General features: G+C 38.9%; 15 protein-coding genes, 3 long non-coding RNA genes, 1022 other non-coding genes and 913 pseudogenes across 1056 annotated transcripts; 7 read left to right on the top strand and 1946 right to left on the bottom strand.

The window, feature by feature from the left end:
• Positions 1–131: 131 nt before the first annotated feature.
• Positions 132–250, bottom strand: LOC149637072 (5S ribosomal RNA). Its single transcript, XR_016373349.1, has one exon. It is a non-coding gene; the product is annotated as a 5S ribosomal RNA (ribosomal RNA).
• A 140-nt stretch (positions 251–390) lies between these two features.
• LOC149637071 (5S ribosomal RNA) lies at positions 391–509 on the bottom strand (annotated as a pseudogene).
• Positions 510–640: 131 nt separating this feature from the next.
• On the bottom strand, positions 641–759 carry LOC149637070 (5S ribosomal RNA). The gene has a single exon (XR_016373348.1). It is a non-coding gene; the product is annotated as a 5S ribosomal RNA (ribosomal RNA).
• Positions 760–899: 140 nt separating this feature from the next.
• On the bottom strand, positions 900–1,018 carry LOC149637069 (5S ribosomal RNA; annotated as a pseudogene).
• A 131-nt stretch (positions 1,019–1,149) lies between these two features.
• On the bottom strand, positions 1,150–1,268 carry LOC149637068 (5S ribosomal RNA). The gene has a single exon (XR_016372665.1). It is a non-coding gene; the product is annotated as a 5S ribosomal RNA (ribosomal RNA).
• A 132-nt stretch (positions 1,269–1,400) lies between these two features.
• Positions 1,401–1,519, bottom strand: LOC149637067 (5S ribosomal RNA; annotated as a pseudogene).
• Positions 1,520–1,651: 132 nt separating this feature from the next.
• Positions 1,652–1,770, bottom strand: LOC149637066 (5S ribosomal RNA). The gene has a single exon (XR_016373347.1). It is a non-coding gene; the product is annotated as a 5S ribosomal RNA (ribosomal RNA).
• Positions 1,771–1,910: 140 nt separating this feature from the next.
• On the bottom strand, positions 1,911–2,029 carry LOC149637065 (5S ribosomal RNA; annotated as a pseudogene).
• Positions 2,030–2,160: 131 nt separating this feature from the next.
• Positions 2,161–2,279, bottom strand: LOC149637064 (5S ribosomal RNA). Its single transcript, XR_016373346.1, has one exon. It is a non-coding gene; the product is annotated as a 5S ribosomal RNA (ribosomal RNA).
• A 140-nt stretch (positions 2,280–2,419) lies between these two features.
• Positions 2,420–2,538, bottom strand: LOC149637063 (5S ribosomal RNA; annotated as a pseudogene).
• Positions 2,539–2,669: 131 nt separating this feature from the next.
• Positions 2,670–2,788, bottom strand: LOC149637062 (5S ribosomal RNA). The gene has a single exon (XR_016373345.1). It is a non-coding gene; the product is annotated as a 5S ribosomal RNA (ribosomal RNA).
• Positions 2,789–2,920: 132 nt separating this feature from the next.
• LOC149637061 (5S ribosomal RNA) lies at positions 2,921–3,039 on the bottom strand. The gene has a single exon (XR_016373344.1). It is a non-coding gene; the product is annotated as a 5S ribosomal RNA (ribosomal RNA).
• A 140-nt stretch (positions 3,040–3,179) lies between these two features.
• LOC149637060 (5S ribosomal RNA) lies at positions 3,180–3,298 on the bottom strand (annotated as a pseudogene).
• Positions 3,299–3,429: 131 nt separating this feature from the next.
• Positions 3,430–3,548, bottom strand: LOC149637059 (5S ribosomal RNA). The gene has a single exon (XR_016373342.1). It is a non-coding gene; the product is annotated as a 5S ribosomal RNA (ribosomal RNA).
• Positions 3,549–3,688: 140 nt separating this feature from the next.
• Positions 3,689–3,807, bottom strand: LOC149637058 (5S ribosomal RNA; annotated as a pseudogene).
• Positions 3,808–3,938: 131 nt separating this feature from the next.
• LOC149637057 (5S ribosomal RNA) lies at positions 3,939–4,057 on the bottom strand. The gene has a single exon (XR_016373341.1). It is a non-coding gene; the product is annotated as a 5S ribosomal RNA (ribosomal RNA).
• A 141-nt stretch (positions 4,058–4,198) lies between these two features.
• LOC149637056 (5S ribosomal RNA) lies at positions 4,199–4,317 on the bottom strand (annotated as a pseudogene).
• Positions 4,318–4,452: 135 nt separating this feature from the next.
• On the bottom strand, positions 4,453–4,571 carry LOC149637055 (5S ribosomal RNA). Its single transcript, XR_016373560.1, has one exon. It is a non-coding gene; the product is annotated as a 5S ribosomal RNA (ribosomal RNA).
• A 135-nt stretch (positions 4,572–4,706) lies between these two features.
• Positions 4,707–4,825, bottom strand: LOC149637054 (5S ribosomal RNA). The gene has a single exon (XR_016373559.1). It is a non-coding gene; the product is annotated as a 5S ribosomal RNA (ribosomal RNA).
• A 135-nt stretch (positions 4,826–4,960) lies between these two features.
• Positions 4,961–5,079, bottom strand: LOC149637053 (5S ribosomal RNA). The gene has a single exon (XR_016372800.1). It is a non-coding gene; the product is annotated as a 5S ribosomal RNA (ribosomal RNA).
• A 131-nt stretch (positions 5,080–5,210) lies between these two features.
• LOC149637052 (5S ribosomal RNA) lies at positions 5,211–5,329 on the bottom strand (annotated as a pseudogene).
• A 131-nt stretch (positions 5,330–5,460) lies between these two features.
• Positions 5,461–5,579, bottom strand: LOC149637051 (5S ribosomal RNA). Its single transcript, XR_016372741.1, has one exon. It is a non-coding gene; the product is annotated as a 5S ribosomal RNA (ribosomal RNA).
• A 141-nt stretch (positions 5,580–5,720) lies between these two features.
• Positions 5,721–5,839, bottom strand: LOC149637050 (5S ribosomal RNA; annotated as a pseudogene).
• A 135-nt stretch (positions 5,840–5,974) lies between these two features.
• LOC149637049 (5S ribosomal RNA) lies at positions 5,975–6,093 on the bottom strand. Its single transcript, XR_016373558.1, has one exon. It is a non-coding gene; the product is annotated as a 5S ribosomal RNA (ribosomal RNA).
• Positions 6,094–6,228: 135 nt separating this feature from the next.
• On the bottom strand, positions 6,229–6,347 carry LOC149637048 (5S ribosomal RNA). Its single transcript, XR_016373501.1, has one exon. It is a non-coding gene; the product is annotated as a 5S ribosomal RNA (ribosomal RNA).
• Positions 6,348–6,478: 131 nt separating this feature from the next.
• LOC149637047 (5S ribosomal RNA) lies at positions 6,479–6,597 on the bottom strand (annotated as a pseudogene).
• Positions 6,598–6,728: 131 nt separating this feature from the next.
• Positions 6,729–6,847, bottom strand: LOC149637046 (5S ribosomal RNA). The gene has a single exon (XR_016373493.1). It is a non-coding gene; the product is annotated as a 5S ribosomal RNA (ribosomal RNA).
• A 140-nt stretch (positions 6,848–6,987) lies between these two features.
• Positions 6,988–7,106, bottom strand: LOC149637045 (5S ribosomal RNA). The gene has a single exon (XR_016373340.1). It is a non-coding gene; the product is annotated as a 5S ribosomal RNA (ribosomal RNA).
• Positions 7,107–7,247: 141 nt separating this feature from the next.
• On the bottom strand, positions 7,248–7,366 carry LOC149637044 (5S ribosomal RNA; annotated as a pseudogene).
• Positions 7,367–7,501: 135 nt separating this feature from the next.
• LOC149637043 (5S ribosomal RNA) lies at positions 7,502–7,620 on the bottom strand. The gene has a single exon (XR_016373556.1). It is a non-coding gene; the product is annotated as a 5S ribosomal RNA (ribosomal RNA).
• Positions 7,621–7,755: 135 nt separating this feature from the next.
• LOC149637042 (5S ribosomal RNA) lies at positions 7,756–7,874 on the bottom strand. The gene has a single exon (XR_016373499.1). It is a non-coding gene; the product is annotated as a 5S ribosomal RNA (ribosomal RNA).
• Positions 7,875–8,005: 131 nt separating this feature from the next.
• LOC149637041 (5S ribosomal RNA) lies at positions 8,006–8,124 on the bottom strand (annotated as a pseudogene).
• A 131-nt stretch (positions 8,125–8,255) lies between these two features.
• On the bottom strand, positions 8,256–8,374 carry LOC149637040 (5S ribosomal RNA). The gene has a single exon (XR_016373492.1). It is a non-coding gene; the product is annotated as a 5S ribosomal RNA (ribosomal RNA).
• Positions 8,375–8,515: 141 nt separating this feature from the next.
• Positions 8,516–8,634, bottom strand: LOC149637039 (5S ribosomal RNA). Its single transcript, XR_016372944.1, has one exon. It is a non-coding gene; the product is annotated as a 5S ribosomal RNA (ribosomal RNA).
• Positions 8,635–8,769: 135 nt separating this feature from the next.
• On the bottom strand, positions 8,770–8,888 carry LOC149637038 (5S ribosomal RNA). The gene has a single exon (XR_016373339.1). It is a non-coding gene; the product is annotated as a 5S ribosomal RNA (ribosomal RNA).
• A 135-nt stretch (positions 8,889–9,023) lies between these two features.
• LOC149637037 (5S ribosomal RNA) lies at positions 9,024–9,142 on the bottom strand. Its single transcript, XR_016373498.1, has one exon. It is a non-coding gene; the product is annotated as a 5S ribosomal RNA (ribosomal RNA).
• A 131-nt stretch (positions 9,143–9,273) lies between these two features.
• LOC149637036 (5S ribosomal RNA) lies at positions 9,274–9,392 on the bottom strand (annotated as a pseudogene).
• A 131-nt stretch (positions 9,393–9,523) lies between these two features.
• Positions 9,524–9,642, bottom strand: LOC149637035 (5S ribosomal RNA). The gene has a single exon (XR_016373491.1). It is a non-coding gene; the product is annotated as a 5S ribosomal RNA (ribosomal RNA).
• A 141-nt stretch (positions 9,643–9,783) lies between these two features.
• On the bottom strand, positions 9,784–9,902 carry LOC149637034 (5S ribosomal RNA). Its single transcript, XR_016372943.1, has one exon. It is a non-coding gene; the product is annotated as a 5S ribosomal RNA (ribosomal RNA).
• A 135-nt stretch (positions 9,903–10,037) lies between these two features.
• LOC149637033 (5S ribosomal RNA) lies at positions 10,038–10,156 on the bottom strand. Its single transcript, XR_016373338.1, has one exon. It is a non-coding gene; the product is annotated as a 5S ribosomal RNA (ribosomal RNA).
• A 140-nt stretch (positions 10,157–10,296) lies between these two features.
• On the bottom strand, positions 10,297–10,415 carry LOC149637032 (5S ribosomal RNA). The gene has a single exon (XR_016372901.1). It is a non-coding gene; the product is annotated as a 5S ribosomal RNA (ribosomal RNA).
• A 136-nt stretch (positions 10,416–10,551) lies between these two features.
• Positions 10,552–10,670, bottom strand: LOC149637031 (5S ribosomal RNA). Its single transcript, XR_016373093.1, has one exon. It is a non-coding gene; the product is annotated as a 5S ribosomal RNA (ribosomal RNA).
• Positions 10,671–10,801: 131 nt separating this feature from the next.
• Positions 10,802–10,920, bottom strand: LOC149637030 (5S ribosomal RNA). The gene has a single exon (XR_016373337.1). It is a non-coding gene; the product is annotated as a 5S ribosomal RNA (ribosomal RNA).
• Positions 10,921–11,061: 141 nt separating this feature from the next.
• Positions 11,062–11,180, bottom strand: LOC149637029 (5S ribosomal RNA). The gene has a single exon (XR_016372884.1). It is a non-coding gene; the product is annotated as a 5S ribosomal RNA (ribosomal RNA).
• Positions 11,181–11,315: 135 nt separating this feature from the next.
• Positions 11,316–11,434, bottom strand: LOC149637028 (5S ribosomal RNA). Its single transcript, XR_016373555.1, has one exon. It is a non-coding gene; the product is annotated as a 5S ribosomal RNA (ribosomal RNA).
• Positions 11,435–11,569: 135 nt separating this feature from the next.
• LOC149637027 (5S ribosomal RNA) lies at positions 11,570–11,688 on the bottom strand. The gene has a single exon (XR_016373497.1). It is a non-coding gene; the product is annotated as a 5S ribosomal RNA (ribosomal RNA).
• Positions 11,689–11,819: 131 nt separating this feature from the next.
• LOC149637026 (5S ribosomal RNA) lies at positions 11,820–11,938 on the bottom strand (annotated as a pseudogene).
• Positions 11,939–12,069: 131 nt separating this feature from the next.
• Positions 12,070–12,188, bottom strand: LOC149637025 (5S ribosomal RNA). Its single transcript, XR_016373490.1, has one exon. It is a non-coding gene; the product is annotated as a 5S ribosomal RNA (ribosomal RNA).
• Positions 12,189–12,329: 141 nt separating this feature from the next.
• Positions 12,330–12,448, bottom strand: LOC149637024 (5S ribosomal RNA). The gene has a single exon (XR_016372942.1). It is a non-coding gene; the product is annotated as a 5S ribosomal RNA (ribosomal RNA).
• Positions 12,449–12,583: 135 nt separating this feature from the next.
• Positions 12,584–12,702, bottom strand: LOC149637023 (5S ribosomal RNA). Its single transcript, XR_016373336.1, has one exon. It is a non-coding gene; the product is annotated as a 5S ribosomal RNA (ribosomal RNA).
• Positions 12,703–12,837: 135 nt separating this feature from the next.
• Positions 12,838–12,956, bottom strand: LOC149637022 (5S ribosomal RNA). The gene has a single exon (XR_016373496.1). It is a non-coding gene; the product is annotated as a 5S ribosomal RNA (ribosomal RNA).
• A 131-nt stretch (positions 12,957–13,087) lies between these two features.
• LOC149637021 (5S ribosomal RNA) lies at positions 13,088–13,206 on the bottom strand (annotated as a pseudogene).
• A 131-nt stretch (positions 13,207–13,337) lies between these two features.
• Positions 13,338–13,456, bottom strand: LOC149637020 (5S ribosomal RNA). Its single transcript, XR_016373488.1, has one exon. It is a non-coding gene; the product is annotated as a 5S ribosomal RNA (ribosomal RNA).
• A 141-nt stretch (positions 13,457–13,597) lies between these two features.
• On the bottom strand, positions 13,598–13,716 carry LOC149637019 (5S ribosomal RNA). Its single transcript, XR_016372941.1, has one exon. It is a non-coding gene; the product is annotated as a 5S ribosomal RNA (ribosomal RNA).
• A 135-nt stretch (positions 13,717–13,851) lies between these two features.
• On the bottom strand, positions 13,852–13,970 carry LOC149637018 (5S ribosomal RNA). The gene has a single exon (XR_016373335.1). It is a non-coding gene; the product is annotated as a 5S ribosomal RNA (ribosomal RNA).
• A 140-nt stretch (positions 13,971–14,110) lies between these two features.
• LOC149637017 (5S ribosomal RNA) lies at positions 14,111–14,229 on the bottom strand. Its single transcript, XR_016372900.1, has one exon. It is a non-coding gene; the product is annotated as a 5S ribosomal RNA (ribosomal RNA).
• A 136-nt stretch (positions 14,230–14,365) lies between these two features.
• LOC149637016 (5S ribosomal RNA) lies at positions 14,366–14,484 on the bottom strand. The gene has a single exon (XR_016373092.1). It is a non-coding gene; the product is annotated as a 5S ribosomal RNA (ribosomal RNA).
• Positions 14,485–14,615: 131 nt separating this feature from the next.
• LOC149637015 (5S ribosomal RNA) lies at positions 14,616–14,734 on the bottom strand. The gene has a single exon (XR_016373334.1). It is a non-coding gene; the product is annotated as a 5S ribosomal RNA (ribosomal RNA).
• A 141-nt stretch (positions 14,735–14,875) lies between these two features.
• LOC149637014 (5S ribosomal RNA) lies at positions 14,876–14,994 on the bottom strand (annotated as a pseudogene).
• Positions 14,995–15,129: 135 nt separating this feature from the next.
• Positions 15,130–15,248, bottom strand: LOC149637013 (5S ribosomal RNA). The gene has a single exon (XR_016372585.1). It is a non-coding gene; the product is annotated as a 5S ribosomal RNA (ribosomal RNA).
• A 140-nt stretch (positions 15,249–15,388) lies between these two features.
• On the bottom strand, positions 15,389–15,507 carry LOC149637012 (5S ribosomal RNA). The gene has a single exon (XR_016372699.1). It is a non-coding gene; the product is annotated as a 5S ribosomal RNA (ribosomal RNA).
• A 135-nt stretch (positions 15,508–15,642) lies between these two features.
• Positions 15,643–15,761, bottom strand: LOC149637011 (5S ribosomal RNA). Its single transcript, XR_016373091.1, has one exon. It is a non-coding gene; the product is annotated as a 5S ribosomal RNA (ribosomal RNA).
• Positions 15,762–15,892: 131 nt separating this feature from the next.
• On the bottom strand, positions 15,893–16,011 carry LOC149637010 (5S ribosomal RNA). The gene has a single exon (XR_016372889.1). It is a non-coding gene; the product is annotated as a 5S ribosomal RNA (ribosomal RNA).
• A 141-nt stretch (positions 16,012–16,152) lies between these two features.
• Positions 16,153–16,271, bottom strand: LOC149637009 (5S ribosomal RNA). The gene has a single exon (XR_016373416.1). It is a non-coding gene; the product is annotated as a 5S ribosomal RNA (ribosomal RNA).
• A 141-nt stretch (positions 16,272–16,412) lies between these two features.
• LOC149637008 (5S ribosomal RNA) lies at positions 16,413–16,531 on the bottom strand. Its single transcript, XR_016373552.1, has one exon. It is a non-coding gene; the product is annotated as a 5S ribosomal RNA (ribosomal RNA).
• Positions 16,532–16,671: 140 nt separating this feature from the next.
• Positions 16,672–16,790, bottom strand: LOC149637007 (5S ribosomal RNA). The gene has a single exon (XR_016372899.1). It is a non-coding gene; the product is annotated as a 5S ribosomal RNA (ribosomal RNA).
• A 136-nt stretch (positions 16,791–16,926) lies between these two features.
• On the bottom strand, positions 16,927–17,045 carry LOC149637006 (5S ribosomal RNA). The gene has a single exon (XR_016373090.1). It is a non-coding gene; the product is annotated as a 5S ribosomal RNA (ribosomal RNA).
• Positions 17,046–17,176: 131 nt separating this feature from the next.
• On the bottom strand, positions 17,177–17,295 carry LOC149637005 (5S ribosomal RNA). Its single transcript, XR_016373333.1, has one exon. It is a non-coding gene; the product is annotated as a 5S ribosomal RNA (ribosomal RNA).
• A 141-nt stretch (positions 17,296–17,436) lies between these two features.
• LOC149637004 (5S ribosomal RNA) lies at positions 17,437–17,555 on the bottom strand (annotated as a pseudogene).
• A 135-nt stretch (positions 17,556–17,690) lies between these two features.
• LOC149637003 (5S ribosomal RNA) lies at positions 17,691–17,809 on the bottom strand. Its single transcript, XR_016372584.1, has one exon. It is a non-coding gene; the product is annotated as a 5S ribosomal RNA (ribosomal RNA).
• Positions 17,810–17,949: 140 nt separating this feature from the next.
• Positions 17,950–18,068, bottom strand: LOC149637002 (5S ribosomal RNA). Its single transcript, XR_016372698.1, has one exon. It is a non-coding gene; the product is annotated as a 5S ribosomal RNA (ribosomal RNA).
• Positions 18,069–18,203: 135 nt separating this feature from the next.
• On the bottom strand, positions 18,204–18,322 carry LOC149637001 (5S ribosomal RNA). Its single transcript, XR_016373089.1, has one exon. It is a non-coding gene; the product is annotated as a 5S ribosomal RNA (ribosomal RNA).
• Positions 18,323–18,453: 131 nt separating this feature from the next.
• LOC149637000 (5S ribosomal RNA) lies at positions 18,454–18,572 on the bottom strand. The gene has a single exon (XR_016372887.1). It is a non-coding gene; the product is annotated as a 5S ribosomal RNA (ribosomal RNA).
• Positions 18,573–18,713: 141 nt separating this feature from the next.
• LOC149636999 (5S ribosomal RNA) lies at positions 18,714–18,832 on the bottom strand. Its single transcript, XR_016373415.1, has one exon. It is a non-coding gene; the product is annotated as a 5S ribosomal RNA (ribosomal RNA).
• Positions 18,833–18,973: 141 nt separating this feature from the next.
• LOC149636998 (5S ribosomal RNA) lies at positions 18,974–19,092 on the bottom strand. The gene has a single exon (XR_016373551.1). It is a non-coding gene; the product is annotated as a 5S ribosomal RNA (ribosomal RNA).
• A 135-nt stretch (positions 19,093–19,227) lies between these two features.
• On the bottom strand, positions 19,228–19,346 carry LOC149636997 (5S ribosomal RNA). The gene has a single exon (XR_016372759.1). It is a non-coding gene; the product is annotated as a 5S ribosomal RNA (ribosomal RNA).
• Positions 19,347–19,481: 135 nt separating this feature from the next.
• On the bottom strand, positions 19,482–19,600 carry LOC149636996 (5S ribosomal RNA; annotated as a pseudogene).
• A 131-nt stretch (positions 19,601–19,731) lies between these two features.
• On the bottom strand, positions 19,732–19,850 carry LOC149636995 (5S ribosomal RNA). Its single transcript, XR_016372773.1, has one exon. It is a non-coding gene; the product is annotated as a 5S ribosomal RNA (ribosomal RNA).
• Positions 19,851–19,990: 140 nt separating this feature from the next.
• LOC149636994 (5S ribosomal RNA) lies at positions 19,991–20,109 on the bottom strand. Its single transcript, XR_016373414.1, has one exon. It is a non-coding gene; the product is annotated as a 5S ribosomal RNA (ribosomal RNA).
• Positions 20,110–20,249: 140 nt separating this feature from the next.
• On the bottom strand, positions 20,250–20,368 carry LOC149636993 (5S ribosomal RNA). The gene has a single exon (XR_016372778.1). It is a non-coding gene; the product is annotated as a 5S ribosomal RNA (ribosomal RNA).
• Positions 20,369–20,499: 131 nt separating this feature from the next.
• On the bottom strand, positions 20,500–20,618 carry LOC149636992 (5S ribosomal RNA; annotated as a pseudogene).
• Positions 20,619–20,749: 131 nt separating this feature from the next.
• LOC149636991 (5S ribosomal RNA) lies at positions 20,750–20,868 on the bottom strand. Its single transcript, XR_016372524.1, has one exon. It is a non-coding gene; the product is annotated as a 5S ribosomal RNA (ribosomal RNA).
• A 132-nt stretch (positions 20,869–21,000) lies between these two features.
• Positions 21,001–21,119, bottom strand: LOC149636990 (5S ribosomal RNA; annotated as a pseudogene).
• Positions 21,120–21,258: 139 nt separating this feature from the next.
• Positions 21,259–21,377, bottom strand: LOC149636989 (5S ribosomal RNA). Its single transcript, XR_016373419.1, has one exon. It is a non-coding gene; the product is annotated as a 5S ribosomal RNA (ribosomal RNA).
• Positions 21,378–21,518: 141 nt separating this feature from the next.
• LOC149636988 (5S ribosomal RNA) lies at positions 21,519–21,637 on the bottom strand. Its single transcript, XR_016373412.1, has one exon. It is a non-coding gene; the product is annotated as a 5S ribosomal RNA (ribosomal RNA).
• Positions 21,638–21,778: 141 nt separating this feature from the next.
• LOC149636987 (5S ribosomal RNA) lies at positions 21,779–21,897 on the bottom strand. The gene has a single exon (XR_016373550.1). It is a non-coding gene; the product is annotated as a 5S ribosomal RNA (ribosomal RNA).
• Positions 21,898–22,032: 135 nt separating this feature from the next.
• LOC149636986 (5S ribosomal RNA) lies at positions 22,033–22,151 on the bottom strand. Its single transcript, XR_016372757.1, has one exon. It is a non-coding gene; the product is annotated as a 5S ribosomal RNA (ribosomal RNA).
• A 135-nt stretch (positions 22,152–22,286) lies between these two features.
• LOC149636985 (5S ribosomal RNA) lies at positions 22,287–22,405 on the bottom strand (annotated as a pseudogene).
• A 131-nt stretch (positions 22,406–22,536) lies between these two features.
• On the bottom strand, positions 22,537–22,655 carry LOC149636984 (5S ribosomal RNA). Its single transcript, XR_016372772.1, has one exon. It is a non-coding gene; the product is annotated as a 5S ribosomal RNA (ribosomal RNA).
• A 140-nt stretch (positions 22,656–22,795) lies between these two features.
• LOC149636983 (5S ribosomal RNA) lies at positions 22,796–22,914 on the bottom strand. The gene has a single exon (XR_016373410.1). It is a non-coding gene; the product is annotated as a 5S ribosomal RNA (ribosomal RNA).
• Positions 22,915–23,054: 140 nt separating this feature from the next.
• LOC149636982 (5S ribosomal RNA) lies at positions 23,055–23,173 on the bottom strand. The gene has a single exon (XR_016372777.1). It is a non-coding gene; the product is annotated as a 5S ribosomal RNA (ribosomal RNA).
• Positions 23,174–23,304: 131 nt separating this feature from the next.
• LOC149636981 (5S ribosomal RNA) lies at positions 23,305–23,423 on the bottom strand (annotated as a pseudogene).
• Positions 23,424–23,554: 131 nt separating this feature from the next.
• On the bottom strand, positions 23,555–23,673 carry LOC149636980 (5S ribosomal RNA; annotated as a pseudogene).
• A 139-nt stretch (positions 23,674–23,812) lies between these two features.
• On the bottom strand, positions 23,813–23,931 carry LOC149636979 (5S ribosomal RNA). The gene has a single exon (XR_016373418.1). It is a non-coding gene; the product is annotated as a 5S ribosomal RNA (ribosomal RNA).
• Positions 23,932–24,072: 141 nt separating this feature from the next.
• LOC149636978 (5S ribosomal RNA) lies at positions 24,073–24,191 on the bottom strand. Its single transcript, XR_016373549.1, has one exon. It is a non-coding gene; the product is annotated as a 5S ribosomal RNA (ribosomal RNA).
• Positions 24,192–24,326: 135 nt separating this feature from the next.
• Positions 24,327–24,445, bottom strand: LOC149636977 (5S ribosomal RNA). The gene has a single exon (XR_016372756.1). It is a non-coding gene; the product is annotated as a 5S ribosomal RNA (ribosomal RNA).
• A 135-nt stretch (positions 24,446–24,580) lies between these two features.
• On the bottom strand, positions 24,581–24,699 carry LOC149636976 (5S ribosomal RNA; annotated as a pseudogene).
• Positions 24,700–24,830: 131 nt separating this feature from the next.
• Positions 24,831–24,949, bottom strand: LOC149636975 (5S ribosomal RNA). Its single transcript, XR_016372771.1, has one exon. It is a non-coding gene; the product is annotated as a 5S ribosomal RNA (ribosomal RNA).
• Positions 24,950–25,089: 140 nt separating this feature from the next.
• LOC149636974 (5S ribosomal RNA) lies at positions 25,090–25,208 on the bottom strand. Its single transcript, XR_016373409.1, has one exon. It is a non-coding gene; the product is annotated as a 5S ribosomal RNA (ribosomal RNA).
• Positions 25,209–25,348: 140 nt separating this feature from the next.
• LOC149636973 (5S ribosomal RNA) lies at positions 25,349–25,467 on the bottom strand. Its single transcript, XR_016372775.1, has one exon. It is a non-coding gene; the product is annotated as a 5S ribosomal RNA (ribosomal RNA).
• A 131-nt stretch (positions 25,468–25,598) lies between these two features.
• LOC149636972 (5S ribosomal RNA) lies at positions 25,599–25,717 on the bottom strand (annotated as a pseudogene).
• Positions 25,718–25,848: 131 nt separating this feature from the next.
• LOC149636971 (5S ribosomal RNA) lies at positions 25,849–25,967 on the bottom strand. The gene has a single exon (XR_016372523.1). It is a non-coding gene; the product is annotated as a 5S ribosomal RNA (ribosomal RNA).
• A 132-nt stretch (positions 25,968–26,099) lies between these two features.
• On the bottom strand, positions 26,100–26,218 carry LOC149636970 (5S ribosomal RNA; annotated as a pseudogene).
• A 139-nt stretch (positions 26,219–26,357) lies between these two features.
• Positions 26,358–26,475, bottom strand: LOC149636969 (5S ribosomal RNA; annotated as a pseudogene).
• A 136-nt stretch (positions 26,476–26,611) lies between these two features.
• On the bottom strand, positions 26,612–26,730 carry LOC149636968 (5S ribosomal RNA). The gene has a single exon (XR_016372907.1). It is a non-coding gene; the product is annotated as a 5S ribosomal RNA (ribosomal RNA).
• A 133-nt stretch (positions 26,731–26,863) lies between these two features.
• LOC149636967 (5S ribosomal RNA) lies at positions 26,864–26,982 on the bottom strand (annotated as a pseudogene).
• A 131-nt stretch (positions 26,983–27,113) lies between these two features.
• On the bottom strand, positions 27,114–27,232 carry LOC149636966 (5S ribosomal RNA; annotated as a pseudogene).
• A 135-nt stretch (positions 27,233–27,367) lies between these two features.
• On the bottom strand, positions 27,368–27,486 carry LOC149636965 (5S ribosomal RNA). The gene has a single exon (XR_016373331.1). It is a non-coding gene; the product is annotated as a 5S ribosomal RNA (ribosomal RNA).
• Positions 27,487–27,618: 132 nt separating this feature from the next.
• LOC149636964 (5S ribosomal RNA) lies at positions 27,619–27,737 on the bottom strand (annotated as a pseudogene).
• Positions 27,738–27,868: 131 nt separating this feature from the next.
• On the bottom strand, positions 27,869–27,987 carry LOC149636963 (5S ribosomal RNA). Its single transcript, XR_016373330.1, has one exon. It is a non-coding gene; the product is annotated as a 5S ribosomal RNA (ribosomal RNA).
• A 132-nt stretch (positions 27,988–28,119) lies between these two features.
• LOC149636962 (5S ribosomal RNA) lies at positions 28,120–28,238 on the bottom strand. Its single transcript, XR_016373071.1, has one exon. It is a non-coding gene; the product is annotated as a 5S ribosomal RNA (ribosomal RNA).
• Positions 28,239–28,369: 131 nt separating this feature from the next.
• On the bottom strand, positions 28,370–28,488 carry LOC149636961 (5S ribosomal RNA). Its single transcript, XR_016373485.1, has one exon. It is a non-coding gene; the product is annotated as a 5S ribosomal RNA (ribosomal RNA).
• Positions 28,489–28,623: 135 nt separating this feature from the next.
• LOC149636960 (5S ribosomal RNA) lies at positions 28,624–28,742 on the bottom strand. Its single transcript, XR_016372926.1, has one exon. It is a non-coding gene; the product is annotated as a 5S ribosomal RNA (ribosomal RNA).
• Positions 28,743–28,878: 136 nt separating this feature from the next.
• Positions 28,879–28,997, bottom strand: LOC149636959 (5S ribosomal RNA). Its single transcript, XR_016372919.1, has one exon. It is a non-coding gene; the product is annotated as a 5S ribosomal RNA (ribosomal RNA).
• A 135-nt stretch (positions 28,998–29,132) lies between these two features.
• LOC149636958 (5S ribosomal RNA) lies at positions 29,133–29,251 on the bottom strand. Its single transcript, XR_016372755.1, has one exon. It is a non-coding gene; the product is annotated as a 5S ribosomal RNA (ribosomal RNA).
• A 135-nt stretch (positions 29,252–29,386) lies between these two features.
• Positions 29,387–29,505, bottom strand: LOC149636957 (5S ribosomal RNA). The gene has a single exon (XR_016373329.1). It is a non-coding gene; the product is annotated as a 5S ribosomal RNA (ribosomal RNA).
• Positions 29,506–29,637: 132 nt separating this feature from the next.
• LOC149636956 (5S ribosomal RNA) lies at positions 29,638–29,756 on the bottom strand (annotated as a pseudogene).
• A 131-nt stretch (positions 29,757–29,887) lies between these two features.
• On the bottom strand, positions 29,888–30,006 carry LOC149636955 (5S ribosomal RNA). Its single transcript, XR_016372504.1, has one exon. It is a non-coding gene; the product is annotated as a 5S ribosomal RNA (ribosomal RNA).
• A 131-nt stretch (positions 30,007–30,137) lies between these two features.
• On the bottom strand, positions 30,138–30,256 carry LOC149636954 (5S ribosomal RNA; annotated as a pseudogene).
• A 131-nt stretch (positions 30,257–30,387) lies between these two features.
• Positions 30,388–30,506, bottom strand: LOC149636953 (5S ribosomal RNA). The gene has a single exon (XR_016373328.1). It is a non-coding gene; the product is annotated as a 5S ribosomal RNA (ribosomal RNA).
• Positions 30,507–30,640: 134 nt separating this feature from the next.
• On the bottom strand, positions 30,641–30,759 carry LOC149636952 (5S ribosomal RNA). Its single transcript, XR_016372697.1, has one exon. It is a non-coding gene; the product is annotated as a 5S ribosomal RNA (ribosomal RNA).
• Positions 30,760–30,891: 132 nt separating this feature from the next.
• Positions 30,892–31,010, bottom strand: LOC149636951 (5S ribosomal RNA). The gene has a single exon (XR_016372476.1). It is a non-coding gene; the product is annotated as a 5S ribosomal RNA (ribosomal RNA).
• A 131-nt stretch (positions 31,011–31,141) lies between these two features.
• On the bottom strand, positions 31,142–31,260 carry LOC149636950 (5S ribosomal RNA). Its single transcript, XR_016373070.1, has one exon. It is a non-coding gene; the product is annotated as a 5S ribosomal RNA (ribosomal RNA).
• Positions 31,261–31,391: 131 nt separating this feature from the next.
• LOC149636949 (5S ribosomal RNA) lies at positions 31,392–31,510 on the bottom strand. Its single transcript, XR_016373548.1, has one exon. It is a non-coding gene; the product is annotated as a 5S ribosomal RNA (ribosomal RNA).
• Positions 31,511–31,645: 135 nt separating this feature from the next.
• LOC149636948 (5S ribosomal RNA) lies at positions 31,646–31,764 on the bottom strand. The gene has a single exon (XR_016372465.1). It is a non-coding gene; the product is annotated as a 5S ribosomal RNA (ribosomal RNA).
• A 131-nt stretch (positions 31,765–31,895) lies between these two features.
• On the bottom strand, positions 31,896–32,014 carry LOC149636947 (5S ribosomal RNA; annotated as a pseudogene).
• Positions 32,015–32,145: 131 nt separating this feature from the next.
• Positions 32,146–32,264, bottom strand: LOC149636946 (5S ribosomal RNA). The gene has a single exon (XR_016372503.1). It is a non-coding gene; the product is annotated as a 5S ribosomal RNA (ribosomal RNA).
• A 132-nt stretch (positions 32,265–32,396) lies between these two features.
• Positions 32,397–32,515, bottom strand: LOC149636945 (5S ribosomal RNA; annotated as a pseudogene).
• Positions 32,516–32,646: 131 nt separating this feature from the next.
• Positions 32,647–32,765, bottom strand: LOC149636944 (5S ribosomal RNA). The gene has a single exon (XR_016373327.1). It is a non-coding gene; the product is annotated as a 5S ribosomal RNA (ribosomal RNA).
• A 134-nt stretch (positions 32,766–32,899) lies between these two features.
• Positions 32,900–33,018, bottom strand: LOC149636943 (5S ribosomal RNA). The gene has a single exon (XR_016372696.1). It is a non-coding gene; the product is annotated as a 5S ribosomal RNA (ribosomal RNA).
• A 131-nt stretch (positions 33,019–33,149) lies between these two features.
• LOC149636942 (5S ribosomal RNA) lies at positions 33,150–33,268 on the bottom strand. Its single transcript, XR_016372454.1, has one exon. It is a non-coding gene; the product is annotated as a 5S ribosomal RNA (ribosomal RNA).
• Positions 33,269–33,399: 131 nt separating this feature from the next.
• LOC149636941 (5S ribosomal RNA) lies at positions 33,400–33,518 on the bottom strand. The gene has a single exon (XR_016373069.1). It is a non-coding gene; the product is annotated as a 5S ribosomal RNA (ribosomal RNA).
• Positions 33,519–33,649: 131 nt separating this feature from the next.
• Positions 33,650–33,768, bottom strand: LOC149636940 (5S ribosomal RNA). Its single transcript, XR_016373547.1, has one exon. It is a non-coding gene; the product is annotated as a 5S ribosomal RNA (ribosomal RNA).
• Positions 33,769–33,903: 135 nt separating this feature from the next.
• LOC149636939 (5S ribosomal RNA) lies at positions 33,904–34,022 on the bottom strand. The gene has a single exon (XR_016372695.1). It is a non-coding gene; the product is annotated as a 5S ribosomal RNA (ribosomal RNA).
• Positions 34,023–34,153: 131 nt separating this feature from the next.
• Positions 34,154–34,272, bottom strand: LOC149636938 (5S ribosomal RNA). The gene has a single exon (XR_016373068.1). It is a non-coding gene; the product is annotated as a 5S ribosomal RNA (ribosomal RNA).
• Positions 34,273–34,403: 131 nt separating this feature from the next.
• LOC149636937 (5S ribosomal RNA) lies at positions 34,404–34,522 on the bottom strand. Its single transcript, XR_016372754.1, has one exon. It is a non-coding gene; the product is annotated as a 5S ribosomal RNA (ribosomal RNA).
• Positions 34,523–34,653: 131 nt separating this feature from the next.
• LOC149636936 (5S ribosomal RNA) lies at positions 34,654–34,772 on the bottom strand (annotated as a pseudogene).
• Positions 34,773–34,903: 131 nt separating this feature from the next.
• LOC149636935 (5S ribosomal RNA) lies at positions 34,904–35,022 on the bottom strand. Its single transcript, XR_016372443.1, has one exon. It is a non-coding gene; the product is annotated as a 5S ribosomal RNA (ribosomal RNA).
• A 131-nt stretch (positions 35,023–35,153) lies between these two features.
• On the bottom strand, positions 35,154–35,272 carry LOC149636934 (5S ribosomal RNA). The gene has a single exon (XR_016373326.1). It is a non-coding gene; the product is annotated as a 5S ribosomal RNA (ribosomal RNA).
• Positions 35,273–35,404: 132 nt separating this feature from the next.
• LOC149636933 (5S ribosomal RNA) lies at positions 35,405–35,523 on the bottom strand. Its single transcript, XR_016373067.1, has one exon. It is a non-coding gene; the product is annotated as a 5S ribosomal RNA (ribosomal RNA).
• Positions 35,524–35,654: 131 nt separating this feature from the next.
• LOC149636932 (5S ribosomal RNA) lies at positions 35,655–35,773 on the bottom strand. The gene has a single exon (XR_016373484.1). It is a non-coding gene; the product is annotated as a 5S ribosomal RNA (ribosomal RNA).
• Positions 35,774–35,909: 136 nt separating this feature from the next.
• LOC149636931 (5S ribosomal RNA) lies at positions 35,910–36,028 on the bottom strand (annotated as a pseudogene).
• Positions 36,029–36,164: 136 nt separating this feature from the next.
• On the bottom strand, positions 36,165–36,283 carry LOC149636930 (5S ribosomal RNA). The gene has a single exon (XR_016373325.1). It is a non-coding gene; the product is annotated as a 5S ribosomal RNA (ribosomal RNA).
• A 132-nt stretch (positions 36,284–36,415) lies between these two features.
• On the bottom strand, positions 36,416–36,534 carry LOC149636929 (5S ribosomal RNA; annotated as a pseudogene).
• A 131-nt stretch (positions 36,535–36,665) lies between these two features.
• Positions 36,666–36,784, bottom strand: LOC149636928 (5S ribosomal RNA). Its single transcript, XR_016372502.1, has one exon. It is a non-coding gene; the product is annotated as a 5S ribosomal RNA (ribosomal RNA).
• A 132-nt stretch (positions 36,785–36,916) lies between these two features.
• On the bottom strand, positions 36,917–37,035 carry LOC149636927 (5S ribosomal RNA; annotated as a pseudogene).
• Positions 37,036–37,166: 131 nt separating this feature from the next.
• On the bottom strand, positions 37,167–37,285 carry LOC149636926 (5S ribosomal RNA). Its single transcript, XR_016373420.1, has one exon. It is a non-coding gene; the product is annotated as a 5S ribosomal RNA (ribosomal RNA).
• Positions 37,286–37,420: 135 nt separating this feature from the next.
• Positions 37,421–37,539, bottom strand: LOC149636925 (5S ribosomal RNA). Its single transcript, XR_016372694.1, has one exon. It is a non-coding gene; the product is annotated as a 5S ribosomal RNA (ribosomal RNA).
• A 131-nt stretch (positions 37,540–37,670) lies between these two features.
• LOC149636924 (5S ribosomal RNA) lies at positions 37,671–37,789 on the bottom strand. Its single transcript, XR_016373424.1, has one exon. It is a non-coding gene; the product is annotated as a 5S ribosomal RNA (ribosomal RNA).
• A 131-nt stretch (positions 37,790–37,920) lies between these two features.
• Positions 37,921–38,039, bottom strand: LOC149636923 (5S ribosomal RNA). Its single transcript, XR_016373066.1, has one exon. It is a non-coding gene; the product is annotated as a 5S ribosomal RNA (ribosomal RNA).
• Positions 38,040–38,170: 131 nt separating this feature from the next.
• Positions 38,171–38,289, bottom strand: LOC149636922 (5S ribosomal RNA). The gene has a single exon (XR_016373545.1). It is a non-coding gene; the product is annotated as a 5S ribosomal RNA (ribosomal RNA).
• Positions 38,290–38,424: 135 nt separating this feature from the next.
• LOC149636921 (5S ribosomal RNA) lies at positions 38,425–38,543 on the bottom strand. The gene has a single exon (XR_016372693.1). It is a non-coding gene; the product is annotated as a 5S ribosomal RNA (ribosomal RNA).
• Positions 38,544–38,674: 131 nt separating this feature from the next.
• Positions 38,675–38,793, bottom strand: LOC149636920 (5S ribosomal RNA). Its single transcript, XR_016373065.1, has one exon. It is a non-coding gene; the product is annotated as a 5S ribosomal RNA (ribosomal RNA).
• Positions 38,794–38,924: 131 nt separating this feature from the next.
• On the bottom strand, positions 38,925–39,043 carry LOC149636919 (5S ribosomal RNA). Its single transcript, XR_016372753.1, has one exon. It is a non-coding gene; the product is annotated as a 5S ribosomal RNA (ribosomal RNA).
• Positions 39,044–39,174: 131 nt separating this feature from the next.
• On the bottom strand, positions 39,175–39,293 carry LOC149636918 (5S ribosomal RNA). The gene has a single exon (XR_016372692.1). It is a non-coding gene; the product is annotated as a 5S ribosomal RNA (ribosomal RNA).
• A 131-nt stretch (positions 39,294–39,424) lies between these two features.
• LOC149636917 (5S ribosomal RNA) lies at positions 39,425–39,543 on the bottom strand. The gene has a single exon (XR_016372432.1). It is a non-coding gene; the product is annotated as a 5S ribosomal RNA (ribosomal RNA).
• Positions 39,544–39,674: 131 nt separating this feature from the next.
• On the bottom strand, positions 39,675–39,793 carry LOC149636916 (5S ribosomal RNA). Its single transcript, XR_016373324.1, has one exon. It is a non-coding gene; the product is annotated as a 5S ribosomal RNA (ribosomal RNA).
• Positions 39,794–39,928: 135 nt separating this feature from the next.
• Positions 39,929–40,047, bottom strand: LOC149636915 (5S ribosomal RNA). The gene has a single exon (XR_016372691.1). It is a non-coding gene; the product is annotated as a 5S ribosomal RNA (ribosomal RNA).
• Positions 40,048–40,178: 131 nt separating this feature from the next.
• Positions 40,179–40,297, bottom strand: LOC149636914 (5S ribosomal RNA). Its single transcript, XR_016373063.1, has one exon. It is a non-coding gene; the product is annotated as a 5S ribosomal RNA (ribosomal RNA).
• A 131-nt stretch (positions 40,298–40,428) lies between these two features.
• On the bottom strand, positions 40,429–40,547 carry LOC149636913 (5S ribosomal RNA). Its single transcript, XR_016372752.1, has one exon. It is a non-coding gene; the product is annotated as a 5S ribosomal RNA (ribosomal RNA).
• A 131-nt stretch (positions 40,548–40,678) lies between these two features.
• On the bottom strand, positions 40,679–40,797 carry LOC149636912 (5S ribosomal RNA). The gene has a single exon (XR_016373110.1). It is a non-coding gene; the product is annotated as a 5S ribosomal RNA (ribosomal RNA).
• A 131-nt stretch (positions 40,798–40,928) lies between these two features.
• LOC149636911 (5S ribosomal RNA) lies at positions 40,929–41,047 on the bottom strand. Its single transcript, XR_016372475.1, has one exon. It is a non-coding gene; the product is annotated as a 5S ribosomal RNA (ribosomal RNA).
• Positions 41,048–41,182: 135 nt separating this feature from the next.
• On the bottom strand, positions 41,183–41,301 carry LOC149636910 (5S ribosomal RNA; annotated as a pseudogene).
• Positions 41,302–41,432: 131 nt separating this feature from the next.
• LOC149636909 (5S ribosomal RNA) lies at positions 41,433–41,551 on the bottom strand (annotated as a pseudogene).
• Positions 41,552–41,682: 131 nt separating this feature from the next.
• Positions 41,683–41,801, bottom strand: LOC149636908 (5S ribosomal RNA). Its single transcript, XR_016372940.1, has one exon. It is a non-coding gene; the product is annotated as a 5S ribosomal RNA (ribosomal RNA).
• A 131-nt stretch (positions 41,802–41,932) lies between these two features.
• Positions 41,933–42,051, bottom strand: LOC149636907 (5S ribosomal RNA). Its single transcript, XR_016373323.1, has one exon. It is a non-coding gene; the product is annotated as a 5S ribosomal RNA (ribosomal RNA).
• A 135-nt stretch (positions 42,052–42,186) lies between these two features.
• On the bottom strand, positions 42,187–42,305 carry LOC149636906 (5S ribosomal RNA). The gene has a single exon (XR_016373322.1). It is a non-coding gene; the product is annotated as a 5S ribosomal RNA (ribosomal RNA).
• A 132-nt stretch (positions 42,306–42,437) lies between these two features.
• On the bottom strand, positions 42,438–42,556 carry LOC149636905 (5S ribosomal RNA; annotated as a pseudogene).
• A 131-nt stretch (positions 42,557–42,687) lies between these two features.
• Positions 42,688–42,806, bottom strand: LOC149636904 (5S ribosomal RNA). Its single transcript, XR_016373320.1, has one exon. It is a non-coding gene; the product is annotated as a 5S ribosomal RNA (ribosomal RNA).
• Positions 42,807–42,937: 131 nt separating this feature from the next.
• On the bottom strand, positions 42,938–43,056 carry LOC149636903 (5S ribosomal RNA). The gene has a single exon (XR_016373062.1). It is a non-coding gene; the product is annotated as a 5S ribosomal RNA (ribosomal RNA).
• A 129-nt stretch (positions 43,057–43,185) lies between these two features.
• On the bottom strand, positions 43,186–43,304 carry LOC149636902 (5S ribosomal RNA). Its single transcript, XR_016373061.1, has one exon. It is a non-coding gene; the product is annotated as a 5S ribosomal RNA (ribosomal RNA).
• A 131-nt stretch (positions 43,305–43,435) lies between these two features.
• On the bottom strand, positions 43,436–43,554 carry LOC149636901 (5S ribosomal RNA). The gene has a single exon (XR_016373319.1). It is a non-coding gene; the product is annotated as a 5S ribosomal RNA (ribosomal RNA).
• A 131-nt stretch (positions 43,555–43,685) lies between these two features.
• On the bottom strand, positions 43,686–43,804 carry LOC149636900 (5S ribosomal RNA). The gene has a single exon (XR_016373318.1). It is a non-coding gene; the product is annotated as a 5S ribosomal RNA (ribosomal RNA).
• Positions 43,805–43,939: 135 nt separating this feature from the next.
• Positions 43,940–44,058, bottom strand: LOC149636899 (5S ribosomal RNA). Its single transcript, XR_016373317.1, has one exon. It is a non-coding gene; the product is annotated as a 5S ribosomal RNA (ribosomal RNA).
• A 132-nt stretch (positions 44,059–44,190) lies between these two features.
• LOC149636898 (5S ribosomal RNA) lies at positions 44,191–44,309 on the bottom strand (annotated as a pseudogene).
• Positions 44,310–44,440: 131 nt separating this feature from the next.
• Positions 44,441–44,559, bottom strand: LOC149636897 (5S ribosomal RNA). The gene has a single exon (XR_016373316.1). It is a non-coding gene; the product is annotated as a 5S ribosomal RNA (ribosomal RNA).
• Positions 44,560–44,690: 131 nt separating this feature from the next.
• On the bottom strand, positions 44,691–44,809 carry LOC149636896 (5S ribosomal RNA). The gene has a single exon (XR_016373060.1). It is a non-coding gene; the product is annotated as a 5S ribosomal RNA (ribosomal RNA).
• A 129-nt stretch (positions 44,810–44,938) lies between these two features.
• LOC149636895 (5S ribosomal RNA) lies at positions 44,939–45,057 on the bottom strand. Its single transcript, XR_016372690.1, has one exon. It is a non-coding gene; the product is annotated as a 5S ribosomal RNA (ribosomal RNA).
• A 131-nt stretch (positions 45,058–45,188) lies between these two features.
• LOC149636894 (5S ribosomal RNA) lies at positions 45,189–45,307 on the bottom strand. The gene has a single exon (XR_016373059.1). It is a non-coding gene; the product is annotated as a 5S ribosomal RNA (ribosomal RNA).
• Positions 45,308–45,438: 131 nt separating this feature from the next.
• On the bottom strand, positions 45,439–45,557 carry LOC149636893 (5S ribosomal RNA). Its single transcript, XR_016372751.1, has one exon. It is a non-coding gene; the product is annotated as a 5S ribosomal RNA (ribosomal RNA).
• A 131-nt stretch (positions 45,558–45,688) lies between these two features.
• On the bottom strand, positions 45,689–45,807 carry LOC149636892 (5S ribosomal RNA). Its single transcript, XR_016373109.1, has one exon. It is a non-coding gene; the product is annotated as a 5S ribosomal RNA (ribosomal RNA).
• A 131-nt stretch (positions 45,808–45,938) lies between these two features.
• LOC149636891 (5S ribosomal RNA) lies at positions 45,939–46,057 on the bottom strand. The gene has a single exon (XR_016373315.1). It is a non-coding gene; the product is annotated as a 5S ribosomal RNA (ribosomal RNA).
• Positions 46,058–46,188: 131 nt separating this feature from the next.
• On the bottom strand, positions 46,189–46,307 carry LOC149636890 (5S ribosomal RNA). The gene has a single exon (XR_016373058.1). It is a non-coding gene; the product is annotated as a 5S ribosomal RNA (ribosomal RNA).
• Positions 46,308–46,436: 129 nt separating this feature from the next.
• On the bottom strand, positions 46,437–46,555 carry LOC149636889 (5S ribosomal RNA). Its single transcript, XR_016372688.1, has one exon. It is a non-coding gene; the product is annotated as a 5S ribosomal RNA (ribosomal RNA).
• A 131-nt stretch (positions 46,556–46,686) lies between these two features.
• On the bottom strand, positions 46,687–46,805 carry LOC149636888 (5S ribosomal RNA). Its single transcript, XR_016373057.1, has one exon. It is a non-coding gene; the product is annotated as a 5S ribosomal RNA (ribosomal RNA).
• A 131-nt stretch (positions 46,806–46,936) lies between these two features.
• LOC149636887 (5S ribosomal RNA) lies at positions 46,937–47,055 on the bottom strand. The gene has a single exon (XR_016372750.1). It is a non-coding gene; the product is annotated as a 5S ribosomal RNA (ribosomal RNA).
• A 131-nt stretch (positions 47,056–47,186) lies between these two features.
• Positions 47,187–47,305, bottom strand: LOC149636886 (5S ribosomal RNA). Its single transcript, XR_016373107.1, has one exon. It is a non-coding gene; the product is annotated as a 5S ribosomal RNA (ribosomal RNA).
• A 131-nt stretch (positions 47,306–47,436) lies between these two features.
• On the bottom strand, positions 47,437–47,555 carry LOC149636885 (5S ribosomal RNA). The gene has a single exon (XR_016372474.1). It is a non-coding gene; the product is annotated as a 5S ribosomal RNA (ribosomal RNA).
• Positions 47,556–47,690: 135 nt separating this feature from the next.
• On the bottom strand, positions 47,691–47,809 carry LOC149636884 (5S ribosomal RNA; annotated as a pseudogene).
• A 131-nt stretch (positions 47,810–47,940) lies between these two features.
• Positions 47,941–48,059, bottom strand: LOC149636883 (5S ribosomal RNA). The gene has a single exon (XR_016372934.1). It is a non-coding gene; the product is annotated as a 5S ribosomal RNA (ribosomal RNA).
• Positions 48,060–48,190: 131 nt separating this feature from the next.
• Positions 48,191–48,309, bottom strand: LOC149636882 (5S ribosomal RNA). The gene has a single exon (XR_016372976.1). It is a non-coding gene; the product is annotated as a 5S ribosomal RNA (ribosomal RNA).
• Positions 48,310–48,440: 131 nt separating this feature from the next.
• LOC149636881 (5S ribosomal RNA) lies at positions 48,441–48,559 on the bottom strand. The gene has a single exon (XR_016373314.1). It is a non-coding gene; the product is annotated as a 5S ribosomal RNA (ribosomal RNA).
• Positions 48,560–48,694: 135 nt separating this feature from the next.
• Positions 48,695–48,813, bottom strand: LOC149636880 (5S ribosomal RNA). The gene has a single exon (XR_016373472.1). It is a non-coding gene; the product is annotated as a 5S ribosomal RNA (ribosomal RNA).
• Positions 48,814–48,945: 132 nt separating this feature from the next.
• Positions 48,946–49,064, bottom strand: LOC149636879 (5S ribosomal RNA; annotated as a pseudogene).
• Positions 49,065–49,193: 129 nt separating this feature from the next.
• LOC149636878 (5S ribosomal RNA) lies at positions 49,194–49,312 on the bottom strand (annotated as a pseudogene).
• Positions 49,313–49,443: 131 nt separating this feature from the next.
• On the bottom strand, positions 49,444–49,562 carry LOC149636877 (5S ribosomal RNA). The gene has a single exon (XR_016372932.1). It is a non-coding gene; the product is annotated as a 5S ribosomal RNA (ribosomal RNA).
• A 131-nt stretch (positions 49,563–49,693) lies between these two features.
• LOC149636876 (5S ribosomal RNA) lies at positions 49,694–49,812 on the bottom strand. Its single transcript, XR_016373056.1, has one exon. It is a non-coding gene; the product is annotated as a 5S ribosomal RNA (ribosomal RNA).
• A 135-nt stretch (positions 49,813–49,947) lies between these two features.
• LOC149636875 (5S ribosomal RNA) lies at positions 49,948–50,066 on the bottom strand. Its single transcript, XR_016372749.1, has one exon. It is a non-coding gene; the product is annotated as a 5S ribosomal RNA (ribosomal RNA).
• A 131-nt stretch (positions 50,067–50,197) lies between these two features.
• LOC149636874 (5S ribosomal RNA) lies at positions 50,198–50,316 on the bottom strand (annotated as a pseudogene).
• Positions 50,317–50,456: 140 nt separating this feature from the next.
• On the bottom strand, positions 50,457–50,575 carry LOC149636873 (5S ribosomal RNA; annotated as a pseudogene).
• A 135-nt stretch (positions 50,576–50,710) lies between these two features.
• LOC149636872 (5S ribosomal RNA) lies at positions 50,711–50,829 on the bottom strand. Its single transcript, XR_016372748.1, has one exon. It is a non-coding gene; the product is annotated as a 5S ribosomal RNA (ribosomal RNA).
• Positions 50,830–50,960: 131 nt separating this feature from the next.
• Positions 50,961–51,079, bottom strand: LOC149636871 (5S ribosomal RNA; annotated as a pseudogene).
• Positions 51,080–51,210: 131 nt separating this feature from the next.
• Positions 51,211–51,329, bottom strand: LOC149636870 (5S ribosomal RNA). The gene has a single exon (XR_016373313.1). It is a non-coding gene; the product is annotated as a 5S ribosomal RNA (ribosomal RNA).
• Positions 51,330–51,464: 135 nt separating this feature from the next.
• LOC149636869 (5S ribosomal RNA) lies at positions 51,465–51,583 on the bottom strand. The gene has a single exon (XR_016373312.1). It is a non-coding gene; the product is annotated as a 5S ribosomal RNA (ribosomal RNA).
• A 131-nt stretch (positions 51,584–51,714) lies between these two features.
• Positions 51,715–51,833, bottom strand: LOC149636868 (5S ribosomal RNA; annotated as a pseudogene).
• A 131-nt stretch (positions 51,834–51,964) lies between these two features.
• LOC149636867 (5S ribosomal RNA) lies at positions 51,965–52,083 on the bottom strand. The gene has a single exon (XR_016372866.1). It is a non-coding gene; the product is annotated as a 5S ribosomal RNA (ribosomal RNA).
• Positions 52,084–52,214: 131 nt separating this feature from the next.
• LOC149636866 (5S ribosomal RNA) lies at positions 52,215–52,333 on the bottom strand (annotated as a pseudogene).
• Positions 52,334–52,464: 131 nt separating this feature from the next.
• Positions 52,465–52,583, bottom strand: LOC149636865 (5S ribosomal RNA). Its single transcript, XR_016373311.1, has one exon. It is a non-coding gene; the product is annotated as a 5S ribosomal RNA (ribosomal RNA).
• Positions 52,584–52,714: 131 nt separating this feature from the next.
• LOC149636864 (5S ribosomal RNA) lies at positions 52,715–52,833 on the bottom strand. The gene has a single exon (XR_016373309.1). It is a non-coding gene; the product is annotated as a 5S ribosomal RNA (ribosomal RNA).
• A 131-nt stretch (positions 52,834–52,964) lies between these two features.
• On the bottom strand, positions 52,965–53,083 carry LOC149636863 (5S ribosomal RNA; annotated as a pseudogene).
• Positions 53,084–53,214: 131 nt separating this feature from the next.
• LOC149636862 (5S ribosomal RNA) lies at positions 53,215–53,333 on the bottom strand (annotated as a pseudogene).
• Positions 53,334–53,464: 131 nt separating this feature from the next.
• LOC149636861 (5S ribosomal RNA) lies at positions 53,465–53,583 on the bottom strand. The gene has a single exon (XR_016373308.1). It is a non-coding gene; the product is annotated as a 5S ribosomal RNA (ribosomal RNA).
• A 131-nt stretch (positions 53,584–53,714) lies between these two features.
• Positions 53,715–53,833, bottom strand: LOC149636860 (5S ribosomal RNA). The gene has a single exon (XR_016373307.1). It is a non-coding gene; the product is annotated as a 5S ribosomal RNA (ribosomal RNA).
• Positions 53,834–53,964: 131 nt separating this feature from the next.
• Positions 53,965–54,083, bottom strand: LOC149636859 (5S ribosomal RNA; annotated as a pseudogene).
• Positions 54,084–54,218: 135 nt separating this feature from the next.
• On the bottom strand, positions 54,219–54,337 carry LOC149636858 (5S ribosomal RNA). Its single transcript, XR_016373544.1, has one exon. It is a non-coding gene; the product is annotated as a 5S ribosomal RNA (ribosomal RNA).
• A 135-nt stretch (positions 54,338–54,472) lies between these two features.
• Positions 54,473–54,591, bottom strand: LOC149636857 (5S ribosomal RNA). Its single transcript, XR_016372746.1, has one exon. It is a non-coding gene; the product is annotated as a 5S ribosomal RNA (ribosomal RNA).
• A 131-nt stretch (positions 54,592–54,722) lies between these two features.
• On the bottom strand, positions 54,723–54,841 carry LOC149636856 (5S ribosomal RNA; annotated as a pseudogene).
• A 131-nt stretch (positions 54,842–54,972) lies between these two features.
• LOC149636855 (5S ribosomal RNA) lies at positions 54,973–55,091 on the bottom strand (annotated as a pseudogene).
• A 135-nt stretch (positions 55,092–55,226) lies between these two features.
• Positions 55,227–55,345, bottom strand: LOC149636854 (5S ribosomal RNA). The gene has a single exon (XR_016373306.1). It is a non-coding gene; the product is annotated as a 5S ribosomal RNA (ribosomal RNA).
• A 131-nt stretch (positions 55,346–55,476) lies between these two features.
• On the bottom strand, positions 55,477–55,595 carry LOC149636853 (5S ribosomal RNA; annotated as a pseudogene).
• A 131-nt stretch (positions 55,596–55,726) lies between these two features.
• LOC149636852 (5S ribosomal RNA) lies at positions 55,727–55,845 on the bottom strand. The gene has a single exon (XR_016373441.1). It is a non-coding gene; the product is annotated as a 5S ribosomal RNA (ribosomal RNA).
• Positions 55,846–55,976: 131 nt separating this feature from the next.
• On the bottom strand, positions 55,977–56,095 carry LOC149636851 (5S ribosomal RNA). Its single transcript, XR_016372577.1, has one exon. It is a non-coding gene; the product is annotated as a 5S ribosomal RNA (ribosomal RNA).
• Positions 56,096–56,226: 131 nt separating this feature from the next.
• On the bottom strand, positions 56,227–56,345 carry LOC149636850 (5S ribosomal RNA). The gene has a single exon (XR_016372868.1). It is a non-coding gene; the product is annotated as a 5S ribosomal RNA (ribosomal RNA).
• A 131-nt stretch (positions 56,346–56,476) lies between these two features.
• LOC149636849 (5S ribosomal RNA) lies at positions 56,477–56,595 on the bottom strand (annotated as a pseudogene).
• A 131-nt stretch (positions 56,596–56,726) lies between these two features.
• On the bottom strand, positions 56,727–56,845 carry LOC149636848 (5S ribosomal RNA). The gene has a single exon (XR_016373305.1). It is a non-coding gene; the product is annotated as a 5S ribosomal RNA (ribosomal RNA).
• Positions 56,846–56,985: 140 nt separating this feature from the next.
• On the bottom strand, positions 56,986–57,104 carry LOC149636847 (5S ribosomal RNA). Its single transcript, XR_016373304.1, has one exon. It is a non-coding gene; the product is annotated as a 5S ribosomal RNA (ribosomal RNA).
• Positions 57,105–57,235: 131 nt separating this feature from the next.
• Positions 57,236–57,354, bottom strand: LOC149636846 (5S ribosomal RNA). The gene has a single exon (XR_016372499.1). It is a non-coding gene; the product is annotated as a 5S ribosomal RNA (ribosomal RNA).
• A 132-nt stretch (positions 57,355–57,486) lies between these two features.
• Positions 57,487–57,605, bottom strand: LOC149636845 (5S ribosomal RNA). The gene has a single exon (XR_016373088.1). It is a non-coding gene; the product is annotated as a 5S ribosomal RNA (ribosomal RNA).
• Positions 57,606–57,744: 139 nt separating this feature from the next.
• Positions 57,745–57,863, bottom strand: LOC149636844 (5S ribosomal RNA; annotated as a pseudogene).
• Positions 57,864–57,994: 131 nt separating this feature from the next.
• On the bottom strand, positions 57,995–58,113 carry LOC149636843 (5S ribosomal RNA; annotated as a pseudogene).
• Positions 58,114–58,244: 131 nt separating this feature from the next.
• LOC149636842 (5S ribosomal RNA) lies at positions 58,245–58,363 on the bottom strand. The gene has a single exon (XR_016372602.1). It is a non-coding gene; the product is annotated as a 5S ribosomal RNA (ribosomal RNA).
• Positions 58,364–58,501: 138 nt separating this feature from the next.
• Positions 58,502–58,620, bottom strand: LOC149636841 (5S ribosomal RNA). The gene has a single exon (XR_016372599.1). It is a non-coding gene; the product is annotated as a 5S ribosomal RNA (ribosomal RNA).
• Positions 58,621–58,759: 139 nt separating this feature from the next.
• Positions 58,760–58,878, bottom strand: LOC149636840 (5S ribosomal RNA). Its single transcript, XR_016373055.1, has one exon. It is a non-coding gene; the product is annotated as a 5S ribosomal RNA (ribosomal RNA).
• Positions 58,879–59,017: 139 nt separating this feature from the next.
• LOC149636839 (5S ribosomal RNA) lies at positions 59,018–59,136 on the bottom strand. The gene has a single exon (XR_016372563.1). It is a non-coding gene; the product is annotated as a 5S ribosomal RNA (ribosomal RNA).
• A 138-nt stretch (positions 59,137–59,274) lies between these two features.
• On the bottom strand, positions 59,275–59,393 carry LOC149636838 (5S ribosomal RNA). Its single transcript, XR_016372598.1, has one exon. It is a non-coding gene; the product is annotated as a 5S ribosomal RNA (ribosomal RNA).
• Positions 59,394–59,532: 139 nt separating this feature from the next.
• LOC149636837 (5S ribosomal RNA) lies at positions 59,533–59,651 on the bottom strand. The gene has a single exon (XR_016372501.1). It is a non-coding gene; the product is annotated as a 5S ribosomal RNA (ribosomal RNA).
• A 139-nt stretch (positions 59,652–59,790) lies between these two features.
• On the bottom strand, positions 59,791–59,909 carry LOC149636836 (5S ribosomal RNA). The gene has a single exon (XR_016372562.1). It is a non-coding gene; the product is annotated as a 5S ribosomal RNA (ribosomal RNA).
• A 131-nt stretch (positions 59,910–60,040) lies between these two features.
• LOC149636835 (5S ribosomal RNA) lies at positions 60,041–60,159 on the bottom strand. The gene has a single exon (XR_016372561.1). It is a non-coding gene; the product is annotated as a 5S ribosomal RNA (ribosomal RNA).
• Positions 60,160–60,290: 131 nt separating this feature from the next.
• On the bottom strand, positions 60,291–60,409 carry LOC149636834 (5S ribosomal RNA; annotated as a pseudogene).
• A 131-nt stretch (positions 60,410–60,540) lies between these two features.
• On the bottom strand, positions 60,541–60,659 carry LOC149636833 (5S ribosomal RNA). Its single transcript, XR_016372496.1, has one exon. It is a non-coding gene; the product is annotated as a 5S ribosomal RNA (ribosomal RNA).
• Positions 60,660–60,797: 138 nt separating this feature from the next.
• On the bottom strand, positions 60,798–60,916 carry LOC149636832 (5S ribosomal RNA). The gene has a single exon (XR_016372993.1). It is a non-coding gene; the product is annotated as a 5S ribosomal RNA (ribosomal RNA).
• Positions 60,917–61,047: 131 nt separating this feature from the next.
• On the bottom strand, positions 61,048–61,166 carry LOC149636831 (5S ribosomal RNA; annotated as a pseudogene).
• Positions 61,167–61,297: 131 nt separating this feature from the next.
• LOC149636830 (5S ribosomal RNA) lies at positions 61,298–61,416 on the bottom strand. Its single transcript, XR_016372560.1, has one exon. It is a non-coding gene; the product is annotated as a 5S ribosomal RNA (ribosomal RNA).
• A 138-nt stretch (positions 61,417–61,554) lies between these two features.
• LOC149636829 (5S ribosomal RNA) lies at positions 61,555–61,673 on the bottom strand (annotated as a pseudogene).
• A 131-nt stretch (positions 61,674–61,804) lies between these two features.
• LOC149636828 (5S ribosomal RNA) lies at positions 61,805–61,923 on the bottom strand. The gene has a single exon (XR_016372597.1). It is a non-coding gene; the product is annotated as a 5S ribosomal RNA (ribosomal RNA).
• A 131-nt stretch (positions 61,924–62,054) lies between these two features.
• On the bottom strand, positions 62,055–62,173 carry LOC149636827 (5S ribosomal RNA). The gene has a single exon (XR_016373303.1). It is a non-coding gene; the product is annotated as a 5S ribosomal RNA (ribosomal RNA).
• A 138-nt stretch (positions 62,174–62,311) lies between these two features.
• Positions 62,312–62,430, bottom strand: LOC149636826 (5S ribosomal RNA; annotated as a pseudogene).
• Positions 62,431–62,563: 133 nt separating this feature from the next.
• On the bottom strand, positions 62,564–62,682 carry LOC149636825 (5S ribosomal RNA; annotated as a pseudogene).
• Positions 62,683–62,813: 131 nt separating this feature from the next.
• Positions 62,814–62,932, bottom strand: LOC149636824 (5S ribosomal RNA; annotated as a pseudogene).
• Positions 62,933–63,063: 131 nt separating this feature from the next.
• On the bottom strand, positions 63,064–63,182 carry LOC149636823 (5S ribosomal RNA; annotated as a pseudogene).
• A 131-nt stretch (positions 63,183–63,313) lies between these two features.
• LOC149636822 (5S ribosomal RNA) lies at positions 63,314–63,432 on the bottom strand (annotated as a pseudogene).
• A 138-nt stretch (positions 63,433–63,570) lies between these two features.
• LOC149636821 (5S ribosomal RNA) lies at positions 63,571–63,689 on the bottom strand. Its single transcript, XR_016372992.1, has one exon. It is a non-coding gene; the product is annotated as a 5S ribosomal RNA (ribosomal RNA).
• Positions 63,690–63,820: 131 nt separating this feature from the next.
• LOC149636820 (5S ribosomal RNA) lies at positions 63,821–63,939 on the bottom strand (annotated as a pseudogene).
• A 131-nt stretch (positions 63,940–64,070) lies between these two features.
• LOC149636819 (5S ribosomal RNA) lies at positions 64,071–64,189 on the bottom strand. The gene has a single exon (XR_016372559.1). It is a non-coding gene; the product is annotated as a 5S ribosomal RNA (ribosomal RNA).
• Positions 64,190–64,327: 138 nt separating this feature from the next.
• Positions 64,328–64,446, bottom strand: LOC149636818 (5S ribosomal RNA; annotated as a pseudogene).
• Positions 64,447–64,579: 133 nt separating this feature from the next.
• LOC149636817 (5S ribosomal RNA) lies at positions 64,580–64,698 on the bottom strand (annotated as a pseudogene).
• Positions 64,699–64,829: 131 nt separating this feature from the next.
• On the bottom strand, positions 64,830–64,948 carry LOC149636816 (5S ribosomal RNA). The gene has a single exon (XR_016372558.1). It is a non-coding gene; the product is annotated as a 5S ribosomal RNA (ribosomal RNA).
• Positions 64,949–65,086: 138 nt separating this feature from the next.
• On the bottom strand, positions 65,087–65,205 carry LOC149636815 (5S ribosomal RNA; annotated as a pseudogene).
• Positions 65,206–65,336: 131 nt separating this feature from the next.
• On the bottom strand, positions 65,337–65,455 carry LOC149636814 (5S ribosomal RNA; annotated as a pseudogene).
• A 131-nt stretch (positions 65,456–65,586) lies between these two features.
• LOC149636813 (5S ribosomal RNA) lies at positions 65,587–65,704 on the bottom strand (annotated as a pseudogene).
• A 131-nt stretch (positions 65,705–65,835) lies between these two features.
• LOC149636812 (5S ribosomal RNA) lies at positions 65,836–65,954 on the bottom strand. The gene has a single exon (XR_016373302.1). It is a non-coding gene; the product is annotated as a 5S ribosomal RNA (ribosomal RNA).
• A 131-nt stretch (positions 65,955–66,085) lies between these two features.
• Positions 66,086–66,204, bottom strand: LOC149636811 (5S ribosomal RNA). The gene has a single exon (XR_016373301.1). It is a non-coding gene; the product is annotated as a 5S ribosomal RNA (ribosomal RNA).
• Positions 66,205–66,336: 132 nt separating this feature from the next.
• On the bottom strand, positions 66,337–66,455 carry LOC149636810 (5S ribosomal RNA; annotated as a pseudogene).
• A 131-nt stretch (positions 66,456–66,586) lies between these two features.
• LOC149636809 (5S ribosomal RNA) lies at positions 66,587–66,705 on the bottom strand. Its single transcript, XR_016372495.1, has one exon. It is a non-coding gene; the product is annotated as a 5S ribosomal RNA (ribosomal RNA).
• A 138-nt stretch (positions 66,706–66,843) lies between these two features.
• On the bottom strand, positions 66,844–66,962 carry LOC149636808 (5S ribosomal RNA). The gene has a single exon (XR_016372991.1). It is a non-coding gene; the product is annotated as a 5S ribosomal RNA (ribosomal RNA).
• A 131-nt stretch (positions 66,963–67,093) lies between these two features.
• Positions 67,094–67,212, bottom strand: LOC149636807 (5S ribosomal RNA; annotated as a pseudogene).
• A 131-nt stretch (positions 67,213–67,343) lies between these two features.
• Positions 67,344–67,462, bottom strand: LOC149636806 (5S ribosomal RNA; annotated as a pseudogene).
• A 131-nt stretch (positions 67,463–67,593) lies between these two features.
• On the bottom strand, positions 67,594–67,711 carry LOC149636805 (5S ribosomal RNA; annotated as a pseudogene).
• Positions 67,712–67,842: 131 nt separating this feature from the next.
• On the bottom strand, positions 67,843–67,961 carry LOC149636804 (5S ribosomal RNA). Its single transcript, XR_016373300.1, has one exon. It is a non-coding gene; the product is annotated as a 5S ribosomal RNA (ribosomal RNA).
• A 131-nt stretch (positions 67,962–68,092) lies between these two features.
• LOC149636803 (5S ribosomal RNA) lies at positions 68,093–68,211 on the bottom strand (annotated as a pseudogene).
• Positions 68,212–68,342: 131 nt separating this feature from the next.
• On the bottom strand, positions 68,343–68,461 carry LOC149636802 (5S ribosomal RNA). The gene has a single exon (XR_016372596.1). It is a non-coding gene; the product is annotated as a 5S ribosomal RNA (ribosomal RNA).
• Positions 68,462–68,592: 131 nt separating this feature from the next.
• On the bottom strand, positions 68,593–68,711 carry LOC149636801 (5S ribosomal RNA; annotated as a pseudogene).
• A 131-nt stretch (positions 68,712–68,842) lies between these two features.
• LOC149636800 (5S ribosomal RNA) lies at positions 68,843–68,961 on the bottom strand. The gene has a single exon (XR_016372494.1). It is a non-coding gene; the product is annotated as a 5S ribosomal RNA (ribosomal RNA).
• Positions 68,962–69,099: 138 nt separating this feature from the next.
• LOC149636799 (5S ribosomal RNA) lies at positions 69,100–69,218 on the bottom strand (annotated as a pseudogene).
• Positions 69,219–69,349: 131 nt separating this feature from the next.
• LOC149636798 (5S ribosomal RNA) lies at positions 69,350–69,468 on the bottom strand. Its single transcript, XR_016372536.1, has one exon. It is a non-coding gene; the product is annotated as a 5S ribosomal RNA (ribosomal RNA).
• A 138-nt stretch (positions 69,469–69,606) lies between these two features.
• On the bottom strand, positions 69,607–69,725 carry LOC149636797 (5S ribosomal RNA; annotated as a pseudogene).
• A 131-nt stretch (positions 69,726–69,856) lies between these two features.
• LOC149636796 (5S ribosomal RNA) lies at positions 69,857–69,975 on the bottom strand (annotated as a pseudogene).
• A 131-nt stretch (positions 69,976–70,106) lies between these two features.
• Positions 70,107–70,225, bottom strand: LOC149636795 (5S ribosomal RNA; annotated as a pseudogene).
• A 131-nt stretch (positions 70,226–70,356) lies between these two features.
• LOC149636794 (5S ribosomal RNA) lies at positions 70,357–70,475 on the bottom strand. Its single transcript, XR_016372493.1, has one exon. It is a non-coding gene; the product is annotated as a 5S ribosomal RNA (ribosomal RNA).
• Positions 70,476–70,613: 138 nt separating this feature from the next.
• LOC149636793 (5S ribosomal RNA) lies at positions 70,614–70,732 on the bottom strand (annotated as a pseudogene).
• Positions 70,733–70,863: 131 nt separating this feature from the next.
• On the bottom strand, positions 70,864–70,982 carry LOC149636792 (5S ribosomal RNA). The gene has a single exon (XR_016373298.1). It is a non-coding gene; the product is annotated as a 5S ribosomal RNA (ribosomal RNA).
• Positions 70,983–71,113: 131 nt separating this feature from the next.
• Positions 71,114–71,232, bottom strand: LOC149636791 (5S ribosomal RNA; annotated as a pseudogene).
• Positions 71,233–71,363: 131 nt separating this feature from the next.
• Positions 71,364–71,482, bottom strand: LOC149636790 (5S ribosomal RNA). Its single transcript, XR_016372595.1, has one exon. It is a non-coding gene; the product is annotated as a 5S ribosomal RNA (ribosomal RNA).
• A 131-nt stretch (positions 71,483–71,613) lies between these two features.
• On the bottom strand, positions 71,614–71,732 carry LOC149636789 (5S ribosomal RNA). Its single transcript, XR_016373297.1, has one exon. It is a non-coding gene; the product is annotated as a 5S ribosomal RNA (ribosomal RNA).
• Positions 71,733–71,870: 138 nt separating this feature from the next.
• Positions 71,871–71,989, bottom strand: LOC149636788 (5S ribosomal RNA; annotated as a pseudogene).
• Positions 71,990–72,122: 133 nt separating this feature from the next.
• On the bottom strand, positions 72,123–72,241 carry LOC149636787 (5S ribosomal RNA; annotated as a pseudogene).
• Positions 72,242–72,372: 131 nt separating this feature from the next.
• LOC149636786 (5S ribosomal RNA) lies at positions 72,373–72,491 on the bottom strand (annotated as a pseudogene).
• A 131-nt stretch (positions 72,492–72,622) lies between these two features.
• On the bottom strand, positions 72,623–72,741 carry LOC149636785 (5S ribosomal RNA; annotated as a pseudogene).
• Positions 72,742–72,872: 131 nt separating this feature from the next.
• On the bottom strand, positions 72,873–72,991 carry LOC149636784 (5S ribosomal RNA). Its single transcript, XR_016372492.1, has one exon. It is a non-coding gene; the product is annotated as a 5S ribosomal RNA (ribosomal RNA).
• Positions 72,992–73,129: 138 nt separating this feature from the next.
• LOC149636783 (5S ribosomal RNA) lies at positions 73,130–73,248 on the bottom strand. Its single transcript, XR_016372990.1, has one exon. It is a non-coding gene; the product is annotated as a 5S ribosomal RNA (ribosomal RNA).
• Positions 73,249–73,379: 131 nt separating this feature from the next.
• On the bottom strand, positions 73,380–73,498 carry LOC149636782 (5S ribosomal RNA; annotated as a pseudogene).
• A 131-nt stretch (positions 73,499–73,629) lies between these two features.
• On the bottom strand, positions 73,630–73,748 carry LOC149636781 (5S ribosomal RNA). The gene has a single exon (XR_016372557.1). It is a non-coding gene; the product is annotated as a 5S ribosomal RNA (ribosomal RNA).
• A 138-nt stretch (positions 73,749–73,886) lies between these two features.
• LOC149636780 (5S ribosomal RNA) lies at positions 73,887–74,005 on the bottom strand (annotated as a pseudogene).
• Positions 74,006–74,138: 133 nt separating this feature from the next.
• LOC149636779 (5S ribosomal RNA) lies at positions 74,139–74,256 on the bottom strand (annotated as a pseudogene).
• A 131-nt stretch (positions 74,257–74,387) lies between these two features.
• Positions 74,388–74,506, bottom strand: LOC149636778 (5S ribosomal RNA; annotated as a pseudogene).
• A 131-nt stretch (positions 74,507–74,637) lies between these two features.
• LOC149636777 (5S ribosomal RNA) lies at positions 74,638–74,756 on the bottom strand (annotated as a pseudogene).
• Positions 74,757–74,887: 131 nt separating this feature from the next.
• LOC149636776 (5S ribosomal RNA) lies at positions 74,888–75,006 on the bottom strand. Its single transcript, XR_016372491.1, has one exon. It is a non-coding gene; the product is annotated as a 5S ribosomal RNA (ribosomal RNA).
• Positions 75,007–75,144: 138 nt separating this feature from the next.
• On the bottom strand, positions 75,145–75,263 carry LOC149636775 (5S ribosomal RNA). The gene has a single exon (XR_016372989.1). It is a non-coding gene; the product is annotated as a 5S ribosomal RNA (ribosomal RNA).
• Positions 75,264–75,394: 131 nt separating this feature from the next.
• On the bottom strand, positions 75,395–75,513 carry LOC149636774 (5S ribosomal RNA; annotated as a pseudogene).
• Positions 75,514–75,644: 131 nt separating this feature from the next.
• LOC149636773 (5S ribosomal RNA) lies at positions 75,645–75,763 on the bottom strand. Its single transcript, XR_016372556.1, has one exon. It is a non-coding gene; the product is annotated as a 5S ribosomal RNA (ribosomal RNA).
• Positions 75,764–75,901: 138 nt separating this feature from the next.
• Positions 75,902–76,020, bottom strand: LOC149636772 (5S ribosomal RNA; annotated as a pseudogene).
• A 133-nt stretch (positions 76,021–76,153) lies between these two features.
• LOC149636771 (5S ribosomal RNA) lies at positions 76,154–76,272 on the bottom strand (annotated as a pseudogene).
• Positions 76,273–76,403: 131 nt separating this feature from the next.
• LOC149636770 (5S ribosomal RNA) lies at positions 76,404–76,522 on the bottom strand (annotated as a pseudogene).
• A 131-nt stretch (positions 76,523–76,653) lies between these two features.
• Positions 76,654–76,772, bottom strand: LOC149636769 (5S ribosomal RNA; annotated as a pseudogene).
• A 131-nt stretch (positions 76,773–76,903) lies between these two features.
• Positions 76,904–77,022, bottom strand: LOC149636768 (5S ribosomal RNA). The gene has a single exon (XR_016372490.1). It is a non-coding gene; the product is annotated as a 5S ribosomal RNA (ribosomal RNA).
• A 138-nt stretch (positions 77,023–77,160) lies between these two features.
• LOC149636767 (5S ribosomal RNA) lies at positions 77,161–77,279 on the bottom strand. The gene has a single exon (XR_016373296.1). It is a non-coding gene; the product is annotated as a 5S ribosomal RNA (ribosomal RNA).
• Positions 77,280–77,410: 131 nt separating this feature from the next.
• On the bottom strand, positions 77,411–77,529 carry LOC149636766 (5S ribosomal RNA). The gene has a single exon (XR_016373295.1). It is a non-coding gene; the product is annotated as a 5S ribosomal RNA (ribosomal RNA).
• Positions 77,530–77,660: 131 nt separating this feature from the next.
• Positions 77,661–77,779, bottom strand: LOC149636765 (5S ribosomal RNA). Its single transcript, XR_016373294.1, has one exon. It is a non-coding gene; the product is annotated as a 5S ribosomal RNA (ribosomal RNA).
• A 139-nt stretch (positions 77,780–77,918) lies between these two features.
• On the bottom strand, positions 77,919–78,037 carry LOC149636764 (5S ribosomal RNA; annotated as a pseudogene).
• A 131-nt stretch (positions 78,038–78,168) lies between these two features.
• Positions 78,169–78,287, bottom strand: LOC149636763 (5S ribosomal RNA; annotated as a pseudogene).
• A 131-nt stretch (positions 78,288–78,418) lies between these two features.
• On the bottom strand, positions 78,419–78,537 carry LOC149636762 (5S ribosomal RNA). Its single transcript, XR_016372797.1, has one exon. It is a non-coding gene; the product is annotated as a 5S ribosomal RNA (ribosomal RNA).
• A 139-nt stretch (positions 78,538–78,676) lies between these two features.
• Positions 78,677–78,795, bottom strand: LOC149636761 (5S ribosomal RNA; annotated as a pseudogene).
• Positions 78,796–78,926: 131 nt separating this feature from the next.
• Positions 78,927–79,045, bottom strand: LOC149636760 (5S ribosomal RNA; annotated as a pseudogene).
• A 131-nt stretch (positions 79,046–79,176) lies between these two features.
• LOC149636759 (5S ribosomal RNA) lies at positions 79,177–79,295 on the bottom strand. Its single transcript, XR_016372796.1, has one exon. It is a non-coding gene; the product is annotated as a 5S ribosomal RNA (ribosomal RNA).
• A 139-nt stretch (positions 79,296–79,434) lies between these two features.
• LOC149636758 (5S ribosomal RNA) lies at positions 79,435–79,553 on the bottom strand (annotated as a pseudogene).
• Positions 79,554–79,684: 131 nt separating this feature from the next.
• Positions 79,685–79,803, bottom strand: LOC149636757 (5S ribosomal RNA; annotated as a pseudogene).
• Positions 79,804–79,941: 138 nt separating this feature from the next.
• On the bottom strand, positions 79,942–80,060 carry LOC149636756 (5S ribosomal RNA; annotated as a pseudogene).
• Positions 80,061–80,191: 131 nt separating this feature from the next.
• On the bottom strand, positions 80,192–80,310 carry LOC149636755 (5S ribosomal RNA; annotated as a pseudogene).
• Positions 80,311–80,441: 131 nt separating this feature from the next.
• Positions 80,442–80,560, bottom strand: LOC149636754 (5S ribosomal RNA; annotated as a pseudogene).
• A 131-nt stretch (positions 80,561–80,691) lies between these two features.
• On the bottom strand, positions 80,692–80,810 carry LOC149636753 (5S ribosomal RNA). Its single transcript, XR_016372489.1, has one exon. It is a non-coding gene; the product is annotated as a 5S ribosomal RNA (ribosomal RNA).
• Positions 80,811–80,948: 138 nt separating this feature from the next.
• LOC149636752 (5S ribosomal RNA) lies at positions 80,949–81,067 on the bottom strand. Its single transcript, XR_016372988.1, has one exon. It is a non-coding gene; the product is annotated as a 5S ribosomal RNA (ribosomal RNA).
• Positions 81,068–81,198: 131 nt separating this feature from the next.
• Positions 81,199–81,317, bottom strand: LOC149636751 (5S ribosomal RNA; annotated as a pseudogene).
• A 131-nt stretch (positions 81,318–81,448) lies between these two features.
• LOC149636750 (5S ribosomal RNA) lies at positions 81,449–81,567 on the bottom strand. The gene has a single exon (XR_016373293.1). It is a non-coding gene; the product is annotated as a 5S ribosomal RNA (ribosomal RNA).
• Positions 81,568–81,698: 131 nt separating this feature from the next.
• LOC149636749 (5S ribosomal RNA) lies at positions 81,699–81,817 on the bottom strand. The gene has a single exon (XR_016373292.1). It is a non-coding gene; the product is annotated as a 5S ribosomal RNA (ribosomal RNA).
• A 139-nt stretch (positions 81,818–81,956) lies between these two features.
• On the bottom strand, positions 81,957–82,075 carry LOC149636748 (5S ribosomal RNA; annotated as a pseudogene).
• Positions 82,076–82,206: 131 nt separating this feature from the next.
• LOC149636747 (5S ribosomal RNA) lies at positions 82,207–82,325 on the bottom strand (annotated as a pseudogene).
• Positions 82,326–82,462: 137 nt separating this feature from the next.
• LOC149636746 (5S ribosomal RNA) lies at positions 82,463–82,581 on the bottom strand (annotated as a pseudogene).
• Positions 82,582–82,712: 131 nt separating this feature from the next.
• LOC149636745 (5S ribosomal RNA) lies at positions 82,713–82,831 on the bottom strand. Its single transcript, XR_016372938.1, has one exon. It is a non-coding gene; the product is annotated as a 5S ribosomal RNA (ribosomal RNA).
• A 131-nt stretch (positions 82,832–82,962) lies between these two features.
• Positions 82,963–83,081, bottom strand: LOC149636744 (5S ribosomal RNA). Its single transcript, XR_016372554.1, has one exon. It is a non-coding gene; the product is annotated as a 5S ribosomal RNA (ribosomal RNA).
• Positions 83,082–83,210: 129 nt separating this feature from the next.
• On the bottom strand, positions 83,211–83,329 carry LOC149636743 (5S ribosomal RNA). The gene has a single exon (XR_016372968.1). It is a non-coding gene; the product is annotated as a 5S ribosomal RNA (ribosomal RNA).
• A 131-nt stretch (positions 83,330–83,460) lies between these two features.
• On the bottom strand, positions 83,461–83,579 carry LOC149636742 (5S ribosomal RNA; annotated as a pseudogene).
• Positions 83,580–113,527: 29,948 nt separating this feature from the next.
• LOC149636741 (5S ribosomal RNA) lies at positions 113,528–113,646 on the bottom strand (annotated as a pseudogene).
• Positions 113,647–113,784: 138 nt separating this feature from the next.
• LOC149636740 (5S ribosomal RNA) lies at positions 113,785–113,903 on the bottom strand (annotated as a pseudogene).
• A 130-nt stretch (positions 113,904–114,033) lies between these two features.
• LOC149636739 (5S ribosomal RNA) lies at positions 114,034–114,152 on the bottom strand. The gene has a single exon (XR_016373291.1). It is a non-coding gene; the product is annotated as a 5S ribosomal RNA (ribosomal RNA).
• Positions 114,153–114,282: 130 nt separating this feature from the next.
• On the bottom strand, positions 114,283–114,401 carry LOC149636738 (5S ribosomal RNA). Its single transcript, XR_016373557.1, has one exon. It is a non-coding gene; the product is annotated as a 5S ribosomal RNA (ribosomal RNA).
• Positions 114,402–114,532: 131 nt separating this feature from the next.
• Positions 114,533–114,651, bottom strand: LOC149636737 (5S ribosomal RNA; annotated as a pseudogene).
• A 131-nt stretch (positions 114,652–114,782) lies between these two features.
• Positions 114,783–114,901, bottom strand: LOC149636736 (5S ribosomal RNA). Its single transcript, XR_016373546.1, has one exon. It is a non-coding gene; the product is annotated as a 5S ribosomal RNA (ribosomal RNA).
• Positions 114,902–115,031: 130 nt separating this feature from the next.
• LOC149636735 (5S ribosomal RNA) lies at positions 115,032–115,150 on the bottom strand. Its single transcript, XR_016373535.1, has one exon. It is a non-coding gene; the product is annotated as a 5S ribosomal RNA (ribosomal RNA).
• Positions 115,151–115,281: 131 nt separating this feature from the next.
• On the bottom strand, positions 115,282–115,400 carry LOC149636734 (5S ribosomal RNA; annotated as a pseudogene).
• A 131-nt stretch (positions 115,401–115,531) lies between these two features.
• LOC149636733 (5S ribosomal RNA) lies at positions 115,532–115,650 on the bottom strand. Its single transcript, XR_016372441.1, has one exon. It is a non-coding gene; the product is annotated as a 5S ribosomal RNA (ribosomal RNA).
• A 131-nt stretch (positions 115,651–115,781) lies between these two features.
• On the bottom strand, positions 115,782–115,900 carry LOC149636732 (5S ribosomal RNA). The gene has a single exon (XR_016373524.1). It is a non-coding gene; the product is annotated as a 5S ribosomal RNA (ribosomal RNA).
• A 132-nt stretch (positions 115,901–116,032) lies between these two features.
• LOC149636731 (5S ribosomal RNA) lies at positions 116,033–116,151 on the bottom strand (annotated as a pseudogene).
• A 130-nt stretch (positions 116,152–116,281) lies between these two features.
• On the bottom strand, positions 116,282–116,400 carry LOC149636730 (5S ribosomal RNA). The gene has a single exon (XR_016372880.1). It is a non-coding gene; the product is annotated as a 5S ribosomal RNA (ribosomal RNA).
• A 130-nt stretch (positions 116,401–116,530) lies between these two features.
• Positions 116,531–116,649, bottom strand: LOC149636729 (5S ribosomal RNA; annotated as a pseudogene).
• Positions 116,650–116,780: 131 nt separating this feature from the next.
• On the bottom strand, positions 116,781–116,899 carry LOC149636728 (5S ribosomal RNA). Its single transcript, XR_016372765.1, has one exon. It is a non-coding gene; the product is annotated as a 5S ribosomal RNA (ribosomal RNA).
• Positions 116,900–117,030: 131 nt separating this feature from the next.
• On the bottom strand, positions 117,031–117,149 carry LOC149636727 (5S ribosomal RNA; annotated as a pseudogene).
• Positions 117,150–117,279: 130 nt separating this feature from the next.
• On the bottom strand, positions 117,280–117,398 carry LOC149636726 (5S ribosomal RNA; annotated as a pseudogene).
• A 129-nt stretch (positions 117,399–117,527) lies between these two features.
• LOC149636725 (5S ribosomal RNA) lies at positions 117,528–117,646 on the bottom strand. Its single transcript, XR_016373290.1, has one exon. It is a non-coding gene; the product is annotated as a 5S ribosomal RNA (ribosomal RNA).
• Positions 117,647–117,777: 131 nt separating this feature from the next.
• LOC149636724 (5S ribosomal RNA) lies at positions 117,778–117,896 on the bottom strand. Its single transcript, XR_016372436.1, has one exon. It is a non-coding gene; the product is annotated as a 5S ribosomal RNA (ribosomal RNA).
• A 131-nt stretch (positions 117,897–118,027) lies between these two features.
• LOC149636723 (5S ribosomal RNA) lies at positions 118,028–118,146 on the bottom strand. The gene has a single exon (XR_016373513.1). It is a non-coding gene; the product is annotated as a 5S ribosomal RNA (ribosomal RNA).
• Positions 118,147–118,278: 132 nt separating this feature from the next.
• On the bottom strand, positions 118,279–118,397 carry LOC149636722 (5S ribosomal RNA; annotated as a pseudogene).
• A 130-nt stretch (positions 118,398–118,527) lies between these two features.
• LOC149636721 (5S ribosomal RNA) lies at positions 118,528–118,646 on the bottom strand (annotated as a pseudogene).
• Positions 118,647–118,775: 129 nt separating this feature from the next.
• LOC149636720 (5S ribosomal RNA) lies at positions 118,776–118,894 on the bottom strand. Its single transcript, XR_016373289.1, has one exon. It is a non-coding gene; the product is annotated as a 5S ribosomal RNA (ribosomal RNA).
• Positions 118,895–119,025: 131 nt separating this feature from the next.
• On the bottom strand, positions 119,026–119,144 carry LOC149636719 (5S ribosomal RNA; annotated as a pseudogene).
• Positions 119,145–119,275: 131 nt separating this feature from the next.
• Positions 119,276–119,393, bottom strand: LOC149636718 (5S ribosomal RNA; annotated as a pseudogene).
• A 131-nt stretch (positions 119,394–119,524) lies between these two features.
• On the bottom strand, positions 119,525–119,643 carry LOC149636717 (5S ribosomal RNA). The gene has a single exon (XR_016372435.1). It is a non-coding gene; the product is annotated as a 5S ribosomal RNA (ribosomal RNA).
• Positions 119,644–119,774: 131 nt separating this feature from the next.
• LOC149636716 (5S ribosomal RNA) lies at positions 119,775–119,893 on the bottom strand. Its single transcript, XR_016373500.1, has one exon. It is a non-coding gene; the product is annotated as a 5S ribosomal RNA (ribosomal RNA).
• Positions 119,894–120,025: 132 nt separating this feature from the next.
• LOC149636715 (5S ribosomal RNA) lies at positions 120,026–120,144 on the bottom strand (annotated as a pseudogene).
• A 130-nt stretch (positions 120,145–120,274) lies between these two features.
• Positions 120,275–120,393, bottom strand: LOC149636714 (5S ribosomal RNA; annotated as a pseudogene).
• A 129-nt stretch (positions 120,394–120,522) lies between these two features.
• Positions 120,523–120,641, bottom strand: LOC149636713 (5S ribosomal RNA). The gene has a single exon (XR_016373287.1). It is a non-coding gene; the product is annotated as a 5S ribosomal RNA (ribosomal RNA).
• A 131-nt stretch (positions 120,642–120,772) lies between these two features.
• LOC149636712 (5S ribosomal RNA) lies at positions 120,773–120,891 on the bottom strand (annotated as a pseudogene).
• Positions 120,892–121,022: 131 nt separating this feature from the next.
• On the bottom strand, positions 121,023–121,140 carry LOC149636711 (5S ribosomal RNA; annotated as a pseudogene).
• Positions 121,141–121,271: 131 nt separating this feature from the next.
• LOC149636710 (5S ribosomal RNA) lies at positions 121,272–121,390 on the bottom strand. The gene has a single exon (XR_016372434.1). It is a non-coding gene; the product is annotated as a 5S ribosomal RNA (ribosomal RNA).
• A 131-nt stretch (positions 121,391–121,521) lies between these two features.
• Positions 121,522–121,640, bottom strand: LOC149636709 (5S ribosomal RNA). The gene has a single exon (XR_016373421.1). It is a non-coding gene; the product is annotated as a 5S ribosomal RNA (ribosomal RNA).
• Positions 121,641–121,770: 130 nt separating this feature from the next.
• LOC149636708 (5S ribosomal RNA) lies at positions 121,771–121,889 on the bottom strand. Its single transcript, XR_016372879.1, has one exon. It is a non-coding gene; the product is annotated as a 5S ribosomal RNA (ribosomal RNA).
• A 130-nt stretch (positions 121,890–122,019) lies between these two features.
• On the bottom strand, positions 122,020–122,138 carry LOC149636707 (5S ribosomal RNA). Its single transcript, XR_016372433.1, has one exon. It is a non-coding gene; the product is annotated as a 5S ribosomal RNA (ribosomal RNA).
• A 131-nt stretch (positions 122,139–122,269) lies between these two features.
• On the bottom strand, positions 122,270–122,388 carry LOC149636706 (5S ribosomal RNA). The gene has a single exon (XR_016373489.1). It is a non-coding gene; the product is annotated as a 5S ribosomal RNA (ribosomal RNA).
• A 132-nt stretch (positions 122,389–122,520) lies between these two features.
• LOC149636705 (5S ribosomal RNA) lies at positions 122,521–122,639 on the bottom strand (annotated as a pseudogene).
• A 130-nt stretch (positions 122,640–122,769) lies between these two features.
• Positions 122,770–122,888, bottom strand: LOC149636704 (5S ribosomal RNA). The gene has a single exon (XR_016372878.1). It is a non-coding gene; the product is annotated as a 5S ribosomal RNA (ribosomal RNA).
• Positions 122,889–123,018: 130 nt separating this feature from the next.
• On the bottom strand, positions 123,019–123,137 carry LOC149636703 (5S ribosomal RNA; annotated as a pseudogene).
• Positions 123,138–123,268: 131 nt separating this feature from the next.
• LOC149636702 (5S ribosomal RNA) lies at positions 123,269–123,387 on the bottom strand. Its single transcript, XR_016372764.1, has one exon. It is a non-coding gene; the product is annotated as a 5S ribosomal RNA (ribosomal RNA).
• A 131-nt stretch (positions 123,388–123,518) lies between these two features.
• LOC149636701 (5S ribosomal RNA) lies at positions 123,519–123,637 on the bottom strand (annotated as a pseudogene).
• Positions 123,638–123,768: 131 nt separating this feature from the next.
• Positions 123,769–123,886, bottom strand: LOC149636700 (5S ribosomal RNA; annotated as a pseudogene).
• Positions 123,887–124,017: 131 nt separating this feature from the next.
• On the bottom strand, positions 124,018–124,136 carry LOC149636699 (5S ribosomal RNA). The gene has a single exon (XR_016372440.1). It is a non-coding gene; the product is annotated as a 5S ribosomal RNA (ribosomal RNA).
• A 131-nt stretch (positions 124,137–124,267) lies between these two features.
• On the bottom strand, positions 124,268–124,386 carry LOC149636698 (5S ribosomal RNA). The gene has a single exon (XR_016373478.1). It is a non-coding gene; the product is annotated as a 5S ribosomal RNA (ribosomal RNA).
• A 131-nt stretch (positions 124,387–124,517) lies between these two features.
• Positions 124,518–124,636, bottom strand: LOC149636697 (5S ribosomal RNA; annotated as a pseudogene).
• Positions 124,637–124,766: 130 nt separating this feature from the next.
• On the bottom strand, positions 124,767–124,885 carry LOC149636696 (5S ribosomal RNA). Its single transcript, XR_016372877.1, has one exon. It is a non-coding gene; the product is annotated as a 5S ribosomal RNA (ribosomal RNA).
• Positions 124,886–125,015: 130 nt separating this feature from the next.
• LOC149636695 (5S ribosomal RNA) lies at positions 125,016–125,134 on the bottom strand (annotated as a pseudogene).
• A 131-nt stretch (positions 125,135–125,265) lies between these two features.
• LOC149636694 (5S ribosomal RNA) lies at positions 125,266–125,384 on the bottom strand. Its single transcript, XR_016372763.1, has one exon. It is a non-coding gene; the product is annotated as a 5S ribosomal RNA (ribosomal RNA).
• A 131-nt stretch (positions 125,385–125,515) lies between these two features.
• Positions 125,516–125,634, bottom strand: LOC149636693 (5S ribosomal RNA; annotated as a pseudogene).
• Positions 125,635–125,764: 130 nt separating this feature from the next.
• On the bottom strand, positions 125,765–125,883 carry LOC149636692 (5S ribosomal RNA; annotated as a pseudogene).
• Positions 125,884–126,013: 130 nt separating this feature from the next.
• On the bottom strand, positions 126,014–126,132 carry LOC149636691 (5S ribosomal RNA; annotated as a pseudogene).
• Positions 126,133–126,262: 130 nt separating this feature from the next.
• On the bottom strand, positions 126,263–126,381 carry LOC149636690 (5S ribosomal RNA). The gene has a single exon (XR_016373286.1). It is a non-coding gene; the product is annotated as a 5S ribosomal RNA (ribosomal RNA).
• A 131-nt stretch (positions 126,382–126,512) lies between these two features.
• On the bottom strand, positions 126,513–126,631 carry LOC149636689 (5S ribosomal RNA; annotated as a pseudogene).
• A 131-nt stretch (positions 126,632–126,762) lies between these two features.
• On the bottom strand, positions 126,763–126,881 carry LOC149636688 (5S ribosomal RNA; annotated as a pseudogene).
• Positions 126,882–127,010: 129 nt separating this feature from the next.
• LOC149636687 (5S ribosomal RNA) lies at positions 127,011–127,129 on the bottom strand. The gene has a single exon (XR_016373285.1). It is a non-coding gene; the product is annotated as a 5S ribosomal RNA (ribosomal RNA).
• A 131-nt stretch (positions 127,130–127,260) lies between these two features.
• Positions 127,261–127,379, bottom strand: LOC149636686 (5S ribosomal RNA; annotated as a pseudogene).
• A 131-nt stretch (positions 127,380–127,510) lies between these two features.
• LOC149636685 (5S ribosomal RNA) lies at positions 127,511–127,628 on the bottom strand (annotated as a pseudogene).
• A 131-nt stretch (positions 127,629–127,759) lies between these two features.
• LOC149636684 (5S ribosomal RNA) lies at positions 127,760–127,878 on the bottom strand. Its single transcript, XR_016372430.1, has one exon. It is a non-coding gene; the product is annotated as a 5S ribosomal RNA (ribosomal RNA).
• A 131-nt stretch (positions 127,879–128,009) lies between these two features.
• Positions 128,010–128,128, bottom strand: LOC149636683 (5S ribosomal RNA). Its single transcript, XR_016373467.1, has one exon. It is a non-coding gene; the product is annotated as a 5S ribosomal RNA (ribosomal RNA).
• A 132-nt stretch (positions 128,129–128,260) lies between these two features.
• Positions 128,261–128,379, bottom strand: LOC149636682 (5S ribosomal RNA; annotated as a pseudogene).
• A 130-nt stretch (positions 128,380–128,509) lies between these two features.
• On the bottom strand, positions 128,510–128,628 carry LOC149636681 (5S ribosomal RNA). Its single transcript, XR_016372876.1, has one exon. It is a non-coding gene; the product is annotated as a 5S ribosomal RNA (ribosomal RNA).
• A 130-nt stretch (positions 128,629–128,758) lies between these two features.
• On the bottom strand, positions 128,759–128,877 carry LOC149636680 (5S ribosomal RNA). Its single transcript, XR_016372429.1, has one exon. It is a non-coding gene; the product is annotated as a 5S ribosomal RNA (ribosomal RNA).
• Positions 128,878–129,008: 131 nt separating this feature from the next.
• On the bottom strand, positions 129,009–129,127 carry LOC149636679 (5S ribosomal RNA). The gene has a single exon (XR_016373456.1). It is a non-coding gene; the product is annotated as a 5S ribosomal RNA (ribosomal RNA).
• A 132-nt stretch (positions 129,128–129,259) lies between these two features.
• Positions 129,260–129,378, bottom strand: LOC149636678 (5S ribosomal RNA; annotated as a pseudogene).
• Positions 129,379–129,508: 130 nt separating this feature from the next.
• LOC149636677 (5S ribosomal RNA) lies at positions 129,509–129,627 on the bottom strand. The gene has a single exon (XR_016372875.1). It is a non-coding gene; the product is annotated as a 5S ribosomal RNA (ribosomal RNA).
• A 130-nt stretch (positions 129,628–129,757) lies between these two features.
• On the bottom strand, positions 129,758–129,876 carry LOC149636676 (5S ribosomal RNA; annotated as a pseudogene).
• Positions 129,877–130,007: 131 nt separating this feature from the next.
• On the bottom strand, positions 130,008–130,126 carry LOC149636675 (5S ribosomal RNA). Its single transcript, XR_016372762.1, has one exon. It is a non-coding gene; the product is annotated as a 5S ribosomal RNA (ribosomal RNA).
• Positions 130,127–130,257: 131 nt separating this feature from the next.
• On the bottom strand, positions 130,258–130,376 carry LOC149636674 (5S ribosomal RNA; annotated as a pseudogene).
• A 131-nt stretch (positions 130,377–130,507) lies between these two features.
• On the bottom strand, positions 130,508–130,625 carry LOC149636673 (5S ribosomal RNA; annotated as a pseudogene).
• A 131-nt stretch (positions 130,626–130,756) lies between these two features.
• LOC149636672 (5S ribosomal RNA) lies at positions 130,757–130,875 on the bottom strand. Its single transcript, XR_016372428.1, has one exon. It is a non-coding gene; the product is annotated as a 5S ribosomal RNA (ribosomal RNA).
• A 131-nt stretch (positions 130,876–131,006) lies between these two features.
• LOC149636671 (5S ribosomal RNA) lies at positions 131,007–131,125 on the bottom strand. The gene has a single exon (XR_016373445.1). It is a non-coding gene; the product is annotated as a 5S ribosomal RNA (ribosomal RNA).
• Positions 131,126–131,256: 131 nt separating this feature from the next.
• On the bottom strand, positions 131,257–131,375 carry LOC149636670 (5S ribosomal RNA; annotated as a pseudogene).
• Positions 131,376–131,505: 130 nt separating this feature from the next.
• LOC149636669 (5S ribosomal RNA) lies at positions 131,506–131,624 on the bottom strand. The gene has a single exon (XR_016372874.1). It is a non-coding gene; the product is annotated as a 5S ribosomal RNA (ribosomal RNA).
• Positions 131,625–131,754: 130 nt separating this feature from the next.
• LOC149636668 (5S ribosomal RNA) lies at positions 131,755–131,873 on the bottom strand (annotated as a pseudogene).
• Positions 131,874–132,004: 131 nt separating this feature from the next.
• On the bottom strand, positions 132,005–132,123 carry LOC149636667 (5S ribosomal RNA). Its single transcript, XR_016372761.1, has one exon. It is a non-coding gene; the product is annotated as a 5S ribosomal RNA (ribosomal RNA).
• A 131-nt stretch (positions 132,124–132,254) lies between these two features.
• LOC149636666 (5S ribosomal RNA) lies at positions 132,255–132,373 on the bottom strand (annotated as a pseudogene).
• Positions 132,374–132,503: 130 nt separating this feature from the next.
• Positions 132,504–132,622, bottom strand: LOC149636665 (5S ribosomal RNA; annotated as a pseudogene).
• A 130-nt stretch (positions 132,623–132,752) lies between these two features.
• On the bottom strand, positions 132,753–132,871 carry LOC149636664 (5S ribosomal RNA; annotated as a pseudogene).
• A 130-nt stretch (positions 132,872–133,001) lies between these two features.
• On the bottom strand, positions 133,002–133,120 carry LOC149636663 (5S ribosomal RNA). The gene has a single exon (XR_016373284.1). It is a non-coding gene; the product is annotated as a 5S ribosomal RNA (ribosomal RNA).
• A 131-nt stretch (positions 133,121–133,251) lies between these two features.
• LOC149636662 (5S ribosomal RNA) lies at positions 133,252–133,370 on the bottom strand (annotated as a pseudogene).
• Positions 133,371–133,501: 131 nt separating this feature from the next.
• Positions 133,502–133,620, bottom strand: LOC149636661 (5S ribosomal RNA; annotated as a pseudogene).
• A 131-nt stretch (positions 133,621–133,751) lies between these two features.
• On the bottom strand, positions 133,752–133,870 carry LOC149636660 (5S ribosomal RNA). Its single transcript, XR_016372427.1, has one exon. It is a non-coding gene; the product is annotated as a 5S ribosomal RNA (ribosomal RNA).
• A 131-nt stretch (positions 133,871–134,001) lies between these two features.
• LOC149636659 (5S ribosomal RNA) lies at positions 134,002–134,120 on the bottom strand (annotated as a pseudogene).
• A 131-nt stretch (positions 134,121–134,251) lies between these two features.
• Positions 134,252–134,370, bottom strand: LOC149636658 (5S ribosomal RNA; annotated as a pseudogene).
• Positions 134,371–134,502: 132 nt separating this feature from the next.
• On the bottom strand, positions 134,503–134,621 carry LOC149636657 (5S ribosomal RNA). The gene has a single exon (XR_016372426.1). It is a non-coding gene; the product is annotated as a 5S ribosomal RNA (ribosomal RNA).
• A 131-nt stretch (positions 134,622–134,752) lies between these two features.
• On the bottom strand, positions 134,753–134,871 carry LOC149636656 (5S ribosomal RNA; annotated as a pseudogene).
• Positions 134,872–135,002: 131 nt separating this feature from the next.
• LOC149636655 (5S ribosomal RNA) lies at positions 135,003–135,121 on the bottom strand (annotated as a pseudogene).
• Positions 135,122–135,502: 381 nt separating this feature from the next.
• Positions 135,503–135,621, bottom strand: LOC149636654 (5S ribosomal RNA; annotated as a pseudogene).
• A 130-nt stretch (positions 135,622–135,751) lies between these two features.
• LOC149636653 (5S ribosomal RNA) lies at positions 135,752–135,870 on the bottom strand (annotated as a pseudogene).
• A 130-nt stretch (positions 135,871–136,000) lies between these two features.
• Positions 136,001–136,119, bottom strand: LOC149636652 (5S ribosomal RNA; annotated as a pseudogene).
• A 132-nt stretch (positions 136,120–136,251) lies between these two features.
• On the bottom strand, positions 136,252–136,370 carry LOC149636651 (5S ribosomal RNA). The gene has a single exon (XR_016372681.1). It is a non-coding gene; the product is annotated as a 5S ribosomal RNA (ribosomal RNA).
• A 131-nt stretch (positions 136,371–136,501) lies between these two features.
• On the bottom strand, positions 136,502–136,620 carry LOC149636650 (5S ribosomal RNA). Its single transcript, XR_016372855.1, has one exon. It is a non-coding gene; the product is annotated as a 5S ribosomal RNA (ribosomal RNA).
• Positions 136,621–136,751: 131 nt separating this feature from the next.
• Positions 136,752–136,870, bottom strand: LOC149636649 (5S ribosomal RNA; annotated as a pseudogene).
• A 131-nt stretch (positions 136,871–137,001) lies between these two features.
• On the bottom strand, positions 137,002–137,120 carry LOC149636648 (5S ribosomal RNA). The gene has a single exon (XR_016373434.1). It is a non-coding gene; the product is annotated as a 5S ribosomal RNA (ribosomal RNA).
• Positions 137,121–137,251: 131 nt separating this feature from the next.
• On the bottom strand, positions 137,252–137,370 carry LOC149636647 (5S ribosomal RNA; annotated as a pseudogene).
• Positions 137,371–137,500: 130 nt separating this feature from the next.
• LOC149636646 (5S ribosomal RNA) lies at positions 137,501–137,619 on the bottom strand. Its single transcript, XR_016372873.1, has one exon. It is a non-coding gene; the product is annotated as a 5S ribosomal RNA (ribosomal RNA).
• Positions 137,620–137,749: 130 nt separating this feature from the next.
• Positions 137,750–137,868, bottom strand: LOC149636645 (5S ribosomal RNA; annotated as a pseudogene).
• A 130-nt stretch (positions 137,869–137,998) lies between these two features.
• On the bottom strand, positions 137,999–138,117 carry LOC149636644 (5S ribosomal RNA). Its single transcript, XR_016372600.1, has one exon. It is a non-coding gene; the product is annotated as a 5S ribosomal RNA (ribosomal RNA).
• Positions 138,118–138,248: 131 nt separating this feature from the next.
• On the bottom strand, positions 138,249–138,367 carry LOC149636643 (5S ribosomal RNA; annotated as a pseudogene).
• A 131-nt stretch (positions 138,368–138,498) lies between these two features.
• Positions 138,499–138,617, bottom strand: LOC149636642 (5S ribosomal RNA; annotated as a pseudogene).
• Positions 138,618–138,748: 131 nt separating this feature from the next.
• On the bottom strand, positions 138,749–138,867 carry LOC149636641 (5S ribosomal RNA; annotated as a pseudogene).
• Positions 138,868–138,998: 131 nt separating this feature from the next.
• Positions 138,999–139,117, bottom strand: LOC149636640 (5S ribosomal RNA; annotated as a pseudogene).
• A 131-nt stretch (positions 139,118–139,248) lies between these two features.
• Positions 139,249–139,367, bottom strand: LOC149636639 (5S ribosomal RNA; annotated as a pseudogene).
• Positions 139,368–139,498: 131 nt separating this feature from the next.
• LOC149636638 (5S ribosomal RNA) lies at positions 139,499–139,617 on the bottom strand. The gene has a single exon (XR_016373536.1). It is a non-coding gene; the product is annotated as a 5S ribosomal RNA (ribosomal RNA).
• Positions 139,618–139,998: 381 nt separating this feature from the next.
• Positions 139,999–140,117, bottom strand: LOC149636637 (5S ribosomal RNA; annotated as a pseudogene).
• Positions 140,118–140,247: 130 nt separating this feature from the next.
• On the bottom strand, positions 140,248–140,366 carry LOC149636636 (5S ribosomal RNA; annotated as a pseudogene).
• Positions 140,367–140,496: 130 nt separating this feature from the next.
• LOC149636635 (5S ribosomal RNA) lies at positions 140,497–140,615 on the bottom strand (annotated as a pseudogene).
• Positions 140,616–140,747: 132 nt separating this feature from the next.
• LOC149636634 (5S ribosomal RNA) lies at positions 140,748–140,866 on the bottom strand. The gene has a single exon (XR_016372680.1). It is a non-coding gene; the product is annotated as a 5S ribosomal RNA (ribosomal RNA).
• A 131-nt stretch (positions 140,867–140,997) lies between these two features.
• LOC149636633 (5S ribosomal RNA) lies at positions 140,998–141,116 on the bottom strand (annotated as a pseudogene).
• A 131-nt stretch (positions 141,117–141,247) lies between these two features.
• On the bottom strand, positions 141,248–141,366 carry LOC149636632 (5S ribosomal RNA; annotated as a pseudogene).
• Positions 141,367–141,497: 131 nt separating this feature from the next.
• On the bottom strand, positions 141,498–141,616 carry LOC149636631 (5S ribosomal RNA; annotated as a pseudogene).
• A 131-nt stretch (positions 141,617–141,747) lies between these two features.
• On the bottom strand, positions 141,748–141,866 carry LOC149636630 (5S ribosomal RNA). The gene has a single exon (XR_016373534.1). It is a non-coding gene; the product is annotated as a 5S ribosomal RNA (ribosomal RNA).
• A 131-nt stretch (positions 141,867–141,997) lies between these two features.
• On the bottom strand, positions 141,998–142,116 carry LOC149636629 (5S ribosomal RNA; annotated as a pseudogene).
• A 380-nt stretch (positions 142,117–142,496) lies between these two features.
• On the bottom strand, positions 142,497–142,615 carry LOC149636628 (5S ribosomal RNA). The gene has a single exon (XR_016373437.1). It is a non-coding gene; the product is annotated as a 5S ribosomal RNA (ribosomal RNA).
• Positions 142,616–142,746: 131 nt separating this feature from the next.
• On the bottom strand, positions 142,747–142,865 carry LOC149636627 (5S ribosomal RNA). The gene has a single exon (XR_016373283.1). It is a non-coding gene; the product is annotated as a 5S ribosomal RNA (ribosomal RNA).
• A 130-nt stretch (positions 142,866–142,995) lies between these two features.
• LOC149636626 (5S ribosomal RNA) lies at positions 142,996–143,114 on the bottom strand (annotated as a pseudogene).
• Positions 143,115–143,244: 130 nt separating this feature from the next.
• Positions 143,245–143,363, bottom strand: LOC149636625 (5S ribosomal RNA; annotated as a pseudogene).
• A 132-nt stretch (positions 143,364–143,495) lies between these two features.
• On the bottom strand, positions 143,496–143,614 carry LOC149636624 (5S ribosomal RNA). The gene has a single exon (XR_016372679.1). It is a non-coding gene; the product is annotated as a 5S ribosomal RNA (ribosomal RNA).
• Positions 143,615–143,745: 131 nt separating this feature from the next.
• Positions 143,746–143,864, bottom strand: LOC149636623 (5S ribosomal RNA; annotated as a pseudogene).
• A 131-nt stretch (positions 143,865–143,995) lies between these two features.
• Positions 143,996–144,114, bottom strand: LOC149636622 (5S ribosomal RNA). The gene has a single exon (XR_016372527.1). It is a non-coding gene; the product is annotated as a 5S ribosomal RNA (ribosomal RNA).
• A 130-nt stretch (positions 144,115–144,244) lies between these two features.
• On the bottom strand, positions 144,245–144,363 carry LOC149636621 (5S ribosomal RNA; annotated as a pseudogene).
• Positions 144,364–144,493: 130 nt separating this feature from the next.
• Positions 144,494–144,612, bottom strand: LOC149636620 (5S ribosomal RNA; annotated as a pseudogene).
• A 132-nt stretch (positions 144,613–144,744) lies between these two features.
• LOC149636619 (5S ribosomal RNA) lies at positions 144,745–144,863 on the bottom strand. Its single transcript, XR_016372677.1, has one exon. It is a non-coding gene; the product is annotated as a 5S ribosomal RNA (ribosomal RNA).
• Positions 144,864–144,994: 131 nt separating this feature from the next.
• On the bottom strand, positions 144,995–145,113 carry LOC149636618 (5S ribosomal RNA; annotated as a pseudogene).
• A 130-nt stretch (positions 145,114–145,243) lies between these two features.
• Positions 145,244–145,362, bottom strand: LOC149636617 (5S ribosomal RNA; annotated as a pseudogene).
• Positions 145,363–145,493: 131 nt separating this feature from the next.
• On the bottom strand, positions 145,494–145,612 carry LOC149636616 (5S ribosomal RNA). The gene has a single exon (XR_016373423.1). It is a non-coding gene; the product is annotated as a 5S ribosomal RNA (ribosomal RNA).
• A 131-nt stretch (positions 145,613–145,743) lies between these two features.
• On the bottom strand, positions 145,744–145,862 carry LOC149636615 (5S ribosomal RNA; annotated as a pseudogene).
• Positions 145,863–145,992: 130 nt separating this feature from the next.
• On the bottom strand, positions 145,993–146,111 carry LOC149636614 (5S ribosomal RNA). Its single transcript, XR_016372854.1, has one exon. It is a non-coding gene; the product is annotated as a 5S ribosomal RNA (ribosomal RNA).
• A 131-nt stretch (positions 146,112–146,242) lies between these two features.
• Positions 146,243–146,361, bottom strand: LOC149636613 (5S ribosomal RNA; annotated as a pseudogene).
• A 130-nt stretch (positions 146,362–146,491) lies between these two features.
• On the bottom strand, positions 146,492–146,610 carry LOC149636612 (5S ribosomal RNA; annotated as a pseudogene).
• Positions 146,611–146,740: 130 nt separating this feature from the next.
• LOC149636611 (5S ribosomal RNA) lies at positions 146,741–146,859 on the bottom strand (annotated as a pseudogene).
• Positions 146,860–146,989: 130 nt separating this feature from the next.
• Positions 146,990–147,108, bottom strand: LOC149636610 (5S ribosomal RNA; annotated as a pseudogene).
• Positions 147,109–147,239: 131 nt separating this feature from the next.
• On the bottom strand, positions 147,240–147,358 carry LOC149636609 (5S ribosomal RNA). The gene has a single exon (XR_016372676.1). It is a non-coding gene; the product is annotated as a 5S ribosomal RNA (ribosomal RNA).
• Positions 147,359–147,490: 132 nt separating this feature from the next.
• LOC149636608 (5S ribosomal RNA) lies at positions 147,491–147,609 on the bottom strand. The gene has a single exon (XR_016372675.1). It is a non-coding gene; the product is annotated as a 5S ribosomal RNA (ribosomal RNA).
• Positions 147,610–147,740: 131 nt separating this feature from the next.
• LOC149636607 (5S ribosomal RNA) lies at positions 147,741–147,859 on the bottom strand (annotated as a pseudogene).
• Positions 147,860–147,990: 131 nt separating this feature from the next.
• LOC149636606 (5S ribosomal RNA) lies at positions 147,991–148,109 on the bottom strand (annotated as a pseudogene).
• Positions 148,110–148,240: 131 nt separating this feature from the next.
• Positions 148,241–148,359, bottom strand: LOC149636605 (5S ribosomal RNA; annotated as a pseudogene).
• Positions 148,360–148,490: 131 nt separating this feature from the next.
• LOC149636604 (5S ribosomal RNA) lies at positions 148,491–148,609 on the bottom strand. The gene has a single exon (XR_016373533.1). It is a non-coding gene; the product is annotated as a 5S ribosomal RNA (ribosomal RNA).
• A 131-nt stretch (positions 148,610–148,740) lies between these two features.
• Positions 148,741–148,859, bottom strand: LOC149636603 (5S ribosomal RNA; annotated as a pseudogene).
• A 380-nt stretch (positions 148,860–149,239) lies between these two features.
• LOC149636602 (5S ribosomal RNA) lies at positions 149,240–149,358 on the bottom strand. The gene has a single exon (XR_016373436.1). It is a non-coding gene; the product is annotated as a 5S ribosomal RNA (ribosomal RNA).
• Positions 149,359–149,489: 131 nt separating this feature from the next.
• Positions 149,490–149,608, bottom strand: LOC149636601 (5S ribosomal RNA). The gene has a single exon (XR_016373280.1). It is a non-coding gene; the product is annotated as a 5S ribosomal RNA (ribosomal RNA).
• Positions 149,609–149,739: 131 nt separating this feature from the next.
• Positions 149,740–149,858, bottom strand: LOC149636600 (5S ribosomal RNA). Its single transcript, XR_016373411.1, has one exon. It is a non-coding gene; the product is annotated as a 5S ribosomal RNA (ribosomal RNA).
• Positions 149,859–149,989: 131 nt separating this feature from the next.
• LOC149636599 (5S ribosomal RNA) lies at positions 149,990–150,107 on the bottom strand (annotated as a pseudogene).
• A 131-nt stretch (positions 150,108–150,238) lies between these two features.
• LOC149636598 (5S ribosomal RNA) lies at positions 150,239–150,356 on the bottom strand (annotated as a pseudogene).
• A 131-nt stretch (positions 150,357–150,487) lies between these two features.
• LOC149636597 (5S ribosomal RNA) lies at positions 150,488–150,606 on the bottom strand. Its single transcript, XR_016373532.1, has one exon. It is a non-coding gene; the product is annotated as a 5S ribosomal RNA (ribosomal RNA).
• A 380-nt stretch (positions 150,607–150,986) lies between these two features.
• On the bottom strand, positions 150,987–151,105 carry LOC149636596 (5S ribosomal RNA; annotated as a pseudogene).
• Positions 151,106–151,237: 132 nt separating this feature from the next.
• On the bottom strand, positions 151,238–151,356 carry LOC149636595 (5S ribosomal RNA). Its single transcript, XR_016373435.1, has one exon. It is a non-coding gene; the product is annotated as a 5S ribosomal RNA (ribosomal RNA).
• Positions 151,357–151,487: 131 nt separating this feature from the next.
• LOC149636594 (5S ribosomal RNA) lies at positions 151,488–151,606 on the bottom strand. Its single transcript, XR_016373279.1, has one exon. It is a non-coding gene; the product is annotated as a 5S ribosomal RNA (ribosomal RNA).
• A 131-nt stretch (positions 151,607–151,737) lies between these two features.
• Positions 151,738–151,856, bottom strand: LOC149636593 (5S ribosomal RNA). The gene has a single exon (XR_016372520.1). It is a non-coding gene; the product is annotated as a 5S ribosomal RNA (ribosomal RNA).
• Positions 151,857–151,987: 131 nt separating this feature from the next.
• LOC149636592 (5S ribosomal RNA) lies at positions 151,988–152,106 on the bottom strand. The gene has a single exon (XR_016373531.1). It is a non-coding gene; the product is annotated as a 5S ribosomal RNA (ribosomal RNA).
• A 130-nt stretch (positions 152,107–152,236) lies between these two features.
• Positions 152,237–152,355, bottom strand: LOC149636591 (5S ribosomal RNA; annotated as a pseudogene).
• A 133-nt stretch (positions 152,356–152,488) lies between these two features.
• On the bottom strand, positions 152,489–152,607 carry LOC149636590 (5S ribosomal RNA; annotated as a pseudogene).
• Positions 152,608–152,738: 131 nt separating this feature from the next.
• Positions 152,739–152,857, bottom strand: LOC149636589 (5S ribosomal RNA). The gene has a single exon (XR_016373530.1). It is a non-coding gene; the product is annotated as a 5S ribosomal RNA (ribosomal RNA).
• A 380-nt stretch (positions 152,858–153,237) lies between these two features.
• Positions 153,238–153,356, bottom strand: LOC149636588 (5S ribosomal RNA). Its single transcript, XR_016373433.1, has one exon. It is a non-coding gene; the product is annotated as a 5S ribosomal RNA (ribosomal RNA).
• A 131-nt stretch (positions 153,357–153,487) lies between these two features.
• LOC149636587 (5S ribosomal RNA) lies at positions 153,488–153,606 on the bottom strand. The gene has a single exon (XR_016373278.1). It is a non-coding gene; the product is annotated as a 5S ribosomal RNA (ribosomal RNA).
• Positions 153,607–153,737: 131 nt separating this feature from the next.
• LOC149636586 (5S ribosomal RNA) lies at positions 153,738–153,856 on the bottom strand. The gene has a single exon (XR_016373400.1). It is a non-coding gene; the product is annotated as a 5S ribosomal RNA (ribosomal RNA).
• A 131-nt stretch (positions 153,857–153,987) lies between these two features.
• LOC149636585 (5S ribosomal RNA) lies at positions 153,988–154,105 on the bottom strand (annotated as a pseudogene).
• A 131-nt stretch (positions 154,106–154,236) lies between these two features.
• LOC149636584 (5S ribosomal RNA) lies at positions 154,237–154,354 on the bottom strand (annotated as a pseudogene).
• A 131-nt stretch (positions 154,355–154,485) lies between these two features.
• Positions 154,486–154,604, bottom strand: LOC149636583 (5S ribosomal RNA). Its single transcript, XR_016373529.1, has one exon. It is a non-coding gene; the product is annotated as a 5S ribosomal RNA (ribosomal RNA).
• Positions 154,605–154,984: 380 nt separating this feature from the next.
• Positions 154,985–155,103, bottom strand: LOC149636582 (5S ribosomal RNA; annotated as a pseudogene).
• Positions 155,104–155,235: 132 nt separating this feature from the next.
• Positions 155,236–155,354, bottom strand: LOC149636581 (5S ribosomal RNA). The gene has a single exon (XR_016373432.1). It is a non-coding gene; the product is annotated as a 5S ribosomal RNA (ribosomal RNA).
• Positions 155,355–155,485: 131 nt separating this feature from the next.
• On the bottom strand, positions 155,486–155,604 carry LOC149636580 (5S ribosomal RNA). Its single transcript, XR_016373277.1, has one exon. It is a non-coding gene; the product is annotated as a 5S ribosomal RNA (ribosomal RNA).
• A 131-nt stretch (positions 155,605–155,735) lies between these two features.
• LOC149636579 (5S ribosomal RNA) lies at positions 155,736–155,854 on the bottom strand. The gene has a single exon (XR_016373276.1). It is a non-coding gene; the product is annotated as a 5S ribosomal RNA (ribosomal RNA).
• A 131-nt stretch (positions 155,855–155,985) lies between these two features.
• Positions 155,986–156,104, bottom strand: LOC149636578 (5S ribosomal RNA). The gene has a single exon (XR_016373528.1). It is a non-coding gene; the product is annotated as a 5S ribosomal RNA (ribosomal RNA).
• Positions 156,105–156,234: 130 nt separating this feature from the next.
• LOC149636577 (5S ribosomal RNA) lies at positions 156,235–156,353 on the bottom strand (annotated as a pseudogene).
• A 133-nt stretch (positions 156,354–156,486) lies between these two features.
• On the bottom strand, positions 156,487–156,605 carry LOC149636576 (5S ribosomal RNA; annotated as a pseudogene).
• Positions 156,606–156,736: 131 nt separating this feature from the next.
• Positions 156,737–156,855, bottom strand: LOC149636575 (5S ribosomal RNA). The gene has a single exon (XR_016373527.1). It is a non-coding gene; the product is annotated as a 5S ribosomal RNA (ribosomal RNA).
• Positions 156,856–157,235: 380 nt separating this feature from the next.
• On the bottom strand, positions 157,236–157,354 carry LOC149636574 (5S ribosomal RNA; annotated as a pseudogene).
• Positions 157,355–157,486: 132 nt separating this feature from the next.
• On the bottom strand, positions 157,487–157,605 carry LOC149636573 (5S ribosomal RNA). Its single transcript, XR_016373431.1, has one exon. It is a non-coding gene; the product is annotated as a 5S ribosomal RNA (ribosomal RNA).
• A 131-nt stretch (positions 157,606–157,736) lies between these two features.
• On the bottom strand, positions 157,737–157,855 carry LOC149636572 (5S ribosomal RNA). The gene has a single exon (XR_016373274.1). It is a non-coding gene; the product is annotated as a 5S ribosomal RNA (ribosomal RNA).
• A 131-nt stretch (positions 157,856–157,986) lies between these two features.
• Positions 157,987–158,105, bottom strand: LOC149636571 (5S ribosomal RNA). Its single transcript, XR_016373273.1, has one exon. It is a non-coding gene; the product is annotated as a 5S ribosomal RNA (ribosomal RNA).
• Positions 158,106–158,236: 131 nt separating this feature from the next.
• LOC149636570 (5S ribosomal RNA) lies at positions 158,237–158,355 on the bottom strand. Its single transcript, XR_016373526.1, has one exon. It is a non-coding gene; the product is annotated as a 5S ribosomal RNA (ribosomal RNA).
• A 130-nt stretch (positions 158,356–158,485) lies between these two features.
• Positions 158,486–158,604, bottom strand: LOC149636569 (5S ribosomal RNA; annotated as a pseudogene).
• A 133-nt stretch (positions 158,605–158,737) lies between these two features.
• LOC149636568 (5S ribosomal RNA) lies at positions 158,738–158,856 on the bottom strand (annotated as a pseudogene).
• A 380-nt stretch (positions 158,857–159,236) lies between these two features.
• Positions 159,237–159,355, bottom strand: LOC149636567 (5S ribosomal RNA; annotated as a pseudogene).
• A 131-nt stretch (positions 159,356–159,486) lies between these two features.
• On the bottom strand, positions 159,487–159,605 carry LOC149636566 (5S ribosomal RNA). The gene has a single exon (XR_016373430.1). It is a non-coding gene; the product is annotated as a 5S ribosomal RNA (ribosomal RNA).
• A 131-nt stretch (positions 159,606–159,736) lies between these two features.
• LOC149636565 (5S ribosomal RNA) lies at positions 159,737–159,855 on the bottom strand. Its single transcript, XR_016372786.1, has one exon. It is a non-coding gene; the product is annotated as a 5S ribosomal RNA (ribosomal RNA).
• Positions 159,856–159,986: 131 nt separating this feature from the next.
• LOC149636564 (5S ribosomal RNA) lies at positions 159,987–160,105 on the bottom strand. Its single transcript, XR_016373387.1, has one exon. It is a non-coding gene; the product is annotated as a 5S ribosomal RNA (ribosomal RNA).
• A 131-nt stretch (positions 160,106–160,236) lies between these two features.
• Positions 160,237–160,355, bottom strand: LOC149636563 (5S ribosomal RNA). Its single transcript, XR_016372931.1, has one exon. It is a non-coding gene; the product is annotated as a 5S ribosomal RNA (ribosomal RNA).
• Positions 160,356–160,483: 128 nt separating this feature from the next.
• LOC149636562 (5S ribosomal RNA) lies at positions 160,484–160,602 on the bottom strand (annotated as a pseudogene).
• A 132-nt stretch (positions 160,603–160,734) lies between these two features.
• On the bottom strand, positions 160,735–160,853 carry LOC149636561 (5S ribosomal RNA; annotated as a pseudogene).
• A 130-nt stretch (positions 160,854–160,983) lies between these two features.
• Positions 160,984–161,102, bottom strand: LOC149636560 (5S ribosomal RNA; annotated as a pseudogene).
• A 131-nt stretch (positions 161,103–161,233) lies between these two features.
• Positions 161,234–161,352, bottom strand: LOC149636559 (5S ribosomal RNA). The gene has a single exon (XR_016373429.1). It is a non-coding gene; the product is annotated as a 5S ribosomal RNA (ribosomal RNA).
• A 131-nt stretch (positions 161,353–161,483) lies between these two features.
• On the bottom strand, positions 161,484–161,602 carry LOC149636558 (5S ribosomal RNA). The gene has a single exon (XR_016372785.1). It is a non-coding gene; the product is annotated as a 5S ribosomal RNA (ribosomal RNA).
• Positions 161,603–161,733: 131 nt separating this feature from the next.
• LOC149636557 (5S ribosomal RNA) lies at positions 161,734–161,852 on the bottom strand. Its single transcript, XR_016373376.1, has one exon. It is a non-coding gene; the product is annotated as a 5S ribosomal RNA (ribosomal RNA).
• A 131-nt stretch (positions 161,853–161,983) lies between these two features.
• Positions 161,984–162,102, bottom strand: LOC149636556 (5S ribosomal RNA). Its single transcript, XR_016372930.1, has one exon. It is a non-coding gene; the product is annotated as a 5S ribosomal RNA (ribosomal RNA).
• Positions 162,103–162,230: 128 nt separating this feature from the next.
• Positions 162,231–162,349, bottom strand: LOC149636555 (5S ribosomal RNA; annotated as a pseudogene).
• A 132-nt stretch (positions 162,350–162,481) lies between these two features.
• On the bottom strand, positions 162,482–162,600 carry LOC149636554 (5S ribosomal RNA; annotated as a pseudogene).
• Positions 162,601–162,730: 130 nt separating this feature from the next.
• LOC149636553 (5S ribosomal RNA) lies at positions 162,731–162,849 on the bottom strand (annotated as a pseudogene).
• Positions 162,850–162,980: 131 nt separating this feature from the next.
• On the bottom strand, positions 162,981–163,099 carry LOC149636552 (5S ribosomal RNA). The gene has a single exon (XR_016372795.1). It is a non-coding gene; the product is annotated as a 5S ribosomal RNA (ribosomal RNA).
• A 131-nt stretch (positions 163,100–163,230) lies between these two features.
• LOC149636551 (5S ribosomal RNA) lies at positions 163,231–163,349 on the bottom strand. The gene has a single exon (XR_016373463.1). It is a non-coding gene; the product is annotated as a 5S ribosomal RNA (ribosomal RNA).
• Positions 163,350–163,480: 131 nt separating this feature from the next.
• On the bottom strand, positions 163,481–163,599 carry LOC149636550 (5S ribosomal RNA). The gene has a single exon (XR_016372784.1). It is a non-coding gene; the product is annotated as a 5S ribosomal RNA (ribosomal RNA).
• A 131-nt stretch (positions 163,600–163,730) lies between these two features.
• LOC149636549 (5S ribosomal RNA) lies at positions 163,731–163,849 on the bottom strand. The gene has a single exon (XR_016372794.1). It is a non-coding gene; the product is annotated as a 5S ribosomal RNA (ribosomal RNA).
• Positions 163,850–163,980: 131 nt separating this feature from the next.
• On the bottom strand, positions 163,981–164,099 carry LOC149636548 (5S ribosomal RNA). The gene has a single exon (XR_016373462.1). It is a non-coding gene; the product is annotated as a 5S ribosomal RNA (ribosomal RNA).
• Positions 164,100–164,230: 131 nt separating this feature from the next.
• Positions 164,231–164,349, bottom strand: LOC149636547 (5S ribosomal RNA). Its single transcript, XR_016373272.1, has one exon. It is a non-coding gene; the product is annotated as a 5S ribosomal RNA (ribosomal RNA).
• Positions 164,350–164,480: 131 nt separating this feature from the next.
• On the bottom strand, positions 164,481–164,599 carry LOC149636546 (5S ribosomal RNA; annotated as a pseudogene).
• Positions 164,600–164,730: 131 nt separating this feature from the next.
• On the bottom strand, positions 164,731–164,849 carry LOC149636545 (5S ribosomal RNA). The gene has a single exon (XR_016373271.1). It is a non-coding gene; the product is annotated as a 5S ribosomal RNA (ribosomal RNA).
• Positions 164,850–164,979: 130 nt separating this feature from the next.
• Positions 164,980–165,098, bottom strand: LOC149636544 (5S ribosomal RNA; annotated as a pseudogene).
• A 135-nt stretch (positions 165,099–165,233) lies between these two features.
• On the bottom strand, positions 165,234–165,352 carry LOC149636543 (5S ribosomal RNA). The gene has a single exon (XR_016373543.1). It is a non-coding gene; the product is annotated as a 5S ribosomal RNA (ribosomal RNA).
• Positions 165,353–165,487: 135 nt separating this feature from the next.
• On the bottom strand, positions 165,488–165,606 carry LOC149636542 (5S ribosomal RNA). Its single transcript, XR_016372744.1, has one exon. It is a non-coding gene; the product is annotated as a 5S ribosomal RNA (ribosomal RNA).
• A 131-nt stretch (positions 165,607–165,737) lies between these two features.
• On the bottom strand, positions 165,738–165,856 carry LOC149636541 (5S ribosomal RNA). The gene has a single exon (XR_016372793.1). It is a non-coding gene; the product is annotated as a 5S ribosomal RNA (ribosomal RNA).
• Positions 165,857–165,988: 132 nt separating this feature from the next.
• Positions 165,989–166,107, bottom strand: LOC149636540 (5S ribosomal RNA). The gene has a single exon (XR_016373461.1). It is a non-coding gene; the product is annotated as a 5S ribosomal RNA (ribosomal RNA).
• A 131-nt stretch (positions 166,108–166,238) lies between these two features.
• LOC149636539 (5S ribosomal RNA) lies at positions 166,239–166,357 on the bottom strand. Its single transcript, XR_016373270.1, has one exon. It is a non-coding gene; the product is annotated as a 5S ribosomal RNA (ribosomal RNA).
• A 131-nt stretch (positions 166,358–166,488) lies between these two features.
• Positions 166,489–166,607, bottom strand: LOC149636538 (5S ribosomal RNA; annotated as a pseudogene).
• A 131-nt stretch (positions 166,608–166,738) lies between these two features.
• LOC149636537 (5S ribosomal RNA) lies at positions 166,739–166,857 on the bottom strand. Its single transcript, XR_016373269.1, has one exon. It is a non-coding gene; the product is annotated as a 5S ribosomal RNA (ribosomal RNA).
• A 131-nt stretch (positions 166,858–166,988) lies between these two features.
• LOC149636536 (5S ribosomal RNA) lies at positions 166,989–167,107 on the bottom strand. The gene has a single exon (XR_016373268.1). It is a non-coding gene; the product is annotated as a 5S ribosomal RNA (ribosomal RNA).
• A 131-nt stretch (positions 167,108–167,238) lies between these two features.
• On the bottom strand, positions 167,239–167,357 carry LOC149636535 (5S ribosomal RNA). The gene has a single exon (XR_016373542.1). It is a non-coding gene; the product is annotated as a 5S ribosomal RNA (ribosomal RNA).
• Positions 167,358–167,492: 135 nt separating this feature from the next.
• On the bottom strand, positions 167,493–167,611 carry LOC149636534 (5S ribosomal RNA). The gene has a single exon (XR_016372743.1). It is a non-coding gene; the product is annotated as a 5S ribosomal RNA (ribosomal RNA).
• Positions 167,612–167,742: 131 nt separating this feature from the next.
• LOC149636533 (5S ribosomal RNA) lies at positions 167,743–167,861 on the bottom strand. The gene has a single exon (XR_016373267.1). It is a non-coding gene; the product is annotated as a 5S ribosomal RNA (ribosomal RNA).
• Positions 167,862–167,992: 131 nt separating this feature from the next.
• On the bottom strand, positions 167,993–168,111 carry LOC149636532 (5S ribosomal RNA; annotated as a pseudogene).
• Positions 168,112–168,242: 131 nt separating this feature from the next.
• Positions 168,243–168,361, bottom strand: LOC149636531 (5S ribosomal RNA; annotated as a pseudogene).
• A 135-nt stretch (positions 168,362–168,496) lies between these two features.
• LOC149636530 (5S ribosomal RNA) lies at positions 168,497–168,615 on the bottom strand. Its single transcript, XR_016373541.1, has one exon. It is a non-coding gene; the product is annotated as a 5S ribosomal RNA (ribosomal RNA).
• Positions 168,616–168,750: 135 nt separating this feature from the next.
• LOC149636529 (5S ribosomal RNA) lies at positions 168,751–168,869 on the bottom strand. The gene has a single exon (XR_016372742.1). It is a non-coding gene; the product is annotated as a 5S ribosomal RNA (ribosomal RNA).
• A 131-nt stretch (positions 168,870–169,000) lies between these two features.
• Positions 169,001–169,119, bottom strand: LOC149636528 (5S ribosomal RNA; annotated as a pseudogene).
• A 131-nt stretch (positions 169,120–169,250) lies between these two features.
• Positions 169,251–169,369, bottom strand: LOC149636527 (5S ribosomal RNA). Its single transcript, XR_016372664.1, has one exon. It is a non-coding gene; the product is annotated as a 5S ribosomal RNA (ribosomal RNA).
• Positions 169,370–169,504: 135 nt separating this feature from the next.
• Positions 169,505–169,623, bottom strand: LOC149636526 (5S ribosomal RNA). Its single transcript, XR_016373266.1, has one exon. It is a non-coding gene; the product is annotated as a 5S ribosomal RNA (ribosomal RNA).
• Positions 169,624–169,754: 131 nt separating this feature from the next.
• Positions 169,755–169,873, bottom strand: LOC149636525 (5S ribosomal RNA; annotated as a pseudogene).
• A 131-nt stretch (positions 169,874–170,004) lies between these two features.
• On the bottom strand, positions 170,005–170,123 carry LOC149636524 (5S ribosomal RNA). The gene has a single exon (XR_016373440.1). It is a non-coding gene; the product is annotated as a 5S ribosomal RNA (ribosomal RNA).
• Positions 170,124–170,254: 131 nt separating this feature from the next.
• LOC149636523 (5S ribosomal RNA) lies at positions 170,255–170,373 on the bottom strand. Its single transcript, XR_016372566.1, has one exon. It is a non-coding gene; the product is annotated as a 5S ribosomal RNA (ribosomal RNA).
• Positions 170,374–170,504: 131 nt separating this feature from the next.
• On the bottom strand, positions 170,505–170,623 carry LOC149636522 (5S ribosomal RNA). The gene has a single exon (XR_016372867.1). It is a non-coding gene; the product is annotated as a 5S ribosomal RNA (ribosomal RNA).
• Positions 170,624–170,754: 131 nt separating this feature from the next.
• On the bottom strand, positions 170,755–170,873 carry LOC149636521 (5S ribosomal RNA; annotated as a pseudogene).
• A 131-nt stretch (positions 170,874–171,004) lies between these two features.
• Positions 171,005–171,123, bottom strand: LOC149636520 (5S ribosomal RNA). Its single transcript, XR_016373265.1, has one exon. It is a non-coding gene; the product is annotated as a 5S ribosomal RNA (ribosomal RNA).
• A 131-nt stretch (positions 171,124–171,254) lies between these two features.
• On the bottom strand, positions 171,255–171,373 carry LOC149636519 (5S ribosomal RNA; annotated as a pseudogene).
• A 135-nt stretch (positions 171,374–171,508) lies between these two features.
• On the bottom strand, positions 171,509–171,627 carry LOC149636518 (5S ribosomal RNA). The gene has a single exon (XR_016373263.1). It is a non-coding gene; the product is annotated as a 5S ribosomal RNA (ribosomal RNA).
• Positions 171,628–171,758: 131 nt separating this feature from the next.
• LOC149636517 (5S ribosomal RNA) lies at positions 171,759–171,877 on the bottom strand (annotated as a pseudogene).
• Positions 171,878–172,008: 131 nt separating this feature from the next.
• On the bottom strand, positions 172,009–172,127 carry LOC149636516 (5S ribosomal RNA). Its single transcript, XR_016373439.1, has one exon. It is a non-coding gene; the product is annotated as a 5S ribosomal RNA (ribosomal RNA).
• A 131-nt stretch (positions 172,128–172,258) lies between these two features.
• On the bottom strand, positions 172,259–172,377 carry LOC149636515 (5S ribosomal RNA). The gene has a single exon (XR_016372555.1). It is a non-coding gene; the product is annotated as a 5S ribosomal RNA (ribosomal RNA).
• Positions 172,378–172,508: 131 nt separating this feature from the next.
• LOC149636514 (5S ribosomal RNA) lies at positions 172,509–172,627 on the bottom strand (annotated as a pseudogene).
• Positions 172,628–172,758: 131 nt separating this feature from the next.
• On the bottom strand, positions 172,759–172,877 carry LOC149636513 (5S ribosomal RNA; annotated as a pseudogene).
• A 131-nt stretch (positions 172,878–173,008) lies between these two features.
• Positions 173,009–173,127, bottom strand: LOC149636512 (5S ribosomal RNA). The gene has a single exon (XR_016373262.1). It is a non-coding gene; the product is annotated as a 5S ribosomal RNA (ribosomal RNA).
• A 131-nt stretch (positions 173,128–173,258) lies between these two features.
• Positions 173,259–173,377, bottom strand: LOC149636511 (5S ribosomal RNA; annotated as a pseudogene).
• A 135-nt stretch (positions 173,378–173,512) lies between these two features.
• Positions 173,513–173,631, bottom strand: LOC149636510 (5S ribosomal RNA). The gene has a single exon (XR_016373261.1). It is a non-coding gene; the product is annotated as a 5S ribosomal RNA (ribosomal RNA).
• A 131-nt stretch (positions 173,632–173,762) lies between these two features.
• Positions 173,763–173,881, bottom strand: LOC149636509 (5S ribosomal RNA; annotated as a pseudogene).
• Positions 173,882–174,012: 131 nt separating this feature from the next.
• Positions 174,013–174,131, bottom strand: LOC149636508 (5S ribosomal RNA). The gene has a single exon (XR_016372869.1). It is a non-coding gene; the product is annotated as a 5S ribosomal RNA (ribosomal RNA).
• A 131-nt stretch (positions 174,132–174,262) lies between these two features.
• Positions 174,263–174,381, bottom strand: LOC149636507 (5S ribosomal RNA; annotated as a pseudogene).
• Positions 174,382–174,512: 131 nt separating this feature from the next.
• LOC149636506 (5S ribosomal RNA) lies at positions 174,513–174,631 on the bottom strand. The gene has a single exon (XR_016373260.1). It is a non-coding gene; the product is annotated as a 5S ribosomal RNA (ribosomal RNA).
• Positions 174,632–174,771: 140 nt separating this feature from the next.
• On the bottom strand, positions 174,772–174,890 carry LOC149636505 (5S ribosomal RNA). The gene has a single exon (XR_016373561.1). It is a non-coding gene; the product is annotated as a 5S ribosomal RNA (ribosomal RNA).
• Positions 174,891–175,022: 132 nt separating this feature from the next.
• LOC149636504 (5S ribosomal RNA) lies at positions 175,023–175,141 on the bottom strand. Its single transcript, XR_016372488.1, has one exon. It is a non-coding gene; the product is annotated as a 5S ribosomal RNA (ribosomal RNA).
• Positions 175,142–175,273: 132 nt separating this feature from the next.
• On the bottom strand, positions 175,274–175,392 carry LOC149636503 (5S ribosomal RNA). Its single transcript, XR_016373087.1, has one exon. It is a non-coding gene; the product is annotated as a 5S ribosomal RNA (ribosomal RNA).
• A 139-nt stretch (positions 175,393–175,531) lies between these two features.
• LOC149636502 (5S ribosomal RNA) lies at positions 175,532–175,650 on the bottom strand (annotated as a pseudogene).
• A 131-nt stretch (positions 175,651–175,781) lies between these two features.
• On the bottom strand, positions 175,782–175,900 carry LOC149636501 (5S ribosomal RNA; annotated as a pseudogene).
• Positions 175,901–176,031: 131 nt separating this feature from the next.
• Positions 176,032–176,150, bottom strand: LOC149636500 (5S ribosomal RNA). Its single transcript, XR_016372601.1, has one exon. It is a non-coding gene; the product is annotated as a 5S ribosomal RNA (ribosomal RNA).
• A 138-nt stretch (positions 176,151–176,288) lies between these two features.
• Positions 176,289–176,407, bottom strand: LOC149636499 (5S ribosomal RNA). The gene has a single exon (XR_016372593.1). It is a non-coding gene; the product is annotated as a 5S ribosomal RNA (ribosomal RNA).
• A 139-nt stretch (positions 176,408–176,546) lies between these two features.
• On the bottom strand, positions 176,547–176,665 carry LOC149636498 (5S ribosomal RNA). The gene has a single exon (XR_016372859.1). It is a non-coding gene; the product is annotated as a 5S ribosomal RNA (ribosomal RNA).
• Positions 176,666–176,804: 139 nt separating this feature from the next.
• On the bottom strand, positions 176,805–176,923 carry LOC149636497 (5S ribosomal RNA). The gene has a single exon (XR_016372553.1). It is a non-coding gene; the product is annotated as a 5S ribosomal RNA (ribosomal RNA).
• Positions 176,924–177,061: 138 nt separating this feature from the next.
• Positions 177,062–177,180, bottom strand: LOC149636496 (5S ribosomal RNA). The gene has a single exon (XR_016372592.1). It is a non-coding gene; the product is annotated as a 5S ribosomal RNA (ribosomal RNA).
• A 139-nt stretch (positions 177,181–177,319) lies between these two features.
• On the bottom strand, positions 177,320–177,438 carry LOC149636495 (5S ribosomal RNA). The gene has a single exon (XR_016372799.1). It is a non-coding gene; the product is annotated as a 5S ribosomal RNA (ribosomal RNA).
• A 139-nt stretch (positions 177,439–177,577) lies between these two features.
• LOC149636494 (5S ribosomal RNA) lies at positions 177,578–177,696 on the bottom strand. Its single transcript, XR_016372552.1, has one exon. It is a non-coding gene; the product is annotated as a 5S ribosomal RNA (ribosomal RNA).
• A 131-nt stretch (positions 177,697–177,827) lies between these two features.
• LOC149636493 (5S ribosomal RNA) lies at positions 177,828–177,946 on the bottom strand. Its single transcript, XR_016373259.1, has one exon. It is a non-coding gene; the product is annotated as a 5S ribosomal RNA (ribosomal RNA).
• Positions 177,947–178,084: 138 nt separating this feature from the next.
• Positions 178,085–178,203, bottom strand: LOC149636492 (5S ribosomal RNA; annotated as a pseudogene).
• Positions 178,204–178,336: 133 nt separating this feature from the next.
• LOC149636491 (5S ribosomal RNA) lies at positions 178,337–178,455 on the bottom strand (annotated as a pseudogene).
• A 131-nt stretch (positions 178,456–178,586) lies between these two features.
• LOC149636490 (5S ribosomal RNA) lies at positions 178,587–178,705 on the bottom strand. Its single transcript, XR_016372551.1, has one exon. It is a non-coding gene; the product is annotated as a 5S ribosomal RNA (ribosomal RNA).
• A 131-nt stretch (positions 178,706–178,836) lies between these two features.
• On the bottom strand, positions 178,837–178,955 carry LOC149636489 (5S ribosomal RNA; annotated as a pseudogene).
• A 138-nt stretch (positions 178,956–179,093) lies between these two features.
• On the bottom strand, positions 179,094–179,212 carry LOC149636488 (5S ribosomal RNA). Its single transcript, XR_016372987.1, has one exon. It is a non-coding gene; the product is annotated as a 5S ribosomal RNA (ribosomal RNA).
• Positions 179,213–179,350: 138 nt separating this feature from the next.
• On the bottom strand, positions 179,351–179,469 carry LOC149636487 (5S ribosomal RNA). Its single transcript, XR_016372591.1, has one exon. It is a non-coding gene; the product is annotated as a 5S ribosomal RNA (ribosomal RNA).
• A 131-nt stretch (positions 179,470–179,600) lies between these two features.
• LOC149636486 (5S ribosomal RNA) lies at positions 179,601–179,719 on the bottom strand (annotated as a pseudogene).
• Positions 179,720–179,857: 138 nt separating this feature from the next.
• LOC149636485 (5S ribosomal RNA) lies at positions 179,858–179,976 on the bottom strand. Its single transcript, XR_016372590.1, has one exon. It is a non-coding gene; the product is annotated as a 5S ribosomal RNA (ribosomal RNA).
• A 131-nt stretch (positions 179,977–180,107) lies between these two features.
• Positions 180,108–180,226, bottom strand: LOC149636484 (5S ribosomal RNA). Its single transcript, XR_016372550.1, has one exon. It is a non-coding gene; the product is annotated as a 5S ribosomal RNA (ribosomal RNA).
• Positions 180,227–180,364: 138 nt separating this feature from the next.
• On the bottom strand, positions 180,365–180,483 carry LOC149636483 (5S ribosomal RNA; annotated as a pseudogene).
• A 131-nt stretch (positions 180,484–180,614) lies between these two features.
• On the bottom strand, positions 180,615–180,733 carry LOC149636482 (5S ribosomal RNA; annotated as a pseudogene).
• Positions 180,734–180,864: 131 nt separating this feature from the next.
• LOC149636481 (5S ribosomal RNA) lies at positions 180,865–180,982 on the bottom strand (annotated as a pseudogene).
• Positions 180,983–181,113: 131 nt separating this feature from the next.
• Positions 181,114–181,232, bottom strand: LOC149636480 (5S ribosomal RNA). The gene has a single exon (XR_016373258.1). It is a non-coding gene; the product is annotated as a 5S ribosomal RNA (ribosomal RNA).
• A 131-nt stretch (positions 181,233–181,363) lies between these two features.
• LOC149636479 (5S ribosomal RNA) lies at positions 181,364–181,482 on the bottom strand. Its single transcript, XR_016373257.1, has one exon. It is a non-coding gene; the product is annotated as a 5S ribosomal RNA (ribosomal RNA).
• Positions 181,483–181,614: 132 nt separating this feature from the next.
• LOC149636478 (5S ribosomal RNA) lies at positions 181,615–181,733 on the bottom strand (annotated as a pseudogene).
• Positions 181,734–181,864: 131 nt separating this feature from the next.
• Positions 181,865–181,983, bottom strand: LOC149636477 (5S ribosomal RNA). Its single transcript, XR_016372549.1, has one exon. It is a non-coding gene; the product is annotated as a 5S ribosomal RNA (ribosomal RNA).
• A 131-nt stretch (positions 181,984–182,114) lies between these two features.
• Positions 182,115–182,233, bottom strand: LOC149636476 (5S ribosomal RNA). Its single transcript, XR_016372548.1, has one exon. It is a non-coding gene; the product is annotated as a 5S ribosomal RNA (ribosomal RNA).
• A 138-nt stretch (positions 182,234–182,371) lies between these two features.
• LOC149636475 (5S ribosomal RNA) lies at positions 182,372–182,490 on the bottom strand (annotated as a pseudogene).
• Positions 182,491–182,623: 133 nt separating this feature from the next.
• Positions 182,624–182,742, bottom strand: LOC149636474 (5S ribosomal RNA; annotated as a pseudogene).
• Positions 182,743–182,873: 131 nt separating this feature from the next.
• LOC149636473 (5S ribosomal RNA) lies at positions 182,874–182,992 on the bottom strand. The gene has a single exon (XR_016372547.1). It is a non-coding gene; the product is annotated as a 5S ribosomal RNA (ribosomal RNA).
• A 131-nt stretch (positions 182,993–183,123) lies between these two features.
• On the bottom strand, positions 183,124–183,242 carry LOC149636472 (5S ribosomal RNA). The gene has a single exon (XR_016372546.1). It is a non-coding gene; the product is annotated as a 5S ribosomal RNA (ribosomal RNA).
• Positions 183,243–183,380: 138 nt separating this feature from the next.
• LOC149636471 (5S ribosomal RNA) lies at positions 183,381–183,499 on the bottom strand (annotated as a pseudogene).
• Positions 183,500–183,630: 131 nt separating this feature from the next.
• LOC149636470 (5S ribosomal RNA) lies at positions 183,631–183,749 on the bottom strand (annotated as a pseudogene).
• A 131-nt stretch (positions 183,750–183,880) lies between these two features.
• Positions 183,881–183,999, bottom strand: LOC149636469 (5S ribosomal RNA). The gene has a single exon (XR_016372455.1). It is a non-coding gene; the product is annotated as a 5S ribosomal RNA (ribosomal RNA).
• Positions 184,000–184,138: 139 nt separating this feature from the next.
• LOC149636468 (5S ribosomal RNA) lies at positions 184,139–184,257 on the bottom strand. The gene has a single exon (XR_016372545.1). It is a non-coding gene; the product is annotated as a 5S ribosomal RNA (ribosomal RNA).
• Positions 184,258–184,395: 138 nt separating this feature from the next.
• On the bottom strand, positions 184,396–184,514 carry LOC149636467 (5S ribosomal RNA). Its single transcript, XR_016372589.1, has one exon. It is a non-coding gene; the product is annotated as a 5S ribosomal RNA (ribosomal RNA).
• A 139-nt stretch (positions 184,515–184,653) lies between these two features.
• Positions 184,654–184,772, bottom strand: LOC149636466 (5S ribosomal RNA). Its single transcript, XR_016372798.1, has one exon. It is a non-coding gene; the product is annotated as a 5S ribosomal RNA (ribosomal RNA).
• A 139-nt stretch (positions 184,773–184,911) lies between these two features.
• Positions 184,912–185,030, bottom strand: LOC149636465 (5S ribosomal RNA). The gene has a single exon (XR_016372543.1). It is a non-coding gene; the product is annotated as a 5S ribosomal RNA (ribosomal RNA).
• A 131-nt stretch (positions 185,031–185,161) lies between these two features.
• LOC149636464 (5S ribosomal RNA) lies at positions 185,162–185,280 on the bottom strand. The gene has a single exon (XR_016373256.1). It is a non-coding gene; the product is annotated as a 5S ribosomal RNA (ribosomal RNA).
• A 138-nt stretch (positions 185,281–185,418) lies between these two features.
• Positions 185,419–185,537, bottom strand: LOC149636463 (5S ribosomal RNA; annotated as a pseudogene).
• Positions 185,538–185,670: 133 nt separating this feature from the next.
• LOC149636462 (5S ribosomal RNA) lies at positions 185,671–185,789 on the bottom strand (annotated as a pseudogene).
• A 131-nt stretch (positions 185,790–185,920) lies between these two features.
• LOC149636461 (5S ribosomal RNA) lies at positions 185,921–186,039 on the bottom strand. The gene has a single exon (XR_016372541.1). It is a non-coding gene; the product is annotated as a 5S ribosomal RNA (ribosomal RNA).
• Positions 186,040–186,170: 131 nt separating this feature from the next.
• Positions 186,171–186,289, bottom strand: LOC149636460 (5S ribosomal RNA; annotated as a pseudogene).
• A 131-nt stretch (positions 186,290–186,420) lies between these two features.
• LOC149636459 (5S ribosomal RNA) lies at positions 186,421–186,539 on the bottom strand. The gene has a single exon (XR_016372986.1). It is a non-coding gene; the product is annotated as a 5S ribosomal RNA (ribosomal RNA).
• A 138-nt stretch (positions 186,540–186,677) lies between these two features.
• Positions 186,678–186,796, bottom strand: LOC149636458 (5S ribosomal RNA). Its single transcript, XR_016372587.1, has one exon. It is a non-coding gene; the product is annotated as a 5S ribosomal RNA (ribosomal RNA).
• Positions 186,797–186,927: 131 nt separating this feature from the next.
• Positions 186,928–187,046, bottom strand: LOC149636457 (5S ribosomal RNA; annotated as a pseudogene).
• A 138-nt stretch (positions 187,047–187,184) lies between these two features.
• LOC149636456 (5S ribosomal RNA) lies at positions 187,185–187,303 on the bottom strand. The gene has a single exon (XR_016372586.1). It is a non-coding gene; the product is annotated as a 5S ribosomal RNA (ribosomal RNA).
• Positions 187,304–187,434: 131 nt separating this feature from the next.
• Positions 187,435–187,553, bottom strand: LOC149636455 (5S ribosomal RNA). The gene has a single exon (XR_016372540.1). It is a non-coding gene; the product is annotated as a 5S ribosomal RNA (ribosomal RNA).
• Positions 187,554–187,691: 138 nt separating this feature from the next.
• LOC149636454 (5S ribosomal RNA) lies at positions 187,692–187,810 on the bottom strand (annotated as a pseudogene).
• Positions 187,811–187,941: 131 nt separating this feature from the next.
• Positions 187,942–188,060, bottom strand: LOC149636453 (5S ribosomal RNA; annotated as a pseudogene).
• A 131-nt stretch (positions 188,061–188,191) lies between these two features.
• LOC149636452 (5S ribosomal RNA) lies at positions 188,192–188,309 on the bottom strand (annotated as a pseudogene).
• A 131-nt stretch (positions 188,310–188,440) lies between these two features.
• LOC149636451 (5S ribosomal RNA) lies at positions 188,441–188,559 on the bottom strand. Its single transcript, XR_016373255.1, has one exon. It is a non-coding gene; the product is annotated as a 5S ribosomal RNA (ribosomal RNA).
• A 131-nt stretch (positions 188,560–188,690) lies between these two features.
• LOC149636450 (5S ribosomal RNA) lies at positions 188,691–188,809 on the bottom strand. The gene has a single exon (XR_016373254.1). It is a non-coding gene; the product is annotated as a 5S ribosomal RNA (ribosomal RNA).
• Positions 188,810–188,941: 132 nt separating this feature from the next.
• LOC149636449 (5S ribosomal RNA) lies at positions 188,942–189,060 on the bottom strand (annotated as a pseudogene).
• Positions 189,061–189,191: 131 nt separating this feature from the next.
• Positions 189,192–189,310, bottom strand: LOC149636448 (5S ribosomal RNA). The gene has a single exon (XR_016372539.1). It is a non-coding gene; the product is annotated as a 5S ribosomal RNA (ribosomal RNA).
• Positions 189,311–189,441: 131 nt separating this feature from the next.
• LOC149636447 (5S ribosomal RNA) lies at positions 189,442–189,560 on the bottom strand (annotated as a pseudogene).
• A 138-nt stretch (positions 189,561–189,698) lies between these two features.
• LOC149636446 (5S ribosomal RNA) lies at positions 189,699–189,817 on the bottom strand (annotated as a pseudogene).
• Positions 189,818–189,948: 131 nt separating this feature from the next.
• Positions 189,949–190,067, bottom strand: LOC149636445 (5S ribosomal RNA; annotated as a pseudogene).
• A 131-nt stretch (positions 190,068–190,198) lies between these two features.
• On the bottom strand, positions 190,199–190,317 carry LOC149636444 (5S ribosomal RNA). Its single transcript, XR_016372588.1, has one exon. It is a non-coding gene; the product is annotated as a 5S ribosomal RNA (ribosomal RNA).
• Positions 190,318–190,448: 131 nt separating this feature from the next.
• LOC149636443 (5S ribosomal RNA) lies at positions 190,449–190,566 on the bottom strand. The gene has a single exon (XR_016372870.1). It is a non-coding gene; the product is annotated as a 5S ribosomal RNA (ribosomal RNA).
• Positions 190,567–190,697: 131 nt separating this feature from the next.
• LOC149636442 (5S ribosomal RNA) lies at positions 190,698–190,816 on the bottom strand. Its single transcript, XR_016373252.1, has one exon. It is a non-coding gene; the product is annotated as a 5S ribosomal RNA (ribosomal RNA).
• Positions 190,817–190,947: 131 nt separating this feature from the next.
• On the bottom strand, positions 190,948–191,066 carry LOC149636441 (5S ribosomal RNA). Its single transcript, XR_016373251.1, has one exon. It is a non-coding gene; the product is annotated as a 5S ribosomal RNA (ribosomal RNA).
• A 139-nt stretch (positions 191,067–191,205) lies between these two features.
• On the bottom strand, positions 191,206–191,324 carry LOC149636440 (5S ribosomal RNA; annotated as a pseudogene).
• A 130-nt stretch (positions 191,325–191,454) lies between these two features.
• LOC149636439 (5S ribosomal RNA) lies at positions 191,455–191,573 on the bottom strand. Its single transcript, XR_016373250.1, has one exon. It is a non-coding gene; the product is annotated as a 5S ribosomal RNA (ribosomal RNA).
• A 131-nt stretch (positions 191,574–191,704) lies between these two features.
• On the bottom strand, positions 191,705–191,823 carry LOC149636438 (5S ribosomal RNA). The gene has a single exon (XR_016373249.1). It is a non-coding gene; the product is annotated as a 5S ribosomal RNA (ribosomal RNA).
• Positions 191,824–191,962: 139 nt separating this feature from the next.
• LOC149636437 (5S ribosomal RNA) lies at positions 191,963–192,081 on the bottom strand (annotated as a pseudogene).
• Positions 192,082–192,212: 131 nt separating this feature from the next.
• Positions 192,213–192,331, bottom strand: LOC149636436 (5S ribosomal RNA; annotated as a pseudogene).
• A 138-nt stretch (positions 192,332–192,469) lies between these two features.
• On the bottom strand, positions 192,470–192,588 carry LOC149636435 (5S ribosomal RNA; annotated as a pseudogene).
• Positions 192,589–192,719: 131 nt separating this feature from the next.
• On the bottom strand, positions 192,720–192,838 carry LOC149636434 (5S ribosomal RNA). The gene has a single exon (XR_016372937.1). It is a non-coding gene; the product is annotated as a 5S ribosomal RNA (ribosomal RNA).
• Positions 192,839–192,969: 131 nt separating this feature from the next.
• On the bottom strand, positions 192,970–193,088 carry LOC149636433 (5S ribosomal RNA). Its single transcript, XR_016372538.1, has one exon. It is a non-coding gene; the product is annotated as a 5S ribosomal RNA (ribosomal RNA).
• A 136-nt stretch (positions 193,089–193,224) lies between these two features.
• Positions 193,225–193,343, bottom strand: LOC149636432 (5S ribosomal RNA; annotated as a pseudogene).
• A 131-nt stretch (positions 193,344–193,474) lies between these two features.
• Positions 193,475–193,593, bottom strand: LOC149636431 (5S ribosomal RNA; annotated as a pseudogene).
• Positions 193,594–215,807: 22,214 nt separating this feature from the next.
• Positions 215,808–215,926, bottom strand: LOC149636430 (5S ribosomal RNA; annotated as a pseudogene).
• Positions 215,927–216,064: 138 nt separating this feature from the next.
• LOC149636429 (5S ribosomal RNA) lies at positions 216,065–216,183 on the bottom strand (annotated as a pseudogene).
• A 131-nt stretch (positions 216,184–216,314) lies between these two features.
• LOC149636428 (5S ribosomal RNA) lies at positions 216,315–216,433 on the bottom strand (annotated as a pseudogene).
• Positions 216,434–216,565: 132 nt separating this feature from the next.
• LOC149636427 (5S ribosomal RNA) lies at positions 216,566–216,684 on the bottom strand. Its single transcript, XR_016373248.1, has one exon. It is a non-coding gene; the product is annotated as a 5S ribosomal RNA (ribosomal RNA).
• A 131-nt stretch (positions 216,685–216,815) lies between these two features.
• On the bottom strand, positions 216,816–216,934 carry LOC149636426 (5S ribosomal RNA; annotated as a pseudogene).
• A 131-nt stretch (positions 216,935–217,065) lies between these two features.
• LOC149636425 (5S ribosomal RNA) lies at positions 217,066–217,184 on the bottom strand. The gene has a single exon (XR_016372936.1). It is a non-coding gene; the product is annotated as a 5S ribosomal RNA (ribosomal RNA).
• A 131-nt stretch (positions 217,185–217,315) lies between these two features.
• On the bottom strand, positions 217,316–217,434 carry LOC149636424 (5S ribosomal RNA; annotated as a pseudogene).
• Positions 217,435–217,565: 131 nt separating this feature from the next.
• Positions 217,566–217,684, bottom strand: LOC149636423 (5S ribosomal RNA; annotated as a pseudogene).
• Positions 217,685–217,815: 131 nt separating this feature from the next.
• Positions 217,816–217,934, bottom strand: LOC149636422 (5S ribosomal RNA). The gene has a single exon (XR_016372537.1). It is a non-coding gene; the product is annotated as a 5S ribosomal RNA (ribosomal RNA).
• A 138-nt stretch (positions 217,935–218,072) lies between these two features.
• Positions 218,073–218,191, bottom strand: LOC149636421 (5S ribosomal RNA). Its single transcript, XR_016373540.1, has one exon. It is a non-coding gene; the product is annotated as a 5S ribosomal RNA (ribosomal RNA).
• Positions 218,192–218,322: 131 nt separating this feature from the next.
• LOC149636420 (5S ribosomal RNA) lies at positions 218,323–218,441 on the bottom strand (annotated as a pseudogene).
• Positions 218,442–218,572: 131 nt separating this feature from the next.
• Positions 218,573–218,691, bottom strand: LOC149636419 (5S ribosomal RNA; annotated as a pseudogene).
• Positions 218,692–218,822: 131 nt separating this feature from the next.
• On the bottom strand, positions 218,823–218,941 carry LOC149636418 (5S ribosomal RNA). The gene has a single exon (XR_016372935.1). It is a non-coding gene; the product is annotated as a 5S ribosomal RNA (ribosomal RNA).
• Positions 218,942–219,072: 131 nt separating this feature from the next.
• Positions 219,073–219,191, bottom strand: LOC149636417 (5S ribosomal RNA). The gene has a single exon (XR_016372528.1). It is a non-coding gene; the product is annotated as a 5S ribosomal RNA (ribosomal RNA).
• A 131-nt stretch (positions 219,192–219,322) lies between these two features.
• On the bottom strand, positions 219,323–219,441 carry LOC149636416 (5S ribosomal RNA). The gene has a single exon (XR_016373247.1). It is a non-coding gene; the product is annotated as a 5S ribosomal RNA (ribosomal RNA).
• A 132-nt stretch (positions 219,442–219,573) lies between these two features.
• Positions 219,574–219,692, bottom strand: LOC149636415 (5S ribosomal RNA; annotated as a pseudogene).
• Positions 219,693–219,822: 130 nt separating this feature from the next.
• Positions 219,823–219,941, bottom strand: LOC149636414 (5S ribosomal RNA). Its single transcript, XR_016373246.1, has one exon. It is a non-coding gene; the product is annotated as a 5S ribosomal RNA (ribosomal RNA).
• A 130-nt stretch (positions 219,942–220,071) lies between these two features.
• Positions 220,072–220,190, bottom strand: LOC149636413 (5S ribosomal RNA). The gene has a single exon (XR_016373365.1). It is a non-coding gene; the product is annotated as a 5S ribosomal RNA (ribosomal RNA).
• Positions 220,191–220,321: 131 nt separating this feature from the next.
• LOC149636412 (5S ribosomal RNA) lies at positions 220,322–220,440 on the bottom strand (annotated as a pseudogene).
• A 131-nt stretch (positions 220,441–220,571) lies between these two features.
• Positions 220,572–220,690, bottom strand: LOC149636411 (5S ribosomal RNA). The gene has a single exon (XR_016373354.1). It is a non-coding gene; the product is annotated as a 5S ribosomal RNA (ribosomal RNA).
• Positions 220,691–220,820: 130 nt separating this feature from the next.
• On the bottom strand, positions 220,821–220,939 carry LOC149636410 (5S ribosomal RNA). Its single transcript, XR_016372872.1, has one exon. It is a non-coding gene; the product is annotated as a 5S ribosomal RNA (ribosomal RNA).
• Positions 220,940–221,069: 130 nt separating this feature from the next.
• LOC149636409 (5S ribosomal RNA) lies at positions 221,070–221,188 on the bottom strand (annotated as a pseudogene).
• Positions 221,189–221,318: 130 nt separating this feature from the next.
• Positions 221,319–221,437, bottom strand: LOC149636408 (5S ribosomal RNA). Its single transcript, XR_016373245.1, has one exon. It is a non-coding gene; the product is annotated as a 5S ribosomal RNA (ribosomal RNA).
• Positions 221,438–221,568: 131 nt separating this feature from the next.
• LOC149636407 (5S ribosomal RNA) lies at positions 221,569–221,687 on the bottom strand (annotated as a pseudogene).
• Positions 221,688–221,818: 131 nt separating this feature from the next.
• Positions 221,819–221,937, bottom strand: LOC149636406 (5S ribosomal RNA; annotated as a pseudogene).
• Positions 221,938–222,068: 131 nt separating this feature from the next.
• On the bottom strand, positions 222,069–222,187 carry LOC149636405 (5S ribosomal RNA; annotated as a pseudogene).
• Positions 222,188–222,317: 130 nt separating this feature from the next.
• LOC149636404 (5S ribosomal RNA) lies at positions 222,318–222,436 on the bottom strand. The gene has a single exon (XR_016373244.1). It is a non-coding gene; the product is annotated as a 5S ribosomal RNA (ribosomal RNA).
• Positions 222,437–222,566: 130 nt separating this feature from the next.
• On the bottom strand, positions 222,567–222,685 carry LOC149636403 (5S ribosomal RNA; annotated as a pseudogene).
• A 131-nt stretch (positions 222,686–222,816) lies between these two features.
• Positions 222,817–222,935, bottom strand: LOC149636402 (5S ribosomal RNA; annotated as a pseudogene).
• A 131-nt stretch (positions 222,936–223,066) lies between these two features.
• LOC149636401 (5S ribosomal RNA) lies at positions 223,067–223,185 on the bottom strand. The gene has a single exon (XR_016373562.1). It is a non-coding gene; the product is annotated as a 5S ribosomal RNA (ribosomal RNA).
• Positions 223,186–223,316: 131 nt separating this feature from the next.
• Positions 223,317–223,435, bottom strand: LOC149636400 (5S ribosomal RNA; annotated as a pseudogene).
• A 131-nt stretch (positions 223,436–223,566) lies between these two features.
• Positions 223,567–223,685, bottom strand: LOC149636399 (5S ribosomal RNA; annotated as a pseudogene).
• Positions 223,686–223,816: 131 nt separating this feature from the next.
• LOC149636398 (5S ribosomal RNA) lies at positions 223,817–223,935 on the bottom strand. Its single transcript, XR_016373525.1, has one exon. It is a non-coding gene; the product is annotated as a 5S ribosomal RNA (ribosomal RNA).
• Positions 223,936–224,316: 381 nt separating this feature from the next.
• Positions 224,317–224,435, bottom strand: LOC149636397 (5S ribosomal RNA; annotated as a pseudogene).
• Positions 224,436–224,565: 130 nt separating this feature from the next.
• LOC149636396 (5S ribosomal RNA) lies at positions 224,566–224,684 on the bottom strand (annotated as a pseudogene).
• A 130-nt stretch (positions 224,685–224,814) lies between these two features.
• Positions 224,815–224,933, bottom strand: LOC149636395 (5S ribosomal RNA; annotated as a pseudogene).
• A 132-nt stretch (positions 224,934–225,065) lies between these two features.
• Positions 225,066–225,184, bottom strand: LOC149636394 (5S ribosomal RNA). The gene has a single exon (XR_016372674.1). It is a non-coding gene; the product is annotated as a 5S ribosomal RNA (ribosomal RNA).
• Positions 225,185–225,315: 131 nt separating this feature from the next.
• Positions 225,316–225,434, bottom strand: LOC149636393 (5S ribosomal RNA; annotated as a pseudogene).
• A 131-nt stretch (positions 225,435–225,565) lies between these two features.
• Positions 225,566–225,684, bottom strand: LOC149636392 (5S ribosomal RNA; annotated as a pseudogene).
• A 131-nt stretch (positions 225,685–225,815) lies between these two features.
• Positions 225,816–225,934, bottom strand: LOC149636391 (5S ribosomal RNA; annotated as a pseudogene).
• A 131-nt stretch (positions 225,935–226,065) lies between these two features.
• LOC149636390 (5S ribosomal RNA) lies at positions 226,066–226,184 on the bottom strand. Its single transcript, XR_016373523.1, has one exon. It is a non-coding gene; the product is annotated as a 5S ribosomal RNA (ribosomal RNA).
• Positions 226,185–226,315: 131 nt separating this feature from the next.
• LOC149636389 (5S ribosomal RNA) lies at positions 226,316–226,434 on the bottom strand (annotated as a pseudogene).
• Positions 226,435–226,564: 130 nt separating this feature from the next.
• On the bottom strand, positions 226,565–226,683 carry LOC149636388 (5S ribosomal RNA). The gene has a single exon (XR_016373243.1). It is a non-coding gene; the product is annotated as a 5S ribosomal RNA (ribosomal RNA).
• A 131-nt stretch (positions 226,684–226,814) lies between these two features.
• Positions 226,815–226,933, bottom strand: LOC149636387 (5S ribosomal RNA). Its single transcript, XR_016373343.1, has one exon. It is a non-coding gene; the product is annotated as a 5S ribosomal RNA (ribosomal RNA).
• Positions 226,934–227,064: 131 nt separating this feature from the next.
• LOC149636386 (5S ribosomal RNA) lies at positions 227,065–227,183 on the bottom strand (annotated as a pseudogene).
• Positions 227,184–227,314: 131 nt separating this feature from the next.
• Positions 227,315–227,433, bottom strand: LOC149636385 (5S ribosomal RNA; annotated as a pseudogene).
• A 131-nt stretch (positions 227,434–227,564) lies between these two features.
• Positions 227,565–227,683, bottom strand: LOC149636384 (5S ribosomal RNA; annotated as a pseudogene).
• Positions 227,684–227,814: 131 nt separating this feature from the next.
• Positions 227,815–227,933, bottom strand: LOC149636383 (5S ribosomal RNA). Its single transcript, XR_016373522.1, has one exon. It is a non-coding gene; the product is annotated as a 5S ribosomal RNA (ribosomal RNA).
• Positions 227,934–228,064: 131 nt separating this feature from the next.
• Positions 228,065–228,183, bottom strand: LOC149636382 (5S ribosomal RNA; annotated as a pseudogene).
• Positions 228,184–228,563: 380 nt separating this feature from the next.
• LOC149636381 (5S ribosomal RNA) lies at positions 228,564–228,682 on the bottom strand. Its single transcript, XR_016373241.1, has one exon. It is a non-coding gene; the product is annotated as a 5S ribosomal RNA (ribosomal RNA).
• Positions 228,683–228,813: 131 nt separating this feature from the next.
• Positions 228,814–228,932, bottom strand: LOC149636380 (5S ribosomal RNA). The gene has a single exon (XR_016373332.1). It is a non-coding gene; the product is annotated as a 5S ribosomal RNA (ribosomal RNA).
• A 131-nt stretch (positions 228,933–229,063) lies between these two features.
• On the bottom strand, positions 229,064–229,182 carry LOC149636379 (5S ribosomal RNA; annotated as a pseudogene).
• Positions 229,183–229,313: 131 nt separating this feature from the next.
• LOC149636378 (5S ribosomal RNA) lies at positions 229,314–229,432 on the bottom strand (annotated as a pseudogene).
• Positions 229,433–229,563: 131 nt separating this feature from the next.
• Positions 229,564–229,682, bottom strand: LOC149636377 (5S ribosomal RNA; annotated as a pseudogene).
• Positions 229,683–229,813: 131 nt separating this feature from the next.
• On the bottom strand, positions 229,814–229,932 carry LOC149636376 (5S ribosomal RNA). The gene has a single exon (XR_016373521.1). It is a non-coding gene; the product is annotated as a 5S ribosomal RNA (ribosomal RNA).
• A 131-nt stretch (positions 229,933–230,063) lies between these two features.
• LOC149636375 (5S ribosomal RNA) lies at positions 230,064–230,182 on the bottom strand (annotated as a pseudogene).
• A 380-nt stretch (positions 230,183–230,562) lies between these two features.
• LOC149636374 (5S ribosomal RNA) lies at positions 230,563–230,681 on the bottom strand. Its single transcript, XR_016373428.1, has one exon. It is a non-coding gene; the product is annotated as a 5S ribosomal RNA (ribosomal RNA).
• Positions 230,682–230,812: 131 nt separating this feature from the next.
• On the bottom strand, positions 230,813–230,931 carry LOC149636373 (5S ribosomal RNA). The gene has a single exon (XR_016373240.1). It is a non-coding gene; the product is annotated as a 5S ribosomal RNA (ribosomal RNA).
• A 131-nt stretch (positions 230,932–231,062) lies between these two features.
• Positions 231,063–231,181, bottom strand: LOC149636372 (5S ribosomal RNA). The gene has a single exon (XR_016373321.1). It is a non-coding gene; the product is annotated as a 5S ribosomal RNA (ribosomal RNA).
• Positions 231,182–231,312: 131 nt separating this feature from the next.
• On the bottom strand, positions 231,313–231,431 carry LOC149636371 (5S ribosomal RNA; annotated as a pseudogene).
• Positions 231,432–231,562: 131 nt separating this feature from the next.
• On the bottom strand, positions 231,563–231,681 carry LOC149636370 (5S ribosomal RNA; annotated as a pseudogene).
• A 131-nt stretch (positions 231,682–231,812) lies between these two features.
• LOC149636369 (5S ribosomal RNA) lies at positions 231,813–231,931 on the bottom strand. Its single transcript, XR_016373520.1, has one exon. It is a non-coding gene; the product is annotated as a 5S ribosomal RNA (ribosomal RNA).
• A 379-nt stretch (positions 231,932–232,310) lies between these two features.
• On the bottom strand, positions 232,311–232,429 carry LOC149636368 (5S ribosomal RNA; annotated as a pseudogene).
• Positions 232,430–232,560: 131 nt separating this feature from the next.
• Positions 232,561–232,679, bottom strand: LOC149636367 (5S ribosomal RNA). The gene has a single exon (XR_016373239.1). It is a non-coding gene; the product is annotated as a 5S ribosomal RNA (ribosomal RNA).
• Positions 232,680–232,810: 131 nt separating this feature from the next.
• LOC149636366 (5S ribosomal RNA) lies at positions 232,811–232,929 on the bottom strand. The gene has a single exon (XR_016373519.1). It is a non-coding gene; the product is annotated as a 5S ribosomal RNA (ribosomal RNA).
• A 130-nt stretch (positions 232,930–233,059) lies between these two features.
• LOC149636365 (5S ribosomal RNA) lies at positions 233,060–233,178 on the bottom strand (annotated as a pseudogene).
• A 132-nt stretch (positions 233,179–233,310) lies between these two features.
• Positions 233,311–233,429, bottom strand: LOC149636364 (5S ribosomal RNA; annotated as a pseudogene).
• Positions 233,430–233,809: 380 nt separating this feature from the next.
• Positions 233,810–233,928, bottom strand: LOC149636363 (5S ribosomal RNA; annotated as a pseudogene).
• Positions 233,929–234,059: 131 nt separating this feature from the next.
• On the bottom strand, positions 234,060–234,178 carry LOC149636362 (5S ribosomal RNA; annotated as a pseudogene).
• A 131-nt stretch (positions 234,179–234,309) lies between these two features.
• Positions 234,310–234,428, bottom strand: LOC149636361 (5S ribosomal RNA). The gene has a single exon (XR_016373085.1). It is a non-coding gene; the product is annotated as a 5S ribosomal RNA (ribosomal RNA).
• Positions 234,429–234,807: 379 nt separating this feature from the next.
• LOC149636360 (5S ribosomal RNA) lies at positions 234,808–234,926 on the bottom strand (annotated as a pseudogene).
• Positions 234,927–235,057: 131 nt separating this feature from the next.
• On the bottom strand, positions 235,058–235,176 carry LOC149636359 (5S ribosomal RNA). Its single transcript, XR_016373238.1, has one exon. It is a non-coding gene; the product is annotated as a 5S ribosomal RNA (ribosomal RNA).
• A 131-nt stretch (positions 235,177–235,307) lies between these two features.
• Positions 235,308–235,426, bottom strand: LOC149636358 (5S ribosomal RNA). The gene has a single exon (XR_016372705.1). It is a non-coding gene; the product is annotated as a 5S ribosomal RNA (ribosomal RNA).
• Positions 235,427–235,556: 130 nt separating this feature from the next.
• LOC149636357 (5S ribosomal RNA) lies at positions 235,557–235,675 on the bottom strand (annotated as a pseudogene).
• Positions 235,676–235,807: 132 nt separating this feature from the next.
• On the bottom strand, positions 235,808–235,926 carry LOC149636356 (5S ribosomal RNA; annotated as a pseudogene).
• A 380-nt stretch (positions 235,927–236,306) lies between these two features.
• On the bottom strand, positions 236,307–236,425 carry LOC149636355 (5S ribosomal RNA). Its single transcript, XR_016373237.1, has one exon. It is a non-coding gene; the product is annotated as a 5S ribosomal RNA (ribosomal RNA).
• Positions 236,426–236,556: 131 nt separating this feature from the next.
• LOC149636354 (5S ribosomal RNA) lies at positions 236,557–236,675 on the bottom strand. Its single transcript, XR_016373310.1, has one exon. It is a non-coding gene; the product is annotated as a 5S ribosomal RNA (ribosomal RNA).
• A 131-nt stretch (positions 236,676–236,806) lies between these two features.
• On the bottom strand, positions 236,807–236,925 carry LOC149636353 (5S ribosomal RNA; annotated as a pseudogene).
• A 131-nt stretch (positions 236,926–237,056) lies between these two features.
• Positions 237,057–237,175, bottom strand: LOC149636352 (5S ribosomal RNA; annotated as a pseudogene).
• Positions 237,176–237,306: 131 nt separating this feature from the next.
• Positions 237,307–237,425, bottom strand: LOC149636351 (5S ribosomal RNA). Its single transcript, XR_016373518.1, has one exon. It is a non-coding gene; the product is annotated as a 5S ribosomal RNA (ribosomal RNA).
• A 131-nt stretch (positions 237,426–237,556) lies between these two features.
• On the bottom strand, positions 237,557–237,675 carry LOC149636350 (5S ribosomal RNA). The gene has a single exon (XR_016373235.1). It is a non-coding gene; the product is annotated as a 5S ribosomal RNA (ribosomal RNA).
• A 131-nt stretch (positions 237,676–237,806) lies between these two features.
• On the bottom strand, positions 237,807–237,925 carry LOC149636349 (5S ribosomal RNA). The gene has a single exon (XR_016373299.1). It is a non-coding gene; the product is annotated as a 5S ribosomal RNA (ribosomal RNA).
• A 131-nt stretch (positions 237,926–238,056) lies between these two features.
• On the bottom strand, positions 238,057–238,175 carry LOC149636348 (5S ribosomal RNA; annotated as a pseudogene).
• A 131-nt stretch (positions 238,176–238,306) lies between these two features.
• On the bottom strand, positions 238,307–238,425 carry LOC149636347 (5S ribosomal RNA; annotated as a pseudogene).
• A 131-nt stretch (positions 238,426–238,556) lies between these two features.
• On the bottom strand, positions 238,557–238,675 carry LOC149636346 (5S ribosomal RNA). Its single transcript, XR_016373517.1, has one exon. It is a non-coding gene; the product is annotated as a 5S ribosomal RNA (ribosomal RNA).
• A 131-nt stretch (positions 238,676–238,806) lies between these two features.
• LOC149636345 (5S ribosomal RNA) lies at positions 238,807–238,925 on the bottom strand. Its single transcript, XR_016372896.1, has one exon. It is a non-coding gene; the product is annotated as a 5S ribosomal RNA (ribosomal RNA).
• Positions 238,926–239,056: 131 nt separating this feature from the next.
• Positions 239,057–239,175, bottom strand: LOC149636344 (5S ribosomal RNA). The gene has a single exon (XR_016373234.1). It is a non-coding gene; the product is annotated as a 5S ribosomal RNA (ribosomal RNA).
• A 131-nt stretch (positions 239,176–239,306) lies between these two features.
• LOC149636343 (5S ribosomal RNA) lies at positions 239,307–239,425 on the bottom strand. Its single transcript, XR_016373516.1, has one exon. It is a non-coding gene; the product is annotated as a 5S ribosomal RNA (ribosomal RNA).
• A 381-nt stretch (positions 239,426–239,806) lies between these two features.
• LOC149636342 (5S ribosomal RNA) lies at positions 239,807–239,925 on the bottom strand (annotated as a pseudogene).
• A 131-nt stretch (positions 239,926–240,056) lies between these two features.
• Positions 240,057–240,175, bottom strand: LOC149636341 (5S ribosomal RNA; annotated as a pseudogene).
• Positions 240,176–240,307: 132 nt separating this feature from the next.
• LOC149636340 (5S ribosomal RNA) lies at positions 240,308–240,426 on the bottom strand. The gene has a single exon (XR_016373427.1). It is a non-coding gene; the product is annotated as a 5S ribosomal RNA (ribosomal RNA).
• Positions 240,427–240,557: 131 nt separating this feature from the next.
• Positions 240,558–240,676, bottom strand: LOC149636339 (5S ribosomal RNA). The gene has a single exon (XR_016372783.1). It is a non-coding gene; the product is annotated as a 5S ribosomal RNA (ribosomal RNA).
• Positions 240,677–240,806: 130 nt separating this feature from the next.
• On the bottom strand, positions 240,807–240,925 carry LOC149636338 (5S ribosomal RNA; annotated as a pseudogene).
• Positions 240,926–241,057: 132 nt separating this feature from the next.
• Positions 241,058–241,176, bottom strand: LOC149636337 (5S ribosomal RNA; annotated as a pseudogene).
• Positions 241,177–241,556: 380 nt separating this feature from the next.
• Positions 241,557–241,675, bottom strand: LOC149636336 (5S ribosomal RNA; annotated as a pseudogene).
• A 132-nt stretch (positions 241,676–241,807) lies between these two features.
• On the bottom strand, positions 241,808–241,926 carry LOC149636335 (5S ribosomal RNA). The gene has a single exon (XR_016373426.1). It is a non-coding gene; the product is annotated as a 5S ribosomal RNA (ribosomal RNA).
• A 131-nt stretch (positions 241,927–242,057) lies between these two features.
• Positions 242,058–242,176, bottom strand: LOC149636334 (5S ribosomal RNA). The gene has a single exon (XR_016372782.1). It is a non-coding gene; the product is annotated as a 5S ribosomal RNA (ribosomal RNA).
• Positions 242,177–242,307: 131 nt separating this feature from the next.
• LOC149636333 (5S ribosomal RNA) lies at positions 242,308–242,426 on the bottom strand. The gene has a single exon (XR_016373288.1). It is a non-coding gene; the product is annotated as a 5S ribosomal RNA (ribosomal RNA).
• Positions 242,427–242,557: 131 nt separating this feature from the next.
• Positions 242,558–242,676, bottom strand: LOC149636332 (5S ribosomal RNA). Its single transcript, XR_016372929.1, has one exon. It is a non-coding gene; the product is annotated as a 5S ribosomal RNA (ribosomal RNA).
• Positions 242,677–242,803: 127 nt separating this feature from the next.
• On the bottom strand, positions 242,804–242,922 carry LOC149636331 (5S ribosomal RNA; annotated as a pseudogene).
• A 132-nt stretch (positions 242,923–243,054) lies between these two features.
• On the bottom strand, positions 243,055–243,173 carry LOC149636330 (5S ribosomal RNA; annotated as a pseudogene).
• Positions 243,174–243,303: 130 nt separating this feature from the next.
• LOC149636329 (5S ribosomal RNA) lies at positions 243,304–243,422 on the bottom strand (annotated as a pseudogene).
• Positions 243,423–243,553: 131 nt separating this feature from the next.
• Positions 243,554–243,672, bottom strand: LOC149636328 (5S ribosomal RNA). Its single transcript, XR_016373438.1, has one exon. It is a non-coding gene; the product is annotated as a 5S ribosomal RNA (ribosomal RNA).
• A 131-nt stretch (positions 243,673–243,803) lies between these two features.
• Positions 243,804–243,922, bottom strand: LOC149636327 (5S ribosomal RNA). Its single transcript, XR_016373515.1, has one exon. It is a non-coding gene; the product is annotated as a 5S ribosomal RNA (ribosomal RNA).
• Positions 243,923–244,303: 381 nt separating this feature from the next.
• On the bottom strand, positions 244,304–244,422 carry LOC149636326 (5S ribosomal RNA; annotated as a pseudogene).
• A 380-nt stretch (positions 244,423–244,802) lies between these two features.
• Positions 244,803–244,921, bottom strand: LOC149636325 (5S ribosomal RNA; annotated as a pseudogene).
• A 130-nt stretch (positions 244,922–245,051) lies between these two features.
• On the bottom strand, positions 245,052–245,170 carry LOC149636324 (5S ribosomal RNA; annotated as a pseudogene).
• A 131-nt stretch (positions 245,171–245,301) lies between these two features.
• On the bottom strand, positions 245,302–245,420 carry LOC149636323 (5S ribosomal RNA). The gene has a single exon (XR_016373514.1). It is a non-coding gene; the product is annotated as a 5S ribosomal RNA (ribosomal RNA).
• A 381-nt stretch (positions 245,421–245,801) lies between these two features.
• LOC149636322 (5S ribosomal RNA) lies at positions 245,802–245,920 on the bottom strand (annotated as a pseudogene).
• A 380-nt stretch (positions 245,921–246,300) lies between these two features.
• Positions 246,301–246,419, bottom strand: LOC149636321 (5S ribosomal RNA; annotated as a pseudogene).
• A 130-nt stretch (positions 246,420–246,549) lies between these two features.
• On the bottom strand, positions 246,550–246,668 carry LOC149636320 (5S ribosomal RNA; annotated as a pseudogene).
• A 130-nt stretch (positions 246,669–246,798) lies between these two features.
• LOC149636319 (5S ribosomal RNA) lies at positions 246,799–246,917 on the bottom strand (annotated as a pseudogene).
• Positions 246,918–247,049: 132 nt separating this feature from the next.
• On the bottom strand, positions 247,050–247,168 carry LOC149636318 (5S ribosomal RNA). The gene has a single exon (XR_016373425.1). It is a non-coding gene; the product is annotated as a 5S ribosomal RNA (ribosomal RNA).
• A 131-nt stretch (positions 247,169–247,299) lies between these two features.
• On the bottom strand, positions 247,300–247,418 carry LOC149636317 (5S ribosomal RNA). The gene has a single exon (XR_016373512.1). It is a non-coding gene; the product is annotated as a 5S ribosomal RNA (ribosomal RNA).
• Positions 247,419–247,799: 381 nt separating this feature from the next.
• Positions 247,800–247,918, bottom strand: LOC149636316 (5S ribosomal RNA; annotated as a pseudogene).
• Positions 247,919–248,298: 380 nt separating this feature from the next.
• Positions 248,299–248,417, bottom strand: LOC149636315 (5S ribosomal RNA; annotated as a pseudogene).
• Positions 248,418–248,547: 130 nt separating this feature from the next.
• LOC149636314 (5S ribosomal RNA) lies at positions 248,548–248,666 on the bottom strand (annotated as a pseudogene).
• Positions 248,667–248,796: 130 nt separating this feature from the next.
• On the bottom strand, positions 248,797–248,915 carry LOC149636313 (5S ribosomal RNA; annotated as a pseudogene).
• A 132-nt stretch (positions 248,916–249,047) lies between these two features.
• LOC149636312 (5S ribosomal RNA) lies at positions 249,048–249,166 on the bottom strand. Its single transcript, XR_016373460.1, has one exon. It is a non-coding gene; the product is annotated as a 5S ribosomal RNA (ribosomal RNA).
• A 131-nt stretch (positions 249,167–249,297) lies between these two features.
• On the bottom strand, positions 249,298–249,416 carry LOC149636311 (5S ribosomal RNA; annotated as a pseudogene).
• Positions 249,417–249,546: 130 nt separating this feature from the next.
• LOC149636310 (5S ribosomal RNA) lies at positions 249,547–249,665 on the bottom strand (annotated as a pseudogene).
• Positions 249,666–249,796: 131 nt separating this feature from the next.
• LOC149636309 (5S ribosomal RNA) lies at positions 249,797–249,915 on the bottom strand (annotated as a pseudogene).
• A 131-nt stretch (positions 249,916–250,046) lies between these two features.
• Positions 250,047–250,165, bottom strand: LOC149636308 (5S ribosomal RNA). The gene has a single exon (XR_016372535.1). It is a non-coding gene; the product is annotated as a 5S ribosomal RNA (ribosomal RNA).
• Positions 250,166–250,296: 131 nt separating this feature from the next.
• LOC149636307 (5S ribosomal RNA) lies at positions 250,297–250,415 on the bottom strand (annotated as a pseudogene).
• Positions 250,416–250,546: 131 nt separating this feature from the next.
• On the bottom strand, positions 250,547–250,665 carry LOC149636306 (5S ribosomal RNA; annotated as a pseudogene).
• Positions 250,666–250,796: 131 nt separating this feature from the next.
• Positions 250,797–250,915, bottom strand: LOC149636305 (5S ribosomal RNA). Its single transcript, XR_016373233.1, has one exon. It is a non-coding gene; the product is annotated as a 5S ribosomal RNA (ribosomal RNA).
• Positions 250,916–251,046: 131 nt separating this feature from the next.
• On the bottom strand, positions 251,047–251,165 carry LOC149636304 (5S ribosomal RNA; annotated as a pseudogene).
• A 131-nt stretch (positions 251,166–251,296) lies between these two features.
• LOC149636303 (5S ribosomal RNA) lies at positions 251,297–251,415 on the bottom strand (annotated as a pseudogene).
• A 131-nt stretch (positions 251,416–251,546) lies between these two features.
• Positions 251,547–251,665, bottom strand: LOC149636302 (5S ribosomal RNA; annotated as a pseudogene).
• A 131-nt stretch (positions 251,666–251,796) lies between these two features.
• Positions 251,797–251,915, bottom strand: LOC149636301 (5S ribosomal RNA; annotated as a pseudogene).
• Positions 251,916–252,046: 131 nt separating this feature from the next.
• LOC149636300 (5S ribosomal RNA) lies at positions 252,047–252,165 on the bottom strand. The gene has a single exon (XR_016373232.1). It is a non-coding gene; the product is annotated as a 5S ribosomal RNA (ribosomal RNA).
• A 131-nt stretch (positions 252,166–252,296) lies between these two features.
• LOC149636299 (5S ribosomal RNA) lies at positions 252,297–252,415 on the bottom strand (annotated as a pseudogene).
• A 131-nt stretch (positions 252,416–252,546) lies between these two features.
• On the bottom strand, positions 252,547–252,665 carry LOC149636298 (5S ribosomal RNA; annotated as a pseudogene).
• Positions 252,666–252,795: 130 nt separating this feature from the next.
• LOC149636297 (5S ribosomal RNA) lies at positions 252,796–252,914 on the bottom strand (annotated as a pseudogene).
• Positions 252,915–253,045: 131 nt separating this feature from the next.
• Positions 253,046–253,164, bottom strand: LOC149636296 (5S ribosomal RNA; annotated as a pseudogene).
• Positions 253,165–253,294: 130 nt separating this feature from the next.
• Positions 253,295–253,413, bottom strand: LOC149636295 (5S ribosomal RNA; annotated as a pseudogene).
• Positions 253,414–253,544: 131 nt separating this feature from the next.
• Positions 253,545–253,663, bottom strand: LOC149636294 (5S ribosomal RNA; annotated as a pseudogene).
• Positions 253,664–253,793: 130 nt separating this feature from the next.
• Positions 253,794–253,912, bottom strand: LOC149636293 (5S ribosomal RNA; annotated as a pseudogene).
• Positions 253,913–254,043: 131 nt separating this feature from the next.
• LOC149636292 (5S ribosomal RNA) lies at positions 254,044–254,162 on the bottom strand. Its single transcript, XR_016373231.1, has one exon. It is a non-coding gene; the product is annotated as a 5S ribosomal RNA (ribosomal RNA).
• Positions 254,163–254,292: 130 nt separating this feature from the next.
• LOC149636291 (5S ribosomal RNA) lies at positions 254,293–254,411 on the bottom strand (annotated as a pseudogene).
• A 131-nt stretch (positions 254,412–254,542) lies between these two features.
• Positions 254,543–254,661, bottom strand: LOC149636290 (5S ribosomal RNA). Its single transcript, XR_016372663.1, has one exon. It is a non-coding gene; the product is annotated as a 5S ribosomal RNA (ribosomal RNA).
• Positions 254,662–254,791: 130 nt separating this feature from the next.
• Positions 254,792–254,910, bottom strand: LOC149636289 (5S ribosomal RNA; annotated as a pseudogene).
• Positions 254,911–255,041: 131 nt separating this feature from the next.
• LOC149636288 (5S ribosomal RNA) lies at positions 255,042–255,160 on the bottom strand. Its single transcript, XR_016372923.1, has one exon. It is a non-coding gene; the product is annotated as a 5S ribosomal RNA (ribosomal RNA).
• Positions 255,161–255,289: 129 nt separating this feature from the next.
• Positions 255,290–255,408, bottom strand: LOC149636287 (5S ribosomal RNA; annotated as a pseudogene).
• A 130-nt stretch (positions 255,409–255,538) lies between these two features.
• On the bottom strand, positions 255,539–255,657 carry LOC149636286 (5S ribosomal RNA; annotated as a pseudogene).
• Positions 255,658–255,788: 131 nt separating this feature from the next.
• LOC149636285 (5S ribosomal RNA) lies at positions 255,789–255,907 on the bottom strand. The gene has a single exon (XR_016373229.1). It is a non-coding gene; the product is annotated as a 5S ribosomal RNA (ribosomal RNA).
• Positions 255,908–256,037: 130 nt separating this feature from the next.
• Positions 256,038–256,156, bottom strand: LOC149636284 (5S ribosomal RNA). The gene has a single exon (XR_016373228.1). It is a non-coding gene; the product is annotated as a 5S ribosomal RNA (ribosomal RNA).
• Positions 256,157–256,286: 130 nt separating this feature from the next.
• Positions 256,287–256,405, bottom strand: LOC149636283 (5S ribosomal RNA; annotated as a pseudogene).
• A 131-nt stretch (positions 256,406–256,536) lies between these two features.
• On the bottom strand, positions 256,537–256,655 carry LOC149636282 (5S ribosomal RNA). The gene has a single exon (XR_016372662.1). It is a non-coding gene; the product is annotated as a 5S ribosomal RNA (ribosomal RNA).
• Positions 256,656–256,785: 130 nt separating this feature from the next.
• On the bottom strand, positions 256,786–256,904 carry LOC149636281 (5S ribosomal RNA; annotated as a pseudogene).
• A 131-nt stretch (positions 256,905–257,035) lies between these two features.
• LOC149636280 (5S ribosomal RNA) lies at positions 257,036–257,154 on the bottom strand. Its single transcript, XR_016372922.1, has one exon. It is a non-coding gene; the product is annotated as a 5S ribosomal RNA (ribosomal RNA).
• A 129-nt stretch (positions 257,155–257,283) lies between these two features.
• Positions 257,284–257,402, bottom strand: LOC149636279 (5S ribosomal RNA; annotated as a pseudogene).
• A 130-nt stretch (positions 257,403–257,532) lies between these two features.
• Positions 257,533–257,651, bottom strand: LOC149636278 (5S ribosomal RNA; annotated as a pseudogene).
• A 131-nt stretch (positions 257,652–257,782) lies between these two features.
• LOC149636277 (5S ribosomal RNA) lies at positions 257,783–257,901 on the bottom strand. Its single transcript, XR_016372661.1, has one exon. It is a non-coding gene; the product is annotated as a 5S ribosomal RNA (ribosomal RNA).
• Positions 257,902–258,031: 130 nt separating this feature from the next.
• LOC149636276 (5S ribosomal RNA) lies at positions 258,032–258,150 on the bottom strand (annotated as a pseudogene).
• A 131-nt stretch (positions 258,151–258,281) lies between these two features.
• On the bottom strand, positions 258,282–258,400 carry LOC149636275 (5S ribosomal RNA; annotated as a pseudogene).
• Positions 258,401–258,531: 131 nt separating this feature from the next.
• On the bottom strand, positions 258,532–258,650 carry LOC149636274 (5S ribosomal RNA). Its single transcript, XR_016372921.1, has one exon. It is a non-coding gene; the product is annotated as a 5S ribosomal RNA (ribosomal RNA).
• Positions 258,651–258,779: 129 nt separating this feature from the next.
• Positions 258,780–258,898, bottom strand: LOC149636273 (5S ribosomal RNA; annotated as a pseudogene).
• A 135-nt stretch (positions 258,899–259,033) lies between these two features.
• On the bottom strand, positions 259,034–259,152 carry LOC149636272 (5S ribosomal RNA; annotated as a pseudogene).
• Positions 259,153–259,283: 131 nt separating this feature from the next.
• LOC149636271 (5S ribosomal RNA) lies at positions 259,284–259,402 on the bottom strand (annotated as a pseudogene).
• A 131-nt stretch (positions 259,403–259,533) lies between these two features.
• LOC149636270 (5S ribosomal RNA) lies at positions 259,534–259,652 on the bottom strand. The gene has a single exon (XR_016373494.1). It is a non-coding gene; the product is annotated as a 5S ribosomal RNA (ribosomal RNA).
• Positions 259,653–259,782: 130 nt separating this feature from the next.
• LOC149636269 (5S ribosomal RNA) lies at positions 259,783–259,901 on the bottom strand (annotated as a pseudogene).
• A 131-nt stretch (positions 259,902–260,032) lies between these two features.
• Positions 260,033–260,151, bottom strand: LOC149636268 (5S ribosomal RNA; annotated as a pseudogene).
• Positions 260,152–260,280: 129 nt separating this feature from the next.
• LOC149636267 (5S ribosomal RNA) lies at positions 260,281–260,399 on the bottom strand. Its single transcript, XR_016372660.1, has one exon. It is a non-coding gene; the product is annotated as a 5S ribosomal RNA (ribosomal RNA).
• Positions 260,400–260,528: 129 nt separating this feature from the next.
• LOC149636266 (5S ribosomal RNA) lies at positions 260,529–260,647 on the bottom strand (annotated as a pseudogene).
• Positions 260,648–260,778: 131 nt separating this feature from the next.
• On the bottom strand, positions 260,779–260,897 carry LOC149636265 (5S ribosomal RNA; annotated as a pseudogene).
• Positions 260,898–261,028: 131 nt separating this feature from the next.
• Positions 261,029–261,147, bottom strand: LOC149636264 (5S ribosomal RNA). Its single transcript, XR_016372920.1, has one exon. It is a non-coding gene; the product is annotated as a 5S ribosomal RNA (ribosomal RNA).
• Positions 261,148–261,277: 130 nt separating this feature from the next.
• Positions 261,278–261,396, bottom strand: LOC149636263 (5S ribosomal RNA). The gene has a single exon (XR_016373511.1). It is a non-coding gene; the product is annotated as a 5S ribosomal RNA (ribosomal RNA).
• A 130-nt stretch (positions 261,397–261,526) lies between these two features.
• LOC149636262 (5S ribosomal RNA) lies at positions 261,527–261,645 on the bottom strand. The gene has a single exon (XR_016373098.1). It is a non-coding gene; the product is annotated as a 5S ribosomal RNA (ribosomal RNA).
• Positions 261,646–261,776: 131 nt separating this feature from the next.
• On the bottom strand, positions 261,777–261,895 carry LOC149636261 (5S ribosomal RNA). Its single transcript, XR_016372865.1, has one exon. It is a non-coding gene; the product is annotated as a 5S ribosomal RNA (ribosomal RNA).
• Positions 261,896–262,029: 134 nt separating this feature from the next.
• Positions 262,030–262,148, bottom strand: LOC149636260 (5S ribosomal RNA; annotated as a pseudogene).
• A 130-nt stretch (positions 262,149–262,278) lies between these two features.
• Positions 262,279–262,397, bottom strand: LOC149636259 (5S ribosomal RNA; annotated as a pseudogene).
• Positions 262,398–262,528: 131 nt separating this feature from the next.
• On the bottom strand, positions 262,529–262,647 carry LOC149636258 (5S ribosomal RNA; annotated as a pseudogene).
• A 131-nt stretch (positions 262,648–262,778) lies between these two features.
• LOC149636257 (5S ribosomal RNA) lies at positions 262,779–262,897 on the bottom strand. The gene has a single exon (XR_016372864.1). It is a non-coding gene; the product is annotated as a 5S ribosomal RNA (ribosomal RNA).
• Positions 262,898–263,033: 136 nt separating this feature from the next.
• Positions 263,034–263,152, bottom strand: LOC149636256 (5S ribosomal RNA; annotated as a pseudogene).
• Positions 263,153–263,282: 130 nt separating this feature from the next.
• Positions 263,283–263,401, bottom strand: LOC149636255 (5S ribosomal RNA; annotated as a pseudogene).
• A 131-nt stretch (positions 263,402–263,532) lies between these two features.
• Positions 263,533–263,651, bottom strand: LOC149636254 (5S ribosomal RNA; annotated as a pseudogene).
• Positions 263,652–263,782: 131 nt separating this feature from the next.
• On the bottom strand, positions 263,783–263,901 carry LOC149636253 (5S ribosomal RNA). The gene has a single exon (XR_016372738.1). It is a non-coding gene; the product is annotated as a 5S ribosomal RNA (ribosomal RNA).
• A 130-nt stretch (positions 263,902–264,031) lies between these two features.
• LOC149636252 (5S ribosomal RNA) lies at positions 264,032–264,150 on the bottom strand. Its single transcript, XR_016372737.1, has one exon. It is a non-coding gene; the product is annotated as a 5S ribosomal RNA (ribosomal RNA).
• Positions 264,151–264,285: 135 nt separating this feature from the next.
• LOC149636251 (5S ribosomal RNA) lies at positions 264,286–264,404 on the bottom strand (annotated as a pseudogene).
• Positions 264,405–264,534: 130 nt separating this feature from the next.
• On the bottom strand, positions 264,535–264,653 carry LOC149636250 (5S ribosomal RNA; annotated as a pseudogene).
• Positions 264,654–264,784: 131 nt separating this feature from the next.
• On the bottom strand, positions 264,785–264,903 carry LOC149636249 (5S ribosomal RNA; annotated as a pseudogene).
• Positions 264,904–265,034: 131 nt separating this feature from the next.
• On the bottom strand, positions 265,035–265,153 carry LOC149636248 (5S ribosomal RNA). Its single transcript, XR_016372863.1, has one exon. It is a non-coding gene; the product is annotated as a 5S ribosomal RNA (ribosomal RNA).
• Positions 265,154–265,289: 136 nt separating this feature from the next.
• LOC149636247 (5S ribosomal RNA) lies at positions 265,290–265,408 on the bottom strand (annotated as a pseudogene).
• A 130-nt stretch (positions 265,409–265,538) lies between these two features.
• On the bottom strand, positions 265,539–265,657 carry LOC149636246 (5S ribosomal RNA; annotated as a pseudogene).
• A 131-nt stretch (positions 265,658–265,788) lies between these two features.
• LOC149636245 (5S ribosomal RNA) lies at positions 265,789–265,907 on the bottom strand (annotated as a pseudogene).
• Positions 265,908–266,038: 131 nt separating this feature from the next.
• LOC149636244 (5S ribosomal RNA) lies at positions 266,039–266,157 on the bottom strand. Its single transcript, XR_016372736.1, has one exon. It is a non-coding gene; the product is annotated as a 5S ribosomal RNA (ribosomal RNA).
• Positions 266,158–266,287: 130 nt separating this feature from the next.
• On the bottom strand, positions 266,288–266,406 carry LOC149636243 (5S ribosomal RNA). The gene has a single exon (XR_016372734.1). It is a non-coding gene; the product is annotated as a 5S ribosomal RNA (ribosomal RNA).
• A 135-nt stretch (positions 266,407–266,541) lies between these two features.
• Positions 266,542–266,660, bottom strand: LOC149636242 (5S ribosomal RNA; annotated as a pseudogene).
• Positions 266,661–266,790: 130 nt separating this feature from the next.
• LOC149636241 (5S ribosomal RNA) lies at positions 266,791–266,909 on the bottom strand. Its single transcript, XR_016373104.1, has one exon. It is a non-coding gene; the product is annotated as a 5S ribosomal RNA (ribosomal RNA).
• A 131-nt stretch (positions 266,910–267,040) lies between these two features.
• On the bottom strand, positions 267,041–267,159 carry LOC149636240 (5S ribosomal RNA). Its single transcript, XR_016372733.1, has one exon. It is a non-coding gene; the product is annotated as a 5S ribosomal RNA (ribosomal RNA).
• Positions 267,160–267,289: 130 nt separating this feature from the next.
• On the bottom strand, positions 267,290–267,408 carry LOC149636239 (5S ribosomal RNA). The gene has a single exon (XR_016372732.1). It is a non-coding gene; the product is annotated as a 5S ribosomal RNA (ribosomal RNA).
• A 135-nt stretch (positions 267,409–267,543) lies between these two features.
• LOC149636238 (5S ribosomal RNA) lies at positions 267,544–267,662 on the bottom strand (annotated as a pseudogene).
• Positions 267,663–267,792: 130 nt separating this feature from the next.
• On the bottom strand, positions 267,793–267,911 carry LOC149636237 (5S ribosomal RNA; annotated as a pseudogene).
• A 131-nt stretch (positions 267,912–268,042) lies between these two features.
• On the bottom strand, positions 268,043–268,161 carry LOC149636236 (5S ribosomal RNA; annotated as a pseudogene).
• Positions 268,162–268,292: 131 nt separating this feature from the next.
• Positions 268,293–268,411, bottom strand: LOC149636235 (5S ribosomal RNA). Its single transcript, XR_016372862.1, has one exon. It is a non-coding gene; the product is annotated as a 5S ribosomal RNA (ribosomal RNA).
• Positions 268,412–268,547: 136 nt separating this feature from the next.
• On the bottom strand, positions 268,548–268,666 carry LOC149636234 (5S ribosomal RNA; annotated as a pseudogene).
• Positions 268,667–268,796: 130 nt separating this feature from the next.
• LOC149636233 (5S ribosomal RNA) lies at positions 268,797–268,915 on the bottom strand (annotated as a pseudogene).
• Positions 268,916–269,046: 131 nt separating this feature from the next.
• On the bottom strand, positions 269,047–269,165 carry LOC149636232 (5S ribosomal RNA; annotated as a pseudogene).
• Positions 269,166–269,296: 131 nt separating this feature from the next.
• Positions 269,297–269,415, bottom strand: LOC149636231 (5S ribosomal RNA). The gene has a single exon (XR_016372731.1). It is a non-coding gene; the product is annotated as a 5S ribosomal RNA (ribosomal RNA).
• Positions 269,416–269,545: 130 nt separating this feature from the next.
• On the bottom strand, positions 269,546–269,664 carry LOC149636230 (5S ribosomal RNA). The gene has a single exon (XR_016372730.1). It is a non-coding gene; the product is annotated as a 5S ribosomal RNA (ribosomal RNA).
• Positions 269,665–269,799: 135 nt separating this feature from the next.
• On the bottom strand, positions 269,800–269,918 carry LOC149636229 (5S ribosomal RNA; annotated as a pseudogene).
• A 130-nt stretch (positions 269,919–270,048) lies between these two features.
• On the bottom strand, positions 270,049–270,167 carry LOC149636228 (5S ribosomal RNA; annotated as a pseudogene).
• Positions 270,168–270,298: 131 nt separating this feature from the next.
• LOC149636227 (5S ribosomal RNA) lies at positions 270,299–270,417 on the bottom strand (annotated as a pseudogene).
• A 131-nt stretch (positions 270,418–270,548) lies between these two features.
• LOC149636226 (5S ribosomal RNA) lies at positions 270,549–270,667 on the bottom strand. Its single transcript, XR_016372861.1, has one exon. It is a non-coding gene; the product is annotated as a 5S ribosomal RNA (ribosomal RNA).
• A 136-nt stretch (positions 270,668–270,803) lies between these two features.
• Positions 270,804–270,922, bottom strand: LOC149636225 (5S ribosomal RNA; annotated as a pseudogene).
• A 130-nt stretch (positions 270,923–271,052) lies between these two features.
• On the bottom strand, positions 271,053–271,171 carry LOC149636224 (5S ribosomal RNA; annotated as a pseudogene).
• Positions 271,172–271,302: 131 nt separating this feature from the next.
• Positions 271,303–271,421, bottom strand: LOC149636223 (5S ribosomal RNA; annotated as a pseudogene).
• Positions 271,422–271,552: 131 nt separating this feature from the next.
• LOC149636222 (5S ribosomal RNA) lies at positions 271,553–271,671 on the bottom strand. Its single transcript, XR_016372729.1, has one exon. It is a non-coding gene; the product is annotated as a 5S ribosomal RNA (ribosomal RNA).
• A 130-nt stretch (positions 271,672–271,801) lies between these two features.
• Positions 271,802–271,920, bottom strand: LOC149636221 (5S ribosomal RNA). Its single transcript, XR_016372728.1, has one exon. It is a non-coding gene; the product is annotated as a 5S ribosomal RNA (ribosomal RNA).
• Positions 271,921–272,055: 135 nt separating this feature from the next.
• LOC149636220 (5S ribosomal RNA) lies at positions 272,056–272,174 on the bottom strand (annotated as a pseudogene).
• Positions 272,175–272,304: 130 nt separating this feature from the next.
• Positions 272,305–272,423, bottom strand: LOC149636219 (5S ribosomal RNA). The gene has a single exon (XR_016373103.1). It is a non-coding gene; the product is annotated as a 5S ribosomal RNA (ribosomal RNA).
• A 131-nt stretch (positions 272,424–272,554) lies between these two features.
• Positions 272,555–272,673, bottom strand: LOC149636218 (5S ribosomal RNA). Its single transcript, XR_016372727.1, has one exon. It is a non-coding gene; the product is annotated as a 5S ribosomal RNA (ribosomal RNA).
• A 130-nt stretch (positions 272,674–272,803) lies between these two features.
• On the bottom strand, positions 272,804–272,922 carry LOC149636217 (5S ribosomal RNA). The gene has a single exon (XR_016372726.1). It is a non-coding gene; the product is annotated as a 5S ribosomal RNA (ribosomal RNA).
• A 135-nt stretch (positions 272,923–273,057) lies between these two features.
• On the bottom strand, positions 273,058–273,176 carry LOC149636216 (5S ribosomal RNA; annotated as a pseudogene).
• Positions 273,177–273,306: 130 nt separating this feature from the next.
• Positions 273,307–273,425, bottom strand: LOC149636215 (5S ribosomal RNA). Its single transcript, XR_016373102.1, has one exon. It is a non-coding gene; the product is annotated as a 5S ribosomal RNA (ribosomal RNA).
• Positions 273,426–273,556: 131 nt separating this feature from the next.
• Positions 273,557–273,675, bottom strand: LOC149636214 (5S ribosomal RNA). Its single transcript, XR_016372725.1, has one exon. It is a non-coding gene; the product is annotated as a 5S ribosomal RNA (ribosomal RNA).
• Positions 273,676–273,810: 135 nt separating this feature from the next.
• LOC149636213 (5S ribosomal RNA) lies at positions 273,811–273,929 on the bottom strand (annotated as a pseudogene).
• A 130-nt stretch (positions 273,930–274,059) lies between these two features.
• LOC149636212 (5S ribosomal RNA) lies at positions 274,060–274,178 on the bottom strand. Its single transcript, XR_016373101.1, has one exon. It is a non-coding gene; the product is annotated as a 5S ribosomal RNA (ribosomal RNA).
• Positions 274,179–274,309: 131 nt separating this feature from the next.
• LOC149636211 (5S ribosomal RNA) lies at positions 274,310–274,428 on the bottom strand. Its single transcript, XR_016372723.1, has one exon. It is a non-coding gene; the product is annotated as a 5S ribosomal RNA (ribosomal RNA).
• A 130-nt stretch (positions 274,429–274,558) lies between these two features.
• Positions 274,559–274,677, bottom strand: LOC149636210 (5S ribosomal RNA). The gene has a single exon (XR_016373227.1). It is a non-coding gene; the product is annotated as a 5S ribosomal RNA (ribosomal RNA).
• Positions 274,678–274,808: 131 nt separating this feature from the next.
• LOC149636209 (5S ribosomal RNA) lies at positions 274,809–274,927 on the bottom strand (annotated as a pseudogene).
• Positions 274,928–275,058: 131 nt separating this feature from the next.
• LOC149636208 (5S ribosomal RNA) lies at positions 275,059–275,177 on the bottom strand. The gene has a single exon (XR_016372722.1). It is a non-coding gene; the product is annotated as a 5S ribosomal RNA (ribosomal RNA).
• Positions 275,178–275,307: 130 nt separating this feature from the next.
• On the bottom strand, positions 275,308–275,426 carry LOC149636207 (5S ribosomal RNA). Its single transcript, XR_016372534.1, has one exon. It is a non-coding gene; the product is annotated as a 5S ribosomal RNA (ribosomal RNA).
• A 130-nt stretch (positions 275,427–275,556) lies between these two features.
• LOC149636206 (5S ribosomal RNA) lies at positions 275,557–275,675 on the bottom strand. Its single transcript, XR_016373275.1, has one exon. It is a non-coding gene; the product is annotated as a 5S ribosomal RNA (ribosomal RNA).
• A 130-nt stretch (positions 275,676–275,805) lies between these two features.
• On the bottom strand, positions 275,806–275,924 carry LOC149636205 (5S ribosomal RNA; annotated as a pseudogene).
• A 131-nt stretch (positions 275,925–276,055) lies between these two features.
• LOC149636204 (5S ribosomal RNA) lies at positions 276,056–276,174 on the bottom strand. Its single transcript, XR_016373226.1, has one exon. It is a non-coding gene; the product is annotated as a 5S ribosomal RNA (ribosomal RNA).
• A 130-nt stretch (positions 276,175–276,304) lies between these two features.
• Positions 276,305–276,423, bottom strand: LOC149636203 (5S ribosomal RNA). Its single transcript, XR_016372925.1, has one exon. It is a non-coding gene; the product is annotated as a 5S ribosomal RNA (ribosomal RNA).
• A 131-nt stretch (positions 276,424–276,554) lies between these two features.
• Positions 276,555–276,673, bottom strand: LOC149636202 (5S ribosomal RNA). Its single transcript, XR_016373224.1, has one exon. It is a non-coding gene; the product is annotated as a 5S ribosomal RNA (ribosomal RNA).
• A 130-nt stretch (positions 276,674–276,803) lies between these two features.
• LOC149636201 (5S ribosomal RNA) lies at positions 276,804–276,922 on the bottom strand (annotated as a pseudogene).
• A 130-nt stretch (positions 276,923–277,052) lies between these two features.
• Positions 277,053–277,171, bottom strand: LOC149636200 (5S ribosomal RNA). Its single transcript, XR_016373223.1, has one exon. It is a non-coding gene; the product is annotated as a 5S ribosomal RNA (ribosomal RNA).
• A 131-nt stretch (positions 277,172–277,302) lies between these two features.
• LOC149636199 (5S ribosomal RNA) lies at positions 277,303–277,421 on the bottom strand. Its single transcript, XR_016372853.1, has one exon. It is a non-coding gene; the product is annotated as a 5S ribosomal RNA (ribosomal RNA).
• Positions 277,422–277,552: 131 nt separating this feature from the next.
• On the bottom strand, positions 277,553–277,671 carry LOC149636198 (5S ribosomal RNA). The gene has a single exon (XR_016372852.1). It is a non-coding gene; the product is annotated as a 5S ribosomal RNA (ribosomal RNA).
• A 138-nt stretch (positions 277,672–277,809) lies between these two features.
• LOC149636197 (5S ribosomal RNA) lies at positions 277,810–277,928 on the bottom strand. Its single transcript, XR_016372721.1, has one exon. It is a non-coding gene; the product is annotated as a 5S ribosomal RNA (ribosomal RNA).
• A 130-nt stretch (positions 277,929–278,058) lies between these two features.
• Positions 278,059–278,177, bottom strand: LOC149636196 (5S ribosomal RNA). Its single transcript, XR_016372533.1, has one exon. It is a non-coding gene; the product is annotated as a 5S ribosomal RNA (ribosomal RNA).
• A 130-nt stretch (positions 278,178–278,307) lies between these two features.
• Positions 278,308–278,426, bottom strand: LOC149636195 (5S ribosomal RNA). Its single transcript, XR_016372500.1, has one exon. It is a non-coding gene; the product is annotated as a 5S ribosomal RNA (ribosomal RNA).
• A 130-nt stretch (positions 278,427–278,556) lies between these two features.
• On the bottom strand, positions 278,557–278,675 carry LOC149636194 (5S ribosomal RNA). The gene has a single exon (XR_016373222.1). It is a non-coding gene; the product is annotated as a 5S ribosomal RNA (ribosomal RNA).
• Positions 278,676–278,806: 131 nt separating this feature from the next.
• On the bottom strand, positions 278,807–278,925 carry LOC149636193 (5S ribosomal RNA). Its single transcript, XR_016372851.1, has one exon. It is a non-coding gene; the product is annotated as a 5S ribosomal RNA (ribosomal RNA).
• Positions 278,926–279,055: 130 nt separating this feature from the next.
• LOC149636192 (5S ribosomal RNA) lies at positions 279,056–279,174 on the bottom strand. The gene has a single exon (XR_016373221.1). It is a non-coding gene; the product is annotated as a 5S ribosomal RNA (ribosomal RNA).
• Positions 279,175–279,305: 131 nt separating this feature from the next.
• On the bottom strand, positions 279,306–279,424 carry LOC149636191 (5S ribosomal RNA). Its single transcript, XR_016372850.1, has one exon. It is a non-coding gene; the product is annotated as a 5S ribosomal RNA (ribosomal RNA).
• Positions 279,425–279,562: 138 nt separating this feature from the next.
• On the bottom strand, positions 279,563–279,681 carry LOC149636190 (5S ribosomal RNA). Its single transcript, XR_016372720.1, has one exon. It is a non-coding gene; the product is annotated as a 5S ribosomal RNA (ribosomal RNA).
• A 130-nt stretch (positions 279,682–279,811) lies between these two features.
• LOC149636189 (5S ribosomal RNA) lies at positions 279,812–279,930 on the bottom strand. The gene has a single exon (XR_016372531.1). It is a non-coding gene; the product is annotated as a 5S ribosomal RNA (ribosomal RNA).
• Positions 279,931–280,060: 130 nt separating this feature from the next.
• LOC149636188 (5S ribosomal RNA) lies at positions 280,061–280,179 on the bottom strand. The gene has a single exon (XR_016372498.1). It is a non-coding gene; the product is annotated as a 5S ribosomal RNA (ribosomal RNA).
• A 130-nt stretch (positions 280,180–280,309) lies between these two features.
• On the bottom strand, positions 280,310–280,428 carry LOC149636187 (5S ribosomal RNA). The gene has a single exon (XR_016373220.1). It is a non-coding gene; the product is annotated as a 5S ribosomal RNA (ribosomal RNA).
• A 131-nt stretch (positions 280,429–280,559) lies between these two features.
• On the bottom strand, positions 280,560–280,678 carry LOC149636186 (5S ribosomal RNA). Its single transcript, XR_016372848.1, has one exon. It is a non-coding gene; the product is annotated as a 5S ribosomal RNA (ribosomal RNA).
• Positions 280,679–280,808: 130 nt separating this feature from the next.
• Positions 280,809–280,927, bottom strand: LOC149636185 (5S ribosomal RNA). The gene has a single exon (XR_016373219.1). It is a non-coding gene; the product is annotated as a 5S ribosomal RNA (ribosomal RNA).
• A 131-nt stretch (positions 280,928–281,058) lies between these two features.
• On the bottom strand, positions 281,059–281,177 carry LOC149636184 (5S ribosomal RNA). The gene has a single exon (XR_016372846.1). It is a non-coding gene; the product is annotated as a 5S ribosomal RNA (ribosomal RNA).
• A 138-nt stretch (positions 281,178–281,315) lies between these two features.
• On the bottom strand, positions 281,316–281,434 carry LOC149636183 (5S ribosomal RNA). Its single transcript, XR_016372719.1, has one exon. It is a non-coding gene; the product is annotated as a 5S ribosomal RNA (ribosomal RNA).
• A 130-nt stretch (positions 281,435–281,564) lies between these two features.
• Positions 281,565–281,683, bottom strand: LOC149636182 (5S ribosomal RNA). The gene has a single exon (XR_016372928.1). It is a non-coding gene; the product is annotated as a 5S ribosomal RNA (ribosomal RNA).
• A 130-nt stretch (positions 281,684–281,813) lies between these two features.
• Positions 281,814–281,932, bottom strand: LOC149636181 (5S ribosomal RNA). Its single transcript, XR_016372497.1, has one exon. It is a non-coding gene; the product is annotated as a 5S ribosomal RNA (ribosomal RNA).
• Positions 281,933–282,062: 130 nt separating this feature from the next.
• LOC149636180 (5S ribosomal RNA) lies at positions 282,063–282,181 on the bottom strand (annotated as a pseudogene).
• A 131-nt stretch (positions 282,182–282,312) lies between these two features.
• LOC149636179 (5S ribosomal RNA) lies at positions 282,313–282,431 on the bottom strand. Its single transcript, XR_016373217.1, has one exon. It is a non-coding gene; the product is annotated as a 5S ribosomal RNA (ribosomal RNA).
• A 130-nt stretch (positions 282,432–282,561) lies between these two features.
• On the bottom strand, positions 282,562–282,680 carry LOC149636178 (5S ribosomal RNA). Its single transcript, XR_016372924.1, has one exon. It is a non-coding gene; the product is annotated as a 5S ribosomal RNA (ribosomal RNA).
• Positions 282,681–282,811: 131 nt separating this feature from the next.
• LOC149636177 (5S ribosomal RNA) lies at positions 282,812–282,930 on the bottom strand. The gene has a single exon (XR_016373216.1). It is a non-coding gene; the product is annotated as a 5S ribosomal RNA (ribosomal RNA).
• Positions 282,931–283,060: 130 nt separating this feature from the next.
• LOC149636176 (5S ribosomal RNA) lies at positions 283,061–283,179 on the bottom strand (annotated as a pseudogene).
• A 130-nt stretch (positions 283,180–283,309) lies between these two features.
• LOC149636175 (5S ribosomal RNA) lies at positions 283,310–283,428 on the bottom strand. Its single transcript, XR_016373215.1, has one exon. It is a non-coding gene; the product is annotated as a 5S ribosomal RNA (ribosomal RNA).
• A 131-nt stretch (positions 283,429–283,559) lies between these two features.
• LOC149636174 (5S ribosomal RNA) lies at positions 283,560–283,678 on the bottom strand. Its single transcript, XR_016372845.1, has one exon. It is a non-coding gene; the product is annotated as a 5S ribosomal RNA (ribosomal RNA).
• A 130-nt stretch (positions 283,679–283,808) lies between these two features.
• Positions 283,809–283,927, bottom strand: LOC149636173 (5S ribosomal RNA). The gene has a single exon (XR_016373454.1). It is a non-coding gene; the product is annotated as a 5S ribosomal RNA (ribosomal RNA).
• Positions 283,928–284,058: 131 nt separating this feature from the next.
• Positions 284,059–284,177, bottom strand: LOC149636172 (5S ribosomal RNA). The gene has a single exon (XR_016372844.1). It is a non-coding gene; the product is annotated as a 5S ribosomal RNA (ribosomal RNA).
• Positions 284,178–284,315: 138 nt separating this feature from the next.
• On the bottom strand, positions 284,316–284,434 carry LOC149636171 (5S ribosomal RNA). Its single transcript, XR_016373214.1, has one exon. It is a non-coding gene; the product is annotated as a 5S ribosomal RNA (ribosomal RNA).
• A 130-nt stretch (positions 284,435–284,564) lies between these two features.
• LOC149636170 (5S ribosomal RNA) lies at positions 284,565–284,683 on the bottom strand. The gene has a single exon (XR_016372843.1). It is a non-coding gene; the product is annotated as a 5S ribosomal RNA (ribosomal RNA).
• A 130-nt stretch (positions 284,684–284,813) lies between these two features.
• On the bottom strand, positions 284,814–284,932 carry LOC149636169 (5S ribosomal RNA). Its single transcript, XR_016373453.1, has one exon. It is a non-coding gene; the product is annotated as a 5S ribosomal RNA (ribosomal RNA).
• A 131-nt stretch (positions 284,933–285,063) lies between these two features.
• LOC149636168 (5S ribosomal RNA) lies at positions 285,064–285,182 on the bottom strand. The gene has a single exon (XR_016372842.1). It is a non-coding gene; the product is annotated as a 5S ribosomal RNA (ribosomal RNA).
• A 130-nt stretch (positions 285,183–285,312) lies between these two features.
• Positions 285,313–285,431, bottom strand: LOC149636167 (5S ribosomal RNA). The gene has a single exon (XR_016373452.1). It is a non-coding gene; the product is annotated as a 5S ribosomal RNA (ribosomal RNA).
• Positions 285,432–285,562: 131 nt separating this feature from the next.
• Positions 285,563–285,681, bottom strand: LOC149636166 (5S ribosomal RNA). Its single transcript, XR_016372841.1, has one exon. It is a non-coding gene; the product is annotated as a 5S ribosomal RNA (ribosomal RNA).
• Positions 285,682–285,819: 138 nt separating this feature from the next.
• On the bottom strand, positions 285,820–285,937 carry LOC149636165 (5S ribosomal RNA; annotated as a pseudogene).
• A 131-nt stretch (positions 285,938–286,068) lies between these two features.
• Positions 286,069–286,187, bottom strand: LOC149636164 (5S ribosomal RNA; annotated as a pseudogene).
• A 131-nt stretch (positions 286,188–286,318) lies between these two features.
• Positions 286,319–286,437, bottom strand: LOC149636163 (5S ribosomal RNA; annotated as a pseudogene).
• A 131-nt stretch (positions 286,438–286,568) lies between these two features.
• LOC149636162 (5S ribosomal RNA) lies at positions 286,569–286,687 on the bottom strand (annotated as a pseudogene).
• Positions 286,688–286,818: 131 nt separating this feature from the next.
• Positions 286,819–286,937, bottom strand: LOC149636161 (5S ribosomal RNA). Its single transcript, XR_016373212.1, has one exon. It is a non-coding gene; the product is annotated as a 5S ribosomal RNA (ribosomal RNA).
• Positions 286,938–287,069: 132 nt separating this feature from the next.
• Positions 287,070–287,188, bottom strand: LOC149636160 (5S ribosomal RNA; annotated as a pseudogene).
• A 131-nt stretch (positions 287,189–287,319) lies between these two features.
• LOC149636159 (5S ribosomal RNA) lies at positions 287,320–287,438 on the bottom strand (annotated as a pseudogene).
• A 138-nt stretch (positions 287,439–287,576) lies between these two features.
• On the bottom strand, positions 287,577–287,695 carry LOC149636158 (5S ribosomal RNA). The gene has a single exon (XR_016372633.1). It is a non-coding gene; the product is annotated as a 5S ribosomal RNA (ribosomal RNA).
• A 131-nt stretch (positions 287,696–287,826) lies between these two features.
• LOC149636157 (5S ribosomal RNA) lies at positions 287,827–287,945 on the bottom strand. Its single transcript, XR_016372487.1, has one exon. It is a non-coding gene; the product is annotated as a 5S ribosomal RNA (ribosomal RNA).
• A 131-nt stretch (positions 287,946–288,076) lies between these two features.
• LOC149636156 (5S ribosomal RNA) lies at positions 288,077–288,195 on the bottom strand (annotated as a pseudogene).
• Positions 288,196–288,326: 131 nt separating this feature from the next.
• LOC149636155 (5S ribosomal RNA) lies at positions 288,327–288,445 on the bottom strand. Its single transcript, XR_016373211.1, has one exon. It is a non-coding gene; the product is annotated as a 5S ribosomal RNA (ribosomal RNA).
• A 131-nt stretch (positions 288,446–288,576) lies between these two features.
• On the bottom strand, positions 288,577–288,695 carry LOC149636154 (5S ribosomal RNA; annotated as a pseudogene).
• A 131-nt stretch (positions 288,696–288,826) lies between these two features.
• On the bottom strand, positions 288,827–288,945 carry LOC149636153 (5S ribosomal RNA; annotated as a pseudogene).
• A 131-nt stretch (positions 288,946–289,076) lies between these two features.
• On the bottom strand, positions 289,077–289,195 carry LOC149636152 (5S ribosomal RNA; annotated as a pseudogene).
• Positions 289,196–289,326: 131 nt separating this feature from the next.
• Positions 289,327–289,445, bottom strand: LOC149636151 (5S ribosomal RNA). The gene has a single exon (XR_016373399.1). It is a non-coding gene; the product is annotated as a 5S ribosomal RNA (ribosomal RNA).
• Positions 289,446–289,575: 130 nt separating this feature from the next.
• On the bottom strand, positions 289,576–289,694 carry LOC149636150 (5S ribosomal RNA; annotated as a pseudogene).
• Positions 289,695–289,825: 131 nt separating this feature from the next.
• Positions 289,826–289,944, bottom strand: LOC149636149 (5S ribosomal RNA; annotated as a pseudogene).
• A 131-nt stretch (positions 289,945–290,075) lies between these two features.
• On the bottom strand, positions 290,076–290,194 carry LOC149636148 (5S ribosomal RNA; annotated as a pseudogene).
• Positions 290,195–290,325: 131 nt separating this feature from the next.
• On the bottom strand, positions 290,326–290,444 carry LOC149636147 (5S ribosomal RNA; annotated as a pseudogene).
• Positions 290,445–290,575: 131 nt separating this feature from the next.
• Positions 290,576–290,694, bottom strand: LOC149636146 (5S ribosomal RNA; annotated as a pseudogene).
• A 131-nt stretch (positions 290,695–290,825) lies between these two features.
• On the bottom strand, positions 290,826–290,944 carry LOC149636145 (5S ribosomal RNA). The gene has a single exon (XR_016373398.1). It is a non-coding gene; the product is annotated as a 5S ribosomal RNA (ribosomal RNA).
• A 130-nt stretch (positions 290,945–291,074) lies between these two features.
• LOC149636144 (5S ribosomal RNA) lies at positions 291,075–291,193 on the bottom strand (annotated as a pseudogene).
• Positions 291,194–291,324: 131 nt separating this feature from the next.
• On the bottom strand, positions 291,325–291,443 carry LOC149636143 (5S ribosomal RNA). Its single transcript, XR_016372774.1, has one exon. It is a non-coding gene; the product is annotated as a 5S ribosomal RNA (ribosomal RNA).
• Positions 291,444–291,573: 130 nt separating this feature from the next.
• On the bottom strand, positions 291,574–291,692 carry LOC149636142 (5S ribosomal RNA; annotated as a pseudogene).
• A 130-nt stretch (positions 291,693–291,822) lies between these two features.
• LOC149636141 (5S ribosomal RNA) lies at positions 291,823–291,941 on the bottom strand (annotated as a pseudogene).
• A 130-nt stretch (positions 291,942–292,071) lies between these two features.
• Positions 292,072–292,190, bottom strand: LOC149636140 (5S ribosomal RNA; annotated as a pseudogene).
• Positions 292,191–292,321: 131 nt separating this feature from the next.
• LOC149636139 (5S ribosomal RNA) lies at positions 292,322–292,440 on the bottom strand (annotated as a pseudogene).
• Positions 292,441–292,571: 131 nt separating this feature from the next.
• LOC149636138 (5S ribosomal RNA) lies at positions 292,572–292,690 on the bottom strand. Its single transcript, XR_016372646.1, has one exon. It is a non-coding gene; the product is annotated as a 5S ribosomal RNA (ribosomal RNA).
• A 131-nt stretch (positions 292,691–292,821) lies between these two features.
• On the bottom strand, positions 292,822–292,940 carry LOC149636137 (5S ribosomal RNA). The gene has a single exon (XR_016373210.1). It is a non-coding gene; the product is annotated as a 5S ribosomal RNA (ribosomal RNA).
• Positions 292,941–293,070: 130 nt separating this feature from the next.
• On the bottom strand, positions 293,071–293,189 carry LOC149636136 (5S ribosomal RNA). Its single transcript, XR_016372572.1, has one exon. It is a non-coding gene; the product is annotated as a 5S ribosomal RNA (ribosomal RNA).
• A 131-nt stretch (positions 293,190–293,320) lies between these two features.
• On the bottom strand, positions 293,321–293,439 carry LOC149636135 (5S ribosomal RNA). Its single transcript, XR_016372840.1, has one exon. It is a non-coding gene; the product is annotated as a 5S ribosomal RNA (ribosomal RNA).
• A 139-nt stretch (positions 293,440–293,578) lies between these two features.
• LOC149636134 (5S ribosomal RNA) lies at positions 293,579–293,697 on the bottom strand. The gene has a single exon (XR_016372970.1). It is a non-coding gene; the product is annotated as a 5S ribosomal RNA (ribosomal RNA).
• A 131-nt stretch (positions 293,698–293,828) lies between these two features.
• On the bottom strand, positions 293,829–293,947 carry LOC149636133 (5S ribosomal RNA). Its single transcript, XR_016373209.1, has one exon. It is a non-coding gene; the product is annotated as a 5S ribosomal RNA (ribosomal RNA).
• A 131-nt stretch (positions 293,948–294,078) lies between these two features.
• LOC149636132 (5S ribosomal RNA) lies at positions 294,079–294,197 on the bottom strand (annotated as a pseudogene).
• Positions 294,198–294,328: 131 nt separating this feature from the next.
• LOC149636131 (5S ribosomal RNA) lies at positions 294,329–294,447 on the bottom strand (annotated as a pseudogene).
• Positions 294,448–294,578: 131 nt separating this feature from the next.
• On the bottom strand, positions 294,579–294,697 carry LOC149636130 (5S ribosomal RNA). Its single transcript, XR_016372645.1, has one exon. It is a non-coding gene; the product is annotated as a 5S ribosomal RNA (ribosomal RNA).
• Positions 294,698–294,828: 131 nt separating this feature from the next.
• On the bottom strand, positions 294,829–294,947 carry LOC149636129 (5S ribosomal RNA). Its single transcript, XR_016372575.1, has one exon. It is a non-coding gene; the product is annotated as a 5S ribosomal RNA (ribosomal RNA).
• A 130-nt stretch (positions 294,948–295,077) lies between these two features.
• LOC149636128 (5S ribosomal RNA) lies at positions 295,078–295,196 on the bottom strand. The gene has a single exon (XR_016372571.1). It is a non-coding gene; the product is annotated as a 5S ribosomal RNA (ribosomal RNA).
• Positions 295,197–295,335: 139 nt separating this feature from the next.
• Positions 295,336–295,454, bottom strand: LOC149636127 (5S ribosomal RNA). The gene has a single exon (XR_016372643.1). It is a non-coding gene; the product is annotated as a 5S ribosomal RNA (ribosomal RNA).
• Positions 295,455–295,585: 131 nt separating this feature from the next.
• Positions 295,586–295,704, bottom strand: LOC149636126 (5S ribosomal RNA). The gene has a single exon (XR_016372574.1). It is a non-coding gene; the product is annotated as a 5S ribosomal RNA (ribosomal RNA).
• Positions 295,705–295,834: 130 nt separating this feature from the next.
• LOC149636125 (5S ribosomal RNA) lies at positions 295,835–295,953 on the bottom strand. Its single transcript, XR_016372570.1, has one exon. It is a non-coding gene; the product is annotated as a 5S ribosomal RNA (ribosomal RNA).
• Positions 295,954–296,092: 139 nt separating this feature from the next.
• LOC149636124 (5S ribosomal RNA) lies at positions 296,093–296,211 on the bottom strand. Its single transcript, XR_016373208.1, has one exon. It is a non-coding gene; the product is annotated as a 5S ribosomal RNA (ribosomal RNA).
• Positions 296,212–296,342: 131 nt separating this feature from the next.
• LOC149636123 (5S ribosomal RNA) lies at positions 296,343–296,461 on the bottom strand. Its single transcript, XR_016372839.1, has one exon. It is a non-coding gene; the product is annotated as a 5S ribosomal RNA (ribosomal RNA).
• Positions 296,462–296,600: 139 nt separating this feature from the next.
• Positions 296,601–296,719, bottom strand: LOC149636122 (5S ribosomal RNA). The gene has a single exon (XR_016373207.1). It is a non-coding gene; the product is annotated as a 5S ribosomal RNA (ribosomal RNA).
• A 132-nt stretch (positions 296,720–296,851) lies between these two features.
• Positions 296,852–296,970, bottom strand: LOC149636121 (5S ribosomal RNA; annotated as a pseudogene).
• A 131-nt stretch (positions 296,971–297,101) lies between these two features.
• Positions 297,102–297,220, bottom strand: LOC149636120 (5S ribosomal RNA). Its single transcript, XR_016373506.1, has one exon. It is a non-coding gene; the product is annotated as a 5S ribosomal RNA (ribosomal RNA).
• A 130-nt stretch (positions 297,221–297,350) lies between these two features.
• LOC149636119 (5S ribosomal RNA) lies at positions 297,351–297,469 on the bottom strand. The gene has a single exon (XR_016372780.1). It is a non-coding gene; the product is annotated as a 5S ribosomal RNA (ribosomal RNA).
• Positions 297,470–297,600: 131 nt separating this feature from the next.
• LOC149636118 (5S ribosomal RNA) lies at positions 297,601–297,719 on the bottom strand. The gene has a single exon (XR_016372838.1). It is a non-coding gene; the product is annotated as a 5S ribosomal RNA (ribosomal RNA).
• Positions 297,720–297,858: 139 nt separating this feature from the next.
• On the bottom strand, positions 297,859–297,977 carry LOC149636117 (5S ribosomal RNA). Its single transcript, XR_016372573.1, has one exon. It is a non-coding gene; the product is annotated as a 5S ribosomal RNA (ribosomal RNA).
• A 130-nt stretch (positions 297,978–298,107) lies between these two features.
• Positions 298,108–298,226, bottom strand: LOC149636116 (5S ribosomal RNA). The gene has a single exon (XR_016372569.1). It is a non-coding gene; the product is annotated as a 5S ribosomal RNA (ribosomal RNA).
• Positions 298,227–298,365: 139 nt separating this feature from the next.
• Positions 298,366–298,484, bottom strand: LOC149636115 (5S ribosomal RNA). The gene has a single exon (XR_016373205.1). It is a non-coding gene; the product is annotated as a 5S ribosomal RNA (ribosomal RNA).
• A 131-nt stretch (positions 298,485–298,615) lies between these two features.
• On the bottom strand, positions 298,616–298,734 carry LOC149636114 (5S ribosomal RNA). The gene has a single exon (XR_016372836.1). It is a non-coding gene; the product is annotated as a 5S ribosomal RNA (ribosomal RNA).
• Positions 298,735–298,873: 139 nt separating this feature from the next.
• On the bottom strand, positions 298,874–298,992 carry LOC149636113 (5S ribosomal RNA). The gene has a single exon (XR_016373204.1). It is a non-coding gene; the product is annotated as a 5S ribosomal RNA (ribosomal RNA).
• A 132-nt stretch (positions 298,993–299,124) lies between these two features.
• LOC149636112 (5S ribosomal RNA) lies at positions 299,125–299,243 on the bottom strand (annotated as a pseudogene).
• Positions 299,244–299,374: 131 nt separating this feature from the next.
• LOC149636111 (5S ribosomal RNA) lies at positions 299,375–299,493 on the bottom strand. The gene has a single exon (XR_016373505.1). It is a non-coding gene; the product is annotated as a 5S ribosomal RNA (ribosomal RNA).
• A 130-nt stretch (positions 299,494–299,623) lies between these two features.
• LOC149636110 (5S ribosomal RNA) lies at positions 299,624–299,742 on the bottom strand (annotated as a pseudogene).
• A 130-nt stretch (positions 299,743–299,872) lies between these two features.
• LOC149636109 (5S ribosomal RNA) lies at positions 299,873–299,991 on the bottom strand. The gene has a single exon (XR_016372835.1). It is a non-coding gene; the product is annotated as a 5S ribosomal RNA (ribosomal RNA).
• A 139-nt stretch (positions 299,992–300,130) lies between these two features.
• Positions 300,131–300,249, bottom strand: LOC149636108 (5S ribosomal RNA). Its single transcript, XR_016373203.1, has one exon. It is a non-coding gene; the product is annotated as a 5S ribosomal RNA (ribosomal RNA).
• A 131-nt stretch (positions 300,250–300,380) lies between these two features.
• On the bottom strand, positions 300,381–300,499 carry LOC149636107 (5S ribosomal RNA; annotated as a pseudogene).
• A 131-nt stretch (positions 300,500–300,630) lies between these two features.
• Positions 300,631–300,749, bottom strand: LOC149636106 (5S ribosomal RNA). The gene has a single exon (XR_016373503.1). It is a non-coding gene; the product is annotated as a 5S ribosomal RNA (ribosomal RNA).
• A 130-nt stretch (positions 300,750–300,879) lies between these two features.
• On the bottom strand, positions 300,880–300,998 carry LOC149636105 (5S ribosomal RNA; annotated as a pseudogene).
• Positions 300,999–301,128: 130 nt separating this feature from the next.
• Positions 301,129–301,247, bottom strand: LOC149636104 (5S ribosomal RNA; annotated as a pseudogene).
• A 130-nt stretch (positions 301,248–301,377) lies between these two features.
• LOC149636103 (5S ribosomal RNA) lies at positions 301,378–301,496 on the bottom strand. Its single transcript, XR_016372834.1, has one exon. It is a non-coding gene; the product is annotated as a 5S ribosomal RNA (ribosomal RNA).
• A 139-nt stretch (positions 301,497–301,635) lies between these two features.
• LOC149636102 (5S ribosomal RNA) lies at positions 301,636–301,754 on the bottom strand. Its single transcript, XR_016373201.1, has one exon. It is a non-coding gene; the product is annotated as a 5S ribosomal RNA (ribosomal RNA).
• Positions 301,755–301,885: 131 nt separating this feature from the next.
• On the bottom strand, positions 301,886–302,004 carry LOC149636101 (5S ribosomal RNA). The gene has a single exon (XR_016373502.1). It is a non-coding gene; the product is annotated as a 5S ribosomal RNA (ribosomal RNA).
• Positions 302,005–302,134: 130 nt separating this feature from the next.
• Positions 302,135–302,253, bottom strand: LOC149636100 (5S ribosomal RNA; annotated as a pseudogene).
• A 130-nt stretch (positions 302,254–302,383) lies between these two features.
• Positions 302,384–302,502, bottom strand: LOC149636099 (5S ribosomal RNA; annotated as a pseudogene).
• Positions 302,503–302,641: 139 nt separating this feature from the next.
• Positions 302,642–302,760, bottom strand: LOC149636098 (5S ribosomal RNA). Its single transcript, XR_016372512.1, has one exon. It is a non-coding gene; the product is annotated as a 5S ribosomal RNA (ribosomal RNA).
• Positions 302,761–302,899: 139 nt separating this feature from the next.
• Positions 302,900–303,018, bottom strand: LOC149636097 (5S ribosomal RNA). The gene has a single exon (XR_016372511.1). It is a non-coding gene; the product is annotated as a 5S ribosomal RNA (ribosomal RNA).
• A 131-nt stretch (positions 303,019–303,149) lies between these two features.
• Positions 303,150–303,268, bottom strand: LOC149636096 (5S ribosomal RNA). Its single transcript, XR_016372906.1, has one exon. It is a non-coding gene; the product is annotated as a 5S ribosomal RNA (ribosomal RNA).
• A 130-nt stretch (positions 303,269–303,398) lies between these two features.
• LOC149636095 (5S ribosomal RNA) lies at positions 303,399–303,517 on the bottom strand. Its single transcript, XR_016372985.1, has one exon. It is a non-coding gene; the product is annotated as a 5S ribosomal RNA (ribosomal RNA).
• A 131-nt stretch (positions 303,518–303,648) lies between these two features.
• On the bottom strand, positions 303,649–303,767 carry LOC149636094 (5S ribosomal RNA). The gene has a single exon (XR_016372833.1). It is a non-coding gene; the product is annotated as a 5S ribosomal RNA (ribosomal RNA).
• A 139-nt stretch (positions 303,768–303,906) lies between these two features.
• On the bottom strand, positions 303,907–304,025 carry LOC149636093 (5S ribosomal RNA). Its single transcript, XR_016373199.1, has one exon. It is a non-coding gene; the product is annotated as a 5S ribosomal RNA (ribosomal RNA).
• A 131-nt stretch (positions 304,026–304,156) lies between these two features.
• On the bottom strand, positions 304,157–304,275 carry LOC149636092 (5S ribosomal RNA; annotated as a pseudogene).
• A 131-nt stretch (positions 304,276–304,406) lies between these two features.
• On the bottom strand, positions 304,407–304,525 carry LOC149636091 (5S ribosomal RNA). Its single transcript, XR_016373477.1, has one exon. It is a non-coding gene; the product is annotated as a 5S ribosomal RNA (ribosomal RNA).
• A 139-nt stretch (positions 304,526–304,664) lies between these two features.
• On the bottom strand, positions 304,665–304,783 carry LOC149636090 (5S ribosomal RNA). Its single transcript, XR_016372709.1, has one exon. It is a non-coding gene; the product is annotated as a 5S ribosomal RNA (ribosomal RNA).
• A 131-nt stretch (positions 304,784–304,914) lies between these two features.
• On the bottom strand, positions 304,915–305,033 carry LOC149636089 (5S ribosomal RNA; annotated as a pseudogene).
• Positions 305,034–305,164: 131 nt separating this feature from the next.
• On the bottom strand, positions 305,165–305,283 carry LOC149636088 (5S ribosomal RNA). Its single transcript, XR_016372832.1, has one exon. It is a non-coding gene; the product is annotated as a 5S ribosomal RNA (ribosomal RNA).
• Positions 305,284–305,422: 139 nt separating this feature from the next.
• LOC149636087 (5S ribosomal RNA) lies at positions 305,423–305,541 on the bottom strand. The gene has a single exon (XR_016373198.1). It is a non-coding gene; the product is annotated as a 5S ribosomal RNA (ribosomal RNA).
• A 131-nt stretch (positions 305,542–305,672) lies between these two features.
• On the bottom strand, positions 305,673–305,791 carry LOC149636086 (5S ribosomal RNA; annotated as a pseudogene).
• A 131-nt stretch (positions 305,792–305,922) lies between these two features.
• On the bottom strand, positions 305,923–306,041 carry LOC149636085 (5S ribosomal RNA). The gene has a single exon (XR_016373476.1). It is a non-coding gene; the product is annotated as a 5S ribosomal RNA (ribosomal RNA).
• Positions 306,042–306,171: 130 nt separating this feature from the next.
• On the bottom strand, positions 306,172–306,290 carry LOC149636084 (5S ribosomal RNA). Its single transcript, XR_016373197.1, has one exon. It is a non-coding gene; the product is annotated as a 5S ribosomal RNA (ribosomal RNA).
• Positions 306,291–306,421: 131 nt separating this feature from the next.
• Positions 306,422–306,540, bottom strand: LOC149636083 (5S ribosomal RNA). Its single transcript, XR_016372904.1, has one exon. It is a non-coding gene; the product is annotated as a 5S ribosomal RNA (ribosomal RNA).
• Positions 306,541–306,670: 130 nt separating this feature from the next.
• On the bottom strand, positions 306,671–306,789 carry LOC149636082 (5S ribosomal RNA; annotated as a pseudogene).
• Positions 306,790–306,928: 139 nt separating this feature from the next.
• LOC149636081 (5S ribosomal RNA) lies at positions 306,929–307,047 on the bottom strand. The gene has a single exon (XR_016372509.1). It is a non-coding gene; the product is annotated as a 5S ribosomal RNA (ribosomal RNA).
• Positions 307,048–307,186: 139 nt separating this feature from the next.
• LOC149636080 (5S ribosomal RNA) lies at positions 307,187–307,305 on the bottom strand. Its single transcript, XR_016372508.1, has one exon. It is a non-coding gene; the product is annotated as a 5S ribosomal RNA (ribosomal RNA).
• Positions 307,306–307,436: 131 nt separating this feature from the next.
• On the bottom strand, positions 307,437–307,555 carry LOC149636079 (5S ribosomal RNA). The gene has a single exon (XR_016372903.1). It is a non-coding gene; the product is annotated as a 5S ribosomal RNA (ribosomal RNA).
• Positions 307,556–307,685: 130 nt separating this feature from the next.
• Positions 307,686–307,804, bottom strand: LOC149636078 (5S ribosomal RNA). The gene has a single exon (XR_016372983.1). It is a non-coding gene; the product is annotated as a 5S ribosomal RNA (ribosomal RNA).
• Positions 307,805–307,935: 131 nt separating this feature from the next.
• Positions 307,936–308,054, bottom strand: LOC149636077 (5S ribosomal RNA). The gene has a single exon (XR_016372831.1). It is a non-coding gene; the product is annotated as a 5S ribosomal RNA (ribosomal RNA).
• Positions 308,055–308,193: 139 nt separating this feature from the next.
• Positions 308,194–308,312, bottom strand: LOC149636076 (5S ribosomal RNA). The gene has a single exon (XR_016373196.1). It is a non-coding gene; the product is annotated as a 5S ribosomal RNA (ribosomal RNA).
• Positions 308,313–308,443: 131 nt separating this feature from the next.
• Positions 308,444–308,562, bottom strand: LOC149636075 (5S ribosomal RNA; annotated as a pseudogene).
• A 131-nt stretch (positions 308,563–308,693) lies between these two features.
• On the bottom strand, positions 308,694–308,812 carry LOC149636074 (5S ribosomal RNA). Its single transcript, XR_016373475.1, has one exon. It is a non-coding gene; the product is annotated as a 5S ribosomal RNA (ribosomal RNA).
• A 139-nt stretch (positions 308,813–308,951) lies between these two features.
• On the bottom strand, positions 308,952–309,070 carry LOC149636073 (5S ribosomal RNA). The gene has a single exon (XR_016372708.1). It is a non-coding gene; the product is annotated as a 5S ribosomal RNA (ribosomal RNA).
• A 131-nt stretch (positions 309,071–309,201) lies between these two features.
• LOC149636072 (5S ribosomal RNA) lies at positions 309,202–309,320 on the bottom strand (annotated as a pseudogene).
• A 131-nt stretch (positions 309,321–309,451) lies between these two features.
• On the bottom strand, positions 309,452–309,570 carry LOC149636071 (5S ribosomal RNA). Its single transcript, XR_016372830.1, has one exon. It is a non-coding gene; the product is annotated as a 5S ribosomal RNA (ribosomal RNA).
• Positions 309,571–309,709: 139 nt separating this feature from the next.
• On the bottom strand, positions 309,710–309,828 carry LOC149636070 (5S ribosomal RNA). The gene has a single exon (XR_016373195.1). It is a non-coding gene; the product is annotated as a 5S ribosomal RNA (ribosomal RNA).
• A 131-nt stretch (positions 309,829–309,959) lies between these two features.
• Positions 309,960–310,078, bottom strand: LOC149636069 (5S ribosomal RNA; annotated as a pseudogene).
• A 131-nt stretch (positions 310,079–310,209) lies between these two features.
• On the bottom strand, positions 310,210–310,328 carry LOC149636068 (5S ribosomal RNA). Its single transcript, XR_016373474.1, has one exon. It is a non-coding gene; the product is annotated as a 5S ribosomal RNA (ribosomal RNA).
• A 130-nt stretch (positions 310,329–310,458) lies between these two features.
• On the bottom strand, positions 310,459–310,577 carry LOC149636067 (5S ribosomal RNA). The gene has a single exon (XR_016373193.1). It is a non-coding gene; the product is annotated as a 5S ribosomal RNA (ribosomal RNA).
• Positions 310,578–310,708: 131 nt separating this feature from the next.
• Positions 310,709–310,827, bottom strand: LOC149636066 (5S ribosomal RNA). The gene has a single exon (XR_016372902.1). It is a non-coding gene; the product is annotated as a 5S ribosomal RNA (ribosomal RNA).
• A 130-nt stretch (positions 310,828–310,957) lies between these two features.
• LOC149636065 (5S ribosomal RNA) lies at positions 310,958–311,076 on the bottom strand (annotated as a pseudogene).
• A 130-nt stretch (positions 311,077–311,206) lies between these two features.
• Positions 311,207–311,325, bottom strand: LOC149636064 (5S ribosomal RNA). Its single transcript, XR_016372568.1, has one exon. It is a non-coding gene; the product is annotated as a 5S ribosomal RNA (ribosomal RNA).
• A 131-nt stretch (positions 311,326–311,456) lies between these two features.
• Positions 311,457–311,575, bottom strand: LOC149636063 (5S ribosomal RNA). Its single transcript, XR_016372829.1, has one exon. It is a non-coding gene; the product is annotated as a 5S ribosomal RNA (ribosomal RNA).
• Positions 311,576–311,714: 139 nt separating this feature from the next.
• LOC149636062 (5S ribosomal RNA) lies at positions 311,715–311,833 on the bottom strand. The gene has a single exon (XR_016372707.1). It is a non-coding gene; the product is annotated as a 5S ribosomal RNA (ribosomal RNA).
• A 131-nt stretch (positions 311,834–311,964) lies between these two features.
• Positions 311,965–312,083, bottom strand: LOC149636061 (5S ribosomal RNA; annotated as a pseudogene).
• A 131-nt stretch (positions 312,084–312,214) lies between these two features.
• Positions 312,215–312,333, bottom strand: LOC149636060 (5S ribosomal RNA). Its single transcript, XR_016372828.1, has one exon. It is a non-coding gene; the product is annotated as a 5S ribosomal RNA (ribosomal RNA).
• A 139-nt stretch (positions 312,334–312,472) lies between these two features.
• On the bottom strand, positions 312,473–312,591 carry LOC149636059 (5S ribosomal RNA). The gene has a single exon (XR_016373191.1). It is a non-coding gene; the product is annotated as a 5S ribosomal RNA (ribosomal RNA).
• A 132-nt stretch (positions 312,592–312,723) lies between these two features.
• Positions 312,724–312,842, bottom strand: LOC149636058 (5S ribosomal RNA; annotated as a pseudogene).
• A 131-nt stretch (positions 312,843–312,973) lies between these two features.
• On the bottom strand, positions 312,974–313,092 carry LOC149636057 (5S ribosomal RNA). The gene has a single exon (XR_016373473.1). It is a non-coding gene; the product is annotated as a 5S ribosomal RNA (ribosomal RNA).
• A 130-nt stretch (positions 313,093–313,222) lies between these two features.
• Positions 313,223–313,341, bottom strand: LOC149636056 (5S ribosomal RNA). The gene has a single exon (XR_016373459.1). It is a non-coding gene; the product is annotated as a 5S ribosomal RNA (ribosomal RNA).
• Positions 313,342–313,480: 139 nt separating this feature from the next.
• LOC149636055 (5S ribosomal RNA) lies at positions 313,481–313,599 on the bottom strand. Its single transcript, XR_016372507.1, has one exon. It is a non-coding gene; the product is annotated as a 5S ribosomal RNA (ribosomal RNA).
• Positions 313,600–313,729: 130 nt separating this feature from the next.
• On the bottom strand, positions 313,730–313,848 carry LOC149636054 (5S ribosomal RNA). Its single transcript, XR_016373190.1, has one exon. It is a non-coding gene; the product is annotated as a 5S ribosomal RNA (ribosomal RNA).
• Positions 313,849–313,978: 130 nt separating this feature from the next.
• Positions 313,979–314,097, bottom strand: LOC149636053 (5S ribosomal RNA; annotated as a pseudogene).
• A 130-nt stretch (positions 314,098–314,227) lies between these two features.
• LOC149636052 (5S ribosomal RNA) lies at positions 314,228–314,346 on the bottom strand. The gene has a single exon (XR_016373189.1). It is a non-coding gene; the product is annotated as a 5S ribosomal RNA (ribosomal RNA).
• Positions 314,347–314,476: 130 nt separating this feature from the next.
• On the bottom strand, positions 314,477–314,595 carry LOC149636051 (5S ribosomal RNA). The gene has a single exon (XR_016372770.1). It is a non-coding gene; the product is annotated as a 5S ribosomal RNA (ribosomal RNA).
• Positions 314,596–314,725: 130 nt separating this feature from the next.
• On the bottom strand, positions 314,726–314,844 carry LOC149636050 (5S ribosomal RNA). The gene has a single exon (XR_016373458.1). It is a non-coding gene; the product is annotated as a 5S ribosomal RNA (ribosomal RNA).
• Positions 314,845–314,983: 139 nt separating this feature from the next.
• LOC149636049 (5S ribosomal RNA) lies at positions 314,984–315,102 on the bottom strand. Its single transcript, XR_016372506.1, has one exon. It is a non-coding gene; the product is annotated as a 5S ribosomal RNA (ribosomal RNA).
• A 130-nt stretch (positions 315,103–315,232) lies between these two features.
• LOC149636048 (5S ribosomal RNA) lies at positions 315,233–315,351 on the bottom strand. Its single transcript, XR_016373188.1, has one exon. It is a non-coding gene; the product is annotated as a 5S ribosomal RNA (ribosomal RNA).
• Positions 315,352–315,481: 130 nt separating this feature from the next.
• On the bottom strand, positions 315,482–315,600 carry LOC149636047 (5S ribosomal RNA; annotated as a pseudogene).
• A 130-nt stretch (positions 315,601–315,730) lies between these two features.
• On the bottom strand, positions 315,731–315,849 carry LOC149636046 (5S ribosomal RNA). Its single transcript, XR_016373187.1, has one exon. It is a non-coding gene; the product is annotated as a 5S ribosomal RNA (ribosomal RNA).
• Positions 315,850–315,979: 130 nt separating this feature from the next.
• On the bottom strand, positions 315,980–316,098 carry LOC149636045 (5S ribosomal RNA; annotated as a pseudogene).
• Positions 316,099–316,228: 130 nt separating this feature from the next.
• LOC149636044 (5S ribosomal RNA) lies at positions 316,229–316,347 on the bottom strand. Its single transcript, XR_016373457.1, has one exon. It is a non-coding gene; the product is annotated as a 5S ribosomal RNA (ribosomal RNA).
• Positions 316,348–316,477: 130 nt separating this feature from the next.
• On the bottom strand, positions 316,478–316,596 carry LOC149636043 (5S ribosomal RNA). Its single transcript, XR_016372827.1, has one exon. It is a non-coding gene; the product is annotated as a 5S ribosomal RNA (ribosomal RNA).
• A 131-nt stretch (positions 316,597–316,727) lies between these two features.
• LOC149636042 (5S ribosomal RNA) lies at positions 316,728–316,846 on the bottom strand. Its single transcript, XR_016372505.1, has one exon. It is a non-coding gene; the product is annotated as a 5S ribosomal RNA (ribosomal RNA).
• A 130-nt stretch (positions 316,847–316,976) lies between these two features.
• Positions 316,977–317,095, bottom strand: LOC149636041 (5S ribosomal RNA; annotated as a pseudogene).
• A 130-nt stretch (positions 317,096–317,225) lies between these two features.
• LOC149636040 (5S ribosomal RNA) lies at positions 317,226–317,344 on the bottom strand (annotated as a pseudogene).
• A 131-nt stretch (positions 317,345–317,475) lies between these two features.
• LOC149636039 (5S ribosomal RNA) lies at positions 317,476–317,594 on the bottom strand. The gene has a single exon (XR_016373455.1). It is a non-coding gene; the product is annotated as a 5S ribosomal RNA (ribosomal RNA).
• A 127-nt stretch (positions 317,595–317,721) lies between these two features.
• LOC149636038 (5S ribosomal RNA) lies at positions 317,722–317,840 on the bottom strand. Its single transcript, XR_016372567.1, has one exon. It is a non-coding gene; the product is annotated as a 5S ribosomal RNA (ribosomal RNA).
• A 132-nt stretch (positions 317,841–317,972) lies between these two features.
• Positions 317,973–318,091, bottom strand: LOC149636037 (5S ribosomal RNA). Its single transcript, XR_016373096.1, has one exon. It is a non-coding gene; the product is annotated as a 5S ribosomal RNA (ribosomal RNA).
• Positions 318,092–318,230: 139 nt separating this feature from the next.
• LOC149636036 (5S ribosomal RNA) lies at positions 318,231–318,349 on the bottom strand. The gene has a single exon (XR_016373185.1). It is a non-coding gene; the product is annotated as a 5S ribosomal RNA (ribosomal RNA).
• Positions 318,350–319,489: 1,140 nt separating this feature from the next.
• Positions 319,490–319,608, bottom strand: LOC149636035 (5S ribosomal RNA; annotated as a pseudogene).
• Positions 319,609–319,738: 130 nt separating this feature from the next.
• Positions 319,739–319,857, bottom strand: LOC149636034 (5S ribosomal RNA; annotated as a pseudogene).
• Positions 319,858–319,988: 131 nt separating this feature from the next.
• On the bottom strand, positions 319,989–320,107 carry LOC149636033 (5S ribosomal RNA; annotated as a pseudogene).
• Positions 320,108–320,238: 131 nt separating this feature from the next.
• Positions 320,239–320,357, bottom strand: LOC149636032 (5S ribosomal RNA; annotated as a pseudogene).
• Positions 320,358–320,487: 130 nt separating this feature from the next.
• On the bottom strand, positions 320,488–320,606 carry LOC149636031 (5S ribosomal RNA; annotated as a pseudogene).
• Positions 320,607–320,736: 130 nt separating this feature from the next.
• Positions 320,737–320,855, bottom strand: LOC149636030 (5S ribosomal RNA; annotated as a pseudogene).
• Positions 320,856–320,986: 131 nt separating this feature from the next.
• LOC149636029 (5S ribosomal RNA) lies at positions 320,987–321,105 on the bottom strand (annotated as a pseudogene).
• A 130-nt stretch (positions 321,106–321,235) lies between these two features.
• Positions 321,236–321,354, bottom strand: LOC149636028 (5S ribosomal RNA). The gene has a single exon (XR_016373184.1). It is a non-coding gene; the product is annotated as a 5S ribosomal RNA (ribosomal RNA).
• A 139-nt stretch (positions 321,355–321,493) lies between these two features.
• Positions 321,494–321,612, bottom strand: LOC149636027 (5S ribosomal RNA). The gene has a single exon (XR_016373183.1). It is a non-coding gene; the product is annotated as a 5S ribosomal RNA (ribosomal RNA).
• A 1,604-nt stretch (positions 321,613–323,216) lies between these two features.
• On the bottom strand, positions 323,217–323,335 carry LOC149636026 (5S ribosomal RNA). The gene has a single exon (XR_016372825.1). It is a non-coding gene; the product is annotated as a 5S ribosomal RNA (ribosomal RNA).
• Positions 323,336–323,465: 130 nt separating this feature from the next.
• LOC149636025 (5S ribosomal RNA) lies at positions 323,466–323,584 on the bottom strand (annotated as a pseudogene).
• A 130-nt stretch (positions 323,585–323,714) lies between these two features.
• LOC149636024 (5S ribosomal RNA) lies at positions 323,715–323,833 on the bottom strand. Its single transcript, XR_016372975.1, has one exon. It is a non-coding gene; the product is annotated as a 5S ribosomal RNA (ribosomal RNA).
• A 131-nt stretch (positions 323,834–323,964) lies between these two features.
• LOC149636023 (5S ribosomal RNA) lies at positions 323,965–324,083 on the bottom strand (annotated as a pseudogene).
• Positions 324,084–324,463: 380 nt separating this feature from the next.
• On the bottom strand, positions 324,464–324,582 carry LOC149636022 (5S ribosomal RNA). Its single transcript, XR_016373405.1, has one exon. It is a non-coding gene; the product is annotated as a 5S ribosomal RNA (ribosomal RNA).
• Positions 324,583–324,713: 131 nt separating this feature from the next.
• Positions 324,714–324,832, bottom strand: LOC149636021 (5S ribosomal RNA). The gene has a single exon (XR_016372805.1). It is a non-coding gene; the product is annotated as a 5S ribosomal RNA (ribosomal RNA).
• A 132-nt stretch (positions 324,833–324,964) lies between these two features.
• Positions 324,965–325,083, bottom strand: LOC149636020 (5S ribosomal RNA). Its single transcript, XR_016373264.1, has one exon. It is a non-coding gene; the product is annotated as a 5S ribosomal RNA (ribosomal RNA).
• Positions 325,084–325,215: 132 nt separating this feature from the next.
• LOC149636019 (5S ribosomal RNA) lies at positions 325,216–325,334 on the bottom strand. Its single transcript, XR_016372898.1, has one exon. It is a non-coding gene; the product is annotated as a 5S ribosomal RNA (ribosomal RNA).
• A 131-nt stretch (positions 325,335–325,465) lies between these two features.
• LOC149636018 (5S ribosomal RNA) lies at positions 325,466–325,584 on the bottom strand. Its single transcript, XR_016373253.1, has one exon. It is a non-coding gene; the product is annotated as a 5S ribosomal RNA (ribosomal RNA).
• Positions 325,585–325,716: 132 nt separating this feature from the next.
• LOC149636017 (5S ribosomal RNA) lies at positions 325,717–325,835 on the bottom strand. The gene has a single exon (XR_016373483.1). It is a non-coding gene; the product is annotated as a 5S ribosomal RNA (ribosomal RNA).
• Positions 325,836–325,966: 131 nt separating this feature from the next.
• LOC149636016 (5S ribosomal RNA) lies at positions 325,967–326,085 on the bottom strand (annotated as a pseudogene).
• Positions 326,086–326,216: 131 nt separating this feature from the next.
• LOC149636015 (5S ribosomal RNA) lies at positions 326,217–326,335 on the bottom strand (annotated as a pseudogene).
• A 131-nt stretch (positions 326,336–326,466) lies between these two features.
• On the bottom strand, positions 326,467–326,585 carry LOC149636014 (5S ribosomal RNA). The gene has a single exon (XR_016373482.1). It is a non-coding gene; the product is annotated as a 5S ribosomal RNA (ribosomal RNA).
• Positions 326,586–326,716: 131 nt separating this feature from the next.
• On the bottom strand, positions 326,717–326,835 carry LOC149636013 (5S ribosomal RNA; annotated as a pseudogene).
• A 131-nt stretch (positions 326,836–326,966) lies between these two features.
• LOC149636012 (5S ribosomal RNA) lies at positions 326,967–327,085 on the bottom strand (annotated as a pseudogene).
• Positions 327,086–327,216: 131 nt separating this feature from the next.
• LOC149636011 (5S ribosomal RNA) lies at positions 327,217–327,335 on the bottom strand (annotated as a pseudogene).
• A 130-nt stretch (positions 327,336–327,465) lies between these two features.
• Positions 327,466–327,584, bottom strand: LOC149636010 (5S ribosomal RNA). The gene has a single exon (XR_016372768.1). It is a non-coding gene; the product is annotated as a 5S ribosomal RNA (ribosomal RNA).
• A 132-nt stretch (positions 327,585–327,716) lies between these two features.
• LOC149636009 (5S ribosomal RNA) lies at positions 327,717–327,835 on the bottom strand. Its single transcript, XR_016372740.1, has one exon. It is a non-coding gene; the product is annotated as a 5S ribosomal RNA (ribosomal RNA).
• A 130-nt stretch (positions 327,836–327,965) lies between these two features.
• LOC149636008 (5S ribosomal RNA) lies at positions 327,966–328,084 on the bottom strand. The gene has a single exon (XR_016372974.1). It is a non-coding gene; the product is annotated as a 5S ribosomal RNA (ribosomal RNA).
• Positions 328,085–328,215: 131 nt separating this feature from the next.
• LOC149636007 (5S ribosomal RNA) lies at positions 328,216–328,334 on the bottom strand. Its single transcript, XR_016372824.1, has one exon. It is a non-coding gene; the product is annotated as a 5S ribosomal RNA (ribosomal RNA).
• Positions 328,335–328,473: 139 nt separating this feature from the next.
• On the bottom strand, positions 328,474–328,592 carry LOC149636006 (5S ribosomal RNA). The gene has a single exon (XR_016373182.1). It is a non-coding gene; the product is annotated as a 5S ribosomal RNA (ribosomal RNA).
• Positions 328,593–328,730: 138 nt separating this feature from the next.
• On the bottom strand, positions 328,731–328,849 carry LOC149636005 (5S ribosomal RNA; annotated as a pseudogene).
• A 129-nt stretch (positions 328,850–328,978) lies between these two features.
• Positions 328,979–329,097, bottom strand: LOC149636004 (5S ribosomal RNA; annotated as a pseudogene).
• Positions 329,098–329,228: 131 nt separating this feature from the next.
• On the bottom strand, positions 329,229–329,347 carry LOC149636003 (5S ribosomal RNA; annotated as a pseudogene).
• Positions 329,348–329,477: 130 nt separating this feature from the next.
• On the bottom strand, positions 329,478–329,596 carry LOC149636002 (5S ribosomal RNA; annotated as a pseudogene).
• Positions 329,597–329,727: 131 nt separating this feature from the next.
• Positions 329,728–329,846, bottom strand: LOC149636001 (5S ribosomal RNA; annotated as a pseudogene).
• Positions 329,847–329,977: 131 nt separating this feature from the next.
• LOC149636000 (5S ribosomal RNA) lies at positions 329,978–330,096 on the bottom strand (annotated as a pseudogene).
• A 130-nt stretch (positions 330,097–330,226) lies between these two features.
• Positions 330,227–330,345, bottom strand: LOC149635999 (5S ribosomal RNA). The gene has a single exon (XR_016372767.1). It is a non-coding gene; the product is annotated as a 5S ribosomal RNA (ribosomal RNA).
• Positions 330,346–330,477: 132 nt separating this feature from the next.
• On the bottom strand, positions 330,478–330,596 carry LOC149635998 (5S ribosomal RNA). The gene has a single exon (XR_016372739.1). It is a non-coding gene; the product is annotated as a 5S ribosomal RNA (ribosomal RNA).
• Positions 330,597–330,726: 130 nt separating this feature from the next.
• On the bottom strand, positions 330,727–330,845 carry LOC149635997 (5S ribosomal RNA). Its single transcript, XR_016372972.1, has one exon. It is a non-coding gene; the product is annotated as a 5S ribosomal RNA (ribosomal RNA).
• A 131-nt stretch (positions 330,846–330,976) lies between these two features.
• Positions 330,977–331,095, bottom strand: LOC149635996 (5S ribosomal RNA). Its single transcript, XR_016372823.1, has one exon. It is a non-coding gene; the product is annotated as a 5S ribosomal RNA (ribosomal RNA).
• A 139-nt stretch (positions 331,096–331,234) lies between these two features.
• On the bottom strand, positions 331,235–331,353 carry LOC149635995 (5S ribosomal RNA). The gene has a single exon (XR_016373181.1). It is a non-coding gene; the product is annotated as a 5S ribosomal RNA (ribosomal RNA).
• Positions 331,354–331,491: 138 nt separating this feature from the next.
• LOC149635994 (5S ribosomal RNA) lies at positions 331,492–331,610 on the bottom strand (annotated as a pseudogene).
• Positions 331,611–331,739: 129 nt separating this feature from the next.
• LOC149635993 (5S ribosomal RNA) lies at positions 331,740–331,858 on the bottom strand (annotated as a pseudogene).
• A 131-nt stretch (positions 331,859–331,989) lies between these two features.
• LOC149635992 (5S ribosomal RNA) lies at positions 331,990–332,108 on the bottom strand (annotated as a pseudogene).
• Positions 332,109–332,238: 130 nt separating this feature from the next.
• LOC149635991 (5S ribosomal RNA) lies at positions 332,239–332,357 on the bottom strand. Its single transcript, XR_016372687.1, has one exon. It is a non-coding gene; the product is annotated as a 5S ribosomal RNA (ribosomal RNA).
• A 127-nt stretch (positions 332,358–332,484) lies between these two features.
• Positions 332,485–332,603, bottom strand: LOC149635990 (5S ribosomal RNA; annotated as a pseudogene).
• A 130-nt stretch (positions 332,604–332,733) lies between these two features.
• LOC149635989 (5S ribosomal RNA) lies at positions 332,734–332,852 on the bottom strand (annotated as a pseudogene).
• Positions 332,853–332,990: 138 nt separating this feature from the next.
• LOC149635988 (5S ribosomal RNA) lies at positions 332,991–333,109 on the bottom strand (annotated as a pseudogene).
• A 129-nt stretch (positions 333,110–333,238) lies between these two features.
• Positions 333,239–333,357, bottom strand: LOC149635987 (5S ribosomal RNA; annotated as a pseudogene).
• A 131-nt stretch (positions 333,358–333,488) lies between these two features.
• On the bottom strand, positions 333,489–333,607 carry LOC149635986 (5S ribosomal RNA; annotated as a pseudogene).
• Positions 333,608–333,738: 131 nt separating this feature from the next.
• Positions 333,739–333,857, bottom strand: LOC149635985 (5S ribosomal RNA; annotated as a pseudogene).
• A 129-nt stretch (positions 333,858–333,986) lies between these two features.
• On the bottom strand, positions 333,987–334,105 carry LOC149635984 (5S ribosomal RNA; annotated as a pseudogene).
• A 131-nt stretch (positions 334,106–334,236) lies between these two features.
• On the bottom strand, positions 334,237–334,355 carry LOC149635983 (5S ribosomal RNA; annotated as a pseudogene).
• Positions 334,356–334,493: 138 nt separating this feature from the next.
• On the bottom strand, positions 334,494–334,612 carry LOC149635982 (5S ribosomal RNA; annotated as a pseudogene).
• Positions 334,613–334,741: 129 nt separating this feature from the next.
• On the bottom strand, positions 334,742–334,860 carry LOC149635981 (5S ribosomal RNA; annotated as a pseudogene).
• A 131-nt stretch (positions 334,861–334,991) lies between these two features.
• LOC149635980 (5S ribosomal RNA) lies at positions 334,992–335,110 on the bottom strand (annotated as a pseudogene).
• A 131-nt stretch (positions 335,111–335,241) lies between these two features.
• Positions 335,242–335,360, bottom strand: LOC149635979 (5S ribosomal RNA; annotated as a pseudogene).
• A 129-nt stretch (positions 335,361–335,489) lies between these two features.
• LOC149635978 (5S ribosomal RNA) lies at positions 335,490–335,608 on the bottom strand (annotated as a pseudogene).
• A 131-nt stretch (positions 335,609–335,739) lies between these two features.
• On the bottom strand, positions 335,740–335,858 carry LOC149635977 (5S ribosomal RNA; annotated as a pseudogene).
• Positions 335,859–335,989: 131 nt separating this feature from the next.
• Positions 335,990–336,108, bottom strand: LOC149635976 (5S ribosomal RNA). The gene has a single exon (XR_016372642.1). It is a non-coding gene; the product is annotated as a 5S ribosomal RNA (ribosomal RNA).
• A 131-nt stretch (positions 336,109–336,239) lies between these two features.
• On the bottom strand, positions 336,240–336,358 carry LOC149635975 (5S ribosomal RNA). Its single transcript, XR_016372822.1, has one exon. It is a non-coding gene; the product is annotated as a 5S ribosomal RNA (ribosomal RNA).
• A 138-nt stretch (positions 336,359–336,496) lies between these two features.
• On the bottom strand, positions 336,497–336,615 carry LOC149635974 (5S ribosomal RNA). The gene has a single exon (XR_016373179.1). It is a non-coding gene; the product is annotated as a 5S ribosomal RNA (ribosomal RNA).
• A 138-nt stretch (positions 336,616–336,753) lies between these two features.
• Positions 336,754–336,872, bottom strand: LOC149635973 (5S ribosomal RNA; annotated as a pseudogene).
• Positions 336,873–337,001: 129 nt separating this feature from the next.
• LOC149635972 (5S ribosomal RNA) lies at positions 337,002–337,120 on the bottom strand (annotated as a pseudogene).
• Positions 337,121–337,251: 131 nt separating this feature from the next.
• LOC149635971 (5S ribosomal RNA) lies at positions 337,252–337,370 on the bottom strand (annotated as a pseudogene).
• Positions 337,371–337,501: 131 nt separating this feature from the next.
• On the bottom strand, positions 337,502–337,620 carry LOC149635970 (5S ribosomal RNA; annotated as a pseudogene).
• A 129-nt stretch (positions 337,621–337,749) lies between these two features.
• On the bottom strand, positions 337,750–337,868 carry LOC149635969 (5S ribosomal RNA; annotated as a pseudogene).
• Positions 337,869–338,000: 132 nt separating this feature from the next.
• LOC149635968 (5S ribosomal RNA) lies at positions 338,001–338,119 on the bottom strand (annotated as a pseudogene).
• Positions 338,120–338,250: 131 nt separating this feature from the next.
• LOC149635967 (5S ribosomal RNA) lies at positions 338,251–338,369 on the bottom strand (annotated as a pseudogene).
• Positions 338,370–338,499: 130 nt separating this feature from the next.
• LOC149635966 (5S ribosomal RNA) lies at positions 338,500–338,619 on the bottom strand (annotated as a pseudogene).
• Positions 338,620–338,749: 130 nt separating this feature from the next.
• Positions 338,750–338,868, bottom strand: LOC149635965 (5S ribosomal RNA). Its single transcript, XR_016372641.1, has one exon. It is a non-coding gene; the product is annotated as a 5S ribosomal RNA (ribosomal RNA).
• A 131-nt stretch (positions 338,869–338,999) lies between these two features.
• Positions 339,000–339,118, bottom strand: LOC149635964 (5S ribosomal RNA). Its single transcript, XR_016373178.1, has one exon. It is a non-coding gene; the product is annotated as a 5S ribosomal RNA (ribosomal RNA).
• Positions 339,119–339,256: 138 nt separating this feature from the next.
• LOC149635963 (5S ribosomal RNA) lies at positions 339,257–339,375 on the bottom strand (annotated as a pseudogene).
• A 129-nt stretch (positions 339,376–339,504) lies between these two features.
• On the bottom strand, positions 339,505–339,623 carry LOC149635962 (5S ribosomal RNA; annotated as a pseudogene).
• A 131-nt stretch (positions 339,624–339,754) lies between these two features.
• Positions 339,755–339,873, bottom strand: LOC149635961 (5S ribosomal RNA; annotated as a pseudogene).
• Positions 339,874–340,004: 131 nt separating this feature from the next.
• Positions 340,005–340,123, bottom strand: LOC149635960 (5S ribosomal RNA; annotated as a pseudogene).
• A 128-nt stretch (positions 340,124–340,251) lies between these two features.
• On the bottom strand, positions 340,252–340,370 carry LOC149635959 (5S ribosomal RNA; annotated as a pseudogene).
• Positions 340,371–340,501: 131 nt separating this feature from the next.
• On the bottom strand, positions 340,502–340,620 carry LOC149635958 (5S ribosomal RNA; annotated as a pseudogene).
• A 131-nt stretch (positions 340,621–340,751) lies between these two features.
• LOC149635957 (5S ribosomal RNA) lies at positions 340,752–340,870 on the bottom strand (annotated as a pseudogene).
• Positions 340,871–341,246: 376 nt separating this feature from the next.
• Positions 341,247–341,365, bottom strand: LOC149635956 (5S ribosomal RNA; annotated as a pseudogene).
• Positions 341,366–341,496: 131 nt separating this feature from the next.
• Positions 341,497–341,615, bottom strand: LOC149635955 (5S ribosomal RNA; annotated as a pseudogene).
• A 131-nt stretch (positions 341,616–341,746) lies between these two features.
• On the bottom strand, positions 341,747–341,865 carry LOC149635954 (5S ribosomal RNA). Its single transcript, XR_016372895.1, has one exon. It is a non-coding gene; the product is annotated as a 5S ribosomal RNA (ribosomal RNA).
• A 131-nt stretch (positions 341,866–341,996) lies between these two features.
• Positions 341,997–342,115, bottom strand: LOC149635953 (5S ribosomal RNA). Its single transcript, XR_016373177.1, has one exon. It is a non-coding gene; the product is annotated as a 5S ribosomal RNA (ribosomal RNA).
• A 131-nt stretch (positions 342,116–342,246) lies between these two features.
• On the bottom strand, positions 342,247–342,365 carry LOC149635952 (5S ribosomal RNA). Its single transcript, XR_016373495.1, has one exon. It is a non-coding gene; the product is annotated as a 5S ribosomal RNA (ribosomal RNA).
• Positions 342,366–342,495: 130 nt separating this feature from the next.
• LOC149635951 (5S ribosomal RNA) lies at positions 342,496–342,614 on the bottom strand. The gene has a single exon (XR_016373176.1). It is a non-coding gene; the product is annotated as a 5S ribosomal RNA (ribosomal RNA).
• Positions 342,615–342,745: 131 nt separating this feature from the next.
• LOC149635950 (5S ribosomal RNA) lies at positions 342,746–342,864 on the bottom strand (annotated as a pseudogene).
• Positions 342,865–342,995: 131 nt separating this feature from the next.
• Positions 342,996–343,114, bottom strand: LOC149635949 (5S ribosomal RNA; annotated as a pseudogene).
• A 131-nt stretch (positions 343,115–343,245) lies between these two features.
• LOC149635948 (5S ribosomal RNA) lies at positions 343,246–343,364 on the bottom strand. The gene has a single exon (XR_016373242.1). It is a non-coding gene; the product is annotated as a 5S ribosomal RNA (ribosomal RNA).
• A 130-nt stretch (positions 343,365–343,494) lies between these two features.
• On the bottom strand, positions 343,495–343,613 carry LOC149635947 (5S ribosomal RNA; annotated as a pseudogene).
• A 131-nt stretch (positions 343,614–343,744) lies between these two features.
• On the bottom strand, positions 343,745–343,863 carry LOC149635946 (5S ribosomal RNA). Its single transcript, XR_016373230.1, has one exon. It is a non-coding gene; the product is annotated as a 5S ribosomal RNA (ribosomal RNA).
• A 130-nt stretch (positions 343,864–343,993) lies between these two features.
• Positions 343,994–344,112, bottom strand: LOC149635945 (5S ribosomal RNA; annotated as a pseudogene).
• A 131-nt stretch (positions 344,113–344,243) lies between these two features.
• On the bottom strand, positions 344,244–344,362 carry LOC149635944 (5S ribosomal RNA; annotated as a pseudogene).
• Positions 344,363–344,491: 129 nt separating this feature from the next.
• LOC149635943 (5S ribosomal RNA) lies at positions 344,492–344,610 on the bottom strand (annotated as a pseudogene).
• A 132-nt stretch (positions 344,611–344,742) lies between these two features.
• LOC149635942 (5S ribosomal RNA) lies at positions 344,743–344,861 on the bottom strand (annotated as a pseudogene).
• A 131-nt stretch (positions 344,862–344,992) lies between these two features.
• Positions 344,993–345,111, bottom strand: LOC149635941 (5S ribosomal RNA; annotated as a pseudogene).
• A 132-nt stretch (positions 345,112–345,243) lies between these two features.
• LOC149635940 (5S ribosomal RNA) lies at positions 345,244–345,363 on the bottom strand (annotated as a pseudogene).
• Positions 345,364–345,493: 130 nt separating this feature from the next.
• On the bottom strand, positions 345,494–345,612 carry LOC149635939 (5S ribosomal RNA). Its single transcript, XR_016372640.1, has one exon. It is a non-coding gene; the product is annotated as a 5S ribosomal RNA (ribosomal RNA).
• A 131-nt stretch (positions 345,613–345,743) lies between these two features.
• On the bottom strand, positions 345,744–345,862 carry LOC149635938 (5S ribosomal RNA). The gene has a single exon (XR_016373175.1). It is a non-coding gene; the product is annotated as a 5S ribosomal RNA (ribosomal RNA).
• Positions 345,863–345,991: 129 nt separating this feature from the next.
• On the bottom strand, positions 345,992–346,110 carry LOC149635937 (5S ribosomal RNA; annotated as a pseudogene).
• A 131-nt stretch (positions 346,111–346,241) lies between these two features.
• Positions 346,242–346,360, bottom strand: LOC149635936 (5S ribosomal RNA; annotated as a pseudogene).
• Positions 346,361–346,491: 131 nt separating this feature from the next.
• Positions 346,492–346,610, bottom strand: LOC149635935 (5S ribosomal RNA; annotated as a pseudogene).
• A 128-nt stretch (positions 346,611–346,738) lies between these two features.
• LOC149635934 (5S ribosomal RNA) lies at positions 346,739–346,857 on the bottom strand (annotated as a pseudogene).
• A 131-nt stretch (positions 346,858–346,988) lies between these two features.
• Positions 346,989–347,107, bottom strand: LOC149635933 (5S ribosomal RNA; annotated as a pseudogene).
• A 131-nt stretch (positions 347,108–347,238) lies between these two features.
• LOC149635932 (5S ribosomal RNA) lies at positions 347,239–347,357 on the bottom strand (annotated as a pseudogene).
• Positions 347,358–347,733: 376 nt separating this feature from the next.
• LOC149635931 (5S ribosomal RNA) lies at positions 347,734–347,852 on the bottom strand (annotated as a pseudogene).
• Positions 347,853–347,983: 131 nt separating this feature from the next.
• LOC149635930 (5S ribosomal RNA) lies at positions 347,984–348,102 on the bottom strand (annotated as a pseudogene).
• A 131-nt stretch (positions 348,103–348,233) lies between these two features.
• Positions 348,234–348,352, bottom strand: LOC149635929 (5S ribosomal RNA). Its single transcript, XR_016372893.1, has one exon. It is a non-coding gene; the product is annotated as a 5S ribosomal RNA (ribosomal RNA).
• Positions 348,353–348,483: 131 nt separating this feature from the next.
• LOC149635928 (5S ribosomal RNA) lies at positions 348,484–348,602 on the bottom strand. The gene has a single exon (XR_016373173.1). It is a non-coding gene; the product is annotated as a 5S ribosomal RNA (ribosomal RNA).
• A 131-nt stretch (positions 348,603–348,733) lies between these two features.
• Positions 348,734–348,852, bottom strand: LOC149635927 (5S ribosomal RNA). The gene has a single exon (XR_016373218.1). It is a non-coding gene; the product is annotated as a 5S ribosomal RNA (ribosomal RNA).
• A 130-nt stretch (positions 348,853–348,982) lies between these two features.
• LOC149635926 (5S ribosomal RNA) lies at positions 348,983–349,101 on the bottom strand. The gene has a single exon (XR_016373422.1). It is a non-coding gene; the product is annotated as a 5S ribosomal RNA (ribosomal RNA).
• Positions 349,102–349,232: 131 nt separating this feature from the next.
• On the bottom strand, positions 349,233–349,351 carry LOC149635925 (5S ribosomal RNA; annotated as a pseudogene).
• Positions 349,352–349,482: 131 nt separating this feature from the next.
• LOC149635924 (5S ribosomal RNA) lies at positions 349,483–349,601 on the bottom strand (annotated as a pseudogene).
• Positions 349,602–349,732: 131 nt separating this feature from the next.
• On the bottom strand, positions 349,733–349,851 carry LOC149635923 (5S ribosomal RNA). Its single transcript, XR_016373206.1, has one exon. It is a non-coding gene; the product is annotated as a 5S ribosomal RNA (ribosomal RNA).
• Positions 349,852–349,981: 130 nt separating this feature from the next.
• LOC149635922 (5S ribosomal RNA) lies at positions 349,982–350,100 on the bottom strand (annotated as a pseudogene).
• A 131-nt stretch (positions 350,101–350,231) lies between these two features.
• LOC149635921 (5S ribosomal RNA) lies at positions 350,232–350,350 on the bottom strand. Its single transcript, XR_016373192.1, has one exon. It is a non-coding gene; the product is annotated as a 5S ribosomal RNA (ribosomal RNA).
• Positions 350,351–350,480: 130 nt separating this feature from the next.
• On the bottom strand, positions 350,481–350,599 carry LOC149635920 (5S ribosomal RNA). Its single transcript, XR_016373172.1, has one exon. It is a non-coding gene; the product is annotated as a 5S ribosomal RNA (ribosomal RNA).
• Positions 350,600–350,730: 131 nt separating this feature from the next.
• LOC149635919 (5S ribosomal RNA) lies at positions 350,731–350,849 on the bottom strand (annotated as a pseudogene).
• Positions 350,850–350,980: 131 nt separating this feature from the next.
• Positions 350,981–351,099, bottom strand: LOC149635918 (5S ribosomal RNA; annotated as a pseudogene).
• Positions 351,100–351,230: 131 nt separating this feature from the next.
• Positions 351,231–351,349, bottom strand: LOC149635917 (5S ribosomal RNA). The gene has a single exon (XR_016373180.1). It is a non-coding gene; the product is annotated as a 5S ribosomal RNA (ribosomal RNA).
• Positions 351,350–351,479: 130 nt separating this feature from the next.
• Positions 351,480–351,598, bottom strand: LOC149635916 (5S ribosomal RNA; annotated as a pseudogene).
• Positions 351,599–351,729: 131 nt separating this feature from the next.
• Positions 351,730–351,848, bottom strand: LOC149635915 (5S ribosomal RNA). The gene has a single exon (XR_016372669.1). It is a non-coding gene; the product is annotated as a 5S ribosomal RNA (ribosomal RNA).
• A 132-nt stretch (positions 351,849–351,980) lies between these two features.
• LOC149635914 (5S ribosomal RNA) lies at positions 351,981–352,099 on the bottom strand. The gene has a single exon (XR_016373510.1). It is a non-coding gene; the product is annotated as a 5S ribosomal RNA (ribosomal RNA).
• Positions 352,100–352,229: 130 nt separating this feature from the next.
• Positions 352,230–352,348, bottom strand: LOC149635913 (5S ribosomal RNA). Its single transcript, XR_016372639.1, has one exon. It is a non-coding gene; the product is annotated as a 5S ribosomal RNA (ribosomal RNA).
• A 131-nt stretch (positions 352,349–352,479) lies between these two features.
• LOC149635912 (5S ribosomal RNA) lies at positions 352,480–352,598 on the bottom strand (annotated as a pseudogene).
• A 139-nt stretch (positions 352,599–352,737) lies between these two features.
• On the bottom strand, positions 352,738–352,856 carry LOC149635911 (5S ribosomal RNA). Its single transcript, XR_016372519.1, has one exon. It is a non-coding gene; the product is annotated as a 5S ribosomal RNA (ribosomal RNA).
• Positions 352,857–352,986: 130 nt separating this feature from the next.
• On the bottom strand, positions 352,987–353,105 carry LOC149635910 (5S ribosomal RNA; annotated as a pseudogene).
• Positions 353,106–353,236: 131 nt separating this feature from the next.
• LOC149635909 (5S ribosomal RNA) lies at positions 353,237–353,355 on the bottom strand (annotated as a pseudogene).
• Positions 353,356–353,486: 131 nt separating this feature from the next.
• On the bottom strand, positions 353,487–353,605 carry LOC149635908 (5S ribosomal RNA). Its single transcript, XR_016372628.1, has one exon. It is a non-coding gene; the product is annotated as a 5S ribosomal RNA (ribosomal RNA).
• Positions 353,606–353,736: 131 nt separating this feature from the next.
• On the bottom strand, positions 353,737–353,855 carry LOC149635907 (5S ribosomal RNA). The gene has a single exon (XR_016373171.1). It is a non-coding gene; the product is annotated as a 5S ribosomal RNA (ribosomal RNA).
• Positions 353,856–353,986: 131 nt separating this feature from the next.
• Positions 353,987–354,105, bottom strand: LOC149635906 (5S ribosomal RNA; annotated as a pseudogene).
• A 131-nt stretch (positions 354,106–354,236) lies between these two features.
• Positions 354,237–354,355, bottom strand: LOC149635905 (5S ribosomal RNA; annotated as a pseudogene).
• Positions 354,356–354,486: 131 nt separating this feature from the next.
• On the bottom strand, positions 354,487–354,605 carry LOC149635904 (5S ribosomal RNA). The gene has a single exon (XR_016373168.1). It is a non-coding gene; the product is annotated as a 5S ribosomal RNA (ribosomal RNA).
• A 130-nt stretch (positions 354,606–354,735) lies between these two features.
• On the bottom strand, positions 354,736–354,854 carry LOC149635903 (5S ribosomal RNA; annotated as a pseudogene).
• Positions 354,855–354,985: 131 nt separating this feature from the next.
• On the bottom strand, positions 354,986–355,104 carry LOC149635902 (5S ribosomal RNA). Its single transcript, XR_016372442.1, has one exon. It is a non-coding gene; the product is annotated as a 5S ribosomal RNA (ribosomal RNA).
• A 131-nt stretch (positions 355,105–355,235) lies between these two features.
• Positions 355,236–355,354, bottom strand: LOC149635901 (5S ribosomal RNA). The gene has a single exon (XR_016373170.1). It is a non-coding gene; the product is annotated as a 5S ribosomal RNA (ribosomal RNA).
• A 131-nt stretch (positions 355,355–355,485) lies between these two features.
• Positions 355,486–355,604, bottom strand: LOC149635900 (5S ribosomal RNA; annotated as a pseudogene).
• A 139-nt stretch (positions 355,605–355,743) lies between these two features.
• LOC149635899 (5S ribosomal RNA) lies at positions 355,744–355,862 on the bottom strand. The gene has a single exon (XR_016372806.1). It is a non-coding gene; the product is annotated as a 5S ribosomal RNA (ribosomal RNA).
• Positions 355,863–355,992: 130 nt separating this feature from the next.
• LOC149635898 (5S ribosomal RNA) lies at positions 355,993–356,111 on the bottom strand (annotated as a pseudogene).
• Positions 356,112–356,242: 131 nt separating this feature from the next.
• LOC149635897 (5S ribosomal RNA) lies at positions 356,243–356,361 on the bottom strand (annotated as a pseudogene).
• Positions 356,362–356,492: 131 nt separating this feature from the next.
• Positions 356,493–356,611, bottom strand: LOC149635896 (5S ribosomal RNA; annotated as a pseudogene).
• Positions 356,612–356,742: 131 nt separating this feature from the next.
• On the bottom strand, positions 356,743–356,861 carry LOC149635895 (5S ribosomal RNA). The gene has a single exon (XR_016373155.1). It is a non-coding gene; the product is annotated as a 5S ribosomal RNA (ribosomal RNA).
• Positions 356,862–356,991: 130 nt separating this feature from the next.
• On the bottom strand, positions 356,992–357,110 carry LOC149635894 (5S ribosomal RNA; annotated as a pseudogene).
• A 131-nt stretch (positions 357,111–357,241) lies between these two features.
• LOC149635893 (5S ribosomal RNA) lies at positions 357,242–357,360 on the bottom strand. The gene has a single exon (XR_016373408.1). It is a non-coding gene; the product is annotated as a 5S ribosomal RNA (ribosomal RNA).
• A 131-nt stretch (positions 357,361–357,491) lies between these two features.
• LOC149635892 (5S ribosomal RNA) lies at positions 357,492–357,610 on the bottom strand. The gene has a single exon (XR_016372821.1). It is a non-coding gene; the product is annotated as a 5S ribosomal RNA (ribosomal RNA).
• A 139-nt stretch (positions 357,611–357,749) lies between these two features.
• LOC149635891 (5S ribosomal RNA) lies at positions 357,750–357,868 on the bottom strand. The gene has a single exon (XR_016372518.1). It is a non-coding gene; the product is annotated as a 5S ribosomal RNA (ribosomal RNA).
• A 130-nt stretch (positions 357,869–357,998) lies between these two features.
• LOC149635890 (5S ribosomal RNA) lies at positions 357,999–358,117 on the bottom strand (annotated as a pseudogene).
• Positions 358,118–358,248: 131 nt separating this feature from the next.
• On the bottom strand, positions 358,249–358,367 carry LOC149635889 (5S ribosomal RNA; annotated as a pseudogene).
• Positions 358,368–358,498: 131 nt separating this feature from the next.
• Positions 358,499–358,617, bottom strand: LOC149635888 (5S ribosomal RNA; annotated as a pseudogene).
• A 131-nt stretch (positions 358,618–358,748) lies between these two features.
• On the bottom strand, positions 358,749–358,867 carry LOC149635887 (5S ribosomal RNA). The gene has a single exon (XR_016373143.1). It is a non-coding gene; the product is annotated as a 5S ribosomal RNA (ribosomal RNA).
• Positions 358,868–358,997: 130 nt separating this feature from the next.
• Positions 358,998–359,116, bottom strand: LOC149635886 (5S ribosomal RNA; annotated as a pseudogene).
• Positions 359,117–359,247: 131 nt separating this feature from the next.
• LOC149635885 (5S ribosomal RNA) lies at positions 359,248–359,366 on the bottom strand. The gene has a single exon (XR_016373407.1). It is a non-coding gene; the product is annotated as a 5S ribosomal RNA (ribosomal RNA).
• Positions 359,367–359,497: 131 nt separating this feature from the next.
• LOC149635884 (5S ribosomal RNA) lies at positions 359,498–359,616 on the bottom strand. Its single transcript, XR_016372819.1, has one exon. It is a non-coding gene; the product is annotated as a 5S ribosomal RNA (ribosomal RNA).
• A 139-nt stretch (positions 359,617–359,755) lies between these two features.
• LOC149635883 (5S ribosomal RNA) lies at positions 359,756–359,874 on the bottom strand. Its single transcript, XR_016372517.1, has one exon. It is a non-coding gene; the product is annotated as a 5S ribosomal RNA (ribosomal RNA).
• A 130-nt stretch (positions 359,875–360,004) lies between these two features.
• LOC149635882 (5S ribosomal RNA) lies at positions 360,005–360,123 on the bottom strand (annotated as a pseudogene).
• A 131-nt stretch (positions 360,124–360,254) lies between these two features.
• LOC149635881 (5S ribosomal RNA) lies at positions 360,255–360,373 on the bottom strand. The gene has a single exon (XR_016372818.1). It is a non-coding gene; the product is annotated as a 5S ribosomal RNA (ribosomal RNA).
• A 454-nt stretch (positions 360,374–360,827) lies between these two features.
• LOC149635880 (uncharacterized) lies at positions 360,828–362,156 on the bottom strand. Its single transcript, XM_089850943.1, has one exon. The coding sequence runs from the start codon at positions 362,154–362,156 to the stop codon at positions 360,828–360,830; it is 1,329 nt and encodes a 442-aa protein (XP_089707069.1).
• A 1,481-nt stretch (positions 362,157–363,637) lies between these two features.
• On the bottom strand, positions 363,638–364,519 carry LOC149635879 (uncharacterized). Its single transcript, XM_089850942.1, has one exon. The coding sequence runs from the start codon at positions 364,517–364,519 to the stop codon at positions 363,638–363,640; it is 882 nt and encodes a 293-aa protein (XP_089707068.1).
• LOC149635878 (uncharacterized) lies at positions 364,519–367,443 on the bottom strand. Its single transcript, XM_089850941.1, has one exon. It carries the CDS (start codon positions 367,441–367,443, stop codon positions 364,519–364,521), a length of 2,925 nt encoding a protein of 974 aa, XP_089707067.1.
• Positions 367,444–367,924: 481 nt separating this feature from the next.
• LOC149635877 (5S ribosomal RNA) lies at positions 367,925–368,043 on the bottom strand (annotated as a pseudogene).
• Positions 368,044–368,174: 131 nt separating this feature from the next.
• Positions 368,175–368,293, bottom strand: LOC149635876 (5S ribosomal RNA; annotated as a pseudogene).
• Positions 368,294–368,422: 129 nt separating this feature from the next.
• Positions 368,423–368,541, bottom strand: LOC149635875 (5S ribosomal RNA; annotated as a pseudogene).
• A 131-nt stretch (positions 368,542–368,672) lies between these two features.
• On the bottom strand, positions 368,673–368,791 carry LOC149635874 (5S ribosomal RNA; annotated as a pseudogene).
• Positions 368,792–368,922: 131 nt separating this feature from the next.
• Positions 368,923–369,041, bottom strand: LOC149635873 (5S ribosomal RNA). The gene has a single exon (XR_016372817.1). It is a non-coding gene; the product is annotated as a 5S ribosomal RNA (ribosomal RNA).
• Positions 369,042–369,180: 139 nt separating this feature from the next.
• LOC149635872 (5S ribosomal RNA) lies at positions 369,181–369,299 on the bottom strand. The gene has a single exon (XR_016373487.1). It is a non-coding gene; the product is annotated as a 5S ribosomal RNA (ribosomal RNA).
• Positions 369,300–369,437: 138 nt separating this feature from the next.
• LOC149635871 (5S ribosomal RNA) lies at positions 369,438–369,556 on the bottom strand (annotated as a pseudogene).
• Positions 369,557–369,687: 131 nt separating this feature from the next.
• Positions 369,688–369,806, bottom strand: LOC149635870 (5S ribosomal RNA; annotated as a pseudogene).
• Positions 369,807–369,937: 131 nt separating this feature from the next.
• LOC149635869 (5S ribosomal RNA) lies at positions 369,938–370,056 on the bottom strand (annotated as a pseudogene).
• A 131-nt stretch (positions 370,057–370,187) lies between these two features.
• LOC149635868 (5S ribosomal RNA) lies at positions 370,188–370,306 on the bottom strand. Its single transcript, XR_016373481.1, has one exon. It is a non-coding gene; the product is annotated as a 5S ribosomal RNA (ribosomal RNA).
• A 127-nt stretch (positions 370,307–370,433) lies between these two features.
• Positions 370,434–370,552, bottom strand: LOC149635867 (5S ribosomal RNA; annotated as a pseudogene).
• A 129-nt stretch (positions 370,553–370,681) lies between these two features.
• LOC149635866 (5S ribosomal RNA) lies at positions 370,682–370,800 on the bottom strand (annotated as a pseudogene).
• A 131-nt stretch (positions 370,801–370,931) lies between these two features.
• LOC149635865 (5S ribosomal RNA) lies at positions 370,932–371,050 on the bottom strand (annotated as a pseudogene).
• Positions 371,051–371,182: 132 nt separating this feature from the next.
• On the bottom strand, positions 371,183–371,301 carry LOC149635864 (5S ribosomal RNA). The gene has a single exon (XR_016372684.1). It is a non-coding gene; the product is annotated as a 5S ribosomal RNA (ribosomal RNA).
• Positions 371,302–371,430: 129 nt separating this feature from the next.
• On the bottom strand, positions 371,431–371,549 carry LOC149635863 (5S ribosomal RNA; annotated as a pseudogene).
• A 139-nt stretch (positions 371,550–371,688) lies between these two features.
• LOC149635862 (5S ribosomal RNA) lies at positions 371,689–371,807 on the bottom strand (annotated as a pseudogene).
• A 131-nt stretch (positions 371,808–371,938) lies between these two features.
• On the bottom strand, positions 371,939–372,057 carry LOC149635861 (5S ribosomal RNA; annotated as a pseudogene).
• Positions 372,058–372,188: 131 nt separating this feature from the next.
• Positions 372,189–372,307, bottom strand: LOC149635860 (5S ribosomal RNA; annotated as a pseudogene).
• A 129-nt stretch (positions 372,308–372,436) lies between these two features.
• On the bottom strand, positions 372,437–372,555 carry LOC149635859 (5S ribosomal RNA; annotated as a pseudogene).
• Positions 372,556–372,686: 131 nt separating this feature from the next.
• LOC149635858 (5S ribosomal RNA) lies at positions 372,687–372,805 on the bottom strand. The gene has a single exon (XR_016373169.1). It is a non-coding gene; the product is annotated as a 5S ribosomal RNA (ribosomal RNA).
• A 131-nt stretch (positions 372,806–372,936) lies between these two features.
• LOC149635857 (5S ribosomal RNA) lies at positions 372,937–373,055 on the bottom strand (annotated as a pseudogene).
• Positions 373,056–373,186: 131 nt separating this feature from the next.
• On the bottom strand, positions 373,187–373,305 carry LOC149635856 (5S ribosomal RNA). Its single transcript, XR_016373041.1, has one exon. It is a non-coding gene; the product is annotated as a 5S ribosomal RNA (ribosomal RNA).
• A 129-nt stretch (positions 373,306–373,434) lies between these two features.
• LOC149635855 (5S ribosomal RNA) lies at positions 373,435–373,553 on the bottom strand. The gene has a single exon (XR_016372627.1). It is a non-coding gene; the product is annotated as a 5S ribosomal RNA (ribosomal RNA).
• Positions 373,554–373,684: 131 nt separating this feature from the next.
• LOC149635854 (5S ribosomal RNA) lies at positions 373,685–373,803 on the bottom strand. Its single transcript, XR_016373039.1, has one exon. It is a non-coding gene; the product is annotated as a 5S ribosomal RNA (ribosomal RNA).
• A 131-nt stretch (positions 373,804–373,934) lies between these two features.
• LOC149635853 (5S ribosomal RNA) lies at positions 373,935–374,053 on the bottom strand. The gene has a single exon (XR_016372583.1). It is a non-coding gene; the product is annotated as a 5S ribosomal RNA (ribosomal RNA).
• Positions 374,054–374,184: 131 nt separating this feature from the next.
• On the bottom strand, positions 374,185–374,302 carry LOC149635852 (5S ribosomal RNA; annotated as a pseudogene).
• Positions 374,303–374,431: 129 nt separating this feature from the next.
• On the bottom strand, positions 374,432–374,550 carry LOC149635851 (5S ribosomal RNA). Its single transcript, XR_016372626.1, has one exon. It is a non-coding gene; the product is annotated as a 5S ribosomal RNA (ribosomal RNA).
• Positions 374,551–374,681: 131 nt separating this feature from the next.
• On the bottom strand, positions 374,682–374,800 carry LOC149635850 (5S ribosomal RNA; annotated as a pseudogene).
• A 135-nt stretch (positions 374,801–374,935) lies between these two features.
• Positions 374,936–375,054, bottom strand: LOC149635849 (5S ribosomal RNA). The gene has a single exon (XR_016373469.1). It is a non-coding gene; the product is annotated as a 5S ribosomal RNA (ribosomal RNA).
• A 131-nt stretch (positions 375,055–375,185) lies between these two features.
• Positions 375,186–375,304, bottom strand: LOC149635848 (5S ribosomal RNA; annotated as a pseudogene).
• A 131-nt stretch (positions 375,305–375,435) lies between these two features.
• Positions 375,436–375,553, bottom strand: LOC149635847 (5S ribosomal RNA; annotated as a pseudogene).
• Positions 375,554–375,684: 131 nt separating this feature from the next.
• Positions 375,685–375,803, bottom strand: LOC149635846 (5S ribosomal RNA; annotated as a pseudogene).
• Positions 375,804–375,934: 131 nt separating this feature from the next.
• On the bottom strand, positions 375,935–376,053 carry LOC149635845 (5S ribosomal RNA). Its single transcript, XR_016373038.1, has one exon. It is a non-coding gene; the product is annotated as a 5S ribosomal RNA (ribosomal RNA).
• Positions 376,054–376,182: 129 nt separating this feature from the next.
• Positions 376,183–376,301, bottom strand: LOC149635844 (5S ribosomal RNA). The gene has a single exon (XR_016372582.1). It is a non-coding gene; the product is annotated as a 5S ribosomal RNA (ribosomal RNA).
• A 131-nt stretch (positions 376,302–376,432) lies between these two features.
• On the bottom strand, positions 376,433–376,550 carry LOC149635843 (5S ribosomal RNA; annotated as a pseudogene).
• A 131-nt stretch (positions 376,551–376,681) lies between these two features.
• On the bottom strand, positions 376,682–376,800 carry LOC149635842 (5S ribosomal RNA; annotated as a pseudogene).
• Positions 376,801–376,930: 130 nt separating this feature from the next.
• LOC149635841 (5S ribosomal RNA) lies at positions 376,931–377,049 on the bottom strand (annotated as a pseudogene).
• Positions 377,050–377,178: 129 nt separating this feature from the next.
• Positions 377,179–377,297, bottom strand: LOC149635840 (5S ribosomal RNA). Its single transcript, XR_016372625.1, has one exon. It is a non-coding gene; the product is annotated as a 5S ribosomal RNA (ribosomal RNA).
• Positions 377,298–377,428: 131 nt separating this feature from the next.
• Positions 377,429–377,547, bottom strand: LOC149635839 (5S ribosomal RNA; annotated as a pseudogene).
• Positions 377,548–377,682: 135 nt separating this feature from the next.
• Positions 377,683–377,801, bottom strand: LOC149635838 (5S ribosomal RNA). Its single transcript, XR_016373397.1, has one exon. It is a non-coding gene; the product is annotated as a 5S ribosomal RNA (ribosomal RNA).
• A 131-nt stretch (positions 377,802–377,932) lies between these two features.
• LOC149635837 (5S ribosomal RNA) lies at positions 377,933–378,051 on the bottom strand (annotated as a pseudogene).
• A 131-nt stretch (positions 378,052–378,182) lies between these two features.
• Positions 378,183–378,300, bottom strand: LOC149635836 (5S ribosomal RNA; annotated as a pseudogene).
• A 131-nt stretch (positions 378,301–378,431) lies between these two features.
• LOC149635835 (5S ribosomal RNA) lies at positions 378,432–378,550 on the bottom strand (annotated as a pseudogene).
• Positions 378,551–378,681: 131 nt separating this feature from the next.
• Positions 378,682–378,800, bottom strand: LOC149635834 (5S ribosomal RNA). The gene has a single exon (XR_016373037.1). It is a non-coding gene; the product is annotated as a 5S ribosomal RNA (ribosomal RNA).
• A 129-nt stretch (positions 378,801–378,929) lies between these two features.
• Positions 378,930–379,048, bottom strand: LOC149635833 (5S ribosomal RNA). The gene has a single exon (XR_016372624.1). It is a non-coding gene; the product is annotated as a 5S ribosomal RNA (ribosomal RNA).
• A 131-nt stretch (positions 379,049–379,179) lies between these two features.
• On the bottom strand, positions 379,180–379,298 carry LOC149635832 (5S ribosomal RNA). The gene has a single exon (XR_016373036.1). It is a non-coding gene; the product is annotated as a 5S ribosomal RNA (ribosomal RNA).
• A 131-nt stretch (positions 379,299–379,429) lies between these two features.
• LOC149635831 (5S ribosomal RNA) lies at positions 379,430–379,548 on the bottom strand. Its single transcript, XR_016373396.1, has one exon. It is a non-coding gene; the product is annotated as a 5S ribosomal RNA (ribosomal RNA).
• Positions 379,549–379,679: 131 nt separating this feature from the next.
• On the bottom strand, positions 379,680–379,798 carry LOC149635830 (5S ribosomal RNA; annotated as a pseudogene).
• A 131-nt stretch (positions 379,799–379,929) lies between these two features.
• On the bottom strand, positions 379,930–380,047 carry LOC149635829 (5S ribosomal RNA; annotated as a pseudogene).
• Positions 380,048–380,178: 131 nt separating this feature from the next.
• On the bottom strand, positions 380,179–380,297 carry LOC149635828 (5S ribosomal RNA; annotated as a pseudogene).
• A 131-nt stretch (positions 380,298–380,428) lies between these two features.
• Positions 380,429–380,547, bottom strand: LOC149635827 (5S ribosomal RNA). The gene has a single exon (XR_016373035.1). It is a non-coding gene; the product is annotated as a 5S ribosomal RNA (ribosomal RNA).
• Positions 380,548–380,676: 129 nt separating this feature from the next.
• LOC149635826 (5S ribosomal RNA) lies at positions 380,677–380,795 on the bottom strand. Its single transcript, XR_016372623.1, has one exon. It is a non-coding gene; the product is annotated as a 5S ribosomal RNA (ribosomal RNA).
• A 131-nt stretch (positions 380,796–380,926) lies between these two features.
• On the bottom strand, positions 380,927–381,045 carry LOC149635825 (5S ribosomal RNA). Its single transcript, XR_016373034.1, has one exon. It is a non-coding gene; the product is annotated as a 5S ribosomal RNA (ribosomal RNA).
• A 131-nt stretch (positions 381,046–381,176) lies between these two features.
• LOC149635824 (5S ribosomal RNA) lies at positions 381,177–381,295 on the bottom strand. Its single transcript, XR_016373033.1, has one exon. It is a non-coding gene; the product is annotated as a 5S ribosomal RNA (ribosomal RNA).
• Positions 381,296–381,426: 131 nt separating this feature from the next.
• LOC149635823 (5S ribosomal RNA) lies at positions 381,427–381,545 on the bottom strand (annotated as a pseudogene).
• Positions 381,546–381,683: 138 nt separating this feature from the next.
• Positions 381,684–381,802, bottom strand: LOC149635822 (5S ribosomal RNA). Its single transcript, XR_016373167.1, has one exon. It is a non-coding gene; the product is annotated as a 5S ribosomal RNA (ribosomal RNA).
• Positions 381,803–381,933: 131 nt separating this feature from the next.
• On the bottom strand, positions 381,934–382,052 carry LOC149635821 (5S ribosomal RNA). Its single transcript, XR_016372967.1, has one exon. It is a non-coding gene; the product is annotated as a 5S ribosomal RNA (ribosomal RNA).
• A 135-nt stretch (positions 382,053–382,187) lies between these two features.
• Positions 382,188–382,306, bottom strand: LOC149635820 (5S ribosomal RNA; annotated as a pseudogene).
• Positions 382,307–382,445: 139 nt separating this feature from the next.
• Positions 382,446–382,564, bottom strand: LOC149635819 (5S ribosomal RNA; annotated as a pseudogene).
• A 129-nt stretch (positions 382,565–382,693) lies between these two features.
• On the bottom strand, positions 382,694–382,812 carry LOC149635818 (5S ribosomal RNA; annotated as a pseudogene).
• Positions 382,813–382,943: 131 nt separating this feature from the next.
• Positions 382,944–383,062, bottom strand: LOC149635817 (5S ribosomal RNA; annotated as a pseudogene).
• Positions 383,063–383,193: 131 nt separating this feature from the next.
• On the bottom strand, positions 383,194–383,312 carry LOC149635816 (5S ribosomal RNA). Its single transcript, XR_016373166.1, has one exon. It is a non-coding gene; the product is annotated as a 5S ribosomal RNA (ribosomal RNA).
• A 131-nt stretch (positions 383,313–383,443) lies between these two features.
• On the bottom strand, positions 383,444–383,561 carry LOC149635815 (5S ribosomal RNA; annotated as a pseudogene).
• Positions 383,562–383,692: 131 nt separating this feature from the next.
• On the bottom strand, positions 383,693–383,811 carry LOC149635814 (5S ribosomal RNA; annotated as a pseudogene).
• Positions 383,812–383,942: 131 nt separating this feature from the next.
• Positions 383,943–384,061, bottom strand: LOC149635813 (5S ribosomal RNA). Its single transcript, XR_016373032.1, has one exon. It is a non-coding gene; the product is annotated as a 5S ribosomal RNA (ribosomal RNA).
• A 129-nt stretch (positions 384,062–384,190) lies between these two features.
• On the bottom strand, positions 384,191–384,309 carry LOC149635812 (5S ribosomal RNA). The gene has a single exon (XR_016372621.1). It is a non-coding gene; the product is annotated as a 5S ribosomal RNA (ribosomal RNA).
• A 130-nt stretch (positions 384,310–384,439) lies between these two features.
• LOC149635811 (5S ribosomal RNA) lies at positions 384,440–384,558 on the bottom strand (annotated as a pseudogene).
• Positions 384,559–384,696: 138 nt separating this feature from the next.
• Positions 384,697–384,815, bottom strand: LOC149635810 (5S ribosomal RNA; annotated as a pseudogene).
• Positions 384,816–384,946: 131 nt separating this feature from the next.
• On the bottom strand, positions 384,947–385,065 carry LOC149635809 (5S ribosomal RNA). The gene has a single exon (XR_016373165.1). It is a non-coding gene; the product is annotated as a 5S ribosomal RNA (ribosomal RNA).
• Positions 385,066–385,195: 130 nt separating this feature from the next.
• Positions 385,196–385,314, bottom strand: LOC149635808 (5S ribosomal RNA). The gene has a single exon (XR_016372581.1). It is a non-coding gene; the product is annotated as a 5S ribosomal RNA (ribosomal RNA).
• Positions 385,315–385,453: 139 nt separating this feature from the next.
• Positions 385,454–385,572, bottom strand: LOC149635807 (5S ribosomal RNA; annotated as a pseudogene).
• Positions 385,573–385,710: 138 nt separating this feature from the next.
• LOC149635806 (5S ribosomal RNA) lies at positions 385,711–385,829 on the bottom strand (annotated as a pseudogene).
• Positions 385,830–385,960: 131 nt separating this feature from the next.
• LOC149635805 (5S ribosomal RNA) lies at positions 385,961–386,079 on the bottom strand. The gene has a single exon (XR_016373100.1). It is a non-coding gene; the product is annotated as a 5S ribosomal RNA (ribosomal RNA).
• Positions 386,080–386,210: 131 nt separating this feature from the next.
• Positions 386,211–386,329, bottom strand: LOC149635804 (5S ribosomal RNA; annotated as a pseudogene).
• Positions 386,330–386,460: 131 nt separating this feature from the next.
• Positions 386,461–386,579, bottom strand: LOC149635803 (5S ribosomal RNA). The gene has a single exon (XR_016373164.1). It is a non-coding gene; the product is annotated as a 5S ribosomal RNA (ribosomal RNA).
• Positions 386,580–386,709: 130 nt separating this feature from the next.
• LOC149635802 (5S ribosomal RNA) lies at positions 386,710–386,828 on the bottom strand. Its single transcript, XR_016373163.1, has one exon. It is a non-coding gene; the product is annotated as a 5S ribosomal RNA (ribosomal RNA).
• A 139-nt stretch (positions 386,829–386,967) lies between these two features.
• Positions 386,968–387,086, bottom strand: LOC149635801 (5S ribosomal RNA; annotated as a pseudogene).
• A 138-nt stretch (positions 387,087–387,224) lies between these two features.
• On the bottom strand, positions 387,225–387,343 carry LOC149635800 (5S ribosomal RNA; annotated as a pseudogene).
• A 131-nt stretch (positions 387,344–387,474) lies between these two features.
• On the bottom strand, positions 387,475–387,593 carry LOC149635799 (5S ribosomal RNA). The gene has a single exon (XR_016373539.1). It is a non-coding gene; the product is annotated as a 5S ribosomal RNA (ribosomal RNA).
• Positions 387,594–387,724: 131 nt separating this feature from the next.
• Positions 387,725–387,843, bottom strand: LOC149635798 (5S ribosomal RNA; annotated as a pseudogene).
• A 138-nt stretch (positions 387,844–387,981) lies between these two features.
• On the bottom strand, positions 387,982–388,100 carry LOC149635797 (5S ribosomal RNA; annotated as a pseudogene).
• A 131-nt stretch (positions 388,101–388,231) lies between these two features.
• Positions 388,232–388,350, bottom strand: LOC149635796 (5S ribosomal RNA). The gene has a single exon (XR_016373538.1). It is a non-coding gene; the product is annotated as a 5S ribosomal RNA (ribosomal RNA).
• A 131-nt stretch (positions 388,351–388,481) lies between these two features.
• LOC149635795 (5S ribosomal RNA) lies at positions 388,482–388,600 on the bottom strand (annotated as a pseudogene).
• Positions 388,601–388,731: 131 nt separating this feature from the next.
• On the bottom strand, positions 388,732–388,850 carry LOC149635794 (5S ribosomal RNA). The gene has a single exon (XR_016373160.1). It is a non-coding gene; the product is annotated as a 5S ribosomal RNA (ribosomal RNA).
• Positions 388,851–388,980: 130 nt separating this feature from the next.
• On the bottom strand, positions 388,981–389,099 carry LOC149635793 (5S ribosomal RNA; annotated as a pseudogene).
• Positions 389,100–389,237: 138 nt separating this feature from the next.
• LOC149635792 (5S ribosomal RNA) lies at positions 389,238–389,356 on the bottom strand (annotated as a pseudogene).
• A 131-nt stretch (positions 389,357–389,487) lies between these two features.
• Positions 389,488–389,606, bottom strand: LOC149635791 (5S ribosomal RNA; annotated as a pseudogene).
• A 1,074-nt stretch (positions 389,607–390,680) lies between these two features.
• LOC149635790 (beta-1,4-glucuronyltransferase 1-like) lies at positions 390,681–391,741 on the top strand. Of its 2 annotated transcripts, XM_089850899.1 has the most exons (3): positions 390,681–390,740; positions 390,808–391,410; positions 391,485–391,741. In XM_089850899.1, exons 2-3 carry the CDS (start codon positions 391,196–391,198, stop codon positions 391,504–391,506), a joined length of 237 nt encoding a protein of 78 aa, XP_089707025.1. In that variant the 5' UTR covers positions 390,681–390,740; positions 390,808–391,195; the 3' UTR covers positions 391,507–391,741. The 2 variants fall into 2 exon arrangements, with proteins under 2 accessions (XP_089707025.1, XP_089707024.1); XM_089850898.1 differs by having other exon boundaries at positions 390,684–391,410.
• A 9,197-nt stretch (positions 391,742–400,938) lies between these two features.
• LOC149635789 (5S ribosomal RNA) lies at positions 400,939–401,057 on the bottom strand (annotated as a pseudogene).
• A 136-nt stretch (positions 401,058–401,193) lies between these two features.
• On the bottom strand, positions 401,194–401,312 carry LOC149635788 (5S ribosomal RNA; annotated as a pseudogene).
• A 135-nt stretch (positions 401,313–401,447) lies between these two features.
• LOC149635787 (5S ribosomal RNA) lies at positions 401,448–401,566 on the bottom strand (annotated as a pseudogene).
• Positions 401,567–401,698: 132 nt separating this feature from the next.
• On the bottom strand, positions 401,699–401,817 carry LOC149635786 (5S ribosomal RNA). The gene has a single exon (XR_016372530.1). It is a non-coding gene; the product is annotated as a 5S ribosomal RNA (ribosomal RNA).
• A 131-nt stretch (positions 401,818–401,948) lies between these two features.
• LOC149635785 (5S ribosomal RNA) lies at positions 401,949–402,067 on the bottom strand (annotated as a pseudogene).
• Positions 402,068–402,198: 131 nt separating this feature from the next.
• LOC149635784 (5S ribosomal RNA) lies at positions 402,199–402,317 on the bottom strand (annotated as a pseudogene).
• A 132-nt stretch (positions 402,318–402,449) lies between these two features.
• Positions 402,450–402,568, bottom strand: LOC149635783 (5S ribosomal RNA). The gene has a single exon (XR_016372580.1). It is a non-coding gene; the product is annotated as a 5S ribosomal RNA (ribosomal RNA).
• A 130-nt stretch (positions 402,569–402,698) lies between these two features.
• On the bottom strand, positions 402,699–402,817 carry LOC149635782 (5S ribosomal RNA; annotated as a pseudogene).
• A 131-nt stretch (positions 402,818–402,948) lies between these two features.
• LOC149635781 (5S ribosomal RNA) lies at positions 402,949–403,067 on the bottom strand. The gene has a single exon (XR_016372966.1). It is a non-coding gene; the product is annotated as a 5S ribosomal RNA (ribosomal RNA).
• A 131-nt stretch (positions 403,068–403,198) lies between these two features.
• LOC149635780 (5S ribosomal RNA) lies at positions 403,199–403,317 on the bottom strand (annotated as a pseudogene).
• A 131-nt stretch (positions 403,318–403,448) lies between these two features.
• Positions 403,449–403,567, bottom strand: LOC149635779 (5S ribosomal RNA). The gene has a single exon (XR_016373159.1). It is a non-coding gene; the product is annotated as a 5S ribosomal RNA (ribosomal RNA).
• A 131-nt stretch (positions 403,568–403,698) lies between these two features.
• Positions 403,699–403,817, bottom strand: LOC149635778 (5S ribosomal RNA; annotated as a pseudogene).
• Positions 403,818–403,948: 131 nt separating this feature from the next.
• On the bottom strand, positions 403,949–404,067 carry LOC149635777 (5S ribosomal RNA). Its single transcript, XR_016372857.1, has one exon. It is a non-coding gene; the product is annotated as a 5S ribosomal RNA (ribosomal RNA).
• Positions 404,068–404,450: 383 nt separating this feature from the next.
• Positions 404,451–404,569, bottom strand: LOC149635776 (5S ribosomal RNA; annotated as a pseudogene).
• Positions 404,570–404,700: 131 nt separating this feature from the next.
• On the bottom strand, positions 404,701–404,819 carry LOC149635775 (5S ribosomal RNA; annotated as a pseudogene).
• Positions 404,820–404,950: 131 nt separating this feature from the next.
• Positions 404,951–405,069, bottom strand: LOC149635774 (5S ribosomal RNA; annotated as a pseudogene).
• Positions 405,070–405,199: 130 nt separating this feature from the next.
• LOC149635773 (5S ribosomal RNA) lies at positions 405,200–405,318 on the bottom strand (annotated as a pseudogene).
• Positions 405,319–405,448: 130 nt separating this feature from the next.
• LOC149635772 (5S ribosomal RNA) lies at positions 405,449–405,567 on the bottom strand. The gene has a single exon (XR_016373158.1). It is a non-coding gene; the product is annotated as a 5S ribosomal RNA (ribosomal RNA).
• A 132-nt stretch (positions 405,568–405,699) lies between these two features.
• Positions 405,700–405,818, bottom strand: LOC149635771 (5S ribosomal RNA; annotated as a pseudogene).
• A 131-nt stretch (positions 405,819–405,949) lies between these two features.
• On the bottom strand, positions 405,950–406,068 carry LOC149635770 (5S ribosomal RNA). The gene has a single exon (XR_016372439.1). It is a non-coding gene; the product is annotated as a 5S ribosomal RNA (ribosomal RNA).
• A 131-nt stretch (positions 406,069–406,199) lies between these two features.
• Positions 406,200–406,318, bottom strand: LOC149635769 (5S ribosomal RNA). Its single transcript, XR_016373031.1, has one exon. It is a non-coding gene; the product is annotated as a 5S ribosomal RNA (ribosomal RNA).
• A 138-nt stretch (positions 406,319–406,456) lies between these two features.
• LOC149635768 (5S ribosomal RNA) lies at positions 406,457–406,575 on the bottom strand (annotated as a pseudogene).
• A 138-nt stretch (positions 406,576–406,713) lies between these two features.
• Positions 406,714–406,832, bottom strand: LOC149635767 (5S ribosomal RNA; annotated as a pseudogene).
• Positions 406,833–406,964: 132 nt separating this feature from the next.
• LOC149635766 (5S ribosomal RNA) lies at positions 406,965–407,083 on the bottom strand (annotated as a pseudogene).
• Positions 407,084–407,214: 131 nt separating this feature from the next.
• On the bottom strand, positions 407,215–407,333 carry LOC149635765 (5S ribosomal RNA). The gene has a single exon (XR_016373157.1). It is a non-coding gene; the product is annotated as a 5S ribosomal RNA (ribosomal RNA).
• Positions 407,334–407,464: 131 nt separating this feature from the next.
• On the bottom strand, positions 407,465–407,583 carry LOC149635764 (5S ribosomal RNA). Its single transcript, XR_016372791.1, has one exon. It is a non-coding gene; the product is annotated as a 5S ribosomal RNA (ribosomal RNA).
• Positions 407,584–407,713: 130 nt separating this feature from the next.
• LOC149635763 (5S ribosomal RNA) lies at positions 407,714–407,832 on the bottom strand (annotated as a pseudogene).
• Positions 407,833–407,963: 131 nt separating this feature from the next.
• LOC149635762 (5S ribosomal RNA) lies at positions 407,964–408,082 on the bottom strand. The gene has a single exon (XR_016373156.1). It is a non-coding gene; the product is annotated as a 5S ribosomal RNA (ribosomal RNA).
• A 131-nt stretch (positions 408,083–408,213) lies between these two features.
• On the bottom strand, positions 408,214–408,332 carry LOC149635761 (5S ribosomal RNA). Its single transcript, XR_016372790.1, has one exon. It is a non-coding gene; the product is annotated as a 5S ribosomal RNA (ribosomal RNA).
• A 129-nt stretch (positions 408,333–408,461) lies between these two features.
• Positions 408,462–408,580, bottom strand: LOC149635760 (5S ribosomal RNA; annotated as a pseudogene).
• A 138-nt stretch (positions 408,581–408,718) lies between these two features.
• Positions 408,719–408,837, bottom strand: LOC149635759 (5S ribosomal RNA; annotated as a pseudogene).
• Positions 408,838–408,968: 131 nt separating this feature from the next.
• On the bottom strand, positions 408,969–409,087 carry LOC149635758 (5S ribosomal RNA; annotated as a pseudogene).
• Positions 409,088–409,216: 129 nt separating this feature from the next.
• LOC149635757 (5S ribosomal RNA) lies at positions 409,217–409,335 on the bottom strand. The gene has a single exon (XR_016372620.1). It is a non-coding gene; the product is annotated as a 5S ribosomal RNA (ribosomal RNA).
• A 137-nt stretch (positions 409,336–409,472) lies between these two features.
• Positions 409,473–409,591, bottom strand: LOC149635756 (5S ribosomal RNA). The gene has a single exon (XR_016372883.1). It is a non-coding gene; the product is annotated as a 5S ribosomal RNA (ribosomal RNA).
• A 131-nt stretch (positions 409,592–409,722) lies between these two features.
• LOC149635755 (5S ribosomal RNA) lies at positions 409,723–409,841 on the bottom strand (annotated as a pseudogene).
• A 134-nt stretch (positions 409,842–409,975) lies between these two features.
• On the bottom strand, positions 409,976–410,094 carry LOC149635754 (5S ribosomal RNA; annotated as a pseudogene).
• Positions 410,095–410,225: 131 nt separating this feature from the next.
• On the bottom strand, positions 410,226–410,344 carry LOC149635753 (5S ribosomal RNA). Its single transcript, XR_016373054.1, has one exon. It is a non-coding gene; the product is annotated as a 5S ribosomal RNA (ribosomal RNA).
• Positions 410,345–410,474: 130 nt separating this feature from the next.
• Positions 410,475–410,593, bottom strand: LOC149635752 (5S ribosomal RNA; annotated as a pseudogene).
• Positions 410,594–410,724: 131 nt separating this feature from the next.
• Positions 410,725–410,843, bottom strand: LOC149635751 (5S ribosomal RNA). The gene has a single exon (XR_016372965.1). It is a non-coding gene; the product is annotated as a 5S ribosomal RNA (ribosomal RNA).
• A 1,608-nt stretch (positions 410,844–412,451) lies between these two features.
• On the bottom strand, positions 412,452–412,570 carry LOC149635750 (5S ribosomal RNA; annotated as a pseudogene).
• Positions 412,571–412,708: 138 nt separating this feature from the next.
• Positions 412,709–412,827, bottom strand: LOC149635749 (5S ribosomal RNA). Its single transcript, XR_016373154.1, has one exon. It is a non-coding gene; the product is annotated as a 5S ribosomal RNA (ribosomal RNA).
• Positions 412,828–412,958: 131 nt separating this feature from the next.
• Positions 412,959–413,077, bottom strand: LOC149635748 (5S ribosomal RNA). Its single transcript, XR_016373030.1, has one exon. It is a non-coding gene; the product is annotated as a 5S ribosomal RNA (ribosomal RNA).
• Positions 413,078–413,214: 137 nt separating this feature from the next.
• LOC149635747 (5S ribosomal RNA) lies at positions 413,215–413,333 on the bottom strand (annotated as a pseudogene).
• A 137-nt stretch (positions 413,334–413,470) lies between these two features.
• LOC149635746 (5S ribosomal RNA) lies at positions 413,471–413,589 on the bottom strand. The gene has a single exon (XR_016373095.1). It is a non-coding gene; the product is annotated as a 5S ribosomal RNA (ribosomal RNA).
• Positions 413,590–413,720: 131 nt separating this feature from the next.
• LOC149635745 (5S ribosomal RNA) lies at positions 413,721–413,839 on the bottom strand (annotated as a pseudogene).
• Positions 413,840–413,970: 131 nt separating this feature from the next.
• On the bottom strand, positions 413,971–414,089 carry LOC149635744 (5S ribosomal RNA). The gene has a single exon (XR_016373450.1). It is a non-coding gene; the product is annotated as a 5S ribosomal RNA (ribosomal RNA).
• A 138-nt stretch (positions 414,090–414,227) lies between these two features.
• Positions 414,228–414,346, bottom strand: LOC149635743 (5S ribosomal RNA; annotated as a pseudogene).
• Positions 414,347–414,476: 130 nt separating this feature from the next.
• LOC149635742 (5S ribosomal RNA) lies at positions 414,477–414,595 on the bottom strand (annotated as a pseudogene).
• Positions 414,596–414,729: 134 nt separating this feature from the next.
• LOC149635741 (5S ribosomal RNA) lies at positions 414,730–414,848 on the bottom strand. Its single transcript, XR_016373083.1, has one exon. It is a non-coding gene; the product is annotated as a 5S ribosomal RNA (ribosomal RNA).
• Positions 414,849–414,987: 139 nt separating this feature from the next.
• LOC149635740 (5S ribosomal RNA) lies at positions 414,988–415,106 on the bottom strand. The gene has a single exon (XR_016373153.1). It is a non-coding gene; the product is annotated as a 5S ribosomal RNA (ribosomal RNA).
• Positions 415,107–415,238: 132 nt separating this feature from the next.
• Positions 415,239–415,357, bottom strand: LOC149635739 (5S ribosomal RNA). Its single transcript, XR_016373028.1, has one exon. It is a non-coding gene; the product is annotated as a 5S ribosomal RNA (ribosomal RNA).
• Positions 415,358–415,486: 129 nt separating this feature from the next.
• LOC149635738 (5S ribosomal RNA) lies at positions 415,487–415,605 on the bottom strand. Its single transcript, XR_016372619.1, has one exon. It is a non-coding gene; the product is annotated as a 5S ribosomal RNA (ribosomal RNA).
• A 131-nt stretch (positions 415,606–415,736) lies between these two features.
• LOC149635737 (5S ribosomal RNA) lies at positions 415,737–415,855 on the bottom strand (annotated as a pseudogene).
• Positions 415,856–415,993: 138 nt separating this feature from the next.
• On the bottom strand, positions 415,994–416,112 carry LOC149635736 (5S ribosomal RNA; annotated as a pseudogene).
• Positions 416,113–416,243: 131 nt separating this feature from the next.
• Positions 416,244–416,362, bottom strand: LOC149635735 (5S ribosomal RNA). The gene has a single exon (XR_016372964.1). It is a non-coding gene; the product is annotated as a 5S ribosomal RNA (ribosomal RNA).
• A 135-nt stretch (positions 416,363–416,497) lies between these two features.
• Positions 416,498–416,616, bottom strand: LOC149635734 (5S ribosomal RNA). Its single transcript, XR_016373082.1, has one exon. It is a non-coding gene; the product is annotated as a 5S ribosomal RNA (ribosomal RNA).
• A 130-nt stretch (positions 416,617–416,746) lies between these two features.
• LOC149635733 (5S ribosomal RNA) lies at positions 416,747–416,865 on the bottom strand. Its single transcript, XR_016372532.1, has one exon. It is a non-coding gene; the product is annotated as a 5S ribosomal RNA (ribosomal RNA).
• Positions 416,866–416,997: 132 nt separating this feature from the next.
• LOC149635732 (5S ribosomal RNA) lies at positions 416,998–417,116 on the bottom strand (annotated as a pseudogene).
• Positions 417,117–417,247: 131 nt separating this feature from the next.
• On the bottom strand, positions 417,248–417,366 carry LOC149635731 (5S ribosomal RNA). Its single transcript, XR_016373049.1, has one exon. It is a non-coding gene; the product is annotated as a 5S ribosomal RNA (ribosomal RNA).
• A 131-nt stretch (positions 417,367–417,497) lies between these two features.
• LOC149635730 (5S ribosomal RNA) lies at positions 417,498–417,616 on the bottom strand. Its single transcript, XR_016373027.1, has one exon. It is a non-coding gene; the product is annotated as a 5S ribosomal RNA (ribosomal RNA).
• Positions 417,617–417,745: 129 nt separating this feature from the next.
• On the bottom strand, positions 417,746–417,864 carry LOC149635729 (5S ribosomal RNA). The gene has a single exon (XR_016372618.1). It is a non-coding gene; the product is annotated as a 5S ribosomal RNA (ribosomal RNA).
• Positions 417,865–418,001: 137 nt separating this feature from the next.
• Positions 418,002–418,120, bottom strand: LOC149635728 (5S ribosomal RNA; annotated as a pseudogene).
• A 131-nt stretch (positions 418,121–418,251) lies between these two features.
• Positions 418,252–418,370, bottom strand: LOC149635727 (5S ribosomal RNA). The gene has a single exon (XR_016373152.1). It is a non-coding gene; the product is annotated as a 5S ribosomal RNA (ribosomal RNA).
• A 132-nt stretch (positions 418,371–418,502) lies between these two features.
• On the bottom strand, positions 418,503–418,621 carry LOC149635726 (5S ribosomal RNA). The gene has a single exon (XR_016373026.1). It is a non-coding gene; the product is annotated as a 5S ribosomal RNA (ribosomal RNA).
• A 129-nt stretch (positions 418,622–418,750) lies between these two features.
• Positions 418,751–418,869, bottom strand: LOC149635725 (5S ribosomal RNA; annotated as a pseudogene).
• Positions 418,870–419,000: 131 nt separating this feature from the next.
• On the bottom strand, positions 419,001–419,119 carry LOC149635724 (5S ribosomal RNA). Its single transcript, XR_016373151.1, has one exon. It is a non-coding gene; the product is annotated as a 5S ribosomal RNA (ribosomal RNA).
• A 130-nt stretch (positions 419,120–419,249) lies between these two features.
• Positions 419,250–419,368, bottom strand: LOC149635723 (5S ribosomal RNA). Its single transcript, XR_016372909.1, has one exon. It is a non-coding gene; the product is annotated as a 5S ribosomal RNA (ribosomal RNA).
• Positions 419,369–419,503: 135 nt separating this feature from the next.
• On the bottom strand, positions 419,504–419,622 carry LOC149635722 (5S ribosomal RNA). The gene has a single exon (XR_016373468.1). It is a non-coding gene; the product is annotated as a 5S ribosomal RNA (ribosomal RNA).
• Positions 419,623–419,753: 131 nt separating this feature from the next.
• LOC149635721 (5S ribosomal RNA) lies at positions 419,754–419,872 on the bottom strand. Its single transcript, XR_016373025.1, has one exon. It is a non-coding gene; the product is annotated as a 5S ribosomal RNA (ribosomal RNA).
• A 129-nt stretch (positions 419,873–420,001) lies between these two features.
• Positions 420,002–420,120, bottom strand: LOC149635720 (5S ribosomal RNA; annotated as a pseudogene).
• Positions 420,121–420,248: 128 nt separating this feature from the next.
• LOC149635719 (5S ribosomal RNA) lies at positions 420,249–420,367 on the bottom strand (annotated as a pseudogene).
• Positions 420,368–420,504: 137 nt separating this feature from the next.
• LOC149635718 (5S ribosomal RNA) lies at positions 420,505–420,623 on the bottom strand (annotated as a pseudogene).
• Positions 420,624–420,754: 131 nt separating this feature from the next.
• On the bottom strand, positions 420,755–420,873 carry LOC149635717 (5S ribosomal RNA). Its single transcript, XR_016373471.1, has one exon. It is a non-coding gene; the product is annotated as a 5S ribosomal RNA (ribosomal RNA).
• Positions 420,874–421,003: 130 nt separating this feature from the next.
• Positions 421,004–421,122, bottom strand: LOC149635716 (5S ribosomal RNA). The gene has a single exon (XR_016373404.1). It is a non-coding gene; the product is annotated as a 5S ribosomal RNA (ribosomal RNA).
• Positions 421,123–421,253: 131 nt separating this feature from the next.
• Positions 421,254–421,372, bottom strand: LOC149635715 (5S ribosomal RNA). The gene has a single exon (XR_016372804.1). It is a non-coding gene; the product is annotated as a 5S ribosomal RNA (ribosomal RNA).
• Positions 421,373–421,504: 132 nt separating this feature from the next.
• Positions 421,505–421,623, bottom strand: LOC149635714 (5S ribosomal RNA). Its single transcript, XR_016373403.1, has one exon. It is a non-coding gene; the product is annotated as a 5S ribosomal RNA (ribosomal RNA).
• Positions 421,624–421,754: 131 nt separating this feature from the next.
• Positions 421,755–421,873, bottom strand: LOC149635713 (5S ribosomal RNA). Its single transcript, XR_016372963.1, has one exon. It is a non-coding gene; the product is annotated as a 5S ribosomal RNA (ribosomal RNA).
• Positions 421,874–422,008: 135 nt separating this feature from the next.
• Positions 422,009–422,127, bottom strand: LOC149635712 (5S ribosomal RNA; annotated as a pseudogene).
• Positions 422,128–422,266: 139 nt separating this feature from the next.
• LOC149635711 (5S ribosomal RNA) lies at positions 422,267–422,385 on the bottom strand. The gene has a single exon (XR_016372659.1). It is a non-coding gene; the product is annotated as a 5S ribosomal RNA (ribosomal RNA).
• A 133-nt stretch (positions 422,386–422,518) lies between these two features.
• On the bottom strand, positions 422,519–422,637 carry LOC149635710 (5S ribosomal RNA; annotated as a pseudogene).
• Positions 422,638–422,767: 130 nt separating this feature from the next.
• LOC149635709 (5S ribosomal RNA) lies at positions 422,768–422,886 on the bottom strand. Its single transcript, XR_016373149.1, has one exon. It is a non-coding gene; the product is annotated as a 5S ribosomal RNA (ribosomal RNA).
• Positions 422,887–423,017: 131 nt separating this feature from the next.
• Positions 423,018–423,136, bottom strand: LOC149635708 (5S ribosomal RNA; annotated as a pseudogene).
• A 129-nt stretch (positions 423,137–423,265) lies between these two features.
• Positions 423,266–423,384, bottom strand: LOC149635707 (5S ribosomal RNA). The gene has a single exon (XR_016372617.1). It is a non-coding gene; the product is annotated as a 5S ribosomal RNA (ribosomal RNA).
• Positions 423,385–423,520: 136 nt separating this feature from the next.
• Positions 423,521–423,639, bottom strand: LOC149635706 (5S ribosomal RNA; annotated as a pseudogene).
• A 131-nt stretch (positions 423,640–423,770) lies between these two features.
• LOC149635705 (5S ribosomal RNA) lies at positions 423,771–423,889 on the bottom strand. The gene has a single exon (XR_016373024.1). It is a non-coding gene; the product is annotated as a 5S ribosomal RNA (ribosomal RNA).
• Positions 423,890–424,018: 129 nt separating this feature from the next.
• LOC149635704 (5S ribosomal RNA) lies at positions 424,019–424,137 on the bottom strand. Its single transcript, XR_016372470.1, has one exon. It is a non-coding gene; the product is annotated as a 5S ribosomal RNA (ribosomal RNA).
• Positions 424,138–424,261: 124 nt separating this feature from the next.
• On the bottom strand, positions 424,262–424,380 carry LOC149635703 (5S ribosomal RNA; annotated as a pseudogene).
• Positions 424,381–424,516: 136 nt separating this feature from the next.
• On the bottom strand, positions 424,517–424,635 carry LOC149635702 (5S ribosomal RNA). The gene has a single exon (XR_016372453.1). It is a non-coding gene; the product is annotated as a 5S ribosomal RNA (ribosomal RNA).
• A 138-nt stretch (positions 424,636–424,773) lies between these two features.
• LOC149635701 (5S ribosomal RNA) lies at positions 424,774–424,892 on the bottom strand. The gene has a single exon (XR_016373148.1). It is a non-coding gene; the product is annotated as a 5S ribosomal RNA (ribosomal RNA).
• A 131-nt stretch (positions 424,893–425,023) lies between these two features.
• Positions 425,024–425,142, bottom strand: LOC149635700 (5S ribosomal RNA; annotated as a pseudogene).
• A 131-nt stretch (positions 425,143–425,273) lies between these two features.
• LOC149635699 (5S ribosomal RNA) lies at positions 425,274–425,392 on the bottom strand. Its single transcript, XR_016372484.1, has one exon. It is a non-coding gene; the product is annotated as a 5S ribosomal RNA (ribosomal RNA).
• Positions 425,393–425,527: 135 nt separating this feature from the next.
• LOC149635698 (5S ribosomal RNA) lies at positions 425,528–425,646 on the bottom strand. The gene has a single exon (XR_016372718.1). It is a non-coding gene; the product is annotated as a 5S ribosomal RNA (ribosomal RNA).
• A 138-nt stretch (positions 425,647–425,784) lies between these two features.
• On the bottom strand, positions 425,785–425,903 carry LOC149635697 (5S ribosomal RNA; annotated as a pseudogene).
• A 137-nt stretch (positions 425,904–426,040) lies between these two features.
• LOC149635696 (5S ribosomal RNA) lies at positions 426,041–426,159 on the bottom strand. Its single transcript, XR_016372437.1, has one exon. It is a non-coding gene; the product is annotated as a 5S ribosomal RNA (ribosomal RNA).
• Positions 426,160–426,290: 131 nt separating this feature from the next.
• LOC149635695 (5S ribosomal RNA) lies at positions 426,291–426,409 on the bottom strand. Its single transcript, XR_016372816.1, has one exon. It is a non-coding gene; the product is annotated as a 5S ribosomal RNA (ribosomal RNA).
• Positions 426,410–426,547: 138 nt separating this feature from the next.
• On the bottom strand, positions 426,548–426,666 carry LOC149635694 (5S ribosomal RNA). The gene has a single exon (XR_016373147.1). It is a non-coding gene; the product is annotated as a 5S ribosomal RNA (ribosomal RNA).
• A 130-nt stretch (positions 426,667–426,796) lies between these two features.
• On the bottom strand, positions 426,797–426,915 carry LOC149635693 (5S ribosomal RNA). The gene has a single exon (XR_016372815.1). It is a non-coding gene; the product is annotated as a 5S ribosomal RNA (ribosomal RNA).
• Positions 426,916–427,045: 130 nt separating this feature from the next.
• Positions 427,046–427,164, bottom strand: LOC149635692 (5S ribosomal RNA). The gene has a single exon (XR_016373023.1). It is a non-coding gene; the product is annotated as a 5S ribosomal RNA (ribosomal RNA).
• A 129-nt stretch (positions 427,165–427,293) lies between these two features.
• On the bottom strand, positions 427,294–427,412 carry LOC149635691 (5S ribosomal RNA). Its single transcript, XR_016372616.1, has one exon. It is a non-coding gene; the product is annotated as a 5S ribosomal RNA (ribosomal RNA).
• Positions 427,413–427,547: 135 nt separating this feature from the next.
• LOC149635690 (5S ribosomal RNA) lies at positions 427,548–427,666 on the bottom strand (annotated as a pseudogene).
• A 131-nt stretch (positions 427,667–427,797) lies between these two features.
• On the bottom strand, positions 427,798–427,916 carry LOC149635689 (5S ribosomal RNA). Its single transcript, XR_016373022.1, has one exon. It is a non-coding gene; the product is annotated as a 5S ribosomal RNA (ribosomal RNA).
• Positions 427,917–428,045: 129 nt separating this feature from the next.
• Positions 428,046–428,164, bottom strand: LOC149635688 (5S ribosomal RNA). The gene has a single exon (XR_016373106.1). It is a non-coding gene; the product is annotated as a 5S ribosomal RNA (ribosomal RNA).
• A 124-nt stretch (positions 428,165–428,288) lies between these two features.
• On the bottom strand, positions 428,289–428,407 carry LOC149635687 (5S ribosomal RNA; annotated as a pseudogene).
• Positions 428,408–428,543: 136 nt separating this feature from the next.
• LOC149635686 (5S ribosomal RNA) lies at positions 428,544–428,662 on the bottom strand. The gene has a single exon (XR_016372452.1). It is a non-coding gene; the product is annotated as a 5S ribosomal RNA (ribosomal RNA).
• Positions 428,663–428,800: 138 nt separating this feature from the next.
• Positions 428,801–428,919, bottom strand: LOC149635685 (5S ribosomal RNA). Its single transcript, XR_016373146.1, has one exon. It is a non-coding gene; the product is annotated as a 5S ribosomal RNA (ribosomal RNA).
• Positions 428,920–429,050: 131 nt separating this feature from the next.
• On the bottom strand, positions 429,051–429,169 carry LOC149635684 (5S ribosomal RNA; annotated as a pseudogene).
• A 131-nt stretch (positions 429,170–429,300) lies between these two features.
• Positions 429,301–429,419, bottom strand: LOC149635683 (5S ribosomal RNA). Its single transcript, XR_016372483.1, has one exon. It is a non-coding gene; the product is annotated as a 5S ribosomal RNA (ribosomal RNA).
• A 135-nt stretch (positions 429,420–429,554) lies between these two features.
• Positions 429,555–429,673, bottom strand: LOC149635682 (5S ribosomal RNA; annotated as a pseudogene).
• A 131-nt stretch (positions 429,674–429,804) lies between these two features.
• LOC149635681 (5S ribosomal RNA) lies at positions 429,805–429,923 on the bottom strand. The gene has a single exon (XR_016373021.1). It is a non-coding gene; the product is annotated as a 5S ribosomal RNA (ribosomal RNA).
• A 129-nt stretch (positions 429,924–430,052) lies between these two features.
• LOC149635680 (5S ribosomal RNA) lies at positions 430,053–430,171 on the bottom strand. Its single transcript, XR_016372469.1, has one exon. It is a non-coding gene; the product is annotated as a 5S ribosomal RNA (ribosomal RNA).
• A 124-nt stretch (positions 430,172–430,295) lies between these two features.
• On the bottom strand, positions 430,296–430,414 carry LOC149635679 (5S ribosomal RNA; annotated as a pseudogene).
• A 136-nt stretch (positions 430,415–430,550) lies between these two features.
• Positions 430,551–430,669, bottom strand: LOC149635678 (5S ribosomal RNA). The gene has a single exon (XR_016372451.1). It is a non-coding gene; the product is annotated as a 5S ribosomal RNA (ribosomal RNA).
• A 138-nt stretch (positions 430,670–430,807) lies between these two features.
• On the bottom strand, positions 430,808–430,926 carry LOC149635677 (5S ribosomal RNA). Its single transcript, XR_016373145.1, has one exon. It is a non-coding gene; the product is annotated as a 5S ribosomal RNA (ribosomal RNA).
• Positions 430,927–431,057: 131 nt separating this feature from the next.
• On the bottom strand, positions 431,058–431,176 carry LOC149635676 (5S ribosomal RNA; annotated as a pseudogene).
• A 131-nt stretch (positions 431,177–431,307) lies between these two features.
• LOC149635675 (5S ribosomal RNA) lies at positions 431,308–431,426 on the bottom strand. The gene has a single exon (XR_016372481.1). It is a non-coding gene; the product is annotated as a 5S ribosomal RNA (ribosomal RNA).
• A 135-nt stretch (positions 431,427–431,561) lies between these two features.
• LOC149635674 (5S ribosomal RNA) lies at positions 431,562–431,680 on the bottom strand (annotated as a pseudogene).
• Positions 431,681–431,811: 131 nt separating this feature from the next.
• On the bottom strand, positions 431,812–431,930 carry LOC149635673 (5S ribosomal RNA). Its single transcript, XR_016373020.1, has one exon. It is a non-coding gene; the product is annotated as a 5S ribosomal RNA (ribosomal RNA).
• A 129-nt stretch (positions 431,931–432,059) lies between these two features.
• Positions 432,060–432,178, bottom strand: LOC149635672 (5S ribosomal RNA). Its single transcript, XR_016372468.1, has one exon. It is a non-coding gene; the product is annotated as a 5S ribosomal RNA (ribosomal RNA).
• Positions 432,179–432,302: 124 nt separating this feature from the next.
• Positions 432,303–432,421, bottom strand: LOC149635671 (5S ribosomal RNA; annotated as a pseudogene).
• Positions 432,422–432,557: 136 nt separating this feature from the next.
• LOC149635670 (5S ribosomal RNA) lies at positions 432,558–432,676 on the bottom strand. Its single transcript, XR_016372450.1, has one exon. It is a non-coding gene; the product is annotated as a 5S ribosomal RNA (ribosomal RNA).
• Positions 432,677–432,814: 138 nt separating this feature from the next.
• On the bottom strand, positions 432,815–432,933 carry LOC149635669 (5S ribosomal RNA). The gene has a single exon (XR_016373144.1). It is a non-coding gene; the product is annotated as a 5S ribosomal RNA (ribosomal RNA).
• Positions 432,934–433,064: 131 nt separating this feature from the next.
• On the bottom strand, positions 433,065–433,183 carry LOC149635668 (5S ribosomal RNA; annotated as a pseudogene).
• Positions 433,184–433,314: 131 nt separating this feature from the next.
• On the bottom strand, positions 433,315–433,433 carry LOC149635667 (5S ribosomal RNA). Its single transcript, XR_016372480.1, has one exon. It is a non-coding gene; the product is annotated as a 5S ribosomal RNA (ribosomal RNA).
• Positions 433,434–433,568: 135 nt separating this feature from the next.
• On the bottom strand, positions 433,569–433,687 carry LOC149635666 (5S ribosomal RNA). Its single transcript, XR_016372717.1, has one exon. It is a non-coding gene; the product is annotated as a 5S ribosomal RNA (ribosomal RNA).
• Positions 433,688–433,825: 138 nt separating this feature from the next.
• On the bottom strand, positions 433,826–433,944 carry LOC149635665 (5S ribosomal RNA; annotated as a pseudogene).
• Positions 433,945–434,076: 132 nt separating this feature from the next.
• On the bottom strand, positions 434,077–434,195 carry LOC149635664 (5S ribosomal RNA). The gene has a single exon (XR_016372486.1). It is a non-coding gene; the product is annotated as a 5S ribosomal RNA (ribosomal RNA).
• Positions 434,196–434,326: 131 nt separating this feature from the next.
• Positions 434,327–434,445, bottom strand: LOC149635663 (5S ribosomal RNA; annotated as a pseudogene).
• A 131-nt stretch (positions 434,446–434,576) lies between these two features.
• LOC149635662 (5S ribosomal RNA) lies at positions 434,577–434,695 on the bottom strand. Its single transcript, XR_016373142.1, has one exon. It is a non-coding gene; the product is annotated as a 5S ribosomal RNA (ribosomal RNA).
• Positions 434,696–434,826: 131 nt separating this feature from the next.
• LOC149635661 (5S ribosomal RNA) lies at positions 434,827–434,945 on the bottom strand (annotated as a pseudogene).
• A 128-nt stretch (positions 434,946–435,073) lies between these two features.
• LOC149635660 (5S ribosomal RNA) lies at positions 435,074–435,192 on the bottom strand (annotated as a pseudogene).
• Positions 435,193–435,323: 131 nt separating this feature from the next.
• LOC149635659 (5S ribosomal RNA) lies at positions 435,324–435,442 on the bottom strand (annotated as a pseudogene).
• A 131-nt stretch (positions 435,443–435,573) lies between these two features.
• LOC149635658 (5S ribosomal RNA) lies at positions 435,574–435,692 on the bottom strand. Its single transcript, XR_016373395.1, has one exon. It is a non-coding gene; the product is annotated as a 5S ribosomal RNA (ribosomal RNA).
• A 130-nt stretch (positions 435,693–435,822) lies between these two features.
• LOC149635657 (5S ribosomal RNA) lies at positions 435,823–435,941 on the bottom strand (annotated as a pseudogene).
• A 131-nt stretch (positions 435,942–436,072) lies between these two features.
• On the bottom strand, positions 436,073–436,191 carry LOC149635656 (5S ribosomal RNA; annotated as a pseudogene).
• A 131-nt stretch (positions 436,192–436,322) lies between these two features.
• LOC149635655 (5S ribosomal RNA) lies at positions 436,323–436,441 on the bottom strand (annotated as a pseudogene).
• A 131-nt stretch (positions 436,442–436,572) lies between these two features.
• On the bottom strand, positions 436,573–436,691 carry LOC149635654 (5S ribosomal RNA; annotated as a pseudogene).
• Positions 436,692–436,822: 131 nt separating this feature from the next.
• On the bottom strand, positions 436,823–436,941 carry LOC149635653 (5S ribosomal RNA; annotated as a pseudogene).
• Positions 436,942–437,071: 130 nt separating this feature from the next.
• Positions 437,072–437,190, bottom strand: LOC149635652 (5S ribosomal RNA; annotated as a pseudogene).
• Positions 437,191–437,320: 130 nt separating this feature from the next.
• Positions 437,321–437,439, bottom strand: LOC149635651 (5S ribosomal RNA; annotated as a pseudogene).
• A 131-nt stretch (positions 437,440–437,570) lies between these two features.
• On the bottom strand, positions 437,571–437,689 carry LOC149635650 (5S ribosomal RNA; annotated as a pseudogene).
• Positions 437,690–437,820: 131 nt separating this feature from the next.
• Positions 437,821–437,939, bottom strand: LOC149635649 (5S ribosomal RNA). Its single transcript, XR_016372638.1, has one exon. It is a non-coding gene; the product is annotated as a 5S ribosomal RNA (ribosomal RNA).
• A 131-nt stretch (positions 437,940–438,070) lies between these two features.
• Positions 438,071–438,189, bottom strand: LOC149635648 (5S ribosomal RNA). The gene has a single exon (XR_016373141.1). It is a non-coding gene; the product is annotated as a 5S ribosomal RNA (ribosomal RNA).
• A 130-nt stretch (positions 438,190–438,319) lies between these two features.
• LOC149635647 (5S ribosomal RNA) lies at positions 438,320–438,438 on the bottom strand (annotated as a pseudogene).
• A 130-nt stretch (positions 438,439–438,568) lies between these two features.
• Positions 438,569–438,687, bottom strand: LOC149635646 (5S ribosomal RNA; annotated as a pseudogene).
• A 130-nt stretch (positions 438,688–438,817) lies between these two features.
• Positions 438,818–438,936, bottom strand: LOC149635645 (5S ribosomal RNA; annotated as a pseudogene).
• Positions 438,937–439,067: 131 nt separating this feature from the next.
• On the bottom strand, positions 439,068–439,186 carry LOC149635644 (5S ribosomal RNA; annotated as a pseudogene).
• A 131-nt stretch (positions 439,187–439,317) lies between these two features.
• LOC149635643 (5S ribosomal RNA) lies at positions 439,318–439,436 on the bottom strand. The gene has a single exon (XR_016372637.1). It is a non-coding gene; the product is annotated as a 5S ribosomal RNA (ribosomal RNA).
• Positions 439,437–439,567: 131 nt separating this feature from the next.
• On the bottom strand, positions 439,568–439,686 carry LOC149635642 (5S ribosomal RNA). The gene has a single exon (XR_016373140.1). It is a non-coding gene; the product is annotated as a 5S ribosomal RNA (ribosomal RNA).
• Positions 439,687–439,816: 130 nt separating this feature from the next.
• LOC149635641 (5S ribosomal RNA) lies at positions 439,817–439,935 on the bottom strand (annotated as a pseudogene).
• A 130-nt stretch (positions 439,936–440,065) lies between these two features.
• On the bottom strand, positions 440,066–440,184 carry LOC149635640 (5S ribosomal RNA; annotated as a pseudogene).
• Positions 440,185–440,314: 130 nt separating this feature from the next.
• On the bottom strand, positions 440,315–440,433 carry LOC149635639 (5S ribosomal RNA; annotated as a pseudogene).
• Positions 440,434–440,564: 131 nt separating this feature from the next.
• LOC149635638 (5S ribosomal RNA) lies at positions 440,565–440,683 on the bottom strand (annotated as a pseudogene).
• A 131-nt stretch (positions 440,684–440,814) lies between these two features.
• LOC149635637 (5S ribosomal RNA) lies at positions 440,815–440,933 on the bottom strand. Its single transcript, XR_016372636.1, has one exon. It is a non-coding gene; the product is annotated as a 5S ribosomal RNA (ribosomal RNA).
• Positions 440,934–441,064: 131 nt separating this feature from the next.
• On the bottom strand, positions 441,065–441,183 carry LOC149635636 (5S ribosomal RNA). Its single transcript, XR_016373138.1, has one exon. It is a non-coding gene; the product is annotated as a 5S ribosomal RNA (ribosomal RNA).
• A 130-nt stretch (positions 441,184–441,313) lies between these two features.
• Positions 441,314–441,432, bottom strand: LOC149635635 (5S ribosomal RNA). Its single transcript, XR_016372565.1, has one exon. It is a non-coding gene; the product is annotated as a 5S ribosomal RNA (ribosomal RNA).
• A 130-nt stretch (positions 441,433–441,562) lies between these two features.
• On the bottom strand, positions 441,563–441,681 carry LOC149635634 (5S ribosomal RNA; annotated as a pseudogene).
• A 131-nt stretch (positions 441,682–441,812) lies between these two features.
• On the bottom strand, positions 441,813–441,931 carry LOC149635633 (5S ribosomal RNA; annotated as a pseudogene).
• A 131-nt stretch (positions 441,932–442,062) lies between these two features.
• On the bottom strand, positions 442,063–442,181 carry LOC149635632 (5S ribosomal RNA). Its single transcript, XR_016372635.1, has one exon. It is a non-coding gene; the product is annotated as a 5S ribosomal RNA (ribosomal RNA).
• Positions 442,182–442,312: 131 nt separating this feature from the next.
• Positions 442,313–442,431, bottom strand: LOC149635631 (5S ribosomal RNA). The gene has a single exon (XR_016373136.1). It is a non-coding gene; the product is annotated as a 5S ribosomal RNA (ribosomal RNA).
• Positions 442,432–442,561: 130 nt separating this feature from the next.
• LOC149635630 (5S ribosomal RNA) lies at positions 442,562–442,680 on the bottom strand. Its single transcript, XR_016372564.1, has one exon. It is a non-coding gene; the product is annotated as a 5S ribosomal RNA (ribosomal RNA).
• Positions 442,681–442,811: 131 nt separating this feature from the next.
• LOC149635629 (5S ribosomal RNA) lies at positions 442,812–442,930 on the bottom strand. The gene has a single exon (XR_016372813.1). It is a non-coding gene; the product is annotated as a 5S ribosomal RNA (ribosomal RNA).
• Positions 442,931–443,069: 139 nt separating this feature from the next.
• On the bottom strand, positions 443,070–443,188 carry LOC149635628 (5S ribosomal RNA). The gene has a single exon (XR_016372969.1). It is a non-coding gene; the product is annotated as a 5S ribosomal RNA (ribosomal RNA).
• A 131-nt stretch (positions 443,189–443,319) lies between these two features.
• Positions 443,320–443,438, bottom strand: LOC149635627 (5S ribosomal RNA). The gene has a single exon (XR_016373135.1). It is a non-coding gene; the product is annotated as a 5S ribosomal RNA (ribosomal RNA).
• Positions 443,439–443,569: 131 nt separating this feature from the next.
• Positions 443,570–443,688, bottom strand: LOC149635626 (5S ribosomal RNA; annotated as a pseudogene).
• A 131-nt stretch (positions 443,689–443,819) lies between these two features.
• On the bottom strand, positions 443,820–443,938 carry LOC149635625 (5S ribosomal RNA; annotated as a pseudogene).
• A 131-nt stretch (positions 443,939–444,069) lies between these two features.
• LOC149635624 (5S ribosomal RNA) lies at positions 444,070–444,188 on the bottom strand. The gene has a single exon (XR_016372634.1). It is a non-coding gene; the product is annotated as a 5S ribosomal RNA (ribosomal RNA).
• A 131-nt stretch (positions 444,189–444,319) lies between these two features.
• LOC149635623 (5S ribosomal RNA) lies at positions 444,320–444,438 on the bottom strand. Its single transcript, XR_016373134.1, has one exon. It is a non-coding gene; the product is annotated as a 5S ribosomal RNA (ribosomal RNA).
• A 130-nt stretch (positions 444,439–444,568) lies between these two features.
• LOC149635622 (5S ribosomal RNA) lies at positions 444,569–444,687 on the bottom strand (annotated as a pseudogene).
• Positions 444,688–444,817: 130 nt separating this feature from the next.
• LOC149635621 (5S ribosomal RNA) lies at positions 444,818–444,936 on the bottom strand. Its single transcript, XR_016373132.1, has one exon. It is a non-coding gene; the product is annotated as a 5S ribosomal RNA (ribosomal RNA).
• A 139-nt stretch (positions 444,937–445,075) lies between these two features.
• On the bottom strand, positions 445,076–445,194 carry LOC149635620 (5S ribosomal RNA). Its single transcript, XR_016373131.1, has one exon. It is a non-coding gene; the product is annotated as a 5S ribosomal RNA (ribosomal RNA).
• A 1,620-nt stretch (positions 445,195–446,814) lies between these two features.
• LOC149635619 (5S ribosomal RNA) lies at positions 446,815–446,933 on the bottom strand. The gene has a single exon (XR_016372812.1). It is a non-coding gene; the product is annotated as a 5S ribosomal RNA (ribosomal RNA).
• A 130-nt stretch (positions 446,934–447,063) lies between these two features.
• On the bottom strand, positions 447,064–447,182 carry LOC149635618 (5S ribosomal RNA; annotated as a pseudogene).
• Positions 447,183–447,312: 130 nt separating this feature from the next.
• LOC149635617 (5S ribosomal RNA) lies at positions 447,313–447,431 on the bottom strand (annotated as a pseudogene).
• Positions 447,432–447,561: 130 nt separating this feature from the next.
• Positions 447,562–447,680, bottom strand: LOC149635616 (5S ribosomal RNA; annotated as a pseudogene).
• A 131-nt stretch (positions 447,681–447,811) lies between these two features.
• LOC149635615 (5S ribosomal RNA) lies at positions 447,812–447,930 on the bottom strand. The gene has a single exon (XR_016373129.1). It is a non-coding gene; the product is annotated as a 5S ribosomal RNA (ribosomal RNA).
• Positions 447,931–448,061: 131 nt separating this feature from the next.
• On the bottom strand, positions 448,062–448,180 carry LOC149635614 (5S ribosomal RNA). Its single transcript, XR_016373117.1, has one exon. It is a non-coding gene; the product is annotated as a 5S ribosomal RNA (ribosomal RNA).
• Positions 448,181–448,311: 131 nt separating this feature from the next.
• LOC149635613 (5S ribosomal RNA) lies at positions 448,312–448,430 on the bottom strand (annotated as a pseudogene).
• A 379-nt stretch (positions 448,431–448,809) lies between these two features.
• LOC149635612 (5S ribosomal RNA) lies at positions 448,810–448,928 on the bottom strand. Its single transcript, XR_016373402.1, has one exon. It is a non-coding gene; the product is annotated as a 5S ribosomal RNA (ribosomal RNA).
• Positions 448,929–449,059: 131 nt separating this feature from the next.
• LOC149635611 (5S ribosomal RNA) lies at positions 449,060–449,178 on the bottom strand. The gene has a single exon (XR_016372802.1). It is a non-coding gene; the product is annotated as a 5S ribosomal RNA (ribosomal RNA).
• A 132-nt stretch (positions 449,179–449,310) lies between these two features.
• On the bottom strand, positions 449,311–449,429 carry LOC149635610 (5S ribosomal RNA). The gene has a single exon (XR_016373401.1). It is a non-coding gene; the product is annotated as a 5S ribosomal RNA (ribosomal RNA).
• Positions 449,430–449,560: 131 nt separating this feature from the next.
• Positions 449,561–449,679, bottom strand: LOC149635609 (5S ribosomal RNA). The gene has a single exon (XR_016372801.1). It is a non-coding gene; the product is annotated as a 5S ribosomal RNA (ribosomal RNA).
• A 132-nt stretch (positions 449,680–449,811) lies between these two features.
• On the bottom strand, positions 449,812–449,930 carry LOC149635608 (5S ribosomal RNA). The gene has a single exon (XR_016373046.1). It is a non-coding gene; the product is annotated as a 5S ribosomal RNA (ribosomal RNA).
• Positions 449,931–450,061: 131 nt separating this feature from the next.
• LOC149635607 (5S ribosomal RNA) lies at positions 450,062–450,180 on the bottom strand. The gene has a single exon (XR_016372673.1). It is a non-coding gene; the product is annotated as a 5S ribosomal RNA (ribosomal RNA).
• A 132-nt stretch (positions 450,181–450,312) lies between these two features.
• Positions 450,313–450,431, bottom strand: LOC149635606 (5S ribosomal RNA). The gene has a single exon (XR_016372897.1). It is a non-coding gene; the product is annotated as a 5S ribosomal RNA (ribosomal RNA).
• A 131-nt stretch (positions 450,432–450,562) lies between these two features.
• On the bottom strand, positions 450,563–450,681 carry LOC149635605 (5S ribosomal RNA). The gene has a single exon (XR_016372933.1). It is a non-coding gene; the product is annotated as a 5S ribosomal RNA (ribosomal RNA).
• Positions 450,682–450,813: 132 nt separating this feature from the next.
• Positions 450,814–450,932, bottom strand: LOC149635604 (5S ribosomal RNA). The gene has a single exon (XR_016373480.1). It is a non-coding gene; the product is annotated as a 5S ribosomal RNA (ribosomal RNA).
• A 131-nt stretch (positions 450,933–451,063) lies between these two features.
• LOC149635603 (5S ribosomal RNA) lies at positions 451,064–451,182 on the bottom strand (annotated as a pseudogene).
• Positions 451,183–451,313: 131 nt separating this feature from the next.
• LOC149635602 (5S ribosomal RNA) lies at positions 451,314–451,432 on the bottom strand (annotated as a pseudogene).
• Positions 451,433–451,563: 131 nt separating this feature from the next.
• LOC149635601 (5S ribosomal RNA) lies at positions 451,564–451,682 on the bottom strand (annotated as a pseudogene).
• Positions 451,683–451,812: 130 nt separating this feature from the next.
• Positions 451,813–451,931, bottom strand: LOC149635600 (5S ribosomal RNA). The gene has a single exon (XR_016372766.1). It is a non-coding gene; the product is annotated as a 5S ribosomal RNA (ribosomal RNA).
• A 132-nt stretch (positions 451,932–452,063) lies between these two features.
• Positions 452,064–452,182, bottom strand: LOC149635599 (5S ribosomal RNA). The gene has a single exon (XR_016372760.1). It is a non-coding gene; the product is annotated as a 5S ribosomal RNA (ribosomal RNA).
• A 131-nt stretch (positions 452,183–452,313) lies between these two features.
• Positions 452,314–452,432, bottom strand: LOC149635598 (5S ribosomal RNA). Its single transcript, XR_016372811.1, has one exon. It is a non-coding gene; the product is annotated as a 5S ribosomal RNA (ribosomal RNA).
• Positions 452,433–452,571: 139 nt separating this feature from the next.
• Positions 452,572–452,690, bottom strand: LOC149635597 (5S ribosomal RNA). Its single transcript, XR_016373130.1, has one exon. It is a non-coding gene; the product is annotated as a 5S ribosomal RNA (ribosomal RNA).
• Positions 452,691–452,828: 138 nt separating this feature from the next.
• Positions 452,829–452,947, bottom strand: LOC149635596 (5S ribosomal RNA; annotated as a pseudogene).
• A 129-nt stretch (positions 452,948–453,076) lies between these two features.
• LOC149635595 (5S ribosomal RNA) lies at positions 453,077–453,195 on the bottom strand (annotated as a pseudogene).
• A 131-nt stretch (positions 453,196–453,326) lies between these two features.
• Positions 453,327–453,445, bottom strand: LOC149635594 (5S ribosomal RNA; annotated as a pseudogene).
• Positions 453,446–453,576: 131 nt separating this feature from the next.
• LOC149635593 (5S ribosomal RNA) lies at positions 453,577–453,695 on the bottom strand (annotated as a pseudogene).
• A 138-nt stretch (positions 453,696–453,833) lies between these two features.
• LOC149635592 (5S ribosomal RNA) lies at positions 453,834–453,952 on the bottom strand (annotated as a pseudogene).
• A 129-nt stretch (positions 453,953–454,081) lies between these two features.
• LOC149635591 (5S ribosomal RNA) lies at positions 454,082–454,200 on the bottom strand (annotated as a pseudogene).
• Positions 454,201–454,331: 131 nt separating this feature from the next.
• Positions 454,332–454,450, bottom strand: LOC149635590 (5S ribosomal RNA; annotated as a pseudogene).
• A 131-nt stretch (positions 454,451–454,581) lies between these two features.
• Positions 454,582–454,700, bottom strand: LOC149635589 (5S ribosomal RNA; annotated as a pseudogene).
• A 129-nt stretch (positions 454,701–454,829) lies between these two features.
• Positions 454,830–454,948, bottom strand: LOC149635588 (5S ribosomal RNA; annotated as a pseudogene).
• A 131-nt stretch (positions 454,949–455,079) lies between these two features.
• Positions 455,080–455,198, bottom strand: LOC149635587 (5S ribosomal RNA; annotated as a pseudogene).
• A 131-nt stretch (positions 455,199–455,329) lies between these two features.
• On the bottom strand, positions 455,330–455,448 carry LOC149635586 (5S ribosomal RNA; annotated as a pseudogene).
• Positions 455,449–455,579: 131 nt separating this feature from the next.
• On the bottom strand, positions 455,580–455,698 carry LOC149635585 (5S ribosomal RNA). The gene has a single exon (XR_016372810.1). It is a non-coding gene; the product is annotated as a 5S ribosomal RNA (ribosomal RNA).
• Positions 455,699–455,837: 139 nt separating this feature from the next.
• LOC149635584 (5S ribosomal RNA) lies at positions 455,838–455,956 on the bottom strand. Its single transcript, XR_016373128.1, has one exon. It is a non-coding gene; the product is annotated as a 5S ribosomal RNA (ribosomal RNA).
• A 138-nt stretch (positions 455,957–456,094) lies between these two features.
• LOC149635583 (5S ribosomal RNA) lies at positions 456,095–456,213 on the bottom strand (annotated as a pseudogene).
• A 129-nt stretch (positions 456,214–456,342) lies between these two features.
• Positions 456,343–456,461, bottom strand: LOC149635582 (5S ribosomal RNA; annotated as a pseudogene).
• Positions 456,462–456,592: 131 nt separating this feature from the next.
• Positions 456,593–456,711, bottom strand: LOC149635581 (5S ribosomal RNA; annotated as a pseudogene).
• Positions 456,712–456,842: 131 nt separating this feature from the next.
• Positions 456,843–456,961, bottom strand: LOC149635580 (5S ribosomal RNA; annotated as a pseudogene).
• A 129-nt stretch (positions 456,962–457,090) lies between these two features.
• LOC149635579 (5S ribosomal RNA) lies at positions 457,091–457,209 on the bottom strand (annotated as a pseudogene).
• Positions 457,210–457,341: 132 nt separating this feature from the next.
• LOC149635578 (5S ribosomal RNA) lies at positions 457,342–457,460 on the bottom strand (annotated as a pseudogene).
• A 131-nt stretch (positions 457,461–457,591) lies between these two features.
• On the bottom strand, positions 457,592–457,710 carry LOC149635577 (5S ribosomal RNA; annotated as a pseudogene).
• A 130-nt stretch (positions 457,711–457,840) lies between these two features.
• Positions 457,841–457,960, bottom strand: LOC149635576 (5S ribosomal RNA; annotated as a pseudogene).
• A 130-nt stretch (positions 457,961–458,090) lies between these two features.
• Positions 458,091–458,209, bottom strand: LOC149635575 (5S ribosomal RNA). The gene has a single exon (XR_016372632.1). It is a non-coding gene; the product is annotated as a 5S ribosomal RNA (ribosomal RNA).
• A 131-nt stretch (positions 458,210–458,340) lies between these two features.
• LOC149635574 (5S ribosomal RNA) lies at positions 458,341–458,459 on the bottom strand. The gene has a single exon (XR_016372544.1). It is a non-coding gene; the product is annotated as a 5S ribosomal RNA (ribosomal RNA).
• A 138-nt stretch (positions 458,460–458,597) lies between these two features.
• On the bottom strand, positions 458,598–458,716 carry LOC149635573 (5S ribosomal RNA; annotated as a pseudogene).
• A 129-nt stretch (positions 458,717–458,845) lies between these two features.
• LOC149635572 (5S ribosomal RNA) lies at positions 458,846–458,964 on the bottom strand (annotated as a pseudogene).
• A 131-nt stretch (positions 458,965–459,095) lies between these two features.
• LOC149635571 (5S ribosomal RNA) lies at positions 459,096–459,214 on the bottom strand (annotated as a pseudogene).
• Positions 459,215–459,345: 131 nt separating this feature from the next.
• LOC149635570 (5S ribosomal RNA) lies at positions 459,346–459,464 on the bottom strand (annotated as a pseudogene).
• A 129-nt stretch (positions 459,465–459,593) lies between these two features.
• On the bottom strand, positions 459,594–459,712 carry LOC149635569 (5S ribosomal RNA; annotated as a pseudogene).
• Positions 459,713–459,844: 132 nt separating this feature from the next.
• LOC149635568 (5S ribosomal RNA) lies at positions 459,845–459,963 on the bottom strand (annotated as a pseudogene).
• Positions 459,964–460,094: 131 nt separating this feature from the next.
• On the bottom strand, positions 460,095–460,213 carry LOC149635567 (5S ribosomal RNA; annotated as a pseudogene).
• Positions 460,214–460,343: 130 nt separating this feature from the next.
• LOC149635566 (5S ribosomal RNA) lies at positions 460,344–460,463 on the bottom strand (annotated as a pseudogene).
• A 130-nt stretch (positions 460,464–460,593) lies between these two features.
• On the bottom strand, positions 460,594–460,712 carry LOC149635565 (5S ribosomal RNA). Its single transcript, XR_016372631.1, has one exon. It is a non-coding gene; the product is annotated as a 5S ribosomal RNA (ribosomal RNA).
• A 131-nt stretch (positions 460,713–460,843) lies between these two features.
• Positions 460,844–460,962, bottom strand: LOC149635564 (5S ribosomal RNA). The gene has a single exon (XR_016373127.1). It is a non-coding gene; the product is annotated as a 5S ribosomal RNA (ribosomal RNA).
• A 138-nt stretch (positions 460,963–461,100) lies between these two features.
• LOC149635563 (5S ribosomal RNA) lies at positions 461,101–461,219 on the bottom strand (annotated as a pseudogene).
• A 129-nt stretch (positions 461,220–461,348) lies between these two features.
• On the bottom strand, positions 461,349–461,467 carry LOC149635562 (5S ribosomal RNA; annotated as a pseudogene).
• Positions 461,468–461,598: 131 nt separating this feature from the next.
• LOC149635561 (5S ribosomal RNA) lies at positions 461,599–461,717 on the bottom strand (annotated as a pseudogene).
• A 131-nt stretch (positions 461,718–461,848) lies between these two features.
• On the bottom strand, positions 461,849–461,967 carry LOC149635560 (5S ribosomal RNA; annotated as a pseudogene).
• A 128-nt stretch (positions 461,968–462,095) lies between these two features.
• Positions 462,096–462,214, bottom strand: LOC149635559 (5S ribosomal RNA; annotated as a pseudogene).
• Positions 462,215–462,345: 131 nt separating this feature from the next.
• On the bottom strand, positions 462,346–462,464 carry LOC149635558 (5S ribosomal RNA; annotated as a pseudogene).
• A 131-nt stretch (positions 462,465–462,595) lies between these two features.
• LOC149635557 (5S ribosomal RNA) lies at positions 462,596–462,714 on the bottom strand (annotated as a pseudogene).
• Positions 462,715–463,090: 376 nt separating this feature from the next.
• LOC149635556 (5S ribosomal RNA) lies at positions 463,091–463,209 on the bottom strand (annotated as a pseudogene).
• A 131-nt stretch (positions 463,210–463,340) lies between these two features.
• Positions 463,341–463,459, bottom strand: LOC149635555 (5S ribosomal RNA; annotated as a pseudogene).
• Positions 463,460–463,590: 131 nt separating this feature from the next.
• LOC149635554 (5S ribosomal RNA) lies at positions 463,591–463,709 on the bottom strand. The gene has a single exon (XR_016372892.1). It is a non-coding gene; the product is annotated as a 5S ribosomal RNA (ribosomal RNA).
• A 131-nt stretch (positions 463,710–463,840) lies between these two features.
• Positions 463,841–463,959, bottom strand: LOC149635553 (5S ribosomal RNA). The gene has a single exon (XR_016373126.1). It is a non-coding gene; the product is annotated as a 5S ribosomal RNA (ribosomal RNA).
• Positions 463,960–464,097: 138 nt separating this feature from the next.
• On the bottom strand, positions 464,098–464,216 carry LOC149635552 (5S ribosomal RNA; annotated as a pseudogene).
• Positions 464,217–464,345: 129 nt separating this feature from the next.
• LOC149635551 (5S ribosomal RNA) lies at positions 464,346–464,464 on the bottom strand (annotated as a pseudogene).
• Positions 464,465–464,595: 131 nt separating this feature from the next.
• Positions 464,596–464,714, bottom strand: LOC149635550 (5S ribosomal RNA; annotated as a pseudogene).
• A 131-nt stretch (positions 464,715–464,845) lies between these two features.
• LOC149635549 (5S ribosomal RNA) lies at positions 464,846–464,964 on the bottom strand (annotated as a pseudogene).
• Positions 464,965–465,092: 128 nt separating this feature from the next.
• Positions 465,093–465,211, bottom strand: LOC149635548 (5S ribosomal RNA; annotated as a pseudogene).
• A 131-nt stretch (positions 465,212–465,342) lies between these two features.
• LOC149635547 (5S ribosomal RNA) lies at positions 465,343–465,461 on the bottom strand (annotated as a pseudogene).
• A 131-nt stretch (positions 465,462–465,592) lies between these two features.
• Positions 465,593–465,711, bottom strand: LOC149635546 (5S ribosomal RNA; annotated as a pseudogene).
• Positions 465,712–466,087: 376 nt separating this feature from the next.
• Positions 466,088–466,206, bottom strand: LOC149635545 (5S ribosomal RNA; annotated as a pseudogene).
• A 131-nt stretch (positions 466,207–466,337) lies between these two features.
• Positions 466,338–466,456, bottom strand: LOC149635544 (5S ribosomal RNA; annotated as a pseudogene).
• A 131-nt stretch (positions 466,457–466,587) lies between these two features.
• On the bottom strand, positions 466,588–466,706 carry LOC149635543 (5S ribosomal RNA). The gene has a single exon (XR_016372891.1). It is a non-coding gene; the product is annotated as a 5S ribosomal RNA (ribosomal RNA).
• A 131-nt stretch (positions 466,707–466,837) lies between these two features.
• On the bottom strand, positions 466,838–466,956 carry LOC149635542 (5S ribosomal RNA). The gene has a single exon (XR_016373125.1). It is a non-coding gene; the product is annotated as a 5S ribosomal RNA (ribosomal RNA).
• Positions 466,957–467,088: 132 nt separating this feature from the next.
• On the bottom strand, positions 467,089–467,207 carry LOC149635541 (5S ribosomal RNA). Its single transcript, XR_016372820.1, has one exon. It is a non-coding gene; the product is annotated as a 5S ribosomal RNA (ribosomal RNA).
• A 130-nt stretch (positions 467,208–467,337) lies between these two features.
• On the bottom strand, positions 467,338–467,456 carry LOC149635540 (5S ribosomal RNA). Its single transcript, XR_016373123.1, has one exon. It is a non-coding gene; the product is annotated as a 5S ribosomal RNA (ribosomal RNA).
• A 131-nt stretch (positions 467,457–467,587) lies between these two features.
• Positions 467,588–467,706, bottom strand: LOC149635539 (5S ribosomal RNA; annotated as a pseudogene).
• Positions 467,707–467,837: 131 nt separating this feature from the next.
• On the bottom strand, positions 467,838–467,956 carry LOC149635538 (5S ribosomal RNA; annotated as a pseudogene).
• A 131-nt stretch (positions 467,957–468,087) lies between these two features.
• LOC149635537 (5S ribosomal RNA) lies at positions 468,088–468,206 on the bottom strand. Its single transcript, XR_016372706.1, has one exon. It is a non-coding gene; the product is annotated as a 5S ribosomal RNA (ribosomal RNA).
• A 130-nt stretch (positions 468,207–468,336) lies between these two features.
• Positions 468,337–468,455, bottom strand: LOC149635536 (5S ribosomal RNA; annotated as a pseudogene).
• A 131-nt stretch (positions 468,456–468,586) lies between these two features.
• LOC149635535 (5S ribosomal RNA) lies at positions 468,587–468,705 on the bottom strand. The gene has a single exon (XR_016372594.1). It is a non-coding gene; the product is annotated as a 5S ribosomal RNA (ribosomal RNA).
• A 130-nt stretch (positions 468,706–468,835) lies between these two features.
• On the bottom strand, positions 468,836–468,954 carry LOC149635534 (5S ribosomal RNA). Its single transcript, XR_016372526.1, has one exon. It is a non-coding gene; the product is annotated as a 5S ribosomal RNA (ribosomal RNA).
• Positions 468,955–469,085: 131 nt separating this feature from the next.
• Positions 469,086–469,204, bottom strand: LOC149635533 (5S ribosomal RNA; annotated as a pseudogene).
• A 132-nt stretch (positions 469,205–469,336) lies between these two features.
• LOC149635532 (5S ribosomal RNA) lies at positions 469,337–469,455 on the bottom strand (annotated as a pseudogene).
• Positions 469,456–469,586: 131 nt separating this feature from the next.
• On the bottom strand, positions 469,587–469,705 carry LOC149635531 (5S ribosomal RNA). Its single transcript, XR_016372482.1, has one exon. It is a non-coding gene; the product is annotated as a 5S ribosomal RNA (ribosomal RNA).
• Positions 469,706–469,835: 130 nt separating this feature from the next.
• Positions 469,836–469,954, bottom strand: LOC149635530 (5S ribosomal RNA; annotated as a pseudogene).
• A 131-nt stretch (positions 469,955–470,085) lies between these two features.
• LOC149635529 (5S ribosomal RNA) lies at positions 470,086–470,204 on the bottom strand. The gene has a single exon (XR_016373507.1). It is a non-coding gene; the product is annotated as a 5S ribosomal RNA (ribosomal RNA).
• A 131-nt stretch (positions 470,205–470,335) lies between these two features.
• Positions 470,336–470,454, bottom strand: LOC149635528 (5S ribosomal RNA). Its single transcript, XR_016373122.1, has one exon. It is a non-coding gene; the product is annotated as a 5S ribosomal RNA (ribosomal RNA).
• Positions 470,455–470,584: 130 nt separating this feature from the next.
• Positions 470,585–470,703, bottom strand: LOC149635527 (5S ribosomal RNA; annotated as a pseudogene).
• Positions 470,704–470,834: 131 nt separating this feature from the next.
• Positions 470,835–470,953, bottom strand: LOC149635526 (5S ribosomal RNA). Its single transcript, XR_016373394.1, has one exon. It is a non-coding gene; the product is annotated as a 5S ribosomal RNA (ribosomal RNA).
• Positions 470,954–471,084: 131 nt separating this feature from the next.
• On the bottom strand, positions 471,085–471,203 carry LOC149635525 (5S ribosomal RNA). Its single transcript, XR_016373121.1, has one exon. It is a non-coding gene; the product is annotated as a 5S ribosomal RNA (ribosomal RNA).
• Positions 471,204–471,334: 131 nt separating this feature from the next.
• Positions 471,335–471,453, bottom strand: LOC149635524 (5S ribosomal RNA). Its single transcript, XR_016373393.1, has one exon. It is a non-coding gene; the product is annotated as a 5S ribosomal RNA (ribosomal RNA).
• Positions 471,454–471,584: 131 nt separating this feature from the next.
• LOC149635523 (5S ribosomal RNA) lies at positions 471,585–471,703 on the bottom strand. The gene has a single exon (XR_016372668.1). It is a non-coding gene; the product is annotated as a 5S ribosomal RNA (ribosomal RNA).
• Positions 471,704–471,835: 132 nt separating this feature from the next.
• LOC149635522 (5S ribosomal RNA) lies at positions 471,836–471,954 on the bottom strand. The gene has a single exon (XR_016373509.1). It is a non-coding gene; the product is annotated as a 5S ribosomal RNA (ribosomal RNA).
• Positions 471,955–472,084: 130 nt separating this feature from the next.
• LOC149635521 (5S ribosomal RNA) lies at positions 472,085–472,203 on the bottom strand. The gene has a single exon (XR_016372630.1). It is a non-coding gene; the product is annotated as a 5S ribosomal RNA (ribosomal RNA).
• Positions 472,204–472,334: 131 nt separating this feature from the next.
• Positions 472,335–472,453, bottom strand: LOC149635520 (5S ribosomal RNA; annotated as a pseudogene).
• Positions 472,454–472,592: 139 nt separating this feature from the next.
• LOC149635519 (5S ribosomal RNA) lies at positions 472,593–472,711 on the bottom strand. Its single transcript, XR_016372516.1, has one exon. It is a non-coding gene; the product is annotated as a 5S ribosomal RNA (ribosomal RNA).
• Positions 472,712–472,841: 130 nt separating this feature from the next.
• LOC149635518 (5S ribosomal RNA) lies at positions 472,842–472,960 on the bottom strand. Its single transcript, XR_016373391.1, has one exon. It is a non-coding gene; the product is annotated as a 5S ribosomal RNA (ribosomal RNA).
• Positions 472,961–473,091: 131 nt separating this feature from the next.
• LOC149635517 (5S ribosomal RNA) lies at positions 473,092–473,210 on the bottom strand. Its single transcript, XR_016372666.1, has one exon. It is a non-coding gene; the product is annotated as a 5S ribosomal RNA (ribosomal RNA).
• A 132-nt stretch (positions 473,211–473,342) lies between these two features.
• On the bottom strand, positions 473,343–473,461 carry LOC149635516 (5S ribosomal RNA). The gene has a single exon (XR_016373508.1). It is a non-coding gene; the product is annotated as a 5S ribosomal RNA (ribosomal RNA).
• A 130-nt stretch (positions 473,462–473,591) lies between these two features.
• On the bottom strand, positions 473,592–473,710 carry LOC149635515 (5S ribosomal RNA). Its single transcript, XR_016372629.1, has one exon. It is a non-coding gene; the product is annotated as a 5S ribosomal RNA (ribosomal RNA).
• Positions 473,711–473,841: 131 nt separating this feature from the next.
• LOC149635514 (5S ribosomal RNA) lies at positions 473,842–473,960 on the bottom strand (annotated as a pseudogene).
• Positions 473,961–474,099: 139 nt separating this feature from the next.
• Positions 474,100–474,218, bottom strand: LOC149635513 (5S ribosomal RNA). Its single transcript, XR_016372515.1, has one exon. It is a non-coding gene; the product is annotated as a 5S ribosomal RNA (ribosomal RNA).
• A 130-nt stretch (positions 474,219–474,348) lies between these two features.
• LOC149635512 (5S ribosomal RNA) lies at positions 474,349–474,467 on the bottom strand (annotated as a pseudogene).
• A 131-nt stretch (positions 474,468–474,598) lies between these two features.
• Positions 474,599–474,717, bottom strand: LOC149635511 (5S ribosomal RNA). Its single transcript, XR_016373282.1, has one exon. It is a non-coding gene; the product is annotated as a 5S ribosomal RNA (ribosomal RNA).
• A 131-nt stretch (positions 474,718–474,848) lies between these two features.
• On the bottom strand, positions 474,849–474,967 carry LOC149635510 (5S ribosomal RNA). The gene has a single exon (XR_016373120.1). It is a non-coding gene; the product is annotated as a 5S ribosomal RNA (ribosomal RNA).
• A 131-nt stretch (positions 474,968–475,098) lies between these two features.
• Positions 475,099–475,217, bottom strand: LOC149635509 (5S ribosomal RNA; annotated as a pseudogene).
• A 131-nt stretch (positions 475,218–475,348) lies between these two features.
• LOC149635508 (5S ribosomal RNA) lies at positions 475,349–475,467 on the bottom strand (annotated as a pseudogene).
• A 131-nt stretch (positions 475,468–475,598) lies between these two features.
• Positions 475,599–475,717, bottom strand: LOC149635507 (5S ribosomal RNA). Its single transcript, XR_016373161.1, has one exon. It is a non-coding gene; the product is annotated as a 5S ribosomal RNA (ribosomal RNA).
• A 130-nt stretch (positions 475,718–475,847) lies between these two features.
• On the bottom strand, positions 475,848–475,966 carry LOC149635506 (5S ribosomal RNA; annotated as a pseudogene).
• Positions 475,967–476,097: 131 nt separating this feature from the next.
• LOC149635505 (5S ribosomal RNA) lies at positions 476,098–476,216 on the bottom strand. The gene has a single exon (XR_016372890.1). It is a non-coding gene; the product is annotated as a 5S ribosomal RNA (ribosomal RNA).
• A 131-nt stretch (positions 476,217–476,347) lies between these two features.
• Positions 476,348–476,466, bottom strand: LOC149635504 (5S ribosomal RNA). The gene has a single exon (XR_016373119.1). It is a non-coding gene; the product is annotated as a 5S ribosomal RNA (ribosomal RNA).
• Positions 476,467–476,597: 131 nt separating this feature from the next.
• LOC149635503 (5S ribosomal RNA) lies at positions 476,598–476,716 on the bottom strand (annotated as a pseudogene).
• A 139-nt stretch (positions 476,717–476,855) lies between these two features.
• LOC149635502 (5S ribosomal RNA) lies at positions 476,856–476,974 on the bottom strand. The gene has a single exon (XR_016372514.1). It is a non-coding gene; the product is annotated as a 5S ribosomal RNA (ribosomal RNA).
• A 130-nt stretch (positions 476,975–477,104) lies between these two features.
• On the bottom strand, positions 477,105–477,223 carry LOC149635501 (5S ribosomal RNA; annotated as a pseudogene).
• Positions 477,224–477,354: 131 nt separating this feature from the next.
• Positions 477,355–477,473, bottom strand: LOC149635500 (5S ribosomal RNA; annotated as a pseudogene).
• A 131-nt stretch (positions 477,474–477,604) lies between these two features.
• LOC149635499 (5S ribosomal RNA) lies at positions 477,605–477,723 on the bottom strand (annotated as a pseudogene).
• A 131-nt stretch (positions 477,724–477,854) lies between these two features.
• LOC149635498 (5S ribosomal RNA) lies at positions 477,855–477,973 on the bottom strand. Its single transcript, XR_016372425.1, has one exon. It is a non-coding gene; the product is annotated as a 5S ribosomal RNA (ribosomal RNA).
• Positions 477,974–478,103: 130 nt separating this feature from the next.
• LOC149635497 (5S ribosomal RNA) lies at positions 478,104–478,222 on the bottom strand (annotated as a pseudogene).
• Positions 478,223–478,353: 131 nt separating this feature from the next.
• On the bottom strand, positions 478,354–478,472 carry LOC149635496 (5S ribosomal RNA). Its single transcript, XR_016373451.1, has one exon. It is a non-coding gene; the product is annotated as a 5S ribosomal RNA (ribosomal RNA).
• A 131-nt stretch (positions 478,473–478,603) lies between these two features.
• LOC149635495 (5S ribosomal RNA) lies at positions 478,604–478,722 on the bottom strand. The gene has a single exon (XR_016373118.1). It is a non-coding gene; the product is annotated as a 5S ribosomal RNA (ribosomal RNA).
• A 131-nt stretch (positions 478,723–478,853) lies between these two features.
• LOC149635494 (5S ribosomal RNA) lies at positions 478,854–478,972 on the bottom strand. The gene has a single exon (XR_016373406.1). It is a non-coding gene; the product is annotated as a 5S ribosomal RNA (ribosomal RNA).
• A 131-nt stretch (positions 478,973–479,103) lies between these two features.
• LOC149635493 (5S ribosomal RNA) lies at positions 479,104–479,222 on the bottom strand. The gene has a single exon (XR_016372809.1). It is a non-coding gene; the product is annotated as a 5S ribosomal RNA (ribosomal RNA).
• A 139-nt stretch (positions 479,223–479,361) lies between these two features.
• LOC149635492 (5S ribosomal RNA) lies at positions 479,362–479,480 on the bottom strand. The gene has a single exon (XR_016372513.1). It is a non-coding gene; the product is annotated as a 5S ribosomal RNA (ribosomal RNA).
• Positions 479,481–479,610: 130 nt separating this feature from the next.
• LOC149635491 (5S ribosomal RNA) lies at positions 479,611–479,729 on the bottom strand (annotated as a pseudogene).
• Positions 479,730–479,860: 131 nt separating this feature from the next.
• LOC149635490 (5S ribosomal RNA) lies at positions 479,861–479,979 on the bottom strand. The gene has a single exon (XR_016372808.1). It is a non-coding gene; the product is annotated as a 5S ribosomal RNA (ribosomal RNA).
• A 454-nt stretch (positions 479,980–480,433) lies between these two features.
• On the bottom strand, positions 480,434–481,762 carry LOC149635489 (uncharacterized). Its single transcript, XM_089850940.1, has one exon. It carries the CDS (start codon positions 481,760–481,762, stop codon positions 480,434–480,436), a length of 1,329 nt encoding a protein of 442 aa, XP_089707066.1.
• Positions 481,763–483,242: 1,480 nt separating this feature from the next.
• LOC149635488 (uncharacterized) lies at positions 483,243–484,124 on the bottom strand. The gene has a single exon (XM_089850939.1). It carries the CDS (start codon positions 484,122–484,124, stop codon positions 483,243–483,245), a length of 882 nt encoding a protein of 293 aa, XP_089707065.1.
• On the bottom strand, positions 484,124–487,048 carry LOC149635487 (uncharacterized). The gene has a single exon (XM_089850938.1). It carries the CDS (start codon positions 487,046–487,048, stop codon positions 484,124–484,126), a length of 2,925 nt encoding a protein of 974 aa, XP_089707064.1.
• Positions 487,049–487,529: 481 nt separating this feature from the next.
• On the bottom strand, positions 487,530–487,648 carry LOC149635486 (5S ribosomal RNA; annotated as a pseudogene).
• A 131-nt stretch (positions 487,649–487,779) lies between these two features.
• Positions 487,780–487,898, bottom strand: LOC149635485 (5S ribosomal RNA; annotated as a pseudogene).
• Positions 487,899–488,027: 129 nt separating this feature from the next.
• Positions 488,028–488,146, bottom strand: LOC149635484 (5S ribosomal RNA; annotated as a pseudogene).
• Positions 488,147–488,277: 131 nt separating this feature from the next.
• On the bottom strand, positions 488,278–488,396 carry LOC149635483 (5S ribosomal RNA; annotated as a pseudogene).
• Positions 488,397–488,527: 131 nt separating this feature from the next.
• LOC149635482 (5S ribosomal RNA) lies at positions 488,528–488,646 on the bottom strand. The gene has a single exon (XR_016372807.1). It is a non-coding gene; the product is annotated as a 5S ribosomal RNA (ribosomal RNA).
• Positions 488,647–488,785: 139 nt separating this feature from the next.
• LOC149635481 (5S ribosomal RNA) lies at positions 488,786–488,904 on the bottom strand. The gene has a single exon (XR_016373486.1). It is a non-coding gene; the product is annotated as a 5S ribosomal RNA (ribosomal RNA).
• Positions 488,905–489,042: 138 nt separating this feature from the next.
• Positions 489,043–489,161, bottom strand: LOC149635480 (5S ribosomal RNA; annotated as a pseudogene).
• Positions 489,162–489,292: 131 nt separating this feature from the next.
• On the bottom strand, positions 489,293–489,411 carry LOC149635479 (5S ribosomal RNA; annotated as a pseudogene).
• Positions 489,412–489,542: 131 nt separating this feature from the next.
• LOC149635478 (5S ribosomal RNA) lies at positions 489,543–489,661 on the bottom strand (annotated as a pseudogene).
• Positions 489,662–489,791: 130 nt separating this feature from the next.
• LOC149635477 (5S ribosomal RNA) lies at positions 489,792–489,910 on the bottom strand. Its single transcript, XR_016373479.1, has one exon. It is a non-coding gene; the product is annotated as a 5S ribosomal RNA (ribosomal RNA).
• Positions 489,911–490,037: 127 nt separating this feature from the next.
• Positions 490,038–490,156, bottom strand: LOC149635476 (5S ribosomal RNA; annotated as a pseudogene).
• Positions 490,157–490,285: 129 nt separating this feature from the next.
• Positions 490,286–490,404, bottom strand: LOC149635475 (5S ribosomal RNA; annotated as a pseudogene).
• Positions 490,405–490,535: 131 nt separating this feature from the next.
• On the bottom strand, positions 490,536–490,654 carry LOC149635474 (5S ribosomal RNA; annotated as a pseudogene).
• Positions 490,655–490,786: 132 nt separating this feature from the next.
• On the bottom strand, positions 490,787–490,905 carry LOC149635473 (5S ribosomal RNA). Its single transcript, XR_016372683.1, has one exon. It is a non-coding gene; the product is annotated as a 5S ribosomal RNA (ribosomal RNA).
• A 129-nt stretch (positions 490,906–491,034) lies between these two features.
• Positions 491,035–491,153, bottom strand: LOC149635472 (5S ribosomal RNA; annotated as a pseudogene).
• Positions 491,154–491,292: 139 nt separating this feature from the next.
• LOC149635471 (5S ribosomal RNA) lies at positions 491,293–491,411 on the bottom strand (annotated as a pseudogene).
• Positions 491,412–491,542: 131 nt separating this feature from the next.
• LOC149635470 (5S ribosomal RNA) lies at positions 491,543–491,661 on the bottom strand (annotated as a pseudogene).
• A 131-nt stretch (positions 491,662–491,792) lies between these two features.
• Positions 491,793–491,911, bottom strand: LOC149635469 (5S ribosomal RNA). Its single transcript, XR_016373449.1, has one exon. It is a non-coding gene; the product is annotated as a 5S ribosomal RNA (ribosomal RNA).
• A 132-nt stretch (positions 491,912–492,043) lies between these two features.
• LOC149635468 (5S ribosomal RNA) lies at positions 492,044–492,162 on the bottom strand. The gene has a single exon (XR_016373448.1). It is a non-coding gene; the product is annotated as a 5S ribosomal RNA (ribosomal RNA).
• A 132-nt stretch (positions 492,163–492,294) lies between these two features.
• On the bottom strand, positions 492,295–492,413 carry LOC149635467 (5S ribosomal RNA; annotated as a pseudogene).
• Positions 492,414–492,544: 131 nt separating this feature from the next.
• Positions 492,545–492,663, bottom strand: LOC149635466 (5S ribosomal RNA; annotated as a pseudogene).
• Positions 492,664–492,792: 129 nt separating this feature from the next.
• Positions 492,793–492,911, bottom strand: LOC149635465 (5S ribosomal RNA; annotated as a pseudogene).
• Positions 492,912–493,042: 131 nt separating this feature from the next.
• On the bottom strand, positions 493,043–493,161 carry LOC149635464 (5S ribosomal RNA). The gene has a single exon (XR_016373116.1). It is a non-coding gene; the product is annotated as a 5S ribosomal RNA (ribosomal RNA).
• A 131-nt stretch (positions 493,162–493,292) lies between these two features.
• Positions 493,293–493,411, bottom strand: LOC149635463 (5S ribosomal RNA; annotated as a pseudogene).
• A 129-nt stretch (positions 493,412–493,540) lies between these two features.
• LOC149635462 (5S ribosomal RNA) lies at positions 493,541–493,659 on the bottom strand. The gene has a single exon (XR_016372615.1). It is a non-coding gene; the product is annotated as a 5S ribosomal RNA (ribosomal RNA).
• Positions 493,660–493,790: 131 nt separating this feature from the next.
• LOC149635461 (5S ribosomal RNA) lies at positions 493,791–493,909 on the bottom strand. Its single transcript, XR_016373019.1, has one exon. It is a non-coding gene; the product is annotated as a 5S ribosomal RNA (ribosomal RNA).
• A 131-nt stretch (positions 493,910–494,040) lies between these two features.
• Positions 494,041–494,159, bottom strand: LOC149635460 (5S ribosomal RNA). Its single transcript, XR_016372579.1, has one exon. It is a non-coding gene; the product is annotated as a 5S ribosomal RNA (ribosomal RNA).
• A 131-nt stretch (positions 494,160–494,290) lies between these two features.
• Positions 494,291–494,408, bottom strand: LOC149635459 (5S ribosomal RNA; annotated as a pseudogene).
• A 131-nt stretch (positions 494,409–494,539) lies between these two features.
• On the bottom strand, positions 494,540–494,658 carry LOC149635458 (5S ribosomal RNA; annotated as a pseudogene).
• A 130-nt stretch (positions 494,659–494,788) lies between these two features.
• LOC149635457 (5S ribosomal RNA) lies at positions 494,789–494,907 on the bottom strand (annotated as a pseudogene).
• Positions 494,908–495,036: 129 nt separating this feature from the next.
• On the bottom strand, positions 495,037–495,155 carry LOC149635456 (5S ribosomal RNA). The gene has a single exon (XR_016372614.1). It is a non-coding gene; the product is annotated as a 5S ribosomal RNA (ribosomal RNA).
• Positions 495,156–495,287: 132 nt separating this feature from the next.
• LOC149635455 (5S ribosomal RNA) lies at positions 495,288–495,406 on the bottom strand (annotated as a pseudogene).
• Positions 495,407–495,541: 135 nt separating this feature from the next.
• On the bottom strand, positions 495,542–495,660 carry LOC149635454 (5S ribosomal RNA). The gene has a single exon (XR_016373466.1). It is a non-coding gene; the product is annotated as a 5S ribosomal RNA (ribosomal RNA).
• Positions 495,661–495,791: 131 nt separating this feature from the next.
• Positions 495,792–495,910, bottom strand: LOC149635453 (5S ribosomal RNA; annotated as a pseudogene).
• Positions 495,911–496,041: 131 nt separating this feature from the next.
• LOC149635452 (5S ribosomal RNA) lies at positions 496,042–496,159 on the bottom strand (annotated as a pseudogene).
• Positions 496,160–496,290: 131 nt separating this feature from the next.
• LOC149635451 (5S ribosomal RNA) lies at positions 496,291–496,409 on the bottom strand (annotated as a pseudogene).
• Positions 496,410–496,540: 131 nt separating this feature from the next.
• Positions 496,541–496,659, bottom strand: LOC149635450 (5S ribosomal RNA). The gene has a single exon (XR_016373017.1). It is a non-coding gene; the product is annotated as a 5S ribosomal RNA (ribosomal RNA).
• Positions 496,660–496,788: 129 nt separating this feature from the next.
• On the bottom strand, positions 496,789–496,907 carry LOC149635449 (5S ribosomal RNA). The gene has a single exon (XR_016372578.1). It is a non-coding gene; the product is annotated as a 5S ribosomal RNA (ribosomal RNA).
• A 131-nt stretch (positions 496,908–497,038) lies between these two features.
• On the bottom strand, positions 497,039–497,156 carry LOC149635448 (5S ribosomal RNA; annotated as a pseudogene).
• Positions 497,157–497,287: 131 nt separating this feature from the next.
• On the bottom strand, positions 497,288–497,406 carry LOC149635447 (5S ribosomal RNA; annotated as a pseudogene).
• Positions 497,407–497,536: 130 nt separating this feature from the next.
• On the bottom strand, positions 497,537–497,655 carry LOC149635446 (5S ribosomal RNA; annotated as a pseudogene).
• A 129-nt stretch (positions 497,656–497,784) lies between these two features.
• LOC149635445 (5S ribosomal RNA) lies at positions 497,785–497,903 on the bottom strand. The gene has a single exon (XR_016373105.1). It is a non-coding gene; the product is annotated as a 5S ribosomal RNA (ribosomal RNA).
• A 131-nt stretch (positions 497,904–498,034) lies between these two features.
• On the bottom strand, positions 498,035–498,153 carry LOC149635444 (5S ribosomal RNA). The gene has a single exon (XR_016373016.1). It is a non-coding gene; the product is annotated as a 5S ribosomal RNA (ribosomal RNA).
• A 131-nt stretch (positions 498,154–498,284) lies between these two features.
• Positions 498,285–498,403, bottom strand: LOC149635443 (5S ribosomal RNA; annotated as a pseudogene).
• Positions 498,404–498,541: 138 nt separating this feature from the next.
• LOC149635442 (5S ribosomal RNA) lies at positions 498,542–498,660 on the bottom strand. The gene has a single exon (XR_016373114.1). It is a non-coding gene; the product is annotated as a 5S ribosomal RNA (ribosomal RNA).
• Positions 498,661–498,791: 131 nt separating this feature from the next.
• Positions 498,792–498,910, bottom strand: LOC149635441 (5S ribosomal RNA). The gene has a single exon (XR_016372961.1). It is a non-coding gene; the product is annotated as a 5S ribosomal RNA (ribosomal RNA).
• A 136-nt stretch (positions 498,911–499,046) lies between these two features.
• Positions 499,047–499,165, bottom strand: LOC149635440 (5S ribosomal RNA; annotated as a pseudogene).
• Positions 499,166–499,304: 139 nt separating this feature from the next.
• LOC149635439 (5S ribosomal RNA) lies at positions 499,305–499,423 on the bottom strand (annotated as a pseudogene).
• Positions 499,424–499,553: 130 nt separating this feature from the next.
• LOC149635438 (5S ribosomal RNA) lies at positions 499,554–499,672 on the bottom strand (annotated as a pseudogene).
• Positions 499,673–499,801: 129 nt separating this feature from the next.
• Positions 499,802–499,920, bottom strand: LOC149635437 (5S ribosomal RNA). Its single transcript, XR_016372613.1, has one exon. It is a non-coding gene; the product is annotated as a 5S ribosomal RNA (ribosomal RNA).
• A 131-nt stretch (positions 499,921–500,051) lies between these two features.
• Positions 500,052–500,170, bottom strand: LOC149635436 (5S ribosomal RNA). Its single transcript, XR_016373015.1, has one exon. It is a non-coding gene; the product is annotated as a 5S ribosomal RNA (ribosomal RNA).
• Positions 500,171–500,301: 131 nt separating this feature from the next.
• Positions 500,302–500,420, bottom strand: LOC149635435 (5S ribosomal RNA; annotated as a pseudogene).
• A 138-nt stretch (positions 500,421–500,558) lies between these two features.
• On the bottom strand, positions 500,559–500,677 carry LOC149635434 (5S ribosomal RNA). Its single transcript, XR_016373113.1, has one exon. It is a non-coding gene; the product is annotated as a 5S ribosomal RNA (ribosomal RNA).
• Positions 500,678–500,808: 131 nt separating this feature from the next.
• LOC149635433 (5S ribosomal RNA) lies at positions 500,809–500,927 on the bottom strand. Its single transcript, XR_016372960.1, has one exon. It is a non-coding gene; the product is annotated as a 5S ribosomal RNA (ribosomal RNA).
• Positions 500,928–501,063: 136 nt separating this feature from the next.
• LOC149635432 (5S ribosomal RNA) lies at positions 501,064–501,182 on the bottom strand (annotated as a pseudogene).
• A 139-nt stretch (positions 501,183–501,321) lies between these two features.
• LOC149635431 (5S ribosomal RNA) lies at positions 501,322–501,440 on the bottom strand (annotated as a pseudogene).
• Positions 501,441–501,568: 128 nt separating this feature from the next.
• On the bottom strand, positions 501,569–501,687 carry LOC149635430 (5S ribosomal RNA; annotated as a pseudogene).
• Positions 501,688–501,818: 131 nt separating this feature from the next.
• LOC149635429 (5S ribosomal RNA) lies at positions 501,819–501,937 on the bottom strand (annotated as a pseudogene).
• A 131-nt stretch (positions 501,938–502,068) lies between these two features.
• LOC149635428 (5S ribosomal RNA) lies at positions 502,069–502,187 on the bottom strand. The gene has a single exon (XR_016373112.1). It is a non-coding gene; the product is annotated as a 5S ribosomal RNA (ribosomal RNA).
• Positions 502,188–502,318: 131 nt separating this feature from the next.
• LOC149635427 (5S ribosomal RNA) lies at positions 502,319–502,436 on the bottom strand (annotated as a pseudogene).
• Positions 502,437–502,567: 131 nt separating this feature from the next.
• LOC149635426 (5S ribosomal RNA) lies at positions 502,568–502,686 on the bottom strand (annotated as a pseudogene).
• Positions 502,687–502,818: 132 nt separating this feature from the next.
• LOC149635425 (5S ribosomal RNA) lies at positions 502,819–502,937 on the bottom strand. Its single transcript, XR_016373014.1, has one exon. It is a non-coding gene; the product is annotated as a 5S ribosomal RNA (ribosomal RNA).
• Positions 502,938–503,066: 129 nt separating this feature from the next.
• On the bottom strand, positions 503,067–503,185 carry LOC149635424 (5S ribosomal RNA). The gene has a single exon (XR_016372612.1). It is a non-coding gene; the product is annotated as a 5S ribosomal RNA (ribosomal RNA).
• Positions 503,186–503,316: 131 nt separating this feature from the next.
• LOC149635423 (5S ribosomal RNA) lies at positions 503,317–503,435 on the bottom strand. The gene has a single exon (XR_016373013.1). It is a non-coding gene; the product is annotated as a 5S ribosomal RNA (ribosomal RNA).
• A 130-nt stretch (positions 503,436–503,565) lies between these two features.
• On the bottom strand, positions 503,566–503,684 carry LOC149635422 (5S ribosomal RNA; annotated as a pseudogene).
• Positions 503,685–503,815: 131 nt separating this feature from the next.
• LOC149635421 (5S ribosomal RNA) lies at positions 503,816–503,934 on the bottom strand. Its single transcript, XR_016373108.1, has one exon. It is a non-coding gene; the product is annotated as a 5S ribosomal RNA (ribosomal RNA).
• Positions 503,935–504,065: 131 nt separating this feature from the next.
• LOC149635420 (5S ribosomal RNA) lies at positions 504,066–504,184 on the bottom strand. Its single transcript, XR_016373097.1, has one exon. It is a non-coding gene; the product is annotated as a 5S ribosomal RNA (ribosomal RNA).
• A 130-nt stretch (positions 504,185–504,314) lies between these two features.
• LOC149635419 (5S ribosomal RNA) lies at positions 504,315–504,433 on the bottom strand (annotated as a pseudogene).
• Positions 504,434–504,571: 138 nt separating this feature from the next.
• On the bottom strand, positions 504,572–504,690 carry LOC149635418 (5S ribosomal RNA). Its single transcript, XR_016373465.1, has one exon. It is a non-coding gene; the product is annotated as a 5S ribosomal RNA (ribosomal RNA).
• Positions 504,691–504,821: 131 nt separating this feature from the next.
• On the bottom strand, positions 504,822–504,939 carry LOC149635417 (5S ribosomal RNA; annotated as a pseudogene).
• A 131-nt stretch (positions 504,940–505,070) lies between these two features.
• LOC149635416 (5S ribosomal RNA) lies at positions 505,071–505,189 on the bottom strand (annotated as a pseudogene).
• A 131-nt stretch (positions 505,190–505,320) lies between these two features.
• LOC149635415 (5S ribosomal RNA) lies at positions 505,321–505,439 on the bottom strand. The gene has a single exon (XR_016373447.1). It is a non-coding gene; the product is annotated as a 5S ribosomal RNA (ribosomal RNA).
• A 129-nt stretch (positions 505,440–505,568) lies between these two features.
• On the bottom strand, positions 505,569–505,687 carry LOC149635414 (5S ribosomal RNA; annotated as a pseudogene).
• Positions 505,688–505,817: 130 nt separating this feature from the next.
• LOC149635413 (5S ribosomal RNA) lies at positions 505,818–505,936 on the bottom strand (annotated as a pseudogene).
• Positions 505,937–506,066: 130 nt separating this feature from the next.
• On the bottom strand, positions 506,067–506,185 carry LOC149635412 (5S ribosomal RNA; annotated as a pseudogene).
• A 131-nt stretch (positions 506,186–506,316) lies between these two features.
• On the bottom strand, positions 506,317–506,435 carry LOC149635411 (5S ribosomal RNA). The gene has a single exon (XR_016372971.1). It is a non-coding gene; the product is annotated as a 5S ribosomal RNA (ribosomal RNA).
• Positions 506,436–506,565: 130 nt separating this feature from the next.
• Positions 506,566–506,684, bottom strand: LOC149635410 (5S ribosomal RNA; annotated as a pseudogene).
• A 138-nt stretch (positions 506,685–506,822) lies between these two features.
• LOC149635409 (5S ribosomal RNA) lies at positions 506,823–506,941 on the bottom strand (annotated as a pseudogene).
• Positions 506,942–507,072: 131 nt separating this feature from the next.
• On the bottom strand, positions 507,073–507,191 carry LOC149635408 (5S ribosomal RNA). Its single transcript, XR_016373099.1, has one exon. It is a non-coding gene; the product is annotated as a 5S ribosomal RNA (ribosomal RNA).
• Positions 507,192–507,322: 131 nt separating this feature from the next.
• On the bottom strand, positions 507,323–507,441 carry LOC149635407 (5S ribosomal RNA; annotated as a pseudogene).
• Positions 507,442–507,572: 131 nt separating this feature from the next.
• On the bottom strand, positions 507,573–507,691 carry LOC149635406 (5S ribosomal RNA). The gene has a single exon (XR_016373086.1). It is a non-coding gene; the product is annotated as a 5S ribosomal RNA (ribosomal RNA).
• Positions 507,692–507,820: 129 nt separating this feature from the next.
• LOC149635405 (5S ribosomal RNA) lies at positions 507,821–507,939 on the bottom strand. The gene has a single exon (XR_016373075.1). It is a non-coding gene; the product is annotated as a 5S ribosomal RNA (ribosomal RNA).
• A 139-nt stretch (positions 507,940–508,078) lies between these two features.
• LOC149635404 (5S ribosomal RNA) lies at positions 508,079–508,197 on the bottom strand (annotated as a pseudogene).
• A 137-nt stretch (positions 508,198–508,334) lies between these two features.
• LOC149635403 (5S ribosomal RNA) lies at positions 508,335–508,453 on the bottom strand (annotated as a pseudogene).
• A 131-nt stretch (positions 508,454–508,584) lies between these two features.
• On the bottom strand, positions 508,585–508,703 carry LOC149635402 (5S ribosomal RNA). The gene has a single exon (XR_016373537.1). It is a non-coding gene; the product is annotated as a 5S ribosomal RNA (ribosomal RNA).
• A 131-nt stretch (positions 508,704–508,834) lies between these two features.
• On the bottom strand, positions 508,835–508,953 carry LOC149635401 (5S ribosomal RNA; annotated as a pseudogene).
• A 131-nt stretch (positions 508,954–509,084) lies between these two features.
• Positions 509,085–509,203, bottom strand: LOC149635400 (5S ribosomal RNA). Its single transcript, XR_016373064.1, has one exon. It is a non-coding gene; the product is annotated as a 5S ribosomal RNA (ribosomal RNA).
• Positions 509,204–509,333: 130 nt separating this feature from the next.
• On the bottom strand, positions 509,334–509,452 carry LOC149635399 (5S ribosomal RNA; annotated as a pseudogene).
• A 138-nt stretch (positions 509,453–509,590) lies between these two features.
• LOC149635398 (5S ribosomal RNA) lies at positions 509,591–509,709 on the bottom strand (annotated as a pseudogene).
• Positions 509,710–509,841: 132 nt separating this feature from the next.
• LOC149635397 (5S ribosomal RNA) lies at positions 509,842–509,960 on the bottom strand (annotated as a pseudogene).
• Positions 509,961–511,034: 1,074 nt separating this feature from the next.
• LOC149635396 (beta-1,4-glucuronyltransferase 1-like) lies at positions 511,035–512,081 on the top strand. Of its 2 annotated transcripts, XM_089850897.1 has the most exons (3): positions 511,035–511,094; positions 511,162–511,764; positions 511,839–512,081. In XM_089850897.1, exons 2-3 carry the CDS (start codon positions 511,550–511,552, stop codon positions 511,858–511,860), a joined length of 237 nt encoding a protein of 78 aa, XP_089707023.1. In that variant the 5' UTR covers positions 511,035–511,094; positions 511,162–511,549; the 3' UTR covers positions 511,861–512,081. The 2 variants fall into 2 exon arrangements, with proteins under 2 accessions (XP_089707023.1, XP_089707022.1); XM_089850896.1 differs by having other exon boundaries at positions 511,038–511,764.
• Positions 512,082–521,425: 9,344 nt separating this feature from the next.
• On the bottom strand, positions 521,426–521,544 carry LOC149635395 (5S ribosomal RNA; annotated as a pseudogene).
• A 136-nt stretch (positions 521,545–521,680) lies between these two features.
• LOC149635394 (5S ribosomal RNA) lies at positions 521,681–521,799 on the bottom strand (annotated as a pseudogene).
• Positions 521,800–521,934: 135 nt separating this feature from the next.
• LOC149635393 (5S ribosomal RNA) lies at positions 521,935–522,053 on the bottom strand (annotated as a pseudogene).
• Positions 522,054–522,184: 131 nt separating this feature from the next.
• Positions 522,185–522,303, bottom strand: LOC149635392 (5S ribosomal RNA). Its single transcript, XR_016372529.1, has one exon. It is a non-coding gene; the product is annotated as a 5S ribosomal RNA (ribosomal RNA).
• A 131-nt stretch (positions 522,304–522,434) lies between these two features.
• On the bottom strand, positions 522,435–522,553 carry LOC149635391 (5S ribosomal RNA; annotated as a pseudogene).
• Positions 522,554–522,684: 131 nt separating this feature from the next.
• LOC149635390 (5S ribosomal RNA) lies at positions 522,685–522,803 on the bottom strand (annotated as a pseudogene).
• Positions 522,804–522,935: 132 nt separating this feature from the next.
• LOC149635389 (5S ribosomal RNA) lies at positions 522,936–523,054 on the bottom strand. The gene has a single exon (XR_016372576.1). It is a non-coding gene; the product is annotated as a 5S ribosomal RNA (ribosomal RNA).
• A 130-nt stretch (positions 523,055–523,184) lies between these two features.
• Positions 523,185–523,303, bottom strand: LOC149635388 (5S ribosomal RNA; annotated as a pseudogene).
• A 131-nt stretch (positions 523,304–523,434) lies between these two features.
• On the bottom strand, positions 523,435–523,553 carry LOC149635387 (5S ribosomal RNA). The gene has a single exon (XR_016372959.1). It is a non-coding gene; the product is annotated as a 5S ribosomal RNA (ribosomal RNA).
• A 131-nt stretch (positions 523,554–523,684) lies between these two features.
• On the bottom strand, positions 523,685–523,803 carry LOC149635386 (5S ribosomal RNA; annotated as a pseudogene).
• Positions 523,804–523,934: 131 nt separating this feature from the next.
• LOC149635385 (5S ribosomal RNA) lies at positions 523,935–524,053 on the bottom strand. Its single transcript, XR_016372958.1, has one exon. It is a non-coding gene; the product is annotated as a 5S ribosomal RNA (ribosomal RNA).
• A 131-nt stretch (positions 524,054–524,184) lies between these two features.
• On the bottom strand, positions 524,185–524,303 carry LOC149635384 (5S ribosomal RNA; annotated as a pseudogene).
• A 139-nt stretch (positions 524,304–524,442) lies between these two features.
• Positions 524,443–524,561, bottom strand: LOC149635383 (5S ribosomal RNA). The gene has a single exon (XR_016373053.1). It is a non-coding gene; the product is annotated as a 5S ribosomal RNA (ribosomal RNA).
• A 131-nt stretch (positions 524,562–524,692) lies between these two features.
• Positions 524,693–524,811, bottom strand: LOC149635382 (5S ribosomal RNA; annotated as a pseudogene).
• A 131-nt stretch (positions 524,812–524,942) lies between these two features.
• Positions 524,943–525,061, bottom strand: LOC149635381 (5S ribosomal RNA). Its single transcript, XR_016372856.1, has one exon. It is a non-coding gene; the product is annotated as a 5S ribosomal RNA (ribosomal RNA).
• A 383-nt stretch (positions 525,062–525,444) lies between these two features.
• Positions 525,445–525,563, bottom strand: LOC149635380 (5S ribosomal RNA; annotated as a pseudogene).
• Positions 525,564–525,694: 131 nt separating this feature from the next.
• On the bottom strand, positions 525,695–525,813 carry LOC149635379 (5S ribosomal RNA; annotated as a pseudogene).
• Positions 525,814–525,944: 131 nt separating this feature from the next.
• LOC149635378 (5S ribosomal RNA) lies at positions 525,945–526,063 on the bottom strand (annotated as a pseudogene).
• Positions 526,064–526,193: 130 nt separating this feature from the next.
• LOC149635377 (5S ribosomal RNA) lies at positions 526,194–526,312 on the bottom strand. The gene has a single exon (XR_016373052.1). It is a non-coding gene; the product is annotated as a 5S ribosomal RNA (ribosomal RNA).
• Positions 526,313–526,442: 130 nt separating this feature from the next.
• Positions 526,443–526,561, bottom strand: LOC149635376 (5S ribosomal RNA; annotated as a pseudogene).
• Positions 526,562–526,692: 131 nt separating this feature from the next.
• Positions 526,693–526,811, bottom strand: LOC149635375 (5S ribosomal RNA). The gene has a single exon (XR_016372957.1). It is a non-coding gene; the product is annotated as a 5S ribosomal RNA (ribosomal RNA).
• Positions 526,812–526,945: 134 nt separating this feature from the next.
• On the bottom strand, positions 526,946–527,064 carry LOC149635374 (5S ribosomal RNA). The gene has a single exon (XR_016373081.1). It is a non-coding gene; the product is annotated as a 5S ribosomal RNA (ribosomal RNA).
• Positions 527,065–527,202: 138 nt separating this feature from the next.
• LOC149635373 (5S ribosomal RNA) lies at positions 527,203–527,321 on the bottom strand. The gene has a single exon (XR_016373040.1). It is a non-coding gene; the product is annotated as a 5S ribosomal RNA (ribosomal RNA).
• Positions 527,322–527,453: 132 nt separating this feature from the next.
• LOC149635372 (5S ribosomal RNA) lies at positions 527,454–527,572 on the bottom strand (annotated as a pseudogene).
• A 131-nt stretch (positions 527,573–527,703) lies between these two features.
• LOC149635371 (5S ribosomal RNA) lies at positions 527,704–527,822 on the bottom strand. The gene has a single exon (XR_016372438.1). It is a non-coding gene; the product is annotated as a 5S ribosomal RNA (ribosomal RNA).
• A 131-nt stretch (positions 527,823–527,953) lies between these two features.
• On the bottom strand, positions 527,954–528,072 carry LOC149635370 (5S ribosomal RNA). The gene has a single exon (XR_016373012.1). It is a non-coding gene; the product is annotated as a 5S ribosomal RNA (ribosomal RNA).
• Positions 528,073–528,209: 137 nt separating this feature from the next.
• Positions 528,210–528,328, bottom strand: LOC149635369 (5S ribosomal RNA; annotated as a pseudogene).
• Positions 528,329–528,466: 138 nt separating this feature from the next.
• Positions 528,467–528,585, bottom strand: LOC149635368 (5S ribosomal RNA; annotated as a pseudogene).
• Positions 528,586–528,716: 131 nt separating this feature from the next.
• LOC149635367 (5S ribosomal RNA) lies at positions 528,717–528,835 on the bottom strand. The gene has a single exon (XR_016373029.1). It is a non-coding gene; the product is annotated as a 5S ribosomal RNA (ribosomal RNA).
• Positions 528,836–528,966: 131 nt separating this feature from the next.
• LOC149635366 (5S ribosomal RNA) lies at positions 528,967–529,085 on the bottom strand. Its single transcript, XR_016372789.1, has one exon. It is a non-coding gene; the product is annotated as a 5S ribosomal RNA (ribosomal RNA).
• A 130-nt stretch (positions 529,086–529,215) lies between these two features.
• Positions 529,216–529,334, bottom strand: LOC149635365 (5S ribosomal RNA; annotated as a pseudogene).
• Positions 529,335–529,472: 138 nt separating this feature from the next.
• Positions 529,473–529,591, bottom strand: LOC149635364 (5S ribosomal RNA; annotated as a pseudogene).
• A 130-nt stretch (positions 529,592–529,721) lies between these two features.
• On the bottom strand, positions 529,722–529,840 carry LOC149635363 (5S ribosomal RNA; annotated as a pseudogene).
• Positions 529,841–529,976: 136 nt separating this feature from the next.
• On the bottom strand, positions 529,977–530,095 carry LOC149635362 (5S ribosomal RNA; annotated as a pseudogene).
• A 131-nt stretch (positions 530,096–530,226) lies between these two features.
• On the bottom strand, positions 530,227–530,345 carry LOC149635361 (5S ribosomal RNA). Its single transcript, XR_016372521.1, has one exon. It is a non-coding gene; the product is annotated as a 5S ribosomal RNA (ribosomal RNA).
• A 131-nt stretch (positions 530,346–530,476) lies between these two features.
• LOC149635360 (5S ribosomal RNA) lies at positions 530,477–530,595 on the bottom strand (annotated as a pseudogene).
• A 131-nt stretch (positions 530,596–530,726) lies between these two features.
• LOC149635359 (5S ribosomal RNA) lies at positions 530,727–530,845 on the bottom strand. The gene has a single exon (XR_016373011.1). It is a non-coding gene; the product is annotated as a 5S ribosomal RNA (ribosomal RNA).
• A 129-nt stretch (positions 530,846–530,974) lies between these two features.
• On the bottom strand, positions 530,975–531,093 carry LOC149635358 (5S ribosomal RNA). The gene has a single exon (XR_016372610.1). It is a non-coding gene; the product is annotated as a 5S ribosomal RNA (ribosomal RNA).
• A 137-nt stretch (positions 531,094–531,230) lies between these two features.
• Positions 531,231–531,349, bottom strand: LOC149635357 (5S ribosomal RNA). The gene has a single exon (XR_016372881.1). It is a non-coding gene; the product is annotated as a 5S ribosomal RNA (ribosomal RNA).
• A 131-nt stretch (positions 531,350–531,480) lies between these two features.
• Positions 531,481–531,599, bottom strand: LOC149635356 (5S ribosomal RNA; annotated as a pseudogene).
• A 134-nt stretch (positions 531,600–531,733) lies between these two features.
• Positions 531,734–531,852, bottom strand: LOC149635355 (5S ribosomal RNA; annotated as a pseudogene).
• Positions 531,853–531,983: 131 nt separating this feature from the next.
• Positions 531,984–532,102, bottom strand: LOC149635354 (5S ribosomal RNA). Its single transcript, XR_016373050.1, has one exon. It is a non-coding gene; the product is annotated as a 5S ribosomal RNA (ribosomal RNA).
• Positions 532,103–532,232: 130 nt separating this feature from the next.
• On the bottom strand, positions 532,233–532,351 carry LOC149635353 (5S ribosomal RNA; annotated as a pseudogene).
• A 131-nt stretch (positions 532,352–532,482) lies between these two features.
• LOC149635352 (5S ribosomal RNA) lies at positions 532,483–532,601 on the bottom strand. Its single transcript, XR_016372956.1, has one exon. It is a non-coding gene; the product is annotated as a 5S ribosomal RNA (ribosomal RNA).
• A 135-nt stretch (positions 532,602–532,736) lies between these two features.
• On the bottom strand, positions 532,737–532,855 carry LOC149635351 (5S ribosomal RNA). The gene has a single exon (XR_016373080.1). It is a non-coding gene; the product is annotated as a 5S ribosomal RNA (ribosomal RNA).
• A 138-nt stretch (positions 532,856–532,993) lies between these two features.
• On the bottom strand, positions 532,994–533,112 carry LOC149635350 (5S ribosomal RNA). Its single transcript, XR_016373018.1, has one exon. It is a non-coding gene; the product is annotated as a 5S ribosomal RNA (ribosomal RNA).
• Positions 533,113–533,243: 131 nt separating this feature from the next.
• On the bottom strand, positions 533,244–533,362 carry LOC149635349 (5S ribosomal RNA). Its single transcript, XR_016373010.1, has one exon. It is a non-coding gene; the product is annotated as a 5S ribosomal RNA (ribosomal RNA).
• Positions 533,363–533,498: 136 nt separating this feature from the next.
• LOC149635348 (5S ribosomal RNA) lies at positions 533,499–533,617 on the bottom strand (annotated as a pseudogene).
• A 140-nt stretch (positions 533,618–533,757) lies between these two features.
• On the bottom strand, positions 533,758–533,876 carry LOC149635347 (5S ribosomal RNA). Its single transcript, XR_016373094.1, has one exon. It is a non-coding gene; the product is annotated as a 5S ribosomal RNA (ribosomal RNA).
• Positions 533,877–534,008: 132 nt separating this feature from the next.
• On the bottom strand, positions 534,009–534,127 carry LOC149635346 (5S ribosomal RNA; annotated as a pseudogene).
• Positions 534,128–534,258: 131 nt separating this feature from the next.
• On the bottom strand, positions 534,259–534,377 carry LOC149635345 (5S ribosomal RNA). Its single transcript, XR_016373446.1, has one exon. It is a non-coding gene; the product is annotated as a 5S ribosomal RNA (ribosomal RNA).
• Positions 534,378–534,508: 131 nt separating this feature from the next.
• Positions 534,509–534,627, bottom strand: LOC149635344 (5S ribosomal RNA). Its single transcript, XR_016372788.1, has one exon. It is a non-coding gene; the product is annotated as a 5S ribosomal RNA (ribosomal RNA).
• A 130-nt stretch (positions 534,628–534,757) lies between these two features.
• Positions 534,758–534,876, bottom strand: LOC149635343 (5S ribosomal RNA; annotated as a pseudogene).
• A 138-nt stretch (positions 534,877–535,014) lies between these two features.
• LOC149635342 (5S ribosomal RNA) lies at positions 535,015–535,133 on the bottom strand (annotated as a pseudogene).
• A 130-nt stretch (positions 535,134–535,263) lies between these two features.
• On the bottom strand, positions 535,264–535,382 carry LOC149635341 (5S ribosomal RNA; annotated as a pseudogene).
• Positions 535,383–535,516: 134 nt separating this feature from the next.
• On the bottom strand, positions 535,517–535,635 carry LOC149635340 (5S ribosomal RNA). Its single transcript, XR_016373079.1, has one exon. It is a non-coding gene; the product is annotated as a 5S ribosomal RNA (ribosomal RNA).
• A 139-nt stretch (positions 535,636–535,774) lies between these two features.
• LOC149635339 (5S ribosomal RNA) lies at positions 535,775–535,893 on the bottom strand. Its single transcript, XR_016373007.1, has one exon. It is a non-coding gene; the product is annotated as a 5S ribosomal RNA (ribosomal RNA).
• Positions 535,894–536,025: 132 nt separating this feature from the next.
• On the bottom strand, positions 536,026–536,144 carry LOC149635338 (5S ribosomal RNA; annotated as a pseudogene).
• Positions 536,145–536,275: 131 nt separating this feature from the next.
• On the bottom strand, positions 536,276–536,394 carry LOC149635337 (5S ribosomal RNA). Its single transcript, XR_016373444.1, has one exon. It is a non-coding gene; the product is annotated as a 5S ribosomal RNA (ribosomal RNA).
• A 131-nt stretch (positions 536,395–536,525) lies between these two features.
• LOC149635336 (5S ribosomal RNA) lies at positions 536,526–536,644 on the bottom strand. Its single transcript, XR_016372787.1, has one exon. It is a non-coding gene; the product is annotated as a 5S ribosomal RNA (ribosomal RNA).
• A 130-nt stretch (positions 536,645–536,774) lies between these two features.
• Positions 536,775–536,893, bottom strand: LOC149635335 (5S ribosomal RNA; annotated as a pseudogene).
• A 138-nt stretch (positions 536,894–537,031) lies between these two features.
• On the bottom strand, positions 537,032–537,150 carry LOC149635334 (5S ribosomal RNA; annotated as a pseudogene).
• Positions 537,151–537,280: 130 nt separating this feature from the next.
• On the bottom strand, positions 537,281–537,399 carry LOC149635333 (5S ribosomal RNA; annotated as a pseudogene).
• A 134-nt stretch (positions 537,400–537,533) lies between these two features.
• Positions 537,534–537,652, bottom strand: LOC149635332 (5S ribosomal RNA). Its single transcript, XR_016373078.1, has one exon. It is a non-coding gene; the product is annotated as a 5S ribosomal RNA (ribosomal RNA).
• Positions 537,653–537,791: 139 nt separating this feature from the next.
• Positions 537,792–537,910, bottom strand: LOC149635331 (5S ribosomal RNA). The gene has a single exon (XR_016372995.1). It is a non-coding gene; the product is annotated as a 5S ribosomal RNA (ribosomal RNA).
• A 132-nt stretch (positions 537,911–538,042) lies between these two features.
• LOC149635330 (5S ribosomal RNA) lies at positions 538,043–538,161 on the bottom strand (annotated as a pseudogene).
• A 131-nt stretch (positions 538,162–538,292) lies between these two features.
• Positions 538,293–538,411, bottom strand: LOC149635329 (5S ribosomal RNA). Its single transcript, XR_016373009.1, has one exon. It is a non-coding gene; the product is annotated as a 5S ribosomal RNA (ribosomal RNA).
• A 129-nt stretch (positions 538,412–538,540) lies between these two features.
• On the bottom strand, positions 538,541–538,659 carry LOC149635328 (5S ribosomal RNA). The gene has a single exon (XR_016372609.1). It is a non-coding gene; the product is annotated as a 5S ribosomal RNA (ribosomal RNA).
• Positions 538,660–538,790: 131 nt separating this feature from the next.
• Positions 538,791–538,909, bottom strand: LOC149635327 (5S ribosomal RNA; annotated as a pseudogene).
• Positions 538,910–539,046: 137 nt separating this feature from the next.
• Positions 539,047–539,165, bottom strand: LOC149635326 (5S ribosomal RNA; annotated as a pseudogene).
• A 131-nt stretch (positions 539,166–539,296) lies between these two features.
• LOC149635325 (5S ribosomal RNA) lies at positions 539,297–539,415 on the bottom strand. The gene has a single exon (XR_016372955.1). It is a non-coding gene; the product is annotated as a 5S ribosomal RNA (ribosomal RNA).
• Positions 539,416–539,550: 135 nt separating this feature from the next.
• Positions 539,551–539,669, bottom strand: LOC149635324 (5S ribosomal RNA). Its single transcript, XR_016373077.1, has one exon. It is a non-coding gene; the product is annotated as a 5S ribosomal RNA (ribosomal RNA).
• Positions 539,670–539,800: 131 nt separating this feature from the next.
• LOC149635323 (5S ribosomal RNA) lies at positions 539,801–539,919 on the bottom strand. The gene has a single exon (XR_016372984.1). It is a non-coding gene; the product is annotated as a 5S ribosomal RNA (ribosomal RNA).
• Positions 539,920–540,051: 132 nt separating this feature from the next.
• On the bottom strand, positions 540,052–540,170 carry LOC149635322 (5S ribosomal RNA; annotated as a pseudogene).
• A 131-nt stretch (positions 540,171–540,301) lies between these two features.
• LOC149635321 (5S ribosomal RNA) lies at positions 540,302–540,420 on the bottom strand. Its single transcript, XR_016373008.1, has one exon. It is a non-coding gene; the product is annotated as a 5S ribosomal RNA (ribosomal RNA).
• A 129-nt stretch (positions 540,421–540,549) lies between these two features.
• On the bottom strand, positions 540,550–540,668 carry LOC149635320 (5S ribosomal RNA). Its single transcript, XR_016372608.1, has one exon. It is a non-coding gene; the product is annotated as a 5S ribosomal RNA (ribosomal RNA).
• Positions 540,669–540,799: 131 nt separating this feature from the next.
• LOC149635319 (5S ribosomal RNA) lies at positions 540,800–540,918 on the bottom strand (annotated as a pseudogene).
• A 138-nt stretch (positions 540,919–541,056) lies between these two features.
• LOC149635318 (5S ribosomal RNA) lies at positions 541,057–541,175 on the bottom strand (annotated as a pseudogene).
• A 131-nt stretch (positions 541,176–541,306) lies between these two features.
• On the bottom strand, positions 541,307–541,425 carry LOC149635317 (5S ribosomal RNA). The gene has a single exon (XR_016372954.1). It is a non-coding gene; the product is annotated as a 5S ribosomal RNA (ribosomal RNA).
• A 135-nt stretch (positions 541,426–541,560) lies between these two features.
• On the bottom strand, positions 541,561–541,679 carry LOC149635316 (5S ribosomal RNA). Its single transcript, XR_016373006.1, has one exon. It is a non-coding gene; the product is annotated as a 5S ribosomal RNA (ribosomal RNA).
• Positions 541,680–541,808: 129 nt separating this feature from the next.
• LOC149635315 (5S ribosomal RNA) lies at positions 541,809–541,927 on the bottom strand. Its single transcript, XR_016372607.1, has one exon. It is a non-coding gene; the product is annotated as a 5S ribosomal RNA (ribosomal RNA).
• Positions 541,928–542,058: 131 nt separating this feature from the next.
• Positions 542,059–542,177, bottom strand: LOC149635314 (5S ribosomal RNA; annotated as a pseudogene).
• Positions 542,178–542,314: 137 nt separating this feature from the next.
• On the bottom strand, positions 542,315–542,433 carry LOC149635313 (5S ribosomal RNA; annotated as a pseudogene).
• A 131-nt stretch (positions 542,434–542,564) lies between these two features.
• Positions 542,565–542,683, bottom strand: LOC149635312 (5S ribosomal RNA). Its single transcript, XR_016372953.1, has one exon. It is a non-coding gene; the product is annotated as a 5S ribosomal RNA (ribosomal RNA).
• A 135-nt stretch (positions 542,684–542,818) lies between these two features.
• On the bottom strand, positions 542,819–542,937 carry LOC149635311 (5S ribosomal RNA). Its single transcript, XR_016373076.1, has one exon. It is a non-coding gene; the product is annotated as a 5S ribosomal RNA (ribosomal RNA).
• Positions 542,938–543,068: 131 nt separating this feature from the next.
• On the bottom strand, positions 543,069–543,187 carry LOC149635310 (5S ribosomal RNA). The gene has a single exon (XR_016372973.1). It is a non-coding gene; the product is annotated as a 5S ribosomal RNA (ribosomal RNA).
• Positions 543,188–543,319: 132 nt separating this feature from the next.
• LOC149635309 (5S ribosomal RNA) lies at positions 543,320–543,438 on the bottom strand (annotated as a pseudogene).
• Positions 543,439–543,569: 131 nt separating this feature from the next.
• LOC149635308 (5S ribosomal RNA) lies at positions 543,570–543,688 on the bottom strand. The gene has a single exon (XR_016373005.1). It is a non-coding gene; the product is annotated as a 5S ribosomal RNA (ribosomal RNA).
• Positions 543,689–543,817: 129 nt separating this feature from the next.
• Positions 543,818–543,936, bottom strand: LOC149635307 (5S ribosomal RNA). Its single transcript, XR_016372606.1, has one exon. It is a non-coding gene; the product is annotated as a 5S ribosomal RNA (ribosomal RNA).
• A 131-nt stretch (positions 543,937–544,067) lies between these two features.
• LOC149635306 (5S ribosomal RNA) lies at positions 544,068–544,186 on the bottom strand (annotated as a pseudogene).
• A 138-nt stretch (positions 544,187–544,324) lies between these two features.
• On the bottom strand, positions 544,325–544,443 carry LOC149635305 (5S ribosomal RNA; annotated as a pseudogene).
• Positions 544,444–544,574: 131 nt separating this feature from the next.
• On the bottom strand, positions 544,575–544,693 carry LOC149635304 (5S ribosomal RNA). The gene has a single exon (XR_016372952.1). It is a non-coding gene; the product is annotated as a 5S ribosomal RNA (ribosomal RNA).
• Positions 544,694–544,828: 135 nt separating this feature from the next.
• Positions 544,829–544,947, bottom strand: LOC149635303 (5S ribosomal RNA). The gene has a single exon (XR_016373074.1). It is a non-coding gene; the product is annotated as a 5S ribosomal RNA (ribosomal RNA).
• Positions 544,948–545,078: 131 nt separating this feature from the next.
• LOC149635302 (5S ribosomal RNA) lies at positions 545,079–545,197 on the bottom strand. The gene has a single exon (XR_016372962.1). It is a non-coding gene; the product is annotated as a 5S ribosomal RNA (ribosomal RNA).
• Positions 545,198–545,329: 132 nt separating this feature from the next.
• LOC149635301 (5S ribosomal RNA) lies at positions 545,330–545,448 on the bottom strand (annotated as a pseudogene).
• Positions 545,449–545,579: 131 nt separating this feature from the next.
• On the bottom strand, positions 545,580–545,698 carry LOC149635300 (5S ribosomal RNA). Its single transcript, XR_016373004.1, has one exon. It is a non-coding gene; the product is annotated as a 5S ribosomal RNA (ribosomal RNA).
• Positions 545,699–545,827: 129 nt separating this feature from the next.
• Positions 545,828–545,946, bottom strand: LOC149635299 (5S ribosomal RNA). Its single transcript, XR_016372605.1, has one exon. It is a non-coding gene; the product is annotated as a 5S ribosomal RNA (ribosomal RNA).
• Positions 545,947–546,077: 131 nt separating this feature from the next.
• LOC149635298 (5S ribosomal RNA) lies at positions 546,078–546,196 on the bottom strand (annotated as a pseudogene).
• A 138-nt stretch (positions 546,197–546,334) lies between these two features.
• LOC149635297 (5S ribosomal RNA) lies at positions 546,335–546,453 on the bottom strand (annotated as a pseudogene).
• A 131-nt stretch (positions 546,454–546,584) lies between these two features.
• LOC149635296 (5S ribosomal RNA) lies at positions 546,585–546,703 on the bottom strand. Its single transcript, XR_016372950.1, has one exon. It is a non-coding gene; the product is annotated as a 5S ribosomal RNA (ribosomal RNA).
• Positions 546,704–546,838: 135 nt separating this feature from the next.
• LOC149635295 (5S ribosomal RNA) lies at positions 546,839–546,957 on the bottom strand. Its single transcript, XR_016373073.1, has one exon. It is a non-coding gene; the product is annotated as a 5S ribosomal RNA (ribosomal RNA).
• Positions 546,958–547,089: 132 nt separating this feature from the next.
• Positions 547,090–547,208, bottom strand: LOC149635294 (5S ribosomal RNA). The gene has a single exon (XR_016372510.1). It is a non-coding gene; the product is annotated as a 5S ribosomal RNA (ribosomal RNA).
• Positions 547,209–547,340: 132 nt separating this feature from the next.
• LOC149635293 (5S ribosomal RNA) lies at positions 547,341–547,459 on the bottom strand (annotated as a pseudogene).
• Positions 547,460–547,590: 131 nt separating this feature from the next.
• LOC149635292 (5S ribosomal RNA) lies at positions 547,591–547,709 on the bottom strand. The gene has a single exon (XR_016372467.1). It is a non-coding gene; the product is annotated as a 5S ribosomal RNA (ribosomal RNA).
• Positions 547,710–547,840: 131 nt separating this feature from the next.
• LOC149635291 (5S ribosomal RNA) lies at positions 547,841–547,959 on the bottom strand. Its single transcript, XR_016373003.1, has one exon. It is a non-coding gene; the product is annotated as a 5S ribosomal RNA (ribosomal RNA).
• Positions 547,960–548,088: 129 nt separating this feature from the next.
• LOC149635290 (5S ribosomal RNA) lies at positions 548,089–548,207 on the bottom strand. Its single transcript, XR_016372604.1, has one exon. It is a non-coding gene; the product is annotated as a 5S ribosomal RNA (ribosomal RNA).
• Positions 548,208–548,344: 137 nt separating this feature from the next.
• Positions 548,345–548,463, bottom strand: LOC149635289 (5S ribosomal RNA; annotated as a pseudogene).
• Positions 548,464–548,594: 131 nt separating this feature from the next.
• LOC149635288 (5S ribosomal RNA) lies at positions 548,595–548,713 on the bottom strand. Its single transcript, XR_016372951.1, has one exon. It is a non-coding gene; the product is annotated as a 5S ribosomal RNA (ribosomal RNA).
• A 131-nt stretch (positions 548,714–548,844) lies between these two features.
• On the bottom strand, positions 548,845–548,963 carry LOC149635287 (5S ribosomal RNA). Its single transcript, XR_016373002.1, has one exon. It is a non-coding gene; the product is annotated as a 5S ribosomal RNA (ribosomal RNA).
• A 129-nt stretch (positions 548,964–549,092) lies between these two features.
• Positions 549,093–549,211, bottom strand: LOC149635286 (5S ribosomal RNA; annotated as a pseudogene).
• A 131-nt stretch (positions 549,212–549,342) lies between these two features.
• Positions 549,343–549,461, bottom strand: LOC149635285 (5S ribosomal RNA). The gene has a single exon (XR_016372939.1). It is a non-coding gene; the product is annotated as a 5S ribosomal RNA (ribosomal RNA).
• Positions 549,462–549,591: 130 nt separating this feature from the next.
• Positions 549,592–549,710, bottom strand: LOC149635284 (5S ribosomal RNA). The gene has a single exon (XR_016372908.1). It is a non-coding gene; the product is annotated as a 5S ribosomal RNA (ribosomal RNA).
• A 135-nt stretch (positions 549,711–549,845) lies between these two features.
• LOC149635283 (5S ribosomal RNA) lies at positions 549,846–549,964 on the bottom strand. Its single transcript, XR_016373464.1, has one exon. It is a non-coding gene; the product is annotated as a 5S ribosomal RNA (ribosomal RNA).
• A 131-nt stretch (positions 549,965–550,095) lies between these two features.
• LOC149635282 (5S ribosomal RNA) lies at positions 550,096–550,214 on the bottom strand. Its single transcript, XR_016373001.1, has one exon. It is a non-coding gene; the product is annotated as a 5S ribosomal RNA (ribosomal RNA).
• A 129-nt stretch (positions 550,215–550,343) lies between these two features.
• LOC149635281 (5S ribosomal RNA) lies at positions 550,344–550,462 on the bottom strand (annotated as a pseudogene).
• Positions 550,463–550,590: 128 nt separating this feature from the next.
• On the bottom strand, positions 550,591–550,709 carry LOC149635280 (5S ribosomal RNA; annotated as a pseudogene).
• Positions 550,710–550,846: 137 nt separating this feature from the next.
• LOC149635279 (5S ribosomal RNA) lies at positions 550,847–550,965 on the bottom strand (annotated as a pseudogene).
• Positions 550,966–551,096: 131 nt separating this feature from the next.
• Positions 551,097–551,215, bottom strand: LOC149635278 (5S ribosomal RNA). The gene has a single exon (XR_016373470.1). It is a non-coding gene; the product is annotated as a 5S ribosomal RNA (ribosomal RNA).
• Positions 551,216–551,346: 131 nt separating this feature from the next.
• LOC149635277 (5S ribosomal RNA) lies at positions 551,347–551,465 on the bottom strand (annotated as a pseudogene).
• A 129-nt stretch (positions 551,466–551,594) lies between these two features.
• Positions 551,595–551,713, bottom strand: LOC149635276 (5S ribosomal RNA; annotated as a pseudogene).
• Positions 551,714–551,844: 131 nt separating this feature from the next.
• Positions 551,845–551,963, bottom strand: LOC149635275 (5S ribosomal RNA). The gene has a single exon (XR_016372927.1). It is a non-coding gene; the product is annotated as a 5S ribosomal RNA (ribosomal RNA).
• Positions 551,964–552,091: 128 nt separating this feature from the next.
• LOC149635274 (5S ribosomal RNA) lies at positions 552,092–552,210 on the bottom strand (annotated as a pseudogene).
• A 138-nt stretch (positions 552,211–552,348) lies between these two features.
• Positions 552,349–552,467, bottom strand: LOC149635273 (5S ribosomal RNA; annotated as a pseudogene).
• Positions 552,468–552,598: 131 nt separating this feature from the next.
• LOC149635272 (5S ribosomal RNA) lies at positions 552,599–552,717 on the bottom strand. The gene has a single exon (XR_016372948.1). It is a non-coding gene; the product is annotated as a 5S ribosomal RNA (ribosomal RNA).
• Positions 552,718–552,852: 135 nt separating this feature from the next.
• On the bottom strand, positions 552,853–552,971 carry LOC149635271 (5S ribosomal RNA; annotated as a pseudogene).
• A 139-nt stretch (positions 552,972–553,110) lies between these two features.
• LOC149635270 (5S ribosomal RNA) lies at positions 553,111–553,229 on the bottom strand. Its single transcript, XR_016372658.1, has one exon. It is a non-coding gene; the product is annotated as a 5S ribosomal RNA (ribosomal RNA).
• Positions 553,230–553,361: 132 nt separating this feature from the next.
• LOC149635269 (5S ribosomal RNA) lies at positions 553,362–553,480 on the bottom strand (annotated as a pseudogene).
• A 130-nt stretch (positions 553,481–553,610) lies between these two features.
• LOC149635268 (5S ribosomal RNA) lies at positions 553,611–553,729 on the bottom strand. Its single transcript, XR_016372916.1, has one exon. It is a non-coding gene; the product is annotated as a 5S ribosomal RNA (ribosomal RNA).
• Positions 553,730–553,860: 131 nt separating this feature from the next.
• On the bottom strand, positions 553,861–553,979 carry LOC149635267 (5S ribosomal RNA; annotated as a pseudogene).
• Positions 553,980–554,108: 129 nt separating this feature from the next.
• On the bottom strand, positions 554,109–554,227 carry LOC149635266 (5S ribosomal RNA). The gene has a single exon (XR_016372603.1). It is a non-coding gene; the product is annotated as a 5S ribosomal RNA (ribosomal RNA).
• Positions 554,228–554,356: 129 nt separating this feature from the next.
• Positions 554,357–554,475, bottom strand: LOC149635265 (5S ribosomal RNA). Its single transcript, XR_016372466.1, has one exon. It is a non-coding gene; the product is annotated as a 5S ribosomal RNA (ribosomal RNA).
• Positions 554,476–554,599: 124 nt separating this feature from the next.
• Positions 554,600–554,718, bottom strand: LOC149635264 (5S ribosomal RNA; annotated as a pseudogene).
• Positions 554,719–554,854: 136 nt separating this feature from the next.
• Positions 554,855–554,973, bottom strand: LOC149635263 (5S ribosomal RNA). The gene has a single exon (XR_016372449.1). It is a non-coding gene; the product is annotated as a 5S ribosomal RNA (ribosomal RNA).
• Positions 554,974–555,111: 138 nt separating this feature from the next.
• On the bottom strand, positions 555,112–555,230 carry LOC149635262 (5S ribosomal RNA). The gene has a single exon (XR_016372905.1). It is a non-coding gene; the product is annotated as a 5S ribosomal RNA (ribosomal RNA).
• Positions 555,231–555,361: 131 nt separating this feature from the next.
• Positions 555,362–555,480, bottom strand: LOC149635261 (5S ribosomal RNA; annotated as a pseudogene).
• A 131-nt stretch (positions 555,481–555,611) lies between these two features.
• On the bottom strand, positions 555,612–555,730 carry LOC149635260 (5S ribosomal RNA). Its single transcript, XR_016372479.1, has one exon. It is a non-coding gene; the product is annotated as a 5S ribosomal RNA (ribosomal RNA).
• A 135-nt stretch (positions 555,731–555,865) lies between these two features.
• On the bottom strand, positions 555,866–555,984 carry LOC149635259 (5S ribosomal RNA). Its single transcript, XR_016372716.1, has one exon. It is a non-coding gene; the product is annotated as a 5S ribosomal RNA (ribosomal RNA).
• A 138-nt stretch (positions 555,985–556,122) lies between these two features.
• On the bottom strand, positions 556,123–556,240 carry LOC149635258 (5S ribosomal RNA; annotated as a pseudogene).
• A 137-nt stretch (positions 556,241–556,377) lies between these two features.
• On the bottom strand, positions 556,378–556,496 carry LOC149635257 (5S ribosomal RNA). Its single transcript, XR_016372982.1, has one exon. It is a non-coding gene; the product is annotated as a 5S ribosomal RNA (ribosomal RNA).
• Positions 556,497–556,634: 138 nt separating this feature from the next.
• Positions 556,635–556,753, bottom strand: LOC149635256 (5S ribosomal RNA; annotated as a pseudogene).
• Positions 556,754–556,891: 138 nt separating this feature from the next.
• LOC149635255 (5S ribosomal RNA) lies at positions 556,892–557,010 on the bottom strand (annotated as a pseudogene).
• A 131-nt stretch (positions 557,011–557,141) lies between these two features.
• LOC149635254 (5S ribosomal RNA) lies at positions 557,142–557,260 on the bottom strand. The gene has a single exon (XR_016372947.1). It is a non-coding gene; the product is annotated as a 5S ribosomal RNA (ribosomal RNA).
• A 135-nt stretch (positions 557,261–557,395) lies between these two features.
• On the bottom strand, positions 557,396–557,514 carry LOC149635253 (5S ribosomal RNA; annotated as a pseudogene).
• Positions 557,515–557,653: 139 nt separating this feature from the next.
• Positions 557,654–557,772, bottom strand: LOC149635252 (5S ribosomal RNA). The gene has a single exon (XR_016372657.1). It is a non-coding gene; the product is annotated as a 5S ribosomal RNA (ribosomal RNA).
• A 132-nt stretch (positions 557,773–557,904) lies between these two features.
• On the bottom strand, positions 557,905–558,023 carry LOC149635251 (5S ribosomal RNA; annotated as a pseudogene).
• A 130-nt stretch (positions 558,024–558,153) lies between these two features.
• On the bottom strand, positions 558,154–558,272 carry LOC149635250 (5S ribosomal RNA). The gene has a single exon (XR_016372894.1). It is a non-coding gene; the product is annotated as a 5S ribosomal RNA (ribosomal RNA).
• A 131-nt stretch (positions 558,273–558,403) lies between these two features.
• On the bottom strand, positions 558,404–558,522 carry LOC149635249 (5S ribosomal RNA; annotated as a pseudogene).
• Positions 558,523–558,651: 129 nt separating this feature from the next.
• On the bottom strand, positions 558,652–558,770 carry LOC149635248 (5S ribosomal RNA). Its single transcript, XR_016373048.1, has one exon. It is a non-coding gene; the product is annotated as a 5S ribosomal RNA (ribosomal RNA).
• Positions 558,771–558,905: 135 nt separating this feature from the next.
• LOC149635247 (5S ribosomal RNA) lies at positions 558,906–559,024 on the bottom strand (annotated as a pseudogene).
• A 131-nt stretch (positions 559,025–559,155) lies between these two features.
• LOC149635246 (5S ribosomal RNA) lies at positions 559,156–559,274 on the bottom strand (annotated as a pseudogene).
• A 129-nt stretch (positions 559,275–559,403) lies between these two features.
• On the bottom strand, positions 559,404–559,522 carry LOC149635245 (5S ribosomal RNA). Its single transcript, XR_016372464.1, has one exon. It is a non-coding gene; the product is annotated as a 5S ribosomal RNA (ribosomal RNA).
• Positions 559,523–559,646: 124 nt separating this feature from the next.
• Positions 559,647–559,765, bottom strand: LOC149635244 (5S ribosomal RNA; annotated as a pseudogene).
• A 136-nt stretch (positions 559,766–559,901) lies between these two features.
• LOC149635243 (5S ribosomal RNA) lies at positions 559,902–560,020 on the bottom strand. The gene has a single exon (XR_016372655.1). It is a non-coding gene; the product is annotated as a 5S ribosomal RNA (ribosomal RNA).
• A 132-nt stretch (positions 560,021–560,152) lies between these two features.
• On the bottom strand, positions 560,153–560,271 carry LOC149635242 (5S ribosomal RNA; annotated as a pseudogene).
• A 130-nt stretch (positions 560,272–560,401) lies between these two features.
• On the bottom strand, positions 560,402–560,520 carry LOC149635241 (5S ribosomal RNA). Its single transcript, XR_016372882.1, has one exon. It is a non-coding gene; the product is annotated as a 5S ribosomal RNA (ribosomal RNA).
• Positions 560,521–560,651: 131 nt separating this feature from the next.
• LOC149635240 (5S ribosomal RNA) lies at positions 560,652–560,770 on the bottom strand (annotated as a pseudogene).
• Positions 560,771–560,899: 129 nt separating this feature from the next.
• LOC149635239 (5S ribosomal RNA) lies at positions 560,900–561,018 on the bottom strand. Its single transcript, XR_016373047.1, has one exon. It is a non-coding gene; the product is annotated as a 5S ribosomal RNA (ribosomal RNA).
• Positions 561,019–561,152: 134 nt separating this feature from the next.
• On the bottom strand, positions 561,153–561,271 carry LOC149635238 (5S ribosomal RNA; annotated as a pseudogene).
• Positions 561,272–561,402: 131 nt separating this feature from the next.
• LOC149635237 (5S ribosomal RNA) lies at positions 561,403–561,521 on the bottom strand. Its single transcript, XR_016372999.1, has one exon. It is a non-coding gene; the product is annotated as a 5S ribosomal RNA (ribosomal RNA).
• A 129-nt stretch (positions 561,522–561,650) lies between these two features.
• LOC149635236 (5S ribosomal RNA) lies at positions 561,651–561,769 on the bottom strand. The gene has a single exon (XR_016372463.1). It is a non-coding gene; the product is annotated as a 5S ribosomal RNA (ribosomal RNA).
• A 135-nt stretch (positions 561,770–561,904) lies between these two features.
• LOC149635235 (5S ribosomal RNA) lies at positions 561,905–562,023 on the bottom strand. Its single transcript, XR_016372715.1, has one exon. It is a non-coding gene; the product is annotated as a 5S ribosomal RNA (ribosomal RNA).
• Positions 562,024–562,161: 138 nt separating this feature from the next.
• LOC149635234 (5S ribosomal RNA) lies at positions 562,162–562,279 on the bottom strand (annotated as a pseudogene).
• Positions 562,280–562,416: 137 nt separating this feature from the next.
• Positions 562,417–562,535, bottom strand: LOC149635233 (5S ribosomal RNA). Its single transcript, XR_016372981.1, has one exon. It is a non-coding gene; the product is annotated as a 5S ribosomal RNA (ribosomal RNA).
• Positions 562,536–562,673: 138 nt separating this feature from the next.
• Positions 562,674–562,792, bottom strand: LOC149635232 (5S ribosomal RNA; annotated as a pseudogene).
• A 138-nt stretch (positions 562,793–562,930) lies between these two features.
• Positions 562,931–563,049, bottom strand: LOC149635231 (5S ribosomal RNA; annotated as a pseudogene).
• Positions 563,050–563,180: 131 nt separating this feature from the next.
• On the bottom strand, positions 563,181–563,299 carry LOC149635230 (5S ribosomal RNA). The gene has a single exon (XR_016372946.1). It is a non-coding gene; the product is annotated as a 5S ribosomal RNA (ribosomal RNA).
• A 135-nt stretch (positions 563,300–563,434) lies between these two features.
• LOC149635229 (5S ribosomal RNA) lies at positions 563,435–563,553 on the bottom strand (annotated as a pseudogene).
• A 139-nt stretch (positions 563,554–563,692) lies between these two features.
• LOC149635228 (5S ribosomal RNA) lies at positions 563,693–563,811 on the bottom strand. The gene has a single exon (XR_016372654.1). It is a non-coding gene; the product is annotated as a 5S ribosomal RNA (ribosomal RNA).
• A 132-nt stretch (positions 563,812–563,943) lies between these two features.
• Positions 563,944–564,062, bottom strand: LOC149635227 (5S ribosomal RNA; annotated as a pseudogene).
• A 130-nt stretch (positions 564,063–564,192) lies between these two features.
• Positions 564,193–564,311, bottom strand: LOC149635226 (5S ribosomal RNA). Its single transcript, XR_016372871.1, has one exon. It is a non-coding gene; the product is annotated as a 5S ribosomal RNA (ribosomal RNA).
• Positions 564,312–564,442: 131 nt separating this feature from the next.
• LOC149635225 (5S ribosomal RNA) lies at positions 564,443–564,561 on the bottom strand (annotated as a pseudogene).
• Positions 564,562–564,690: 129 nt separating this feature from the next.
• Positions 564,691–564,809, bottom strand: LOC149635224 (5S ribosomal RNA; annotated as a pseudogene).
• Positions 564,810–564,944: 135 nt separating this feature from the next.
• LOC149635223 (5S ribosomal RNA) lies at positions 564,945–565,063 on the bottom strand (annotated as a pseudogene).
• A 131-nt stretch (positions 565,064–565,194) lies between these two features.
• Positions 565,195–565,313, bottom strand: LOC149635222 (5S ribosomal RNA; annotated as a pseudogene).
• A 129-nt stretch (positions 565,314–565,442) lies between these two features.
• LOC149635221 (5S ribosomal RNA) lies at positions 565,443–565,561 on the bottom strand. The gene has a single exon (XR_016372462.1). It is a non-coding gene; the product is annotated as a 5S ribosomal RNA (ribosomal RNA).
• A 124-nt stretch (positions 565,562–565,685) lies between these two features.
• Positions 565,686–565,804, bottom strand: LOC149635220 (5S ribosomal RNA; annotated as a pseudogene).
• Positions 565,805–565,940: 136 nt separating this feature from the next.
• LOC149635219 (5S ribosomal RNA) lies at positions 565,941–566,059 on the bottom strand. The gene has a single exon (XR_016372652.1). It is a non-coding gene; the product is annotated as a 5S ribosomal RNA (ribosomal RNA).
• A 132-nt stretch (positions 566,060–566,191) lies between these two features.
• Positions 566,192–566,310, bottom strand: LOC149635218 (5S ribosomal RNA; annotated as a pseudogene).
• Positions 566,311–566,440: 130 nt separating this feature from the next.
• On the bottom strand, positions 566,441–566,559 carry LOC149635217 (5S ribosomal RNA). The gene has a single exon (XR_016372860.1). It is a non-coding gene; the product is annotated as a 5S ribosomal RNA (ribosomal RNA).
• A 131-nt stretch (positions 566,560–566,690) lies between these two features.
• Positions 566,691–566,809, bottom strand: LOC149635216 (5S ribosomal RNA; annotated as a pseudogene).
• Positions 566,810–566,938: 129 nt separating this feature from the next.
• On the bottom strand, positions 566,939–567,057 carry LOC149635215 (5S ribosomal RNA). The gene has a single exon (XR_016373045.1). It is a non-coding gene; the product is annotated as a 5S ribosomal RNA (ribosomal RNA).
• Positions 567,058–567,192: 135 nt separating this feature from the next.
• On the bottom strand, positions 567,193–567,311 carry LOC149635214 (5S ribosomal RNA; annotated as a pseudogene).
• A 131-nt stretch (positions 567,312–567,442) lies between these two features.
• Positions 567,443–567,561, bottom strand: LOC149635213 (5S ribosomal RNA). Its single transcript, XR_016372998.1, has one exon. It is a non-coding gene; the product is annotated as a 5S ribosomal RNA (ribosomal RNA).
• A 129-nt stretch (positions 567,562–567,690) lies between these two features.
• Positions 567,691–567,809, bottom strand: LOC149635212 (5S ribosomal RNA). Its single transcript, XR_016372461.1, has one exon. It is a non-coding gene; the product is annotated as a 5S ribosomal RNA (ribosomal RNA).
• Positions 567,810–567,933: 124 nt separating this feature from the next.
• Positions 567,934–568,052, bottom strand: LOC149635211 (5S ribosomal RNA; annotated as a pseudogene).
• Positions 568,053–568,188: 136 nt separating this feature from the next.
• Positions 568,189–568,307, bottom strand: LOC149635210 (5S ribosomal RNA). Its single transcript, XR_016372651.1, has one exon. It is a non-coding gene; the product is annotated as a 5S ribosomal RNA (ribosomal RNA).
• A 132-nt stretch (positions 568,308–568,439) lies between these two features.
• On the bottom strand, positions 568,440–568,558 carry LOC149635209 (5S ribosomal RNA; annotated as a pseudogene).
• Positions 568,559–568,688: 130 nt separating this feature from the next.
• On the bottom strand, positions 568,689–568,807 carry LOC149635208 (5S ribosomal RNA). Its single transcript, XR_016372849.1, has one exon. It is a non-coding gene; the product is annotated as a 5S ribosomal RNA (ribosomal RNA).
• A 131-nt stretch (positions 568,808–568,938) lies between these two features.
• On the bottom strand, positions 568,939–569,057 carry LOC149635207 (5S ribosomal RNA; annotated as a pseudogene).
• A 129-nt stretch (positions 569,058–569,186) lies between these two features.
• Positions 569,187–569,305, bottom strand: LOC149635206 (5S ribosomal RNA). Its single transcript, XR_016373044.1, has one exon. It is a non-coding gene; the product is annotated as a 5S ribosomal RNA (ribosomal RNA).
• A 134-nt stretch (positions 569,306–569,439) lies between these two features.
• Positions 569,440–569,558, bottom strand: LOC149635205 (5S ribosomal RNA; annotated as a pseudogene).
• A 131-nt stretch (positions 569,559–569,689) lies between these two features.
• On the bottom strand, positions 569,690–569,808 carry LOC149635204 (5S ribosomal RNA). Its single transcript, XR_016372997.1, has one exon. It is a non-coding gene; the product is annotated as a 5S ribosomal RNA (ribosomal RNA).
• Positions 569,809–569,937: 129 nt separating this feature from the next.
• Positions 569,938–570,056, bottom strand: LOC149635203 (5S ribosomal RNA). Its single transcript, XR_016372460.1, has one exon. It is a non-coding gene; the product is annotated as a 5S ribosomal RNA (ribosomal RNA).
• A 135-nt stretch (positions 570,057–570,191) lies between these two features.
• On the bottom strand, positions 570,192–570,310 carry LOC149635202 (5S ribosomal RNA). Its single transcript, XR_016372713.1, has one exon. It is a non-coding gene; the product is annotated as a 5S ribosomal RNA (ribosomal RNA).
• A 138-nt stretch (positions 570,311–570,448) lies between these two features.
• On the bottom strand, positions 570,449–570,566 carry LOC149635201 (5S ribosomal RNA; annotated as a pseudogene).
• A 137-nt stretch (positions 570,567–570,703) lies between these two features.
• LOC149635200 (5S ribosomal RNA) lies at positions 570,704–570,822 on the bottom strand. The gene has a single exon (XR_016372980.1). It is a non-coding gene; the product is annotated as a 5S ribosomal RNA (ribosomal RNA).
• A 138-nt stretch (positions 570,823–570,960) lies between these two features.
• On the bottom strand, positions 570,961–571,079 carry LOC149635199 (5S ribosomal RNA; annotated as a pseudogene).
• A 138-nt stretch (positions 571,080–571,217) lies between these two features.
• On the bottom strand, positions 571,218–571,336 carry LOC149635198 (5S ribosomal RNA; annotated as a pseudogene).
• A 131-nt stretch (positions 571,337–571,467) lies between these two features.
• Positions 571,468–571,586, bottom strand: LOC149635197 (5S ribosomal RNA). The gene has a single exon (XR_016372945.1). It is a non-coding gene; the product is annotated as a 5S ribosomal RNA (ribosomal RNA).
• Positions 571,587–571,721: 135 nt separating this feature from the next.
• Positions 571,722–571,840, bottom strand: LOC149635196 (5S ribosomal RNA; annotated as a pseudogene).
• Positions 571,841–571,979: 139 nt separating this feature from the next.
• On the bottom strand, positions 571,980–572,098 carry LOC149635195 (5S ribosomal RNA). The gene has a single exon (XR_016372650.1). It is a non-coding gene; the product is annotated as a 5S ribosomal RNA (ribosomal RNA).
• Positions 572,099–572,230: 132 nt separating this feature from the next.
• Positions 572,231–572,349, bottom strand: LOC149635194 (5S ribosomal RNA; annotated as a pseudogene).
• A 130-nt stretch (positions 572,350–572,479) lies between these two features.
• LOC149635193 (5S ribosomal RNA) lies at positions 572,480–572,598 on the bottom strand. The gene has a single exon (XR_016372837.1). It is a non-coding gene; the product is annotated as a 5S ribosomal RNA (ribosomal RNA).
• Positions 572,599–572,729: 131 nt separating this feature from the next.
• Positions 572,730–572,848, bottom strand: LOC149635192 (5S ribosomal RNA; annotated as a pseudogene).
• A 129-nt stretch (positions 572,849–572,977) lies between these two features.
• Positions 572,978–573,096, bottom strand: LOC149635191 (5S ribosomal RNA; annotated as a pseudogene).
• Positions 573,097–573,231: 135 nt separating this feature from the next.
• LOC149635190 (5S ribosomal RNA) lies at positions 573,232–573,350 on the bottom strand (annotated as a pseudogene).
• A 131-nt stretch (positions 573,351–573,481) lies between these two features.
• LOC149635189 (5S ribosomal RNA) lies at positions 573,482–573,600 on the bottom strand (annotated as a pseudogene).
• A 129-nt stretch (positions 573,601–573,729) lies between these two features.
• On the bottom strand, positions 573,730–573,848 carry LOC149635188 (5S ribosomal RNA). The gene has a single exon (XR_016372459.1). It is a non-coding gene; the product is annotated as a 5S ribosomal RNA (ribosomal RNA).
• A 124-nt stretch (positions 573,849–573,972) lies between these two features.
• LOC149635187 (5S ribosomal RNA) lies at positions 573,973–574,091 on the bottom strand (annotated as a pseudogene).
• A 136-nt stretch (positions 574,092–574,227) lies between these two features.
• LOC149635186 (5S ribosomal RNA) lies at positions 574,228–574,346 on the bottom strand. Its single transcript, XR_016372649.1, has one exon. It is a non-coding gene; the product is annotated as a 5S ribosomal RNA (ribosomal RNA).
• A 132-nt stretch (positions 574,347–574,478) lies between these two features.
• LOC149635185 (5S ribosomal RNA) lies at positions 574,479–574,597 on the bottom strand (annotated as a pseudogene).
• Positions 574,598–574,727: 130 nt separating this feature from the next.
• On the bottom strand, positions 574,728–574,846 carry LOC149635184 (5S ribosomal RNA). Its single transcript, XR_016372826.1, has one exon. It is a non-coding gene; the product is annotated as a 5S ribosomal RNA (ribosomal RNA).
• A 131-nt stretch (positions 574,847–574,977) lies between these two features.
• On the bottom strand, positions 574,978–575,096 carry LOC149635183 (5S ribosomal RNA; annotated as a pseudogene).
• Positions 575,097–575,225: 129 nt separating this feature from the next.
• Positions 575,226–575,344, bottom strand: LOC149635182 (5S ribosomal RNA). The gene has a single exon (XR_016373043.1). It is a non-coding gene; the product is annotated as a 5S ribosomal RNA (ribosomal RNA).
• Positions 575,345–575,479: 135 nt separating this feature from the next.
• On the bottom strand, positions 575,480–575,598 carry LOC149635181 (5S ribosomal RNA; annotated as a pseudogene).
• A 131-nt stretch (positions 575,599–575,729) lies between these two features.
• LOC149635180 (5S ribosomal RNA) lies at positions 575,730–575,848 on the bottom strand. The gene has a single exon (XR_016372996.1). It is a non-coding gene; the product is annotated as a 5S ribosomal RNA (ribosomal RNA).
• A 129-nt stretch (positions 575,849–575,977) lies between these two features.
• LOC149635179 (5S ribosomal RNA) lies at positions 575,978–576,096 on the bottom strand. The gene has a single exon (XR_016372458.1). It is a non-coding gene; the product is annotated as a 5S ribosomal RNA (ribosomal RNA).
• A 124-nt stretch (positions 576,097–576,220) lies between these two features.
• Positions 576,221–576,339, bottom strand: LOC149635178 (5S ribosomal RNA; annotated as a pseudogene).
• A 135-nt stretch (positions 576,340–576,474) lies between these two features.
• LOC149635177 (5S ribosomal RNA) lies at positions 576,475–576,593 on the bottom strand. Its single transcript, XR_016372448.1, has one exon. It is a non-coding gene; the product is annotated as a 5S ribosomal RNA (ribosomal RNA).
• Positions 576,594–576,732: 139 nt separating this feature from the next.
• LOC149635176 (5S ribosomal RNA) lies at positions 576,733–576,851 on the bottom strand. The gene has a single exon (XR_016372814.1). It is a non-coding gene; the product is annotated as a 5S ribosomal RNA (ribosomal RNA).
• Positions 576,852–576,982: 131 nt separating this feature from the next.
• On the bottom strand, positions 576,983–577,101 carry LOC149635175 (5S ribosomal RNA; annotated as a pseudogene).
• A 131-nt stretch (positions 577,102–577,232) lies between these two features.
• LOC149635174 (5S ribosomal RNA) lies at positions 577,233–577,351 on the bottom strand. Its single transcript, XR_016372478.1, has one exon. It is a non-coding gene; the product is annotated as a 5S ribosomal RNA (ribosomal RNA).
• A 135-nt stretch (positions 577,352–577,486) lies between these two features.
• LOC149635173 (5S ribosomal RNA) lies at positions 577,487–577,605 on the bottom strand. The gene has a single exon (XR_016372711.1). It is a non-coding gene; the product is annotated as a 5S ribosomal RNA (ribosomal RNA).
• A 138-nt stretch (positions 577,606–577,743) lies between these two features.
• LOC149635172 (5S ribosomal RNA) lies at positions 577,744–577,861 on the bottom strand (annotated as a pseudogene).
• A 137-nt stretch (positions 577,862–577,998) lies between these two features.
• LOC149635171 (5S ribosomal RNA) lies at positions 577,999–578,117 on the bottom strand. Its single transcript, XR_016372979.1, has one exon. It is a non-coding gene; the product is annotated as a 5S ribosomal RNA (ribosomal RNA).
• Positions 578,118–578,255: 138 nt separating this feature from the next.
• Positions 578,256–578,374, bottom strand: LOC149635170 (5S ribosomal RNA; annotated as a pseudogene).
• Positions 578,375–578,512: 138 nt separating this feature from the next.
• On the bottom strand, positions 578,513–578,631 carry LOC149635169 (5S ribosomal RNA; annotated as a pseudogene).
• A 131-nt stretch (positions 578,632–578,762) lies between these two features.
• LOC149635168 (5S ribosomal RNA) lies at positions 578,763–578,881 on the bottom strand (annotated as a pseudogene).
• Positions 578,882–579,016: 135 nt separating this feature from the next.
• LOC149635167 (5S ribosomal RNA) lies at positions 579,017–579,135 on the bottom strand (annotated as a pseudogene).
• A 139-nt stretch (positions 579,136–579,274) lies between these two features.
• LOC149635166 (5S ribosomal RNA) lies at positions 579,275–579,393 on the bottom strand. The gene has a single exon (XR_016372648.1). It is a non-coding gene; the product is annotated as a 5S ribosomal RNA (ribosomal RNA).
• Positions 579,394–579,525: 132 nt separating this feature from the next.
• Positions 579,526–579,644, bottom strand: LOC149635165 (5S ribosomal RNA; annotated as a pseudogene).
• Positions 579,645–579,774: 130 nt separating this feature from the next.
• Positions 579,775–579,893, bottom strand: LOC149635164 (5S ribosomal RNA). The gene has a single exon (XR_016372803.1). It is a non-coding gene; the product is annotated as a 5S ribosomal RNA (ribosomal RNA).
• A 131-nt stretch (positions 579,894–580,024) lies between these two features.
• Positions 580,025–580,143, bottom strand: LOC149635163 (5S ribosomal RNA; annotated as a pseudogene).
• A 129-nt stretch (positions 580,144–580,272) lies between these two features.
• LOC149635162 (5S ribosomal RNA) lies at positions 580,273–580,391 on the bottom strand (annotated as a pseudogene).
• Positions 580,392–580,526: 135 nt separating this feature from the next.
• Positions 580,527–580,645, bottom strand: LOC149635161 (5S ribosomal RNA; annotated as a pseudogene).
• Positions 580,646–580,776: 131 nt separating this feature from the next.
• Positions 580,777–580,895, bottom strand: LOC149635160 (5S ribosomal RNA; annotated as a pseudogene).
• Positions 580,896–581,024: 129 nt separating this feature from the next.
• LOC149635159 (5S ribosomal RNA) lies at positions 581,025–581,143 on the bottom strand. Its single transcript, XR_016372457.1, has one exon. It is a non-coding gene; the product is annotated as a 5S ribosomal RNA (ribosomal RNA).
• A 124-nt stretch (positions 581,144–581,267) lies between these two features.
• Positions 581,268–581,386, bottom strand: LOC149635158 (5S ribosomal RNA; annotated as a pseudogene).
• A 136-nt stretch (positions 581,387–581,522) lies between these two features.
• On the bottom strand, positions 581,523–581,641 carry LOC149635157 (5S ribosomal RNA). The gene has a single exon (XR_016372647.1). It is a non-coding gene; the product is annotated as a 5S ribosomal RNA (ribosomal RNA).
• A 132-nt stretch (positions 581,642–581,773) lies between these two features.
• On the bottom strand, positions 581,774–581,892 carry LOC149635156 (5S ribosomal RNA; annotated as a pseudogene).
• Positions 581,893–582,022: 130 nt separating this feature from the next.
• LOC149635155 (5S ribosomal RNA) lies at positions 582,023–582,141 on the bottom strand. Its single transcript, XR_016372792.1, has one exon. It is a non-coding gene; the product is annotated as a 5S ribosomal RNA (ribosomal RNA).
• Positions 582,142–582,272: 131 nt separating this feature from the next.
• Positions 582,273–582,391, bottom strand: LOC149635154 (5S ribosomal RNA; annotated as a pseudogene).
• A 129-nt stretch (positions 582,392–582,520) lies between these two features.
• LOC149635153 (5S ribosomal RNA) lies at positions 582,521–582,639 on the bottom strand. Its single transcript, XR_016373042.1, has one exon. It is a non-coding gene; the product is annotated as a 5S ribosomal RNA (ribosomal RNA).
• Positions 582,640–582,774: 135 nt separating this feature from the next.
• On the bottom strand, positions 582,775–582,893 carry LOC149635152 (5S ribosomal RNA; annotated as a pseudogene).
• Positions 582,894–583,024: 131 nt separating this feature from the next.
• On the bottom strand, positions 583,025–583,143 carry LOC149635151 (5S ribosomal RNA). Its single transcript, XR_016372994.1, has one exon. It is a non-coding gene; the product is annotated as a 5S ribosomal RNA (ribosomal RNA).
• Positions 583,144–583,272: 129 nt separating this feature from the next.
• LOC149635150 (5S ribosomal RNA) lies at positions 583,273–583,391 on the bottom strand. Its single transcript, XR_016372456.1, has one exon. It is a non-coding gene; the product is annotated as a 5S ribosomal RNA (ribosomal RNA).
• Positions 583,392–583,515: 124 nt separating this feature from the next.
• Positions 583,516–583,634, bottom strand: LOC149635149 (5S ribosomal RNA; annotated as a pseudogene).
• A 135-nt stretch (positions 583,635–583,769) lies between these two features.
• LOC149635148 (5S ribosomal RNA) lies at positions 583,770–583,888 on the bottom strand. Its single transcript, XR_016372447.1, has one exon. It is a non-coding gene; the product is annotated as a 5S ribosomal RNA (ribosomal RNA).
• Positions 583,889–584,027: 139 nt separating this feature from the next.
• On the bottom strand, positions 584,028–584,146 carry LOC149635147 (5S ribosomal RNA). Its single transcript, XR_016372781.1, has one exon. It is a non-coding gene; the product is annotated as a 5S ribosomal RNA (ribosomal RNA).
• A 131-nt stretch (positions 584,147–584,277) lies between these two features.
• On the bottom strand, positions 584,278–584,396 carry LOC149635146 (5S ribosomal RNA; annotated as a pseudogene).
• Positions 584,397–584,527: 131 nt separating this feature from the next.
• LOC149635145 (5S ribosomal RNA) lies at positions 584,528–584,646 on the bottom strand. The gene has a single exon (XR_016372477.1). It is a non-coding gene; the product is annotated as a 5S ribosomal RNA (ribosomal RNA).
• A 135-nt stretch (positions 584,647–584,781) lies between these two features.
• On the bottom strand, positions 584,782–584,900 carry LOC149635144 (5S ribosomal RNA). Its single transcript, XR_016372710.1, has one exon. It is a non-coding gene; the product is annotated as a 5S ribosomal RNA (ribosomal RNA).
• A 138-nt stretch (positions 584,901–585,038) lies between these two features.
• LOC149635143 (5S ribosomal RNA) lies at positions 585,039–585,157 on the bottom strand (annotated as a pseudogene).
• Positions 585,158–585,294: 137 nt separating this feature from the next.
• Positions 585,295–585,413, bottom strand: LOC149635142 (5S ribosomal RNA). The gene has a single exon (XR_016372978.1). It is a non-coding gene; the product is annotated as a 5S ribosomal RNA (ribosomal RNA).
• A 138-nt stretch (positions 585,414–585,551) lies between these two features.
• Positions 585,552–585,670, bottom strand: LOC149635141 (5S ribosomal RNA; annotated as a pseudogene).
• Positions 585,671–585,806: 136 nt separating this feature from the next.
• On the bottom strand, positions 585,807–585,925 carry LOC149635140 (5S ribosomal RNA). The gene has a single exon (XR_016372977.1). It is a non-coding gene; the product is annotated as a 5S ribosomal RNA (ribosomal RNA).
• A 138-nt stretch (positions 585,926–586,063) lies between these two features.
• On the bottom strand, positions 586,064–586,182 carry LOC149635139 (5S ribosomal RNA; annotated as a pseudogene).
• Positions 586,183–586,320: 138 nt separating this feature from the next.
• LOC149635138 (5S ribosomal RNA) lies at positions 586,321–586,439 on the bottom strand (annotated as a pseudogene).
• Positions 586,440–586,577: 138 nt separating this feature from the next.
• Positions 586,578–586,696, bottom strand: LOC149635137 (5S ribosomal RNA; annotated as a pseudogene).
• Positions 586,697–586,833: 137 nt separating this feature from the next.
• LOC149635136 (5S ribosomal RNA) lies at positions 586,834–586,952 on the bottom strand. The gene has a single exon (XR_016372769.1). It is a non-coding gene; the product is annotated as a 5S ribosomal RNA (ribosomal RNA).
• Positions 586,953–587,083: 131 nt separating this feature from the next.
• Positions 587,084–587,202, bottom strand: LOC149635135 (5S ribosomal RNA). The gene has a single exon (XR_016372686.1). It is a non-coding gene; the product is annotated as a 5S ribosomal RNA (ribosomal RNA).
• A 133-nt stretch (positions 587,203–587,335) lies between these two features.
• On the bottom strand, positions 587,336–587,454 carry LOC149635134 (5S ribosomal RNA; annotated as a pseudogene).
• A 138-nt stretch (positions 587,455–587,592) lies between these two features.
• LOC149635133 (5S ribosomal RNA) lies at positions 587,593–587,711 on the bottom strand (annotated as a pseudogene).
• Positions 587,712–587,848: 137 nt separating this feature from the next.
• LOC149635132 (5S ribosomal RNA) lies at positions 587,849–587,967 on the bottom strand. The gene has a single exon (XR_016372758.1). It is a non-coding gene; the product is annotated as a 5S ribosomal RNA (ribosomal RNA).
• A 131-nt stretch (positions 587,968–588,098) lies between these two features.
• Positions 588,099–588,217, bottom strand: LOC149635131 (5S ribosomal RNA). The gene has a single exon (XR_016372685.1). It is a non-coding gene; the product is annotated as a 5S ribosomal RNA (ribosomal RNA).
• Positions 588,218–588,350: 133 nt separating this feature from the next.
• On the bottom strand, positions 588,351–588,469 carry LOC149635130 (5S ribosomal RNA; annotated as a pseudogene).
• A 2,932-nt stretch (positions 588,470–591,401) lies between these two features.
• On the top strand, positions 591,402–598,932 carry LOC149635129 (uncharacterized). 15 transcript variants are annotated; one of them, XR_016372421.1, is made up of 9 exons: positions 591,402–591,860; positions 592,039–592,159; positions 593,139–593,409; positions 593,483–594,548; positions 594,656–594,751; positions 594,827–594,963; positions 595,244–595,407; positions 595,478–595,594; positions 598,779–598,932. It is a non-coding gene; the product is annotated as an uncharacterized LOC149635129 (long non-coding RNA). The 15 variants fall into 15 exon arrangements; XR_016372411.1 differs by lacking the exon at positions 598,779–598,932 and adding exons at positions 597,072–597,150; positions 597,245–597,396 and having other exon boundaries at positions 593,483–594,751; positions 595,244–595,372; XR_016372417.1 differs by having other exon boundaries at positions 593,483–594,734.
• On the bottom strand, positions 596,028–599,521 carry LOC149635128 (uncharacterized). The gene is made up of 4 exons (XM_089850927.1): positions 599,290–599,521; positions 598,764–598,844; positions 596,970–597,067; positions 596,028–596,123 (listed from the first exon to the last, which is right to left on the bottom strand). The coding sequence occupies exons 1-4, from the start codon at positions 599,381–599,383 to the stop codon at positions 596,088–596,090; spliced, it is 309 nt and encodes a 102-aa protein (XP_089707053.1). The 5' UTR covers positions 599,384–599,521; the 3' UTR covers positions 596,028–596,087.
• A 9,959-nt stretch (positions 599,522–609,480) lies between these two features.
• Positions 609,481–612,122, top strand: LOC149635127 (uncharacterized). Its single transcript, XM_089850937.1, has 9 exons — positions 609,481–609,622; positions 609,675–609,878; positions 609,933–610,064; positions 610,129–610,654; positions 610,712–610,719; positions 610,912–611,001; positions 611,064–611,231; positions 611,289–611,455; positions 612,009–612,122. Exons 1-9 carry the CDS (start codon positions 609,481–609,483, stop codon positions 612,120–612,122), a joined length of 1,551 nt encoding a protein of 516 aa, XP_089707063.1.
• Positions 612,123–626,108: 13,986 nt separating this feature from the next.
• LOC149635126 (uncharacterized) lies at positions 626,109–626,849 on the bottom strand. The gene is made up of 2 exons (XM_089850895.1): positions 626,616–626,849; positions 626,109–626,549 (listed from the first exon to the last, which is right to left on the bottom strand). Exon 2 carries the CDS (start codon positions 626,491–626,493, stop codon positions 626,143–626,145), a length of 351 nt encoding a protein of 116 aa, XP_089707021.1. The 5' UTR covers positions 626,494–626,549; positions 626,616–626,849; the 3' UTR covers positions 626,109–626,142.
• Positions 626,850–636,363: 9,514 nt separating this feature from the next.
• Positions 636,364–638,113, top strand: LOC149635125 (uncharacterized). Its single transcript, XR_016372404.1, has 5 exons — positions 636,364–636,540; positions 636,614–636,772; positions 636,842–636,904; positions 636,987–637,136; positions 637,950–638,113. It is a non-coding gene; the product is annotated as an uncharacterized LOC149635125 (long non-coding RNA).
• Positions 638,114–731,650: 93,537 nt separating this feature from the next.
• Positions 731,651–733,178, bottom strand: LOC149635124 (uncharacterized). Its single transcript, XM_089850900.1, has 9 exons — positions 733,080–733,178; positions 732,851–733,010; positions 732,748–732,786; positions 732,602–732,679; positions 732,481–732,537; positions 732,188–732,402; positions 731,971–732,125; positions 731,849–731,897; positions 731,651–731,797 (listed from the first exon to the last, which is right to left on the bottom strand). Exons 1-9 carry the CDS (start codon positions 733,176–733,178, stop codon positions 731,651–731,653), a joined length of 999 nt encoding a protein of 332 aa, XP_089707026.1.
• A 151,068-nt stretch (positions 733,179–884,246) lies between these two features.
• On the top strand, positions 884,247–898,944 carry LOC149635122 (uncharacterized). Its single transcript, XM_089850926.1, has 7 exons — positions 884,247–884,791; positions 893,320–893,466; positions 893,555–893,700; positions 894,059–894,149; positions 894,251–894,365; positions 894,472–898,054; positions 898,530–898,944. Exon 6 carries the CDS (start codon positions 894,703–894,705, stop codon positions 898,048–898,050), a length of 3,348 nt encoding a protein of 1,115 aa, XP_089707052.1. The 5' UTR covers positions 884,247–884,791; positions 893,320–893,466; positions 893,555–893,700; positions 894,059–894,149; positions 894,251–894,365; positions 894,472–894,702; the 3' UTR covers positions 898,051–898,054; positions 898,530–898,944.
• LOC149635123 (uncharacterized) lies at positions 886,131–888,545 on the top strand. The gene is made up of 2 exons (XM_089850925.1): positions 886,131–887,181; positions 887,269–888,545. The coding sequence occupies exons 1-2, from the start codon at positions 886,131–886,133 to the stop codon at positions 888,543–888,545; spliced, it is 2,328 nt and encodes a 775-aa protein (XP_089707051.1).
• Positions 898,945–919,383: 20,439 nt separating the features above from the next.
• On the bottom strand, positions 919,384–920,084 carry LOC149635121 (uncharacterized). The gene is made up of 3 exons (XR_016372405.1): positions 920,047–920,084; positions 919,533–919,627; positions 919,384–919,470 (listed from the first exon to the last, which is right to left on the bottom strand). It is a non-coding gene; the product is annotated as an uncharacterized LOC149635121 (long non-coding RNA).
• Positions 920,085–922,723: 2,639 nt separating this feature from the next.
• LOC149635120 (uncharacterized) lies at positions 922,724–925,411 on the bottom strand. The gene has a single exon (XM_089850936.1). The coding sequence runs from the start codon at positions 925,409–925,411 to the stop codon at positions 922,724–922,726; it is 2,688 nt and encodes an 895-aa protein (XP_089707062.1).
• Between the last annotated feature and the right edge of the window lie 1,275 nt (positions 925,412–926,686).

Here is a 926,686-nt window from a genome sequence, read left to right as displayed (position 1 = left end):
GAGAACTTTAGTTAGTTATTCGAATTTAAAACTAATTTGACAAATTACCCTTCGGCATGTTTGAAAGATAAGAAACTCTGTTTGCTTTTCTCATATCTGGTGGATTTTAAAAAAGGAAACTACACTGTAAAAGACAACGGCACGCAGTGTTCCTAAGTGGTCTCCCTCCCAAGTACTGACTGCGCTCGACGCTGCTTAACTTCGGTGATCGGACGAGAACCGGTGTTTTCAGCGTGATATGGCCGTTGCCGAGAACTTTAGTTAGTTATTCGAATTTAAAACTAATTTGACAAATTACCCTTCTGCATGTTTTCAAAAAATAAAAAAAAAGAAACTCTGTTTGCTTTTCTCATATCTGGTGGATTTTAAAAAAGGAAACTACACTGTAAAAGACAACGGCACGCAGTGTTCCTAAGTGGTCTCCCTCCCAAGTACTGACTGCGCTTGACGCTGCTTAATTTCGGTGATCGGACGAGAACCGGTGTTTTCAGCGTGATATGGCCGTTGCCGAGAACTTTAGTTAGTTATTCGAATTTAAAACTAATTTGACAAATTACCCTTCGGCATGTTTGAAAGATAAGAAACTCTGTTTGCTTTTCTCATATCTGGTGGATTTTAAAAAAGGAAACTACACTGTAAAAGACAACGGCACGCAGTGTTCCTAAGTGGTCTCCCTCCCAAGTACTGACTGCGCTCGACGCTGCTTAACTTCGGTGATCGGACGAGAACCGGTGTTTTCAGCGTGATATGGCCGTTGCCGAGAACTTCAGTTAGTTATTCGAATTTAAAACTAATTTGACAAATTACCCTTCTGCATGTTTTCAAAAAATAAAAGAAAAGAAACTCTGTTTGCTTTTCTCATATCTGGTGGATTTTAAAAAAGGAAACTACACTGTAAAAGACAACGGCACGCAGTGTTCCTAAGTGGTCTCCCTCCCAAGTACTGACTGCGCTTGACGCTGCTTAATTTCGGTGATCGGACGAGAACCGGTGTTTTCAGCGTGATATGGCCGTTGCCGAGAACTTTAGTTAGTTATTCGAATTTAAAACTAATTTGACAAATTACCCTTCGGCATGTTTGAAAGATAAGAAACTCTGTTTGCTTTTCTCATATCTGGTGGATTTTAAAAAAGGAAACTAAAGTGTAAAAGACAACGGCACGCAGTGTTCCTAATTGGTCTCCCTCCCAAGTACTGACTGCGCTCGACGCTGCTTAACTTCGGTGATCGGACGAGAACCGGTGTTTTCAGCGTGATATGGCCGCTGCCCAGAACTTTAGTTAGTTATTCGAATTTAAAACTAATTTGACAAATTAACTTTCTGCATGTTTGAAAAAAAAAGAAACTCTGTTTGCTTTTCTCATATCTGGTGGATTTTAAAAAAGGAAACTACACTGTAAAAGACAACGGCACGCAGTGTTCCTAAGTGGTCTCCCTCCCAAGTACTGACTGCGCTTGACGCTGCTTAATTTCGGTGATCGGACGAGAACCGGTGTTTTCAGCGTGATATGGCCGTTGCCGAGAACTTTAGTTAGTTATTCGAATTTAAAACTAATTTGACAAATTACCCTTCGGCATGTTTGAAAGATAAGAAACTCTGTTTGCTTTTCTCATATCTGGTGGATTTTAAAAAAGGAAAACTACACTGTAAAAGACAACGGCACGCAGTGTTCCTAAGTGGTCTCCCTCCCAAGTACTGACTGCGCTCGACGCTGCTTAACTTCGGTGATCGGACGAGAACCGGTGTTTTCAGCGTGATATGGCCGTTGCCGAGAACTTTAGTTAGTTATTCGAATTTAAAACTAATTTGACAAATTACCCTTCTGCATGTTTTCAAAAAATAAAAAAAAAGAAACTCTGTTTGCTTTTCTCATATCTGGTGGATTTTAAAAAAGGAAACTACACTGTAAAAGACAACGGCACGCAGTGTTCCTAAGTGGTCTCCCTCCCAAGTACTGACTGCGCTTGACGCTGCTTAATTTCGGTGATCGGACGAGAACCGGTGTTTTCAGCGTGATATGGCCGTTGCCGAGAACTTTAGTTAGTTATTCGAATTTAAAACTAATTTGACAAATTACCCTTCGGCATGTTTGAAAGATAAGAAACTCTGTTTGCTTTTCTCATATCTGGTGGATTTTAAAAAAGGAAACTACACTGTAAAAGACAACGGCACGCAGTGTTCCTAAGTGGTCTCCCTCCCAAGTACTGACTGCGCTCGACGCTGCTTAACTTCGGTGATCGGACGAGAACCGGTGTTTTCAGCGTGATATGGCCGTTGCCGAGAACTTTAGTTAGTTATTCGAATTTAAAACTAATTTGACAAATTACCCTTCTGCATGTTTTCAAAAAATAAAAAAAAAGAAACTCTGTTTGCTTTTCTCATATCTGGTGGATTTTAAAAAAGGAAACTACACTGTAAAAGACAACGGCACGCAGTGTTCCTAAGTGGTCTCCCTCCCAAGTACTGACTGCGCTTGACGCTGCTTAATTTCGGTGATCGGACGAGAACCGGTGTTTTCAGCGTGATATGGCCGTTGCCGAGAACTTTAGTTAGTTATTCGAATTTAAAACTAATTTGACAAATTACCCTTCGGCATGTTTGAAAGATAAGAAACTCTGTTTGCTTTTCTCATATCTGGTGGATTTTAAAAAAGGAAACTACACTGTAAAAGACAACGGCACGCAGTGTTCCTAAGTGGTCTCCCTCCCAAGTACTGACTGCGCTCGACGCTGCTTAACTTCGGTGATCGGACGAGAACCGGTGTTTTCAGCGTGATATGGCCGTTGCCGAGAACTTTAGTTAGTTATTCGAATTTAAAACTAATTTGACAAATTACCCTTCGGCATGTTTGAAAGATAAGAAACTCTGTTTGCTTTTCTCATATCTGGTGGATTTTAAAAAAGGAAAACTACACTGTAAAAGACAACGGCACGCAGTGTTCCTAAGTGGTCTCCCTCCCAAGTACTGACTGCGCTCGACGCTGCTTAACTTCGGTGATCGGACGAGAACCGGTGTTTTCAGCGTGATATGGCCGTTGCCGAGAACTTTAGTTAGTTATTCGAATTTAAAACTAATTTGACAAATTACCCTTCTGCATGTTTTCAAAAAATAAAAAAAAAGAAACTCTGTTTGCTTTTCTCATATCTGGTGGATTTTAAAAAAGGAAACTACACTGTAAAAGACAACGGCACGCAGTGTTCCTAAGTGGTCTCCCTCCCAAGTACTGACTGCGCTTGACGCTGCTTAATTTCGGTGATCGGACGAGAACCGGTGTTTTCAGCGTGATATGGCCGTTGCCGAGAACTTTAGTTAGTTATTCGAATTTAAAACTAATTTGACAAATTACCCTTCGGCATGTTTGAAAGATAAGAAACTCTGTTTGCTTTTCTCATATCTGGTGGATTTTAAAAAAGGAAACTACACTGTAAAAGACAACGGCACGCAGTGTTCCTAAGTGGTCTCCCTCCCAAGTACTGACTGCGCTCGACGCTGCTTAACTTCGGTGATCGGACGAGAACCGGTGTTTTCAGCGTGATATGGCCGTTGCCGAGAACTTTAGTTAGTTATTCGAATTTAAAACTAATTTGACAAATTACCCTTCTGCATGTTTTCAAAAAATAAAAAAAAAGAAACTCTGTTTGCTTTTCTCATATCTGGTGGATTTTAAAAAAGGAAACTACACTGTAAAAGACAACGGCACGCAGTGTTCCTAAGTGGTCTCCCTCCCAAGTACTGACTGCGCTTGACGCTGCTTAATTTCGGTGATCGGACGAGAACCGGTGTTTTCAGCGTGATATGGCCGTTGCCGAGAACTTTAGTTAGTTATTCGAATTTAAAACTAATTTGACAAATTACCCTTCGGCATGTTTGAAAGATAAGAAACTCTGTTTGCTTTTCTCATATCTGGTGGATTTTAAAAAAGGAAACTACACTGTAAAAGACAACGGCACGCAGTGTTCCTAAGTGGTCTCCCTCCCAAGTACTGACTGCGCTCGACGCTGCTTAACTTCGGTGATCGGACGAGAACCGGTGTTTTCAGCGTGATATGGCCGTTGCCGAGAACTTTAGTTAGTTATTCGAATTTAAAACTAATTTGACAAATTACCCTTCTGCATGTTTTCAAAAAATAAAAAAAAAGAAACTCTGTTTGCTTTTCTCATATCTGGTAGATTTTAGAAAAAGGAAACTAAACTGTAAAAGACAACGGCACGCAGTATTCCTAAGTGGTCTCCCTCCCAAGTACCGACTGCGTTCGACGCTGCTTAACTTCGGTGATCGGACGAGAACCGATGTTTTCAGCGTGATATGGCCGTTGCCGAGAACTTTAGTTAATAATTCGAATTTAAAACTTATTTGACAAATTACCCTTCTCCATGTTTTTTTTAAAAAAAGGAAACTCTCTTTGCTTTTCTCATATCTGTTGGATTTTAAAAAAGGAAACTAAAGTGTAAAAGACAACGGCACGCAGTGTTCCTAAGTGGTCTCCCTCCCAAGTACTGACTGCGTTCGACGCTGCTTAACTTCGGTGATCGGACGAGAACCGGTGTTTTCAGCGTGATATGGCCGTTGCCGAGAACTTTAGTTAATAATTCGAATTTAAAACTTATTTGACAAATTACCCTTCTCCATGTTTTTTTTAAAAAAAGGAAACTCTCTTTGCTTTTCTCATATCTGTTGGATTTTAAAAAAGGAAACTAAAGTGTAAAAGACAACGGCACGCAGTGTTCCTAAGTGGTCTCCCTCCCAAGTACTGACTGCGTTCGACGCTGCTTAACTTCGGTGATCGGACGAGAACCGGTGTTTTCAGCGTGATATGGCCGTTGCCGAGAACTTTAGTTAATAATTCGAATTTAAAACTTATTAGACAAATTACCCTTCTCCATGTTTTTTTAAAAAAAAGGAAACTCTCTTTGCTTTTCTCATATCTGTTGGATTTTAAAAAAGGAAACTAAAGTGTAAAAGACGACGGCACGCAGTGTTCCTAATTGGTCTCCCTCCCAAGTACTGACTGCGCTCGACGCTGCTTAACTTCGGTGATCGGACGAGAACCGGTGTTTTCAGCGTGATATGGCCGTTGCCGAGAACTTTAGTTAGTTATTCGAATTTAAAACTAATTTGACAAATTAACTTTCTGCATGTTTGAAAAAAAAGAAACTCTGTTTGCTTTTCTCATATCTGGTGGATTTTAAAAAAGGAAACTACACTGTAAAAGACAACGGCACGCAGTGTTCCTAAGTGGTCTCCCTCCCAAGTACTGACTGCGCTTGACGCTGCTTAATTTCGGTGATCGGACGAGAACCGGTGTTTTCAGCGTGATATGGCCGTTGCCGAGAACTTTAGTTAGTTATTCGAATTTAAAACTAATTTGACAAATTACCCTTCGGCATGTTTGAAAGATAAGAAACTCTGTTTGCTTTTCTCATATCTGGTGGATTTTAAAAAAGGAAACTACACTGTAAAAGACAACGGCACGCAGTGTTCCTAAGTGGTCTCCTTCCCAAGTACTGACTGCGCTCGACGCTGCTTAACTTCGGTGATCGGACGAGAACCGGTGTTTTCAGCGTGATATGGCCGTTGCCGAGAACTTTAGTTAGTTATTCGAATTTAAAACTAATTTGACAAATTACCCTTCTGCATGTTTTCAAAAAATAAAAAAAAAGAAACTCTGTTTGCTTTTCTCATATCTGGTAGATTTTAGAAAAAGGAAACTAAACTGTAAAAGACAACGGCACGCAGTATTCCTAAGTGGTCTCCCTCCCAAGTACCGACTGCGTTCGACGCTGCTTAACTTCGGTGATCGGACGAGAACCGATGTTTTCAGCGTGATATGGCCGTTGCCGAGAACTTTAGTTAATAATTCGAATTTAAAACTTATTTGACAAATTACCCTTCTCCATGTTTTTTTTAAAAAAAGGAAACTCTCTTTGCTTTTCTCATATCTGTTGGATTTTAAAAAAGGAAACTAAAGTGTAAAAGACAACGGCACGCAGTGTTCCTAAGTGGTCTCCCTCCCAAGTACTGACTGCGTTCGACGCTGCTTAACTTCGGTGATCGGACGAGAACCGGTGTTTTCAGCGTGATATGGCCGTTGCCGAGAACTTTAGTTAATAATTCGAATTTAAAACTTATTAGACAAATTACCCTTCTCCATGTTTTTTTAAAAAAAAGGAAACTCTCTTTGCTTTTCTCATATCTGTTGGATTTTAAAAAAGGAAACTAAAGTGTAAAAGACAACGGCACGCAGTGTTCCTAATTGGTCTCCCTCCCAAGTACTGACTGCGCTCGACGCTGCTTAACTTCGGTGATCGGACGAGAACCGGTGTTTTCAGCGTGATATGGCCGTTGCCGAGAACTTTAGTTAGTTATTCGAATTTAAAACTAATTTGACAAATTAACTTTCTGCATGTTTGAAAAAAAAGAAACTCTGTTTGCTTTTCTCATATCTGGTGGATTTTAAAAAAGGAAACTACACTGTAAAAGACAACGGCACGCAGTGTTCCTAAGTGGTCTCCCTCCCAAGTACTGACTGCGCTTGACGCTGCTTAATTTCGGTGATCGGACGAGAACCGGTGTTTTCAGCGTGATATGGCCGTTGCCGAGAACTTTAGTTAGTTATTCGAATTTAAAACTAATTTGACAAATTACCCTTCGGCATGTTTGAAAGATAAGAAACTCTGTTTGCTTTTCTCATATCTGGTGGATTTTAAAAAAGGAAACTACACTGTAAAAGACAACGGCACGCAGTGTTCCTAAGTGGTCTCCCTCCCAAGTACTGATTGCGCTCGACGCTGCTTAACTTCGGTGATCGGACGAGAACCGGTGTTTTCAGCGTGATATGGCCGTTGCCGAGAACTTTAGTTAGTTATTCGAATTTAAAACTAATTTGACAAATTACCCTTCTGCATGTTTTCAAAAAATAAAAAAAAAGAAACTCTGTTTGCTTTTCTCATATCTGGTGGATTTTAAAAAAGGAAACTACACTGTAAAAGACAACGGCACGCAGTGTTCCTAAGTGGTCTCCCTCCCAAGTACTGACTGCGCTCGACGCTGCTTAACTTCGGTGATCGGACGAGAACCGGTGTTTTCAGCGTGATATGGCCGTTGCCGAGAACTTTAGTTAGTTATTCGAATTTAAAACTAATTTGACAAATTACCCTTCTGCATGTTTTCAAAAAATAAAAAAAAAGAAACTCTGTTTGCTTTTCTCATATCTGGTAGATTTTAGAAAAAGGAAACTAAACTGTAAAAGACAACGGCACGCAGTATTCCTAAGTGGTCTCCCTCCCAAGTACCGACTGCGTTCGACGCTGCTTAACTTCGGTGATCGGACGAGAACCGATGTTTTCAGCGTGATATGGCCGTTGCCGAGAACTTTAGTTAATAATTCGAATTTAAAACTTATTTGACAAATTACCCTTCTCCATGTTTTTTTTAAAAAAAGGAAACTCTCTTTGCTTTTCTCATATCTGTTGGATTTTAAAAAAGGAAACTAAAGTGTAAAAGACAACGGCACGCAGTGTTCCTAAGTGGTCTCCCTCCCAAGTACTGACTGCGTTCGACGCTGCTTAACTTCGGTGATCGGACGAGAACCGGTGTTTTCAGCGTGATATGGCCGTTGCCGAGAACTTTAGTTAATAATTCGAATTTAAAACTTATTAGACAAATTACCCTTCTCCATGTTTTTTTAAAAAAAAGGAAACTCTCTTTGCTTTTCTCATATCTGTTGGATTTTAAAAAAGGAAACTAAAGTGTAAAAGACAACGGCACGCAGTGTTCCTAATTGGTCTCCCTCCCAAGTACTGACTGCGCTCGACGCTGCTTAACTTCGGTGATCGGACGAGAACCGGTGTTTTCAGCGTGATATGGCCGTTGCCGAGAACTTTAGTTAGTTATTCGAATTTAAAACTAATTTGACAAATTAACTTTCTGCATGTTTGAAAAAAAAGAAACTCTGTTTGCTTTTCTCATATCTGGTGGATTTTAAAAAAGGAAACTACACTGTAAAAGACAACGGCACGCAGTGTTCCTAAGTGGTCTCCCTCCCAAGTACTGACTGCGCTTGACGCTGCTTAATTTCGGTGATCGGACGAGAACCGGTGTTTTCAGCGTGATATGGCCGTTGCCGAGAACTTTAGTTAGTTATTCGAATTTAAAACTAATTTGACAAATTACCCTTCGGCATGTTTGAAAGATAAGAAACTCTGTTTGCTTTTCTCATATCTGGTGGATTTTAAAAAAGGAAACTACACTGTAAAAGACAACGGCACGCAGTGTTCCTAAGTGGTCTCCCTCCCAAGTACTGATTGCGCTCGACGCTGCTTAACTTCGGTGATCGGACGAGAACCGGTGTTTTCAGCGTGATATGGCCGTTGCCGAGAACTTTAGTTAGTTATTCGAATTTAAAACTAATTTGACAAATTACCCTTCTGCATGTTTTCAAAAAATAAAAAAAAAGAAACTCTGTTTGCTTTTCTCATATCTGGTAGATTTTAGAAAAAGGAAACTAAACTGTAAAAGACAACGGCACGCAGTATTCCTAAATGGTCTCCCTCCCAAGTACTGACTGCGTTCGACGCTGCTTAACTTCGGTGATCGGACGAGAACCGATGTTTTCAGCGTGATATGGCCGTTGCCGAGAACTTTAGTTAATAATTCGAATATAAAACTTATTTGACAAATTACCCTTCTCCATGTTTTTTTTAAAAAAAGGAAACTCTCTTTGCTTTTCTCATATCTGTTGGATTTTAAAAAAGGAAACTAAAGTGTAAAAGACAACGGCACGCAGTGTTCCTAAGTGGTCTCCCTCCCAAGTACTGACTGCGCTCGACGCTGCTTAACTTCGGTGATCGGACGAGAACCGGTGTTTTCAGCGTGATATGGCCGTTGCCGAGAACTTTAGTTAATAATTCGAATTTAAAACTTATTAGACAAATTACCCTTCTCCATGTTTTTTTAAAAAAAAGGAAACTCTCTTTGCTTTTCTCATATCTGTTGGATTTTAAAAAAGGAAACTAAAGTGTAAAAGACAACGGCACGCAGTGTTCCTAATTGGTCTCCCTCCCAAGTACTGACTGCGCTCGACGCTGCTTAACTTCGGTGATCGGACGAGAACCGGTGTTTTCAGCGTGATATGGCCGTTGCCGAGAACTTTAGTTAGTTATTCGAATTTAAAACTAATTTGACAAATTAACTTTCTGCATGTTTGAAAAAAAAGAAACTCTGTTTGCTTTTCTCATATCTGGTGGATTTTAAAAAAGGAAACTACACTGTAAAAGACAACGGCACGCAGTGTTCCTAAGTGGTCTCCCTCCCAAGTACTGACTGCGCTTGACGCTGCTTAATTTCGGTGATCGGACGAGAACCGGTGTTTTCAGCGTGATATGGCCGTTGCCGAGAACTTTAGTTAGTTATTCGAATTTAAAACTAATTTGACAAATTACCCTTCGGCATGTTTGAAAGATAAGAAACTCTGTTTGCTTTTCTCATATCTGGTGGATTTTAAAAAAGGAAACTACACTGTAAAAGACAACGGCACGCAGTGTTCCTAAGTGGTCTCCCTCCCAAGTACTGATTGCGCTCGACGCTGCTTAACTTCGGTGATCGGACGAGAACCGGTGTTTTCAGCGTGATATGGCCGTTGCCGAGAACTTTAGTTAGTTATTCGAATTTAAAACTAATTTGACAAATTACCCTTCTGCATGTTTTCAAAAAATAAAAAAAAAGAAACTCTGTTTGCTTTTCTCATATCTGGTAGATTTTAGAAAAAGGAAACTAAACTGTAAAAGACAACGGCACGCAGTATTCCTAAATGGTCTCCCTCCCAAGTACTGACTGCGTTCGACGCTGCTTAACTTCGGTGATCGGACGAGAACCGATGTTTTCAGCGTGATATGGCCGTTGCCGAGAACTTTAGTTAATAATTCGAATATAAAACTTATTTGACAAATTACCCTTCTCCATGTTTTTTTTAAAAAAAGGAAACTCTCTTTGCTTTTCTCATATCTGTTGGATTTTAAAAAAGGAAACTAAAGTGTAAAAGACAACGGCACGCAGTGTTCCTAAGTGGTCTCCCTCCCAAGTACTGACTGCGCTCGACGCTGCTTAACTTCGGTGATCGGACGAGAACCGGTGTTTTCAGCGTGATATGGCCGTTGCCGAGAACTTTAGTTAGTTATTCGAATTTAAAACTAATTTGACAAATTACCCTTCTGCATGTTTTCAAAAAATAAAAAAAAAGAAACTCTGTTTGCTTTTCTCATATCTGGTAGATTTTAAAAAAGGAAACTACACTGTAAAAGACAACGGCACGCAGTGTTCCTAAGTGGTCTCCCTCCCAAGTACTGACTGCGCTTGACGCTGCTTAACTTCGGTGATCGGAAGAGAACCGGTGTTTTCAGCGTGATATGGCCGTTGCCGAGAACTTTAGTTAATAATTCGAATTTAAAACTTATTAGACAAATTACCCTTCTCCATGTTTTTTTAAAAAAAAAGGAAACTCTCTTTGCTTTTCTCATATCTGTTGGATTTTAAAAAAGGAAACTAAAGTGTGAAAGACAACGGCACGCAGTGTTCCTAAGTGGTCTCCCTCCCAAGTACTGACTGCGCTCGACGCTGCTTAACTTCGCTGATCGGACGAGAACCGGTGTTTTCAGCGTGATATGGCCGTTGCCGAGAACTTTAGTTAGTTATTCGAATTTAAAACTAATTTGACAAATTACCCTTCTGCATGTTTGAAAGATAAGAAACTCTGTTTGCTTTTCTCATATCTGGTGGATTTTAAAAAAGGAAACTACACTGTAAAAGACAACGGCACGCAGTGTTCCTAAGTGGTCTCCCTCCCAAGTACTGACTGCGCTCGACGCTGCTTAACTTCGGTGATCGGACGAGAACCGGTGTTTTCAGCGTGATATGGCCGTTGCCGAGAACTTTAGTTAGTTATTCGAATTTAAAACTAATTTGACAAATTACCCTTCTGCATGTTTTCAAAAAATAAAAAAAAAGAAACTCTGTTTGCTTTTCTTATATCTGGTAGATTTTAGAAAAAGGAAACTAAACTGTAAAAGACAACGGCACGCAGTATTCCTAAGTGGTCTCCCTCCCAAGTACTGACTGCGTTCGACGCTGCTTAACTTCGGTGATCGGACGAGAACCGATGTTTTCAGCGTGATATGGCCGTTGCCGAGAACTTTAGTTAATAATTCGAATTTAAAACTTATTTGACAAATTACCCTTCTCCATGTTTTTTTTAAAAAAAGGAAACTCTCTTTGCTTTTCTCATATCTGTTGGATTTTAAAAAAGGAAACTAAAGTGTAAAAGACAACGGCACGCAGTGTTCCTAAGTGGTCTCCCTCCCAAGTACTGACTGCGTTCGACGCTGCTTAACTTCGGTGATCGGACGAGAACCGGTGTTTTCAGCGTGATATGGCCGTTGCCGAGAACTTTAGTTAATAATTCGAATTTAAAACTTATTAGACAAATTACCCTTCTCCATGTTTTTTTAAAAAAAAGGAAACTCTCTTTGCTTTTCTCATATCTGTTGGATTTTAAAAAAGGAAACTAAAGTGTAAAAGACAACGGCACGCAGTGTTCCTAATTGGTCTCCCTCCCAAGTACTGACTGCGCTCGACGCTGCTTAACTTCGGTGATCGGACGAGAACCGGTGTTTTCAGCGTGATATGGCCGTTGCCGAGAACTTTAGTTAGTTATTCGAATTTAAAACTAATTTGACAAATTAACTTTCTGCATGTTTGAAAAAAAAGAAACTCTGTTTGCTTTTCTCATATCTGGTGGATTTTAAAAAAGGAAACTACACTGTAAAAGACAACGGCACGCAGTGTTCCTAAGTGGTCTCCCTCCCAAGTACTGACTGCGCTTGACGCTGCTTAATTTCGGTGATCGGACGAGAACCGGTGTTTTCAGCGTGATATGGCCGTTGCCGAGAACTTTAGTTAGTTATTCGAATTTAAAACTAATTTGACAAATTACCCTTCGGCATGTTTGAAAGATAAGAAACTCTGTTTGCTTTTCTCATATCTGGTGGATTTTAAAAAAGGAAACTACACTGTAAAAGACAACGGCACGCAGTGTTCCTAAGTGGTCTCCCTCCCAAGTACTGATTGCGCTCGACGCTGCTTAACTTCGGTGATCGGACGAGAACCGGTGTTTTCAGCGTGATATGGCCGTTGCCGAGAACTTTAGTTAGTTATTCGAATTTAAAACTAATTTGACAAATTACCCTTCTGCATGTTTTCAAAAAATAAAAAAAAAGAAACTCTGTTTGCTTTTCTCATATCTGGTAGATTTTAGAAAAAGGAAACTAAACTGTAAAAGACAACGGCACGCAGTATTCCTAAATGGTCTCCCTCCCAAGTACTGACTGCGTTCGACGCTGCTTAACTTCGGTGATCGGACGAGAACCGATGTTTTCAGCGTGATATGGCCGTTGCCGAGAACTTTAGTTAATAATTCGAATATAAAACTTATTTGACAAATTACCCTTCTCCATGTTTTTTTTAAAAAAAGGAAACTCTCTTTGCTTTTCTCATATCTGTTGGATTTTAAAAAAGGAAACTAAAGTGTAAAAGACAACGGCACGCAGTGTTCCTAAGTGGTCTCCCTCCCAAGTACTGACTGCGCTCGACGCTGCTTAACTTCGGTGATCGGACGAGAACCGGTGTTTTCAGCGTGATATGGCCGTTGCCGAGAACTTTAGTTAATAATTCGAATTTAAAACTTATTAGACAAATTACCCTTCTCCATGTTTTTTTAAAAAAAAGGAAACTCTCTTTGCTTTTCTCATATCTGTTGGATTTTAAAAAAGGAAACTAAAGTGTAAAAGACAACGGCACGCAGTGTTCCTAATTGGTCTCCCTCCCAAGTACTGACTGCGCTCGACGCTGCTTAACTTCGGTGATCGGACGAGAACCGGTGTTTTCAGCGTGATATGGCCGTTGCCGAGAACTTTAGTTAGTTATTCGAATTTAAAACTAATTTGACAAATTAACTTTCTGCATGTTTGAAAAAAAAGAAACTCTGTTTGCTTTTCTCATATCTGGTGGATTTTAAAAAAGGAAACTACACTGTAAAAGACAACGGCACGCAGTGTTCCTAAGTGGTCTCCCTCCCAAGTACTGACTGCGCTTGACGCTGCTTAATTTCGGTGATCGGACGAGAACCGGTGTTTTCAGCGTGATATGGCCGTTGCCGAGAACTTTAGTTAGTTATTCGAATTTAAAACTAATTTGACAAATTACCCTTCGGCATGTTTGAAAGATAAGAAACTCTGTTTGCTTTTCTCATATCTGGTGGATTTTAAAAAAGGAAACTACACTGTAAAAGACAACGGCACGCAGTGTTCCTAAGTGGTCTCCCTCCCAAGTACTGATTGCGCTCGACGCTGCTTAACTTCGGTGATCGGACGAGAACCGGTGTTTTCAGCGTGATATGGCCGTTGCCGAGAACTTTAGTTAGTTATTCGAATTTAAAACTAATTTGACAAATTACCCTTCTGCATGTTTTCAAAAAATAAAAAAAAAGAAACTCTGTTTGCTTTTCTCATATCTGGTAGATTTTAGAAAAAGGAAACTAAACTGTAAAAGACAACGGCACGCAGTATTCCTAAATGGTCTCCCTCCCAAGTACTGACTGCGTTCGACGCTGCTTAACTTCGGTGATCGGACGAGAACCGATGTTTTCAGCGTGATATGGCCGTTGCCGAGAACTTTAGTTAATAATTCGAATATAAAACTTATTTGACAAATTACCCTTCTCCATGTTTTTTTTAAAAAAAGGAAACTCTCTTTGCTTTTCTCATATCTGTTGGATTTTAAAAAAGGAAACTAAAGTGTAAAAGACAACGGCACGCAGTGTTCCTAAGTGGTCTCCCTCCCAAGTACTGACTGCGCTCGACGCTGCTTAACTTCGGTGATCGGACGAGAACCGGTGTTTTCAGCGTGATATGGCCGTTGCCGAGAACTTTAGTTAGTTATTCGAATTTAAAACTAATTTGACAAATTACCCTTCTGCATGTTTTCAAAAAATAAAAAAAAAGAAACTCTGTTTGCTTTTCTCATATCTGGTAGATTTTAAAAAAGGAAACTAAACTGTAAAAGACAACGGCACGCAGTGTTCCTAAGTGGTCTCCCTCCCAAGTACTGACTGCGCTTGACGCTGCTTAACTTCGGTGATCGGAAGAGAACCGGTGTTTTCAGCGTGATATGGCCGTTGCCGAGAACTTTAGTTAATAATTCGAATTTAAAACTTATTAGACAAATTACCCTTCTCCATGTTTTTTTAAAAAAAAAGGAAACTCTCTTTGCTTTTCTCATATCTGTTGGATTTTAAAAAAGGAAACTAAAGTGTGAAAGACAACGGCACGCAGTGTTCCTAAGTGGTCTCCCTCCCAAGTACTGACTGCGCTCGACGCTGCTTAACTTCGCTGATCGGACGAGAACCGGTGTTTTCAGCGTGATATGGCCGTTGCCGAGAACTTTAGTTAGTTATTCGAATTTAAAACTAATTTGACAAATTACCCTTCTGCATGTTTGAAAGATAAGAAACTCTGTTTGCTTTTCTCATATCTGGTGGATTTTAAAAAAGGAAACTACACTGTAAAAGACAACGGCACGCAGTGTTCCTAAGTGGTCTCCCTCCCAAGTACTGACTGCGCTCGACGCTGCTTAACTTCGGTGATCGGACGAGAACCGGTGTTTTCAGCGTGATATGGCCGTTGCCGAGAACTTTAGTTAGTTATTCGAATTTAAAACTAATTTGACAAATTACCCTTCTGCATGTTTTCAAAAAATAAAAAAAAAGAAACTCTGTTTGCTTTTCTTATATCTGGTAGATTTTAGAAAAAGGAAACTAAACTGTAAAAGACAACGGCACGCAGTATTCCTAAGTGGTCTCCCTCCCAAATACTGACTGCGTTCGACGCTGCTTAACTTCGGTGATCGGACGAGAACCGATGTTTTCAGCGTGATATGGCCGTTGCCGAGAACTTTAGTTAATAATTCGAATATAAAACTTATTTGACAAATTACCCTTCTCCATGTTTTTTTTAAAAAAAGGAAACTCTCTTTGCTTTTCTCATATCTGTTGGATTTTAAAAAAGGAAACTAAAGTGTAAAAGACAACGGCACGCAGTGTTCCTAAGTGGTCTCCCTCCCACGTACTGACTGCGCTCGACGCTGCTTAACTTCGGTGATCGGACGAGAACCGGTGTTTTCAGCGTGATATGGCCGTTGCCGAGAACTTTAGTTAGTTATTCGAATTTAAAACTAATTTGACAAATTACCCTTCTGCATGTTTTCAAAAAATAAAAAAAAAGAAACTCTGTTTGCTTTTCTCATATCTGGTAGATTTTAAAAAAGGAAACTAAACTGTAAAAGACAACGGCACGCAGTGTTCCTAAGTGGTCTCCCTCCCAAGTACTGACTGCGCTTGACGCTGCTTAACTTCGGTGATCGGACGAGAACCGGTGTTTTCAGCGTGATATGGCCGTTGCCGAGAACTTTAGTTAATAATTCGAATTTAAAACTTATTAGACAAATTACCCTTCTCCATGTTTTTTTAAAAAAAAGGAAACTCTCTTTGCTTTTCTCATATCTGTTGGATTTTAAAAAAGGAAACTAAAGTGTGAAAGACAACGGCACGCAGTGTTCCTAAGTGGTCTCCCTCCCAAGTACTGACTGCGCTCGACGCTGCTTAACTTCGCTGATCGGACGAGAACCGGTGTTTTCAGCGTGATATGGCCGTTGCCGAGAACTTTAGTTAGTTATTCGAATTTAAAACTAATTTGACAAATTACCCTTCTGCATGTTTGAAAGATAAGAAACTCTGTTTGCTTTTCTCATATCTGGTGGATTTTAAAAAAGGAAACTACACTGTAAAAGACAACGGCACGCAGTGTTCCTAAGTGGTCTCCCTCCCAAGTACTGACTGCTCTCGACGCTGCTTAACTTCGGTGATCGGACGAGAACCGGTGTTTTCAGCGTGATATGGCCGTTGCCGAGAACTTTAGTTAGTTATTCGAATTTAAAACTAATTTGACAAATTACCCTTCTGCATGTTTTCAAAAAATAAAAAAAAAAGAAACTCTGTTTGCTTTTCTCATATCTGGTAGATTTTAAAAAAGGAAACTAAACTGTAAAAGACAACGGCACGCAGTATTCCTAAGTGGTCTCCCTCCGAAGTACTGACTGCGCTCGACGCTGCTTAACTTCGGTGATCGGACGAGAACCGGTGTTTTCAGCGTGATATGGCCGTTGCCGAGAACTTTAGTTAGTTATTCGAATTTAAAACTAATTTGACAAATTACCCTTCTGCATGTTTTCAAAAAAATAAAAAAAAAGAAACTCTGTTTGCTTTTCTCATATCTGGTAGATTTTAAAAAAGGAAACTAAACTGTAAAAGACAACGGCACGCAGTATTCCTAAGTGGTCTCCCTCCCAAGTACTGACTGCGTTCGACGCTGCTTAACTTCGGTGATCGGACGAGAACCGGTGTTTTCAGCGTGATATGGCCGTTGCCGAGAACTTTAGTTAGTTATTCGAATTTAAAACTAATTTGACAAATTACCCTTCTGCATGTTTTCAAAAAATAAAAAAAAAGAAACTCTGTTTGCTTTTCTCATATCTGGTAGATTTTAAAAAAGGAAACTAAACTGTAAAAGACAACGGCACGCAGTGTTCCTAAGTGGTCTCCCTCCCAAGTACTGACTGCGCTTGACGCTGCTTAACTTCGGTGATCGGAAGAGAACCGGTGTTTTCAGCGTGATATGGCCGTTGCCGAGAACTTTAGTTAATAATTCGAATTTAAAACTTATTAGACAAATTACCCTTCTCCATGTTTTTTTAAAAAAAAAGGAAACTCTCTTTGCTTTTCTCATATCTGTTGGATTTTAAAAAAGGAAACTAAAGTGTGAAAGACAACGGCACGCAGTGTTCCTAAGTGGTCTCCCTCCCAAGTACTGACTGCGCTCGACGCTGCTTAACTTCGCTGATCGGACGAGAACCGGTGTTTTCAGCGTGATATGGCCGTTGCCGAGAACTTTAGTTAGTTATTCGAATTTAAAACTAATTTGACAAATTACCCTTCTGCATGTTTGAAAGATAAGAAACTCTGTTTGCTTTTCTCATATCTGGTGGATTTTAAAAAAGGAAACTACACTGTAAAAGACAACGGCACGCAGTGTTCCTAAGTGGTCTCCCTCCCAAGTACTGACTGCGCTCGACGCTGCTTAACTTCGGTGATCGGACGAGAACCGGTGTTTTCAGCGTGATATGGCCGTTGCCGAGAACTTTAGTTAGTTATTCGAATTTAAAACTAATTTGACAAATTACCCTTCTGCATGTTTTCAAAAAATAAAAAAAAAGAAACTCTGTTTGCTTTTCTTATATCTGGTAGATTTTAGAAAAAGGAAACTAAACTGTAAAAGACAACGGCACGCAGTATTCCTAAGTGGTCTCCCTCCCAAATACTGACTGCGTTCGACGCTGCTTAACTTCGGTGATCGGACGAGAACCGATGTTTTCAGCGTGATATGGCCGTTGCCGAGAACTTTAGTTAATAATTCGAATATAAAACTTATTTGACAAATTACCCTTCTCCATGTTTTTTTTAAAAAAAGGAAACTCTCTTTGCTTTTCTCATATCTGTTGGATTTTAAAAAAGGAAACTAAAGTGTAAAAGACAACGGCACGCAGTGTTCCTAAGTGGTCTCCCTCCCACGTACTGACTGCGCTCGACGCTGCTTAACTTCGGTGATCGGACGAGAACCGGTGTTTTCAGCGTGATATGGCCGTTGCCGAGAACTTTAGTTAGTTATTCGAATTTAAAACTAATTTGACAAATTACCCTTCTGCATGTTTTCAAAAAATAAAAAAAAAGAAACTCTGTTTGCTTTTCTCATATCTGGTAGATTTTAAAAAAGGAAACTAAACTGTAAAAGACAACGGCACGCAGTGTTCCTAAGTGGTCTCCCTCCCAAGTACTGACTGCGCTTGACGCTGCTTAACTTCGGTGATCGGACGAGAACCGGTGTTTTCAGCGTGATATGGCCGTTGCCGAGAACTTTAGTTAATAATTCGAATTTAAAACTTATTAGACAAATTACCCTTCTCCATGTTTTTTTAAAAAAAAGGAAACTCTCTTTGCTTTTCTCATATCTGTTGGATTTTAAAAAAGGAAACTAAAGTGTGAAAGACAACGGCACGCAGTGTTCCTAAGTGGTCTCCCTCCCAAGTACTGACTGCGCTCGACGCTGCTTAACTTCGCTGATCGGACGAGAACCGGTGTTTTCAGCGTGATATGGCCGTTGCCGAGAACTTTAGTTAGTTATTCGAATTTAAAACTAATTTGACAAATTACCCTTCTGCATGTTTGAAAGATAAGAAACTCTGTTTGCTTTTCTCATATCTGGTGGATTTTAAAAAAGGAAACTACACTGTAAAAGACAACGGCACGCAGTGTTCCTAAGTGGTCTCCCTCCCAAGTACTGACTGCTCTCGACGCTGCTTAACTTCGGTGATCGGACGAGAACCGGTGTTTTCAGCGTGATATGGCCGTTGCCGAGAACTTTAGTTAGTTATTCGAATTTAAAACTAATTTGACAAATTACCCTTCTGCATGTTTTCAAAAAATAAAAAAAAAAGAAACTCTGTTTGCTTTTCTCATATCTGGTAGATTTTAAAAAAGGAAACTAAACTGTAAAAGACAACGGCACGCAGTATTCCTAAGTGGTCTCCCTCCGAAGTACTGACTGCGCTCGACGCTGCTTAACTTCGGTGATCGGACGAGAACCGGTGTTTTCAGCGTGATATGGCCGTTGCCGAGAACTTTAGTTAGTTATTCGAATTTAAAACTAATTTGACAAATTACCCTTCTGCATGTTTTCAAAAAAATAAAAAAAAAGAAACTCTGTTTGCTTTTCTCATATCTGGTAGATTTTAAAAAAGGAAACTAAACTGTAAAAGACAACGGCACGCAGTATTCCTAAGTGGTCTCCCTCCCAAGTACTGACTGCGTTCGACGCTGCTTAACTTCGGTGATCGGACGAGAACCGGTGTTTTCAGCGTGATATGGCCGTTGCCGAGAACTTTAGTTAATAATTCGAATTTAAAACTTATTAGACAAATTACCCTTCTCCATGTTTTTTTAAAAAAAAGGAAACTCTCTTTGCTTTTCTCATATCTGTTGGATTTTAAAAAAGGAAACTAAAGTGTGAAAGACAATGGCACGCAGTGTTCCTAAGTGGTCTCCCTCCCAAGTACTGACTGCGCTCGACGCTGCTTAACTTCGGTGATCGGACGAGAACCGGTGTTTTCAGCGTGATATGGCCGTTGCCGAGAACTTTAGTTAATAATTCGAATTTAAAACTTATTAGACAAATTACCCTTCTCCATGTTTTTTTAAAGAAAAGGAAACTCTCTTTGCTTTTCTCATATCTGTTGGATTTTAAAAAAGGAAACTAAAGTGTGAAAGACAACGGCACGCAGTGTTCCTAAGTGGTCTCCCTCCCAAGTACTGACTGCGCTTGACGCTGCTTAATTTCGGTGATCGGACTAGAACCGGTGTTTTCAGCGTGATATGGCCGTTGCCGAGAACTTTAGTTAGTTATTCGAATTTAAAACTAATTTGACAAATTACCCTTCTGCATGTTTGAAAGATAAGAAACTCTGTTTGCTTTTCTCATATCTGGTGGATTTTAAAAAAGGAAACTACACTGTAAAAGACAACGGCACGCAGTGTTCCTAAGTGGTCTCCCTCCCAAGTACTGACTGCGCTCGACGCTGCTTAAATTCGGTGATCGGACGAGAACCGGTGTTTTCAGCGTGATATGGCCGTTGCCGAGAACTTTAGTTAGTTATTCGAATTTAAAACTAATTTGACAAATTACCCTTCTGCATGTTTTCAAAAAATAAAAAAAAAGAAACTATGTTTGCTTTTCTCATATCTGGTAGATTTTAAAAAAGGAAACTAAACTGTAAAAGACAACGGCACGCAGTATTCCTAAGTGGTCTCCCTCCGAAGTACTGACTGCGCTCGACGCTGCTTAACTTCGGTGATCGGACGAGAACCGGTGTTTTCAGCGTGATATGGCCGTTGCCGAGAACTTTAGTTAGTTATTCGAATTTAAAACTAATTTGACAAATTACCCTTCTGCATGTTTTCAAAAATTAAAAAAAAAGAAACTCTGTTTGCTTTTCTCATATCTGGTGGATTTTAAAAAAGGAAACTACACTGTAAAAGACAACGGCACGCAGTGTTCCTAAGTGGTCTCCCTCCCAAGTACTGACTGCGCTCGACGCTGCTTAACTTCGGTGCTCGGACGAGAACCGGTGTTTTCAGCGTGATTTGGCCGTTGCCGAGAACTTTAGTTAGTTATTCGAATTTAAAACTAATTTGACAAATTAACTTTCTGCATGTTTGAAAAAAAAGAAACTCTGTTTGCTTTTCTCATATCTGGTGGATTTTAAAAAAGGAAACTACACTGTAAAAGACAACGGCACGCAGTGTTCCTAAGTGGTCTCCCTCCCAAGTACTGACTACGCTTGACGCTGCTTAATTTCGGTGATCGGACGAGAACCGGTGTTTTCAGCGTGATATGGCCGTCCCCGAGATTTTTAGTTAGTTATTCGAATTTAAAACTAATTTGACAAATTACCCTTCTGCATGTTTGAAAGATAAGAAACTCTGTTTGCTTTTCTCATATCTGGTGGATTTTAAAAAAGGAAACTACACTGTAAAAGACAACGGCACGCAGTGTTCCTAAGTGGTCTCCCTCCCAAGTACTGACTGCGCTCGACGCTGCTTAACTTCGGTGATCGGACGAGAACCGGTGTTTTCAGCGTGATAAGGCCGTTGCCGAGAACTTTAGTTAGTTATTCGAATTTAAAACTAATTTGACAAATTAACTTTCTGCATGTTTGAAAAAAAAAGAAGCTCTGTTTGCTTTTCTCATATCTGGTGGATTTTAAAAAAGGAAACTACACTGTAAAAGACAACGGCACGCAGTGTTCCTAAGTGGTCTCCTTCCCAATTACTGACTGCGCTCGACGCTGCTTAACTTCGGTGATCGGACGAGAACCGGTGTTTTCAGCGTGATATGGCCGTTGCCGAGAACTTTAGTTAGTTATTCGAATTTAAAACTAATTTGACAAATTACCCTTCTGTATGTTTTCAAAAAATAAAAAAAAGAAACTCTGTTTGCTTTTCTCATATCTGGTAGATTTTAAAAAAGGAAACTAAACTGTAAAAGACAACGGCACGCAGTGTTCCTAAGTGGTCTCCCTCCGAAGTACTGACTGCGCTCGACGCTGCTTAACTTCGGTGATCGGACGAGAACCGGTGTTTTCAGCGTGATATGGCCGTTGCCGAGAACTTTAGTTAGTTATTCGAATTTAAAACTAATTTGACAAATTACCCTTCTGCATGTTTTCAAAAAAATAAAAAAAAATAAACTCTGTTTGCTTTTCTCATATCTGGTAGATTTTAAAAAAGGAAACTAAACTGTAAAAGACAACGGCACGCAGTATTCCTAAGTGGTCTCCCTCCGAAGTACTGACTGCGCTCGACGCTGCTTAACTTCGGTGATCGGACGAGAACCGGTGTTTTCAGCGTGATATGGCCGTTGCCGAGAACTTTAGTTAGTTATTCGAATTTAAAACTAATTTGACAAATTACCCTTCTGCATGTTTTCAAAAAAATAAAAAAAAAGAAACTCTGTTTGCTTTTCTCATATCTGGTAGATTTTAAAAAAGGAAACTAAACTGTAAAAGACAACGGCACGCAGTATTCCTAAGTGGTCTCCCTCCCAAGTACTGACTGCGTTCGACGCTGCTTAACTTCGGTGATCGGACGAGAACCGGTGTTTTCAGCGTGATATGGCCGTTGCCGAGAACTTTAGTTAATAATTCGAATTTAAAACTTATTAGACAAATTACCCTTCTCCATGTTTTTTTAAAAAAAAGGAAACTCTCTTTGCTTTTCTCATATCTGTTGGATTTTAAAAAAGGAAACTAAAGTGTGAAAGACAATGGCACGCAGTGTTCCTAAGTGGTCTCCCTCCCAAGTACTGACTGCGCTCGACGCTGCTTAACTTCGGTGATCGGACGAGAACCGGTGTTTTCAGCGTGATATGGCCGTTGCCGAGAACTTTAGTTAATAATTCGAATTTAAAACTTATTAGACAAATTACCCTTCTCCATGTTTTTTTAAAGAAAAGGAAACTCTCTTTGCTTTTCTCATATCTGTTGGATTTTAAAAAAGGAAACTAAAGTGTGAAAGACAACGGCACGCAGTGTTCCTAAGTGGTCTCCCTCCCAAGTACTGACTGCGCTTGACGCTGCTTAATTTCGGTGATCGGACTAGAACCGGTGTTTTCAGCGTGATATGGCCGTTGCCGAGAACTTTAGTTAGTTATTCGAATTTAAAACTAATTTGACAAATTACCCTTCTGCATGTTTGAAAGATAAGAAACTCTGTTTGCTTTTCTCATATCTGGTGGATTTTAAAAAAGGAAACTACACTGTAAAAGACAACGGCACGCAGTGTTCCTAAGTGGTCTCCCTCCCAAGTACTGACTGCGCTCGACGCTGCTTAAATTCGGTGATCGGACGAGAACCGGTGTTTTCAGCGTGATATGGCCGTTGCCGAGAACTTTAGTTAGTTATTCGAATTTAAAACTAATTTGACAAATTACCCTTCTGCATGTTTTCAAAAAATAAAAAAAAAGAAACTATGTTTGCTTTTCTCATATCTGGTAGATTTTAAAAAAGGAAACTAAACTGTAAAAGACAACGGCACGCAGTATTCCTAAGTGGTCTCCCTCCGAAGTACTGACTGCGCTCGACGCTGCTTAACTTCGGTGATCGGACGAGAACCGGTGTTTTCAGCGTGATATGGCCGTTGCCGAGAACTTTAGTTAGTTATTCGAATTTAAAACTAATTTGACAAATTACCCTTCTGCATGTTTTCAAAAATTAAAAAAAAAGAAACTCTGTTTGCTTTTCTCATATCTGGTGGATTTTAAAAAAGGAAACTACACTGTAAAAGACAACGGCACGCAGTGTTCCTAAGTGGTCTCCCTCCCAAGTACTGACTGCGCTCGACGCTGCTTAACTTCGGTGCTCGGACGAGAACCGGTGTTTTCAGCGTGATTTGGCCGTTGCCGAGAACTTTAGTTAGTTATTCGAATTTAAAACTAATTTGACAAATTAACTTTCTGCATGTTTGAAAAAAAAGAAACTCTGTTTGCTTTTCTCATATCTGGTGGATTTTAAAAAAGGAAACTACACTGTAAAAGACAACGGCACGCAGTGTTCCTAAGTGGTCTCCCTCCCAAGTACTGACTACGCTTGACGCTGCTTAATTTCGGTGATCGGACGAGAACCGGTGTTTTCAGCGTGATATGGCCGTCCCCGAGATTTTTAGTTAGTTATTCGAATTTAAAACTAATTTGACAAATTACCCTTCTGCATGTTTGAAAGATAAGAAACTCTGTTTGCTTTTCTCATATCTGGTGGATTTTAAAAAAGGAAACTACACTGTAAAAGACAACGGCACGCAGTGTTCCTAAGTGGTCTCCTTCCCAATTACTGACTGCGCTCGACGCTGCTTAACTTCGGTGATCGGACGAGAACCGGTGTTTTCAGCGTGATATGGCCGTTGCCGAGAACTTTAGTTAGTTATTCGAATTTAAAACTAATTTGACAAATTACCCTTCTGTATGTTTTCAAAAAATAAAAAAAAGAAACTCTGTTTGCTTTTCTCATATCTGGTAGATTTTAAAAAAGGAAACTAAACTGTAAAAGACAACGGCACGCAGTGTTCCTAAGTGGTCTCCCTCCGAAGTACTGACTGCGCTCGACGCTGCTTAACTTCGGTGATCGGACGAGAACCGGTGTTTTCAGCGTGATATGGCCGTTGCCGAGAACTTTAGTTAGTTATTCGAATTTAAAACTAATTTGACAAATTACCCTTCTGCATGTTTTCAAAAAAATAAAAAAAAATAAACTCTGTTTGCTTTTCTCATATCTGGTAGATTTTAAAAAAGGAAACTAAACTGTAAAAGACAACGGCACGCAGTATTCCTAAGTGGTCTCCCTCCCAAGTACTGACTGCGTTCGACGCTGCTTAACTTCGGTGATCGGACGAGAACCGGTGTTTTCAGCGTGATATGGCCGTTGCCGAGAACTTTAGTTAATAATTCGAATTTAAAACTTATTAGACAAATTACCCTTCTCCATGTTTTTTTAAAAAAAAGGAAACTCTCTTTGCTTTTCTCATATCTGTTGGATTTTAAAAAAGGAAACTAAAGTGTGAAAGACAATGGCACGCAGTGTTCCTAAGTGGTCTCCCTCCCAAGTACTGACTGCGCTCGACGCTGCTTAACTTCGGTGATCGGACGAGAACCGGTGTTTTCAGCGTGATATGGCCGTTGCCGAGAACTTTAGTTAATAATTCGAATTTAAAACTTATTAGACAAATTACCCTTCTCCATGTTTTTTTAAAAAAAAGGAAACTCTCTTTGCTTTTCTCATATCTGTTGGATTTTAAAAAAGGAAACTAAAGTGTGAAAGACAACGGCACGCAATGTTCCTAAGTGGTCTCCCTCCCAAGTACTGACTGCGCTTGACGCTGCTTAATTTCGGTGATCGGACTAGAACCGGTGTTTTCAGCGTGATATGGCCGTTGCCGAGAACTTTAGTTAGTTATTCGAATTTAAAACTAATTTGACAAATTACCCTTCTGCATGTTTGAAAGATAAGAAACTCTGTTTGCTTTTCTCATATCTGGTGGATTTTAAAAAAGGAAACTACACTGTAAAAGACAACGGCACGCAGTGTTCCTAAGTGGTCTCCCTCCCAAGTACTGACTGCGCTCGACGCTGCTTAAATTCGGTGATCGGACGAGAACCGGTGTTTTCAGCGTGATATGGCCGTTGCCGAGAACTTTAGTTAGTTATTCGAATTTAAAACTAATTTGACAAATTACCCTTCTGCATGTTTTCAAAAAATAAAAAAAAAGAAACTATGTTTGCTTTTCTCATATCTGGTAGATTTTAAAAAAGGAAACTAAACTGTAAAAGACAACGGCACGCAGTATTCCTAAGTGGTCTCCCTCCGAAGTACTGACTGCGCTCGACGCTGCTTAACTTCGGTGATCGGACGAGAACCGGTGTTTTCAGCGTGATATGGCCGTTGCCGAGAACTTTAGTTAGTTATTCGAATTTAAAACTAATTTGACAAATTACCCTTCTGCATGTTTTCAAAAATTAAAAAAAAAGAAACTCTGTTTGCTTTTCTCATATCTGGTGGATTTTAAAAAAGGAAACTACACTGTAAAAGACAACGGCACGCAGTGTTCCTAAGTGGTCTCCCTCCCAAGTACTGACTGCGCTCGACGCTGCTTAACTTCGGTGCTCGGACGAGAACCGGTGTTTTCAGCGTGATTTGGCCGTTGCCGAGAACTTTAGTTAGTTATTCGAATTTAAAACTAATTTGACAAATTAACTTTCTGCATGTTTGAAAAAAAAGAAACTCTGTTTGCTTTTCTCATATCTGGTGGATTTTAAAAAAGGAAACTACACTGTAAAAGACAACGGCACGCAGTGTTCCTAAGTGGTCTCCCTCCCAAGTACTGACTACGCTTGACGCTGCTTAATTTCGGTGATCGGACGAGAACCGGTGTTTTCAGCGTGATATGGCCGTCCCCGAGATTTTTAGTTAGTTATTCGAATTTAAAACTAATTTGACAAATTACCCTTCTGCATGTTTGAAAGATAAGAAACTCTGTTTGCTTTTCTCATATCTGGTGGATTTTAAAAAAGGAAACTACACTGTAAAAGACAACGGCACGCAGTGTTCCTAAGTGGTCTCCCTCCCAAGTACTGACTGCGCTCGACGCTGCTTAACTTCGGTGATCGGACGAGAACCGGTGTTTTCAGCGTGATAAGGCCGTTGCCGAGAACTTTAGTTAGTTATTCGAATTTAAAACTAATTTGACAAATTAACTTTCTGCATGTTTGAAAAAAAAAGAAGCTCTGTTTGCTTTTCTCATATCTGGTGGATTTTAAAAAAGGAAACTACACTGTAAAAGACAACGGCACGCAGTGTTCCTAAGTGGTCTCCTTCCCAATTACTGACTGCGCTCGACGCTGCTTAACTTCGGTGATCGGACGAGAACCGGTGTTTTCAGCGTGATATGGCCGTTGCCGAGAACTTTAGTTAGTTATTCGAATTTAAAACTAATTTGACAAATTACCCTTCTGTATGTTTTCAAAAAATAAAAAAAAGAAACTCTGTTTGCTTTTCTCATATCTGGTAGATTTTAAAAAAGGAAACTAAACTGTAAAAGACAACGGCACGCAGTGTTCCTAAGTGGTCTCCCTCCCAAGTACTGACTGCGCTCGACGCTGCTTACTTCGGTGATCGGACGAGAACCGGTGTTTTCAGCGTGATATGGCCGTTGCCGAGAACTTTAGTTAATAATTCGAATTTAAAACTTATTAGACAAATTACCCTTCTCCATGTTTTTTTAAAAAAAAAGGAAACTCTCTTTGCTTTTCTCATATCTGTTGGATTTTAAAAAAGGAAACTAAAGTGTAAAAGACAACGGCACGCAGTGTTCCTAAGTGGTCTCCCTCCCAAGTACTGACTGCGCTCGACATTGCTTAACTTCGGTGATCGGACGAGAACCGGTGTTTTCAGCGTGATATGGCCGTTGCCTAGAACTGTGGTTAGTTATTCGAATTTAAAACTAATTAGACAAATTACCCTTCTGCATGTTTGAAAAAAAAAAGAAACTCTGTTTGCTTTTCTCATATCTGGTGGATTTTAAAAAAGGAAACTACACTGTAAAAGACAACGGCACGCAGTGTTCCTAATTGGTCTCCCTCCCAAGTACTGACGGCGCTTGACGCTGCTTAATTTCGGTGATCGGACGAGAACCGGTGTTTTCAGCGTGATATGGCCGTTGCCGAGAACTTTAGTTAGTTTTTCGAATTTAAAACTAATTTGACAAATTACCCTTCTGCATGTTTGAAAAAAAAGAAACTCTGTTTGCTTTTCTCATATCTGGTGGATTTTAAAAAAGGAAACTACACTGTAAAAGACAACGGCACGCAGTGTTCCTAAGTGGTCTCCCTCCCAAGTACTGACTGCGCTTGACGCTGCTTAATTTCGGTGATCGGACGAGAACCGGTGTTTTCAGCGTGATATGGCCGTTGCCGAGAACTTTAGTTAATAATTCGAATTTAAAACTTATTAGACAAATTACCCTTCTCCATGTTTTTTTAAAAAAAAGGAAACTCTCTTTGCTTTTCTCATATCTGTTGGATTTTAAAAAAGGAAACTAAAGTGTAAAAGACAACGGCACGCAGTGTTCCTAAGTGGTCTCCCTCCCAAGTACTGACTGCGCTCGACGCTGCTTAACTTCGGTGATCGGACGAGAACCGGTGTTTTCAGCGTGATATGGCCGTTGCCGAGAACTGTGGTTAGTTATTCGAATTTAAAACTAATTAGACAAATAACCCTTCTGCATGTTTGAAAAAAAAAGAAACTCTGTTTGCTTTTCTCATATCTGGTGGATTTTAAAAAAGGAAACTACACTGTAAAAGACAACGGCACGCAGTGTTCCTAATTGGTCTCCCTCCCAAGTACTGACTGCGCTTGACGCTGCTTAATTTCGGTGATCGGACGAGAACCGGTGTTTTCAGCGTGATATGGCTGTTGCCGAGAACTTTAGTTAGTTATTCGAATTTAAAACTAATTTGACAAATTACCCTTCTGCATGTTTGAAAAAAAAGAAACTCTGTTTGCTTTTCTCTTATCTGGTGGATTTTAAAAAAGGAAACTACACTGTAAAAGACAACGGCACGCAGTGTTCCTAAGTGGTCTCCCTCCCAAGTACTGACTGCGCTCGACGCTGCTTAACTTCGGTGATCGGACGAGAACCGGTGTTTTCAGCGTGATATGGCCGTTGCCGAGAACTTTAGTTAGTTATTCGAATTTAAAACTAATTTGACAAATTAACTTTCTGCATGTTTGAAAAAAAAAGAAATTCTGTTTGCTTTTCTCATATCTGGTGGATTTTAAAAAAGGAAACTACACTGTAAAAGACAACGGCACGCAGTGTTCCTAAGTGGTCTCCCTCCCAAGTACTGACTGCGCTCGACGCTGCTTAACTTCGAAGATCGGACGAGAACCGGTGTTTTCAGCGTGATATGGCCGTTGCCGAGAACTTTAGTTAGTTATTCGAATTTAAAACTAATTTGACAAATTACCCTTCTGCATGTTTGAAAAAAAAGAAACTCTGTTTGCTTTTCTCATATCTTGTGGATTTTAAAAAAGGAAACTACACTGTAAAAGACAACGGCACGCAGTGTTCCTAAGTGGTCTCCCTCCCAAGTACTGACTGCGCTCGACGCTGCTTAACTTCGGTGATCGGACGAGAACCGGTGTTTTCAGCGTGATATGGCCGTCGCCGAGACCTTTAGTTAATAATTCGAATTTAAAACTTATTAGACAAATTACCCTTCTCCATGTTTTTTTAAAAAAAAAGGAAACTCTCTTTGCTTTTCTCATATCTGATGGATAAAAAAAAGGAAACTAAAGTGTAAAAGACGATGGCACGCAGTGTTCCTAAGTGGTCTCCCTCCCAAGTACTGACTGCGCTCGACGCTGCTTAACTTCAGTGATCGGACGAGAACCGGTGTTTTCAGCGTGATATGGCCGTCGCCGAGACCTTTAGTTAATAATTCGAATTTAAAACTTATTAGACAAATTACCCTTCTCCATGTTTTTTTAAAAAAAAAGGAAACTCTCTTTGCTTTTCTCATATCTGTTGGATTTTAAAAAAGGAAACTAAAGTGTAAAAGACAATGGCACGCAGTGTTCCTAAGTGGTCTCCCTCCCAAGTACTGACTGCGCTCGACGCTGCTTAACTTCGGTGATCGGACGAGAACCGGTGTTTTCAGCGTGATATGGCCGTCGCCGAGACCTTTAGTTAATAATTCGAATTTAAAACTTATTAGACAAATTACCCTTCTCCATGTTTTTTTAAAAAAAAGGAAACTCTCTTTGCTTTTCTCATATCTGTTGGATTTTAAAAAAGGAAACTAAAGTGTAAAAGACAATGGCACGCAGTGTTCCTAAGTGGTCTCCCTCCCAAGTACTGACTGCGCTCGACGCTGCTTAACTTCGGTGATCGGACGAGAACCGGTGTTTTCAGCGTGATATGGCCGTTGCCGAGAACTTTAGTTAATAATTCGAATTTAAAACTTATTAGACAAATTACCCTTCTCCATGTTTTTTTTAAAAAAAGGAAACTCTCTTTGCTTTTCTCATATCTGTTGGATTTTAAAAAAGGAAACTAAAGCGTAAAAGACAACGGCACGCAGTGTTCCTAAGTGGTCTCCCTCCCAAGTACTGACTGCGCTCGACGCTGCTTAACTTCGGTGATCGGACGAGAACCGGTGTTTTCAGCGTGATATGGCCGTTGCCGAGAACTGTGGTTAGTTATTCGAATTTAAAACTAATTAGACAAATTACCCTTCTGCATGTTTGAAAAAAAAAGAAACTCTGTTTGCTTTTCTCATATCTGGTGGATTTTAAAAAAGGAAACTACACTGTAAAAGACAACGGCACGCAGTGTTCCTAATTGGTCTCCCTCCCAAGTACTGACTGCGCTTGACGCTGCTTAATTTCGGTGATCGGACGAGAACCGGTGTTTTCAGCGTGATATGGCCGTTGCCGAGAACTTTAGTTAGTTATTCGAATTTAAAACTAATTTGACAAATTACCCTTCTGCATGTTTGAAAAAAAAGAAACTCTGTTTGCTTTTCTCTTATCTGGTGGATTTTAAAAAAGGAAACTACACTGTAAAAGACAACGGCACGCAGTGTTCCTAAGTAGTCTCCCTCCCAAGTACTGACTGCGCTCGACGCTGCTTAACTTCGGTGATCGGACGAGAACCGGTGTTTTCAGCGTGATATGGCCGTTGCCGAGAACTTTAGTTAGTTATTCGAATTTAAAACTAATTTGACAAATTAACTTTCTGCATGTTTGAAAAAAAAGAAACTCTGTTTGCTTTTCTCATATCTGGTGGATTTTAAAAAAGGAAACTACACTGTAAAAGACAACGGCACGCAGTGTTCCTAATTGGTCTCCCTCCCAAGTACTGACTGCGCTTGACGCTGCTTAATTTCGGTGATCGGACGAGAACCGGTGTTTTCAGCGTGATATGGCCGTTGCCGAGAACTTTAGTTAGTTATTCGAATTTAAAACTAATTTGACAAATTACCCTTCTGCATGTTTGAAAAAAAAGAAACTCTGTTTGCTTTTCTCTTATCTGGTGGATTTTAAAAAAGGAAACTACACTGTAAAAGACAACGGCACGCAGTGTTCCTAAGTGGTCTCCCTCCCAAGTACTGACTGCGCTCGACGCTGCTTAACTTCGGTGATCGGACGAGAACCGGTGTTTTCAGCGTGATATGGCCGTTGCCGAGAACTTTAGTTAGTTATTCGAATTTAAAACTTATTAGACAAATTACCCTTCTCCATGTTTTTTAAAAAAAAGGAAACTCTCTTTGCTTTTCTCATATCTGTTGGATTTTAAAAAAGGAAACTAAAGTGTAAAAGACAACGGCACGCAGTGTTCCTAAGTGGTCTCCCTCCCAAGTACTGACTGCGCTTGACGCTGCTTAACTTCGGTGATCGGACGAGAACCGGTGTTTTCAGCGTGATATGGCCGTTGCCGAGAACTTTAGTTAGTTATTCGAATTTAAAACTAATTTGACAAATTACCCTTCTGCATGTTTGAAAAAAAAAGAAACTCTGTTTGCTTTTCTCATATCTGGTGGATTTTAAAAAAGGAAACAACACTGTAAAAGACAACGGCACGCAGTGTTCCTAAGTGGTCTCCCTCCCAAGTACTGACTGCGCTCAACGCTGCTTAACTTCGGTGATCGGACGAGAACCGGTGTTTTCAGCGTGATATGGCCGTTGCCGAGAACTTTAGTTAGTTATTCGAATTTAAAACTAATTTGACAAATTAACTTTCTGCATGTTTGAAAAAAAAGAAACTCTGTTTGCTTTTCTCATATCTGGTGGATTTTAAAAAAGGAAACTACACTGTAAAAGACAACGGCACGCAGTGTTCCTAAGTGGTCTCCCTCCCAAGTACTGACTGCGCTCGACGCTGCTTAACTTCGAAGATCGGACGAGAACCGGTGTTTTCAGCGTGATATGGCCGTTGCCGAGAACTTTAGTTAGTTATTCGAATTTAAAACTAATTTGACAAATTACCCTTCTGCATGTTTGAAAAAAAAGAAACTCTGTTTGCTTTTCTCATATCTGGTGGATTTTAAAAAAGGAAACTAAACTGTAAAAGACAACGGCACGCAGTATTCCTAAGTGGTCTCCCTCCCAAGTACTGACTGCGTTCGACGCTGCTTAACTTCGGTGATCGGACGAGAACCGGTGTTTTCAGCGTGATATGGCCGTTGCCGAGACCTTTAGTTAATAATTCGAATTTAAAACTTATTAGACAAATTACCCTTCTCCATGTTTTTTTAAAAAAAAGGAAACTCTCTTTGCTTTTCTCATATCTGTTGGATTTTAAAAAAGGAAACTAAAGTGTAAAAGACAACGGCACGCAGTGTTCCTAAGTGGTCTCCCTCCCAAGTACTGACTGCGCTCAACGCTGCTTAACTTCGGTGATCGGACGAGAACCGGTGTTTTCAGCGTGATATGGCCGTTGCCGAGAACTTTAGTTAGTTATTCGAATTTAAAACTAATTTGACAAATTAACTTTCTGCATGTTTGAAAAAAAAGAAACTCTGTTTGCTTTTCTCATATCTGGTGGATTTTAAAAAAGGAAACTACACTGTAAAAGACAACGGCACGCAGTGTTCCTAAGTGGTCTCCCTCCCAAGTACTGACTGCGCTTGACGCTGCTTAATTTCGGTGATCGGACGAGAACCGGTGTTTTCAGCGTGATATGGCCGTTGCCGAGAACTTTAGTTAGTTATTCGAATTTAAAACTAATTTGACAAATTACCCTTCTGCATGTTTGAAAAAAAAGAAACTCTGTTTGCTTTTCTCTTATCTGGTGGATTTTAAAAAAGGAAACTACACTGTAAAAGACAACGGCACGCAGTGTTCCTAAGTAGTCTCCCTCCCAAGTACTGACTGCGCTCGACGCTGCTTAACTTCGGTGATCGGACGAGAACCGGTGTTTTCAGCGTGATATGGCCGTTGCCGAGAACTTTAGTTAGTTATTCGAATTTATAACTAATTTGACAAATTAACTTTCTGCATGTTTGAAAAAAAAAGAAACTCTGTTTGCTTTTCTCATATCTGGTGGATTTTAAAAAAGGAAACTACACTGTAAAAGACAACGGCACGCAGTGTTCCTAATTGGTCTCCCTCCCAAGTACTGACTGCGCTTGACGCTGCTTAATTTCGGTGATCGGACGAGAACCGGTGTTTTCAGCGTGATATGGCCGTTGCCGAGAACTTTAGTTAGTTATTCGAATTTAAAACTAATTTGACAAATTACCCTTCTGCATGTTTGAAAAAAAAGAAACTCTGTTTGCTTTTCTCTTATCTGGTGGATTTTAAAAAAGGAAACTACACTGTAAAAGACAACGGCACGCAGTGTTCCTAAGTGGTCTCCCTCCCAAGTACTGACTGCGCTCGACGCTGCTTAACTTCGGTGATCGGACGAGAACCGGTGTTTTCAGCGTGATATGGCCGTTGCCGAGAACTTTAGTTAGTTATTCGAATTTAAAACTTATTAGACAAATTACCCTTCTCCATGTTTTTTAAAAAAAAGGAAACTCTCTTTGCTTTTCTCATATCTGTTGGATTTTAAAAAAGGAAACTAAAGTGTAAAAGACAACGGCACGCAGTGTTCCTAAGTGGTCTCCCTCCCAAGTACTGACTGCGCTTGACGCTGCTTAACTTCGGTGATCGGACGAGAACCGGTGTTTTCAGCGTGATATGGCCGTTGCCGAGAACTTTAGTTAGTTATTCGAATTTAAAACTAATTTGACAAATTACCCTTCTGCATGTTTGAAAAAAAAGAAACTCTGTTTGCTTTTCTCATATCTGGTGGATTTTAAAAAAGGAAACAACACTGTAAAAGACAACGGCACGCAGTGTTCCTAAGTGGTCTCCCTCCCAAGTACTGACTGCGCTCAACGCTGCTTAACTTCGGTGATCGGACGAGAACCGGTGTTTTCAGCGTGATATGGCCGTTGCCGAGAACTTTAGTTAGTTATTCGAATTTAAAACTAATTTGACAAATTAACTTTCTGCATGTTTGAAAAAAAAGAAACTCTGTTTGCTTTTCTCATATCTGGTGGATTTTAAAAAAGGAAACTACACTGTAAAAGACAACGGCACGCAGTGTTCCTAAGTGGTCTCCCTCCCAAGTACTGACTGCGCTCGACGCTGCTTAACTTCGAAGATCGGACGAGAACCGGTGTTTTCAGCGTGATATGGCCGTTGCCGAGAACTTTAGTTAGTTATTCGAATTTAAAACTAATTTGACAAATTACCCTTCTGCATGTTTGAAAAAAAAGAAACTCTGTTTGCTTTTCTCATATCTGGTGGATTTTAAAAAAGGAAACTAAACTGTAAAAGACAACGGCACGCAGTATTCCTAAGTGGTCTCCCTCCCAAGTACTGACTGCGTTCGACGCTGCTTAACTTCGGTGATCGGACGAGAACCGGTGTTTTCAGCGTGATATGGCCGTTGCCGAGACCTTTAGTTAATAATTCGAATTTAAAACTTATTAGACAAATTACCCTTCTCCATGTTTTTTTAAAAAAAAGGAAACTCTCTTTGCTTTTCTCATATCTGTTGGATTTTAAAAAAGGAAACTAAAGTGTAAAAGACAACGGCACGCAGTGTTCCTAAGTGGTCTCCCTCCCAAGTACTGACTGCGCTTGACGCTGCTTAACTTCGGTGATCGGACGAGAACCGGTGTTTTCAGCGTGATATGGCCGTTGCCGAGAACTTTAGTTAGTTATTCGAATTTAAAACTAATTTGACAAATTACCCTTCTGCATGTTTGAAAAAAAAGAAACTCTGTTTGCTTTTCTCATATCTGGTGGATTTTAAAAAAGGAAACAACACTGTAAAAGACAACGGCACGCAGTGTTCCTAAGTGGTCTCCCTCCCAAGTACTGACTGCGCTCGACGCTGCTTAACTTCGAAGATCGGACGAGAACCGGTGTTTTCAGCGTGATATGGCCGTTGCCGAGAACTTTAGTTAGTTATTCGAATTTAAAACTAATTTGACAAATTGCCCTTCTGCATGTTTGAAAAAAAAGAAACTCTGTTTGCTTTTCTCATATCTGATGGATTTTAAAAAAGGAAACTAAAGTGTAAAAGACAATGGCACGCAGTGTTCCTAAGTGGTCTCCCTCCCAAGTACTGACTGCGCTCGACGCTGCTTAACTTCGGTGATCGGACGAGAACCGGTGTTTTCAGCGTGATATGGCCGTTGCCGAGAACTGTGGTTAGTTATTCGAATTTAAAACTAATTAGACAAATTACCCTTCTGCATGTTTGAAAAAAAAGAAACTCTGTTTGCTTTTCTCATATCTGTTGGATTTTAAAAAAGGAAACTAAAGTGTAAAAGACAACGGCACGCAGTGTTCCTAAGTGGTCTCCCTCCCAAGTACTGACTGCGCTTGACGCTGCTTAACTTCGGTGATCGGACGAGAACCGGTGTTTTCAGCGTGATATATCCGTTGCCGAGAACTTTAGTTAGTTATTCGAATTTAAAACTAATTTGACAAATTACCCTTCTGCATGTTTGAAAAAAAAGAAACTCTGTTTGCTTTTCTCATATCTGGTGGATTTTAAAAAAGGAAACAACACTGTAAAAGACAACGGCACGCAGTGTTCCTAAGTGGTCTCCCTCCCAAGTACTGACTGCGCTCAACGCTGCTTAACTTCGGTGATCGGACGAGAACCGGTGTTTTCAGCGTGATATGGCCGTTGCCGAGAACTTTAGTTAGTTATTCGAATTTAAAACTAATTTGACAAATTGCCCTTCTGCATGTTTGAAAAAAAAGAAACTCTGTTTGCTTTTCTCTTATCTGGTGGATTTTAAAAAAGGAAACTACACTGTAAAAGACAACGGCACGCAGTGTTCCTAAGTGGTCTCCCTCCCAAGTACTGACTGCGCTCGACGCTGCTTAACTTCGGTGATCGGACGAGAACCGGTGTTTTCAGCGTGATATGGCCGTTGCCGAGAACTTTAGTTAGTTATTCGAATTTAAAACTAATTTGACAAATTAACTTTCTGCATGTTTGAAAAAAAAAGAAATTCTGTTTGCTTTTCTCATATCTGGTGGATTTTAAAAAAGGAAACTACACTGTAAAAGACAACGGCACGCAGTGTTCCTAAGTGGTCTCCCTCCCAAGTACTGACTGCGCTCGACGCTGCTTAACTTCGAAGATCGGACGAGAACCGGTGTTTTCAGCGTGATATGGCCGTTGCCGAGAACTTTAGTTAGTTATTCGAATTTAAAACTAATTTGACAAATTACCCTTCTGCATGTTTGAAAAAAAAGAAACTCTGTTTGCTTTTCTCATATCTTGTGGATTTTAAAAAAGGAAAGTACACTGTAAAAGACAACGGCACGCAGTGTTCCTAAGTGGTCTCCCTCCCAAGTACTGACTGCGCTCGACGCTGCTTAACTTCGGTGATCGGACGAGAACCGGTGTTTTCAGCGTGATATGGCCGTCGCCGAGACCTTTAGTTAATAATTCGAATTTAAAACTTATTAGACAAATTACCCTTCTCCATGTTTTTTTAAAAAAAAAGGAAACTCTCTTTGCTTTTCTCATATCTGATGGATTTTAAAAAAGGAAACTAAAGTGTAAAAGACGATGGCACGCAGTGTTCCTAAGTGGTGTCCCTCCCAAGTACTGACTGCGCTCGACGCTGCTTAACTTCGGTGATCGGACGAGAACCGGTGTTTTCAGCGTGATATGGCCGTTGCCGAGACCTTTAGTTAATAATTCGAATTTAAAACTTATTAGACAAATTACCCTTCTCCATGTTTTTTTAAAAAAAAAGGAAACTCTCTTTGCTTTTCTCATATCTGTTGGATTTTAAAAAAGGAAACTAAAGCGTAAAAGACAACGGCACGCAGTGTTCCTAAGTGGTCTCCCTCCCAAGTACTGACTGCGCTCGACGCTGCTTAACTTCGGTGATCGGACGAGAACCGGTGTTTTCAGCGTGATATGGCCGTTGCCGAGAACTGTGGTTAGTTATTCGAATTTAAAACTAATTAGACAAATTACCCTTCTGCATGTTTGAAAAAAAAAGAAACTCTGTTTGCTTTTCTCATATCTGGTGGATTTTAAAAAAGGAAACTACACTGTAAAAGACAACGGCACGCAGTGTTCCTAATTGGTCTCCCTCCCAAGTACTGACTGCGCTTGACGCTGCTTAATTTCGGTGATCGGACGAGAACCGGTGTTTTCAGCGTGATATGGCCGTTGCCGAGAACTTTAGTTAGTTATTCGAATTTAAAACTAATTTGACAAATTACCCTTCTGCATGTTTGAAAAAAAAGAAACTCTGTTTGCTTTTCTCTTATCTGGTGGATTTTAAAAAAGGAAACTACACTGTAAAAGACAACGGCACGCAGTGTTCCTAAGTAGTCTCCCTCCCAAGTACTGACTGCGCTCGACGCTGCTTAACTTCGGTGATCGGACGAGAACCGGTGTTTTCAGCGTGATATGGCCGTTGCCGAGAACTTTAGTTAGTTATTCGAATTTAAAACTAATTTGACAAATTAACTTTCTGCATGTTTGAAAAAAAAAGAAACTCTGTTTGCTTTTCTCATATCTGGTGGATTTTAAAAAAGGAAACTACACTGTAAAAGACAACGGCACGCAGTGTTCCTAATTGGTCTCCCTCCCAAGTACTGACTGCGCTTGACGCTGCTTAATTTCGGTGATCGGACGAGAACCGGTGTTTTCAGCGTGATATGGCCGTTGCCGAGAACTTTAGTTAGTTATTCGAATTTAAAACTAATTTGACAAATTACCCTTCTGCATGTTTGAAAAAAAAGAAACTCTGTTTGCTTTTCTCTTATCTGGTGGATTTTAAAAAAGGAAACTACACTGTAAAAGACAACGGCACGCAGTGTTCCTAAGTGGTCTCCCTCCCAAGTACTGACTGCGCTCGACGCTGCTTAACTTCGGTGATCGGACGAGAACCGGTGCTTTCAGCGCGATATGGCCGTTGCCGAGAACTTTAGTTAGTTATTCGAATTTAAAACTTATTAGACAAATTACCCTTCTCCATGTTTTTTTAAAAAAAAGGAAACTCTCTTTGCTTTTCTCATATCTGTTGGATTTTAAAAAAGGAAACTAAAGTGTAAAAGACAACGGCACGCAGTGTTCCTAAGTGGTCTCCCTCCCAAGTACTGACTGCGCTTGACGCTGCTTAACTTCGGTGATCGGACGAGAACCGGTGTTTTCAGCGTGATATGGCCGTTGCCGAGAACTTTAGTTAGTTATTCGAATTTAAAACTAATTTGACAAATTACCCTTCTGCATGTTTGAAAAAAAAGAAACTCTGTTTGCTTTTCTCATATCTGGTGGATTTTAAAAAAGGAAACAACACTGTAAAAGACAACGGCACGCAGTGTTCCTAAGTGGTCTCCCTCCCAAGTACTGACTGCGCTCATCGCTGCTTAACTTCGGTGATCGGACGAGAACCGGTGTTTTCAGCGTGATATGGCCGTTGCCGAGAACTTTAGTTAGTTATTCGAATTTAAAACTAATTTGACAAATTAACTTTCTGCATGTTTGAAAAAAAAGAAACTCTGTTTGCTTTTCTCATATCTGGTGGATTTTAAAAAAGGAAACTACACTGTAAAAGACAACGGCACGCAGTGTTCCTAAGTGGTCTCCCTCCCAAGTACTGACTGCGCTCGACGCTGCTTAACTTCGAAGATCGGACGAGAACCGGTGTTTTCAGCGTGATATGGCCGTTGCCGAGAACTTTAGTTAGTTATTCGAATTTAAAACTAATTTGACAAATTACCCTTCTGCATGTTTGAAAAAAAAGAAACTCTGTTTGCTTTTCTCATATCTGGTGGATTTTAAAAAAGGAAACTAAACTGTAAAAGACAACGGCACGCAGTATTCCTAAGTGGTCTCCCTCCCAAGTACTGACTGCGTTCGACGCTGCTTAACTTCGGTGATCGGACGAGAACCGGTGTTTTCAGCGTGATATGGCCGTTGCCGAGACCTTTAGTTAATAATTCGAATTTAAAACTTATTAGACAAATTACCCTTCTCCATGTTTTTTTAAAAAAAAGGAAACTCTCTTTGCTTTTCTCATATCTGTTGGATTTTAAAAAAGGAAACTAAAGTGTAAAAGACAACGGCACGCAGTGTTCCTAAGTGGTCTCCCTCCCAAGTACTGACTGCGCTTGACGCTGCTTAACTTCGGTGATCGGACGAGAACCGGTGTTTTCAGCGTGATATGGCCGTTGCCGAGAACTTTAGTTAGTTATTCGAATTTAAAACTACTTTGACAAATTACCCTTCTGCATGTTTGAAAAAAAAGAAACTCTGTTTGCTTTTCTCATATCTGGTGGATTTTAAAAAAGGAAACAACACTGTAAAAGACAACGGCACGCAGTGTTCCTAAGTGGTCTCCCTCCCAAGTACTGACTGCGCTCGACGCTGCTTAACTTCGAAGATCGGACGAGAACCGGTGTTTTCAGCGTGATATGGCCGTTGCCGAGAACTTTAGTTAGTTATTCGAATTTAAAACTAATTTGACAAATTGCCCTTCTGCATGTTTGAAAAAAAAGAAACTCTGTTTGCTTTTCTCATATCTGATGGATTTTAAAAAAGGAAACTAAAGTGTAAAAGACAATGGCACGCAGTGTTCCTAAGTGGTCTCCCTCCCAAGTACTGACTGCGCTCGACGCTGCTTAACTTCGGTGATCGGACGAGAACCGGTGTTTTCAGCGTGATATGGCCGTTGCCGAGAACTGTGGTTAGTTATTCGAATTTAAAACTAATTAGACAAATTACCCTTCTGCATGTTTGAAAAAAAAGAAACTCTGTTTGCTTTTCTCATATCTGTTGGATTTTAAAAAAGGAAACTAAAGTGTAAAAGACAACGGCACGCAGTGTTCCTAAGTGGTCTCCCTCCCAAGTACTGACTGCGCTTGACGCTGCTTAACTTCGGTGATCGGACGAGAACCGGTGTTTTCAGCGTGATATGGCCGTTGCCGAGAACTTTAGTTAGTTATTCGAATTTAAAACTAATTTGACAAATTACCCTTCTGCATGTTTGAAAAAAAAGAAACTCTGTTTGCTTTTCTCATATCTGGTGGATTTTAAAAAAGGAAACAACACTGTAAAAGACAACGGCACGCAGTGTTCCTAAGTGGTCTCCCTCCCAAGTACTGACTGCGCTCAACGCTGCTTAACTTCGGTGATCGGACGAGAACCGGTGTTTTCAGCGTGATATGGCCGTTGCCGAGAACTTTAGTTAGTTATTCGAATTTAAAACTAATTTGACAAATTAACTTTCTGCATGTTTGAAAAAAAAGAAACTCTGTTTGCTTTTCTCATATCTGGTGGATTTTAAAAAAGGAAACTACACTGTAAAAGACAACGGCACGCAGTGTTCCTAAGTGGTCTCCCTCCCAAGTACTGACTGCGCTCGACGCTGCTTAACTTCGGTGATCGGACGAGAACCGGTGTTTTCAGCGTGATATGGCCGTTGCCGAGACCTTTAGTTAATAATTCGAATTTAAAACTTATTAGACAAATTACCCTTCTCCATGTTTTTTTAAAAAAAAGGAAACTCTCTTTGCTTTTCTCATATCTGTTGGATTTTAAAAAAGGAAACTAAAGTGTAAAAGACAACGGCACGCAGTGTTCCTAAGTGGTCTCCCTCCCAAGTACTGACTGCGCTTGACGCTGCTTAACTTCGGTGATCGGACGAGAACCGGTGTTTTCAGCGTGATATGGCCGTTGCCGAGAACTTTAGTTAGTTATTCGAATTTAAAACTAATTTGACAAATTACCCTTCTGCATGTTTGAAAAAAAAGAAACTCTGTTTGCTTTTCTCATATCTGGTGGATTTTAAAAAAGGAAACAACACTGTAAAAGACAACGGCACGCAGTGTTCCTAAGTGGTCTCCCTCCCAAGTACTGACTGCGCTCGACGCTGCTTAACTTCGAAGATCGGACGAGAACCGGTGTTTTCAGCGTGATATGGCCGTTGCCGAGAACTTTAGTTAGTTATTCGAATTTAAAACTAATTTGACAAATTGCCCTTCTGCATGTTTGAAAAAAAAGAAACTCTGTTTGCTTTTCTCATATCTGATGGATTTTAAAAAAGGAAACTAAAGTGTAAAAGACAATGGCACGCAGTGTTCCTAAGTGGTCTCCCTCCCAAGTACTGACTGCGCTCGACGCTGCTTAACTTCGGTGATCGGACGAGAACCGGTGTTTTCAGCGTGATATGGCCGTTGCCGAGAACTGTGGTTAGTTATTCGAATTTAAAACTAATTAGACAAATTACCCTTCTGCATGTTTGAAAAAAAAGAAACTCTGTTTGCTTTTCTCATATCTGGTGTATTTTAAAAAAGGAAACTACACTGTAAAAGACAACGGCACGCAGTGTTCCTAATTGGTCTCCCTCCCAAGTACTGACTGCGCTTGACGCTGCTTAACTACGGTGATCGGACGAGAACCGGTGTTTTCAGCGTGATATGGCCGTTGCCGAGAACTTTAGTTAGTTATTCGAATTTAAAACTAATTTGACAAATTACCCTTCTGCATGTTTGAAAGATAAGAAACTCTGTTTGCTTTTCTCATATCTTGGTGATTTTAAAAAAGGAAACTACACTGTAAAAGACAACGGCACGCAGAGTTCCTAAGTGGTCTCCCTCCCAAGTACTGACTGCGCTCGACGCTGCTTAACTTCGGTGATCGGACGAGAACCGGTGTTTTCAGCGTGATATGGCCGTCGCCGAGACCTTTAGTTAATAATTCGAATTTAAAACTTATTAGACAAATTACCCTTCTCCATGTTTTTTTTAAAAAAAGGAAACTCTCTTTGCTTTTCTCATATCTGTTGGATTTTAAAAAAGGAAACTACACTGTAAAAGACAACGGCACGCAGTGTTCCTAAGTGGTCTCCCTCCCAAGTACTGACTACGCTTGACGCTGCTTTATTTCGGTGATCGGACGAGAACCGGTGTTTTCAGCGTGATATGGCCGTCGCCGAGATTTTTAGTTAGTTATTCGAATTTAAAACTAATTTGACAAATTACCCTTCTGCATGTTTGAAAGATAAGAAACTCTGTTTGCTTTTCTCATATCTGGTGGATTTTAAAAAAGGAAACTACACTGTAAAAGACAACGGCACGCAGTGTTCCTAAGTGGTCTCCCTCCCAAGTACTGACAGCCCTCGACGCTGCTTAACTTCGGTGATCGGACGAGAACCGGTGTTTTCAGCGTGATATGGCCGTTACCGAGAACTTTAGTTAGTTATTCGAATTTAAAACTAATTTGACAAATTACCCTTCTGCATGTTTGAAAAAAAAGAAACTCTGTTTGCTTTTCTCATACCTGGTGGATTTTAAAAAAGGAAACTACACTGTAAAAGACAACGGCACGCAGTGTTCCTAATTGGTCTCCCTCCCAAGTACTGACTGCGCTTGACGCTGCTTAACTTCGGTGATCGGACGAGAACCGGTGTTTTCAGCGTGATATGGCCGTTGCCGAGAACTTTAGTTAGTTATTCGAATTTAAAACTAATTTGACAAATTACCCTTCTGCATGTTTGAAAGATAAGAAACTCTGTTTGCTTTTCTCATATCTGGTGGATTTTAAAAAAGGAAACTACACTGTAAAAGACAACGGCACGCAGTGTTCCTAAGTGGTCTCCCTCCCAAGTACTGACTGCGCTCGACGCTGCTTAACTTCGGTGATCGGACGAGAACCGGTGTTTTCAGCGTGATATGGCCGTTGCCGAGAACTTTAGTTAATAATTCGAATTTAAAACTTATTAGACAAATTACCCTTCTCCATGTTTTTTTAAAAAAAAGGAAACTCTCTTTGCTTTTCTCATATCTGATGGATTTTAAAAAAGGAAACTAAAGTGTAAAAGACAACGGCACGCAGTGTTCCTAAGTGGTCTCCCTCCCAAGTACTGACTGCGCTCGACGCTGCTTAACTTCGGTGATCGGACGAGAACCGGTGTTTTCAGCGTGATATGGCCGTTGCCGAGAACTGTGGTTAGTTATTCGAATTTAAAACTAATTAGACAAATTACCCTTCTGCATGTTTGAAAAAAAAAGAAACTCTGTTTGCTTTTCTCATATCTGGTGGATTTTAAAAAAGGAAACTACACTGTAAAAGACAACGGCACGCAGTGTTCCTAATTGGTCTCCCTCCCAAGTACTGACTGCGCTTGACGCTGCTTAATTTCGGTGATCGGACGAGAACCGGTGTTTTCAGCGTGATATGGCCGTTGCCGAGAACTTTAGTTAGTTATTCGAATTTAAAACTAATTTGACAAATTACCCTTCTGCATGTTTGAAAAAAAAGAAACTCTGTTTGCTTTTCTCATATCTGGTGGATTTTAAAAAAGGAAACTACACTGTAAAAGACAACGGCACGCAGTGTTCCTAAGTGGTCTCCCTCCCAAGTACTGACTGCGCTCGACGCTGCTTAACTTCGGTGATCGGACGAGAACCGGTGTTTTCAGCGTGATATGGCCGTTGCCGAGAACTTTAGTTAGTTATTCGAATTTAAAACTAATTTGACAAATTAACTTTCTGCATGTTTGAAAAAAAAGAAACTCTGTTTGCTTTTCTCATATCTGGTGGATTTTAAAAAAGGAAACTACACTGTAAAAGACAACGGCACGCAGTGTTCCTAAGTGGTCTCCCTCCCAAGTACTGACTGCGCTCGACGCTGCTTAACTTCGAAGATCGGACGAGAACCGGTGTTTTCAGCGTGATATGGCCGTTGCCGAGAACTTTAGTTAGTTATTCGAATTTAAAACTAATTTGACAAATTACCCTTCTGCATGTTTGAAAAAAAAGAAACTGTTTGCTTTTCTCATATCTGGTGGATTTTAAAAAAGGAAACTACACTGTAAAAGACAACGGCACGCAGTGTTCCTAAGTGGTCTCCCTCCCAAGTACTGACTGCGCTCGACGCTGCTTAACTTCGAAGATCGGACGAGAACCGGTGTTTTCAGCGTGATATGGCCGTTGCCGAGAACTTTAGTTAGTTATTCGAATTTAAAACTAATTTGACAAATTACCCTTCTGCATGTTTGAAAAAAAAGAAACTCTGTTTGCTTTTCTCATATCTGGTGGATTTTAAAAAAGGAAACTACACTGTAAAAGACAACGGCACGCAGTGTTCCTAAGTGGTCTCCCTCCCAAGTACTGACTGCGCTCGACGCTGCTTAACTTCGGTGATCGGACGAGAACCGGTGTTTTCAGCGTGATATGGCCGTTGCCGAGAACTTTAGTTAGTTATTCGAATTTAAAACTAATTTGACAAATTACCCTTCTGCATGTTTGAAAGATAAGAAACTCTGTTTGCTTTTCTCATATCTGGTGGATTTTAAAAAAGGAAACTACACTGTAAAAGACAACGGCACGCAGTGTTCCTAAGTGGTCTCCCTCCCAAGTACTGACTGCGCTCGACGCTGCTTAACTTCGGTGATCGGACGAGAACCGGTGTTTTCAGCGTGATATGGCCGTTGCCGAGAACTTTAGTTAATAATTCGAATTTAAAACTTATTAGACAAATTACCCTTCTCCATGTTTTTTTAAAAAAAAGGAAACTCTCTTTGCTTTTCTCATATCTGATGGATTTTAAAAAAGGAAACTAAAGTGTAAAAGACAACGGCACGCAGTGTTCCTAAGTGGTCTCCCTCCCAAGTACTGACTGCGCTCGACGCTGCTTAACTTCGGTGATCGGACGAGAACCGGTGTTTTCAGCGTGATATGGCCGTTGCCGAGAACTGTGGTTAGTTATTCGAATTTAAAACTAATTAGACAAATTACCCTTCTGCATGTTTGAAAAAAAAAGAAACTCTGTTTGCTTTTCTCATATCTGGTGGATTTTAAAAAAGGAAACTACACTGTAAAAGACAACGGCACGCAGTGTTCCTAATTGGTCTCCCTCCCAAGTACTGACTGCGCTTGACGCTGCTTAATTTCGGTGATCGGACGAGAACCGGTGTTTTCAGCGTGATATGGCCGTTGCCGAGAACTTTAGTTAGTTATTCGAATTTAAAACTAATTTGACAAATTACCCTTCTGCATGTTTGAAAAAAAAGAAACTCTGTTTGCTTTTCTCATATCTGGTGGATTTTAAAAAAGGAAACTACACTGTAAAAGACAACGGCACGCAGTGTTCCTAAGTGGTCTCCCTCCCAAGTACTGACTGCGCTCGACGCTGCTTAACTTCGGTGATCGGACGAGAACCGGTGTTTTCAGCGTGATATGGCCGTTGCCGAGAACTTTAGTTAGTTATTCGAATTTAAAACTAATTTGACAAATTAACTTTCTGCATGTTTGAAAAAAAAGAAACTCTGTTTGCTTTTCTCATATCTGGTGGATTTTAAAAAAGGAAACTACACTGTAAAAGACAACGGCACGCAGTGTTCCTAAGTGGTCTCCCTCCCAAGTACTGACTGCGCTCGACGCTGCTTAACTTCGAAGATCGGACGAGAACCGGTGTTTTCAGCGTGATATGGCCGTTGCCGAGAACTTTAGTTAGTTATTCGAATTTAAAACTAATTTGACAAATTACCCTTCTGCATGTTTGAAAAAAAAGAAACTGTTTGCTTTTCTCATATCTGGTGGATTTTAAAAAAGGAAACTACACTGTAAAAGACAACGGCACGCAGTGTTCCTAAGTGGTCTCCCTCCCAAGTACTGACTGCGCTTGACGCTGCTTAACTTCGGTGATCGGACGAGAACCGGTGTTTTCAGCGTGATATGGCCGTTGCCGAGAACTTTAGTTAGTTATTCGAATTTAAAACTAATTTGACAAATTACCCTTCTGCATGTTTGAAAAAAAAGAAACTCTGTTTGCTTTTCTCATATCTGGTGGATTTTAAAAAAGGAAACAACACTGTAAAAGACAACGGCACGCAGTGTTCCTAAGTGGTCTCCCTCCCAAGTACTGACTGCGCTCGACGCTGCTTAACTTCGAAGATCGGACGAGAACCGGTGTTTTCAGCGTGATATGGCCGTTGCCGAGAACTTTAGTTAGTTATTCGAATTTAAAACTAATTTGACAAATTGCCCTTCTGCATGTTTGAAAAAAAAGAAACTCTGTTTGCTTTTCTCATATCTGATGGATTTTAAAAAAGGAAACTAAAGTGTAAAAGACAATGGCACGCAGTGTTCCTAAGTGGTCTCCCTCCCAAGTACTGACTGCGCTCGACGCTGCTTAACTTCGGTGATCGGACGAGAACCGGTGTTTTCAGCGTGATATGGCCGTTGCCGAGAACTGTGGTTAGTTATTCGAATTTAAAACTAATTAGACAAATTACCCTTCTGCATGTTTGAAAAAAAAGAAACTCTGTTTGCTTTTCTCATATCTGGTGTATTTTAAAAAAGGAAACTACACTGTAAAAGACAACGGCACGCAGTGTTCCTAATTGGTCTCCCTCCCAAGTACTGACTGCGCTTGACGCTGCTTAACTACGGTGATCGGACGAGAACCGGTGTTTTCAGCGTGATATGGCCGTTGCCGAGAACTTTAGTTAGTTATTCGAATTTAAAACTAATTTGACAAATTACCCTTCTGCATGTTTGAAAAAAAAGAAACTCTGTTTGCTTTTCTCATATCTGGTGGATTTTAAAAAAGGAAACTACACTGTAAAAGACAACGGCACGCAGTGTTCCTAAGTGGTCTCCCTCCCAAGTACTGACTGCGCTCGACGCTGCTTAACTTCGGTGATCGGACGAGAACCGGTGTTTTCAGCGTGATATGGCCGTTGCCGAGAACTTTAGTTAGTTATTCGAATTTAAAACTAATTTGACAAATTAACTTTCTGCATGTTTGAAAAAAAAGAAACTCTGTTTGCTTTTCTCATATCTGGTGGATTTTAAAAAAGGAAACTACACTGTAAAAGACAACGGCACGCAGTGTTCCTAAGTGGTCTCCCTCCCAAGTACTGACTGCGCTCGACGCTGCTTAACTTCGAAGATCGGACGAGAACCGGTGTTTTCAGCGTGATATGGCCGTTGCCGAGAACTTTAGTTAGTTATTCGAATTTAAAACTAATTTGACAAATTACCCTTCTGCATGTTTGAAAAAAAAGAAACTGTTTGCTTTTCTCATATCTGGTGGATTTTAAAAAAGGAAACTACACTGTAAAAGACAACGGCACGCAGTGTTCCTAAGTGGTCTCCCTCCCAAGTACTGACTGCGCTTGACGCTGCTTAACTTCGGTGATCGGACGAGAACCGGTGTTTTCAGCGTGATATGGCCGTTGCCGAGAACTTTAGTTAGTTATTCGAATTTAAAACTAATTTGACAAATTACCCTTCTGCATGTTTGAAAAAAAAGAAACTCTGTTTGCTTTTCTCATATCTGGTGGATTTTAAAAAAGGAAACAACACTGTAAAAGACAACGGCACGCAGTGTTCCTAAGTGGTCTCCCTCCCAAGTACTGACTGCGCTCGACGCTGCTTAACTTCGAAGATCGGACGAGAACCGGTGTTTTCAGCGTGATATGGCCGTTGCCGAGAACTTTAGTTAGTTATTCGAATTTAAAACTAATTTGACAAATTGCCCTTCTGCATGTTTGAAAAAAAAGAAACTCTGTTTGCTTTTCTCATATCTGATGGATTTTAAAAAAGGAAACTAAAGTGTAAAAGACAATGGCACGCAGTGTTCCTAAGTGGTCTCCCTCCCAAGTACTGACTGCGCTCGACGCTGCTTAACTTCGGTGATCGGACGAGAACCGGTGTTTTCAGCGTGATATGGCCGTTGCCGAGAACTGTGGTTAGTTATTCGAATTTAAAACTAATTAGACAAATTACCCTTCTGCATGTTTGAAAAAAAAGAAACTCTGTTTGCTTTTCTCATATCTGGTGTATTTTAAAAAAGAAAACTACACTGTAAAAGACAACGGCACGCAGTGTTCCTAATTGGTCTCCCTCCCAAGTACTGACTGCGCTTGACGCTGCTTAACTACGGTGATCGGACGAGAACCGGTGTTTTCAGCGTGATATGGCCGTTGCCGAGAACTTTAGTTAGTTATTCGAATTTAAAACTAATTTGACAAATTACCCTTCTGCATGTTTGAAAGATAAGAAACTCTGTTTGCTTTTCTCATATCTTGGTGATTTTAAAAAAGGAAACTACACTGTAAAAGACAACGGCACGCAGAGTTCCTAAGTGGTCTCCCTCCCAAGTACTGACTGCGCTCGACGCTGCTTAACTTCGGTGATCGGACGAGAACCGGTGTTTTCAGCGTGATATGGCCGTCGCCGAGACCTTTAGTTAATAATTCGAATTTAAAACTTATTAGACAAATTACCCTTCTCCATGTTTTTTTTAAAAAAAGGAAACTCTCTTTGCTTTTCTCATATCTGTTGGATTTTAAAAAAGGAAACTACACTGTAAAAGACAACGGCACGCAGTGTTCCTAAGTGGTCTCCCTCCCAAGTACTGACTACGCTTGACGCTGCTTAATTTCGGTGATCGGACGAGAACCGGTGTTTTCAGCGTGATATGGCCGTCGCCGAGATTTTTAGTTAGTTATTCGAATTTAAAACTAATTTGACAAATTACCCTTCTGCATGTTTGAAAGATAAGAAACTCTGTTTGCTTTTCTCATATCTGGTGGATTTTAAAAAGGGAAACTACACTGTAAAAGACAACGGCACGCAGTGTTCCTAAGTGGTCTCCCTCCCAAGTACTGACAGCGCTCGACGCTGCTTAACTTCGGTGATCGGACGAGAACCGGTGTTTTCAGCGTGATATGGCCGTTACCGAGAACTTTAGTTAGTTATTCGAATTTAAAACTAATTTGACAAATTACCCTTCTGCATGTTTGAAAAAAAAGAAACTCTGTTTGCTTTTCTCATACCTGGTGGATTTTAAAAAAGGAAACTACACTGTAAAAGACAACGGCACGCAGTGTTCCTAATTGGTCTCCCTCCGAAGTACTGACTGCGCTTGACGCTGCTTAACTTCGGTGATCGGACGAGAACCGGTGTTTTCAGCGTGATATGGCCGTTGCCGAGAACTTTAGTTAGTTATTCGAATTTAAAACTAATTTGACAAATTACCCTTCTGCATGTTTGAAAGATAAGAAACTCTGTTTGCTTTTCTCATATCTGGTGGATTTTAAAAAAGGAAACTACACTGTAAAAGACAACGGCACGCAGTGTTCCTAAGTGGTCTCCCTCCCAAGTACTGACTGCGCTCGACGCTGCTTAACTTCGGTGATCGGACGAGAACCGGTGTTTTCAGCGTGATATGGCCGTTGCCGAGAACTTTAGTTAATAATTCGAATTTAAAACTTATTAGACAAATTACCCTTCTCCATGTTTTTTTAAAAAAAAGGAAACTCTCTTTGCTTTTCTCATATCTGATGGATTTTAAAAAAGGAAACTAAAGTGTAAAAGACAACGGCACGCAGTGTTCCTAAGTGGTCTCCCTCCCAAGTACTGACTGCGCTCGACGCTGCTTAACTTCGGTGATCAGACGAGAACCGGTGTTTTCAGCGTGATATGGCCGTTGCCGAGAACTGTGGTTAGTTATTCGAATTTAAAACTAATTAGACAAATTACCATTCTGCATGTTTGAAAAAAAAAGAAACTCTGTTTGCTTTTCTCATATCTGGTGGATTTTAAAAAAGGAAACTACACTGTAAAAGACAACGGCACGCAGTGTTCCTAATTGGTCTCCCTCCCAAGTACTGACTGCGCTTGACGCTGCTTAATTTCGGTGATCGGACGAGAACCGGTGTTTTCAGCGTGATATGGCCGTTGCCGAGAACTTTAGTTAGTTATTCGAATTTAAAACTAATTTGACAAATTACCCTTCTGCATGTTTGAAAAAAAAGAAACTGTTTGCTTTTCTCATATCTGGTGGATTTTAAAAAAGGAAACTACACTGTAAAAGACAACGGCACGCAGTGTTCCTAAGTGGTCTCCCTCCCAAGTACTGACTACGCTTGACGCTGCTTAATTTCGGTGATCGGACGAGAACCGGTGTTTTCAGCGTGATATGGCCGTCGCCGAGATTTTTAGTTAGTTATTCGAATTTAAAACTAATTTGACAAATTACCCTTCTGCATGTTTGAAAGATAAGAAACTCTGTTTGCTTTTCTCATATCTGGTGGATTTTAAAAAAGGAAACTACACTGTAAAAGACAACGGCACGCAGTGTTCCTAAGTGGTCTCCCTCCCAAGTACTGACAGCGCTCGACGCTGCTTAACTTCGGTGATCGGACGAGAACCGGTGTTTTCAGCGTGATATGGCCGTTACCGAGAACTTTAGTTAGTTATTCGAATTTAAAACTAATTTGACAAATTACCCTTCTGCATGTTTGAAAAAAAAGAAACTCTGTTTGCTTTTCTCATACCTGGTGGATTTTAAAAAAGGAAACTACACTGTAAAAGACAACGGCATGCAGTGTTCCTAATTGGTCTCCCTCCCAAGTACTGACTGCGCTCGACGCTGCTTAACTTCGGTGATCGGACGAGAACCGGTGTTTTCAGCGTGATATGGCCGTTGCCGAGACCTTTAGTTAATAATTCGAATTTAAAACTTATTAGACAAATTACCCTTCTCCATGTTTTTTTAAAAAAAAGGAAACTCTCTTTGCTTTTCTCATATCTGTTGGATTTTAAAAAAGGAAACTAAAGTGTAAAAGACAATGGCACGCAGTGTTCCTAAGTGGTCTCCCTCCCAAGTACTGACTGCGCTCGACGCTGCTTAACTTCGGTGATCGGACGAGAACCGGTGTTTTCAGCGTGATATGGCCGTTGCCGAGAACTGTGGTTAGTTATTCGAATTTAAAACTAATTAGACAAATTACCCTTCTGCATGTTTTCAAAAAAAGAAACTCTGTTTGCTTTTCTCATATCTGGTGGATTTTAAAAAAGGAAACTACACTGTAAAAGACAACGGCACGCAGTGTTCCTAATTGGTCTCCCTCCCAAGTACTGACTGCGCTTGACGCTGCTTAATTTCGGTGATCGGACGAGAACCGGTGTTTTCAGCGTGATATGGCCGTTGCCGAGAACTTTAGTTAGTTATTCGAATTTAAAACTAATTTGACAAATTACCCTTCTGCATGTTTTCAAAAAATAAAAAAAAAGAAACTCTGTTTGCTTTTCTCATATCTGGTAGATTTTAAAAAAGGAAACTAAACTGTAAAAGACAACGGCACGCAGTATTCCTAAGTGGTCTCCCTCCCAAGTACTGACTGCGTTCGACGCTGCTTAACTTCGGTGATAGGACGAGAACCGGTGTTTTCAGCGTGATATGGCCGTTGCCGAGACCTTTAGTTAATAATTCGAATTTAAAACTTATTAGACAAATTACCCTTCTCCATGTTTTTTTAAACAAAAGGAAACTCTCTTTGCTTTTCTCATATCTGTTGGATTTTAAAAAAGGAAACTAAAGTGTAAAAGACAATGGCACGCAGTGTTCCTAAGTGGTCTCCCTCCCAAGTACTGACTGCGCTCGACGCTGCTTAACTTCGGTGATCGGACGAGAACCGGTGTTTTCAGCGTGATATGGCCGTTGCCGAGAACTGTGGTTAGTTATTCGAATTTAAAACTAATTAGACAAATTACCCTTCTGCATGTTTTCAAAAAAAGAAACTCTGTTTGCTTTTCTCATATCTGGTGGATTTTAAAAAAGGAAACTACACTGTAAAAGACAACGGCACGCAGTGTTCCTAATTGGTCTCCCTCCCAAGTACTGACTGCGCTTGACGCTGCTTAATTTCGGTGATCGGACGAGAACCGGTGTTTTCAGCGTGATATGGCCGTTGCCGAGAACTTTAGTTAGTTATTCGAATTTTAAACTAATTTGACAAATTACCCTTCTGCATGTTTGAAAGATAAGAAACTCTGTTTGCTTTTCTCATATCTGGTGGATTTTAAAAAAGGAAACTACACTGTAAAAGACAACGGCACGCAGTGTTCCTAAGTGGTCTCCCTCCCAAGTACTGACTGCGCTCGACGCTGCTTAACTTCGGTGATCGGACGAGAACCGGTGTTTTCAGCGTGATATGGCCGTTGCCGAGAACTTTAGTTAATAATTCGAATTTAAAACTTATTAGACAAATTACCCTTCTCCATGTTTTTTTAAAAAAAAGGAAACTCTCTTTGCTTTTCTCATATCTGTTGGATTTTAAAAAAGGAAACTAAAGTGTAAAAGACAACGGCACGCAGTGTTCCTAAGTGGTCTCCCTCCCAAGTACTGACTGCGCTCGACGCTGCTTAACTTCGGTGATCGGACGAGAACCGGTGTTTTCAGCGTGATATGGCCGTTGCCGAGAACTGTGGTTAGTTATTCGAATTTAAAACTAATTAGACAAATTACCCTTCTGCATGTTTGAAAAAAAAGAAACTCTGTTTGCTTTTCTCATATCTGGTGGATTTTAAAAAAGGAAACTACACTGTAAAAGATAACGGCACGCAGTGTTCCTAATTGGTCTCCCTCCCAAGTACTGACTGCGCTTGACGCTGCTTAATTTCGGTGATCGGACGAGAACCGGTGTTTTCAGCGTGATATGGGCGTTGCCGAGAACTTTAGTTAGTTATTCGAATTTAAAACTAATTTGACAAATTACCCTTCTGCATGTTTGAAAAAAAAGAAACTCTGTTTGCTTTTCTCATATCTGGTGGATTTTAAAAAAGGAAACTACACTGTAAAAGACAACGGCACGCAGTGTTCCAAAGTGGTCTCCCTCCCAAGTACTGACTGCGCTTGACGCTGCTTAACTTCGGTGATCGGACGAGAACCGGTGTATTCAGCGTGATATGGCCGTTGCCGAGAACTTTAGTTAGTTATTCGAATTTAAAACTAATTTGACAAATTACCCTTCTGCATGTTTGAAAAAAAAGGAACTCTGTTTGCTTTTCTCATATCTGGTGGATTTTAAAAAAGGAAACTACACTGTAAAAGACAACGGCATGCAGTGTTCCTAATTGGTCTCCCTCCCAAGTACTGACTGCGCTTGACGCTGCTTAATTTCGGTGATCGGACGAGAACCGGTGTTTTCAGCGTGATATGGCCGTCGCCGAGATTTTTAGTTAGTTATTCGAATTTAAAACTAATTTGACAAATTACCCTTCTGCATGTTTGAAAGATAAGAAACTCTGTTTGCTTTTCTCATATCTGGTGGATTTTAAAAAAGGAAACTACACTGTAAAAGACAACGGCACGCAGTGTTCCTAAGTGGTCTCCCTCCCAAGTACTGACTGCGCTCGACGCTGCTTAACTTCGGTGATCGGACGAGAACCGGTGTTTTCAGCGTGATATGGCCGTTGCCGAGAACTTTAGTTAGTTATTCGAATTTAAAACTAATTTGACAAATTACCCTTCTGCATGTTTGAAAAAAAAGAAACTCTGTTTGCTTTTCTCATATCTGGTGGATTTTAAAAAAGGAAACTACACTGTAAAAGACAACGGCACGCAGTGTTCCTAAGTGGTCTCCCTCCCAAGTACTGACTGCGCTCGACGCTGCTTAACTTCGGTGATCGGACGAGAACCGGTGTTTTCAGCGTGATATGGCCGTTGCCGAGAACTTTAGTTAGTTATTCGAATTTAAAACTAATTTGACAAATTACCCTTCTGCATGTTTGAAAAAAAAGAAACTCTGTTTGCTTTTCTCATATCTGGTGGATTTTAAAAAGGGAAACTACACTGTAAAAGACAACGGCACGCAGTGTTCCTAAGTGGTCTCAGTCCCAAGTACTGACTGCGCTCGACGCTGCTTAACTTCGGTGATCGGACGAGAACCGGTGTTTTCAGCGTGATATGGCCGTTGCCGAGAACTTTAGTTAGTTATTCGAATTTAAAACTAATTTGACAAATTACCCTTCTGCATGTTTGAAAAAAAAGAAACTCTGTTTGCTTTTCTCATATCTGGTGGATTTTAAAAAAGGAAACTACACTGTAAAAGACAACGGCATGCAGTGTTCCTAATTGGTCTCCCTCCCAAGTACTGACTGCGCTTGACGCTGCTTAATTTCGGTGATCGGACGAGAACCGGTGTTTTCAGCGTGATATGGCCGTCGCCGAGATTTTTAGTTAGTTATTCGAATTTAAAACTAATTTGACAAATTACCCTTCTGCATGTTTGAAAGATAAGAAACTCTGTTTGCTTTTCTCATATCTGGTGGATTTTAAAAAAGGAAACTACACTGTAAAAGACAACGGCACGCAGTGTTCCTAAGTGGTCTCCCTCCCAAGTACTGACTGCGCTCGACGCTGCTTAACTTCGGTGATCGGACGAGAACCGGTGTTTTCAGCGTGATATGGCCGTTGCCGAGAACTTTAGTTAGTTATTCGAATTTAAAACTAATTTGACAAATTACCCTTCTGCATGTTTGAAAAAAAAGAAACTCTGTTTGCTTTTCTCATATCTGGTGGATTTTAAAAAAGGAAACTACACTGTAAAAGACAACGGCACGCAGTGTTCCTAAGTGGTCTCCCTCCCAAGTACTGACTGCGCTCGACGCTGCTTAACTTCGGTGATCGGACGAGAACCGGTGTTTTCAGCGTGATATGGCCGTTGCCGAGAACTTTAGTTAGTTATTCGAATTTAAAACTAATTTGACAAATTACCCTTCTGCATGTTTGAAAAAAAAGAAACTCTGTTTGCTTTTCTCATATCTGGTGGATTTTAAAAAGGGAAACTACACTGTAAAAGACAACGGCACGCAGTGTTCCTAAGTGGTCTCAGTCCCAAGTACTGACTGCGCTCGACGCTGCTTAACTTCGGTGATCGGACGAGAACCGGTGTTTTCAGCGTGATATGGCCGTTGCCGAGAACTTTAGTTAGTTATTCGAATTTAAAACTAATTTGACAAATTACCCTTCTCCATGTTTTTTTAAAAAAAAAGAAACTCTCTTTGCTTTTCTCATATCTGGTAGATTTTAAAAAAGGAAACTAAACTGTGAAAGACAACGGCACGCAGTATTCCTAAGTGGTCTCCCTCCCAAGTACTGACTGCGTTCGACGCTGCTTAACTTCGGTGATCGGACGAGAACCGGTGTTTTCAGCGTGATATGGCCGTTGCCGAGACCTTTAGTTAATAATTCGAATTTAAAACTTATTAGACAAATTACCCTTCTCCATGTTTTTTTAAAAAAAAAAAAACTCTCTTTGCTTTTCTCATATCTGTTGGATTTTAAAAAAGGAAACTAAAGTGTAAAAGACAATGGCACGCAGTGTTCCTAAGTGGTCTCCCTCCCAAGTACTGACTGCGCTCGACGCTGCTTAACTTCGGTGATCGGACGAGAACCGGTGTTTTCAGCGTGATATGGCCGTTGCCGAGAACTGTGGTTAGTTATTCGAATTTAAAACTAATTAGACAAATTACCCTTCTGCATGTTTGAAAAAAAAGAAACTCTGTTTGCTTTTCTCATATCTGGTGGATTTTAAAAAAGGAAACTACACTGTAAAAGACAACGGCACGCAGTGTTCCTAATTGGTCTCCCTCCCAAGTACTGACTGCGCTTGACGCTGCTTAATTTCGGTGATCGGACGAGAACCGGTGTTTTCAGCGTGATATGGCCGTTGCCGAGAACTTTAGTTAGTTATTCGAATTTAAAACTAATTTGACAAATTACCCTTCTGCATGTTTGAAAGATAAGAAACTCTGTTTGCTTTTCTCATATCTGGTGGATTTTAAAAAAGGAAACTACACTGTAAAAGACAACGGCACGCGGTGTTCCTAAGTGGTCTCCCTCCCAAGTATTGACTGCGCTCGACGCTGCTTAACTTCGGTGATCGGACGAGAACCGGTGTTTTCAGCGTGATATGGCCGTTGCCGAGAACTTTAGTTAATAATTCGAATTTAAAACTTATTAGACAAATTACCCTTCTCCATGTTTTTTTAAAAAAAAGGAAACTCTCTTTGCTTTTCTCATATCTGTTGGATTTTAAAAAAGGAAACTAAAGTGTAAAAGACAACGGCACGCAGTGTTCCTAAGTGGTCTCCCTCCCAAGTACTGACTGCGCTCGACGCTGCTTAACTTCGGTGATCGGACGAGAACCGGTGTTTTCAGCGTGATATGGCCGTTGCCGAGAACTGTGGTTAGTTATTCGAATTTAAAACTAATTAGACAAATTACCCTTCTGCATGTTTGAAAAAAAAGAAACTCTGTTTGCTTTTCTCATATCTGGTGGATTTTAAAAAAGGAAACTACACTGTAAAAGACAACGGCACGCAGTGTTCCTAATTGGTCTCCCTCCCAAGTACTGACTGCGCTTGACGCTGCCTAATTTCGGTGATCGGACGAGAACCGGTGTTTTCAGCGTGATATGGCCGTTGCCGAGAACTTTAGTTAGTTATTCGAATTTAAAACTAATTTGACAAATTACCCTTCTGCATGTTTGAAAGATAAGAAACTCTGTTTGCTTTTCTCATATCTGGTGGATTTTAAAAAAGGAAACTACACTGTAAAAGACAACGGCACGCAGTGTTCCTAAGTGGTCTCCCTCCCAAGTACTGACTGCGCTCGACGCTGCTTAACTTCGGTGATCGGACGAGAACCGGTGTATTCAGCGTGATATGGCCGTTGCCGAGAACTTTAGTAAGTTATTCGAATTTAAAACTAATTTGACAAATTACCCTTCTGCATGTTTGAAAAAAAAGAAACTCTGTTTGCTTTTCTCATATCTGGTGGATTTTAAAAAAGGAAACTACACTGTAAAAGACAACGGCACGCAGTGTTCCTAAGTGGTCTCCCTCCCCAGTACTGACTGCGCTCGACGCTGCTTAACTTCGGTGATCGGACGAGAACCGGTGTTTTCAGCGTGATATGGCCGTTGCCGAGAACTTTAGTTAGTTATTCGAATTTAAAACTAATTTGACAAATTACCCTTCTGCATGTTTGAAAAAAAAGAAACTCTGTTTGCTTTTCTCATATCTGGTAGATTTTAAAAAAGGAAACTAAACTGTAAAAGACAACGGCACGCAGTATTCCTAAGTGGTCTCCCTCCCAAGTACTGACTGCGCTCGACGCTGCTTAACTTCGGTGATCGGACGAGAACCGGTGTTTTCAGCGTGATATGGACGTTGCCGACAACTTTAGTTAGTTATTCGAATTTAAAACTAATTTGACAAATTAACTTTCTGCATGTTTGAAAAAAAAGAAACTCTGTTTGCTTTTCTCATATCTGGTGGATTTTAAAAAAGGAAACTACACTGTAAAAGACAACGGCACGCAGTGTTCCTAAGTGGTCTCCCTCCCAAGTACTGACTACGCTTGACGCTGCTTAATTTCGGTGATCGGACGAGAACCGGGGTTTTCAGCGTGATATGGCCGTCGCCGAGATTTTTAGTTAGTTATTCGAATTTAAAACTAATTTGACAAATTACCCTTCTGCATGTTTGAAAGATAAGAAACTCTGTTTGCTTTTCTCATATCTGGTGGATTTTAAAAAAGGAAACTACACTGTAAAAGACAACGGCACGCAGTGTTCCTAAGTGGTCTCCCTCCCAAGTACTGACTGCGCTCGACGCTGCTTAACTTCGGTGATCGGACGAGAACCGGTGTTTTCAGCGTGATATGGCCGTTGCCGAGAATTTTAGTTAGTTATTCGAATTTAAAACTAATTTGACAAATTACCCTTCTGCATGTTTTCAAAAAATAAAAAAAAATAAACTCTGTTTGCTTTTCTCATATCTGGTGGATTTTAAAAAAGGAAACTACACTGTAAAAGACAACGGCACGCAGTGTTCCTAAGTGGTCTCCCTCCCAAGTACTGACTGCGCTCGACGCTGCTTAACTTCGGTGATCGGACGAGAACCGGTGTTTTCAGCGTGATATGGCCGTTGCCGAGAACTTTAGTTAGTTATTCGAATTTGAAACTAATTTGACAAATTACCCTTCTGCATGTTTGAAAAAAAAGAAACTCTGTTTGCTTTTCTCATATCTGGTGGATTTTAAAAAAGGAAACTACACTATAAAAGACAACGGCACGCAGTGTTCCTAAGTGGTCTCCCTCCCAAGTACTGCCTGCGCTCGACGCTGCTTAACTTCGGTGATCGGACGAGAACCGGTGTTTTCAGCGTGATATGGCCGTTGCCGAGAACTTTAGTTAGTTATTCGAATTTAAAACTAATTTGACAAATTAACTTTCTGCATGTTTGAAAAAAAAAGAAACTCTGTTTGGTTTTCTCATATCTGGTGGATTTTAAAAAAGGAAACTACACTGTAAAAGACAACGGCACGCAGTGTTCCTAAGTGGTCTCCCTCCCAAGTACTGACTGCGCTCGACGCTGCTTAACTTCGCTGATCGGACGAGAACCGGTGTTTTCAGCGTGATATGGCCGTTGCCGAGAACTTTAGTTAGTTATTCGAATTTAAAACTAATTTGACAAATTACCCTTCTGCATGTTTTCAAAAAATAAAAAAAAGAAACTCTGTTTGCTTTTCTCATATCTGGTAGATTTTAAAAAAGGAAACTAAACTGTAAAACACAACGGCACGCAGTATTCCTAAGTGGTCTCCCTCCCAAGTACTGACTGCGCTCGATGCAGCTAAACTTTGGTGATCGTACGAGAACCGGTGTTTTCAGCGTGATATGGCCGTCGCCGAGATCTTTAGTTAGTTATCCGAATTTAAAACTAATTAGACAAATTACCCTTCTGTATGTTTGAAAAAAAAGAAACTCTGTTTGCTGTTCTAATATCTGGTGGATTTTAAAAAAGGAAACTACACTGTAAAAGACAACGGCACGCAGTGTTCCTAATTGGTCTCCCTCCCAAGTACTGACTGCGCTTGACGCTGCTTAATTTCGGTGATCGGACGAGAACCGGGGTTTTCAGCGTGATATGGCCGTCGCCGAGATCTTTAGTTAGTTATTCGAATTTAAAACTAATTTGACAAATTACCCTTCTGCTTGTTTGAAAGATAAGAAACTCTGTTTGCTTTTCTCATATCTGGTGGATTTTAAAAAAGGAAACTACACCGTAAAAGGCAACGGCACGCAGTGTTCCTAAGTGGTCTCCCTCCCAAGTACTGACTGCGCTCGACGCCGCTTAACTTCGGTGATCGTACGAGAACCGGTGTTTTCAGCGTGATATGGCCGTCGCCGAGATCTTTAGTTAGTTATTCGAATTTAAAACTAATTTGACAAATTACCCTTCTGCATTTTTTCAAACAATAAAAAAAGAAACTCTGTTTGCTTTTCTCATATCTGGTGGATTTTAAAAAAGGAAACTACACTGTAAAAGACAACGGCACGCAGTGTTTCTAAGTGGTCTCCCTCCCAAGTACTGACTGCGCTCGACGCTGCTTAACTTCGGTGATCGGACGAGAACCGGTGTTTTCAGCGTGATATGGCCGTTGCCGAGAACGTTAGTTAGTTATTCGAATTTAAAACTAATTTGAGAAATTACCCTTCTGCATGTTTTCAAAAAATAAAAAAAAGAAACTCTGTTTGCTTTTCTCATATCTGGTAGATTTTAAAAAAGGAAACTAAACTGTAAAAGACAACGGCACGCAGTATTCCTAAGTGGTCTCCCTCCCAAGTACTGACTGCGCTTGACGCAGCTTAACTTCGGTGATCGGACGAGAACCGGTGTTTTCAGCGTGATATGGCCGTTGCCGAGAACTGTGGTTAGTTATTCGAATTTAAAACTAATTAGACAAATTACCCTTCTGCATGTTTTCAAAAAATAAAAAAAAGAAACTCTGTTTGCTTTTCTCATATCTGGTGGATTTTAAAAAAGGAAACTACACTGTAAAAGACAACGGCACGCAGTGTTCCTAAGTGGTCTCCCTCCCAAGTACTGACTGCGCTCGACGCTGCTTAACTTCGGTGATCGTACGAGAACCGGTGTTTTCAGCGTGATATGGCCGTCGCCGAGATCTTTAGTTAGTTATTCGAATTTAAAACTAATTTGACAAATTACCCTTCTGCATTTTTTCAAACAATAAAAAAAGAAACTCTGTTTGCTTTTCTCATATCTGGTGGATTTTAAAAAAGGAAACTACACTGTAAAAGACAACGGCACGCAGTGTTTCTAAGTGGTCTCCCTCCCAAGTACTGACTGCGCTCGACGCTGCTTAACTTCGGTGATCGGACGAGAACCGGTGTTTTCAGCGTGATATGGCCGTTGCCGAGAACGTTAGTTAGTTATTCGAATTTAAAACTAATTTGACAAATTACCCTTCTGCATGTTTTCAAAAAATAAAAAAAAGAAACTCTGTTTGCTTTTCTCATATCTGGTAGATTTTAAAAAAGGAAACTAAACTGTAAAAGACAACGGCACGCAGTATTCCTAAGTGGTCTCCCTCCCAAGTACTGACTGCGCTCGACGCAGCTTAACTTCGGTGATCGGACGAGAACCGGTGTTTTCAGCGTGATATGGCCGTTGCCGAGAACTGTGGTTAGTTATTCGAATTTAAAACTAATTAGACAAATTACCCTTCTGCATGTTTTCAAAAAATAAAAAAAAGAAACTCTGTTTGCTTTTCTCATATCTGGTGGATTTTAAAAAAGGAAACTACACTGTAAAAGACAACGGCACGCAGTGTTCCTAAGTGGTCTCCCTCCCAAGTACTGACTGCGCTCGACGCTGCTTAACTTCGGTGATCGTACGAGAACCGGTGTTTTCAGCGTGATATGGCCGTCGCCGAGATCTTTAGTTAGTTATTCGAATTTAAAACTAATTTGACAAATTACCCTTCTGCATGTTTGAAAAAAAAGAAACTCTGTTTCCTTTTCTCATATCTGGTGGATTTTAAAAAAGGAAACTACACTGTAAAAGACAACGGCACGCAGTGTTCCTAAGTGGTCTCCCTCCCAAGTACTGACTGCGCTCGACGCTGCTTAACTTCGGTGATCGTACGAGAACCGGTGTTTTCAGCGTGATATGGCCGTCGCCGAGATCTTTAGTTAGTTATTCGAATTTAAAACAAATTAGACAAATTACCCTTCTGTATGTTTGAAAAAAAAGAAACTCTGTTTGCTGTTCTAATATCTGGTGGATTTTAAAAAAGGAAACTACACTGTAAAAGACAACGGCACGCAGTGCTCCTAATTGGTCTCCCTCCCAAGTACTGACTGCGCTTGACGCTGCTTAATTTCGGTGATCGGACGAGAACCGGTGTTTTCAGCGTGATATGGCCGTCGCCGAGATCTTTAGTTAGTTATTCGAATTTAAAACTAATTTGACAAATTACCCTTCTGCTTGTTTGAAAGATAAGAAACTCTGTTTGCTTTTCTCATATCTGGTGGATTTTAAAAAAGGAAACTACACTGTAAAAGGCAACGGCACGCAGTGTTCCTAAGTGGTCTCCCTCCCAAGTACTGACTGCGCTCGACGCTGCTTAACTTCGGTGATCGTACGAGAACCGGTGTTTTCAGCGTGATATGGCCGTCGCCGAGATCTTTAGTTAGTTATTCGAATTTAAAACTAATTTGACAAATTACCCTTCTGCATTTTTTCAAACAATAAAAAAAGAAACTCTGTTTGCTTTTCTCATATCTGGTGGATTTTAAAAAAGGAAACTACACTGTAAAAGACAACGGCACGCAGTGTTTCTAAGTGATCTCCCTCCCAAGTACTGACTGCGCTCGACGCTGCTTAACTTCGGTGATCGGACGAGAACCGGTGTTTTCAGCGTGATATGGCCGTTGCCGAGAACTGTGGTTAGTTATTCGAATTTAAAACTAATTAGACAAATTACCCTTCTGTATGTTTGAAAAAAAAGAAACTCTGTTTGCTGTTCTAATATCTGGTGGATTTTAAAAAAGGAAACTACACTGTAAAAGACAACGGCACGCAGTGTTCCTAATTGGTCTCCCTCCCAAGTACTGACTGCGCTTGACGCTGCTTAATTTCGGTGATCGGACGAGAACCGGTGTTTTCAGCGTGATATGGCCGTCGCCGAGATCTTTAGTTAGTTATTCGAATTTAAAACTAATTTGACAAATTACCCTTCTGCTTGTTTGAAAGATAAGAAACTCTGTTTGCTTTTCTCATATCTGGTGGATTTTAAAAAAGGAAACTACACTGTAAAAGACAACGGCACGCAGTGTTCCTAAGTGGTCTCCCTCCCAAGTACTGACTGCGCTCGACGCTGCTTAACTTCGGTGATCGTACGAGAACCGGTGTTTTCAGCGTGATATGGCCGTCGCCCAGATCTTTGGTTAGTTATTCGAATTTAAAACTAATTTGACAAATTACCCTTCTGCATTTTTTCAAACAATAAAAAAAGAAACTCTGTTTGCTTTTCTCATATCTGGTGGATTTTAAAAAAGGAAACTACACTGTAAAAGACAACGGCACGCAGTGTTCCTAATTGGTCTCCCTCCCAAGTACTGACTGCGCTTGACGCTGCTTAATTTCGGTGATCGGACGAGAACCGGTGTTTTCAGCGTGATATGGCCGTCGCCGAGATTTTTAGTTAGTTATTCGAATTTAAAACTAATTTGACAAATTACCCTTCCGCATGTTTGAAAGATAAGAAACTCTGTTTGCTTTTCTCATATCTGGTGGATTTTAAAAAAGGAAAATACACTGTAAAAGACAACGGCACGCAGTGTTTCTAAGTGGTCTCCCTCCCAAGTACTGACTGCGCTCGACGCTGCTTAACTTCGGTGATCGGACGAGAACCGGTGTTTTCAGCGTGATATGGCCGTTGCCGAGAACGTTAGTTAGTTATTCGAATTTAAAACTAATTTGACAAATTACCCTTCTGCATGTTTGAAAAAAAAGAAACTCTGTTTCCTTTTCTCATATCTGGTGGATTTTAAAATAAGAAACTACACTGTAAAAGACAACGGCACGCAGTGTTCCTAAGTGGTCTCCCTCCCAAGTACTGACTGCGCTCGACGCTGCTTAACTTCGGTGATCGGACGAGAACCGGTGTTTTCAGCGTGATATGGCCGTTGCCGAGAACTTTAGTTAGTTATTCGAATTTAAAACTAATTTGACAAATTACCCTTCTGCATGTTTTCAAAAAATAAAAAAAGAAACTCTGTTTGCTTTTCTCATATCTGGTAGATTTTAAAAAAGGAAACTAAACTGTAAAAGACAACGGCACGCAGTATTCCTAAGTGGTCTCCCTCCCAAGTAATGACTGCGCTTTTCGCAGCTTAACTTCGGTGATCGGACGAGAACCGGTGTTTTCAGCGTGATATGGCCGTTGCCGAGAACTGTGGTTAGTTATTCGAATTTAAAACTAATTAGACAAATTACCCTTCTGTATGTTTGAAAAAAAAAAGAAACTCTGTTTGCTGTTCTAATATCTGGTGGATTTTAAAAAAGGAAACTACACTGTAAAAGACAACGGCACGCAGTGTTCCTAATTGGTCTCCCTCCCAAGTACTGACGGCGCTTGACGCTGCTTAATTTCGGTGATCGGACGAGAACCGGTGTTTTCAGCGTGATATGGCCGTCGCCGAGATCTTTAGTTAGTTATTCGAATTTAAAACTAATTTGACAAATTACCCTTCTGCTTGTTTGAAAGATAAGAAACTCTGTTTGCTTTTCTCATATCTGGTGGATTTTAAAAAAGGAAACTACACTGTAAAAGACAACGGCACGCAGTGTTCCTAAGTGGTCTCCCTCCCAAGTACTGACTGCGCTCGACGCTGCTTAACTTCGGTGATCGTACGAGAACCGGTGTTTTCAGCGTGATATGGCCTTCGCCGAGATCTTTAGTTAGTTATTCGAATTTAAAACAAATTAGACAAATTACCCTTCTGTATGTTTGAAAAAAAAGAAACTCTGTTTGCTGTTCTAATATCTGGTGGATTTTAAAAAAGGAAACTACACTGTAAAAGACAACGGCACGCAGTGCTCCTAATTGGTCTCCCTCCCAAGTACTGACTGCGCTTGACGCTGCTTAATTTCGGTGATCGGACGAGAACCGGTGTTTTCAGCGTGATATGGCCGTCGCCGAGATCTTTAGTTAGTTATTCGAATTTAAAACTAATTTGACAAATTACCCTTCTGCTTGTTTGAAAGATAAGAAACTCTGTTTGCTTTTCTCATATCTGGTGGATTTTAAAAAAGGAAACTACACTGTAAAAGGCAACGGCACGCAGTGTTCCTAAGTGGTCTCCCTCCCAAGTACTGACTGCGCTCGACGCTGCTTAACTTCTGTGATCGTACGAAAACCGGTGTTTTCAGCGTGATATGGCCGTCGCCGAGATCTTTAGTTAGTTATTCGAATTTAAAACTAATTTGACAAATTACCCTTCTGCATTTTTTCAAACAATAAAAAAAGAAACTCTGTTTGCTTTTCTCATATCTGGTGGATTTTAAAAAAGGAAACTACACTGTAAAAGACAACGGCACGCAGTGTTTCTAAGTGATCTCCCTCCCAAGTACTGACTGCGCTCGACGCTGCTTAACTTCGGTGATCGGACGAGAACCGGTGTTTTCAGCGTGATATGGCCGTTGCCGAGAACTGTGGTTAGTTATTCGAATTTAAAACTAATTAGACAAATTACCCTTCTGTATGTTTGAAAAAAAAGAAACTCTGTTTGCTGTTCTAATATCTGGTGGATTTTAAAAAAGGAAACTACACTGTAAAAGACAACGGCACGCAGTGTTCCTAATTGGTCTCCCTCCCAAGTACTGACTGCGCTTGACGCTGCTTAATTTCGGTGATCGGACGAGAACCGGTGTTTTCAGCGTGATATGGCCGTCGCCGAGATCTTTAGTTAGTTATTCGAATTTAAAACTAATTTGACAAATTACCCTTCTGCTTGTTTGAAAGATAAGAAACTCTGTTTGCTTTTCTCATATCTGGTGGATTTTAAAAAAGGAAACTACACTGTAAAAGACAACGGCACGCAGTGTTCCTAAGTGGTCTCCCTCCCAAGTACTGACTGCGCTCGACGCTGCTTAACTTCGGTGATCGTACGAGAACCGGTGTTTTCAGCGTGATATGGCCGTCGCCCAGATCTTTGGTTAGTTATTCGAATTTAAAACTAATTTGACAAATTACCCTTCTGCATGTTTTCAAAAAATAAAAAAAGAAACTCTGTTTGCTTTTCTCATATCTGGTAGATTTTAAAAAAGGAAACTAAACTGTAAAAGACAACGGCACGCAGTATTCCTAAGTGGTCTCCCTCCCAAGTAATGACTGCGCTTTTCGCAGCTTAACTTCGGTGATCGGACGAGAACCGGTGTTTTCAGCGTGATATGGCCGTTGCCGAGAACTGTGGTTAGTTATTCGAATTTAAAACTAATTAGACAAATTACCCTTCTGTATGTTTGAAAAAAAAAAGAAACTCTGTTTGCTGTTCTAATATCTGGTGGATTTTAAAAAAGGAAACTACACTGTAAAAGACAACGGCACGCAGTGTTCCTAATTGGTCTCCCTCCCAAGTACTGACGGCGCTTGACGCTGCTTAATTTCGGTGATCGGACGAGAACCGGTGTTTTCAGCGTGATATGGCCGTCGCCGAGATCTTTAGTTAGTTATTCGAATTTAAAACTAATTTGACAAATTACCCTTCTGCTTGTTTGAAAGATAAGAAACTCTGTTTGCTTTTCTCATATCTGGTGGATTTTAAAAAAGGAAACTACACTGTAAAAGACAACGGCACGCAGTGTTCCTAAGTGGTCTCCCTCCCAAGTACTGACTGCGCTCGACGCTGCTTAACTTCGGTGATCGTACGAGAACCGGTGTTTTCAGCGTGATATGGCCGTCGCCCAGATCTTTGGTTAGTTATTCGAATTTAAAACTAATTTGACAAATTACCCTTCTGCATTTTTTCAAACAATAAAAAAAGAAACTCTGTTTGCTTTTCTCATATCTGGTGGATTTTAAAAAAGGAAACTACACTGTAAAAGACAACGGCACGCAGTGTTCCTAATTGGTCTCCCTCCCAAGTACTGACTGCGCTTGACGCTGCTTAATTTCGGTGATCGGACGAGAACCGGTGTTTTCAGCGTGATATGGCCGTCGCCGAGATTTTTAGTTAGTTATTCGAATTTAAAACTAATTTGACAAATTACCCTTCCGCATGTTTGAAAGATAAGAAACTCTGTTTGCTTTTCTCATATCTGGTGGATTTTAAAAAAGGAAAATACACTGTAAAAGACAACGGCACGCAGTGTTCCTGCTTGTTCTCCCTCCCAAGTACTGACTGCGCTTGACGCTGCTTAATTTCGGTGATCGGACGAGAACCGGTGTTTTCAGCGTGATATTGTCGTCGCCGAGATCTTTAGTTAGTTATTCGAATTTAAAACTAATTTGACAAATTACCCTTCTGCATGTTTGAAAAAAAAGAAACTCTGTTTGCTTTTCTCATATCTAATGGATTTTAAAAAAGGAAACTACACTGTAAAAGACAACGGCACGCAGAGTTCCAATTGGTCTCCCTCCCAAGTACTGACTGCGCTTGACGCTACTTAATTTCGGTGATCGGACGAGAACCGGTGTTTTCAGCTTGATATGGCCGTCGCCGAGATCTTTAGTTAGTTATTCGAATTTAAAACTAATTTGACAAATTACCCTTCTGCATGTTTGAAAAAAAAGAAACTCTGTTTCCTTTTCTCATATCTGGTGGATTTTAAAATAAGAAACTACACTGTAAAAGACAACGGCACGCAGTGTTCCTAAGTGGTCTCCCTCCCAAGTACTGACTGCGCTCGACGCTGCTTAACTTCGGTGATCGGACGAGAACCGGTGTTTTCAGCGTGATATGGCCGTTGCCGAGAACTTTAGTTAGTTATTCGAATTTAAAACTAATTTGACAAATTACCCTTCTGCATGTTTGAAAAAAAAGAAACTCTGTTTGCTTTTCTCATATCTGGTGGATTTTAAAAAAGGAAACTACACTGTAAAAGACAACGGCACGCAGTGTTCCTAAGTGGTCTCCCTCCCAAGTACTGACTGCGCTCGACGCTGCTTAACTTCGGTGATCGGACGAGAACCGGTGTTTTCAGCGTGATATGGCCGTTGCCGAGAACTTTAGTTAGTTATTCGAATTTAAAACTAATTTGACAAATTACCCTTCTGTATGTTTGAAAAAAAAAGAAACTCTGTTTGCTGTTCTAATATCTGGTGGATTTTAAAAAAGGAAACTACACTGTAAAAGACAACGGCACGCAGTGCTCCTAATTGGTCTCCCTCCCAAGTACTGACTGCGCTTGACGCTGCTTAATTTCGGTGATCGGACGAGAACCGGTGTTTTCAGCGTGATATGGCCGTCGCCGAGATCTTTAGTTAGTTATTCGAATTTAAAACTAATTTGACAAATTACCCTTCTGCTTGTTTGAAAGATAAGAAACTCTGTTTGCTTTTCTCATATCTGGTGGATTTTAAAAAAGGAAACTACACTGTAAAAGGCAACGGCACGCAGTGTTCCTAAGTGGTCTCCCTCCCAAGTACTGACTGCGCTCGACGCTGCTTAACTTCGGTGATCGTACGAGAACCGGTGTTTTCAGCGTGATATGGCCGTCGCCGAGATCTTTAGTTAGTTATTCGAATTTAAAACTAATTTGACAAATTACCCTTTTGCATTTTTTCAAACAATAAAAAAAGAAACTCTGTTTGCTTTTCTCATATCTGGTGGATTTTAAAAAAGGAAACTACACTGTAAAAGACAACGGCACGCAGTGTTTCTAAGTGATCTCCCTCCCAAGTACTGACTGCGCTCGACGCTGCTTAACTTCGGTGATCGGACGAGAACCGGTGTTTTCAGCGTGATATGGCCGTTGCCGAGAACTGTGGTTAGTTATTCGAATTTAAAACTAATTAGACAAATTACCCTTCTGTATGTTTGAAAAAAAAGAAACTCTGTTTGCTGTTCTAATATCTGGTGGATTTTAAAAAAGGAAACTACACTGTAAAAGACAACGGCACGCAGTGTTCCTAATTGGTCTCCCTCCCAAGTACTGACTGCGCTTGACGCTGCTTAATTTCGGTGATCGGACGAGAACCGGTGTTTTCAGCGTGATATGGCCGTCGCCGAGATCTTTAGTTAGTTATTCGAATTTAAAACTAATTTGACAAATTACCCTTCCGCATGTTTGAAAGATAAGAAACTCTGTTTGCTTTTCTCATATCTGGTGGATTTTAAAAAAGGAAAATACACTGTAAAAGACAACGGCACGCAGTGTTCCTGCTTGTTCTCCCTCCCAAGTACTGACTGCGCTTGACGCTGCTTAATTTCGGTGATCGGACGAGAACCGGTGTTTTCAGCGTGATATTGTCGTCGCCGAGATCTTTAGTTAGTTATTCGAATTTAAAACTAATTTGACAAATTACCCTTCTGCATGTTTGAAAAAAAAGAAACTCTGTTTGCTTTTCTCATATCTGGTGGATTTTAAAAAAGGAAACTACACTGTAAAAGACAACGGCACGCAGAGTTCCAATTGGTCTCCCTCCCAAGTACTGACTGCGCTTGACGCTACTTAATTTCGGTGATCGGACGAGAACCGGTGTTTTCAGCTTGATATGGCCGTCGCCGAGATCTTTAGTTAGTTATTCGAATTTAAAACTAATTTGACAAATTACCCTTCTGCATGTTTGAAAAAAAAGAAACTCTGTTTCCTTTTCTCATATCTGGTGGATTTTAAAATAAGAAACTACACTGTAAAAGACAACGGCACGCAGTGTTCCTAAGTGGTCTCCCTCCCAAGTACTGACTGCGCTCGACGCTGCTTAACTTCGGTGATCGGACGAGAACCGGTGTTTTCAGCGTGATATGGCCGTTGCCGAGAACTTTAGTTAGTTATTCGAATTTAAAACTAATTTGACAAATTACCCTTCTGCATGTTTGAAAAAAAAGAAACTCTGTTTGCTTTTCTCATATCTGGTGGATTTTAAAAAAGGAAACTACACTGTAAAAGACAACGGCACGCAGTGTTCCTAATTGGTCTCCCTCCCAAGTACTGACTGCGCTTGACGCTGCTTAATTTCGGTGATCGGACGAGAACCGGTGTTTTCAGCGTGATATGGCCGTCGCCGAGATTTTTAGTTAGTTATTCGAATTTAAAACTAATTTGACAAATTACCCTTCCGCATGTTTGAAAGATAAGAAACTCTGTTTGCTTTTCTCATATCTGGTGGATTTTAAAAAAGGAAAATACACTGTAAAAGACAACGGCACGCAGTGTTTCTAAGTGGTCTCCCTCCCAAGTACTGACTGCGCTCGACGCTGCTTAACTTCGGTGATCGGACGAGAACCGGTGTTTTCAGCGTGATATGGCCGTTGCCGAGAACGTTAGTTAGTTATTCGAATTTAAAACTAATTTGACAAATTACCCTTCTGCATGTTTGAAAAAAAAGAAACTCTGTTTCCTTTTCTCATATCTGGTGGATTTTAAAATAAGAAACTACACTGTAAAAGACAACGGCACGCAGTGCTCCTAATTGGTCTCCCTCCCAAGTACTGACTGCGCTTGACGCTGCTTAATTTCGGTGATCGGACGAGAACCGGTGTTTTCAGCGTGATATGGCCGTCGCCGAGATCTTTAGTTAGTTATTCGAATTTAAAACTAATTTGACAAATTACCCTTCTGCTTGTTTGAAAGATAAGAAACTCTGTTTGCTTTTCTCATATCTGGTGGATTTTAAAAAAGGAAACTACACTGTAAAAGGCAACGGCACGCAGTGTTCCTAAGTGGTCTCCCTCCCAAGTACTGACTGCGCTCGACGCTGCTTAACTTCGGTGATCGTACGAGAACCGGTGTTTTCAGCGTGATATGGCCGTCGCCGAGATCTTTAGTTAGTTATTCGAATTTAAAACTAATTTGACAAATTACCCTTCTGCATTTTTTCAAACAATAAAAAAAGAAACTCTGTTTGCTTTTCTCATATCTGGTGGATTTTAAAAAAGGAAACTACACTGTAAAAGACAACGGCACGCAGTGTTTCTAAGTGATCTCCCTCCCAAGTACTGACTGCGCTCGACGCTGCTTAATTTCGGTGATCGGACGAGAACCGGTGTTTTCAGCGTGATATGGCCGTCGCCGAGATCTTTAGTTAGTTATTCGAATTTAAAACTAATTTGACAAATTACCCTTCTGCATGTTTGAAAAAAAAGAAACTCTGTTTCCTTTTCTCATATCTGGTGGATTTTAAAATAAGAAACTACACTGTAAAAGACAACGGCACGCAGTGTTCCTAAGTGGTCTCCCTCCCAAGTACTGACTGCGCTCGACGCTGCTTAACTTCGGTAATCGGACGAGAACCGGTGTTTTCAGCGTGATATGGCCGTTGCCGAGAACTTTAGTTAGTTATTCGAATTTAAAACTAATTTGTCAAATTACCCTTCTGCATTTTTTCAAACAATAAAAAAAGAAACTCTGTTTGCTGTTCTAATATCTGGTGGATTTTAAAAAAGGAAACTACACTGTAAAAGACAACGGCACGCAGTGTTCCTAATTGGTCTCCCTCCCAAGTACTGACGGCGCTTGACGCTGCTTAATTTCGGTGATCGGACGAGAACCGGTGTTTTCAGCGTGATATGGCCGTCGCCGAGATCTTTAGTTAGTTATTCGAATTTAAAACTAATTTGACAAATTACCCTTCTGCTTGTTTGAAAGATAAGAAACTCTGTTTGCTTTTCTCATATCTGGTGGATTTTAAAAAAGGAAACTACACTGTAAAAGACAACGGCACGCAGTGTTCCTAAGTGGTCTCCCTCCCAAGTACTGACTGCGCTCGACGCTGCTTAACTTCGGTGATCGTACGAGAACCGGTGTTTTCAGCGTGATATGGCCTTCGCCGAGATCTTTAGTTAGTTATTCGAATTTAAAACAAATTAGACAAATTACCCTTCTGTATGTTTGAAAAAAAAGAAACTCTGTTTGCTGTTCTAATATCTGGTGGATTTTAAAAAAGGAAACTACACTGTAAAAGACAACGGCACGCAGTGCTCCTAATTGGTCTCCCTCCCAAGTACTGACTGCGCTTGACGCTGCTTAATTTCGGTGATCGGACGAGAACCGGTGTTTTCAGCGTGATATGGCCGTCGCCGAGATCTTTAGTTAGTTATTCGAATTTAAAACTAATTTGACAAATTACCCTTCTGCTTGTTTGAAAGATAAGAAACTCTGTTTGCTTTTCTCATATCTGGTGGATTTTAAAAAAGGAAACTACACTGTAAAAGGCAACGGCACGCAGTGTTCCTAAGTGGTCTCCCTCCCAAGTACTGACTGCGCTCGACGCTGCTTAACTTCGGTGATCGTACGAGAACCGGTGTTTTCAGCGTGATATGGCCGTCGCCGAGATCTTTAGTTAGTTATTCGAATTTAAAACTAATTTGACAAATTACCCTTCTGCATTTTTTCAAACAATAAAAAAAGAAACTCTGTTTGCTTTTCTCATATCTGGTGGATTTTAAAAAAGGAAACTACACTGTAAAAGACAACGGCACGCAGTGTTTCTAAGTGATCTCCCTCCCAAGTACTGACTGCGCTCGACGCTGCTTAATTTCGGTGATCGGACGAGAACCGGTGTTTTCAGCGTGATATGGCCGTCGCCGAGATCTTTAGTTAGTTATTCGAATTTAAAACTAATTTGACAAATTACCCTTCTGCATGTTTGAAAAAAAAGAAACTCTGTTTCCTTTTCTCATATCTGGTGGATTTTAAAATAAGAAACTACACTGTAAAAGACAACGGCACGCAGTGTTCCTAAGTGGTCTCCCTCCCAAGTACTGACTGCGCTCGACGCTGCTTAACTTCGGTGATCGGACGAGAACCGGTGTTTTCAGCGTGATATGGCCGTTGCCGAGAACTTTAGTTAGTTATTCGAATTTAAAACTAATTTGACAAATTACCCTTCTGCATGTTTGAAAAAAAAGAAACTCTGTTTGCTTTTCTCATATCTGGTGGATTTTAAAAAAGGAAACTACACTGTAAAAGACAACGGCACGCAGTGTTCCTAATTGGTCTCCCTCCCAAGTACTGACTGCGCTTGACGCTGCTTAATTTCGGTGATCGGACGAGAACCGGTGTTTTCAGCGTGATATGGCCGTCGCCGAGATTTTTAGTTAGTTATTCGAATTTAAAACTAATTTGACAAATTACCCTTCCGCATGTTTGAAAGATAAGAAACTCTGTTTGCTTTTCTCATATCTGGTGGATTTTAAAAAAGGAAAATACACTGTAAAAGACAACGGCACGCAGTGTTTCTAAGTGGTCTCCCTCCCAAGTACTGACTGCGCTCGACGCTGCTTAACTTCGGTGATCGGACGAGAACCGGTGTTTTCAGCGTGATATGGCCGTTGCCGAGAACGTTAGTTAGTTATTCGAATTTAAAACTAATTTGACAAATTACCCTTCTGCATGTTTGAAAAAAAAGAAACTCTGTTTCCTTTTCTCATATCTGGTGGATTTTAAAATAAGAAACTACACTGTAAAAGACAACGGCACGCAGTGTTCCTAAGTGGTCTCCCTCCCAAGTACTGACTGCGCTCGACGCTGCTTAACTTCGGTGATCGGACGAGAACCGGTGTTTTCAGCGTGATATGGCCGTTGCCGAGAACTTTAGTTAGTTATTCGAATTTAAAACTAATTTGACAAATTACCCTTCTGCATGTTTTCAAAAAATAAAAAAAGAAACTCTGTTTGCTTTTCTCATATCTGGTAGATTTTAAAAAAGGAAACTAAACTGTAAAAGACAACGGCACGCAGTATTCCTAAGTGGTCTCCCTCCCAAGTAATGACTGCGCTTTTCGCAGCTTAACTTCGGTGATCGGACGAGAACCGGTGTTTTCAGCGTGATATGGCCGTTGCCGAGAACTGTGGTTAGTTATTCGAATTTAAAACTAATTAGACAAATTACCCTTCTGTATGTTTGAAAAAAAAAAGAAACTCTGTTTGCTGTTCTAATATCTGGTGGATTTTAAAAAAGGAAACTACACTGTAAAAGACAACGGCACGCAGTGTTCCTAATTGGTCTCCCTCCCAAGTACTGACGGCGCTTGACGCTGCTTAATTTCGGTGATCGGACGAGAACCGGTGTTTTCAGCGTGATATGGCCGTCGCCGAGATCTTTAGTTAGTTATTCGAATTTAAAACTAATTTGACAAATTACCCTTCTGCTTGTTTGAAAGATAAGAAACTCTGTTTGCTTTTCTCATATCTGGTGGATTTTAAAAAAGGAAACTACACTGTAAAAGACAACGGCACGCAGTGTTCCTAAGTGGTCTCCCTCCCAAGTACTGACTGCGCTCGACGCTGCTTAACTTCGGTGATCGTACGAGAACCGGTGTTTTCAGCGTGATATGGCCTTCGCCGAGATCTTTAGTTAGTTATTCGAATTTAAAACAAATTAGACAAATTACCCTTCTGTATGTTTGAAAAAAAAGAAACTCTGTTTGCTGTTCTAATATCTGGTGGATTTTAAAAAAGGAAACTACACTGTAAAAGACAACGGCACGCAGTGCTCCTAATTGGTCTCCCTCCCAAGTACTGACTGCGCTTGACGCTGCTTAATTTCGGTGATCGGACGAGAACCGGTGTTTTCAGCGTGATATGGCCGTCGCCGAGATCTTTAGTTAGTTATTCGAATTTAAAACTAATTTGACAAATTACCCTTCTGCTTGTTTGAAAGATAAGAAACTCTGTTTGCTTTTCTCATATCTGGTGGATTTTAAAAAAGGAAACTACACTGTAAAAGGCAACGGCACGCAGTGTTCCTAAGTGGTCTCCCTCCCAAGTACTGACTGCGCTCGACGCTGCTTAACTTCGGTGATCGTACGAGAACCGGTGTTTTCAGCGTGATATGGCCGTCGCCGAGATCTTTAGTTAGTTATTCGAATTTAAAACTAATTTGACAAATTACCCTTCTGCATTTTTTCAAACAATAAAAAAAGAAACTCTGTTTGCTTTTCTCATATCTGGTGGATTTTAAAAAAGGAAACTACACTGTAAAAGACAACGGCACGCAGTGTTTCTAAGTGATCTCCCTCCCAAGTACTGACTGCGCTCGACGCTGCTTAACTTCGGTGATCGGACGAGAACCGGTGTTTTCAGCGTGATATGGCCGTTGCCGAGAACTGTGGTTAGTTATTCGAATTTAAAACTAATTAGACAAATTACCCTTCTGTATGTTTGAAAAAAAAGAAACTCTGTTTGCTGTTCTAATATCTGGTGGATTTTAAAAAAGGAAACTACACTGTAAAAGACAACGGCACGCAGTGTTCCTAATTGGTCTCCCTCCCAAGTACTGACTGCGCTTGACGCTGCTTAATTTCGGTGATCGGACGAGAACCGGTGTTTTCAGCGTGATATGGCCGTCGCCGAGATCTTTAGTTAGTTATTCGAATTTAAAACTAATTTGACAAATTACCCTTCTGCTTGTTTGAAAGATAAGAAACTCTGTTTGCTTTTCTCATATCTGGTGGATTTTAAAAAAGGAAACTACACTGTAAAAGACAACGGCACGCAGTGTTCCTAAGTGGTCTCCCTCCCAAGTACTGACTGCGCTCGACGCTGCTTAACTTCGGTGATCGTACGAGAACCGGTGTTTTCAGCGTGATATGGCCGTCGCCCAGATCTTTGGTTAGTTATTCGAATTTAAAACTAATTTGACAAATTACCCTTCTGCATGTTTTCAAAAAATAAAAAAAGAAACTCTGTTTGCTTTTCTCATATCTGGTAGATTTTAAAAAAGGAAACTAAACTGTAAAAGACAACGGCACGCAGTATTCCTAAGTGGTCTCCCTCCCAAGTAATGACTGCGCTTTTCGCAGCTTAACTTCGGTGATCGGACGAGAACCGGTGTTTTCAGCGTGATATGGCCGTTGCCGAGAACTGTGGTTAGTTATTCGAATTTAAAACTAATTAGACAAATTACCCTTCTGTATGTTTGAAAAAAAAAAGAAACTCTGTTTGCTGTTCTAATATCTGGTGGATTTTAAAAAAGGAAACTACACTGTAAAAGACAACGGCACGCAGTGTTCCTAATTGGTCTCCCTCCCAAGTACTGACGGCGCTTGACGCTGCTTAATTTCGGTGATCGGACGAGAACCGGTGTTTCAGCGTGATATGGCCGTCGCCGAGATCTTTAGTTAGTTATTCGAATTTAAAACTAATTTGACAAATTACCCTTCTGCTTGTTTGAAAGATAAGAAACTCTGTTTGCTTTTCTCATATCTGGTGGATTTTAAAAAAGGAAACTACACTGTAAAAGACAACGGCACGCAGTGTTCCTAAGTGGTCTCCCTCCCAAGTACTGACTGCGCTCGACGCTGCTTAACTTCGGTGATCGTACGAGAACCGGTGTTTTCAGCGTGATATGGCCTTCGCCGAGATCTTTAGTTAGTTATTCGAATTTAAAACAAATTAGACAAATTACCCTTCTGTATGTTTGAAAAAAAAGAAACTCTGTTTGCTGTTCTAATATCTGGTGGATTTTAAAAAAGGAAACTACACTGTAAAAGACAACGGCACGCAGTGCTCCTAATTGGTCTCCCTCCCAAGTACTGACTGCGCTTGACGCTGCTTAATTTCGGTGATCGGACGAGAACCGGTGTTTTCAGCGTGATATGGCCGTCGCCGAGATCTTTAGTTAGTTATTCGAATTTAAAACTAATTTGACAAATTACCCTTCTGCTTGTTTGAAAGATAAGAAACTCTGTTTGCTTTTCTCATATCTGGTGGATTTTAAAAAAGGAAACTACACTGTAAAAGGCAACGGCACGCAGTGTTCCTAAGTGGTCTCCCTCCCAAGTACTGACTGCGCTCGACGCTGCTTAACTTCGGTGATCGTACGAGAACCGGTGTTTTCAGCGTGATATGGCCGTCGCCGAGATCTTTAGTTAGTTATTCGAATTTAAAACTAATTTGACAAATTACCCTTCTGCATTTTTTCAAACAATAAAAAAAGAAACTCTGTTTGCTTTTCTCATATCTGGTGGATTTTAAAAAAGGAAACTACACTGTAAAAGACAACGGCACGCAGTGTTTCTAAGTGATCTCCCTCCCAAGTACTGACTGCGCTCGACGCTGCTTAACTTCGGTGATCGGACGAGAACCGGTGTTTTCAGCGTGATATGGCCGTTGCCGAGAACTGTGGTTAGTTATTCGAATTTAAAACTAATTAGACAAATTACCCTTCTGTATGTTTGAAAAAAAAGAAACTCTGTTTGCTGTTCTAATATCTGGTGGATTTTAAAAAAGGAAACTACACTGTAAAAGACAACGGCACGCAGTGTTCCTAATTGGTCTCCCTCCCAAGTACTGACTGCGCTTGACGCTGCTTAATTTCGGTGATCGGACGAGAACCGGTGTTTTCAGCGTGATATGGCCGTCGCCGAGATCTTTAGTTAGTTATTCGAATTTAAAACTAATTTGACAAATTACCCTTCTGCTTGTTTGAAAGATAAGAAACTCTGTTTGCTTTTCTCATATCTGGTGGATTTTAAAAAAGGAAACTACACTGTAAAAGACAACGGCACGCAGTGTTCCTAAGTGGTCTCCCTCCCAAGTACTGACTGCGCTCGACGCTGCTTAACTTCGGTGATCGTACGAGAACCGGTGTTTTCAGCGTGATATGGCCGTCGCCCAGATCTTTGGTTAGTTATTCGAATTTAAAACTAATTTGACAAATTACCCTTCTGCATGTTTTCAAAAAATAAAAAAAGAAACTCTGTTTGCTTTTCTCATATCTGGTAGATTTTAAAAAAGGAAACTAAACTGTAAAAGACAACGGCACGCAGTATTCCTAAGTGGTCTCCCTCCCAAGTAATGACTGCGCTTTTCGCAGCTTAACTTCGGTGATCGGACGAGAACCGGTGTTTTCAGCGTGATATGGCCGTTGCCGAGAACTGTGGTTAGTTATTCGAATTTAAAACTAATTAGACAAATTACCCTTCTGTATGTTTGAAAAAAAAAAGAAACTCTGTTTGCTGTTCTAATATCTGGTGGATTTTAAAAAAGGAAACTACACTGTAAAAGACAACGGCACGAAGTGTTCCTAATTGGTCTCCCTCCCAAGTACTGACGGCGCTTGACGCTGCTTAATTTCGGTGATCGGACGAGAACCGGTGTTTTCAGCGTGATATGGCCGTCGCCGAGATCTTTAGTTAGTTATTCGAATTTAAAACTAATTTGACAAATTACCCTTCTGCTTGTTTGAAAGATAAGAAACTCTGTTTGCTTTTCTCATATCTGGTGGATTTTAAAAAAGGAAACTACACTGTAAAAGACAACGGCACGCAGTGTTCCTAAGTGGTCTCCCTCCCAAGTACTGACTGCGCTCGACGCTGCTTAACTTCGGTGATCGTACGAGAACCGGTGTTTTCAGCGTGATATGGCCTTCGCCGAGATCTTTAGTTAGTTATTCGAATTTAAAACAAATTAGACAAATTACCCTTCTGTATGTTTGAAAAAAAAGAAACTCTGTTTGCTGTTCTAATATCTGGTGGATTTTAAAAAAGGAAACTACACTGTAAAAGACAACGGCACGCAGTGCTCCTAATTGGTCTCCCTCCCAAGTACTGACTGCGCTTGACGCTGCTTAATTTCGGTGATCGGACGAGAACCGGTGTTTTCAGCGTGATATGGCCGTCGCCGAGATCTTTAGTTAGTTATTCGAATTTAAAACTAATTTGACAAATTACCCTTCTGCTTGTTTGAAAGATAAGAAACTCTGTTTGCTTTTCTCATATCTGGTGGATTTTAAAAAAGGAAACTACACTGTAAAAGGCAACGGCACGCAGTGTTCCTAAGTGGTCTCCCTCCCAAGTACTGACTGCGCTCGACGCTGCTTAACTTCGGTGATCGTACGAGAACCGGTGTTTTCAGCGTGATATGGCCGTCGCCCAGATCTTTGGTTAGTTATTCGAATTTAAAACTAATTTGACAAATTACCCTTCTGCATTTTTTCAAACAATAAAAAAAGAAACTCTGTTTGCTTTTCTCATATCTGGTGGATTTTAAAATAAGAAACTACACTGTAAAAGACAACGGCACGCAGTGTTCCTAAGTGGTCTCCCTCCCAAGTACTGACTGCGCTCGACGCTGCTTAACTTCGGTGATCGGACGAGAACCGGTGTTTTCAGCGTGATATGGCCGTTGCCGAGAACTTTAGTTAGTTATTCGAATTTAAAACTAATTTGACAAATTACCCTTCTGCATGTTTGAAAAAAAAGAAACTCTGTTTGCTTTTCTCATATCTGGTGGATTTTAAAAAAGGAAACTACACTGTAAAAGACAACGGCACGCAGTGTTCCTAAGTGGTCTCCCTCCCAAGTACTGACTGCGCTCGACGCTGCTTAACTTCGGTGATCGGACGAGAACCGGTGTTTTCAGCGTGATATGGCCGTTGCCGAGAACTTTAGTTAGTTATTCGAATTTAAAACTAATTTGACAAATTACCCTTCTGCATGTTTGAAAAAAAAGAAACTCTGTTTCCTTTTCTCATATCTGGTGGATTTTAAAATAAGAAACTACACTGTAAAAGACAACGGCACGCAGTGTTCCTAAGTGGTCTCCCTCCCAAGTACTGACTGCGCTCGACGCTGCTTAACTTCGGTGATCGGACGAGAACCGGTGTTTTCAGCGTGATATGGCCGTTGCCGAGAACTTTAGTTAGTTATTCGAATTTAAAACTAATTTGACAAATTACCCTTCTGCATGTTTTCAAAAAATAAAAAAAAGAAACTCTGTTTGCTTTTCTCATATCTGGTAGATTTTAAAAAAGGAAACTAAACTGTAAAAGACAACGGCACGCAGTATTCCTAAGTGGTCTCCCTCCCAAGTAATGACTGCGCTTTTCGCAGCTTAACTTCGGTGATCGGACGAGAACCGGTGTTTTCAGCGTGATATGGCCGTTGCCGAGAACTGTGGTTAGTTATTCGAATTTAAAACTAATTAGACAAATTACCCTTCTGCATGTTTGAAAAAAAAGAAACTCTGTTTGCTGTTCTAATATCTGGTGGATTTTAAAAAAGGAAACTACACTGTAAAAGACAACGGCACGCAGTGTTCCTAATTGGTCTCCCTCCCAAGTACTGACTGCGCTTGACGCTGCTTAATTTCGGTGATCGGACGAGAACCGGTGTTTTCAGCGTGATATGGCCGTCGCCGAGATCTTTAGTTAGTTATTCGAATTTAAAACTAATTTGACAAATTACCCTTCTGCTTGTTTGAAAGATAAGAAACTCTGTTTGCTTTTCTCATATCTGGTGGATTTTAAAATAAGAAACTACACTGTAAAAGACAACGGCATGCAGTGTTCCTAAGTGGTCTCCCTCCCAAGTACTGACTGCGCTCGACGCTGCTTAACTTCGGTGATCGGACGAGAACCGGTGTTTTCAGCGTGATATGGCCGTTGCCGAGAACTTTAGTTAGTTATTCGAATTTAAAACTAATTTGACAAATTACCCTTCTGCATGTTTTCAAAAAATAAAAAAAAGAAACTCTGTTTGCTTTTCTCATATCTGGTAGATTTAAAAAAAGGAAACTAAACTGTAAAAGACAACGGCACGCAGTATTCCTAAGTGGTCTCCCTCCCAAGTAATGACTGCGCTTTTCGCAGCTTAACTTCGGTGATCGGACGAGAACCGGTGTTTTCAGCGTGATATGGCCGTTGCCGAGAACTGTGGTTAGTTATTCGAATTTAAAACTAATTAGACAAATTACCCTTCTGCATGTTTGAAAAAAAAGAAACTCTGTTTGCTGTTCTAATATCTGGTGGATTTTAAAAAAGGAAACTACACTGTAAAAGACAACGGCACGCAGTGTTCCTAATTGGTCTCCCTCCCAAGTACTGACTGCGCTTGACGCTGCTTAATTTCGGTGATCGGACGAGAACCGGTGTTTTCAGCGTGATATGGCCGTCGCCGAGATCTTTAGTTAGTTATTCGAATTTAAAACTAATTTGACAAATTACCCTTCTGCTTGTTTGAAAGATAAGAAACTCTGTTTGCTTTTCTCATATCTGGTGGATTTTAAAATAAGAAACTACACTGTAAAAGACAACGGCATGCAGTGTTCCTAAGTGGTCTCCCTCCCAAGTACTGACTGCGCTCGACGCTGCTTAACTTCGGTGATCGGACGAGAACCGGTGTTTTCAGCGTGATATGGCCGTTGCCGAGAACTTTAGTTAGTTATTCGAATTTAAAACTAATTTGACAAATTACCCTTCTGCATGTTTTCAAAAAATAAAAAAAAGAAACTCTGTTTGCTTTTCTCATATCTGGTAGATTTAAAAAAAGGAAACTAAACTGTAAAAGACAACGGCACGCAGTATTCCTAAGTGGTCTCCCTCCCAAGTAATGACTGCGCTTTTCGCAGCTTAACTTCGGTGATCGGACGAGAACCGGTGTTTTCAGCGTGATATGGCCGTTGCCGAGAACTGTGGTTAGTTATTCGAATTTAAAACTAATTAGACAAATTACCCTTCTGCATGTTTGAAAAAAAAGAAACTCTGTTTGCTGTTCTAATATCTGGTGGATTTTAAAAAAGGAAACTACACTGTAAAAGACAACGGCACGCAGTGTTCCTAATTGGTCTCCCTCCCAAGTACTGACTGCGCTTGACGCTGCTTAATTTCGGTGATCGGACGAGAACCGGTGTTTTCAGCGTGATATGGCCGTCGCCGAGATCTTTAGTTAGTTATTCGAATTTAAAACTAATTTGTCAAATTACCCTTCTGCATTTTTTCAAACAATAAAAAAAGAAACTCTGTTTGCTTTTCTCATATCTGGTGGATTTTAAAAAAGGAAACTACACTGTAAAAGACAACGGCACGCAGTGTTCCTAATTGGTCTCCCTCCCAAGTACTGACTGCGCTTGACGCTGCTTAATTTCGGTGATCGGACGAGAACCGGTGTTTTCAGCGTGATATGGCCGTCGCCGAGATCTTTAGTTAGTTATTCGAATTTAAAACTAATTTGACAAATTACCCTTCTGCATGTTTGAAAGATAAGAAACTCTGTTTGCTTTTCTCATATCTGGTGGATTTTAAAAAAGGAAACTACACTGTAAAAGACAACGGCACGCAGTGTTCCTAAGTGGTCTCCCTCCCAAGTACTGACTGCGCTCGACGCTGCTTAACTTCGGTGATCGTACGAGAACCGGTGTTTTCAGCGTGATATGGCCTTCGCCGAGATCTTTAGTTAGTTATTCGAATTTAAAACAAATTAGACAAATTACCCTTCTGTATGTTTGAAAAAAAAGAAACTCTGTTTGCTGTTCTAATATCTGGTGGATTTTAAAAAAGGAAACTACACTGTAAAAGACAACGGCACGCAGTGCTCCTAATTGGTCTCCCTCCCAAGTACTGACTGCGCTTGACGCTGCTTAATTTCGGTGATCGGACGAGAACCGGTGTTTTCAGCGTGATATGGCCGTCGCCGAGATCTTTAGTTAGTTATTCGAATTTAAAACTAATTTGACAAATTACCCTTCTGCTTGTTTGAAAGATAAGAAACTCTGTTTGCTTTTCTCATATCTGGTGGATTTTAAAAAAGGAAACTACACTGTAAAAGGCAACGGCACGCAGTGTTCCTAAGTGGTCTCCCTCCCAAGTACTGACTGCGCTCGACGCTGCTTAACTTCGGTGATCGTACGAGAACCGGTGTTTTCAGCGTGATATGGCCGTCGCCGAGATCTTTAGTTAGTTATTCGAATTTAAAACTAATTTGACAAATTACCCTTCTGCGTTTTTTCAAACAATAAAAAAAGAAACTCTGTTTGCTTTTCTCATATCTGGTGGATTTTAAAAAAGGAAACTACACTGTAAAAGACAACGGCACGCAGTGTTTCTAAGTGATCTCCCTCCCAAGTACTGACTGCGCTCGACGCTGCTTAACTTCGGTGATCGGACGAGAACCGGTGTTTTCAGCGTGATATGGCCGTTGCCGAGAACTGTGGTTAGTTATTCGAATTTAAAACTAATTAGACAAATTACCCTTCTGTATGTTTGAAAAAAAAGAAACTCTGTTTGCTGTTCTAATATCTGGTGGATTTTAAAAAAGGAAACTACACTGTAAAAGACAACGGCACGCAGTGTTCCTAATTGGTCTCCCTCCCAAGTACTGACTGCGCTTGACGCTGCTTAATTTCGGTGATCGGACGAGAACCGGTGTTTTCAGCGTGATATGGCCGTCGCCGAGATCTTTAGTTAGTTATTCGAATTTAAAACTAATTTGACAAATTACCCTTCTGCATGTTTGAAAAAAAAGAAACTCTGTTTGCTTTTCTCATATCTGGTGGATTTTAAAAAAGGAAACTACACTGTAAAAGACAACGGCACGCAGTGTTCCTAAGTGGTCTCCCTCCCAAGTACTGACTGCGCTCGACGCTGCTTAACTTCGGTGATCGGACGAGAACCGGTGTTTTCAGCGTGATATGGCCGTTGCCGAGAACTTTAGTTAGTTATTCGAATTTAAAACTAATTTGACAAATTACCCTTCTGCATGTTTGAAAAAAAAGAAACTCTGTTTCCTTTTCTCATATCTGGTGGATTTTAAAATAAGAAACTACACTGTAAAAGACAACGGCACGCAGTGTTCCTAAGTGGTCTCCCTCCCAAGTACTGACTGCGCTCGACGCTGCTTAACTTCGGTGATCGGACGAGAACCGGTGTTTTCAGCGTGATATGGCCGTTGCCGAGAACTTTAGTTAGTTATTCGAATTTAAAACTAATTTGACAAATTACCCTTCTGCATGTTTTCAAAAAATAAAAAAAAGAAACTCTGTTTGCTTTTCTCATATCTGGTAGATTTTAAAAAAGGAAACTAAACTGTAAAAGACAACGGCACGCAGTATTCCTAAGTGGTCTCCCTCCCAAGTAATGACTGCGCTTTTCGCAGCTTAACTTCGGTGATCGGACGAGAACCGGTGTTTTCAGCGTGATATGGCCGTTGCCGAGAACTGTGGTTAGTTATTCGAATTTAAAACTAATTAGACAAATTACCCTTCTGCATGTTTGAAAAAAAAGAAACTCTGTTTGCTGTTCTAATATCTGGTGGATTTTAAAAAAGGAAACTACACTGTAAAAGACAACGGCACGCAGTGTTCCTAATTGGTCTCCCTCCCAAGTACTGACTGCGCTTGACGCTGCTTAATTTCGGTGATCGGACGAGAACCGGTGTTTTCAGCGTGATATGGCCGTCGCCGAGATCTTTAGTTAGTTATTCGAATTTAAAACTAATTTGTCAAATTACCCTTCTGCATTTTTTCAAACAATAAAAAAAGAAACTCTGTTTGCTTTTCTCATATCTGGTGGATTTTAAAAAGGAAACTACACTGTAAAAGACAACGGCACGCAGTGTTCCTAATTGGTCTCCCTCCCAAGTACTGACTGCGCTTGACGCTGCTTAATTTCGGTGATCGGACGAGAACCGGTGTTTTCAGCGTGATATGGCCGTCGCCGAGATCTTTAGTTAGTTATTCGAATTTAAAACTAATTTGACAAATTACCCTTCTGCATGTTTGAAAGATAAGAAACTCTGTTTGCTTTTCTCATATCTGGTGGATTTTAAAAAAGGAAACTACACTGTAAAAGACAACGGCACGCAGTGTTCCTAATTGGTCTCCCTCCCAAGTACTGACTGCGCTTGACGCTGCTTAACTTCGGTGATCGGACGAGAACCGGTGTTTTCAGCGTGATATGGCCGTTGCCGAGAACTGTGGTTAGTTATTCGAATTTAAAACTAATTAGACAAATTACCCTTCTGCATGTTTGAAAAAAAAGAACCTCTGTTTGCTGTTCTAATATCTGGTGGATTTTAAAAAAGGAAACTACACTGTAAAAGACAACGGCACGCAGTGTTCCTAAGTGGTCTCCCTCCCAAGTACTGACTGCGCTCGACGCTGCTTAACTTCGGTGATCGTACGAGAACCGGTGTTTTCAGCGTGATATGGCCGTCGCCGAGATCTTTAGTTAGTTATTCGAATTTAAAACTAATTAGACAAATTACCCTTCTGCATGTTTGAAAAAAAAGAAACTGTTTGCTTTTCTCATATCTGGTGGATTTTAAAAAAGGAAACGACACTGTAAAAGACAACGGCACGCAGTGTTCCTAAGTGGTCTCCCTCCCAAGAACTGACTGCGCTCGACGCTGCTTAACTTCGGTGATCGGACGAGAACCGGTGTTTTCAGCGTGATATTGCCGTTGCCGAGAACTTTAGTTAGTTATTCGAATGTAAAACTAATTTGACAAATAACCCTTCTGCATGTTTGAAAAAAAAGAAACTCTGTTTGCTTTTCTCATATCTGGTGGATTTTAAAAAAGGAAAATACACTGTAAAAGACAACGGCACGCAGTGTTCCTAATTGTTCTCCCTCCCAAGTACTGACTGCGCTTGACGCTGCTTAATTTCGGTGATCGGACGAGAACCGGTGTTTTCAGCGTGATATTGTCGTCGCCGAGATCTTTAGTTAGTTATTCGAATTTAAAACTAATTTGACATATTACCCTTCTGCATGTTTGAACAAGTTGGGAAACCAAAATAAACCTCTCCGAGCCGAGACGAATTTACTTTCCAAACACAGATCCGCCAGCCAATGAGACAAACCGGAAATACATTGTTCTAATCGGCGAGATAATGCCATGATCATTTGTAAAGTCTAAAGCGTTTAATAATTTCCTGCGTATCCTCAATAATTCTAATGAGGACCTAATATCTATCACTTAAATGTGTATTTAACTTTCGACTCACTCTGAACCGTTAGGACCTCCTTTAAGAGGACATGAAACAAGGTCAATTCTTATCTCATAGATCTAGTCGTTTCAACACGTATGGAGAGATAAAGTATTAACATCCTTATTATTTAATGAAGCCAAAAGTTACGTTTACACTATATATAAATGTAGTAAAGATGAATTAAAAAGTAAACACCAAATTTTAAATGTTAATATCAAAAGATGTTCTTGGAATATTGAGATGAAACAGAGCTTTATACCTACACAACTACTAAATGAATCGTAATACCGAAAAATATTTAAGTATTTCCATTTAATATTCTGCAAAAAGAAAATGTTATCGTTTTGTAAGAGATCTTATCATCCTACTCGCTTTATATTAACTTTGATGTGCGTGTAGTGTTTCGATTCGGATGCAATCTTCATTACTCGTTCTATATAAACTCTCACTTGTGTCATTACATAGAAATAAGTTTATCTTAAATAATTAATTAAATATTAATGATATTAATTATTTTAATCGCCAGTAAATAACTTTAAAAATAGTTAAATCGTTTTAAATAAAGTTGTTCATAATATCTTTCGAAACTTTGCTAATATTGACGTTTAAAGTGAAGGGTACCCTTCTTGCCCGCTTTCTTCAAATTTTGGGGTATATATACGATCCGTTTCCATTATAATAATAGATAAAAACGCATTCGCGTGAACCTTTGGTGGAAGCCCTGCCATTGGGAGGCTAGACGTTTCTCGTAACCCTAGCCGATCGCCGCGTATATCTTGATACCAAACGATGACGGTGGAAAAGAAGCCAGAATGTACTGACCGGCGTCCATGTGGAATGGACAAAAGGCCTGAAGATGGTGGTGCATAGAAGCTGGTGTCAATGTGGAATTGACGAAGAACAGAAGATGGTGGTGCATAGAAGCTGGTGTCAATGTGAAATTGACGAAGAACAGAAGATGGTAGTGCATAGAAGCTGGTGTCAATGTGGAATTGACGAAGAACAGAAGATGGTGGTGCATAAAAGCTGGAGTCAAGGTAAAATTGACGAAGAACAGAAGTTGGTGGTGCTTGGAAGCAAGCACGTACAGACTAGTGTCCATGTGGAGTGGACGAAAACCAAAGCTGGTGGTGTTGGAACTCAAATAGAATAGCCAGAGGAGACAAACCCAAATTTCCGTGAACTGTCAATGCAGTCCGGAAATTGGGAACACGTTTGCTCCGATACGCAAACTGCGAACGCGGTCACGTGGGGTCTGACAGACAGACACACACACACACACACACACATACGGGCACACGATTGACACTTGGGGACCGGTAAGGAGTGATTGACATCTGAGGACCCAATTAACTATAGTTCATTAAAAAGAGGATTTCATAATTAGTTGAGCGCCGTAAAGCATATAATTAAACACTCGCTGTGGAAAAAGAACCCAAGACATTTATATGTAGGGACCTGAAAACACACGATATTTTCACCGCATAAATGGGGACCTTAATTCCAGATTACTTTCAAATTTCAGATATAGATGTCGCTAGGTGAAAGTCCCCACTTGTCAATGAAGTCACTGCGTGGATCTTGAAAGTGTATAATCAAAAAATGTCCAGAGATATAAGGTTGGAAGACTGTTTAGGTCCCCACTTGTAAACCTGAAATCAGCTCAAAACTTAAGTGTTAAGCCTTTAATAGGTCCGATTACCTAAATTTCATTATAATAATCAATATTTAAAATATAAAATTAAAATATACATGAAATTAGAAAATGTGTGTTTAAAAGACCCCACTTGTCTGTTGAAATGACTGTGAAGGTCCCCACTTGTAAATTTATATCGAGTGTGAAAAATGAAATTGAAATACTTGATTGAACCATATAGGCTTTGACACTAATTAATAACCTAATAATTTATACACAAATGTCCCCAGATATAAGGTTGGAAGATTGTTTAGGTCCCCACTTGTAAACCTGAAATCAGCTCAAAACTTAAGTGTTAAGCCATTAAAAGGTCCGATTACCTAAATTTCATTATAATAATCAATATTTAAAATATACATGAAATAAGAAAATGTGTGTTTAAAAGACCCCACTTGTCTGTTGAAATGACTGTTAAGGTCCCCACTTGTAAATTTATCGAGAGTGAAAAATGAAATTGAAATACCTGATGGAACCATATAGGCTTCGACACTAGTGCAAAATCTAATAATTTATACACAAATGTCCCCAGATATAAGGTTGGAAGACTGTTTAGGTCCCCACTTGTAAACCTGAAATTAGCTCAAAACTTAAGTGTTCAGCTAGAAATAGGACTGATTACTTAAATTTCATTCTGATAATCAATATTTACACTATAAAATTAAAATATACATGAAATTAGAAAATGAGTGTTTAAAAGACCCCACTTGTCTGTTGAAATGACTGTGAAGGTCCCCACTTGTAAATTTATCGAGTGTGAAAAATGAAATTGAAATACCTGATGGAACCATATAGGCTTCGACACTAGTACAAAATCTAATAATTTATACACAAATGTCCCCAGATATAAGGTTGGAAGACTGTTTAGGTCCCCACTTGTAAACCTGAAATTAGCTCAAAACTTAAGTGTTAAGCTAGAAATAGGACTGATTACTTAAATTTCAATATAATAATCAATATTTAAAATATAAAATTAAAATATACATGAAATTAGAAAATGTGTGTTTCAAAGACCCCACTTGTCTGTTGAAATGACGGTGAAGGTCCCCACTTGTAAATTTATCGAGTGTGAAAAATGAAATTGAAATACTTGATGGAACCATATAGGCTTCGACACTAGTGCAAAATCTAATAATTTATACACAAATGTCCCCAGATATAAGGTTGGAAGACTGTTTAGGTCCCCACTTGTAAACCTGAAATCTGCTCAAAACTTAAGTGTTCAGCTAGAAATAGGACTGATTACTTAAATTTCATTCTGATAATCAATATTTAAACTATAAAATTAAAATATACATGAAATTAGAAAATGTGTGTTTCAAAGACCCCACTTGTCAGTTGAAATGACTGTGAAGGTCCCCACTTGTAAATTTATCGAGTGTGAAAAATTAAATTGAAATACCTGATGGAACCATATAGGCTTTGACACTAATTTAAAACCTAATAATTTATACACAAATGTCCCCAGATATAAGGTTGGAAGACTGTTTAGGTCTCCACTTGTAAACCTGAAATCAGCTCAAAACTTAAGTGTTAAGCCATTAAAAGGTCCGATTACCTAAATTTCATTATAATAATCAATATTTAAAATATAAAATTAAAATATACATGAAATAAGAAAATGTGTGTTTAAAAGACCCCAATTGTCTGTTGAAATGACGGTGAAGGTCCCCACTTGTAAATTTATCGAGTGTGAAAAATGAAATTGAAATACCTGATGGAACCATATAGGCTTCGACACTAGTACAAAATCTAATAATTTATACACAAATGTCCCCAGATATAAGGTTGGAAGACTGTTTAGGTCCCCACTTGTAAACCTGAAATTAGCTCAAAACTTAAGTGTTAAGCTAGAAATAGGACTGATTACTTAAATTTCATTCTAATAATCAATATTTAAACTATAAAATTAAAATATACATGAAATTAGAAAATGTGTGTTTAAAAGACCCCACTTGTCTGTTGAAATGACTGTGAAGGTCCCCACTTGTAAATTTATCGAGTGTGAAAAATGAAATTGAAATACCTGATGGAACCATATAGGCTTCGACACTAGTACAAAATCTAATAATTTATACACAAATGTCCCCAGATATAAGGTTGGAAGACTGTTTACGTCCCCACTTGTAAACCTGAAATTAGCTCAAAACTTAAGTGTTAAGCTTGAAATAGGACTGATTACTTAAATTTCAATATAATAATCAATATTTAAAATATAAAATTAAAATATACATGAAATTAGAAAATGTGTGTTTAAAAGACCCCACTTGTCTGTTGAAATGACGGTGAAAGTCCCCACTTGTAAATTTATCGAGAGTGAAAAATGAAATTGAAATACCTGATGGAACCATATAGGCTTCGACACTAGTGCAAAATCTAATAATTTATACACAAATGTCCCCAGATATAAGGTTGGAAGACTGTTTAGGTCCCCACTTGTAAACCTGAAATCTGCTCAAAACTTAAGTGTTCAGCTAGAAATAGGACTGATTACTTAAATTTCATTCTGATAATCAATATTTAAACTATAAAATTAAAATATACATGAAATTAGAAAATGTGTGTTTCAAAGACCCCACTTGTCTGTTGAAATGACTGTGAAGGTCCCCACTTGTAAATTTATCGAGTGTGAAAAATGAAATTGAAATACCTGATGGAACCATATAGGCTTTGACACTAATTTAAAACCTAATAATTTATACACAAATGTCCCCAGATATAAGGTTGGAAGACTGTTTAGGTCCCCACTTGTAAACCTGAAATTAGCTCAAAACTTAAGTGTTAAGCTTGAAATAGGACTGATTACTTAAATTTCAATATAATAATCAATATTTAAAATATAAAATTAAAATATACATGAAATTAGAAAATGTGTGTTTAAAAGACCCCACTTGTCTGTTGAAATGACGGTGAAGGTCCCCACTTGTAAATTTATCATGTGTGAAAAATGAAATTGAAATACTTGATTGAACCATATAGGCTTTGACACTAATTTAAAACCTAATAATTTATACACAAATGTCCCCAGATATAAGGTTGGAAGACTGTTTAGGTCCCCACTTGTAAACCTGAAATCAGCTCAAAACTTAAGTGTTAAGCCATTAAAAGGTCCGATTACCTAAATTTCATTATAATAATCAATATTTAAAATATAAAATTAAAATATACATGAAATAAGAAAATGTGTGTTTAAAAGACCCCAATTGTCTGTTGAAATGACGGTGAAGGTCCCCACTTGTAAATTTATCGAGTGTGAAAAATAAAATTGAAATACCTGATGGAACCATATAGGCTTCGACACTAGTACAAAATCTAATAATTTATACACAAATGTCCCCAGATATAAGGTTGGAAGACTGTTTAGGTCCCCACTTGTAAACCTGAAATTAACTCAAAACTTAAGTGTTAAGCTTGAAATAGGACTGATTATTTAAATTTCAATATAATAATCAATATTTAAAATATAAAATTAAAATATACATGAAATTAGAAAATGTGTGTTTAAAAGACCCCACTTGTCTGTTGAAATGACGGTGAAAGTCCCCACTTGTAAATTTATCGAGAGTGAAAAATGAAATTGAAATACCTGATGGAACCATATAGGCTTCGACACTAGTGCAAAACCTAATAATTTATACACAAATGTCCCCAGATATAAGGTTGGAAGACTGTTTAGGTCCCCACTTGTAAACCTGAAATCAGCTCAAAACTTAAGTGTTAAGCCATTAAAAGGTCCGATTACCTAAATTTCATTATAATAATCAATATTTAAAATATAAAATTAAAATATACATGAAATAAGAAAATGTGTGTTTAAAAGACCCCAATTGTCTGTTGAAATGACGGTGAAGGTCCCCACTTGTAAATTTATCGAGTGTGAAAAATGAAATTGAAATACCTGATGGAACCATATAGGCTTCGACACTAGTACAAAATCTAATAATTTATACACAAATGTCCCCAGATATAAGGTTGGAAGACTGTTTAGGTCCCCACTTGTAAACCTGAAATTAGCTCAAAACTTAAGTGTTAAGCTAGAAATAGGACTGATTACTTAAATTTCATTCTAATAATCAATATTTAAACTATAAAATTAAAATATACATGAAATTAGAAAATGTGTGTTTAAAAGACCCCACTTGTCTGTTGAAATGACTGTGAAGGTCCCCACTTGTAAATTTATCGAGTGTGAAAAATGAAATTGAAATACCTGATGGAACCATATAGGCTTCGACACTAGTACAAAATCTAATAATTTATACACAAATGTCCCCAGATATAAGGTTGGAAGACTGTTTAGGTCCCCACTTGTAAACCTGAAATTAGCTCAAAACTTAAGTGTTCAGCTAGAAATAGGACTGATTACTTAAATTTCATTCTGATAATCAATATTTAAACTATAAAATTAAAATATACATGAAATTAGAAAATGTGTGTTTCAAAGACCCCACTTGTCTGTTGAAATGACTGTGAAGGTCCCCACTTGTAAATTTATCGAGTGTGAAAAATGAAATTGAAATACCTGATGGAACCATATAGGCTTTGACACTAATTTAAAACCTAATAATTTATACACAAATGTCCCCAGATATAAGGTTGGAAGACTGTTTAGGTCCCCACTTGTAAACCTGAAATTAGCTCAAAACTTAAGTGTTAAGCTTGAAATAGGACTGATTACTTAAATTTCAATATAATAATCAATATTTAAAATATAAAATTAAAATATACATGAAATTAGAAAATGTGTGTTTAAAAGACCCCACTTGTCTGTTGAAATGACGGTGAAGGTCCCCACTTGTAAATTTATCATGTGTGAAAAATGAAATTGAAATACTTGATTGAACCATATAGGCTTTGACACTAATTTAAAACCTAATAATTTATACACAAATGTCCCCAGATATAAGGTTGGAAGACTGTTTAGGTCCCCACTTGTAAACCTGAAATCAGCTCAAAACTTAAGTGTTAAGCCATTAAAAGGTCCGATTACCTAAATTTCATTATAATAATCAATATTTAAAATATAAAATTAAAATATACATGAAATAAGAAAATGTGTGTTTAAAAGACCCCAATTGTCTGTTGAAATGACGGTGAAGGTCCCCACTTGTAAATTTATCGAGTGTGAAAAATAAAATTGAAATACCTGATGGAACCATATAGGCTTCGACACTAGTACAAAATCTAATAATTTATACACAAATGTCCCCAGATATAAGGTTGGAAGACTGTTTAGGTCCCCACTTGTAAACCTGAAATTAACTCAAAACTTAAGTGTTAAGCTTGAAATAGGACTGATTATTTAAATTTCAATATAATAATCAATATTTAAAATATAAAATTAAAATATACATGAAATTAGAAAATGTGTGTTTAAAAGACCCCACTTGTCTGTTGAAATGACGGTGAAAGTCCCCACTTGTAAATTTATCGAGAGTGAAAAATGAAATTGAAATACCTGATGGAACCATATAGGCTTCGACACTAGTGCAAAACCTAATAATTTATACACAAATGTCCCCAGATATAAGGTTGGAAGACTGTTTAGGTCCCCACTTGTAAACCTGAAATCAGCTCAAAACTTAAGTGTTAAGCCATTAAAAGGTCCGATTACCTAAATTTCATTATAATAATCAATATTTAAAATATAAAATTAAAATATACATGAAATAAGAAAATGTGTGTTTAAAAGACCCCAATTGTCTGTTGAAATGACGGTGAAGGTCCCCACTTGTAAATTTATCGAGTGTGAAAAATGAAATTGAAATACCTGATGGAACCATATAGGCTTCGACACTAGTACAAAATCTAATAATTTATACACAAATGTCCCCAGATATAAGGTTGGAAGACTGTTTAGGTCCCCACTTGTAAACCTGAAATTAGCTCAAAACTTAAGTGTTAAGCTAGAAATAGGACTGATTACTTAAATTTCATTCTAATAATCAATATTTAAACTATAAAATTAAAATATACATGAAATTAGAAAATGTGTGTTTAAAAGACCCCACTTGTCTGTTGAAATGACTGTGAAGGTCCCCACTTGTAAATTTATCGAGTGTGAAAAATGAAATTGAAATACCTGATGGAACCATATAGGCTTCGACACTAGTACAAAATCTAATAATTTATACACAAATGTCCCCAGATATAAGGTTGGAAGACTGTTTACGTCCCCACTTGTAAACCTGAAATTAGCTCAAAACTTAAGTGTTAAGCTTGAAATAGGACTGATTACTTAAATTTCAATATAATAATCAATATTTAAAAAATAATATTAAAATATACATGAAATTAGAAAATGTGTGTTTAAAAGACCCCACTTGTCTGTTGAAATGACGGTGAAAGTCCCCACTTGTAAATTTATCGAGAGTGAAAAATGAAATTGAAATACCTGATGGAACCATATAGGCTTCGACACTAGTGCAAAATCTAATAATTTATACACAAATGTCCCCAGATATCAGGTTGGAAGACTGTTTAGGTCCCCACTTGTAAACCTGAAATTAGCTCAAAACTTAAGTGTTCAGCTAGAAATAGGACTGATTACTTAAATTTCATTCTGATAATCAATATTTACACTATAAAATTAAAATATACATGAAATTAGAAAATGAGTGTTTAAAAGACCCCACTTGTCTGTTGAAATGACTGTGAAGGTCCCCACTTGTAAATTTATCGAGTGTGAAAAATGAAATTGAAATACCTGATGGAACCATATAGGCTTCGACACTAGTACAAAATCTAATAATTTATACACAAATGTCCCCAGATATAAGGTTGGAAGACTGTTTAGGTCCCCACTTGTAAACCTGAAATTAGCTCAAAACTTAAGTGTTAAGCTAGAAATAGGACTGATTACTTAAATTTCAATATAATAATCAATATTTAAAATATAAAATTAAAATATACATGAAATTAGAAAATGTGTGTTTCAAAGACCCCACTTGTCTGTTGAAATGACGGTGAAGGTCCCCACTTGTAAATTTATCGAGTGTGAAAAATGAAATTGAAATACTTGATTGAACCATATAGGCTTTGACACTAATTTAAAGCCTAATAATTTATACACAAATGTCCCCAGATATAAGGTTGGAAGACTGTTTAGGTCCCCACTTGTAAACCTGAAATCAGCTCAAAACTTAAGTGTTAAGCCATTAAAAGGTCCGATTACCTAAATTTCATTATAATAATCAATATTTAAAATATAAAATTAAAATATACATGAAATAAGAAAATGTGTGTTTAAAAGACCCCACTTGTCTGTTGAAATGACTGTGAAGGTCCCCACTTGTAAATTTATCGAGTGTGAAAAATGAAATTGAAATACCTGATGGAACCATATAGGCTTCGACACTAGTACAAAATCTAATAATTTATACACAAATGTCCCCAGATATAAGGTTGGAAGACTGTTTACGTCCCCACTTGTAAACCTGAAATTAGCTCAAAACTTAAGTGTTAAGCTTGAAATAGGACTGATTACTTAAATTTCAATATAATAATCAATATTTAAAAAATAATATTAAAATATACATGAAATTAGAAAATGTGTGTTTAAAAGACCCCACTTGTCTGTTGAAATGACGGTGAAAGTCCCCACTTGTAAATTTATCGAGAGTGAAAAATGAAATTGAAATACCTGATGGAACCATATAGGCTTCGACACTAGTGCAAAATCTAATAATTTATACACAAATGTCCCCAGATATCAGGTTGGAAGACTGTTTAGGTCCCCACTTGTAAACCTGAAATTAGCTCAAAACTTAAGTGTTCAGCTAGAAATAGGACTGATTACTTAAATTTCATTCTGATAATCAATATTTACACTATAAAATTAAAATATACATGAAATTAGAAAATGAGTGTTTAAAAGACCCCACTTGTCTGTTGAAATGACTGTGAAGGTCCCCACTTGTAAATTTATCGAGTGTGAAAAATGAAATTGAAATACCTGATGGAACCATATAGGCTTCGACACTAGTACAAAATCTAATAATTTATACACAAATGTCCCCAGATATAAGGTTGGAAGACTGTTTAGGTCCCCACTTGTAAACCTGAAATTAGCTCAAAACTTAAGTGTTAAGCTAGAAATAGGACTGATTACTTAAATTTCAATATAATAATCAATATTTAAAATATAAAATTAAAATATACATGAAATTAGAAAATGTGTGTTTCAAAGACCCCACTTGTCTGTTGAAATGACGGTGAAGGTCCCCACTTGTAAATTTATCGAGTGTGAAAAATGAAATTGAAATACTTGATTGAACCATATAGGCTTTGACACTAATTTAAAGCCTAATAATTTATACACAAATGTCCCCAGATATAAGGTTGGAAGACTGTTTAGGTCCCCACTTGTAAACCTGAAATCAGCTCAAAACTTAAGTGTTAAGCCATTAAAAGGTCCGATTACCTAAATTTCATTATAATAATCAATATTTAAAATATAAAATTAAAATATACATGAAATAAGAAAATGTGTGTTTAAAAGACCCCACTTGTCTGTTGAAATGACTGTGAAGGTCCCCACTTGTAAATTTATCGAGTGTGAAAAATGAAATTGAAATACCTGATGGAACCATATAGGCTTCGACACTAGTACAAAATCTAATAATTTATACACAAATGTCCCCAGATATAAGGTTGGAAGACTGTTTAGGTCCCCACTTGTAAACCTGAAATTAGCTCAAAACTTAAGTGTTAAGCTAGAAATAGGACTGATTACTTAAATTTCATTCTGATAATCAATATTTAAACTATAAAATTAAAATATACATGAAATTAGAAAATGTGTGTTTAAAAGACCCCACTTGTCTGTTGAAATGACGGTGAAAGTCCCCACTTGTAAATTTATCGAGAGTGAAAAATGAAATTGAAATACCTGATGGAACCATATAGGCTTCGACACTAGTGCAAAATCTAATAATTTATACACAAATGTCCCCAGATATAAGGTTGGAAGACTGTTTAGGTCCCCACTTGTAAACCTGAAATCTGCTCAAAACTTAAGTGTTCAGCTAGAAATAGGACTGATTACTTAAATTTCATTCTGATAATCAATATTTAAACTATAAAATTAAAATATACATGAAATTAGAAAATGTGTGTTTCAAAGACCCCACTTGTCAGTTGAAATGACTGTGAAGGTCCCCACTTGTAAATTTATCGAGTGTGAAAAATTAAATTGAAATACCTGATGGAACCATATAGGCTTTGACACTAATTTAAAACCTAATAATTTATACACAAATGTCCCCAGATATAAGGTTGGAAGACTGTTTAGGTCTCCACTTGTAAACCTGAAATCAGCTCAAAACTTAAGTGTTAAGCCATTAAAAGGTCCGATTACCTAAATTTCATTATAATAATCAATATTTAAAATATAAAATTAAAATATACATGAAATAAGAAAATGTGTGTTTAAAAGACCCCAATTGTCTGTTGAAATGACGGTGAAGGTCCCCACTTGTAAATTTATCGAGTGTGAAAAATGAAATTGAAATACCTGATGGAACCATATAGGCTTCGACACTAGTACAAAATCTAATAATTTATACACAAATGTCCCCAGATATAAGGTTGGAAGACTGTTTAGGTCCCCACTTGTAAACCTGAAATTAGCTCAAAACTTAAGTGTTAAGCTAGAAATAGGACTGATTACTTAAATTTCATTCTAATAATCAATATTTAAACTATAAAATTAAAATATACATGAAATTAGAAAATGTGTGTTTAAAAGACCCCACTTGTCTGTTGAAATGACTGTGAAGGTCCCCACTTGTAAATTTATCGAGTGTGAAAAATGAAATTGAAATACCTGATGGAACCATATAGGCTTCGACACTAGTACAAAATCTAATAATTTATACACAAATGTCCCCAGATATAAGGTTGGAAGACTGTTTACGTCCCCACTTGTAAACCTGAAATTAGCTCAAAACTTAAGTGTTAAGCTTGAAATAGGACTGATTACTTAAATTTCAATATAATAATCAATATTTAAAATATAAAATTAAAATATACATGAAATTAGAAAATGTGTGTTTAAAAGACCCCACTTGTCTGTTGAAATGACGGTGAAAGTCCCCACTTGTAAATTTATCGAGAGTGAAAAATGAAATTGAAATACCTGATGGAACCATATAGGCTTCGACACTAGTGCAAAATCTAATAATTTATACACAAATGTCCCCAGATATAAGGTTGGAAGACTGTTTAGGTCCCCACTTGTAAACCTGAAATCTGCTCAAAACTTAAGTGTTCAGCTAGAAATAGGACTGATTACTTAAATTTCATTCTGATAATCAATATTTAAACTATAAAATTAAAATATACATGAAATTAGAAAATGTGTGTTTCAAAGACCCCACTTGTCTGTTGAAATGACTGTGAAGGTCCCCACTTGTAAATTTATCGAGTGTGAAAAATGAAATTGAAATACCTGATGGAACCATATAGGCTTTGACACTAATTTAAAACCTAATAATTTATACACAAATGTCCCCAGATATAAGGTTGGAAGACTGTTTAGGTCCCCACTTGTAAACCTGAAATTAGCTCAAAACTTAAGTGTTAAGCTTAAAATAGGACTGATTACTTAAATTTCAATATAATAATCAATATTTAAAATATAAAATTAAAATATACATGAAATTAGAAAATGTGTGTTTAAAAGACCCCACTTGTCTGTTGAAATGACGGTGAAGGTCCCCACTTGTAAATTTATCATGTGTGAAAAATGAAATTGAAATACTTGATTGAACCATATAGGCTTTGACACTAATTTAAAACCTAATAATTTATACACAAATGTCCCCAGATATAAGGTTGGAAGACTGTTTAGGTCCCCACTTGTAAACCTGAAATCAGCTCAAAACTTAAGTGTTAAGCCATTAAAAGGTCCGATTACCTAAATTTCATTATAATAATCAATATTTAAAATATAAAATTAAAATATACATGAAATAAGAAAATGTGTGTTTAAAAGACCCCAATTGTCTGTTGAAATGACGGTGAAGGTCCCCACTTGTAAATTTATCGAGTGTGAAAAATAAAATTGAAATACCTGATGGAACCATATAGGCTTCGACACTAGTACAAAATCTAATAATTTATACACAAATGTCCCCAGATATAAGGTTGGAAGACTGTTTAGGTCCCCACTTGTAAACCTGAAATTAACTCAAAACTTAAGTGTTAAGCTTGAAATAGGACTGATTATTTAAATTTCAATATAATAATCAATATTTAAAATATAAAATTAAAATATACATGAAATTAGAAAATGTGTGTTTAAAAGACCCCACTTGTCTGTTGAAATGACGGTGAAAGTCCCCACTTGTAAATTTATCGAGAGTGAAAAATGAAATTGAAATACCTGATGGAACCATATAGGCTTCGACACTAGTGCAAAACCTAATAATTTATACACAAATGTCCCCAGATATAAGGTTGGAAGACTGTTTAGGTCCCCACTTGTAAACCTGAAATCAGCTCAAAACTTAAGTGTTAAGCCATTAAAAGGTCCGATTACCTAAATTTCATTATAATAATCAATATTTAAAATATAAAATTAAAATATACATGAAATAAGAAAATGTGTGTTTAAAAGACCCCAATTGTCTGTTGAAATGACGGTGAAGGTCCCCACTTGTAAATTTATCGAGTGTGAAAAATGAAATTGAAATACCTGATGGAACCATATAGGCTTCGACACTAGTACAAAATCTAATAATTTATACACAAATGTCCCCAGATATAAGGTTGGAAGACTGTTTAGGTCCCCACTTGTAAACCTGAAATTAGCTCAAAACTTAAGTGTTAAGCTAGAAATAGGACTGATTACTTAAATTTCATTCTAATAATCAATATTTAAACTATAAAATTAAAATATACATGAAATTAGAAAATGTGTGTTTAAAAGACCCCACTTGTCTGTTGAAATGACTGTGAAGGTCCCCACTTGTAAATTTATCGAGTGTGAAAAATGAAATTGAAATACCTGATGGAACCATATAGGCTTCGACACTAGTACAAAATCTAATAATTTATACACAAATGTCCCCAGATATAAGGTTGGAAGACTGTTTACGTCCCCACTTGTAAACCTGAAATTAGCTCAAAACTTAAGTGTTAAGCTTGAAATAGGACTGATTACTTAAATTTCAATATAATAATCAATATTTAAAAAATAATATTAAAATATACATGAAATTAGAAAATGTGTGTTTAAAAGACCCCACTTGTCTGTTGAAATGACGGTGAAAGTCCCCACTTGTAAATTTATCGAGAGTGAAAAATGAAATTGAAATACCTGATGGAACCATATAGGCTTCGACACTAGTGCAAAATCTAATAATTTATACACAAATGTCCCCAGATATAAGGTTGGAAGACTGTTTAGGTCCCCACTTGTAAACCTGAAATCTGCTCAAAACTTAAGTGTTCAGCTAGAAATAGGACTGATTACTTAAATTTCATTCTGATAATCAATATTTAAACTATAAAATTAAAATATACATGAAATTAGAAAATGTGTGTTTCAAAGACCCCACTTGTCTGTTGAAATGACTGTGAAGGTCCCCACTTGTAAATTTATCGAGTGTGAAAAATGAAATTGAAATACCTGATGGAACCATATAGGCTTTGACACTAATTTAAAACCTAATAATTTATACACAAATGTCCCCAGATATAAGGTTGGAAGACTGTTTAGGTCCCCACTTGTAAACCTGAAATTAGCTCAAAACTTAAGTGTTAAGCTTGAAATAGGACTGATTACTTAAATTTCAATATAATAATCAATATTTAAAATATAAAATTAAAATATACATGAAATTAGAAAATGTGTGTTTAAAAGACCCCACTTGTCTGTTGAAATGACGGTGAAGGTCCCCACTTGTAAATTTATCGAGTGTGAAAAATGAAATTGAAATACTTGATTGAACCATATAGGCTTTGACACTAATTTAAAACCTAATAATTTATACACAAATGTCCCCAGATATAAGGTTGGAAGACTGTTTAGGTCCCCACTTGTAAACCTGAAATCAGCTCAAAACTTAAGTGTTAAGCCATTAAAAGGTCCGATTACCTAAATTTCATTATAATAATCAATATTTAAAATATAAAATTAAAATATACATGAAATAAGAAAATGTGTGTTTAAAAGACCCCAATTGTCTGTTGAAATGACGGTGAAGGTCCCCACTTGTAAATTTATCGAGTGTGAAAAATGAAATTGAAATACCTGATGGAACCATATAGGCTTCGACACTAGTGCAAAACCTAATAATTTATACACAAATGTCCCCAGATATAAGGTTGGAAGACTGTTTAGGTCCCCACTTGTAAACCTGAAATTAGCTCAAAACTTAAGTGTTAAGCTAGAAATAGGACTGATTACTTAAATTTCATTCTAATAATCAATATTTAAACTATAAAATTAAAATATACATGAAATTAGAAAATGTGTGTTTAAAAGACCCCACTTGTCTGTTGAAATGACTGTGAAGGTCCCCACTTGTAAATTTATCGAGTGTGAAAAATGAAATTGAAATACCTGATGTAACCATATAGGCTTCGACACTAGTACAAAATCTAATAATTTATACACAAATGTCCCCAGATATAAGGTTGGAAGACTGTTTAGGTCCCCACTTGTAAACCTGAAAATAGCTCAAAACTTAAGTGTTAAGCTTGAAATAGGACTGATTACTTAAATTTCAATATAATAATCAATATTTAAAATATAAAATTAAAATATACATGAAATTAGAAAATGTGTGTTTAAAAGACCCCACTTGTCTGTTGAAATGACGGTGAAGGTCCCCACTTGTAAATTTATCGAGTGTGAAAAATGAAATTGAAATACTTGATTGAACCATATAGGCTTTGACACTAATTTAAAACCTAATAATTTATACACAAATGTCCCCAGATATAAGGTTGGAAGACTGTTTAGGTCCCCACTTGTAAACCTGAAATCAGCTCAAAACTTAAGTGTTAAGCCATTAAAAGGTCCGATTACCTAAATTTCATTATAATAATCAATATTCAAAATATAAAATTAAAATATACATGAAATAAGAAAATGTGTGTTTAAAAGACCCCAATTGTCTGTTGAAATGACGGTGAAGGTCCCCACTTGTAAATTTATCGAGTGTGAAAAATGAAATTGAAATACCTGATGGAACCATATAGGCTTCGACACTAGTACAAAATCTAATAATTTATACACAAATGTCCCCAGATATAAGGTTGGAAGACTGTTTAGGTCCCCACTTGTAAACCTGAAATTAGCTCAAAACTTAAGTGTTAAGCTAGAAATAGGACTGATTACTTAAATTTCATTCTAATAATCAATATTTAAACTATAAAATTAAAGTATGCATGAAATTAGAAAATGTGTGTTTAAAAGACCCCACTTGTCTGTTGAAATGACTGTGAAGGTCCCCACTTGTAAATTTATCGAGTGTGAAAAATGAAATTGAAATACCTGATGGAACCATATAGGCTTCGACACTAGTACAAAATCTAATAATTTATACACAAATGTCCCCAGATATAAGGTTGGAAGACTGTTTACGTCCCCACTTGTAAACCTGAAATTAGCTCAAAACTTAAGTGTTAAGCTTGAAATAGGACTGATTACATAAATTTCAATATAATAATCAATATTTAAAAAATAATATTAAAATATACATGAAATTAGAAAATGTGTGTTTAAAAGACCCCACTTGTCTGTTGAAATGACGGTGAAAGTCCCCACTTGTAAATTTATCGAGAGTGAAAAATGAAATTGAAATACCTGATGGAACCATATAGGCTTCGACACTAGTGCAAAATCTAATAATTTATACACAAATGTCCCCAGATATAAGGTTGGAAGACTGTTTAGGTCCCCACTTGTAAACCTGAAATCTGCTCAAAACTTAAGTGTTCAGCTAGAAATAGGACTGATTACTTAAATTTCATTCTGATAATCAATATTTAAACTATAAAATTAAAATATACATGAAATTAGAAAATGTGTGTTTCAAAGACCCCACTTGTCTGTTGAAATGACTGTGAAGGTCCCAAACTTGTAAATTTATCGAGTGTGAAAAATGAAATTGAAATACCTGATGGAACCATATAGGCTTTGACACTAATTTAAAACCTAATAATTTATACACAAATGTCCCCAGATATAAGGTTGGAAGACTGTTTAGGTCCCCACTTGTAAACCTGAAATTAGCTCAAAACTTAAGTGTTAAGCTTGAAATAGGACTGATTACTTAAATTTCAATATAATAATCAATATTTAAAATATAAAATTAAAATATACATGAAATTAGAAAATGTGTGTTTAAAAGACCCCACTTGTCTGTTGAAATGACGGTGAAGGTCCCCACTTGTAAATTTATCGAGTGTGAAAAATGAAATTGAAATACTTGATTGAACCATATAGGCTTTGACACTAATTTAAAACCTAATAATTTATACACAAATGTCCCCAGATATAAGGTTGGAAGACTGTTTAGGTCCCCACTTGTAAACCTGAAATCAGCTCAAAACTTAAGTGTTAAGCCATTAAAAGGTCCGATTACCTAAATTTCATTATAATAATCAATATTTAAAATATAAAATTAAAATATACATGAAATAAGAAAATGTGTGTTTAAAAGACCCCAATTGTCTGTTGAAATGACGGTGAAGGTCCCCACTTGTAAATTTATCGAGTGTGAAAAATGAAATTGAAATACCTGATGGAACCATATAGGCTTCGACACTAGTGCAAAACCTAATAATTTATACACAAATGTCCCCAGATATAAGGTTGGAAGACTGTTTAGGTCCCCACTTGTAAACCTGAAATTAGCTCAAAACTTAAGTGTTAAGCTAGAAATAGGACTGATTACTTAAATTTCATTCTAATAATCAATATTTAAACTATAAAATTAAAATATACATGAAATTAGAAAATGTGTGTTTAAAAGACCCCACTTGTCTGTTGAAATGACTGTGAAGGTCCCCACTTGTAAATTTATCGAGTGTGAAAAATGAAATTGAAATACCTGATGGAACCATATAGGCTTCGACACTAGTACAAAATCTAATAATTTATACACAAATGTCCCCAGATATAAGGTTGGAAGACTGTTTAGGTCCCCACTTGTAAACCTGAAAATAGCTCAAAACTTAAGTGTTAAGCTTGAAATAGGACTGATTACTTAAATTTCAATATAATAATCAATATTTAAAATATAAAATTAAAATATACATGAAATTAGAAAATGTGTGTTTAAAAGACCCCACTTGTCTGTTGAAATGACGGTGAAGGTACCCACTTGTAAATTTATCGAGTGTGAAAAATGAAATTGAAATACTTGATTGAACCATATAGGCTTTGACACTAATTTAAAACCTAATAATTTATACACAAATGTCCCCAGATATAAGGTTGGAAGACTGTTTAGGTCCCCACTTGTAAACCTGAAATCAGCTCAAAACTTAAGTGTTAAGCCATTAAAAGGTCCGATTACCTAAATTTCATTATAATAATCAATATTTAAAATATAAAATTAAAATATACATGAAATAAGAAAATGTGTGTTTAAAAGACCCCAATTGTCTGTTGAAATGACGGTGAAGGTCCCCACTTGTAAATTTATCGAGTGTGAAAAATGAAATTGAAATACCTGATGGAACCATATAGGCTTCGACACTAGTACAAAATCTAATAATTTATACACAAATGTCCCCAGATATAAGGTTGGAAGACTGTTTACGTCCCCACTTGTAAACCTGAAATTAGCTCAAAACTTAAGTGTTAAGCTTGAAATAGGACTGATTACATAAATTTCAATATAATAATCAATATTTAAAAAATAATATTAAAATATACATGAAATTAGAAAATGTGTGTTTAAAAGACCCCACTTGTCTGTTGAAATGACGGTGAAAGTCCCCACTTGTAAATTTATCGAGAGTGAAAAATGAAATTGAAATACCTGATGGAACCATATAGGCTTCGACACTAGTGCAAAATCTAATAATTTATACACAAATGTCCCCAGATATAAGGTTGGAAGACTGTTTAGGTCCCCACTTGTAAACCTGAAATCTGCTCAAAACTTAAGTGTTCAGCTAGAAATAGGACTGATTACTTAAATTTCATTCTGATAATCAATATTTAAACTATAAAATTAAAATATACATGAAATTAGAAAATGTGTGTTTCAAAGACCCCACTTGTCTGTTGAAATGACTGTGAAGGTCCCCACTTGTAAATTTATCGAGTGTGAAAAATGAAATTGAAATACCTGATGGAACCATATAGGCTTTGACACTAATTTAAAACCTAATAATTTATACACAAATGTCCCCAGATATAAGGTTGGAAGACTGTTTAGGTCCCCACTTGTAAACCTGAAATTAGCTCAAAACTTAAGTGTTAAGCTTGAAATAGGACTGATTACTTAAATTTCAATATAATAATCAATATTTAAAATATAAAATTAAAATATACATGAAATTAGAAAATGTGTGTTTAAAAGACCCCACTTGTCTGTTGAAATGACGGTGAAGGTCCCCACTTGTAAATTTATCGAGTGTGAAAAATGAAATTGAAATACTTGATTGAACCATATAGGCTTTGACACTAATTTAAAACCTAATAATTTATACACAAATGTCCCCAGATATAAGGTTGGAAGACTGTTTAGGTCCCCACTTGTAAACCTGAAATCAGCTCAAAACTTAAGTGTTAAGCCATTAAAAGGTCCGATTACCTAAATTTCATTATAATAATCAATATTTAAAATATAAAATTAAAATATACATGAAATAAGAAAATGTGTGTTTAAAAGACCCCAATTGTCTGTTGAAATGACGGTGAAGGTCCCCACTTGTAAATTTATCGAGTGTGAAAAATGAAATTGAAATACCTGATGGAACCATATAGGCTTCGACACTAGTGCAAAACCTAATAATTTATACACAAATGTCCCCAGATATAAGGTTGGAAGACTGTTTAGGTCCCCACTTGTAAACCTGAAATTAGCTCAAAACTTAAGTGTTAAGCTAGAAATAGGACTGATTACTTAAATTTCATTCTAATAATCAATATTTAAACTATAAAATTAAAATATACATGAAATTAGAAAATGTGTGTTTAAAAGACCCCACTTGTCTGTTGAAATGACTGTGAAGGTCCCCACTTGTAAATTTATCGAGTGTGAAAAATGAAATTGAAATACCTGATGGAACCATATAGGCTTCGACACTAGTACAAAATCTAATAATTTATACACAAATGTCCCCAGATATAAGGTTGGAAGACTGTTTAGGTCCCCACTTGTAAACCTGAAAATAGCTCAAAACTTAAGTGTTAAGCTTGAAATAGGACTGATTACTTAAATTTCAATATAATAATCAATATTTAAAATATAAAATTAAAATATACATGAAATTAGAAAATGTGTGTTTAAAAGACCCCACTTGTCTGTTGAAATGACGGTGAAGGTACCCACTTGTAAATTTATCGAGTGTGAAAAATGAAATTGAAATACTTGATTGAACCATATAGGCTTTGACACTAATTTAAAACCTAATAATTTATACACAAATGTCCCCAGATATAAGGTTGGAAGACTGTTTAGGTCCCCACTTGTAAACCTGAAATCAGCTCAAAACTTAAGTGTTAAGCCATTAAAAGGTCCGATTACCTAAATTTCATTATAATAATCAATATTTAAAATATAAAATTAAAATATACATGAAATAAGAAAATGTGTGTTTAAAAGACCCCAATTGTCTGTTGAAATGACGGTGAAGGTCCCCACTTGTAAATTTATCGAGTGTGAAAAATGAAATTGAAATACCTGATGGAACCATATAGGCTTCGACACTAGTACAAAATCTAATAATTTATACACAAATGTCCCCAGATATAAGGTTGGAAGACTGTTTAGGTCCCCACTTGTAAACCTGAAATTAGCTCAAAACTTAAGTGTTAAGCTAGAAATAGGACTGATTACTTAAATTTCATTCTAATAATCAATATTTAAACTATAAAATTAAAATATGCATGAAATTAGAAAATGTGTGTTTAAAAGACCCCACTTGTCTGTTGAAATGACTGTGAAGGTCCCCACTTGTAAATTTATCGAGTGTGAAAAATGAAATTGAAATACCTGATGGAACCATATAGGCTTCGACACTAGTACAAAATCTAATAATTTATACACAAATGTCCCCAGATATAAGGTTGGAAGACTGTTTAGGTCCCCACTTGTAAACCTGAAATTAGCTCAAAATCTAATAATTTATACACAAATGTCCCCAGATATAAGGTTGGAAGACTGTTTAGGTCCCCACTTGTAAACCTGAAATTAGCTCAAAACTTAAGTGTTAAGCTTGAAATAGGACTGATTACTTAAATTTCAATATAATAATCAATATTTAAAATATAAAATTAAAATATACATGAAATTAGAAAATGTGTGTTTAAAAGACCCCACTTGTCTGTTGAAATGACTGTGAAGGTCCCCACTTGTAAATTTATCGAGTGTGAAAAATGAAATTGAAATACTTGATGGAACCATATAGGCTTTGACACTAATTCAAAATCTAATAATTTATACACAAATGTCCCCAGATATAAGGTTGGGAGACTGTTTAGGTCCCCACTTGTAAACTAGAAATCAGCTCAAAACTTAAGTGTTAAGCTTTTAAAAGGTCCGATTACCTAAAATTCATTATAATAATCAATATTTAAACTATAAAATTAAAATATACATGAAATTAGAAAATGTGTGTATAAAAGACCCCACTTGTCTGTTGAAATGACGGTGAAGGTCCCCACTTGTAAATTTATCGAGTGTGAATAATGAAATTGAAATACTTGATGGAACCATATAGGCTTTGACACTAATTCAAAATCTAATAATTTATACACAAATGTCCCCAGATATAAGGTTGGGAGACTGTTTAGGTCCCCACTTGTAAACCAGAAATTACGTCAAAACTTAAGTGTTAAGCTATAAGTAGGAATGATTACTTAAATTTCATTCTGATAATCAATATTTTAGCTATAAAATTATAATATACATGAAATTTGAAAATTTTGTTTAAAAGACCCCACGTATCTGTTGAAATGACAGTGAAGGCCCCACTTGTAAGTTTTTTGAGTGTTAAAAATACTTAAGAAAATTTTCCATTTATTCTATTAGTTGACTCTCACAACTTTCCTGAAGCACCGAAATATCGGTATGTTATCGATTAGGCGTGTTATCAAAACAGCATTGTCCAAAACGGCTTTTTCATAAACGCGTTTGCCATTATAGCCATTTCTCGTTTCAGCGCATTTTGATTACAGCGTTTACATCTGGAGCGTTGTTTCGTATTGTTGAAGGTATAAGTATTAGAGCTCGGCAATATCTATCCATCATCCACGTTATTTTATCCATAATCCATAATTATTGCAACGGTTTAGGCCTACCGTTGCAGACGACCTGTTGCAGACGACAGTGGAAGGACGCTTCAATATTTAAACCGCCGGTTTATGCTCAGTCCACTGCCGTCTTGTAACTACATCAACCCCAAACATCCGAGATATTTCCGGTTGCCACCCTTCCCCCTTTTGCGGATAGGAGTTAGCATCCTAATGGATTGTATAAAAGAGAAATCTTATCTTGTAACATACACATTCGCATTCACACCCGGGTGAAATATAGTCATCATTATTCAGTCTCTTTAGTTATGTTTATTTTTATTTTAGTTTATGTTAATAAAATCAAAAGTTTTGATTAACCGATCGCTATGCCTTCTACTTTACGTTAAGGTTTTGATAGTCCTTGTACGCGGAAACGAAGTTTCGTCTTGCGTTACATTATCAACAGAAGTTGTATATTAAATCGAATTATGTCTACAACATTTACCTATAAATAATCGATTATTCACTAATTTACGGATAACGGATGGATAATGCCGAGCTCTAATTAGTATTGATTTCAGCTTTAGGTTTGAATTTTAATGGTTGTCAAACAAACAATTTCGTGGTCTAGTTTGTTAATGCGTTTTAATGTTTGGTTGGGATGGATTATTTGAACTCCTATAAATTACCTTCCACCTTATCCAAAATATCCTCCTATTAATTAGCTGCCACCTTTTCCAAAATATCCTCCTAATAGTTAGCTGCCACCTTTTCCAAAATATTTTCCTATGAATTTGCTGCCACCTTTTCGAAAATATACTCATATTAATTTGCTGCCACCTTTTCCAGAATATATTCCGCGAACCAGTCCATAACCTGAGGATCACAAACGGTTATGAAACGCTGTAGCGCTAAACCGCTGGTTGGGAAAATAGCGCTATATTGAGAAACGCGGAAATAGCAGCCGCTGTTTTGGGAAATAGCACTGTATTGAGAAACGCGGAAACAGAAACTGCGGTTTTGCTTCAACGCGGTTTTGCAAACCGCTGTTTTGGGCATTGCTTTATTCCAAAACGCTCTTTTGAAAACCGGTCAACTACCCGTGAACCCGAAATATCAAGGTAATTACGTGAGAAATGTATGTCAGTTTTTACCCTAAATCAGAAAATGATGAATCGTTGGTTACGTTAATTTCAAAAATATATTGATAATTTCCAAACCGAGATTTCTTGAAATTTCGCTCAAACTCTGAGTATAGTTGCTAAACAAAGATTTTACTCGGGGGAAAGAGATACAAGAAATCCGAGCCGTGCTAATTAGTTAGTTAGCTATTTAAAAATCTAATTAATTGGCATTTTTCACTAATTGAAAATGGTAATTGAATTTTAATTAATTTACAGCTAATTGGGAAATAATTATAATAACTAAGTGTGCATCGGAAAGGCATTTATCTATTTTAAAATTAATTAGATTTAGTTTTGGCTTATTAGCCAATTGGATTTTCAATTAATCTCTTTCGCCGATTTGTAGTAAAAAATCGAGTTTCATCTAAACGGGAGAGAATGCGTCCCACTACCAGTAGTGAGGGGGGAACAAAATTGTTAACCCACCCACTGTTTCCTCTCTCTCCGTTTCACAGTGAAAACTGACTCTTTCGTAAATCGTAACTCCCGTATTTCGATCATGATTTTTCCCTCTTGAATTAATAGCAGTGCGCATGGATTTAAAACTCCGGAGCCCGTTTTAGGAACAGTGGCAAGAAAAATGATGAAATGAAACTAAATTTAGCATGATGGAAGTTTCGAGGCTTTTCTCATTTCTCGAGAATAATACATGTTAGGCTTTCATACCCCTTTATTGAAAACAATAAATGCATAACCAAAGGCGGAGTAGGAAGTCCATGGGCACTTTCATGGTGTTATTTTTTACTTACGGTTAATTTTTTGACCTTAATTATACAGGTAATTAATTAGAAATTTGTAATTGAAATTAATTAATTTAAAAATAAATGACTAATTTCTTATTGAATTGAATTAGTTTATATGTCAAATTACTAATTGGCTAATTAATTAGTTTAAAACATTTTTCTAACTGCTAATTGTAATTATTTAGTTGCCAGCTTAATAGCATAGCTAGGCAAGAAATTAACATATTAGAAGTATTCGGATTTTTTTGTGATTTTGAAAGATACAAACAGTTTTCACAAGAGCGATTGCGCTGAAATTTGTCTACTATTGAAGCGTTTTGTTATTACAGCCCAATAAAAGAAATCTTTATTAATTCTGTGATGCTAGAACAGATCAAATTAAGACTAGAGATTTTAAAGAAGCTAAATACGAATGATATTGCCAAGAAATTCGAGAAGAATTGGTTCGGCATTGTATTTTAATAACGTTGTGTTACTTATTTATAACAAATTTCTTTATAACGGTGTTTTCATTCCCAAATTTATCGACATTTCAAAATAAAAAATGGCTTGAAAAGAAAATTATTTGTAACCACTAAATATTTTGCTTTAAAATTGCCTTAGTTCTTTTAATTTACCTCCCTTGTAATTTGAACAATTACTTAAAAAGAAGCCTATTAAATATTTAACCCACAGTTTCTAAATACGATTGAAACAAAGTGTTTCTACCCTTTTTGTCTATTCATACATCTAGATTTTCCAGAGTGAAAATATAGTTCAAAATAAAGGTAGGATCCTCAATTATTCATAATAGATAAATCGCGCCGGCATTTATTACAATACTTTTAAATCCTACGACTCATACCGTTCGAAGCTCTCTGTTTGAACTTTCCATCTGTAGGCACTGATTGCGATTGAGTCTCAAGTAATTAATTATGGCTTTAAAAACTATTTAAACGCTTCAATTTTCCTAATTTATTATGAATACGAATTATTACTAATTAATATTTTCAATCCACCATAAGGTCATAAGCTATGTTCCATAAGTTTGTCACTGGTTACTGAGAGCTTGTGTTGAAGTGACGTTGACAAAGGCTTAACACAGACTAAATAGAAAGATGGACTGGAAAACCGAGTGTACTCAATTCTAGCGTCCATCTCGATAGCTCTCAGTAAGTCTCTAGCATAAGTTTCATACTTACGGAAAATAACTTATTAACTTATGATCCACCTTATTCCCTATCGCCAGAAAATAGGCTTATCTTGTGATTCGTGGAGGAGAGGCACGGGAAGAAATTCGTCTGTCGGCTGCTACTGTAACATACCACAGACGAATTTCTTAATTTTCTTCCAGTTAATCCCCTCCAAGAATCCCGAGATAGCCCCAACTTAAGACGATTGGGATTAAGGTGGATTAGCTGTCATAACCGAGACAAAATAACTTCCCCACTGTTTTCATCTAAAAGAAATTAATCTAACCTTGATATCTCACAAATGTCTGCGGTAATTCAAATTACGCTTGGAACCAGTTTCCATTTAAACGAAACTTTAATTAGGATTATTTTAAATTTGTGTAATTAGTCCAAAATTAACATGTTGTGAAGGAATTGCAAAATAAATGCGAACAAACCAGAAGCCTTCCAGAAGCTATATCAAACCCATAATAGGGACTTGGCAGTACTACATCATGCAACGTCAGTCTACCTTCAGTAGTGCTAAAAAACCTACCAGGAGGAGGGGCTTATATAGCTTTCATTCTGTTAAAAAACATACCATAATGGCGCTGGGGGCGGAGTTAAGCCCGAATTGCCAAGTTCCTATTCTTCCAATTAGTTGCAACAATTAATTCTCCTTTTGAACAGAGATTAACGCCGATAACGATGAAGACACTTGTACGCGACTCTTAAGTCACATAACACAAGCCTGCAGTGTACCACATGACCACGTCCACGTTTTTAGTTATTCGTAAACCTTCGGTATAGTAACCCATAATGTACCCAAAGAGAAACGAAGAGTGAAATTTTCTTGTCCACTTTTAAAAATATATTTAGCCCAAGTCCCAAAGGCCCCACGTCAAGTGATGCTATCTGTCTCTGTTATCCGATCTATTTTATCCCTTTCATGCATTATCATTATATATAAATCCGCCTACAATTCGTCACGTAGATTTTCTTGTCAGAAGTAAATGAACTTAAAGCTACAACTCTATGTTAAATTTTATTTTCAACAAGCCGTTAATATAATTTTAAACATATTTAGCCTTATCAAACACAATTAGAAACTCTCCCAGATAATAATAAATACATTTCAACCATAAGATTTCTGGAAATCAGAGGCAAAATTCAAAAATAAACTTTTCGCGCCACGGTAATCTACTTCTGTCTCCTTTTTACCAGTCTTTGAACAACACTCCTACCCCGAACCCGATTTTCATCTGTTTCTTTCATGTACATGTAAAGAACCAACAGTAGTTGGCAGAACAAAACAGAAGGTGTATAATTCTCCCCTACATTCTCTGCACTGTCATAATGGATGGCAACCAGACGAGATTCTCCTCTCCTCTCGTTTTGTTGTGAAATCATAAACGCGCGAGGAAATTTTTTTCTCGCTATAGGATAGGCGACTCCGAGGGGTCGGTCATTCACGAAATCCAACTTAAGAAATAAGAAATCAATAACAAAATCAGAAATCCGGAATGAAATCAAACTTATTTCGCTGATTTCGAAATTTTACAAAAATCCGAAATCAGTAACGAAATCAGAAAATCAGTAAAGAAAAAACAAAATAAAAAAATCATTAAAAAATCACAAAATCAGTAAAGACATCGCGAAATTCATTAAAACAATCACAAAATCCAAGAAAAAATCTCAGAATCCAACGAAATCAACAGAAAAATCTGAAAATACGAGGAAATCACAGGAAATACCTCAAAATCCGTGGAAATATAATCCGACGAAATCCGTGGGAATTTATCGAATCTTGAAATGAATCAAAATCCGACGAAATCAAACGATACACGAAGAAATCAAATTGGATTTCGAAATCCCCTACATTTTATCCAAAATATCCAACCCCTCGCTCTACTCCTTACCTCCGACGGCAGCTGACGCGATATATACACTGTTCCAGCTTCGGTGGTCAGTTCGAGCAATGCTAGGTCTCTATGGGAGGTAGGTTTTTGCGTACTGCCAACAGAAGAAAGCAATACTGATATTTAGGATTTTAAAACGCGATATTCTGTATAATGAAACAAAATATTTGTTCGTCGTTACATAGAGACCTAGTTTTGCTTGTGCTGAAAGCCACTGCTGATAACCAATACTGGAACAAAGTATATAAATCTATAAATCCACAGGAAAAAAACAACAAAATAAATCCTCCTCTCACAAAGACTTTAATAACTCACTCTAATACAAGAAACTTTTTCTGTTATAGTTAAAATATTGATTATCAGAATGAAATTTAAGTAATCAGTCCTATTTCTAGCTTAACAATTAAGTTTTGAGCTAATTTCAGGTTTACAAGTGGGGACCTAAACCGTCTTCCTACCTTATATCTGGGGACATTTGTGTATAAACTATTAGATTTTGAATTAGTTTCAAAGCCTATATGATTCCATCAAGTATTTCATTTTTCACACTCGATAAATTTACAAGTGGGGACCTTCACTGTCATTTCAACTGACAAGTGGGGTCTTTTAAACACACATTTTCAAATTTCATGTATATTATTACTTTATAGTTAAAATATTGATTATCAGAATGAAATTTAAGTAATCAGTCCTATTTCTAGCTTAACACTCAAGTTTTGAGCTAATTTCAGGATTACAAGTGGGGACCTAAACCGTCTTCCTACCTTATATCTGGGGACATTTGTGTATAAATTATTAGGTTTTAAATTAGTGTCAAAGCCTATATGGTTCAATCAAGTATTTCAATTTCATTTTTCACACTCGATAAATTTACAAGTAGGGACCTTCACCGTCATTTCAACAGACAAGTGGGGTCTTTTAAACACACATTTTCTAATTTCATGTATATTTTAATTTTATAGTTTAAATATTGATTATCAGAATGAAATTTAAGTAATCAGTCCTATTTCTAGCTTAACACTTAAGTTTTGAGCTAATTTCAGGTTTACAAGTAGGGACCTAAACAGTCTTCCAACCTTATATCTGGGGACATTTGTGTAAAAATTATTAGATTTTGTACTAGTGTCGAAGCCTATATGGTTCCATCAGGTATTTCAATTTCATTTCTCACACTCGATAAATTTACAAGTGGGGACCTTCACCGTCATTTCAACAGACAAGTGGGGTCTTTTAAACACACATTTTCTAATTTCATGTATATTTTAATTTTATAGTTAAAATATTGATTATCAGAATGAAATTTATGTAATCAGTCCTATTTCTAGCTTAACTTTTAAGTTTTGAGCCAATTTCAGGTTTACAAGTGGGGACCTAAACCGTCTTCCTACCATATATCTGGGGACATTTGTGTATAAATTTTTAGATTTTGAATTAGTGTCAAAGCCTATATGGTTACATCAAGTATTTCAAGATAATTTTTCACACTCGATAAATTTACAAGTGGGGACCTTGGCTGTCATTTCAACAGACAAGTGGGGTCTTTTATACACACATTTTCTAAATACATGTATATTATACTTTTGTAATTAAAATGTAGATTATTATGATGAAATTTTAGAAATAGGATCTTTACGGTTCCTTCAAATATTTGAAGATATTTTTTTAAACTAGAAAATTTTACAAGTGGGGACCTTCGCTGTCATTTCAACGGACAAGTGGGGTCGTTAATATACATGTTTTCAAGATTCATTTTAATTCACTTTTTTTTAATTAAAATATTGATAATTATGATGAATTTTACATTATATATAACGTTAGTCCCATTTTAAAATGTGGGGAACTTGGCCATCTTTTTAATGTACATCTGGGGACATACAGTTTTTTAAATCGAGTTAATGTTTTAAACGAAGTTAATTTAATGACGCCTAAAGAATTAGGAAAAGTAGTTTTCGTACGTCAAGTGTAATTAAATTATGAAAAAATCACCGTTCGGTCTGTGAGATACAAGATTTTATATTGTTATCGCTGAATAATGTATATTTTGTATTTCTAAAGTAGCGACATCTATCTGTGCTTATTGTAATGAAAACCCATTTTTGAGCCCCCACATGTACGCCGAAGAGACCATATGGTCCTCATTTCGTACAACTGGGTACCCGGGTGTGTGAAAATCTCTGGCGACATCTCTCGGATATGTGTTAATTTCCATGGTCCCCTCTTGTAATGTGAAAAGACCAAGTACCTTACAAGTGGGGACTTTTTTAAAAAAATTAATTTGGGCTCTAATTAGTCTAATTATATCATTTATCTAATTACTTACATGTGAGGACTTTAAAATGTCCCCACATGTAAGTCGGGTCCCCACTATGTGGGTGAAAAGATTGTCAGAATCCCCACTTGTCAATCGTATACAGACGCACACACACACACAGACAGACACGGCCGGTGTAATACCTCTCACGTGACATACGTCACTCGGAGAGGTAAAAAATAGAAACTCTGTTTGCTTTTCTCATATCTGGTGGATTTTAAAAAAGGAAACTACACTGTAAAAGACAACGGCACGCAGTGTTCCTAATTGGTCTCCCTCCCAAGTACTGACTGCGCTTGACGCTGCTTAACTTCGGTGATCGTACGAGAACCGGTGTTTTCAGCGTGATATGGCCGTCGCCGAGATCTTTAGTTAGTTATTCGAATTTAAAACTAATTTGACAAATTACCCTTCTGCATTTTTTCAAACAATAAAAAAAGAAACTCTGTTTGCTTTTCTCATATCTGGTGGATTTTAAAAAAGGAAACGACACTGTAAAAGACAACGGCACGCAGTGTTCCTAAGTGGTCTCCCTCCCAAGTACTGACTGCGCTCGACGCTGCTTAACTTCGGTGATCGGACGAGAACCGGTGTTTTCAGCGTGATATTGTCGTCGCCGAGATCTTTAGTTAGTTATTCGAATTTAAAACTAATTTGACAAATTACCCTTCTGCATGTTTGAAAAAAAGAAACTCTGTTTGCTTTTCTCATATCTGGTGGATTTTAAAAAAGGAAACTACACTGTAAAAGACAACGGCACGCAGTGTTCCTAAGTGGTCTCCCTCCCAAGTACTGACTGCGCTCGACGCTGCTTAACTTCGGTGATCGGACGAGAACCGGTGTTTTCAGCGTGATATGGCCGTTGCCGAGAACTTTAGTTAGTTATTCAAATTTAAAATTAATTTGACAAATTACCCTTCTGCATGTTTGAAAAAAAGAAACTCTGTTTGCTTTTCTCATATCTGGTGGATTATAAAAAAGGAAACTAAACTGTAAAAGACAACGGCACGCAGTGTTCCTAAGTGGTCTCCCTCCCAAGTACTGACTGCGCTCTACGCTGCTTAACTTCGGTGATCGGACGAGAACCGGTGTTTTCAGCGTGATATGGCCGTTGCCGAGAGCTTTAGTTAGTTATTCAAATTTAAAACTAATTTGACAAATTACCCTTCTGCATGTTTGAAAAAAAAGAAACTCTGTTTGCTTTTCTCATATCTGGTGGATTATAAAAAAGGAAACTAAACTGTAAAAGACAACGGCACGCAGTGTTCCTAAGTGGTCTCCCTCCCAAGTACTGACTGCGCTTGACGCTGCTTAATTTCGGTGATCGGACGAGAACCGGTGTTTTCAGCGTGATATGGCCGTCGCCGAGATCTTTAGTTAGTTTTTCGAATTTAAAACTAATTTGACAAATTACCCTTCTGCATGTTTGAAAGATAAGAAACTCTGTTTGCTTTTCTCATATCTGGTGGATTTTAAAAAAGGAAACTAAACTGTAAAAGACAACGGCACGCAGTGTTCCTAAGTGGTCTCCCTCCCAAGTACTGACTGCGCTCTACGCTGCTTAACTTCGGTGATCGGACGAGAACCGGTGTTTTCAGCGTGATATGGCCGTTGCCGAGAACTTTAGTTAGTTATTCAAATTTAAAACTAATTTGACAAATTACCCTTCTGCATGTTTGAAAAAAAGAAACTCTGTTTGCTTTTCTCATATCTGGTGGATTATAAAAAAGGAAACTAAACTGTAAAAGACAACGGCACGCAGTGTTCCTAAGTGGTCTCCCTCCCAAGTACTGACTGCGCTCTACGCTGCTTAACTTCGGTGATCGGACGAGAACCGGTGTTTTCAGCGTGATATGGCCGTTGCCGAGAGCTTTAGTTAGTTATTCAAATTTAAAACTAATTTGACAAATTACCCTTCTGCATGTTTGAAAAAAAAGAAACTCTGTTTGCTTTTCTCATACCTGGTGGATTTTAAAAAAGGAAACTACACTGTAAAAGACAACGGCACGCAGTGTTCCTAATTGGTCTCCCTCCCAAGTACTGACTGCGCTTGACGCTGCTTAATTTCGGTGATTGGACGAGAACCGGTGTTTTCTGCGTGATATGGCCGTCGCCGAGATCTTTAGTTAGTTTTTCGAATTTAAAACTAATTTGACAAATTACCCTTCTGCATGTTTGAAAGATAAGAAACTCTGTTTGCTTTTCTCATATCTGGTGGATTTTAAAAAAGGAAACTAAACTGTAAAAGACAACGGCACGCAGTGTTCCTAAGTGGTCTCCCTCCCAAGTACTGACTGCGCTCTACGCTGCTTAACTTCGGTGATCGGACGAGAACCGGTGTTTTCTGCGTGATATGGCCGTTGCCGAGAACTTTAGTTAGTTATTCAAATTTAAAACTAATTTGACAAATTACCCTTCTGCATGTTTGAAAAAAAAGAAACTCTGTTTGCTTTTCTCATATCTGGTGGATTATAAAAAAGGAAACTAAACTGTAAAAGACAACGGCACGCAGTGTTCCTAAGTGGTCTCCCTCCCAAGTACTGACTGCGCTCTACGCTGCTTAACTTCGGTGATCGGACGAGAACCGGTGTTTTCAGCGTGATATGGCCGTTGCCCAGAGCTTTAGTTAGTTATTCAAATTTAAAACTAATTTGACAAATTACCCTTCTGCATGTTTGAAAAAAAAAGAAACTCTGTTTGCTTTTCTCATATCTGGTGGATTATAAAAAAGGAAACTAAACTGTAAAAGACAACGGCACGCAGTGTTCCTAAGTGGTCTCCCTCCCAAGTACTGACTGCGCTTGACGCTGCTTAATTTCGGTGATCGGACGAGAACCGGTGTTTTCAGCGTGATATGGCCGTCGCCGAGATCTTTAGTTAGTTATTCAAATTTAAAACTAATTTGACAAATTACCCTTCTGCATGTTTGAAAAAAAAGAAAATCTGTTTGCTTTTCTCATATCTGGTGGATTTTAAAAAGGAAACTAAACTGTAAAAGTCAATGGCACGCAGTGTTCCTAAGTGGTCTCCCTCCCAAGTACTGACTGCGCTCTACGCTGCTTAACTTCGGTGATCGGACGAGAACCGGTGTTTTCAGCGTGATATGGCCGTTGCCGAGAACTTTAGTTAGTTATTCGAATTTAAAACTAATTTTACAAATTACCCTTCTGCATGTTTGAAAAAAAGAAACTCTGTTTGCTTTTCTCATATCTGGTGGATTTTAAAAAAGGAAACTACACTGTAAAAGACAACGGCACGCAGTGTTCCTAATTGGTCTCCCTCCCAAGTACTGACTGCGCTTGACGCTGCTTAATTTCGGTGATCGGACGAGAACCGGTGTTTTCAGCGTGATATGGCCGTCGCCGAGATCTTTAGTTAGTTATTCGAATTTAAAACTAATTTGACAAATTACCCTTCTGCATGTTTGAAAGATAAGAAACTCTGTTTGCTTTTCTCATATCTGGTGGATTTTAAAAAAGGAAACTAAACTGTAAAAGACAACGGCACGCAGTGTTCCTAAGTGGTCTCCCTCCCAAGTACTGACTGCGTTCTACGCTGCTTAACTTCGGTGATCGGACGAGAACCGGTGTTTTCTGCGTGATATGGCCGTTGCCGAGAACTTTAGTTAGTTATTCAAATTTAAAACTAATTTGACAAATTACCCTTCTGCATGTTTGAAAAAAAAGAAACTCTGTTTGCTTTTCTCATATCTGGTGGATTATAAAAAAGGAAACTAAACTGTAAAAGACAACGGCACGCAGTGTTCCTAAGTGGTCTCCCTCCCAAGTACTGACTGCGCTTGACGCTGCTTAATTTCGGTGATCGGACGAGAACCGGTGTTTTCAGCGTGATATGCCCGTCGCCGAGATCTTTAGTTAGTTATTCAAATTTAAAACTAATTTGACAAATTACCCTTCTGCATGTTTGAAAAAAAAGAAAATCTGTTTGCTTTTCTCATATCTGGTGGATTTTAAAAAGGAAACTAAACTGTAAAAGTCAATGGCACGCAGTGTTCCTAAGTGGTCTCCCTCCCAAGTACTGACTGCGCTCTACGCTGCTTAACTTCGGTGATCGGACGAGAACCGTTGTTTTCAGCGTGATATGGCCGTTGCCGAGAACTTTAGTTAGTTATTCGAATTTAAAACTAATTTTACAAATTACCCTTCTGCATGTTTGAAAAAAAGAAACTCTGTTTGCTTTTCTCATATCTGGTGGATTTAAAAAAGGAAACTACACTGTAAAAGACAACGGCACGCAGTGTTCCTAAGTGGTCTCCCTCCCAAGTACTGACTGCGCTCGACGCTGCTTAACTTCGGTGATCGGACGAGAACCGGTGTTTTCAGCGTGATATGGCCGTTGCCGAGAACTTTAGTTAGTTATTCAAATTTAATACTAATTTGACAAATTACCCTTCTTCATGTTTGAAAGATAAGAAACTCTGTTTGCTTTTCTCATATCTGGTGGATTTTAAAAAAGGAAACTACACTGTAAAAGACAACGGCACGCAGTGTTCCTAAGTGGTCTCCCTCCCAAGTACTGACTGCGCTCGACGCTGCTTAACTTCGGTGATCGGACGAGAACCGGTATTTTCAGCGTGATATGGCCGTTGCCGAGAACTTTAGTTAGTTATTCGAATTTAAAACTAATTTGACAAATTACCCTTCTGCATGTTTGAAAGATAAGAAACTCTGTTTGCTTTTCTCATATATGGTGGATTTTAAAAAAGGAAACTAAACTGTAAAAGACAACGGCACGCAGTGTTCCTAAGTGGTCTCCCTCCCAAGTACTGACTGCGCTCTACGCTGCTTAACTTCGGTGATCGGACGAGAACCGGTGTTTTCAGCGTGATATGGCCGTTGCCCAGAGCTTTAGTTAGTTATTCAAATTTAAAACTAATTTGACAAATTACCCTTCTGCATGTTTGAAAAAAAAAGAAACTCTGTTTGCTTTTCTCATATCTGGTGGATTATAAAAAAGGAAACTAAACTGTAAAAGACAACGGCACGCAGTGTTCCTAAGTGGTCTCCCTCCCAAGTACTGACTGCGCTTGACGCTGCTTAATTTCGGTGATCGGACGAGAACCGGTGTTTTCAGCGTGATATGGCCGTCGCCGAGATCTTTAGTTAGTTATTCAAATTTAAAACTAATTTGACAAATTACCCTTCTGCATGTTTGAAAAAAAAGAAAATCTGTTTGCTTTTCTCATATCTGGTGGATTTTAAAAAGGAAACTAAACTGTAAAAGTCAATGGCACGCAGTGTTCCTAAGTGGTCTCCCTCCCAAGTACTGACTGCGCTCTACGCTGCTTAACTTCGGTGATCGGACGAGAACCGTTGTTTTCAGCGTGATATGGCCGTTGCCGAGAACTTTAGTTAGTTATTCGAATTTAAAACTAATTTTACAAATTACCCTTCTGCATGTTTGAAAAAAAGAAACTCTGTTTGCTTTTCTCATATCTGGTGGATTTAAAAAAGGAAACTACACTGTAAAAGACAACGGCACGCAGTGTTCCTAAGTGGTCTCCCTCCCAAGTACTGACTGCGCTCGACGCTGCTTAACTTCGGTGATCGGACGAGAACCGGTGTTTTCAGCGTGATATGGCCGTTGCCGAGAACTTTAGTTAGTTATTCAAATTTAAAACTAATTTGACAAATTACCCTTCTGCATGTTTGAAAAAAATGAAACTCTGTTTGCTTTTCTCATATCTGGTGGATTTTAAAAAAGGAAACTAAACTGTAAAAGACAATGGCACGCAGTGTTCCTAAGTGGTCTCCCTCCCAAGTACTGACTGCGCTCAACGCTGCTTAATTTCGGTGATCGGACGAGAACCGGTGTTTTCAGCGTGATATGGCCGTCGCCGAGATCTTTAGTTAGTTATTCGAATTTAAAACTAATTTGACAAATTACCCTTCTGCATGTTTGAAAGATAAGAAACTCTGTTTGCTTTTCTCATATCTGGTGGATTTTAAAAAAGGAAACTAAACTGTAAAAGACAACGGCACGCAGTGTTCCTAAGTGGTCTCCCTCCCAAGTACTGACTGCGCTTGACGCTGCTAATTTCGGTGATCGGACGAGAACCGGTGTTTTCAGCGTGATATGGCCGTTGCCGAGAACTTTAGTTAGTTATTCGAATTTAATACTAATTTGACAAATTACCCTTCTTCATGTTTGAAAGATAAGAAACTCTGTTTGCTTTTCTCATATCTGGTGGATTTTAAAAAAGGAAACTACACTGTAAAAGACAACGGCACGCAGTGTTCCTAAGTGGTCTCCCTCCCAAGTACTGACTGCGCTCGACGCTGCTTAACTTCGGTGATCGGACGAGAACCGGTATTTTCAGCGTGATATGGCCGTTGCCGAGAACTTTAGTTAGTTATTCGAATTTAAAACTAATTTGACAAATTACCCTTCTGCATGTTTGAAAGATAAGAAACTCTGTTTGCTTTTCTCATATATGGTGGATTTTAAAAAAGGAAACTAAACTGTAAAAGACAACGGCACGCAGTGTTCCTAAGTGGTCTCCCTCCCAAGTACTGACTGCGCTCTACGCTGCTTAACTTCGGTGATCGGACGAGAACCGGTGTTTTCAGCGTGATATGGCCGTTGCCCAGAGCTTTAGTTAGTTATTCAAATTTAAAACTAATTTGACAAATTACCCTTCTGCATGTTTGAAAAAAAAAGAAACTCTGTTTGCTTTTCTCATATCTGGTGGATTATAAAAAAGGAAACTAAACTGTAAAAGACAACGGCACGCAGTGTTCCTAAGTGGTCTCCCTCCCAAGTACTGACTGCGCTTGACGCTGCTTAATTTCGGTGATCGGACGAGAACCGGTGTTTTCAGCGTGATATGGCCGTCGCCGAGATCTTTAGTTAGTTATTCAAATTTAAAACTAATTTGACAAATTACCCTTCTGCATGTTTGAAAAAAAAGAAAATCTGTTTGCTTTTCTCATATCTGGTGGATTTTAAAAAGGAAACTAAACTGTAAAAGTCAATGGCACGCAGTGTTCCTAAGTGGTCTCCCTCCCAAGTACTGACTGCGCTCTACGCTGCTTAACTTCGGTGATCGGACGAGAACCGTTGTTTTCAGCGTGATATGGCCGTTGCCGAGAACTTTAGTTAGTTATTCGAATTTAAAACTAATTTTACAAATTACCCTTCTGCATGTTTGAAAAAAAGAAACTCTGTTTGCTTTTCTCATATCTGGTGGATTTAAAAAAGGAAACTACACTGTAAAAGACAACGGCACGCAGTGTTCCTAAGTGGTCTCCCTCCCAAGTACTGACTGCGCTCGACGCTGCTTAACTTCGGTGATCGGACGAGAACCGGTGTTTTCAGCGTGATATGGCCGTTGCCGAGAACTTTAGTTAGTTATTCAAATTTAAAACTAATTTGACAAATTACCCTTCTGCATGTTTGAAAAAAATGAAACTCTGTTTGCTTTTCTCATATCTGGTGGATTTTAAAAAAGGAAACTAAACTGTAAAAGACAATGGCACGCAGTGTTCCTAAGTGGTCTCCCTCCCAAGTACTGACTGCGCTCAACGCTGCTTAATTTCGGTGATCGGACGAGAACCGGTGTTTTCAGCGTGATATGGCCGTCGCCGAGATCTTTAGTTAGTTATTCGAATTTAAAACTAATTTGACAAATTACCCTTCTGCATGTTTGAAAGATAAGAAACTCTGTTTGCTTTTCTCATATCTGGTGGATTTTAAAAAAGGAAACTAAACTGTAAAAGACAACGGCACGCAGTGTTCCTAAGTGGTCTCCCTCCCAAGTACTGACTGCGCTTGACGCTGCTAATTTCGGTGATCGGACGAGAACCGGTGTTTTCAGCGTGATATGGCCGTTGCCGAGAACTTTAGTTAGTTATTCGAATTTAATACTAATTTGACAAATTACCCTTCTTCATGTTTGAAAGATAAGAAACTCTGTTTGCTTTTCTCATATCTGGTGGATTTTAAAAAAGGAAACTACACTGTAAAAGACAACGGCACGCAGTGTTCCTAAGTGGTCTCCCTCCCAAGTACTGACTGCGCTCGACGCTGCTTAACTTCGGTGATCGGACGAGAACCGGTATTTTCAGCGTGATATGGCCGTTGCCGAGAACTTTAGTTAGTTATTCGAATTTAAAACTAATTTGACAAATTACCCTTCTGCATGTTTGAAAGATAAGAAACTCTGTTTGCTTTTCTCATATATGGTGGATTTTAAAAAAGGAAACTAAACTGTAAAAGACAACGGCACGCAGTGTTCCTAAGTGGTCTCCCTCCCAAGTACTGACTGCGCTCTACGCTGCTTAACTTCGGTGATCGGACGAGAACCGGTGTTTTCAGCGTGATATGGCCGTCGCCGAGATCTTTAGTTAGTTATTCAAATTTAAAACTAATTTGACAAATTACCCTTCTGCATGTTTGAAAAAAAAGAAAATCTGTTTGCTTTTCTCATATCTGGTGGATTTTAAAAAGGAAACTAAACTGTAAAAGTCAATGGCACGCAGTGTTCCTAAGTGGTCTCCCTCCCAAGTACTGACTGCGCTCTACGCTGCTTAACTTCGGTGATCGGACGAGAACCGGTGTTTTCAGCGTGATATGGCCGTTGCCGAGAACTTTAGTTAGTTATTCGAATTTAAAACTAATTTTACAAATTACCCTTCTGCATGTTTGAAAAAAAGAAACTCTGTTTGCTTTTCTCATATCTGGTGGATTTTAAAAAAGGAAACTACACTGTAAAAGACAACGGCACGCAGTGTTCCTAAGTGGTCTCCCTCCCAAGTACTGACTGCGCTCGACGCTGCTTAACTTCGGTGATCGGACGAGAACCGGTATTTTCAGCGTGATATGGCCGTTGCCGAGAACTTTAGTTAGTTATTCGAATTTAAAACTAATTTGACAAATTACCCTTCTGCATGTTTGAAAGATAAGAAACTCTGTTTGCTTTTCTCATATATGGTGGATTTTAAAAAAGGAAACTAAACTGTAAAAGACAACGGCACGCAGTGTTCCTAAGTGGTCTCCCTCCCAAGTACTGACTGCGCTCTACGCTGCTTAACTTCGGTGATCGGACGAGAACCGGTGTTTTCAGCGTGATATGGCCGTTGCCCAGAGCTTTAGTTAGTTATTCAAATTTAAAACTAATTTGACAAATTACCCTTCTGCATGTTTGAAAAAAAAAGAAACTCTGTTTGCTTTTCTCATATCTGGTGGATTATAAAAAAGGAAACTAAACTGTAAAAGACAACGGCACGCAGTGTTCCTAAGTGGTCTCCCTCCCAAGTACTGACTGCGCTTGACGCTGCTTAATTTCGGTGATCGGACGAGAACCGGTGTTTTCAGCGTGATATGGCCGTCGCCGAGATCTTTAGTTAGTTATTCAAATTTAAAACTAATTTGACAAATTACCCTTCTGCATGTTTGAAAAAAAAGAAAATCTGTTTGCTTTTCTCATATCTGGTGGATTTTAAAAAGGAAACTAAACTGTAAAAGTCAATGGCACGCAGTGTTCCTAAGTGGTCTCCCTCCCAAGTACTGACTGCGCTCTACGCTGCTTAACTTCGGTGATCGGACGAGAACCGGTGTTTTCAGCGTGATATGGCCGTTGCCGAGAACTTTAGTTAGTTATTCGAATTTAAAACTAATTTTACAAATTACCCTTTTGCATGTTTGAAAAAAAGAAACTCTGTTTGCTTTTCTCATATCTGGTGGATTTTAAAAAAGGAAACTACACTGTAAAAGACAACGGCACGCAGTGTTCCTAATTGGTCTCCCTCCCAAGTACTGACTGCGCTTGACGCTGCTTAATTTCGGTGATCGGACGAGAACCGGTGTTTTCAGCGTGATATGGCCGTCGCCGAGATCTTTAGTTAGTTATTCGAATTTAAAACTAATTTGACAAATTACCCTTCTGCATGTTTGAAAGATAAGAAACTCTGTTTGCTTTTCTCATATCTGGTGGATTTTAAAAAAGGAAACTAAACTGTAAAAGACAACGGCACGCAGTGTTCCTAAGTGGTCTCCCTCCCAAGTACTGACTGCGTTCTACGCTGCTTAACTTCGGTGATCGGACGAGAACCGGTGTTTTCTGCGTGATATGGCCGTTGCCGAGAACTTTAGTTAGTTATTCAAATTTAAAACTAATTTGACAAATTACCCTTCTGCATGTTTGAAAAAAAAGAAACTCTGTTTGCTTTTCTCATATCTGGTGGATTATAAAAAAGGAAACTAAACTGTAAAAGACAACGGCACGCAGTGTTCCTAAGTGGTCTCCCTCCCAAGTACTGACTGCGCTTGACGCTGCTTAATTTCGGTGATCGGACGAGAACCGGTGTTTTCAGCGTGATATGCACGTCGCCGAGATCTTTAGTTAGTTATTCGAATTTAAAACTAATTTGACAAATTACCCTTCTGCATGTTTGAAAGATAAGAAACTCTGTTTGCTTTTCTCATATCTGGTGGATTTTAAAAAAGGAAACTAAACTGTAAAAGACAACGGCACGCAGTGTTCCTAAGTGGTCTCCCTCCCAAGTACTGACTGCGCTTGACGCTGCTAATTTCGGTGATCGGACGAGAACCGGTGTTTTCAGCGTGATATGGCCGTTGCCGAGAACTTTAGTTAGTTATTCGAATTTAATACTAATTTGACAAATTACCCTTCTTCATGTTTGAAAGATAAGAAACTCTGTTTGCTTTTCTCATATCTGGTGGATTTTAAAAAAGGAAACTACACTGTAAAAGACAACGGCACGCAGTGTTCCTAAGTGGTCTCCCTTCCAAGTACTGACTGCGCTCGACGCTGCTTAACTTCGGTGATCGGACGAGAACCGGTATTTTCAGCGTGATATGGCCGTTGCCGAGAACTTTAGTTAGTTATTCGAATTTAAAACTAATTTGACAAATTACCCTTCTGCATGTTTGAAAGATAAGAAACTCTGTTTGCTTTTCTCATATATGGTGGATTTTAAAAAAGGAAACTAAACTGTAAAAGACAACGGCACGCAGTGTTCCTAAGTGGTCTCCCTCCCAAGTACTGACTGCGCTCTACGCTGCTTAACTTCGGTGATCGGACGAGAACCGGTGTTTTCAGCGTGATATGGCCGTTGCCCAGAGCTTTAGTTAGTTATTCAAATTTAAAACTAATTTGACAAATTACCCTTCTGCATGTTTGAAAAAAAAGAAACTCTGTTTGCTTTTCTCATATCTGGTGGATTATAAAAAAGGAAACTAAACTGTAAAAGACAACGGCACGCAGTGTTCCTAAGTGGTCTCCCTCCCAAGTACTGACTGCGCTTGACGCTGCTTAATTTCGGTGATCGGACGAGAACCGGTGTTTTCAGCGTGATATGGCCGTCGCCGAGATCTTTAGTTAGTTATTCAAATTTAAAACTAATTTGACAAATTACCCTTCTGCATGTTTGAAAAAAAAGAAAATCTGTTTGCTTTTCTCATATCTGGTGGATTTTAAAAAGGAAACTAAACTGTAAAAGTCAATGGCACGCAGTGTTCCTAAGTGGTCTCCCTCCCAAGTACTGACTGCGCTCTACGCTGCTTAACTTCGGTGATCGGACGAGAACCGGTGTTTTCAGCGTGATATGGCCGTTGCCGAGAACTTTAGTTAGTTATTCGAATTTAAAACTAATTTTACAAATTACCCTTCTGCATGTTTGAAAAAAAGAAACTCTGTTTGCTTTTCTCATATCTGGTGGATTTTAAAAAAGGAAACTACACTGTAAAAGACAACGGCACGCAGTGTTCCTAATTGGTCTCCCTCCCAAGTACTGACTGCGCTTGACGCTGCTTAATTTCGGTGATCGGACGAGAACCGGTGTTTTCAGCGTGATATGGCCGTCGCCGAGATCTTTAGTTAGTTATTCGAATTTAAAACTAATTTGACAAATTACCCTTCTGCATGTTTGAAAGATAAGAAACTCTGTTTGCTTTTCTCATATCTGGTGGATTTTAAAAAAGGAAACTAAACTGTAAAAGACAACGGCACGCAGTGTTCCTAAGTGGTCTCCCTCCCAAGTACTGACTGCGTTCTACGCTGCTTAACTTCGGTGATCGGACGAGAACCGGTGTTTTCTGCGTGATATGGCCGTTGCCGAGAACTTTAGTTAGTTATTCAAATTTAAAACTAATTTGACAAATTACCCTTCTGCATGTTTGAAAAAAAAGAAACTCTGTTTGCTTTTCTCATATCTGGTGGATTATAAAAAAGGAAACTAAACTGTAAAAGACAACGGCACGCAGTGTTCCTAAGTGGTCTCCCTCCCAAGTACTGACTGCGCTTGACGCTGCTTAATTTCGGTGATCGGACGAGAACCGGTGTTTTCAGCGTGATATGCCCGTCGCCGAGATCTTTAGTTAGTTATTCAAATTTAAAACTAATTTGACAAATTACCCTTCTGCATGTTTGAAAAAAAAGAAAATCTGTTTGCTTTTCTCATATCTGGTGGATTTTAAAAAGGAAACTAAACTGTAAAAGTCAATGGCACGCAGTGTTCCTAAGTGGTCTCCCTCCCAATTACTGACTGCGCTCTACGCTGCTTAACTTCGGTGATCGGACGAGAACCGGTGTTTTCAGCGTGATATGGCCGTTGCCGAGAACTTTAGTTAGTTATTCGAATTTAAAACTAATTTTACAAATTACCCTTCTGCATGTTTGAAAAAAAGAAACTCTGTTTGCTTTTCTCATATCTGGTGGATTTTAAAAAAGGAAACTACACTGTAAAAGACAACGGCACGCAGTGTTCCTAATTGGTCTCCCTCCCAAGTACTGACTGCGCTTGACGCTGCTTAATTTCGGTGATCGGACGAGAACCGGTGTTTTCAGCGTGATATGGCCGTCGCCGAGATCTTTAGTTAGTTATTCGAATTTAAAACTAATTTGACAAATTACCCTTCTTCATGTTTGAAAGATAAGAAAATCTGTTTGCTTTTCTCATATCTGGTGGATTTAAAAAAGGAAACTACACTGTAAAAGACAACGGCACGCAGTGTTCCTAAGTGGTCTCCCTCCCAAGTACTGACTGCGCTCGACGCTGCTTAACTTCGGTGATCGGACGAGAACCGGTGTTTTCAGCGTGATATGGCCGTTGCCGAGAACTTTAGTTAGTTATTCAAATTTAAAACTAATTTGACAAATTACCCTTCTGCATGTTTGAAAAAAATGAAACTCTGTTTGCTTTTCTCATATCTGGTGGATTTTAAAAAAGGAAACTAAACTGTAAAAGACAATGGCACGCAGTGTTCCTAAGTGGTCTCCCTCCCAAGTACTGACTGCGCTCAACGCTGCTTAATTTCGGTGATCGGACGAGAACCGGTGTTTTCAGCGTGATATGGCCGTCGCCGAGATCTTTAGTTAGTTATTCGAATTTAAAGCTAATTTGACAAATTACCCTTCTGCATGTTTGAAAGATAAGAAACTCTGTTTGCTTTTCTCATATCTGGTGGATTTTAAAAAAGGAAACTAAACTGTAAAAGACAACGGCACGCAGTGTTCCTAAGTGGTCTCCCTCCCAAGTACTGACTGCGCTTGACGCTGCTTAATTTCGGTGATCGGACGAGAACCGTTGTTTTCAGCGTGATATGGCCGTTGCCGAGAACTTTAGTTAGTTATTCGAATTTAAAACTAATTTTACAAATTACCCTTCTGCATGTTTGAAAAAAAGAAACTCTGTTTGCTTTTCTCATATCTGGTGGATTTAAAAAAGGAAACTACACTGTAAAAGACAACGGCACGCAGTGTTCCTAAGTGGTCTCCCTCCCAAGTACTGACTGCGCTCGACGCTGCTTAACTTCGGTGATCGGACGAGAACCGGTGTTTTCAGCGTGATATGGCCGTTGCCGAGAACTTTAGTTAGTTATTCAAATTTAAAACTAATTTGACAAATTACCCTTCTGCATGTTTGAAAAAAATGAAACTCTGTTTGCTTTTCTCATATCTGGTGGATTTTAAAAAAGGAAACTAAACTGTAAAAGACAATGGCACGCAGTGTTCCTAAGTGGTCTCCCTCCCAAGTACTGACTGCGCTCAACGCTGCTTAATTTCGGTGATCGGACGAGAACCGGTGTTTTCAGCGTGATATGGCCGTCGCCGAGATCTTTAGTTAGTTATTCGAATTTAAAACTAATTTGACAAATTACCCTTCTGCATGTTTGAAAGATAAGAAACTCTGTTTGCTTTTCTCATATCTGGTGGATTTTAAAAAAGGAAACTAAACTGTAAAAGACAACGGCACGCAGTGTTCCTAAGTGGTCTCCCTCCCAAGTACTGACTGCGCTTGACGCTGCTAATTTCGGTGATCGGACGAGAACCGGTGTTTTCAGCGTGATATGGCCGTTGCCGAGAACTTTAGTTAGTTATTCGAATTTAATACTAATTTGACAAATTACCCTTCTTCATGTTTGAAAGATAAGAAACTCTGTTTGCTTTTCTCATATCTGGTGGATTTTAAAAAAGGAAACTACACTGTAAAAGACAACGGCACGCAGTGTTCCTAAGTGGTCTCCCTCCCAAGTACTGACTGCGCTCGACGCTGCTTAACTTCGGTGATCGGACGAGAACCGGTATTTTCAGCGTGATATGGCCGTTGCCGAGAACTTTAGTTAGTTATTCGAATTTAAAACTAATTTGACAAATTACCCTTCTGCATGTTTGAAAGATAAGAAACTCTGTTTGCTTTTCTCATATATGGTGGATTTTAAAAAAGGAAACTAAACTGTAAAAGACAACGGCACGCAGTGTTCCTAAGTGGTCTCCCTCCCAAGTACTGACTGCGCTCTACGCTGCTTAACTTCGGTGATCGGACGAGAACCGGTGTTTTCAGCGTGATATGGCCGTTGCCCAGAGCTTTAGTTAGTTATTCAAATTTAAAACTAATTTGACAAATTACCCTTCTGCATGTTTGAAAAAAAAAGAAACTCTGTTTGCTTTTCTCATATCTGGTGGATTATAAAAAAGGAAACTAAACTGTAAAAGACAACGGCACGCAGTGTTCCTAAGTGGTCTCCCTCCCAAGTACTGACTGCGCTTGACGCTGCTTAATTTCGGTGATCGGACGAGAACCGGTGTTTTCAGCGTGATATGGCCGTCGCCGAGATCTTTAGTTAGTTATTCAAATTTAAAACTAATTTGACAAATTACCCTTCTGCATGTTTGAAAAAAAAGAAAATCTGTTTGCTTTTCTCATATCTGGTGGATTTTAAAAAGGAAACTAAACTGTAAAAGTCAATGGCACGCAGTGTTCCTAAGTGGTCTCCCTCCCAAGTACTGACTGCGCTCTACGCTGCTTAACTTCGGTGATCGGACGAGAACCGGTGTTTTCAGCGTGATATGGCCGTTGCCGAGAACTTTAGTTAGTTATTCGAATTTAAAACTAATTTTACAAATTACCCTTCTGCATGTTTGAAAAAAAGAAACTCTGTTTGCTTTTCTCATATCTGGTGGATTTTAAAAAAGGAAACTACACTGTAAAAGACAACGGCACGCAGTGTTCCTAAGTGGTCTCCCTCCCAAGTACTGACTGCGCTCGACGCTGCTTAACTTCGGTGATCGGACGAGAACCGGTATTTTCAGCGTGATATGGCCGTTGCCGAGAACTTTAGTTAGTTATTCGAATTTAAAACTAATTTGACAAATTACCCTTCTGCATGTTTGAAAGATAAGAAACTCTGTTTGCTTTTCTCATATATGGTGGATTTTAAAAAAGGAAACTAAACTGTAAAAGACAACGGCACGCAGTGTTCCTAAGTGGTCTCCCTCCCAAGTACTGACTGCGCTCTACGCTGCTTAACTTCGGTGATCGGACGAGAACCGGTGTTTTCAGCGTGATATGGCCGTTGCCCAGAGCTTTAGTTAGTTATTCAAATTTAAAACTAATTTGACAAATTACCCTTCTGCATGTTTGAAAAAAAAAGAAACTCTGTTTGCTTTTCTCATATCTGGTGGATTATAAAAAAGGAAACTAAACTGTAAAAGACAACGGCACGCAGTGTTCCTAAGTGGTCTCCCTCCCAAGTACTGACTGCGCTTGACGCTGCTTAATTTCGGTGATCGGACGAGAACCGGTGTTTTCAGCGTGATATGGCCGTCGCCGAGATCTTTAGTTAGTTATTCAAATTTAAAACTAATTTGACAAATTACCCTTCTGCATGTTTGAAAAAAAAGAAAATCTGTTTGCTTTTCTCATATCTGGTGGATTTTAAAAAGGAAACTAAACTGTAAAAGTCAATGGCACGCAGTGTTCCTAAGTGGTCTCCCTCCCAAGTACTGACTGCGCTCTACGCTGCTTAACTTCGGTGATCGGACGAGAACCGGTGTTTTCAGCGTGATATGGCCGTTGCCGAGAACTTTAGTTAGTTATTCGAATTTAAAACTAATTTTACAAATTACCCTTCTGCATGTTTGAAAAAAAGAAACTCTGTTTGCTTTTCTCATATCTGGTGGATTTTAAAAAAGGAAACTACACTGTAAAAGACAACGGCACGCAGTGTTCCTAATTGGTCTCCCTCCCAAGTACTGACTGCGCTTGACGCTGCTTAATTTCGGTGATCGGACGAGAACCGGTGTTTTCAGCGTGATATGGCCGTCGCCGAGATCTTTAGTTAGTTATTCGAATTTAAAACTAATTTGACAAATTACCCTTCTGCATGTTTGAAAGATAAGAAACTCTGTTTGCTTTTCTCATATCTGGTGGATTTTAAAAAAGGAAACTAAACTGTAAAAGACAACGGCACGCAGTGTTCCTAAGTGGTCTCCCTCCCAAGTACTGACTGCGTTCTACGCTGCTTAACTTCGGTGATCGGACGAGAACCGGTGTTTTCTGCGTGATATGGCCGTTGCCGAGAACTTTAGTTAGTTATTCAAATTTAAAACTAATTTGACAAATTACCCTTCTGCATGTTTGAAAAAAAAGAAACTCTGTTTGCTTTTCTCATATCTGGTGGATTATAAAAAAGGAAACTAAACTGTAAAAGACAACGGCACGCAGTGTTCCTAAGTGGTCTCCCTCCCAAGTACTGACTGCGCTTGACGCTGCTTAATTTCGGTGATCGGACGAGAACCGGTGTTTTCAGCGTGATATGCACGTCGCCGAGATCTTTAGTTAGTTATTCGAATTTAAAACTAATTTGACAAATTACCCTTCTGCATGTTTGAAAGATAAGAAACTCTGTTTGCTTTTCTCATATCTGGTGGATTTTAAAAAAGGAAACTAAACTGTAAAAGACAACGGCACGCAGTGTTCCTAAGTGGTCTCCCTCCCAAGTACTGACTGCGCTTGACGCTGCTAATTTCGGTGATCGGACGAGAACCGGTGTTTTCAGCGTGATATGGCCGTTGCCGAGAACTTTAGTTAGTTATTCGAATTTAATACTAATTTGACAAATTACCCTTCTTCATGTTTGAAAGATAAGAAACTCTGTTTGCTTTTCTCATATCTGGTGGATTTTAAAAAAGGAAACTACACTGTAAAAGACAACGGCACGCAGTGTTCCTAAGTGGTCTCCCTCCCAAGTACTGACTGCGCTCGACGCTGCTTAACTTCGGTGATCGGACGAGAACCGGTATTTTCAGCGTGATATGGCCGTTGCCGAGAACTTTAGTTAGTTATTCGAATTTAAAACTAATTTGACAAATTACCCTTCTGCATGTTTGAAAGATAAGAAACTCTGTTTGCTTTTCTCATATATGGTGGATTTTAAAAAAGGAAACTAAACTGTAAAAGACAACGGCACGCAGTGTTCCTAAGTGGTCTCCCTCCCAAGTACTGACTGCGCTCTACGCTGCTTAACTTCGGTGATCGGACGAGAACCGGTGTTTTCAGCGTGATATGGCCGTTGCCCAGAGCTTTAGTTAGTTATTCAAATTTAAAACTAATTTGACAAATTACCCTTCTGCATGTTTGAAAAAAAAGAAACTCTGTTTGCTTTTCACATATCTGGTGGATTATAAAAAAGGAAACTAAACTGTAAAAGACAACGGCACGCAGTGTTCCTAAGTGGTCTCCCTCCCAAGTACTGACTGCGCTTGACGCTGCTTAATTTCGGTGATCGGACGAGAACCGGTGTTTTCAGCGTGATATGGCCGTCGCCGAGATCTTTAGTTAGTTATTCAAATTTAAAACTAATTTGACAAATTACCCTTCTGCATGTTTGAAAAAAAAGAAAATCTGTTTGCTTTTCTCATATCTGGTGGATTTTAAAAAGGAAACTAAACTGTAAAAGTCAATGGCACGCAGTGTTCCTAAGTGGTCTCCCTCCCAAGTACTGACTGCGCTCTACGCTGCTTAACTTCGGTGATCGGACGAGAACCGGTGTTTTCAGCGTGATATGGCCGTTGCCGAGAACTTTAGTTAGTTATTCGAATTTAAAACTAATTTTACAAATTACCCTTCTGCATGTTTGAAAAAAAGAAACTCTGTTTGCTTTTCTCATATCTGGTGGATTTTAAAAAAGGAAACTACACTGTAAAAGACAACGGCACGCAGTGTTCCTAATTGGTCTCCCTCCCAAGTACTGACTGCGCTTGACGCTGCTTAATTTCGGTGATCGGACGAGAACCGGTGTTTTCAGCGTGATATGGCCGTCGCCGAGATCTTTAGTTAGTTATTCGAATTTAAAACTAATTTGACAAATTACCCTTCTGCATGTTTGAAAGATAAGAAACTCTGTTTGCTTTTCTCATATCTGGTGGATTTTAAAAAAGGAAACTAAACTGTAAAAGACAACGGCACGCAGTGTTCCTAAGTGGTCTCCCTCCCAAGTACTGACTGCGTTCTACGCTGCTTAACTTCGGTGATCGGACGAGAACCGGTGTTTTCTGCGTGATATGGCCGTTGCCGAGAACTTTAGTTAGTTATTCAAATTTAAAACTAATTTGACAAATTACCCTTCTGCATGTTTGAAAAAAAAGAAACTCTGTTTGCTTTTCTCATATCTGGTGGATTATAAAAAAGGAAACTAAACTGTAAAAGACAACGGCACGCAGTGTTCCTAAGTGGTCTCCCTCCCAAGTACTGACTGCGCTTGACGCTGCTTAATTTCGGTGATCGGACGAGAACCGGTGTTTTCAGCGTGATATGCCCGTCGCCGAGATCTTTAGTTAGTTATTCAAATTTAAAACTAATTTGACAAATTACCCTTCTGCATGTTTGAAAAAAAAGAAAATCTGTTTGCTTTTCTCATATCTGGTGGATTTTAAAAAGGAAACTAAACTGTAAAAGTCAATGGCACGCAGTGTTCCTAAGTGGTCTCCCTCCCAATTACTGACTGCGCTCTACGCTGCTTAACTTCGGTGATCGGACGAGAACCGGTGTTTTCAGCGTGATATGGCCGTTGCCGAGAACTTTAGTTAGTTATTCGAATTTAAAACTAATTTTACAAATTACCCTTCTGCATGTTTGAAAAAAAGAAACTCTGTTTGCTTTTCTCATATCTGGTGGATTTTAAAAAAGGAAACTACACTGTAAAAGACAACGGCACGCAGTGTTCCTAATTGGTCTCCCTCCCAAGTACTGACTGCGCTTGACGCTGCTTAATTTCGGTGATCGGACGAGAACCGGTGTTTTCAGCGTGATATGGCCGTCGCCGAGATCTTTAGTTAGTTATTCGAATTTAAAACTAATTTGACAAATTACCCTTCTTCATGTTTGAAAGATAAGAAAATCTGTTTGCTTTTCTCATATCTGGTGGATTTAAAAAAGGAAACTACACTGTAAAAGACAACGGCACGCAGTGTTCCTAAGTGGTCTCCCTCCCAAGTACTGACTGCGCTCGACGCTGCTTAACTTCGGTGATCGGACGAGAACCGGTGTTTTCAGCGTGATATGGCCGTTGCCGAGGACTTTAGTTAGTTATTCAAATTTAAAACTAATTTGACAAATTACCCTTCTGCATGTTTGAAAAAAATGAAACTCTGTTTGCTTTTCTCATATCTGGTGGATTTTAAAAAAGGAAACTAAACTGTAAAAGACAATGGCACGCAGTGTTCCTAAGTGGTCTCCCTCCCAAGTACTGACTGCGCTCAACGCTGCTTAATTTCGGTGATCGGACGAGAACCGGTGTTTTCAGCGTGATATGGCCGTCGCCGAGATCTTTAGTTAGTTATTCGAATTTAAAACTAATTTGACAAATTACCCTTCTGCATGTTTGAAAGATAAGAAACTCTGTTTGCTTTTCTCATATCTGGTGGATTTTAAAAAAGGAAACTAAACTGTAAAAGACAACGGCACGCAGTGTTCCTAAGTGGTCTCCCTCCCAAGTACTGACTGCGCTTGACGCTGCTTAATTTCGGTGATCGGACGAGAACCGGTGTTTTCAGCGTGATATGGCCGTTGCCGAGAACTTTAGTTAGTTATTCGAATTTAATACTAATTTGACAAATTACCCTTCTTCATGTTTGAAAGATAAGAAACTCTGTTTGCTTTTCTCATATCTGGTGGATTTTAAAAAAGGAAACTACACTGTAAAAGACAACGGCACGCAGTGTTCCTAAGTGGTCTCCCTCCCAAGTACTGACTGCGCTCGACGCTGCTTAACTTCGGTGATCGGACGAGAACCGGTATTTTCAGCGTGATATGGCCGTTGCCGAGAACTTTAGTTAGTTATTCGAATTTAAAACTAATTTGACAAATTACCCTTCTGCATGTTTGAAAGATAAGAAACTCTGTTTGCTTTTCTCATATATGGTGGATTTTAAAAAAGGAAACTAAACTGTAAAAGACAATGGCACGCAGTGTTCCTAAGTGGTCTCCCTCCCAAGTACTGACTGCGCTCAACGCTGCTTAATTTCGGTGATCGGACGAGAACCGGTGTTTTCAGCGTGATATGGCCGTCGCCGAGATCTTTAGTTAGTTATTCGAATTTAAAACTAATTTGACAAATTACCCTTCTGCATGTTTGAAAGATAAGAAACTCTGTTTGCTTTTCTCATATCTGGTGGATTTTAAAAAAGGAAACTAAACTGTAAAAGACAATGGCACGCAGTGTTCCTAAGTGGTCTCCCTCCCAAGTACTGACTGCGCTCGACGCTGCTTAATTTCGGTGATCGGACGAGAACCGGTGTTTTCAGAGTGATATGGCCGTTGCCGAGAACTTTAGTTAGTTATTCGAATGTAAAACTAATTTGACAAATAACCCTTCTGCATGTTTGAAAAAAAAAGAAACTCTGTTTGCTTTTCTCATATCTGGTGGATTTTAAAAAAGGAAACTACACTGTAAAAGACAACGGCACGCAGTGTTCCTAAGTGGTCTCCCTCCCAAGTACTGACTGCGCTCGACGCTGCTTAACTTCGGTGATCGGACGAGAACCGGTATTTTCAGCGTGATATGGCCGTTGCCGAGAACTTTAGTTAGTTATTCGAATTTAAAACTAATTTGACAAATTACCCTTCTGCATGTTTGAAAGATAAGAAACTCTGTTTGCTTTTCTCATATATGGTGGATTTTAAAAAAGGAAACTAAACTGTAAAAGACAATGGCACGCAGTGTTCCTAAGTGGTCTCCCTCCCAAGTACTGACTGCGCTCAACGCTGCTTAATTTCGGTGATCGGACGAGAACCGGTGTTTTCAGCGTGATATGGCCGTCGCCGAGATCTTTAGTTAGTTATTCGAATTTAAAACTAATTTGACAAATTACCCTTCTGCATGTTTGAAAGATAAGAAACTCTGTTTGCTTTTCTCATATCTGGTGGATTTTAAAAAAGGAAACTAAACTGTAAAAGACAATGGCACGCAGTGTTCCTAAGTGGTCTCCCTCCCAAGTACTGACTGCGCTCGACGCTGCTTAATTTCGGTGATCGGACGAGAACCGGTGTTTTCAGAGTGATATGGCCGTTGCCGAGAACTTTAGTTAGTTATTCGAATGTAAAACTAATTTGACAAATAACCCTTCTGCATGTTTGAAAAAAAAAGAAACTCTGTTTGCTTTTCTCATATCTGGTGGATTTTAAAAAGGAAAATACACTGTAAAAGACAACGGCTAGCAGTGTTCCTAATGTTTCTCCCTCCCAAGTACTGACTGCGCTTGACGCTGCTTAATTTCGGTGATCGGACGAGAACCGGTGTTTTCAGCGTGATATTGTCGTCGCCGAGATCTTTAGTTAGTTATTCGAAATTAAAACTAATTTGACAAATTACCCTTCTGCATGTTTGAAAAAAAAGAAACTCTGTTTGCTTTTCTCATATCTGGTGGATTATAAAAAAGGAAACTAAACTGTAAAAGACAACGGCACGCAGTGTTCCTAAGTGGTCTCCCTCCCAAGTACTGACTGCGCTTGACGCTGCTTAATTTCGGTGATCGGACGAGAACCGGTGTTTTCAGCGTGATATGGCCGTTGCCGAGAACTTTAGTTAGTTATTCGAATGTAAAACTAATTTGACAAATAACCCTTCTGCATGTTTGAAAAAAAAGAAACTCTGTTTGCTTTTCTCATATCTGGTGGATTTTAAAAAGGAAAATACACTGTAAAAGACAACGGCACGCAGTGTTCCTAATTGTTCTCCCTCCCAAGTACTGACTTCGCTTGACGCTGCTTAATTTCGGTGATCGGACGAGAACCGGTGTTTTCAGCGTGATATTGTCGTCGCCGAGATCTTTAGTTAGTTATTCGAATTTAAAACTAATTTGACAAATTACCCTTCTGCATGTTTGAAAAAAAGAAACTCTGTTTGCTTTTCTCATATCTGGTGGATTATAAAAAAGGAAACTAAACTGTAAAAGACAACGGCACGCAGTGTTCCTAAGTGGTCTCCCTCCCAAGTACTGACTGCGCTTGACGCTGCTTAATTTCGGTGATCGGACGAGAACCGGTGTTTTCAGCGTGATATGGCCGTTGCCGAGAACTTTACTTAGTTATTCGAATTTAAAACTAATTTGACAAATTACCCTTCTGCATGTTGGAAAAAAAAAGAAACTCTGTTTGCTTTTCTCATATCTTGTGGATTTTAAAAAAGGAAACTACACTGTAAAAAACAACGGCACGCAGTGTTCCTAAGTGGTCTCCCTCCCAAGTACTGACTGCGCTCGACGCTGCTTAACTTCGGTGATCGGACGAGAACCGGTATTTTCAGCGTGATATGGCCGTTGCCGAGAACTTTAGTTAGTTATTCAAATTTAAAACTAATTTGACAAATTACCCTTCTGCATGTTTGAAAGATAAGAAACTCTGTTTGCTTTTCTCATATCTGGTGGATTTTAAAAAAGGAAACTAAACTGTAAAAGACAACGGCACGCAGTGTTCCTAAGTGGTCTCCCTCCCAAGTACTGACTGCGCTCAACGCTGCTTAATTTCGGTGATCGGACGAGAACCGGTGTTTTCAGCGTGATATGGCCGTCGCCGAGATCTTTAGTTAGTTATTCGAATTTAAAACTAATTTGACAAATTACCCTTCTGCATGTTTGAAAGATAAGAAACTCTGTTTGCTTTTCTCATATCTGGTGGATTTTAAAAAAGGAAACTAAACTGTAAAAGACAATGGCACGCAGTGTTCCTAAGTGGTCTCCCTCCCAAGTACTGACTGCGCTCAACGCTGCTTAATTTCGGTGATCGGACGAGAACCGGTGTTTTCTGCGTGATATGGCCGTTGCCGAGAACTTTAGTTAGTTATTCAAATTTAAAACTAATTTGACAAATTACCCTTCTGCATGTTTGAAAAAAAAGAAACTCTGTTTGCTTTTCTCATATCTGGTGGATTATAAAAAAGGAAACTAAACTGTAAAAGACAACGGCACGCAGTGTTCCTAAGTGGTCTCCCTCCCAAGTACTGACTGCGCTCTACGCTGCTTAACTTCGGTGATCGGACGAGAACCGGTGTTTTCAGCGTGATATGGCCGTTGCCCAGAGCTTTAGTTAGTTATTCAAATTTAAAACTAATTTGACAAATTACCCTTCTGCATGTTTGAAAAAAAAGAAACTCTGTTTGCTTTTCTCATATCTGGTGGATTATAAAAAAGGAAACTAAACTGTAAAAGACAACGGCACGCAGTGTTCCTAAGTGGTCTCCCTCCCAAGTACTGACTGCGCTTGACGCTGCTTAATTTCGGTGATCGGACGAGAACCGGTGTTTTCAGCGTGATATGGCCGTCGCCGAGATCTTTAGTTAGTTATTCAAATTTAAAACTAATTTGACAAATTACCCTTCTGCATGTTTGAAAAAAAAGAAAATCTGTTTGCTTTTCTCATATCTGGTGGATTTTAAAAAGGAAACTAAACTGTAAAAGTCAATGGCACGCAGTGTTCCTAAGTGGTCTCCCTCCCAAGTACTGACTGCGCTCTACGCTGCTTAACTTCGGTGATCGGACGAGAACCGGTGTTTTCAGCGTGATATGGCCGTTGCCGAGAACTTTAGTTAGTTATTCGAATTTAAAACTAATTTTACAAATTACCCTTCTGCATGTTTGAAAAAAAGAAACTCTGTTTGCTTTTCTCATATCTGGTGGATTTTAAAAAAGGAAACTACACTGTAAAAGACAACGGCACGCAGTGTTCCTAATTGGTCTCCCTCCCAAGTACTGACTGCGCTTGACGCTGCTTAATTTCGGTGATCGGACGAGAACCGGTGTTTTCAGCGTGATATGGCCGTCGCCGAGATCTTTAGTTAGTTATTCGAATTTAAAACTAATTTGACAAATTACCCTTCTTCATGTTTGAAAGATAAGAAAATCTGTTTGCTTTTCTCATATCTGGTGGATTTAAAAAAGGAAACTACACTGTAAAAGACAACGGCACGCAGTGTTCCTAAGTGGTCTCCCTCCCAAGTACTGACTGCGCTCGACGCTGCTTAACTTCGGTGATCGGACGAGAACCGGTGTTTTCAGCGCGATATGGCCGTTGCCGAGAACTTTAGTTAGTTATTCAAATTTAAAACTAATTTGACAAATTACCCTTCTGCATGTTTGAAAAAAATGAAACTCTGTTTGCTTTTCTCATATCTGGTGGATTTTAAAAAAGGAAACTAAACTGTAAAAGACAATGGCACGCAGTGTTCCTAAGTGGTCTCCCTCCCAAGTACTGACTGCGCTCAACGCTGCTTAATTTCGGTGATCGGACGAGAACCGGTGTTTTCAGCGTGATATGGCCGTCGCCGAGATCTTTAGTTAGTTATTCGAATTTAAAACTAATTTGACAAATTACCCTTCTGCATGTTTGAAAGATAAGAAACTCTGTTTGCTTTTCTCATATCTGGTGGATTTTAAAAAAGGAAACTAAACTGTAAAAGACAACGGCACGCAGTGTTCCTAAGTGGTCTCCCTCCCAAGTACTGACTGCGCTTGACGCTGCTTAATTTCGGTGATCGGACGAGAACCGTAGTTTTCAGCGTGATATGGCCGTTGCCGAGAACTTTAGTTAGTTATTCGAATTTAATACTAATTTGACAAATTACCCTTCTTCATGTTTGAAAGATAAGAAACTCTGTTTGCTTTTCTCATATCTGGTGGATTTTAAAAAAGGAAACTACACTGTAAAAGACAACGGCACGCAGTGTTCCTAAGTGGTCTCCCTCCCAAGTACTGACTGCTCTCGACGCTGCTTAACTTCGGTGATCGGACGAGAACCGGTATTTTCAGCGTGATATGGCCGTTGCCGAGAACTTTAGTTAGTTATTCGAATTTAAAACTAATTTGACAAATTACCCTTCTGCATGTTTGAAAGATAAGAAACTCTGTTTGCTTTTCTCATATCTGGTGGATTTTAAAAAAGGAAACTAAACTGTAAAAGACAATGGCACGCAGTGTTCCTAAGTGGTCTCCCTCCCAAGTACTGACTGCGCTCAACGCTGCTTAATTTCGGTGATCGGACGAGAACCGGTGTTTTCAGCGTGATATGGCCGTCGCCGAGATCTTTAGTTAGTTATTCGAATTTAAAACTAATTTGACAAATTACCCTTCTGCATGTTTGAAAGATAAGAAACTCTGTTTGCTTTTCTCATATCTGGTGGATTTTAAAAAAGGAAACTAAACTGTAAAAGACAATGGCACGCAGTGTTCCTAAGTGGTCTCCCTCCCAAGTACTGACTGCGCTCGACGCTGCTTAATTTCGGTGATCGGACGAGAACCGGTGTTTTCAGCGTGATATGGCCGTTGCCGAGAACTTTAGTTAGTTATTCGAATTTAATACTAATTTGACAAATTACCCTTCTTCATGTTTGAAAGATAAGAAACTCTGTTTGCTTTTCTCATATCTGGTGGATTTTAAAAAAGGAAACTACACTGTAAAAGACAACGGCGCGCAGTGTTCCTAAGTGGTCTCCCTCCCAAGTACTGACTGCGCTCGACGCTGCTTAACTTCGGTGATCGGACGAGAACCGGTGTTTTCAGCGTGATATGGCCGTTGCCGAGAACTTTAGTTAGTTATTCGAATGTAAAACTAATTTGACAAATAACCCTTCTGCATGTTTGAAAAAAAAAGAAACTCTGTTTGCTTTTCTCATATCTGGTGGATTTTAAAAAGGAAAATACACTGTAAAAGACAACGGCTAGCAGTGTTCCTAATGTTTCTCCCTCCCAAGTACTGACTGCGCTTGACGCTGCTTAATTTCGGTGATCGGACGAGAACCGGTGTTTTCAGCGTGATATTGTCGTCGCCGAGATCTTTAGTTAGTTATTCGAAATTAAAACTAATTTGACAAATTACCCTTCTGCATGTTTGAAAAAAAAGAAACTCTGTTTGCTTTTCTCATATCTGGTGGATTATAAAAAAGGAAACTAAACTGTAAAAGACAACGGCACGCAGTGTTCCTAAGTGGTCTCCCTCCCAAGTACTGACTGCGCTTGACGCTGCTTAATTTCGGTGATCGGACGAGAACCGGTGTTTTCAGCGTGATATGGCCGTTGCCGAGAACTTTAGTTAGTTATTCGAATGTAAAACTAATTTGACAAATAACCCTTCTGCATGTTTGAAAAAAACGAAACTCTGTTTGCTTTTCTCATATCTGGTGGATTTTAAAAAGGAAAATACACTGTAAAAGACAACGGCACGCAGTGTTCCTAATTGTTCTCCCTCCCAAGTACTGACTTCGCTTGACGCTGCTTAATTTCGGTGATCGGACGAGAACCGGTGTTTTCAGCGTGATATTGTCGTCGCCGAGATCTTTAGTTAGTTATTCGAATTTAAAACTAATTTGACAAATTACCCTTCTGCATGTTTGAAAAAAAGAAACTCTGTTTGCTTTTCTCATATCTGGTGGATTATAAAAAAGGAAACTAAACTGTAAAAGACAACGGCACGCAGTGTTCCTAAGTGGTCTCCCTCCCAAGTACTGACTGCGCTTGACGCTGCTTAATTTCGGTGATCGGACGAGAACCGGTGTTTTCAGCGTGATATGGCCGTTGCCGAGAACTTTACTTAGTTATTCGAATTTAAAACTAATTTGACAAATTACCCTTCTGCATGTTGGAAAAAAAAAGAAACTCTGTTTGCTTTTCTCATATCTTGTGGATTTTAAAAAAGGAAACTACACTGTAAAAAACAACGGCACGCAGTGTTCCTAAGTGGTCTCCCTCCCAAGTACTGACTGCGCTCGACGCTGCTTAACTTCGGTGATCGGACGAGAACCGGTATTTTCAGCGTGATATGGCCGTTGCCGAGAACTTTAGTTAGTTATTCAAATTTAAAACTAATTTGACAAATTACCCTTCTGCATGTTTGAAAGATAAGAAACTCTGTTTGCTTTTCTCATATCTGGTGGATTTTAAAAAAGGAAACTAAACTGTAAAAGACAATGGCACGCAGTGTTCCTAAGTGGTCTCCCTCCCAAGTACTGACTGCGCTCAACGCTGCTTAATTTCGGTGATCGGACGAGAACCGGTGTTTTCAGCGTGATATGGCCGTCGCCGAGATCTTTAGTTAGTTATTCGAATTTAAAACTAATTTGACAAATTACCCTTCTGCATGTTTGAAAGATAAGAAACTCTGTTTGCTTTTCTCATATCTGGTGGATTTTAAAAAAGGAAACTAAACTGTAAAAGACAATGGCACGCAGTGTTCCTAAGTGGTCTCCCTCCCAAGTACTGACTGTGCTCAACGCTGCTTAATTTCGGTGATAGGACGAGAACCGGTGTTTTCAGCGTGATATGGCCGTCGCCGAGATCTTTAGTTAGTTATTCGAATTTAAAACTAATTTGACAAATTACCCTTCTGCATGTTTGAAAGATAAGAAACTCTGTTTGCTTTTCTCATATCTGGTGTATTTTAAAAAAGGAAACTAAACTGTAAAAGACAACGGCACGCAGTGTTCCTAAGTGGTCTCCCTCCCAAGTACTGACTGCGCTTGACGCTGCTTAATTTCGGTGATCGGACGAGAACCGGTGTTTTCAGCGTGATATGGCCGTTGCCGAGAACTTTAGTTAGTTATTCGAATTTAATACTAATTTGACAAATTACCCTTCTTCATGTTTGAAAGATAAGAAACTCTGTTTGCTTTTCTCATATCTGGTGGATTTTAAAAAAGGAAACTACACTGTAAAAGACAACGGCGCGCAGTGTTCCTAAGTGGTCTCCCTCCCAAGTACTGACTGCGCTCGACGCTGCTTAACTTCGGTGATCGGACGAGAACCGGTGTTTTCAGCGTGATATGGCCGTTGCCGAGAACTTTAGTTAGTTATTCGAATGTAAAACTAATTTGACAAATAACCCTTCTGCATGTTTGAAAAAAAAGAAAGTCTGTTTGCTTTTCTCATATCTGGTGGATTTTAAAAAAGGAAACTACACTGTAAAAGACAACGGCACGCAGTGTTCCTAAGTGGTCTCCCTCCCAAGTACTGACTGCGCTTGACGCTGCTTAATTTCGGTGATCGGACGAGAAACGGTGTTTTCAGCGTGATATGGCCGTTGCCGAGAACTTTACTTAGTTATTCGAATTTAAAACTAATTTGACAAATTACCCTTCTGCATGTTGGAAAAAAAAGAAACTCTGTTTGCTTTTCTCATATCTGGTGGATTTTAAAAAGGAAAATACACTGTAAAAGACAACGGCTAGCAGTGTTCCTAATGTTTCTCCCTCCCAAGTACTGACTGCGCTTGACGCTGCTTAATTTCGGTGATCGGACGAGAACCGGTGTTTTCAGCGTGATATTGTCGTCGCCGAGATCTTTAGTTAGTTATTCGAAATTAAAACTAATTTGACAAATTACCCTTCTGCATGTTTGAAAAAAAAGAAACTCTGTTTGCTTTTCTCATATCTTGTGGATTTTAAAAAAGGAAACTACACTGTAAAAAACAACGGCACGCAGTGTTCCTAAGTGGTCTCCCTCCCAAGTACTGACTGCGCTCTACGCTGCTTAACTTCGGTGATCGGACGAGAACCGGTGTTTTCAGCGTGATATGGCCGTTGCCGAGAACTTTAGTTAGTTATTCAAATTTAAAACTAATTTGACAAATTACCCTTCTGCATGTTTGAAAGATAAGAAACTCTGTTTGCTTTTCTCACATCTGGTGGATTATAAAAAAGGAAACTAAACTGTAAAAGACAACGGCACGCAGTGTTCCTAAGTGGTCTCCCTCCCAAGTACTGACTGCGCTCGACGCTGCTTAACTTCGGTGATCGGACGAGAACCGGTGTTTTCAGCGTGATATGGCCGTTGCCGAGAACTTTAGTTAGTTATTCGAATTTAAAACTAATTTGACAAATTACCCTTCTGCATGTTTGAAAAAAAAGAAACTCTGTTTGCTTTTCTCATATCTGGTGGATTTTAAAAAGGAAAATACACTGTAAAAGACAACGGCACGCAGTGTTCCTAATTGTTCTCCCTCCCAAGTACTGACTTCGCTTGACGCTGCTTAATTTCGGTGATCGGACGAGAACCGGTGTTTTCAGCGTGATATTGTCGTCGCCGAGATCTTTAGTTAGTTATTCGAATTTAAAACTAATTTGACAAATTACCCTTCTGCATGTTTGAAAAAAAGAAACTCTGTTTGCTTTTCTCATATCTGGTGGATTATAAAAATGGAAACTAAACTGTAAAAGACAACGGCACGCAGTGTTCCTAAGTGGTCTCCCTCCCAAGTACTGACTGCGCTTGACGCTGCTTAATTTCGGTGATCGGACGAGAACCCGTGTTTTCAGCGTGATATGGCCGTTGCCGAGAACTTTACTTAGTTATTCGAATTTAAAACTAATTTGACAAATTACCCTTCTGCATGTTGGAAAAAAAAAGAAACTCTGTTTGCTTTTCTCATATCTTGTGGATTTTAAAAAAGGAAACTACACTGTAAAAAACAACGGCACGCAGTGTTCCTAAGTGGTCTCCCTCCCAAGTACTGACTGCGCTCGACGCTGCTTAACTTCGGTGATCGGACGAGAACCGGTATTTTCAGCGTGATATGGCCGTTGCCGAGAACTTTAGTTAGTTATTCAAATTTAAAACTAATTTGACAAATTACCCTTCTGCATGTTTGAAAGATAAGAAACTCTGTTTGCTTTTCTCATATCTGGTGGATTTTAAAAAAGGAAACTAAACTGTAAAAGACAATGGCACGCAGTGTTCCTAAGTGGTCTCCCTCCCAAGTACTGACTGCGCTCAACGCTGCTTAATTTCGGTGATCGGACGAGAACCGGTGTTTTCAGCGTGATATGGCCGTCGCCGAGATCTTTAGTTAGTTATTCGAATTTAAAACTAATTTGACAAATTACCCTTCTGCATGTTTGAAAAAAAAGAAACTCTGTTTGCTTTTCTCATATCTGGTGGATTTTAAAAAAGGAAACTACACTGTAAAAGACAACGGCACGCAGTGTTCCTAAGTGGTCTCCCTCCCAAGTACTGACTGCGCTCTACGCTGCTTAATTTCGGTGATCGGACGAGAACCGGTGTTTTCAGCGTGATATGGCCGTTGCCGAGAACTTTAGTTAGTTATTCGAATGTAAAACTAATTTGACAAATAACCCTTCTGCATGTTTGAAAAAAAAGAAACTCTGTTTGCTTTTCTCATATCTGGTGGATTTTAAAAAGGAAAATACACTGTAAAAGACAACGGCACGCAGTGTTCCTAATTGTTCTCCCTCCCAAGTACTGACTTCGCTTGACGCTGCTTAATTTCGGTGATCGGACGAGAACCGGTGTTTTCAGCGTGATATTGTCGTCGCCGAGATCTTTAGTTAGTTATTCGAATTTAAAACTAATTTGACAAATTACCCTTCTGCATGTTTGAAAAAAAGAAACTCTGTTTGCTTTTCTCATATCTGGTGGATTATAAAAAAGGAAACTAAACTGTAAAAGACAACGGCACGCAGTGTTCCTAAGTGGTCTCCCTCCCAAGTACTGACTGCGCTTGACGCTGCTTAATTTCGGTGATCGGACGAGAACCGGTGTTTTCAGCGTGATATGGCCGTTGCCGAGAACTTTACTTAGTTATTCGAATTTAAAACTAATTTGACAAATTACCCTTCTGCATGTTGGAAAAAAAAAGAAACTCTGTTTGCTTTTCTCATATCTTGTGGATTTTAAAAAAGGAAACTACACTGTAAAAAACAACGGCACGCAGTGTTCCTAAGTGGTCTCCCTCCCAAGTACTGACTGCGCTCGACGCTGCTTAACTTCGGTGATCGGACGAGAACCGGTATTTTCAGCGTGATATGGCCGTTGCCGAGAACTTTAGTTAGTTATTCAAATTTAAAACTAATTTGACAAATTACCCTTCTGCATGTTTGAAAGATAAGAAACTCTGTTTGCTTTTCTCATATCTGGTGGATTTTAAAAAAGGAAACTAAACTGTAAAAGACAATGGCACGCAGTGTTCCTAAGTGGTCTCCCTCCCAAGTACTGACTGCGCTCAACGCTGCTTAATTTCGGTGATCGGACGAGAACCGGTGTTTTCAGCGTGATATGGCCGTCGCCGAGATCTTTAGTTAGTTATTCGAATTTAAAACTAATTTGACAAATTACCCTTCTGCATGTTTGAAAAAAAAGAAAATCTGTTTGCTTTTCTCATATCTGGTGGATTTTAAAAAGGAAACTAAACTGTAAAAGACAATGGCACGCAGTGTTCCTAAGTGGTCTCCCTCCCAAGTACTGACTGCGCTCAACGCTGCTTAATTTCGGTGATCGGACGAGAACCGGTGTTTTCTGCGTGATATGGCCGTTGCCGAGAACTTTAGTTAGTTATTCAAATTTAAAACTAATTTGACAAATTACCCTTCTGCATGTTTGAAAAAAAAGAAACTCTGTTTGCTTTTCTCATATCTGGTGGATTATAAAAAAGGAAACTAAACTGTAAAAGACAACGGCACGCAGTGTTCCTAAGTGGTCTCCCTCCCAAGTACTGACTGCGCTCTACGCTGCTTAACTTCGGTGATCGGACGAGAACCGGTGTTTTCAGCGTGATATGGCCGTTGCCCAGAGCTTTAGTTAGTTATTCAAATTTAAAACTAATTTGACAAATTACCCTTCTGCATGTTTGAAAAAAAAGAAACTCTGTTTGCTTTTCTCATATCTGGTGGATTATAAAAAAGGAAACTAAACTGTAAAAGACAACGGCACGCAGTGTTCCTAAGTGGTCTCCCTCCCAAGTACTGACTGCGCTTGACGCTGCTTAATTTCGGTGATCGGACGAGAACCGGTGTTTTCAGCGTGATATGGGCGTTGCCGAGAACTTTAGTTAGTTATTCGAATGTAAAACTAATTTGACAAATAACCCTTCTGCATGTTTGAAAAAAAAGAAACTCTGTTTGCTTTTCTCATATCTGGTGGATTTTAAAAAGGAAACTAAACTGTAAAAGACAACGGCACGCAGTGTTCCTAAGTGGTCTCCCTCCCAAGTACTGACTGCGCTCAACGCTGCTTAATTTCGGTGATCGGACGAGAACCGGTGTTTTCAGCGTGATATGGCCGTCGCCGAGATCTTTAGTTAGTTATTCGAATTTAAAACTAATTTGACAAATTACCCTTCTGCATGTTTGAAAGATAAGAAACTCTGTTTGCTTTTCTCATATCTGGTGGATTTTAAAAAAGGAAACTAAACTGTAAAAGACAATGGCACGCAGTGTTCCTAAGTGGTCTCCCTCCCAAGTACTGACTGCGCTCGACGCTGCTTAATTTCGGTGATCGGACGAGAACCGGTGTTTTCAGCGTGATATGGCCGTTGCCGAGAACTTTAGTTAGTTATTCGAATGTAAAACTAATTTGACAAATAACCCTTCTGCATGTTTGAAAAAAAAGAAACTCTGTTTGCTTTTCTCATATCTGGTGGATTTTAAAAAGGAAAATACACTGTAAAAGACAACGGCACGCAGTGTTCCTAATTGTTCTCCCTCCCAAGTACTGACTTCGCTTGACGCTGCTTAATTTCGGTGATCGGACGAGAACCGGTGTTTTCAGCGTGATATTGTCGTCGCCGAGATCTTTAGTTAGTTATTCGAATTTAAAACTAATTTGACAAATTACCCTTCTGCATGTTTGAAAAAAAGAAACTCTGTTTGCTTTTCTCATATCTGGTGGATTATAAAAAAGGAAACTAAACTGTAAAAGACAACGGCACGCAGTGTTCCTAAGTGGTCTCCCTCCCAAGTACTGACTGCGCTTGACGCTGCTTAATTTCGGTGATCGGACGAGAACCGGTGTTTTCAGCGTGATATGGCCGTTGCCGAGAACTTTACTTAGTTATTCGAATGTAAAACTAATTTGACAAATAACCCTTCTGCATGTTTGAAAAAAAAGAAACTCTGTTTGCTTTTCTCATATCTGGTGGATTTTAAAAAGGAAACTAAACTGTAAAAGACAACGGCACGCAGTGTTCCTAAGTGGTCTCCCTCCCAAGTACTGACTGCGCTTGACGCTGCTTAATTTCGGTGATCGGACGAGAACCGGTGTTTTCAGCGTGATATGGCCGTTGCCGAGAACTTTACTTAGTTATTCGAATTTAAAACTAATTTGACAAATTACCCTTCTGCATGTTGGAAAAAAAAGAAACTCTGTTTGCTTTTCTCATATCTTGTGGATTTTAAAAAAGGAAACTACACTGTAAAAAACAACGGCACGCAGTGTTCCTAAGTGGTCTCCCTCCCAAGTACTGACTGCGCTCGACGCTGCTTAACTTCGGTGATCGGACGAGAACCGGTATTTTCAGCGTGATATGGCCGTTGCCGAGAACTTTACTTAGTTATTCGAATTTAAAACTAATTTGACAAATTACCCTTCTGCATGTTGGAAAAAAAAAGAAACTCTGTTTGCTTTTCTCATATCTTGTGGATTTTAAAAAAGGAAACTACACTGTAAAAAACAACGGCACGCAGTGTTCCTAAGTGGTCTCCCTCCCAAGTACTGACTGCGCTCGACGCTGCTTAACTTCGGTGATCGGACGAGAACCGGTATTTTCAGCGTGATATGGCCGTTGCCGAGAACTTTAGTTAGTTATTCAAATTTAAAACTAATTTGACAAATTACCCTTCTGCATGTTTGAAAGATAAGAAACTCTGTTTGCTTTTCTCATATCTGGTGGATTTTAAAAAAGGAAACTAAACTGTAAAAGACAATGGCACGCAGTGTTCCTAAGTGGTCTCCCTCCCAAGTACTGACTGCGCTCAACGCTGCTTAATTTCGGTGATCGGACGAGAACCGGTGTTTTCAGCGTGATATGGCCGTCGCCGAGATCTTTAGTTAGTTATTCGAATTTAAAACTAATTTGACAAATTACCCTTCTGCATGTTTGAAAGATAAGAAACTCTGTTTGCTTTTCTCATATCTGGTGGATTTTAAAAAAGGAAACTAAACTGTAAAAGACAATGGCACGCAGTGTTCCTAAGTGGTCTCCCTCCCAAGTACTGACTGCGCTCAACGCTGCTTAATTTCGGTGATAGGACGAGAACCGGTGTTTTCAGCGTGATATGGCCGTCGCCGAGATCTTTAGTTAGTTATTCGAATTTAAAACTAATTTGACAAATTACCCTTCTGCATGTTTGAAAGATAAGAAACTCTGTTTGCTTTTCTCATATCTGGTGTATTTTAAAAAAGGAAACTAAACTGTAAAAGACAACGGCACGCAGTGTTCCTAAGTGGTCTCCCTCCCAAGTACTGACTGCGCTTGACGCTGCTTAATTTCGGTGATCGGACGAGAACCGGTGTTTTCAGCGTGATATGGCCGTTGCCGAGAACTTTAGTTAGTTATTCGAATTTAATACTAATTTGACAAATTACCCTTCTTCATGTTTGAAAGATAAGAAACTCTGTTTGCTTTTCTCATATCTGGTGGATTTTAAAAAAGGAAACTACACTGTAAAAGACAACGGCGCGCAGTGTTCCTAAGTGGTCTCCCTCCCAAGTACTGACTGCGCTCGACGCTGCTTAACTTCGGTGATCGGACGAGAACCGGTGTTTTCAGCGTGATATGGCCGTTGCCGAGAACTTTAGTTAGTTATTCGAATGTAAAACTAATTTGACAAATAACCCTTCTGCATGTTTGAAAAAAAAGAAAGTCTGTTTGCTTTTCTCATATCTGGTGGATTTTAAAAAAGGAAACTACACTGTAAAAGACAACGGCACGCAGTGTTCCTAAGTGGTCTCCCTCCCAAGTACTGACTGCGCTTGACGCTGCTTAATTTCGGTGATCGGACGAGAACCGGTGTTTTCAGCGTGATATGGCCGTTGCCGAGAACTTTACTTAGTTATTCGAATTTAAAACTAATTTGACAAATTACCCTTCTGCATGTTGGAAAAAAAAGAAACTCTGTTTGCTTTTCTCATATCTGGTGGATTTTAAAAAGGAAAATACACTGTAAAAGACAACGGCTAGCAGTGTTCCTAATGTTTCTCCCTCCCAAGTACTGACTGCGCTTGACGCTGCTTAATTTCGGTGATCGGACGAGAACCGGTGTTTTCAGCGTGATATTGTCGTCGCCGAGATCTTTAGTTAGTTATTCGAAATTAAAACTAATTTGACAAATTACCCTTCTGCATGTTTGAAAAAAAAGAAACTCTGTTTGCTTTTCTCATATCTTGTGGATTTTAAAAAAGGAAACTACACTGTAAAAAACAACGGCACGCAGTGTTCCTAAGTGGTCTCCCTCCCAAGTACTGACTGCGCTCTACGCTGCTTAACTTCGGTGATCGGACGAGAACCGGTGTTTTCAGCGTGATATGGCCGTTGCCGAGAACTTTAGTTAGTTATTCAAATTTAAAACTAATTTGACAAATTACCCTTCTGCATGTTTGAAAGATAAGAAACTCTGTTTGCTTTTCTCACATCTGGTGGATTATAAAAAAGGAAACTAAACTGTAAAAGACAACGGCACGCAGTGTTCCTAAGTGGTCTCCCTCCCAAGTACTGACTGCGCTCGACGCTGCTTAACTTCGGTGATCGGACGAGAACCGGTGTTTTCAGCGTGATATGGCCGTTGCCGAGAACTTTAGTTAGTTATTCGAATTTAAAACTAATTTGACAAATTACCCTTCTGCATGTTTGAAAAAAAAGAAACTCTGTTTGCTATTCTCATATCTGGTGGATTTTAAAAAAGGAAACTACACTGTAAAAGACAACGGCACGCAGTGTTCCTAAGTGGTCTCCCTCCCAAGTACTGACTGCGCTCTACGCTGCTTAACTTCGGTGATCGGACGAGAACCGGTGTTTTCAGCGTGATATGGCCGTTGCCGAGAACTTTAGTTAGTTATTCGAATTTAATACTAATTTGACAAATTACCCTTCTTCATGTTTGAAAGATAAGAAACTCTGTTTGCTTTTCTCATATCTGGTGGATTTTAAAAAAGGAAACTAAACTGTAAAAGACAATGGCACGCAGTGTTCCTAAGTGGTCTCCTCCCAAGTACTGACTGCGCTCAACGCTGCTTAATTTCGGTGATAGGACGAGAACCGGTGTTTTCAGCGTGATATGGCCGTCGCCGAGATCTTTAGTTAGTTATTCGAATTTAAAACTAATTTGACAAATTACCCTTCTGCATGTTTGAAAGATAAGAAACTCTGTTTGCTTTTCTCATATCTGGTGGATTTTAAAAAAGGAAACTAAACTGTAAAAGACAACGGCACGCAGTGTTCCTAAGTGGTCTCCCTCCCAAGTACTGACTGCGCTTGACGCTGCTTAATTTCGGTGATCGGACGAGAACCGGTGTTTTCAGCGTGATATGCCGTTGCCGAGAACTTTAGTTAGTTATTCGAATTTAATACTAATTTGACAAATTACCCTTCTTCATGTTTGAAAGATAAGAAACTCTGTTTGCTTTTCTCATATCTGGTGGATTTTAAAAAAGGAAACTACACTGTAAAAGACAACGGCGCGCAGTGTTCCTAAGTGGTCTCCCTCCCAAGTACTGACTGCGCTCGACGCTGCTTAACTTCGGTGATCGGACGAGAACCGGTGTTTTCAGCGTGATATGGCCGTTGCCGAGAACTTTAGTTAGTTATTCGAATGTAAAACTAATTTGACAAATAACCCTTCTGCATGTTCGAAAAAAAAGAAACTCTGTTTGCTTTTCTCATATCTGGTGGATTTTAAAAAGGAAAATACACTGTAAAAGACAACGGCTAGCAGTGTTCCTAATGTTTCTCCCTCCCAAGTACTGACTGCGCTTGACGCTGCTTAATTTCGGTGATCGGACGAGAACCGGTGTTTTCAGCGTGATATTGTCGTCGCCGAGATCTTTAGTTAGTTATTCGAAATTAAAACTAATTTGACAAATTACCCTTCTGCATGTTTGAAAAAAAAGAAACTCTGTTTGCTTTTCTCATATCTGGTGGATTATAAAAAAGGAAACTAAACTGTAAAAGACAACGGCACGCAGTGTTCCTAAGTGGTCTCCCTCCCAAGTACTGACTGCGCTTGACGCTGCTTAATTTCGGTGATCGGACGAGAACCGGTGTTTTCAGCGTGATATGGCCGTTGCCGAGAACTTTACTTAGTTATTCGAATTTAAAACTAATTTGACAAATTACCCTTCTGCATGTTGGAAAAAAAAAGAAACTCTGTTTGCTTTTCTCATATCTTGTGGATTTTAAAAAAGGAAACTACACTGTAAAAAACAACGGCACGCAGTGTTCCTAAGTGGTCTCCCTCCCAAGTACTGACTGCGCTCTACGCTGCTTAACTTCGGTGATCGGACGAGAACCGGTGTTTTCAGCGTGATATGGCCGTTGCCGAGAACTTTAGTTAGTTATTCAAATTTAAAACTAATTTGACAAATTACCCTTCTGCATGTTTGAAAAAAAAGAAACTCTGTTTGCTTTTCTCACATCTGGTGGATTATAAAAAAGGAAACTAAACTGTAAAAGACAACGGCACGCAGTGTTCCTAAGTGGTCTCCCTCCCAAGTACTGACTGCGCTCGACGCTGCTTAACTTCGGTGATCGGACGAGAACCGGTGTTTTCAGCGTGATATGGCCGTTGCCGAGAACTTTACTTAGTTATTCGAATTTAAAACTAATTTGACAAATTACCCTTCTGCATGTTTGAAAAAAAAGAAACTCTGTTTGCTATTCTCATATCTGGTGGATTTTAAAAAAGGAAACTACACTGTAAAAGACAACGGCACGCAGTGTTCCTAAGTGGTCTCCCTCCCAAGTACTGACTGCACTCGACGCTGCTTAACTTCGGTGATCGGACGAGAACCGGTGTTTTCAGCGTGATATGGCCGTTGCCGAGAACTTTAGTTAGTTATTCGAATTTAATACTAATTTGACAAATTACCCTTCTTCATGTTTGAAAGATAAGAAACTCTGTTTGCTTTTCTCATATCTGGTGGATTTTAAAAAAGGAAACTACACTGTAAAAGACAACGGCGCGCAGTGTTCCTAAGTGGTCTCCCTCCCAAGTACTGACTGCGCTCGACGCTGCTTAACTTCGGTGATCGGACGAGAACCGGTGTTTTCAGCGTGATATGGCCGTTGCCGAGAACTTTAGTTAGTTATTCGAATGTAAAACTAATTTGACAAATAACCCTTCTGCATGTTTGAAAAAAAAGAAAGTCTGTTTGCTTTTCTCATATCTGGTGGATTTTAAAAAGGAAAATACACTGTAAAAGACAACGGCACGCAGTGTTCCTAATTGTTCTCCCTCCCAAGTACTGACTGCGCTTGACGGTGCTTAATTTCGGTGATCGGACGAGAACCGGTGTTTTCAGCGTGATATTGTCGTCGCCGAGATCTTTAGTTAGTTATTCGAATTTAAAACTAATTTGACAAATTACCCTTCTGCATGTTTGAAAAAAAAAAGAAACTCTGTTTGCTTTTCTCATATCTGGTGGATTATAAAAAAGGAAACTAAACTGTAAAAGACAACGGCACGCAGTGTTCCTAAGTGGTCTCCCTCCCAAGTACTGACTGCGCTTGACGCTGCTTAATTTCGGTGATCGGACGAGAACCGGTGTTTTCAGCGTGATATGGCCGTTGCCGAGAACTTTAGTTAGTTATTCGAATTTAATACTAATTTGACAAATTACCCTTCTTCATGTTTGAAAGATAAGAAACTCTGTTTGCTTTTCTCATATCTGGTGGATTTTAAAAAAGGAAACTACACTGTAAAAGACAACGGCGCGCAGTGTTCCTAAGTGGTCTCCCTCCCAAGTACTGACTGCGCTCGACGCTGCTTAACTTCGGTGATCGGACGAGAACCGGTGTTTTCAGCGTGATATGGCCGTTGCCGAGAACTTTACTTAGTTATTCGAATTTAAAACTAATTTGACAAATTACCCTTCTGCATGTTGGAAAAAAAAGAAACTCTGTTTGCTTTTCTCATATCTGGTGGATTTTAAAAAGGAAAATACACTGTAAAAGACAACGGCTAGCAGTGTTCCTAATGTTTCTCCCTCCCAAGTACTGACTGCGCTTGACGCTGCTTAATTTCGGTGATCGGACGAGAACCGGTGTTTTCAGCGTGATATTGTCGTCGCCGAGATCTTTAGTTAGTTATTCGAAATTAAAACTAATTTGACAAATTACCCTTCTGCATGTTTGAAAAAAAAGAAACTCTGTTTGCTTTTCTCATATCTTGTGGATTTTAAAAAAGGAAACTACACTGTAAAAAACAACGGCACGCAGTGTTCCTAAGTGGTCTCCCTCCCAAGTACTGACTGCGCTCTACGCTGCTTAACTTCGGTGATCGGACGAGAACCGGTGTTTTCAGCGTGATATGGCCGTTGCCGAGAACTTTAGTTAGTTATTCAAATTTAAAACTAATTTGACAAATTACCCTTCTGCATGTTTGAAAGATAAGAAACTCTGTTTGCTTTTCTCACATCTGGTGGATTATAAAAAAGGAAACTAAACTGTAAAAGACAACGGCACGCAGTGTTCCTAAGTGGTCTCCCTCCCAAGTACTGACTGCGCTCGACGCTGCTTAACTTCGGTGATCGGACGAGAACCGGTGTTTTCAGCGTGATATGGCCGTTGCCGAGAACTTTAGTTAGTTATTCGAATTTAAAACTAATTTGACAAATTACCCTTCTGCATGTTTGAAAAAAAAGAAACTCTGTTTGCTATTCTCATATCTGGTGGATTTTAAAAAAGGAAACTACACTGTAAAAGACAACGGCACGCAGTGTTCCTAAGTGGTCTCCCTCCCAAGTACTGACTGCGCTCTACGCTGCTTAACTTCGGTGATCGGACGAGAACCGGTGTTTTCAGCGTGATATGGCCGTTGCCGAGAACTTTAGTTAGTTATTCGAATTTAATACTAATTTGACAAATTACCCTTCTTCATGTTTGAAAGATAAGAAACTCTGTTTGCTTTTCTCATATCTGGTGGATTTTAAAAAAGGAAACTAAACTGTAAAAGACAATGGCACGCAGTGTTCCTAAGTGGTCTCCTCCCAAGTACTGACTGCGCTCAACGCTGCTTAATTTCGGTGATAGGACGAGAACCGGTGTTTTCAGCGTGATATGGCCGTCGCCGAGATCTTTAGTTAGTTATTCGAATTTAAAACTAATTTGACAAATTACCCTTCTGCATGTTTGAAAGATAAGAAACTCTGTTTGCTTTTCTCATATCTGGTGGATTTTAAAAAAGGAAACTAAACTGTAAAAGACAACGGCACGCAGTGTTCCTAAGTGGTCTCCCTCCCAAGTACTGACTGCGCTTGACGCTGCTTAATTTCGGTGATCGGACGAGAACCGGTGTTTTCAGCGTGATATGCCGTTGCCGAGAACTTTAGTTAGTTATTCGAATTTAATACTAATTTGACAAATTACCCTTCTTCATGTTTGAAAGATAAGAAACTCTGTTTGCTTTTCTCATATCTGGTGGATTTTAAAAAAGGAAACTACACTGTAAAAGACAACGGCGCGCAGTGTTCCTAAGTGGTCTCCCTCCCAAGTACTGACTGCGCTCGACGCTGCTTAACTTCGGTGATCGGACGAGAACCGGTGTTTTCAGCGTGATATGGCCGTTGCCGAGAACTTTAGTTAGTTATTCGAATGTAAAACTAATTTGACAAATAACCCTTCTGCATGTTCGAAAAAAAAGAAACTCTGTTTGCTTTTCTCATATCTGGTGGATTTTAAAAAGGAAAATACACTGTAAAAGACAACGGCTAGCAGTGTTCCTAATGTTTCTCCCTCCCAAGTACTGACTGCGCTTGACGCTGCTTAATTTCGGTGATCGGACGAGAACCGGTGTTTTCAGCGTGATATTGTCGTCGCCGAGATCTTTAGTTAGTTATTCGAAATTAAAACTAATTTGACAAATTACCCTTCTGCATGTTTGAAAAAAAAGAAACTCTGTTTGCTTTTCTCATATCTGGTGGATTATAAAAAAGGAAACTAAACTGTAAAAGACAACGGCACGCAGTGTTCCTAAGTGGTCTCCCTCCCAAGTACTGACTGCGCTTGACGCTGCTTAATTTCGGTGATCGGACGAGAACCGGTGTTTTCAGCGTGATATGGCCGTTGCCGAGAACTTTACTTAGTTATTCGAATTTAAAACTAATTTGACAAATTACCCTTCTGCATGTTGGAAAAAAAAAGAAACTCTGTTTGCTTTTCTCATATCTTGTGGATTTTAAAAAAGGAAACTACACTGTAAAAAACAACGGCACGCAGTGTTCCTAAGTGGTCTCCCTCCCAAGTACTGACTGCGCTCTACGCTGCTTAACTTCGGTGATCGGACGAGAACCGGTGTTTTCAGCGTGATATGGCCGTTGCCGAGAACTTTAGTTAGTTATTCAAATTTAAAACTAATTTGACAAATTACCCTTCTGCATGTTTGAAAAAAAAGAAACTCTGTTTGCTTTTCTCACATCTGGTGGATTATAAAAAAGGAAACTAAACTGTAAAAGACAACGGCACGCAGTGTTCCTAAGTGGTCTCCCTCCCAAGTACTGACTGCGCTCGACGCTGCTTAACTTCGGTGATCGGACGAGAACCGGTGTTTTCAGCGTGATATGGCCGTTGCCGAGAACTTTACTTAGTTATTCGAATTTAAAACTAATTTGACAAATTACCCTTCTGCATGTTTGAAAAAAAAGAAACTCTGTTTGCTATTCTCATATCTGGTGGATTTTAAAAAAGGAAACTACACTGTAAAAGACAACGGCACGCAGTGTTCCTAAGTGGTCTCCCTCCCAAGTACTGACTGCGCTCGACGCTGCTTAACTTCGGTGATCGGACGAGAACCGGTGTTTTCAGCGTGATATGGCCGTTGCCGAGAACTTTAGTTAGTTATTCGAATTTAATACTAATTTGACAAATTACCCTTCTTCATGTTTGAAAGATAAGAAACTCTGTTTGCTTTTCTCATATCTGGTGGATTTTAAAAAAGGAAACTACACTGTAAAAGACAACGGCGCGCAGTGTTCCTAAGTGGTCTCCCTCCCAAGTACTGACTGCGCTCGACGCTGCTTAACTTCGGTGATCGGACGAGAACCGGTGTTTTCAGCGTGATATGGCCGTTGCCGAGAACTTTAGTTAGTTATTCGAATGTAAAACTAATTTGACAAATAACCCTTCTGCATGTTTGAAAAAAAAGAAAGTCTGTTTGCTTTTCTCATATCTGGTGGATTTTAAAAAGGAAAATACACTGTAAAAGACAACGGCACGCAGTGTTCCTAATTGTTCTCCCTCCCAAGTACTGACTGCGCTTGACGGTGCTTAATTTCGGTGATCGGACGAGAACCGGTGTTTTCAGCGTGATATTGTCGTCGCCGAGATCTTTAGTTAGTTATTCGAATTTAAAACTAATTTGACAAATTACCCTTCTGCATGTTTGAAAAAAAAAAGAAACTCTGTTTGCTTTTCTCATATCTGGTGGATTATAAAAAAGGAAACTAAACTGTAAAAGACAACGGCACGCAGTGTTCCTAAGTGGTCTCCCTCCCAAGTACTGACTGCGCTTGACGCTGCTTAATTTCGGTGATCGGACGAGAACCGGTGTTTTCAGCGTGATATGGCCGTTGCCGAGAACTTTAGTTAGTTATTCGAATTTAATACTAATTTGACAAATTACCCTTCTTCATGTTTGAAAGATAAGAAACTCTGTTTGCTTTTCTCATATCTGGTGGATTTTAAAATAGGAAACTACACTGTAAAAGACAACGGCGCGCAGTGTTCCTAAGTGGTCTCCCTCCCAAGTACTGACTGCGCTCGACGCTGCTTAACTTCGGTGATCGGACGAGAACCGGTGTTTTCAGCGTGATATGGCCGTTGCCGAGAACTTTAGTTAGTTATTCGAATGTAAAACTAATTTGACAAATAACCCTTCTGCATGTTCGAAAAAAAAGAAACTCTGTTTGCTTTTCTCATATCTGGTGGATTTTAAAAAGGAAAATACACTGTAAAAGACAACGGCTAGCAGTGTTCCTAATGTTTCTCCCTCCCAAGTACTGACTGCGCTTGACGCTGCTTAATTTCGGTGATCGGACGAGAACCGGTGTTTTCAGCGTGATATTGTCGTCGCCGAGATCTTTAGTTAGTTATTCGAAATTAAAACTAATTTGACAAATTACCCTTCTGCATGTTTGAAAAAAAAGAAACTCTGTTTGCTTTTCTCATATCTGGTGGATTATAAAAAAGGAAACTAAACTGTAAAAGACAACGGCACGCAGTGTTCCTAAGTGGTCTCCCTCCCAAGTACTGACTGCGCTTGACGCTGCTTAATTTCGGTGATCGGACGAGAACCGGTGTTTTCAGCGTGATATGGCCGTTGCCGAGAACTTTACTTAGTTATTCGAATTTAAAACTAATTTGACAAATTACCCTTCTGCATGTTGGAAAAAAAAAGAAACTCTGTTTGCTTTTCTCATATCTTGTGGATTTTAAAAAAGGAAACTACACTGTAAAAAACAACGGCACGCAGTGTTCCTAAGTGGTCTCCCTCCCAAGTACTGACTGCGCTCTACGCTGCTTAACTTCGGTGATCGGACGAGAACCGGTGTTTTCAGCGTGATATGGCCGTTGCCGAGAACTTTAGTTAGTTATTCAAATTTAAAACTAATTTGACAAATTACCCTTCTGCATGTTTGAAAAAAAAGAAACTCTGTTTGCTTTTCTCACATCTGGTGGATTATAAAAAAGGAAACTAAACTGTAAAAGACAACGGCACGCAGTGTTCCTAAGTGGTCTCCCTCCCAAGTACTGACTGCGCTCGACGCTGCTTAACTTCGGTGATCGGACGAGAACCGGTGTTTTCAGCGTGATATGGCCGTTGCCGAGAACTTTACTTAGTTATTCGAATTTAAAACTAATTTGACAAATTACCCTTCTGCATGTTTGAAAAAAAAGAAACTCTGTTTGCTATTCTCATATCTGGTGGATTTTAAAAAAGGAAACTACACTGTAAAAGACAACGGCACGCAGTGTTCCTAAGTGGTCTCCCTCCCAAGTACTGACTGCGCTCGACGCTGCTTAACTTCGGTGATCGGACGAGAACCGGTGTTTTCAGCGTGATATGGCCGTTGCCGAGAACTTTAGTTAGTTATTCGAATTTAATACTAATTTGACAAATTACCCTTCTTCATGTTTGAAAGATAAGAAACTCTGTTTGCTTTTCTCATATCTGGTGGATTTTAAAAAAGGAAACTACACTGTAAAAGACAACGGCGCGCAGTGTTCCTAAGTGGTCTCCCTCCCAAGTACTGACTGCGCTCGACGCTGCTTAACTTCGGTGATCGGACGAGAACCGGTGTTTTCAGCGTGATATGGCCGTTGCCGAGAACTTTAGTTAGTTATTCGAATGTAAAACTAATTTGACAAATAACCCTTCTGCATGTTTGAAAAAAAAGAAAGTCTGTTTGCTTTTCTCATATCTGGTGGATTTTAAAAAGGAAAATACACTGTAAAAGACAACGGCACGCAGTGTTCCTAATTGTTCTCCCTCCCAAGTACTGACTGCGCTTGACGGTGCTTAATTTCGGTGATCGGACGAGAACCGGTGTTTTCAGCGTGATATTGTCGTCGCCGAGATCTTTAGTTAGTTATTCGAATTTAAAACTAATTTGACAAATTACCCTTCTGCATGTTTGAAAAAAAAAAGAAACTCTGTTTGCTTTTCTCATATCTGGTGGATTATAAAAAAGGAAACTAAACTGTAAAAGACAACGGCACGCAGTGTTCCTAAGTGGTCTCCCTCCCAAGTACTGACTACGCTTGACGCTGCTTAATTTCGGTGATCGGACGAGAACCGGTGTTTTCAGCGTGATATGGCCGTTGCCGAGAACTTTAGTTAGTTATTCGAATGTAAAACTAATTTGACAAATAACCCTTCTGCATGTTTGAAAAAAAAGAAACTCTGTTTGCTTTTCTCATATCTGGTGGATTTTAAAAAGGAAAATACACTGTAAAAGACAACGGCTAGCAGTGTTCCTAATGTTTCTCCCTCCCAAGTACTGACTGCGCTTGACGCTGCTTAATTTCGGTGATCGGACGAGAACCGGTGTTTTCAGCGTGATATTGTCGTCGCCGAGATCTTTAGTTAGTTATTCGAAATTAAAACTAATTTGACAAATTACCCTTCTGCATGTTTGAAAAAAAAGAAACTCTGTTTGCTTTTCTCATATCTGGTGGATTATAAAAAAGGAAACTAAACTGTAAAAGACAACGGCACGCAGTGTTCCTAAGTGGTCTCCCTCCCAAGTACTGACTGCGCTTGACGCTGCTTAATTTCGGTGATCGGACGAGAACCGGTGTTTTCAGCGTGATATGGCCGTTGCCGAGAACTTTACTTAGTTATTCGAATTTAAAACTAATTTGACAAATTACCCTTCTGCATGTTGGAAAAAAAAGAAACTCTGTTTGCTTTTCTCATATCTTGTGGATTTTAAAAAAGGAAACTACACTGTAAAAAACAACGGCACGCAGTGTTCCTAAGTGGTCTCCCTCCCAAGTACTGACTGCGCTCTACGCTGCTTAACTTCGGTGATCGGACGAGAACCGGTGTTTTCAGCGTGATATGGCCGTTGCCGAGAACTTTAGTTAGTTATTCAAATTTAAAACTAATTTGACAAATTACCCTTCTGCATGTTTGAAAAAAAAGAAACTCTGTTTGCTTTTCTCACATCTGGTGGATTATAAAAAAGGAAACTAAACTGTAAAAGACAACGGCACGCAGTGTTCCTAAGTGGTCTCCCTCCCAAGTACTGACTGCGCTCGACGCTGCTTAACTTCGGTGATCGGACGAGAACCGGTGTTTTCAGCGTGATATGGCTGTTGCCGAGAACTTTAGTTAGTTATTCGAATTTAAAACTAATTTGACAAATTACCCTTCTGCATGTTTGAAAAAAAAGAAACTCTGTTTGCTATTCTCATATCTGGTGGATTTTAAAAAAGGAAACTACACTGTAAAAGACAACGGCACGCAGTGTTCCTAAGTGGTCTCCCTCCCAAGTACTGACTGCGCTCTACGCTGCTTAACTTCGGTGATCGGACGAGAACCGGTGTTTTCAGCGTGATATGGCCGTTGCCGAGAACTTTAGTTAGTTATTCGAATTTAATACTAATTTGACAAATTACCCTTCTTCATGTTTGAAAGATAAGAAACTCTGTTTGCTTTTCTCATATCTGGTGGATTTTAAAAAAGGAAACTACACTGTAAAAGACAACGGCGCGCAGTGTTCCTAAGTGGTCTCCCTCCCAAGTACTGACTGCGCTCGACGCTGCTTAACTTTGGTGATCGGACGAGAACCGGTGTTTTCAGCGTGATATGGCCGTTGCCGAGAATTTTAGTTAGTTATTCGAATGTAAAACTAATTTGACAAATAACCCTTCTGCATGTTTGAAAAAAAAAAGTCTGTTTGCTTTTCTCATATCTGGTGGATTTTAAAAAGGAAAATACACTGTAAAAGACAACGGCACGCAGTGTTCCTAATTGTTCTCCCTCCCAAGTACTGACTGCGCTTGACGGTGCTTAATTTCGGTGATCGGACGAGAACCGGTGTTTTCAGCGTGATATTGTCGTCGCCGAGATCTTTAGTTAGTTATTCGAATTTAAAACTAATTTGACAAATTACCCTTCTGCATGTTTGAAAAAAAAAGAAACTCTGTTTGCTTTTCTCATATCTGGTGGATTATAAAAAAGGAAACTAAACTGTAAAAGACAACGGCACGCAGTGTTCCTAAGTGGTCTCCCTCCCAAGTACTGACTGCGCTTGACGCTGCTTAATTTCGGTGATCGGACGAGAACCGGTGTTTTCAGCGTGATATGGCCGTTGCCGAGAACTTTAGTTAGTTATTCGAATGTAAAACTAATTTGACAAATAACCCTTCTGCATGTTTGAAAAAAAAGAAACTCTGTTTGCTTTTCTCATATCTGGTGGATTTTAAAAAGGAAAATACACTGTAAAAGACAACGGCTAGCAGTGTTCCTAATGTTTCTCCCTCCCAAGTACTGACTGCGCTTGACGCTGCTTAATTTCGGTGATCGGACGAGAACCGGTGTTTTCAGCGTGATATGGCCGTTGCCGAGAACTTTACTTAGTTATTCGAATTTAAAACTAATTTGACAAATTACCCTTCTGCATGTTGGAAAAAAAAGAAACTCTGTTTGCTTTTCTCATATCTTGTGGATTTTAAAAAAGGAAACTACACTGTAAAAAACAACGGCACGCAGTGTTCCTAAGTGGTCTCCCTCCCAAGTACTGACTGCGCTCTACGCTGCTTAACTTCGGTGATCGGACGAGAACCGGTGTTTTCAGCGTGATATGGCCGTTGCCGAGAACTTTAGTTAGTTATTCAAATTTAAAACTAATTTGACAAATTACCCTTCTGCATGTTTGAAAAAAAAGAAACTCTGTTTGCTTTTCTCACATCTGGTGGATTATAAAAAAGGAAACTAAACTGTAAAAGACAACGGCACGCAGTGTTCCTAAGTGGTCTCCCTCCCAAGTACTGACTGCGCTCGACGCTGCTTAACTTCGGTGATCGGACGAGAACCGGTGTTTTCAGCGTGATATGGCTGTTGCCGAGAACTTTAGTTAGTTATTCGAATTTAAAACTAATTTGACAAATTACCCTTCTGCATGTTTGAAAAAAAAGAAACTCTGTTTGCTATTCTCATATCTGGTGGATTTTAAAAAAGGAAACTACACTGTAAAAGACAACGGCACGCAGTGTTCCTAAGTGGTCTCCCTCCCAAGTACTGACTGCGCTCTACGCTGCTTAACTTCGGTGATCGGACGAGAACCGGTGTTTTCAGCGTGATATGGCCGTTGCCGAGAACTTTAGTTAGTTATTCGAATTTAATACTAATTTGACAAATTACCCTTCTTCATGTTTGAAAGATAAGAAACTCTGTTTGCTTTTCTCATATCTGGTGGATTTTAAAAAAGGAAACTACACTGTAAAAGACAACGGCGCGCAGTGTTCCTAAGTGGTCTCCCTCCCAAGTACTGACTGCGCTCGACGCTGCTTAACTTTGGTGATCGGACGAGAACCGGTGTTTTCAGCGTGATATGGCCGTTGCCGAGAATTTTAGTTAGTTATTCGAATGTAAAACTAATTTGACAAATAACCCTTCTGCATGTTTGAAAAAAAAAAGTCTGTTTGCTTTTCTCATATCTGGTGGATTTTAAAAAGGAAAATACACTGCAAAAGACAACGGCACGCAGTGTTCCTAATTGTTCTCCCTCCCAAGTACTGACTGCGCTTGACGGTGCTTAATTTCGGTGATCGGACGAGAACCGGTGTTTTCAGCGTGATATTGTCGTCGCCGAGATCTTTAGTTAGTTATTCGAATTTAAAACTAATTTGACAAATTACCCTTCTGCATGTTTGAAAAAAAAAGAAACTCTGTTTGCTTTTCTCATATCTGGTGGATTATAAAAAAGGAAACTAAACTGTAAAAGACAACGGCACGCAGTGTTCCTAAGTGGTCTCCCTCCCAAGTACTGACTGCGCTTGACGCTGCTTAATTTCGGTGATCGGACGAGAACCGGTGTTTTCAGCGTGATATGGCCGTTGCCGAGAACTTTAGTTAGTTATTCGAATGTAAAACTAATTTGACAAATAACCCTTCTGCATGTTTGAAAAAAAAGAAACTCTGTTTGCTTTTCTCATATCTGGTGGATTTTAAAAAGGAAAATACACTGTAAAAGACAACGGCTAGCAGTGTTCCTAATGTTTCTCCCTCCCAAGTACTGACTGCGCTTGACGCTGCTTAATTTCGGTGATCGGACGAGAACCGGTGTTTTCAGCGTGATATGGCCGTTGCCGAGAACTTTAGTTAGTTATTCGAATTTAAAACTAATTTGACAAATTACCCTTCTGCATGTTTGAAAAAAAAGAAACTCTGTTTGCTATTCTCATATCTGGTGGATTTTAAAAAAGGAAACTACACTGTAAAAGACAACGGCACGCAGTGTTCCTAAGTGGTCTCCCTCCCAAGTACTGACTGCGCTCTACGCTGCTTAACTTCGGTGATCGGACGAGAACCGGTGTTTTCAGCGTGATATGGGCGTTGCCGAGAACTTTAGTTAGTTATTCGAATTTAAAACTAATTTGACAAATTACCCTTCTGCATGTTTGAAAAAAAAGAAACTCTGTTTGCTTTTCTCATATCTGGTGGATTTTAAAAAAGGAAACTACACTGTAAAAGACAACGGCACGCAGTGTTCCAAAGTGGTCTCCCTCCCAAGTACTGACTGCGCTCGACGCTGCTTAACTTCGGTGATCGGACGAGAACCGGTGTATTCAGCGTGATATGGCCGTTGCCGAGAACTTTAGTTAGTTATTCGAATTTAAAACTAATTTGACAAATTACCCTTCTGCATGTTTGAAAAAAAAGGAACTCTGTTTGCTTTTCTCATATCTGGTGGATTTTAAAAAAGGAAACTACACTGTAAAAGACAACGGCACGCAGTGTTCCTAAGTGGTCTCCCTCCCAAGTACTGACTGCGCTCGACGCTGCTTAACTTCGGTGATCGGACGAGAACCGGTGTTTTCAGCGTGATATGGCTGTTGCCGAGAACTTTAGTTAGTTATTCGAATTTAAAACTAATTTGACAAATTACCCTTCTGCATGTTTGAAAAAAAAGAAACTCTGTTTGCTATTCTCATATCTGGTGGATTTTAAAAAAGGAAACTACACTGTAAAAGACAACGGCACGCAGTGTTCCTAAGTGGTCTCCCTCCCAAGTACTGACTGCGCTCTACGCTGCTTAACTTCGGTGATCGGACGAGAACCGGTGTTTTCAGCGTGATATGGGCGTTGCCGAGAACTTTAGTTAGTTATTCGAATTTAAAACTAATTTGACAAATTACCCTTCTGCATGTTTGAAAAAAAAGAAACTCTGTTTGCTTTTCTCATATCTGGTGGATTTTAAAAAAGGAAACTACACTGTAAAAGACAACGGCACGCAGTGTTCCAAAGTGGTCTCCCTCCCAAGTACTGACTGCGCTCGACGCTGCTTAACTTCGGTGATCGGACGAGAACCGGTGTATTCAGCGTGATATGGCCGTTGCCGAGAACTTTAGTTAGTTATTCGAATTTAAAACTAATTTGACAAATTACCCTTCTGCATGTTTGAAAAAAAAGGAACTCTGTTTGCTTTTCTCATATCTGGTGGATTTTAAAAAAGGAAACTACACTGTAAAAGACAACGGCACGCAGTGTTCCTAAGTGGTCTCCCTCCCAAGTACTGACTGCGCTCGACGCTGCTTAACTTCGGTGATCGGACGAGAACCGGTGTTTTCAGCGTGATATGGCCGTTGCCGAGAACTTTAGTTAGTTATTCGAATTTAAAACTAATTTGACAAATTACCCTTCTGCATGTTTGAAAAAAAAGAAACTCTGTTTGCTTTTCTCATATCTGGTGGATTTTAAAAAAGGAAACTACACTGTAAAAGACAACGGCATGCAGTGTTCCTAATTGGTCTCCCTCCCAAGTACTGACTGCGCTTGACGCTGCTTAATTTCGGTGATCGGACGAGAACCGGTGTTTTCAGCGTGATATGGCCGTCGCCGAGATTTTTAGTTAGTTATTCGAATTTAAAACTAATTTGACAAATTACCCTTCTGCATGTTTGAAAGATAAGAAACTCTGTTTGCTTTTCTCATATCTGGTGGATTTTAAAAAAGGAAACTACACTGTAAAAGACAACGGCACGCAGTGTTCCTAAGTGGTCTCCCTCCCAAGTACTGACTGCGCTCGACGCTGCTTAACTTCGGTGATCGGACGAGAACCGGTGTTTTCAGCGTGATATGGCCGTTGCCGAGAACTTTAGTTAGTTATTCGAATTTAAAACTAATTTGACAAATTACCCTTCTGCATGTTTGAAAAAAAGAAACTCTGTTTGCTTTTCTCATATCTGGTGGATTATAAAAAAGGAAACTAAACTGTAAAAGACAACGGCACGCAGTGTTCCTAAGTGGTCTCAGTCCCAAGTACTGACTGCGCTCGACGCTGCTTAACTTCGGTGATCGGACGAGAACCGGTGTTTTCAGCGTGATATGGCCGTTGCCGAGAACTTTAGTTAGTTATTCGAATTTAAAACTAATTTGACAAATTACCCTTCTCCATGTTTTTTTAAAAAAAAAGAAACTCTCTTTGCTTTTCTCATATCTGGTAGATTTTAAAAAAGGAAACTAAACTGTGAAAGACAACGGCACGCAGTATTCCTAAGTGGTCTCCCTCCCAAGTACTGACTGCGTTCGACGCTGCTTAACTTCGGTGATCGGACGAGAACCGGTGTTTTCAGCGTGATATGGCCGTTGCCGAGACCTTTAGTTAATAATTCGAATTTAAAACTTATTAGACAAATTACCCTTCTCCATGTTTTTTTAAAAAAAAAGAAACTCTCTTTGCTTTTCTCATATCTGTTGGATTTTAAAAAAGGAAACTAAAGTGTAAAAGACAATGGCACGCAGTGTTCCTAAGTGGTCTCCCTCCCAAGTACTGACTGCGCTCGACGCTGCTTAACTTCGGTGATCGGACGAGAACCGGTGTTTTCAGCGTGATATGGCCGTTGCCGAGAACTGTGGTTAGTTATTCGAATTTAAAACTAATTAGACAAATTACCCTTCTGCATGTTTGAAAAAAAAGAAACTCTGTTTGCTTTTCTCATATCTGGTGGATTTTAAAAAAGGAAACTACACTGTAAAAGACAACGGCACGCAGTGTTCCTAAGTGGTCTCCCTCCCAAGTACTGACTGCGCTCTACGCTGCTTAACTTCGGTGATCGGACGAGAACCGGTGTTTTCAGCGTGATATGGGCGTTGCCGAGAACTTTAGTTAGTTATTCGAATTTAAAACTAATTTGACAAATTACCCTTCTGCATGTTTGAAAAAAAAAGAAACTCTGTTTGCTTTTCTCATATCTGGTGGATTTTAAAAAAGGAAACTACACTGTAAAAGACAACGGCACGCAGTGTTCCAAAGTGGTCTCCCTCCCAAGTACTGACTGCGCTCGACGCTGCTTAACTTCGGTGATCGGACGAGAACCGGTGTATTCAGCGTGATATGGCCGTTGCCGAGAACTTTAGTTAGTTATTCGAATTTAAAACTAATTTGACAAATTACCCTTCTGCATGTTTGAAAAAAAAGGAACTCTGTTTGCTTTTCTCATATCTGGTGGATTTTAAAAAAGGAAACTACACTGTAAAAGACAACGGCACGCAGTGTTCCTAAGTGGTCTCCCTCCCAAGTACTGACTGCGCTCGACGCTGCTTAACTTCGGTGATCGGACGAGAACCGGTGTTTTCAGCGTGATATGGCCGTTGCCGAGAACTTTAGTTAGTTATTCGAATTTAAAACTAATTTGACAAATTACCCTTCTGCATGTTTGAAAAAAAAGAAACTCTGTTTGCTTTTCTCATATCTGGTGGATTTTAAAAAAGGAAACTACACTGTAAAAGACAACGGCATGCAGTGTTCCTAATTGGTCTCCCTCCCAAGTACTGACTGCGCTTGACGCTGCTTAATTTCGGTGATCGGACGAGAACCGGTGTTTTCAGCGTGATATGGCCGTCGCCGAGATTTTTAGTTAGTTATTCGAATTTAAAACTAATTTGACAAATTACCCTTCTGCATGTTTGAAAGATAAGAAACTCTGTTTGCTTTTCTCATATCTGGTGGATTTTAAAAAAGGAAACTACACTGTTAAAGACAACGGCACGCAGTGTTCCTAAGTGGTCTCCCTCCCAAGTACTGACTGCGCTCGACGCTGCTTAACTTCGGTGATCGGACGAGAACCGGTGTTTTCAGCGTGATATGGCCGTTGCCGAGAACTTTAGTTAGTTATTCGAATTTAAAACTAATTTGACAAATTACCCTTCTGCATGTTTGAAAAAAAAGAAACTCTGTTTGCTTTTCTCATATCTGGTGGATTTTAAAAAAGGAAACTACACTGTAAAAGACAACGGCACGCAGTGTTCCTAAGTGGTCTCCCTCCCAAGTACTGACTGCGCTCGACGCTGCTTAACTTCGGTGATCGGACGAGAACCGGTGTTTTCAGCGTGATATGGCCGTTGCCGAGAATTTTAGTTAGTTATTCGAATTTAAAACTAATTTGACAAATTACCCTTCTGCATGTTTGAAAAAAAAGAAACTCTGTTTGCTTTTCTCATATCTGGTGGATTTTAAAAAGGGAAACTACACTGTAAAAGACAACGGCACGCAGTATTCCTAAGTGGTCTCCCTCCCAAGTACTGACTGCGTTCGACGCTGCTTAACTTCGGTGATCGGACGAGAACCGGTGTTTTCAGCGTGATATGGCCGTTGCCGAGACGTTTAGTTAATAATTCGAATTTAAAACTTATTAGACAAATTACCCTTCTCCATGTTTTTTTAAAAAAAAAGAAACTCTCTTTGCTTTTCTCATATCTGTTGGATTTTAAAAAAGGAAACTAAAGTGTAAAAGACAATGGCACGCAGTGTTCCTAAGTGGTCTCCCTCCCAAGTACTGACTGCGCTCGACGCTGCTTAACTTCGGTGATCGGACGAGAACCGGTGTTTTCAGCGTGATATGGCCGTTGCCGAGAACTTTAGTTAGTTATTCGAATTTAAAACTAATTTGACAAATTACCCTTCTGCATGTTTGAAAAAAAAGAAACTCTGTTTGCTTTTCTCATATCTGGTGGATTTTAAAAAAGGAAACTACACTGTAAAAGACAACGGCACGCAGTGTTCCTAAGTGGTCTCCCTCCCAAGTACTGACTGCGCTCGACGCTGCTTAACTTCGGTGATCGGACGAGAACCGGTGTTTTCAGCGTGATATGGCCGTTGCCGAGAACTTTAGTTAGTTATTCGAATTTAAAACTAATTTGACAAATTACCCTTCTGCATGTTTGAAAAAAAAGAAACTCTGTTTGCTTTTCTCATATCTGGTGGATTTTAAAAAGGGAAACTACACTGTAAAAGACAACGGCACGCAGTGTTCCTAAGTGGTCTCAGTCCCAAGTACTGACTGCGCTCGACGCTGCTTAACTTCGGTGATCGGACGAGAACCGGTGTTTTCAGCGTGATATGGCCGTTGCCGAGAACTTTAGTTAGTTATTCGAATTTAAAACTAATTTGACAAATTACCCTTCTGCATGTTTGAAAAAAAAGAAACTCTGTTTGCTTTTCTCATATCTGGTGGATTTTAAAAAGGGAAACTACACTGTAAAAGACAACGGCACGCAGTGTTCCTAAGTGGTCTCAGTCCCAAGTACTGACTGCGCTCGACGCTGCTTAACTTCGGTGATCGGACGAGAACCGGTGTTTTCAGCGTGATATGGCCGTTGCCGAGAACTTTAGTTAGTTATTCGAATTTAAAACTAATTTGACAAATTACCCTTCTCCATGTTTTTTTAAAAAAAAAGAAACTCTCTTTGCTTTTCTCATATCTGGTAGATTTTAAAAAAGGAAACTAAACTGTGAAAGACAACGGCACGCAGTATTCCTAAGTGGTCTCCCTCCCAAGTACTGACTGCGTTCGACGCTGCTTAACTTCGGTGATCGGACGAGAACCGGTGTTTTCAGCGTGATATGGCCGTTGCCGAGACGTTTAGTTAATAATTCGAATTTAAAACTTATTAGACAAATTACCCTTCTCCATGTTTTTTTAAAAAAAAAGAAACTCTCTTTGCTTTTCTCATATCTGTTGGATTTTAAAAAAGGAAACTAAAGTGTAAAAGACAATGGCACGCAGTGTTCCTAAGTGGTCTCCCTCCCAAGTACTGACTGCGCTCGACGCTGCTTAACTTCGGTGATCGGACGAGAACCGGTGTTTTCAGCGTGATATGGCCGTTGCCGAGAACTGTGGTTAGTTATTCGAATTTAAAACTAATTAGACAAATTACCCTTCTGCATGTTTGAAAAAAAAGAAACTCTGTTTGCTTTTCTCATATCTGGTGGATTTTAAAAAAGGAAACTACACTGTAAAAGACAACGGCACGCAGTGTTCCTAATTGGTCTCCCTCCCAAGTACTGACTGCGCTTGACGCTGCTTAATTTCGGTGATCGGACGAGAACCGGTGTTTTCAGCGTGATATGGCCGTTGCCGAGAACTTTAGTTAGTTATTCGAATTTAAAACTAATTTGACAAATTACCCTTCTGCATGTTTGAAAGATAAGAAACTCTGTTTGCTTTTCTCATATCTGGTGGATTTTAAAAAAGGAAACTACACTGTAAAAGACAACGGCACGCGGTGTTCCTAAGTGGTCTCCCTCCCAAGTACTGACTGCGCTCGACGCTGCTTAACTTCGGTGATCGGACGAGAACCGGTGTTTTCAGCGTGATATGGCCGTTGCCGAGAACTTTAGTTAATAATTCGAATTTAAAACTTATTAGACAAATTACCCTTCTCCATGTTTTTTTAAAAAAAAGGAAACTCTCTTTGCTTTTCTCATATCTGTTGGATTTTAAAAAAGGAAACTAAAGTGTAAAAGACAACGGCACGCAGTGTTCCTAAGTGGTCTCCCTCCCAAGTACTGACTGCGCTCGACGCTGCTTAACTTCGGTGATCGGACGAGAACCGGTGTTTTCAGCGTGATATGGCCGTTGCCGAGAACTGTGGTTAGTTATTCGAATTTAAAACTAATTAGACAAATTACCCTTCTGCATGTTTGAAAAAAAAGAAACTCTGTTTGCTTTTCTCATATCTGGTGGATTTTAAAAAAGGAAACTACACTGTAAAAGACAACGGCACGCAGTGTTCCTAATTGGTCTCCCTCCCAAGTACTGACTGCGCTTGACGCTGCCTAATTTCGGTGATCGGACGAGAACCGGTGTTTTCAGCGTGATATGGCCGTTGCCGAGAACTTTAGTTAGTTATTCGAATTTAAAACTAATTTGACAAATTACCCTTCTGCATGTTTGAAAGATAAGAAACTCTGTTTGCTTTTCTCATATCTGGTGGATTTTAAAAAAGGAAACTACACTGTAAAAGACAACGGCACGCAGTGTTCCTAAGTGGTCTCCCTCCCAAGTACTGACTGCGCTCGACGCTGCTTAACTTCGGTGATCGGACGAGAACCGGTGTATTCAGCGTGATATGGCCGTTGCCGAGAACTTTAGTAAGTTATTCGAATTTAAAACTAATTTGACAAATTACCCTTCTGCATGTTTGAAAAAAAAGAAACTCTGTTTGCTTTTCTCATATCTGGTGGATTTTAAAAAAGGAAACTACACTGTAAAAGACAACGGCACGCAGTGTTCCTAAGTGGTCTCCCTCCCCAGTACTGACTGCGCTCGACGCTGCTTAACTTCGGTGATCGGACGAGAACCGGTGTTTTCAGCGTGATATGGCCGTTGCCGAGAACTTTAGTTAGTTATTCGAATTTAAAACTAATTTGACAAATTACCCTTCTGCATGTTTGAAAAAAAAGAAACTCTGTTTGCTTTTCTCATATCTGGTAGATTTTAAAAAAGGAAACTAAACTGTAAAAGACAACGGCACGCAGTATTCCTAAGTGGTCTCCCTCCCAAGTACTGACTGCGCTCGACGCTGCTTAACTTCGGTGATCGGACGAGAACCGGTGTTTTCAGCGTGATATGGACGTTGCCGACAACTTTAGTTAGTTATTCGAATTTAAAACTAATTTGACAAATTAACTTTCTGCATGTTTGAAAAAAAAGAAACTCTGTTTGCTTTTCTCATATCTGGTGGATTTTAAAAAAGGAAACTACACTGTAAAAGACAACGGCACGCAGTGTTCCTAAGTGGTCTCCCTCCCAAGTACTGACTACGCTTGACGCTGCTTAATTTCGGTGATCGGACGAGAACCGGGGTTTTCAGCGTGATATGGCCGTCGCCGAGATTTTTAGTTAGTTATTCGAATTTAAAACTAATTTGACAAATTACCCTTCTGCATGTTTGAAAGATAAGAAACTCTGTTTGCTTTTCTCATATCTGGTGGATTTTAAAAAAGGAAACTACACTGTAAAAGACAACGGCACGCAGTGTTCCTAAGTGGTCTCCCTCCCAAGTACTGACTGCGCTCGACGCTGCTTAACTTCGGTGATCGGACGAGAACCGGTGTTTTCAGCGTGATATGGCCGTTGCCGAGAACTTTAGTTAGTTATTCGAATTTAAAACTAATTTGACAAATTACCCTTCTGCATGTTTGAAAGATAAGAAACTCTGTTTGCTTTTCTCATATCTGGTGGATTTTAAAAAAGGAAACTACACTGTAAAAGACAACGGCACGCGGTGTTCCTAAGTGGTCTCCCTCCCAAGTACTGACTGCGCTCGACGCTGCTTAACTTCGGTGATCGGACGATAACCGGTGTTTTCAGCGTGATATGGCCGTTGCCGAGAACTTTAGTTAATAATTCGAATTTAAAACTTATTAGACAAATTACCCTTCTCCATGTTTTTTTAAAAAAAAGGAAACTCTCTTTGCTTTTCTCATATCTGTTGGATTTTAAAAAAGGAAACTAAAGTGTAAAAGACAACGGCACGCAGTGTTCCTAAGTGGTCTCCCTCCCAAGTACTGACTGCGCTCGACGCTGCTTAACTTCGGTGATCGGACGAGAACCGGTGTTTTCAGCGTGATATGGCCGTTGCCGAGAACTGTGGTTAGTTATTCGAATTTAAAACTAATTAGACAAATTACCCTTCTGCATGTTTGAAAAAAAAGAAACTCTGTTTGCTTTTCTCATATCTGGTGGATTTTAAAAAAGGAAACTACACTGTAAAAGACAACGGCACGCAGTGTTCCTAATTGGTCTCCCTCCCAAGTACTGACTGCGCTTGACGCTGCCTAATTTCGGTGATCGGACGAGAACCGGTGTTTTCAGCGTGATATGGCCGTTGCCGAGAACTTTAGTTAGTTATTCGAATTTAAAACTAATTTGACAAATTACCCTTCTGCATGTTTGAAAGATAAGAAACTCTGTTTGCTTTTCTCATATCTGGTGGATTTTAAAAAAGGAAACTACACTGTAAAAGACAACGGCACGCAGTGTTCCTAAGTGGTCTCCCTCCCAAGTACTGACTGCGCTCGACGCTGCTTAACTTCGGTGATCGGACGAGAACCGGTGTATTCAGCGTGATATGGCCGTTGCCGAGAACTTTAGTAAGTTATTCGAATTTAAAACTAATTTGACAAATTACCCTTCTGCATGTTTGAAAAAAAAGAAACTCTGTTTGCTTTTCTCATATCTGGTGGATTTTAAAAAAGGAAACTACACTGTAAAAGACAACGGCACGCAGTGTTCCTAAGTGGTCTCCCTCCCCAGTACTGACTGCGCTCGACGCTGCTTAACTTCGGTGATCGGACGAGAACCGGTGTTTTCAGCGTGATATGGCCGTTGCCGAGAACTTTAGTTAGTTATTCGAATTTAAAACTAATTTGACAAATTACCCTTCTGCATGTTTGAAAAAAAAGAAACTCTGTTTGCTTTTCTCATATCTGGTAGATTTTAAAAAAGGAAACTAAACTGTAAAAGACAACGGCACGCAGTATTCCTAAGTGGTCTCCCTCCCAATTACTGACTGCGCTCGACGCTGCTTAACTTCGGTGATCGGACGAGAACCGGTGTTTTCAGCGTGATATGGACGTTGCCGACAACTTTAGTTAGTTATTCGAATTTAAAACTAATTTGACAAATTAACTTTCTGCATGTTTGAAAAAAAAGAAACTCTGTTTGCTTTTCTCATATCTGGTGGATTTTAAAAAAGGAAACTACACTGTAAAAGACAACGGCACGCAGTGTTCCTAAGTGGTCTCCCTCCCAAGTACTGACTACGCTTGACGCTGCTTAATTTCGGTGATCGGACGAGAACCGGGGTTTTCAGCGTGATATGGCCGTCGCCGAGATTTTTAGTTAGTTATTCGAATTTAAAACTAATTTGACAAATTACCCTTCTGCATGTTTGAAAGATAAGAAACTCTGTTTGCTTTTCTCATATCTGGTGGATTTTAAAAAAGGAAACTACACTGTAAAAGACAACGGCACGCAGTGTTCCTAAGTGGTCTCCCTCCCAAGTACTGACTGCGCTCGACGCTGCTTAACTTCGGTGATCGGACGAGAACCGGTGTTTTCAGCGTGATATGGCCGTTGCCGAGAACTTTAGTTAGTTATTCGAATTTAAAACTAATTTGACAAATTACCCTTCTGCATGTTTGAAAGATAAGAAACTCTGTTTGCTTTTCTCATATCTGGTGGATTTTAAAAAAGGAAACTACACTGTAAAAGACAACGGCACGCGGTGTTCCTAAGTGGTCTCCCTCCCAAGTACTGACTGCGCTCGACGCTGCTTAACTTCGGTGATCGGACGATAACCGGTGTTTTCAGCGTGATATGGCCGTTGCCGAGAACTTTAGTTAATAATTCGAATTTAAAACTTATTAGACAAATTACCCTTCTCCATGTTTTTTTAAAAAAAAGGAAACTCTCTTTGCTTTTCTCATATCTGTTGGATTTTAAAAAAGGAAACTAAAGTGTAAAAGACAACGGCACGCAGTGTTCCTAAGTGGTCTCCCTCCCAAGTACTGACTGCGCTCGACGCTGCTTAACTTCGGTGATCGGACGAGAACCGGTGTTTTCAGCGTGATATGGCCGTTGCCGAGAACTGTGGTTAGTTATTCGAATTTAAAACTAATTAGACAAATTACCCTTCTGCATGTTTGAAAAAAAAGAAACTCTGTTTGCTTTTCTCATATCTGGTGGATTTTAAAAAAGGAAACTACACTGTAAAAGACAACGGCACGCAGTGTTCCTAATTGGTCTCCCTCCCAAGTACTGACTGCGCTTGACGCTGCCTAATTTCGGTGATCGGACGAGAACCGGTGTTTTCAGCGTGATATGGCCGTTGCCGAGAACTTTAGTTAGTTATTCGAATTTAAAACTAATTTGACAAATTACCCTTCTGCATGTTTGAAAGATAAGAAACTCTGTTTGCTTTTCTCATATCTGGTGGATTTTAAAAAAGGAAACTACACTGTAAAAGACAACGGCACGCAGTGTTCCTAAGTGGTCTCCCTCCCAAGTACTGACTGCGCTCGACGCTGCTTAACTTCGGTGATCGGACGAGAACCGGTGTTTTCAGCGTGATATGGACGTTGCCGACAACTTTAGTTAGTTATTCGAATTTAAAACTAATTTGACAAATTAACTTTCTGCATGTTTGAAAAAAAAGAAACTCTGTTTGCTTTTCTCATATCTGGTGGATTTTAAAAAAGGAAACTACACTGTAAAAGACAACGGCACGCAGTGTTCCTAAGTGGTCTCCCTCCCAAGTACTGACTACGCTTGACGCTGCTTAATTTCGGTGATCGGACGAGAACCGGGGTTTTCAGCGTGATATGGCCGTCGCCGAGATTTTTAGTTAGTTATTCGAATTTAAAACTAATTTGACAAATTACCCTTCTGCATGTTTGAAAGATAAGAAACTCTGTTTGCTTTTCTCATATCTGGTGGATTTTAAAAAAGGAAACTACACTGTAAAAGACAACGGCACGCAGTGTTCCTAAGTGGTCTCCCTCCCAAGTACTGACTGCGCTCGACGCTGCTTAACTTCGGTGATCGGACGAGAACCGGTGTTTTCAGCGTGATATGGCCGTTGCCGAGAACTTTAGTTAGTTATTCGAATTTAAAACTAATTTGACAAATTACCCTTCTGCATGTTTTCAAAAAATAAAAAAAAATAAACTCTGTTTGCTTTTCTCATATCTGGTGGATTTTAAAAAAGGAAACTACACTGTAAAAGACAACGGCACGCAGTGTTCCTAAGTGGTCTCCCTCCCAAGTACTGACTGCGCTCGACGCTGCTTAACTTCGGTGATCGGAGGAGAACCGGTGTTTTCAGCGTGATATGGCCGTTGCCGAGAACTTTAGTTAGTTATTCGAATTTGAAACTAATTTGACAAATTACCCTTCTGCATGTTTGAAAAAAAAAGAAACTCTGTTTGCTTTTCTCATATCTGGTGGATTTTAAAAAAGGAAACTACACTGTAAAAGACAACGGCACGCAGTGTTCCTAAGTGGTCTCCCTCCCAAGTACTGCCTGCGCTCGACGCTGCTTAACTTCGGTGATCGGACGAGAACCGGTGTTTTCAGCGTGATATGGCCGTTGCCGAGAACTTTAGTTAGTTATTCGAATTTAAAACTAATTTGACAAATTAACTTTCTGCATGTTTGAAAAAAAAAGAAACTCTGTTTGCTTTTCTCATATCTGGTGGATTTTAAAAAAGGAAACTACACTGTAAAAGACAACGGCACGCAGTGTTCCTAAGTGGTCTCCCTCCCAAGTACTGACTGCGCTCGACGCTGCTTAACTTCGCTGATCGGACGAGAACCGGTGTTTTCAGCGTGATATGGCCGTTGCCGAGAACTTTAGTTAGTTATTCGAATTTAAAACTAATTTGACAAATTACCCTTCTGCATGTTTTCAAAAAATAAAAAAAAGAAACTCTGTTTGCTTTTCTCATATCTGGTAGATTTTAAAAAAGGAAACTAAACTGTAAAACACAACGGCACGCAGTATTCCTAAGTGGTCTCCCTCCCAAGTACTGACTGCGCTCGATGCAGCTAAACTTCGGTGATCGTACGAGAACCGGTGTTTTCAGCGTGATATGGCCGTCGCCGAGATCTTTAGTTAGTTATCCGAATTTAAAACTAATTAGACAAATTACCCTTCTGTATGTTTGAAAAAAAAGAAACTCTTTTTGCTGTTCTAATATCTGGTGGATTTTAAAAAAGGAAACTACACTGTAAAAGACAACGGCACGCAGTGTTCCTAATTGGTCTCCCTCCCAAGTACTGACTGCGCTTGACGCTGCTTAATTTCGGTGATCGGACGAGAACCGGTGTTTTCAGCGTGATATGGCCGTCGCCGAGATCTTTAGTTAGTTATTCGAATTTAAAACTAATTTGACAAATTACCCTTCTGCTTGTTTGAAAGATAAGAAACTCTGTTTGCTTTTCTCATATCTGGTGGATTTTAAAAAAGGAAACTACACCGTAAAAGGCAACGGCACGCAGTGTTCCTAAGTGGTCTCCCTCCCAAGTACTGACTGCGCTCGACGCCGCTTAACTTCGGTGATCGTACGAGAACCGGTGTTTTCAGCGTGATATGGCCGTCGCCGAGATCTTTAGTTAGTTATTCGAATTTAAAACTAATTTGACAAATTACCCTTCTGCATTTTTTCAAACAATAAAAAAAGAAACTCTGTTTGCTTTTCTCATATCTGGTGGATTTTAAAAAAGGAAACTACACTGTAAAAGACAACGGCACGCAGTGTTTCTAAGTGGTCTCCCTCCCAAGTACTGACTGCGCTCGACGCTGCTTAACTTCGGTGATCGGACGAGAACCGGTGTTTTCAGCGTGATATGGCCGTTGCCGAGAACGTTAGTTAGTTATTCGAATTTAAAACTAATTTGACAAATTACCCTTCTGCATGTTTTCAAAAAATAAAAAAAAGAAACTCTGTTTGCTTTTCTCATATCTGGTAGATTTTAAAAAAGGAAACTAAACTGTAAAAGACAACGGCACGCAGTATTCCTAAGTGGTCTCCCTCCCAAGTACTGACTGCGCTCGACGCAGCTTAACTTCGGTGATCGGACGAGAACCGGTGATTTCAGCGTGATATGGCCGTTGCCGAGAACTGTGGTTAGTTATTCGAATTTAAAACTAACTAGACAAATTACCCTTCTGCATGTTTTCAAAAAATAAAAAAAAGAAACTCTGTTTGCTTTTCGCATATCTGGTGGATTTTAAAAAAGGAAACTACACTGTAAAAGACAACGGCACGCAGTGTTCCTAAGTGGTCTCCCTCCCAAGTACTGACTGCGCTCGACGCTGCTTAACTTCGGTGATCGTACGAGAACCGGTGTTTTCAGCGTGATATGGCCGTCGCCGAGATCTTTAGTTAGTTATTCGAATTTAAAACTAATTTGACAAATTACCCTTCTGCATTTTTTCAAACAATAAAAAAAGAAACTCTGTTTGCTTTTCTCATATCTGGTGGATTTTAAAAAAGGAAACTACACTGTAAAAGACAACGGCACGCAGTGTTTCTAAGTGGTCTCCCTCCCAAGTACTGACTGCGCTCGACGCTGCTTAACTTCGGTGATCGGACGAGAACCGGTGTTTTCAGCGTGATATGGCCGTTGCCGAGAACGTTAGTTAGTTATTCGAATTTAAAACTAATTTGACAAATTACCCTTCTGCATGTTTTCAAAAAATAAAAAAAAGAAACTCTGTTTGCTTTTCTCATATCTGGTAGATTTTAAAAAAGGAAACTAAACTGTAAAAGACAACGGCACGCAGTATTCCTAAGTGGTCTCCCTCCCAAGTACTGACTGCGCTCGACGCAGCTTAACTTCGGTGATCGGAGGAGAACCGGTGTTTTCAGCGTGATATGGCCGTTGCCGAGAACTGTGGTTAGTTATTCGAATTTAAAACTAATTAGACAAATTACCCTTCTGCATGTTTTCAAAAAATAAAAAAAAGAAACTCTGTTTGCTTTTCTCATATCTGGTGGATTTTAAAAAAGGAAACTACACTGTAAAAGACAACGGCACGCAGTGTTCCTAAGTGGTCTCCCTCCCAAGTACTGACTGCGCTCGACGCTGCTTAACTTCGGTGATCGTACGAGAACCGGTGTTTTCAGCGTGATATGGCCGTCGCCGAGATCTTTAGTTAGTTATTCGAATTTAAAACTAATTTGACAAATTACCCTTCTGCATGTTTGAAAAAAAAGAAACTCTGTTTCCTTTTCTCATATCTGGTGGATTTTAAAATAAGAAACTACACTGTAAAAGACAACGGCACGCAGTGTTCCTAAGTGGTCTCCCTCCCAAGTACTGACTGCGCTCGACGCTGCTTAACTTCGGTGATCGGACGAGAACCGGTGTTTTCAGCGTGATATGGCCGTTGCCGAGAACTTTAGTTAGTTATTCGAATTTAAAACTAATTTGACAAATTACCCTTCTGCATGTTTTCAAAAAATAAAAAAAGAAACTCTGTTTGCTTTTCTCATATCTGGTAGATTTTAAAAAAGGAAACTAAACTGTAAAAGACAACGGCACGCAGTATTCCTAAGTGGTCTCCCTCCCAAGTAATGACTGCGCTTTTCGCAGCTTAACTTCGGTGATCGGACGAGAACCGGTGTTTTCAGCGTGATATGGCCGTTGCCGAGAACTGTGGTTAGTTATTCGAATTTAAAACTAATTAGACAAATTACCCTTCTGTATGTTTGAAAAAAAAAAGAAACTCTGTTTGCTGTTCTAATATCTGGTGGATTTTAAAAAAGGAAACTACACTGTAAAAGACAACGGCACGCAGTGTTCCTAATTGGTCTCCCTCCCAAGTACTGACGGCGCTTGACGCTGCTTAATTTCGTTGATCGTACGAGAACCGGTGTTTTCAGCGTGATATCGCCGTCGCCGAGATCTTTAGTTAGTTATTCGAATTTAAAACTAATTTGACAAATTACCCTTCTGCTTGTTTGAAAGATAAGAAACTCTGTTTGCTTTTATCATATCTGGTGGATTTTAAAAAAGGAAACTACACTGTAAAAGACAACGGCACGCAGTGTTCCTAAGTGGTCTCCCTCCCAAGTACTGACTGCGCTCGACGCTGCTTAACTTCGGTGATCGTACGAGAACCGGTGTTTTCAGCGTGATATGGCCGTCGCCGAGATCTTTAGTTAGTTATTCGAATTTAAAACAAATTAGACAAATTACCCTTCTGTATGTTTGAAAAAAAAGAAACTCTGTTTGCTGTTCTAATATCTGCTGGATTTTAAAAAAGGAAACAATACTGTAAAAGACAACGGCACGCAGTGCTCCTAATTGGTCTCCCTCCCAAGTACTGACTGCGCTTGACGCTGCTTAATTTCGGTGATCGGACGAGAACCGGTGTTTTCAGCGTGATATGGCCGTCGCCGAGATCTTTAGTTAGTTATTCGAATTTAAAACTAATTTGACAAATTACCCTTCTGCATTTTTTCAAACAATAAAAAAAGAAACTCTGTTTGCTTTTCTCATATCTGGTGGATTTTAAAAAAGGAAACTACACTGTAAAAGGCAACGGCACGCAGTGTTCCTAAGTGGTCTCCCTCCCAAGTACTGACTGTGCTCGACGCTGCTTAACTTCGGTGATCGTACGAGAACCGGTGTTTTCAGCGTGATATGGCCGTCGCCGAGATCTTTAGTTAGTTATTCGAATTTAAAACTAATTTGACAAATTACCCTTCTGCATTTTTTCAAACAATAAAAAAAGAAACTCTGTTTGCTTTTCTCATATCTGGTGGATTTTAAAAAAGGAAACTACACTGTAAAAGACAACGGCACGCAGTGTTTCTAAGTGGTCTCCCTCCCAAGTACTGACTGCGCTCGACGCTGCTTAACTTCGGTGATCGGACGAGAACCGGTGTTTTCAGCGTGATATGGCCGTTGCCGAGAACTGTGGTTAGTTATTCGAATTTAAAACTAATTAGACAAATTACCCTTCTGTATGTTTGAAAAAAAAGAAACTCTGTTTGCTGTTCTAATATCTGGTGGATTTTAAAAAAGGAAACTACACTGTAAAAGACAACGGCACGCAGTGTTCCTAATTGGTCTCCCTCCCAAGTACTGACTGCGCTTGACGCTGCTTAATTTCGGTGATCGGACGAGAACCGGTGTTTTCAGCGTGATATGGCCGTCGCCGAGATCTTTAGTTAGTTATTCGAATTTAAAACTAATTTGACAAATTACCCTTCTGCATTTTTTCAAACAATAAAAAAAGAAACTCTGTTTGCTTTTCTCATATCTGGTGGATTTTAAAAAAGGAAACTACACTGTAAAAGACAACGGCACGCAGTGTTTCTAAGTGGTCTCCCTCCCAAGTACTGACTGCGCTCGACGCTGCTTAACTTCGGTGATCGGACGAGAACCGGTGTTTTCAGCGTGATATGGCCGTTGCCGAGAACTGTGGTTAGTTATTCGAATTTAAAACTAATTAGACAAATTACCCTTCTGTATGTTTGAAAAAAAAGAAACTCTGTTTGCTGTTCTAATATCTGGTGGATTTTAAAAAAGGAAACTACACTGTAAAAGACAACGGCACGCAGTGTTCCTAAGTGGTCTCCCTCCCAAGTACTGACTGCGCTCGACGCTGCTTAACTTCGGTGATCGTACGAGAACCGGTGTTTTCAGCGTGATATGGCCGTCGCCCAGATCTTTGGTTAGTTATTCGAATTTAAAACTAATTTGACAAATTACCCTTCTGCATTTTTTCAAACAATAAAAAAAGAAACTCTGTTTGCTTTTCTCATATCTGGTGGATTTTAAAAAAGGAAACTACACTGTAAAAGACAACGGCACGCAGTGTTCCTAATTGGTCTCCCTCCCAAGTACTGACTGCGCTTGACGCTGCTTAATTTCGGTGATCGGACGAGAACCGGTGTTTTCAGCGTGATATGGCCGTCGCCGAGATTTTTAGTTAGTTATTCGAATTTAAAACTAATTTGACAAATTACCCTTCCGCATGTTTGAAAGATAAGAAACTCTGTTTGCTTTTCTCATATCTGGTGGATTTTAAAAAAGGAAAATACACTGTAAAAGACAACGGCACGCAGTGTTCCTGCTTGTTCTCCCTCCCAAGTACTGACTGCGCTTGACGCTGCTTAATTTCGGTGATCGGACGAGAACCGGTGTTTTCAGCGTGATATTGTCGTCGCCGAGATCTTTAGTTAGTTATTCGAATTTAAAACTAATTTGACAAATTACCCTTCTGCATGTTTGAAAAAAAAGAAACTCTGTTTGCTTTTCTCATATCTGGTGGATTTTAAAAAAGGAAACTACACTGTAAAAGACAACGGCACGCAGAGTTCCAATTGGTCTCCCTCCCAAGTACTGACTGCGCTTGACGCTACTTAATTTCGGTGATCGGACGAGAACCGGTGTTTTCAGCTTGATATGGCCGTCGCCGAGATCTTTAGTTAGTTATTCGAATTTAAAACTAATTTGACAAATTACCCTTCTGCATGTTTGAAAAAAAAGAAACTCTGTTTCCTTTTTTCATATCTGGTGGATTTTAAAATAAGAAACTACACTGTAAAAGACAACGGCACGCAGTGTTCCTAAGTGGTCTCCCTCCCAAGTACTGACTGCGCTCGACGCTGCTTAACTTCGGTGATCGGACGAGAACCGGTGTTTTCAGCGTGATATGGCCGTTGCCGAGAACTTTAGTTAGTTATTCGAATTTAAAACTAATTTGACAAATTACCCTTCTGCATGTTTGAAAAAAAAGAAACTCTGTTTGCTTTTCTCATATCTGGTGGATTTTAAAAAAGGAAACTACACTGTAAAAGACAACGGCACGCAGTGTTCCTAAGTGGTCTCCCTCCCAAGTACTGACTGCGCTCGACGCTGCTTAACTTCGGTGATCGGACGAGAACCGGTGTTTTCAGCGTGATATGGCCGTTGCCGAGAACTTTAGTTAGTTATTCGAATTTAAAACTAATTTGACAAATTACCCTTCTGTATGTTTGAAAAAAAAAGAAACTCTGTTTGCTGTTCTAATATCTGGTGGATTTTAAAAAAGGAAACTACACTGTAAAAGACAACGGCACGCAGTGTTCCTAATTGGTCTCCCTCCCAAGTACTGACTGCGCTTGACGCTGCTTAATTTCGGTGATCGGACGAGAACCGGTGTTTTCAGCGTGATATGGCCGTCGCCGAGATCTTTAGTTAGTTATTCGAATTTAAAACTAATTTGACAAATTACCCTTCTGTATGTTTGAAAGATAAGAAACTCTGTTTGCTTTTCTCATATCTGGTGGATTTTAAAAAAGGAAACTACACTGTAAAAGACAACGGCACGCAGTGTTCCTAAGTGGTCTCCCTCCCAAGTACTGACTGCGCTCGACGCTGCTTAACTTCGGTGATCGTACGAGAACCGGTGTTTTCAGCGTGATATGGCCGTCGCCGAGATCTTTAGTTAGTTATTCGAATTTAAAACTAATTAGACAAATTACCCTTCTGTATGTTTGAAAAAAAAGAAACTCTGTTTGCTGTTCTAATATCTGGTGGATTTTAAAAAAGGAAACTACACTGTAAAAGACAACGGCACGCAGTGTTCCTAAGTGGTCTCCCTCCCAAGTACTGACTGCGCTCGACGCTGCTTAACTTCGGTGATCGTACGAGAACCGGTGTTTTCAGCGTGATATGGCCGTCGCCGAGATCTTTAGTTAGTTATTCGAATTTAAAACTAATTTGACAAATTACCCTTCTGCATTTTTTCAAACAATAAAAAAAGAAACTCTGTTTGCTTTTCTCATATCTGGTGGATTTTAAAAAAGGAAACTACACTGTAAAAGACAACGGCACGCAGTGTGTCTAAGTGGTCTCCCTCCCAAGTACTGACTGCGCTCGACGCTGCTTAACTTCGGTGATCGGACGAGAACCGGTGTTTTCAGCGTGATATGGCCGTTGCCGAGAACTTTAGTTAGTTATTCGAATTTAAAACTAATTTGACAAATTACCCTTCTGTATGTTTGAAAAAAAAAAGAAACTCTGTTTGCTGTTCTAATATCTGGTGGATTTTAAAAAAGGAAACTACACTGTAAAAGACAACGGCACGCAGTGTTCCTAATTGGTCTCCCTCCCAAGTACTGACTGCGCTTGACGCTGCTTAATTTCGGTGATCGGACGAGAACCGGTGTTTTCAGCGTGATATGGCCGTCGCCGAGATCTTTAGTTAGTTATTCGAATTTAAAACTAATTTGACAAATTACCCTTCTGTATGTTTGAAAGATAAGAAACTCTGTTTGCTTTTCTCATATCTGGTGGATTTTAAAAAAGGAAACTACACTGTAAAAGACAACGGCACGCAGTGTTCCTAAGTGGTCTCCCTCCCAAGTACTGACTGCGCTCGACGCTGCTTAACTTCGGTGATCGTACGAGAACCGGTGTTTTCAGCGTGATATGGCCGTCGCCGAGATCTTTAGTTAGTTATTCGAATTTAAAACTAATTAGACAAATTACCCTTCTGTATGTTTGAAAAAAAAGAAACTCTGTTTGCTGTTCTAATATCTGGTGGATTTTAAAAAAGGAAACTACACTGTAAAAGACAACGGCACGCAGTGTTCCTAAGTGGTCTCCCTCCCAAGTACTGACTGCGCTCGACGCTGCTTAACTTCGGTGATCGTACGAGAACCGGTGTTTTCAGCGTGATATGGCCGTCGCCGAGATCTTTAGTTAGTTATTCGAATTTAAAACTAATTTGACAAATTACCCTTCTGCATTTTTTCAAACAATAAAAAAAGAAACTCTGTTTGCTTTTCTCATATCTGGTGGATTTTAAAAAAGGAAACTACACTGTAAAAGACAACGGCACGCAGTGTGTCTAAGTGGTCTCCCTCCCAAGTACTGACTGCGCTCGACGCTGCTTAACTTCGGTGATCGGACGAGAACCGGTGTTTTCAGCGTGATATGGCCGTTGCCGAGAACTGTGGTTAGTTATTCGAATTTAAAACTAATTAGACAAATTACCCTTCTGTATGTTTGAAAAAAAAGAAACTCTGTTTGCTGTTCTAATATCTGGTGGATTTTAAAAAAGGAAACTACACTGTAAAAGACAACGGCACGCAGTGTTCCTAATTGGTCTCCCTCCCAAGTACTGACTGCGCTTGACGCTGCTTAATTTCGGTGATCGGACGAGAACCGGTGTTTTCAGCGTGATATGGCCGTCGCCGAGATTTTTAGTTAGTTATTCGAATTTAAAACTAATTTGACAAATTACCCTTCCGCATGTTTGAAAGATAAGAAACTCTGTTTGCTTTTCTCATATCTGGTGGATTTTAAAAAAGGAAACGACACTGTAAAAGACAACGGCACGCAGTGTTCCTAAGTGGTCTCCCTCCCAAGTACTGACTGCGCTCGACGCTGCTTAACTTCGGTGATCGGACGAGAACCGGTGATTTCAGCGTGATATGGCCGTTGCCGAGAACTGTGGTTAGTTATTCGAATTTAAAACTAATTAGACAAATTACCCTTCTGCATGTTTTCAAAAAATAAAAAAAAGAAACTCTGTTTGCTTTTCGCATATCTGGTGGATTTTAAAAAAGGAAACTACACTGTAAAAGACAACGGCACGCAGTGTTCCTAAGTGGTCTCCCTCCCAAGTACTGACTGCGCTCGACGCTGCTTAACTTCGGTGATCGTACGAGAACCGGTGTTTTCAGCGTGATATGGCCGTCGCCGAGATCTTTAGTTAGTTATTCGAATTTAAAACTAATTTGACAAATTACCCTTCTGCATTTTTTCAAACAATAAAAAAAGAAACTCTGTTTGCTTTTCTCATATCTGGTGGATTTTAAAAAAGGAAACTACACTGTAAAAGACAACGGCACGCAGTGTTTCTAAGTGGTCTCCCTCCCAAGTACTGACTGCGCTCGACGCTGCTTAACTTCGGTGATCGGACGAGAACCGGTGTTTTCAGCGTGATATGGCCGTTGCCGAGAACGTTAGTTAGTTATTCGAATTTAAAACTAATTTGACAAATTACCCTTCTGCAGGTTTTCAAAAAATAAAAAAAAGAAACTCTGTTTGCTTTTCTCATATCTGGTAGATTTTAAAAAAGGAAACTAAACTGTAAAAGACAACGGCACGCAGTATTCCTAAGTGGTCTCCCTCCCAAGTACTGACTGCGCTCGACGCAGCTTAACTTCGGTGATCGGAGGAGAACCGGTGTTTTCAGCGTGATATGGCCGTTGCCGAGAACTGTGGTTAGTTATTCGAATTTAAAACTAATTAGACAAATTACCCTTCTGCATGTTTTCAAAAAATAAAAAAAAGAAACTCTGTTTGCTTTTCTCATATCTGGTGGATTTTAAAAAAGGAAACTACACTGTAAAAGACAACGGCACGCAGTGTTCCTAAGTGGTCTCCCTCCCAAGTACTGACTGCGCTCGACGCTGCTTAACTTCGGTGATCGTACGAGAACCGGTGTTTTCAGCGTGATATGGCCGTCGCCGAGATCTTTAGTTAGTTATTCGAATTTAAAACTAATTTGACAAATTACCCTTCTGCATGTTTGAAAAAAAAGAAACTCTGTTTCCTTTTCTCATATCTGGTGGATTTTAAAATAAGAAACTACACTGTAAAAGACAACGGCACGCAGTGTTCCTAAGTGGTCTCCCTCCCAAGTACTGACTGCGCTCGACGCTGCTTAACTTCGGTGATCGGACGAGAACCGGTGTTTTCAGCGTGATATGGCCGTTGCCGAGAACTTTAGTTAGTTATTCGAATTTAAAACTAATTTGACAAATTACCCTTCTGCATGTTTTCAAAAAATAAAAAAAGAAACTCTGTTTGCTTTTCTCATATCTGGTAGATTTTAAAAAAGGAAACTAAACTGTAAAAGACAACGGCACGCAGTATTCCTAAGTGGTCTCCCTCCCAAGTAATGACTGCGCTTTTCGCAGCTTAACTTCGGTGATCGGACGAGAACCGGTGTTTTCAGCGTGATATGGCCGTTGCCGAGAACTGTGGTTAGTTATTCGAATTTAAAACTAATTAGACAAATTACCCTTCTGTATGTTTGAAAAAAAAAAGAAACTCTGTTTGCTGTTCTAATATCTGGTGGATTTTAAAAAAGGAAACTACACTGTAAAAGACAACGGCACGCAGTGTTCCTAATTGGTCTCCCTCCCAAGTACTGACGGCGCTTGACGCTGCTTAATTTCGGTGATCGTACGAGAACCGGTGTTTTCAGCGTGATATCGCCGTCGCCGAGATCTTTAGTTAGTTATTCGAATTTAAAACTAATTTGACAAATTACCCTTCTGCTTGTTTGAAAGATAAGAAACTCTGTTTGCTTTTCTCATATCTGGTGGATTTTAAAAAAGGAAACTACACTGTAAAAGACAACGGCACGCAGTGTTCCTAAGTGGTCTCCCTCCCAAGTACTGACTGCGCTCGACGCTGCTTAACTTCGGTGATCGTACGAGAACCGGTGTTTTCAGCGTGATATGGCCGTCGCCGAGATCTTTAGTTAGTTATTCGAATTTAAAACAAATTAGACAAATTACCCTTCTGTATGTTTGAAAAAAAAGAAACTCTGTTTGCTGTTCTAATATCTGGTGGATTTTAAAAAAGGAAACTACACTGTAAAAGACAACGGCACGCAGTGCTCCTAATTGGTCTCCCTCCCAAGTACTGACTGCGCTTGACGCTGCTTAATTTCGGTGATCGGACGAGAACCGGTGTTTTCAGCGTGATATGGCCGTCGCCGAGATCTTTAGTTAGTTATTCGAATTTAAAACTAATTTGACAAATTACCCTTCTGCTTGTTTGAAAGATAAGAAACTCTGTTTGCTTTTCTCATATCTGGTGGATTTTAAAAAAGGAAACTACACTGTAAAAGGCAACGGCACGCAGTGTTCCTAAGTGGTCTCCCTCCCAAGTACTGACTGTGCTCGACGCTGCTTAACTTCGGTGATCGTACGAGAACCGGTGTTTTCAGCGTGATATGGCCGTCGCCGAGATCTTTAGTTAGTTATTCGAATTTAAAACTAATTTGACAAATTACCCTTCTGCATTTTTTCTAACAATAAAAAAAGAAACTCTGTTTGCTTTTCTCATATCTGGTGGATTTTAAAAAAGGAAACTACACTGTAAAAGACAACGGCACGCAGTGTTTCTAAGTGGTCTCCCTCCCAAGTACTGACTGCGCTCGACGCTGCTTAACTTCGGTGATCGGACGAGAACCGGTGTTTTCAGCGTGATATGGCCGTTGCCGAGAACTGTGGTTAGTTATTCGAATTTAAAACTAATTAGACAAATTACCCTTCTGTATGTTTGAAAAAAAAGAAACTCTGTTTGCTGTTCTAATATCTGGTGGATTTTAAAAAAGGAAACTACACTGTAAAAGACAACGGCACGCAGTGTTCCTAATTGGTCTCCCTCCCAAGTACTGACTGCGCTTGACGCTGCTTAATTTCGGTGATCGGACGAGAACCGGTGTTTTCAGCGTGATATGGCCGTCGCCGAGATCTTTAGTTAGTTATTCGAATTTAAAACTAATTTGACAAATTACTCTTCTGCATTTTTTCAAACAATAAAAAAAGAAACTCTGTTTGCTTTTCTCATATCTGGTGGATTTTAAAAAAGGAAACTACACTGTAAAAGACAACGGCACGCAGTGTTTCTAAGTGGTCTCCCTCCCAAGTACTGACTGCGCTCGACGCTGCTTAACTTCGGTGATCGGACGAGAACCGGTGTTTTCAGCGTGATATGGCCGTTGCCGAGAACTGTGGTTAGTTATTCGAATTTAAAACTAATTAGACAAATTACCCTTCTGTATGTTTGAAAAAAAAGAAACTCTGTTTGCTGTTCTAATATCTGGTGGATTTTAAAAAAGGAAACTACACTGTAAAAGACAACGGCACGCAGTGTTCCTAAGTGGTCTCCCTCCCAAGTACTGACTGCGCTCGACGCTGCTTAACTTCGGTGATCGTACGAGAACCGGTGTTTTCAGCGTGATATGGCCGTCGCCCAGATCTTTGGTTAGTTATTCGAATTTAAAACTAATTTGACAAATTACCCTTCTGCATTTTTTCAAACAATAAAAAAAGAAACTCTGTTTGCTTTTCTCATATCTGGTGGATTTTAAAAAAGGAAACTACACTGTAAAAGACAACGGCACGCAGTGTTCCTAATTGGTCTCCCTCCCAAGTACTGACTGCGCTTGACGCTGCTTAATTTCGGTGATCGGACGAGAACCGGTGTTTTCAGCGTGATATGGCCGTCGCCGAGATTTTTAGTTAGTTATTCGAATTTAAAACTAATTTGACAAATTACCCTTCCGCATGTTTGAAAGATAAGAAACTCTGTTTGCTTTTCTCATATCTGGTGGATTTTAAAAAAGGAAAATACACTGTAAAAGACAACGGCACGCAGTGTTCCTGCTTGTTCTCCCTCCCAAGTACTGACTGCGCTTGACGCTGCTTAATTTCGGTGATCGGACGAGAACCGGTGTTTTCAGCGTGATATTGTCGTCGCCGAGATCTTTAGTTAGTTATTCGAATTTAAAACTAATTTGACAAATTACCCTTCTGCATGTTTGAAAAAAAAGAAACTCTGTTTGCTTTTCTCATATCTGGTGGATTTTAAAAAAGGAAACTACACTGTAAAAGACAACGGCACGCAGAGTTCCAATTGGTCTCCCTCCCAAGTACTGACTGCGCTTGACGCTACTTAATTTCGGTGATCGGACGAGAACCGGTGTTTTCAGCTTGATATGGCCGTCGCCGAGATCTTTAGTTAGTTATTCGAATTTAAAACTAATTTGACAAATTACCCTTCTGCATGTTTGAAAAAAAAGAAACTCTGTTTCCTTTTTTCATATCTGGTGGATTTTAAAATAAGAAACTACACTGTAAAAGACAACGGCACGCAGTGTTCCTAAGTGGTCTCCCTCCCAAGTACTGACTGCGCTCGACGCTGCTTAACTTCGGTGATCGGACGAGAACCGGTGTTTTCAGCGTGATATGGCCGTTGCCGAGAACTTTAGTTAGTTATTCGAATTTAAAACTAATTTGACAAATTACCCTTCTGCATGTTTGAAAAAAAAGAAACTCTGTTTGCTTTTCTCATATCTGGTGGATTTTAAAAAAGGAAACTACACTGTAAAAGACAACGGCACGCAGTGTTCCTAAGTGGTCTCCCTCCCAAGTACTGACTGCGCTCGACGCTGCTTAACTTCGGTGATCGGACGAGAACCGGTGTTTTCAGCGTGATATGGCCGTTGCCGAGAACTTTAGTTAGTTATTCGAATTTAAAACTAATTTGACAAATTACCCTTCTGTATGTTTGAAAAAAAAAGAAACTCTGTTTGCTGTTCTAATATCTGGTGGATTTTAAAAAAGGAAACTACACTGTAAAAGACAACGGCACGCAGTGTTCCTAATTGGTCTCCCTCCCAAGTACTGACTGCGCTTGACGCTGCTTAATTTCGGTGATCGGACGAGAACCGGTGTTTTCAGCGTGATATGGCCGTCGCCGAGATCTTTAGTTAGTTATTCGAATTTAAAACTAATTTGACAAATTACCCTTCTGTATGTTTGAAAGATGAGAAACTCTGTTTGCTTTTCTCATATCTGGTGGATTTTAAAAAAGGAAACTACACTGTAAAAGACAACGGCACGCAGTGTTCCTAAGTGGTCTCCCTCCCAAGTACTGACTGCGCTCGACGCTGCTTAACTTCGGTGATCGTACGAGAACCGGTGTTTTCAGCGTGATATGGCCGTCGCCGAGATCTTTAGTTAGTTATTCGAATTTAAAACTAATTAGACAAATTACCCTTCTGTATGTTTGAAAAAAAAGAAACTCTGTTTGCTGTTCTAATATCTGGTGGATTTTAAAAAAGGAAACTACACTGTAAAAGACAACGGCACGCAGTGTTCCTAAGTGGTCTCCCTCCCAAGTACTGACTGCGCTCGACGCTGCTTAACTTCGGTGATCGTACGAGAATCGGTGTTTTCAGCGTGATATGGCCGTCGCCGAGATCTTTAGTTAGTTATTCGAATTTAAAACTAATTTGACAAATTACCCTTCTGCATTTTTTCAAACAATAAAAAAAGAAACTCTGTTTGCTTTTCTCATATCTGGTGGATTTTAAAAAAGGAAACTACACTGTAAAAGACAACGGCACGCAGTGTGTCTAAGTGGTCTCCCTCCCAAGTACTGACTGCGCTCGACGCTGCTTAACTTCGGTGATCGGACGAGAACCGGTGTTTTCAGCGTGATATGGCCGTTGCCGAGAACTGTGGTTAGTTATTCGAATTTAAAACTAATTAGACAAATTACCCTTCTGTATGTTTGAAAAAAAAGAAACTCTGTTTGCTGTTCTAATATCTGGTGGATTTTAAAAAAGGAAACTACACTGTAAAAGACAACGGCACGCAGTGTTCCTAATTGGTCTCCCTCCCAAGTACTGACTGCGCTTGACGCTGCTTAATTTCGGTGATCGGACGAGAACCGGTGTTTTCAGCGTGATATGGCCGTCGCCGAGATTTTTAGTTAGTTATTCGAATTTAAAACTAATTTGACAAATTACCCTTCCGCATGTTTGAAAGATAAGAAACTCTGTTTGCTTTTCTCATATCTGGTGGATTTTAAAAAAGGAAACGACACTGTAAAAGACAACGGCACGCAGTGTTCCTAAGTGGTCTCCCTCCCAAGTACTGACTGCGCTCGACGCTGCTTAACTTCGGTGATCGGACGAGAACCGGTGTTTTCAGCGCGATATGGCCGTTGCCGAGAACTTTAGTTAGTTATTCGAATGTAAAACTAATTTGACAAATAACCCTTCTGCATGTTTGAAAAAAAAGAAACTCTGTTTGCTTTTCTCATATCTGGTGGATTTTAAAAAAGGAAACTACACTGTAAAAGACAACGGCACGCAGAGTTCCAAATGGTCTCCCTCCCAAGTACTGACTGCGCTCGACGCTGCTTAACTTCGGTGATCGGACGAGAACCGGTGTTTTCAGCGTGATATGGCCGTTGCCGGGAACTTTAGTTAGTTATTCGAATTTAAAACTAATTTGACAAATTACCCTTCTGCATGTTTGAAAAAAAAGAAACTCTGTTTGCTTTTCTCATATCTGGTGGATTTTAAAAAAGGAAACTACACTGTAAAAGACAACGGCACGCAGTGTTCCTAAGTGGTCTCCCTCCCAAGTACTGACTGCGCTCGACGCTGCTTAACTTCGGTGATCGGACGAGAACCGGTGTTTTCAGCGTGATATGGCCGTTGCCGGGAACTTTAGTTAGTTATTCGAATTTAAAACTAATTTGACAAATTACCCTTCTGCATGTTTGAAAAAAAAGAAACTCTGTTTCCTTTTCTCATATCTGGTGGATTTTAAAATAAGAAACTACACTGTAAAAGACAACGGCACGCAGTGTTCCTAAGTGGTCTCCCTCCCAAGTACTGACTGCGCTCGACGCTGCTTAACTTCGGTGATCGGACGAGAACCGGTGTTTTCAGCGTGATATGGCCGTTGCCGAGAACTTTAGTTAGTTATTCGAATTTAAAACTAATTTGACAAATTACCCTTCTGCATGTTTTCAAAAAATAAAAAAAAGAAACTCTGTTTGCTTTTCTCATATCTGGTAGATTTTAAAAAAGGAAACTAAACTGTAAAAGACAACGGCACGCAGTATTCCTAAGTGGTCTCCCTCCCAAGTAATGACTGCGCTTTTCGCAGCTTAACTTCGGTGATCGGACGAGAACCGGTGTTTTCAGCGTGATATGGCCGTTGCCGAGAACTGTGGTTAGTTATTCGAATTTAAAACTAATTAGACAAATTACCCTTCTGCATGTTTGAAAAAAAGAAACTCTGTTTGCTGTTCTAATATCTGGTGGATTTTAAAAAAGGAAACTACACTGTAAAAGACAACGGCACGCAGTGTTCCTAAGTGGTCTCCCTCCCAAGTACTGACTGCGCTCGACGCTGCTTAACTTCGGTGATCGGACGAGAACCGGTGTTTTCAGCGTGATATGGCCGTTGCCGAGAACTTTAGTTAGTTATTCGAATTTAAAACTAATTTGACAAATTACCCTTCTGCATGTTTGAAAAAAAAGAAACTCTGTTTCCTTTTCTCATATCTGGTGGATTTTAAAATAAGAAACTACACTGTAAAAGACAACGGCACGCAGTGTTCCTAAGTGGTCTCCCTCCCAAGTACTGACTGCGCTCGACGCTGCTTAACTTCGGTGATCGGACGAGAACCGGTGTTTTCAGCGTGATATGGCCGTTGCCGAGAACTTTAGTTAGTTATTCGAATTTAAAACTAATTTGACAAATTACCCTTCTGCATGTTTTCAAAAAATAAAAAAAAGAAACTCTGTTTGCTTTTCTCATATCTGGTAGATTTAAAAAAAGGAAACTAAACTGTAAAAGACAACGGCACGCAGTATTCCTAAGTGGTCTCCCTCCCAAGTAATGACTGCGCTTTTCGCAGCTTAACTTCGGTGATCGGACGAGAACCGGTGTTTTCAGCGTGATATGGCCGTTGCCGAGAACTGTGGTTAGTTATTCGAATTTAAAACTAATTAGACAAATTACCCTTCTGCATGTTTGAAAAAAAAGAAACTCTGTTTGCTGTTCTAATATCTGGTGGATTTTAAAAAAGGAAACTACACTGTAAAAGACAACGGCACGCAGTGTTCCTAATTGGTCTCCCTCCCAAGTACTGACTGCGCTTGACGCTGCTTAATTTCGGTGATCGGACGAGAACCGGTGTTTTCAGCGTGATATGGCCGTCGCCGAGATCTTTAGTTAGTTATTCGAATTTAAAACTAATTTGTCAAATTACCCTTCTGCATTTTTTCAAACAATAAAAAAAGAAACTCTGTTTGCTTTTCTCATATCTGGTGGATTTTAAAAAAGGAAACTACACTGTAAAAGACAACGGCACGCAGTGTTCCTAATTGGTCTCCCTCCCAAGTACTGACTGCGCTTGACGCTGCTTAATTTCGGTGATCGGACGAGAACCGGTGTTTTCAGCGTGATATGGCCGTCGCCGAGATCTTTAGTTAGCTATTCGAATTTAAAACTAATTTGACAAATTACCCTTCTGCATGTTTGAAAGATAAGAAACTCTGTTTGCTTTTCTCATATCTGGTGGATTTTAAAAAAGGAAACTACACTGTAAAAGACAACGGCACGCAGTGTTCCTAATTGGTCTCCCTCCCAAGTACTGACTGCGCTTGACGCTGCTTAACTTCGGTGATCGGACGAGAACCGGTGTTTTCAGCGTGATATGGCCGTTGCCGAGAACTGTGGTTAGTTATTCGAATTTAAAACTAATTAGACAAATTACCCTTCTGCATGTTTGAAAAAAAAGAACCTCTGTTTGCTGTTCTAATATCTGGTGGATTTTAAAAAAGGAAACTACACTGTAAAAGACAACGGCACGCAGTGTTCCTAAGTGGTCTCCCTCCCAAGTACTGACTGCGCTCGACGCTGCTTAACTTCGGTGATCGTACGAGAACCGGTGTTTTCAGCGTGATATGGCCGTCGCCGAGATCTTTAGTTAGTTATTCGAATTTAAAACTAATTTGACAAATTACCCTTCTGCATTTTTTCAAACAATAAAAAAAGAAACTGTTTGCTTTTCTCATATCTGGTGGATTTTAAAAAAGGAAACGACACTGTAAAAGACAACGGCACGCAGTGTTCCTAAGTGGTCTCCCTCCCAAGAACTGACTGCGCTCGACGCTGCTTAACTTCGGTGATCGGACGAGAACCGGTGTTTTCAGCGTGATATTGCCGTTGCGGAGAACTTTAGTTAGTTATTCGAATGTAAAACTAATTTGACAAATAACCCTTCTGCATGTTTGAAAAAAAAGAAACTCTGTTTGCTTTTCTCATATCTGGTGGATTTTAAAAAAGGAAAATACACTGTAAAAGACAACGGCACGCAGTGTTCCTAATTGTTCTCCCTCCCAAGTACTGACTGCGCTTGACGCTGCTTAATTTCGGTGATCGGACGAGAACCGGTGTTTTCAGCGTGATATTGTCGTCGCCGAGATCTTTAGTTAGTTATTCGAATTTAAAACTAATTTGACATATTACCCTTCTGCATGTTTGAACAAGTTGGGAAACCAAAATAAACCTCTCCGAGCCGAGACGAATTTACTTTCCAAACACAGATCCGCCAGCCAATGAGACAAACCGGAAATACATTGTTCTAATCGGCGAGATAATGCCATGATCATTTGTAAAGTCTAAAGCGTTTAATAATTTCCTGCGTATCCTCAATAATTCTAATGAGGACCTAATATCTATCACTTAAATGTGTATTTAACTTTCGACTCACTCTGAACCGTTAGGACCTCCTTTAAGAGGACATGATACAAGGTCAATTCTTATCTCATAGATCTAGTCGTTTCAACACGTATGGAGAGATAAAGTATTAACATCCTTATTATTTAATGAAGCCAAAAGTTACGTTTACACTATATATAAATGTAGTAAAGATGAATTAAAAAGTAAACACCAAATTTTAAATGTTAATATCAAAAGATGTTCTTGGAATATTGAGATGAAACAGAGCTTTATACCTACACAACTACTAAATGAATCGTAATACCGAAAAATATTTAAGTATTTCCATTTAATATTCTGCAAAAAGAAAATGTTATCGTTTTGTAAGAGATCTTATCATCCTACTCGCTTTATATTAACTTTGATGTGCGTGTAGTGTTTCGATTCGGATGCAATCTTCATTACTCGTTCTATATAAACTCTCACTTGTGTCATTACATAGAAATAAGTTTATCTTAAATAATTAATTAAATATTAATGATATTAATTATTTTAATCGCCAGTAAATAACTTTAAAAATAGTTAAATCGTTTTAAATAAAGTTGTTCATAATATCTTTCGAAACTTTGCTAATATTGACGTTTAAAGTGAAGGGTACCCTTCTTGCCCGCTTTCTTCAAATTTTGGGGTATATATACGATCCGTTTCCATTATAATAATAGATAAAAACGCATTCGCGTGAACCTTTGGTGGAAGCCCTGCCATTGGGAGGCTAGACGTTTCTCGTAACCCTAGCCGATCGCCGCGTATATCTTGATACCAAACGATGACGGTGGAAAAGAAGCCAGAATGTACTGACCGGCGTCCATGTGGAATGGACAAAAGGCCTGAAGATGGTGGTGCATAGAAGCTGGTGTCAATGTGGAATTGACGAAGAACAGAAGATGGTGGTGCATAGAAGCTGGTGTCAATGTGAAATTGACGAAGAACAGAAGATGGTAGTGCATAGAAGCTGGTGTCAATGTGGAATTGACGAAGAACAGAAGATGGTGGTGCATAAAAGCTGGAGTCAAGGTAAAATTGACGAAGAACAGAAGTTGGTGGTGCTTGGAAGCAAGCACGTACAGACTAGTGTCCATGTGGAGTGGACGAAAACCAAAGCTGGTGGTGTTGGAACTCAAGTAGAATAGCCAGAGGAGACAAACCCAAATTTCCGTGAACTGTCAATGCAGTCCGGAAATTGGGAACACGTTTGCTCCGATACGCAAACTGCGAACGCGGTCACGTGGGGTCTGACAGACAGACACACACACACACACACACACACACACACACATACGGGCACACGATTGACACTTGGGGACCGGTAAGGAGTGATTGACATCTGAGGACCCAATTAACTATAGTTCATTAAAAAGAGGATTTCATAATTAGTTGAGCGCCGTAAAGCATATAATTAAACACTCGCTGTGGAAAAAGAACCCAAGACATTTATATGTAGGGACCTGAAAACACACGATATTTTCACCGCATAAATGGGGACCTTAATTCCAGATTACTTTCAAATTTCAGATATAGATGTCGCTAGGTGAAAGTCCCCACTTGTCAATGAAGTCACTGCGTGGATCTTGAAAGTGTATAATCAAAAAATGTCCCCAGATATAAGGTTCGAAGACTGTTTAGGTCCCCACTTGTAAACCTGAAATCAGCTCAAAACTTAAGTGTTAAGCCTTTAAAAGGTCCGATTACCTAAATTTCATTATAATAATCAATATTTAAAATATAAAATTAAAATATACATGAAATTAGAAAATGTGTGTTTAAAAGAAACCACTTGTCTGTTGAAATGACGGTGAAGGTCCCCACTTGTAAATTTATCGAGTGTGAAAAATGAAATTGAAATACTTGATTGAACCATATAGGCTTTGACACTAATTTAAAACCTAATAATTTATACACAAATGTCCCCAGATATAAGGTTGGAAGACTGTTTAGGTCCCCACTTGTAAACCTGAAATTAGCTCAAAACTTAAGTGTTAGGCAAGAAATAGGACTGATTACTTAAATTTCATTCTGATAATCAATATTTAAACTATAAAATTAAAATATACATGAAATTAGAAAATGTGTGTTTAAAAGACCCCACTTGTCTGTTGAAATGACTGTGAAGGTCCCCACTTGTAAATTTATCGAGTGTGAAAAATGAAATTGAAATACCTGATGGAAATATATAGGCTTTGACACTAATTTAAAACCTAATAATTTATACACAAATGTCCCCAGATATAAGGTTGGAAGACGGTTTAGGTCCCCACTTGTAAACCTGAAATCAGCTCAAATCTTAAGTGTTAAGCCTTTAAAAGGTCCGATTACCTAAATTTCATTCTGATAATCAATATTTAAACTATAAAATTAAAATATACATGAAATTAGAAAATGTGTGTTTAAAAGACCCCACTTGTCTGTTGAAATGACGGTGAAGGTCCCCACTTGTAAATTTATCGAGTGTGAAAAATGAAATTGAAATTCTTGATTGAACTATATAGGCTTTGACACTAATTTAAAACCTAATAATTTATACACAAATGTCCCCAGATATAAGGTTGGAAGACTGTTTAGGTCCCCACTTGTAAACCTGAAATTAGCTCAAAACTTAAGTGTTAAGCTAGAAATAGGACTGATTACTTAAATTTCATTCTGATAATCAATATTTAAACTATAAAATTAAAATATACATGAAATTAGAAAATGTGTGTTTAAAAGACCCCACTTGTCTGTTGAAATGACTGTGAAGGTCCCCACTTGTAAATTTATCGAGTGTGAAAAATGAAATTGAAATACCTGATGGAAATATATAGGCTTTGACACTAATTTAAAACCTAATAATTTATACACAAATGTCCCCAGATATAAGGTTGGAAGACGGTTTAGGTCCCCCTTGTAAACCTGAAATTAGCTCAAAACTTAAGTGTTAAGCTAGAAATAGGACTGATTACTTAAATTTCATTCTGATAATCAATATTTAAACTATAAAATTAAAATATACATGAAATTAGAAAATGTGTGTTTAAAAGACCCCACTTGTCTGTTGAAATGACTGTGAAGGTCCCCACTTGTAAATTTATCGAGTGTGAAAAATGAAATTGAAATACCTGATGGAAATATATAGGCTTTGACACTAATTTAAAACCTAATAATTTATACACAAATGTCCCCAGATATAAGGTTGGAAGACGGTTTAGGTCCCCACTTGTAAACCTGAAATCAGCTCAAAACTTAAGTGTTAAGCCTTTAAAAGGTCCGATTACCTAAATTTCATTATAATAATCAATATTTAAAATATAAAATTAAAATATACATGAAATTAGAAAATGTGTGTTTAAAAGACCCCACTTGTCTGTTGAAATGACGGTGAAGGTCCATACTTGTAGATTTATCGAGTGTGAAAAATGAAATTGAAATACTTGATTGAACCATATAGGCTTTGACAATAATTTAAAACCTAATAATTTATACACAAATGTCCCCAGATATAAGGTTGGAAGACTGTTTAGGTCCCCACTTGTAAACCTGAAATCAGCTCAAAACTTAAGTGTTAAGCCTTTAAAAGGTCCGATTACCTAAATTTCATTATAATAATCAATATTAAAACTATAAAATTAAAATATACCTGAAATTAGAAAATGTGTGTTTAAAAGACCCCACTTGTCTGTTGAAATGACGGTGAAGGTCCCCACTTGTAAATTTATCGAGTGTGAAAAATGAAATTGAAATACTTGATTGAACCATATAGGCTTTGACACTAATTTAAAACTTAATAATTTATACACAAATGTCCCCAGATATAAGGTTGGAAGACTGTTTAGGTACCCACTTGTAAACCTGAAATCAGCTCAAAACTTAAGTGTTAAGCCTTTAAAAGGTCCGATTACCTAAATTTCATTATAATAATCAATATTAAAACTATAAAATTAAAATATACCTGAAATTAGAAAATGTGTGTTTAAAAGACCCCACTTGTCTGTTGAAATGACGGTGAAGGTCCCCACTTGTAAATTTATCGAGTGTGAAAAATGAAATTGAAATACTTGATTGAACCATATAGGCTTTGACACTAATTTAAAACTTAATAATTTATACACAAATGTCCCCAGATATAAGGTTGGAAGACTGTTTAGGTCCCCACTTGTAAACCTGAAATCAGCTCAAAACTTAAGTGTTAAGCCTTTAAAAGGTCCGATTACCTAAATTTCATTATAATAATCAATATTAAAACTATAAAATTAAAATATACCTGAAATTAGAAAATGTGTGTTTAAAAGACCCCACTTGTCTGTTGAAATGACGGTGAAGGTCCCCACTTGTAAATTTATCGAGTGTGAAAAATGAAATTGAAATACTTGATTGAACCATATAGGCTTTGACAATAATTTAAAACCTAATAATTTATACACAAATGTCCCCAGATATAAGGTTGGAAGACTGTTTAGGTCCCCACTTGTAAACCTGAAATCAGCTCAAAACTTAAGTGTTAAGCCTTTAAAAGGTCCGATTACCTAAATTTCATTATAATAATCAATATTAAAACTATAAAATTAAAATATACCTGAAATTAGAAAATGTGTGTTTAAAAGACCCCACTTGTCTGTTGAAATGACGGTGAAGGTCCCCACTTGTAAATTTATCGAGTGTGAAAAATGAAATTGAAATACTTGATTGAACCATATAGGCTTTGACACTAATTTAAAACTTAATAATTTATACACAAATGTCCCCAGATATAAGGTTGGAAGACTGTTTAGGTCCCCACTTGTAAACCTGAAATCAGCTCAAAACTTAAGTGTTAAGCCTTTAAAAGGTCCGATTACCTAAATTTCATTATAATAATCAATATTTAAAATATAAAATTAAAATATACATGAAATTAGAAAATGTGTGTTTAAAAGACCCCACTTGTCTGTTGAAATGACTGTGAAGGTCCCCACTTGTAAATTTATCGAGTGTGAAAAATGAAATTGAAATACCTGATGGAAATATATAGGCTTTGACACTAATTTAAAACCTAATAATTTATACACAAATGTCCCCAGATATAAGGTTGGAAGACGGTTTAGGTCCCCCTTGTAAACCTGAAATTAGCTCAAAACTTAAGTGTTAAGCTAGAAATAGGACTGATTACTTAAATTTCATTCTGATAATCAATATTTAAAATATAAAATTAAAATATACATGAAATTAGAAAATGTGTGTTTAAAAGACCCCACTTGTCTGTTGAAATGACGGTGAAGGTCCATACTTGTAGATTTATCGAGTGTGAAAAATGAAATTGAAATACTTGATTGAACCATATAGGCTTTGACAATAATTTAAAACCTAATAATTTATACACAAATGTCCCCAGATATAAGGTTGGAAGACTGTTTAGGTCCCCACTTGTAAACCTGAAATCAGCTCAAAACTTAAGTGTTAAGCCTTTAAAAGGTCCGATTACCTAAATTTCATTATAATAATCAATATTTAAAATATAAAATTAAAATATACATGAAATTAGAAAATGTGTGTTTAAAAGACCCCACTTGTCTGTTGAAATGACGGTGAAGGTCCCCACTTGTAAATTTATCGAGTGTGAAAAATGAAATTGAAATACTTGATTGAACCATATAGGCTTTGACACTAATTTAAAACCTAATAATTTATACACAAATGTCCCCAGATATAAGGTTGGAAGACTGTTTAGGTCCCCACTTGTAAACCTGAAATCAGCTCAAAACTTAAGTGTTAAGCCTTTAAAAGGTCCGATTACCTAAATTTCATTCTGATAATCAATATTTAAACTATAAAATTAAAATATACATGAAATTAGAAAATGTGTGTTTAAAAGACCCCACTTGTCTGTTGAAATGACGGTGAAGGTCCCCACTTGTAAATTTATCGAGTGTGAAAAATGAAATTGAAATTCTTGATTGAACCATATAGGCTTTGACACTAATTTAAAACCTAATAATTTTTACACAAATGTCCCCAGATATAAGGTTGGAAGACTGTTTAGGTCCCCACTTGTAAACCTGAAATTAGCTCAAAACTTAAGTGTTAAGCTAGAAATAGGACTGATTACTTAAATTTCATTCTGATAATCAATATTTAAACTATAAAATTAAAATATACATGAAATTAGAAAATGTGTGTTTAAAAGACCCCACTTGTCTGTTGAAATGACTGTGAAGGTCCCCACTTGTAAATTTATCGAGTGTGAAAAATGAAATTGAAATACCTGATGGAAATATATAGGCTTTGACACTAATTTAAAACCTAATAATTTATACACAAATGTCCCCAGATATAAGGTTGGAAGACGGTTTAGGTCCCCCTTGTAAACCTGAAATTAGCTCAAAACTTAAGTGTTAAGCTAGAAATAGGACTGATTACTTAAATTTCATTCTGATAATCAATATTTAAACTATAAAATTAAAATATACATGAAATTAGAAAATGTGTGTTTAAAAGACCCCACTTGTCTGTTGAAATGACGGTGAAGGTCCCCACTTGTAAATTTATCGAGTGTGAAAAATGAAATTGAAATACTTGATTGAACCATATAGGCTTTGACACTAATTTAAAACCTAATAATTTATACACAAATGTCCCCAGATATAAGGTTGGAAGACTGTTTAGGTCCCCACTTGTAAACCTGAAATCAGCTCAAAACTTAAGTGTTAAGCCTTTAAAAGGTCCGATTACCTAAATTTCATTCTGATAATCAATATTTAAACTATAAAATTAAAATATACATGAAATTAGAAAATGTGTGTTTAAAAGACCCCACTTGTCTGTTGAAATGACGGTGAAGGTCCCCACTTGTAAATTTATCGAGTGTGAAAAATGAAATTGAAATACTTGATTGAACCATATAGGCTTTGACACTAATTTAAAACCTAATAATTTATACACAAATGTCCCCAGATATAAGGTTGGAAGACTGTTTAGGTCCCCACTTGTAAACCTGAAATCAGCTCAAAACTTAAGTGTTAAGCCTTTAAAAGGTCCGATTACCTAAATTTCATTCTGATAATCAATATTTAAACTATAAAATTAAAATATGCATGAAATTAGAAAATGTGTGTTTAAAAGACCCCACTTGTCTGTTGAAATGACGGTGAAGGTCCCCACTTGTAAATTTATCGAGTGTGAAAAATGAAATTGAAATTCTTGATTGAACCATATAGGCTTTGACACTAATTTAAAACCTAATAATTTTTACACAAATGTCCCCAGATATAAGGTTGGAAGACTGTTTAGGTCCCCACTTGTAAACCTGAAATTAGCTCAAAACTTAAGTGTTAAGCTAGAAATAGGACTGATTACTTAAATTTCATTCTGATAATCAATATTTAAACTATAAAATTAAAATATACATGAAATTAGAAAATGTGTGTTTAAAAGACCCCACTTGTCTGTTGAAATGACTGTGAAGGTCCCCACTTGTAAATTTATCGAGTGTGAAAAATGAAATTGAAATACTTGATTGAACCATATAGGCTTTGACACTAATTTAAAACTTAATAATTTATACACAAATGTCCCCAGATATAAGGTTGGAAGACTGTTTAGGTCCCCACTTGTAAACCTGAAATCAGCTCAAAACTTAAGTGTTAAGCCTTTAAAAGGTCCGATTACCTAAATTTCATTATAATAATCAATATTTAAAATATACATGAAATTAGAAAATGTGTGTTTAAAAGACCCCACTTGTCTGTTGAAATGACGGTGAAGGTCCATACTTGTAGATTTATCGAGTGTGAAAAATGAAATTGAAATACTTGATTGAACCATATAGGCTTTGACAATAATTTAAAACCTAATAATTTATACACAAATGTCCCCAGATATAAGGTTGGAAGACTGTTTAGGTCCCCACTTGTAAACCTGAAATCAGCTCAAAACTTAAGTGTTAAGCCTTTAAAATATCCGATTACCTAAATTTCATTCTGATAATCAATATTTAAACTATAAAATTAAAATATACATGAAATTAGAAAATGTGTGTTTAAAAGACCCCACTTGTCTGTTGAAATGACGGTGAAGGTCCATACTTGTAGATTTATCGAGTGTGAAAAATGAAATTGAAATACTTGATTGAACCATATAGGCTTTGACAATAATTTAAAACCTAATAATTTATACACAAATGTCCCCAGATATAAGGTTGGAAGACTGTTTAGGTCCCCACTTGTAAACCTGAAATCAGCTCAAAACTTAAGTGTTAAGCCTTTAAAATATCCGATTACCTAAATTTCATTCTGATAATCAATATTTAAACTATAAAATTAAAATATACATGAAATTAGAAAATGTGTGTTTAAAAGACCCCACTTGTCTGTTGAAATGACGGTGAAGGTCCCCACTTGTAAATTTATCGAGTGTGAAAAATGAAATTGAAATTCTTGATTGAACCATATAGGCTTTGACACTAATTTAAAACCTAATAATTTTTACACAAATGTCCCCAGATATAAGGTTGGAAGACTGTTTAGGTCCCCACTTGTAAACCTGAAATTAGCTCAAAACTTAAGTGTTAAGCTAGAAATAGGACTGATTACTTAAATTTCATTCTGATAATCAATATTTAAACTATAAAATTAAAATATACATGAAATTAGAAAATGTGTGTTTAAAAGACCCCACTTGTCTGTTGAAATGACTGTGAAGGTCCCCACTTGTAAATTTATCGAGTGTGAAAAATGAAATTGAAATACTTGATTGAACCATATAGGCTTTGACACTAATTTAAAACTTAATAATTTATACACAAATGTCCCCAGATATAAGGTTGGAAGACTGTTTAGGTCCCCACTTGTAAACCTGAAATCAGCTCAAAACTTAAGTGTTAAGCCTTTAAAAGGTCCGATTACCTAAATTTCATTATAATAATCAATATTTAAAATATACATGAAATTAGAAAATGTGTGTTTAAAAGACCCCACTTGTCTGTTGAAATGACGGTGAAGGTCCATACTTGTAGATTTATCGAGTGTGAAAAATGAAATTGAAATACTTGATTGAACCATATAGGCTTTGACAATAATTTAAAACCTAATAATTTATACACAAATGTCCCCAGATATAAGGTTGGAAGACTGTTTAGGTCCCCACTTGTAAACCTGAAATCAGCTCAAAACTTAAGTGTTAAGCCTTTAAAAGGTCCGATTACCTAAATTTCATTCTGATAATCAATATTTAAACTATAAAATTAAAATATACATGAAATTAGAAAATGTGTGTTTAAAAGACCCCACTTGTCTGTTGAAATGACGGTGAAGGTCCCCACTTGTAAATTTATCGAGTGTGAAAAATGAAATTGAAATTCTTGATTGAACCATATAGGCTTTGACACTAATTTAAAACCTAATAATTTTTACACAAATGTCCCCAGATATAAGGTTGGAAGACTGTTTAGGTCCCCACTTGTAAACCTGAAATTAGCTCAAAACTTAAGTGTTAAGCTAGAAATAGGACTGATTACTTAAATTTCATTCTGATAATCAATATTTAAACTATAAAATTAAAATATACATGAAATTAGAAAATGTGTGTTTAAAAGACCCCACTTGTCTGTTGAAATGACTGTGAAGGTCCCCACTTGTAAATTTATCGAGTGTGAAAAATGAAATTGAAATACCTGATGGAAATATATAGGCTTTGACACTAATTTAAAACCTAATAATTTATACACAAATGTCCCCAGATATAAGGTTGGAAGACTGTTTAGGTCCCCACTTGTAAACCTGAAATCAGCTCAAAACTTAAGTGTTAAGCCTTTAAAAGGTCCGATTACCTAAATTTCATTCTGATAATCAATATTTAAACTATAAAATTAAAATATACATGAAATTAGAAAATGTGTGTTTAAAAGACCCCACTTGTCTGTTGAAATGACGGTGAAGGTCCCCACTTGTAAATTTATCGAGTGTGAAAAATGAAATTGAAATTCTTGATTGAACCATATAGGCTTTGACACTAATTTAAAACCTAATAATTTATACACAAATGTCCCCAGATATAAGGTTGGAAGACTGTTTAGGTCCCCACTTGTAAACCTGCAATCAGCTCAAAACTTAAGTGTTAAGCCTTTAAAAGGTCCGATTACCTAAATTTCATTATAATAATCAATATTTAAAATATAAAATTAAAATATACATGAAATTAGAAAATGTGTGTTTAAAAGACCCCACTTGTCTGTTGAAATGACGGTGAAGGTCCCCACTTGTAAATTTATCGAGTGTGAAAAATGAAATTGAAATACTTGATTGAACCATATAGGCTTTGACACTAATTTAAAACCTAATAATTTATACACAAATGTCCCCAGATATAAGGTTGGAAGACTGTTTAGGTCCCCACTTGTAAACCTGAAATCAGCTCAAAACTTAAGTGTTAAGCCTTTAAAAGGTCCGATTACCTAAATTTCATTATAATAATCAATATTAAAACTATAAAATTAAAATATACCTGAAATTAGAAAATGTGTGTTTAAAAGACCCCACTTGTCTGTTGAAATGACGGTGAAGGTCCATACTTGTAGATTTATCGAGTGTGAAAAATGAAATTGAAATTCTTGATTGAACCATATAGGCTTTGACAATAATTTAAAACCTAATAATTTATACACAAATGTCCCCAGATATAAGGTTGGAAGACTGTTTAGGTCCCCACTTGTAAACCTGAAATCAGCTCAAAACTTAAGTGTTAAGCCTTTAAAAGGTCCGATTACCTAAATTTCATTCTGATAATCAATATTTAAACTATAAAATTAAAATATACATGAAATTAGAAAATGTGTGTTTAAAAGACCCCACTTGTCTGTTGAAATGACGGTGAAGGTCCCCACTTGTAAATTTATCGAGTGTGAAAAATGAAATTGAAATTCTTGATTGAACCATATAGGCTTTGACACTAATTTAAAACCTAATAATTTTTACACAAATGTCCCCAGATATAAGGTTGGAAGACTGTTAAGGTCCCCACTTGTTAACCTGAAATTAGCTCAAAACTTAAGTGTTAAGCTAGAAATAGGACTGATTACTTAAATTTCATTCTGATAATCAATATTTAAACTATAAAATTAAAATATACATGAAATTAGAGAATGTGTGTTTAAAAGACCCCACTTGTCTGTTGAAATGACGGTGAAGGTCCCCACTTGTAAATTTATCGAGTGTGAAAAATGAAATTGAAATACCTGATGGAAATATATAGGCTTTGACACTAATTTAAAACCTAATAATTTATACACAAATGTCCCCAGATATAAGGTTGGAAGACTGTTTAGGTCCCCACTTGTAAACCTGAAATCAGCTCAAAACTTAAGTGTTAAGCCTTTAAAAGGTCCGATTACCTAAATTTCATTATAATAATCAATATTAAAACTATAAAATTAAAATATACCTGAAATTAGAAAATGTGTGTTTAAAAGACCCCACTTGTCTGTTGAAATGACGGTGAAGGTCCCCACTTGTAAATTTATCGAGTGTGAAAAATGAAATTGAAATACTTGATGAACCATATAGGCTTTGACAATAATTTAAAACCTAATAATTTATACACAAATGTCCCCAGATATAAGGTTGGAAGACTGTTTAGGTCCCCAATTGTAAACCTGAAATCAGCTCAAAACTTAAGTGTTAAGCCTTTAAAAGGTCAGATTACCTAAATTTCATTCTGATAATCAATATTTAAACTATAAAATTAAAATATACATGAAATTAGAAAATGTGTGTTTAAAAGACCCCACTTGTCTGTTGAAATGACGGTGAAGGTCCCCACTTGTAAATTTATCGAGTGTGAAAAATGAAATTGAAATACTTGATTGAACCATATAGGCTTTGACAATAATTTAAAACCTAATAATTTATACACAAATGTCCCCAGATATAAGGTTGGAAGACTGTTTAGGTCCCCAATTGTAAACCTGAAATCAGCTCAAAACTTAAGTGTTAAGCCTTTAAAAGGTCCGATTACCTAAATTTCATTCTGATAATCAATATTTAAACTATAAAATTAAAATATACATGAAATTAGAAAATGTGTGTTTAAAAGACCCCACTTGTCTGTTGAAATGACGGTGAAGGTCCCCACTTGTAAATTTATCGAGTGTGAAAAATGAAATTGAAATACTTGATTGAACCATATAGGCTTTGACAATAATTTAAAACCTAATAATTTATACACAAATGTCCCCAGATATAAGGTTGGAAGACTGTTTAGGTCCCCAATTGTAAACCTGAAATCAGCTCAAAACTTAAGTGTTAAGCCTTTAAAAGGTCCGATTACCTAAATTTCATTCTGATAATCAATATTTAAACTATAAAATTAAAATATACATGAAATTAGAAAATGTGTGTTTAAAAGACCCCACTTGTCTGTTGAAATGACGGTGAAGGTCCCCACTTGTAAATTTATCGAGTGTGAAAAATGAAATTGAAATTCTTGATTGAACCATATAGGCTTTGACACTAATTTAAAACCTAATAATTTTTACACAAATGTCCCCAGATATAAGGTTGGAAGACTGTTTAGGTCCCCACTTGTAAACCTGAAATTAGCTCAAAACTTAAGTGTTAAGCTAGAAATAGGACTGATTACTTAAATTTCATTCTGATAATCAATATTTAAACTATAAAATTAAAATATACATGAAATTAGAAAATGTGTGTTTAAAAGACCCCACTTGTCTGTTGAAATGACTGTGAAGGTCCCCACTTGTAATTATATCGAGTGTGAAAAATGAAATTGAAATACCTGATGGAAATATATAGGCTTTGACACTAATTTAAAACCTAATAATTTATACACAAATGTCCCCAGATATAAGGTTGGAAGACTGTTTAGGTCCCCACTTGTAAACCTGAAATCAGCTCAAAACTTAAGTGTTAAGCCTTTAAAAGGTCCGATTACCTAAATTTCATTATAATAATCAATATTTAAAATATAAAATTAAAATAATGATTACAATTTTCCTTAATTTAGTAGGAATAAGATTTATTACGCTTGTCAGTTATCGATGTAAAAAATAATCTACGAGAAGGCTTCGAAAATATCGTTGAAATCTTTCAGATTCCTGAAGATAATCAGTTTATGAAATATGGAAAGCTCTTGGAAAAAAACAATCTTGGCAAAACATGCAAATCCAAGACTGCCTGCAGATATTAGCATTGAATCTTAAGCTTGACATATGCAACCGTTAAAGTTATTCTTTAACGCCACCAAGAATTATTCATATGTTTTATTTATTTGTTGTTTGCTACATAAAGTCAGAGTTTACCGCCTTGTACTACAAATGGTTATAATTTTCACAGTAATTGTATATAAGAGTAATAAATGCATATATATATATATATATAAAAAAATACAGTTGGTTATAGTTATCACAGTTAAATATATATAAAATTAATAATTCATCGGTGGTAATAAAGTGCAATCTGATGTTAAGGTATTGGTTTTCTTTAGGTAGAAATAAAATTGTTTGATTCATTTAAACAGACAAATATAACTACTTGAATATAAGCATTATTTGGTATGTTGAACATAAAAGAATACTTATTTGAACCTTTAAAACATTTTGGTAAGTAAAATAAGGGTCTAGTTCGTCAAATTTGAGGAAATTTAAATTAAATATGAAGAATATTTGAAGTGGAAATGCTATAGTTTTCAATCTTCATTTAAAGCAACGGAGAGAGCAAAGTCTTAAGTATATGCTATAATTAAAGGATAAAGATTATGAATGTAATTATTATGTTCTTTAAACTGTTAAAAATAAGGTAAATCAGCTTCAGTTACAGGTGATCCATCCTCAGTTCAAATAGTTTCCAGTAAAATGTTTTAATAATGGCGTTGTTTTAGGTTGCGGTGTTGCTTTTAAGAAAGTCAATTTTCCATTTAGGGGAGAAACAATTAGTGGACCCTCATTAACACTATCCTGAAGCACCGAAATATCAGGGCAATTAAGAGAAAAAAGTATGTCCGAGTTAAGGTCAGTTTTTGCCCCAAGTCAAAAAAAATGATGAAACGTTAGTTAATTTAATATCTAAAATATTTTGCTGAATTCCAAACCGAGAATTCTTGAGATACCGCTCAAACTCTGAGTATAGTTGCTAAACATAGATTTTACTCGGGGGAAAGAGATACAAGAAATCCGAGCTGTGCTTATTAATTAGTTAGCTCATTAAAATTAAAACTAATTGGCATTTTCACTACTTGAAAATGAAAATAGATAATTTGGAAATAATTATAATAAATTAGTATGCATCGGAAAGAAATTTATCTATTGAAAAATTAATTGGGTTTTGTTTTGGCTAATTAGCCGATTGGATTTTCAATTAATCTCTTTCGACGATTTTAAGTAAAAAAATCGAGTTTTATCTACACGAGAGAGAATGCATCCCACTACCAGTAGTGAGGGGGAACTAAATTGTTATCCCGTCCAATGTTTCCTTTCTTTCTCTCACAGTGAAGTCTATGACTCTTTCGTGAATCGTAACTCCCATATTTCGATGTTTCCATGATTTTCCCTTCTTGAATTAATAGTAGTGGACCGGCTAGTGCCCATAGATTTACAAATCCGGAGTCCGATTTAGGAGCAGTGGCAAGAAAAATTCTGAAATGAAACAAAATTTAGCATGACGGAAGTTTCGAAGCTTGGCTCACTTCTCGAGAATAATACATTTTAGGCTTCCATACCCGTTTATCGAAAACATTAAATGCATTACCAAAGGCGGAATAGGAAGTCTATGGGCACTTTTAAGGCGTTATTTGTTACTTGCAGTTTTTTTGACCTTAATTATACAGGTAAATAATTAGAAATTTGAAATTGTAATTTATTACTTGAAAAATAGATGACTAATTTATCATTGAATTTAACTATTTTATGCCTAATTGCTAATTAATTAGTTCAAAACCATTTTTCTAATTGCTATTTATAATTATTTAGTTGCCAGTTAATTAGCACAGCTCAGCAAGAAATTAACATATTAAAGGTATTCATGTTTTTTTGAGATTTTGAAAGATACAAACAATTTTCACTAGCGCGATTACCCTAAAAATCTTCCTACTATTGAAGCTTTTCATTATTACAGGCTAATAAGAGAAACCTTAATTAATTCTGTGATGCTAGAACATATCAATTTAAGACTAGAGATTTTAAAGAAGCTAAATGCGAATAATATTGCAAAAAATTTCGAGAAGAATTGGTTTGGCATTGTATTTTATTAACGTTGTTTTACTTATTTATAACAAATTTCTTTATAACGGTGTTTTCATTCCCAAATTTAACGACATTTCAAAATAAAAAATGGCTTGAAAAGAAAATTATTTGTAACCACTAAATATTTTGCTTTAAAATTGCCTTAGTTCCTTCAATTTACCTCCCTTGTAATTTGAACAATTACTTAAAAAGAAGCCTATTAAATATTTAACCCACAGTTTCTAAATACGATTGAAACAAAGTGTTTCTACCCTTTTTGTCTATTCATACATCTAGATTTTCCAGAGTGAAAATATAGTAGAAAATAAAGGTAGGATCCTCAATTATTCATAATAGATAAATCGCGCCGGCATTTATTACAATACTTTTAAATCCTACGACTCATACCGTTCGAAGCTCTCTGTTTGAACTTTCCATCTGTAGGCACTGATTGCGATTGAGTCTCAAGTAATTAATTATGGCTTTAAAAACTATTTAAACGCTTCAATTTTCCTAATTTATTATGAATACGAATTATTACTAATTAATATTTTCAATCCACCATAAGGTCATAAGATATGTTCCATAAGTTTGTCACTGGTTACTGAGAGCTTGTGTTGAAGTGACGTTGACAAAGGCTTAACACAGACTAAATAGAAAGATGGACTGGAAAACCGAGTGTACTCAATTCTAGGGTCCATCTCGATAGCTCTCAGTAAGTCTCTAGCATAAGTTTCATACTTACGGAAAATAACTTATTAACTTATGATCCACCTTATTCCCTATCGCCAGAAAATAGGCTTATCTTGTGATTCGTGGAGGAGAGGCACGGGAAGAAATTCGTCTGTCGGCTGCTACTGTAACATACCACAGACGAATTTCTCAATTTTCTTCCAGTTAATCCCCTCCAAGAATCCCGAGATAGCCCCAACTTAAGACGATTGGGATTAAGGTGGATTAGCTGTCATAACCGAGAAAAAATAACTTCCCCACTGTTTTCATCTAAAAGTAATTAATCTAACCTTGATATCTCACAAATGTCTGCGGTAATTCAAATTACGCTTGGAACCAGTTTCCATTTAAACGAAACTTTAATTAGGATTATTTTAAATTTGTGTAATTAGTCCAAAATTAACATGTTGTGAAGGAATTGCAAAATAAATGCGAACAAACCAGAAGCCTTCCAGAAGCTATATCAAACCCATAATAGGGACTTGGCAGTACTACATCATGCAACGTTAGTCTACCTTCAGTAGTGCTAAAAAACCTACCAGGAGGAGGGGCTTATATAGCTTTCATTCTGTTAAAAAACATACCATAATGGCGCTGGGGGCGGAGTTAAGCCCGAATTGCCAAGTTCCTATTCTTCCAATTAGTTGCAACAATTAATTCTCCTTTTCAACAGAGATTAACGCCGATAACGATGAAGACACTTGTACGCGACTCTTAAGTCACATAACACAAGCCTGCAGTGTACCACATGACCACGTCCACGTTTTTAGTTATTCGTAAACCTTCGGTATAGTAACCCATAATGTACCCAAAGAGAAACGAAGAGTGAAATTTTCTTGTCCACTTTTAAAAATATATTTAGCCCAAGTCCCAAAGGCCCCACGTCAAGTGATGCTATCTGTCTCTGTTATCCGATCTATTTTATCCCTTTCATGCATTATCATTATATATAAATCCGCCTACAATTCGTCACGTAGATTTTCTTGTCAGAAGTAAATGAACTTAAAGCTACAACTCTATGTTAAATTTTATTTTCAACAAGCCGTTAATATAATTTTAAACATATTTAGCCTTATCAAACACAATTAGAAACTCTCCCAGATAATAATAAATACATTTCAACCATAAGATTTCTGGAAATCAGAGGCAAAATTCAAAAATAAACTTTTCGCGCCACGGTAATCTACTTCTGTCTCCTTTTTACCAGTCTTTGAACAACACTCCTACCCCGAACCCGATTTCCATCTGTTTCTTTCATGTACATGTAAAGAACCAACAGTAGTTGGCAGAACAAAACAGAAGGTGTATAATTCTCCCCTACATTCTCTGCACTGTCATAATGGATGGCAACCAGACGAGATTCTCCTCTCCTCTCGTTTTGTTGTGAAATCATAAACGCGTGAGGAAATTTTTTTCTCGCTATAGGATAGGCGACTCCGAGGGGTCGGTCATTCACGAAATCCAACTTAAGAAATAAGAAATCAATAACAAAATCAGAAATCCGGAATGAAATCAAACTTATTTCGCTGATTTCGAAATTTTACAAAAATCCGAAATCAGTAACGAAATCAGAAAATCAGTAAAGAAAAAACAAAATAAAAAAATCATTAAAAAATCACAAAATCAGTAAAGACATCGCGAAATTCATTAAAACAATCACAAAATCCAAGAAAAAATCTCAGAATCCAACGAAATCAACAGAAAAATCTGAAAATACGAGGAAATCACAGGAAATACCTCAAAATCCGTGGAAATATAATCCGACGAAATCCGTGGGAATTTATCGAATCTTGAAATGAATCAAAATCCGACGAAATCAAACGATACACGAAGAAATCAAATTGGATTTCGAAATCCCCTACATTTTATCCAAAATATCCAACCCCTCGCTCTACTCCTTACCTCCGACGGCAGCTGACGCGATATATACACTGTTCCAGCTTCGGTGGTCAGTTCGAGCAATGCTAGGTCTCTATGGGAGGTAGGTTTTTGCGTACTGCCATCAGAAGAAAGCAATACTGATATTTAGGATTTTAAAACGCGATATTCTGTATAATGAAACAAAATATTTGTTCGTCGTTACATAGAGACCTAGTTTTGCTTGTGCTGAAAGCCACTGCTGATAACCAATACTGGAACAAAGTATATAAATCTATAAATCCACAGGAAAAAAACAACAAAATAAATCCTCCTCTCACAAAGACTTTAATAACTCACTCTAATACAAGAAACTTTTTCTGTTATAGTTAAAATATTGATTATCAGAATGAAATTTAAGTAATCAGTCCTATTTCTAGCTTAACAATTAAGTTTTGAGCTAATTTCAGGTTTACAAGTGGGGACCTAAACCGTCTTCCTACCTTATATCTGGGGACATTTGTGTATAAACTATTAGATTTTGAATTAGTTTCAAAGCCTATATGATTCCATCAAGTATTTCATTTTTCACACTCGATAAATTTACAAGTGGGGACCTTCACTGTCATTTCAACTGACAAGTGGGGTCTTTTAAACACACATTTTCAAATTTCATGTATATTATTACTTTATAGTTAAAATATTGATTATCAGAATGAAATTTAAGTAATCAGTCCTATTTCTAGCTTAACACTCAAGTTTTGAGCTAATTTCAGGATTACAAGTGGGGACCTAAACCGTCTTCCTACCTTATATCTGGGGACATTTGTGTATAAATTATTAGGTTTTAAATTAGTGTCAAAGCCTATATGGTTCAATCAAGTATTTCAATTTCATTTTTCACACTCGATAAATTTACAAGTGGGGACCTTCACCGTCATTTCAACAGACAAGTGGGGTCTTTTAAACACACATTTTCTAATTTCATGTATATTTTAATTTTATAGTTTAAATATTGATTATCAGAATGAAATTTAAGTAATCAGTCCTATTTCTAGCTTAACACTTAAGTTTTGAGCTAATTTCAGGTTTACAAGTAGGGACCTAAACAGTCTTCCAACCTTATATCTGGGGACATTTGTGTATAAATTATTAGATTTTGTACTAGTGTCGAAGCCTATATGGTTCCATCAGGTATTTCAATTTCATTTCTCACACTCGATAAATTTACAAGTGGGGACCTTCACCGTCATTTCAACAGACAAGTGGGGTCTTTTAAACACACATTTTCTAATTTCATGTATATTTTAATTTTATAGTTTAAATATTGATTATTATAATGAAATTTAGGTAATCGGACCTTTGAAAGGCTTAACACTTAAGTTTTGAGCTGATTTCAGGTTTACAAGTGGGGACCTAAACAGTCTTCCAACCTTATATCTGGGGATATTTGTGTATAAATTATTAGGTTTTAAATTGGTGTCAAAGCCTATATGGTTCAATCAAGTATATCAATTTCATTTTTCACACTTGATAAATTTACAAGTGGGGACCTTCACAGTCATTTCAACAGACAAGTGGGGTCTTTTAAACACACATTTTCTAATTTCATGTATATTTTAATTTTATTGTTTAAATATTGATTATCAGAATGAAATTTAAGTAATCAGTCCTATTTCTAGCTTAACACTTAAGTTTTGAGTTAATTTCAGGTTTACAAGTAGGGACCTAAACAGTCTTCCAACCTTATATCTGGGGACATTTGTGTATAAATTATTAGATTTTGTACTAGTGTCGAAGCCGATATGGTTCCATCAGGTATTTCAATTTCATTTCTCACACTCGATAAATTTACAAGTGGGGACCTTCACCGTCATTTCAACAGACAAGTGGGGTCTTTTAAACACAAATTTTCTAATTTCATGTATATTTTAATTTTATAGTTTAAATATTGATTATTATAATGATATTTAGGTAATCGGACCTTTGAAAGGCTTAACACTTAAGTTTTGAGCTGATTTCAGGTTTACAAGTGGGGACCTAAACAGTCTTCCAACCTTATATCTGGGGACATTTGTGTATAAATTATTAGGTTTTAAATTAGTGTCAAAGCCTATATATTTCCATCAGGTATTTCAATTTCATTTTTCACACTCGATAAATTTACAAGTGGGGACCTTCACCGTCATTTCAACAGACAAGTGGGGTCTTTTAAACACACATTTTCTAATTTCATGTATATTTTAATTTTATAGTTTAAATATTGATTATCAGAATGAAATTTAAGTAATCAGTCCTATTTCTAGCTTAACACTTAAGTTTTGAGCTAATTTCAGGTTTACAAGTGGGGACCTAAACAGTCTTCCAACCTTATATCTGGGGACATTTGTGTATAAATTATTAGGTTTTAAATTAGTGTCTAAGCCTATATGGTTCAATCAAGTATTTCAATTTCATTTTTCACACTCGATAAATTTACAAGTGGGGACCTTCACCGTCATTTCAACAGACAAGTGGGGTCTTTTAAACACACATTTTCTAATTTCATGTATATTTTAATTTTATAGTTTAAATATTGATTATTATAATGAAATTTAGGTAATCGGACCTTTGAAAGGCTTAACACTTAAGTTTTGAGCTGATTTCAGGTTTACAAGTGGGGACCTAAACAGTCTTCCAACCTTATATCTGGGGACATTTGTGTATAAATTATTAGGTTTTAAATTAGTGTCTAAGCCTATATGGTTCAATCAAGTATTTCAATTTCATTTTTCACACTCGATAAATTTACAAGTGGGGACCTTCACCGTCATTTCAACAGACAAGTGGGGTCTTTTAAACACACATTTTCAAATTTCATGTATATTATAATTTTATAGTTAAAATATTGATTATCAGAATGAAATTTATGTAATCAGTCCTATTTCTAGCTTAACTTTTAAGTTTTGAGCCAATTTCAGGTTTACAAGTGGGGACCTAAACCGTCTTCCTACCATATATCTGGGGACATTTATGTATAAATTTTTAGATTTTGAATTAGTGTCAAAGCCTATATGGTTACATCAAGTATTTCAAGATAATTTTTCACACTCGATAAATTTACAAGTGGGGACCTTGGCTGTCATTTCAACAGACAAGTGGGGTCTTTTATACACACATTTTCTAAATACATGTATATTATACTTTTGTAATTAAAATGTAGATTATTATGATGAAATTTTAGAAATAGGATCTTTACGGTTCCTTCAAATATTTGAAGATATTTTTTTAAACTAGAAAATTTTACAAGTGGGGACCTTCGCTGTCATTTCAACGGACAAGTGGGGTCGTTAATATACATGTTTTCAAGATTCATTTTAATTCACTTTTTTTTAATTAAAATATTGATAATTATGATGAAATTTACATTATATGTAACGTTAGTCCCATTTTAAAATGTGGGGAACTTGGCCATCTTTTTAATGTACATCTGGGGACATACAGTTTTTTAAATCGAGTTAATGTTTTAAACGAAGTTAATTTAATGACGCCTAAAGAATTAGGAAAAGTAGTTTTCGTACGTCAAGTGTAATTAAATTATGAAAAAATCACCGTTCGGTCTGTGAGATACAAGATTTTATATTGTTATCGCTGAATAATGTATATTTTGTATTTCTAAAGTAGCGACATCTATCTGTGCTTATTGTAATGAAAACCCATTTTTGAGCCCCCACATGTACGCCGAAGAGACCATATGGTCCTCATTTCGTACAACTGGGTACCCGGGTGTGTGAAAACCTCTGGCGACATCTCTCGGATATGTGTTAATTTCCATGGTCCCCACTTGTAATGTGAAAAGACCAAGTACCTTACAAGTGGGGACTTTTTTAAAAAAATTAATTTGGGCTCTAATTAGTCTAATTATATCATTTATCTAATTACTTACATGTGAGGACTTTAAAATGTCCCCACATGTAAGTCGGGTCCCCACTATGTGGGTGAAAAGATTGTCAGAATCCCCACTTGTCAATCGTATACAGACGCACACAGACAGACACGGCCGGTGTAATACCTCTCACGTGACATACGTCACTCGGAGAGGTAAAAAATAGAAACTCTGTTTGCTTTTCTCATATCTGGTGGATTTTAAAAAAGGAAACTACACTGTAAAAGACAACGGCACGCAGTGTTCCTAATTGGTCTCCCTCCCAAGTACTGACTGCGCTTGACGCTGCTTAACTTCGGTGATCGTACGAGAACCGGTGTTTTCAGCGTGATATGGCCGTCGCCGAGATCTTTAGTTAGTTATTCGAATTTAAAACTAATTTGACAAATTACCCTTCTGCATTTTTTCAAACAATAAAAAAAGAAACTCTGTTTGCTTTTCTCATATCTGGTGGATTTTAAAAAAGGAAACGACACTGTAAAAGACAACGGCACGCAGTGTTCCTAATTGGTCGCCCTCCCAAGTACTGACTGCGCTTGACGCTGCTTAATTTCGGTGATCGGACGAGAACCGGTGTTTTCAGCGTGATATGGCCGTTGCCGAGAACTTTAGTTAGTTATTCGAATTTAAAACTAATTTGACAAATTACCCTTCTGCATGTTTGAAAAAAAAGAAACTCTGTTTGCTTTTCTCATATCTGGTGGATATTAAAAAAGGAAAATACACTGTAAAAGACAACGGCACGCAGTGTTCCTAAGTCGTCTCCCTCCCAAGTACTGACTGCGCTCGACGCTGCTTAACTTCGGTGATCGGACGAGAACCGGTGTTTTCAGCGTGATATTGCCGTTGCCGAGAACTTTAGTTAGTTATTCGAATGTAAAACTAATTTGACAAATAACCCTTCTGCATGTTTGAAAAAAAAAGAAACTCTGTTTGCTTTTCTCATATCTGGTGGATTTTAAAAAAGGAAAATACACTGTAAAAGACAACGGCACGCAGTGTTCCTAAGTGGTCTCCCTCCCAAGTACTGACTGCGCTCGACGCTGCTTAACTTCGGTGATCGGACGAGAACCGGTGTTTTCAGCGTGATATGGCCGTTGCCGAGAACTTTAGTTAGTTATTCGAATGTAAAACTAATTTGACAAATAACCCTTCTGCATGTTTGAAAAAAGAGAACCTCTGTTTGCTTTTCTCATATCTGGTGGATTTTAAAAAAGGAAAATACACTGTAAAAGACAACGGCACGCAGTGTTCCTATTTGTTCTCCCTCCCAAGTACTGACTGCGCTTGACGCTGCTTAATTTCGGTGATCGGACGAGAACCGGTGTTTTCAGCGTGATATGGCCGTCGCCGAGATCTTTAGTTAGTTATTCGAATTTAAAACTAATTTGACAAATTACCCTTCTGCATGTTTGAAAAAAAAGAAACTCTGTTTGCTTTTCTCATATCTGGTGGATTTTAAAAAAGGAAACTACACTGTAAAAGACAACGGCACGCAGTGTTCCTAATTGGTCTCCCTCCCAAGTACTGACTGCGCTTGACGCTGCTTAACTTCGGTGATCGGACGAGAACCGGTGTTTTCAGCGTGATATGGCCGTTGCCGAGAACTGTGGTTAGTTATTCGAATTTAAAACTAATTTGACAAATTACCCTTCTGCATGTTTGAAAAAAAAGAAACTCTGTTTGCTGTTCTAATATCTGGTGGATTTTAAAAAAGGAAACTACACTGTAAAAGACAACGGCACGCAGTGTTCCTAAGTGGTCTCCCTCCCAAGTACTGATTGCGCTCGATGCTGCTTAACTTCGGTGATCGTACGAGAACCGGTGTTTTCAGCGTGATATGGCCGTCACCGAGATCTTTAGTTAGTTATTCGAATTTAAAACTAATTTGACAAATTACCCTTCCGCATGTTTGAAAGATAAGAAACTCTGTTTGCTTTTCTCACATCTGGTGGATTTTAAAAAAGGAAACTACACTGTAAAAGACAACGGCACGCAGTGTTCCTAATTGGTCTCCCTCCCAAGTACTGACTGCGCTTGACGCTGCTTAACTTCGGTGCTCGGACGAGAACCGGTGTTTTCAGCGTGATATGGCCGTTGCCGAGAACTGTGGTTAGTTATTCGAATTTAAAACTAATTTGACAAATTGCCCTTCTGCATGTTTGAAAAAAAAGAAACTCTGTTTGCTGTTCTAATATCTGGTGGATTTTAAAAAAGGAAACTACACTGTAAAAGACAACGGCACGCAGTGTTCCTAAGTGGTCTCCCTCCCAAGTACTGACTGCGCTCGACGCTGCTTAACTTCGGTGATCGTACGAGAACCGGTGTTTTCAGCGTGATATGGCCGTCGCCGAGATCTTTAGTTAGTTATTCGAATTTAAAACTAATTTGACAAATTACCCTTCTGCATTTTTTCAAACAATAAAAAAAGAAACTCTGTTTGCTTTTCTCATATCTGGTGGATTTTAAAAAAGGAAACGACACTGTAAAAGACAACGGCACGCAGTGTTCCTAAGTGGTCTCCCTCCCAAGTACTGACTGCGCTCGACGCTGCTTAACTTCGGTGATCGGACGAGAACCGGTGTTTTCAGCGTGATATTGCCGTTGCCGAGAACTTTAGTTAGTTATTCGAATGTAAAACTAATTTGACAAATAACCCTTCTGCATGTTTGAAAAAAAAGAAACTCTGTTTGCTTTTCTCATATCTGGTGGATTTTAAAAAAGGAAAATACACTGTAAAAGACAACGGCACGCAGTGTTCCTATTTGTTCTCCCTCCCAAGTACTGACTGCGCTTGACGCTGCTTAATTTCGGTGATCGGACGAGAACCGGTGTTTTCAGCGTGATATTGTCGTCGCCGAGATCTTTAGTTAGTTATTCCAATTTAAAACTAATTTGACATATTACCCTTCTGCATGTTTGAAAAAATAGAAACTCTGTTTGCTTTTCTCATATCTGGTGGATTTTAAAAAAGGAAACTACACTGTAAAAGACAACGGCACGCAGTGTTCCTAATTGGTCTCCCTCCCAAGTACTGACTGCGCTTGACGCTGCTTAATTTCGGTGATCGGACGAGAACCGGTGTTTTCAGCGTGATATGGCCGTCGCCGAGATCTTTAGTTAGTTATTCGAATTTAAAACTAATTTGACAAATTACCCTTCTGCATGTTTGAAAAAAAAGAAACTCTGTTTGCTTTTCTCATATCTGGTGGATTTTAAAAAAGGAAACTACACTGTAAAAGACAACGGCACGCAGTGTTCCTAATTGGTCTCCCTCCCAAGTACTGACTGCGCTTGACGCTGCTTAACTTCGGTGATCGGACGAGAACCGGTGTTTTCAGCGTGATATGGCCGTTGCCGAGAACTGTGGTTAGTTATTCGAATTTAAAACTAATTTGACAAATTACCCTTCTGCATGTTTGAAAAAAAAGAAACTCTGTTTGCTGTTCTAATATCTGGTGGATTTTAAAAAAGGAAACTACACTGTAAAAGACAACGGCACGCAGTGTTCCTAAGTGGTCTCCCTCCCAAGTACTGACTGCGCTCGACGCTGCTTAACTTCGGTGATCGGACGAGAACCGGTGTTTTCAGCGTGATATGGCCGTCACCGAGATCTTTAGTTAGTTATTCGAATTTAAAACTAATTTGACAAATTACCCTTCCGCATGTTTGAAAGATAAGAAACTCTGTTTGCTTTTCTCACATCTGGTGGATTTTAAAAAAGGAAACGACACTGTAAAAGACAACGGCACGCAGTGTTCCTAAGTGGTCTCCCTCCCAAGTACTGACTGCGCTCGACGCTGCTTAACTTCGGTGATCGGACGAGAACCGGTGTTTTCAGCGTGATATGGCCGTTGCCGAGAACTTTAGTTATTTATTCGAATGTAAAACTAATTTGACAAATAACCCTTCTGCATGTTTGAAAAAAAAAGAAACTCTGTTTGCTTTTCTCATATCTGGTGGATTTTAAAAAAGGAAAATACACTGTAAAAGACAACGGCACGCAGTGTTCCTAATTGTTCTCCCTCCCAAGTACTGACTGCGCTTGACGCTGCTTAATTTCGGTGATCGGACGAGAACCGGTGTTTTCAGCGTGATATTGTCGTCGCCGAGATCTTTAGTTAGTTATTCGAATTTAAAACTAATTTGACAAATTACCCTTCTGCATGTTTGAAAAAAAGAAACTCTGTTTGCTTTTCTCATATCTGGTGGATTTTAAAAAAGGAAACTACACTGTAAAAGACAACGGCACGCAGTGTTCCTAAGTGGTCTCCCTCCCAAGTACTGACTGCGCTCGACGCTGCTTAACTTCGGTGATCGGACGAGAACCGGTGTTTTCAGCGTGATATGGCCGTTGCCGAGAACTTTAGTTAGTTATTCAAATTTAAAATTAATTTGACAAATTACCCTTCTGCATGTTTGAAAAAAAGAAACTCTGTTTGCTTTTCTCATATCTGGTGGATTATAAAAAAGGAAACTAAACTGTAAAAGACAACGGCACGCAGTGTTCCTAAGTGGTCTCCCTCCCAAGTACTGACTGCGCTCTACGCTGCTTAACTTCGGTGATCGGACGAGAACCGGTGTTTTCAGCGTGATATGGCCGTTGCCGAGAGCTTTAGTTAGTTATTCAAATTTAAAACTAATTTGACAAATTACCCTTCTGCATGTTTGAAAAAAAAGAAACTCTGTTTGCTTTTCTCATATCTGGTGGATTATAAAAAAGGAAACTAAACTGTAAAAGACAACGGCACGCAGTGTTCCTAAGTGGTCTCCCTCCCAAGTACTGACTGCGCTTGACGCTGCTTAATTTCGGTGATCGGACGAGAACCGGTGTTTTCTGCGTGATATGGCCGTTGCCGAGAACTTTAGTTAGTTATTCAAATTTAAAACTAATTTGACAAATTACCCTTCTGCATGTTTGAAAAAAAAGAAACTCTGTTTGCTTTTCTCATATCTGGTGGATTATAAAAAAGGAAACTAAACTGTAAAAGACAACGGCACGCAGTGTTCCTAAGTGGTCTCCCTCCCAAGTACTGACTGCGCTCTACGCTGCTTAACTTCGGTGATCGGACGAGAACCGGTGTTTTCAGCGTGATATGGCCGTTGCCCAGAGCTTTAGTTAGTTATTCAAATTTAAAACTAATTTGACAAATTACCCTTCTGCATGTTTGAAAAAAAAGAAAATCTGTTTGCTTTTCTCATATCTGGTGGATTTTAAAAAGGAAACTAAACTGTAAAAGTCAATGGCACGCAGTGTTCCTAAGTGGTCTCCCTCCCAAGTACTGACTGCGCTCTACGCTGCTTAACTTCGGTGATCGGACGAGAACCGGTGTTTTCAGCGTGATATGGCCGTTGCCGAGAACTTTAGTTAGTTATTCGAATTTAAAACTAATTTTACAAATTACCCTTCTGCATGTTTGAAAAAAAGAAACTCTGTTTGCTTTTCTCATATCTGGTGGATTTTAAAAAAGGAAACTACACTGTAAAAGACAACGGCACGCAGTGTTCCTAATTGGTCTCCCTCCCAAGTACTGACTGCGCTTGACGCTGCTTAATTTCGGTGATCGGACGAGAACCGGTGTTTTCAGCGTGATATGGCCGTCGCCGAGATCTTTAGTTAGTTATTCGAATTTAAAACTAATTTGACAAATTACCCTTCTTCATGTTTGAAAGATAAGAAAATCTGTTTGCTTTTCTCATATCTGGTGGATTTAAAAAAGGAAACTACACTGTAAAAGACAACGGCACGCAGTGTTCCTAAGTGGTCTCCCTCCCAAGTACTGACTGCGCTCGACGCTGCTTAACTTCGGTGATCGGACGAGAACCGGTGTTTTCAGCGTGATATGGCCGTTGCCGAGAACTTTAGTTAGTTATTCAAATTTAAAACTAATTTGACAAATTACCCTTCTGCATGTTTGAAAAAAATGAAACTCTGTTTGCTTTTCTCATATCTGGTGGATTTTAAAAAAGGAAACTAAACTGTAAAAGACAATGGCACGCAGTGTTCCTAAGTGGTCTCCCTCCCAAGTACTGACTGCGCTCAACGCTGCTTAATTTCGGTGATCGGACGAGAACCGGTGTTTTCAGCGTGATATGGCCGTCGCCGAGATCTTTAGTTAGTTATTCGAATTTAAAACTAATTTGACAAATTACCCTTCTGCATGTTTGAAAGATAAGTAACTCTGTTTGCTTTTCTCATATCTGGTGGATTTTAAAAAAGGAAACTAAACTGTAAAAGACAACGGCACGCAGTGTTCCTAAGTGGTCTCCCTCCCAAGTACTGACTGCGCTTGACGCTGCTTAATTTCGGTGATCGGACGAGAACCGGTGTTTTCAGCGTGATATGGCCGTTGCCGAGAACTTTAGTTAGTTATTCGAATTTAATACTAATTTGACAAATTACCCTTCTTCATGTTTGAAAGATAAGAAACTCTGTTTGCTTTTCTCATATCTGGTGGATTTTAAAAAAGGAAACTACACTGTAAAAGACAACGGCACGCAGTGTTCCTAATTGGTCTCCCTCCCAAGTACTGACTGCGCTTGACGCTGCTTAATTTCGGTGATCGGACGAGAACCGGTGTTTTCAGCGTGATATGGCCGTCGCCGAGATCTTTAGTTAGTTATTCGAATTTAAAACTAATTTGACAAATTACCCTTCTTCATGTTTGAAAGATAAGAAAATCTGTTTGCTTTTCTCATATCTGGTGGATTTAAAAAAGGAAACTACACTGTAAAAGACAACGGCACGCAGTGTTCCTAAGTGGTCTCCCTCCCAAGTACTGACTGCGCTCGACGCTGCTTAACTTCGGTGATCGGACGAGAACCGGTGTTTTCAGCGTGATATGGCCGTTGCCGAGAACTTTAGTTAGTTATTCAAATTTAAAACTAATTTGACAAATTACCCTTCTGCATGTTTGAAAAAATGAAACTCTGTTTGCTTTTCTCATATCTGGTGGATTTTAAAAAAGGAAACTAAACTGTAAAAGACAATGGCACGCAGTGTTCCTAAGTGGTCTCCCTCCCAAGTACTGACTGCGCTCAACGCTGCTTAATTTCGGTGATCGGACGAGAACCGGTGTTTTCAGCGTGATATGGCCGTCGCCGAGATCTTTAGTTAGTTATTCGAATTTAAAACTAATTTGACAAATTACCCTTCTGCATGTTTGAAAGATAAGAAACTCTGTTTGCTTTTCTCATATCTGGTGGATTTTAAAAAAGGAAACTAAACTGTAAAAGACAACGGCACGCAGTGTTCCTAAGTGGTCTCCCTCCCAAGTACTGACTGCGCTTGACGCTGCTTAATTTCGGTGATCGGACGAGAACCGGTGTTTTCAGCGTGATATGGCCGTTGCCGAGAACTTTAGTTAGTTATTCGAATTTAATACTAATTTGACAAATTACCCTTCTTCATGTTTGAAAGATAAGAAACTCTGTTTGCTTTTCTCATATCTGGTGGATTTTAAAAAAGGAAACTACACTGTAAAAGACAACGGCACGCAGTGTTCCTAAGTGGTCTCCCTCCCAAGTACTGACTGCGCTCGACGCTGCTTAACTTCGGTGATCGGACGAGAACCGGTATTTTCAGCGTGATATGGCCGTTGCCGAGAACTTTAGTTAGTTATTCGAATTTAAAACTAATTTGACAAATTACCCTTCTGCATGTTTGAAAGATAAGAAACTCTGTTTGCTTTTCTCATATCTGGTGGATTTTAAAAAAGGAAACTAAACTGTAAAAGACAATGGCACGCAGTGTTCCTAAGTGGTCTCCCTCCCAAGTACTGACTGCGCTCAACGCTGCTTAATTTCGGTGATCGGACGAGAACCGGTGTTTTCAGCGTGATATGGCCGTCGCCGAGATCTTTAGTTAGTTATTCGAATTTAAAACTAATTTGACAAATTACCCTTCTGCATGTTTGAAAGATAAGAAACTCTGTTTGCTTTTCTCATATCTGGTGGATTTTAAAAAAGGAAACTAAACTGTAAAAGACAATGGCACGCAGTGTTCCTAAGTGGTCTCCCTCCCAAGTACTGACTGCGCTCGACGCTGCTTAATTTCGGTGATCGGACGAGAACCGGTGTTTTCAGCGTGATATGGCCGTTGCCGAGAAATTTAGTTAGTTATTCGAATTTAATACTAATTTGACAAATTACCCTTCTTCATGTTTGAAAGATAAGAAACTCTGTTTGCTTTTCTCATATCTGGTGGATTTTAAAAAAGGAAACTACACTGTAAAAGACAACGGCGCGCAGTGTTCCTAAGTGGTCTCCCTCCCAAGTACTGACTGCGCTCGACGCTGCTTAACTTCGGTGATCGGACGAGAACCGGTGTTTTCAGCGTGATATGGCCGTTGCCGAGAACTTTAGTTAGTTATTCGAATGTAAAACTAATTTGACAAATAACCCTTCTGCATGTTTGAAAAAAAAAGAAACTCTGTTTGCTTTTCTCATATCTGGTGGATTTTAAAAAGGAAAATACACTGTAAAAGACAACGGCTAGCAGTGTTCCTAATGTTTCTCCCTCCCAAGTACTGACTGCGCTTGACGCTGCTTAATTTCGGTGATCGGACGAGAACCGGTGTTTTCAGCGTGATATTGTCGTCGCCGAGATCTTTAGTTAGTTATTCGAAATTAAAACTAATTTGACAAATTACCCTTCTGCATGTTTGAAAAAAAAGAAACTCTGTTTGCTTTTCTCATATCTGGTGGATTATAAAAAAGGAAACTAAACTGTAAAAGACAACGGCACGCAGTGTTCCTAAGTGGTCTCCCTCCCAAGTACTGACTGCGCTTGACGCTGCTTAATTTCGGTGATCGGACGAGAACCGGTGTTTTCAGCGTGATATGGCCGTTGCCGAGAACTTTAGTTAGTTATTCGAATGTAAAACTAATTTGACAAATAACCCTTCTGCATGTTTGAAAAAAAAGAAACTCTGTTTGCTTTTCTCATATCTGGTGGATTTTAAAAAGGAAAATACACTGTAAAAGACAACGGCACGCAGTGTTCCTAATTGTTCTCCCTCCCAAGTACTGACTTCGCTTGACGCTGCTTAATTTCGGTGATCGGACGAGAACCGGTGTTTTCAGCGTGATATTGTCGTCGCCGAGATCTTTAGTTAGTTATTCGAATTTAAAACTAATTTGACAAATTACCCTTCTGCATGTTTGAAAAAAAGAAACTCTGTTTGCTTTTCTCATATCTGGTGGATTATAAAAAAGGAAACTAAACTGTAAAAGACAACGGCACGCAGTGTTCCTAAGTGGTCTCCCTCCCAAGTACTGACTGCGCTTGACGCTGCTTAATTTCGGTGATCGGACGAGAACCGGTGTTTTCAGCGTGATATGGCCGTTGCCGAGAACTTTACTTAGTTATTCGAATTTAAAACTAATTTGACAAATTACCCTTCTGCATGTTGGAAAAAAAAAGAAACTCTGTTTGCTTTTCTCATATCTTGTGGATTTTAAAAAAGGAAACTACACTGTAAAAAACAACGGCACGCAGTGTTCCTAAGTGGTCTCCCTCCCAAGTACTGACTGCGCTCGACGCTGCTTAACTTCGGTGATCGGACGAGAACCGGTATTTTCAGCGTGATATGGCCGTTGCCGAGAACTTTAGTTAGTTATTCAAATTTAAAACTAATTTGACAAATTACCCTTCTGCATGTTTGAAAGATAAGAAACTCTGTTTGCTTTTCTCATATCTGGTGGATTTTAAAAAAGGAAACTAAACTGTAAAAGACAATGGCACGCAGTGTTCCTAAGTGGTCTCCCTCCCAAGTACTGACTGCGCTCAACGCTGCTTAATTTCGGTGATCGGACGAGAACCGGTGTTTTCAGCGTGATATGGCCGTCGCCGAGATCTTTAGTTAGTTATTCGAATTTAAAACTAATTTGACAAATTACCCTTCTGCATGTTTGAAAGATAAGAAACTCTGTTTGCTTTTCTCATATCTGGTGGATTTTAAAAAAGGAAACTAAACTGTAAAAGACAATGGCACGCAGTGTTCCTAAGTGGTCTCCCTCCCAAGTACTGACTGCGCTCAACGCTGCTTAATTTCGGTGATAGGACGAGAACCGGTGTTTTCAGCGTGATATGGCCGTCGCCGAGATCTTTAGTTAGTTATTCGAATTTAAAACTAATTTGACAAATTACCCTTCTGCATGTTTGAAAGATAAGAAACTCTGTTTGCTTTTCTCATATCTGGTGTATTTTAAAAAAGGAAACTAAACTGTAAAAGACAACGGCACGCAGTGTTCCTAAGTGGTCTCCCTCCCAAGTACTGACTGCGCTTGACGCTGCTTAATTTCGGTGATCGGACGAGAACCGGTGTTTTCAGCGTGATATGGCCGTTGCCGAGAACTTTAGTTAGTTATTCGAATTTAATACTAATTTGACAAATTACCCTTCTTCATGTTTGAAAGATAAGAAACTCTGTTTGCTTTTCTCATATCTGGTGGATTTTAAAAAAGGAAACTACACTGTAAAAGACAACGGCGCGCAGTGTTCCTAAGTGGTCTCCCTCCCAAGTACTGACTGCGCTCGACGCTGCTTAACTTCGGTGATCGGACGAGAACCGGTGTTTTCAGCGTGATATGGCCGTTGCCGAGAACTTTAGTTAGTTATTCGAATGTAAAACTAATTTGACAAATAACCCTTCTGCATGTTTGAAAAAAAAGAAAGTCTGTTTGCTTTTCTCATATCTGGTGGATTTTAAAAAAGGAAACTACACTGTAAAAGACAACGGCGCGCAGTGTTCCTAAGTGGTCTCCCTCCCAAGTACTGACTGCGCTTGACTCTGCTTAATTTCGGTGATCGGACGAGAACCGGTGTTTTCAGCGTGATATGGCCGTTGCCGAGAACTTTACTTAGTTATTCGAATTTAAAACTAATTTGACAAATTACCCTTCTGCATGTTGGAAAAAAAAGAAACTCTGTTTGCTTTTCTCATATCTGGTGGATTTTAAAAAGGAAAATACACTGTAAAAGACAACGGCACGCAGTGTTCCTAAGTGGTCTCCCTCCCAAGTACTGACTGCGCTCGACGCTGCTTAACTTCGGTGATCGGACGAGAACCGGTGTTTTCAGCGTGATATGGCCGTTGCCGAGAACTTTAGTTAGTTATTCGAATTTAAAACTAATTTGACAAATTACCCTTCTGCATGTTTGAAAAAAAAGAAACTCTGTTTGCTATTCTCATATCTGGTGGATTTTAAAAAAGGAAACTACACTGTAAAAGACAACGGCACGCAGTGTTCCTAAGTGGTCTCCCTCCCAAGTACTGACTGCGCTCTACGCTGCTTAACTTCGGTGATCGGACGAGAACCGGTGTTTTCAGCGTGATATGGCCGTTGCCGAGAACTTTAGTTAGTTATTCAAATTTAAAACTAATTTGACAAATTACCCTTCTGCATGTTTGAAAGATAAGAAACTCTGTTTGCTTTTCTCATATCTGGTGGATTTTAAAAAAGGAAACTAAACTGTAAAAGACAATGGCACGCAGTGTTCCTAAATGGTCTCCCTCCCAAGTACTGACTGCGCTCAACGCTGCTTAATTTCGGTGATCGGACGAGAACCGGTGTTTTCAGCGTGATATGGCCGTCGCCGAGATCTTTAGTTAGTTATTCGAATTTAAAACTAATTTGACAAATTACCCTTCTGCATGTTTGAAAGATAAGAAACTCTGTTTGCTTTTCTCATATCTGGTGGATTTTAAAAAAGGAAACTAAACTGTAAAAGACAATGGCACGCAGTGTTCCTAAGTGGTCTCCCTCCCAAGTACTGACTGCGCTCAACGCTGCTTAATTTCGGTGATAGGACGAGAACCGGTGTTTTCAGCGTGATATGGCCGTCGCCGAGATCTTTAGTTAGTTATTCGAATTTAAAACTAATTTGACAAATTACCCTTCTGCATGTTTGAAAGATAAGAAACTCTGTTTGCTTTTCTCATATCTGGTGTATTTTAAAAAAGGAAACTAAACTGTAAAAGACAACGGCACGCAGTGTTCCTAAGTGGTCTCCCTCCCAAGTACTGACTGCGCTTGACGCTGCTTAATTTCGGTGATCGGACGAGAACCGGTGTTTTCAGCGTGATATGGCCGTTGCCGAGAACTTTAGTTAGTTATTCGAATTTAATACTAATTTGACAAATTACCCTTCTTCATGTTTGAAAGATAAGAAACTCTGTTTGCTTTTCTCATATCTGGTGGATTTTAAAAAAGGAAACTACACTGTAAAAGACAACGGCGCGCAGTGTTCCTAAGTGGTCTCCCTCCCAAGTACTGACTGCGCTCGACGCTGCTTAACTTCGGTGATCGGACGAGAACCGGTGTTTTCAGCGTGATATGGCCGTTGCCGAGAACTTTAGTTAGTTATTCGAATGTAAAACTAATTTGACAAATAACCCTTCTGCATGTTTGAAAAAAAAGAAAGTCTGTTTGCTTTTCTCATATCTGGTGGATTTAAAAAAAGGAAACTACACTGTAAAAGACAACGGCGCGCAGTGTTCCTAAGTGGTCTCCCTCCCAAGTACTGACTGCGCTTGACGCTGCTTAATTTCGGTGATCGGACGAGAACCGGTGTTTTCAGCGTGATATGGCCGTTGCCGAGAACTTTACTTAGTTATTCGAATTTAAAACTAATTTGACAAATTACCCTTCTGCATGTTGGAAAAAAAAGAAACTCTGTTTGCTTTTCTCATATCTGGTGGATTTTAAAAAGGAAAATACACTGTAAAAGACAACGGCTAGCAGTGTTCCTAATGTTTCTCCCTCCCAAGTACTGACTGCGCTTGACGCTGCTTAATTTCGGTGATCGGACGAGAACCGGTGTTTTCAGCGTGATATTGTCGTCGCCGAGATCTTTAGTTAGTTATTCAAATTTAAAACTAATTTGACAAATTACCCTTCTGCATGTTTGAAAGATAAGAAACTCTGTTTGCTTTTCTCACATCTGGTGGATTATAAAAAAGGAAACTAAACTGTAAAAGACAACGGCACGCAGTGTTCCTAAGTGGTCTCCCTCCCAAGTACTGACTGCGCTCGACGCTGCTTAACTTCGGTGATCGGACGAGAACCGGTGTTTTCAGCGTGATATGGCCGTTGCCGAGAACTTTAGTTAGTTATTCGAATTTAAAACTAATTTGACAAATTACCCTTCTGCATGTTTGAAAAAAAAGAAACTCTGTTTGCTATTCTCATATCTGGTGGATTTTAAAAAAGGAAACTACACTGTAAAAGACAACGGCACGCAGTGTTCCTAAGTGGTCTCCCTCCCAAGTACTGACTGCGCTCTACGCTGCTTAACTTCGGTGATCGGACGAGAACCGGTGTTTTCAGCGTGATATGGCCGTTGCCGAGAACTTTAGTTAGTTATTCAAATTTAAAACTAATTTGACAAATTACCCTTCTGCATGTTTGAAAGATAAGAAACTCTGTTTGCTTTTCTCATATCTGGTGGATTTTAAAAAAGGAAACTAAACTGTAAAAGACAATGGCACGCAGTGTTCCTAAATGGTCTCCCTCCCAAGTACTGACTGCGCTCAACGCTGCTTAATTTCGGTGATCGGACGAGAACCGGTGTTTTCAGCGTGATATGGCCGTCGCCGAGATCTTTAGTTAGTTATTCGAATTTAAAACTAATTTGACAAATTACCCTTCTGCATGTTTGAAAGATAAGAAACTCTGTTTGCTTTTCTCATATCTGGTGGATTTTAAAAAAGGAAACTAAACTGTAAAAGACAATGGCACGCAGTGTTCCTAAGTGGTCTCCCTCCCAAGTACTGACTGCGCTCAACGCTGCTTAATTTCGGTGATAGGACGAGAACCGGTGTTTTCAGCGTGATATGGCCGTCGCCGAGATCTTTAGTTAGTTATTCGAATTTAAAACTAATTTGACAAATTACCCTTCTGCATGTTTGAAAGATAAGAAACTCTGTTTGCTTTTCTCATATCTGGTGTATTTTAAAAAAGGAAACTAAACTGTAAAAGACAACGGCACGCAGTGTTCCTAAGTGGTCTCCCTCCCAAGTACTGACTGCGCTTGACGCTGCTTAATTTCGGTGATCGGACGAGAACCGGTGTTTTCAGCGTGATATGGCCGTTGCCGAGAACTTTAGTTAGTTATTCGAATTTAATACTAATTTGACAAATTACCCTTCTTCATGTTTGAAAGATAAGAAACTCTGTTTGCTTTTCTCATATCTGGTGGATTTTAAAAAAGGAAACTACACTGTAAAAGACAACGGCGCGCAGTGTTCCTAAGTGGTCTCCCTCCCAAGTACTGACTGCGCTCGACGCTGCTTAACTTCGGTGATCGGACGAGAACCGGTGTTTTCAGCGTGATATGGCCGTTGCCGAGAACTTTAGTTAGTTATTCGAATGTAAAACTAATTTGACAAATAACCCTTCTGCATGTTTGAAAAAAAAGAAAGTCTGTTTGCTTTTCTCATATCTGGTGGATTTTAAAAAAGGAAACTACACTGTAAAAGACAACGGCGCGCAGTGTTCCTAAGTGGTCTCCCTCCCAAGTACTGACTGCGCTTGACGCTGCTTAATTTCGGTGATCGGACGAGAACCGGTGTTTTCAGCGTGATATGGCCGTTGCCGAGAACTTTACTTAGTTATTCGAATTTAAAACTAATTTGACAAATTACCCTTCTGCATGTTGGAAAAAAAAGAAACTCTGTTTGCTTTTCTCATATCTGGTGGATTTTAAAAAGGAAAATACACTGTAAAAGACAACGGCTAGCAGTGTTCCTAATGTTTCTCCCTCCCAAGTACTGACTGCGCTTGACGCTGCTTAATTTCGGTGATCGGACGAGAACCGGTGTTTTCAGCGTGATATTGTCGTCGCCGAGATCTTTAGTTAGTTATTCGAAATTAAAACTAATTTGACAAATTACCCTTCTGCATGTTTGAAAAAAAAGAAACTCTGTTTGCTTTTCTCATATCTTGTGGATTTTAAAAAAGGAAACTACACTGTAAAAAACAACGGCACGCAGTGTTCCTAAGTGGTCTCCCTCCCAAGTACTGACTGCGCTCTACGCTGCTTAACTTCGGTGATCGGACGAGAACCGGTGTTTTCAGCGTGATATGGCCGTTGCCGAGAACTTTAGTTAGTTATTCAAATTTAAAACTAATTTGACAAATTACCCTTCTGCATGTTTGAAAGATAAGAAACTCTGTTTGCTTTTCTCACATCTGGTGGATTATAAAAAAGGAAACTAAACTGTAAAAGACAACGGCACGCAGTGTTCCTAAGTGGTCTCCCTCCCAAGTACTGACTGCGCTCGACGCTGCTTAACTTCGGTGATCGGACGAGAACCGGTGTTTTCAGCGTGATATGGCCGTTGCCGAGAACTTTAGTTAGTTATTCGAATTTAAAACTAATTTGACAAATTACCCTTCTGCATGTTTGAAAAAAAAGAAACTCTGTTTGCTATTCTCATATCTGGTGGATTTTAAAAAAGGAAACTACACTGTAAAAGACAACGGCACGCAGTGTTCCTAAGTGGTCTCCCTCCCAAGTACTGACTGCGCTCTACGCTGCTTAACTTCGGTGATCGGACGAGAACCGGTGTTTTCAGCGTGATATGGCCGTTGCCGAGAACTTTAGTTAGTTATTCGAATTTAATACTAATTTGACAAATTACCCTTCTTCATGTTTGAAAGATAAGAAACTCTGTTTGCTTTTCTCATATCTGGTGGATTTTAAAAAAGGAAACTAAACTGTAAAAGACAATGGCACGCAGTGTTCCTAAGTGGTCTCCCTCCCAAGTACTGACTGCGCTCAACGCTGCTTAATTTCGGTGATAGGACGAGAACCGGTGTTTTCAGCGTGATATGGCCGTCGCCGAGATCTTTAGTTAGTTATTCGAATTTAAAACTAATTTGACAAATTACCCTTCTGCATGTTTGAAAGATAAGAAACTCTGTTTGCTTTTCTCATATCTGGTGGATTTTAAAAAAGGAAACTAAACTGTAAAAGACAACGGCACGCAGTGTTCCTAAGTGGTCTCCCTCCCAAGTACTGACTGCGCTTGACGCTGCTTAATTTCGGTGATCGGACGAGAACCGGTGTTTTCAGCGTGATATGGCCGTTGCCGAGAACTTTAGTTAGTTATTCGAATTTAATACTAATTTGACAAATTACCCTTCTTCATGTTTGAAAGATAAGAAACTCTGTTTGCTTTTCTCATATCTGGTGGATTTTAAAAAAGGAAACTACACTGTAAAAGACAACGGCGCGCAGTGTTCCTAAGTGGTCTCCCTCCCAAGTACTGACTGCGCTCGACGCTGCTTAACTTCGGTGATCGGACGAGAACCGGTGTTTTCAGCGTGATATGGCCGTTGCCGAGAACTTTAGTTAGTTATTCGAATGTAAAACTAATTTGACAAATAACCCTTCTGCATGTTTGAAAAAAAAGAAACTCTGTTTGCTTTTCTCATATCTGGTGGATTTTAAAAAGGAAAATACACTGTAAAAGACAACGGCTAGCAGTGTTCCTAATGTTTCTCCCTCCCAAGTACTGACTGCGCTTGACGCTGCTTAATTTCGGTGATCGGACGAGAACCGGTGTTTTCAGCGTGATATTGTCGTCGCCGAGATCTTTAGTTAGTTATTCGAAATTAAAACTAATTTGACAAATTACCCTTCTGCATGTTTGAAAAAAAGAAACTCTGTTTGCTTTTCTCATATCTGGTGGATTATAAAAAAGGAAACTAAACTGTAAAAGACAACGGCACGCAGTGTTCCTAAGTGGTCTCCCTCCCAAGTACTGACTGCGCTTGACGCTGCTTAATTTCGGTGATCGGACGAGAACCGGTGTTTTCAGCGTGATATGGCCGTTGCCGAGAACTTTACTTAGTTATTCGAATTTAAAACTAATTTGACAAATTACCCTTCTGCATGTTTGAAAAAAAAGAAACTCTGTTTGCTATTCTCATATCTGGTGGATTTTAAAAAAGGAAACTACACTGTAAAAGACAACGGCACGCAGTGTTCCTAAGTGGTCTCCCTCCCAAGTACTGACTGCGCTCGACGCTGCTTAACTTCGGTGATCGGACGAGAACCGGTGTTTTCAGCGTGATATGGCCGTTGCCGAGAACTTTAGTTAGTTATTCGAATTTAATACTAATTTGACAAATTACCCTTCTTCATGTTTGAAAGATAAGAAACTCTGTTTGCTTTTCTCATATCTGGTGGATTTTAAAAAAGGAAACTACACTGTAAAAGACAACGGCGCGCAGTGTTCCTAAGTGGTCTCCCTCCCAAGTACTGACTGCGCTCGACGCTGCTTAACTTCGGTGATCGGACGAGAACCGGTGTTTTCAGCGTGATATGGCCGTTGCCGAGAACTTTAGTTAGTTATTCGAATGTAAAACTAATTTGACAAATAACCCTTCTGCATGTTTGAAAAAAAAGAAAGTCTGTTTGCTTTTCTCATATCTGGTGGATTTTAAAAAGGAAAATACACTGTAAAAGACAACGGCACGCAGTGTTCCTAATTGTTCTCCCTCCCAAGTACTGACTGCGCTTGACGGTGCTTAATTTCGGTGATCGGACGAGAACCGGTGTTTTCAGCGTGATATTGTCGTCGCCGAGATCTTTAGTTAGTTATTCGAATTTAAAACTAATTTGACAAATTACCCTTCTGCATGTTTGAAAAAAAAAGAAACTCTGTTTGCTTTTCTCATATCTGGTGGATTATAAAAAAGGAAACTAAACTGTAAAAGACAACGGCACGCAGTGTTCCTAAGTGGTCTCCCTCCCAAGTACTGACTACGCTTGACGCTGCTTAATTTCGGTGATCGGACGAGAACCGGTGTTTTCAGCGTGATATGGCCGTTGCCGAGAACTTTAGTTAGTTATTCGAATGTAAAACTAATTTGACAAATAACCCTTCTGCATGTTTGAAAAAAAAGAAACTCTGTTTGCTTTTCTCATATCTGGTGGATTTTAAAAAGGAAAATACACTGTAAAAGACAACGGCTAGCAGTGTTCCTAATGTTTCTCCCTCCCAAGTACTGACTGCGCTTGACGCTGCTTAATTTCGGTGATCGGACGAGAACCGGTGTTTTCAGCGTGATATTGTCGTCGCCGAGATCTTTAGTTAGTTATTCGAAATTAAAACTAATTTGACAAATTACCCTTCTGCATGTTTGAAAAAAAAGAAACTCTGTTTGCTTTTCTCATATCTGGTGGATTATAAAAAAGGAAACTAAACTGTAAAAGACAATGGCACGCAGTGTTCCTAAGTGGTCTCCCTCCCAAGTACTGACTGCGCTCAACGCTGCTTAATTTCGGTGATAGGACGAGAACCGGTGTTTTCAGCGTGATATGGCCGTCGCCGAGATCTTTAGTTAGTTATTCGAATTTAAAACTAATTTGACAAATTACCCTTCTGCATGTTTGAAAGATAAGAAACTCTGTTTGCTTTTCTCATATCTGGTGGATTTTAAAAAAGGAAACTAAACTGTAAAAGACAACGGCACGCAGTGTTCCTAAGTGGTCTCCCTCCCAAGTACTGACTGCGCTTGACGCTGCTTAATTTCGGTGATCGGACGAGAACCGGTGTTTTCAGCGTGATATGGCCGTTGCCGAGAACTTTAGTTAGTTATTCGAATTTAATACTAATTTGACAAATTACCCTTCTTCATGTTTGAAAGATAAGAAACTCTGTTTGCTTTTCTCATATCTGGTGGATTTTAAAAAAGGAAACTACACTGTAAAAGACAACGGCGCGCAGTGTTCCTAAGTGGTCTCCCTCCCAAGTACTGACTGCGCTCGACGCTGCATAACTTCGGTGATCGGACGAGAACCGGTGTTTTCAGCGTGATATGGCCGTTGCCGAGAACTTTAGTTAGTTATTCGAATGTAAAACTAATTTGACAAATAACCCTTCTGCATGTTTGAAAAAAAAGAAACTCTGTTTGCTTTTCTCATATCTGGTGGATTTTAAAAAGGAAAATACACTGTAAAAGACAACGGCTAGCAGTGTTCCTAATGTTTCTCCCTCCCAAGTACTGACTGCGCTTGACGCTGCTTAATTTCGGTGATCGGACGAGAACCGGTGTTTTCAGCGTGATATTGTCGTCGCCGAGATCTTTAGTTAGTTATTCGAAATTAAAACTAATTTGACAAATTACCCTTCTGCATGTTTGAAAAAAAGAAACTCTGTTTGCTTTTCTCATATCTGGTGGATTATAAAAAAGGAAACTAAACTGTAAAAGACAACGGCACGCAGTGTTCCTAAGTGGTCTCCCTCCCAAGTACTGACTGCGCTTGACGCTGCTTAATTTCGGTGATCGGACGAGAACCGGTGTTTTCAGCGTGATATGGCCGTTGCCGAGAACTTTACTTAGTTATTCGAATTTAAAACTAATTTGACAAATTACCCTTCTGCATGTTTGAAAAAAAAGAAACTCTGTTTGCTATTCTCATATCTGGTGGATTTTAAAAAAGGAAACTACACTGTAAAAGACAACGGCACGCAGTGTTCCTAAGTGGTCTCCCTCCCAAGTACTGACTGCGCTCGACGCTGCTTAACTTCGGTGATCGGACGAGAACCGGTGTTTTCAGCGTGATATGGCCGTTGCCGAGAACTTTAGTTAGTTATTCGAATTTAATACTAATTTGACAAATTACCCTTCTTCATGTTTGAAAGATAAGAAACTCTGTTTGCTTTTCTCATATCTGGTGGATTTTAAAAAAGGAAACTACACTGTAAAAGACAACGGCGCGCAGTGTTCCTAAGTGGTCTCCCTCCCAAGTACTGACTGCGCTCGACGCTGCTTGACTTCGGTGATCGGACGAGAACCGGTGTTTTCAGCGTGATATGGCCGTTGCCGAGAACTTTAGTTAGTTATTCGAATGTAAAACTAATTTGACAAATAACCCTTCTGCATGTTTGAAAAAAAAGAAAGTCTGTTTGCTTTTCTCATATCTGGTGGATTTTAAAAAGGAAAATACACTGTAAAAGACAACGGCACGCAGTGTTCCTAATTGTTCTCCCTCCCAAGTACTGACTGCGCTTGACGGTGCTTAATTTCGGTGATCGGACGAGAACCGGTGTTTTCAGCGTGATATTGTCGTCGCCGAGATCTTTAGTTAGTTATTCGAATTTTAAACTAATTTGACAAATTACCCTTCTGCATGTTTGAAAAAAAAAGAAACTCTGTTTGCTTTTCTCATATCTGGTGGATTATAAAAAAGGAAACTAAACTGTAAAAGACAACGGCACGCAGTGTTCCTAAGTGGTCTCCCTCCCAAGTACTGACTACGCTTGACGCTGCTTAATTTCGGTGATCGGACGAGAACCGGTGTTTTCAGCGTGATATGGCCGTTGCCGAGAACTTTAGTTAGTTATTCGAATGTAAAACTAATTTGACAAATAACCCTTCTGCATGTTTGAAAAAAAAGAAACTCTGTTTGCTTTTCTCATATCTGGTGGATTTTAAAAAGGAAAATACACTGTAAAAGACAACGGCTAGCAGTGTTCCTAATGTTTCTCCCTCCCAAGTACTGACTGCGCTTGACGCTGCTTAATTTCGGTGATCGGACGAGAACCGGTGTTTTCAGCGTGATATTGTCGTCGCCGAGATCTTTAGTTAGTTATTCGAAATTAAAACTAATTTGACAAATTACCCTTCTGCATGTTTGAAAAAAAAGAAACTCTGTTTGCTTTTCTCATATCTGGTGGATTATAAAAAAGGAAACTAAACTGTAAAAGACAACGGCACGCAGTGTTCCTAAGTGGTCTCCCTCCCAAGTACTGACTGCGCTCGACGCTGCTTAACTTCGGTGATCGGACGAGAACCGGTGTTTTCAGCGTGATATGGCCGTTGCCGAGAACTTTAGTTAGTTATTCGAATTTAAAACTAATTTGACAAATTACCCTTCTGCATGTTTGAAAAAAAAGAAACTCTGTTTGCTATTCTCATATCTGGTGGATTTTAAAAAAGGAAACTACACTGTAAAAGACAACGGCACGCAGTGTTCCTAAGTGGTCTCCCTCCCAAGTACTGACTGCGCTCTACGCTGCTTAACTTCGGTGATCGGACGAGAACCGGTGTTTTCAGCGTGATATGGCCGTTGCCGAGAACTTTAGTTAGTTATTCGAATTTAATACTAATTTGACAAATTACCCTTCTTCATGTTTGAAAGATAAGAAACTCTGTTTGCTTTTCTCATATCTGGTGGATTTTAAAAAAGGAAACTAAACTGTAAAAGACAATGGCACGCAGTGTTCCTAAGTGGTCTCCCTCCCAAGTACTGACTGCGCTCAACGCTGCTTAATTTCGGTGATAGGACGAGAACCGGTGTTTTCAGCGTGATATGGCCGTCGCCGAGATCTTTAGTTAGTTATTCGAATTTAAAACTAATTTGACAAATTACCCTTCTGCATGTTTGAAAGATAAGAAACTCTGTTTGCTTTTCTCATATCTGGTGGATTTTAAAAAAGGAAACTAAACTGTAAAAGACAACGGCACGCAGTGTTCCTAAGTGGTCTCCCTCCCAAGTACTGACTGCGCTTGACGCTGCTTAATTTCGGTGATCGGACGAGAACCGGTGTTTTCAGCGTGATATGGCCGTTGCCGAGAACTTTAGTTAGTTATTCGAATTTAATACTAATTTGACAAATTACCCTTCTTCATGTTTGAAAGATAAGAAACTCTGTTTGCTTTTCTCATATCTGGTGGATTTTAAAAAAGGAAACTACACTGTAAAAGACAACGGCGCGCAGTGTTCCTAAGTGGTCTCCCTCCCAAGTACTGACTGCGCTCGACGCTGCTTAACTTCGGTGATCGGACGAGAACCGGTGTTTTCAGCGTGATATGGCCGTTGCCGAGAACTTTAGTTAGTTATTCAAATTTAAAACTAATTTGACAAATTACCCTTCTGCATGTTTGAAAAAAAAGAAACTCTGTTTGCTTTTCTCACATCTGGTGGATTATAAAAAAGGAAACTAAACTGTAAAAGACAACGGCACGCAGTGTTCCTAAGTGGTCTCCCTCCCAAGTACTGACTGCGCTCGACGCTGCTTAACTTCGGTGATCGGACGAGAACCGGTGTTTTCAGCGTGATATGGCCGTTGCCGAGAACTTTAGTTAGTTATTCGAATTTAAAACTAATTTGACAAATTACCCTTCTGCATGTTTGAAAAAAAAGAAACTCTGTTTGCTATTCTCATATCTGGTGGATTTTAAAAAAGGAAACTACACTGTAAAAGACAACGGCACGCAGTGTTCCTAAGTGGTCTCCCTCCCAAGTACTGACTGCGCTCTACGCTGCTTAACTTCGGTGATCGGACGAGAACCGGTGTTTTCAGCGTGATATGGCCGTTGCCGAGAACTTTAGTTAGTTATTCGAATTTAATACTAATTTGACAAATTACCCTTCTTCATGTTTGAAAGATAAGAAACTCTGTTTGCTTTTCTCATATCTGGTGGATTTTAAAAAAGGAAACTAAACTGTAAAAGACAATGGCACGCAGTGTTCCTAAGTGGTCTCCCTCCCAAGTACTGACTGCGCTCAACGCTGCTTAATTTCGGTGATAGGACGAGAACCGGTGTTTTCAGCGTGATATGGCCGTCGCCGAGATCTTTAGTTAGTTATTCGAATTTAAAACTAATTTGACAAATTACCCTTCTGCATGTTTGAAAGATAAGAAACTCTGTTTGCTTTTCTCATATCTGGTGGATTTTAAAAAAGGAAACTAAACTGTAAAAGACAACGGCACGCAGTGTTCCTAAGTGGTCTCCCTCCCAAGTACTGACTGCGCTTGACGCTGCTTAATTTCGGTGATCGGACGAGAACCGGTGTTTTCAGCGTGATATGGCCGTTGCCGAGAACTTTAGTTAGTTATTCGAATTTAATACTAATTTGACAAATTACCCTTCTTCATGTTTGAAAGATAAGAAACTCTGTTTGCTTTTCTCATATCTGGTGGATTTTAAAAAAGGAAACTACACTGTAAAAGACAACGGCGCGCAGTGTTCCTAAGTGGTCTCCCTCCCAAGTACTGACTGCGCTCGACGCTGCTTAACTTCGGTGATCGGACGAGAACCGGTGTTTTCAGCGTGATATGGCCGTTGCCGAGAACTTTAGTTAGTTATTCAAATTTAAAACTAATTTGACAAATTACCCTTCTGCATGTTTGAAAAAAAAGAAACTCTGTTTGCTTTTCTCACATCTGGTGGATTATAAAAAAGGAAACTAAACTGTAAAAGACAACGGCACGCAGTGTTCCTAAGTGGTCTCCCTCCCAAGTACTGACTGCGCTCGACGCTGCTTAACTTCGGTGATCGGACGAGAACCGGTGTTTTCAGCGTTATATGGCCGTTGCCGAGAACTTTACTTAGTTATTCGAATTTAAAACTAATTTGACAAATTACCCTTCTGCATGTTTGAAAAAAAAGAAACTCTGTTTGCTATTCTCATATCTGGTGGATTTTAAAAAAGGAAACTACACTGTAAAAGACAACGGCACGCAGTGTTCCTAAGTGGTCTCCCTCCCAAGTACTGACTGCGCTCGACGCTGCTTAACTTCGGTGATCGGACGAGAACCGGTGTTTTCAGCGTGATATGGCCGTTGCCGAGAACTTTAGTTAGTTATTCGAATTTAATACTAATTTGACAAATTACCCTTCTTCATGTTTGAAAGATAAGAAACTCTGTTTGCTTTTCTCATATCTGGTGGATTTTAAAAAAGGAAACTACACTGTAAAAGACAACGGCGCGCAGTGTTCCTAAGTGGTCTCCCTCCCAAGTACTGACTGCGCTCGACGCTGCTTAACTTCGGTGATCGGACGAGAACCGGTGTTTTCAGCGTGATATGGCCGTTGCCGAGAACTTTAGTTAGTTATTCGAATGTAAAACTAATTTGACAAATAACCCTTCTGCATGTTTGAAAAAAAAGAAAGTCTGTTTGCTTTTCTCATATCTGGTGGATTTTAAAAAGGAAAATACACTGTAAAAGACAACGGCACGCAGTGTTCCTAATTGTTCTCCCTCCCAAGTACTGACTGCGCTTGACGGTGCTTAATTTCGGTGATCGGACGAGAACCGGTGTTTTCAGCGTGATATTCTCGTCGCCGAGATCTTTAGTTAGTTATTCGAATTTAAAACTAATTTGACAAATTACCCTTCTGCATGTTTGAAAAAAAAAGAAACTCTGTTTGCTTTTCTCATATCTGGTGGATTATAAAAAAGGAAACTAAACTGTAAAAGACAACGGCACGCAGTGTTCCTAAGTGGTCTCCCTCCCAAGTACTGACTACGCTTGACGCTGCTTAATTTCGGTGATCGGACGAGAACCGGTGTTTTCAGCGTGATATGGCCGTTGCCGAGAACTTTAGTTAGTTATTCGAATGTAAAACTAATTTGACAAATAACCCTTCTGCATGTTTGAAAAAAAAGAAACTCTGTTTGCTTTTCTCATATCTGGTGGATTATAAAAAAGGAAACTAAACTGTAAAAGACAACGGCACGCAGTGTTCCTAAGTGGTCTCCCTCCCAAGTACTGACTGCGCTTGACGCTGCTTAATTTCGGTGATCGGACGAGAACCGGTGTTTTCAGCGTGATATGGCCGTTGCCGAGAACTTTACTTAGTTATTCGAATTTAAAACTAATTTGACAAATTACCCTTCTGCATGTTGGAAAAAAAAAGAAACTCTGTTTGCTTTTCTCATATCTTGTGGATTTTAAAAAAGGAAACTACACTGTAAAAAACAACGGCACGCAGTGTTCCTAAGTGGTCTCCCTCCCAAGTACTGACTGCGCTCTACGCTGCTTAACTTCGGTGATCGGACGAGAACCGGTGTTTTCAGCGTGATATGGCCGTTGCCGAGAACTTTAGTTAGTTATTCAAATTTAAAACTAATTTGACAAATTACCCTTCTGCATGTTTGAAAAAAAAGAAACTCTGTTTGCTTTTCTCACATCTGGTGGATTATAAAAAAGGAAACTAAACTGTAAAAGACAACGGCACGCAGTGTTCCTAAGTGGTCTCCCTCCCAAGTACTGACTGCGCTCGACGCTGCTTAACTTCGGTGATCGGACGAGAACCGGTGTTTTCAGCGTGATATGGCTGTTGCCGAGAACTTTAGTTAGTTATTCGAATTTAAAACTAATTTGACAAATTACCCTTCTGCATGTTTGAAAAAAAAGAAAGTCTGTTTGCTTTTCTCATATCTGGTGGATTTTAAAAAGGAAAATACACTGTAAAAGACAACGGCACGCAGTGTTCCTAATTGTTCTCCCTCCCAAGTACTGACTGCGCTTGACGGTGCTTAATTTCGGTGATCGGACGAGAACCGGTGTTTTCAGCGTGATATTGTCGTCGCCGAGATCTTTAGTTAGTTATTCGAATTTAAAACTAATTTGACAAATTACCCTTCTGCATGTTTGAAAAAAAAAGAAACTCTGTTTGCTTTTCTCATATCTGGTGGATTATAAAAAAGGAAACTAAACTGTAAAAGACAACGGCACGCAGTGTTCCTAAGTGGTCTCCCTCCCAAGTACTGACTACGCTTGACGCTGCTTAATTTCGGTGATCGGACGAGAACCGGTGTTTTCAGCGTGATATGGCCGTTGCCGAGAACTTTAGTTAGTTATTCGAATGTAAAACTAATTTGACAAATAACCCTTCTGCATGTTTGAAAAAAAAGAAACTCTGTTTGCTTTTCTCATATCTGGTGGATTTTAAAAAGGAAAATACACTGTAAAAGACAACGGCTAGCAGTGTTCCTAATGTTTCTCCCTCCCAAGTACTGACTGCGCTTGACGCTGCTTAATTTCGGTGATCGGACGAGAACCGGTGTTTTCAGCGTGATATTGTCGTCGCCGAGATCTTTAGTTAGTTATTCGAAATTAAAACTAATTTGACAAATTACCCTTCTGCATGTTTGAAAAAAAAGAAACTCTGTTTGCTTTTCTCATATCTGGTGGATTATAAAAAAGGAAACTAAACTGTAAAAGACAACGGCACGCAGTGTTCCTAAGTGGTCTCCCTCCCAAGTACTGACTGCGCTTGACGCTGCTTAATTTCGGTGATCGGACGAGAACCGGTGTTTTCAGCGTGATATGGCCGTTGCCGAGAACTTTACTTAGTTATTCGAATTTAAAACTAATTTGACAAATTACCCTTCTGCATGTTGGAAAAAAAAAGAAACTCTGTTTGCTTTTCTCATATCTTGTGGATTTTAAAAAAGGAAACTACACTGTAAAAAACAACGGCACGCAGTGTTCCTAAGTGGTCTCCCTCCCAAGTACTGACTGCGCTCTACGCTGCTTAACTTCGGTGATCGGACGAGAACCGGTGTTTTCAGCGTGATATGGCCGTTGCCGAGAACTTTAGTTAGTTATTCAAATTTAAAACTAATTTGACAAATTACCCTTCTGCATGTTTGAAAAAAAAGAAACTCTGTTTGCTTTTCTCACATCTGGTGGATTATAAAAAAGGAAACTAAACTGTAAAAGACAACGGCACGCAGTGTTCCTAAGTGGTCTCCCTCCCAAGTACTGACTGCGCTCGACGCTGCTTAACTTCGGTGATCGGACGAGAACCGGTGTTTTCAGCGTGATATGGCTGTTGCCGAGAACTTTAGTTAGTTATTCGAATTTAAAACTAATTTGACAAATTACCCTTCTGCATGTTTGAAAAAAAAGAAACTCTGTTTGCTATTCTCATATCTGGTGGATTTTAAAAAAGGAAACTACACTGTAAAAGACAACGGCACGCAGTGTTCCTAAGTGGTCTCCCTCCCAAGTACTGACTGCGCTCTACGCTGCTTAACTTCGGTGATCGGACGAGAACCGGTGTTTTCAGCGTGATATGGCCGTTGCCGAGAACTTTAGTTAGTTATTCGAATTTAATACTAATTTGACAAATTACCCTTCTTCATGTTTGAAAGATAAGAAACTCTGTTTGCTTTTCTCATATCTGGTGGATTTTAAAAAAGGAAACTACACTGTAAAAGACAACGGCGCGCAGTGTTCCTAAGTGGTCTCCCTCCCAAGTACTGACTGCGCTCGACGCTGCTTAACTTTGGTGATCGGACGAGAACCGGTGTTTTCAGCGTGATATGGCCGTTGCCGAGAATTTTAGTTAGTTATTCGAATGTAAAACTAATTTGACAAATAACCCTTCTGCATGTTTGAAAAAAAAAGTCTGTTTGCTTTTCTCATATCTGGTGGATTTTAAAAAGGAAAATACACTGTAAAAGACAACGGCACGCAGTGTTCCTAATTGTTCTCCCTCCCAAGTACTGACTGCGCTTGACGGTGCTTAATTTCGGTGATCGGACGAGAACCGGTGTTTTCAGCGTGATATTGTCGTCGCCGAGATCTTTAGTTAGTTATTCGAATTTAAAACTAATTTGACAAATTACCCTTCTGCATGTTTGAAAAAAAAAGAAACTCTGTTTGCTTTTCTCATATCTGGTGGATTATAAAAAAGGAAACTAAACTGTAAAAGACAACGGCACGCAGTGTTCCTAAGTGGTCTCCCTCCCAAGTACTGACTGCGCTTGACGCTGCTTAATTTCGGTGATCGGACGAGAACCGGTCTTTTCAGCGTGATATGGCCGTTGCCGAGAACTTTAGTTAGTTATTCGAATGTAAAACTAATTTGACAAATAACCCTTCTGCATGTTTGAAAAAAAAGAAACTCTGTTTGCTTTTCTCATATCTGGTGGATTTTAAAAAGGAAAATACACTGTAAAAGACAACGGCTAGCAGTGTTCCTAATGTTTCTCCCTCCCAAGTACTGACTGCGCTTGACGCTGCTTAATTTCGGTGATCGGACGAGAACCGGTGTTTTCAGCGTGATATGGCCGTTGCCGAGAACTTTAGTTAGTTATTCGAATTTAAAACTAATTTGACAAATTACCCTTCTGCATGTTTGAAAAAAAAGAAACTCTGTTTGCTATTCTCATATCTGGTGGATTTTAAAAAAGGAAACTACACTGTAAAAGACAACGGCACGCAGTGTTCCTAAGTGGTGTCCCTCCCAAGTACTGACTGCGCTCTACGCTGCTTAACTTCGGTGATCGGACGAGAACCGGTGTTTTCAGCGTGATATGGCCGTTGCCGAGAACTTTAGTTAGTTATTCGAATTTAATACTAATTTGACAAATTACCCTTCTTCATGTTTGAAAGATAAGAAACTCTGTTTGCTTTTCTCATATCTGGTGGATTTTAAAAAAGGAAACTACACTGTAAAAGACAACGGCGCGCAGTGTTCCTAAGTGGTCTCCCTCCCAAGTACTGACTGCGCTCGACGCTGCTTAACTTCGGTGATCGGACGAGAACCGGTGTTTTCAGCGTGATATGGCCGTTGCCGAGAACTTTAGTTAGTTATTCGAATGTAAAACTAATTTGACAAATAACCCTTCTGCATGTTTGAAAAAAAAGAAAGTCTGTTTGCTTTTCTCATATCTGGTGGATTTTAAAAAGGAAAATACACTGTAAAAGACAACGGCACGCAGTGTTCCTAATTGTTCTCCCTCCCAAGTACTGACTGCGCTTGACGGTGCTTAATTTCGGTGATCGGACGAAAACCGGTGTTTTCAGCGTGATATTGTCGTCGCCGAGATCTTTAGTTAGTTATTCGAATTTAAAACTAATTTGACAAATTACCCTTCTGCATGTTTGAAAAAAAAAGAAACTCTGTTTGCTTTTCTCATATCTGGTGGATTATAAAAAAGGAAACTAAACTGTAAAAGACAACGGCACGCAGTGTTCCTAAGTGGTCTCCCTCCCAAGTACTGACTGCGCTTGACGCTGCTTAATTTCGGTGATCGGACGAGAACCGGTGTTTTCAGCGTGATATGGCCGTTGCCGAGTACTCTAGTTAGTTATTCGAATGTAAAACTAATTTTACAAATAACCCTTCTGCATGTTTGAAAAAAAAGAAACTCTGTTTGCTTTTCTCATATCTGGTGGATTTTAAAAAGGAAAATACACTGTAAAAGACAACGGCTAGCAGTGTTCCTAATGTTTCTCCCTCCCAAGTACTGACTGCGCTTGACGCTGCTTAATTTCGGTGATCGGACGAGAACCGGTGTTTTCAGCGTGATATTGTCGTCGCCGAGATCTTTAGTTAGTTATTCGAAATTAAAACTAATTTGACAAATTACCCTTCTGCATGTTTGAAAAAAAAGAAACTCTGTTTGCTTTTCTCATATCTGGTGGATTATGAAAAAGGAAACTAAACTGTAAAAGACAACGGCACGCAGTGTTCCTAAGTGGTCTCCCTCCCAAGTACTGACTGCGCTTGACGCTGCTTAATTTCGGTGATCGGACGAGAACCGGTCTTTTCAGCGTGATATGGCCGTTGCCGAGAACTTTAGTTAGTTATTCGAATGTAAAACTAATTTGACAAATAACCCTTCTGCATGTTTGAAAAAAAAGAAACTCTGTTTGCTTTTCTCATATCTGGTGGATTTTAAAAAGGAAAATACACTGTAAAAGACAACGGCACGCAGTGTTCCTAATTGTTCTCCCTCCCAAGTACTGACTGCGCTTGACGCTGCTTAACTTCGGTGATCGGACGAGAACCGGTGTTTTCAGCGTGATATGGCCGTTGCCGAGAACTTTAGTTAGTTATTCGAATTTAATACTAATTTGACAAATTACCCTTCTTCATGTTTGAAAGATAAGAAACTCTGTTTGCTTTTCTCATATCTGGTGGATTTTAAAAAAGGAAACTACACTGTAAAAGACAACGGCGCGCAGTGTTCCTAAGTGGTCTCCCTCCCAAGTACTGACTGCGCTCGACGCTGCTTAACTTCGGTGATCGGACGAGAACCGGTGTTTTCAGCGTGATATGGCCGTTGCCGAGAACTTTAGTTAGTTATTCGAATGTAAAACTAATTTGACAAATAACCCTTCTGCATGTTTGAAAAAAAAGAAAGTCTGTTTGCTTTTCTCATATCTGGTGGATTTTAAAAAGGAAAATACACTGTAAAAGACAACGGCACGCAGTGTTCCTAATTGTTCTCCCTCCCAAGTACTGACTGCGCTTGACGGTGCTTAATTTCGGTGATCGGACGAAAACCGGTGTTTTCAGCGTGATATTGTCGTCGCCGAGATCTTTAGTTAGTTATTCGAATTTAAAACTAATTTGACAAATTACCCTTCTGCATGTTTGAAAAAAAAAGAAACTCTGTTTGCTTTTCTCATATCTGGTGGATTATAAAAAAGGAAACTAAACTGTAAAAGACAACGGCACGCAGTGTTCCTAAGTGGTCTCCCTCCCAAGTACTGACTGCGCTTGACGCTGCTTAATTTCGGTGATCGGACGAGAACCGGTGTTTTCAGCGTGATATGGCCGTTGCCGAGTACTCTAGTTAGTTATTCGAATGTAAAACTAATTTTACAAATAACCCTTCTGCATGTTTGAAAAAAAAGAAACTCTGTTTGCTTTTCTCATATCTGGTGGATTTTAAAAAGGAAAATACACTGTAAAAGACAACGGCTAGCAGTGTTCCTAATGTTTCTCCCTCCCAAGTACTGACTGCGCTTGACGCTGCTTAATTTCGGTGATCGGACGAGAACCGGTGTTTTCAGCGTGATATTGTCGTCGCCGAGATCTTTAGTTAGTTATTCGAAATTAAAACTAATTTGACAAATTACCCTTCTGCATGTTTGAAAAAAAAGAAACTCTGTTTGCTTTTCTCATATCTGGTGGATTATGAAAAAGGAAACTAAACTGTAAAAGACAACGGCACGCAGTGTTCCTAAGTGGTCTCCCTCCCAAGTACTGACTGCGCTTGACGCTGCTTAATTTCGGTGATCGGACGAGAACCGGTCTTTTCAGCGTGATATGGCCGTTGCCGAGAACTTTAGTTAGTTATTCGAATGTAAAACTAATTTGACAAATAACCCTTCTGCATGTTTGAAAAAAAAGAAACTCTGTTTGCTTTTCTCATATCTGGTGGATTTTAAAAAGGAAAATACACTGTAAAAGACAACGGCACGCAGTGTTCCTAATTGTTCTCCCTCCCAAGTACTGACTGCGCTTGACGCTGCTTAATTTCGGTGATCGGACGAGAACCGGTGTTTTCAGCGTGATATTGTCGTCGCCGAGATCTTTAGTTAGTTATTCGAATTTAAAACTAATTTGACAAATTACCCTTCTGCATGTTTGAAAAAAAGAAACTCTGTTTGCTTTTCTCATATCTGGTGGATTATAAAAAAGGAAACTAAACTGTAAAAGACAACGGCACGCAGTGTTCCTAAGTGGTCTCCCTCCCAAGTACTGACTGCGCTTGACGCTGCTTAATTTCGGTGATCGGACGAGAACCGGTGTTTTCAGCGTGATATGGCCGTTGCCGAGAACTTTACTTAGTTATTCGAATTTAAAACTAATTTGACAAATTACCCTTCTGCATGTTGGAAAAAAAAAGAAACTCTGTTTGCTTTTCTCATATCTTGTGGATTTTAAAAAAGGAAACTAAACTGTAAAAAACAACGGCACGCAGTGTTCCTAAGTGGTCTCCCTCCCAAGTACTGACTGCGCTCTACGCTGCTTAACTTCGGTGATCGGACGAGAACCGGTGTTTTCAGCGTGATATGGCCGTTGCCGAGAACTTTAGTTAGTTATTCGAATTTAATACTAATTTGACAAATTACCCTTCTTCATGTTTGAAAGATAAGAAACTCTGTTTGCTTTTCTCATATCTGGTGGATTTTAAAAAAGGAAACTACACTGTAAAAGACAACGGCGCGCAGTGTTCCTAAGTGGTCTCCCTCCCAAGTACTGACTGCGCTCGACGCTGCTTAACTTCGGTGATCGGACGAGAACCGGTGTTTTCAGCGTGATATGGCCGTTGCCGAGAACTTTAGTTAGTTATTCGAATGTAAAACTAATTTGACAAATAACCCTTCTGCATGTTTGAAAAAAAAGAAAGTCTGTTTGCTTTTCTCATATCTGGTGGATTTTAAAAAGGAAAATACACTGTAAAAGACAACGGCACGCAGTGTTCCTAATTGTTCTCCCTCCCAAGTACTGACTGCGCTTGACGGTGCTTAATTTCGGTGATCGGACGAAAACCGGTGTTTTCAGCGTGATATTGTCGTCGCCGAGATCTTTAGTTAGTTATTCGAATTTAAAACTAATTTGACAAATTACCCTTCTGCATGTTTGAAAAAAAAAGAAACTCTGTTTGCTTTTCTCATATCTGGTGGATTATAAAAAAGGAAACTAAACTGTAAAAGACAACGGCACGCAGTGTTCCTAAGTGGTCTCCCTCCCAAGTACTGACTGCGCTTGACGCTGCTTAATTTCGGTGATCGGACGAGAACCGGTGTTTTCAGCGTGATATGGCCGTTGCCGAGTACTCTAGTTAGTTATTCGAATGTAAAACTAATTTGACAAATAACCCTTCTGCATGTTTGAAAAAAAAGAAACTCTGTTTGCTTTTCTCATATCTGGTGGATTTTAAAAAGGAAAATACACTGTAAAAGACAACGGCTAGCAGTGTTCCTAATGTTTCTCCCTCCCAAGTACTGACTGCGCTTGACGCTGCTTAATTTCGGTGATCGGACGAGAACCGGTGTTTTCAGCGTGATATTGTCGTCGCCGAGATCTTTAGTTAGTTATTCGAAATTAAAACTAATTTGACAAATTACCCTTCTGCATGTTTGAAAAAAAAGAAACTCTGTTTGCTTTTCTCATATCTGGTGGATTATGAAAAAGGAAACTAAACTGTAAAAGACAACGGCACGCAGTGTTCCTAAGTGGTCTCCCTCCCAAGTACTGACTGCGCTTGACGCTGCTTAATTTCGGTGATCGGACGAGAACCGGTCTTTTCAGCGTGATATGGCCGTTGCCGAGAACTTTAGTTAGTTATTCGAATGTAAAACTAATTTGACAAATAACCCTTCTGCATGTTTGAAAAAAAAGAAACTCTGTTTGCTTTTCTCATATCTGGTGGATTTTAAAAAGGAAAATACACTGTAAAAGACAACGGCACGCAGTGTTCCTAATTGTTCTCCCTCCCAAGTACTGACTGCGCTTGACGCTGCTTAATTTCGGTGATCGGACGAGAACCGGTGTTTTCAGCGTGATATTGTCGTCGCCGAGATCTTTAGTTAGTTATTCGAATTTAAAACTAATTTGACAAATTACCCTTCTGCATGTTTGAAAAAAAGAAACTCTGTTTGCTTTTCTCATATCTGGTGGATTATAAAAAAGGAAACTAAACTGTAAAAGACAACGGCACGCAGTGTTCCTAAGTGGTCTCCCTCCCAAGTACTGACTGCGCTTGACGCTGCTTAATTTCGGTGATCGGACGAGAACCGGTGTTTTCAGCGTGATATGGCCGTTGCCGAGAACTTTACTTAGTTATTCGAATTTAAAACTAATTTGACAAATTACCCTTCTGCATGTTGGAAAAAAAAAGAAACTCTGTTTGCTTTTCTCATATCTTGTGGATTTTAAAAAAGGAAACTAAACTGTAAAAAACAACGGCACGCAGTGTTCCAAAGTGGTCTCCCTCCCAAGTACTGACTGCGCTCTACGCTGCTTAACTTCGGTGATCGGACGAGAACCGGTGTTTTCAGCGTGATATGGCCGTTGCCGAGAACTTTAGTTAGTTATTCAAATTTAAAACTAATGTGACAAATTACCCTTCTGCGTGTTTGAAAAAAAAGAAACTCTGTTTGCGTTTCTCACATCTGGTGGATTATAAAAAAGGAAACTAAACTGTAAAAGACAACGGCACGCAGTGTTCCTAAGTGTTCTCCCTCCCAAGTACTGACTGCGCTTGACGCTGCTTAATTTCGGTGATCGGACGAGAACCGGTGTTTTCAGCGTGATATGGCCGTTGCCGAGAACTTTAGTTAGTTATTCGAATGTAAAACTAATTTGACAAATTACCCTTCTGCATGTTTGAAAAAAAGAAACTCTGTTTGCTTTTCTCATATCTGGTGGATTATAAAAAAGGAAACTAAACTGTAAAAGACAACGGCACGCAGTGTTCCTAAGTGGTCTCCCTCCCAAGTACTGACTGCGCTTGACGCTGCTTAATTTCGGTGATCGGACGAGAACCGGTGTTTTCAGCGTGATATGGCCGTTGCCGAGAACTTTACTTAGTTATTCGAATTTAAAACTAATTTGACAAATTACCCTTCTGCATGTTGGAAAAAAAAAGAAACTCTGTTTGCTTTTCTCATATCTTGTGGATTTTAAAAAAGGAAACTAAACTGTAAAAAAAACGGGACGCAGTGTTCCTAAGTGGTCTCCCTCCCAAGTACTGACTGCGCTCTACGCTGCTTAACTTCGGTGATCGGACGAGAACCGGTGTTTTCAGCGTGATATGGCCGTTGCCGAGAACTTTAGTTAGTTATTCAAATTTAAAACTAATTTGACAAATTACCCTTCTGCATGTTTGAAAAAAAAGAAACTCTGTTTGCTTTTCTCACATCTGGTGGATTATAAAAAAGGAAACTAAACTGTAAAAGACAACGGCACGCAGTGTTCCTAAGTGGTCTCCCTCCCAAGTACTGACTGCGCTCGACGCTGCTTAACTTCGGTGATCGGACGAGAACCGGTGTTTTCAGCGTGGTATGGCCGTTGCCGAGAACTTTAGTTAGTTATTCGAATTTAAAACTAATTTGACAAATTACCCTTCTGCATGTTTGAAAAAAAAGAAACTCTGTTTGCTATTCTCATATCTGGTGGATTTTAAAAAAGGAAACTACACTGTAAAAGACAACGGCACGCAGTGTTCCTAATTGTTCTCCCTCCCAAGTACTGACTGCGCTTGACGCTGCTTAATTTCGGTGATCGGACGAGAACCGGTGTTTTCAGCGTGATATTGTCGTCGCCGAGATCTTTAGTTAGTTATTCGAAATTAAAACTAATTTGACAAATTACCCTTCTGCATGTTGGAAAAAAAAAGAAACTCTGTTTGCTTTTCTCATATCTTGTGGATTTTAAAAAAGGAAACTAAACTGTAAAAAAAACGGGACGCAGTGTTCCTAAGTGGTCTCCCTCCCAAGTACTGACTGCGCTCTACGCTGCTTAACTTCGGTGATCGGACGAGAACCGGTGTTTTCAGCGTGATATGGCCGTTGCCGAGAACTTTAGTTAGTTATTCAAATTTAAAACTAATTTGACAAATTACCCTTCTGCATGTTTGAAAAAAAAGAAACTCTGTTTGCTTTTCTCACATCTGGTGGATTATAAAAAAGGAAACTAAACTGTAAAAGACAACGGCACGCAGTGTTCCTAAGTGGTCTCCCTCCCAAGTACTGACTGCGCTCGACGCTGCTTAACTTCGGTGATCGGACGAGAACCGGTGTTTTCAGCGTGATATGGCCGTTGCCGAGAACTTTAGTTAGTTATTCGAATTTAAAACTAATTTGACAAATTACCCTTCTGCATGTTTGAAAAAAAAGAAACTCTGTTTGCTATTCTCATATCTGGTGGATTTTAAAAAAGGAAACTACACTGTAAAAGACAACGGCACGCAGTGTTCCTAATTGTTCTCCCTCCCAAGTACTGACTGCGCTTGACGCTGCTTAATTTCGGTGATCGGACGAGAACCGGTGTTTTCAGCGTGATATTGTCGTCGCCGAGATCTTTAGTTAGTTATTCGAAATTAAAACTAATTTGACAAATTACCCTTCTGCATGTTTGAAAAAAAAGAAACTCTGTTTGCTTTTCTCATATCTGGTGGATTTTAAAAAAGGAAACTACACTGTAAAAGACAACGGCACGCAGTGTTCCTAAGTGGTCTCCCTCCCAAGTACTGACTGCGCTTGACGCTGCTTAATTTCGGTGATCGGACGAGAACCGGTGTTTTCAGCGTGATATGGCCGTTGCCGAGAACTTTAGTTAGTTATTCGAATGTAAAACTAATTTGACAAATAACCCTTCTGCATGTTTGAAAAAAAAGAAACTCTGTTTGCTATTCTCATATCTGGTGGATTTTAAAAAAGGAAACTACACTGTAAAAGACAACGGCACGCAGTGTTCCTAAGTGGTCTCCCTCCCAAGTACTGACTGCGCTTGACGCTGCTTAATTTCGGTGATCGGACGAGAACCGGTGTTTTCAGCGTGATATGGCCGTCTCCGAGATCTTTAGTTAGTTATTCGAATTTAAAACTAATTTGACAAATTACCCTTCTGCATGTTTGAAAGATAAGAAACTCTGTTTGCTTTTCTCATATCTGGTGGATTTTAAAAAAGGAAACTACACTGTAAAAGACAACGGCACGCAGTGTTCCTAAGTGGTCTCCCTCCCAAGTACTGACTGCGCTTGACGCTGCTTAATTTCGGTGGTCGGACGAGAACCGGTGTTTTCAGCGTGATATGGCCGTTGCCGAGAACTTTAGTTAGTTATTCGAATTTAATACTAATTTGACAAATTACCCTTCTTCATGTTTGAAAGATAAGAAAATCTGTTTGCTTTTCTCATATCTGGTGGATTTTAAAAAAGGAAACTACACTGTAAAAGACAACGGCACGCAGTGTTCCTAAGTGGTCTCCCTCCCAAGTACTGACTGCGCTCGACGCTGCTTAACTTCGGTGATCGGACGAGAACCGGTGTTTTCAGCGTGATATGGCCGTTGCCGAGAACTTTAGTTAGTTATTCGAATTTAAAACTAATTTGACAAATTACCCTTCTGCATGTTTGAAAAAAAAGAAACTCTGTTTGCTTTTCTCATATCTGGTGGATTTTAAAAAAGGAAACTACACTGTAAAAGACAACGGCACGCAGTGTTCCTAATTGGTCTCCCTCCCAAGTACTGACTGCGCTTGACGCTGCTTAATTTCGGTGATCGGACGAGAACCGGTGTTTTCAGCGTGATATGATCGTCGCCGAGATCTTTAGTTAGTTATTCGAATTTAAAACTAATTTGACAAATTACCCTTCTTCATGTTTCAAAGATAAGAAAATCTGTTTGCTTTTCTCATATCTGGTGGATTTTAAAAAAGGAAACGACACTGTAAAAGACAACGGCACGCAGTGTTCCTAAGTGGTCTCCCTCCTAAGTACTGACTGCGCTCGACGCTGCTTAACTTCTGTGATCGGACGAGAACCGGTGTTTTCAGCGTGTTATGGCCGTTGCCGAGAACTTTAGTTAGTTATTCGAATGTAAAACTAATTTGACAAATAACCCTTCTGCATGTTTGAAAAAAAAGAAACTCTGTTTGCTTTTCTCATATCTGGTGGATTTTAAAAAGGAAAATACACTGTAAAAGACAACGGCACGCAGTGTTCCTAATTGTTCTCCCTCCCAAGTACTGACTGCGCTTGACGCTGCTTAATTTCGGTGATCGGACGAGAACCGGTGTTTTCAGCGTGATATTGTCGTCGCCGAGATCTTTAGTTAGTTATTCGAATTTAAAACTAATTTGACAAATTACCCTTCTGCATGTTTGAAAAAAAAGAAACTCTGTTTGCTTTTCTCATATCTGGTGGATTTTAAAAAAGGAAACTACACTGTAAAAGACAACGGCACGCAGTGTTCCTAATTGGTCTCCCTCCCAAGTACTGACTGCGCTTGACGCTGCTTAATTTCGGTGATCGGACGAGAACCGGTGTTTTCAGCGTGATATGGTCGTCGCCGAGATCTTTAGTTAGTTATTCGAATGTAAAACTAATTTGACAAATAACCCTTCTGCATGTTTGAAAAAAAAGAAACTCTGTTTGCTTTTCTCATATCTGGTGGATTTTAAAAAGGAAAATACACTGTAAAAGACAACGGCACGCAGTGTTCCTAATTGGTCTCCCTCCCAAGTACTGACTGCGCTTGACGCTGCTTAATTTCGGTGATCGGACGAGAACCGGTGTTTTCAGCGTGATATTGTCGTCGCCGAGATCTTTAGTTAGTTATTCGAATTTAAAACTAATTTGACAAATTACCCTTCTGCATGTTTGAAAGATAAGAAACTCTGTTTGCTTTTCTCATATCTGGTGGATTTTAAAAAAGGAAACTAAACTGTAATTGACAACGGCACGCAGTGTTCCTAAGTGGTCTCCCTCCCAAGTACTGACTGCGCTTGACGCTGCTTAATTTCGGTGGTCGGACGAGAACCGGTGTTTTCAGCGTGATATGGCCGTTGCCGAGAACTTTAGTTAGTTATTCGAATTTAAAACTAATTTGACAAATTACCCTTCTGCATGTTTGAAAAAAAGAAATTCTGTTTGCTTTTCTCATATCTGGTGGATTTTAAAAAAGGAAACTACACTGTAAAAGACAACGGCACGCAGTGTTCCTAATTGGTCTCCCTCTCAAGTACTGACTGCGCTTGACGCTGCTTAATTTCAGTGATCGGACGAGAACCGGTGTTTTCAGCGTGATATGGTCGTCGCCGAGATCTTTAGTTAGTTATTCGAATTTAAAACTAATTTGACAAATTACCCTTCTTCATGTTTGAAAGATAAGAAAATCTGTTTGCTTTTCTCATATCTGGTGGATTTTAAAAAAGGAAACGACACTGTAAAAGACAACGGCACGCAGTGTTCCTAAGTGGTCTCCCTCCCAAGTACTGACTGCGCTCGACGCTGCTTAACTTCGGTGATCGGACGAGAACCGGTGTTTTCAGCGTGATATGGCCGTTGCCGAGAACTTTAGTTAGTTATTCGAATTTAAAACTAATTTGACAAATTACCCTTCTGCATGTTTGAAAAAAAGAAATTCTGTTTGCTTTTCTCATATCTGGTGGATTTTAAAAAAGGAAACTACACTGTAAAAGACAACGGCACGCAGTGTTCCTAATTGGTCTTCCTCCCAAGTACTGACTGCGCTTGACGCTGCTTAATTTCGGTGATCGGACGAGAACCGGTGTTTTCAGCGTGATATGGTCGTCGCCGAGATCTTTAGTTAGTTATTCAAATTTAAAACTAATTTGACAAATTACCCTTGTTCATGTTTGAAAGATAAGAAAATCTGTTTGCTTTTCTCATATCTGGTGGATTTTAAAAAAGGAAACGACTCTGTAAAAGACAACGGCACGCAGTGTTCCTAAGTGGTCTCCCTCCCAAGTACTGACTGCGCTCGACGCTGCTTAACTTCGGTGATCGGACGAGAACCGGTGTTTTCAGCGTGTTATGGCCGTTGCCGAGAACTTTAGTTAGTTATTCGAATGTAAAACTAATTTGACAAATAACCCTTCTGCATGTTTGAAAAAAAATGAAACTGTTTGCTTTTCTCATATCTGGTGGATTTTAAAAAAGGAAACTAAACTGTAAAAGACAACGGCACGCAGTGTTCCTAAGTGGTCTCCCTCCCAAGTACTGACTGCGCTTGACGCTGCTTAATTTCGGTGATCGGACGAGAACCGGTGTTTTCAGCGTGATATGGCCGTTGCCGAGAACTTTAGTTAGTTATTCGAATTTAAAACTAATTTGACAAATTACCCTTCTGCATGTTTGAAAAAAAAGAAACTCTGTTTGCTTTTCTCATATCTGGTGGATATTAAAAAAGGAAAATACACTGTAAAAGACAACGGCACGCAGTGTTCCTAAGTCGTCTCCCTCCCAAGTACTGACTGCGCTCGACGCTGCTTAACTTCGGTGATCGGACGAGAACCGGTGTTTTCAGCGTGATATGGCCGTTGCCGAGAGCTTTAGTTAGTTATTCGAATTTAAAACTAATTTGACAAATTACCCTTCTGCATGTTTGAAAAAAAAGTAACTGTTTGCTTTTCTCATTTCTGGTGGATTTTAAAAAAGGAAACTACACTGTAAAAGACAACGGCAAGCAGTGTTCCTAAGTGGTCTCCCTCCCAAGTACTGACTGCGCTCGACGCTGCTTAATTTCGGTGATCGGACGAGAACCGGTGTTTTCAGCGTGATATGGCCGTTGCCGAGAACTTTAGTTAGTTATTCGAATTTAAAACTAATTTGACAAATTACCCTTCTGCATGTTTGAAAAAAAGAAATTCTGTTTGCTTTTCTCATATCTGGTGGATTTTAAAAAAGGTAACTACACTGTAAAAGACAACGGCACGCAGTGTTCCTAATTGGTCTCCCTCCCAAGTACTGACTGCGCTTGACGCTGCTTAATTTCGGTGATCGGACGAGAACCGGTGTTTTCAGCGTGATATGGTCGTCGCCGAGATCTTTAGTTAGTTATTCGAATTTAAAACTAATTTGACAAATTACCCTTCTTCATGTTTGAAAGATAAGAAAATCTGTTTGCTTTTCTCATATCTGGTGGATTTTAAAAAAGGAAACAACACTGTAAAAGACAACGGCACGCAGTGTTCCTAAGTGGTCTCCCTCCCAAGTACTGACTGCGCTCGACGCTGCTTAACTTCGGTGATCGGACGAGAACCGGTGTTTTCAGCGTGATATGGCCGTTGCCGAGAACTTTAGTTAGTTATTCGAATTTAAAACTAATTTGACAAATTACCCTTCTGCATGTTTGAAAAAAAGAAATTCTGTTTGCTTTTCTCATATCTGGTGGATTTTAAAAAAGGAAACGACACTGTAAAAGACAACGGCACGCAGTGTTCCTAAGTGGTCTCCCTCCCAAGTACTGACTGCGCTCGACGCTGCTTAACTTCGGTGATCGGACGAGAACCGGTGTTTTCAGCGTGATATGGCCGTTGCCGAGAACTTTAGTTAGTTATTCGAATTTAAAACTAATTTGACAAATTACCCTTCTGCATGTTTGAAAAAAAGAAATTCTGTTTGCTTTTCTCATATCTGGTGGATTTTAAAAAAGGAAACTACACTGTAAAAGACAACGGCACGCAGTGTTCCTAATTGGTCTTCCTCCCAAGTACTGACTGCGCTTGACGCTGCTTAATTTCGGTGATCGGACGAGAACCGGTGTTGTCAGCGTGATATGGTCGTCGCCGAGATCTTTAGTTAGTTATTCAAATTTAAAACTAATTTGACAAATTACCCTTGTTCATGTTTGAAAGATAAGAAAATCTGTTTGCTTTTCTCATATCTGGTGGATTTTAAAAAAGGAAACGACTCTGTAAAAGACAACGGCACGCAGTGTTCCTAAGTGGTCTCCCTCCCAAGTACTGACTGCGCTCGACGCTGCTTAACTTCGGTGATCGGACGAGAACCGGTGTTTTCAGCGTGTTATGGCCGTTGCCGAGAACTTTAGTTAGTTATTCGAATGTAAAACTAATTTGACAAATAACCCTTCTGCATGTTTGAAAAAAAATGAAACTGTTTGCTTTTCTCATATCTGGTGGATTTTAAAAAAGGAAACTAAACTGTAAAAGACAACGGCACGCAGTGTTCCTAAGTGGTCTCCCTCCCAAGTACTGACTGCGCTTGACGCTGCTTAATTTCGGTGATCGGACGAGAACCGGTGTTTTCAGCGTGATATGGCCGTTGCCGAGAACTTTAGTTAGTTATTCGAATTTAAAACTAATTTGACAAATTACCCTTCTGCATGTTTGAAAAAAAAGAAACTCTGTTTGCTTTTCTCATATCTGGTGGATATTAAAAAAGGAAAATACACTGTAAAAGACAACGGCACGCAGTGTTCCTAAGTCGTCTCCCTCCCAAGTACTGACTGCGCTCGACGCTGCTTAACTTCGGTGATCGGACGAGAACCGGTGTTTTCAGCGTGATATGGCCGTTGCCGAGAGCTTTAGTTAGTTATTCGAATTTAAAACTAATTTGACAAATTACCCTTCTGCATGTTTGAAAAAAAAGTAACTGTTTGCTTTTCTCATTTCTGGTGGATTTTAAAAAAGGAAACTACACTGTAAAAGACAACGGCAAGCAGTGTTCCTAAGTGGTCTCCCTCCCAAGTACTGACTGCGCTCGACGCTGCTTAATTTCGGTGATCGGACGAGAACCGGTGTGTTCAGCGTGATATGGCCGTTGCCGAGAACTTTAGTTAGTTATTCGAATTTAAAACTAATTTGACAAATTACCCTTCTGCATGTTTGAAAAAAAGAAATTCTGTTTGCTTTTCTCATATCTGGTGGATTTTAAAAAAGGAAACTACACTGTAAAAGACAACGGCACGCAGTGTTCCTAATTGGTCTCCCTCCCAAGTACTGACTGCGCTTGACGCTGCTTAATTTCGGTGATCGGACGAGAACCGGTGTTTTCAGCGTGATATGGTCGTCGCCGAGATCTTTAGTTAGTTATTCGAATTTAAAACTAATTTGACAAATTACCCTTCTTCATGTTTGAAAGATAAGAAAATCTGTTTGCTTTTCTCATATCTGGTGGATTTTAAAAAAGGAAACAACACTGTAAAAGACAACGGCACGCAGTGTTCCTAAGTGGTCTCCCTCCCAAGTACTGACTGCGCTCGACGCTGCTTAACTTCGGTGATCGGACGAGAACCGGTGTTTTCAGCGTGTTATGGCCGTTGCCGAGAACTTTAGTTAGTTATTCGAATGTAAAACTAATTTGACAAATAACCCTTCTGCATGTTTGAAAAAAAGAAATTCTGTTTGCTTTTCTCATATCTGGTGGATTTTAAAAAAGGAAACTACACTGTAAAAGACAACGGCACGCAGTGTTCCTAATTGGTCTCCCTCCCAAGTACTGACTGCGCTTGACGCTGCTTAATTTCGGTGATCGGACGAGAACCGGTGTTTTCAGCGTGATATGGTCGTCGCCGAGATCTTTAGTTAGTTATTCGAATTTAAAACTAATTTGACAAATTACCCTTCTTCATGTTTGAAAGATAAGAAAATCTGTTTGCTTTTCTCATATCTGGTGGATTTTAAAAAAGGAAACGACTCTGTAAAAGACAATGGCACGCAGTGTTCCTAAGTGGTCTCCCTCCCAAGTACTGACTGCGCTCGACGCTGCTTAACTTCGGTGATCGGACGAGAACCGGTGTTTTCAGCGTGTTATGGCCGTTGCCGAGAACTTTAGTTAGTTATTCGAATTTAAAACTAATTTGACAAATTACCCTTCTGCATGTTTGAAAAAAAAGAAACTCTGTTTGCTTTTCTCATATCTGGTGGATATTAAAAAAGGAAACTACACTATAAAAGACAACGGCACGCAGTGTTCCTAAGTCGTCTCCCTCCCAAGTACTGACTGCGCTCGACGCTGCTTAACTTCGGTGATCGGACGAGAACCGGTGTTTTCAGCGTGATATGGCCGTTGCCGAGAGCTTTAGTTAGTTATTCGAATTTAAAACTAATTTGACAAATTACCCTTCTGCATGTTTGAAAAAAAAGAAACTGTTTGCTTTTCTCATTTCTGGTGGATTTTAAAAAAGGAAACTACACTGTAAAAGACAACGGCAAGCAGTGTTCCTAAGTGGTCTCCCTCCCAAGTACTGACTGCGCTCGACGCTGCTTAATTTCGGTGATCGGACGAGAACCGGTGTTTTCAGCGTGATATGGCCGTTGCCGAGAACTTTAGTTAATAATTCGAATTTCAAACTTATTAGAAAAATTACCCTTCTCCATGTTTTTTTTAAAAAAAAGAAACTCTCTTTGCTTTTCTCATATCTGTTGGATTTTAAAAAAGGAAACTAAAGTGTAAAAGACAACGGCACGCAGTGTTCCTAATTGGTCTCCCTCCCAAGTACTGACTGCGCTTGACGCTGCTTAATTTCGGTGATCGGACGAGAACCGGTGTTTTCAGCGTGATATGGCCGTCGCCGAGATCTTTAGTTAGTTATTCGAAGTTAAAACTAATTTGACAAATTACCCTTCTGCATGTTTGAAAGATAAGAAACTCTGTTTGCTTTTCTCATATCTGGTGGATTTTAAAAAAGGAAACTAAACTGTAAAAGACAACGGCACGCAGTGTTCCTAAGTGGTCTCCCTCCCAAGTACTGACTGCGCTTGACGCTGCTTAATTTCGGTGGTCGGACGAGAACCGGTGTTTTCAGCGTGATATGGCCGTTGCCGAGAACTTTAGTTAGTTATTCGAATTTAATACTAATTTGACAAATTACCCTTCTTCATGTTTGAAAGATAAGAAAATCTGTTTGCTTTTCTCATATCTGGTGGATTTTAAAAAAGGAAACTACACTGTAAAAGACAACGGCACGCAGTGTTCCTAAGTGGTCTCCCTCCCAAGTACTGACTGCGCTCGACGCTGCTTAACTTCGGTGCTCGGACGAGAACCGGTGTTTTCAGCGTGATATGGCCGTTGCCGAGAACTTTAGTTAGTTATTCGAATTTAAAACTAATTTGACAAATTACCCTTCTGCATGTTTGAAAAAAAGAAATTCTGTTTGCTTTTCTCATATCTGGTGGATTTTAAAAAAGGAAACTACACTGTAAAAGACAACGGCACGCAGTGTTCCTAATTGGTCTCCCTCCCAAGTACTGACTGCGCTTGACGCTGCTTAATTTCGGTGATCGGACGAGAACCGGTGTTTTCAGCGTGATATGGCCGTTGCCGAGAACTTTAGTTAGTTATTCGAATTTAAAACTAATTTGACAAATTACCCTTCTGCATGTTTGAAAAAAATGAAACTCAGTTTGCTTTTCTCATATCTGGTGGATTTTAAAAAAGGAAACTACACTGTAAAAGACAACGGCACGCTGTGTTCCTAATTGGTCTCCCTCCCAAGAACTGACTGCGCTTGACGCTGCTTAATTTCGGTGATCGGACGAGAACCGGTGTTTTCAGCGTGTTATGGCCGTTGCCGAGAACTTTAGTTAGTTATTCGAATGTAAAACTAATTTGACAAATAACCCTTCTGCATGTTTGAAAAAAATTAAACTGTTTGCTTTTCTCATATCTGGTGGATTTTAAAAAAGGAAACTAAACTGTAAAAGACAACGGCACGCAGTGTTCCTAAGTGGTCTCCCTCCCAAGTACTGACTGCGCTCGACGCTGCTTAACTTCGGTGATCGGACGAGAACCGGTGTTTTCAGCGTGTTATGGCCGTTGCCGAGAACTTTAGTTAGTTATTCGAATGTAAAACTAATTTGACAAATAACCCTTCTGCATGTTTGAAAAAAATTAAACTGTTTGCTTTTCTCATATCTGGTGGATTTTAAAAAAGGAAACTAAACTGTAAAAGACAACGGCACGCAGTGTTCCTAAGTGGTCTCCCTCCCAAGTACTGACTGCGCTTGACGCTGCTTAATTTCGGTGATCGGACGAGAACCGGTGTTTTCAGCGTGATATGGCCGTCGCCGAGATCTTTAGTTAGTTATTCGAAGTTAAAACTAATTTGACAAATTACCCTTCTGCATGTTTGAAAGATAAGAAACTCTGTTTGCTTTTCTCATATCTGGTGGATTTTAAAAAAGGAAACTAAACTGTAAAAGACAACGGCACGCAGTGTTCCTAAGTGGTCTCCCTCCCAAGTACTGACTGCGCTTGACGCTGCTTAATTTCGGTGATCGGACGAGAACCGGTGTTTTCAGCGTGATATGGCCGTTGCCGAGAACTTTAGTTAGTTATTCGAATTTAAAACTAATTTGACAAATTACCCTTCTGCATGTTTGAAAAAAAAGAAACTCTGTTTGCTTTTCTCATATCTGGTGGATTATAAAAAAGGAAACTAAACTGTAAAAGACAACGGCACGCAGTGTTCCTAAGTCGTCTCCCTCCCAAGTACTGACTGCGCTCGACGCTGCTTAACTTCGGTGATCGGACGAGAACCGGTGTTTTCAGCGTGATATGGCCGTTGCCGAGAACTTTAGTTAGTTATTCGAATTTAAAACTAATTTGACAAATTACCCTTCTGCATGATTGAAAAAAAGAAACTCTGTTTGCTTTTCTCATATCTTGTGGATTTTAAAAAAGGAAACTACACTGTAAAAGTCAACGGCACGCAGTGTTCCTAAGTGGTCTCCCTCCCAAGTACTGACTGCGCTCGACGCTGCTTAACTTCGGTGATCGGACGAGAACCGGTGTTTTCAGCGTGATATGGCCGTTGCCGAGAGCTTTAGTTAGTTATTCGAATTTAAAACTAATTTGACAAATTAACCTTCTGCATGTTTGAAAAAAAGAAACTCTGTTTGCTTTTCTCATATCTGGTGGATTTTAAAAAAGGAAACTACACTGTAAAAGACAACGGCACGCAGTGTTCCTAAGTGGTCTCCCTCCCAAGTACTGACTGCGCTCGATGCTGCTTAACTTCGGTGATCGGACAAGAACCGGTGTTTTCAGCGTGATATGGCCGTTGCCGAGAACTTAAGTTAGTTATTCGAATTTAAAACTAATTTGACAAATTACCCTTCTGCATGTTTGAAAAAAAAGAAACTCTGTTTGCTTTTCTCATATCTGGTGGATTTTAAAAAAGGAAACTACACTGTAAAAGACAACGGCACGCAGTGTTCCTAAGTGGTCTCCCTCCCGAGTACTGACTGCGCTCGACGCTGCTTAATTTCGGTGATCGGACGAGAACCGGTGTTTTCAGCGTGATATGGCCGTTGCCGAGAACTTTAGTTAATAATTCGAATTTCAAACTTATTAGAAAAATTACCCTTCTCCATGTTTTTTTTAAAAAAAGAAACTCTCTTTGCTTTTCTCATATCTGTTGGATTTTAAAAAAGGAAACTAAAGTGTAAAAGACAACGGCACGCAGTGTTCCTAATTGGTCTCCCTCCCAAGTACTGACTGCGCGTGACGCTCCTTAATTTCGGTGATCGGACGAGAACCGGTGTTTTCAGCGTGATATGGCCGTTGCCGAGAACTTTAGGTAGTTATTCGAATTTAAAACTAATTTGACAAATTACCCTTGTGCATGTTTGAAAAAAAGAAACTCTGTTTGCTTTTCTCATATCTGGTGGATTTTAAAAAAGGAAACTACACTGTAAAAGACAACGGCACGCAGTGTTCCTAAGTGGTCTCCCTCCCAAGTACTGACTGCGCTTGACGCTGCTTAATTTCGGTGATCGGACGAGAACCGGTGTTTTCAGCGTGATATGGCCGTCGCCGAGATCTTTAGTTAGTTATTCGAAGTTAAAACTAATTTGACAAATTACCCTTCTGCATGTTTGAAAGATAAGAAACTCTGTTTGCTTTTCTCATATCTGGTGGATTTTAAAAAAGGAAACTACACTGTAAAAGACAACGGCACGCAGTGTTCCTAAGTGGTCTCCCTCCCAAGTACTGACTGTGCTCGACGCTGCTTAACTTCGGTGATCGGACAAGAACCGGTGTTTTCAGCGTGATATGGCCGTTGCCGAGAACTTTAGTTAGTTATTCGAATTTAAAACTAATTTGACAAATTACCCTTCTGCATGTTTGAAAAAAAAGAAACTCTGTTTGCTTTTCTCATATCTGGTGGATTTTAAAAAAGGAAACTACACTGTAAAAGACAACGGCACGCAGTGTTCCTAAGTGGTCTCCCTCCCGAGTACTGACTGCGCTCGACGCTGCTTAATTTCGGTGATCGGACGAGAACCGGTGTTTTCAGCGTGATATGGCCGTTGCCGAGAACTTTAGTTAATAATTCGAATTTCAAACTTATTAGAAAAATTACCCTTCTCCATGTTTTTTTTTTAAAAAAAGAAACTCTCTTTGCTTTTCTCATATCTGTTGGATTTTAAAAAAGGAAACTAAAGTGTAAAAGACAACGGCACGCAGTGTTCCTAATTGGTCTCCCTCCCAAGTACTGACTGCGCGTGACGCTCCTTAATTTCGGTGATCGGACGAGAACCGGTGTTTTCAGCGTGATATGGCCGTTGCCGAGAACTTTAGTTAGTTATTCGAATTTAAAACTAATTTGACAAATTACCCTTGTGCATGTTTGAAAAAAAGAAACTCTGTTTGCTTTTCTCATATCTGGTGGATTTTAAAAAAGGAAACTACACTGTAAAAGACAACGGCACGCAGTGTTCCTAAGTGGTCTCCCTCCCAAGTACTGACTGCGCTTGACGCTGCTTAATTTCGGTGATCGGACGAGAACCGGTGTTTTCAGCGTGATATGGCCGTCGCCGAGATCTTTAGTTAGTTATTCGAAGTTAAAACTAATTTGACAAATTACCCTTCTGCATGTTTGAAAGATAAGAAACTCTGTTTGCTTTTCTCATATCTGGTGGATTTTAAAAAAGGAAACTACACTGTAAAAGACAACGGCACGCAGTGTTCCTAAGTGGTCTCCCTCCCAAGTACTGACTGTGCTCGACGCTGCTTAACTTCGGTGATCGGACAAGAACCGGTGTTTTCAGCGTGATATGGCCGTTGCCGAGAACTTTAGTTAGTTATTCGAATTTAAAACTAATTTGACAAATTACCCTTCTGCATGTTTGAAAAAAAAGAAACTCTGTTTGCTTTTCTCATATCTGGTGGATTTTAAAAAAGGAAACTACACTGTAAAAGACAACGGCACGCAGTGTTCCTAAGTGGTCTCCCTCCCAAGTACTGACTGCGCTCGACGCTGCTTAATTTCGGTGATCGGACGAGAACCGGTGTTTTCAGCGTGATATGGCCGTTGCCGAGAACTTTAGTTAGTTATTCGAATTTAAAACTAATTTGACAAATTACCCTTCTGCATGTTTGAAAAAAAGAAACTCTGTTTGCTTTTCTCATATCTGGTGGATTTTAAAAAAGGAAACTACACTGTAAAAGACAACGGCACGCAGTGTTCCTAAGTGGTCTCCCTCCCAAGTACTGACTGCGCTCGACGCTGCTTAATTTCGGTGATCGGACGAGAACCGGTGTTTTCAGCGTGATATGGCCGTTGCCGAGAACTTTAGTTAATAATTCGAATTTCAAACTTATTAGAAAAATTACCCTTCTCCATGTTTTTTTTTAAAAAAAGAAACTCTCTTTGCTTTTCTCATATCTGTTGGATTTTAAAAAAGGAAACTAAAGTGTAAAAGACAACGGCACGCAGTGTTCCTAATTGGTCTCCCTCCCAAGTACTGACTGCGCGTGACGCTCCTTAATTTCGGTGATCGGACGAGAACCGGTGTTTTCAGCGTGATATGGCCGTTGCCGAGAACTTTAGGTAGTTATTCGAATTTAAAACTAATTTGACAAATTACCCTTGTGCATGTTTGAAAAAAAGAAACTCTGTTTGCTTTTCTCATATCTGGTGGATTTTAAAAAAGGAAACTACACTGTAAAAGACAACGGCACGCAGTGTTCCTAAGTGGTCTCCCTCCCAAGTACTGACTGCGCTTGACGCTGCTTAATTTCGGTGATCGGACGAGAACCGGTGTTTTCAGCGTGATATGGCCGTCGCCGAGATCTTTAGTTAGTTATTCGAAGTTAAAACTAATTTGACAAATTACCCTTCTGCATGTTTGAAAGATAAGAAACTCTGTTTGCTTTTCTCATATCTGGTGGATTTTAAAAAAGGAAACTACACTGTAAAAGACAACGGCACGCAGTGTTCCTAAGTGGTCTCCCTCCCAAGTACTGACTGTGCTCGACGCTGCTTAACTTCGGTGATCGGACAAGAACCGGTGTTTTCAGCGTGATATGGCCGTTGCCGAGAACTTTAGTTAGTTATTCGAATTTAAAACTAATTTGACAAATTACCCTTCTGCATGTTTGAAAAAAAAGAAACTCTGTTTGCTTTTCTCATATCTGGTGGATTTTAAAAAAGGAAACTACACTGTAAAAGACAACGGCACGCAGTGTTCCTAAGTGGTCTCCCTCCCGAGTACTGACTGCGCTCGACGCTGCTTAATTTCGGTGATCGGACGAGAACCGGTGTTTTCAGCGTGATATGGCCGTTGCCGAGAACTTTAGTTAATAATTCGAATTTCAAACTTATTAGAAAAATTACCCTTCTCCATGTTTTTTTTTTAAAAAAAGAAACTCTCTTTGCTTTTCTCATATCTGTTGGATTTTAAAAAAGGAAACTAAAGTGTAAAAGACAACGGCACGCAGTGTTCCTAATTGGTCTCCCTCCCAAGTACTGACTGCGCGTGACGCTCCTTAATTTCGGTGATCGGACGAGAACCGGTGTTTTCAGCGTGATATGGCCGTTGCCGAGAACTTTAGTTAGTTATTCGAATTTAAAACTAATTTGACAAATTACCCTTGTGCATGTTTGAAAAAAAGAAACTCTGTTTGCTTTTCTCATATCTGGTGGATTTTAAAAAAGGAAACTACACTGTAAAAGACAACGGCACGCAGTGTTCCTAAGTGGTCTCCCTCCCAAGTACTGACTGCGCTTGACGCTGCTTAATTTCGGTGATCGGACGAGAACCGGTGTTTTCAGCGTGATATGGCCGTCGCCGAGATCTTTAGTTAGTTATTCGAAGTTAAAACTAATTTGACAAATTACCCTTCTGCATGTTTGAAAGATAAGAAACTCTGTTTGCTTTTCTCATATCTGGTGGATTTTAAAAAAGGAAACTACACTGTAAAAGACAACGGCACGCAGTGTTCCTAAGTGGTCTCCCTCCCAAGTACTGACTGTGCTCGACGCTGCTTAACTTCGGTGATCGGACAAGAACCGGTGTTTTCAGCGTGATATGGCCGTTGCCGAGAACTTTAGTTAGTTATTCGAATTTAAAACTAATTTGACAAATTACCCTTCTGCATGTTTGAAAAAAAAGAAACTCTGTTTGCTTTTCTCATATCTGGTGGATTTTAAAAAAGGAAACTACACTGTAAAAGACAACGGCACGCAGTGTTCCTAAGTGGTCTCCCTCCCAAGTACTGACTGCGCTCGACGCTGCTTAATTTCGGTGATCGGACGAGAACCGGTGTTTTCAGCGTGATATGGCCGTTGCCGAGAACTTTAGTTAGTTATTCGAATTTAAAACTAATTTGACAAATTACCCTTCTGCATGTTTGAAAAAAAGAAACTCTGTTTGCTTTTCTCATATCTGGTGGATTTTAAAAAAGGAAACTACACTGTAAAAGACAACGGCACGCAGTGTTCCTAAGTGGTCTCCCTCCCAAGTACTGACTGCGCTCGACGCTGCTTAATTTCGGTGATCGGACGAGAACCGGTGTTTTCAGCGTGATATGGCCGTTGCCGAGAACTTTAGTTAATAATTCGAATTTCAAACTTATTAGAAAAATTACCCTTCTCCATGTTTTTTTTTAAAAAAAGAAACTCTCTTTGCTTTTCTCATATCTGTTGGATTTTAAAAAAGGAAACTAAAGTGTAAAAGACAACGGCACGCAGTGTTCCTAATTGGTCTCCCTCTCAAGTACGGACTGCGCGTGACGCTGCTTAATTTCGGTGATCGGACGAGAACCGGTGTTTTCAGCGTGATATGGCCGTTGCCGAGAACTTTAGTTAGTTATTCGAATTTAAAACTAATTTGACAAATTACCCTTTTGCATGTTTGAAAAAAAGAAACTCTGTTTGCTTTTCTCATATCTGGTGGATTTTAAAAAAGGAAACTACACTGTAAAACACAACGGCACGCAGTGTTCCTAAGTGGTCTCCCTCCCAAGTACTGACTGCGCTCGACGCTGCTTAACTTCGGTGATCGGACAAGAACCGGTGTTTTCAGCGTGATATGGCCGTTGCCGAGAACTTTAGTTAGTTATTCGAATTTAAAACTAATTTGACAAATTACCCTTCTGCATGTTTGAAAAAAAAGAAACTCTGTTTGCTTTTCTCATATCTGGTGGATTTTAAAAAAGGAAACTACACTGTAAAAGACAACGGCACGCAGTGTTCCTAAGTGGTCTCCCTCCCAAGTACTGACTGCGCTCGACGCTGCTTAATTTCGGTGATCGGACGAGAACCGGTGTTTTCAGCGTGATATGGCCGTTGCCGAGAACTTTAGTTAGTTATTCGAATTTAAAACTAATTTGACAAATTACCCTTCTGCATGTTTGAAAAAAAGAAACTCTGTTTGCTTTTCTCATATCTGGTGGATTTTAAAAAAGGAAACTACACTGTAAAAGACAACGGCACGCAGTGTTCCTAAGTGGTCTCCCTCCCAAGTACTGACTGCGCTCGACGCTGCTTAATTTCGGTGATCGGACGAGAACCGGTGTTTTCAGCGTGATATGGCCGTTGCCGAGAACTTTAGTTAATAATTCGAATTTCAAACTTATTAGAAAAATTACCCTTCTCCATGTTTTTTTTTAAAAAAAGAAACTCTCTTTGCTTTTCTCATATCTGTTGGATTTTAAAAAAGGAAACTAAAGTGTAAAAGACAACGGCACGCAGTGTTCCTAATTGGTCTCCCTCCCAAGTACTGACTGCGCGTGACGCTGCTTAATTTCGGTGATCGGACGAGAACCGGTGTTTTCAGCGTGATATGGCCGTTGCCGAGAACTTTAGGTAGTTATTCGAATTTAAAACTAATTTGACAAATTACCCTTGTGCATGTTTGAAAAAAAGAAACTCTGTTTGCTTTTCTCATATCTGGTGGATTTTAAAAAAGGAAACTACACTGTAAAAGACAACGGCACGCAGTGTTCCTAAGTGGTCTCCCTCCCAAGTACTGACTGCGCTTGACGCTGCTTAATTTCGGTGATCGGACGAGAACCGGTGTTTTCAGCGTGATATGGCCGTCGCCGAGATCTTTAGTTAGTTATTCGAAGTTAAAACTAATTTGACAAATTACCCTTCTGCATGTTTGAAAGATAAGAAACTCTGTTTGCTTTTCTCATATCTGGTGGATTTTAAAAAAGGAAACTACACTGTAAAAGACAACGGCACGCAGTGTTCCTAAGTGGTCTCCCTCCCAAGTACTGACTGTGCTCGACGCTGCTTAACTTCGGTGATCGGACAAGAACCGGTGTTTTCAGCGTGATATGGCCGTTGCCGAGAACTTTAGTTAGTTATTCGAATTTAAAACTAATTTGACAAATTACCCTTCTGCATGTTTGAAAAAAAAAAAACTCTGTTTGCTTTTCTCATATCTGGTGGATTTTAAAAAAGGAAACTACACTGTAAAAGACAACGGCACGCAGTGTTCCTAAGTGGTCTCCCTCCCGAGTACTGACTGCGCTCGACGCTGCTTAATTTCGGTGATCGGACGAGAACCGGTGTTTTCAGCGTGATATGGCCGTTGCCGAGAACTTTAGTTAATAATTCGAATTTCAAACTTATTAGAAAAATTACCCTTCTCCATGTTTTTTTTTTAAAAAAAGAAACTCTCTTTGCTTTTCTCATATCTGTTGGATTTTAAAAAAGGAAACTAAAGTGTAAAAGACAACGGCACGCAGTGTTCCTAATTGGTCTCCCTCCCAAGTACTGACTGCGCGTGACGCTCCTTAATTTCGGTGATCGGACGAGAACCGGTGTTTTCAGCGTGATATGGCCGTTGCCGAGAACTTTAGTTAGTTATTCGAATTTAAAACTAATTTGACAAATTACCCTTGTGCATGTTTGAAAAAAAGAAACTCTGTTTGCTTTTCTCATATCTGGTGGATTTTAAAAAAGGAAACTACACTGTAAAAGACAACGGCACGCAGTGTTCCTAAGTGGTCTCCCTCCCAAGTACTGACTGCGCTTGACGCTGCTTAATTTCGGTGATCGGACGAGAACCGGTGTTTTCAGCGTGATATGGCCGTCGCCGAGATCTTTAGTTAGTTATTCGAAGTTAAAACTAATTTGACAAATTACCCTTCTGCATGTTTGAAAGATAAGAAACTCTGTTTGCTTTTCTCATATCTGGTGGATTTTAAAAAAGGAAACTACACTGTAAAAGACAACGGCACGCAGTGTTCCTAAGTGGTCTCCCTCCCAAGTACTGACTGTGCTCGACGCTGCTTAACTTCGGTGATCGGACAAGAACCGGTGTTTTCAGCGTGATATGGCCGTTGCCGAGAACTTTAGTTAGTTATTCGAATTTAAAACTAATTTGACAAATTACCCTTCTGCATGTTTGAAAAAAAAGAAACTCTGTTTGCTTTTCTCATATCTGGTGGATTTTAAAAAAGGAAACTACACTGTAAAAGACAACGGCACGCAGTGTTCCTAAGTGGTCTCCCTCCCAAGTACTGACTGCGCTCGACGCTGCTTAATTTCGGTGATCGGACGAGAACCGGTGTTTTCAGCGTGATATGGCCGTTGCCGAGAACTTTAGTTAGTTATTCGAATTTAAAACTAATTTGACAAATTACCCTTCTGCATGTTTGAAAAAAAGAAACTCTGTTTGCTTTTCTCATATCTGGTGGATTTTAAAAAAGGAAACTACACTGTAAAAGACAACGGCACGCAGTGTTCCTAAGTGGTCTCCCTCCCAAGTACTGACTGCGCTCGACGCTGCTTAATTTCGGTGATCGGACGAGAACCGGTGTTTTCAGCGTGATATGGCCGTTGCCGAGAACTTTAGTTAATAATTCGAATTTCAAACTTATTAGAAAAATTACCCTTCTCCATGTTTTTTTTTAAAAAAAGAAACTCTCTTTGCTTTTCTCATATCTGTTGGATTTTAAAAAAGGAAACTAAAGTGTAAAAGACAACGGCACGCAGTGTTCCTAATTGGTCTCCCTCCCAAGTACTGACTGCGCGTGACGCTGCTTAATTTCGGTGATCGGACGAGAACCGGTGTTTTCAGCGTGATATGGCCGTTGCCGAGAACTTTAGGTAGTTATTCGAATTTAAAACTAATTTGACAAATTACCCTTGTGCATGTTTGAAAAAAAGAAACTCTGTTTGCTTTTCTCATATCTGGTGGATTTTAAAAAAGGAAACTACACTGTAAAAGACAACGGCACGCAGTGTTCCTAAGTGGTCTCCCTCCCAAGTACTGACTGCGCTTGACGCTGCTTAATTTCGGTGATCGGACGAGAACCGGTGTTTTCAGCGTGATATGGCCGTCGCCGAGATCTTTAGTTAGTTATTCGAAGTTAAAACTAATTTGACAAATTACCCTTCTGCATGTTTGAAAGATAAGAAACTCTGTTTGCTTTTCTCATATCTGGTGGATTTTAAAAAAGGAAACTACACTGTAAAAGACAACGGCACGCAGTGTTCCTAAGTGGTCTCCCTCCCAAGTACTGACTGTGCTCGACGCTGCTTAACTTCGGTGATCGGACAAGAACCGGTGTTTTCAGCGTGATATGGCCGTTGCCGAGAACTTTAGTTAGTTATTCGAATTTAAAACTAATTTGACAAATTACCCTTCTGCATGTTTGAAAAAAAAAAAACTCTGTTTGCTTTTCTCATATCTGGTGGATTTTAAAAAAGGAAACTACACTGTAAAAGACAACGGCACGCAGTGTTCCTAAGTGGTCTCCCTCCCGAGTACTGACTGCGCTCGACGCTGCTTAATTTCGGTGATCGGACGAGAACCGGTGTTTTCAGCGTGATATGGCCGTTGCCGAGAACTTTAGTTAATAATTCGAATTTCAAACTTATTAGAAAAATTACCCTTCTCCATGTTTTTTTTTTAAAAAAAGAAACTCTCTTTGCTTTTCTCATATCTGTTGGATTTTAAAAAAGGAAACTAAAGTGTAAAAGACAACGGCACGCAGTGTTCCTAATTGGTCTCCCTCCCAAGTACTGACTGCGCGTGACGCTCCTTAATTTCGGTGATCGGACGAGAACCGGTGTTTTCAGCGTGATATGGCCGTTGCCGAGAACTTTAGTTAGTTATTCGAATTTAAAACTAATTTGACAAATTACCCTTGTGCATGTTTGAAAAAAAGAAACTCTGTTTGCTTTTCTCATATCTGGTGGATTTTAAAAAAGGAAACTACACTGTAAAAGACAACGGCACGCAGTGTTCCTAAGTGGTCTCCCTCCCAAGTACTGACTGCGCTTGACGCTGCTTAATTTCGGTGATCGGACGAGAACCGGTGTTTTCAGCGTGATATGGCCGTCGCCGAGATCTTTAGTTAGTTATTCGAAGTTAAAACTAATTTGACAAATTACCCTTCTGCATGTTTGAAAGATAAGAAACTCTGTTTGCTTTTCTCATATCTGGTGGATTTTAAAAAAGGAAACTACACTGTAAAAGACAACGGCACGCAGTGTTCCTAAGTGGTCTCCCTCCCAAGTACTGACTGTGCTCGACGCTGCTTAACTTCGGTGATCGGACAAGAACCGGTGTTTTCAGCGTGATATGGCCGTTGCCGAGAACTTTAGTTAGTTATTCGAATTTAAAACTAATTTGACAAATTACCCTTCTGCATGTTTGAAAAAAAAGAAACTCTGTTTGCTTTTCTCATATCTGGTGGATTTTAAAAAAGGAAACTACACTGTAAAAGACAACGGCACGCAGTGTTCCTAAGTGGTCTCCCTCCCAAGTACTGACTGCGCTCGACGCTGCTTAATTTCGGTGATCGGACGAGAACCGGTGTTTTCAGCGTGATATGGCCGTTGCCGAGAACTTTAGTTAGTTATTCGAATTTAAAACTAATTTGACAAATTACCCTTCTGCATGTTTGAAAAAAAGAAACTCTGTTTGCTTTTCTCATATCTGGTGGATTTTAAAAAAGGAAACTACACTGTAAAAGACAACGGCACGCAGTGTTCCTAAGTGGTCTCCCTCCCAAGTACTGACTGCGCTCGACGCTGCTTAATTTCGGTGATCGGACGAGAACCGGTGTTTTCAGCGTGATATGGCCGTTGCCGAGAACTTTAGTTAATAATTCGAATTTCAAACTTATTAGAAAAATTACCCTTCTCCATGTTTTTTTTTAAAAAAAGAAACTCTCTTTGCTTTTCTCATATCTGTTGGATTTTAAAAAAGGAAACTAAAGTGTAAAAGACAACGGCACGCAGTGTTCCTAATTGGTCTCCCTCCCAAGTACTGACTGCGCGTGACGCTGCTTAATTTCGGTGATCGGACGAGAACCGGTGTTTTCAGCGTGATATGGCCGTTGCCGAGAACTTTAGTTAGTTATTCGAATTTAAAACTAATTTGACAAATTACCCTTTTGCATGTTTGAAAAAAAGAAACTCTGTTTGCTTTTCTCATATCTGGTGGATTTTAAAAAAGGAAACTACACTGTAAAACACAACGGCACGCAGTGTTCCTAAGTGGTCTCCCTCCCAAGTACTGACTGCGCTCGACGCTGCTTAACTTCGGTGATCGGACAAGAACCGGTGTTTTCAGCGTGATATGGCCGTTGCCGAGAACTTTAGTTAGTTATTCGAATTTAAAACTAATTTGACAAATTACCCTTCTGCATGTTTGAAAAAAAAGAAACTCTGTTTGCTCTTCTCATATCTGGTGGATTTTAAAAAAGGAAACTACACTGTAAAAGACAACGGCACGCAGTGTTCCTAAGTGGTCTCCCTCCCAAGTACTGACTGCGCTCGACGCTGCTTAATTTCGGTGATCGGACGAGAACCGGTGTTTTCAGCGTGATATGGCCGTTGCCGAGAACTTTAGTTAGTTATTCGAATTTAAAACTAATTTGACAAATTACCCTTCTGCATGTTTGAAAAAAAGAAACTCTGTTTGCTTTTCTCATATCTGGTGGATTTTAAAAAAGGAAACTACACTGTAAAAGACAACGGCACGCAGTGTTCCTAAGTGGTCTCCCTCCCAAGTACTGACTGCGCTCGACGCTGCTTAATTTCGGTGATCGGACGAGAACCGGTGTTTTCAGCGTGATATGGCCGTTGCCGAGAACTTTAGTTAATAATTCGAATTTCAAACTTATTAGAAAAATTACCCTTCTCCATGTTTTTTTTTAAAAAAAGAAACTCTCTTTGCTTTTCTCATATCTGTTGGATTTTAAAAAAGGAAACTAAAGTGTAAAAGACAACGGCACGCAGTGTTCCTAATTGGTCTCCCTCCCAAGTACTGACTGCGCGTGACGCTGCTTAATTTCGGTGATCGGACGAGAACCGGTGTTTTCAGCGTGATATGGCCGTTGCCGAGAACTTTAGTTAGTTATTCGAATTTAAAACTAATTTGACAAATTACCCTTTTGCATGTTTGAAAAAAAGAAACTCTGTTTGCTTTTCTCATATCTGGTGGATTTTAAAAAAGGAAACTACACTGTAAAACACAACGGCACGCAGTGTTCCTAAGTGGTCTCCCTCCCAAGTACTGACTGCGCTCGACGCTGCTTAACTTCGGTGATCGGACAAGAACCGGTGTTTTCAGCGTGATATGGCCGTTGCCGAGAACTTTAGTTAGTTATTCGAATTTAAAACTAATTTGACAAATTACCCTTCTGCATGTTTGAAAAAAAAGAAACTCTGTTTGCTTTTCTCATATCTGGTGGATTTTAAAAAAGGAAACTACACTGTAAAAGACAACGGCACGCAGTGTTCCTAAGTGGTCTCCCTCCCAAGTACTGACTGCGCTCGACGCTGCTTAATTTCGGTGATCGGACGAGAACCGGTGTTTTCAGCGTGATATGGCCGTTGCCGAGAACTTTAGTTAGTTATTCGAATTTAAAACTAATTTGACAAATTACCCTTCTCCATGTTTTTTTTTAAAAAAAGAAACTCTCTTTGCTTTTCTCATATCTGTTGGATTTTAAAAAAGGAAACTAAAGTGTAAAAGACAACGGCACGCAGTGTTCCTAATTGGTCTCCCTCCCAAGTACTGACTGCGCGTGACGCTGCTTAATTTCGGTGATCGGACGAGAACCGGTGTTTTCAGCGTGATATGGCCGTTGCCGAGAACTTTAGTTAGTTATTCGAATTTAAAACTAATTTGACAAATTACCCTTTTGCATGTTTGAAAAAAAGAAACTCTGTTTGCTTTTCTCATATCTGGTGGATTTTAAAAAAGGAAACTACACTGTAAAACACAACGGCACGCAGTGTTCCTAAGTGGTCTCCCTCCCAAGTACTGACTGCGCTCGACGCTGCTTAACTTCGGTGATCGGACAAGAACCGGTGTTTTCAGCGTGATATGGCCGTTGCCGAGAACTTTAGTTAGTTATTCGAATTTAAAACTAATTTGACAAATTACCCTTCTGCATGTTTGAAAAAAAAGAAACTCTGTTTGCTTTTCTCATATCTGGTGGATTTTAAAAAAGGAAACTACACTGTAAAAGACAACGGCACGCAGTGTTCCTAAGTGGTCTCCCTCCCAAGTACTGACTGCGCTCGACGCTGCTTAATTTCGGTGATCGGACGAGAACCGGTGTTTTCAGCGTGATATGGCCGTTGCCGAGAACTTTAGTTAGTTATTCGAATTTAAAACTAATTTGACAAATTACCCTTCTGCATGTTTGAAAAAAAGAAACTCTGTTTGCTTTTCTCATATCTGGTGGATTTTAAAAAAGGAAACTACACTGTAAAAGACAACGGCACGCAGTGTTCCTAAGTGGTCTCCCTCCCAAGTACTGACTGCGCTCGACGCTGCTTAACTTCGGTGATCGGACGAGAACCGGTGTTTTCAGCGTGATATGGCCGTTGCCGAGAACTTTAGTTAGTTATTCGAATTTAAAAGTAATTTGACAAATTACCCTTCTGCATGTTTGAAAAAAAAGAAACTCTGTTTGCTTTTCTCATATCTGGTGGATTTTAAAAAAGGAAACTACACTGTAAAAGACAACGGCACGCAGTGTTCCTAAGTGGTCTCCCTCCCAAGTTCTAACTGCGCTCGACGCTGCTTAACTTCGGTGATCGGACGCGAACCGCTGTTTTCAGCGTGATATGGCCGTTGCCGAGAACTTTAGTTAGTTATTCGAATTTAAAACTAATTTGACAAATTACCCTTCTGCATGTTTGAAAAAAAAGAAACTCTGTTTGCTTTTCTCATATCTGGTGGATTTTAAAAAAGGAAACTACACTGTAAAAGACAACGGCACGCAGTGTTCCTAAGTGGTCTCCCTCCCAAGTACTGACTGCGCTCGACGCTGCTTAATTTCGGTGATCGGACGAGAACCGGTGTTTTCAGCGTGATATGGCCGTTGCCGAGAACTTTAGTTAGTTATTCGAATTTAAAACTAATTTGACAAATTACCCTTCTGCATGTTTGAAAAAAAGAAACTCTGTTTGCTTTTCTCATATCTGGTGGATTTTAAAAAAGGAAACTACACTGTAAAAGACAACGGCACGCAGTGTTCCTAAGTGGTCTCCCTCCCAAGTACTGACTGCGCTCGACGCTGCTTACCTTCGGTGATCGGACGAGAACCGGTGTTTTCAGCGTGATATGGCCGTTGCCGAGAAATTTAGATAGTTATTCGAATTTAAAACTAATTTGACAAATTACCCTTCTGCATGTTTGAAAAAAAGAAACTCTGTTTGCTTTTCTCATATCTGGTGGATTTTAAAAAAGGAAACTACACTGTAAAAGACAACGGCACGCAGTGTTCCTAAGTGGTCTCCCTCCCAAGTACTGACTGCGCTCTACGCTGCTTAACTTCGGTGATCGGACGAGAACCGGTGTTTTCAGCGTGATATGGCCGTTGCCGAGAACTTTAGTTAGTTATTCGAATTTAAAACTAATTTGACAAATTACCCTTGTGCATGTTTGAAAAAAAGAAACTCTGTTTGCTTTTCTCATATCTGGTGGATTTTAAAAAAGGAAACTACACTGTAAAAGACAACGGCACGCAGTGTTTCTACGTGGTCTCCCTCCCAAGTACTGACTGCGCTCGACGCTGCTTAACTTCGGTGATCGGACAAGAACCGGAGTTTTCAGCGTGATATGGCCGTTGCCGAGAACTTTAGTTAGTTATTCGAATTTAAAACTAATTTGACAAATTACCCTTCTGCATGTTTGAAAAAAAAGAAACTCTGTTTGCTTTTCTCATATCTGGTGGATTTTAAAAAAGGAAACTACACTGTAAAAGACAACGGCACGCAGTGTTCCTAAGTGGTCTCCCTCCCAAGTACTGACTGCGCTCGACGCTGCTTAACTTCGGTGATCGGACGAGAACCGGTGTTTTCAGCGTGATATGGCCGTTGCCGAGAACTTTAGTTAGTTATTCGAATTTAAAACTAATTTGACAAATTACCCTTGTGCATGTTTGGAAAAAAGAAACTCTGTTTGCTTTTCTCATATCTGGTGGATTTTAAAAAAGGAAACTACACTGTAAAAGACAACGGCACGCAGTGTTCCTACGTGGTCTCCCTCCCAAGTACTGACTGCGCTCGACGCTGCTTAACTTCGGTGATCGGACAAGAACCGGAGTTTTCAGCGTGATATGGCCGTTGCCGAGAACTTTAGTTAGTTATTCGAATTTAAAACTAATTTGACAAATTACCCTTCTGCATGTTTGAAAAAAAAGAAACTCTGTTTGCTTTTCTCATATCTGGTGGATTTTAAAAAAGGAAACTACACTGTAAAAGACAACGGCACGCAGTGTTCCTAAGTGGTCTCCCTCCCAAGTACTGACTGCGCTCGACGCTGCTTAACTTCGGTGATCGGACGAGAACCGGTGTTTTCAGCGTGATATGGCCGTTGCCGAGAACTTTAGTTAGTTATTCGAATTTAAAACTAATTTGACAAATTACCCTTGTGCATGTTTGGAAAAAAGAAACTCTGTTTGCTTTTCTCATATCTGGTGGATTTTAAAAAAGGAAACTACACTGTAAAAGACAACGGCACGCAGTGTTCCTAAGTGGTCTCCCTCCCAAGTACTGACTGCGCTCGACGCTGCTTAATTTCGGTGATCGGACGTGAACCGGTGTTTTCAGCGTGATATGGCCTTTGCCGAGAACTTTAGTTAGTTATTCGAATTTAAAACTATTTTGACAAATTACCCTTCTGCATGTTTGAAAAAAAGAAACTCTGTTTGCTTTTCTCATATCTGGTGGATTTTAAAAAAGGAAACTACACTGTAAAAGACAACGGCACGCAGTGTTCCTAAGTGGTCTCCCTCCCAAGTACTGACTGCGCTCGACGCTGCTTAACTTCGGTGATCGGACGAGAACCGGTGTTTTCAGCGTGATATGGCCGTTGCCGAGAACTTTAGTTAGCTATTCGAGTTTAAAAGTAATTTGACAAATTACCCTTCTGCATGTTTGAAAAAAATGAAACTCAGTTTGCTTTTCTCATATCTGGTGGATTTTAAAAAAGGAAACTACACTGTAAAAGACAACGGCACGCAGTGTTCCTAAGTGGTCTCCCTCCCAAGTTCTAACTGCGCTCGACGCTGCTTAACTTCGGTGATCGGACGAGAACCGGTGTTTTCAGCGTGATATGGCCGTTGCCGAGAACTTTAGTTAGTTATTCGAATTTAAAAGTAATTTGACAAATTACCCTTCTGCATGTTTGAAAAAAATGAAACTCAGTTTGCTTTTCTCATATCTGGTGGATTTTAAAAAAGGAAACTACACTGTAAAAGACAACGGCACGCAGTGTTCCTAAGTGGTCTCCCTCCCAAGTTCTAACTGCGCTCGACGCTGCTTAACTTCGGTGATCGGACGAGAACCGGTGTTTTCAGCGTGATATGGCCGTTGCCGAGAACTTTAGTTAGTTATTCGAATTTAAAACTAATTTGACAAATTACCCTTCTGCATGTTTTCAAAAAATAAAAAAAGAAACTCTGTTTGCTTTTCTCATATCTGGTAGATTTTAAAAAAGGAAACTAATCTGTAAAAGACAACGGCACGCAGTGTTCCTAAGTGGTCTCCCTCCCAAGTACTGACTGCGCTCGACGCTGCTTAATTTCGGTGATCGGACGAGAACCGGTGTTTTCAGCGTGATATGGCCGTTGCCGAGAACTTTAGTTAGTTATTCGAATTTAAAACTAATTTGACAAATTACCCTTCTGCATGTTTGAAAAAAAGAAACTCTGTTTGCTTTTCTCATATCTGGTGGATTTTAAAAAAGGAAACTACACTGTAAAAGACAACGGCACGCAGTGTTCCTAAGTGGTCTCCCTCCCAAGTACTGACTGCGCTCGACGCTGCTTACCTTCGGTGATCGGACGAGAACCGGTGTTTTCAGCGTGATATGGCCGTTGCCGAGAACTTTAGATAGTTATTCGAATTTAAAACTAATTTGACAAATTACCCTTCTGCATCTTTGAAAAAAAGAAACTCTGTTTGCTTTTCTCATATCTGGTGGATTTTAAAAAAGGAAACTACACTGTAAAAGACAACGGCACGCAGTGTTCCTAAGTGGTCTCCCTCCCAAGTACTGACTGCGCTCTACTCTGCTTAACTTCGGTGATCGGACGAGAACCGGTGTTTTCAGCGTGATATGGCCGTTGCCGAGAACTTTAGTTAGTTATTCGAATTTAAAACTAATTTGACAAATTACCCTTCTGCATGTTTGAAAAAAAGAAACTCTGTTTGCTTTTCTCATATCTGGTGGATTTTAAAAAAGGAAACTACACTGTAAAAGACAACGGCACGCAGTGTTCCTAAGTGGTCTCCCTCCCAAGTACTGACTGCGCTCGACGCTGCTTAACTTCGGTGATCGGACGAGAACCGGTGTTTTCAGCGTGATATGGCCGTTGCCGAGAACTTTAGTTAGTTATTCGAGTTTAAAAGTAATTTGACAAATTACCCTTCTGCATGTTTGAAAAAAATGAAACTCAGTTTGCTTTTCTCATATCTGGTGGATTTTAAAAAAGGAAACTACACTGTAAAAGACAACGGCACGCAGTGTTCCTAAGTGGTCTCCCTCCCAAGTTCTAACTGCGCTCGACGCTGCTTAACTTCGGTGATCGGACGAGAACCGGTGTTTTCAGCGTGATATGGCCGTTGCCGAGAACTTTAGTTAGTTATTCGAATTTAAAACTAATTTGACAAATTACCCTTCTGCATGTTTGAAAAAAAGAAACTCTGTTTGCTTTTCTCATATCTGGTGGATTTTAAAAAAGGAAACTACACTGTAAAAGACAACGGCACGCAGTGTTCCTAAGTGGTCTCCCTCCCAAGTACTGACTGCGCTCGACGCTGCTTAACTTCGGTGATCGGACGAGAACCGGTGTTTTCAGCGTGATATGGCCGTTGCCGAGAACTTTAGTTAGTTATTCGAGTTTAAAAGTAATTTGACAAATTACCCTTCTGCATGTTTGAAAAAAATGAAACTCAGTTTGCTTTTCTCATATCTGGTGGATTTTAAAAAAGGAAACTACACTGTAAAAGACAACGGCACGCAGTGTTCCTAAGTGGTCTCCCTCCCAAGTTCTAACTGCGCTCGACGCTGCTTAACTTCGGTGATCGGACGAGAACCGGTGTTTTCAGCGTGATATGGCCGTTGCCGAGAACTTTAGTTAGTTATTCGAATTTAAAACTAATTTGACAAATTACCCTTCTGCATGTTTTCAAAAAATAAAAAAAGAAACTCTGTTTGCTTTTCTCATATCTGGTAGATTTTAAAAAAGGAAACTAAACTGTAAAAGACAACGGCACGCAGTGTTCCTAAGTGGTCTCCCTCCCAAGTACTGACTGCGCTCGACGCTGCTTAATTTCGGTGATCGGACGAGAACCGGTGTTTTCAGCGTGATATGGCCGTTGCCGAGAACTTTAGTTAGTTATTCGAATTTAAAACTAATTTGACAAATTACCCTTCTGCATGTTTGAAAAAAAGAAACTCTGTTTGCTTTTCTCATATCTGGTGGATTTTAAAAAAGGAAACTACACTGTAAAAGACAACGGCACGCAGTGTTCCTAAGTGGTCTCCCTCCCAAGTACTGACTGCGCTCGACGCTGCTTACCTTCGGTGATCGGACGAGAACCGGTGTTTTCAGCGTGATATGGCCGTTGCCGAGAACTTTAGATAGTTATTCGAATTTAAAACTAATTTGACAAATTACCCTTCTGCATCTTTGAAAAAAAGAAACTCTGTTTGCTTTTCTCATATCTGGTGGATTTTAAAAAAGGAAACTACACTGTAAAAGACAACGGCACGCAGTGTTCCTAAGTGGTCTCCCTCCCAAGTACTGACTGCGCTCTACTCTGCTTAACTTCGGTGATCGGACGAGAACCGGTGTTTTCAGCGTGATATGGCCGTTGCCGAGAACTTTAGTTAGTTATTCGAATTTAAAACTAATTTGACAAATTACCCTTCTGCATGTTTGAAAAAAAGAAACTCTGTTTGCTTTTCTCATATCTGGTGGATTTTAAAAAAGGAAACTACACTGTAAAAGACAACGGCACGCAGTGTTCCTAAGTGGTCTCCCTCCCAAGTACTGACTGCGCTCGACGCTGCTTAACTTCGGTGATCGGACGAGAACCGGTGTTTTCAGCGTGATATGGCCGTTGCCGAGAACTTTAGTTAGTTATTCGAGTTTAAAAGTAATTTGACAAATTACCCTTCTGCATGTTTGAAAAAAATGAAACTCAGTTTGCTTTTCTCATATCTGGTGGATTTTAAAAAAGGAAACTACACTGTAAAAGACAACGGCACGCAGTGTTCCTAAGTGGTCTCCCTCCCAAGTTCTAACTGCGCTCGACGCTGCTTAACTTCGGTGATCGGACGAGAACCGGTGTTTTCAGCGTGATATGGCCGTTGCCGAGAACTTTAGTTAGTTATTCGAATTTAAAACTAATTTGACAAATTACCCTTCTGCATGTTTGAAAAAAAGAAACTCTGTTTGCTTTTCTCATATCTGGTGGATTTTAAAAAAGGAAACTACACTGTAAAAGACAACGGCACGCAGTGTTCCTAAGTGGTCTCCCTCCCAAGTACTGACTGCGCTCGACGCTGCTTAACTTCGGTGATCGGACGAGAACCGGTGTTTTCAGCGTGATATGGCCGTTGCCGAGAACTTTAGTTAGTTATTCGAGTTTAAAAGTAATTTGACAAATTACCCTTCTGCATGTTTGAAAAAAATGAAACTCAGTTTGCTTTTCTCATATCTGGTGGATTTTAAAAAAGGAAACTACACTGTAAAAGACAACGGCACGCAGTGTTCCTAAGTGGTCTCCCTCCCAAGTTCTAACTGCGCTCGACGCTGCTTAACTTCGGTGATCGGACGAGAACCGGTGTTTTCAGCGTGATATGGCCGTTGCCGAGAACTTTAGTTAGTTATTCGAATTTAAAACTAATTTGACAAATTACCCTTCTGCATGTTTTCAAAAAATAAAAAAAGAAACTCTGTTTGCTTTTCTCATATCTGGTAGATTTTAAAAAAGGAAACTAAACTGTAAAAGACAACGGCACGCAGTGTTCCTAAGTGGTCTCCCTCCCAAGTACTGACTGCGCTCGACGCTGCTTAATTTCGGTGATCGGACGAGAACCGGTGTTTTCAGCGTGATATGGCCGTTGCCGAGAACTTTAGTTAGTTATTCGAATTTAAAACTAATTTGACAAATTACCCTTCTGCATGTTTGAAAAAAAGAAACTCTGTTTGCTTTTCTCATATCTGGTGGATTTTAAAAAAGGAAACTACACTGTAAAAGACAACGGCACGCAGTGTTCCTAAGTGGTCTCCCTCCCAAATACTGACTGCGCTCGACGCTGCTTACCTTCGGTGATCGGACGAGAACCGGTGTTTTCAGCGTGATATGGCCGTTGCCGAGAACTTTAGATAGTTATTCGAATTTAAAACTAATTTGACAAATTACCCTTCTGCATGTTTGAAAAAAAGAAACTCTGTTTGCTTTTCTCATATCTGGTGGATTTTAAAAAAGGAAACTACACTGTAAAAGACAACGGCACGCAGTGTTCCTAAGTGGTCTCCCTCCCAAGTACTGACTGCGCTCTACTCTGCTTAACTTCGGTGATCGGACGAGAACCGGTGTTTTCAGCGTGATATGGCCGTTGCCGAGAACTTTAGTTAGTTATTCGAATTTAAAACTAATTTGACAAATTACCCTTGTGCATGTTTGAAAAAAAGAAACTCTGTTTGCTTTTCTCATATCTGGTGGATTTTAAAAAAGGAAACTACACTGTAAAAGACAACGGCACGCAGTGTTTCTACGTGGTCTCCCTCCCAAGTACTGACTGCGCTCGACGCTGCTTAACTTCGGTGATCGGACAAGAACCGGAGTTTTCAGCGTGATATGGCCGTTGCCGAGAACTTTAGTTAGTTATTCGAATTTAAAACTAATTTGACAAATTACCCTTCTGCATGTTTGAAAAAAAAGAAACTCTGTTTGCTTTTCTCATATCTGGTGGATTTTAAAAAAGGAAACTACACTGTAAAAGACAACGGCACGCAGTGTTCCTAAGTGGTCTCCCTCCCAAGTACTGACTGCGCTCGACGCTGCTTAACTTCGGTGATCGGACGAGAACCGGTGTTTTCAGCGTGATATGGCCGTTGCCGAGAACTTTAGTTAGTTATTCGAATTTAAAACTAATTTGACAAATTACCCTTGTGCATGTTTGGAAAAAAGAAACTCTGTTTGCTTTTCTCATATCTGGTGGATTTTAAAAAAGGAAACTACACTGTAAAAGACAACGGCACGCAGTGTTCCTACGTGGTCTCCCTCCCAAGTACTGACTGCGCTCGACGCTGCTTAACTTCGGTGATCGGACAAGAACCGGAGTTTTCAGCGTGATATGGCCGTTGCCGAGAACTTTAGTTAGTTATTCGAATTTAAAACTAATTTGACAAATTACCCTTCTGCATGTTTGAAAAAAAAGAAACTCTGTTTGCTTTTCTCATATCTGGTGGATTTTAAAAAAGGAAACTACACTGTAAAAGACAACGGCACGCAGTGTTCCTAAGTGGTCTCCCTCCCAAGTACTGACTGCGCTCGACGCTGCTTAACTTCGGTGATCGGACGAGAACCGGTGTTTTCAGCGTGATATGGCCGTTGCCGAGAACTTAAGTTAGTTATTCGAATTTAAAACTAATTTGACAAATTACCCTTGTGCATGTTTGGAAAAAAGAAACTCTGTTTGCTTTTCTCATATCTGGTGGATTTTAAAAAAGGAAACTACACTGTAAAAGACAACGGCACGCAGTGTTCCTAAGTGGTCTCCCTCCCAAGTACTGACTGCGCTCGACGCTGCTTAATTTCGGTGATCGGACGTGAACCGGTGTTTTCAGCGTGATATGGCCTTTGCCGAGAACTTTAGTTAGTTATTCGAATTTAAAACTATTTTGACAAATTACCCTTCTGCATGTTTGAAAAAAAGAAACTCTGTTTGCTTTTCTCATATCTGGTGGATTTTAAAAAAGGAAACTACACTGTAAAAGACAACGGCACGCAGTGTTCCTAAGTGGTCTCCCTCCCAAGTACTGACTGCGCTCGACGCTGCTTAACTTCGGTGATCGGACGAGAACCGGTGTTTTCAGCGTGATATGGCCGTTGCCGAGAACTTTAGTTAGTTATTCGAATTTAAAAGTAATTTGACAAATTACCCTTCTGCATGTTTGAAAAAAATGAAACTCAGTTTGCTTTTCTCATATCTGGTGGATTTTAAAAAAGGAAACTACACTGTAAAAGACAACGGCACGCAGTGTTCCTAAGTGGTCTCCCTCCCAAGTTCTAACTGCGCTCGACGCTGCTTAACTTCGGTGATCGGACGAGAACCGGTGTTTTCAGCGTGATATGGCCGTTGCCGAGAACTTTAGTTAGTTATTCGAATTTAAAACTAATTTGACAAATTACCCTTCTGCATGTTTGAAAAAAAGAAACTCTGTTTGCTTTTCTCATATCTGGTGGATTTTAAAAAAGGAAACTACACTGTAAAAGACAACGGCACGCAGTGTTCCTAAGTGGTCTCCCTCCCAAGTACTGACTGCGCTCGACGCTGCTTAACTTCGGTGATCGGACGTGAACCGGTGTTTTCAGCGTGATATGGCCGTTGCCGAGAACTTTAGTTAGTTATTCGAATTTAAAAGTAATTTGACAAATTACCCTTCTGCATGTTTGAAAAAAATGAAACTCAGTTTGCTTTTCTCATATCTGGTGGATTTTAAAAAAGGAAACTACACTGTAAAAGACAACGGCACGCAGTGTTCCTAAGTGGTCTCCCTCCCAAGTTCTAACTGCGCTCGACGCTGCTTAACTTCGGTGATCGGACGAGAACCGGTGTTTTCAGCGTGATATGGCCGTTGCCGAGAACTTTAGTTAGTTATTCGAATTTAAAACTAATTTGACAAATTACCCTTCTGCATGTTTTCAAAAAATAAAAAAAGAAACTCTGTTTGCTTTTCTCATATCTGGTAGATTTTAAAAAAGGAAACTAAACTGTAAAAGACAACGGCACGCAGTGTTCCTAAGTGGTCTCCCTCCCAAGTACTGACTGCGCTCGACGCTGCTTAACTTCGGTGATCGGACGAGAACCGGTGTTTTCAGCGTGATATGGCCGTTGCCGAGAACTTTAGTTAGTTATTCGAATTTAAAAGTAATTTGACAAATTACCCTTCTGCATGTTTGAAAAAAAGAAACTCTGTTTGCTTTTCTCATATCTGGTGGATTTTAAAAAAGGAAACTACACTGTAAAAGACAACGGCACGCAGTGTTCCTAAGTGGTCTCCCTCCCAAGTTCTAACTGCGCTCGACGCTGCTTAACTTCGGTGATCGGACGAGAACCGGTGTTTTCAGCGTGATATGGCCGTTGCCGAGAACTTTAGTTAGTTATTCGAATTTAAAACTAATTTGACAAATTACCTTTCTGCATGTTTGAAAAAAAGAAACTCTGTTTGCTTTTCTCATATCTGGTGGATTTTAAAAAAGGAAACTACACTGTAAAAGACAACGGCACGCAGTGTTCCTAAGTGGTCTCCCTCCCAAGTACTGACTGCGCTCGACGCTGCTTAACTTCGGTGATCGGACGTGAACCGGTGTTTTCAGCGTGATATGGCCGTTGCCGAGAACTTTAGTTAGTTATTCGAATTTAAAAGTAATTTGACAAATTACCCTTCTGCATGTTTGAAAAAAATGAAACTCAGTTTGCTTTTCTCATATCTGGTGGATTTTAAAAAAGGAAACTACACTGTAAAAGACAACGGCACGCAGTGTTCCTAAGTGGTCTCCCTCCCAAGTTCTAACTGCGCTCGACGCTGCTTAACTTCGGTGATCGGACGAGAACCGGTGTTTTCAGCGTGATATGGCCGTTGCCGAGAACTTTAGTTAGTTATTCGAATTTAAAACTAATTTGACAAATTACCCTTCTGCATGTTTGAAAAAAAGAAACTCTGTTTGCTTTTCTCATATCTGGTGGATTTTAAAAAAGGAAACTACACTGTAAAAGACAACGGCACGCAGTGTTCCTAAGTGGTCTCCCTCCCAAGTACTGACTGCGCTCGACGCTGCTTAACTTCGGTGATCGGACGTGAACCGGTGTTTTCAGCGTGATATGGCCGTTGCCGAGAACTTTAGTTAGTTATTCGAATTTAAAAGTAATTTGACAAATTACCCTTCTGCATGTTTGAAAAAAATGAAACTCAGTTTGCTTTTCTCATATCTGGTGGATTTTAAAAAAGGAAACTACACTGTAAAAGACAACGGCACGCAGTGTTCCTAAGTGGTCTCCCTCCCAAGTTCTAACTGCGCTCGACGCTGCTTAACTTCGGTGATCGGACGAGAACCGGTGTTTTCAGCGTGATATGGCCGTTGCCGAGAACTTTAGTTAGTTATTCGAATTTAAAACTAATTTGACAAATTACCCTTCTGCATGTTTTCAAAACATAAAAAAAGAAACTATGTTTGCTTTTCTCATATCTGGTAGATTTTAAAAAAGGAAACTAAACTGTAAAAGACAACGGCACGCAGTATTCCTAAGTGGTCTCCCTCCCAAGTACTGACTGCGCTCTACGCTTTTAACTTCGGTGATCAGACGAGAACCGGTGTTTTCAGCGTGATATGGCCGTTGCCGAGAACTTTAGTTAGTTATTCGAATTTAAAACTAATTTGACAAATTAACCTTCTGCATGTTTGAAAAAAAATAAACTCTGTTTGCTTTTCTCATATCTGGTGGATTTTATTAAAGGAAACTAAACTGTAAAAGACAACGGCACGCAGTGTTCCTAAGTGCTCTCCCTCCCAAGTACTGACTGCGCTTGACGCTGCTTAATTTCGGTGATCGGACGAGAACCGGTGTTTTCAGCGTGATATGGCCGTCGCCGAGTTCTTTAGTTAGTTATTCGAATTTAAAACTAATTTGACAAATTACCCTTCTTCATGTTTGAAAGATAAGAAAATCTGTTTGCTTTTCTCATATCTGGTGGATTTTAAAAAAGGAAACTACACTGTAAAAGACAACGGCACGCAGTGTTCCTAAGTGGTCTCCCTCCCAAGTACTGACTGCGCTCGACGCTGCTTAACTTCGGTGATCGGACGAGAACCGGTGTTTTCAGCGTGATATTGTCGTCGCCGAGATCTTTAGTTAGTTATTCGAATTTAAAACTAATTTGACAAATTATCCTTCTGCATGTTTGAAAAAAAAGAAACTCTGTTTGCTTTTCTCATATCTGGTGGATTTTAAAAAAGGAAACTACACTGTAAAAGACAACGGCACGCAGTGTTCCTAATTGGTCTCCCTCCCAAGTACTGACTGCGCTTGACGCTGCTTAATTTCGGTGATCGGACGAGAACCGGTGTTTTCAGCGTGATATGGCCGTCGCCGAGATCTTTAGTTAGTTATTCGAATTTAAAACTAATTTGACAAATTACCCTTCTTCATGTTTGAAAGATAAGAAAATCTGTTTGCTTTTCTCATATCTGGTGGATTTTAAAAAAGGAAACTACACTGTAAAAGACAACGGCACGCAGTGTTCCTAAGTGGTCTCCCTCCCAAGTACTGACTGCGCTCGACGCTGCTTAACTTCGGTGATCGGACGAGAACCGGTGTTTTCAGCGTGATATGGCCGTTGCCGAGAACTTTAGTTAGTTATTCGAATGTAAAACTAATTTGACAAATAACCCTTCTGCATGTTTGAAAAAAAAAAGAAACTCTGTTTGCTTTTCTCATATCTGGTGGATTTTAAAAAGGAAAATACACTGTAAAAGACAACGGCACGCAGTGTTCCTAATTGTTCTCCCTCCCAAGTACTGACTGCGCTTGACGCTGCTTAATTTCGGTGATCGGACGAGAACCAGTGTTTTCAGCGTGATATGGCCGTCGCCGAGATCTTTATTTAGTTATTCGAATTTAAAACTAATTAGACAAATTACCCTTCTGCATGTTTGAAAAAAAAGAAACTCTGTTTGCTTTTCTCATATCTGGTGGATTTTAAAAAAGGAAACTACACTGTAAAAGACAACGGCACGCAGTGTTCCTAATTGGTCTCCCTCCCAAGTACTGACTGCGCTTGACGCTGCTTAATTTCGGTGATCGGACGAGAACCGGTGTTTTCAGCGTGATATGGCCGTTGCCGAGAATTTTAGTTAGTTATTCGAATTTAAAACTAATTTGACAAATTACCCTTCTGCATGTTTTCAAAACATAAAAAAAGAAACTATGTTTGCTTTTCTCATATCTGGTAGATTTTAAAAAAGGAAACTAAACTGTAAAAGACAACGGCACGCAGTATTCCTAAGTGGTCTCCCTCCCAAGTACTGACTGCGCTCGACGCTGCTTAACTTCGGTGATCGGACGAGAACCGGTGTTTTCAGCGTGATATGGCCGTTGCCGAGAACTTTAGTTAGTTATTCGAATTTAAAACTAATTTGACAAATTACCCTTCTGCATGTTTGAAAAAAAAGAAACTCTGTTTGCTTTTCTCATATCTGGTGGATTTTAAAAAAGGAAACTACACTGTAAAAGACAACGGCACGCAGTGTTCCGAATTGGTCTCCCTCCCAAGTACTGACTGCGCTCGACGCTGCTTAACTTCGGTGATCGGACGAGAACCGGTGTTTTCAGCGTGATATGGCCGTTGCCGAGAACTTTAGTTAGTTATTCGAATTTAAAACTAATTTGACAAATTAACCTTCTGCATGTTTGAAAAAAAATAAACTCTGTTTGCTTTTCTCATATCTGGTGGATTTTATAAAAGGAAACTAAACTGTAAAAGACAACGGCACGCAGTGTTCCTAAGTGCTCTCCCTCCCAAGTACTGACTGCGCTTGACGCTGCTTAATTTCGGTGATCGGACGAGAACCGGTGTTTTCAGCGTGATATGGCCGTCGCCGAGTTCTTTAGTTAGTTATTCGAATTTAAAACTAATTTGACAAATTACCCTTCTTCATGTTTGAAAGATAAGAAAATCTGTTTGCTTTTCTCATATCTGGTGGATTTTAAAAAAGGAAACTACACTGTAAAAGACAACGGCACGCAGTGTTCCTAAGTGGTCTCCCTCCCAAGTACTGACTGCGCTCGACGCTGCTTAACTTCGGTGATCGGACGAGAACCGGTGTTTTCAGCGTGATATGGCCGTTGCCGAGAACTTTAGTTAGTTATTCGAATTTAAAACTAATTTGACAAATTACCCTTCTGCATGTTTGAAAAAAAAGAAACTCTGTTTGCTTTTCTCATATCTGGTGGATTTTAAAAAAGGAAACTACACTGTAAAAGACAACGGCACGCAGTGTTCCGAATTGGTCTTCCTCCCAAGTACTGACTGCGCTCGACGCTGCTTAACTTCGATGATCGGACGAGAACCGGTGTTTTCAGCGTGATATGGCCGTTGCCGAGAACTTTAGTTAGTTATTCGAATTTAAAACTAATTTGACAAATTAACCTTCTGCATGTTTGAAAAAAAATAAACTCTGTTTGCTTTTCTCATATCTGGTGGATTTTATAAAAGGAAACTAAACTGTAAAAGACAACGGCACGCAGTGTTCCTAAGTGCTCTCCCTCCCAAGTACTGACTGCGCTTGACGCTGCTTAATTTCGGTGATCGGACGAGAACCGGTGTTTTCAGCGTGATATGGTCGTCGCCGAGATCTTTAGTTAGTTATTCGAAGTTAAAACTAATTTGACAAATTACCCTTCTGCACGTTTGAAAGATAAGAAACTCTGTTTGCTTTTCTCATATCTGGTGGATTTTAAAAAAGGAAACTAAACTGTAAAAGACAACGGCACGCAGTGTTCCTAAGTGGTCTCCCTCCCAAGTACTGACTGCGCTTGACGCTGCTTAATTTCGGTGATCGGACGAGAACCGGTGTTTTCAGCGTGATATGGCCGTCGCCGAGATCTTTAGTTAGTTATTCGAATTTAAAACTAATTTGACAAATTACCCTTCTTCATGTTTGAAAAAAAAGAAACTCTGTTTGCTTTTCTCATATCTGGTGGATTTTAAAAAAGGAAACTACACTGTAAAAGACAACGGCACGCAGTGTTCCTAAGTGGTCTCCCTCCAAAGTACTGACTGCGCTCGACGCTGCTTAACTTCGGTGATCGGACGAGAACCGGTGTTTTCAGCGTGATATGGCCGTTGCCGAGAACTTTAGTTAGTTATTCGAATGTAAAACTAATTTGACAAATAACCCTTCTGCATGTTTGAAAAAAAAGAAACTCTGTTTGCTTTTCTCATATCTGGTGGATTTTAAAAAGGAAAATACACTGTAAAAGACAACGGCACGCAGTGTTCCTAATTGTTCTCCCTCCCAAGTACTGACTGCGCTTGACGCTGCTTAATTTCGGTGATCGGACGAGAACCGGTGTTTTCAGCGTGATATTGTCATCGCCGAGATCTTTAGTTAGTTATTCGAATTTAAAACTAATTTGACAAATTACCCTTCTGCATGTTTGAAAAAAAAGAAACTCTGTTTGCTTTTTTCATATCTGGTGGATTTTAAAAAAGGCAACTACACTGTAAAAGACAACGGCACGCAGTGTTCCTAATTGGTCTCCCTCCCAAGTTTTGTATGCGCTTGACGCTGCTTAATTTCGGTGATCGGACGAGAACCGGTGTTTTCAGCGTGATATGGCCGTCGCCGAGATCTTTAGTTAGTTATTCGAAGTTAAAACTAATTTGACAAATTACCCTTCTGCATGTTTGAAAGATAAGAAACTCTGTTTGCTTTTCTCATATCTGGTGGATTTTAAAAAAGGAAACTAAACTGTAAAAAACAACGGCACGCAGTGTTCCTAAGTGGTCTCCCTCCCAAGTACTGACTGCGCTTGACGCTGCTTAATTTCGGTGATCGGACGAGAACCGGTGTTTTCAGCGTGATATGGCCGTTGCCGAGAACTTTAGTTAGTTATTCGAATTTAAAACTAATTTGACAAATTAACCTTCTGCATGTTTGAAAAAAAATAAACTCTGTTTGCTTTTCTCATATCTGGTGGATTTTATAAAAGGAAACTAAACTGTAAAAGACAACGGCACGCAGTGTTCCTAAGTGCTCTCCCTCCCAAGTACTGACTGCGCTTGACGCTGCTTAATTTCGGTGATCGGACGAGAACCGGTGTTTTCAGCGTGATATGGTCGTCGCCGAGATCTTTAGTTAGTTATTCGAAGTTAAAACTAATTTGACAAATTACCCTTCTGCACGTTTGAAAGATAAGAAACTCTGTTTGCTTTTCTCATATCTGGTGGATTTTAAAAAAGGAAACTAAACTGTAAAAGACAACGGCACGCAGTGTTCCTAAGTGGTCTCCCTCCCAAGTACTGACTGCGCTTGACGCTGCTTAATTTCGGTGATCGGACGAGAACCGGTGTTTTCAGCGTGATATGGCCGTCGCCGAGATCTTTAGTTAGTTATTCGAATTTAAAACTAATTTGACAAATTACCCTTCTTCATGTTTGAAAAAAAAGAAACTCTGTTTGCTTTTCTCATATCTGGTGGATTTTAAAAAAGGAAACTACACTGTAAAAGACAACGGCACGCAGTGTTCCTAAGTGGTCTCCCTCCAAAGTACTGACTGCGCTCGACGCTGCTTAACTTCGGTGATCGGACGAGAACCGGTGTTTTCAGCGTGATATGGCCGTTGCCGAGAACTTTAGTTAGTTATTCGAATGTAAAACTAATTTGACAAATAACCCTTCTGCATGTTTGAAAAAAAAGAAACTCTGTTTGCTTTTCTCATATCTGGTGGATTTTAAAAAGGAAAATACACTGTAAAAGACAACGGCACGCAGTGTTCCTAATTGTTCTCCCTCCCAAGTACTGACTGCGCTTGACGCTGCTTAATTTCGGTGATCGGACGAGAACCGGTGTTTTCAGCGTGATATTGTCATCGCCGAGATCTTTAGTTAGTTATTCGAATTTAAAACTAATTTGACAAATTACCCTTCTGCATGTTTGAAAAAAAAGAAACTCTGTTTGCTTTTCTCATATCTGGTGGATTTTAAAAAAGGCAACTACACTGTAAAAGACAACGGCACGCAGTGTTCCTAAGTGGTCTCCCTCCCAAGTACTGACTGCGCTCGACGCTGCTCAACTTCGGTGATCGGACGAGAACCGGTGTTTTCAGCGTGATATGGCCGTTGCCGAGAACTTTAGTTAGTTATTCGAATTTAAAACTAATTTGACAAATTACCCTTCTGCATGTTTGAAAAAAAGAAACTCTGTTTGCTTTTCTCATATCTGGTGGATTTTAAAAAAGGAAACTAAACTGTAAAAGACAACGGCACGCAGTGTTCCTAATTGGTCTCCCTCCCAAGTTTTGTATGCGCTTGACGCTGCTTAATTTCGGTGATCGGACGAGAACCGGTGTTTTCAGCGTGATATGGCCGTCGCCGAGAACTTTAGTTAGTTATTCGAATTTAAAACTAATTTGACAAATTACCCTTCTGCATGTTTGAAAAAAAGAAACTCTGTTTGCTTTTCTCATATCTGGTGGATTTTAAAAAAGGAAACTAAACTGTAAAAGACAACGGCAAGCAGTGTTCCTAATTGTTCTCCCTCCCAAGTACTGACTGCGCTTGACGCTGCTTAATTTCGGTGATCGGACGAGAACCGGTGTTTTCAGCGTGATATTGTCGTCGCCGAGATCTTTAGTTAGTTATTCGAATTTAAAACTAATTTGACAAATTACCCTTCTGCATGTTTGAAAAAAAGAAACTCTGTTTGCTTTTCTCATATCTGGTGGATTTTAAAAAAGGAAACTACACTGTAAAAGACAACGGCACGCAGTGTTCCTAATTGTTCTCCCTCCCAAGTACTGACTGCGCTTGACGCTGCTTAATTTCGGTGATCGGACGAGAACCGGTGTTTTCAGCGTGATATGGCCGTCGCCGAGATCTTTAGTTAGTTATTCGAAGTTAAAACTAATTTGACAAATTACCCTTCTGCATGTTTGAAAGATAAGAAACTCTGTTTGCTTTTCTCATATCTGGTGGATTTTAAAAAAGGAAACTAAACTGTAAAAGACAACGGCACGCAGTGTTCCTAAGTGGTCTCCCTCCCAAGTACTGACTGCGCTTGACGCTGCTTAATTTCGGTGATCGGACGAGAACCGTTGTTTTCAGCGTGATATGGCCGTCGCCGAGATCTTTAGTTAGATATTCGAATTTAAAACTAATTTGACAAATTACCCTTCTTCATGTTTGAAAGATAAGAAAATCTGTTTGCTTTTCTCATATCTGGTGGATTTTAAAAAATGAAACTACACTGTAAAAGACAACGGCACGCAGTGTTCCTAAGTGGTCTCCCTCCCAAGTACTGACTGCGCTCGACGCTGCTTAACTTCGGTGATCGGACAAGAACCGGTGTTTTCAGCGTGATATGGCCGTTGCCGAGAAATTTAGTTAGTTATTCGAATTTAAAACTAATTTGACAAATTACCCTTCTGCATGTTTGAAAAAAAAGAAACTCTGTTTGCTTTTCTCATTTCTGGTGGATTTTAAAAAAGGAAACTACAGTGTAAAAGACAACGGCACGCAGTGTTCCTAAGTGGTCTCCCTCCCAAGTACTGACTGCGCTCGACGCTGCTTAACTTCGGTGATCGGACGAGAACCGGTGTTTTCAGCGTGATATGGCCGTTGCCGAGAACTTTAGTCACTTATTCGAATTTAAAACTAATTTGACAAATTACCCTTCTGCATGTTTGAAAAAAAGAAACCCTGTTTGCTTTTCTCATATCTGGTGGATTTTAAAAAAGGAAACTACACTGTAAAAGATAACGGCACGCAGTGTTCCTAAGTGGTCTCCCTCCCAAGTACTGACTGCGCTCGACGCTGCTTAACTTCGGTGATCGGACGAGAACCGGTGTTTTCAGCGTGATATGGCCGTTGCCGAGAACTTTAGTTAGTTATTCGAATTTAAAACTAATTTGACAAATTACCCTTCTGCATGTTTGAAAAAAAAGAAACTCTGTTTGCTTTTCTCATATCTGGTGGATTTTAAAAAAGGAAACTACACTGTAAAAGACAACGGCACGCAGTGTTCCTAAGTGGTCTCCCTCCCAAGTTCTAACTGCGCTCGACGCTGCTTAACTTCGGTGATCGGACGAGAACCGGTGTTTTCAGCGTGATATGGCCGTTGCCGAGAACTTTAGTTAATTATTCGAATTTAAAACTAATTTGACAAACTACCCTTCTGCATGTTTTCAAAAAATAAAAAAAAGAAACTCTGTTTGTTTTTCTCATATCTGGTAGATTTTAAAAAAGGAAACTAAACTGTAAAAGACAACGGCATGCAGTGTTCCTAAGTGGTCTCCCTCCCAAGTACTGACTGCGCTCGACGCTGCTTAACTTCGGTGATCGGACGAGAACCGGTGTTTTCAGCGTGATATGGCCGTCGCCGAGATCTTTAGTTAGTTATTCGAAGTTAAAACTAATTTGACAAATTACCCTTCTGCATGTTTGAAAGATAAGAAACTCTGTTTGCTTTTCTCATATCTGGTGGATTTTAAAAAAGGAAACTAAACTGTAAAAGACAACGGCACGCAGTGTTCCTAAGTGGTCTCCCTCCCAAGTACTGACTGCGCTCGACGCTGCTTAACTTCGGTGATCGGACGAGAACCGGTGTTTTCAGCGTGATATGGCCGTTGCCGACAACTTTAGTTAGTTATTCGAATTTAAAACTAATTTGACAAATAACCCTTCTGCATGTTTGAAAAAAAAGAAACTCTGTTTGCTTTTCTCATATCTGGTGGATTTTAAAAAAGGAAACTACACTGTAAAAGACAACGGCACGCAGTGTTCCTAATTGGTCTCCCTCCCAAGTTTTGTATGCGCTTGACGCTGCTTAATTTCGGTGATCGGACGAGAACCGGTGTTTTCAGCGTGATATGGCCGTCGCCGAGATCTTTAGTTAGATATTCGAAGTTAAAACTAATTTGACAAATTACCCTTCTGCATGTTTGAAAGATAAGAAACTCTGTTTGCTTTTCTCATATCTGGTGGATTTTAAAAAAGGAAACTAAACTGTAAAAGACAACGGCACGCAGTGTTCCTAAGTGGTCTCCCTCCCAAGTACTGACTGCGCTTGACGCTGCTTAATTTCGGTGATCGGACGAGAACCGGTGTTTTCAGCGTGATATGGCCGTCGCCGAGATCTTTAGTTAGATATTCGAATTTAAAACTAATTTGACAAATTACCCTTCTTCATGTTTGAAAGATAAGAAAATCTGTTTGCTTTTCTCACATCTGGTGGATTTTAAAAAAGGAAACTACACTGTAAAAGACAACGGCACGCAGTGTTCCTAAGTGGTCTCCCTCCCAAGTACTGACTGCGCTCGACGCTGCTTAACTTCGGTGATCGGACAAGAACCGGTGTTTTCAGCGTGATATGGCCGTTGCCGAGAACTTTAGTTAGTTATTCGAATTTAAAACTAATTTGACAAATTACCCTTCTGCATGTTTGAAAAAAAAGAAACTCTGTTTGCTTTTCTCATTTCTGGTGGATTTTAAAAAAGGAAACTACAGTGTAAAAGACAACGGCACGCAGTGTTCCTAAGTGGTCTCCCTCCCAAGTACTGACTGCGCTCGACGCTGCTTAACTTCGGTGATCGGACGAGAACCGGTGTTTTCAGCGTAATATGGCCATTGCCGAGAACTTTAGTCACTTATTCGAATTTAAAACTAATTTGACAAATTACCCTTCTGCATGTTTGAAAAAAAGAAACCCTGTTTGCTTTTCTCATATCTGGTGGATTTTAAAAAAGGAAACTACACTGTAAAAGATAACGGCACGCAGTGTTCCTAAGTGGTCTCCCTCCCAAGTACTGACTGCGCTCGACGCTGCTTAACTTCGGTGATCGGACGAGAACCGGTGTTTTCAGCGTGATATGGCCGTTGCCGAGAACTTTAGTTAATTATTCGAATTTAAAACTAATTTGACAAATTACCCTTCTGCATGTTTTCAAAAAATAAAAAAAAGAAACTCTGTTTGTTTTTCTCATATCTGGTAGATTTTAAAAAAGGAAACTAAACTGTAAAAGACAACGGCACGCAGTGTTCCTAAGTGGTCTCCCTCCCAAGTACTGACTGCGCTCGACGCTGCTTAACTTCGGTGATCGGACAAGAACCGGTGTTTTCAGCGTGATATGGCCGTTGCCGAGAACTTTAGTTAGTTATTCGAATTTAAAACTAATTTGACAAATTACCCTTCTGCATGTTTGAAAAAAAAGAAACTCTGTTTGCTTTTCTCATTTCTGGTGGATTTTAAAAAAGGAAACTACAGTGTAAAAGACAACGGCACGCAGTGTTCCTAAGTGGTCTCCCTCCCAAGTACTGACTGCGCTCGACGCTGCTTAACTTCGGTGATCGGACGAGAACCGGTGTTTTCAGCGTAATATGGCCATTGCCGAGAACTTTAGTCACTTATTCGAATTTAAAACTAATTTGACAAATTACCCTTCTGCATGTTTGAAAAAAAGAAACCCTGTTTGCTTTTCTCATATCTGGTGGATTTTAAAAAAGGAAACTACACTGTAAAAGATAACGGCACGCAGTGTTCCTAAGTGGTCTCCCTCCCAAGTACTGACTGCGCTCGACGCTGCTTAACTTCGGTGATCGGACGAGAACCGGTGTTTTCAGCGTGATATGGCCGTTGCCGAGAACTTTAGTTAATTATTCGAATTTAAAACTAATTTGACAAATTACCCTTCTGCATGTTTTCAAAAAATAAAAAAAAGAAACTCTGTTTGTTTTTCTCATATCTGGTAGATTTTAAAAAAGGAAACTAAACTGTAAAAGACAACGGCACGCAGTGTTCCTAAGTGGTCTCCCTCCCAAGTACTGACTGCGCTCGACGCTGCTTAACTTCGGTGATCGGACGAGAACCGGTGTTTTCAGCGTGATATGGCCGTTGCCGAGAACTTTAGTTAGTTATTCGAATTTAAAACTAATTTGACAAATTACCCTTCTGCATGTTTGAAAAAAAAGAAACTCTGTTTGCTTTTCTCATATCTGGTGGATTTTAAAAAAGGAAACTACACTGTAAAAGACAACGGCACGCAGTGTTCCTAAGTGGTCTCCCTCCCAAGTTCTAACTGCGCTCGACGCTGCTTAACTTCGGTGATCGGACGAGAACCGGTGTTTTCAGCGTGATATGGCCGTTGCCGAGAACTTTAGTTAATTATTCGAATTTAAAACTAATTTGACAAATTACCCTTCTGCATGTTTTCAAAAAATAAAAAAAAGAAACTCTGTTTGTTTTTCTCATATCTGGTAGATTTTAAAAAAGGAAACTAAACTGTAAAAGACAACGGCACGCAGTGTTCCTAAGTGGTCTCCCTCCCAAGTACTGACTGCGCTCGACGCTGCTTAACTTCGGTGATCGGACGAGAACCGGTGTTTTCAGCGTGATATGGCCGTTGCCGACAACTTTAGTTAGTTATTCGAATTTAAAACTAATTTGACAAATAACCCTTCTGCATGTTTGAAAAAAAAAGAAACTCTGTTTGCTTTTCTCATATCTGGTGGATTTTAAAAAAGGAAACTACACTGTAAAAGACAACGGCACGCAGTGTTCCTAATTGGTCTCCCTCCCAAGTTTTGTATGCGCTTGACGCTGCTTAATTTCGGTGATCGGACGAGAACCGGTGTTTTCAGCGTGATATGGCCGTCGCCGAGATCTTTAGTTAGTTATTCGAAGTTAAAACTAATTTGACAAATTACCCTTCTGCATGTTTGAAAGATAAGAAACTCTGTTTGCTTTTCTCATATCTGGTGGATTTTAAAAAAGGAAACTAAACTGTAAAAGACAACGGCACGCAGTGTTCCTAAGTGGTCTCCCTCCCAAGTACTGACTGCGCTCGACGCTGCTTAACTTCGGTGATCGTACGAGAACCGGTGTTTTCAGCGTGATATGGCCGTTGCCGAGAACTTTAGTTAGTTATTCGAATTTAAAACTAATTTGACAAATTACCCTTCTGCATGTTTGAAAATAAGAAACTCTGTTTGCTTTTCTCATATCTGGTGGATTTTAAAAAAGGAAACTACACTGTAAAAGACAACGGCACGCAGTGTTCCTAAGTGGTCTCCCTCCCAAGTACTGACTGCGCTCGACGCTGCTTAACTTCGGTGATCGGACGAGAACCGGTGTTTTCAGCGTGATATGGCTGTTGCCGAGAACTTTAGTTAGTTATTCGAATTTAAAACTAATTTGACAAATTACCCTTCTGCATGTTTGAAAAAAAAGAAACTCTGTTTGCTTTTCTCATATCTGGTGGATTTTAAAAAAGGAAACTACACTGTAAAAGACAACGGCACGCAGTGTTCCTAAGTGGTCTCCCTCCCAAGTTCTAACTGCGCTCGACGCTGCTTAACTTCGGTGATCGGACGAGAACCGGTGTTTTCAGCGTGATATGGCCGTTGCCGAGAACTTTAGTTAATTATTCGAATTTAAAACTAATTTGACAAATTACCCTTCTGCATGTTTTCAAAAAATAAAAAAAAGAAACTCTGTTTGTTTTTCTCATATCTGGTAGATTTTAAAAAAGGAAACTAAACTGTAAAAGACAACGGCACGCAGTGTTCCTAAGTGGTCTCCCTCCCAAGTACTGACTGCGCTCGACGCTGCTTAACTTCGGTGATCGGACGAGAACCGGTGTTTTCAGCGTAATATGGCCATTGCCGAGAACTTTAGTCACTTATTCGAATTTAAAACTAATTTGACAAATTACCCTTCTGCATGTTTGAAAAAAAGAAACCCTGTTTGCTTTTCTCATATCTGGTGGATTTTAAAAAAGGAAACTACACTGTAAAAGATAACGGCACGCAGTGTTCCTAAGTGGTCTCCCTCCCAAGTACTGACTGCGCTCGACGCTGCTTAACTTCGGTGATCGGACGAGAACCGGTGTTTTCAGCGTGATATGGCCGTTGCCGAGAACTTTAGTTAATTATTCGAATTTAAAACTAATTTGACAAATTACCCTTCTGCATGTTTTCAAAAAATAAAAAAAAGAAACTCTGTTTGTTTTTCTCATATCTGGTAGATTTTAAAAAAGGAAACTAAACTGTAAAAGACAACGGCACGCAGTGTTCCTAAGTGGTCTCCCTCCCAAGTACTGACTGCGCTCGACGCTGCTTAACTTCGGTGATCGGACGAGAACCGGTGTTTTCAGCGTGATATGGCCGTTGCCGAGAACTTTAGTTAGTTATTCGAATTTAAAACTAATTTGACAAATTACCCTTCTGCATGTTTGAAAAAAAAGAAACTCTGTTTGCTTTTCTCATATCTGGTGGATTTTAAAAAAGGAAACTACACTGTAAAAGACAACGGCACGCAGTGTTCCTAAGTGGTCTCCCTCCCAAGTTCTAACTGCGCTCGACGCTGCTTAACTTCGGTGATCGGACGAGAACCGGTGTTTTCAGCGTGATATGGCCGTTGCCGAGAACTTTAGTTAATTATTCGAATTTAAAACTAATTTGACAAATTACCCTTCTGCATGTTTTCAAAAAATAAAAAAAAGAAACTCTGTTTGTTTTTCTCATATCTGGTAGATTTTAAAAAAGGAAACTAAACTGTAAAAGACAACGGCACGCAGTGTTCCTAAGTGGTCTCCCTCCCAAGTACTGACTGCGCTCGACGCTGCTTAACTTCGGTGATCGGACGAGAACCGGTGTTTTCAGCGTGATATGGCCGTTGCCGACAACTTTAGTTAGTTATTCGAATTTAAAACTAATTTGACAAATAACCCTTCTGCATGTTTGAAAAAAAAAGAAACTCTGTTTGCTTTTCTCATATCTGGTGGATTTTAAAAAAGGAAACTACACTGTAAAAGACAACGGCACGCAGTGTTCCTAATTGGTCTCCCTCCCAAGTTTTGTATGCGCTTGACGCTGCTTAATTTCGGTGATCGGACGAGAACCGGTGTTTTCAGCGTGATATGGCCGTCGCCGAGATCTTTAGTTAGTTATTCGAAGTTAAAACTAATTTGACAAATTACCCTTCTGCATGTTTGAAAGATAAGAAACTCTGTTTGCTTTTCTCATATCTGGTGGATTTTAAAAAAGGAAACTAAACTGTAAAAGACAACGGCACGCAGTGTTCCTAAGTGGTCTCCCTCCCAAGTACTGACTGCGCTCGACGCTGCTTAACTTCGGTGATCGTACGAGAACCGGTGTTTTCAGCGTGATATGGCCGTTGCCGAGAACTTTAGTTAGTTATTCGAATTTAAAACTAATTTGACAAATTACCCTTCTGCATGTTTGAAAAAAAGAAACTCTGTTTGCTTTTCTCATATCTGGTGGATTTTAAAAAAGGAAACTACACTGTAAAAGACAACGGCACGCAGTGTTCCTAAGTGGTCTCCCTCCCAAGTACTGACTGCGCTCGACGCTGCTTAACTTCGGTGATCGGACAAGAACCGCTGTTTTCAGCGTGATATGGCCGTTGCCGAGAACTTTAGTTAGTTATTCGAATTTAAAACTAATTTGACAAATTACCCTTCTGCATGTTTGAAAAAAAGAAACTCTGTTTGCTTTTCTCATTTCTGGTGGATTTTAAAACAGGAAACTACAGTGTAAAAGACAACGGCACGCAGTGTTCCTAAGTGGTCTCCCTCCCAAGTTCTAACTGCGCTCGACGCTGCTTAACTTCGGTGATCGGACGAGAACCGGTGTTTTCAGCGTGATATGGCCGTTGCCGAGAACTTTAGTTAATTATTCGAATTTAAAACTAATTTGACAAATTACCCTTCTGCATGTTTTCAAAAAATAAAAAAAATAAACTCTGTTTGTTTTTCTCATATCTGGTAGATTTTAAAAAAGGAAACTAAACTGTAAAAGACAACGGCACGCAGTGTTCCTAAGTGGTCTCCCTCCCAAGTACTGACTGCGCTCGACGCTGCTTAACTTCGGTGATCGGACGAGAACCGGTGTTTTCAGCGTGATATGGCCGTTGCCGAGAACTTTAGTTAATTATTCGAATTTAAAACTAATTTGACAAATAACCCTTCTGCATGTTTGAAAAAAAAGAAACTCTGTTTGCTTTTCTCATATCTGGTGGATTTTAAAAAAGGAAACTACACTGTAAAAGACAACGGCACGCAGTGTTCCTAATTGGTCTCCCTCCCAAGTTTTGTATGCGCTTGACGCTGCTTAATTTCGGTGATCGGACGAGAACCGGTGTTTTCAGCGTGATATGGCCGTCGCCGAGATCTTTAGTTAGTTATTCGAAGTTAAAACTAATTTGACAAATTACCCTTCTGCATGTTTGAAAGATAAGAAACTCTGTTTGCTTTTCTCATATCTGGTGGATTTTAAAAAAGGAAACTAAACTGTAAAAGACAACGGCACGCAGTGTTCCTAAGTGGTCTCCCTCCCAAGTACTGACTGCGCTCGACGCTGCTTAACTTCGGTGATCGTACGAGAACCGGTGTTTTCAGCGTGATATGGCCGTTGCCGAGAACTTTAGTTAGTTATTCGAATTTAAAACTAATTTGACAAATTACCCTTCTGCATGTTTGAAAAAAAGAAACTCTGTTTGCTTTTCTCATATCTGGTGGATTTTAAAAAAGGAAACTACACTGTAAAAGACAACGGCACGCAGTGTTCCTAAGTGGTCTCCCTCCCAAGTACTGACTGCGCTCGACGCTGCTTAACTTCGGTGATCGGACAAGAACCGCTGTTTTCAGCGTGATATGGCCGTTGCCGAGAACTTTAGTTAGTTATTCGAATTTAAAACTAATTTGACAAATTACCCTTCTGCATGTTTGAAAAAAAGAAACTCTGTTTGCTTTTCTCATATCTGGTGGATTTTAAAAAAGGAAACTACACTGTAAAAGACAACGGCACGCAGTGTTCCTAAGTGGTCTCCCTCCCAAGTACTGACTGCGCTCGACGCTGCTTAACTTCGGTGATCGGACAAGAACCGCTGTTTTCAGCGTGATATGGCCGTTGCCGAGAACTTTAGTTAGTTATTCGAATTTAAAACTAATTTGACAAATTACCCTTCTGCATGTTTGAAAAAAAGAAACTCTGTTTGCTTTTCTCATTTCTGGTGGATTTTAAAAAAGGAAACTACACTGTAAAAGACAACGGCACGCAGTGTTCCTAAGTGGTCTCCCTCCCAAGTTCTAACTGCGCTCGACGCTGCTTAACTTCGGTGATCGGACGAGAACCGGTGTTTTCAGCGTGATATGGCCGTTGCCGAGAACTTTAGTTAATTATTCGAATTTAAAACTAATTTGACAAATTACCCTTCTGCATGTTTTCAAAAAATAAAAAAAATAAACTCTGTTTGTTTTTCTCATATCTGGTAGATTTTAAAAAAGGAAACTAAACTGTAAAAGACAACGGCACGCAGTGTTCCTAAGTGGTCTCCCTCCCAAGTACTGACTGCGCTCGACGCTGCTTAACTTCGGTGATCGGACGAGAACCGGTGTTTTCAGCGTGATATGGCCGTTGCCGACAACTTTAGTTAGTTATTCGAATTTAAAACTAATTTGACAAATAACCCTTCTGCATGTTTGAAAAAAAAGAAACTCTGTTTGCTTTTCTCATATCTGGTGGATTTTAAAAAAGGAAACTAAACTGTAAAAGACAACGGCACGCAGTGTTCCTAAGTGGTCTCCCTCCCAAGTACTGACTGCGCTCGACGCTGCTTAACTTCGGTGATCGTACGAGAACCGGTGTTTTCAGCGTGATATGGCCGTTGCCGAGAACTTTAGTTAGTTATTCGAATTTAAAACTAATTTGACAAATAACCCTTCTGCATGTTTGAAAAAAAGAAACTCTGTTTGCTTCTCTCATATCTGGTGGATTTTAAAAAAGGAAACTACACTGTAAAAGACAACGGCACGCAGTGTTCCTAAGTGGTCTCCCTCCCAAGTACTGACTGCGCTCGACGCTGCTTAACTTCGGTGATCGGACAAGAACCGCTGTTTTCAGCGTGATATGGCCGTTGCCGAGAACTTTAGTTAGTTATTCGAATTTAAAACTAATTTGACAAATTACACTTCTGCATGTTTGAAAAAAAGAAACTCTGTTTGCTTTTCTCATATCTGGTGGATTTTAAAAAAGGAAACTACACTGTAAAAGACAACGGCACGCAGTGTTCCTAAGTGGTCTCCCTCCCAAGTTCTAAGTGCGCTCGACGCTGCTTAACTTCGGTGATCGGACGAGAACCGGTGTTTTCAGCGTGATATGGCCGTTGCCGAGAACTTTAGTTAGTTATTCGAATTTAAAACTAATTTGACAAATTACCCTTCTGCATGTTTTCAAAAAATAAAAAAAAGAAACTCTGTTTGCTTTTCTCATATCTGGTAGATTTTAAAAAACGAAACTAAACTGTAAAAGACAACGGCACGCAGTGTTCCTAAGTGGTCTCCCTCCCAAGTACTGACTGCGCTCGACGCTGGTTAACTTCGGTGATCGGACGAGAACCGGTGTTTTCAGCGTGATATGGCCGTTGCCGAGAACTTTAGTTAGTTATTCGAATGTAAAACTAATTTGACAAATTACCCTTCTGCATGTTTTCAAAAAATAAAAAAAAGAAACTCTGTTTGCTTTTCTCATATCTGGTAGATTTTAAAAAAGGAAACTAAACTGTAAAAGACAACGGCACGCAGTGTTCCTAAGTGGTCTCCCTCCCAAGTACTGACTGCGCTCGACGCTGGTTAACTTCGGTGATCGGACGAGAACCGGTGTTTTCAGCGTGATATGGCCGTTGCCGAGAACTTTAGTTAGTTATTCGAATGTAAAACTAATTTGACAAATAACCCTTCTGCATGTTTGAAAAAAAAGAAACTCTGTTTGCTTTTCTCATATCTGGTGGATTTTAAAAAAGGAAACTACACTGTAAAAGACAAAGGCACGCAGTGTTCCTAAGTGGTCTCCCTCCCAAGTACTGACTGCGCTCGACGCTGCTTAACTTCGGTGATCGGACGAGAACCGGTGTTTTCAGCGTGATATGGCCGTTGCCGAGAACTTTAGTTAGTTATTCGAATTTAAAACTAATTTGACAAATTACCCTTCTGCATGTTTGAAAAAAAGAAACTCTGTTTGCTTTTCTCATATCTGGTGGATTTTAAAAAAGGAAACTACACTGTAAAAGACAACGGCACGCAGTGTTCCTAAGTGGTCTCCCTCCCAAGTTCTAACTGCGCTCGACGCTGCTTAACTTCGGTGATCGGACGAGAACCGGTGTTTTCAGCGTGATATGGCCGTCGCCGAGATCTCTAGTTAGTTATTCGAATTTAAAACTAATTTGACAAATTACCCTTCTGCATGTTTGAAAGATAAGAAACTCTGTTTGCTTTTCTCATATCTGGTGGATTTTAAAAAAGGAAACTAAACTGTAAAAGACAACGGCACGCAGTGTTCCTAAGTGGTCTCCCTCCCAAGTTCTAACTGCGCTCGACGCTGCTTAACTTCGGTGATCGGACGAGAACCGGTGTTTTCAGCGTGATATGGCCGTTGCCGAGAACTTTAGTTAATTATTCGAATTTAAAACTAATTTGACAAATTACCCTTCTGCATGTTTTCAAAAAATAAAAAAAAGAAACTCTGTTTGTTTTTCTCATATCTGGTAGATTTTAAAAAAGGAAACTAAACTGTAAAAGACAACGGCACGCAGTGTTCCTAAGTGGTCTCCCTCCCAAGTACTGACTGCGCTCGACGCTGCTTAACTTCGGTGATCGGACGAGAACCGGTGTTTTCAGCGTGATATGGCCGTTGCCGACAACTTTAGTTAGTTATTCGAATTTAAAACTAATTTGACAAATAACCCTTCTGCATGTTTGAAAAAAAAGAAACTCTGTTTGCTTTTCTCATATCTGGTGGATTTTAAAAAAGGAAACTACACTGTAAAAGACAACGGCACGCAGTGTTCCTAATTGGTCTCCCTCCCAAGTTTTGTATGCGCTTGACGCTGCTTAATTTCGGTGATCGGACGAGAACCGGTGTTTTCAGCGTGATATGGCCGTCGCCGAGATCTTTAGTTAGTTATTCGAAGTTAAAACTAATTTGACAAATTACCCTTCTGCATGTTTGAAAGATAAGAAACTCTGTTTGCTTTTCTCATATCTGGTGGATTTTAAAAAAGGAAACTAAACTGTAAAAGACAACGGCACGCAGTGTTCCTAAGTGGTCTCCCTCCCAAGTACTGACTGCGCTCGACGCTGCTTAACTTCGGTGATCGTACGAGAACCGGTGTTTTCAGCGTGATATGGCCGTTGTCGAGAACTTTAGTTAGTTATTCGAATTTAAAACTAATTTGACAAATTACCCTTCTGCATGTTTTCAAAAAATAAAAAAAAGAAACTCTGTTTGTTTTTCTCATATCTGGTAGATTTTAAAAAAGGAAACTAAACTGTAAAAGACAACGGCACGCAGTGTTCCTAAGTGGTCTCCCTCCCAAGTACTGACTGCGCTCGACGCTGCTTAACTTCGGTGATCGGACGAGAACCGGTGTTTTCAGCGTGATATGTCCGTTGCCGACAACTTTAGTTAGTTATTCGAATTTAAAACTAATTTGACAAATAACCCTTCTGCATGTTTGAAAAAAAAGAAACTCTGTTTGCTTTTCTCATATCTGGTGGATTTTAAAAAAGGAAACTACACTGTAAAAGACAACGGCACGCAGTGTTCCTAATTGGTCTCCCTCCCAAGTTTTGTATGCGCTTGACGCTGCTTAATTTCGGTGATCGGACGAGAACCGGTGTTTTCAGCGTGATATGGCCGTCGCCGAGATCTCTAGTTAGTTATTCGAATTTAGAACTAATTTGACAAATTACCCTTCTGCATGTTTGAAAGATAAGAAACTCTGTTTGCTTTTCTCATATCTGGTGGATTTTAAAAAAGGAAACTAAACTGTAAAAGACAACGGCACGCAGTGTTCCTAAGTGGTCTCCCTCCCAAGTTCTAACTGCGCTCGACGCTGCTTAACTTCGGTGATCGGACGAGAACCGGTGTTTTCAGCGTGATATGGCCGTTGCCGAGAACTTTAGTTAATTATTCGAATTTAAAACTAATTTGACAAATTACCCTTCTGCATGTTTTCAAAAAATAAAAAAAAGAAACTCTGTTTGTTTTTCTCATATCTGGTAGATTTTAAAAAAGGAAACTAAACTGTAAAAGACAACGGCACGCAGTGTTCCTAAGTGGTCTCCCTCCCAAGTACTGACTGCGCTCGACGCTGCTTAACTTCGGTGATCGGACGAGAACCGGTGTTTTCAGCGTGATATGGCCGTTGCCGACAACTTTAGTTAGTTATTCGAATTTAAAACTAATTTGACAAATAACCCTTCTGCATGTTTGAAAAAAAAGAAACTCTGTTTGCTTTTCTCATATCTGGTGGATTTTAAAAAAGGAAACTACACTGTAAAAGACAACGGCACGCAGTGTTCCTAATTGGTCTCCCTCCCAAGTTTTGTATGCGCTTGACGCTGCTTAATTTCGGTGATCGGACGAGAACCGGTGTTTTCAGCGTGATATGGCCGTCGCCGAGATCTTTAGTTAGTTATTCGAAGTTAAAACTAATTTGACAAATTACCCTTCTGCATGTTTGAAAGATAAGAAACTCTGTTTGCTTTTCTCATATCTGGTGGATTTTAAAAAAGGAAACTAAACTGTAAAAGACAACGGCACGCAGTGTTCCTAAGTGGTCTCCCTCCCAAGTACTGACTGCGCTCGACGCTGCTTAACTTCGGTGATCGTACGAGAACCGGTGTTTTCAGCGTGATATGGCCGTTGTCGAGAACTTTAGTTAGTTATTCGAATTTAAAACTAATTTGACAAATTACCCTTCTGCATGTTTGAAAAAAAGAAACTCTGTTTGCTTTTCTCATTTCTGGTGGATTTTAAAAAAGGAAACTACACTGTAAAAGACAACGGCACGCAGTGTTCCTAAGTGGTCTCCCTCCCAAGTACTGACTGCGCTCGACGCTGCTTAACTTCGGTGATCGGACGAGAACCGGTGTTTTCAGCGTGATATGGCCGTTGCCGAGAACTTTAGTTAGTTATTCGAATGTAAAACTAATTTGACAAATAACCCTTCTGCATGTTTGAAAAAAAAGAAACTCTGTTTGCTTTTCTCATATCTGGTGGATTTTAAAAAAGGAAACTACACTGTAAAAGACAAAGGCACGCAGTGTTCCTAAGTGGTCTCCCTCCCAAGTACTGACTGCGCTCGACGCTGCTTAACTTCGGTGATCGGACGAGAACCGGTGTTTTCAGCGTGATATGGCCGTTGCCGAGAACTTTAGTTACTTATTCGAATTTAAAACTAATTTGACAAATTACCCTTCTGCATGTTTGAAAAAAAGGAACTCTGTTTGCTTTTCTCATATCTGGTGGATTTTAAAAAAGGAAACTACACTGTAAAAGACAACGGCACGCAGTGTTCCTAAGTGGTCTCCCTCCCAAGTTCTAAGTGCGCTCGACGCTGCTTAACTTCGGTGATCGGACGAGAACCGGTGTTTTCAGCGTGATATGGCCGTTGCCGAGAACTTTAGTTAGTTATTCGAATTTAAAACTAATTTGACAAATTACCCTTCTGCATGTTTTCAAAAAATAAAAAAAAGAAACTCTGTTTGCTTTTCTCATATCTGGTAGATTTTAAAAAACGAAACTAAACTGTAAAAGACAACGGCACGCAGTGTTCCTAAGTGGTCTCCCTCCCAAGTACTGACTGCGCTCGACGCTGGTTAACTTCGGTGATCGGACGAGAACCGGTGTTTTCAGCGTGATATGGCCGTTGCCGAGAACTTTAGTTAGTTATTCGAATGTAAAACTAATTTGACAAATTACCCTTCTGCATGTTTTCAAAAAATAAAAAAAAGAAACTCTGTTTGCTTTTCTCATATCTGGTAGATTTTAAAAAAGGAAACTAAACTGTAAAAGACAACGGCACGCAGTGTTCCTAAGTGGTCTCCCTCCCAAGTACTGACTGCGCTCGACGCTGGTTAACTTCGGTGATCGGACGAGAACCGGTGTTTTCAGCGTGATATGGCCGTTGCCGAGAACTTTAGTTAGTTATTCGAATGTAAAACTAATTTGACAAATAACCCTTCTGCATGTTTGAAAAAAAAGAAACTCTGTTTGCTTTTCTCATATCTGGTGGATTTTAAAAAAGGAAACTACACTGTAAAAGACAAAGGCACGCAGTGTTCCTAAGTGGTCTCCCTCCCAAGTACTGACTGCGCTCGACGCTGCTTAACTTCGGTGATCGGACGAGAACCGGTGTTTTCAGCGTGATATGGCCGTTGCCGAGAACTTTAGTTAGTTATTCGAATTTAAAACTAATTTGACAAATTACCCTTCTGCATGTTTGAAAAAAAGAAACTCTGTTTGCTTTTCTCATATCTGGTGGATTTTAAAAAAGGAAACTACACTGTAAAAGACAACGGCACGCAGTGTTCCTAAGTGGTCTCCCTCCCAAGTTCTAACTGCGCTCGACGCTGCTTAACTTCGGTGATCGGACGAGAACCGGTGTTTTCAGCGTGATATGGCCGTCGCCGAGATCTCTAGTTAGTTATTCGAATTTAAAACTAATTTGACAAATTACCCTTCTGCATGTTTGAAAGATAAGAAACTCTGTTTGCTTTTCTCATATCTGGTGGATTTTAAAAAAGGAAACTAAACTGTAAAAGACAACGGCACGCAGTGTTCCTAAGTGGTCTCCCTCCCAAGTTCTAACTGCGCTCGACGCTGCTTAACTTCGGTGATCGGACGAGAACCGGTGTTTTCAGCGTGATATGGCCGTTGCCGAGAACTTTAGTTAATTATTCGAATTTAAAACTAATTTGACAAATTACCCTTCTGCATGTTTTCAAAAAATAAAAAAAAGAAACTCTGTTTGTTTTTCTCATATCTGGTAGATTTTAAAAAAGGAAACTAAACTGTAAAAGACAACGGCACGCAGTGTTCCTAAGTGGTCTCCCTCCCAAGTACTGACTGCGCTCGACGCTGCTTAACTTCGGTGATCGGACGAGAACCGGTGTTTTCAGCGTGATATGGCCGTTGCCGACAACTTTAGTTAGTTATTCGAATTTAAAACTAATTTGACAAATAACCCTTCTGCATGTTTGAAAAAAAAGAAACTCTGTTTGCTTTTCTCATATCTGGTGGATTTTAAAAAAGGAAACTACACTGTAAAAGACAACGGCACGCAGTGTTCCTAATTGGTCTCCCTCCCAAGTTTTGTATGCGCTTGACGCTGCTTAATTTCGGTGATCGGACGAGAACCGGTGTTTTCAGCGTGATATGGCCGTCGCCGAGATCTTTAGTTAGTTATTCGAAGTTAAAACTAATTTGACAAATTACCCTTCTGCATGTTTGAAAGATAAGAAACTCTGTTTGCTTTTCTCATATCTGGTGGATTTTAAAAAAGGAAACTAAACTGTAAAAGACAACGGCACGCAGTGTTCCTAAGTGGTCTCCCTCCCAAGTACTGACTGCGCTCGACGCTGCTTAACTTCGGTGATCGTACGAGAACCGGTGTTTTCAGCGTGATATGGCCGTTGTCGAGAACTTTAGTTAGTTATTCGAATTTAAAACTAATTTGACAAATTACCCTTCTGCATGTTTTCAAAAAATAAAAAAAAGAAACTCTGTTTGTTTTTCTCATATCTGGTAGATTTTAAAAAAGGAAACTAAACTGTAAAAGACAACGGCACGCAGTGTTCCTAAGTGGTCTCCCTCCCAAGTACTGACTGCGCTCGACGCTGCTTAACTTCGGTGATCGGACGAGAACCGGTGTTTTCAGCGTGATATGTCCGTTGCCGACAACTTTAGTTAGTTATTCGAATTTAAAACTAATTTGACAAATAACCCTTCTGCATGTTTGAAAAAAAAGAAACTCTGTTTGCTTTTCTCATATCTGGTGGATTTTAAAAAAGGAAACTACACTGTAAAAGACAACGGCACGCAGTGTTCCTAATTGGTCTCCCTCCCAAGTTTTGTATGCGCTTGACGCTGCTTAATTTCGGTGATCGGACGAGAACCGGTGTTTTCAGCGTGATATGGCCGTCGCCGAGATCTCTAGTTAGTTATTCGAATTTAGAACTAATTTGACAAATTACCCTTCTGCATGTTTGAAAGATAAGAAACTCTGTTTGCTTTTCTCATATCTGGTGGATTTTAAAAAAGGAAACTAAACTGTAAAAGACAACGGCACGCAGTGTTCCTAAGTGGTCTCCCTCCCAAGTTCTAACTGCGCTCGACGCTGCTTAACTTCGGTGATCGGACGAGAACCGGTGTTTTCAGCGTGATATGGCCGTTGCCGAGAACTTTAGTTAATTATTCGAATTTAAAACTAATTTGACAAATTACCCTTCTGCATGTTTTCAAAAAATAAAAAAAAGAAACTCTGTTTGTTTTTCTCATATCTGGTAGATTTTAAAAAAGGAAACTAAACTGTAAAAGACAACGGCACGCAGTGTTCCTAAGTGGTCTCCCTCCCAAGTACTGACTGCGCTCGACGCTGCTTAACTTCGGTGATCGGACGAGAACCGGTGTTTTCAGCGTGATATGGCCGTTGCCGACAACTTTAGTTAGTTATTCGAATTTAAAACTAATTTGACAAATAACCCTTCTGCATGTTTGAAAAAAAAGAAACTCTGTTTGCTTTTCTCATATCTGGTGGATTTTAAAAAAGGAAACTACACTGTAAAAGACAACGGCACGCAGTGTTCCTAATTGGTCTCCCTCCCAAGTTTTGTATGCGCTTGACGCTGCTTAATTTCGGTGATCGGACGAGAACCGGTGTTTTCAGCGTGATATGGCCGTCGCCGAGATCTTTAGTTAGTTATTCGAAGTTAAAACTAATTTGACAAATTACCCTTCTGCATGTTTGAAAGATAAGAAACTCTGTTTGCTTTTCTCATATCTGGTGGATTTTAAAAAAGGAAACTAAACTGTAAAAGACAACGGCACGCAGTGTTCCTAAGTGGTCTCCCTCCCAAGTACTGACTGCGCTCGACGCTGCTTAACTTCGGTGATCGTACGAGAACCGGTGTTTTCAGCGTGATATGGCCGTTGTCGAGAACTTTAGTTAGTTATTCGAATTTAAAACTAATTTGACAAATTACCCTTCTGCATGTTTGAAAAAAAGAAACTCTGTTTGCTTTTCTCATTTCTGGTGGATTTTAAAAAAGGAAACTACACTGTAAAAGACAACGGCACGCAGTGTTCCTAAGTGGTCTCCCTCCCAAGTACTGACTGCGCTCGACGCTGCTTAACTTCGGTGATCGGACGAGAACCGGTGTTTTCAGCGTGATATGGCCGTTGCCGAGAACTTTAGTTAGTTATTCGAATGTAAAACTAATTTGACAAATAACCCTTCTGCATGTTTGAAAAAAAAGAAACTCTGTTTGCTTTTCTCATATCTGGTGGATTTTAAAAAAGGAAACTACACTGTAAAAGACAAAGGCACGCAGTGTTCCTAAGTGGTCTCCCTCCCAAGTACTGACTGCGCTCGACGCTGCTTAACTTCGGTGATCGGACGAGAACCGGTGTTTTCAGCGTGATATGGCCGTTGCCGAGAACTTTAGTTAGTTATTCGAATTTAAAACTAATTTGACAAATTACCCTTCTGCATGTTTGAAAAAAAGAAACTCTGTTTGCTTTTCTCATATCTGGTGGATTTTAAAAAAGGAAACTACACTGTAAAAGACAACGGCACGCAGTGTTCCTAAGTGGTCTCCCTCCCAAGTACTGACTGCGCTCGACGCTGCTTAACTTCGGTGATCGGACAAGAACCGCTGTTTTCAGCGTGATATGGCCGTTGCCGAGAACTTTAGTTAGTTATTCGAATTTAAAACTAATTTGACAAATTACCCTTCTGCATGTTTGAAAAAAAGAAACTCTGTTTGCTTTTCTCATTTCTGGTGGATTTTAAAAAAGGAAACTACACTGTAAAAGATAACGGCACGCAGTGTTCCTAAGTGGTCTCCCTCCCAAGTACTGACTGCGCTCGACGCTGCTTAACTTCGGTGATCGGACGAGAACCGGTGTTTTCAGCGTGATATGGCCGTTGCCGAGAACTTTAGTTAGTTATTCGAACTTAAAACTAATTTGACAAATTACCCTTCTGCATGTTTGAAAAAAAAGAAACTCTGTTTGCTTTTCTCATATCTGGTGGATTTTAAAAAAGGAAACTACACTGTAAAAGACAACGGCACGCAGTGTTCCTAAGTGGTCTCCCTCCCAAGTTCTAACTGCGCTCGACGCTGCTTAACTTCGGTGATCGGACGAGAACCGGTGTTTTCAGCGTGATATGGCCGTTGCCGAGAACTTTAGTTAATTATTCGAATTTAAAACTAATTTGACAAATTACCCTTCTGCATGTTTTCAAAAAATAAAAAAAAGAAACTCTGTTTGTTTTTCTCATATCTGGTAGATTTTAAAAAAGGAAACTAAACTGTAAAAGACAACGGCACGCAGTGTTCCTAAGTGGTCTCCCTCCCAAGTACTGACTGCGCTCGACGCTGCTTAACTTCGGTGATCGGACGAGAACCGGTGTTTTCAGCGTGATATGTCCGTTGCCGACAACTTTAGTTAGTTATTCGAATTTAAAACTAATTTGACAAATAACCCTTCTGCATGTTTGAAAAAAAAGAAACTCTGTTTGCTTTTCTCATATCTGGTGGATTTTAAAAAAGGAAACTACACTGTAAAAGACAACGGCACGCAGTGTTCCTAATTGGTCTCCCTCCCAAGTTTTGTATGCGCTTGACGCTGCTTAATTTCGGTGATCGGACGAGAACCGGTGTTTTCAGCGTGATATGGCCGTCGCCGAGATCTCTAGTTAGTTATTCGAATTTAAAACTAATTTGACAAATTACCCTTCTGCATGTTTGAAAGATAAGAAACTCTGTTTGCTTTTCTCATATCTGGTGGATTTTAAAAAAGGAAACTAAACTGTAAAAGACAACGGCACGCAGTGTTCCTAAGTGGTCTCCCTCCCAAGTTCTAACTGCGCTCGACGCTGCTTAACTTCGGTGATCGGACGAGAACCGGTGTTTTCAGCGTGATATGGCCGTTGCCGAGAACTTTAGTTAATTATTCGAATTTAAAACTAATTTGACAAATTACCCTTCTGCATGTTTTCAAAAAATAAAAAAAAGAAACTCTGTTTGTTTTTCTCATATCTGGTAGATTTTAAAAAAGGAAACTAAACTGTAAAAGACAACGGCACGCAGTGTTCCTAAGTGGTCTCCCTCCCAAGTACTGACTGCGCTCGACGCTGCTTAACTTCGGTGATCGGACGAGAACCGGTGTTTTCAGCGTGATATGGCCGTTGCCGACAACTTTAGTTAGTTATTCGAATTTAAAACTAATTTGACAAATAACCCTTCTGCATGTTTGAAAAAAAAAGAAACTCTGTTTGCTTTTCTCATATCTGGTGGATTTTAAAAAAGGAAACTACACTGTAAAAGACAACGGCACGCAGTGTTCCTAATTGGTCTCCCTCCCAAGTTTTGTATGCGCTTGACGCTGCTTAATTTCGGTGATCGGACGAGAACCGGTGTTTTCAGCGTGATATGGCCGTCGCCGAGATCTTTAGTTAGTTATTCGAAGTTAAAACTAATTTGACAAATTACCCTTCTGCATGTTTGAAAGATAAGAAACTCTGTTTGCTTTTCTCATATCTGGTGGATTTTAAAAAAGGAAACTAAACTGTAAAAGACAACGGCACGCAGTGTTCCTAAGTGGTCTCCCTCCCAAGTACTGACTGCGCTCGACGCTGCTTAACTTCGGTGATCGTACGAGAACCGGTGTTTTCAGCGTGATATGGCCGTTGTCGAGAACTTTAGTTAGTTATTCGAATTTAAAACTAATTTGACAAATTACCCTTCTGCATGTTTGAAAAAAAGAAACTCTGTTTGCTTTTCTCATTTCTGGTGGATTTTAAAAAAGGAAACTACACTGTAAAAGACAACGGCACGCAGTGTTCCTAAGTGGTCTCCCTCCCAAGTACTGACTGCGCTCGACGCTGCTTAACTTCGGTGATCGGACGAGAACCGGTGTTTTCAGCGTGATATGGCCATTGCCGAGAACTTTAGTTAGTTATTCGAATTTAAAACTAATTTGACAAATTACCCTTCTGCATGTTTTCAAAAAATAAAAAAAAGAAACTCTGTTTGCTTTTCTCATATCTGGTAGATTTTAAAAAAGGAAACTAAACTGTAAAAGACAACGGCACGCAGTGTTCCTAAGTGGTCTCCCTCCCAAGTACTGACTGCGCTCGACGCTGGTTAACTTCGGTGATCGGACGAGAACCGGTGTTTTCAGCGTGATATGGCCGTTGCCGAGAACTTTAGTTAGTTATTCGAATGTAAAACTAATTTGACAAATAACCCTTCTGCATGTTTGAAAAAAAGAAACTCTGTTTGCTTTTCTCATATCTGGTGGATTTTAAAAAAGGAAACTACACTGTAAAAGACAACGGCACGCAGTGTTCCTAAGTGGTCTCCCTCCCAAGTACTGACTGCGCTCGACGCTGCTTAACTTCGGTGATCGGACGAGAACCGGTGTTTTCAGCGTGATATGGCCGTTGCCGAGAACTTTAGTTAGTTATTCGAATTTAAAACTAATTTGACAAATTACCCTTCTGCATGTTTGAAAAAAAGAAACTCTGTTTGCTTTTCTCATATCTGGTGGATTTTAAAAAAGGAAACTACACTGTGAAAGACAACGGCACGCAGTGTTCCTAAGTGGTCTCCCTCCCAAGTACTGACTGCGCTCGACGCTGCTTAACTTCGGTGATCGGACAAGAACCGCTGTTTTCAGCGTGATATGGCCGTTGCCGAGAACTTTAGTTAGTTATTCGAATTTAAAACTAATTTGACAAATTACCCTTCTGCATGTTTGAAAAAAAGAAACTCTGTTTGCTTTTCTCATTTCTGGTGGATTTTAAAAAAGGAAACTACACTGTAAAAGACAACGGCACGCAGTGTTCCTAAGTGGTCTCCCTCCCAAGTACTGACTGCGCTCGACGCTGCTTAACTTCGGTGATCGGACGAGAACCGGTGTTTTCAGCGTGATATGGCCGTTGCCGAGAACTTTAGTTAGTTATTCGAATTTAAAACTAATTTGACAAATTACCCTTCTGCATGTTTGAAAAAAAGAAACTCTGTTTGCTTTTCTCATATCTGGTGGATTTTAAAAAAGGAAACTACACTGTAAAAGACAACGGCACGCAGTGTTCCTAAGTGGTCTCCCTCCCAAGTACTGACTGCGCTCGATGCTGCTTAACTTCGGTGATCGTACGAGAACCGGTGTTTTCAGCGTGATATGGCCGTTGTCGAGAACTTTAGTTAGTTATTCGAATTTAAAACTAATTTGACAAATTACCCTTCTGCATGTTTGAAAAAAAGAAACTCTGTTTGCTTTTCTCATTTCTGGTGGATTTTAAAAAAGGAAACTACACTGTAAAAGACAACGGCACGCAGTGTTCCTAAGTGGTCTCCCTCCCAAGTACTGACTGCGCTCGACGCTGCTTAACTTCGGTGATCGGACGAGAACCGGTGTTTTCAGCGTGATATGGCCATTGCCGAGAACTTTAGTTAGTTATTCGAATTTAAAACTAATTTGACAAATTACCCTTCTGCATGTTTTCAAAAAATAAAAAAAAGAAACTCTGTTTGCTTTTCTCATATCTGGTAGATTTTAAAAAAGGAAACTAAACTGTAAAAGACAACGGCACGCAGTGTTCCTAAGTGGTCTCCCTCCCAAGTACTGACTGCGCTCGACGCTGGTTAACTTCGGTGATCGGACGAGAACCGGTGTTTTCAGCGTGATATGGCCGTTGCCGAGAACTTTAGTTAGTTATTCGAATGTAAAACTAATTTGACAAATAACCCTTCTGCATGTTTGAAAAAAAGAAACTCTGTTTGCTTTTCTCATATCTGGTGGATTTTAAAAAAGGAAACTACACTGTAAAAGACAACGGCACGCAGTGTTCCTAAGTGGTCTCCCTCCCAAGTACTGACTGCGCTCGACGCTGCTTAACTTCGGTGATCGGACGAGAACCGGTGTTTTCAGCGTGATATGGCCGTTGCCGAGAACTTTAGTTAGTTATTCGAATTTAAAACTAATTTGACAAATTACCCTTCTGCATGTTTGAAAAAAAGAAACTCTGTTTGCTTTTCTCATATCTGGTGGATTTTAAAAAAGGAAACTACACTGTGAAAGACAACGGCACGCAGTGTTCCTAAGTGGTCTCCCTCCCAAGTACTGACTGCGCTCGACGCTGCTTAACTTCGGTGATCGGACAAGAACCGCTGTTTTCAGCGTGATATGGCCGTTGCCGAGAACTTTAGTTAGTTATTCGAATTTAAAACTAATTTGACAAATTACCCTTCTGCATGTTTGAAAAAAAGAAACTCTGTTTGCTTTTCTCATTTCTGGTGGATTTTAAAAAAGGAAACTACACTGTAAAAGACAACGGCACGCAGTGTTCCTAAGTGGTCTCCCTCCCAAGTACTGACTGCGCTCGACGCTGCTTAACTTCGGTGATCGGACGAGAACCGGTGTTTTCAGCGTGATATGGCCGTTGCCGAGAACTTTAGTTAGTTATTCGAATTTAAAACTAATTTGACAAATTACCCTTCTGCATGTTTGAAAAAAAGAAACTCTGTTTGCTTTTCTCATATCTGGTGGATTTTAAAAAAGGAAACTACACTGTAAAAGACAACGGCACGCAGTGTTCCTAAGTGGTCTCCCTCCCAAGTACTGACTGCGCTCGATGCTGCTTAACTTCGGTGATCGGACAAGAACCGCTGTTTCCAGCGTGATATGGCCGTTGCCGAGAACTTTAGTTAGTTATTCGAATTTAAAACTAATTTGACAAATTACCCTTCTGCATGTTTGAAAAAAAGAAACTCTGTTTGCTTTTCTCATTTCTGGTGGATTTTAAAAAAGGAAACTACACTGTAAAAGACAACGGCACGCAGTGTTCCTAAGTGGTCTCCCTCCCAAGTACTGACTGCGCTCGACGCTGCTTAACTTCGGTGATCGGACGAGAACCGGTGTTTTCAGCGTGATATGGCCATTGCCGAGAACTTTAGTTACTTATTCGAATTTAAAACTAATTTGACAAATTACCCTTCTGCATGTTTGAAAAAAAGAAACTCTGTTTGCTTTTCTCATATCTGGTGGATTTTAAAAAAGGAAACTACACTGTAAAAGACAACGGCACGCAGTGTTCCTAAGTGGTCTCCCTCCCAAGTTCTAACTGCGCTCGACGCTGCTTAACTTCGGTGATCGGACGAGAACCGGTGTTTTCAGCGTGATATGGCCGTTGCCGAGAACTTTAGTTAGTTATTCGAATTTAAAACTAATTTGACAAATTACCCTTCTGCATGTTTGAAAGATAAGAAACTCTGTTTGCTTTTCTCATATCTGGTAGATTTTAAAAAAGGAAACTAAACTGTAAAAGACAACGGCACGCAGTGTTCCTAAGTGGTCTCCCTCCCAAGTACTGACTGCGCTCGACGCTGGTTAACTTCGGTGATCGGACGAGAACCGGTGTTTTCAGCGTGATATGGCCGTTGCCGAGAACTTTAGTTAGTTATTCGAATGTAAAACTAATTTGACAAATAACCCTTCTGCATGTTTGAAAAAAAAGAAACTCTGTTTGCTTTTCTCATATCTGGTGGATTTTAAAAAGGAAAATACACTGTAAAAGACAACGGCACGCAGTGTTCCTAATTGTTCTCCCTCCCAAGTACTGACTGCGCTTGACGCTGCTTAATTTCGGTGATCGGACGAGAACCGGTGTTTTCAGCGTTATATTGTCGTCGCCGAGATCTTTAGTTAGTTATTCGAATTTAAAACTAATTTGACAAATTACCCTTCTGCATGTTCGAAAAAAAGAAACTCGGTTTGCTTTTCTCATATCTGGTGGATTTTAAAAAAGGAAACTACACTGTAAAAGACAACGGCACGCAGTGTTCCTAATTGGTCTCCCTCCCAAGTTTTGTATGCGCTTGACGCTGCTTAATTTCGGTGATCGGACGAGAACCGGTGTTTTCAGCGTGATATGGCCGTTGCCGAGAACTTTAGTTAGTTATTCGAATTTAAAACTAATTTGACAAATTACCCTTCTGCATGTTTGAAAAAAAAGAAACTCTGTTTGCTTTTCTCATTTCTGGTGGATTTTAAAAAAGGAAACTACAGTGTAAAAGACAACGGCACGCAGTGTTCCTAAGTGGTCTCCCTCCCAAGTACTGACTGCGCTCGACGCTGCTTAACTTCGGTGATCGGACGAGAACCGGTGTTTTCAGCGTGATATGGCCATTGCCGAGTACTTTAGTTACTTATTCGAATTTAAAACTAATTTGACAAATTACCCTTCTGCATGTTTGAAAAAAAGAAACTGTTTGCTTTTCTCATATCTGGTGGATTTTAAAAAAGGAAACTACACTGTAAAGATAACGGCACGCAGTGTTCCTAAGTGGTCTCCCTCCCAAGTACTGACTGCGCTCGACGCTGCTTAACTTCGGTGATCGGACGAGAACCGGTGTTTTCAGCGTGATATGGCCGTTGCCGAGAACTTTAGTTAGTTATTCGAATTTAAAACTAATTTGACAAATTACCCTTCTGCATGTTTGAAAAAAAAAGAAACTCTGTTTGCTTTTCTCATATCTGGTGGATTTTAAAAAAGGAAACTACACTGTAAAAGACAACGGCACGCAGTGTTCCTAAGTGGTCTCCCTCCCAAGTTCTAACTGCGCTCGACGCTGCTTAACTTCGGTGATCGGACGAGAACCGGTGTTTTCAGCGTGATATGGCCGTTGGCGAGAACTTTAGTTAATTATTCGAATTTAAAACTAATTTGACAAATTACCCTTCTGCATGTTTTCAAAAAATAAAAAAAAGAAACTCTGTTTGCTTTTCTCATATCTGGTAGATTATAAAAAAGGAAACTAAACTGTAAAAGACAACGGCACGCAGTGTTCCTAAGTGGTCTCCCTCCCAAGTACTGACTGCGCTCGACGCTGCTTAACTTCGGTGATCGGACGAGAACCGGTGTTTTCAGCGTGATATGGCCGTTGCCGAGAACTTTAGTTAGTTATTCGAATTTAAAACTAATTTGACAAATTACCCTTCTGCATGTTTTCAAAAAATAAACAAGTTGGGAAAACCAAAATATTACCTCTCCGTGTCGAGAAGATTATATAAACAAAATTATCCAATGAAAACACTTTTGCCCTCATCCTTTATATATATAGGAGGCAATGAATGAAATATATCACAATGCACGAGCCTTGATAGATACAGGAGGCAACGAAGGAAATATATCGCATGCACGGGCCTTGGTAGATATAGGAGGCAATGAAGGAAATATATCGCATGCACGGGCCTTGGTTGATACAGGAGGCAGTGATAATCTCTCTTTGTACGAGAGGTTTATCTTTAATATTTAAATAAATATAATTATTTTTAATTATTTTAATCTTCAATAATTAACATTAATAATAGTTAAATCGTTTAAAATAAAGTTATACCTATTATCTTCTCAAACTTTGCTAATATTGACGTTTAAAGTGAAGGGTACCCCTCTTCCCGCTTTTTTCAAATTTTGGGGTATACATACGATTCGATTCCATTGTAATAGTAAGGAAAAAGCGCAATTGCGAAAACCTTTGGTGGCCGATCCCACCTTAGGGAGGCTAGACGTTTCTCGTAACCCTAGCTGATCGCCGCGTATATCCTAAAACCAAACGATGATAATGGAGTAGAAGCCAATGATACAGATTGGTGTCTATGTGGAATAGACGGCATACCAGTGGATGGTGGTGTTAGAAGCCAGTGTAAGTGCAGACTGGTGTCAATGTGGGATTGACAAAGAACAGAAGATGATGGAAGCCAGATAAATACCAGACTGGTGTTCATGTGGGATGGACAAAGATCAGAAGATGGTGGTGTGAGAACACAAGTAGAGGAGCTATTTCCGTGACTGTGAAAGCAGTTCGGAAATGGCGAACACGTTTGCTCCGATACGCAATCTGCGAACGCGGTCACGTGGGTGTAACAACGGACAGACACACACACACACACACACAGACAGACAGACAGACAGACACGGCCGTTACAGAACCTCTCCTGGACTACGTCACACGGAGAGGTAAAAAAAGAAACTCTGTTTGCTTTTCTCATATCTGGTAGATTTTAAAAAAGGAAACTACACTGTAAAAGACAACGGCACGCAGTGTTCCTAAGTGGTCTCCCTCCCAAGTTCTAACTGCGCTCGACGCTGCTTAATTTCGGTGATCGGACGAGAACCGGTGTTTTCAGCGTGATATTGTCGTCGCCGAGATCTTTAGTTAGTTATTCGAATTTAAAACTAATTTGACAAATTACCCTTCTGCATGTTTGAAAAAAAGAAACTCTGTTTGCTTTTCTCATATCTGGTGGATTTTAAAAAAGGAAACTACACTGTAAAAGACAACGGCACGCAGTGTTCCTAATTGGTCTCCCTCCCAAGTTTTGTATGCGCTTGACGCTGCTTAATTTCGGTGATCGGACGAGAACCGGTGTTTTCAGCGTGATATGGCCGTCGCCGAGATCTTTAGTTAGTTATTCGAAGTTAAAACTAATTTGACAAATTACCCTTCTGCATGTTTGAAAGATAAGAAACTCTGTTTGCTTTTCTCATATCTGGTGGATTTTAAAAAAGGAAACTAAACTGTAAAAGACAACGGCACGCAGTGTTCCTAAGTGGTCTCCCTCCCAAGTACTGACTGCGCTTGACGCTGCTTAATTTCGGTGATCGGACGAGAACCGGTGTTTTCAGCGTGATATGGCCGTCGCCGAGATCTTTAGTTAGTTATTCGAATTTAAAACTAATTTGACAAATTACCCTTCTTCATGTTTGAAAGATAAGAAAATCCATTTGCTTTTCTCATATCTGGTGGATTTTAAAAAAGGAAACTACACTGTAAAAGACAACGGCACGCAGTGTTCCTAAGTGGTCTCCCTCCCAAGTACTGACTGCGCTCGACGCTGCTTAACTTCGGTGATCGGACGAGAACCGGTGTTTTCAGCGTGATATGGAAGTTGCCGACAACTTTAGTTAGTTATTCGAATGTAAAACTAATTTGAAAAATAACCCTTCTGCATGTTTGAAAAAAAAGAAACTCTGTTTGCTTTTCTCATATCTGGTGTATTTTAAAAAGGAAAATACACTGTAAAAGACAACGGCACGCAGTGTTCCTAATTGTTCTCCCTCCCAAGTACTGACTGCGCTTGACGCTGCTTAATTTCGGTGATCGGACGAGAACCGGTGTTTTCAGCGTGATATTGTCGTCGCCGAGATCTTTAGTTAGTTATTCGAATTTAAAACTAATTTGACAAATTACCCTTCTGCATGTTTGAAAAAAAGAAACTCTGTTCGCTTTTCTCATATCTGGTGGATTTTAAAAAAGGAAACTACACTGTAAAAGACAACGGCACGCAGTGTTCCTAATTGGTCTCCCTCCCAAGTTTTGTATGCGCTTGACGCTGCTTAATTTCGGTGATCGGACGAGAACCGGTGTTTTCAGCGTGATATGGCCGTCGCCGAGATCTTTAGTTAGTTATTCGAAGTTAAAACTAATTTCACAAATTACCCTTCTGCATGTTTGAAAGATAAGAAACTCTGTTTGCTTTTCTCATATCTGGTGGATTTTAAAAAAGGAAACTAAACTGTAAAAGACAACGGCACGCAGTGTTCCTAAGTGGTCTCCCTCCCAAGTACTGACTGCGCTTGACGCTGCTTAATTTCGGTGATCGGACGAGAACCGGTGTTTTCAGCGTGATATGGCCGTCGCCGAGATCTTTAGTTAGTTATTCGAATTTAAAACTAATTTGACAAATAACCCTTCTTCATGTTTGAAAGATAAGAAAATCTGTTTGCTTTTCTCATATCTGGTGGATTTTAAAAAAGGAAACTACACCGAAAAGACAACGGCACGCAGTGTTCCTAAGTGGTCTCCCTCCCAAGTACTGACTGCGCTCGACGCTGCTTAACTTCGGTGATCGGACGAGAACCGGTGTTTTCAGCGTGATATGGCCGTTGCCGAGAACTTTAGTTAATTATTCGAATTTAAAACTAATTTGACAAATTACCCTTCTGCATGTTTTCAAAAAATAAAAAAAAGAAACTCTGTTTGCTTTTCTCATATCTGGTAGATTTTAAAAAAGGAAACTAAACTGTAAAAGACAACGGCACGCAGTGTTCCTAAGTGGTCTCCCTCCCAAGTACTGACTGCGCTCGACGCTGCTTAACTTCGGTGATCGGACGAGAACCGGTGTTTTCAGCGTGATATGGCCGTTGCCGAGAACTTTAGTTAGTTATTCGAATTTAAAACTAATTTGACAAATTACCCTTCTGCATGTTTTCAAAAAATAAACAAGTCGGGAAAACCAAAATATTACCTCTCCGTGTCGAGAAGATTATATAACCTTAAGTATCGAATGAAAACGTCGACCTTTTTGCTCTCATCCTTTCCCGCGCTTTGCGCTTCCGCATTTCATCCTTACTCTCAACATTATCTTCCTCCATTTTACATACAAAAATCAAATACTCACAAAAATAAGTGGCAAAAACCTGCTGGCTCTTTACAACCACTTAATTTGACTTAATATCCAATTTCCAACAACAATAATATACCGGTAGTTTAATTGACAACCTACTAGCATCGAAATTCTCATTAAGAATGGCTCCCGCGGTAAAAAAACGGCAATTTTCAACTAGGTGGGCGTTATCTCATTAGATTTGAAAAATATCATTTGTCTTTTTTACCAATGCCTAACCGTTTGGATTTTTTAAAGCAATCTTGGCACCAAAAAATATTTTTGAATGAGGATAAAAAAGGTCTATTCTCTCGTAATTTTTAAAGCTTTTCTCATGATTACTCTATACAACAGTAACAAGGAGTATAAACCCATTAGTGGAAGCAGTATTTTTTTCCCAAAACAATCTCGCTTATGTTTATGCAATGAATGAAATATATCACAATGCACGGGCCTTGATAGACATAGGTGGCAATGAAGGAAATATATCACATGCACGGGCCTTGGTAGATATAGGAGGCAATGATAATCTCTCTCTTTGCACGAGAGGTTTATCTTTAATATTTAAATAAATATAATTATTTTTAATTATTTTAATCTTCAATAATTAACATTAATAATAGTTAAATCGTTTAAAATAAAGTTATACCTATTATCATCTCAAACTTTGCTAATATTGACGTTTAAAGTGACGGGTACCCCTCTTGCCCGCTTTTTTCAAATTTGGGGTATATATACGATTCGTTTCCATTATAATAGTAAGGAAAAAGCGCAATTGCGAAAACCTTTGGTGGAGATCCCACCTTAGGGAGGCTAGACGTTTCTCGTAACCCTAGCTGATCGCCGCGTATATCCTAAAACCAAACGATGATAATGGAGTAGAAGCCAATGATACAGATTGGTGTCTATGTGGAATAGACGGAAGACCAGTGGATGGTGGTGTTAAAAGCCAGTGTAAGTGCAGACTGGTGTCAATGTGGAATTGACAAAGAACAGAAGATGGTGGGTGGTGTTGGAAGGCAGAAAAATACCAGACTTCTGTTCATGTGGGATGGACGAAGACCAAACATGGTGGTGTTGAGAACTCAAGTATAGAGTAGCCAACGCAGAGAAATACAATTTTCCAAATTTCTGTGAACTGTCAATGCGGTCCGGAAATTGGGAACACGTTTGCTCCGATACGCAAACTGCGAACGCGGTCACGTGGGTGTAACAACGGACAGACAGACACACACACACACACACACAGACAGACACGGCCGTTACAGAACCTCTCCTGGACTACGTCACACGGAGAGGTAAAAAAAGAAACTCTGTTTGCTTTTCTCATATCTGGTAGATTTTAAAAAAGGAAACTACACTGTAAAAGACAACGGCACGCAGTGTTCCTAAGTGGTCTCCCTCCCAAGTTCTAACTGCGCTCGACGCTGCTTAACTTCGGTGATCGGACGAGAACCGGTGTTTTCAGCGTGATATGGCCGTTGCCGAGAACTTTAGTTAGTTATTCGAATGTAAAACTAATTTGACAAATAACCCTTCTGCATGTTTGAAAAAAAAGAAACTCTGTTTGCTTTTCTCATATCTGGTGTATTTTAAAAAGGAAAATACACTGTAAAAGACAACGGCACGAAGTGTTCCTAATTGTTCTCCCTCCCAAGTACTGACTGCGCTTGACGCTGCTTAATTTCGGTGATCGGACGAGAACCGGTGTTTTCAGCGTGATATTGTCGTCGCCGAGATCTTTAGTTAGTTATTCGAATTTAAAACTAATTTGACAAATTACCCTTCTGCATGTTTGAAAAAAAGAAACTCTGTTTGCTTTTCTCATATCTGGTGGATTTTAAAAAAGGAAACTACACTGTAAAAGACAACGGCACGAAGTGTTCCTAATTGTTCTCCCTCCCAAGTACTGACTGCGCTCTACGCTGCTTAACTTCGGTGATCGGACGAGAACCGGTGTTTTCAGCGTGATATGGCCGTTGCCGAGAACTTTAGTTAGTTATTCGAATTTAAAACTAATTTGACAAATTACCCTTCTGCATGTTTGAAAAAAAAGAAACTATGTTTGCTTTTCTCATATCTGGTGGATTTTAAAAAAGGAAACTACACTGTAAAAGACAATGGCACGCAGTGTTCCTAATTGTTCTCCCTCCCAAGTACTGACTGCGCTTGACGCTGCTTAATTTCGGTGATCGGACGAGAACCGGTGTTTTCAGCGTGATATTGTCGTCGCCGAGATCTTTAGTTAGTTATTCGAATTTAAAACTAATTTGACAAATTACCCTTCTGCATGTTTGAAAAAAAGAAACTCTGTTTGCTTTTCTCATATCTGGTGGATTTTAAAAAAGGAAACTACACTGTAAAAGACAACGGCACGCAGTGTTCCTAATTGGTCTCCCTCCCAAGTTTTGTATGCGCTTGACGCTGCTTAATTTCGGTGATCGGACGAGAACCGGTGTTTTCAGCGTGATATGGCTGTCGCCGAGATCTTTAGTTAGTTATTCGAAGTTAAAAGTAATTTGACAAATTACCCTTCTGCATGTTTGAAAAAATAGAAACTCTGTTTGCTTTTCTCATATCTGGTGGATTTTAAAAAAGGAAACTACATTGTAAAAGACAACGGCACGCAGTGTTCCTAAGTGGTCTCCCTCTCAAGTACTGACTGCGCTCTACGCTGCTTAACTTCGGTGATCGGACGAGAACCGGTGTTTTCAGCGTGATATGGCCGTTGCCGAGAACTTTAGTTAGTTATTCGAATTTAAAACTAATTTGACAAATTACCCTTCTGCATGTTTGAAAAAAAAGAAACTCTGTTTGCTTTTCTCATATCTGGTGGATTATAAAAAAGGAAACTAAACTGTAAAAGACAACGGCACGCAGTGCTCCTAAGTGGTCTCCCTCCCAAGTACTGACTGCGCTTGACGCTGCTTAACTTCGGTGATCGGACGAGAACCGGTGTTTTCAGCGCGATATGGCCGTTGCCGAGAACTTTAGTTAGTTATTCGAATTTAAAACTAATTTGACAAATTACCCTTCTGCATGTTTGAAAAAAAAAGAAACTCTGTTTGCTTTTCTCGTATCTGGTGGATTTTAAAAAAGGAAACTACATTGTAAAAGACAACGGCACGCAGTGTTCCTAAGTGGTCTCCCTCCCAAGTACTGACTGCGCTCTACGCTGCTTAACTTCGGTGATCGGACGAGAACCGGTGTTTTCAGCGTGATATGGCCGTTGCCGAGAACTTTAGTTAGTTATTCGAATTTAAAACTAATTTGACAAATTACCCTTCTGCATGTTTGAAAAAAAAAGAAACTCTGTTTGCTTTTCTCATATCTGGTGGATTATAAAAAAGGAAACTAAACTGTAAAAGACAACGGCACGCAGTGTTCCTAAGTGGTCTCCCTCCCAAGTACTGACTGCGCTTGACGCTGCTTAACTTCGGTGATCGGACGAGAACCGGTGTTTTCAGCGTGATATGGCCGTCGCCGAGATCTTTAGTTAGTTATTCGAAGTTAAAACTAATTTGACAAATTACCCTTCTGCATGTTTGAAAAAAAAGAAACTCTGTTTGCTTTTCTCATATCTGGTGGATTTTAAAAAAGGAAACTACATTGTAAAAGACAACGGCACGCAGTGTTCCTAAGTGGTCTCCCTCCCAAGTACTGACTGCGCTCTACGCTGCTTAACTTCGGTGATCGGACGAGAACCGGTGTTTTCAGCGTGATATGGCCGTTGCCGAGAACTTTAGTTAGTTATTCGAATTTAAAACTAATTTGACAAATTACCCTTCTGCATGTTTGAAAAAAAAAGAAACTCTGTTTGCTTTTCTCATATCTGGTGGATTATAAAAAAGGAAACTAAACTGTAAAAGACAACGGCACGCAGTGTTCCTAAGTGGTCTCCCTCCCAAGTACTGACTGCGCTCGACGCTGCTTAACTTCGGTGATCGGACGAGAACCGGTGTTTTCAGCGTGATATGGCCGTCGCCGAGATCTTTAGTTAGTTATTCGAAGTTAAAACTAATTTGACAAATTACCCTTCTGCATGTTTGAAAAAAAAGAAACTCTGTTTGCTTTTCTCATATCTGGTGGATTTTAAAACAGGAAACTACACTGTAAAAGACAACGGCACGCAGTGTTCCTAATTGGTCTCCCTCCCAAGTACTGACTGCGCTTGACGCTGCTTAATTTCGGTGATCGGACGAGAACCGGTGTTTTCAGCGTGATATTGTCGTCGCCGAGATCTTTAGTTAGTTATTCGAATTTAAAACTAATTTGACAAATTACCCTTCTGCATGTTTGAAAAAAAAGAAACTCTGTTTGCTTTTCTCATATCTGGTGGATTTTATAAAAGGAAACTACACTGTAAAAGACAACGGCACGCAGTGTTCCTAATTGGTCTCCCTCCCAAGTTTTGTATGCGCTTGACGCTGCTTAATTTCGGTGATCGGACGAGAACCGGTGTTTTCAGCGTGATATGGCCGTCGCCGAGATCTTTAGTTAGTTATTCAAAGTTAAAACTAATTTGACAAATTACCCTTCTGCATGTTTGAAAAAAAAGAAACTCTGTTTGCTTTTCTCATATCTGGTGGATTATAAAAAAGGAAACTAAACTGTAAAAGACAACGGCACGCAGTGTTCCTAAGTGGTCTCCCTCCCAAGTACTGACTGCGCTCGACGCTGCTTAACTTCGGTGATCGGACGAGAACCGGTGTTTTCAGCGTGATATGGCCGTCGCCGAGATCTTTAGTTAGTTATTCGAAGTTAAAACTAATTTGACAAATTACCCTTCTGCATGTTTGAAAAAAAAGAAACTCTGTTTGCTTTTCTCATATCTGGTGGATTTTAAAACAGGAAACTACACTGTAAAAGACAACGGCACGCAGTGTTCCTAATTGGTCTCCCTCCCAAGTACTGACTGCGCTTGACGCTGCTTAATTTCGGTGATCGGACGAGAACCGGTGTTTTCAGCGTGATATTGTCGTCGCCGAGATCTTTAGTTAGTTATTCGAATTTAAAACTAATTTGACAAATTACCCTTCTGCATGTTTGAAAAAAAAGAAACTCTGTTTGCTTTTCTCATATCTGGTGGATTTTATAAAAGGAAACTACACTGTAAAAGACAACGGCACGCAGTGTTCCTAATTGGTCTCCCTCCCAAGTTTTGTATGCGCTTGACGCTGCTTAATTTCGGTGATCGGACGAGAACCGGTGTTTTCAGCGTGATATGGCCGTCGCCGAGATCTTTAGTTAGTTATTCAAAGTTAAAACTAATTTGACAAATTACCCTTCTGCATTTTTGAAAAAAAAGAAACTCTGTTTGCTTTTCTCATATCTGGTGGATTATAAAAAAGGAAACTAAACTGTAAAAGACAACGGCACGCAGTGTTCCTAAGTGGTCTCCCTCCCAAGTACTGACTGCGCTTGACGCTGCTTAATTTCGGTGATCGGACGAGAACCGGTGTTTTCAGCGTGATTTGGCCGTTGCCGAGAACTTTAGTTAGTTATTCGAATTTAAAACTAATTTGACAAATTACCCTTCTGCATGTTTGAAAAAAAGAAACTCTGTTTGCTTTTCTCGTATCTGGTGGATTTTAAAAAAGGAAACTACATTGTAAAAGACAACGGCACGCAGTGTTCCTAAGTGGTCTCCCTCCCAAGTACTGACTGCGCTCTACGCTGCTTAACTTCGGTGATCGGACGAGAACCGGTGTTTTCAGCGTTATATGGCCGTTGCCGAGAACTTTAGTTAGTTATTCGAATTTAAAACTAATTTGACAAATTACCCTTCTGCATGTTTGAAAAAAAAAGAAACTCTGTTTGCTTTTCTCATATCTGGTGGATTTTAAAAAAGGAAACTACACTGTAAAAGACAACGGCACGCAGTGTTCCTAAGTGGTCTTCCTCCAAAGTACTGACTGCGCTCGACGCTGCTTAACTTCGGTGATCGGACGAGAACCGGTGTTTTCAGCGTGATATGGCCGTCGCCGAGATCTTTAGTTAGTTATTCGAAGTTAAAAGTAATTTGACAAATTACCCTTCTGCATGTTTGAAAAAAAGAAACTCTGTTTGCTTTTCTCATATCTGGTGGATTTTAAAAAAGGAAACTACACTGTAAAAGACAACGGCACGCAGTGTTCCTTAGTGGTCTCCCTCCTAAGTACTGACTGCGCTCGACGCTGCTTAACTTCGGTGATCGGACAAGAACCGGTGTTTTCAGCGTGATATGGCCGTTGCCGAGAACTTTAGTTAGTTATTCGAATTTAAAACTAATTTGACAAATTACACTTCTGCATGTTTGAAAAAAAAGAAACTCTGTTTGCTTTTCTCATATCTGGTGGATTTTAAAAAAGGAAACTACACTGTAAAAGACAACGGCACGCAGTGTTCCTAAGTGGTCTCCCTCCCAAGTTCTAACTGCGCTCGACGCTGCTTAACTTCGGTGATCGGACGAGAACCGGTGTTTTCAGCGTGATATGGCCGTTGCCGAGAACTTTAGTTAGTTATTCGAATTTAAAACTAATTTGACAAATTACCCTTCTGCATGTTTTCAAAAAATAAAAAAAAGAAACTCTGTTTGCTTTTCTCATATCTGGTAGATTTTAAAAAAGGAAACTAAACTGTAAAAGACAACGGCACGCAGTGTTCCTAAGTGGTCTCCCTCCCAAGTACTGACTGCGCTCGACGCTGCTTAACTTCGGTGATCGGACGAGAACCGGTGTTTTCAGCGTGATATGGCCGTTGCCGAGAACTGTGGTTAATTATTCGAATTAAAAACTAATTAGACAAATTACCCTTAAGCATTTTTTCAAAAAATAAAAAAAGAAACACTGTTTGCTTTTCTCATATCTGGTGGATTTTAAAAAAGGGAACTAAACTATAAAAGACAACGGCACACAGTGTTCCTAATTGGTCTCCCTCCCAATTACTGACTGCGCTTGACGCTGCTTAATTTCGGTGATCGGACGAGAACCGGTGTTTTCAGCGTGATATGGCCGTTACCGAGAACTTTAGTTAGTTATTCGAATGTAAAACTAATTTGACAAATAACCCTTCTGCATGTTTGAAAAAAAAGAAACTCTGTTTGCTTTTCTCATATCTGGTGGATTTTTAAAAAAAAATACACTGTAAAAGACAACGGCACGCAGTGTTCCTAATTGTTTTCCCTCCCAAGTACTGACTGCGCTTGACGCTGCTTAATTTCGGTGATCGGACGAGAACCGGTGTTTTCAGCGTGATATTGTCGTCGCCGAGATCTTTAGTTAGTTATTCGAATTTAAAACTAATTTGACAAATTACCCTTCTGCATGTTTGAAAAAAAAGAAACTCTGTTTGCTTTTCTCATATCTGGTGGATTTTAAAAAAGGAAACTACACTGTAAAAGACAACGGCACGCAGTGTTCCTAATTGGTCTCCCTCCCAAGTACTGACTGCGCTTGACGCTGCTTAATTTCGGTGACCGGACGAGAACCGGTGTTTTCAGCGTGATATGGCCGTCGCCGAGATCTCTAGTTAGTTATTCGAATTTAAAACTAATTTGACAAATTACCCTTCTGCATGTTTGAAAAAAAGAAACTCTGTTTGCTTTTCTCATATCTGGTGGATTTTAAAAAAGGAAACTAAACTGTAAAAGACAACGGCACGCAGTGTTCCTAAGTGGTCTCCCTCCCAAGTACTGACTGCGCTTGACGCTGCTTAATTTCGGTGATCGGACGAGAACCGGTGTTTTCAGCGTGATATTGTCGTCGCCGAGATCTTTAGTTAGTTATTCGAATTTAAAACTAATTTGACAAATTACCCTTCTGCATGTTTGAAAAAAAAGAAACTCTGTTTGCTTTTCTCATATCTGGTGGATTTTATAAAAGGAAACTACACTGTAAAAGACAACGGCACGCAGTGTTTCTAATTGGTCTCCCTCCCAAGTTTTGTATGCGCTTGACGCTGCTTAATTTCGGTGATCGGACGAGAACCGGTGTTTTCAGCGTGATATGGCCGTCGCCGAGATCTTTAGTTAGTTATTCAAAGTTAAAACTAATTTGACAAATTACCCTTCTGCATGTTTGAAAAAAAAGAAACTCTGTTTGCTTTTCTCATATCTGGTGGATTATAAAAAAGGAAACTAAACTGTAAAAGACAACGGCACGCAGTGTTCCTAAGTGGTCTCCCTCCCAAGTACTGACTGCGCTTGACGCTGCTTAATTTCGGTGATCGGACGAGAACCGGTGTTTTCAGCGTGATTTGGCCGTTGCCGAGAACTTTAGTTAGTTATTCGAATTTAAAACTAATTTGACAAATTACCCTTCTGCATGTTTGAAAAAAAGAAACTCTGTTTGCTTTTCTCGTATCTGGTGGATTTTAAAAAAGGAAACTACATTGTAAAAGACAACGGCACGCAGTGTTCCTAAGTGGTCTCCCTCCCAAGTACTGACTGCGCTCTACGCTGCTTAACTTCGGTGATCGGACGAGAACCGGTGTTTTCAGCGTTATATGGCCGTTGCCGAGAACTTTAGTTAGTTATTCGAATTTAAAACTAATTTGACAAATTACCCTTCTGCATGTTTGAAAAAAAAAGAAACTCTGTTTGCTTTTCTCATATCTGGTGGATTTTAAAAAAGGAAACTACACTGTAAAAGACAACGGCACGCAGTGTTCCTAAGTGGTCTTCCTCCAAAGTACTGACTGCGCTCGACGCTGCTTAACTTCGGTGATCGGACGAGAACCGGTGTTTTCAGCGTGATATGGCCGTCGCCGAGATCTTTAGTTAGTTATTCGAAGTTAAAAGTAATTTGACAAATTACCCTTCTGCATGTTTGAAAAAAAGAAACTCTGTTTGCTTTTCTCATATCTGGTGGATTTTAAAAAAGGAAACTACACTGTAAAAGACAACGGCACGCAGTGTTCCTTAGTGGTCTCCCTCCTAAGTACTGACTGCGCTCGACGCTGCTTAACTTCGGTGATCGGACAAGAACCGGTGTTTTCAGCGTGATATGGCCGTTGCCGAGAACTTTAGTTAGTTATTCGAATTTAAAACTAATTTGACAAATTACACTTCTGCATGTTTGAAAAAAAAGAAACTCTGTTTGCTTTTCTCATATCTGGTGGATTTTGAAAAAGGAAACTACACTGTAAAAGACAACGGCACGCAGTGTTCCTAAGTGGTCTCCCTCCCAAGTTCTAACTGCGCTCGACGCTGCTTAACTTCGGTGATCGGACGAGAACCGGTGTTTTCAGCGTGATATGGCCGTTGCCGAGAACTTTAGTTAGTTATTCGAATTTAAAACTAATTTGACAAATTACCCTTCTGCATGTTTTCAAAAAATAAAAAAAAGAAACTCTGTTTGCTTTTCTCATATCTGGTAGATTTTAAAAAAGGAAACTAAACTGTAAAAGACAACGGCACGCAGTGTTCCTAAGTGGTCTCCCTCCCAAGTACTGACTGCGCTCGACGCTGCTTAACTTCGGTGATCGGACGAGAACCGGTGTTTTCAGCGTGATATGGCCGTTGCCGAGAACTGTGGTTAATTATTCGAATTAAAAACTAATTAGACAAATTACCCTTAAGCATTTTTTCAAAAAATAAAAAAAGAAACACTGTTTGCTTTTCTCATATCTGGTGGATTTTAAAAAAGGGAACTAAACTATAAAAGACAACGGCACACAGTGTTCCTAATTGGTCTCCCTCCCAATTACTGACTGCGCTTGACGCTGCTTAATTTCGGTGATCGGACGAGAACCGGTGTTTTCAGCGTGATATGGCCGTTACCGAGAACTTTAGTTAGTTATTCGAATGTAAAACTAATTTGACAAATAACCCTTCTGCATGTTTGAAAAAAAAGAAACTCTGTTTGCTTTTCTCATATCTGGTGGATTTTTAAAAAAAAATACACTGTAAAAGACAACGGCACGCAGTGTTCCTAATTGTTTTCCCTCCCAAGTACTGACTGCGCTTGACGCTGCTTAATTTCGGTGATCGGACGAGAACCGGTGTTTTCAGCGTGATATTGTCGTCGCCGAGATCTTTAGTTAGTTATTCGAATTTAAAACTAATTTGACAAATTACCCTTCTGCATGTTTGAAAAAAAAGAAACTCTGTTTGCTTTTCTCATATCTGGTGGATTTTAAAAAAGGAAACTACACTGTAAAAGACAACGGCACGCAGTGTTCCTAATTGGTCTCCCTCCCAAGTACTGACTGCGCTTGACGCTGCTTAATTTCGGTGACCGGACGAGAACCGGTGTTTTCAGCGTGATATGGCCGTCGCCGAGATCTCTAGTTAGTTATTCGAATTTAAAACTAATTTGACAAATTACCCTTCTGCATGTTTGAAAAAAAGAAACTCTGTTTGCTTTTCTCATATCTGGTGGATTTTAAAAAAGGAAACTAAACTGTAAAAGACAACGGCACGCAGTGTTCCTAAGTGGTCTCCCTCCCAAGTACTGACTGCGCTTGACGCTGCTTAACTTCGGTGATCGGACGAGAACCGGTGTTTTCAGCGTGATATGGCCGTTGCCGAGAACTTAGTTAGTTATTCGAATGTAAAACTAATTTGACAAATAACCCTTCTGCATGCTTGAAAAAAAGAAACTCTGTTTGCTTTTCTCATATCTGGTGGATTTTAAAAAAAAAATACACTGTAAAAGACAACGGCACGCAGTGTTCCTAATTGTTCTCCTTCCCAAGTACTGACTGCGCTTGACGCTGCTTAATTTCGGTGATCGGACGAGAACCGGTGTTTTCAGCGTGATATTGTCGTCGCCGAGATCTTTAGTTAGTTATTCGAATTTAAAACTAATTTGACAAATTACCCTTCTGCATGTTTGAAAAAAAGAAACTCTGTTTGCTTTTCTCATATCTGGTGGATTTTAAAAAAGGAAACTACACTGTAAAAGACAACGGCACGCAGTGTTCCTAATTGGTCTCCCTCCCAAGTACTGACTGCGCTTGACGCTGCTTAATTTCGGTGACCGGACGAGAACCGGTGTTTTCAGCGTGATATGGCCGTCGCCAAGATCTCTAGTTAGTTATTCGAATTTAAAACTAATTTGACAAATTACCCTTAAGCATTTTTTCAAAAAATAAAAAAAGAAACACTGTTTGCTTTTCTCATATCTGGTGGATTTTAAAAAAGGGAACTAAACTATAAAAGACAACGGCACACAGTGTTCCTAATTGGTCTCCCTCCCAATTACTGACTGCGCTTGACGCTGCTTAATTTCGGTGATCGGACGAGAACCGGTGTTTTCAGCGTGATATGGCCGTTACCGAGAACTTTAGTTAGTTATTCGAATGTAAAACTAATTTGACAAATAACCCTTCTGCATGTTTGAAAAAAAAGAAACTCTGTTTGCTTTTCTCATATCTGGTGGATTTTTAAAAAAAAATACACTGTAAAAGACAACGGCACGCAGTGTTCCTAATTGTTCTCCCTCCCAAGTACTGACTGCGCTTGACGCTGCTTAATTTCGGTGATCGGACGAGAACCGGTGTTTTCAGCGTGATATTGTCGTCGCCGAGATCTTTAGTTAGTTATTCGAATTTAAAACTAATTTGACAAATTACCCTTCTGCATGTTTGAAAAAAAAGAAACTCTGTTTGCTTTTCTCATATCTGGTGGATTTTAAAAAAGGAAACTACACTGTAAAAGACAACGGCACGCAGTGTTCCTAATTGGTCTCCCTCCCAAGTACTGACTGCGCTTGACGCGGCTTAATTTCGGTGACCGGACGAGAACCGGTGTTTTCAGCGTGATATGGCCGTCGCCGAGATCTCTAGTTAGTTATTCGAATTTAAAACTAATTTGACAAATTACCCTTCTGCATGTTTGAAAGATAAGAAACTCTGTTTGCTTTTCTCATATCTGGTGGATTTTAAAAAAGGAAACTAAACTGTAAAAGACAACGGCACGCAGTGTTCCTAAGTGGTCTCCCTCCCAAGTACTGACTGCGCTTGACGCTGCTTAATTTCGGTGATCGGACGAGAACCGGTGTTTTCAGCGTGATATGGCCGTTGCCGAGAACTTTAGTTAGTTATTCGAATGTAAAACTAATTTGACAAATAACCCTTCTGCATGCTTGAAAAAAAAGAAACTCTGTTTGCTTTTCTCATATCTGGTGGATTTTTAAAAAAAAATACACTGTAAAAGACAACGGCACGCAGTGTTCCTAATTGTTCTCCCTCCCAAGTACTGACTGCGCTTGACGCTGCTTAATTTCGGTGATCGGACGAGAACCGGTGTTTTCAGCGTGATATTGTCGTCGCCGAGATCTTTAGTTAGTTATTCGAATTTAAAACTAATTTGACAAATTACCCTTCTGCATGTTTGAAAAAAAAGAAACTCTGTTTGCTTTTCTCATATCTGGTGGATTTTAAAAAAGGAAACTACACTGTAAAAGACAACGGCACGCAGTGTTCCTAATTGGTCTCCCTCCCAAGTACTGACTGCGCTTGACGCTGCTTAATTTCGGTGACCGGACGAGAACCGGTGTTTTCAGCGTGATATGGCCGTCGCCGAGATCTCTAGTTAGTTATTCGAATTTAAAACTAATTTGACAAATTACCCTTAAGCATTTTTTCAAAAAATAAAAAAAGAAACACTGTTTGCTTTTCTCATATCTGGTGGATTTTAAAAAAGGGAACTAAACTATAAAAGACAACGGCACACAGTGTTCCTAATTGGTCTCCCTCCCAATTACTGACTGCGCTTGACGCTGCTTAATTTCGGTGATCGGACGAGAACCGGTGTTTTCAGCGTGATATGGCCGTTACCGAGAACTTTAGTTAGTTATTCGAATGTAAAACTAATTTGACAAATAACCCTTCTGCATGTTTGAAAAAAAAGAAACTCTGTTTGCTTTTCTCATATCTGGTGGATTTTTAAAAAAAAATACACTGTAAAAGACAACGGCACGCAGTGTTCCTAATTGTTCTCCCTCCCAAGTACTGACTGCGCTTGACGCTGCTTAATTTCGGTGATCGGACGAGAACCGGTGTTTTCAGCGTGATATTGTCGTCGCCGAGATCTTTAGTTAGTTATTCGAATTTTAAACTAATTTGACAAATTACCCTTCTGCATGTTTGAAAAAAAAGAAACTCTGTTTGCTTTTCTCATATCTGGTGGATTTTAAAAAAGGAAACTACACTGTAAAAGACAACGGCACGCAGTGTTCCTAATTGGTCTCCCTCCCAAGTACTGACTGCGCTTGACGCGGCTTAATTTCGGTGACCGGACGAGAACCGGTGTTTTCAGCGTGATATGGCCGTCGCCGAGATCTCTAGTTAGTTATTCGAATTTAAAACTAATTTGACAAATTACCCTTCTGCATGTTTGAAAGATAAGAAACTCTGTTTGCTTTTCTCATATCTGGTGGATTTTAAAAAAGGAAACTAAACTGTAAAAGACAACGGCACGCAGTGTTCCTAAGTGGTCTCCCTCCCAAGTACTGACTGCGCTTGACGCTGCTTAATTTCGGTGATCGGACGAGAACCGGTGTTTTCAGCGTGATATGGCCGTTGCCGAGAACTTTAGTTAGTTATTCGAATGTAAAACTAATTTGACAAATAACCCTTCTGCATGCTTGAAAAAAAAGAAACTCTGTTTGCTTTTCTCATATCTGGTGGATTTTAAAAAAAAAATACACTGTAAAAGACAACGGCACGCAGTGTTCCTAATTGTTCTCCCTCCCAAGTACTGACTGCGCTTGACGCTGCTTAATTTCGGTGATCGGACGAGAACCGGTGTTTTCAGCGTGATATTGTCGTCGCCGAGATCTTTAGTTAGTTATTCGAATTTAAAACTAATTTGACAAATTACCCTTCTGCATGTTTGAAAAAAAAGAAACTCTGTTTGCTTTTCTCATATCTGGTGGATTTTAAAAAAGGAAACTACACTGTAAAAGACAACGGCACGCAGTGTTCCTAATTGGTCTCCCTCCCAAGTACTGACTGCGCTTGACGCTGCTTAATTTCGGTGACCGGACGAGAACCGGTGTTTTCAGCGTGATATGGCCGTCGCCGAGATCTCTAGTTAGTTATTCGAATTTAAAACTAATTTGACAAATTACCCTTCTGCATGTTTGAAAGATAAGAAACTCTGTTTGCTTTTCTCATATCTGGTGGATTTTAAAAAAGGAAACTAAACTGTAAAAGACAACGGCACGCAGTGTTCCTAAGTGGTCTCCCTCCCAAGTACTGACTGCGCTCGACGCTGCTTAACTTCGGTGATCGGACAAGAACCGGTGTTTTCAGCGTGATATGGCCGTTGCCGAGAACTTTAGTTAGTTATTCGAATTTAAAACTAATTTGACAAATTACACTTCAGCATGTTTGAAAAAAAAGAAACTCTGTTTGCTTTTCTCATATCTGGTGGATTTTAAAAAAGGAAACTACACTGTAAAAGACAACGGCACGCAGTGTTCCTAAGTGGTCTCCCTCCCAAGTTCTAACTGCGCTCGACGCTGCTTAACTTCGGTGATCGGACGAGAACCGGTGTTTTCAGCGTGATATGGCCGTTGCCGAGAACTTTAGTTAGTTATTCGAATTTAAAACTAATTTGACAAATTACCCTTCTGCATGTTTTCAAAAAATAAAAAAAAAAACTCTGTTTGCTTTTCTCATATCTGGTAGATTTTAAAAAAGGAAACTAAACTGTAAAAGACAACGGCACGCAGTGTTCCTAAGTGGTCTCCCTCCCAAGTACTGACTGCGCTCGACGCTGCTTAACTTCGGTGATCGGACGAGAACCGGTGTTTTCAGCGTGATATGGCCGTTGCCGAGAACTGTGGTTAATTATTCGAATTAAAAACTAATTAGACAAATTACCCTTAAGCATTTTTTCAAAAAATAAAAAAAGAAACACTGTTTGCTTTTCTCATATCTGGTGGATTTTAAAAAAGGGAACTAAACTATAAAAGACAACGGCACACAGTGTTCCTAATTGGTCTCCCTCCCAATTACTGACTGCGCTTGACGCTGCTTAATTTCGGTGATCGGACGAGAACCGGTGTTTTCAGCGTGATATGGCCGTTACCGAGAACTTTAGTTAGTTATTCGAATGTAAAACTAATTTGACAAATAACCCTTCTGCATGTTTGAAAAAAAAGAAACTCTGTTTGCTTTTCTCATATCTGGTGGATTTTTAAAAAAAAATACACTGTAAAAGACAACGGCACGCAGTGTTCCTAATTGTTCTCCCTCCCAAGTACTGACTGCGCTTGACGCTGCTTAATTTCGGTGATCGGACGAGAACCGGTGTTTTCAGCGTGATATTGTCGTCGCCGATATCTTTAGTTAGTTATTCGAATTTAAAACTAATTTGACAAATTACCCTTCTGCATGTTTGAAAAAAAAGAAACTCTGTTTGCTTTTCTCATATCTGGTGGATTTTAAAAAAGGAAACTACACTGTAAAAGACAACGGCACGCAGTGTTCCTAATTGGTCTCCCTCCCAAGTACTGACTGCGCTTGACGCTGCTTAATTTCGGTGACCGGACGAGAACCGGTGTTTTCAGCGTGATATGGCCGTCGCCGAGATCTCTAGTTAGTTATTCGAATTTAAAACTAATTTGACAAATTACCCTTCTGCATGTTTGAAAGATAAGAAACTCTGTTTGCTTTTCTCATATCTGGTGGATTTTAAAAAAGGAAACTAAACTGTAAAAGACAACGGCACGCAGTGTTCCTAAGTGGTCTCCCTCCCAAGTACTGACTGCGCTTGACGCTGCTTAATTTCGGTGATCGGACGAGAACCGGTGTTTTCAGCGTGATATGGCCGTTGCCGAGAACTTTAGTTAGTTATTCGAATGTAAAACTAATTTGACAAATAACCCTTCTGCATGCTTGAAAAAAAAGAAACTCTGTTTGCTTTTCTCATATCTGGTGGATTTTAAAAAAAAAATACACTGTAAAAGACAACGGCACGCAGTGTTCCTAATTGTTCTCCCTCCCAAGTACTGACTGCGCTTGACGCTGCTTAATTTCGGTGATCGGACGAGAACCGGTGTTTTCAGCGTGATATTGTCGTCGCCGAGATCTTTAGTTAGTTATTCGAATTTAAAACTAATTTGACAAATTACCCTTCTGCATGTTTGAAAAAAAAAGAAACTCTGTTTGCTTTTCTCATATCTGGTGGATTTTAAAAAAGGAAACTACACTGTAAAAGACAACGGCACGCAGTGTTCCTAATTGGTCTCCCTCCCAAGTACTGACTGCGCTTGACGCTGCTTAATTTCGGTGACCGGACGAGAACCGGTGTTTTCAGCGTGATATTGCCGTCGCCGAGATCTCTAGTTAGTTATTCGAATTTAAAACTAATTTGACAAATTACCCTTCTGCATGTTTGAAAGATAAGAAACTCTGTTTGCTTTTCTCATATCTGGTGGATTTTAAAAAAGGAAACTAAACTGTAAAAGACAACGGCACGCAGTGTTCCTAAGTGGTCTCCCTCCCAAGTACTGACTGCGCTTGACGCTGCTTAATTTCGGTGATCGGACGAGAACCGGTGTTTTCAGCGTGATATGGCCGTTGCCGAGAACTTTAGTTAGTTATTCGAATGTAAAACTAATTTGACAAATAACCCTTCTGCATGTTTGAAAAAAAGAAACTCTGTTTGCTTTTCTCATATCTGGTGGATTTTAAAAAAGGAAACTACACTGTAAAAGACAACGGCACGCAGTGTTCCTAAGTGGTCTCCCTCAGAAGTACTGACTGCGCTCGACGCTGCTTTACCTTCGGTGATCGGACGAGAACCGGTGTTTTCAGCGTGATATGGCCGTCGCCGAGATCTTTAGTTAGTTATTCGAAGTTAAAAGTAATTTGACAAATTACCCTTCTGCATGTTTGAAAAAAAGAAACTCTGTTTGCTTTTCTCATATCTGGTGGATTTTAAAAAAGGAAACTACACTGTAAAAGACAACGGCACGCAGTGTTCCTAAGTGGTCTCCCTCCCAAGTACTGACTGCGCTCGACGCTGCTTAACTTCGGTGATCGGACAAGAACCGGTGTTTTCAGCGTGATATGGCCGTTGCCGAGAACTTTAGTTAGTTATTCGAATTTAAAACTAATTTGACAAATTACACTTCTGCATGTTTGAAAAAAAAGAAACTCTGTTTGCTTTTCTCATATCTGGTGGATTTTAAAAAAGGAAACTACACTGTAAAAGACAACGGCACGCAGTGTTCCTAAGTGGTCTCCCTCCCAAGTACTGACTGCGCTCGACGCTGCTTAACTTCGGTGATCGGACGAGAACCGGTGTTTTCAGCGTGATATGGCCGTTGCCGAGAACTGTGGTTAATTATTCGAATTAAAAACTAATTAGACAAATTACCCTTAAGCATTTTTTCAAAAAATAAAAAAAGAAACACTGTTTGCTTTTCTCATATCTGGTGAATTTTAAAAAAGGGAACTAAACTATAAAAGACAACGGCACACAGTGTTCCTAATTGGTCTCCCTCCCAATTACTGACTGCGCTTGACGCTGCTTAATTTCGGTGATCGGACGAGAACCGGTGTTTTCAGCGTGATATGGCCGTTACCGAGAACTTTAGTTAGTTATTCGAATGTAAAACTAATTTGACAAATAACCCTTCTGCATGTTTGAAAAAAAAGAAACTCTGTTTGCTTTTCTCATATCTGGTGGATTTTTAAAAAAAAATACACTGTAAAAGACAACGGCACGCAGTGTTCCTAATTGTTCTCCCTCCCAAGTACTGACTGCGCTTGACGCTGCTTAATTTCGGTGATCGGACGAGAACCGGTGTTTTCAGCGTGATATTGTCGTCGCCGAGATCTTTAGTTAGTTATTCGAATTTAAAACTAATTTGACAAATTACCCTTCTGCATGTTTGAAAAAAAAGAAACTCTGTTTGCTTTTCTCATATCTGGTGGATTTTAAAAAAGGAAACTACACTGTAAAAGACAACGGCACGCAGTGTTCCTAATTGGTCTCCCTCCCAAGTACTGACTGCGCTTGACGCTGCTTAATTTCAGTGACCGGACGAGAACCGGTGTTTTCAGCGTGATATGGCCGTCGCCGAGATCTCTAGTTAGTTATTCGAATTTAAAACTAATTTGACAAATTACCCTTCTGCATGTTTGAAAGATAAGAAACTCTGTTTGCTTTTCTCATATCTGGTGGATTTTAAAAAAGGAAACTAAACTGTAAAAGACAACGGCACGCAGTGTTCCTAAGTGGTCTCCCTCCCAAGTACTGACTGCGCTTGACGCTGCTTAATTTCGGTGATCGGACGAGAACCGGTGTTTTCAGCGTGATATGACCGTTGCCGAGAACTTTAGTTAGTTTTTCGAATGTAAAACTAATTTGACAAATAACCCTTCTGCATGCTTGAAAAAAAAGAAACTCTGTTTGCTTTTCTCATATCTGGTGGATTTTAAAAAAAAATACACTGTAAAAGACAACGGCACGCAGTGTTCCTAATTGTTCTCCCTCCCAAGTACTGACTGCGCTTGACGCTGCTTAATTTCGGTGATCGGACGAGAACCGGTGTTTTCAGCGTGATATTGTCGTCGCCGAGATCTTTAGTTAGTTATTCGAATTTAAAACTAATTTGACAAATTACCCTTCTGCATGTTTGAAAAAAAAGAAACTCTGTTTGCTTTTCTCATATCTGGTGGATTTTAAAAAAGGAAACTACACTGTAAAAGACAACGGCACGCAGTGTTCCTAATTGGTCTCCCTCCCAAGTACTGACTGCGCTTGACGCTGCTTAATTTCGGTGACCGGACGAGAACCGGTGTTTTCAGCGTGATATGGCCGTCGCCGAGATCTCTAGTTAGTTATTCGAATTTAAAACTAATTTGACAAATTACCCTTCTGCATGTTTGAAAGATAAGAAACTCTGTTTGCTTTTCTCATATCTGGTGGATTTTAAAAAAGGAAACTAAACTGTAAAAGACAACGGCACGCAGTGTTCCTAATTGGTCTCCCTCCCAAGTACTGACTGCGCTTGACGCTGCTTAATTTCGGTGATCGGACGAGAACCGGTGTTTTCAGCGTGATATGGCCGTTGCCGAGAACTTTAGTTAGTTACTCGAATGTAAAACTAATTTGACAAATAACCCTTCTGCATGTTTGAAAAAAAGAAACTCTGTTTGCTTTTCTCATATCTGGTGGATTTTAAAAAAAATACACTGTAAAAGACAACGGCACGCAGTGTTCCTAATTGTTCTCCCTCCCAAGTACTGACTGCAATTGACGCTGCTTAATTTCGGTGATCGGACGAGAACCGGTGTTTTCAGCGTGATATTGTCGTCGCCGAGATCTTTAGTTAGTTATTCGAATTTAAAACTAATTTGACAAATTACCCTTCTGCATGTATGAAAAAAAAGAAACTCTGTTTGCTTTTCTCATATCTGGTGGATTTTAAAAAAGGAAACTACACTGTAAAAGACAACGGCACGCAGTGTTCCTAATTGGTCTCCCTCCCAAGTACTGACTGCGCTTGACGCTGCTTAATTTCGGTGATCGGACGACAACCGGTGTTTTCAGCGTGATATGGCCGTCGCCGAGATCTTTAGTTAGTTATTCGAATTTAAAACTAATTTGACAAATTACCCCTCTGCATGTTTGAAAGATAAGAAACTCTGTTTGCTTTTCTCATATCTGGTGGATTTTAAAAAAGGAAACTAAACTGTAAAAGACAACGGCACGCAGTGTTCCTAAGTGGTCTCCCTCCCAAGTACTGACTGCGCTTGACGCTGCTTAATTTCGGTGATCGGACGAGAACTGGTGTTTTCAGCGTGATATGGCCGTTGCCGAGAACTCTAGTTAGTTATTCGAATTTAAAACTAATTTGACAAATTACTCTTCTGCATGTTTGAAAAAAAAGAAACTCTGTTTGCTTTTCTCATATCTGGTGGATTATAAAAAAGGAAACTAAACTGTAAAAGACAACGGCACGCAGTGTTCCTAAGTGGTCTCCCTCCCAAGTACTGACTGCGCTCGACGCTGCTTAACTTCGGTGATTGGACGAGAACCGGTGTTTTCAGCGTGATATGGCCGTTGCCGAGAACTGTAGTTAGTTATTCGAATTTAAAACTAATTTGACAAATTACCCTTCTGCATGTTTGAAAAAAAAGAAACTCTGTTTGATTTTCTCATATCTGGTGGATTTTAAAAAAGGAAACTACACTGTAAAAGACAACGGCACGCAGTGTTCCTAAGTGGTCTCCCTCCCAAGTACTGACTGCGCTCGACGCTGCTTAACTTCGGTGATCGGACGAGAACCGGTGTTTTCAGCGTGATATGGCCGTTGCCGAGAACTTTAGTTAGTTATTCGAATTTAAAACTAATTTGACCAATTACCCTTCTGCATGTTTGAAAAAAAAGAAACTCTGTTTGCTTTTCTCATATCTGGTGGATTTTAAAAAAGGAAACTACATTGTAAAAGACAACGGCACGCATTGTTCCTAAGTGGTCTCCCTCCCAAGTACTGACTGCGCTCTACGCTGCTTAACTTCGGTGATCGGACGAGAACCGGTGTTTTCAGCGTGATATGGCCGTTGCCGAGAACTTTAGTTAGTTATTCGAATTTAAAACTAATTTGACAAATTACCCTTCTGCATGTTTGAAAAAAAGAAACTCTGTTTGCTTTTCTCATATCTGGTGGATTATAAAAAAGGAAACTAAACTGTAAAAGACAACGGCACGCAGTGTTCCTAAGTGGTCTCCCTCCCAAGTACTGACTGCGCTCGACGCTGCTTAACTTCGGTGATCGGACGAGAACCGGTGTTTTCAGCGTGATATGGCCGTTGCCGAGAACTTTATTTAGTTATTCGAATTTAAAACTAATTTGACAAATTACCCTTCTGCATGTTTGAAAAAAAAGAAACTCTGTTTGCTTTTCTCATATCTGGTGGATTTTAAAAAAGGAAACTACATTGTAAAAGACAACGGCACGCAGTGTTCCTAAGTGGTCTCCCTCCCAAGTACTGACTGCGCTTGACGCTGCTTAATTTCGGTGATCGGACGAGAACCGCTGTTTTCAGCGTGATATGGCCGTTGCCGAGATCTTTAGTTAGTTATTCGAATTTAAAACTAATTTGACAAATTACCCTTCTGCATGTTTGAAAAAAAAGAAACTCTGTTTGCTTTTCTCATATCCGGTGGATTTTAAAAAAGTAAACTACACTGTAAAAGACAACGGCACGCAGTGTTCCTAATTGGTCTCCCTCCCAAGTTTTGTATGCGCTTGACGCTGCTTAATTTCGGTGATCGGACGAGAACCGGTGTTTTCAGCGTGATATGGCCGTCGCCGAGATCTTTAGTTAGTTATTCGAAGTTAAAACTAATTTGACAAATTACCCTTCTGCATGTTTGAAAAAAAAGAAACTCTGTTTGCTTTTCTCATATCTGGTGGATTTTAAAAAAGGAAACTACATTGTAAAAGACAACGGCACGCAGTGTTCCTAAGTGGTCTCCCTCCCAAGTACTGACTGCGCTCTACGCTGCTTAACTTCGGTGATCGGACGAGAACCGGTGTTTTCAGCGTGATATGGCCGTTGCCGAGAATTTTAGTTAGTTATTCGAATTTAAAACTAATTTGGCAAATTACCCTTCTGCATGTTTGAAAAAAAGAAACTCTGTTTGCTTTTCTCATATCTGGTGGATTATAAAAAAGGAAACTAAACTGTAAAAGACAACGGCACGCAGTGTTCCTAAGTGGTCTCCCTCCCAAGTACTGACTGCGCTTGACGCTGCTTAATTTCGGTGATCGGACGAGAACCGGTGTTTTCAGCGTGATATGGCCGTTGCCGAGAACTTTAGTTAGTTATTCGAATTTAAAACTAATTTGACCAATTACCCTTCTGCATGTTTGAAACAAAAGAAACTCTGTTTGCTTTTCTCATATCTGGTGGATTTTAAAAAAGGAAACTACATTGTAAAAGACAACGGCACGCAGTGTTCCTAAGTGGTCTCCCTCCCAAGTACTGACTGCGCTCTACGCTGCTTAACTTCGGTGATCGGACGAGAACCGGTGTTTTCAGCGTGATATGGCCGTTGCCGAGAACTTTAGTTAGTTATTCGAATTTAAAACTAATTTGACAAATTACCCTTCTGCATGTTTGAAAAAAAGAAACTCTGTTTGCTTTTCTCATATCTGGTGGATTATAAAAAAGGAAACTAAACTGTAAAAGACAACGGCACGCAGTGTTCCTAAGTGGTCTCCCTCCCAAGTACTGACTGCGCTTGACGCTGCTTAATTTCGGTGACCGGACGAGAACCGGTGTTTTCAGCGTGATATGGCCGTCGCCGAGATCTCTAGTTAGTTATTCGAATTTAAAACTAATTTGACAAATTACCCTTCTGCATGTTTGAAAGATAAGAAACTCTGTTTGCTTTTCTCATATCTGGTGGATTTTAAAAAAGGAAACTAAACTGTAAAAGACAACGGCACGCAGTGTTCCTAAGTGGTCTCCCTCCCAAGTACTGACTGCGCTTGACGCTGCTTAATTTCGGTGATCGGACGAGAACCGGTGTTTTCAGCGTGATATGGCCGTTGCCGAGAACTTTAGTTAGTTATTCGAATGTAAAACTAATTTGACAAATAACCCTTCTGCATGCTTGAAAAAAAAGAAACTCTGTTTGCTTTTCTCATATCTGGTGGATTTTAAAAAAAAAATACACTGTAAAAGACAACGGCACGCAGTGTTCCTAATTGTTCTCCCTCCCAAGTACTGACTGCGCTTGACGCTGCTTAATTTCGGTGATCGGACGAGAACCGGTGTTTTCAGCGTGATATTGTCGTCGCCGAGATCTTTAGTTAGTTATTCGAATTTAAAACTAATTTGACAAATTACCCTTCTGCATGTTTGAAAAAAAAAGAAACTCTGTTTGCTTTTCTCATATCTGGTGGATTTTAAAAAAGGAAACTACACTGTAAAAGACAACGGCACGCAGTGTTCCTAATTGGTCTCCCTCCCAAGTACTGACTGCGCTTGACGCTGCTTAATTTCGGTGACCGGACGAGAACCGGTGTTTTCAGCGTGATATTGCCGTCGCCGAGATCTCTAGTTAGTTATTCGAATTTAAAACTAATTTGACAAATTACCCTTCTGCATGTTTGAAAGATAAGAAACTCTGTTTGCTTTTCTCATATCTGGTGGATTTTAAAAAAGGAAACTAAACTGTAAAAGACAACGGCACGCAGTGTTCCTAAGTGGTCTCCCTCCCAAGTACTGACTGCGCTTGACGCTGCTTAATTTCGGTGATCGGACGAGAACCGGTGTTTTCAGCGTGATATGGCCGTTGCCGAGAACTTTAGTTAGTTTTATTCGAATGTAAAACTAATTTGACAAATAACCCTTCTGCATGTTTGAAAAAAAGAAACTCTGTTTGCTTTTCTCATATCTGGTGGATTTTAAAAAAGGAAACTACACTGTAAAAGACAACGGCACGCAGTGTTCCTAAGTGGTCTCCCTCAGAAGTACTGACTGCGCTCGACGCTGCTTTACCTTCGGTGATCGGACGAGAACCGGTGTTTTCAGCGTGATATGGCCGTCGCCGAGATCTTTAGTTAGTTATTCGAAGTTAAAAGTAATTTGACAAATTACCCTTCTGCATGTTTGAAAAAAAGAAACTCTGTTTGCTTTTCTCATATCTGGTGGATTTAAAAAAAGGAAACTACACTGTAAAAGACAACGGCACGCAGTGTTCCTAAGTGGTCTCCCTCCCAAGTACTGACTGCGCTCGACGCTGCTTAACTTCGGTGATCGGACAAGAACCGGTGTTTTCAGCGTGATATGGCCGTTGCCGAGAACTTTAGTTAGTTATTCGAATTTAAAACTAATTTGACAAATTACACTTCTGCATGTTTGAAAAAAAAGAAACTCTGTTTGCTTTTCTCATATCTGGTGGATTTTAAAAAAGGAAACTACACTGTAAAAGACAACGGCACGCAGTGTTCCTAAGTGGTCTCCCTCCCAAGTACTGACTGCGCTCGACGCTGCTTAACTTCGGTGATCGGACGAGAACCGGTGTTTTCAGCGTGATATGGCCGTTGCCGAGAACTTTAGTTAGTTATTCGAATGTAAAACTAATTTGACAAATAACCCTTCTGCATGTTTGAAAAAAAAGAAACTCTGTTTGCTTTTCTCATATCTGGTGGATTTTTAAAAAAAAATACACTGTAAAAGACAACGGCACGCAGTGTTCCTAATTGTTCTCCCTCCCAAGTACTGACTGCGCTTGACGCTGCTTAATTTCGGTGATCGGACGAGAACCGGTGTTTTCAGCGTGATATTGTCGTCGCCGAGATCTTTAGTTAGTTATTCGAATTTAAAACTAATTTGACAAATTACCCTTCTGCATGTTTGAAAAAAAAGAAACTCTGTTTGCTTTTCTCATATCTGGTGGATTTTAAAAAAGGAAACTACACTGTAAAAGACAACGGCACGCAGTGTTCCTAATTGGTCTCCCTCCCAAGTACTGACTGCGCTTGACGCTGCTTAATTTCAGTGACCGGACGAGAACCGGTGTTTTCAGCGTGATATGGCCGTCGCCGAGATCTCTAGTTAGTTATTCGAATTTAAAACTAATTTGACAAATTACCCTTCTGCATGTTTGAAAGATAAGAAACTCTGTTTGCTTTTCTCATATCTGGTGGATTTTAAAAAAGGAAACTAAACTGTAAAAGACAACGGCACGCAGTGTTCCTAAGTGGTCTCCCTCCCAAGTACTGACTGCGCTTGACGCTGCTTAATTTCGGTGATCGGACGAGAACCGGTGTTTTCAGCGTGATATGGCCGTTGCCGAGAACTTTAGTTAGTTATTCGAATGTAAAACTAATTTGACAAATAACCCTTCTGCATGCTTGAAAAAAAAGAAACTCTGTTTGCTTTTCTCATATCTGGTGGATTTTAAAAAAAAATACACTGTAAAAGACAACGGCACGCAGTGTTCCTAATTGTTCTCCCTCCCAAGTACTGACTGCGCTTGACGCTGCTTAATTTCGGTGATCGGACGAGAACCGGTGTTTTCAGCGTGATATTGTCGTCGCCGAGATCTTTAGTTAGTTATTCGAATTTAAAACGAATTTGACAAATTACCCTTCTGCATGTTTGAAAAAAAAGAAACTCTGTTTGCTTTTCTCATATCTGGTGGATTTTAAAAAAGGAAACTACACTGTAAAAGACAACGGCACGCAGTGTTCCTAATTGGTCTCCCTCCCAAGTACTGACTGCGCTTGACGCTGCTTAATTTCGGTGACCGGACGAGAACCGGTGTTTTCAGCGTGATATGGCCGTCGCCGAGATCTCTAGTTAGTTATTCGAATTTAAAACTAATTTGACAAATTACCCTTCTGCATGTTTGAAAGATAAGAAACTCTGTTTGCTTTTCTCATATCTGGTGGATTTTAAAAAAGGAAACTAAACTGTAAAAGACAACGGCACGCAGTGTTCCTAATTGGTCTCCCTCCCAAGTACTGACTGCGCTTGACGCTGCTTAATTTCGGTGATCGGACGAGAACCGGTGTTTTCAGCGTGATATGGCCGTTGCCGAGAACTTTAGTTAGTTACTCGAATGTAAAACTAATTTGACAAATAACCCTTCTGCATGTTTGAAAAAAAGAAACTCTGTTTGCTTTTCTCATATCTGGTGGATTTTAAAAAAAATACACTGTAAAAGACAACGGCACGCAGTGTTCCTAATTGTTCTCCCTCCCAAGTACTGACTGCAATTGACGCTGCTTAATTTCGGTGATCGGACGAGAACCGGTGTTTTCAGCGTGATATTGTCGTCGCCGAGATCTTTAGTTAGTTATTCGAATTTAAAACTAATTTGACAAATTACCCTTCTGCATGTATGAAAAAAAAGAAACTCTGTTTGCTTTTCTCATATCTGGTGGATTTTAAAAAAGGAAACTACACTGTAAAAGACAACGGCACGCAGTGTTCCTAATTGGTCTCCCTCCCAAGTACTGACTGCGCTTGACGCTGCTTAATTTCGGTGATCGGACGACAACCGGTGTTTTCAGCGTGATATGGCCGTCGCCGAGATCTTTAGTTAGTTATTCGAATTTAAAACTAATTTGACAAATTACCCCTCTGCATGTTTGAAAGATAAGAAACTCTGTTTGCTTTTCTCATATCTGGTGGATTTTAAAAAAGGAAACTAAACTGTAAAAGACAACGGCACGCAGTGTTCCTAAGTGGTCTCCCTCCCAAGTACTGACTGCGCTTGACGCTGCTTAATTTCGGTGATCGGACGAGAACTGGTGTTTTCAGCGTGATATGGCCGTTGCCGAGAACTCTAGTTAGTTATTCGAATTTAAAACTAATTTGACAAATTACTCTTCTGCATGTTTGAAAAAAAAGAAACTCTGTTTGCTTTTCTCATATCTGGTGGATTATAAAAAAGGAAACTAAACTGTAAAAGACAACGGCACGCAGTGTTCCTAAGTGGTCTCCCTCCCAAGTACTGACTGCGCTCGACGCTGCTTAACTTCGGTGATTGGACGAGAACCGGTGTTTTCAGCGTGATATGGCCGTTGCCGAGAACTGTAGTTAGTTATTCGAATTTAAAACTAATTTGACAAATTACCCTTCTGCATGTTTGAAAAAAAAGAAACTCTGTTTGATTTTCTCATATCTGGTGGATTTTAAAAAAGGAAACTACACTGTAAAAGACAACGGCACGCAGTGTTCCTAAGTGGTCTCCCTCCCAAGTACTGACTGCGCTCGACGCTGCTTAACTTCGGTGATCGGACGAGAACCGGTGTTTTCAGCGTGATATGGCCGTTGCCGAGAACTTTAGTTAGTTATTCGAATTTAAAACTAATTTGACCAATTACCCTTCTGCATGTTTGAAAAAAAAGAAACTCTGTTTGCTTTTCTCATATCTGGTGGATTTTAAAAAAGGAAACTACATTGTAAAAGACAACGGCACGCAGTGTTCCTAAGTGGTCTCCCTCCCAAGTACTGACTGCGCTCTACGCTGCTTAACTTCGGTGATCGGACGAGAACCGGTGTTTTCAGCGTGATATGGCCGTTGCCGAGAACTTTAGTTAGTTATTCGAATTTAAAACTAATTTGACAAATTACCCTTCTGCATGTTTGAAAAAAAGAAACTCTGTTTGCTTTTCTCATATCTGGTGGATTATAAAAAAGGAAACTAAACTGTAAAAGACAACGGCACGCAGTGTTCCTAAGTGGTCTCCCTCCTAAGTACTGACTGCGCTCGACGCTGCTTAACTTCGGTGATCGGACGAGAACCGGTGTTTTCAGCGTGATATGGCCGTTGCCGAGAACTTTATTTAGTTATTCGAATTTAAAACTAATTTGACAAATTACCCTTCTGCATGTTTGAAAAAAAAGAAACTCTGTTTGCTTTTCTCATATCTGGTGGATTTTAAAAAAGGAAACTACATTGTAAAAGACAACGGCACGCAGTGTTCCTAAGTGGTCTCCCTCCCAAGTACTGACTGCGCTTGACGCTGCTTAATTTCGGTGATCGGACGAGAACCGCTGTTTTCAGCGTGATATGGCCGTTGCCGAGATCTTTAGTTAGTTATTCGAATTTAAAACTAATTTGACAAATTACCCTTCTGCATGTTTGAAAAAAAAGAAACTCTGTTTGCTTTTCTCATATCCGGTGGATTTTAAAAAAGTAAACTACACTGTAAAAGACAACGGCACGCAGTGTTCCTAATTGGTCTCCCTCCCAAGTTTTGTATGCGCTTGACGCTGCTTAATTTCGGTGATCGGACGAGAACCGGTGTTTTCAGCGTGATATGGCCGTCGCCGAGATCTTTAGTTAGTTATTCGAAGTTAAAACTAATTTGACAAATTACCCTTCTGCATGTTTGAAAAAAAAGAAACTCTGTTTGCTTTTCTCATATCTGGTGGATTTTAAAAAAGGAAACTACATTGTAAAAGACAACGGCACGCAGTGTTCCTAAGTGGTCTCCCTCCCAAGTACTGACTGCGCTCTACGCTGCTTAACTTCGGTGATCGGACGAGAACCGGTGTTTTCAGCGTGATATGGCCGTTGCCGAGAATTTTAGTTAGTTATTCGAATTTAAAACTAATTTGGCAAATTACCCTTCTGCATGTTTGAAAAAAAGAAACTCTGTTTGCTTTTCTCATATCTGGTGGATTATAAAAAAGGAAACTAAACTGTAAAAGACAACGGCACGCAGTGTTCCTAAGTGGTCTCCCTCCCAAGTACTGACTGCGCTTGACGCTGCTTAATTTCGGTGATCGGACGAGAACCGGTGTTTTCAGCGTGATATGGCCGTTGCCGAGAACTTTAGTTAGTTATTCGAATTTAAAACTAATTTGACCAATTACCCTTCTGCATGTTTGAAAAAAAAGAAACTCTGTTTGCTTTTCTCATATCTGGTGGATTTTAAAAAAGGAAACTACATTGTAAAAGACAACGGCACGCAGTGTTCCTAAGTGGTCTCCCTCCCAAGTACTGACTGCGCTCTACGCTGCTTAACTTCGGTGATCGGACGAGAACCGGTGTTTTCAGCGTGATATGGCCGTTGCCGAGAACTTTAGTTAGTTATTCGAATTTAAAACTAATTTGACAAATTACCCTTCTGCATGTTTGAAAAAAAGAAACTCTGTTTGCTTTTCTCATATCTGGTGGATTATAAAAAAGGAAACTAAACTGTAAAAGACAACGGCACGCAGTGTTCCTAAGTGGTCTCCCTCCCAAGTACTGACTGCGCTCGACGCTGCTTAACTTCGGTGATCGGACGAGAACCGGTGTTTTCAGCGTGATATGGCCGTTGCCGAGAACTTTATTTAGTTATTCGAATTTAAAACTAATTTGACAAATTACCCTTCTGCATGTTTGAAAAAAAAGAAACTCTGTTTGCTTTTCTCATATCTGGTGGATTTTAAAAAAGGAAACTACATTGTAAAAGACAACGGCACGCAGTGTTCCTAAGTGGTCTCCCTCCCAAGTACTGACTGCGCTTGACGCTGCTTAATTTCGGTGATCGGACGAGAACCGCTGTTTTCAGCGTGATATGGCCGTTGCCGAGATCTTTAGTTAGTTATTCGAATTTAAAACTAATTTGACAAATTACCCTTCTGCATGTTTGAAAAAAAAGAAACTCTGTTTGCTTTTCTCATATCCGGTGGATTTTAAAAAAGTAAACTACACTGTAAAAGACAACGGCACGCAGTGTTCCTAATTGGTCTCCCTCCCAAGTTTTGTATGCGCTTGACGCTGCTTAATTTCGGTGATCGGACGAGAACCGGTGTTTTCAGCGTGATATGGCCGTCGCCGAGATCTTTAGTTAGTTATTCGAAGTTAAAACTAATTTGACAAATTACCCTTCTGCATGTTTGAAAAAAAAGAAACTCTGTTTGCTTTTCTCATATCTGGTGGATTTTAAAAAAGGAAACTACATTGTAAAAGACAACGGCACGCAGTGTTCCTAAGTGGTCTCCCTCCCAAGTACTGACTGCGCTCTACGCTGCTTAACTTCGGTGATCGGACGAGAACCGGTGTTTTCAGCGTGATATGGCCGTTGCCGAGAATTTTAGTTAGTTATTCGAATTTAAAACTAATTTGGCAAATTACCCTTCTGCATGTTTGAAAAAAAGAAACTCTGTTTGCTTTTCTCATATCTGGTGGATTATAAAAAAGGAAACTAAACTGTAAAAGACAACGGCACGCAGTGTTCCTAAGTGGTCTCCCTCCCAAGTACTGACTGCGCTTGACGCTGCTTAATTTCGGTGATCGGACGAGAACCGGTGTTTTCAGCGTGATATGGCCGTTGCCGAGAACTTTAGTTAGTTATTCGAATTTAAAACAAATTTGACAAATTACCCTTCTGCATGTTTGAAAAAAAAGAAACTCTGTTTGCTTTTCTCGTATCTGGTGGATTATAAAAAAGGAAACTAAACTGTAAGAGACAACGGCACGCAGTGTTCCTAAGTGGTCTCCCTCCCAAGTACTGACTGTGCTCGACGCTGCTTAACTTCGGTGATCGGACGAGAACCGGTGTTTTCAGCGTGATATGGCCGTTGCCGAGAACTTTAGTTAGTTATTCGAATTCAAAACTATTTTGACAAATTACCCTTCTGCATGTTTGAAAAAAAAAGAAACTCTGTTTGCTTTTCTCATATCTGGTGGATTTTAAAAAAGGAAACTACACTGTAAAAGTCAACGGCACGCAGTGTTCCTAAGTGGTCTCCCTCCCAAGTACTGACTGCGCTCGACGCTGCTTAACTTCGGTGATCGGACGAGAACCGGTGTTTTCAGCGTGATATGGCCGTTGCCGAGAACTTTAGTTAGTTATTCGAATTTAAAACTAATTTGACAAATTACCCTTCTGCATGTTTGAAAAAAAGAAACTCTGTTTGCTTTTCTCATATCTGGTGGATTTTAAAAAAGGGAACTACACTGTAAAAGACAACGGCACGCAGTGTTCCTAAGTGGTCTCCCTCCCAAGTACTGACTGCGCTCGACGCTGCTTAACTTCGGTGATCGGACAAGAACCGGTGTTTTCAGCGTGATATGGCCGTTGCCGAGAACTTTAGTTAGTTATTCGAATTTAAAACTAATTTGACAAATTACCCTTCTGCATGTTTGAAAAAAAAGAAACTCTGTTTGCTTTTCTCATATCTGGAGGATTTTAAAAAAGGAAACTACACTGTAAAAGACAACGGCATGCAGTGTTCCTAAGTGGTCTCCCTCCCAAGTTCTAACTGCGCTCGACGCTGCTTAACTTCGGTGATCGGACGAGAACCGGTGTTTTTAGCGTGATATGGCCGTTGCCGAGAACTTAAGTTAGTTATTCGAATTTAAAACTAATTTGACAAATTACCCTTCTGCATGTTTTCAAAAAAGAAAAAAAAGAAACTCTGTTTGCTTTTCTCATATCTGGTAGATTTTAAAAAAGGAAACTAAACTGTAAAAGACAACGGCACGCAGTGTTCCTAAGTGGTCTCCCTCCCAAGTACTGACTGCGCACGACGCTGCTTAACTTCGGTGATCGGACGAGAACCGGTGTTTTCAGCGTGATATGGCCGTTGCCGAGAACTTTAGTTAGTTATTCGAATTTAAAACTAATTTGACAAATTACCCTTCTGCATGTTTGAAAAAAAGAAACTCTGTTTGCTTTTCTCATATCTGGTGGATTTTAAAAAAGGAGACTACACTGTAAAAGACAACGGCACGCAGTGTTCTTAATTGGTCTCCCTCCCAAGTACTGACTGCGCTTGACGCTGCTTAATTTCGGTGATCGGACGAGAACCGGTGTTTTCAGCGTGATATGGCCGTCGCCGAGATCTTTAATTAGTTATTCGAATTTAAAACTAATTTGACAAATTACCCTTCTGCATGTTTGAAAAAAAAGAAACTCTGTTTGCTTTTCTCATATCTGGTGGATTTTAAAAAAGGAAACTACATTGTAAAAGACAACGGCACGCAGTGTTCCTAAGTGGTCTCCCTCCCAAGTACTGACTGCGCTTGACGCTGCTTAATTTCGGTGATCGGACGAGAACCGGTGTTTTCAGCGTGATATTGTCGTCGCCGAGATCTTTAGTTAGTTATTCGAATTTAAAACTAATTTGACAAATTACCCTTCTGCATGTTTGAAAAAAAAGAAACTCTGTTTGCTTTTCTCATATCTGGTGGATTTTAAAAAAGGAAACTACATTGTAAAAGACAACGGGACGCAGTGTTCCTAAGTGGTCTCCCTCCCAAGTACTGACTGCGCTCTACGCTGCTTAACTTCGGTGATCGGACGAGAACCGGTGTTTTCAGCGTGATATGGCCGTTGCCGAGAACTTTAGTTAGTTATTCGAATTTAAAACTAATTTGACAAATTACCCTTCTGCATGTTTGAAAAAAAAGAAACTCTGTTTGCTTTTCTCATATCTGGTGGATTATAAAAAAGGAAACTAAACTGTAAAAGACAACGGCACGCAGTGTTCCTAAGTGGTCTCCCTCCCAAGTACTGACTGCGCTCGACGCTGCTTAACTTCGGTGATCGGACGAGAACCGGTGTTTTCAGCGTGATATGGCCGTTGCCGAGAACTTTAGTTAGTTATTCGAATTTAAAACTAATTTGACAAATTACCCTTCTGCATGTTTGAAAAAAAAGAAACTCTGTTTGCTTTTCTCATATCTGGTGGATTTTAAAAAAGGAAACTACATTGTAAAAGACAACGGCACGCAGTGTTCCTAAGTGGTCTCCCTCCCAAGTACTGACTGCGCTTGACGCTGCTTAATTTCGGTGATCGGACGAGAACCGGTGTTTTCAGCGTGATATTGTCGTCGCCGAGATCTTTAGTTAGTTATTCGAATTTAAAACTAATTTGACAAATTACCCTTCTGCATGTTTGAAAAAAAAGAAACTCTGTTTGCTTTTCTCATATCCGGTGGATTTTAAAAAAGTAAACTACACTGTAAAAGACAACGGCACGCAGTGTTCCTAATTGGTCTCCCTCCCAAGTTTTGTATGCGCTTGACGCTGCTTAATTTCGGTGATCGGACGAGAACCGGTGTTTTCAGCGTGATATGGCCGTCGCCGAGATCTTTAGTTAGTTATTCGAAGTTAAAACTAATTTGACAAATTACCCTTCTGCATGTTTGAAAAAAAAGAAACTCTGTTTGCTTTTCTCATATCTGGTGGATTTTAAAAAAGGAAACTACATTGTAAAAGACAACGGCACGCAGTGTTCCTAAGTGGTCTCCCTCCCAAGTACTGACTGCGCTCTACGCTGCTTAACTTCGGTGATCGGACGAGAACCGGTGTTTTCAGCGTGATATGGCCGTTGCCGAGAACTTTAGTTAGTTATTCGAATTTAAAACTAATTTGGCAAATTACCCTTCTGCATGTTTGAAAAAAAGAAACTCTGTTTGCTTTTCTCATATCTGGTGGATTATAAAAAAGGAAACTAAACTGTAAAAGACAACGGCACGCAGTGTTCCTAAGTGGTCTCCCTCCCAAGTACTGACTGCGCTTGACGCTGCTTAATTTCGGTGATCGGACGAGAACCGGTGTTTTCAGCGTGATATGGCCGTTGCCGAGAACTTTAGTTAGTTATTCGAATTTAAAACTAATTTGACAAATTACCCTTCTGCATGTTTGAAAAAAAAGAAACTCTGTTTGCTTTTCTCATATCTGGTGGATTATAAAAAAGGAAACTAAACTGTAAGAGACAACGGCACGCAGTGTTCCTAAGTGGTCTCCCTCCCAAGTACTGACTGCGCTCGACGCTGCTTAACTTCGGTGATCGGACGAGAACCGGTGTTTTCAGCGTGATATCGCCGTTGCCGAGAACTTTAGTTAGTTATTCGAATTTAAAACTAATTTGACAAATTACCCTTCTGCATGTTTGAAAAAAAAGAAACTCTGTTTGCTTTTCTCATATCTGGTGGATTATAAAAAAGGAAACTAAACTGTAAGAGACAACGGCACGCAGTGTTCCTAAGTGGTCTCCCTCCCAAGTACTGACTGCGCTCGACGCTGCTTAACTTCGGTGATCGGACGAGAACCGGTGTTTTCAGCGTGATATGGCCGTTGCCGAGAACTTTAGTTAGTTATTCTAATTTAAAACTAATTTGACAAATTACCCTTCTGCATGTTTGAAAAAAAAGAAACTCTGTTTGCTTTTCTCATATCTGGTGGATTTTAAAAAAGGAAACTACACTGTAAAAGACAACGGCACGCAGTGTTCCTAAGTGGTCTCCCTCCCAAGTTCTAACTGCGCTCGACGCTGCTTAACTTCGGTGATCGGACGATAACCGGTGTTTTTAGCGTGATATGGCCGTTGCCGAGAACTTAAGTTAGTTATTCGAATTTAAAACTAATTTGACAAATTACCCTTCTGCATGTTTTCAAAAAATAAAAAAAAGAAACTCTGTTTGCTTTTCTCATATCTGGTAGATTTTAAAAAAGGAAACTAAACTGTAAAAGACAACGGCACGCAGTGTTCCTAAGTGGTCTCCCTCCCAAGTACTGACTGCGCACGACGCTGCTTAACTTCGGTGATCGGACGAGAACCGGTGTTTTCAGCGTGATATGGCCGTTGGCGAGAACTTTAGTTAGTTATTCGAATTTAAAACTAATTTGACAAATTACCCTTCTGCATGTTTGAAAAAAAGAAACTCTGTTTGCTTTTCTCATATCTGGTGGATTTTAAAAAAGGAGACTACACTGTAAAAGACAACGGCACGCAGTGTTCTTAATTGGTCTCCCTCCCAAGTACTGACTGCGCTTGACGCTGCTTAATTTCGGTGATCGGACGAGAACCGGTGTTTTCAGCGTGATATGGCCGTCGCCGAGATCTTTAATTAGTTATTCGAATTTAAAACTAATTTGACAAATTACCCTTCTGCATGTTTGAAAAAAAAGAAACTCTGTTTGCTTTTCTCATATCCGGTGGATTTTAAAAAAGTTAACTACACTGTAAAAGACAACGGCACGCAGTGTTCCTAATTGGTCTCCCTCCCAAGTTTTGTATGCGCTTGACGCTGCTTAATTTCGGTGATCGGACGAGAACCGGTGTTTTCAGCGTGATATGGCCGTCGCCGAGATCTTTAGTTAGTTATTCGAAGTTAAAACTAATTTGACAAATTACCCTTCTGCATGTTTGAAAAAAAAGAAACTCTGTTTGCTTTTCTCATATCCGGTGGATTTTAAAAAAGTTAACTACACTGTAAAAGACAACGGCACGCAGTGTTCCTAATTGGTCTCCCTCCCAAGTTTTGTATGCGCTTGACGCTGCTTAATTTCGGTGATCGGACGAGAACCGGTGTTTTCAGCGTGATATGGCCGTCGCCGAGATCTTTAGTTAGTTATTCGAAGTTAAAACTAATTTGACAAATTACCCTTCTGCATGTTTGAAAAAAAAGAAACTCTGTTTGCTTTTCTCATATCTGGTGGATTTTAAAAAAGGAAACTACATTGTAAAAGACAACGGCACGCAGTGTTCCTAAGTGGTCTCCCTCCCAAGTACTGACTGCGCTCTACGCTGCTTAACTTCGGTGATCGGACGAGAACCGGTGTTTTCAGCGTGATATGGCCGTTGCCGAGAACTTTAGTTAGTTATTCGAATTTAAAACTAATTTGGCAAATTACCCTTCTGCATGTTTGAAAAAAAGAAACTCTGTTTGCTTTTCTCATATCTGGTGGATTATAAAAAAGGAAACTAAACTGTAAAAGACAACGGCACGCAGTGTTCCTAAGTGGTCTCCCTCCCAAGTACTGACTGCGCTTGACGCTGCTTAATTTCGGTGATCGGACGAGAACCGGTGTTTTCAGCGTGATATGGCCGTTGCCGAGAACTTTAGTTAGTTATTCGAATTTAAAACTAATTTGACAAATTACCCTTCTGCATGTTTGAAAAAAAAGAAACTCTGTTTGCTTTTCTCATATCTGGTGGATTATAAAAAAGGAAACTAAACTGTAAGAGACAACGGCACGCAGTGTTCCAAAGTGGTCTCCCTCCCAAGTACTGACTGCGCTCGACGCTGCTTAACTTCGGTGATCGGACGAGAACCGGTGTTTTCAGCGTGATATGGCCGTTGCCGAGAACTTTAGTTAGTTATTCGAATTTAAAACTATTTTGACAAATTACCCTTCTGCATGTTTGAAAAAAAAGAAACTCTGTTTGCTTTTCTCATATCTGGTGGATTTTAAAAAAGGAAACTACACTGTAAAAGACAACGGCACGCAGTGTTCCTAAGTGGTCTCCCTCCCAAGTTCTAACTGCGCTCGACGCTGCTTAACTTCGGTGATCGGACGAGAACCGGTGTTTTCAGCGTGATATGGCCGTTGCCGAGAACTTAAGTTAGTTATTCGAATTTAAAACTAATTTGACAAATTACCCTTCTGCATGTTTTCAAAAAATAAAAAAAAGAAACTCTGTTTGCTTTTCTCATATCTGGTAGATTTTAAAAAAGGAAACTAAACTGTAAAAGACAACGGCACGCAGTGTTCCTAAGTGGTCTCCCTCCCAAGTACTGACTGCGCACGACGCTGCTTAACTTCGGTGATCGGACGAGAACCGGTGTTTTCAGCGTGATATGGCCGTTGCCGAGAACTTTAGTTAGTTATTCGAATTTAAAACTAATTTGACAAATTACCCTTCTGCATGTTTGAAAAAAAGAAACTCTGTTTGCTTTTCTCATATCTGGTGGATTTTAAAAAAGGAGACTACACTGTAAAAGACAACGGCACGCAGTGTTCTTAATTGGTCTCCCTCCCAAGTACTGACTGCGCTTGACGCTGCTTAATTTCGGTGATCGGACGAGAACCGGTGTTTTCAGCGTGATATGGCCGTCGCCGAGATCTTTAATTAGTTATTCGAATTTAAAACTAATTTGACAAATTACCCTTCTGCATGTTTGAAAAAAAAGAAACTCTGTTTGCTTTTCTCATATCCGGTGGATTTTAAAAAAGTTAACTACACTGTAAAAGACAACGGCACGCAGTGTTCCTAATTGGTCTCCCTCCCAAGTTTTGTATGCGCTTGACGCTGCTTAATTTCGGTGATCGGACGAGAACCGGTGTTTTCAGCGTGATATGGCCGTCGCCGAGATCTTTAGTTAGTTATTCGAAGTTAAAACTAATTTGACAAATTACCCTTCTGCATGTTTGAAAAAAAAGAAACTCTGTTTGCTTTTCTCATATCCGGTGGATTTTAAAAAAGTTAACTACACTGTAAAAGACAACGGCACGCAGTGTTCCTAATTGGTCTCCCTCCCAAGTTTTGTATGCGCTTGACGCTGCTTAATTTCGGTGATCGGACGAGAACCGGTGTTTTCAGCGTGATATGGCCGTCGCCGAGATCTTTAGTTAGTTATTCGAAGTTAAAACTAATTTGACAAATTACCCTTCTGCATGTTTGAAAAAAAAGAAACTCTGTTTGCTTTTCTCATATCTGGTGGATTTTAAAAAAGGAAACTACATTGTAAAAGACAACGGCACGCAGTGTTCCTAAGTGGTCTCCCTCCCAAGTACTGACTGCGCTCTACGCTGCTTAACTTCGGTGATCGGACGAGAACCGGTGTTTTCAGCGTGATATGGCCGTTGCCGAGAACTTTAGTTAGTTATTCGAATTTAAAACTAATTTGGCAAATTACCCTTCTGCATGTTTGAAAAAAAGAAACTCTGTTTGCTTTTCTCATATCTGGTGGATTATAAAAAAGGAAACTAAACTGTAAAAGACAACGGCACGCAGTGTTCCTAAGTGGTCTCCCTCCCAAGTACTGACTGCGCTTGACGCTGCTTAATTTCGGTGATCGGACGAGAACCGGTGTTTTCAGCGTGATATGGCCGTTGCCGAGAACTTTAGTTAGTTATTCGAATTTAAAACTAATTTGACAAATTACCCTTCTGCATGTTTGAAAAAAAAGAAACTCTGTTTGCTTTTCTCATATCTGGTGGATTATAAAAAAGGAAACTAAACTGTAAGAGACAACGGCACGCAGTGTTCCAAAGTGGTCTCCCTCCCAAGTACTGACTGCGCTCGACGCTGCTTAACTTCGGTGATCGGACGAGAACCGGTGTTTTCAGCGTGATATGGCCGTTGCCGAGAACTTTAGTTAGTTATTCGAATTTAAAACTATTTTGACAAATTACCCTTCTGCATGTTTGAAAAAAAAGAAACTCTGTTTGCTTTTCTCATATCTGGTGGATTTTAAAAAAGGAAACTACACTGTAAAAGACAACGGCACGCAGTGTTCCTAAGTGGTCTCCCTCCCAAGTTCTAACTGCGCTCGACGCTGCTTAACTTCGGTGATCGGACGAGAACCGGTGTTTTCAGCGTGATATGGCCGTTGCCGAGAACTTAAGTTAGTTATTCGAATTTAAAACTAATTTGACAAATTACCCTTCTGCATGTTTTCAAAAAATAAAAAAAAGAAACTCTGTTTGCTTTTCTCATATCTGGTAGATTTTAAAAAAGGAAACTAAACTGTAAAAGACAACGGCACGCAGTGTTCCTAAGTGGTCTCCCTCCCAAGTACTGACTGCGCACGACGCTGCTTAACTTCGGTGATCGGACGAGAACCGGTGTTTTCAGCGTGATATGGCCGTTGCCGAGAACTTTAGTTAGTTATTCGAATTTAAAACTAATTTGACAAATTACCCTTCTGCATGTTTGAAAAAAAGAAACTCTGTTTGCTTTTCTCATATCTGGTGGATTTTAAAAAAGGAGACTACACTGTAAAAGACAACGGCACGCAGTGTTCTTAATTGGTCTCCCTCCCAAGTACTGACTGCGCTTGACGCTGCTTAATTTCGGTGATCGGACGAGAACCGGTGTTTTCAGCGTGATATGGCCGTCGCCGAGATCTTTAATTAGTTATTCGAATTTAAAACTAATTTGACAAATTACCCTTCTTCATGTTTGAAAGATAAGAAAATCTGTTTGCTTTTCTCATATCTGGTGGATTTTAAAAAAGGAAACTACACTGTAAAAGACAACGGCACGCAGTGTTCCTAAGTGGTCTCCCTCCCAAGTTCTAACTGCGCTCGACGCTGCTTAACTTCGGTGATCGGACGAGAACCGGTGTTTTCAGCGTGATATGGCCGTTGCCGAGAACTTTAGTTAGTTATTCGAATTTAAAACTAATTTGACAAATTACCCTTCTGCATGTTTGAAAAAAAAGAAACTCTGTTTGTTCGTGAACTAGTCGAATAGGCCTACCGGACAACTTGCGCGGACGACTTGACACGGTAAAAGGTTATAATTAGCCTGGACGCGGTTGTGGTGTCTGACGACAAGAAAGCGAACTTGGTTAACTAAACATAAACAATTTATTTAACTAATGGTAAAAACTAAGCGAAGTGCCCGGACGGCGACTACAAAACCAATACCCTTTTGATATTAAGTTATCTGATTATATAGTACGAACAAAAAATTAATTCTAAAAATGTAGACTAACAAACAAACGATAAAAAATAGGTTTACAAAATTGGTATCTTTTTTATGTAATATCATTTTTTCCGATCGGAACATTCTCCCGGCCTTGATACGTTAGTAGCAAACTTTCAGGGCTCATCTTCATGGTCGAACGGTAGAAGGCATAGCTTGACGATGGGTCGTTTGATTTCACCTTTGGTGGTCCGTAAGGTAACGACCCGAGTATAGCCGTCTTGTCCCGGAAAAATTTCGATCACTCTGGCCAAAGGCCAATTTCCGGGTGAGGTAACGTCTGATTTGACCAAGACCATGTCCCCAACTTCGATATTGCGTTGCGGTTTCATCCATTTGGGTCGTTGTTGAAGTCTAGTTACGTACTCCCGAAGCCAGCGTTTATGGACATCCTGCTTTAGCTTCTGGAGTAGCTGCCATCGGTTAAGTCGGTTCATAGGTAGGTGAGATAAGTCAGGATCCGGTATTGCTTGAAGAGATTCTCCAATTAGGAAGTGACCTGGAGTGAGAACATTAAGATCGGTGGGATCCGATGAAAGCGGAGTTAACGGTCTTGAATTTAGGCAACCCTCTATCTGTGTGACTACGGTTGAGAACTCTTCGTAGGTCAGTCTGGTGTTACCAATGACTCGATGTAGGTGGTATTTTACCGACTTGACGCCGGCCTCCCATAGTCCGCCAAAATGTGGGGCTCCGGCAGGGTTAAAATGCCATGTTATGCCCTGTGCGGAAAGATGATCTGCGACAGCTGCATTGTGTGGATTTGACTGAATCAGTTTCATAAATTCCTTTAGTTCCTTGGCGGCCCCAACGAAGGTCGTTCCACAGTCGCTATATATATCGCTAGGCTTCCCACGTCTTGAAGTGAATCGGCGCAATGCTGCCAGAAAGGCTTCGGTGGTTTGTGATGAGACAATTTCAAGATGTAGTGCCTTCGTCACGAAGCATACAAAAAGGGATAAGTAAGCCTTGTAGGATGTCTTGCTTCTCGGAGTGATTGGACGAAGATAAAAGGGTCCTGCGTAGTCAACGCCAGTTCTCGCAAATGCTCGGCAGTATTGAACTCGAGCCCTTGGTAGATCACCCATCATCTGGTTAGCGGTGGCGGCACGATATCTGGTGCAGACTGCACATTTCCGAATTTGGTGTCTTACTGCATCTCTTCCTCGAATGATCCAATACTTTAATGATAGGATGCTCTGAACCATCTGAGTACCAGCATGCAGGTTTTGGGTATGGGCCTCTTGAATGACCATCTCCGTAAATTTGTGATGTCTCGGTAGCAGAATTGGACGCTTTGTGGCTGTATCGAGATCTGCGTGTTTAAGTCTTCCTCCTACACGGAGGACCCCGATGGAATCCAAGACAGGATGTAGACATAGTAGTTTGCTTCGCTTCGGCAACGGATTACTCTGGCGTAAGGACTCTATCTCTTCCGGAAACATGTAGGCTTGGACTATCTTCACTAATGTGAGCAACGCGTTCTCTAATTATATAAAAAAGGACTTGGTTTGCCCAAGCCTGAAAAACAAAACGATAAGAGTTTTTTCCAGTTGACTGAAGCGCGGATATTTTATTTTTCTATATAATTTTAAAGACAATCCGTATTTTACTACTCTTTAGAATTTAATTCAATCTCCTGATATTACTGGTAATGGATTTATTTCCTATAAATTAATGGAAATAAAAAATTACTTATCTCAGATTTTTCAGGATAAAATTTTACGAAAATGGAATTGTTGAAAAATCTGAGATAAGTAATTTTTTATTTCAATTAATTTATAGGAAATAAATCCATTACCAGTAAAATCAGGAGATTGAATTAAATTCTAAAGAGTAGTAAAATACGGATTGTCTTTAAAATTATATAGAAAAATAAAATATCCGCGCTTCAGTCAACTGGAAAAAACTCTTATCGTTTTGTTTTTCAGGCTTGGGCAAACCAAGTCCTTTTTTATATAATATCTGTTCCTTCAGTCTGCATTTGTATTAATCTATTATAAAACAATTTTTTGCTTGAAATGCGAAATTTTTCACTTCTAGGACGAGGTTAAAAATGGTTCTACACTTCAACTAATTCTTATAAGATACGGCTCACAATTCGTTTTAGAACCCGAGCTTAATAGTCAACTTCAAAACCAACATCCTGCCACGATTTTTAAACTAACAAATCCGTATCTTTTACAGTCCACTCTACGATTACAATTATCCATGACATTGCGTTCACTGCCCTTGTACGTTTACAGTGAGTGGCACCGTGGCCAGTTGATTTAATTAAAATACCTAGGCCACAGGTCCAGTTTAAAAAAAAATCCTTATTTCCAACACTGATCCATCTATCCTTATGCCTTACTGAAGGCTACAGTGAAATATCCATGAAGCGTAAGCTTCTATTATAAATCCATGGCATAAGTAAGGCAACTTAAGCCTTGGTCAAAACTAACATCTAAAATATAAATTAAAAAGGTATCTTAAGTATAAAATTTCAACCGAGACACATAATTAAACGAAAAATAGACCCGCCAGAGAAATTTTTAATAAATATTGTGTTATATTTATTGAAAAATATCAAGTTAAAGTTTCAAGGCGGTGAAAGGGCAAATTAGCGTCGTCTACTGTAGAGTAATGAACAATTAGCGTCGTCTGCTGTAGAATAATCTTTTGAGGTACTTACATTTTTAATTAAATTAACATACTTAGACTTAATTAATTTTGATGAAACTTGAAAAAGGCACACCTTGAATAGTTACTTGTTAATTTGAAAGTATTCCGAAACGTAACTTCGCTTTAGTTTTTAAATGATTCGATGTACAGGAGCACCAAAAACCCCATGTTATTCCTACGGGAAAATCTGCGAAAATCTGTGAATTTTCATTTAACATTACGGGAGGGTGTGGGATCTTATCTAGAAGGGCCTACCGGCCCTCTAGAATTCCATGCTTGTCAAGGGACCAGAAAGTATTACGGCTTTGAAGTTGGGGTCTTGTCTCTTCCGGTAATTGTTCAGGCCATTATGTTTGAAACGAAGTATCCATGCTGTTATGCGTCGTAGTCGCAGAAGCGTAGAGAACCGTGTAAAGATGTCGTTATTAACAATTATTCCTATGGTCATAATGACGATTTTTTCTTCTTCTTCGATGGCTGTGGCATTCGTCTTGGAATCCGAAATGGATGGAGTTGGCCACGGCTCCCGACTGGATAGCCATAGAGGTCCCTTCCACCAGAGTTTATGGTTTAGTAGCTCGGGCACTGATACTCCTCTGGAGGCTGCATCAGCTGGATTCTCAAGTCCGGGAACATGATGCCAGTGTGATACCGGAATTATCTCTTGAATTCTTGAAACCCGGTTTGCGACAAACGTCTTCCATCGACGTGGACAAGAGGACAGCCAACATAATACGATCGTCGAATCTGTCCAAGCTTTAACTTGATTGAAGTTCAGATTTAAGGACTCTTGAACTGTTTCCATGAGATCCGCAAGGAGCAATGCACCACAGAGCTCCATCCTCGGGATTGATATCGCTTTATTTGCCGGAGCCACTCTTGTCTTTGCTGTGAGTAATGAAATGTGGACATTTCCAGCTTGATCGACCGATCTCAGATATACCACTCCAGCGTATGCTTTCTCGGATGCATCCGAAAATCCGTGAAGTTCGAGAACGGATATCTCAGGTAAAGAATGCATCCATCGGTCTATTCGAAGATCTTGAATGTTTATAATGGAATTCTTGAAATCCGCCCATAATGTTTGAACTCCTACGGAAGTTTCGGCATCCCAATCGATTTTCTCCTTCCATACATCCTGCATCAAGATTTTCGGCGAATAATGATGGGGGCAAGCCAACCCATGGGATCGAAGATCTTCGATATTTCGGAAAGTAGAGTCCTCTTCGTAAGAGGTAACTGACAGGGCGCAGGTTGTACTTTGAACAGGAACTGATCTTTCCTCGTATCCCAGTAAAGTCCGAGTGTCTTGACAAGAGCATCGTCATCCATCGCTAGTATGTTCTTGGAATCTTGTAACTCAGGCGGTACTTCTGTTAAACAATCAGGGTCGTTTGAGGCAAATTTACTGAGTCGGAAACCGGCACCATCGCACAGTGAGCGAATCTGGTATATAGCGATCTTGGTTTGTGTTGCGGTTTGTCCTCCGCTCATTACATCGTCCATGTAAAAATCCCTTTTGATAATCGCAGCTCCCAACGGATGTTCATGTAACCCCGTGTCGCCCAACTCCTGCAATACTCGAGTTGCCAAGTAGGGTGCCGAGGCTGTTCCATAGGTTACAGTGTTCAATTGGAATTCTTGAACAGGAGCCTTGGGTGTCGACCGCCACAGTATGCATTGCAGATTTCGTTGTTCTGGGACTACTAGTATCTGGCGGTACATTTTCATGATGTCAGCGACAAAGGCAATACGATGTATTCTGAACCGCATGACAATGGCATATAGCGAATCTTGGACCACTGGACCCACGAGTTGAGCGTCGTTGAAGGAGAATCCAGAGGTGGTCTTAGAAGATGCATCGAAGACCACTCGGAATTTACAGGTTTGGTTCCAATCTTTCATTACATAGTGATGAGGAATATAGACTCTTGCAGACTTCTTTTGGTTCTCTGGCAAGATCTTCGACATATGTCCCAACTCTTCGTACTGTTCCATGAATCCTTCGTATAAGGCTTTCAACTCCGGGCGTGCGTCGATCTTCCTTTCAATTTGGTAGAATCTTCTCAGGGCTATCTCGCGCGAAGATCCAAGAGGAATCGTTGGCTCTTTCATTGGTATGCGTACCACGAATCTTCCGGCTGGATCTCGGTAATGGAACTTTAGAAAATCCTCCTCGCAAGCTTTTTCTTCCGGCGTCATGACTTGTGTCTTTGGCACTTGTTCAATCGCCCAAAATTGATTCAGGGTTTCTTCGAGTGTGAGAGTATGATGAAGGTGTACTCTAGGTTGGTCAATGCTCGTCGGCCCGGAAACCAGCCATCCTAGCTTGGAATTGATCGCATCCGGAGAAAAGGCATCCTTGGTTCGTTTCCCATTTAAAAGGAGTTTGAAAAATACGTCAGCACCCAACAGTACATCAATGTCGCCAGGGATGTTAAACTCGGGATCCGCCAGTCGCAGCTTCCTGAGATGAGGCCAATTGCTTGTATCATATTTTCGTAAAGGTAGCTGACATGTGATTTTCTTCAATACATAAGCGTTGACGCAAAACCTTTCTGACGTTGTGTCCTCGAAGAATGGTTTGAAATGAACCTGAGTAAGTCCTCTAGCTCGACCGAGTTGCGTCGCACCTAGGCCTACTACTTCCGTCTGGACTTTCTTTCGTGCGAGGCCCAGTCTCGCCATGCACGCTTCGGAGATGCACGATACAGTCGATCCGCCATCCAATAGAGCTCGAACTTGAAGGGCTGTCTCTTGCGCAGTTTTTACTTTGATTACAGCGGTAGCTAGTATGGAATCATCCCTTGCACAGACGGCGTCCTGGACATGAAAATTCTGCGCCTGGCTTGGTTGTTGTCTATCGGACTCTTTTGTATTGGATGGTTGACTACTTGACTCTTTGTCTGGTTTCTCAACTTCCACGTGAAGAAGGGAGTGATGCTTTTTATCGCAGGTCTTGCAGTATTTTTCCAGTGGACATTCTTTCACTCTATGTCCCGTCCGAAGGCAGTTGAAACAAAGGTTCGATTGCTGTACTAATGATCGCCTTTCGTGGACCTTCATAGCGGACAGTCTTGGGCATCGGAAATTGAAATGATTGGCGGAACAGAACGTACATTTACCATCTGAGGACGATGCTCCAGTTCTGGTGTGCAAGGTCACTGGGTTCCTCGTGACGTGAGGATTGCGACCGGATGATGATCCCGCCAAGGAGCGCGCTCTTTGTTCAATAAATTCCAGCAGATCGCTTGATTTTGGTATCTCTGTGTTCTTGAGACAAAGTTCCCATTGCTCCTTAGAGGACGGATCTAACTTCTGGGTTAGAAGGAACACCAGAACGGCATCCCATTTATTCGCTATCGGAAGAGTGTCGAGAGCTCTGGTACATTCCATCGCCGCATCCACGATCGATCGTAAGGCATTTGAGTTGCTGGTTGGTATCATGGGCAGCGAGCAGAATCGTCTCATAATGGCAAAGTAGAGTTCTCTGTTGTTTTCGAACCTCTTGGTGACCGTATCCCAAGCAATGGTGTAATTGGCATCAGAAATGGTGAGTGATTTGATTAGATTTACGGCGTTTCCGGTTAAACTTGACTTGAGATAGGTAAATTTCTGGGCATCTGATAATTCTTGATTGTTGTGGATGGCAGTGAGGTACATGTCCCGGAATGATATCCAATTATGTATTTCTCCCGCGAACGTTGGGAGGTTGATTTTAGGTAATTTGATCTCCGAATGTGACCCTACAGACAACTGACGTGTCGAGATTGGAACCATAGTGGCTAGCATAGATTTAAGTGTGCATTTCGAATTCGTATACAACGTGAATAAGTCATCCCATTTCCGTTCATGCAGGCCAGCATTTTCAGCGTCCAACGAGACCACCTTGACATGCGCATCATCGATGACTTGCCACGACTTGTCCACTTCTTCCAGAAAAAATTCCAATTGCTGTTGATTAAGAGGAGTCTTGGCATGTGTTTGAACTCTGTTGCTGATGTTGTTCAGACCCAATTCGCCTTTATTCCGTTCCGCAGTGGCTTTCTCCAGAGCGGTTACTGGCATTGTGAACGTCCGCAGTGGTGATCAACCCAACGACCAGCTTTCCACGTAATTAAGCCGACACTGACGATCCGGCTCGACGGACCATAAATGTTCGTGAACTAGTCGAATAGGCCTACCGGACAACTTGCGCGGACGACTTGACACGGTAAAAGGTTATAATTAGCCTGGACGCGGTTGTGGTGTCTGACGACAAGAAAGCGAACTTGGTTAACTAAACATAAACAATTTATTTAACTAATGGTAAAAACTAAGCGAAGTGCCCGGACGGCGACTACAAAACCAATACCCTTTTGATATTAAGTTATCTGATTATATAGTACGAACAAAAAATTAATTCTAAAAATGTAGACTAACAAACAAACGATAAAAAATAGGTTTACAAAATTGGTATCTTTTTTATGTAATATCATTTTTTCCGATCGGAACACTGTTTGCTTTTCTCATATCTGGTGGATTTTAAAAAAGGAAACTACACTGTAAAAGACAACGGCACGCAGTTTTCCTAATTGGTCTCCCTCCCAAGTACTGACTGCACTTGACGCTGCTTAATTTCGGTGATCGGACGAGAACCGGTGTTTTCAGCGTGATATGGCCGTTGCCGAGAACTTTAGTTAGTTATTCGAATGTAAAACTAATTTGACAAATAACCCTTCTGCATGATTGAAAAAAAAGAAACTCTGTTTGCTTTTCTCATATCTGGTGGATTTTAAAAAAGGAAACTAAACTGTAAAAGACAACGGCACGCAGTGTTCCTAAGTGGTCTCCCTCCCAAGTACTGACTGCGCTTGACGCTGCTTAATTTCGGTGATCGGACGAGAACCGGTGTTTTTAGCGTGATATGGCCGTTGCCGAGAACTTTAGTTAGTTATTCGAATGTAAAACTAATTTGACAAATAACCCTTCTGCATGATTGAAAAAAAAGAAACTCTGTTTGCTTTTCTCATATCTGGTGGATTTTAAAAAAAAAATACACTGTAAAAGACAACGGCACGCAGTGTTCCTAATTGTTCTCCCTCCCAAGTACTGACTGCGCTTGACGCTGCTTAATTTCGGTAATCGGACGAGAACCGGTGTTTTCAGCGTGATATTGTCGTCGCCGAGATCTTTCGTTAGTTATTCGAATTTAAAACTAATTTGACAAATTACCCTTCTGCATGTTTGAAAAAAAGGAAACTCTGTTTGCTTTTCTCATATCTGGTGGATTTTAAAAAAGGAAACTACACTGTAAAAGACAACGGCACGCAGTGTTCCTAATTGGTCTCCCTCCCAAGTACTGACTGCGCTTGACGCTGCTTAATTTCGGTGATCGGACGAGAACCGGTGTTTTCAGCGTGATATGGCCGTCGCCGAGATCTTTAGTTAGTTATTCGAATTTAAAACTAATTTGACAAATTACCCTTCTTCATGTTTGAAAGATAAGAAAATCTGTTTGCTTTTCTCATATCTGGTGGATTTTAAAAAAGGAAACTACACTGTAAAAGACAACGGCACGCAGTGTTCCTAAGTGGTCTCCCTCCCAAGTTCTAACTGCGCTCGACGCTGCTTAACTTCGGTGATCGGACGAGAACCGGTGTTTTCAGCGTGATATGGCCGTTGCCGAGAACTTTAGTTAGTTATTCGAATTTAAAACTAATTTGACAAATTACCCTTCTGCATGTTTTCAAAAAATAAAAAAAAGAAACTCTGTTTGCTTTTCTCATATCTGGTAGATTTTAAAAAAGGAAACTAAACTGTAAAAGACAACGGCACGCAGTGTTCCTAAGTGGTCTCCCTCCCAAGTACTGACTGCGCTCGACGCTGCTTAACTTCGGTGATCTGACGAGAACCGGTGTTTTCAGCGTGATATGGCCGTTGCCGAGAACTGTGGTTAATTATTCGAATTAAAAACTAATTAGACAAATTACCCTTCAGCATTTTTTCAAAAAATAAAAAATGAAACACTGTTTGCTTTTCTCATATCTGGTGGATTTTAAAAAAGGGAACTAAACTATAAAAGACAACGGCACACAGTGTTCCTAATTGGTCTCCCTCCCAATTACTGACTGCGCTTGACGCTGCTTAATTTCGGTGATCGGACGAGAACCAGTGTTTTCAGCGTGATATGGCCGTTGCCGAGAACTTTAGTTAGTTATTCGAATGTAAAACTAATTTGACAAATAACCCTTCTGCATGTTTGAAAAAAAAGAAACTCTGTTTGCTTTTCTCATATCTGGTGGATTTTAAAAAAGGAAACTACACTGTAAAAGACAACGGCACGCAGTGTTCCTAATTGGTCTCCCTCCCAAGTACTGACTGCGCTTGACGCTGCTTAATTTCGGTGATCGGACGAGAACCGGTGTTTTCAGCGTGATATTGTCGTCGCCGAGATCTTTAGTTAGTTATTCGAATTTAAAACTAATTTGACAAATTACCCTTCTGCATGTTTGAAAAAAAAGAAACTCTGTTTGCTTTTCTCATATCTGGTGGATTTTAAAAAAGGAAACTAAACTGTAAAAGACAACGGCACGCAGTGTTCCTAAGTGGTCTCCCTCCCAAGTACTGACTGCGCTTGACGCTGCTTAATTTCGGTGATCGGACGAGAACCGGTGTTTTCAGCGTGATATGGCCGTTGCCGAGAACTCTAGTTAGTTATTCGAATTTAAAACTAATTTGACAAATTACCCTTCTGCATGTTTGAAAAAAAAGAAACTCTGTTTGCTTTTCTCATATCTGGTGGATTATAAAAAAGGAAACTAAACTGTAAAAGACAACGGCACGCAGTGTTCCTAAGTGGTCTCCCTCCCAAGTACTGACTGCGCTCGACGCTGCTTAACTTCGGTGATCGGACGAGAACCGGTGTTTTCAGCGTGATATGGCCGTCGCCGAGATTTTTAGTTATTCGAATTTAAAACTAATTTGACAAGTTACCCTTCTTCATGTTTGAAAGATAAGAAAATCTGTTTGCTTTTCTCATATCTGGTGGATTTTAAAAAAGGAAACTACACTGTAAAAGACAACGGCACGCAGTGTTCCTAAGTGGTCTCCCTCCCAAGTACAGACTGCGCTAGACGCTGCTTAACTTCGGTTATCGGACGAGAACCGGTGTTTTCAGCGTGATATTGCCGTTGCCGAGAGCTTTAGTTAGTTATTCGAATTTAAAACTAATTTGACAAATCACCCTTCTGCATGTTTGAAAAAAAAAACTCAGTTTGCTTTTCTCATATCTGGTGGATTTTAAAAAAGGAAACTACACTGTAAAAGACAACGGCACGCAGTGTTCCTAAGTGGTCTCCCTCCCAAGTACTGACTGCGCTTGACGCTGCTTAATTTCGGTGATCGGACGAGAACCGGTGTTTTCAGCGTGATATGGCCGTCGCCGAGATCTTTAGTTAGTTATTCGAATTTAAAACTAATTTGACAAATTACCCTTCTGCATGTTTGAAAGATAAGAAACTCTGTTTGCTTTTCTCATATCTGGTGGATTTTAAAAAAGGAAACTAAACTGTAAAAGACAACGGCACGCAGTGTTCCTAAGTGGTCTCCCTCCCAAGTACTGACTGCGCTTGACGCTGCTTAATTTCGGTGATCGGTCGAGAACCGGTGTTTTCAGCGTGATATGGCCGTTGCCAAGAACTTTAGTTAGTTATTCGAATTTAAAACTAATTTGACAAATTACCATTCTGCATGTTTGAAAAAAAAAGAAACTCTGTTTGCTTTTCTCATATCTGGTGGATTTTAAAAAAGGAAACGACACTGTAAAAGACAACGGCACGCAGTGTTCCTAAGTGGTCTCCCTCCCAAGTACTGACTGCGCTCGACGCTGCTTAACTTCGGTGATCGGACGAGAACCGTTGTTTTCAGCGTGATATGGCCGTTGCCGAGAACTCTAGTTAGTTATTCGAATTTAAAACTAATTTGACATATTACCCTTCTGCATGTTTGAAAAAAAAGAAACTGTTTGCTTTTCTCATATCTGGTGGATTTTAAAAAAGGAAACTACACTGTTAAAGACAACGGCACGCTGTGTTCCTAATTGGTCTCCCTCCCAAGAACTGACTGCGCTTGACGCTGCTTAATTTCGGTGATCGGACGAGAACCGGTGTTTTCAGCGTGATATGGCCGTTGCCGAGAACTGTGGTTAATTATTCGAATTAAAAACTAATTAGACAAATTACCCTTCTGCATTTTTTCAAAAAATAAAAAAAAGAAACTCTGTTTGCTTTTCTCATATCTGGTGGATTTTAAAAAAGGAAACTAAACTGTAAAAGACAACGGCACGCAGTGTTCCTAATTGGTCTCCCTCCCAAGTACTGACTGCTCTCGACGCTGCTTAATTTCGGTGATCGGACGAGAACCGGTGTTTTCAGAGTGATATGGCCGTCGCCGAGATCTTTAGTTAGTTATTCGAATTTAAAAATAATTTGCCAAATTACCCTTCTGCATTTTTGAAAGATAAGAAACTCTGTTTGCTTTTCTCATATCTGGTGGATTTTAAAAAAGGGAACTAAACTGTAAAAGACAACGGCACGCAGTGTTCCTAATTGGTCTCCCTCCCAAGTACTGACTTTGCTTGACGCTGCTTAATTTCGGTGATCGGACGAGAACCGGTGTTTTCAGAGTGATATGGCCGTCGCCGAGATCTTTAGTTAGTTATTCGAATTTAAAACTAATTTGACAAATTTCCCTTCTGCATGTTTGAAAAAAAAGAAACTCTGTTTGCTTTTCTCATATCTGGTGGATTTTAAAAAAGGAAACTACACTGTAAAAGACAACGGCACGCAGTGCTCCTAAGTGGTCTCCCTCCCAAGTACTGACTGCGCTCGACGCTCCTTAACTTCGGTGATCGGACGAGAACCGGTGTTTTCAGCGTGATATGCCCGTTGCCGAGAACTCTAGTTAGTTATTCGAATTTAAAACTAATTTGACAAATTACCCTTCTGCATGTTTGAAAAAAAAGAAACTGTTTGCTTTTCTCATATCTGGTGGATTTTAAAAAAGGAAACTACACTGTAAAAGACAACGGCACGCAGTGTTCCTAATTGGTCTCCCTCCCAAGTACTGACTGCGCTTGACGCTGCTTAATTTCGGTGATCGGACGAGAACCGGTGTTTTCAGCGTGATATGGCCGTCGCCGAGATCTTTTGTTAGTTATTCGAATTTAAAACTAATTTGACAAATTACCCTTCTTCATGTTTGAAAGATAAGAAAATCTGTTTGCTTTTCTCATATCTGGTGGATTTTAAAAAAGGAAACTACACTGTAAAAGACAACGGCACGCAGTGTTCCTAAGTGGTCTCCCTCCCAAGTACTGACTGCGCTCGACGCTGCTTAACTTCGGTGATCGGACGAGAACCGGTGTTTTCAGCGTGATATGGCCGTTGCCGAGAACTTTAGTTAGTTATTCGAATTTAAAACTAATTTGACAAATTACCCATCTGCATGTTTGAAAAAAAAGAAACTCTGTTTGCTTTTCTCATATCTGGTGGATTTTAAAAAAGGAAACTACACTGTAAAAGACACCGGCACGCAATGTTCCTAATTGGTCTCCCTCCCAAGTACTGACTTTGCCTGACGCTGCTTAATTTCGGTGATCGGACGAGAACCGGTGTTTTCAGCGTGATATGGCCGTTGCCGAGAACTTTAGTTAGTTATTCGAATTTAAAACTAATTTGAAAAAAAACCCTTCTGCATGTTTGAAAAAAAAGAAACTCTGTTTGCTTTTCTCATATCTGGTGGATTTTAAAAAAGGAAACTACACTGTAAAAGACAACGGCACGCAGTGTTCCTAAGTGGTCTCCCTCCCACGTACTGACTGCGCTCGACGCTACTTAACTTCGGTGATCGGACGAGAACCGGTGTTTTCAGCGTGATATGGCCGTTGCCGAGAACTTTAGTTAGTTATTCGAATTTAAAACTAATTTGACAAATTACCCTTCTGCATGTTTGAAAAAAAGAAACTCTGTTTGCTTTTCTCCTATCTGTTGGATTTAAAAAAGGAAACTAAACTGTAAAAGACAACGGCACGCAGTGTTCCTAAGTGGTCTCCCTCTCAAGTACAGACTGCGCTCGACGCTGCTTAACTTCGGTGATCGGACGAGAACCGGTGTTTTCAGCGTGATATGGCCGTTGCCGAGAGCTTTAGTTAGTTATTCGAATTTAAAACTAATTTGACAAATTACCCTTCTGCATGTTTGAAAAAAAAGAAACTCTGTTTGCTTTTCTCTTATCTGGTGGATTTTAAAAAAGGAAACTACACTGTAAAAGACAACGGCACGCAGTGTTCCTAAGTGGTCTCCCTCCCACGTACTGACTGCGCTCGACGCTACTTAACTTCGGTGATCGGACGAGAACCGGTGTTTTCAGCGTGATATGGCCGTTGCCGAGAACTTTAGTTAGTTATTCGAATTTAAAACTAATTTGACAAATTACCCTTCTGCATGTTTGAAAAAAAAGAAACTCTGTTTGCTTTTCTCATATCTGGTGGATTTTAAAAAAGGAAACTAAACTGTAAAAGACAACGGCACGCAGTGTTCCTAAGTGGTCTCCCTCCCACGTACTGACTGCGCTCGACGCTGCTTAACTTCGGTGATCGGACGAGAACCGGTGTTTTCAGCGTGATATGGCCGTTGCCGAGAACTTTAGTTAGTTATTCGAATTTAAAACTAGTTTGACAAATTACCCTTCTGCATGTTTGAAAAAAAAGAAACTCTGTTTGCTTTTCTCATATCTGGTGGATTTTAAAAAAGGAAACGACACTGTAAAAGACAACGGCACGCAGTGTTCCTAAGTGGTCTCCCTCCCAAGTACTGACTGCGCTCGACGCTGTGTACTTCGGTGATCGGACGAGAACCGGTGTTTTCAGCGTGATATGGCCGTTGCCGAGAACTTTAGTTAGTTATTCGAATTTAAAACTAATTTGACAAATTACCCTTCTGCATGTTTGAAAAAAAGAAACTCTGTTTGCTTTTCTCCTATCTGTTGGATTTAAAAAAGGAAACTAAACTGTAAAAGACAACGGCACGCAGTGTTCCTAAGTGGTCTCCCTCTCAAGTACAGACTGCGCTCGACGCTGCTTAACTTCGGTGATCGGACGAGAACCGGTGTTTTCAGCGTGATATGGCCGTTGCCGAGAGCTTTAGTTAGTTATTCGAATTTAAAACTAATTTGACAAATTACCCTTCTGCATGTTTGAAAAAAAAGAAACTCTGTTTGCTTTTCTCTTATCTGGTGGATTTTAAAAAAGGAAACTACACTGTAAAAGACAACGGCACGCAGTGTTCCTAAGTGGTCTCCCTCCCACGTACTGACTGCGCTCGACGCTACTTAACTTCGGTGATCGGACCAGAACCGGTGTTTTCAGCGTGATTTGGCCGTTGCCGAGTAATTTAGTTAATAATTCGAATTTAAAACTAATTAGACAAATTACCCTTCTCCATGTTTTTTTTAAAAAAAAGAAACTCTCTTTGCTTTTCTCATATCTGTTGGATTTTAAAAAAGGAAAATAAAGTGTAAAAGACAACGGCACGCAGTGTTCCTAAGTGGTCTCCCTCCAGAGTACTGACTGCGCTCGACGCTGCTTAACTTCGGTGATCGGACGAGAACCGGTGTTTTCAGCGTGATATGGCCGTTGCCGAGAACTTTAGTTAGTTATTCGAATTTAAAACTAGTTTGACAAATTACCCTTCTGCATGTTTGAAAAAAAGGAAACTCTGTTTGCTTTTCTCATATCTGGTGGATTTTAAAAAAGGAAACTAAATTGTAAAAGACAACGGCACGCAGTGTTCCTAAGTGGTCTCCCTCCCACGTACTGACTGCGCTCGACGCTGCTTAATTTCGGTGATCGGACGAGAACCGGTGTTTTCAGATTGATATGGCCGTCGCCGAGATCTTTAGTTAGTTATTCGAATTTAAAACTAGTTTGACAAATTACCCTTCTGCATGTTTGAAAAAAAAGAAACTCTGTTTGCTTTTCTCATATCTGGTGGATTTTAAAAAAGGAAACGACACTGTAAAAGACAACGGCACGCAGTGTTCCTAAGTGGTCTCCCTCCCAAGTACTGACTGCGCTCGACGCTGTGTACTTCGGTGATCGGACGAGAACCGGTGTTTTCAGCGTGATATGGCCGTTGCCGAGAACTTTAGTTAGTTATTCGAATTTAAAACTAATTTGACAAATTACCCTTCTGCATGTTTGAAAGATAAGAAACTCTGTTTGCTTTTCTCATATCTGGTGGATTTTAAAAAAGGAAACTACACTGTAAAAGACAACGGCACGCAATGTTCCTAATTGGTCTCCCTCCCAAGTACTGACTTTGCCTGACGCTGCTTAATTTCGGTGATCGGACGAGAACCGGTGTTTTCAGCGTGATATGGCCGTTGCCGAGAACTTTAGTTAGTTATTCGAATTTAAAACTAATTTGAAAAAAAACCCTTCTGCATGTTTGAAAAAAAAGAAACTCTGTTTGCTTTTCTCATATCTCGTGGATTTTAAAAAAGGAAACTACACTGTAAAAGACAACGGCACGCAGTGTTCCTAAGTGGTCTCCCTCCCACGTACTGACTGCGCTCGACGCTACTTAACTTCGGTGATCGGACGAGAACCGGTGTTTTCAGCGTGATATGGCCGTTGCCGAGAACTTTAGTTAGTTATTCGAATTTAAAACTAATTTGACAATTTACCCTTCTGCATGTTTGAAAAAAAGAAACTCTGTTTGCTTTTCTCCTATCTGTTGGATTTAAAAAAGGAAACTAAACTGTAAAAGACAACGGCACGCAGTGTTCCTAAGTGGTCTCCCTCCCACGTACTGACTGCGCTCGACGCTGCTTAACTTCGGTGATCGGACGAGAACCGGTGTTTTCAGCGTGATATGGCCGTTGCCGAGAACTTTAGTTAGTTATTCGAATTTAAAACTAGTTTGACAAATTACCCTTCTGCATGTTTGAAAAAAAAGAAACTCTGTTTGCTTTTCTCATATCTGGTGGATTTTAAAAAAGGAAACGACACTGTAAAAGACAACGGCACGCAGTGTTCCTAAGTGGTCTCCCTCCCAAGTACTGACTGCGCTCGACGCTGTGTACTTCGGTGATCGGACGAGAACCGGTGTTTTCAGCGTGATATGGCCGTTGCCGAGAACTTTAGTTAGTTATTCGAATTTAAAACTAATTTGACAAATTACCCTTCTGCATGTTTGAAAGATAAGAAACTCTGTTTGCTTTTCTCATATCTGGTGGATTTTAAAAAAGGAAACTACACTGTAAAAGACAACGGCACGCAATGTTCCTAATTGGTCTCCCTCCCAAGTACTGACTTTGCCTGACGCTGCTTAATTTCGGTGATCGGACGAGAACCGGTGTTTTCAGCGTGATATGGCCGTTGCCGAGAACTTTAGTTAGTTATTCGAATTTAAAACTAATTTGAAAAAAACCCTTCTGCATGTTTGAAAAAAAAGAAACTCTGTTTGCTTTTCTCATATCTGGTGGATTTTAAAAAAGGAAACAACACTGTAAAAGACAACGGCACGCAGTGTTCCTAATTGGTCTCCCTCCCACGTACTGACTGCGCTCGACGCTACTTAACTTCGGTGATCGGACGAGAACCGGTGTTTTCAGCGTGATATGGCCGTTGCCGAGAACTTTAGTTAGTTATTCGAATTTAAAACTAATTTGACAAATTACCCTTCTGCATGTTTGAAAAAAAGAAACTCTGTTTGCTTTTCTCCTATCTGTTGGATTTAAAAAAGGAAACTAAACTGTAAAAGACAACGGCACGCAGTGTTCCTAAGTGGTCTCCCTCTCAAGTACAGACTGCGCTCGACGCTGCTTAACTTCGGTGATCGGACGAGAACCGGTGTTTTCAGCGTGATATGGCCGTTGCCGAGAGCTTTAGTTAGTTATTCGAATTTAAAACTAATTTGACAAATTACCCTTCTGCATGTTTGAAAAAAAAGAAACTCTGTTTGCTTTTCTCTTATCTGGTGGATTTTAAAAAAGGAAACTACACTGTAAAAGACAACGGCACGCAGTGTTCCTAAGTGGTCTCCCTCCCACGTACTGACTGCGCTCGACGCTACTTAACTTCGGTGATCGGACCAGAACCGGTGTTTTCAGCGTGATATGGCCGTTGCCGAGTAATTTAGTTAATAATTCGAATTTAAAACTAATTAGACAAATTACCCTTCTCCATGTTTTTTTTAAAAAAAAGAAACTCTCTTTGCTTTTCTCATATCTGTTGGATTTTAAAAAAGGAAAATAAAGTGTAAAAGACAACGGCACGCAGTGTTCCTAAGTGGTCTCCCTCCAAAGTACTGACTGCGCTCGACGCTGCTTAACTTCGGTGATCGGACGAGAACCGGTGTTTTCAGCGTGATATGGCCGTTGCCGAGAACTTTAGTTAGTTATTCGAATTTAAAACTAGTTTGACAAATTACCCTTCTGCATGTTTGAAAAAAAGGAAACTCTGTTTGCTTTTCTCATATCTGGTGGATTTTAAAAAAGGAAACTAAATTGTAAAAGACAACGGCACGCAGTGTTCCTAAGTGGTCTCCCTCCCACGTACTGACTGCGCTCGACGCTGCTTAATTTCGGTGATCGGACGAGAACCGGTGTTTTCAGATTGATATGGCCGTCGCCGAGATCTTTAGTTAGTTATTCGAATTTAAAACTAGTTTGACAAATTACCCTTCTGCATGTTTGAAAAAAAAGAAACTCTGTTTGCTTTTCTCATATCTGGTGGATTTTAAAAAAGGAAACGACACTGTAAAAGACAACGGCACGCAGTGTTCCTAAGTGGTCTCCCTCCCAAGTACTGACTGCGCTCGACGCTGTGTACTTCGGTGATCGGACGAGAACCGGTGTTTTCAGCGTGATATGGCCGTTGCCGAGAACTTTAGTTAGTTATTCGAATTTAAAACTAATTTGACAAATTACCCTTCTGCATGTTTGAAAGATAAGAAACTCTGTTTGCTTTTCTCATATCTGGTGGATTTTAAAAAAGGAAACTACACTGTAAAAGACAACGGCACGCAATGTTCCTAATTGGTCTCCCTCCCAAGTACTGACTTTGCCTGACGCTGCTTAATTTCGGTGATCGGACGAGAACCGGTGTTTTCAGCGTGATATGGCCGTTGCCGAGAACTTTAGTTAGTTATTCGAATTTAAAACTAATTTGAAAAAAAACCCTTCTGCATGTTTGAAAAAAAAGAAACTCTGTTTGCTTTTCTCATATCTCGTGGATTTTAAAAAAGGAAACTACACTGTAAAAGACAACGGCACGCAGTGTTCCTAAGTGGTCTCCCTCCCACGTACTGACTGCGCTCGACGCTACTTAACTTCGGTGATCGGACGAGAACCGGTGTTTTCAGCGTGATATGGCCGTTGCCGAGAACTTTAGTTAGTTATTCGAATTTAAAACTAATTTGACAAATTACCCTTCTGCATGTTTGAAAAAAAGAAACTCTGTTTGCTTTTCTCCTATCTGTTGGATTTAAAAAAGGAAACTAAACTGTAAAAGACAACGGCACGCAGTGTTCCTAAGTGGTCTCCCTCTCAAGTACAGACTGCGCTCGACGCTGCTTAACTTCGGTGATCGGACGAGAACCGGTGTTTTCAGCGTGATATGGCCGTTGCCGAGAGCTTTAGTTAGTTATTCGAATTTAAAACTAATTTGACAAATTACCCTTCTGCATGTTTGAAAAAAAAGAAACTCTGTTTGCTTTTCTCTTATCTGGTGGATTTTAAAAAAGGAAACTACACTGTAAAAGACAACGGCACGCAGTGTTCCTAAGTGGTCTCCCTCCCACGTACTGACTGCGCTCGACGCTACTTAACTTCGGTGATCGGACGAGAACCGGTGTTTTCAGCGTGATATGGCCGTTGCCGAGAACTTTAGTTAGTTATTCGAATTTAAAACTAATTTGACAAATTACCCTTCTGCATGTTTGAAAAAAAAGAAACTCTGTTTGCTTTTCTCATATCTGGTGGATTTTAAAAAAGGAAAATAAAGTGTAAAAGACAACGGCACGCAGTGTTCCTAAGTGGTCTCCCTCCAAAGTACTGACTGCGCTCGACGCTGCTTAACTTCGGTGATCGGACGAGAACCGGTGTTTTCAGCGTGATATGGCCGTTGCCGAGAACTTTAGTTAGTTATTCGAATTTAAAACTAGTTTGACAAATTACCCTTCTGCATGTTTGAAAAAAAGGAAACTCTGTTTGCTTTTCTCATATCTGGTGGATTTTAAAAAAGGAAACTAAATTGTAAAAGACAACGGCACGCAGTGTTCCTAAGTGGTCTCCCTCCCACGTACTGACTGCGCTCGACGCTGCTTAATTTCGGTGATCGGACGAGAACCGGTGTTTTCAGATTGATATGGCCGTCGCCGAGATCTTTAGTTAGTTATTCGAATTTAAAACTAGTTTGACAAATTACCCTTCTGCATGTTTGAAAAAAAAGAAACTCTGTTTGCTTTTCTCATATCTGGTGGATTTTAAAAAAGGAAACGACACTGTAAAAGACAACGGCACGCAGTGTTCCTAAGTGGTCTCCCTCCCAAGTACTGACTGCGCTCGACGCTGTGTACTTCGGTGATCGGACGAGAACCGGTGTTTTCAGCGTGATATGGCCGTTGCCGAGAACTTTAGTTAGTTATTCGAATTTAAAACTAATTTGACAAATTACCCTTCTGCATGTTTGAAAGATAAGAAACTCTGTTTGCTTTTCTCATATCTGGTGGATTTTAAAAAAGGAAACTACACTGTAAAAGACAACGGCACGCAATGTTCCTAATTGGTCTCCCTCCCAAGTACTGACTTTGCCTGACGCTGCTTAATTTCGGTGATCGGACGAGAACCGGTGTTTTCAGCGTGATATGGCCGTTGCCGAGAACTTTAGTTAGTTATTCGAATTTAAAACTAATTTGAAAAAAAACCCTTCTGCATGTTTGAAAAAAAAGAAACTCTGTTTGCTTTTCTCATATCTCGTGGATTTTAAAAAAGGAAACTACACTGTAAAAGACAACGGCACGCAGTGTTCCTAAGTGGTCTCCCTCCCACGTACTGACTGCGCTCGACGCTACTTAACTTCGGTGATCGGACGAGAACCGGTGTTTTCAGCGTGATATGGCCGTTGCCGAGAACTTTAGTTAGTTATTCGAATTTAAAACTAATTTGACAAATTACCCTTCTGCATGTTTGAAAAAAAGAAACTCTGTTTGCTTTTCTCCTATCTGTTGGATTTAAAAAAGGAAACTAAACTGTAAAAGACAACGGCACGCAGTGTTCCTAAGTGGTCTCCCTCTCAAGTACAGACTGCGCTCGACGCTGCTTAACTTCGGTGATCGGACGAGAACCGGTGTTTTCAGCGTGATATGGCCGTTGCCGAGAGCTTTAGTTAGTTATTCGAATTTAAAACTAATTTGACAAATTACCCTTCTGCATGTTTGAAAAAAAAGAAACTCTGTTTGCTTTTCTCTTATCTGGTGGATTTTAAAAAAGGAAACTACACTGTAAAAGACAACGGCACGCAGTGTTCCTAAGTGGTCTCCCTCCCACGTACTGACTGCGCTCGACGCTACTTAACTTCGGTGATCGGACGAGAACCGGTGTTTTCAGCGTGATATGGCCGTTGCCGAGAACTTTAGTTAGTTATTCGAATTTAAAACTAATTTGACAAATTACCCTTCTGCATGTTTGAAAAAAAAGAAACTCTGTTTGCTTTTCTCATATCTGGTGGATTTTAAAAAAGGAAACTACACTGTAAAAGACAACGGCACGCAGTGTTCCTAAGTGGTCTCCCTCCCACGTACTGACTGCGCTCGACGCTACTTAACTTCGGTGATCGGACGAGAACCGGTGTTTTCAGCGTGATATGGCCGTTGCCGAGAGCTTTAGTTAGTTATTCGAATTTAAAACTAATTTGACAAATTACCCTTCTGCATGTTTGAAAAAAAAGAAACTCTGTTTGCTTTTCTCATATCTGGTGGATTTTAAAAAAGGAAACTACACTGTAAAAGACAACGGCACGCTGTGTTCCTAATTGGTCTCCCTCCCAAGTACTGACTGCGGTTGACGCTGCTTAATTTCGGTGATCGGACGAGAACCTGTGTTTTCAGCGTGATATGGCCGTTGCCGAGAACTGTGGTTAATTATTCGAATTAAAAACTAATTAGACAAATTACCCTTCTGCATTTTTTCTAAAAATAAAAAAAGAAACTCTGTTTGCTTTTCTCATATCTGGTGGATTTTAAAAAAGGGAACTAAACTGTAAAAGACAACGGCACGCAGTGTTCCTAAGTGGTCTCCCTCCCAAGTACTGACTGCGCTCGACGCTGCTTAACTTCGGTGATCGGACGAGAACCGGTGTTTTCAGCGTGATATGGCCGTTGCCGAGAACTTTAGTTAGTTATTCGAATTTAAAACTAATTTGACAAATTACCCTTCTGCATGTTTGAAAAAAAAGAAACTCTGTTTGCTTTTCTCATATCTGGTGGATTTTAAAAAAGGAAACTAAACTGTAAAAGACAACGGCACGCAGTGTTCCTAAGTGGTCTCCCTCCCACGTACTGACTGCGCTCGACGCTGCTTAACTTCAGTGATCGGACGAGAACCGGTGTTTTCAGCGTGATATGGCCGTTGCCGAGAAATTTAGTTAATAATTCGAATTTAAAACTAATTAGACAAATTACCCTTCTCCATGTTTTTTTTAAAAAAAAGAAACTCTCTTTGCTTTTCTCATATCTGTTGGATTTTAAAAAAGGAAAATAAAGTGTAAAAGACAACGGCACGCAGTGTTCCTAAGTGGTCTCCCTCCAGAGTACTGACTGCGCTCGACGCTGCTTAACTTCGGTGATCGGACGAGAACCGGTGTTCTCAGCGTGATATGGCAGTTGCCGATAACTGTGGTTAGTTATTCGAATTTAAAACTAATTAGACAAATTACCCTTCTGCATGTTTTCAAAAAATAAAAAAAAGAAACTCTGTTTTCTTTTCTCATATCTGGTGGATTTTAAAAAAGGAAACTAAACTGTAAAAGACAACGGCACGCAGTGTTCCTAAGTGGTCTCCCTCCCAAGTACTGACTGCGCTTGACGCTGCTTAATTTCGGTGATCGGACGAGAACCGGTGTTTTCAGCGTGATATGGCCGTTGCCGAGAACTTTAGTTAGTTATTCGAATGTAAAACTAATTTGACAAATAACCCTTCTGCATGATTGAAAAAAAAGAAACTCTGTTTGCTTTTCTCATATCTGGTGGATTTAAAAAAAAAAATACACTGTAAAAGACAACGGCACGCAGTGTTCCTAATTGTTCTCCCTCCCAAGTACTGACTGCGCTTGACGCTGCTTAATTTCGGTAATCGGACGAGAACCGGTGTTTTCAGCGTGATATTGTCGTCGCCGAGATCTTTCGTTAGTTATTCGAATTTAAAACTAATTTGACAAATTACCCTTCTGCATGTTTGAAAAAAAGGAAACTCTGTTTGCTTTTCTCATATCTGGTGGATTTTAAAAAAGGAAACTACACTGTAAAAGACAACGGCACGCAGTGTTCCTAATTGGTCTCCCTCCCAAGTACTGACTGCGCTTGACGCTGCTTAATTTCGGTGATCGGACGAGAACCGGTGTTTTCAGCGTGATATGGCCGTCGCCGAGATCTTTAGTTAGTTATTCGAATTTAAAACTAATTTGACAAATTACCCTTCTTCATGTTTGAAAGATAAGAAAATCTGTTTGCTTTTCTCATATCTGGTGGATTTTAAAAAAGGAAACTACACTGTAAAAGACAACGGCACGCAGTGTTCCTAAGTGGTCTCCCTCCCAAGTACTGACTGCGCTCGACGCTGCTTAACTTCGGTGATCGGACGAGAACCGGTGTTTTCAGCGTGATATGGCCGTTGCCGAGAACTTTAGTTAGTTATTCGAATTTAAAACTAGTTTGACAAATTACCCTTCTGCATGTTTGAAAAAAAAGAAACTCTGTTTGCTTTTCTCATATCTGGTGGATTTTAAAAAAGGAAACGACACTGTAAAAGACAACGGCACGCAGTGTTCCTAAGTGGTCTCCCTCCCAAGTACTGACTGCGCTCGACGCTGTGTACTTCGGTGATCGGACGAGAACCGGTGTTTTCAGCGTGATATGGCCGTTGCCGAGAACTTTAGTTAGTTATTCGAATTTAAAACTAATTTGACAAATTACCCTTCTGCATGTTTGAAAGATAAGAAACTCTGTTTGCTTTTCTCATATCTGGTGGATTTTAAAAAAGGAAACTACACTGTAAAAGACAACGGCACGCAATGTTCCTAATTGGTCTCCCTCCCAAGTACTGACTTTGCCTGACGCTGCTTAATTTCGGTGATCGGACGAGAACCGGTGTTTTCAGCGTGATATGGCCGTTGCCGAGAACTTTAGTTAGTTATTCGAATTTAAAACTAATTTGAAAAAAAACCCTTCTGCATGTTTGAAAAAAAAGAAACTCTGTTTGCTTTTCTCATATCTGGTGGATTTTAAAAAAGGAAACTACACTGTAAAAGACAACGGCACGCAGTGTTCCTAAGTGGTCTCCCTCCCACGTACTGACTGCGCTCGACGCTACTTAACTTCGGTGATCGGACGAGAACCGGTGTTTTCAGCGTGATATGGCCGTTGCCGAGAACTTTAGTTAGTTATTCGAATTTAAAACTAATTTGACAAATTACCCTTCTGCATGTTTGAAAAAAAGAAACTCTGTTTGCTTTTCTCCTATCTGTTGGATTTAAAAAAGGAAACTAAACTGTAAAAGACAACGGCACGCAGTGTTCCTAAGTGGTCTCCCTCTCAAGTACAGACTGCGCTCGACGCTGCTTAACTTCGGTGATCGGACGAGAACCGGTGTTTTCAGCGTGATATGGCCGTTGCCGAGAACTTTAGTTAGTTATTCGAATTTAAAACTAATTTGACAAATTACCCTTCTGCATGTTTGAAAAAAAGAAACTCTGTTTGCTTTTCTCATATCTGGTGGATTTTAAAAAAGGAAACTAAACTGTAAAAGACAACAGCACGCAGTGTTCCTAAGTGGTCTCCCTCCCACGTACTGACTGCGCTCGACGCTGCTTAACTTCAGTGATCGGACGAGAACCGCCGTTTTCAGCGTGATATGGCCGTTGCCGAGAACTGTGGTTAATTATTCGAATTAAAAACTAATTAGACAAATTACCCTTCTGCATTTTTTCAAAAAATAAAAAAAGAAACTCTGTTTGCTTTTCTCATATCTGGTGGATTTTAAAAAAGGGAACTAAACTGTAAAAGACAACGGCACGCAGTGTTCCTAATTGGTCTCCCTCCCAAGTACTGACTTTGCTTGACGCTGCTTAATTTCGGTGATCGGACGAGAACCGGTGTTTTCAGAGTGATATGGCCGTCGCCGAGATCTTTAGTTAGTTATTCGAATTTAAAACTAATTTGACAAATTACCCTTCTGCATGTTTGAAAGATAAGAAACTCTGTTTGCTTTTCTCATATCTGGTGGATTTTAAATAAGGAAACTACACTGTAAAAGACAACGGCACGCAGTGTTCCTAAGTGGTCTCCCTCCCAAGTACTGACTGCGCTCGACGCTGCTTAACTTCGGTGATCGGACGAGAACCGGTGTTTTCAGCGTGATATGGCCGTTGCCGAGAACTTTAGTTATTATTCGAATTTAAAACTAATTTGATACATTACCCTTCTGCATGTTTGAAAAAAAAGAAGCTCTGTTTGCTTTTCTCATATCTGGTGGATTTTAAAAAAGGAAACTACACTGTAAAAGACAACGGCACGCAGTGTTCCTAAGTGGTCTCCCTCCCACGTACTGACTGCGCTCGACGCTGCTTAACTTCGGTGATCGGACGAGAACCGGTGTTTTCAGCGTGATATGGCCGTTGCCGAGAACTTTAGTTAGTTATTCGAATTTAAAACTAATTTGACAAATTACCCTTCTGTATGTTTTCAAAAAATAAAAAAAAGAAACTCTGTTTGCTTTTCTCATAGCTGGTAGATTTTAAAAAAGGAAACTACACTGTAAAAGACAACGGCACGCTGTGTTCCTAATTGGTCTCCCTCCCAAGTACTGACTGCGGTTGACGCTGCTTAATTTCGGTGATCGGACGAGAACCGGTGTTTTCAGCGTGATATGGCCGTTGCCGAGAACTGTGGTTAATTATTCGAATTAAAAACTAATTAGACAAATTACCCTTCTGCATTTTTTCAAAAAATAAAAAAAGAAACTCTGTTTGCTTTTCTCATATCTGGTGGATTTTAAAAAAGGGAACTAAACTGTAAAAGACAACGGCACGCAGTGTTCCTAATTGGTCTCCCTCCCAAGTACTGACTTTGCTTGACGCTGCTTAATTTCGGTGATCGGACGAGAACCGGTGTTTTCAGAGTGATATGGCCGTCGCCGAGATCTTTAGTTAGTTATTCGAATTTAAAACTAATTTGACAAATTACCCTTCTGCATGTTTGAAAGATAAGAAACTCTGTTTGCTTTTCTCATATCTGGTGGATTTTAAATAAGGAAACTACACTGTAAAAGACAACGGCACGCAGTGTTCCTAAGTGGTCTCCCTCCCAAGTACTGACTGCGCTCGACGCTGCTTAACTTCGGTGATCGGACGAGAACCGGTGTTTTCAGCGTGATATTGCCGGTGCCGAGAACTTTAGTTAGTTATTCGAATTTAAAACTAATTTGACAAATTACCCTTCTGCATGTTTGAAAAAAAAGAAACTCTGTTTGCTTTTCTCATATCTGGTGGATTTTAAAAAAGGAAACTAAACTGTAAAAGACAACGGCACGCAGTGTTCCTAAGTGGTCTCCCTCCCACGTACTGACTGCGCTCGACGCTGCTTAACTTCAGTGATCGGACGAGAACCGGCGTTTTCAGCGTGATATGGCCGTTGCCGAGAACTCTAGTTAGTTATTCGAATTTAAAACTAATTTGACAAATTACCCTTCTGCATGTTTGAAAAAAAAGAAACTCTGTTTGCTTTTCTCATATCTGGTGGATTTTAAAAAAGGAAACTACACTGTAAAAGACAACGGCACGCAGTGTTCCTAAGTGGTCTCCCTCCCAAGTACTGACTGCGCTCGACGCTGCTTAACTTCGGTGATCGGACGAGAACCGGTGTTTTCAGCGTGATATGGCCGTTGCCGAGAACTTTAGTTATTATTCGAATTTAAAACTAATTTGATACATTACCCTTCTGCATGTTTGAAAAAAAAGAAGCTCTGTTTGCTTTTCTCATATCTGGTGGATTTTAAAAAAGGAAACTACACTGTAAAAGACAACGGCACGCAGTGTTCCTAAGTGGTCTCCCTCCCAAGTACTGACTGCGCTCGACGCTGCTTAACTTCGGTGATCGGACGAGAACCGGTGTTTTCAGCGTGATATGGCCGTTGCCGAGAACTTTAGTTAGTTATTCGAATTTAAAACTAATTTGACAAATTACCCTTCTGTATGTTTTCAAAAAATAAAAAAAAGAAACTCTGTTTGCTTTTCTCATAGCTGGTAGATTTTAAAAAAGGAAACTACACTGTAAAAGACAACGGCACGCTGTGTTCCTAATTGGTCTCCCTCCCAAGTACTGACTGCGGTTGACGCTGCTTAATTTCGGTGATCGGACGAGAACCGGTGTTTTCAGCGTGATATGGCCGTTGCCGAGAACTGTGGTTAATTATTCGAATTAAAAACTAATTAGACAAATTACCCTTCTGCATTTTTTCAAAAAATAAAAAAAGAAACTCTGTTTGCTTTTCTCATATCTGGTGGATTTTAAAAAAGGGAACTAAACTGTAAAAGACAACGGCACGCAGTGTTCCTAATTGGTCTCCCTCCCAAGTACTGACTTTGCTTGACGCTGCTTAATTTCGGTGATCGGACGAGAACCGGTGTTTTCAGAGTGATATGGCCGTCGCCGAGATCTTTAGTTAGTTATTCGAATTTAAAACTAATTTGACAAATTACCCTTCTGCATGTTTGAAAGATAAGAAACTCTGTTTGCTTTTCTCATATCTGGTGGATTTTAAATAAGGAAACTACACTGTAAAAGACAACGGCACGCAGTGTTCCTAAGTGGTCTCCCTCCCAAGTACTGACTGCGCTCGACGCTGCTTAACTTCGGTGATCGGACGAGAACCGGTGTTTTCAGCGTGATATTGCCGTTGCCGAGAACTTTAGTTAGTTATTCGAATTTAAAACTAATTTGACAAATTACCCTTCTGCATGTTTGAAAAAAAAGAAACTCTGTTTGCTTTTCTCATATCTGGTGGATTTTAAAAAAGGAAACTAAACTGTAAAAGACAACGGCACGCAGTGTTCCTAAGTGGTCTCCCTCCCACGTACTGACTGCGCTCGACGCTGCTTAACTTCAGTGATCGGACGAGAACCGGCGTTTTCAGCGTGATATGGCCGTTGCCGAGAACTCTAGTTAGTTATTCGAATTTAAAACTAATTAGACAAATTACCCTGCTGCATTTTTTCAAAAAATAAAAAAAGAAACTCTGTTTGCTTTTCTCATATCTGGTGGATTTTAAAAAAGGGAACTAAACTGTAAAAGACAACGGCACGCAGTGTTCCTAATTGGTCTCCCTCCCAAGTACTGACTTTGCTTGACGCTGCTTAATTTCGGTGATCGGACGAGAACCGGTGTTTTCAGAGTGATATGGCCGTCGCCGAGATCTTTAGTTAGTTATTCGAATTTAAAACTAATTTGACAAATTACCCTTCTGCATGTTTGAAAGATAAGAAACTCTGTTTGCTTTTCTCATATCTGGTGGATTTTAAATAAGGAAACTACACTGTAAAAGACAACGGCACGCAGTGTTCCTAAGTGGTCTCCCTCCCAAGTACTGACTGCGCTCGACGCTGCTTAACTTCGGTGATCGGACGAGAACCGGTGTTTTCAGCGTGATATTGCCGTTGCCGAGAACTTTAGTTAGTTATTCGAATTTAAAACTAATTTGACAAATTACCCTTCTGCATGTTTGAAAAAAAAGAAACTCTGTTTGCTTTTCTCATATCTGGTGGATTTTAAAAAAGGAAAATAAACTGTAAAAGACAACGGCACGCAGTGTTCCTAAGTGGTCTCCCTCCCACGTACTGACTGCGCTCGACGCTGCTTAACTTCAGTGATCGGACGAGAACCGGCGTTTTCAGCGTGATATGGCCGTTGCCGAGAACTCTAGTTAGTTATTCGAATTTAAAACTAATTTGACAAATTACCCTTCTGCATGTTTGAAAAAAAAGAAACTCTGTTTGCTTTTCTCATATCTGGTGGATTTTAAAAAAGGAAACTACACTGTAAAAGACAACGGCACGCAGTGTTCCTAAGTGGTCTCCCTCCCAAGTACTGACTGCGCTCGACGCTGCTTAACTTCGGTGATCGGACGAGAACCGGTGTTTTCAGCGTGATATGGCCGTTGCCGAGAACTTTAGTTATTATTCGAATTTAAAACTAATTTGATAAATTACCCTTCTGCATGTTTGAAAAAAAAGAAGCTCTGTTTGCTTTTCTCATATCTGGTGGATTTTAAAAAAGGAAACTACACTGTAAAAGACAACGGCACGCTGTGTTCCTAATTGGTCTCCCTCCCAAGTACTGACTGCGGTTGACGCTGCTTAATTTCGGTGATCGGACGAGAACCGGTGTTTTCAGCGTGATATGGCCGTTGCCGAGAACTGTGGTTAATTATTCGAATTAAAAACTAATTAGACAAATTACCCTTCTGCATTTTTTCAAAAAATAAAAAAAGAAACTCTGTTTGTTTTTCTCATATCTGGTGGATTTTAAATAAGGGAACTAAACTGTAAAAGACAACGGCACGCAGTGTTCCTAATTGGTCTCCATCCCAAGTACTGACTTTGCTTGACGCTGCTTAATTTCGGTGATCGGACGAGAACCGGTGTTTTCAGAGTGATATGGCCGTCGCCGAGATCTTTAGTTAGTTATTCGAATTTAAAACTAATTTGACCAATTACCCTTCTGCATGTTTGAAAAAAAAGAAACTCTGTTTGCTTTTCTCATATCTGGTGGATTTTAAAAAAGGAAACTAAACTGTAAAAGACAACGGCACGCAGTGTTCCTAAGTGGTCTCCCTCCCACGTACTGACTGCGCTCGACGCTGCTAAACTTCAGTGATCGGACGAGAACCGGTGTTTTCAGCGTGATATGGCCGTTGCCGAGAAATTTAGTTAATAATTCGAATTTAAAACTAGTTAGACAAATTACCCTTCAGTAGTATATCCCCCCACTTCGTACCTCCGTAGGTGTAGAATGTAGGTGTAGAATGTAGGTCAAGGTCACCAGTGTAGGTCAATGACCTATGACGTAATGAGTGACGTAATCAACGACCCCTCGCCGCCGGGGAAGCCCCTCGCGGGGAAACCCGCGCGCCCCCTCGCGGGAAAATACCGCGCGCCGCCTCGCGGGAAAACCGCGAAATTTGAAAACCGCGCGCAAACTCGCGGTGAGTCTGCGCATGCGTATGACGGTCTCTTCAACTGTATCTGTGACGTCATTGGCGGGAAAACACCTGTCAGTCTCTTCTACAACTGTATTTGTGACGTCATTGATAAGAGACGAGAATTTATTAAACGTACATGGCCAAGGGTTAATGATAGGTTGAAAGTTGTGCAATCCATTGTAATTTTTAGTTTGACTCAAAATTTTAACCTTTTTTCAAGGAGTTTATTTTGATTATGGTATTGTTTTTAATGGTAATTAAAAGGTCCACGTAAAAGCGTAATTAATATATAAGAAATTCATCTTAGACGTAATAGTAGAAAGCAACTGTATCTGTAACGTCATTGGCGGGAAATTCTACAACTGTATCTGTGACGTCATTGATAAGAGACGAAGATGAATGGATAGCTTTAAACGTACATTGACAAGGGTTAAATAGAAAATCTTTCTTTGAGAAAGTGTAATTATGGAAAATAAGTTAAGCCGAGTGTATTATAACAGTGAAAGTCCTCTCAGTTACGGTAGCGCAAAGAAATTGAAACAAGGAGTGAAAAATGTTTCGAAGAAAAAAATTAAGACTTGGCTTCAGTGTCAGCCAACATATACCATTCACAAAGCAAGGAGGATATACTTTCCAAGAAATCGTACTTACGTTACAACAGTCAGTGAAGTATTTCAGTGCGACTTGATCGATCTACGAAATCTTAAGAAAATAATAAAGGGTTTCAATATATTCTAACTATTATTGATATCCTCTCAAAATATGCTTGGAAAAATAAAACTAGTAAAGAGGTTTTGAAAGCTTTACGGAGAGTTATTAAAGAAAGCCGTTACGAATTAATGTTGATCAAGGTAGTGAATTTTTATCAAAATTGTTTAAAGATTATTTAAGAAAAGAGGGAATAAGTTTTTATACTAGTGTAGGTGCAACTAAATGCGGAGTAATTGAAAGGTTTAATAGAACTTTAAAGGATAAAATCTTCAAGTTGTTAACTAGAACGAAGAAACTAAATTACATTGATGCCTTACCAAAAATAATGAAATTCTACAATGCAACTGTACATTCAAGTACTGGTTTCGCTCTTATTGATGTCAATGAGAAGAAATTCCACCACAGAATTTGTATTAGTCTTAGACGTCGATATGATGCCCAACGATAACCTCCACGAAATGTTCCTGGAGTATGCCTGAGAAAATAGGCTCTTTCTCGAATCTCGAAAAGATGATAAAACTGTTTACGTTGTACCCGCATTCGAAATGAAAGAAATAGCCCAAATACCCAAGGATAAAACGGACAACGTTTGGAAATGATGGACGCCCACCTCTTTTACATTGAGCTTTGTTGGAAATGTCAGAAACATATTGACTACGAAGCCTGGTATAGAGAACCAATGACTAATAAGTTAGCTGTCATTTTTGAAGTCTTGTGGAGAGATCCTTGGGAACCTTTCTTCTTCAGCAGAAATTCAGCGCCTTATCATGATGAATGGTTTAGACAATATGGCTTTAATTTAAAAGTCAAGTAAGACCAAGATACCACCGTGTCTAGAAAGAAGAAACCATCGATAATTAACCCATTGATTAATATCTTTGCAGGTTTGCGAATTACACGTTGTAGGATACAAATTTTCAGTTTTAAATAACGCTTTTGTCATCCATAAGGGCCTGAAAATGGCCAACTCATTCCATAAAGAAAAGGATACCGATCAAGAAAAGAACCGTATCTTATTTCGACAGTTTAAAACTGAACTATAGGAAAAATATCCAGACTGATCCAGGAGGTGTTACTGATCTCGAAGCTTCCATTTACATGAAAAATATAAAACGTACAAAAAAGATGTAATTTATCAGGTTAGTTTTAAAGAGTAAGTAAAAATAAAATCAAATCTACCTTACATTGTGTATAAAAACAATGGTCCCGGAAGCTTTGGAACAGATTTTGGCTGTTATGAAAAAACTGTCTCCAATGAGGAACTCTATTCAGATAATATAGGAGTTAAATGGTGTATATTCGTACAAGTTATTCTTATAATGACGTTATTTAATGTAAAGATTTGTATTTTAAAATAGGGATTTTGCTCATAAACTTGCATTGGTTTTGATAAGTAATCCAAATGTACCTATTCATACTTTGGACCTATCAAATAACCTAAAAGAAGATAAAGGTAATATATTTTCTAACGAAAAAAGAAATATCAAAGACAAATAACAACAATAGCTCTTCATTGTATTTCTTAATGAAATATCTCTTGTCAATTAATTGTAAAGAAAAACAGAAAATAAATGTTACCAATAAACATTGTGGTGAACTTTTTATGAGGATATTATTTCTGCATTTTTCATAATAGCGCTGAACTGCCTATCTGTACGAGGTTGAATTCAGGGTTCGTACAAACCTGGGAAACTGGGAAAACTTTCAAAAATTCAGTGTTTTTTCTTCTTGGCGGTCTAGTGTAAACATGTTTTACTGTGCTTTGGTGTGTTTTATTGTAGTTTTGTTGTGGTATAGTGTAGTTTTAGAGTGTTTTATTGTACTTTTATTGTGTTTTATTGTAGTTTTATTGTACCTTAGTGTATTTTTTTGTGTTTTACTGTGTTTTATTGTAGTTTTATTGTATTTTATTGTAGTTTTATTGTACTTTTAGTGTATTTTATTGTGTTTTATTGTACCTTAGTGTATTTTATTGTGTTTTATTGTACCTTAGTGTATTTTATTATGGTATAGTGTAGTTTTAGAGAGTTTTATTGTACTTTTATTGTACTTTTAGTGTGTTTTACTGTGTTTTGGTTTGGTTTTATTGCGTTTTACTGTGTTATGGTGTGTTTTTATTGTAGTTTTAGTGTATTTCAGTGTATTTTGTTGTAATTTAAGTTATTTGTCATAAATTCACAAAGTTTCTGTAAGACTCAATATCATATTGAACATAATAATACGTGGAACAAAGTATTTAGTTTATTATTAGTTTATTTAGTTTATTATTATTATTAGTTTATTATTATTATTAGTTTATTTAGTTTATTATTATTATTTAGTTTATTATTATTATTAGTTTATTTAGTTCATTATTAGTTTATTATTATTAGTTTATTTAGTTTATTATTATTATTTATATATATTGTGCATTTATAACATTAAAGTAAAACGAAATAAATTTCCTTACCTACATCCCCAATATAACTCCAAAATTATTATGATATTTTTCGTTTGAATCAACTAACCATTCCACGAACATCTGTCACGACAAAACGGAAACAGTAGGTGTACCATTTTTGAACGCTTTTCTCCCAATACCAGTTCAGTATAAATCTCTTCAACTAGAAAGTGTATTTTATTGTCCTTTTAGTGTATTTTATTATGGTATAGTGTACTTTTAGTGTGTTTTATTGTACTTTTAGTGTACTTTTAGTGTATTTTATTGTGTTTTACTGTGTTTTATTATTGTTTTATTGTACCTTTGTGTAGTTTTATAGTGTTTTATTTTACTTTTAGTGTATTTTATTGTAGTTTTATTGTACCTTAGTGTATTTTATTGTACTTTTATTGTATTTTATTATGGTATAGTATATTTTATTGTGTTTTACTGTATTTTATTGTAGTTTTATTGTAATTTTAGTGTATTCTATTGTGTTTTACTGTGTTTTATTGTAGTTTTATTGTACCTTAGTGTATTTTATTATGGTATAGTGTACTTTTAGTGTGTTTTATTGTACTTTTAGTGTATTTTATTGTGTTTTACTGTATTTTATTGTAGTTTTATTGTACTTTTAGTGTATTTTATTGTGTTTTACTGTGTTTTATTATAGTTTTATTGTACCTTTGTGTAGTTTTAGTGTTTTTGTTTTACTTTTAGTGTATTTTATTGTGTTTTACTGTATTTTATTGTAGTTTTATTGTACTTTTAGTGTATTTTATTGTGTTTTACTGTATTTTATTGTAGTTTTATTGTACCTTAGTGTATTTTATTGTACTTTTATTGTATTTTATTATGGTATAGTGTATTTTATTGTGTTTTACTGTATTTTATTGTAGTTTTATTGTAATTTTAGTGTATTCTATTGTGTTTTACTGTGTTTTATTGTAGTTTTATTGCAATTTTAGTGTATTCTATTGTGTTTTACTGTGTTTTGTTGTAGTTTTATTGTACCTTAATGTATTTTATTGTAATTTTAGTGTATTTTATTATGGTATAGTTTAGTTTTAGAGTGTTTTATTGTGCTTTTAGTGTATTTTATTGTATTTTACTGTATTTTATTGTAGTTTTGTTGTGGTATAGTGTAGCTTTAGAGTGTTTTATTGTACTTTTATTGTGTTTTATTGTAGTTTTATTGTACCCTAGTGTATTTTTATTGTGTTTTACTGTGTTTTATTGTAGTTTTATTGTACTTTTAGTGTATTTTATTATGGTATAGTGTACTTTTAGTGTGTTTTATTGTACTTTTAGTGTATTTTATTGTGTTTTACTGTGCTTTATTGTAGTTTTATTGTAATTTTAGTGTATTCTATTGTGTTTTACTGTATTTTATTGTAGTTTTATTGTACCTTAGTGTATTTTATTGTACTTTTAGTGTATTTTAGGTTTTCGTGACACCTTAAGCAATATGGTTTTTTGTTGGGGCACGCAAAAACATTTTCTAATTTAAAATAGTCTTTTACAACGTGATTACCGTGACGCCAATCGGGAATATTGTGCGGTAATTGTGAGGGGCGCGTCATAACATAATTGTACTGTAGAAATGAAAGTTTATAATGTGCTTTAACTCGAGTGTCGAAACATCTTGTGCTGAAAGATAGTTTAAAATGTTTGAATCGAGATACTCACCGGTTGTAGCGAGTGATTCTTCAAGTTCAGTAGCGATATGACTGGGTAAACAACCCGAATAAAGATCATGCCGAGAAGCGAGTTCATACTCGTATAGTATATTAAAAGTTTTGCTCGACGCTACTTTAGCCAAGGTATACAGACAAGGTATATTCGACAAAGACATGACTATTGTTATGGCGGGGAGAATTTAATAGTTTGTAGATCTGAATACAGTGAATTATTGCTATTAGTGAAGTTGGTTATCCAACAGATATACTTTTCGTCACAACCGAATATAACCTCAAGTATCATTGGTTCGCTCGTTAACGTATCTGCCTTTAAACTCGTTGTTCTATGTATCACGAGTTCGAATCCCCTTAGCGAGAGTCCTTAACAAGCGAACCAAGGTTACTTTTGTAAAGGATATATTTTTATAATAAACAGTTGTTTTCATAAAGCGAAAACAAGGTTGGTTGACGTCAAAGATAATTGGAAATATATTTTGCTCTCTTATAAGTAACAGTTGCTTTTATAAAGTAAAGACAAGGTTAGTTGATGTCAAATATAATTCGACGTATGACGTCAAGGTTAGCCATGATAAAAATTTATTTTGCTCCTTTATAACTTACAGTTGTTGGTTATAGACTTCGTTCCATAAAATACTATCAAACTAGCTAGGACCCAAGGATTCGTTATACCTAAAGGTGAATAATATAGCGCCTATACCGTGTTATATTTTGCTTCGTTATAATTAACAGGTGTTTTAATAAAGCGAAAACAAGGTTGGCGTCAAAGGTAATTCGAAATATACGTATGACGTCAAGGTTATAATATATTTTCCTCCGTTATAACTAACAGCTGTTTTTGTAAAACGGAAACAAGATTTTTTTTACATCTATGTTAGTTCAAAATGTACTTATTTTAACGTGATACGTAGACCGCTTTAGATCTAGTATATAACCCCGCAAGTCGCGGCGTACAATCACTTGAGGCAATATATCTCGACCATAAACTAAATTCTCTCGATGCCTTTAGACATGGTAAGATTTTTTTTTCCACGTTTTTAAAAACTGCATGTCCAAATGTATCATTATTGTCTTTAGACGGCAAATCAAACGTGGGAAACTATCGAAATTAAATTTAACGAGAGCGACAATATCGGTGTAAAATTAGTTAAATTAAACAATAAATTATATGTAGATATTAGAAGATACGCTTTTAAAAAACCCCTTATATATGGAATATGTATTTCGATAGACGTGATAGAAGAAGTTAAAAAAAAATTAAGCAAACCATGCAGTACCATAAAACAGACCCTATGTTTCCCGGGAATGTTGGAACTGGAAAATTTTAAAGATACGGGCTATTTATTAACAAAATATAGGGGGGAAATGCGCGAAAAAAAATTAAATTTAAAGTTTGATGAGGTACCAGAAGTTGTCAGTCTTATAGACAAAGTTTTAAAGAAAATACCTGTAACTGTATAAGAAATTTGAAAATGTACGCAATAAAGAATTTTTAAAACGTATTTTTAGAAAAATTAATACTTTTTTTTATTTTAGAACTTGTAGTGTATATTATTTTAGATATTTTAGTTTGTTTCCTAGGTCTACGTCAAGAGTTTTATTTCGAGTCGCGCCTAAGATCAAATAGAAAACATGTCATCATCCGAAGAAGAGCCTTTGGATCTTTCCTATTTCAATCCTAAAAGGTTTTACGAATTATCAAAAGTTAACCAAACTGTCTCTCGAAAGTTCAACTGTTTAGCCTCTGAATATAAAATAATTTTTAAAGACCTTCATATGCTCAAATTGACAGAAGTATATGAACAATTGAAAAAAATCTTTCAATCCATTATAGAGACAATTTTAGAATCTTCTCCAGGTTACAATAGCGTTAGATTTTGTGTTAGGTCTGACTTACTGGAAAATGCTATAAATTTAAATTTTATGGCCCTAAATGAGTTAACGGCGGAAAGATTAATGACTGCCATTAGTCAAGTAAGTCAAAGCCGAAGAAATTTTTTTCTCGAGGGTGATGTCAGGCTCGATGCTATATTTTTAAACGTTAATGTACCAATATCAGGTCGTCGATCTGTTAAAAATAGATCGATGATAGCTCTCGACAAATATATTCAGAAAGGAAGGACATTTTTACCCATAATTAACGATGATGAACTATGCGTATCAAGAGCAATCGTTTGCGGGACGATGGTTGCTGATTTAACATATTTAAAGAAACAAAAGCTTAGTACTTTGACTTTTGATTTTAATCGTTATAGACGTATACAACTAGGTCATAGACCTTTGCAAAAAGAAGAAGCGTTAAAGCTTCATGCCAAGGCTAATGTGCCTATTGGTCCCGTTAGTTTAGACAAAATTTCAATGTTTCAAAAAGTATTGCAACCCGAGTATCAAATAGTTATTTTCAGTGCTAATGATAATTTCAAAAAGGTTTATCAAGGTGAAATGTTTTCGGAGAAAAAAATTTTTTTATTACAAATAGATCAACACATGCACGTCATTAAAAGTTTAGCCAGTATGTTTGGGGCCAAGTCGTATTGCAACACGTGTTTAACAACGTTTACTAAATTTAATGACGCAAAAAAACACAAATGTTTTAATCAAAAAATCAAATGTTGGCGTTGTTACTCTGAGACCTTTCACGAAGACCTTCAGATTGAAATATCTCGCTGCCAAAGCTGTAATAGATACTTTAAAGGGCCTGAATGTTTCCAATTTCACATAGAAAATGACACTTGTTTAAAAATTAAACGGTGCTTAAAATGTTGCAAAGAAATTCGCGATGACAAACATAAATGTCTTACATCTTGTTCTAGATGTAAAATTGAGCACCCTCCCAAAATGTGTTACGTTCAACCCCTTGATGATACTTTTAAAGAAACTAGATTTTGTTATTTTGACTGTGAAACTATTGATATGAACTCTAAACATACCCCAGTTCTATTAGTTTCGGCCATGCAAATTAATGATACCGAATACGATTATCAAATTTTTAGAGGTTTTGATTGTGTTGATAAGTTTATGAAATATCTGACCCAAACAGAAGATGAGACATCTTATACAAGGAACAATAAACGAATAAAAATAAGTAAACCTAAATTTGAAAATTTGACTATAGTGGCCCACAACTTTAAAGGTTTTGATTCGTATTTTATATTAAATTGGTTAATTAATAACCATGTAAAACCAGACGTCATATTCGACGGCTCTAAAATTCTAGCTCTCTTTATTAAAAGTCAAAATTTTAGGTTTATTTGTAGTTATTCCTTCGTGGCCCTTCCTCTGAGAGCCTTTACAGAAACTTTTCAATTGGGTAGTTACAAAAAACAGTTTTTTCCTTATATTTTCTTAAAAGAGGACACTTTAAACTATGAAGGTCCGTTACCTGAAAAAGCCGTATTTCAACCTGAATTTATGAATGAAAAGGACCGACAGGCCTTTGATTTATGGTACAGTGAAAAAGGTAAAAAATCCACGTACAAAATAATGACCGAATTAGAGGAATACGCTGTACAAGATGTGGTAGTTTTACAAAAAGGAATTACAAAATTTAGAGAACTTTACAAAAAGGCATCGGGTCTAGATCCTCTTAATTGCGGAGCTATTACAATATCGGGGGCCTGTACTAACGTGTTTTTACACAAATATTTAGAAAAAAATACATTGGGTGTAGTACCTAGTCCGGGTTATCGTGGATCATTCAACCAAAGTAGTAAAGCTATCAAGTGGTTGGCTTGGGTTAGTAAAGAAATGAAGGTAGAAATACAGACAGCCCTATCTCCTGAAGGAGAAAAAAGAATTGGACCTTATTTAGTTGATGGTTACTCAAAGGATCCTGAAATTATCCTAGAGTTTAATGGTTGCGTGTATCACGGTTGTCCGAAATGTTTAAAAGGTAGTGAATGGAACAGTTTAGTAAATGATACAAATAAAAACTGTTACGAAAAGGGCCTGGATAGAATAGAATTTATAAAAAAGTTACACCCCAATGCAAAGTATATAATAATGTGGGAATGCGAGTTTGAAAATTTGTTAAAGACAAATATCGCTTGTAGTACCTTTTGCGAAACTGTAGAGGTACCTTCACCAATATTAGCCAGGTCGGCTTTATACGGTGGAAGGACAGAAGTCTTCAAATTATATCATAAACCGGATGAAGCAAAAAACGAAAAAATTTATTATTACGACCTCATGTCACTCTATCCCGCTGTCAATAAATACGGAATCTACCCAAAAGGACATCCCAAAATTTTAAATAGCAACTTTAACTATGAAAAAAATGCCTATTTTGGTATAATATCGTGTGAACTCTTGCCCCCGACTGATCTATATATCCCAGTTTTACCATACAGGTTTAATGGAAAATTGTTTTTCCCCCTGTGTAAGTCATGTGCCCTTGAATCAAATAATGAAGCGTGTCAACATTCTGACAAGGAACGAATTATTTCGGGTATTTGGCCCTCGCCTGAAATTTACAAAGCCGTAGAAATGGGTTATAAAATTATAAAAATATACGAAGTACATCATTTCGACGAGACATTTCAGTATGAAAAACATGTTAACGATGGACTATTTGGAGGTTATGTTAACAATTTTTTGAAGATAAAACAAGCTAATTCCGGCTATCCGTCTTCCGTTAAAACTGCCGAGCAAAAACAAAAATATATTTAATCGATTTATGAATCTGAAGGTATTAGTGTCGAGATGGATGAAGTAGTTCATAACCCAGCGCTGAGAGCTATTTCAAAGATTTGTCTCAACAGTCTTTGGGGTCGTTTTGGTATGAATACAAACAAAATCAAAACACTAATTGTTAACGAGTGCACAGAACTTGTACGTATCTTATCTGATGACACAAAGGAATTGGTAGATTTAAGACCAATTAATGAAGAAATGTGCTTATTATCGTACAAAAACAAAGATGAATTTGCACCAACATATTTCAAAGGAAATCCGTATGTGGCTTGTTTCGTTTCGTGTTACGGAAGATTAACCTTATTCGAGACCTTGCATAAATTGGGTAAAAGAGCATTATACACAGATACGGATAGCGTTTTATTTGTGGCGGGGGAAAACGATTTTAAACCCCCCACGGGTAACAATTTAGGATGTTGGGTTAACGAACTAGGGGACGCTACAATTACAGAGTTTGTTTCAAATGGGCCCAAGAGTTACGGTTACAGAACTACGGACGGTCAATCTGTCGTGAAGGTTAAAGGAATTTGCCTTAATCGTGTTAACGAGAAAATTATAAACTTTGAAGCTATAGTGGACTCTATAAAAAATAAATCCAAACGTCTAAAAGTGGACGTTCCTTTCAACGTCATTCGAAATAAAACGTCGGCCACTCTTTTAAGTCGAAAACTAGAAAAAAGCTTTGAATTTACGTTTAACAAACGTGTAATTAAAGGTTGGGACACTTTGCCTTTTGGTTTTAAAGCGGACCCATGAAAATTATTTTAGAACTTTGTGTAAAAGAAAAAAATTAGTAATTTTATCTTGTGTAAATAACAAATCAAATAATCATAAAAATTAATAATGTATAGTCTAAAATTAACAAAATAGATCAATGTAAAAAATAATATAGGTAAATAAGATAACAGCTTAAAAAACCTCTGCTGTTCTAAGATAAAAAACGGACACGTGACCTATGGGGTCCCTCGTCTCTTGCTAGTGAGCCTCTCAAAAAATCACTCTCGAAATTACCTCCAACGCGAGAAGTTCATTTAATTTTATCCTTGGTAAAATAAACTATTTCTTGCAAATAAAGTCTCAAAGTTTATTCATTTACAAAATAACCAACAAAAGTATATTAAGACTAGTTAATTTTCAGTCGGTTAATTAGTTCTTTTAGATAATATTAGTTCTCCCAATAACCTAAACACCAACAATTCTTATCAATGACGTCACAGATACAGTTGAAGAGACCGTCATACGCATGCGCAGACTCACCGCGAGTTTGCGCGCGGTTTTCAAATTTCACGGTTTTCCCGCGAGGCGGCGCGCGGTATTTTCCCGCGAGGGGGCGCGCGGGTTTCCCCGCGAAGGGGCTTCCCCGGCGGCGAGGGGGCGTTGATTACGTCACTCATTACGTCATAGGTCATTGACCTACACTGGTGACCTTGACCTACATTCTACACCTACATTCTACACCTACGGAGTACGAAGTGGGGGGGGGCTTTTCTCATATCTGGTGGATTTTAAAAAAGGAAACTAAACTGTAAAAGACAACGGCACGCAGTGTTCCTAAGTGGTCTCCCTCCCACGTACTGACTGCGCTCGACGCTGCTAAACTTCAGTGATCGGACGAGAACCGGTGTTTTCAGCGTGATATGGCCGTTGCCGAGAAATTTAGTTAATAATTCGAATTTAAAACTAGTTAGACAAATTACCCTTCTCCATGTTTTTTTTTTAAAAAAAGAAACTCTCTTTGCTTTTCTCATATCTGTTGGATTTTAAAAAAGGAAAATAAAGTGTAAAAGACAACGGCACGCAGTGTTCCTAAGTGGTCTCCCTCCCAAGTACTGACTGCGCTCGACGCTGCTTAACTTCGGTGATCGGACGAGAACCGGTGTTTTCAGCGTGATATGCCAGTTGCCGATAACTGTGGTTAGTTATTCGAATTTAAAACTAATTAGACAAATTACCCTTCTGCATGTTTTCAAAAAAAAAAAGAAACTCTGTTTGCTTTTCTCATATCTGGTGGATTTTAAAAAAGGAAACTAAACTGTAAAAGACAACGGCACGCAGTGTTCCTAAGTGGTCTCCCTCCCAATAACTGACTGCGCTCGACGCTGCTTAACTTCGGTGATCGGACGAGAACCGGTGTTTTCAGCGTGATATGGCCGTTGCCGAGAACTTTAGTTAGTTATTCGAATTTAAAACTAGTTTGACAAATTACCCTTCTGCATGTTTGAAAAAAAAAGAAACTCTGTTTGCTTTTCTCATATCTGGTGGATTTTAAAAAAGGAAACGACACTGTAAAAGACAACGGCACGCAGTGTTCCTAAGTGGTCTCCCTCCCAAGTACTGACTGCGCTCGATGCTGCTTAACTTCGGTGATCGGACGAGAACCGGTGTTTTCAGCGTGATATGGCCGTTGCCGAGAACTTTAGTTAAATATTCGAATTAAAACTAATTTGAAAAAAAACCCTTCTGCATGTTTGAAAAAAAAAGAAACTCTGTTTGCTTTTCTCATATCTGGTGGATTTTAAAAAAGGAAACTACACTGTAAAAGACAACGGCACGCAGTGTTCCTAAGTGGTCTCTCTCCCACGTACTGACTGCGCTCGACGCTACTTAACTTCGGTGATCGGACGAGAACCGGTGTTTTCAGCGTGATATGGCCGTTGCCGAGAACTTTAGTTAGTTATTCGAATTTAAAACTAATTTGACAAATTACCCTTCTGCATGTTTGAAAAAAAAGAAACTCTGTTTGCTTTTCTCACATCTGGTGGATTATAAAAAAGGAAACTACACTGTAAAAGACAACGGCACGCAGTGTTCCTAAGTGGTCTCCCTCTCAAGTACAGACTGCCCTCGACGCTGCTTAACTTCGGTGATCGGACGAGAACCGGTGTTTTCAGCGTGATATGGCCGTTGCCGAGAACTTTAGTTAGTTATTCGAATTTAAAACTAATTTGACAAATTACCCTTCTGCATGTTTGAAAAAAAAAGAAACTCTGTTTGCTTTTCTCATATCTGGTGGATTTTAAAAAAGGAAACTACACTGTAAAAGACAACGGCACGCAGTGTTCCTAAGTGGTCTCCCTCCCACGTACTGACTGCGCTCGACGCTGCTTAACTTCGGTGATCGGACGAGAACCGGTGTTTTCAGCGTGATATGGCCGTTGCCGAGAACTTTAGTTATTATTCGAATTTAAAACTAATTTGACAAATTACCCTTCTGCATGTTTGAAAAAAAAGAAGCTCTGTTTGCTTTTCTCATATCTGGTGGATTTTAAAAAAGGAAACTAAACTGTAAAAGACAACGGCACGCAGTGTTCCTAAGTGGTCTCCCTCCCACGTACTGACTTTGCTTGACGCTGCTTAATTTCGGTGATCGGACGAGAACCGGTGTTTTCAGAGTGATATGGCCGTCGCCGAGATCTTTAGTTAGTTATTCGAATTTAAAACTAATTTGACAAATTAACCTTCTGCATGTTTGAAAAAAAAGAAACTCTGTTTGCTTTTCTCATATCTGGTGGATTTTAAAAAAGGAAACTAAACTGTAAAAGACAACGGCACGCAGTGTTCCTAAGTGGTCTCCCTCCCACGTACTGACTGCGCTCGACGCTGCTTAACTTCAGTGATCGGACGAGAACCGGTGTTTTCAGCGTGATATGGCCGTTGCCGAGAAATTTAGTTAATAATTCGAATTTAAAACTAATTTGACAAATTACCCTTCTGCATGTTTGAAAAAAAAGAAACTCTGTTTGCTTTTCTCATATCTGGTGGATTTTAAAAAAGGAAAATAAAGTGTAAAAGACAACGTCACGCAGTGTTCCTAAGAGGTCTCCCTCCAGAGTACTGACTGCGCTCGACGCTGCTTAACTTCGGTGATCGGACGAGAACCGGTGTTTTCAGAGTGATATGGCCGTCGCCGAGATCTTTAGTTAGTTATTCGAATTTAAAACTAATTTGACAAATTACCCTTCTGCATGTTTGAAAAAAAAGAAACTCTGTTTGCTTTTCTCATATCTGGTGGATTTTAAAAAAGGAAACTAAACTGTAAAAGACAACGGCACGCAGTGTTCCTAAGTGGTCTCCCTCCCAAGTACTGACTGCGCTCGACGCTGCTTAACTTCGGTGATCGGACGAGAACCGGTGTTTTCAGCGTGATATGGCCGTTGCCGAGAACTTTAGTTAGTTATTCGAATTTAAAACTAGTTTGACAAATTACCCTTCTGCATGTTTGAAAAAAAAGAAACTCTGTTTGCTTTTCCCATATCTGGTGGATTTTATAAAAGGAAACTACACTGTAAAAGACAACGGCACGCTGTGTTCCTAATTGGTCTCCCTCCCAAGTACTGACTGCGCTTGACGCTGCTTAATTTCGGTGATCGGACGAGAACCGGTGTTTTCAGAGTGATATGGCCGTCGCCGAGATCTTTAGTTAGTTATTCGAATTTAAAACTAATTTGACAAATTACCCTTCTGCATGTTTGAAAAAAAAGAAACTCTGTTTGCTTTTCTCAGATCTGGTGGATTTTAAAAAAGGAAACGACACTGTAAAAGACAACGGCACGCAGTGTTCCTAAGTGGTCTCCCTCCCAAGTACTGACTGCGCTCGACGCTGCTTAACTTCGGTGATCGGACGAGAACCGGTGTTTTCAGAGTGATATGGCCGTCGCCGAGATCTTTAGTTAGTTATTCGAATCTAAAACTAGTTTGACAAATTACCCTTCTGCATGTTTGAAAAAAAAAGAAACTCTGTTTGCTTTTCCCATATCTGGTGGATTTTATAAAAGGAAACTACACTGTAAAAGACAACGGCACGCTGTGTTCCTAATTGGTCTCCCTCCCAAGTACTGACTGCGCTTGACGCTGCTTAATTTCGGTGATCGGACGAGAACCGGTGTTTTTGAGAGTGATATGGCCGTCGCCGAGATCTTTAGTTAGTTATTCGAATTTAAAACTAATTTGACAAATTACCCTTCTGCATGTTTGAAAAAAAAGAAACTCTGTTTGCTTTTCTCAGATCTGGTGGATTTTAAAAAAGGAAACGACACTGTAAAAGACAACGGCACGCAGTGTTCCTAATTGGTCTCCCTCCCAAGTACTGACTGCGCTTGACGCTGCTTAATTTCGGTGATCGGACGAGAACCGGTGTTTTCAGCGTGATATGGCCGTCGCCGAGATCTTTAGTTAGTTATTCGAATTTAAAACTAATTTGACAAATTACCCTTCTGCATGTTTGAAAAAAAAGAAACTCTGTTTGCTTTTCTCATATCTGGTGGATTTTAAAAAAGGAAACTACGGTGTAAAAGACAGCGGCACGCTGTGTTCCTAATTGGTCTCCCTCCAAAGTACTGACTGCGCTCGACGCTGCTTAACTTCGGTGATCGGACGAGAACCGGTGTTTTCAGAGTGATATGGCCGTCGCCGAGATCTTTAGTTAGTTATTCGAATTTAAAACTAATTTGACAAATTACCCTTCTGCATGTTTGAAAAAAAAGAAACTCTGTTTGCTTTTCTCATATCTGGTGGATTTTAAAAAAGGAAACTACACTGTAAAAGACAACGGCACGCTGTGTTCCTAATTGGTCTACCTCCCAAGTACTGACTGCGCTTGACGCGGCTTAATTTCGGTGATCGGACGAGAACCGGTGTTTTCAGCGTGATATGGCCGTTGCCGAGAACTTTAGTTAGTTATTCGAATTTAAAACTAATTTGACAAATTACGCTTCTGCATGTTTGAAAAAAAGAAACTCTGTTTGCTTTTCTCATATCTGGTGGATTTTAAAAAAGGAAACTACACTGTAAAAGACAACGGCACGCAGTGTTCCTAAGTGGTCTCCCTCCCAAGTACTGACTGCGCTTGACGCTGCTTAACTTCGGTGATCGGACGAGAACCGGTGTTTTCAGCGTGAAATGGTCGTTGCCGAGAACTTTAGTTATTATTCGAATTTAAAACTAATTTGACAAATTACCCTTCTGCATGTTTGAAAAAGAAGAAGCTCTGTTTGCTTTTCTCATATCTGGTGGATTTTAAAAAAGGAAACTAAACTGTAAAAGACAACGGCACGCAGTGTTCCTAAGTGGTCTCCCTCCCAAGTACTGACTGCGCTCGACGCTGCTTAACTTCGGTGATCGGACGAGAACCGGTGTTTTCAGCGTGATATGGCCGTTGCCGAGAACTTTAGTTAGTTATTCGAATTTAAAACTAGTTTGACAAATTACCCTTCTGCATGTTTTAAAAAAAAAGAAACTCTGTTTGCTTTTCCCATATCTGGTGGATTTTATAAAAGGAAACTACACTGTAAAAGACAACGGCACGCTGTGTTCCTAATTGGTCTCCCTCCCAAGTACTGACTGCGCTTGACGCTGCTTAATTTCGGTGATCGGACGAGAACCGGTGTTTTCAGAGTGATATGGCCGTCGCCGAGATCTTTAGTTAGTTATTCGAATTTAAAACTAATTTGACAAATTACCCTTCTGCACGTGTGAAAAAAAAGGAACTCTGTTTGCTTTTCTCATATCTGGTGGATTTTAAAAAAGGAAACGACACTGTAAAAGACAACGACACGCAGTGTTCCTAAGTGGTCTCCCTCCCAAGTACTGACTGCGCTCGACGCTGCTTAACTTCGGTGATCGGACGAGAACCGGTGTTTTCAGCGTGATATGGCCGTTGCCGAGAACTTTAGTTAGTTATTCGAATTTAAAACTAATTTGACAAATTACCCTTCTGCATGTTTGAAAAAAAAGAAACTCTGTTTGCTTTTCTCATATCTGGTGGATTTTAAAAAAGGAAACTACACTGTAAAAGACAACGGCACGCAGTGTTCCTAAGTGGTCTCCCTCCCACGTACTGACTGCGCTCGACGCTACTTAACTTCGGTGATCGGACGAGAACCGGTGTTTTCAGCGTGATATGGCCGTTGCCGAGAACTTTAGTTAGTTATTCGAATTTAAAACTAATTTGACAAATTACCCTTCTCCATGTTTTTTTTTTTAAAAAAAAGAAACTCTCTTTGCTTTTCCCATATCTGGTGGATTTTAAAAAAGGAAACTACACTGTAAAAGACAACGGCACGCTGTGTTCCTAATTGGTCTCCCTCCCAAGTACTGACTGCGCTTGACGCGGCTTAATTTTGGTGATCGGACGAGAACCGGTGTTTTCAGCGTGATATGGCCGTTGCCGAGAACTTTAGTTAGTTATTCGAATTTAAAACTAATTTGACAAATTACCCTTCTCCATGTTTTTTTTTTTTAAAAAAAGAAACTCTCTTTGCTTTTCCCATATCTGGTGGATTTTAAAAAAGGAAACTACACTGTAAAAGACAACGGCACGCTGTGTTCCTAATTGGTCTCCCTCCCAAGTACTGACTGCGCTCGACGCTGCTTAACTTCGGTGATCGGAAGAGAACCGGTGTTTTCAGCGTGATATGGCCGTTGCCAAGAACTTTAGTTAGTTATTCGAATTTAAAACTAGTTTGACAAATTACCCTTCTGCATGTTTGAAAAAAAAAGAAACTCTGTTTGCTTTTCCCATATCTGGTGGATTTTATAAAAGGAAACTACACTGTAAAAGACAACGGCACGCTGTGTTCCTAATTGGTCTCCCTCCCAAGTACTGACTGCGCTTGACGCTGCTTAATTTCGGTGATCGGACGAGAACCGGTGTTTTCAGAGTGATATGGCCGTCGCCGAGATCTTTAGTTAGTTATTCGAATTTAAAACTAATTTGACAAATTACCCTTCTGCATGTTTGAAAAAAAAGAAACTCTGTTTGCTTTTCTCATATCTGGTGGATTTTAAAAAAGGAAACGACACTGTAAAAGACAACGGCACGCAGTGTTCCTAAGTGGTCTCCCTCCCAAGTACTGACTGCGCTCGACGCTGCTTAACTTCGGTGATCGGACGAGAACCGGTGTTTTCAGCGTGATATGGCCGTTGCCGAGAACTTTAGTTAGTTATTCGAATTTAAAACTAATTTGACAAATTACCCTTCTGCATGTTTGAAAAAAAAGAAACTCTGTTTGCTTTTCTCATATCTGGTGGATTTTAAAAAAGGAAACTACACTGTAAAAGACAACGGCACGCAGTGTTCCTAAGTGGTCTCTCTCCCAAGTACTGACTGCGCTCGACGCTGCTTAACTTCGGTGATCGGACGAGAACCGGTGTTTTCAGCGTGATATGGCCGTTGCCGAGAACTTTAGTTATTATTCGAATTTAAAACTAATTTGACAAATTACCCTTCTGCATGTTTGAAAAAAAAGAAGCTCTGTTTGCTTTTCTCATATCTGGTGGATTTTATAAAAGGAAACTACACTGTAAAAGACAACGGCACGCTGTGTTCCTAATTGGTCTCCCTCCCAAGTACTGACTGCGCTTGACGCTGCTTAATTTCGGTGATCGGACGAGAACCGGTGTTTTCAGAGTGATATGGCCGTCGCCGAGATCTTTAGTTAGTTATTCGAATTTAAAACTAATTTGACAAATTACCCTTCTGCATGTTTGAAAAAAAAGAAACTCTGTTTGCTTTTCTCATATCTGGTGGATTTTAAAAAAGGAAACGACACTGTAAAAGACAACGGCACGCAGTGTTCCTAAGTGGTCTCCCTCCCAAGTACTGACTGCGCTCGACGCTGCTTAACTTCGGTGATCGGACGAGAACCGGTGTTTTCAGCGTGATATGGCCGTTGCCGAGAACTTTAGTTAGTTATTCGAATTTAAAACTAATTTGACAAATTACCCTTCTGCATGTTTGAAAAAAAAGAAACTCTGTTTGCTTTTCTCATATCTGGTGGATTTTAAAAAAGGAAACTACACTGTAAAAGACAACGGCACGCAGTGTTCCTAAGTGGTCTCTCTCCCAAGTACTGACTGCGCTCGACGCTGCTTAACTTCGGTGATCGGACGAGAACCGGTGTTTTCAGCGTGATATGGCCGTTGCCGAGAACTTTAGTTATTATTCGAATTTAAAACTAATTTGACAAATTACCCTTCTGCATGTTTGAAAAAAAGAAGCTCTGTTTGCTTTTCTCATATCTGGTGGATTTTAAAAAAGGAAACTACAATGTAAAAGACAACGGCACGCTGTGTTCCTAATTGTTCTCCCTCCCAAGTACTGACTGCGGTTGACGCGGCTTAATTTCGGTGATCGGACGAGAACCGGTGTTTTCAGCGTGATATGGCCGTTGCCGAGAACTGTGGTTAATTATTTGAATTAAAAACTAATTAGACAAATTACCCTTCTGCATTTTTTCAAAAAATAAAAAAAGAAACTCTGTTTGCTTTTCTCATATCTGGTGGATTTTAAAAAAGGAAACTAAACTGTAAAAGACAACGGCACGCAGTGTTCCTAATTGGTCTCCCTCCCTAGTACTGACTTTGCTTGACGCTGCTTAATTTCGGTGATCGGACGAGAACCGGTGTTTTCAGAGTGATATGGCCGTCGCCGAGATCTTTAGTTAGTTATTCGAATTTAAAACTAATTTGACAAATTACCCTTCTGCATGTTTGAAAAAAAAGAAACTCTGTTTGCTTTTCTCATATCTGGTGGATTTTAAAAAAGGAAACTACACTGTAAAAGACAACGGCACGCAGTGTTCCTAAGTGGTCTTCCTCCCACGTACTGACTGCGCTCGACGCTACTTAACTTCGGTGATCGGACGAGAACCGGTGTTTTCAGCGTGATATGGCCGTTGCCGAGAACTTTAGTTAGTTATTCGAATTTAAAACTAATTTGACAAATTACCCTTCTGCATGTTTGAAAAAAAGAAACTCTGTTTGCTTTTTTCATATCTGTTGGATTTAAAAAACGAAACTAAACTGTAAAAGACAACGGCACGCAGTGTTCCTAAGTGGTCTCCCTCTCAAGTACAGACTGCGCTCGACGCTGCTTAACTTCGGTGATCGGACGAGAACCGGTGTTTTCAGCGTGATATGGCCGTTGCCGAGAACTTTAGTTAGTTATTCGAATTTAAAACTAATTTGACAAATTACCCTTCTCCATGTTTTTTTTTTAAAAAAAAGAAACTCTCTTTGCTTTTCTCATATCTGGTGGATTTTAAAAAAGGAAACTACACTGTAAAAGACAACGGCACGCAGTGTTCCTAAGTGGTCTCCCTCCAAAGTACTGACTGCGCTCGACGCTGCTTAACTTCGGTGATCGGACGAGAACCGGTGTTTTCAGAGTGATATGGCCGTCGCCGAGATCTTTAGTTAGTTATTCGAATTTAAAACTAATTTGACAAATTACCCTTCTGCATGTTTGAAAAAAAAGAAACTCTGTTTGCTTTTCTCATATCTGGTGGATTTTAAAAAAGGAAACTACGGTGTAAAAGACAGCGGCACGCTGTGTTCCTAATTGGTCTCCCTCCCAAGTACTGACTGCGGTTGACGCTGCTTAATTTCGGTGATCGGACGAGAACCGGTGTTTTCAGCGTGATATGGCCGTTGCCGAGAACTTTAGTTAGTTATTCGAATTTAAAACTAATTTGACAAATTACCCTTCTCCATGTTTTTTTTTTTTAAAGAAACTCTCTTTGCTTTTCCCATATCTGGTGGATTTTAAAAAAGGAAACTACACTGTAAAAGACAACGGCACGCTGTGTTCCTAATTGGTCTCCCTCCCAAGTACTGACTGCGCTTGACGCGGCTTAATTTCGGTGATCGGACGAGAACCGGTGTTTTCAGCGTGATATGGCCGTTGCCGAGAACTTTAGTTAGTTATTCGAATTTAAAACTAATTTGACAAATTACGCTTCTGCATGTTTGAAAAAAAAGAAACTCTGTTTGCTTTTCTCATATCTGGTGGATTTTAAAAAAGGAAACTACACTGTAAAAGACAACGGCACGCAGTGTTCCTAAGTGGTCTCCCTCCCAAGTACTGACTGCGCTTGACGCTGCTTAACTTCGGTGATCGGACGAGAACCGGTGTTTTCAGCGTGAAATGGCCGTTGCCGAGAACTTTAGTTATTATTCGAATTTAAAACTAATTTGACAAATTACCCTTCTGCATGTTTGAAAAAGAAGAAGCTCTGTTTGCTTTTCTCATATCTGGTGGATTTTAAAAAAGGAAACTACACTGTAAAAGACAACGGCACGCTGTGTTCCTAATTGGTCTCCCTCCCAAGTACTGACTGCGGTTGACGCTGCTTAATTTCGGTGATCGGAGGAGAACCGGTGTTTTCAGCGTGATATGGCCGTTGCCGAGAACTGTGGTTAATTATTCGAATTAAAAACTAATTAGACAAATTACCCTTCTGCATGTTTGAAAAAAAAGAAACTCTGTTTGCTTTTCTCATATCTGGTGGATTTTAAAAAAGGAAACTACACTGTAAAAGACAACGGCACGCAGTGTTCCTAAGTGGTCTCCCTCCCACGTACTGACTGCGCTCGACGCTGCTTAACTTCAGTGATCGGACGAGAACCGGTGTTTTCAGCGTGATATGGCCGTTGCCGAGAAATTTAGTTAATAATTCGAATTTAAAACTAATTAGACAAATTACCCTTCTCCATGTTTTTTTTAAAAAAAAGAAACTCTCTTTGCTTTTCTCATATCTGTTGGATTTTAAAAAAGGAAAATAAAGTGTAAAAGACAAGTCGGGAAAACCAAAATATTACCTCTCCGTGTCGAGAAGATTATATAACCTTAAGTATCGAATGAAAACGTCGACCTTTTTGCTCTCATCCTTTCCCGCGCTTTGCGCTTCCGCATTTCATCCTTACTCTCAACATTATCTTCCTCCATTTTACATACAAAAATCAAATACTCACAAAAATAAGTGGCAAAAACCTGCTGGCTCTTTACAACCACTTAATTTGACTTAATATCCAATTTCCAACAACAATAATATACCGGTAGTTTAATTGACAACCTACTAGCATCGAAATTCTCATTAAGAATGGCTCCCGCGGTAAAAAAACGGCAATTTTCAACTAGGTGGGCGTTATCTCATTAGATTTGAAAAATATCATTTGTCTTTTTTACCAATGCCTAACCGTTTGGATTTTTTAAAGCAATCTTGGCACCAAAAAATATTTTTGAATGAGGATAAAAAAGGTCTATTCTCTCGTAATTTTTAAAGCTTTTCTCATGATTACTCTATACAACAGTAACAAGGAGTATAAACCCATTAGTGGAAGCAGTATTTTTTTCCCAAAACAATCTCGCTTATGTTTATGCAATGAATGAAATATATCACAATGCACGGGCCTTGATAGACATAGGTGGCAATGAAGGAAATATATCACATGCACGGGCCTTGGTAGATATAGGAGGCAATGATAATCTCTCTCTTTGCACGAGAGGTTTATCTTTAATATTTAAATAAATATAATTATTTTTAATTATTTTAATCTTCAATAATTAACATTAATAATAGTTAAATCGTTTAAAATAAAGTTATACCTATTATCATCTCAAACTTTGCTAATATTGACGTTTAAAGTGACGGGTACCCCTCTTGCCCGCTTTTTTCAAATTTGGGGTATATATACGATTCGTTTCCATTATAATAGTAAGGAAAAAGCGCAATTGCGAAAACCTTTGGTGGAGATCCCACCTTAGGGAGGCTAGACGTTTCTCGTAACCCTAGCTGATCGCCGCGTATATCCTAAAACCAAACGATGATAATGGAGTAGAAGCCAATGATACAGATTGGTGTCTATGTGGAATAGACGGAAGACCAGTGGATGGTGGTGTTAAAAGCCAGTGTAAGTGCAGACTGGTGTCAATGTGGAATTGACAAAGAACAGAAGATGGTGGGTGGTGTTGGAAGGCAGAAAAATACCAGACTTCTGTTCATGTGGGATGGACGAAGACCAAACATGGTGGTGTTGAGAACTCAAGTATAGAGTAGCCAACGCAGAGAAATACAATTTTCCAAATTTCTGTGAACTGTCAATGCGGTCCGGAAATTGGGAACACGTTTGCTCCGATACGCAAACTGCGAACGCGGTCACGTGGGTGTAACAACGGACAGACAGACACACACACACACACACACACACACACAGACAGACACGGCCGTTACAGAACCTCTCCTGGACTACGTCACACGGAGAGGTAACAACGGCACGCAGTGTTCCTAAGTGGTCTCCCTCCAGAGTACTGACTGCGCTCGACGCTGCTTAACTTCGGTGATCGGACGAGAACCGGTGTTTTCAGCGTGATATGGCAGTTGCCGATAACTGTGGTTAGTTATTCGAATTTAAAACTAATTAGACAAATTACCCTTCTGCATGTTTTAAAAAATAAAAAAAAGAAACTCTGTTTGCTTTTCTCATATCTGGTGGATTTTAAAAAAGGAAACTAAACTGTAAAAGACAACGGCACGCAGTGTTCCTAAGTGGTCTCCCTCCCAAGTACTGACTGCGCTCGACGCTGCTTAACTTCGGTGATCGGACGAGAACCGGTGTTTTCAGCGTGATATGGCCGTTGCCGAGAACTTTAGTTAGTTATTCGAATTTAAAACTAGTTTGACAAATTACCCTTCTGCATGTTTGAAAAAAAAGAAACTCTGTTTGCTTTTCTCATATCTGGTGGATTTTAAAAAAGGAAACTACACTGTAAAAGACAACGGCACGCAGTGTTCCTAAGTGGTCTCCCTCCCACGTACTGACTGCGCTCGACGCTACTTAACTTCGGTGATCGGACGAGAACCGGTGTTTTCAGCGTGATATGGCCGTTGCCGAGAACTTTAGTTAGTTATTCGAATTTAAAACTAATTTGACAAATTACCCTTCTCCATGTTTTTTTTTTTAAAAAAAGAAACTCTCTTTGCTTTTCCCATATCTGGTGGATTTTAAAAAAGGAAACTACACTGTAAAAGACAACGGCACGCTGTGTTCCTAATTGGTCTCCCTCCCAAGTACTGACTGCGCTTGACGCGGCTTAATTTCGGTGATCGGACGAGAACCGGTGTTTTCAGCGTGATATGGCCGTTGCCGAGAACTTTAGTTAGTTATTCGAATTTAAAACTAATTTGACAAATTACCCTTCTCCATGTTTTTTTTTTTAAAAAAAGAAACTCTCTTTGCTTTTCCCATATCTGGTGGATTTTAAAAAAGGAAATTACACTGTAAAAGACAACGGCACGCTGTGTTCCTAATTGGTCTCCCTCCCAAGTACTGACTGCGCTCGACGCTGCTTAACTTCGGTGATCGGACGAGAACCGGTGTTTTCAGCGTGATATGGCCGTTGCCGAGAACTTTAGTTAGTTATTCGAATTTAAAACTAGTTTGACAAATTACCCTTCTGCATGTTTGAAAAAAAAGAAACTCTGTTTGCTTTTCCCATATCTGGTGGATTTTATAAAAGGAAACTACACTGTAAAAGACAACGGCACGCTGTGTTCCTAATTGGTCTCCCTCCCAAGTACTGACTGCGCTTGACGCTGCTTAATTTCGGTGATCGGACGAGAACCGGTGTTTTCAGAGTGATATGGCCGTCGCCGAGATCTTTAGTTAGTTATTCGAATTTAAAACTAATTTGACAAATTACCCTTCTGCATGTTTGAAAAAAAAGAAACTCTGTTTGCTTTTCTCATATCTGGTGGATTTTAAAAAAGGAAACGACACTGTAAAAGACAACGGCACGCAGTGCTCCTAAGTGGTCTCCCTCCCAAGTACTGACTGCGCTCGACGCTGCTTAACTTCGGTGATCGGACGAGAACCGGTGTTTTCAGCGTGATATGGCCGTTGCCGAGAACTGTGGTTAATTATTCGAATTAAAAACTAATTAGACAAATTACCCTTCTGCATTTTTTCAAAAAATAAAAAAAGAAACTCTGTTTGCTTTTCTCATATCTGGTGGATTTTAAAAAAGGGAACTAAACTGTAAAAGACAACGGCACGCAGTGTTCCTAATTGGTCTCCCTCCCTAGTACTGACTTTGCTTGACGCTGCTTAATTTCGGTGATCGGACGAGAACCGGTGTTTTCAGAGTGATATGGCCGTCGCCGAGATCTTTAGTTAGTTATTCGAATTTAAAACTAATTTGACAAATTACCCTTCTGCATGTTTGAAAAAAAGAAACTCTGTTTGCTTTTCTCATATCTGGTGGATTTTAAAAAAGGAAACTAAACTGTAAAAGACAACGGCACGCAGTGTTCCTAAGTGGTCTCCCTCCCACGTACTGACTGCGCTCGACGCTGCTTATCTTCAGTGATCGGACGAGAACAGGTGTTTTCAGCGTGATATGGCCGTTGCCGAGAAATTTAGTTAATAATTCGAATTTAAAACTAATTAGACAAATTACCCTTCTCCATGTTTTTTTAAAAAAAAGAAACTCTCTTTGCTTTTCTCATATCTGTTGGATTTTAAAAAAGGAAAATAAAGTGTAAAAGACAACGGCACGCAGTGTTCCTAAGTGGTCTCCCTCCAGAGTACTGACTGCGCTCGACGCTGCTTAACTTCGGTGATCGGACGAGAACCGGTGTTTTCAGCGTGATATGGCAGTTGCCGATAACTGTGGTTAGTTATTCGAATTTAAAACTAATTAGACAAATTACCCTTCTGCATGTTTTCAAAAAATAAAAAAAAGATACTCTGTTTGCTTTTCTCATATCTGGTGGATTTTAAAAAAGGAAACTAAACTGTAAAAGACAACGGCACGCAGTGTTCCTAAGTGGTCTCCCTCCCAAGTACTGACTGCGCTCGACGCTGCTTAACTTCGGTGATCGGACGAGAACCGGTGTTTTCAGCGTGATATGGCCGTTGCCGAGAACTTTAGTTAGTTATTCGAATTTAAAACTAGTTTGACAAATTACCCTTCTGCATGTTTGAAAAAAAAAGAAACTCTGTTTGCTTTTCCCATATCTGGTGGATTTTATAAAAGGAAACTACACTGTAAAAGACAACGGCACGCAGTGTTCCTAAGTGGTCTCCCTCCCACGTACTGACTGCGCTCGACGCTACTTAACTTCGGTGATCGGACGAGAACCGGTGTTTTCAGCGTGATATGGCCGTTGCCGAGAACTTTAGTTAGTTATTCGAATTTAAAACTAAATTGACAAATTACCCTTCTGCATGTTTGAAAAAAAGAAACTCTGTTTGCTTTTCTCATATCTGTTGGATTTAAAAAAGGAAACTAAACTGTAAAAGACAACGGCACGCAGTGTTCCTAAGTGGTCTCCCTCTCAAGTACAGACTGCGCTCGACGCTGCTTAACTTCGGTGATCGGACGAGAACCGGTGTTTTCAGCGTGATATGGCCGTTGCCGAGAACTTTAGTTATTATTCGAATTTAAAACTAATTTGACAAATTACCCTTCTGCATGTTTGAAAAAAAAAGAAGCTCTGTTTGCTTTTCTTATATCTGGTGGATTTTAAAAAAGGAAACTACACTGTAAAAGACAACGGCACGCTGTGTTCCTAATTGGTCTCCCTCCCAAGTACTGACTGCGGTTGACGCTGCTTAATTTCGGTGATCGGACGAGAACCGGTGTTTTCAGCGTGATATGGCCGTTGCCGAGAACTTTAGTTAGTTATTCGAATTAAAAACTAATTAGACAAATTACCCTTCTGCATTTTTTCAAAAAATAAAAAAAGAAACTCTGTTTGCTTTTCTCATATCTGGTGGATTTTAAAAAAGGGAACTAAACTGTAAAAGACAACGGCACGCAGTGTTCCTAATTGGTCTCCCTCCCAAGTACTGACTTTGCTTGACGCTGCTTAATTTCGGTGATCGGACGAGAACCGGTGTTTTCAGAGTGATATGGCCGTCGCCGAGATCTTTAGTTAGTTATTCGAATTTAAAACTAATTTGACAAATTACCCTTCTGCATGTTTGAAAAAAAAGAAACTCTGTTTGCTTTTCTCATATCTGGTGGATTTTAAAAAAGGAAACTAAACTGTAAAAGACAACGGCACGCAGTGTTCCTAAGTGGTCTCCCTCCCACGTACTGACTGCGCTCGACGCTGCTTAACTTCAGTGATCGGACGAGAACCGGTGTTTTCAGCGTGATATGGCCGTTGCCGAGAACTTTAGTTAATAATTCGAATTTAAAACTAATTAGACAAATTACCCTTCTCCATGTTTTTTTTAAAAAAAAGAAACTCTCTTTGCTTTTCTCATATCTGTTGGATTTTAAAAAAGGAAAATAAAGTGTAAAAGACAACGGCACGCAGTGTTCCTAAGTGGTCTCCCTCCAGAGTACTGACTGCGCTCGACGCTGCTTAACTTCGGTGATCGGACGAGAACCGGTGTTTTCAGCGTGATATGGCAGTTGCCGATAACTGTGGTTAGTTATTCGAATTTAAAACTAATTAGACAAATTACCCTTCTGCATGTTTGAAAAAAAAGAAACTCTGTTTGCTTTTCTCATATCTGGTGGATTTTAAAAAAGGAAACTAAACTTAAAAGACAACGGCACGCAGTGTTCCTAAGTGGTCTCCCTCCCAAGTACTTACTGCGCTCGACGCTGCTTAACTTCGGTGATCGGACGAGAACCGGTGTTTTCAGCGTGATATGGCCGTTGCCGAGAACTTTAGTTAGTTATTCGAATTTAAAACTAGTTTGACAAATTACCCTTCTGCATGTTTGAAAAAAAAAGAAACTCTGTTTGCTTTTCCCATATCTGGTGGATTTTATAAAAGGAAACTACACTGTAAAAGACAACGGCACGCTGTGTTCCTAATTGGTCTCCCTCCCAAGTACTGACTGCGCTTGACGCTGCTTAATTTCGGTGATCGGACGAGAACCGGTGTTTTCAGAGTGATATGGCCGTCGCCGAGATCTTTAGTTAGTTATTCGAATTTAAAACTAATTTGACAAATTACCCTTCTGCATGTTTGAAAAAAAAGAAACTCTGTTTGCTTTTGTCATATCTGGTGGATTTTAAAAAAGGAAACGACACTGTAAAAGACAACGGCACGCAGTGTTCCTAAGTGGTCTCCCTCCCAAGTACAGACTGAGCTCGACGCTGCTTAACTTCGGTGATCGGACGAGAACCGGTGTTTTCAGCGTGATATGGCCGTTGCCGAGAACTTTAGTTAGTTATTCGAATTTAAAACTAATTTGACAAATTACCCTTCTGCATGTTTGAAAAAAAAGAAACTCTGTTTGCTTTTCTCATATCTGGTGGATTTTAAAAAAGGAAACTACACTGTAAAAGACAACGGCACGCAGTGTTCCTAAGTGGTCTCCCTCCCACGTACTGACTGCGCTCGACGCTACTTAACTTCGGTGATCGGACGAGAACCGGTGTTTTCAGCGTGATATGGCCGTTGCCGAGAACTTTAGTTAGTTATTCGAATTTAAAACTAATTTGACAAATTACCCTTCTGCATGTTTGAAAAAAAGAAACTCTGTTTGCTTTTCTCATATCTGTTGGATTTAAAAAACGAAACTAAACTGTAAAAGACAACGGCACGCAGTGTTCCTAAGTGGTCTCCCTCTCAAGTACAGACTGCGCTCGACGCTGCTTAACTTCGGTGATCGGACGAGAACCGGTGTTTTCAGCGTGATATGGCCGTTGCCGAGAACTTTAGTTAGTTATTCGAATTTAAAACTAATTTGACAAATTACCCTTCTCCATGTTTTTTTTTTAAAAAAAAGAAACTCTCTTTGCTTTTCTCATATCTGGTGGATTTTAAAAAAGGAAACTACACTGTAAAAGACAACGGCACGCTGTGTTCCTAATTGGTCTCCCTCCCAAGTACTGACTGCGCTTGACGCGGCTTAATTTCGGTGATCGGACGAGAACCGGTGTTTTCAGCGTGATATGGCCGTTGCCGAGAACTTTAGTTAGTTATTCGAATTTAAAACTAATTTGACAAATTACCCTTCTGCATGTTTGAAAAAAAAGAAACTCTGTTTGCTTTTCTCATATCTGGTGGATTTTAAAAAAGGAAACGACACTGTAAAAGACAACGGCACGCAGTGTTCCTAAGTGGTCTCCCTCCCAAGTACTGACTGCGCTCGACGCTGCTTAACTTCGGTGATCGGACGAGAACCGGTGTTTTCAGCGTGATATGGCCGTTGCCGAGAACTTTAGTTAGTTATTCGAATTTAAAACTAATTTGACAAATTACCCTTCTGCATGTTTGAAAAAAATGAAACTCTGTTTGCTTTTCTCATATCTGGTGGATTTTTAAAAAAGGAAACTACACTGTAAAAGACAACGGCACGCAGTGTTCCTAAGTGGTCTCCCTCCCACGTACTGACTGCGCTCGACGCTACTTAACTTCGGTGATCGGACGAGAACCGGTGTTTTCAGCGTGATATGGCCGTTGCCGAGAACTTTAGTTAGTTATTCGAATTTAAAACTAATTTGACAAATTACCCTTCTGCATGTTTGAAAAAAAGAAACTCTGTTTGCTTTTCTCATATCTGTTGGATTTAAAAAAGGAAACTAAACTGTAAAAGACAACGGCACGCAGTGTTCCTAAGTGGTCTCCCTCTCAAGTACAGACTGCGCTCGACGCTGCTTAACTTCGGTGATCGGACAAGAACCGGTGTTTTCAGCGTGATATGGCCGTTGCCGAGAACTTTAGTTAGTTATTCGAATTTAAAACTAATTTGACAAATTACCCTTCTGCATGTTTGAAAAAAAAGAAACTCTGTTTGCTTTTCTCATATCTGGTGGATTTTAAAAAAGGAAACTACACTGTAAAAGACAACGGCACGCAGTGTTCCTAAGTGGTCTCCCTCCCAAGTACTGACTGCGCTCGACGCTGCTTAACTTCGGTGATCGGACGAGAACCGGTGTTTTCAGCGTGATATGGCCGTTGCCGAGAACTTTAGTTATTATTCGAATTTAAAACTAATTTGACAAATTACCCTTCTGCATGTTTAAAAAAAAAGAAACTCTGTTTGCTTTTCTCATATCTGGTGGATTTTAAAAAAGGAAACTAAACTGTAAAAGACAACGGCACGCAGTGTTCCTAAGTGGTCTCCCTCCCACGTACTGACTACGCTCGACGCTGCTTAACTTCAGTGATCGGACGAGAACCGGTGTTTTCAGCGTGATATGGCCGTTGCCGAGAAATTTAGTTAATAATTCGAATTTAAAACTAATTAGACAAATTACCCTTCTCCATGTTTTTTTTAAAAAAAAGAAACTCTCTTTGCTTTTCTCATATCTGTTGGATTTTAAAAAAGGAAAATAAAGTGTAAAAGACAACGGCACGCAGTGTTCCTAAGTGGTCTCCCTCCAGAGTACTGACTGCGCTCGACGCTGCTTAACTTCGGTGATCGGACGAGAACCGGTGTTTTCAGCGTGATATGGCCGTTGCCGAGAACATTAGTTAGTTATTCGAATTTAAAACTAATTTGACAAATTACCCTTCTGCATGTTTGAAAAAAAAGAAACTCTGTTTGCTTTTCTCATATCTGGTGGATTTTAAAAAAGGAAACTACACTGTAAAAGACAACGGCACGCAGTGTTCCTAAGTGGTCTCCCTCCCACGTACTGACTGCGCTCGACGCTACTTAACTTCGGTGATCGGACGAGAACCGGTGTTTTCAGCGTGATATGGCCGTTGCCGAGAACTTTAGTTAGTTATTCGAATTTAAAACTAATTTGACAAATTACCCTTCTGCATGTTTGAAAAAAAGAAACTCTGTTTGCTTTTCTCATATCTGTTGGATTTAAAAAAGGAAACTAAACTGTAAAAGACAACGGCACGCAGTGTTCCTAAGTGGTCTCCCTCTCAAGTACAGACTGCGCTCGACGCTGCTTAACTTCGGTGATCGGACAAGAACCGGTGTTTTCAGCGTGATATGGCCGTTGCCGAGAACTTTAGTTAGTTATTCGAATTTAAAACTAATTTGACAAATTACCCTTCTGCATGTTTGAAAAAAAAGAAACTGTTTGCTTTTCTCATATCTGTTGGATTTAAAAAAGGAAACTAAACTGTAAAAGACAACGGCACGCAGTGTTCCTAAGTGGTCTCCCTCTCAAGTACAGACTGCGCTCGACGCTGCTTAACTTCGGTGATCGGACAAGAACCGGTGTTTTCAGCGTGATATGGCCGTTGCCGAGAACTTTAGTTAGTTATTCGAATTTAAAACTAATTTGACAAATTACCCTTCTCCATGTTTTTTTTTTAAAAAAAAGAAACTCTCTTTGCTTTTCTCATATCTGGTGGATTTTAAAAAAGGAAACTACACTGTAAAAGACAACGGCACGCTGTGTTCCTAATTGGTCTCCCTCCCAAGTACTGACTGCGCTTGACGCGGCTTAATTTCGGTGATCGGACGAGAACCGGTGTTTTCAGCGTGATATGGCCGTTGCCGAGAACTTTAGTTAGTTATTCGAATTTAAAACTAATTTGACAAATTACCCTTCTGCATGTTTGAAAAAAAAGAAACTCTGTTTGCTTTTCTCATATTTGGTGGATTTTAAAAAAGGAAACGACACTGTAAAAGACAACGGCACGCAGTGTTCCTAAGTGGTCTCCCTCCCAAGTACTGACTGCGCTCGACGCTGCTTAACTTCGGTGATCAGACGAGAACCGGTGTTTTCAGCGTGATATGGCCGTTGCCGAGAACTTTAGTTAGTTATTCGAATTTAAAACTAATTTGACAAATTACCCTTCTGCATGTTTGAAAAAAAGAAACTCTGTTTGCTTTTCTCATATCTGGTGGATTTTAAAAAAGGAAACTACATTGTAAAAGACAACGGCACGCAGTGTTCCTAAGTGGTCTCCCTCTCAAGTACTGACTGCGCTCTACGCTGCTTAACTTCGGTGATCGGACGAGAACCGGTGTTTTCAGCGTGATATGGCCGTTGCCGAGAACTTTAGTTAGTTATTCGAATTTAAAACTAATTTGACAAATTACCCTTCTGCATGTTTGAAAAAAAAGAAACTCTGTTTGCTTTTCTCATATCTGGTGGATTATAAAAAAGGAAACTAAACTGTAAAAGACAACGGCACGCAGTGCTCCTAAGTGGTCTCCCTCCCAAGTACTGACTGCGCTTGACGCTGCTTAACTTCGGTGATCGGACGAGAACCGGTGTTTTCAGCGCGATATGGCCGTTGCCGAGAACTTTAGTTAGTTATTCGAATTTAAAACTAATTTGACAAATTACCCTTCTGCATGTTTGAAAAAAAAAGAAACTCTGTTTGCTTTTCTCGTATCTGGTGGATTTTAAAAAAGGAAACTACATTGTAAAAGACAACGGCACGCAGTGTTCCTAAGTGGTCTCCCTCTCAAGTACTGACTGCGCTCTACGCTGCTTAACTTCGGTGATCGGACGAGAACCGGTGTTTTCAGCGTGATATGGCCGTTGCCGAGAACTTTAGTTAGTTATTCGAATTTAAAACTAATTTGACAAATTACCCTTCTGCATGTTTGAAAAAAAAGAAACTCTGTTTGCTTTACCCATATCTGGTGGATTTTAAAAAAGGAAACTAAACTGTAAAAGACAACGGCACGCAGTGTTCCTAAGTGGTCTCCCTCCCACGTACTGACTGCGCTCGACGCTGCTTAACTTCAGTGATCGGACGAGAACCGGTGTTTTCAGCGTGATATGGCCGTTGCCGAGAAATTTATTTAATAATTCGAATTTAAAACTAATTAGACAAATTACCCTTCTCCATGTTTTTTTTAAAAAAAAGAAACTCTCTTTGCTTTTCTCATATCTGTTGGATTTTAAAAAAGGAAACTACACTGTAAAAGACAACGGCACGCAGTGTTCCTAATTGGTCTCCCTCCAGAGTACTGACTGCGCTCGACGCTGCTTAACTTCGGTGATCGGACGAGAACCGGTGTTTTCAGCGTGATATGGCAGTTGCCGATAACTGTGGTTAGTTATTCGAATTTAAAACTAATTAGTCAAATTACCCTTCTGCATGTTTTCAAAAAATAAAAAAAAGAAACTCTGTTTGCTTTTCTCATATCTGGTGGATTTTAAAAAAGGAAACTAAACTGTAAAAGACAACGGCACGCAGTGTTCCTAAGTGGTCTCCCTCCCAAGTACTGACTGCGCTCGACGCTGCTTAACTTCGGTGATCGGACGAGAACCGGTGTTTTCAGCGTGTTATGGCCGTTGCCGAGAACTTTAGTTAGTTATTCGAATTTAAAACTAGTTTGACAAATTACCCTTCTGCATATTTGAAAAAAAAAAGAAACTCTGTTTGCTTTTCCCATATCTGGTGGATTTTATAAAAGGAAACTACACTGTAAAAGACAACGGCACGCTGTGATCCTAATTGGTCTCCCTCCCAAGTACTGACTGCGCTTGACGCTGCTTAATTTCGGTGATCGGACGAGAACCGGTGTTTTCAGAGTGATATGGCCGTCGCCGAGATCTTTAGTTAGTTATTCGAATTTAAAACTAATTTGACAAATTACCCTTCTGCATGTTTGAAAAAAAGAAACTCTGTTTGCTTTTGTCATATCTGGTGGATTTTAAAAAAGGAAACGACACTGTAAAAGACAACGGCACGCAGTGTTCCTAAGTGGTCTCCCTCCCAAGTACTGACTGCGCTCGACGCTGCTTAACTTCGGTGATCGGACGAGAACCGGTGTTTTCAGCGTGATATGGCCGTTGCCGAGAACTTTAGTTAGTTATTCGAATTTAAAACTAATTTGACAAATTACCCTTCTGCATGTTTGAAAAAAAAGAAACTCTGTTTGCTTTTCTCATATCTGGTGGATTTTAAAAAAGGAAACTACACTGTAAAAGAAAACGGCACGCAGTGTTCCTAAGTGGTCTCCCTCCCACGTACTGACTGCGCTCGACGCTACTTAACTTCGGTGATCGGACGAGAACCGGTGTTTTCAGCGTGATATGGCCGTTGCCGAGAACTTTAGTTAGTTATTCGAATTTAAAACTAATTTGACAAATTACCCTTCTGCATGTTTGAAAAAAAGAAACTCTGTTTGCTTTTCTCATATCTGTTGGATTTAAAAAAGGAAACTAAACTGTAAAAGACAACGGCACGCAGTGTTCCTAAGTGGTCTCCCTCTCAAGTACAGACTGCGCTCGACGCTGCTTAACTTCGGTGATCGGACGAGAACCGGTGTTTTCAGCGTGATATGGCCGTTGCCGAGAACTTTAGTTAGTTATTCGAATTTAAAACTAATTTGACAAATTACCCTTCTCCATGTTTTTTTTTTAAAAAAAGAAACTCTCTTTGCTTTTCTCATATCTGGTGGATTTTAAAAAAGGAAACTACACTGTAAAAGACATCGGCACGCTGTGTTCCTAATTGGTCTCCCTCCCAAGTACTGACTGCGCTTGACGCGGCTTAATTTCGGTGATCGGACGAGAACCGGTGTTTTCAGCGTGATATGGCCGTTGCCGAGAACTTTAGTTAGTTATTCGAATTTAAAACTAATTTGACAAATTACCCTTCTGCATGTTTGAAAAAAAAGAAACTCTGTTTGCTTTTCTCATATCTGGTGGATTTTAAAAAAGGAAACTACACTGTAAAAGACAACGGCACGCAGTGTTCCTAAGTGGTCTCCCTCCCACGTACTGACTGCGCTCGACGCTACTTAACTTCGGTGATCGGACGAGAACCGGTGTTTTCAGCGTGATATGGCCGTTGCCGAGAACTTTAGTTAGTTATTCGAATTTAAAACTAATTTGACAAATTACCCTTCTGCAGGTTTGAAAAAAAGAAACTCTGTTTGCTTTTCTTATATCTGTTGGATTTAAAAAAGGAAACTAAACTGTAAAAGACAACGGCACGCAGTGTTCCTAAGTGGTCTCCCTCCCAAGTACAGACTGCGCTCGACGCTGCTTAACTTCGGTGATCGGACGAGAACCGGTGTTTTCAGCGTGATATGGCCGTTGCCGAGAACTTTAGTAAGTTATTCGAATTTGACAAATTACCCTTCTCCATGTTTTTTTTAAAAAAAAGAAACTCTCTTTGCTTTTCCCATATCTGGTGGATTTTAAAAAAGGAAACTACACTGTAAAAGACAACGGCACGCTGTGTTCCTAATTGGTCTCCCTCCCAAGTACTGACTGCGCTTGACGCTGCTTAATTTCGGTGATCGGACGAGAACCGGTGTTTTCAGCGTGATATGGCCGTTGCCGAGAACTTTAGTTAGTTATTCGAATTTAAAACTAATTTGACAAATTACCCTTCTCCATGTTTTTTTTTTAAAAAAAGAAACTCTCTTTGCTTTTCTCATATCTGTTGGATTTCAAAAAAGGAAAATAAAGTGTAAAAGACAACGGCACGCAGTGTTCCTAAGTGGTCTCCCTCCCAAGTACTGACTGCGCTCGACGCTGCTTAACTTCGGTGATCGGACGAGAACCGGTGATTTCAGCGTGATATGGCCGTTGCCGAGAACTGTGCTTAGTTATTCGACTTTAAAACTAATTAGACAAATTACCCTTCTGCATGTTTTCAAAAAATAAAAAAAGAAACTCTGTTTGCTTTTCTCATATCTGGTGGATTTTAAAAAATGAAACTAAACTGTAAAAGACAACGGCACGCAGTGTTCCTAAGTGGTCTCCCTCCCAAGTACTGACTGCGCTCGACGCTGCTTAACTTCGGTGATCGGACGAGAACCGGTGTTTTCAGCGTGATATGGCCGTTGCCGAGAACTTTAGTTAGTTATTCGAATTTAAAACTAGTTTGACAAATTACCCTTCTGCATGTTTGAAAAAAAAGAAACTCTGTTTGCTTTACCCATATCTGGTGGATTTTAAAAAAGGAAACTAAACTGTAAAAGACAACGGCACGCAGTGTTCCTAAGTGGTCTCCCTCCCACGTACTGACTGCGCTCGACGCTGCTTAACTTCGGTGATCGGACGAGAACCGGTGTTATCAGCGTGATATGGCCCTTGCCGAAATCTTTAGTTAGTTATTCGAATTTAAAACTAATTTGACAAATTACCCTTCTGCATGTTTGAAAAAAAAGAAACTCTGTTTGCTTTTCTCAAATCTGGTGGATTTTAAAAAAGGAAACTAAACTGTAAAAGACAACGGCACGCAGTGTTCCTAAGTGGTCTCCCTCCCAAATACTGACTGCGCTCGACGCTGCTTAACTTCGGTGATCGGACGAGAACCGGTGTTTTCAGCGTGATATGGCCGTTGCCGAGATCTTTAGTTAGTTATTCGAATTTAAAACTAATTTGACAAATTACCCTTCTCCATGTTTTTTTTTAAAAAAAGAAACTCTCTTTGCTTTTCTCATATCTGTTGGATTTTAAAAAAGGAAACTAAAGTGTAAAAGACAACGGCACGCAGTGTTCCTAAGTGGTCTCCCTCCCAAGTACTGACTGCGCTCGACGCTGCTTAATTTCGGTGATCGGACGAGAACCGGTGTTTTCAGCGTGATATGGCCGTTGCCGAGAACTGTGGTTAATTATTCGAATTAAAAACTAATTAGACAAATTACCCTTTAGCATTTTTTCAAAAAATAAAAAAAGAAACACTGTTTGCTTTTCTCATATCTGGTGGATTTTAAAAAAGGGAACTAAACTATAAAAGACAACGGCACACAGTGTTCCTAATTGGTCTCCCTCCCAAGTACTGACTGCGCTTGACGATGCTTAATTTCGGTGATCGGACGAGAACCGGTGTTTTCAGCGTGATATGGCCGTTGCCGAGATCTTTAGTTAGTTATTCGAATTTAAAACTAATTTGACAAATTACCCTTCTCCATGTTTTTTTTTAAAAAAAAAGAAACTCTCTTTGCTTTTCTCATATCTGTTGGATTTCAAAAAAGGAAAATAAAGTGTAAAAGACAACGGCACGCAGTGTTCCTAAGTGGCCTCCCTCCCAAGTACTGACTGCGCTCGACGCTGCTTAACTTCGGTGATCGGACGAGAACCGGTGTTTTCAGCGTGATATGGCCGTTGCCGAGAACTTTAGTTAGTTATTCGAATTTAAAAGTAATTTGACAAATTACCCTTCTGCATGTTTGAAAAAAATGAAACTCAGTTTGCTTTTCTCATATCTGGTGGATTTTAAAAAAGGAAACTACACTGTAAAAGACAACGGCACGCAGTGTTCCTAAGTGGTCTCCCTCCCAAGTTCTAACTGCGCTCGACGCTGCTTAACTTCGGTGATCGGACGAGAACCGGTGTTTTCAGCGTGATATGGCCGTTGCCGAGAACTTTAGTTAGTTATTCGAATTTAAAACTAATTTGACAAATTACCCTTCTGCATGTTTTCAAAAAATAAAAAAAGAAACTCTGTTTGCTTTTCTCATATCTGGTAGATTTTAAAAAAGGAAACTAAACTGTAAAAGACAACGGCACGCAGTGTTCCTAAGTGGTCTCCCTCCCAAGTACTGACTGCGCTCGACGCTGCTTAACTTCGGTGATCGGACGAGAACCGGTGTTTTCAGCGTGATATGGCCGTTGCCGAGAACTTTAGTTAGTTATTCGAATTTAAAAGTAATTTGACAAATTACCCTTCTGCATGTTTGAAAAAAAGAAACTCTGTTTGCTTTTCTCATATCTGGTGGATTTTAAAAAAGGAAACTACACTGTAAAAGACAACGGCACGCAGTGTTCCTAAGTGGTCTCCCTCCCAAGTTCTAACTGCGCTCGACGCTGCTTAACTTCGGTGATCGGACGAGAACCGGTGTTTTCAGCGTGATATGGCCGTTGCCGAGAACTTTAGTTAGTTATTCGAATTTAAAACTAATTTGACAAATTACCCTTCTGCATGTTTGAAAAAAAGAAACTCTGTTTGCTTTTCTCATATCTGGTGGATTTTAAAAAAGGAAACTACACTGTAAAAGACAACGGCACGCAGTGTTCCTAAGTGGTCTCCCTCCCACGTACTGACTGCGCTCGACGCTACTTAACTTCGGTGATCGGACGAGAACCGGTGTTTTCAGCGTGATATGGCCGTTGCCGAGAACTTTAGTTAGTTATTCGAATTTAAAACTAATTTGACAAATTACCCTTCTGCATGTTTGAAAAAAAGAAACTCTGTTTGCTTTTCTCATATCTGTTGGATTTAAAAAAGGAAACTAAACTGTAAAAGACAACGGCACGCAGTGTTCCTAAGTGGTCTCCCTCTCAAGTACAGACTGCGCTCGACGCTGCTTAACTTCGGTGATCGGACGAGAACCGGTGTTTTCAGCGTGATATGGCCGTTGCCGAGAACTTTAGTTAGTTATTCGAATTTAAAACTAATTTGACAAATTACCCTTCTCCATGTTTTTTTTTAAAAAAAGAAACTCTCTTTGCTTTTCTCATATCTGGTGGATTTTAAAAAAGGAAACTACACTGTAAAAGACATCGGCACGCTGTGTTCCTAATTGGTCTCCCTCCCAAGTACTGACTGCGCTTGACGCGGCTTAATTTCGGTGATCGGACGAGAACCGGTGTTTTCAGCGTGATATGGCCGTTGCCGAGAACTTTAGTTAGTTATTCGAATTTAAAACTAATTTGACAAATTACCCTTCTGCATGTTTGAAAAAAAAGAAACTCTGTTTGCTTTTCTCATATCTGGTGGATTTTAAAAAAGGAAACTACACTGTAAAAGACAACGGCACGCAGTGTTCCTAAGTGGTCTCCCTCCCACGTACTGACTGCGCTCGACGCTACTTAACTTCGGTGATCGGACGAGAACCGGTGTTTTCAGCGTGATATGGCCGTTGCCGAGAACTTTAGTTAGTTATTCGAATTTAAAACTAATTTGACAAATTACCCTTCTGCAGGTTTGAAAAAAAGAAACTCTGTTTGCTTTTCTTATATCTGTTGGATTTAAAAAAGGAAACTAAACTGTAAAAGACAACGGCACGCAGTGTTCCTAAGTGGTCTCCCTCCCAAGTAAAGACTGCGCTCGACGCTGCTTAACTTCGGTGATCGGACGAGAACCGGTGTTTTCAGCGTGATATGGCCGTTGCCGAGAACTTTAGTTAGTTATTCGAATTTGACAAATTACCCTTCTCCATGTTTTTTTTTAAAAAAAGAAACTCTCTTTGCTTTTCCCATATCTGGTGGATTTTAAAAAAGGAAACTACACTGTAAAAGACAACGGCACGCTGTGTTCCTAATTGGTCTCCCTCCCAAGTACTGACTGCGCTTGACGCTGCTTAATTTCGGTGATCGGACGAGAACCGGTGTTTTCAGCGTGATATGGCCGTTGCCGAGAACTTTAGTTAGTTATTCGAATTTAAAACTAATTTGACAAATTACCCTTCTCCATGTTTTTTTTTTAAAAAAAGAAACTCTCTTTGCTTTTCTCATATCTGTTGGATTTCAAAAAAGGAAAATAAAGTGTAAAAGACAACGGCACGCAGTGTTCCTAAGTGGTCTCCCTCCCAAGTACTGACTGCGCTCGACGCTGCTTAACTTCGGTGATCGGACGAGAACCGGTGATTTCAGCGTGATATGGCCGTTGCCGAGAACTGTGCTTAGTTATTCGACTTTAAAACTAATTAGACAAATTACCCTTCTGCATGTTTTCAAAAAATAAAAAAAGAAACTCTGTTTGCTTTTCTCATATCTGGTGGATTTTAAAAAATGAAACTAAACTGTAAAAGACAACGGCACGCAGTGTTCCTAAGTGGTCTCCCTCCCAAGTACTGACTGCGCTCGACGCTGCTTAACTTCGGTGATCGGACGAGAACCGGTGTTTTCAGCGTGATATGGCCGTTGCCGAGAACTTTAGTTAGTTATTCGAATTTAAAACTAGTTTGACAAATTACCCTTCTGCATGTTTGAAAAAAAAGAAACTCTGTTTGCTTTACCCATATCTGGTGGATTTTAAAAAAGGAAACTAAACTGTAAAAGACAACGGCACGCAGTGTTCCTAAGTGGTCTCCCTCCCACGTACTGACTGCGCTCGACGCTGCTTAACTTCGGTGATCGGACGAGAACCGGTGTTATCAGCGTGATATGGCCCTTGCCGAAATCTTTAGTTAGTTATTCGAATTTAAAACTAATTTGACAAATTACCCTTCTGCATGTTTGAAAAAAAAGAAACTCTGTTTGCTTTTCTCAAATCTGGTGGATTTTAAAAAAGGAAACTAAACTGTAAAAGACAACGGCACGCAGTGTTCCTAAGTGGTCTCCCTCCCAAATACTGACTGCGCTCGACGCTGCTTAACTTCGGTGATCGGACGAGAACCGGTGTTTTCAGCGTGATATGGCCGTTGCCGAGTACGCTAGTTAATAATTCGAATTTAAAACTAATTAGACAAATTACCCTTCTCCATGTTTTTTTTTAAAAAAAGAAACTCTCTTTGCTTTTCTCATATCTGTTGGATTTTAAAAAAGGAAACTAAAGTGTAAAAGACAACGGCACGCTGTGTTCCTAATTGGTCTCCCTCCCAAGTACTGACTGCGCTTGACGCGGCTTAATTTCGGTGATCGGACGAGAACCGGTGTTTTCAGCGTGATATGGCCGTTGCCGAGAACTTTAGTTAGTTATTCGAATTTAAAACTAATTTGACAAATTACCCTTCTGCATGTTTGAAAAAAAAGAAACTCTGTTTGCTTTTCTCATATCTGGTGGATTTTAAAAAAGGAAACTACACTGTAAAAGACAACGGCACGCAGTGTTCCTAAGTGGTCTCCCTCCCACGTACTGACTGCGCTCGACGCTACTTAACTTCGGTGATCGGACGAGAACCGGTGTTTTCAGCGTGATATGGCCGTTGCCGAGAACTTTAGTTAGTTATTCGAATTTAAAACTAATTTGACAAATTACCCTTCTGCAGGTTTGAAAAAAAGAAACTCTGTTTGCTTTTCTTATATCTGTTGGATTTAAAAAAGGAAACTAAACTGTAAAAGACAACGGCACGCAGTGTTCCTAAGTGGTCTCCCTCCCAAGTACAGACTGCGCTCGACGCTGCTTAACTTCGGTGATCGGACGAGAACCGGTGTTTTCAGCGTGATATGGCCGTTGCCGAGAACTTTAGTTAGTTATTCGAATTTGACAAATTACCCTTCTCCATGTTTTTTTTAAAAAAAAGAAACTCTCTTTGCTTTTCCCATATCTGGTGGATTTTAAAAAAGGAAACTACACTGTAAAAGACAACGGCACGCTGTGTTCCTAATTGGTCTCCCTCCCAAGTACTGACTGCGCTTGACGCTGCTTAATTTCGGTGATCGGACGAGAACCGGTGTTTTCAGCGTGATATGGCCGTTGCCGAGAACTTTAGTTAGTTATTCGAATTTAAAACTAATTTGACAAATTACCCTTCTCCATGTTTTTTTTTTAAAAAAAGAAACTCTCTTTGCTTTTCTCATATCTGTTGGATTTCAAAAAAGGAAAATAAAGTGTAAAAGACAACGGCACGCAGTGTTCCTAAGTGGTCTCCCTCCCAAGTACTGACTGCGCTCGACGCTGCTTAACTTCGGTGATCGGACGAGAACCGGTGATTTCAGCGTGATATGGCCGTTGCCGAGAACTGTGCTTAGTTATTCGACTTTAAAACTAATTAGACAAATTACCCTTCTGCATGTTTTCAAAAAATAAAAAAAGAAACTCTGTTTGCTTTTCTCATATCTGGTGGATTTTAAAAAATGAAACTAAACTGTAAAAGACAACGGCACGCAGTGTTCCTAAGTGGTCTCCCTCCCAAGTACTGACTGCGCTCGACGCTGCTTAACTTCGGTGATCGGACGAGAACCGGTGTTTTCAGCGTGATATGGCCGTTGCCGAGAACTTTAGTTAGTTATTCGAATTTAAAACTAGTTTGACAAATTACCCTTCTGCATGTTTGAAAAAAAAGAAACTCTGTTTGCTTTACCCATATCTGGTGGATTTTAAAAAAGGAAACTAAACTGTAAAAGACAACGGCACGCAGTGTTCCTAAGTGGTCTCCCTCCCACGTACTGACTGCGCTCGACGCTGCTTAACTTCGGTGATCGGACGAGAACCGGTGTTATCAGCGTGATATGGCCCTTGCCGAAATCTTTAGTTAGTTATTCGAATTTAAAACTAATTTGACAAATTACCCTTCTGCATGTTTGAAAAAAAAGAAACTCTGTTTGCTTTTCTCAAATCTGGTGGATTTTAAAAAAGGAAACTAAACTGTAAAAGACAACGGCACGCAGTGTTCCTAAGTGGTCTCCCTCCCAAATACTGACTGCGCTCGACGCTGCTTAACTTCGGTGATCGGACGAGAACCGGTGTTTTCAGCGTGATATGGCCGTTGCCGAGTACGCTAGTTAATAATTCGAATTTAAAACTAATTAGACAAATTACCCTTCTCCATGTTTTTTTTTAAAAAAAGAAACTCTCTTTGCTTTTCTCATATCTGTTGGATTTTAAAAAAGGAAACTAAAGTGTAAAAGACAACGGCACGCTGTGTTCCTAATTGGTCTCCCTCCCAAGTACTGACTGCGCTTGACGCGGCTTAATTTCGGTGATCGGACGAGAACCGGTGTTTTCAGCGTGATATGGCCGTTGCCGAGAACTTTAGTTAGTTATTCGAATTTAAAACTAATTTGACAAATTACCCTTCTGCATGTTTGAAAAAAAAGAAACTCTGTTTGCTTTTCTCATATCTGGTGGATTTTAAAAAAGGAAACTACACTGTAAAAGACAACGGCACGCAGTGTTCCTAAGTGGTCTCCCTCCCACGTACTGACTGCGCTCGACGCTACTTAACTTCGGTGATCGGACGAGAACCGGTGTTTTCAGCGTGATATGGCCGTTGCCGAGAACTTTAGTTAGTTATTCGAATTTAAAACTAATTTGACAAATTACCCTTCTGCAGGTTTGAAAAAAAGAAACTCTGTTTGCTTTTCTTATATCTGTTGGATTTAAAAAAGGAAACTAAACTGTAAAAGACAACGGCACGCAGTGTTCCTAAGTGGTCTCCCTCCCAAGTACAGACTGCGCTCGACGCTGCTTAACTTCGGTGATCGGACGAGAACCGGTGTTTTCAGCGTGATATGGCCGTTGCCGAGAACTTTAGTTAGTTATTCGAATTTGACAAATTACCCTTCTCCATGTTTTTTTTAAAAAAAAGAAACTCTCTTTGCTTTTCCCATATCTGGTGGATTTTAAAAAAGGAAACTACACTGTAAAAGACAACGGCACGCTGTGTTCCTAATTGGTCTCCCTCCCAAGTACTGACTGCGCTTGACGCTGCTTAATTTCGGTGATCGGACGAGAACCGGTGTTTTCAGCGTGATAAGGCCGTTGCCGAGAACTTTAGTTAGTTATTCGAATTTAAAACTAATTTGACAAATTACCCTTCTCCATGTTTTTTTTTTAAAAAAAGAAACTCTCTTTGCTTTTCTCATATCTGTTGGATTTCAAAAAAGGAAAATAAAGTGTAAAAGACAACGGCACGCAGTGTTCCTAAGTGGTCTCCCTCCCAAGTACTGACTGCGCTCGACGCTGCTTAACTTCGGTGATCGGACGAGAACCGGTGATTTCAGCGTGATATGGCCGTTGCCGAGAACTGTGCTTAGTTATTCGACTTTAAAACTAATTAGACAAATTACCCTTCTGCATGTTTTCAAAAAATAAAAAAAGAAACTCTGTTTGCTTTTCTCATATCTGGTGGATTTTAAAAAATGAAACTAAACTGTAAAAGACAACGGCACGCAGTGTTCCTAAGTGGTCTCCCTCCCAAGTACTGACTGCGCTCGACGCTGCTTAACTTCGGTGATCGGACGAGAACCGGTGTTTTCAGCGTGATATGGCCGTTGCCGAGAACTTTAGTTAGTTATTCGAATTTAAAACTAGTTTGACAAATTACCCTTCTGCATGTTTGAAAAAAAAGAAACTCTGTTTGCTTTACCCATATCTGGTGGATTTTAAAAAAGGAAACTAAACTGTAAAAGACAACGGCACGCAGTGTTCCTAAGTGGTCTCCCTCCCACGTACTGACTGCGCTCGACGCTGCTTAACTTCGGTGATCGGACGAGAACCGGTGTTATCAGCGTGATATGGCCCTTGCCGAAATCTTTAGTTAGTTATTCGAATTTAAAACTAATTTGACAAATTACCCTTCTGCATGTTTGAAAAAAAAGAAACTCTGTTTGCTTTTCTCAAATCTGGTGGATTTTAAAAAAGGAAACTAAACTGTAAAAGACAACGGCACGCAGTGTTCCTAAGTGGTCTCCCTCCCAAATACTGACTGCGCTCGACGCTGCTTAACTTCGGTGATCGGACGAGAACCGGTGTTTTCAGCGTGATATGGCCGTTGCCGAGTACGCTAGTTAATAATTCGAATTTAAAACTAATTAGACAAATTACCCTTCTCCATGTTTTTTTTTAAAAAAAGAAACTCTCTTTGCTTTTCTCATATCTGTTGGATTTTAAAAAAGGAAACTAAAGTGTAAAAGACAACGGCACGCAGTGTTCCTAAGTGGTCTCCCTCCCAAGTACTGACTGCGCTCGACGCTGCTTAATTTCGGTGATCGGACGAGAACCGGTGTTTTCAGCGTGATATGGCCGTTGCCGAGAACTGTGGTTAATTATTCGAATTAAAAACTAATTAGACAAATTACCCTTTAGCATTTTTTCAAAAAATAAAAAAAGAAACACTGTTTGCTTTTCTCATATCTGGTGGATTTTAAAAAAGGGAACTAAACTATAAAAGACAACGGCACACAGTGTTCCTAATTGGTCTCCCTCCCAAGTACTGACTGCGCTTGACGCTGCTTAATTTCGGTGATCGGACGAGAACCGGTGTTTTCAGCGTGATATGGCCGTTGCCGAGAACTTTAGTTAGTTATTCGAATTTAAAACTAATTTGACAAATTACCCTTCTGCATGTTTGAAAAAAAAAGAAACTCTGTTTGCTTTTCTCATATCTGGTGGATTTTAAAAAAGGAAACTACACTGTAAAAGACAACGGCACGCAGTGTTCCGAATTGGTCTCCCTCCCAAGTACTGACTGCGCTCGACGCTGCTTAACTTCGGTGATCGGACGAGAACCGGTGTTTTCAGCGTGATATGGCCGTTGCCGAGAACTTTAGTTAGTTATTCGAATTTAAAACTAATTTGACAAATTAACCTTCTGCATGTTTGAAAAAAAATAAACTCTGTTTGCTTTTCTCATATCTGGTGGATTTTATAAAAGGAAACTAAACTGTAAAAGACAACGGCACGCAGTGTTCCTAAGTGCTCTCCCTCCCAAGTACTGACTGCGCTTGACGCTGCTTAATTTCGGTGATCGGACGAGAACCGGTGTTTTCAGCGTGATATGGCCGTCGCCGAGTTCTTTAGTTAGTTATTCGAATTTAAAACTAATTTGACAAATTACCCTTCTTCATGTTTGAAAGATAAGAAAATCTGTTTGCTTTTCTCATATCTGGTGGATTTTAAAAAAGGAAACTACACTGTAAAAGACAACGGCACGCAGTGTTCCTAAGTGGTCTCCCTCCCAAGTACTGACTGCGCTCGACGCTGCTTAACTTCGGTGATCGGACGAGAACCGGTGTTTTCAGCGTGATATGGCCGTTGCCGAGAACTTTAGTTAGTTATTCGAATTTAAAACTAATTTGACAAATTACCCTTCTGCATGTTTGAAAAAAAAGAAACTCTGTTTGCTTTTCTCATATCTGGTGGATTTTAAAAAAGGAAACTACACTGTAAAAGACAACGGCACGCAGTGTTCCGAATTGGTCTTCCTCCCAAGTACTGACTGCGCTCGACGCTGCTTAACTTCGATGATCGGACGAGAACCGGTGTTTTCAGCGTGATATGGCCGTTGCCGAGAACTTTAGTTAGTTATTCGAATTTAAAACTAATTTGACAAATTAACCTGCATGTTTGAAAAAAAATAAACTCTGTTTGCTTTTCTCATATCTGGTGGATTTTATAAAAGGAAACTAAACTGTAAAAGACAACGGCACGCAGTGTTCCTAAGTGCTCTCCCTCCCAAGTACTGACTGCGCTTGACGCTGCTTAATTTCGGTGATCGGACGAGAACCGGTGTTTTCAGCGTGATATGGTCGTCGCCGAGATCTTTAGTTAGTTATTCGAAGTTAAAACTAATTTGACAAATTACCCTTCTGCACGTTTGAAAGATAAGAAACTCTGTTTGCTTTTCTCATATCTGGTGGATTTTAAAAAAGGAAACTAAACTGTAAAAGACAACGGCACGCAGTGTTCCTAAGTGGTCTCCCTCCCAAGTACTGACTGCGCTTGACGCTGCTTAATTTCGGTGATCGGACGAGAACCGGTGTTTTCAGCGTGATATGGCCGTCGCCGAGATCTTTAGTTAGTTATTCGAATTTAAAACTAATTTGACAAATTACCCTTCTTCATGTTTGAAAAAAAAGAAACTCTGTTTGCTTTTCTCATATCTGGTGGATTTTAAAAAAGGAAACTACACTGTAAAAGACAACGGCACGCAGTGTTCCTAAGTGGTCTCCCTCCAAAGTACTGACTGCGCTCGACGCTGCTTAACTTCGGTGATCGGACGAGAACCGGTGTTTTCAGCGTGATATGGCCGTTGCCGAGAACTTTAGTTAGTTATTCGAATGTAAAACTAATTTGACAAATAACCCTTCTGCATGTTTGAAAAAAAAGAAACTCTGTTTGCTTTTCTCATATCTGGTGGATTTTAAAAAGGAAAATACACTGTAAAAGACAACGGCACGCAGTGTTCCTAATTGTTCTCCCTCCCAAGTACTGACTGCGCTTGACGCTGCTTAATTTCGGTGATCGGACGAGAACCGGTGTTTTCAGCGTGATATTGTCATCGCCGAGATCTTTAGTTAGTTATTCGAATTTAAAACTAATTTGACAAATTACCCTTCTGCATGTTTGAAAAAAAAGAAACTCTGTTTGCTTTTTTCATATCTGGTGGATTTTAAAAAAGGCAACTACACTGTAAAAGACAACGGCACGCAGTGTTCCTAATTGGTCTCCCTCCCAAGTTTTGTATGCGCTTGACGCTGCTTAATTTCGGTGATCGGACGAGAACCGGTGTTTTCAGCGTGATATGGCCGTCGCCGAGATCTTTAGTTAGTTATTCGAAGTTAAAACTAATTTGACAAATTACCCTTCTGCATGTTTGAAAGATAAGAAACTCTGTTTGCTTTTCTCATATCTGGTGGATTTTAAAAAAGGAAACTAAACTGTAAAAAACAACGGCACGCAGTGTTCCTAAGTGGTCTCCCTCCCAAGTACTGACTGCGCTTGACGCTGCTTAATTTCGGTGATCGGACGAGAACCGGTGTTTTCAGCGTGATATGGCCGTTGCCGAGAACTTTAGTTAGTTATTCGAATTTAAAACTAATTTGACAAATTAACCTTCTGCATGTTTGAAAAAAAATAAACTCTGTTTGCTTTTCTCATATCTGGTGGATTTTATAAAAGGAAACTAAACTGTAAAAGACAACGGCACGCAGTGTTCCTAAGTGCTCTCCCTCCCAAGTACTGACTGCGCTTGACGCTGCTTAATTTCGGTGATCGGACGAGAACCGGTGTTTTCAGCGTGATATGGTCGTCGCCGAGATCTTTAGTTAGTTATTCGAAGTTAAAACTAATTTGACAAATTACCCTTCTGCACGTTTGAAACATAAGAAACTCTGTTTGCTTTTCTCATATCTGGTGGATTTTAAAAAAGGAAACTAAACTGTAAAAGACAACGGCACGCAGTGTTCCTAATTGGTCTCCCTCCCAAGTTTTGTATGCGCTTGACGCTGCTTAATTTCGGTGATCGGACGAGAACCGGTGTTTTCAGCGTGATATGGCCGTCGCCGAGAACTTTAGTTAGTTATTCGAATTTAAAACTAATTTGACAAATTACCCTTCTGCATGTTTGAAAAAAAGAAAGTCTGTTTGCTTTTCTCATATCTGGTGGATTTTAAAAAAGGAAACTAAACTGTAAAAGACAACGGCACGCAGTGTTCCTAATTGTTCTCCCTCCCAAGTACTGACTGCGCTTGACGCTGCTTAATTTCGGTGATCGGACGAGAACCGGTGTTTTCAGCGTGATATTGTCGTCGCCGAGATCTTTAGTTAGTTATTCGAATTTAAAACTAATTTGACAAATTACCCTTCTGCATGTTTGAAAAAAAGAAACTCTGTTTGCTTTTCTCATATCTGGTGGATTTTAAAAAAGGAAACTACACTGTAAAAGACAACGGCACGCAGTGTTCCTAATTGTTCTCCCTCCCAAGTACTGACTGCGCTTGACGCTGCTTAATTTCGGTGATCGGACGAGAACCGGTGTTTTCAGCGTGATATGGCCGTCGCCGAGATCTTTAGTTAGTTATTCGAAGTTAAAACTAATTTGACAAATTACCCTTCTGCATGTTTGAAAGATAAGAAACTCTGTTTGCTTTTCTCATATCTGGTGGATTTTAAAAAAGGAAACTAAACTGTAAAAGACAACGGCACGCAGTGTTCCTAAGTGGTCTCCCTCCCAAGTACTGACTGCGCTTGACGCTGCTTAATTTCGGTGATCGGACGAGAACCGGTGTTTTCAGCGTGATATGGCCGTCGCCGAGATCTTTAGTTAGATATTCGAATTTAAAACTAATTTGACAAATTACCCTTCTTCATGTTTGAAAGATAAGAAAATCTGTTTGCTTTTCTCATATCTGGTGGATTTTAAAAAATGAAACTACACTGTAAAAGACAACGGCACGCAGTGTTCCTAAGTGGTCTCCCTCCCAAGTACTGACTGCGCTCGACGCTGCTTAACTTCGGTGATCGGACAAGAACCGGTGTTTTCAGCGTGATATGGCCGTTGCCGAGAAATTTAGTTAGTTATTCGAATTTAAAACTAATTTGACAAATTACCCTTCTGCATGTTTGAAAAAAAAGAAACTCTGTTTGCTTTTCTCATTTCTGGTGGATTTTAAAAAAGGAAACTACAGTGTAAAAGACAACGGCACGCAGTGTTCCTAAGTGGTCTCCCTCCCAAGTACTGACTGCGCTCGACGCTGCTTAACTTCGGTGATCGGACGAGAACCGGTGTTTTCAGCGTGATATGGCCGTTGCCGAGAACTTTAGTTAGTTATTCGAATTTAAAACTAATTTGACAAATTACCCTTCTGCATGTTTGAAAAAAAGAAACTCTGTTTGCTTTTCTCATATCTGGTGGATTTTAAAAAAGGAAACTAAACTGTAAAAGACAACGGCACGCAGTGTTCCTAATTGGTCTCCCTCCCAAGTTTTGTATGCGCTTGACGCTGCTTAATTTCGGTGATCGGACGAGAACCGGTGTTTTCAGCGTGATATGGCCGTCGCCGAGAACTTTAGTTAGTTATTCGAATTTAAAACTAATTTGACAAATTACCCTTCTGCATGTTTGAAAAAAAGAAAGTCTGTTTGCTTTTCTCATATCTGGTGGATTTTAAAAAAGGAAACTAAACTGTAAAAGACAACGGCACGCAGTGTTCCTAATTGTTCTCCCTCCCAAGTACTGACTGCGCTTGACGCTGCTTAATTTCGGTGATCGGACGAGAACCGGTGTTTTCAGCGTGATATTGTCGTCGCCGAGATCTTTAGTTAGTTATTCGAATTTAAAACTAATTTGACAAATTACCCTTCTGCATGTTTGAAAAAAAGAAACTCTGTTTGCTTTTCTCATATCTGGTGGATTTTAAAAAAGGAAACTACACTGTAAAAGACAACGGCACGCAGTGTTCCTAATTGTTCTCCCTCCCAAGTACTGACTGCGCTTGACGCTGCTTAATTTCGGTGATCGGACGAGAACCGGTGTTTTCAGCGTGATATGGCCGTCGCCGAGATCTTTAGTTAGTTATTCGAAGTTAAAACTAATTTGACAAATTACCCTTCTGCATGTTTGAAAGATAAGAAACTCTGTTTGCTTTTCTCATATCTGGTGGATTTTAAAAAAGGAAACTAAACTGTAAAAGACAACGGCACGCAGTGTTCCTAAGTGGTCTCCCTCCCAAGTACTGACTGCGCTTGACGCTGCTTAATTTCGGTGATCGGACGAGAACCGGTGTTTTCAGCGTGATATGGCCGTCGCCGAGATCTTTAGTTAGATATTCGAATTTAAAACTAATTTGACAAATTACCCTTCTTCATGTTTGAAAGATAAGAAAATCTGTTTGCTTTTCTCATATCTGGTGGATTTTAAAAAATGAAACTACACTGTAAAAGACAACGGCACGCAGTGTTCCTAAGTGGTCTCCCTCCCAAGTACTGACTGCGCTCGACGCTGCTTAACTTCGGTGATCGGACAAGAACCGGTGTTTTCAGCGTGATATGGCCGTTGCCGAGAAATTTAGTTAGTTATTCGAATTTAAAACTAATTTGACAAATTACCCTTCTGCATGTTTGAAAAAAAAGAAACTCTGTTTGCTTTTCTCATTTCTGGTGGATTTTAAAAAAGGAAACTACAGTGTAAAAGACAACGGCACGCAGTGTTCCTAAGTGGTCTCCCTCCCAAGTACTGACTGCGCTCGACGCTGCTTAACTTCGGTGATCGGACGAGAACCGGTGTTTTCAGCGTGATATGGCCGTTGCCGAGAACTTTAGTTAGTTATTCGAATTTAAAACTAATTTGACAAATTACCCTTCTGCATGTTTGAAAAAAAGAAACTCTGTTTGCTTTTCTCATATCTGGTGGATTTTAAAAAAGGAAACTAAACTGTAAAAGACAACGGCACGCAGTGTTCCTAATTGGTCTCCCTCCCAAGTTTTGTATGCGCTTGACGCTGCTTAATTTCGGTGATCGGACGAGAACCGGTGTTTTCAGCGTGATATGGCCGTCGCCGAGAACTTTAGTTAGTTATTCGAATTTAAAACTAATTTGACAAATTACCCTTCTGCATGTTTGAAAAAAAGAAAGTCTGTTTGCTTTTCTCATATCTGGTGGATTTTAAAAAAGGAAACTAAACTGTAAAAGACAACGGCACGCAGTGTTCCTAATTGTTCTCCCTCCCAAGTACTGACTGCGCTTGACGCTGCTTAATTTCGGTGATCGGACGAGAACCGGTGTTTTCAGCGTGATATTGTCGTCGCCGAGATCTTTAGTTAGTTATTCGAATTTAAAACTAATTTGACAAATTACCCTTCTGCATGTTTGAAAAAAAGAAACTCTGTTTGCTTTTCTCATATCTGGTGGATTTTAAAAAAGGAAACTACACTGTAAAAGACAACGGCACGCAGTGTTCCTAATTGTTCTCCCTCCCAAGTACTGACTGCGCTTGACGCTGCTTAATTTCGGTGATCGGACGAGAACCGGTGTTTTCAGCGTGATATGGCCGTCGCCGAGATCTTTAGTTAGTTATTCGAAGTTAAAACTAATTTGACAAATTACCCTTCTGCATGTTTGAAAGATAAGAAACTCTGTTTGCTTTTCTCATATCTGGTGGATTTTAAAAAAGGAAACTAAACTGTAAAAGACAACGGCACGCAGTGTTCCTAAGTGGTCTCCCTCCCAAGTACTGACTGCGCTTGACGCTGCTTAATTTCGGTGATCGGACGAGAACCGGTGTTTTCAGCGTGATATGGCCGTCGCCGAGATCTTTAGTTAGATATTCGAATTTAAAACTAATTTGACAAATTACCCTTCTTCATGTTTGAAAGATAAGAAAATCTGTTTGCTTTTCTCATATCTGGTGGATTTTAAAAAATGAAACTACACTGTAAAAGACAACGGCACGCAGTGTTCCTAAGTGGTCTCCCTCCCAAGTACTGACTGCGCTCGACGCTGCTTAACTTCGGTGATCGGACAAGAACCGGTGTTTTCAGCGTGATATGGCCGTTGCCGAGAAATTTAGTTAGTTATTCGAATTTAAAACTAATTTGACAAATTACCCTTCTGCATGTTTGAAAAAAAAGAAACTCTGTTTGCTTTTCTCATTTCTGGTGGATTTTAAAAAAGGAAACTACAGTGTAAAAGACAACGGCACGCAGTGTTCCTAAGTGGTCTCCCTCCCAAGTACTGACTGCGCTCGACGCTGCTTAACTTCGGTGATCGGACGAGAACCGGTGTTTTCAGCGTGATATGGCCGTTGCCGAGAACTTTAGTCACTTATTCGAATTTAAAACTAATTTGACAAATTACCCTTCTGCATGTTTGAAAAAAAGAAACCCTGTTTGCTTTTCTCATATCTGGTGGATTTTAAAAAAGGAAACTACACTGTAAAAGATAACGGCACGCAGTGTTCCTAAGTGGTCTCCCTCCCAAGTACTGACTGCGCTCGACGCTGCTTAACTTCGGTGATCGGACGAGAACCGGTGTTTTCAGCGTGATATGGCCGTTGCCGAGAACTTTAGTTAGTTATTCGAATTTAAAACTAATTTGACAAATTACCCTTCTGCATGTTTGAAAAAAAGAAACTCTGTTTGCTTTTCTCATATCTGGTGGATTTTAAAAAAGGAAACTACACTGTAAAAGACAACGGCACGCAGTGTTCCTAATTGTTCTCCCTCCCAAGTACTGACTGCGCTTGACGCTGCTTAATTTCGGTGATCGGACGAGAACCGGTGTTTTCAGCGTGATATGGCCGTCGCCGAGATCTTTAGTTAGTTATTCGAAGTTAAAACTAATTTGACAAATTACCCTTCTGCATGTTTGAAAGATAAGAAACTCTGTTTGCTTTTCTCATATCTGGTGGATTTTAAAAAAGGAAACTAAACTGTAAAAGACAACGGCACGCAGTGTTCCTAAGTGGTCTCCCTCCCAAGTACTGACTGCGCTTGACGCTGCTTAATTTCGGTGATCGGACGAGAACCGGTGTTTTCAGCGTGATATGGCCGTCGCCGAGATCTTTAGTTAGATATTCGAATTTAAAACTAATTTGACAAATTACCCTTCTTCATGTTTGAAAGATAAGAAAATCTGTTTGCTTTTCTCATATCTGGTGGATTTTAAAAAATGAAACTACACTGTAAAAGACAACGGCACGCAGTGTTCCTAAGTGGTCTCCCTCCCAAGTACTGACTGCGCTCGACGCTGCTTAACTTCGGTGATCGGACAAGAACCGGTGTTTTCAGCGTGATATGGCCGTTGCCGAGAAATTTAGTTAGTTATTCGAATTTAAAACTAATTTGACAAATTACCCTTCTGCATGTTTGAAAAAAAAGAAACTCTGTTTGCTTTTCTCATTTCTGGTGGATTTTAAAAAAGGAAACTACAGTGTAAAAGACAACGGCACGCAGTGTTCCTAAGTGGTCTCCCTCCCAAGTACTGACTGCGCTCGACGCTGCTTAACTTCGGTGATCGGACGAGAACCGGTGTTTTCAGCGTGATATGGCCGTTGCCGAGAACTTTAGTCACTTATTCGAATTTAAAACTAATTTGACAAATTACCCTTCTGCATGTTTGAAAAAAAGAAACCCTGTTTGCTTTTCTCATATCTGGTGGATTTTAAAAAAGGAAACTACACTGTAAAAGATAACGGCACGCAGTGTTCCTAAGTGGTCTCCCTCCCAAGTACTGACTGCGCTCGACGCTGCTTAACTTCGGTGATCGGACGAGAACCGGTGTTTTCAGCGTGATATGGCCGTTGCCGAGAACTTTAGTTAGTTATTCGAATTTAAAACTAATTTGACAAATTACCCTTCTGCATGTTTGAAAAAAAAGAAACTCTGTTTGCTTTTCTCATATCTGGTGGATTTTAAAAAAGGAAACTACACTGTAAAAGACAACGGCACGCAGTGTTCCTAAGTGGTCTCCCTCCCAAGTTCTAACTGCGCTCGACGCTGCTTAACTTCGGTGATCGGACGAGAACCGGTGTTTTCAGCGTGATATGGCCGTTGCCGAGAACTTTAGTTAATTATTCGAATTTAAAACTAATTTGACAAACTACCCTTCTGCATGTTTTCAAAAAATAAAAAAAAGAAACTCTGTTTGTTTTTCTCATATCTGGTAGATTTTAAAAAAGGAAACTAAACTGTAAAAGACAACGGCATGCAGTGTTCCTAAGTGGTCTCCCTCCCAAGTACTGACTGCGCTCGACGCTGCTTAACTTCGGTGATCGGACGAGAACCGGTGTTTTCAGCGTGATATGGCCGTCGCCGAGATCTTTAGTTAGTTATTCGAAGTTAAAACTAATTTGACAAATTACCCTTCTGCATGTTTGAAAGATAAGAAACTCTGTTTGCTTTTCTCATATCTGGTGGATTTTAAAAAAGGAAACTAAACTGTAAAAGACAACGGCACGCAGTGTTCCTAAGTGGTCTCCCTCCCAAGTACTGACTGCGCTCGACGCTGCTTAACTTCGGTGATCGGACGAGAACCGGTGTTTTCAGCGTGATATGGCCGTTGCCGACAACTTTAGTTAGTTATTCGAATTTAAAACTAATTTGACAAATAACCCTTCTGCATGTTTGAAAAAAAAGAAACTCTGTTTGCTTTTCTCATATCTGGTGGATTTTAAAAAAGGAAACTACACTGTAAAAGACAACGGCACGCAGTGTTCCTAATTGGTCTCCCTCCCAAGTTTTGTATGCGCTTGACGCTGCTTAATTTCGGTGATCGGACGAGAACCGGTGTTTTCAGCGTGATATGGCCGTCGCCGAGATCTTTAGTTAGATATTCGAAGTTAAAACTAATTTGACAAATTACCCTTCTGCATGTTTGAAAGATAAGAAACTCTGTTTGCTTTTCTCATATCTGGTGGATTTTAAAAAAGGAAACTAAACTGTAAAAGACAACGGCACGCAGTGTTCCTAAGTGGTCTCCCTCCCAAGTACTGACTGCGCTTGACGCTGCTTAATTTCGGTGATCGGACGAGAACCGGTGTTTTCAGCGTGATATGGCCGTCGCCGAGATCTTTAGTTAGATATTCGAATTTAAAACTAATTTGACAAATTACCCTTCTTCATGTTTGAAAGATAAGAAAATCTGTTTGCTTTTCTCATATCTGGTGGATTTTAAAAAAGGAAACTACACTGTAAAAGACAACGGCACGCAGTGTTCCTAAGTGGTCTCCCTCCCAAGTACTGACTGCGCTCGACGCTGCTTAACTTCGGTGATCGGACAAGAACCGGTGTTTTCAGCGTGATATGGCCGTTGCCGAGAAATTTAGTTAGTTATTCGAATTTAAAACTAATTTGACAAATTACCCTTCTGCATGTTTGAAAAAAAAGAAACTCTGTTTGCTTTTCTCATTTCTGGTGGATTTTAAAAAAGGAAACTACAGTGTAAAAGACAACGGCACGCAGTGTTCCTAAGTGGTCTCCCTCCCAAGTACTGACTGCGCTCGACGCTGCTTAACTTCGGTGATCGGACGAGAACCGGTGTTTTCAGCGTGATATGGCCGTTGCCGAGAACTTTAGTCACTTATTCGAATTTAAAACTAATTTGACAAATTACCCTTCTGCATGTTTGAAAAAAAGAAACCCTGTTTGCTTTTCTCATATCTGGTGGATTTTAAAAAAGGAAACTACACTGTAAAAGATAACGGCACGCAGTGTTCCTAAGTGGTCTCCCTCCCAAGTACTGACTGCGCTTGACGCTGCTTAATTTCGGTGATCGGACGAGAACCGGTGTTTTCAGCGTGATATGGCCGTCGCCGAGATCTTTAGTTAGTTATTCGAATTTAAAACTAATTTGACAAATAACCCTTCTTCATGTTTGAAAGATAAGAAAATCTGTTTGCTTTTCTCATATCTGGTGGATTTTAAAAAAGGAAACTACACCGAAAAGACAACGGCACGCAGTGTTCCTAAGTGGTCTCCCTCCCAAGTACTGACTGCGCTCGACGCTGCTTAACTTCGGTGATCGGACGAGAACCGGTGTTTTCAGCGTGATATGGCCGTTGCCGAGAACTTTAGTTAATTATTCGAATTTAAAACTAATTTGACAAATTACCCTTCTGCATGTTTTCAAAAAATAAAAAAAAGAAACTCTGTTTGCTTTTCTCATATCTGGTAGATTTTAAAAAAGGAAACTAAACTGTAAAAGACAACGGCACGCAGTGTTCCTAAGTGGTCTCCCTCCCAAGTACTGACTGCGCTCGACGCTGCTTAACTTCGGTGATCGGACGAGAACCGGTGTTTTCAGCGTGATATGGCCGTTGCCGAGAACTTTAGTTAGTTATTCGAATTTAAAACTAATTTGACAAATTACCCTTCTGCATGTTTTCAAAAAATAAACAAGTCGGGAAAACCAAAATATTACCTCTCCGTGTCGAGAAGATTATATAACCTTAAGTATCGAATGAAAACGTCGACCTTTTTGCTCTCATCCTTTCCCGCGCTTTGCGCTTCCGCATTTCATCCTTACTCTCAACATTATCTTCCTCCATTTTACATACAAAAATCAAATACTCACAAAAATAAGTGGCAAAAACCTGCTGGCTCTTTACAACCACTTAATTTGACTTAATATCCAATTTCCAACAACAATAATATACCGGTAGTTTAATTGACAACCTACTAGCATCGAAATTCTCATTAAGAATGGCTCCCGCGGTAAAAAAACGGCAATTTTCAACTAGGTGGGCGTTATCTCATTAGATTTGAAAAATATCATTTGTCTTTTTTACCAATGCCTAACCGTTTGGATTTTTTAAAGCAATCTTGGCACCAAAAAATATTTTTGAATGAGGATAAAAAAGGTCTATTCTCTCGTAATTTTTAAAGCTTTTCTCATGATTACTCTATACAACAGTAACAAGGAGTATAAACCCATTAGTGGAAGCAGTATTTTTTTCCCAAAACAATCTCGCTTATGTTTATGCAATGAATGAAATATATCACAATGCACGGGCCTTGATAGACATAGGTGGCAATGAAGGAAATATATCACATGCACGGGCCTTGGTAGATATAGGAGGCAATGATAATCTCTCTCTTTGCACGAGAGGTTTATCTTTAATATTTAAATAAATATAATTATTTTTAATTATTTTAATCTTCAATAATTAACATTAATAATAGTTAAATCGTTTAAAATAAAGTTATACCTATTATCATCTCAAACTTTGCTAATATTGACGTTTAAAGTGACGGGTACCCCTCTTGCCCGCTTTTTTCAAATTTGGGGTATATATACGATTCGTTTCCATTATAATAGTAAGGAAAAAGCGCAATTGCGAAAACCTTTGGTGGAGATCCCACCTTAGGGAGGCTAGACGTTTCTCGTAACCCTAGCTGATCGCCGCGTATATCCTAAAACCAAACGATGATAATGGAGTAGAAGCCAATGATACAGATTGGTGTCTATGTGGAATAGACGGAAGACCAGTGGATGGTGGTGTTAAAAGCCAGTGTAAGTGCAGACTGGTGTCAATGTGGAATTGACAAAGAACAGAAGATGGTGGGTGGTGTTGGAAGGCAGAAAAATACCAGACTTCTGTTCATGTGGGATGGACGAAGACCAAACATGGTGGTGTTGAGAACTCAAGTATAGAGTAGCCAACGCAGAGAAATACAATTTTCCAAATTTCTGTGAACTGTCAATGCGGTCCGGAAATTGGGAACACGTTTGCTCCGATACGCAAACTGCGAACGCGGTCACGTGGGTGTAACAACGGACAGACAGACACACACACACACACACACACACACACACACACACAGACAGACACGGCCGTTACAGAACCTCTCCTGGACTACGTCACACGGAGAGGTAAAAAAAGAAACTCTGTTTGCTTTTCTCATATCTGGTAGATTTTAAAAAAGGAAACTACACTGTAAAAGACAACGGCACGCAGTGTTCCTAAGTGGTCTCCCTCCCAAGTTCTAACTGCGCTCGACGCTGCTTAACTTCGGTGATCGGACGAGAACCGGTGTTTTCAGCGTGATATGGCCGTTGCCGAGAACTTTAGTTAGTTATTCGAATGTAAAACTAATTTGACAAATAACCCTTCTGCATGTTTGAAAAAAAAGAAACTCTGTTTGCTTTTCTCATATCTGGTGTATTTTAAAAAGGAAAATACACTGTAAAAGACAACGGCACGAAGTGTTCCTAATTGTTCTCCCTCCCAAGTACTGACTGCGCTTGACGCTGCTTAATTTCGGTGATCGGACGAGAACCGGTGTTTTCAGCGTGATATTGTCGTCGCCGAGATCTTTAGTTAGTTATTCGAATTTAAAACTAATTTGACAAATTACCCTTCTGCATGTTTGAAAAAAAGAAACTCTGTTTGCTTTTCTCATATCTGGTGGATTTTAAAAAAGGAAACTACACTGTAAAAGACAACGGCACGCAGTGTTCCTAATTGGTCTCCCTCCCAAGTTTTGTATGCGCTTGACGCTGCTTAATTTCGGTGATCGGACGAGAACCGGTGTTTTCAGCGTGATATGGCCGTCGCCGAGATCTTTAGTTAGTTATTCGAAGTTAAAACTAATTTGACAAATTACCCTTCTGCATGTTTGAAAGATAAGAAACTCTGTTTGCTTTTCTCATATCTGGTGGATTTTAAAAAGGAAAATACACTGTAAAAGACAACGGCACGCAGTGTTCCTAATTGTTCTCCCTCCCAAGTACTGACTGCGCTTGACGCTGCTTAATTTCGGTGATCGGACGAGAACAGGTGTTTTCAGCGTGATATGGCCGTCGCCGAGATCTTTAGTTACTTATTCGAAGTTAAAACTAATTTGACAAATTACCCTTCTGCATGTTTGAAAAAAAAGAAACTCTGTTTGCTTTTCTCATATCTGGTGGATTTTAAAAAAGGAAACTACATTGTAAAAGACAACGGCACGCAGTGTTCCTAAGTGGTCTCCCTCCCAAGTACTGACTGCGCTCTACGCTGCTTAACTTCGGTGATCGGACGAGAACCGGTGTTTTCAGCGTGATATGGCCGTTGCCGAGAACTTTAGTTAGTTATTCGAATTTAAAACTAATTTGACAAATTACCCTTCTGCATGTTTGAAAAAAAAGAAACTCTGTTTGCTTTTCTCATATCTGGTTGATTTTAAAAAAGGAAACTACATTGTAAAAGACAACGGCACGCAGTGTTCCTAAGTGGTCTCCCTCCCAAGTACTGACTGCGCTCTACGCTGCTTAACTTCGGTGATCGGACGAGAACCGGTGTTTTCAGCGTGATATGGCCGTTGCCGAGAACTTTAGTTAGTTATTCGAATTTAAAACTAATTTGACAAATTACCCTTCTGCATGTTTGAAAAAAAAGAAACTATGTTTGCTTTTCTCATATCTGGTGGATTTTAAAAAAGGAAACTACACTGTAAAAGACAATGGCACGCAGTGTTCCTAATTGTTCTCCCTCCCAAGTACTGACTGCGCTTGACGCTGCTTAATTTCGGTGATCGGACGAGAACCGGTGTTTTCAGCGTGATATTGTCGTCGCCGAGATCTTTAGTTAGTTATTCGAATTTAAAACTAATTTGACAAATTACCCTTCTGCATGTTTGAAAAAAAGAAACTCTGTTTGCTTTTCTCATATCTGGTGGATTTTAAAAAAGGAAACTACACTGTAAAAGACAACGGCACGCAGTGTTCCTAATTGGTCTCCCTCCCAAGTTTTGTATGCGCTTGACGCTGCTTAATTTCGGTGATCGGACGAGAACCGGTGTTTTCAGCGTGATATGGCTGTCGCCGAGATCTTTAGTTAGTTATTCGAAGTTAAAAGTAATTTGACAAATTACCCTTCTGCATGTTTGAAAAAAAGAAACTCTGTTTGCTTTTCTCATATCTGGTGGATTTTAAAAAAGGAAACTACATTGTAAAAGACAACGGCACGCAGTGTTCCTAAGTGGTCTCCCTCTCAAGTACTGACTGCGCTCTACGCTGCTTAACTTCGGTGATCGGACGAGAACCGGTGTTTTCAGCGTGATATGGCCGTTGCCGAGAACTTTAGTTAGTTATTCGAATTTAAAACTAATTTGACAAATTACCCTTCTGCATGTTTGAAAAAAAAGAAACTCTGTTTGCTTTTCTCATATCTGGTGGATTATAAAAAAGGAAACTAAACTGTAAAAGACAACGGCACGCAGTGCTCCTAAGTGGTCTCCCTCCCAAGTACTGACTGCGCTTGACGCTGCTTAACTTCGGTGATCGGACGAGAACCGGTGTTTTCAGCGCGATATGGCCGTTGCCGAGAACTTTAGTTAGTTATTCGAATTTAAAACTAATTTGACAAATTACCCTTCTGCATGTTTGAAAAAAAAAGAAACTCTGTTTGCTTTTCTCGTATCTGGTGGATTTTAAAAAAGGAAACTACATTGTAAAAGACAACGGCACGCAGTGTTCCTAAGTGGTCTCCCTCTCAAGTACTGACTGCGCTCTACGCTGCTTAACTTCGGTGATCGGACGAGAACCGGTGTTTTCAGCGTGATATGGCCGTTGCCGAGAACTTTAGTTAGTTATTCGAATTTAAAACTAATTTGACAAATTACCCTTCTGCATGTTTGAAAAAAAAGAAACTCTGTTTGCTTTTCTCATATCTGGTGGATTATAAAAAAGGAAACTAAACTGTAAAAGACAACGGCACGCAGTGCTCCTAAGTGGTCTCCCTCCCAAGTACTGACTGCGCTTGACGCTGCTTAACTTCGGTGATCGGACGAGAACCGGTGTTTTCAGCGCGATATGGCCGTTGCCGAGAACTTTAGTTAGTTATTCGAATTTAAAACTAATTTGACAAATTACCCTTCTGCATGTTTGAAAAAAAAAGAAACTCTGTTTGCTTTTCTCGTATCTGGTGGATTTTAAAAAAGGAAACTACATTGTAAAAGACAACGGCACGCAGTGTTCCTAAGTGGTCTCCCTCCCAAGTACTGACTGCGCTCTACGCTGCTTAACTTCGGTGATCGGACGAGAACCGGTGTTTTCAGCGTGATATGGCCGTTGCCGAGAACTTTAGTTAGTTATTCGAATTTAAAACTAATTTGACAAATTACCCTTCTGCATGTTTGAAAAAAAAGAAACTCTGTTTGCTTTTCTCATATCTGGTGGATTATAAAAAAGGAAACTAAACTGTAAAAGACAACGGCACGCAGTGTTCCTAAGTGGTCTCCCTCCCAAGTACTGACTGCGCTTGACGCTGCTTAACTTCGGTGATCGGACGAGAACCGGTGTTTTCAGCGCGATATGGCCGTTGCCGAGAACTTTAGTTAGTTATTCGAATTTAAAACTAATTTGACAAATTACCCTTCTGCATGTTTGAAAAAAAAAGAAACTCGGTTTGCTTTTCTCATATCTGGTGGATTATAAAAAAGGAAACTAAACTGTAAAAGACAACGGCACGCAGTGTTCCTAAGTGGTCTCCCTCCCAAGTACTGACTGCGCTTGACGCTGCTTAACTTCGGTGATCGGACGAGAACCGGTGTTTTCAGCGTGATATGGCCGTCGCCGAGATCTTTAGTTAGTTATTCGAAGTTAAAACTAATTTGACAAATTACCCTTCTGCATGTTTGAAAAAAAAGAAACTCTGTTTGCTTTTCTCATATCTGGTGGATTTTAAAAAAGGAAACTACATTGTAAAAGACAACGGCACGCAGTGTTCCTAAGTGGTCTCCCTCCCAAGTACTGACTGCGCTCTACGCTGCTTAACTTCGGTGATCGGACGAGAACCGGTGTTTTCAGCGTGATATGGCCGTTGCCGAGAACTTTAGTTAGTTATTCGAATTTAAAACTAATTTGACAAATTACCCTTCTGCATGTTTGAAAAAAAAAGAAACTCTGTTTGCTTTTCTCATATCTGGTGGATTATAAAAAAGGAAACTAAACTGTAAAAGACAACGGCACGCAGTGTTCCTAAGTGGTCTCCCTCCCAAGTACTGACTGCGCTCGACGCTGCTTAACTTCGGTGATCGGACGAGAACCGGTGTTTTCAGCGTGATATGGCCGTCGCCGAGATCTTTAGTTAGTTATTCGAAGTTAAAACTAATTTGACAAATTACCCTTCTGCATGTTTGAAAAAAAAGAAACTCTGTTTGCTTTTCTCATATCTGGTGGATTTTAAAACAGGAAACTACACTGTAAAAGACAACGGCACGCAGTGTTCCTAATTGGTCTCCCTCCCAAGTACTGACTGCGCTTGACGCTGCTTAATTTCGGTGATCGGACGAGAACCGGTGTTTTCAGCGTGATATTGTCGTCGCCGAGATCTTTAGTTAGTTATTCGAATTTAAAACTAATTTGACAAATTACCCTTCTGCATGTTTGAAAAAAAAGAAACTCTGTTTGCTTTTCTCATATCTGGTGGATTTTATAAAAGGAAACTACACTGTAAAAGACAACGGCACGCAGTGTTCCTAATTGGTCTCCCTCCCAAGTTTTGTATGCGCTTGACGCTGCTTAATTTCGGTGATCGGACGAGAACCGGTGTTTTCAGCGTGATATGGCCGTCGCCGAGATCTTTAGTTAGTTATTCAAAGTTAAAACTAATTTGACAAATTACCCTTCTGCATGTTTGAAAAAAAAGAAACTCTGTTTGCTTTTCTCATATCTGGTGGATTATAAAAAAGGAAACTAAACTGTAAAAGACAACGGCACGCAGTGTTCCTAAGTGGTCTCCCTCCCAAGTACTGACTGCGCTTGACGCTGCTTAATTTCGGTGATCGGACGAGAACCGGTGTTTTCAGCGTGATTTGGCCGTTGCCGAGAACTTTAGTTAGTTATTCGAATTTAAAACTAATTTGACAAATTACCCTTCTGCATGTTTGAAAAAAAGAAACTCTGTTTGCTTTTCTCGTATCTGGTGGATTTTAAAAAAGGAAACTACATTGTAAAAGACAACGGCACGCAGTGTTCCTAAGTGGTCTCCCTCCCAAGTACTGACTGCGCTCTACGCTGCTTAACTTCGGTGATCGGACGAGAACCGGTGTTTTCAGCGTTATATGGCCGTTGCCGAGAACTTTAGTTAGTTATTCGAATTTAAAACTAATTTGACAAATTACCCTTCTGCATGTTTGAAAAAAAAAGAAACTCTGTTTGCTTTTCTCATATCTGGTGGATTTTAAAAAAGGAAACTACACTGTAAAAGACAACGGCACGCAGTGTTCCTAAGTGGTCTCCCTCCTAAGTACTGACTGCGCTCGACGCTGCTTAACTTCGGTGATCGGACAAGAACCGGTGTTTTCAGCGTGATATGGCCGTTGCCGAGAACTTTAGTTAGTTATTCGAATTTAAAACTAATTTGACAAATTACACTTCTGCATGTTTGAAAAAAAAGAAACTCTGTTTGCTTTTCTCATATCTGGTGGATTTTAAAAAAGGAAACTACACTGTAAAAGACAACGGCACGCAGTGTTCCTAAGTGGTCTCCCTCCCAAGTTCTAACTGCGCTCGACGCTGCTTAACTTCGGTGATCGGACGAGAACCGGTGTTTTCAGCGTGATATGGCCGTTGCCGAGAACTTTAGTTAGTTATTCGAATTTAAAACTAATTTGACAAATTACCCTTCTGCATGTTTTCAAAAAATAAAAAAAAGAAACTCTGTTTGCTTTTCTCATATCTGGTAGATTTTAAAAAAGGAAACTAAACTGTAAAAGACAACGGCACGCAGTGTTCCTAAGTGGTCTCCCTCCCAAGTACTGACTGCGCTCGACGCTGCTTAACTTCGGTGATCGGACGAGAACCGGTGTTTTCAGCGTGATATGGCCGTTGCCGAGAACTGTGGTTAATTATTCGAATTAAAAACTAATTAGACAAATTACCCTTAAGCATTTTTTCAAAAAATAAAAAAAGAAACACTGTTTGCTTTTCTCATATCTGGTGGATTTTAAAAAAGGGAACTAAACAATAAAAGACAACGGCACACAGTGTTCCTAATTGGTCTCCCTCCCAATTACTGACTGCGCTTGACGCTGCTTAATTTCGGTGATCGGACGAGAACCGGTGTTTTCAGCGTGATATGGCCGTTACCGAGAACTTTAGTTAGTTATTCGAATGTAAAACTAATTTGACAAATAACCCTTCTGCATGTTTGAAAAAAAAGAAACTCTGTTTGCTTTTCTCATATCTGGTGGATTTTTAAAAAAAAATACACTGTAAAAGACAACGGCACGCAGTGTTCCTAATTGTTTTCCCTCCCAAGTACTGACTGCGCTTGACGCTGCTTAATTTCGGTGATCGGACGAGAACCGGTGTTTTCAGCGTGATATTGTCGTCGCCGAGATCTTTAGTTAGTTATTCGAATTTAAAACTAATTTGACAAATTACCCTTCTGCATGTTTGAAAAAAAAGAAACTCTGTTTGCTTTTCTCATATCTGGTGGATTTTAAAAAAGGAAACTACACTGTAAAAGACAACGGCACGCAGTGTTCCTAATTGGTCTCCCTCCCAAGTACTGACTGCGCTTGACGCTGCTTAATTTCGGTGATCGGACGAGAACCGGTGTTTTCAGCGTGATATTGTCGTCGCCGAGATCTTTAGTTAGTTATTCGAATTTAAAACTAATTTGACAAATTACCCTTCTGCATGTTTGAAAAAAAAGAAACTCTGTTTGCTTTTCTCATATCTGGTGGATTTTAAAAAAGGAAACTACACTGTAAAAGACAACGGCACGCAGTGTTCCTAATTGGTCTCCCTCCCAAGTACTGACTGCGCTTGACGCTGCTTAATTTCGGTGACCGGACGAGAACCGGTGTTTTCAGCGTGATATGGCCGTCGCCGAGATCTCTAGTTAGTTATTCGAATTTAAAACTAATTTGACAAATTACCCTTAAGCATTTTTTCAAAAAATAAAAAAAGAAACACTGTTTGCTTTTCTCATATCTGGTGGATTTTAAAAAAGGGAACTAAACTATAAAAGACAACGGCACACAGTGTTCCTAATTGGTCTCCCTCCCAATTACTGACTGCGCTTGACGCTGCTTAATTTCGGTGATCGGACGAGAACCGGTGTTTTCAGCGTGATATGGCCGTTACCGAGAACTTTAGTTAGTTATTCGAATGTAAAACTAATTTGACAAATAACCCTTCTGCATGTTTGAAAAAAAAGAAACTCTGTTTGCTTTTCTCATATCTGGTGGATTTTTAAAAAAAAATACACTGTAAAAGACAACGGCACGCAGTGTTCCTAATTGTTCTCCCTCCCAAGTACTGACTGCGCTTGACGCTGCTTAATTTCGGTGATCGGACGAGAACCGGTGTTTTCAGCGTGATATTGTCGTCGCCGAGATCTTTAGTTAGTTATTCGAATTTAAAACTAATTTGACAAATTACCCTTCTGCATGTTTGAAAAAAAAGAAACTCTGTTTGCTTTTCTCATATCTGGTGGATTTTAAAAAAGGAAACTACACTGTAAAAGACAACGGCACGCAGTGTTCCTAATTGGTCTCCCTTCCAAGTACTGACTGCGCTTGACGCTGCTTAATTTCGGTGACCGGACGAGAACCGGTGTTTTCAGCGTGATATGGCCGTCGCCGAGATCTCTAGTTAGTTATTCGAATTTAAAAATAATTTGACAAATTACCCTTCTGCATGTTTGAAAGATAAGAAACTCTGTTTGCTTTTCTCATATCTGGTGGATTTTAAAAAAGGAAACTAAACTGTAAAAGACAACGGCACGCAGTGTTCCTAAGTGGTCTCCCTCCCAAGTACTGACTGCGCTTGACGCTGCTTAATTTCGGTGATCGGACGAGAACCGGTGTTTTCAGCGTGATATGGCCGTTGCCGAGAACTTTAGTTAGTTATTCGAATGTAAAACTAATTTGACAAATAACCCTTCTGCATGCTTGAAAAAAAAGAAACTCTGTTTGCTTTTCTCATATCTGGTGGATTTTAAAAAAAAAATACACTGTAAAAGACAACGGCACGCAGTGTTCCTAATTGTTCTCCCTCCCAAGTACTGACTGCGCTTGACGCTGCTTAATTTCGGTGATCGGACGAGAACCGGTGTTTTCAGCGTGATATTGTCGTCGCCGAGATCTTTAGTTAGTTATTCGAATTTAAAACTAATTTGACAAATTACCCTTCTGCATGTTTGAAAAAAAAGAAACTCTGTTTGCTTTTCTCATATCTGGTGGATTTTAAAAAAGGAAACTACACTGTAAAAGACAACGGCACGCAGTGTTCCTAATTGGTCTCCCTCCCAAGTACTGACTGCGCTTGACGCTGCTTAATTTCGGTGACCGGACGAGAACCGGTGTTTTCAGCGTGATATGGCCGTCGCCGAGATCTCTAGTTAGTTATTCGAATTTAAAACTAATTTGACAAATTACCCTTCTGCATGTTTGAAAGATAAGAAACTCTGTTTGCTTTTCTCATATCTGGTGGATTTTAAAAAAGGAAACTAAACTGTAAAAGACAACGGCACGCAGTGTTTCTAAGTGGTCTCCCTCCCAAGTACTGACTGCGCTCGACGCTGCTTAACTTCGGTGATCGGACAAGAACCGGTGTTTTCAGCGTGATATGGCCGTTGCCGAGAACTTTAGTTAGTTATTCGAATTTAAAACTAATTTGACAAATTACACTTCTGCATGTTTGAAAAAAAAGAAACTCTGTTTGCTTTTCTCATATCTGGTGGATTTTAAAAAAGGAAACTACACTGTAAAAGACAACGGCACGCAGTGTTCCTAAGTGGTCTCCCTCCCAAGTTCTAACTGCGCTCGACGCTGCTTAACTTCGGTGATCGGACGAGAACCGGTGTTTTCAGCGTGATATGGCCGTTGCCGAGAACTTTAGTTAGTTATTCGAATTTAAAACTAATTTGACAAATAACCCTTCTGCATGTTTTCAAAAAATAAAAAAAAGAAACTCTGTTTGCTTTTCTCATATCTGGTAGATTTTAAAAAAGGAAACTAAACTGTAAAAGACAACGGCACGCAGTGTTCCTAAGTGGTCTCCCTCCCAAGTACTGACTGCGCTCGACGCTGCTTAACTTCGGTGATCGGACGAGAACCGGTGTTTTCAGCGTGATATGGCCGTTGCCGAGAACTGTGGTTAATAATTCGAATTAAAAACTAATTAGACAAATTACCCTTAAGCATTTTTTCAAAAAATAAAAAAAGAAACACTGTTTGCTTTTCTCATATCTGGTGGATTTTAAAAAAGGGAACTAAACTATAAAAGACAACGGCACACAGTGTTCCTAATTGGTCTCCCTCCCAATTACTGACTGCGCTTGACGCTGCTTAATTTCGGTGATCGGACGAGAACCGGTGTTTTCAGCGTGATATGGCCGTTACCGAGAACTTTAGTTAGTTATTCGAATGTAAAACTAATTTGACAAATAACCCTTCTGCATGTTTGAAAAAAAAGAAACTCTGTTTGCTTTTCTCATATCTGGTGGATTTTTAAAAAAAAATACACTGTAAAAGACAACGGCACGCAGTGTTCCTAATTGTTCTCCCTCCCAAGTACTGACTGCGCTTGACGCTGCTTAATTTCGGTGATCGGACGAGAACCGGTGTTTTCAGCGTGATATTGTCGTCGCCGAGATCTTTAGTTAGTTATTCGAATTTAAAACTAATTTGACAAATTACCCTTCTGCATGTTTGAAAAAAAAGAAACTCTGTTTGCTTTTCTCATATCTGGTGGATTTTAAAAAAGGAAACTACACTGTAAAAGACAACGGCACGCAGTGTTCCTAATTGGTCTCCCTCCCAAGTACTGACTGCGCTTGACGCTGCTTAATTTCGGTGACCGGACGAGAACCGGTGTTTTCAGCGTGATATGGCCGTCGCCGAGATCTCTAGTTAGTTATTCGAATTTAAAACTAATTTGACAAATTACCCTTCTGCATGTTTGAAAGATAAGAAACTCTGTTTGCTTTTCTCATATCTGGTGGATTTTAAAAAAGGAAACTAAACTGTAAAAGACAACGGCACGCAGTGTTCCTAAGTGGTCTCCCTCCCAAGTACTGACTGCGCTTGACGCTGCTTAATTTCGGTGATCGGACGAGAACCGGTGTTTTCAGCGTGATATGGCCGTTGCCGAGAACTTTAGTTAGTTATTCGAATGTAAAACTAATTTGACAAATAACCCATCTGCATGCTTGAAAAAAAAGAAACTCTGTTTGCTTTTCTCATATCTGGTGGATTTTAAAAAAAAAATACACTGTAAAAGACAACGGCACGCAGTGTTCCTAATTGTTCTCCCTCCCAAGTACTGACTGCGCTTGACGCTGCTTAATTTCGGTGATCGGACGAGAACCGGTGTTTTCAGCGTGATATTGTCGTCGCCGAGATCTTTAGTTAGTTATTCGAATTTAAAACTAATTTGACAAATTACCCTTCTGCATGTTTGAAAAAAAAAGAAACTCTGTTTGCTTTTCTCATATCTGGTGGATTTTAAAAAAGGAAACTACACTGTAAAAGACAACGGCACGCAGTGTTCCTAATTGGTCTCCCTCCCAAGTACTGACTGCGCTTGACGCTGCTTAATTTCGGTGACCGGACGAGAACCGGTGTTTTCAGCGTGATATTGCCGTCGCCGAGATCTCTAGTTAGTTATTCGAATTTAAAACTAATTTGACAAATTACCCTTCTGCATGTTTGAAAGATAAGAAACTCTGTTTGCTTTTCTCATATCTGGTGGATTTTAAAAAAGGAAACTAAACTGTAAAAGACAACGGCACGCAGTGTTCCTAAGTGGTCTCCCTCCCAAGTACTGACTGCGCTTGACGCTGCTTAATTTCGGTGATCGGACGAGAACCGGTGTTTTCAGCGTGATATGGCCGTTGCCGAGAACTTTAGTTAGTTATTCGAATGTAAAACTAATTTGACAAATAACCCTTCTGCATGTTTGAAAAAAAGAAACTCTGTTTGCTTTTCTCATATCTGGTGGATTTTAAAAAAGGAAACTACACTGTAAAAGACAACGGCACGCAGTGTTCCTAAGTGGTCTCCCTCAGAAGTACTGACTGCGCTCGACGCTGCTTTACCTTCGGTGATCGGACGAGAACCGGTGTTTTCAGCGTGATATGGCCGTCGCCGAGATCTTTAGTTAGTTATTCGAAGTTAAAAGTAATTTGACAAATTACCCTTCTGCATGTTTGAAAAAAAGAAACTCTGTTTGCTTTTCTCATATCTGGTGGATTTTAAAAAAGGAAACTACACTGTAAAAGACAACGGCACGCAGTGTTCCTAAGTGGTCTCCCTCCCAAGTACTGACTGCGCTCGACGCTGCTTAACTTCGGTGATCGGACAAGAACCGGTGTTTTCAGCGTGATATGGCCGTTGCCGAGAACTTTAGTTAGTTATTCGAATTTAAAACTAATTTGACAAATTACACTTCTGCATGTTTGAAAAAAAAGAAACTCTGTTTGCTTTTCTCATATCTGGTGGATTTTAAAAAAGGAAACTACACTGTAAAAGACAACGGCACGAAGTGTTCCTAAGTGGTCTCCCTCCCAAGTACTGACTGCGCTCGACGCTGCTTAACTTCGGTGATCGGACGAGAACCGGTGTTTTCAGCGTGATATGGCCGTTGCCGAGAACTGTGGTTAATTATTCGAATTAAAAACTAATTAGACAAATTACCCTTAAGCATTTTTTCAAAAAATAAAAAAAGAAACACTGTTTGCTTTTCTCATATCTGGTGGATTTTAAAAAAGGGAACTAAACTATAAAAGACAACGGCACACAGTGTTCCTAATTGGTCTCCCTCCCAATTACTGACTGCGCTTGACGCTGCTTAATTTCGGTGATCGGACGAGAACCGGTGTTTTCAGCGTGATATGGCCGTTACCGAGAACTTTAGTTAGTTATTCGAATGTAAAACTAATTTGACAAATAACCCTTCTGCATGTTTGAAAAAAAAGAAACTCTGTTTGCTTTTCTCATATCTGGTGGATTTTTAAAAAAAAATACACTGTAAAAGACAACGGCACGCAGTGTTCCTAATTGTTCTCCCTCCCAAGTACTGACTGCGCTTGACGCTGCTTAATTTCGGTGATCGGACGAGAACCGGTGTTTTCAGCGTGATATTGTCGTCGCCGAGATCTTTAGTTAGTTATTCGAATTTAAAACTAATTTGACAAATTACCCTTCTGCATGTTTGAAAAAAAAGAAACTCTGTTTGCTTTTCTCATATCTGGTGGATTTTAAAAAAGGAAACTACACTGTAAAAGACAACGGCACGCAGTGTTCCTAATTGGTCTCCCTCCCAAGTACTGACTGCGCTTGACGCTGCTTAATTTCGGTGACCGGACGAGAACCGGTGTTTTCAGCGTGATATGGCCGTCGCCGAGATCTCTAGTTAGTTATTCGAATTTAAAACTAATTTGACAAATTACCCTTCTGCATGTTTGAAAGATAAGAAACTCTGTTTGCTTTTCTCATATCTGGTGGATTTTAAAAAAGGAAACTAAACTGTAAAAGACAACGGCACGCAGTGTTCCTAAGTGGTCTCCCTCCCAAGTACTGACTGCGCTTGACGCTGCTTAATTTCGGTGATCGGACGAGAACCGGTGTTTTCAGCGTGATATGGCCGTTGCCGAGAACTTTAGTTAGTTATTCGAATGTAAAACTAATTTGACAAATAACCCTTCTGCATGCTTGAAAAAAAAGAAACTCTGTTTGCTTTTCTCATATCTGGTGGATTTTAAAAAAAAAATACACTGTAAAAGACAACGGCACGCAGTGTTCCTAATTGTTCTCCCTCCCAAGTACTGACTGCGCTTGACGCTGCTTAATTTCGGTGATCGGACGAGAACCGGTGTTTTCAGCGTGATATTGTCGTCGCCGAGATCTTTAGTTAGTTATTCGAATTTAAAACTAATTTGACAAATTACCCTTCTGCATGTTTGAAAAAAAAAGAAACTCTGTTTGCTTTTCTCATATCTGGTGGATTTTAAAAAAGGAAACTACACTGTAAAAGACAACGGCACGCAGTGTTCCTAATTGGTCTCCCTCCCAAGTACTGACTGCGCTTGACGCTGCTTAATTTCGGTGACCGGACGAGAACCGGTGTTTTCAGCGTGATATTGCCGTCGCCGAGATCTCTAGTTAGTTATTCGAATTTAAAACTAATTTGACAAATTACCCTTCTGCATGTTTGAAAGATAAGAAACTCTGTTTGCTTTTCTCATATCTGGTGGATTTTAAAAAAGGAAACTAAACTGTAAAAGACAACGGCACGCAGTGTTCCTAAGTGGTCTCCCTCCCAAGTACTGACTGCGCTTGACGCTGCTTAATTTCGGTGATCGGACGAGAACCGGTGTTTTCAGCGTGATATGGCCGTTGCCGAGAACTTTAGTTAGTTATTCGAATGTAAAACTAATTTGACAAATAACCCTTCTGCATGTTTGAAAAAAAGAAACTCTGTTTGCTTTTCTCATATCTGGTGGATTTTAAAAAAGGAAACTACACTGTAAAAGACAACGGCACGCAGTGTTCCTAAGTGGTCTCCCTCAGAAGTACTGACTGCGCTCGACGCTGCTTTACCTTCGGTGATCGGACGAGAACCGGTGTTTTCAGCGTGATATGGCCGTCGCCGAGATCTTTAGTTAGTTATTCGAAGTTAAAAGTAATTTGACAAATTACCCTTCTGCATGTTTGAAAAAAAGAAACTCTGTTTGCTTTTCTCATATCTGGTGGATTTTAAAAAAGGAAACTACACTGTAAAAGACAACGGCACGCAGTGTTCCTAAGTGGTCTCCCTCCCAAGTACTGACTGCGCTCGACGCTGCTTAACTTCGGTGATCGGACAAGAACCGGTGTTTTCAGCGTGATATGGCCGTTGCCGAGAACTTTAGTTAGTTATTCGAATTTAAAACTAATTTGACAAATTACACTTCTGCATGTTTGAAAAAAAAGAAACTCTGTTTGCTTTTCTCATATCTGGTGGATTTTAAAAAAGGAAACTACACTGTAAAAGACAACGGCACGCAGTGTTCCTAAGTGGTCTCCCTCCCAAGTACTGACTGCGCTCGACGCTGCTTAACTTCGGTGATCGGACGAGAACCGGTGTTTTCAGCGTGATATGGCCGTTGCCGAGAACTGTGGTTAATTATTCGAATTAAAAACTAATTAGACAAATTACCCTTAAGCATTTTTTCAAAAAATAAAAAAAGAAACACTGTTTGCTTTTCTCATATCTGGTGGATTTTAAAAAAGGGAACTAAACTATAAAAGACAACGGCACACAGTGTTCCTAATTGGTCTCCCTCCCAATTACTGACTGCGCTTGACGCTGCTTAATTTCGGTGATCGGACGAGAACCGGTGTTTTCAGCGTGATATGGCCGTTACCGAGAACTTTAGTTAGTTATTCGAATGTAAAACTAATTTGACAAATAACCCTTCTGCATGTTTGAAAAAAAAGAAACTCTGTTTGCTTTTCTCATATCTGGTGGATTTTTAAAAAAAAATACACTGTAAAAGACAACGGCACGCAGTGTTCCTAATTGTTCTCCCTCCCAAGTACTGACTGCGCTTGACGCTGCTTAATTTCGGTGATCGGACGAGAACCGGTGTTTTCAGCGTGATATTGTCGTCGCCGAGATCTTTAGTTAGTTATTCGAATTTAAAACTAATTTGACAAATTACCCTTCTGCATGTTTGAAAAAAAAGAAACTCTGTTTGCTTTTCTCATATCTGGTGGATTTTAAAAAAGGAAACTACACTGTAAAAGACAACGGCACGCAGTGTTCCTAATTGGTCTCCCTCCCAAGTACTGACTGCGCTTGACGCTGCTTAATTTCAGTGACCGGACGAGAACCGGTGTTTTCAGCGTGATATGGCCGTCGCCGAGATCTCTAGTTAGTTATTCGAATTTAAAACTAATTTGACAAATTACCCTTCTGCATGTTTGAAAGATAAGAAACTCTGTTTGCTTTTCTCATATCTGGTGGATTTTAAAAAAGGAAACTAAACTGTAAAAGACAACGGCACGCAGTGTTCCTAAGTGGTCTCCCTCCCAAGTACTGACTGCGCTTGACGCTGCTTAATTTCGGTGATCGGACGAGAACCGGTGTTTTCAGCGTGATATGGCCGTTGCCGAGAACTTTAGTTAGTTATTCGAATGTAAAACTAATTTGACAAATAACCCTTCTGCATGCTTGAAAAAAAAGAAACTCTGTTTGCTTTTCTCATATCTGGTGGATTTTAAAAAAAAATACACTGTAAAAGACAACGGCACGCAGTGTTCCTAATTGTTCTCCCTCCCAAGTACTGACTGCGCTTGACGCTGCTTAATTTCGGTGATCGGACGAGAACCGGTGTTTTCAGCGTGATATTGTCGTCGCCGAGATCTTTAGTTAGTTATTCGAATTTAAAACTAATTTGACAAATTACCCTTCTGCATGTTTGAAAAAAAAGAAACTCTGTTTGCTTTTCTCATATCTGGTGGATTTTAAAAAAGGAAACTACACTGTAAAAGACAACGGCACGCAGTGTTCCTAATTGGTCTCCCTCCCAAGTACTGACTGCGCTTGACGCTGCTTAATTTCGGTGACCGGACGAGAACCGGTGTTTTCAGCGTGATATGGCCGTCGCCGAGATCTCTAGTTAGTTATTCGAATTTAAAACTAATTTGACAAATTACCCTTCTGCATGTTTGAAAGATAAGAAACTCTGTTTGCTTTTCTCATATCTGGTGGATTTTAAAAAAGGAAACTAAACTGTAAAAGACAACGGCACGCAGTGTTCCTAATTGGTCTCCCTCCCAAGTACTGACTGCGCTTGACGCTGCTTAATTTCGGTGATCGGACGAGAACCGGTGTTTTCAGCGTGATATGGCCGTTGCCGAGAACTTTAGTTAGTTACTCGAATGTAAAACTAATTTGACAAATAACCCTTCTGCATGTTTGAAAAAAAGAAACTCTGTTTGCTTTTCTCATATCTGGTGGATTTTAAAAAAAATACACTGTAAAAGACAACGGCACGCAGTGTTCCTAATTGTTCTCCCTCCCAAGTACTGACTGCAATTGACGCTGCTTAATTTCGGTGATCGGACGAGAACCGGTGTTTTCAGCGTGATATTGTCGTCGCCGAGATCTTTAGTTAGTTATTCGAATTTAAAACTAATTTGACAAATTACCCTTCTGCATGTATGAAAAAAAAGAAACTCTGTTTGCTTTTCTCATATCTGGTGGATTTTAAAAAAGGAAACTACACTGTAAAAGACAACGGCACGCAGTGTTCCTAATTGGTCTCCCTCCCAAGTACTGACTGCGCTTGACGCTGCTTAATTTCGGTGATCGGACGACAACCGGTGTTTTCAGCGTGATATGGCCGTCGCCGAGATCTTTAGTTAGTTATTCGAATTTAAAACTAATTTGACAAATTACCCCTCTGCATGTTTGAAAGATAAGAAACTCTGTTTGCTTTTCTCATATCTGGTCGATTTTAAAAAAGGAAACTAAACTGTAAAAGACAACGGCACGCAGTGTTCCTAAGTGGTCTCCCTCCCAAGTACTGACTGCGCTTGACGCTGCTTAATTTCGGTGATCGGACGAGAACTGGTGTTTTCAGCGTGATATGGCCGTTGCCGAGAACTCTAGTTAGTTATTCGAATTTAAAACTAATTTGACAAATTACTCTTCTGCATGTTTGAAAAAAAAGAAACTCTGTTTGCTTTTCTCATATCTGGTGGATTATAAAAAAGGAAACTAAACTGTAAAAGACAACGGCACGCAGTGTTCCTAAGTGGTCTCCCTCCCAAGTACTGACTGCGCTCGACGCTGCTTAACTTCGGTGATTGGACGAGAACCGGTGTTTTCAGCGTGATATGGCCGTTGCCGAGAACTGTAGTTAGTTATTCGAATTTAAAACTAATTTGACAAATTACCCTTCTGCATGTTTGAAAAAAAAGAAACTCTGTTTGATTTTCTCATATCTGGTGGATTTTAAAAAAGGAAACTACACTGTAAAAGACAACGGCACGCAGTGTTCCTAAGTGGTCTCCCTCCCAAGTACTGACTGCGCTCGACGCTGCTTAACTTCGGTGATCGGACGAGAACCGGTGTTTTCAGCGTGATATGGCCGTTGCCGAGAACTGTGGTTAATTATTCGAATTAAAAACTAATTAGACAAATTACCCTTAAGCATTTTTTCAAAAAATAAAAAAAGAAACACTGTTTGCTTTTCTCATATCTGGTGGATTTTAAAAAAGGGAACTAAACTATAAAAGACAACGGCACACAGTGTTCCTAATTGGTCTCCCTCCCAATTACTGACTGCGCTTGACGCTGCTTAATTTCGGTGATCGGACGAGAACCGGTGTTTTCAGCGTGATATGGCCGTTACCGAGAACTTTAGTTAGTTATTCGAATGTAAAACTAATTTGACAAATAACCCTTCTGCATGTTTGAAAAAAAAGAAACTCTGTTTGCTTTTCTCATATCTGGTGGATTTTTAAAAAAAAATACACTGTAAAAGACAACGGCACGCAGTGTTCCTAATTGTTCTCCCTCCCAAGTACTGACTGCGCTTGACGCTGCTTAATTTCGGTGATCGGACGAGAACCGGTGTTTTCAGCGTGATATTGTCGTCGCCGAGATCTTTAGTTACTTATTCGAATTTAAAACTAATTTGACAAATTACCCTTCTGCATGTTTGAAAAAAAAGAAACTCTGTTTGCTTTTCTCATATCTGGTGGATTTTAAAAAAGGAAACTACACTGTAAAAGACAACGGCACGCAGTGTTCCTAATTGGTCTCCCTCCCAAGTACTGACTGCGCTTGACGCTGCTTAATTTCAGTGACCGGACGAGAACCGGTGTTTTCAGCGTGATATGGCCGTCGCCGAGATCTCTAGTTAGTTATTCGAATTTAAAACTAATTTGACAAATTACCCTTCTGCATGTTTGAAAGATAAGAAACTCTGTTTGCTTTTCTCATATCTGGTGGATTTTAAAAAAGGAAACTAAACTGTAAAAGACAACGGCACGCAGTGTTCCTAAGTGGTCTCCCTCCCAAGTACTGACTGCGCTTGACGCTGCTTAATTTCGGTGATCGGACGAGAACCGGTGTTTTCAGCGTGATATGGCCGTTGCCGAGAACTTTAGTTAGTTATTCGAATGTAAAACTAATTTGACAAATAACCCTTCTGCATGCTTGAAAAAAAAGAAACTCTGTTTGCTTTTCTCATATCTGGTGGATTTTAAAAAAAAATACACTGTAAAAGACAACGGCACGCAGTGTTCCTAATTGTTCTCCCTCCCAAGTACTGACTGCGCTTGACGCTGCTTAATTTCGGTGATCGGACGAGAACCGGTGTTTTCAGCGTGATATTGTCGTCGCCGAGATCTTTAGTTAGTTATTCGAATTTAAAACTAATTTGACAAATTACCCTTCTGCATGTTTGAAAAAAAAGAAACTCTGTTTGCTTTTCTCATATCTGGTGGATTTTAAAAAAGGAAACTACACTGTAAAAGACAACGGCACGCAGTGTTCCTAATTGGTCTCCCTCCCAAGTACTGACTGCGCTTGACGCTGCTTAATTTCGGTGACCGGACGAGAACCGGTGTTTTCAGCGTGATATGGCCGTCGCCGAGATCTCTAGTTAGTTATTCGAATTTAAAACTAATTTGACAAATTACCCTTCTGCATGTTTGAAAGATAAGAAACTCTGTTTGCTTTTCTCATATCTGGTGGATTTTAAAAAAGGAAACTAAACTGTAAAAGACAACGGCACGCAGTGTTCCTAATTGGTCTCCCTCCCAAGTACTGACTGCGCTTGACGCTGCTTAATTTCGGTGATCGGACGAGAACCGGTGTTTTCAGCGTGATATGGCCGTTGCCGAGAACTTTAGTTAGTTACTCGAATGTAAAACTAATTTGACAAATAACCCTTCTGCATGTTTGAAAAAAAGAAACTCTGTTTGCTTTTCTCATATCTGGTGGATTTTAAAAAAAATACACTGTAAAAGACAACGGCACGCAGTGTTCCTAATTGTTCTCCCTCCCAAGTACTGACTGCAATTGACGCTGCTTAATTTCGGTGATCGGACGAGAACCGGTGTTTTCAGCGTGATATTGTCGTCGCCGAGATCTTTAGTTAGTTATTCGAATTTAAAACTAATTTGACAAATTACCCTTCTGCATGTATGAAAAAAAAGAAACTCTGTTTGCTTTTCTCATATCTGGTGGATTTTAAAAAAGGAAACTACACTGTAAAAGACAACGGCACGCAGTGTTCCTAATTGGTCTCCCTCCCAAGTACTGACTGCGCTTGACGCTGCTTAATTTCGGTGATCGGACGACAACCGGTGTTTTCAGCGTGATATGGCCGTCGCCGAGATCTTTAGTTAGTTATTCGAATTTAAAACTAATTTGACAAATTACCCCTCTGCATGTTTGAAAGATAAGAAACTCTGTTTGCTTTTCTCATATCTGGTCGATTTTAAAAAAGGAAACTAAACTGTAAAAGACAACGGCACGCAGTGTTCCTAAGTGGTCTCCCTCCCAAGTACTGACTGCGCTTGACGCTGCTTAATTTCGGTGATCGGACGAGAACTGGTGTTTTCAGCGTGATATGGCCGTTGCCGAGAACTCTAGTTAGTTATTCGAATTTAAAACTAATTTGACAAATTACTCTTCTGCATGTTTGAAAAAAAAGAAACTCTGTTTGCTTTTCTCATATCTGGTGGATTATAAAAAAGGAAACTAAACTGTAAAAGACAACGGCACGCAGTGTTCCTAAGTGGTCTCCCTCCCAAGTACTGACTGCGCTCGACGCTGCTTAACTTCGGTGATTGGACGAGAACCGGTGTTTTCAGCGTGATATGGCCGTTGCCGAGAACTGTAGTTAGTTATTCGAATTTAAAACTAATTTGACAAATTACCCTTCTGCATGTTTGAAAAAAAAGAAACTCTGTTTGATTTTCTCATATCTGGTGGATTTTAAAAAAGGAAACTACACTGTAAAAGACAACGGCACGCAGTGTTCCTAAGTGGTCTCCCTCCCAAGTACTGACTGCGCTCGACGCTGCTTAACTTCGGTGATCGGACGAGAACCGGTGTTTTCAGCGTGATATGGCCGTTGCCGAGAACTTTAGTTAGTTATTCGAATTTAAAACTAATTTGACCAATTACCCTTCTGCATGTTTGAAAAAAAAAGAAACTCTGTTTGCTTTTCTCATATCTGGTGGATTTTAAAAAAGGAAACTACATTGTAAAAGACAACGGCACGCAGTGTTCCTAAGTGGTCTCCCTCCCAAGTACTGACTGCGCTCTACGCTGCTTAACTTCGGTGATCGGACGAGAACCGGTGTTTTCAGCGTGATATGGCCGTTGCCGAGAACTTTAGTTAGTTATTCGAATTTAAAACTAATTTGACAAATTACCCTTCTGCATGTTTGAAAAAAAGAAACTCTGTTTGCTTTTCTCATATCTGGTGGATTATAAAAAAGGAAACTAAACTGTAAAAGACAACGGCACGCAGTGTTCCTAAGTGGTCTCCCTCCCAAGTACTGACTGCGCTCGACGCTGCTTAACTTCGGTGATCGGACGAGAACCGGTGTTTTCAGCGTGATATGGCCGTTGCCGAGAACTTTATTTAGTTATTCGAATTTAAAACTAATTTGACAAATTACCCTTCTGCATGTTTGAAAAAAAAAAAACTCTGTTTGCTTTTCTCATATCTGGTGGATTTTAAAAAAGGAAACTACATTGTAAAAGACAACGGCACGCAGTGTTCCTAAGTGGTCTCCCTCCCAAGTACTGACTGCGCTTGACGCTGCTTAATTTCGGTGATCGGACGAGAACCGCTGTTTTCAGCGTGATATGGCCGTTGCCGAGATCTTTAGTTAGTTATTCGAATTTAAAACTAATTTGACAAATTACCCTTCTGCATGTTTGAAAAAAAAGAAACTCTGTTTGCTTTTCTCATATCCGGTGGATTTTAAAAAAGTAAACTACACTGTAAAAGACAACGGCACGCAGTGTTCCTAATTGGTCTCCCTCCCAAGTTTTGTATGCGCTTGACGCTGCTTAATTTCGGTGATCGGACGAGAACCGGTGTTTTCAGCGTGATATGGCCGTCGCCGAGATCTTTAGTTAGTTATTCGAAGTTAAAACTAATTTGACAAATTACCCTTCTGCATGTTTGAAAAAAAAGAAACTCTGTTTGCTTTTCTCATATCTGGTGGATTTTAAAAAAGGAAACTACATTGTAAAAGACAACGGCACGCAGTGTTCCTAAGTGGTCTCCCTCCCAAGTACTGACTGCGCTCTACGCTGCTTAACTTCGGTGATCGGACGAGAACCGGTGTTTTCAGCGTGATATGGCCGTTGCCGAGAATTTTAGTTAGTTGTTCGAATTTAAAACTAATTTGGCAAATTACCCTTCTGCATGTTTGAAAAAAAGAAACTCTGTTTGCTTTTCTCATATCTGGTGGATTATAAAAAAGGAAACTAAACTGTAAAAGACAACGGCACGCAGTGTTCCTAAGTGGTCTCCCTCCCAAGTACTGACTGCGCTTGACGCTGCTTAATTTCGGTGATCGGACGAGAACCGGTGGTTTCAGCGTGATATGGCCGTTGCCGAGAACTTTAGTTAGTTATTCGAATTTAAAACTAATTTGACCAATTACCCTTCTGCATGTTTGAAAAAAAAGAAACTCTGTTTGCTTTTCTCATATCTGGTGGATTTTAAAAAAGGAAACTACATTGTAAAAGACAACGGCACGCAGTGTTCCTAAGTGGTCTCCCTCCCAAGTACTGACTGCGCTCTACGCTGCTTAACTTCGGTGATCGGACGAGAACCGGTGTTTTCAGCGTGATATGGCCGTTGCCGAGAACTTTAGTTAGTTATTCGAATTTAAAACTAATTTGACAAATTACCCTTCTGCATGTTTGAAAAAAAGAAACTCTGTTTGCTTTTCTCATATCTGGTGGATTATAAAAAAGGAAACTAAACTGTAAAAGACAACGGCACGCAGTGTTCCTAAGTGGTCTCCCTCCCAAGTACTGACTGCGCTCGACGCTGCTTAACCTCGGTGATCGGACGAGAACCGGTGTTTTCAGCGTGATATGGCCGTTGCCGAGAACTTTATTTAGTTATTCGAATTTAAAACTAATTTGACAAATTACCCTTCTGCATGTTTGAAAAAAAAGAAACTCTGTTTGCTTTTCTCATATCTGGTGGATTTTAAAAAAGGAAACTACATTGTAAAAGACAACGGCACGCAGTGTTCCTAAGTGGTCTCCCTCCCAAGTACTGACTGCGCTTGACGCTGCTTAATTTCGGTGATCGGACGAGAACCGCTGTTTTCAGCGTGATATGGCCGTTGCCGAGATCTTTAGTTAGTTATTCGAATTTAAAACTAATTTGACAAATTACCCTTCTGCATGTTTGAAAAAAAAAGAAACTCTGTTTGCTTTTCTCATATCCGGTGGATTTTAAAAAAGTAAACTACACTGTAAAAGACAACGGCACGCAGTGTTCCTAATTGGTCTCCCTCCCAAGTTTTGTATGCGCTTGACGCTGCTTAATTTCGGTGATCGGACGAGAACCGGTGTTTTCAGCGTGATATGGCCGTCGCCGAGATCTTTAGTTAGTTATTCGAAGTTAAAACTAATTTGACAAATTACCCTTCTGCATGTTTGAAAAAAAAGAAACTCTGTTTGCTTTTCTCATATCTGGTGGATTTTAAAAAAGGAAACTACATTGTAAAAGACAACGGCACGCAGTGTTCCTAAGTGGTCTCCCTCCCAAGTACTGACTGCGCTCTACGCTGCTTAACTTCGGTGATCGGACGAGAACCGGTGTTTTCAGCGTGATATGGCCGTTGCCGAGAATTTTAGTTAGTTATTCGAATTTAAAACTAATTTGGCAAATTACCCTTCTGCATGTTTGAAAAAAAGAAACTCTGTTTGCTTTTCTCATATCTGGTGGATTATAAAAAAGGAAACTAAACTGTAAAAGACAACGGCACGCAGTGTTCCTAAGTGGTCTCCCTCCCAAGTACTGACTGCGCTTGACGCTGCTTAATTTCGGTGATCGGACGAGAACCGGTGTTTTCAGCGTGATATGGCCGTTGCCGAGAACTTTAGTTAGTTATTCGAATTTAAAACAAATTTGACAAATTACCCTTCTGCATGTTTGAAAAAAAAGAAACTCTGTTTGCTTTTCTCGTATCTGGTGGATTTTAAAAAAGGAAACTACATTGTAAAAGACAACGGCACGCAGTGTTCCTAAGTGGTCTCCCTCCCAAGTACTGACTGCGCTCTACGCTGCTTAACTTCGGTGATCGGACGAGAACCGGTGTTTTCAGCGTGATATGGCCGTTGCCGAGAACTTTAGTTAGTTATTCGAATTTAAAACTAATTTGACAAATTACCCTTCTGCATGTTTGAAAAAAAAGAAACTCTGTTTGCTTTTCTCATATCTGGTGGATTATAAAAAAGGAAACTAAACTGTAAGAGACAACGGCACGCAGTGTTCCTAAGTGGTCTCCCTCCCAAGTACTGACTGCGCTCGACGCTGCTTAACTTCGGTGATCGGACGAGAACCGGTGTTTTCAGCGTGATATGGCCGTTGCCGAGAATTTTAGTTAGTTATTCGAATTTAAAACTAATTTGGCAAATTACCCTTCTGCATGTTTGAAAAAAAGAAACTCTGTTTGCTTTTCTCATATCTGGTGGATTATAAAAAAGGAAACTAAACTGTAAAAGACAACGGCACGCAGTGTTCCTAAGTGGTCTCCCTCCCAAGTACTGACTGCGCTTGACGCTGCTTAATTTCGGTGATCGGACGAGAACCGGTGTTTTCAGCGTGATATGGCCGTTGCCGAGAACTTTAGTTAGTTATTCGAATTTAAAACAAATTTGACAAATTACCCTTCTGCATGTTTGAAAAAAAAGAAACTCTGTTTGCTTTTCTCGTATCTGGTGGATTTTAAAAAAGGAAACTACATTGTAAAAGACAACGGCACGCAGTGTTCCTAAGTGGTCTCCCTCCCAAGTACTGACTGCGCTCTACGCTGCTTAACTTCGGTGATCGGACGAGAACCGGTGTTTTCAGCGTGATATGGCCGTTGCCGAGAACTTTAGTTAGTTATTCGAATTTAAAACTAATTTGACAAATTACCCTTCTGCATGTTTGAAAAAAAAGAAACTCTGTTTGCTTTTCTCATATCTGGTGGATTATAAAAAAGGAAACTAAACTGTAAGAGACAACGGCACGCAGTGTTCCTAAGTGGTCTCCCTCCCAAGTACTGACTGCGCTCGACGCTGCTTAACTTCGGTGATCGGACGAGAACCGGTGTTTTCAGCGTGATATGGCCGTTGCCGAGAACTTTAGTTAGTTATTCGAATTTAAAACAAATTTGACAAATTACCCTTCTGCATGTTTGAAAAAAAAGAAACTCTGTTTGCTTTTCTCGTATCTGGTGGATTTTAAAAAAGGAAACTACATTGTAAAAGACAACGGCACGCAGTGTTCCTAAGTGGTCTCCCTCCCAAGTACTGACTGCGCTCTACGCTGCTTAACTTCGGTGATCGGACGAGAACCGGTGTTTTCAGCGTGATATGACCGTTGCCGAGAACTTTAGTTAGTTATTCGAATTTAAAACTAATTTGACAAATTACCCTTCTGCATGTTTGAAAAAAAAGAAACTCTGTTTGCTTTTCTCATATCTGGTGGATTATAAAAAAGGAAACTAAACTGTAAGAGACAACGGCACGCAGTGTTCCTAAGTGGTCTCCCTCCCAAGTACTGACTGTGCTCGACGCTGCTTAACTTCGGTGATCGGACGAGAACCGGTGTTTTCAGCGTGATATGGCCGTTGCCGAGAACTTTAGTTAGTTATTCGAATTCAAAACTATTTTGACAAATTACCCTTCTGCATGTTTGAAAAAAAAAGAAACTCTGTTTGCTTTTCTCATATCTGGTGGATTTTAGAAAAGGAAACTACACTGTAAAAGTCAACGGCACGCAGTGTTCCTAAGTGGTCTCCCTCCCAAGTACTGACTGCGCTCGACGCTGCTTAACTTCGGTGATCGGACGAGAACCGGTGTTTTCAGCGTGATATGGCCGTTGCCGAGAACTTTAGTTAGTTATTCGAATTTAAAACTAATTTGACAAATTACCCTTCTGCATGTTTGAAAAAAAGAAACTCTGTTTGCTTTTCTCATATCTGGTGGATTTTAAAAAAGGAAACTACACTGTAAAAGACAACGGCACGCAGTGTTCCTAAGTGGTCTCCCTCCCAAGTACTGACTGCGCTCGACGCTGCTTAACTTCGGTGATCGGACAAGAACCGGTGTTTTCAGCGTGATATGGCCGTTGCCGAGAACTTTAGTTAGTTATTCGAATTTAAAACTAATTTGACAAATTACCCTTCTGCATGTTTGAAAAAAAAGAAACTCTGTTTGCTTTTCTCATATCTGGAGGATTTTAAAAAAGGAAACTACACTGTAAAAGACAACGGCACGCAGTGTTCCTAAGTGGTCTCCCTCCCAAGTTCTAACTGCGCTCGACGCTGCTTAACTTCGGTGATCGGACGAGAACCGGTGTTTTTAGCGTGATATGGCCGTTGCCGAGAACTTAAGTTAGTTATTCGAATTTAAAACTAATTTGACAAATTACCCTTCTGCATGTTTTCAAAAAATAAAAAAAAGAAACTCTGTTTGCTTTTCTCATATCTGGTAGATTTTAAAAAAGGAAACTAAACTGTAAAAGACAACGGCACGCAGTGTTCCTAAGTGGTCTCCCTCCCAAGTACTGACTGCGCACGACGCTGCTTAACTTCGGTGATCGGACGAGAACCGGTGTTTTCAGCGTGATATGGCCGTTGCCGAGAACTTTAGTTAGTTATTCGAATTTAAAACTAATTTGACAAATTACCCTTCTGCATGTTTGAAAAAAAGAAACTCTGTTTGCTTTTCTCGTATCTGGTGGATTTTAAAAAAGGAAACTACATTGTAAAAGACAACGGCACGCAGTGTTCCTAAGTGGTCTCCCTCCCAAGTACTGACTGCGCTCTACGCTGCTTAACTTCGGTGATCGGACGAGAACCGGTGTTTTCAGCGTGATATGACCGTTGCCGAGAACTTTAGTTAGTTATTCGAATTTAAAACTAATTTGACAAATTACCCTTCTGCATGTTTGAAAAAAAAGAAACTCTGTTTGCTTTTCTCATATCTGGTGGATTATAAAAAAGGAAACTAAACTGTAAGAGACAACGGCACGCAGTGTTCCTAAGTGGTCTCCCTCCCAAGTACTGACTGTGCTCGACGCTGCTTAACTTCGGTGATCGGACGAGAACCGGTGTTTTCAGCGTGATATGGCCGTTGCCGAGAACTTTAGTTAGTTATTCGAATTCAAAACTATTTTGACAAATTACCCTTCTGCATGTTTGAAAAAAAAAGAAACTCTGTTTGCTTTTCTCATATCTGGTGGATTTTAAAAAAGGAAACTACACTGTAAAAGTCAACGGCACGCAGTGTTCCTAAGTGGTCTCCCTCCCAAGTACTGACTGCGCTCGACGCTGCTTAACTTCGGTGATCGGACGAGAACCGGTGTTTTCAGCGTGATATGGCCGTTGCCGAGAACTTTAGTTAGTTATTCGAATTTAAAACTAATTTGACAAATTACCCTTCTGCATGTTTGAAAAAAAGAAACTCTGTTTGCTTTTCTCATATCTGGTGGATTTTAAAAAAGGAAACTACACTGTAAAAGACAACGGCACGCAGTGTTCCTAAGTGGTCTCCCTCCCAAGTACTGACTGCGCTCGACGCTGCTTAACTTCGGTGATCGGACAAGAACCGGTGTTTTCAGCGTGATATGGCCGTTGCCGAGAACTTTAGTTAGTTATTCGAATTTAAAACTAATTTGACAAATTACCCTTCTGCATGTTTGAAAAAAAAGAAACTCTGTTTGCTTTTCTCATATCTGGAGGATTTTAAAAAAGGAAACTACACTGTAAAAGACAACGGCACGCAGTGTTCCTAAGTGGTCTCCCTCCCAAGTTCTAACTGCGCTCGACGCTGCTTAACTTCGGTGATCGGACGAGAACCGGTGTTTTTAGCGTGATATGGCCGTTGCCGAGAACTTAAGTTAGTTATTCGAATTTAAAGCTAATTTGACAAATTACCCTTCTGCATGTTTTCAAAAAATAAAAAAAAGAAACTCTGTTTGCTTTTCTCATATCTGGTAGATTTTAAAAAAGGAAACTAAACTGTAAAAGACAACGGCACGCAGTGTTCCTAAGTGGTCTCCCTCCCAAGTACTGACTGCGCACGACGCTGCTTAACTTCGGTGATCGGACGAGAACCGGTGTTTTCAGCGTGATATGGCCGTTGCCGAGAACTTTAGTTAGTTATTCGAATTTAAAACTAATTTGACAAATTACCCTTCTGCATGTTTGAAAAAAAGAAACTCTGTTTGCTTTTCTCATATCTGGTGGATTTTAAAAAAGGAGACTACACTGTAAAAGACAACGGCACGCAGTGTTCTTAATTGGTCTCCCTCCCAAGTACTGACTGCGCTTGACGCTGCTTAATTTCGGTGATCGGACGAGAACCGGTGTTTTCAGCGTGATATGGCCGTCGCCGAGATCTTTAATTAGTTATTCGAATTTAAAACTAATTTGACAAATTACCCTTCTGCATGTTTGAAAAAAAAGAAACTCTGTTTGCTTTTCTCATATCTGGTGGATTTTAAAAAAGGAAACTACATTGTAAAAGACAACGGCACGCAGTGTTCCTAAGTGGTCTCCCTCCCAAGTACTGACTGCGCTCTACGCTGCTTAACTTCGGTGATCGGACGAGAACCGGTGTTTTCAGCGTGATATGGCCGTTGCCGAGAACTTTAGTTAGTTATTCGAATTTAAAACTAATTTGACAAATTACCCTTCTGCATGTTTGAAAAAAAAGAAACTCTGTTTGCTTTTCTCATATCTGGTGGATTATAAAAAAGGAAACTAAACTGTAAAAGACAACGGCACGCAGTGTTCCTAAGTGGTCTCCCTCCCAAGTACTGACTGCGCTCGACGCTGCTTAACTTCGGTGATCGGACGAGAACCGGTGTTTTCAGCGTGATATGGCCGTTGCCGAGAACTTTAGTTAGTTATTCGAATTTAAAACTAATTTGACAAATTACCCTTCTGCATGTTTGAAAAAAAAGAAACTCTGTTTGCTTTTCTCATATCTGGTGGATTTTAAAAAAGGAAACTACATTGTTAAAGACAACGGCACGCAGTGTTCCTAAGTGGTCTCCCTCCCAAGTACTGACTGCGCTTGACGCTGCTTAATTTCGGTGATCGGACGAGAACCGGTGTTTTCAGCGTGATATTGTCGTCGCCGAGATCTTTAGTTAGTTATTCGAATTTAAAACTAATTTGACAAATTACCCTTCTGCATGTTTGAAAAAAAAGAAACTCTGTTTGCTTTTCTCATATCCGGTGGATTTTAAAAAAGTAAACTACACTGTAAAAGACAACGGCACGCAGTGTTCCTAATTGGTCTCCCTCCCAAGTTTTGTATGCGCTTGACGCTGCTTAATTTCGGTGATCGGACGAGAACCGGTGTTTTCAGCGTGATATGGCCGTCGCCGAGATCTTTAGTTAGTTATTCGAAGTTAAAACTAATTTGACAAATTACCCTTCTGCATGTTTGAAAAAAAAGAAACTCTGTTTGCTTTTCTCATATCTGGTGGATTTTAAAAAAGGAAACTACATTGTAAAAGACAACGGCACGCAGTGTTCCTAAGTGGTCTCCCTCCCAAGTACTGACTGCGCTCTACGCTGCTTAACTTCGGTGATCGGACGAGAACCGGTGTTTTCAGCGTGATATGGCCGTTGCCGAGAACTTTAATTAGTTATTCGAATTTAAAACTAATTTGGCAAATTACCCTTCTGCATGTTTGAAAAAAAGAAACTCTGTTTGCTTTTCTCATATCTGGTGGATTATAAAAAAGGAAACTAAACTGTAAAAGACAACGGCACGCAGTGTTCCTAAGTGGTCTCCCTCCCAAGTACTGACTGCGCTTGACGCTGCTTAATTTCGGTGATCGGACGAGAACCGGTGTTTTCAGCGTGATATGGCCGTTGCCGAGAACTTTAGTTAGTTATTCGAATTTAAAACTAATTTGACAAATTACCCTTCTGCATGTTTGAAAAAAAAGAAACTCTGTTTGCTTTTCTCATATCTGGTGGATTATAAAAAAGGAAACTAAACTGTAAGAGACAACGGCACGCAGTGTTCCTAAGTGGTCTCCCTCCCAAGTACTGACTGCGCTCGACGCTGCTTAACTTCGGTGATCGGACGAGAACCGGTGTTTTCAGCGTGATAACGCCGTTGCCGAGAACTTTAGTTAGTTATTCGAATTTAAAACTAATTTGACAAATTACCCTTCTGCATGTTTGAAAAAAAAGAAACTCTGTTTGCTTTTCTCATATCTGGTGGATTATAAAAAAGGAAACTAAACTGTAAGAGACAACGGCACGCAGTGTTCCTAAGTGGTCTCCCTCCCAAGTACTGACTGCGCTCGACGCTGCTTAACTTCGGTGATCGGACGAGAACCGGTGTTTTCAGCGTGATATGGCCGTTGCCGAGAACTTTAGTTAGTTATTCTAATTTAAAACTAATTTGACAAATTACCCTTCTGCATGTTTGAAAAAAAAGAAACTCTGTTTGCTTTTCTCATATCTGGTGGATTTTAAAAAAGGAAACTACACTGTAAAAGACAACGGCACGCAGTGTTCCTAAGTGGTCTCCCTCCCAAGTTCTAACTGCGCTCGACGCTGCTTAACTTCGGTGATCGGACGATAACCGGTGTTTTTAGCGTGATATGGCCGTTGCCGAGAACTTAAGTTAGTTATTCGAATTTAAAACTAATTTGACAAATTACCCTTCTGCATGTTTTCAAAAAATAAAAAAAAGAAACTCTGTTTGCTTTTCTCATATCTGGTAGATTTTAAAAAAGGAAACTAAACTGTAAAAGACAACGGCACGCAGTGTTCCTAAGTGGTCTCCCTCCCAAGTACTGACTGCGCACGACGCTGCTTAACTTCGGTGATCGGACGAGAACCGGTGTTTTCAGCGTGATATGGCCGTTGCCGAGAACTTTAGTTAGTTATTCGAATTTAAAACTAATTTGACAAATTACCCTTCTGCATGTTTGAAAAAAAGAAACTCTGTTTGCTTTTCTCATATCTGGTGGATTTGAAAAAAGGAGACTACACTGTAAAAGACAACGGCACGCAGTGTTCTTAATTGGTCTCCCTCCCAAGTACTGACTGCGCTTGACGCTGCTTAATTTCGGTGATCGGACGAGAACCGGTGTTTTCAGCGTGATATGGCCGTCGCCGAGATCTTTAATTAGTTATTCGAATTTAAAACTAATTTGACAAATTACCCTTCTGCATGTTTGAAAAAAAAGAAACTCTGTTTGCTTTTCTCATATCCGGTGGATTTTAAAAAAGTTAACTACACTGTAAAAGACAACGGCACGCAGTGTTCCTAATTGGTCTCCCTCCCAAGTTTTGTATGCGCTTGACGCTGCTTAATTTCGGTGATCGGACGAGAACCGGTGTTTTCAGCGTGATATGGCCGTCGCCGAGATCTTTAGTTAGTTATTCGAAGTTAAAACTAATTTGACAAATTACCCTTCTGCATGTTTGAAAAAAAAGAAACTCTGTTTGCTTTTCTCATATCCGGTGGATTTTAAAAAAGTTAACTACACTGTAAAAGACAACGGCACGCAGTGTTCCTAATTGGTCTCCCTCCCAAGTTTTGTATGCGCTTGACGCTGCTTAATTTCGGTGATCGGACGAGAACCGGTTTTTTCAGCGTGATATGGCCGTCGCCGAGATCTTTAGTTAGTTATTCGAAGTTAAAACTAATTTGACAAATTACCCTTCTGCATGTTTGAAAAAAAAGAAACTCTGTTTGCTTTTCTCATATCTGGTGGATTTTAAAAAAGGAAACTACATTGTAAAAGACAACGGCACGCAGTGTTCCTAAGTGGTCTCCCTCCCAAGTACTGACTGCGCTCTACGCTGCTTAACTTCGGTGATCGGACGAGAACCGGTGTTTTCAGCGTGATATGGCCGTTGCCGAGAACTTTAGTTAGTTATTCGAATTTAAAACTAATTTGGCAAATTACCCTTCTGCATGTTTGAAAAAAAGAAACTCTGTTTGCTTTTCTCATATCTGGTGGATTATAAAAAAGGAAACTAAACTGTAAAAGACAACGGCACGCAGTGTTCCTAAGTGGTCTCCCTCCCAAGTACTGACTGCGCTTGACGCTGCTTAATTTCGGTGATCGGACGAGAACCGGTGTTTTCAGCGTGATATGGCCGTTGCCGAGAACTTTAGTTAGTTATTCGAATTTAAAACAAATTTGACAAATTACCCTTCTGCATGTTTGAAAAAAAAGAAACTCTGTTTGCTTTTCTCGTATCTGGTGGATTTTAAAAAAGGAAACTACATTGTAAAAGACAACGGCACGCAGTGTTCCTAAGTGGTCTCCCTCCCAAGTACTGACTGCGCTCTACGCTGCTTAACTTCGGTGATCGTACGAGAACCGGTGTTTTCAGCGTGATATGGCCGTTGCCGAGAACTTTAGTTAGTTATTCGAATTTAAAACTAATTTGACAAATTACCCTTCTGCATGTTTGAAAAAAAAGAAACTCTGTTTGCTTTTCTCATATCTGGTGGATTATAAAAAAGGAAACTAAACTGTAAGAGACAACGGCACGCAGTGTTCCTAAGTGGTCTCCCTCCCAAGTACTGACTGCGCTCGACGCTGCTTAACTTCGGTGATCGGACGAGAACCGGTGTTTTCAGCGTGATATGGCCGTTGCCGAGAACTTTAGTTAGTTATTCGAATTTAAAACTAATTTGACAAATTACCCTTCTGCATGTTTGAAAAAAAAGAAACTCTGTTTGCTTTTCTCATATCTGGTGGATTATAAAAAAGGAAACTAAACTGTTAGAGACAACGGCACGCAGTGTTCCAAAGTGGTCTCCCTCCCAAGTACTGACTGCGCTCGACGCTGCTTAACTTCGGTGATCGGACGAGAACCGGTGTTTTCAGCGTGATATGGCCGTTGCCGAGAACTTTAGTTAGTTATTCGAATTTAAAACTATTTTGACAAATTACCCTTCTGCATGTTTGAAAAAAAAGAAACTCTGTTTGCTTTTCTCATATCTGGTGGATTTTAAAAAAGGAAACTACACTGTAAAAGACAACGGCACGCAGTGTTCCTAAGTGGTCTCCCTCCCAAGTTCTAACTGCGCTCGACGCTGCTTAACTTCGGTGATCGGACGAGAACCGGTGTTTTCAGCGTGATATGGCCGTTGCCGAGAACTTAAGTTAGTTATTCGAATTTAAAACTAATTTGACAAATTACCCTTCTGCATGTTTTCAAAAAATAAAAAAAAGAAACTCTGTTTGCTTTTCTCATATCTGGTAGATTTTAAAAAAGGAAACTAAACTGTAAAAGACAACGGCACGCAGTGTTCCTAAGTGGTCTCCCTCCCAAGTACTGACTGCGCACGACGCTGCTTAACTTCGGTGATCGGACGAGAACCGGTGTTTTCAGCGTGATATGGCCGTTGCCGAGAACTTTAGTTAGTTATTCGAATTTAAAACTAATTTGACAAATTACCCTTCTGCATGTTTGAAAAAAAGAAACTCTGTTTGCTTTTCTCATATCTGGTGGATTTTAAAAAAGGAGACTACACTGTAAAAGACAACGGCACGCAGTGTTCTTAATTGGTCTCCCTCCCAAGTACTGACTGCGCTTGACGCTGCTTAATTTCGGTGATCGGACGAGAACCGGTGTTTTCAGCGTGATATGGCCGTCGCCGAGATCTTTAATTAGTTATTCGAATTTAAAACTAATTTGACAAATTACCCTTCTTCATGTTTGAAAGATAAGAAAATCTGTTTGCTTTTCTCATATCTGGTGGATTTTAAAAAAGGAAACTACACTGTAAAAGACAACGGCACGCAGTGTTCCTAAGTGGTCTCCCTCCCAAGTTCTAACTGCGCTCGACGCTGCTTAACTTCGGTGATCGGACGAGAACCGGTGTTTTCAGCGTGATATGGCCGTTGCCGAGAACTTTAGTTAGTTATTCGAATTTAAAACTAATTTGACAAATTACCCTTCTGCATGTTTGAAAAAAAAGAAACTCTGTTTGTTCGTGAACTAGTCGAATAGGCCTACCGGACAACTTGCGCGGACGACTTGACACGGTAAAAGGTTATAATTAGCCTGGACGCGGTTGTGGTGTCTGACGACAAGAAAGCGAACTTGGTTAACTAAACATAAACAATTTATTTAACTAATGGTAAAAACTAAGCGAAGTGCCCGGACGGCGACTACAAAACCAATACCCTTTTGATATTAAGTTATCTGATTATATAGTACGAACAAAAAATTAATTCTAAAAATGTAGACTAACAAACAAACGATAAAAAATAGGTTTACAAAATTGGTATCTTTTTTATGTAATATCATTTTTTCCGATCGGAACATTCTCCCGGCCTTGATACGTTAGTAGCAAACTTTCAGGGCTCATCTTCATGGTCGAACGGTAGAAGGCATAGCTTGACGATGGGTCGTTTGATTTCACCTTTGGTGGTCCGTAAGGTAACGACCCGAGTATAGCCGTCTTGTCCCGGAAAAATTTCGATCACTCTGGCCAAAGGCCAATTTCCGGGTGAGGTAACGTCTGATTTGACCAAGACCATGTCCCCAACTTCGATATTGCGTTGCGGTTTCATCCATTTGGGTCGTTGTTGAAGTCTAGTTACGTACTCCCGAAGCCAGCGTTTATGGACATCCTGCTTTAGCTTCTGGAGTAGCTGCCATCGGTTAAGTCGGTTCATAGGTAGGTGAGATAAGTCAGGATCCGGTATTGCTTGAAGAGATTCTCCAATTAGGAAGTGACCTGGAGTGAGAACATTAAGATCGGTGGGATCCGATGAAAGCGGAGTTAACGGTCTTGAATTTAGGCAACCCTCTATCTGTGTGACTACGGTTGAGAACTCTTCGTAGGTCAGTCTGGTGTTACCAATGACTCGATGTAGGTGGTATTTTACCGACTTGACGCCGGCCTCCCATAGTCCGCCAAAATGTGGGGCTCCGGCAGGGTTAAAATGCCATGTTATGCCCTGTGCGGAAAGATGATCTGCGACAGCTGCATTGTGTGGATTTGACTGAATCAGTTTCATAAATTCCTTTAGTTCCTTGGCGGCCCCAACGAAGGTCGTTCCACAGTCGCTATATATATCGCTAGGCTTCCCACGTCTTGAAGTGAATCGGCGCAATGCTGCCAGAAAGGCTTCGGTGGTTTGTGATGAGACAATTTCAAGATGTAGTGCCTTCGTCACGAAGCATACAAAAAGGGATAAGTAAGCCTTGTAGGATGTCTTGCTTCTCGGAGTGATTGGACGAAGATAAAAGGGTCCTGCGTAGTCAACGCCAGTTCTCGCAAATGCTCGGCAGTATTGAACTCGAGCCCTTGGTAGATCACCCATCATCTGGTTAGCGGTGGCGGCACGATATCTGGTGCAGACTGCACATTTCCGAATTTGGTGTCTTACTGCATCTCTTCCTCGAATGATCCAATACTTTAATGATAGGATGCTCTGAACCATCTGAGTACCAGCATGCAGGTTTTGGGTATGGGCCTCTTGAATGACCATCTCCGTAAATTTGTGATGTCTCGGTAGCAGAATTGGACGCTTTGTGGCTGTATCGAGATCTGCGTGTTTAAGTCTTCCTCCTACACGGAGGACCCCGATGGAATCCAAGACAGGATGTAGACATAGTAGTTTGCTTCGCTTCGGCAACGGATTACTCTGGCGTAAGGACTCTATCTCTTCCGGAAACATGTAGGCTTGGACTATCTTCACTAATGTGAGCAACGCGTTCTCTAATTATATAAAAAAGGACTTGGTTTGCCCAAGCCTGAAAAACAAAACGATAAGAGTTTTTTCCAGTTGACTGAAGCGCGGATATTTTATTTTTCTATATAATTTTAAAGACAATCCGTATTTTACTACTCTTTAGAATTTAATTCAATCTCCTGATATTACTGGTAATGGATTTATTTCCTATAAATTAATGGAAATAAAAAATTACTTATCTCAGATTTTTCAGGATAAAATTTTACGAAAATGGAATTGTTGAAAAATCTGAGATAAGTAATTTTTTATTTCAATTAATTTATAGGAAATAAATCCATTACCAGTAAAATCAGGAGATTGAATTAAATTCTAAAGAGTAGTAAAATACGGATTGTCTTTAAAATTATATAGAAAAATAAAATATCCGCGCTTCAGTCAACTGGAAAAAACTCTTATCGTTTTGTTTTTCAGGCTTGGGCAAACCAAGTCCTTTTTTATATAATATCTGTTCCTTCAGTCTGCATTTGTATTAATCTATTATAAAACAATTTTTTGCTTGAAATGCGAAATTTTTCACTTCTAGGACGAGGTTAAAAATGGTTCTACACTTCAACTAATTCTTATAAGATACGGCTCACAATTCGTTTTAGAACCCGAGCTTAATAGTCAACTTCAAAACCAACATCCTGCCACGATTTTTAAACTAACAAATCCGTATCTTTTACAGTCCACTCTACGATTACAATTATCCATGACATTGCGTTCACTGCCCTTGTACGTTTACAGTGAGTGGCACCGTGGCCAGTTGATTTAATTAAAATACCTAGGCCACAGGTCCAGTTTAAAAAAAATCCTTATTTCCAACACTGATCCATCTATCCTTATGCCTTACTGAAGGCTACAGTGAAATATCCATGAAGCGTAAGCTTCTATTATAAATCCATGGCATAAGTAAGGCAACTTAAGCCTTGGTCAAAACTAACATCTAAAATATAAATTAAAAAGGTATCTTAAGTATAAAATTTCAACCGAGACACATAATTAAACGAAAAATAGACCCGCCAGAGAAATTTTTAATAAATATTGTGTTATATTTATTGAAAAATATCAAGTTAAAGTTTCAAGGCGGTGAAAGGGCAAATTAGCGTCGTCTACTGTAGAGTAATGAACAATTAGCGTCGTCTGCTGTAGAATAATCTTTTGAGGTACTTACATTTTTAATTAAATTAACATACTTAGACTTAATTAATTTTGATGAAACTTGAAAAAGGCACACCTTGAATAGTTACTTGTTAATTTGAAAGTATTCCGAAACGTAACTTCGCTTTAGTTTTTAAATGATTCGATGTACAGGAGCACCAAAAACCCCATGTTATTCCTACGGGAAAATCTGCGAAAATCTGTGAATTTTCATTTAACATTACGGGAGGGTGTGGGATCTTATCTAGAAGGGCCTACCGGCCCTCTAGAATTCCATGCTTGTCAAGGGACCAGAAAGTATTACGGCTTTGAAGTTGGGGTCTTGTCTCTTCCGGTAATTGTTCAGGCCATTATGTTTGAAACGAAGTATCCATGCTGTTATGCGTCGTAGTCGCAGAAGCGTAGAGAACCGTGTAAAGATGTCGTTATTAACAATTATTCCTATGGTCATAATGACGATTTTTTCTTCTTCTTCGATGGCTGTGGCATTCGTCTTGGAATCCGAAATGGATGGAGTTGGCCACGGCTCCCGACTGGATAGCCATAGAGGTCCCTTCCACCAGAGTTTATGGTTTAGTAGCTCGGGCACTGATACTCCTCTGGAGGCTGCATCAGCTGGATTCTCAAGTCCGGGAACATGATGCCAGTGTGATACCGGAATTATCTCTTGAATTCTTGAAACCCGGTTTGCGACAAACGTCTTCCATCGACGTGGACAAGAGGACAGCCAACATAATACGATCGTCGAATCTGTCCAAGCTTTAACTTGATTGAAGTTCAGATTTAAGGACTCTTGAACTGTTTCCATGAGATCCGCAAGGAGCAATGCACCACAGAGCTCCATCCTCGGGATTGATATCGCTTTATTTGCCGGAGCCACTCTTGTCTTTGCTGTGAGTAATGAAATGTGGACATTTCCAGCTTGATCGACCGATCTCAGATATACCACTCCAGCGTATGCTTTCTCGGATGCATCCGAAAATCCGTGAAGTTCGAGAACGGATATCTCAGGTAAAGAATGCATCCATCGGTCTATTCGAAGATCTTGAATGTTTATAATGGAATTCTTGAAATCCGCCCATAATGTTTGAACTCCTACGGAAGTTTCGGCATCCCAATCGATTTTCTCCTTCCATACATCCTGCATCAAGATTTTCGGCGAATAATGATGGGGGCAAGCCAACCCATGGGATCGAAGATCTTCGATATTTCGGAAAGTAGAGTCCTCTTCGTAAGAGGTAACTGACAGGGCGCAGGTTGTACTTTGAACAGGAACTGATCTTTCCTCGTATCCCAGTAAAGTCCGAGTGTCTTGACAAGAGCATCGTCATCCATCGCTAGTATGTTCTTGGAATCTTGTAACTCAGGCGGTACTTCTGTTAAACAATCAGGGTCGTTTGAGGCAAATTTACTGAGTCGGAAACCGGCACCATCGCACAGTGAGCGAATCTGGTATATAGCGATCTTGGTTTGTGTTGCGGTTTGTCCTCCGCTCATTACATCGTCCATGTAAAAATCCCTTTTGATAATCGCAGCTCCCAACGGATGTTCATGTAACCCCGTGTCGCCCAACTCCTGCAATACTCGAGTTGCCAAGTAGGGTGCCGAGGCTGTTCCATAGGTTACAGTGTTCAATTGGAATTCTTGAACAGGAGCCTTGGGTGTCGACCGCCACAGTATGCATTGCAGATTTCGTTGTTCTGGGACTACTAGTATCTGGCGGTACATTTTCATGATGTCAGCGACAAAGGCAATACGATGTATTCTGAACCGCATGACAATGGCATATAGCGAATCTTGGACCACTGGACCCACGAGTTGAGCGTCGTTGAAGGAGAATCCAGAGGTGGTCTTAGAAGATGCATCGAAGACCACTCGGAATTTACAGGTTTGGTTCCAATCTTTCATTACATAGTGATGAGGAATATAGACTCTTGCAGACTTCTTTTGGTTCTCTGGCAAGATCTTCGACATATGTCCCAACTCTTCGTACTGTTCCATGAATCCTTCGTATAAGGCTTTCAACTCCGGGCGTGCGTCGATCTTCCTTTCAATTTGGTAGAATCTTCTCAGGGCTATCTCGCGCGAAGATCCAAGAGGAATCGTTGGCTCTTTCATTGGTATGCGTACCACGAATCTTCCGGCTGGATCTCGGTAATGGAACTTTAGAAAATCCTCCTCGCAAGCTTTTTCTTCCGGCGTCATGACTTGTGTCTTTGGCACTTGTTCAATCGCCCAAAATTGATTCAGGGTTTCTTCGAGTGTGAGAGTATGATGAAGGTGTACTCTAGGTTGGTCAATGCTCGTCGGCCCGGAAACCAGCCATCCTAGCTTGGAATTGATCGCATCCGGAGAAAAGGCATCCTTGGTTCGTTTCCCATTTAAAAGGAGTTTGAAAAATACGTCAGCACCCAACAGTACATCAATGTCGCCAGGGATGTTAAACTCGGGATCCGCCAGTCGCAGCTTCCTGAGATGAGGCCAATTGCTTGTATCATATTTTCGTAAAGGTAGCTGACATGTGATTTTCTTCAATACATAAGCGTTGACGCAAAACCTTTCTGACGTTGTGTCCTCGAAGAATGGTTTGAAATGAACCTGAGTAAGTCCTCTAGCTCGACCGAGTTGCGTCGCACCTAGGCCTACTACTTCCGTCTGGACTTTCTTTCGTGCGAGGCCCAGTCTCGCCATGCACGCTTCGGAGATGCACGATACAGTCGATCCGCCATCCAATAGAGCTCGAACTTGAAGGGCTGTCTCTTGCGCAGTTTTTACTTTGATTACAGCGGTAGCTAGTATGGAATCATCCCTTGCACAGACGGCGTCCTGGACATGAAAATTCTGCGCCTGGCTTGGTTGTTGTCTATCGGACTCTTTTGTATTGGATGGTTGACTACTTGACTCTTTGTCTGGTTTCTCAACTTCCACGTGAAGAAGGGAGTGATGCTTTTTATCGCAGGTCTTGCAGTATTTTTCCAGTGGACATTCTTTCACTCTATGTCCCGTCCGAAGGCAGTTGAAACAAAGGTTCGATTGCTGTACTAATGATCGCCTTTCGTGGACCTTCATAGCGGACAGTCTTGGGCATCGGAAATTGAAATGATTGGCGGAACAGAACGTACATTTACCATCTGAGGACGATGCTCCAGTTCTGGTGTGCAAGGTCACTGGGTTCCTCGTGACGTGAGGATTGCGACCGGATGATGATGCCGCCAAGGAGCGCGCTCTTTGTTCAATAAATTCCAGCAGATCGCTTGATTTTGGTATCTCTGTGTTCTTGAGACAAAGTTCCCATTGCTCCTTAGAGGACGGATCTAACTTCTGGGTTAGAAGGAACACCAGAACGGCATCCCATTTATTCGCTATCGGAAGAGTGTCGAGAGCTCTGGTACATTCCATCGCCGCATCCACGATCGATCGTAAGGCATTTGAGTTGCTGGTTGGTATCATGGGCAGCGAGCAGAATCGTCTCATAATGGCAAAGTAGAGTTCTCTGTTGTTTTCGAACCTCTTGGTGACCGTATCCCAAGCAATGGTGTAATTGGCATCAGAAATGGTGAGTGATTTGATTAGATTTACGGCGTTTCCGGTTAAACTTGACTTGAGATAGGTAAATTTCTGGGCATCTGATAATTCTTGATTGTTGTGGATGGCAGTGAGGTACATGTCCCGGAATGATATCCAATTATGTATTTCTCCCGCGAACGTTGGGAGGTTGATTTTAGGTAATTTGATCTCCGAATGTGACCCTACAGACAACTGACGTGTCGAGATTGGAACCATAGTGGCTAGCATAGATTTAAGTGTGCATTTCGAATTCGTATACAACGTGAATAAGTCATCCCATTTCCGTTCATGCAGGCCAGCATTTTCAGCGTCCAACGAGACCACCTTGACATGCGCATCATCGATGACTTGCCACGACTTGTCCACTTCTTCCAGAAAAAATTCCAATTGCTGTTGATTAAGAGGAGTCTTGGCATGTGTTTGAACTCTGTTGCTGATGTTGTTCAGACCCAATTCGCCTTTATTCCGTTCCGCAGTGGCTTTCTCCAGAGCGGTTACTGGCATTGTGAACGTCCGCAGTGGTGATCAACCCAACGACCAGCTTTCCACGTAATTAAGCCGACACTGACGATCCGGCTCGACGGACCATAAATGTTCGTGAACTAGTCGAATAGGCCTACCGGACAACTTGCGCGGACGACTTGACACGGTAAAAGGTTATAATTAGCCTGGACGCGGTTGTGGTGTCTGACGACAAGAAAGCGAACTTGGTTAACTAAACATAAACAATTTATTTAACTAATGGTAAAAACTAAGCGAAGTGCCCGGACGGCGACTACAAAACCAATACCCTTTTGATATTAAGTTATCTGATTATATAGTACGAACAAAAAATTAATTCTAAAAATGTAGACTAACAAACAAACGATAAAAAATAGGTTTACAAAATTGGTATCTTTTTTATGTAATATCATTTTTTCCGATCGGAACACTGTTTGCTTTTCTCATATCTGGTGGATTTTAAAAAAGGAAACTACACTGTAAAAGACAACGGCACGCAGTTTTCCTAATTGGTCTCCCTCCCAAGTACTGACTGCGCTTGACGCTGCTTAATTTCGGTGATCGGACGAGAACCGGTGTTTTCAGCGTGATATGGCCGTTGCCGAGAACTTTAGTTAGTTATTCGAATGTAAAACTAATTTGACAAATAACCCTTCTGCATGATTGAAAAAAAAGAAACTCTGTTTGCTTTTCTCATATCTGGTGGATTTTAAAAAAGGAAACTAAACTGTAAAAGACAACGGCACGCAGTGTTCCTAAGTGGTCTCCCTCCCAAGTACTGACTGCGCTTGACGCTGCTTAATTTCGGTGATCGGACGAGAACCGGTGTTTTTAGCGTGATATGGCCGTTGCCGAGAACTTTAGTTAGTTATTCGAATGTAAAACTAATTTGACAAATAACCCTTCTGCATGATTGAAAAAAAAGAAACTCTGTTTGCTTTTCTCATATCTGGTGGATTTTAAAAAAAAAATACACTGTAAAAGACAACGGCACGCAGTGTTCCTAATTGTTCTCCCTCCCAAGTACTGACTGCGCTTGACGCTGCTTAATTTCGGTAATCGGACGAGAACCGGTGTTTTCAGCGTGATATTGTCGTCGCCGAGATCTTTCGTTAGTTATTCGAATTTAAAACTAATTTGACAAATTACCCTTCTGCATGTTTGAAAAAAAGGAAACTCTGTTTGCTTTTCTCATATCTGGTGGATTTTAAAAAAGGAAACTACACTGTAAAAGACAACGGCACGCAGTGTTCCTAATTGGTCTCCCTCCCAAGTACTGACTGCGCTTGACGCTGCTTAATTTCGGTGATCGGACGAGAACCGGTGTTTTCAGCGTGATATGGCCGTCGCCGAGATCTTTAGTTAGTTATTCGAATTTAAAACTAATTTGACAAATTACCCTTCTTCATGTTTGAAAGATAAGAAAATCTGTTTGCTTTTCTCATATCTGGTGGATTTTAAAAAAGGAAACTACACTGTAAAAGACAACGGCACGCAGTGTTCCTAAGTGGTCTCCCTCCCAAGTTCTAACTGCGCTCGACGCTGCTTAACTTCGGTGATCGGACGAGAACCGGTGTTTTCAGCGTGATATGGCCGTTGCCGAGAACTTTAGTTAGTTATTCGAATTTAAAACTAATTTGACAAATTACCCTTCTGCATGTTTTCAAAAAATAAAAAAAAGAAACTCTGTTTGCTTTTCTCATATCTGGTAGATTTTAAAAAAGGAAACTAAACTGTAAAAGACAACGGCACGCAGTGTTCCTAAGTGGTCTCCCTCCCAAGTACTGACTGCGCTCGACGCTGCTTAACTTCGGTGATCTGACGAGAACCGGTGTTTTCAGCGTGATATGGCCGTTGCCGAGAACTGTGGTTAATTATTCGAATTAAAAACTAATTAGACAAATTACCCTTCAGCATTTTTTCAAAAAATAAAAAAAGAAACACTGTTTGCTTTTCTCATATCTGGTGGATTTTAAAAAAGGGAACTAAACTATAAAAGACAACGGCACACAGTGTTCCTAATTGGTCTCCCTCCCAATTACTGACTGCGCTTGACGCTGCTTAATTTCGGTGATCGGACGAGAACCAGTGTTTTCAGCGTGATATGGCCGTTGCCGAGAACTTTAGTTAGTTATTCGAATGTAAAACTAATTTGACAAATAACCCTTCTGCATGTTTGAAAAAAAAGAAACTCTGTTTGCTTTTCTCATATCTGGTGGATTTTAAAAAAGGAAACTACACTGTAAAAGACAACGGCACGCAGTGTTCCTAATTGGTCTCCCTCCCAAGTACTGACTGCGCTTGACGCTGCTTAATTTCGGTGATCGGACGAGAACCGGTGTTTTCAGCGTGATATTGTCGTCGCCGAGATCTTTAGTTAGTTATTCGAATTTAAAACTAATTTGACAAATTACCCTTCTGCATGTTTGAAAAAAAAGAAACTCTGTTTGCTTTTCTCATATCTGGTGGATTTTAAAAAAGGAAACTAAACTGTAAAAGACAACGGCACGCAGTGTTCCTAAGTGGTCTCCCTCCCAAGTACTGACTGCGCTTGACGCTGCTTAATTTCGGTGATCGGACGAGAACCGGTGTTTTCAGCGTGATATGGCCGTTGCCGAGAACTCTAGTTAGTTATTCGAATTTAAAACTAATTTGACAAATTACCCTTCTGCATGTTTGAAAAAAAGAAACTCTGTTTGCTTTTCTCATATCTGGTGGATTATAAAAAAGGAAACTAAACTGTAAAAGACAACGGCACGCAGTGTTCCTAAGTGGTCTCCCTCCCAAGTACTGACTGCGCTCGACGCTGCTTAACTTCGGTGATCGGACGAGAACCGGTGTTTTCAGCGTGATATGGCCGTCGCCGAGATTTTTAGTTATTCGAATTTAAAACTAATTTGACAAGTTACCCTTCTTCATGTTTGAAAGATAAGAAAATCTGTTTGCTTTTCTCATATCTGGTGGATTTTAAAAAAGGAAACTACACTGTAAAAGACAACGGCACGCAGTGTTCCTAAGTGGTCTCCCTCCCAAGTACAGACTGCGCTAGACGCTGCTTAACTTCGGTTATCGGACGAGAACCGGTGTTTTCAGCGTGATATTGCCGTTGCCGAGAGCTTTAGTTAGTTATTCGAATTTAAAACTAATTTGACAAATTACCCTTCTGCATGTTTGAAAAAAAAAACTCAGTTTGCTTTTCTCATATCTGGTGGATTTTAAAAAAGGAAACTACACTGTAAAAGACAACGGCACGCAGTGTTCCTAAGTGGTCTCCCTCCCAAGTACTGACTGCGCTTGACGCTGCTTAATTTCGGTGATCGGACGAGAACCGGTGTTTTCAGCGTGATATGGCCGTCGCCGAGATCTTTAGTTAGTTATTCGAATTTAAAACTAATTTGACAAATTACCCTTCTGCATGTTTGAAAGATAAGAAACTCTGTTTGCTTTTCTCATATCTGGTGGATTTTAAAAAAGGAAACTAAACTGTAAAAGACAACGGCACGCAGTGTTCCTAAGTGGTCTCCCTCCCAAGTACTGACTGCGCTTGACGCTGCTTAATTTCGGTGATCGGTCGAGAACCGGTGTTTTCAGCGTGATATGGCCGTTGCCAAGAACTTTAGTTAGTTATTCGAATTTAAAACTAATTTGACAAATTACCATTCTGCATGTTTGAAAAAAAAAGAAACTCTGTTTGCTTTTCTCATATCTGGTGGATTTTAAAAAAGGAAACGACACTGTAAAAGACAACGGCACGCAGTGTTCCTAAGTGGTCTCCCTCCCAAGTACTGACTGCGCTCGACGCTGCTTAACTTCGGTGATCGGACGAGAACCGTTGTTTTCAGCGTGATATGGCCGTTGCCGAGAACTCTAGTTAGTTATTCGAATTTAAAACTAATTTGACATATTACCCTTCTGCATGTTTGAAAAAAAAGAAACTGTTTGCTTTTCTCATATCTGGTGGATTTTAAAAAAGGAAACTACACTGTTAAAGACAACGGCACGCTGTGTTCCTAATTGGTCTCCCTCCCAAGAACTGACTGCGCTTGACGCTGCTTAATTTCGGTGATCGGACGAGAACCGGTGTTTTCAGCGTGATATGGCCGTTGCCGAGAACTGTGGTTAATTATTCGAATTAAAAACTAATTAGACAAATTACCCTTCTGCATTTTTTCAAAAAATAAAAAAAAGAAACTCTGTTTGCTTTTCTCATATCTGGTGGATTTTAAAAAAGGAAACTAAACTGTAAAAGACAACGGCACGCAGTGTTCCTAATTGGTCTCCCTCCCAAGTACTGACTGCTCTCGACGCTGCTTAATTTCGGTGATCGGACGAGAACCGGTGTTTTCAGAGTGATATGGCCGTCGCCGAGATCTTTAGTTAGTTATTCGAATTTAAAAATAATTTGCCAAATTACCCTTCTGCATTTTTGAAAGATAAGAAACTCTGTTTGCTTTTCTCATATCTGGTGGATTTTAAAAAAGGGAACTAAACTGTAAAAGACAACGGCACGCAGTGTTCCTAATTGGTCTCCCTCCCAAGTACTGACTTTGCTTGACGCTGCTTAATTTCGGTGATCGGACGAGAACCGGTGTTTTCAGAGTGATATGGCCGTCGCCGAGATCTTTAGTTAGTTATTCGAATTTAAAACTAATTTGACAAATTTCCCTTCTGCATGTTTGAAAAAAAAGAAACTCTGTTTGCTTTTCTCATATCTGGTGGATTTTAAAAAAGGAAACTACACTGTAAAAGACAACGGCACGCAGTGCTCCTAAGTGGTCTCCCTCCCAAGTACTGACTGCGCTCGACGCTGCTTAACTTCGGTGATCGGACGAGAACCGGTGTTTTCAGCGTGATATGGCCGTTGCCGAGAACTTTAGTTAGTTATTCGAATTTATAACTAATTTGACAAATTACCCTTCTGCATGTTTGAAAAAAAAAGAAACTCTGTTTGCTTTACTCATATCTGGTGGATTTTAAAAAAGGAAACTACACTGTAAAAGACAACGGCACGCAGTGCTCCTAAGTGGTCTCCCTCCCAAGTACTGACTGCGCTCGACGCTGCTTAACTTCGGTGATCGGACGAGAACCGGTGTTTTCAGCGTGATATGGCCGTTGCCGAGAACTTTAGTTAGTTATTCGAATTTAAAACTAATTTGACAAATTACCCATCTGCATGTTTGAAAAAAAAAGAAACTCTGTTTGCTTTTCTCATATCTGGTGGATTTTAAAAAAGGAAACTAAACTGTAAAAGACAACGGCACGCAGTGTTCCTAAGTGGTCTCCCTCCCAAGTACTGACTGCGCTCGACGCTGCTTAATTTCGGTGATCGGACGAGAACCGGTGTTTTCAGAGTGATATGGCCGTCGCCGAGATCTTTAGTTAGTTATTCGAATTTAAAACTAATTTGACAAATAACCCTTCTGCATGTTTGAAAGATAAGAAACTCTGTTTGCTTTTCTCATATCTGGTGGATTTTAAAAAAGGAAACTACACTGTAAAAGACAACGGCACGCAGTGTTCCTAAGTGGTCTCCCTCCCAAGTACTGACTGCGCTCGACGCTCCTTAACTTCGGTGATCGGACGAGAACCGGTGTTTTCAGCGTGATATGCCCGTTGCCGAGAACTCTAGTTAGTTATTCGAATTTAAAACTAATTTGACAAATTACCCTTCTGCATGTTTGAAAAAAAAGAAACTGTTTGCTTTTCTCATATCTGGTGGATTTTAAAAAAGGAAACTACACTGTAAAAGACAACGGCACGCAGTGTTCCTAATTGGTCTCCCTCCCAAGTACTGACTGCGCTTGACGCTGCTTAATTTCGGTGATCGGACGAGAACCGGTGTTTTCAGCGTGATATGGCCGTCGCCGAGATCTTTAGTTAGTTATTCGAATTTAAAACTAATTTGACAAATTACCCTTCTTCATGTTTGAAAGATAAGAAAATCTGTTTGCTTTTCTCATATCTGGTGGATTTTAAAAAAGGAAACTACACTGTAAAAGACAACGGCACGCAGTGTTCCTAAGTGGTCTCCCTCCCAAGTACTGACTGCGCTCGACGCTGCTTAACTTCGGTGATCGGACGAGAACCGGTGTTTTCAGCGTGATATGGCCGTTGCCGAGAACTTTAGTTAGTTATTCGAATTTAAAACTAATTTGACAAATTACCCATCTGCATGTTTGAAAAAAAAGAAACTCTGTTTGCTTTTCTCATATCTGGTGGATTTTAAAAAAGGAAACTACACTGTAAAAGACACCGGCACGCAATGTTCCAAATTGGTCTCCCTCCCAAGTACTGACTTTGCCTGACGCGGCTTAATTTCGGTGATCGGACGAGAACCGGTGTTTTCAGCGTGATATGGCCGTTGCCGAGAACTTTAGTTAGTTATTCGAATTTAAAACTAATTTGACAAATTACCCTTCTGCATGTTTGAAAAAAAGAAACTCTGTTTGCTTTTCTCCTATCTGTTGGATTTAAAAAAGGAAACTAAACTGTAAAAGACAACGGCACGCAGTGTTCCTAAGTGGTCTCCCTCTCAAGTACAGACTGCGCTCGACGCTGCTTAACTTCGGTGATCGGACGAGAACCGGTGTTTTCAGCGTGATATGGCCGTTGCCGAGAGCTTTAGTTAGTTATTCGAATTTAAAACTAATTTGACAAATTACCCTTCTGCATGTTTGAAAAAAAAGAAACTCTGTTTGCTTTTCTCTTATCTGGTGGATTTTAAAAAAGGAAACTACACTGTAAAAGACAACGGCACGCAGTGTTCCTAAGTGGTCTCCCTCCCACGTACTGACTGCGCTCGACGCTACTTAACTTCGGTGATCGGACGAGAACCGGTGTTTTCAGCGTGATATGGCCGTTGCCGAGAACTTTAGTTAGTTATTCGAATTTAAAACTAATTTGACAAATTACCCTTCTGCATGTTTGAAAAAAAAGAAACTCTGTTTGCTTTTCTCATATCTGGTGGATTTTAAAAAAGGAAACTAAACTGTAAAAGACAACGGCACGCAGTGTTCCTAAGTGGTCTCCCTCCCACGTACTGACTGCGCTCGACGCTGCTTAACTTCGGTGATCGGACGAGAACCGGTGTTTTCAGCGTGATATGGCCGTTGCCGAGAACTTTAGTTAGTTATTCGAATTTAAAACTAGTTTGACAAATTACCCTTCTGCATGTTTGAAAAAAAAGAAACTCTGTTTGCTTTTCTCATATCTGGTGGATTTTAAAAAAGGAAACGACACTGTAAAAGACAACGGCACGCAGTGTTCCTAAGTGGTCTCCCTCCCAAGTACTGACTGCGCTCGACGCTGTGTACTTCGGTGATCGGACGAGAACCGGTGTTTTCAGCGTGATATGGCCGTTGCCGAGAACTTTAGTTAGTTATTCGAATTTAAAACTAATTTGACAAATTACCCTTCTGCATGTTTGAAAGATAAGAAACTCTGTTTGCTTTTCTCATATCTGGTGGATTTTAAAAAAGGAAACTACACTGTAAAAGACAACGGCACGCAATGTTCCTAATTGGTCTCCCTCCCAAGTACTGACTTTGCCTGACGCTGCTTAATTTCGGTGATCGGACGAGAACCGGTGTTTTCAGCGTGATATGGCCGTTGCCGAGAACTTTAGTTAGTTATTCGAATTTAAAACTAATTTGAAAAAAACCCTTCTGCATGTTTGAAAAAAAAGAAACTCTGTTTGCTTTTCTCATATCTGGTGGATTTTAAAAAAGGAAACTACACTGTAAAAGACAACGGCACGCAGTGTTCCTAATTGGTCTCCCTCCCACGTACTGACTGCGCTCGACGCTACTTAACTTCGGTGATCGGACGAGAACCGGTGTTTTCAGCGTGATATGGCCGTTGCCGAGAACTTTAGTTAGTTATTCGAATTTAAAACTAATTTGACAAATTACCCTTCTGCATGTTTGAAAAAAAGAAACTCTGTTTGCTTTTCTCCTATCTGTTGGATTTAAAAAAGGAAACTAAACTGTAAAAGACAACGGCACGCAGTGTTCCTAAGTGGTCTCCCTCTCAAGTACAGACTGCGCTCGACGCTGCTTAACTTCGGTGATCGGACGAGAACCGGTGTTTTCAGCGTGATATGGCCGTTGCCGAGAGCTTTAGTTAGTTATTCGAATTTAAAACTAATTTGACAAATTACCCTTCTGCATGTTTGAAAAAAAAGAAACTCTGTTTTGCTTTTCTCTTATCTGGTGGATTTTAAAAAAGGAAACTACACTGTAAAAGACAACGGCACGCAGTGTTCCTAAGTGGTCTCCCTCCCACGTACTGACTGCGCTCGACGCTACTTAACTTCGGTGATCGGACCAGAACCGGTGTTTTCAGCGTGATATGGCCGTTGCCGAGTAATTTAGTTAATAATTCGAATTTAAAACTAATTAGACAAATTACCCTTCTCCATGTTTTTTTTAAAAAAAAGAAACTCTCTTTGCTTTTCTCATATCTGTTGGATTTTAAAAAAGGAAAATAAAGTGTAAAAGACAACGGCACGCAGTGTTCCTAAGTGGTCTCCCTCCAGAGTACTGACTGCGCTCGACGCTGCTTAACTTCGGTGATCGGACGAGAACCGGTGTTTTCAGCGTGATATGGCCGTTGCCGAGAACTTTAGTTAGTTATTCGAATTTAAAACTAGTTTGACAAATTACCCTTCTGCATGTTTGAAAAAAAGGAAACTCTGTTTGCTTTTCTCATATCTGGTGGATTTTAAAAAAGGAAACTAAATTGTAAAAGACAACGGCACGCAGTGTTCCTAAGTGGTCTCCCTCCCACGTACTGACTGCGCTCGACGCTGCTTAATTTCGGTGATCGGACGAGAACCGGTGTTTTCAGATTGATATGGCCGTCGCCGAGATCTTTAGTTAGTTATTCGAATTTAAAACTAGTTTGACAAATTACCCTTCTGCATGTTTGAAAAAAAAGAAACTCTGTTTGCTTTTCTCATATCTGGTGGATTTTAAAAAAGGAAACGACACTGTAAAAGACAACGGCACGCAGTGTTCCTAAGTGGTCTCCCTCCCAAGTACTGACTGCGCTCGACGCTGTGTACTTCGGTGATCGGACGAGAACCGGTGTTTTCAGCGTGATATGGCCGTTGCCGAGAACTTTAGTTAGTTATTCGAATTTAAAACTAATTTGACAAATTACCCTTCTGCATGTTTGAAAGATAAGAAACTCTGTTTGCTTTTCTCATATCTGGTGGATTTTAAAAAAGGAAACTACACTGTAAAAGACAACGGCACGCAATGTTCCTAATTGGTCTCCCTCCCAAGTACTGACTTTGCCTGACGCTGCTTAATTTCGGTGATCGGACGAGAACCGGTGTTTTCAGCGTGATATGGCCGTTGCCGAGAACTTTAGTTAGTTATTCGAATTTAAAACTAATTTGAAAAAAAACCCTTCTGCATGTTTGAAAAAAAAGAAACTCTGTTTGCTTTTCTCATATCTCGTGGATTTTAAAAAAGGAAACTACACTGTAAAAGACAACGGCACGCAGTGTTCCTAAGTGGTCTCCCTCCCACGTACTGACTGCGCTCGACGCTACTTAACTTCGGTGATCGGACGAGAACCGGTGTTTTCAGCGTGATATGGCCGTTGCCGAGAACTTTAGTTAGTTATTCGAATTTAAAACTAATTTGACAAATTACCCTTCTGCATGTTTGAAAAAAAGAAACTCTGTTTGCTTTTCTCCTATCTGTTGGATTTAAAAAAGGAAACTAAACTGTAAAAGACAACGGCACGCAGTGTTCCTAAGTGGTCTCCCTCCCACGTACTGACTGCGCTCGACGCTGCTTAACTTCGGTGATCGGACGAGAACCGGTGTTTTCAGCGTGATATGGCCGTTGCCGAGAACTTTAGTTAGTTATTCGAATTTAAAACTAGTTTGACAAATTACCCTTCTGCATGTTTGAAAAAAAAGAAACTCTGTTTGCTTTTCTCATATCTGGTGGATTTTAAAAAAGGAAACGACACTGTAAAAGACAACGGCACGCAGTGTTCCTAAGTGGTCTCCCTCCCAAGTACTGACTGCGCTCGACGCTGTGTACTTCGGTGATCGGACGAGAACCGGTGTTTTCAGCGTGATATGGCCGTTGCCGAGAACTTTAGTTAGTTATTCGAATTTAAAACTAATTTGACAAATTACCCTTCTGCATGTTTGAAAGATAAGAAACTCTGTTTGCTTTTCTCATATCTGGTGGATTTTAAAAAAGGAAACTACACTGTAAAAGACAACGGCACGCAATGTTCCTAATTGGTCTCCCTCCCAAGTACTGACTTTGCCTGACGCTGCTTAATTTCGGTGATCGGACGAGAACCGGTGTTTTCAGCGTGATATGGCCGTTGCCGAGAACTTTAGTTAGTTATTCGAATTTAAAACTAATTTGAAAAAAACCCTTCTGCATGTTTGAAAAAAAAGAAACTCTGTTTGCTTTTCTCATATCTGGTGGATTTTAAAAAAGGAAACTACACTGTAAAAGACAACGGCACGCAGTGTTCCTAATTGGTCTCCCTCCCACGTACTGACTGCGCTCGACGCTACTTAACTTCGGTGATCGGACGAGAACCGGTGTTTTCAGCGTGATATGGCCGTTGCCGAGAACTTTAGTTAGTTATTCGAATTTAAAACTAATTTGACAAATTACCCTTCTGCATGTTTGAAAAAAAGAAACTCTGTTTGCTTTTCTCCTATCTGTTGGATTTAAAAAAGGAAACTAAACTGTAAAAGACAACGGCACGCAGTGTTCCTAAGTGGTCTCCCTCTCAAGTACAGACTGCGCTCGACGCTGCTTAACTTCGGTGATCGGACGAGAACCGGTGTTTTCAGCGTGATATGGCCGTTTCCGAGAGCTTTAGTTAGTTATTCGAATTTAAAACTAATTTGACAAATTACCCTTCTGCATGTTTGAAAAAAAAGAAACTCTGTTTGCTTTTCTCATATCTGGTGGATTTTAAAAAAGGAAACTACACTGTAAAAGACAACGGCACGCAGTGTTCCTAAGTGGTCTCCCTCCCACGTACTGACTGCGCTCGACGCTACTTAACTTCGGTGATCGGACGAGAACCGGTGTTTTCAGCGTGATATGGCCGTTGCCGAGAGCTTTAGTTAGTTATTCGAATTTAAAACTAATTTGACAAATTACCCTTCTGCATGTTTGAAAAAAAAGAAACTCTGTTTGCTTTTCTCATATCTGGTGGATTTTAAAAAAGGAAACTACACTGTAAAAGACAACGGCACGCTGTGTTCCTAATTGGTCTCCCTCCCAAGTACTGACTGCGGTTGACGCTGCTTAATTTCGGTGATCGGACGAGAACCTGTGTTTTCAGCGTGATATGGCCGTTGCCGAGAACTGTGGTTAATTATTCGAATTAAAAACTAATTAGACAAATTACCCTTCTGCATTTTTTCTAAAAATAAAAAAAGAAACTCTGTTTGCTTTTCTCATATCTGGTGGATTTTAAAAAAGGGAACTAAACTGTAAAAGACAACGGCACGCAGTGTTCCTAAGTGGTCTCCCTCCCAAGTACTGACTGCGCTCGACGCTGCTTAACTTCGGTGATCGGACGAGAACCGGTGTTTTCAGCGTGATATGGCCGTTGCCGAGAACTTTAGTTAGTTATTCGAATTTAAAACTAATTTGACAAATTACCCTTCTGCATGTTTGAAAAAAAAGAAACTCTGTTTGCTTTTCTCATATCTGGTGGATTTTAAAAAAGGAAACTAAACTGTAAAAGACAACGGCACGCAGTGTTCCTAAGTGGTCTCCCTCCCACGTACTGACTGCGCTCGACGCTGCTTAACTTCAGTGATCGGACGAGAACCGGTGTTTTCAGCGTGATATGGCCGTTGCCGAGAAATTTAGTTAATAATTCGAATTTAAAACTAATTAGACAAATTACCCTTCTCCATGTTTTTTTTAAAAAAAAAGAAACTCTCTTTGCTTTTCTCATATCTGTTGGATTTTAAAAAAGGAAAATAAAGTGTAAAAGACAACGGCACGCAGTGTTCCTAAGTGGTCTCCCTCCAGAGTACTGACTGCGCTCGACGCTGCTTAACTTCGGTGATCGGACGAGAACCGGTGTTCTCAGCGTGATATGGCAGTTGCCGATAACTGTGGTTAGTTATTCGAATTTAAAACTAATTAGACAAATTACCCTTCTGCATGTTTTCAAAAAATAAAAAAAAGAAACTCTGTTTGCTTTTCTCATATCTGGTGGATTTTAAAAAAGGAAACTAAACTGTAAAAGACAACGGCACGCAGTGTTCCTAAGTGGTCTCCCTCCCAAGTACTGACTGCGCTTGACGCTGCTTAATTTCGGTGATCGGACGAGAACCGGTGTTTTCAGCGTGATATGGCCGTTGCCGAGAACTTTAGTTAGTTATTCGAATTTAAAACTAATTTGAAAAAAACCCTTCTGCATGTTTGAAAAAAAAGAAACTCTGTTTGCTTTTCTCATATCTGGTGGATTTTAAAAAAGGAAACTACACTGTAAAAGACAACGGCACGCAGTGTTCCTAATTGGTCTCCCTCCCACGTACTGACTGCGCTCGACGCTACTTAACTTCGGTGATCGGACGAGAACCGGTGTTTTCAGCGTGATATGGCCGTTGCCGAGAACTTTAGTTAGTTATTCGAATTTAAAACTAATTTGACAAATTACCCTTCTGCATGTTTGAAAAAAAGAAACTCTGTTTGCTTTTCTCCTATCTGTTGGATTTAAAAAAGGAAACTAAACTGTAAAAGACAACGGCACGCAGTGTTCCTAAGTGGTCTCCCTCTCAAGTACAGACTGCGCTCGACGCTGCTTAACTTCGGTGATCGGACGAGAACCGGTGTTTTCAGCGTGATATGGCCGTTGCCGAGAGCTTTAGTTAGTTATTCGAATTTAAAACTAATTTGACAAATTACCCTTCTGCATGTTTGAAAAAAAAGAAACTCTGTTTGCTTTTCTCATATCTGGTGGATTTTAAAAAAGGAAACTACACTGTAAAAGACAACGGCACGCAGTGTTCCTAAGTGGTCTCCCTCCCACGTACTGACTGCGCTCGACGCTACTTAACTTCGGTGATCGGACGAGAACCGGTGTTTTCAGCGTGATATGGCCGTTGCCGAGAGCTTTAGTTAGTTATTCGAATTTAAAACTAATTTGACAAATTACCCTTCTGCATGTTTGAAAAAAAAGAAACTCTGTTTGCTTTTCTCATATCTGGTGGATTTTAAAAAAGGAAACTACACTGTAAAAGACAACGGCACGCTGTGTTCCTAATTGGTCTCCCTCCCAAGTACTGACTGCGGTTGACGCTGCTTAATTTCGGTGATCGGACGAGAACCTGTGTTTTCAGCGTGATATGGCCGTTGCCGAGAACTGTGGTTAATTATTCGAATTAAAAACTAATTAGACAAATTACCCTTCTGCATTTTTTCTAAAAATAAAAAAAGAAACTCTGTTTGCTTTTCTCATATCTGGTGGATTTTAAAAAAGGGAACTAAACTGTAAAAGACAACGGCACGCAGTGTTCCTAAGTGGTCTCCCTCCCAAGTACTGACTGCGCTCGACGCTGCTTAACTTCGGTGATCGGACGAGAACCGGTGTTTTCAGCGTGATATGGCCGTTGCCGAGAACTTTAGTTAGTTATTCGAATTTAAAACTAATTTGACAAATTACCCTTCTGCATGTTTGAAAAAAAAGAAACTCTGTTTGCTTTTCTCATATCTGGTGGATTTTAAAAAAGGAAACTAAACTGTAAAAGACAACGGCACGCAGTGTTCCTAAGTGGTCTCCCTCCCACGTACTGACTGCGCTCGACGCTGCTTAACTTCAGTGATCGGACGAGAACCGGTGTTTTCAGCGTGATATGGCCGTTGCCGAGAAATTTAGTTAATAATTCGAATTTAAAACTAATTAGACAAATTACCCTTCTCCATGTTTTTTTTTAAAAAAAAGAAACTCTCTTTGCTTTTCTCATATCTGTTGGATTTTAAAAAAGGAAAAGAAAGTGTAAAAGACAACGGCACGCAGTGTTCCTAAGTGGTCTCCCTCCAGAGTACTGACTGCGCTCGACGCTGCTTAACTTCGGTGATCGGACGAGAACCGGTGTTCTCAGCGTGATATGGCAGTTGCCGATAACTGTGGTTAGTTATTCGAATTTAAAACTAATTAGACAAATTACCCTTCTGCATGTTTTCAAAAAATAAAAAAAAGAAACTCTGTTTGCTTTTCTCATATCTGGTGGATTTTAAAAAAGGAAACTAAACTGTAAAAGACAACGGCACGCAGTGTTCCTAAGTGGTCTCCCTCCCAAGTACTGACTGCGCTTGACGCTGCTTAATTTCGGTGATCGGACGAGAACCGGTGTTTTCAGCGTGATATGGCCGTTGCCGAGAACTTTAGTTAGTTATTCGAATGTAAAACTAATTTGACAAATAACCCTTCTGCATGATTGAAAAAAAAGAAACTCTGTTTGCTTTTCTCATATCTGGTGGATTTAAAAAAAAAATACACTGTAAAAGACAACGGCACGCAGTGTTCCTAATTGTTCTCCCTCCCAAGTACTGACTGCGCTTGACGCTGCTTAATTTCGGTAATCGGACGAGAACCGGTGTTTTCAGCGTGATATTGTCGTCGCCGAGATCTTTCGTTAGTTATTCGAATTTAAAACTAATTTGACAAATTACCCTTCTGCATGTTTGAAAAAAAGGAAACTCTGTTTGCTTTTCTCATATCTGGTGGATTTTAAAAAAGGAAACTACACTGTAAAAGACAACGGCACGCAGTGTTCCTAATTGGTCTCCCTCCCAAGTACTGACTGCGCTTGACGCTGCTTAATTTCGGTGATCGGACGAGAACCGGTGTTTTCAGCGTGATATGGCCGTCGCCGAGATCTTTAGTTAGTTATTCGAATTTAAAACTAATTTGACAAATTACCCTTCTTCATGTTTGAAAGATAAGAAAATCTGTTTGCTTTTCTCATATCTGGTGGATTTTAAAAAAGGAAACTACACTGTAAAAGACAACGGCACGCAGTGTTCCTAAGTGGTCTCCCTCCCAAGTACTGACTGCGCTCGACGCTGCTTAACTTCGGTGATCGGACGAGAACCGGTGTTTTCAGCGTGATATGGCCGTTGCCGAGAACTTTAGTTAGTTATTCGAATTTAAAACTAGTTTGACAAATTACCCTTCTGCATGTTTGAAAAAAAAGAAACTCTGTTTGCTTTTCTCATATCTGGTGGATTTTAAAAAAGGAAACGACACTGTAAAAGACAACGGCACGCAGTGTTCCTAAGTGGTCTCCCTCCCAAGTACTGACTGCGCTCGACGCTGTGTACTTCGGTGATCGGACGAGAACCGGTGTTTTCAGCGTGATATGGCCGTTGCCGAGAACTTTAATTAGTTATTCGAATTTAAAACTAATTTGACAAATTACCCTTCTGCATGTTTGAAAGATAAGAAACTCTGTTTGCTTTTCTCATATCTGGTGGATTTTAAAAAAGGAAACTACACTGTAAAAGACAACGGCACGCAATGTTCCTAATTGGTCTCCCTCCCAAGTACTGACTTTGCCTGACGCTGCTTAATTTCGGTGATCGGACGAGAACCGGTGTTTTCAGCGTGATATGGCCGTTGCCGAGAACTTTAGTTAGTTATTCGAATTTAAAACTAATTTGAAAAAAAAACCCTTCTGCATGTTTGAAAAAAAAGAAACTCTGTTTGCTTTTCTCATATCTGGTGGATTTTAAAAAAGGAAACTACACTGTAAAAGACAACGGCACGCAGTGTTCCTAAGTGGTCTCCCTCCCACGTACTGACTGCGCTCGACGCTACTTAACTTCGGTGATCGGACGAGAACCGGTGTTTTCAGCGTGATATGGCCGTTGCCGAGAACTTTAGTTAGTTATTCGAATTTAAAACTAATTTGACAAATTACCCTTCTGCATGTTTGAAAAAAAGAAACTCTGTTTGCTTTTCTCCTATCTGTTGGATTTAAAAAAGGAAACTAAACTGTAAAAGACAACGGCACGCAGTGTTCCTAAGTGGTCTCCCTCTCAAGTACAGACTGCGCTCGACGCTGCTTAACTTCGGTGATCGGACGAGAACCGGTGTTTTCAGCGTGATATGGCCGTTGCCGAGAGCTTTAGTTAGTTATTCGAATTTAAAACTAATTTGACAAATTACCCTTCTGCATGTTTGAAAAAAAAGAAACTCTGTTTGCTTTTCTCTTATCTGGTGGATTTTAAAAAAGGAAACTACACTGTAAAAGACAACGGCACGCAGTGTTCCTAAGTGGTCTCCCTCCCACGTACTGACTGCGCTCGACGCTACTTAACTTCGGTGATCGGACGAGAACCGGTGTTTTCAGCGTGATATGGCCGTTGCCGAGAACTTTAGTTAGTTATTCGAATTTAAAACTAATTTGACAAATTACCCTTCTGCATGTTTGAAAAAAAGAAACTCTGTTTGCTTTTCTCATATCTGGTGGATTTGAAAAAAGGAGACTACACTGTAAAAGACAACGGCACGCAGTGTTCTTAATTGGTCTCCCTCCCAAGTACTGACTGCGCTTGACGCTGCTTAATTTCGGTGATCGGACGAGAACCGGTGTTTTCAGCGTGATATGGCCGTTGCCGAGAACTTTAGTTAGTTATTCGAATTTAAAACTAATTTGACAAATTACCCTTCTGCATGTTTGAAAAAAAAGAAACTCTGTTTGCTTTTCTCATATCTGGTGGATTTTAAAAAAGGAAACTACACTGTAAAAGACAACGGCACGCAGTGTTCCTAAGTGGTCTCCCTCCCAAGTACTGACTGCGCTCGACGCTGCTTAACTTCGGTGATCGGACGAGAACCGGTGTTTTCAGCGTGATATGGCCGTTGCCGAGAACTTTAGTTAGTTATTCGAATTTAAAACTAGTTTGACAAATTACCCTTCTGCATGTTTGAAAAAAAAGAAACTCTGTTTGCTTTTCTCATATCTGGTGGATTTTAAAAAAGGAAACTACACTGTAAAAGACAACGGCACGCAGTGTTCCTAAGTGGTCTCCCTCCCAAGTACTGACTGCGCTCGACGCTGCTTAACTTCGGTGATCGGACGAGAACCGGTGTTTTCAGCGTGATATGGCCGTTGCCGAGAACTTTAGTTATTATTCGAATTTAAAACTAATTTGACAAATTACCCTTCCGCATGTTTGAAAAAAAAGAAGCTCTGTTTGCTTTTCTCATATCTGGTGGATTTTAAAAAAGGAAACTACACTGTAAAAGACAACGGCACGCTGTGTTCCTAATTGGTCTCCCTCCCAAGTACTGACTGCGGTTGACGCTGCTTAATTTCGGTGATCGGACGAGAACCTGTGTTTTCAGCGTGATATGGCCGTTGCCGAGAACTGTGGTTAATTATTCGAATTAAAAACTAATTAGACAAATTACCCTTCTGCATTTTTTCTAAAAATAAAAAAAGAAACTCTGTTTGCTTTTCTCATATCTGGTGGATTTTAAAAAAGGGAACTAAACTGTAAAAGACAACGGCACGCAGTGTTCCTAAGTGGTCTCCCTCCAGAGTACTGACTGCGCTCGACGCTGCTTAACTTCGGTGATCGGACGAGAACCGGTGTTTTCAGCGTGATATGGCCGTTGCCGAGAACTTTAGTTAGTTATTCGAATTTAAAACTAGTTTGACAAATTACCCTTCTGCATGTTTGAAAAAAAAGAAACTCTGTTTGCTTTTCTCATATCTGGTGGATTTTAAAAAAGGAAACGACACTGTAAAAGACAACGGCACGCAGTGTTCCTAAGTGGTCTCCCTCCCAAGTACTGACTGCGCTCGACGCTGTGTACTTCGGTGATCGGACGAGAACCGGTGTTTTCAGCGTGATATGGCCGTTGCCGAGAACTTTAGTTAGTTATTCGAATTTAAAACTAATTTGACAAATTACCCTTCTGCATGTTTGAAAAAAACGAAACTCTGTTTGCTTTTCTCATATCTGGTGGATTTTAAAAAAGGAAACTAAATTGTAAAAGACAACGGCACGCAGTGTTCCTAAGTGGTCTCCCTCCCACGTACTGACTGCGCTCGACGCTGCTTAACTTCGGTGATCGGACGAGAACCGGTGTTTTCAGATTGATATGGCCGTCGCCGAGATCTTTAGTTAGTTATTCGAATTTAAAAATAATTTGCCAAATTACCCTTCTGCATGTTTGAAAGATAAGAAACTCTGTTTGCTTTTCTCATATCTGGTGGATTTTAAAAAAGGAAACTACACTGTAAAAGACAACGGCACGCAGTGCTCCTAAGTGGTCTCCCTCCCAAGTACTGACTGCGCTCGACGCTGCTTAACTTCGGTGATCGGACGAGAACCGGTGTTTTCAGCGTGATATGGCCGTTGCCGAGAACTTTAGTTAGTTATTCGAATTTAAAACTAATTTGACAAATTACCCTTCTGCATGTTTGAAAAAAAAGAAACTGTTTGCTTTTCTCATATCTGGTGGATTTTGAAAAAGGAAACTACACTGTAAAAGACAACGGCACGCTGTGTTTCTAATTGGTCTCCCTCCCAAGTACTGACTGCGCTTGACGCTGCTTAATTTCGGTGATCGGACGAGAACCGGTGTTTTCAGCGTGATATGGCCGTTGCCGAGAACTCTAGTTAGTTATTCGAATTTAAAACTAATTTGACAAATTACCCTTCTGCATGTTTGAAAAAAAAAGAAACTGTTTGCTTTTCTCATATCTGGTGGATTTTAAAAAAGGAAACTACACTGTAAAAGACAACGGCACGCTGTGTTCCTAATTGGTCTCCCTCCCAAGTACTGACTGCGCTTGACGCTGCTTAATTTCGGTGATCGGACGAGAACCGGTGTTTTCAGCGTGATATGGCCGTTGCCGAGAACTCTAGTTAGTTATTCGAATTTAAAACTAATTTGACAAATTACCCTTCTGCATGTTTGAAAAAAAAAGAAACTGTTTGCTTTTCTCATATCTGGTGGATTTTAAAAAAGGAAACTACACTGTAAAAGACAACGGCACGCAGTGTTCCTAATTGTTCTCCCTCCCAAGAACTGTGTGCGCTCGACGCTGCTTAACTTCGGTGATCGGACGAGAACCGGTGTTTTCAGCGTGATATGGCTGTTGCCGATAACTGTGGTTAGTTATTCGAATTCAAAACTAATTTGACAAATTACCCTTCTGCATGTTTGAAAAAAAAGAAACTCTGTTTGCTTTTCTCATATCTGGTGGATTTTAAAAAAGGAAACTACACTGTAAAAGACAACGGCACGCAGTGTTCCTAAGTGGTCTCCCTCCCAAGTTCTGACTGCGCTCGACGCTGCTTAACTTCGGTGATCGGACGAGAACCGGTGTTTTCAGCGTGATATGGCCGTTGCCGAGAACTTTAGTTAGTTATTCGAATTTAAAACTAATTTGACAAATTACCCTTCTGCATGTTTGAAAAAAAGAAACTCTGTTTGCTTTTCTCATATCTGGTGGATTTTAAAAAAGGAAACTAAACTGTAAAAGACAACAGCACGCAGTGTTCCTAAGTGGTCTCCCTCCCACGTACTGACTGCGCTCGACGCTGCTTAACTTCAGTGATCGGACGAGAACCGGCGTTTTCAGCGTGATATGGCCGTTGCCGAGAACTGTGGTTAATTATTCGAATTAAAAACTAATTCGACAAATTACCCTTCTGCATTTTTTCAAAAAATAAAAAAAGAAACTCTGTTTGCTTTTCTCATATCTGGTGGATTTTAAAAAAGGGAACTAAACTGTAAAAGACAACGGCACGCAGTGTTCCTAATTGGTCTCCCTCCCAAGTACTGACTTTGCTTGACGCTGCTTAATTTCGGTGATCGGACGAGAACCGGTGTTTTCAGAGTGATATGGCCGTCGCCGAGATCTTTAGTTAGTTATTCGAATTTAAAACTAATTTGACAAATTACCCTTCTGCATGTTTGAAAGATAAGAAACTCTGTTTGCTTTTCTCATATCTGGTGGATTTTAAATAAGGAAACTACACTGTAAAAGACAACGGCACGCAGTGTTCCTAAGTGGTCTCCCTCCCAAGTACTGACTGCGCTCGACGCTGCTTAACTTCGGTGATCGGACGAGAACCGGTGTTTTCAGCGTGATATTGCCGGTGCCGAGAACTTTAGTTAGTTATTCGAATTTAAAACTAATTTGACAAATTACCCTTCTGCATGTTTGAAAAAAAAGAAACTCTGTTTGCTTTTCTCATATCTGGTGGATTTTAAAAAAGGAAACTAAACTGTAAAAGACAACGGCACGCAGTGTTCCTAAGTGGTCTCCCTCCCACGTACTGACTGCGCTCGACGCTGCTTAACTTCAGTGATCGGACGAGAACCGGCGTTTTCAGCGTGATATGGCCGTTGCCGAGAACTCTAGTTAGTTATTCGAATTTAAAACTAATTTGACAAATTACCCTTCTGCATGTTTGAAAAAAAAGAAACTCTGTTTGCTTTTCTCATATCTGGTGGATTTTAAAAAAGGAAACTACACTGTAAAAGACAACGGCACGCAGTGTTCCTAAGTGGTCTCCCTCCCAAGTACTGACTGCGCTCGACGCTGCTTAACTTCGGTGATCGGACGAGAACCGGTGTTTTCAGCGTGATATGGCCGTTGCCGAGAACTTTAGTTATTATTCGAATTTAAAACTAATTTGATACATTACCCTTCTGCATGTTTGAAACAAAGAAGCTCTGTTTGCTTTTCTCATATCTGGTGGATTTTAAAAAAGGAAACTACACTGTAAAAGACAACGGCACGCAGTGTTCCTAAGTGGTCTCCCTCCCAAGTACTGACTGCGCTCGACGCTGCTTAACTTCGGTGATCGGACGAGAACCGGTGTTTTCAGCGTGATATGGCCGTTGCCGAGAACTTTAGTTAGTTATTCGAATTTAAAACTAATTTGACAAATTACCCTTCTGTATGTTTTCAAAAAATAAAAAAAAGAAACTCTGTTTGCTTTTCTCATATCTGGTAGATTTTAAAAAAGGAAACTACACTGTAAAAGACAACGGCACGCTGTGTTCATAATTGGTCTCCCTCCCAAGTACTGACTGCGGTTGACGCTGCTTAATTTCGGTGATCGGACGAGAACCGGTGTTTTCAGCGTGATATGGCCGTTGCCGAGAACTGTGGTTAATTATTCGAATTAAAAACTAATTAGACAAATTACCCTTCTGCATTTTTTCAAAAAATAAAAAAGAAACTCTGTTTGCTTTTCTCATATCTGGTGGATTTTAAAAAAGGGAACTAAACTGTAAAAGACAACGGCACGCAGTGTTCCTAATTGGTCTCCCTCCCAAGTACTGACTTTGCTTGACGCTGCTTAATTTCGGTGATCGGACGAGAACCGGTGTTTTCAGAGTGATATGGCCGTCGCCGAGATCTTTAGTTAGTTATTCGAATTTAAAACTAATTTGACAAATTACCCTTCTGCATGTTTGAAAGATAAGAAACTCTGTTTGCTTTTCTCATATCTGGTGGATTTTAAATAAGGAAACTACACTGTAAAAGACAACGGCACGCAGTGTTCCTAAGTGGTCTCCCTCCCAAGTACTGACTGCGCTCGACGCTGCTTAACTTCGGTGATCGGACGAGAACCGGTGTTTTCAGCGTGATATTGCCGTTGCCGAGAACTTTAGTTAGTTATTCGAATTTAAAACTAATTTGACAAATTACCCTTCTGCATGTTTGAAAAAAAAGAAACTCTGTTTGCTTTTCTCATATCTGGTGGATTTTAAAAAAGGAAACTAAACTGTAAAAGACAACGGCACGCAGTGTTCCTAAGTGGTCTCCCTCCCACGTACTGACTGCGCTCGACGCTGCTTAACTTCAGTGATCGGACGAGAACCGGCGTTTTCAGCGTGATATGGCCGTTGCCGAGAACTCTAGTTAGTTATTCGAATTTAAAACTAATTTGACAAATTACCCTTCTGCATGTTTGAAAAAAAAGAAACTCTGTTTGCTTTTCTCATATCTGGTGGATTTTAAAAAAGGAAACTACACTGTAAAAGACAACGGCACGCAGTGTTCCTAAGTGGTCTCCCTCCCAAGTACTGACTGCGCTCGACGCTGCTTAACTTCGGTGATCGGACGAGAACCGGTGTTTTCAGCGTGATATGGCCGTTGCCGAGAACTTTAGTTATTATTCGAATTTAAAACTAATTTGATAAATTACCCTTCTGCATGTTTGAAAAAAAAGAAGCTCTGTTTGCTTTTCTCATATCTGGTGGATTTTAAAAAAGGAAACTACACTGTAAAAGACAACGGCACGCTGTGTTCCTAATTGGTCTCCCTCCCAAGTACTGACTGCGGTTGACGCTGCTTAATTTCGGTGATCGGACGAGAACCGGTGTTTTCAGCGTGATATGGCCGTTGCCGAGAACTGTGGTTAATTATTCGAATTAAAAACTAATTAGACAAATTACCCTTCTGCATTTTTTCAAAAAATAAAAAAAGAAACTCTGTTTGTTTTTCTCATATCTGGTGGATTTTAAAAAAGGGAACTAAACTGTAAAAGACAACGGCACGCAGTGTTCCTAATTGGTCTCCATCCCAAGTACTGACTTTGCTTGACGCTGCTTAATTTCGGTGATCGGACGAGAACCGGTGTTTTCAGAGTGATATGGCCGTCGCCGAGATCTTTAGTTAGTTATTCGAATTTAAAACTAATTTGACCAATTACCCTTCTGCATGTTTGAAAAAAAAAGAAACTCTGTTTGCTTTTCTCATATCTGGTGGATTTTAAAAAAGGAAACTAAACTGTAAAAGACAACGGCACGCAGTGTTCCTAAGTGGTCTCCCTCCCACGTACTGACTGCGCTCGACGCTGCTAAACTTCAGTGATCGGACGAGAACCGGTGTTTTCAGCGTGATATGGTCGTTGCCGAGAAATTTAGTTAATAATTCGAATTTAAAACTAGTTAGACAAATTACCCTTCAGTAGTATATCCCCCCACTTCGTACCTCCGTAGGTGTAGAATGTAGGTGTAGAATGTAGGTCAAGGTCACCAGTGTAGGTCAATGACCTATGACGTAATGAGTGACGTAATCAACGACCCCTCGCCGCCGGGGAAGCCCCTCGCGGGGAAACCCGCGCGCCCCCTCGCGGGAAAATACCGCGCGCCGCCTCGCGGGAAAACCGCGAAATTTGAAAACCGCGCGCAAACTCGCGGTGAGTCTGCGCATGCGTATGACGGTCTCTTCAACTGTATCTGTGACGTCATTGGCGGGAAAACACCTGTCAGTCTCTTCTACAACTGTATTTGTGACGTCATTGATAAGAGACGAGAATTTATTAAACGTACATGGCCAAGGGTTAATGATAGGTTGAAAGTTGTGCAATCCATTGTAATTTTTAGTTTGACTCAAAATTTTAACCTTTTTTCAAGGAGTTTATTTTGATTATGGTATTGTTTTTAATGGTAATTAAAAGGTCCACGTAAAAGCGTAATTAATATATAAGAAATTCATCTTAGACGTAATAGTAGAAAGCAACTGTATCTGTAACGTCATTGGCGGGAAATTCTACAACTGTATCTGTGACGTCATTGATAAGAGACGAAGATGAATGGATAGCTTTAAACGTACATTGACAAGGGTTAAATAGAAAATCTTTCTTTGAGAAAGTGTAATTATGGAAAATAAGTTAAGCCGAGTGTATTATAACAGTGAAAGTCCTCTCAGTTACGGTAGCGCAAAGAAATTGAAACAAGGAGTGAAAAATGTTTCGAAGAAAAAAATTAAGACTTGGCTTCAGTGTCAGCCAACATATACCATTCACAAAGCAAGGAGGATATACTTTCCAAGAAATCGTACTTACGTTACAACAGTCAGTGAAGTATTTCAGTGCGACTTGATCGATCTACGAAATCTTAAGAAAATAATAAAGGGTTTCAATATATTCTAACTATTATTGATATCCTCTCAAAATATGCTTGGAAAAATAAAACTAGTAAAGAGGTTTTGAAAGCTTTACGGAGAGTTATTAAAGAAAGCCGTTACGAATTAATGTTGATCAAGGTAGTGAATTTTTATCAAAATTGTTTAAAGATTATTTAAGAAAAGAGGGAATAAGTTTTTATACTAGTGTAGGTGCAACTAAATGCGGAGTAATTGAAAGGTTTAATAGAACTTTAAAGGATAAAATCTTCAAGTTGTTAACTAGAACGAAGAAACTAAATTACATTGATGCCTTACCAAAAATAATGAAATTCTACAATGCAACTGTACATTCAAGTACTGGTTTCGCTCTTATTGATGTCAATGAGAAGAAATTCCACCACAGAATTTGTATTAGTCTTAGACGTCGATATGATGCCCAACGATAACCTCCACGAAATGTTCCTGGAGTATGCCTGAGAAAATAGGCTCTTTCTCGAATCTCGAAAAGATGATAAAACTGTTTACGTTGTACCCGCATTCGAAATGAAAGAAATAGCCCAAATACCCAAGGATAAAACGGACAACGTTTGGAAATGATGGACGCCCACCTCTTTTACATTGAGCTTTGTTGGAAATGTCAGAAACATATTGACTACGAAGCCTGGTATAGAGAACCAATGACTAATAAGTTAGCTGTCATTTTTGAAGTCTTGTGGAGAGATCCTTGGGAACCTTTCTTCTTCAGCAGAAATTCAGCGCCTTATCATGATGAATGGTTTAGACAATATGGCTTTAATTTAAAAGTCAAGTAAGACCAAGATACCACCGTGTCTAGAAAGAAGAAACCATCGATAATTAACCCATTGATTAATATCTTTGCAGGTTTGCGAATTACACGTTGTAGGATACAAATTTTCAGTTTTAAATAACGCTTTTGTCATCCATAAGGGCCTGAAAATGGCCAACTCATTCCATAAAGAAAAGGATACCGATCAAGAAAAGAACCGTATCTTATTTCGACAGTTTAAAACTGAACTATAGGAAAAATATCCAGACTGATCCAGGAGGTGTTACTGATCTCGAAGCTTCCATTTACATGAAAAATATAAAACGTACAAAAAAGATGTAATTTATCAGGATAGTTTTAAAGAGTAAGTAAAAATAAAATCAAATCTACCTTACATTGTGTATAAAAACAATGGTCCCGGAAGCTTTGGAACAGATTTTGGCTGTTATGAAAAAACTGTCTCCAATGAGGAACTCTATTCAGATAATATAGGAGTTAAATGGTGTATATTCGTACAAGTTATTCTTATAATGACGTTATTTAATGTAAAGATTTGTATTTTAAAATAGGGATTTTGCTCATAAACTTGCATTGGTTTTGATAAGTAATCCAAATGTACCTATTCATACTTTGGACCTATCAAATAACCTAAAAGAAGATAAAGGTAATATATTTTCTAACGAAAAAAGAAATATCAAAGACAAATAACAACAATAGCTCTTCATTGTATTTCTTAATGAAATATCTCTTGTCAATTAATTGTAAAGAAAAACAGAAAATAAATGTTACCAATAAACATTGTGGTGAACTTTTTATGAGGATATTATTTCTGCATTTTTCATAATAGCGCTGAACTGCCTATCTGTACGAGGTTGAATTCAGGGTTCGTACAAACCTGGGAAACTGGGAAAACTTTCAAAAATTCAGTGTTTTTTCTTCTTGGCGGTCTAGTGTAAACATGTTTTACTGTGCTTTGGTGTGTTTTATTGTAGTTTTGTTGTGGTATAGTGTAGTTTTAGAGTGTTTTATTGTACTTTTATTGTGTTTTATTGTAGTTTTATTGTACCTTAGTGTATTTTTTTGTGTTTTACTGTGTTTTATTGTAGTTTTATTGTATTTTATTGTAGTTTTATTGTACTTTTAGTGTATTTTATTGTGTTTTATTGTACCTTAGTGTATTTTATTGTGTTTTATTGTACCTTAGTGTATTTTATTATGGTATAGTGTAGTTTTAGAGAGTTTTATTGTACTTTTATTGTACTTTTAGTGTGTTTTACTGTGTTTTGGTTTGGTTTTATTGCGTTTTACTGTGTTATGGTGTGTTTTTATTGTAGTTTTAGTGTATTTCAGTGTATTTTGTTGTAATTTAAGTTATTTGTCATAAATTCACAAAGTTTCTGTAAGACTCAATATCATATTGAACATAATAATACGTGGAACAAAGTATTTAGTTTATTATTAGTTTATTTAGTTTATTATTATTATTAGTTTATTATTATTATTAGTTTATTTAGTTTATTATTATTATTTAGTTTATTATTATTATTAGTTTATTTAGTTCATTATTAGTTTATTATTATTAGTTTATTTAGTTTATTATTATTATTTATATATATTGTGCATTTATAACATTAAAGTAAAACGAAATAAATTTCCTTACCTACATCCCCAATATAACTCCAAAATTATTATGATATTTTTCGTTTGAATCAACTAACCATTCCACGAACATCTGTCACGACAAAACGGAAACAGTAGGTGTACCATTTTTGAACGCTTTTCTCCCAATACCAGTTCAGTATAAATCTCTTCAACTAGAAAGTGTATTTTATTGTCCTTTTAGTGTATTTTATTATGGTATAGTGTACTTTTAGTGTGTTTTATTGTACTTTTAGTGTACTTTTAGTGTATTTTATTGTGTTTTACTGTGTTTTATTATTGTTTTATTGTACCTTTGTGTAGTTTTATAGTGTTTTATTTTACTTTTAGTGTATTTTATTGTAGTTTTATTGTACCTTAGTGTATTTTATTGTACTTTTATTGTATTTTATTATGGTATAGTATATTTTATTGTGTTTTACTGTATTTTATTGTAGTTTTATTGTAATTTTAGTGTATTCTATTGTGTTTTACTGTGTTTTATTGTAGTTTTATTGTACCTTAGTGTATTTTATTATGGTATAGTGTACTTTTAGTGTGTTTTATTGTACTTTTAGTGTATTTTATTGTGTTTTACTGTATTTTATTGTAGTTTTATTGTACTTTTAGTGTATTTTATTGTGTTTTACTGTGTTTTATTATAGTTTTATTGTACCTTTGTGTAGTTTTAGTGTTTTTGTTTTACTTTTAGTGTATTTTATTGTGTTTTACTGTATTTTATTGTAGTTTTATTGTACTTTTAGTGTATTTTATTGTGTTTTACTGTATTTTATTGTAGTTTTATTGTACCTTAGTGTATTTTATTGTACTTTTATTGTATTTTATTATGGTATAGTGTATTTTATTGTGTTTTACTGTATTTTATTGTAGTTTTATTGTAATTTTAGTGTATTCTATTGTGTTTTACTGTGTTTTATTGTTGTTTTATTGTACCTTAGTGTATTTTATTATGGTATAGTGTACTTTTAGTGTGTTTTATTGTACTTTTAGTGTATTTTATTGTGTTTTACTGTATTTTATTGTAGTTTTATTGCAATTTTAGTGTATTCTATTGTGTTTTACTGTGTTTTGTTGTAGTTTTATTGTACCTTAATGTATTTTATTGTAATTTTAGTGTATTTTATTATGGTATAGTTTAGTTTTAGAGTGTTTTATTGTGCTTTTAGTGTATTTTATTGTATTTTACTGTGTTTTATTGTAGTTTTATTGTACCTTAGTGTATTTTATTGTAGTTTTGTTGTGGTATAGTGTAGCTTTAGAGTGTTTTATTGTACTTTTATTGTGTTTTATTGTAGTTTTATTGTACCCTAGTGTATTTTTATTGTGTTTTACTGTGTTTTATTGTAGTTTTATTGTACTTTTAGTGTATTTTATTATGGTATAGTGTACTTTTAGTGTGTTTTATTGTACTTTTAGTGTATTTTATTGTGTTTTACTGTGCTTTATTGTAGTTTTATTGTAATTTTAGTGTATTCTATTGTGTTTTACTGTATTTTATTGTAGTTTTATTGTACCTTAGTGTATTTTATTGTACTTTTAGTGTATTTTAGGTTTTCGTGACACCTTAAGCAATATGGTTTTTTGTTGGGGCACGCAAAAACATTTTCTAATTTAAAATAGTCTTTTACAACGTGATTACCGTGACGCCAATCGGGAATATTGTGCGGTAATTGTGAGGGGCGCGTCATAACATAATTGTACTGTAGAAATGAAAGTTTATAATGTGCTTTAACTCGAGTGTCGAAACATCTTGTGCTGAAAGATAGTTTAAAATGTTTGAATCGAGATACTCACCGGTTGTAGCGAGTGATTCTTCAAGTTCAGTAGCGATATGACTGGGTAAACAACCCGAATAAAGATCATGCCGAGAAGCGAGTTCATACTCGTATAGTATATTAAAAGTTTTGCTCGACGCTACTTTAGCCAAGGTATACAGACAAGGTATATTCGACAAAGACATGACTATTGTTATGGCGGGGAGAATTTAATAGTTTGTAGATCTGAATACAGTGAATTATTGCTATTAGTGAAGTTGGTTATCCAACAGATATACTTTTCGTCACAACCGAATATAACCTCAAGTATCATTGGTTCGCTCGTTAACGTATCTGCCTTTAAACTCGTTGTTCTATGTATCACGAGTTCGAATCCCCTTAGCGAGAGTCCTTAACAAGCGAACCAAGGTTACTTTTGTAAAGGATATATTTTTATAATAAACAGTTGTTTTCATAAAGCGAAAACAAGGTTGGTTGACGTCAAAGATAATTGGAAATATATTTTGCTCTCTTATAAGTAACAGTTGCTTTTATAAAGTAAAGACAAGGTTAGTTGATGTCAAATATAATTCGACGTATGACGTCAAGGTTAGCCATGATAAAAATTTATTTTGCTCCTTTATAACTTACAGTTGTTGGTTATAGACTTCGTTCCATAAAATACTATCAAACTAGCTAGGACCCAAGGATTCGTTATACCTAAAGGTGAATAATATAGCGCCTATACCGTGTTATATTTTGCTTCGTTATAATTAACAGGTGTTTTAATAAAGCGAAAACAAGGTTGGCGTCAAAGGTAATTCGAAATATACGTATGACGTCAAGGTTATAATATATTTTCCTCCGTTATAACTAACAGCTGTTTTTGTAAAACGGAAACAAGATTTTTTTTACATCTATGTTAGTTCAAAATGTACTTATTTTAACGTGATACGTAGACCGCTTTAGATCTAGTATATAACCCCGCAAGTCGCGGCGTACAATCACTTGAGGCAATATATCTCGACCATAAACTAAATTCTCTCGATGCCTTTAGACATGGTAAGATTTTTTTTTCCACGTTTTTAAAAACTGCATGTCCAAATGTATCATTATTGTCTTTAGACGGCAAATCAAACGTGGGAAACTATCGAAATTAAATTTAACGAGAGCGACAATATCGGTGTAAAATTAGTTAAATTAAACAATAAATTATATGTAGATATTAGAAGATACGCTTTTAAAAAACCCCTTATATATGGAATATGTATTTCGATAGACGTGATAGAAGAAGTTAAAAAAAATTTAAGCAAACCATGCAGTACCATAAAACAGACCCTATGTTTCCCGGGAATGTTGGAACTGGAAAATTTTAAAGATACGGGCTATTTATTAACAAAATATAGGGGGGAAATGCGCGAAAAAAAATTAAATTTAAAGTTTGATGAGGTACCAGAAGTTGTCAGTCTTATAGACAAAGTTTTAAAGAAAATACCTGTAACTGTATAAGAAATTTGAAAATGTACGCAATAAAGAATTTTTAAAACGTATTTTTAGAAAAATTAATACTTTTTTTTATTTTAGAACTTGTAGTGTATATTATTTTAGATATTTTAGTTTGTTTCCTAGGTCTACGTCAAGAGTTTTATTTCGAGTCGCGCCTAAGATCAAATAGAAAACATGTCATCATCCGAAGAAGAGCCTTTGGATCTTTCCTATTTCAATCCTAAAAGGTTTTACGAATTATCAAAAGTTAACCAAACTGTCTCTCGAAAGTTCAACTGTTTAGCCTCTGAATATAAAATAATTTTTAAAGACCTTCATATGCTCAAATTGACAGAAGTATATGAACAATTGAAAAAAATCTTTCAATCCATTATAGAGACAATTTTAGAATCTTCTCCAGGTTACAATAGCGTTAGATTTTGTGTTAGGTCTGACTTACTGGAAAATGCTATAAATTTAAATTTTATGGCCCTAAATGAGTTAACGGCGGAAAGATTAATGACTGCCATTAGTCAAGTAAGTCAAAGCCGAAGAAATTTTTTTCTCGAGGGTGATGTCAGGCTCGATGCTATATTTTTAAACGTTAATGTACCAATATCAGGTCGTCGATCTGTTAAAAATAGATCGATGATAGCTCTCGACAAATATATTCAGAAAGGAAGGACATTTTTACCCATAATTAACGATGATGAACTATGCGTATCAAGAGCAATCGTTTGCGGGACGATGGTTGCTGATTTAACATATTTAAAGAAACAAAAGCTTAGTACTTTGACTTTTGATTTTAATCGTTATAGACGTATACAACTAGGTCATAGACCTTTGCAAAAAGAAGAAGCGTTAAAGCTTCATGCCAAGGCTAATGTGCCTATTGGTCCCGTTAGTTTAGACAAAATTTCAATGTTTCAAAAAGTATTGCAACCCGAGTATCAAATAGTTATTTTCAGTGCTAATGATAATTTCAAAAAGGTTTATCAAGGTGAAATGTTTTCGGAGAAAAAAATTTTTTTATTACAAATAGATCAACACATGCACGTCATTAAAAGTTTAGCCAGTATGTTTGGGGCCAAGTCGTATTGCAACACGTGTTTAACAACGTTTACTAAATTTAATGACGCAAAAAAACACAAATGTTTTAATCAAAAAATCAAATGTTGGCGTTGTTACTCTGAGACCTTTCACGAAGACCTTCAGATTGAAATATCTCGCTGCCAAAGCTGTAATAGATACTTTAAAGGGCCTGAATGTTTCCAATTTCACATAGAAAATGACACTTGTTTAAAAATTAAACGGTGCTTAAAATGTTGCAAAGAAATTCGCGATGACAAACATAAATGTCTTACATCTTGTTCTAGATGTAAAATTGAGCACCCTCCCAAAATGTGTTACGTTCAACCCCTTGATGATACTTTTAAAGAAACTAGATTTTGTTATTTTGACTGTGAAACTATTGATATGAACTCTAAACATACCCCAGTTCTATTAGTTTCGGCCATGCAAATTAATGATACCGAATACGATTATCAAATTTTTAGAGGTTTTGATTGTGTTGATAAGTTTATGAAATATCTGACCCAAACAGAAGATGAGACATCTTATACAAGGAACAATAAACGAATAAAAATAAGTAAACCTAAATTTGAAAATTTGACTATAGTGGCCCACAACTTTAAAGGTTTTGATTCGTATTTTATATTAAATTGGTTAATTAATAACCATGTAAAACCAGACGTCATATTCGACGGCTCTAAAATTCTAGCTCTCTTTATTAAAAGTCAAAATTTTAGGTTTATTTGTAGTTATTCCTTCGTGGCCCTTCCTCTGAGAGCCTTTACAGAAACTTTTCAATTGGGTAGTTACAAAAAACAGTTTTTTCCTTATATTTTCTTAAAAGAGGACACTTTAAACTATGAAGGTCCGTTACCTGAAAAAGCCGTATTTCAACCTGAATTTATGAATGAAAAGGACCGACAGGCCTTTGATTTATGGTACAGTGAAAAAGGTAAAAAATCCACGTACAAAATAATGACCGAATTAGAGGAATACGCTGTACAAGATGTGGTAGTTTTACAAAAAGGAATTACAAAATTTAGAGAACTTTACAAAAAGGCATCGGGTCTAGATCCTCTTAATTGCGGAGCTATTACAATATCGGGGGCCTGTACTAACGTGTTTTTACACAAATATTTAGAAAAAAATACATTGGGTGTAGTACCTAGTCCGGGTTATCGTGGATCATTCAACCAAAGTAGTAAAGCTATCAAGTGGTTGGCTTGGGTTAGTAAAGAAATGAAGGTAGAAATACAGACAGCCCTATCTCCTGAAGGAGAAAAAAGAATTGGACCTTATTTAGTTGATGGTTACTCAAAGGATCCTGAAATTATCCTAGAGTTTAATGGTTGCGTGTATCACGGTTGTCCGAAATGTTTAAAAGGTAGTGAATGGAACAGTTTAGTAAATGATACAAATAAAAACTGTTACGAAAAGGGCCTGGATAGAATAGAATTTATAAAAAAGTTACACCCCAATGCAAAGTATATAATAATGTGGGAATGCGAGTTTGAAAATTTGTTAAAGACAAATATCGCTTGTAGTACCTTTTGCGAAACTGTAGAGGTACCTTCACCAATATTAGCCAGGTCGGCTTTATACGGTGGAAGGACAGAAGTCTTCAAATTATATCATAAACCGGATGAAGCAAAAAACGAAAAAATTTATTATTACGACCTCATGTCACTCTATCCCGCTGTCAATAAATACGGAATCTACCCAAAAGGACATCCCAAAATTTTAAATAGCAACTTTAACTATGAAAAAAATGCCTATTTTGGTATAATATCGTGTGAACTCTTGCCCCCGACTGATCTATATATCCCAGTTTTACCATACAGGTTTAATGGAAAATTGTTTTTCCCCCTGTGTAAGTCATGTGCCCTTGAATCAAATAATGAAGCGTGTCAACATTCTGACAAGGAACGAATTATTTCGGGTATTTGGCCCTCGCCTGAAATTTACAAAGCCGTAGAAATGGGTTATAAAATTATAAAAATATACGAAGTACATCATTTCGACGAGACATTTCAGTATGAAAAACATGTTAACGATGGACTATTTGGAGGTTATGTTAACAATTTTTTGAAGATAAAACAAGCTAATTCCGGCTATCCGTCTTCCGTTAAAACTGCCGAGCAAAAACAAAAATATATTGAATCGATTTATGAATCTGAAGGTATTAGTGTCGAGATGGATGAAGTAGTTCATAACCCAGCGCTGAGAGCTATTTCAAAGATTTGTCTCAACAGTCTTTGGGGTCGTTTTGGTATGAATACAAACAAAATCAAAACACTAATTGTTAACGAGTGCACAGAACTTGTACGTATCTTATCTGATGACACAAAGGAATTGGTAGATTTAAGACCAATTAATGAAGAAATGTGCTTATTATCGTACAAAAACAAAGATGAATTTGCACCAACATATTTCAAAGGAAATCCGTATGTGGCTTGTTTCGTTTCGTGTTACGGAAGATTAACCTTATTCGAGACCTTGCATAAATTGGGTAAAAGAGCATTATACACAGATACGGATAGCGTTTTATTTGTGGCGGGGGAAAACGATTTTAAACCCCCCACGGGTAACAATTTAGGATGTTGGGTTAACGAACTAGGGGACGCTACAATTACAGAGTTTGTTTCAAATGGGCCCAAGAGTTACGGTTACAGAACTACGGACGGTCAATCTGTCGTGAAGGTTAAAGGAATTTGCCTTAATCGTGTTAACGAGAAAATTATAAACTTTGAAGCTATAGTGGACTCTATAAAAAATAAATCCAAACGTCTAAAAGTGGACGTTCCTTTCAACGTCATTCGAAATAAAACGTCGGCCACTCTTTTAAGTCGAAAACTAGAAAAAAGCTTTGAATTTACGTTTAACAAACGTGTAATTAAAGGTTGGGACACTTTGCCTTTTGGTTTTAAAGCGGACCCATGAAAATTATTTTAGAACTTTGTGTAAAAGAAAAAAATTAGTAATTTTATCTTGTGTAAATAACAAATCAAATAATCATAAAAATTAATAATGTATAGTCTAAAATTAACAAAATAGATCAATGTAAAAAATAATATAGGTAAATAAGATAACAGCTTAAAAAACCTCTGCTGTTCTAAGATAAAAAACGGACACGTGACCTATGGGGTCCCTCGTCTCTTGCTAGTGAGCCTCTCAAAAAATCACTCTCGAAATTACCTCCAACGCGAGAAGTTCATTTAATTTTATCCTTGGTAAAATAAACTATTTCTTGCAAATAAAGTCTCAAAGTTTATTCATTTACAAAATAACCAACAAAAGTATATTAAGACTAGTTAATTTTCAGTCGGTTAATTAGTTCTTTTAGATAATATTAGTTCTCCCAATAACCTAAACACCAACAATTCTTATCAATGACGTCACAGATACAGTTGAAGAGACCGTCATACGCATGCGCAGACTCACCGCGAGTTTGCGCGCGGTTTTCAAATTTCGCGGTTTTCCCGCGAGGCGGCGCGCGGTATTTTCCCGCGAGGGGGCGCGCGGGTTTCCCCGCGAAGGGGCTTCCCCGGCGGCGAGGGGGCGTTGATTACGTCACTCATTACGTCATAGGTCATTGACCTACACTGGTGACCTTGACCTACATTCTACACCTACATTCTACACCTACGGAGTACGAAGTGGGGGGGGCTTTTCTCATATCTGGTGGATTTTAAAAAAGGAAACTAAACTGTAAAAGACAACGGCACGCAGTGTTCCTAAGTGGTCTCCCTCCCACGTACTGACTGCGCTCGACGCTGCTAAACTTCAGTGATCGGACGAGAACCGGTGTTTTCAGCGTGATATGGCCGTTGCCGAGAAATTTAGTTAATAATTCGAATTTAAAACTAGTTAGACAAATTACCCTTCTCCATGTTTTTTTTTTAAAAAAAGAAACTCTCTTTGCTTTTCTCATATCTGTTGGATTTTAAAAAAGGAAAATAAAGTGTAAAAGACAACGGCACGCAGTGTTCCTAAGTGGTCTCCCTCCCAAGTACTGACTGCGCTCGACGCTGCTTAACTTCGGTGATCGGACGAGAACCGGTGTTTTCAGCGTGATATGCCAGTTGCCGATAACTGTGGTTAGTTATTCGAATTTAAAACTAATTAGACAAATTACCCTTCTGCATGTTTTCAAAAAAAAAAAGAAACTCTGTTTGCTTTTCTCATATCTGGTGGATTTTAAAAAAGGAAACTAAACTGTAAAAGACAACGGCACGCAGTGTTCCTAAGTGGTCTCCCTCCCAATAACTGACTGCGCTCGACGCTGCTTAACTTCGGTGATCGGACGAGAACCGGTGTTTTCAGCGTGATATGGCCGTTGCCGAGAACTTTAGTTAGTTATTCGAATTTAAAACTAGTTTGACAAATTACCCTTCTGCATGTTTGAAAAAAAAGAAACTCTGTTTGCTTTTCTCATATCTGGTGGATTTTAAAAAAGGAAACGACACTGTAAAAGACAACGGCACGCAGTGTTCCTAAGTGGTCTCCCTCCCAAGTACTGACTGCGCTCGATGCTGCTTAACTTCGGTGATCGGACGAGAACCGGTGTTTTCAGCGTGATATGGCCGTTGCCGAGAACTTTAGTTAAATATTCGAATTAAAACTAATTTGAAAAAAAACCCTTCTGCATGTTTGAAAAAAAAAGAAACTCTGTTTGCTTTTCTCATATCTGGTGGATTTTAAAAAAGGAAACTACACTGTAAAAGACAACGGCACGCAGTGTTCCTAAGTGGTCTCTCTCCCACGTACTGACTGCGCTCGACGCTACTTAACTTCGGTGATCGGACGAGAACCGGTGTTTTCAGCGTGATATGGCCGTTGCCGAGAACTTTAGTTAGTTATTCGAATTTAAAACTAATTTGACAAATTACCCTTCTGCATGTTTGAAAAAAAAGAAACTCTGTTTGCTTTTCTCACATCTGGTGGATTATAAAAAAGGAAACTACACTGTAAAAGACAACGGCACGCAGTGTTCCTAAGTGGTCTCCCTCTCAAGTACAGACTGCCCTCGACGCTGCTTAACTTCGGTGATCGGACGAGAACCGGTGTTTTCAGCGTGATATGGCCGTTGCCGAGAACTTTAGTTAGTTATTCGAATTTAAAACTAATTTGACAAATTACCCTTCTGCATGTTTGAAAAAAAAAGAAACTCTGTTTGCTTTTCTCATATCTGGTGGATTTTAAAAAAGGAAACTACACTGTAAAAGACAACGGCACGCAGTGTTCCTAAGTGGTCTCCCTCCCACGTACTGACTGCGCTCGACGCTGCTTAACTTCGGTGATCGGACGAGAACCGGTGTTTTCAGCGTGATATGGCCGTTGCCGAGAACTTTAGTTATTATTCGAATTTAAAACTAATTTGACAAATTACCCTTCTGCATGTTTGAAAAAAAAGAAGCTCTGTTTGCTTTTCTCATATCTGGTGGATTTTAAAAAAGGAAACTAAACTGTAAAAGACAACGGCACGCAGTGTTCCTAAGTGGTCTCCCTCCCACGTACTGACTTTGCTTGACGCTGCTTAATTTCGGTGATCGGACGAGAACCGGTGTTTTCAGAGTGATATGGCCGTCGCCGAGATCTTTAGTTAGTTATTCGAATTTAAAACTAATTTGACAAATTACCCTTCTGCATGTTTGAAAAAAAAGAAACTCTGTTTGCTTTTCTCATATCTGGTGGATTTTAAAAAAGGAAACTAAACTGTAAAAGACAACGGCACGCAGTGTTCCTAAGTGGTCTCCCTCCCACGTACTGACTGCGCTCGACGCTGCTTAACTTCAGTGATCGGACGAGAACCGGTGTTTTCAGCGTGATATGGCCGTTGCCGAGAAATTTAGTTAATAATTCGAATTTAAAACTAATTTGACAAATTACCCTTCTGCATGTTTGAAAAAAAAGAAACTCTGTTTGCTTTTCTCATATCTGGTGGATTTTAAAAAAGGAAAATAAAGTGTAAAAGACAACGTCACGCAGTGTTCCTAAGAGGTCTCCCTCCAGAGTACTGACTGCGCTCGACGCTGCTTAACTTCGGTGATCGGACGAGAACCGGTGTTTTCAGAGTGATATGGCCGTCGCCGAGATCTTTAGTTAGTTATTCGAATTTAAAACTAATTTGACAAATTACCCTTCTGCATGTTTGAAAAAAAAGAAACTCTGTTTGCTTTTCTCATATCTGGTGGATTTTAAAAAAGGAAACTAAACTGTAAAAGACAACGGCACGCAGTGTTCCTAAGTGGTCTCCCTCCCACGTACTGACTGCGCTCGACGCTGCTTAACTTCAGTGATCGGACGAGAACCGGTGTTTTCAGCGTGATATGGCCGTTGCCGAGAAATTTAGTTAATAATTCGAATTTAAAACTAATTTGACAAATTACCCTTCTGCATGTTTGAAAAAAAAGAAACTCTGTTTGCTTTTCTCATATCTGGTGGATTTTAAAAAAGGAAAATAAAGTGTAAAAGAGAACGTCACGCAGTGTTCCTAAGAGGTCTCCCTCCAGAGTACTGACTGCGCTCGACGCTGCTTAACTTCGGTGATCGGACGAGAACCGGTGTTTTCAGCGTGATATGGCAGTTGCCGATAACTGTGGTTAGTTATTCGAATTTAAAACTAATTAGACAAATTACCCTTCTGCATGTTTTCAAAAAATAAAAAAAAGAAACTCTGTTTGCTTTTCTCATATCTGGTGGATTTTAAAAAAGGAAACTAAACTGTAAAAGACAACGGCACGCAGTGTTCCTAAGTGGTCTCCCTCCCAAGTACTGACTGCGCTCGACGCTGCTTAACTTCGGTGATCGGACGAGAACCGGTGTTTTCAGCGTGATATGGCCGTTGCCGAGAACTTTAGTTAGTTATTCGAATTTAAAACTAGTTTGACAAATTACCCTTCTGCATGTTTGAAAAAAAAGAAACTCTGTTTGCTTTTCCCATATCTGGTGGATTTTATAAAAGGAAACTACACTGTAAAAGACAACGGCACGCTGTGTTCCTAATTGGTCTCCCTCCCAAGTACTGACTGCGCTTGACGCTGCTTAATTTCGGTGATCGGACGAGAACCGGTGTTTTCAGAGTGATATGGCCGTCGCCGAGATCTTTAGTTAGTTATTCGAATTTAAAACTAATTTGACAAATTACCCTTCTGCATGTTTGAAAAAAAAGAAACTCTGTTTGCTTTTCTCAGATCTGGTGGATTTTAAAAAAGGAAACGACACTGTAAAAGACAACGGCACGCAGTGTTCCTAAGTGGTCTCCCTCCCAAGTACTGACTGCGCTCGACGCTGCTTAACTTCGGTGATCGGACGAGAACCGGTGTTTTCAGAGTGATATGGCCGTCGCCGAGATCTTTAGTTAGTTATTCGAATCTAAAACTAGTTTGACAAATTACCCTTCTGCATGTTTGAAAAAAAAAGAAACTCTGTTTGCTTTTCCCATATCTGGTGGATTTTATAAAAGGAAACTACACTGTAAAAGACAACGGCACGCTGTGTTCCTAATTGGTCTCCCTCCCAAGTACTGACTGCGCTTGACGCTGCTTAATTTCGGTGATCGGACGAGAACCGGTGTTTTTGAGAGTGATATGGCCGTCGCCGAGATCTTTAGTTAGTTATTCGAATTTAAAACTAATTTGACAAATTACCCTTCTGCATGTTTGAAAAAAAAGAAACTCTGTTTGCTTTTCTCAGATCTGGTGGATTTTAAAAAAGGAAACGACACTGTAAAAGACAACGGCACGCAGTGTTCCTAATTGGTCTCCCTCCCAAGTACTGACTGCGCTTGACGCTGCTTAATTTCGGTGATCGGACGAGAACCGGTGTTTTCAGCGTGATATGGCCGTCGCCGAGATCTTTAGTTAGTTATTCGAATTTAAAACTAATTTGACAAATTACCCTTCTGCATGTTTGAAAAAAAAGAAACTCTGTTTGCTTTTCTCATATCTGGTGGATTTTAAAAAAGGAAACTACGGTGTAAAAGACAGCGGCACGCTGTGTTCCTAATTGGTCTCCCTCCAAAGTACTGACTGCGCTCGACGCTGCTTAACTTCGGTGATCGGACGAGAACCGGTGTTTTCAGAGTGATATGGCCGTCGCCGAGATCTTTAGTTAGTTATTCGAATTTAAAACTAATTTGACAAATTACCCTTCTGCATGTTTGAAAAAAAAGAAACTCTGTTTGCTTTTCTCATATCTGGTGGATTTTAAAAAAGGAAACTACACTGTAAAAGACAACGGCACGCTGTGTTCCTAATTGGTCTACCTCCCAAGTACTGACTGCGCTTGACGCGGCTTAATTTCGGTGATCGGACGAGAACCGGTGTTTTCAGCGTGATATGGCCGTTGCCGAGAACTTTAGTTAGTTATTCGAATTTAAAACTAATTTGACAAATTACGCTTCTGCATGTTTGAAAAAAAGAAACTCTGTTTGCTTTTCTCATATCTGGTGGATTTTAAAAAAGGAAACTACACTGTAAAAGACAACGGCACGCAGTGTTCCTAAGTGGTCTCCCTCCCAAGTACTGACTGCGCTTGACGCTGCTTAACTTCGGTGATCGGACGAGAACCGGTGTTTTCAGCGTGAAATGGCCGTTGCCGAGAACTTTAGTTATTATTCGAATTTAAAACTAATTTGACAAATTACCCTTCTGCATGTTTGAAAAAGAAGAAGCTCTGTTTGCTTTTCTCATATCTGGTGGATTTTAAAAAAGGAAACTAAACTGTAAAAGACAACGGCACGCAGTGTTCCTAAGTGGTCTCCCTCCCAAGTACTGACTGCGGTTGACGCTGCTTAATTTCGGTGATCGGACGAGAACCGGTGTTTTCAGCGTGATATGGCCGTTGCCGAGAACTGTGGTTAATTATTCGAATTAAAAACTAATTAGACAAATTACCCTTCTGCATGTTTGAAAAAAAAGAAACTCTGTTTGCTTTTCTCATATCTGGTGGATTTTAAAAAAGGAAACTACACTGTAAAAGACAACGGCACGCAGTGTTCCTAAGTGGTCTCCCTCCCACGTACTGACTGCGCTCGACGCTGCTTAACTTCAGTGATCGGACGAGAACCGGTGTTTTCAGCGTGATATGGCCGTTGCCGAGAAATTTAGTTAATAATTCGAATTTAAAACTAATTAGACAAATTACCCTTCTCCATGTTTTTTTAAAAAAAAGAAACTCTCTTTGCTTTTCTCATATCTGTTGGATTTTAAAAAAGGAAAATAAAGTGTAAAAGACAACGGCACGCAGTGTTCCTAAGTGGTCTCCCTCCAGAGTACTGACTGCGCTCGACGCTGCTTAACTTCGGTGATCGGACGAGAACCGGTGTTTTCAGCGTGATATGGCAGTTGCCGATAACTGTGGTTAGTTATTCGAATTTAAAACTAATTAGACAAATTACCCTTCTGCATGTTTTAAAAAATAAAAAAAAGAAACTCTGTTTGCTTTTCTCATATCTGGTGGATTTTAAAAAAGGAAACTAAACTGTAAAAGACAACGGCACGCAGTGTTCCTAAGTGGTCTCCCTCCCAAGTACTGACTGCGCTCGACGCTGCTTAACTTCGGTGATCGGACGAGAACCGGTGTTTTCAGCGTGATATGGCCGTTGCCGAGAACTTTAGTTAGTTATTCGAATTTAAAACTAGTTTGACAAATTACCCTTCTGCATGTTTTAAAAAAAAAGAAACTCTGTTTGCTTTTCCCATATCTGGTGGATTTTATAAAAGGAAACTACACTGTAAAAGACAACGGCACGCTGTGTTCCTAATTGGTCTCCCTCCCAAGTACTGACTGCGCTTGACGCTGCTTAATTTCGGTGATCGGACGAGAACCGGTGTTTTCAGAGTGATATGGCCGTCGCCGAGATCTTTAGTTAGTTATTCGAATTTAAAACTAATTTGACAAATTACCCTTCTGCACGTGTGAAAAAAAAGGAACTCTGTTTGCTTTTCTCATATCTGGTGGATTTTAAAAAAGGAAACGACACTGTAAAAGACAACGACACGCAGTGTTCCTAAGTGGTCTCCCTCCCAAGTACTGACTGCGCTCGACGCTGCTTAACTTCGGTGATCGGACGAGAACCGGTGTTTTCAGCGTGATATGGCCGTTGCCGAGAACTTTAGTTAGTTATTCGAATTTAAAACTAATTTGACAAATTACCCTTCTGCATGTTTGAAAAAAAAGAAACTCTGTTTGCTTTTCTCATATCTGGTGGATTTTAAAAAAGGAAACTACACTGTAAAAGACAACGGCACGCAGTGTTCCTAAGTGGTCTCCCTCCCACGTACTGACTGCGCTCGACGCTACTTAACTTCGGTGATCGGACGAGAACCGGTGTTTTCAGCGTGATATGGCCGTTGCCGAGAACTTTAGTTAGTTATTCGAATTTAAAACTAATTTGACAAATTACCCTTCTCCATGTTTTTTTTTTAAAAAAAAGAAACTCTCTTTGCTTTTCCCATATCTGGTGGATTTTAAAAAAGGAAACTACACTGTAAAAGACAACGGCACGCTGTGTTCCTAATTGGTCTCCCTCCCAAGTACTGACTGCGCTTGACGCGGCTTAATTTCGGTGATCGGACGAGAACCGGTGTTTTCAGCGTGATATGGCCGTTGCCGAGAACTTTAGTTAGTTATTCGAATTTAAAACTAATTTGACAAATTACCCTTCTCCATGTTTTTTTTTTTAAAAAAAAGAAACTCTCTTTGCTTTTCCCATATCTGGTGGATTTTAAAAAAGGAAACTACACTGTAAAAGACAACGGCACGCTGTGTTCCTAATTGGTCTCCCTCCCAAGTACTGACTGCGCTCGACGCTGCTTAACTTCGGTGATCGGAAGAGAACCGGTGTTTTCAGCGTGATATGGCCGTCGCCGAGATCTTTAGTTAGTTATTCGAATTTAAAACTAATTTGACAAATTACCCTTCTGCATGTTTGAAAAAAAAGAAACTCTGTTTGCTTTTCTCATATCTGGTGGATTTTAAAAAAGGAAACGACACTGTAAAAGACAACGGCACGCAGTGTTCCTAAGTGGTCTCCCTCCCAAGTACTGACTGCGCTCGACGCTGCTTAACTTCGGTGATCGGACGAGAACCGGTGTTTTCAGCGTGATATGGCCGTTGCCGAGAACTTTAGTTAGTTATTCGAATTTAAAACTAATTTGACAAATTACCCTTCTGCATGTTTGAAAAAAAAGAAACTCTGTTTGCTTTTCTCATATCTGGTGGATTTTAAAAAAGGAAACTACACTGTAAAAGACAACGGCACGCAGTGTTCCTAAGTGGTCTCTCTCCCAAGTACTGACTGCGCTCGACGCTGCTTAACTTCGGTGATCGGACGAGAACCGGTGTTTTCAGCGTGATATGGCCGTTGCCGAGAACTTTAGTTATTATTCGAATTTAAAACTAATTTGACAAATTACCCTTCTGCATGTTTGAAAAAAAAGAAGCTCTGTTTGCTTTTCTCATATCTGGTGGATTTTAAAAAAGGAAACTACAATGTAAAAGACAACGGCACGCTGTGTTCCTAATTGTTCTCCCTCCCAAGTACTGACTGCGGTTGACGCGGCTTAATTTCGGTGATCGGACGAGAACCGGTGTTTTCAGCGTGATATGGCCGTTGCCGAGAACTGTGGTTAATTATTCGAATTAAAAACTAATTAGACAAATTACCCTTCTGCATTTTTTCAAAAAATAAAAAAAGAAACTCTGTTTGCTTTTCTCATATCTGGTGGATTTTAAAAAAGGGAACTAAACTGTAAAAGACAACGGCACGCAGTGTTCCTAATTGGTCTCCCTCCCTAGTACTGACTTTGCTTGACGCTGCTTAATTTCGGTGATCGGACGAGAACCGATGTTTTCAGAGTGATATGGCCGTCGCCGAGATCTTTAGTTTGTTATTCGAATTTAAAACTAATTTGACAAATTACCCTTCTGCATGTTTGAAAAAAAGAAACTCTGTTTGCTTTTCTCATATCTGGTGGATTTTAAAAAAGGAAACTAAACTGTAAAAGACAACGGCACGCAGTGTTCCTAAGTGGTCTCCCTCCCACGTACTGACTGCGCTCGACGCTGCTTATCTTCAGTGATCGGACGAGAACCGGTGTTTTCAGCGTGATATGGCCGTTGCCGAGAAATTTAGTTAATAATTCGAATTTAAAACTAATTAGACAAATTACCCTTCTCCATGTTTTTTTAAAAAAAAAAGAAACTCTCTTTGCTTTTCTCATATCTGTTGGATTTTAAAAAAGGAAAATAAAGTGTAAAAGACAACGGCACGCAGCGTTCCTAAGTGGTCTCCCTCCAGAGTACTGACTGCGCTCGACGCTGCTTAACTTCGGTGATCGGACGAGAACCGGTGTTTTCAGCGTGATATGGCAGTTGCCGATAACTGTGGTTAGTTATCCGAATTTAAAACTAATTAGACAAATTACCCTTCTGCATGTTTGAAAAAAAAAGAAACTCTGTTTGCTTTTCTCATATCTGGTGGATTTTAAAAAAGGAAACTAAACTTAAAAGACAACGGCACGCAGTGTTCCTAAGTGGTCTCCCTCCCAAGTACTTACTGCGCTCGACGCTGCTTAACTTCGGTGATCGGACGAGAACCGGTGTTTTCAGCGTGATATGGCCGTTGCCGAGAACTTTAGTTAGTTATTCGAATTTAAAACTAGTTTGACAAATTACCCTTCTGCATGTTTGAAAAAAAAGAAACTCTGTTTGCTTTTCCCATATCTGGTGGATTTTATAAAAGGAAACTACACTGTAAAAGACAACGGCACGCTGTGTTCCTAATTGGTCTCCCTCCCAAGTACTGACTGCGCTTGACGCTGCTTAATTTCGGTGATCGGACGAGAACCGGTGTTTTCAGAGTGATATGGCCGTCGCCGAGATCTTTAGTTAGTTATTCGAATTTAAAACTAATTTGACAAATTACCCTTCTGCATGTTTGAAAAAAAAGAAACTCTGTTTGCTTTTCTCATATCTGGTGGATTTTAAAAAAGGAAACTACACTGTAAAAGACAACGGCACGCAGTGTTCCTAAGTGGTCTCCCTCCCACGTACTGACTGCGCTCGACGCTACTTAACTTCGGTGATCGGACGAGAACCGGTGTTTTCAGCGTGATATGGCCGTTGCCGAGAACTTTAGTTAGTTATTCGAATTTAAAACTAATTTGACAAATTACCCTTCTGCATGTTTGAAAAAAAGAAACTCTGTTTGCTTTTCTCATATCTGTTGGATTTAAAAAACGAAACTAAACTGTAAAAGACAACGGCACGCAGTGTTCCTAAGTGGTCTCCCTCTCAAGTACAGACTGCGCTCGACGCTGCTTAACTTCGGTGATCGGACGAGAACCGGTGTTTTCAGCGTGATATGGCCGTTGCCGAGAACTTTAGTTAGTTATTCGAATTTAAAACTAATTTGACAAATTACCCTTCTCCATGTTTTTTTTTTAAAAAAAAGAAACTCTCTTTGCTTTTCTCATATCTGGTGGATTTTAAAAAAGGAAACTACACTGTAAAAGACAACGGCACGCAGTGTTCCTAAGTGGTCTCCCTCCAAAGTACTGACTGCGCTCGACGCTGCTTAACTTCGGTGATCGGACGAGAACCGGTGTTTTCAGAGTGATATGGCCGTCGCCGAGATCTTTAGTTAGTTATTCGAATTTAAAACTAATTTGACAAATTACCCTTCTGCATGTTTGAAAAAAAAGAAACTCTGTTTGCTTTTCTCATATCTGGTGGATTTTAAAAAAGGAAACTACGGTGTAAAAGACAGCGGCACGCTGTGTTCCTAATTGGTCTCCCTCCCAAGTACTGACTGCGGTTGACGCTGCTTAATTTCGGTGATCGGACGAGAACCGGTGTTTTCAGCGTGATATGGCCGTTGCCGAGAACTTTAGTTAGTTATTCGAATTTAAAACTAATTTGACAAATTACCCTTCTCCATGTTTTTTTTTTTAAAAGAAACTCTCTTTGCTTTTCCCATATCTGGTGGATTTTAAAAAAGGAAACTACACTGTAAAAGACAACGGCACGCTGTGTTCCTAATTGGTCTCCCTCCCAAGTACTGACTGCGCTTGACGCGGCTTAATTTCGGTGATCGGACGAGAACCGGTGTTTTCAGCGTGATATGGCCGTTGCCGAGAACTTTAGTTAGTTATTCGAATTTAAAACTAATTTGACAAATTACGCTTCTGCATGTTTGAAAAAAAAGAAACTCTGTTTGCTTTTCTCATATCTGGTGGATTTTAAAAAAGGAAACTACACTGTAAAAGACAACGGCACGCAGTGTTCCTAAGTGGTCTCCCTCCCAAGTACTGACTGCGCTTGACGCTGCTTAACTTCGGTGATCGGACGAGAACCGGTGTTTTCAGCGTGAAATGGCCGTTGCCGAGAACTTTAGTTATTATTCGAATTTAAAACTAATTTGACAAATTACCCTTCTGCATGTTTGAAAAAGAAGAAGCTCTGTTTGCTTTTCTCATATCTGGTGGATTTTAAAAAAGGAAACTACACTGTAAAAGACAACGGCACGCTGTGTTCCTAATTGGTCTCCCTCCCAAGTACTGACTGCGGTTGACGCTGCTTAATTTCGGTGATCGGAGGAGAACCGGTGTTTTCAGCGTGATATGGCCGTTGCCGAGAACTGTGGTTAATTATTCGAATTAAAAACTAATTAGACAAATTACCCTTCTGCATGTTTGAAAAAAAAGAAACTCTGTTTGCTTTTCTCATATCTGGTGGATTTTAAAAAAGGAAACTACACTGTAAAAGACAACGGCACGCAGTGTTCCTAAGTGGTCTCCCTCCCACGTACTGACTGCGCTCGACGCTGCTTAACTTCAGTGATCGGACGAGAACCGGTGTTTTCAGCGTGATATGGCCGTTGCCGAGAAATTTAGTTAATAATTCGAATTTAAAACTAATTAGACAATATACCCTTCTCCATGTTTTTTTTAAAAAAAAGAAACTCTCTTTGCTTTTCTCATATCTGTTGGATTTTAAAAAAGGAAAATAAAGTGTAAAAGACAACGGCACGCAGTGTTCCTAAGTGGTCTCCCTCCAGAGTACTGACTGCGCTCGACGCTGCTTAACTTCGGTGATCGGACGAGAACCGGTGTTTTCAGCGTGATATGGCAGTTGCCGATAACTGTGGTTAGTTATTCGAATTTAAAACTAATTAGACAAATTACCCTTCTGCATGTTTTAAAAAATAAAAAAAAGAAACTCTGTTTGCTTTTCTCATATCTGGTGGATTTTAAAAAAGGAAACTAAACTGTAAAAGACAACGGCACGCAGTGTTCCTAAGTGGTCTCCCTCCCAAGTACTGACTGCGCTCGACGCTGCTTAACTTCGGTGATCGGACGAGAACCGGTGTTTTCAGCGTGATATGGCCGTTGCCGAGAACTTTAGTTAGTTATTCGAATTTAAAACTAGTTTGACAAATTACCCTTCTGCATGTTTGAAAAAAAAGAAACTCTGTTTGCTTTTCTCATATCTGGTGGATTTTAAAAAAGGAAACTACACTGTAAAAGACAACGGCACGCAGTGTTCCTAAGTGGTCTCCCTCCCACGTACTGACTGCGCTCGACGCTACTTAACTTCGGTGATCGGACGAGAACCGGTGTTTTCAGCGTGATATGGCCGTTGCCGAGAACTTTAGTTAGTTATTCGAATTTAAAACTAATTTGACAAATTACCCTTCTCCATGTTTTTTTTTTAAAAAAAGAAACTCTCTTTGCTTTTCCCATATCTGGTGGATTTTAAAAAAGGAAACTACACTGTAAAAGACAACGGCACGCTGTGTTCCTAATTGGTCTCCCTCCCAAGTACTGACTGCGCTTGACGCGGCTTAATTTCGGTGATCGGACGAGAACCGGTGTTTTCAGCGTGATATGGCCGTTGCCGAGAACTTTAGTTAGTTATTCGAATTTAAAACTAATTTGACAAATTACCCTTCTCCATGTTTTTTTTTTTTTTAAAAAAAGAAACTCTCTTTGCTTTTCCCATATCTGGTGGATTTTAAAAAAGGAAACTACACTGTAAAAGACAACGGCACGCTGTGTTCCTAATTGGTCTCCCTCCCAAGTACTGACTGCGCTCGACGCTGCTTAACTTCGGTGATCGGACGAGAACCGGTGTTTTCAGCGTGATATGGCCGTTGCCGAGAACTTTAGTTAGTTATTCGAATTTAAAACTAGTTTGACAAATTACCCTTCTGCATGTTTGAAAAAAAAAGAAACTCTGTTTGCTTTTCCCATATCTGGTGGATTTTATAAAAGGAAACTACACTGTAAAAGACAACGGCACGCTGTGTTCCTAATTGGTCTCCCTCCCAAGTACTGACTGCGCTTGACGCTGCTTAATTTCGGTGATCGGACGAGAACCGGTGTTTTCAGAGTGATATGGCCGTCGCCGAGATCTTTAGTTAGTTATTCGAATTTAAAACTAATTTGACAAATTACCCTTCTGCATGTTTGAAAAAAAAGAAACTCTGTTTGCTTTTCTCATATCTGGTGGATTTTAAAAAAGGAAACGACACTGTAAAAGACAACGGCACGCAGTGCTCCTAAGTGGTCTCCCTCCCAAGTACTGACTGCGCTCGACGCTGCTTAACTTCGGTGATCGGACGAGAACCGGTGTTTTCAGCGTGATATGGCCGTTGCCGAGAACTTTAGTTAGTTATTCGAATTTAAAACTAATTTGACAAATTACCCTTCTGCATGTTTGAAAAAAAAGAAACTCTGTTTGCTTTTCTCATATCTGGTGGATTTTAAAAAAGGAAACTACACTGTAAAAGACAACGGCACGCAGTGTTCCTAAGTGGTCTCTCTCCCAAGTACTGACTGCGCTCGACGCTGCTTAACTTCGGTGATCGGACGAGAACCGGTGTTTTCAGCGTGATATGGCCGTTGCCGAGAACTTTAGTTATTATTCGAATTTAAAACTAATTTGACAAATTACCCTTCTGCATGTTTGAAAAAAAAGAAGCTCTGTTTGCTTTTCTCATATCTGGTGGATTTTAAAAAAGGAAACTACACTGTAAAAGACAACGGCACGCTGTGTTCCTAATTGGTCTCCCTCCCAAGTACTGACTGCGGTTGACGCTGCTTAATTTCGGTGATCGGACGAGAACCGGTGTTTTCAGCGTGATATGGCCGTTGCCGAGAACTGTGGTTAATTATTCGAATTAAAAACTAATTAGACAAATTACCCTTCTGCATTTTTTCAAAAAATAAAAAAAGAAACTCTGTTTGCTTTTCTCATATCTGGTGGATTTTAAAAAAGGGAACTAAACTGTAAAAGACAACGGCACGCAGTGTTCCTAATTGGTCTCCCTCCCTAGTACTGACTTTGCTTGACGCTGCTTAATTTCGGTGATCGGACGAGAACCGGTGTTTTCAGAGTGATATGGCCGTCGCCGAGATCTTTAGTTAGTTATTCGAATTTAAAACTAATTTGACAAATTACCCTTCTGCATGTTTGAAAAAAAGAAACTCTGTTTGCTTTTCTCATATCTGGTGGATTTTAAAAAAGGAAACTAAACTGTAAAAGACAACGGCACGCAGTGTTCCTAAGTGGTCTCCCTCCCACGTACTGACTGCGCTCGACGCTGCTTATCTTCAGTGATCGGACGAGAACCGGTGTTTTCAGCGTGATATGGCCGTTGCCGAGAAATTTAGTTAATAATTCGAATTTAAAACTAATTAGACAAATTACCCTTCTCCATGTTTTTTTAAAAAAAAGAAACTCTCTTTGCTTTTCTCATATCTGTTGGATTTTAAAAAAGGAAAATAAAGTGTAAAAGACAACGGCACGCAGTGTTCCTAAGTGGTCTCCCTCCAGAGTACTGACTGCGCTCGACGCTGCTTAACTTCGGTGATCGGACGAGAACCGGTGTTTTCAGCGTGATATGGCAGTTGCCGATAACTGTGGTTAGTTATTCGAATTTAAAACTAATTAGACAAATTACCCTTCTGCATGTTTTCAAAAAATAAAAAAAAGAAACTCTGTTTGCTTTTCTCATATCTGGTGGATTTTAAAAAAGGAAACTAAACTGTAAAAGACAACGGCACGCAGTGTTCCTAAGTGGTCTCCCTCCCAAGTACTGACTGCGCTCGACGCTGCTTAACTTCGGTGATCGGACGAGAACCGGTGTTTTCAGCGTGATATGGCCGTTGCCGAGAACTTTAGTTAGTTATTCGAATTTAAAACTAGTTTGACAAATTACCCTTCTGCATGTTTGAAAAAAAAAGAAACTCTGTTTGCTTTTCCCATATCTGGTGGATTTTATAAAAGGAAACTACACTGTAAAAGACAACGGCACGCTGTGTTCCTAATTGGTCTCCCTCCCAAGTACTGACTGCGCTTGACGCTGCTTAATTTCGGTGATCGGACGAGAACCGGTGTTTTCAGAGTGATATGGCCGTCGCCGAGATCTTTAGTTAGTTATTCGAATTTAAAACTAATTTGACAAATTACCCTTCTGCATGTTTGAAAAAAAAGAAACTCTGTTTGCTTTTCTCATATCTGGTGGATTTTAAAAAAGGAAACGACACTGTAAAAGACAACGGCACGCAGTGCTCCTAAGTGGTCTCCCTCCCAAGTACTGACTGCGCTCGACGCTGCTTAACTTCGGTGATCGGACGAGAACCGGTGTTTTCAGCGTGATATGGCCGTTGCCGAGAACTTTAGTTAGTTATTCGAATTTAAAACTAATTTGACAAATTACCCTTCTGCATGTTTGAAAAAAAAGAAACTCTGTTTGCTTTTCTCATATCTGGTGGATTTTAAAAAAGGAAACTACACTGTAAAAGACAACGGCACGCAGTGTTCCTAAGTGGTCTCTCTCCCAAGTACTGACTGCGCTCGACGCTGCTTAACTTCGGTGATCGGACGAGAACCGGTGTTTTCAGCGTGATATGGCCGTTGCCGAGAACTTTAGTTATTATTCGAATTTAAAACTAATTTGACAAATTACCCTTCTGCATGTTTGAAAAAAAAGAAGCTCTGTTTGCTTTTCTCATATCTGGTGGATTTTAAAAAAGGAAACTACACTGTAAAAGACAACGGCACGCTGTGTTCCTAATTGGTCTCCCTCCCAAGTACTGACTGCGGTTGACGCTGCTTAATTTCGGTGATCGGACGAGAACCGGTGTTTTCAGCGTGATATGGCCGTTGCCGAGAACTGTGGTTAATTATTCGAATTAAAAACTAATTAGACAAATTACCCTTCTGCATTTTTTCAAAAAATAAAAAAAGAAACTCTGTTTGCTTTTCTCATATCTGGTGGATTTTAAAAAAGGGAACTAAACTGTAAAAGACAACGGCACGCAGTGTTCCTAATTGGTCTCCCTCCCTAGTACTGACTTTGCTTGACGCTGCTTAATTTCGGTGATCGGACGAGAACCGGTGTTTTCAGAGTGATATGGCCGTCGCCGAGATCTTTAGTTAGTTATTCGAATTTAAAACTAATTTGACAAATTACCCTTCTGCATGTTTGAAAAAAAGAAACTCTGTTTGCTTTTCTCATATCTGGTGGATTTTAAAAAAGGAAACTAAACTGTAAAAGACAACGGCACGCAGTGTTCCTAAGTGGTCTCCCTCCCACGTACTGACTGCGCTCGACGCTGCTTATCTTCAGTGATCGGACGAGAACCGGTGTTTTCAGCGTGATATGGCCGTTGCCGAGAAATTTAGTTAATAATTCGAATTTAAAACTAATTAGACAAATTACCCTTCTCCATGTTTTTTTAAAAAAAAGAAACTCTCTTTGCTTTTCTCATATCTGTTGGATTTTAAAAAAGGAAAATAAAGTGTAAAAGACAACGGCACGCAGTGTTCCTAAGTGGTCTCCCTCCAGAGTACTGACTGCGCTCGACGCTGCTTAACTTCGGTGATCGGACGAGAACCGGTGTTTTCAGCGTGATATGGCAGTTGCCGATAACTGTGGTTAGTTATTCGAATTTAAAACTAATTAGACAAATTACCCTTCTGCATGTTTTCAAAAAATAAAAAAAAGAAACTCTGTTTGCTTTTCTCATATCTGGTGGATTTTAAAAAAGGAAACTAAACTGTAAAAGACAACGGCACGCAGTGTTCCTAAGTGGTCTCCCTCCCAAGTACTGACTGCGCTCGACGCTGCTTAACTTCGGTGATCGGACGAGAACCGGTGTTTTCAGCGTGATATGGCCGTTGCCGAGAACTTTAGTTAGTTATTCGAATTTAAAACTAGTTTGACAAATTACCCTTCTGCATGTTTGAAAAAAAAAGAAACTCTGTTTGCTTTTCCCATATCTGGTGGATTTTATAAAAGGAAACTACACTGTAAAAGAAAACGGCACGCTGTGTTCCTAATTGGTCTCCCTCCCAAGTACTGACTGCGCTTGACGCTGCTTAATTTCGGTGATCGGACGAGAACCGGTGTTTTCAGAGTGATATGGCCGTCGCCGAGATCTTTAGTTAGTTATTCGAATTTAAAACTAATTTGACAAATTACCCTTCTGCATGTTTGAAAAAAAAGAAACTCTGTTTGCTTTTCTCATATCTGGTGGATTTTAAAAAAGGAAACTACACTGTAAAAGACAACGGCACGCAGTGTTCCTAAGTGGTCTCCCTCCCACGTACTGACTGCGCTCGACGCTACTTAACTTCGGTGATCGGACGAGAACCGGTGTTTTCAGCGTGATATGGCCGTTGCCGAGAACTTTAGTTAGTTATTCGAATTTAAAACTAAATTGACAAATTACCCTTCTGCATGTTTGAAAAAAAGAAACTCTGTTTGCTTTTCTCATATCTGTTGGATTTAAAAAAGGAAACTAAACTGTAAAAGACAACGGCACGCAGTGTTCCTAAGTGGTCTCCCTCTCAAGTACAGACTGCGCTCGACGCTGCTTAACTTCGGTGATCGGACGAGAACCGGTGTTTTCAGCGTGATATGGCCGTTGCCGAGAACTTTAGTTATTATTCGAATTTAAAACTAATTTGACAAATTACCCTTCTGCATGTTTGAAAAAAAAAGAAGCTCTGTTTGCTTTTCTTATATCTGGTGGATTTTAAAAAAGGAAACTACACTGTAAAAGACAACGGCACGCTGTGTTCCTAATTGGTCTCCCTCCCAAGTACTGACTGCGGTTGACGCTGCTTAATTTCGGTGATCGGACGAGAACCGGTGTTTTCAGCGTGATATGGCCGTTGCCGAGAACTTTAGTTAGTTATTCGAATTAAAAACTAATTAGACAAATTACCCTTCTGCATTTTTTCAAAAAATAAAAAAGAAACTCTGTTTGCTTTTCTCATATCTGGTGGATTTTAAAAAAGGGAACTAAACTGTAAAAGACAACGGCACGCAGTGTTCCTAATTGGTCTCCCTCCCAAGTACTGACTTTGCTTGACGCTGCTTAATTTCGGTGATCGGACGAGAACCGGTGTTTTCAGAGTGATATGGCCGTCGCCGAGATCTTTAGTTAGTTATTCGAATTTAAAACTAATTTGACAAATTACCCTTCTGCATGTTTGAAAAAAAAGAAACTCTGTTTGCTTTTCTCATATCTGGTGGATTTTAAAAAAGGAAACTAAACTGTAAAAGACAACGGCACGCAGTGTTCCTAAGTGGTCTCCCTCCCACGTACTGACTGCGCTCGACGCTGCTTAACTTCAGTGATCGGACGAGAACCGGTGTTTTCAGCGTGATATGGCCGTTGCCGAGAACTTTAGTTAATAATTCGAATTTAAAACTAATTAGACAAATTACCCTTCTCCATGTTTTTTTTAAAAAAAAGAAACTCTCTTTGCTTTTCTCATATCTGTTGGATTTTAAAAAAGGAAAATAAAGTGTAAAAGACAACGGCACGCAGTGTTCCTAAGTGGTCTCCCTCCAGAGTACTGACTGCGCTCGACGCTGCTTAACTTCGGTGATCGGACGAGAACCGGTGTTTTCAGCGTGATATGGCAGTTGCCGATAACTGTGGTTAGTTATTCGAATTTAAAACTAATTAGACAAATTACCCTTCTGCATGTTTGAAAAAAAAAGAAACTCTGTTTGCTTTTCTCATATCTGGTGGATTTTAAAAAAGGAAACTAAACTTAAAAGACAACGGCACGCAGTGTTCCTAAGTGGTCTCCCTCCCAAGTACTGACTGCGCTCGACGCTGCTTAACTTCGGTGATCGGACGAGAACCGGTGTTTTCAGCGTGATATGGCCGTTGCCGAGAACTTTAGTTAGTTATTCGAATTTAAAACTAGTTTGACAAATTACCCTTCTGCATGTTTGAAAAAAAAAGAAACTCTGTTTGCTTTTCCCATATCTGGTGGATTTTATAAAAGGAAACTACACTGTAAAAAAAAACGGCACGCTGTGTTCCTAATTGGTCTCCCTCCCAAGTACTGACTGCGCTTGACGCTGCTTAATTTCGGTGATCGGACGAGAACCGGTGTTTTCAGAGTGATATGGCCGTCGCCGAGATCTTTAGTTAGTTATTCGAATTTAAAACTAATTTGACAAATTACCCTTCTGCATGTTTGAAAAAAAAGAAACTCTGTTTGCTTTTCTCATATCTGGTGGATTTTAAAAAAGGAAACTACACTGTAAAAGACAACGGCACGCAGTGTTCCTAAGTGGTCTCCCTCCCACGTACTGACTGCGCTCGACGCTACTTAACTTCGGTGATCGGACGAGAACCGGTGTTTTCAGCGTGATATGGCCGTTGCCGAGAACTTTAGTTAGTTATTCGAATTTAAAACTAAATTGACAAATTACCCTTCTGCATGTTTGAAAAAAAGAAACTCTGTTTGCTTTTCTCATATCTGTTGGATTTAAAAAAGGAAACTAAACTGTAAAAGACAACGGCACGCAGTGTTCCTAAGTGGTCTCCCTCTCAAGTACAGACTGCGCTCGACGCTGCTTAACTTCGGTGATCGGACGAGAACCGGTGTTTTCAGCGTGATATGGCCGTTGCCGAGAACTTTAGTTATTATTCGAATTTAAAACTAATTTGACAAATTACCCTTCTGCATGTTTGAAAAAAAAAGAAGCTCTGTTTGCTTTTCTTATATCTGGTGGATTTTAAAAAAGGAAACTACACTGTAAAAGACAACGGCACGCTGTGTTCCTAATTGGTCTCCCTCCCAAGTACTGACTGCGGTTGACGCTGCTTAATTTCGGTGATCGGACGAGAACCGGTGTTTTCAGCGTGATATGGCCGTTGCCGAGAACTTTAGTTAGTTATTCGAATTAAAAACTAATTAGACAAATTACCCTTCTGCATTTTTTCAAAAAATAAAAAAAGAAACTCTGTTTGCTTTTCTCATATCTGGTGGATTTTAAAAAAGGGAACTAAACTGTAAAAGACAACGGCACGCAGTGTTCCTAATTGGTCTCCCTCCCAAGTACTGACTTTGCTTGACGCTGCTTAATTTCGGTGATCGGACGAGAACCGGTGTTTTCAGAGTGATATGGCCGTCGCCGAGATCTTTAGTTAGTTATTCGAATTTAAAACTAATTTGACAAATTACCCTTCTGCATGTTTGAAAAAAAAGAAACTCTGTTTGCTTTTCTCATATCTGGTGGATTTTAAAAAAGGAAACTAAACTGTAAAAGACAACGGCACGCAGTGTTCCTAAGTGGTCTCCCTCCCACGTACTGACTGCGCTCGACGCTGCTTAACTTCAGTGATCGGACGAGAACCGGTGTTTTCAGCGTGATATGGCCGTTGCCGAGAACTTTAGTTAATAATTCGAATTTAAAACTAATTAGACAAATTACCCTTCTCCATGTTTTTTTTAAAAAAAAGAAACTCTCTTTGCTTTTCTCATATCTGTTGGATTTTAAAAAAGGAAAATAAAGTGTAAAAGACAACGGCACGCAGTGTTCCTAAGTGGTCTCCCTCCCACGTACTGACTGCGCTCGACGCTACTTAACTTCGGTGATCGGACGAGAACCGGTGTTTTCAGCGTGATATGGCCGTTGCCGAGAACTTTAGTTAGTTATTCGAATTTAAAACTAAATTGACAAATTACCCTTCTGCATGTTTGAAAAAAAGAAACTCTGTTTGCTTTTCTCATATCTGTTGGATTTAAAAAAGGAAACTAAACTGTAAAAGACAACGGCACGCAGTGTTCCTAAGTGGTCTCCCTCTCAAGTACAGACTGCGCTCGACGCTGCTTAACTTCGGTGATCGGACGAGAACCGGTGTTTTCAGCGTGATATGGCCGTTGCCGAGAACTTTAGTTATTATTCGAATTTAAAACTAATTTGACAAATTACCCTTCTGCATGTTTGAAAAAAAAAGAAGCTCTGTTTGCTTTTCTTATATCTGGTGGATTTTAAAAAAGGAAACTACACTGTAAAAGACAACGGCACGCTGTGTTCCTAATTGGTCTCCCTCCCAAGTACTGACTGCGGTTGACGCTGCTTAATTTCGGTGATCGGACGAGAACCGGTGTTTTCAGCGTGATATGGCCGTTGCCGAGAACTTTAGTTAGTTATTCGAATTAAAAACTAATTAGACAAATTACCCTTCTGCATTTTTTCAAAAAATAAAAAAGAAACTCTGTTTGCTTTTCTCATATCTGGTGGATTTTAAAAAAGGGAACTAAACTGTAAAAGACAACGGCACGCAGTGTTCCTAATTGGTCTCCCTCCCAAGTACTGACTTTGCTTGACGCTGCTTAATTTCGGTGATCGGACGAGAACCGGTGTTTTCAGAGTGATATGGCCGTCGCCGAGATCTTTAGTTAGTTATTCGAATTTAAAACTAATTTGACAAATTACCCTTCTGCATGTTTGAAAAAAAAGAAACTCTGTTTGCTTTTCTCATATCTGGTGGATTTTAAAAAAGGAAACTAAACTGTAAAAGACAACGGCACGCAGTGTTCCTAAGTGGTCTCCCTCCCACGTACTGACTGCGCTCGACGCTGCTTAACTTCAGTGATCGGACGAGAACCGGTGTTTTCAGCGTGATATGGCCGTTGCCGAGAACTTTAGTTAATAATTCGAATTTAAAACTAATTAGACAAATTACCCTTCTCCATGTTTTTTTTAAAAAAAAGAAACTCTCTTTGCTTTTCTCATATCTGTTGGATTTTAAAAAAGGAAAATAAAGTGTAAAAGACAACGGCACGCAGTGTTCCTAAGTGGTCTCCCTCCAGAGTACTGACTGCGCTCGACGCTGCTTAACTTCGGTGATCGGACGAGAACCGGTGTTTTCAGCGTGATATGGCAGTTGCCGATAACTGTGGTTAGTTATTCGAATTTAAAACTAATTAGACAAATTACCCTTCTGCATGTTTGAAAAAAAAAGAAACTCTGTTTGCTTTTCTCATATCTGGTGGATTTTAAAAAAGGAAACTAAACTTAAAAGACAACGGCACGCAGTGTTCCTAAGTGGTCTCCCTCCCAAGTACTGACTGCGCTCGACGCTGCTTAACTTCGGTGATCGGACGAGAACCGGTGTTTTCAGCGTGATATGGCCGTTGCCGAGAACTTTAGTTAGTTATTCGAATTTAAAACTAGTTTGACAAATTACCCTTCTGCATGTTTGAAAAAAAAAGAAACTCTGTTTGCTTTTCCCATATCTGGTGGATTTTATAAAAGGAAACTACACTGTAAAAAAAAACGGCACGCTGTGTTCCTAATTGGTCTCCCTCCCAAGTACTGACTGCGCTTGACGCTGCTTAATTTCGGTGATCGGACGAGAACCGGTGTTTTCAGAGTGATATGGCCGTCGCCGAGATCTTTAGTTAGTTATTCGAATTTAAAACTAATTTGACAAATTACCCTTCTGCATGTTTGAAAAAAAAGAAACTCTGTTTGCTTTTCTCATATCTGGTGGATTTTAAAAAAGGAAACTACACTGTAAAAGACAACGGCACGCAGTGTTCCTAAGTGGTCTCCCTCCCACGTACTGACTGCGCTCGACGCTACTTAACTTCGGTGATCGGACGAGAACCGGTGTTTTCAGCGTGATATGGCCGTTGCCGAGAACTTTAGTTAGTTATTCGAATTTAAAACTAAATTGACAAATTACCCTTCTGCATGTTTGAAAAAAAGAAACTCTGTTTGCTTTTCTCATATCTGTTGGATTTAAAAAAGGAAACTAAACTGTAAAAGACAACGGCACGCAGTGTTCCTAAGTGGTCTCCCTCTCAAGTACAGACTGCGCTCGACGCTGCTTAACTTCGGTGATCGGACGAGAACCGGTGTTTTCAGCGTGATATGGCCGTTGCCGAGAACTTTAGTTATTATTCGAATTTAAAACTAATTTGACAAATTACCCTTCTGCATGTTTGAAAAAAAAAGAAGCTCTGTTTGCTTTTCTTATATCTGGTGGATTTTAAAAAAGGAAACTACACTGTAAAAGACAACGGCACGCTGTGTTCCTAATTGGTCTCCCTCCCAAGTACTGACTGCGGTTGACGCTGCTTAATTTCGGTGATCGGACGAGAACCGGTGTTTTCAGCGTGATATGGCCGTTGCCGAGAACTTTAGTTAGTTATTCGAATTAAAAACTAATTAGACAAATTACCCTTCTGCATTTTTTCAAAAAATAAAAAAAGAAACTCTGTTTGCTTTTCTCATATCTGGTGGATTTTAAAAAAGGGAACTAAACTGTAAAAGACAACGGCACGCAGTGTTCCTAATTGGTCTCCCTCCCAAGTACTGACTTTGCTTGACGCTGCTTAATTTCGGTGATCGGACGAGAACCGGTGTTTTCAGAGTGATATGGCCGTCGCCGAGATCTTTAGTTAGTTATTCGAATTTAAAACTAATTTGACAAATTACCCTTCTGCATGTTTGAAAAAAAAGAAACTCTGTTTGCTTTTCTCATATCTGGTGGATTTTAAAAAAGGAAACTAAACTGTAAAAGACAACGGCACGCAGTGTTCCTAAGTGGTCTCCCTCCCACGTACTGACTGCGCTCGACGCTGCTTAACTTCAGTGATCGGACGAGAACCGGTGTTTTCAGCGTGATATGGCCGTTGCCGAGAACTTTAGTTAATAATTCGAATTTAAAACTAATTAGACAAATTACCCTTCTCCATGTTTTTTTTAAAAAAAAGAAACTCTCTTTGCTTTTCTCATATCTGTTGGATTTTAAAAAAGGAAAATAAAGTGTAAAAGACAACGGCACGCAGTGTTCCTAAGTGGTCTCCCTCCAGAGTACTGACTGCGCTCGACGCTGCTTAACTTCGGTGATCGGACGAGAACCGGTGTTTTCAGCGTGATATGGCAGTTGCCGATAACTGTGGTTAGTTATTCGAATTTAAAACTAATTAGACAAATTACCCTTCTGCATGTTTGAAAAAAAAAGAAACTCTGTTTGCTTTTCTCATATCTGGTGGATTTTAAAAAAGGAAACTAAACTTAAAAGACAACGGCACGCAGTGTTCCTAAGTGGTCTCCCTCCCAAGTACTGACTGCGCTCGACGCTGCTTAACTTCGGTGATCGGACGAGAACCGGTGTTTTCAGCGTGATATGGCCGTTGCCGAGAACTTTAGTTAGTTATTCGAATTTAAAACTAGTTTGACAAATTACCCTTCTGCATGTTTGAAAAAAAAAGAAACTCTGTTTGCTTTTCCCATATCTGGTGGATTTTATAAAAGGAAACTACACTGTAAAAGAAAACGGCACGCTGTGTTCCTAATTGGTCTCCCTCCCAAGTACTGACTGCGCTTGACGCTGCTTAATTTCGGTGATCGGACGAGAACCGGTGTTTTCAGAGTGATATGGCCGTCGCCGAGATCTTTAGTTAGTTATTCGAATTTAAAACTAATTTGACAAATTACCCTTCTGCATGTTTGAAAAAAAAGAAACTCTGTTTGCTTTTCTCATATCTGGTGGATTTTAAAAAAGGAAACTACACTGTAAAAGACAACGGCACGCAGTGTTCCTAAGTGGTCTCCCTCCCACGTACTGACTGCGCTCGACGCTACTTAACTTCGGTGATCGGACGAGAACCGGTGTTTTCAGCGTGATATGGCCGTTGCCGAGAACTTTAGTTAGTTATTCGAATTTAAAACTAAATTGACAAATTACCCTTCTGCATGTTTGAAAAAAAGAAACTCTGTTTGCTTTTCTCATATCTGTTGGATTTAAAAAAGGAAACTAAACTGTAAAAGACAACGGCACGCAGTGTTCCTAAGTGGTCTCCCTCTCAAGTACAGACTGCGCTCGACGCTGCTTAACTTCGGTGATCGGACGAGAACCGGTGTTTTCAGCGTGATATGGCCGTTGCCGAGAACTTTAGTTATTATTCGAATTTAAAACTAATTTGACAAATTACCCTTCTGCATGTTTGAAAAAAAAAGAAGCTCTGTTTGCTTTTCTTATATCTGGTGGATTTTAAAAAAGGAAACTACACTGTAAAAGACAACGGCACGCTGTGTTCCTAATTGGTCTCCCTCCCAAGTACTGACTGCGGTTGACGCTGCTTAATTTCGGTGATCGGACGAGAACCGGTGTTTTCAGCGTGATATGGCCGTTGCCGAGAACTTTAGTTAGTTATTCGAATTAAAAACTAATTAGACAAATTACCCTTCTGCATTTTTTCAAAAAATAAAAAAAGAAACTCTGTTTGCTTTTCTCATATCTGGTGGATTTTAAAAAAGGGAACTAAACTGTAAAAGACAACGGCACGCAGTGTTCCTAATTGGTCTCCCTCCCAAGTACTGACTTTGCTTGACGCTGCTTAATTTCGGTGATCGGACGAGAACCGGTGTTTTCAGAGTGATATGGCCGTCGCCGAGATCTTTAGTTAGTTATTCGAATTTAAAACTAATTTGACAAATTACCCTTCTGCATGTTTGAAAAAAAAGAAACTCTGTTTGCTTTTCTCATATCTGGTGGATTTTAAAAAAGGAAACTAAACTGTAAAAGACAACGGCACGCAGTGTTCCTAAGTGGTCTCCCTCCCACGTACTGACTGCGCTCGACGCTGCTTAACTTCAGTGATCGGACGAGAACCGGTGTTTTCAGCGTGATATGGCCGTTGCCGAGAACTTTAGTTAATAATTCGAATTTAAAACTATTTAGACAAATTACCCTTCTCCATGTTTTTTTTAAAAAAAAGAAACTCTCTTTGCTTTTCTCATATCTGTTGGATTTTAAAAAAGGAAAATAAAGTGTAAAAGACAACGGCACGCAGTGTTCCTAAGTGGTCTCCCTCCAGAGTACTGACTGCGCTCGACGCTGCTTAACTTCGGTGATCGGACGAGAACCGGTGTTTTCAGCGTGATATGGCAGTTGCCGATAACTGTGGTTAGTTATTCGAATTTAAAACTAATTAGACAAATTACCCTTCTGCATGTTTGAAAAAAAAAAGAAACTCTGTTTGCTTTTCTCATATCTGGTGGATTTTAAAAAAGGAAACTAAACTTAAAAGACAACGGCACGCAGTGTTCCTAAGTGGTCTCCCTCCCAAGTACTTACTGCGCTCGACGCTGCTTAACTTCGGTGATCGGACGAGAACCGGTGTTTTCAGCGTGATATGGCCGTTGCCGAGAACTTTAGTTAGTTATTCGAATTTAAAACTAGTTTGACAAATTACCCTTCTGCATGTTTGAAAAAAAAAGAAACTCTGTTTGCTTTTCCCATATCTGGTGGATTTTATAAAAGGAAACTACACTGTAAAAGACAACGGCACGCTATGTTCCTAATTGGTCTCCCTCCCAAGTACTGACTGCGCTTGACGCTGCTTAATTTCGGTGATCGGACGAGAACCGGTGTTTTCAGAGTGATATGGCCGTCGCCGAGATCTTTAGTTAGTTATTCGAATTTAAAACTAATTTGACAAATTACCCTTCTGCATGTTTGAAAAAAAAGAAACTCTGTTTGCTTTTGTCATATCTGGTGGATTTTAAAAAAGGAAACGACACTGTAAAAGACAACGGCACGCAGTGTTCCTAAGTGGTCTCCCTCCCAAGTACAGACTGCGCTCGACGCTGCTTAACTTCGGTGATCGGACGAGAACCGGTGTTTTCAGCGTGATATGGCCGTTGCCGAGAACTTTAGTTAGTTATTCGAATTTAAAACTAATTTGACAAATTACCCTTCTGCATGTTTGAAAAAAAAGAAACTCTGTTTGCTTTTCTCATATCTGGTGGATTTTAAAAAAGGAAACTACACTGTAAAAGACAACGGCACGCAGTGTTCCTAAGTGGTCTCCCTCCCACGTACTGACTGCGCTCGACGCTACTTAACTTCGGTGATCGGACGAGAACCGGTGTTTTCAGCGTGATATGGCCGTTGCCGAGAACTTTAGTTAGTTATTCGAATTTAAAACTAATTTGACAAATTACCCTTCTGCATGTTTGAAAAAAAGAAACTCTGTTTGCTTTTCTCATATCTGTTGGATTTAAAAAACGAAACTAAACTGTAAAAGACAACGGCACGCAGTGTTCCTAAGTGGTCTCCCTCTCAAGTACAGACTGCGCTCGACGCTGCTTAACTTCGGTGATCGGACGAGAACCGGTGTTTTCAGCGTGATATGGCCGTTGCCGAGAACTTTAGTTAGTTATTCGAATTTAAAACTAATTTGACAAATTACCCTTCTCCATGTTTTTTTTTTAAAAAAAAGAAACTCTCTTTGCTTTTCTCATATCTGGTGGATTTTAAAAAAGGAAACTACACTGTAAAAGACAACGGCACGCTGTGTTCCTAATTGGTCTCCCTCCCAAGTACTGACTGCGCTTGACGCGGCTTAATTTCGATGATCGGACGAGAACCGGTGTTTTCAGCGTGATATGGCCGTTGCCGAGAACTTTAGTTAGTTATTCGAATTTAAAACTAATTTGACAAATTACCCTTCTGCATGTTTGAAAAAAAAGAAACTCTGTTTGCTTTTCTCATATCTGGTGGATTTTAAAAAAGGAAACGACACTGTAAAAGACAACGGCACGCAGTGTTCCTAAGTGGTCTCCCTCCCAAGTACTGACTGCGCTCGACGCTGCTTAACTTCGGTGATCGGACGAGAACCGGTGTTTTCAGCGTGATATGGCCGTTGCCGAGAACTTTAGTTAGTTATTCGAATTTAAAACTAATTTGACAAATTACCCTTCTGCATGTTTGAAAAAAAAGAAACTCTGTTTGCTTTTCTCATATCTGGTGGATTTTAAAAAAGGAAACTACACTGTAAAAGACAACGGCACGCAGTGTTCCTAAGTGGTCTCCCTCCCACGTACTGACTGCGCTCGACGCTACTTAACTTCGGTGATCGGACGAGAACCGGTGTTTTCAGCGTGATATGGCCGTTGCCGAGAACTTTAGTTAGTTATTCGAATTTAAAACTAATTTGACAAATTACCCTTCTGCATGTTTGAAAAAAAGAAACTCTGTTTGCTTTTCTCATATCTGTTGGATTTAAAAAAGGAAACTAAACTGTAAAAGACAACGGCACGCAGTGTTCCTAAGTGGTCTCCCTCTCAAGTACAGACTGCGCTCGACGCTGCTTAACTTCGGTGATCGGACAAGAACCGGTGTTTTCAGCGTGATATGGCCGTTGCCGAGAACTTTAGTTAGTTATTCGAATTTAAAACTAATTTGACAAATTACCCTTCTGCATGTTTGAAAAAAAAGAAACTCTGTTTGCTTTACTCATATCTGGTGGATTTTAAAAAAGGAAACTACACTGTAAAAGACAACGGCACGCAGTGTTCCTAAGTGGTCTCCCTCCCAAGTACTGACTGCGCTCGACGCTGCTTAACTTCGGTGATCGGACGAGAACCGGTGTTTTCAGCGTGATATGGCCGTTGCCGAGAACTTTAGTTATTATTCGAATTTAAAACTAATTTGACAAATTACCCTTCTGCATGTTTAAAAAAAAAGAAACTCTGTTTGCTTTTCTCATATCTGGTGGATTTTAAAAAAGGAAACTAAACTGTAAAAGACAACGGCACGCAGTGTTCCTAAGTGGTCTCCCTCCCACGTACTGACTACGCTCGACGCTGCTTAACTTCAGTGATCGGACGAGAACCGGTGTTTTCAGCGTGATATGGCCGTTGCCGAGAAATTTAGTTAATAATTCGAATTTAAAACTAATTAGACAAATTACCCTTCTCCATGTTTTTTTTTAAAAAAAGAAACTCTCTTTGCTTTTCTCATATCTGTTGGATTTTAAAAAAGGAAAATAAAGTGTAAAAGACAACGGCACGCAGTGTTCCTAAGTGGTCTCCCTCCAGAGTACTGACTGCGCTCGACGCTGCTTAACTTCGGTGATCGGACGAGAACCGGTGTTTTCAGCGTGATATGGCCGTTGCCGAGAACTTTAGTTAGTTATTCGAATTTAAAACTAATTTGACAAATTACCCTTCTGCATGTTTGAAAAAAAAGAAACTCTGTTTGCTTTTCTCATATCTGGTGGATTTTAAAAAAGGAAACTACACTGTAAAAGACAACGGCACGCAGTGTTCCTAAGTGGTCTCCCTCCCACGTACTGACTGCGCTCGACGCTACTTAACTTCGGTGATCGGACGAGAACCGGTGTTTTCAGCGTGATATGGCCGTTGCCGAGAACTTTAGTTAGTTATTCGAATTTAAAACTAATTTGACAAATTACCCTTCTGCATGTTTGAAAAAAAGAAACTCTGTTTGCTTTTCTCATATCTGTTGGATTTAAAAAAGGAAACTAAACTGTAAAAGACAACGGCACGCAGTGTTCCTAAGTGGTCTCCCTCTCAAGTACAGACTGCGCTCGACGCTGCTTAACTTCGGTGATCGGACAAGAACCGGTGTTTTCAGCGTGATATGGCCGTTGCCGAGAACTTTAGTTAGTTATTCGAATTTAAAACTAATTTGACAAATTACCCTTCTGCATGTTTGAAAAAAAAGAAACTGTTTGCTTTTCTCATATCTGTTGGATTTAAAAAAGGAAACTAAACTGTAAAAGACAACGGCACGCAGTGTTCCTAAGTGGTCTCCCTCTCAAGTACAGACTGCGCTCGACGCTGCTTAACTTCGGTGATCGGACAAGAACCGGTGTTTTCAGCGTGATATGGCCGTTGCCGAGAACTTTAGTTAGTTATTCGAATTTAAAACTAATTTGACAAATTACCCTTCTCCATGTTTTTTTTTTTTAAAAAAGAAACTCTCTTTGCTTTTCTCATATCTGGTGGATTTTAAAAAAGGAAACTACACTGTAAAAGACAACGGCACGCTGTGTTCCTAATTGGTCTCCCTCCCAAGTACTGACTGCGCTTGACGCGGCTTAATTTCGGTGATCGGACGAGAACCGGTGTTTTCAGCGTGATATGGCCGTTGCCGAGAACTTTAGTTAGTTATTCGAATTTAAAACTAATTTGACAAATTACCCTTCTGCATGTTTGAAAAAAAAGAAACTCTGTTTGCTTTTCTCATATTTGGTGGATTTTAAAAAAGGAAACGACACTGTAAAAGACAACGGCACGCAGTGTTCCTAAGTGGTCTCCCTCCCAAGTACTGACTGCGCTCGACGCTGCTTAACTTCGGTGATCAGACGAGAACCGGTGTTTTCAGCGTGATATGGCCGTTGCCGAGAACTTTAGTTAGTTATTCGAATTTAAAACTAATTTGACAAATTACCCTTCTGCATGTTTGAAAAAAAAGAAACTCTGTTTGCTTTTCTCATATCTGGTGGATTTTAAAAAAGGAAACTACACTGTAAAAGACAACGGCACGCAGTGTTCCTAAGTGGTCTCCCTCCCACGTACTGACTGCGCTCGACGCTACTTAACTTCGGTGACCGGATGAGAACCGGTGTTTTCAGCGTGATATGGCCGTTGCCGAGAACTTTAGTTAGTTATTCGAATTTAAAACTAATTTGACAAATTACCCTTCTGCATGTTTGAAAAAAAGAAACTCTGTTTGCTTTTCTCATATCTGTTGGATTTAAAAAAGGAAACTAAACTGTAAAAGACAACGGCACGCAGTGTTCCTAAGTGGTCTCCCTCTCAAGTACAGACTGCGCTCGACGCTGCTTAACTTCGGTGATCGGACAAGAACCGGTGTTTTCAGCGTGATATGGCCGTTGCCGAGAACTTTAGTTAGTTATTCGAATTTAAAACTAATTTGACAAATTACCCTTCTGCATGTTTGAAAAAAAAGAAACTCTGTTTGCTTTTCTCATATCTGGTGGATTTTAAAAAAGGAAACTACACTGTAAAAGACAACGGCACGCAGTGTTCCTAAGTGGTCTCCCTCCCAAGTACTGACTGCGCTCGACGCTGCTTAACTTCGGTGATCGGACGAGAACCGGTGTTTTCAGCGTGATATGGCCGTTGCCGAGAACTTTAGTTATTATTCGAATTTAAAACTAATTTGACAAATTACCCTTCTGCATGTTTAAAAAAAGAAGCTCTGTTTGCTTTTCTCATATCTGGTGGATTTTAAAAAAGGAAACTACACTGTAAAAGACAACGGCACGCTGTGTTCCTAATTGGTCTCCCTCCCAAGTACTGACTGCGGTTGACGCTGCTTAATTTCGGTGATCGGACGAGAACCGGTGTTTTCAGCGTGATATGGCCGTTGCCGAGAACTGTGGTTAATTATTCGAATTAAAAACTAATTAGACAAATTACCCTTCTGCATTTTTTCAAAAAATAAAAAAAGAAACTCTGTTTGCTTTTCTCATATCTGGTGGATTTTAAAAAAGGGAACTAAACTGTAAAAGACAACGGCACGCAGTGTTCCTAATTGGTCTCCCTCCCAAGTACTGACTTTGCTTGACGCTGCTTAATTTCGGTGATCGGACGAGAACCGGTGTTTTCAGAGTGATATGGCCGTCGCCGAGATCTTTAGTTAGTTATTCGAATTTAAAACTAATTTGACAAATTACCCTTCTGCATGTTTGAAAAAAAAGAAACTCTGTTTGCTTTACCCATATCTGGTGGATTTTAAAAAAGGAAACTAAACTGTAAAAGACAACGGCACGCAGTGTTCCTAAGTGGTCTCCCTCCCACGTACTGACTGCGCTCGACGCTGCTTAACTTCAGTGATCGGACGAGAACCGGTGTTTTCAGCGTGATATGGCCGTTGCCGAGAAATTTATTTAATAATTCGAATTTAAAACTAATTAGACAAATTACCCTTCTCCATGTTTTTTTTAAAAAAAAGAAACTCTCTTTGCTTTTCTCATATCTGTTGGATTTTAAAAAAGGAAACTACACTGTAAAAGACAACGGCACGCAGTGTTCCTAATTGGTCTCCCTCCAGAGTACTGACTGCGCTCGACGCTGCTTAACTTCGGTGATCGGACGAGAACCGGTGTTTTCAGCGTGATATGGCAGTTGCCGATAACTGTGGTTAGTTATTCGAATTTAAAACTAATTAGTCAAATTACCCTTCTGCATGTTTTCAAAAAATAAAAAAAAGAAACTCTGTTTGCTTTTCTCATATCTGGTGGATTTTAAAAAAGGAAACTAAACTGTAAAAGACAACGGCACGCAGTGTTCCTAAGTGGTCTCCCTCCCAAGTACTGACTGCGCTCGACGCTGCTTAACTTCGGTGATCGGACGAGAACCGGTGTTTTCAGCGTGTTATGGCCGTTGCCGAGAACTTTAGTTAGTTATTCGAATTTAAAACTAGTTTGACAAATTACCCTTCTGCATATTTGAAAAAAAAAGAAACTCTGTTTGCTTTTCCCATATCTGGTGGATTTTATAAAAGGAAACTACACTGTAAAAGACAACGGCACGCTGTGATCCTAATTGGTCTCCCTCCCAAGTACTGACTGCGCTTGACGCTGCTTAATTTCGGTGATCGGACGAGAACCGGTGTTTTCAGAGTGATATGGCCGTCGCCGAGATCTTTAGTTAGTTATTCGAATTTAAAACTAATTTGACAAATTACCCTTCTGCATGTTTGAAAAAAAGAAACTCTGTTTGCTTTTGTCATATCTGGTGGATTTTAAAAAAGGAAACGACACTGTAAAAGACAACGGCACGCAGTGTTCCTAAGTGGTCTCCCTCCCAAGTACTGACTGCGCTCGACGCTGCTTAACTTCGGTGATCGGACGAGAACCGGTGTTTTCAGCGTGATATGGCCGTTGCCGAGAACTTTAGTTAGTTATTCGAATTTAAAACTAATTTGACAAATTACCCTTCTGCATGTTTGAAAAAAAAGAAACTCTGTTTGCTTTTCTCATATCTGGTGGATTTTAAAAAAGGAAACTACACTGTAAAAGAAAACGGCACGCAGTGTTCCTAAGTGGTCTCCCTCCCACGTACTGACTGCGCTCGACGCTACTTAACTTCGGTGATCGGACGAGAACCGGTGTTTTCAGCGTGATATGGCCGTTGCCGAGAACTTTAGTTAGTTATTCGAATTTAAAACTAATTTGACAAATTACCCTTCTGCATGTTTGAAAAAAAGAAACTCTGTTTGCTTTTCTCATATCTGTTGGATTTAAAAAAGGAAACTAAACTGTAAAAGACAACGGCACGCAGTGTTCCTAAGTGGTCTCCCTCTCAAGTACAGACTGCGCTCGACGCTGCTTAACTTCGGTGATCGGACGAGAACCGGTGTTTTCAGCGTGATATGGCCGTTGCCGAGAACTTTAGTTAGTTATTCGAATTTAAAACTAATTTGACAAATTACCCTTCTGCAGGTTTGAAAAAAAGAAACTCTGTTTGCTTTTCTTATATCTGTTGGATTTAAAAAAGGAAACTAAACTGTAAAAGACAACGGCACGCAGTGTTCCTAAGTGGTCTCCCTCCCAAGTACAGACTGCGCTCGACGCTGCTTAACTTCGGTGATCGGACGAGAACCGGTGTTTTCAGCGTGATATGGCCGTTGCCGAGAACTTTAGTTAGTTATTCGAATTTGACAAATTACCCTTCTCCATGTTTTTTTTAAAAAAAAGAAACTCTCTTTGCTTTTCCCATATCTGGTGGATTTTAAAAAAGGAAACTACACTGTAAAAGACAACGGCACGCTGTGTTCCTAATTGGTCTCCCTCCCAAGTACTGACTGCGCTTGACGCTGCTTAATTTCGGTGATCGGACGAGAACCGGTGTTTTCAGCGTGATATGGCCGTTGCCGAGAACTTTAGTTAGTTATTCGAATTTAAAACTAATTTGACAAATTACCCTTCTCCATGTTTTTTTTTTAAAAAAAGAAACTCTCTTTGCTTTTCTCATATCTGTTGGATTTCAAAAAAGGAAAATAAAGTGTAAAAGACAACGGCACGCAGTGTTCCTAAGTGGTCTCCCTCCCAAGTACTGACTGCGCTCGACGCTGCTTAACTTCGGTGATCGGACGAGAACCGGTGATTTCAGCGTGATATGGCCGTTGCCGAGAACTGTGCTTAGTTATTCGACTTTAAAACTAATTAGACAAATTACCCTTCTGCATGTTTTCAAAAAATAAAAAAAGAAACTCTGTTTGCTTTTCTCATATCTGGTGGATTTTAAAAAATGAAACTAAACTGTAAAAGACAACGGCACGCAGTGTTCCTAAGTGGTCTCCCTCCCAAGTACTGACTGCGCTCGACGCTGCTTAACTTCGGTGATCGGACGAGAACCGGTGTTTTCAGCGTGATATGGCCGTTGCCGAGAACTTTAGTTAGTTATTCGAATTTAAAACTAGTTTGACAAATTACCCTTCTGCATGTTTGAAAAAAAAGAAACTCTGTTTGCTTTACCCATATCTGGTGGATTTTAAAAAAGGAAACTAAACTGTAAAAGACAACGGCACGCAGTGTTCCTAAGTGGTCTCCCTCCCACGTACTGACTGCGCTCGACGCTGCTTAACTTCGGTGATCGGACGAGAACCGGTGTTATCAGCGTGATATGGCCCTTGCCGAAATCTTTAGTTAGTTATTCGAATTTAAAACTAATTTGACAAATTACCCTTCTGCATGTTTGAAAAAAAAGAAACTCTGTTTGCTTTTCTCAAATCTGGTGGATTTTAAAAAAGGAAACTAAACTGTAAAAGACAACGGCACGCAGTGTTCCTAAGTGGTCTCCCTCCCAAATACTGACTGCGCTCGACGCTGCTTAACTTCGGTGATCGGACGAGAACCGGTGTTTTCAGCGTGATATGGCCGTTGCCGAGTACGCTAGTTAATAATTCGAATTTAAAACTAATTAGACAAATTACCCTTCTCCATGTTTTTTTTTAAAAAAAGAAACTCTCTTTGCTTTTCTCATATCTGTTGGATTTTAAAAAAGGAAACTAAAGTGTAAAAGACAACGGCACGCAGTGTTCCTAAGTGGTCTCCCTCCCAAGTACTGACTGCGCTCGACGCTGCTTAATTTCGGTGATCGGACGAGAACCGGTGTTTTCAGCGTGATATGGCCGTTGCCGAGAACTGTGGTTAATTATTCGAATTAAAAACTAATTAGACAAATTACCCTTTAGCATTTTTTCAAAAAATAAAAAAAGAAACACTGTTTGCTTTTCTCATATCTGGTGGTTTTTAAAAAAGGGAACTAAACTATAAAAGACAACGGCACACAGTGTTCCTAATTGGTCTCCCTCCCAAGTACTGACTGCGCTTGACGCTGCTTAATTTCGGTTAAGGACGAGAACCGGTGTTTTCAGCGTGATATGGCCGTTGCCGAGATCTTTAGTTAGTTATTCGAATTTAAAACTAATTTGACAAATTACCCTTCTCCATGTTTTTTTTTTAAAAAAAAGAAACTCTCTTTGCTTTTCTCATATCTGTTGGATTTCAAAAAAGGAAAATAAAGTGTAAAAGACAACGGCACGCAGTGTTCCTAAGTGGCCTCCCTCCCAAGTACTGACTGCGCTCGACGCTGCTTAATTTCGGTGATCGGACGAGAACCGGTGTTTTCAGCGTGATATGGCCGTTGCCGAGAACTGTGGTTAATTATTCGAATTAAAAACTAATTAGACAAATTACCCTTCAGCATTTTTTCAAAAAATAAAAAAAGAAACACTGTTTGCTTTTCTCATATCTATTGGATTTTAAAAAATGGAACTAAACTATAAAAGACAACGGCACACAGTGTTCCTAAGTGGTCTCCCTCCCAATTACTGACTGCGCTTGACGCTGCTTAATTTCGGTGATCGGACGAGAACCGGTGTTTTCAGCGTGATATGGCCGTTGCCGAGAACTGTGGTTAATTATTCGAATTAAAAACTAATTAGACAAATTACCCTTCTGCATTTTTTCAAAAAATAAAAAAAGAAACTCTGTTTGCTTTTCTCATATCTGGTGGATTTTAAAAAAGGGAACTAAACTGTAAAAGACAACGGCACGCAGTGTTCCTAATTGGTCTCCCTCCCAAGTACTGACTTTGCTTGACGCTGCTTAATTTCGGTGATCGGACGAGAACCGGTGTTTTCAGAGTGATATGGCCGTCGCCGAGATCTTTAGTTAGTTATTCGAATTTAAAACTAATTTGACAAATTACCCTTCTGCATGTTTGAAAAAAAAGAAACTCTGTTTGCTTTACCCATATCTGGTGGATTTTAAAAAAGGAAACTAAACTGTAAAAGACAACGGCACGCAGTGTTCCTAAGTGGTCTCCCTCCCACGTACTGACTGCGCTCGACGCTGCTTAACTTCAGTGATCGGACGAGAACCGGTGTTTTCAGCGTGATATGGCCGTTGCCGAGAAATTTATTTAATAATTCGAATTTAAAACTAATTAGACAAATTACCCTTCTCCATGTTTTTTTTAAAAAAAAGAAACTCTCTTTGCTTTTCTCATATCTGTTGGATTTTAAAAAAGGAAACTACACTGTAAAAGACAACGGCACGCAGTGTTCCTAATTGGTCTCCCTCCAGAGTACTGACTGCGCTCGACGCTGCTTAACTTCGGTGATCGGACGAGAACCGGTGTTTTCAGCGTGATATGGCAGTTGCCGATAACTGTGGTTAGTTATTCGAATTTAAAACTAATTAGTCAAATTACCCTTCTGCATGTTTTCAAAAAATAAAAAAAATAAACTCTGTTTGCTTTTCTCATATCTGGTGGATTTTAAAAAAGGAAACTAAACTGTAAAAGACAACGGCACGCAGTGTTCCTAAGTGGTCTCCCTCCCAAGTACTGACTGCGCTCGACGCTGCTTAACTTCGGTGATCGGACGAGAACCGGTGTTTTCAGCGTGTTATGGCCGTTGCCGAGAACTTTAGTTAGTTATTCGAATTTAAAACTAGTTTGACAAATTACCCTTCTGCATATTTGAAAAAAAAAGAAACTCTGTTTGCTTTTCCCATATCTGGTGGATTTTATAAAAGGAAACTACACTGTAAAAGACAACGGCACGCTGTGATCCTAATTGGTCTCCCTCCCAAGTACTGACTGCGCTTGACGCTGCTTAATTTCGGTGATCGGACGAGAACCGGTGTTTTCAGAGTGATATGGCCGTCGCCGAGATCTTTAGTTAGTTATTCGAATTTAAAACTAATTTGACAAATTACCCTTCTGCATGTTTGAAAAAAAGAAACTCTGTTTGCTTTTGTCATATCTGGTGGATTTTAAAAAAGGAAACGACACTGTAAAAGACAACGGCACGCAGTGTTCCTAAGTGGTCTCCCTCCCAAGTACTGACTGCGCTCGACGCTGCTTAACTTCGGTGATCGGACGAGAACCGGTGTTTTCAGCGTGATATGGCCGTTGCCGAGAACTTTAGTTAGTTATTCGAATTTAAAACTAATTTGACAAATTACCCTTCTGCATGTTTGAAAAAAAAGAAACTCTGTTTGCTTTTCTCATATCTGGTGGATTTTAAAAAAGGAAACTACACTGTGAAAGAAAACGGCACGCAGTGTTCCTAAGTGGTCTCCCTCCCACGTACTGACTGCGCTCGACGCTACTTAACTTCGGTGATCGGACGAGAACCGGTGTTTTCAGCGTGATATGGCCGTTGCCGAGAACTTTAGTTAGTTATTCGAATTTAAAACTAATTTGACAAATTACCCTTCTGCATGTTTGAAAAAAAGAAACTCTGTTTGCTTTTCTCATATCTGTTGGATTTAAAAAAGGAAACTAAACTGTAAAAGACAACGGCACGCAGTGTTCCTAAGTGATCTCCCTCTCAAGTACAGACTGCGCTCGACGCTGCTTAACTTCGGTGATCGGACGAGAACCGGTGTTTTCAGCGTGATATGGCCGTTGCCGAGAACTTTAGTTAGTTATTCGAATTTAAAACTAATTTGACAAATTACCCTTCTCCATGTTTTTTTTTAAAAAAAGAAACTTTCTTTGCTTTTCTCATATCTGGTGGATTTTAAAAAAGGAAACTACACTGTAAAAGACATCGGCACGCTGTGTTCCTAATTGGTCTCCCTCCCAAGTACTGACTGCGCTTGACGCGGCTTAATTTCGGTGATCGGACGAGAACCGGTGTTTTCAGCGTGATATGGCCGTTGCCGAGAACTTTAGTTAGTTATTCGAATTTAAAACTAATTTGACAAATTACCCTTCTGCATGTTTGAAAAAAAAGAAACTCTGTTTGCTTTTCTCATATCTGGTGGATTTTAAAAAAGGAAACTACACTGTAAAAGACAACGGCACGCAGTGTTCCTAAGTGGTCTCCCTCCCACGTACTGACTGCGCTCGACGCTACTTAACTTCGGTGATCGGACGATAACCGGTGTTTTCAGCGTGATATGGCCGTTGCCGAGAACTTTAGTTAGTTATTCGAATTTAAAACTAATTTGACAAATTACCCTTCTGCAGGTTTGAAAAAAAGAAACTCTGTTTGCTTTTCTTATATCTGTTGGATTTAAAAAAGGAAACTAAACTGTAAAAGACAACGGCACGCAGTGTTCCTAAGTGGTCTCCCTCCCAAGTACAGACTGCGCTCGACGCTGCTTAACTTCGGTGATCGGACGAGAACCGGTGTTTTCAGCGTGATATGGCCGTTGCCGAGAACTTTAGTTAGTTATTCGAATTTGACAAATTACCCTTCTCCATGTTTTTTTTAAAAAAAAGAAACTCTCTTTGCTTTTCCCATATCTGGTGGATTTTAAAAAAGGAAACTACACTGTAAAAGACAACGGCACGCTGTGTTCCTAATTGGTCTCCCTCCCAAGTACTGACTGCGCTTGACGCTGCTTAATTTCGGTGATCGGACGAGAACCGGTGTTTTCAGCGTGATATGGCCGTTGCCGAGAACTTTAGTTAGTTATTCGAATTTAAAACTAATTTGACAAATTACCCTTCTCCATGTTTTTTTTTTAAAAAAAGAAACTCTCTTTGCTTTTCTCATATCTGGTGGATTTTAAAAAAGGAAATTAAACTGTAAAAGACAACGGCACGCAGTGTTCCTAAGTGGTCTCCCTCCCAAGTACTGACTGCGCTCGACGCTGCTTAACTTCGGTGATCGGACGAGAACCGGTGTTTTCAGCGTGTTATGGCCGTTGCCGAGAACTTTAGTTAGTTATTCGAATTTAAAACTAGTTTGACAAATTACCCTTCTGCATATTTGAAAAAAAAAGAAACTCTGTTTGCTTTTCCCATATCTGGTGGATTTTATAAAAGGAAACTACACTGTAAAAGACAACGGCACGCTGTGATCCTAATTGGTCTCCCTCCCAAGTACTGACTGCGCTTGACGCTGCTTAATTTCGGTGATCGGACGAGAACCGGTGTTTTCAGAGTGATATGGCCGTCGCCGAGATCTTTAGTTAGTTATTCGAATTTAAAACTAATTTGACAAATTACCCTTCTGCATGTTTGAAAAAATGAAACTCTGTTTGCTTTTGTCATATCTGGTGGATTTTAAAAAAGGAAACGACACTGTAAAAGACAACGGCACGCAGTGTTCCTAAGTGGTCTCCCTCCCAAGTACTGACTGCGCTCGACGCTGCTTAACTTCGGTGATCGGACGAGAACCGGTGTTTTCAGCGTGATATGGCCGTTGCCGAGAACTTTAGTTAGTTATTCGAATTTAAAACTAATTTGACAAATTACCCTTCTGCATGTTTGAAAAAAAAGAAACTCTGTTTGCTTTTCTCATATCTGGTGGATTTTAAAAAAGGAAACTACACTGTAAAAGAAAACGGCACGCAGTGTTCCTAAGTGGTCTCCCTCCCACGTACTGACTGCGCTCGACGCTACTTAACTTCGGTGATCGGACGAGAACCGGTGTTTTCAGCGTGATATGGCCGTTGCCGAGAACTTTAGTTAGTTATTCGAATTTAAAACTAATTTGACAAATTACCCTTCTGCATGTTTGAAAAAAAGAAACTCTGTTTGCTTTTCTCATATCTGTTGGATTTAAAAAAGGAAACTAAACTGTAAAAGACAACGGCACGCAGTGTTCCTAAGTGATCTCCCTCTCAAGTACAGACTGCGCTCGACGCTGCTTAACTTCGGTGATCGGACGAGAACCGGTGTTTTCAGCGTGATATGGCCGTTGCCGAGAACTTTAGTTAGTTATTCGAATTTAAAACTAATTTGACAAATTACCCTTCTCCATGTTTTTTTTAAAAAAAGAAACTCTCTTTGCTTTTCTCATATCTGGTGGATTTTAAAAAAGGAAACTACACTGTAAAAGACATCGGCACGCTGTGTTCCTAATTGGTCTCCCTCCCAAGTACTGACTGCGCTTGACGCGGCTTAATTTCGGTGATCGGACGAGAACCGGTGTTTTCAGCGTGATATGGCCGTTGCCGAGAACTTTAGTTAGTTATTCGAATTTAAAACTAATTTGACAAATTACCCTTCTGCATGTTTGAAAAAAAAGAAACTCTGTTTGCTTTTCTCATATCTGGTGGATTTTAAAAAAGGAAACTACACTGTAAAAGACAACGGCACGCAGTGTTCCTAAGTGGTCTCCCTCCCACGTACTGACTGCGCTCGACGCTACTTAACTTCGGTGATCGGACGAGAACCGGTGTTTTCAGCGTGATATGGCCGTTGCCGAGAACTTTAGTTAGTTATTCGAATTTAAAACTAATTTGACAAATTACCCTTCTGCAGGTTTGAAAAAAAGAAACTCTGTTTGCTTTTCTTATATCTGTTGGATTTAAAAAAGGAAACTAAACTGTAAAAGACAACGGCACGCAGTGTTCCTAAGTGGTCTCCCTCCCAAGTACAGACTGCGCTCGACGCTGCTTAACTTCGGTGATCGGACGAGAACCGGTGTTTTCAGCGTGATATGGCCGTTGCCGAGTACGCTAGTTAATAATTCGAATTTAAAACTAATTAGACAAATTACCCTTCTCCATGTTTTTTTTTAAAAAAAGAAACTCTCTTTGCTTTTCTCATATCTGTTGGATTTTAAAAAAGGAAACTAAAGTGTAAAAGACAACGGCACGCAGTGTTCCTAAGTGGTCTCCCTCCCAAGTACTGACTGCGCTCGACGCTGCTTAATTTCGGTGATCGGACGAGAACCGGTGTTTTCAGCGTGATATGGCCGTTGCCGAGAACTGTGGTTAATTATTCGAATTAAAAACTAATTAGACAAATTACCCTTTAGCATTTTTTCAAAAAATAAAAAAAGAAACACTGTTTGCTTTTCTCATATCTGGTGGATTTTAAAAAAGGGAACTAAACTATAAAAGACAACGGCACACAGTGTTCCTAATTGGTCTCCCTCCCAAGTACTGACTGCGCTTGACGCTGCTTAATTTCGGTTAAGGACGAGAACCGGTGTTTTCAGCGTGATATGGCCGTTGCCGAGATCTTTAGTTAGTTATTCGAATTTAAAACTAATTTGACAAATTACCCTTCTCCATGTTTTTTTTTAAAAAAAAAGAAACTCTCTTTGCTTTTCTCATATCTGTTGGATTTCAAAAAAGGAAAATAAAGTGTAAAAGACAACGGCACGCAGTGTTCCTAAGTGGCCTCCCTCCCAAGTACTGACTGCGCTCGACGCTGCTTAATTTCGGTGATCGGACGAGAACCGGTGTTTTCAGCGTGATATGGCCGTTGCCGAGAACTGTGGTTAATTATTCGAATTAAAAACTAATTAGACAAATTACCCTTCAGCATTTTTTCAAAAAATAAAAAAAGAAACACTGTTTGCTTTTCTCATATCTATTGGATTTTAAAAAATGGAACTAAACTATAAAAGACAACGGCACACAGTGTTCCTAAGTGGTCTCCCTCCCAATTACTGACTGCGCTTGACGCTGCTTAATTTCGGTGATCGGACGAGAACCGGTGTTTTCAGCGTGATATGGCCGTTGCCGAGAACTGTGGTTAATTATTCGAATTAAAAACTAATTAGACAAATTACCCTTCTGCATTTTTTCAAAAAATAAAAAAAGAAACTCTGTTTGCTTTTCTCATATCTGGTGGATTTTAAAAAAGGGAACTAAACTGTAAAAGACAACGGCACGCAGTGTTCCTAATTGGTCTCCCTCCCAAGTACTGACTTTGCTTGACGCTGCTTAATTTCGGTGATCGGACGAGAACCGGTGTTTTCAGAGTGATATGGCCGTCGCCGAGATCTTTAGTTAGTTATTCGAATTTAAAACTAATTTGACAAATTACCCTTCTGCATGTTTGAAAAAAAAGAAACTCTGTTTGCTTTACCCATATCTGGTGGATTTTAAAAAAGGAAACTAAACTGTAAAAGACAACGGCACGCAGTGTTCCTAAGTGGTCTCCCTCCCACGTACTGACTGCGCTCGACGCTGCTTAACTTCAGTGATCGGACGAGAACCGGTGTTTTCAGCGTGATATGGCCGTTGCCGAGAAATTTATTTAATAATTCGAATTTAAAACTAATTAGACAAATTACCCTTCTCCATGTTTTTTTTAAAAAAAAGAAACTCTCTTTGCTTTTCTCATATCTGTTGGATTTTAAAAAAGGAAACTACACTGTAAAAGACAACGGCACGCAGTGTTCCTAATTGGTCTCCCTCCAGAGTACTGACTGCGCTCGACGCTGCTTAACTTCGGTGATCGGACGAGAACCGGTGTTTTCAGCGTGATATGGCAGTTGCCGATAACTGTGGTTAGTTATTCGAATTTAAAACTAATTAGTCAAATTACCCTTCTGCATGTTTTCAAAAAATAAAAAAAATAAACTCTGTTTGCTTTTCTCATATCTGGTGGATTTTAAAAAAGGAAACTAAACTGTAAAAGACAACGGCACGCAGTGTTCCTAAGTGGTCTCCCTCCCAAGTACTGACTGCGCTCGACGCTGCTTAACTTCGGTGATCGGACGAGAACCGGTGTTTTCAGCGTGTTATGGCCGTTGCCGAGAACTTTAATTAGTTATTCGAATTTAAAACTAGTTTGACAAATTACCCTTCTGCATATTTGAAAAAAAAAGAAACTCTGTTTGCTTTTCCCATATCTGGTGGATTTTATAAAAGGAAACTACACTGTAAAAGACAACGGCACGCTGTGATCCTAATTGGTCTCCCTCCCAAGTACTGACTGCGCTTGACGCTGCTTAATTTCGGTGATCGGACGAGAACCGGTGTTTTCAGAGTGATATGGCCGTCGCCGAGATCTTTAGTTAGTTATTCGAATTTAAAACTAATTTGACAAATTACCCTTCTGCATGTTTGAAAAAAAGAAACTCTGTTTGCTTTTGTCATATCTGGTGGATTTTAAAAAAGGAAACGACACTGTAAAAGACAACGGCACGCAGTGTTCCTAAGTGGTCTCCCTCCCAAGTACTGACTGCGCTCGACGCTGCTTAACTTCGGTGATCGGACGAGAACCGGTGTTTTCAGCGTGATATGGCCGTTGCCGAGAACTTTAGTTAGTTATTCGAATTTAAAACTAATTTGACAAATTACCCTTCTGCATGTTTGAAAAAAAAGAAACTCTGTTTGCTTTTCTCATATCTGGTGGATTTTAAAAAAGGAAACTACACTGTGAAAGAAAACGGCACGCAGTGTTCCTAAGTGGTCTCCCTCCCACGTACTGACTGCGCTCGACGCTACTTAACTTCGGTGATCGGACGAGAACCGGTGTTTTCAGCGTGATATGGCCGTTGCCGAGAACTTTAGTTAGTTATTCGAATTTAAAACTAATTTGACAAATTACCCTTCTGCATGTTTGAAAAAAAGAAACTCTGTTTGCTTTTCTCATATCTGTTGGATTTAAAAAAGGAAACTAAACTGTAAAAGACAACGGCACGCAGTGTTCCTAAGTGATCTCCCTCTCAAGTACAGACTGCGCTCGACGCTGCTTCACTTCGGTGATCGGACGAGAACCGGTGTTTTCAGCGTGATATGGCCGTTGCCGAGAACTTTAGTTAGTTATTCGAATTTAAAACTAATTTGACAAATTACCCTTCTCCATGTTTTTTTTTAAAAAAAGAAACTTTCTTTGCTTTTCTCATATCTGGTGGATTTTAAAAAAGGAAACTACACTGTAAAAGACATCGGCACGCTGTGTTCCTAATTGGTCTCCCTCCCAAGTACTGACTGCGCTTGACGCGGCTTAATTTCGGTGATCGGACGAGAACCGGTGTTTTCAGCGTGATATGGCCGTTGCCGAGAACTTTAGTTAGTTATTCGAATTTAAAACTAATTTGACAAATTACCCTTCTGCATGTTTGAAAAAAAAGAAACTCTGTTTGCTTTTCTCATATCTGGTGGATTTTAAAAAAGGAAACTACACTGTAAAAGACAACGGCACGCAGTGTTCCTAAGTGGTCTCCCTCCCACGTACTGACTGCGCTCGACGCTACTTAACTTCGGTGATCGGACGATAACCGGTGTTTTCAGCGTGATATGGCCGTTGCCGAGAACTTTAGTTAGTTATTCGAATTTAAAACTAATTTGACAAATTACCCTTCTGCAGGTTTGAAAAAAAGAAACTCTGTTTGCTTTTCTTATATCTGTTGGATTTAAAAAAGGAAACTAAACTGTAAAAGACAACGGCACGCAGTGTTCCTAAGTGGTCTCCCTCCCAAGTACAGACTGCGCTCGACGCTGCTTAACTTCGGTGATCGGACGAGAACCGGTGTTTTCAGCGTGATATGGCCGTTGCCGAGAACTTTAGTTAGTTATTCGAATTTGACAAATTACCCTTCTCCATGTTTTTTTTAAAAAAAAGAAACTCTCTTTGCTTTTCCCATATCTGGTGGATTTTAAAAAAGGAAACTACACTGTAAAAGACAACGGCACGCTGTGTTCCTAATTGGTCTCCCTCCCAAGTACTGACTGCGCTTGACGCTGCTTAATTTCGGTGATCGGACGAGAACCGGTGTTTTCAGCGTGATATGGCCGTTGCCGAGAACTTTAGTTAGTTATTCGAATTTAAAACTAATTTGACAAATTACCCTTCTCCATGTTTTTTTTTTAAAAAAAGAAACTCTCTTTGCTTTTCTCATATCTGGTGGATTTTAAAAAAGGAAATTAAACTGTAAAAGACAACGGCACGCAGTGTTCCTAAGTGGTCTCCCTCCCAAGTACTGACTGCGCTCGACGCTGCTTAACTTCGGTGATCGGACGAGAACCGGTGTTTTCAGCGTGTTATGGCCGTTGCCGAGAACTTTAGTTAGTTATTCGAATTTAAAACTAGTTTGACAAATTACCCTTCTGCATATTTGAAAAAAAAAGAAACTCTGTTTGCTTTTCCCATATCTGGTGGATTTTATAAAAGGAAACTACACTGTAAAAGACAACGGCACGCTGTGATCCTAATTGGTCTCCCTCCCAAGTACTGACTGCGCTTGACGCTGCTTAATTTCGGTGATCGGACGAGAACCGGTGTTTTCAGAGTGATATGGCCGTCGCCGAGATCTTTAGTTAGTTATTCGAATTTAAAACTAATTTGACAAATTACCCTTCTGCATGTTTGAAAAAAAGAAACTCTGTTTGCTTTTGTCATATCTGGTGGATTTTAAAAAAGGAAACGACACTGTAAAAGACAACGGCACGCAGTGTTCCTAAGTGGTCTCCCTCCCAAGTACTGACTGCGCTCGACGCTGCTTAACTTCGGTGATCGGACGAGAACCGGTGTTTTCAGCGTGATATGGCCGTTGCCGAGAACTTTAGTTAGTTATTCGAATTTAAAACTAATTTGACAAATTACCCTTCTGCATGTTTGAAAAAAAAGAAACTCTGTTTGCTTTTCTCATATCTGGTGGATTTTAAAAAAGGAAACTACACTGTAAAAGAAAACGGCACGCAGTGTTCCTAAGTGGTCTCCCTCCCACGTACTGACTGCGCTCGACGCTACTTAACTTCGGTGATCGGACGAGAACCGGTGTTTTCAGCGTGATATGGCCGTTGCCGAGAACTTTAGTTAGTTATTCGAATTTAAAACTAATTTGACAAATTACCCTTCTGCATGTTTGAAAAAAAGAAACTCTGTTTGCTTTTCTCATATCTGTTGGATTTAAAAAAGGAAACTAAACTGTAAAAGACAACGGCACGCAGTGTTCCTAAGTGATCTCCCTCTCAAGTACAGACTGCGCTCGACGCTGCTTAACTTCGGTGATCGGACGAGAACCGGTGTTTTCAGCGTGATATGGCCGTTGCCGAGAACTTTAGTTAGTTATTCGAATTTAAAACTAATTTGACAAATTACCCTTCTCCATGTTTTTTTTTAAAAAAAGAAACTCTCTTTGCTTTTCTCATATCTGGTGGATTTTAAAAAAGGAAACTACACTGTAAAAGACATCGGCACGCTGTGTTCCTAATTGGTCTCCCTCCCAAGTACTGACTGCGCTTGACGCGGCTTAATTTCGGTGATCGGACGAGAACCGGTGTTTTCAGCGTGATATGGCCGTTGCCGAGAACTTTAGTTAGTTATTCGAATTTAAAACTAATTTGACAAATTACCCTTCTGCATGTTTGAAAAAAAAGAAACTCTGTTTGCTTTTCTCATATCTGGTGGATTTTAAAAAAGGAAACTACACTGTAAAAGACAACGGCACGCAGTGTTCCTAAGTGGTCTCCCTCCCACGTACTGACTGCGCTCGACGCTACTTAACTTCGGTGATCGGACGAGAACCGGTGTTTTCAGCGTGATATGGCCGTTGCCGAGAACTTTAGTTAGTTATTCGAATTTAAAACTAATTTGACAAATTACCCTTCTGCAGGTTTGAAAAAAAGAAACTCTGTTTGCTTTTCTTATATCTGTTGGATTTAAAAAAGGAAACTAAACTGTAAAAGACAACGGCACGCAGTGTTCCTAAGTGGTCTCCCTCCCAAGTACAGACTGCGCTCGACGCTGCTTAACTTCGGTGATCGGACGAGAACCGGTGTTTTCAGCGTGATATGGCCGTTGCCGAGAACTTTAGTTAGTTATTCGAATTTGACAAATTACCCTTCTCCATGTTTTTTTTAAAAAAAAGAAACTCTCTTTGCTTTTCCCATATCTGGTGGATTTTAAAAAAGGAAACTACACTGTAAAAGACAACGGCACGCTGTGTTCCTAATTGGTCTCCCTCCCAAGTACTGACTGCGCTTGACGCTGCTTAATTTCGGTGATCGGACGAGAACCGGTGTTTTCAGCGTGATATGGCCGTTGCCGAGAACTTTAGTTAGTTATTCGAATTTAAAACTAATTTGACAAATTACCCTTCTCCATGTTTTTTTTTTAAAAAAAGAAACTCTCTTTGCTTTTCTCATATCTGGTGGATTTTAAAAAAGGAAATTAAACTGTAAAAGACAACGGCACGCAGTGTTCCTAAGTGGTCTCCCTCCCAAGTACTGACTGCGCTCGACGCTGCTTAACTTCGGTGATCGGACGAGAACCGGTGTTTTCAGCGTGTTATGGCCGTTGCCGAGAACTTTACTTAGTTATTCGAATTTAAAACTAGTTTGACAAATTACCCTTCTGCATATTTGAAAAAAAAAGAAACTCTGTTTGCTTTTCCCATATCTGGTGGATTTTATAAAAGGAAACTACACTGTAAAAGACAACGGCACGCTGTGATCCTAATTGGTCTCCCTCCCAAGTACTGACTGCGCTTGACGCTGCTTAATTTCGGTGATCGGACGAGAACCGGTGTTTTCAGAGTGATATGGCCGTCGCCGAGATCTTTAGTTAGTTATTCGAATTTAAAACTAATTTGACAAATTACCCTTCTGCATGTTTGAAAAAAAGAAACTCTGTTTGCTTTTGTCATATCTGGTGGATTTTAAAAAAGGAAACGACACTGTAAAAGACAACGGCACGCAGTGTTCCTAAGTGGTCTCCCTCCCAAGTACTGACTGCGCTCGACGCTGCTTAACTTCGGTGATCGGACGAGAACCGGTGTTTTCAGCGTGATATGGCCGTTGCCGAGAACTTTAGTTAGTTATTCGAATTTAAAACTAATTTGACAAATTACCCTTCTGCATGTTTGAAAAAAAAGAAACTCTGTTTGCTTTTCTCATATCTGGTGGATTTTAAAAAAGGAAACTACACTGTAAAAGAAAACGGCACGCAGTGTTCCTAAGTGGTCTCCCTCCCACGTACTGACTGCGCTCGACGCTACTTAACTTCGGTGATCGGACGAGAACCGGTGTTTTCAGCGTGATATGGCCGTTGCCGAGAACTTTAGTTAGTTATTCGAATTTAAAACTAATTTGACAAATTACCCTTCTGCATGTTTGAAAAAAAGAAACTCTGTTTGCTTTTCTCATATCTGTTGGATTTAAAAAAGGAAACTAAACTGTAAAAGACAACGGCACGCAGTGTTCCTAAGTGATCTCCCTCTCAAGTACAGACTGCGCTCGACGCTGCTTAACTTCGGTGATCGGACGAGAACCGGTGTTTTCAGCGTGATATGGCCGTTGCCGAGAACTTTAGTTAGTTATTCGAATTTAAAACTAATTTGACAAATTACCCTTCTCCATGTTTTTTTTAAAAAAAGAAACTCTCTTTGCTTTTCTCATATCTGGTGGATTTTAAAAAAGGAAACTACACTGTAAAAGACATCGGCACGCTGTGTTCCTAATTGGTCTCCCTCCCAAGTACTGACTGCGCTTGACGCGGCTTAATTTCGGTGATCGGACGAGAACCGGTGTTTTCAGCGTGATATGGCCGTTGCCGAGAACTTTAGTTAGTTATTCGAATTTAAAACTAATTTGACAAATTACCCTTCTGCATGTTTGAAAAAAAAGAAACTCTGTTTGCTTTTCTCATATCTGGTGGATTTTAAAAAAGGAAACTACACTGTAAAAGACAACGGCACGCAGTGTTCCTAAGTGGTCTCCCTCCCACGTACTGACTGCGCTCGACGCTACTTAACTTCGGTGATCGGACGAGAACCGGTGTTTTCAGCGTGATATGGCCGTTGCCGAGAACTTTAGTTAGTTATTCGAATTTAAAACTAATTTGACAAATTACCCTTCTGCAGGTTTGAAAAAAAGAAACTCTGTTTGCTTTTCTTATATCTGTTGGATTTAAAAAAGGAAACTAAACTGTAAAAGACAACGGCACGCAGTGTTCCTAAGTGGTCTCCCTCCCAAGTACAGACTGCGCTCGACGCTGCTTAACTTCGGTGATCGGACGAGAACCGGTGTTTTCAGCGTGATATGGCCGTTGCCGAGTACGCTAGTTAATAATTCGAATTTAAAACTAATTAGACAAATTACCCTTCTCCATGTTTTTTTTTAAAAAAAGAAACTCTCTTTGCTTTTCTCATATCTGTTGGATTTTAAAAAAGGAAACTAAAGTGTAAAAGACAACGGCACGCAGTGTTCCTAAGTGGTCTCCCTCCCAAGTACTGACTGCGCTCGACGCTGCTTAATTTCGGTGATCGGACGAGAACCGGTGTTTTCAGCGTGATATGGCCGTTGCCGAGAACTGTGGTTAATTATTCGAATTAAAAACTAATTAGACAAATTACCCTTTAGCATTTTTTCAAAAAATAAAAAAAGAAACACTGTTTGCTTTTCTCATATCTGGTGGATTTTAAAAAAGGGAACTAAACTATAAAAGACAACGGCACACAGTGTTCCTAATTGGTCTCCCTCCCAAGTACTGACTGCGCTTGACGCTGCTTAATTTCGGTTAAGGACGAGAACCGGTGTTTTCAGCGTGATATGGCCGTTGCCGAGATCTTTAGTTAGTTATTCGAATTTAAAACTAATTTGACAAATTACCCTTCTCCATGTTTTTTTTTAAAAAAAAAGAAACTCTCTTTGCTTTTCTCATATCTGTTGGATTTCAAAAAAGGAAAATAAAGTGTAAAAGACAACGGCACGCAGTGTTCCTAAGTGGCCTCCCTCCCAAGTACTGACTGCGCTCGACGCTGCTTAATTTCGGTGATCGGACGAGAACCGGTGTTTTCAGCGTGATATGGCCGTTGCCGAGAACTGTGGTTAATTATTCGAATTAAAAACTAATTAGACAAATTACCCTTCAGCATTTTTTCAAAAAATAAAAAAAGAAACACTGTTTGCTTTTCTCATATCTATTGGATTTTAAAAAATGGAACTAAACTATAAAAGACAACGGCACACAGTGTTCCTAAGTGGTCTCCCTCCCAATTACTGACTGCGCTTGACGCTGCTTAATTTCGGTGATCGGACGAGAACCGGTGTTTTCAGCGTGATATGGCCGTTGCCGAGAACTGTGGTTAATTATTCGAATTAAAAACTAATTAGACAAATTACCCTTCTGCATTTTTTCAAAAAATAAAAAAAGAAACTCTGTTTGCTTTTCTCATATCTGGTGGATTTTAAAAAAGGGAACTAAACTGTAAAAGACAACGGCACGCAGTGTTCCTAATTGGTCTCCCTCCCAAGTACTGACTTTGCTTGACGCTGCTTAATTTCGGTGATCGGACGAGAACCGGTGTTTTCAGAGTGATATGGCCGTCGCCGAGATCTTTAGTTAGTTATTCGAATTTAAAACTAATTTGACAAATTACCCTTCTGCATGTTTGAAAAAAAAGAAACTCTGTTTGCTTTACCCATATCTGGTGGATTTTAAAAAAGGAAACTAAACTGTAAAAGACAACGGCACGCAGTGTTCCTAAGTGGTCTCCCTCCCACGTACTGACTGCGCTCGACGCTGCTTAACTTCAGTGATCGGACGAGAACCGGTGTTTTCAGCGTGATATGGCCGTTGCCGAGAAATTTATTTAATAATTCGAATTTAAAACTAATTAGACAAATTACCCTTCTCCATGTTTTTTTTAAAAAAAAGAAACTCTCTTTGCTTTTCTCATATCTGTTGGATTTTAAAAAAGGAAACTACACTGTAAAAGACAACGGCACGCAGTGTTCCTAATTGGTCTCCCTCCAGAGTACTGACTGCGCTCGACGCTGCTTAACTTCGGTGATCGGACGAGAACCGGTGTTTTCAGCGTGATATGGCAGTTGCCGATAACTGTGGTTAGTTATTCGAATTTAAAACTAATTAGTCAAATTACCCTTCTGCATGTTTTCAAAAAATAAAAAAAATAAACTCTGTTTGCTTTTCTCATATCTGGTGGATTTTAAAAAAGGAAACTAAACTGTAAAAGACAACGGCACGCAGTGTTCCTAAGTGGTCTCCCTCCCAAGTACTGACTGCGCTCGACGCTGCTTAACTTCGGTGATCGGACGAGAACCGGTGTTTTCAGCGTGTTATGGCCGTTGCCGAGAACTTTAGTTAGTTATTCGAATTTAAAACTAGTTTGACAAATTACCCTTCTGCATATTTGAAAAAAAAAGAAACTCTGTTTGCTTTTCCCATATCTGGTGGATTTTATAAAAGGAAACTACACTGTAAAAGACAACGGCACGCTGTGATCCTAATTGGTCTCCCTCCCAAGTACTGACTGCGCTTGACGCTGCTTAATTTCGGTGATCGGACGAGAACCGGTGTTTTCAGAGTGATATGGCCGTCGCCGAGATCTTTAGTTAGTTATTCGAATTTAAAACTAATTTGACAAATTACCCTTCTGCATGTTTGAAAAAAAGAAACTCTGTTTGCTTTTGTCATATCTGGTGGATTTTAAAAAAGGAAACGACACTGTAAAAGACAACGGCACGCAGTGTTCCTAAGTGGTCTCCCTCCCAAGTACTGACTGCGCTCGACGCTGCTTAACTTCGGTGATCGGACGAGAACCGGTGTTTTCAGCGTGATATGGCCGTTGCCGAGAACTTTAGTTAGTTATTCGAATTTAAAACTAATTTGACAAATTACCCTTCTGCATGTTTGAAAAAAAAGAAACTCTGTTTGCTTTTCTCATATCTGGTGGATTTTAAAAAAGGAAACTACACTGTGAAAGAAAACGGCACGCAGTGTTCCTAAGTGGTCTCCCTCCCACGTACTGACTGCGCTCGACGCTACTTAACTTCGGTGATCGGACGAGAACCGGTGTTTTCAGCGTGATATGGCCGTTGCCGAGAACTTTAGTTAGTTATTCGAATTTAAAACTAATTTGACAAATTACCCTTCTGCATGTTTGAAAAAAAGAAACTCTGTTTGCTTTTCTCATATCTGTTGGATTTAAAAAAGGAAACTAAACTGTAAAAGACAACGGCACGCAGTGTTCCTAAGTGATCTCCCTCTCAAGTACAGACTGCGCTCGACGCTGCTTCACTTCGGTGATCGGACGAGAACCGGTGTTTTCAGCGTGATATGGCCGTTGCCGAGAACTTTAGTTAGTTATTCGAATTTAAAACTAATTTGACAAATTACCCTTCTCCATGTTTTTTTTTAAAAAAAGAAACTTTCTTTGCTTTTCTCATATCTGGTGGATTTTAAAAAAGGAAACTACACTGTAAAAGACATCGGCACGCTGTGTTCCTAATTGGTCTCCCTCCCAAGTACTGACTGCGCTTGACGCGGCTTAATTTCGGTGATCGGACGAGAACCGGTGTTTTCAGCGTGATATGGCCGTTGCCGAGAACTTTAGTTAGTTATTCGAATTTAAAACTAATTTGACAAATTACCCTTCTGCATGTTTGAAAAAAAAGAAACTCTGTTTGCTTTTCTCATATCTGGTGGATTTTAAAAAAGGAAACTACACTGTAAAAGACAACGGCACGCAGTGTTCCTAAGTGGTCTCCCTCCCACGTACTGACTGCGCTCGACGCTACTTAACTTCGGTGATCGGACGATAACCGGTGTTTTCAGCGTGATATGGCCGTTGCCGAGAACTTTAGTTAGTTATTCGAATTTAAAACTAATTTGACAAATTACCCTTCTGCAGGTTTGAAAAAAAGAAACTCTGTTTGCTTTTCTTATATCTGTTGGATTTAAAAAAGGAAACTAAACTGTAAAAGACAACGGCACGCAGTGTTCCTAAGTGGTCTCCCTCCCAAGTACAGACTGCGCTCGACGCTGCTTAACTTCGGTGATCGGACGAGAACCGGTGTTTTCAGCGTGATATGGCCGTTGCCGAGAACTTTAGTTAGTTATTCGAATTTGACAAATTACCCTTCTCCATGTTTTTTTTAAAAAAAAGAAACTCTCTTTGCTTTTCCCATATCTGGTGGATTTTAAAAAAGGAAACTACACTGTAAAAGACAACGGCACGCTGTGTTCCTAATTGGTCTCCCTCCCAAGTACTGACTGCGCTTGACGCTGCTTAATTTCGGTGATCGGACGAGAACCGGTGTTTTCAGCGTGATATGGCCGTTGCCGAGAACTTTAGTTAGTTATTCGAATTTAAAACTAATTTGACAAATTACCCTTCTCCATGTTTTTTTTTTAAAAAAAGAAACTCTCTTTGCTTTTCTCATATCTGGTGGATTTTAAAAAAGGAAATTAAACTGTAAAAGACAACGGCACGCAGTGTTCCTAAGTGGTCTCCCTCCCAAGTACTGACTGCGCTCGACGCTGCTTAACTTCGGTGATCGGACGAGAACCGGTGTTTTCAGCGTGTTATGGCCGTTGCCGAGAACTTTAGTTAGTTATTCGAATTTAAAACTAGTTTGACAAATTACCCTTCTGCATATTTGAAAAAAAAAGAAACTCTGTTTGCTTTTCCCATATCTGGTGGATTTTATAAAAGGAAACTACACTGTAAAAGACAACGGCACGCTGTGATCCTAATTGGTCTCCCTCCCAAGTACTGACTGCGCTTGACGCTGCTTAATTTCGGTGATCGGACGAGAACCGGTGTTTTCAGAGTGATATGGCCGTCGCCGAGATCTTTAGTTAGTTATTCGAATTTAAAACTAATTTGACAAATTACCCTTCTGCATGTTTGAAAAAAAGAAACTCTGTTTGCTTTTGTCATATCTGGTGGATTTTAAAAAAGGAAACGACACTGTAAAAGACAACGGCACGCAGTGTTCCTAAGTGGTCTCCCTCCCAAGTACTGACTGCGCTCGACGCTGCTTAACTTCGGTGATCGGACGAGAACCGGTGTTTTCAGCGTGATATGGCCGTTGCCGAGAACTTTAGTTAGTTATTCGAATTTAAAACTAATTTGACAAATTACCCTTCTGCATGTTTGAAAAAAAAGAAACTCTGTTTGCTTTTCTCATATCTGGTGGATTTTAAAAAAGGAAACTACACTGTAAAAGAAAACGGCACGCAGTGTTCCTAAGTGGTCTCCCTCCCACGTACTGACTGCGCTCGACGCTACTTAACTTCGGTGATCGGACGAGAACCGGTGTTTTCAGCGTGATATGGCCGTTGCCGAGAACTTTAGTTAGTTATTCGAATTTAAAACTAATTTGACAAATTACCCTTCTGCATGTTTGAAAAAAAGAAACTCTGTTTGCTTTTCTCATATCTGTTGGATTTAAAAAAGGAAACTAAACTGTAAAAGACAACGGCACGCAGTGTTCCTAAGTGATCTCCCTCTCAAGTACAGACTGCGCTCGACGCTGCTTAACTTCGGTGATCGGACGAGAACCGGTGTTTTCAGCGTGATATGGCCGTTGCCGAGAACTTTAGTTAGTTATTCGAATTTAAAACTAATTTGACAAATTACCCTTCTCCATGTTTTTTTTTAAAAAAAGAAACTCTCTTTGCTTTTCTCATATCTGGTGGATTTTAAAAAAGGAAACTACACTGTAAAAGACATCGGCACGCTGTGTTCCTAATTGGTCTCCCTCCCAAGTACTGACTGCGCTTGACGCGGCTTAATTTCGGTGATCGGACGAGAACCGGTGTTTTCAGCGTGATATGGCCGTTGCCGAGAACTTTAGTTAGTTATTCGAATTTAAAACTAATTTGACAAATTACCCTTCTGCATGTTTGAAAAAAAAGAAACTCTGTTTGCTTTTCTCATATCTGGTGGATTTTAAAAAAGGAAACTACACTGTAAAAGACAACGGCACGCAGTGTTCCTAAGTGGTCTCCCTCCCACGTACTGACTGCGCTCGACGCTACTTAACTTCGGTGATCGGACGAGAACCGGTGTTTTCAGCGTGATATGGCCGTTGCCGAGAACTTTAGTTAGTTATTCGAATTTAAAACTAATTTGACAAATTACCCTTCTGCAGGTTTGAAAAAAAGAAACTCTGTTTGCTTTTCTTATATCTGTTGGATTTAAAAAAGGAAACTAAACTGTAAAAGACAACGGCACGCAGTGTTCCTAAGTGGTCTCCCTCCCAAGTACAGACTGCGCTCGACGCTGCTTAACTTCGGTGATCGGACGAGAACCGGTGTTTTCAGCGTGATATGGCCGTTGCCGAGAACTTTAGTTAGTTATTCGAATTTGACAAATTACCCTTCTCCATGTTTTTTTTAAAAAAAAGAAACTCTCTTTGCTTTTCCCATATCTGGTGGATTTTAAAAAAGGAAACTACACTGTAAAAGACAACGGCACGCTGTGTTCCTAATTGGTCTCCCTCCCAAGTACTGACTGCGCTTGACGCTGCTTAATTTCGGTGATCGGACGAGAACCGGTGTTTTCAGCGTGATATGGCCGTTGCCGAGAACTTTAGTTAGTTATTCGAATTTAAAACTAATTTGACAAATTACCCTTCTCCATGTTTTTTTTTTTAAAAAGAAACTCTCTTTGCTTTTCTCATATCTGTTGGATTTCAAAAAAGGAAAATAAAGTGTAAAAGACAACGGCACGCAGTGTTCCTAAGTGGTCTCCCTCCCAAGTACTGACTGCGCTCGACGCTGCTTAACTTCGGTGATCGGACGAGAACCGGTGATTTCAGCGTGATATGGCCGTTGCCGAGAACTGTGCTTAGTTATTCGACTTTAAAACTAATTAGACAAATTACCCTTCTGCATGTTTTCAAAAAATAAAAAAAAGAAACTCTGTTTGCTTTTCTCATATCTGGTGGATTTTAAAAAATGAAACTAAACTGTAAAAGACAACGGCACGCAGTGTTCCTAAGTGGTCTCCCTCCCAAGTACTGACTGCGCTCGACGCTGCTTAACTTCGGTGATCGGACGAGAACCGGTGTTTTCAGCGTGATATGGCCGTTGCCGAGAACTTTAGTTAGTTATTCGAATTTAAAACTAGTTTGACAAATTACCCTTCTGCATGTTTGAAAAAAAAGAAACTCTGTTTGCTTTACCCATATCTGGTGGATTTTAAAAAAGGAAACTAAACTGTAAAAGACAACGGCACGCAGTGTTCCTAAGTGGTCTCCCTCCCACGTACTGACTGCGCTCGACGCTGCTTAACTTCGGTGATCGGACGAGAACCGGTGTTATCAGCGTGATATGGCCCTTGCCGAAATCTTTAGTTAGTTATTCGAATTTAAAACTAATTTGACAAATTACCCTTCTGCATGTTTGAAAAAAAAGAAACTCTGTTTGCTTTTCTCAAATCTGGTGGATTTTAAAAAAGGAAACTAAACTGTAAAAGACAACGGCACGCAGTGTTCCTAAGTGGTCTCCCTCCCAAATACTGACTGCGCTCGACGCTGCTTAACTTCGGTGATCGGACGAGAACCGGTGTTTTCAGCGTGATATGGCCGTTGCCGAGTACGTTAGTTAATAATTCGAATTTAAAACTAATTAGACAAATTACCCTTCTCCATGTTTTTTTTTTAAAAAAGAAACTCTCTTTGCTTTTCTCATATCTGTTGGATTTTAAAAAAGGAAACTAAAGTGTAAAAGACAACGGCACGCAGTGTTCCTAAGTGGTCTCCCTCCCAAGTACTGACTGCGCTCGACGCTGCTTAATTTCGGTGATCGGACGAGAACCGGTGTTTTCAGCGTGATATGGCCGTTGCCGAGAACTGTGGTTAATTATTCGAATTAAAAACTAATTAGACAAATTACCCTTTAGCATTTTTTCAAAAAATAAAAAAAGAAACACTGTTTGCTTTTCTCATATCTGGTGGATTTTAAAAAAGGGAACTAAACTATAAAAGACAACGGCACACAGTGTTCCTAATTGGTCTCCCTCCCAAGTACTGACTGCGCTTGACGCTGCTTAATTTCGGTTAAGGACGAGAACCGGTGTTTTCAGCGTGATATGGCCGTTGCCGAGATCTTTAGTTAGTTATTCGAATTTAAAACTAATTTGACAAATTACCCTTCTCCATGTTTTTTTTTAAAAAAAAAGAAACTCTCTTTGCTTTTCTCATATCTGTTGGATTTCAAAAAAGGAAAATAAAGTGTTAAAGACAACGGCACGCAGTGTTCCTAAGTGGCCTCCCTCCCAAGTACTGACTGCGCTCGACGCTGCTTAATTTCGGTGATCGGACGAGAACCGGTGTTTTCAGCGTGATATGGCCGTTGCCGAGAACTGTGGTTAATTATTCGAATTAAAAACTAATTAGACAAATTACCCTTCAGCATTTTTTCAAAAAATAAAAAAAGAAACACTGTTTGCTTTTCTCATATCTATTGGATTTTAAAAAATGGAACTAAACTATAAAAGACAACGGCACACAGTGTTCCTAAGTGGTCTCCCTCCCAATTACTGACTGCGCTTGACGCTGCTTAATTTCGGTGATCGGACGAGAACCGGTGTTTTCAGCGTGATATGGCCGTTGCCGAGAACTGTGGTTAATTATTCGAATTAAAAACTAATTAGACAAATTACCCTTCTGCATTTTTTCAAAAAATAAAAAAAGAAACTCTGTTTGCTTTTCTCATATCTGGTGGATTTTAAAAAAGGGAACTAAACTGTAAAAGACAACGGCACGCAGTGTTCCTAATTGGTCTCCCTCCCAAGTACTGACTTTGCTTGACGCTGCTTAATTTCGGTGATCGGACGAGAACCGGTGTTTTCAGAGTGATATGGCCGTCGCCGAGATCTTTAGTTAGTTATTCGAATTTAAAACTAATTTGACAAATTACCCTTCTGCATGTTTGAAAAAAAAGAAACTCTGTTTGCTTTACCCATATCTGGTGGATTTTAAAAAAGGAAACTAAACTGTAAAAGACAACGGCACGCAGTGTTCCTAAGTGGTCTCCCTCCCACGTACTGACTGCGCTCGACGCTGCTTAACTTCTGTGATCGGACGAGAACCGGTGTTTTCAGCGTGATATGGCCGTTGCCGAGAAATTTATTTAATAATTCGAATTTAAAACTAATTAGACAAATTACCCTTCTCCATGTTTTTTTTAAAAAAAAGAAACTCTCTTTGCTTTTCTCATATCTGTTGGATTTTAAAAAAGGAAACTACACTGTAAAAGACAACGGCACGCAGTGTTCCTAATTGGTCTCCCTCCAGAGTACTGACTGCGCTCGACGCTGCTTAACTTCGGTGATCGGACGAGAACCGGTGTTTTCAGCGTGATATGGCAGTTGCCGATAACTGTGGTTAGTTATTCGAATTTAAAACTAATTAGTCAAATTACCCTTCTGCATGTTTTCAAAAAATAAAAAAAATAAACTCTGTTTGCTTTTCTCATATCTGGTGGATTTTAAAAAAGGAAACTAAACTGTAAAAGACAACGGCACGCAGTGTTCCTAAGTGGTCTCCCTCCCAAGTACTGACTGCGCTCGACGCTGCTTAACTTCGGTGATCGGACGAGAACCGGTGTTTTCAGCGTGTTATGGCCGTTGCCGAGAACTTTAGTTAGTTATTCGAATTTAAAACTAGTTTGACAAATTACCCTTCTGCATATTTGAAAAAAAAAGAAACTCTGTTTGCTTTTCCCATATCTGGTGGATTTTATAAAAGGAAACTACACTGTAAAAGACAACGGCACGCTGTGATCCTAATTGGTCTCCCTCCCAAGTACTGACTGCGCTTGACGCTGCTTAATTTCGGTGATCGGACGAGAACCGGTGTTTTCAGAGTGATATGGCCGTCGCCGAGATCTTTAGTTAGTTATTCGAATTTAAAACTAATTTGACAAATTACCCTTCTGCATGTTTGAAAAAAAGAAACTCTGTTTGCTTTTGTCATATCTGGTGGATTTTAAAAAAGGAAACGACACTGTAAAAGACAACGGCACGCAGTGTTCCTAAGTGGTCTCCCTCCCAAGTACTGACTGCGCTCGACGCTGCTTAACTTCGGTGATCGGACGAGAACCGGTGTTTTCAGCGTGATATGGCCGTTGCCGAGAACTTTAGTTAGTTATTCGAATTTAAAACTAATTTGACAAATTACCCTTCTGCATGTTTGAAAAAAAAGAAACTCTGTTTGCTTTTCTCATATCTGGTGGATTTTAAAAAAGGAAACTACACTGTGAAAGAAAACGGCACGCAGTGTTCCTAAGTGGTCTCCCTCCCACGTACTGACTGCGCTCGACGCTACTTAACTTCGGTGATCGGACGAGAACCGGTGTTTTCAGCGTGATATGGCCGTTGCCGAGAACTTTAGTTAGTTATTCGAATTTAAAACTAATTTGACAAATTACCCTTCTGCATGTTTGAAAAAAAGAAACTCTGTTTGCTTTTCTCATATCTGTTGGATTTAAAAAAGGAAACTAAACTGTAAAAGACAACGGCACGCAGTGTTCCTAAGTGATCTCCCTCTCAAGTACAGACTGCGCTCGACGCTGCTTCACTTCGGTGATCGGACGAGAACCGGTGTTTTCAGCGTGATATGGCCGTTGCCGAGAACTTTAGTTAGTTATTCGAATTTAAAACTAATTTGACAAATTACCCTTCTCCATGTTTTTTTTTAAAAAAAGAAACTTTCTTTGCTTTTCTCATATCTGGTGGATTTTAAAAAAGGAAACTACACTTTAAAAGACATCGGCACGCTGTGTTCCTAATTGGTCTCCCTCCCAAGTACTGACTGCGCTTGACGCGGCTTAATTTCGGTGATCGGACGAGAACCGGTGTTTTCAGCGTGATATGGCCGTTGCCGAGAACTTTAGTTAGTTATTCGAATTTAAAACTAATTTGACAAATTACCCTTCTGCATGTTTGAAAAAAAAGAAACTCTGTTTGCTTTTCTCATATCTGGTGGATTTTAAAAAAGGAAACTACACTGTAAAAGACAACGGCACGCAGTGTTCCTAAGTGGTCTCCCTCCCACGTACTGACTGCGCTCGACGCTACTTAACTTCGGTGATCGGACGATAACCGGTGTTTTCAGCGTGATATGGCCGTTGCCGAGAACTTTAGTTAGTTATTCGAATTTAAAACTAATTTGACAAATTACCCTTCTGCAGGTTTGAAAAAAAGAAACTCTGTTTGCTTTTCTTATATCTGTTGGATTTAAAAAAGGAAACTAAACTGTAAAAGACAACGGCACGCAGTGTTCCTAAGTGGTCTCCCTCCCAAGTACAGACTGCGCTCGACGCTGCTTAACTTCGGTGATCGGACGAGAACCGGTGTTTTCAGCGTGATATGGCCGTTGCCGAGAACTTTAGTTAGTTATTCGAATTTGACAAATTACCCTTCTCCATGTTTTTTTTAAAAAAAAGAAACTCTCTTTGCTTTTCCCATATCTGGTGGATTTTAAAAAAGGAAACTACACTGTAAAAGACAACGGCACGCTGTGTTCCTAATTGGTCTCCCTCCCAAGTACTGACTGCGCTTGACGCTGCTTAATTTCGGTGATCGGACGAGAACCGGTGTTTTCAGCGTGATATGGCCGTTGCCGAGAACTTTAGTTAGTTATTCGAATTTAAAACTAATTTGACAAATTACCCTTCTCCATGTTTTTTTTTTAAAAAAAGAAACTCTCTTTGCTTTTCTCATATCTGGTGGATTTTAAAAAAGGAAATTAAACTGTAAAAGACAACGGCACGCAGTGTTCCTAAGTGGTCTCCCTCCCAAGTACTGACTGCGCTCGACGCTGCTTAACTTCGGTGATCGGACGAGAACCGGTGTTTTCAGCGTGTTATGGCCGTTGCCGAGAACTTTAGTTAGTTATTCGAATTTAAAACTAGTTTGACAAATTACCCTTCTGCATATTTGAAAAAAAAAGAAACTCTGTTTGCTTTTCCCATATCTGGTGGATTTTATAAAAGGAAACTACACTGTAAAAGACAACGGCACGCTGTGATCCTAATTGGTCTCCCTCCCAAGTACTGACTGCGCTTGACGCTGCTTAATTTCGGTGATCGGACGAGAACCGGTGTTTTCAGAGTGATATGGCCGTCGCCGAGATCTTTAGTTAGTTATTCGAATTTAAAACTAATTTGACAAATTACCCTTCTGCATGTTTGAAAAAAAGAAACTCTGTTTGCTTTTGTCATATCTGGTGGATTTTAAAAAAGGAAACGACACTGTAAAAGACAACGGCACGCAGTGTTCCTAAGTGGTCTCCCTCCCAAGTACTGACTGCGCTCGACGCTGCTTAACTTCGGTGATCGGACGAGAACCGGTGTTTTCAGCGTGATATGGCCGTTGCCGAGAACTTTAGTTAGTTATTCGAATTTAAAACTAATTTGACAAATTACCCTTCTGCATGTTTGAAAAAAAAGAAACTCTGTTTGCTTTTCTCATATCTGGTGGATTTTAAAAAAGGAAACTACACTGTAAAAGAAAACGGCACGCAGTGTTCCTAAGTGGTCTCCCTCCCACGTACTGACTGCGCTCGACGCTACTTAACTTCGGTGATCGGACGAGAACCGGTGTTTTCAGCGTGATATGGCCGTTGCCGAGAACTTTAGTTAGTTATTCGAATTTAAAACTAATTTGACAAATTACCCTTCTGCATGTTTGAAAAAAAGAAACTCTGTTTGCTTTTCTCATATCTGTTGGATTTAAAAAAGGAAACTAAACTGTAAAAGACAACGGCACGCAGTGTTCCTAAGTGATCTCCCTCTCAAGTACAGACTGCGCTCGACGCTGCTTAACTTCGGTGATCGGACGAGAACCGGTGTTTTCAGCGTGATATGGCCGTTGCCGAGAACTTTAGTTAGTTATTCGAATTTAAAACTAATTTGACAAATTACCCTTCTCCATGTTTTTTTTTAAAAAAAGAAACTCTCTTTGCTTTTCTCATATCTGGTGGATTTTAAAAAAGGAAACTACACTGTAAAAGACATCGGCACGCTGTGTTCCTAATTGGTCTCCCTCCCAAGTACTGACTGCGCTTGACGCGGCTTAATTTCGGTGATCGGACGAGAACCGGTGTTTTCAGCGTGATATGGCCGTTGCCGAGAACTTTAGTTAGTTATTCGAATTTAAAACTAATTTGACAAATTACCCTTCTGCATGTTTGAAAAAAAAGAAACTCTGTTTGCTTTTCTCATATCTGGTGGATTTTAAAAAAGGAAACTACACTGTAAAAGACAACGGCACGCAGTGTTCCTAAGTGGTCTCCCTCCCACGTACTGACTGCGCTCGACGCTACTTAACTTCGGTGATCGGACGAGAACCGGTGTTTTCAGCGTGATATGGCCGTTGCCGAGAACTTTAGTTAGTTATTCGAATTTAAAACTAATTTGACAAATTACCCTTCTGCAGGTTTGAAAAAAAGAAACTCTGTTTGCTTTTCTTATATCTGTTGGATTTAAAAAAGGAAACTAAACTGTAAAAGACAACGGCACGCAGTGTTCCTAAGTGGTCTCCCTCCCAAGTACAGACTGCGCTCGACGCTGCTTAACTTCGGTGATCGGACGAGAACCGGTGTTTTCAGCGTGATATGGCCGTTGCCGAGAACTTTAGTTAGTTATTCGAATTTGACAAATTACCCTTCTCCATGTTTTTTTTAAAAAAAAGAAACTCTCTTTGCTTTTCCCATATCTGGTGGATTTTAAAAAAGGAAACTACACTGTAAAAGACAACGGCACGCTGTGTTCCTAATTGGTCTCCCTCCCAAGTACTGACTGCGCTTGACGCTGCTTAATTTCGGTGATCGGACGAGAACCGGTGTTTTCAGCGTGATATGGCCGTTGCCGAGAACTTTAGTTAGTTATTCGAATTTAAAACTAATTTGACAAATTACCCTTCTCCATGTTTTTTTTTTTAAAAAGAAACTCTCTTTGCTTTTCTCATATCTGTTGGATTTCAAAAAAGGAAAATAAAGTGTAAAAGACAACGGCACGCAGTGTTCCTAAGTGGTCTCCCTCCCAAGTACTGACTGCGCTCGACGCTGCTTAACTTCGGTGATCGGACGAGAACCGGTGATTTCAGCGTGATATGGCCGTTGCCGAGAACTGTGCTTAGTTATTCGACTTTAAAACTAATTAGACAAATTACCCTTCTGCATGTTTTCAAAAAATAAAAAAAAGAAACTCTGTTTGCTTTTCTCATATCTGGTGGATTTTAAAAAATGAAACTAAACTGTAAAAGACAACGGCACGCAGTGTTCCTAAGTGGTCTCCCTCCCAAGTACTGACTGCGCTCGACGCTGCTTAACTTCGGTGATCGGACGAGAACCGGTGTTTTCAGCGTGATATGGCCGTTGCCGAGAACTTTAGTTAGTTATTCGAATTTAAAACTAGTTTGACAAATTACCCTTCTGCATGTTTGAAAAAAAAGAAACTCTGTTTGCTTTACCCATATCTGGTGGATTTTAAAAAAGGAAACTAAACTGTAAAAGACAACGGCACGCAGTGTTCCTAAGTGGTCTCCCTCCCACGTACTGACTGCGCTCGACGCTGCTTAACTTCGGTGATCGGACGAGAACCGGTGTTATCAGCGTGATATGGCCCTTGCCGAAATCTTTAGTTAGTTATTCGAATTTAAAACTAATTTGACAAATTACCCTTCTGCATGTTTGAAAAAAAAGAAACTCTGTTTGCTTTTCTCAAATCTGGTGGATTTTAAAAAAGGAAACTAAACTGTAAAAGACAACGGCACGCAGTGTTCCTAAGTGGTCTCCCTCCCAAATACTGACTGCGCTCGACGCTGCTTAACTTCGGTGATCGGACGAGAACCGGTGTTTTCAGCGTGATATGGCCGTTGCCGAGTACGTTAGTTAATAATTCGAATTTAAAACTAATTAGACAAATTACCCTTCTCCATGTTTTTTTTTTAAAAAAGAAACTCTCTTTGCTTTTCTCATATCTGTTGGATTTTAAAAAAGGAAACTAAAGTGTAAAAGACAACGGCACGCAGTGTTCCTAAGTGGTCTCCCTCCCAAGTACTGACTGCGCTCGACGCTGCTTAATTTCGGTGATCGGACGAGAACCGGTGTTTTCAGCGTGATATGGCCGTTGCCGAGAACTGTGGTTAATTATTCGAATTAAAAACTAATTAGACAAATTACCCTTTAGCATTTTTTCAAAAAATAAAAAAAGAAACACTGTTTGCTTTTCTCATATCTGGTGGATTTTAAAAAAGGGAACTAAACTATAAAAGACAACGGCACACAGTGTTCCTAATTGGTCTCCCTCCCAAGTACTGACTGCGCTTGACGCTGCTTAATTTCGGTGATCGGACGAGAACCGGTGTTTTCAGCGTGATATGGCCGTTGCCGAGATCTTTAGTTAGTTATTCGAATTTAAAACTAATTTGACAAATTACCCTTCTCCATGTTTTTTTTTAAAAAAAAAGAAACTCTCTTTGCTTTTCTCATATCTGTTGGATTTCAAAAAAGGAAAATAAAGTGTAAAAGACAACGGCACGCAGTGTTCCTAAGTGGCCTCCCTCCCAAGTACTGACTGCGCTCGACGCTGCTTAATTTCGGTGATCGGACGAGAACCGGTGTTTTCAGCGTGATATGGCCGTTGCCGAGAACTGTGGTTAATTATTCGAATTAAAAACTAATTAGACAAATTACCCTTCAGCATTTTTTCAAAAAATAAAAAAAGAAACACTGTTTGCTTTTCTCATATCTGGTGGATTTTAAAAAAGGGAACTAAACTATAAAAGACAACGGCACACATTGTTCCTAAGTGGTCTCCCTCCCAATTACTGACTGCGCTTGACGCTGCTTAATTTCGGTGATCGGACGAGAACCGGTGTTTTCAGCGTGATATGGCCGTTGCCGAGAACTTTAGTTAGTTATTCGAATTTAAAACTAATTTGACAAATTACCCTTCTCCATGTTTTTTTTAAAAAAAAAGAAACTCTCTTTGCTTTTCTCATATCTGTTGGATTTCAAAAAAGGAAAATAAAGTGTAAAAGACAACGGCACGCAGTGTTCCTAAGTGGCCTCCCTCCCAAGTACTGACTGCGCTCGACGCTGCTTAATTTCGGTGATCGGACGAGAACCGGTGTTTTCAGCGTGATATGGCCGTTGCCGAGAACTGTGGTTAATTATTCGAATTAAAAACTAATTAGACAAATTACCCTTCAGCATTTTTTCAAAAAATAAAAAAAGAAACACTGTTTGCTTTTCTCATATCTGGTGGATTTTAAAAAAGGGAACTAAACTATAAAAGACAACGACACACAGTGTTCCTAAGTGGTCTCCCTCCCAATTACTGACTGCGCTTGACGCTGCTTAATTTCGGTGATCGGACGAGAACCGGTGTTTTCAGCGTGATATGGCCGTTGCCGAGAACTTTAGTTAGTTATTCGAATTTAAAACTAATTTGACAAATTACCCTTCTCCATGTTTTTTTTTAAAAAAAAAAGAAACTCTCTTTGCTTTTCTCATATCTGTTGGATTTCAAAAAAGGAAAATAAAGTGTAAAAGACAACGGCACGCAGTGTTCCTAAGTGGCCTCCCTCCCAAGTACTGACTGCGCTCGACGCTGCTTAATTTCGGTGATCAGACGAGAACCGGTGTTTTCAGCGTGATATGGCCGTTGCCGAGAACTGTGGTTAATTATTCGAATTAAAAACTAATTAGACAAATTACCCTTCAGCATTTTTTCAAAAAATAAAAAAAGAAACACTGTTTGCTTTTCTCATATCTGGTGGATTTTAAAAAAGGGAACTAAACTATAAAAGACAACGGCACACAGTGTTCCTAAGTGGTCTCCCTCCCAATTACTGACTGCGCTTGACGCTGCTTAATTTCGGTGATCGGACGAGAACCGGTGTTTTCAGCGTGATATGGCGGTTGCCGAGAACTTTAGTTAGTTATTCGAATTTAAAACTAATTTGACAAATTACCCTTCTCCATGTTTTTTTTTTAAAAAAAAGAAACTCTCTTTGCTTTTCTCATATCTGTTGGATTTCAAAAATGGAAAATAAAGTGTAAAAGACAACGGCACGCAGTGTTCCTAAGTGGTCTCCCTCCCAAGTACTGACTGCGCTCGACGCTGCTTAACTTCGGTGATCGGACGAGAACCGGTGTTTTCAGCGTGATATGGCCGTTGCCGAGAACTTTAGTTAGTTATTCGAATTTAAAACTAGTTTGACAAATTACCCTTCTGCATGTTTGAAAAAAAAGAAACTCTGTTTGCTTTTCTCATATCTGTTGGATTTTAAAAAAGGAAACTAAACTGTAAAAGACAACGGCACGCAGTGTTCCTAAGTGGTCTCCCTCCCAAGTACTGACTGCGCTTGACGCTGCTTAACTTCGGTGATCGGACGAGAACCGGTGTTTTCAGCGTGATATGGCCGTTGCCGAGTACGTTAGTTAATAATTCGAATTTAAAACTAATTAGACAAATTACCCTTCTCCATGCTTTTTTAAAAAAAGAAACTCTCTTTGCTTTTCTCATATCTGTTGGATTTTAAAAAAGGAAACTAAAGTGTAAAAGACAACGGCACGCAGTGTTCCTAAGTGGTCTCCCTCCCAAGTACTGACTGCGCTCGACGCTGCTTAATTTCCGTGATCGGACGAGAACCGGTGTTTTCAGCGTGATATGGCCGTTGCCGAGAACTGTGGTTAATTATTCGAATTAAAAACTAATTAGACAAATTACCCTTCAGCATTTTTTCAAAAAATAAAAAAAGAAACACTGTTTGCTTTTCTCATATCTGGTGGATTTTAAAAAAGGGAACTAAACTATAAAAGACAACGGCACACAGTGTTCCTAAGTGGTCTCCCTCCCAATTACTGACTGCGCTTGACGCTGCTTAATTTCGGTGATCGGACGAGAACCGGTGTTTTCAGCGTGATATGGCCGTTGCCGAGAACTTTAGTTAGTTATTCGAATTTAAAACTAATTTGACAAATTACCCTTCTCCATGTTTTTTTTTAAAAAAAAAGAAACTCTCTTTGCTTTTCTCATATCTGTTGGATTTCAAAAATGGAAAATAAAGTGTAAAAGACAACGGCACGCAGTGTTCCTAAGTGGTCTCCCTCCCAAGTACTGACTGCGCTCGACGCTGCTTAACTTCGGTGATCGGACGAGAACCGGTGTTTTCAGCGTGATATGGCCGTTGCCGAGAACTTTAGTTAGTTATTCGAATTTAAAACTAGTTTGACAAATTACCCTTCTGCATGTTTGAAAAAAAAGAAACTCTGTTTGCTTTTCTCATATCTGGTGGATTTTAAAAAAGGAAACTAAACTGTAAAAGACAACGGCACGCAGTGTTCCTAAGTGGTCTCCCTCCCAAGTACTGACTGCGCTTGACGCTGCTTAACTTCGGTGATCGGACGAGAACCGGTGTTTTCAGCGTGATATGGCCGTTGCCGAGTACGTTAGTTAATAATTCGAATTTAAAACTAATTAGACAAATTACCCTTCTCCATGCTTTTTTAAAAAAAGAAACTCTCTTTGCTTTTCTCATATCTGTTGGATTTTAAAAAAGGAAACTAAAGTGTAAAAGACAACGGCACGCAGTGTTCCTAAGTGGTCTCCCTCCCAAGTACTGACTGCGCTCGACGCTGCTTAATTTCCGTGATCGGACGAGAACCGGTGTTTTCAGCGTGATATGGCCGTTGCCGAGAACTGTGGTTAATTATTCGAATTAAAAACTAATTATACAAATTACCCTTCAGCATTTTTTCAAAAAATAAAAAAAGAAACACTGTTTGCTTTTCTCATATCTGGTGGATAGTATCTCCTTTGCGGGTGGTCCTTGATCCTTTCCGTCTAAAAATGTGGCTATATCTCTATCATTTTGCGAGTTGTTGAAGTCGGCGATTAGTGCTTCTTGTATACCCAGCTCAATTTCTTCTCGTCGTTTCGCCAGGCGATCTACGTATTCAGCTCTTAAGGGACTATGAGTTAGATTCCTTAAGTTTTCCCATTCTTCTGAGGTATTACAGACCTCTGGTGATCGAGAAACTGTTTTCATATAATCGAGTAAGTCGAGGCAAGCTCGAATAGCATTTGAGTCACCATGTACTACAAGTTGTGGCAGAGTCTGAGGTCCGTGCACCCGGATCTATTCGCAGATAGGCGCATAGGAAGAAATAAAACTCGTATGTTAAACGTAACGGCCAAGGTCTATTCATAGTCAGTTCGTTCAAAAATGTACTAAGAGTTTCAGGATCCATGTTTATCTCTCGGTGTTTGAAGATCGACTGTGTATTTTGACCATTTCCTTAGCCCCTTTTATACTAAATTTCTTAATCGTTTAACAATATCTTGATTTATTGCTTAGCAGTCACCAGGTGTTTTCTCACAATGCATTTCTGACACACGCCTGTTAATATTTTACCGATTTTATAACGAAAGAACGTTGGATTTGCTTTATGTCAAATAAATTGTCAACAAAAGAGCGGCCTATAAATAGAATTTTGGTACAAACACTGCAAATAAGGGACAATACTTTATTGGGATAATAAATAAAAAACATGGTGTGTAAAAAGTTTCTAGTGATTCTCAATTGTGAAAATTCTAGGAGAGCGATAGCTCTCTTAGATAAGACTTCATATTGCTCTTAATGTGTAAGGGGGGTTTTTTGTTTGGATGTAACTTTTTTTGTATTGTATTAATTGATTCGAAAAAATTCCACAGAACTACAATTCGGACCCTCAATATGTGGTTAAAATTTCAAAGAGATCCATTTATTAGTTTATTTTATAAAAAGTAAGGTTGCTAAGGGTGGTTTTCATTTCCATAAAATTAATCACACCTTTTGGTGAAAAATTTAAATTTTCCCATAGAAATAACATGGAGTTTTTCTCCAATTTAGCCATTTTGTGGCCACCCTTTTGAAATGAAATATTCGTTTGTTACGTTTGGGAACGGTTTTATATCAAAATATAAACCTTTTTCTAGGACCATATTTAAGGTTTTTGCGAAAAATTAAGTTTAAGTGCTAAATTTCTTGTTTTTTAATCACCCTTTGACTTACGTTGTTGCACCCTATATGTCATACTGTTGGACTTACGGCGTTTTACCGTGGATAAAGCCTAGGAGAAAGCCACTCTTGCACATACGCTGTTTTACCGCGGACTTTTATTTGATTTTACTCTCTTTCGTTGCAAAAACTGAATGATTTTAGGTAATTAAGCTAGACTATTAGCGATTACAGCTAATTAAGCTAGACTATTAGCGATTACAGCTAATTAAGCTAGACTATTAGCAATTACAGCTAATTAAGCTAGACTATTAGCGATTACAGCTAATTAAGCTAGACTATTAGCGATTACAGCTAATTAAGCTAGACTATTAGCGATTACAGCTAATTAAGCTAGACTATTAGCGATTACAGCTAATTAAGCTAGACTATTAGCGATTACAGCTAATTAAGCTAGACTATTAGCGGTTACAGCTAATTAAGCTAGACTATTAGCGATTACAGCTAATTAAGCTAGATTAGCGATTACAGCTAAATAAGCTAGATTAGCGATTACAGCTAATTAAGCTAGATTAGCGATTACAGCTAATTTTGCTAGATTAGCGATTACAGCTAATTTTGCTAGATTAGCGATTACAGCTAATTAAGCTAGATTAGCGATTACAGCAAATTTTGCTAGATTAGCGATTACAGCTAATTAAGCTAGATTAGCGATTACAGCAAATTTTGCTAGATTAGCGATTACAGCTAATTAAGCTAGATTAGCGATTACAGCTAATTTTGCTAGATTAGCGATTACAGCTAATTTTGCTAGATTAGCGATTACAGCTAATTTTGCTAGATTAGCGATTACAGCTAATTTTAATAGATTAGCGATTACAGCTAATTTTAATAGATTACCGATTACAGCTAATTTTGCTAGATTAGCGATTACAACTAATTAAGCTAGATTAGCGATTACAGCTAATTTTAATAGATTAGCGATTACAGCTAATTTTAATAGATTAGCGATTACAGCTAATTAAGCTAGATTAGCAATTACAGCTAATTAAGCTAGTTAGCGATTACAGCTAAGTAAGCTAGTTAGCGATTACAGCTAATTAAGCTAAATTGGCGATTACAGCTAATTAAGCTTAATTGGCGATTACGGAACCCTTTCAACTCCGCTGACTTTCGTCGCTTCACCGCTCAATGGGGCGTGATCCATATTACTTCGTCATCTAACGGACTTGTGGCACGTACTGTACAGACTTTAAAAAACCTAATTACAAACTCCCTCGAAGAAGGCAAAGATTTATCCTATGTTCTTATGGACTACCGCTCTACACCAAAGGGATCATTGCCATCCCCAGCCGAAATGACCATGGGCCGTCGCATACGTACTCCCTTCACGACCAACACTGATATTCTGCGTCCCAATTACCCAACGAAAACCAATTGCCGAGCACTTCTAGACCAACAGGCCTCAATGGTTGAAAGGGCCAATAGCCAACATACAATGATGTTACCACCATTGAAGCCAGGACAACGTGTCCGTTACCTTGAGGGTCACCGAAATTGGCTACCCGCTAGAGTTGTCTCAGCTGCCTCCGAGCCTCATTCGTATCATATCCGCACTGATAGAGGACAATTTTTCTTCGAACCGTCAACGGCATCCCCCGGAACTGCAACCAAAAGAACATTGCCCATCACGTCGTACTACAACTGAGGCCCCATCCATGGCAATCACATCAATCGGGCGCCCAGCAACTAGTTACATTGCCAATTTGCCTCCACCTAACCACCTAACCACTATCCTATTATCACTACCGAGGTATTCCAAGAGTCAGATATCGACCACAATGATCATTATCGAAATGCACTGCCAAAGGCTGGCTGTTCTTTAGGCGGGTTATACTCCCCAACTTCCTGTTTAAATAAATAAAAAAGATGGCTGCCTTCGAATCGAAGTGGCTCGTAGAATTAATTACAATGCAGTTTGAAGATTTTATATTTAATTCTATGCGACTAATGTTTTTCAGAACTATATGTTTCAACCTTTTATAGTTTAATTTATTCGTTTTAACATCACCGAAGCGAGAGAAACGTAAGTATTTTGAATAAAAATACTTTTTCATGATAATCGACCACGGCTTAGGATTTTTTTCCTTACTGTTTCGCGTTATTAAATACATATTTTGCATTTTTAATTAAGGGGAATCATTCTTAAATGCATAGTTCCATTGTTAATTTAATTAAAATTGAAAAAAACTACATAATTTCAGATTTTTCTTAACTACGGAGCACTGAAAGCCGTTGCTTATTGCAGTTTCAACGAACATCAATAATATTACGAGTTAGTCATTACACCTCCCCCTTAAACAAGTCAAATTAAGTCAAATAACGGTAAATAAACGTCATAGTAATTGAAACTAATCTCATTTTACCCGAAACTCCCGTCAGAACCTACTAACCTTGCATGTTTTAAAAGATCTTCATCCCCGTTCCGTTTCCACTGAAATTTTGTAAATAATTGTTATTATTATTGAAGCATATCGGTAGCGGCAATATGTAACATGATTGATAGCCACCATTGTCATTATGACTTGATGATAGGGGGTGGGGCGCAAGCCTTTCGCTCAAAATCGTCTCTCAATGGCGTAGGCTGTCTATTTAGCGCAAAGAGACACGGTAGGTTCCTATAGAGCTATTTCAATTCGGGGGAAAGAAGAGCTTTTGAGGCGGGGTTTCGCCAGTCCCTCCCCGCGTAGGCGCCATATTGTGCCGGAAATTTAGCATAGAGTTCTTCAGTGGCCCGCACGGAGGGAGGGTGAAAAGCGGTTCCGTTTATTGGCAGGCCCAACTGTGACGTTTCCCCCCTTCAACTGATATAGCTCTATTTGATGATAGACTTAGCCCCGCCCATACCTTACCTTTTGTAGTTGTAAATAGACCAAGCCCCGCCCATACCTTACCTTTTGTTGTTGTAAATAGACCAAGCCCCGCCCATACCTCTGTAGTTTTAAATGCACCACGCCCCCAAGACTTCAACCCTCTTTAATTGGAAATGATGGAGCGTAATTAGTACTATGGTGGGCTTTATCTAGTTCAAGGACGCATGGGAGGTTCTTGTTTTCTGTTACACGATGAAGCCCCGCCCATAGCTTCTAGACCACGCCCCTAGATTGCCAGCCACTTTAATTGGAAACTATGAAGCGTTGTTAACGATTATTGTTTAAAAATTCCCTATTTCCCTCTTAAAGGGACACGAAATTGATTATGACACAGTCAATTAGAATAACGTCACAGACTTTTGCGAAATCATTATACTCATTTAATTCCAATTCTTGCTCTATAGACTAAAATTGCAACCTCAAATTTTCAGAAAAGTGGCCAACTTATTGCGTTTCTCATCATTGGTATATTGCAAAAGAGACCCGAGCGTAGTTGAAGGAACACTCTAGACGAAGCTGAAAACTCTTTGAAAGGATGTAACGAGGTCGAAACGGTTGGTATTTAAAGGGACACGAAATCGAATAAGAATTAATGTTGAAATGTTGGGAATTAATCGTAATGAAAAAGAAGCAAATCATATTTTATTTCACGCAGTTTTTTTTTGCAAAGAAGGCTTCTTCGGTGAATAAGAATTATTTACGGTGACATTTTTATTATTTTTAAAGTGTACATAATAGCTTAACCGTTAATTTGAATAATCTTAAATTATTTCAGTTTTCGTTTTACAAAGGGTTTCACCGCAACACGATCCCAACCAGAAAATATGGGATATGCATTTTTTCCCACCAATCTTGATATTGATAAAAATTTATGGAACATTAATCGTTATTTTAATTGTGTTTGTTTCAACCCCGATATTATGAGCCTGATTAAATGAATTTATTATTAGATTAAATTTTAAGAAATTTTAAAATCTTAGAAATTTTCCGTTTTCTTGCAAAATAATGAATCTCAGTTTTCAATAAATTATTTAGAGTGAAAATAGAACGCTGTAATTGTTTCGAGGTAATAAAAATCTTTAATTTCTAGGTAATTGAGGGATTTGCTTCATTTAATAATAAAAAATCAACATTTGCTACTTGGGGGAATTAGGCAACGGAAAAGGAGTCTGTGAATAGGAGACGTCTTCATGGGAGACATGGACGTCTCGTTGGTTATATCTATCAAAATAGCTAATATGAGAGGCTAAAAAACCATTTCCGCGCTAAATCAAGGTAGGTTTCAAGTTTTAAAAGAGTTAAAACAGCCATAATTGGATCATGAAGCAGTACAGTAAGCAGACGACACGACAAGAGCAGCTTAGCTAGCAGCGATGATAAACTTTTTTACAGCCCGCCTTAATTACAATCCGTAATTGTTGTCTGCAACGTAGTCTGCTAGCGTGGAGATTCCTGAAAAACACTTTAGTTTACTTATTTATCTATTTTAAATTAAAGTGGATTGGCGAATGAAACTAATTACACTCGAGCTTGTTAATTGCTTACGTCTTTAAGGTTTATTTTTTATATTACCTCAAATTTCAATAAAATCATTTTACTGTTGAAAATCATTTTGATTTATTTACAGCCCTCTTAACTTTGATTTTTAAACTTACGCGAGTAACGCGATGTCTGAATCGTCGTCTGCTAGGAAAGTGTTTCCCGAAAAACGTTTAATATTTTTAATTAAATGTCTAAAGTTAAAATAAAATAAATATTTAAGATTTCTAAAGTGAATTCTTTTTACAATTCGTTGATTATTAACAGATTTAAGGTTTATTTTACGTCTATATTTTATAAAGGTTGTTTAAATCGGCTTAACGCTATGACTGGGGTTAATGAAAAGAAACTAAAACTCAATTTAAAATTAATTTTAACGCATTTATTGAATTATTACAAATATTCGAAGGGTGTAGTTTCGTTTTCGAAGACTAAAAGACAACGGGCGTTTAGATGTGTAGCTCGGAATGGAGAAATGTTCAAGGAAGGTCCATTGACTTTCATTGTAATTAAAAATGACAGAATTATTAACAGTTGGTTTTTAAACTAATAAAATTGTTTTACTTTCTCGTTGATATAGAAAAAATGGTTGATAATCGTTTGACTTGATGTTTGGAACTTAAGACACCAAATAAAAATGTCACTTTAATGGAACACAAGATTTGGATAAGAATAGTTAAATAGAATAGAAGCGCTAGTGGGCTTTCTTTTGCAGAGGTTAGAATGATAATATTAAAATGCTTAAATAAGGAACATTCCATAAATCTTTAGACTTGTTTACATAGCAGTACAAGTTAAATTAAGTTCACTAGTTAGTTTGAGCCTTATTTTTAAGTATTTAGTTGCTAGGATTCTAAAGTCTAGGGTATTTTACAATTTTGCACTGCTCAAAGTCTTGACGCTATTAAATTTGGTGCTTTTTTGGGGACACCTCATTTACAATTTACATCTTATGTTTTTGGGAAATGAACTAAAATTCTTGTATCGTGAATCACAGCAGAGGAGGTTACAAACGATTAAATGGCAAAAGATGAGAAAGGAATTTCTGATTTATTAAAGCCACATCAAGTGAAGCTTGCTCAAAGTCTTTCCGAAGATTCAGCACTGGAAACAAAACCCTCTAAAGGTCTGCCACTTTAAAGGGACAAAAGATAGTCTAAGGCTAGTGCAATTACAGTGAACTCAGACATATTTGGGAAATCATGTTAAATTTAAATATCGCGAATTACAGGGGGAGACTTAATTCGTGAGTGGCAAAACAGAAGCCAGGAATTTCGTGTAGATGAAGCTCAAAATGTTTTGACGGAAACAGCTTTCTAAACAAAGAAGCCCACCCACCTTCCCCAAGGTTTGTCAGTAAAATGTCACATTAAACTATGTGGATGGCAAAGAAGAAATTTATTATAGATGCCTTTGTTAATTCTAAGACCTGCCTGCATAGTGGAATATTCATGAATTATTTCTCAATGATTTTGAAAATGAAATTTGTTTAAGATTTCATTAATAATTTTGGTTAGTTGAATAATCATGGAACACTCGGCTCTCCCCTGTGTAAGTGAAGGATTTTTGTTATAAACGTCACATAGACCCAAAAAGTATGCTACTTTATACCACAATGGAAAGGGAATCTATTTTTGACTTTAAATCATTGAGAAATAATACTGACGTTAAGGTATGTCTTAGAATTGATGAAGGAATAAATCAATTTTGCTTTTACCCTCATTTTAAAGGAACACAATATTTGAGTGAGAATCCTTAATTTAGAAATAGTGAAAAACACATTTGGAAAAAGTTTTATAATTTTTACTCTCATAATTTTTTTTTATTATTATTAGTCCAATTTAATCTTTTGGTTTAATGTCTCCACCAATAATGTCCTGTGAAAAAGATATTAGAGCCATTAATCAAATAGTTCCCACGTGGTTATAAATAAGACCGCTTCCCCTCCAGCTGTTTTTTCTTGAAATTTACTTCGCCTCTAATCGTCGCTAGGGGTGCTCAGTTCATGCTTTATTTGGAAAGTTTTCTCAGTGAGCTGACTTGTGTAAGGGCTGTCCGAATTAAGGTAACTGGCACAACACGCTTAAAGCTGCATGTGGTACATGTCATTGTTATCCTCTTAATGGTTTCACTCCATTCCCTAACCGGACTGTGTTATTTAGGAAAGGTTAACGGAATGTACAGTCATTTCAAAATAATTGAAGAACGATGGTGGGGGCTTTCCTAAAAATATTAAGGCAGTAGTTTTTTTTCTATCACTTCGGTTCAATTTGGCTTTTATATAAAATGAGTGACCGTTTAAAAGGAGGATGACAAAAAGCACCATCAAGTGACCAAATAAATTGAACTGCGACCCTTTGAGATAAATTATCCCCCCACCCCAGCCAAGTTTGAAGCGGTCTTAATTTTAATCGCATAGGCCAAGTGTTAAGCATTTCCCAACATGGGTACATACAGCTAGCTTCTATCAAACCTATGCGCTGTAAAAGGTAGCTACATGGGCCCATAGTTGCAGATGCTTACCCTCATTATCAAGCAATTACATATTTGATAAAAGAAAAAACAACAATGATTTAGTTGGAAAGATTAGATTGATAGTATATATATATGTATCTAACATGAGTGAATCCTTACTCAATTTTTGTCATTAAAATGTAAATGGCAATATTTACTTTAACCTATATCTGCCAAGTTAATATTGATAAAGTATAAAAATTCATTACCTGACAATTTGTTTCAATGAAAAAAGTACGGGCAGCAGTGTAAATTTTTTCTATTAATTTTATATTCCATTTTGTTTCATTTCCCTCTTGGTCTTCATCTAGAATATATACAACAATTATTTCTCATTAACTATACTGGATTGATTGGATTTGGACAAATTTAAAGAATCATGGCAATCCTGTAAATAACTATTTTTTAAACCAAGTCTTTGCTCCTGTGTGCCCAAACATGCTGGTTAATCTTCTACACACAAATTTTGCCTTGCCTATGACAGGAAGAAATCAGAACTTGGCAACGAGGGCGGAGCTAAAACTTGCCTTTGCTAAGCTTGGCGTGCCCAGTAACTCCAGCCCTCGACTATGGGAGCATCTTGTGGTATTATTTTAAACTACATCACAGCTGAGACTTGCTTTAAAAATTTGTGTTGCCAACGGACATAGCACTTTTTATAGTTTTTTTTTTCAAGTTTTTTTCAACTGTCCATAAGTGTCCATGGTTGTTTTCCCCTAGCGGCAATAGTTTGTGCAGTTCCCGTGGTCAAAGTTGTACTAAATGGACGATTTAGCATTAGATACTTTTTTCTTAGCTTTTTATGGATGAGATTTTAATAATAGTATTTTCGCTTAACTTATAGCGGAGTGGTTAAAGCGTTAGCTTTTTGAATATTGGATATTTATTGAATTCCGAGCCATGCATTTTTAAACGTCTGATTATTATCTAATATTTCTTAATTTGTAATTGATAGTATGATTCTAGACTATATTTTTAACAAGTTTAGAAAGTTTTAAATTATGCCATATCTACCTCATTTATTTAAGAACAATGTCACAAAGATGATAATAGTGTGAATAAGTGTTGCTTTTCATTTAGTTAAGTAATAATTCAATTCTATAGTATCAAAAAAACCTTGTTGTGGTCGGTAATCGAACCAAGGTACAGAAATCAAAACTATAATGCTTTAGCTACTCGCCAACTATAATGCTATTAAAAACTTATAAATAGAAACGCAAGAAAATCGTATGTAATCGAAACTTCTACTGGGTTTCGTCCAACTTTGATCACGAATACTGGACAAACTATGATGGCTAGGGAAAAACGGCCTGGGACAATTTTGATCAGTTGACCAAGATTGAAAACATTAATTTAAAATAATCCAAATTGTCTTTGATAAAGAAACAACCGTCCACTCTTGGTAAAAATAGTAAAGTCGAGATACAATGGTACATGAAACCCTAATCCCTTACGTCAAAGAGGATGTGGGATTAGTGTTCTCTCTTGGCATTAGTATGTTTACTTGGAATGGACGCCTTGCCTTGGCCTAAGGTCATGTTTCACTTGATAGAATATTCAAATTAGTCTTTCAATGTATGACTTTTGTTAAATTTTCATATTCATTTTGACATTCCGTTAATATATATAGTCAAAAATACTTGTCCGTTTAATTTATACTTTTCAAAATTAGTATAAATTAGTGAAATACTTCAAAGTTTGGTTTATAGTATCTTTGTGAAAATTATATGAAACAATTAAGCATTGTTAATATAGTATATTTCGCCCTAATTTCCACTTGATGCGGCAGACTTGGAACCAATATTAATGAAGCGTATTCTTTTCATTATTAAAGGGAGTAGAAAGCTTGGATTCGAAAGTAAATAGTTACAGCTCATGTTTCTTTCATCTCTCCCAAATGTTGGGTGCGATTTCGCCTACAAAAATCTAAATGACTTTGTACCGCCTTTTATGTGGACTTCAACAGGAAGATTTATTTTTAAGCCTAAATATTTTATACTAACATTTATTATTTATAGATGCAAAAGGAACGTCATCAGGCCACCATTCTGGTTTTTCCTCTTCACGAAAGAAACGTGATGATCCTAGTATGAAGATATATATTGAATTAGAATCCTGAAAAAAATCTAAAACCATGAACAGTGGTATATTTCTGCAAGTCTCAAGCCTATACACACTGGCGTGGATATATCGTTACCCAAACTTTGGACTTCCACCAATGAATTGCAGTATCCCTTTATTTTTAATGAAGTCGGTTTGGAAAATAAATACTTTTCTTTTATGTTTCACTTCAAAGTGCATAAAAATATATAATACGAGGTGTGAAATAGTTTACAAAATTGCATGTTTGCCCAATGGCGCTAGCGGGTGAAACTATTTTACAACGACAATATTTTGTTACGTTATTCAAGTTCTGTCCACTGGCATAAAATATATCCCTTTAGACCGAATCTGTGGTGTAAAAGCCTCTCCCGTTTGTCCTTATCCGGGAGGAGGGGAGATGAGTTTTAGTATTGTAATAGTACTCACGATGAGACTTCATAATCAACGTAACAAATTCCCTCATTTGGTTCGAAATGAGGGAGTCACTTGGTGGTATCTCGCACAACTTTATGGCCTCCATTTGCCCTGAAATATTGAAAATATAAAAAATTACCAAACTATGTAGGCACGTCCGATATGGCCTTCGTTTTCCACCTCAATCGCTATAGTCTTGTTTAGTGAATCTTGAGTACTACTACTTTTTTCTACGAGGGTTAACATTCTGTATTCATAAGACTGTACATTTTCCTACCACGTACATCAAGTCAGCCTGAACAAGACTATTCTACTATCACACTCATTTCTTGTACACGATATAGTGCCTCTTTGCGAATGTTAAAATGAAATGCCATTCATAGATTTTATGTATTTATTAAATAATTTATTCGTTTCAATATGTTTTTATTAAAATGAATAAAATACAATATGCAATTTACAAGACTAACACACAAATTTTTTGGATTGCACAATTTTCAAACAGAAGTATGCTATGCAAATGTAGGTCCCTTACAAGCGTGCAAGATATACGTCAGATATCAAAGCATTTAAAGTGACACGAACCTTTTTATTTATGAAAATTCTTTTTTAAAATAGAGCTTCCTATTGAAAGTGCATTTATTTCTTTAGCAGTGTAAACTTTATGTTCATCCTAAAGGGACTTGCTCACAGGCAACATATCCTTGCCGAAAAATTGCACCTCAAGAGGTCTTGAAGAATACCTAAAGCATTCTTCAGGACATCTTCAGGTTAATTATTTCGCCAAGAGTACCCTCAACACTGTAGAATTACATTTCATAATTTGAAAATCCACCAGCACTTTAGTAGTGGCGACAGGCGGGCTAAACAGTTTAACCCTTGTTAATCAACTTAATATACTTTTACCAAGAAGCTGGCAGGCTTCACCGTAACTTAAAGCTAATAGTGAAATCTATGTTAATTTAACAAATGGGAGGAAATTTATGGGACTGTTTGTAACACATTTTGTTAAGTTTCAAGTTATCTCTTCCTTGCGAACGTTATTTTTGCGGAGATTTTTGGCGGGTTTTTCTCCTTGCTACGTCACTCACGGCATCTCGCGGAAAAGTCAAGGGCGAGCGTTCGAGACTCCCGAGTCTACTAATGCCGCGCGAATCTGAATAAAATAGACTTAACACTAACAGGCGTCACGTGAGCGACAATTAGAGTGAAAATGTCTCCTTACTACGTCATCAAACGAAACAAAATTTTAACAAGGCCTTTTCCAAACACAATACTTCGATTGCAATTTTATAAATTGCTACGAAACCAAATAAAAAAGTAAACAAATCATAATAAACAAGATTTTTCAAGGTTTTTTTCGCAATTTAAGTTTGTGTATGACGAAAATTATGGCACTAACATTTTAAACATATTTTACTTTTCCAGAATGACACTGAGATGATGAAGCTTTGCAAATTGTTGCAACGAAGAGGGAAAAGGTGCAATGTTTGGGCTGGTAAAGGAGCAGAATTCATCGAACTATCAGTGATAATAACCCAGATAGATAAGCCTTGATATAAGCATGGACGGCGGTGACCAACGCAGTTACCAGTATCAAATGCACATAAGTTCAACGAAATACTTTGACAAACCATTAATTTACATGGTCAGCCGGAAACTAAACCGCCAAGCTTTGAAAATAGTAAACAAAAGGTGGTTTTATTTGATACTCTCAATCGGGCAGTAAACGTTAGCATAGATTGTTAATGCGTCTTAAACTTTTCTTGTTGCATCGCATTTTTTCTGGTTTTAGTGTTCATAGTACGTGATTCTAACTTCGTTTGGCAAATAAGTCTTTTATTAGGGTTTATGAATAATTGAGAATAACCGTCTGGCGATATTATTAGCCAAAGTTTCAGCGAACCATAAAAACCAAATGAAATGGCGTAATTTAGTGGTAATTTAGCCAAGGCCTACTCGAAATTTCTTATCTTTGATTTCACCATGCATTTTACTCGTTTCATACCCATAGCACGAGTATATCCCTGTGTCTCTTGAAACGAATGGTAAAGTAGAATAGTACATTGTACCGTCCGGGGCAAATATCACGGAGTGATATCAAGAGGAGATTGGGGATTTAACGAAATCTGAAGTTTTCATGTCTAAAATAAAGGCTAGCTCCTTCCCAGATTTTGTATAAAAATGAATCCAGGTGAAAACAGGACACAGCTTGGAGAGCCGCAGATACTGATTTCTACGCAGAAGATTTCCCTTCCAGATTCAGAAATAAAAGCGTGGGGTGGCGTAGCGGTTAGCGCTTTCGCCTCACAGCAAGAAGATTCCGGGTTCGATTCCGAACTGAGGCACCGGGTGAAAATCTGGGAACAAATCCTTCTGCGTAGAGTTTGGAAGTTTTGTCCCCGCTTGTTAAAAGGAGTTTTCCTCCGCGGTCGTTACACGCTTTCTCCTTTCCATCAAAACTTGCTGAGGTTAACGGTAATAGTTAGGATAAGGAGCTGTATGCTAGCAATGGCATAGGGGCTAGTTACCACCCTCCTATGCATTTTAAAGGGACCCACCTGTAAAGAAGCCACAGGCTTAGTGTGGAAATCCCTTCATAGACAAAAGCTTAGATTATTATTATTATAAACATGCGGGTATAAAACTTTGGAACAACCTACCGAGAGATATAAAACTAGAAAGATCTGTAAATCTAGTTAAAAACAAATTAGATGAATTTTAAAAGATATTGAAAAGATATAAATAAATCTAAATTTTAAATAAATTAACATTGCAGGACACCTTTGTAATTAAGATAGAACTTAAACGTTGATCCTAATAAAAAGCCGTTTATTATTATTATCAAGTAACGCTTTAATCACTCGATCCGAGTTGCTCTGAGCAGTCAAATGGATTTTACGATAAAATGTCACTACTTTACTATGGATTTTCCAAAGCATTTCCGCCTCAATGTCTAAAGCATGCATTTGAGATTTAACATCTCAAGTAGTCGGTTGACGATTCAAAAGCACTATTATTTGGTCGATCATTCGTGATTTACCCAATGTCACTCCTCTTGAAAGTCACACAAACGTTACAGCCAGTTAAAAATTTGTTTATAGTTCCATAAACTAAGCTAATCAAAATTTCTACGCAATGGAATCAATCTGTGATTTTAGGTTTTCAATTAATCACACTAAGTGCCTTGGGATTATGGGATTATAGGAAATGTTTAGCCGAATAAATATTGTACGGAGGACCTAAATAGTTCAATTATGTGAGATTGGTGTTTCAAGTTACTTTTAAGAATTTTATTACTGGGAAACTAAATACATTCGCCACGCCTAATAAGAGACTTGTGAACCATTTGACCGCGTCCCAATCAACCGACACCAACAGACGTGGCCGATTTACAGGTATCCTTCAGATGAGCCCAATTCCTAGTAGACCGAATTCCCATTCGACCGAAATGTGCCAAATAAAATACAAAACTAGCGGAATGACGGGTTTCAAACCACCGGGATTTACATAGAACGTCGTTTTAAAATAATTTCCATTTAGCATAATTAATGAAGTAATTCACAATAAGAAATAAATTTTTGCTTTAAACTTACACATAGGTGGCGTAATTGACGTTCATAAATGGCATTCAGTTTCGCAAAATTATAATTTCATTATTCTCTCTTGTGCTAGGCTAGGTTAGGTTTGGTTAACACGGCACTGTTTCGTACAGTTCAGTTATTTTGCTTTTAGAATAATTTGATGCCTTTTCCAAAATATTGGTGATTACAATTAGATACTACTGTAGTAATTCGACGCCTTTTTAAAATATCATTGCTTTAGTTACTTCCGCAGAATTATGATGCCTTTTACAAAATACTGTTCCTGACAATAACTTAAAACCTGGGTTAGGTTTTCTTCGTCTGGGCTAAAATAAGTCAGGTAATTGATGATTAGGTAAAACTATTCTAGGTTATTTAACTCAAACTCAAAATATAAACAGTTAAATGAAGAAAAGTTGTAGGCTTGGTTAGGATATACCAACTAAATAGAGAGAAGTGAATGGTAGTGCTTCCCTTAAATATTTTTTATAATGATGATCGGAGATAATTTAACATTGAACATCGTTAAGTGCAGGTTTTCGAAAACCACCCAAAGTGCTAGAGTTCGGTCGATGGGAATTCGGTTCAATGGTAGGGAACCGATTTGCTTTATCGTGTGGAAATAGCCCTCTGGTAATCAATATGGAATAAGATCCAATAAAATGAATCGTACATTGGAACGAATTCCAATCCATCGCAGAAAACCTTTCTGTATTTAACACCGCACGAAAGCAAATCGATTAGAGCAAGCGAGTCACATAAATCAAACTATGTTCAAGCGATTTTGACCTACTAAAATATATCCTAGTAGCCTTCGACTGACATATCATAGACTGACAACATATCCTATGAGAAATCTCGACAACTTTTAAATACAATATATAAATATGAAATTGTGTCACGCGGGTCTATGACATTTGGGTGGATTTTTCACTGCAGGACGTTTCGGTGTTTTGGTCACTTCGTTGTCAACGATTGAGAGGAAAAAAGTAATTCAATAGTGTTTAAAATGCTACTGCATAATATCAGTACCTAAAATTTCTAAACTATCGAAATAAAACAGGATAGGAGAATATTTTGGAAAAGGTGGCAGCTAACTATTAGGACAATATAGGGTTGTAAGTCGGAAAATTTTCCGCTCGGAAAAGTTTCCGGAAAATGACCGAGCTATGTTTTTCCGGAAAATTTTCCGTATTTTTCCGCTACCGATTTCTCAATTAAAATGTTAAAACTTTAAAATTTTTCAATTGCATTTCTTTTCAAAACATTCATTATTTTGTTTTCGGTGAATTTGGAGGGGGGAAAATTGTTTGTTAACCCTGTTTAAAGTCACAAATTATGGAAAAATCAACCACTAATATTTGGCGGTACTTTAATAAATCTACTAAAGATGGCAAAATAACTGGAGAATGTATATATTGTAAACAATGTTATGCAAATAACGCAACGTGGATGAAACGCCACCTTTCATCTGGTATGTGCAAAAACCTTTCCCCATCTGTATTGAAAAGTTTTAAAATTAACTGCACGAAAAATGAGTCATCTCATGATATGCAACTACATTTGGTAAGTCAGCGAGGTGTAATTAGTCAAATTTGTAATTCAATTTTATAAAAAGGCTGCAGTTTCTATTTTAAAATGTATCTATTATATTAATTTCGAACTCAGGACAACAAAACTGAAGAAGCTATTGAAATATCTTCAAAAGTTTGATAAATTGACTCTAAGCTCACTTTATTGCTAGTTTTATATTTTTCCGATCAGCGAAAAATTTTCCTCTTCGCGGAAAATTTTCCGCGTTTTATTTTTCCGGAAAATTTACAACACTAGGACAATAGATAAATTGATGGTGGAGGAAAACCAAATTGGGGGTGAGGGTTTGGTGGTAGAGATAGATGAAACCGAAATTGGAAAAATGAAGTACCATCGAGGCCGTAAAGTTGACGGACAATGGATAGTTGGGATGGAAGCGAATGAGGTGGATGAAGGTTCCGCATCGAATTATGTTCGGATAATCCCCGCGATAGTACTACATTATTGACTATTATAAAAATCACGTAAGACCTGGTATCAAAATTAATAATTGAGGAACCAAAAATATTGTATAAAGAATCCGATCTATTTAAAAGAAAATTTATCGAAGGGGTGTACACTAATGACGGGGGGAATTAAACCTTGATGAGGGGAAGGAAACGGCGAAACTTTGGGGTGAGTTCGATAAAAAACTCTTGTATCCGAATAGAGAGAGGTTAAAAAAATAGTTTTTTGTTAGACCTAATCTGACTATATATATATTGTTTTATTTTAATTTGTCGTTAGTTTGATAAAGACCCGCGGGTCGAAAGCTCACGCTTGTATTTTATTGATTTTTACATCAATAAAAAGTTTGATTTTATCCATGTGTTTCCTCCGTTAAAATTTTTATATTATTTCACCATGGTATTTAAAAATAAAGTCGTTATTTATTCGTTTTATCTTGAACCTCTCTTTGATAATATTTTAAAATTTAAAACAGAAGGTATTTATATTGAAAAGCGTGCTGGGTTTTGGCGTATTATGTACCCTAATCAATATGTTCACCACAACCCAATTCACTCTTTTATTTGTAACCGGAAAGAATATTTAAAACTGCACCATTGGTTGTTTCAGGCCAGAAATGTCTAAAAACAATTATCATGTCCAATGTGGCGACTTGAAATTGGCAATTAATGTAGATCCAACATTAGTTGCTTACAATTAGTACACGCGCTCTGATAAGGCGTTTTTGGCGCGTGTCAAAAACCACGTAATTAACATTTATTACGTGAGAGACGCCTAATTGGTCAAACATCGTTGAACGTTCTATAATATCCAAAAGCAGAATAGTTTTGATTTTTTACAAAATTCAGAGAGACCTCCCGATTCTTTTACTGTGTAATAAGGTATTGCATGTAGTTATGGAACGGTAAAAAATCACTTGATTTATCACTTTAGTCTCCCTTTAAAGGTAAAGGTCAACCTAGAATTTTTCATGTTTTTCGAAAGAGCTCAAAGGATTAGGAATATGTCTATTTGAAACCATAATTAATAGTATCTATAATATTGAAGAATTGATATAGGCAAATATGTATGCTCATTAGAAATATTCCGTATTTTGTGCGTTCTTTCAGGATTTTTTTTCCTCCTTTGGGGGAATGCCGAGCTAGGGTTTATGGGAAAACCTTACAGCTCCGAAAAATAAAGAGGCACATACGGGGCATTTTAACTTGAGTTACCGTTTCAATGCTTACTCAAATTGGGTAGAAAAAATCTACGAAAAAAGGAGTGCTTAAGCTGGTTTTTACGGGCATATCGGTGGAATAATGTTTTACCATGATCCCTTGTGAGAGCGAGAGAGGGATCATCAGAAAAATAAGTTTGATTGGGGGGAGTTTAAGATTTTGAATAAGCTTAAAAGGTCAAAATATTGGCGACGCGTTGTAGGGGAAGACCAACGAAGAGTAGAAAGTCGTACTTTCCTCGGTAGGTGACGGAGTCTGGTTGGGATTCGGGAGAGAGAGCCATGGGAGGCTATTCTCTAAAAATCGAAAATCATTCGGATCACTCCGAATCCTTATGATTCGGATCGGGCTCATTCGGAGTGGACCGAACAAACCGTATTCTCTAACCCCAATCCTTATCGTCATTCGGATACTTCGAAAATTTTCTCTCAATCCAAATGGACGTCACTTCCTCTTAAGCCACGTGTTACTTTCTGACACCCACTTTTTCTTTATTGGACAATTTTATTTGGCGCGCTTTCAAATTGTAGGGATGGAAACTTTGGTTTTTCCCTAGGAGTGGAAATTTTGTGAAATGGTCTTTGTATTGGGAACACATTCAATACAAAGCAAATTTTCTCTTTTTCGATTTCTCTTTTTTTAAGATAGAAATAAGTGCTTTTTTCCTTATTTATTTAATTATTTTTGATTAATAAAATTATTTATTCTTAAATTGCTTCATAATATTATTTTAAAATGGGTATTAAAGAACACGCTAAACAACAGTTAATATACGTCGAATTTTGAATGAAACTTAGCGCAAGTTTTAGTAGGGTTAAATATGAGGCAATGAGAACCTAGAATAACAACGTTAATTAATCGCAAATTATAATCCAATTGTGTGGATCTCGTGAGACTATGATAAATTCATTAATGTAGATCATTAGCCCTCTATCAATGGTTACACACCTAACAAAATTTAATAATATAAATAAATGCTAAACGAAATAACCAAATTTAATCTAGCAATTATAATTAATTGATGCAATTGGTCAAAAATAGGTGGCTCTAACTTACAAGCCCCGGTCGAAAAAATATTAAAATGAACAATTAAATCTGTGGTAAGTAATTGGATGTCGCGAAATTATCCCTTAAATGTAGGATAAATTCAACGACTTTTTTACCTTTAAATCTACCAAAAAGCCGTCGATCTACCTTGTAGATTTCGCCAAGGCCTAAAGCCATTTCCCGCTTTAACCTAAAATTTTGCCCACGCTTGATTTTAAGTCTCGAAAAACCCTTTGAACTCGAAAATCGCGACGGCCAATGCGATTACCATGTTCAAATCGCAAACGATGACGCTTGAGTTGAAAAAACAAAGCAGCCATACTAAACAAAAATATGAACCGCAGCCAAGGTGCCAGCAAAAAGGTACGGGGAAAAATAATAGAAAACACCGGCGAAAGTTCCGCGAATCTAAGATTGATGGAGGGATGAGAGGGGCATCGGAGCTGAAAGGCTAGCTGGGAGGTTATCTAAATAAGAATCAGAATTATTGAAATTTTTAACAAGTGTTTGATTGAGGCAGTTTGCGATGGCTAAGTTAGAATCTGTTTTTTGTTCATTAGCAAGTTTAACATTTAGGTGTGAAGGTAGAGCACGAATGTTTTTCCGAATAAAACGATAGAAGGCTCGCGGGTTAGTTTTTAAGTGTTTTAGTTTTCGCTTGTAAGAGGCTGATTCAGCTTTAAGAAGAAGTTGTTTCACTTTTTTAACTTGGGTCTTGTAGAGAGGTTGAAGGTGGTTATACTTTGATTGGTTACCAGTTTTGTTGGCATTTTGGAGTTGTTTCCACAGTTTTTCCTTTTTTCGGATGGCTCGTTTAGTCCAGGGAATTATCCAAAGACGTTTGTTTAGGTAAGCAGAGTGCTCAAATAGCGGAACAGCTTCTGACACACATTTGAATAGAGCGAATTTAAAATAATGCCTGGCTTGTTCAATTGGCAGGTGTGTCAGGGGTGAGCAATCAACCTCAGTAAGCATAAGATTTAGTTTGGTATAGTCTCCGCGGGAATAGTTAAAGCCATAGATAAACTTGGGTTAGGGGGTGGCAATCCTGGCAGAGGAAACTCAACTTTGACGGTTAAATGATCCCTGCCCCCACTGGAGGAAGGTCTGTGACAAGAGGGTTGACGTTGGCTTTAGTCAAAACTAGGTCCAGCGTACTGAATTCTAAAGTACGTCGTTGACTGTATCGAGTAGGGAAGTTGACACGCTCGGTTAAAGCTGATGCGCTTATAGTATCTATCAAGGCAGCTCAGGATTCAGAGGAACCAGGCTCGGGTGACAACGTTTCCCAGCATATGGCAGGAAGGTTAAAGTCTCCAGTAATAATAATTTCCGAGCTGCAATGACTGACCGACTGTATGTCTTTGAGTAACCAGAGGGTAGCATCCAGAGAGGTATTGGGAGGGTGGTAGATACAATTAACCCACAGTGATCCATGTTGGGGAGCATTGTGGTTTAAATTCAACCCGAAGTGATTCAGGATGGAGTGGTTGAAAATCTAGCTTGTGATGGATAAAGTCTTGACGCAGGTAAATTATAACACCCCCTCCGGTTTTAAGCGGTCTATCTTCACGGAGTAAGACGTAGCCTGGGAGATTGTAAATAGAGTCATCTTGGGCAGGTGTTGCCCAAATTTCCGTAACACAGATGCAGTCAGCTTGCCAATTATAGTACAGACATTCTAAGGTTTGACCCGGAACAAATTAGAAAGGTTACGAAAACTTCCATTTTTATAGAATTAAATGCGCTCTTTAACGTGGTGAGGTCCCCCAATCTCGCAACCTTGGAGAAAATCCGCCATCTTGGAAAATGGCCGCCAAAATGACTAAAACTCTACTTAACTTTGAATGTAATTAACGGATTGAGTATTTAAAACATCTAGGTTTCTGTTCACCTTACACCCAATGAGATAGAGTTCCAATTCAAATCGGCTTACCGCAAAATCAAGCAAGTTTATCAAAACATGACAGCGCCATCTGTGAGCCTCTAGCGGAACTAATTACAACTTGTTTGGCGGGAAACTCAAAATGTATTTTTCGCGGGAAATTGAGAATAGTTTGAAAATTAGGCTTAACAGACTGTTCATGTAACTATTTTTGAACTGTTTTAAATAAAGCTATAACTTATGTTTGAAAGTTTGTTTATGTCTCAAATTTAATATATTCAATTACAATGGGTAGAAAATGCTCTAATAATGGAAGAAATAAAAAGGTTTCATGGCACAAGTAAGAAACTAACCTAAACGCGAGAAGTGTTTAGAGTTGAATTGATTTTTGTATAAAACAAAGAAGTTGTCTTTTCCATATGATTATATGGATTCTATGGAACGATTTGAGGAAACAAAACTACCGTCGAGGGAGGCCTTCTATAATACATTAACTGATGAGCCTATCTCTGAGGCAAGCTACCAGCATGCGTGTGAAGTCTGGGAGAAATTTGGAATTAAGTCTTTAGGTAATTTTTGCCTGATAAGGGGAGATGATATTTTAATATTTATAATTTTCAGGTGATCTACATGACACATATGTCCAAATTAACATATTACAATTAGCATGTGTGTTCGAAGAATTCAGGACAATGTGTCTCGATTTCTATCGATTAGACCCTGCTCACTCGTATACCGGACCTGGCTTGGCTTGGCAGGCTGCGCTGCTGATGACGGATGTAAAGTTGGATTTGCTCTTAGACCCGGATATGCATCTATTCATTGGTAATTAATTTGAATATGTTTTCATTTATGATATTTACAAATTTCCACGTTAAGAAAGGGGTATACGTGGCGGTGTGAGTCTAATTTCCAACCGTTTTGCCAAGGCTAATAACAAGGATTTGCCGAACTACGATCCATCCAAGCCTAGTAACTACATCGTATATCTCGGCCTAAATAATTTATACGGTAATTTATGGATTATTAATAAGCTAAAATGTTCTTAAAATCTTATTTTCAATGTCTACAATAGGTACCGTTATGAAGGACTATTTACCCATGAATAACTTCAATTGGATTGATGAGGACAGTGATATTTTAGCTCATAGCAAGACGCCCGATCTTCTGTCTTATACCGAGAAGACCATTCTGAACACGCCAGACGATTCACCCCACGGATTCATTCTCGAGGTGGATTTGGAATACCCCAAGGAATTACACCGTTCCCATAATTGCTATCCGCTAGCACCAGAGACGAGGAAAATAACCACCGATAAGTTTTCCTCATACTATAAATCTTTGATGGAAAAGAATGGACTCCCCCTGAAAGACACTCTACCTAAACTCGTGCCTAGTCTGGATAACAAATGCAACTACGTCATACACTATAGGAATCTAAAATATTACGTTTCGAAGGGTCTAAAATTAACCAGGGTACATAAAATATTATGGTTTAACCAAAGCCCTTGGTTAAGCCCTTACATAGATTTCAATACGGAGAAACGGAAAAACGCTACTAATTCATTCCAGCGCGACTATTTCAAACTGATGAACAATAGGTAACCAAAAGGCTAATCAATATTCATTATCTTTGTTATTAATTGGACGTCTAACAGCGTTTTCGGTAAGACCATGGAAAATCTACGGAATCGAATAGATTTCCATCTCGTACAAACCGAGGAAAGAGCGATTAAAAAGGCATCATCACCGGCCTTCCAAAAATTCATTATGTATCATAATGAATTGGTCGGAATCCAGATGGCTTAGAAAACTTTAACCCTAAATCGACCCATTTACACTGGCTTCTCAATATTAGATCTTTCCAAATTATTTCTATATCGATTTCACTACGATTTTATTAGAGAGAAATACGGAGATAAGGCCATTCTTCAATTTACTGATACTGGTTTGTTTATTTATCTTAAACCTACTCCTCTTACCCCCACTAACTTTATCTTCAATTCATAGATAGCTTAATGTACGACGTAAAGACCTTAGACGTATACGCTGACTTTAAGGAGCACGCAGATCGGTTTGATTTCTCCGGTTATCCGAAATCGGACCCTCTTTTCAGCGATGTGAATAAGAAGGTCCTGGGCAAGATGAAAGAAGAGATGGATGGAGTGATAATAAAGGGTAATATTTCCGAAAAAAATATTTTCTTAATCATGTTTACACCTCTACCCTTATTAGAATTTGTTGGGTTAAGACCTAAGCTTTATTCTATTCTATCCGAAAACGGTGAAAAGAAAACCGCAAAGGGAATCTGTCGCCGCGTCGTCAAACGATCAATTCATCATGCTGATTATCGGAAATGTTTATTTGGCGAAGAAGAAACGACGTGCAGTATGAAAAGGATTGTGAGCACTAAACACAATCTGCGTACAGTTCACCAAACCAAAAAGGCGTTATCCGCTTGTGATAACAAAAAATATATCCTCCCAGGAGGAGTGCGCACCCTGGCATATGGGCATTTCTTTATCGAAAAATTTAACCAAAAATGTAAAGAATTAAATATAAAACCGTGATAAACTTGAAATTATAATTTTATTGAAAATTTTTTATACATAAATTATTTTATCATATTATCGCTGACGTTTTTATCCGTAGAAAACCTAGATATAGTGAATGTATTATAGGCGTGCTCTAGAGTCAGAAGATGACCACGAAATTTGAAAATAAACTTTATTTTGAAAAATTGCTTAAATATGTTACACTTTAGATATGATTCATACTCCTTTTCCGTCTTATTTTATACACTTTAGATATGATTCATACTCTTTTTCGGTCTTATTATATACACTTTAGATATGATTCATACTACTTTTCAGTCTTATTATATACACTTTAGATATGATTCATACTCCTTTTCAGTCTTATTATATGATTATTGAAGCGCTTCGCGATCTTCAGATCATTTTGTCGCTGCCTCCAGGAAAACCCATCCAAAAAGCTTTTCGTACTTTTCTTCGAACTTCTATGTATAATATACAAGGCACTGTATTGACCGCAAACTTTACTATCTAGACTTTGTAGCTGTCTCCCCCTCATATGACCATTTCTTACAATGTTCCAATAAAAATAATCTTACACTAGGTATAAAATATGGTGGTAAGCCGTAGCTATCGAAATAATAACCGACACGTAGGGCGTCTATATAGATGGAAACCCAGTGCGACCCCCTTCTATTGTGCTGGTCAAAGTTTATGATGAGAAACATGGGATATTGGGAAACCTTATGAGGTAGCCTATCCGAAGCAAAAACGCCCAAAAACTCGGGGTTTTTGATAGGGCGTAATTTAAATTTACTGTGTTTGTTGCTGACATTAATAATCGACAATCACGTTTCTATTTTTATCAACTTGAATTAGGCTTTGAAACTTGGCGTAAACGATGCAAACAACAGCTTCGGGTAAGGCGGTCGCAAAACCTAGATCCAATCGTAATTGACCTTGTTTAACAATATTCCAGAAGTTGGAATCACTAGCCGAAATATCAGGGGTTAAATCGAAGGCATATAAGGTGTACCCGATAGCGTACTCGAAAGGGGATATATCGTTACCGTCGTCCTTATAATGAATATTACACCCTGAAAACAAGGTGTGGTACTCTCTCATAAACAATTTTTTAGTAAAATTCGGTGTTAAGGCTTTAGAAGGTATCTGATCGTTATCCACAAACAAAGCTAAATGATTCAAATTGTAATTTTTAAAGTTAAAGGGGTTATGGGTGTAGCTACCCTTGAACGCCTTGTTGGAAACTAGACCGATTATGACGCGAGTAGGGAGGGCACCTAGATATATATTGTCGAAACTCTGACTCTGCGTGTACGCTGACAAAGTTTTCGTTTTTATCTCGGTACGCGTAAAATTATACTGGGCAGCACCTCTAGCGAGAGCAACTTCATGCGCCAATAATATTTTAGGTGCCAGTTTAACCTTGCGTACATTTATCCCATCTTCATTAAGCAATATTTTGCAACCCTTGAGGGTCGCGGTCTCTTTAAACATCAGCACAAATTCGTCTTTGTTTCTCGAGAAGCTCATTTTAACATCCACAGCATTCATCAGATATTCGGGTATATTAAACACATCGCTAAATACGGGACAGTAAAATTCGATATCCACGGTTTTTTCGACGGCTTTCTTTCTGACAAGGAAACCGCTGCCGGTTAGATCATCCATCTTACCCGCCTCGTCTTTAGCCCAACCAGCGCAAGACAAATGCGTTTTTTTAGCGGCTAGTCCATAGTTTAGAAGGGATTCGATGTGAGCGCGAAATGAGTAGTTGTTTGCCGCCGGCGTTACGAGGGTGGAACCAAAATAGATTTCACAATTTCGCCATAAGGAGTGAGCCGCGTTATTTATGAGAGCCACCACAGCGTCGTCCGGTAGAATCCCGCCGTCATCTTTGGTCACACTTAACCGGGTGTAATGCATTGTTTGGGCTAAATCCATGTAATAATCCCCGTTTCCGGGGATGTGGTATTCGACGGTGGAGCTGTCATTGAGCGCTGATAGAGGTTTATACCAGGTCCATTGTCCGTGTTCTATACTTGTCTGGGTAGGTGTTGAATCAAAAATATCGAGTTCACTCTTCACGGCTTGAACGGAGAACATTTTATATCGCGAGAAAATGTCGCGTGGTTTCGTCTTTGCTCCCTTGAGAGTAACTGAGAGTCTTTTCAGCTTGAGCCTCTTTATAACGCCCGACCCTTTCTGAGGGTTGATGATATTGTCCATAGTCTCGTTAAATCGACGCTTGGCAGCCGATTTTATATTCTGTCCTTCGGCTACATCGCCTAATATTTTATACCCCGTCGTAGCGGCTTTAACACCTAGATATTTAGCGCCTTTAACTAATAACGGTCTGGCCCATCTAAACAAGCCCTTGAGCAAGCCCCCTACCCCTTTGTGGTCTACCAGAAAAAACGCTCGAAACTCCTCCACCCACCTGGTCAAGGTAATACGACCGGTACTCGCAACGATGATCTAAGACGTCTGGTTTGGGCATGGTCTAAAATGTAGTTTACAGGTTGTCTGTCCGAACTCGAATGCCGTCGGTTGACCTAAACTAGTTCTTATATCTATTTCTAACGTCTCGAAATAACGTTTAACAACTTTAACATAGTGAGGTGAATCGAACGTTTTAGTGACTATAGAGCCATGGAGTTTATCTTCAACACCGACAATACGAAGTAATGGCGCTATCGTATCGCCTACTAGTTCATTGCTTACTATATCGGAATAGACAAATAGCTGATCCGGTACAAAGTAATTTAATCTGGCGGGCACGTCGCTTCTTAAATTTATCTCAGATTGATCGGGAGGGCAAATAAGGGGCATAAGATCCTCGTTATAACCTAGGAGTTTAGATAGGACCGGGGAAAAGGCTATCGACGTGTTACGTCTTACAAATACAACCACGTGATTGGTGAGGGGGTCGCTGATAAAAGAAAACCGAGATGCGTATTCCCACGACTCGAGGCTGCGGTACAGCTGTTTCAATAACACGGGTAAACTGATATAATAACCGCCGGGTATGGTGAATATATCCCCTATGGGGGTGGGTTTTTCTACGGTATCAACATAATTCACTACACCACGATTCTTAAAAACAGCTCTGGAACTAGGATCGGTAGCTTGAGGATGAGCCGTCGGTTCTTTTGGAGATATTTCACTAACCGCTAACTGCATGTAACCTTCGCCTTCCTTAACATTATGAAAGGATACTGGATATATTATCTCAACTAGAGCAACCTCCCAATGTCCCCCCTCCAATTGTATACATTTTGATAGTTTGGTTGAGTAGCACCATAGTTTTTTTTCACGGTCTAACGAGTCTAAAACAAAACAAAACAAAAAAATTGGCAGTGCAGGTACTATTCTTCAAATTTCCCGAACCAAGTAAGTAATATGTAATATACCAACTTCATACACTTAATTTAAGGCGTTAATTTTGATTTAGAACCATAATTAAGAACTTTCCTCGTTAAGCCTAGGCCTTATAGCTGACGACAGTCAAGACACTCGCCGAGTCGCCGTGTAGAGAGGACGCCGTAACCAGGCAACGGAATCAGAGCGCATGCGCCAAACAGCGCCCAATCGTTTTCGTGGGAGCCAAATTTGAAATGCGGGAAATATCCCTTATTTAAACTAGGGTCTAAGCCAAAAGTGGAAACAAAGCTAGATAAGGGGGAGGGGATGAAATTTAAACTATCTATAAATGTCAAATTCTCATATCGAATTTGCATAATCTTCGTTCCCGTCATTATCACTTGAGGGCGCCACGCTTTGATGGCTAACATGGCTTTGTACAGAAATTGTAAATCGTACCCCTTTGCATTATGTGCGATAACTGTTATTTTGGGAGAATTGTGGAATTCTTGAAGATAATTTAAAAAATCCAGAACAGGATCATTCCCGAGAAACACCCGTTCTCGAGGGCCGCAGGTGGCGCAAGTAAATTGATCAGATTTCTCGAGAATGCATTGATCACAGATTTTTTGAGAAATACATAAGATAGGAGTGTGTAGGAAAGCATTAGGGTTTGAAGGGTCTGGGGTATTTTGAACACATTCGAGATCATAAAAGATAGTAACCGAAGGATGGGTCTTAGCTTTTTTAGCCGCAGGGTGGGCTTTAGAGTCGGTAACCTGCATGAAACAATAGTGGGGGTGTGGGTTGAATTTATTACAGATTACGCAATAGACTTCCCCGCAGTTGTGAAGTGACTTGCGTTTCCCCATATCTATTGTTTTTGCGCAACGGGGGCAATTAAAAACCCTTTGGCAGACTGATAGGGTTTTGCTTCCACTAGCCTTATGGGCGTCAAAGCATTCTTGCCCCCTAAAATCGCGATGACAGGTCTCGCATCTAATTTCACCCCCCTCGCAATCTTCGGCCCTTTGACAGGAATAACAATACTTGTCGCAAGCGTGGTTAAAATCTAAGTTGTTATACCCCACAAGGCACCTTTCGCAGAAAAAATTAAAACGGAAGAGAGGGCTAGGTTTGGTTATGACGTCAAAATGGTTTTGATAGTTAAAAAGGTATAGCCGCGGCTTTGGATTACCATCGGCACCGGGAATAAAATCTGCTTCCCCGAAAATACGGTAGGGGACGTTCGCTCTAACTGTAAATACTATGACCTGGTAATCAGCCAAGTACGATTGAAATCTAGGTAGAGCACCCGCCCCCGCGCATTCGTCCAATGGTACTTCCGCCGCCACGGCTAATTCCTCCGCCATCTTCCTAAGCCTCTCTCCTGCCTTTTTCCTAATATCCGAACGACATAGTGCTTTGAAATCCGCCTCGAGGCTTTTGTCAAGGGGATGCATTGTATGCCCCCTGTGTATTTTAGCTAAAATTAGAGCACGTGGGAGGCATAGCTGATCGTTATTTTTAATTTGTATAATGCATTTCTTCTCCCTGGCAAAAGTCTCGAAGCTACAGATACCAATAGCCTTGCAACGCTTGGCGCCTTGGGGCAATCTCACACGCTGTATGGTTATTCCTATAGGACCGAGAAAAAACTTTGAACCCCCTTCAGAATTATAGGCTTTATCAGCCACTACTTCTAGTATGAATCCAATATCTATTTGATCCCTTCTTCTAAAACTAAAGTCCGCGGTTTGAATGCCTGGATTATTAATGCTTGTCATCGAAATTGCAATCATGTCATCGGGTAAACAGTCGTCCAAAACGTATTCTAGGAAGTCGCTTACAGATTCAACGATGTTGTTGTTGAATCGTACCTCCATTTCCCATCCATCAAGATTAAAATTGGGGAAGGACACTACCCCGCTAGAAATCACGTTTACACCTGGTGGTGCAACTAGCGGAGATGGGGGTGGAGGTGGAGGAGTAAGAGCCCCACCACCTACCTGTCCTTCCCCTTCATCCATTGACTCATTCTGAGATGGAGATATGGGGGGAGTACAATAGCCGTCTAAAAAAGAAACATCGTCGTTTTGAAACGCCTCTTCAAGAGGCGATAAAGGAGGAGGAGAAGGGCTATTGTTAGCCCTAGACTGCCCGGGGGTAATGTTAAACATAGACGGGGGTGTAGAATAGTTTGCCATAAACGTGTCATCGGCATTTAAAAAGGCTATTTCTAACGAGTCTGGAAAGTCGACTAAAAAACTATCAACTTCAATAGGGAGTTCAATTTCTACATTAGAGTTGGCCATTGCAATAATTTAAAAATACAAATACCACAAAATACTAATAATAAATCTGAATAGGCCTAAATAATAATACTAAAACACAAAAATATACTAAAACACTAATGCTAAAACAATAAAACAGTAATGTACTTATAAAAGTCAAATACTAAGTTAAAATGAAAGTATTTATAAAGTACTTATAAAAATTGAAAGTTCTTATAAAAAATTTAAAGTACTTATAAAAATTTAAGTTAAATTGAAAACACTTGTAAAAACTAAGTTAAAATACTAAAATACTTGTAAAAAATTTAAAATACTAGGAGTCAACTAACAGTCAAAAATACTAAAGCACTAAGATATGGGCACGGAATAACTCACAAGTTTTGTTTGGGATCAGAAGATTTCTTGGCTTGCATCGACAGCGGTCAGAAGTAAACTGATGAGTAAGCCTAGAGTGATCCGCCCTTTTATACTTTCGTGATTCAATTAGAAAAACAGATCCCCCTCAATGTCATAAACATGTCTTAACACGTTTGGGCTAGTCATAAAACACTCTAAATATAAATTCCATTGCTAACAATACAACTGGTTCGACCACGCCCCCTTTTAAGGCCCTAAACCATCTGGTGTGGGTCCAATTAAAGAATTGACAAAATAAATTCTTTTGTTCAAGTTCAGCCCTCTTTTATGGCCATAGAAGTCTTGGAATGACCCAAAAAGACAAAGGGAATAGATGCTTTTGTTCAGCCCCCCTTTTCAAGGTCATAAACCAACCTGTGGGGTGGCCCAATCAAAGAAAAATGAATTCCCATGCATCTCAGGGACCCGAGGTCATTCACCCCTCCCTAAAAGCCATAAATCATTTTGAGGAACCAAATTGAAAATAGGAATGATTTGAATAAATTTAGTTAGAATTTATTTCAACGAGGTTTTATCAAGACTGTAGTAGGTATAATAGCAATACAAAGAACAAATTAAGGAAAAAAATTATATTTATTTCGAGTTACATTTCAAGTTTTTTGACTGGTTCTTTTATAATTTATAAAACGTAATAAGGTATGGAATATATTGCAACAATTGGATCTAACTTTCATGTCGCAAAAGTTCTTGAATAAACATTTCAATTATAGCTTTCTCGAGATTAACGCGTTTAATTCTTAGTACAATATCGTCATTCGTAGTAAGTGTTGTTGGTATGGGTTGGGTTGGCGGAATGACTTTTTCTTTCTCCCACTCTTCTTGAGGGACATCTCTGTACTTTCTGTTTGGTGGCATGTCTTTAGTCAATGGGTTTTGGATGAATATAGGCATGTTATTAGTGGGTAATCCTTGAAGTAGTGGACAGTCTGCCTTGAATTTCTGATGCTCTTCGAAAACATTGTCGTTAGGTTCCCATCCTCGTAGCGTTAAGTCACAAAAATGGCATTTAACAGCGTCCGTCCCCGAACTTAAATAGTAAAACCCATGACGGGCTAGTTCTGACGGTTTTACAAACGTACTCGCAAATGCGCCAAACGTTTCTAGACGTGTAATTTCTCGATTCATCTTATCCTGGCGGTGTCTAACAATCAAATGAGGTCCGGACCAAATCAGACGCTATTTATATCCCAAATAAGGGGATGAAAGGTTAGATTGTAATGGATGCTGTTACTAATCAGACGTTAATTCGCGAAGCTCTTTCAAAGCCAGGGAAAATAGTGGCCGTTACTTTAATCCTAGTAACTGTATTTCTAGTTGAATTTGCATTTTGGTATTTTAAAAATATTACTTTAATTTCGGGGAACGCAACAAAGACATAACATGTTGAGACTTGTCAGGATAATGCCTTAGGGGCAAACACCTGGAAACAATTAAATGTTTCGTGGTAGGAAGAGTCACCGACTAACAAAGCAATAAATCCGAAAATAGATTCAATTCATAACAATACAACTGATTCGACCATACCCCTAAACCCATTAAAGCACGTCTTTATAGTAAAAATAAAAACGGATGGGGATAAATTCTTTTGTTCAAGTTCTGTCCCTTTTTATGGCCATAGACCAGTCTGAACGATGTTACGTATAAATATTACGTATAAATAAAAAGCCGATGGAATATCTTAACACGTTGGTGGTGCGTCATAAATCACTCAGATTCCATTGTTAACAATACAACTGGTTTAGCCACGCCTCTTTTATGGTCCTCAACCACCTGGCCAATAAAGGGCAATAAAAAAAGAAAAGCATCAGTCAATATACCCTTAGGCTAATTATCAACCCCGCACTCTCAAGAAAATCACGCAATAAAGATCATTCAGTTGTAACCTTTTAAACCGTAAAGACCTGCCGTAATAATGTCCACCAAAGTAGGAGTTTACCGCGTGAACGCCCGTGTTAGACTCGGGGCTGATTGCTCGGCGGTGTTTGGGGTTACTGGGTACGAACCAAGCCTGCTTTTGACAAAAAAGGACGGGACTATTGTTATAATCTCGGAAGACGTTTTGAAGGAATTTATGGAGGAGTGGACGGAGATCTATTCAGCTTTGGAAACTGGCGACCTGGGTAATTATCGTTACTTGAACTTGAAAATAAAAATAACCGTTATGGAGGGGAGTATAGTATTCGACGATGGTAGCGTATTCACTCTAACAAAGGCCGAAGCAGGGAAACTGAACGAGAAATTTAGTTTTTTGAGATTTCACTTCAAGCTTTTAAATGATCAAGCCGAAGTTATTAAATGCATGTACGAAGCTATTGTAAAACGCATGAATGATATATATCAAAAATATTATGTAAGTCGCGGTACTATGTCTCACAATGATTACGACCGTGTTAAAAATTTCCTAGCAGCGTGTATAGTTCCTTCGAGCATTTTCGAAGATTTTTGTAACTTAGTTCGTGACAAAAACTTGACGCGTAAACTACAATTATATAATTTATTCTACATTTGCTTAAATAACGACGCGTACATTCGCGAATTAATTGGAATTGATTGTGTTCATTAAAAGTTTTTGACTAAAATTCGATTCTTAATAATAATAAGCCTAGAATAACCTACCATAAGCCATTATAATAAGCCTAGAATAACCTACCATAAGCCTATCCTTTTCAGGATCTACAATAGCATAAGCCTAGCATAAGCCTATCCCTACAGGTATCATCCAAGTGACGTCATCAAAAATTAGACGCGACGTCATCAAGAAAACCACCACCAGGTGGCTCAACAATTCAAATTTCCCGCCAAAACCATCACGTGACGTCATCAATCCCCCCAAATTCCTCCCCCCTGCCAACACCAACACGTGACGTCATCAATTCCCCCCCTTTCCCCCCCCCAACCCCAGGGATGTCTCTATAAACCCAAAAATTTTACCCCTCCCCCCAAAGGGGGGAAAGAAGGGGGGTAAAATTTTTGGGTTTATAGGGACATCCTTACTCTCTGACGCCGGCTTTTACGGAACTTGTGGTAGGTGGTCCTACGCGCACATTGTTTTAGATTAAATTGTTTAGAGCGTAATTTCGCGGACGGCACTGCTCGAACCATTTGCGCACATATAGTTTATCTTGGGTGGCAAATCTTGGCCCACGAAGACAGGGGTTTCTCGGCGCGGTCTTAGAAGTCGTTTCCGAATAGTTTATATGAGACGGTAATGTCCTGGGCACGGTCTTTGGGTGGTGGAGTTAGATTTCTCGGCACTTAAGTTTGTTCAACGTCTATCATAGATAGATCTAGCGGGCACGAAGTCTTAGGCGCGCATCCGTCGTTGACCAGCCTGGTCCCTCAGAGGGTAAAAATACTAGAATCTCCTATCTGGTAACCTTTCTTCCTCTTAAAACCTCTCATCGTTTGAGCCGGGTCAGGTGATGTTGTTCTTAGTATTCGTCTGAGCTCGTATTCACCTGGCACTCAGAGAGCTCGTGATTCGATTCGGTTTACAGGGTTCGCAGGAGTTTCTGGTTTAATTTGCCGTTAAAAGAGTGGCGGGTCGTTCTGGTTGACACAGGGCATTCGTTCCGGCTCGCGCAAAGGGTAACCAGCTCTTTTGGGGTAATCCAGCAATGGATGTAAACAAGATTTCAAATGATATTTTAAAGGGGTAAACAAAAAAGGTTTTCAATTAAATTGAATTGATATGCAAAAACATAAAATAAACTGGTATGCGTGACAATAATATGAATTACTGAAGAAGGGTAACTAATCCGTTACAAATCTCTTAGGCGATTGAATTATAGGCCATAACTGAACACCTAGAATGTATTGTTAACACGACATATAGGGAGACAGCAATGGCCAGGGAGGGAAAGAACAAGCGCCGTCGTGCAACCCCTCTACTGGTGGAGCGTTTTCATGAGCGAGTACTGTGCTCCCTCGGTAGAGGGGATGACACCGACGTAAGAGATAGAGACCCGTGACGTTGCAAGATATGGTGTGCTCTCTCTCTATTATTATAGAGTCACCAATTTCTTAGTCATCGTGAATTCTAATCAAATTCGTTATACTTCTGAACTTTCCAGCGCACCAACTTTCAGATCAAGGGTGTTAACAGGAGGGTAAAGAGGAAGATCAAGTGCATTTTTATCGAATCTTCCATTAATTATAAGACCAATCTAAATAGTCAACCGTTCAGAAAATATCTCCGACTTATTACAAAATTCTAAGTTGTAGATTCAGATTTCATGGTTAAATAGCTGCGCATTAATAATATCTTGTCACGCCCTGCCTTACTGCGAACCAAACACATGTGGCACGCGCTATTTTCGAGAGCAATTATAACGCGAGAAGTGATAAACAATGCGCGGGATGTCAAAAACGTAACGCGCGACAAAGAGTATGCTAGGAGTATTTTGTTCGCTTGGTTGGAGGCGCTGCGTTTAACAGTGAAATGTGAAACTATTTTGATCTTTATAATAGCTCGGAGATATTTCCTGAATGATTAACTATGCATATAGGTCTTATAATTAGTAAAAGAATGGATGAAACGAATGACTTGGTTTTTCCTCTTCACCCTCCCATTAAGTGCCACAATGCACGAACGAAACAGAAGAGCATTTCGGGGAAGAAGGTGCCATGAAATCAACCACAAATTCCATGGTTCCCCCATTCTATGGCCTGATACCCTAGAAGGTTCGCGTTGAAGTATAGTTGCCTGAATAGTAAACAATTGAAGCCTGTCATGGGGCCCATAATGACAAAATAAACGTGGTTGAGTGAGCTTTCATTCTGTAACCTTCAATGTGACTTTGGTCTTGATGCCATAAATAGATTGGCTTTTTGGAGCCAATAAAGGGTAAAATTGTCTGGCACCTCCGGTGAAAACGTTCGATAAATCTTCAAAGTAATACAGTGACAGCGGTTTAGAGATTCCATGGCATTAACGTCTTATTTGATATTAAACATTCTTTGTGACACTAACCCTTTATGCGGTGTTCAAATCCCCTCCAGTATGAATAACCCTACGTTTAGTAGATTAATTCTGTTATTTTCACGGCCTATGTTTTTTATTAAACCTAATACGTATTCATTTTTAATGGGTACTCAGTGAGAACGAATTTTGGTGTAGCTAATTATTAAACAAGCCGTCGCGCGAGAGAGAAAGTTTTTTTTGGACACGACTGTACGTTAATGTACCTGATTCGGCTTTCCATCCCGCGAATAAAAAACATTATTAAAGTAAATTGGCTTTACAGCCTCTTTAATTATACGATAATTTTAATTTATCGTAATTTCCTACTCAGAATTATTTCATGGATGGTTATCTATGCAGATTGGTCTTATAATAGTACAATAATCGCTAAAATCACTTAATTTTCCATTTCACCCTCCCCTTAAAGAAATTTCAAAACATCTTGAGGGTAGATTATCCTTGGTTTTCGCGTATTTAGGGTCAAATAAAACTTACTCTAAAAGTACCTAGCCCGGGCCCCTCGTATATCGCGTGCATTTAATCAAAAATTTAAGGAAGGTTAAATTAAAAATATAAGTATAGTCTATGGGATAGCTACTACCGAATTTCCAAAACATAAAGTGGATAGCCCCTCGTATATCGCCAAGATTAGGTTAAATAAAATATACTACGGAATGTAGACTTGGGAATAACTACTAAAGAATTTGAAAAACATAATTAAAGTGGATAGCCCCTTGTATATCGAGTATAGATTAGGTTAAATAAATAATACTACGGAATATAAACTATGGAATAACTACTAAAGAATTTGCAAAACATAATTAAAGTGGATAGCCCCACGTATATCGCGTGGATCGCCCCACGTATATCGCGTGGATCGCATCAAAAATAGAAGGTCGAATAAATGATAGGTAATAAAGTCAAGGGGATAGCCACTTAAGAAATTCAAAACCAATCTTGAAAGTGTTTAATTGAATAAAAATATAATGAAATTCGCTTACCTTCAAATATGGTGGCTCCAAAAACGTCCAAAAAGAGGTGCTTGCTCACTTTCTCAAAAATACAAGTTTGAAAAACTGAAAAATTACGCTGAGTTCGCGCGCTTAAAACTAAATTCAAGTTTCATAAAAAAAACCTGAAAATAACTCGGAGTTCGCGAACTTTCACAAAAAAGAAATTTAAGTTTTAAAAACCTAAAACGAACACGATGTACACGAATTTAAGTTGAACTTGAATTTTAGCTTTGAAAAAAGCTGTTTTAAAACAGTTCAAGCACTGTTAAGGAACCCAAAGTCTTATAAAAACTGGGATGATAAATTTTTAAAAAGTCTTTGAAACATGACTTGTCTCAGAGGAGAAGTCACAAGAGAAGAAAATTGTCATTTTTCCTGTTTTGTGTACAAACGGGTACAAACTAGTGAAATTCAGGTAATGTATTATTTCTGTACCCTTTGTTTTATGATACATTTTGTTGGAGCAGCAACGTTCTCCGAAGAAAGCGTCGCGAGGGTTTAGCCTTTTTGATGTTTTAACGCGAATGTCGTTGCGTTTTAAACAAGTTGGGATACCAAAATAAACCTCTCCGAGTCGAGACGAATTTACTTTCCAAACACAGGTCCACCATGGACGAAAAGATACTGAAGGACGGATGGCAGAGGGAGAAAGTTGAAAAATACTTGTTAATTCGCCTTCTAGCGGCAGATAGTAGCAAGACAGATAGTGGGGGAATCAACGTCTAGATGGCGCTAGCGTTTTCCGGGATTTGACTCCGCATTTTCATAACCCCCTCCATTTTGGGGCTGAAAAGGGGGAAGTAAGCTTTACATTGGTGTTTTAGTCGCTTAGTAATGGGGGCAGTAATGGGCTGCCATTGGTTCTTCAGTATTACTTCGTCCATGGGTCCACCAGCCAATGAGAAAAACCGGAAATACGTAGCTCAAATTGGCGGGATATTGCGAAAGGTTTAATCGTTTAACATTTCCCTGTGTATTCTCATAATTTTAATGAGCACCTAATATCTATCACTTAAGTGTGTATTTAACTTTCGGCTCACTCTGAACCGTTAACACCTCTTGTAAGAGGACACGAAACAAGGTCAATTCTGGCTTAAATCTAGGGCATCTTATTTTATAAACCCAATCGCTTCAACGCTTAAAGAGAGACGAAGTATTAAAAGCCATATTGTGTAGTGAAATTAAAACACTATATATAAATGTAGTAAAGCTGAAATAAAAAGTAAACACCAAATTTGAAATGTTAATATCAAAAGATGTTCTTGGAATATTGAGATGAAACAGAGCTTTATAGCTACACAACTACTAAAAGAATCGTAATGCCGAAAAATATTTAAAATATTTCCATTTAATATTCTGCAAAAAGGAAATGTTATCGTTTTGTAAGAGATCTTATCATCCTACTCGCTTTATATTAACATTGATATGCGTGTAGTGTTTCGATTCGGATGCAATCTTCATTACTCGTTCTATATAAACTCTCACTTGTGTCATTACATAGAAATAAGTTTATCTTAAATAATTAATTAAATATAAATGATATTAATTATTTTAATCGCCAGTAAATAACTTTAAAAATAGTTAAATCGTTTAAAATAAAGTTGTTCCTATTATCTTTCGAAACTTTGCTAATATTGACGTTTAAAGTGAAGGGTACCCCTCTTGCCCGCTTTCTTCAAATTTTGGGGTATATATACGATTCGTTTCCATTATAATAAATTTATAAAAACGCATTCGCGTGAACCGGTGGTGGAAGCCCTGCCATTGGGAGGCTAGACGTTTCTCGTAACCCTAGCCGCTCGCCGCGTATATCTGAAAACCAAACGATAAAAAAACGCATTCGCGTGAACCGATGGTGGAAGCCCTGCCATTGGGAGGCTAGACGTTTCTCGTAACCCTAGCCGATCGCCGCGTATATCTTGAAGTCCATGTGGAGTGGACGAAAACCAAAGCTGGTGGTGTTGGAACTCAAGTAGAATAGCCAGAGGAGACAAACCCAAATTTCCGTGAACTGTCAATGCAGTCCGGAAATTGGGAACACGTTTGCTCCGATACGCAAATTGCGAACGCGGTCACGTGGGGTCTGACAGACAGACACACAGACACACAGACAGACACGGCCGGTGTAATACCTCTCCGTGACATACGTCACTCGGAGAGGTAACAAGTTGGGAAAGCCAAAATATTACCTCTCCGAGTGGAGATGACTATCACTACCCCTTAAACAACCTAAATATATGCATCTATCGCTTTTTTTAATTCTTTGCAAGTGCAGGAATTCAATTTTAAAATAGTCAATTGTTCAAGCCTTTTCAATATCTCTCAATTGCTGTGGAAACTCTACTCTCTCGCTATACCTCAACCGTATTCTTAGTCTACCAGTATGATTTGTAACATTTGTCCATATCAAAGCTGAATCATACCTTGCCACACAAAAAGCAAATGTCCCCAAAACATGGAAGCCACAACCCAATCACACATAAGCTAGGCTCGTACTTGTTCATCGCCTTCGATTATTTCACTAATATTAGCATTATCATTTTGTACATTATTGGGTTCCTCATTAATAGATATGCCTACGCTTACGGTACTTTCAATAGAGCTTTTATTTAATGCGTCATCTTTCGCAGAATCATGGCCAACTGGCCTCGCGGTAGGACCAACATTGGGTGTGCTAGAACCTGTTCCCGAAACAGCCTTTTTTTCAGCTGCTAACACTCTTCTCCTTTCATTTTCTCGTTTCCTAAATTCAGGATCTGACCTTTTTGCCCTCATTCTTTCCCTTGCTTTACGTTTCCTGATTTCCTCTTTACTTAAATTATTATCCTCCTCCATTTTATTATTCAGTTAAATACTCACAAAATCCGCAAAAGCAATCCCCTTGCAAGACTCTGTAACGTTTGAAATATTATTTTCCGAAGAAAGTTATTACAGAAGATTGAATTATGAAGTACTACCTTTGAAATTCAAATAAAGAATGATAAAAGTGCGTAAAAAAGGTCTTTCACAAATAGGGGGCGTATAAAATAAACAGCATTTTTTTATATTTAAAAAATATTCTTAGATTGTCAAATACTTTTTTCGCCGTTGAATTTTTTTTAACACCAGCTTGTAATCTAACTGGGAGTAAGATGAAAGGAGTAGAAGCTTATCTGTCTTAGGAAATATGAAATTTTATCTTAACAGTTCGTTAAATCGTAAGTTTATAACGAAAAAACGCGGAAGGGGAAAACGAGCAGACAACAGCGATTTTTGTGGGTAGAAGGTTAAGAGCGCCATCTGTCGTCCGTGCCAAAGTTGAACTTCCACTCGAAACGCAATGAGAAAGTGGATAAAATAATGCCATCAGCTATTTAACTGCGTCGATATAATTAACGACTTGACCCATGACATGCCCTTAACACTGGCTTCTATGAATCCTATTTATTCTTGGATACTAGGAAACTTGGTAGACGTAACAGTCTGTACCAAGTACCCAAGCATCCTTCAATAAACGTCTGGCAACATTGTGGTACGCATGGTACAACTAAAAAATAGGATGTGTATTTATCTTTCGACTCACTCCAAGTCGTGAAGCCCTCATTACAGAGGATTTGAAACACTACCATAATTCATAGTGTCTCGAATCTCTACGTTCCTGTCCATTATGAACAGTGCTGAGAGAATGATACATCAGAAAGAGCCATTCAAATCGAATTGCCGAAAATATTTTCCATATTTTCATTTCATATAACAAAGAAAATAAATTATTATGGTTTTGAGAGGAGCTTCCCATTTTGGTTGTTATTTTCAAAAATATATCGCAATGCACGCGCCTTGATAGATAGAGGAGGCAATGTAGGAAACATAACGCAATGCACGGGCCTTGATAGATATAGGAGGCAATGATTTAACGACTTCGGTACTTGGGTTTATCTTTAATATTTAAATAAATATAATTATTTTTAATTATTTTAATCGCCAGTAAATAACTTTAAAAATAGTTAAATCGTTTAAAATAAAGTTGTTCATAATATCTTTCGAAACTTTGCTAATATTGACGTTTAAAGTGAAGGGTACCCTTCTTGCCCGCTTTCTTCAAATTTTGGGGTATATATACGTTTCGATTCCATTATAATAATAGATAAAAACGCATTCGCGTGAACCTTTGGTGGAAGCCCTGCCATTGGGAGGCTAGACGTTTCTCGTAACCCTAGCTGATCGCCGCGTATATCTTAAAACCAAATAATAGATAAAAACGCATTCGCGTGAACCGATGGTGGAAGCCCTGCCATTGGGAGGCTAGACGTTTCTCGTAACCCTAGCCGCTCGCCGCGTATATCTTGAAACCAAACGATGACGGTGGAAAAGAAGCCAGAATTTACTGACCGGCGTCTATGTGGAATGGACAAAAGACCTGAAGATGGTGGTGCATAGAAGCTGGTGTCAATGTGGAATTGACGAAGAACAGAAGATGGTGGTGCATAGAAGCTGGAGTCAAAGTGAAATTGACGAAGAACAGAAGTTGGTGGTGCTTGGAAGCAAGCACGTACAGACTAGTGTCCATGTGGGATGGACAAAGACTAGCAGATTGTGGTCCTTAGAAGCCAGTTAGTAAAGACTGGTGTTGGTAGATGAATGACCAAATTTCCGTGAACCGCGAACGCGTTCCGGAAATCGGGTATTTGTTTGCTCCGATTTGGAAACTGCGAACGCGGTCACGTGGGGTCTGACAGACAGACAGACACACACACACACAGACAGACACGGCCGGTGTAATACCTCTCACGTGACATACGTCACTCGGAGAGGTAAAAATCATTAATTTTGGGGTTATTGGCTGTGTCCTGTTGCCACTCACATTCCCACGTCTCTCCTTGGGTAAGAACTCCTTCTATCTCCATGGATAGGGGGTTAAATTTTTCCCCCTTTCCTAACACTGTTAAAAATCTCGAGCTTCTCTCTAGAAAGTTGTTTTTGACGTGAGCGGGGCGCGACTTCTTCAGCAAATGAACGCTCGATCTCTAAAGGGTAGATTGTTTGCTTTATAAAAAATATAAAAAAGAACGGCCACGGTCGTTAAATAGTTTTTTTTTCAATAGGTTTATGAAGTGTCATAAAAACTGAATAACCTTGACTATTCCAAAATTAACACCCCCATCCTTTTTCCTGATTCTGTGATAAAGAAGGCTCCGTTTTACTGTGTAATGGGCGTTTTCCGGTCTCTTTAGAGATACATTTTCAGCAAATAGTTTTTACCTCTCCGAGTGACGTATGTCACGGAGAGGTTCTGTAACGATCGTGTGTGTCTGTCTGTTTGGGTGTGTGTCCGTCTGTTGTTACACTAGTGCACGGCGTTAGCAGTTCGCCTTGTGTGAATAAAACTCACAAAATCATAATATTTCCTTTTTTCAAAATATACAGTGAATGTATGCAAATATTTTTCGTAATTTGGATGCCTTTAGTAGTTTTGTAGCTTTAAAACTCTGTTTCATTTTGATATTTGAAGAACGTTTTTTGATATTATTATTTTAAATGGCTGTTTATATATTACTTAAGCTATACTACATTTGTATATAGTCTAATTCTTGAGTTAGAAATTACAATAAGAACGCTAGGGCTTAGACTCGGTCGGTTAAATCAAGTTTTGTCCGTAATAGGCCTAGTGAACTAAAGAGTAAATAATTGAGGCCCGAAGTGTAATATACTGAGGGTTTTGAGATTAGTGTCAGACATTAACGGTTCAGAGTGGGCCGAAAGCTAAATACACAATTAAGTAATCGGGTTTAGATTTTATAATAGAAGAAAAGCATCATGTTGGCCATCAGGTCAGTGAAAGGTCTGGTCGTAATCGGTTTATAGCTACTATGAATATTGTTGAGGTGAAACGAGAGGATGGTGTTTACACGACAATCCGGCTGTGAATGTGGCTTTGATTTTGAGTCGTAGACAATTGGGCCTTTTCAAACACATAAAGGTAATATCTCTCCAAAATTAATACTCTTCATTTCCTGTTTTTCCCCGTTGACTGATTTCCATGTGTACATGACATATCCTTATTGGATGTAAAATGTCGTGTACTTTAATGTATATTCGTAAAACTTTGAAAACTGCTTTAATAATTAATAAATTTTAACTTCTGCAATTGCTCATAAAAAAAGAGAAATAATTCCATATGTAGTTAAATACGTTTGTAAGTAGTCCACTTGCTAGGAGAGGTAATATTTTGGTTTTCCCAACTTGCAATAAACCGATAATGGTTTATAATGAGAACTACCGAGTCAATGGAGAGAAAATTGGTTTGAATCCAGTCTATAATTGTATAAGAAATTTTGGAAATTAAGCGTAACGAAGGCATTTAGTGTAATTTTAAATATGTTTATTCTAACGACGCGAATGACATTAAGTTTTTTCCCCTCAAGATTTCAATTAGTCTTTGAAACTTACAAATTTGGATCTATGAGCTACGTAACATTTCCATCAATTTTATACTCATCCAACATTTCGTATTGACTTTCACTTCCACACTTTCAGGTTCTTCTTTCACACAATAAGCGTGTAAGCGTTTATAAAAACTTTCGACTTTCTATACTGAACCGGCTAGAACTGGAGACATGTTATAATATAAGATAAATTTAATTTTGAGAAATGCTTTAATTTCATTTTTTTCAGTATCGTGAACCAACAAGCAGCCCGATAAATATTTGACATTATCAAATGTCACACTACCGAAACAATACATCTGGTCGGGAAATTCTTCAGAAAGTTATTAGGGTGGCGGGAACTCGTTTTTTGAGATGAACCTCCCCACGGATTCACTTTCTAAAGCGTACGGTTGTTCGTCCAAAGTGTTGTAGCATTGCAAAAACTGGTGTCGAGAAGATAGAGTTTTCGTTAGGTTTATGTTGTTGTTAGACGCCCTAGCAATCTTTTTGAAGTACTAGTGTTTACTCTCGAACCTAATACAAGAAATACTTTTAATAGGTCTGTATTTGCGGAAGTCTTCTGGATAGTGTAGCAGATAATGAAATTTAGGCGTCATAATTTCACTTCCAATCACCGTTACAACAGAACTTAAAAAGGTTTCGATTAACAACTGGAGTTTTGGGATAAATGAAATGTGTAAATGCGTTGCGTAGATAAACTCAACTATTTCCCTTAGTTTAAGGTAAATGTCATAATGCAAGTCATTATCGTCCGGCAAATACTCGTAACACATAAATGGCAGAAGTCTAAAAAAACAAAATATCTCGCTTTCAGAGCCTTTTAACTGTCCATCCCCAGTAATTGCCCCCCTTATTTGTGTTTCTGGTTTACTGGACTCAGTTTTGCCATATCGAAAGTTGGTTAAAATTTCGTTCAGTCCATTAAGGCCCAACTTAGTATTAGTAAACATATACTTCAAAGTATGTTTTAAAATTACGAGAATGACGCCTTCATTTAAGTCATGCATTGGGTCTGGTGGTAGCTGTTGAGTTATATCAAATCTGTTGATTTTCATAAGCGGACTTTCTTGTCGAACTTCATAAATCGACGCTTCATTCGGGTTTCTGGCAATATTTTGCAAGCGATAAATATGTATATCAAGCGATCTCGACTGTAATTCACATTACTTCAATTTAATTGGAACGTTTTCTTTCGTCACCATACAAAATCGGCAAATTCTCCCCGAACTAAAACAAGCATTAAATCCTGCTAGTTTATGTAGCCCCAAGTTGTCGCCTGAAAATATTGAAACAGTGGCCCTAATACTTTTTCCCATACATTCGATAAAAATTCCTTCCCTTTGCATTACGTTTAGATCAAAAACGAGAGGTTCAGGTACCGCGTACCAGCTGAATTATTTAATATCGCGTGGTTTAGCCAGAAAAACTAGATGAATATCGCTTAGTTTCGATCTTTATTTTGAGTCCAAGTTCAAGATTGAAAAATAACAGCCTAGTAATTCATGTTTCCCGCGCTTTGATCCAAGTGGATTTGCCGATTCAAATTCATCAATATATATTTGTAAATGCAGTGTTTCTATTGAGAAATTTTAATTTCGGTCAATAATTGTTTTGGATATTTCGCCTTGAAGGAAGTGACCAATGCATCCATTTGGAATTTTAGCCAAATCTTGATGTTTTGACAGCTGTATATCGGAAGAATTCAACTTTTGAATCACTTTTATAATAGGAACGTAGTGAAAATGTGGTTTCTTTTGCTTGTCTATCGGTTGAGGAAATGTAATTTGTACTGCTTCTACTAATCCATAATCTGACTTGCACAAAGCTCTAAATTTATAGTTAGAGTTTAAGCTTTCAAATGCTTCTCGAACTTCAATATTTTTTGAGAATAATTCAGCTTCGTCAATATCACTTTTTTGAACGGACAATTTTTAAGACACTTTCTTTCTTTGTGCTTAAAATTTGTTCGCAAATCATAAGTAAATCATTGGTAAGTGACTGCAAAACCGTTCTGGGGAGATGATGCGTTTCTTGACATTTAAGTATAATTTTTAATAAGGTGTCCCTTATTTCAGGAGATCCCAATTGCCTTTCATTTCTTGTTTTATCGAATTCAGTGTCACATTCTATGTCAATTAAATCGTCCACAAATTTAGAACTTTCTTCTTGATGAGGCCTATCTGTCTGACTATCAGTTATTCCGCTTGAAATATGAAAAAATCTTTCATGTTTATACCTAACATGACGCTAATACGCGGTTATTTTACATAACTCTCCCACAATTATCAAGTCCACAAACTAGGCCTATATTGAAGTTTCGATCGTGAGAGTGCTTATTCTGCATATGAGTTAATAGAGTCTGAAACATTTTGGTGACAAAGACGCACCGAACACAGTTGTACAGTCCAGATTCCGCCATACTCGTTTACCATTTAACTGCTGGACTTTTATTAAAATACTGAAATCTGATCAAGAAACGAGAAAAGGGGTTATGAAGAATGTCAAATTTCTAGCAAAATTTGCTTAACTCCACAGTTAATTTCGCTTTAATAAAAGTCTAATCTACGTGAGAGAGCGTATTTCCTTCTTTTTTTTATGATCAGCAGGGCTTGTGACAAACCCCTTCTATTCTCTGGACGGTGTTGCGATCATTCCAAATGATAAGTGGAATCTAATGGTTAATCCTGAGCAGGCCTGGCACAGATTATCAGTTCCAGTTTCACTCTTATGTTATGACAGGATAGTTATGGGTTAGGAAAAAGTGAGGTCGAAGGGTCAATTGTGTAACATTTCAGATCCGTTACAGCGAACGGGAGCAAAACCAAAAGTTCGCCCTGGGGCTGCCCATAATCCTGGATTTTTAGTCCTGGGCTCTTTCTTGATTCTGGGCAGACTTTTCGCAGTCGTGGACTCCCGGCTCTTAATTTCGTGGTAAAGCACGTTACTTGTATCGTCACAAATCAAGATGGCGTCTGAGGCACCGGTGGCAGTGAACGAAAGAGAACTCGAAATTATAAAGGAGTTTTTGGAATCTTCTTCATCTTCTGACGAAGAAATGAATATTGCTAACGTTTGCATGGGAGTTGGCAGATATTTCCGAGTTAGTATATTGCATTATGTATGCGTCGTTGTTAGCAATTACACTGCGTACGAATTTAAGACATTCTTCAGAGTGAAGAAGGCTTTTCATGAGCAACTGACCGCAAAGTTCGAAGCTTCAGAGTTCTATCCCAAAGAAAGACCACAAAATAATTTGTCAACCCTTGTCATAAATAACCATTGGCACTTTATCATCATAGGCACGTGGGTAAAATAATTTACTAAAGGTAAATATTTCATGGTGGTGGCCGGGAACTGATGTCGCCTAAAAAACACATATTAGGTTTTCTATGGTTTGTTGGACACCGTAGAGAGACTCTAGTTGAAATTTCAGACCGTTTTAATATCACTAAAAACTCGGTGCGAAACATAATCACGCGAGTTAATGCGTAGTTGGATTCTATTTCAAAAAGTATCATTTGCTGGCCAAGAGATACATCACCGATAATGGAAGGGTTCCATTCTATTGCACAGATTCCACACGTACTAGGTATCTCATATATTCGCTGTTCATCTGGTACGTAATCCACGAGCCTCATTATGAAAAGATAACCCTTTATGCGAAAGGGGCAAATTATCTGTTGATCACGCAGATGGCATATGTTTGCAATCATTTTAAACATTACACTCACATAATCTTAGGTGCAGTTGATAGCAGTCATGTCGTAATAAACGCCCCACATAGCAAGACGTATTTTAACCGCAAGAAGGAATACTCAATTCAGGTAGATTAGAGTCAATTTTTCAATACCCTCGCTAGCTTAAGTGACAAGATCTGTAATGGTCACACTTGTTAAAAGTTTCAGGTCATCTCTGATAGCAACCATCGTTTATTGGACATATTTTGTGGCTACCCTGGTTCCGTATATGACGCTCGAGTCTATGCAAATTCACTTATCTACCCTAAAGTATGCTAAAGAAGATACAACCAAACAAAAGAGGTGGCTTGGATGATCTATCCCCAGCCTTAATAAAGGCCTCATCAGCAATAATCGCGGCACCCGTAGCAAGAATAATAAACCTGTCGTTTAGTCATGGTATCTTCCCAAAGCTCTGGAAAATAGCGAAGATAACACCCATTTTTAAATCTGGAAATAAATGCGAAGTACAAAACTATCGCCCAATATCAGTTTTGCCAACTCTGTCACTTATCTGTGAAAAGTTAGTTTACAGAAACATAAATGACTATTTGGAAAAACATGAGGTATTATACCGGCTACAGTCTGGTTTCAGAAGCAAACATTCAACAATTACGTGTATATTTAACCTATTTGAGAACCTTCTAGAACACTTAAGCCTTTGAGACAGTCTAACACGCTATTTTGCTAAGAGATTTGGAAAAATCGAGAGTCACTGGAAAAGCGCTAACGTGACACAAAAATTATCTCCAAGGCAGGGAGCAGAGTGTTTGCCATAATGGCTTCTCCGCCAAAAAGCTTACCATTACCCACGGAGTTCCTCAAGGTAGTGTTCTGGGCCCATTGCTATTCAATCTATATACTTCAAAAATCCATGAAGCGCTCGAGCACACGGAAGCCCATGAATATGTTGATGACACCGCCATAATAGCCGCCAACAAAAACCTAGAAAATCTAATAATTGACGTCGATAACGACTTAGATAAACTGAATAAGACGTTAAAATCCAGGGGACTGTTAATAAATCTAGAGAAAACTAAATTCATGATCCTCGCCCCAAAAACCATGATGAGATTACACTCTAAAAACATTGACAGCATCTATAATGGACGGATCATGCGTGTGCAATCTTTTAAATACCTACCCAGGTAGCAATCACACGTGTACATAAGGTGGATATTTGGTGTCTGTGGTGTTCAACACGTGGCACACCAACGAAACACGTGTTTATTTCGGTGTTTCTATGGTTATACAAACACGAATAAAAATCACGTTGATTGTACACGTGTGTTTCCAGTATATTACACGAGATTGGAACACCATATTTATTTCGTGTTTCTTATACTACACAAACACGTGTTTATTACACTAAAAATAAACAAACGTTACAAATAATTTTTATAGTTTTATTAATACTAATAAAACACGTGTATAGAACACTATTTATTTACGAATCTTCCGAAAAAAATTACATTACGTCGTTTTTGCGTGTCTCTAACACTAGGGTATATTTGTGGTGTTTTTTATACTATTCAATCACGTGTTAAGAGCACTTAATATCAACAAAAGTTGCGTAATCTTGTAATGTACGTGGTTTTTTCGGGTCTCTAACACTTGGGTATATTTCCGGTGTTTTTCATACTATTCAATCACGTGTTAAGAGCACTTCATAACAACAAAAGTTGCGTAATCTTGTAACATACGTGGTTTTTTCGTGTCTCTAACACTTGGGTATATTTCCGGTGTTTTTTATACTATTCAATCACGTGTTAAGAGCACTTAATATCAACAAAAGTCGCGTAATCTTGTAATATATACGTGGTTTTTTCATGTCTCTAACACTAGGGTATATTTCCGGTGTTTTCTTATACTATTCAATCACGTGTTAAGAGCACTTAAAATCAACAAAAGTTGCGTAATCTTGTAATGTACGTGGTTTTTTCGTGTCTCTAACACTTGGGTATATTTGTGGTGTTTTTTTATACTATTCAATCACGTGTTAAGAGCACTTAATATCAACAAAAGTTGCGTAATCTTGTAAATTACGTGGTGTTTTCGTGTCTCTAACACTTGGGTATATTTCTGGTGTTTTTTATACTATTCAATCACGTCAGGGTTGCCATATTGGGCTGGAAAGCCGCCAATTGGGCTTCTTCTCAAAAATATTGGCTTAAATAAAAGGGTTGGCTGTTGGCTGGAAATTGGGCTTGTCGGGGTTTTGAGCGGCTTATAATTCGTCAATTCATGATTAAATAAAATGGTTTCATTTTGTCTTGAGTTTTAAAAATGGTGTCAGTATAGAATATGAATTGAAATTTCTAAAAGAAAAACTAATTTCAAAGTTTCACGATAAATGTTTGGCTTGTTTTTGGGCTGGATAGCCTAGATCTTAGGCAGTTTTTGGGCTTTTTTCGAAATACCGATTGGCGGTTTTTGGGCTTGTTTCCAATTTGATTTTGGCTGGTTGAAGGTTTTCAATCTGGCATCCCTGGTAGACGTTCTCCGCGCTTTGCTCCGCGTTAAGTCGGGTCGTTTCTCGAATTCTCCGCGGCGTCATTTTCACTTCATTTCGATTTTCATTCTTTCGGCTTAAATTGTCCGCGTGCTTCAGCGAAATAAAATCGGGCCTTCGGCTTATTAGGCTAGAATTATTTCAAATTGAATTTCTTTGCCGTTTCCCGAACATATTAAGAAGGTTGACTAAAACAAAGCGAATTAAAGTAAGAATTTTTTGACTACATAACTAATTTTGGTTTAAACAATATTTAAATCGTTTCATATTCATTCTTATAGCGCAATACACTTTGATCTTCATTATTTCGTCGCAAATTGTCCGCGTGCTTCGGGCCTTGGCTTATAAGGCTAGAAAGATTTTCAAGCCAATTTTAAATTGAATTTCTTGGCCGTTTCCCATACATATCAAGAAGGTTGATTGAAGCAAAGGGAATTAAAGTAAGACTTGTTTATTGCATAAACAATTTTGGTTTAAACAATATTTAATTCATTTCATTACTCATATAGCGCAATATTTTTTCGAAGAGATGGATTTTTTCTAAAAGCCTACTGTACTACTTTATATCGGAGGTCAGTTATTAGATTTTTGGTTTTCTAGCTAATTAAAATAGGAATTCTTTGCCTGTATTTAAATCTGGTCGTTTGTATTTAGTACTCTCAAATTCAGCATTCTGCTTTTAAATTAACAAAAGCGAGACAACAAGCCGCTCGCACCAAACTTTAACGTAGCCAGCTTATTGGTAACGACAACACCAAACTTCTGGATTTGGATCCTTTAATTTACGATAGGAGTGAAGTTAAAGTAAGTGATGAAATTTATTTGACAAAAATAGCACTGTGGTAAAAGATTTTCATCTGCGCTAGCGTACAATTGTATACCAGTTCGGCTTAAGAATTGGATAGCGTCGCTCGGTTTTGCTTTTGACCCAATTTTTCTAACTAGAAAAACCCTCCAATCGTTAAGCCTAACTAGAAAAAAACCCTCCAATCGTTAAGCCTAACTAGAAAAAACCCTCCAATCGTTAAGCCTAACTAGAAAAAACCCTCCAATCGTTAAGCCTAACTAGAAAAAACCCTCCAATCGTTAAGCCTAACTAGAAAAAACCCTCCAATCGTTAAGCCTAACTAGAAAAAAACCTCCAATCGTTAAGCCTAACTAGAAAAAACCCTCCAATCGTTAAGCCTAACTAGAAAAAACCCTACAATCGTTAAGCCTAACTAGAAAAAACTCTACAATCGTTAAGCCTAACAAGAAAAAAACCCTACAATCGTTAAGCCTAACTAGAAAAAAACCCTACAATCGTTAAGCCTAACTAGAAAAAAACCCTACAATCGTTAAGCCTAACTAGAAAAAACCCTACAATCGTTAAGCCTAACTAGAAAAAACCCTACAATCGTTAAGCCTAACTAGAAAAAAACTTCCAATCGTTAAGCCTAACTAGAAAAAAAACCTCCAATCGTTAAGCCTAACTAAAAAAACCTCCAATCGTTAAGCCCAACCATCCCAGATGAGCTTACAATAATATAATGTATGCCTGCTAGCTTAATTAAAAATGATCAAACTCGAAAAATCTTCAACCTGCTATTTATCTAATCCATATAAATTACCTTGAAGGTGCTGTTCGTTCAAATTACAATTTCAAGAAGGCACAGGAGAACGAAATCGAAAATGTAATAAAGGAGTGGTTGAAACAGGCACGTAGCAGGCTCAACAAACAAAAAAGGCAATAATAAAAATTAAAATGGAAATGACTGCAAAAATAAATTTTGAAACAACAATTTATGGCTCCAGTATTATTTAAAATGTAATATTTAAACTAGTATAAGGACGCTGTTTGGGCACGTGATGGTACGAGGTTTGGGCACGTGATGGTACGAGGTTTGGGCACGTGATGGTACGATGTTTGGGCACGTGATGGTACGCGGTTTGGGCACGTGATGGTACGATGTTTGGGCACGTGATGGTACGCGGTTTGGGCACGTGATGGTACGAGGTTTGGGCACGTGATGGTACGAGGATTGGGCACGTGATGGTACGAGGTTTAGGCACATGATGGTACGAGGTTTGGGCACGTGATGGTACGAGGTTTGGGCACGTGATGGTACGAGGTTTGGACGCGTGAATTTTTACGATGTTTGGAGACGTAAATTTACGATTTTTGGACACGTGAAAGTCCGATGATGGGACACGTGAAAGTCCGATGTTATTACACGAAAATTTACGATGTTTGGACACGTGAAAGTCCGATGATGGGACACGTGAAAGTCCGATGTTATTACACGTGAAAGTCCGATATAGGACACGTGAACGTCCGATGATAGGACACGTAAAAGTCCGATGTTAGGACACGTGAAAGTCCGATGTTAGGACACGTGAAAGTCCGATGTTAGGACACGTAAAACTCCGATGATAGGACACGTGAATTTCCGATGTTAGGACACGTGAAGAATACGTTTATACGGCGTTTTTAAACACGTAAAAAAAGGTGACATAGCAAACGTTATTATCACGTTTTTGGTTCACGTTATTTCAAAGAGCCCTAGATCACGTGTAGCACACGTGGTTTTGCTACCTGGGTAGGTATTTGGTAAGACGAACAATTAAACTGGACTCACCAAATGGAATACATGGCTCCTCAAACCACTACAGAACAGCCTAGATATCGATACACTACGGATGCTATACATTGCGTGCATTCAGCCGATAATAGACTATGGAAATATCTTCTACTCTAACGCTAGTAAAACCATACATGCACAATTGCACGCCTTGTATACTTCCTGCTCAAAATTAATTGCCAAAGCCACAAAGTACTCATCGGCCACAGTGGCATTGACAACCGCTAAAATAGACACACCTTATCAAAGATACCAGATGGCTATCTTAATATTGATGTATAAAATCAAAAATGGCCATGTTCCCCAGTACCTATTACTTCATTTCCCTAAATTACTAAAACGCAGTACGCGTAATGAATTAAATTTTTATGTGCAAACTTTTAACTCTTAAGTATAGAAATAAAAGCACTAAACACAAAGGCGTCAGCCTTTGGAATGACCTACACAACAATATTAAAGGCTCAACTTCTAAATATATTTTTAAAAAAGAAATTAATAATTATGTTAAGGTCATTTCACTGTAAAATACTATAACTTTCTAATAATTTAACCTAAGGGACATCTTTGTAAATAAGAATCACTCTTAAAGATTGCTCCTGAATAAAAGCATTTATTTATTTATTTAATTATTTATTTTATCCTTTATCACTATTTCATTCAATCACCAGATTATGCTTTTAAACGACTTTATCCCTATAATTTTTAATTTAAAAATTACATATCTACGCTTTTTCAAGAACAATTCCATTTTCCGAAAACCTTTTATCCTAAAATATACTATTTTGAAGGGAGTACGTGTTAAGGGATCAAAATAGAATATTTGAAATATTCTGCTTATTGTCTTAAAATAGCAACCGACCTTTGGCATAATTTGAAAAGAAAATATGAATTTTTAAATAGCATGATACAATTACCGCACTGTTGGTGCGCAATACTTCATGTCCGAGCCGTTGAGTAGTCAATCAGCACTAGGCTAAGAATTACGCTGCCTTCAAGCCGAAATAAAACTAACTTGTCGAGAGATGGTCGGAATATTCTATTAGCGTCACTAAACCGACTCAAAACTAACTTTGCAAGCAGCGCTTAGAAAAAGAGATGCAACTCCCTAAACTAACTTAAAATATTTAGTGAGCATTAGATTTAGTCGGTATAGTGACACGCATCTCTTTTTCTAACGGCTTCCCGACTTGTCAGTTTTGCGTTGGTTCAGTTACGCTAATACAATATTCCGATTGTAGTTCGACAAGTTATATTTGAGTTAGCTTGAAGTCCGATTGATTCTTATAAGGGGACACATTCACTACTCCGTGGCTTGCTATCAAGTATTATTCACCTACAGTCCGATAACTCCACTTGATCAGATTTGTAGTTCACCCGGCTTTGGTTTTTGCTGATGGGTAGGGATTCTAGTTTCCATATAGAGGTTTTCCTGCAAAGATTTACGCAACAGCGCTGTTCAAACTTTTGCTTTAATTCGAAACCCATTTATAATACCGATTTCTGAAAGTCGAAACAAGTGGCATACGCTGCACTTCAAACGTCAATTTTAGAGAGGTGTCTCAAAAATGATCAATTGTCCATTAAAACGATGTAACGCGTAATGATGTGAATAATTAACGAAGGAAATGTATAATATTAATTTTATATTAAAATTATCGAATTTTCCTCTCAAAGCTAATACAGAAATAGTAAACGATCATTTCGATATAACTAAGACACGGCGTTAAAATTTTGCTTTCCTTATGGTTTTTAGGGGCCGGCGTAATTCTGAGAGAGCGGTTGCTCTCTTAGATAAGACTTCATACTGCATTTAATGTATAAGGGTGGTTTTTTGATTGGATACAACTTTTTTCCTATCATGGTTACTGCTTTGAAAAACATCCACTGAACTAAAATACAGACCCTTAATATGTGGTTAAAATTTCAAAGAGATGCCTCCATTAGTTTTTTGCTAAGGGTGGTTATATTTCCATAAAAAAATTCAGTCATTTTGGCAAAAAAGGGAAATTTTCCCATAGGAATAACATGGGAAATATTTGCTGTGATGGCCAAAGCTACTCGACCATTTTTTGAAGACTATTTATTCGATAGGTCTGAAAATGGTTTTAAATAAAAGGTTGAACATTAAACTGGTGCCTTTCGAAGTTTTATTGAAAACAATTAATATTAAGTATTACTTTTTGTACTTTTAAGCACATACTTAAACTTGCGACCTTTTATTCTGTTGGACCTAGGTGGTTTCATCCTAGCTAAAATCATAGAGAAACGTGCTGTTGGACTTACGCTGTTTTACCGCTAATAGAGCTAAGTTTTTTGTCTTCCGCTCTGCCTATGCGGTATGCTCGAGCTTAAGGCGAATTTTTTGACTTTTCATATAAAAGAAGGAGTTAGTTAGTCCTAATCTTATTTCATTCTCACAAGTTAAACTTCATTAAAATGTAATACAAAAGAATTTAAAGTTAGGATTTAGCCAGTAATTTTTAAATTCACTGATTTCACTAAGCCTCGGTCAAAACTACGCACAAGGGTTCGTTCCCTGGTTTCTCGACTCATGCCGTCAGGCAACGGTTACCGCTACGAAGATATGTTTTTTACTGGTAAAATAAATGATAGATTCAATCGCACTATCACTAAACCCTGTCACCAAATCAACCAATATTTTTATTTCAGGTCCTTCCAATCATTTGTACTAGGTAGCAATTGAATTATTAATTATTTTGCGCCCATTCTAACGTTACCTAAGACAAGTTGGGAAAACCAAAATATTACCTCTCCGTGTCAAGAGGTCTACTACTACAAACGTATTTACCTAGATATGGAATTATTTCATTTTTTGAAGTAAAAATTTACGAAATATTGAAGCAGTATTCCAAACATAGCGAATGTACAAAAAAGCAGACGACATTTCACATCCAATAAGGATAAATCTTGGACACATGGAAATGAGTCAATGGGGAAAAGAACAGGAAACGAAGTCTACGCTTCAGCTCTTTACCGTATATTCTGATAGCTACATTCACAACTGGTTTGCAGTGTAAACACTATCGTCTCGTCTCACCTCAACAATATTCTTAGTTTGCCAACATGAATGTTAACGTTAAATAACACCAAAGCTAAATTGTAGCTAGACGCACTAATAGTCAATGCGCACCATAAAGAGAATTCTGAGAGAGCGGTAGCTCTCTTAGATATGACTTCATACTGCTCTTAATGTATAAGGAAGGTTTTTTGTTTGGATGTAGTTTTTTTTGTATTGCATTAATTGTTCTGAATAAATTCCACAGAACTAAAATTCGGGCCCTCAATATGTGGTTAAAATTTCAAAGAGATCCATTAATTAGTCTATTTTATAAAAAATAAAGTTGCTAAGGGTGGTTTTCATTTCCATAAAATTAATCACACCTTTTGATGAAAAACAGGAATTTTTCCCATAGAAATAACATGGTAAATTTTTGGAAAAAAACAAATCGGTTCCTCGTGATTTAGAAAAACTATACGTTGGTTAGTTTTGGGAAAAATCTTAAATGAAACTTTACACTATAATCTAGGACCATTTTTCTTGTTATTAAGAAAAATTAGTTTTAAATATGTTTAATTTAAATTTTAAAAATTGCCCCAATCTGCGATATTTTAGCATTTATACACTGTTTTATTGGGAAATATCAGCGTGACCAATATTGGCCTTTTTTAACGTATAGTTGCCTCATAATAATCCGATTGTTTCTTCTTATTGCCTTTTGGTTGGAATGGCCTATCGATGGTGTGATAAGACGGTTTTAATATTGCCGCCGTGACGTTGATGCGGCCGCTGCGACTACTGGTAATTAAGGTAGATTACCGACGACTAGTAATTAAGGTAGATTACCGACGACTGGTAATTAAGGTAGATTACCGACGACTGGTAATTAAGGTAGATTACCGACGACTGGTAATTAAGGTAGATTACCGACGACTGGTAATTAAGGTAGATTACCGACGGCTGTCAATTAAGCTGGATTACAGACGGCTGGTAATTAAGCCAGATTACCGACTTGTGGGTGTTTGTAGGTACTTGTGGGTGCTTGTAGGTACTAGTGGGTGTTTGTAGGTACTTGTGGGTGTTTGTAGGTACTTGTGGGTGTTTGTAGGTACTTGTGGGTGTTTGTAGGTACTTGTGGGTGTTTGTAGGTACTTGTGGGTGTTTGTAGGTACTTGTGGGTGTTTGTAGGTACTTGTGGGTGTTTGTAGGTACTTGTAGTTACTTGTGGGTGCTTGTAGGTACTTGTGGGTGTTTGTGGGTACTTGTGGCTGCTTGTAGGTACTTGTGGATGTTTGTAGGTACTTGTGGGTGTTTGTAGGTACTTGTGGGTGCTTGTAGGTACTTGTGGGTGCTTGTAGGTACTTGTGGGTGCATGTAGGTACTTGTGGGTGCATGTAGGTACTTGTGGGTGCATGTAGGTACTTGAGGGTGTTTGTAGGTACTTGTGGCTGCTTGTAGGTACTTGTGGGTGTTTGTAGGTACTTGTGGGTGTTTGTAGGTACTTGTGGGCGCTTGTAGGTACTTGTGGGCGCTTGTAGGTACTTGTGGGTGCATGTAGGTACTTGTGGGTGCATGTAGGTACTTGTGGGTGCATGTAGGTACTTGTGGGTGTTTGTAGGTACTTGTGGGTGTTTGTAGGTACTAGTGGGTGCTTGTAGGTACTAGTGGGTGTTTGTAGGTACTAGTGGGTGTTTGTAGGTACTTGTGGGTGTTTGTAGGTACTTGTGGGTGTTTGTAGGTACTTGTGGGTGTTTGTAGGTACTTGTGGGTGTTTGTAGGTACTTGTGGGTGTTTGTAGGTACTTGTGGGTGTTTGTAGGTACTTGTAGGTACTTGTGGGTGCTTCTAGGTACTTGTGGGTGTTTGTGGGTACTTGTGGCTGCTTGTAGGTACTTGTGGCTGCTTGTAGGTACTTGTGGCTGCTTGTAGGTACTTGTGGCTGCTTGTAGGTACTTGTGGGTGTTTGTAGGTACTTGTGGGTGTTTGTAGGTACTTGTGGGTGTTTGTAGGTACTTGTGGGTGCTTGTAGGTACTTGTGGGTGCATGTAGGTACTTGTGGGTGCATGTAGGTACTTGTGGGTGCATGTAGGTACTTATGGGTGCATGTAGGTACTTGTGGGTGCATGTAGGTACTTGAGGATGTTTGTAGGTACTTGTGGCTGCTTGTAGGTACTTGTGGGTGTTTGTAGGTACTTGTGGGTGTTTGTAGGTACTTGTGGGCGCTTGTAAGTACTTGTGGGTGCATGTAGGTACTTGTGGGTGCATGTAGGTACTTGTGGGTGTTTGTAGGTACTTGTGGGTGCTTGTAGGTACTTGTGGGTGCTTGTAGGTACTTGTGGGTGCTTGTAGGTGCTTGTGGGTGTTTGTAGGTACTTGTGGGTGTTTGTAGGTACTTGTGGGTGTTTGTAGGTACTTGAGGGTGCTTGTAGGTTTTTGTGGGTGTTTGTAGGTACTTGTGGGTGTTTGTAGGTACTTGTGGGTGTTTGTAGGTACTTGCGGGTGTTTGTAGGTACTTGTGGATGTTTGTAGGTACTTGTGGGTGTTTGTAGGTACTTTTGGGTGTTCGTAGGTACTTGTGGGTGTTCGTAGGTACTTGTGGGTGTTTGTAGGTACCTGTGGGTGTTTGTAGGTACTTGTGGGTGTTTGTAGGTACTTGTGGGTGTTTGTAGGTACTTGTTGGTGTTTGTAGGTACTTGTGGGTGCTTCTAAGTACTTGTGGGTGTTTGTGGGTACTTGTGGCTGCTTGTAGGTACTTGTGGCTGCTTGTAGGTACTTGTGGCTGCTTGTAGATACTTGTGGGTGTTTGTAGGTACTTGTGGATGTTTGTAGGTACTTGTGGGTGCTTGTAGGTACTTGTGGGTGCATGTAGGTACTTGTGGGTGCATGTAGGTACTTGTGGGTGCATGTAGGTACTTATGGGTGCATGTAGGTACTTGTGGGTGCATGTAGGTACTTGAGGATGTTTGTAGGTACTTGTGGCTGCTTGTAGGTACTTGTGGGTGTTTGTAGGTACTTGTGGGTGTTTGTAGGTACTTGTGGGCGCTTGTAGGTACTTGTGGGTGCATGTAGGTACTTGTGGGTGCATGTAGGTACTTGTGGGTGTTTGTAGGTACTTGTGGGTGCTTGTAGGTACTTGTGGGTGCTTGTAGGTACTTGTGGGTGCTTGTAGGTGCTTGTGGGTGTTTGTAGGTACTTGTGGGTGTTTGTAGGTACTTGTGGGTGTTTGTAGGTACTTGAGGGTGCTTGTAGGTTTTTGTGGGTGTTTGTAGGTACTTGTGGGTGTTTGTAGGTACTTGTGGGTGTTTGTAGGTACTTGTGGATGTTTGTAGGTACTTGTGGGTGTTTGTAGGTACTTTTGGGTGTTCGTAGGTACTTGTGGGTGTTCGTAGGTACTTGTGGGTGTTTGTAGGTACTTGTGGGTGCTTGTAGGTACTTGTGGGTGCATGTAGGTACTTGTGGGTGTTTGTAGGTACTTGTGGGTGCTTGCCCCAGGTGCTTGTGGGTTCTTGCCCCGGGTGCTTAATTAAAATGAAGACTGAAGGAACAGATATTAATCAAAAATGTCTTGATTAGAATCAAGACCTAAAAAGTTCGATAAGACTGTTGTTGTCACGTGACTGAAGGAGCAGATATTAATTTTTCTTTTTAATTGAAACTTAAAGGCATGCTTAAGAAAAAACAACGTTGCATTACCGTTTTCCGTTGAAATAAATTATTTTGCTGGTAATCAATTTCAAAAATTTACTTTTCTCGGCTTTTCGACCACAATTCCATTCCCCGAAAACATTTTATCATTACATTAAAACTTTTGGGACATAACGTGTCAAAATAAGCTATAAAACAATAAAAAAACTGTAATAGCGGTCTGTTTAGCCATGACAACAACCTATTAAACGTTACAAGCACTATATCACCCTTTCGAGACTAACAGGACCTGAGAAAACTATAGCTTAACCTGCTACTAGTACGACCAGGGAGAATTGATATAAACTGGAGTTGAAATTTCTGCATGTGCGACCTGCGGCCCTGAAACTCTCCCATAGTGTGTAGTAGTGTGAGAACATAATTTTTTCGCTGTTATCTGCCAAAATCAATCTTTCTATGTAGTGCCGCCTCCTCACTTGAATTTTTCATGATATATTGAGGTTTTAACGAACAAAATTCTAGATTACTATTTTCACTACCATGTCCCTCTGCTAACTTGAAGCAAACTTTCCTCCCTTTTTGCTGCTCATTACCGGTGCCATTTGCTTGACTTTCTGTTCATTATAACTACTATCATGAGTTTATTTATTTCAAACCAAAATATAAAAAAAATGGATTCTTTTTCCTTTTGTGCTACTTAGAATTTACAAATCAATATAACGTTGTGCCGTGCCATATCAAATACTCTCTAACCATTGATAGAAACTAGAGAGAGAAATTGGGCATCCCCTGAACTATGAGAAAGAACAATACGACGGTTGACTAAACAACACTTGATATTACATCATTTTGCAAAACCGCGATTAAAAATCTTACTGTCCCTATTGAATTTGGCGCCATTTTTTCTAGAATAATTATAATTTTCCACTGCGAAGCGTGCCGGTCACGAATGGGGATGTAACGTCTTTAGGAACCTTTTAAAACGCAAAACCATACACGTACTCTCCCAAAAGTTTTAATGTAATGATAAAATGTTTTCGGGGAATGGAATTGTGGTCGAAAAGCCGAGATAAGTAGATTTTTGAAATTGATTACCAGTAAAATAATTTATTTCAACGGAAAACGGTAATGGAACGTTGTTTTTTCTTAAGCATGCCTTTAAGTTTCAATTAAAAAGAAAAATTAATATCTGCTCCTTCAGTCACGTGACAACAACAGTCTTATCGAAACTTTTTAGGTCTTGATTCTAATCAAGACTTTTTTGATTAATAATAAGTCTGTAGTTACTACCCGTTTACCATTATCCCTTTCACTAATCTTATTATTATTATTTAAGAGTGTATTTAACTTTCGGCTCACTCTGAACCGTTGATGTCTGTTCATTTCAGACACGAAAATCAAAGCCAAAAGTTTACTTCACCTCAGGCCTCAATTATTTACTCTTTGTTTCACTAAGCCTATTGCGGATAATACTTGTTATACGCGCCGGAGTCTAGGTCTTAGTTTTCTTCATGAATTCACTAAACCAAGGATTATTCTATAAACAGATGTAGTATAGCTTAAGCAATATATAAACAGCCATTTCAAATAACAATGTTAAAAAAAATCTTTGGAATATCAAAATGAAACGGAGCTTTAAAGCTACAAAAGTACTAAATGCATCATAATTACGAAAAATACTTCCACATATTCACTTTATATTATGGAGAAAGGGAATATTAAGGTTCTGTATGATTTGTTAACACATCAACACAAGGCTAACTGCTAACGCGACGCACTAGTGTAACAATGGACGGACACACACAGACAACAAGAGTAACAAGGAGTATAAACCCATTAGTGGAAGCAGTATTTTTTTGCCGAAACAATCTCGCTTATGTTTATCCTCTCTAGACTTCGCTAAAAACGTATTACTACTACGTAAAATATTAATAGACAGGCAAGGATTGATACCATTAAAGAAGGAGCGCAATATTATCCATATTTTCATTTCAAATACAGAGAAAAGAAATTATTATGTTTCTGAGAGGAGCTTCCCATTTTGGTTGTTGTTTTGAAAAATATATCGCAATGCACGGGCCTTGATAGATATAGGAGGCAATGAATGAAATATATCGCATGCACGGGCCTTGGCAGATATAGGAGGCGATGATAATCTTTCTCTTTGCACGAGAGGTTTATCTTTAATATCTAAATAAATATAATTATTTTTAATTATTTTAATCTTCAATAATTAACACTAATAATAGTTAAATCGTTTAAAATAACGTTATACCTATTATCATCTCAAACTTTGCTAATATTGACGTTTAAAGTGAAGGGTACCCCTCTTGCCCACTTTCTTCAAATTTTGGGGTATGTATACGATTCGTTTCCATTATAATAGTAAGGAAAAAGCGCAATTGCGAAAACCTTTGGTGGCGATCCCACCTTAGGGAGGCTAGGCGTTTCTCGTAACCCTAGCTGATCGCCGCGTATATCCTAAAACCAAACGATGATAATGGAGTAGAAGCCAATGAGACAGATTGGTGTCTATGTGGAATAGACGGAAGACCAGTGGATGGTGGTGTTAGAAGCCAATGATACAGATTGGTGTCTATGTGGAATAGACGGAAGACCAGTGGATGGTGGTGTTAGAAGCCAATGATACAGATTGATGTCTATGTGGAATAGACGGAAGACCAGTGGATGGTGGTGTTAGAAGCCAATGATACAGATTGGTGTCTATGTGGAATAGACGGAAGACCAGTGGATGGTGGTGTTAGAAGCCAATGATACAGATTGGTGTCTATGTGGAATAGACGGAAGACCAGTGGATGGGGGTGTTAGAAGCCAATGATACAGATTGGTGTCTATGTGGAATAGACGGAAGACCAGTGGATGGTGGTGTTAGAAGCCAATGATACAGATTGGTGTCTATATGGAATAGACGGAAGACCAGTGGATGGTGGTGTTAGAAGCCAATGATACAGATTGGTGTCTATGTGGAATAGACGGAAGACAAGTGGATGGTGGTGTCAGAAGCCAATGATACAGATTGGTGTCTATGTGGAATAGACGGAAGACCAGTGGATGGTGGTGTTAGAAGCCAATGATACAGATTGGTGTCTATGTGGAATAGACGGAAGACCAGTGGATGGGGGTGTTAGAAGCCAACGATACAGATTGGTGTCTATGTGGAATAGACGGAAGACCAGTGGATGGTGGTGTTAGAAGCCAATGATACAGATTGGTGTCTATATGGAATAGACGGAAGACCAGTGGATGGTGGTGTTAGAAGCCAATGATACAGATTGGTGTCTATGTGGAATAGACGGAAGACAAGTGGATGGTGGTGTCAGAAGCCAATGATACAGATTGGTGTCTATGTGGAATAGACGGAAGACCAGTGGATGGTGGTGTTAGAAGCCAATGATACAGATTGGTGTCTATGTGGAATAGACGGAAGACCAGTGGATGGTGGTGTTAGAAGCCAATGATACAGATTGGTGACTATGTGGAATAGACGGAAGACCAGTGGATGGTGGTGTTAGAAGCCAATGATACAGATTGGTGTCTATGTGGGATTGACAACGAATAGAAGATGGTGGTGGTGGAAGCCAGAAAAGTACCAGACTGGTGTTCATATGGGATGGACGAATACCAAACATGTTGGTGTGAGAACTCAAGTATAGAGTAGCCAACGGAGAGAAATACAATTTTCCAAATTTCTGTGAACTGTCAATGCGGTCCGGAAATTGGGAACACGGTTACTCCGATACGCAAACTGCGAACGCGGTCACGTGGGTGTAACAACGGACAGACAGACACACAGACAGACACGGCCGTTACAGAACCTCTTCTGGACTACGTCACACGGAGAGGTAAAAAGGGCGAGAGTAAGGAAGGAGGAGGAGCTAAGACGGCGGCTGGCTGAACATATTCCGGAAGTTGGAAAATGGAAGTTCATCCCTCCGTCGTCGTTTGCAACGGCTTCAGGAGTGAAGCCGCTGCATGCACCCCCTCCGAATTGAAGAAGAGAATAGAGAGAAAATAGGAAGGGACGGGGCGTGTACTGTGGTATGGGTAGGCGGCCACAGTCGAGAAAGGCGTTACGTTTCCGAGATTTCGGGGTGGACGGATTGCGTGTCACAGGAGGCTCAATCGAGCCTGTACCAGCTATAGCACCCGGGGTCTGCGGTGGTCTGGTAGCTTTGAGAAGGGCCTGCGTTAGTCCGGTGGCTTTGAGAAGGGCTTGCGATGGTCCGGTGGCTTCGAGAAGGGCCTGCGGCGGTCCGGTGGCTTCAAGAAAAGCCTGCGGCGGTCCGGTGGCCTCGAGAAGGGCCTGCGTTGGTCCAGTGGCTTCGAGAAGGGCCTGCGAAGGTCCGGTGGCTTCGAGAAGGGCCTGCGGTGGTCCGGTGGCTTCGAGAAGGGCCTGCGTTGGTCCGGTGGCTTCAAGAAGGGCCTGCGGCGGTCCGGTGGCTTCGAGAAGGGCTTGCGGTGGTCCGGTGGCTTCCAGAAGGGCCTGCGGTGGTCCTGTGGCTTCGGGAAGGGCCTGCGGCGGTCCGGTGGCTTCGAGAAGGGCTTGCGGTGGTCCGGTGGCTTCCAGAAGGGCCTGCGGTGGTCCTGTGGCTTCGGGAAGGGCCTGCGGCGGTCCGGTGGCTTCAAGAAGGGCCTGCGGCGGTCCGGTGGCTTCAAGAAGGGCCTGCGGTGGTCCGGTGGCTTCGAGAAGGGCCTGCGGCGGTCCGGTGGCCTCGAGAAGGGCCTGCGTTGGTCCGGTGGCTTCGAGAAGGGCCTGCGAAGGTCCGGTGGCTTCGAAAAGGGCCTGCGGGGGTCCGGTGGCTTTAAGAAGGGCCTGCGGCGGTCCGGTGGCTTCGAGAAGGGCCTGCAGTGGTCCGGTGGCTTCAAGAAGGGCCTGCGGCGGTCCGGTGGCTTCGAGAAGGGCTTGCGGTGGTCCGGTGGCTTCCAGAAGGGCCTGCGGCGGTCCGGTGGCTTCGAGAAGGGCCTGCGGCGGTCCGGTGGCTTCGAGAAGGGCCTGCGGCGGTCCGGTGGCTTCGAAAAGGGCCTGCGGCGGTCCGGTGGCTTCGAGAAGGGCCTGCGGCGGTCCGGTGGCTTCGAGAAGGGCCTGCGGTGGTCCGGTGGCTTCGAAAAGGGCCTGCGGCGGTCCGGTGGCTTCGAGAAGGGCCTGCGGCGGTCCGATGGCTTCGAGAAGGGCATCGCATTTGCGTGTACCTTTGGAGGACGGCTAGACGTTTCTCGTAACCCTAGCCGATCGCCGCGTACGTCTTAACCTTTATGAAGATGGAGTAGAAGCCAGTATGTACAGACTGGTGTGCATGTGGAATGGACAAAAGGCCAGAAGATGGTGATGTTAAGAAGCCAGTATGTACAGACTGGTGTCCATGTGGGATGGACAATGACCAGAAGATGGTGGTGTTTAGAAGCCAGTGTGTACATACTGGTGTCCATGTGGGATGGACAGTGACCAGTAGATGGTGGTGTTTAGAAGCCAGTATGTACAGGGTGGTGTCCATGTGGGATGGACAAAGACCAGAGGCTTGTGGTGTTCGACAGGCAATGAAGTAGTAGCCTGTAAGTGGAATACAATTTCCGGGAACTGCTCCGATTTGCAAACTGCGAACGCGGTCACGTGGGTGTAACAACAGAGAGACACAAAGACAGACACGTCGAAATTAGAACCACTCCGTGACATACGTTATTCGGAAAGGTAAATTCCTGACTGATAGTTCAGCCACTAAATTTGGTGGCCCAAAGTCTAGATGTTACTTAAAACTTTAGCCAACTTTAAGCAACAAGTTATGCAGCCAACGAGACTAGCTCTAAGCTCATCCACGTTGATTGATCACATATACACGAGCTACCCGCAACGCATCCTTGAAACCAAAGTGGTACAATGCAGTGTATCGGATCACGGCATAACCTGGGTCGTTAGGAAACAGACCTGGCCAAAACTCCCTAAAGTTCTAAAAGATGTACGAAACTTGAAAGCAATGGATACTGACAAGTTCACGGCTGAATTACAATCCCTCCTTACTTTGTAAACGGGAACATTTTGCACCCCTGGAGATGGTGTGCATTATCTGCAGACCACAGTAGTGACCATACTTAATAAATATGCTCCGCCAAGGACTAAATTCGTCCTAGTAAAGAACGGTAAAATGAAAAAAAAAAATCAATAAGCATTCACATGCTTGTTTTTTTAATTTTTTTGCATTCAATTTTACATGTACTTCAGTTAGAACAACAATTTTTTAAGCCTAAATGATTAAAAGAAATTGGAAATATTTCATGTAATAAGATACTCTCTCTTGTCCTAGTCCTCTAGTAATGAATTAATCATAGTTTAATAAATAAATACTATTATGCTATCTACTTGAGTTGTCACTGCCATTACAGATAGTATCGTGACTCACACTGCCGCTTGCGGTGCTTCTTGGCGCGAGGGAACTATAGCCTAATAAGGCGGCCCGACCCCTGTTCGGACTACTTTTCCTTTGGCAGTAGAGGAATGGTCTATTATTACGGTGATAGAAACCTACATAAATGATTGCGTTAGTATAATACTTTGTTTGTAAACTGAAATTGGTGGCATATTGGAGAAAATCAGCAGAAGGTTAAAATCTGTTATATGTACTAACACCAAAAGGACCTGGCGTTGCCCATCGGGACATTTTTCAACTGAAAACTGAACCCCAAGGCCTATAAAGTCCGTCTGTAGAACATGACGAAACAGTATACTTAACTTTAATGAAATCGTTTCAAACGCGCACACATTATTCCGTAAGGGTTTTTTTTCATTTCTGGTCGCCATTTTAAATATGGCGTCAAATTGAACCAGAAAAGCCATAAAGCCCGTCTTTAGGCTGTAAGGAACCAGTTTTTTAAGTAGGAGAGACATCGGTTGAAATGGGCAAACGTTATTCGTTGAAGATTTTTTACATTTCTGGCTAACATTTTTTTAAAATGGCGGCGGATTGAAAAAATATATGCTTGTTGCCTAGGAGTAACGTTCCAGCAAAATTTCAGTCTCTTTGGTGATTCGGTTTGGGCTGGGCGCTCATTAGGCTAACAGTCAGTCAATAAGGATATTTGTGAAATCCATTTGCTAATTGACTAACCACGCTGTCCTCAGAACGCCTTGAAGTTTTATTAGGAAACTGAACATAAGTAGTAAATGTTCAGCAGTTTCAAGGCAATCCTTCAAATTTGCCCCCCCCCGTAAAAGTTCTGTAAATAGTAAATGTTCAACAGTTTCAAGGCAACCCCGCAAATTTTCCCCTCGTAAAACTGCTGTAATTAGTAAATGTTAAACATTTTCAAAGCAATCCAGAAAATTTGCCTCTCGTAGATTTGCTGTAAATAGTAAATGTTCAACAGTTTCAAGGCAATCCAGAATCACCCTAGATAATATATTAATATTTCGTCACACAATGGTTTTAAAAAATAAGATAAAACCAAAGTTAATCAATAACTAGACTTCACAATCAGGTTAACTTCACGATTGGCAATTTACGTGTCCCTATAATTAATTATTGCTGCAAATTAAAATATTTACATAATTATAACATATGTTATCTGTAGATGATTCAATACAAATTCACATATATTGCATAATAAAGGTTACATTGAATAGTTCATTGAAATGGCTTGAGTCGCATTTTTATTTGCTTTTGCAAATTAATAGACCCAGGTTTCAAAAGACTGTGGTTAAGGATGGGCTATCTGGCGTTTGATCACCTTGTTTTCACAGACCAAACCACTTGCCTCTCTCAGCGTGTGAGAATTCCACCAATCCCGTAGGTTCTGGCTAACTCACCCCACTAAACCAATGGCGAATGGCGCAGTAGTCCTCATTTTTCAGGCTAATTAAATGCTAATAATTTTCTAATAAGAGATCATTTACCATTTTAATATTTTACCATTTCTATTTACAAAAGGGACGTTCTATTAAGGTGTAAATTGTAATAAAATTTTTTCTTTAAGTCCATATTGTTACCTTATTTAAAATTTTAGGTATGAGAGGGAGTTAATCAAACCTAGGTTTTTTTCAAGGCCACGAGGAACTGTGCAATAATTTCTTCAATAAATAACCCTAACAACAGTTTACGACAGATCAATTCTTAATTTCAAGTGTTTTAACTTGGAAATGGTAACATCATTAGCTAATCTAATGTGGAATCTTGGTTGCACTAATACAGTTCTTTGGTTAAATAATTTAGTCCGTAATTGTCATGTGCCATTAAAATATAAGCGACATTCAATGACAGTCCTACAGGAGCCGTATATAGATGTCTTTCAGTTCAAGTAGCACGTACACGATAAATTATGAAAGGCTCGTGACTACCTTCTATTAGAACCATTTGTGCAATCATGAGCTCATTAGACATGTACCATAAGTTTTTCACTGGTTACTGAGAGCCTGTCATGAAGTGACGTAGATGAAACGTCATAGATTCTCGTAAAGCGATGTCTAATGAGGCGCTGTCAAACGCTTAGAACAGACTAAATAGGAAGATGGACTGTAAAACTAATCGAGTGTAGTCTGCAATTCTCGCTTGTCGTTCTCGAACTAGCTCGAGCTGTAAGTCTCTTGCATTACGAAGTATAGGTAATGACATACTTATGGAACATATCTTATAAACTTATGGTGTAATCAATACACTTAGGTTTCAAGCCAAACTATTCTAACTCAAACACGTATTTGTTCTGCAAACTTGGTGACAATCAGATAGGATCGTAAATGCGAGATAATTGATAATAAATATTTTTATTTGAAGAACTTGTGGCAAAGGCACCCGGTGTTGCTCGTTAGTCCGTCAGCGCATTCTAATTTGTTAACATGCTGCCATTTTTAACATAAGAACATCCCCCTTAATTTATGTCAGACTTATCAGAAACACATTGTATAGAGATTTAGATCACTCTGTTTTAAGTCAAAAAGAATAACTTCTCAAGTTTCTCTCTTATAGTGACATACAACCATTTGTCCTTAAGCTCGTGTGTCCCAATAACATTGATGGTTTTCTTTCATCACGCTCTTGGAGTTGTCCCTTTTCTGCCACTAGGGAACAGTAGCGTAATACCAGTGTTACGCTAGTACTACTCGCACCATTACCCTCGTATACTCTTCATTCCGCTCTATTCCAGAGTAGACAGTCTGCTACCAAACCTTATCTCCTCCAAGTCCTTTTTAACTCCTCTCCGCTCTCGCTATTCACAACATGGACAGTCACGAACGCGGTTTGGTCAGAATTCCTTTCTGCTGTCTGTAAAATGTACCTAGAAACGAGAGAGCTTTTGGAGCGAAATTTGGATTTCAAAATATGAATCCTGATCAAAATATTTGAAATATAAACTTCAGTATTATCTTGCTTTAAAAAGTAATTATTCACCAATTTCAATATTAATTTGTGCTTTAAAAACCGAATCGAGTAACTTTGTCTTTACCAGCATTTATTTAACTTCACTTTTACGAGAATTATTTTGTAAAATTTTGAACCAATTTCACAATTCCGATTGACTTGTAATTAACTTTCCACTCGGCAACATGATCCTATTTAAATATTATACGTGTCAGGTCTTTTTGAAAATTGGCAAATTATTATGGACAGTGAGGTTGTAGTCGTACCCCAATATTGCACATGCAATTTTGCGACAATACAGATATTGGTTTAGTCACCAATAACTTTTAGATCATAAACTGTATAAAATTATAAAGAACCAATATTCCTTACTTAAACTCTATCAAAATAACAAGTTGGAAAAACCAAAATGTTACCTCTCCGAGTCAAGAGGTCTACTAATACAAACTTATTAGCCTAGATATGGAATTATTTCTCTTTTTTTGAAGTAAAAATTTACGAATTATAGAAGCAATATTCAAAGCATTGCGAATATACAGTAAAGCAGACGACATTTTACATCCAATAAGGATAAATCTTGGACACATGGAAATCAGTCAATGGGGAAAACAACAGGAAATGAAGTGTATAAATTTTGGAGAGATATAACCATTATGTGTTTGTAAAGGCCCGATTGTCTACGCTTCAGCTGTTTACCCTATAGAGAATATAGACCACCGTATACGGACAAGATTGTCTGTATACGGTGGTACTGTGAGAAGGAGGGGGTCATTTCTTCCCCCCTTTTCGTTCTTCTCTTTAGTCGTGCCGGAGGGGGGATTGCGGGGGGTGAAATTGATGACGTCACTTGTTGGCGGTAAATTTGAATTTATTTTTAGTGTATTGGTATGACGTCACGTGACTTGGTGACGGCGCTCAGTGTCCATAGTGGTACTATTTTGGTGTATCATTAGGATATTGTATACATTTAGTGGATGATTTATTGGTAATTCTATAGGTTCAGTAGACCCTTTCTACACGCACCCTTCCCGTAATGTTGTTCTTTGTACGATTTTAAGGTATCTCCATGTATGCTTATGTTATTCTTATATTAAAGAACTAGATTAGGTTTACGTAGTTTATTGAAAATTAAGCAGCGACTAAGTTCTAAAGTAAGGGTGTATGTTTTGTATTGTTATTATTTGGGTGCATCTTTAGGATAGTGTGTTCATTTATGGTATGATTTAGTGGTAATTCTATGGGTTCAGTAGGCTCTTTCCACACCCACCCTTGTAGTAATGTTGTTCTTTGTATGATTTTGAGGTCTCTCCATGTATGCTTATGTTATACTAAAGAACTAGTTTTAAGTGAGATATGGTTTACATTGAAAAAATGTTCAACTAAGCCTATGATGCGGTTCTAGGTGTACTCCTTTTGTGTATTGGTTATCAAGTTACAGGGTTAGAACAATAGTACATTTCAATATCATAAAGGGGAATTACGGCAGTTTTTACATAATTTGGTATTTGAAAAGTAGTTAAACTGAAGCAGTACTGCTAAAACATCAGAAATAAAATTTGATTCACATTAGTTTTAGTACGAATTTGGAGAACAAGTACAATTACTGGGGTTAAAATGCGAAATATTAAAGGAATACTGAACTGATTTAAAAATTATCTCAAATCTAAAGAAAACCTTACTTTTTTGAGAGTTTAAACTCTTCTGATTCCAAAAATATGCTTAATAAATATTTAAATATGAGGAAAACACAGAAAAAACACTTCGAAAACTTGAAAATTGGGGGCAAAAGCAAATTTGCAGGAGAAGATTTTTGGCGGGTTTTTCTCCTTGCTACGTCACTCACAGCATCTCGCGGAAAAGCCAAGCGCGCGCGCCCGAGACTCCCGAGTATACCAATGCCGCGCGAATCTGAATAAATTAGGCTTAACGCGGCGCTGAGACACTAACAGGCGTCACGTGAGCGACATCAAGAGAGAAAATTTCTCCTTACTACGTCATCAAGCGAAACAAAATTTAGCTAAGCCTTTTCCAAACACAAAACTTTGATTGAAATTTTGTAAATTTCTACGAAACCAAACAAAAAAGTTAACATATCATAATAAACTAGATTTTTCAAGGATTTTTTTCGTATTTTAAGTTTGTGGATGACGAAAATTACGTCACTAACACTTTAATAAAAAAACATTAGAAAAACGGGTTACATAGAATACATGGCAAATAAGCACAATACTAGTTATTAAACTAAAATCCTCATAGGATTGACTGAAAAATATATATTTTCCTACGCGCTAAAATATTGATATACAGTTAAAATGCGCAATTGTTACTAAAGAACATCATCAAAAAGCAAGAATTACACTGATTTTGATAACAAACAAATTCACTAAAATGCAAAATTAATACTACTTGAAAAAAATCGTAGTACAGGATGATGAATCACGTATAAGCATATGCCATTATCGAAAGTATAGCAATATTACTGCATGCGAGATTATTAAGTACATGTACCTTCATAGAGAATATAGCAATACTACTTTTAATAGGATTTAAAAGCTACAATGGTTATTATACGATTTTGGTACAAATATTAGGCTAATTATTAAACTAAAATGTTCACAGGATAAACAAAAAAATATATTTTTCTATACACGCTAAAATTCTGCTATATGATTACGGATAAAAATATCGAAATATTACTAAAAACATTACTATAATTATCATCAAAAAAATTACACTTATACAAAACAATTCAATACTAATTTTTATACTAAAGTGCTTATATATACTAATTAAAAAAAGCTTACTAAATGCAAAAATATTACCAAAAATGCTGCGTATTCGTTAAAATATTGTTACATGTTAATAGTTGAAATACATAAATATTACTATAAATAATACTCGAGATACTAATTAAAAAACAGATTCAGTTATCGAGATATATACAAGTAACTTATGTGGAAAATGTCAAAGATACTAGTTAATATACCCGTATGGGGTAGTTTTATAATCAGATATTATTCTAATTTTATCCACTACGACCTGATATGTTTTGGTCTGGTTGATCGTGATCAGAGTGTGATCTTTTAGACGTCTGATTTGAGGGCCCATAGGGACTTGAACCGAGTTCATTAGAGGTTCACCTTCATTTTTTACTCCCAGTAGTTTCTTCATTGTTTCGAAATTTATATAATTTTCTGTAGAGGCGTTTAAATAAAATCCTTTAACTTCGATAATGTTAGTTTTAGCGCCGGTTTTAGGGTCTAGAATGTCCATTGAATAGTTCTTTGGTCCAGCACTCCCCCATTCACAAATATAAGCGTCTTGCCCATAAGGTTGTAATTCATTTTTTAGTTGCCCCAAATAATCGACTGTCGGTAGCAAATGAGCGCCGTCTGGTGAAAGGTACACTAAACTGTCAGTGTCATAATAAAAGCAAAGGTCACCGACCTTTTCAAGATGTTTTAGTGAATGTGATCGGACCATAGCTGTTGTGTAACAAGCGATAACTACGTTTATGTGTTTGTGCACAAGTTCGTTTTCTAGAATGTGTTCGTATTTTACAAGTACTGTGCTTTCGTTAATGGTTAATAAACTTTTAACCTCCAAGTCTGGATTTAATATTAAGCCGTATAATTTGTGGGCATCTTTGATTAATTCGGTAGAGATGTGTCTTGTTTTTTGGCCAAATTTACCCCAAAAAGAGTTGAGCATAAGTTTGCTAAGACATCTGAGACCTTCATTTTTCTCTTCTTTAGTGATATCCAGTTCTACACCCTCTTCGTCTTTGAAACTTTTGACATAGTTCTCCTTATCTTCTTGAGTCTGGCAATCTGCTGGAAAGCCGCTAGCTAGGGTTTTGTATTCTAAAAAGGTGTTAACGTATTCTTTAAACAATCCTCCCTGTTTTGATTTGGGGTCGTACTGTGTCACTTCGTATGACCAAGCCTCGTACATTCGTGTGATTGTATAACCATTCTCTACTGCATGACGTAACTCGTCGACTACCCATAAACTGGTGAAATCGACGTAATGAATACGCTCCGATCCTGTTGTTTTATGATATAGTTTTGTTGCGCAACATCTTCCACCGAAGAATGCATCACGGGGGTCTAATCTTTTCACTTTTTTTTGCCTTATGTCATTATGTTTTAAAAACTCGAATATTTCTGGTTTCATTGTTTTTTCCTTTTGCCATTCACACTCCCATTTGACATTTACTGTATAATTGAGGGATTCTAATTTAGCTAACACGTTCATGCTTCTAATATATCTATAGTTAAAAGTTTGGGCAGGGTCTCCATGTAATGGAGTGTTTCTGTTTAAAGAAAAATGTATTTTTCACCCGTGATAAAAACAGCCCCAGAACTTAAATATTTCCTGGTTGATCTCACAAAAACTGTCTTCATTATTTTTTTGTATTCCGGTTTCTTTCCCTCTAAAGGAAAATTGGATAGATATATTTTGTTTGTGTGCTGTCCACTCCAGACATTCTATAGCTCCTATGGACTGATTTTCGCTATAATAATTAACCGGTATAATACCTATAGTATCGGGTTTAAGATAATTCATGCAAAATACATAAGAGCAAACGCCGGGAAGAGTAATTGAGCGGCAATTAAATGAATCTACACCCGTTACTTTAAAGAGTAATGTACGAAATTTTATGCACCCTAGGAATTGTAAAACCGTGTCGTTCTTACAGTAATAATTGAGTTCGTTCAAGAAGATGCAACATTTACCTTTACTTTCTTCGGCGATATGCCTTTTTAAGAAGGCAGATTACTTTCCAAAACAAAGTTGGTTCCGTTTTGATTATTAACATCAAAATTGTGTTCTATTACATAAAAAAATGTGGAAAATACCCTTGGCTGCGTTGGGTTTACCAAAAGTAGCGGGAAACTTTGCTAAAGCTACAGGGATGAAATTATAGGAATCCAGAAATAACAAGTTAAACAATTTCATTTCTAAAATTCAAGTTCCGTTTATTTTCTAAGACGGAACGAATTTCTCATTTCGATTAATGATTTCTCGTATTAGTAGTTGATTATCATAGTTACTGACAAAGTGTAACAGTATGATGACGTTCTTAACGGCATGCAATTGCATTAAATAATCTAAAAATAATTATATAGGATTTCCACCTGAAAAATGTTGTTTACGCTTACCAAACTGACTAAAAATAATACACCTAAAGTTTAGGGATGTTTCTTCTACGTAATGCTCACAGACAGTTATGCAAACTAGGAGGATAGCCTGGTGTTAATAGGCACCTAACGTTTCCTGACATACCTTCGTTTGTATACATTCTACATCAAAGAAAATGTAAAAGAAGTTAGGCTTGGTTTCTTAACTGAGGGAACTTTCAGGGGTTGGTCTTTGATAACCTGATATAACACAAGTGATTGCTCGGTTGATATTTCTAACAAATCTGACAATATATCTCCTCGCATGTATGCGTTTCGGTTCTGCAGTATTCAAATTGAAATTGTCTCAAAATTCTAAACGAAAATTCTTTCGATTCCACTTTAAAAAGTAGAAAAACAAAAATTCAAAATAAATGTTAACAGAAACGAATGGCATTGTTGGGTCCTGAGACCCTTGATTGGAGGCATTAGTATATATCCATTATTTATTGTTGAAGGGGGTAATGCACATCGTGTACCGATAACAATGTATATTGTGCACTACGTCAGCGTACTTTGGGGCTAAATAAATTTCAGAGAAAATGTTTTCTACTTCTAGGTATTTTGAGAAACGTAATGCAAATTCACATTTTTGAGAAGGGAAATCGAATTGTCAATTTCTCAAGGAAACTCTTTAGTTCTGCGATTTATCAACACAATGCGTATTTAAAATTTTTAAAACCCACATACTAATAGAAATTTACTTTTCTCATATTTTCATCATGCACGCTGACAAAATCTCCAATCCCACAACGACGCAAGAGACGACTATACCCTTAACCCAAAATGCGAAAGGTAGTGAAACGGTGCTGAAGTTTAACGACTTCACTTTCGGTTCGGGTTTTTTCCAGGTAATGAGGTTCAACATCGCGATTGTTTGAGGCTTCGTCCAGCGAAAGAATCGGTGTTCCGTGTTAAATAACAATCTGAAAATTGGTTAATACATTTTTAAAAAAACTGAATCAATTGAGAATAGCGGAACTAACACTTTTCGAAGAAGTTCCATCTTGGCGGTGTCGTTCTTCTGACTCGAAAGCGGTATGTATCTGAATTCAGAGTACAGTGGTTCTTCTTTAATGTGAATTGACTCGGAGTAGATCCATTTGTTGCGATAGTTCGCTATGAATGATTTCATTTCCATGTTTGATTTTAAGTCGCCTTCTTTGATGAGGCAGGCGCCACGCTCTTCGTTCAATAATTTCACAATACATTTGCTATTAAAAGGAATTAATATCGCATCTCGAACTCCTTTAAGCAAGGGGTTTTCCTTTACCTGTTCCAATGAGCGAATATTGAAAATAAAGGAAAAGAGAGAACTTAAATAGTATAAATCTTCACCCATTGCCGGTAGTAACCGTGTTCAAATGATCGGTCAGTGATATAACCTTGAAGTTTCGGTCCAGTTCCATCTTTAGCAAAAATATCAGTAAACTTATCCAGGGTTATGTAGTTTACTTCAGAAAATTGACCTCGCATGGTGGCGCCAACATATGCCAGGGTAACTGTAGAGGCTAATAACCAAACTGCCAGAGTTATTTCTTCAAAGGGTTTGCCTTGTTTTTTCCTCGGAAAAGCTGAAAAATATTGTGAAGTTAGTTTGCAAAATGGTAATTTTCTTATTTCATGGTAATATAGAACAATTTTTTTGTTGGAGTGAGAGACGTTCGGAGGAAATGAGCTTCAATGTTAAATTTTTAAGTTTAGATCTTAGTCAGCTCTCGAAGAAAGAACAGGAAGAAGCGTTTTGCTTTCAAGTAACTGAAGGGATTCAATCCCAAAAAACTCTACTTATTTGCATAACGCCATAAATGGCTTAAAAAGTTTTAAATTACCGGATTACGCCACTTTGTCAAAAACCTACGATCTCGTTTCTACTAAAAGCTTTCCATCAATTTTCAAATTTATAAATAATACACCGATGAAATATCGCGTTTGATCTCTCCAGAGGCTATAAATATTTTTAAATAACAATACTTTGCGTTCATAGAATAATGTTGATATCAAGTTCCAGACATTGTCGAAAGAATTAGTGAAGATTATCGTGATAACATTTGGTAATTTTGGTCTTCGTCGTTTTGAATTATACAAATACAAGTGGACGGATTTTCTTAGCGACAAACTAAAAGAAATGATGAAAATGGAAGCTATCAAGAGAAATACGCTCTACAATTAAATTAAAAATTGAAAGGGAATATTTCTATCATTCATATTAGTCATCCAATTTGTATTTAAGCTTACATTGCAATCCATTTCTAAAAGTTGTGATACTTTTTTTATTTCCTGTTCGGGTTTCGAAGAAGCTGTGACGATCTTTACGGAATGGAAATAACTCGGATAAAAGTACGTATTAAATTCTCTGTAATGGTAACGCCCATCTTTCCACATCCAATGCATGTCTATGTTCTGAAATTGATTTGAGCTATGTGTTATAACGTAGACCGAAACTAGATTGAGATTTAGTTTTTGCTAATTTTAAACTTTTTTGTGAAATTGAACTAAAATTTCAAACACATCGCCTGAGATTTTAAACGTACATTTGTCCATAAATAGAAAGGTTTGTTTGATAAGCAAAATCTTATGACGCAATTTCTGAAAATAAAATGCAATATTTTTACAAAAATATTTCAACTTCGTACTAGATCAATAGAACACTGATATCAATAATTTTAATTAACCGGAATATAGCAAAAACTGAAAAAATACTATTGTAGGGAATCTTCATTCCCGAATGGGTATATCAATTACATCCTTGTTATTACGGATAAATAGAGTTATCCTAAATCGACTTCCCTTCTCTGTTTTTATTAACTTTTTGTTAATAAAAACTAACTTTTATTTGAGTTTTCATGATTTAATTACTCGCTTTATGTTAACTATGAAATGCCTATAGTGTTTTGACTTCAGATGCAATCTTCATTACTCTACAAACTTTGACCGGTGCCGTTCGGAAGAAAGAGTTTTTATTCAACATCTAAATAAATGTAATTAATATTAATTCTCTTGAACGTCAGTATTTTAAATTAATTTAAGTTAAGTAGCTATAAGAAACGTTATTCCTAAATCATATTAAACTTCGCTATTGTTCTTTTTATTTCAAAAGAACACCCTTTTCACAAGTTTTGTAAATTAAGGCTATATAAAGCGCTTGATTCATAGAAAACGATTAGAAAAACCGCAATTGCGAGAATCTTTGGTGAAAGCCCCACTATTGGGAGGCTACATGTTTCTCATAACCCTAGCTAATCGCCGCGTATATCTTAACAGTAACGATGATAATGTAGTAGAAACAAATATTGCAGGATGGTTTCTATTTGTTATGAATGGAAGACCAGTAAATGGTTTTGTTAGACGCCAATAACTTCAGATTGGTGTATTTGTAGTTTAGACTAAAGAGCAGGAGATGGTGGTGTTAGAAGTCAATAAATACAGATTAATGTATATGTGGTATGCACGAAAGACTATTGCATGATCCTGTTGTTAGAAGCCAGTATGCGCACATTGGTATGTATGTGGTATAGATGGAAAATTTTGAAATATTTGGCGGATAGTTTGCCGATGAAGGGATAATGGCTAGTTAACGAGCGGAACTGATATGAAATAGATGACATAATGAAGTAGAATTTTCGAAGTGCGAGCGCGGTACAGAAATTGTGAGGATGTAAACTCCGATTGGCCAACTGCGAACGCGGTGACACAAACACGTCCAGCGTGCCTCTCCCTGACGACATCGCCACATGGAGAGGAATAATTATATTTAAACAAGGAAAATTTAAGTTCCACCCTCCAATATGAGAAATGAGAAGTTACCAGTTAGCTTCTGAACTGGGTTGTTGTATATATTGATTGTCAGCTGGACGAATATTATGAAAAAACGGTTTGCGAAAATTTTGATTTCAATTTGGTCTTGGGAATGCAGCTTTGTTTTGTGGTCTGTTATTGTTGAAATGCTAAGATGGAGATTTGAATGTGCTTGAAGGTTAGCCTTCAGTGAAAAGATTTTTTTATAACTGACTATTTGTGATTAGAACTTCGTGGGTAAATATTCAAGGATAAAAAATACTGATTGGCGTCTATGTGGATTGGAGGGAAAACTATACTAATGAAGGTATAATGGTCAGAAAATGTATGCCTTGGACTTAAGTGAGATAGCTAACCTTTTGCGATATAGATTTTCTAAATTTCTGTAAGCCTTGAACTCGGTACAGAAATTTTAAGCACTTATGATCTTATTTCTGCTGAATCGTTTCTTTTTTCTGATGAAACTTTTCTCTTTCCTGCTGAAACGTTTCTTATTTTGTGCTGAATCGTTTCTTATTTCTGCTGAAACGTATCTTATTTCTGCTGAAACGTATCTTATTTCTGCTGAGTCGTTTCTGTTTTCTGCTGAGTCGTTTCTTATTTTTAGTCCGGCTGAAACTTCCCATGTTAATGTTAAAGCTCTTCATTTCATATTACTGTTAAAATTTTTCTTATTTTTGTTCAAAGTCTATTATTATAAAAACTTTTCTTATTTTTGTTCAAAGTCTATTATTATGCAAACTTTTTTATTTCTGTTGAAACTCATAATTTTTTTAACCTTTCCCACTTCGGTACAATCATTTCTAATTCATGTTCAAAATTTTACTATTTCTGTATAAACCTCTCATATTTTTTGTACAAAATTTTCCTCTTTGTACAACATTTTACTTATTAAAGTGCAAATTATTGCAGTGATTGTTAAGAAGTTTGTTGTTATTGCTCAAACCTTTCTCTTTATTGTACAAACATTTCCTACTACTACTCAAAATTTGTTATTATGCTCCAACTTCTATTATTATTGTTCCAACGTTTGATATTTCTTCTTAATTTTATTATTATAGCTCGAACTTTTACATATTGAAATGTTTCTTAATTACTGTTCGAACCGTTCTCATTTCTTCTGAAAGATTTCTTATTTCTGACCAAACTTTTGTAATTTCTTGATTCTTCACACTGATTTTGAAACTTTTCTTACATCTGTACTTTTCATATTACTGTTCAAACTTTTGTCATTTCTGAACTTTTCATATTGCTGTTCTAACGTTTTATATCACTGTTCAAACTTTTCATATTTTTATTCAAACGTTTCATATTTTTATTCAAACGTTTCATATTTTTATTCAAACGTTTCATATTATGGCTCAAATGTTTCATATTATTGTTCAAACTTTTCATATTTATGTCAAATCATGCCTATTAATCAAACGTTGTCTATTTTTGTTCCAAGTCTATTTATTGCTGTTCATTTTTTGAACATAAGACTATACAATATGAATTCGTTAAAATCGTATAACCATCTTAATTCAAAAATCAAATTAAATTTACATACCATCATACGCGGTTACTTTTGATTCAGAAATTTCATAAGCCCTCGTTCCCGTTAAAAGGCCTTAAGATAGAAGTTCCCGACTGTACTCCAAAAAAGAGCAAACTAGTTCCCATTTTATTTCAAAAGTAAAGAAGCTATCGACAAACCGTTACCTCGATAATTTTTAGTGAAACCTTAGCCTGTTCCCAATATAAAATTGAGAATTGGACTTGGTTCAGTTAATTAGTTAAAATTATTTTATTAACTATAATAAAAGGAGACTCAGTTCCCATTTAATTTCGTTTCCAGTGAACCAATTTTCAAAACTAAAATTAAAAATTATCTAGTCTAAATACATTCGTTTCTTGCAACAATAACCATAGAGTTATATTTATTTCTTAATTATTTATGCACGGAAAACCATTTTTTGGTGATGAAATAATCGGTGGCACCATGGTCGCTGTTTTATATTTTGGTTTAGGGATATTTCTTAGGGCGTGGACTTGAGTTTAGGCCCAGCCACACAGTGAAGAATTTTTAAAGTTGGTGTTGCCTGTCAGCACGAGGGTACCAAAGACCTTTTCTTTGAAAGGAATAAATAATAGAACAAACCGAGACCTTTCCCGCTTTGCGTTACTCTTCCCCACTTGTTGAGAACCAACAGATTTAACTAAAACTAACAGTTTATTGTTTGAATATTCGAGACAGTATTCGCGTACAATAGTTGTGTTCGGGCCGAGGAGTGGAACTGGAAGGCCTATCGACCCGAGGGGTAATCTCTAGGTTGACTCGGTTGGTGGGAGATAACGATAGATATCTAGTAGATGTAAAATAGACTACATTTTTCTTATCACGTTGCTTATTAAAACATTTGGTCTATTTGTTTTATGTACGTAACAATACTCTCCCGTAAAACCTTTTTCCAATTACATTACATATCTCTAAGGAATCGAAATGCATAAATTTTCTTACATTATAATTTTAAAATCCAAAACGTAATTTTCATTTTTCATGACATTAAAATTTTAAAATTCCGTAATTTATTTTCATGATTACGCTAAGCCTAAATTTGAGTTATCTCGTTCGTATGACGTTCGTTAAACTAGTCGATTCCGTATCGTTCCGGAGGTCTCCTCTGGCCGTGAGGTCTGAGTGCTGGAACGGCTTCGAGAGGCTCAACGGGTGTGCAATGCGCCGGAAGAGGGTCTGTGAGTGTGTTTTCCCATAGTAAGTAATCGTCGTCCGGCACAGCTATGGGCTTAGATACGTCCTCGGTTCAACGGATCCTCATTTGGTACTGATAACGGCGAATTTCTCCAGGGTCAGTTGCTATGACATACATCATCTGACCTACGTGTGCGGTGACGACTCCGTGGAGCAACCTATTTCCTCTTCCGTAGTTGTGAACATAGACGGAGTCCACAATTTCATTTAACGGCTCGTGTCGGGGTTTGGCGTCTTTGGCAAAGATCACTGAATGGTATAAATCTAAGTGTGTCGTGATCTGTCTTCCGTGCATTAATTCTGCTGGTGACTTTCCGGAACTGGTGGGAGCCCGACGATACTGTATTAAAATGCGTGCGATTCGTTCGTCCAGGGAACATAATTGACCAGCTATTTTTCTAAGGACATCTTCAACCGCCCGTACCCCTCTCTCCGCTTGACCGTTGGAGGCCGGGTGATAAGGGGAAGTTGTTGTGTGTTGAATGCCGTTGCTTCTTGTGAAATTCTCAAATTCTTGGCTGGTAAAGCAAGTTGCGTTATCGGTCACAAGCAACTTGATTATGCCAAAACGGCATACAAGCTCACGCATGCGAGATGTGACTGCTTGTAATGTTTGGTGATTCGTTGGAAAGACTTCCATCCACTTTGTGTGACTGTCGACGACTATCAGTAGGTACTTGTCATCGATGGGACCGACAAAATCGGCATGGACCCGACACCAAGGCGCGTTTGTTTCTGGCCCTGGGTGGAACGTCTTATTTGGGGATGCGGCATGTTCGTTACAGGTACCGCACTTATGAGATACTTCTTCTATATCGTAGTCGATTCCAGGCCACCAAAGTCGCGAACGGTCGATGGCTTTCATGCGGACAGTGCCAATGTGGGTAGCGTGGAGGTCGTTAAGCATCTTTCGTCGGTATGACTCAGGAATTACCACGCGGTTGCTCATCAGGCATAGCCCATTAAAGTTAGATATGTCGCTGCGAAAGTATGGTAAAAGGCCGGGAGGAAAATTATCTTGATTTGGCCAACCCAGTCGCAGGAATTTCCCCAGTGATTGCAAAGTGTCGTCTTGTTTAGTCGCTGCATCAAGTTGTTTTGCCGTGATGGGAGTGTGGTTTTCCAGTTCTCGTACAACGAACACATACTCCGAAGGTACAGGTACTTCGGTATTGGTGATAGGCAAAGGTAGCCGACTCATTGCGTCTGCGTTTGCGTTGGCCGTGCCTTTCCGGAACTTCAGGGTGTACGAATAAGCTCCAAGAAGTAATGCCCATCGCTGGATACGAGCCGCGGCCGTTGGCGAGACTGATTTGTTGGCTGCCATCAGCGTGACCAAGGGTTGGTGGTCCGTGTTTAAAGTGAAGTGAGTGCCATACAAGTAATCGTTGAATTTCTTCACCGCAAAGATAATGGCCAAGGCTTCCTTGTCGAGCTGAGGATAATTTTTTTCAGTATGAGACAGGGTCCGTGAAGCGAAGGCAATTGGTCTTTCGTGGCCGTCCATCTGGTGCAAAAGAACAGCTCCAATACCGACCGGCGAAGCGTCGAAGGCAAGAGTTATTGGCTTTTTAGGGTCATAATGCACGAGTAGGTTAGACGTCTTAAAAGCATTCTTGGCTTCCTGAAAGGCTGCGTGCTGTTTAGGTCCCCACGTCCATAGGTGTTTTTATGCAGAAGATCATAAAGAGGAGCAAGCTTCATGGCGTTGTTAGGCAAGAATCGTGCTTTATAATTTACCAAGCCGATAAACGAGCGTATGGTCTCTATATTATCCGGCGTCGGTGCGTTAATTATTGCAAGTATCTTCTGCTCCTGGGGATGTATCTCCTCTCCGTCCAGCCTGTGTTCCAAGAATTCAATGACTGGCTGTAGAAATTTACATTTTTCTCTTCGTAGCTTCAGACCATACTCTTTGAATTTGGCAGAAACGGTATCCAGGATAGACAAATGATCTTGGTGGGAGCAGCCGCGAACTAGAGTGTCGTCCTGGAACGGTGTGACTTGGCTGACCTCTGATAATATTACTTCCATTATACGCTGGAAGATGGCTGATGCCGAGGCGACGCCAAAGGGTAAGCGGTTGAACTTGAATAGACCGAGAGGTGTGCTTATCACCGTATACATCTTTGAGTCTTCGTCGAGCTCTATTTGATTGTAGGCCTCCCTTAGGTCTAGTTTTGAAAAGAATTTACTCCCAGTCAGCTTGGCAAAAATGTCTCCGGGTCTTGGTAGCGGGTACTTATCGATGTTCATTGAGGGTTTAAAGTTGTTTTGTAGTCAGCACAGATGCGAATTCCACCCTGGGGTTTCTGTACAATCACAAAGGGAGAGGCAAAATCGGAGTAGTTTACTCTTGTGATTATGCCCTCTTTCTCCATCCGGCGGATCTCTGCGGCAACGGCCTCTTGTCTGGCGTAAGGGATCGTTCGTGCCTTGCAGAACTTCGGTGTAAATTGATTCTTAAGGTGGAGTTTCGCCGTAAAGCCTTTTACAGTACCCAGTCCAGGCGTGAAAAGTTCAGCACAATTGTCGAGTAGGGCGTCTAGGTCTGAATCGTGTTGACTGATGATCCGGTTACAAGGCGCATTGTGGTTCTCAAATGTTGACAAAATATCAAGTGCAGAGTATAACCACTGCCGACCGCAGAGATTGTCCCTTTTACGACCAATAGCGGTAAACTAGTTTGCCGACCTCGGAATCCGACTGTTACCCTTGTTTGACCCACTATGTCTATGGCATCTCCGGTATACGATTCTAGTTTCCGGCAAAACTGGCTCATGGCGTGTTGGTTTCCGATTTTGTCATAGTCTCTCATCGTCATCATGGTAAAGCCTGAGCCCTTGTCTATCTCGAACGTGACTGGTGTACCATTGACCTCCAGAGTGACGATATCAGGTGGGGATACGGCTTCGTCTGATGAACTCGGAATGTTGGTGACGGTGTGTATTTCCGACGAATCCTCTGTAGAGGGTTGAGTAGGTGTTGCGCACAGTAAATGGTATGTTTCCGCGGAGTACTCATCGTATTCATCGTGAGCGGTATCGCTGGTGCGTTTTTCACGGTATTGACGTGATGTGAGCGATATGGTTTCCGCGGTAATGGTCGCACGGGAAGTGGATCATCCGGATTTAAACAGGCCTTGGTAATATGACCTTGACGGTTGCAGCGCAATCAAGTCGCGTCTATGTATTGACAGGCGGGCCCCTTATGATTAGGACTTGAACAGCGCAGGCACTGGTTGAAATTGGGCTTAGGTTTTCTTTGAACCTGATTTTCTTCACGTGAATTCGAATGATGTGGCGCTTGGTGTCTATGTCACGGTTATGGTTGACGATGTCCGCTATCGTTCCGCGGCTTTTGTTTTCCGGAGTAGGGAGTTTTCGCCTAAATCCGATGTACTTCGTAACTCGTTCCAATATTTGCTTCTTCAGCTTTCATCTCGCGTCCGTCACCATTTGTTGTGTTCTTGTGTAATAAATGAACCAACAGATTTAACTAAAACTAACAGTTTATTGTTTGAATATTCGAGACAGTATTCACGTACAATCGTTGTGTTCGGGCCGAGTAGTGGAACTGGAATGCCTATCGTCCCGAGGGGTAATCTCTTGGTTGACTCGGTTGGTGGGAGATAACGATAGATATCTAGTAGATGTAAAATAGACTACATTGTTTTTCTTATCAAGTTTCCTATTAAAACATTTGGTCTATTTGTTTTATGTACGTAACAATGAAAAGAAATACGGTTTGAAGTTGTAAGATCTCCCCCTCCCCCCTTAATTAGAAGAAGTTCAGGCAACAAAATTCGTAGGCATACAAAGTGGTATGTTACCTTTCAACCGAATTCCCAATGGACTGAAATCCCATTCGACCGAATATCCCGCAATGATTTCACATTTCTAGCCCAATGGCTATATTCCCGATGGACCGAAATCCCAATCGTCCGAATATGCCCCTAAAAAATACATCAATATAACTTGAAACACTATAGCCGTCAGCGATTCGGTGGTGTAGTGGATACGGTGTTGGACTACGAAGCGATAGGTTGTTGGTTCGAATTTCCGAAAGGTATGTTAATAATATTAAAAGTAAATGTTTCTTGATACTAATTAAAACGATCACTTTCATTCCTTTCAAGGCAAGATATATTTAGAATTAATAGACAAATTGTGCTTAAAATGAAGTATAGTCATAATGGTAGTTCCATCAATGTCTCTAAGTTTTAAATTAAAATTTTAATATTTTGGTTTCGGGTAGGTTAGGTTCGGTTCGGTTATCTTTGGTTTGGTTTGTTTAGGTTAGGTTAGTAATATTTTATAATTCATTTAACAATGTTACGCCTTTTCCAAAATATTGATGTTTAGCTTCATTGACTTCTCAAATAATTTGCCTTTTCCAAAACATTACTGTTATGTTAGGTTAGGTTTGGTTTGGTTAGGTTAGTAATATTTTATAATTCATTTAACAATGTTACGCCTTTTCCTAAATATTGATGTTTAGCTTCATTGACTTCTCAAATAATTTGCATTTACCAAAACATTACTGTTATTTTATGTTAGGTTAGGTTTGGTTAGGTTAGGTTAGGTAGGTAAGGTTAGGTTCGCCGTAAGTAAAACGTAGTTAAAATAAGTGCAGTAATATATTTTCAACTCACATTTATTTCAACAAAAATAAGTTGTGAAATTAAAAATATATTTAATGCAAAACCACACAGTATGTCTTCAATAGAATTTCGGTCCAATGGGACAAAATTATAAATAAAAACGCGGTAGGATTGCACTTTATCTAACAAACTCAACTAACAGCGGTTACTGACTAATTAGACCACGGGGACTTCGGTAAAAATAGGGAAAAAATTCTAAACCCGCCGCAAGTTGGTCCAAAAAATTTTTGAAAATATTAAAATTGCATGTACTTACCGTAACCCCCGAGGCCCGAGATGTCGAGAAAAACCTAACTCCGTCGTCTGCAGCCGAGATCGATCTTACCAAATGGATTCGCGACGAAAATAGTGTTATAGCGTATTCTAGATCTTACTAAGAAAAGCAAAATCTACAAAAATTATGAGATTTATGCTATTAATATTTGAAAAGGTAGATTTTAATTGAGAAAAAAATTAGGAATAGGTCTAATTCTATTGGAGTTGTAAATGAAGTAAGCATCAAAATTTTGGAACAGGCTTCAAATAATTTGGGAAGCAAATGAACGTAAAGGTAAAATTAAGGAAATTTAAGCGAATTATTTGAAAATTAATGGTAATATTTCGAAAAGGCGACATATTTTTCAGCAATATTTTGGAAAAGGCGTCATATTTTACAGCAATATTTTGGAAAAGGCGTCATATTTTACAGCATTATTTTGGAAAAGGCGTCATATTTTACATCAATAATATTTTGGAAAAGGCATCCGATTTTAGAGCAATATATTGGAAAAGGCGTCAAATTTTACATCAATAATATTTTGGAAAAGGCGTCCGATTTTAGAGCAATATATTGGAAGAGGCGTCATATTTTACAGCAAAATTTTGGAAAAGGCGTCATTTTTACAGCAATATTTTGGAAAAGGCGTCATATTTTACAGCAATATTTTGGAAAAAGGCGTCATATTTTACAGCAATATTTTGGAAAAAGCGTCAAATTTTACAGCAACAATTTGGAAAATGAGTTCTACTTTACAGCAATGTTTTGGAAATGGAGTTCTATTTTACAGCAAGATTTTGGAAAAGGTGTCATATTTTACAGCAAAATTTTGCAAAAGGCATCTTATTCTTTTTGAAATATCTAAACACAAACAGCGATATTTTTGTAAAGGGTTTCAAATTACCAGAGAAGAACTAAATACAATTAGAAATTCCAAATATATTTATGGCTATGCCGTAATGGATTACCCGAGAAACACCACTTGGAGGAGGCCACACTTCGTTTCTCATGGAGAGTGTTTTTATGATATTGCTGTAAAATTTGACGCCTTTTCCAAAATTTTGCTGTAAAATTTGACGCCTTTTCCAAAATATTTCTGTAAAATATGACGCCTTTCCCAAAATATTGCTGTAAAATTTGACGTCTTTTCCAAAATATTGCTGTAAAATTTGACGTCTTTTCCAAAATATTGCTGTATAATTTGACACCTTTTCCAAAATATTGCTGTAAAATTTGACGCCTTTTCCAAAATATTGCTGTAAAATATGACTCCTTTTCCAAAATATTGCTGTAAAATTTGACGCCTTTTCAAAATAGTGCTGTAAAATCTGACGCCTTTTCCAAAATATTGCGTAAAATATGACGCATTTTCCAAAATATTGCTGTAAAATATGACGCCTTTTCCAAAATATTGCTGTAAAATATGACGCCTTTTCAAATATTACCATTTATTTCCAAATAATTCGCGTAATTTTCCATAATTTTGCCTTTGCGTTCATTTGCTTCCCAAATTATTTGAAGCCTGTTCCAAAAACTTGATGATTACTTCATTTACAACCCAAATAGAATGCAACCTTTTCTGAAATATTTATCAACTAAAATCCGCCTTTTCCAAAGTTTTGATGATTACTTCATTTACAACTCAAAAATAATGCGCCCTATTCCTAATTTTTTTCTCAATTAAAATCCACTTTTTCAAATATTATTAGGTAGGGTTCGGTTTGGTTACTTATTACCTCATTTACCACCTTTCCAAAATTTCTGTTTGCGATTAGGCCTAGTTACTTAAAAACCAATCGGTGCCTTTTTTTCCTAAAATATTGATTTACTTTTAAATACTTCCCAAAAGTTTAATGTTTGTTTAAGCAACTAAAATATCGCTAATGTAATTTTCGCCATTTCTCGCCTATAATCTCCTTTTCCTTATTTTAGGCATTTCTAAATTTTTCTTTACGCAATATTTCGGAAATTTCTCAGATTACTTTTCGATCCCGGTACCAAAAATGAATGGTTTTGGTATATTCAGTAGGTCTTAAAATTTCCATAGCTATACTTCCGTCGCGAGTCCTTGAAGTTCTTATAGTTGCCCTTCCCCCGGCATATTATGAAAGATTGAGTGCATAATGCGTTTAGGCTATAGCGGTAAGTACATGCAATTTTAAAATTTCCAAAAATTTTTCGACCAACTTGCGGCGGGTTTAGAATTTTTTCACTATTTTTTCCGAAGTCCCCGTGGTCTAATTAGTCAGTAACCGCTGTTAGTTGAGTTAGTTGGATAAAGTGCAATCCTACCGCAGCGTATGAACAAAAAGAGAGAGATCAGAGTCATTTTTGTCAATATCCGGTAATTCCGCTGTCTGCAAAACAAAATGGCTCGTGTTTGCAGTATTATACGAAGGCGCTCACAAATAAATAATTTAGCAATATTCTCGCTTTTATTACTTAATCACCGAAAACGATTGAAAAGGAAAAGAAGGATTTGGGTCAGGGAAGTATTCTTGGAGAGACAAAACGTCGGAGATTATCATAACTTAATTCCCAAACTTCGACTTTATTATGAACTTTATGCGGACTATGTTCAATATTGTCGACTGGTTCCAGCACAATTTGATTATTTGTTGAGATTGCTAAAGGTACATCTCACAAAACAAGATACGCATTTACGAAAAAGTATATCAGCTTAAGAAAGGCTGTACTTAACATTAGGGTAAAATAACTACATAAATGAAATAGGCATTATTTAAGCCGCTAATTTACACATTTGGAATTGTAGATATTTAGCGACTGGTGATAATTATCGATCTCTCTCTTTGGCGTTTCGTATGGGAAAGTCAACTGTCGCCGAAATCATTCCAGAAACTTGCAGGGTCATATGGGGTGTCTACCAGCCAACATATTTACCACCAATGACGAAAGAATCAATGCTAAACACAGCCCTAGATTTTTTTAAAAAGTGGAACTTTCCCAATTGTGTTGGTGTCATTGATGGCAAACACGTGCAATTAGTAGCTCCTCGTAATGCCGGATCACAGTACTTTAACTATAATGGGCACCACAGTATTGTTTTAATGGCTTCATGTGATGCAAATTATAAATTCAATTACGTTGATATTGGAAATTTCTGACGGATAAGTGATGGTGGAGTATTTGCCGCTTGTGATTTGGGAAAAGCTATTCTGGACGATGAGTTTTTCCCGAGCCCAAGGAAAGTGGAAAAAGATGGCCGTGATCTTCCTTTCTGTTTTGTGGGGTAATGTGATATAATGGACTCGCAGATATGTTTAAGACTCGATACTTTATTGACTTCATTCCACAAGATCCAAACGACAACTAATTTTATTTACATTGCTAGACTAAAGGAAAACTGCCCTTTGTCCCCGCGTGATCTTATCTTATCTCTCGACTACTATGTTTTGTCTATTGTTGTTATGTCTATTATTATATCTATTAACGGTTTAAAACGGTTTCAAAGTGTCTCGTGTAAACGCGGCTTATATCTCCCACGTTGGTTTCTATCACCAATTCGGGATTCGACTTCAGTCGACTTGCCATTTTCACATACTTGTGCGCTATTTTTTTGGATTAGTCATTCTACTTGTTGTTCTAAAACAAAACAGAGTTCATTTAAATCAAACGGCAAATGAAGAAACAATCAGTTTTACATACTTTCTAGGTTTGATGGTATCCTTCAGAAATTCCATTAAATCAAACAGTTCCCATTTGTCCCTTGATGATGTTCCACTTCCACTTAACTGTGAAGCGGTTATAGACTTTTTCTTTCTAACATATTTATCTCTAAGCTGCTTCCATTTTGCCTTCAATTCCTCAACTAAAAAGACGAAAATAATACTTAGATTATAAGTTTAATCAACAAATTTGTATCTAAGCCTTGGTCATACTTACTAGGATATTTCATCCTCTCCAAAATTCTAATCCATACTGCGTCTTTATTTTTAGTATTTTTGTAGATCTGCAGTTTAGTATCCCACAGCTCGGAAAACTTCTCACTTCATTAATTATTTCTCACTCGTTGATTGCTAAATTATCACGGCAACTCATTTTCCCGCCCGGTACTTTCCAAGAGTTCTACGATTTTTTTAGCAGAGAGATCGCAGACCGGAAGCCGGATATAGTAAGGTGCGCGAATGCTGCGCAGAAGCTCTTCAAATGGTCGCGCGGGCGTGATCTGTACGAAAATCTTTGACACGCCAAAGATTTTTGCTTCGTTCGCAGAGATCTACGCTTTCAGCTTAGAGGCGTATTTTTGATGTGGGAACGAAGTTCGCCAAAGGCGTACCACGCGCGCGCGAGCGTTACGTAACGAGCAAAGCGAAGAAAATCATGTAGTCTGGACAAGCCTTATGTTCCACTATATGAAGTGTGGCTCGGGTTTTTTTAAGGTCTATTAGAGACTTGAGGGCAGGTTCGTCTCTTTGGGCTCTTCTGATATCCTCAAGGGTAATGGTACATAGCATGAGGGGGAAATGTAATTCTTTGGGGTCCTCACTGGAGGATTCCGCGGTTGAGGCGCTAGCTTCCTCGCTCCCTGAAAGATCCGGAGACTCCAAAGTCTCCCCTGTATCCCGATATGATGTTATACTGCCTACGCCCATAACCAAGAGACTCATGGGGCCCTCGATATTGCATCCGCCGCTACATTTTGCACACCTTTTTTATGGACAACTTTAAAATCTAATTAAGGACTGGAGATTACTAGCCCACCGAACTAATCTGGAGTTGGGTTCCCTAAGGTTAAATAGCCATTGTAAAGCGTTGTGGGTCCGTGATCACCGTAAAGGGATGGTTCTCTAAATACGGCATGGTAGAATAATGTATTTCCACGCCTTTCAAAAGGGTACCGGTGTAGGCGCGTTCCTGCTTCTGGGACAGAAAAAACCTTAATCCTTCCCCACTCGCATCTGTGGTCAAAATGCATGGTAGTTGGGGTTATAAGCCCCAAGTTGGAAGCCTTGCATATAGCTTCTTTTAGTTTAGAAAAGGACTCCTCTTCCTCGGGTCCCCATACAAAGGGAATATTCATTCGTTTTAATTTATTCAAGGGGGCCGCAATTTGCGAAAAATGGGAGAGAGACCGGTAATGCCACCCGGCCATGCCCAGAAAGCGTTGAACGCCTTTCACATTGGAAGGTCTAGACCTTCGCAATGACCTCAAGTTTTGTCGGATCTATAAGGATACCGGACGCAATAATAATATGTGCCAAGACTACACCCTCCGATTGACCGAATTTACACTTTCTCAACTGTAAGGTTAACCCGGCATCTTCGTATTCAAAGGCCTCCAGATGTTCTTCCCAGGTCGAAGAGGGTATTATGATATCGTCTAAATACACAAAGACGGAGTAATGATCTCCCTCCTTGAATATCTCATCCACCTGCGTTGAAAACTTGAGGGGGCATTACAGAGGCCAAAAGGCATCATGTTTAACTCATATTTCCCGGCATGAGTATTGAAGGCAGTTTTGCATTTGCTGTCTGGATGCAATTCCATTTGCCAATACCCGGATTTTAACTCTAGAGCAGAGATACCTTAGGGCAACCTAATTTTTCTAGTGTCTCGTCAATCCGGGGTATAGGATAAGGATCTTTGACGGAGCAGGACAATTTGGTCTCGGTACTATTTGGTGTCGGTACTATTTGGTCTCGGGACTATTTTTGTCTCGGGACTATTTTTGTCTCGGGACTATTTGATCTCGGGCCTATTTGGTCTCGGGCCTATTTGGTCTCGGGACTATTTGGTCTCGGGACTATTTGGTCTCGTGATTATTTGGTCTCGGGACTATTTGGTATCGTGACTATTTGGTCTCGGGACTATTTGGTATCGTGATTATTAGGTCTCGGGACTATTTGGTATCGTAATTATTTTGTCTCGGGACTATTTGGTCTCGTGATTATTTGCTTACCTAATTAGTTGCCTCCTTTTCCAAAGCAATGGTCCCAATAATTCGTTGCCACCTTTTCCAAAATTTTCTCCGATTAATTCGTTGCCACCTTTACCAAAATTTTCTCCTATTAATTAGCTGACACATTTTCCAAAACATTCTTCTTCTAATTAGCTGCCACCTTTTCCAAAACATTCTCCTACTAATTAGCTGTCACCTTTTTGCAAAATATTCTCCTAATAGTTAGCTGCCACCTTTTCCAAAATATTCTCCAATTAATTAGCTGCCACCTTTTCCAAAATATTCTCCAATTAATTAGCTGCCACATTTTCCCAAATATTCTCCAATTAATTAGCTGTCACCTTTTTGTAAAATATTCTCCTAATAGTTAGCTGCCACCTTTTCCAAAATATTCTCCTATTAATTAGCTGCCACCTTTTCCAAAACATTCTCCTATTAATTAGCTGCCACCTTTTCCAAAACATTCTCCTATTAATAAGCTGCCACCTTTTCCAAAAGAATCTCCTACTAATTAGCTACCACCTTTTCCAAATCTTTCTCCTACTAATTAGCTGTCACCTTTTTGCAAAATATTCTCCTAATAGTTAGCTGCCACCTTTTCCAAAATATTCTCCTATTAATTAGCTGCCACCTTTTCCAAAACATTCTCCTATTAATTAGCTGCCACCTTTTCCAAAATATTCTCCTACTAATTAGCTGTCACCTTTTTGCAAAACATTCTCCTACTAATTAGCTGTCACATTTTTGCAAAACATTCTCCTACTAATTAGCTGTCACTTTTTTTGCAAAATGTTCTCCTAATAGTTAGCTGCCACCTTTTCCAAAATATTCCCCAATTAATTAGCTGCCACCTTTTCCAAAATATTCCCCAATTAATTATCTGACACCTTTTCCAAATTATTTCTATTATTGCTAATAAGAGGCGGGCTTTTAATACTCATATAAATAATCTTCTTACCTCCAAACAAGGTTGGGTTGGGTTAGGTCCCGAGACCCATTTGTCCCGAAAAACAATTGTCCCGAGAAATAATTGTCCCGAGAAACAATTGTCCCGAGAAATAATTGTCCCGAGAAGCATTTGTCCCGAGACGCATTTGTCCCGAGACGCATTTGTCCCGAGACGCATTTGTCCCGAGACCCATTTGTCCCGAGACCCATTTGTCCCGAGACCCATTTGTCCCGAGACCCATTTGTCCCGAGACCCAATTGTCCCGAGACCCATTTGTCCCGAGACCCAATTGTCCCGAGACCCAATTGTGCCGAGACCCATTTGTCCCGAGACCCATTTGTCCCGAGACCCATTTGTCCCGAGACCCATTTGTCCCGAGACCCATTTGTCCCGAGACCCATTTGTCCCGAGACCCATTTGTCCCGAGACCCATTTGTCCCGAGACCCATTTGTCCCGAGACCCATTTGTCCCGAGACCCAATTGTCCCGAGACCCATTTGTCCCGAGACCAAATCGGCAAGACCAAATCGTCGCGTACCGCGGATTTTAAGTCTAGAGCAGAGATACCTTAGGGCAACCTAATTTTTCTAGTGTCTCGTCAATCCGGGGTATAGGATAAGGATCTTTGACGGTGACCCGATTTAGCTTCCTAAAATCTATACAAAACCGGATTTTAGTTCCTTTTTCCTCAACTAATACTACTGGCGAGGCCCATGGGCTAAGGGAAGGTCGAATTATCCCATCCCGTACCATTTTTCTGATATGTTCCTCGATGATCTTTTTCTTAGACTGACTTGCCCGATATGCTCTAATTGCTATCGGGGAAGCATCCCCAGTTCTAATTTCATATTAGCTAGATGACACCTTCCTACTTCATCCGAAAACAACCGAGGGATTTTAGTAAGAACTCAACTCGGCTCTTTCCTTTGTCTCCCATTTAAAGTGGTCGAGTCTATGGCCTTGTCAATATTGTCTTTAATAACTGGGGGAGTTTGCCCCTGATTTTCATCGGATGGCAGTATGAAGGGAATCTCCACCCCCGTGATTCTACAGAGCAGACGATCAAAATCTAAAAGAACCTTATATTTAAATAGAAAATTCTTTCCTATGATAAAATCACAAAATAAAAAGGGTACGACAAAAAAGTCATGGGTAAAGTTTATAGATCCTATTTGGAAGGATAACTTCACAACATTTAATGTCCGTCACTTAGATGACCGTTCGCGACTCATAGGGAATATCCGGATCATCAATCCCTCGAGCCTTACAGATATCCCTCCACTGACCCATAAGAATAAAAGTGGCCTGGGCACACGAATCTAAGTAAGGAATGACCCATGCTCATATTCAACAGTGATAGCTATCTGTGGGTTCTTCTGGGCTGGATTGGACATTCGGACAAGGGCTAAGGGGGATTTCTTTACTGTGCGGAAGGCTTTTCCCCTTCTCCAGCCTCCGCGTTTCCTTTTCCCGACAGGGAAGTCTGGGTGGTTTTTTCCGTACAATCTTGGGTGTGATGTCACCAATAACCTGGAGAAGGGGGAGGTGATGGAGGCTGCGTCTTCCTCGAGCCCCTCTGTCCCTTCCGGGCTTTTGAGGTGACCTGAGCCACAATCTTTTCTGGCCACGAAACTGTTGCCCCTTATATCAAGCGGCTCCCTTTTGATTCTTCCTTCCGGAAAACCTGTCCTCTATCCCTAGGGATCCGTTTCACCACATCCTCTTATTCATGACAATATTCACAGAACTGTCTCATGGTGGGCTGGTTCTTAAGAAGTAGTTGGGTATAGATTTGAGGATCTAAATTGCGTTTCATTATTTCAATTAGATCTCCCTCCCCATAAGGACTAGTTAGGAATTGGTTAAGTTGTATGATTGTGCTAATGTAAGAATCAACCGATTCACCGGAGAGTTGTTTGCGTTGGTTGATCTCCCTTTTGGTATTATGCTCCGTGGTGCTAGTGTAGAAAGTACTTCGAAATTGCCTTTTTACTTCTGTCCACGTGAGACAGGGGGCTAGATCTTTTAGCTGACGAAACCAGATGAGGGCCCTTTCCTGTAGTACCAGGGGAATAAGTTCTAGGATATCACCATCCCCCATAGAATAATAAGACACATACTCAGTGAAGGACCGGAGGAATTTCGGGGCATTCTCCCCCTTACTCCCACTTAAAACCAAATGGAGGGGCGGCTTTGGGCTTCTTGCTCTAGCCTGGGTCGCCGGAGGAGGTTGTGGATGCTGGGGGGATTACATAAGGGGATCGGATTATCCCTAAGTTCCCCCTTACTTCATACCGTAAATTCCTTCTATTCTCATTAAGATGACGAACTACTTGAGTTAACCCTATCGTCTCAGAAGAAGAAAGTTCTTCTCCCTCTTTATCTCCCTACCAATCCCAGTCATCCCACCCCAGGGGATATTTGTACTCTCCTCACGACCTTTCGCCATTGGGCCACTCGTTTGTCCTAATTACCGACTAGGGTCCTGGCAAGCTCGCCAAATTCTGTAACCGTTCTGTTAAACCCCGGTCAGAATTACCCAGATTAAAATAAATAAGATCCGATCTTAGTTTAAGTCTTTAAGAAGACACGTATTTAAATTAGAACAAAGTAGCCTTTCAGAATTACCAGAAGTCCATGCTTATTGAAAAAAAGATACAACTGAGTCAATTAATACCGGCTTAACGACCCGTAAAATCACTACTCGTGAACTCTCCCCTTTAGGCGTTGACCATGACTTTTTATACTGTTGGTAAAAATAGAGCTATGCCTTTCTTGTCTAGGAAGGGCTATACATATTCCCGGGAAGGAAGTTTTTTAAGAATTTTTTTTCATTGAACTGTGAACAAACAGTTTTCATTGAATTGTGCACAAACAGTTTTCATTGAATTGTGCACAAACAGTTTTCATTGAATTGCGCACAAACAGTTTTCACTGAATTGTGCACAGACAGTTTTCATTGAATTGCGCACAGACAGTTTTCATTGAATTGCGCACAAACAGTTTTCATTGAATTGCGCACAAACAGTCTTCATTGAATTGCGCACAAACAGTCTTCATTGAATTGCGCACAAACAGTTTTCATTGAATTGCGCACAAACAGTTTGCATTGAATTGCGCACAAACAGTTTTCATTGAATTGCGCACAAACAGCTTTCATTAAATTGCGCACAAACAGTTTTCATTGAATTGCGCACAGACAGTTTTCATTGAATTGCGCACAAACAGTTTTCATTGAATTGCGCACAAACAGTCTTCATTGAATTGCGCACAAACAGTCTTCATTGAATTGCGCACAAACAGTTTTCATTGAATTGCGCACAAACAGTTTGCATTGAATTGCGCACAAACAGTTTTCATTGAATTGCGCACAAACAGCTTTCATTAAATTGCGCACAAACAGTTTTCATTGAATTGCGCACAAACAGTTTTCATTGAATTGCGCACAAACAGTTTTCATTGAATTGTGCACAAACAATTTTCATTGAATTTGCACAAACAGAAGTCAAAGACATGGGCACAAAATGAAATCTTTACATAGATTTATTCACCAACATATGTCATAGACCGGTGCCCTAAAAGCTACCGTATACCTGTGCAGTGGGCACATAAAGATTCCGTAGACCTGTGCAGTGGGCACATAAAGATTCCGTAGACCTGTGCAGTGGGCACATAAAGATTCCATAGACCTATGCACAAAAAGACTCCATAGACTTGAGCACGAATGATTCCATTGACCGGTGCTCAAATTTCGTCAATAGACTGGTGCTCGAATTTCGTCAATAGACTGGTGCTCAAATTTCGTCTATAGACTGGTGCTCAAATTGATTCAATAGACTGGTGCTCAAATTGATTCAATAGACTGGTGCTCAAATTGATTCAATAGACTGGTGCTCAAATTGATTCAATAGACTGGTGCTCAAATTGATTCAATAGACCGGTGCTCAATTTGAGTCCATAGACCCGTACACAAAAAGATTTCATACCCCTTTGCACAAAAATATTTTGTAGATCTGTGCATAAACAGATTTTAAACCCCTTACCAAAAATAATCTGTAGTCTGCTCAAAAACAGATTCCGTTGGCCAGTGCACAAAAAATGCCATAGATTTGAGAATAAATTCCACTGACTTATCACAAACAGAACTCTTAAACTTGTGAGGAAGCAGATGTTACAGACATTGGTATTCTAGTCTAATTATTTTTAATCGGAAATCTAGTTTAATTATCTGTAATCGGTAATGCAGTTTAATTAGCTTTCATCGGTAATGCAGTTTAATTAGCTTTCATCGGTAATGCAGTTTAATTACCTTTAATTAGTGATCTAGTTTAATTATGTTTAATTAGTGATCTAGTTTAATTATGTTTAATTAGTAATCTAGTTTAATTATGTTTAATTAGTAATCTAGTTTAATAATGTTTAATTAGTAATCTAGTTTAACAATGTTGAATTAGTAATCTAGTTTAACAATGTTGAATTAGTAATCTAGTTTAACAATCTTTAATTAGTAATATAGTTTAACAATCTTTAATTAGTAATATAGTTTAACAATCTTTAATTAGTAATCTAGTTTAACAATCTTTAATTAGTAATCTAGTTTAACAATCTTTAATTAGTAATCTAGTTTAATATTATTTAATTAGTAATCTAGTTTAATATTATTTAATTAGTAATCTAGTTTAATATTATTTAATTAGTAATCTAGTTTAATATTATTTAATTAGTAATCTAGTTTAATAATCTTTATTTAGTAATCTTATATAATTATTTGAACTGGAAAATTTGTTTAATTATGTTTAATTTTTAATTCAGATTAATTATCTTAAATTGGAAGTTCAATTAACTATCTTTAATTGTTAATCCAGTTTAATTAGCTATAATCTGTACTTTGTAACTATACATTAGTTGGACGAGGAAAAGTTAAAATGATAATTCCACAAAAAACGACAATACTTAACCCATGGTAAAAAGTCAAAATTGAACGTTTAATTTTTAAAATTCCATGAAGTAGCAGTTCTTATTGAAATGAACAAAATTATGTGTGTTAATTTTAAAAGGGTAGTTACAAAATGGGTAAGTTTGGAAAATTTTCCATGTTTGGGCAAAGGTAACACCTGTGTTCTTGATGGGGTGAGAGTGCGATTTGCATCTCCCGCTACGTTCATAAGATGGCACCAAATACAAATGTAGGAATTCGAGACTTTTTTATAATATGAATACTTTTACATTATTTTTAACTTCAAAGAATCATCTACCTTAGTTTACTCATTAACTAGTACATGTGTTTTCTTAAGCTCTAAAAGTCTTATTATTGATTTAGATAGTGAGATTTAAAACCGTTTCGTATTTTTGTCTGTAATTCTTACTATACTTTATTTAGAGTGATGAAATTCTAAGTGGCTGCAACGTTCTTTTATTACACCTATTTTACCACTTTTGTTAATGGTCCTAGTGCCAGGAGTGAAGAAAAGCAGCAACAAACGTTCTCTCCGTTTTCACTGAGAACAAAGTTTGTCGTTATACTCCAGTGAACTCGGGCTACAGTATCAACCTGGCATAGCGATAATTATCCGCGTTCCTTCTAAGTTTGAAAGTAAATTGCCAAGTATATTCGGATTTGAATTAAATATTCTACCGGTTCATATGCCTATACTATAAACGAGGAATATTGAAACAAAAGCCCTGAAAACACATTTTAAGAACTCGGACAGTATTATAGCAAATAGGCTTTTTCTTTAAGTCCAACTTGTAGATAACAACAGGTGTACCTTACTTTTTGGTTAAGTAACGAAATATATCGTCTCTTTCTCCAATGTCATCAACAAAACCGCCCTGAAATATTTAAATTTAAAAAAGTCAAATAAACGCTCTAGAAACTTAAGGACAGCAGCATGTCGGGATTCTTATTAAAATTTCGCTAAATTATGAAAACGGGTTTTGGCAGGCAGTGGCGTACATTGTACCCCCCTAAAATGTTACTAGAGCGCTAAAATAGGTCTGAAAGGGCGCCAAATTTATTATCAAAGGGCGCCAAAATGATATTGAAATAAAAAAATGTATTGAATAGACCATTTCGGTATTACGCGCAGTGCCGTTTCCCGACCTAGTGGTGAAGCTAAGAGCCCGTCTTTTGTAAGGCATAAAAAGGCTTATTCAGCTTATCAATGACAGCCTCACAAATTTGGGGCGCTGAAGACCGTTCGCCTTCATAGAGATTAATACCGAAATGGTCTTCTGTGAAAATAAAGCGGACTCGGAGAAAACTTGTTTCAAAGGCAATGGCAGCAGGAAATTTGGACGACGAAACCAAGTCTTTTTCTGTTTACAACTCAATTCGTCTCTTTCTGGTTGTGCCTGCCACTTACACTTCTGGAGAAAGAAGTTTCTCTATATTGAAGCTTTTAAAAACGTACTAACAGCAAGGTCCCAGAAGTCCTAAAATTCCCATAAAATCCTTTATTTTAGAAAGTATCCTATAATTTCACAAATAGTTCTATAAAGTCCTATTTTTGGTAGTTTGATGTAACTATTTATAGTCCGAGCTGTATGACGTTTTAAAACTCAGAATAAGCCAAGGTCTCATTTGGTCAGACAAAACAATCCCCGTGCTTGCTTGGCTCGCTCAGGTAATTTTTACCTTCAATTTTCTCTTAATTGAAATTGAATTTTTTTATTTCAAATTATAGCAATTACTTTGCATTCTGTGCTTCGTGCCAATTTAAGTTCGCCTAAGGCCTTTCAGCTGAATTGTCTGAGCTCAAAGATTAAGCTTTGTTTTAGCACAGACCTTTAATTATAAGAAAGATATTTTATAAATTGGGTTTTCTCTGAAAAATATTTTTCCTATCTGACCCTTTTAAATAGTTCGATTTGGTAACTTTTCAATCACTTTTTAGTCTTATTTTGGATATTGTTTTTTTTAAGTATTAGTCAATTTCCCAGTAAATCTGAATGTGTGTCTTCTGTGTGAGCCCTTCAGTATTTGATTAAATCTAGGTGCTATAACGCTCTTTATCACATCTCACATTCCCACTTAAATAAAATAATCCACACTCTAGGTCTTATCATTTATGAGTCCAATATAATCCTATAATTTTATAAATCCGGTCCTATAAAATCTTATAATTTAGCAAAAACGATCCTATTTTTCCTATTAAAAAATTCTCAAAAAGAGTTGGTGCCCTAACTTAAGGCAACAATTACTCAAAAAAGACTAGATCGTTTAGCAATGATCTAAACATATTCAGAGACGATTGATAAAAATTTATTGTGCAAAACGATTTCAACAACCAACACCTATCGGACACCAGTTATTAAATTCACCATTTCACTTTTCACTGCAATTAAAATACTATGTTTCAATCTTATTCAATATATTTTGGACATTTTTCCTATTTTCCATATTTGGACTGTAACCCCCCCCCCTAAATTCGAAACGTTCCTACGCTCCTGTTTTACAGGATTACTGGTATCGAGGATACATGGATTTTAAAAAATTGAAAAACATTTCTTGCGAAATCTATGATCTACGTTAAGTAATAAAAGGTTAAGAAAATACTTACCTCGTGGGTTAACACCGTAATTAACGATCCATTAAACTCTTTATTTCTGGTATAAATAAACCACAAGAAATATTATATTTCTATATATAAAATTAGTTCTACTAATGCAAATTAATCATCGTGAACGGAAAAACGGCTGAAGAGGGACCACATCCGAAAGTTTTAATTTAAATAAAACCATTTAAAAATTTTATGCAGTAGCAGTATTCATTTTGAAAAATTATTTTTGATAAAACCATGGATCAGAAATTTAGTATTATGAAATTAAGAAATAAGTGCCCATAATTCAGTAGAAATTGAGTACCTATCGCTGGCGTAATTGACACATGGAAGTGAGAATTTTTTGAGAACCTAAAACGTGAAAATCATTACGTAATTTCATAGAAAAGTATTATTATTTGCTTATAACTTGCCAAAGTGTATGGTTCACTAATAAGCATTTCCAATTAATTTTGTTTTTAAAACTGCTCTAAAATGAACTAATAGTAAAAGTCTACATTTCAAGTCTGATAACCATTTAAAAAGAAATCAGGTTCGGTCAATTTAATCCCAACTTAAGTAAATCAGTGTAATTGTTAGCATTCTCCACTAGAATTATATCTAAAAATTTGAGAAAATTTGTTTTCCACCCCTAGAATCTAGGCCTATCTATTTCAACAGGATTTTCTGAATTAATCCTTTTTACAGAAAAGACGAGAATCCATTTTATACTCTCAACGTGTGGACTCGATATGCCGTGAAAAGTCTAACACTCGCGTTTCTATCTCATTTCTAGGACGCTTAGTAGAGCCATAAGTAACGTAACAAGACTAAATATGATAATAAAATAAGGTATTGTAGCCGTGTTTCCAAACAAAACGTGATGATCATTGTCACATATTTCTTAGAAGTGACCAATTGCAAAGCAGAGCCAACAGTTAAATACACCAACGAGTAATATGGCTTTGAAGTTGTAACTCTTCATTTTGAATTCATGCAAAACTAACAAGAATAGGGAGCTAACAACTGGCTAGTGGGAAGAGATAGTCTGACGTCACGCAGCCCCCCTCTGGTTGGCATTTTTACGCGTAGAATACTGCTTCCAACCGTTAGGGGGGAAGAAACTCCAGTAAGAGATAGAAGGGTGTGACGTTTCAGGGTCAGAACTGTTAGCTCCCTATGTAAGATAGACAGTTGGAAAGTAACAATACTAAGGTATTGGAAATGTTCTATTGAAAGGGTCATATTTACTGTTATTATGATGTTATTTGCTTGTTAAATCGACGTTGCGCTCTGATTACTTCATGAAAATAACTTAAGTATATAATCCATATCTATATAATCAAGACGAACCGCATTAAAGCTGAATCTACCATGGTCGGTGAAAATAGGTTTTAAGCCTTGTTTTCACCGACCAAAGTTTCAATGAACCAAAAGAAATTTTCACCATTTTTTGGTTTTGGTTGAAATTATTAGCGCGAGCTGCATTGTGGAGACCATGGCTTAGCTTAAATGTTGTAAATTGTACTATTAGCAAGTCATTAATTTTGCGAAAAGTCCCAGTTTTATCATATGAATAACGACGAAGCGGAACGTAACTATAGTTAAAAATTAAACTCGACAATCCAAACGCCTTCACTTCAATACAAGTTGGGAAACCAAAACAAACCTTTCCGACTCGAGACGCAATTAAGAGGGTTTAGTTAAATAAATAAATAAATAAATATAAATGATACTAATTATTTTAATCGTCGATACCTTAGCTTAATTGTAGTTAAATCGTTTTAAGAAACTTTATTTCTAAAATTATTTTAAACATAGATATTGCTGACGTTTCAATTCAAGCGTAATAGTTTTTGGAAATTTAGGTTATATAAGGCGATTCATACACTATAAATGACATAAAAACCCGCAATTGCGTGAACCTTTGGTGGAAGCCCTGCCATTGGGGGGCTAGACGTTTTTCGTAGCTCTAGCCGATCGCCACGTAAATTATAGCCCTAACGATGATAATGGAGTTGAAGCTTATATTCCTTTCTGCGAACGCGGTGACAGACACACACAGACACGTTCAGTGTAATACCTCTCTGTGACGTCACCTTCACTCGGAGAGGTAACAATGGCACAAAAAGCACTTCTCGGGTGCTGACCAAAAACCATGTCTATGTCGTTAAGAATTCGTCTCTTCCTATTATCCACCGCATAAATTTCAGTAAATTTTTCTTAAAAAATAGAAAAGCAATTCCGCGCTTGCCAACCTGAAAACGAGATAATTTGCGTTAAGATACCTCTGAAATAAGATTGATTTTTTTCCCGCGTTTTCGGCCAGGGAAAACCAGCCTTACCATAATCTGCAACAAGCTTTCATTACATGTCCTTAATGTTTAGTTTAATGAAACATTTCTTCTGTAGAGCATTACATTTATAGTTTAGAAAAACAATTTAACTTAACCTTTTAAATTCATTACCCGTACAAAAATTTACGGCTGCATTTTGCTGTTAAGTAGATTTTTTTAGAATCTGTAATATATTGCAAATAAACTGAAATATTCTGGAATAATACTGGAATAAACCTGAAAAAGGTTCAACTTCAGACAAAATTAAGATGCATTCCAGAGAGCAATGCAGAACATTTTAGACGTTTTGCAGAAAAAATATCTTCCGTTGGAAAACTCAGTACAGCAGTATACAAAATTTAGCAACTCTAGAGTCATAAAATAGCTACATTACAGCTAGAAAACAGAAGGGAAATAGTAACTACCGTAAGAAATCAGGATGTTTGTAGGCTCATTACAGGTACCTTCCAGATATTTTGTATGCATGTTACAGTCAGAAAGAGCTAAGTTTGTAGGATAATTGCAGGCGGGTTTCGGATACTTTTTAGGATAATTGCAGGCGCGCTTCAGATACTTTTCAGGATCATTACAGGCGCTATTGAGATACTTTGTAGGATAATTGCAGGCGCGTTTCAGATACTTTGTAGGATAACTGCAGGCGCGTTTCATATACTTTGTAGGAAAATTTCAGGCGCGTTTCAGATACTTTTTTGGATCATTGCAGGCGCGTTTAAAATTCTTTTTTGGATCATTGCAGGCGCGTTTCAGACACTTTTCAGGATCATTGCAGGCGCGTTTCAGATACTTTTCAGGATCATTGCAGGCGCGTTTCAGATACTTTTCAGGATCATTGCAGGCGCGTTTCAGATACTTTTCAGGATCATTGCAGGCGCGTTTCAGATACTTTGTACGATAATTACAGGCGCGTTTCAGATACTTTGTAGGATAATTGCAGGTGCTTTTCAGATAATTTTTAGGAAAGTTGCAGGCGCATGTCAATACTTTGCAGGATAAATGCAGGCGCTTTTCATATACTTTGTAGGAAAATTTTGTGATACATACGGACTGATAATAGCGTCCCCTTATTGGTCCTCGCAAGAACTAGACAACACACACTAGTACTTCCGGTATGAGTGAAGGTCCCATAAAAGCGGTATTTTATCAATGATCATAAAAATGAAAAACAAACGCACCTTTTCTTTATTTTGAGAAGATAAGCCCATGAATACTTGTTATCTTAAGTAGCTCTTATATAAAACGACTATGGAAAGGCACTAGTGTTGCCAGTTAGTATTGCTGTGTTAATAAACATTTAAGAACTTTTAATTTCAAATGATAATAATAGTATGAATAAAATTATACGATATAGGCAATATATAAGTTTAAGTAGCCCTCTAAGATAAGACAGCATACCGCCTGTAAAGTATAATATATATAGATATATACCTTAAGATTACTACACTGTAAAAAAAGGGTTCTTCTAGGGTTTTCAATAGAACTCGTACGTTCCTGTTGGAACGCTAAAGGTTCCCAGACGTGGATGAAGGTTCACAGTAGAACAGGAAGGTTCTAAGCAGATCGTATCTAATTGAAAGGGTTCTTGTAATAACGTGCGGGGCTTTAGTATATCCTTGAAGGTTCTTGAAAGAACATATGGGTTCTTGCGAGAGCGTCAACGGTTCGTGAAAGAACATTGAGGTTCTCGATAGATCCTTGAGGGTTCATAAAAAAAATACGGGTTCTTGAAAGATCCTTAAAGGTTCGTGAAAGAACACTGTTAGAATAAAAGTTGTTCCGTGGGTGTTTGGAAATATCTCGACGTTTTTATATACTCTTTTTAGAGTGTATTGTAACTGAGATGGTGTTTTCTCCGTAAAAAGGTGCAAGTTGAGTCTTTTTAGGTATTTTTTATAGGAAATGGCGATTCACCGGTACGTAGAAACACTTTTAGGTTTAATAAACTATTCCAGGTGTGCTTTAATCTGATGTGTGTTTTTTTTTCCAGTTGGAAGATGTTCTATCAATGGGTGCTTAGCAAAACGGCACGGTGTTGACCCTTATTGAAATGTTTTTAAACGGAAATACAAGCCGCGTTTACACGAGCTTGCACTAACCGTTTCCAATTCATTGGAAACGATTTGAAACCACGTGTAAACACAACCGTTTTTAACCGAACCAATTCCGAATCGCATTGTTGTTTAATATAAAACTGTTTGAATAGTGCTGATAAACACATTAGGGCTTTACTTAACACTTTTTACCTCATATGGTGTGTTTTTAAGCTAAAGCTTTTTCGATATGAGCTTAGAGCGTGAAGGGTGAAGAGACAAATCATCTACTAATTGTACCTGCATAGTGAAACCTAAAAAAATCCCAAGGATTTTAAAAATCAAAATTAATTTATAATTATTCGGTCTACCTTATACTAAATATTGGAGGGGATTCATACTTTTTAGATTTTTCAATCATTGGAAAATAATTCTCGGAGAGTTCAATTTGCTGGAATGTCTTGGAATTAGAGGAATTCATAAAATCACTAAAATTTTCCCGTAACACAGGTTTTTCCTCTCCGAGTGACGATGACGTCACAAAGAGGTATAACACTGGGCATGTCTGAGTGTGTGTCTGTCTATCACCTCGTTCGCAGTTGGCAAATCGGAGCAACCGTGTTCGCAATTTTCGGACCGCGTTCGCAGTTAACAGAAATTAGGAAAATTCTACTTCATTTCGTATGCTATTTACCACATACACGCCAATCTGTACTTATTGGCTTCAGACTACACCATCATATATTGGTCTTCTGTGTATACCACATACACGCCAATCTGCAACATTGGCTTCTACTCCATTATCATAGTTGGGCTAAAGATGTAAGCGCTATCGGCTACGGTTACGAGAAACGTTTAGCCTCCCAATGGCAGAACTTCCACCAAATGCTCACGCAATTGCGCTTATTCTTATCATTTGTGAATGAATCGCCTTATACACCCTAAATTTCCAAAAATTGTGAAAACGGTGTACGCTAGACGTCAAACGTCAACAATTGCTATGTTTAAATTCATTTTAAGAATAATGTTTCTTAAAACGGCTTAACAAGAATTTAGGTAAAATAATGACGATTAAAAAATTAATATCAGTTATTTTTATTTAATCATTTAAGATAATTTTCTTTTCTTTGGAACGGCACAAGTGAAAGTTTATATAGAACGAGTAATGAAGATTGCATATGAATAGAAACACAAGGTTAATAAAAAGCGAGTAGGATGAATTGATCTCTTACAAAATCATAACATTTTCTTATTGCTGAATATTAAATGAAAATATGTTAAATATGTTTCGGCATTGCGATTCCTTTAGTAGTTTTGTATCTATAAAGCTCTGTTTCATTTCAATATTCCAAGAAATTATTTTTATATTAATATTTCAAATTTGGTGTTTACTCTTTAAATCAGCTTTACTACATTTATATATAGTGTAAACTTATGCTTCATGGTGAAGCGTTTAAAAAGAGTCATCAAGAGAGAAAAATTTAATATCGCTGCTATGATTATAACCTAACACTGTTAAAATAAGAACCTGTATAAGGTGGTCATATGGTATAATATAATTCCAACGGATATGAAACAAACGAGGGTTCTAAGGCAAAATAAATCTTGTTCAGATTCAAACTAAACCGGGTTCAGAGTCGAGCTAAACGGGTTCTGGGTTGACTGCAACACGGTTCTTAGGCTAACTCGACAGGGTTCAGAGTCAAACTCGACAGGGTTCAGAGTCAAACTCGACAGGGTTCAGAGTCAAACTCGACAGGGTTCAGAGTCAAACTCGACAGGGTTCAGAGTCAAACTCGACAGGGTTCAGAGTCAAACTCGACAGGGTTCAGAGTCAAACTCGACAGGGTTCAGAGTCAAACTCGACAGGGTTCAGAGTCAAACTCGACAGGGTTCAGAGTCAAATTCGAAAGAGTTCAGAGTCAAACTCGACAGGGTTTAGAATCAAACACGACAGGGTTCAGAGTCAAACTCGACAGAGTTCAGAGTCGAGCTCGACACGATTCAGAGACGAACTACACAGCGTTCGGATTATAACTAAACAGGGTTCTGCGTCGAACTAAACCAGGTTCAGAGTCGAACTCAACACGGTTCTCAGTCAAACTACACATGGTTCCGATTACAACTGAACAAGGTTCTGAAGCTCACGCCACATGATTCAGGGAGGAACTTATATGGTTCCAAAAGAAACTAACTTGGTTCAAAGAAAAACCCCAGCTCGGATCGTAGATGAACTCCTCATGGCTTTATAGAGAACCCATATGAAAAAGTTCTGTGTAGATCAAAAAATGGTTAAAAATAGGGGATAAGCGTTAAGAACCCTTTTCTCGGCAAAGTAGAACCCTTTTTTCTTAGAGTGTATAGGGTTATTCTAGGATTATTTTTAGATTTGTCATACCTTATAGTTGTGTAAATTATTGAACTGCGCGTGTGAGAGTAGCTCGATATTAGCATTGCCTTAAGTATTTGCAACGCGATCGCGATGTGGTCAAAAGTACTTTTCCCGCGTTCGCGACCATATGGCTCGGGGCTACTCCTTCTTCATACGCTCTTGTTATCACAAGGAAAGCTCATTCTTAATGTGTTTAAAATTAAAGGTTCACCCCTATTATGGACGTGGAAGGATTGCTTAGAAATGTAAGTAAGATATTCACAATAAGCGAAAAAATATAGAACAAAGTTTGTAACAAAGATGTTTCTGTTTCGATGAGTTTGACCTCGTTTTGATGGAGTTCTACAGTTGCACTTCAGTCGATAGAAGAGGGTGTAAGCTTATTTTTTGTCTTCTCTACCCAAAGAAGCGTGCTTTTGGGAAATTATGATTACAGAAATTTTGAACCAAGAATTTTACCATGTCGACCGTATCTCGGTTTTTTGTACCAGAAAAACCCCTAAACCTCAGGTTTCAGTAACAGAAGAACCCTTAAACCTCAGGTTTCTGTACCAGAAGAATCCCTAAACCTCAGGTTTCTGTACCAGAAGAACCCCCTAAACCATAGGTTTTATTGCCAGAAGAAACCCTAAACCTCAGGGGTTCTGTACTCGAAGTACCTATTTGGTTCGGTTATCAATTGTAACACGTTAAGGGAAACTTTTTCAGATCCAGGATAAACTTTTGCTAGAGTGCTTAAGGTTATAGGTATGTCCCGCGAGGAATATTTGTCACTATCCGTCGAGGCTGCAGGAGATTTTAGTCGGGGCAAACAGCGTCTGGGATAATTTACCCGTGTGGCCTGGGAATCTAAATGGGCGCCTTTTCTTGATTCTTAAGACTTATAAGTGTAAAAACGTTGGTGGGAAGTATGGTGCTTATAAAAACGTCGCGAACGCTTCTAAGGATACACGTGTTCTGACCATTTCTATAAATACTGAGCCTAAAAGCTTCCCATCAAGTTTAGTGAATTCGACGTGACTCTAAATTTGGTTGGAAAAAGCAACGTCGCCTGCGAAAACGATCTATAGCTCTCCTGAGAATCCTGTATTTTAGGTCAATATTTTAATTTTTTGCCGTCATCCGTTGGAGTTTTTGGGGGTTGTCCACAAAAGGTGTTGGTCTGATTTCGAGCACACTGTATATGTGTAATATTTGCTTTAGCCTTCTTGTTCAATTGCTCAATTTCAAAACGATTCTATGGATATGGATCCACAATCTTGCGTAAAGGAAACAGATTATGGATATGCTCAGAAGGCTGAGATGAGATTTTTTTAAAATCTGCACTGTTCCTTTCATGTATACATCTCAAATAATGATATCTGCAAAAAATCTGACATTCATCTCTGCTCCAATGGGAGCCTTCGACGATATAAAATCTATTTCGATGGGCGTAAGGAAAAGTTCTTTCATTACTTTTACTTCTTTTCCGATATAATTAAGGCAAATTGGGTCATCTTTATTGAAACAAAAGTCCCAAAATACTCGAGGATCTTCAAAAAGTAATATTTGGAAATGTGAAAGGTAAAAAAATGCAAGATAGCCAAATCTTGGGCTGTAATACAAATTTCATATTTCTCACGTGAGTCCACATAGCGTTGAGCCCCGTCAAATATGATTAAAAACCCTGACTCGCCTAACAAATATATATTTTTGTAAATAAAATTATATTTCTGAAACCAAGTAATGAATATTCTCAAGCTTTTGTATTTTAAAGCCAACCGACATTACAAGTTTTATTTTAGGAAAATACCCACTATCGAGCGGCAGGGTAATAAAATTATCTTTTTTAAGTCTCTCCAAACCCTGTAAGCCTTTTCGCCTTCATCGTTGAGGCTGAGACATGCAGGCCCTTCATTAAAAGGACTGTAAAAAGTTAAACGGGCCGTAGAATTATTTTTTTTTTAAAATCACCCGACACCCCCTTCCTCCAATCATTTACGTCAGCAGCTCATGTAAAACGCGTCAAAGAGGAATTATTTTTGAGGTTGTAAAGCGGTTCCTTACATCCGGTTAATCTTTCTTGTGATTGATTGTGATCCGCCAAGCTCCGGCGTATCGACATTTGCCACTCCCGAGAGTCCGAGACCCCGCTGCATTTCACAGAACCTACGACCGTAGCAATAGCCAGGCGCTGTGATTGGCCCAATTGAATAACCTGAAAAGGGTGAATAACACTAAAAGAAGTAATAACACTATTATCCCGGAAAAAAAGAAAGACTTTCGCTTTTGATTACCACCAGAGGGCTGTGAAGTCAATAAAACGTTTTCAAAAAAAAAAATAAAAAAATTAAACACCCTGCCGACTTCTTCAGAGACCCTTCAAACTTTACCGAAAAACTGGGTAAGTTGCAGGCGACCTTCATCGCGCAAACCGTTGACAAAAGCAAGAATGACGTGATCGATATTAGAGGACTAAAATTTATATTTGCATATCACCGTTATCCCCTTTTGTTGTTGAGCGTGTATTTTTACTCCATGCCTTTTTTCAGATATGGATCGGGTTGTTTTGCGTCATTAGCGTACTGGTGGCGATTGACATACTGCACATGATGGTGGTGGGAACTCGACAATCAATCATATCCGTTGTCTCACAAAAATGCATACAATACTTGGGAGCCATTTTGGGAAAAGGTAATGGAAGATACGCATTTGTTAATCACTTCAAACTTTCAAAAGATTCGTTCATCACGAAATCGAGTCAAATACTCCGTTGTCTTACGCGTGGCTCATGTTATTGTCTCGATAGTACAATAACGTTCAAACAATTTTAAGGCTAATTTTCATTGAGCTGTCAAGAACAGAGTCTTCGATGCCATTTTCTTTTGTCTCTCCGATATCAATATCTTTCCACATGTTCGCCGCTTAATCATTTTCATCCAATGGGGAAATATTATTCCAGACCAGAATGTCACAGATGAACCATTTGTTAAAAATTGCTGTCCAAGGAGAAAGTTATTTATGAGTTAAAAATTTATATTAAGCGGCTGGTTTTAAATAGCACTAAAGAGGTGAAAATCTGTGTGCCGCGCCTTTTTTTAAGTAACATTGTTACCTCTCCAAGTGACGATGACGTCACGGTTAGATATTATACCGTGTGTGTTGCTGTCACCGCGTTCGCAATTGGGTGCATAAGTGTTGTTGGTGAAAAAACTAAGATATCTTAGTTAATGTTAATATTTAATGTTTCAAATATTTAATGTTTTATTGTTTAATAATAATGTCTTCAAAAGTGAAAATTTGAATATCTATTACTTTACGCAATTAATTTATAAACTTATCTCTCATTTTTTTGCGTCTTTGTCTGCAGGGCCAGTTTTTATTAATGTTTAATTAAAAATAAAGTCTCTTAAAACTATTCAACTAGAAAATTAGAAAGCCGATTAGGCTTCACACATGAAGTACGTAGCATGTGCCTGGGCGAGCTATACGATATTTTGTAATCTCAAAGGAGAGACTTCCCCCTTACGCGGAGGTAAATAATTCGGTATCACGGCTCCTTCCGCCTTAAGAACCGATTTACCAGGTACATCAATTCGGGAACTACTATAAAGACTAAGCAAGGTGTCTTAAATGTTAATTGGATAAAACTATTCCCAAAACCAAAGATTATTTCGGAGTAAGGCACGAAGATCTTATCAATCTGGGTAGCTTTTGTTTGGATTTTATAAGACGCCGTGAGTCTGTTTTTTACGAGACATTGCGACTCGGCATGGGCCGCTCGGGCTCAACCAAGGCTTAGTTTTGTTTTCAAGTCTAATATTATTAGCAGAGCTATTTTTCTGTTGAAATAAAAAATCTTATAGTATGAAGTTGAAGACCTATTAAAAGGCTCGAAAATTTTCTAAACTTGAGCTTTAAAACGTTGAATATTTTATAACGACTACCAAAGTAACCTAACGACACCGCATATTTGACTACCGATCTTCGCGGTCAGGTTAACGGTGAGGTCGATTCGTGGTCCGATGCAAGAAATTAGTAGTGCAGCCGTCGCAGACTGGTTTAGTATTAAAAGGTTGTCTACGGTTAGAGGCTTATGATTGGTTAAAAGATTATTTGTGCATGTACTTCGTTTTCACTTTGGGAATGTCATAAAATCCATGGAAAGTTGAACTTACGTACTTTATGTGTGAAGTATAACCCGCTTTTGTTAGAATTAAGGTAAATTAATGACGATTAAAATAATTAATATCAATTATATTTATTTAATCAGTTAATTATTTGAGAAAAATCTTAATTGCGTCTCGACTCGGAGAGGTTTATTTTGATTTGCCAACTTTATTTAAACGATGTGTAATGATTTTGATACATACTATCACGCGGATATATGCAAATTAAAATAAAACGCTCTATTTACAACTGAAAAATTTATCCTGTCTTTAGGGCGTACATCACGTCATGATGCTAACCTAAGTGACTTAAAATTTAACGAAATATGGTATTTGAACACACTTTCATATAACCCAAATGTTACAACTAAACTTAACATCTTAAAATTAATTCGAAGACTCTTACAATGTATTTAAACTTAAAAGAAATTTCTCCGCAAGCTTTGACATCTATTTGCTCTTTTAACTCAGAAGTGCCCATTTCGAGTGAAAATATTTTGGAAAAAAATATCCTGTTCGAAGAAAACCATTAGCTGCTGACCCATTTCTGTGACCCCCCCTTTGGCCTATCGCAACTGTTCCCCAACTGTTCTGTTTCGTGATGAAAGAGAGTTTTGTTTGAAATAAGAATCGAAGGTGAAAGTATGCGCACTTTCCGAAAATAAACCTTAACTTTTCAAACCAAAATTGGGACTTAATTTTTTCCTATTCTTTCGGTAAAATACCGGAGAAGTAATTACTAATGTTACAACATTAATTGTTGCCGAAACCCGGGACTCTTAGATAGACATCGAATAAGGGTCCTATAAGTTGGAAGTTTTTATCCGATTTTATCGAATAAGAAGAAGAGAAGTTGAATATGGCGAACTACCAAGACTCGGCCGAGGTGGTAGCCGCAAAGAAGAAGTGAGTTCCTGTTCGTGCTCAACTGACGAAGTTATACAAGAAGACTGACGAACAATTGCAAGCAGATCCGAGGAATATCGTTAAATTGGAAGCGTTCCTCACAATGTTAACACAGAAGAGATCAGCGCTTGAGAAGTTTGATAATTATATCAGGGACGAGCTGACTTCAAATCCAGCATCCAGAGAAGAATACGACGAGAAAGAAGCAGATGCTATCGCGGACTATGCGGACGAAGTTGAATTTCGAGATAACGGTTTTTAACAAAGAAGACCGCGAGGATAAGGTTCCAAAATAGTCGAGTTCAACAACCAGCACGGCGACGAACATTCCAAGTGAAATTATATCAACGCCTACAAACAATTCTATAGTTACTGTGAACTATACCTCCGAGTAAGGAAATCATCCGGCGAGCGCCGAACCACGTGGAAATCATGAAGAGACATCCACGATCGAACAACTACAAGGTTTAAAAATGCGCAGCATGCTCTATATTCGCCTAATTTAGAAATACCAAAATATGACGGGGATATGTATAAATGGACCAGTCTTTAGTCTCAGTTCGAAATTGTCGTTCACAATAGTAACTGGAGTAACGTAAAAAATTTACCTACTTGCGAAGTTACTTAGAAGGTAACGCGGCTGAAGCAAATTATGAGGAAACAGTAGGGTTATTAAAGAGGTGATTTGGTTACTCGAAGGTGTTAGTTATAGCGCACGTAGTCACACTGAGGAACCTGATGGGCTTTTATTTTGACACAGTGTGTAGAAGATGTTTCGTTCTTTATTTATAAATATAACTTCTCAGAACACCCTCTAGGTGGAGGTAACTTCTAGCTGATATTAGTTTTCCCAATTTTTAAATTAGGAAAATTTTAATTAAGCTTTGCTACATTTCAAAATATTAAATAAACATTCGAATAAAGGAGTTTATGTTTTTCAGTAGATGCAAGTGTCACGGTGAGAGAAAATCAGACACTCGTTTTAGTCTTTGGGCGTTACGCGTTCATTAGATAACATGTTTGGACTAACAAACCAACTATTATATTAAGGCTCGTTTACACAAGCGCGAGAATATGAAGCTTAAAGATGAGATATGAAGCTGACCCGTGTTTCTGTTTCTCGCGTGACCGTTCACAAGCCCGCGAGAATATAACTTGAACGAGCCTTTGCCTAGAGATGAAGCTGATTTTCCGAATAAGCTCGCGATCTGCCAAGGTAGATTTTCTCGCACGAGTTCAGCTTAATCGAAGTGTCATGTGACTTTGGCTATCCCATGACCAGCATTTGTTTAGTCGGCGCATGGTCGGTGGTTAATTTTTCTTCGTTTGCTAGTCATTCACGATTGATTTTGAGAGTGAGATTTGACAGAAAAGAACATGGAAAAATTTTAAAAGCCAACAATAGAAAAAAAAGGACACGTAAAGAAAGGAACATTTAATAAATATAATTCGCGATTATTCGGAGATTTGGGACAAGTCCATCATTAATTATCGAGATAGGGACTTGCAAAACTTAAAAAGGGAAGCCATTGCCTGGGAAATGAAAATGACAGGTAATTAATGTTATATTAAATGATAACGTCGTTACTAGTCCCACCGCCATTTTGTATGTTTACCTTCTCGGCTTCTCGCAACAGTACCCAAAAGCGCGCTAACTTGAAGCGCCTATGTGAACGATACGCCTCGCGTAGAGAACAAGCTTACGCCGAACCCGATTTTTGGCGCGAGATACGACTTCATACTTCGGAACCTACTTTCTGCTTCAGCTAGAGAACCTCGCGCTTGTGTAAACGAGCCTTAAATGTCCATCCTGACTGCTTGAATTAAAAATCAAAATGTTTTTCCGTAGTTTTCATAGTAGAAGCGTAAGTCTTAAATTAATACTATTATCTAAATTATATGTATAAGCACTAACACATGAAATAGACGAGCGCACTAACACATGATATCAACAAGCTGGTCCAGTAAGACCAGGACATTTTTGCACACCTAATCAATTTATAGGACATTGGTCCAGTCAGGCAGTGACCCCTATAAGTGTCTCAAAGTTATCTTATTTCCGTCCCTGATAAAAAGAAAACCGACATAATAGGCAGGGTTCATACAACTTTGGAAAACAAATTTCCCTGAGATTTCCAGGTTTTTCCCCATATACTTCCCTGAGTTTCTCAGATTTTTCCCGTATATGGAGCATCCTATGGAGAAAATGTTAACGAAGGAGGAAGGGTAAATAGGACAATTACATAATGAAAGGGCATCCCCGTATCTCTAATATAATCAGAGTTATGAGCCTCCAAAGTATACTGTAATGTTAATCCTATGGAGGGAATATTCACGAACATTTTGCTTAATTACTCGGCCCCTGTTTGACGAAATCCCAAGTTTTTACTATCGTTGGATGGGGGCAAATAAGATTATAACATACTCGAAGGACATCCCCGTATCTCTAGTAGAACCAGAGCTATGAGCCTCCAAAGATTACTGAAATATAAATCCAATGGAGGGTATGTTCATGTCATGAACATTTTCCTTAATTACTCGGCCTCTGTTTGACGCAAACATCCCTGATTCCCCTGAATTTTACCAAAAAATTTAAATTTAACTGAGGTTTTTGCAAACTATTTATTTCCCTGATTTTTTCAGGTTTGTATGAACCCAGATAACTCACAGCAAGACAAGGTTGAAAAGGGGCGAAAATAAGTCAAATACTTTCAGCCTCCAAAAAATTCGCGAGAGCGGAAATAAGCAAAACACTTCAAAAGTATCCAGGGACACTATTCTCTAAAAATTTAAATGATTAGAAACCGAAATCTAAATCTAAACAATAGGGTTGGGTCCATATGGAGTGGGTACTTAAAAGCGTATTCTCTTATTTTTCCAAACCAAATCCAAATTGACATTTGAATCCCACGCCAAACATTTACCCATACCATATGTATGTCACTTCCTCTTTCTTTGCTGTATTTTTATTTCAACATATATTACACTAAGGTACTAAATTATTTATCTACGATAAACTAATTATCTACGACAAATTAATTATTTACGATAAATAAATTTAAAATTAGAATTATAAATTAGAATTTTACTCATTATAAAACTGAGCTTATCCTGAAGGTTTTGAACCGTTTAATTGAAATTATTTAAACTATTACTGATGATCAATTGGCCAATATCGTAAATTAACCGATTTCAGTAACAATTTATTTAAAATCAATGAAACTAAAATATCAATATCAAACAATTATCTACTGAAAAAGATGTCAATCTATTCTTTAATTTTAATATATCATATTAAATTTAAAAGAAGATAAAATTTATTATTTTCTGACACTAAAATTTCCAGCTTCTTTGCTAAATTCTTAATTTTCAACTCTAAAATGGAAATTTCAACGTTTTTTGATATTAAAGGAGAAATATATAATTTTCGTTTTATTTGAACTAGTTTTTATAAAGTATCTTAACCCAATTGCCCATTTGTATGAGAGACAATTACTGCGTCTTTTAATTAATATTTCATAAATACTACCTGAATATTTCATAAATACTACCTGAATATTTCATAAATACTACCTGAATATTTCATAAATACTACCTGAATATTTCATAAATACTACCTGAATATTTCATAAATACTACCTGAATATTTCATAAATACTACCTGAATATTTCATAAATACTACCTGAATATTTCATAAATACTACCTGAATATTTCATAAATACTACCTGAATATTTCATAAATACTACCTGAATATTTCATAAATACTACCTGAATATTTCATAAATACTACCTGAATATTTCATAAATACTACCTGAATATTTCATAAATACTACCTGAATATTTCATAAATACTACCTGAATATTTCATAAATACTACCTGAATATTTCATAAATACTACCTGAATATTTCATAAATACTACCTGAATATTTCATAAATACTACCTGAATATTTCATAAATACTACCCGAATATTTCATAAATACTACCCGAATATTTCATAAATACTACCCGAATATTTCATAAATACTACCCGAATATTTCATAAATACTACCCGAATATTTCATAAATACTACCCGAATATTTCATAAATACTACCCGAATATTTCATAAATACTACCTAAATATTTCATAAATACTACCTGAATATTTCATAAATACTACCTGAATATTTCATAAATACTACCTAAATATTTCTTAAATATTAAAGATTATATTGTTATTTTAGATTCATTGAGTTAAAAATATTGGTTAAGATTTGATATTTACATCCGTTAATTTACAATATCGGCTCGGCTATAATGATGCATTTCTTAACAATACACTTATATTCGTTGGTTTCAAATACTACCTTGTCCGTGATCATTTAATCAGGAATGTGACCTAATAAAACATCATGTTTTTTGGTAGCTAATTGTAAACAGTAATTTTTTGGAAAAGGCATATTATAATTCGAGAAAGGTTATTTTATTTCGGAAGTAGATAATTGTAAACAGAAATGTTTTGGAAAATGCATATTATAATTCGAGATAGGTTTTCTTTTGGAAGTAGATAATTGTAAACAATAATGTTTTGGAAAAGGCATATTATAATTCGATAATGGTTATTTTATAATTCGATAAAGGGTATTTTATTTTGAAAGTAGATAATTGTAAACAGTAAATTTCTGGAAAAGGCATATTATCATTCCAGAAAGGTTATTTTATTTCGGAAGTAGATAATTGTAAGCAGTAATTTTTGGCAAAAGGCATATTATAATTCGAGAAAGGTTATTTTATTTCGGAAGTAGATAATTGTAAACAGAAATGTTTTGGAAAAGGCATATTATAATTCGAGATAGGTTTTCTTTTGGAAGTAGATAATTGTAAACAATAATGTTTTGGAAAAGGCATATTATAATTCGATAATGGTTATTTTATAATTCGATAAAGGGTATTTTATTTTGAAAGTAGATAATTGTAAACAGTAAATTTCTGGAAAAGGCATATTATCATTCCAGAAAGGTTATTTTATTTCGGAAGTAGATAATTGTAAGCAGTAATTTTTGGCAAAAGGCATATTATAATTCCAGAAAGGTTATTTTATTTCGGAAGTAGATAATTGTAAGCAGTAATTTTTGGCAAAAGGCATATTATAATTCGAGAAAGGTTATTTTATTTCGGAAGTAGATAATTGTAAACAGAAATGTTTTGGAAAAGGCATATTATAATTCGAGATAGGCTTTCTTTTGGAAGTAGATAATTGTAAACAATAATGTTTTGGAAAAGGCATATTATAATTCGATAATGGTTATTTTATAATTCGATAAAGGGTATTTTATTTTGAAAGTAGATAATTGTAAACAGTAATTTTTTGGTAAAGGCGTAACACAATTTCCAAAATATTACTAACCTAGCCTAACCTAACCTGACCTAATACTATTTAGTTGAAATAATCAACTTTAACCTAACCAAATTATCCCTATCTGGCCTAGTTCTTTTTGAGTTCATATAACCCAGCTGGGCCAGGTTACACCATAATAAACAACTATAGTTTTTCGCATATCTGATTTTCCGCTCTTTAGAGAACTGCTGTAACGGTACGCCGCGTTTACGAGAACCGCTGTATCGGTAATTGCTGTAATGGGTAAACTGCCATTTCGGGAACCGCTATTTAGAGAACTGTTGTTATGAGGACCGCTATTTTGAAATCCGCTCATATGGGAACTGCTCATATGAAGGCTTCCCGTTTTATATGTACTAAAAATGATTTTTCAGCGCCGACTGTTCTGATAGCAGTAAGAAAAGCTGCGAGGCAACTAATATTTAAATAATAAGATACATGTTGTCGCTACAACTCAAAAGAGCCGACCATTCCCAGTCCGAATTCATTTCATAGCGTTTTCAGGGAGGATAGGTAATGCTTTCATGGTTGGCGGTGGTTTAGGTGCGAAAATGATTTTATATTTATATTAAAAAACTTATGCAAAATCAGTGGGGTTTGCCAATATTAGGTGTTATTATTTAAATTTTAACTAAAACACGTTTATCTCGCACTTGTTATTATTCTCGTTTCATATAATAAGGCAAATATACTGAGCGGAGGCTTAATTTTTGCTCTTGTAGGGTTCGATATTGCTTAGTCACAAGCAATTCGCTTCAGCGTTGGACCTTTCCTCTTGATAATTGTGATTCTTGTCCATTTATTCAACGGAGTCTTGAAAGCCAACTACTCATCTCAGAAAAGAGAAAATATCAACAGTGTAACCGATGCCTTGAGATTATCTGATGACATCCCGATTCGATTCTATCCTCAACCTATATATGATGAAGTTTGTTTACAGGTTAGGATTTTATACTTTGTTCTAAGGAGACTTCTAGAGTTCTGTCCTTATAATATTCGTAATATTTCAGACTGAATCAGAACTAAGAATACTCTGTGAAACGATGCAGGGGCAAAAACACAAATCGCTTAATATAAAAAACTATCTAGAGGAAAGGAAGTTTGGTTTGCGGATGTATCTATTTTACAGGTTACAAGCGTTTTCTCAAACATTGATCACACGTATGAACACATACTTCTGGATCTTCACCTTGGTTCGAATAAGTACTTCGAGAAACCGATGGTTTTTCTCGCAAAAAAGGAAATGAATCCTGAAGCTCTGAAGTATATAAACCGAAGGTTGGTTTCCTTACTATCCTAGTTCAGTAATTCTCTGCGTGCTGATGTTTTTCATTGAGACCATTTAAAAACGCAGAAACTGTTATCCCGTCTAAATACGGTTTAAATTAGTAGAACTTTATTAAAGACTAGCAGCAAAGACACCCGGCGTTTTCTTTTCTGGGCGGCATTTTAAACGATGACACCAAAATCCATAAGGCCTGTTGATAGAAAGGGTGTGACATGCAATGGCAGTACCCGAAATAGGAACCGCTGTTCTGAAAAACAGCGGTGTAACTCAAAATTACTGTTTTAGAAATTGCGGTTGCAGTTTTAGCCAATAGCTATTTCTAACTAAAGTTTTGAACCATTCTTTATCCTACCGTTTACCTAACCTATTAAGTATAAAAAATCATAACCTATCAAGTACAAAGAAATCTAACTTTGCCTATCAAAACAACCAACCCTATCTTTGCCCGTGAAGAAACCTAACATCAGGTGCAGATGACAAAGGAGTCTCGGACGCTAGCTTCGACAATGGCACCCGCGTACCTCACAGCTATAGCGGTATCGTTTGCCATAGACGCTCTATCAGACATTGTAGCAGACGATGCTTTTGGTGGATTATATCTGTCACCAAAGTCTACTGGGAATTTGTTTTGTAATAACGGACTAACGGTGGCTACTGAGGTTCGTCTTATCCGAACGCGACATAAATATACACAATATAATTACTTTATTCAAACAGCTGTAACCGTTGGTATTAAGATAAAAGATAAGACTACATTTTGTGACTATAAACCTACTAAATAGTAAATTAAGTTCAAACTAGCAGAGAAACCCAAGTAAGCCAAGGCTTAATTAACAATTTGTGCCCACTGGAATGATTGGGCTCGGGTTTTCAAATTATAAAAGTAAGGTTTTAAAAGATGCCGAAACACAATGTTATATATGTGTTTTAGGGCCAAAATATTCCGTATTTTTTTGAATTAATTGACTGCTACAAGAGGTTGGAAATGAAATCACTGTCTCTTGCGTTTTGGGTTTTAAAAGATCGTGAGTGATTTCTTTTCCCAACCTCTTGTAGCTGTCATTTAATTCAAGACGAAATTAAGAAAATATTGGCACTGAAACACATTTTAGTTTTTTAAAAGTGTACATACGTTACTCGCTGGGCTTTTCATTATCAATTTTAGTCTAAAAAAAGATTAAAAAGCCGTTGAAATCCATTTTTAACTCTAATACTCGTTAAGCCTAGGCTAGTTATAAGCAGACGATACGTATTTTTAAAGATAGGCTCCAGACGCGATTTCCCAGATCTCCTTTCGAAACTTTGCAGCCTCTCTATTGGTTGGAAAATAAAGCTCAAATTTTCTACGAGAGGTGGCACTGGCGTAATGATTTTGATTATTAACCGTGACGTTCGCGGATCCCTTTGCCCTCTACATTATGGAAGCTAGCGTCCGAGACTCCTTTGTCATCTGCTCCTGCTAACATTAACTCTCAAGTAACTTAACATTACATACGAGTTAACTTAAAGTACTTTCAAAAATAGATTAGAGGCAAGTGAATTCACATAAGCTCGTCGTAAAGACAGTCGAAATGCTGCTGGCCCATTGGGCTGAATCCCATTAGACCGAATGTCCCATTGAATCGAATCCCGTTGGACCGAATATAGCCAAAATATGCGGGTTTATTATCTTAAAATTTCCATTGCTATTTAACGATATATTTTTAACGCCGTATTTTAAAACCGAATTAAAAAAACCTCTTTTGGCTTAAAGAAAATACCCTTGTCCTTAAGCTTGCGTCTATCAATACACTTTCCTATATAAATAATGAAACTGTGATGGCCAAATCCCAAGTTTAAAAGGATGCCTCTATTGTAACCGAGCCGAATCAAAGCCAACCTGAAATGACCCGTAAAACAATCAATATTTTGGAAAAGGCATATATTTATTGTTCAAGCGTTAATTGCAGCGTTAATTGTTCCAGAATCTTTATAAAAATAATTTGTTGGAAAAGGCCCGCTTTTATTATGCAAGGACCTCAATTAAAATAAAAATATTTTGGAAAATCGGTTATCCTACCACTTCAAAACCTAACCTAACCTAACCTGATTTGACCTAACCTTAATCCTCTAAAATATTACCGTAATTTTAATAAAATTTACGCAAAATATTTCAAATACTCAAAGGCCATTATTGCAATAGTATTTTTTATTACTATATAGTTTCCCACTCTGTCTAACGTAACTGCAATTAAGTTCAAGTGAAATTTATAATCAATCGCATGAAACTATTATTACGTAGTTTACTTTTTATTTCGGGGAATCGATCCAAGGACTGTCGCACGGTAGTCCGATACTCTTCCACTGCGCCATGGTGAGACGAAAGTTCCTATCTCTAAATTAACTTATATGGCCTTATAAGTAAAAATAACATTCCTAATAAAAAATCCCAAAAGGCAGAAACCGCACAAACGGCGGGATTTAAAATCATATTTCAGATAAAATCGGTCGAATGGGATTCGATCCAATGGGAGGACACCGTCGAATAATGAAGTCGTGCTTAATGTGAAACCTAGAGATGAAATTTACGCTACTGATTAAAAAATTGTAATTATGATCCTTTCATTATTACAGATTGCGGGCTTTTTTGGAAACTGGCCAAATAACACCGTGGCTACGCTCCCTCAAGAGAGACTACCACATCGAATTCGAACATTCAACGGCTGAGAATGAAGTACATGTCCTCAGGTTCAAGGACATCGAAGCCAAGTTGGGAATGTGGGCGGCAATGCTTGGAGTCGCTTCTTTTGTCTTCACCATAGAGATACTGGCAATGATCATGTATCATTAAACACTGAGCGTATTTAGGGTGATGCGAACAATATAAGAATGTAACCAGGTAATAAAGGGTTTTTAAGACAGCTGATCAAATCCAAAAAGATTTCTAAAACAGCTAGGTATTCGAAGTTTAGTCATAAATATTTAGCTATTTCTAGGCATTGACGATAAAATCTAAAACAGAGTTAATATGCATACGAGCGCCATGTTCCTTCTCCTTTTAGTTTATTTGTATAAAAAACTCCTAACAAACAAGAAGTATCGGTATCGCATTTTGCTAGTGGCACTTGCCAATGCTGGGTTTAATGTTTTTGGCTATTCTTCAGGGCCGCTAGGTCTTGAAGATATAATGTGTCACCCACCAGTAATTTTAAACGAAAAGAAATTGTCTTTCCGCTAGATTTCCCCTGGAAAAAGCATAGGGTTGTTGGTGGTCCAATCCATCCTATTTCTTAAATCTACAGCGAAGTTACCATTCGGAACACTTTTAAATTAACAGGTTTCTATTAAAAGTGTGCCATTTCCAAGTTTATTCGCTGTACATGTAAGTTTAAAACGTTAGCAAGTTCAAAGCTATTTGATGGCATTTTCAAGCTTGTTGAAAAACAAGGTGGTCGAACGTTTTCCTAAGTAACAGGTTATGTTGATTTAGTGTTTTTTTATAAGCGAATAGTCTTTCAATACAAAACTCTTACATCATTAATACAACTATTTCTAATACAACAAAACTATTTTTTCGAATTGTCGTGCTGGTTGAAAAAGAAACGGGCCTAGCCTTCGCCATGCTAACAAGTTAACTTGGCTAATTGCAGTTTTAAATTCAAATCTTGTGAAATAGCAACGTTTCCGTAAAGATACACTGTAATGAGCACAGTAGAAAATTCGGAATTTAATAATGACAAAAAAATGTCACGCGTATGATGCTAATTATTGACAACTAATAATGGAAAACGTTTCTGGGTTTTCTTAATGAATTTGACATTATTTTAACAACAGCTCGTTTTCGTGTTGAGGTTCGTGAATTAGAAGCGATATCGAGGGGTCGGACGTTCGCCATTTTAGAGATTTTGAGATTCTGACTGAGATTTTTGAAATCTTGAAATCTAGTCCAAATAGATGATTTCAAACAAACTGTACTGGATTTTGACAAATGTCAAACCCCTCGAGCGATATTTATTCCAAAATTTCATATAATTTTAAGCATATGTCTGTTTTGCTTAATAAAGTAAGGTTATCGTTATAGTTGTGTAAAATAGTAAGCTATAGTAACTTTCTGTAGATAAAGTACTAGAGATAAAAATTGTATTCGCGAATATTTATACCTTACTATGGGAATACAATTCTCAGATTTTTGTGATCTCCAAAATTCAAGTTCAACTGTGTAAGGAAAATTGTAATTAATACCTAAAAATATATATAGACACGAAGCTGACCCCTTTGAATTTATGGCGCGATATTGTGCTTCGCAAGTTAAAAATTTAAAATAAATAGCGCAGATATAAGGAAAATAATCAGTTTCTTTTAAAACATGGTTTCTTAAAGCGCCGGAAAACAGCTTCCTAAATTATTGAGACTTAAAAAGGGAAAAATCAGAGACATATAAAAACGACAATGGAAGCCTCGCTGTCTTACCTTGCACAAAGGTTTTATCTTGTAATATTTTTATACTAACAATTTTCTTGCCAAAATTTGAAAGTGAAATTTAAACTCTCTGCTCTCACGTGCAATGTCGAAGAAAAAGTTAAAGTTCATGGTAAAATATTTTGGGCAAATGGAATTATAGTGACGAAACGAAGATAAGCAATTTTTTTTAAATTATTTCCATTTTCATAATCACGTCACCTGGGACTTCAGTCCTTCCATTTGGTTCTCTTATCTTATACTCTTTCTATCTTTATCAACTAAGATATTTTTTATTATAATACGATAAGTATTTTTTAAAAATATTTGATATTTTAAAATCGTGACTTTAAAACTGAAAATTTTAAAATCTGGTCCTTCAGCAAATCTATTTTGCACACTTACACTTTATAGAAGATATTTGAACAATTTGTATTATTGATAAAAATGTATTGTAAAAAATCATTTTATGGCCTGTGTTAAACGTGGAAACTAGATCGTGAAATTATTTGTGGTCACTGATGACATAAAGTATCCTCGTGACTTACAACTTTAACCGTAATTTACAATTTCCATTTTGACCACGAATCCTATGAAGTATGTTTGACGCCAAATATTCAAAATGTGTAGCGACCCAGCGTCTGGAAAGCACTGATACATGTTTAAATATAGCAGATGCTTTGAAGTGGAACACACGCGTAAAATCAGTATTAAGAGATTCTGATATTTATATTACACAATTGTAACCGTAAACAACTTCTTATTGCGCATCGTATATTTTTATTACTACAGGGATAGATTTAATTTTAGAAGTAGGAATGAAAACGGTTAGTATTTACTTCAGTCCGACTCGTAGCCCAGTATAGAGCCCCTCACTTCAACATGTAACGAAAAGTTTAAATTATCTTATTGGCTAACTTAAACTACGTTTTGATGACGCTACTGATGGGGACGACGAAAAAGACGTAATTCCTTTTTATTCCTGTCGATATGACCAGCCTCTTCTTTCATACCCTTCCGTCCCGTGGAGGGGGGTCCGGAACTTTGACGCGCGCCAAGATTACTCTGTTCTACATTCCTACTTCTAAAATTAAATATATCCCTGTTACTATCTGTAATGTTATGACTGAATGGCTTAGGGAAATTCTCTTTAAATTATACCCGATCTTCAAATAGAGCGTTAAATGTCAGTGCTACGACACTGCGTTCAAAATCAGAGTCAGAGAGTGACGTATTTGGTTTCACGAGTAACACTGGGTTACTCAAAAAAAGTGTTCGTCTGACATGTTTCACAGTGCATGGTGAAGTTAAAAGTGATATCACTACCGTGATTTTACGCCTTCAAAGCATTGGTCATCGAATTAGAGAATTACTATAAAACTAAACAAAGGGGACATTACTAAAGCAATCAGCTTGACTAAGAATTAACAATACTATGTGCCGGAACAAGTGTAAACGAAATAATATAGTAGAGGTCGCTGCCAGAAACTAAAGTATATTTAAAAATATAGCAAAAAATAACTGAGTATCACGAAGGGAATAAAACAATTGAAAACCCTCATAATATTGGAAATACAAATATTTTCTCTAACTCGCCGTGACTCTCTATTTCGTCCGAGGGGTTAGTCACTTGAACAATCAGGTGTACAAAACCGCAGAAATCGATTACTTCATTTCTAGAATTCTTTGAAAATCATCAGTAGTCAGAAATCTCCGACAATCACTGGAAATCACGTGAAATCTTGAGAAAATCAGAAATAATCACGTGATTTACTAAGTAATCTTTTATAATCACCTCGGAAATCACACCTTTCGTGAAATAATCACGCATAATCAATCGAGGCCTTCGAAAATCCAAAATTAAATCGTAATCAGTTGAGATAGAAATAATCACTGCATTCATTGTAAATCACGAAAAATCCAGTGGTAATCACGGCATTCACCAAAAAATCAAAGGAGTTAATTGGAACTCAAACAAGAATCACAAGTAATCCGCGGCAATAACGGGAAATCAGTGTAACGATTATAAAAATCACCTAAAATAATCGTAATCACAGAAATCAAGGAATTCGTTCAGTAACCATCGGAATTCACACAAAAACTCAGAAATCAGTATTCAGGTGTACACAATTATGGCGAATGACAAGCCCCTCCAAAGCTATGTCTACTAGCATCAATTTGTTTACGAGTTATTAAAAACCATATATAAATATTGTTGATGTAATCTAATAACTAAATGGAAAATAACCATATAATTACTAAATGTCTCAAAATGTAATTGTGGAGAATAAACACTATCCAAAATATGTCTCGGTCTAAAATTATTAATTCAAACCTATATTTTATTTGCTAAAATTTCACAAACTAATAGGAACCCACTTTTTTGCTACTGAGCGTTTTAGACTTAAAACCATACAAGGCGTATATAATCTTCCCTTTTTTATATAATTTTTTAATTTATAAACAAATCAGTCGTTAAATTGATGGTTTTAATCGTAGCCTACGTTAATCGAAGCCCGCGCACGGTCTTCTGGCTTTGGACGGTATTTAAAGGACGCACCGGCTTATTTTTTGCGCTTATTCTCGAAAGATGGCGCTTTTAGAAGGTAAATGTCTGTATTTTTAGAGCGCGAAGATTTAAGGGATCATGCATAAAAATGTTTGGACTAAAATGTTTATTTAAATACTGGAATCGCATAAATTTCTACAGAGTGTTATATTAGATTTAGATTGACGTCATATATTAGTTACACATTTTATAAAACAAGATAAAGAGATAAAATAAAGAGATAAAAACATGTATACAGGAATAACATAAAATTCAGTAAAATATAAGATAAATTAATACAATAGCAAATTCTAGGAGAGCGATAGCTCTCTTAGATAAGACCTAATACCGACTTTAATGTATAAGGATGGTTTTTTGATTGGTTATAACTTTTTTTGTATCGTATTAACTGCTTTGAAAAAATTCCACAGAACTACAATTCGGACCCTCAATATGAGGTTAAAATTTCAAGAAGATCCACCCATTAGTTTATTGTATAAAAAATAAAGTTGCTAAGGGTGGTTTTCATTTGCATAAAATTAATCAGCCCTTTTGGTGAAAAAGTTAAATTTTCCCATAGAAATAACATGGAGTTTTTTTCAAATTTAGCCATTTTGTGGCCACCCTTTTGAAATGAAATAATCGTTTGTTACGCTTGGGAACGGTTTTATATCAAAATTTAAACCTTTATCTAGGACCATTTTTAAGGTTTTTGAGAAAAATTAATTTTAAGTATGTTTAATTTTAAATTTTAAAAACTACCCCAATCTGCGATATTTTAGCATGGATACGCTGTTTTATTGGTAAATATCAGCGCGACCAATATTGGCCTTTTTTTACGTATAGTTGCGTCATAATAATCCGATTGTTTTTTCATAATGCCTTTGGGTTGAAATGGCCTATCGATAGTGAGATAAGACTGCTTTAATATTGCCGCCGTGACAAATTACCCCGTTTGTGGCCGCCATTTTTTTAAGGGGAAAAAATTTGAGAGTGGGTCCTTTTTCGTTGCCATTTTCATATTTTTTGAGGATTTGCTCATGGATGGATTTTAAATATAATATAAAGTAGGTTTCAAGCTTTAATATAAGCCTAATTTCATAATTTTCCACCTTTTTATTGTCCCACAATCTATTTCAAAACTTGGCACTCTTTTTAAGGCGGTGAAATTGCGCTAAGCCTTGGCTTACCATTAATTTTTGCCTTTTAAAAAAATGTTTACCTCTCGTTGCCCGTTACTTCGCCTTCTCGTATCGTCGTACTTAAGTTTAGACTTTGAAAGTAGTGCTTTGTTTTCTTAAATATTACTTAATTGTATAAAATTTCAATATTATAATTGCGTAAAACGAATTCAATGTTGTTTGTTGATGGGACGCGCCTTGCATTTGAATTTCGTTCCCTCCCTTTAATGGGCCGGAGAATTTTTCTTTACCGCCGTCTTTCGGTCGCTTCAGCGTTGAAAACAGCTGTAGTGAGAAATTTTATTTACTATAATAATAAATGTATGCGCTCAGTGTGTTGTTGTGTTTGCATTTTAATGCTTCTAATCGTTTGGCGCGTCGAGGTTTACGAATCCAACGTGTGTTGCGAAATGAAAATCAAGGGTGGATACTATCCTATATGATCTAGGCTTTAAAAGGAATTTGACGGCGACATGCAGTCAAGCAAAATGGTATTAGGCCTTGCATATGAAAATTTAAACCTTTTTCTAGGACCATTTTTAAGGATTTTGAGAAAAATTAAGTTTAAGTGCTAAATTTCATGTCTTTTTGCAAACTCTACGCATAAGGGTTTGTTAACAGGTTTCTAAACTGGTGTCACCGGCCAATGATAACAAATACGTACATCATTTTGTTCGTTGAAATTGCTGGTAAATTAATCGATAGATCACACGATCACTAAACCCTGTCAACAAACCAATTAATATTTTTTATTCGGACTCTTCCAATCATTTTTGTTGGGTAACTATTAAATTTTTTATTATTTTTTTAGTGCTTATTGTTAGTTACCTAAGAAAAAATTAAACGATGACCAGTTTATTTATATAATGATTTTTTTAACATTGCCCAAGAAAACAATAAGCAATAGCCTGTTTTTAATTCTCACCAGGTGCCAATGATAACTGCTACGAAGATAAATTGTTTGTCAAACTGCTGGTAGAATAAATGATTGATTAAGTCGCACGATCACAAAACCGTGTCACCAAAAAAACCAGAGCTGTGCTAATTAACTGGCAACTAATTCAATTGGAATTAGCAATTGGACAAATATGACTTAATTAGCAATTAGGCATAGAGGCTAATTAAATCCCTTTACACACTGATAAACAAATAAACCCTGTCAACCCCACTCTTGGACTACGGGACCATCTAGTAACGTTTGTTTAATCGAAACCACACCATTTATTTGCTTTAAAATTCGACAAAATTTCATTGAGTTATGAAGATTGAAGAAATTGATTAACGCGAGTTGATAAAGAAATTGTTTCATTTATTAATATTTGCTTACAGCAATTAATGATACATTCATATTGGTATAAATTGTTTATTTCTGTTAATAGGAGTTAAAGGGATAAGAAAATGTTTTTATGAAATATATTTGTAGCTTCAAACGGGTCAACCATTTTTTAGATAACTGGAAAACTAAATGGTTTTGAATCAAAAAGAATGGAATAAGGAAGGAAAAGTTAGTTTATTTTTCAAAAGATAACAAAATGGTTGGGAAATCATTTCCTATGTTCAAGGGGTAATGAAATGACTGGTAAATCTTTTCTTCAGTTAAAGGGATAATATTTAATAAAATGGATTAATTAGAACGAACATTAATTTATTAAAATGGATCAAAAAGAATGGAATAATGATGGGAAAGTTAATTGAATTTTTTAAAAAATAACAACATGGCTGGGAAAATGAGTCTTCAATTCAAGGGATAAAGAAATAACTGGGAAACATTTTCTTAAGTTCAAGGGATAAAGAAATCACTGGGAAACATTTTCTTTAAGTTCAAGGGATAAAATTTATTAAAATGGATTAATTAGAACGGTCCTTTAATTTATTAAATAGATGAATATTGATGAAAAAAATTATTTGGTTCAAGAGATAACCATTTTTAAGTCAAGGAATAACGTAATTGCGGGTCAAAAGTGTCTTAAGTTTAAAGCAAAGCGCGGGTCCAGTGGATCCCCTACAAGTTGACTTTCCTTACGAACTCCAGTTTTGGCTTGGAGAAGGCAGGAGGCATTTGTGGGCGGGATTTATAAGTGCCCATATAAATCCCGCCCACTAGCCTTTGCCAAGCCAGAACGGGAGTTCAGGAGGAAAGCAAACTTGTAGGGGATCCACTGGACCCGCGCTTTGCTTTAAGGTATTACAAAATGGCTGGGAAACCATTTCTCCCGTTCAAAGCATAAACAAATGATTGGGGTAACCATTTATTATTTTAAAGGAAATAAAACTTTTCTAAAATGGATTAATAAGAATGGAATATTAGTCCATTAAAATGAATTAAAAAGAATGCAATAATTTTGGATGAAATTAATTTATTTGGTTAAATGCTTTTTGACAAAAAAATTTAATGAAAATTAATATGGTGATGATGCTACAAAAAATATAAGAAAAATATATTAATTATCTTCAATGAAAATTTTTAATTGAAACTCAAGAAAAGAATTGAGAATGCAAAAATATTTAAAACTTAGGCTTTCAAGATATTAATGAAAAAAAAACCCCAATAGTAACTTCTTTTCCTGTGCCCCAATATAATAAAAGTGTTAACTTTTTTAAATGTGGTTTAATACTTACAAAATATTTACAGTGATGTTTCCATATTGTTGGTTGGGATGGTGGTGTTTGGGGTGGTGGTGGTTGTGGTGGTGCTTGGGGTGGTGGTGGTGGTGCTTGGGGTGGTGGTGGTGGTAGTGGTGGTTGTGGTGGTATTGACCGGCAACGGGTCGTCTATCATGTAACCGTATATAAGACAACTATATATATGCATGAGCCTTTAACACCTTTGGCTGATTTGTGTGCGATATACTTTTTTATATATTTCATTTTGGTCTTACATGCAGAGATTCTCTGCCCTACAATTTCAGTCTAATATCCCCTTTTCTCTAGATACTTTTATACCATAGAATATCTTTCTACCCCATTGCCAATATTAGAACAAAATTACGCTATGAAAGCCATGGCAATAACAGGCTCTAACTAATTTTGCTTGCATTAGGGCTACCTAGGGATAGCAGGGAACTTCACTGTCTTTTTAGTTTTCAGTAGGGAGCTTTCAGATGGGATAGTAGTACGTCACACCCTCCCAATTCTTACCGCTGTTCTGGTAGCCATATTGGGTGGTCTCGGCTTCATTCCTGCTTTAAACCCTCCAATATGGCAGCGTAAATTATGTCACGAGACTCAGCTCCAACTGAAAGCTCTCTATAACATTTTATTAAATTTAAAACTAGTTTCCCTAAATGAGACCTTTAACGAAGTGCATAGAAGTTTTTATGTAGCCCTGGGAAAAGCAATCGAAAATATTTAGTACCTCGGTTTTGCGGACACTCCCGCATTATGTGGCCGGCCTTCTTGCACTTATAGCAAGTCCGGACCCATTGCCAAGGTCCGCGACCGCCGCCTCGTCGTCCGCCCCGTCCTCCGCCTCGTCTTCCGCCCCGTCCTACGCCTCGTCTTCCGCCCCGTCCGCGACCGCCGCCGCCTAGTCCGCCTCCGCCGTAAAAGTAGGCATTTACTACTTTTATATTTTTGCCTTCCATTACTAAACCCAAACCGACAAACAAGAAATTTCATTGAATAGTTTACAATCAATTACTTTCTATCTAGTTTAAAGTTTAACAATAAATTTAAACATTATAACTTCAAATTTTATGACTTAGCTTCAAAACCCGTTAATTAATAATTTTAACTATTAGAAATTGTGTTTAAAACATACTTACGAGGTTGATATACGCTAGCTTGCTTTAAATAAAGTAATAGCTTTGGCAGGGGCTTTGGTAACAGTACTTTCCCGCCAAAAAAATTCCCTGGGCTAGGAGAAGCGGCATAGAGCAATAAAATGGGATTGGAGACTATGATTTTACAGTAACGTATCCAGTTATTGTTGCTCCATGCTACTACTCCAGAGGGCACTAAATTCAAGTAGCTTATGCCTTATTCCCTCGGCACTTGGCAGCCTTGGCTTCTATTTTGGCGGAAATTGTTACAATTTCCACCTCGTTCCGTTCTCTTACAATTCCAAAGACTTGTAAAAGAATATTAATTGCCACGAATCTTAATTTTTAAGGTTTTATATGATTTATAAACTTTTTTTTTCTGTTTTTTTATGTTCCTATTGTACAATAACTTTTGTTCTCATTTCAGATTGTGAAATTGTCTTATTTACTCTTAGTCTTAATAGGTTTCACTTTCCCTTGTAATTATATTATCTTCATTAATTTATATTGTATTTTTTTTTTCTTTTTACAATTTGCAATTTTGTCAGAAGTTTTTTTTTGACACTGGGTTCTTTCTGAGCGCCTAAAAGGTTCCCTGTGTACCTATTATTCGGCCAAATCTTTGTGTTTGGCAAGTGGGTTCTCTGTGCTCTCATTAATTGGGTTCTCTGTGCTCTCATTAACTGGGTTCTCTGTGCTCTCATTAACTGGGTTCTCTGTGTTCCCATTAATTGGATCTCTTTGTGTATCCAAATTGCAAGTTCCAGTGTGGGATTAAGGTTTCCTTGTGACCCATTGCAAACTGTGTCAAATACGGTACTGCTTGTACTGACTAGAACTCTGCAGGGGTTGAATAAGATTTGCTTTCTTGTGCGATTCGTAAATTTTCATAATGTTTTGTCGGGAGAAAATAAAGAGAAAAAATAAATGCTTAGCAATGCAAAAAGAAAGAGCCCAAAATAAATTGGAACTGTTAGTTAACAGTAAAGCTTTGCAAAAAAAGAAAGCTAAGCGAGTTAAGAATAAGGAATGTTATTTGAAAAACCAAGACAATTTTCAGAGAAGAAATGCAAATAACTATGTTCAGCGTACACTTGCGCTTGGTACAGCAAAAGGTTGTAAAAGGGCTATGGCACCAGGTGGCACCACTAGTGTTGCTTTTTGCTCAACTAAAGTAGATAAATTTGGTTTTGCGAAAAAGCTCCTCAATGCGGGGATTTTCAAAACGAAAAACAAAAAAATTATAGCCGAAAGCTATAAAAGGTTTTTAGTCAAACGTCTAACTGAAAGACTGGCGGCGTCAGAGTCTTTTAACGGTGAGACTAAAAAACAACGCACGAAGTCTATCTCTCACAAGCTAAAATGTCAAGTGCTAGCTGGTAGAATATTGCATTTGAAAAGGCAATTATATTCGGCTTACCACGCCCAACTAACGAGCATTGTTAGTGAATTTAAGGATTTTGTTCAGAAAAATCAAAGAAATTGGGTCCATTGACCCTGGCAATTTGGCAGAAGTTGTGGGTGGGAAAAGGCTTCACAGTAGCATGAAAGAGGCCTATTTTCATGAAACTACCTATTATGTGATTGGAAATAATGGTAAAATATTGAAAAATGGCGATGAGTCACATTACGGCAAAATTTTTAAATTGGATTCTGATGGTAGTATAAGTAAAGTTCTGAGAGACCGTGCTACCAGTTCGACTAAAGAATTGTTTGTTGACGAAATGGGAAATATCGTTGACATGAAAAACAATAACGCAACTAGTAATGTTTAACTAGTTTTACAAGTTAATGAGTCGGGTGTTGTTACGAATCTCTTCAACATTGTTGAAACTGAAGAAAAGAATCCAAAAGCAAATTTTATGATCAATGAAGGTGGGTTTATTGAAACCTTAAACAAAACTGTATATTGGGAATGCAGTGATATTTGTAATGTTCGAACTCGAGCCATTGCAAAAGTACTAGCTTTTATAAACACAGTTGCCAATGCGAATGAAAAATCTTTGACTAAAATTTTTGACTCTGATTTGGACCATTGCGAATTAAGAAAACAATTTTGCAAAAAATCAAACGTGTCTATACCACCAGATGGGGACGAAATAGTGGTGAGAATAGTTCCGTTCCTAGGACACACTGCTTACTGCGCTGATAGCGAAGAGTGCCAAAGTCATTCGCGTGCTTTAGCTGAACTGGCTCCTCACTATTCGGGAATTAGAAATATTCTGAATAATATTTATCACGTCAAAGCGTTACTCAACGCGTTAACTAAAATCTCAACTGAAATTGAAAGTGGTGATTACGAGTCTGTGACGAATGTCATGGCGGAATTAAGGAAAACCCTTGCTACACGTGGGAAAAATTTAAATAAGGAACAAAACGATGCTCCCGAAGGAAGCGTTAACGCTCCTCAGCCGAGTCTCGATGAAAGTCAAATCTTGAGTCTTTACGAGAATCAATTCGCTCGGGCAATGCTAAACACCAACGAGTTTCACGATACGCCCTGCGACTGCTGTTTAAGATTACTGAAAAAATCTGATTTAAGAGCAGTAGAAAAACTGGTAAACAGAGCTGTTTTTGAGAACGAGGCCTATCTGATTTTAAGAGCTGGTTGGATAATGAATAATTCCGACACGAGAGAAGCAGACATGCTACTATGTCGTTACTGCGCTACGGATTTGGGAAAGGGTAAAGTTCCCATCAGATGTTTTCTGAACAACTTGGCGGTTGACAATCCTCCACTAGATGTCACCAGTTTAAACATGTTTGAGAAAGTTTTAATTCAGCTTGTGAAGGCCTTCCACACTGTGGTGCGGTTAGGCACCAAAACCAACTCCAACATGCAGTTTGGCACGGTTAAAGCTTTGAAGGGAAGAGTAATTTATCTTCCAATACCCGTGGAGAAAAATTTGAAGATGATTCCCAAGACATTGCCCAAAAATCACGAACTGCATATCTTGGTCAATGGCGTTCCCACAGCGGACAAAAAAGTTTGGCAACAGGTTGTTTGCCTCGAAAAAGTGTTGAAAGCATTCAGTGTGCTGAAAAAGATAAACCCTTTTTACAAAGACATTGATATTTCGACAATGAATGAGGAATATATTTGTGGCACGCAAGAAATTGATGGAAATGAAAATTCATTGACTCCCGAAGAATTACTGAGCGTAACAGATCCACTTGCGTTAATTAATGATGGATCTGATGCGTTGACACGTGCTTCCGCTGCGCTTCCAACAGAAGGACCAGCGGATAGTAGTCACGACGTTCAAGGTGACGAAAACGCTTCGAACATGCAGGACCAAGATGAAAATCAGTCTAGCCTTGCACTAGGCGACGCCTACAAAATTCTAACACAGCCCGAGGCTTTGTTGCGAAAACTATCTGAGGGTGAAGCCAATGATCTGTACGATCATTACTCTATTCATCCAGTGAACGTTCAACCACCGAAAGATTTACTTGGCGCTTACCAAATGAAGCGCGTCGAAGCCGAGCCGGTTAGCACTTGGGACAAAAATCTTGAATACATGAGCTTCGTTCATTTGTTCCCTCGGGGTCGCTTTGGCAAGCACGATGATAGACCATTTGGCAAAATAACGGAAACCGAGTATCGTTTATCCCGTCTTTTGAACAAAAGTCCAATTTTTAGACGAGATTACGCCTATTTGTTCCATTCTTATCAAGAATGCGAAATGAAAGCGATTTCTAGCAGTTTGAACTACGTTCTTCGTGTTAAAAAACCCTTGCCAATTGGGGTTGAAAATTTGCTCAATCGAGTTGAATCTGGCGATAAAGAACTTGAGAGTAATTTAGCTACTTTCTTGGGTCATATTCGAGGAACGAAGGACTACTGGTGTAAAGTTCTTAGAAACGTTTTAGCGATGATTCGGGAATTTGGTCCTCACACCTGGCTTCTAACTTTTAATCCAGCCGAGTACGATGATATGGAACTGCACGATCACTTGAGAAAAGTGAATTCAGACGTTCCAGGAGTAGAGTCGATGACGGTGGCTGAATTGTTGAATTTCGACCCACTTAGCGTCAATTTGCACTTTCACAACAAAGTGCGGTCGCTGTTAAACAACTTTGTCTTGTGTAAGCAAAATCCAGTTCTTGGCATAATAGAACATCATTTTTGGAGGGTTGAATACCAATCTCGAGGTTTACCTCACTACCATATGCTTTTGTGGGCCAAGGACGCTCCAAAGATTGGAACTTCTTCGACCGAGACTATTTTGGATTACGTGCAAAAACACGTCACGTGTTCGATGCCAAGAGCATCGGTAAGTCCGGAACTGCACCGGCTGGTAAAAAAATTCCAAACTCACAAATGCACCTCCAGTTGTTATAAGAAGGTGAAAAATTCTAAAAAAGGATTGAAAGTGTGTCGTTACGGTTTCCCTCGAAACGTAACAAACATTGCTACTATGAATTCTGTTAGATCAGTTACTCGTCACCGTAAAATGAAAAAGGTGCAGAAACGACTGTACGACTTGCCGAGAAAACAGCACGAAGTTTTAATCAATGATTACAATCCCAAGCTACTTTTGGCTTCCAAAGCCAACATGGATTTGCAATTTGTCGCTGACAAATCGGAAATAGTGGCAAACTATGTCACGGCTTACGTGACAAAGGGAGACCGAGCTGACATGGACCAAACTTTTGCCGAGTTAGGCAACGAAAGTTTGTCCAAAAAGTTATTTGCCTATAGATTGAAATCTTTGACGTGCAAGCAAATAGGAATTTATGAAGCTCTCGATATGATGCTGGGCCAAGACCTTTACAACAAGTCTGACAGCACTAAATTTATAAACACTAACTTTTAAGGAAAACCGATCGAGAATTTTGAAAGGTTACAAGGAACTCGCGCGTTTGAGGGAAACTGACCCCGAAAGCAAGGACACTTGCCAAAAAGGGTTCGTCGACGACAAATATCCGAATCGTCCTGACAGCTTGGAAAATCTTAGTTTGCGGGAATTTGGTCAGTTTTACGATTATGCGATGCGCTCTGAGGGTGTCGAGAAAAATGCGAATGTAATACAGTTGAAAAACAATCTGGGTTTCATGAGAAAGAGAATTAAGCCCTACATAATAGAGCACTTTATTCACGACCCGATAGAGGAGAAAGAACAGTATTGTCACGCTCTACTGATCCTCTTCAAACCGTGGCGTGACGAAACTGAGCTATTGGGCGATTTTGAAACATACGCCGATGCTTTCGAAAACTCGCTTTCGGTGTTAAAAGACATGAGAGAATACCACGAGAAACTCTCGGTTTCCAAAGAAGTTGAAAAGAAACGGAAGGCTTCTAAAAAGGCGAAAGAGCCAGAAACCATAGTCTCGGAGACTGAAAGTGACGACAATGAAAATGCGCTGCAAGGGAAGGAAATTGTTATCGAAACCGAACACGCGATGGCTGATGTGGAAGCTGCTATGGAAATGAATTTCGAGACTGATGTTGACAATGTGGCGTTACTAAACTCGGATCAAAGGCGAATTTATGATCACATCATGGATCACTTCTCCCAAGAGGGAGAAAAATGTAGAAACAAGTGCCTTTTTGTGTCGGGACCTGGTGGCACTGGCAAATCGTTTCTTATCGACACTCTCGCCAACGCCGTAAGGCGACGCTTTCAAAATCCTGCTAGCGTGGCAATTGCCGCGCCAACGGGTTTGGCAGCGTTGAATGTTAATGGCGTAACATTACACAGATTACTAATGTTGCCGGTAGATCATGGGCGTATTGCCGAATACCATTCCCTAAGTTCTGACAATATGAGCATTATGAAAGAAACTTTGGGTAATTTAAAACTGTTAATTATTGATGAAATTTCTATGGTCTCATCTGTTTTACTGACACACGTTCACTTGAGGCTGAACGAATTTTGGGAAATGAACCAACCATTTGGTGGAGTTGTATTTATTCTTGTCTTGGGAGACTTTTTCCAATTGCCACCGGTTCAAGGAAATCCCGCGTTTATCAAAATCACTTTCGAAGAAGCCAGACTTAGATTCAATTGCATCGGAGGAAGTGATCTTTGGAAGTTTTTTAAATACGATGAACTAACGCAAAATGTTAGACAAGCCAACGACCAAAGTTACGGCGACATTCTAAGCAGAGTTAGAATTGGAAATATTTCCGAAGCTGATGTTGCAACCTTAGGAACTAGATTGGTTGAGGGAGGTCAAAACATCGAGGTGGCTATGGACCTTTTCATTAAGCTGTCCAATGAAGGGTTTCACCCAATTTGTTTGATGCCTAAATTAGCCATGTGCGTAAAATTCAACTTTGATATGCTGCGAAAAAACGGCGAGAAAGTTGAAGTCATTCGTTGTCAGGATAGACTCGCTGACTATGGGAAAAAAATGAATAAAAACATTCTCAGGAGACTGCAAGGGCTAGAAAACGAACCGTCCAAAACAGGCGGTTTGGAGAGCGAGTTAGTTCTTTGCGTTGGCTGCCGAATAATGGTCAGAAGGAATATCAGTTTTGAAAAAGGCGTTGTAAATGGTACGATGGGTTTCGTAACTGGATTCAAGAAGGACGAACAAGGAAACGTTACTGGTATTTTTCTCAGAGTAGATCGCGAACCGAATAACGATGACGCTAACACTGACTTTTTAGTTGAGAAATTTTGCGTCAAATTTTTGCTCATGGCAAACATTTACGTTAAACGCTCCCAGTTTCCCGTCATCCTGGCGTACGCTATTACGATACACAAAAGCCAAGGCATGAGTTTAAAATGCGCCATTATGGATTTGGGTCCGAATTTATTCGGAACTGGCATGGCGTACGTGGCTTTATCGAGAGTGACGTCCTTAGCCGGACTCCATCTATTACAGTTCGATCCGACTAAAATTAAGGCGGATGGACGAGCCATTAAAGAGTATAACAGGCTTCGCAAAAAATATAGGCCAGATCTGCCTCTTTTGGAAATAACGGAGTTGAAAGAGAGTCGAGGTAGGAAAAGAAGTGCGCCTACACTATCTAAAAGCCTTTTAAAAGGCGAGGAAGAGAGATGTGCAGAAACACCGAAGAAGAAAAGGAAAACCCAACAGAGTTTGGATAGTTTGCCCTTGAAGGGTTTAGCTAACGATGACCAAGTAACGTGCTATTCTAATAGCGTTTTGCAACTACTCTTATTAGTGCCGGAATTAAGAGAATTGGTTAAATCTTACAATGGATCATTCGTTGAAAAACCAGTTTTGCGTTGCCTCCATAACACGATAAACGACATCGAGAGTTCTCAAGGAAGCTTCAGTCGTAAAGGGTTGGAACTGAGAATGGCTGTCGGAAATCATTTTACGCTAAACGATCAACAAGACGCCAATGTATTTTTGATGGTGCTCTTGACGACACTAAGTCAAGAAATGGAAGCCAATTACTCTAAGGCTCTAAAAGATCTTACGGGTTAAAGTCGCGAAACGTTACCAAATGCCCCCAATGTCAAGTTGAACAAAATTCGGAGAATATTGTTGAAAGCAACATTTTCAATCTTCCACTAGAAAACCGAGATAAAATTGATTGGAAATCTCTAGAAAAAAGGATGAGATTAACAGAGGTGCCATGCGTATTTTGTAACAACCCAAAAATACAAGAGCGTGATGTATTGATATCCAGCGGGAAGTACGTATTTTTGTGTCTTCTCCGTGGCGATTACAAAGATGGTCGACCAATTAAGATTTCGACCAAAATATCAAGTTTTGAAAATCAAAATGTCACTATGAGTAAGATGCTTTTTAAAACTAAAGGGGTGATTATTCATAAAGGTGATTCGTTGGCCGAGGGACATTATGTGAACTTTGTGAGAAAAGACAACGGCTGGTACGAGGTCAGTGATACAATGATCAGAAAAAGGGAGAGATTCGTCAGTAACTTGACTGACGTCACTGTTCTGCTCTTGGAAAGAGTTTAGACACATTAAAGGGAATCTAAAGTGCTTGAAGAATCCATATCAAATTTACCCCGAGTAAAGCCTAAAATTTCAATATTCGTACCAGAAAGGAGCATCATATCTGTCAAAGATATACTAATAGTTTTTGTTTAAAGTAATTTATGACTGGGTAAGCTTGTTAATCCTCGAGCAAGTTTAAGGTTAACGATGGTTCTGGAGTAATTTTGATGTTGCCTACTATAATAAGCGTGAAAGGGAGAGGAGGGAGGATTGTAGGGCCATGCTATTTTACGAAAAAAAGGCGATGATTCTTGCATTAATTTTAGAATTTTCTAGTGAAGGGTTAACTTTTTAGTACTCTGTTTTAGTCTTGCCCCAATGGTGTTTTATGTAAAAAACACGCTAAAAACGTAACCCCTGTTGGTAATGCTATGTGATTAAATATAATTCTTTAATAAGCTGGTGAAACTATTGAGACAAACTCATCCTATTAGTTAACATTGAACAGATTTTTTGAACTGACACTCGTATCCAAATTTTAAATAAATACTGATTAAAATTAATATATTCAAAGTTTTCTAAATATCAGTTTCGCATCTTCCATTTTTTCTCTTTTAAGCGCGCTATATTTTTTTTAAAATTAAGACGCCCATAACTTTTTTACATTAACAATTTAAAACCATTCAAAAACATTAAATTAAATTTAATCTAATCTAATATTATCCTGTTACAATATCAAAGATTAGCAAAGGTTTTATGTTTAAATATTATCTATTATTATAACCTTTTCTTTCTATAACTTATCAATAATGTGTACCAGACACAATCCGATACCACTTACAAAAATGTATTTTAAAACTATTTAATAGTTACAATTAAAAAAAGCCATATGAACTTATTAATTTGTCCTATAACTAATATCCTACTATTGTTGTATAATTTGTTTTTATAAAGTGTGAAAATTATTTCCCAAATTGTGGTTACCAATATTTATAGACATAACCCTTGTAATTAAAACAACTAAACCATTTATCCAATTAATATTCCAGTAAGTTTTGCATAATCTCTTTGTGTTTCTCACCAGCTGGGGTAGTCTGCGTGGCAGGTTGCATTGCATAAATCCAACAGAGGTACAATTTGCAAAGCCTTCTGGAATATTTTTTTTCCCAAAAATTAAGAATTTTTTCATTGTCCCTTTGGTAACCCACGCGCAAAACAATAATTGCCATGTTCTAGCAGCAATGTTTACAAACTTAAAGTTAAGAGTTGCGTGACAAAATTTTAAAAATAGACCCTCAAAATCTTATATTTAAATGAACATAAAATTGCCAGTAAATTGTTAAGTTTTCTTTCAACCCCCGCCCCTTTACATAACTAATATATCGAAGATTAAAATTATTTCGACATAAATACTACAAGCAGTGCATATTTTCAAGTTTGAAACATACAATTTAAAGACTAATTTCGTACAACTACATGCGTATCGTATCAACACGTGCCAACTGCTAAACTTCAACAGAAAGATAATTCATCATAGCTATTACCAGTATAATAAAAGATTAAAACTACACAGCTCAAAAATATGATGATCATCATCATTATAAAAAAAACCACAAAAAGTCTTCGATAGACAAACCAAAAAATATATTCAACTTCTCCACAGAAATAACAGACACTTTAGACTGGCGTGTTCAAAGAGTGAGAGCGTCTTTGGATTAAGAACAGCAAAGATATTCAAAGAAATAACCTTTCTATTGGCTTGAGTCAGTGTCTAAAGAACATCAAGCTGTATAAAGGCCAAATAATACATGCCACCTCTTTGGTTTCCCTATATAATTACGTTACGGCTTGGCAAGCCGTGCCTACAAGTTCATCAACACAATAGAAGTTCATAACAGCTATGGATTCGCAAAAAACCTTTTTCGGGCAAAAGTTGCCTCCACGTTGTTAAAATTTAGAACAGCAATGGTTTGTTACTAAAATTATGTACTTGACTATGTCGGGAGTTGGGCGCACTCCTGTAAGCCAAGCTTCTGGGCGACAAAGTTTTGAGGGAATAAGGGACTTGTCAGCATGCCTACCCTACAGGAACTGACTACCCCGCGTCCGCGGGTGGTGAAATACCCCAAATCCCCCCTCCTTCACCACTCGATTAAACCTCAAGTACTTCACTCGTTACTCTAAAATACCAACTGATTAACCTTGGACTTCAATTTTCATCAAAACACCTTAAAGGTAGTATACCATGATGGTATATTACATTGTTTAACGGATGTTTGCCAAACAAAACAAGGTCGAGGGAACCAGTAAAAAAATGCTGCCAATTAATGACGTTAAGCAGTAATGCCATCTGAGTTCAATAGTAATAAATATAGAAAAAAAGCTAAAATCAACTGGATTGGAGATGTCACTAACGAAATACAAGGCACCTCATTAACTCTCTGAAGATTCTACACCAACAAATCACTACCAATTTTAAAAAGCATCTTTAAGTATATTAGGACTAATTTAACAAACTCCCCTTCCCTTTTTTATACCTTAAAAAACACATGCTTACAATTTTTCTGGCAATTATATAGTCTCAATTTGACAATCCTAGGATTAAATGTGTGTAAATATTTTTTCATCATTGAATTGTTCACTTGGGAGATTAACAAAATTATTATAGGCATTCATACGATAATGTTGAACTCTCACACTTTTTAAATCCAACCTTCACGTATGACTGTCTTTGAACATTTTTTGATCCCTCTCACGCATTCATTGTGAAACTTACATTTTAGATTCATTTAAAATTAATTATAGTTACTCTTAGCTTTTTCCTGTTAAGGTCTATTTTTTGGCAGCAGGACGCAATCGCTAATTATCCTTAAAAGCCTTTCTGGTGTCAAAAACAATTTTCTTTGGGAAAACCCTTTAAAATATGGAACTTTTACCTTTAAACGTAAAAAACAATATCTTTATTGACTGAAATAAATTTATAATGAATACCATAATTAAATAACAACTAGGGAAATTAAGCCCAAATTACATGCTGTAAATAATCGTGGCAAGTATCAAACCAAATGTTTATTTAAATAAATCTTTTGCGCCTTCCAATATCATAATCATGCGTGTTTAAAAACTTGAAAATAGTCAAAAAAAAACCTTCTTAATGCAATTTAGTACTTTAATGATTTGAAAGTAATTATTAAACAGCCATTATTTAAAAACATTCCTATTTGTATTTTATCTATTATATGAAATATTATTATTAACCCTAAATTTTGTCATCAATAAATTACCGTAACTGTCATTTAACTTTATTTATTAAAGGTAAAATAGTTTACAGCGCATAAAATTACCATTAATTTCATGATTACAAGTAAATATTAATTAAATCCTGTTATTTCCTATATTTAATGATAAATCAAAGCATACTTCCATTATACAAAAACGTCTTCGTTTGGACCAAGACCGAAAAAACCAAGGATATGAGTGAGGTTTATCAATTGACTGAAGTTTCAGATATTGAAATTTTTCTTTAAGTATTTTTAGTAGTTTAATCCTTAATCACTATTTAATTCAATGAACTGATTTTACTCTTAATCGATATATTCCCTCTAAATTTATTCAAAAAATTGCATATCTCCGCTTTTTCAAGAACAATTCCATTTTCCGAAAACATTTTATCACGAAATTAATTATTTTGAAGGGACTACGTTTAGAGGGATCAATAATTAATATTTGAAATATTCTACTGAATTTCTAAGAAGAGCATCCATACACTGCAAGCACGGATGACTGCAAAATTGTATATCATAACTCGTTTAGAGTGAAGTGATTTATGTATTAATTCCGTTGAAAAGAATATAAAGTGACATTGTACAGTACCCTAAAAAGGTGATTTTTTCGTTTAGCATTACAAACGGGTATCAAGTCATATCTACAAGGGCCTACCGGCCCTGTAGAATTGCCTGACCTCCTAGCATTCTGGCAAATCATTTAAACACCAACTTCAATTTCCCAAAGGCTGAATCCAATTAGAATTGTACTTAAGGGCGGAGCTAATAACATAAAACTGAATGACTGAATGTGTGCCTGTTATTGTATTTCTTATTATTATCGAATTGACATCTTTCCCAAAATATTACAAACATGGATTTGTTTTCACCCCGAAATATTGCTAAAGTATTGCTAGTTTACTAATTTAATGCCATTTTCGACAAAAAAATACTATCTTAGTTCTTTAAACTAGGTTAAAGTTAGAGCGACACAAAAGATGGGATATACTATAAGTTTCATTTCCTGTCAAGGTTAAAAGAAATTATCCATTTTGAATAAGATCTAGTTAAAACAATGACATAGGAAATGGGGCTCAAAAATTTGTAATAGAGCATCTGGTCTTGGTCCACCTGAAATAGAGAGCTTTCAGTTGGAGGAGGAGCCGAGTCTTGTGACGTAATTTACGCTGCCATATTGGTGGGTTTAAAGCAGGGATGAAGCTGAGACCACCCAATATGGCAACCAGAACCGCGGTAAGACTAGGGAGGGTGTGACGTACTCCCAGTCATCAGAAAGCTCTCTATAGTGTGATACTACAATCTTTGTCAGCTCAGGTCATACAATTTAGACTAAAAATATTGATGTGACCAAAGAGAATATACCAAGAGGAGCAGAAAGTTTAGCCTTTCATAAGGCTTTTGAAAAGCCCAACCACGGTTTTGGAGTAAATACATCCGGTTTTTGTTGATTGGCTTAGCAGCGACGCCTTTTGTTGGTTAGATTATTTCGACTGCTTAATTTTGGTTGTGGCAAAAGGTTGATCTCTAGGTTGACCGTTGACGTACAAATGGTAATTTTTAAGTAGACGACACGGTCACGTGAACAACCGGAACTAGTTTCTCCAAATTCAGGGCCGTTCCTCATTTCCAAAGTTTCTGCTCCTCTTGGTATATTCTCTTTGATGCGACGTTCCCATAGCTCCGATCTCTCAACAATTCTCTATTGAATGATGAACTACTTACTCTAGGGATCTAACAACTGGCTAGGGGGAAGAGATAGTCTGATGTCACGCAGCCCCTATCTGGTTGGCATTTTTGCGCGTAGAATACTGTTTCCAACCGTTAGGGGGGATGAAACTCCAGTAAGAGATAGAAGGGTGTGACGTTTCATGGTCAGAACTGTTAGTTCCCTATTCTACGGCATGCAGAAATAAGCGTTGAAATAATCAATATAAAATCACCGACGTGTCTACACAAAATTAACAAAAATTAAGACCGAAGTCACAGATATTAATCAAAACGTCTTGGATTTAACCAAGACCTAAAAAGTATCGATAAGAAGAGAGTTAAGCGAGTGACTGAAGGGCCAGATATTAAAAGTTTTTTTTTAAATTAAGACTTACATGCTTAAGATGCTGTTCGGACAGTGGGACAAAGGACAGCCCCTTTAAGAAACTAATGTTCCATCACCCTATTCCATTGAGTAAAATTAATTTACTGGTAGTCAATTTATTCCCTCTCCATAATTTGAAAAATTTACTTATCTCGGGTTTTCGAGCACAATTCCATTCCCCGTTTACATTTTATAACTACATTTATCATTTTTAGGGGATTTCGTGATGAAAAATACCATAAAACTACACGTAACAATGAAAGAACGATTTGGTCGTAGTCTGCTTTAGCCTCTGCTATGCCCGATACGAGCAAGGAGGATGCATAGTTGTATACATCGTCCTGGCTTGAAGTACGCCTTGTGCCACTCTCATGCCTTCTTTCGCTGGCCTCGTCACCAAGGCAATAGCGCACTCATTTTTATTTTATAAATATTTTCTACCATTTCCATTTCTATGAAAGTATTCTACCAAATGTATACAGAGTGCTACCAGAAGTCTCTGCGGCTACTAGAAATACTGCATTAATATAGGAAGATTCGCAGCGACAAGTATATAAATCCAGGGCTATCCGTGATAAATTCCATATTCCTTTAAAAACCGTAAATACATTCATTAACCCTGTTCCTGAAGATATACAGACTAAGTAGCAGAGTCGAGTCACAGCCTCCTAGATCACGCGACTCGGTGAACGCAGGCTATATTGCAAAATAGCCAAGTCAGAATTTTCAGGCTACGACCGCGCTGAGTCCAGCCAAGAATTTATTTATTAATAAGAATGCCTAAGTAGCGAGATTTTACGCTTTTACTCTTACGCCGGTGTTAGTGGACAAATAGGCCCCACCCCTTTCATGTCCGTCATTGCTCTGCGCTTTCCTATTGGATCCCGTGGGGATAGGTCATACAGACGCGATTGACGTATTCCGAATAGAGAACAAAAACCTCGAGCAAAAAAAACAGAAAATGGAGGCTGCCAGCGGTGCTGAAACAGTACGCGAATGGTTTTTAATTGCCATTAACAAGTAAGTTAAAGGTTTTGAACCTAACTTAATGGATTTGAATACGTGTCTCTACGTGAAAATCGTTCGTTCTATAATTGTTTCTAAATCGAATCAAGTGTACTATACTTAAGATTTCGTGAGTTCCAAAAACCAAACCAAGGCTTAACGAGAAGGCAAAAGAGATAGATGGTGGAAAACATAGAGTAAGAGAAAATATTAAGCCCCGCCTCCGTTTCCAGCCTCCCCCACCCATGAGGGGGATTGTCGACTATCACGCGCGCACCGGACGCCTTTTTAGGCATTCTTATAGTAAATAAATTCTTGGTCCAGCTGACACTCTCACACCCTTAGCGCCCTTAAATTGACAATTACAAATTTACAACAAAGAAAATCAAAACAACATTTCGAATAGAATGCACCCCCTTACTGCCCTAGTAGCCAAATGCAATCGGCCCAACAGTTACGAATATGCTATTGGCCAATGGTGTTGGCAAACCATCAATTGAACAGTCGAAATGTCCTACTTAGCCAATTGCTGTTTTTGGAGTTGGGCAGGAGAAACGTTATTCAGAGAAACCAGCATTTGGCCAAAAGCGGTTTTTTCAGTTGGGCAGGAGATACATTTTTCATGGAAACCAGAATTTGGCCAATATCTGGTATTTTTGATGGAATGGAAAGGATAGCGTCTCTTAAACCATGTGATGGCCTTCATATTTTTTTACATCATAAGTTGAGTATTTGCCAATAGTAAAACCACCACATCTCCAACACAAACCCCTCCTCTCTTTCCCGGCAATAAATCCCCCCCCCCGATCAATCCCCCTCCCCCAAACTTTTTATGGTCAACTAACTGCGATAGGTATAATAAAGTAACAAGTTAGGATTCAGTTTTTTATTAAAGAATTTCATTTCATTCTAGTCAGCTTGACAATTGTCTTTTTTCTTTTTTCTTTTTCCTTTCTTCTCTCCCACCTTCTCTTTCACCAGCGTATCTGAGCCATTTCTTGATAACAGCTTCGATGTCATAAATACGCGATCCCATAATGTTACATTGAACTGCATCTGTTAATATTAAAAAAATGAAATTTGACTTTGATCATGAGTTAATCATACACGAGCTAGTGCTTTGATCAATATTTTGGGCTCAATTAATTCATCTAAACTAATAATGGGATAAAAAAATTAAATTCTATGGAAAATAGATTTTAATATAATTCTATGGCAATATTACTTACCAGTAATGATTTCTTTCATTTTCAATCCTTGAAAAGCTTGTTTTCCATTCAATCCAATTAAACTGCAATATTAATCCATGAGAAAACACTCTTTTTAAAATGCTTCTGCAAGTATCTCCAACTCTTTTTCCTCCAACAGCAGCTAATTTGTTCACCTTTAAAGACAATTAATATGACAAATTTGTTAACTATAAATAACTTATTTTGGGAAACTTACAATCCTCCTCCTGATTTCTTCATTTTCTACAAGATTTTCCAAATATTGTAAATCCTCCAAAGTAGCCAAAGGTAGATTTGGTAAACCTTCAATTTCGCAGTCCTTTGAAGTGTTACGAGCCAGTTCCTGCTGTGTATTAAGTATTCTGTTTAGCTTCATATTTATGTCTGAGAGCATCAAAAACACAGATTTTTCGAATTTAGATCTGTTATTTTCTGAAAATTCAACAGTTAATCATTCTAAATCAATAATTTATACTTTCATCTTGGTTATTTGATAATTCAAATCAATACCATTAACAATGCTGCAATTATTTGTAGAGGCTTGATTATAACCATCACTTCGAGGTCCTACAATATTTTATCAAATGAATTAAAGCAGTTTTAATAACAGTTAGCGAAAAATGGATTGTACCATGTGGCCTGCTATTTTTCCAGGCAGAAACCCCTTGCGTAGCTCCACTCAAGATTTCAGTATTAGAAGCCAAAGAAGCTAGCAATAAAATTTATAAAACAGTGAATTTAGTGAAATTGAATCGTGAAATAACTATTATAACTTACAAGATCGGAAATCTTCGGAAAAATAATCCCAAATTGGTCCTGAAAAGAAATTTCCGGATATTAAAATTTGATTTTAATTCATATATTAAATGATATAGTTTACCATCCAAGTAGTTTACTTCGTTCCTAAATGCGGACTCACACCGCTGGGAATTTGGGTGTAAGGTTTCGGATCTTTTGAATTTGCTAGTAGAGGCTTCGGATGAGTGGTAGGAGCTTGGACCAGGATTTCTCTTCTGAATGTTTGACTTTGGTAACGGTGGCTGTGAATTGGAAGTTATTTCATCCGTTTATTTTTGGAATGATGGGGAATTTTGGCACATTCTTCTTGCTTTATCTAATAATCCTGGAGAGTTCTGACTAGAAAATCTTGCTGCCTCTAGATCATTATTATTTGTACGCGCACTTTCTTCAGCTTCTTCAGCTCCCATATGTCTAGCTGAGTTTTCCAAATTTTCAACACTCTTATTTGGATTTGTAACTGATGATCTGTAGCGTGGTCTTGGGTACCCTGGGTTTGTTTGGGGTGCGTTAGCTGTTAAGGACAGCTGCACTTAGAAACCTCCAAGTACAATTCTTAGAACCCGAAGGATTTCGACGTTTGTAAGTTTTTACCTGTGTGTTTGTATAAGAATGGTCGCGCTACTACTTAGCCTTGAAAACCTAAAGAAAGGCTTGGACGACGCTCTAGGGGGTCGCCAGGTCGACCCGCGACTCCAAGCATCTATTTAAGAAAAGAAAAACACTTCTCGGTGTGCTCCGGACGAAGAAGGGTAAAATCTAAGTTCTCCGCGTGTTCGACTGACCACGTCGGAGATATTCGCGCCAAGTCAAGATGTCCGCGAAAGGAGCCCTAATGTAGAACCCTCGGCGAATAAGGGCCGCGTGATCCCCTAAGTACCGGGCCTTATTTTCGTAAGACAATGCCATCCGCGCATCTGAGTGTAATCGCGGACTACATGCTACACTAGAAGAAGCCGTATTAACAAGACTACAGTCTACGTACTATGAGATAAGTCAGAACTTTAAGACTTTCACACTACGTGAGTAACGACAGACCTAAGTTGTCTCTAAGGTCGCACCAACACTTCGTGTGTGGTGTTATTGATTTAATAATAGAAATAAATAATTACTGTTGTACGTAGTGCAATAAGAAAAGTAGAAGCTATTAACTAGCTCTACTAATTGATGTACATAAGTATGTGCAGCATGAGGCACATAATAATTAATTAACGTTAAGTAGTAAGCATGGGTGCACCATTTATTAAACGTAATTAAACCATTTAGTAATTAAACTAATTAGTAACCATTTACAAATAAGACCATTCGATACTTGATTAATTTACCATTTACATTTATTATCATTTAAATATAAGTTTCTTGATTGTGTGATTATTAAATATGTTGTGAGTCGAAATCCTTCGCATAGTTATTTATAATAAGAATTAGTAATTAGGTTAAGTTTTTGCCAACGATAGGTACTGAGCTGAACGCACTCACCACAAGATACAGGGTACGTTGAAAAATCGTTGCAAAACTGGGGGCCCAGCCGGGATAGTTAGAGTTGTGCGAGCACATAAAGCTCGTAATATAACTAAAAACCAAACCAAATGCCTTTTGCAAGGTTTAGTGTTAATTAGAAATCAGCATTAGATAATCAGTAAACCATTTAAGTTACCCTACGTAAGTTAGTAGTATGCCCTTTGATCACAGTAGGTGTGATCCCACTGTAGGTAAAGCTCGTTCGTGCGAGGATTGTCGTGTAAGATTTCAGGCTCAAGCCAGACAAGAAAGATTTAATCAGAGAACAATGGCGAGACATAATCAAAATAATCAGTTAAATGAGAGAACTCGTGTGGAAGACGATGAGGAAAATGTTTTTAATCAGAGGGATCAGTTAAATGAGGAGGATCGTGAGAGTAATAACAGTGACGATAGTCAAACGATTTTAGGGGATGAGGCTAGTATCTCGAAAGAGGAATTAAGGCAACTATTTAGCGAATTGAAATCATTGCGATCAGAAGTAAAGCTGTTACGCGAGGCCAACGCGGCTTCAGGCGCTGCGAGCGTTCAGGGCGGGCAAGCACAGATTTTCCCGCCAAATGTACCCACTCCCGCGTCTCAGCCACTTCCCTTTCAGGTACATCCTAGTGCCCCGCCATTAGTGTCAGCACAGAACCCTTCCCAGGGCTGTCAACCAACATCAGGACTAGTTGCTCCCACTCCTCCCGCATCTACCCATAGCCACCAACCTATTCATAGTTCTTGGCTTCCTACTATGGCCCTACCGAACTATTCGGGGAAATTTTCCGAGGGTGGTCCACAAGAATTTTTAACAAAGGCTAAGCAAATACTCCTGAGCAGGGGGATGCCTGAAGACGTTTTTCTAATCCATTGGGTACCGGCCATGTTAACCGGCACCGCGTTTCAATGGTGGGAAAGACAAAATAATATAAGGACATGGCTACAATTTGATTTTTATTTAACTCAAGAATTTTCGTCGCAAGATAACGACAATGCAGTCTTAGAAAGTATTATGAACACACGTCAGCAGTATGGACAATCAGCCACTGCGTATATTGAGATAATGGAGGAGTTGTTTATCAAACTAAGAAAACCATTAGAACTTTCCACCCAATTGAGTATTATTTACAATAATTTGTTGGGGGAATTAAAGGTTTATTTAGCTCAAAAGAAGTATAATACCATTAGAGAATTAGTTTCGGATGCCCTAAGAACAGAAATGGCTAAATCTAATTTGTATGAGAGACCTAGAAAGTTTGCTAGCAACATTAGTCACCCTATTGTCCAGTCACAAAATACTTCGGTGGTTAAGCAACCTACTGCTATGAGATCAGACTCCTCAAACAACGTAAAAAGTGAGGATATGATTATTAGGTGTATTTATTGTAATAAGGTCGGGCATAAACGTCCCGAATGCCCTGAATTAGCCTGTAAAAATTGTGGTCAACCGGGCCATTTTTATCGTAGATGCCCGCAAACTAAGGGCAAGTCTAAGTCTTCCACAGACAAACCATCAGAAAGTAAGTCTGCTCAATATAAACTCCTTCAAAAAAGGGGGGGAGAGAAGAGCTGAATGACAAAAATATCTATCCTCGACAGATCGAAGCGGACTGCAGCAATCAGCCTCAGTAGTCAGCGTACGCTGCTCCCAATATCGCATAAGCGGCTTTGTGAACGGGCGCGCGAGAAGCAGAAACGGAATTCAGACTACACTCTACGCGATCAGCTTCAGCAAAACGCGCCTTTGTGAATGGGGCTTTACAGTAATTTACCGAAATTGTTATTCCATCAGCACTTAAATAGAAAATTTAAGCAATTATCTACTATTTTACACCTTTTTATAGCCAATTTAAATAGCGCATTTAAATTAAACAGCGTAAACACTCTTACGGCTCTGTTTATTCGCCCCTATTATTTATGAGGATGAATCAAATCCCCCTACCGATTGAAATGGTTTCGTTTCTTTGGCAAATTTTCTAAATCTCAAGCTCGATTAGTCTGTTTTCGGTGACAGTGTCGAAACCTAAAAAGTGTGCCCCTTTAACTAAGCTTTATGGAACTTTTTGAAGCTTATAAAAAGCACATCCAGACATTAAAATTCTAAAGGTCAATCAGAGGGAAAAAGCTTAAAACGGAAGAGAACTTCGAATTTTCAGCCGAGCAAAATATTTCTGAGGGGGCGGCATATCACTCAAGAAATTAATCAAATTTAATTTGTAAATTAAGACAAATCATAGTGCCGAGGGGGGGGGGTTAAAGAAATGTGACGTGGTTTTTAGGGGAGGGGTCTGAGAAAAGCGTGAAGAAGCGTGATCTGAGGGGACGGGGGCTGGTCAGAAAATGGTTTTTTTCGCGTGACGTAGTTTATGGACGGTCCCTAAGTCTCATTCATTTTCAACTTTTTCTGCTCTTATCATACTTGTACTACCTTTTTCTAGAGTCTTTGTCCGTTCCTTTTTTTTAATCCTTTGATAGCTCAAACATTATTCAGCATAGAGAATTAATACTTGAGAGTATGATACATAATATAGTTGCCCATCAAAATACGTTCAATTTGTAGTCGAAATTCCAGGCACGTTTCATAAATATTATCTTTAGCAGAAAATTATTTTGATTTTCGATATCAGTGGTGCCGATTTATATTAAAAAAATTTCTATGTTTTCGGGATATTTCAATTCATTGAAAGGACCTCGCACGGTTAGCCATAAAAATGGGTTTCACTTGATCTTCTCCATACTGGCAAACCGGATAAAAACTATGCTTTATTCGTGGACCGAATCTTGAGGAACTTATCTAAACAAAATATGAGACCTTCCTATGATGTAAATGGTGTAAAACACGCAGTTTGTCAAACTGTAAACGAATTGTGACTGTGCGTAAAGGAAAAATACAAACAAGCAAAGCTCGTTTTTAAGTATTTGTTTAAATAAACTTTATTACCTGTAAACTTATTTGTAATAAAACTAGATATAGGAAGAATCATCCTGAATGGAAAAATCGTTTCAATTTTCACTTTTTGTGGTGATTCTCATTTTTACAAATGCAAACATTGCGTACACTATTAAAAATACAAAGAAACCCTAGTCACTATAAAAGTAGAAATCTCCTTCGCTGATATCCATAATCATTTTCAAATTATTCTAAAGTTAATATTTAATTATTAAAAAAATTTAATTATTAAAAATATTTAATTATTAGGAAAATTTCATATTTGGGAACATTTCTTGACTTCAAATTGGTTTTCTATTGATGGACAAATATATTAAGAATCATAACCTCAAGTACCATTTCTTTATGCTGGAGAGGTCTTGAATTAACAAAAATATTTAAAAAAATAAATAAAAACAACGGAAATACATTTGAAATAGAGTGTACGTAAAATTTAGGAAATTGAACTACAATGGCATTGGGCGATGATCTCGATGCCTTTGTTATCAAGATCTACCATCTAGTTTCCCTTAACAAAAGCCACTAAATATCGAAGTAGTTGGCTAGCTAGTGACTGTACCCTCTGCGCTTAGGAATTTTCCTTTAAAGAAATATACGATTACTCAAAGCACCTTGAACTTTGTCTTCGAGTCCTATTCGAGCCTAGGCTTATCGTTTTTAAAGGCTCGATACCTAACCCGAGACTCGAGCTGAGTATTCGCGCAGTCTTACTTCTGCCCATAGTTAATTGAAACTCTAGATCGAGATTTAGGCATGCGCATCGACCCTCTGACCGTCAAATAAATTTTAGCGAAGATACATACCTGAGGATGGAAAATTTCAAACAGTCCGGTTAATGATACTTGGTATTCAGCTTCGCGATAAATTGACAGAACGTTGCGTTCGTAGAACTCAAATGGGTGAGTGTAGGATTTGTTCGGGGGCATCGCAAAGTTTAAGGCCGTAGAATGCATCCAAAGTGTAGAGGCTAAATCGCCGTACTAAAACAAAACAAACCTTAAACCAATATAATATACCGTGTGTCGTGTAGAAAAACAATACTTGCCAAGTCGATATGATCGACGACAGGTGAGTACGTTATGTTAACCCTAAAAAAACTAATAATTTATCTCTTATGTTTACATTATTTTGGAAAACGCTGGAAAAAATTACCGGCCTGTCGGATACAAGAGAAACCAGAAGTGGTATGATACTAGAAGTATTGAGCTAACCAAATTCTTCACTCGGCATTAGTGAAAAGACTTGATAAAACACAAGCGGTTGGCCCTCTAGTGGCGGTTTCAGAATTTTCCCTCCAAAACGTGAGACGCTCGCGGTGGTAGACGGCCGAACTAGATTCAAGGAGCCGGGTCCGTGTTCTGCGGCTTTAGGTTGAGGGGAAGGGGGTAGGAAATGTTTTTGGAACTCGACCAATTTTTCTCTCTCTAGTTTTAGCGCGTGGGAAGCGGCATAAAATCCTCAAATTTGTTCACTAGTGCCAGGATCTATTACCAATGCTAGAGCCCTTCACTTCTAGTCTCATACCACTTCTGGAGAAACTCATAGCAAAAAGGAGACAACAAGTATTGAAACCAAAATTTAAACTCTTCAAGCCGAGTCAAACACTAGCTTCCCAATAGTTTCACCCGAATATGCAACACTTTCTGCTATTTAATAATAAAGAACTGTGGTTATTATTATTCATGCGTTATATATAGATCTCTTTACAACTAGTAGCTTATTTACACACCATTATCGAGCCATGTTTAATAAATACTCCAAGTTTTTCAACGTGATTCGTCTTTTTTGGGGGGGGGTTGGAAAGTGCGTGTTATTTTTTCATGTATTTGAAACTAAAACGCCACGTGATATTAACATAGCTACCGACCCTCACCGCGATTCGCGTGACCTCTGAGCGCCAAACCCAAATTTAAACCAATTCTCTTTGCGTGTGCTGAACTAGTATTTAGGGTTTTTTAAATAATTTTTTTTTGTTCCTATACATGTGAAAAGCGAATGAAAGTCGAGGAAGGAGGCGCAGGCTGTTAAACAAATTTTCAAGCCCTTCCCCTTACATTCACTCAGTTATTAGTATGAGGTCTATGGTCTCGTAAAGATTCCAAGAAGAAGATATCTATTCCTGATGGAACTAATAGTTCTACGTTAGTAGCAGTATTAGAAGTATAAACAAAAACAAATAACGGAAATGAGGAAGTAAGTAGGGAATCGGCGACGTGTGGTTCACGTTGCCACGTTGCTAAAGAAAAATTATTCCCCTCTCACTGGTATAGTGGGGGATTTTTCACGAGAAGTAAATTTATTATAGCGAGAGTACGTAAACAATGTGGCCTAATAATGGGCTACATTATTTTCAAGTATATTTTGTGATATTTACAAATATTAAGATTTCGAATTATAAGCCTCGGTTGTCAAATTTAAATTTATACCATATATACAGTGTGGTCGAGATCAGACCAACACCTTCCTTTGTGGACAACCCTCAATACTGCCAACGGATGACGTCTCTATACTAAATTGCACAAGGTGTAAATAAATGTTTGAATTCATGTTTTATTGTATGCACGTGACAACAAGTGACAAGGTACAAAAAGAATACTGGAGAATATGTCTGAATGCAAAAAAATGTTTTAAAGCTCAGTCCTACGATTAGTCTTAGAACTTAGGCCTCACATCACAACCTCTAATCTGTCTATAAACACTTATATACAGAAATATTTGGCTTCTTGAGTTACATTTAGTAATTTGGAAACTTTTTCAAATTTTAATGTCTGTTTTTTATTATTTTTGTCTACTTCATTCACACTTCCTTTTTCACGTTTTCGTCTATTACTATATTCTGGAATCTTTAATTCTATTGAATCTGACTCACAGATACAAAATAGGCTATTTATGATCTATATGAAAAAACAATGAACGAAATTACATTCTTAATAAAATATAGCGCAACTTTACTCTGGTCAATCTCGATAAGTTCAATAATTCAGTAGAGTACTTACCACTAACACTAAGACTTTCATTAGAGTTCTGGGATCCATGATGTTGACAATAATATATAATTATTTATGTTTCGAAAGACGCAAGTATGACGGATACACTAAATTTGGAAATAGAAAATTAAAAGAAAAGAAACACTATTTTTTAGGCTTCGTAGGCAATTTTTAAAAGCTTCGGGACACTAAACAAGATGGTCGAGGCACTATTTATTACGGAGTGTCTATTTCTGCCCGGGACCCGGGCAGAAATAGCCTATAGTCGACTAAATCTGCCCGGGTCCCGGGCAGAAATAGCCGCCCATTTATAGCAGACTAAAACTGCCCGGGTTCAGGGCAGAAATAGCACTTTAACTAAGGACCACTATTTCTGCCCAAGGGCATAAATAAGGATTAACCTATATACAGCTATATTTGCCCGGGTTTCAGAAATTTAGAAACCCGGGCAGAAATAGACGGTCCACAGTGGAGTGGCTATTTTTGCCCGGGTTAAAAATCCGGGCAGAAATAGCCCTGAAACATTAGTCGGCTATTTATGCCCGGGTAGCCAAAAATTAATTCAAGCCCGGGCAGAAATAGACGGTCCACAGTGGGCCGTCTATTTCTGCCCGGGTGATCAAGTGTTCTTTCCAGCCCGGGCAGAAATAGTCCCCCATTTATGGATGGCTATTTCTGCCCGGGTGATCAAGTGTTCTTTCCAGCCCGGGCAGAAATAGTCTCCCTTTTATAGATGGCTATTTCTGCCCGGGTGATCAAGTGTTATTTCCAACCCGGGCAGAAATAGTCTCCCTTTTATGGATGGCTATTTCTGCCCGGGTGCTCGAGTGTTCTTTCCAACCCGGGCAGAAATAGTGGCCCATTGATGGATGGCTATTTCTGCCCGGGTGCTCATGTGTTAACATATTTATTGCGATGACAACAACCCTTTCTATAAGCAAAATAAAGCAAACTCCATTTATTTTTTTAAATTTTTAGTCTTTATAATATAGGCCAGCTATATATTTTTTCTCTTGTATTTAAATTTGAATGGAAGGGAGCGAGATCAACTTTCAATAGAACCGAAAGTTCATAGATAACTTTTGATAATTGCTAGTGCAATTATGATATCCTTGTTATAGCGATATTATATTGTCCATTTATTCCAAAATCAATTTATTTTTAATTTAACAATAAATATTCTTCAAAATGTTTGCGTATCAGTTTGGCTTCGTTTTCGCCTTTTTCCCCATACCGGATTTTTCAAAGTTTATGAGGTTTGTCCCCCCACCCCCAAGTTGACTTGAACTTTGGAAAAAGTAATAAAATAATCATAAGCCAGGCCTTGAGATTTTCGTGGGCCACGTTACGATATTGCATCAATAGCCTGCACTGTACCTTTCGTTGAGTTTAATTGATTGTTCGTGCAAACATAAGAAATGCATGAATAATAGTGAAGTTTTCAGCAATTATAATACGCACCTAATTCCTACAAAACACATCATTTTGTTATTGGCTCAACCATCGCCCACTAAATTCTTAAAAATAGCGTATATTTGTTACATTTTAACGAGGGGAGGGTCAAAAGCCAAAAAAAAAACAAAAACATTATCGTTATTTCAAATATGAAGCACTCTGTCGCGAAGTGATTGGCTCCTCGGTTTAGACCTCGAAAAGTCACCGTGGGAAACATTTTCCGTTTAAAAGCTGTAGAGAGGTTGAGCAAGATTTTATAAACCTCGACATCTACCAAAATAAAGCATAAATAGCAATCAAACCCAGAAGGTCCAAACTGTTTTCCAAGCATAGATCAACTAAAATTATCCATAAAACACGATTTAACGTTATAACCATTCTAAAAACTTTAGACTTATATATTCTAATTAAGGCGGAGTTGCCATTTCGAGTAAAGTTAACCTCTCTATAGAGATGAATCAGCTACAATAAAGTTTTTATCCGCTGCGCAATTTCGAGTTGGTTTCCCAGTTACAGCCCGGACTCCTTTTCACAACGCGAATCTTTCAGTTTCGGATTGAAAGTGTAGCTTTCCCACCTAACACGTAGTGAGCGAGAATCGAATGAGCTTTTTTGTCAAATTAAAATGACGTTAAAAGTGAATATGCTTTTTGAGGACTGGGAATCCCTCATTAAGAACCATCGTGATTATTGTGACGCTAATAATTCCCCCATCTTATCGAAAGCACCGCATTCAACAACAATTGAATCAGAAAACCAAAGATCATATCGAAAGAAACCATTACCAAAGAAGCTCAAGTATGCAAAGGTGAAATATACATGCGTGAACTATGGTTTTTATGATTCTAAAGCATCGGGAAAACGCCAATCATCAACATACAAGAGCGGCTGCCCAGCGTTTGTGAGTTATTCCGTAAACACTAAGTTTGAAAGACTGTACATTCATTCGTTGAATTTGGAACATAATCATGAAACGGGACCATCACTCTACCCAAACTATCCTCAAAACCGTGCTTTTCGACGCATGAATGAAGAATCGAAAGACTTTTTTGCTGAACTAGTCCAAGTCGGAGCGGATAACAAAAAAATGTTACACAAAGTCATAGCATCAGAACAACGAGTTGACTTTCCAAAGTCATTACACAATTTTAAATCTAAAGTATTATCAAAAAGCAAGGAGGATAACGCAAAAAACTCTGCTCAAAGGCTATTGGATAAGCTTGCAAGAGACAAAGAAGCAGATACGAACATGGTAAATATTTTTGTTTTATTGATATTGTTTTCAAAATATCTTCAGATGGTTTTATTTTGTTTACAAAAAAGAGGGTCAATGTCGAAGAGTGGTTATATCTAGATTGCTCTCATAAGCTTTATTATTTATTTGATACCGTATAAGCAGCGTAGTATTTGCTTCCCAGTGAGTCATTTCTAGTATTTAAAATTAATAATATACAATGCATACTATGTGCTCCTTTTATTCACGGTGTACGAATATTTTCGCGGTAATATCTATTATAGAACGTGCAAATTTTCAATTTTAAAAGCCCTTTTTCAACCAAATATAATCAAGAGTACTTGTTTCAAATGTTTTGGTTGCCGATTGTAGATCAGAAGTAAATTATATAGTGTACTTATGTAGTGTTGGAATTGAAATTTTCACATAAGCGGAGCTCTAACCTTTGAATGTTATTTGAATCTAGTATCTTTTTGAAACGTTATTTGCGATGACACGCATGGTTTTAACGCGTGTCCTAAATTAATTCTAGGTGGTCGAGTTCGAATATGATGAAAAAAGTTTCGAGTTAACTTTTGTTTTTTGGCAAACTGGAGTTATGAGGGAATCCTTTGCAAAGTACCCTGAGCATGTCTTATGTGACGCTACGTATTGTTTGAATTTTTGTCGTATGCCTTTGTACATAATAATGGTGGTTGACGGAAATAACTTAAGCGAGATAGTAGCCTTGAGCCTAGTCAAAATGGAAACCAAAGATGTTATATTCAAACTTTTCTCTACGTTCATAAAGCACAATCCCAACATCGATAAAATTGTGACCTTTATGGTTGATAAAGATTTTACAGAGATCAATGTCATTGAACAACTTTTCCAAAATGTAACTGTTGAAATATGCCTTTTTCATGTTCTTAAGGCAATTAAGGCCAAAATCCATTCACTAAAAATGGGCAAGTCTTCCGAGAAGAAGGCTAAAACGTACGTTCAGAACATTGCCTATTCTTTTACTGAACGTGAATTTCAAAGAAATGTGGATTCACTATTGTCCGATGAAGAGTTGAGTCGTGAATTTCTAAAATATTTCCAAGACAATTGGTTGGTGATTAAGGAGAAATGGGTAATGTTTTATCGAAGGCAACACTTCAATTTGGGAGACACAACCAACAATAGATTGGAATCTTTGAACCAAAAAATAAAATCAGCCGTTTCAAAACGTAACAACTCGCTTGACCAATTTTATGAAGAAATGAAAAGCCTTTGCTCCTACATTAACTTAATTCGAGTGCAGAGTAAATTTAATGCAAAGATGAAAAAAAAATTCCATCCCATCCTTAAAGATCCTGACATGCAGGAGGCAGCTGAAGTGATTCGGGACGTTTGCGTGCCAAATGTTTCTGAAGAAATTGTCGAAAACATGATTATTGGAATGTCAAATTACACGAGTTGCTCACCAATAGATAACAGTTCGAATTATTTGGTGAAGTACAAGAGCAGTTCAAACGCAATCTGTGACGGGAAAACATGCTCTTGTTCTAAATTTAAAATGATAGGAATTCCCTGTTTGCACATCTTTTCTGTACGAAAACATCTAAAATTATTTCCCTTTGAAATCAAAATGCTTTCTCCAAGACTAAGTAGAGAAAAATGGGTTGGGAATCTAGAAACGGAGATGGTAGTGACCCAAAGCATGGCTTTCAAATCCACATCAAGAACTTGTCAACAAAGATACGCGTCAGCGCGTCCAAGACTGAATCAGTTTTTCGACGTAGCCACATCGTGTGGAGAAAAAACTTGGGTGAAAAGGGATAATATTTTGAATATGATGACTAAAGCCTGGGCCCTTCAAGAAGAAGTTAAGCTTCTAATAGGTAATAAAGTTTACGACGGAGATGATGAACTTGATGCCACTGAAATAATCGAGTCTGGTGCGAAGGACAACAGTGCAAATGAAGATTATCAGGCTAGTTCTAAATTTCATGGAGAAAGTGGTACTATAGATGACAACGAAGAGAACGCCAGCGAAGGAGAAAGTGACAATGAAGAGAACGACAGCGAAGGAGAAAGTCACATTGCAGGAAACAGAGGGATAAAACGAAACAATAGTGAAGACGGAAGCGATTCAAGTAGCAGCGAAGAAAAATGTAATTATGATATTTCAATGGAAAGAAAAAAAGACGAACGTGTTAAAAAGGTTGATTTGGACCATGAAAGAAGAAATTCAGCTTATTTCACTTATTAAAGAACCCATGATTTTGAAAGGACGAGGTAGACCAAAAGGTATACACCAAACCGTAATGGGTGTGGAAAAAAAGAAAGCTGGTGATAATGCGCGAACGGAGTTTCGAAGTCCAATACGGTTGCTTCGAAATCGAAAGCCAAGAACTCCAGTTAGAGTGGCACGTGAGGAAGTCGCTTACATTTCCAAAATTTCTTACGCAAAGGAAAATCTATGGATCGAAAAACCCTTTCACCTCAGTAAAGAACATGAGAAAAACGTTCTTAGCCACGCTTATATGTCAAGCGATATCATCGATGTTTCCCAAGAACTTTTTAAGCAGTCTTTTAAAAATGTAACAGCGGGGTTTGTACCACTACACAACTTTTTCCCGACAAAAATACCATTCATTGTTAACACCGTGGAAGATGAAGGTTATCTAGTTCAAATTTTGGGAATTGATGACCATTACATATGTGTAGCTGGCTATTACAGCAATGGTCAAGCTGAAATATCCGTTTACGACTCTCTAAACGGTACTGTAAGAATACCGGAAATAATATCGAGACTAAGTGCACAGTTCAAAAATTCAAAGATTAGAAAGATAGTTCTTAAATGCGTTAGAGTTACGCAACAAGTTGAAGTAGAATGTGGAGCCCATGCTGTTGCCAATGCTTTTAACAGTTGCCTCAACCTCAACCCTGGTGCTTTCACCTACCAAGTCGAGAATGACGCAATGAGGAAACACTTACATATGTGTCTCACTCAAAGCAAATTCACACCATTCCCTTACACGAAAGTTAACAATTTAACAATAAATATTTATCATGAAGGAGTGTACGAGCTGGTTTATTGTGTGTGTCGTAAACCTGAAGATGGGAAAAAAATGTACTGTTGTGACATTTGTCACGAATGGTACCATGAAGAGTGTTTAAGATCAAAGAAAAAGCCATCCAGATTTTATGAATGGCGATGTGATTTCAAGTGCGCTTTAAATTCGTCTGAAGAAAGTGTACCGATAACAATAAAATGATTATAAGCGCATTTCGCATTTTCTCAAAAGCCTGTAACTTTGTTCATAATATAAATATAAGTATTAATAAAAAATATAATTTAGTGTCTGATTTTATCTTCGACTGTAGTTTTTATAGGTTGGACAGATATAACCCAAGAATAGAACTATCGACACCAATGAAAACTCAGGGTCTTATTTTCACCAATTTATGGGGAGATAATCTATGGGTAATATCCAAACCGCACATATACGTAAATGTCATAATAATACTTCAATAATCCAGCTGTATGACGATTTAAAAGGTTAAATGAATGAAGCAAAAAGGGACATTCACCACGTTAAATTACCAAACATTTTTAAAATTTTACCACGGTAAATTACCATTCTAAAATTACGGTAAGATATAAATTGGTAATGTACGCGGTATTTGATAAATAGCCTAGGCAAATTATCGACTAATAATCTATACGATGGTGCGAGAGAAAAAACTGCATGGTTGAGAAAGTAAACTTAGGTTTAGTTTAGTAGTGGTTTTTTTTTGTTTTTTCGAGGTTGGCAGGTGGGGAAAACATATCCATTAAGCCTGTCCTATTGTAGATCTGCTTTACGGTTAATCGCATAATTAAATAAATGGAGTTTGCTTTATTTTGCTTATAGAAGGGTTGTTGACATCGCAAAAAATATGATAACACATGAGCACCCGGGCAGAAATAGCCATCCATCAATGGGCCACTATTTCTGCCCGGGTTGGAAAGAACACTCGAGCACCCGGGCAGAAATAGCCATCCATAAATGGGCGACTATTTCTGCCCGGGTTGGAAATAACACTTGTTCACCCGGGCAGAAATAGCCATCCATAAAAGGGAGACTATTTCTGCCCGGGTTGGAAATAACACTTGATCACCCTGGCAGAAATAGCCATCCATAAATGGGGGACTATTTCTGCCCGGGCTGGAAAGAACACTTGATCACCCGGGCAGAAATAGCCATCCATAAAAGGGAGACTATTTCTGCCCGGGCTGGAAAGAACACTTGATCACCCGGGCAGAAATAGCCATCCATAAATGGGGGACTATTTCTGCCCGGGCTGGAAAGAACACTTGATCACCCGGGCAGAAATAGACGGCCCACTGTGGACCGTCTATTTCTGCCCGGGCTTGAATTAATTTTTGGCTACCCGGGCATAAATAGCCGACTAATGTTTCAGGGCTATTTCTGCCCGGATTTTTAACCCGGGCAAAAATAGCCACTCCACTGTGGACCGTCTATTTCTGCCCGGGTTTCTAAATTTCTGAAACCCGGGCATATATAGCTGTATATAGGTTAATCCTTATTTATGCCCTTGGGCAGAAATAGTGGTCCTTAGTTAAAGTGCTATTTCTGCCCTGAACCCGGGCAGTTTTAGTCTGCTATAAATGGGCGGCTATTTCTGCCCGGGACCCGGGCAGATTTAGTCGACTATAGGCTATTTCTGCCCGGGACCAGGGCAGAAATAGCAACGGCCTATTTATTATTGCACACCTAATAATTTTAAAGGCAGTGACCCCCATAGGTTTCTAAAATTTATCTTATTTTCGTCCCTGCTTAGAGAATTACCGACACAATAACTCACTCAGTAAAACAAACCTAAAGTAGCAACCCTTTTTTCAGCCCTTTTTTCTCCTTTGCGTGCATTCACTTTACTCTTTACTTTGTTTTACTGATTTTCTTGCAAATAAATCGTTTTCTTATATTTAAAAGTTTTCATTATTTGAAATAAGAGACAACCTACTTAGAAGGGACATTCTATTTGAGCGCAGAAAACTTGTTAATTTTCCCTTAGCATTCGCCTAAAGTTCTTAAAGATAATCGGTAACATCTCAGTAACACCCTGCCCTTCCGTTAAGTAAATGTGAGTTATTTTCATCAAAAGTCTGTTCTATTTATCAACCTTGGGAAATCGAAATTTTAAATGAAAGATATTTACCCTTACTAAAATCCTGGTGGTCCAATTTGGTCGTCAAAAAGTGGTACCAAGATCTCTCACAGAAAATTGGCATTGATTAAAACTTATAATCGAAATTCTAGTTCAATAATGTATTGACGAAATAAAAATTTATCAGTTTTCACTTCTATGTTTAATCTCTGAACTTTTATACTCGACTGTAAAATATTCCTATTCGCGACTTGAACTCGAAATGCGTAGTTACACGTACGCGTTAAAATATAAAGTGTCGGAAAGATAGCAATCAGCTTTTAAGTGCTATACAAAACGCGATTTAACATTGCCACCTTTCAAGCTGGTTCGCATCTCATGAATGTTTTCTGGGTTCGTGTTTTTCTTCTCTGGTATTCTCACTTGTGCAGGGCTGAAAGATGAAAACCAGAACAATCAATATTCATGATGTAAATGAATTTATCCATTAATCAACAAAGGAATCATATCTGAACGCGTGTTTTTCTACTTTTGAACTAAACCTTTGCTAATGATCAATCCTCAAGCGATTTCCAAAACATAACCTAGTAGAGGAAACGAATACATTACAAATTGGATCGATCCAGAATGGTTCATATTGATGAGCTGCCCTAGCTCTACCCACAGGCCGCCTTCCTCGTGCCGGAGGATTGTTTAATATTTCCCTTTCCACGAATGGTTCATATTGATGAGCTGCCCTAGCTCTACCCACAGGCCGCCTTCCTCGTGCCGGAGGATTGTTTAATATTTCCCTTTCCACGAATGGTTCATTTTGATGAGCTGCCCTAGCTCTACCCACAGGCCGCCTTCCTCGTGCCGGAGGATTGTTTAATATTTCCCTTTCCACGAATGGTTCATTTTGATGAGCTGCCCTAGCTCTACTCACAGGCCGCCTTCCTCGTGCTGGAGGATTGTTCAATTCTTCCCTTTCCACGAATGGTTCATTTTGACGAGCTGCCCTAGCTCTACCCACAGGCCGCCTTCCTCGTGCCGGAGGATTGTTTAATACTTCCCTTTCCACGAATGGTTCATTTTGATGAGCTGCCCTAGCTCTACCCACAGGCCGCCTTCCTCGTGCCGGAGGATTGTTTAATATTTCCCTTTCCACGAATGGTTCATTTTGACGAGCTGCCCTAGCTTTACCCACAGGCCGCCTTCCTCGTGCCGGAGGATTGTTTAATATTTCCCTTTCCACGAATGGTTCATTTTGATGAGTTGCCCTAGCTCTACCCACAGGCCCCCTTCCTCTTGCCGGAGGATTGTTTAATATTTCCCTTTCCACGAATGGTTCATTTTGATGAGCTGCACTAGCTCTACCCACAGGCCGCCTTCCTCGTGCCGGAGGATTGTTTAATATTTCCCTTTCCACGAATGGTTCATTTTGATGAGCTGCTCTAGCTCTACCCACAGGCCGCCTTCCTCGTGCCGGAGGATTGTTTAATATTTCCCTTTCCACGAATGGTTCATTTTGATGAGCTGCCCTAGCTCTACTCACAGGCCGCCTTCCTCGTGCTGGAGGATTGTTCAATTCTTCCCTTTCCACGAATGGTTCATTTTGACGAGCTGCCCTACCTCTACCCACAGGCCGCCTTCCTCGTGCCGGAGGATTGTTTAATACTTCCCTTTCCACGAATGGTTCATTTTGATGAGCTGCCCTAGCTCTACCCACAGGCCGCCTTCCTCGTGCCGGAGGATTGTTTAATATTTCCCTTTCCACGAATGGTTCATTTTGATGAGCTGCCCTAGATCTACCCACAGGCCGCCTTCCTCGTGCTGGAGGATTGTTTAATATTTCCCTTTCCACGAATGGTTCATTTTGACGAGCTGCCCTAGCTTAACCCACAGGCCGCCTTCCTCGTGCCGGAGGATTGTTTAATATTTCCCTTTCCACGAATGGTTCATTTTGATGAGCTGCCCTAGCTCTACCCACAGGCCCCCTTCCTCGTGCCGAAGGATTGTTTAATATTTCCCTTTCCACGAATGGTTCATTTTGATGAGCTGCACTAGCTCTACCCACAGGCCCCCTTCCTCGTGCCGGAGGATTGTTTAATATTTCCCTTTCCACGAATGGTTCATTTTGATGAGCTGCCCTAGCTCTACTCACAGGCCGCCTTCCTCGTGCTGGAGGATTGTTCAATACTTCCCTTTCCACGAATGGTTCATTTTGACAAGCTGCCCTAGCTCTACCCACAGGCCGCCTTCCTCGTGCCGGAGGATTGTTTAATACTTCCCTTTCCACGAATGGTTCATTTTGATGAGCTGCCCTAGCTCTACCCACAGGCCGCCTTCCTCGTGCTGGAGGATTGTTTAATATTTCCCTTTCCACGAATGGTTCATTTTGACGAGCTGCCCTAGCTTTACCCACAGCCCGCCTTCCTCTTGCCGGAGGATTGTTTAATATTTCCCTTTCCACGAATGGTTCATTTTGATGAGCTGCCCTAGCTCTACCCACAGGCCCCCTTCCTCTTGCCGGAGGATTGTTTAATATTTCCCTTTCCACGAATGGTTCATTTTGATGAGCTGCACTAGCTCTACCCACAGGCCGCCTTCCTCGTGCCGGAGGATTGTTTAATATTTCCCTTTCCACGAATGGTTCATTTTGATGAGCTGCTCTAGCTCTACCAACAGGCCGCCTTCCTCGTGCCGGAGGATTGTTTAATATTTCCCTTTCCACGAATGGTTCATTTTGATGAGCTGCCCTAGCTCTACTCACAGGCCGCCTTCCTCGTGCTGGAGGATTGTTTAATTCTTCCCTTTCCACGAATGGTTCATTTTGACGAGCTGCCCTAGCTTAACCCACAGGCCGCCTTCCTCGTGCCGGAGGATTGTTTAATATTTCCCTTTCCACGAATGGTTCATTTTGATGAGCTGCCCTAGCTCTACCCACAGGCCCCCTTCCTCGTGCCGGAGGATTGTTTAATATTTCCCTTTCCACGAATGGTTCATTTTGATGAGCTGCACTAGCTCTACCCACAGAACCCCTTCCTCGTGCCGGAGGATTGTTTAATATTTCCCTTTCCACGAATGGTTCATTTTGATGAGCTGCCCTAGCTCTACTCACAGGCCGCCTTCCTCGTGCTGGAGGATTGTTCAATACTTCCCTTTCCACGAATGGTTCATTTTGACAAGCTGCCCTAGCTCTACCCACAGGCCGCCTTCCTCGTGCCGGAGGATTGTTTAATACTTCCCTTTCCACGAATGGTTCATTTTGATGAGCTGCCCTAGCTCTACTCACAGGCCGCCTTCCTCGTGCTGGAGGATTGTTCAATTCTTCCCTTTCCACGAATGGTTCATTTTGACGAGCTGCCCTAGCTCTACCCACAGGCCGCCTTCCTCGTGCCGGAGGATTGTTTAATACTTCCCTTTCCACGAATGGTTCATTTTGATGAGCTGCCCTAGCTCTAACCACAGGCCGCCTTCCTCGTGCCGGAGGATTGTTCAATATTTCCCTTTCCACGAATGGTTCATTTTGATGAGCTGCTCTAGCTCTACCCACAGGCCGCCTTCCTCGTGCCGGAGGATTGTTTAATATTTCCCTTTCCACGAATGGTTCATTTTGATGAGCTGCCCTAGCTCTACTCACAGGCCGCCTTCCTCGTGCTGGAGGATTGTTCAATTCTTCCCTTTCCACGAATGGTTCATTTTGATGAGCTGCCCTAGCTCTACTCACAGGCCGCCTTCCTCGTGCTGGAGGATTGTTTAATTCTTCCCTTTCCACGAATGGTTCATTTTGACGAGCTGCCCTAGCTTAACCCACAGGCCGCCTTCCTCGTGCCGGAGGATTGTTTAATATTTCCCTTTCCACGAATGGTTCATTTTGATGAGCTGCACTAGCTCTACCCACAGGCCCCCTTCCTCGTGCCGGAGGATTGTTTAATATTTCCCTTTCCACGAATGGTTCATTTTGATGAGCTGCCCTAGCTCTACTCACAGGCCGCCTTCCTCGTGCTGGAGGATTGTTCAATACTTCCCTTTCCACGAATGGTTCATTTTGACAAGCTGCCCTAGCTCTACCCACAGGCCGCCTTCCTCGTGCCGGAGGATTGTTTAATACTTCCCTTTCCACGAATGGTTCATTTTGATGAGCTGCCCTAGCTCTAACCACAGGCCGCCTTCCTCGTGCCGGAGGATTGTTCAATATTTCCCTTTCCACGAATGGTTCATTTTGATGAGCTGCTCTAGCTCTACCCACAGGCCGCCTTCCTCGTGCCGGAGGATTGTTTAATATTTCCCTTTCCACGAATGGTTCATTTTGATGAGCTGCCCTAGCTCTACTCACAGGCCGCCTTCCTCGTGCTGGAGGATTGTTCAATTCTTCCCTTTCCAGGAATGGTTCATTTTGACGAGCTGCCCTAGCTCTACCCACAGGCCGCCTTCCTCGTGCCGGAGGATTGTTTAATACTTCCCTTTCCACGAATGGTTCATTTTGATGTGCTGCCCTAGCTCTACCCACAGGCCGCCTTCCTCGTGCCGGAGGATTGTTTAATATTTCCCTTTCCACGAATGGTTCATTTTGACGAGCTGCCCTAGCTTTACCCACAGGCCGCCTTCCTCGTGCCGGAGGATTGTTTAATATTTCCCTTTCCACGAATGGTTCATTTTGATGAGCTGCCCTAGCTCTACTCACAGGCCGCCTTCCTCGTGCTGGAGGATTGTTCAATACTTCCCTTTCCACGAATGGTTCATTTTGACAAGCTGCCCTAGCTCTACCCACAGGCCGCCTTCCTCGTGCCGGAGGATTGTTTAATACTTCCCTTTCCACGAATGGTTCATTTTGATGAGCTGCCCTAGCTCTACTCACAGGCCGCCTTCCTCGTGCTGGAGGATTGTTCAATTCTTCCCTTTCCACGAATGGTTCATTTTGACGAGCTGCCCTAGCTCTACCCACAGGCCGCCTTCCTCGTGCCGGAGGATTGTTTAATACTTCCCTTTCCACGAATGGTTCATTTTGATGAGCTGCCCTAGCTCTAACCACAGGCCGCCTTCCTCGTGCCGGAGGATTGTTCAATATTTCCCTTTCCACGAATGGTTCATTTTGATGAGCTGCTCTAGCTCTACCCACAGGCCGCCTTCCTCGTGCCGGAGGATTGTTTAATATTTCCCTTTCCACGAATGGTTCATTTTGATGAGCTGCCCTAGCTCTACTCACAGGCCGCCTTCCTCGTGCTGGAGGATTGTTCAATTCTTCCCTTTCCACGAATGGTTCATTTTGATGAGCTGCCCTAGCTCTACTCACAGGCCGCCTTCCTCGTGCTGGAGGATTGTTTAATTCTTCCCTTTCCACGAATGGTTCATTTTGACGAGCTGCCCTAGCTTAACCCACAGGCCGCCTTCCTCGTGCCGGAGGATTGTTTAATATTTCCCTTTCCACGAATGGTTCATTTTGATGAGCTGCCCTAGCTCTACCCACAGGCCCCCTTCCTCGTGCCGGAGGATTGTTTAATATTTCCCTTTCCACGAATGGTTCATTTTGATGAGCTGCACTAGCTCTACCCACAGGCCCCCTTCCTCGTGCCGGAGGATTGTTTAATATTTCCCTTTCCACGAATGGTTCATTTTGATGAGCTGCCCTAGCTCTACTCACAGGCCGCCTTCCTCGTGCTGGAGGATTGTTCAATACTTCCCTTTCCACGAATGGTTCATTTTGACAAGCTGCCCTAGCTCTACCCACAGGCCGCCTTCCTCGTGCCGGAGGATTGTTTAATACTTCCCTTTCCACGAATGGTTCATTTTGATGAGCTGCCCTAGCTCTAACCACAGGCCGCCTTCCTCGTGCCGGAGGATTGTTCAATATTTCCCTTTCCACGAATGGTTCATTTTGATGAGCTGCTCTAGCTCTACCCACAGGCCGCCATCCTCGTGCCGGAGGATTGTTTAATATTTCCCTTTCCACGAATGGTTCATTTTGATGAGCTGCCCTAGCTCTACTCACAGGCCGCCTTCCTCGTGCTTGAGGATTGTTCAATTCTTCCCTTTCCAGGAATGGTTCATTTTGACGAGCTGCCCTAGCTCTACCCACAGGCCGCCTTCCTCGTGCCGGAGGATTGTTTAATACTTCCCTTTCCACGAATGGTTCATTTTGATGTGCTGCCCTAGCTCTACCCACAGGCCGCCTTCCTCGTGCCGGAGGATTGTTTAATATTTCCCTTTCCACGAATGGTTCATTTTGACGAGCTGCCCTAGCTTTACCCACAGGCCGCCTTCCTCGTGCCGGAGGATTGTTTAATATTTCCCTTTCCACGAATGGTTCATTTTGATGAGCTGCCCTAGCTCTACTCACAGGCCGCCTTCCTCGTGCTGGAGGATTGTTCAATACTTCCCTTTCCACGAATGGTTCATTTTGACAAGCTGCCCTAGCTCTACCCACAGGCCGCCTTCCTCGTGCCGGAGGATTGTTTAATACTTCCCTTTCCACGAATGGTTCATTTTGATGAGCTGCCCTAGCTCTACTCACAGGCCGCCTTCCTCGTGCTGGAGGATTATTCAATTCTTCCCTTTCCACGAATGGTTCATTTTGACGAGCTGCCCTAGCTCTACCCACAGGCCGCCTTCCTCGTGCCGGAGGATTGTTTAATACTTCCCTTTCCACGAATGGTTCATTTTGATGAGCTGCCCTAGCTCTAACCACAGGCCGCCTTCCTCGTGCCGGAGGATTGTTCAATATTTCCCTTTCCACGAATGGTTCATTTTGATGAGCTGCTCTAGCTCTACCCACAGGCCGCCTTCCTCGTGCCGGAGGATTGTTTAATATTTCCCTTTCCACGAATGGTTCATTTTGATGAGCTGCCCTAGCTCTACTCACAGGCCGCCTTCCTCGTGCTGGAGGATTGTTCAATTCTTCCCTTTCCAGGAATGGTTCATTTTGACGAGCTGCCCTAGCTCTACCCACAGGCCGCCTTCCTCGTGCCGGAGGATTGTTTAATACTTCCCTTTCCACGAATGGTTCATTTTGATGTGCTGCCCTAGCTCTACCCACAGGCCGCCTTCCTCGTGCCGGAGGATTGTTTAATATTTCCCTTTCCACGAATGGTTCATTTTGACGACCTGCCCTAGCTTTACCCACAGGCCGCCTTCCTCGTGCCGGAGGATTGTTTAATATTTCCCTTTCCACGAATGGTTCATTTTGATGAGCTGCCCTAGCTCTACCCACAGGCCCCCTTCCTCGTGCCGGAGGATTGTTTAATATTTCCCTTTCCACGAATGGTTCATTTTGATGAGCTGCACTAGCTCTACCCACAGGCCCCCTTCCTCGTGCCGGAGGATTGTTTAATATTTCCCTTTCCACGAATGGTTCATTTTGATGAGCTGCCCTAGCTCTACTCACAGGCCGCCTTCCTCGTGCTGGAGGATTGTTCAATACTTCCCTTTCCACGAATGGTTCATTTTGACAAGCTGCCCTAGCTCTACCCACAGGCCGCCTTCCTCGTGCTGGAGGATTGTTTAATACTTCCCTTTCCACGAATGGTTCATTTTGATGAGCTGCCCTAGCTCTACCCACAGGCCGCCTTCCTCGTGCCGGAGGATTGTTTAATATTTCCCTTTCCACGAATGGTTCATTTTGATGAGCTGCCCTAGCTCTACTCACAGGCCGCCTTCCTCGTGCCGGAGGATTGTTTAATATTTCCCTTTCCACGAATGGTTCATTTTGATGAGCTGCTCTAGCTCTACCCACAGGCCGCCTTCCTCGTGCCGGAGGATTGTTTAATATTTCCCTTTCCACGAATGGTTCATTTTGATGAGCTGCCCTAGCTCTACCCACAGGCCACCTTCCTCGTGCTGGAGGATTGTTTAATATTTCCCTTTCCACGAATGGTTCATTTTGACGAGCTGCCCTAGCTTAACCCACAGGCCGCCTTCCTCGTGCCGGAGGATTGTTTAATATTTCCCTTTCCACGAATGGTTCATTTTGATGAGCTGCCCTAGCTCTACCCACAGGCCCCCTTCCTCGTGCCGGAGGATTGTTTAATATTTCCCTTTCCACGAATGGTTCATTTTGATGAGCTGCACTAGCTCTACCCACAGGCCCCCTTCCTCGTGCCGGAGGATTGTTTAATATTTCCCTTTCCACGAATGGTTCATTTTGATGAGCTGCCCTAGCTCTACTCACAGGCCGCCTTCCTCGTGCTGGAGGATTGTTTAATATTTCCCTTTCCACGAATGGTTCATTTTGATGAGCTGCCCTAGCTCTACTCACAGGCCGCCTTCCTCGTGCTGGAAGATTGTTCAATTCTTCCCTTTCCACGAATGGTTCATTTTGACGAGCTGCCCTAGCTCTACCCACAGGCCGCCTTCCTCGTGCCGGAGGATTGTTTAATACTTCCCTTTCCACGAATGGTTCATTTTGATGTGCTGCCCTAGCTCTACCCACAGGCCGCCTTCCTCGTGCCGGAGGATTGTTTAATATTTCCCTTTCCACGAATGGTTCATTTTGACGAGCTGCCCTAGATTTACCCACAGGCCGCCTTCCTCGTGCCGGAGGATTGTTTAATATTTCCCTTTCCACGAATGGTTCATTTTGATGAGCTGCCCTAGCTCTACCCACAGGCCCCCTTCCTCATGCCGGAGGATTGTTTAATATTTCCCTTTCCACGAATGGTTCATTTTGATGAGCTGCACTAGCTCTACCCACAGGCCCCCTTCCTCGTGCCGGAGGATTGTATAATATTTCCCTTTCCACGAATGGTTCATTTTGATGAGCTGCACTAGCTCTACCCACAGGCCGCCTTCCTCGTGCTGGAGGATTGTTTAATATTTCCCTTTCCACGAATGGTTCATTTTGACGAGCTGCCCTAGCTTTACCCACAGGCCGCCTTCCTCGTGCTGGAGGATTGTTTAATATTTCCCTTTCCACGAATGGTTCATTTTGACGAGCTGCCCTAGCTTTACCCACAGGCCGCCTTCCTCGTGCCGGAGGATTGTTTAATATTTCCCTTTCCACGAATGGTTCATTTTGATGAGCTGCACTAGCTCTACCCACAGGCCCCCTTCCTCGTGCCGGAGGATTGTTTAATATTACCCTTTCCACGAATGGTTCATTTTGATGATCTGCCCTAGCTCTACTCACAGGCCGCCTTCCTCGTGCTGGAGGATTGTTCAATACTTCCCTTTCCACGAATGGTTCATTTTGACAAGCTGCCCTAGCTCTACCCACAGGCCGCCTTCCTCGTGCCGGAGGATTGTTTAATACTTCCCTTTCCACGAATGGTTCATTTTGATGAGCTGCCCTAGCTCTACTCACAGGCCGCCTTCCTCGTGCTGGAGGATTGTTCAATTCTTCCCTTTCCACGAATGGTTCATTTTGACGAGCTGCCCTAGCTCTACCCACAGGCCGCCTTCCTCGTGCCGGAGGATTGTTTAATACTTCCCTTTCCACGAATGGTTCATTTTGATGAGCTGCCCTAGCTCTACCCACAGGCCGCCTTCCTCGTGCCGGAGGATTGTTTAATATTTCCCTTTCCACGAATGGTTCATTTTGATGAGCTGCCCTAGCTCTACCCACAGGCCCCCTTCCTCGTGCCGGAGGATTGTTTAATATTTCCCTTTCCACGAATGGTTCATTTTGATGAGCTGCCCTAGCTCTACTCACAGGCCGCCTTCCTCGTGCTGGAGGATTGTTCAATACTTCCCTTTCCACGAATGGTTCATTTTGACGAGCTGCCCTAGCTTAACCCACAGGCCGCCTTCCTCGTGCCGGAGGATTGTTTAATATTTCCCTTTCCACGAATGGTTCATTTTGATGAGCTGCCCTAGCTCTACCCACAGGCCCCCTTCCTCGTGCCGGAGGATTGTTTAATATTTCCCTTTCCACGAATGGTTCATTTTGATGAGCTGCACTAGCTCTACCCACAGGCCCCCTTCCTCGTGCCGGAGGATTGTTTAATATTTCCCTTTCCACGAATGGTTCATTTTGATGAGCTGCCCTAGCTCTACTCACAGGCCGCCTTCCTCGTGCTGGAGGATTGTTTAATATTTCCCTTTCCACGAATGGTTCATTTTGATGAGCTGCCCTAGCTCTACTCACAGGCCGCCTTCCTCGTGCTGGAAGATTGTTCAATTCTTCCCTTTCCACGAATGGTTCATTTTGACGAGCTGCCCTAGCTCTACCCACAGGCCGCCTTCCTCGTGCCGGAGGATTGTTTAATACTTCCCTTTCCACGAATGGTTCATTTTGATGTGCTGCCCTAGCTCTACCCACAGGCCGCCTTCCTCGTGCCGGAGGATTGTTTAATATTTCCCTTTCCACGAATGGTTCATTTTGACGAGCTGCCCTAGATTTACCCACAGGCCGCCTTCCTCGTGCCGGAGGATTGTTTAATATTTCCCTTTCCACGAATGGTTCATTTTGATGAGCTGCCCTAGCTCTACCCACAGGCCCCCTACCTCGTGCCGGAGGATTGTTTAATATTTCCCTTTCCACGAATGGTTCATTTTGATGAGCTGCACTAGCTCTACCCACAGGCCCCCTTCCTCGTGCCGGAGGATTGTATAATATTTCCCTTTCCACGAATGGTTCATTTTGATGAGCTGCCCTAGCTCTACTCACAGGCCGCCTTCCTCTTGCTAAAGGATTGTTCAATACTTCCCTTTCCACGAATGGTTCATTTTGACAAGCTGCCCTAGCTCTACCCACAGGCCGCCTTCCTCGTGCCGGAGGATTGTTTAATACTTCGCTTTCCACGAATGGTTCATTTTGATGAGCTGCCCTAGCTCTACTCACAGGCCGCCTTCCTCGTGCTGGAGGATTGTTCAATTCTTCCCTTTCCACGAATGGTTCATTTTGACGAGCTGCCCTAGCTCTACCCACAGGCCGCCTTCCTCGTGCTGGAGGATTGTTTAATACTTCCCTTTCCACGAATGGTTCATTTTGATGAGCTGCCCTAGCTCTACCCACAGGCCGCCTTCCTCGTGCCGGAGGATTGTTTAATATTTCCCTTTCCACGAATGGTTCATTTTGATGAGCTGCCCTAGCTCTACTCACAGGCCGCCTTCCTCGTGCCGGAGGATTGTTTAATATTTCCCTTTCCACGAATGGTTCATTTTGATGAGCTGCTCTAGCTCTACCCACAGGCCGCCTTCCTCGTGCCGGAGGATTGTTTAATATTTCCCTTTCCACGAATGGTTCATTTTGATGAGCTGCCCTAGCTCTACCCACAGGCCACCTTCCTCGTGCTGGAGGATTGTTTAATATTTCCCTTTCCACGAATGGTTCATTTTGATGAGCTGCCCTAGCTCTACTCACAGGCCGCCTTCCTCGTGCTGGAGGATTGTTCAATACTTCCCTTTCCACGAATGGTTCATTTTGACGAGCTGCCCTAGCTTAACCCACAGGCCGCCTTCCTCGTGCCGGAGGATTGTTTAATATTTCCCTTTCCACGAATGGTTCATTTTGATGAGCTGCCCTAGCTCTACCCACAGGCCCCCTTCCTCGTGCCGGAGGATTGTTTAATATTTCCCTTTCCACGAATGGTTCATTTTGATGAGCTGCACTAGCTCTACCCACAGGCCCCCTTCCTCGTGCCGGAGGATTGTTTAATATTTCCCTTTCCACGAATGGTTCATTTTGATGAGCTGCCCTAGCTCTACTCACAGGCCGCCTTCCTCGTGCTGGAGGATTGTTTAATATTTCCCTTTCCACGAATGGTTCATTTTGATGAGCTGCCCTAGCTCTACTCACAGGCCGCCTTCCTCGTGCTGGAAGATTGTTCAATTCTTCCCTTTCCACGAATGGTTCATTTTGACGAGCTGCCCTAGCTCTACCCACAGGCCGCCTTCCTCGTGCCGGAGGATTGTTTAATACTTCCCTTTCCACGAATGGTTCATTTTGATGTGCTGCCCTAGCTCTACCCACAGGCCGCCTTCCTCGTGCCGGAGGATTGTTTAATATTTCCCTTTCCACGAATGGTTCATTTTGACGAGCTGCCCTAGATTTACCCACAGGCCGCCTTCCTCGTGCCGGAGGATTGTTTAATATTTCCCTTTCCACGAATGGTTCATTTTGATGAGCTGCCCTAGCTCTACCCACAGGCCCCCTACCTCGTGCCGGAGGATTGTTTAATATTTCCCTTTCCACGAATGGTTCATTTTGATGAGCTGCACTAGCTCTACCCACAGGCCCCCTTCCTCGTGCCGGAGGATTGTATAATATTTCCCTTTCCACGAATGGTTCATTTTGATGAGCTGCCCTAGCTCTACTCACAGGCCGCCTTCCTCTTGCTAAAGGATTGTTCAATACTTCCCTTTCCACGAATGGTTCATTTTGACAAGCTGCCCTAGCTCTACCCACAGGCCGCCTTCCTCGTGCCGGAGGATTGTTTAATACTTCGCTTTCCACGAATGGTTCATTTTGATGAGCTGCCCTAGCTCTACTCACAGGCCGCCTTCCTCGTGCTGGAGGATTGTTCAATTCTTCCCTTTCCACGAATGGTTCATTTTGACGAGCTGCCCTAGCTCTACCCACAGGCCGCCTTCCTCGTGCTGGAGGATTGTTTAATACTTCCCTTTCCACGAATGGTTCATTTTGATGAGCTGCCCTAGCTCTACCCACAGGCCGCCTTCCTCGTGCCGGAGGATTGTTTAATATTTCCCTTTCCACGAATGGTTCATTTTGATGAGCTGCCCTAGCTCTACTCACAGGCCGCCTTCCTCGTGCCGGAGGATTGTTTAATATTTCCCTTTCCACGAATGGTTCATTTTGATGAGCTGCTCTAGCTCTACCCACAGGCCGCCTTCCTCGTGCCGGAGGATTGTTTAATATTTCCCTTTCCACGAATGGTTCATTTTGATGAGCTGCCCTAGCTCTACCCACAGGCCACCTTCCTCGTGCTGGAGGATTGTTTAATATTTCCCTTTCCACGAATGGTTCATTTTGACGAGCTGCCCTAGCTTAACCCACAGGCCGCCTTCCTCGTGCCGGAGGATTGTTTAATATTTCCCTTTCCACGAATGGTTCATTTTGATGAGCTGCCCTAGCTCTACCCACAGGCCCCCTTCCTCGTGCCGGAGGATTGTTTAATATTTCCCTTTCCACGAATGGTTCATTTTGATGAGCTGCCCTAGCTCTACTCACAGGCCGCCTTCCTCGTGCTGGAGGATTGTTCAATACTTCCCTTTCCACGAATGGTTCATTTTGACAAGCTGCCCTAGCTCTACCCACAGGCCGCCTTCCTCGTGCCGGAGGATTGTTTAATACTTCCCTTTCCACGAATGGTTCATTTTGATGAGCTGCCCTAGCTCTACTCACAGGCCGCCTTCCTCGTGCTGGAGGATTGTTCAATTCATCCCTTTCCACGAATGGTTCATTTTGATGTGCTGCCCTAGCTCTACCCACAGGCCGCCTTCCTCGTGCCGGAGGATTGTTTAATATTTCCCTTTCCACGAATGGTTCATTTTGATGAGCTGCCCTAGCTCTACCCACAGGCCGCCTTCCTCGTGCTGGAGGATTGTTTAATATTTCCCTTTCCACGAATGGTTCATTTTGACGAGCTGCCCTAGCTTTACCCACAGGCCGCCTTCCTCGTGCTGGAGGATTGTTTAATATTTCCCTTTCCACGAATGGTTCATTTTGACGAGCTGCCCTAGCTTTACCCACAGGCCGCCTTCCTCGTGCCGGAGGATTGTTTAATATTTCCCTTTCCACGAATGGTTCATTTTGATGAGCTGCACTAGCTCTACCCACAGGCCCCCTTCCTCGTGCCGGAGGATTGTTTAATATTACCCTTTCCACGAATGGTTCATTTTGATGATCTGCCCTAGCTCTACTCACAGGCCGCCTTCCTCGTGCTGGAGGATTGTTCAATACTTCCCTTTCCACGAATGGTTCATTTTGACAAGCTGCCCTAGCTCTACCCACAGGCCGCCTTCCTCGTGCCGGAGGATTGTTTAATACTTCCCTTTCCACGAATGGTTCATTTTGATGAGCTGCCCTAGCTCTACTCACAGGCCGCCTTCCTCGTGCTGGAGGATTGTTCAATTCTTCCCTTTCCACGAATGGTTCATTTTGACGAGCTGCCCTAGCTCTACCCACAGGCCGCCTTCCTCGTGCCGGAGGATTGTTTAATACTTCCCTTTCCACGAATGGTTCATTTTGATGAGCTGCCCTAGCTCTACCCACAGGCCGCCTTCCTCGTGCCGGAGGATTGTTTAATATTTCCCTTTCCACGAATGGTTCATTTTGATGAGCTGCTCTAGCTCTACCCACAGGCCGCCTTCCTCGTGCCGGAGGATTGTTTAATATTTCCCTTTCCACGAATGGTTCATTTTGATGAGCTGCACTAGCTCTACCCACAGGCCCCCTTCCTCGTGCCGGAGGATTGTTTAATATTTCCCTTTCCACGAATGGTTCATTTTGATGAGCTGCCCTAGCTCTACTCACAGGCCGCCTTCCTCGTGCTGGAGGATTGTTTAATATTTCCCTTTCCACGAATGGTTCATTTTGATGAGCTGCCCTAGCTCTACTCACAGGCCGCCTTCCTCGTGCTGGAAGATTGTTCAATTCTTCCCTTTCCACGAATGGTTCATTTTGACGAGCTGCCCTAGCTCTACCCACAGGCCGCCTTCCTCGTGCCGGAGGATTGTTTAATACTTCCCTTTCCACGAATGGTTCATTTTGATGTGCTGCCCTAGCTCTACCCACAGGCCGCCTTCCTCGTGCCGGAGGATTGTTTAATATTTCCCTTTCCACGAATGGTTCATTTTGACGAGCTGCCCTAGATTTACCCACAGGCCGCCTTCCTCGTGCCGGAGGATTGTTTAATATTTCCCTTTCCACGAATGGTTCATTTTGATGAGCTGCCCTAGCTCTACCCACAGGCCCCCTACCTCGTGCCGGAGGATTGTTTAATATTTCCCTTTCCACGAATGGTTCATTTTGATGAGCTGCACTAGCTCTACCCACAGGCCCCCTTCCTCGTGCCGGAGGATTGTATAATATTTCCCTTTCCACGAATGGTTCATTTTGATGAGCTGCCCTAGCTCTACTCACAGGCCGCCTTCCTCTTGCTAAAGGATTGTTCAATACTTCCCTTTCCACGAATGGTTCATTTTGACAAGCTGCCCTAGCTCTACCCACAGGCCGCCTTCCTCGTGCCGGAGGATTGTTTAATACTTCGCTTTCCACGAATGGTTCATTTTGATGAGCTGCCCTAGCTCTACTCACAGGCCGCCTTCCTCGTGCTGGAGGATTGTTCAATTCTTCCCTTTCCACGAATGGTTCATTTTGACGAGCTGCCCTAGCTCTACCCACAGGCCGCCTTCCTCGTGCTGGAGGATTGTTTAATACTTCCCTTTCCACGAATGGTTCATTTTGATGAGCTGCCCTAGCTCTACCCACAGGCCGCCTTCCTCGTGCCGGAGGATTGTTTAATATTTCCCTTTCCACGAATGGTTCATTTTGATGAGCTGCCCTAGCTCTACTCACAGGCCGCCTTCCTCGTGCCGGAGGATTGTTTAATATTTCCCTTTCCACGAATGGTTCATTTTGATGAGCTGCTCTAGCTCTACCCACAGGCCGCCTTCCTCGTGCCGGAGGATTGTTTAATATTTCCCTTTCCACGAATGGTTCATTTTGATGAGCTGCCCTAGCTCTACCCACAGGCCACCTTCCTCGTGCTGGAGGATTGTTTAATATTTCCCTTTCCACGAATGGTTCATTTTGATGAGCTGCCCTAGCTCTACTCACAGGCCGCCTTCCTCGTGCTGGAGGATTGTTCAATACTTCCCTTTCCACGAATGGTTCATTTTGACGAGCTGCCCTAGCTTAACCCACAGGCCGCCTTCCTCGTGCCGGAGGATTGTTTAATATTTCCCTTTCCACGAATGGTTCATTTTGATGAGCTGCCCTAGCTCTACCCACAGGCCCCCTTCCTCGTGCCGGAGGATTGTTTAATATTTCCCTTTCCACGAATGGTTCATTTTGATGAGCTGCACTAGCTCTACCCACAGGCCCCCTTCCTCGTGCCGGAGGATTGTTTAATATTTCCCTTTCCACGAATGGTTCATTTTGATGAGCTGCCCTAGCTCTACTCACAGGCCGCCTTCCTCGTGCTGGAGGATTGTTTAATATTTCCCTTTCCACGAATGGTTCATTTTGATGAGCTGCCCTAGCTCTACTCACAGGCCGCCTTCCTCGTGCTGGAAGATTGTTCAATTCTTCCCTTTCCACGAATGGTTCATTTTGACGAGCTGCCCTAGCTCTACCCACAGGCCGCCTTCCTCGTGCCGGAGGATTGTTTAATACTTCCCTTTCCACGAATGGTTCATTTTGATGTGCTGCCCTAGCTCTACCCACAGGCCGCCTTCCTCGTGCCGGAGGATTGTTTAATATTTCCCTTTCCACGAATGGTTCATTTTGACGAGCTGCCCTAGATTTACCCACAGGCCGCCTTCCTCGTGCCGGAGGATTGTTTAATATTTCCCTTTCCACGAATGGTTCATTTTGATGAGCTGCCCTAGCTCTACCCACAGGCCCCCTACCTCGTGCCGGAGGATTGTTTAATATTTCCCTTTCCACGAATGGTTCATTTTGATGAGCTGCACTAGCTCTACCCACAGGCCCCCTTCCTCGTGCCGGAGGATTGTATAATATTTCCCTTTCCACGAATGGTTCATTTTGATGAGCTGCCCTAGCTCTACTCACAGGCCGCCTTCCTCTTGCTAAAGGATTGTTCAATACTTCCCTTTCCACGAATGGTTCATTTTGACAAGCTGCCCTAGCTCTACCCACAGGCCGCCTTCCTCGTGCCGGAGGATTGTTTAATACTTCGCTTTCCACGAATGGTTCATTTTGATGAGCTGCCCTAGCTCTACTCACAGGCCGCCTTCCTCGTGCTGGAGGATTGTTCAATTCTTCCCTTTCCACGAATGGTTCATTTTGACGAGCTGCCCTAGCTCTACCCACAGGCCGCCTTCCTCGTGCTGGAGGATTGTTTAATACTTCCCTTTCCACGAATGGTTCATTTTGATGAGCTGCCCTAGCTCTACCCACAGGCCGCCTTCCTCGTGCCGGAGGATTGTTTAATATTTCCCTTTCCACGAATGGTTCATTTTGATGAGCTGCCCTAGCTCTACTCACAGGCCGCCTTCCTCGTGCCGGAGGATTGTTTAATATTTCCCTTTCCACGAATGGTTCATTTTGATGAGCTGCTCTAGCTCTACCCACAGGCCGCCTTCCTCGTGCCGGAGGATTGTTTAATATTTCCCTTTCCACGAATGGTTCATTTTGATGAGCTGCCCTAGCTCTACCCACAGGCCACCTTCCTCGTGCTGGAGGATTGTTTAATATTTCCCTTTCCACGAATGGTTCATTTTGACGAGCTGCCCTAGCTTAACCCACAGGCCGCCTTCCTCGTGCCGGAGGATTGTTTAATATTTCCCTTTCCACGAATGGTTCATTTTGATGAGCTGCCCTAGCTCTACCCACAGGCCCCCTTCCTCGTGCCGGAGGATTGTTTAATATTTCCCTTTCCACGAATGGTTCATTTTGATGAGCTGCCCTAGCTCTACTCACAGGCCGCCTTCCTCGTGCTGGAGGATTGTTCAATACTTCCCTTTCCACGAATGGTTCATTTTGACAAGCTGCCCTAGCTCTACCCACAGGCCGCCTTCCTCGTGCCGGAGGATTGTTTAATACTTCCCTTTCCACGAATGGTTCATTTTGATGAGCTGCCCTAGCTCTACTCACAGGCCGCCTTCCTCGTGCTGGAGGATTGTTCAATTCATCCCTTTCCACGAATGGTTCATTTTGATGTGCTGCCCTAGCTCTACCCACAGGCCGCCTTCCTCGTGCCGGAGGATTGTTTAATATTTCCCTTTCCACGAATGGTTCATTTTGATGAGCTGCCCTAGCTCTACCCACAGGCCGCCTTCCTCGTGCTGGAGGATTGTTTAATATTTCCCTTTCCACGAATGGTTCATTTTGACGAGCTGCCCTAGCTTTACCCACAGGCCGCCTTCCTCGTGCTGGAGGATTGTTTAATATTTCCCTTTCCACGAATGGTTCATTTTGACGAGCTGCCCTAGCTTTACCCACAGGCCGCCTTCCTCGTGCCGGAGGATTGTTTAATATTTCCCTTTCCACGAATGGTTCATTTTGATGAGCTGCACTAGCTCTACCCACAGGCCCCCTTCCTCGTGCCGGAGGATTGTTTAATATTACCCTTTCCACGAATGGTTCATTTTGATGATCTGCCCTAGCTCTACTCACAGGCCGCCTTCCTCGTGCTGGAGGATTGTTCAATACTTCCCTTTCCACGAATGGTTCATTTTGACAAGCTGCCCTAGCTCTACCCACAGGCCGCCTTCCTCGTGCCGGAGGATTGTTTAATACTTCCCTTTCCACGAATGGTTCATTTTGATGAGCTGCCCTAGCTCTACTCACAGGCCGCCTTCCTCGTGCTGGAGGATTGTTCAATTCTTCCCTTTCCACGAATGGTTCATTTTGACGAGCTGCCCTAGCTCTACCCACAGGCCGCCTTCCTCGTGCCGGAGGATTGTTTAATACTTCCCTTTCCACGAATGGTTCATTTTGATGAGCTGCCCTAGCTCTACCCACAGGCCGCCTTCCTCGTGCCGGAGGATTGTTTAATATTTCCCTTTCCACGAATGGTTCATTTTGATGAGCTGCTCTAGCTCTACCCACAGGCCGCCTTCCTCGTGCCGGAGGATTGTTTAATATTTCCCTTTCCACGAATGGTTTATTTTGATGAGCTGCCCTAGCTCTACCCACAGGCCACCTTCCTCGTGCTGGAGGATTGTTTAATATTTCCCTTTCCACGAATGGTTCATTTTGACGAGCTGCCCTAGCTTAACCCACAGGCCGCCTTCCTCGTGCCGGAGGATTGTTTAATATTTCCCTTTCCACGAATGGTTCATTTTGATGAGCTGCCCTAGCTCTACCCACAGGCCCCCTTCCTCGTGCCGGAGGATTGTTTAATATTTCCCTTTCCACGAATGGTTCATTTTGATGAGCTGCACTAGCTCTACCCACAGGCCCCCTTCCTCGTGCCGGAGGATTGTTTAATATTTCCCTTTCCACGAATGGTTCATTTTGATGAGCTGCCCTAGCTCTACTCCTTTGAGCAATAGTTCTGTGCAAAGACGAATAGATGAGATGGCTGAAAATATTCAGGAATCGTTGTGTACGCACCTGCAGACCTGCCAATTTTCAATTCAGTTGGATGAGTCTACCTTACCAACTAATGAAGATTTGTTGTTGTCATACGTCAGGTTTATCAAAGATGAGAAAATATGTCAAGAACTATTATTTGCGCGAAATTTAGAAACAGATACAAAAGGAGAAACCATATTTAATACACTGGAAAAATTTTGTGAAGAAAAGGAGATTCCTTTGACAAATATTGTGTCAGCTGCTACGGATGGCGCTCCGGCTATGGTTGGGCGTCACAAAGGCTTCATAGCGTACTTAAAAAAGAAAGTCCCAGACGTTCTTGCTGTACATTGCGTCATTCATCGCCAGCATTTGGTAGCGAAAAATCTGAGTGAACGCCTGAATACATCATTGCAATATGTCATCAGAGCGGTAAATAAAATCAGGAGCAACTCACTAAATGACAGATTATTTAGTCAGCTTTGCCTTGCTAATGATGAAGATTCCAAACGCTTGCTGCTTCACACAGAAGTGCGCTGGCCATCAAAAGGTTATTGTCTTACTCGATTTTACGATCTGTATGACTCTGTCATAGAGTTCATGGAGAACAAAGACACAAAATTGCGGGTCCACCTCAGGAAATCAAAGAATGATGTTGCGTACTTGACAGACTTATTTAAATTGTTTAATGAAGTGAATCTCCAGCTGCAAGGCGACAACTTAAACATGATAAAAACCAAAAATGTCGTTGCAGCTTTCGTAGCTAAACTATTACTGTACAAGAGAAATATCTGCAGACGCGAATTTAATAACTTTTCCAATTTATCAGCAGTATTGACCAGCAATGACGACTTGCTTGTTTACAGTCAAGACTCGGAGAATCTCCACGATGATTTCAAGGAACAATTCCAGGACATTTTATACATGGTCATACCAGACTGGGTGTTGGATCCTTTTTCAAATGTCAATACAGCCGATTCATCCCTGTTAGAAGAACAACTTATAGAACTGACAACAAACGAAGAACTAAAAGTTAGATTTAAGTATGGCTACCAAGAATATTGGCTGCAAAAGCCAATCCCGCAGTTGTACCACGGATTATGGTCGATTGTTCAGCGATTTTTGATAGCATTTCCATCGTCGTATTTGTGTGAACGTGGATTTAGCGCTGTAACAACCTTACTTACCAAAAAGAGAAATCAACTGCATATCACGGAACGTGGCGACTTACGGCTGTTTTTAAGTAATTTCGGGCCTGATATTAACAAGATTATCAAAGGGCATCAGATTCACCCGTCACATTAAATAAGGTTTCAATCCTAATGTAAAATTGTCCATAAAACAGCTTCTCAATGTGATTAAATATGCATTTTAATTTTTCTAATTTAAGTCTAAAAAATTTGGGGGGCGATGGACGAAATAAGTTTGAGAACCACTGCAATAGTGTAATGGCAGTACCACGTATGCAAACCTTATACTCTTCTACCTCTAAGCTCAGTGTTATCCCCCTACTCTGCATGAGCAGCATTTCCTCTTACAAGAGCGCGCCTAGAGAGAAGCATACACCGTCTTCACCCCTCTCTACCACCACTAGTCTATTCTACTGTGTCAAGTTTATACAGCAACCTTCAAAGCACGCACTAGCTCGCATGCTACTGAAATTTATGTAGTGTGCCACATAAACTCGAGAAATAAAATTACTGCCCAATAAATACTTGCGCCATACTGTGGCCACGACGTTACAAGGTGCGATGCACCGTCACCACGACGCTATAAGGTGCGATGCACCGTCACCACGACGCTATAAGGTGCGATGCACCGTCACCACGACGCTATAAGGTGCGATGCACCGTCACCACGACGCTATAAGGTGCGATGCACCGTCATCACGACGCTATAAGGTGTACGTCGCAGAATACAATCATAGAAAGTGTAAACAAACCCTTAGAGTAACTAATTTCACAATTTCATTTGCCCAAAAATAAATCCACCAATTTATGCTTCTAATCAAGGGGTTCCCGATTTCTATTGGATTTCGAAAACAGCCCCATTGCAACTAATCTACTCCCAATAAGTATCATTAGAAGTTTAAATATTGTATTATTTGGCCAACTTTTTCAACTGAAATTGGCCACATTTCAGTATTTAATTGGCACTGGAGAAGCTACTGTGTAAGTCCTGAATTTAGTATCAACAGTCGCCTGCAAAGGAAAGTGAATTCTGCTCTGCTACTATACCAGTTTCTTTCTTTACCTGTATGAGTGTGAAGCCGACTGACGATCTTTTCATAACCAGTTGCTTAACATACTTGTTTTTCGTTCACCCTTCATAGAGATAGACCGTAAACACACGTACCCATGGGTAATGTTGAAAAAATGGGTTCTGGAAAAAGGGTCACGGGGAAAAAATTAAACAGTTAATGTTGAAAGAGGTGACGCGTTGCCACGTCAAGCACCGATACCAAAGGACTATTGTGCACCCCGAGCTGGTTTGACTGCAGCCAGTCCTGTCGCCTCAATGAAGCGGAGAATCCGATTAGCCGCGAGAGCACTGTGTTGAATGGATATCAAATTGCTCCAACCTCAGAGCCGCGAGGTAATCGCAACTACAGATGATATAGGATAGGTTCCTTCTGACTCCCTGCAGATCCTGCAGAACGGGTCGTCAACGATGCCCATAAAATGCAGGTGCCTGTTGAGCCGACAAGTGTCCAATGAAGAAACTGGTCACCAGCCTGATTTTTTTTTTGGTGAGGGCAAGCAGTTCCTTTGCAATAGAATTGGATGGGCCTGGGACAAACTCCTTGTTTTTTCTCTGCCCATCAACGTCGAGACAGAGCTGCAGTTGAGGTGCAGACGAATGATGCAATGTGAGATGGGATATGCAGGCTCAGGTCCAAAGAACTTCGCCTCAGCCCCCCCCCTTTAGAATACTGTCAGCCCTCTCGTTGCCCAGGCACACACAGCAATTAAACCTTGTTTGGCTTACAGTGAAAGAACCCAGCAAGTCGACAAGGCACTGGTTTAGCGCATTGAGAGCAGCCTGATCATCAGAATAAATCTGAATCGTCCTACCGCAATAATTTTTCTTGATGCAGAAATCCCCACATGGCCATGATTTCCGCCTGGAAGACGCTCGCAAACTTGCTAAGGCTCTCATATCATAAAAAACTATACCTTTTGATCAAACAGTAGAGCCCGGCACCAGCTCCAGAGTCTATCTTTGAACCGTCCGTGAACCAAACGTTCTACGCACCCCCCCCCCACCCCAGTTGGAAAGTGCACGCTCAAGCACTTGTTAAAGTGATATGTCACGACAGTCTCATCCGAGCACATTTTAAGAGATGGTTGAAGACTGGTGTACTCACTGAAGAGCTTGGTGTCACTAAAGTCTCAATACTTGGGCTTCCACCAGCCATATTTGTTGAGCCTAACAGGCTGCCATGACGATGAAACATATTGAGGAACATTTCTAGAGAAGCTATGGAGGTGTTATCATGGACCCTGTGATTCCGATGCACTCCAACCTTTGAAGTTTGAATAGATCATCTTGGGTTGTTTTAAGGCGAGCTCTTGACCACCAGACAAGAGCGCCAAGGTGATTGCCCTGGGTGGACTTCTTCAGGACATGTCCAAAGAAAGTAATATCGTTGAAGTGGTTGTTAGTTCTTTTCCGGGTAAACAGTGTAAGGACAGTTTTGTTGGGATTGACGGTGATCACTGCGATGTCATCCGCATAGCCAAAGCAGTGACAGCTTTTCTCCCCGAGCCGATGCAGCAGTTCATCCACCAGCTGGCACCAAAGAAGAGAGGAAAGAACCCTCCCTGACGGCAGCCAGGGTCAGTGGAGATCTCCAGGAATTCCCCGAAAAGAGACGTCATCACCCTACGATACGCGAGCATGGAATGTGTCCAACAACACAAATACCAATCCGCCCCCACCACGAAGAAAAACTTCGTGCTTTTTCAATGAAAAGTACTAGAGTCAACCATTAGGGTAAAGCGTATAGGCACATTTGATGGCAGATTCTTGAACAAGGAGAAGCGACTTTTCTAGAGACAGGGAAATAATTTTTAGAGACACTTATCTTTCTGAAACATCGACTTTTGAAGTTAGCAAGAGGCATTCTGAACAGTTTGTAGTTTATCCCATTGGGCACATAGGTCATGCCAGCGAAAGTAGAAAAAAATAGATCCAGTTGACAACCCTCATAGCAATTTAAAAAAAAAACCATAGTATCAAAACATGTAGAATTAAAGAAAAGGGGTGATATAAATACTACCTTTGAACAAAATATATATATCAAAGGCCTGTAGTACATACATGTTCTGGTGTTTCTGACATCAAGCTATGTGACAACCCAGCCCGAACAAGGTTTATTTGCTTAAAAGCGGGAGACATGCTTTTCCCGTAATTCCTCCTTTGAAGGACCTGGCACCATTCCACGTGTTAAGGAAATCCTCAATGGATGACCTTCCTCCAGCTCTACTTTTTGTTTCAAAGTACCCTACAAAGCATAACACCGCGTCACTTACATTGCCGAATATAAAAACGACAGTTTTTACCTTGAAATTCTTCCTCTCCTCAAAAATGGAGAGCATTAGCTCTTGAATATATAAATATTTTTATTTCTCGTAAATGGGCACGATATACCACGCCTTGGTACGTTTGCTATAGGCACGCGTATCCCTGTAAACCAGAATACTTAGTTTTGTTTAAAATGAAACTAGTGCTTGCAAGAGTATAGAACCAAGAAGATATATCAGTATCTCATAGAGAAGGTATAAGATGCCTTTGTATTCGCGCGCCATAGTCCCAGTCCCCCTTTTAAAATACAAGGGGGGACGTAAAAGGAGGCGCCGGGCTATTTCGCCTCTCCTCAGTCAGAAAATATGACTGTAATTTTCGCCACTCGCGTCGTCTTCTGACGTGAGTTTTCAAAAACCAATGAGATGCTGGTTGTAACTTAGAGACGGGGATTAACTCGGGACCTAAGTTTGGACTGGAGATAAAGCTGGAAATCTGGCGAATTTATACCTTCTCTCTGAGATATGTTATTTTGCCACGAACATAACAATAATAAAGATATTTACTTTGGTTTTCCATCTTTCGTATATGCCCTCTGCCTGTCACAGTGATGGTTGTGGTCGATGGCGGCCAACTTGACCCTAATTTGGTAGCCCCAGTAACTGTGCCACATATTAGTGTGTAGCTCATTAATTTCAAAAAAAACCTCACCCGAAAGCGATTCTTTTTGGTGCATACATTAACACTAAACTGTGGAAGCTCTCGAGAAAGCCTGTTGCCTGTTAAAAAAATTTGTGGACTACTGAATGATGGTAATGTCGAGGTTCTGATACATACCTAAAGTTTGTGAAGTAACCCATGTTTTTCAGAAGGTACTTCCTTAAAACTTCACTCCTTAATCTGATGAACATGGGAGAGTTGGTTTCCGGCCACGGATGCTTCTCTCTCTGTTCCTCGGTTAGGGGCTCGTGATCGCAGTGGTTGAACTTTCCAATTTCCATATGGTACTCATGCTCGTTCAGCACGTGGAGTTAAGTCAACCACAAATTCTGCGTTTTTTTATAATGCATTATGTTTCTCGATCTTTTAAAATTGTTAAATTGCCTTCATGGAGAACACCTGGCCCTCGCAATTCTTTGAGCACCACAAAAAGAGGAGCGCAATGGCCCAAAGCCCGGTGCTCTTTGCTTTTATGTGCAATCTATTGGAAGTTCCAATAACATTCCAACTGCCAATATAAATTCTGAAAAATATTGCAAACATCATTTAATCTCATGAGAATAATTTTTCCCTCGTTCCAAGTATCCCAAGAGTTTTTAACTCCAGGGAAACATGACTCCTCTTTTCCTGAAAAAAGATGAAATTTTTGTAAAGGAAAAATTGGCACAACAGTGGTTAGTCTAGAAGACTAGAACTAACTTAGCTCTCCTGAAATGCCCGAATGTGCGTCTGTAACAACCTCCACCACTGTGACATTCTAGAGGGCCGGTAGGCCCTTCTAGATAAGATCCCACACCCTCCCGTAATGTTAAATGAAAATTCACAGATTTTCGCCGATTTTCCCATAGGAATTACATGGGGTTTTTGGTGCTCCTGCACATCGAATCATTTAAAAACTAAAGCGAAGTTACGTTTCGGAATACTTTCAAATTAACAAGTAACTATTCAAGGTGTGCCTTTTTCAAGTTTCATCAAAATTAATTAAGTCTAAGTATGTTAATTTAATTAAAAATGTAAGTACCTCAAAAGATTATTCTACAGCAGACGACGCTAATTGTTCATTACTCTACAGTAGACGACGCTAATTTGCCATTTGACCGCCTTGAAACTTTAACTTGATATTTTTCAATAAATATAACACAATATTTATTAAAAATTTCTCTGGCGGGTCTATTTTTCGTTTAATTATGTGTCTCGGTTGAAATTCTATACTTTAGATACCTTTTTAATTTATATTTTAGATGTTAGTTTCGACCAAGGCTTAAGTTGCCTTACTTAGGCCATGGATTTATAATAGAAGCTTACGCTTCATGGATATTTCACTGTAGCCTTCAGTAAGGCATAAGGATGGATGGATCAGTGTGGGAAATAAGGATTTTTTTAAAACTGGACCTGTGGCCTAGGTATTTTAATTAAAATAACTGGCCACGGTGCCACTCACTGAAAACGTAATAGGGCAGTGAACGCAATGTCATGGATAATTGTAATCGTAGAGTGGGCTGTAAAAGATACGGATTTGATAGTTTAAAAATCGTGGCAGGATGTTGGTTTTGAAGTTGACTATAAAGCTCGGGTTCTAAAATGAATTGTGAGCCGTATCTTATAAGAATTAGTAGAAGTGTAGAGCCATATTTAACCTCGTCCTAGAAGTGAAAAATTTCGCATTTCAGGCAAAAAATTGTTTTATAATAGATTAATACAAATGCAGACTGAAGGAACAGATATTATATAAAAAAGGACTTGGTTTGCCCAAGCCTAAAAAACAAAACGATAAGAGTTTTTTCCAGTTGACTGAAGCTCGGATATTTTATTTTTCTATATAATTTTAAAGACAATCCGTATTTTACTACTCTTTAGAATTTAATTCAATCTTCTGATTTTACTGGTAATGGATTTATTTCCTATAAATTAATTGAAATAAAAAATTACTTATCTCAGATTTTTCAACAACAATTCCATTTTCGTAAAATTTTATCATGAAAAATCTGAGATAAGTAATATTTTATTTCAATTAATTTATAGGAAATAAATCCATTACCAGTAAAATCAGGAGATTGAATTAAATTCTAAAGAGTAATAAATTACGGATTGTCTTTAAAATTATATAGAAAAATAAAATATCCGAGCTTCAGTCAACTGGAAAAAACTCTTATCGTTTTGTTTTTCAGGCTTGGGCAAACCAAGTCCTTTTTTATATAATAAAATTGTGCAGCAACATTTTAAAAACATAAATAAAATAAGGCCACGTTTTAAAAATATAAATAAAATATTGCCACATTTTAAAAATAGGAATAAAATGGAGTAATATTTTGAAAATAGGAATAAAATAGTGCTATATTAAAAATGGGAATAAAATAGAGTCGTATATTAAAAATAGGAATAAAATAGAGTCATATTTTAAAATAGGAATAAATTTGTTCTCATTTTAAAAATAGGAATATTATTGTTTTAATGTGGCACTATATTATTACTAGTTTTAAAATGTTTTAAAATAATCTGAATCAGTTTTTTTACTTAAGTAATAAAAATTAATGTTCTGTTTTAACATTCCTGTTTTTAAAATGAGATTTTGGCGAAATAAAAGGTACCAAAAAAATTCTCGGGGGAGCGCGCTAAGGCGTGTATTAATAATGTTGGAGAGGCTTGAATACTGGGCGCGTGGTATATCGGTTAGAGATATTGAGTTTTGCACGGCTAGACCATGGGTCGCAAGTTCGATTCCACACGAGAAAATAATTTTTTTACGTTTTATTTTGATTAAAGGTGTTTCGGGACGAAATTCATCTTAAGATAATAAGGAAAAAGTTTGAAAATTATAACTTAAGTAAATTTATTGAATGATTGCGCTGTTAAAGAATTCGAAACGAGGGGCTTCTCACTAACTTCTATTTTTGTGTTGCAGAATTAGAATAATAATAGAAGTAAATAAATTGACGTTAGAATTACGGGTAATCGTTTTAGCATAGTTACGGCTATTCATGTAAATTTTCGATACGCCTTTTAAATTCGGTACGATGTAACTACTATTATGAGTCCATCCCTGGGCCATTTTTTGATAGTAATAATAGTAATTCGACTGTTGCCGTGCAAAAGTAAAACCTGACCCAGCCGGGCGCATCTTGTTTCCTCTCCTCCCACTTAACCTCCTTCCTTCCCTTCCTCCTTTTTCTTCGCCTCTGTCTCTCGCCTTGTTTTCCTCTCCTTTGGACGTCGATTTCATTATCATGCGTTACAACGCTTTCTTCAGGGGCTTGCCTAAATCTATATTCCCTTTTTGCGTTCGCCTTTCCTCGTCATCTTCTTTCAGACCATTAAAGAAACTGTGAGTGTAAATTATTTGCTCATGGCCCATTCAACCGAAATCCATTCGACAGAAATGTAACCGAATTTGGCGGTAAATTATTGCAGTAATTTGGTCTAAAAAGCCTCTATAGTTATCTTCTTATAAAAATGTTTTAGCCAATTAATGTTTTTATATTTTGTACGTAAATATATGAAAAATTAAAGGTCATGTTGCACTTATAACTTTTTGGGTACTAATTAAGGCTACCCCCATTTCACACCCAATTCCCATTTACCCAAACCTCATTTAACCCAATTCCCAGTTCTCCTATTCCAATTAACCCAATACTGCATACCCAAAAAGACTCAAATAGAGTAGAATTTGATGGTTTTATTTATTCATTTTTTCATTCCATAAGGGATACACTTACTTGAAGTGTATAACCGCTACAAAGAGGAAGAGACGTCCTCCTAATCAGACCAAACCTAACATAACAGTAATGTTTTGGAAAAGGCATATTATTTGAGAAGTCAATGAAGCTAAACATCAATATTTTGGAAAAGGCGTAACATTGTTAAATGATTCATAAAATATTACTCACCTAACTTAACGAAACCTATGCTAACATAACAGTAATGTTTTGGAAAAGCCATATTATTGGAGTAGTCAATGAAGCTAAACATCAATATTTTGGAAAAGGCGTAACATTGTTAAATGATTTATAAAATATTACTAACCAAACCTAACCTTACCTAACCTAAAAAACCAAAATAAAATACCCCAGCTACAACATCAAATTTGTAACTCAACCTAACAATGCTGTATTTCTCGTTGTGAAATCCTTAATATTGCTGAATTATAAATTCGCCTTCTAAATTCAGCACCTGCAAGGAAATGAAATTCGATTATTATCGATTATTCAGAATTATACTTATAATTCGATTTTAGTAAACGCACCTTCCTGATGGAGATTTGAACGAAGATTTTCTGCATGACGATCCGACGCTTTACCACTAGACCACGGTGGGACGCAAACCACTTCGAAATCAAATAAACTAATATACTAGCTTGGAACTTTCGGTTGAAGGGAATTCGTTCCAATGGGATTCGATTGAATGGGAAAATATTCCCTTTTAATAGAAAACCGCCATTGGGATAGATTTTAAAATACTGGCTAGAAATTTTCGGACAAATGGTATTCGGTTGAATGGGTAGACTCCAATTATTTCGACCAAGGCCACTTCCCACTCTCCGTTTAAATTAAGAGGAGTTGGAAATTTGGTAATATAAGACGAAATTTTATTAGACGGGAAATAATTTATAGACGAGTTAATTATAATATAATAATAATATTTATTGTGCACCTCAACAATACAAGAAGTATCTGCTACGTGGTGCACATAGTTTTATATAAAATGAAATAAAAATATTATTCTCGTAGGGAGAAGTATCTAAATTCTTAAAAGAACGCGTCACATGTTAATTGTAAAATTGAAATTATTACATTACGAATTTTTTATAGTAGAAATTATAGTTCGATCATGCTGCTGTCTATTATCCTGATTTTGTTCTTCAAAGTTCTTTAGGGTCAAAACACAATTAAATAACTTTACATGCTGGAAGTTATCATTGTACGTACTCAAGATCCTATTTATACGGTAACATGATAATTTGGTTTAAAATGTTTTAGGCTTTCTCGTTTTCCGATAAGGAATATTAAAGGTCACTTTATATAATATTATAGAACAAGTAATTTTATAGTTATTCAGTTTACAAAGAAAAAAATTTTGAGTTTCTTTAAAACCCATGATATACTTTCTAGATTTAAAGATTTTAGCGTGTTTTCGTAAATATAAAACTGCCTATTTTTGAAATAGGTTGAATAATACCAAATGAATTTTCTTTGGACGGATTCCAGTTTGTCAATGTTAGTTTTGAAAGTCCCTCCAAAGCTGACGGAGCCATAAAGGATTAGGGGCCAGACTAAAGTTTCGTAAAGCTTCAGAAAACATTTCAGTGATCGAATTTGGAGAGCTATGTTTAAAATCCCACCTAAAGTTCTTCGTTCTCGGGTTAAACCATGCCCTACGTGATCAACAAATAACAGTTTATGATCAAAGACCACACCAAGGTCAGAAATAGTCAGTTCCCTGTCTAAAACTTTATCGTTTAATTTATAGTCATATACTAGGGGATTTATTTTGCGGGTATAAGTTATAATTTTCGTTTTGGTTTCATTTATAGGGATAATATTAGATTCACACCATTTTTGCAGGTAAACAAAATCTTGTTGTAGCGCCTCACAATCAGAAATCTTAACTGCTAGGCAACGTTAAATAAAATTCCGATTTTTTCGACATTTTCAGCTAGAGCCCAAGCGTTTTGACTTTTAGGCAGACCCATAAATTTAACGAAATATTTTATTTTCCCTCGACGTTTCCTCTTTTTAATAACGGATTCTATCTTGAACGTGTGAAGTACCGAGCACTTAATGGACTGGGGACCGTTAAAGAACCCTTTAATATCCTTTCCTTCTAGATCTTTTAATTTATAAAAAAGGAGGAGTTTGAGAATCTAAAACGCTAACAATTTTAAATACTTCCGTGTAGAAGTTTACTAACTCGAACGTAATCTCCAATTTTGAAATTCGCGGGAATTATTTTCTTTTCTCTCTTTGTTTTAGCGTTAATTTTGTAAATATTTTTATAAACTTTTAAAACGTTAGACGGATTAACTTCATTCGGCGCCATTTTATTCTGGAATGATAGGCCGAATTATTGGCGTTTAGAATACATAGTTTACAGGCTAGGAGGATTCATACCATTTGCACAAGGAGACCTGGCAACTTAGAGTGTAAAATAGCAGAAGATTTTACACTCTAAGTCGCTTGGTCTCCTTGTGTTAATGGTAGGAATCCTCCACGCCTGTAAACTATGTATATGCTTAATTTGGTCTATGTAACGAAACGTGTTATAATGAAATATTTATACATTCTAGTTTTGATAGTTCGATTAAACCTTTCGAGAAAGGGCGCGTGGTGGTCATTAAATCAAAATTAATATTTCGATTTTTAAAAAACATCTTTAATTTGAAATTAACCAATTCCTTTCCCAAAACGGAATAAATATGCCTGAGAATTTTTTTTCATCGGGGAACATAACTTTTAACCCATCCTAAACTTCGTCGGCGCTTTTACGTTTAAAACGGACGATGTCACCTTTTCTAGAAAAACAGTCGTGGCCTATTAGCAAATAATTGATATTATCGTTGCAAACAGTTTTATTTTATAATTTTTCGGTTTTATTCGAAAGAGCATATAAAATAATTAATATGACTAATCCCCTGTGAAACTAATAGCCCCATCGTAGATATACATCATACGATGTGGTTAATATTGAAGAGCTTGGGAACAAACGCGGTTTTGTTAAGCTCGGAGTTGCGAACTAGCTAAGAAATTTAATGCCTGAAGGTCAAAATATATGCCTAGTATTATTGCTTTGTACTTCTTTCATCATTTCAGTCTCTCATTTATATTATGGAATTTTTTGGGAAATTTTTGCAAACAGGACTGCCCACTCCCTCAAATAGAGACCCTTTATGAAAGCCCCCTCTAATAGAAGTGAAGATTGTTGGTGCAGGGTTGGCGCATGGCCTGAAATTCAATTATAAGGGGGCGTCTAAAACGACTTTTACAAGATTTAACTAAGTTTGATTGATAGAACTCGGCATTTTCTAACCGTTATCCGAAAATTAGTGATTAACCAATTATTTCAAACAAAACTGGGGGTTATAATGCGATTTAACATGGTACTTCTGTGGATAATTCTAGATTTCGGATAAAGATAAAATAAAGCGGATAATTTATTCGATAATGCCGAACTCTACAGATTGAGAATGCAACCAATTTTTTATCTATGAAACACCTTCTTAAGTACACTATTATCAACCGAAAGTGAATACTTTAAACAAAAATTATGTTTTTGGCACCGGACTACGCGTTTCCACCTTAAAAATCGCTCATCCTGCCATTAAGGCCGATCTAAAGCCAACCTGGGAAGAAGGGAGGGGTTTTTCCATCTAATAGAGTGATGGCACCTCCCTGCCTTTGACTCACTGTATTACGCTCTATGGGTATTTAACATGGAGTGCCACTACTCTATCTACACTCCAGTAATGGAGAGTGGTTTTTTGTCTCGCACGGTGTTTAGGTTCTATTGGCAAACAGCCAGCAGGAAATTCTTGGCTATCAAGATTTAGAAATAAAACCAATTAATCAAATTACTCGTTTACGCGTAAATTTTTAAATCTAGTCATTTTCTTTTTATTATAATATAACCATTGTTCCCACTCTCTATATTGTCAAATAATCCCAAATAGTTAAAAAAATTATTTTTTCGCCAATATAATCTAAGATTATATATATACATGAGTCATGACCCTTAAAACCATCTCGCCATAGCATATTAATGAATGGTCCCTTAAATCGTCGTCAGCTCAGAGCCTGAAAGTTGCCTTGACAATGAGTCCAGCTACGAGCGACTCCAGGTGGTCAAAAGTAGCAACTTGCTAGAAACTAATCAGAAAATTCTAGCGCGCACCGGCTTTATTATAGCCAAGGTCAACTTGAATCATCTCCTCCGTCGCCTGTAATAGCGTTTTCCTTTGGGTCCTCGCGGAGCGCTCCCATGGAGGGATAAAACTAGGAGATCCTATTCTTCAAAAACAGTCTTTAACGAAGCTGGAAATTACTACTACCATTTTTATTGCTCCTTGGGAGCTCTCCGCGAGGGCCCAAAGGAAAACGCTATAAGAGGGACGATTTGGACGGCCGACGGCCGTCTATGCTAATACAAGAGTAGCTAGTGCGGCAATTTGCGGGTAGGGGCGCTCGCCTCCGGTAACAACGTCTTCATCACTATGAGGAAACTCCTGCTTAAAACGTTACTCTTTTATCGGAATTTTGCTATATTTTATTACATGTTTTTCGAATCAAAATTGTACATATATTGTAATATCAAGTAAAAGATTTCTTTTGAAACTAATTTCATAGTTTTCCAACCATTAGTTTCACTGCAATCGTTATCGATACTTTCGAAGCGGATAAATTCGAAATTCGGCTTTCGCGGCTTGGAACGTCCTAAGCCTTGGTCATTACTATGTGTAGAAAGCCGAATTTCGAGTTTACCCGCTTCGATTGTTTCGATAACAATTGTAGCGAAACTAATGGATAGAAATTTATGAAATTAGTTTCAAAAGAAAGCTCTTACTTGATAATATAATATATGTAAAAATTAGATTCGAATAACATGTAAAAAATATGACAAAATTCCGATGAAAGAGTGCCGTTTTAAGCAGGAGTTTCCTCATAGCAATAGTAAATAGGGGGAAGTACGTATCTCTAGCTTTAGCTAGTGCAAGTCGTCCCTTTCTGGTTGCGATTTAAATTTAATTTGAAGAACTGATTACTCATATTCTGTTGATGGTTTTGTTTTGTAGAAAATGCCCAAAAAACTACAATAAGTCGTTCATTTTATCAAGTCGTCAAAGGTCTAGAGTTATATACTCCAATTTTCACCAAAGACTTCACAGACCTGATGCAATAATTGATGATGAAACATCTACAAGTTCAGAGTCTAGTGTTTTAATAACTGGAGAAAGTCAGTGTCATACTCTTTTCGTATTATCGTAACAAACACAGACCAAGCGAAAGAATCTGTTCTGAACGATACTCAAAACGAATCTAATGAAATTTGCTCTTTCCACTTGGAAACTGACGAAACGCGAGAAGGAACGGTTCCTGAAGATGATGTAGGAGAAGGAAATAAACAATTAGCGGAGGTTAAGAATGATGAGCTTAGCTTTCGCCAGAAATTAGCTTATTGGGCTGTAGATTGCCGTGTCACGAAAAATACATTGAACAAACTTCTATTAGTTCTTAAGGAAGAGTTCCATGACCATGATTTGCCCAGTGATTCCAGATCACTGCTTAGCACGCCAAGGTTTACTTCTGTAGAGCCCGTGAGCCCCGGGGAATATTTTCATTTTGGTCTTCGAAATGGGATAATAAAGATATGCAGTGGCTATCCCGAGATAAGAATAGATATTGCAGATGTCTCTATAAATGTTGACGGGATTCCTATAGCAAATAGTACACTTAGTCAATTTTGGCCAATTTTGGGCAAGCTTAAATCTATTAAAGGCAGTTGCCCATTTGTTATCGGTATCTACCATGGTTGCGAAAAGCCGAAGGACTGCAATTCCTTTTTAAAATTTTTAGTGGAAGAATCAAAAATATTAATTGATGAAGGGATTGAATTGTATAATAGTGGTCCACGAATACCTTTAAAAATTTCCGCATTTATCTGTGACACACCAGCTCGCTCATTTATTTGTCAAACCAAGGGTCACACAGGATTTTATGGTTGTAACAAGTACACTACTAGAGGAAAGTATCTCATTGGAAGAACTTCTTTCCCTGAATTAAATGCTCGGGGACTTTACGAACAAACGAATCTTTTCGTGGTAAAGAACAGAGAAGCCATCACATAGGGTTCAGCATTCGTATTTCCTATTCCTGCACCATCATTTGCTTTTTTTCTTTACTGGAAAGTACGTACACAATTACAAATAATTCACGTGAAACGGTTCAAAATAGGTTACTAATAAGCCATGCAATACAAATTTTTATCCAAGTCATAAAAGTTAAAAAAAAGTCTTGGTTTGGACCAAGGCCGAAAAAACAAACGATATGTGTTTATCAATTGACTGAAGTTCAGATATTGCAATTTTTTTCTAGTTATTTTTATCCACTCAATCCTTAATAATTTTTTTATTTCAGTCAACTGATTTTACAGTTAGTCGATCTATTCTCTCTAAATTAATTGAAAAAATTACATATCTACGCTTTTTCAAGAACAATTACATTTTCCGAAAACATTTTATCATGAAATTAATTGTTTTGCAGGGAGTACGTGTTGAAAGATGAGTATTGAATATAATAAATATTCTACAGGATGTCAAAAGAGAGCAAGCTATCTTTGACATATCTCGAAAGGAAAATTTAAATATTTAATAGATGCCAAAGCAGGGTGTTGCGCAAATTTATACATTTAATTTCATATATCGAAATGGTACATTTCTATTGTCGCCTCTATGAAGGAAACGTTGCACTGGAACTTCCATTTCCGTACTTGGTCATAACTCAGTCTTCATTTGAAACGTCACCACCCCTTTCTACATTGTTGGCGTTATTTGTACACCGGCAACGTATTTCGTGTCATCATTTTAGCACGCGTAAAGACAATTTCAGAAAACACACAGGGGCCAGGCCACCATTGGGGTATATTCTCCCTCGCACCAAGGGTCATCGTGTAACCATCTTAACACAAAAATCAAATTAAATTTACAATTAATCATTAAATTAAAAACGAAATACCTTAAATTAACATTATAAATATATTACTAACCCTTTAAACTTCAACCTATCCCTTTAAAAAACTGAAAAGAAATTCATTCGTACAAAAGAAAAGGAACTAGCCCCTCAATGTTGACACAAAACTTTCTAGAACTATCCTATACCACAGTATCCACAGTGCAAAATGAAATACCTAGCAACGAAAACTTTTTCCAAGAACCCAGAGAAATGTCACGCTGATTTAGACCCCAAGCAACAAGACCTTGAGTCATTATCCTGGTACCTGGCCCGAGAAACTTCTAGAACATTTTTTTTTAACCCTTAAACTGACCAATCCGTATTTGGTCCCAGATTTAAAAGTTTTGCCTATTCGTTGATAACATGAATCCGCCCGGCTACGTAATAAATATGGTCCACTATTCGCCAAACCAAAGTCAATCAACAAACGTCATTGTCCCAGAAATCCTTGCGAAAAACTAGAAGTTATATATACGAAGTCCCTCCTGTCCCACCCTCAGTCGATTCCTGAACTGCTTAACGAAACCCTGTCGGCTCACCCTTAAGAAACCCTGAGAAGTCCGGAGTATTATTTTATATCGGAGATATTTTTTATTCATTTTGATACCTTCATTTTTCATCAATTTGAATCCCTAATTTTTGGAAGAGAATCGGAGAGATTTTTTATTCATTTTGATACCTTTATTTTTCGTCAATTTGAATCGTTATTTTTCGGAAAAGAAACTCGGAGATATTGTTTTAAAACCCCTAAGAAGAGGAAGAGAAGGAGCGCGAGTGCGCGAAATATTAAAAGAGAAATAATAATTAACCCTTAAATCGTGAAACCTGAAAAAAGATCCTGAAGTAAAACCCTTAAATCGCGAGAAAAGAAAAAAGATCCTGAATTAAAACCCTTAAATCGAGAAGAAGAAAAAAGAACCCTTAACCCTTGAGAAGAATATGGAAGAGGAGCAACTTGTCGTAAGAAATTAAAAACTTGAAACTATTTTGATAAACTGACTTGAAACTATGGTTAAAGAACTGAGATTATGGTTGACGGATTGATTCATTTTTTAAAATCTTAACTTTTGATTTTTAATTTTTTTATTTTGACCCCTTAAAAAGTGTGTGAAAATTTATGAACAAGATTGAATATTATGTTGAATATTAAAATTTGGATTAGAATCTATTTTGACTCTCAATTGACACATACCATCAAAACGCGGTCACTTTTGATTCAGAAATTTTATAAGCCCCTCGTTCCCGTTAAAAGGCCTTAACTCTCCACAACTGACTGCATTCTAACATCTTGTCTAGCGTTAGCGAGGTTGAATCATAAGTGAAAAGAGGTAGGTGTTTGTCTTGCATCTTCCTAACCCCTCTAGTAAGACGTAGGACACCCCACCTTACCCCCATAAAATCTTAAAAAGCATAAAGAAAAGGCTTATATATTATTCTAGATTGCCACAAAACATTTGGGAAACATCGAGTGAAGCACCATTCCAACGTTTAAACGAATCAATCAAATCCGTAGAAGATGTGACCAATTACATTGGAACAACACTAGTGGATCTCCAAATCGTAAACAAAACATTGCATAAACATAAAGTGTTAATAACATCTAAAGAATAAATTCTTTCGTTGGGAACAATTACCTTGTTTGGATTTGGAGCAAACAATCATTTCAGAACGCAAAATTTTCACTGACGAAAGCTCAAGCGTTAACTGAACTTCAACTATCAAAGATTTTCAAAAGCCAGTATGGAGAAAATGAAAATTCCCAAATTTCATCATCTACAACGTTTCGCAAAAGGTGTTTTTCTTGTGATGATTTTGGCCACTTGAAATATAGTTGTCCAAATGAGGTTTCTAAAAGTAGAGCAGGTCGTGAACTACCATATACACGTGATGTCACATCTACTGGTCCGAGGCGTCAAAATAAAAGTGTGATAACTCTAGAAGGCAACGATCGGCAACATCCTATTTCTCACCGTGAACATTCTGCTTGTAGTAGTCAAGGAACATGTCTCTCAACTGCTTCTCCAATTCAAGGAACTCTTTTACCAACTGCTACTACAATTCAAAAAGCTCGTTTATTAACTGCTACTCCAATTCAAGGAACTCGTTTAAAAAGGTGCAAACTCAGTTAAATAAGCGTTCCCGAAAGTCATATGAGCGTAAGCGCTGCTCTAAGTTGGTTAAATGTTCCTCGGAGTCAATTAAGCTTTTTGGTGTACGACAAGCAGTACGACATTCCATCCAGGGATGAAGATACAGTTATGAACACAAATGAAGAAATTTCACAAGATATTGAAGAACGTCACAAAAAGGAACTATTAAACAGGAATTTTATTTGCGTACACAAACGTAGTACATAGAAGAAAAGAAATACTTGGTCAAAATAACTTGAAAGGTTTGTGCGAGTTCCAAAACGAAGTTTCGTAAGAAAGTTCTAGAACATAACAGCATAACCTTACCTTCCTAAGACTAACTTAAGCAAAATATTAGTATTGGTTAATTAAAATTCATTACTTTATAGTCGAGAACCAAAAATAAATTTGTATAAGGGACTCTTTCCTTCAAATATATTTACTTAGGCATATACGACGGGACAGGTAAGGCTATTTATACAGTATCGATGAATGTGACGGTGAATCATATAGCTGGAAAATGTGTCATCAGACACAACAGCGGTCACTGAAGAAAGTTTGCCCTTTTAGACGGTTACAACTATTCTAGATTACTAAAGTAATAACGAAAACATGGGCAAATAATCAATCCACGAATATAGTAAAAATTAGGATGGATGAGTACTACAAAAAGTCAAGACTGCGAAGACGACGAAAGGAACATATTTGAATCGTAAATTCTGTATGTAGAAAACCGTTTGCATTTTAGTGGCCACCAATTTGGCATTTCGCGCACGCGGAGTGAGAAAAATAAAACTAACTTCCGTCCCAATTTGAAGAGCCGAGAGGGGGAAGAGGAATCAAATTGTCTGCTTTCTCTCCTCAACGCGCGCCAGAGAGAAATGCCTGTGGAAGGCACGAGTTGGAAATCCATAATACGTAGTATTTATATAAATCCATGATAACACTACTCGCTTTGCAGTGTATGAACTGCGAAGCGATGATGATACCATAGTTTTTAATAGGTATAGTGTAGTGTTGTGTTTCAGGGAAGTTCAGTATAGTTAGCTTCACAGCGACAAGTTGATAATACCCATTCCGCCTTTAAACCTTTAATGGATTACCATTGTCATAGAAGTTCTAAAGACTGATTGTCTGATTCCAGCTATAGCCTCCTAGATCACGCGACTAGGTGAACGAATTTAATATTTAACAATAGCCACATCAGAATTTTCAGGATGTGTCTGCCGAGACGCGTGATCTATGAGGCCATGGTCCAGCGGACACTATCAGAGCGAATTCAAATTGACAGAAATACCTAGTAATTTGGTCAATTGACTGATAAAAACAGTCACTTTCTAATTGTTTTATCCGCTATAGAATAGTCGGTTTTTTTGAAGCTCATTATTTGGTATTCTAGTAGGGGCGTTCTGAAGGAGCGAGGTTTTTTTGGGACAGGGTGGAAAACCGACCTTATTTTGCCAACTAGAAACCAAAATTTGCCAAGCGACACGTAGTAATGTAGTATCATGTTACTCAGTAAAATAGTTTTTGGAATGAAATTCCCTGACTAAATTCCACAGATTTCCCTGACTAAGTGTGTCACATTTTCCTGACTAACTGTGTCAAATTTCCCAGACTAACTGTATTAAATTTTCCAGACGAACTTTATCAAATTTTCCTGATCAAACTCATTAAATTTCACTGACCATTGCAAGAACTTACATGTCGAACATAGACTTTGAACATCTCATTAAAATGTCAAGAGATTTCAACGACCAATTCCAAAATTAGGACCAAAACACGTAGTTCCTTCTTTAATTCCTGATACGTGTTTTTACAAAGGAAATTCTGCTGTTGGTTTTCGCAAGTAATGGCTTCTATAGTGCATGCAGTTTAAACGTGATTGAGTGTGCCCGGTAGAACATTATATAACGGCCTCGGACGGGACATAAGTCAATAGTAAGTACAGGGGTGGTTATGGTCTGTTGAAAAAAATCTAAATTGTTTTTCAACTAATGGATAATTTTCACTTTATTGCTATTATCCCGGTGCTAAAATACATTTCTGTTATAAAAAGCAGACCTAAATGTAAAAAAATAAGCCAGATATAAAATTTAACTCTGTAGACGTATTATGGTCTGATGTTGGTTATTGCTTTTTCGTGAAGTTGGTTATAGCGGTTTTGGGTAATGATCTGTCATAAATTTGAATTAACGTCATTGTAGAAACGACCAGACAAAGGATTTCACTCTACCGTCAAGCGTTACCTTCTGATGTTGTTAACTTTTGGGAAATTGAAGACAAATATTTTAGAAAAATGTCTCAGTCTTACTCTAACAAAAATCAAGGAAGACATAATGGAAGACATTATAAAATACCAAGCAAATGTAATTCATCATCTTTTTATATTATTAACTTAATCAATTTAATGTAAGTTGTATCTCACTATGCCTAACCGCACCTATACGACCCATCACTATGCAGTGAAAGATTTAAGTTAAATTCTACTTAACTATAAATATTAAATCAGATTTAATTCAGATAGTCTAAAAATTAAGTAACTTATGATTCCTCATTGACAAAGCTATAATTTGACGTGTGTGAAACAAAGATGGGTTAAGATGGTGAGGTCATGTTACAGGCCAGCAATGGAGGCTGAGTGAGTGATTTAGTCTGCGGGCAAAGTTCTGTAGTTTATTTTTTTTCCTTAACAAATAGCTCTATGTTTTAGCAAAATTTAACGGGCTTCATCTTCGTTACAGTATTCAGCTAAATTATCGCAAAACATTTCGAAATATTTTGAGGTCAGACTTTGGTTTTACGGTATCTTACACCAATTTTATTTTATCCTCCTCAAATGAACGTCATGGAAATGAAAAACGGGTGAAAACCACTAGAAAGTACCATCAATCAGGAAGTAAGGAAGGAGGATACTCTCTTTCGATTTGCAACACCGTCCGGTAGAGACTTTTTTTCCTCCTTGGTTTAATACGAACTAGGGCTATGCGGCTCACGAGATTACACACGCGATCATACACAATATCACAGACAATACAAATTTAAATATAAACTTCACAGGTGGTAAAAAAACGCTCTGTTATTTATATCTTATAGGAAACAATTTTAGTAATTAAAATAAAAAAAAATATTAAGTCTAAACTAAATCAGCGTATTTACATGAGAAAATGTCCAGTTCTTTATCAAAGTTATTAACAGTTTTTTGCATTCGTTGTAAGGGATTCAGTATACGCGTGGCTTCACAAAAGGTTTTATGATAGCGATGCGTTCGCGGCACTAAAAACTGTAATTTTTCCAAGAGTGTAGGTAAGTTTATCTTATTACGAACTAATTTAAAAATGAATTTTACATCATTTAACCGACACAAGTAATCAATAGTTTTAAGATCAAGGATACCTAGTAATGTGTGGTAATCATAGGGAGCTGTACTAATGAATACCTTGTGACAATATGCCACGAATTTTCGTTGGACACATTCTATTTTTGCACGTAGGTAGTTAGCACAACTCCCCCACGCTAGACAACCATATAGTGCGCGAGAACGAACCAACGCGAGGTAAAGAATTCGAAAATGCTTTAAAGATTTTAGTTTCTTGCAAATTTTGAGACTGACGGATAAAGTCCGCCGACATAGACCTACGGTCTTGCTAATGTGATCTTTAAAATATAGTCCTCGGTCAAATTGTACACCGAGGTCTTTCACGGTTGTGCGATGAGGAATAACCACGTCCGACAGGAGGTATGAGGTAAGTATTTCACGACCAACTCTCCTCGTGAATGTTACGTGAATTGACTTGTTAGGGTTAACCGCTAGGTTATTATTGGAGCACCACTTAGCAATCGCATTTAGATCCTGTTGCAAAAGATTGCTGTCAAGTTTAGAATTGATATGCTTTGAAATTTTGTTATCGTCAGCGAATTGAAGTAGACAAGAGTGACGGACCGAAAATTGTAAGTCGTACAAATAAATGTTAAATAGTAGCGGCCCCAGCGATGAACCTTGCGGAACACCGCAAGAGACCGCGTATCTGCTGGAAGTAAGTTTCGAATTACATTTCAGGACGTTCGTACGACCAGCCAAGTAGTGCATAACCCAAGCCAAGAGGTCACCCGATAAACCAAGCGCCTCCAGTTTGTCACCAAGGTATTGATGTGATACACGGTCGAACGCCTTGGCAAGATCGAGGTAGACTACATCGACCTGGCCCTGACCCTCCACCGCCGGAGCCACATAATCCAGGAACGTTACATGGTTGGTGTCAACACCACGCCCTGGAACAAAACCGTGTTGACAATTGTTCGGTAAGGCACTAAACCAACGTTGCAGGTACTGATGCATTACACGATCAAAAATCTTTGCCAAAACACATAGAAGCGAGATTGGTCGATAGTTTTTGACTTCGCACGACGCCCCACCTTTATAAATCGGAACTACTGCAGCTATTTTCCATTTCTCGGGGAATGTTCTAGTACTAATCGATAAATTAAAAATATGAACTAAGGGAGACAAAAGCAAATCACCGCATCCTTTTATAATAAAGGCGGGAATATTGTCTATGCCAGTGGAAAGCTTGTTTGGCAGGTTCATAATGGCCTTGTAAACATCCAACGAAGAAATATGCTGATAATTGTAAGAGTCAGTAGCAGTAGCAGAGGCGTTACTGTTCATACGATACTTGGATCCTGGCAATGAGTGGTCAACTGCTATGTTTGAAAAGTGTTCCGCAAAGGTACGCCCGAGTTCTTCCGCCTCAGTAACTAGTTTTTTATCAATTTTCAAGGAGATAGTAGGATGCCCTTCCTTGATGTTGCCGTTTACGTAATTCCAAAATTTTTTGGGATGAGCCAAAGCGTCCTGGCAAACCTGGCTAGCCAGATTGGACCTATCGCGCTCAATGAGTCTACTCACAAGAGCCCGACAGGACCGATAACTATCCAGGTCAGTCAAATCGCCGGTGCGGTTTTTCTTTTTATAATAATATTTTTTCCTTTTAATAGCGCGTTGAAGCTCATAAGAATACCAATGTGGAAATCGTTTATTGCATCGCGAATATTTCAGGGGTATAGATTTGTTCATGGCATTAGCCAGACATTGTGTGAGGGTAGTAACGCAGAAGTTAACATCGTTCGAGTCCAAAACCAACGACCAGTCGAAATCTCGCACCATAGTGTAGAGATGGTAATAGTTTCCCTTGGCGAAATTATAAACCGGGTCACGCATTGCAGCTACCGTTTTCAAATTTGCAAGAAACGAAACAATGAATGGCGGATGATAATCATCAATTGGCACCAATGGCTCCTCGAGTGGCAAGATCGATAAGCCATTAATGTTAGTCATGCACAGATCAAGAAGATTGCCATCGCCCATGGGCCTGCTGATTTGGTTCAAGTTAAGGTCAAAGCATAAATCAAAAATTTGCGTCGCTTTAAGACGAGTAGTAGAGGCGCATCCCTGAGTGCCAAAACTATCCCAGTCTATACCAGGGAGATTGAAATCTCCGAGAAGTATAATATGACCGTCGAAGTCCGTAAGTTTTTCAATTAAATGAGTAGCGTATTGCTTATATTGTATATCCGATGTTGATGGGCGGAAGTAACCACAGCCAAGTATTAATGTGGTACTATTAGCAAGTTTAATTTCTATAAAGACGCACTCTTCGGCTAACTCCAAATCACGCCTCCTGGTATAGACAAAGGATTGCTTATTAGCAATGAGTGAACCACCCCCTCTAACATTTAAATAGTTCGGATCGGGACGATCAGCGCGAAAAACTGTATAGCAATTTGGAAAATAATCAGTAGTAAAATGTGTATCGTTAAGCCAAGATTCAGTTATGCAGATAATACTGTGATCATTAGATATAACACTTTTTAAAAATTCACTAGATTTAGTTCGCAATCCGCGCACATTTTGATAGGCAAGTTTTAACTCATACATTATTGTCACTGGAAAGGTCACCATCTTCATTTTCGATAGACGGGTCGGGCTGCAGCTCTGTAGCATGCTTATGTTCGTCCCGGGGCACCCCATAAAAGTCCGTCATTATGCTATGCATAGGCCAGACTAATGGGTTACGTAATTTGACAAATTCGGTTTCATCATCGCAGGAAACATAGAAAGATGAATGTCTAGCATTTGGATTCTTGGTTCGCAATCGAATACAGACAGCCGACTGAATACCGGCCTCTTCAATCAACGCCTCCTGTAAATCCTTGGAGCTCAGTTCACCATCTAAACGGCTCACGAACAAAGCTTTCTTGAGTTTTGGCGCGCGGGGCGCCACTCTAATCTTACTGGTTTCGGAAGCACCAGTTGTTACTATCTTTTGGGTAGCTGGGCGTCTGACTGGGTGACTACTGGAGCTAAGCTGCATGTTACCAGGCAAAGCACTAGCAAAGGAGGCAAAGCTAGGCTGCTGAAATGGTTGAGCAGCAGCATTCAGATTGGTTTGCGGATGCTTTATTGCAGTAGAACCTTGTAAATGTGGTCTAGGTAATTCAGGGAAATGTGTTCCAGGAAATAATAATAATAATAATTGAATTGAATTGAATTGATGTTTATTTCGTGTATAACAACATACATAAAAATGTACTTTTTACAGCCATACACGATATTAAATTAAGTCACTATAGAAAATATATATACATACAATAAAACTACATAACAACAAAAATAAAACAAAAAATAAAAAAAAAATAAAAATGCCCAAATAAATAGAAAGTTTTAATTAAATAACAGCATAGACCAATGAGAGGCGTATTGAGTTTCTAAACATTTTTTTAGTTCTGTTTGAAAACGTCGTTTAGAGGAGTCAAAAATATCCGGACAGTTAGACAGATTGTTATAACTATTTTGCATTCTGACAAGGGGATTTTGAGAATTTTTGCTTCCGGTGTAGAATGTGCAATTATTCTTAGTTTGCCTATTTTGGGTTTTGTTAACAGCAATATTAACCGCTTGTAAAAGCTCCGGACTGTTAATACCGCTTTGCAGTAAATTATACAAGAAGGAAATTTCAAGGTATATGAAACGCTTTTTCAGAGTCAATAGTTTGAGGCTTGAGAGGATGCCGGTATAGTCGTAAGTTTGTTTAACTTTATAGTTTCTTTGATATATTTCAATAAACTTTCGTTGTACTCGTTCAAATTTTTCCATATTGTATTTGCTACAACCCTCGAATACTAGGGAACCATATTCTAATTTTGATCGTACCAAAGCGACATAAAGTTGATGGAATATTTTGGCGCTGTTTAAATTTAAGGCTATTGGTTTTATAGCGTATAGTGCTCTAAGGCGCTTAGATTGTAAAATATCTATTTGTTTTGTATGTAGAAGTTTCTTATCTAAGTGGACTCCCAAGTCAAGCATCTCAGCTTTTCTTTATAATGGCACACCATCAATAACATAGTTATAACGTATCTGTTGAGTTTTTTTGGTGTAAGAGATGACGTAAGTTTTTTCTTTGTTGAGCGGAAGTCTATTAATTTTGCCCCATTTGCTAATGTTTTCAATTTCAGAATTTAGTGCCTTGCAATCTTCTTCTGAGTTAATTTCTCTATATTTTTTATTGTCATCTGCGTAGGCTTGACTATCTTTTTCGTTGTTCCATAGTAGATCATTAATAAAAATAGCAAATAGTAAAGGCCCAAGTGACGAGCCTTGAGGGACCCCGACTAACGACTTAAAGATATTATTCGTTAATTCTTGATTGATCTTTAAATAGTTTACTCTATCGTTTAGGTAATTTGCAATCCATGCTATCATATTCCCTGACATTCCATACCATGATAATTTTAGAAGTAGAATATCATGGTTCATTCTATCAAATGCTTTGCTTAAATCCATATATATGCAGTCCACTTGTTTTCTATTTAAAACTCTTGGTACTATAAAGTCCATGAATGTTAGTAGGTTTGTATTGATTGAACGCCCCTTCCAGAAACCGTGTTGAGATGGCGCTAGAGATGGTTCAAACCATGAGCTTATTTACTTGGAAATAATGGACTCGAATATTTTTGAAAAGCCGCAGATGATAGTAATTTGTCTATAGTTATTAACGTCCCCTTTTCTGCCTTTTTTAATTTTACACGGAATTTTAATTACGGTAAAATTTAAGAAACGGCACCAAAACCCCTGTCCCTGTCCCTGTCCCTGTGCCGGACGCGTCCGCGAAACGAACGCTTACGATAAGAGAGGGAAACCGGTCGCGTCCGCGAAACGTACGCTTACGATGAGAGAGAGAGTTCGCTAGCGTACGCGGTGGCGATACGAAGCTCCGCGTAGAGAGAGAACTGCCTGCCTGGTATATTAGTGAGAGGGGGAAGAGGGAGAGGGGGCATCCCGCTCGGAGAGAGAGGAAAGAAAGGTAGTTTAAATCTCGCGGGCTTTTTTGAGTGAAGGGAAACAAGATGATAATTTTCGTGCACTACTGCACTTTGTGCGCGTGATACATCAGAGATTATGCTGGATGGTTAGGTTAGGTTTCGTAAAATAGAGGGGACGCTTTACGGTCATAGTGATTTCTGGTTTAGGGGATCCAGGATTTTGCTTAAATACATTATTTGATTCGTATGGTTTTTAAAAATTATACTTTAGTGGGGTGCACAATTTAGTTTCATTAATATTATTTGAAATGTGACGTTATTAGAAATTAAAGGGATACACGATTGTGTTTCAGAAATGTTTTTAGTTGTCAACTATACGGGGGGTCACGTGAGCCGTGTAAAATTACTATTAAGGCCCAGCCCTTGGGCCATCTTGTTATATATTGGTACTGCAGTCGACATTTTCCACTCACTTGGAAATATTCCTTGTAGTAATGACAAATTAAATATGTGCTTAAGGGGTTTGATAAACGAATATGCACATGCTTTCAAGATAAATGCTGGTATATTATCCATTCCAATGGCTTTATGAGGCTTTAATTTTCTTATAGCTTCCTCTATGTCCTTTTCGTTGACAGTAAGGTTATCAAAGCTGTCCAATTTCTGACCCTTCATATTATCCGCTAATAAGGCTTTATCTTCGTCAGGAATAGAAGAGTAATTACCTATTGCCTCAAAGTGTCTGCTAAATAATTGGCCTATAGCGTTATTGTCGATTATAAGCTTCCCCTGGTCATCGTCTAAACAGATATTTTCTCGAGCCTTGGGTTTTATTCGATAACCGACGTAGTTCCACAGATTCTGAGGCTTGTCCTTTAACTCTTTTACTATGGTGTTTGCCTAGTTTACTTTATCGATCTTAAGAAACTTTTGGGTCAATTTTCTAAGGTTTTGAAAATTTTCAAGGTCAGAAATTGCTTTAGTTCTCTCGAATTTGCGATGGTAATATTTCTTCCGATTTAACAATTTTCGTAGCTCTTTCGAAAACCATTGTGGAAATTTAGATCTTCTCCCATTTTCTGTGGGTACAAAAAGGTCCAAGGCTTTACTCACAGTATCGTGGAGAATTTTAACTGCATTATCGACTTCTTTTATTAAGGTTAGTTCCTGCCACGTCTCATTGTTGAGGTAAGTATATAAATCTTTATAATTCTCTTTTTTGAAATCGTACTGTTTCGTTAGGTTAATGGTTGATAATGGCCTACGGAGGTCGCTGGTTGATTTTACATATATAGAAAGTGGTGCGTGGAACTCGTCAATTCGATTTGCAGGGGTTTGGTCTATGGCTACTTGCACCCGTGAGTGGTTTGTCAGGACCAAGTCCAGTATATTTCCCGACACGTTTTTGTTAAAGTTTAGTTGGTGCAAATTTAAGCTGAGCGCAAAATGGAGAACTTCTTCCGCTTTCGGTTTCACTCCTGAATTGCAGTTCGTTGCTGTAAACGAGTTCCAGTGAATCTCCGGGACATTGAAGTCTCCAACAATTATGATGTCGCTTCCCATGTTATGCAATATATTATGCATCTCAGTGAAATATTTGGCATATTCGTCCTTATGTACATGAGGAGCAAAATAATGGTTGCCAATCACTGTTCTTTGACCATTTGGTTTAACAAGTTCAATCCACACACACTCATTCCTGAGTTCCAAATCCCTTCTGCGAATCGTTGTTATGTTCATTTTGACTAAAATAATACTCCCACCCCCTCTTGTCGGACAAGGTCGAATTTTGGCGGTCTGCTCTGTAGACATTCATATCCGGTGGAGCGAAGTCCTCATCAAAGTGTGTATGATTAAGATAGGTTTCAGTGAAACACACTAAGTCTTCATTTGCATTAATTAGGTTGGCTTTTATCTCATCTAACTTGGTACGCAAACCCCTGACATTTTGGTAGCTAATACTCCAAGTTGAGTCGTTTGTCTTGTTTGACCCGTTCCTTTGGCTACGATTATTTCCCCTATTCATTATCTAAGTGTATTGTTCTTGGTGTCCTAGATGTCTTTTGGGATAACGCATGATTCATTGTGTTCCTTAGTGGTTTCGCCTTCATTCATAGGTTCATTTGAATCTTGATGGTTTTCGTCAATGTTTTCCTTCTCCTTCGTTGGTATACACGTCTCAGGTTCAAATTGGTCTTGCGCCAATTGCCTATTTATTGGTCGTAGGTCTTCTCCTTCCTGATCAATTTGATTGTTGTATAACTTCCCTCGAAAGGGGTTTACTTTGATATTGTTTGGCCAGGTTGATGGATCCAACAGAGTAGGAAATTCGCTGTGACATGAGGAAACATAAAATGAAGCAAACTTGTTATGTTGGGATTTAAACTTTACCCATTTGACAGTATTTAGATTGTGGTGGTCGACAAGCCAATCCTTTAGGTCTGAGCTTGATACACCTATTTCAAAGTGGGTTACAAATACTGCTTTCTTTCGCAACACCGTAATCTTCTCTTTCTCGGCCGCCTGGAACGGTGCATGTGTTAAGTTCCCAAGGACCGTGCCTATTTTCCTACGCTTTTGTATCTCGGTTTTTGGTTTCGCAGAATGGGTGTCTTTCTCTCTTCTCCCTTGTCTAGCTTGAGTCTTTTCTAGCGCTTGGACATATGTTTTTCTTGACTCCAAAGTATTTAATTCTGTTCCTATGCTGTCAATTGTCGATTGTCTAACTTTGTCAATTTTGCTATCGATCAGGCTCATTTGTCCGGTAACAATTGAGTAGTTGGTTTTTAGTTCTTTCAACTCGTCTCTTATATCGATCATATTCCTCGATATGGATGGCAGGTGATTTTCTTCATTTTCTTTATATTTTTTATCCTTGATATGCGAAATGTCGTCCTTGATCCCGCTAATAAGTGTCACGGGACCATTGTCAAGTTCTGTTCTGATGAGTTTCAGTTCTGTTTTTAGACCAACGTTCTGCACTCTAAGATCTTCCAAATCCTCGCACGCCTGGTCAAATTTCTCCTTCAAGTCGACTATATCCTTATCACAGGATCTAGTCTGCAATTGTCCTATTCCTTCCTCAATTCGTACCATTTTGTCTAGAACTTTAACCAGCAAGTCAGATATCGACACCAGCTCCTTCTCTGAGGAAGAATGTGCTTCCACGAGCAGTTTTGGTAAAAGATCCGCTAATGTAGTTGTCAAGGCATTGCAGATAACGTTGGTCAGTAGTTGATTATCTTTGATGTTCCCTTTAGGAACATCTTTTGTTTTAACTTTTGTGGTTTGTGAGGACCGAAGACTTTTCTGTTTTAAGGGTTCGGGACTTGGGCAGATGGCCTTTGGTGACGTTTTATCTCCTGATTCCTTCATCTTGACTTTTAAGTTTGATACCGTACTTGATTCCAATCCTATCCTAGGCGTATTTGGTGGGTTTATAGGGCAGAGACCCTCCGCGCTCTTCCTTTTACATACCCCACAAGCATGCTTGGACGTACTTCCATCATAAAAGTGACTGATATCTTCCTCGGTGAGAAGGTTCAAGCACTTTGCGTGCGTTGTAACGGTACATAATTTACAAGGTATAAACGGTTCTTTACCATAGATACCCTTTTCACATATGGGGCAGGGGATTGAGTAAGCAGGCATTTACAGTTCTTAATTTTAACAGATCAATAAGAATCTTATAGGTCAATATAGTCTCAAATTAAACAGTGAAAAAGTATTCAAAAAGTGCTCCGATCTTATAATCGTTACCATATATGAGAAAACGTCGAAGGGTCGAAAACTTAAAAAAAAACAAAAAGAAAAAAAAACCGATTGTTCTTGGCACTTGAGTTAATTACCTTCTTGCAGGTAATTAATCGATTTTTTTACCCGTTAATTTAACGTATTATTTTATATTAGCTTAATTAAAATGTACTTAACACTGTTTTTCTTTCCAGGAGTAGACAGTTTCCAAGACGTCAATGGACTTCGGAGAGGTTGGCGCGGCGATAAAAAACTTCACGGGTCCCGTAAAACGGGCCTCGGCCACGGAAAAAAATTACTGAGTAAGTATTGACGCGGTTTTCACTTAGAGACTTCTGTGGATACTCTAGCGTAACTGATAACTCGACTTAGGACAAAGACACGTGATCCGAAGATTAACGCGATAGATAGGGTAATTTTTTTATGTTCTAGTGTTTTAATATTTTTTTTCTTCCCTTAATTAATCGATTTTTTACCCGTTAATTTAACGTATTATTTTATATTAGCTTAATTAAAATGTACTTAACACTGTTTTTCTTTCCAGGAGTAGACAGTTTCCAAGACGTCAATGGACTTCGGAGAGGTTGGCGCGGCGATAAAAAACTTCACGGGTCCCGTAAAACGGGCCTCGGTCACGGAAAAAACTACTGAGTAAGTATTGACGCGGTTTTCACTTAGAGACTTCTGTGGATACTCAAGCGCAACTGATAACTCGATTTAGGACAAAGACACGTAAAATAAGTAAAAAGAAGTAAAATAAGGGACTAAAAGTATCTAGATATCCAAATTCTTTACATACCAACGGTTGGCCCTCTGGTAGCGGTTTCTCAATTTCCCTACAAAACATGAGATACTCGCGGTGGTACCTGGTAGACGGCCGAACTAGATTCAAGCACCCACGTCCGTGTTCCGCGGCTTTAGGGTGAGGGGAAGGGGGTAGGAATTTTTTTAGAACAAAACCAATTTTCTCCTCTATAGTGTATGCACGATGGAAGTGGCATAAAATCCTCAAATTTCTTCACTAGTGCCAGGATCTATTACCAATGCCACAGCACTTTATTTCTGGTCCCTTATATTACTTCTGGTATTATAAAATATTCATAGTGTCAGATTAAATTAAATAGCTGGAATAATATTTTTCGTTTAATATGACTATAGAGAAAATTATCTCTAATATATGAAAAATAAATTTGAAATTAACTTGTAATATATAATAAAATAAATAAAATTTTAATCAATGACACATCTAATTAATTGCAAAACCATGTTTTTCTTGAATAACACTGCGTATTAATGTATTTTGAAAAAGAAATTAAGTTTTAAAAGCGTATGTGCGGGTCTTATAAAAATGTATCAAATCAGATTGAAAATGTAACGAATATTTAAGTTGACAATACTCGAAAACGAGTTTTACATCTCTAGTACATCTGTAATTTTTCCTTTTATATGACTATAGAGAAAATCACCTCAAATATATGATAAAATCAAACCGATAATCGCCTCTTTCGTGGTAATTCACCACGAAAAGTGGGACGAACAGCTCCCTAGCCTAGCACTGGCGATGCGCTTCGCTGTTAATTACTCTACGAGGTATAGCCCGTACTTTATACTCACAGGCCGCGAGATAAAATTGCCTTTACAAAGGATACTAGCTAGGGTGGGTCATGTAGATCCTATTATGTCAATAAAATAACGGAACACATTAAGATTATCCAGGAGAATGTTCTGGCGCACAAAAACTAAAGGCCTACTACGAAAAGTCCCATCGTCACGTAGAATACGTCATCGGCCAAAGAGTGCTGGTAAAAGCCCACACATAGTCCAACAAAGGCCATCGTATCACTAAGAAAATGGCAGACCGATATCACGGCCCATTCGAAATTCAAAGCAAATTATCGGATGTAAGTTACTTCGTGATAGAACCGCGAGGTAACAAAGTTATCCCAAGGAGACTCACCATGTTCAAAATCTTAAGCCTTACCAGTGTCGTGATTTCCCCTCAGAACCCAGCAAAGCAAAAACTTTGGTTAAGCATAGACATGACAGCGAGACTAGCGATGTCGATTGCATTGCAACCACCAAGTCAAAACGAGAACTCAATTAATCTCTCGATATCTGGCTTAGGTTTCTATGGCTCAAGATCACAATATTACAACTTTTCCCAATGTTTTGTTCATTTCAAGTTATATTTCTTATCAAACTATCTGTTATTAAGGGGTTTGTAATTTGTTTTGTGTCTGGCTTAGGTTTCTATGGCTCAAGATCACAATATTACAACTTTTCCCAATGTTTTGTTCATTTCAAGTTATATTTCTTATCAAACTATCTGTTATTAAGGGGTTTGTAATTTGTTTTGTGTTACCGTATATATATTTTTTTCTCGTATGCTATTAAGGCGTACCCAATCCCATTTTACTAATACTGTTTATACCTATAAATGTATATCGGCACCCTTAGCCTGGGGAGATATAACAACGGATTTAGGCAACTGCCCTAACCCCCAAAATAACTAACTATCCTTCCCCTCGAAGAAAACCCACTTTCTATTTTCGAAGCAGTAGCGAAAATTGAAAACCCCAACACCACGCGGATACCTATGGACACGTGGAAATCTGCCACCCAAGACTCACAAAGGGTTGTTTTGTAAAATCTTCTTGGGTCGAAAGAATAAGAGACCCGAGAAGATTAGACTTGTTTGGAACGAGCATAGGAGAGATTCTCCCCTTTAGCTCTATCTCTATCATGTAAACCAACATGGTTTCTAAATTAAACTTTAACTTTTTATTTTCTTAAACTCAAGAAAAATTGTCTTATTTTGTACGCGTGCACGCTATTCGTCGACATACGTTTCACGCGCCTAAAGCCGCGCTACAAGGGGTCTTTTTTGGTCAAGTGACCTTCAGGGGTCAATTTGTTCTTGGGGTGAAAGGGTTCGTTTTTGGACAAGTGACCTTCAGGTATAAATTTGACCTTGGGGGTGAAAGGGGTCATTTTTGGTCAAGTGACCTTCAGGGGTCAATTAGACCTTGGTGGTGAAAAGGGGTCATTTTTGGTCAAGTGACCTTCAGGGGTCAGTTTGACCTTTGGGGTGAAAGGGGGTTGTTTTTGGACAAGTGACCTTGGAGGTGAAAGGGGGTTGTTTTTGGACAAGTGACCTTGGAGGTGAAAGGGGGTCATTTTTGGTCAAGTGACTTTCAGGGGTCAATTTGACCTTGGTGGTGAAAGGGGGTCATTTTTGGTCAAGTGACCTTCAGGGTTCAATTTGTTCCTGGGGTGAAAGGGGCCGTTTATGGACAAGTGACCTTCATGAGGTCAATTTGACCTTAGGGTGAAAGGGGGTCGTTTTTGGACAAGTGACCTTCAGGGGTCAATTTGACCTTGGGGGTGAAAGGGGGTTGTTTTTAGACAAGTGACCTTCAGGGGTCAATTTGACCTTGGGGGTGAAAGGGGATCGTTTTTGGTCATGTGACCTTCAGGGGTGAATTTGATCTTGGTGGTGAAAGGGCGTCGTTTCGAGCTATTGGAAAAATATACTACACCTCTACTCGAAGAATCAACCATGTGTTGATGGTACTGAAAACAAAATACATAAATGCTATATTTTTATAGTTGGATGTGATATGCTGTGAATCGAATTATCTGGTACATCGAGGCGACCCAGCTCTACGCACTTTCACAAGTTTGGGGTCCACGCCGCCCCAAAATATACCTACAGGAGTAACGCCCAACCTAGGAAGGCGGTGCTCGGTGCGGCAACGCACCACCCTTCTAAACAGTACAATGATACCATGGGTATGTTTAAATACTACGCAGTATTTATCAATTTTCTTCCTGAAAGTATAGCTAATTTTCACACATGGAGGATTCATATCATTTACACCAGGAGGCGGGGCTACCTGGAGGACAGAAATCCGTCTACTTTTTGTTCTCCAGGTAGCCTGGTCTCCTGGTGTAAATGGTATAAATTCTCCATGTGTGAAAACCATCCATAGGTAAGGGATAGAACCAATAATTTGTACTTTACCAATAAGACAAAAAACTAAAAATTACATGTCTATATCTAAATGTACTTACGTGTCGATTGTAAAAAGCAGTCTAATGGTTTTGCCTCTAACTAAACTGAAGGTTTAGAATTTAACTAAAACGCGAGTGAAAATATACTTTTTATTTGGGGATTCAGTTGAGAATGATGGAGAGAGTCCACTAGATTATTATCATTTTCAAAAGTACAGAGTTCAAAAGAACATTCCATTAATTACAGGTGAGAAGCAAACGCCACCCCGCGCCAAGAGGCACCACTAGACGCAGTGCGAGTTGGAGAGCCTCCTACGTGTTGTTAACTCGGGCTCCGTCTGGCGTTGCCTCTGGCGCGAGGTTGTATGTAATTAGTGGAATGGTCCTATCTCCATATAAAAATGTAATTACGTACCTGTTAATTAAAAAATTAAGTTGAAACTATATTAAAGTAAAACTTGAATAAATTATTGAATCAAAAAATCAACTTATACATAAAACATGCAGCACTCCCATTATTTTCAAAAAAGAGGTTGTCATGATTTTTAATCGCTTAAAAGAAATGCTAAATAATTTTACAATAGTATAACCATTTGTTGACTTGGTTCAACCCAAAAACATTGGCGGATTCTAATTGTTGATATTGGGGTGAACGATGGCACTCAAATAATACAGAGTGGCTTTGCTATTTGAGGTCCAATAGTGTCTATATTAATGAACTTATCCATTTTCCATCGTTCGCGAAATCGTAAGCTTTGGCTCCAGAGAGCCAGAATTGCAGGGACAGCTAATTTTTAAGCCTTGGGGAAAGAAATTTCACCACGTAATTGATGTCATCATTATACTGAGTCTCACCCAATCTTACCCAGAGATTAGACGCCTATTGTCGATATAAATTCATTTAGATAACGACATGAATCACGTGGTGAAATTTCTTTCCCCAAGCTTTAAAAGAAGCAGACATGCTGGCTGTTTAGAGCCAAGGCTTACGATTTTCCAAACGATATATTCGGGATTACAGAATATAGACGCAATTGGTTTCTTCATTTAGCTAAGCTATTCTCTAGCGTTGAGTGCCATGGTTCACCCATTATTAACAATGAAAATCTGCCAATGCTTAGGATTGAACCAAGTCAACCAATGTATTGTAAAACAACTTTGGGTTTCCTCCAACTTCTCTCTTCTTAAAAACCTCTCTTTTCGGTGCTTATAAGTTAGTCAATCCGTTTTCTAGGGACATACATATTATTCTTTAATATAAGGACAATGGGTTAAAATATTTTCTCGTCGACATGATGGCGATGGCTCATTATTATAAAGATGTCAGAGTTCGTGACAAATTAAATTATTTTTCAGTTTAATTATATTTTTCAACAATATCTTTTTTCTATTTAGTTTTTCTTTTCTATTTTTTCATGAGTGAATCATATACTAGCTCCCTATAAGTTACTCAGCCACACTGGCCTAATGTATCCAGCATTTTTTTCCAGCCAAAATAGTGTTACCTATATGCGACCCCCAGTGAGAGAAAATAGCACTTCTCTCGGCGCTTACGTATTTCCGGTATAAAACCGGAAAAGCTGATCAACCATTGAAACTTTGAACTGAAAGGCAGGTAGTATAAGCAGACGACGTTTTAGAAATGTTTTGATTGCTTGCAGACGGTTCACAGTCGTATTTTATCTTTGAAATTATTTTAATGATTAAAGGTTGGCGCAATAGGAAGTTTTATTTTTTCGTATTAAAATGGCAGAATTTTGGATATTTTTTGACAAAGCCACAAAGAAAGCTACTCATTCAAATTCAGAGCATTGCCTACGGAATAAGAATTTTTATTCCGTAGGCGACGTTCAGAGACAGGAACTTTTTATGGTGAGAGAACCAAACTTTATCAAAAAATAGGAGCTAAACAACAACTTAATAGTCATCTCGAAAACCTAACTAAACTTTTTAATAATTCGTCTAAAGAACTAATAGAAAACTGAAAGAAAGGCCGAACCCATTTTTAACGAAGCCTGTTGTGAAACCCAAATTATTTTTAAATAAGCAAAAGAAACCAAACCCCCAAAACCGTTAAAACCGTTTGGAACTATCGTAACTTTCAAGTTCTCGATATATTAATTTCAAAGCCCTAAGAGAGGGCGCCATCTACTTTTACTTTCACCCGCCTCCCCTCCTCTGGACTATTCGGAAAAAAATGCTGGATACATTAGGCCAGTGTGACTGACTAACTTATAGGGAGCTAGTACATGATTCACTCATGATTTTTCTAATATACTTTTAAGTCTGGCAATCCCAAGTTTATTTGCTATATTTTATAAATATTTGAGTAATTTGTTTAATTCAACTCTATAGTACCTGATTTTTAATTTGAAATGGAAGCAAAGAAGCTATTTTTCTACCTATTATTTAAAATTATTATAATGAGAAGAGAAAATTAAACAATGCTACCTAAATAGTTCTCATTATTCAATCATATAGGTGGGGTGGCGTAGCGGTTAGCGCTCTCGCCTCGCAGCAAGAGGATCCCGGGTTCGATCCCGGACTGCGGCACCGGGTGAAAATCTGGGAACAAATCCTTCTGCGTAGAGCTTGCAAGTTCTCTCCCCGCTTGTTAAAAGTTTTCTTTGCGGTCTAACCCGGTTTCTCCTTTCCATCAAAAACTTGCAGAGGTTAACGGTAATAGTATAGGGCGCTGTAGGTTAGCTGTGTCATAGGGGCTAGCCACCACCCCCTATGCATTATAAAGGGAACCACCTGTAAACCAGCCACAGGCTTATTGTGGAAATCTCTTCATAGACCAAGCTTAGATTATTATTAAAATTTAATAGATAATTCATATTTGTTCAGTATTATTTTACCGAAATATTCCTTAGTGCCAGCTCATTTTAATTGCTTATGTAGTTTTAGGTGTGGAACAAGGTATTGGCAAGTTAAAATATTTTTCGTTCTTTACCTAAAATTAATTAACAAAATATATATATTGTAAGATATATATACGATAATACGTATGATTACTTATAAACGAGTGAACGGATTCAGTTACCAAATCACAATTTCCATCAAACGTTAAATCCAATTTTGGCATCTGAAAAACGTCGACTATCTTTTAATATCCTTTACATATTTCAATTACGAGGGCCACTATCGCTGCTGCTAGTAATCCAAAGTATAGCTTTGATGCTTCAAAAACGATTTGTATGCCAAGTGGTCTCCACGTGTCAGTTTGCGCTGTCTGCTCAAATACCTTTCTTATGGAAAAGTACTGTTTGCGTACTACTGCCATTTCCTGACCAGTTTCATGAAATCCAAGAGCCCTAAAACAAAATTGACCATTCAAACTAACTTTTAGGCAGCTTGTTCGCAGAGTTGTTGCTCATTTTAATTGGTAATACTAAACCAAAAGTTATGAGCATCGCTTTGAAAATTTTCCGAAAGCCCTTTTTAGCCACATTTTATATACGATTATACGATGGACTATTAGTTTGACCTGGTGTGTAGAAAAGAAGAAGATGATGATGATGTTTCGTTCGTTATTTTTAAATATCGCTTAGTAGAACCAATTCTAGGTGGCCCTGACTCCTAGCTCTGTCGGCAATAAATAATTTATCAACAGTCAATAAGTTCCACCACCACCGGGAATCGAATCAGGGACCTTCGGACAGCCAGTCTGATACTCTACTGACTTGTCTACAATTTCTTGTTAACAGAGGGTTGCAGAGATAGGAGAGTTTCTAATCCTCATTTATTTTACAAGTCCCCTTCCAAGAGAGAACGAATTGATATAGGAGCGGTCCGAGCTGTGATGAGTGAGCTCCAAGAGAGAAAGAGAGTGAGAGAGAGAGGAGTAGTACACAAAAGCGGTACAAGCGGGCGAGGATTCTATAGACGCGCTCTTGGCGATTTTGCCGTTAAAATTGCCAATAGATCTATTGGTTTTTTATAGCTTAAAGATATCGATGTGACTAATAATTTTTCCCGAGTAATAATAGTAGTAGTAGCAGCAGTAGTTATTAAAGAATTAAATAATTCACGTTTCCAAGCAGCCATTGAAGAAATATCCCTTCCGCATGACCGCTATATAAAGGTATATTTCACTAGAAGTATATTTAATGTAGTACGGTAGAGAGTACGTAAACGATGTGGCTTTGTTCTGGGCTAGAGCATTTTGTTTAGTATACAATGAAGTTGAAAATTGTCTCCCCTTCTACAGTCGAGAGTCGATGCGATTAGAGAGGAACATTTTCGAAGGGCCACAAGAACTATATAAAATTATATAAAAACAAGTCGATCCAAGGGCTCGTAATAGCAGCCACATCGTTATCTATTTAATTAGCACACAAATAGAAAGAAAAAATTCCAAGACCCTAAAAAAATCGGAAGTGTCCGACCCCACAGATAAAAATGCAAAAGTATCCGACAACACAGATAGAGAGGTACCCTCCCCCTATCCCCAACAGTTTAGAGATAAACTAAAAGATGAAAACTCCAATATTCTGTCAAGTCTTTAAGGCTCAGTGGTAGCAGGGTTGGCAAAAATTAAGTTTTTTTAATAAAAAACAAAAGTTGTGTTTTTTATTGTTTAAAACACGATTTTTTGTTTTAAACTGTTTTTTAAACAAGTAGAAAAAAACAGTAAAAAAACACAAATAAAACTAGTTTTAAACATGTTTAAATCACTCTTCCAGATCTAATAGTCTATATCGCGGCTCTCCATTTAAGCCACTACTCCCGCTAGCGCAAGGCGCTTATTTTCACAACCTACTTGATTAAAAAAAGGTCTTGGTTTGGACCAAGACAGAAAAAACAAACGATAAGAGTGACGTTTATCAATTGACTGAAGTCCCGATATTGCAATTTTTCTTTATTTATATTAATTTAATCCTTAATCAATATTTAATTCAATCAACTGATTTAACAGTTAGTCGATTTATTCCCTCCAAATTGATTGAAAAAACTACAAATTTAAGCATTTTCAAGAACAAATTAGATTTTCCTAAATTATTTTATGATATTAATTATTTTGAGCGTTCAATATTGAATAAATTTAGAATTTCAAGGTGTAAGAAATTGTCCGTGTGGAATTAAAACCAGGGACCACTTGAACCCAAAGCAAGTATTATACACCTAGACCAACGGACCACGAAACGTATTGAGAAGTAAAACACGAAAATAAAAATACTCCTAAATTTATAATATGAAGCTCTAAGACGCGACCTTCCGGGATTTAACCTGGTACCACTCGCAACCAGCGCGAGTATCATACCCCTAGACCAACGTACAACGAACATGTACTGCAAAGTCAAACAGGAAAATCAAGAGCTCCTAAAATTTAGAATTTGAAGGTGTAAGAAAGGGTCCTTGTCAGGGTTGGCAAAAACTTAGTTAAAAAAATTTGTGTTTTTATTGTTTATAACACGATTTAAAGTTAGATTTTCGAAAAACATTTTATCATGAAATTAATTATTTAAAACGGAGTACGTGTTGAGGGTACAATATTGAATATTTGAAAAATTCTACTGACTGTTTAAAAAAGAGCAAACGATCTTTTCAAAAGGAAAATATAATTTTTTTAATAGCGGATACAAAATGAGTGTGATGCGTAAATTTGTACATTTAACCCCTAATGTCTAAATGCCTGATTTTTTTGTGGCCACTATTCAGTCATTTCCGCTTCCGTACTTCCGAGTTTCTTGGTCAGAACTCATCATACATTTGAAACGTCACCACCCCTTACTTATTTGTAGGCGCTCATGTTTTCCGTTTTCGGATTAGGCGTATTAATTTTAGCATTGTCAAAGGCCTGGCTTTATAGATTACGCGTAATCTTTTTAGAACAGTAAAATGTACCAACAGTGTAGAGAAACCACATAGGAAAAATGTTATTGCTTTGCTTTAAGTAGATGACAAAATAAGTTATCCTTAATCATATTTCTGAATAACAGTCTTCAATACAGATTAGTAATGCATAAAACAACTGGTAGGGTCTCCAAACAATTAAACACACGTTTGAAACAGTCGAATAAAGGAAGGTTTTGACTGAAGCTTATTATTTCTATTATTTAATCTTTTCGCTCATTTTCAAATAAAAAAAGAGTTAAAAATATTCGAAATTTTTCTCCATAAAAAAAACATGTTTTAAACTTTTTGTTTAAAACGTTTTAAACAAATTAAAGTTTTTTTTTTCATGGCTGTTTAAAACAAGTTTTAAACCAAAGTTTAAAACAATTTGTTTAAAACTTGCCAACCCTGAGTGGTAGCGTGTCCGACTACTGCGCCAGTGATCCGGGTTCAAATCTCGGGTGGGACGTAAAAAAATTTTAATAAAAATAAAATCTCTAACTGAGCTTAGCTACCCCTAGTGGTGGGTTGAGTTACTATCGAGTTCCTTTTAAGCTAAAATCTAATGATAACGAAAGCGACAACCCCGGCCACTACTATTATTACTACTATTACTACTACAGCTGTCGGCTGTGGTCAAACTAAGAGCCTCATCGTATACTACGATGTGGCTAAAAGACTTGGCTGGCCCAAGGCTAAGTAGCGTTGCGCCGAATCCCAATCAACCGACCCCAATCATATTCGACTGAAAAACCACACGTTGGCGGAATTATGATTCTGTCCAATGGGACAATCCAATAACTCAATTCACCATTGGAAGGCGTTTGGTAACTTAATTCGCCATTGGAAGGCGTTTGGTAACTTAATTCACGATTGGTAGGCGGTTAGTAACTTATTTCACAATTGGTAGGCGGTTGGTAACTTAATTCAGAGCGAAAATTAGAGAGCCACCATACAGAGGACTACACCCCAATTACTTTAACGAGTTTTTCAACCCTGATAGGGGAACATCAAAGGAACAAGAAAGCATAGACAAAAATTTATCCAATGTAAAAAACCTCCCAAACTCCCTAACATTACTTGATATGGACGAGACAGAGACCTTAGCAGTAATTAATAATCTGAAAACAGACTCCTCTCCCGGTTTTGATGACATCTCTACAAAGATAGTGAAAAAGGTTGCCCCGTATATAGTCGGACCGCTGACCTTTCTAATTAACTTATCGTTTAGGACTGGAAAATATCCCGAATTATTGGAACCACTGTATTGGAAAAGGTGGCAACGAATTATTGGAACCATTGTTTCGGAAAAGGTGGCAACGAATTATTGGGACCATTGCTTCGGAAAAGGAGGCAACTAATTAGGTAACCAAATAATCACGAGACCAAACCGTCCCGAGACCAAATAATCACAATACCAAATAGTCCCGAGACCGAAAAATCACGAAACCAAATCGGCGAGACCAATTAGTCCCGCGACCAAATTGGCGAGACCAATTAGTCCCGCGACCAAATTGGCGAGACCAATTAGAACCGCGACCAAATTGGCGAGACCAATTAGTCCCGCGACCAAACTGGCGAGACCATATTGTCCTGTTCCGAAACAAAACCAAACTTAACCAAACCTAACCTAACCAAAACTAACGTAACCTAACCTAACCAAACAAAACCAGACCAAACCTAACCAAACTAAAACTAACCTAACCTAACCTACCCGAAACCAAAATATTAATATTTTAATTAAAAACTTAAAGACATTGTTGAAACTACCATTAAGACTATACTTCATTGTATGCACAATTTGCTTTTATTTCTAAATGTCCCTTGCCTTGAAAGGAATGAAAGTGAGCCTTTTTATTAGTATCACGAAACATTTATTTCTAATATTATTAACACACCTTTCGGATATTCGAACCAACAATCTATCGCTTCACAGTCCAACTCCATATCCACTACACCACCGAATCGCTGATGGCATGAGTGTTTCAAGTTATATTGATGTATTTTTTACGTTCATATTCGGACGAATGGGATTTCGGTCCATCGGGAATATAGCCATTTGGGCTAGAAATCTAAACATAATTGCGGGATATTCGGTCGAATGGGATTTCGGTCCATTGGGATTCTTGGGAATTCGGTTGAAAGGGAACATACCTTCGCAGGCGGAGGGTAACTTGTATCACCATTTGTAGGCGGGTGGTAACCTGATTCACCACTGGTAGGCGGGCGGTAACTTCAATTGGTAGGAAGTAGGTAAATTATTTCACCATTGGTAAGAGGGTGGTAAATTAATTCCCCATTGGGACGCAGGTGGTAACTTAATTCACCATTGGTAGGTGGGTGGTAACTTGATTCACCATTGGTAGGCGGGTGGTAACTTGATTCACCATTGGTAGGCGGGTGGTAACTTTATTCACCATTGGTAGGCGGGTGGTAACTTCACCATTCGCAGGCGGGTGGTAACTTAATTCATTATTCGTAGGCGGGTGGTAACTTCATTCACCATTGGTAGGCGGTTGGTGAATTAGGGAAAACAGCTTTGAACTAGCTAACATCTTAATCTGACTTAGTGTATCAACTTGTCTTAGTGTAGCGAGTATTGTTATATTTCCATATGCTAGGTATAAATACGAGCCTAATCTTGTGAACTTCATAATAAATGTGTTACTAATGGTAACTGGTATTTATTATGTAGATTTGAGGCTGTTACATTGATTTTATGCACAAGTACCATGAATTTATTCATTTAACCTGAATATACAAGTGCATTGACTAGTTAAACTACATCTAAAGGGATGGGAGGGGCTTAGTTTCCATTACGTCAGAGAATTTCCGGCGGTTTGTTTTTAAGCTAAAGCTCTTGTTATGCTTGTAAATTGATCAACTACCGCATTAACTTACCTCCAACAGCAGAATAAACCAGCATCATCAATTCTCACGATTTCAAATATTAGTTGTTTATTTTCAACCGTTACATTCATTTTCTTAACGGCCAAGGCATAGCACCTTACCAACAGTTTTCAGTTTCAGGAAGAACATTGCACGCACTTATTATAATTTCATTTAAAAGATCAATATCACTTTCGGACATCTTGTTGAGATATTTATTCTCGTATCGGCGATAATTTTTAATATTCATAAACCTAATCTGAAATTGTATCCCTCGTACGCTCATACAATTTTGTTAAACTGGTCGTCTGTTGTTCGAACTTCCAGGTTTCTCGATTTTGATTGGCTACCGCGATGACGTTAAACGCGTATGTAATAAAAAGGTCCCTCCCATCCATGAATAACATGATAGAAAGGCTAATGATACACATATATATCTATGTTTAAAAATAAATGCAAATTACAAATTTCTTGCGACTAGGCGAATAATTTCGCGTCTTCGCGAGAAAAGCACCAATCACAGACGAGAGAAAGGGTGCGGTGTGCAGGTTGTCGATTAGTTTGGTTTTATCACTTTTTCACAATGGTGGAAGCAGCATGCAGCTCAGTCGAGTCACTATTAAAAAATATGGTCTACGGTAGGGCTGTGCGAATAGTACTTTTTAAGGTATTCGTCGAATACCAAATAGCAGTGTTTTTGGGAGCCATCTCTCGGCTCGGAATAGGAAAATGACCAAATAATTTGACCAAATAGTGTGAAGTTCAAAAATTCGACCAAATTTAAATTTCTATAAAACTATTCTACCAAATTTCAAATTTATAAATAATGGGACACGGAAAGGTACGTTTGAACGGCTGAAAACTTATTTTTGAACGAATCAAAGGTTTTATTTTAATCAAAATTAGGTTAGTTGTCAATATATCCCTATTCGCTTTGCAATGTATGACCTCTTCCATGATACTATATTTTTTAATAGGTATACTATAGTGACATATTATTAGGAAGTTCAATAATTAGCTCCGCAGCGAGAAGTTGATAATAACCAGTACCCTTTAAGTTAAAACCTTTAATGATTTATCCTTGTCTATGAACTTCTAAAGACTGAGTGGCTGATTCCAGCTATAGTCTCCTAGATCACGCGACTTGGTGAACGCGTCAGAATTTTAAGGCTGTGTCTGCCGAGTCGCGTCATCTACGGGGCCACGGTCCAGCGGACACTATGACAGCGCCCATAGGGATAGGAACATAACATTTATGTTCCTATCTCAATAACAGCGCCCTCAAATTCACAAAATCAACAGAAAAATTCAAAAACTGGTTGCGAATACCAAATAATTTGGTCAATAGACTGTTAAAAACATTCACTTTCACATTGTTTTATCCGCTATAGAATAGTCGGTTTTTCGAAGCTCATTATTTGGTATTCTAGAATTTTGAAAACCATTATTCGATTCGTCGGTGCGAATAGTAAACGTCAATTTTGACCAAATTATTTGGTCCGACCAAATAGTAACGAATAGTCTGCACGGCCCTAGTCTACGGAGATGGCGCAATGATTTCTCAAGATTCATGGGCTCTCAGAATATTTGCGTGTATCTGAACAGTAAGGCAAATATTTTTCATGTACTGTTACGAAGAGGCAAATGAACGAAGGCGCGAACACGCGATTTTTTTTTGCTCCGTTTATTTGACGAGCTAGAACCTTATCAGAAGGCCATACAGCTCCAAAGAGAAAAATATACAGAAATATACAAAAATAAAAATAAATGCAAAATTACAGGTTAAGGTACAATTTTAGTTTGCGTTTAAATTCTGGGACTGACGTGACTGAGACCACGTCCTCGGGTAGAGCATTCCTCAATTTTATGTTCCTGCGAAAAAAGGAATCCCGTAGTATATTGGAACGTGATGGATGACGACTGTGGCCCCTGGTGCCCTTACAATTATCGTGCCAGGTAAAGTAGGATTCATTGGGCTGACATAAGATTATGAAAACGCTAATAAGGTCAAGATAAGTACGACGAAGGGAGGGAGGCTTTCAGCCTAGGGTGGTTAACCGGGTATCGTGGGGTTTGTTACGTAGTGAGGTAGGGATTCGACTTGCACGGCCTAGAACGTTCTCAACCATGTCAATATCCCCAAGTGTGTGGGGGTTCCAAAACTGACTTCAAAATTCCAAGACATGACGGACATAACATTGGAACAGGCGCGTTAATAAGGAGAGAGAGATGCCCGGGAAGTTTGCCTTAATCACAGAGATGAGACCATTGGCGCGCTTGCAAGACCGCTTAACATGTGTCTTTGAGGATAAGTTATGAGTCACGATCAGGCCTAGATCCCGACATTCATTGACCCGTCGAATGTTAAGACTATGTAGGTGATAGGGAGAGGGAGTCCGATTGTCGATCAGGCGGCGTTGTAAGGTTAGGACAAGAGATTTTTTACTATTAACACAAGCCCAGGATTCAAGTGTTTTGAGGTCCCGCTGTAGGATAGCTACATTATCATAAGAAGTGATGACACGGAAAATTTTTAAATCATCAGCGTATAGGCGTGGATGGGAAGACAAGCACAGGGGTAGGTCATAAATATATAGAATAAATAACAAGGCACCCAGAACACTTCCTTGCGGCACCCCACTTAAAACTGGGTGAAAGTCGCTTAATGTGTGACCAACCCTGACTGCCTGGGTTCGTTGCGTCAGATAACTGGCGATCCAGCCAAGTACTGATTGTAAAAGGCCATAATTATTCATCTTGGGGAGGAGGCGAGAATGGGGAACCGAGTCTAAAACCTTAGCTATGTCGAGATAAATAATATCAACTCTCTTACCGGAGTCGAGGGCATGGGTCCACGTATGGAAGGCCGACAAAAGTTTAGTTTCTACTGAACGACTTTGTAAAAACCCATGTAGATAGGAACTAAGATATGGGGTGACATGGTGAGTGATCGCTGTTCGAAGACATTTTTCAAGAACCTTGCAAACCGTGCAGGTCATACTGATGGGTCTAAAGTTCCTGGGATCAGACATAGCACCTTACCCTTACAAATTGGAGTGACATGTGCTGGTTTCCATTCACTGGGGACCGATCGTTCCCTTAGCGAAAGTGTAAATAATTTAAGTAATGGTAAAGCTAATAAGTTACAGTTCTTAAGTAAGCGGTTCGGAATGCCATCTGGACCTGATGCACTTTTGATATTCAATGACTTTAGCGTAGTCTTAATTTCAAGATAGGAGGGGTAATTCTCTTGCATTTCAGGTGTTTTGGGGACAAAAGTGGTCTCAGTTACTTAACCCGATTGCCATTAAAGTTTATGACTAAAGTTTGGTTAAGGCATTGAGCCAATTCATAGTCCGATTCAGTGGGTTGACCATTTGGAAGACGGATACTAAGACGTGAAGGTAAAGACCGAATACGCGAACGGACGAAACGATAGAGAGAACGAGGGTTCGTTTTGATATTGTAGAGTTGACGTTTATTCATTTTGTATCGGAAGTGGGAGATATTGTGGCGAACATGCTTAATTTGTGTTTTGTATAAGGCACGTAGACGTGAATGGGCATCCAGATCGCCCGTTAAAGAGGCTTTCCGTAGCTTCTTCCAAATACGCTCTTTTTTCCGAATTGCCCGTTTGGTAGAAGGAGAGATCCAAGGACGGAGTTTTCGCGAATCGGGGAATATAATGGCACCAATGTTTCTATACATCGAAACAAATTTTTCTTAAAAAATTGCCAAGACTGTTCTATAGGGAGTGAGTCTAGCGGGTCCCAGTTGATTTCACGTAACATAGTATTAAGGGCAGGGTAATCAGCCCTAGAGTAGTCGTAATCATGATGAAAATGACGTCTAATGCAGCGAGAGGTTAAGATAGGGAAAGTGATGCAGATAATCACATGATCACTGCCCCCAAGGGGAAAAAGATTCGCGATTTGTGGAATGAACGTAACCGGAGTGAGCACGAGATCGAGGATATTAGAGCTTGGTGTTCGACTGTTCGTGTCTGACTATACCGAGTTGGGAACCGTACATGTGGCACGAGGGCTGAGTGAACAAGGAGGTGTAGAAATTGACGATGTTCATTAGACGCGCCGGGCTGTATTGATAAGGTGTCCCAGTTAATAAATCGGAGATTGAAATCACCGGTAATAATTAAATCCATTTTTTCTGAGGAAATAGTTTGGATTGTGTTGAAGAGAATAGTTGTTTGATCACTGGGTGTGTTGGGAGGACAGTATATACAACCCAAAGTTAGCCAAGAGTCAGAATCTGGCGGTTTCAACTCAATCCAAAGATATTCATCATATTGGTCTGGGGTAGTGAGCTCATGAAACGGTATAGAATTGTTGACATAGATCAAGAGGCCACCTCCTGCACGAAGGAGTCTATCTCTACGAAGGAAGGTATAGTTTGGTACATTAAATAGAGCATCGTCATGTTTGCTGGAGGCCCAGGATTCACAGACACAAATGTAGTCCACTTTACTGGTTGATATTAGGGTTATGAGTTCATCACGTTTACTGTACAGGTGCTGGGCATTTAACGAGTAGATGATTAGACTGGAGTGGCGTAGGGGAGAGGTTGTTTGGGTGTTGGGATAAAACGGTGGAAGGTATGAATTGTTTAACGAAGGGCAACTTGTGATTGGCGGTTGCCGTGGTGGAAGTGATGAAGAAGGAGCATGGGTGTCGTGAGCAGAATAGGGCACGATTTTGCCTTGGCAAATACATAGGTCCGTTTGACCTTGATCTCGGAGGTGGGGAAGGTGCGCAACAAGTGAACGATGCGACTGGCGTTGAGCAGGGGAACGGTCATGGGAGACCGGGAATTGAAAATTGTCATGATTACGCCATTCTAGAATGCTTTGGACAAAGTATTGGCTTTGACTCTCGGAACGAAAGGTAAAGCGTAACGGTCGCGTGTAGTCGGGGTAGAAAGGTCCAAGACGGATCGTGCAGATATCGGAACATTCCGAAGGTTTAAAGAACATGTCATATAATAGGCCAGGACAGATAGGCTGAAAAAGGCTTGACCTAGAACATTTGAATATAAAGATGAAAATTGGTACATGTGTTGTTTTGACCCAACAAAAAATATACTGAAAGTCCCCTGCAATAGAGCGCGAGCTTTCGCCGCCATCTTGGAAAATGGCCGCCGGGAATGCCAGCATCAATATATTCCACATTCTTCTTCAAAAATTACGAAAATTGGTGCATATAATGAATGTAACAACATAAACATCATACTAAAATTTCACAGCTCTGTGTTTGATAGTTTGGTCGCCATACTGGAAAATGGCCGCCATGAGGGCTAGGTACAGTTTATTTCACTATTTTGTTGGAAAATTATGAAAATTTATAGATATCATAATGAAAGCTGTGTGAACCTCATAGTAAAATATTGAAGCCATTTATGAGATAGTTTGGCCGCCATATTGGAAAATGGCCGCCGGGAATGTCATTTAGATACCGAATACTTTTCAAAAATTATTAAAACTGGTAAATATATCGTTTCCTGGTTATTGTTGACTTAATATTTTCATTAAAAACTCTCAACGTATTTGTAAGATGTTGATTATCTGTCAATACTTTAAACCCCGCCTTATCATGACCACTTCCAGTTACAGCATGTAAATGAATCAAGTGTTCACTGAACCTTTTTTCTCAAATGTCTCGATTTGAGATTCTCTTCTTGTTGTCGTTTTGGTTTCAGATTTAAGAATGAAGACGTTCCAATTCGGGTGAGATAGTCTAGCAAAAGAACCAAGCTATTCCGCGACTACAATGACTAGGAAACGATTTGAACCCAGAAGAATGTTGATTTGTTCGCGGTCTCGAATCCTCCACTCAAGACCAACTTTTAATACTCATTATCTGCAACTATGGAACCTCTTGTGTAAAGAACTGCGAGTGTAGTGGATCCGAATTAGTTTGCTCAGCAATGTGTGGACATTTCCGCTGTACTAGCTGTGACAATGCTAAGCAAAAGGGCTTGTCGTGGAGGAGGAGGCCCGAGTTTTGTGTGCCGGTTCGGGAGTTCCTTGGGTTTGCCCTTGGTTCAAACCGTTCCTTGCCCCGTTTCGTGAAGGTTTTGCTCGGCCGTTCGCCCCGCCCAGGTGTTGCCTTGGCTCAACCCGATATCAACAGCCCTCTGGGGGTCGCGGATACCTTATTTTGGGCCGTATGGCACTACTGTGCTCGGAAGGAACTCCCCCGTCCCCTCGAGGATTCTGTTACCTTAATCGTTCCTTGTCACCGGCCAACTCCTGGCTAGGCTCGCCGCTGACGGTGTCCAGCTTCTGCCATGCCGCGTTTGTCGAGGCCGCTGGCCGATCCCGTGTACCTTGACGACTGTTCCACAGGTTCAATTTGGAATATGATGAGCAAAACTTGAGGGAGGGGGCGCTGTTAAGGCACCCCAGCTAGGTGCCGCGCCTAATCAAGTCCTCTGACTTGCAATTGTTGTGAAAAAATCTTCAGGCTGACGAGATGAACATGAACGAACTGTCTTAAATCTAATCTTTAACAACACGATAAATGTATAAACCCCCGTATTAAATTATATACCCTAATCAACATGTTGAGAATTACAGCTTTGAATAACTTTTCTTTCTTTTAGAATTTAGGGTAATAATTTCCGAGTGGCCATTTTTAAAGATGGCGTCGATAATATCGACTAGAGGATGGCAATTTTTTGGTGTTTATTACGTTAATGAAAATCATCTACTCAATATAGGAATTTCGAAAAGATTTATATGTTTCAAATATATTTGGTATTTCCAGCAGTCATTTTCCAAGATGGCGCCCAAACTATCAGTAGCACGTTTTGAATAATGAATAATGTTGAGACGGTCTTCAACATAATTATTAACCATTTTCATAATATATGAATAATATACTATATCTAAATGACATTCCCAGCGGCCATTTTCCAACATGGCGGCCAAACTATCTGATGAATGGCTTCAATATTTTACTATGAGGTTTACACAGCTCTAATTATAATATCTATCAATTTTCATAATTTTCAAACAACATGGTGAAATATACTGTACCTAGCATTCACGGTGGCCATTTTCCAATATGGCGACCAAACTATCAAACACAGAGCTGTAATATTTTACTATAATGTTTATGTGGTTACATTTATAGTATGCACCGATTTTCATAATTTTTAAAGAAGAATGTGGAATACATTGAAGCTGGCATTCCCGGCGGCCATTTTCCAAGATGGCGGCGAAAGCTCGCGCTTTACAGCAGGGGACTTTTAGTATATTTTTTGTTGGGTCGAAAATAACACATGCACCAATTTTCATCTTTATGTTCAAATGTTCAAGGTCAAACCCTAAAAGTCCTGGGCTATAAGATTTGATGAGCAAAATGAGTGTCTTCCAGGGGGTCATTGTAATCAGGCACATTAAATAGTATGACGTTATACTTTCTAGCCGAAGAGTCCGAGAGAGACCGATGAGGTGGCGGAGGTTGAGACTGAATTAAGGCCGAAGGAACGTTAGTCGTGGGAAAAACGGTAGGAGATTGTTTCTCAGGGACTGGTGAGCGTGGTTGACAGGACATTGTAGTGGCATCAAGAGCGGTATTGGTGTTTAAAGAAGTACCGGTGGGGGGTGGCTGTCTTTGACTATTGGATTTGGGGAGGTGTCAGCTGTAAATTCGGCGGACAAGACCGTGGAGAGGTTAAAAGCCTTCGCAGTGGACGATGAGGGGCGGGAGGAGGGGGACGAGCAGCGTCTTCTAATTTGTCGTTGAGGGTGTCAACTCTGTCCGACAGCACTATGTGACACGCTCGATTACGTGCAATTTCAACCCGTAAAAGGGAGATTAGGGAAGAAACACGAGTATGATCATCTGTCAACGATTCGAGTTCAGACTGTTGGGCAGTAGTCTACCTGAGAACCAAGATCAGGGTTTGACTCGAATGGTGGAGAGGTTTGAATTGAAGTCTGTGGTAAGGGAGATCGACCCAAGAGAGCATGGTTTGCGTTCTTGGCTAGCAATAGTAGGCAGTTTATCACGTAAGAGGGAAACCTCTAGTTTAAGAGCGTTATAATCCGTAAAATGGTGTGCTAGCGAGCGAAGTACCGTAGGGCCGTTGTCAGCACAGGCGGGGCAGAAGAAAGTAAAGTTATCAGAGGTACGTTTGGTGTAAAAATTGTAAATATCTTCTGGAACGTTAACACAAGCGATGTAACACCATGCTAGACAAATATCACATTGAAAAGCCTAATGTGTGGCTTGAACGTGTAGGAGACATGAAGAGCAGGGATTCTTTGGACGTTTAGAGATAGTTTTCCCTGAGCGAATGGGCGTTTTGACTTTAGTACAAACGCGAGCACGTTTAGTACAACGAGATGGTACAGGCATACGTTTTTGTTTGTAACCGTTAAAAGGATCAGCTTGAGGAGGAGGTAGGGGATCTTTTAGAGAACTTTCACTTGAATCATCACAGGGTGCATCAGTTGACTCGCTACTGGGTTTTGCATATGAGTCATTACTGAGTTTATCACTGGTTTCATTAATGAGTTTGGCACTTGGATTTGCATCATTAAAAAGTTTATCACTTGGATTGTTACTGGGTTTATCACACAAATCATTACTGGGAACGGGAGACAGGTACTGAAAGTGATCTTTGCAAAGGTCCTTGACTGCTGGTGATAGCGACTTAACACGGGATTGAAGTGACTGTATAGTTAAAAGATCGTTAGGCAAAAGCCTTGGCGGAGGCGGAGTGCGATAAAGCGAAAAAGGCAAGACGACACTAAGCCTTGACCATCCGTTCAAAAAGAAAAAAAAGATGAAGATTCACTACATTTTCGCGATTCACACGCGCAGACTATTATATATTAGAGGAAAGGGACTCATTAGGCGTTTATATTCGTCACATTTCACAGTTTAACTCAATTAATTAACGTTCTATTTCTAATAACTTTAGCTCGAGATCAAAAGCGATTATCCGCCATTAAAGCGCGATATTTGAGTGCGAGCTCAATGTGGACAAAGCTTTAAACTTGAAATAGAATCACTCCAAATTTTATTCAACCACTAAACACTAATAAAGGCGAGTTTCGAACGTGTTGTCAATTTCTTGTATAACAGTGCATCATTGAAAAAAATCGCAAATCAAGGTATTTTTGAAAAATTAAAACTAAACATACTTAACCTTAAATTTACTGAATGAAAAGTAGAAAAGGACCTAAAATAAAGATCATATAATCATTTAAAACCGATTTCAATCCTAAGAAATGTATAGTTTTTGTAGTATACGTATAAAAATTCCCATGTTATTTCTATGGGAATTTTCTAGTTTTTTGCCAAAATACTGATTAATGTTATGTATGTGCAAACCACCCTTAGCAACTTTTTTTTTTTATAAAATAAACTATTAGATGAATCCCTTTGAAATTTGAACCACGTCTTAAAGACCCGGATTGCAGATCTGTGGAATTTTCTCAAAACAGTTAACACAACACAAAAAAGCCACAACCAATCAAATAACCTTCCTTATACTGTACATTAGAGTCAGTTTCAAGTCTACCGCTCTCCTAGAATTATATATATCAAGAGATATACATAACACTGTCGCAAACCAAAATAGAATAGTCTGTTAACTTTAAAAAAATGCTTACACTAAATTGAACTGTTCTTCCAAACGAAAATCCGCGCCAGATTCGAAACGAACTGCAAGTGGTATGTCGCTTGAAGGCTCTCCAAGACGAACGTAAAAATTCCTTTCGTCTGCAATGAGCTTTTCTTTTATTTCATCAAGAAGCCACAAGATAAGTGATCCATAACCCACAAAAATCATTTTCTTGTCGATGATATTCTTAATGAATTGTTGTAAATCTTCAGGATTGTTGTAGAATTCTACTTCCAAGAAAGTCATTTCCAGATCGTTTAAAAATTCGCAAAACCCGATGGGCTAAAAATGTCATGCAAAAAGTATCCTTGGTAACTTTTTATTACTGAATTCGATTTTCTCGTGTAAAAAGTTTAAATGTGTTTTACAACGCACCCTTTAACAAGTTGGGAAAACAAAAAAAACCTGTCCTAGCCAAACCGAGGGCTATCTACCCACTTCATTACCTAAAAACTATCGTTCAGATTTTAAATAATGAATTATTCAAGCGTTAACGAAATCTCTTGCTTATGTTTAACAGATTAGCTTGAGATATTCAAACGAAAAACGTCTTTTTAGCCACATCGTAGTATACGATGAGGCTCTTAGTCGTCGTCGTAGTAGTAGTAGTAGTGGCCGGGGTTGTCGCTTCGTTATCGTTAGATTTTAGCTTAAAAGGAACTCGATAGTACCTAAACCCACCAATAGGGGTAGTTGATCTCTGTTAGAGATTTTATTTTAATTAAAAGTTTTTCACGTCGCACCCGGGAATTGAACCCGGGTCGCTGGCACAGCAGTAAGGCTCGCTACCACTGAACCATAGAGACTCGATAGAAGATTCGAGTTTTTATCCATATCTCTAAAGTGTCTGGGATGGGGGGAAGGTACCTCTCTATCTGTGGGGTCGGATACTTTTGAATTTTTATCTGTTGGGTCGGACACTTCTGATTTTTTTCTTTTAGGTTTTTTATATTTATTTTCTTATTATTTATGTGCTAATTAAATAGATAACGATTTTCCCCGTTTCCTACTGCGCTCTTCGTGTGTTTCGTTCTCGTTCGGTAGCTTTGGAGGTTAATTCAAATGTGTCTCAAGAGTCGAGGATGGGGGCGAAGCCCTCTTATTTGTGGGGTCGGATACTTCTGAACTTGTATCTTTTGGGGTCGGATACTTCTGAACTTGTATCTTTTGGGGTCGGATACTTCTGAACTTGTATCCTTTGGGGTCGGATACTTCTGAACTTGTATCTTTTGGGGTCGGATACTTCTGAACAACTCATTAGGGTAGGGTATAGAGGGGTTATCCACTCATTAGAGTAGGGTATAGAGGGGTTATTCACTCGTACGATGTGGCTACTATTACGAGCCCTTGGGCCGTCTTGTTTTATTTAAATTTAATCGGCTTCGCTTCTCTGTTTTCATTGACAACTTCCTTACATTGAATTTATAAGAGAATAACTTCATTGCTCGATTTATTCTAACTTCATTGGGCCTATAATTCTTATACATCATTTCTATCGATGCCGCAAACAAGGAAAATCCTAAATTAAAGGGTATGCGAATTTACAATTTCATATCATATTTTACCACGCAAGTGGCATTATGCTACACTTTAAAGTCTCAACTTTCAAAATATCAAGTTTTTAATGTAATTGAACCAAATTTTCTATTTTTAAAATCGATTGAAAATCAAGAAAACTCAGTTTCGATACATCAACGATTTTGTCTTGTCGAGCTTGTTCACCCGTTTGATGACATCACTATGACGTTGAGGAAAAAAGCGCGGGAATCCTATACGCGTCTCGAGCTTCTCGCCAGTCTAAACTCTTTGGTCTGATAGCAGTGAGAGTGGCACCATCTCACGTGAAAAATATTTCTGTGACGTCACCCAACGGGAAACGTTTTAGCCTATCATAAAAAGTGGATTTCAAATAATTTCATATGAAGCATTTTCATATGCATATTGCCAAATAACCAGAAATCGGAGACTTAAAAGCTTGATATTTTTGAATTCACAGAAATTAACTCTATCTTTTGTTATATAAATCAGAGGTTTTTCAAACGAAGCTTCTCAGGGACCGTCCATAAACTACGTCACGCGAAAAAAAGCATTTTCTGACCCCTCCCCGTCCCCCCAGATCACGCTTCGTCACGCTTTTCTCAGACCCCTCCCCTAAAAACCACGTCACATTTCTTTAACCCCCCCCCCTCTGCACTATGATTTGTCTTAATTTACGAATTTAATTTGATTAATTTCTTAAGTGATATGCCGCTCTCGCAGAAATAATTTGCTCGGCTGAAAATTCAAGTCCTCTTCCGTTTTAAGCTTTTTCCCTCTGATTAACCTTTAGAATTTTAATGTCTGGATGTGCTTTTTATAAGCTTCAAAAAAGTTCCATAAAGCTTAGTTAAAGGGGCACACTTTTTAGGTTTCGACACTGTCACCGAAAACAGACTAATCGAGCTTGAGATTTAGAAAATTTGCCAAAGAATCGAAACCATTTCAATCGGCAGGGGGATTTGATTCATCCTCAAAAATAATAGGGGCGAATAAACAGAGACATAAGAGTGTTTACGCTGTTTATTTTAATGAGCTATTTAAATTGGCTATAAAAAGGTGTAAATTTGTAGATAATTGCTTAAATTTTCTACTATTTAAGCGATGATGGAATAACAATTTATTATTGTAACGGTGGACTATGGAATGTTGTCTTTCTTCTTCTATAACATAGGAGAGCCAATCGGCCTCTCACTGACTTCGTAACAAAATCAATGCTAAATGTGACGTCACGCATCGAAGAACCCCTCCCTCCCCCTTGTCACGGACCGTCACAAATTTAGAAACCCCCTCCCCCCATAAGAGTGTGACGTAGTTTATGGACGGTCCCTCATTCCCTTTAACTTTAAAGAGTTTAAATTGTTTGTATTACAGTGGAACTTAAATACTCGCTAATTATTGACAATGACGGCTGTCGTATCGAAAAAAGAGGTTTTTCTTGCATAATTAAAAAAATATAATTAGCATTTATTATTTTAATCGTCAGTAAAAAGAGTAATTTAATTAATGTATAGGGAGGGTGAAGTGGAAAATCAAGTGATTTTTATCGATTATACTTCTAATTATAAGACCAGTCTGCATAATGAAACATTCCGGAAATACCTCCGAATGATTTTAAAACTCAAATTTGATTCAGATTTTATTGATAATTGTAAATAAGCCCCTCCGTCCAATCGCGAACGCCCTCCCTTTTTGTTAACAAATTGTAGTTTCAACGACAACTATAATAAATAACAGCAACCTAACCTTTATAAATAGTGCTCTTTCGACCCGGAACTGAATCACTTATTCTAGCTACCTTACCCGTCTTTTGTCTTAACCACATATACACCAGGGGTAAATAACGAAAGGAGTTAGAGACGCTAGCTTCCGTAGTGTAGAATACAGTGGGACTTTCAAACGTCGACACAGAAAAGAGAAAACGCCTCGGTCGCGCCGCCTATAATTCAAAATAAGTATGATATTTTCCAACCAATAGCGTGGCAGCAAAGATTCGAAAGGCATGCTGGGATATCGATTTTCTCCTGTCTGCTAGTATTCGTCTGCTAGTGTTCGTCTGCTTACGACTGAGTGACAATTAGGCTTAGAGTAAAACTTATTCATTAAGGTGCAACTTTAAAGTTGGTAAATTCCTTAATCGGTAATGAAATGGAATTAAATGTCGTTTTTGCATCCTTCAATACAGTTTTAGTTGTTTTAATTTCTTTAGTCACAGATACAGTCGATGATCCTGATCCCACAGTTCCCACTAAGCCTTGGCTCACTGGGCCGACTCTGTCTGTAACCGCGCACTTACGGCAAAACAAGTTTGATCACATTTTGAGGATTTCCCCGGCTTCAAATTGCAAATTGTTGACTTATCTTTCTTCTTTAATTAAATCGCTGTTTACTCGCGATTGAATATAATAATTATATTGGGTTGATTTATGAGACGACTTCACAACATCGACACCCGCCATTTTACTTTACCCAGAATGCCTTGCGGCGCGAGATTTTAAGGCAAAACTTTTAAGGTTCTGGTATTATTTACAATACAGTTCCAAAGATGGCACTACGTTAGTTACAAATTCTATGACGTTTCAAGGTCCCACTGTATTCTACACTACGGAATCTAGCGTCTGTAACTCCTTTCGTTATTTACCCCTGTATACACCAATCTGTACTTACTTACTTACTACTAACAACAACACCGTTCACTACTCTTTCGTGCATATTAGACACCAATCTGTATCATTGGCTTCTACTCCATTATCATCGTCAGAGTTAAGATCACCACATTTGAAAAATCAATTAAAAAATATTTACGTTGTTTTAATGACACATCGAAAGGCACACAGCTAGCTGTTAATTTAAAATCAGTCCAAAAACCTAACGCTGCCGTTTCTAACCAAGGCGACGGAGCGGAACACCCAAAAACAAACAAGATGGGCCAGCAAGACCAAGAAATTTTTGCACACCTAATAAATTTATAGGACATTGGTCCAGTGAGGCAGTGACCCCTGTCTCAAAGTTATCTTATTTCCGTCCCTGCTAAAAAGAAAACCGACAAAAGAGGCAGGGTTCATACAACTTTTGGAAAACAAATTTCCCTGAGATTTCCAGGTTTTTCCCCATATACTTCCCTGAGTTTCCCAGATTTTCCCCGTATATGGAGTATCCTATGGAGCAAATGTTAACGAAGGTGGAAGGGTAAATAGGACAATTACATAATCAAAGGGCATCCCCGTGTCTCTAATATAACCAGAGTTATGAGCCTCCAAAGAATAGTGTAATGTTAGTCCTATGGAGGAAATAATCACGAACCTTTTGCTTAATTACTCGGCCCCTGTTTGACGAAATCCCAAGCTTATAGTATCGTTGGATGGGGGCAAATAAGAATATAACATACTAGAAGGACATCCCCTTATCTCTAAAAGAACCAGAGTTATGAGCCTCCAAAATTTAGTGTAATGTTAATCCTATAGAGGGTATGTTCACGAACATTTTGCTTAATTACTCGGTTCCTGTTTGACGAAAGACCAAGTTTACAGTATTGTTGGATAAGGGGAAATAGGACTATAACATACTAAAAGGACATCCCCTTATCTCTAGTAGAACCAGAGTTATGAGCCTCCAAAGACTAGTGTAATGTTAATCCTATGGAGGGTATGTTCATGTCATGAACATTTTGCTTAATTTCTCGGCCTCTGTTTGACGCAAAGTTCCCTGATTTCCCTGAATTTTACTAAAAATACCAAATTTCCCTGAGTTTTCCCTGAGGTTTTTGTCAACTATTTATTTCCATGATTTTGTATGAACCCTGATGACTCACAGCAAGACTAGGTTGAAAAGGGGCGAAAATAAGTCAAATACTTTCAGCCTCCAGGAAATTCGCGAGAGCAGAAATAAGAAAACGCTTCAAAAGTATCCAGTGACACTATGCTCTAAAACTTTAACTGATTAAAAACCCAAATCGAAATCTAAAGAATAGGGTTGGGTCCATATGGAGAGGGTGCTTAAAATTGAATTCTCTTATTTTTCTAACCCAAATCCAAATCGACAGTTGAATCTCCCGCCAAACATTTACCCATCCCATATGTACGTCACTTCCTCTTTCATAGCGTATTTTTATTTCAGCATAAATTACTCTAAGGTATTAAATTTATTATCTACGATAAATTAATTTAAAATTAGAATTTTGCATTAGATTTTACTCATTATAAAACTAAGCTTATCGTAAAGGTTTTGAACCGTTTAATTGAAATTATTTAAACTATTGGTGATGATCAATTGGCCAATATCGTAAATTAACCGATGTCAGTAACAATTTATTTAAAATCAATGAAACTAAAATATCAATATCAAAAAATTATCAACTGGAAAATATATCAAGCTATTCTTTAATTTTAATATATCATGTTAAATTTTAAAGAAGATAAAATTTATTATTTTCTGACAAAAAATTCCAGCTTCTTTGCTTAAAAAGTAGTAAATATACAACACTTGACGCAATCTTCTAAGGAGCTATTAGTAAAACAATATATTACCAACAAAACTCGTCTCACTTAGATCACAAATAATATACTTAGCTTGAAAAATTAATATTTAAATCAAAGTAAAATATTCAGTTAAGCAAAGGCTTAGAGCTTCCCGCATACATAATATAAAACTCGCGGTAAAGCTGAGCCTAACGCGCCCCTAATAGCGCGCGCTCTTCACGACGACAGTCTCCCCTTAGTTTATTCGCAGTATCATCTTAAGCTTAAAATACGAGGTTACCAACGTATTTAAAATCGAATCGCCGTGATAGCGAGGCGCCTAGGCAAGCCCGCGCGTCGCGAGATCGCACGGCATTCGAGGGATCAGGCAACTAATGTAATACGTTTCTCATCCTACACCCTCAGAAAGACTTTATTAAAGAGGGGCTTTTCCCTCGTCAACGAGAAGCGAACGACGTCCGAGGGATCAGGGACTGGCGTATTTCCCCGGTATTACCTCTTTGGAGGTTGTAATGCCGAGAATTCGGGCGATATTGAAATAAAACCTATAAAAAGTAATCCCGAGTGTATTTCCGCGTTATACGGCGTAATACGCTTCCCATCGTACACCCCCAGAAAGACTTTATAACAGAGTGGCTTTTCCCTCGTCAAATTTTCCGTATGGAGTAAGATTTTTGCAAACGCCATCTCGATGTCGTGTGCAAAAATAAAAAGATTTTTCAATGGATAGCTAAGCCTAACCCTGAAAAAGGCTACAAATTTGTTGGTCTGACTCCAAGCAGCTGGCTGGCTTCGTGTGTCCTAAGAGTATTCATTATATATGAAATCAATCGTATTTGAAACATCTAAATTAGTTCATACGTGGAGTTGTAGAATTAACTTCGGTGATAAAATATTTCCAAGTATCTGTCATGATTTGAACCTGTCCTGTCCATCCGATAAACTACTAACCTTAGGAATGAAGCCCTTGTGTTAAATCAGAGTCCAGGCGTGCTTGGCGTGGCACTCACTGCCATGAAAATCTGAGTTTAACTCGGGAGTCACGACCGCGCAGAAGAATAATTTTTTTTTAGAACTTTTTATTTTAACAGGGCCAGGCGTAGCCTGCCAGGATAATTTTTTTAAGTATTTCTATCCACAATTGCTTAGCTAAATTCCGGTTAAATCATTTGGAGAAACTAATTTTAAAGTCTAAAGTATATCTTAGGAAGTTATCTTCTCGATTTACACATAAACGTGCATGAAATAACGATGTCAATAAAAGTAAAATAAGCATTCATTTCGACTTTACCATAATTCCATTCCGTTCAGCATGACAAGATGTTCCCAAGCCATCGTCCAACCACAGCAAAAGTTTAGAATTCGGGTAAGATTCCAGGTCCGAAATTTTGTTAATCAAATATTTATTGATGGGCAAGAAGTTGGTTTTAACACCACACATGAAAATAATTGATAAGATAAAGCACGAAGAGCAAATATACAGTTGTGTGAACTGAGCCGATGTTCCGAACTTTGTAGTCTTGATTTCAGGAACATCTAAAAAAGAATAGAGAAGATCTTAATGGAAAGAATTGTTTATATACTAATTAAATTTCACATAATTCCAGGGGTGGGAGAGTGTTAGATAGTTGATACCTATAATTTTAACAATAGAGAGACCGATGTTAAAACCTTTCAAATTTTGCACGGTGGGTCATTACTATATGGCTTTGGTCCATCAGGAATGTTTTTAACGGGGTTTTGATGGGCGTGAAGAAATACTGGTTTCAAGGAAAAAAGTTGCAACGGTTAAGGCCTACCGTTGCAGACGACAGGGAACCGAAGCTTCAATTTTAAGACCTTTTGGTTTATGCTCAGTCCACTGCCGTCGTATAAATATCTCGACCCCAAAGATGTAGTTCTTTCCTGTTACCACCCTTCCCCTTTTTGCAGAAGAGAGTTAACATCCCACAGGGAATGAATAAAAAGAAAATATTCCATTGTTAGAACCTCTGTTTAATTTCTTTATAATTTATATTAATAAAAGTTCAATAAATTTTTCATCTACCAATTTACGTCTCCTAATTTAAATTAAGTCAAAGCTAGTCTCCCAGCGATGGACGAAAGAAAGTGGCAAAACCAAGACAGAACCTGGGTTATATCAGAGGTAAGATAAGGGACTAGAAGTATCGAGGAACCAAATTCATCACTTGGCGAAAGTGAATATTCTTGATAACACACCAACGGTTGGTCATCAGGTAGCTTTTTCTGAATTTTCCCTCCAAAACGTGAGACGCTCGAACTAGATTCAAGCGCCCGCGTCCGTGTTCCGCGGCTTTAGATTGAGGGGAACGAGGGTAAGAAATATTTTTTAGAACTCGACCAGTTTTTATTTTTGTACACGCCATCTAGATGGCGTAGCAAAAAATTTACTCTATACGGAAAATTTGACGAGGGAAAAGCCACTCTGTAATAAAGTATTTCTGACAGGGTACGATGGGAAGCGTATTACGCCGTATAACGCGGAAATACACTCTGGATTACTTTTTACAGTTTTTATTTCAATATTAGAACGGATTGTAGTCATATCGCCCGAATTTACGGCATTTAATCCTCCAAAGAGGTAAAACGCCAGTGCCTAATCCCTCTGATGGTGTGCGCTTCTCATTGACGAGGGGAAAGCCACTCTGTAATAAAGTCTTTCTAAGGGTGTACGATGGGAAGCGTATTACGCCAGTGTCAGATCCCTCGTTCGGGGCTCGCGGCGTTTGGGTTTGTCTAGGCGTCTCGCTATCACGGCGATTCCATTTTATATACGTAGGTAACCTCGTATTTTAAGCTTAAGATGATACTGAGAATAGACGAAGGGGAAATTGGTGCGGCTCTAAAGACCGCGCGTTATCAGGAGTGTCGTATATTATGTATGTATGGAACCTCGTATTTTTAGCTTAAGATGATACTGAGAATAAACGAAGGAGAGATCTCAGCTCTAAACACGCCAGATTTTACGGTAGACTGCCGTCGTCAGTCGGAAATGCTCTAAGCCTTTGCTTAACTGAATTTTCTACTTTGATTTAAATATTATTTCTTCAAACTAAGTATTATTTTTGTGATCTACTGTCTTGTGACACTTGAAGTTCCGATTTAATGTTATAAACAGATTAGCAATCGTTAGCCGATATTGTAAATCAACCAATGTCAATATCAAAGCTCTTTAATAGTTAAGAAATATGGAGGTAGTATTTATGAAACTTTACTTAAAAGACGCAGTAATTGTCTCGATTAGTAAAATCAATTGTCGGTAAGTGTACTCAAACAAATGGCCAATTGATTTAAGTTCCTATAAAAAAAACTAGTTCAAATAAAACTAAAATTGTGTATTTCTTCTTTAATATCACAAAAAGTCAAAATTTCTATTTTGGAGTTGAAAAAATTACGGGAAGAAGAAGCTGCCAATTTTTGTGTCAGAAAAAAATAAAATTTATTTTCTTTTAAATTTTAATATGAATCTTTTCCAGTACATACATAATTGTTTGATATTGATATTTTAGTTTCATTGATTTTAAATAAATTGTTATTGACATCGGTTAATTTACGATATTGGTCAATTGATCATCACCAATAGTTTAAGTAATTTCAAATAAACGGTTCAAAACCTTTAGGAAAAGCTTAGTTTTATAAGGAGTAAAATTCTAATTTTAAATTAATTTACAGGGTTCATACGGAACCTGCTGGATAACCTGGAAAACCTGGATAAGTCAGGGATAGTAAAAATAAAGGAAAAAGTCGGGGATAAGTCAGGGATTTAAAAAAAAGTTCCTAAAGAGCAGGGATATGTCAGGGATTTCATTTAGTATATCAAACCATCCTTCGAGCAATGCTAATTTCTAAATATGAGCCTGGTGTGAAAAGTGGGCTCTGGTAAATACCTTAAAATGGTCAGGGATATTTCCAAAATTTGGTCAGGGATAACCTGGAAAAGTCAGGGATTTTCAATGTAAACCCTGATTTATCGCAGATAATTAATTTATGCTGAAATAAAATTACTTAATGAAAGAGGAAGTGACGTACTTATGGGATGGGTAAATGTTGGGTGGGAGATTCGAAAGTCCATTTTGATTGGGGTTAGAAAAATAAGAGAATACGGTTTTAAGTACCCTCTCCATATGGACCCAACCCTATTCTTTAGATTTGGGTTTCAAATCATTTAAGTTTTCAGAGAATAGTGTCCCTGGATACTTTTGAAGTGTTTTGCTTATTTCCGCTCTCGCGAATTTCCTGGAGGCTGAAAGTATTTGACTTATTTTCGTCCCTTTTCAACCTTGTCTTGCTGTGAGTTATCAGGGTTCATACAAACCTGGAAACAGGGAAAACTTGGAAAAATCAGGGAAAACTCAGGGAAATTTCGAATTTTTAGTAAAATTCAGGGAAATCAGGGAACTTTGCGTCAAACAGGGGCCGAGTAATTAAGCAAAATGTTCATAAACATCCCCTCCGTTGGATTAACATTACATAAAACTTTGGAGGCTCATAACTCTGTTTCTACCAGAGATAAGGGGATGTCCTTTCAGTATGTTATAGTCCTATTTCCCCTTATCCAACAATACTGTAAACTTGGGCTTTCGTCAAACTGGGACCGAGTTATTAAGCAAATTGTTCGTGAACATACCCTCTATAGGATTAACATTACACTAAACTTTGGAGGCTTATAACACTGGTTCTACTAGAGATAAGGGGTTGTCCTTCGAGTATTTTATACTCTTATTTGCCCCCCCCCATCCAACGATACTAAAAACTTGGGCTTTCGTCAAACATGGGTCGAGTAATTAAGCACAATAGTCGTGAATATTCCCTCCATAGGATTAACATTACACTATACTTTGGAGGCTCATAACTCTGGTAATATTAGAGATACGGGGATGGCCTTTGATTATGTAATAGTCATATTTGCCCCTCCCCTCCTTCGTTAACATTTGCTCCATTGGATACTCCATATACGGGGAAAACCAGGAAATCTCAGGGAAACTTGTTTTCCAAAAGTTCTATGAACTGTGCTTATTATGTCGGTTTTCTTTTTAGAAGGGACGGAAATAAGATAACTTAGCGACACCTATAAAGGGTTACTCCCTCACTGGACCAATGTCCTATAAATTTATTAGGTGTGCAAAAATGTCCTGGTCTTGCTGGACCAGCTTGTTTCTCTCTCTATTGTAGGCTGGATGGAAGAGGCATAAAATCCTCAAATTTGTTCCTTAGTGCCAGGATCTATTACCAACGCTAGGGCTCTTTACTACTAGTCCCTTATCCTACTTCTGGTAATATGCTCGTTTTTAACGCTTAGCGTTGTGACTACGGTCCTCCTTTATAAGGATTGACCGAACGACTTTGTAATCGTTCCCATGCGGATGACTCCAGATGTGTGAGGTAAAAATGGGATGAGCCAAACAACGTATTAAAAACGTCGGTCACGAGAAGTGTATATGTTGCATACTTTATTTTCCCTCCTACATTAGGATCTGTACTACTTCAGGCAGTTTTTCTCGGCCGGCAGTGTTTAGAATTTCTTTTTTAGATGGTTATGACTGCTCTTTGAACGGGCTAATTAGATAATGTCGTAAAATGAACAAAATAATATATTTCAGCTAATTTCAGTAAAACGTAATAAAACAGTGAAAAAAACTGTAATTTTCTAGGCCAATAATTTGATTGAAAATGGAAGTCGTCAAGAGTAGGCTTAGCAACTATGAACGTTTCTGCATAAATTTATAAACAATTACTTACAAAATAGAACTATAGCTTCGCAGATAAAATTATTCAATTATTTAAAAAGTACTGTTTTTAAAACTATAAAAAATATCATTCAGCGACTCAACATTAGTGCACTACTTGCTTTAGTCTCGTTGGAGGCAGCCATTTTTTACGGAAACCTTGGCCGCGTTCGGTGAGGCTCAGCGCTAAGTCCGCTGAGGCAGCGCTGTTGGCAGTGTCCTACTGATCGGGATTTGGTTTGGAAGTAGATTAGGCCCTTACCCTCTTTTACCCCACACATCGGAGTTTACGGGATTTACTATAGGTATTTCTGTGGGTGCTGGTACAACCTGTCGGCGTCCTTTAGTTAGTGGCTGACATTTCCTGTCGTCGAACGAGCTCCCTAGCCTTGATAGAACAACTCTCCGAAAAGGGGGCGGTAAGCTCATATGTTCCGTATAGGGTATATGGCTTTTTGCCCATTCCAAGAAGGGTGTAAATTCCTGACTTGACATTTTGTACACTGATTGTCTGATTCATCTATTATTATACACACCACGAAATTAACATTAAAAGGTCGGCGTTGGCGATGAATTTTTCTATCGCTGCAGGCGGCGCGCTTAAATTATTTAGGCCTAAAAAAATTTCACTAGCTAAAAGGGGCGTCGTTATTTTTGTTAGAGCCAGTGAGAGAGCAACGAGGTTGGATAAATACATGCAGAGGCTTGTAAATGTTATTTAAATTCGAATTTTTATGGGATATAGTTAATGTGACCTCAATAACCTTTAAAATTTTCCCCTCCCTCACCTCATCGCTTCTCGACTTTAGAAGGGGAAACAATTTTCAACAGCATTGTTTACTAAAACATGGAGCTCTTCGGAAAATTTTCATCGTGAACGCTGGTCACAGTATGAAGTATTGATCTTAGTAATTCCCGTATAATAAAGTCCTGATTTAACATAAAGGATTTTATTATCGCTATAGTTCCAGTTGTATGTTTCTGCTTGATAATATCTATGTTTCCTTGACTATAACGTTCTATTTGTTTTGCTTTACGTCTGCGATTTGTGTTTGGTTTTTTAGCCACATCGTAGTATACGATGAGGCTCTTAGTTTGACCCGAGCCGTAGTAGTAACAGTAGTAACTGTAGTGGCCGGAGTTTTCGCTATCGTTCTCGTTATATTTTAGCTTAAAAGAAACTCGATAGTACCTAAACCCACCAATAGGGGTAGCTGAGCTCTGTTAGAGATTTTATTTTAATTAAAATTTTTTCACGTCGCACCCGGGAATTGAACCCGGGTCGCTGGCGCAGCAGTAAGGCTTGCTACCACTAAACCATAGAGACTCGATAGAACAGTCGAGTTTTTATCCTTAAGTTTATCTCTAAAGTGTCGGGGATGGGGGGAGGGTACCTCTCTATCTGTGGGGTCGGATACTTTTGAATTTTTATCTGTGGGGTCGGACACCTTCTGATTTTTTTTATTTTAGGTTTTTATATTCATTTTTTTCTACTCACTAGGGTAGGGTATAGAGCTATTTCATTGGGGGAAAAATTTCGTCTGCTACGAAAATTGGGCCTGCCTTTGAGTGTAGGGCGGCCATTTTATGAGGGTTTTCTCTATGGGCAAATAGCATTGGTGACGTAGCCATTACCCCCTCTGAAATAGCTCTATAGAGGGCTATTCACTCGTAAGATGTGGCTACTATTACGAGCCCTTGGACCGTCTTTGTTTAGATTTGCGGTGATTGATTTAAAAAATAATTCGACGCGAACGAAGTCTTGGGTAACGGTTAGAAAATAAATGATGATGAAAAAAATACGACAAGCTAATTAAAATGATTAAATATTGAAATATTTTCATTTCCTTTATATATCAAATTTAATAATTAATAAAGCCGGGGTCTTATAATAAATTAATGAAATTACAGCCACTAGTGCGTGAAAATATTTAAAATGACTTAAAATATTATCATAAGTTTATAAGATATGGAATTGTTGTTGAAAAATCTGAGATAAGTAATTTTTTATTTCAATTAATTTATAGGAAACTAATCCATTAGCAGTAAAATGAAGTGATTGAATTAAATTCTAAAGAGTAGACGGATTGTCTTTAAAATTCAATAGAAAAAAAATGATATCCACGCTTCAGTCAACTGGAAAAACTCTTATCGTTTTGTTTTTAAGGCTTCGGCAAACGAAGTCTTTTTTATATAATATCTGTTCCTTCAGCCTTAATTTGTATTAATTACATTTTATTTTTCACTCGATGCTTTCCGGCACTGGTAGCCAGGTGGCGCTAGTATCTACTTGTCTACTTTTTAGTATAGGGAATTGCACATCCTATAGAGCAAAGAATGTTTTTCACGCGCATCCTTTATTAAAGGTCAAGCCATCAAAACTTCGGAAAAATTTACAGGTCAACCGTCCGGTGACCCCTTTAGTTTTAAATAAAAATTATGGAACACTTTAAATATTTTTTGTACAGTGTCCAGTGTCCAGTGTCCTGTGCTTATTTACGGCCTTAAGATAGTTCCAACTATCCTGACCTGGGCCGGAAATAAAAACAGCACATTGAACTTTGTCCTATAAAATTCTTAAAGGACCCATAATTTACAAAATCGCGTCAGGGATTTTCTTTTTATACTAGAGATGGCCGATCGACACTGGTGCAAACATGAACCGATACCGATATTTACTCACTAAGATCCAAAACCCGATACTTCAACCGATACCGATATGGTATCGGTTCATCCCTAAAGGCGTGTACTAAGAAAGATTTTCGCTTAACAGTTGTAAGATAAACTGAATTCAGATACTTTTTATATAAATGAGAACTCGTTAAGATTGAAATTCATAGAAATGAGATATTATCACCATAATTACGTTACCGAAAGACCTAAAAATTTCATGTAGCGCCATATAACGCATTTTAAATGATTATCGGTTAAGTATCGGATGAAACCAACCGATCCGATACTATCGGGAAACCCCCAGAACTGGTGCCGATACCGATATGGTATCGGTACCGGTTCGTCCCTAATTTATACTCGATCCTAACTCTTAATGTTAATCTCTACGGAGCTTAACATTACGACGTAAAAATAATTTTCAGAGTTAGACCCAAGGTTTCGCAACCAAGGGGGTGCACTTTTTTCACAACAAAACTTTACAGCAATAGTCTTGCAAAGGCACATCTCTCAGTGTAAAGTTTAGTTAACCATTTTGTATAGGTTTTAAAAAAAGTTATTTCTAAACCATGCGCCAGCACGCGCACATTTCATTGAAAGTTTGTTATTTAAGAATTTCCCCTTCTATATACTAAGAATCTTCATCAAAAATTGACAACGAGTTTTCCAAGACTCGAAGCTGCAATGTTTTGCCTCGAATGCAAACGCGTTATCCATTACGACACATGCCCGTATTTGTAACAAGAACAAAAAAAATTATCCAAACATTGTATTTTTAGGATTATTTCTTTTATGATGTATAAAAGATCTGTAAAAATAAACATCGGGCTTGCCAGGACTCGAACCTGCAATCTTCTGCTCCGTAGGCAGAAGCGTTATCCTATTCGCCACAAACCCGTTGGAGGCAGAACAAAATGCTATGCAAACAGTGTAGTATATCTTACGGTTTTACCATGATTTATCAATTAATTAAAATAAAATACTTAGACTTAATTGTTCTTAATCAAACTTCAGAAGTTCAACATTCCATAGTGCCTGATAATTAAAAAGTATTAGGAACCTTAACTTCGCAGTAGTTTTTGAGTTATTCGATGGAGTGGAACACCAAAAATCCCATGCTTTTTCTATGGGACGCTAAGCCTAAAATATGTGAATTATTTCTTGAACATTACGGAAGGGTGTGGGTTCTTATTTAGAAGGGCCTACCGGCCCTCTAGAATTTTAGCGGAATTAAAACTCTGTAGGGTTGCAAATAGACGTAAAATAGATAAAAGCAATAATAGGTCAATAATAGACAATAGACAAACATGTAAAAGATAAAGCTAGATAAGAGACTGTAATAAATAGGGAGTTGGGGACGACACTCGAGACAGAGTGGAACACGCGAGGACGACGATTGTTGTTTGACGACACATCAGATTTTGACCGAATAAAGTAAATTATAATAAGTACGGGATGTCTTCTATATGCCTAGTTTTAAGCCTAACAAATTCCATTTGAAATTAAAAATACACCCGAGTTTCTGCATGGTCCCGCGGAATATATGCGTTCGATGTATTGAGGAAACGCATAAAAATACAAAATATTGGAGATAAATATTTTTATTAAGAACAACTTCCTTACATCAAAATGCAACCAAATCAGTTGAAGCACATAGAGGAAAACCAATAGAGATTAAATTTTTAGCCACATCGTATGATGTACATCTACGATGAGGCTCTTAGTTTGACCTGCCCTGTTGTCATTCTCGTCCTAGTAGTAGTAGTGTCAAGAGTAGCGCCTTTGGCAGCATTAATGTTTTCTTTCGTCATTGAAAGGAGAGTGAATGTGAGAGAATTGTGTGAGGTGATATTTTTCGTTCGTGTATTTTAAAATGAAGGGGGTTATAAAACTAAGTCTAAGCATTGCATTTAATTGTACTAGTAAAGTTAAGCATTTTAAATTGTGTTTTACGTTTGCTCAATATATTTAAAGATAATGGTATAACCTTAATTTTAATGGAAGGTATAATACTCGTTTTAAAATACACCCGTCGACAATAAAAGTATCGAGGGGCTGTTCCCTCTAATTTTCTGCACTTCTTTTAATGGGTATTTGCCGGTATTTCCTTTTACCACTGTTAAAGTATGCGCATCGTGCGGCTACTCACTCACGTTTTCCGTTCGTGTCAGACTATTATAATTATAACAGAAGTAAAAAAGTAATAAGTTTAAAACAGTTAAAGGTAGCGCATTGAGGAGCTATTCACTCAAATTTTCTTTGCGTTTGTTAAGTACGGCACGATGTGACTACTATTACGAGCCCAGCCCTTAGGTCGTCTACTCTTTTTAGCTTACATTTTTGTGAAAAAGTGCCCAGAACTTCGGGATATTTCAGAAGCATCAAGAGAATGAAATGGTCAGTCCGGTGAACGGAGTGTTCACGCTGGGTGGCAATGGTTAGCACACACAATTGTAATGCAAAAATAAGTAATAAAATACCCGTCAACAGGTAACTCTATAACAGAAGAAAAATATAATTTATTTAGTTTTTACTACCAGTTTAGCACAATCCCTAAAAGTTAGCAACAGTTTTTCTAGAAGAAGACAAGATGGAAGTATATATTTTAAGCATAAAACGTAATTAGCACCCGGTGATGCATAAAATAATGTCATAATTGAAAAGGAGATAATTATTGTCTTTAATGTCAAGGGAATTCTAATGGCTAAATTAGCTGTACATAAGCGTATCGGCGGGTGCCAGCGAGCTCTCTTTTCTTCTCTACACAAACGTGACAAACCTATGCGTTCGGCAGCGAGTCAAAGACCTTAATTTTAGCGGAATCAAAATGGGCTTGAAGTGCTTTAAAAGTAAAGAATCAAGCTGAAAATTATGAAAACGTAATGTTAATATCGTCATGTGTGTTAGCAAAACTCCAAAAGAAACCAAGTTTTAAATCAGAGAGATTTTGACAAAATATAAAATCGGTACCCTGTCGATGCTTCGAGTTGGCCACATTACTGGTCCATTAACCCAAGAAAATGGTTGCAATCAATTGTAATACAATAATCACACCTCGCTAAAAACGTACCTCTAGGGTAAATGCCCCATATAAATCAGAACTAACGTCTGTTATATACGGATGTCCTGTTAACGTTGTTAAACATGCGTATCGAATCGGAAGTGATGTTTGGTTCAAATTCTCATCTTCGTAGCGTGTAACATAAGTGTATTTCTGAAAAAATGATATTGTTAAAATTTTGAGTTCACCCGAATGAAGAGTTATCAATATGAAATGCTCGGAATTGGAATTTAGAATTATTTATGGTAAAACTTTAACTTGTCTTACTGCGGAAAAGAGATGATTCCTAAATTGATCAAAGCTGCAAAAACAAGATATAAATTTGTAACGGTGGAAATTCTTATTGTCAAAATTATCTCAAAATTTATAAAACGAATTTATCTTTCCAATTCTAATTTTAAAATCTTAAAAAGTAACCAAATACGCAAATACCTATTCAAACAAACTGAGGGTATTGTCCGGTCTTGGGACTCTTGAATGCGGGCATTCAAGATACCTTGACCAATCAGCCCCTTTGTATTTTCCCAAGATGGGAGCGTTCCAACTGCTGCAGAGGTTGTTTGCCCCATCCCGTCCATTCGTTCCGCTAAGGTCAACTTTTGGAACTTGCAAGAGTGACCCCTTAATCCTATTCATTTAAACTCTCCCCACATGTAAATAGATTTCCCCCTTACAAAAAATAACTAGAAAAACAAGGTTGCCAAGACAAATATTTTTGTATAGTGATTGTTAAGTAGTTTTAAGTATAAGGACACCTGCAAGATATTATCGAACTAAAAAGAGTATGACGTAGGAAATACGTAGATGGTTTTTCCATGAAAAAGACCAACGTGTTCGCGAGGACGCAAGGTCCGAAGTTTTTTGAAAAAGGAACTAGTCCGATCGGATACTTGGAAGAGAGCAGTTAGGACGAACGTTTTTGGTCCTCGACCCCTTCGCGCGCCATAACCTTGGCCATCATGAGTTGGGGCTCGGACGCTGACGGCCCGGGATACGAAAAGTCCCGCTCTATTATTTATGCGCGCTAATAAACTTCGCGAAAAAAAGAAAGAAGTTTCGAGCCGATCTCGACAAAACGGCTAAGTGCGCGACGAAAAATATTAAAAACTCGTGCGCGATACCAAATATTAAAAACCCGTGCGCGATACCAAATATTAAAAACCCGTGCGCGATACCAAATATTAAAAACCCGTGCGCGATACCAAATATTAAAAACCCGTGCGCGATACCAAATATTAAAAACCCGTGCGCGATACCAAATATTAAAAACCCGTGCGCGATACCAAATATTAAAAACCCGTGCGCGATACCAAATATTAAAAACCCGTGCGCGATACCAAATATTAAAAACCCGTGCGCGATACCAAATATTAAAAACCCGTGCGCGATACCAAATATTAAAAACCCGTGCGCGATACCAAATATTAAAAACCCGTGCGCGGAATAAATCGCGACCAATGAATCCAGAATAGGATAATCGGCGGCCCTCAAGTACCTTCAAGAAGTTCAATGGATCTCCTCGTCCTCGTCCTCGAACTTGAGTATTTGCCCGCTAATAGGGTTTTATTTATCAATTAAGTTTTATGGTATATTTCGTAATTTTTGTTAATGTCGGTTCGATTGAACCTAAACTCTTGTTAGTTTTAAGTTATTTAGCCATGACCATGGTCCACACCCTTAAGTTGTTTATACATATATTTATCAAAATCATTTCTAGTGTTAAGTGTTAATTAAATCTTTGTTAAATTTGGCAACCTAACCTATCTAGTTATTTCTCTTATTCTTATATCTAAATTTAAAACAATTCCCCTAGACAACGTACCTATTTCGTTATTTCTCACGCAAGTCCCAATAGTGAAGGCTTGGCGGTTACCCGGACCATATTAAACAACCTTTGAAGGGAACGAGTGCATCCCATGGGTAGTATGCAATCCTAACCACTACCACCCATCTCACAACTTATATAAATTCCCTTACAAATTAAAAATTTACAGTTACTCTTCACTAGCAAGTTATCATTTTTGCTAGGTGTGGTTATCTAACCAGACCTAGCTTTGCGATGGTATTCTGTGTGTGTGTTTGTGGCCCCGGGTACACGAAAAACAAGCATGGGCAGAACCCGATTAAGACAAGATCTACTATCAGCACCTTGAGCTAGTAATGCGAAAGAAAGTACGTTAGCGCTATTATATGAGTTTATAGCAGTTTTCCTGGTTGCGGACAGACGTAAAGCAAGCCTGTCGGGACCCTTTTTAAAAAAAATCAGCTTCAGGCTCTTGGACGTTTTGGGTATTTTGTCTTCGGCATCCATTCGGGGGTAAATTGTCCAGGGGATTTTGTCTCCTATCGAGGGGATTATGTCCTTTTCTTTTCTAATGGGGGGATTATGTCCTTTTCTTTTCTAATGGGGGGATTATGTCCTACATTCGAAATTTTTATCCTGTGTGGTCGGTTTCCACTGGACGAAGCCGTGGCGAAATGAATATCTGATAAGCCCCGTGTCCGAACTGAGCGATTGAGCTCATTCGATTTCCTTACATCATTGTAACTTAAATTTCTTTTATTCAAAAGATAAAGGATACTTCCTTTCTCTTACACCAAAATTTTCCAATCTGTTCATTTTATTATTTAAATAACATCACAGTTCTCTAATCAATTGACGGTAAACAGCTTAAGCCTCGGTTAAACACCGCAAATTTCAAAATGGCGGCTACCTAGTAAACACGCGCTCAGTGATAACCACGTGACTAGCATAGCCTCAATGATTGGTTTGTGCCTACGGGAAAAACACGGCTCGGGAAAATTTGCAAAAATAGAAATAAAACCCGCAACGAAAAATCGCAAAATTTTGCGAAAAACGAACAAAAAACGCCCAGTGAAAACCGCGTGTAACAAAACCTTGGAATCTAAAAATAAATAAAAAGACCCAAAAAGCGAGGGCTAGGGTTTAAGGATTAAAGAAGAGCTCTTTTGAAATAAAAAAAATTGTAAGCAGCTGGTAACATTATTCATCTATGGTAGGCGGCTGGTAACTTAGTTCACCATTAGTAAGGGCTGGGCTGGTAACTTAATTCACCATTGTTAGGCGCTTGGTAACTTAATTCACCATTGGTAGGCGGGTGGTAACTTAATTCACCATTGCTAGGTGCTTGGTAACTTAAGTCACCATTGGACGGCTGTTGGCTACTTAATTTATTATTAGAAGGCGTCTGGTAACTTAATTTATTATTTGGAGGTGGTTGGTCACTTAATTTATTATTTGGAGGTGGTTGGTCACTTAATTTATTATTTGAAGGCGGTTGGTTACTTAATTTATATTTGGAAGGCGGTTGGTCACTTAATTTATTATTTGAAGGCGGTTGGTCACTTAATTTATTATTTGAAGGCGGTTGGTCACTTAATTTATTATTGGAAGGCGGTTGGTTACTTAATTTATATTTGGAAGGCGGTTGGTCACTTAATTTATATTTGGAAGGCGGCTGGTCACTTTATTTATTATTGGAAGGCGGCTAGTCACTTAATTTATTATTTGAAAGCGGTTGGTTACTTAATTTATTATTTGAAGGCGGTTGGTCACTTAATTTATTATTGGAAGGCGGTTGGTCACTTAATTTATTATTGGAAGGCGGTTGGTCACTTAATTTTTATTTGGAAGGCGGTTGATAACTTAATTTATTATTTGAAGGCGGTTGGTCACTTAATTTATTATTGGAAGGCGGTTGGTTACTTAATTTATAATTGCAAGGTGGTTGGTTACTTAATTTATTATTGGAAGGCGGTTGGTTACTTAATTTATTATTGGACGGCTGTTGGCTACTTAATTTATTATTGGAAGGCGTTTGGTTACTTAATTTATTATTTGAAAGCGGTTGGTTACTTAATTTTTTATTTGGAGGTGATTGGTCACTTAATTTATTATTGGAAGGCGGTTGGTCACTTAATTTATTATTGGAAGGCGGCTGGTCACTTAATTTATTATTGGAAGGCGGTTGGTCACTTAATTTTTATTTGGAAGGCGGTTGATAACTTAATTTATTATTTGAAAGCGGTTGGTTACTTAATTTATTATTTGAAGGCGGTTGGTTACTTAATTTATTATTTGAAGGCGGTTGGTTACTTAATTTATAATTGGAAGGCAGTTGGTTACTTAATTTATTATTGGAAGGCGGTTGGTCACTCAATTTATTATTGGAAGGCCGCTGGTCACTTTATTTATTATTTGAAGGCGGTTTGTTACTTGATTTATAATTGGAAGGCGGTTGGTTACTTATTTTATAATTGGAAGGCGGTTGGTTACTTATTTTATAATTGGAAGGCGAATGGTTACATAATTTATAATTGGAAGGCGGTTGGTTACTTAATTTATTATTTGAAGGCGGTTGGTTACTTAATTTATTATTTGAAGGCGGTTGGTTACCTAATTTATAATTGCAAGGCGGTTGGTTACTTAATTTATAATTGGAAGGCGAATGGTTACATAATTTATAATTGGAAGGCGGTTGGTTACTTAATTTATTATTGGACGGCTGTTGGCTACTTAATTTATTATTGGACGGCTGTTGGCTACTTAATTTATAATTGGAAGGCGTTTGGATACTTAATTTATAATTGGAAGGCGGTTGGTTACATTGAGTTGAGAAAATTACCACTACAAGACAAAATCCCCCGGTCATTTTCCCCCCATCCTAGTTTAAGAGTACAAAATCCCCCCACTTTCAAGACAAAATCACCTCACTCTGTAGACAAAATCCCCCCACTCTCTCTATTCATAATCCTCCGACAATAAAAAATACAATATCAATATTATCTAAAACACAGGAAGCCTCAGCGATGTGGTGGTGTTGTGAATAAGGCGTTGAACAGCGGAGAGAAGAATGGTGGGTTCGATTCCCCGAAGGTACGTGAGAATTATTAAAATATGATTTGAATTATTTCTAATTATTTTGTTCAGTTTCATTCATTTGTAGAGAAGAAATAGGTTTACGTATTAGTTATTAGCGTGAATAATGTAGAAAAATTGGAAATACGAAACAGTTTTTGCTTTCGAATTGTTAATTGGTTGTGTCACTGACATTCAATATTGACATTCAGTTCGACAATTTTTTGATTTTATTCGGGTTCAGTTGGGTTTGGGTGGGTTAGTTTAGGTTCGGTTAGGTTCGGTTTGGTTAGCTTAGGTTGGGTTTGGCTAGGTTGGGTTGGGTTGGGTTTTGTTGGGATGGTTTAGGTTAGGTTAGTTTGGGTTGGGTTGGTTTGTGTTGGGTTGGGTTAGGTTGGGTTGGGATGGGATGGGATGGGTTGGGTTGGGATGGGATGGGATGGGATGGGTTGGGTTGGGATGGGATGGGTTGGGTTGGGTTGGGATGGGTTGGGTTAGGTTAGGTTTGGTTGGGTTGGGTTGGGATGGGTTGGTCTCGGTTAGTAATATTTTGGAAATATTGCAACAATGGCACGGTTGGCAAGTTTTAAACAAATTGTTTTAAACTTTGGTTTAAAACTTGTTTTAAACAGCCATGAAAAAAAACTTTAATTTGTTTAAAACGTTTTAAACAAAAAGTTTAAAACATGTTTTTTTATGGAGAAAAATTTCGAATATTTTTAACTCTTTTTTATTTGAAAATGAGCGAAAAGATTAAATAATAGAAATAATAAGCTCCAGTCAAAACCTTCCAATTATTCGACTGTTTCAAATGTGTGTTTAATGGTTTGGAGACCCTACCAGTTGTTTTATCCATTACCAATCTGTATTGAAGACTGATATTCAGAACTATGATTAAGGATAACTTATTTTGTCATCTACTTAAAGCAAAGCAATAACATTTTTCCTATGTGGTTTCTCAACACTGTTGGTACATTTTACTGTTCTAGAAGGATTACGCGTAATCTATAAAGCCAGGCATTTGACAGTGCTAAAATTAATACGCCTAATCCGAAAACGGAAAACATGAGCGCCTACAAATAAGTAAGGGGTGGTGAAGTTTCAAATGTATGATGAGTTCTGACCAAGAAACTCGGAAGTACGGAAGCGGAAATGACTGAATAGTGGCCACAAAAGAAATCAGGCATTTAGACTTTAGGGGTTAAATGTACAAATTTACGCATCACACTCATTTTGTATCTGCTATTAAAAAAATTATATTTTCCTTTTGAAAAGATCGTTTGCTCTTTTTTGAAGTCAGTAGAACTTTTCAAATATTCAATATTGTACTCTCAACACGTACTCCCTTTTAAATAATTAATTTCATGATAAAATGTTTTCCGAAAATCTAACTTTAAATCGTGTTATAAACAATAAAAACACAAATTTTTTTAACTAAGTTTTTGCCAACCCTGACAAGGACCCTTTCTTACACCTGCAAATTCTAAATTTTAGGAGCTCTTGATTTTCCTGTTTGACTTTGCAGTACATGTTCGTTGTACGTTGGTCTAGGGGTATGATACTCGCGCTGGTTGCGAGTGGTACCAGGTTAAATCCCGGAAGGTCGCGTCTTAGAGCTTCATATTATAAATTTAGGAGTATTTTTATTTTCGTGTTTTACTTCTCAATACGTTTCGTGGTTCGTTGGTCTAGGTGTATAATACTTGCTTTGGGTTCAAGTGGTCCCTGGTTCTAATTCCACACGGACAATTTCTTACACCCTGAAATTCTAAAGTTATTCAATATTGAACGCTCAAAATAATTAATATCATAAAATAATTTCGGAAAATCTAATTTGTTCTTGAAAATGCGTAAATTTGTAGTTTTTTCAATCAATTTGGAGGGAATAAATCGACTAACTGTTAAATCAGTTGATTGAATTAAATATTGATTAAGGATTAAATTAATATAAATAAAGAAAAATTGCAATATCGGGACTTCAGTCAATTGATAAACGTCACTCTTATCGTTTGTTTTTTCTGTCTTGGTCCAAACCAAGACCTTTTTTTAATCAAGTAGGTTGTGAAAATAAGCGCCTCGCGCTGGCGGGAGTAGTGGCTTAAATGGAGAGCCGCGATATAGATTATTAGATCTGGAAGAGTGATTTAAACATGTTTAAAACTAGTTTTTTTTTGTGTTTTTTTACTGTTTTTTTCTACTTGTTTAAAAAACAGTTTAAAACAAAAAATCGTGTTTTAAACAATAAAAAACACAACTTTTGTTTTTTTTAAAAAAAACTTAATTTTTGCCAACCCTGAACAATGGTGCGCCTTTTCCAAAATATTATTTTTTACAATTATTTTCTTCCGAAGTAACATTACTTTTTAAAATATTGAGATTTCCATTATTTTAGAGACTGGCCTATAGTTATAGGCTTAATTTTTTTTAAGATTTCTATAAAAGACAATGCATATTTTAGCACTTGCTCATTAAACCATGGAAATTATAGCAACCAACAAAGGTACGCCTTTTATAAAATATAATTTTTACATTTATTGGGAGGAATTTGTCCTAGAGGTGGGGGGAATTTGTCTTCGGCATCCATTCGGGGGGAAATTGTCCGGGGGATTTTGTCTCCTACCTGAGGGGATTATATCCTTTTCTTGACTAATGGGTGGATTATGTCCTACATTCGAAATTTTTATCTTTCCACTGGACGAAGCCGTGGCGGAATTGAATATCTGATAAGCCCCGTGTCCGAACTGAGCGATTGAGCTCATTCGATTTCCTTCATATTAACATCTTTGTCTCTTAAATTTCTTAAATTTCTTTTATTCAAAAGATAAAGATACTTCCTTTCTCTTCCACCAAAATTTTCCAATCTGTGCATTTTATTATTTAAATAACAAAACAGTTCTCAAATCAAATGATGGTAAAAAGCTTAAGTCTCAGTTAAACAACGCAAATTTCAAAATGGCGGCTCCCTAGTATACACGCGCTCAGTGATAACCACGTGACTACCATACCCTCAATGATTGGTTTGTGCCTACGGGAAAAAACACTGTTCGGGAAAATTTGCAAAAATAGAAATAGAACCCGCAACGAAAAATCGCGAAATTTTGCGAAAAACGAACAAAAAACGCCCAGTGAAAACCGCGTGTAACAAAACCTTGGAATCAAAAAATAAATAAAAAGACCCAAAAAGCGAGGGCTAGGGTCTAATGATTAAAGAAGAGCTCTTTAGAAATAAAAAAATTAGCAGTAACTTAATTAATCTTTGGTAGGCGGCTGGTGACTTAGTTCACCATTGGCAGGGGGCTTGTAACTTATTTCACCATTGCTAAGTGCTTGATAACTTAATTCGCCTTTGGTAGGTGCTTGGTAACTTAATTCACCATTGGTTGGGTGATGGTAATTTAATTCACCATTGGTAGGCGGCTGGTAACTTAATTCACCATAGACGTCTGGTAACTTAATTTATTATTGGAAGGCGGTTGGTTACTTAATTTATAATTGGAAGGTGGTTGGTTACTTAATTTATGATTTGAAGGCGGTTGGTTACTTAATTTATAATTGGAAGGCGGTTGGTCACTAAATTTATTATCGGAAGGCGGTTGGTCACTTTATTTATTATTGGAAGGCAGTCGGTAACTTATTATATTAGTGGGGAGATCCTTTGTCAACTTAACCCGTCATCTCGCACAACCCTAGGTCTCATCGGTTTTCAACCACCACGAGAATTGGAACAAATATCATTGAACCGTTGAACGTGCTTACTTCATAAACTGACTTTGTACAGCGAATTTCCATACTGAAATATCGCATATTGTAATGGTTTTGAAAATTTAAAATAAATCTTACTTAAATTTAAATTTATTCAATTAAAATCGCTTAGCGCCTACTACAGTATTGCACCTTACATTTAAGCCCGCCTTAAAAATTAACAAACTTATCTAAAACACGATTAACAAATTTGTTTTTCTCCAAAACATTCCCATGTTATTTCTATGAGAAAATTTCCAGTTTTTTGTAAAGAGGTGTGATTATTTTATTGAAATGAAAACCACCCTTATTAGCAACTTTATTTTTTTTATTAAATTATCTATTGGATGGGTATCTTTAAAATTCTAACCATACATTCAGGACCCTAATTGTAGTGCTGTGGAATTTTTTGAAAATAATAAACAGAATATTAACAAAGTTACATCCAATCAAAAAACCACCCTTATTCAAGAGAGGCATTATGAAGTCTTATCATAAGAAAATAATACATAGCTCCCTAGGGAGCTATTTATTATTTTCTTATGGTCTTACGTAAGAGAGCTACCGCTTTCTTAGAATTTATATGTACATTGACACGAGTTAATAATATGTTAGCTCCCTATAAGTTACTCACGCAATTCATTTTTATACTCCAACGTTTTCTTCCGCGCCGCCGGCTTCCCAATTATATGCGACGCTCTGCGGCCGCCACGTGAACGAAAATCTTATTTACTCTTCTTTCCGGTTTTTCCCCGGACGCGCGTGTAGTGGAAGCTAGCCCATGATATCGGAGCTATTTAAGCAGCCGAAGCTGCCGAATATTGAGCTCAGTAGCCTCGGTTAAGAAAACAGTTAAGAGATCAGTGGATCGGATTTAGCTCAGTTGTATAATTGGTTTCAAGTCACAATAACAACTCTTATCTTTAGCATTCTTTTTCAATATCGGCAAATTGCATTGAGTTCCTGCATTTTTTGTCTCGGTACTGACACAAACACCATGATTTAATGTTAAATTGTTAAAACATAAATATTCACGACTAAAACACTCCCTTGGTGAAAAATCAGCCGACTACTCTAGGTCGAGGAGTACCAGAGATTTTTTTGACAAGAGAGAGCGCAACATTCGGATGTTTTTCCCGCGCGGGCGAAATGAGAAGAAATCGCTGGATACATTACGCCTATGGAGCCTGAGTAACTTATAGGGAGCTAACATATTATTTACTCATGACATTGATGAATATTACGCGTATAGTATGTAATATATTTTAGATCAATAATAGGATAACATAAGTATTAACAGCTCTATAATAGGGCAGACTATAGAAGTAATAATATTTCAATAATAGACCAGACTCTATAAGTGTTTAAATCAAACTAACCTCAACTTCGTAGATGTTGCTTGATTCAAAATGATCCTTTTTGTGAAAACTCATAAAGCACGTCTATACTTACATTGAATGTGTTTTCAGGTGGTCAAAAAGCGCACTGTTATTCATTTCTGATGGTCTTTAAAAAATAAAATAGTTTTAATTAAATCAAAATGGATACTTCATGCATGTGACAATACTTTTCATGGCAACGATATCATTACTCGTCTTATATCAAGTCTTATATCAACTTTGAAAAGAGATTCCTTGATTTGTAATTCAATGGGGACAAGCCTTAATTACTAGCTTAATAATAACTATGAAATGTACTATACAATAAGATGGCTCTAGTCAATATTACAATTTTGTGCGGCTACTACACTGCAGGCAACTATTTTTCGGGCGAACCTTGAATGTTAATTCTAAATCGAATGTTGAAAACATTTATCCTGCAAATGAGTTTATCATAAGCTAATAAGATTTGTTCCATAAGTATGACACTAGCTATACTTCGAAATGCTAGAGACTGAGAGCTAGTTCGAGAACGACGCGAGAATTGATTACACTCGGTTTCTATTTAGTCTGTACTAAGCCTTTGACAACGCCTCACCAGGCGTCGCTTTACGAGAATCTATGACCTACGTCACTTCATGACAAGCTCTCAGTAACCAGTGACAAACTTATGGCACATCTTATGACTTTATGGTTTACGTTAATTTCTGGGCGAACATTGTTGTCAACAATGCTTGCCACACACCATTGAAAACAACCCTGGGCGAATAATGTTTATAATTATGTTAAAAGCGACAGTTTTCTTGGGGATATATTATTGGTAACAGCGTTTAGTGCAAATAAGATATTTGTATTTAACATTTCTTACAAATTCTCGATTTTAGGAAAGTTTCGTTTTAGAGATCAACTCAAGCTTTGTCCATATTATGCTCGCGCTTTCGTCTGTTCGTGAAGGCGCGAAATTCTTGGCCTAGTCGCAAGAAGTTTGCAACTTCGCGAGGTGAGGACGCAAAGTAGCAAAAACTCGATGTGGTTAGCAGCGCGATCTTGCAAACAAGGAAAGCAAAGATTCAAACGCGCAAAATGTGTCAGTCTAAACAGGCCTTCACGAGTATCAATAGATCAAAATAGCAGGGAAATTAAAAATAGGCCGAAAATGTCCGGGTCAAATCAGGAAAATTAAAAGAGATATCAGAATCCAATAGATAATTTGCTTATATAGGTTTGCTCACGCAGCAGACTTCGGCAAATACGCGCCTGATATTGAGGTTTTGGTGATGTCACACAAGACCTCGAGAAACAAGTCGTTTGGGATAGCAGCCACGAGCCCCAGGGCTGAAAATAGGACATCTGACCTTTGATACCCCCTTTGAAAGACAATAACGGTTTTGAGCTTCTCATTAGCATTTTAGAAACTCCAAAAATAGAAACTGATGTTCATGATTTTGTAACTAATGATAGTTTAGTCACTGAGGATTTGTGTTCCCACAAATAAACACCCACCCCTCTATGTTCAATTAGCGAAATGAGTGAGAGCAGAAAAATTAGTACTAGTTTCCCAATTGAATCTCGAGAATGTAATGATTCTCACAAATACGAGTGAAACGGGTTAGTGTACTTTGGTGGGTGGGTAGCTATAAAGCATTATATCGGTTACCCAAAATTAAACTTAGTTGTTAAAAAAAATCTGATCTGACTATGAAATTCTGTCCTCCGTTAATTTTTGTCATATGGAGGTCTAGTCATTGCATCTAGTCCCTTTATGGAGAAGATTAAAGTTTATGAAAATATTTTTCAAACCTTATTGCCAATGAAGGAAATATTGTCAAAAATATTAGCTCTAAAATATTTGAAAAGGGAACAAAATACCACTGTGATATTGTTAAAAATTTCGTAAAACTTCGAATTAAAATACGAATTAAATATCTCAACTCGGTGAAAGATAAAACCTCGGAATTAATTGGTGGAAAGACAAAAAGTTCAAATAAAATTAGTAAAATAGTTAAATTAGCTATTGTTGTAATAAATAGCATTTAAAAATGTACCTGATAATTTTATATGACTTTTGCTAACTTTTATGTTTTGTGTTAAAAAGAATGTTACACAAATTAGTTTTAATTCCTTTCCATGTATTTCTTAAAACGAATACGTTCCTAAATAAGTTAAAAAATAACACCGTTTTAGAAGTCAAATAATTGTTTGTCAATTTTCCATCAACTAAATTCATCAGTGAGCACATTTAAGAAGGAGAGTCAAAGAGGGAAGACAACTATAATGGTATAGCCGAGGAGCCAGACGTCACGTGACCCGTTAACCAGGAAATAGACCATTTCAATGCAACTAAGAGGGAAAGACCGTGGGATAAAACATTGCCTTCCATCTGGTTTGTTGGCGCCTGCGCTGTAGTCATTTTGTAACATAAGATTGGGCAGAGAGGGAAATGTATCAGCCCTCTTGTATGTCCTGATAGGCCTTTTTCCTACCCCCTTTTTACATCGAAAAGGTCTATTCAAAAAGGGTAAATACGAAAAGACGGTAAGAAGCTCATACCAGAGATCAGCGTGGTAAACTGTAGCCTCGGCCGTAATCAAACTTCTCTGTTGCTCCGATTGCGCCTGTGCAGAACTCTGATACCGAACTGTTTTGAAGGGTGGGGGGGGGGCTGACGAATAATTTGGTCTCTCAGATTCACCTTCTCATACGTGCTCACTGAATCTATTGAGCCCCTACCCCGAGACTCTTTTAATTAACACCTGCTGAGGGAAAAGAGAAGCGTCTCGGTTGAACATTAAACTGGCTACGGGCAATCACGGTCGTTCACGGAAAAACTCAATTTTGTCACCAACACTTTATTCTTGTTTTATCGTTATGATGAACCTTATCATGTGGCCACTACGCTTTTGTCCCATTCAACCGAATTCCCATTCGACAGAAGGGTTTCTTGTGGTGTCCCATTCGAACGAACGTAACCAAAAGGTGTGATTTTCATTATAATATAGTCCCATTGGACCGAAATTTTATTCAACTGGAAGAAGACCTAGTGTGTGGTTTTGCATTAAATCAGAAGGGTATAATAGAAGAAGGATGACACTCTGTATCCAATCGGGGGTCTTCGGTACGTAAATTCCTCCCACATCCCAGTAGCCTTTCCTTATGGGGGCTTTTATTCCACTGCCTACGTTGGTTCTTTCCCTCGATCCTTTCGATTTTCAAAACAATCTACCCACACCATAACATTTTCCAAGTCAGTAATAGACCAATTGTGTTAAAATACCATTGACCAGTACATTTATAATGTCTTTACTCACTAAGGATGCATTTTCATGTAGTTGAAAATCATCTGATCCATATCCTTTTCGAACGCCCTTTTTAAAACAAATAAAATTTGAATTAATACAAAATTGTCATTAGATAAGATGCTATAATTAATAGCAATTAATAGAACCAATGGATACTACTGCATAGTGTTGAATTTATTTCGAAATAACCAAAAGCTAACAGACTAAATAGAAACAAGTTGGGGAAACCAAAATATTATCTCTCCGAGTCGACAATTATTCAACTAGATTTGCAATTATTCACCTAGATATGCAATTATTCACCTAGATATGCAATTATTAACCTAGATATGCAATCATTCACCTAGATATGCAAGTATTCCTCTTTGTTGGTACGCAATTGAATGAAATAAAAAATAATGAATTATTGAAACCGATTTCGTTGCCTTACCAAACTTTTTGACTGAAGGTTAATAAGCCAGCTTATATTTCACCAATAAAAAATGAATCTTTATCTAATAACTGCCTTGCGCTAATGAAGAGTTCAGATATGGTTGTTTGGGCGTTCTAATAAGATTGCATTCGTATTAAAGCAAGAGCGTATTAGGCGTTACAACACAGTTTTCCTCGTAATGCTTTTTCTATGGGAAAAAAAATCGGAAGTGGACTTGGTTTTGGAGCATTTTTAATATATTTACCGATTTGTTAAATGAGAAGTGAAGTAAGTTCTAATCTATATTTTGAGACCTATTTCATAATTTTCCGTCCGTTATTTGACGAAAAATCAACATTCAAAGTTGGGGTGGTTTTTAAAGCGGAGAAATGCGCCGTTTAGAGTTAAGCTTTGTTCCGAAGGAAGTTTACATTAAAATTTAATGGCGCCATTGGACCAATGCTTAGGTTTACAGAGAAATTTAATTTCTCCGCCTTAAAAACAACTCCAACTTTTAATGTTGTTTATTCGGCAAATTATGAAAGGAAAATTATGAAAGAGGTCCCAAAATATAAATTAGAACTTACTTGAGTTCTCATTTAAAATTCGGCCTCGAAAAAAATCGGTTAATATATTAAAAATGCTCCAAAACATAGTCCACTTCCGAATTTCATTTCCCAAAGAAAAAGTATTACAAATAAAACTGGGTTGGTAGCGCACCTAACGGCGAAAGCTGGAACTAGGGGCGCTTTTGCTAGTCGTTTTTTAACATGGGACTCGGGTAAAGCTGTGTCCCTTCTACCACCGGAAATCTAAGTTGACCATGGTGCAACAAAGGGGAAAAAGGCTAAGAGAAATTTGTTTACAATTTACGGACGAGGCTTAGCTCTGCTGCGGTCGTTACTCGATATTGAGATGCGAAGTTGCAAATGCTAGAGCACCAGGACAGCCTTTTTTTCACGCCCATCTTTCATCCTGTGCGTAACTAATTCTTGAATTACCTTTATATAGTTTGTTCCTTTGAGAAAATAGTGAAGCTGAGGCGAATGGTTTTGTCAATTATTGCACTCGAGGAACGCACGCTTAAACAGGGCCGGAAATAAACACAGGACACTGGACATTGTCCAATAAAATTTTAAAATGTCCCATAATTTTTTCAAAAACTAAGGGGGTCACTGGACAGTTTAACCAATAAATTTTCCAAAGCTTTGATAGTTTGACTATGAAGATGCGACACTATTTTTGCACACTCCGGTGGACAATGTCCTATAAATTTTCAAGTCAAACAGGGGGTCACTGGACACATGTCCTATAGGAAATTTTTCTTATTTCCGGCCCTGCGCTTAAACACTCTAGAATTAAAAAGAGTGGCATGAAATGTTTTACAAATACACAAAAATAAGCACCAAAAATGTTTTGCTTTTTCCTTACGCTTCGTATGCTAGACGACGCTGTTATCGGGAAAGAAAAACAATGTATGACAGGCCGCGAATGGGTTTAATCTACTCGTGATTATGTTTGAACGCGCTTTTGAGAAACCCGTTGGTCATAAAAATAGCAACCTTCGGTTACTGTTTTTCTACTTGAAAAGCGAAAGCTTTATTCAATAATTTTGCGTGACCCTAAAACGTTTCTTTGTCCGCTTATTACCTCGCAATTAAGAACATTAATCTAGAAATGAGCTGTTGCGATTGGACGCAATAAAATAAGTTAATCAGTTTAGAAAGAAGTTAAACTCTGAGTCTGCTATATTCCACGCAATTTCGTGAGTCAAATCATTACTGTAAACTTTTCCCACAAGTTTATATTTCAGTTATAACGCCCCAAGAGCAATTTCCAAAGAACTTTACTTAGTCAAGCGAGCAACAAGTGAGTTTTTACACGCGAGCAGGAGTTCATAATAACTCGAAGTACGAAACTGGTTAAGAAGCCTGTAACAACAAAGTTTTGCCGTAAAGCTCAGCGGATTCATACACCGCTTAACTCCCAAAGAAATAGTTACCCCATTTTTTAGTGCCCACGCGTATTAACTTACACACTTCGGGTTTAGCAGTATTTTTACCTCTCCGAGTGACGTATGTCACGGAGAGGTTCTAATTTCGAGGTGTCTGTCTGTTTGTCTGTCTGTGTGTCTGTCTGTTGTTATTGACTTACACCCCAGGGGACCGCGTTCGCAGTTTTCAAATCGGAGCAAACGTTTTCCCAAATTCCGGACCATTTACAGTTCCCGGAAATTTGGAAAATTGTATTCCACTTACCATAGCTATTATCCATTACCTGTCTAACACCACCATCCTCTGGCCATTTGTCAATCTCATATGGACACCAGTCTTTACCCACTGGCTTCTTTAGTCCACCATCATTTTGGCTCTTTTTCCATGCCACATGGACACCAGTCTGTACACACTGGCTTCTACACACCACCATCTTCTGGTCTTTGTCCATCCCACATGGACACCAGTCTGTCAGGGTTGGCAAAAATTAAGTTTTTTTAATAAAAAACAAAAGTTGTGTTTTTTATTGTTTAAAACACGATTTTTTGTTTTAAACTGTTTTTTAAACAAGTAGAAAAAAACAGTAAAAAAACACAAATAAAACTAGTTTTAAACATGTTTAAATCACTCTTCCAGATCTAATAGTCTATATCGCGGCTCTCCATTTAAGCCACTACTCCCGCTAGCGCAAGGCGCTTATTTTCACAACCTACTTGATTAAAAAAAGGTCTTGGTTTGGACCAAGACAGAAAAAACAAACGATAAGAGTGACGTTTATCAATTGACTGAAGTCCCGATATTGCAATTTTTCTTTATTTATATTAATTTAATCCTTAATCAGTATTTAATTCAATCAACTGATTTAACAGTTAGTCGATTTATTCCCTCCAAATTGATTGAAAAAACTACAAATTTAAGCATTTTCAAGAACAAATTAGATTTTCCTAAATTATTTTATGATATTAATTATTTTGAGCGTTCAATATTGAATAAATTTAGAATTTCAAGGTGTAAGAAATTGTCCGTGTGGAATTAAAACCAGGGACCACTTGAACCCAAAGCAAGTATTATACACCTAGACCAACGGACCACGAAACGTATTGAGAAGTAAAACACGAAAATAAAAATACTCCTAAATTTATAATATGAAGCTCTAAGACGCGACCTTCCGGGATTTAACCTGGTACCACTCGCAACCAGCGCGAGTATCATACCCCTAGACCAACGTACAACGAACATGTACTGCAAAGTCAAACAGGAAAATCAAGAGCTCCTAAAATTTAGAATTTGAAGGTGTAAGAAAGGGTCCTTGTCAGGGTTGGCAAAAACTTAGTTAAAAAAATTTGTGTTTTTATTGTTTATAACACGATTTAAAGTTAGATTTTCGAAAAACATTTTATCATGAAATTAATTATTTAAAACGGAGTACGTGTTGAGGGTACAATATTGAATATTTGAAAAATTCTACTGACTGTTTAAAAAAGAGCAAACGATCTTTTCAAAAGGAAAATATAATTTTTTTAATAGCGGATACAAAATGAGTGTGATGCGTAAATTTGTACATTTAACCCCTAATGTCTAAATGCCTGATTTCTTTTGTGGCCACTATTCAGTCATTTCCGCTTCCATACTTCCGAGTTTCTTGGTCAGAACTCATCATACATTTGAAACGTCACCACCCCTTACTTATTTGTAGGCGCTCATGTTTTCCGTTTTCGGATTAGGCGTATTAATTTTAGCATTGTCAAAGGCCTGGCTTTATAGATTACGCGTAATCTTTTTAGAACAGTAAAATGTACCAACAGTGTAGAGAAACCACATAGGAAAAATGTTATTGCTTTGCTTTAAGTAGATGACAAAATAAGTTATCCTTAATCATATTTTTGAATAACAGTCTTCAATACAGATTAGTAATGGATAAAACAACTGGTAGGGTCTCCAAACAATTAAACACACGTTTGAAACAGTCGAATAAAGGAAGGTTTTGACTGAAGCTTATTATTTCTATTATTTAATCTTTTCGCTCATTTTCAAATAAAAAAAGAGTTAAAAATATTCGAAATTTTTCTCCATAAAAAAAACATGTTTTAAACTTTTTGTTTAAAACGTTTTAAACAAATTAAAGTTTTTTTTTCATGGCTGTTTAAAACAAGTTTTAAACCAAAGTTTAAAACAATTTGTTTAAAACTTGCCAACCCTGTATGTGAGAAGGGAAAATCAAATTTAATGAACCTAGTACTTTACAAATGCTAATAATATGTAGGCTTACGTAATTTTAAAAAATTGTTAAAATTCTCAAAATGACAGGGAGAAATTAAATTGCGTAATAAAATAATTTGCCGAAACGTCAAACCGTTTTGGAGATGAAATTTTAAGGTTTTTCAAATGGCGCCTTATATTTATCATGAAGCTGAAAATGAACTTAATAAATTTGCGCGGTATAAATTTAATCTAGGACGGACTTGGCGCGACATTATTTTGATCGTCCAGTTCTTCGAAGATTTTAAATTGAACACGCGCAGTTGAAAACCTTAAACTTATAAAGTTGATATAATTAGCACCATTTTAGGAATAATTTTAACAAAATATCTCAAAATAATAAATCCATAACGGTGACGCGAACGTAAAAATGAAATAGAAAAATTTCCGCTTAAATTCGCTAAACTTTAAACTTCAATTTATCGATAAAAGTACACCTTTTGTTAGAACAGGTTATGATAAATTAAATTTATTCTTAATAAACATTTAGGCGAACAAAGCTTTGTTCCAGCATAAACAAGTCGTCAAAACGATTCGCTCAATGCATGGGAAAAAGGTTGAACAAAAAAGGAGAGAGCACCTTCGCAGATTTAGTGACTACATTAATTGTAAAACTAGTGTGTAAGTGCCCTTTTGAAATATTTTCGACGAAGCTGATTACCATAGACCAATTCGCTTGGTTTCATTTAAACATATTTATTTTGGATGTGAAGTCGCAAAGTATGGCTATACCACATCGATAATGGAACAACTAAAACCTGAAATTGTAGAAGCATACAAAAATATATTAGAGCTATTTCCAATTTGGAAAAAAAAAATTGCCTGCCCCAAGAATTATTGGAGAGTTACCCGTACGGTGGTAACGAAGATGATCCTTCTTTGGACTGTTTGAGTGACGGTAAGATAAATTTTGTGTCATGTAAAACGATTTTCGTGCAAATGTCAATGAGATCGGAGGGGGTTGATCAATTAACTCATGATGGTAACTGACGAAAAATTACTTATACAACAAAGTTCTTGTAAAATAATGTCTGGAACAACAAATCTCAGACTTAACGGATTCGTACAATTTACGCAGGGAGGCCGGGCTACTACTTGGCGTGCATAAACGCCTAGATTACTAAGCTACAAGTAACCTGGCCTCTATCTATGAACACTGTATATAAGCGCACATGACCTATTTAGTTTTTTTAACAATAACACAGGCAATAACTATCGCAAAGTTGGTTTTCATTATTTTTACGCTTCAGATACGCCAGTCGAAGAAGTGACACCGAAAATAACGAAAGAAGCCACGGAACACAACCTTCATGAAGGCCTATTGGATTTAGAAGAAAAATTACATGTTAAAGAAAAAAAATACCAAGTAATTCTTAGTATTTCTAATTATATTACTAAATGTCAGATATAAATACAACATTATCAATGTTTATTATTAATCGTTGCTGGTTATTATTACCCTGTAGAATATGGAAAAACATAAAATAGCAGTGAAAGAAGAACTGGAGCAGTTGGAGCTAGGCCTAATAAAAATGAAACAAGAAATTGAAAATTTAAAATCCATAATTAAACAAAAGAAAGACAATGACTTTGTAGCGGAGACATTACGGGAAAAATTCCTTCAAAATTTTAATGACAGAGTGTCAGACCTTTTAGAATCATTACCAATATTAAGTCAATTACAAGAAGAATTAAAAGGAAAAACATTTGCGGAGACATTAAAAAGAGTAAAAGAACTAATGTGCGATAAGACATCCGAATCACTTTAAGATAATTGTAAATGGTTCGGGACCATTGTATTCCAACTTTAAAAATTCTGTTAATAATCACTTATTTTACAGGCAACGTAAATCGTGTGTCAAGTGCAAAGGAGGTTGAAAACGCTGACGGTAATCTATAAAACTGATTACGTTACAATTATACTACTTAGGATTACATAAAAGTTAATGAAGAAATTATTTTTCCAATGGACAATGTAGGAAAATCAATGTCACAGAGAAACGAAAATTTAACACCAACGAGTGGTCGAGGTTATAAATAATGAATGCTTTACTACAGCTTTAAAACTATTCATTAATTAGTTATTAATATTTAAATTTTTGGTGGTCCAATTAGGGGAATCAGGGAGAGAAAAGGAAATTGTTTTAAACTCACCTGGCGTTCAAGGTGATATATAGTAAATAGTAGCGTAAAAGTCACAAATAATTAAAGTTACAAATAATTAAAAATTTCCAGAAAAGAATATTCGAGACTTGAATACAGATGAGATAGACGAAAATTTACAAACAACTAATGATGAAGGTAATAACTGATAAATGATTGTGTTACTAATACTAAAACTTCAACATTTTTAAAATTTATTATTAATAAAATTTCATTATTGCCTTCACAAATTAAGAGTCTAACGAAAATATGGAAAAAACAAATGATGAAGGTAATTCCGAAATTAAGCAAACAACTACATAATAAATGATTGTTTTACGTTTATTTATTATTAATAATATTTCAGAGGTATATGATAATATCAACACGTCCACCAATGAAGGTGATATACAATAATTGTTTGAGTTAAGATTATACTATAATTTTTAATTCGAAAATAAAATTTCTTCTTTAGAGGAAAACTGTGAGGAAATATGGACGGAGAGCGGTTATATTTTGGAAGCCATGAATGAAGCCGGTAGTAAGTCTATCAACTTTGCCGTCACTTCAATATTTAGTTTTATATAAGGGAAACATAAATTTCCAGTTTGCAATTTGGATTATGTCGGTAGTTTTCAAACCGTTCCTAACGAGGAAGACGATGATGGACAGCCACAAGCTAAAAAATTTAAAGAAAATCTTTATGATTATGTTGAAAAACTGTTTTGAATTTAAAGAAAAAGATTTCGTTTAAAAAAGTTTTAAAAAATTTAATAAGTTTAAAAAAATGTTTCTAAAAAAAAAATTTTCATAAGATTGAAAATATTTTATTTATTTTATTTTCTAAAAATATTTCTAGTAACATTTTTTAAATAAAAGTTAAAGATTAAAAAAAGACAGTTTTCATAAATAAAATAAAAAAGTGATAAAACTAAAGTTCCTTTTTATGTAAAAACCCAAAGCGAAAAATATTTTATAACATCAAATAAAAAAAATGTACTAAACTAATAATGTATATGTAAATAATATTCCTTTCATGATATGTAAAACATAAAAAAATATTTCATTTAAAAAAATTTTTTAAAGCGTTAAAAAATTTTAAAGATCAAAATTAAAAAAAATGTACTGCCAAAATAAGATTCTCTAAAAATTCCGAAAAAGTAATTTTTTGGAAAAAATAAAACTTGAAAAAATTAAGTTTACCTATAAATATTTCTGTAAATAAAATTTAATAGTGAGAAATATAAAGTTCCTGTTCCCGTTCCTTTGAAAAATATTTTTTTTGCAAAATCCAAAAACATTAGAAAATTCTTAGTATCAAATTAAAGAAAATTGAACTGAAAAACATTTTTTAAATAAATTTTAAAAATTTAATAAAACTAAAAATTCTTCGAGGAAAATATTTTTTTACATGAAAGATAAAAATTTAAGAGAGTAAGTTGTTGTACATATCACAGGACGGACTTCGCGAATTTTACCAAGCATCTGCAAGAGTAATTAGAGGTTCGATTTCGAGTTTGGATGCCATGGATCCAAATTTTATGGGATACGTTTCTGCGCTATGGAGGATGAGGCAAGACTGTATACCGGAATATAGAAATTGATAAAATGATTGTAACAGCAATATATTCCAAAATGATAGAGTATATGGTCGGATATCAAAGGATTACATAAAAACTTGTTAAATATTTTCTCACTAAAAATCCAAAAAACTATAGAAATTTAATGTGGAAATTTTTAAAAATAAATTTACATATTCTTGGATAAAAGTGACTTTATTTTTTAAAATGAAAATATCAATATGCAAACTTCTTCAGGAAATGGACCAGGAAATAAAATCTCCTACAAGTTGATTTTAATGTAATACAATACTTCCCCAGGGCCGTAAAATTGTGACCTTTTATGATTAGTAGAAATTATTAATATTTATTTAGTACTATTATTTCTATTCCTGTCATTATATTCATGGTTCGTCCAAGGTTCTTAAAGAAAGCGCTATATAGCGGTTTGTCAGCATCTAAACGTTAAGTATGACTTAAGGCTAGTTCTCACTTGGCAAATAGTCGCGCCGAATTAATTTTTCGCGTGGCGAAATAAACCGGCGATATTTTAGTCGATGGTGGAGTGGTTCTCATTGGGCGCGAAATTTTAAAAACGCTTCAGCAGGCCGAGCGCTACTTTACGCGTCTTAAGCCTAAAAATTCAAACTTGTATTCTACTTAATGAACCAAGTTATTTTATTGTCCTTCTTAAAAGAATTTTTGACAAATCCATGTTTATCTAATAGAAACAAAATCAATTTTAGCTAGCGTACGTATTTCACTCTTAAAAAATTAAATTCAATTTTCATATAGATCAGAATATGTATATTAGAACTCAATGGTTATTTTACACCAAGTGACCAAGGCTTAAAATTGGCGAAGTAGCACACTCCTCCTTCCCCTTCCCACTACTTGAGAGGATCTCGGTCGAAGAAAATGTATTGCGCGAACAGAACCATTATTTCGAATCTCGGATAAATCCCGCCACCTATTGGGATAAAATGGCATTCCGATACAACATAAAGTCCCCCCTAAAAATTTCACCGTGCACGGGCTTGGATTTAATATAGGAGGCGGTGCTTATGTCGTTTGACTCCACTCCAGTCCTAATTCGAAGTTCGAAACCGAGGCTTAGCAAAATGATAATTTAAATAAGATTTTAAGCTTGAAAATTATTCATTTTGATACGAACCCTGGTTGACTACAGGAAGGTTAAAGATGCGAAATATGTCAGGCTCTTCCCGATGAGTTTTATCCGTTTTCCAGCCACCATAAACCTTTCCAACCAATATTTTCATAATTAGTCGAAATAAAAGAGATCTTACATTTCGGGAACGCTTAACTACGTCTTGACGGCCATGATTTACCTAATTAGACAGTCTCTTAACACGAATTTACGTAACTTATCGTATTGAAAATAAGCGTTTCGTTTTGGCTCATTTCCTCGCAATCAGCGTAACATTAATGAAACGAGACTAGGTAAAATTACCTCTGAATCTTTCAATTTATTAGCTAAAAACGTTTACAGCATAAAATCGAAATAAAACGAAACCCCAAAAGCATTTCTGATCTTAGTTTAATATAAATTTATCGCGCCTTAATAAAAACTGTAAATTTTCGATAAACCACGTGTCTTTGCCATTTAAAAACACCCACCTCATTCCTGCGAGCGCGTGATCGGGTGGGCTGTGATTAGATCGGCCAATAAGAGAATTTCCCGGAAATAACTGGGCGGGAAATAAGCGTATTAAAATGAGAGATCATCAATGATCCGAGTCCTCCCCGGGGATTTTTAGGTATGGCCAAGGCTTAACTTTAAATACACTGTAACATTGTTTTAAACTTAAATATGATTTTAATTATCTTATTCGATTGTCGTTTAAGGTTTAATAGAAGGAGAAAGAAAGGCGTTTCAATACATTTAACTCGAGTACTACAAAATAATGTTACCCGAACATTTACGGTGAGAAGACTGGTTCAATTTTCTTTAAATTTATGTTAAAATTAACTCGTTTAATCATAGTTTAAGGTTTATGCGGGACAAAGGAACGAGTGACTTAACTTTGAATGGCCTAGAATTGTAGAGAGAACAAGAAAAACAAGGCTGAAACAAGGACACTTTGGTTATTGGTTCGCGGCAACGAGTAATTTGGCATAGTTTTGGTGAATTATTTTTTGTTTGATAGGGTTTAGCCAGGGTTTCGGGTAAAATCCACACTAAACAATGCCTGTGGAACTCGTTTAAAAACCCTTTTAAATTTCGCGCTTAATCGCTCCAATCAAGAACCACCGAAGGAGTTAATTGGGCGTACTTTTGCTAGCCTTACTAAGGTTAATTTACTCTTTATAATTGAATTTAGCGTCTGGTCAAAATTTCCATTTTGCGTTAAAGTAATATCCAATGAATTTGACCAATTTTCACGAGTACGTTAGGCTTTGGCTCGTAAGTCTTGTTCTTCAAGAGATACGAGGATGCCCTTTGTTATAGTCCAATTTGTCCCCCATCTAAGCGTACTATAAACTTAAGGCCAGGATGAACAGGGGCCGAGTAATTAAGCGAAACGTAAACAATAGAAATAGCGTTAGACTATACTTTGCAGGCTCGTAACTCTGTTTCTATGATCCTGTAGTCCAACGGGGCAAGAAGGGCCAGGCCCAGTCTAAGAAGGCCAGTTTCAAAACTACTCACCAAGGGGAAGTCTATGAAGTTTCAAAAATTCTCGCGGATGAAAGTCTATGAAAACTCATTCAAATTTGTATTTTTTTAATAAAATTCATGGAAAACTCGGTGAAATTTTTAATACGGTTCTGAAAGCCTTTGTTTCCGATTCCTCGACTTATATATATATATATTTTCCTTGTTAATATACCGTAATTAGACGCCTTAATTAAGGAAAATGCTGAACTTGGGGTAGCGTCTCACTTCTAGTTAGACTGTTACTTATAATTTTCACACTAAACTTTGCAGGCTGGTAACTCTGGTTTTACTAGAGATAGGGGGATGTACTTTGAGTATGTCATAGTCCTATTTGTCCCCTATCCAACGACACTTAAAACTTAAGGTTACACCAATCAGGGGCCGAGTAATTAAGCAAAATGTTCTTCTTTCGATATTCCACAACGTTTCCACCGCGCAATTTCTAGTTTTTCACGTCCAACACTGGGTTTTAGCGCTCTAGAATTCTGTTTCGCGACTATCATTAAGTTTAAACTCGATTAATGAGGCGTACAAAACGGAGGAGAGAAAGGCCCCCTAAAAACACAGGACAGACAAACTCTGAAACGATCGAATTTTACCCGCGACGACTTGTTTACTACGAAGTTCTTTCGTTAATTGCAATTAAAAATGGTTATAAAGTGTTCAAACCATGATTTCGTAAAACAAACTCGTTTTTATTCAGTTTTAAAGACCAAATGTAATCGAAAAAGGAATGTTCAAGCAAAAGGACCAAGGCTTAAGGAATGACAGTAGGGCCAAGGCTTAGTTATTTAAGTGTAATTAATACATTAATGAAACGAGACTAGGTAATTACCTCTTAATCGTTCAATTTATTAGCTACAAACGTTTACAGCATTTCATTTAAATTACTAAACCATTCAAAGTGACTAATTACGACGGTTTGGAGACAGGAAACAAAAATAATCTTGTCAATAAAACAACATTTACATACGTTTAATAGCGTTCAATTTCTTAATCTCATCAATGAAACGACGTTAAAATACGTTTAATAGCCAAGAATCTCAAACATTTTACTTATAACCTCTTCACACGAGGCATAAAAAGCAGGCTTAATAAGCTAAAGTTTGATTCATAAACTATGGTTAGTGTTTCACACGGAAAAGATTTTTAAACCGATTTTAGCTAAACTGAAGTTAGGCTTGTTTAATAAACCAGAGAAGTCTAGCGGTTAACCTTTTCTTTCCGGATTTGGGTCAATTTTTTTCGCATAGTCTGCAAAAAATCGCCAATACTGTATCTAAGGCAAAAGACGAATACTTTGTTTCAAATATATTTCAAGAATCACAAATTGCAATCGATGAAATTGAAATTGATAATTGGAACAATGATTCGTTTGAACTGTCTAGCTCTCATGCAGTGCAGAATACAACTAACTCGTTACTTTCGAGTCCCCAGAGAAGAAATAACAACCCTTCTACTACAAATCCATTAATATTGAGCCCCAGGAGTAGTAATACTCTTCCTAGAAATACTAGCCATTGCTTAATTCAATCCCCATCCATCCAGTTTCTCTCCTGTAAGGTCAAGTACTCCTAGACCTAATGGTCAAAATCAAAACAATCCTATGAAAGAAAACTGTGAAAATACTCTAGTTCAAGCAGATTTTCGTGATTTTAGTGTACACGAAGAAGGGGGAATAGACGTTTTAGCGGGATGGATAGCAAAGAAGTTTCATAAAGTGTATCCCGATTTAAAATTTAAGATGTAAAACTTCAGTGTCTGATCACTCATATGCGTTACCATCTTGGATAAAATAACTTTCTTCACTACTTGTTTCACACATATGACCGATAAATGTTACACGCATCTTACTATAAACGACACAAAATGTAACTAAATCAAGGTAGATTTCAAGTTTAAAAGAGTTTAAATGGCCATAATTGGATCCTGAAGCAGTACAGTAAGCAGACGACACGACGAGAACAGCTGAGCTAGCCCTAGCAGCGATAAAAAACTTATTTACAGCCTGCCTTAATTACAATCCGTAATCGTTGTCTGCAACGTTGTCTGCTAGCGTTGACATTCCTTAAAGACACTTTAATTAACTCATTTATCTATTTTAAATCAAACTGGATTCGCCAATTAAACTAATTACACACGTGCTAGTTAATTCCTTACGTCTTTAATGTTTATTTTTTACATTACCTCAAATTTCAATAAAATCAGTTGAAAATAATTTTGATTTATTTACAGTCCGCCTTAATTACAATCCGTAATCGTTGTCTGCAACGTTGTCTGCTAGAGTGGAGATTCCTGAAAAACACTTTAATTTACTTGATTATCTATTTTAAATTAAACTGGATTTGCGAATTATATTAATTATTAATTAATTATATTTTATTAATTATATTAATAATTCGTTGATTATTAACCGATTTAAGGTTTATTTTACGTCTATATGTTATAAAGGTAGTTTAAATAGGCTTAACGCTATGACTGGGGATGATGAAAAGAAGCTAAAACTCAATTTAAAATTAATTTTAACGCATTTATTGAATTATTACAAATACTCCAAGGGTCTAGCCAGGGGCGTTCCGAAGGGACATGGTTTTGGGGGGGAGCCCACCAAATTTTGCCAACTTGAAACCAAAAATTTACCAAGCGACACGTAGTAATGTAGTATCATGTTACTCTGTTTCGTAAAATAGTTTTGGAATGAAAATCCCTGACTAAATTTATCTAATTTCCGGGACCAAATTTATCAAATTTCCCCGACTAAATTTATCAAATTTCCCCGACTAAATTTATCAAATTTCCCCGACTAAATTTATCAAATTTCCCCGACTAAATATATCAAATTTCCCCGACAAAATGTTTCAAATTTCCCCGACTAAATTTATCAAATTTCCCCGACTAAATTTATCAAATTTCCCCGACTAAATATATCAAATTTCCCCGACTAAATATATCAAATTTCCCCGACTAAATTTATCAAATTTCCCCGACTAAATTTATCAAATTTCCCCGACTAAATTTATCAAATTTCCCCGACTAAATTTATCAAATTTCCCCAACTAAATTTATCAAATTTCGCCGACTAAATTTATCAAATTTCCCCGACTAAATATATCAAATTTCCCCGACTAAATTTATCAAATTTCCCCGACTAAATTTATCAAATTTCCCCGACTAAATTTATCAAATTTCGCCGACTAAATTTATCAAATTTCCCCGACTAAATATATCAAATTTCCCCGACTAAATATATCAAATTTCCCCGACTAAATATATCAAATTTCAACGACTAAAAATATCAAATTTCCCCGACTAAATATATCAAATTTCCCCGACTAAATATATCAAATTTCCCCGACTAAATATATCAAATTTCCCCGACTAAATTTATCAAATTTCCCAGACTAAATTCATCAAACTTCCCCGATGAAATTCATCAAGTTTCCATGATCAAATTCATCAAGTTTCCATGATCAAATTCATCAAGTTTCCCTGATCAAATTCATCAAGTTTCCATGATCAAATTCATCAAGTTTCCCTGACCATTTGCAATAACTCACATGGCGAACATAGACTTTGAAACTAGTTGTATAAAATTGTTGAAATTATAGGATAATAATTTACTAGTAAGTGAAAAAGTAGCTAATTATTTTAAAAATAGTGAACCGAAAGTAACTAAAAATACTAAATGAAGATACTTAAAAGAGCTGGCTCGGGTAAAATCTTACTATGTTGTAAACACTCTTTCAAAGCAAATCACTTCACTGATTTCCTTAATTCGGACTTCAGTTCATAATTAAAGACTTTATAAAAGTGTGTCTTTTAATGAACCACCGTCTATAAGTTGATATAATGAGATCAAATGCTCCCTCGTACAATGAATATTGTAAATTGACTTGAATCATATTGACAAGAGTCGTTATGGTTATTGATATAAGAATACTATTTTGTTTGAATAGAATCCCATTAAAGTTATATTCGGAGCGAGCGAAGCGAGCTCCCCGATTTTTCGGCTCTACTCAAATCTCTGATTCCGGTCACTCTGATACTGTTTTCCAGAATTTCAATTTCACTCCAAAATATTTTTCCCTGACATTTCCCTGGCCTTTTAGGTCCATTTTCAATTTCCCTGAGCTTCATTTTGCCAAGTGAGCGACAATTTGCCAACTCGACAAAATTTTAGGGGGGGGAGCCTCCCCCTGTCCCACCCAAGGGATCGCCCCTGGGTCTAGCTTCGTTTTCGAAGACTAATAGCTGCTTCAATAAATTTTCTATCAAAGTTTCAAGTAGGAGTAATAATCTAACGCGAGGACAGGAGATGCAGCTTCGCGGCAGAATAGACAACATATTTATCTTTGTGCTTTTGAAGAACGCGTCGTCTGCTACTCATTCTGGAGTGAGATATTGAAGAAAAACTTGAAATATGTAAACTTCAAGCATCTAAACCGAAAGTTGTTTCACGCCTCTGACTATTGAACAACCCAAAAGGTCCAAATAAAGTACAAGACAACTTACTATGCTACTTGTTTCACGCGTCTGACTATTGAACAACCCAAAAGGTCCAAGTAAAGTACAAGACAACTTACTATGCTACTTGTTTCACGCATCCGACTATTGAACAACCCAAAAGGTCCAAGTAAAGGGTAGGATTGCACTTTACGTGACCCACCCAACTAACAATGGTTTCTAGTTAATTAGACTGTGGGGAGTCCGAAAAAAATAGTTAAAAAATTATTTGGCCGCCGCAAGTTGGTTAAAAAAATTTTTGAAAATTTCAAAATCCACTCACTTACCCTCATTGAAGCCGCTATCCGCTTAACGCATTCTGCACTCAATCTTGCAAAATAAGCCTGGGGGGAATGTGAAAAATTGACGTACTCGCGCCGGAAACATTTACGTACTCGCGCCGGAGATATAGCTATGGATTTTTTTAAGCTTACTGAAACTGTTCATTTCTGATAAATGGACGGAAATATAATGCGAGAAAACTGCTATGTTTTGGAAAAATCGTTGAATTTTTGGGGAATTCGATAAATGATAACGGTAAATTTTGGTTAATGCCGTCAAATTATTCTTGAATTTGATAAATCTGAAGGACAATATTTTGGAAAAGGTGTCAAATTATTCGGGAATTTGATAAATGTGAAGGACGATATCATGGAAAAAGGTGTCAAATTAATCTGAATTTGATAAATCTGGAGGACGTTATTTTGTAAAAGGTGTCAAATTATTTGGTTGTTTGATAAATGTGAAGGATGATATTTTGGAAAAGGTGTCAAATTAATCTGAATTTGATAAATCTGGAGGACGTTATTTTGGAAAAGGTGTCAAATTATTTGGGTGTTTGATAAATGTGAAGGATGATATTTTGGAAAAGGTGTCAAATTATTTGGGAATTTGATAAATGTGCATGACGATATTTTGGAAAAGGTATCAAATTATTTGGGAATTTGATAAATGTGAATGACGATATTTTGGAAAAGGTGCCAAATTATTCGGGAATTTGATAAATGTGAAGGACGATACTTTGGAAAAGGCATCAAATTATTCCCGAATTTGGTAAATGTAAAGGACGATATTTTGGAAAAGGTGTTTACATTTATCAAATTGCCGAAAAATAGGCACTCTTTCCAAAATATAGTTGCAATGACTTCCAAAATATTGATGTTGACGTTTGATAATTGACCAATAGTTTGTCGCCTTTTCCAAAATATTGCTGAAATAACTAGACGCCTTTTCCAAAATATTGAAATAAATTGACGCCTTTTTCAAAATATTGAAATAAATTGACGCCTTTTTCAAAATATAATTGAAATAAATTGACGCCTTTTCCAAACTATAGTTGAAATAAATTGACGCCTTTTCCAAAATATAGTTGAAATAAATTGACGCCTTTTCCAAAATATAGTTGAAATAAATTGACGCCTTTTCCAAAATATAGTTGAAATAAATTGACGCCTTTTCCAAAATATAGTTGAAATAAATTGACGCCTTTTCCAAAATATAGTTGAAATAAATTGACTCCTTTTCCAAAATATAGTTGAAATAAATTGACGCCTTTTCAAAATATAGTTGAAATAAAATGACGCCTTTTCCAAAATATAGTTGAAATAAATTGACGCCTTTTCCAAAATATAGTTGAAATAAATTGACGCCTTTTCCAAAATATAGTTGAAATAAATTGACGCCTTTTCCAAAATATAGTTGAAATAAATTGACGCCTTTTACAAAATATAGTTGAAATAAATTGACGCCTTTTCCAAAATAGAGTTGAAATAAATTGACGCCTCATATATATTGATGTTGACATTTGCTAACTGCCCAATAATTTGCCGCCTTTTCCGAAATATTGTTGAAATAAATTGACGCCTTTTCCAAAATATTGATGTTGACATTTGGTTCTTTCTCAATAATTTGTCGCCTTTCCCAAAATATAGTTGCAAAAAAACTAGACTCCTTTTCTGAAATATTGACGTTGACATTTGCTAATTTCCCTATATTTTGACACCTTTTCTCTACGCCTTTTATTTAAATTTTTTTTTACAAAAAATCATATTTACCAAGGATTTGACACATTTTCCCAAAAATAATGTTGAGTGAATTAAAAAAAATCCCGAATAATTTGACAGTTTTTTTCAAAATTTACCGTTATCAATTATTGAATTCCCAAAAAATTCAACGATTTTCCCAAAACATTTCAGTTTTTCTCGCATTTATATTTCCCTCCTTTTATCAGAAATAAATGTTTCCGTAAGCTTAAAAAAATCCATAGCTATAAAACTCCGGCGCGAGTCCGGCAATTTTTCACAGACCTCCTCGGCTTATTTGCAAGATTGAGTGCAGAATGCGTTAAGCGGATAGCGTTCGCAATGGCGGTAAGTGCATGGATTTTAAAATTTTCAAAAATTTTTTTGACCAACTTGCGGCGGCCAAATAATTTTTTAACTATTTTTTTCGGACTCCTCATGGTCCAATTAACTAGAAACCATTGTTAGTTGGGTGGGTCACGTAAAGTGCAATCCTACCCAAGTAAAGTACAAGACAACTTACTATGCTACTTGTTTCACGCATCTAAACCGAAAATTGTTTCACGCATCTCACTATAAACGACACAAAAGGTCCAATGCTAGTAAAGGATAAGATAACTTGTTTTACGGATAATTTGACAATTGAAGTAAAGCAAAGCTTGTCAAAGGAAGTAAAGCCAAGCTAAAACAGCGGAATTGCTAATATACAGACAAATAGTAAAGAGGCCCAAACGCATTGAAGGAGGAATGTAATCACTGGTATCGTAACTTACTCTACCTAACACTAAGCAAAAGGAAGAAACTTAGCAATATGCCAAAAAGTCCAAAAAAACCATGTTAAAATCCCATAGAACCATCAGGTCCCTACCTGATGTCACAAAACGTTAGGTTAAATTAACCTAACTCATTTTAACATGTAAAAATGGTAAACTAATCGCGTAACCTAATAGGTTGAAAACCTTAAGTCCTAACCTAACCTAAGCTAACCTAACCTAACCTAACCTAACCTAAATATGTTAACAGTACATGACGAGACATTAAAATCACTGCCAAGAGACCATCCATACTCCGTTAAGATAGTACATTCAACACCCAGAAAGTCCATTTCTAACACGATATTTTTCCGCCATAGTAAAACTGCGGCACACTCCCCATTTATCACGTTAACAGAAAGAAATTCATCTCCCGCATCAATAAGCACTATTTCAGAGGTTTCTCCTTTAAACTCTCCAAATCTTTCTCTCTATGAACCCAGTTTATTGGACTCGGCTTCATCATCAAACTATTCGCCAATTTAAAAATCCATTCCAAAGACAATAGTCGAGGAGAAGAAATATATAGTGTTCGAGAGCCAGTTGATCCGGCTGATGTCTAAACTGCGGTGTGTGAAACCTAACTGTGGAAGCGCATTTGACGTAACAGAAAATTTTAAATCACAAACCAGCGGGAGCCTAGTAACAGTGAATATGATGGTCTTAATGACCATGATTTTATGTGGCGCTCACAGCCTTTGTTGGGAAGAATGCCAGCAGAAAATTTGCTGTTGGCTTCAAGTATATTGCTCTCTGGATCGACTTTCCAACGTATAAACTCAATTTTTTCCTTCATGGGGTTAATTGGAATCCAAAAGAACACTTTCTACTCCATCCAAAAGAATTTCGCCATACCTGAAATTAGGGTAGCATGGAAAAAAGAGCAAATGGATGTTATTGGGAAATTAAAAAACTCTTCGCGAGTAAATATTTCTGCAGATGGTCGTTTTGATTCACCAGGACACTCGGCTAAATATTGCGGTTACACTTTTCTCGATCACGATAGCGATAAATGTATCCATTTTGAGCTTATAAGCAAAAATGAGGTTGAATTTAAGTCCAGCAACATGGAATTGGAAGGTTTAAAAAGATGCATCAAGAAACTGGAAAGCTTTGGAATGGAAATCTCCATGATAACAACTGATCGTCACATACAGATAACCGCATTTTTGAGAGACAACTATCCTTCAATAGACCATCAATTTGATGTGTGGCATTTGGCTAAAAGTCTGGCAAAAAATATTTCAGCCATTGCCAAAAAAAGGCTAACAAGGATCTTCAACCTTGGATTAAATCCCTCTGCCGCCATATGTGGTTTGCCGCAGAAAACTGCAAGGGGAGCCCTCATGTTATGCTTGATATGTGGAAATCGGTCATGTTTCACGTCACAAATGTTCATTATTTTCCAAGCCTTCCTCACCATCAACGTTGTATCCATGAGCCTCTCTCAACCGAAGTGCAAAGGAAGAGAAAATGGCTGACACCTGACACCCCCCTTACGACGCTCTTTACAACATTGTACACAAAAAGAAGCTCTTGAAGGACATAAAGAACGTTTGCGCATTCTCTCATACGTCCAAATTGGAATCGTACCATAGCCTCATAACAAAATGTTGCCCTAAACAGCAAGAATTTGACCATGATGTTATGGAAGCTCGAACAATGTTGACAGCTTTGGACCACAATTTCAATGTTGAACGAAAATTCTATTTTGAAAAAAGAGTCAAGCCAGTCAATAAACGACACAAACAAGGAAGAATTTGAACACTTTTACTCAAAAGCTACTGGTGAATGGCACGAGGGGCCTCTCAAAGAGCCCAAGTCATATATATTTATTTATGAGATACTTTAAAGCATTGTCGAACGCAAATTAACTGATGAAGATGAAATTCCCCTTGCTAATTTGATGACAGCTACGCGTAAGAGAAGTAATATTGCGCCAACTCCACGGCCTGACAAACAAATATTAATTGATGCAGCAAAAAGAAGGCTATTTGAGTGAAAAAGAATTATTTTATACTTTTCAAATGATATATTCAATTTAAAAACTCTTTATGATTTACAAAAACTTAATATCCACTAGTGTTAAATGGTTGAAATTAGTAAGCTGTATTTTCCCAACGTTTGGAACTTTGGTCAATTTAATACAACTAAAATTAAGATAACATCTTTCTCCAAATTAATATATATATCACTAAGTTTAAATCTTGAGTTTTTAAAAATTAAATGTCACTAAATTTAAGTCCAGAGGTTTCAAAAATTAAATATCACTAAATTTAAGTCTAGAGTTTTCAAAAATTAAATATCACTAAATTTAAGTCCAGAGTTTTCAAAAATTATATATCACTAAGTTTAAGATAAGGGCTTTGGCAACTTTAATATCACTAAGTTTAAAATAAGGGCTTTGGCTAATTTACTACATTTAATTTAGGAAGCTTGAGAAATTAATGATCACTTAATTTAATTTAGGAACCTCGACCAATTAATCATCACTAAATTTAACTTAAAAAACTTGAAGATCTTTGACCAAACATATCATTAAGTTTAAGCCAGGACTAAAGAACAATTAAAATTTAAAACCTAAATCTGAATAGTTCTAGTAAGTCTACTGATAATTATCAAATACCCTATTAAACACAGATATGGCTTAAAAGATAATTTGCCATCACTAAATTATAAGGACTTTAACCATTAATTAATTATCACAATTATGGCCTAATTAGCTCTAAAAGCTTCAATTTCAACTCCAGCCTTGTAACTTGTGTAAGAATGAACATCATTTTCAGGAAAATGTTTCCGTATGTCAAGAAGAACGCAAAGCGGAACTGGTTTCCTAACTGCTCTTCCCAGTTTATCAAAAACTAAATGAGTATAAGAACGATAAGCCGTATAACGGTGTATCCTAAAATAAAATAACATAATATTAACTTCAGTTATAGTGCAAATAATAATTAAACAGTATTTTTACATGTTTGTAAAGGGTACTGGTGTTCTGCGTGAATGCAAATAGCTTTTATACGTTGCTTTTAAAATACGTCTTCTTTGGCACATACATTTATAGTCTAAATCATCTGTTACGCATTGGACAAGGCCTTCTAAATTATCAGCATCGTTTAAAAATTTTGTGACATCCTCGATTTGTTTGCAGCAAATTATAGTTCCCCCGATTATCTTCCCATTTATAATTTTTTTTAAATTTTCTACTTGTTCATCATCACCAAGGTCTAACCACTCGGGTACGCATTTATTGCAGGAACAGTGATTCTTGATTTCATTCAAGTTTATTTAAATTTCTGCATTACCAAGAACTTCATCGACAAAAACTATTAAATATTTAAAGTGGTGTCTACTTTGAAGGAAAGGTCCCATTATGTCGACACTAATCTGGTCCCAAGGACTTGTTATTTCGGAGGGTTGCATTAGCCCTGGCTTTTTTCTATTCCCAGCCTTAAATTTTTGGCATAAAGTGCATCCTTTAACATAATCCTTGACATCATTGACTATAGTAGGCCACCAATATCTATATGTCACTTTACTTAGGGTCTTATCTTTGCCCCTGTGAGCTGATAGTGGGTGGTCATGTAATAACCTCATGGCTTCTAGCCTTAAACGAGGAGGTAAATAAATTTTTTCAGGATAGTTCCTGTACGGTCTTCTATAAAGAAGATCATTTCTTAATTCGAAAAGTTTATGCCTAACGGGGTTAGGTCCTTGCAAGGAATTAATAATAGGGGAAGCAAAGGGGTCTTCCCTTTTTGATTTTCTTACGTCTTCTATTGAAAAGACTGAATATAAGGCTCTAGGACCCGGAGGACAAATCTGACCTTCAACAGAATCACCAGAGGAAGTTGAATTACTACCACTGGTAGAATTTTGACTTGTACTACTACTAGTTGGATCTTGGTTACAAGTAGAATTTGAAGTAGAGGAGCTAAAGTCAATACTTAAAAAGTTTATCGGGGCCCTCGACAAAGCCTCTGCTACTACATTTTCTACTCCTTTTTTATGCTTAATTGTAAAGTAGAATGTTTGAAGGTACATAGCCCATTTAACTAGAGGAGAATTTGGTTCCCTAATTTTAAATAACCATTGTAGAGCCTGATGGTCAGTGAGGACAGTGAATTTGCGACCTTCTAGAAAGGGCCTAAACTTCTTAACTGCCCAACATATGGCTAAACACTCTTTCTCGCTAGTGGAGTACCTAGTTTCAGCGTCTTTAAGACCTGTGCTAGCGTAAGCTATAGGAACTTCTACACTATCTTGTATTTGGGAAAGAAGGGCACCTAACCCTGCATCACTAGCATCGGTAGTTAAGATGCACGGGGTATCCCTTCTAAAGGAAGATAAGGGATGGGCTTTACATATTTCTTCCTTAATTTTTTCGAACGCCTGTTGCTGTTCGATGCCCCAAACAAATTTCTGATCCTTCCTTTTAAGTTTATTAATAGGTGCTACTATGTGAGAGTAGTGATTAATAAAACGGTTATGCCAACCTGCCATACCTAAAAATCTCTGTACTTCCTTAATATTTTTAGGAGGAAGGAATTTCCGAATGGCTTCTATCTTAGAAGGATCTATATGCACCCCTGTTTCATTTACAATGTGACCAAATATGGTAGCTTCTTTTTGAGCAAAACGACATTTTTTTAACTTTAGGGTGAGACCCGCTTCCTTTAATCTATTTAGGACATATTCTAAACACGTCAAGTGTTTATCCCAATCTTCGCTAAGCGAGATTAAATCATCTAAATAATCGATTAATTGGAAGTAATCCGCGTCTCTAAATATTTCGTCGATTTAACGCTGGAAGGAGCTAGGGGCGTTACATAGCCCAAAAGGGAGTACATTAAATTCGTACTTTCCCATATGAGTCACGAAAGCAGTTTTTTCTCTGCTTTTAGGGTGCATTTCCACTTGCCAATACCCTGATTTAAGGTCAAGTGTTGTTATGTATTTCGGTCTTCCAACCCTAGCTAACATATCCTCTATATTAGGCAAGGGATAAGGGTCTTTAATGGTAACCTGGTTCAGTTTTCTGTAATCAATACAAAACCTATAGGGTTTACCCCGTTTTGTTTGATCAACTAAAACTACGGGCGAAGCCCAAGGAGATACTGAGGGTCTAATGATTTCATCATCTAGCATTTCCCTGACATGTTGTTCAATAATTTTCCTTTTCTGGTCATTTACACGATAAGGTTGAGATTTGATGGGCGGACTATTACCCGTATGAATCTCATGGAAGATTATTCCTGGTCTTCCTACTTTATCAGAAAACAACTCAGGAAATTTCCATAAAAGGGTTTCTAGTTGATGACGTTGTTCATCAGAAATAGGGGCTGCGGAAACTGCGTCCCTAATGTTTTCTACAATCTCCTTATCTAAAGGATGGAATTGAGAAAGGGATCTTTAAGTTACCCACTAAACAATGTGACGATTCAAAGTCTAATTTGACCCTATTTTCTTCAAGAAAATCTTGACCTAGTATAAAGTCACTATTGAGGGAAGGAACTATGTAGAATTTAAATTTAAATTGTTTCTCACTTTCATTTGACTTAAGAGTAAACTCAAGTTCGTGAGAACCTTTTGTAAACGTATAACGGCCGTCGTCCCAAACTACACAATCTAGTTCTTCATCTTCAGGTAATTCTGAAGAATTTCTATATTTACAGATTTTCTGCCACTGGTCAAGACTAATAAAAGAGGCATCGGCCCCGCTATCTAATTTAGCGTGAACTGTCGCGTGTTCAAAAGTAATGGGAATAGTAACCCTTTTATAAACTGAACCCTTTCGGACTGATTCAATCCTCAAGGGAAACGCGACACGCTTCTTGTTAGGGGAATTTATTGGGCACCGGGAGAGGGACAACGAGGGACCTCTCCCGTCTGGGCTTCCCCCGACTGAATCATATTTTTATTTGGACAATCGGGTGCAAAATGACCAGGTTCCTGACAACTGTAACAGGTGATCGTACGTGTAGAGGGGTAAGACAAGGCCAATTGACGACCAGGGGACTTCGATCTCTGATTATATCTATTATAAGATCGTTGACCTCTATTAGAAGTGTTTTGAGCTCTAGCTTGCGATTTAGAGTCTAAGGGTTTCAAGGGATATTCCCATTTAGGATGTGAAGGAGAAGTAGGACAAGGGCTTTGACAATGCCCGGGGGAACATTGACTATGGGCTGAGCCCTTATTAGCTGGGCAAGAAGACTCAGCTTTAACCTTAGGTTTAGGGGGTGACTTCCTCTTTTCCCTTTTCTCAGCATTCTTTCTCCTAACTTCAATATCCTTTTCTATGGTTTTACAGGAATTCCTTAACTGTTCCATAGTGGTAAATTGTAAGAAAAGGAGGGGAGTTCTAAGTTCATCTTTCAGATTGCTCTTAATTATCGGAACTAGCTCCTTTTCGGAAAGAGGATGGGTCATCCCTAAATTCAGCTTCATAACTTCCCCGAAGAAATCCTCTACCGACTCCTTATCTTTCTGACTTCTATGGTTTATCTCTATCTTAAGCTTAGAGTCAGCTTCGGAATCTCTAAACTGAACCTTAAAGTGTTTCTTAAATGTTCTCCAAGCTAGATGAGGATGGGAAGGGTTTACACTACACATATCGTCATATTGACGGACTAAATCCCTGTACCAATACAAGGCATGCCCTCGTAATAGGAGAGGCAATGCAGCTAACCTTTCTTCATTTGATAGCTTATGAAATTTTGCATACTCTTCAAAAGCTGCTAAAAACTCGGTGGCGTTATCGTTAGACGATCCCAAAAAAGCTAACCTTTCTGGAGGTTCGATAGGGTCTTTTCCCGGCTGAGGAGTTGAACTTCTATTTATTAACGTAGGTAGATACCTAACTAACTTATCCAAACTAGTAGCTATAGCTTTATGTATTGCTATATTTTGGGTAGAATTATCTGCCAATGTTTGGAGTAAGGGTAATATAAAGGCTTTTAATTCCTCGTCGGGAGTGTCTGGTCCCAATTGAGGGATCTGTCGAGACGGAGATATTTGGGTTCCGATAGTTCTTACTCTAGGATTTGGTAAAGTGTTTGAAAAACTAACTTTAGGCTTATCTTTTTTGGACGTTGGATTGGGATAATCAAGGGAATCAATCCCAGTTTGAGGAGGGAAATTAGAGGGAGTTAAACTTCTCTTAGGGGCAGGAATACTCTTATGAGGGAATAGTAGGTAGGGAGAGAAATCCGGTTCTGAAGAGGCTGCAGTCCTCTTTCTTGAATCTTCTTCGTCTTTCTCTTCCTCAATACGAAGTTTCCGGTTAAATTCCTCCAATGGATCATCTGTTTCTGGCGGTGCTAGCTTGTCGCCATCATCTTCCGTAGAAGTAAACAGATCTTCTTTAGATTGCTCTTCCCTTTTCTTTAGTATTACATCATCCTCCTCATCCTCAGATGTTCGAGGCGATCTCCATTGTTTATTGTTGTCCGAATAGTAAGCCATTTTTGTTTATTTAATGATCGGTTAAATAAGTCAGTTAACTTTACAATTTATCAAATTATTCAAACAAGTTAAGTTTATAAAATATATAAATAAGTCATCTAAATTCAATACATCAATACATCAATTATAAAGATAATTTTAACTTCATTTAATTATTAAAATTAGTTATGATTAAGTTAGATTTAATTTAATTGAATTATCTTTAATGCTTTACCCTTGTGGAAGCCGAGGCTTAGCACCACGTGGGGCGGTTATACCGACAATGATAAATAAAAAATTTACGGGACCAACCAAGGCTTAAGGCCTAGTCTTATTTTTTCGGGGTCCCTGTTCGGGCGCCAATTATATAACCCTCGGTAAGGAATAACTAAATTAAAAGGGGACTTTCCCGAGGGCCATAAAGAGAAATAAAGACAACTTACTTTGAATCCAAAAAATAGAAGGTTCCTTCTAACTTTATTAGAGTTACTCAAAAATTAACGAAGGGATAAAGATCCCGCAACTATCACGTTTAATACAAAAATACTCCGTCTTTGGAGAAGTCAAAACAAAAAGGGGGGAGAACTGCTCTCGACTAGAGGCCGACTGTAACTGTTTAGTAAAAATAATAATTCACAGTGATGTTAGATAGGAGGAGGAGCATGTAACACGGAGGTAAAACACCCTGCCAGATCCAAGGAGTAGTAACTTCAAGAATCTGGCAGCCATGTTACACTCTTATAAATTTTTTTAGACGTAGTTCATAGCGACGGCAGCGCCCCGAGACAGTAGCCGGTGAAAACTTGAAACAATTGTCTGCTCTAAACGAAAATTCAAATCGACCAAGTGTTACATCGTTTCAAAATTCGGGGTGTTGATTTTTATTCTTTAATTTTTGTATTTCCCAATGTCACATATAATTACAGGATCTGGCCCATTTTAGTTGACTAATCCACCTAGTTCAGGCAAAAAATGCAGAATAACCACCACAATCTTCTTCATGTTTCGACTTAAGAAGATCATACAGGCAAATCATATCGGATAACAGTTCATTCATGGATCCATTACCTTGCTAGGTCGTATGTGATGAAACAGGGAAGAAAATGAGGTTTGTACAGGCGGTGACGGATGGCGGAATTGGGGTAAGTCACCGCTTGCGGACACGCGGTAGTCGGCACCTGTAGAGGAGGATCGCCGACAAGTCCCTTATTCCCTCAAACTTTGTCGCCCAGAAGCACTGACAGATGTTGCTTTACCGTATATCCGTATGCAATCTTTTTAAAACTGTTTAAAGATCTATTTTGCCGTTGCAAATGGGCACTGGCAATGTGCAATGCCCCTCCTACGCGAGGGGGTAGGAACTGAGAGAGAGAGAGCAAAGGGCGTTTCTAGGTTTTGATGGCGCGAGGGGTCTTCCAAGTGCTTTTCGTTCCCCTATCTACTTTGGGTTAGACTTACATTGTGGACTTATGGGCTTCCACATGTCATAAACGTTCGTCCGAACGTCTAGTATTAGTAAAATGTTACCAAAATCATTGGCTCTTTTCACTCTCTCTTTATAAAGACTACTTTAGCCCGTCATGAAAATTTTGAAATTTTTCGGGCAACCATTTTAAAAAAAGGCGGCATATTAACCCCAAAAAGCCATGATGACCTTCTATAGGATATAGCGAAACAGTATTCTAAATATTAGATAAGTTGAAAGTTACGGACGTTATTCAGTTTTGGAAGATGTTTTTACAATTCTGAGTGCCATTTTCATGATGACCTTGGATTTCTTAAAGGGATGTACAATCCGTTATGTAGGGACGAGGCCTATATCAAGTATATCTTCCATAAAATAGAGCTCTACTGGGCATGAGTGAATTTACGTAGTGTTATCAATTTATTGGGAATAGGCATTCGTATTTCCGTTGAATCTATTTGCAGAGTCACGTGATATTGCCCAATCACTACTCAAGAAAATTGTAACACTACTACTTTGAAATATTGTTCTTGATAAGCCCCCAAATAACGCAATTAACATCGCTTTAATATGTCCTTGCAAAATTTTAGCTTCCTATGTAAAAGAGTTTGGACAGAGAGCTCATTATTCATTAGTATTTTTTTCTTACACAGATTAATTTACGCGGTATTCGGTAAATTACCGGTAATTTACGGACGGTATTGGTTAAATTACCGGTAATTTACGGACGGTATTGGTTAAATTACCGGTAATTTACGGACGGTATTGGGTAAATTACCGGTAATTTACGGACGGTATTGGGTAAATTACCGGTAATTTACGGGGTATTTTATAAATAACTGGTAATTTACGGAGGGTATTTGGTAAATCACCTGTAATTTGCGGACGGAATTTGGTAAATTACCGGTAATTTTGGATGGTAATTTATAAATTACCAGTAATTTACGGACGGTATTTGGTAAATTACTGGTAACTTACGGATGTTATTTGGTAAATTACCGTTATTTTACGGATGTTATTTCATAAATTACCGGTAATTTATGGACGGTATTTGGTAAATTGCCGGTAATTTATGCAGTATTTGGTAAATTGCCGGTAATTTACGCGGCATTATATAAATTACTGGTAATTTACGCGGTATTTGTTAAAATACTGGTAATTTACGGACGGTATTTGGTAAATTACCGGTAATTTACGACCAGTATTAAGAAAATTACTGGTAATTTACGCGGTATTTTATAAATTACCGTTAATTTACGACCAGTATTAAGAAAATTACTGGTAAATTACGCGATATTTTATAAATTACCGTTAATTTACGGACGGTATTTGGTAAATTACCGCTAATTTACGGATGGCATTTTATAAATTACCGCTGATTTACGGACGGTATTTGGTAAATGGCCGGTAATTTATGCAGTATTTGGTAAATTGCCGGTAATTTACGCGGCATTTTATAAATTACTGGTAATTTACGCGGTATTTGTTAAAATACTGGTAATTTACGGACGGTATTTGGTAAATTACCGGTTATTTATGACCAGTATTAAACGCGGTGTTTTATAAATTACCGTTAATTTACGGACGGTATTTGGTAAATTACCGTTAATTTACGGACGGTATTTGGTAAATTACCGTTAATTTACGGATGGCATTTTATAAATTACCGGCAATTAACGGGGTATTATATAAATTACCGGAAATATACGCGGAATTGGTAAATTACTCGTAATTTACGGACGGTATTTGGTAAATTGCCGTTAATTTACGGATGGTATTTTATAAATTACCGGTAATTTACGGACGGAATTTGGTTAATTACCGGTAATTTACGCGGAATTTTACGATTACCGGTAATTAACGGGATATTTTATAAACTACCGGTAATTTACGGACTGTTTTTGGTAAATTATCGGTAATTTGCGTACGGTATTTGGTAAATTACCGGTAACTTACGGACGGTATTTGGTTAATTACCGTTATTACGGATGGTATTTCATAAATACCAGTAATTTACGGATGGTATTTCATAAATACCGGTAATTTACGGACGGTATTTGGTAAATTACCGGTAATTTACGCAGTATTTGGTAAATTACCGGTAACTTACGGACAGTATTTGGTAAATTACCGTTAATACGGATGGTATTTCATAAATACCGGTAATTTACGGACGGTATTTGGTAAATTACCGGTAATTTACGCAGTATTTGGTAAATTACCGGTAATTTATGCGGCATTTTATAAATTACTGGTAATTTATGCGGCATTTTACAAATTACTGGTAATTTACGCGGTATTTGGTAAATTACTGGTAATTTACAGACGGTATTTGGTAAATTACTGGTAATTTACAGACGGTATTTGGTAAATTACTGGTAATTTACAGACGGTATTTGGTAAATTACCGTTATTTTACGGATGGTATTTTATAAATTACCGGTAATTTACGCAGTATTTGGTAAATTACCGGTAATTACCGACTCACATCTCTACTACGACCCCCTTCGAAACAATTTGTATTCGTAATCGGACAAAAGACGAGCACTCGGATCTTCGAAAACATAAGGAAAGACTGACGTCTCATTTAATTTAAGAATGTGCGTCGAAGATTAAAGGATCCTTCAGACGATCCAACTTTTTGACTCAGCTTGATGAGCCTACTCGAGTTGAATCAACTAGTTGGATAGTGTGAATAGACGATGGATGAGTTGAGTCACCAAAAACGTCTGCTAGAAAAAATTGGATCAATGATCCAATTTATTTCTTCAGCCAATCAAGATGAATTACAAAAAAGTAAGTGCCTAGGTAGGTGGCGCTTAAAGAGTTCCATTTTGCGGTAAAGGTTTAGTCGTGTGAAAAGGAAGGATTTACATCACTTTTCCTTTCAAAGGTTGGGCAAGTTGATACAACTTTTTGAACCATCGAGATGAGTCAAAAAGTTGGATCGTCTAAAAGAGCCTTTAATAAGAAGGTTTGTAGTGAACCAAAACGGCGTTGGGGGTTTTCTTACGAATATTCCAAATCGGTGTTTCGTAATTTTCTCGCTATAGATAAGGATGTTGCTTGAAGTGTTTTCAATTGATGGCACGCACTCGAACGACGATAGAGAAAGATTATTCGATCCCCGATTTCCCCTCGAGAGGAACGGGCGACAAAAAGATAATATCATTCACAAATAACGTGACAACTAAAAGTATGAAATGAACTCAAAATTGAAATACGAAGATTCAACTAACACTAACATTGTCTTCAACTACCCATCCAAGCTGATAAACGATTTAAATTTCATGCGAATGAAAAGCTGCCTCAGTTTGTAGAAGCAATGAGAACCCGGAATGGGTCAGGGGCACAGCCAATAAATTAAATAAGGAGATTAATACATACATTAATATACATTTGTGACGTCAGTGCCTAGGTAAAACGTCACGACCCTCACGGGCTTGACTTTAGCAGTGGACGGTGCCCATGTTTGGTACCGCTTTGGTTGGTTCTATGGGCAAATAGCATGGATAAGAATTGTTGTACCAAGAGTTCTGTGAGAGATTTTGAGTTAAAAATGCATAACTTATGTAAAGCTACTGAGAGACTTACAGCTCGATATGACTACTTCGAGAAGGAGAACGACAGAAGCGAGTCAATTGAAGTCGACAAAAATCTGTGGTTAATTAATTTTGCAGGACTTCCATCTAGCTCCAATTTAATCCGCATTACTAAGCGGCCTTTGAAATCAGCGCCTCACCAGGCGTTTGTCGCTTCACCCTAAATCTATGACCTACCTCACTGACGTCGCGACAAGCTCCAGTTTGTAAGCAGTGCCAAACTTATGACCAACATATCTTATGAACTTATGCTTGTAAGAAAATTATGTCCCCATGGTCATTCTAAACAAGTTATGATTAGAGTGCTTTTTAATTTGCATTCTCTGCTCAGTTTCTAAATTAAAATTTGAGGGGGTCAACAGTAAAATACTGCAGTTTTCATAACTTGATTTGGGGCGTCCATTACTATCAACAAAAATCCCACATTTTGGATAACAGGACACAAACAAAACCTCTAAGAAATATAGCGTGACAGAAATAGATGGCAAGAGTGCACACTTATGGTTAGTATGTTACTTACGAAAGCATCGCATTTTCCTTTAAACGCGACTCTGGCTTGTTAATGCCATTCTTTAGAATTTAGCGTTTCGAGTTCGGATTATATATTCAAAGTTGGGCAACGGTTTGTTCGGCGTTCTCCTAAGTTGGTTTCTAACAAGATACGATGGACTCCAGGACTAGAGTCATTTTAGTTCTCTCTAACTTGCTGGTACTTGCGCTTAACACCCCTCAAGGTTAGAATATTCGTTTACTTTTTAATGGGAATATTATTTAATATATTGCTTCGATAGAAAAATTAGCTTCACCAATTTATTCCTCGATAATATTAACTTATAACAACAAAATAAATATTTCGGCGCAAAAGTCCAATTACCTTGACTGACCTAACTTTATTATCTCCATAATCTCTCCTTTCAATATCTGATTTCTTATAACGATGAGGAAACTCTATTGAAATTTTAAACACCTTAAACAGACTGACAAAACGTTTAAAGGAAAAGACCGCATAGCATAACTGATTACACCTTAAAATAATGGCCTTTTTCTAAATTTACAAGGAATTAAATATATATAAAAAATAAATCATCTCATATTACAAACGATAATTATCATTTAATTAGTCTTAAAAAATCAAAGACATTGCTTTAATGGCGTCTGCTAATTCGAACCTCTTAGCCCTTACATCTCTCAGCCTGTGACAATTCAACCAATCCCGTAGGGGCAAGGTAGTTTAGATTTAGCAGACGCCTGCACTAAACCAATGGTGGATGGCGCAGTAGTCCTTGATTATTTTTAAGACTAATTAATTGCTAATAATTCTGTTATAAAAGATCAGTTATTTTTTGTAATATTTTCCTTTTACCCGCTCTTTTCCTTTAAGTTGTTTAGGCTGTTATGCCAATTGGAAGTAAATTTGTTTCTGATATATTGATTGGATACTGTAGCCGAATCTTATAAATTGAATTTGTTGACCATGGTGGGAGTAAATGTACAATTGTTTAAAAACGTGACAGATAAACCTAAGATCGATTAAAAAAAATCGATATTTACTTTGAACAAGAAATGACGGATTTGGTTAACGTACGTAATTAGTTCACGTGTGCAGGGGGGTAGTAGATTGAACAATGAATGACATTCGTCTCATACGCGGAGGGATACGTCGATTATTTACTTTGTTAAGTTAGCACAACAACTATTATATGAGAAAGTTTGAGTATGTCTACAAATATGGGACGTTGATGGATTTCATGTGAAATTATTTGTAATATTAGGTTTAACACGATTATTAATAAAATCGTAAGAACGAAATGAAAATATCGTCATATGTGATATTTTGCATATTTTCCCGATGTTTTAAAATGCACGGACCTCTAGGCCTTAGTTTCAAATAGGTGTAGTAGGCTGTGACAAATTTCACACTTATTTCAAACTAAGGCCCAGAGTTCCGTGCACTCGAGCTGGGATATTTTAAATCCTGAGGATCCTGAAGTTTCTTTGTCTCTTGTCAGCACGTACAAAGCTAGGTTACATAGAGAACTAGCTTTGCGCGTGCTGACAAGCGTTGTTGTAACAGAGGATATTCGGAATAAGCTGTCGTTCGAGATAGGGAGTTGCCTATCCTTTAGTGTGAAAACATATTTCACGCTCACGTGCATTCTTTATCCATGATAATACTCTCTTCTGTATTCTCTTGGTGATAGTATTCAAGTATCTTTCAATATATTCCCTCTCCCGCTTTGTCCTCTCGTATTGTACTAGAATCTTGCACCACGGACGGGGTTCGTAACCCAAGTCCAGGTGGCTTCAAGACCCTACCCCCCCCCCCCCGAGCATTAAGAGCTCCTGAAATTATTGGTAAATAGCTTCGAAAATATGGAATTTCTTAGAAGCTGTATATCGGACCACTGGACAACGCTGGGTTTACAACGCAATACCAAAGTTGCTGACCAATTTGTTTCGATTGTTTTAGAGGTGGTTTCATTCATTTGGCGATCAAGAAATGCTGTTACTTGGGGGACACTTACGCGTCGAGTCACATGGGCTGCGACACGCCCACCACCTCCGAAGTTTCTGTTTTCCAGGTTTGTATGAGCCCTGGCAAACGAAGCTCTTGATTATTTATTTTCTGTTCTCCAAACTTATCCAGAATTCCTCTTCATCCTTTGTTCCTTGGTAGGAAATGAATCCTTATTTTTGGATGGGGCAGCATTAACTTTTAATTGGCATTAACGTAAAAGTGCCAAATGGAGGGGGACTCTTTGTATCATATTCTGGCTAAGCTAATGTAAAAGGTACGATTCTTTCAAGTGGTGTTGTTGTTTTCGTTGACTACCTGTCTTATCTTCAAAATTGATGAGCGGAATTAAACTCAAAAAATATTTCGTATCTGGTTAATTCTTGCGAATAACGACACTCTCCATTTTGGAAAGGTGAAGGATTAGGAATGATAACACTGACAATAGAAACCCGTTGTGAGGCTGACGCCATCGCTTCGAAGGGAGGTTTCAAAACTATCATAAAAACTTACCAGGAAAAACAATGGAGTCAGGCGCTTCTCTAATCTCCGATAAAAGAACTTATCAATGTAGATTTATTTCTAACATAGGGAAAGAAAGGTTCGATTCGGGGCAAATTATGCGGATTCGAGATAGAAATGGCGTGCCTTAATCTAACAAACATCACGTGATCGATTGAACGGTTGAGGGAGATAAAAGGAGTCACCTTGGTTTCGTTGGATATTACAATGGTGTCTCGCAATTTCAACGTTTAAAAAGTGTTTATGGGGTGAGGCGAGCGTCAGAAACGGTGCTCATCCAGGTGCGAATAGTAACCAGGTCCAACAAGTCAGAGACATCATAATGGTAAGTGATGCAGTTACGATTTCTAAATTAAATTGCGCGAGTCGCGGGGAATCAAAAGAATAATAGAAAATACCCTTTATACGTGAAAAATGGGATATTGGTTTTGTGGAACTTCAAATAATAATGAGGTTTTATAGCATAGTATAGGAATAATGGAACATTGGTTTCGTTTCTGTTATTTAGAATTCACGGGGATGACCATTTCCGCACAATTTTTGAGAATCGTAGCTCAATACCGCACAATTTTTACATAGAAATTTTAGTTCACCCCTTTCACCATAAGCCATTTTTGCAAAGATTTTGGTCTTACAGGGTTCGTACAAAATTATTGGAATGAAATTCCCTGACTTTTCCAAGTTTTCCCTCACTAAATTCCACAAATTTCCCTGACCATTTGCAATAAGGGTACATGGCGAACATATATGAAAACCAATCAAAATTCACTCGAATCATTTTCCCACGAGTTTTGTTATTGTTATAAAAATTTGCGAAATAATTCGTTTCAATAACCGGACCAAGCTCCGCGAATATGGGGCTCAGACAAACACATATTCTGGTCACCCTTATTCAGACTTTAAATTTCCCTCCAATATGTTTTTCCCTGACTTTGTAGGTCCATTTTAAATTTCCCTGGCATTTCCCTGACCTTTTAGGCTCATTTTCAATTTCCCTGACTTTGCCAGGATTTCCAGGTCGTGTACGAACCCTGGCTTAGGTTTGGTTTGTGTAGGGTTTTGTTTTGTAAGGTAAGGCTATTCTGCAATAGACGATTGCTATTTACTTTAAACTTGTGATTTGACCATTACAATATCGCCATCGATATAGAAACGTGTATTGATAGACGAACACATTGGAACAAGTATGTTTTTTTTGTTGAATATTAAAACTGAAAGATGCATTTTATTTATTAATTCCGTTGATAAAAACTGCATTAAAAATAAATCTAGCGTTAAATAGCATCGAACATTTTACGATCATAAACCTGACATTGGGATTCAGTCCAATGGGCCAGCGGCTCAAGTTTCAGGGTTTTAAAATGTAATCAACAAAAAAATAAAAATGTTTTACTTGCGAACCGTGTAGAAGTGAGTTTTCAAAAATTGTGCAGAAAGGGGCTATTGGTTTTTAAAGGTAAGTTCCACCCTGAGTAACATATGGTTTCAAATGAATAGTACTAGGACAAAAAGTGAAATTACCAAATTATTTTTTGTAATTATTATTTGTAATTAAGATATATGCATTTTTATTATTTGAAATGAGCGCCTCCATTTCCCCTGCACTGATGCTTCCCTGTAAAGATTTTCCGGTCAGTTCGCTGATAGGCTGATGTTTTAAACGAATGAAATTGTTGCTAGCGCTGAGTGCAGACGCTTTTCTATTAGGCAGTCGCGTCTCGCCAATTATTGCTTTCATAATGCCAGTTTGTATAATTAAAGGGTGTAAAAACTACGCTTCCAGGTGGGGAATTAGTTTTTTCCGAGTTCCTGATCCTACAAAATATTCAGTTCTTGCAAAAAAATGGCTTATAGCTGCGAAAGATCACGTTAGGGAACATTATTTTGGGCCCAAAACAGATAAGCCTTTGCCGTCCACCAGTCGGGGTAAAGAAAAGTTTGATCATTTTCGTGTTTGTGAAAATCATTTTACAAAAGACTGTATCACTGTCGATGGAAAAAATAAACGGTCTCTGAAATTTGGTTCCTTTCCAACATTAAATCTCCCCGAAACGAGTGAGTGTTCCTCTGAAGCGACGGATATTCCCAGTGAAGACCAAACTGTATCAGAAGAAATATTAGATCATCCACGTCCACCAGTTAATACAGTTTCGGTTGAAGTTAGTGCTATAACAATCTCAAGGTCAGTTGAGGTACAGACGAATAGTAATTTGGCGGATGATGCTGCTAAAGTTAGCGTTGGAACAGATACATGTACTGAAGAGAGTATCCGGACAGAAATGGATAACTTACGTATAGAAGCAGTCACTCTTGTTAAAAAAGACCACACTTACGCAGCGTCATCGCTTCACTTGTTAAGCCCAATGCGTATTGAAGCAGGTACAGTGGAGTTAACTTCCACTCCCAAGAGAAATTTAGGAGTGCAAAAAAAACTTCTGTCACCTTGTCTGAGCTTGATTTCTGAGGAGTCCGACAACTATGAGGAAGAAAATTGTGATTCAGCGAATGCCTCATTGTACGAGCCTAGTTTTGACAATACTACCACTTCCCTCTTGGAATCAGAAACTACTCAATCGAAAGAAAGCTTAGTACAAGATAGAAAATACATAGTTTTCGAAAGTCAACTTGACCAACTGCTTTGTCGAGTACGTTGCCATGAAAATAACTGTACAAGCCCAATAGATGTTTCTGAATCGTTAAAGAGTGAAAATGAAGGTACTCAAGTAACTATTAAATTAATGTGTACAAGTGGACATACCAGTATTTGGAAATCACAGCCCTTATTGGGGAAAATGCCCGCAGGAAATTTACTTTTAGCTTCTAGCATTTTACTTTCTGGGACAACGTTTCACAGAGTCGATTCTATTTTTAAGTATATGGGATTGATGGGTATTGGAAAATCCACCTATTATGATATTCAGCGTAATTTCGTAGTTCCGGAAATAAAAGCAGCTTGGAGAAGAGAAGAAAATAAAGTAATAGCGGAGTTCAAACAGTGCCCAGAAAAAATAGTTTCTACTGATGGCCGTTACGATTCTCCGGGGCATAACTCAAAATATTGCACAGTAACTTTAATGGACCAAAGCACAAACAAATGCATTCATTTCGAATTAGTTAACAGATCGGAAGTTAATTATAAATCAACTAACATGGAATTGGAAGGCCTAAAAAGATGTTTGGCGAATATGGATGAGCGTGGGGTAAAAATTAATCAACTGACTAGTGATCGCCATGTCCAAATTCGAAAATTTCTTAGAGAAAACTACGAAGAAATAGATCATCAGTTCGACGTGTGGCATCTTTCTAAAAGTCTTCGAAACAAAATTAAATTAGCTGCTCGTAAGAAAAAAAACCATGACTTAGATGCGTGGGTTAAATCTTTGAGCCGACATATGTGGTATTGCTCGGAAATGTGTAACGGCGATGTTGATGTCTTAATAGACATGTGGAAATCTGTATGCTTTCATGTCACCAATGTACACGTCTTTCCCAGCCTCCCCCATTTTCAATCTTGTATCCATGACAAGTTATCCCACGAAGCTGAAAGAAAGAAAAAGTGGCTTACACCAGACACAGATCCTCATGATGCGCTTGTAAATATAGTCCACAATGCTAATCTTTTAAAAGATTTGAAGCAAGTGAATGCATTCTCGCATACTTCATCTTTGGAATCATATCACAGTTTAATGGTGAAATATTGCCCTAAACGGCAAGAGTTTGACAGTGAGGTGATGGAAGCTAGAACGATGCTGACGGCGCTGGATCACAATTTCAACGTTAGCCGAAAATTTTTTTTTGAGAAAGAGGACTCGGGTCAGAATCAAAACAAAGAGGAATTTGAATATGTTTTCTCAAAAGCTACTGGTGAATGGCATGCCAGGCCCTTGAAAGAACCGAAGTCCTACGATTTCATTTACGATATTCTTGAAAATATTGTTAAAAGAAAACAAATGGATGAAGATGATATTCCTCTTGTAGATTTAGCAAAAATTCATAAAGGAAAAAGAAACACGGCTCCAATTCCTTGCCCTGATAAAGGTGAATTGGTCAGAACTGCTAAAAAACGCCGATTATTTTAGAAAAATTTACTATATTCTATAAACTCTTGAATCATTGCCTTTTATATTTCTAAAATGTATACCTGTATAATTAACCAACTATGAGCAAGATTTGAAAGTGAAACTAGCGAATGTGCTTGTTAAACTAATCATTGTTAACCATTAAATATTTTTAAAGTAAAATAAAAAGAAAGACGGTGCTTGCTTTTTGAATTTATAGTTTTTTGAATTTAAAAGCCCCATCAACCGTCAAATGTAATGTTCTATTTAGTATGAAAGTAAATAGTAATAAATTAATGCGTTGTAAACCAACTAGGTTGGTTTTAAACACGGGCAATCGTAATCGAGATTTCAAACTCTTCCCTTTAAATAGTTTTTCCTTCAAAAAGCGATATCTAACGTGGACTCTCGTCAAATCTGAGATACCACATTTTAAATTTATTTCACCCTGCCCACGCATAGTATTAGAGAAGGCAATACTTGATTTATCAGCAGAGTTTCCAAAATGTTAATTACCAACGCGTAAATAATATTCAATTTAGAGGTAAGTTCCCCCTGGGTCACATATGGGCTTTAATCAAGGGCAGTATCATATAAATCAATATTCCATTAGTTGTTTTAATAAAATAAAAACGTTTAGTTTAATTATAACTACCAACTTTTCAACTTACAATTTGAATATTACTACCCTACGTATATTCAGTATCACAGTAGTCGCTGTTTTTAATTAGTTGGCCCTACTTTCATATATCACATTTAGTATTTTTGACTATTGATATCACTTGAAGCTATTTTTCAAATTATTTTGAGTTAACACGTTTATAAACGTTATGGTAATTAATGACTAAAAATATTTGTTTTGAGGAACGTTTAGGGTAAAGACAAAAATATTTCCCTTTGAGAAAGAACTAAAAACATGTCAGTTGCGCCGAAAATCTTCAACTTCAACTCCTGGTTTATAACTCGTATAATCTTCGACGTTTAATTCTGGAAAATGTTTCCTGATGTTGAGAATGACGCAAACGGGCAACGCTTTTCTAACATTTCTGCCAAGTTTATTGTAAACAAAATGCGTACAGCTGCGATACGCGGTATATCGATAAGTACGATTAGCTATAACCGCTGGTGGACGAGGAAGCCTTCGAGAATGTAAATAACTTTTATAAAATGTTTCTAAGATCCTTTTTCGCGTACACATGGCCTGATAATCGTAATCTTCAGTTATACATTTCAATGGTTGGTCAGTATTTGTATTCAACAATAAAGCAAATTGATCAATCTGCTGGCAGCAAATGAAACCAACCCTGATATCTTTTTGATTTAGGTAGGTCTTCAATATTACTGTTTTTTCCTCAAGGGAACCAAGGCCTAACCAGCCAGGAACACAGTTTTCACAAGAGCAGTTTTCTATCATTTGTTCTATGTTTACGTCGAATAAAATTTCCTCACTCTGGTTTTGAAGAGCATTTTCTCGTTCTTGTAACTCCTCTTCAGTGTATTCTGGCTCAACGTCATATGGGTTAATTCGCGGCATTATAAAATTAGGTTTTTCTGTCAAAAATTGCCTGAAATTAGTAACCCTAAATTCATGTCTATGGAGAAAGAGCAGACGAGTGAATTCAACCAATACCAGCCACACATTTTCTCAGCCAATCACTATGTTGGCCAGGGTAAGAAGTAAAGTTTGGCAGGAAAGCCAACACGCAGGGTAGTAATATTCAAATTATAAGGTGAAAAGTTGGTAATTATAATTAAACTAGACGTTTTTTATTAAAATAACTAATTGAATATTGAATTATACTATAGTGCCCTTGATTAAAGCCCATATGTTACCCAGGGTGGAACTTACCTTTAAGGTGTCAAAAATAGAACAGTTTCGGAAACGGGCCACCTCCGAGTTTCAGATGAGAAAATAATGAGGTTTTATAGGAGTAAAATTCCGCATACTGTAGGACTATTGTTGTAGAAGATCTATCGAACTTTTGTGAGGAAATTAGCGTGGGAAATTGGTGGGACATGGTGATTGAAAATGCTATTTTATAGCTTCTGTTCAAGCGGCAATTCTCAATTAAAGGCTAAACTTTACGGTTTAGGTGGCACGTTCAAAATAATTTTTTCAATAAATTTCACTTATTCAAGGTTAATTATAGGATAATTTGTTAAAATTAAGGTGTGGAAATTAATTAAAATGTATATTTTTCATGTTTTTCTATATTTTACCCTACATATTATACGTTAGGTTTGGTTAGGTTAAATTTTTAGTTACTTTATGGTATTTGGTGGCTAGGAAGAAGGAACTGGTTCGGTTTTTATGGTCATGAAAATATTGATTAAAACAGTTTCCGCGACATAAATGTAATTAATTATCATATAGTTATACCTCCAAGAAATGATATTTATTGGAAAATCTGTATTTTGAATGTGCGAGCTAAACTGTTAAGTCGGAGCCTACGTTAATCAAGGCCCGCGCATCCTAGCTTTCGAGGATTTATTTTTGGCATTTTAGTTCGCCGCTTGTCGCCGCTTGGTGCGCTCTTAGGATTACGGTTTTAAATTTAAAATCTGCTTTTCGCGGGTGATTGGAACGCGTGTCGCAATCCAAATCATGTTTCGTACGGGGAGAGAGTGAGAGAACAAGGCGCGTATTCCGTAAACTGCCTGGAGCGTTATAACAGCTGGGTGGAAAGGACATAATTATAATTATTGTATTTCTTACATAGTGATTATTTTAACTTTCTAATAAAAATAACATGATTTTCATCTTTCTATTAATAATATGATATTTATTATCTTTCTAATTTAGTAATTATAAATTTTTTATCTTTCTCATAATAATTATTATAAATTTTATCTTTCTAAGAATAATAATTATAAATTTTAACTTTCTAATAATAACTATTATAAATTTTTTCTTTCTAATAATTATTATTATAAATTTTATCATCTTTTTAATAATTATTATAATAATATATAAGAAATGCATGACTTTCCTATATTTAAATAAATATTTTAGTATAAACATTTTTATGCATGATCCCTCTAATCTTCCCGCTTAACAAATTCAAATAAATGGAAGATCCCTTGGCATTTACTATCTAAAAGCGCCCTTTTCGAGAATCAAGTGCAAAAAACAAGCAGGCGCGTACTCTCAATGCCGCCCATAGCCAGAAGACCATGCGCGGGCCTTGATTAACGTAGGCTCCGGTTAAGTTTTTCCCAATTAAATCGTAACATTTTAAATACCTTTATTGCTTAGTATATGATGCCTTAGAGAGGTGAAAGGTTTACGAGAAATAATCTTTAGGTTTAAGCCTAATCTAAGGCTTAATTTCGTTGCTAAGCCTAGTTTGAAACATTGAACTGTAAACCAACCTCTTACGTCATTTTGACGAGGAATTGAAAAGATAATTTTAAAAAATTCGTATCTTGGTGAAATGTTAACCGACTTTAACGACATTTGTCTCATTTTAAAGAGAAAGAGAACCCATAGTCACCTACCCTTAAATTGTACTTGAAAAGTGTATTTTAAAATCAGACTCGCCCTTTAAAATCCTAGAGACAGTCAGGCAACAATTATTTCGAGGTCAATAAGAGACTACTTCGGGCCACACACACTTCTTATATTATGTAAATCAACTGAGACTTTCCGGCTTTCTGAATCGAAATTGGAAAGTTGAACTGTAATTATGACGACACAGAAACGCGTGTAATCATTTTATGTCACAAAGGATAGCTAGTCTCATACTTACGAGGCACTCGCGGCTCTATGCCAAACTACATTCGAGAATTGATTAGTATTGGTCCATTTGAGCGAAGCAGAGATCTCAAGAACTCCGCGGGAAAAATATAAATTGGCCGCCATTTATGGAGTGAGGGCTTTTTTTAACATGACTAACCCGATCACGTCCGTAAGAGGGTGGGCCGTGGTTCGGTATGTTATCGATTGGGCGTGTTATCAAAACAGCATTGTCCAAAACGGCTTTTTCATAAACGCGTTTGCCATTATAGCCATTTCTCGTTTTAGCGCATTTTGATTACAGCGTTTATATCTTGAGCGTTGTTTCGTAAGCCTTTTCCAAAATATTGTTGTTTATCTTCATTAACTTCCCAAAATAATATGCCTTTTCCAAAAAATTATATTTTATATTTACTTCCGATAAAACATTACTCCTTTTTGCATAATATTGTTCTTTGTCCTATATACTTAATATAATAGAGATTTCCCTCCCTATCAATCACAGTTTGGGCGGAAACAGCAACCGCTGTATTGAGAAAAAGCGCTGTATTGAGAAACGCGGAAACAGCAACCGCGGATTTGCTTGTACGCGGTTTTGCAAACCGCTGTTTTGGGAACCGCTTTATTCCAAAACGCTCTTTTGAAAACCGCTCAACTACCCGTGAACCCCGTGGTTCTGGTAACTGATTATCGTCCGCTTCATAATTGAGAGAACTAGAGGGCACAATTATAAAATTCTTTAAAATTTTATAATACTTTCATCCACGTTTACAGATTGAGGTCTCTAATTTAATTAAATAGTTAAGGAATTAAGCCAATTAAAGTTTGCCATAAATAAAAAAGAAACTTTACGCATGTTCTGTGTCTAAAAACGGAATGAACCGTAGCCGACGAAAATCAGTACTCCAAAAAAATGGTAGGCCAAAAGTCTGGCAGCATTGTACCTTCGAAAATGGCGCTTGGTTTGAGCGACCACCGTAGGGGCGATGTTACTTCAATATGGACCAGGACCATTGGTGCTGATTCCTTGACTAAAGAGGTTAAATTGAAAATTTTCAGGATTTGGGAGCTGGTTGATGAGACAGTGGCAGTCGTCATTCGTGAGCGTCAAAGAGCAGCTTAGAGTCGGTGATCCGCTCCACGGAACGGCGGAGTGAAACACCCCTTGAATCTCCATTCTCCCATAAAGAAACAAAGTCATTCGAGGTAACTTCATCAAATTCGAGAGTTCTTTCTTGAATTATGGTTTTGCATCTTAAAAATTGCAACCATTTTAATCATTTTTGATTTGCAGGTGGTCGTTCCTTTTGGGCGGGGTCAAGGAAGTCTCCCAATCTCTTTCAAAGTACAACAATCGAGAGACGGACATCGAAATGTTAAAGTTAATTTTCAAATAGTTTCTGATCATAAATCTCAATCGAAGGCAACGAAATTCAAAAGGTAGAACTTGATTTAAGAGAGGTTCAGTTCGGGAAACAACTTGTTCAGAGTTAGCAATAAATTCCCAGATTCCTCAAATGATTCCTTCAATTTTATTTCCCGAATTATTCTTTAGTTCAAAAGCTAGTTGTTAATGTCGATAGGGATATTTCTTAAGAATGTTACTGAGTTACAAACAAGTCAACTCTTCATTTGAACAATTATCTTTTAAAAACAAATTTATTGTGCAATTTTGTAATTCTCGTAAACCCAAAAACTGTTGTTTTCCACTAAAATGAAATTGCCTTCCCTTGCTAAACATTTTCCAATTTCATTTTATTTCTTGTAGGTCAATTACAAAACTCGTTGTATTTTCCAGGATTTCAATGACCCGAGGCCATCTATAATACGCGCACCATGAAACAAAAGAGTCTTCGGCATCTCTAAACTCCGACAAGGACATTTTCCAGGTAATTTCACGACGGAGACAATTTCAGAATGGGCAAACCACGTCGAATCGAGTAATTGCGGATGTTGAAGGTTCCAACTCATTGATCAGTCTGTCTTACAGCGGAAGGTCATTTCTCTCATTGGGAAAACAAGAATTCGAGATCAAACGCGACATTTTCCTGCAAAACACCGACGCACCGGTGAAAGTCCCAACCCTATGGGCTACATCAATCCAAGTGAGTGCAGTTTAGAACGCCATCGCTATCAATTGATCAATTTTGGATGAAATATGCTAGAACTCTTCCATGTTTGGTTTTGACGGCTTTTCTTTAATGTTGTTAGACTCGAAATGCGATCGCGGTGAAATGAAAAACCAAGCGGATCCGAGTAACTTCCCTGTCCCTGACGTCACCAGTCATTAGTGTACATCCCCTTGTAAATACACGAATGTGTTGCGAGGAGCAATGTCCAGAATTACGCAGTCACCAATCAGACGCCTTTATAATTAAGGTGCACAATCTCCCTCTCGAAATGAAACAAGAAATTTCTTAGGTATTAAACCCTTGGAATCTGATGGAGTGGTTCAGAAGAATACGGAACTCATCGACCTTACTCGAAGCTTCGCTGGTTGGTGACGTAAAAAGAGTAAAGACATTATTGGCGAGAGGGGAAGACCCAGACAAGCGGGAGGAGGAAAATGGTGGTACGGCTTTACACGTCGCTGTCCTAAATGGACATGTAGAAATCGTCAAACTACTTCTTGGAAAAGGAGCTCGAATTGAGGCGATCGACAATGAAGGCAGAACACCCTTATACTTAGCATCCAGGGAAGGCAAATTGAACGTCATCACTCACCTGATTCAAAACGGGGCCCAAGTCAATCAGGCCATTAATAATGGCATCACACCCTTGCTCGCCGCTTCCCATAATGGTCACTTGGATGTAGTCACTCACTTGATCAAAAAAGGGGCGCAAGTCAATCAGGCAGAGGAAGATGGCGCCAAACCCTTGTACGTCGCTTCTCAGGAAGGTCACTTGAATGTCGTCTCTCACTTGATCCAAAATGGGGCGCAAATCAATCAGGCACAGAAAGATGGCGTTACACCCTTGTACATAGCTTCCCAGAATGGTCACTTGGATGTCGTCACTAACTTGATCCAAAAAGGGGCGCAAGTCAATAAGGCAAAGGAAGATGGCGCCACACCCCTAGCGGTTGTTTCCCAGAATGGTCATTTAGACGTCGTCACAAACTTGATCCAAAATGGAGCGAAAGTCAACCAGGCAAAGAAAGATGGCGCCACACCCTTGTACATCGCTTCCCTTTATGGTCAATTGGATGTCGTCACTCTTTTGATCCAAAATGGGGCGAAAGTCAATCAGGCAAAGAAAGATGGCGCCACACCCTTGTACATCGCTTCCCAGAATGGTCACTTCGATGTCGTCACTCGCTTGATCCAAAATGGGGCGCAAGCCAATCAGGCCAATAAAGATGGCTTCACATCCCTGTATATCGCTTCCCATTATGGTCACTTGAATGTCGTCATTCACTTGATCCAAAATGGGGCGCAAGTCAATCAGGCCAATAAAGATGGCTTCACATCCCTGTATATCGCTTCCCATTATGGTCACTTGGATGTCGTCACTCTCTTGATCCAAAATGGGGCGCAAGTAAATCAGGCCAATAAAGATGGCCTCTTACCCTTGTTCGGCGCTTCCCATTATGGTCACTTGGATGTCGTCACTCACTTGATCCAAAATGGGGCGGAAGTCAATCAGGGCGAAAAAGATGGCTGGACATCCTTGCACATCGCTTCCCAGAATGGTCACTTCGATGTCGTCATTCACTTGATCCAAAACGGGGCACATGTCAATCAGGCCAATAATAATGGCAAAACACCCTTGTATATCGCTTCACAAATTGGTCAAATGAATGTCGTCACCCACTTGATCCAAAATGGGGCGCAAGTCAATCAGGCCGATAAAGAAGGCTTCACACCCCTGTATATCGCTTCCGAGATTGGTCATTTGGATGTCGTCATTCACTTCATCCAAAACGGGGCGATTGTCAATCAGGCCAAGCATAATGGCGCCACACCCTTGTTCATCGCTTCCGAGAATGGTCACTTGGATGTCGTCACTCACTTGATCATAAATGGGGCGGAAGTCAATCAGGCCAATAATAATGGCGCCACACCCTTGCTCCTTGCTTCCGAGATTGGTCACTTGGATGTCGTCATTCATTTGATCCAAAATGGGGCGCAAGTCAATCAGGCCAAAAAAGATCGCTGGACACCCTTGTTAATCGCTTCCCAGAATGGTCACTTGGATGTCGTCACTCACTTGATCAAAAATGGGGCGGAAGTAAATCAGGCCAATAATAATGGCGCCACACCCTTGTACATCGCTTCCCAGAATGGTCACTTGGATATCGTCACTCACTTTATCCAAAATGGGGCGCAAGTCAACCAGGGACTTAACAATGGCGCCACAACCTTGTTCATAGCTTCCTATAAGGGTCACTTGGATGTTGTCACTCACTTGATCCAAAATGGGGCGCAAGTCAATCAGGCCAATATAAATGGCTTCTTACCCTTGTTCGGCGCTTCCCTTTATGGTCACTATGATGTCGTCACTCACTTGATCCATAATGGGGCGGAAGTCAATCAGGGCAGTAAAGATGGCTGGACATCCTTGCACATCGCTTCCCAGGATGGTCACTTCGATGTCGTCATTCACTTGATCCAAAACGGGGCACATGTCAATCAAGCCAATAATAATGGCATAACACCCTTATATATCGCTTCCCAGAATGGTCAAATGAATGTCGTCACTCATTTGATCCAAAATGGGGCGCAAGTCAATCAGGCAAAGAAAGATGGCTTCACACCCCTGTATATCGCTTCCGAGAATGGTCATTTGGCTGTCGTCATTCACTTGATCCAAAACGGGGCGATTGTCAATCAGGCCAATTATAATGGCGCCACACCCTTGTACATCGCTTCCCAGAATGGTCACTTGGATGTAGTCACCCACTTGATCCAAAACGGGGCGCAAGTCAATCAGGCACTGATAGATGGCGCCACACCCATGTCCATCGCTTCCGAGAATGGTCACTTGGATGTCGTCACTTTCTTGATCATAAATGGGGCGGAAATCAATCAGGCCAATAATAAGGGGGTGACACCCTTGCTCCTTGCTTCCTATTTTGGGCACTTGAATGTCGTCACTCACTTGATCCAAAATGGGGCGCAAGTCAATCAGGCACAGGAAGATGGCGTCACGGCCTTAATCGTCGCTTCACTGTTGGGTCACTTGAATGACATCAGATTGTTGCTGGAAGAAGGCGCCGAAATTCACCCGACTGACAATTATGGCCGCACCGCTTTGTCCTTCGCAAAAGATTCCGTTAAAGAAATAAAGAAATTGTTTGATGAACACGAAAAAAGAAAGGCGAAAGAAAGAGAAATTTCGAATGAACGAGCGGAGAGCGGGGCGGCGGAATCGAGATCAGTTCAGACTGAAGATCCTTATGAAGAGACTTCAAATCTTCCGACGGATGTACCCGGCTTGAACGAAGACAAGGAAAGGGTTGAAAAAGAGAAATTAGAGAGAGAGGCGGGGAAGCCGGAAATAAACACCGCTGGCCCTTCGAGAAAGGACATCGACGAGATTGAGGCCCGAGAAAGGGAACTGGCCCAGTTGACGGAGACCATAAACAAACAGAATCGACGCATTGCATCTTTGTTGGCAAGGGAAAAGACGAAAAAAACCACAAACATTTTTGCGCCGGCGAGTCAAATTCAACAGATCTTCATAGTGAACCACAACAGCGGCGGGTCGTTAACCATAAACAACGCCCTGATACAAGAAAGCAACCAAAACGTGGGATCTCACTCTGGACAAACGACCGTTAATTATTAAAAAGGTAAGTTAACCGAATACTGCGCAATAGATACGATTTTTCTTTTCGACGGAGATCCCAGGCTGCTTCCCAGCCAACGGAAGTTTTGGAACGAAAGACAAAGGAGCATAGATATCCTGTAAGGTTGTATGTCCATAAACAGGCTAATCCTTTCTATGCGCAACGACAGAAACTTGTTGTTCGCGATTTTTACCATTAGCTCTATGGCCAGTTTCGTACTTCCCCCCGAAGGAGGGTTATTATGAACTCCTGATATTACGTACTACGACCATATACAAAACCCAAAAGGAAAATTAAACCATTTAATCATAAATTGACGAAATGTATGATTCCAAAAAGGCTTAAAATTGGCAGTTTCTTAGAAATAGAGCAGCAATTTCACTAAAATAAAAGATAGAGGGTTATGATGTTGTCATATATGGGAAAGAAATGACTCTATTCTAATGATCTTGGCCTGTTGGCGGTATTTTAATTACAGAAAGCCAAAGAAGAACCCCGAAAAGTTCAATTTACAGCCAAAAGCCAGCCATTATTTTAGAGAAGCTGCGCAATATGGCATCACTGACCCAAAGCCATTAAAAGGTATTTTCTCGATCAAAAGTTGCGTGCTACAAGCAGATTTTTAGAAACCATGTAAATGAACGAGAGCTCGGCTATCGCGCTGAAATTAAAATTTTCAAAATAGGCTTAGCAAGAACATCACTGGAGCGTCTGTTTTTATCAACTGATAAAGTTCCACATTTTCCAAATTATGGCTAAATTGGACTTGTTTCTACCCCAAATTATTGCTAATTATCTTGTTTATTTCCACCTCTCACATGTTTTTCCTGTTTTAGTTTCATTCTACCCAAAAAAGAGGCGCACTTTTAGCCACTCATAAAATTACGCTTAAGATTGAACTTATTTCTCTAACATTTTTTCACCTTCTACGTCACAGGGAACTTACCTCAACTTCCGGTAGCGTTAAATTTTGAAGATCCTGTTTTGAGGGGACAAATCTCTACTTGTTATATACAAATTTTGTAAGGTCGGTACATTTTTGAGATTTTTAAAAAAGTATCAATGTATTTATACGTAATAGACTCGTTCCATTGCTTTAATTTTCAGGGTCAATGCCATCTCATCGTCACTCCATAGAGGTTGGGAAGGATGAACGTGTACGCGAACGCGGGGGATCATTCCGGGTGAAAAGACACGAGTGTTCGTCGCGTACGCGTCAGCAGTCCAGACGGATAACGGATGAGGTCTAGATATCAATTACAAATGAAGGGAAATGAACCTTGAGAGTTTGAGCGAGTGGAGGACCACGGGAAAGAACTACTTTTACAATTTTGACCCCCCTATCCTAAGAGAAGCAAAGTGACCGCACCAACTCAGAAAGCCTGACCTCGGGCAAGGGGAAACCTCATTCAACCCACCAACCTTACCCATCATCTAACCCAACCTCATACTTAACCTAAACCCAATATTTACCTTAATCCAAACCTCCCCCTTCTACTGAGGAGACAGGCTCTGCTTGAGATTCAGGACATGGTGGTCAAGCACAACCTGTAAAGGTTGTTAAAGGGGAAAATGGACAGACCACCATTATTAAATCTCTTTGGATTATAGTGGACAGTTCATTCTCCCTTCAAGTATCTTCTGGCAGTTCTTTCTCGTGGTTCCTTTCACTTTCCCTTCATCTGAAATTGTTGTCGACCACTGTCCCGACAACTGGAGACCACCTTCTTCCCCCGAATAAACGGTGTCCGCAAAAGAGTCTTCCCTCTTCTATACTTTGACCACAAACGACCTTTGACCTTCCTCATCACTGGACTGCCTTCCAGTGAGTCACCAACTTCCGTTACTCATTTCCTCTGTTCGGGATTCGACAATTTTACAATTTGCCGAATTGACGCCATTTTCAATTTTTTAGTCTTAATTTATTTTGAACATTTTGCCGAATTGACGCCATTTTCAATTTATTAGTCTTAATTTTTTTTGAACAATTTGCCGAAGTGACGCCGTTTTCAATTTATTAGTCTTCATTTATTTTGAACAATTTGACGAATTAGTGACGAGATTCACGAACAATTAAAACCACTTACGAACATTTTATTAATTTGTGTCGCGTCGTGTCTTGGTGAACGAACTTCCCCTGTAAGTTTTCGCGATAATTCCGGACCAAATAACTCAATCATTTTGAATCAAAGTTTTCGCCAAATATTTCAACTTTGTAAATATTTTATTAACTTTTTTATTCGCAAATGCAACGAAGACATTATTTTCCGTTTGTTTTAAATAATGTCCAGCGAACTCTAATGGACATTTTCAAGAACGAAAGAATCAATTTATTTGCGAAATTTATTCATGCAACTTTTTCTCATGAATTTACGAGTTTTTTCTATGAAAATTAAAATATATTTTTCGTAAAGATTAAATTTAATTTTAAAGATTTAGGAGAGCAAAAATCGAAACTTTTCGAAGTTTTGTTTCAAATAAGAATTCAACAAACTTAATTATTTTCTCAATGATTAATATTTTCAATAATATGAAAACCCTTTGAAATTGAGCGCTACTTTCCCCTTTATTTCCCTGGAATTTTCCAAAATATTCCAGGACTTTTTGAATGATCGTGGAATTAATTATTTCCAATGTTATTTTTAAGTTTAATTTTTGGTGAAATTTTAATTTTAATTTTGTCAATTTTAAACTTAATGTCCTTGCGCCTAACCTAATCTTAACTTGGCAAGGGACGGACCTATTCTTCCAAAATTTTAATAAAAAAAGTTTCTTTGATAACAAAGCCTTGAAAATTAAAAGATAAGTGGTCTAAATTATTTGTCCTAAAGGAATAGCAACCTGGTTTAAAACTGATGTCAAATCTAAAGAAAACCTTACTTTTTTGAGAGCTTAAACTCTTCTGATTCCAAAAATATGCAGCTTGATAAATTTTTAAACACAGAAAAAACGCTTGGAAAACTGGAAATATGGGGGCCAAGGCAAATTTGTGGAGAAGATTTTTGGCGGGGTTTTCTCGCGGAAATGCCAAGCACCTGAGACTCTCGAGTCTACTAATGGCGCGCGAATCTGAATAAAATAGGCTTGACAGGCGTCACGTGAGCGACATCTAGAGAGAAAATTTCTCATAACTACGTCATCAAACGAGCCACAAAACTTTAACTAAGCCTTTTCCAAACTGTACAATAGTTTGATTGCAATTTTATAAATTTCTACGAAACCAAGTACAAAGTTAGACATATCATAATAAACTGCATTTTTCTTTTTTAGATTTACAAGCACTTTTATTAGATTTAAGAGCACTTTTTTAGATTTACAAGCACTTTTTTTAGATTTACAAGCACTTTTTTTAGATTTATAAGCACTTTTTTAAGATTTACAAGCACTTTTTTTAAGATTTACAAGCACTTTTTTTTAGATTTACAAGCACTTTTTTTAGATTTACAAGCACTTTTTTTAGAATTACAAGCACTTTTTTTAGAATTACAAGCACTTTCTTTTTAGATTTACAAGCACTTTTTTTAGATTTACAAGCACTTTTTTTAGATTTACAAGCACTTTTTTTAGATTTACAAGCACTTTTTTTAGATTTACAAGCACTTTTTTTAGATTTACAAGCTTTTTTTAAGATTTACAAACATTTTTTTTAGATTTGCAAGCACTTTTTTTAGATTTACAAGCACTTTTTTTAAATTGACGCCTTTTCCAAAATATAGTTGAAATAAATTGACGCCTTTTTCAAAATATAGTTGAAATAAATTGACGCCTTTTCCAAAATATAGTTGAAATAAATTGACGCCTTTTCCAAAATATAGTTGAAATAAATTGACGCCTTTTCCAAAATATAGTTGAAATAAATTGACGCCTTTTCCAAAATATAGTTGAAATATATTGACGCCTTTTCCAAAATATAGTTGAAATAAATTGACGCCTTTTCCAAAATATAGTTGAAAAAAATTGACGCTTTTTCCAAAATATAGTTGAAATAAATTGACGCCTTTTCCAAAATATAGTTGAAATAAATTGACGCCTTTTCCAAAATATATTTGAAATAAATTGACGCCTTTTCCAAAATATAGTTGAAATAAATTGACGCCTTTTCCAAAATATAGTTGAAATAAGTTGACGCCTTTTCCAAAATATAGTTGAAATATATTGACGCCTTTTCCAAAATATAGTTGAAATAAATTGACGCCTTTTCCAAAATATAGTTGAAATAAATTGACGCCTTTTCCAAAATATAGTTGAAATAAATTGACGCTTTTTCCAAAATATAGTTGAAATAAATTGACGCCTTTTCCAAAATATAGTTGAAATAAATTGACGCCTTTTCCAAAATATAGTTGAAATAAATTGACGCCTTTTCCAAAATATAGTTGAAATAAATTGACGCCTTTTCCAAAATATAGTTGAAATAAATTGACGCCTTTTCCAAAATATAGTTGAAATAAATTGACGCCTTTTCCAAAATATAGTTGAAATAAATTGACGCCTTTTCCAAAATATAGTTGAAATAAATTGACGCCTTTTCCAAAATATAGTTGAAATAAATTGACGCCTTTTCCAAAATATAGTTGAAATAAGTTGACGCCTTTTCCAAAATATAGTTGAAATATATTGACGCCTTTTCCAAAATATAGTTGAAATAAATTGACGCCTTTTCCAAAATATAGTTGAAATAAATTGACGCCTTTTCCAAAATATAGTTGAAATAAATTGACGCTTTTTCCAAAATATAGTTGAAATAAATTGACGCCTTTTCCAAAATATAGTTGAAATAAATTGACGCCTTTTCCGAAATATAGTTGAAATAAATTGACGCCTTTTCCAAAATATAGTTGAAATAAATTGACGCCTTTTCCAAAATATAGTTGAAATAAATTGACGCCTTTTCCAAAATAAAGTTGAAATAAATTGACGCCTTTTCCAAAATATAGTTGAAATAAATTGACTCCTTTTCCAAAATATAGTTGAAATAAATTGACGCCTTTTCAAAATATAGTTGAAATAAATTGACGCCTTTTCCAAAATATAGTTGAAATAAATTGACGCCTTTTCCAAAATATAGTTGAAATAAATTGACGCCTTTTCCAAAATATAGTTGAAATAAATTGACGCCCTTCCAAAATATAGTTGAAATAAATTGACGCCTTTTCCAAAATAAAGTTGAAATAAATTGACGCCTCATATATATTGATGTTGACATTTGCTAACTGCCCAATAATTTGCCGCCTTTTCCGAAATATTGTTGAAATAAATTGACGCCTTTTCCAAAATATTGATGTTGACATTTGGTTCTTTCTCAATAATTTGTCGCCTTTCCCAAAATATAGTTGCAAAAAAACTAGACTCCTTTTCTGAAATATTGACGTTGACATTTGCTAATTTGCCTATATTTTGACACCTTTTCTCTACGCCTTTTATTTCAATTTTTTTTACAAAAAATCATATTTACCAAGGATTTGACACATTTTCCCAAAAATAATGTTGAGTGAATTAAAAAAATCCCGAATAATTTGACGGCTTTTTTCAAAATTTACCGTTATCAATTATTGAATTCTCAAAAAAACAACGATTTTCCCAAAACATTTCAGTTTTTCTTGCATAAATATTTTCCTCCTTTTATCAGAAATAAAAGGTTTCCGTAAGCTTAAAAAATCCATAGCTATAAAACTCCGGCGCGAGTCCGGCAATTTTTCACAGACCTCCTCGGCTTATTTTTAAAGATTGAGTGCAGAATGCGTTAAGCGGATAGCGTTCGCAATGGCGGTAAGTGCATGGATTTTAAAATTTTCAAAAAATTTTTTGACCAACTTGCGGCGGCCAAATAATTTTTTAACTATTTTTTTCGGACTCCTCATGGTCCAATTAACTAGAAACCATGGTTAGTTGGGTGGGTCACGTAAATTACTCCATTTCAAGGCCCTATTTACACCATTGCAAAATCCTATTTACATAATTTCAAACCTCTATTTGCGCCATTGCAAACCCTTATTTACCTCATTTCAAGTCCTTATTGACCCCATATCACCCCATTTACTGGAATCATTATTGTCGTGTTCAGTGGGACTTCCCTATCTTTCCTATTGTGTATATACACGTTGAAGGTTTTTCTATCATATCAAGCTCGATACATGATTTCAGTTATTGCTCATTCGAAAATATTTCATGGCATATGCATTTTTACCTCTCCGAGTGACGATGACGTCACGGAGAGGTAATGCACTGACCGTGTCTGTGTGTGTGTGTGTGTCTGTCTGTCTGTCTGTCAGACCCCACGTGACCGCGTTCGCAGTTTACAAATCGGAGCAAACGTGTTCGCCATTTCCGAACTGCTTTCACAGTCACGGAAATGGCTCCTCTACTTGAGTTCTCACACCACCATCTTCTGGTCTTTGTCCATCCCACAGGACACCAGTCTGTACTTACCGGCTTCTAATCACCATCATCTTTTGATCTTCGTCCATCCCACATGGACACCAGTCTGTACATACCGGCTTCTAATCACCACCATCTTCTGGTCTTCGTCCATTCCACTTGGACACCAGTCTGTCCATACTGGCTTCTAATCACCACCATCTTCTGGTCTTTGTCCATCCCACTTGGACACCAGTCTGTACATTCTGGCTTCTAAACACCACCATCTACTGGTCTTCCGTCTATTACACATAGACACCAATCTGTCTCATGGGCTTCTACTTTATTATCATCGTTTGGTTTTAGGATATACGCAGCGATCAGCTAGGGTTACGAGAAACGTCTAGCCTCCCTAGGGTGGGATCGACCACCGAAGGTTTTCGCAATTGCGCTTTTTCCTTAATATTATAATGGAAACGAATCGTATATATACCCCAAAATTTGAAGAAAGCGGGAAGAGGGGTACCCTTCACTTTAAACGTCAATATTAGCAAAGTTTGAGAAGATAATAGGTATAACTTTATTTTAAACGATTTAACTATTATTAATGTTAATTATTGAAGATTAAAATAATTAAAAATAATTATATTTATTTAAATATTAAAGATAATCTTGTTTCTCAACTCAAAATTGTTACGGAAAGAGTTAAAAAGCAGTCTATGTTTTTGTCTGTGTGTGTCCGTCCATTGTTACACTAGTGCGTCGCGTTAGCAGTTAGCCTTGTGTTGATGTGTTAAGAAATCATACAGAACCTTAATATTCCCTTTTTCCATAATATAAAGTGAATATGTGGAAGTATTTTTCGTAATTATGATGCATTTAGTACTTATGTAGCTTTAAAGCTCTGTTTCATTTTGATATTCCAAAGATTTTTTTAATATTGTTATTTGAAATGGCTGTTTATGTATTACTTAAGCTATACTACATCTGTATATACAATAATCCTTGGTTGAGTGATTTCATGAAGAAAACTAAGACCTAGACTCCGGCGGGTATATTAAGTATCATCCGCAATAGGCTTAGTGAAACAAAGAGTAAATAATTGAGGCCTGAGGTGAAGTAAACTTTGGGCTTTGATTTTCGTGTCTGAAATGAAGAGACATCAACGGTTCAGAGTGAGCCGAAAGTTAAATACACTATTAAATAATCAGGTTAAGATTTTATAATAGAAGAAAAGATCATGGTGGCAATTAGAATAGTGAAAGGGCTAATGGTAAACGGGTAGTAGCTACAGACCTTTTATTCTCTTTATGGTGCGCATTGACTATCAGTGCGTCTAGCTACAATTTAGCTTTGGTGTTATTTAACGTTAACATTCATGTTGGCAAACTAAGAATATTGTTGAGGTAAGACAAAGAAGATACACGCCCCAGGAATGGAAAGTGTAGCTTTCTCTAGTGTAAATTTTTGTCTCTCCCCTCCTAGTACGCTCCAAAGGCAGGCTCGGTTGACCGAGGTATTTCCGGCTACATTGAAATTGCATAGACCGGAAGTTCCTTGGTCAACCCAACCCCGAGACATAGCTTCCATTCCCAGAGCGTATATTTTCTTTGGGTGAGACGAGACGATAGTGTTTACACTGCAAACCAGTTGTGAATGTAGCTATCAGAATATACGCTAAACAGCTGAAGCGTAGACTTCATTTCCTGATCTTTTCCCCATTGACTGATTTCCATGTGTCCAAGATTTATCCTTATTGGATGTAAAATGTCGTCTGCTATACTGTATTATTCGCTATGCTTGGAATACTGCTTCAATATTTCGTAAATTTTTACTTCAAAAAAGAGAAATAATTCCATATCTAGGTAAATAAGTTTGTAGTAGTAGACCTCTTGACTCGGAGAGGTAATATTTTGGTTTTCCCAACTTGTTATTTTAATGCTACAGACCGAGATTAATATTAGATCATAGGATAATAAATGCGGGCCTTTTCGCAAAAAAGATCTATTTTTTAGGTCCTTGAACAATAACGCTATATTTTTTATGGTTTTGAACAATAAGCATCTTCCTATTCCAAAATATTGCTTGTTTTATAGATCAGGTTAGGGTTAGGAAAGGCATAAGTTAGTTTTGCTTATGTGTCTTTGAGACCTACGGTTCCAAATTTTAAGCATTTGACCTCTTGATAGTGAGCGCATGCATATACTCTTATCCCATAAATGCAAAAATTTAAAACAATATCAATAATAACAAACTTATTATCGGTAAAAGCGTTTAAAAATGAAATTTTTGCTTATGTCGTTTCTTATAGGCACTATATTACGTTAGAAAATTGATTTTGGGTATATCATTCTATGTTCAAACTTCATAATAACCTTAAAATAACAACTTGCGAATCGCTTTATTAAGGTACATTTCTCCGATTTGAAAACATTTCGTTCTTCTAAACTCTAAATTTTGCTTAATATTTAAAAAAACACAAGGAATTATTGCTCATTTTACCTAACCAGTCAATCTTCATTAGATAATTAGATTTACGCAGGTATCTTCGTGTCCCCGAGAATTACTATATTTCCATAGGGAACTTTTAATCGTGATACAACGAATCCAAAAATCCGCCAAATTGCGGGATTTTCAGCCGAATGGAAGACACTCTGTTAATTACCGTAGTTAAATCAACTTGAAATGGGGTGAACAGGGACTTGAAATGGCTTAAATAGGGGGTTTGAAAAGGAATAAATAGGGGGTTTAAAATGGAGTAAATAGGGGTTTCAAATGGAGTAAGTACGGGTTTCAAATGGGGTAAGTAGGGGTTTCAAATAGAGTAAATAGGGGTTTGAAATGGCACGTTGAAATGGAGTAAATAGGGGTTTGAAATGGAGTAAATTGGGGTTTGAAATGGAGTAAATAGGGGTTTGAAATGGAGTAAATAGGGTTTGAAATGGAGTAAATAGGTGTTTCAAATGGAGTAAATAGGGGTTTCAAATGGAGTAAATAGGGGTTTCAAATGGAGTAAATAGGGGTTTCAAATGGAGTAAATAGGGGTTTCAAATGGAGTAAATAGGGGTTTCAAATGGAGTAAATAGGGGTTTCAAATGGAGTAAATAGGGGTTTCAAATGGAGTAAATAGGGGTTTCAAATGGAGTAAATAGGGGCTTCAAATGGAGTAAATAGGGGCTTCAAATGGAGTAAATAGGGGTTTCAAATGGAGTAAGTAGGGGCTTCAAATGGAGTAAATAGGCGTTTGAAATGGCACGTTGAAATGGAGTAAATTGGGGTTTGAAATGGAGTAAATTGGGGTTTGAAATGGAGTAAATAGGGGTTTCAAATGGAGTAAATAGGGGTTTCAAATGGAGTAAATAGGGGTTTCAAATGGAGTAAATAGGGGTTTCAAATGGAGTAAATAGGGGTTTCAAATGGAGTAAATAGGGGTTTCAAATGGAGTAAATAGGGGTTTCAAATGGAGTAAATAGGGGTTTCAAATGGAGTAAATAGGGGTTTCAAATGGAGTAAATAGGGGTTTCAAATGGAGTAAATAGGGGTTTCAAATGGAGTAAATAGGGGTTTCAAATGGAGTTAATAGGGGTTTCAAATGGAATTAATAGGGGTTTCAAATGGAATAAATAGGGGTTTCAAATGGGGTAAGTAGGGGTTTGAAATGGAGTAAATAGGGGTTTCAAATGGAGTAAATAGGGGTTTCAAATGGAGTAAATAGGGGTTTCAAATGGAGTAAATAGGGGTTTCAAATGGAGTAAATAGGGGTTTCAAATGGAGTAAATAGGGGTTTCAAATGGAGTAAATAGGGGTTTCAAATGGAGTAAATAGGGGTTTCAAATGGAGTAAATAGGGGTTTCAAATGGAGTAAATAGGGGTTTCAAATGGAGTAAATAGGGGCTTCAAATGGAGTAAATAGGGGCTTCAAATGGAGTAAATAGGGGTTTCAAATGGAGTAAGTGGGGGTTTCAAATAGAGTAAATAGGCGTTTGAAATGGCACGTTGAAATGGAGTAAATTGGGGTTTGAAATGGAGTAAATTGGGGTTTGAAATGGAGTAAATAGGGGTTTCAAATGGAGTAAATAGGGGTTTCAAATGGAGTAAATAGGGGTTTCAAATGGAGTAAATAGGGGTTTCAAATGGAGTAAATAGGGGTTTCAAATGGAGTAAATAGGGGTTTCAAATGGAGTAAATAGGGGTTTCAAATGGAGTAAATAGGGGCTTCAAATGGAGTAAATAGGGGCTTCAAATGGAGTAAATAGGGGTTTCAAATGGAGTAAGTAGGGGTTTCAAATAGAGTAAATAGGCGTTTGAAATGGCACGTTGAAATGGAGTAAATTGGGGCTTCAAATGGAGTAAGTAGGGGTTTCAAATAGAGTAAATAGGGGTTTGAAATGGAGTAAATTGGGGTTTGAAATGGAGTAAATAGGGGTTTGAAATGGAGTAAATAGGGGTTTGAAATGGAGTAAATAGGGGTTTGAAATGGAGTAAATAGGTGTTTCAAATGGAGTAAATAGGGGTTTCAAATGGAGTAAATAGGGGTTTCAAATGGAGTAAATAGGGGTTTCAAATGGAGTAAATAGGGGTTTCAAATGGAGTAAATAGGGGTTTCAAATGGAGTAAATAGGGGTTTCAAATGGAGTAAATAGGGGTTTCAAATGGAGTAAATAGGGGTTTCAAATGGAGTAAATAGGGGCTTCAAATGGAGTAAATAGGGGCTTCAAATGGAGTAAATAGGGGTTTCAAATGGAGTAAGTAGGGGCTTCAAATGGAGTAAATAGGCGTTTGAAATGGCACGTTGAAATGGAGTAAATTGGGGTTTGAAATGGAGTAAATTGGGGTTTCAAATGGAATTAATAGGGGTTTCAAATGGAATAAATAGGGGTTTCAAATGGGGTAAGTAGGGGTTTGAAATGGAGTAAATAGGGGTTTCAAATGGAGTAAATAGGGGTTTCAAATGGAGTAAATAGGGGTTTCAAATGGAGTAAATAGGGGTTTCAAATGGAGTAAATAGGGGTTTCAAATGGAGTAAATAGGAGTTTCAAATGGAGTAAATAGGGGTTTCAAATGGAGTAAATAGGGGTTTCAAATGGAGTAAATAGGGGTTTCAAATGGAGTAAATAGGGGTTTCAAATGGAGTAAATAGGGGCTTCAAATGGAGTAAATAGGGGCTTCAAATGGAGTAAATAGGGGTTTCAAATGGAGTAAGTGGGGGTTTCAAATAGAGTAAATAGGCGTTTGAAATGGCACGTTGAAATGGAGTAAATTGGGGTTTGAAATGGAGTAAATTGGGGTTTGAAATGGAGTAAATAGGGGTTTCAAATGGAGTAAATAGGGGTTTCAAATGGATTAAATAGGGGTTTCAAATGGAGTAAATAGGGGTTTCAAATGGAGTAAATAGGGGTTTCAAATGGAGTAAATAGGGGTTTCAAATGGAGTAAATAGGGGCTTCAAATGGAGTAAATAGGGGCTTCAAATGGAGTAAATAGGGGTTTCAAATGGAGTAAGTAGGGGTTTCAAATAGAGTAAATAGGCGTTTGAAATGGCACGTTGAAATGGAGTAAATTGGGGCTTCAAATGGAGTAAATAGGGGTTTCAAATGGAGTAAGTAGGGGTTTCAAATAGAGTAAATAGGCGTTTGAAATGACACGTTGAAATGGAGTAAATTGGGGTTTGAAATGGAGTAAATTGGGGTTTGAAATGGAGTAAATTGGGGTTTGAAATGGAGTAAATAGGGGTTTCAAATGGAGTAAATAGGGGTTTCAAATGGAGTAAATAGGGGTTTCAAATGGAGTAAATAGGGGTTTCAAAAGGAGTAAATAGGGGTTTCAAATGGAGTAAATAGGGGTTTCAAATGGAGTAAATAGGGGTTTCAAATGGAGTAAATAGGGGTTTCAAATGGAGTAAATAGGGGTTTCAAATGGAGTAAATAGGGGTTTCAAATGGAGTAAATAGGGGTTTCAAATGGAGTAAATAGGGGTTTCAAATGGAGTAAATAGGGGTTTCAAATGGAGTAAATAGGGGTTTCAAATGGAGTAAATAGGGGTTTCAAATGGAGTAAATAGGGGTTTCAAATGGAGTAAATAGGGGTTTCAAATGGAGTAAATAGGGGTTTCAAATGGAGTAAATAGGGGTTTCAAATGGAGTAAATAGGGGTTTCAAATGGAGTAAATAGGGGTTTCAAATGGAGTTAATAGGGGTTTCAAATGGAATTAATAGGGGTTTCAAATGGAATAAATAGGGGTTTCAAATGGGGTAAGTAGGGGTTTGAAATGGAGTAAATAGGGGTTTCAAATGGAGTAAATAGGGGTTTCAAATGGAGTAAATAGGGGTTTCAAATGGAGTAAATAGGGGTTTCAAATGGAGTAAATAGGGGTTTCAAATGGAGTAAATAGGGGCTTCAAATGGAGTAAATAGGGGTTTCAAATGGAGTAAATAGGGGTTTCAAATGGAGTAAATAGGGGTTTCAAATGGAGTAAATAGGGGCTTCAAATGGAGTAAATAGGGGCTTCAAATGGAGTAAATAGGGGTTTCAAATGGAGTAAATAGGGGTTTCAAATGGAGTAAATAGGGGCTTCAAATGGAGTAAATAGGGGCTTCAAATGGAGTAAATAGGGGTTTCAAATGGAGTAAGTAGGGGTTTCAAATAGAGTAAATAGGCGTTTGAAATGGCACGTTGAAATGGAGTAAATTGGGGTTTGAAATGGAGTAAATTGGGGTTTGAAATGGAGTAAATAGGGGTTTGAAATGGAGTAAATAGGGGTTTGAAATGGAGTAAATAGGGGTTTGAAATGGAGTAAATAGGGGTTTGAAATGGAGTAAATAGGGGTTTCAAATGGAGTAAATAGGGGTTTCAAATGGAGTAAATAGGGGTTTCAAATGGAGTAAATAGGGGTTTCAAATGGAGTAAATAGGGGTTTCAAATGGAGTAAATAGAGGCTTCAAATGGAGTAAATAGGGGTTTCAAATGGAGTAAGTAGGGGTTTCAAATAGAGTAAATAGGCGTTTGAAATGGCACGTTGAAATGGAGTAAATTGGGGCTTCAAATGGAGTAAATAGGGGTTTCAAATGGAGTAAGTAGGGGTTTCAAATAGAGTAAATAGGCGTTTGAAATGACACGTTGAAATGGAGTAAATTGGGGTTTGAAATGGAGTAAATTGGGGTTTGAAATGGAGTAAATTGGGGTTTGAAATGGAGTAAATAGGGGTTTCAAATGGAGTAAATAGGGGTTTCAAATGGAGTAAATAGGGGTTTCAAATGGAGTAAATAGGGGTTTCAAATGGAGTAAATAGGGGTTTCAAAAGGAGTAAATAGGGGTTTCAAATGGAGTAAATAGGGGTTTCAAATGGAGTAAATAGGGGTTTCAAATGGAGTAAATAGGGGTTTCAAATGGAGTAAATAGGGGTTTCAAATGGAGTAAATAGGGGTTTCAAATGGAGTAAATAGGGGTTTCAAATGGAGTAAATAGGGGTTTCAAATGGAGTAAATAGGGGTTTCAAATGGAGTAAATAGGGGTTTCAAATGGAGTAAATAGGGGTTTCAAATGGAGTAAATAGGGGTTTCAAATGGAGTAAATAGGGGTTTCAAATGGAGTAAATAGGGGTTTCAAATGGAGTAAATAGGGGTTTCAAATGGAGTAAATAGGGGTTTCAAATGGAGTAAATAGGGGTTTCAAATGGAGTTAATAGGGGTTTCAAATGGAATTAATAGGGGTTTCAAATGGAATAAATAGGGGTTTCAAATGGGGTAAGTAGGGGTTTGAAATGGAGTAAATAGGGGTTTCAAATGGAGTAAATAGGGGTTTCAAATGGAGTAAATAGGGGTTTCAAATGGAGTAAATAGGGGTTTCAAATGGAGTAAATAGGGGTTTCAAATGGAGTAAATAGGGGCTTCAAATGGAGTAAATAGGGGTTTCAAATGGAGTAAATAGGGGTTTCAAATGGAGTAAATAGGGGTTTCAAATGGAGTAAATAGGGGCTTCAAATGGAGTAAATAGGGGCTTCAAATGGAGTAAATAGGGGTTTCAAATGGAGTAAATAGGGGTTTCAAATGGAGTAAATAGGGGCTTCAAATGGAGTAAATAGGGGCTTCAAATGGAGTAAATAGGGGTTTCAAATGGAGTAAGTAGGGGTTTCAAATAGAGTAAATAGGCGTTTGAAATGGCACGTTGAAATGGAGTAAATTGGGGTTTGAAATGGAGTAAATTGGGGTTTGAAATGGAGTAAATAGGGGTTTGAAATGGAGTAAATAGGGGTTTGAAATGGAGTAAATAGGGGTTTCAAATGGAGTAAATAGGGGTTTCAAATGGAGTAAATAGGGGTTTCAAATGGAGTAAATAGGGGTTTCAAATGGAGTAAATAGGGGTTTCAAATGGAGTAAATAGGGGTTTCAAATGGAGTAAATAGGGGCTTCAAATGGAGTAAATAGGGGTTTCAAATGGAGTAAGTAGGGGTTTCAAATAGAGTAAATAGGCGTTTGAAATGGCACGTTGAAATGGAGTAAATTGGGGCTTCAAATGGAGTAAATAGGGGTTTCAAATGGAGTAAGTAGGGGTTTCAAATAGAGTAAATAGGCGTTTGAAATGACACGTTGAAATGGAGTAAATTGGGGTTTGAAATGGAGTAAATTGGGGTTTGAAATGGAGTAAATTGGGGTTTGAAATGGAGTAAATAGGGGTTTCAAATGGAGTAAATAGGGGTTTCAAATGGAGTAAATAGGGGTTTCAAATGGAGTAAATAGGGGTTTCAAATGGAGTAAATAGGGGTTTCAAAAGGAGTAAATAGGGGTTTCAAATGGAGTAAATAGGGGTTTCAAATGGAGTAAATAGGGGTTTCAAATGGAGTAAATAGGGGTTTCAAATGGAGTAAATAGGGGTTTCAAATGGAGTAAATAGGGGTTTCAAATGGAGTAAATAGGGGTTTCAAATGGAGTAAATAGGGGTTTCAAATGGAGTAAATAGGGGTTTCAAATGGAGTAAATAGGGGTTTCAAATGGAGTAAATAGGGGTTTCAAATGGAGTAAATAGGGGTTTCAAATGGAGTAAATAGGGGTTTCAAATGGAGTAAATAGGGGTTTCAAATGGAGTAAATAGGGGTTTCAAATGGAGTAAATAGGGGTTTCAAATGGAGTAAATAGGGGTTTCAAATGGAGTAAATAGGGGTTTCAAATGGAGTTAATAGGGGTTTCAAATGGAATTAATAGGGGTTTCAAATGGAATAAATAGGGGTTTCAAATGGGGTAAGTAGGGGTTTGAAATGGAGTAAATAGGGGTTTCAAATGGAGTAAATAGGGGTTTCAAATGGAGTTAATAGGGGTTTCAAATGGAGTAAATAGGGGTTTCAAATGGAGTAAATAGGGGTTTCAAATGGAGTAAATAGGGGCTTCAAATGGAGTAAATAGGGGTTTCAAATGGAGTAAATAGGGGTTTCAAATGGAGTAAATAGGGGTTTCAAATGGAGTAAATAGGGGCTTCAAATGGAGTAAATAGGGGCTTCAAATGGAGTAAATAGGGGTTTCAAATGGAGTAAATAGGGGTTTCAAATGGAGTAAATAGGGGCTTCAAATGGAGTAAATAGGGGCTTCAAATGGAGTAAATAGGGGTTTCAAATGGAGTAAGTAGGGGTTTCAAATAGAGTAAATAGGCGTTTGAAATGGCACGTTGAAATGGAGTAAATTGGGGTTTGAAATGGAGTAAATTGGGGTTTGAAATGGAGTAAATAGGGGTTTGAAATGGAGTAAATAGGGGTTTGAAATGGAGTAAATAGGGGTTTCAAATGGAGTAAATAGGGGTTTGAAATGGAGTAAATAGGGGTTTCAAATGGAGTAAATAGGGGTTTCAAATGGAGTAAATAGGGGTTTCAAATGGAGTAAATAGGGGTTTCAAATGGAGTAAATAGGGGTTTCAAATGGAGTAAATAGGGGTTTCAAATGGAGTAAATAGGGGTTTCAAATGGAGTTAATAGGGGTTTCAAATGGAATTAATAGGGGTTTCAAATGGAATAAATAGGGGTTTCAAATGGGGTAAGTAGGGGTTTGAAATGGAGTAAATAGGGGTTTCAAATGGAGTATATAGGGGTTTCAAATGGAGTAAATAGGGGTTTGAAATGGCACGTTGAGATGGAGTAAATATGGCTTTGAAATGGAGTAAATAGGCTTTGAAATGGAGTAAATAGGGCTTTGAAATGGAGTAAATAGGGCTTTGAAATGGAGTAAATAGGGCTTTGAGATGGAGTAAATAAAGCTTTGAAATGGAATAAAAAGGGCTTTGACATGGACTAAATAGGGCTTTGACATGGAGTAAATATGGACTTGAAATGGTGTAAAAATGAGTTTGTTTTACACCATAAATGTGGTGCTAACTATAGAAAGAATATTTAACGCCTTTTTCTTTTCAGTTGGCATAGTTATGTGACACACGTGGCGTAATTTTAGAGTCCAACAGATTTCCCGAGAAAGATGTTAAAAAGCATTACAAATGGTGCATATATGCCTAATATTTCCTTAAAATTTGCAAATAATATTTGTAAATGGCGTGAATTTATCATAAAAATGGTATTGAAGTACACCATAAATGGTGTCATTTTTGGCACCGAAAAAAACAGCATATATGGTGTAAGAATGCACCATTATTTTTTACAGTGTAGAGGTGACGTGGAATGAGGAGTAGTGACCCTTTATCCGTGTATTCAGACGTATGCATTCTATGGTTTTTAAGTCGTTTTCGAATTTTATTGTTTCCTTAAGCTGCTCTGCAGAGGTATCGATCGGTAACCTTGATATAAAGAGGGCTCTTTTTCTATAGTCTTTTCTCGGTTTAGTAATGCTTTTGATTGAGTCAGATTTTTTTGTTCCTGTCTGTATGGGTGTTTTGTCTTTGGGTTTTGTTGTAAATTTTTTAGAACTGATCGGTATTTGTTTATGGTTTTGGTTATAAAAACTAGAAAATTCTTTCTTGCACAAGGATTAATATTACCCAAATTATGTCCCATTGGTATATTAATTGTACTAAGATGTGATGGTACGTTTCGAATATTAGCGTTTCTATTAAGAAAATCTACGTTTTGTCTTGTTATAACAGCATTTTGTGCCTTAAGGTCCTTGACTTCTTTCTGAAGTTCCGTAACAGTCTCTACTAATAACGAGAGAGAGGTCAAAACATTGTCCATGATGCTATCTTTAGTTCTATATAGGCTATTTGTTTTAAAGGATTCGTTTAAACTACTCATAAGATCGTTAGAGGTGTAGGTATCTTCATTGTCTAAGCTTTTGTCAGGGTCATTTTCGCTTTCGCTTTCAGAGTCGGCGTCAGCGTCGTCAGAGTTAGTGATTTCGACAAGGGAATTATCGTCTCTTTTAGTTAGACAAGGCTTACATTTATATTTACTTTGTTTTCCATTATGTAGTAGTCGGATTTCTTCAGTTGTTGAGGCTCCAAGACAAATAGCATGAGAATTTGCGTTGCACATTTTGCACGGTATTTTCGGTTGAGAAGTAGTAATTTATTTTTTGCATACTAAGCAATTTGGGTTGGTTTTAACGGGCTTTTTGTTATTCACTTGTTTCTTCCCTGCCATTTAGGAGGGGGCGGTAATCCGCGTTTATCTCGATCCTACTACAATTTTGATAAGATTAGATAAGACTAGATTAGAATCGCGGAGCAGAAAACTGGTGCGACCGCACTAGCCGAAATCAAATTATAATTATATTGGCACACAGGCGAGATTATCTTGCCACAAGCTGTTTTTTCGAAATCCTTTAATAATTCAGCAGTGTTGGTGTAAGTTCGGCACGGTAAGTTTGAATTATTAAGGTCCAGTTTTTCGGGTGTTTCCTCATCTGAATGTTCGTCATCAGTAATTTGTGCCATTTTGATAAAAAATGATGTACTGTTCCCGCTAACTGGAAAATTATCACTTTCGATTTTTAGAAGCTAGATGGCCTACTGATAGCTCACTCTAATAGTTCAGAATGCCGTAGTGAGTCATGCAGCTTTACAATGCAAGCAATTTTCAAAGAAAGTTACCTGTAAGGATTGTTTCGCCACTTACTGTACCAGACTGGACTAATGATGGGAAAAACTTGATAAACTCTTATGGTAAGAGTAACTTTTTTCCGAACACCGGTTCATCATTTTTGAGGGATAAATAACCCTCCATTACGTAGGGCGGTAAAACCTTTCCCGTAGAACGACTTGGTTATTTTTTAATTTTCAAATCTGTCAAAAAAATATAATTTTATTGTACAAACGCAGGTACCTGCAGTGAAATAATTCATTTTTTAAAGCGGGCTGGCAGGAGTGTTAAAGCGAATGAATAGTGGTCGGCGGCGCGTTCGAGGTAATATTTAGCACTACGTCTCTGCACGTGCTATGCATATGGATATTTTCGGGCTTAGCAAGGCTCGTTACGTATTTCAAAATATAACCTTCAGCCTGCTGCCGACCTTTAAATCGAATCGAGAATCATCATTAATTTTTAGAATTTGACAAAAGCTTTCCATCCAAATATTTCAAGAGATAAACGAAGGTTTCTAGCTCCAACGTCTGTGTAGTGCCTTCATCTACTTCTTCCTCTCTATTTGAATATATTTGATGTAATTCAAGTTCAGTTATTTTTTTTCTATTTACGAAACTCTGGCGATAACAATTCCGCTAAATTTTCATGTAAAACATTGCATAACCTATATTTACAATAAAGAATTAATAAAAAAATGTAAACTTTACACTATATCCTCGTTGTCCTCCATTTTTTGCTGTGAAATAAGCCTCGGCCGTAAATTTCTCTTTTGCTCTCTGTTGCGTTGTTTTTTGGGCTAGCTATCAACATATGAAAGTGGGGCATCATGGGTGGTAAATGTTGTTCCGTTTGGAATTCTCTATCTAAACATTAATATTCAAAAATGACTGTTTAAACACGTACCTACTCAAAACAAATATTAAAGTTTAGTTTCTCTTTGAGCATAGCTCAATGTAAAAATGATCCGGCAAGAAATTGTGTATTAAAACCCTTTCACTATTACAAGGATCATTTTTGTTAATATTTAGTATCGTTTCATCGTGTATGCTTTCAACACATCGACTTCTTCATCTTGATCCTCCGAATTAACCATTTTGGCTTCGAAGGAACAAAACGTTTTCTATTCAAACCGTCGAATATTAGGCAAACCCTTTTCCTACATATCACTTAAAAAGTAGGTTCCTGCCATTAATACGTCTTCTGTTGAATGTTTTGTTGATAATTGAAAAATGATCTCCCCATTCAGGCTTGAGGGTCACAAGCTGGTGGGAATACTAACACTGTTAAGATAAACTTGTGTTATTGATATCTACTTATGCTATAGATAACCTTTCTGCAAGCCTTTCTGACTATTATAATATATAATAATAATAATGATAAAACATCAATTGCGCGGAAAGAGTGGAAGCATGCAATAGTATACATACACCATTTAGGTTTGCCATAGGCTAGGTCATAGAGAAATAAAATTAAATTACCTAGTCTAAGGCATGCTTCTAAGCAAGTGATTTAACGCTTATTTTCGAGTGATTTGCAGATTAAATAGCTATGACCTACCGTTTACAAGAAAATATTGCGATTTCAATTTATATTTCGTGTGTATGATTCCGTTCTAATAACTAAACAAATTAGATTTGAATATTGTATGTTCTCAACGAAATATAATACCCCTAAGTAGCGGGTCTAAGTGATTATATGTAGTTGTTCTTCGGGGTGGGTCCAAGGAATAGTTAACGTCATGCTAAAGGATGGTGCGGATCGGTTAGCGAACGGTAGTCTACGACAGGTCGGTGGGTTTAACTCTTGAAACTCTGTTGCGAGGTGAAGCGTAGGTTGAGAGATTCGGGCTTCAGGCTTTGAGAGAGTAGTGTTGGGTGCGGCCGCGGATACCGGAGATCCAGCGGTCCAATAGAGTTCGGTATCGGCGGAGTAAGTGGACGAATATGGGGAGAGAGACGGCTCTCTACTCATGAGAAATCGTGAGCGCGTTGCAATCGGTGCCCGGCGCCTCAACCAGTTGACACACTGAGAGAAAAAACTACCGTTGAAATTACAGTAAATTCATGGAAGTAGAGTAGCCATGACTCTCCTGTAAATATAACTCCTATCCGGTATAGTGTTTTTACACCTAAACATATGTGGTATTTACATTATCAATTCCTGTAAAGTTCATGGAGGCAGCTCTGTTAATTTAACAGCGAATTCTTTTTTAAATACATTAACTGTAAATGTAGATTTTACTAAAGGCGTGCTGTTTTAACAGCTAATCTCGTAGAAAATACATACAAAATTCCTGTCTATTTTACAAAAGGACCAATGCCGCTTACACAGAGCGTGTGGTAAAATTTACGCGAACTAAATAATTCGGTTTTACTGAATAGGTGAAGTAGTTTTATGATGAGTGTAGTAAAAAATACGTGAAATACTCCTGTTTATTTCACATCCTTTATATGAAAGTTCTAACAGGCGTCTCGTGAAAAATACGTTAAATGCTCCAGTTTATTTCACATAAGTTATATTGTAGTTTTAACACTGATCTTGTGAAAATTACGAGAAATACTCCTGTTTATTTCACATCCTTTATATGAAAGTTCTAACAGGCGTCTCGTGAAAAATACGTTAAATGCTCCAGTTTATTTCACATAAGTTATATTGTAGTTTTAACACTGATCTAGTGAAAATTACGAGAAATACTCCTTTTTATTTCACATCAATAATATGATAGTTTTAACAGGGATCCATTAAAAATACGTGAAATGCTCTAGTTTATTTCCCTTCAAGGACTTGGTAGTTTTAACTGGGGTCTATTAAAAAATAAGTGAAATACTCCTTTTTATTTCACATCACTTATATGCTACTTTTAACAGGGATCTACTAAAAAATACGTGAAATTCTCTAGTTTATTTCACATAATTTATATGACAGTTTTAATTAAGATCTATTAAAAAAACGTGAAATTGGATAAAATTTATGTTGAGACAAATAGTTTTTATTGTACGTTTAAATTGTTCACAGCATATCACTTTTAATAAACGAGATGTACTTAATCCTGACCTAGAAAAGAAATATTTATGTGGTTTACACGATTAACAATTTTACACAACAAAATACGTTACTTTCAGTCCAATCCAATTCAGAGACTTTGTTGATAAATCCAATGACTTTTGGGTGAACATTATCTTTTTTGTTTTTATTTATTTTTGCAATAAATCTATGTGGAACAACAATAATTTTAATAATAAAACATGATTATATACTCAGACGAATCATTCCAGTATAAGTACATAATCATAAGTGTGCCAGCACGAATAATGTGCTTCTAACAGTCTTCACAATATTCTGACTCTTATTATTATTTTTAAATTTTGTAGAAAAATCGGAACGAGAATAATTAAAGTTAAGCCCGTGTTATAATTAACTCCCTGAAGTTAATAGTTCTAAAACTTCGTCATTAAAGGGAGCATGCAATGTTGAAACAAGTTCGGTTTGTTTCATTTGGAATGATAAAAAAGGCTCAAAACCGTTATTAAAGGGACTCCTTACTATTGATAGATTCTTTATCCCTAGTTATGATTCACCATGTTATGATCAACTTATGCATTTATTATTAAATTATGTAATTAGCTATACCTTTGAAAAAATTCCATTGTTGAAATCACTCCTTCTGGATAGCAAAAATTTTGAATAAAATAGGTTGAAAATAGCATTGCCAGAGCAGTTCCAAGTTTTTTGACGTCAAGGTGATTGTTGACTATTTTGCCATCAGATGCAAGCATCAGCCCAACAGCTTCTGGCAAGCTTTCCCCTGTAAAAATTTAAGATTTTTAGTCGATCGAATAAAATCTAATTCTAAGCAGTTTTATCTTACCATATACGACCAAGCAAGGGTGTAATGGCAGTTTCGTTTCCACTGTTTCTTCAGGAGTGCCAGGCTGTATAAGGATTAAATAATATCTGTGTAATTAATACAAATTGAAGGAGTATCTAGGCTAAGATTGCCACCGCCTGTGGAATCCTGGTGCAGATAATTAAGCTAGTGTTTATCGTAAAAAAGTGTTTACCTCAAAAACTGGAAAAATTATTTCAGTGTTTTCTTTGAAGTGGTTCATAATTAAACTTATGATAGTTCCAACCACCATCTTATCCTCTCGCTTTTCTTTTAGTTTTTCCATGCTCTTTTTGCATATTTCTTTTGTGCTTTTTGCAAAAAATAAGCAAAATATGTTGCTTCTTTTAGCAAAAAAATTTTCAAAGAGAAGAAAAACATTCTTCCCTAACAGTTCTGTAATGTGTGTTTTCATTCCTGAGGTTTCAAACAGAAATGGCCATAGTTTGATTATTTCCTCGATTTTTCTGCCATTGTTCAAATCCATCCTCTGAAGAACATAGCTTTGTAACATTTTAGCCTCCACTACATTTGAATTTGGTTCCATTTCTTTAGACATTTTAATTAAATGCTCCCTTATTTCTTCACATTTTTTATTATCTAAATCACTAATGTCTGGATTGAACTTAAAATCACTTTTTGCCATCAGGTCAACCAGATGCGTCTTTTTCTTTTTGATTTCTTTCATTCGTGGCATCACTTGCTCGCGTTCGCGAGAGAGATTTTCCAATCTTGTAATTAATTGCACCTCAAAACTATAGAAGCCGGAACCAATTACCTCTCCGTCAATTTCATCTTTAATCGCGAAAGGGAAGCTAGTAACAAATTTAGAAGCGACCTTTCGCATATCTCCTCGGCTTGGTCTACTACAATGTTTTATAGCATCGTCCACAAGAGTTCTGACTACTATGTTTCTGAGTTTTGGAGACAGTTTCACAGCACCAGTTAGCTTTGCTTGGGTTTGTTTATTGAATATTTCCAATCGCGGAATATAGTTTTCACACCAAGTGCCGACGTTTGTTTTTTCAGATACCTACAGTTATAAAAATTGGATTAATTCCCAACCATGTGATTAATGGTAAACAAAAAGCTAAGGTCTGAGAATTTACCGTTGCGGTACTGGAATTGGAAACCATTGCATCAGTTGATATATCCGAATCTAAAATTGAAACATGGATAAGATTACCCCCAAAATAAATATTTCATGATAAGTAAAATCAGAAGTCTATAAATAAAATCGAAATCGAAATCGAAAAACTCTCGTTCATACTCCTTGGGTAGGGAGAAACGATTTTTTTTTCTTTCCGATGGATATTGAAGGTCTGAGAAAAGCTACCACGAGGTTGCGAATGTATCGCGCTTCTTCAGTTCCTTTATACAAGAGAAGGTAGTCCCAGACCCCAATTTGGGTACTTCCTAGGCTAATTTAATGAACTTCTGATAACGTCTGTAATACTGAAGCCGTCGATGAAAAAATAGGTTTGAATTTGAAACGCGGTCCCCAACTGTAATCGTAATAATAATCGACTAAGAGAGACTAAAGAGAGCTAGGTTTATTTGGAATTATTTTCTTATTTGCGCGGCATAACGTCAGAGGTGAAATAATAAAGACCAAAAATTTTTAACACCGACTCCGTGCTAGTTTGATAAATTCACGCTTAACAGTATTTCGTGAAGACCTTCCAATATACCAACCTTTTTCCGAAGAACAATTAATATATTCCAAAAGCCTCCTCGACTGGATTGGTTTTAGAGTTGTTTTGTTGAGATCCGTTAGTGTGATATATTTCATGTCTTCAACATTCTCCACCGCTATTTCATCGCTTTTCAGATATTCCGTTATTTCAAGCACAAGGCCTTCTGCCAAACCAGGCAGCGCTTTAATTAATAAGTTTTTTACATCGCAATTAGCCATCCTGAAAAACAATTGTGTGTATGTATTTATTGATTTTTGACAACTTAATTTTACTGTGAAGAAGGCTATCGAAAAGAAAGAAAACTACTTTAAAAATAGCTACTTAGAATTGTCACAATCTTAAAAAAGTCAGGGTTTTACGCAGAATGTAGGATTACTCTATCACTTAAATTGCCAGTTGAGTAAGTACTGGTAAGACCCGATGACGTTAAAGATCGGCGTAAACGCTCTTTTCATTGCAAATTCCCTGAATTTGCGCACTCGTTTGCTTACGACATACACACACTCACCCTCACCCATACACACACAGACGGACACGGTCCTAGCAGAACCTCTCCGTGACATACGTCACTAGGAGAGGTAAAAAGATCCGCCTAACAACTCCATTTAACAAGTAATAATTTTATAGATCTTTGATACATTAATTTTCCTAATTGGAAACGGCTTTAATACGCGAGACCTAACGTACACATATATTTAAGGATGGTAAACGCTGTGCTTCAGGGTTATGATTTTTTCCCGAAAATACAATAACATGACAAGGGATAGAAGTCACAGAGTTTAAGTATGTTTAAAATTCGGCTTTGATTCAACTCGTATAGCTCAAAGACATGTAATTTCCAGTTATATTGAGAACGAAACAATGAAGCAGATATGTAAACTTCATCGGATTTGTTTTGAGCAATAATCAATGTTTCTATTCGTCCAAATAATATTTCATCATGAGATGCTTCTAAAACTACAAATTGACCACGCTCATAAAGAGTACCTTTAAAGTCGATCTTTGTTGAGCATACAGTGTGCTCCATTCTTATCTTTAAATTTCCAAGTTTTTTTATTAAATCCAGCGTAAAACATTCCTCACGTAAAACCTCAGAATTATAGCACTTTAATAAATTAGGAAATGGAGAGCCACTTAAAAAATAGGCTTGCTGAATTTGATGTTTTTCGGCTAAAGTTTTGGTTAAATTTAGGAAGTTTTTCGTGTTTTGCGCGTATTTTTTATGTGTAGAGTGCTTGCTTTCAAATCTAAGTGTCCACACTCGAATTAATGGTCCGAATTGCAAAATTAGTTCTGGATAATGCTCAAGCAAGTAATGATGTTTGGCTTTCAGTTGATAGCCCGGAAATGCCTTCAAAAGATCTTGTTTATACACTGAAAGCATTACTGACAAAGAAACTACTTCGTACTTTGATATTTTGGGAGCCGTTACAATTTCTACAATCTTTTTAAGTTGCAAGTAAAGTTTCCAAACTGAATCGGTGTAATCTCTTATTTTGTCTTTAAAAATTAAAGATAAAAGCCTTAAAAGGCACCAAATCTGGGAAGCATCTCCAGATAGTTTAATGCCACTAGCACTTCCACTACACGGTTTATTGCCAATATCTTTCCCTTGATAAGCAAAATTATTTAACGCCCAGTTGTAATAGTTCCGTGAAAACCACTTTTTCTCCCCTATGAAATATAGTAGAAAACGGTGCAAATCGTAGGCCACTACCCCTTCAAACAAATCGTGCGCTAGGCATGGAGCCAAAGCAGGCATACAGACGTGAAAATGATTTAACAGGTTAAAAACTGAATCTACTTTAACACCTTGGTGACTTTTGATGCCCACATTAATTCTTAGATTATCGAGATTTTTATTGTAACTTGCTACAGTTCTCCTAGGATAGTGTTTGTCCTCATGTAGCTCATCTGCCTTTATGTGGCAAAAACGACAAACATAATCTTTTGAAAAACTCATATTAAATCCACCGATTTCGTGGTTACCTAGGTTATCACCAGCAATACAGGTTACGACTACTTTGTAATTTTGACCGTTCACCACTATCCCTTCCGTTTCAAGCACCTTTAGATCGGAAACCAAGTATTCAAGGCATTTATTGCTCCCAAAATTTTTAAAATTTGAGCTTCTGCATAGCAACATTAACTGAATATGATCTACCGTCGATCTATATTCTTTGGGAATGTTTAATATTGTGTAGTAAACGCCAACATTTTTGTGTATGCATTTAGCTGAGCCTAGGGCGTTAACGGTTTCAAAAGCGTCTGTAAATGCTACTACGTAGAGAGTATTGTTATTACTTTTGTAATTATAATCGTTTTGAAATTTTTTCCCATCGCTAACATCTTCCAATAAGTAATTTTCACCCTTCACGTATGTGCGTTTGGCGCAGATCAACAGTTTATTAACTTCTTTGTTTGAAATAAGGGCTGTTAAAGATTCTTTCACCGACACATAGTGTAAAAATTGTTTTTTTCCTTTGTGATATCCAAGAAATATAGGAACAGGTTGAACATAACTTAAATTGTTTTTGTAAAACTTGCGCCTTCGGTGAATCGATTTATAGTTCTCATTTGCTTTTTCAAATGAAGTTTCTCCAGAGCATATTCCGAGAACCTTTTTAATTATTTCGTCATTTACCCCACTGCTCTTGAGCTCAGAACTGATTTTATCAACCATGCAATGTTTCTCTAAATATTTCAAATCCGACAACTCTTCGGCAATATATTGCACAGCAGAACTTGGGAGAAATTTCTTAGCTTGTAGTTTCAGATAGAATAGTCCGAGGTTGTGAGAAAACTCATCATGGCATGATTTCGTTTTATCTAATTCTGTTTCTGAAATATTTACAGCACCACGCGTGCTTGATAACCCTGGATCTTCGCCTTTGGCATAACAGCTAGTATCTTCACTCAGATTTTTATCGCCTTCTACAAGAACCACATTTATTTGATTTTCTCGTCTTATTATTGGTAGTCTGTACTGCGATTTGTGCACTCGGCTAAAATGACAACTTAACGAACTCAAAGATTTATATTTCCGAGAAACACATTCTTCAAATGGACATGCGACTAACGATTCAGTTTCAAAATGTTCTTTAGCGTGACAGTAGAATTTTTTAAGATCATTACATTGGTAATCGCAATTCATCGCTGTGCATGCAAAGTTACTTGGCAAATTTTGATTCAGATCTACATCTTCAACCTGGGATGAGCTTGAAAGTTCTTTGTGCAGCCTGTAAGCGTGACTTTTGAATGATCCAAAATTTGAAAAGGTTTTTTGACATTCCGTAAAACCACAGTAAAAACTGGTATTGCAGAGATGTTTGTGCATAGAACAGTGTCTGAAGAAGGTGCCATATGAGTTTGATTTAAATGAGCAGTCACTTAAAGAACATTTGAAAACCATCGTACACGATCCTGTCAATAAATAGTATTTCTTCAGCATAAAGTACAATAATTCAGCAATATAAAATACAGCATCCAAGTTGTGACTTGGAAAGCAGACATTTCTTGAAATATTAATGATGACATAAGTACATTAACTACAAGTAACCAACTTTGAATGGGATCTATGAGGGACGTGCTTGTCCGCCTGCAAAAAAGAAACCCTATAGTCTCTCTAGAGAACTGTACCACCAATACTAGTAAACTTTAACGGACAATACCGCCGCGTAATGGTTTCCCCTTAGTAAGAAAACCTGAGAAATAGGAAAAAAACCGAACGAAGCTCTTATCAAGAATCTAAGAGAGGTTAGTTCATCCCCCCAAAGAAAAACGTTTCTTTTCAAGAGGAGAGTTTTCATTTGATGTGACGAGTAATATAGAGATCAAGCAAACGACCGAAAAACGCGTACGAAAACGCTCAGCGCTCTAGACATACAACAGCATAATTTTTTTAAGTTTTAGTTTTGTCCAAAAATGGTGTTTCCTCTCTACATTCACGTATGTCTTTTAAAAAATTAGACCAGTACGCCAAGGATGTTACGAATTCGCCCTACACGTTTTCGAACGCGTTTTTTCGGATGTTTTCTTAATCTCTCTATTATCGAAAACAAACTCTCTCGACAGAAAGAGTGGGCCCTCCTTACAAACATTCCGACCCCCCCAAAAAAATTCCACCCTGATATAATTACCTTTAAGCTCACGAAGGGCGCCACTAGGGAACCGAAACTTCAAATTTTCACTCTAGCGGAAATACTTATAGTTCATGTACTTCTGATGATGAGGATATTTATAAATTCTAGGGATGTACCGATACCAAAATATTTTCAAGGAATAAGTTACTTCTGGTCCATATTTTTACTGTAACGCTACTTCTTGTTTAACAAGTGAGCCACACCTTTCCGAAAAACCGAGATAGGACTTAAGTTAGACCATATCATTTGATTTAGAAGGGGTTTTAAGACGAAATAACAAAAATGGTTCTAGGTGATAGTATCGGCCGATATAATGGCTATACCAATATCGGTGCATCCCTAAATTAAATTCAAGCGTATATAGCTTCTCCAAAACTAGATTGGGAAGCACACAGTGTCGATATTTTATAATTATTTATAAGAATGATGTACAATTCCGAGTGAAAATATTCCAAAATAGTATAATAATTGAAAGAACTTGCACTTGTCTTTGGGATTATTTAACTTAGTATTTTGGTTTGAAAAGTGAAATAATAAGTCGGATT

Source organism: Phalangium opilio, unplaced genomic scaffold (genome assembly GCF_054372755.1).
Source record: "Phalangium opilio isolate 3A_F unplaced genomic scaffold, DU_Popi_V2 ptg000095l_1, whole genome shotgun sequence".
NCBI lineage: Eukaryota > Metazoa > Arthropoda > Arachnida > Opiliones > Phalangiidae > Phalangium > Phalangium opilio.
This window is presented reverse-complemented; position numbering and strand designations above follow the sequence as displayed.

What these genes read in the sequence shown, in the direction of transcription:
- LOC149635880 (XM_089850943.1), bottom strand. Translation starts at nt 362,156, where the DNA reads ATGTTTCCGGAAGAGATAGAGTCCTTACGCCAGAGTAATCCGTTGCCG.
- LOC149635879 (XM_089850942.1), bottom strand. Translation starts at nt 364,519, where the DNA reads ATGCAGGATGTATGGAAGGAGAAAATCGATTGGGATGCCGAAACTTCC.
- LOC149635878 (XM_089850941.1), bottom strand. Translation starts at nt 367,443, where the DNA reads ATGCCAGTAACCGCTCTGGAGAAAGCCACTGCGGAACGGAATAAAGGC.
- LOC149635790 (XM_089850899.1), top strand. Translation starts at nt 391,196, where the DNA reads ATGATGGACGCCCACCTCTTTTACATTGAGCTTTGTTGGAAATGTCAG. An exon ending in GGCTTTAATTTAAAAGTCAA is followed by an intron (nt 391,411 to 391,484) that starts GTAAGACCAAGA and finishes ATATCTTTGCAG; the next exon opens with GTTTGCGAATTACACGTTGT.
- LOC149635489 (XM_089850940.1), bottom strand. Translation starts at nt 481,762, where the DNA reads ATGTTTCCGGAAGAGATAGAGTCCTTACGCCAGAGTAATCCGTTGCCG.
- LOC149635488 (XM_089850939.1), bottom strand. Translation starts at nt 484,124, where the DNA reads ATGCAGGATGTATGGAAGGAGAAAATCGATTGGGATGCCGAAACTTCC.
- LOC149635487 (XM_089850938.1), bottom strand. Translation starts at nt 487,048, where the DNA reads ATGCCAGTAACCGCTCTGGAGAAAGCCACTGCGGAACGGAATAAAGGC.
- LOC149635396 (XM_089850897.1), top strand. Translation starts at nt 511,550, where the DNA reads ATGATGGACGCCCACCTCTTTTACATTGAGCTTTGTTGGAAATGTCAG. An exon ending in GGCTTTAATTTAAAAGTCAA is followed by an intron (nt 511,765 to 511,838) that starts GTAAGACCAAGA and finishes ATATCTTTGCAG; the next exon opens with GTTTGCGAATTACACGTTGT.
- LOC149635128 (XM_089850927.1), bottom strand. Translation starts at nt 599,383, where the DNA reads ATGGAGGCCATAAAGTTGTGCGAGATACCACCAAGTGACTCCCTCATT. An exon ending in GTTGATTATGAAGTCTCATC is followed by an intron (nt 598,845 to 599,289) that starts GTGAGTACTATT and finishes TCTTCATACTAG; the next exon opens with GATCATCACGTTTCTTTCGT. An exon ending in TCATTGAAACAAATTGTCAG is followed by an intron (nt 596,124 to 596,969) that starts GTAATGAATTTT and finishes TCTTTTTCACAG; the next exon opens with GACATTATTGGTGGAGACAT.
- LOC149635127 (XM_089850937.1), top strand. Translation starts at nt 609,481, where the DNA reads ATGGATTCTATGGAACGATTTGAGGAAACAAAACTACCGTCGAGGGAG. An exon ending in ATTTGGAATTAAGTCTTTAG is followed by an intron (nt 609,623 to 609,674) that starts GTAATTTTTGCC and finishes TATAATTTTCAG; the next exon opens with GTGATCTACATGACACATAT. An exon ending in CGTGCAGTATGAAAAGGATT is followed by an intron (nt 611,456 to 612,008) that starts GTGAGCACTAAA and finishes CGCGATCTTCAG; the next exon opens with ATCATTTTGTCGCTGCCTCC.
- LOC149635126 (XM_089850895.1), bottom strand. Translation starts at nt 626,493, where the DNA reads ATGGAGGAGGATAATAATTTAAGTAAAGAGGAAATCAGGAAACGTAAA.
- LOC149635124 (XM_089850900.1), bottom strand. Translation starts at nt 733,178, where the DNA reads ATGGGAGCTGAAGAAGCTGAAGAAAGTGCGCGTACAAATAATAATGAT. An exon ending in CTCCAGGATTATTAGATAAA is followed by an intron (nt 733,011 to 733,079) that starts GCAAGAAGAATG and finishes TCCAATTCACAG; the next exon opens with CCACCGTTACCAAAGTCAAA. An exon ending in TTCCGAAGATTTCCGATCTT is followed by an intron (nt 732,680 to 732,747) that starts GTAAGTTATAAT and finishes TTTTATTGCTAG; the next exon opens with CTTCTTTGGCTTCTAATACT.
- LOC149635123 (XM_089850925.1), top strand. Translation starts at nt 886,131, where the DNA reads ATGAAATTGTTGCTAGCGCTGAGTGCAGACGCTTTTCTATTAGGCAGT. An exon ending in GTTAAAGAGTGAAAATGAAG is followed by an intron (nt 887,182 to 887,268) that starts GTACTCAAGTAA and finishes AAATGCCCGCAG; the next exon opens with GAAATTTACTTTTAGCTTCT.
- LOC149635122 (XM_089850926.1), top strand. Translation starts at nt 894,703, where the DNA reads ATGGAGTGGTTCAGAAGAATACGGAACTCATCGACCTTACTCGAAGCT.
- LOC149635120 (XM_089850936.1), bottom strand. Translation starts at nt 925,411, where the DNA reads ATGGTTTTCAAATGTTCTTTAAGTGACTGCTCATTTAAATCAAACTCA.